This window comes from Schistocerca gregaria, chromosome X, assembly GCF_023897955.1.
Source record: "Schistocerca gregaria isolate iqSchGreg1 chromosome X, iqSchGreg1.2, whole genome shotgun sequence".
NCBI classification, from domain to species: Eukaryota; Metazoa; Arthropoda; class Insecta; order Orthoptera; family Acrididae; genus Schistocerca; species Schistocerca gregaria.
The window spans coordinates 743,054,265-744,173,059 of NC_064931.1; the positions used below are offsets into that span (position 1 = coordinate 743,054,265).

At 41.4% G+C, this 1,118,795-nt stretch overlaps 6 protein-coding genes across 12 annotated transcripts in view; 4 read left to right on the top strand and 2 right to left on the bottom strand.

Annotated features, from left to right (window-relative positions):
* LOC126298968 (CDGSH iron-sulfur domain-containing protein 3, mitochondrial) overlaps positions 1–4,847 on the top strand; it is a 25,970-nt gene extending 21,123 nt beyond the window's left edge. Inside the window, exons 2-3 of the mRNA XM_049990586.1 lie at positions 1,684–1,872; positions 4,390–4,847. Of these exons, the coding sequence (XP_049846543.1) occupies positions 1,684–1,872; positions 4,390–4,566 (366 nt within the window). The 3' untranslated portion in view covers positions 4,567–4,847. The remainder of the gene's footprint in view (positions 1–1,683; positions 1,873–4,389) is intronic.
* A 95,362-nt stretch (positions 4,848–100,209) lies between these two features.
* LOC126299007 (coiled-coil domain-containing protein 77-like) lies at positions 100,210–298,751 on the top strand. 4 transcript variants are annotated; one of them, XM_049990639.1, is made up of 9 exons: positions 100,210–100,346; positions 163,092–163,165; positions 183,377–183,522; positions 194,541–194,703; positions 233,259–233,394; positions 245,989–246,232; positions 276,358–276,586; positions 291,589–291,702; positions 298,185–298,751. In XM_049990639.1, exons 1-9 carry the CDS (start codon positions 100,313–100,315, stop codon positions 298,428–298,430), a joined length of 1,386 nt encoding a protein of 461 aa, XP_049846596.1. In that variant the 5' UTR covers positions 100,210–100,312; the 3' UTR covers positions 298,431–298,751. The 4 variants fall into 4 exon arrangements, with proteins under 4 accessions (XP_049846596.1, XP_049846597.1, XP_049846599.1 ...); XM_049990640.1 differs by having other exon boundaries at positions 163,095–163,165; XM_049990642.1 differs by lacking the exons at positions 183,377–183,522; positions 194,541–194,703 and having other exon boundaries at positions 100,211–100,346; positions 298,185–298,665.
* A 17,897-nt stretch (positions 298,752–316,648) lies between these two features.
* Positions 316,649–458,884, top strand: LOC126299010 (coiled-coil domain-containing protein 175-like). Its single transcript, XM_049990643.1, has 9 exons — positions 316,649–316,659; positions 317,858–317,928; positions 348,688–348,857; positions 373,108–373,270; positions 386,959–387,037; positions 409,101–409,299; positions 440,762–440,978; positions 451,016–451,129; positions 458,427–458,884. Exons 3-9 carry the CDS (start codon positions 348,688–348,690, stop codon positions 458,739–458,741), a joined length of 1,257 nt encoding a protein of 418 aa, XP_049846600.1. The 5' UTR covers positions 316,649–316,659; positions 317,858–317,928; the 3' UTR covers positions 458,742–458,884.
* LOC126299011 (venom acid phosphatase Acph-1-like) lies at positions 458,777–681,219 on the bottom strand. Its single transcript, XM_049990644.1, has 7 exons — positions 681,094–681,219; positions 535,739–535,837; positions 511,144–511,383; positions 509,110–509,301; positions 478,017–478,140; positions 463,426–463,643; positions 458,777–459,183 (listed from the first exon to the last, which is right to left on the bottom strand). Exons 1-7 carry the CDS (start codon positions 681,169–681,171, stop codon positions 459,004–459,006), a joined length of 1,131 nt encoding a protein of 376 aa, XP_049846601.1. The 5' UTR covers positions 681,172–681,219; the 3' UTR covers positions 458,777–459,003.
* A 206,063-nt stretch (positions 681,220–887,282) lies between these two features.
* On the bottom strand, positions 887,283–1,044,673 carry LOC126299012 (integral membrane protein GPR155). Of its 4 annotated transcripts, none has more exons than XM_049990648.1 (15): positions 1,044,613–1,044,673; positions 1,007,736–1,007,855; positions 972,984–973,273; positions 966,818–967,107; positions 964,433–964,554; positions 932,578–932,743; positions 932,339–932,494; positions 932,154–932,237; positions 929,250–929,458; positions 922,408–922,547; positions 910,097–910,288; positions 909,486–909,700; positions 895,703–895,863; positions 895,471–895,611; positions 887,283–891,685 (listed from the first exon to the last, which is right to left on the bottom strand). In XM_049990648.1, exons 2-15 carry the CDS (start codon positions 1,007,846–1,007,848, stop codon positions 891,481–891,483), a joined length of 2,484 nt encoding a protein of 827 aa, XP_049846605.1. In that variant the 5' UTR covers positions 1,007,849–1,007,855; positions 1,044,613–1,044,673; the 3' UTR covers positions 887,283–891,480. The 4 variants fall into 4 exon arrangements, with proteins under 4 accessions (XP_049846605.1, XP_049846602.1, XP_049846604.1 ...); XM_049990645.1 differs by having other exon boundaries at positions 1,044,314–1,044,662; XM_049990647.1 differs by lacking the exon at positions 1,044,613–1,044,673 and adding an exon at positions 1,044,070–1,044,156.
* A 20-nt stretch (positions 1,044,674–1,044,693) lies between these two features.
* On the top strand, positions 1,044,694–1,096,000 carry LOC126299013 (uncharacterized). The gene is made up of 4 exons (XM_049990649.1): positions 1,044,694–1,044,925; positions 1,082,991–1,083,467; positions 1,083,582–1,083,674; positions 1,093,062–1,096,000. Exons 1-4 carry the CDS (start codon positions 1,044,859–1,044,861, stop codon positions 1,093,310–1,093,312), a joined length of 888 nt encoding a protein of 295 aa, XP_049846606.1. The 5' UTR covers positions 1,044,694–1,044,858; the 3' UTR covers positions 1,093,313–1,096,000.
* The last annotated feature ends 22,795 nt before the right edge of the window (positions 1,096,001–1,118,795 follow it).

Consider the following 1,118,795-nt stretch of genomic DNA (forward strand, 5'->3'; position numbering starts at 1 on the left):
TCTGTATTTGTCCAGAATTGGTACTCCGAGAAGCAGATACACCGCTCATTTCTACCAGCAAGCATTACACATAATGAGCAACTAGAATCTTTGGGAAACTTCTCTCAGTTGGTTTTTCTGCCCTATGTTGGTAGTGTCATTCAAGAATAGCAGGCTCTTCAAGAAACACCTTATAAACAATGTCCCTAAACTTCCAGTATGAGTACAATTGATGACATGTTTCATAAAAGACAGCCTTGGTCTGAGGAGGTTAGGAATATATAAGATTCTGTATCGATGTTGGAAACTGTACAGTGCCCAGACTTCTAGCTCTATTAAAGACATGCATTGAGCACAGACATCACACTGGACTAGACCAGGTCACTTATAAAAATATGCTTCTGCTGATTATTGTGTAGATGTGGTATAAAGCATGAACTGTATAAAGACAAAGATCCTCTTATCTGCATCCACCTACAGGGATGCTGCCATGAAAGAAGTGGAAAAAATACATGTAGTAAATGATTTAATCAACAGAAAGCCGTAATTTCAGTTTTCATTGGCAAGGCGTGTCAGTCACAGAGAAACAATTTCAGCAAGGTCACACCAAAGTGTACTGAAAACCAGGACATCTAGGCTAGACACCAACACCTTACCCATGCACATTTCCACAGGATTCACAGGTTGTTTCTCAGGGAAAAGGGTAGGGAGGCAGGGGGGGGGGGGGGGGCAGGCTGTCGACGTTGGTGTGTCCTACAATTACGTTATAAACCTTGCCATCCTCCTGGCATCTGCAGTTTTCTAGCAAACCAACATATAAATTGGTGAGCCCACTACAGCCTATCAAGGTCATACCGGAAGTGACAAGCAACTGCCCCTTAAAATATTGTACAGGTTCCACAACAGCTTCCAGTGCAAAATCTGAACTTTTCAAGCAGTTATCATGTCATTTGTTCTGAGAAGTCATCAAGATGTATAAGAATAACAACTACTACAACAATAAAGAGGAAACCCTAAGGCTAAGTTGATGTTGGGATCCTGTTCTACAGAGAAAGCAGCACATAGGTAGCAAGTAGGAAGGCACTCCGGTAGCAACCATGGAAAGTCTCTGGACAATATCGCCATGAGAACATCACCTAACTATCTAACTCACTCTGTATTAATCCACTAAACATGAGGAGTATCACTGTTAGTCTTCTGGGGAAAAAACTGCTGTTCTCTCTCTCTCTCTCTCTCTCTCTCTCTCTCTCTCTCTCTGTGTGTGTGTGTGTGTGTGTGTGTGTGTGTGTGTGTGTGTGTGTGTGTGTGTGTGTGTTTTTTTATAAATTATCACCATGTTTGTATTTTTGTTTTAGGCTTTGTAGGTATTCATCCTCTTTTTACATTTGGTGTATCACCGGCTTAAAATGAAACTTCGTGTCTCAGGAAAGTTTGCACATTTTTCTCCCTTAATATGGTCATCTATCAGTATACAGGATTTCTTTCATTTCCTCACTAGAGCACAGAACATAGCTCATTACCTCTCATTGGTTTACAAATAATTGGGATATTATGTTTTCTAGCTAATAATGCTATATAAATATTAAGGTATTATTTTTTGTGTACGTAGTTTTCATACTAAGCCAATGATATATTTTTAGTTGTTAGGAATTTATTATTTCTGACATTTAATCTGAATCAATTTATTTTTTCTTGATTTTTCAGAACACATCAAAATTTTATTCAAGTGGTCCGGACAAACCCTCAGTAGTTCCACAAAACCCACTAGCTGAAATACACAGTGCCTCTTTACAAAAACAGAATGGTGAGATATATGACAAGAAACCATTCAAAATGAAATGTGAGAAAGGAAAAACCTACATGTGGTGTCTGTGTGGGAGGAGTAAAAGTCAGGTGTGTTTGCAATAATATGCATGCACTTCATGCAGTTAGTGTGTTGACATGAATAAAAGTTTATATAGCAGTCCTATGCTCGTAGTAATGATGTTATCCGCTGCCTAAAAATTACTGAAAAAGTTTTTATTTGGGAGGAGAGTAGTTCAACTCGTTACTCGCTATCATTATTATTATTTTTTATTATTATTATATTATTAATTATTTTTACATCACACAAGTCAAAGGATGGCTGGCTATTTTACCATTCATCTTCTTCAACTGAGATAGTGCACCAGCACCAAATATGTCAATTTCTGTGTTATGTAAGTGGTTGTCCATTATTTATGTGAAGGAATTTCTTAACAATTGCCCCCCCCCCCTCCCCCCCTCCCCCTCCCGCTTATGTGCGATTTACCGTATAGTTGGATAAAAATATGTAAAAATGATCTTTGTTTTTGTTTTAGACAGTGATTAAAATACTGTAATACTTTAATAAAACCATGTTTATCTATAAATTTTATCAAACAGTGTATTTAAAATGATTAAAAACGATTTATTTTAAACAAGCAAACCTGACTAGTATTGTAATAGACAGACAGAGACAGAGGGACAAAAAGTCATCACGAAAGCAGTACTGACCTTTTATTGGTATATACATTAAATGTCACTGAACCTGTACTTACTCTGCTGTTGAAAGGCAACATTGTTTGTACCTTCATTTGAATGATATGATTATGTAGCTTTTCAGTCTCTTTATTTATGTGATCACTAAGAGTATTCTTGTTAGTGAACTTCAGCTTGGCTCACTTTCACAAACGATTAACCTTGTGCTAACACATATGTTTAGACTTGTCGGCATACTGCTTAACATACGCATTGTGAAAGTTTTGGTACAAATTCACATTGAACACTATAACATCGGCTTTATATGCATTGCAGAATATCAGGATTGACTCACCAACTGACTTGCAGAGATGTCGACTGGCACAGCAAAGAGCTTCCTGAATGAAATCTAACACTTGTGCTACACTTCTTTTATACTGGGGAATCTTAGGCATACACACATGTAAAGAGTTCAGTTCAGAGAGGCAATAAAGGCTGGTGGGCACTTTAATATTGACTATGCTTGAGATTAATTTTTTATATATAAATGTATAATCTCTGAATTTAAAAAATAACATGAGATTTTCGTTGTTTCCCATCCTTTTAAAAGAGGTTTTGATGGACCCTCCCCCGCCCACCTTCATTTTGAGCTCATGTGATTAATGGACATCCCCTAAAGCTAAACATGCTGTTCAATATGGTACACTCATGGGCTACATACTTGTAGTTTGATCATGGGGTAAGGCATATTTTTGTTAACACCGCTACAGTTAAATTCCAATGTTTGACTTAAACATACACAGCTGCATTAGTCATAGCAGTTGGTTCATTTGAGATGGACAATATTATTCTGCATCTTCAGTATTCAGATCGTCAGTAATTGTATAACTGGGTATTGTATGGAGTACAAGAATTAAATTTAATTTTTAGTCAGGCCCATTAGCTACACTGTGTGTCAATGTAAAATGTACCCCCCAAGGTCTTGGCAAGCATTTAAAAGTCCAGGCTATAGAATATATTAAGTACATTCTGTGGCAGTACTCACCACTGGTTGACTCAGAACTCAGGTTATGCAAATTATGTAGTTCGGCACATAGATATCCCCCCTCCCCCTCTCCCCACCTACTGTGTAGAGGCCAGTGTTTTACTGATTGATAGATCAGTTGCTATGGTATTCAGCTTTGTTTGTGCAGGTCTGTATTTCTATAGTAACTTGTACAGTTTTCTGTATATGAAAGCAACCTTTTTTCACAGTTTGGGGTCCACCCAGATTTAAAGTGCATTCATCCTGGATTTAGTTGGTTGAATGAGGTAGAGGAAAAATTTGCATATTGGCTACCAAGAGGAGAATAGTTAGTAATGTATAGTTTTTCAGACTGCTCACCAGTATCTTGGGTTAAATTCCAAAACTGGCCATAATGTTTCATGAAAGGAGAATAGATGTCACTCTTTATGAAGATTTTCTGACAAAGCAACTAGCTTGCTAGCACTGTTGGTAATATTTTAGATGACTGTCAGCTTTGTTTTTGTCATATCCTTCTTCCAATAATTGGCATTCAGTTTCACTTAAGTATGTTGGTAGTTGTCAAAAGTTATGTTTTACTCACAAGGATGTTGTAAATACTGGGAAAACTTACAGCTTTTGGGAATTATTGGTGCTGGGAGGAAAAATAGAATTATTTCTATTGTGTATTTTGATATCTATGTAGTTAGCATGTGCAGTTTGAGGTGTAACAACTTGCAAAGCTGGATGAATGCTGTAAATAACATCTTTGATTTCTTTTTTGATGCCTCTATTAATTATTTTTGTAGCAGTAAACAAATAACAGTTCACTAGCTCTAGTTACTTTTGTGTACATTTTGTATGTGGAGATGATTTCCATTTCAGTATAAGAAAGCAAAGTGAGTCATATCTTGAACATTTCTTTGCAGCCTCTATGTGATGGGACTCATAAAAGTGCATACCTGAATACTAAGCTACGACCAGTTAAATTCCAAGTAACAGAGGATAAGGAATACTGGTTGTGTAATTGCAAGCAGACATCAAAGAGACCTTTCTGTGATGGAACTCACAAAAGACCAGAGATCCAGGCAGCTGTTAAATCATGATAGCATGAAGGATGCTGTAGATAAAAATGTTTGTAGTTGTTTTTGTTATTTGTTTAAATTTTAATAATAAATTTTGTCTTGAGAAATAGCATACAATAATTATGCTGAAGGTCTTTACTTTTCTTGATTACCAAATTCTGGCGCACTGTACCTGTATGTCAGCCATTATGGTTCTGATTTAAAAATAAATAGTTTATTTGTGTATGCTGTTTTTCATTAACTATTATTTACATTGTTTTGTAGTTAACTCTAGTAGTTAAAAAATTTATTTGTGGAAATTACATTGTGTCTGTGTTATTTATTTTTAATCATCTGTCCTTCATTTAAATACAGAACAGGGGAAAATAATATAAGATTATATATCAGAAGTATTCCTTGTTCCATCCCCTTTGTTCTCCCTTGCTTGAACAGATTTTTCTCTTTACTTTTCCTGCATGAGATTCAGTGGAAAAAGATAACAGCTCTTTGATAACCTTAGTATTCCTTTAACATTCCATCATTTTGCAACATACCTTTCACACTTTTGGGCAGTCCACAGCTGTAATACATGGTACGAATTTGGATATGTATCTGATATCATGAAGGGACACAATAATTAGGATAGCGCAGTAATTTCTGTAAGACAAGTGTATCATTTCACTCCCACTGAGTTGAGGCAACAACAAGAAAGTAAACTCCAATTGAGACTTTGGTATAATAAATGCATTTAATGTTCTTTCGCTTATTATGTGTTATCAGGCTGTAACTGCTGCTTTAGTTTTCATAGTTTGTGACCATGTGTGACCTTGGGTCAAACTATGTAATGTAATGAAGTACTTTGTTAAGTCAGAAATATAATCCTCTGAAGCATCCTATCACCCCAGGCTGTTCAAACTAAGTGAGCTTTCATCTGATTACTTCCCTGCAATTATTGATGGTCAAGTGGCTGATGGAACTATTCTTGTGTAGCTGCACTGCTAAGTCACAATGTCACTTCTGTACCTACTTTGACGAAGATGTAAAGTTTTATGACATAAGAACATTGACCACACACTGATAATTCAGCACTTCACAATGGGTGCTGGTAACTGCACAGTTGAGTGCCCCACTAACCAGTCTCATACACAGGTTTAAAAAAATCTTTCTTCTTGCATACCATGATGATATTAATTTTCTAAAAGATCCAGGTAAAAGGAACAATTTTGAAATGTTGTTTAGTGCTTAAAACATAAATTTTGTTAGTTACTTTCCCCATCAGAATTGCACAGGAAAGCAGTACACTGGTACAGAACATTATTGTAGGTAAACACATACATTTAATCCATTAGTGAATGGCCCTCTAACCATTATGCACAACTATTTATAGTAAACAACATATCGGAGAACAATTAAGTGGTAACATGGTTCAAATGGCTCTGAGCACTATGGGTCATCAGTCCCCTAGAACTAAGAATTACTTAAACCTAACTAACCTAAGGACATCACACAACACCTAGCCATCACGGGTAACATGGAAAACACAATAATAAATGTAAAAGCAACAGGATTATCAGTATACCCCTACAGAAAACTGATTTGAAGAATTTGTATAATGTGACACATCTCATTTCCAAGTTGGAATTAATACCTTGAGTAAAGTACTACAATCCTGCTCTTCATGTATGTGCAACATTTTCAGTCATGCAACACATCACGATGAAATATGCAATTATCAGACCCCTTTACAAGATTGTAGTAAAAGAGTCTCATTTCTCAAAGATACTGAACCAATTGAGGAAGTGCAGTGGTTAGCACATTTTACTCTCATTCTGGAGGACAATGGTTCAAACTCACATCCGGCCATCCAGTCTTAGGTTTTCCATGATTTTCCTAAATCACTCCAGTCAAATACCGGGATGATCCCTTTGAAATGAGATGGCCAATTTCCTTCCCCATTGTTGACACCATCCAAGCATGTGCTCAATCTCTAATGACCTCAATGTTGAAATGATGTTAAACCCAGTTTTCCTTCCTACCTTCAAAGGTACTAGATAAAACTGTGTATGCAAGAACCAGTAATGCCCTTTTCAAAAAAAGACACTTGGGCTCAGTTTGGATTTCAGAAGGCTCTGCATAGAGCATTCTGGTTTCCAGTTCACAAATCCAGTTATTCAAAATTTTAATAAAGTATTGTGAACTGGTATCTTCCTGTAACTTCTCAAGGGATTTAATCCTGCAGTTCACAGTATTCCAGGGCCTGTGGTTGAGACCCTTACTGTTAAGTTTGTATAACAGCAGTATGTGGTGAGGACCAGATGGTGCTGTGTGTGCTAATTAAAGAGCATTAGCAAGACATTGATCTATTGGCATTGAGTATTATAAGGGGCGTTCAAAAAGAAATGAGCCAGAGGCACAATTACAGAAATTAGTACCTGTAGCTTAGAAGTATTGACACTGGCTGTTGAGACACCTGTCCCACAGTGACACAAGAAGGTGAATGGCTGTCTCGTAAAATTCGTGGGGCTGCAATGTTAACCGATTCCCCACGTACAGCTGGACATCTTCGTCCAAGGTGAATCTTTCGCCCCTCAGAGCTTTTTAAGGGGACCAAAAATAGCGTAATTACAGGGAGAGAGGTCGGGACTATATGGAGGGAGGCCAAGAACCATCCATTTGAATTTCTGCAGGAATGCCGCGACTGTGTTGACTGTATGAGGCTTTGCATTGTCGTGTAGCAGAATGACCTCTTGGGTGAGATTGTCTGGTCGTTTTGATTTGATCACTTGGTAAAGGGTGGTCAAGGTTTATGAGTAATGCTGGGCATTCACTGTTGTCCCGTGCTGCAGGAAGTGAATCAGAAGGAAACCATCTTGGTCAAAGAAGAATACGACTGTTTGCAATGCGACTGGCAGTGTTGAACGATTGATGCATGCTGCTGCTAGCTCTGTATAGTCATGTGACATGCATTCATGCCCTCTAGCGAAGAGCTGTGAACTTCCACACTCTGGTCGGAACCACACCTTGTTACAAGTGCCACAATAGTACCCTCCTGTCACCACTTTGCACATTCCAGACTCTGGATCATTTCTTTTTGAACTCCCTTCATATAATCCAAACGTCATCACCTTAGCAGCCGTAGATGAGTGCGAGAGCGGCACACACAGCTCTCAGTGTGTGCTCGCAAGTGCAGCCTCAGTAACACTTGAGATAGCTGCTTCCATTGCACAGCTTACATAATCTGCGATGCTGTGCAGACAAGGTGATTTGGCAGATAACAAGCATAGTTTATACTGGATAGCAGGCTGTTGTACTAAAACATTCTCATTGTTAGCTAAAGGTTGTGCGTAGGTATATTCCAATAACACTGCATTGGCCGGAGTTGGAGATCCAGGGCCTTAGTGTGGCCCCAACTCCAGAGGTGATGACACTTGTCTTGGAGATAAGCTGGTTTGGATACTGGTGGTGGTTGAAAGTTTTGCTACCAGTATTTGGTAAGTGCAAGTGCAACATTCAGCTCTGTAGTGACTTTTGCAGCTGTATTCTTATTTTTCATCACAAGCCTCTTCAGTGGCTTTCTGCCATGGTCAAACACCACACAATTTCTTTTATGTTGTGACTTATGAGATTGCTTTTCTGCTTCCTCTGTATAAGGTGTAAATCTTTGATATGGTGCCTCTTTGAATGCCAAACATTTCAGCTACCTTGGTTATGGAAGCACCCACCATACGAGCGCCAACAATTTGCCTACATTCGAATTCATTCATTCATTCATTCATTCATTCAGTCGTCATGTTCCTTAGATCCCACCAAGGAGGAGAACCCTCAAAGATGAGTCAAGATATGCATTAATGTGAGACAAAGACATCATAGAGTCTTCATCTCTATTGTGTATAATGTGCTTAATGCAATTGAAGCTTATGCCATCTAAAATTAACTGAGTGAACCTTAAAGAAATCCGCTGCTTTGAAAAAGTCTGATACCCCTTTAGTTTTATTATATAGCTACCGTTTATTTGCTATTACAACAGTAACTTAATATCTACTTTGTTACCATTACATTTTTCAAAGGAAATATTTTTAAACAGCAATAAATACGGAGTCCTATTTGTAGTACATTATTGGTTGTTGTACAGCTTTATGATATAGACTGCTATTTGCCATGTAGCTAACAGAAATGTACATCCCTTAATCTAGATATTCAGATGATTTATAGGAACAGTTGCTAATGAGACATTGTTGCTTCACTGTAGTAAGATTAAACAGTATTAATGAATTATGTCTGCAATTCTGCAAGTGGCTTCAGAATTTTCTTAGCAGATTTGGGTTCGTCCAGCTGTCAGCTAAAAAAGGATATTTTGTAGATAACTGATGGAGAATTTTGCACCTTTACTGGAAATTGAGCAGGGTAGGAAGATGTTCCAGAGGTACTGATAAAGTGATAATCTCAAAGTTGGCTTTATAGTTCAATACAACCATCCTTAGAAGTTACATGGGAGTTCATTTACTATTCAGTCAACCTGAGACTAATTTATCACCAACAAGGTGTTATTTCTTTTTAATTTTAAGACTTTCACTGATGTGACAGGAATGTCCCCAAAGCAGTATGCCATAGGATCTTTGATTGAAATAGAACAAAATATGCCACCTTCAGTTACTCACCAGTGACTGCATCTGTCAGTTCATACATGAGATAGCATACTCCTATTCTCTTGCAGACACAGCTAATATGTACCACCCAGTTTAATTTGGAATCAATATGAAAGCCTAACAGTTTCACTGGTGTAATTTCCACAGCTGTAGTTAAACCCAGTTCCTGTGTTCAATCAGGATTACATAGAAGCTCATTGAAAGAAGGGAAGGAAAATAATAATAATAATAATAATTCACTGCTAGCTGTAATTTTTCCTGTGTTGCCTGATGCAGTTCTGTCACGTCATGGTGTATACTGACAACGGTCTTTTTATCTGGATAACACACTATTAAATGTGCTCCTACAACGCAAGGCTGAGGGTTAATTGCAATGATGAACAGAAAAGGGGCCTAGGATCGAGCCCTGTGGCACTACAGTCCAAACTTCTGTAGATGAGCAGCATCTGCTTTTAACTGATACACACTGTGTCCTATTGCTTAAATATGACTTGATTGTAGCTAAATATGATTTGAGAATCCCAGTTTTGCAAATAGGGTGTTAAACAGTATACAGTCAATGGCTTCACTGAGATCACAAAGTGTAACTGATACTAGATCATTACTTTGAGCTGTAGTTAATGCCTGGTTAACATCTTCAGCAACAGCAGCAGTGATACTTTTGCATCTGCATATCAGTACCCTGCAGAAAATGCCACTTTCTAAGTAACAGGTACTTCTATTTTGTGAAGACATCTCCACTACTTCAATATAGTAACCAGTTAGTTAGTTTTACTAGACTTCTTGTAAAGGGGTATGACAATTGCATGTTTGTCTCAAAATATTCCCGGCAGTAGTGATAGTGATGTGCTGCATGTGTGACTGAAAATGTTGCACATATATGAAGAGCAGAATTTCAGTATGTTACGCAAGATATTAATTCTATGCGAATTTTTTGTTTTTTTCCCTGCAATACATCCTACATTCCTGTAACCCTCCTGGCCTCAACCTTCATTAGTCACTGTCCTCACCCATCCAGCCCCCTTCCTGTTCCCATTCCAGCACTATACAGCCGTCACTTCACCGCCACACCCAGTCTTTAAATTTCTTTTTATTTCTCTCCTTTCTGCTACTTACCCCTTCCCCCCTCCGCACCTTCTCTCCTGCCCTCCATCAAAAGTGCAACACTTTACTGTCCGCCACTCCCACCATACAATCCCTCCCCCTCCTCGCCCCAGCCTCCTCTGTACCCCCACCCGGTCGCCACTCCCATCATGCACTGGTGCTGCTGCTCGTAGTGTAGTTTCAGCTCTCTGAGACTGCAGACGTGTGTGCAAGTTTTGTGTGTGTGTGTGTGTGTGTGTGTGTGTGTGTGTGTGTGTGCTGATGATGAAATTTTGTATTGCTTTATCCCTTGAACTGCCCACGCAAATCTTCTGAGCTAGTTTTACAGAGTGATTATTAAATACATTGGCTACCTGGTTATCCTTTAATGTTTGGCTGCTTTTTTTTTAATAACAAAATCCTCACACTGTTCACTGGTTTTAACTATTGACCATATATATTTAATTTTTTATTTTTCAATCACTTCTCTGAATACAATACTGTATTTCTTATAATATGAAATCAATCCTACTTCTGTTTTTTCTGATCATTTCAAACCATTTCCTTCTCCTCACACACATTTTGATTTGTTTTGTAGTTCAGGGCTTTGATATCTTATTTGTACTGTACTTTGTTGTTTTATTGGAAAAGCAGTTGTTAGAGATTGGTAGAAACCAGTCTACTAGTACAGTTAACATTGAACTGAGATGTATCATATTATACAAATTCTTCAAATTAGTTTTCTGTAAGGGTACACTGATATTTCTGTTGCTTGTTCATTTATTACTGTGCTTTCCATGTCGTCACTTAATTGTAATCAGATAAGTTGATAGTATGACTACTTGTGCATATTGGTCAGAGAGGCCATTCACTGCCAGATAAAATATATTTTACTAATTAATTGTTTACCTACAAAAATGTTGAGTAACAGTGCACTGCTCTCCTGTGTAATGCCCTTTTACATGTCACGCCGAAGGTTTACAACTCAGGTGTAGTCAGCCTGCCACCTAGAAGCAGAATGGGTGAAACTACAATTTGAGCAGACAGTTCATGTCCGGGTAGAAATAGGAGCGGTTCTATTCTGCCATGTATTCCTGCATGCGCAGCGGACGAAGTATTTCCATGCATGCATAGAACACAGCATTTCCAGGAGGCTTTCTGCTTGTTATTGCATTCACACATGGTCAGCAGACAAGAAATACATGGGCTCTTGAGGACTCTTTTGGCTACTGCGCAAAATATTCTGCACATTTTTCATCAAGTCATTTTTTAATTGACAGAGCAATGAAACAAAGGAGATCACTTTTTTTAATTGCAATTGACAAAAGCTGTACCTACAATGATAGCTTCTTATTGTAGAAATGGAATGAAACAAAGAAATTGTACATGTGCTTATAGATGCATATGGCAAGGAACAGTGTGTTTGTGATCCTTTAGATATGCTGTACCACAATAAACTACAGGGTTATTATAATTAAAGTTAAACTTTCAATACACTGTAGAAATAACACCACTTGTCAGAATGACATCAAATTGCAGTGGAATATTATCGGAGAAAGGGGAAAATGTATGGCAGAAGAAAAAAATAGTGTGAAAATTGATCAGTAGATCATGCTGTATGTGTCAGAATACGTAAATGAAAACACCTTTCGTGTGCACGACCCATTGAAGTTGGTATAAGCACACAGTGTACACGGCTTTTCCTCCTTTTGCATTTGCAATGTTTGCCCTGACGGTCTCGATGTAGGATTGCACTCTGCTTGTAGAGCTGGATTACAAGAATGATGACTGCGAACACATCACTCTGCAGAAGTTTTGGACACTGAAGGGTTTGAAAAAAGGCATTGGTCCAATGACTGCTGTGGGTCTGGAGAATATGATTTGGAAATTTGAAAAGACGGGTTCTTTTCGGGTGCTACCTGTTGGGAGGAGGAAACGAATTGATTTGATGTCAGCGGAAGCAGTGGCCACAGCAATGCAGGATGAGACGAGTGGTGGTGTGCAAACATGTGGTACACAGAGAATTGCCCAAACATTGGACGTGCCTGTGAGCATGGTGCGTAAAATCCTGTGAAACCTTCTTTGGTGTCCATTCAAAATTACTTATGTGCACGAGTTGCTTCCTGTTGACCTGCCAGCAAGAGAGACCTTTGCTTTAGAATTTCTTGCTCGCATTGAAGTGGACAGTGATTGGTTGTGGAAGATTTTGTGGACAAATGAATCCCACTTCCATCTGACAGGGTATGTCAATACACACAATTGTCAGATACGGGCAACGGAAAATCCACACTCAAATCAACCATTACCACTTCATCCTGAGGAGGTCACTGTGTGGTGCAAGTTTACAGCATCATTTATCATAGGGCCACATATTTTTTTTTCTAAGGGACAGGTGCTTCCAGTCCTGTTACCTGTATCGTCACTGGTAAGCGCTATGAGAGTCTTTTGCATAACCACATCATACCAGCTCTCCAACAGCATGGATGTGTGCATGGGATCATTTTTATGCAAGATGGGGCACCTCCACATATTGCAAATCCAGTTAAGCAGCTGCTGAAGTGCCATTTCGGAAATGCTAGCATTATCAGGCACCATTTCCCTACAGCCTGGCCGTTCCGATCACCTGATCTTAATCCATGTGACTATTGGCTGTGGTGTTATCTGAAAAATGTTGTGTTCAGTGTTATGACTGTAAACTTAGATGCATTGAAGGCACACATTGTGCAACACATTCTGAAAGTGACCTCAGAAACACTTTGATCAGTTGTGGAACATATCGTTTCTCGATTTCAACTTGTTGTAGAAAGCAGTGGCCAGCATATTGAACATGTTTTGTGCCAATAACACAGAAATTAATAATGCGATTGGATTTTGATTGATGCTTTTCATGCAGTTTTTGGCGTCGGGACAGTTAAGAACCGATTTTTGCAATCTGATGTGATATGACCTTGCCATGGTGGATGGGCTTACATAACTAACAGTATCACACCTATACACCCGTAAATACTGAGTAGTACAGTTTGTTCAATGTCAAACATACACATTAGGAATTGTTCCATGATTCATTTGTAGTCGACCACTATTAAATTATGATGACTACAGCGGCATCTATTCCTACAATTTTTTTTTTCTTCCCCCTTCTTCTTCTGGCATGCGTTTTCCCCCTTCTCCAATAATAATCCTTTGCAATTTGATGTCCTTCTGTCCAGTGGTGTTATTTCTACAGTAGTTTGAAAGTTTAACTTTAATTATAATCACCCTGTATGTATACACATGTTAAATCTGAGGTTACATGTTTTACCTAAACATGCTTCTAATTTTACTTCAGGTGTGTATGCATCGCTTTAATAGGTGAAAGTACAGCATTTATTTTATTTTATTGCCTCTTTTGTGATATTTCAGTGTGCCAAGAAGGGTAGTGTTGTGGGAATACCCACAAGAGTCAGAGCATTTGTGCTGCGCGCGACCAGTGAGGATTGTCAACATCATTTTGCATATTTCCAGTTGCACTGTTATGAAATAGCATCCCTTTTGTGGGAGGACAATGGTCCAAACCCATGTCTGGCCATCCTGATTTAGGTTTTCAATGATTTCCCTAAATCGCTTCAGGCAAATACCTATATAGTTGCTTTGAAAGGGCATGGCCAACTTCCTTTGCCAACCTTCCCTAATCCGATTCTACCAATGACCTCGCAGTTTGGTTCCCTTCCCCAAACCAACCAACTATCCGTCCCTAATTGCTCTTTTCACTTGCATAGTTTCTATCATGTACCATCAAAGGGAACATCCATTCTGGTGATGTTCCTAAATTCCTCTGGGTCTTCAGGACTTAATTCCTCGGTTAACAGGGGGTATATGCCCTGCCTTCACACATTTTTCCCAACCAGGTTTAAACCCATTTCTTGCACCTGGTATTACATCGTTGTTCTGCTCATCTCCTAACGGCTAAGGTGGACACTGTCATGACAAACGCTACATAGATAACAGCATTGTCCATGTCTAAAATGTTGTAACATGGAAACACACGTAGTAATTTACTTGTACCAGCATGACATAAAATGAACACATTGTCCATAATTCTCTATAATCATAATGTAATTTCATTATAGCTTCACAAGTTAATGAGAAATGCTTAACAAATAGGTAGTTAGACCTCTTATAAGTTTCAGTATGAATAAATAGCAGCTTTATATACCTTGTCTGCTCCATTTATCTCAGGAATACATTTAGCTCTAGATTGTACAAAACTTTGTTCAGATATGGCAATATAGTTGCCCATTTCATCTTAAATATAACTGCCTCAATCCATGGCTTTCAGGATGTCATGTGAGTAAAGCACGATTTTTGAAGGCCATACTGATCAGCATGGAGAAAATCATTGTACTTCATTACGTTTGAGCACAGGATATTTTCCAAGATTCTACAATAGAGTGGCATCAGAGATTTTTGCAGTAGTTTTGTGGAAGTATTGCAGAATTCTTCCTGTAGACAAATGTGAGTTGTGCTTTCTTCCAACTACTCAGCACAGCTTCTTGTTTGAGGGAGTTACAGAGTACAGGGTGTACATAAAGTCCAGGAACACTTTCAATTATTTATTGCACAAGAACTAAACATTGTACAAATGACATCTTGCATTTTGAAGAGAAACCCTGATTCTTTTTTTTTTATTTTTATTTATTTATTTTTTTCGAACCACGAGTGACTCGGCGGATGTCAGTATGGTAATCGAATTCTTGCCATACCCTTCCCAGCATGGCATTGTCGACTGTGTGGGGGGGGGGGGGGGGGGGGGAGGGAGGACTGCGCACACGCACACGCACACGCACACGCACACACGAGACCAGTCTCTGGCTGTTGAGACCAGACAGTGAGCAGCGCCATATGGTGAGTAGCAAATATTATTTTCATAACTCGACATCTCCGCTATATGGCAAGTAGCAACTATGCTTTTCATAACAGCTCAGCATCTCCACTATATGGTGAGTAGTAGCTATTCTTTTCATAATATTGTCATATTGCATCCTGGATTTTCTAGGGTTCAGCATTGCTGCTTTTGTATTGTTATCCTTGATTTCACTTCCTGTCTTCCATGAGAGTGTGCACAGCAACTTCGGTGCTACCTGCAGCCTTTCCACACCACAAAAATTTCTTTGATTTTTGTGCAAGGTCTTCAGATGACCTTTGCTGTGGTGATTGAAAGTGTCATTTTTCTCTTTTGGCAGCCAAACATGTTTCATTCAGTGTTTATCTATCTACAGCCCTATGATTTGTTTTACATCTGTTGTGTAGCAGTGGGTCTCATAAAGTGACTGAATGTATGACAGAACAATCATGTGATTGTGTATTGAATTGATTTATGGAATGTACGAAAAATCAATTAATATATTTTACCTTTAAATAACATCAGTTACTTATACATAATTTCCTTTGAAGTAATTATCTGTGTTAAATGAGTTAGTATGTTCTACACATGCTTCTTCAAAATTACCGTATGAATGAAATCAATACCAGCAGAATGCAAGTATTTAGTCATCTAATTGCTTTCACAACTTTATCTCCAGAAGCAACACTAATAAACTTCGTCTTGGATATGATGCAATTTATACTTGGTCCACTTGAGTCTCATTACAGAAAGCTATGTCATGATATATTTTGTAATGTCACTAACGTAACCATTAAATATTATTGTACGAATGTACAATGTACTGTGTCCCACACACAACAGTGCCTTGTGGACTACACAAAAAGACGACGACGAATGAAAATCTATGATTTTAACAAAGGCAGTTCTGTATGCCATTTTAAGTTTTACATATATCAACCAGTTCAACTTAAACTGTTTTAGCAAGGATTTTAATAACCTCTGTTGAATGCCACACACATTTTTTTCTTGTTAAGCTCTGCCAGACTTAATCTCTACAAAATTGAAACTATGGAGTATTTTGCAGTTTATACTTAGCAAAGTATGATTTGGTGCTCTGTTGTAGACAACTAACTCAGAAAGATAAATATCTTATTTCCATTTACGTTGCTAGCTGTTACTACTGCATATTTATGTATGTCAGGAAACATCTACTTTGTTACTGCTGTGATGTCAGCACAGGGTTTTAATACTCTTAATATCACCATCATAGCCAGAGCAAATGCCAATTCATAAGGCCAAGTATTTTTTATAAATATATAACTTGGGTGTGTTGGTGCCAACAGTGTGTGAGTAAAATCATCTACATTTATATCTTTAACTTTCTCAATATTGAACTGTGGAGCATTTTACAGTAGTGTTGGTATTGGAATTTTATTTATTAACTACAGTTTGGAAAAAAAATTGTATATATAGCCTGAACTGCCATAGTGCAAATGGTGCAAATGATGTAAAGGAATGTGGAATTAGTTGACTTAAGCTCACCTAAGAAGTGTAAAGCACACTTTCATCAGTTTAGTCCCACTATTCAGTGAGATGCTACAAAAAGAATAATTTCTTTAATATATAAATGCATATGATTACTCACAGAAACTATTAACACAGTACGAGAAGCATATAAATGAAAGCAGCATAGCTGAATCAGGAGAACCTTTTATGGACTATTCAAAAGTTAGATGAACAGACTACAATAGTAACAAAACATGTATCTATCAAACAAACTGCATTTAAAGCACACATATTTCCTGTGGATTTTGTATGCTTTCAGAGGTGATTTCTTATCTGGAGCACATTAGAAGCGGTGTCCAAACAAAAGTTTGTGGGAACTGTTATCCCGACTGTCGCTTGGTCTACCTCTATGATGCCGAATAAGACTGTTTGTGTATTAGCATCACAAGTTAATTTTTGAAACATGCAGAAAAAGGGTCTAATATGCAAACATATTAAGCACTTACTGTAAAATGTTGTTTGACATGTTATTAAAAAGACTGCTGAAAGAAAAAGTACACAAAAATACAAAAGTTACATCATGTGCACTTCATCAACATCACTTAATGAACATTTTCAACAAAAAAGGAATATCTTCCAGATGCTACTGCGAAAAGTGTGCCATCAAAGGAGTATTGTTCTATAACTGCAAAATGGTGTATTATTTTAAGTGTGCCTTTGTCAGTCCTTGTAAACACCAGAAAAACATCCAGATTTAACATATTGTGACACCCGGTGCAGGGATTCAACCAAATGCTCACCAGTACTGCAAACTGCAGACATCTATTGACCAATAACTTTGCAGTTCTGATAGGTGTCTCCAAGGATGTTGCTGCAGCAAAATCAGCACTGAAGACAACATCGGGCAAGTTAAAAAATACTAATGACACAATACTAAAAATACCTCCACACCATGATTTCGAACAATGGAAACTCCAGGTTGGAATATCGACAGTATTAGGAAAAAGGATAGCTTGCTACTCACCATATAGGTGACCCACTGGATTGCAGACAGGTATAATGAAATGATTGTTACACATTCTGACTTTCAGCTAAAGTCTTCTTCAGCAAACACTGCCAGGCACAGTGTCGAGAAGTGGAGGTGATGGGAAGCAGAAAAGGTGGGGGGGGGGGGGGGGTGAAGGATGAGTGGGTGTATTGGCAGAAGGTGGCACACGGTGGGGGTGGGGGTGGGGGTGAGGGTGAGGGTGAGGGTGAGGGTGAGGGTGAGGGTGAGGGTGAGGGTGAGGGTGAGGGTGAGGTGATGTGAAAATGTGATAGGACAGAGGGGATGGAAACTGTTGGATGCAGTGTGTGGTGACAGTAGGGTACTGTAGGTTGAGACTGGGATGATTTTGGGAGCAGAGAATGTTAATAAGGATAACTAGCATCTTCGCAGTTCAGTTTGCTGTGGAGGGGAGGAGCCAAATGGCATGGATTGTAAAGCAGCCATTGAAATCAAGCATGTTGCGTTCAGCTACATGTTGTGCCACAGTGTGGTCTAGTTTTCTCTTGGCCACAGTTTAGCTGTTGACATTCATCCTGGTGCACAGTTGGTTGGTAATCATACCAATATAAAAGCTGTGCAATGATTGCAGCAGAACTGGTATACGACAGGTATTGCACCTGCGTCTTTCATATGGATATGATCCGTGTGGCAAGCAATCGGGATTGGGAGTGACATAGGGATGGACTAGGATATTGTGGAGGTTGGCTGGGCAATGGAACACAACTTTGGGATAGTTGTGAACGATCTTGGGTATGATACCCCTCATTTCAGGGCATGATGGTAGAAAATCAAAGCCCTGATGAAGAATGTGGGGGAGTGGTACTGGATGACGAAGGGGGCACTCTTTCGTAGCTGGCTCTTGGGGGTGGTGGAGGATTGGGGGTATGTAGGGAAATGACACAGGAAATCTGTTTGCGGACTAGGTCCAGGGGACCAGTCTATGAAGGCATTGGTGAGACTTTCAGTATATTGGGAAAGGAAGTTCTTGTCACTGCAGATATGCTCTCTCCTCATGGCAAGGCTGTATGGGAGAAATTTTTTGCTGTGGAAGGGATAGCAGCTGTCAGAATGCAAGTATCATTGATAGTAGGTGTGTGTAATGTGGACAGTAGTGTGGATGGAGCTATCAGAGAGGAGGAGGTCGATGTTCAGGAAGGTGGCACACTGGTTTGAGGAGTGCCAGGTGGAACAGATGGGAGAGAAGGTATTAAAACTATGCAGGAATTGAGGACAGGGTGTCTTAGCCGTGAGTCCAGATCGTGAAGATATCATCAGTGAACCTGAACCAGACCAAGAGGTTCAATTTATGTGAAGCTAGGAAAGTTTCCTCTAGATGGTCCATAAACAGACTGGCATAGGAAGGTGCCGTGCTGGTGCCCATGTCTGAGCCACAAAGGAGAAGTAGTTATCTGTAAGGATAAAATTAAATAAGGTGTATGGGGAATGAAGTGGTGAGTTTGGAGTTTGAAAGATGTTGGCAAAGGTAGTGTTCAAGCTTAACAAGACCACGGGCATGAGGGATGTTGGTGTATAGAGAAGTAGTGTCAACAGAGGGAAGTAGTGTCAACAGAGGGAAGTAGTGTCAACAGAGGGAAGTAGTGTAAACAGAGGGAAGTAGTGTCAACAGAGGCAAGTAGGGAATCGCTAGGTAAAGCGGTGGGGTTGGTGGAGAGCCAGTGAAGGAAGCGGGTGTTATCTTTGACATTGGAGGCAAGATTATGGCCAATTGGTTGGAGGTGTTGGTCAGTGAGGGCAGAAATCCTTTCAGTAGGGGTCACAATAACTAGTCACAGTGTCCAGGATTGCCAAGCTTGTGAATTTTGGGGTGCATGTAGAAGGTGGGGGTGTGGAGTGTCATATAGGTGAGAGAAATGGATTGAGTGGAGGGGTTCTGGGAAGGGCCTAATGCTTTAAGCAAGGATTGAAGGTTATTTTGAACTTTTGGGATGAGATCACGCTGGCGGAGATCATAGGTGCAGAGCTCATCGGTGGAACAGTCAGACAGTTGACAGAGACCTTCCATCAGGTAGTCACTGCAGCGCATCGCAACATTGGTGGAGCCTTTGTCCACGGGGAAGATGACTAGATCAGGATATGTTTTGAGACACTGTACGGCTGTCCTTTCCCCTGCTGAAAGGTTAGTGTTCTTAGGGAGGGACCAGGGGAAGAATTGTGAGGCCAAGTTGGAGGTTAGGAATACGTGGAGTGGTTAGATGGAAAGGGGGTGGGGGGGATCATGGTTGAATGGCGATGTAAACTGAGAGAGGCTGGGTTCAATGTCGGAATTAGGTTGGCTTTTGGAGGGGTGTTTCCATTGCAGAGATCAGGAGAAAGAGAATAGGTCTTCGACAAGTCATGGTTAAATTTGGGTGTGGAGCTAAACCCAAGGCATTTGGATAGGACTGAAACTTCTGTGGGACTGAGGGTTTTGGTGGAAAGGTTAACAACTGTGTTCCATGATTGTATAGAACCTGGATTTGGAGCATTGGTAGGGGGTTTGGGGGATGTGGTAAGTTGAAAAGATTCAGTAGACAGGGTGTGGGTGCTATGAGGGGTATACGAGAAGGAACACTATGTATAGGATGGGGATTGGACAGTGGTACCCTCAAGGCAACAGTAGGATATCATCAGGTTGGATAACTTATGGGAATGCTGTCTGGAATGTCTTCCCAAGTGCTGGAGAGCAAGGGATTTGTCACAACCTAGGCCATCTGGATCCTCGTCTCCACCACAAGCTTTTCTGATTTACACAGATGGGTATTAACCCTTGCAGAACATTCTTCACTGCTAAAACCATGTTGGTAACCTACTGTCCCCACATCCTCCACCCAACAATCTCTGTCCCACCACCTCGTCCCTCACTCTCACTGTGTGAGGCCTGACAATGTATCCACACGTCCTTTCCCCTTCCCTGCTCCTCTCCTTTTCTGCTCTGTCCTCTACCCTCCCTACCACTACCACAACTCTCAACACTTCGTCTGGCAGTCTCGTCAGGCAGTCCCTGCATGCCTCACCAGACCATGTTCTTCTCTATCCTCCCTTCATTCATATCCTGCTATCCCTCCTCCTTCCCCATTTCACTTCAAATCACTATTCATGTGAGAGTCGCATTCCAGTTAGAGCTGTTGGTGGTAGCGGTCATGTGTGTATGACATGTGCTTTGTGTGTGTGTGTGTGTGTGTGTGTGTGTGTGTGTGTGTGTGTGTGTGTAAGAAGACTTTGCCTGAAAGGTGTAATGCCTAGCAGTCTCATGGTTGTGCCCCTCTGCAACTCAATGCATCACCTTTACGGTGAGCAGCAATCTATCCTTTTGCTGATACTGTCATTTCATAGAATTAGCATGTGTAAACAGTGAAATAACAAAATCTAATAAATATTTTGACTTAATGTGCAAACAGTTTCAGAATATAGCACTTATCAATATTAAGAATCATACTAATTGTTGTCCATCTATAAATAAATTTTAACAACAAAAGTTCATGCAGTACGAGATGTGGTCATAGCCTAAGTGGGTTTACCATACTTAATGCAGTAAATAATAACTTAGCCTGCTGTAGCAAGCCCGCTGGCCGGGGCAGCCGAGCAGTTCTGGGCGCTTCAGTCCGGAACTGCGTGGCTACTATAATCGCAGGTACAAATCCTGCCTGGGGCATGGGTGTGTGTGATATCCTTAAGTTAGTTAGGTTAAAGTAGTTCTAAGTTCTAGGGGACTGATGACCTCGGATGTTAAGTCCCATAGTGCTCAGAGCCATGTGAACATTTTTTTTAAAGCAAGCAATACTACATGTTTCAACCCTCAGAACCAGATCAGAGAAGTGTATAAGGCTGACCACGCTGGAGATATACTGGTACTGGTAAAAAAGAGCATTAGAACATAGTATAAAAACCTCACTAAAATAAAGAAACGAACTAGGTCCAGTGTAAACGCTGTATTTCCTTGCAGCAAAAATGATGAGCCACTAAAATGAGTATGATGCAATTGGCACTTGGCTGCAATCGGTCAATTTGGTTGTGGTGGCAGACTGATCTGTTGTGTAGCTCAAGGTTTGTGTTAGATTGAGAGTTGGCAAAGCCAGCTCTTTGAATGCCGAGTGAAGGTTGTGGCAACAGATTGATCTGTAGTGTAGCCCAATGTTTGGTCAATTCTGATTGATGGCATTCTCAATTTTTTGCCCGAACTCCTACTCACTTGATTTCCCAAACAGTGGAAGATGTAATACAAACATGACTTCTCATTGTCAACCACTTTTTCACCAGCATCCTCCAGGAATAGACCTTTACCCAGACTAAACTTATTCCCTCCCCCTGCTATCTTACTGGCACAAATAGAATGCAGATATTCCGGTAATATATTAATAGGATCCTATTAATATTTCAGATGAAAATATGGCACATTACTCTGCACAGTGTCTCATTTTACTCACTTTTTGAGGAGGTGGTGTGTGAGTTTACTTGTAAAGATCGAGGGCACCTACACTCGAAGATTTTGTCACATATGTTCCTTTACTTCCATTTAAATTTACATTCACATCATGGAATGCTCTCAAATGTTAAACTGATACTACATATTTCACACAATGTCTTAGACAAATCTATATTTCTTCAGAAGTCTGTAATAAAACACAAAAGTACAATATTGTTGTTGGTCTTGTACCAGAAAAAGTACACGTTGAATGAACAAACCTGTTCATTCAATCTTGTAAACTCTTGCTAGGGGAGGTACACTATGCACTTGCAGTGCAGATTTTGTGTATTCTGAAGGTTCGATAGTCAACTATAAGATTTCCACCTAGCCGGGTGAGGGATCTCATGTGACCCATTTCCGAGTTCAGCCAAAAGAAGGGCTATCATGTGACTGATTTCAGCTGAAAGTCACACTGCACACCTTTACAGCTCCTGTTTGTCACTCATTTCGGAACCAGTTTAACATCTCTTCATTAGCCAAGACTCGTGGTGCAATACTGTGTATGGTTTTGCGGCCTGAATGTTTACTTGGACTTGTACTCTGAACAAATTAAATTGCCAAACCCCCCTGTGTCTACCCCATGAACATTCTTCATATGCTGCATCAAAAACTGTTTATCCATGTTGCTTCTGCATGGCTTCCTGTGCAAGGTGCAGGAAAATAAAGGGCCTTACACACTCACCAACCAATTGACCAACTGACAAATTGAAGTTGTGTAAGCAATTTGATCGACTGAACAACGAAGATTCGTTGTCAGGATTCGGCGATTTTTGCCAACATTTCTACATGGCTGTCTACACACATTAAGTAAATATGTTGATTCATGCTAATTCCAATTCCTTACAGTATCTGTTCATTATATACAAGTAGCAGGCCTCCTGTCTTACTGTGTGCCATTACATGAGAGTATTTATGCTGTTGTTTTTCTGTTTCGTTTGTTTCAGATATATCACCAATGCAGCATTTTCCTGAAGTAAGCTGAAAAAGTAATTGATGTGAACCAGGTATAATACAGGTGGTGTGTGTAGTTATTGAAATTGAAACAAGTGTTTCAGTGTAGTTGTGAATACAATTTATTCAATGTGAACTACTGTGTACGAGGTCTGTCTAAAAGTATCTGGCCTTTGATTTTCCTGCACAAAATAAAGACGATAGGGCAGCACCACTGCACACAGTAAAGGAAGAGACCTTTATGTGCATGTGTGAATTTTGTACCCGCCTTCCAGCGCATCGGCCGCTGTCTGTTGGTCGCTGAGTGAGGTGCTACACAACGTGTTTGTCAGATTACCGATTCTCTCAACGTGACTGAATGTTTTGAGCAATGATACTGCATCAATTTTTGTCGAAAGCTTGGCGATTCCCACAGCAAAACAATTTGTAAGATTCAGCAGGTGTTCGGAGATGCTGCGTTGGGTGTAACACAAATTAAGGAGTGGTTCAACCTCTTCAAAAATGGCTGCACATCAGCAGAGAGTGACCAGCATTCTGGCAGGCCCCAAACTGCTTAAAGTGCAGGTGTTGTTGAGAGGGTGCAAAATTTAGTGAAGGCAGATCCTCGTTTGACTGTGCAGGAGGTTGCTCAAGAGGTTGGAGTGAGTAAAGATTCTGCGCATGCAATTTTGTGTGACGGTTTGAACATTCACCAAGTGGCTGTGAAGTTTGTGCCCTAGTTGTTGTCACTGGAACAAAAAGACCTCCATTTTGACGTTGCACAGGACCTTCTGGATACCAACAACACTGATACTGGGTTTATGAACACCGTGATAATTGGAGATGAGTGATTGGTGTACGAGTATGACCCAGAAACAAAGAGACAATTGTCACAATGGAAGCATTGCAAGTCTCCAAGGCTGAAGAAAGTGGGGCTGGTGTGAAGCAAAATCAAGATGATGCTGACTGTCTTCTTTGATGTCCGTGTAATTGTGCATCACGAATACGCACAGGAAGGACAAACAGTGACAAAGGAGTACTGTCATGATGTTCTCAGGTGACTCCGTGACACAGTTTGGCTCAAAAGACCAGACATGTGGATGGCAAAAACTGGCAACCGCATATTCATTCCACAGGGTGTATATGACTCGGGAGATCCGGGAAAGACCCAGGAATTTTTTCATCCGGGAGAAAACCTCAGGAATTTTTTAAAATTCCAGAAATTTTCCGTTGTTTTAGTTTTCAGTTAATTTTTTGTAATTTTGACTGGTAAGAACTGATATTCTAACAATGTCTATTTCTGTATCCTGCTACTGCAGAGTAATACTGCAGTAACAAAACATGAATAAGAGAATAAAACTTAAATTCCAAAGGAAGTGCACCACATAAATACCCACAGATCTCATACAAGCATCTGCCAACAGAAAAATGTACGCAATGCTCCTTAACAACAAATTACCTCTGATGAGTGTGACGTCACAACTGTTTACATTACATTCATTTAAGGAGTTATGAGCGGGCTCATGCACATGCGTAGTTGAGTCGCATATGAGTAGTACCATCTCCCACTTCTGGCTACAGAAATGTCGCTGTTGGCTGTATAAGCAGCAAACCGGGATATCTGAACCAGGTGGCAATTTCTGGGGAGGGGGGGCAACCCTGTTTCACAAAGTGCCTAGCATCTAGTGCACGTTGGTCTATTGATTATTTAGATGATTTCAAAAGGCATCTCTGTTGGTTTTTAAACACATTCCAAGTTGATTTCTGCCTGAATTATAAGTTGATATTTGAATGCGTGCATAGTGTACGTGATGTCTCTGCCAGAGGAATCCATATAGAAATAAACTTTCCTGCAAACAAAAAGGGGGGGGGGGGGGGGCTAGACAAGCTGAGCAGAATAAATCCGAACGGGTGAATGCCAACTGCTGTTTGTTTATGTGATTGATTGTGTATCAGCATTATTATAATTACTGTTGAAGTCCATAGATTCAGACTACCAGAGTGGAAATAAATGATTTACAAGAATAACAGGTAAGAAAGATTACACATTATCTTCTCGGTATATCCAAGAAAATGAAATTTTGAAAAAAAATTTTTGGCCAGATCACTACCCAGAAAGGGCAAGTTGTACAGTCCCCAGCTAGCAGCTACTTAAGTTCTATTCTGGGAATAGTGTGGAAAACGCATTGTACGAACGCGTAACTGGAGAATAATTGCTGGATAACTTTTTTTTTTTTTTTTTTATGGCACAAAACTGCTACAGTCCTTAGCGTCCAGTCTGTAAGGGTTAATAGAGTTAACCGGAGAATTCGACTTTCGTCAGTGGTAGGAATAGTTACATAATTAGTGATGAGAAGCTTGTTTGTTAGAACGAGGAAGGAAAGGAAACTGACACATCACACAAATTATGGAAGAATATGACGATTCCAAATTTATACAATAATTTTGTACTACTGCTTTTTGATCTCATGCTTGAGAAACTAGAGCATATGAATGAAATGTGAAACTATTTCCTAACATAAACCTTTTTTGCTGGTAATAGGCTAAATAGGCATTTCATATTGGTACTTCGCGAATTATATTCTGTTGTATGCTGCTGTTATCGGCTGGCAAGATCATGTGACGTGAGCCATGACTGGCTTACAAAAGTGCATCACAATCTTGATTTCAGTGTTTCGGAAAGTAACATGCAATGTTCGGTGGAATGCGAATTTATACTTTCATAGTACGAAAATATGTAGCGTACATGTTGCTACACATCAAAGAACATTCCAAAACGTTTTGTTCCCCCTGTGTTTCGTTTTCTAAAGTGCTGGGAAATTATATGCCGCTGTATAAAACCATAACCATTCAAATGATTGACAAATTTTAAAGTTCTGAGGTTAAGTACACTGTCACTTAACATGGAAAAAGTGTATTTTCACCCATGAGAAAGTGTATTTTTAACGCAAGATGCGGAAAAATCTGGTAATTTTTTTTTCCTTGTCAACATATACACCCTGGTCCCACTGGATCCAAAATTTCTTATCCAAACATGGAATCACAGCCATTCACCAACCTCCCTACTCTCCAGACATGGCTTCTAGCGACTCCTGGTTGTTTCCAAAATTGAAGACACTACTGAAGGGATCCCGGTTTGAGAGTAGAGGAGAGATAATGCGGAACATGATGACAGAGCTGAACACCATTCCCAAAGAAGACTTCCAGAGGTGTTTCCGTCAGTGAAAGGATCAGTGGGCTAAGTGTGTGCAAGCACAAGGGTCTACTTTGAAGGGGATTAGGGTCCCAACCCCGTCAGGTATTCGAAATATTATTTTCTGGCCAGAGGTCGGATACCTTTTAGATAGGCCTCGTATTTTAAACATGTTTAGGGCACTTTATTAGAATTTGGGAGGATCAGGTTTCTAATCCCTCTCCAGTTATCCTGATCTAGGTTTTCCTAAATGGCTTAAGGTGAACCTCAGTTGGTAACATTCAAGCCATTGTCAATTTGTTCAGCCCGGATGTTAATTAATTCATAATCATTTTTTAAGCAGATAGTTCTATATTTTGATATTAACTTTCTGTTGTGTGAAGTCAGTTTAATTTTCTCTGGTGTAATTTATTTAATTACAACAACTTTTTTGTCGTACATAAGGAGCTATGAAATGCTTTTTACATTGTTCATCCATTTATAAACTGCCAGGGATAGTTTGTGAATCTTAAAAATTAAATGATGACAATTTTTTGTGCAAATTAAATTGGACAGTTTCTGTGCTTGTTAAATAGACTATAGGAAAAGCTTCTTATTGTTTTGCAACTTTGCAGTACTTCACATCTAAATAACATTAATTCTATGTCTACCTCTACATATTTACTCTAGAAGCCTCCATATGGTGCATGGTGAAGGGCACCCTGTACTACTACTAGTCATTTCCTTCTCAGTTCCACTTGCAAATAGTGCCCCCAATCTTTCTAATCTTACCTTCATGGTCCTGAAGCAAAATGTATGTTGGTGGAAGTAGAATCATTTTGCAGTTACCTTCAAATGCCAGTTCTGTAAATATCCGCAATACTGCATTTCTAAAATAGTGTCATCTTCCCTCCAGGGATTCCCATTTCAGTTCACGAAGCATATTCATAATACCTGGGTGCTGATCAAATGTACCAATAAGACATCTAGTGGCATGCCTTTGGATTGCTTCAGTGCTTTCCTTTAATCTGACCTGGTGGGGATACCAAACACTTAAAACAGTACTCAAGACAGGGTTGCATTAATATTCTGTATGGCACCTCCTTTATGGATGAACTACACTTTTGCAAAATTCTCCTAAATTTTATCCAGGTCACTCTGTATCCTCCCACAGTCACTCAATAATGACTCCTTTCCACACAACGGAGTGAGGTGGCGCAGTGTTTAGCAACCTGGACTCGCATTTGGGAGGATGGCGGTTCAAACCCACGTCTGACCATCCTGATTTAGGTTTTCTGTGATTTCCCTAAAACACTTAAGGCAAATGCCAAGATGGTTCCTTTGAAAGAGCACAACCGGTTTCCTTCTCCATCCTTCCCTAATCTAAGCCTGTGCTCTGTCTCTAATGACCTCATTGTCGACAGGATGTTAAACACTAATCTCCTCCTCCTCCTCCTCCTCCTCCTCTTCCTCCTCCACCTTCCTGCTTGCCCTGTCGACTAGATCATTTATGTATGCGCTCTGGGGCACTCTTGATGATACCCTTGTCTCTGGTGAATACTCACCGCTGAGGACAACATACTGGGTTCTGTTACTTAAGAAGTCTTCGAGTCACTCACATACCTGAAAAACTATTCTGTATGCTTGTATCTTGTTAACAGTTGGCAGTGTGGTACCATGTCAAAAGCCTTACAGAAATATAGGAATATGGAATCCACCTGATCCCTTCATCCATGTTTTGCAGGATCTTGTGTGAGAAAAGGGCAAGCTGAGTTTCAAACGAGTGATGTTTTTTTAAAAATGTGCTTATTTGTGGACAGGAGCCTTTCCCTCTCAAGTAAGTTAATTATATTCGAACTGAGAATATGTTCAAGGATTGTGCAACAATCCGATGTTAAATATATTGGTCTGTAATTTTGTGGATCCATTCTTTTACCCTTTGTATATACTGGAGTCACCTCTGCTTTTTTTCCCAGTTGCTTGGAACTTTGTGCTGGGTGAGATTTTTGCAGTACATGCAAACTAAGTAAGAGGGCAATGCTGTAGATAACTCTTTCTAAAACCAAATTGGAATTCAATGATGATCTGAGAACTTGTTTCCTTTCAACTCCTTCAGTTGTTGCTCTACACATGGATGGTTATTACTGTGTCCTCCATATGGAAGTGTGTGTGATTTTCAGGCAGTGGTATATTTGTACCATTGTCTTGCATGAATGATTTCTTAAATGCCAGATTTAAAACTTTGCTACCTTCTACTGCCATGTCAGGCTTGTCACAGAGTGACTAGATAGAAGCCTTAGGCCCAGTTAGCAATTTTATGTAGGATCAGAGATCAGAATTTTCTCGGTTTCTGGTGAGACTTATTCCTAAGGTGTGACTGTGGTAGTTGTTATAAGCCTCGTGCATCAGTCGTTACAGATGCACGAATTTCTATTAACTTTTTCCTATCATCATTTGCATGTTCACTTGGGAACCAACAATGCAACAACCTTTGCTTCCTTAGCATTTTTCAAATTTTGTTGCTAAACCACAGTGGGTCTTTTCCATCCTTGGTCCACTTACTGAGCATACGAGGTCTGTTAAAAAAATTTGGGAACATTCATAATTTTGCCCCAATGGTGTGATGCGGTTGGCATCCCTGCACATGTATGTATTTAATGTGTAAGTGCAGGAAGTTTCATTGTTGTATGTCATTCATTGTTCAGTACATGTTGAGTAGAAGGTTGTGTTGCACAGTTTGTGAATTTTGAGATGGCAGAGTTAGAGGAGCAATGTGCCTGCATTAAATTTTGCATGAAACTCAAGAAAACCTTTACAGAGACACACCAAATGATGCAGGAAGCCTATGGTGATGAGTACTTAAGCTGTACTCAGTGTTACTAATGGTTCACAAAATTTAATAATGGCCGGACGGAAGTTAAAGATGACCCCTGTTCAGGACGCCCTTTAGCATCTTTGGATGATGCTCATGTCAGGAACATCAATGAAATTGTGCATACCAATCGAAGACCAACTGTCTGAGAGGTTGCAGAATAATGTAAAATTTCAGTTGGATCATGTCATGAAATCCTGGCATAGCATCTTGGAATGCATCGTATATCACATTGCCACCAAGGTCATCCCACGGCTCATGAGTCAAGACCAGAAAGACCTTCGCCTTGCAATCTGTGAAGAGATTTTGGATCACTCAAATGAGAGCGAGATGTTCGTTAATCATAACTGGTGATGAGATGTGGGTGTAGCGTTATGATGTTGAGACCAAGGTTCAGTCTTCACAATGGGTCAGGAAAGATTCTCCAAGACCAAAAAAGCTTGTCAGGTCAGGTCAATGTCAAAGCCATGCTGATAGTTTTCTTTGACTTTGAAGGATAAGTTTATCATGAATTCATGCCACAGGGACAGACTGTTAATCGATGGTACTATTAGGATGTGTTGTGACACCTGTGATAAAATGTGTGAAGGAAATGGCCTGAAATGTGGCAAGATAATACATGGCTTTTGCATCACGATAATGCACTTGCACATTTATTCCTGTTGGTATGTGACTATTGCACAAAAAATGAATTCACTGTGCTGCCTCATCCTCTGTTCTCTCCAGACCTGGCCCCTGCAGACCTTTTTTTTTTTTTTTTATTTCCGAAGTTGATAAAACCCCATTGGAAGGATGAAGGTTTGCAGTGACAGACAAGATGAAAGAAAATTCGCAGATGGTGCTTCACATGATCCAGCAAGAGGGGTATCAAGCCTAGGAGACCATGCACAAAAAATAAAAGGTAAATGCAGAAATTTTTTTGGACAAAATTCCAGAATTTTTTGAACTGACCTCGTATACTTCTCCAGAGTATGATTTAAAATCTGTTTAAATTTCACCCATAATTACTCTGTAATGATTGTCTTGAAACTAAATGATGTCAGGTCATTGTGTAAGTGGGATTCTAACAACTGTCTATCTGTTCTTTCTAGCAGAAACACTCTCCTAGTCTTCTTGATTGATGTATTAACTTTAGTAACCAAAATCCCTATGATGACCTCGTGGTCGCTAATCTCTGTCTCTCCACTCATGGTGTTGATTAGGTCAGGCCTGTTTGTAGCTACAAGGTCTAAAATATTTCCATTGCATGTGGGATATTGAAATAGCTGCTCAAGACAGTTTTCAGAAAACATTTGCCAAAGAACTTTGCAAGACTGTCTGTCTGTAACTCCCAGCAGTGAATCCATAGATATCCCAATCTGTACCCGATAGGTTAAGGTCACATCCAACTAATATTACATGTCATAACATGTAGGCTTTCATGGTAGGCATCTTCCTTGGTTAAAACTTCCGGGCTGAGAGGCCCTGGTCGATCTATAAAACTTGTTCTTCCTGACGTTTCATTGCCAGCTGTGGGCAAAATCTTCCGAGGTGAGTCAACTACATACGCGTGGAAGTGGTAATGCTACGGCAGTGGAGTCATCAAACAGTTCAAGGACTGGCAGTAACTGTTAAATCTCCATTTATTTATTAGCAATGCAATGCAGTTTTGTGATTGGAATAAGGTGGACAGGCTAATATTTAAATCTATGGAACTAAGTGCAGAAGTGTCTTCTAATAGGCAGATGAATTAGTTCAAGAATTTACAAAAAGGCAGTCAGGAAACACCAGTTACAGATGATTCCCGTGTGGTTATTAATCTGTCTGGAAGGGAATTATCTAAGGAAAAAATTTCTGTCCCCTCAAAATGAGAAAATTTTGCAATTACTCCATCAAAGGTTCCTACGGAGGATATTATAGCTAATATAGAGGTGGGGATTCAGCAGTTATCACCACATTCTGCTGAAGAAATCAGGATGGAAACAGCCAGGATACCACATAAAGCTAAGCCACCTAGCAGTAATTTGTCTCAAGAAGAAAGGAAGGCATTACGGGAGAGTAATGAGGACAGGAATATTATTGTACTTACCTGCAGGTAAGGGTAATACTACCATTGTGATGAAGAGCGAGGACTACCATAGGAAGGTCATTGACCTTTTGGATTCTAACACTTATAAAAAGCTTCAAAACAATCCTACAATGAAAGTGTTAATAGCTACCAATCGATTAATAAAAAAGTCTTCCATTCCTACAGAGAATAAAAATTATCTATGTAAAACGGAAGCTTACCCTCCTAGGTTATATGGGCTACCAAAGATACATAAGCCTAATGTCCCATTGAGACCAACAGCGAGTGCTATTGGATCGCCTACTCAAGAGTTGGCTAGACATCTCACCTCCTTGCTACAACTGTATATTGGTAAAACAGATTATCATATTAAAAATTCTGTGCACTGTATTGAAAAATTGAAGAAGATTATTGTCAGCCCAGGTGATATCCTTGTTAGTTTTGATGTGGTATCCCTGTTATGATTACCTTTTCAAATCTGTACATGTCCTTTGAGCTCTACTATTCAGTATGTCACGTGGCCACCATGCGCTGCAATTAGAGCTGCTATACGCCATGGCATTGAATCAATAAGTTTCTGAATACGTTCCTGAGGGATTTCCCTCCATGCAGTTTGTATCCAAACCCACAAATCTGTGACACCAGTTGCTGGAGCACTGTGACACACCAGGAGCTGACCAACCGTATCCTAGACATGTTTGATGGGCGACTTGTCTGTCGAATATGCAGGCCAGGGAAGCAATGGTACCTGTCGCTCTTTGAAGAAGATCTGTACATTCAGTGCAATATGTGGCCGGGTATTGTCCTGTTGAAACGTGGCCTATGGAGATGCCTGAAGCAGGGGAGTACCTCAGGCTCCACAACCTCCATTAGGTACCGGTTGCTGTTCAAAGTGCCTGAAATATGTACGAGGCAAGATCGGCTGTTGTAACCAATGGCCCCCAAACCATCACACTTGGTGTTTGTGTGCTATGCCACTCCACAATGCGGCCCTCCAGGTTGCACTCACCATGGTACCGCTGGACAGATATGTGGCCATCACTGTAGGACACGTTGAAGTGGGACCATCCGAAAAGATTGTGTGTTGCCACTCAGCACCCCAGTGACAGTGTTCACATGCCCATTGCAGTTGGAGGAGCTTGTGGTTTCTGGACAGTGGAAGCCAACATAATGGCATGTGTGCAAACAGTCCAACCTGCAGCGGACGGTGACAAACTGTTGATGCAGACAAGTTTGCACCTATTGCAGTGCTCCAGCGACGAGCCAACACTGTGGATGACGCTGTACGATTTGTAATGGCCATGCAGACCAGATGATGGTCATCCCATGCTGTGGTCATGTTCCGTGGTCCAGTTCCTGCTCCACTGCTTCCACACACGCATCACTGTCGTAGCAGCAGGTCCTGTGTGAGCCGAAATGTCACAGTATGACAACCCCGTTTCCTGGAGACCAAACATTCTGCCCCATTCGAACTCGCTCACATGCTGATATAGCTTCCTGTGACGTCAACAAGGCATACTGGCACTCACAGTATTGTTTCCACCTTGTGTGACAGTTCTGTACCAACTACACTAGGCACAACACCGACCCTATCAGACCGACACAGAGGGCTCTGCTCGGCCTAGGTGTACCCCATCTCGCAGCAAAATGTATCACCTATTGCTTGGATACCCGTAGCCACTTCCACCAAGTGTGGCGCTATTCAGGTAATTCCTTCTCGATGTTGCACTTTTCACAAACGGCAGTGTAAAGTTTTTTAATGTATCAGTAATTAAAAGGGCAAATGGGAGCCTAGGTCGTAAAATGTATAGAAAAGATACACACACAGACAGTTACCTGCACAAGGATTCAAAGCATCGTCCCAGGCAGAACATTGGTGGACAGAGCTAACAAGATCTGTGAGCCAGTTTATTTGCAAGATGAACTAAATCATTTGTGAACAGCTTTTAAGAAAAATGGTTACACTGACAATGAGATAGATTGAGCACTTCATCCCAGAAGAAAAATGTCTGACAACATTCACCAGCAACTACTGTCAGCTGTAAGGTGGATGTCAGGAAAATATTTTCACATTGGGAAAAGAAAGTTGGTGATTGAAATTTTGTAAATAGATCTCGCCACAAATAAAACCGCCTTTGTTTCAGTGACTGCCACCCCAACTGGCGTACAGTATCAGTGACACTCTCACCCCTATTGTGCGATAACATCAAATGAGCTGCCCTTCTTTGCACTTTTTCGATGTCCTCTGTCAATCCTACCTGGTAAGGATTCCGTACCGCGCAGCAATATTCCAGCAGCGGATGGACAAGTGTACATCTACATTTCCATCTACATTTATACTCCGCAAGCCACCCAACGATGTGTGGCGGAGGGCACTTTACGTGCTACTGTCATTACCTCCCTTTTCTGTTCGTCACGTATAGTTCACGGGAAGAACGACTACCTGAAAGCCTCCGTGCGCGCTCGAATCTCTCTAATTTTACATTCGTGATCTCCTCGGGAGGTATAAGTAGGAGGAAGCAGTATATTCGATACCTCATCCAGAAACGCACGAAAGGAGTTGTGAAAACAAACACGTTATCGCCCTAAATGGTAGCATGCAGGGAAACTAGCGAAATGGGCCAATTCCAACCGACTTTGGCCCAACATTAAAAACTCAGTGCAAGTACTGAAAACGCATGTGGAAGTGCCATTACATAGTAAAAAAGTTAGTTTTAAAGATGCTTTAGCTGGTAATGTTTGCAGTAGTAATTTCATTATGCATTTGAACATTAGAGGTCTATCTGAAGGAATGATCAGCAAGCTTTATGATATAGAAATTTTGTTAGAAAGTATGAAACAATCTGTAAAGGTAATATGTCTAAATGAGCATTGGCTTGAACCTGAAAATATCAAACTCCTCAATAAACTTACAGGTTACAAACTAGCTACCTACTTCTGTAGGACTAATGGGTATGGTGGCTCTTGCATACTAGTGCATTCCACAATAGGCTATGAAATAAGACAGAATTTTAGCTATTTAAATGAAGAACATACATTTGAGAGTTGTTGCATTGAACTTAGAGAGTATAACATGCTAATCATCAGTATATATCGCACCCCTGGGTACCACATAAGTTCTGTATTCCTAGAAAAATTTGAGACATTGTTATATAAATTAAAAACAGGAAAAATGCATAAGAAAATAGTTATATGTGCTGATTTCAACATTGATGTAAGAACTGATGACAAATTTTCTTTACATTTAAAGAACCTGGTAGCTACATATGGGCTAAATCTAAATTTTGATCAATGCACAAGAATTACAGCAACCTCTTCAACTTGTATAGATAATGTTGTTAGCAGTTATAATTACAGTGTAAAAGAAAAATTTATTCTAGATCTAGGAGTCTCAGACCATTCAGCACTATTTGTATCACTATCAAAACTAAACCCAGCCTGCCCAACAAAAAGATGTAGGAGCTTTAGTGAAGGAAATGTAGAGGAATTTATTAAAAAACTAAACTCCACTGTGTGGTCAGTCAGCAAAGACACTTCCACAAATGAAAACTACAATAACTTTTTAACTGAATTCATGAGTGTATTCAATGAATGTTTCCCTGTTATAACAGTACAGACTAGGACTCTTAAAAATAGATCATGGATAACAAAAGGAATAAAAGTGTCTAGTGCTACAAAGAGGAAACTGCATATGGAGGCAAAAGTAAATCGAAGTCCTGAATTTCTTAAATACGTAAGCACATACAAAAAAATATTTGACAAAGTAGTTAAATTAGCAAAGCGTATTGCAAATAATAGCTATATCTCAAATGCTAAAAACAAATCAAAAGCTGTTTGGTCTGCTATAAGAAGTGAGGTCGGCAATGAAATGGAGAAAAAATGCCCCTCAAAACTAATGATAAATGGTAGAGCTGTTACAGATCCCAGTACCATTTGTGAATCCTTCAATGACTTCTTCATAAATTGTAGTAAAACTAGTGATTATCCACCACCAAGTACAAAGGGTAGTGCTGCAGAGCAAAATTGCACGGGTTTTAAATTTTCCCATGTTTCCAGCTCTGATGTTATAAAAATCATAATGTCCCTAAAAAATTTAAACTCTGTGGGTTGGGATGAGGTCCCCACTAAAATAATAAAAATAGCCTGTCATAGTATTGCGCATCCACTCTCCCTCTTAATCAACCAGTCTTTTGATGAAGGATGTTTCCCAGACCGATTAAAATATGCAGAAGTAAGGCCAATTCATAAAAAAGGCAAACAAGATGAAATGGGAAACTATAGGCCTATCTCACTATTACCAATTTTTTCAAAAATATTTGAAAGAGCAGCATGTGATCAGATGCAAAATTACAATTCATCCCACAGCATTATTTTACGCAATCAGTATGGTTTCAGGAAAGGCTGCAGCACAACTCGGGCAATAAACGAACTGGTCACAAAAGTTAGCAGATGTCTTGACGATAGACTGTGTGTATCGGGCATCTTCTGTGATCTTACCAAAGCTTTTGATACGGTAAATCATGACCTGCTTCTCCAAAAACTGACAAACTATGGTTTTCAAGGAAAATCTCTTAATTGGATGTCGTCATACTTGGCAAACAGGAAACAAAGAGTACTTGTAAACAACAGTAACAAAAAATTAGTCTCTGGCTGGAAACACACTCAGTTAGGCGTACCGCAAGGTTCTATATTAGGGCCTCTACTATTTTTGTATTATATTAATGATATGCCATGCCAGGTTCAGTCCGATACCATCCTCTACGCAGATGACTCAACAGCAATAGTATGCTGCAAAACTGATAAAGACTTAATCCATCGTATTGAGCAAACACTTGGGGAAGTGGAGAAATGGGTCAAAAATAACAGCTTGAAATTAAATCTTACAAAAACAGAAATTGTTCATTTCACCACAAAACAATCGGCTCAATGTATAAATGAAATAACATACAAAGACAAAAAATTGGACACTGCAAACTGTGTCAAATTCCTTGGGGTACTAGTGAATAAGAATATGCTGTGGGGTTACCATGTAGACAGCATACTAAGTCGACTGAACAGTCTCGTATATGCCATGAATGTCCTATATAGCATTACTGATTTAGCTGTAAAGAAAACTGTATATTATGCATATTTTGTATCAGTCATAAGGTATAGTATAATTTTTTGGGGGTCTGAGAAAACAAATCTGCTCAAAGCCTTTAGGCTACAAAAAAAGATAATCCGAGCCATGGTAGGAGCAAAAAGGAGACAACACTGCAAACCTATATTTGAGAAACTAGATCTAATGTCCATACCTAGCTTATATATATATGAGCTCCTCATATTCACAAAAAGAAACCCACAACTTTTTGAAGGCAACTGCTTCTTGCATCAGTATGAGACCAGGCATAGAGCAAGTTACATGTTACCTACCCATAGACTAACACTATATGAAAAAACTCCACATTATATGGGCATGAAATTTACAAATACTATCTGGAAGGGGAAATGTGACCCACCTCTAAAATATACTGAAGGAGACTTGGAAACATATCTAAAAAATAAATGCTACTATACGGTAGAAGAATTCTTGAATGATAACCATGTAAAAATAATTGTATAGATCACCACAATATGTATTATGACAAATGTGTAAAATACTTTATTATGACAAATGTGTAAAATACCTGTATAGCAACACATGTATTATAACCAAAAATTAAGTTTATTAGTCTGTATGTAGTATAAAAACTGACAAGTCACCTATGTCGCAATCCTTGATTGTATAAGGCATGTTACGTGATAATAAAATTTGATTGATTGATTGATCACCCTCTCGAAACCTGGCGAGCAAGCTACACCGCGATGCAGAGTGCCTCTCTTGCAGAGTCTGCCACTTGAGTTTGCTAAACATCTCCGTAATGCTATCATGGTTACCAAATAAACCTGGTACGAAACGCGCCACTCTTCTTTGGATCTTCTCTATCTCCTCTGTCAACCCGAACTGGTACGGATCTCACACTGATGAGCAATACTCAAGTATAGGTCGAACGAGTGTTTTGTAAGCCACCTCCTTTGTTGATGGACTACATTTTCTAAGGACTCTCCCAATGAATCTCAACCTGGTACCCGCCTTACCAACAATTAATTTTATATGATCATTCCACTTCAAATCGTTCCGCACACATAATCCCAGATATTTTACAGAAGTAACTGCTACCAGTGTTTGTTCCGCTATCATATAATCATACAATAAAGGATCCTTCTTTCTGTGTATTCGCAATACATTACATTTGTCTATGTTAAGGGTCAGTTGCCACTTCCTACACCAAGTGCCTATCCGTTGCAGATCTTCCTGCATTTCGCTACAATTTTCTAATGCTGCAACTTCTCTGTATACTACAGCATCATCTGCAAAAAGCCGCATGGAACTTCCGACACTATGTACTAGGTCATTTATATATATTGTGAAAAACCAATGGTCCCATAACACTCCCCTGTGGCATGCCAGAGGTTACTTTAACGTCTGTAGACGTCTCTCCATTGATAACAACATGCTGTGTTCTGTTTGCTAAAAACTCTTCAATCCAGCCACACAGCTGGTCTGATATTCCGTAGGCTCTTACTTTGTTTATCAGGCGACAGTGCGGAACTGTATCGAACGCCTTCCGGGAGTCAAGGAAAGTAGCATCTACCTGGGAGCCTGTATCTAATATTTTCTGGGTTTCATGAACAAATAAAGCGAGTTGGGCCTCACACAATCGCTGTTTCCAGAATCCATGTTGATTCCTACAGAGTAGATTCTGGGTTTCCAAAAACGACATGATACTCGAGCAAAAAACATGTTTTAAAATTTTACAACAGATCAACGTCAGAGGATATAGGTCTGTAGTTTTGCACATCTGCTCGATGACCCTTCTTGAAGACTGGGACTACCTGTGCTCTTTTCCAATCATTTGGAACCTTTCGTTCCTCTAGCGACTTGCGGTACACGGCTGTTAGAAGGGGGGTCAAGTTCTTTCGCATAGTGTAGAATCGAATTGGTATCCCGTCAGGTCCAGTGGACTTTCCTCTGTTGAGTGATTCCAGTTGCTTTTTTATTCCTTGGACACTTATTTCGATGTCAGCCATTTTTTCATTTGTGTGAGGATTTAGAGAAGGAACTGCAGTGTGGTCTTCCTCTGTGAAACAGCTTTGGAAAAAAGTGTTTAGTATTTCAGCTTTATGCGTGTCATCCTCTGTTTCAATGCCATCATCATCCCGGAGTGTCTGGATATGCTGTTTCGAGCCACTTACTGATTTAATGTAAGACCAGAACTTCCTAGGATTTTCTGTCAAGTCGATACTTAGAATTTTAGTTTCGAATTCACTGAACGCTTCACGCATAGCCCTCTTTATGCTAACTTTGACATCGTTTAGCTTCTGTTTGGCTGCGTTTAAACTTTGAGTGAATCTCTCTTTGCTTTTGCAGTAGTTTCCTAACTTTGTTGTTGAACCACGGTGGGTTTTTCCCGTCCGTCACAGTTTTACTCGGCACGTACCTGTCTAAAATTCATTTTACGATTTCCTTGAATTTTTTCCATAAACACTCAACATTTTCAGTGTCGGAACAGAAATTTTCGTTTTGATCTGTTAGGTAGTCTGAAATCTGCCTTGTATTGCTCTTGCTAAACAGATAAACCTTCCTCCCTTTTTTTTTTATATTCCTGTAGGCTGTCTCTGTAGTGGGTTTGTCGCATCTTCTAAGTGTTCTGCCAACTAAGCACACTCTTTGTTTCGCCTTCCCCACAATGTTATCTATGTGGTCTTTCCAGTTTAAGTTGCTCATAATTGTTATTCCTAGGTATTTAGTTGAACTGACAGCCCTTAGATTTGTTTGCTTTATCATATACCCAAAATTCATCAGATTTCTTTTGGTACCAATGTGGATGACCTCACACTTTTCTTTGCTTAGTGCCAATTGCCACTTTTTGCACCATACAGAAATTATTTCTTGATCATTTTGTAATTGGAATTGATTGTCTGATGATTTTACTAGACAGTAAATTGCAGTGTCATCTGCAAACAATCGAAGGGGGCTGCTCAGATTATCACCTAGATCATTTATGTAAATCAGAAACAGCAGAGGACCTATGACACTATTTTACGAAACACCAGATATCACTTCTGTTCTACTCAATGATTTACCATCTATCACTACGAACTGTGACCTCTCCGAGAGGAAATCACGTTAGTCAGAAATAGAGGTGTGAGGTATAGTGGTGCCCTTTATGCACTCTATATAAACGAGACCTCTGCGGCCTGGCAGCCAGTCGTTGAGTCACCTTGGAAGATGTTGCCTGCAGTCGGCAATGAAATGTCAGGAAGTAGTAGTTTTGCACATCAACCATGGCACCTCAGCCTGGAATTTTTAACTAATAACATTACATGATCTGGGTATTTCTACACTGCTGACTGTATACTTCCTGTCAATGACTCTAAAACTTTCATAGTAGAATCAGGTGGCTGTTAAAAACACCCAACCACTAACTTGACTGGCACACTCCAATTTGACCTCAGTAGAGGCAATATTTTTGTCAACTGCAATGAACACACACCTTCCTATGGTGCCCAGCCTGTCTTTTTGATATACACTCTATGAATTGCTAAATATTTTGAAACTTTCTACTTGGGGTTTTAGCCAGCTGTCAGTCCCAAGAATAATTTGAATGTGAGAAGTGTCTTGAAGGGCACCAAATTTGGGAACTTTGCTGTCAATACTTCAACAATTTACTGATAAATTTTGACGGTCAAGTGTCTTTACCCTGAATCCAGTCTGATTTTGCTATCTGCAAGTTGTCTGGTGAGTGTTCATCAGAGAACATTAACCTGTTGCCTAGTAAATGGTTTTTGTTAGTATAAATACAGCATATTAATACTCAAGCAATCCTTTCCTTAACCAGGTTACCTTGTTATGGAATGAAGTGAAGCCAACACATGTGAAGAATATTTTATGAAAGTAGTGAACCTATAAATTTCGCACATTTTTGGTATTTGTAAGGCACTACTTTGCTGCTCTTGTACTCCTACAAGTCCACACTTCGTGACAAATCATTTTAGTGACACGAGTACATAGCAGTTGATCACTCCTTGAACTGGTGTCTACAACCATTCTTGGTGATCTTTTCACTTGATGGATACATTAATATATACATTTTAAACCAACACCAAAATTAACAGTAAGTTCTTTGCTCTGACAATGTACAGTTGGCAGCCTTGTGTGTACTGTATTGAAATAAGTTTTCACAGCTGTAATATTTAGTTCTACTCTGGTCTATCCAGATGTTTGTTTCAGTTGATGACAGAAGCAAAATTTTGAGTACTATGATAGTTGCACAATTGTTTATGGGAGTTTTAACTACACAACCTGTATTCTGTCTATCCAGTGGATAGGATGTTGCATAATTTTGGTCTGTTAACTGTGTTACATATATCATGGAACTGTGCAGAACCATGTGAACTGAGCATATCAACGTGTACTGCACTTCACACTCTTGATTGTATACAAATTCACTGATATGTACCTGCTCTCAAGTAGAATTGTGACTGAGTGCTGTAGCAGCCTAAAGTTTTCATATTTAATCTCCAGATAATTAGTGAGATTCTCAACGTGTTCAGAAAAAATAGTAATGTCAGATTATGAATTAAAATAGACAGAGACAAGTATTAGCTTAATACTTGGAAAAGATGTAGCTGCAGTTTTGAAAACAACTTCTTGAGAAAACATTTTAACATTTTGTGTGTCATAGCTAATGATAAGCAATTTGTTTACGAAAACAACTAATTCCTCCATGGCTAATTTTAGTCATTAAGAAAATACTGACTAGATAATATCCTTCAGGAATGTACAAGGTAGATTAAGTTTGTGTGAGCCAGTGATCATTTATACAGATGATATGAAAGAGGTTTGTATTTAAGATGTTTATTACATTCAATTTGTTTCTAACTGATGGCACAGTTTGAAGACTGGAAACCTATGTCAATAACTACTGGTAGGGAAGGCCTATAACTGTTAGGTTCTTCACATTTCGTATTGTCAGTGAGTCCCCGCCCCCCTCCAGAAGCTGTAGACTAAGCAAGGTGCCACAGTGGGCTTGCATTTGGGAGGACAATGGTTCAAATCCACATCCAATGACCCATATTTAGGTTTTCCATAATTTGCCTAAATTGCTCCTGGCAAATATCAGAGTAGTTTCTTTGAAAAGACACAGGCAACTTCCTTCCCCATCCCTGAAATCGTGCGAGCTTGTGCTCCATTTGTAATGATCTCATTGTTAATGGGACATCGAACTCTAATCTTCGTTCAATAGATTTAGATATCAGCTTTAACAGAATTTTCTGCTTTTCCCAGAATCTAGTCACTGTAAGTCTACCATCGACCTTCTGATTAGTTGTATTTTACTCTCATGAGCATTGGTTTTCCTGCTGTACATCGGCTTTACATCCATTGGAACTGCCTAGTTGGGAACTGTGGGGGAATTTAACTGTTGTAAAAAACATTGTTTTTCATGAGAAGGGTGATGTCTTAGACATCATTAACTGTGACTCATACAAGTCTTCACATTTATGTGCAAGTATGTAGTTTTCCAAATAAATTCTTATATGACTTACATTTTCATTGACATAGAAAAGTCTCACATAATTTGTTAAAACTGAGGTATGTTATGGCTTTGAATGGGTATTAGTCAATTTTATTTATTAGTCATTTTATTTTGTGGTTGACAAGTTAGTTGTTGTTACAATGGCCTTTTTATATTTATTGTTTCACTATGATTTTGCCCCTCAATGTAGAACCAGTCTCATTTTTATTGTGCTGTAATAAAAAGTTTTTCACTGAACTTGGCTCTTATACAAGTGCAAGTTATTCCACGATATGCTTTTTATGGGTACATCCAATTTTTATTCAACCTGCATTTCGTATGAGCATGATCTTCGTAAGGTTGCGCTGAAACTAGTCTAGTCATCATTTTTAATCTTTATATATTAGCCTAACATAGGCAATTAAAATTTTAAAAATTTTAACATTGTTTTATACTTTGTACACCTGGTCCCAACCATGTTCTGGACAACATCTTGACATACAAATTTCTCCTGATTATCAGTCAAGAGCTCCAAAGATTTATCTTCACTAGGACATGATGTTTCTCAACAGATTTTGAAGGTAAATTAATCCTGTACAAGTGTAAAACAGAGTAAGCACTGTTTTGTGAGATGTCACAGGAACAGAAAGGGATATGTCAACAGCCGATTCTAAGCACACAGTGAGAGAGCAGTAATGAGTTTAAGCAACTGTGTTAAATATAACCACAAGTTGTCTGAAGTATTCAGAAAAAACTGTGGCTGTAATCTCAAAAGTTGGCAAAATATTCACCATAGCCATGTGTCACAAAACAGGCAGGCAAAATCTATAGGGAAACTGTTCATTGCCTGAAGAAGAGATTTCTCTCAGGACCTCCAATTTGTTGGCTTTGCTCATGTTGGCGAAAATATCACTACAGCCTTGATTCCAAAGAAAATGTTGGAAAAAATTGGAAGCTCTGGTGGTGGCCCTTTTACCAACTTTTCATGAACCAATGGAACCACAAGTAATCTGTGAAGAATATGGAATGGTTTCAATTTTGACACACAAAATACCTTGCTATGCACTGCTAACCTTAGTGTCATTTTGGAAAATAGCCCTAGGTAGTAGTGCCTCTGTTCTAGATTTGACACAGTTAACATATATATATACTGTCACGTTACTGAACACTTACAGTAACATTCTTCTTGAGCTATGTCACCTTGACACTGTAACATTGGATTGCTGATCCAATGGGGCCTACATCTGATGCTAGAAAACTATTGTTCTGAATGATTTTTAAGACCTTTGTGTGTAAGTATGTGTTTGCAAGAGTCATTCTCCCTTGCCAATTTTAAATAATGTGTTCCCTTCAATGACAGTTTGAAATATTAAAACAGATGTTGCTTTAAACCACTTCCATACTGATTAAATAAATGTCACTGTTTATCCTGTTGGTGAATTCTTCAGCACTGAAATGATTTATGTTTGTTGTACCCTGTATATTAATATAACAAAAGCTAGGTAACATTGTACATACATCATTACACTTTAATCATTCTTAGATATTTCTATTTTACTTGCATATCCACAGCTGTCTTCTAAATGATTAATGGTCTTACGTTCATCATGAATGTATAGAACTAAACAGCAGGTGTTTTAAACAGAATTGCTCAAATAATATGGGTCTCATCTTCAGCACACTCATGAGTTTGTTTCTTTTCAGAGTCTGAGACATATGAAACTGACATGATTATATGCACCACACATTTGTCTATAACAACCAGACCTACTTTCTTTGAAACTTTTCAACCAGCGAGAAATAAATGACAGTGTTGGATCCTTTGAACGCCAAATATATTTCTGTAGCAGTGATGGTATGTTTTCCTCCATGTCAGTGTATAATCTCTTTGAGGTAAACTTCAAGGATTATAATAATGTGTTCTCCTTGGCTCCACACCAGCTACTGCAGGATAACCATCACTCTTGTTAGGGCATCAACATACATAAAAAAGCAACCTACAAGGGCTGTGTAACAAGTAACACGACACATCATTGTTTGAAAGCAGGTTGGTTTTATTCAGGATTCCAATATTCCATATTATTGCCCACACTTTTGGATACAAAACCATATTTTGTACATAATCTCCATTCAGTGCAACAGTGCCCACATGGTATCACTCTACTGGTCAATGTTGGAACTAATGTCTTGCTGCATCAATAAGATCCCCATCATCCACATACTGCTTCCCACAGAGTGCATCCTTCATTGGACCAAACAGATGGAAGTCAGAACTGGGCTGTAGGGTGGATGAGGAAGAAAAATCCAGTGAAGTTTTGTTAGCTTTCTCAGCTTTGCAGACTTGTGTGAGGCCTTGCATTGCCATGGAGAAAGAGAAGTTCGTTTGCATTTTTGTGGCAATAAACACACTTAAGTCATTTCTTCAATTTCCTGAGGAAGGATATCAAGTGGTAAGGAAATCAAGTGGTATAACCAGAGTCACAGAAGACCATCGCCATGACTTTACCGGCTGAGGGTGCAGCTTTGAACTTTTTTGAGAAGAGATGGTATGGCACTACTCCATAGATTACCATTTCGTTTCTGATTTGAAGTGATGAACCCATGTTTCATTCCCTATGACAGTGTTTGACAAAAAATTGTCACAATCGGCCTCATAATGTGCAAGCAGTTCCACACAGATGATCCTGCATTGTTCTTTAAGGTCTTCTGTTAGGCAACAAGGAATCAAGCGGGCAGACACCTTTGAGTAACCCAGTTGGTAGAAGAGAGTGTCAGCACTACCAACAGAGACATCCAGTTGAGCTGTGAGGTTTTTGATTGTGTTGAATTCATGTCCCCAGTATCTCCATCAGACATGCTGAGCACTCAGCTGTGGAAACAGATGACTGTATTAACAAAAAGCCCATTAGGCCCGATTCAGATCTTAATAATGTAATTAGTAATGTACACATAAACCTCACTGAAAAACTTTAGAAGTATCAGAGAATGTAATATTATGGTTTAAAATGGGGAACTCTGTTTCAAGTTCCACGGAAAGATGAGACACGGGTAGAATTATATCTGAGACAAACATAAAAAGTATGAGAAACCAGTTAAAAGTTATTTGTTTTGTAAACTGCATACTGATAAAAACAATTTTCTCTATTTTCATAGCTGATAGTATACACAAACTGCCACATAAGATGTGTCCAGCAGACATTCTAAAAAGTCTGACTGATGTTACTCATAATGGGCATTTTCCAACAAATGGTACACGCAACAACCAAACGAACATCTGTTGGGCCTTCTGCTAATTGTCCTGAGATGACTCAAAAGAAACGAGTATGTGGACAGCAATGTAAATATGAGGAAACTATACAGACCTGCAATTAAAAACTGCTAAGTAAGTGAGCAAATTTTTAAACTCTGAAAGTAACAGGAAAGCAGCCTGGAAACTCACTAGCAGAGACTAATTGCTGACAAGAAAATAACAGTACTTGTTGACTTATAATCTCAATGAATAGTTGATCACTTGTGCCAATACTGCTGATGATGACTATGAGATGACTGTAATTGACCCAATGATCTCTGACCACAGTGTGTATTTATTTAATTGATTTATATTTTCTTTGTGTGGAGCCATTGTAACTTAATACTATGGTTATATTTACACTTATAAAATACACTATATTCTGTAGCTGTTGCTTCTTATGTATATTTTTTACATTTATCACATTACAACTGATATGCTAATGCCTCATGTTACAATCACTATCTTAAAATCTGTTGAAAGAATATAAACATTTTTCTATTAGAAAAGATTTTAATTTTTTTAAAAAAACATTTCCCATGTATGTTCTTAGAGAGTTTGGTAGCTTGTTATACCAAATCAAACCACTGATATATGGACTCCTATCAGTCATATTTAATGTTGTTCTGTTATGGAAGTAGTTACACTTTGTTCTAGTGTTGTGATAATGTACATCACTGCCCTTGATAGCTTCTTGACTAATAAAAAATACAACTATATTGAAGATGTACAGAGAATATATTGTCAGATATTTATGCTGCACAAACACTTCACGACATGAATCTCTATGTCCCATCCCATGTAAATGTCGTATTGCTCTTTTCTGTAATTGTAGTATTCTTTTTAAATGTACATGAGCTGCACAGCCCTTTAGTTCAATTCTGTAATTGAGAAAGGCTTAAAGTGTTCCATAATATACTAATTTCAGTGCTTGGCAAGGAACTATCTTTGCGAGCTGGCTGAGGAGATATATGGCACTACTGACTTTTCTGCATACAAAATTAATGTGGTGTGTGCACCACACAAATTTTCATCAACATACACACCCAGGAATTTACAGTTACCATTTTCTGTTGCAGAGATATTACACACACCCTGTTCATATTGTTGTGGGGAGAACTGGCTGTTTTAAATGTAAATAGTTGAGATTTGGTGACATTCTCCTTGAGTTATGGTTCAGATAAAAATCAAGAAACTGTTACCTGGTATTCTCATTATGTGTTCACAGAAAGGCTCACAAATATGGAAACATTAAATGTATTTCAGGCATCAGTATCTGCAGTAAAGTAGCAGTCTAAATTGCAAGAAATGGCAGCGACTGAGGCATCTAATGAGGTTTCCAGATCATCAAAGGCAAATTTGACTAAATCTATAGACAGAAGACTTAAAAATGTCCTGCAAGCATGTCAGAACACAGACGCAGTGTGAAAGAAAAAAAAAAAATGATTTACTGATGAATTGAAAAAAATTAAAATGCATTCATACTGCTATTACATTATCACTACAAAGCAGCAATAGATCCCAGAGAAAAGGAAGTGTTCTACAGCAGATATTTACAGAAAAAGACATTACACAAAGGATGTAGAAGAAGCCAAATAGAAAGCAATGATAGCTTCATTTAAGGAGCTCATATCTCATGCTAGGCAGCCTGGGGCCTGATCAGTGAACACAGGAAGAAAACCATCTCTTGCTTAAGCTTGTCTAGTCCAGATGACTTTGATAGTCATTTTATTGACATTGTGGAAAACACTGTAAGTACAATCCCGGACCTCAATATAGAACCGGCAGTTGCTGTAATACATGACAAAAGATGCACTAAGGTGAACTGGAAAGAATTATATAAAAAAATTACAAAGGCTGTAAAATCTTATGCACCTTCTGATAAACAGGATATATACAGGGTGTGTACTAATGTCCTGAAGAATCTATGAAATTCTATTATCTATGAAATTACTGAATCATTAACTATGGTAATTAGTAAGTGGTTTACTGCTGGTGCATTTGCAGACTTCGTGAAAGTGGCATGGACAGTACCAGTTTATAAAAAGAATGATCCAGCTATGTTAGCAAGCTTCAGAGCAATCTCAATTATTCCAATCTTTGCTAAATTTATTGAGACTGCAATGAAGGACCAAATTACTTTAAAATTAATGAACTCTTCAAAGATGCACAGCATGGTTTCTGGAAATGTCATTAAGTGATATGCAATACTTTGCAAATTTGTTCTGTATTATTATGCAGACTTACACTAATTTTAAAAAGAATGATCCAGCTATGTTAGCAAGCTTCAGAGCAATCTCAATTATTCCAATCTTTGCTAAATTTATTGAGACTGCAATGAAGGACCAAATTACTTTAAAATTAATGAACTCTTCAAAGATGCACAGCATGGTTTCTGGAAATGTCATTAAGTGATATGCAATACTTTGCAAATTTGTTCTGTATTATTATGCAGACTTACACTAATTTTAAAAAGAATGATCCAGCTATGTTAGCAAGCTTCAGAGCAATCTCAATTATTCCAATCTTTGCTAAATTTATTGAGACTGCAATGAAGGACCAAATTACTTTAAAATTAATGAACTCTTCAAAGATGCACAGCATGGTTTCTGGAAATGTCATTAAGTGATATGCAATACTTTGCAAATTTGTTCTGTATTATTATGCAGACTTACACTAATTTGTTTTTGTATTATAATGCTTGTGTAATCTCTGCTGGCAACAATGAGACCAAAATGCCTTGGACCTTTGGAGGTGACGGAGTCCCACCTCTAATTGACAAACCAGGGGCTGGCCAATGTGGCCGAGCGGCTCTAGGTGCTTCAGTCTGGAACCGTGCGACCGCTACGGTTGCAGGTTCGAATCCTGCCTCGGGCATGGATGTGTGTGCTGTCTTTAGGTTAGTTAAGTTTAAGTAGTTCTAAGTCTAGGGGACTGATGACCTCAGATGTTAAGTCCCATAGTGCTCAGAGCCATTTTTGAACAAACCAGAGACTCCTAAGAGACAACTTGGCAAATGAATGGTAACAAGATGGGGAGCTATTAATATGAATGAGGGCTACTCTGGGAAGAAGGTAGAGCTGGCAGAGGCTGCAAGTAAGATGGGGTTGGATGTTTTAGCTGTTAGTGACATTCAGCTAAGGGGTGAGAAAGAAGAGGAAGTGGGAGAATACAAGGTCTACCTGTCAGGAGTCAAAGCAGGAATAGCACAAGAGGGTGTAGGGCTTTACATCAGGAAAGAAATGGAACCCAGCGTAGTTACAATAAGGTATGTAAACGAATGACTGATGGGGATAGATTTGACAGTGTCTAGCAAGAAAATTAGGATTGTGTCAGTATATTCGCATTGTGAAGGGACAGATCAAGATAAGATGGATAGTTTTTATGAAGCACTCAGTGATGTAGTTGTTAGAGTAAAGGACAAGGGCAGTGTTCTGCTCATGGGTGATTTTAATGCCAGGATTGGAAATTGAACAGAAGGGTATGAAAAGGTCATGGGTAAATTTGGAGAGGATATGGAGGCCAACAGGAACGGGAAACAACTCTTGGATTTCTAAGAACATTCACCGATATACTTGGGAAGGCAGGGGAACCAGATCTGTCATTGACTATATAATAATAGATCAGGAATTCAGGAAGGTTGTGAGGGACACACGTGTATTCAGGGGATTCTTTGATCACACTGATCACTATTTAATCTGCAGTGAAATTGGTATTGTGAGGTCGAAAGTGCAGGAGGTCAGATCCATATGTAGGAGGATAAGAGTGGAGAAACTTCAGGATAAGGAAATCAGGCACAAGTACATAACAGTGATCTCAGAAAGGTACCAGTTAGTTGAATGTAGTCAATTACAGTCATTGAAAAAGGAATGGACAAGGTACAGGGACACAGTACTAGAAATGGCTAAAGAATGTCTTGGAACAGCTGTGTGTAAAGGTAGGATGAAGCAAACAGCTTGGTGGGATGACACAGTCAAGGCAGCCTGTAAAAGGAAAAAGAAATCGTATCAAAAATGGCTACATACTAGAACTCAGGTAGACAGAGAAAGTTATGTTGAAGAAAGAAACAAAGCCAAACAGATAATTGCAGCATCCAAGAAGAAATCTTGGGAAGACTTTGGAAACAGGCTGGAGACTTTGGGTCAAGCTGCTGGAAAACCATTCTCGAGTGTAATTAGTAGTCTTAGAAAGGGAGGTAAGAAGGAAATGACAAGTATTTTGGACAGGCCAGGAAAACTGCTGGTGAATCCTGTTAATGCCTTGGGCAGATGGAGGGAATATTTTGAAGAGTTGCTCAATGTAGGTGAAAATACGATCAGTAATGTTTAAGATTTCGATGTAAGATGGGATAGGAATGATGATGAAAATAAGATCACATTTGAGGAAGTGTGGAAAATGGTCAATAGATTGCAGTGCAATAAAGCGGCTGGGGTGGATGAAATTAAGTCGGAACTCGTCAAATACAGTGGAATGTCAGGTCTTAAATGGCTACACAGGATAATTGAAATGGCGTGGGAGTTGGGACAGGTTCCATCAGACTGGACGAAAGCAGTAATCACACCAATCTTTAAACATGGAAACAGAAAAGATTGTAACAACTACAGAGGTAGCTCTTTAATCAGCGTTGTGGTTCAGATCAAGATGGCGGCGATTGAGAAGTTTAATGAATTTGTGCCTCCAGTTATTTCGAATTTTCAAATGTTATCCGGCATCAATAGCAAGAAGATGATCAACAAAAGTGCTTCGCAAAGTTTCAAGTCTAGTGCCACGCAAAAAAACCCGCAGTGAAAAATCATCCAGATCAAAATGTAAGTGTGTAACATGTGAAGTCCATCCTGACAAAGCAAAACTAGTTAAAACTATTAATTCGTTGCAAGAAATTGTGCGCAGATCCTTGGCAGAAAACATAGTGTTAGCTGATAGACTCTAATGTCTTGAAAATGATCATGGAAAACTAAAAACCGCCGAGCAGGGCGTAAGTGAATTCGACAGAAATAAAGTGTACACAGTAACCGATGATTCCGTCGCCATTTCAAGTTTTCCAACACATTCTGGGTGTGCCGGTAACGCTGACCATAGCGCAATCATTTCGTCGTCTTTAGTAATAAATTCTCCTGCCGTGCTCCAAAAAACGGTAGGCCTATCTACAAAAGGTCAAGTCGTGCACCATCTGAAAGAAAAGCATGTTATTAAGCAAAATGTGGAACCTCGCCAGCCAAAACCATCACTCGTAAACAGAAGCAAGGTAAATTCAACATTAAAGACGACAGTTAATTTATCAAACACCCCAAATGCAGCAAGAAGAATAAATGTTTGTTTAATGGGTGATAGTCATCTTAGAGGCCTTACACACGAAATAAAACGCGTAAGCAGTGAAGTAAATGCTTCAGGTTTTATTAAACCTGGCGCTCGTCTTCACCAAGTGGTTTCAACTGTAAACAATATATCTCGAAAGACAATGAAGGAAGACTTCATTGTAATATGTGGTGGTGCAAATGACGTCGCACACAACGATGGTTTCCATGCTGTTAATGCCCTAAAATCTGCTCTAAACCATCTAAATGACTCAAACGTCATTGTTTTCGATATTCCACACAGGTATGACTTGCCTCAATTCTCGTGTGTTAACAGAGCAGTAGCATATACAAACAGTCAATATGCAGAAATTTGCAACCCTTACGCAAATTTACAAATGGTTAACGTGCAACATTTTAGTAGAGATCTTTACACCACTCACGGCCTTCACCTCAATCGGCGCGAAAAAAGTCACTTAGCGTCCATTATTTGTGAAATCGTCGTAAATGCTAGGAACAACGTATACTCAAAACACACACATTCGAAGAATGAGTGCTCCACAACACAAGAAGACTGCAGGAATGGGTACAGACAGACGACATTGGACAAATGGCTGCTGAAAACACTAGGTAAAGCTGATTCTTCCCAGGCTCCCAGTACATGGAAACAGACCAACTTGAATACATGGATAGTGAAAAATACCAAACCCACTCTGTCAACTGATATTTCTTTTTTTAGGGATAAGTGTATAAGTGGTTCTAGTAGGGTGACACGTCCATCAAGCGTTCAACAATCCAAACTCACTCTCATATTAATTCAGCAGAACTTTCAAAGTCTTGGCAATAAGCACAACTAGTTGGATACCATTGCAGCAATTGATAATCCTGATGTTTTAGTTATAAGTGAACGCTGGTACACAGATGAGCTAATTAGTGTATGCAAGCCACTTTCCATGATCTTTTGCTCTGCCTTCAGTAGAAAAGAGAAACGTGGTGGTGGGGTATCTATCTTTGCAGCCAGTGGTAGTAATTATAGTGTAATAGATTGAAGTGCTTTCAGCATTGAGGGTGTAATAGAACTAGCGGCAAGTGGGGGAAAGAAAACTTAATTATTATAGGCCTATACAGACCTCCATCTGGTAGCCTAGATAGTTTCTTTGATGTTCTTAATGACCTGCTTGTTGACATTGACAGTAAACACTGCAATAAAAATAGCTGGGCCAACATAATACTAACTGGAGATGTAAACATTAACTTGCTGTCCAATGACTCTGTATGTAAAAAACTAATGCTAATACTAGCTCTATTTAACTTAACATTTCTAATAAATGAACCCACTAGAGAGGTCAATAGTGTAAAATCATGCATTGACAACATTATAACTAACATGTCCCACTTTACATGCAGTGCATCAGTTTTGAAGCTTGCCATTTCTGACCACCACACAGTACAGGTATTTATAGAAGCTGAAAATCTTTATGTCAATAGAAAAGAGAAATAATATGTGACAAAAAGAATCACCAGTAACGACAATGTTAAAGATTTCAACAGTTTGCTGGAAAGCTTACAATGGGGTGAAAAAAACAGCATTACTTTCAGTGATTTTTCATCAGATTTTTACTATTGCTTCAATGTCTCATGTCCAGAAATGACCTTTACAGTAAATGACTGCAAAAAGATACAAAAAAACTGGATAAATCATGAAGTAAAAACAGCAAGAGAGACACTTAGACTTTCTCAGTATGCAATGACAAATAATAACAATAATAATAGACTAAAGGTAGAATTTAAGAACTATCAGGATTACTATAAAGATCTGCTAGAAACTAAAAGTAAATATGTAGCCACAATGTTAAACTCTACTAACACGGGTTTAGCTGTTTGGAAAGTAATAAATAGCTTTAGGGATTGTAAGAACAGATCAACAAGTGATTTTACTATAAACCATAAAGGGAATATCATGAAATGTCAATGTAAGATTGCAAATGTTTTTTGTGAGTACTTTTCTTCTGTTGGAAAATCTGTCAATGACCATTTTAAGAATCTTCAGCATAGAAATAGGGGCATTCCAATCAAACAAAGCATATACTTGGATCCAACCAATAACAAGGAAGTCAAAAACATAGTAATGTCATTAAAAATACATAATCAGCAGGCTATGATGGATTGTCTACCTGTACATTGAAAAGATGCATAGACAACGTATCTGATGCCGTGGCCACAGCAGTAAATGATGTAATTGCATCAGGTTGTTTCCCAGATAGTCTAAAGATAGCACAGGTAACCCCGATTTACAAGAAAGGTGATAAATCTAAAATTGAAAACCACTGCCCCATCTCAATATTACCTGCATTTTCTGAGGTAGTTGAGAAAGTTATTTATACTAGACTAATGACATTATTGAGTCAACACAATTTAATATTTGAAAATCAGAATGGCTTTATGAAAAACAAGTCAACATCAGTAGCAGCAGCACAATTAATAGACAAAATAATAACGGCCATAGAGAACAAGGAGTATGTAACTGGAGTGTTCCTTGATCTAGAAAAAGCTTTTGTTTGTGTCAACATCACCATATTACTTGACAAGCTGTGGAACCTGAGTATCAGAGGAACTGGCTATGAGCTAATAAAATCGTATATGAGCAATAGAAAGCAATTTGCCTTGCTTAAAACAAACAGTGGGTCTTACAAATCTAAAATTACTGATATCAAATATGGAGTGCCTCAAGGTTCTATCTTGGGACCTCCTCTTTTCTTCATTATTGTTAATGATATACAGTATTGTTCTCCTAACTGTACAAAAATTTTGTATGCAGATGACATCAATAGTGTGTAAACACAAAGAGTATGAGAGTCTGGAGGTACTGTGTAACAGTGTAACTAATGAAACAGTCAAGTATTTTAATGAAAGCCATCTAAATGTAAGTGCTTCAAAGACTGCAATAATGGAATTTAACACAAGGAAACAAATAGAATTTGACACGAAATTATCCATAGGAAATTACATTGTAAAAAAGGAAAATGGACAAAATTCTTGGGAATTACAATCCAGGACAGCCTCAAATTGGACATGCATATTGATTCATGTAAGCTGTCGCAGAATGTGTTTACTATAAATATGATTAGCAAATATTGTAAGGACATGTGTGTACTAAAAACTGCTTATCATGTCCCATTCTCATCAAACTTAAACTATGCTGTAGAAATATGGAGTGCAACAACTCAAGCCAACCTAAATACATTATTAGTACTACAGAAAAAAGTTATCCGAATTATTTGTGGGGCCAAACCTCGAGAATCATGTCGGAATCTGTTCCCAAAATGAGGTGTGCTTACCATTATAGGTGTATACATATTGAAAGTTATATTGCTTGTGAAAACAATAAATCCAAATTTCAACTGTGACCTGCACCAGTACGATACAAGGCAAAAGTTCAGATACCATGTAAATAGCCACAGGACAGCTTTCTTTGAAGAAAATGGACTTCATGCTGGGGTGAAGCTAGTCAATGTCCTACCAAAAAGTCTCACAACCTTTTTATTCCCTAGACGAGTACTGTATCTGTATGAAAAGTGCTTCATAAATATGTAAAGCTCATAGTTTTAAGTGACCTACAACTAATATAAAGTTCATAAAAACAATATTTGTAATATTGTGATTGTATGCTACCAAATGTGAAATCCATCAAAATGTAAAATTTATTAATACAAACAAATCTTTAGTCTGTAATTTATAAACTGATCTATTCAGAAGAATAATCTGTATGATGTCCTGAAACTGTATTATTTCTAGGGGTTGTATTTGATTATTCGATGTTGAATAAATATTATTATTATTATTATTATTATTATTATTATTATTATATTATATTATATTATATTATTATTATTATTATTATTATTATTATTATTATTATTATTATTATTATTATTATCTTGTCAGGTATTGTTGAAAGGAAAGTGCGAGTATTAGTTGAGCACAAATTGGATGAAAATCAGTGTGGGTTTAGGCCTCTGAGAGGTTGTCAGGACCAGATCTTTAGCTTACGGCAAATAATGGAGAAGTGTTATGAGTGGAACAGGGAATTGTATCTATGCCTTATAGATCTAGAAAAGGCATATGACAGGATTCCTAGGAGGACGTTATCTCCTGTTCTATGAGATTATGGAATAGTAGGCAAACTTTGCAAGCAATTAAAGGTCTTTACATAGATAGTCAGGCAGCAGTTAGAGTTGACGGTAAATTGAGTTCATGATTCAGAGTAGTTTCAGGGGTAAAACAAGGCTGCAACCTGTCTCCACTATTGATCATATCATTTATGGATAATATGTTGAAAACAATAGACTGGCTGGGTGAGATTAAGATATATGAACACAAAACAAGCAGTCTCGCATATGCGGATGACTTAGTTGTGATGGCAGATTCGATTGAAAGTTTGCAAAGTAATATTTCAGAGCTAGATCAGAAATGTAAGGACTATGGTATGAAGATTAGCATCTCTAAAACGAAAGTAATGTCAGTGGGAAAGAGAGATAAACGGACTGAGTGGAAACAGGAGGAACAAAGTTAGAACAGGTGGACCATTTCAAGTACTTAGGATGCATATTTTCACAGGGTGGCAACATAGTGAAAGAACTGGGAGCGAGGTGTAGCAAAGCTAATGCAGTGAGCGCTCAGCTACGATCTACTCTCTTCTGCAAGAAGGATTCAGTACCAAGACCAAGTCATCTTTGCACCATTCAATCTTTCGACCAGCTTTGTTGTATGGGAGTGAAAGCTGGAATTCAGCTTACCTTATCAATAAGGCTGATGTTACGGATATGAAAGTAGCTAGGATGATTGCAGGTACTAGTTGATAGAAACAATGGCAGGAGGGTGCCCACAATGAGGTAATCAAAGAAAATCTGCGAATGAACTCTATAGATATAGCAGTCAGGGCGAACAGGCTTAGAGGTGGGGTCATGTTACATGCATGGGAGAAGCAAGGTTAACCAAGAGACTCATGGGTTCAGCAGTAGAGGGTAGGAGGAGTCAGGGTAGACCAAGGAGAAGGTACCGGAATTCGGTTAAGAATGATTTTGAAGCAATAGGCTTGACATCAGAAGAGGCACTAATGTTAGCACTGAATAGGGGATCATGGAGCAATTTTATAAGGGGGACTATGCTCCAGGCTGAACACTGAAAGGTGTAATCAGTCTTAAATGATTATTATGATGATGGTGTAATCTTTACCTTGTAACAATGATGCCCTGTATCCACCCTGACCAGCGATCATAGCTATGGTAATAAAAGGCTGTGACTCATATGGAACATTCCACCTGACCGTCACAGAAAAGAACAGGAAAAAGTGAAACACACTCGTCATTGGTTAACAGTCCTGTTGTCTTGTAGAAATGAGATGGAGGAGGAGGAGATGGAGATTAGTGTTTAACCTCCAATTGACAACGAGATTATTGTAGAAACAACTCTGCTCACGTAGTATAATGACAGCACCTAGTTTGGAAATATAATTGTTTAATGCATGCTAGAGGACATATGTAGATATTTAACATGAGATGTGATGTGTGCACACACTGTACTAGAAACAGCTGCTGACTGGATTTAGCCGGCCGCGGTGGTCTCGCGGTTCTAGGCGCTCAGTCCGGAACCGCGCGACTGCTACGGTCGCAGGTTCGAATCCTGCCTCGGGCATGGATGTGTGTGATGTCCTTAGGTTAGTTAGGTTTAATTAGTTCTAAGTTCTAGGCGACTGATGACCACAGATGTTAAGTCGCATAGTGCTCAGAGCCATTTGAACCATTTTTGAACTGGATTTACCTTAATGAAGACTATCCCTGCGCTATAAGAGCTGCAAGTAAAATTATCTGGCCATATAATTTTTGAACATGTTGCCACACCCTGCTTGTTTAGTGTCATTAAATAAATATAAAAGAGAACTAGAAATTCTAACCAAATCAAGAACTCTTTGAAACCAACAGTATTAACAAATGTTTGGGATGTGTGATAAATGCAAAAGCTACTTCATAATAATCGAAAAGTAGTTAATCTGATTGTTGCAAATATATGTGGTTATTGTATAAAACAACTCCATTCCATACTTTGATGAAGACGATTTATGGAAAATACTGATAGGGCAAAAATAATATTCTTTATTTTTGTCTGTAAGTTGACAAAATCTTAGAAACTCCCTCTACTGCAGATTGTGTAACTATGAATATCATATTTCATTCACATAAATTATTCTTAGCAGTAGTTTCCTTGCTAAGTAATCTATCACCACGGACAGAACACTTGAAATAAGGGTAAGAAAATCTCACAAGGGCACCAGCACAAAATAAATTCCGTAAAGAAAAAAATCCGCGATTGGTTATGTTAACTATTCAGTCTGTGGAAATTTCGAAAAATGATCCTTTCTAATTAACCTTTGCAAATTAAAGCACACTCCTAAACAATTTTTTTCATACGCATTGTGTTTTGAGCACTAATAACCTTAAAGAAGAAACCCCAGTTCACAACGTTCACTGGCACAGTAGAGAAACATTGTTACCGGTAGGTTCGATCAGCATGCTAGTGTTACGGGTATACCTCGGAAACCCAAATGGGAATCTCTGGAGGGAAGAAGACATTCATTTTTAAGAACACTACTGAGAAAGTGTAGAGAAGCGGAATTTGAAGCTGACTGCACAACGATTCTACTGCCGCCAACTTAACATTTCGCGTAGGGACCACGAAGATAAGATACAAGAAATTAGGATTCATACGGAGGCATATAGATGGTCGTTTTCCCCTCACTCTGTTTGCGAGCAGAACAGCAAAGGAAACGACTAGTTGTGGTACAGGGTACCCTCTGCCACACACTGTACGGTGGATTGCTGAGTATGTAGATGCACATTATTTAAAAAAATAAACACAAAGAGAGTACAAACGTATTGTCAGTCACTTGATCGAATGCAAACACACTAGAAAACGGTTCCCTTCTTTTTATCTCTTGCAATTCATTGGGGATTTGCCATTTGTTCTTTCTGAGTGTCCCCACATAATACAATCTGTATTCCGTGGCCAAGTCGTGAAGGAGATTGGTGTGTCTCAACAAGGTATCAGCGGTGATATTTCGGCTGGAGTTACGTAGAATAGTAACCAGACGTTCAACCACGTCTACGGGTTTGTTACTGAACTGGAAAGGACAGTCGATTTGCCTTCCTGTGTAAATTTCCGTTTTCATTGTTTAGTATACACCTGAGTCTACTGCAGCTAGTATCTTTAGCCCATATCTTGCGGGTTTGGACCGTATATACTGGATGAAATTACACCTGCCTCTGAAGGCGTCTTAAGTTTTCATCTCCTAGACAAGAACACTGTTGGTGATTCAGTGCCAATTCCTGAAAAATTCTCCGAATAGTGGAAAGAATATCTAGAGCTTTCCGCTCTTGCCTTGTTTCTCTGTTGGCAAACGTCAGAACCTGTAGTAGGAAACGAACCGCACCAGAGTCATGATGAGTCACAAAATTTCAATCTCGAATCCGCATTAGCCCATAAGTCCTAGAGCTTTACGCCCTTGCTAGACGGGACTTGCAAGATTACCCATGATGCACCATTTCCGCCGTCGCCTACCGTGTAGAAGGGGACCACTTGCACGAGATTCACGTGTACGATCGTTAGAAGGCGGAATAAGATTGATCCTATTCTCATGCGTATGTAGGTGCTTCGCGCATGCACAAACGTCCAAGTGGCGAGCGCAACTGACAAACCGCGCGAAGTCCTTTGTGAATTTTGTCTCCTGTTCAACGAAACGTTGTAGTTCGTTCATCGTAATGGGTCGAACATCGGCTATAAGCATTCAGTGGAATTTAAACGATAAGACGCTTGTATGAAAACCAGTGATCTATCTGGAATTGCTCTTAAGAAATATGTTCTTGTTCACTCGCATATGCACTCGCACATAATCCATAAAGTATCTCTTCATGAAAGGAAAAACGTGAGTTTATCTAGTAAATTAATACTGGCAACAGAAAAGCAACATTTCTATTGGTTTATCCATGATTTCCATCTTCTATAGTGAGGTCGTTTACACATGTAAGTGACTTACTTTTACATAAACTGCACGAAAAAAGCTAAATACAGCGTCACAGTGTCCGTCTGAAATACAGTTAAATATAATAATCACTACCAAAGGACATAGAATACTTGATAGTCACGAAAAGTAAATTTAAGCCGTCGATTCACTTGCTGGCAGTTGACACCAAAAACAGTACACACGTAGGGCAGACGACTAGACAGGCATGTACCTTGTAAACGCTATTTTGTAGTTGAACCGTCTGCAATAAATAGTATGTCGAGTGTAGTTCTAGAAAAATCTGCTATAATGATAGTTTCATGGATATTAATAAATGGTTTAAAGCCAACTCACTGACATTAAACTTCGAAAAGACTCACTATATGCAATTCAGAACCTGTAAGAGCTTTCCACCCAGCATATGCATAAAGTACGAAGAAGAGCAGATAGAAGAGGTTGACAATCTTAAATTCCTGGGATTACAACTTGATAATAAATTCAGTTGGGAGGAGCACACCACAGAACAGAAACGCCTTAACAAATCTGTATTTGCAATTAGAGTGTTAGCAGACATAGGTGACATAAAAGTGATAAAGCTTGCATACTTTGCCTACTTTCATTCCATAATGTCATATGGTATAATATTTTGGGGTAACTCTTCAAGTCAAACAAAAGTTTTCAGAGTCCAAAAGCGTGTAGTACGTATTATTTGTGGAGTAAACTCACGGATGTCTTGTAGAAACCTCTTCAAAGAACTGGGTATACTAACTACTGCCTCTCAGTATATTTACTCCTTAATGAAATTTGTCCTAAATAATATATCTCTTTTTCCAACAAACAGCTCAGTTCATACATACAATACCAGGAACAAAAGTTACCTGCACAAGGACTTAAAAGCACTTACTTTAGTTCAAAAAGGGGTCCAGTACTCAGGAACACTCATCTTCAATCATTTGCCAGCAAACATAAAAAATTTAGTTACAAATAGAGATCAGTTTAAAAGGAGCCTGAAAGACTTACTAGTGGCCAACTCCTTCTACTCCATTGACGAATTTTTTAATAGAAACAAATGATGTGTTGTATGTATTTATACTATTAGTATTGTTATTTCAGCTTAAAAAAAATAAAAAATAAAAAAGGTGACATTCCACATCCACGAGGATCTCCTCAACACGGATCTATGGAACGAAATCTAATCGAATCTAATCTAATCTAGTCGCGTGGAGCACTACGATAGACGGCGACTTTTTTTGTTCGTGTCGCACGTCCTGTGTAAAACGGGCTTTAGATTCCAGCTTCGTAGAATCCACTAATATATAGAAGCCCGATAAATGCTTTCAATGCTGTTTGATCAATGGGTTTGACGGCTCTTTCCCATGAATAGTAAACTTTTACGCAATCAATACATTGATTTGTGAACTGTGCAATGATGTCAAACACACTTCCATCAAGTAAACAGGCCCACGTGTCCAAAATTTTGTGCATACTACGAACTCTACTGATCAGGCTGATGGCGTAGAGTATAGACACGTTGATGAATAGCTCAGTTTTGTAGCGTCGGTAAAGTGTATATTATGTAGCGAAATAGTTGAAAATGGAATAAGGATATGTTCCACTTTTCAAAAAAGGTATCACACAGAGTGTTGACGTGTTACATGTTCTCGTAACTCGTTTTGTGAATATAGAGTACGTACGTGTAACGGCTGTCAGTCTGTAGTAGAAACGTACGCCACTGAAATGAATCAAAGCGTGTTTACGTCTTATCTACGTGATATGGAGACATGTGAGCAGTATTTACATATACTTAAAAAAGCCATGAAAGGTTCCACAGGTATTTCAAACACGTTTATTGACGAAATCGGTCTTGAGTTTGAGAAGCCAAAGAAGGTTGTGCATCATAAACAATGTGAATAAACATTAGTGCCTACACAGACACAAAATCGATTCAGTGTTCTTGACGACGAAATATATACAAAAATAACTGTAAACAATGTAAACAAACATGTGCAGAAAGACTAAACTACAAGCCTAAAAGCGCAAAGTGCCAAACATAAAGTGAATATACATTCAGACAATCATGGACGTGGCCTAGCGGAAATTTTACGCACCGAACATGGAATAAATGTTACATCTTCTGTAAAGCCAGGTACAACAATGGCTGAGGTAACAAGAAACATAGCAGGATGCAAAAGCATCTAATTCTAATAGGTGTGCTGTAATGATTGGGGGTGCCAATGACATATATAAAAATGAATTAATGAAAGCCACAAATAACCTTAAAGAAACACTGAGAATGTGTCAGTAGTTCTCATTGGAATTCCATACAGACATGACTTGAGAGAAAGTTCTGGTGGGAATGTAGAAATTGCTAAGGCAAACAGACAGTTCAAAAAAATATGTAAAGCATTCCTCAACACACATTTCGTATCTGTTGATTTCTTTACCAAACATGGTTTGCATTTGCATGCAAGTGGAAAGTCATTCCTTGGACATAAAACTGTACAACTGCTAGATAAAAAAAGAATAAAGAAGAGACCATTGCCATAGTGGGTAATCCAACATCAGCAGAAGCACCCAGTGCAGAAAGAGCAAAAGCCCAACCAACACTACAAGCAGCTTCATCGACAGCACCACCAACAGTGTAATCCAGGAATCACCACAACAGTCTTAGCAACAACAGCAGAAGCCCAACCAACACCGCAACCAGCTTCAGTAACCACTTCATCAGAAACGACAAAAGCAGCAGCAATAATTTCTGCATTACCAATTAGTCCAGTAACAGCAGAAGCCTAACAAACGTCACAATCAGTTTCATCTGCACCACCACCAACAGTAACAGGAATGAGTACTTCAGGAACTACTACTACAGTTCAGCAACAACACCAGAAACGCAACCAACCCCACAATCAGCTTCAGTAACCACTTTATCAGAACCAAGAGCAGCAGCAGCAGTAATTTGTGGGCTACCAATTACAAAAAGTGTGAGGCAGCCAAATCACCTCAAGTATTTTTTAGTGTCAAAGAGCCTCAAGAAAGCAGCGTTAAGATAACAAATAATTTATTTAACTTTGAATCTCGTAATCAGTTTTCATTCCTATACCAGAATGTCCACGGTTTATGTAATAAATGGGTGTACTTGAAGTTTTCTTAAGTGACAGTTTTAACCAAGTATCTGTTGTATGTGTCAGTGAACACTGGTTACAAAACTCTCAAATATGTATAGCAGCCCTTCCCAAATATAAGATCATAAGTTGTTTTTCAGAGAAAAGTACAAATGTGGAGGTGTTTGTATTTATGTTAGAGACAGTCTTAATTCTAGAGAAGTAAAGTTAAGCAATGTAAAGTGTATAGAAGAAGAATTTGAATACTGTGTCTGACAAATGACTGACTGTGGTTTGGTAGTTGTCTGTATATATAAGTCACCTTCTGGAAATATTCCTTTATTTTTAAAAAATGTTGAAGATCTAATGAATATATTGAGACTTAGGTGATAACAGTTGTACTGGGCGATTTCAACGTCAATTTTAGAATTAATAATAATACACACAAGCATCAATTGCTAAATCTCTTCACCTCATATAATTTAGAAGTTGCAGTAACTGATATCACCTGGTATGGAGATGGGTGTGAGACAACAATTGAGAATTTTAGAACTTTTTTTTTTTTGCTCGAGTATCATGTCGTTTTTGGAAACCCAGAATCTACTCTGTGGGAATCAACATGGATTCCGGAAACAGCGATCGTGTGAGACCCAACTCGCTTCATTTATTCACGAGACCCAGAAAATATTAGGTACAGGCTCCCAGGTAGATGCTATTTTCCTTGACTTCCGGAAGGCGTTCGATACAGTTCCGCACTGTCGCCTGATAAACAAAGTAAGAGCCTACAGAATATCAGACCAGCTGCGTGGTAGGATTGAAGAGTTTTTAGCAAACAGAACACAGCATGTCGTTATCAATGGAGAGACGTCTACAGACGTTAAAGTAACCTCTGGCGTGCCACAGGGGAGTGTTATGGGACCATTGCTTTTCACAATATACGTAAGTGACCTAGTAGATAATGTCGGTAGTCCCATGCGGCTTTTCGCGGGTGATGCTGTAGTATACAGACAAGTTGCAGCATTAGAAAATTGTAGCGAAATGCAGAAAGATCTGCAACGGATAGGTACTTGGTGCAGGGAGTGGCAACTGACCCTTAACATAGACAAATGTAATGTATTGCGAATACACAGAAAGAAGGATCCTTTATTGTATGATTATATGATAGCGGAACAAACACTGGTAGCAGTTACTTCTGTAAAATATCTGGGATTATGCGTGCGGAACGATTTGAAGTGGAATGATCATATAAAATTAATTGTTGGTAAGGCGGGTACCAGGTTGAGATTCATTGGGAGAGACCTTAAAAAATGTAGTCCATCAACAAAGGAGGTGGCTTACGAAACACTCGTTCGACCTATACTTGAGTATTGCTCATCAGTGTGGGATCTGTACCAGATCGGGTTGACGGAGAAGAGCCGGCCGTGGTGGTCTCGCGGTTTAAGGCGCGCAGTCCGGAACCGTGCTTCTGCTACGGTCGCAGGTTCGAATCCTGCCTCGGGCATGGATGTGTGTGATGTCCTTAGTTTAGTTAGGTTTAAGTAGTTCTAGGTTCTAGGGGACTAATGACCACAGCAGTTGAGTCCCATAGTGCTCAGAGCCATTTTTTGACGGAGGAGATAGAGGAGATCCAAAGAAGAGCGGCGCGTTTCGTCACACGGTTACTTGGTAAGCGTTACGGAGATGTATAGCAAACTCAAGTGTCAGACTCTGCAAGAGAGGCGCTGTGCATCATAGTGTAGCTTGCTCGCCAGGTTTCGAGAGGGTGCGTTTCTGGATGAGGTATTGAATATACTGCTTCCTCCTACTTATCCCAAGGAGATCACTAATGTAAAATTAGAGAGATTCGATCGCGCACAGAGGCTTTCAGACAGTTGTTCTTCCCATGAACCATATGTGACTGGAACAGAAAAGGGAGGTAATGACAGTGGCACGTAAAGTGCCCTCCGCCACACACCGTTGGGTGGCTTGCGGAGTATAAATGTAGATGTAGATGTAGATCAGGTGTTTATTAACAAAGAGAACTGTAGTGATAAGGTCGAAGTAACAGCTGGTTTCTCTGACCACATGGCAATCGAGTTCTTACTAAAAACATGGTTAGGGAAAAACATGGTTAGGGAAAAACATGGCAGTGGAAACTATACAGAAACAAGATACATTAATGAAAGTAGCCTTTGGAATTTTCATAGCAAGTTGCATAGTGTTGAATGGGACTGAGACCCAAACAAGACTGTAGACTCTAAATATGAGTCATTTTTCTCTGATTATTAATACTACTTTGATGTCGCTTTCCCCATAAAAAAAGTAAAAATCTCTCTCAAATATAATTCATGGTTAACTGCGGGAATTAAGAAATCTGCAGGTACTCTTAAAAATCTGGGTTGGCATTCAAAGTGTAATGCAGCAGTAAAAGTCTACAGAAAAGTTATTCGTGCAGCAAAAAACTGAAAATCATTTAATTATCAGAAAAGGCAGCAATAAAACCAAATCAGTTTGGAATGTCATATACCATAACACTGGTAAATCCAAAGTAACAAACAATAGTCTTATCATAAAGAAGGGAGGAAAAGTAGTTGAAGACCCTAGATGTGTTGCCAATATGCTCAGAGACTACTACATTAACAGTGCTCAAAATCGTATCAAGAACCTGGGAAACTCAAAAGGTAGTAAGTCAAAAGTTCCAGCAAATGAAAAGACAATGTTTTTGTGCCCAGTTACTCATTCAGGAGTAAGAAATGTAGTTAATAAGCTGAAAAATAAAATGTCCTGTGTATGTGATGGTAATCCTGATAAGGTCCTAAATCGTAGTGCAAACAAAATAATAACTGGACTAGTTGATATTATTAATATGTCATTTAAAACTGGTGAACTCTCTCCCTTCTGCACTTAAAAAATCAATATAAAAGCCACTTTATAAAAAAGACTGTCCATATGCTATACAAAATTATAGACCGTTGTCACAACTCGGCTATTGTTAAAGCAATTGAGACGATTATGTATGAGAGACTGAGTTTCCTAAACGAATGCAAAACTCTAACGAATGCACAGAATGGGTTCAAGAAAAATAGGTCTACAGAAACAGCTGTATATCACTTTTTGGAACAGGTTTTAACTGCAGCTGGCTGTGGTGGCCGAGCGGTTCCAGGCGCTATGAAACAGCGCAACTGCTACGCTCGCAGGTGCTCATCCAGCCTCAAACATGGATGTGTGTGATGTCCTTAGGTTAGTTAGGTTTAAGTAGTTCTAAGTTCTAGGTGACTGATGACCTCAGAAGTTAAGTCTCATGATGCTCAGAGCTATTTTTTAACTGCAATGGATAATGAGGACTTAAACTGTGGAATATTTTTAGATCTATCCAAGGCATTTGACCTTTTGCTAGAGAAACTGTATTGCTATGGAGTACGTGGAAAAGCATACAGCTGGTCTCAATCATATCTGCGCAAAAGATATCAAAGTGTTGAAGTAATACAAACTGGCACAAAATATTACTCACCATATCTGAAAGTGAACTGTGGTGTCCCCAGGGTTCTGTTCTAGGTCCTCTGCTCTTCTCAATTTTTTTAATGATTTGCCTAACCATCTTACAAGACCAGAATCAGTACTTTTTGCAGATGATATGAGCCTTTTTATCAAGGGAGTTAGAAAAGCTTACCTACAAGAAATAATAGCTTCAACAATGAATGAGGCAGCTGAATGGTTTGAGGACAATTAATTAATTATAAATGACAAAAAACCATTTGGATGAATTTTAGGCACATAAGGAACAACGTAAAAATTAACATAAGAGTAGAGATTGGGAAATGTCTGATAGAACAAACTTCTTTTACAACATTTTTAGGTATATGGCTGGACAATAACTTGAGATGGGAAAAACATGTTTAACTATTAAATAAAAAACTTAGTAAATACTGTTATATATTAAGAAAACCTAAAGAAAACTGCAATTTTGATACAGTACTATGTGCCTGCTACTCTTACATACATAGTAATCAAAGATATGGTATTATATTTTGGGGAATACAGGTTTCACAAAAAGTTGTTTTAAGCTCCAAAAGAGAGCTATCCGTATTCTGAAGGGCGTTTCCTACAGAGTTCCATGTAGAGGACACTTTAAGGACTTGAAAATTTTGCCGCCCCCCCCCCCCCCCCTAGTTTATTCATCTACGAATCAATGTGTTTCCTGAATTCTCTTCTCTAAACAGTGAAGTACACGACTGTCAAACCAGAAACATGCACGATTTCCATAGAAATATACATTCAAAATCCCTGTACCAAAATAGTGTGATGTATATACCCAAAATAATGTTCAATACCTTACCAAAAGAAATAAAAAGCATACGAGACTTGCCTATATTTAGAAAAGAATGAAAGAGGCAACTATTACAAAACTTACAAGAATTAAAGAGGATACTATTACATCAAAGTTTCTATAATGTTGATGAATTTCTTTGCTATCTAAACAGATAGTGCTCATCTTTTGATTTTTCTGCATAAACCTTTGTTTTTTCCAACTTGCATGTAAAAAGAAGACAAAATATGTAATGTGTAATTAAGAAAATATTAAAGTGTAACTAAGAAAATGTTATTTCCCTTAATGGATTTTTTGTATAAACCTTCTAATTTTTTTTTAATCTTGGGTGTAAAAAGAAGACAAAACATGTAATGTGTAATTAAGAAAATGTTATTTCCCTTAATTGTTAAAAATATAAATCTCTCTCTCTCTCTCTCTCTCTCTCTCTCTCTCTCTCTCTCTCTCTCTCTCTCTCTCTCTCTCTCTCTCATTCTGTTTGACAATTCCTATATCATGCATATTATAAAATGGATGATAATAAATTGAATTGCTTTTCCTAATTAGGTTATGTTTCTCCTTTTCGACGTACGATAAAGAGTTTTTTTCCTGGAAACAGAATCGATCACTTTTTACCAATTTTTAATGGCAAAAATAGGATTCATCCTCCTCGTCGCCATCAAATGAGACACCTGTGCTGCTTTTCTCTGTCTCTGAACAATACAGACTTTCTTCGATTATTTTCTCCACATGCATGTCACAGTCTTCTTGTGGTGCAGTGTAAACTGTATGTGGTAGGACTGTCACCAGGCCTGAAGGACCTGTGAATCCTGACAGACTAGAAATGTCATTAGGTCTCATGTCACATCCATCAAATAGGAGATCATGTATTTTTTTCACTGTTAGCAGGCTTATTAAAATTATATTTCTTTGTTGTGTAACAAGATGATGATAGTAAGTTATTATCCAAAACATTCATAGATAGCCAAAAACACAGTAGACATATCAGGTGTGACATATGTAGTCGTGTTCTATCTGTTGGATACACATATGTATTTGCCAATGGTATTGTATCGACGAGTAAATAACAACAAGTGAAACACTATGTAAATGAGCTACATCAAGCATCAAAGTCGCAAAGCTGACCTACATGATAATATGGTCGTGTGGTATCTCTGACATACAAAACTGCCTCACATTGATCAACCTGAAGTGGGCAAGATCGCAGCATGGCTAGCACTACTCCCACAACTATGTAAAGGAATAAAGAATACATAGCTTTGTATCTGAGAGATCCCACACGACCATTAGAGTCTGAAATGCCAGTTAATAACACGGCAACAGGCTTGAAGAAATATTATGTTAACCAAGACTTAAGACAAAAATCGTAAGATTAAGCTTTATCATAATGGATATTTCTGAGGTTTACGGAGTGGAAGAATGTAGGCTTGTATCCCATGACTTGCTATTTTGATTTTTTAATGAATGTAATACAAGAATATTTTGATATAACATTTAAACCTGATTAGACAACGCAGGATAAAATAAATAGTTGGGTGTTTATTTCCGAACATGTAGTGATTTCCACTGCGAGTGTAACGATGAGCAATAGCATTCATTTTCTTCTTTGTCACAAATATTTCACACTTTGTACAAACACAAACACGTTTCTATAAGGAGTTCTCACTACAACTGCCAGATTCTCCTGTCAGTAACACATCTATGAACACCAGTTCAGCGATTTAGCGGTCTACACATCGATAGCCTTATTTCTGTTCACCATCACAGCTCCACTACGTCACGATTGCGTCAGTTCCTGCTAAAAGTAGCGTGAAACTTACTCGATCCTCAATCATAACACCCGCAAATATACAAATACCACGTGAACCAATACACTGACTAAACCCAAATAAATTTACGGGGCAATCGCGGGCATAAAAAGACGGGACAGTCTAAAAAATTAAATAAGAACAACAACAACGTTCAAATCGCAACACTGAAGAAAAGAAAACACTCGAAACTGTCAAAAATTAAACTCTACAGAACCATACAAAACTCACCATCCAAATCTCCATGCACTACACTGGTACACCTGCCTAATATCGTGTAGGGCGCCCATGAGCACACAGAAGCGCTGTAACACGAAGTTGTGTGGATTTTACCAATGTCCAAAGTAGTGTTGGAGGGAACTGACACCATGAATCCTGCAGGGCTGTCCATAAATCCGTAAGAGTATGAGAGGGTGCAGACTTCTGCTGAACATCACATTTCATTTCAGATACGCTCAATAATGTTCATGTGTGGGTGGTTTGGCGCCCAGCGGAAGTGTTTAAATTCAGAAGAGTGTTCCTGGAGCCACTCTGTAGCAATTCTGGATGTGTGGGGTGTTGCATTGTCCAGCTGAAATTGCATAAGTCCCATCGGAATGTACAATGGACATAAAAGAATGCAAGTGATCAGACAGGATGTATCACCTGTCAGAGTCGTATCTAGACATATCAGGGGACCCAAATTACTTCAATTGCATGCACCCCTCGCAATTACAGAGCCTCCACCAGCTTGAACAGTCCCCTGCTGACATGCAAGGTCCATGGATTCATGAGGTTGTCTCCATACCTGTACACGTCCATCCACTCGATACAATTTGAAACGAGATTCGTCCAACTAGGCAACATGTTTCCATTCAACAACAGTCCAATATCAAAGCTGTAAGGCCTTGGCGATGTGTAAAGTTTTGTGTCGTGCAGTCATCAAGGGTACACGAGTGGGCCTTCAGCTCTCAAAGACCATATCGATGATGTTTCATTGAATGGTTCACACACTGACACTTGTTGATGGCCCAGCATTGAAATCGGCAGGAATTTGCAGAAGGGTAGCACTTTTGTCATGCTGAACAAGTCTCTTCAGTTCTCGTTTGTCCCGTTCTTGCAGGATACTTTCCCGGCCACAGCGATGTTGGAGATTTGAAGTTTTACCACATTCCTGATATTCACAGTAGACTCGCGAAATGATCATGTGGGAAAACCCCCACTTCATCGCTACATCGGATATGCTGTGTTCCATCGCTCGTGTGCCGACTATAACATCAGATTCGAACTCACTTAAATCTTGATAACCTGCGATTGTATAAACAATAACTGGTCTAACAACTGTGACAGACACTTGTCTTATATAGGCATTGCCGACCGCAATGCTGTATACTGCCTGTTTACATACTATCTCTATATTTGAATAGGAATGCCTATACCAGTCTCTTTGGCACTTCAGAATGTATAGCTCAACCCTAGACCACGATGCCAATAACTCCCCCCCCCCCCCCCCCACAACTACAAAAGCCGGCGTCGCAATCTCCAGTTCACATGTATAGCTCAACTATAGGCCAGGATACCAATAAACCCTCGCCACAACTACACAAGCCGATATCCCAATCTTACCTATATACCTCAAGCCTAGAGTAAAAGTACACTTACGATATCAGTGGCTTCTCCATCACAAGTTGCAGTTGGTTACTGTATTCGTGGCGAATCATGGGAAGTGAACATGATGAATGATGGAGTCGGATAGGACACGACAGTGGAATCTACAAGAAAATAGAAAGCTTCTCAAGTGTATGAATGTTTAATGAAATCATAGAAGAAGGTATCCAATCAATGTTTATTCATTAAACATAGGAGATGGTAGGTGGATCAATGTTTGTTAATAATACAGTCGCTCATTTGATATATTAATAAAAATTGATCCATCTAACTTCTCCCATGATTTAATTAAAAACATTGATCCACTTACTCACGCTGGTTACGCAAACACCTATGAGTACAGTTTAAACTTTACTTCATATTCTGTTTTATATGACAAAATTCTGCACAATATATTTCATTGTGCCGCCACATAAGTTCGTACACTCCACTTCATGACGACTGTAGCATACTTAATAACACAATGACATACCTTCCAAACGCATAACCACCACATAATTAATCCACTGCATCACGCGACCTATTCATACACCACGCCCTATACAACAACATTTATTTCACTTTCACTCAAAAATAAACACTCCGCGGCTCGATGACGTCGCACAACGCATCGAGGCACAGTGCAACGTCACAGGTCGAAGCGGACGGGTAGTATCCTGCAACCAAGTATATAATAAGGGCGTCGTGTGTCACTAGCTGTAAAGAACATCATTAAAGGTGGTTGTGCTTCTTTTTCCCAAAAATTAAGCTTGTTACTCATTACCGCTCACTTCCTCAGAAGCTATGTGTGCGACAGAAAAACCTAAAATAATTTCACACTTCCTTGTATAACTGTTCCCATTTTTTATGCTTCCTCTCGTTAGATTGCATATAATACGATACTATAAATTCTTTTGTGGACACGAATGCCATTATTAAATGAGTCAACGATGGAAAGACGTTACAACTTCAACCAAACGATGATGTGTTGATCAGCCATGGGGCCAACGAGATTTACGGACCATGCAACGATCTATGGACGTCACACTCGAAGTCTTGTCTGACACACGTTGCGAACGCTCAGCTCCGTGCAGGGCCCGCGGGAAATGAATATTTGAATGAGAAGGTAGTCAACAAAGGTCTTAATTTTGTTGTGTGCTATCGAAACTTGCATGCATTTAAACACACAGTCAATTATTAAAATCGTCTGAAATAGTTACTCGCTCCCGAACGGAGACATCTGCTGGCCCTTGTAAGACCTGCAGTTTCAAGTGATGTGACGCACACACAATGAGCATGACATCAGATTTCTCAGTCAATCATGGAACACGGATTGTACTGAAGATAGAAGCTTCGTATCTTCACTTGGTTCACAACTTAGGGATTAGCTGTACTGAGTGGTTATAATTAAAGGGCCGCTACTCACAGAGGTCCAGTGTGTGCTGTAATCATTGCATGATAGTGAAACTTGGTAGACATGCTAATGCATTGATGAGAAATCGATTTACATGGGAACAAGCCATAACAGTCAATAATAAAATAAACATTAGGCTTTCATAATCTTTTTGACCTTTTCTGCCCACATCTCGCTCCTAATCTGTTACATATGGAAACATTTCTAAGCCTCTTTCTTGTATTCACAGCACCAGACTTGCACCTGCTGGAGACTGACCATGGAACAAGAGATACACTCAAGTTACATTTACCAAGAAAAAATAAACATAAAACTCAAAACAGCATTTTCTACCAAGGAATAAAACTGTACAACAAATTACCAAAAGAGATTAAAGAAATTGATAAAATGCACTTTTAAAAAGGCAGCAGAAAAGTACCTCTTGTAAATACATTTTATACATTGAAGGATTACTTAGATAAAACAGAAGAGGTTTGGTAAAAAAAAATGTTATACAAATAAATAACAATAATGGTTATAAAATGTCCAACATTCCACATAACTCCTTCACACTATGTTTTTTTTTTTCTAGAAATACTTACTCCGAAGGTATGAATAGCACAGTAATAACACCTCTTCCTCTTTCCACTAATTATAGAGGGATGCTAACTCAGTTTTTCAGAATAGCAAATAGGAAGTTGCACAACAGAAAATGGCCGAGAGAGAGAGAGAGAGAGAGAGAGAGAGAGAGAGAGAGAGAGAGAGAGAGAGAGAGAGAGAGAGAGTGAGTGAGTGTGTGTGTGTGTGTGTGTGTGTTATGTAACAATGTGTGTATAGTGTGTGCAGTGACTGATAGTAAGATATGAGTGAACATTGAGGCATTACACTATTTAATAAGGTTTTTAAAAAAGTATTGTATACCAGGAGTAAATCTGACTGATAGTAAGATATGAGTGAACATTGAGGCATTACACTATTTAATAAGGTTTTTAAAAAAGTATTGTATACCAGGAGTAAATCTAATGATTGACTAACTAGAAGTCTGTAAATGTATGTGCATATATTTATTTTAAATTGGTCTTAACTTGTAAATACTTTGACATGTCCTATATCCTTGTAAAAAGAGATCTATGGATGAATAAAGCTACTACTACTGTTAATTTCTTTTCCAGTGTAAATTGCTTCCACATTAATGCTTTAGCATATTTACCAAATTTTGCTGCCATATAGTAATTACGGCCATTACTGGAACTCTGTGAGTAACTGTACTTTAGTTATAACCGCCCCATACATTAGAAAATGAGCTTATAATCGCAAAGCTATGTCATACGGTAGTAATAAAGTTTGTAAAGTTTATGAAACAAGGCTAAATTTGTGGTTTATTTGGTTAATACAGTACACAATGTTTCACCAATGCCCATAATTGAATCAATTAAAACAGATACTTTATTCATGATAGACACTGCATTACCACTAATTAATTTTGTGTATCTTATTTGTAGTATCACTATTGTTCCCAATATAGTGGTTCCAATGAAGATGCCTTATGTAAAAAAATGTTTAATGTTTATCTTGTACATAAAAATATTGTTATTTATTTACCTGTGAGATAAACAGAGTAGATGTAGCAACTATGTGACAGGGATTCAGATATTAATACACGTTTACCCAGTTCCTCACTTAGATGCTACTGCTAGAAGCAATTTCACCAAACAGACATGGCACCAGCATATCAATATCTTAACAAAAATTCTCAGATCTGATTACTTTGCACATAAAAATCTCATTATGTTGAAATGCGTAAGGAATTTCTATATATTTTCACTAAAAATGTTTTAAGCCGTGTGGCAATGTAGCGAAAATAAAAATAAAGTATGTATTCTTCTGAATATTGGAGTCAGAATATTGTGCTGAGTTGATAACAGAATATTTTGCAGCAATGCCTTCAACGACATAGAGAATCTTACAACTCTGTCAGTACACTCACTTCCTAGTGAAATATGCAGTTCATTACAAGAGTGAACCAATGGTAAACTGTAGAATTCACTACCACAATACTAACAATACTAGAAGTAAAACTTTCCATAAAGACTGCGAATCCCAATCTAAGAGTTGAGAATGGGGGTTTAATGTTCTGGTAGAAAAATCCACAATAGGTTACTGGTAGAAACCTGACATGTGACTCAGAATCTACAGACACTCAGAAACAAAGTAAAACATAACTCCTACAATTTATTAGAATATACATAGTTCAAAATGCATCTAAAAAAAGTCCAGATTTTTCTATAACTTCCCACAACTGGTATGTTATATAATCGAATTACATTACTTGCCTTTATGAAATCCTGGTTAAGAGGAATCTTTGATACTAGTTTTCAGCTTTGACCAGTGATGTAGGAAACATGCAACAAATGTCGAAAACATATGAACTATAATGTGACATCAGTGATGATTTTTGTCAAGTGGGCTAAGTTAGATATTTGTCATCACAGCCAGGTTTTTCGCTTTTACATTTGTTGTTTACTTCAACTATCAACCAAAGTGTGAAAATATGCACCAAAAGGTGATGTAACAGCAGCTATTAACATTATGTCACTGGTCAAAGCTAATGACTAGTATCTAATATTTATCTTGTGTGATGTCCTTAGGTTGGTTAGGATTAAGTAGTTCTAAGTTCTTGGGGACTGGTGACCTTAGATGTTAAGTCCCATAGTGCTCAGAGCCATTTGAACCATCTTGATACAAAATCTTTCTTCAGAGCAGCATATACAGGGCATTTTAAAAAAGTGTCACATTTCTATGAGAGGTACTTGTAAAACTAGAAGAAAAGATCCTATAACGATATCTCCAGAAACCAATATTACATTATTGCACAATCCGTTGTCCTCCCATTCTTACCTGTCTTTGACATAAAGTATAGGCATAAAGTCTTTACCACCCATTTGACATGTCATTTAGCCCTTCTTCGTAGTGAATCACACACTTTTTTGGATATATCTGCATCCATTCAAATTGCGTCACATGCATTGTTCGCATGCACCAGTAATGTCTGCATATTGTTCATGGGTTGTGCATAACCAATACCTGTATGTGTTGCTATAGTCAGAAATCCAAGTGACTTAGGTCTGGTGGATGGGGAGACCATGCTACTGGACCACTTCGACCAATCCATCAACCATGAAACATTACAGTGGGATGTTGTCATATGATCCATAGCAAATGGTGTGGTTTCCCATCGTGCATATTCCACCGTCAGTGTCTTCTTACCAAAGTGACGTTCTACAATAACACTTCTAATTCATTACACAGAAATATGTGATACACAGCATGTGTAAATTCGTTTGGTCAAGTATATGTCCCACTAAGTCTGGCAGCGATAATTCCTGTCCATACACTAATAATGAAGCAATCCTGATGCCTCACCTTCATGATTACTCCAGGATTTGTATCTGTCCACACATTAATGTTGTAGTAATTTACAATTCCATCTCTTATGAATCCTGACTTATCTGCAAGTACTACACATTACTATTGACACATAAAATGGTCCATATCAAAACAGGTATTGGTTTCTGGACATATAATTATCGGGTCTTTTTTCTAGTTTTGATCACCATTTCGTCTACAAATATGACATTTTTAAACACCATGTGTTATTTCACTCAATGCTTGTTTGAACTTTGCAGTTGACAATTCTAAATCCTAATAACTTCTTCCTTTTGTGAGCAATCATTGTTAGCCGCTCATGAGTTGAAATTGCACGTCTAATTCAAATATTTTTACCATATTATATAAGGAGTAACTATAAGCAATATATATTTATGTCTCCATGTCCATCCTTGAACTATTTCGCCAGTAGTCTGTTCACCCTGGAACTATTTAAGACTTCACTTAATTAACCTCTGTCTTGACTATATCATTCTTCATATTTAGTACTCTTTGTTTACATTTTCTTTTCTGCAACACAAGTCTGAGCACAGACTTAACAGTATTTTCTCTAATGCGAGTACATTAAGTGAAAAACTATCAGAGACCGTAGTCGCTTACTGCTGAAACTTGTTTGTAGACAGTCAAATGGTGGCCACCAGTAGACTGAAAATTTGTTAGTTTCGTGTTCCATCGCTCATTTTGCATGATAGATGCTATTGATGTGGAATGAGTCATTTTGCATGATAGATGCTATTGATGTGGAATGAGTCATTTTACATTCACATGCAAATTAGTTTGTACATATGGTTACATTCTGAACATTTCTACCTTTTTTCCCTAGCAGGAAACAGATATACAGATGTTGTGAGTTAGTCCTACTGACCATCTTTTACTCATTGGAGTAATAGAAATTCTACAGAATGTAGTTGTCAAGGAGAAATTTTTCAGTTTGTTTTCAAATCTTACTTTGCTGTCTGCCAGAAGCTCTATATCAATGGGTTGTTGTTGTTGTGGTCTTCAGTCCTCAGACTGGTTTGATGCAGCTCTCCATGCTACTCTATCCTGCGCAAGCTTCATCATCTCCCAATACTTACTGCAACCTACATCCTTCTGAATCTGTTTAGTGTATTCATCTCTTGGTCTCCCTCTACGATTTTTACCTTCCACACTGCCCTCCACTGCTAAATTTGTGATCCATTGATGCCTCAAAACATGTCCTACCAACCGGTCCCTTCTTTTTGTCAAGTTGTGCCACAAACTCCTCTTCTCCCCAATTCTATTCAATACCTCATTAGTTATGTGATCTACCCATCCAATCTGCTGAAGATTAGAAGATTAGATCAATGGGTAAGAGATCGAAAATTTTTGTTGCAGTATTGTGCACCCCTTTTTGTGCTAGAGAGAACGTTAATGTAGAGTAATGAATGACACTTTTCTTTCTGGTATTGTAATTGTGTACATCATTGTTGAGCTGTAGTTTATTATTACAACCTTCATGAGGGAGTAAATATACTGTGAAACGGTAGTCAGATTGCCCAGCTCATTTAACAGATGTGTACAAGATGATTGTGGTGAGCATCACATTCTTACAGCACGTTTTTGGGCATTTCATCTATTTATATACTTATTTATTCCATGTGTTATATGATGGTACACAGTGTGTTGCTGATGTCGAAAATATAATTTAACCTTGTTAACATATATTAACATAGGCCTATAGTATCCTAATGTATTATATTGCTCAATGATTTCAATTTAACACAAACAGCAAGATTTCTGTGCTAAGGATTCATTTACAGAGTAAAAACAGTGACAACAAATATGACTTCACAGCTTTGCTAAATGTTATGTTGTCTTCGATGGACTAAATACTAGTGGGAAGATTGTTGAACAGTTGGAGGCCCATGTGGAAAGCTCCCTTTTTACACATTTGAGTGTTTGTACTTATAACATGCAGGTTTGCGTTTTTCCTGGTGTTGTGTTCATTTATTTCATTATTTTTTACGACTCTGGGGGTCAGTTGGCACTATGTGGTTTCTGAAAAATTTTAGAGTCTCAAGAATGTAGAGGCAAGGCAGTGTAAGGATTTCCAACTTTCTGAAGATGGGTTTGCAGGAGTCTCTGGGTTTGCTCCCTGTAATAATCCTCATTGCTCTCTTCTGGATTCTGAATGTGCTTAGAGCAGTTGGAGAATTTCCCCAGAATATTACACCATATTTTAGGTGGGCTTGTATGTAAGTGTAGTACCCACTGGTTAATGTTTTCATGCTAGCACACGTTTTCAGTACACTCAATGCATAACAGCCAGTACAAATCCTGGCATTTTCCTTTCCTGTATGTGTATTCCATTTCAGGTTATCTTGAACCCACAGACCCAGGAATTTGAAAACAGTGTCGGTATCTATTGACTGGTTATTTACAGTGACAAATGGCTGAGAGGAATTTGTATTTTGTGTTGTGTGAAAGTTCATGGAAACTGTCTGTCTGGTGTTGATAGTTAATCTGTTGATAGTTAATCTGTTGATTTTAGCCCAGTTGCGGAGTTGTTCAGTGGCCAAATTCACAGCTTTTTGCACAGCCTCTGTACTCTTCCCTTTGAGGAGTACAGTTGTGTCATCAGCAAATATTGTTTTGTGTGCATCAACATTCAGACTCAAGTCATTAATATTCAGGAGGAAAAGTAGGGGGTCCCAATACTGAGCTCTGGAACACCTTGCTTTACAGTTTTATTACTTGATAGTATTTCGGTTATTGAGTTGCTTTGTCTATTAGTATATTTCATGCTGACACTCTGCATCTCATTGGTTAGGAATGTGGCAATCTAGTTGTTCGCAATTCCTCTGATACCATAGTGTTCTCATTTTTCCAGTAATATTTTGAGGTCAACAGTGTCAAAAGCCTTTGACAGATCCAGAAATATGCCTGTTATGGGTTGTTTTGTGTCTAACAGTTCTAATAGCGTATTTATGCAATCATATACTGCAGTTTCAGTAGATTTGTTGCTTCTCAACCCATGTTGAGCTAAACTTAAATCTTTTTTTCAATGAAGTCCATCATTTTTTTGTACATTCGTTTTTCAGAAACTTTAGAAAAGCAGGATGAGACTTTCTTTCCCAAAACATTATTGCATATGAAATCATTGAAAGAAAATATGCAAAATATGTCAGTTTACTGAATTGCATCTCCCCAACGTTTGCAAATAATTCTAAGATTAGATTAGTACTTATTCCATAGATCATTAATACAACACTTCGTAATGATTTGTAATGTGACAGGTTAATAAAAGGTGTGTATAGAAGATATTACATGACACTTAATATTTTAAATTTTTTGTGGGGGTGTGGCTGAACTAAGTTTGTTCAGGAGCTTCAAAAATGTACTTTTTGCAATTTTGATTCTCATCAATATGGACACCTAAGAACTTTGAATTGTCCATCCTATTTATTATTTCCTCGCGACTTCTCACTGTTGTAGTACCCTGGATGCACAGAACTAGGTATGCTATGTCTTTAAAATTGAGGGTGAAATAATTCGCAGAAAACCAGTCATTGAGACTTTAAAAACTATTTTTAACATTTATTCTGTTACTATGTTTATGCTTGAATTGATGACAATACTAGTCATCTGTAAAAATGACTAATTGTGTTTGTTATAAATTATACAGATGATCGTTTACATATAAGAGAAGCAATAGTGAACCTTATATTGAGCCTTGCAAAATCCCATATGCAATTCCTCACCAGTCAGAATTACGCCCCTCAAAATTCCGAGTGAGGTGGTGCACTGACTCACGTTTAAAGGGATGGCAGTCCAATCCCGTGTCTGGACATCCTGATTTAGATTTTACGTGATTTCCCTAAACCACTTGATGCAAATGCAAGGATGGTTCCTTCGAAACGGCAAGACCAATTTCCTTCCCCATCCTCCTCTAATGTGTTTGGTCTCCTCGCCCAAGCCAACCATTATTAGTAGAATTGCTAAGTAGAATTTGCTGCATTCTTTTGGTTAGGTATGACATTATCCACTGTGTATGGGAGCAGCCTACTCACGCCGTATAAAATTCATCAGTCTTTCCATTGTGTGCCTGCCTAGTCTGCTGTCACTAGCTCTTACGTCATAAATGTTGCACAATACTTTAAAAATCAAGTAAATAACCTGAAACGTTTCTAGAATGTCAAGAGTAATACTAAATCAGTATGTGTTGAATATCAGCTCATAACTTTAACCATTAACGAAATTTGGACATTTTTCTGTAAAAATCATTGGCGCAACAGAAAAGAGCTAGAAACTTAAAAATTTATATTTAGATTCCTTTTGCATAATAATTTAGTAGAAACAGTATTCTGGATCTCACAAATTAAAATTTTAGTTGAAATTCATGATTTTCTGGTTTTTGTCTTAAAAATTAAGGAAGCAGGATAGATTAAGTAGGCGAATAAATAAAGCTAGGAAGTTAAATTTAAGTAGAAGGGAGATCTGCTATAATCAAAAATGTGAGAAGTTTCAATTGAAAACTATAATACTATAGCGATAGCGTATCTCCAAAGGGCAAGTTCAGAGCTCATCTACTGCGTGTAGTGTAAATTAATTTTCTCGACCAAAATATTTGACTTAGCCACGTCGGACTTTTATTATGATTACTTACCTGTGTGCTGACGGCACATTTAAATTGAGAGCTTCATCGGCCATCAGCAAAGGAAGCAATAATTTATTCGATAACTTAAAGTGGTGCATTACTAGCCCAGCGGCTAGTCAGGAGAGCGGATTTAATCAGGCGTTCCCTTAGCTGTCCGCACCGCGGCTTTATATACAAGAACGCTGCGCGAGAAAGAAAGGTCCCAGTTCTCTCCAGGCGCTGATTAGCGCACCATCTGTGCCTGGAGTCGCGTCGCGTCGGTATCATTGCTATAAACAGCCTCGCGTGCCGTAATAAGTTACTTGGGATACGCGTAACCATGAAATCGTTTTAGAGTGAAGTGTTAATTCTGGGATGACTTTAATGATCTATCTTCAGTTTGAGTATGTCGTATTTTCACGTGCGGCCGCGGGACACACATTCTACCATAATTTAGCGTGGCGTTTGATGAACATTATCATCAAATTATGGCGAGCATTCACTGAAATATTTAATTTGAACAGTTATAGTTGCATCAGCGCATTAGACTCTAAACTGCTGTGGTAGTTGAATTGTGTGGATTCTTTTTCGGTCTGTGACTTTCAGAATATAGTGAACATTTTAGAGTGAATCGTTTTTGATTATGAACCCTAGACAATCTAATTCCTCAGAGCTATAAGCTGTAGCTGTAAGTGTATTTCTCAGATGAAGTGGGCACTAGGAATTCTAATTACAGGCTTCACGTTTTGTTAATCACTTTCTGGTTGCCAATATTGTAATTAGAGAGCCAGTGTTGGGAACGGCAAACAACAGCACTAAATAAATCATAGGAGCATTATTATAACAAATATTTCCACCCGTCGCCCCACATATAGTGCATGTGCCTGTAAAGACATGTCACATCCTTCATATCAGTAACATTCATTTCCACCCGCCGCCCCACATATGGTGCATATGCCGGGAAAGACATTCATCCATTTATTAAACACAAATAATTCCACCCGCCGCCCCACATATGGTGCATTGGCCAGGAAAAGGAAACAGACTGAGTAAAAGTGAAAGTGATTTTTAAATATTCGGATTCGTGTGCATGTGGACGACGCAATTGGATTAACAACGCATCTGGATTGACGGAGCTGGCACTGAGTCTAGCGGCGCTGCCGGCATCGCGAGGAGCCAGTTTCGCCTCAACGCAGCAACCGGAGCCACGCCTGCAGTAGCGGGTGATGCAAATACTCAGTAGCGGTCCAAGTGCCGTCTGCGGTTCAATGCGCCGCATTGCATCAGTAATCCTGGTACGCCGCGCCGGCAACGCCGTGCAGAAGGAACTAAGTTAAGTGCAAAGCTGTTAAAACTTTTACTAACCTGCACTAAAAGACTGTCTGCAATGGAACTGCCAGAATAAACCGAGGTTAAACTTAAATCAAAACCTATGTCTGTTGAGGGAACTGTAAATCCAGACAACGGTTCAAGTGTAAATATGTATGAAAATATTAATGTTAAAGTGAAATATGAAGTATTGTCTCCTACCAGTAGTGTAAAAAGGGGGCAATGATTCAATAAGAGACCCTGTAGTAAAGCATAAATCAGAAATTGTTAATTTATTGGATGATAGATTCTCTGATGAATTAAAAATGAAACAGTCATCAGAGATGATAGAGTTTAAGATCAATCTGACGTTTCATTTAGTTTTGATGGTTCTGGTGTTGGAGCTAGTTTTTCATCACCTGAGTGCGATAAAAAGCCAGTTATTGAGCAACCCAAAGATACTGGGGCTATGGATTTAAATGTAATCTTACAAGCAATAGCTGCCAGTAATGCTAGAATGACAGCTGAATTAAAGTCTGAAATAACTGAGGTCAAGAACAGTAATGCTGAATTAAAGTATGAGATTGTGGCCAGCTAAACTAATTTTCATACACTGAGGCAATGGACAAATTAGAACCCAATAAAGCTGAATTAAAATATGAGATTGCGGCCAGCCAAACTAATTTTCATAAGCGATTGGAGGTAATGTACAATACCTTCAAGGCTGGTTGCAGTAAGTTGAAAGAGGATCTGGATAGTTTAAATTATAAAATTGATTACAACCATGAGGATATTAAGAAAAAGGTTGCTCAACAGATATCTCAGATGTATAAAACAGTGAAATCCGAAGTTGCTGAGGTTCGCAAAGAATTCCAAATGGAAGATGCGAAGCTGGAACACAACTTAACAGAAAAGATCGAGGCGGAATCTGAACTGTGCTCAAATGGGTTTAAAGATGTTAATATAAAAGTAAACATATGTCAAGCAGAAGTAGATGCAATCAAAACTGATACTACGCATATTGTGCAAAGAGTAGATAATGCTGATATGAGAGTAGAAAATATTAGTTCTAACATTGCTAACAATGAGAGTACAGTAGCTTCAGTAACTTCTGGTAATGGTAGTATGCAACAAGTTGTAGCTGCAAACGCCGCTTTTATCGGGTGTCGGCAGTTCTTGCGGTTCGATCCAGATAAAAATATCCACCCGCTAGATTTCTGGAACGATTTTGAAGATGTGATTGTATCAACTTGGTCTGAACGAGAGAAAATCTCATTTATTAAAAGCCATTTAGCAGGTGACGCCATGCGTTGGTCAGCTGATGTTATGTTCAAGTGTAAAACATTAGCGGAATTTAAAACACCTTTCATTAATGAGTATTGGTCTAGCAATATGCAAAATGAAGTGTTGAGAGAATTTTGGAGTGGAAAACGCTTCAATGTAGGTAAGGAATCTATTAAAGAGTTTGCCAAGTCATGGATCTCACGTTTGTCACATTTGGCCGAAAAGCTAAAACGTGCAATGATAATACTAGGTCTTGAAGCCAAACTGCCATGGTATTGGCAAACTAGAATTATATCTGCCCCTAGAGACCTGGATCGTTTCATTGAATATTTGGAACGTGTAGAGCGTGTGGCTGCCAATGAGGAGCAAGTACATAATAACAGAAATGCTAGTAACACTAGTAGTAATTTTAAGAACGAGCAGAATGGCAATGTAAACAGCAGAACAGTAGGTGTTCGCCATCCTAAGAGAGGTAGGAATTGGAGAAATAATTATCAGAACCAACAATGGCATCCAAATTATAGTAATTTTGTTCCGAACAAAATTATGCAAGTAAGCAACAATGTGGAAAGCAATGCTGTGCCAGTTAACTATAACGGAAATAAAGGAAACAGTAGTAGGACGAGGCTGGAAAACTAGTTCCTGTCTATGAAGACGCTGGCTCTCACCAAGTGGTTACTTTTCCTAAGCCAGTAATTACAGTGATTGGTAAGACAGATCAGAATACTCGGACTGAACATGTGAATGAGGGGTCGGTAGCATCTAAGGATACAGCAGAAATATATCACTCACAGTATTTGATAGATACCGTGTTAGAGACGCTTTGTAAGTAGGAAGAGCAAGAGAAGGCGCAGCCGTGAAACGGTAGGGAAGAGCTGCAAAATACTGAATTGTCAGGTGAAGAAGCAGAAGAAATTCATGCTTATATTTACGATGAGGATGATGTGCTCTTATCTAAAGTGCCTGTGCACGATGTTGATACTGTACTAATAGATTTAGGATAGGAGGTAAGTGAGAGTGTAGTGGATAGCCTGTTGCAGGTCGATGAACCCATTAGCTGTGACCAGTTGTCACTTGAGAAGGAACCCGACGATAATAGTGAAAGTGGTTTAGCTGTAACTAGTGTTATGCCCGGTCTGGATACGCAGAATCGCTCAGACTACAGTAATTTGGGTCATGTTCAGCAAACTAAATGTAATGAAGTCGTGCGGTGTTTCGATTTAAAATTAATAGACCGATTGGAAAAGGCAGCTGAAAATGTAATTCAGGAAACCACTACACACTTTGCCCTAAATGTAATGAAGACAGATGTCTGTCACTTTAGTTGGAGACAAATCAAAAAGGATCTATTGGATGAGTTTGAGGAACCACCTGTACAAACTAGAATAAGCCACCCTATAATAATTGTGAATGTGTTGGGTATCAATGTACGTTGTCTTAGACAGTGGAAGTGAGGTGAGTGCGATATCTCAGTCCTCCTTTGATGCATTACCTGGTAAAGACAAGCTTACAGAAATGAGGGTATCAGGACTAAGAATAATTGGTGCTACTGGCAACGGTAAAGCAAGATGCTTTGTTGCCCTTTAACATTAATGGTAATTTAATTGATCATCCATGCTTAATTGTAAACAATCTCAGTAGTTTTAATTGGCATAGACTTCTTGTCGAAATATCAGAGTGTTGTGGACTTTGAAATAAGCCAGTTAAAATTGGTCTTGCCGATAACCGGAGTAATTACGGTACCTTTTGGGGAGCTGCCCATACCAGTTGTGAAAAATGGGAGATATTGGGACGAAGGTGGTAATCGTAGTAAAAGTAAGCTAAACACAGAAGAAGAAGCAATTATTTTGGACAAAATGGAAGCTAAATTGCAGGAAATCGATAAAATTTCAGCCAATCAGAAGGAAGAACTGAGACAGGTTTTAAAAAGGCATAAAGTATTTTCAAATCGACCAGGTGTGGTCAAAGGTTATGAATGTCAATTAAAAGTGAAACCTGGCCAAGTGTTTTTCAGGAAGCCATACCAAATACATGTAGCTAGGAAGGAGGCGGGTCGAAAGGAGATACCGAGAATGCTATAGTGGGGTGTGATTGAAAAAACGGTTAGCGAGTACAATAATCCTCTTGTTCTTGTACCAAAAAGAGACGGGAGTGTCAGATTGGTCTTGGACGCTCGTTGGTTGAATGAAATAGTGGTTAGGGAAAGTGATAGACTGCAGAAGATGGACGAGTTGTTGCAAAAGTTCCGGGGAGTAAAATTCTTAACCTCTATGGACATCACGTGTGAATATTGGAATTTGCCACTGGCGGAAAGTTCAAGGAAGTACACAGATTTCTTGTACAAAGGAGTTTGTTACCATTACCGTGTGGTACCTTTTGGACTTAATATCTCTGTTTGTGCCTTCGCACGTGTGATGTGCCATGTTTTAGGAGCAGCCTTAAGTAATAAAATCACAGTCTACGTAGATGATCTGTTAATAGCAGCTCCTACCTGGGAAGAACACATAGTTTTAATTGAGGAAGTGTTAGAGGCTATTGATAGAGGTGGCATGAAACTAAAGATTGAAAAGACAGTGCGTTAAAGAAAAAATAGGTTTCTTGGGATATATGATAAGTGGAAAAGGTATTCTGCCTGACCCAAGCAAGCTAGCAGTCATTGAAAAATTTGAGGCTCCCAGAAACAAGAAGCAGTTGAGATCGATGTTCGGTCTTTTCGGCTTCTATAGGCGTTTTGTTAGTGATCAGGCTTTTAATGTGCCCTGTCTTCACCTCCTGCTGAAAAAGAATACCCCTTGGGTTTGGACAGCAGAATGCCAACGGGCGTTCGAGGTACTTAAACAATCTTTAATTAATAGTCCTATTTTACATCATCCTGATTTTGAAAAACAATTCTGCATGTTTGTTGATGATAGTGGCTATGGTATAGCTGTGGAGGTATTCCAAGTAGAAATAGAGAACGAACAAGAAGTGCACAAGACTAACTTTCGCAAGTCGATCTTTACAGGCAGCAGAGAGAAATTATGGCATCTCAGAACTGGAAGCATTGGCAATTGTTTATGGGGTACAGAAATTCGAGCAGTATCTATTAGGTCACAAGATAATTGTTTACAGTGACCATAAGGCGTTGACCTTTTTAAAGACCTGTACGTTGAGGAATGCTCGTTTGGTAAGTTGGTCATTGTATCTCCAGTAGTTTGACCTTGAGGTTAAATATATTCAAGGGAAACAATTTGGTAGCTGATGGGGTATCTAGAAGTGCGGAACTCTGTGACGACGCGGGAATTACAGCAGCAGATCTAAGTGAAGTACGAAAGTTTGCGTTGCACGAAGTAAAGGAAGAAAGTACATTAGAGAGGGTGATTAAGAACTTGAGACGTGAGCAGAATGCAGATGACCAGTTGAAATTAGTAAAGAGCTACTTGGGAGAGCGAACTATCATAAGGTTTCGCAACACTACTGTCTGCATAAAGGTATTCAGTTTAAGAGGAAAAGGTAGGTATTTCTGAGTGGAAGCTGTGCTTTCCCTCACAACATGTAGACTTACTAATCGACTATGTACACCTGAGGTATGGGCACTATGGTGTAAAGAAGTGCATTGCAAAATTAGAAGAGAAAGTTGTGTTTGACAATATGTACCGCCGTGTTGCCAAGCGTCTAGCATCTTGTGTAGTGTGCCAGAAAGTCCGTGCTGCTAACACCAGAGTACAAGGGGATATGCATTCAGTATAGTCAACCGAAACGCTAGAATTACTGATTTGTGATTTGTTTGGCCCTCTTCCTGCTTCGAGAGGTGGGTGCACCCACGTTTTTGTTGTGGATGGATTTAATAAATATGTTAAGCTATACCCAATTAAAAGAGCAAATGCAAAAACGTTGGTAGAAAAGTTAGAAAAATATTTCTTCGTGAACGTTGGCGTTCCAAAGAATTTGCTTTCAGACAATGGGCCTCAATTTACTTATGATAGATTTAAAGAATGTCTGGATAAGGCCAGAGTGAAACATCTGAAAATATCTGCGTATTTCCCCCAAGGAAATATGAGTGAACGAATTATGAGAGAATTGAATAGGCTTTGCAGGACTTATTGTGCTCGGAAACACTCAAGTGGGGCAGAGCACATGAAGTATTTTGAGAATGTAATTAACAACTTAAGGCATGATGCAACTGGTTTTGCGCCTTGCGAATTGATCTTTGGCCAAGAACCGCACAATGTGAGTGCAGATATGGTAGATTCCCTATTCTAACGCCAATATCCACAGACGAGAAGGAGTTAAAGGCTAGGGCAAATATAAGAAAAAGAGCACTGGAAAGGAAGAAGCACCATGACGCAAAAGCTGTGCCCACTAGTTTTGAAATAGGTCAGTTAGTCCTTGTCAAAACCAAGGAAAAATCAAAGAAAATAAATGCAGAAACAAAGAAATTCATGTTCGTATACCAAGGACCTTTCAGGATCACAGAAAAACCACATGCCAATGCATATAGGCTAGAGTACCCTAAGAGTAAAAAGCTATTAGGTCTCAGGAATGTGATCGACCTAAAGAAGTTCATAGGTAGTGAATGAATTCTGTACGGAGGAGGTTGTTCTGTAACTTCTACACAGTGTGGCAGCTGTGCAGTCCCAGCTGTGTGAGATCTTTCCTTTCAGGTCTCACTCATTCTTCATCTTTCCTATCTAAAATTTTGACTACTTCTTTCCAACACATTAAATTTTCCATCATGGCTATCAAGCCACGAGTTCTGTAACCATTCTATCCACCGATTCGTGAAGGAAATACCTAATGTGACAAACCTAGCAGTGACAAACAGTAGAGAAGTATGACATAATTAAGATACAAAGGTATTTGAATAACAAGTATGTATAGAACCCTGGTAACATTATAAGTACAAAGTTGTTTTATTGGAAATGGTCCACCAAAGTAATTTAAAAAGATATACAAATTCGTGTACAAGCAGGATCTGAAGTGGCAATGAAACCTAATGTATGATGTAATAAACAGTAAGAGAGAGTGCTTAGTGTTATGAAAAATTTACAGATAAGTTGTAAGAATGAATTCACCTTGTGTGGCAAGGAATGGCAGTGTAATATAATTGAACAGTGTTTGTGGTTCAGACGTGAAGGACACGTCCCTGAAGTATTTATAAGTTTGGAGCTGGCTGTTATTTGGTGTAATGTGTGACAGGACACACCTAGATGTATTGAGGATATGAGTTGGAGACGTGAATGCGACCATAGGTACCCTTATGTTAGATGAGAGTAGCTCGTGGTGTCCTATAGGTTTAAGAAATTTAGCATTACGCTCGTCCATAATTAATTAATGCACTTTAGTGGTAGGTCGAGAGAGACTACCTGTGGTTTCAGCGTGCGATCGAGTGGAAATGGATTGCCACGTGAGCAAACTGATTAGCTGCAATACACTATAGATATGAAATAAATGTGCTATCCTATGCATTAAATGTTAATAGAGTGAGTGTTAAATAAGTACATACACTAGCAACATAATTGAGTAATATAATGGCAGACATGAAACATTTATAGCTCAGCATAAACACACTTCGATGAAGTAAGTACATAATTGCAGATGTGGAACTGACATACCAGCAGAGGGCCAATAAGTGGATTTAGTAGTCAACTAAACGTAGTGTGTTTTGAACACTCAGAACTGTACTATTACCACAAGTTACTCACATGTACAAAGAAGCTGAGAAGACAACTACTAATCAAATATACTCATACTATCTCTAAGAATAAGGTAATCGAAGATAAGTCAGTTAAGTAAATAAAATACAGATTTATCAGGAATGTACCAAGCATTAGTTCAGTGTTCCAGCCCAGAAATAATAAATTAAAATTAAACAGGATTTATGATTGTATACCGTGAGCATAAATTTTCTCTAGTACGTGACTAACGGCATTTTGAGCCATTTGTTTACCGATTTTATGACAGTTAATCAACGGCGAGAGTAAAATTGAAAAAGGTCTGTTAACTTTATTCCAGTAACATATTGAAAGATAAAATGTATATATCCTCATTTCATTGTGAACCACCCTTAGATATTAAGTGAAAACAGTCTGAGGCACTCTGGTTGTTCTACAGGACAAACCAGATAATGGCAGCCTGGTAGCTGCGTGAAAGTGTGGAGTAACTTGGACAACTCACACTGACCCCTCCCCTTTCCCCATGTAATTTAGAGTGAACATGAAGGATGCACACCATAGCAACTTCTCCTCCTCTACCCTTGTGAATGGAAGTGTAGAACGCCAGCCAAAGCGGCTACAACCACGTGTGTAAAAATGAAATTGTCATGATTTGTGAAATTTTCTTTCAGGTTTAGTAAAGACTGCTAAGATATAATTATCTGTTTATGTATCATGAATAACTGATTTTCTTTGAATTTGTGTATATAAAAATGTATTTAATGGATTTAAGATTTTCATAATTATACATATTTTATGTGTTTGTCTAAGGCAATATGTATGGCAAAGTGTTTCATTGATTTTGCTTAAATTTTGAGTGAATGTTGCTTAAGAGGCAGTGAATATGCCAGCAATTTAAATAATTGAAGTAGGTAATAAGTTTTAATATTTCTATATGTTTACATTTAAATTTTAATTCTTTGTAGGGAGTTAAGCTGTACTCTTGCTTCCCTTTTTGTAACTATTTTTTTATTTTCATTAAAAAAAAATTAAGTACAGGGTGATGCAGGGAAACAGCCTACTCATGCAGTTTAAAATTGAAACTTCCTGGCAGATTAAAACTGTGTGCCCGACCGAGATTCGAACTCGGGACCTTTGCCGGGACCACAGCCTGGGGGATGTTTCCAGAATGAGATCCCCAAGCTGTGGCTAAGCCATGTCTCCGCAGTATCCTTTCTTTCAGGAGTGCTAGTTCTGCTAGGTTCGCAGAAGAGCTTCTGTAAAGTTTGGAAGGTAGGAGACGGATACTGGCAGAAGTAAAGCTGTGAGTACCGGACGTGAGTCGTGCTTCGGTAGCTCAGTTGGTAGAGCACTTGCCCGCGAAAGGCAAAGGTCCCTATTTCGAGTCTCTGTCGGGCACACAGTTTTAATCTGCCAGGAAGTTTCATATCAGCGCACACTCCACTGCAGAGTGAAAATCTCATTCTGGCAGTATAAAATTCAGACTTTCCATTGTGTGCCAGCCTAGTCCACTGTCACTAGCTCTGACGTCATAAATGTTGCACAATACCTTAAAAATCAAGTAAATAACCTGAAACGTTTCTAGCATGTCAGGAGTAATACTAAATCAGAATGTGTTGAATATCAGCTCATAACTTTAACCATTAACGAAATTTGGACATTTTTCTGTAAAAATCATTGGCGCAACAGAAAAGAGCTAGAAACTTAAAAATTTATATTTAGATTCCTTTTGCATAATAATTTAGTAGAAACAGTATTCTGGATCTCACAAATTAAAATTTTAGTTGAAATTCATGATTTTCTGGTTTTTGTCTTAAAAATTAAGGAAGCAGGATAGATTAAGTAGGCGAATAAATAAAGCTAGGAAGTTAAATTTAAGTAGAAGGGAGATCTGCTATAATCAAAAATGTGAGAAGTTTCAATTGAAAACTATAATACTATAGCGATAGCGTATCTCCAAAGGGCAAGTTCAGAGCTCATCTACTGCGTGTAGTGTAAATTAATTTTCTCGACCAAAATATTTGACTTAGCCACGTCGGACTTTTATTATGATTACTTACCTGTGTGCTGATTGCACATTTAAATTGAGAGCTTCATCGGCCATCAGCAAAGGATGCAATAATTTATTCGATAACTTAAAGTGGTGCATTACTAGCCCAGCGGCTAGTCAGGAGAGCGGATTTAATCAGGCGTTCCCTTAGCTGTCCGCACCGCGGCTTTATATACAAGAACGCTGCGCGAGAAAGAAAGGCCCCAGTTCTCTCCAGACGCTGATCAGTGCAGCATCTGTGCCGGGAGTCGCGTCTCGTCGGTATCATTGCTATAAACAGCCTCAGATGCCATTAATAAGTTACTTGGGATATGCGTAACCATGAAATCGTTTTCGAGTGTAGTGTTAATTCTGGGATGACTAATGATCTATCTTCAGTTTGAGTATGTCTTATTTTCACGTGCAGCTGTGGGACAGACATTCTACCATTATTTAACATGGCGTTTGATGAACATTGTCAAATTATTGCGGGCATTCACTTAAACATGTAATTTGAACAGTTATAGTTGCATCAGCGCATTAGACTAAACTGCTCTGGTAGTTGGATTGTGTGGATTCTTTTTTGGTCTGTGACTTTCAGAATATAGTGAACATTTTAGAGTGAATCGTTTTTGATTATGAACCCTAGACAATCTAATTCCTCAGAGCTATAAGCTGTAGCTGTAAGTGTATTTCTCAGATGAAGTGGGCACTAGGAATTCTAATTACAGTCTTCACGTTTTGCTAATCACTTTCTGGTTGCCAATATTGTAGTTAGAGAGCCAGTGTTGGGAACGGCAAACAACAGCACTAAATAAATCATAGGAACATTATGACAAATATTTCCACCCGTCGCCCCACATATGGTGCATGTGCCTGGAAAGACATGCCACATCCTTCATATCATTAACTTTCATTTCCACCCACTGCCCCACAACTGGTTGACTATCATCAATTTATCTTGGAGAATGTTATGATTTACACACTTAAATGTATTAAATAGGTCACAGAACATACCAATTGTCGCTATTTAATTTTTTAATACTTGCAAAATCTGATGAGTGAACATAAATCACATTCTCAGTAGAGCAACCCTTCTGAAAGCTAAATTGTGATTTGCTGAGTATATTATTGTTGCTTAGGTGAGATACTATTCTAGAATAAATCACCTCAAAAATTTTGGAAAATAATGTCAGTAGTGAAACAGGTCAGCAGTTATTGACATTTGTCATATCACCTTCCCTTAAGTGTTTAACAACACTATATTTCAGTTTCTCTGGAAAAATGCCTTAAGTTAGTAATGCATTATATATTTCAGATAAGACTGGTGTTATTACATGGAAACACACGTTTAGCATTCTATTGGAAACACCATCAAAATCAGATTTTATTTTTGAGAGAATGTATAATTTTTCTTAGTTTCAGAAGATGTTGATACATTTATATAATTGAATTTTATGAGAGTTACATTTTCGACATACTGCTGTGATTTTTCTCTTGCACTGTTTGCCTCTGTGCTTTCTGCCATATTCTTGGAGAAGCTGAGCAGCACTCTTTTGTACTGTTTTTGTTGTGGTTGGCGGGAGAGCCAACCGTGTTCCTAAAGGAGGCCGAAATGCACGCATCTCATCTCACACAGGCTGGCGTGAAGTCTGGAACATGACAAGGGAATTAGAATTGAGAAAAATGGACGTAGCTGGTGGAATACTTAACTTTAATCCATTAATGACGAACGTCGCTCTTGACGATACATGGTTTACAATATCATTAGTACTGATAATGGCGCCTTGCTAGGTCGTAGCAAATGACGTTGCTGAAGGCTATGCTAACTATCGTCTCGGCAAATGAGAGCGTAGAAGTCAGTGAACCATCGCTAGCAAAGTCGGCTGTACAACTGGAGCGAGTGCTAGGAAGTCTGTCTAGACCTGCCGTGTGGCGGCGCTCGGTCTGCAATCACTCATAGTGGCGACACGCGGGTCGACGTAGACTAACGGACCGCGGCCGATTTAAAGGCTACCATGTAGCAAGTGTGGTGTCTGGCTGTGACACCACATTCCTCCACCGCAAATCGGCGTACGGTTGTGGCTTAAGGCTTCCGCCCGCCGTGGGAGGACCCCATGTTGACGTATGCGACGAGGTGGGGAGCCTAACAACAGGCGAGGCTGTGCCACCCGCACCCTGCCATTCGGACCGCGGGGAGCTAGGAAACGCCTGAAAACCTGCTCCAGGGTGCACGCCAACATGCGGTGTATGCGCCCGTAGGGAGACAGGAGGGGCCGAAGGGTCGGGCTCCATCGGGCCGTGGTACCCGATGGACGAAGAAAACATATGGTCCGGAGTGGGCAAGAGTTCCATGTCGGAGGACAACTGGTCACGGGAAGCGATCGGCGGCGCGTGACCCAGGGAGGCGCCCGACGGTTGCAGCGACGCGTCCACTGCGGGCGTCACCGGCGGGAGAACAGGCGGCGGCGGCGCGTCGCTATGGGGCAAGATGGAAGGCAGCGTTGGTAACACCTGGAGCTGAGGCGAGCCAGTAGATGGGTCCCTGGGACGCTGACCGGACAGCACCTTCGCTGAAAGGAGCAGCTGGTTGAGATGCCGGCCCGGCACACCTCACCAGAGCCCCCCAGGCTACATAGCGCTGCCGAGGCAGCGAAGAATGCGCCCTTCGAGTTAACGCCGTGAACCTTGGTAGTGGCGATAGTAGACAACGTCGCAAATGCAGGTGTCTGCCACTGCACAGGAACCTGATGCTGCGGATGTAGCAAAGACGTCAAGGTTTGATGATGACGACCGTGGAGCAACTCAACCAGCGAGCGACCATCTGGGGACAGAGCGATACGAGGACAAAAAAGCAATAACGCGTGCTCCCGAGAATGCGACCTTTCAACTTCGACATCTGTGACTTTAAAGTCCTGATCAATCGTTCAGCGGCACCGTTTGACTGTGGCGAAAACGGCGCGGACGTCAGATGTTGAATACCATTGGCCTTGAATGAAATTCTGCGGACATGAATTGTGGGCTATTGTTGGAAACAATAGTCTGTGGAAGACTTTCAATGCAAAAGATAGCGGATAACGCTTGGATGGTGGCAGATGTCGTGGAAGACATCCGGACAACAAAAGGAAAATTACTGAATGAATCTACCACAACCAACCATCGAGCATTCCAGAATGGACCAGCAAAATCTATGTGTAAGCGTTGCCAAGAGGAAGTGGCCTTTGGCCATGCAAAGAATTTTCGCGGTGGTGCTGATTGTTGTTCGGCACACACCATGCAAGAAGAGCACATATTCGTATTCGCGGCATCGATTCCGAACGAAGTACAGTGCTGACGAGCAAGTTGTTTCGTTCTCACTATACCCCAATGTCCTTGGTGGGGAAGCTGTAAGAAAGACAGGACGGTAACGAACGTGGTACCACGACCCTGGACTGATCATTATCAGAACGCAACAGCAAAACACCACGTCCTACAAAAAGTCCTTGTGAGCAAAAAATCGGCGAACCAACGGGTCCCCGATCCGTGACTGATAAGGGCCATTGCGTAGCAACAAAACGCAGAACGGGAGCAAGGACAGGGTCGGCAGCTGTGGCTGTAGCTACACAACGAAAATCAATCTGAAACGATTCGACCACGTCATCGGTTTCCGCATCAATGAACATGCAGGCAAGTTCAGAGGAATCGAATGCCCTGTCCTCAGCAACAAGCAAGCGGGACAACGCATCGACGTTTCCGTACTTAGCAGTGGACCGATACAAGATATCGTAGCGGTACTGAGAGAGGAAAATACACCAGCGAATGAATTTCTGCGCTGTACGTGGAGGTACAGGCTTGGTCGGATGAAAAAGCGATGTCAAAGGTTTGTGGTCTGTGATTATGGTGAAGTGACGACCATACAAGAAATCATGAAACTTTGTAACACCAAATACGAGAGCCAATGCTTCTTTCTCGATCTGTGAATAATTTCTTTGAGCAGACGAGGGCAATTTGGACGCAAAGGCAATAGGTCTATCGTGCGATCCATCTTTGTGCGCAAGCACAGCACCGATCCCGAAATCCGATGCATCCACCATGAACAAAAGGGGCTTCCGGGGATCGAATGGCGTAAGGCAAGTATTTGAAAGCAACGCCGATTTCAACCAGCGAAAGGCGCGTTCGCATTCCGTCGTCCAGACGAACGGAACACCCTTACGGCGTAAGCGATGAAGCCGAGCTGAAATGGAAGAGGCATGCGGAATATAGCGGTGGTAGTAATTTATTTTTCCCAACACACTCTGTAGCTGCTTCAAATTCTGCGGCGAAGGCAAGTCTCGTATGGCACGAAGGTGCGTTGAATTGGGATGTATGCCTTGGGCATTGAGTACATGTCCCAAGCATGGCAAGTCCCGAGCAAAAAACACGCATTTGTTCTTCCACAAGCGAAGACCATTTTGTCGCAAGACCTGAAATAATGTTCTGAGATTGGCCAAATGTTGTTCTTCCGCCTTTCCGGAGATCACAATATCGTCCAGATAATTTGCTGCAGTAGGGACCGACGCACAAACAGTTTGTAGATATTGCTGAAACAATGCAGGGGCGGATGCACACCCGAATGGCAGTCGTTTGAATCTATACAAACCAAGATGCGTGTTAACCACCAAAACGCGCTGGGATTCTTCGTCCACCGGTATTTGCAAGTACGCATCGGCTAAGTCCAACTTCGAAAAATATTTACCAGGGCACAGTTTGTCAAAAAGATCTTCCGGGCAGGGTAAAGGAAAAGTTGCAATCACTAGTTGTGGATTCACTGTTGCCTTTAAGTCCACACAAAGTCTCAATTTTCCAGAAGGTTTTGGCAAAATTACTAAGGGTGATGCCCAGAGAGAAGCCTGCACACGTTCAATTACACCTTGTGATTCCAAATCGTGTAATGTTTTTGCGACCTCATCACGCAATGCGTGGGTAATGCTGAGCGCCATGAAAAATTTCGGTTGCGCGTTTACTTTCAGTTCCAATTGGGCTTTATAGTTCTTAGCGCAACCAAGGCCTGGTGCAAAAATGTCTGCAAATTCTTCACATAGACGAGAAACACTATCTGAAGGCACAGTGGTTCACTGATAGGACCTGATTTACTATAGATAAGTTAAACAACTGAAATAAATCGAAACCAAACAAGTTCACTGCAGAAGAACGAAGGACGTAAATTGACAACAGTTTTGTTTGTCCTTTGTATGTTGCAAGAAGGCTGCACTATCCTAACACAGGGATCTTTTGTCCGGAATAGCTAGTTAACATTTGCGGCACGCAACGGAGGTGTTCCCAGCAGTTTGTAAGTGTCTTGATTGATCAGTGAAACTGCAGCTCCGGTATCGAGCTGGAATGGTATCACTTTGCCGTTAATGTCCAAGTCCACAAAAAGTTTATTGTCCTGCTGACAAGAGCGACTGTCTCGTGCAACGTGAACTGACACTGGTACATAATCACTTGCAACGTGACGGGAGTTCCGGCGATGTCGACGCACACTATTTTTGGGATCAACACAGTCAGTGTTAGAGAGTGTGGCACTGGGCGGAGTGGAATGAACTACATGAATTTCCATGGGCGAAGTTTCGCGAGCCTGAGTATCCTTGGTTCGAATTCGGCGAGAAGCAGAGGGCCTGGAACAGTTTTGAGCTTCCGATCTGAGCTTTTTCTGGCAAAAACTCCGAACATGTCTTTTTTATTACAATAAAAGCAAATAGCTTGGCGTGACGGGCAATTCTCACGCGAATGTTTAGTAGCACACCGCGGGAATGATTTGATCACTGCATTAGCTTGCCGTCGCGGTACACGTGGCTAAGAGCCTGGCGGCAGCGGCGCTGCCGGGCACGGGGACTGTTTACTGTTCCGTGCAGCTCGCCTGGCGGGCCGGTTAACCTGACACTGCTGGCGAAGTTTCAAATGATTCCTGAGCAAAGTCAAGTGTATCCTGCCGATCCAATATGTCCATCACTTGTTGAAAGGAGGGATTTACTAGTTGCAAAATCTGTTCCCTTATACGAACATCAGAAACGTTCTGTGCAGTTGCATCACGTACCATAGTATCTGAATAAGGGAGTCCACATTAACACTCAAAAGTACAATCCCTAGTAAGGCCTTGCAAGGTTGCAACCCACTCCCGATTAGTCTGACCTACCGTACGTTTTGTACGAAAGAAGGTATACCTTTTCGCAACTACATTGACTGATTCCTTGAAATATGCATATAATGCAGACAAAATTTCTTCGTAGGACAGAGTTGCTTCGTCGCGTCGGGGAAATAATTTGACTATCACACGGTACGTGGTCACGCCTACTGAGGACAACAAAAAAGGCTGCCGCTGGTTACCTTTAATTCTGTAGCCGGCGAGATGGAATCCAAATTGGCGTGACCACTCCGTCCAGCTTTTCAGTGCAGCATCAAAAGGTCGAAAAAGTTGGTGCAACAGCGTGTTGTGGCTGCGTTAGCGGTGAAGCGGATGCTGCCGCATCGTTTTGCATCGCACGTTGACCCTGGACGAGCTGGCCAAGGGCACCCAGTAAGGCCTGCGTCTGCTGATTCTGTAAGCGATAAAATTCGGACAGTACATCTGAAGATTGTGGCGAAGCCATTACACAAGTAAATCAGGGCAATTTAGATAAGAACACTTTTACTCTCGTCGCCAATGTTGTGGTTGGCAGGAGAGCTAACCGTGTTCCTAAAGGAGGCCGAAATGCACGCGTCTCATCTCACGCAGGCTGGCGTGAAGTCTGGAACATGACAAGGGAATTAGAATTGAGAAAAACGGACGTAGCTGGTGGAATACTTAACTTTAATCCATTAATGACGAACGTCGCTCTTGACGATACATGGTTTACAATATCAATAGTATTGATAATGGCGCCTTGCTAGGTCGTAGCAAATGACGTTGCTGAAGGCTATGCTAACCATCATCTCGGCAAATGAGAGCGTAGAAGTCAGTGAACCATCGCTAGCAAAGTCGGCTGTTCAACTGGGGCGAGTGCTAGGAAGTCTCTCTAGACCTGCCGTGTGGCGGCGCTCGGTCTGCAATCACTCATAGTGGCGACACGCGGGTCCGACGTATACTAACGGACCGCGGCCGATTTAAAGGCTACCACCTAGTAAGTGTGGTGTCTGGCGGTGACACCACAGTTTTGATACTAAACACTTGCATGGAGTGTTGTGAGTTCAAAACTCATCAGGACTGTACAATTTTAATTTCTATATTCGTCTTTGAGTGCATCCTAGAAGTGTCCACAAATGTCAAGAATCATTGTACTGGAATGTTCTGTAGCTATGTTCTGGCCGGAGTCAGTTTGCTGTGTGCTCTTATATGTGTAAGTGCTGAATAAACCTTCCTTAAGTGAAGTTAGTGATGGTCATTCATCTAATTATACCTTCTTCTACGTGACATTATTCATTAGATGATTATGAAATATATTTGCTACCCATGAGTCATCACTTATAACCCTTTCATTCAGTTCAATAATGAAGTTAGCCTTTTCTGTGTCTGATTGTTCTGTCTCTTGTTTCACTATATTCCAGATAGCCGTAAGTCTGTTATCAGAATTACTGAATTCTGACATTATGTGCATGTTCCTTGATTTTTTAAAAATAATCATTCTTAGTAATTTTGTGCAGTTTTTGGTAGTGTGCACCTACTACATGATCCCTACTTGTTCTTGCAAAAGTTACATTTCCCTTTTCCTTTCACTAGGTACTTTAATCTCTCTAGTGATCAATAATTTTTTACATTACTGTTTAGTGTTCTTTCTCATGAGCTTAAGTGGAAAGCTATTTTCAAATAATGGTATGAATTTATCATGGAATAGATTAAATTTTACTTTGCCATTTGATTCATTGTACATATCATTCCAGGTCATTTCCTGTAAACTATTCTTACACGCATTTGTCCTGGAATCAATAATTATTATAACTGATTTTTACTGATGCACTATGTTATTTCTCCTACTAGCTATTTACCATGATCAGAGAGAGTATTTGTTATTGGGTAAAAAGCTATTTTCTTACTTTGAGCTACACCAATGATAGCACTATGAATTAGGGTGTAGGGTCTTCATCCACCCACGTTGAAAAGTTAATAACTGAGATCAAATTGTAGGAACCAAATGAGGAAATTTATGGGAAGTCCCTATAGGACCAAACAGCTGAGGTTATCGGTCGCTAGGCTTACACACTACTTAATCTATCTTAAATTAACCAATGCTAAGGACAACACACACACCCATGCCCGAGGGCTATCGCCTGCGGCAACCAAATAAGGTTTCCACATCGCCTTTCCTACCTGAATCCTTCAGAAAATCGACATTGAATCACCACAGACAATTAACTGCTTGCTGCTATCTGACAGTACAGTAAAGAAACCAGATTCAGGCGGTTCAAAATATTCCCTGTGGGGATCTATATACAGTTATAATTTAAAAAGAACTATTTTTCAATATTAATTCGGAAGTAGTCACTTCTATGTGCTGATCAATACAAAAAATACTTGTCTCGTTATTTCTTAACTTGCGTCCTGTCTTAATATATGTAATAACTCATATTTTCCCATATTAATTCTGCATGAGTACGCTGATATAGTGTAACCTTTTATTTATATCTCATCTAACCCTGTGGTGCTCTGAGAGGCAAAGTATGTCCATCATTTCAGAGCTCGCTAAATTCTCTGAACAGACAAGAAGCTCCTCTACCTTATTAATCAGTACTCTAATATTTTAATGTAATAAGCTAACCTTACTGTTCTTTGCATTCTTACGCATCTTCTTGGGCTCTTCTATTATTCTCACTTCTTTTAAAACGGTGTCTGAATCCTGATTCTAACCTAAAAAATGTGCCTCTCTGATACCAGTAATCACAGGGTTGATGGTGTGTGTGATGATGCTTATCTCTCCTATCCAGGATGTCATGTCGATGCACGAAATTTTATTTATTGCATCTGTGTACATTTGCACAGATAGGTCGCTTCATATGGACCGGCCTCTTAAGGTTTCTGGGTCTTCTTTAGCTAAAATCTATAATACTGCATCAGCTGCCAGCACGAATTTGTTTAGTTCACACCATCTCGAAAACTGTATCAATACAAATTCCGACCCTTTCTGTCCTCCGAAGTGGTTAGCGGGGGATACGCATGCAAGATATCGTATCTTTTTTTTTCCTTTATTGTATTTCGATTCTCCTTGAAGGGGGCGGGCTGGCAGCAGCTTATTACACTGCTCTGCAGCCTACAGACTTTTTAAAATGTAAGGAGAAGTTAAGAAACAATAAAAGCAGCCGATAAAATGGGGACTTAAATTGTAAAACGGCGGAAAATTGTGGAAAGTTAAAACATAAATCAAAGGGTTGGCAAAGCGGATAAAATACACAGGATGCAGACAGGTAACATAGTAGAAAGACAATTAAAAAACATGGCGACAGTCTGGTTTCTGTTCGCAAGAGATATAAAATCACACCCAGCGACAGTATGATGGCCGTTCGCAACACTTAGGAAAAGACACAAAACACTGAACACTCACTGAAATACTGCACTAAAATGTCAGCACAAAGAGGACACATCATAGCCTAGGGCAGATGGGGGGGGGGGGGGGGGGTACGTGGACAGATGAGGGGGAAAACAAGGAGGGAGGAGAGGAAAAACTAAAGGGGGGACCAAAGGAGGGAGAGGACTCATAAGGGGGGGGGGAGGGGCAGGGCAAATGCGAGAGGGAATGGGAAAAGGCAGAGGAGGGAAATGCAAAAGGACTTGGGGGAGAGAAGGGGCAGCGAGAGTGTAGGTGGGGAAAAAATAGGATGGAAGGGGGGGAGAGGGAGCCCAAATAAAGGATGGTGGAAAGGAGGGGGGTTAGGACCAGAGTTGATAGGAGGGAGAGAGGGCATCATCCGGGAGGGAGATAGATGGAAGCCACCTTGGGAAAGGAGATGAAGGGTAGGGGGGACACAACAGTGAAGACGTGGCATGGGGCGGGGATGCGAGAGGAGAGGAGCAACCAGGGGGTGAGGGGGATCAAGGCGGCGGGAAGTGTAGAGTATGCGGGTATGTTCGAGGAATAGTAGCAGATGGGGGAAAGGAATGAGGTCATAGAGGATCCGCTTGGGGGACAGGAGTCGTATACGGAAGGCGAGGCGGAGTGCATGACGCTCAAGGATCTGCAGGGACTTATAGTATTTGGGGGGGGGGGGGGGCGATATCCAGGCGGGACTGGCATACCAGAGGATGGGATGGGTTAAGGATTTGTAGGTGTGGAGGATGGTAGAAGGGTGCAACCCCCATGTCAGGCCAGAGAGGATTTTGAGGAGTCGGAGGCGGTTGTGGGCTTTGGATTGGATGGAGTGGAGATGAGGGATCCAGGTGAGGTGACGGTCAATGGTGAGGCCAAGGTAGGCGAGGGGGGGGGGGGGGAATGAGGCGGACAGGACGGGCGCAGACGGTAAGGGAGAAATCCAGGAGCCGGAAGGATTGCCTGGGTCTTGGAAGGATTGATTTGCAGGAGCCACTGGTAACACCATGCGGCAAAAGGGTCAAGGTGATTTTGGAGAAGGCGTTGGGGCCGTTGGAGGGCGAGGAATGCGGTGTCATCGGCATATTGCAAGAGGTGTACTGGAGGGGGGGATATCGTAACCTGTGAAAGCGCGACTTAAATGGTAGTGCGATCGAAGTGTAACGCTTTTTGCCAGATGTTAACAATTTTTTGAATGGCTTCGTCATGCTTTCAGTTGCCATTCTCTTTATTTCATCTACGAATGCACAGTTTCGGCCTTAGGCCATTTTCAATTGCTTTCAGTTGCCATTCTCTTTATTTCATCTACGAATGCACAGTTTCGGCCTTAGGCCATTTTCAATTGTTTTGAGGATGATTATCTACATCTACATCTACATCCATACCCATACTCCGCAAGCCACCTGACGGTGTGTGGCGGAGGGTGCCCTGATTACCTCTATCGGTTCTCCCTTCTGTTTTGTACTATATTATGCCATGTACGTCCTTGCTCCTATAAGTGCGTGTAATGGTCAAAAAATAAATTAGAAAGGTTTTTCGCTATTTTAGGAGCACGTTACTTTCGAGTATGTCGAAAGTCACATGCTGCTAAAATAGCAAAAAAAAAAACTTTCTTATTTATTTTATGACCATTACATGCAGTCACGCCAAAACTGTACAATCGTATTTGAAATCGAGAGAATGGCAGCTGAAGACATCACGAAATCATTCAAAAAATTCATCACAACTGCAGACACTATCGCATTGAGAACTTCGTCAACATAACAATTTTGGTTTGTCTGTTGTTGAGTCTTTGGTAACAGCTTTTTCCCGTGTATGTTTGAATATGTGCGGAACTTTTGAAAATTGTTTTAATGCACTTTACTTCTCTGGATTACAATTTGAATGGTAAGATTGTATGACACGCAGTAAAGTTCATTTTTGATCTAGAATCCCTGTTACCGTATGTTACTTTAGTTTGCCAATGTTGGTTTGTAGTTTCTATTTTTTTTTTTTTTTTTTTTTTTTGTCAAGTCATAGGACGTATGCAAATAATGACAGCTGTTCTACAAATGCGGTGTTTTGAAATCTATTTTTCTCCCTCCTAATTATGCACATCCGATTCTTTTAAACAGACTGTAGCCACGTAGTAATCATGGACTTAAGCAATCTTGGCCTTGTGTGCGAACTTTTCAGGAATTTGGAGCAGTGTAGATGCGAAAATACTGTGTGAAATGAAAATACTTCAGATCTATTGCAGTAAAACAAAAATTATGTAGAAATAACTGTATGCTCTGCAATTGTGCCTTCTCTTACTCGGAAACCCGCAATCAATAAAAATTAAATTCAAATAACTATTGTTATGTCTTTGTTTAAATATCAACGGAATTACAGATTAAATTTTGTACGTGGACGCTTGCAGCTGATTTTCACCATATTCTGCCCGCGAATCCAGTGTTATACAGAAATATATAGTAGAACCGTATTTGTATTATGTGCCAGATATTATATATCCCCACCCAAATTATCAGAATTTCAGTATAGTATGATCGTGCACCGCCCCCAACCCCATCTTGGACGTTCTGACAAACAGAACGTTTTAAAAAGTTTTTATTTGGCGCTGTACCAGTATTTCACATTAGAAGAAAAACTGAGCTTGTGTCTGCTGTGTGAATGAAGCTGATAAAGTCACACATACAGCTATGGTTCCAAATCAGGATTTTCCAAGTATTGTAAATGATGGTACCTCAGAATCTTTGTAGACACGTTTCAGTTTTCAGAAACCTGTGAATTCTTCTATCAGGTGTTGAATTGCAGTGGCCAGAGAATTATGAACCTCTGGGTCAAGCTCAGTTCCAGATAGCTCACTACTTAAGGTGGTAGTTTGTTCTATCAATTACAGATTGATGGAACTGTATAATTGATCTGATAGCCTAAAAGATGCTACTAATCATTTATTCCATAGTGACGGGTGTGACATTTGGAAGATTTTAATTACTCGTATATTTTCCTCTAGTAATTTTTTAAAGTTTTGTTAATGTATTACCTACTACCTGATAATACTTACACTCTTCATTTAGTTAGTTATTTTCTCTTTAGAATTTACAAATAAAGACAAGAAAAGAGTTAATTTTTGTGATGGGTATGACCTTGTTCCTGTTTTTCCAGAAAATTGTGACACTATTAACCAAACTGCAGGAATTTATATTTTTTAAAGTTGGATAAGAAATCAGTACAACAGAAAATACACAAAGTTTTTAAAAATGTAGATATTTTTAATTTATGAAACATATTGTATTGCTGTGACAGGTAGGACTTTTAACTGTGATGGGTGTGACTCCATCCAACTATGTGAACTTATTGTTGAGAAATAACCTTTTAAAATGAGGCTTGTAACTGATACTACCTTAGTTCTTCCATCAGAAACATGTCATCAAAAATGGTGTACATCAGGTATTGTGTTTATTGCTTACAGAAGTGATAATACATTGTTTTATACCATTGTTTTGGAATAACTATTTGAATTGAGTCTGGCCCTTGTTGTTCACTGGGACTGGAGGATAAACTTATGTATGGATAACAACAGAGAAATTTTCTGTTGAAATGTCATTTTTTTCTTTCTCTGGCCAAATCCAGAAACTACCACTGCAGTGAATGTTATTCAGTTGTACTTTACGTCTTTCTGCATCGCAGTAATACCAGTTATCTTGGCATAATAGAGAATTTTCATGTTTGTTTGAACTTTGCTGCATTTTGGGTTTTCCATTTCCAGAGCGACTTGTATGAAATCATGCAGCGTAATGTTCTGGATGGAGATATTTCCCTTAGGATATGCTAAGGTACAGATTTATCAATCACTCTAATAGATTCCAATGCAGACTTTACTATTCTTCCCATTAAAAGGTGATTTCCATCCTGCACTTCAAAAATGATACTTTTACTGTACAGTGGGTTTTGGTCAACTGTCCTCCCCACCTGTCTTCCAGCACTGATATGTGTATAGCTGTTTTCTCTGTTGGGACATACAGTAGGCTAATTGAATCTCAGATTCACATTATGAAACAATTGTGGAAGTCAAGTAAAGAATTGATTATGGATTTCCTTGCATCTACTTGGAAAAATGCCTTACACTTATATAGTGCCACCTGGGATGTGGCAGAAAAATTCCACTCTCCTGACACACCAAGATCCGCCGCACTCATGAAACACAGATTCAGTAGTGTATATCTGTTTTTGAACTGTGCAGGTCGTCCACAAGAAAAAACGTCCTTTTTCCAATTGAGGAAACTCTGTTTTCAGTTTAGAAAGAACAGCTTTCAGAAAAACCCAAAAATCCGCCTCATGCTGGGAGAATTTATCATTTATAACTAAAACTGGCCGCTTTGTACTTTAAGCCAACCATAGCTAGTGAGGACTGTTGATTGTAAATGACTCCAATGTGCGCTAGATATCTGGTCCTCATAAAGAGCTTCTTAGTTCTCAATAAAGTCAATTTGCAGCACACATTCATTTTCCTCTGACACATTTTGTATTCTCAAAATATTCAGACTGGACACTTATAACATAGCAGTGGATTTTCATATATGCAAGGTTACTGTCTGTTTCGTTTATGGTATATAATAAAGAGCCATCAAACTCTACAAGCCTGGGAAATCCTTCCACCTCATCCCAATGTTTCAGAGTCAAATCACTGTCAAAATGCAGTCCGTCATGTAATAAATTCTCAACAGAAGTCCCTTCCCCTCGAGGAACAGCTCCACCTCTTCAGCCAGAGAAGAAGATAGGAAGCCTGCTACCTTGGGTTGGACTCGGGAGCCATGCTCCAAGGCCCCCAAAGTCACTCGCTCTCTGTCCAATCCAAACATCTCTGCCACCTATTCCCTTACTGATAACACCTCCCCACTCCCCCTGAGGGAGAAGAAGGACAAAAAGAAGCACCACTACAAGTCCCAGGACAGGACTTACATGGAATCCGGGAGCACTTCACCCCTCCTCACTCCAAATCAGCCCCAGTTATTATGGATGTCACCCCATCCTCGTGGGTGAGACCACTGACCTGGTGATATGACATCCCTTCGATTTCTTTATGTCTACCTGAATTGCAATGGATATTACTATCGCCTCCCGGAAACACAACTTAATTCCTCTTATTCTGCATTCTGTCTTGTTCTTCAAGAAACAGTTGTGTGATGACTACTCTCAAATGTTTCATGGTTATTGGAGAATCTGTCAGAGCTGTGCCGGCCCTGAGATAGCATCCGGAGGGATCTGCACTTTGGTTTGCACCAATGTCATTAGTCATTGGATCCTCCTTTGTACCAACCTGGAAGCAGTAGTGGTACGAGTGCGAACGGCCCCAGAAATCACTATTTGCAGTGTCTGCCTTCCTCCAGGTAGGCCACTTCCTTATGTTGAATGACCTACCTTAATACAGAAACTCCTGCCCCCACATCTTCTCCTTGGGGACTTCAGTGCAAATCACCCCCTGTGGGTGAGTGCCATGTTGACGGGTAGGGGTCTTCTAATTGATCAACTTATTTCAGCCTTTCATTTGTGTCTCCTCAATGATGGTTCCCCTACCCACTTCAGTGTTACACATGGCACCTTTTCTGCTATTGGTCTCATCCCATGCTCTTATAGCTTCACTACATTGCTCACCCCATGATGATCTTTGTGACAGTGATCACTTTCTGGTGATTCTGTTGTTCCCCTGCTGCCACCAGGCAGCCAGGCCCCCACGTTGGGCATTCCGCAGAGCCAGTTGGCCATTATGTAAAGGGTGTACATAAATTCTGGGAACACTTTCAATTATTTATTGCACAAGTACCAAACAGTGTACAGATATCAGACATATGTCATTTTGGAGAGAAATCCCGAAAGGTTTGTTTTTTTTTTTTTTCCCCATGTATACCGCCACAGCTTAGTTTAATAATTTGTCTAGAGTCAGCACTGCTAGCAAACATGGCGAGTTCAGGTGCAGAGCAAGCTGTCTGTGTGTTGGAGCTCAACAAACACAATTATGCTTCAGCTGTTCAATTGATGTTTAGAACCAAGTACAGTAAGAAGCCACCAACTGATACAACAAATTTGTTATGACGGGTTGCTATGGTCGTAGGTTTGAATCCTGCCTTGGGCATGGATGTGTGTGGTGTCCTTAGGTTAGTTAGGTTTAAGTAGTCCTAAGATCTAGGGGACTGATGACCTCAGGTGTTAAGTCCCATAGTGCTCAGAGCCACTTGAACGATGGGTCGCTTGTGCTCGGCAAAGAGAAGGGGACATCCCAGTGTGAGTGAAGTTAATGTGGAGTGCTTACAAGAGTCATTCATAAGGAGTCCAAAAAAGCGGTGCACCGTGCATCCTGTGAACTCGAAATGGCTCCAATGACAGTGTGGAAAGTCCTGTGGCAGAAGCTGTCTATGAAACCATTCAAATTGGAGTAAGTGCAGAAGCTCAATGACGATGACATAGACAAGCGTTTTGAGTTTTGTTCACAGTTGCAACAATTGAATGAGAATGGGGATGGCATTGTTGATCTCTTAATTTTTAGTCATGAAACTACTTTTCACGCTAATAGGAAAGTGAACAGGCATAATTGTCGAGTCCACACTAATGCATTGAATTTGAGCATGAGTCCCCTAAGGTAATTTTTTTTGTGCCTTGCCATGTTGAAAACTGTATGGGCCATTCTTCTTCGCCTAGAGCACTGTCATTGTATATTCCTACTTGGACATGTTGCAGCAATGGCTGATGCCTCAAATGCAATCAGACTCTCCATTCATCTTTCAACAGGATGGGGCTCCACCCCATTTTCATCGTGAAGTTCGTGGGTACCTGAACATGGAGCTGCTGCATTGATGGATCTGCCGTGCTACAGAAGGGGACAGCTGTTTCATGAAATAGCCTCCCCCATCACCAGATCTCACACTGTGTGATTTTTTTCTGTGGGGACATATTAAAGATCTGGTGTATGTACCGCCTCTACCACATGATGTAGCATAGCTCCAGGAGATAATATAGGAAGCGACTGCCACAGTCAACAATGCCGTGTTGGGACGGGTATGGCAAGAATTCGATTATCGTATTGACGTCTGCCTGGTCACTCATGGTTTGCATATTGAATGTTTGTAAAATAAAAAACTTTCAGAGTTTCTCTTCAAAATTCAATATGTATGACATCTGTACTATGTGTAGTTCTTGTGCAATAAATAATTGAAAGTGTTCCCAGACTTTATCTACATCCTGTATGTCTGCTGTGCCCTTCAAAACGTCTCTCTCAGGTTGCATTGCTGCGGTCGTGCAAGACATCTCTGGCACTATTCTTTATGCCGCTGGCTATCCCCTGGTTGCCCTTGTTGACTGGTGACGTGGTTGGTGAAGGACATAGCACACTCTATCCATGGCCACCGACAGGTGCTGCAGCGATTTAAATGACGCTCTTCACAGACCAGCCTTATCACTTTTCTTTGCCTCCGTGCTAAAGCGCACTACCTTATTAAGTAGAGTAAAAAGGAATGCTGGGGCACTGTGTTTCCTCCCTGGGGACATATGCATCTTCATTGCTTGTTTGATCCAAGTTCCATAGCCATCTGGGCCGCCACCAAAAATCAACTGTCCTATAGGGTGCCCTGTGTACTGATCCATTGGCCCTTGCAGAATATCTTGCGACACACTTTGTGACATCATCAGCATCCTCATGCTATCCTGCTACCTTACACTGGCAGTGAGCTGAATAAACTACTCTCTGTTTCAATCCCCAACAAGCTGAAGCCTATAGTGAACTCTTCACTCTATGGGAATTCTTCCAGGCTCTTAACTCTTCACATGACATAGACCCAGGACCAGATTCCATCCACAACCAGATCATCCAACACTTGGAAGTTATCCAGGGCCAACATCTACTCGGGGTCTTCAACAGTATTTGGCTCATGAGTGACTTCTCCTCACAATGGTGAGATAGCACCACCCTTAAGCCCGGCAAGAACACAACACCTCTCTACAGCAACCTCCCGATTAACCTGACCGTCGTACTTTGTAAATTGCTCAAGAGGATGGTTCACTTCTGATTATGTTGGCTACTCAAATCTCGAGGCCTTTTGTCCCCATATCAGTGTAGTTTCCAGGAAGGAAGAGCTACAGTTGATCATTTAATCAGTTTGGAAACAGCAATCCGACAGGTTATTACTAACTGCCAACACCTTGTTGCAGTCTTGTTTGACCTACCCAAGGCTTACAACATGGCTTGGCACCATTACATCTTAATTACCCTCCACGACAGGCTGTTGTGGCCCTCTTCCGGTTTTTATGCCAGTCGCTCTTCCGGGTTAGAGTTGGCACTTGACTCAGTGCCCCTCAGATCCAGGAGAACAGTGTCCCACAGGGTTCTTTAAGTGTCACATGCTTCCTCCTGACGTCAATGGACTTGTAACCTCTGTTGCACCTCTGGTTACCCCAGAGTTGTATGTCAAGGATTTTTGCATCTGGTGCAGTCCATCTCAGAAGCATCTATGGAATGCCAGCTCCAAGGAACTGTCTGACAGGCCTCTGCATGGGCCCTTTCCCATGGCTTCCAGTTTTCTCCCTCCAAAATGTGGGTTATGCATTTTTCCTGTCAGCTCATAGTACACCCTGATCCAGAACTTTATTTATGTAACCAGCACCTAGGTATTGTAGCACAGTCCCATTTTTTCAGCCTGCTTTTTGATAAAAACTGATATGGCTGCCCCCATATTCACCACCTGAAGACAACCTGCATGTAGAAGCTTAATGCTGTCAGCCTCCTGGCCCACACATCTTAGGACACAGACTGTACTACTCTTCTCCATATGTACCGCACTTTGGTTTTGTCTAGACTAAATTATGGTTGTAAGGATTATGGCTCAGTGGCTCCTTCCAGCCTGGAACTACTCGACCCTGCCTCTGGTTATCGGTGCCTTTCACAGTGGTCCTGTCGACTGTCTCCTACAAATATGATGGACACAACTCCTCGTTTCTTAGGCAATTGCCATTCAACAATTCCCGTACCATCTCATGTATTCTGTCCTCTTTGCAGATGAGAGATGTCTTCCTCCTGATACCCACCCTTGGGTGGAATTGCTGGTTGGAATGCCTCTCACTTTCCTATATTAGAATCTCACTGGAAAGTGACTCATGTATTTCCTCCTGCACCCTCCCCCCCCCCCCCCCTGCCCCCTCCCACCTTTGCTTAGTACCTTGACCGTGGATTAGGACTGACCTATTCCAGGGTCCTACAGTCTCTGGTATTCCAGTGTCTTGTACATTCCCTCTGTGAAGAGTTCCATGGTGCTACCTTCTTCTACACTCGTGGTTCTAAAATGATAGAAGGCTGGATGGATTTTTATGTCACCTACTGGCATGGTACATCATTTACTGTGGGGACAATGTTCACAATAGAGCTGCTAACCATTAACAGGACCCTCCATTTTGTTACTCAGGCTTGATGCCACAGTGTTATAATATGTACTGACTCAATGAGCAGCCTTCAGGCTATAGACTGATGCCACCCTCTGGTCTCTGCTGTCCATAACCTCCTCTCTTCCCTTGGCTGTGCCACCTGCTTAGTTGTCTTTCTCTGGGTCCCAAATTGTGTGGGTATCCTAGGGAATGAACTGGCTAACTGCTTGGCTAGAGAGGAAGATATTTACCCCCATTCCCCTTCATGATTCCAGATGCAGCTATGCGGATACATATCAGATCTCACTTTTGCTCAAAAGTGGAATGACATCTGGTGTGCTGCTACTGCTATCAGTAGTAAATTCCACACAATCAAGGAGACTACTGCAGTTTGGCACTCTTCTGTCCACTCCTCTCTGAAGGAGTCTGCTGTCTATGTATTCATCCTACTGAGCTCACGCATCATTTTCTTGTGCCTAACGAGTGCCCCCCCTCCCCCCCCCCCCATAATGTGGTTGAAGAGCCAGGCTGATGGTATCCCGTATATTGGGGGAATGTCCCTTCTTTTTCGGCCTTTTGTACTAAGTATAGCCTTCCAGATTCCTTAAGTTTAATATTAAGAGATGATTCACAGGTAGTTGAACTGGTCCTCAGTTTCCTTCATGAAATTGGTTTTTATTTTCAGATATATGGTTTTGCTTTACTCCTGGAACAGGGGCAGGGTGGTTATGGTTGGGGCCTCTCTTCATGTTTTCTGGGGCTTGGATGTATAAGCATCTCCTGTGCAAAGACTGTTCTTTTATCCCTCTGTTTTTCCAGCTTGTAGATTTGGCCTACCCATTTATGCCTTCTACTGGCTGTTTTTATCTTCCTCACTTTATAGTTTGACCCCTCTCACTGGATCCACCCATTTTTTAGCAGACACCTCTATGTTACGCATGTAATTTTTGAATCACGAGATTGATGACCTCACTGTTTAGTCCCATAAATCACCTCAATCAATCAGTCAACCTATCTGCAGTGACTACGATCATCCTCTCCATGTGGATAGTCCTTGCACCCCACCACCCATGTGCGTGAACTGTTCCAGCCAACATTCTGCTCACTTGCTGGATTCCCGCCAGGGGGCCCATCACTCTTCGGCAGTTCGTTCTTGGCTACCACGGGGCCCCAGCCTTTGCAGCACAGTTTCCCTTCCATGCTGCATGTCTATCCTCTTGCTATTCCTTTTCCCCTCCCTTGGGGAACATGTCTGGGGTATTATTGGGAATGTTCTGCATTCTGTTGCTGACCTGTGAAGAGCCTCAACTTTCCTTTTGCCTCCATTTTCTTTTCTTTGTTTCCATTCTCCTCTTTCCTCCTCTTCAGCGTTTGAGGATCCTCTTTTTCTTCTTCTTCTTCCTCCCTGTGCGCTCCTGAAGGCCGGCCCATGCATTTGAGGCATAAAAGGTAACTGGTTAACACGTAATTTCGCAGCCCCTGGTCGACAGATAGGGTTCGTACATACCCCCGGTACAGGCCAGACCGCCCCCTGTGGGTTCGGGGGTAAGAATAGGCCCACGGTATTCCTGCCTGTCGTAAGAGGCGACTAAAAGGAGTCTCAAACGTTTCGGCCTTATGTGATGGTCCCCTACCGGGTTTGACCTCCATCTTCTAAATTCTTCCGAAGAGCGAGCTGATTGGGGAAGGGCGCCTTACAAGGTGCAATGTGTCCATCGCTCATTACCATCTCTAGCTTGGTTGGTCGTCGTCGCATAGCTGTCCCGCCCACTCACCATCTCTAGGGCGTGGCTTTGTTCTTGGGTGCGGTTTTTGCAGTCTGCTCTGCTGTGTCGCTTTATGCGCCAATGACGATCATGGGCTACATTTCACCTGAAATCCAGCACGGTAGCCAGTCCGTTGTGGTGGGGCCGCCATGTACCCTGTCGGTTGTAGCCCCCTGACAACACAGGGATCGCTCTACTGATGCCTGCGCCGTTAACTCCCCGCGTATGCCAAGGAGTAGATGCCTGTCTCCTTGGGGCATCGGGACTCCCGGCAATGGCCATCCCGCCAGGTGGTCGTTGCTGAGGCTGTGTGGCGCCCGTGGGGAGGGCCCTTGGTCGGAGTAGGTGGCATCAGGGCGGATGACCCGCGATGAAGCGTGGTACATCATCTCTTGCTGGCGGCCAGCCGCCAGCAGTCTCTAAGCGTTCTCGACCTCAATACAACGCTCAGGCATATGATCCACAATCGTTCCCCTCCCTGGCCACACCATGGGAGGAACGAAAGGCTACGGTTGGCAGCGAACCTTATTCACCTCGCTATTTAGTCTGTACACGAGTCGATGGGGAATCGTTTATGGCGACCAAGCCTCAGTTTTTTGTCGAGCACTTGGAGGACAAGTTTGGGGAGGTGGAGGGCTTGTCCAAAATGCGCTCTGGGGCAGTATTGATCAAAATGGCATCCTCTGCACAGTCACGGCGGTTACTCGCTTGTGACAAGTTGGGGGATGTTTCCGTCACGATCACACCCCATAAGAGTCTCAACATGGTCCAGGGCATTATATTCCATAGGGACCTACTCTTGCAGTCAGACGACGAGCTACGCGCCAATTTAGAACGGCAGGGTGTTCACTTCGTCCGGCGCGTCCATCGGGGTCCGAGGGATAATCAGGTAGCCACCGGTGCCTTCATCTTGGCCTTCGAGGGTGACGTCCTGCCCGAAAAGGTCAAGGTGATGGTCTACCGATGTGATGTGAAGCCCTATATCCCTCCCCCGATGAGGTGTTTCAAATGCTGGAAGTTCGGCCACATGTCATCTCGGTGTACTTCCAGCATGACATGCAGAGATTGTGGACGCCCTTCACATCCTAATACTGCATGTGCGCCGCCTCCCATCTGTGTGAACTGCGGCGAACACCATTCCCCTTGCTCGCCAGACTGCAAGGTTCTACTGAAAGAACAAAGGATCATGGAATATAAGGTCCTGGACCGCATGACCTATACTGAGGCTAAGCGGAAATACGAGAGGCTACATCCTGTGGCTTTGACCAGCTCCTATGCCACCGCTGCCAAAACAGTAGTTTTGTCATCTGCTGCACCGATTCCACTGAACACTCTGAGCCGGAATACTACACCTGCCCCCTTGATGGTGGGGGGCACTTCCCCATCTGTTGCTCCTGCACCACCTACCTCAGGAGCAACGACCCCCCAACCATCGGGGACACAAGTCCCCAACTCTAAGCCGGAGAAGCGTCCGACTTCTTCGGCGACTCTCTCTCGCAAGGGATCCCTCGGGTCCCTCCCTTCCCAGGTTTCCACCTCTGGGAAGGGTGACGTCAGCCAATGGCTGAAAAGCAGGCCAGCGGCTGGTCGCAGGGCTTCCCGCTCCTCCTCCGTCCCGGAGACTGACTCGGTGGAGCCCTCCCAGCCAGTAAAGCCCAAGGAGCAGAGGGAGAAGACGAAGAAGAAGAAGGCCTCTAAGGCCAAGGAACGCGCGGTGGCATCCACCCCACCGCTCCATACAGGCTCTGCGTCTGAGGATGAGGTGGAGATCCTGGCGTCCGCTGAGGACCTGGATCTCGCCATACCCTCGGACGCCAAGGACGCCGATTGTACTGGTCCTCGATCGGTGACAGCAGGTGACCCAGTGACGTGATCTGCCTCCTCGGTCCCTTCACGCCTATTTCGCCCATGGACAAAGTGATTCTCCAGTGGAACTGCAGCGGTTTTTTCCACCACCTTGCTGAGCTCCGCCAACTCGTCAGCAGTCACCCTTTCTTCTGCATTGCCCTCCAGGAAACGTGGTTTCCGGCAATGCGGACCCCTGCCCTACGAGGGTATCGGGGTTATTATAAGAACCGGGCAGCTTATGAGAGGGTGTCTGGTGGAGTCTGCGTCTACGTCCTTAACTCTATCTACAGCGAGTGTGTGCCTCTTCATACACCCTTAGAGGCTGTTGCTGTAAGGATGTGGACGCCTGAGCCTATTACTGTCTGCAGTTTGTACCTTCCGCCGGATGGTGATGTCTCTCGTCATGTGTTGGCTGCATTGATAGGACAACTGCCGCCTCCCTTTGTGTTGCTGGGCGACTTTAACGCCCATAACCCCTTGTGGGGTAGCGCCGCGATTACTGGCCGGGGCAGAGATGTCGAGACTCTTCTGTCACAGCTTGACCTCTGCCTTTTAAACACGGGAGAGGCGACCCACTTTAGTGCGGTCCATGGCTCGTTTTTGGCCATTGACCTTTCTATTTGCAGCCCCGGACTTTCACCATCCATCCACTGGAGGGTCCATGACGACTTATGTGGTAGTGACCATTTCCCCATCTTTCTGTCACTGCCACAGCGTCACTCTTCTGAACGCCCCTCCAGATGGGCTCTGAATAAGGCTGATTGGGACTTATTTACATCTGTCGCAGTGATTGCACCTCCTTCCACTGATCCGATTGATGCGGTGGTTCAGTCGGTCACCACCAGCATCGTTTCTGCGGCGGCATCTGCGATTCCCTGTACATCCGGGTCACCTCGGCGGAGGACTGTGCCGTGGTGGTCGCCCAAGATCGCAGAGGCGATTCGAGATCGCCGGCGGGCTCTTCAGCGCCATAAGCGGCACCCGTCGTTGGAGACCCTCATTGCTTTTAAACAGTTCCGCGCCCGAGCCCGACGCCTTATTCGCCAACGGAAGCAGGAGTGCTGGGAACGTTATGTTTCCACCATTGGCGTCCGTACCTCTGCATCGCAGGTTTGGGCCAAGATTCGGCGACTCCAAGGCTATCGGCCACCTGTCTCTGTCCCTGGGCTTTCGCTGAATGGAGCAGTGTGCACCGACTCCGACACGATTGCGGACCGGTTAGCAGAGCATTTTGCTCAGTGTTCTGCGTCAACGAACTACCCGTTGGCCTTCCGCTCCCGGAAAGAGCGGTTGGAAAGTCGGAGGCTTTCCTTTCACACGCGCCACGCGGAGTCGTACAATGCTCCTTTCAGCGAATGGGAATTCCAGAGCGCACTTTCTGCTTGCCCTGATACGGCTCCTGGACCAGACCGCATTCACAGCCAGATGCTGAAACACCTCTCAGTGCCTTGCCAGCGACGCCTCCTAGATCTTTTCAATCGCGTCTGGGTCGAGGGTGTTTTCCCGTCTCAATGGCGGGAAAGCATAGTCCTCCCCGTATTGAAACCTGGCAAGAACCCGCTGGGGGTGGACAGCTATCGCCCCATAAGCCTCACTAACGTTCCTTGCAAGTTGCTGGAACGTATGGTGAGCCGGAGGTTGAGTTGGCTCCTCGAGTCTCGGGGCCTTCTGGCTCCGTCTCAGGGTGGGTTCCGTAAAGGCCGCTCTGCCGTCGATAATCTGGTCTCCCTGGAGTCTGCCATCCGTACAGCCTTTGCGCGCCGCCAACATCTGGTTGCCGTCTTCTTCGACATGCGGAAGGCATACGATACGACTTGGCGCCATCACATCCTGGCCACACTTCATGGGTGGGGCCTTAGGGGTCCGCTCCCGATTTTTATTCAGAATTTTCTTTCGTATCGTTCCTTCCGCGTGCAAGTAGCTGCGTCGCATAGTTCCTCCCGGGTCCAGGAGAACGGGGTCCCACAGGGGTCTGTCCTCAGTGTGTCCCTGTTTTTAATTGCCATCAATGGGCTCGTTGAGGCGGTGGGGTCGTCCGTCGCGGCTTCTTTATATGCGGACGACTTCTGCCTATATTACAGCTCCAGTGGCATCGCCGCTGCTGAACGGCAGCTGCAAGGTGCCATCCGCAAGGCGCAGTCATGGGCTGTAGCGCACGGCTTCCAGTTTTCGGCCGCGAAGACCTGCGTTATGCATTTCTGCCGGCGTCGCACGGTTCACCCTGAGCCGCGCCTTTACCTTGACGGTGAACCTCTTGCTGTGGTCGCGACGCATTCGTTCTTGGGACTGGTGTTCGATACCCGGTTGACTTGGCTGCCCCATATTAGGCAGCTTAAGCAAACATGCTGGCGGCACTTAAACGCTCTCCGTTGCTTAAGCCACACCAGGTGGGGTTGCCGACCGGTCCACCCTCCTCCACCTATATCAAGCGCTGATCCAGTCCCGCCTTGATTATGGGTGTGTGGCGTACGGTTCTGCCTCGCCTTCAGCATTGCGATTGCTGGATCCCATACACCACTGCGGGATCCGCCTCGCCACGGGAGCGTTCCGGACAAGCCCCGTCGACAGCATACTTGTGGAGGCTGGTGTCCCTCCATTGCGGTTCCGGCGTGACCGCCTTCTTGCCGCCTATGCCGCGCACGTTTATAGCATGCCAGGGCATCCAAACTACCGTCTCCTGTTCCCGCGCTCGATCGTCCATGTTCCAGACAGGCGGCCCCGGTCAGGGTGTCCCATTGCGGTTCGCCTCCGGGACCTTCTCCGTGGCCTTGACTTTTTTCCTCTGCCGCCTGTTTTCCGGGCCAATCTCCGTCTGCCCCCGTGGAGTGTGCCCCGACCGTGCCTTCGGCTCGACTTGGCACAGGGTCCGAAGGTCTCAGTGCCTCCGGAGGCCCTCCGCCGCAGCTTTCTTTCTATCCTGGCCGAGTTTCCGAACGCGGCGGTGGCCTACACAGACGGTTCGGTGGTCTCTGGTCACACTGGTTACGCTCTCACTCTACGGGATTATTGTGAGCAACGGTCATTGGCAGCTGGCTCCAGTGTATACACTGCCGAGTTGGTTGCCATCTATCGTGCCCTAGAGTTTCTCCGCTCCCGCTCAGGTGAGTCCTTTGTCATCTGTAGTGACTCCCTGAGCGGTTTACGAGCTCTTGACCAGTGTTTCCCTCGTTCCCGTCTGGTGATGGCCATCCAGGAGTCCCTCCATACTCTCGTCCGTTGCGGCCGCTCTGTCACCTTTGTTTGGTCCCCGGGTCACGTCGGCATCCCGGGTAACGAGCGGGTTGACGAACTGCCGAAACAGGCGGTCAGTTCCCCGGCCATGGAGATCGGTCTTTTAGAGAGAGACGTCCGATCCGTATTGCGGCAGAAGGTCCTTGCTGCTTGGCGTGATGAGTGGCGCACCCTGCCCTCTCCCAACAAACTTCGGGCAGTCAAGGAGACAACCAGTGTGTGGTGCTCCTCCATGCGGGGGTCTCGCAAGGACGCTGTCGTCCTCTGCCGGCTCCGCATAGGACATACCCGGCTCACGCACGCGTATCTCTTGTGCCGTGACGACCCGCCTCTCTGTCGCTGCGGATTGGCCCTGACCGTGGTACACGTCTTACTAGACTGCCCACTTTTAACTGCCCTCAGGCAGACGTTCGCGCTGCCTGATACACTCCCTGCTCTTTTAAACGATGACTCTACTATGGCTGACTTAGTTCTCCGTTTTATTCGAGCAGGGGGTTTTTATCATTCAATATGAGAGTCCCTTTTTATTTTTTTTTAGTGTCGACTGTGGCTTTTGGCCTGGGGTTTTAGTTTGTGGTGTTTTAATGTGTCCCTTGGTTGTTGGCCTTTCCAGTTTTATTTTCATGGTCGGCCAATGACCGTCGCACTCTGTGTGTCTTTTAATCTCTTTTCTCTGGTCTTCGTCTATGTCTTTCTTGTACTGTGTCGTCCCTTGTCGTCTCCGTTATGTGTTTATTGCTTGTTGGACTTTTCTTCGTGTATTATTATGGTCGTGGAACAAGGGACCGATGACCTAAGTAGTCTGGTCCCTTTAACCCCCACAAACCAAGTACAGGCCAGACCGAGGGAGGGGTGATTGCTGAGCTGTAACCTTCCCAGATTGCCCATTGGTCCCTCCGTGGGGTGTTCGGGAGGTGTGACCTGAGGTGTGTACAATTACGTAAGGCAGGTGCACCCCCTTGTGTAGGGGTACCCAGTTGGAAGGAGCGCACCATCAGAGATGCTGGTAATCATGGGGGATTTCCTCGCGATGAGTCACTCATCCTCTCCATCAATGTCAACTTAAACGTAATGAGGCTACTGATTCGAAGACTCTTCCCGATGCACCGCAGTTCCTTATGGTATCACGTACTGCAGTCAGTCAGTCCTTTGCCATGGTCAATCTGTTTATTATTCAGAAAGGTGTTGATGCAATTGCTGACCCTGTGAAATCCTGCTCTCGTTTATGGAATGGCACCTTGCTTTTGGAGACGGATTCTGAAGCTCAAGCTCAACAACTACTTGCTGGCTCACTTCTCCACGCCTACCCTGTTCATGTTGAGGCACACGGAACTTTGAATTATTCCCATGGTGTAATTTACACCAGGCTCCTTGACAATCTAACCGAGGCTGAAATATAGCCTTACCTCTCTGATTAGGGTGTCATAGCCTTAATCATGTAATGAAAAATATAGTTGCCCACTCGAACTCTTTCCCTCATCTTTGATAGGGTGGTGGTGTCGTCCAAGATTAAAGCAGGCTACGGAATCATCACAGTCAGGCCATACATTCAGAATCCGATCCCCCTTTTACCAGCGTCATCTGTTTAATTACACTAGAATGTCTTGTCGACACCCAGCGAAATGCGTCATCTGTGGCAAGGATGCACACAATGGCGAATGTCCACCTCCTCCTCCCCGTTGTATCAACTGCAATTGTGGCCACCCTGCCTCCTCTCAGGATTGTCCCATGTATCTAGATGAGCGGGCTGTTCAAGAGATTCGAGTAAAGGAAAAAGTGCTTTACCCAGTAGCTCGCAAGTTACTGGCTAGTCACAAACCGTGTGTTCTCCTGTGTGCCACTTATAGTTCAGTTCTTGTTACCCCTTGCTCCATGAAGGACATGGCTACACAGACATGCAACCTCAGATTTGGCTCTGTGGTTGTGAAGTGACCCAGTGTCAAGGTAGCATCGCCATCCCCCCATCCCGCTGTTCAACAAACTGTTAAACTCTCACCTACAGGGGCGAAGCTACCCACTACACAACCGGCAGGCTGGAAAGGCCAGAAGGAGTACTCTCGAGAAGACTTCCTCCGTCCCTCCAGCCAAAGCCCACCCAAGTCGTCTTCTACCTAGAAGGGCTCGAAGCGGTCCACTAAAGACAAAACGGTCTTCCCCCTCACCAACTCGAAGATCTTGCTCGACGGTGTCGCCACGTGGTCACTTAGGCCAGCCGGCCTCTACCTCGCTGGTGCGCACCACCAACCGTTTTTTGGCATTGAACTCCACAGACTGCCCGCACAAGCACACCGATGCTTGTGTGGACCCCATGGAGCAGGATCCTCCTGCTTCTGTGCCCTGTAGTAGCGATTCTCCACTGGCTGTCCCTCAGTGGACACTGAGTTGACACTTCCTCCTCATGAACGTCCTCCAATGGAACATTTGCAGTCTTTGGTCCCACAAAGAGGATTTGTGGGTGCTTTTCGCATCACAGCATCTCCATATACTTTGCCGTCAGGAAATGAAATTGCGCCCTCAAGACCGCTTTGAGCTTCCACATTACTTACCGATTGGGTTTGACCTTCCATCTGAGGTTGGTATCCCATCTCATAGGGTTGTCATGCTGCTTATACGGGATGACCTTCATAGTCAACCCAGCTCCCTGACTACCCGTCTTCAAGCTATTGCTGTTCACCTCTTCCTTCCCCACCTGACTTTCTCCCTCTGTACTATTTATGTACCTCTGTCCTTCGATGTCACCAGGGCCGACTTCATTTAGCTTATTGGCCAGCTACCTCCACCGTTTTTGCTACTTGGTGACTTTAATGTGCACCATCCCTTTTGGCGTTCTCCCAGGACCTGCCAGAGAGGTGCCCTCTTGGCTGACATTCTTAACCAACTCCACCTCTTCTGCCTTAACACTGGTGCACACACTATCCTTTCTGACTCCTCGCACACCTAATCCTATTTGGACTTATCCTTTTGCACTGCCCAGCTTGCCCATCGTCTTGTGTGGTGTGTTCTTTCTGACGCCTGCTTGAGCAACCATTTCCCGTGTGCTCTCTGTCTGCTGACTCCTACCCCATCCACATGCATGCTCAATTGACAGCTTACTCAGGCTGACTGGCAGCTCTACTCCTCCCTGGCGACCTTCAAGAACAAGATTTCCTCAGTTTTGATGACCAAGTGGACTAACTCACAAATGTTATCCTTACTGTTACAGAACAATCCATTCCTCACTCTTCCTTTTTACCACACCGTTTACCAGTCCCCTGGTGGACTGAGGCATGCCGCAATGCAATTCGTGCACGGAGACGTGCTCTCCGCGTTTTTAACCGCCACCCTACACTGGAAAACTGCATTCATTACAAACAGATGCGTGCAAAGTGTCGTCGAGTTCTTCGGGATAGCAAAAGAGCTAGTTGGGTTTTGTTCTCTAATTCTTTTAACAGTTCCACACCTTCCTCTGTTGTGTGGGCCAATCTCCGACGGCTGTCTGGAACCAAGATCCATAACCCCATTTCCGGACTGACAGTAGGTGCCGCTGTCATCGTGAATCCTCTTGCAATTTCCAATGCCTTGAGCTGCCATTTTGCAGAAGTTTCGAGCGCTTCCCACTATCACCCTGCCCTTATCCATAGGAAATGAGTGGAGGAGGCTTGGGCGATACCCTTCTCTTCTCTGAATCATGAGTGCTACAATGCTGCCTTCACTGTGAGGGAGCTAGATCATGATCTCAGTTCATCCTGGTCCTCCGCCCCATGGCCAGGCGCTATCCACATTCAGATGTTGCAGCACCTCTCTTGTGGGCAAGCACTTTCTGCTTAACACGTACAACTGCATCTGGGCTGAGGGCACATTTCCTGGATGCTGGTGTGAAGCCACAGTCATACCCATACCTAAGCCCGGTAAGGACAAAAACTTTCCTTCTAGCTACCACCCCATCTCATTTACCAGTTGCGTTTGCTAGGTGATGGAACATATGATTCATTCCTGACTGGTGTGGTGGCTCGAATCTCACCATTTACTCACAAATGCACAGCGTGGATTTCGAGTGCAGCGTTGCTTTTTCCACCCATGTGACGAATGGTTTTCTGCGGCAATCCCAGACTGTGGTCATGTTTTTCGATTTGGAGGAGGCCTAAGACACCTGCTGGAGAACTGGTATCCTCCATACTCTTTACACATGGGGCTTCCGTGGGGGCTTGCCCTGTTTTCTTTGGGTGTTTTTACAAGACCGAATTTTCAACGTGTGTGTGGGTTCTGCTTTGTCAGACACCTTTATTCAGGAAAATGGTGTGCCTCAGGGTTCTGTTCTGAGCATCATCATCTATGCTATCGCCATCCTCTATGCTATCACCATCCTCTTTGCTATCGCCATTAATCCTATCATGGCCTCTCTCCTGCCAGGTGTCTCCAGCTCCCTTTTCGTCTATGATTTTGCCATCTATTGCAGTTCTCCACGGACCTGTCTCACTGAGCAGTGTCTTCAGCACTGTCTTGATCATCTTCACTCCTGGAGCATTGCCAAAGGCTTTTGTTTTTCAACTGACAAAACTGTCTGTATGCGTTTCTGGCAGCGCAGATGGTTTCTCCCACCATCTCTACATCTTTGGCTTGTTGTCCTTCTGTTCATTGCCACTATGAAATTCCTGGGACTCATGCTCAATAGGAAACACTGTTGGTCCTCCTGTTCTCTTACCTGGCAGCCCACTGTACACAGTCCCTCAGTGTCCTACATATCTTCAATGGTACTTCTTGGGGTGCTGATCGAACCACCCTCCTCCATTTGTACCGGTCCCTTGTCCGTTCGAAAATCGACCACGGGTGCTTTGTTTATGCATCTGCACGCCCATCCATTTTATGTCGTCTCAACACTATCAATCATCGTGGCATCCGTTTGGCGATGGGTACCTTTTACACCAGCCCAGTTGAGAATCTGTATGCTTACGCTGCAGAACTACCACTGTACTATCGCCATGACTTTCTCCTCAGCAGGTATGCATGCCGTTTGTCTGCCATGCGTGACCACCGTTCCTATGCTGCCTCCTTTGATGATTCCTTCAATCGTCAGTATGGGGCTCGTCCCTCTTCCCTGTTACCTCCTGGCGTCTGCTTTCGTCACTTTCTATGGCGGCTTAACTTCATGCTGCCTGCAACTTCCCTGTGGGTGTGAACACTTCACCACCTTGGCTTCGTGAAGTGGCCCATCTTAACATTGGCCTTCATTTGCTTCCTAAGGACAGTACTCCAGCCTTAGTCTATTGCCTTCAATTTCATGACCTTCACATGGAATTTAGCGATAGTACCTTTGTATACACTGATGGCTCTTGAACTGACCATGGGGTTGGGTGTGCATGCGTCATTGTCACCCGTGTCTTTCAATATCGGCTTCCGGCCCACTCCTCGGTATTTACAGCCGAGCTTTTCGCCTTGTTTCAGGTCGTGGAGTACATCCAGCAACACAGCCTTCCCAATTGTGTCCTCTGCTCAGACTCACTCAGTGCCCTCCACAGTCTGTGCACTGTACACTTCTCATCCCTTAGTGCAGCGGGTACAGGAAAACTGTCACATGCTCACTCTTGGTGGAGCTAATGTTATGTTTCTGTGGGTCCCTGGTCATGTAGGTCTGCCAGGAAACAAAGCTGCTGACGCTGCGGCCAAGGCTGCAGTCGTTTTACCTCAGCCCGCAAGTACCTCTCTTCCCTTTGATGATCTCTGCATTGCCATCTGTCAGAAGGTGGTGTCCCTTTGGCATCGCCAATGGTCTTCACGGGAATAAGCTTCGTCATCCTAAGCATATCCCGGCGATTTGGACGACCTCCTCTCGGCCCTCCCACCGAGAGGAGATTGTCTTAACTCAGCTGCATATTGGGCATTGTCTCTTTAGCATCGTCATTTCCTCAGTGGCGCTGCCCTATCACTTTGTACACATTGCGCCCAAATTTCAACTGTCCGTCACTACCCGCTGAAGTGCCCTTTTTTTACTAATTTACGTTTCATTTTGGGTTTGCCATCAGATTTATCAGCTGTTTTACCAAATGAAGCACGGGCTGCCACCTGCATTTTACTTTTTATCCGCCGAAGCAGTATGGTGAAGGCCATTCAATTTTATGTTTTGGATTCCCATTTTTCTATGGTGTTTCCTTTTAGTCCGTTTTCCATGTGCCTTGTTTAGATGTCTCCTATTCTTTCCAATGGGACTGACATATAGTCATTTCCTTTGTCTCTGTGTTTGCGTTCTATAGTTTTGACTTGGGTGCGTATGACCTCAGTTGTTTTTTGCACTCTAAAGCAAAACAAACTCACTGGATTGCCCAATCTATATAAAGGAAAAGAATATTCAAGAATTAAAAAGTCTTGACCGTCTGTCGTACTCTGAGGCCCGACAGAAATTTGACAGTCTCCACCCGGTGACTTTAATGATTACTTTTGCTTCTTTTGCATACTTCCCCCCGCCCTCCTTTCTCCTTACCTTTATCCTGTCCCACTGAGCGAGGTGGCACAGTGATTAGCACACTGGACTCGCATTCAGGAGGATGGCAGTTCAATCGCTTCAGGCAAATGCCAGGATGGTTCCTTTAATAGGGCACGGTCGACTTGCTTCCCTAATCTCATGAGACTGATGACTTATCAGTTTGATCTCCTCCCCCAAATCAACCCCAACCCCTCCATCATGTCTCCCTTCCCTTTTCTCTTCCCTGGCAATTCCCGTTCCCTCCATTTATGGACCCACTCCTACTCGGCCGGAGAAGGAACCCTCTTCTCTAGCACTCACCAGAGATGCAGCACACTCTACTAGTTCCCTCCCTGATGTCTCCAGGACAAGAAGCCTGTTACTTGAATTCAAATGTGGGACCCACACTCTGTGGCCTCAAGGCCACTCATTCTACTTTGGATCTTGATATTGCTGCGATTTGCTCTCTTCCTGATCACACCTCCTCTCATCCTACATAGGGGAAGAAGTAGATGATGTGTAAGTCTTGAGACAAGTCTCCCCCTTCTGTGCCCCCCTCCCAACATCCCAGGGGTTTTCACCCCCTCCCTCTCAATCAGGGTCCAATCTTACATTCATAGATGTCACTCCAACCTTACTGGTGATGGATACTAACTTGGTACAATGATCGACTCTCCCCCATTTGATGTCCATCCAGCCTCTTGTACTATTCTCCTCCAATGGAACTATAATGGTTAGTATCGTTGCGCTCCAGAATTGCAGTCTGTTCTTACTCTCTACTCTGTAGCTTGTGTTTTATTGCAGGGATCTCATTTTGAGGATACTCATTCGCTGACTTTTCCTGGTTTCCCAGGCTCTACCAGGACTGGGTTGGCCCTTTGTGGGTCTCTGGTGGTGTTCGTACATTTACCTGCAAGTGCATTGTTAGTTTCTGGTTTCCTCTTCATACTGCAGTGGAAGCAGTGGCCATTGAGATTCGTTTAGATTCCGTGGTAACAATATGCAATCTTCATCTGCTTCCAGACCTGCTTCCTAGGCTCCTTGCTCATCTTGCCCTTCTTCGACAGCTCCCTCCCCTCTTCCTTCTCCTAGAGGATTTTAATACCCATAACCCCCTGTAGAATAATTCTGTGACCACTGATTGGGACAGGATTGTTGAAGATCTGCTGGCAGGGCTAGCTCTCTGCCTACCAATGTTGGAGCCCCATACACTTTAGTGTGGCACACAGTGCTTTGTTGGCCATTGAGCTTTGCATCTGTAGCCCTGGATCGCTCTCCTACAATGGGATGTTGATGATGATTTGTGTGACAGTGATAATTTTCTGATTGTCTTATCTTTTCTCCAGCTTCACATACCTGGTCACCCTCCCAGGGGCCCTGTTCTGTATCTTTTGGCCGCTCTGCTGATTGGATCAGTAGGAGAGCACACCAAGTGGCCTTGTTTTCGAAGAAGAGTCCCCACATTATTCTGTAAGCATTTCAAAGGTGATGCCTCATGGTTCTAGTGAACCGAGATGCTGTTGTCAGTTCACAAAGTGCCAACCAGTCAAAAGCAAATGGCCATAGATCCGTGCATGCACACTGCAGCACACACAGGGCCATGAACCTGAAGCGGCTAGCAGCCAACACAGGCACGCTATTCTTCACAGTGCTGAAAAATGTGTTTAAGAGTATATAGTACTGCTCAAATTTCACTGACCATGTGTTTCCATGCATGCATAATAACTATGCGGTATTTGACTGTGTCCTGGAAATGGTCATAAATGCCATATCATGTCATTTTGTTCTCATTCACATTGACATCTTGTTTTGAATTTTATATTTCAGAATATGGGTTAGGAACGGCGTATTACCCCGTTGTAGAAATACATCTATAAAAACACCCAAGAAATTGTTTAAGACAGTCTCAAAGAATAGAAAGATGCATAGAATGTGGTTGCAACTTGCTCCTAGAGATCTAAACGATGGCACAGCCTACTTCCCTATATGATATATCGATGATATGGGTCTTAAAAACAAAATTTAAAAACATAGCTTTTTGAGAGCGTGTGGTGAGTGCAGCTATTGAAGTTCATCTTAGTTTATAACATGCATTTGTCGAATCAAAATGTTTCATATATGGTGGTATAGTCTAAAAATATTATGACGGAGATCTTTTACCTCTGTCAACAGTTAAGGATTGATCGCAGATAAATACTTTGTGACAAGCATGAGTATAAAGACGATTGCTGCTAGTTTCATTTGCAGTAATTTAAGTTTGGTTCTTAGATTCCTGTCTAAGCACATGCTCTGAAATGGCTACGTATTTGGGAAAAAATGGTGAATTATTTGTGATAAGAAAAAAATTGAAATCTCTCTGTCAATTGTTTCACACGCAGCAATGTCATCTGTAGTAATTTCATCGTTCATTTTTTAAACATACGGAAGCCATGAAACCGAAGATATCCATTACTGAGAAAGCGTGTTCTTATGTGTAAATAGTAACAAATATGGTAGAGAATACTTGACTTTCACTAATAACAAAGTGTCAGAATGTGTTACAAACATGAACAGGGGGAAAAAATTTATACCCAGCAGGGTGCTAACCTACAAAATTTAGCAGTACAATTTCTTACCTTAACCACTTGTTCATGACAAGTTGCATGCATCAAGCACTTTATTTCAGGTAATTCTAATGAAAATTACACAGGTTGAGTTTGTTGCCAAACAGTGTGTGCGTAAGCCGTAAATGCATGAAATTTTGGAAGGTTTGCACTAACATGCTTCACAAAATTCCTTTCCATTGGTACTTAAAAGTTGTAAATGCATTTTGATAGTTAATAACTGAACCATTTGCAGGAAAAAGTACACAAAATCACTAGTAATTTCAGCTAACACTCATGTCATACATGTAAGCAGAATTGACATCTAAAAATTTAAAGATTTTAAAACTCTTAATTACAACAAAATAACAGGCATTATGTGAGAATATTGACTGAAAATGCTGTTTTTTATGTTTTAATCATTCATAATAACAACAATACAAATCATATTTCTGACAAAGGAAAACAGTCTATTATGAACTCGCTTTCAAATAAGATACGTCCTGGTGGCTCTTCAGTAGAAAGTAATCACTAAATCTGAAATTAAAACCACTCAATGTTTCTAAAATAACAAATTATAGCTGTAAACAAATCACACCAAACCGAATAGGTGGCCACATCAAAACCTAACCACCTCTTGGTACAGTTGTCGGGAAATCGCCAGGCAGACCGATCAATAACAAGTCTCAGAAGCTTGCAGAATAGCAACTTGGGCTAACAAACTGAAAATGATATTACTACTTAGGTTAACCTACCGCACTGATCACTATGAACAATACAGAATAGAACCCCAGGTGGGTCTTTACTGATGTGGATTGGCATGCCTTTTCCTCGGCTGCCATTCCAACCGCCCCATTGCAAAGGCATTGATAAGTCTGTATGGAGTTTGACCGATGCCATTCTTTTGGCAGCTGCTCCAGTGATTACTTCCTCCTCAGGTTCTCCCTGATGGAAGACTGTCCCTTGGTGGACCCTTGAAATTGCTGCAGCTCTTAGCAGGTATGGGCAAAGATCGGGTGCATTTTTGGCTGCAGTCATGCTACAGGTGTCTCAGGAATTTCCTTGACTGGTGTTATCCTCACCAGCCTGGACTTAGTTGCTGAGCATTTTGCTCGAAATTTCGCAAAGGTCTCAGTGTCGATACATTGTCTGCCTGTGTTCCATCTTCTCAAGCACCATGTAGATCAATTCCTTTTGTCTTTCATTCCCCACTGCCAGGAGCCTTATAACACCCCATTTAGCGAATGGAAATTCCCCAGCACCCTTATTTTCTGCCCTGACACAGCTCTTGCACTGGACTGGATGCACACCCAAATGCTTCAACCTTTATTAGCAGTTAGCCAACGTCATATGCTTGTCCATTTTAACCTTATACCATATGGTACCACACATCCATGCCACCTTACATGAGTGGGCCCTCTGTGGCCAACTCCCAATGTTTATCTGGAAATTTCTTTCCTGTTGCACTTTTCAGGTACAGGCTGGTGCCTCCCATAGCACCTCCCACCTGCAGGATACAGGGGTTCCACAGGTTTCTGCTTAGAGTGCCTCTAATTTTACAGTGGCTATCAATGGTCTGGTGGCATGGCCTGTGTTGTCCCCCTCTTTGTATGCTAATAATGTCTACATTTATTTATTCTTTGTTCATGATGGGCATTGCTTAATGCAGACTGCAGGGAGCAATACACAGAGCACAATCTTGGGCTCTCTCTCATGGCTTCCATTCTTTGGCTGCCAAGACCTGCATTATGCATTTCTGTCATTGCTGTACAATCCATTCCCATCTGCATCTCTATCTTGATGGTCAGTCCCTAAATGCAGTTGACTCTCATCATTTTTTTGGGACTGATGTTTGATGCCCAGTTGATATGACTTCCACATCTTCATCAACTAATGCGGACATATTGATGGCACTTCAATGCTGTTCGATGCCTCAGCAACACCAGCTGGAGTGCGGTCTGCTCTACTCTGATACAGCTCTACACAGCATTGGTCCAGTCCTGTATAGATTATAGGAGTCTCACATATGCGTCAGCATCACTTCGACATTATGAATGCTGAACATGATACAACATTGTGAGGTATGAGTGGCAGTTGGTGTCTTTCAGACTAGCCTTGTGATCAGCCTCCTAACAGAGACAGGGGTTTCACCATTGTGCATCAACAATAATTGATAGCCCTGTGATCAGCCTCCTAACAGAGACAGGGGTTCCACCATTGCGCATCAACAATAATTGATTGCTTATGCATTATGTATCTGTTGCTCTCAGGAGTCTCCAAAATACCGTCTCCTCTTCCCAGACACAGAGATCCACCTCCCACAACAACGGCCCAGGTCCGGGGTTACAATCACGACACAAATCTGGTTCCTTTTCTCAGAACTCCAGCTTCCCCCTCTACCGCCTCTTCTCCGAGCCTGCTCAAGTACATCTTCATGGTGCATCCCTCGTCCAAGGCCCTGTCTTGACCTATCACAACGTCTGAAAGACTCGGCTAATCCTGAGGCCCTCCACTGCCGATTCTTCTCCACACTCGATGTATTTTAAGGGTCAGAAGTATTCTACATTGGTGGCTCTGTGGCTGCCAGTCATGCTCACTTTGCTTATGTTCATGTGACTGCTTGCTGGATGGCTGCGGTGTTTCCGTGGCAGAGTTGGCAGCCATCTCTCATGCTCTTGAGCACACTCTTTCTGCATTTTTGAGACCTTCCACCTTGCCATCCCTTTGTCCTGATTATTGATGATTCCCTTTTGCTCTTGAACAATGTAGACACTCGGTGGTCTTTGGTTGGTTGTTTTTGGGGAAGGAGACCAGACAGCGAGGTCATCGGTCTCATCGGATTAGGGAAGGAAGTCGGCTGTGCCCTTTCAAAGGAACCATCCCAGCATTTGCCTGGAGCGATTTAGGGAAATCATGAAAAACCTAAATCAGGATGGCCGGACGCGGGATTGAACAGTCGTCCTCCCGAATGCGAGTCCAGTGTCTAACCCCTGCGCCACCTCGCTCGGTCGGTGGTCTTTGTCTGGACTCAAGGTTGCACTGGGATCCTGAGAAATGAACTTGCTGACAGGTTGGCCAAATTAGCTACCGGCAAGCTGCCTCTGGAGATCAGTATTCCGGAATTGAACCTTTGATCAGCATTATGCCGTCAAGTTGTAAGGATATGGAATACAGAATGGCGTACTCTGACTTTGCCGAACAAACTGTGGGTGGAGGAGGAGACAATGTATTTGAGGTGGTCCTCCATCCAGGCCTCTAACAAAGACTCATTCATCCTTCACCGGCTCCCCACTGGCCATACTTAGCTGACTCATGGTCATCTCCTCCGTTGTAAGGCTCTACCTCTCTGTTATTGTGGTGCCCATTTGATGATGATCCACATTTTGCTGGACGGCACTTACCTAGCTGCCCTGCGGTGGACTCTTTATCTTTCAGACTCGCTACACCTGGTGTTAGCAAACGATGCATCAGTAGCTGACTTGGTTTTATGGTTTATCCATGAAAGGGGTTTTTACCACTCTCTGTAATTGAGGGTGCCTCAGTCTTGTTGGCCCATTGAGGGGTTGGCAGGACACCCTTTTGCCTCCTTGGCCCCAAACAGCCAGCAGCTGTCTGATCTCAGTAGTCTGCCGCAGCCCTCACCCTACCTGCTCTTTTGCTCTTTTTCTCCTTCCTGTGTGTTCCATTTTATTTGGTGTTCTTCCTCTATTTTCCTCTACTTCTCTCACCCTGTCCTTGTCACTAGTGTTTTATGGGTGGGGTGCCTCTGGTAAGTGGTGGTGGTGGGGGGGGGGGTAATATCCCCCATCGCACTTTCCGCCTTTGGGGGCCTCTGGCTGCTCTCTGTGCAGGGAAACTCACCCGCCTTTCTTTCTTTCTCCCCTTTTCTTCTTCCTCGTTCCTTGCTCTAGGCTTTGTTGACCTTCGGTAGATGTCGAGGTTTTCTTTCCTTGGGTTTCATGCAGTAGACCCTTTAATCATTAAAGCAACCAACTAGCCCTTCATCAGTTTTATCTGATGCAAATCCCACGCCATGCAGCAGTAGTCCAGAAGAGCATAGTGTAGGCAGTCTTGGTAGTTAAGCTGTTGCATTGTTCTGCCAATAAACCACGATCTTTGGTTAGCTATCCCCACAATATTATCATTGTCATCATTCCAATTTAAGTTATTGATGATTGTAATCCTTAAATATTTAGTTGCATTCACAGCCTTTAGAGTTTTATGATTTATTGTGTAACTGAAATTTTACAGATTCGTTTTAGTATTCGTGTCGGTTACGCCAGTTTTCATTATTTAATCAATTGCTACTTTTCTCACCATACAGGTATCTTGTCTAAATAATTTTGCAATTGGTTTTGATCATCTTATGATTTTATGAGACAGTAAATGTCAGCATCATCAGCAAGAAATGTAAGAGGGCTGCTCAGATTGTCTCTTAAATCATTTATATAAATTAGGAACAGCAGAGGGCCTATAAAACCTACTTGGATACTGCCAGATATCACTTCTATTTCACTTGATGATTTTCTATCAGTTACTACTAATTGTGATCTTTCTGGCAGGAAATCGTGAATCCAGTTGCACAACTGAGATGGTACTCTCTAAGCATACAACTTGATTAGAAGTCACTTGTCAGGAACATTGCCAAAATCTTTCTGGAAATCTAGAAATGAGAAACGGCACACTGACAAAGGGAGGCTACAACATTGGGATCATGGATTTACTTCAAACTTCGTAAACCTTTAGTTGAAACAACATAATGTGCAAGTAGTAAGGTGCACTACTCAGGCAATTTCGAGAAAATTGGAAGAGAAGTATTACAGGTCTATTATGTAACTGATTTATGTATGCGATGGTGCTGGCAGAAAGATGTCATTTTGGTGAAGTGGATAGTGTTGATGTCCTGCAAGAGGGTAGTGAACAAGTCTATGGTTTGAATCCCATAAACACTTTTTTATTATATTTTTCTCATCACTCATCACATTATGTAATTTATAAGACATTTGATAGGTAATATAATGAAGAGGAAAAAACAAGCATTTTGACTAAGTTCTAGTGAATTTCATGTTATTTGACTCTTTGCTATTGGTAATTAAATTTTCAAGGACGGACTTGGAAAGCCCAAGTCAAATCTTGGTAAATAATGATGCAAATGGCATTATTCACAATCAGTAATGCGGTAAGTCACAATGTGCCAGACCACAAGAGTATTGTACAATTATCCATCGGATGTGCTCTCGACATCACATGTTGCAGGATGGTATTTGTCCTGCAGACATGCAAAACATAAATTGAAACTTCATGCAAATACACGTGTTTTTCATTATATTACCTCTCAAATGTCATATACACTCCTGGAAATGGAAAAAAGAACACATTGACACCGGTGTGTCAGACCCACCATACTTGCTCCGGACACTGCGAGAGGGCTGTACAAGCAATGATCACACGCACGGCACAGCGGACACACCAGAAACCGCGGTATTGGCCGTCGAATGGCGCTAGCTGCGCAGCATTTGTGCACTGCCGCCGTCAGTGTCAGCCAGTTTGCCGTGGCATACGGAGCTCCATCGCAGTCTATAACACTGGTAGCATGCCGCGACAGCGTGGACGTGAACCGTATGTGCAGTTGACGGACTTTGAGCGAGGGCGTATAGTGGGCATGCGGGAGGCCGGGTGGACGTACCGCCGAATTGCTCAACATGTGGGGCGTGAGGTCTCCACAGTACATCAATGTTGCCGGCGGAAGGTGCACGTGCCCGTCGACCTGGGACCGGACCGCAGCGATGCACGGATGCACGCCAAGACCGTAGGATCCTACGCAGTGCCGTAGGGGACCGCACCGCCACTTCCCAGGAAATTAGGGACACTGTTGCTCCTGGGGTATCGGCGAGGACCATTCACAACCATCTCCATGAAGCTGGGCTACGGTCCCGCACACCGTTAGGCCGTCTTACGCTCACGCCCCAACATCGTGCAGCCCGTCTCCAGTGGTGTCGCGACAGGTGTGAATGGAGGGACGAATGGAGACGTGTCGTCTTCAGCGATGAGAGTCGCTTCTGCCGTGGTGCCAATGATGGTCGTATGCGTGTTTGGTGCCAACGATGGTCGTATGCGTGTTTGGCGCCGTGCAGGTGAGCGCCACAATCAGGACTGCATACGACCGAGGCACACAGGGCCAACACCCGGCATCATGGTGTGGGGAGCGATCTCCTACACTGGCCGTACACCTCTGGTGATTGTCGAGGGGACACTGAATAGTGCACGGTACATCCAAACTCTCATCGAACCCATCGTTCTACCATTCCTAGATCGGCAAGGGAACTTGCTGTTCCAACAGGACAATGCATGTCCGCATGTATCCCGTGCCACCCAACGTGCTCTAGAAGGTGTAAGTCAACTACCCTGGCCAGCAAGATCTCCGGATCTGTCCCCCATTGAGCATGTTTGGGACTGGATGAAGTGTCGTCTCACGCGGTCTGCACGTCTAGCACGAACGCTGGTCCAACTGAGGCACCAGGTGGAAATGGCATGGCAAGCCGTTCCACAGGACTACATCCAGCATCTCTACAATGGTCTTCATGGGAGAATAGCAGCCTGCATTGCTGCGAAAGGTGGATATACACTGTACTAGTGCCGACATTGTGCATGCTCTGTTGCCTGTGTCTATGTGCCTGTGGTTCTGTCAGTGTGATCATGTGATGTATCTGACCCCAGGAATGTGTCAATAAAGTTTCCCCTTCCTGGGACAATGAATTCACGGTGTTCTTATTTCAATTTCCAGGAGTGTAAATTAAATAATAATGTCAGTGATAAAAAAATTGATTAATAATTAAGTTTTAGCAGAAGTCAAACTATTGTCTAATACACGTTCATCTTACAAAGCTCTAACACTAACCACCTACCTACCATGATCTCTTATCATCTACCCCCTATGCACAGATAAATAAGCCACATAATAGATGCATAAAACTTCTCTTGCGACTTTCACAGAATTGCCAGTGTAGTGCACGTTACTACTTGCCCATTACGTCGTTTCAATGGCCTACTAAAAGTATACGAAGTTTGAAGTAAATACGTGATCCTAACATCGTGATCTCCCCTTGCAAGTTAAGATGGAGCTGACCAAGCAGCAAAGCTTGTAGATTCAAAGCAGCTTGTGGAGTAAACTATAAACACAGAATTACACACTTCACTCATATACAATAAAGGAATGATAAGTTGCAGACACAACATGGACATAGGAAGGTTGCCCAGAAAGTAATGCACCACATTTTTTTCTTCAACAATTCTTTATTTATGTAATGAAAATTACACAAACTAAAGAATGGTTCCAGAATGAGATTTTCACTCTGCAGCGGAGTGTGCGCTGATATGAAACTTCCTGGCAGATTAAAACAGTGTGCCCGACCGAGACTCGAACTCGGGACCTTTGCCTTTCGCGGGCAAGTGCTCTACCAACTGAGCTACCGAAGCACGACTCACGCCCGGTACTCACAGTTTGGAAGGTAGGAGACGGATACTGGCAGAAGTAAAGCTGTGAGTACCGGGCGTGAGTCGTGCTTCGGTAGCTCAGTTGGTAGAGCACTTGCCCGCGAAAGGCAAAGGTCCCGAGTTCGAGTCTCGGTCGGGCACACAGTTTTAATCTAAAGAATGGTGTTTTATCCACACACTCTATTTTTCTATGTAATCTCCATCCCATTCTATGGCCTTCCTCCAGTCCGAAACAAGGACGTGTATGCTCTGTTGGTACCAATCCTTGTCCTCATGGTGAAGCCAATGCTTCACTGAATGAATCACCTCCTCATTGTCCTCAGAATGTTTTCCATGAATGGCATCCTTTAATGGCCCAAACTTGTGGAAGTCCGAGGGGGCTGGGTCAGGGCTGTAGGGTTTAGGGGGTAACACTGTCCAACCCTGTTTTGCAATGTGTTCAGTAGTCCTCAGAGTTGTGTGCGACCGAGTGTTATCGTGTTGCAGCAAAACAGCTCCTGGGTTGCTGTGGCTCCAAAGAAACCAGAATCAAGTCTTGAGTTTTGTTAATGTGTTTACATATGCTTCTGAATTAATGGTACTGTCTCTTGGCATCACATCAGTGAGAATCACAGAATTTTTTCTTTTGTGGGGAGTGGGAATGGTGCCATTCCATCAACTTTCGTTTTGTTTGGGCTCAAAATGGTGAACACAGGTTTTGTAAACCTGTCACAATCCAGGACAAGAAGGCCTCCCCCTCAGCTTCAAAATGTTGCAGCAAATAAAGACAAATGTTTTTTCTGTGCAATTTGTGATCCACTGTTTGACACCACGGGACCCATCTTGCACACACTTTCGAATATCTAAGAGTGTGGATAATTGCATCCACGTTTCCTTTGTTGATTGACAGATGCAGCACCAACTGCTGAGTCATAATGCTTCTGTCCTCGCAAATGACAACATCAGCTTGTTGCAACATTTCTGGTGTGACAGCCGTGGATGGTCTCCCCGACTACTGCAGATCGTGGAGCTCCACCGAACTGCCTTCTGATGACCTCACCACCTGTGCCCAGTGACTAACTGTACTTCTGTCGACAGCAGATGCTCCACAGACTTCACACAAGTGTTTGTGAATATTCCCCACAGTTTCTTTCTATGAAGTGAGAAATTCAATGACAGCAAATTTCATCACCTAACTGTAACTGTCCTGAAGGTACGCTGTCTGTTGGAAGTGACAGAAACTTGGCACTCTCACTCAGGAGACTTCAAATAATATATATGTAACATTTCACATTCATAGTACTGTTTTCAGGCGAGAAAAAAAATTTGGTGCATTACTTTCTGGGCAACCCTTGTAGATACCAATGAACAACTTCTGGAATGGGAAGCTTATGGACTGACTGCAGTACTGCATATGGTGGAAAGTGTAAATGCTAAGCTTGAGATTACCACATTTGTATTTAATTTGAATCAGTCCAAGCTAGTAGCTTCAATACCTGACCTCATATCTGGAACACATTATGCTACATTAAAGGCCAGCAGTTCAGGCATGAAACTAAGTTCTGCAAGGGCCAGCGAACATGTTGGAGATGGGAGTCAACTGCACTTATACCAATCACCACCTGCACTGCCTAAAATCTGTATGTCAACTGTCCATAAGGTAAACCATGTCGGGCCATTGTGTGTCCAGTTTCTCCTGAACAGAACAACTCCAGGAGAAGAAGTTACTCAGTGTATATCATATGTTGAGAATCACAAGATTTGTGAGGCATTGTCTCCAACATACATAAAATTACTTATGGCAATAGCAAACAAACAGATTAATGTTGGCGTGCGTACAAATGGGAACTAAAATTAACCGAACCAGTACCTGAAAGTACAAGAAAATGAGTGTTCACAGTGCACAGCTGAATCAGGCGGTGCAGGAAAAATGGTAGATAATATTGACCTATCAGAAACTACAATACATAGTACAATAATAACACAAAAAATCACTTCTCGGTCTTTTGACTATACTGTCACAGTCAACGCCCTGGTTGTTGGCAGCTTAGGGGCATGGGACCACCGAAACGATGCAGTGCTTCGGCACTTGGGCATCGCCAGCCGCTACTGCCAGCTAATGCGGCAACTGATCGTGTCTGACACCCTCAAATGGTCCCGCGACATCTACATCGAGCACATCACTGGCCATTGCCGGTATGTGCTTCCCTAGGCTGTGGCATGTTCTGGCGTCGGTCTGCGAGAGCGTCGAGACTGCAGTCAGTGGCATTGAACTCCAGACCATCTGAGGGAAATACGACGACGATGCCGAGTCGGTATAGTGCGTGCTGTGCTGCTCTGCGCCCCTCCGCCCTTAGTGTCTGCCGTTTATGGCCCCACCTCGGACAGCGTGGGGCGGTGCAAACCGTGTGTCTACCATCCGGCCACATTGACTGCAGACTCAGCCTCCAGACAATGGGAAGTGATGCCCCATCAGCCGTGACGCCCTGCTGACAGCTGCCGCATGGCGGCCTGAGGGGCGGAGCCTGGCTTTGCGGCCTGCCTAGTGCGGTGTCCGCAGGTCACTGGCCACCATGGTGCCTTGCGCATAATGGCGGTCAGGGCGACATGGGAGACAAAACAAAAACTAGAACCCAAGGCCCTGTAACTGTAATACTTACGGCAGCGCACTTAATGCGTCCCAACTGAGTTACTTAAAACGACCGCACCTAACGAGGAACCGTAACATAGCTTGAAATACTTAGGTTCCCGCACTTAACGCGGACACTTGCAATAAGTTGTGAATTGCATAAGCTTCATGCCTAACACAAATATGAGTGAGCTAACTAGGTTACTCTTGGAATAATTAAGGAGTGGGGTTAACCCATTTAGTAATAATACAGTGAAGTACTTAAGTTTTGGGTAGACCTGAATTTGTATATAGAGATAAGCTTCAATGAAAATGTGTAAAGTGTGGTTTGTATAACTTGGAAAATATTTCTATTAAAATTTATACTACGTAAATATGTAACTAAGAATTATCTATGGAAATAAAATCTGTTATTATCACCTTAATCGCTTGTAAGATACATTAAATGCGATATAGGATTCTTAGAACCATCTCTCTTCAGAGGATGATGGCTGCAGTAGCCCAGCATACGTGAAACCAGTTCATTGCGAGCCCGCCGCCTCTCCATAAACCTGTATGGCTTTGCGTAGTGTTGACTGTGACCATTGTTAACATAGAAATCCCCGTGAAGAATAGGCAGATTGCGCTAGACAATGCTCGGCAACTCAGACAAATCAAATATGCCAACATTGCCCATGGGCTGGCCGCTCACGGCTATGCGATCACTATTGATGCCCTGGTTGTTGGCAGCGTGGGGACATGGACCGCCAGAACGACGCAGTTGCCGCTACTGCCAACTAATGGCGCAGCTTATCTTATCCAACACCATTAAGTGGTCCTGTGTATAGCTATTAAACACATCACTGGCCACCGCCAGTATACGCTCCCCTAGGCTGTGGCATGTTCTGGCGTTGGGGTGTGAGTGCCGAGACTGCAGTCATCGGCGTTGAACTCCTGAACATCTCTGCAATGCACCAAAATAGCACCAAGTTGGTACAGTGTGTACTGCATCGCCCTGTGCCCATCCGCCCTTGGTGTCTGCCGGTTATGGCCCCCACCTTGGACGGCGCAGTGCAGGGTGGCGTGAAAAGTGTGTGTACCACTTGGCTACTTCGACTGCGGACTCTGCCTCCAGCCGCCTGGGAAACCACACTCCACTAGCCATGACGCCCCATTGATGGCTGCTACATGGCAGCTCAAGCAGCTGAGCCTTATTGTGCAGCCTGCCTGTGTGCGGAGTCCGCCGGTCACTGGCTGCCATGCTGCCTTGTGCACAATGTTGGTCAGGGCAATGTGGATAAAAAAAACTAAAACCTAAAGAGCCCTGTGAAATGAAATAATTAAGACACACAAGCCTAATGCGGTTAAGCTTGAAATATTTAAGTGTTCCGCACCTAATGCGAAAATTAATAATAAGTTATCTGAAATACTTAAGTTTCGCACCTAATGCGGAAATCAGATTACTAAAATAGTATACACATGAAATACTTAAGTGGTGGCCTTCATCCATTGCCAGCAATAACACATTGGATTATTTAAGAAATGGGTAGTCCTGACGATATAAAATTAGATAAGGTATACTTAAAATTGTAAAGTTTGCTTTGTATAACTTGGACTTTTTTCAGTTTAAAGTTATATTATTTATAACTGTAACTAAGAATTATCTCTGGAAATAAAATCTGTTCTTATCATCTTAATTGCTCATAACATACAGTGCTGTGCAGCATTCAATGTGATGTAGGAGTTTTAGACCCATCTCTTCTCAGAGGGTGATGGCTGCAGTAGCCCGGCCTATGTGAAACCAGTTCATTACGAGCCCGTTGCCTCTGCATAAACCTTTCGGCTTTACGTGGCACCCGGACTGGCTAGCAAGAAAGTCGCATGCGCCCACCTCCACTCTCCTCTTAGCCAAGGTGTCCAGTAAGCAAACTGCTAATCATGATGACAGTGTCGCCTGTCATAATGAGATGCTGGCCCCTGTAACAGTGTGTGCCCCTGCCATGATGGACACACTCATTCCTCTCCCTGGACAGCCCTTGTGCTGGATCTCCACCAGATTTAACATAAGCAGTACATCCCTTTTACCTTCATTACACCGTGCCACCGCACTCTGGATCAAACCAAGGTGTCCCATTTTCTTGCCAATATAATTCTTACACTGGCACTAGCATTAGCCCGATGCAAGTTGGTGAGCTGCGGCCGCCTCTGGTTGATCCGGTGCTGCATCTATGGATCCCAGACAATCCTGCCCACCAAACTTGTGTTCCGGCATGGTCTATACCTGTATTGTAACCCATCATATTTTCCTACCCACTTCTAAGTATTACCTCAAGTCTATAGAATCTGTTCTTGACAACTAAATATATGATACATCCTGCATCCCATCCTCGCTACATTACACGAGTGGGATCTCTGGGGCCCACTCCCGATTGCTATGTATAATTTTTTGTCGCTGTGCACTTTGAGTTAGAATTGCTGCTTCTAACAGTTCTCCCCATATCCAAGAAATTTGGGTCCCACAGGTTCTGTACTGAGCATCCCTCTCTCTTTTTAGTGGCCATTAGGGGTCTCTCAACAGCTATGAGGTCTTCACTGTCACCCTTCTTATATGCTGATGACTTGCACTGCCATATGCTCATCTACTATTGGTGTGGCTAAACATCGACTGTGGGGAGTCATGCAAAAGGTGCAATGGTGGGCCCTCACCCACGGCTTTTATTTTCAGCTGCCGAGACTTGGGTCTTGCACTTCTGTCACCATTGTGCTGTTCACTTACACCCACAACTTTATGTTCCTGACCATCTCCTTGATGTAGTGGACTCTTATCACTTCTTAGGACTCGTCTTTGACACCCACTTAACTTGGCTTCCCTATCTTCATCAACTTAAGCAAAAGTGTTGGCAGCACCTTAATATTCTTCATTGCATTAGTCACACAAACTGGGGTGCAGATCGCCTACACTGTTGCAGCTATACACAGCCCTTGTACACTTCTGTCTTGACTACGGGAGCCTGGTGTATGGTTCAGTATCATCCTCAGCATAGCGGATGCTGGACCCTATACACCACTGTGGACCTTAACTTGTGACGTAAGTTTCCCGAATAAGCCCTTTGGACAGCCTGCTTGTTGAAGTCAGGGTTCCTCCATTGATGAGCCCTGTGGACAGCCTGCTTGTTGAAGTCATGGTTCCTCCATTGCAGTTCTGGTGACACAACTGCTTGCCAATTATACTGCACACATTCGTAGCTTGCCTAAATGTCTGAATCACCGTCTCCTTTCCCTAACAAGGCAATCCCCATGACGACGTCTCAGATCGGGGATTCCAATTGCAGCCCATGTTGTCTGCTCCCTTCTCACTAAACTCGAGTCTTTCCCACTACCACCTCTCCTCCGGGGCCGCTCATGTACACTTCCATGGTGTATACCTTGACCACAGCTTCGTTTGAACCTGTCACAAGTCCCAAAAGACTCAGTTCGTCTTGTGGCCCTCTGCTAACTATTTCTCTCTATGGCTTGATAGTTGATGATCACATTGGGTTCACTTATACTCGTGCAAGACATACTGCCTTGCCTCAGGAAGTCCTTCCTCATTTGTAGCGACCCCTTGAGCACCTTACAAGCTCTCGACCAGTGCTATCCCCATCATCCTTTGGTAATGGCCATCGAAGAGTTCGTTTATATCTTTGAACTATGTGGAAGTCAGTGGTGTTCTTATGGACACTGGGAAATGTCAGAATCCCAGGAAATGAACTTGCAAACAGGCTATTCAAAGAGGAACTCACAAACCAAGTCTGGAGATAGGCATACCAGAATCTTATCTTCGATCGGTATTATGCTGTGAAATATTTGGGATTTGGCATACCGAATGGCACAACCTAACTACACCCAATAAATTATGTGCTATATCTACATCTACATCTACATCCATACTCCGCAAGCCACCTGACGGTGTGTGGCGGAGGGTACCCTGAGTACCTCTATCGGTTCTCCCTTCTATTCCAGTCTCGTATTGTACGTGGAAAGAAGGATTGTCGGTATGCTTCTGTGTGGGCTCTAATCTCTATGATTTTATCCTCATGGTCTCTTCGCGAGATATATGTAGGAGGGAGCAATATACTGCTTCACTCTTCGGTGAAGGTATGTTCTCGGAGCTTTAACAACAGCCCGTACCGAGCTACTGAGCGTCTCTCCTGCAGAGTCTTCCACTGGAGTTTATCTATCATCTCCGTAACGCTTTCGCGATTACTAAATGATCCTGTAATGAAGCGCGCTGATCTCTGTTGGATCTTCTCTATCTCTTCTATCAACCCTATCTGGTGCGGATCCCACACTGCTGAGCAGTATTCAAGCAGTGGGCGAACAAGCGTACTGTAACCTACTTCCTTTGTTGTCGGATTGCATTTCCTTAGGATTCCTCCAATGAATCTCAGTCTGGCATCTGCTTTACCGACGATCAACTTTATACGGTCATTCCATTTTAAATCACTCCTAATGCGTACTCCCAGATAATTTATGGAATTAACTGCTTCCAGTTGCTGACCTGCTATTTTGTAGCTAAATGATAAGGGACCTATCTTTCTATGTATTTGCATCACATTACACTTGTCTACATTGAGATTCAATTGCCATTCCGTGCACCATGCGTCAATTCGCTGCAGATCCTCCTGCATTTCAGTACAATTTTCCATTGTTGCAACCTCTCGATACACCACATCATCATCTGCAAAAAGCCTCAGTGAACTTCCGATGTCATCCACCAGGTCATTTATGGATATTGTGAATAGCAACGGTCCTATGACACTCCCCTGCAGCACACCTGAAATCACTCTTACTTCGGAAGACTTCTCTCCATTGAGAATAACATGCTGCATTCTGTTATCTAGGAACTCGTCAATCCAATCACACAATTGATCTGATAGTCCGTATGCTCTTACTTTGTTTATTAAACGACTGTGGGGAACTGTGTCAAACGCCTTGCGGAAGTCAAGAAACATGGCATCTACCTGTGAACCCGTGTCTAAGGCCCTCTGAGTCTCGTGGAAGAATAGCGCGAGCTGGGTTTCACACGACCGTCTTTTTCGAAACCCATGCTGATTCCTACAGAGTAGATTTCTAGTCTCCAGAAAAGACATTATACTCGAACATAATACGTGTTCCAAAATTCTACAACTGATCGACGTTAGAGATATAGGTCTATAGTTCTGCACATCTGTTCGACGTCCCTTCTTGAAAACGGGGATGACCTGTGCCCTTTTCCAATCCTTTGGAACGCTTCCCTCTTCTAGAGACCTACGGTACACCGCTGCAAGAAGGGGGGCAAGTTCCTTCGCATACTCTGTGTAAAATCGAACTGGTATCCCATCAGGACCAGCGGCCTTTCCTCTTTTGAGCGATTTTAATTGTTTCTTTATCCCTCTGTCGTCTATGTCGATATCTACCATTTTGTCAACTGTGTGACAATCTAGAGAAGGAAGCACAGTGCAGTCTTCCTCTGTGAAACAGCTTTGGAAGAAGACATTTAATATTTTGGCCTTTAGTCTGTCATCCTCTGTTTCAGTACCATTTTGGTCACAGAGTGTCTGGACATTTTGTTTTGATCCACCTACTGCTTTGACATAGGACCAAAATTTCTTAGGATTTTCTGCCAAGTCAGTACATAGAACTTTACTTTCGAATTCATTGAAAGCCTTTCGCATAGCCCTCCTCACACTACATTTCGCTTTGCGTAATTTTTGTTTGTGTGCAAGGCTTTGGCTATGTTTATGTTTGCTGTGAAGTTCCCTTTGCTTCCGCAGCAGTTTTCTAACTCGGTTGTTGTACCACGGTGGCTCTTTTCTATCTCTTACGATCTTGCTTGGCACATACTCAACTAACGCATATTGTACGATGGTTTTGAACTTTGTCCACTGATCCTCAACACTATCTGTACTCGAGACAAAACTTTTGTGTTGAGCCATCAAGTACTCTGAAATCTGCTTTTTGTCACTTTGCTAAACATTAAAATCTTCCTACCTTTTTTAATATTTCTATTTACGGTTGAAATCATCGATGTAGTAACCGCTTTATGATCGCTGATTCCCTGTTCTCGTTAACTGATTCAAATAGTTCGGGTCTGTTTGTCACCAGAAGGTCTAATATGTTATCGCCACGAGTCGGTTCTCTGTTTAACTGCTCAAGGTAGTTTTAGATAAAGCACTTAAAAATATTTCACTGGATTCTTTGTCCCTGCCACCCATTATGATCTTTTGAGTCTCCCAGTCTATATCCGGCAAATTAAAATCTCCACCCAGAACTATAACATGGTGGGGAAATCTACTTGAAATATTTTCCAAATTATTCTTCAGGTGCTGAGCCACAACAGCTGCTGAGCCCAGGGGCCTATAGAGACATCCAATTACCATGTCTGATCCTGCTTTAACCGTGACCTTCACCCAAATCATTTCACAATTCGAATCTCCGTCAATTTCCTTCGATACTATTGCACTTCTTATCGCTATAAACACGCCTCCCCCTTCACTGTCCAGCCTGTCTCTGCGGTATACATTCCAATCTGAGTTTAGTATTTCATTACTGTTTACATGTGGTTACAAAAAATGGGAGCCAAAAAATGTGTGGAGGCCATCCATGCGAGCCAGTCGCACGGACTCCATTGTCCTTTGCCGACTCTGCATTGGCCATACTTGGTTGACTCATGGTCATCTCCTCTGTCACAAGGACACACCCCAGTTTTGCTGCAGTTCTCAATTGACAGCAGTCCACATCTTGTTGGACTGTCCTAATCTAGCAGCCCTGAGGCAGACTATCACTTTGGTGTTAGGTGACAGTGCCTCAGTGGCTGATCTAGTTTTAGGTTTTCTCTGTGAATGGGGCTTTCATCATTCTATGTAAGGGTGGATGCCTTAGCCTAATTTTTCAAGCCCTCACATTACCTGCATTTTGCTCTGCCTCATTCCTCCTGGTGATGTCTGTTTTACTTGGTGTTCGTCTTTTCACCGTCTGTGTTTCTCTTGCCTTGGGTTTTTAGGCTGGAGAGTTTAGTGTGTTGCAGAGTGACTGGCTCGTCCCTTTTTATTCTTACGATCAGCCACCTAATGCTTTTTTTGCTTTCAGTTAATGTTTTCAATTTTGGCTTGAATACATAGAAAGATAGATCCCTTATCATTTAGCTACAAAATAGCAGGTCAGCAACTGGAAGCAGTTAATTCCATAAATTATCTGGGAGTATGCATTAGGAGTGATTTAAAATGGAATGATCATATAAAGTTGATCGTCGGTAAAGCAGATGCCAGACTGAGATTCGTTGGAATAATCCTAAGCAAGTGCAATCTGAAAACGAAGGAAGTAGGTTACAGTACGCTTGTTCGCCCACTGCTTGAATACTGCTCAGCAGTGTGGGATCCATACCAGATAGGGTTGATAGAAGAGATAGAGAAGATCCAACGGAGGGCAGCGTGCTTCGTTACAGGATCATTTAGTAATTGCGAAAGTGTTACAGAGATGATAAATAAACTCCAGTGGAAGACTGCAGCAGAGACGCTCAGTAGCTCGGTACGGGCCTTTGTTAAAGTTTCGAGAACATACCATCACTGAAGAGTCAAGCAGTATATTGCTCCCTCCTACGTATATCTCGCGAAGAGACCATGAGGATAAAATCAGAGAGATTAGAGCCCACACAGAAGCATATCGACAATCCTTCTTTCCACGAACAATATGAGACTGGAATAAGAAGGGAGAACCGATAGAGGTACTCAGGGTACCCTCCGCCACACACCGTCACGTGGCTTGTGGAGTATGGATGTAGATGTAGATACTGATGTAAGGTCAATGCTCAACTTAGCTGGAGATATGCCCACTATCCCCACTGTCACTGACACCAGTGTACTATAGATTTCGAAATTTTGTGAACTGTCATGCTGTAATTTCAAATTGCTTGGGAAGGGAAGTCAACATGCTCTGAATATATAGCTAGCACAGGCAGTTTACAATTTTTGTTTATAGATTTTCAGTGTCGTAGTTTAATTAATGTACCATAATGGCGTTTTTTAAATTGATAGGTTGAGCTTAAGAGTATTATAAGCCTTTGTTCCCACCACCCCTCCCCACACTCATTCAAGTGAATGGCATGTTGACGACCATATTGTTGAGTGCCCCACATCCAACATTGTCATCTCTACTTCATGTACGCGGTTCTGATAATCGAAGATGCCTATAGACATTTACCACAATCACATACCACCTGTCTCCAGGATGAAGTTGTTGAAAGCTTCATCTCTTCAGAAACATTAATATAGGTCATAGGTAATAGGAGAAATGAAGGATACCTAGTGTTTGAAAAATGTGCAGATCATTCCTATTTTCAAAAAAGACCTTTAGATAAGATACTCATCATTATGGGTTTATGTTGCTGGCATCATCCTGTTGTAGAATTATGGAACATGTTTTATGCTTGCATATCCTGACCAGTGGAGACAAAAAAATCTCTGCTGTAAGCAGAAACATTGATTCTGCAAATAACGATCAATTGAAATCCAACTCACTCTGGTTGTTCATGAAACCCAGAAGGAAGTAGATACCGGTGGCAAGGTTGAAGCCATTTTATGTGACTTCTGGAAGGTGTTTGATAGAGTTCCACATTGTCTCCCAATGAAAAAGAAATCAGTATATGTAAAATAACACCAGCTTTGTGATTGGATTCAAGTATTCATAACAAATAGAAAATAGCTTGCCATTCGTAACGGAGAGAAATCTTCAGACAAAAATTTGTGTGTGTGTGTGTGTGTGTGTGTGTGTGTGTGTGTGTGTGTGTGTGTGTGTGTGTGTGTGTATGTGTGTGTATGTGTGTGTGTTAATTCGTTCGCGTACGTGTATCCGTGTGCGTGCGTTCACTCGTGTCTGCGTGCATGCATGCGTGTGCGCACACGCATGTATGTCTGCATGCATGCCTGCGTACTGTTGTATGCAGAGAACTCGCTGTGATAGAAAACTGTAGTGTAATACTGAAAGACTTAGAAATGATTGGCACTTGGTGCATAAATAGGCAGTTGATCCTCATCATAGTGAAGTGTAACATGTTGCACATAAAAAGGTGGAAAGATTTGTTACTGACATATTACATAACTGTTGAACACTCACTGGAAGTACACTCCTTGAAATGGAAAAAAGAACACATTGACACCGGTGTGTCAGACCCACCATACTTGCTCCGGACACTGCGAGAGGACTGTACAAGCAATGATCACACGCACGGCACAGCGGACACACCAGGAACTGCGGTGTTGGCCGTCGAATGGCGCTAGCTGCGCAGCATTTGTGCACCGCCCCCGTCAGTGTCAGCCAGTTTGCCGTGGCTCCATCACAGTCTTTAATACTGGCAGCATGCCGCGACAGCATGGACGTGAACCGTATGTGTAGTTGACGGACTTTGAGCGAGGGCGTATAGTGGGCATGCGGGAGGCCGGGTGGACGTACCGCCGAATTGCTCAACACGTGGGGCGTGAGGTCTCCACAGTACATCGATGTTGTCGCCAGTGGTCGGCGGAAGGTGCACGTGCCCGTCGACCTGGGACCGGACCGCAGCGACGCACGGATGCACGCCAAGACCGTAGGATCCTACGCAGTGCCGTAGGGGACCACACCACCACTTCCCAGCAAATTAGGGACACTTGCTCCTGGGGTATCGGCGAGGACCATTAGCAACCGTCTCCATGAAGCTGGGCTATGGTCCCGCACACCGTTAGGCCATCTTCCGCTCACGCCTCAACATCGTGCAGCCCGCCTCCAGTGGTGTCGCGACAGGCGGGAATGGAGGGACGAATGGAGACGTGTCGTCTTCAGCGATGAGAGTCGCTTCTGCCTTGGTGCCAATGATGGTCGTATGCGTGTTTGGCGCCGTGCAGGTGAGCGCCACAATCAGGACTGCATACGACCGAGGCACACAGGGCCAACACCCGGCATCATGGTGTGGGGAGCGATCTCCTACACTGGCCGTACACCTCTGGTGATCGTCGAGGGGACACTGAATAGTGCACGGTACATCCAAACTCTCATCGAACCCATCGTTCTACCATTCCTAGACCGACAAGGGAACTTGCTGTTCCAACAGGACAATGCATGTCCGCATGTATCCCGTGCCACCCAATGTGCTCTAGAAGGTGTAAGTCAACTACCCTGGCCAGCAAGATCTCCGGATCTGTCCCCCATTGAGCATGTTTGGGACTGGATGAAGCGTCGTCTCACGCGGTCTGCACGTCCAGCACGAACTTTGGTCCAACTGAGGCGCCAGGTGGAAATGGCATGGCAAGCCGTTCCACAGGACTACATCCAGCATCTCTACGATGGTCTCCATGGGAGAATAGCAGCCTGCATTGCTGCGAAAGGTGAATATACACTGTACTAGTGCCGACATTGTGCATGCTCTGTTGCCTGTGTCTATGTGCCTGTGGTTCTGTCAGTGTGATCATGTGATGTATCTGACCCCAGGAATGTGTCAATAAAGTTTCCCCTTCCTGGGACAATGAATTCACGGTGTTCTTATTTCAATTTCCAGGAGTGTATTTACATCCATTAAACATTGTGTAGTGTGCATAAAGAGTGATTTAAAGTGGAATGTTAAGTAACCCCATCAGACATGCAAACAGATGATGTAAATATACTGACATGCAATGTTGCATACATCTGGTGAGGGCACCTACAGTAGGAACAGTCAGTATCGCATACTGGTCACGAGCTCCTGCAGTGGGCAAGTATAAAGCTGCCCTGCATCGGTCTCTTCCTAGCTGATGTTATGACTCACCTCCACCTGTCGACTCTGAATGCCACGACTGTTGACTAAGTGTATACTGCTACAAATTATAAACGTGTGGTTTCCACCACTGCTAGTCTATATAGAACTTTCATGATGAAACATGCTTATTGGCTAATTACTGCTTGGACTCATTTAACTTAAACATTTCTACATGACAGCTGTGCAATTCACAATTCATTGCATGTCAATGACATCTTTTTCTTTTTGCAAATGCTTGTCAGGACAACATATCCTTCACAATAAGACAGTAGCTGATGCAGTGTTACTACATCATATATAATCATACTTTTCACTATTTAAGGAATATCTTATTATTTTTCCCAATAACTTTATTTAAATATGCACATCAAAAAGTTTTGCATTGCCCCAGTTCCCAGAACTCCTGAAAGTAGACGTTCACTGTGTATATTGTATCACAGACACAGTCCCTTTGCCTGTTCAGAGATGTCACTAAACTCACCCAAATGTGTAAACAACCATGCATGAGCAGTGTCTGTTAGATGGAGGGGGTCCGACAGCCGATCTGGTCCAGTCATTCCACCAGGTAGAAGCTACATGGCTCGTGTTTGTAGTTCAACTATGCCTAGACGGTCAGTACCATGGTTTGATCACATCCGCATTGTTACTTTGTGCGAGGAAGGGCTCTCAACAAGGGAAGTGTCCAGACGTCTCAGAGTAAACCAAAGCAATGTTGTTTGGCCTTGGAGGAGATACAGACAGACAGGAGTTGTTGATGACATGCCTTGCTCAGGCCACCCAAGGGCTACTACTGCAGTGGATGACCGCTACCTGTCCCTACAGTGATTCCCATTGGAGTCCCTAAGCACCTTCAGAATACTTGCATGTAGTTCAAACCTACCAATAACGAATCTAGTAGCCCACCTCTGAATTGCTCCATTGTCTTCCTTCAATTTGACCAAACTCTCGAGCAGTTAGTCAAGAATTGGTCACACTAGTGTCCTGTATGCAGTGTCCTTTACTGATGAACTACACTATCCTAAAATTCTCCAAATGAACTGAAGTCCACCGTTTGCCTTCCCTACTTTAATCCTTACATGCTCATTCCATTTCATATTGCTTTAAATGTTATGCCTATGTATGTTATCACTGTGACAGTGTCAAGCAGCACACAATTAATGCTGTACTTGATCATTGTGGGTTTGATTTTCCTACTAATCTGTACTAACTCACATACGTATACATTTAGAGCTAGCTGCCATTCACCACTTGAATAGAAATTTTGTCTAAGTCATCTTGTATCCTTGTACAGTCATTCATCATTGACATTTTCCCATGCACCACAGCATGAGCAGTGAACAGCCGCATACTGTTACATGTATATAGGAAATAACAGTGGTCCTATCACACTTCCCTGGGGCACTCCTGATGATATGCTTTTCTCATCATGGACAACATACTGGATTATATTACTTAAGAAGTCTTTGAGCAGCTCACATACCTGGGAACCTTATCCATATCGTTATACCTTTGTTAACAACAGAGTGGCTCCATGTCAAATGCTTTACAGAAATGTAGGAATATATTAACCCATGACTAGCAGGATCTCCTGAGAAAAGGGCATGCTGAGTTCCATATGAATGATGCTTTCTACAACTGTGTTGATTTGTGGATAGAAGCTTTTCCCTCTCAGGGAAGTATGTTATATTTGAACTGAGAATATGTTCAAAGGTTCTGCATCAAACCAAAGTTAAAGATACTGGACTTTAATTTTGTGAGTCCATTCTATTACCCTTCCTACATACAGGAGTCACCTGCACTTTTTTCCAGTCGCCTGGGAATTTGCGCTGGACAAGAGATTCATGATAAATGCAAGCTGAGTAAGGGGCCAAAGCTGTTGAGTACTCTTTGTAAAACTGAAATGGGATTCCATCAGGAGCTGATGACTTATTTGTTTTCAATTCTTTCAGTTGTTTCTCTACACCAGCAATGCTTATTATTATGTCTTCTATATGGGAGTCTGTACAATTATCAAACAATGTTATGTTTGTACAATTCTCTTGCATGAAAGATTTCTCTAATGCAAGATTTAAAACTTAACTTTTACTTTTGCTGTCTTCTACTACAACACCAGAGTGGTAAACAAGAAACTGTATAGAAGCCTTTGACCCACTTAGCGATTTTATGTAGAACCAGAATTTTTTTGGAGTCTCAGCAAGATCTTTTACTAAGTTATCATGGTGGTAGTTGTAAGCTTTGCTCATTGATCTTTTTATAAATTAACTTTTACTTGTTGTCATTTGTGCCTTCTCTTTTGAACCAAGAGTGCAACAGCCTTTGCTTGCCCAGCATTTTTCAAATTTCATTGTTAAACCATGGTGGGTCTTTTCTGTCCTTAATCCACTTACTCGGCACACATTTCTCCAGTGTATGATTTACAGTCCATTTAAACTTTGCCCATAATTCTATGTTGGTGCTGGGTCTGGGACTGTCTTAAACGTGTGTCATGCCACCAGGCCATGACAAAATTCATTGCAACATATTGTGGCACCTGAGATGCTCAGGGAAGCCTCCTTGAACATTTTTACTTAATATGGAGGGAGATGACTGTTTCATGACATACAGAAGTAAGATATCATATTTCTCCTTAGACCTGGGAAGTCCTGCGCGTGTCCAAGTAGCTATTATAGTGTTACACTCACTGTCTGTATGGACAAAAGTATAGTGCCTATAGTGAACTGCCAGATTGTCTGTTCTCCAACCCAGACAGCACTGTAGTTGCTTTCAGTGAAAGCTCAGGAAATGATATTCCATTGGTGATAACCTGACCTTGCTGGAGGCAGTTATACACCACTTTCATGCGTATTTGTAAGCTTCACTTTTCTTACACTTTTCTCTTCTTATCCCACCCCTGTCCCTCCCCTCAAGGAAGGCTGTGATACTGATTGGGGGGAGACAATATTCTTAGTCAGCTCCACAGACAAGCTTCAAGAAATGTTTCCCTGTTCTTTTAAAATCATTCCTCTCAACATGTAATTTTAGGTATCTAGCCTGTGACATCCTGTCCTATATTTTCAGAGATGAGAACTGTGTCCTTGGTTGTAGTGTTTTGTTATCCTGTTCACAATAGCTAAGGGCAGTATTGCATCATCAGTAAATAGCCCCATTCTGTGCTCTTTATTCATGTATCTTTTTCAGTTTTTAGAGAACCTTGTAGCAAGCACACAGCTGTGGATGACACTTGGGAGTCTGGTGGAATTGGCACTAAAAATTGGTTTTAATTTTTCAGCGATTTAAATCTGTTTCTATTTTTTAACCATTATCATCATACAATGTCCTGTCACATCCATTACTTTTCAAAAGTTTGAATAATCACTTTTTACAGTGTGGGCTGCTGTGAGATGTGCAGAAAGAGTGTCAATGAAGTTCTGGAAGGTATCCTGGAGCCAGACCAACTCCAGTGCCATAACCAGTTGCCCTAGGTTTTCAGTTGAAGGTCCATGGCACAAACAGCCTGCTCGAGGTGGTCCCACAGATTCTCGATTGGTTTTAAATCCAAAGAGTTTGGGGACTAGGGGAGTACAGTAAACTTGTCCCGGTGCTCTTCAAACACAAACGTTCAGTGCAAGCAGTGTGACATGTTGCATAGTCCTGCTGGTAGATGCTATCATGACAAGGAACAACAGACTGCATATGTAGGTGGAAATGACCCCCAAGGATAGATGCATTCTTGTGTTGATCCATTGTGTCTTCCAGAATGACGAGATTGCACAGGGGATGCCACAAAACATTCCCCAACCATAATTCTCCCTCCTCCAGCCTGGATCCTTAAGATTGTTGCAAGGCTATTTATGCCACTAGCCACCTATCTAATGAAGCATAAAATGTGATTCATCTGAAAAGGCCTTCTGTTGCCACTCAGTGGATGTCCGATTGAGATATTGGCGTGAAAATTCTAGCCTTAAGTCATTGATGAACAGCAGTCAGCGTGGGTGCATCAAACAGGCTGCTGCTGTGGAGGTCCATACACTGCAACATTCACTGAATGGTTTTCAAGGAGATACTGTTGGTAGCCCCTTGGTTCATCTTGGTGGTCAGGTGCTCAACAGTTCCATGTGTCTGCACATACACATCTCTGCAGCTGTCGTTCACCTGCCATTTATGGACTGTGGTACGCCACAGTTGCTCAGGGCCAGTTTTGGATAGTGTCATTTTACCTTTTATGGTGTTATTTACCCACTGTGGCCATGAACGGTTTACAGACTTATCTGTTTCAGAATGCTTCCACCTTTGGCCTGAAAGTCAATGATAATGCCCCCTTGTAAGTCAGATAAAACACACCGTTTCCACGTAATGACAATGACTGCACTTTTTCTGCATTCCTCGATATGCTTTATATACTTCCCACTGTTAGTGCTGCCACCTGTCTTTGAGTGGTCATTGCACATTGACATCGAACATAGGTGGTGATCACTTTAGTGTGACTGGACCATGTATTTTTTAATTTTATGAACTTTGAATGAGGCAACAGCCTTGACGCAGTGGATAAGCCGGTTCCCGTGAGATCACTGAAATTAAGCGCTGTCGGGTGAGGTTGGGTTTTTCGGGGTGCACTCTGCCTCGTGATGCCAATTGAGGAGCTACTTAACCAAATAGTAGCGGCTTCGGTCAAGAATACCATCATAACGACCGGGAGAGCGGTGTGCTGACCCTACGCGCCTCCTGTCTGCATCCTCCACTGAGGATGACACGGCGGTTGGAGAGTCCCGGTAGGCCACTCATGGCCTGAAGATGGAGTGCTTTTTTTAAATGAACTTTGAATGAGAGATACTACACTACTGGCCATTAAAATTGCTACACCACAATGATGACATGCTACAGATGCGAAATTTAACCGACAGGAAGAAGATGCTGTGATATGCAAATGATAAGCTTTTCAGAGCATTGACACAAGGTTGGCACTGCTGGCAACACCTACAACATGCTGACATGAGGAAAGTTTCCAACCGATTTCTCATACACAAACAGCAGTTGACCAGCGTTGCTTGGTGAAACGTTGTTGTGATGCCTCATATAAGGAGGAGAAATGCGTACCATCACGTTTCTGACTTTGATAAAGGTTGGATTGTAGCCTATCGTGATTGCGGTTTATCGTATCGCGACATTGCTGCTTGTGTTGGTCAAGATCCAATGACTGTTAGCAGAATATGGAATCGATGGGTTCAGGAGGGTAATACGGAACACCGTGCGGGATCCCAACGGCCTCGTATCACTAGTAGTCGAGATGACAGGCATCTTATCTGCATGGGTGTAATGGATTGTGCAGCCACGTCTCGATCCCTGAGTCAACAGATGGGGACGTTTGCAAGACAATAACCATCTGCATGAACAGTTTGACGATGTTTGCAGCAGCATGGACTATCAGCTCGGAGAACATGGGTGCTGTTACCCTTGACACTGCATCACAGACAGGAGTGCCTGCGATGGTGTACTCAATGACGAACCTGGGTGCACGAATGGCAAAATGTCATTTTTTTTTTTTTGGATGAATCCAGGTTCTGTTTACAGCATCATGATGGTTGCATCCGTGTTCGGCGACATCACAGTGAACGAACATTGGAAGCATGTATTCGTCATTGCCATACTGGCGTATCACCTGGCGTGATGGTAAGGGGTGCCATTAGTTACACATCTCGGTCACCTCTTGTTCGCATTGACAGCACTTTGAACAGTGGACGTTACATTTCAGATGTGTTACGACTCACTGCTCTACCCTTCATTCGATCCCTGCAAAACCCTACATTTCAGCAGGATAACACATGACTGCATGCTGCAGGTCCTGTACAGGCCTTTCTAGATACAGAAAATGTTCGACAGCTGCCCTGGCCAGCACATTCTCCAGATCTTTCACCAATTGAAAACGTCTGGTCAGTGCATAAATTCCTTTAGAAAAAAATTCTTTTGGTAGTCCGTGCAACCACTCATGCACCGCATGGCCTACCTCTTCATCAGAACGGAACTTCTTTCCTCCCATTGCGTCTTTGAGTGGTCCAAACGTATGGAAATCACTTGGGGCAAGGTCTGGTGAGTACAATAGATGAGGAAGACACTCAAAATGCAGGTCTGATTGTTGCAACTGTTGTATGGGCAGTGTACGACCTTGCATTGTCATGTTGCAAAAGGACACCTGCTGACAGCAATCCACGTCACTTTGATTTGACTGCAGGCCGCAGATGATTTTATAGGAGATCTGTGTGTGATGCACTGGTGACAGTGGTCCCTCTAGGCATGTAATGCTCCAAAATGACACCTTTTTCATCCCAAAAGAGAGTCAGCATAAACTTCCCTGCTGATTTTGGAGGTAAAATAGTCATCCCCTATTCGGGTCTCTGGGCAGGGACTACTCAGGAGGACGTCGTTATCAGGAGAAACAAAACTGGTGTTCTACAGATCGGAGCATGGAATGTCAGATCCCTTAACTTCTTTGGTTTTGTTGATGAGGAATGGCGCCATTCCTTGCTTGCTCTCTTCGTTTCCAGTTGGTGGATGTGAACCCAGGTTTACTCCCCAGTAATGATTCTTGCAAGGAAGCCACCACCTTCTCATTCAAAGTGACGAAGAAGTTCTTTACAAGTATCAAAACGTCGTTCTCTCATTTCAGGTGCCAGCTGCCGTGGCACCCATCTTGCAGACACTTTGTGAAACTGGAGCACATCTTGCACAATGTGGTGTGCTGACCCATGACTAATCTGTAAATATGCTGCAATGTCATTCAGTGTCACTCGGTGGTTTTCCTTCACTAAGGCTCAACTGCTGCAATGTTCTGTAGAGTCACAACTCTTTGTGCCTGACCTGGATGAGGGGCATCTTCCACTGAAGTCACATCATTTGCATACTTCCTACTCCATTCGTAGACTTGCTGCTGTGACAAACATGCATCATCATACTGAACCTTCATTCATCAATGAATTTCAATAGGTTTCACACCTTCACTATGCAAAAACCGAATAACAGAATGCTGTTCTTCCCTAGTGCAAGTCGCAAGTGGGATGACCATCTTTATAATGATATTGCGACATTGTGTGTGCATCTGCACTATGCTGCCACCTACAGGCCATTCTGCAAGCTGTTTGTAGCACGATTACCAATTTTCAGGATAACGGCGCGAAATTTCGATTTGTTGTTACAAATTTAAGGTTTTCATTTGACTCACCCTCGTATAATGGTACGACAGAGATTTAGGAACCAGCTTTTAAATTGTAAGACATTTCCAGGGGCAAATGTGGACTCTCACCACAATTCATTGGTTATGAACTGTAGATTAAAACTGAAGAAACTGCGGAAAAGTAGGAATTTAAGGAGATGGTACCAGTGGTTGTAGAGTGTTTCAGAGGGATCATTAGGGAACGACTGACAAGAGCAGGGGAAAGGAATACAGTAGAAGAAGAATGTGTAGCCCTGAAAGGTGAAATAGTGAAGGCAGCAGAGAATCAAGTAAGTGAAAAGATGAGGGCTAGTAGAAATCCTTGGGTAACACAAGAGATATTGAATTTAATTGATGAAAGGAGAAAATATAAAAGTGCAGTAAATGAAGCTGGCTAAAAAGAATAGAAACATCTCAAAAATGAGATTGAGAGGAAGTGCAAAGTGGCTAAACAGGAATGGCAAAAGAACAAAAGTAAAGATGTAGAAGCAAGAAGCATCAATAGCGGTAAGATAGATGCTGCGTACAGAAAAATTAGACACCTTTGGAGAAAAGAAAAAAATGGTTTAAATGGCTCTTAGCACTATGGGACTTAACATCTATGGTCATCAGTCCCCTAGAACTTAGAACTGCTTAAACCTAACTAACCTAAGGACATCACACAACACCCAGGCATCACGAGGCAGAGAAAATCCCTGACCCCGCCGGGAATCGAACCCGGGAACCCGGGCGTGGGAAGCGAGAATGCTACCGCACGACCACGAGATGCGGGCTTTGGAGAAAAGAGAACTACCTGTATGAATATCAAGAGCTCAGATGGTAAACCAGTCCTAAGCAAAGAAGAGAAAGGTGGAAGGGGTATATAGAGGATCTATACAGGGACGATGTACTTGGGGGCAATATTATGGAAATGGGAGAGGACGTAGATGAAGATGATATGGGAGATATGATAGTGCGTGAAGAATTTGACAGAGCACTGAAAGACCTAAGTAGAAACAAGGCCCCGGGAGTAGCAACATACCATTAGAACTACTGATAGTCTTGGGAGAGCCAGCCATGACCAGTATCTTCTATCTGGTGGGCAAGATGTATGAGACAGTTGAAATTCCCTCAGACTTCAAGAAGAATTTAGTAATTCCAATTCAAAAGAAAGGAGGTGCTGACAGGTGTGAAAATTACTGAAATACCAGTTTAATCAGTCATGGTTGCAAAATACTAACATGAATTCTTTACAAACAAATGGAAAAACTGCTAGAAGCTGACCTCGGAAAAGATCAGTTTGGATTCTGTAGAAACGTTGGAACACGCGATGCAGTACTGACTTTACGACTTATCTGAGAAGCTAGGTTAAGGAAAGGCAAACCTATGTTTCTAGCATATGTAGACTTAGAGAAAGCTTTTGACAGTGTTGATTAGAATATTTTCTTTCAAATACTGAAGGTGGCAGTGGTAAAATGCAGGGAGTGAAAGACTGTTTACAATTTGCACAGAAACCACGAGACAGTTATAAGAGTCGAGGGGCATGAAAGGGAAGCAGTGGTTGGGAGGGAGTGAGACAGGGTTGCAGCCTATCCCCGATGTTATTCAGTGTATACATTGAACAAGCAGTAAAGGAAACCAAGGAAAAATTAGGAGTAGGAATTAAAATCCAGGGAGAATAAATAAAAACCTTAAGGTTTTTCCGATGATATTGTAATTCTGTCAGAGACAGCAAAGGACTTGGAACAACTGTCGAACGGAATGGGTATCATCTTCAAAGGAGGATAAGGTGAACATCAACATAAGCAAAATAAAGATAATGAAATGTAGTTGAATTAAATCAGGCGATGCTGTGGGAATTGGATTAGAAAATGAGACACACAAAGTAATAGATGAGTTTTGCTATTTGGGTAGCAAAATAACTGAGGACACTCGAAGTAGAGATGATATAAAATGTAGACTAGTGATGGCAAGGAAAGTGTTTTCAGAAGAAGGGAAATTTGTTAACATTGAGTATAGATTTAAGTGTCAAGAAGTCTTTCCTGAAAGTATTTGTATGGAGTGTGCGGTGGCATGGTTCCTTTTGTCCTTTTTTTACCAGATCTACCTGTGAACTGGTTGCAGCAGTTCGCCAGTAGGACAGGCGAGCAGAAACCTACTGTACTGCAACTCGCACCAGGCTGCATACAGTGTAACTATTGTAAGAATCGGGAAAAGGTCTGAATTTTGAATGAAAGTTGAAAATACTGGCAAAACTTAAGTATATTCTGAAAGCAAGAATTACACATTCACTGCCCAGCCCATGCTAATCCTAACGCAGCCATGCACAAACACTTTCATTCATGTTAGCAAGTTTATGGTTATGTATTTCCCGAAGTCTTAACAGCTACCAAGCCTGGATTGTTCTTGGATGATAATGCTTGCCATATTATTAAGTTTATCAGTGTCTATTGCACTCAAGTTTTTAGTCACCGATCTGCTCAATATGCCAACAAAATTACTGTCTTTTCTCATACACAAAATTACTTAAAAAATCTCTAGTTTCTAAAAAAAAACTCAGTGGAATAAATATGCCTTCACTTTAAAGCACTTTTGAGGCATGAAGCACAACTAAAGCCAGCAAATTATAACTTCCTTCAAAGCTCATACTACACATGACCGTACCATTGAAAGGCTGGGCTCTGACTCCTTAGGCTGCTGTAAGCATTCTCTGTCTCCAAGAGAAGAGACATGGGAAGAATACTCCGTTCTGATTGATCAGTTTTCTTTAAGGCCAATAGAAAAACATTATTCTCCCGCATTAGTCCGCACTTTTCATGACGAACCAATCAACAAATAACTCACTTTTGAACTGACTTTTTCCCGAAATAAATATTTAGCATTTTGATATCTTGTTTATACTTTACATTATTAACTATTTTCATTTGCACTCGAATTAGTTTCCCTTTTATCATAAACTTACTTAACATATTATGATACAAAATTTCCTGTTGTGCAACGTTCATCAGTAGAACAATGATCTACATATTTACTTACACCACATTCACACTACTAAAAGTATGTACAAAACTGGACAAGCATAAATAAACAAAAAAAGCCTTCAAGAAATAAACAGAATAATTTACAAAAATATTCTCTTGACCTGTTTCTTGAATTTCTCAGTGCACTCCTGTACTGCGCTGGATGAAAATTAGAATTACGTGCTCAACTGGACCTGCTTCAGACCATCTGTCACTGTACACGCATAAGTCATTCTCCCGATACACAGGCTCTAGACAGGACCAATATAAGGCACCACCCCTCAAGTGTCGACATGAATGGAAGTGAAACATGGATGATAAACAGTTTAGACAAGAAGAGAATAGAAAGTTTTGAAATGATGTGCTACTAAGAATGCTAAAGATTAGATAGGTAGATCATGTAACTAATGAGGAGGTACTGAATAGAAGTGGGGTAAAAATCGTAGAGGGAGACAAAGAGATGAATATACGAAGCAGATTCAGAAGCATGTAGGTTGCAGTAGTTACTCAGAGATGAAGAGGCTTACACAGGCTAGAGTAGCATGGAGAGCTGCATCAGTTCTGTCTTTGGACTGAAATCAACAACAACAACAACAACAACATGAAAGTACTATGCATTGTCTCGACTCCAATGTAATATTTCAGGTGAGAGCTATTAGTTTGTTGTGGAGTGGCTAGGTAATAAGTGATCTGCCAGCCACGTTTAAGTTGTGGTTTTGTATCCTTTTTCTCTGTTGACAAATGCTGTTATTTATTACAATCTTTAACATGATGTGAAAAGTGTCCTGTTATCAGTGTAAGTGTGTGTACATGTGCACTGTCTGATCAAAAGTATCTGAACACCCCTACATAAGGTGGAACTGAGCACTAGTTATCATGAGAGGTGAACCTGCCATTATAAAAGGAGACAGGGGTATAAATGTCAAGAACTGATGATCTTACGCATGAGCAGTTAGGGCCCCACCCCGCAAAAGTAGCCCATGACCCCACATATTGACCCTAGAAGACTGCACCACAAATAAAGCTATCACAATGAGAGCAGTATACAACGACTCTAACCTAGAAAATAACATGGTGGAGTGTACAGAGCTAAACCCTACCAAAATAATGTTTGCAAACATGCAAGGAGTGGAAAACAAAAAGACGATCTTACACCACACACTACGCAAATATGACATTGACATAGCAGGCTTTGTGGAAACCTGGATGAAATCCCACAGCAATACAAACATTAACCAATATTAATCCTACTACAGACACAGACAAGGGGCATATCAGTCTACACCAAATCAACACATGTATCTATGGAAGTGTCTCTCTTGCCACAGTTTAAAGAAATAGAAGCATTTATGATCTGCATCCCCTGACCAAGATGACGACTACAATGGTGACTACTCATTGCGTGCATGTATGTCCCCCCTGGAACAGATATACTAGCAAACTTTCTCCATTACATCAACACCTTCCTTGACTCTATACTCATCAGGGACTTGACTGCAAAACATCAGCTGCTAGGATGCCAAGATACCAATAGGAATGGAAAGATAGTATATGATCTCCTAACGTCTGAAAATATGACAAGAATTCCTTTCTCTAAGCCTACCTTTGTAGGCCACCAAGGCAAATCCCTACCTGATTGTATCCTCCACAATCTAGACCTTACAGAACTCATAGTAAAAGCAGATGTAAGTGACGTGATAGCCATCCTATTCGAGAACACCGCCATCAACCCACCTTCTCTCAAACCCATCAACAGGACAATCAAAAACTACTCTGCAGCAGACAGGAAAAAATTCGTGACCAAAATAAATGACAAACTCGTAGCCCACTACCCATCACAGACGACACAGACATAGAGATAAACAATTAAAAAAAATAGAAGCAGCACAACTCACAGCCATTGACAAAGCATTTCCCACAAAAACATACCAAACTGGAAACAAACCTTACAAACTGATGTACTATTACTCATAAAAGAAAAGAAACGAATATAAAATGCAGTAAGACAATGTAACAGTCAAGAACTGAAACCAATATGGAAAAGACTCAATTCTGTAATAAAACTGATGTACCTGATAAAATTAGACTATAAGCATGGACATAAATTTTGGACAAAATTCAAGACCCTGACTGGACAAAACGCCAAAACCAAAGTAACACTAAACCAATCCCTGATCACAAACTACAATGAGATAGCAGAGGCCTTCCAAAACATCCTCATAGAAACCCATAGTTTCCCCCAAAGCTTCAGATTCAACAACCAATTCAGACAAAAAGTAGAAAACAAACTCCCATTCCTCCTTCACATGCACTCACCCCCCACAGCAGCAGAACATGAATTGACCAAGGAAATCACTGAAGAAGTAGTTAAGAAAGCAATATCAGCAGTCAAAAACACAGCCCAAAGACAAAAATGCAATAAAAGACTTCACCTATGAAAACCTCCACTGACAACAATAACCCCAATACTGACACTTCTGTTCAACTACTACCCGACAAACGACACCATCCCATCAGTATGGAACCAAACAAAAACAAACATGATCCCCAAAGCAAACAAGCCAAAGGTGGATCCAAAATCTTACTGAACCCATATCCCTAATAGACATAACAAGAAAGATCGTTGAAAGGATACTGACAAACAAAATTCGTAAATCAGAGACATCTAATACTAGACAATCAGTTTGGGTTTAGGAAACATCACTCAAACAACGATCCATAATCATGATTAACAACCGATATCACTAAAGCAATCAGCATAGGACAACTCATGCTTGCTGTCTTTCCAGACATTGTGCATTTCCCAAAATATGGCGCAATGTACAAATTAATAGACATAGAGATACCCCCTAGACAGTTAGACTAATCAAAAAACTTTTAGTCAACAGACTATGTGCAGTCCATGTTGATGGGGCAACATTACCTCCCTCTTCCAATCAAGTAGGTGTGGTGGATGGAGGAATAATCTTTCCACTTCTCTATTCACTACACACCACAGACATTCTCAAGACAACCAAATATAATGAAAACGTACAACTGTAGGCAGACACTTTCTACTGGTGCCTGGGAGCAACTGCTACTATCACATCAAGACAGAGAGAAAAATACCTGACACGACTACAAACATGGATGGAGAAGTGGAGAATCAAATCAAACCCTGACAATACACAGGTCATCCTCTTTTTTATACAAACACAAAATGCAAAAACAAAAACAAAACTCGACTGACAGACTCTTACTTTGGGATACAGAACTCACTCTATCAGACAAAATTAAATACCTTGGCATTTATCTTGATAAGTACGTAATTTAAACTCCCATGTAACCCACACAATAGAAAAAAGAAGAAAGACAAAACCTTATCAGAAGAGTACAGGGAAAATTCCATGGATGAAACAATAACACAGTAGTGCACACATACAAAACATTCATCTGCCCAATAATGGAATATGCCTCTGCCCTCCTCACAGGAATGCACAAGCTGAGCTTAGAAAGACTATACAGAACTGAATGATAACTCCTCAGAAGTATGCTAAAAGTACATGACAGAAAACATGATGACGAAGTGTATGAAGCAGCCAACGTACTATCAAACATCACTATAGACAAGGCTCGCCAAACTAAGAGTGAAATATGACAGACAAATACTAACACACAAACCAGACATGACATGACCCATCTATTATCAACACTACACTGATACACTGCAAAATTCAAATTCCCCCCCCCCCCCCACCCCCACCCCCTAAGAATCATCGGACACAACACTGCAACAGAATATGAAGGGCTTACTAACTCCAAGCCCTAGATACTAGCTTAACCCATCTACCTGGAAAGAACACAATTAACAATGAAACCTAAACAGACAAAAAGAGGAAAAAAGAAGGGGGGGGGAGTTCTGCCAAGTCACGATACTACATGAGAATAGACATATGTATATCATACACATAACATGTATATCATACACATAACAACACAACAATTTAAAAATCAGAGAAATGTAAAATAGATATAAGATTAGACATACTGAATTTTATAAACAAAAGAATAAAGAAACAAAAGAAACCGTAATTAGCTGTATTTAACAAAAGTAAAAGAAACTGTAAACAAAAGAAAAGACCAGATAAATTGTAATTAATCATAATTAGAAATAAGCCAGATATAAGTCACAATAAGAATCTGATCAAATATAGGAAATAAGTAAAAGAAAATGTACGCAATGACCCAACAATCAGTTCTCTCAGTGGTCCGTCTAATCTCTTCAAGACTGGGAATCAAAATGCTAGAAAAATTTTAAAAAATGTGTTGTCTGTAAAAACGATGCATGAAATGAGCAGAAGGAATAACCCATGAGTTCCAAAATGCTTCTAGCATTAGGCTAACATAATGACTGTGTGTATGGAGTTAAAAAGGATGGGGTAAAATGACTAAGCAGCTCTTCATAGGCCTCACATTTATGCAGTCAGTTTTAACCAGCCCTGTGGTGGTGTGAAGAGCAACTTCACTAGACAGTGGATAATTGGAAATGACTGATTTGTAGTGATGAATCACACTACATCCTGTACGGGTGTGATGGAAGGATTTGAGTTTGACAAATGCATGGAGAACGTTACCTTCCATCATGTATAGTGCAAACAGTGAAGTATAGAGGAGGTGATGTTACAATATGGGTGTGTTTTACATAGTTTAAAATATATTCCTCGTATTGTGCTTAAGAAAATACTAAGTGCGGGAAGGATATGAACACATTTTACAGCATTATGTACTGTGTACTGTAGAGGAATACTTCAGAGACAATGATTGCATGTTGTAAAGGGACATCCTCCTCCAGCATTACTAGTTGATGGAAATGGAAATGAAGTCCCAGGCTTCTTGACAGAGCATAGGGGAACGATACAGGAGACCCACACTGCTGTACCAGGTCATGTCCTAATGGAGGTGTTTTGGTCGTTGCCTTCCTCCGACCATAATGGGGATGGATGGGTGGATGGATGATGATGATGATGATGATGATGACACAACAACACCCAGTCGTCTCTGGGCAGGTGAAAATCTCTGACCCCGCCAGGAATTGAACTCGGGACCCCGCGCTCGGGAATTGAGAATGCTACTTCAAGACCACAAGCTGCAGACGTAGAAGTTTATATGAAATTTTTTTCGAATTTTGGAAAGGTCAATATTATAGCCACTTTTGTGAAAAGTTTCATATAATTTTATACACAGTATGTTGCATTTCAAGCTAAAATATATGAAAAGGCGTTACTTTATTTTCATTGTTACAATCAACATGTACTAGCTCTGAATATACAGTTAAATGTACGTTTTACAAATGAATCTGGATTCATTTGTAAAATAATAATCTAAACTAATAGAAATTCATTTGTAGAGAAAAATTGTAAGCCCTTTGGGACATTATTATTACTGCAGACTGAAGCAGTAATAAGCATGCCTTTCATGTAATCAGACATATTTTTGTGTTTTGGGTGAACTATGTAATTTCGGCTTTGTTAACATGAAAATTGAAATACAGTGTGATATAGTAAAATGTGAGACAATAAATTATCATGAAAACAAAAATTCAGCAAATACAATCTTCAAAATTATTTAGATCAATTGAACCATGGCGACCTAAAATGTGAAAATTTCAGCTCCACAAATCAGACCACTATACATGAAGAACTGGAGCCAACTGTGCGAGAAAAGATAAGTAAAAAGTTTATTGTAAATCTTACTCTTCTCGAGTCTTCTGAAAAGACTCCGCCACACACCGTCAGGTGGCTTGCGGAGTATGGATGTAGATGTAGACTTCACCATAAAGGACAGTAGCAACAAGAAGAAAGGGAGGGGTAGATTGCAATGTATCAGCATAACAATGCACCTCGTCATAAAGCAGCATGTGTGAGGCAATAGTTCGTTGACAATAACAGTCCTGAAATGGACTTATCTGCCAAGGGTCATGACCTAAACCTAACAGAACACCTTTGGAATGAGCTAGAACATAGACTTCATTCCAGGCCACAGCATCCAACATCACTACCTTCTTTTGTTTCGACTCTTGAGCAAGAATGGGCTGTCATTCCTCCACAGATATTCATACACCTCATTGGCAGTTTTCCCAGCAGAGCTCAAGCTGCCATAAAGGTTAAGGGTGGACATACTGGGAGTAATTTAAAATGATTATTCTTTCTAATAATATTCACCTATATGTATTTTAATAAGGACAGCCCTAGTGTCAAATGCCCGCAACCTTATGATGACAACGACCTACACAGACAGTGAAAACAGTGAACAGAAGAATGCCACAAGTAAAAGTCATATCTGCAAGCAAGGTATGGTCGCAATTGAGGTCTCAGCTGAAGATCAGTTAACAGACAATGTAGTCATTGAAGTTTGCCTGATGGAAACATCCAGCCCTCTGGACCAATTCTTCTCTCCAAACTTTGATCACTGCATACGGGTGGAAAGCTAATGGACACAAAAAAACAAATTGTCCCATGCTCCAATGAAAGGTGTGTTAGCAATTGATGTGGAGGAACTGTGGCACTGATGTCAGATAAAGCCCATGCATCTTTAAGAGAAAACCTCAATTGTTAATAAGAGCTGCTATTGCCGTTCTGAAATCGAGAGGTATGGTGTATGAAAGGACATTTACATATTGGGCCAAAAATGTGTATTTGCTGATTCTGAATGTCCACAGTTGCAGGACAGTAAGGTTGTCAACCATTAACAGAAGATTCCATATTTTCTGGAATTGTGAAAACAGTGGAGAGGAGATGTAATATCTTGCTTCCATAATCAATGGACAGCCATAAAGCAACATTTAAATGTGCGTGTCTCAGTATTCAAGTACCAGGCCACAAATCCAAAGGACCACGTTTTGATCCCATTGGTTGTATGATTTTTATATGACTAATAGAATCTTGCAACTCTGGCAACGATTTGACAGTGTGAAAAATTCCAAGTTTCACCATGATCTGGAGTCCACGTTAAACTGTAGGTCCCCTAATAAGTGGCTGGGTGAGTCAGTTCAAAGCTCAGAGGAAAGCAATGGCATGTCACCCCTAACAGAATGTACCATGTAAAGCTCTGTGATGTTCTAACTAACTTTCAGATTGAGGACAATTTTACTTCAGAAGACAGACTACATGGCTTTTTTCAGGAAATTATATATGCTGTGACTGGACTGCACCTTCTTTTGTTAATCATTGCTAACCAATCCACCTATGTTTTGTAGGGTTGCTTGGCAATATAATGGATTATGCTAAATGCCACAATGACATAGGCTAAGAATTTCTTTTCCTCTGTGGATTTTGTCGATTTGCCCAAGTATTCTCAATATTGGTAGTTCTAGATGGTAACGAAACAGTAACATCCACTGTCACATATCTATTAAGTATCTGTTAAGTTGGTTTGAAAAGTATAAAGTTCTTTGTTGGCCTTCAAAATTACACTGCGCATCTGTTCTGACAAATGGGACAGTGATCTTGCAAATAAATGAGCTATTATTGATTAACAGTATAATTCACATTTCATGAACAGCTTCACATTAAGTATGTCACTCCAGCGTATCCTTCCTCCTCATAATGTCACTGACCAGAAGCTCTGCTTCACCCTTCCTCAACTAACTATGCTTTTGTAATGTCTTTGACCACATTTGTAATTTTTTTGTGTAGTTTTTTTATATCTTTGGTAATACTGTTGAGCTGCTAACTTTGTTGATATGCATCCTATTTGATTTAAAGACGCTGCCCCTGCCATTTGTGTTTCCACTTAAGAAGTTATCTTAACATATTCTAATTGTATGACGGTATGGTGACAAAACCAATGTCAGGGCTGCTCTTTTATTTTACGTATGGGCTTCACATCTGTAGTAGCAAGCTATTAACACCTTTTGGCAGTAAAATTGTGCTTATAACTTGCTGTATGTGTAACATTTTTTATGATGTAACTGAGACATGTATTTTCATATTTTTTCTAGTGTGTTGTATACATATGAAACTTCTGTAACAATGAATGAGGAATATGTGTACCACCATTAATGATATGTGTTATAATCAATATTTTTTATAACAGCAATTTCACTCTCTTCACATTGTCATTTTATTTTGCGTTTCATAGTCATATAATTTAGGATTACATGAAGGTTTATTTCCTGTTTACTTTTATTGCTTACAATTTTTATTTCTGTAATAATAGAAATGGTCCTCTAGATGTAAAGCACTTCCTAGATTCTTTGCACTTTCATTTCTTTGAATACTACTCAATTATCTCATGCATATTCTTTGCTTCAATATTCTCAATATGTTGAGTATTTCATTACATTTTTTTTTCAGAAGAAATGGGGAGCAAAGAGAAAAGTAATGGGTACTCAGTGGTACCCAGAATGTTATCACACTGTGCTGAAAAGGTAAGACTTAAAGAATAATCTCGCTATTTAAATAACGAAATTCTGATTTTTTATATAATACACTCCTGGAAATGGAAAAAAGAACACGTTGACACCGGTGTGTCAGACCCACCATACTTGCTCCGGACACTGCGAGAGGGCTGTACAAGCAATGATCACACGCACGGCACAGCGGACACACCAGGAACCGCGGTGTTGGCCGTCGAATGGCGCTAGCTGTGCAGCATTTGTGCACCGCCGCCGTCAGTGTCAGCCAGTTTGCCGTGGCATACGGAGCTCCATCGCAGTCTTTAACACTGGTAGCATGCCGCGACAGCGTGGACGTGAACCGTATGTGCAGTTGACGGACTTTGAGCGAGGGCGTATAGTGGGCATGCGGGAGGCCGGGTAGACGTACCGCCGAATTGCTCAACACGTGGGGCGTGAGGTCTCCACAGTACATCGATGTTGTCGCCAGTGGTCGGCAGAAGGTGCACGTGCCCGTCGACCTGGGACCAGACCGCAGCGACGCACGGTTACACGCCAAGACCGTAGGATCCTACGCAGTGCCGTAGGGGACCGCACCGCCACTTCCCAGCAAATTAGGGACACTGTTGCTCCTGGGGTATCGGCGAGGACCATTCGCAACCGTCTCCATGAAGCTGGGCTACGGTCCCGCACACCGTTAGGCCGTCTTCCGCTCACGCCCCAACATCGTGCAGCCCGCCTCCAGTGGTGTCACGACAGGCGTGAATGGAGGGACGAATGGAGACGTGTCGTCTTCAGTGATGAGAGTCGCTTCTGCCTTGGTGCCAATGATGGTTTTTTACGTGTTTGGCGCCGTGCAGGTCAGCGCCACAATCAGGACTGCATACGACCGAGACACACAGGGCCAACACCCGGCATCATGGTGTTGGGAGCGATCTCCTACACTGGCCGTACACCTCTGGTGATCGTCAAGGGGACACTGAATAGTGCACGGTACATCCAAACCGTCATTGAACCCATCGTTCTACCATTCCTAGACCGGCAAGGGAACTTGCTGTTCCAACAGGACAATGCATGTCTGCATGTATCCCGTGCCACCCAACGTGCTCTAGAAGGTGTAAGTCAACTACCCTGGCCAGCAAGATCTCCGGATCTGTCCCCCATTGAGCATGTTTGGGACTGGATGAAGTGTCGTCTCACGCGGTCTGCACGTCTAGCACGTACGCTGGTCCAACTGAGGCACCAGGTGGAAATGGCATGGCAAGCCGTTCCACAGGACTACATCCAGCATCTCTACGATGGTCTCCATGGGAGAATAGCAGCCTGCATTGCTGCGAAAGGTGGATATACACTGTACTAGTGCCGACATTGTGCATGCTCTTTTGCTGTGTCTATGTGCCTGTGGTTCTGTCAGTGTGATCATGTGATGTATCTGACCCCAGGAATGTGTCAATAAAGTTTCCCCTTCCCGGGACAATGAATTCACGGTGTTCTTATTTCAATTTCCAGGAGTGTATATACTGCTGAATACAGACGTTCAATATGGTGCATGTGCCCAATAAATAAGAGATACGTACTGCAATGCTATTAGACATAGATATGTTCTTTAAATGTGTCTACTATATAACAGATATAATTATAACTTCCTGGCAGAAACAAATGAAATTGAAATGGTGTGTGAAGCAGCACTGGTGTATTGTGGTTCACAATGAAATAGATGGAACAATTAATTACCAAAGCAAATAAAATGTTGCACTGTTTTTCAGAAAGATAATGCAAAAGAATGAGGAACAAAGATGCACTGGGTGCATTACACCCTCATTTGGTTGGGCTTTGCTGTTAAAGAAAGTGATATGGAAGTGTTAGGTGGCATCTGCTTTGGTTCTATTCCTAATTCCTGGACCTTTCATCTGTGTCCATTCAGCATTACATTAGTTATTTGACCACTTTTCTCACTCCTTGTGAGACTTAATCAACTGCATATATGTTTCCCATTTTTTTTCTTTGTCCACATACAAAATTTTAAATTCTAGGACATGGTGAAGTTAGTTTTAGATTTACACCTGATTATGATGGGCACTAGTATGCTCTTCCCTTAGCTTGTTACTCACTTATCTTTCTCTGTATTCCTCTAGGTTGCTCTTGAATTTTCGATTTTGGTTTTCATTTAATCTTTTCAATTCAGACTTTCTTCTGCTGGTGGCTGCATGGCTCCAGCAATCTGTCCTGAAGCTAAGACATATTACGACGTGGAGAGGCAGGACCTCATAATGTTCCCTTCCCTGGCTACGCCATGGGAGGAACATAGGACTCAGAGACAACATGAGAAATACTCCCTCCATTAATTGGGTTGTTCTATGACAGACGGGGATTCCCTTTTGACTACAAAGCCATTGTTCATTGTTGAACACCTCAAGGACAAATTTGAGGAAGTGGCAGCAGTTTAAAAAATGAAAAGCAGCTCTTTTCAGCTTAAAATGGCCTACCCTGCTCAGTCGCTGGCACTACTTGCCTGTAACAAGGTGGGTGATATTCATGTCACTATAACCCCACTTAAAAGTCTGAATATGGTACAGGGTATAGTTTTTCACAGAGATTTTCATTTACAGACTGATGACGATTTGCATGCTAATTTGGAGCAACGAAGTGTGCATTTTGTCCATCATGTCCAGTGGTGACCGAAAGACAACAAAGTGGATACTGGAGCATTCATCTTGGCCTTTGAAGGTGGCTCATTGCCTGAGAAGGTCAAGGTGTGGTGCATCACTGTGATGTCAAGCCATATATTCCTCCTCCCTATGTGGTGCTACAAATTCATGTGATTTAGAAACATGTCTTTGCTGTTTCATCTGAACAAGACAGAGCCAGGGCAAAAGCACCACAGGCACAAAGATGCGAGCTGGTGCCAGTACCATAGGCTCACCACTTGTGTGAGTTCCGAGTACAATCCGCCAATGACCGGATGACAATGAACAGAAGAAGTTGTCTTAGCAGTGTACTGTTGTAGAAGCCATTTCACGAACTCACCAACTCGGCCGCCACAGCAGTGGTGATGTGGCCATTACAAAACTGGTGACAAGGGTTTACAAAAGTCTTAGTGTTGCAATGCCAAGCCCGTCTGTAGGAATTGTGATTGTCAGTTGCACACAAACGCTCCTTGTGCCCCTCCCTCCATCTGTGTCATTTGTGGGGAGCACAGTTCCCCCCACTTCACCAGACTGCACCATTTTCAAACACTTAAAAAAATCCCTTGACCATTTCACATATCAAAAGACCAAGAAGAAACACAATAGTCTTCATCCTAGATCTATGAAAGTGACACATACTACTGTTACAATGACATTATCCTCTTTAATGACTGTGATATTGATCTCTGTGTCTTCTACGTCTGGCTCTTGGGGCCGCCCGACTACACCCCCTCACCTGGTGATTGGGGGTCCTTCTTGTACTGCTCACCCCACACACCTTTAGGAGTGTCAACTCCTTGTCTGCTGAGCCGCAGATTGCAGGTTGTAGGACTTCATGTTCGGCGTCGTTCCCAGAGCCTGGGGCATACAAGCCCTCACAGAAGTCTAAATCATCTATGGACAAGTAGTAGTCCTCCTAACGAGGGAAATTCTGATGGTCTCTGTGCTGCCAGACCCTGCTGGTTCCGCCTCTGTATCTGAGGCAGCGTTCCTGGAGGCCCATATGGTCCCAGATCCCTCCCCCCTCCCACACAACCTGATGATTCGTAAAAGATGTTCATTGATGATGTATCTTCACAACCAGTGGCACTCAGACATGACCTGTCTCCTTCGTCTCTTTGTGCCCCCACACAGTAGTGATAGTATGATACTCCAGTGGAACTGTAGCTCTTTTTTCTGCCACTTGGCTGAGTTATGATATCTGTTGAGTGCTTTCCCTGTTTTTTGCATCACCCTCCAGGAAACTTGTTTCCCCCCTACCCTTGACAGCTATTGAGGCTATTTTGAGAATCACATTGACTATGAAAGAGCACCACACTCCATGAACCATGGACCTAGCTATTGGTGAGATGGCTTACATACCTCACAAGGGAGTTCGCACAAGTTGCGTTAGCAATTGCAGTTGAGATGTGATTTGTGTGAATATGTTTGAGGTGCTAATAACAAAAATGTATAAAACAAATGCCACTGTCATTTACACTGTAAGCTACAAATATGTCATTCCACTCACAGTGAACCATACCTTACATGATATTGTGAATTCAGTTACTGCAGTTATCGTAACCAATGTTCCTGTAGTTTTTTGCAGTGTATGCTGTGGTCAATACATGCTGCACCTTGCCGAAGGTCACTTGACAAAGTGTCCAATGTGACATCTAGTGGAACCTGACAGACACACAAGAGCGAGGAAACCAGTATAATAGTGATCCCTGCATGTATTGCAACTTTGGCAGTTGATCCATCCATTTGTGGTGTTACCAATTTCATTGTGTGTCATGTAGCTCTCACTGTCAGTGTAATCGTTTGATAATGAATCTTGCAAATATAATAAGCATCGCTGTTAGCCATTAAAAACACAAAAGAAGAGCTACATAAATCAGTAAAAGAGAGAAATGTAGCTGCATTCATAATCAGTGTGATAGATGAAACAGTGGCAACCAGTGGTAATAATACACACTGTGAAAATACAATAAACTATATTGAAGAATATGAATACACAGAAGGAGAGCTGTCTGATTTGAATAAAGTATAAATGATTCAGAACCTGATAGTGACGAAGACTTATTACGAAGCGATAGTAGCCAGTCGTCTGTTCATATGCCAAGTGTACCAAACAGAAAAAAGTAGGGCGATACATCTTTTGAAAAGGCAAAGGAGACAATTGCAATCCAGGAATCTGGGGAAAACCAAAAGGCTTGAATACAGTAAAGAAACAATATGGTATGCTGCAAGACATACATCATCTATGATATTTACATCATGTGTTAGAGAGAGGGGAGGAAGGCCAACACTCAAAACTTCACATGTTTGACGATTATGTAGCTGAAAAATTAAGGCGGCAAGAATTGTTCTAGCCTCTAATGTTCACAATAGAAATATTCATGCTTGGGAGTTTGGAAAAGGCTTGAGAAATAGAACTGACTTGATTCACTTGCTCTGCCCATGATTGGGTTGAAAGGTTTGAATGGAGACATCATCTTACCTCATGGGTGATAACAAAATGTGTAACCGCTAAAGTCTGGAATACAGATGGTGACGTGATTGAAAGGTGTGAAAAGTTTTGCAAAGAGGTAATGTCCTTAATGAACACAATGGAATGTATACAGATTTATGATACTCATCTAGGTAGTGTATGAAACGAACTTCACTCATCACGAACTCTGCATTTCAAGGAAGTCAGTAAGAAGTTCAGTGCAGAATGAGAATGCAGCAACATATTCTTACAACCCATTACATCAGCAAGTGGCTACGTGTTTCCAAAGATGCAGGTAATTTACCAGGAATCTAGCGGTCATTTTGGAGTGCAAGTAGTGAAACACCTACTGAAACTGCAAAATATGATTCAAGTGTCCTTGAAGTCTAGGTGATCACAAAAGAAATCCTGATGCAATTCTTTCAAGATGTCTACATCCCATATGCAGTGAAGGAGTCTCTGGTTGATTTGCTTGGGATGTATTGTGACAGGACTCATACTGATGCTATCTGACTTCAAAACATGGTTTGTACAGTCAAGACTATCCCTTACATTCCACCAATTGATGTGCTGTTCTTCTGACAGTTCAAGAAGGTGCTGAAGTGGATGGAAGAGCCCAGCATCCTTAACAACTACCAGTTCACACCATCGTCGAGGCATTCATTTCTGTTCTCCAATCTTCGCAGACTTTGTTTAATACTCCTGGACTGTAGCTGGTTCAGTTGTGGATACAGAAAAACCTCAAGGAGAGGGCATTAAAGATATCTTGAGCTACCTTTACTTTTCCTGTAATAAAAAATAATCAAGTCACATGCAAAGTTTAAGAAAGTTTTATTTTAGCTGATTATATAAACATATACAAGACAATGCCATGTTATGATATAAAAAAGTTACAGTTGTGATTCTCTTCCTTAAATGATGAATTCACTCCACGTATTTCTAATATCACTATGCATAACATTGACTGAAGTCCTTGGTAATAGCCAATAATTGCAGTTATTCACTTTTTTTATTACTTGCAAGTTATCGCTGCAATTGTAGCTTTCAAACTACCTACCTGGCAGCGACTCTGCTTCCCTTATATATGTGGCTCTGTTGTTTTGAGAACATTCACTATCAGAATGTGCGCTTCCAAACTTTTATGGGTGTGAACAAATGCCTACTGTGAAAGGGACAAGCCAATATTTACCTTATGACATATAATATCAGGGCAAGTTTCCAATGATGATGTCATCTGGCAATTTATGTGTGTGTAACTTTTATTGTCGTTTCCATTCCTTTTTAGTGCATTCGATAGAGGGCCTATATAGTAACAATGCGTTTTTAGGAATCACTAGGAGTCATTATTACCAGATGTATACACATCAATAGTTTCCCATACCTAACTCGTATTATTATATATACTTTTATATTTACAAGTAATACTCTTACATGCAAACCAAAACTTCGTTGCAATTCCGACTGCAACTTGTGCTACTCCCTAGTCAGTGATACAGATAGCTGTACCACCGGTGCAACCACAATGGAGGGGTATCTGTTGAGATGCCGGACAAACATGTGGTTCCTGAAGAGGGACAACAGCCTTTTTATTAGTTGCAGGGGCAACAGTCTGGATGATGGACTAATCTGACCTTGTAAAGTCAACGAAAATGGCCTTGCTGTGCTGGTACTGTGAGTGGCTGAAAGCAAGTGGAAACTACAGCCCTATTTTTTTCTTTTTCGGAGGCATGCAGCAGTACCGTGTGATTAAATAATGATGATGTCCTCTTGGGTAAAATATTCCGGAGGTAAAACAGTCCCCCATTTGGATCTTCAGATGGAGACTAGTCAGGAGAGTGTTGTCATCAGGAGAAACAAAACTGGTGTTCTACAGGTCAGAGTGTGCAGTCCTCAATCACCCAGGTACGTTAGAAAATTGATAAAGAGAAATAGACAGGCTGAAGTTAGCTTTAGTGGGAATTAGTGAAGTTCAGTGGTAGGAAGAACAAAACTAATGGTCAAGTGCATACAGGATTATAAATACAAAATCAAATAAGGGTAATGTGGGAGCAGTTTTAATGAATAATGAATAAGAAAATAGGAATGCACCTAAGCTATTATGAACAGCTTGGTGAATACATTATCATAGCCAAGATAGACACAAAGCCAACACTCACCACAGTAGTACAAGTTTATAAGCCAATCAGCTGTGCAGATGATGAAAAGATTGAAGAAATGTATGATGAGATAAAAGAAATCATCCATATTGTTAAGGGAGACAAAAATTTTGTTGAGATGAGGACTGTAACTTGATAGTAGGAAAAGGTAGGGAAGGAAAAATTGTAGATGAACATGGACTGGGAGAAAGGAATGAAAGAGCAAGCCACCTGATGGAGTTGTCCACTGACCACAATTTAATTGTCGCTAAGACTTGGTTTAAGAATCGTGGAAGAAGGTTTTGTACATGGAAGAGACCTAGAGACACCTGAAGGTTTCAGATTGATTATATAATGGTAAGGCAGAGATTTTGGAAACAGATTTTAAACTGGTAGACATTTCCAGGTCAGATGTGGACTCTGGCTACAATTTATTGGTTATGAACTGTAGATTAAAACTGAAGAAACTGAAAAAGGGTAGGAAATTAAGGAGATGGGACTTGTATAGGTTGAAAGAACTAGAGGTTGTTGAGAGTTTTTAGGGAGTATTAGGCAACAATTGACTGAAATGGGACAGCAGAAAAAAGTAGAAGACAAATGGGTACATTTGACAGATGAAATAGTTACGGGAGCAGAGGATCAAATAGATAGAAAGACAAGGCCTTGGATAACAAGGGTGATATTGAATTTAACTGATGAAAGGAGAAAATATAAAAATGTAGCAAATGAAATAGGCGAAGGGAATACAAACATCTAACAAATGAAATTGACAGGAAGTACAAAACTGCTAAACAGTAATGACTAGAGGTCAAATGTAAGTCTATAGAAGCATGTATAACTAGGGGAAATATAGATGTCACCTATAGGAAAATTAAAAAGGCATTTGAAAAAGGAAAGCAGGCAGCTATATGAATATCAAGAACTCTGATGGAATACCAGTACTAAGCAAAGAAGGGAAGCAGAAAGGTGTAACGTATGTAAAAAGGGCTACACGAGGGAAAGAACTTGCAGGTAATATTATAGAAATGGATGAGGTACTAGATGAAGATGAGATGGAACATAGGATACTCTGTGAAGAATTTGACAGCTTACTGTAAGATCTAAGCTGAAGCATGGGCCTTGGAGTAGACAAGCCAGCTATGACAAAACTATTGCTTATCATGTGCAAGATTTATCAGACAGTCAAAACACCCTCAAACTTCAAGAAGAATCCCAAAGAAAGCAGGTGCTGACAGGTGTGAATATTACCAAACTATCAGTTTAATAAGTCAAAGTTGCAAAATACTAACACAATTTTTTACAGAAGAATGGAAGAGATGGTAGAAGCAAACCTTGGGGAAGATCAGTTTGGATTCCAGAGAAATGTATGAACACGCGAGGCAATACTGAACCTATGTTTTGTCTTAGAAGATAGGTTAAGGAAACGAAAACCTACATTTATAGCATTTGTAGACAGAGAGAAAGCTTCTGACATTGTTGAGTGGAATGCTCTCTTTGAAATTCTGAAGGTAGCAGGGGTAAAATATAAGGAGTAAAAGGGTGTGTACAAGTTGTACAGAAACAAGATATCAGCTGTAAGTCAAGGGGCATGAAAGGGAACCAGTGGTTGAAAAGGGAGTTGTAGCCTATTGTTGATGTAATTCAGTTTGTACATTGAGCAAGCAATATAGCAAACAAAACAACAAATTCGAGTAGGAAACGAAATTCAGGGGGAGAAATAAAATTTTTGAGGTTTGCTGATGATGTAATTCTGTCAAAGACAGTAAAGGACTTGGAAGAGCAGGTGAACAGAAGGGAAAGTGTCTTGAAAGGAGGATGCAAGCTGAGTATCAACAGAAGCAAAACAGAGACAAATTAAATCAGGTGATGCTGAGGGAATTTAATTTGGAAATGAGACACTAAAAACAGATGATGAGTTTTGTTATTTGGGCAGCAAAATAACTAATAATGCTCAAAGTAGAGAGGATATAAAATGTAGAGTGGTAGTGCGAAAAAAAAAAAGTTTAACACTGAATATAGATTTAAGTGTTAGGAAGCCTTTTCAGAAAGTATTTATATGGAGTATAGCCATGTATAGAAGTGAAACATGGATGATAAACAATTCAGACAAGAAGAGAAAAAGGCTAGGTGCATAGATCATGTAACTAATGTGGAGGTACTGAATAGAATAGGGGAGAAAAGAAATTTGTGGCACAGTCTGACTAGAAAAAGGGGCTGGTTGATAGGACTCATTCTGAGACATCAAGTGACCACAAATTTAGTATTGGAGGGAGATTTGGGGGGTAAAAATCGTTGAGGGAGACCAAGAGATAAGTACAATAAGTAGATTCAGTAGGATGTAAGATGCAGTAGTTATTTGGAGTTGAAAAGGTTTGCACACTCATATAGTAGCATGGAAAGCTGCATCAAACCAGTCTTGGGACTGAAGGCCACTACAACAACATGACAACATGCATGTGGTGTTTGCACCTATCTTCTGAACTCTGCCTACAGCAACCACATATGACTTTGGAGGCTGTGGCTGTTCATGTGAAGACATCTCTGGAATTTACCATCTGTAATGTGTATGTCCCTCTCAGCCATGAAGTGTTCCAGAACATGTCTGCATTATTTCCTTAACTCCCCCCACATTTCTAAATACTGGATAACTTCAACCCTTTGTGGGATGGAACTACAGCCACTGGCTGCAGTAAAGCTGTCACAAACTTGCTCGCAGAGCTTGATCTTTGTCTCTTGAATACTGGTTTTTCACACATTTGTGAGATATGAGTCACATTCAACCCTTGACCTGTCCATGATGACCTGCATGACAGTGATCATTTTCCAATTGTTTTGACCCTGTGTCAGCATCACTCACCTGGGCATCCACCCAGATGGTCTCTTTCCATAGCTGATCAGAATGCATTCACTACTTCCATTGCCCTCCAGACCTTGCCACATAGAAGTACTGGTGTGGTTGTCCAGAGCACAACTGCAGCCATTCTGTCAGTAGCTGACTCTGCAATCCCCTCTTCATTGGGATCCCCCCATTGGAAGACAGTAGCTTGGTGGATGCCCGATGTCACTGTGGACATTAGATGTTGCAGATGGGCTCTGCAATGCCATAAATGACATCTGTTGATGGATTAGATTAGATTAGATTAATTATTAATTATTAATTCTGTAGACCCGTAAAAGAGGTAATCCTCCTGGGTGTGGAACATGACAGATAAACAAATTACAAAAATATAATTAGAAAAACTTGAGTTTCATTAATTTTAGCGATCCTCAGTCAATAAACAGTGAAATTATGTACATGGATTAAAAACTTCTAATGTTTACAGGTTTAGTACTTACATCCGCCTTCATTACATCCGTCATTCAGACATTTGTTAGTTTCTTGGCCATTACAACCAAGTATAGTCAAAAAATAAAGTAAATTATTCATTTCAGTGATCCTCAGTTAAGAACAGTCAGATTATGTACAAGATTTAAAATTAAACTTCCACTGTTTACAGACTTAAGACATCTGCTTTCCATATATCCATCATTCACACAGTAGGTAGTTACTTGGCTGTTACAACCAAGTATTGTCAAAAATTAAAGTATAATAAATTTTCATTAAAATGATCTACTGCACTTGTTGAGAAACTCCTGGATGGAATAGAAGAAGTTGGCCACCAAAAATTCTTCTAAATTATGTTTAAATTGTGCCTTGTTTGACTAACTTCTTAATGGTTGCTGGTAACTTATTGAAAATATGTGTTGCTGAATACTGGACTCCTTTCTGGGCAATAGTAAGTGATTTTAAATCTTTATGTATATTGTTCTTATTACTAGTATTGATACTGTGTACTAAGCAGTTAGTTGTAAAATGAGATGTATTATTTACAACAAAGTTCATTAAGGAATAAATGTACTGAGAAGCTGTAGTTAATATGCCCAATTCCTTGAATAGGTTTCGACATGATTTTCTTGGATTTACACTACTCATTACTCTTATTATACGCTTCTGTACTCTAAAAATTTTTTCTCTGTTTGTGGAGTTACCCCAAAATATGATACTATAATGAAGTGAAAATAAGTAAATATGCCAGTTTTTTATATCTGTTTCTCCTATGTCTGACATCATTCGCATTGCAAACACAGACTTGTTTAGGCGCTTTATTAGTTCGTTAGTATGTTGCTCCCAACAGAATTTATTATCAAGCTGTAATCCCAAGAATTTTACACTCTCAACTTCTCCCTTTTCCATGTCGTCATATTTTATACACACACCAGAAGGAAATCTCTTGGAAGTTCTGAACTGCATATAGTGGGTCTTTTCAAAGTTTAATGACAATAAATTGGCTATGAACCACTTATTAAAGTCAGTAAAAATTTGATTAGCTGCCCTTTCTAAATTTATATTTGGTTTCCTATTTATTGCAATGTTTGTATCATCTGCAAATAAGACAAACTTGGCATCTGGTAATGTAACAGATGATAGGTCATTAATATACACAAGAAACAGTGGTGGACCTAGTATGGAACCTTGGGGAACACCACATGTAATTTCCTCCCAGTCGGATGATGTCCGATTGCGTGCTGCTGAAGTGTTACGTAATGACACCCTTTGTTTTCTATTAGTGATATATGACTGAAACCACTTTGCAGCACTACCAGTGACACCATAATATTTTAATTTACTTAAAAGAATGCTGTGATTCATACAGTCAAACACCTTTGGCAGGTCACAGAATATACCAGTTGCCTCTAATTTGTTGTCCAATGAATTAAGGACATATTTGCTGTAAGTGTAAATAGCTTTCTCAATATCAGAACCCTTAAGAAACCCAAACTGTGACTTTAACAGTATGTTATTTTCACTAAGGTGCTTAAGTAGACGCTTGAACATAACGTTGTCAAACATTTTTGAAAAAGCTGGCAAAAGTGAGATTGGTCAGTAATTTGATGGGATTTCTTTATCCCCTTTCTTGTGGAGAGGTATAACTTCAGCATATTTAAGCCAGTCCGGGAATGTTCCTGTGACAAGTGATTGATTACACAAATAACTTACAATATGACTAAGCTCACATGAACACTCTTTTATTAACTTTGTTGATATGTTATCATAAACACTAGAATGCTTTGATTTCAAAGACTTTATGATGGATTCTATTTCTTTGGGTGAAGTAAGTGTCAATTCCATTTTACTGAGATTGCTTGTGTGCACTGGTCTCAGATAGTCCTTTGCATTATTTACTGAACCTGGCAACCCCATGCTCTCAGTAAGAGAGACAAAATACATGTTTAAATAGTTTGCAACACAACATGCATTTGTTATCAGGGTTTCGTTTATTTTTAGAGCTGTTTGTTCTTCCTTATTTCTGCTCCTACCTGTCTCTGACTTAACTATATCCCATATTTTTGTTATTTTATTGCTGGATGTATTCATCTTCTTCTCATAATGCAGGTGCTGAGATTTCTGTATAACCTTCTTCAGTATTTTGCAGTAATTTTTGTAATGAGCTATAATGATAGTATCAGAGGTGTCCCTATGTATCAGATAGAGTTTCCTTTTTGTCTCACATAATATCTTTATCCCTTGTGTGATCCATGGTTTCTTATTAGACTTCTGCTTAATTTGAGTTACCTTCAGGGGAAAACAATTTTCAAATAAGGTGCTAACCTTATTAATAGGATGTTTTGTATTTTCCATTTGTGTCTTGGATGCTGTAAACATCCATCCAATTAATTTATTTGAGCAATTTCCTAAATTTCTCAGTTCTTGGCTGTTTTATTGGTCTTCTGTACTCAGTTCTGATAGATGTTTTACCCTGACAATTTTCAAAATTTAATGTTAGGTGTTGCATGTCATGGTCAGATAGCCCATTTATTACTGGTTTTGTAATGTGGCTTAGTTGCCTAGAATTGTCTATAAATATATTATCGATGGCAATCTTAGAACATTTGTATACCCTAGTTAGGAAATTTACAGTAGAAATTAAATTGAATGACCATGTAACTGACTTCAGTAACTGTTCACTGACAGTGTTTTTGAGGACATCTATATCAAAATCGCCAGCAACCACTAGTTCTTTGTTTTTTAATTTTAAATGAGATAATAAATCTTCAAGACCATTTATAAACAGGTTGAAATTTCCTGAAGGTGCTCTGTATACGGCTACCACTATAAAGGACCTATTATGAAATTCTATCTCTGTTGCACATGCTTCCTAAGTGCCACTCTAAGCAAAATTTATTAATGTCAATATTCTTAAATTTAAAACTGTTTTTAACAAATGTGACAGCTCCTCCTTTCTCCATCTTTTGTCTACAGAAGTAGGAAGCTAACTTAAATTCTGCAAGGTTCAACATATCGATACCGGTGGTCACATGATGTTCAGAGAGGCAGATTATATCAACTGGGTTCGATGACTCTAATTCATCTATACACATAAGTAGTTCATTAATTTTACTTCTAACCCCTCGAATATTTTGATTCACTAAAGATAGTTGGCATTTCACATTTACCAAAATGAAATCAGGTGGAAATAAAGTTTCTGCTGATTGCTCTAAATTTTTAAACAACAGCTGTGTTCGCTGAACCAATGTGCCAGGATTATGCTGTTTGATTTCTTTATCAAACTGAAGGTTTGTTTCAATCTTTACTTCTCTCAAAACTTGACTTCGTTCTGTCCTACCTATCCTAAAAAAGGTGCTGCTCCAAAACCTATGACCACTGGTATATTACCACTCATGGCAGTGCCTGCCCCCCTTACATTTCCTGCTATTAGCCTAGCCAGTTTACCCTTCCCTTTCCTGTTGACGTGTAGGCCATGTCTAGTATAATCCCACCTACTGAGAGAATCAGCAGGAACCAAGCAAATATGTGACCCCGCACCCGACCCAAGCAGCTGTTTCCAACTCCAAATTAACTCTCCCGACAGAAGAGTTTAAATGAGGTCAGTCATGGCATCTCAGAACAGACACAAACTCAACACTCGTATGTCTCGTTGCTGATGCAATCTTTGCCAGCTCACACTCTATATTGTACCCAGGATCTCTGTCAATACTACTACCCGGCCCACTCAGAATAACCACGGTGTCTTCCTTGGTAAAATCTTTACAGAGTGAACCTAACCTAACCTAACCTAAATCCTCTGTCACCCGACCCAAACCAGCACTTGGTTTAAAAAAAATTGTGACGTGGTATTCTGATCCTAACTGGTTCTGCAAAAGTTGACCTGCACCTCTGGCATGTGAACTACCTAACAACAAAACTTTCTTTCTCTTTGTTGACTTCCCTACATTCTTATTCAATTTTCTACTGAAAGTTTGTTGGGCCCTCTCTACACCTACCTCTTTCTGAGGCACATCAGCTTCTAACTGAAGCAACAGGTCACACTTATTCTTCACATTCACCACAAAGCTGTCTGAAAAAGTTCTAGGTCTGTTACTCCTGTTACCTGTTGCCACTTCCACCTCTCTTTACCATTCTCCCTCTTTAACCTGTTCAGATCTTTCCTAGCCTGCTCTAACTGTGCCTGAAGGGCAGCAATGTTCCCCTCCTATTCCACTATTTTCCTATCTCTACAGCATATCCTACATAACCACTGATGAGTCGGATCCACTTCCCTATTTCCCACGCCACTACTGTCACCCCAATGGAAAAAACTGCTGCACCCATCACACCAAACCCGGAGCTAACAATTCTACAGCATGTCAGGAACTTTTCATTAATGGTAAAAATCTTACTTTAGTGAGAATAAGTCAAATTAAATTACAGAAAAACAAGAAAACACATTTATGAAAGATTAGGTCTAGTCGCAATCGTATGTAAACAAACTTACTTTAGTGACAGTAAGTTAGATTGCCGAAAAGAAGAAGGAAAACACGTTTGCCTTTAAACAGATCTGTGCCCATATCCACCACCTCATGAAATGACAGAAGCAAGAATACTGGGAGCAGTATGTTGCTACCAGTTTACCATGTACCCCCCTTTCACAGGTTAGGGTGAAGATTCAATGCCTGGACACCAGTATCCTGTGGGCATACCTGGTATCTGTGTGAAGGATGTTTGCACTGATCTGCATGCTGTTGCTGAACGTTTTGCTTTTAATTATGCTGGAACCTTTGCGTCTGTGAATTAGCAGCCTGCATTTCATGTCCTCAAATAGCAGGTAGAGTTGCTTCCTTTAACATTTACTACACGTCACCTTGAACATTATAATACTCTGTCCAGTGGGAATTCATCAGTGCCATAGCCTTTAGCCCTGATATGGCTTCACGGCCCAACCGCATCCACAGCTAAATGATCATCCACCTACCAGTAGATTGTCAACATCACATTGTTGCCATTTTCAACTGTATCTGGAGTGATGATATTCACCGTCTCAGTGGCGAGAAAATGTGAATGTCCTAGTACTGAAACAGGGTAAACAACCCCTGGAAATGTGGACACTAATCACTCAATTAGACTCACTAATTTCTGTGTGTAGAGAGCCAATGGCTGTATTGGCGCCTTTAGTCTCGGGGACTTTTGGCTCTGTCCAAGGGTGGTTTACGTCATGGCTGTCCTACTACTGAAATTTTGATCTGCCTAGAAGAGTCTGCCATTCAGTCAGATTTTTCCTGGCATTTCTTAGACTTCCATATGGCATACAAACCACATGGCATTACTGTATCCTTGTTACCCTCCAGGTGCAGTCTCAAGGGTCAACTTGTGATAGCAGTCTCAAGGGCCAACTTGTGATTTTTGTTTGGAACTTCTTGTCTTACAGTACTTTCTGGGTTCAGGTTGATGCTTTCCACGGTACTTCCCATGTAGAAGAGAATGGGGTCCTGCAGGGTTCTGTATTGACCGTGCCCTTTTTTCTAGTGGCTATCAATGACCTGACTGCAGCTTGGGGTCTACAGTCTCACCGTCCCTGTATACTAACATATTTTGTGTCTACTACTGCTCCTCAACTATGGGTGTTGCTGAACACCGATTGCAGAGTGCCATACAAAAGGTGCTCTCAGCCACAGCTTCTGGTTTTCTGCCACCAAGACATACTTCATGCACTTCGTCGCTGATGTACTGTTCATCCCCAACAAGAACTCTACTTTGATGAGCGAATTTTCTGTGTGGTGCAATCTTATCATTTTTTAGTGTTGGTTTTTGATACCTGGTTGATGCGGCTTCCCCATCTTTGCTAACTTAACTGAATGTGGTGGCCACAGTGTAATACTCTTCCTTGTCTCAGTAACACCACCTGGGGTGCAGATTGCTCTACAGTTTTGTGGCTCTACAAAGCTCTGATTCTGTCACGTCTTAATCTTGGGAGCCTGGCATATGACTTAGTATTGCTTTCAGCACTGCAGATGCCTGACCTGATATACTATTGTGAGGCCCAACTTGCGACTGGTGCCTTTCGGACCAGCCCTGTGAATAGCCTACTCACAGTGTCTCTCTCCTGAAGATCAGATGCTGACAACTGCTGCTCAACAATGGAATACGTATTCGCTGCTCACCTGAGCATCTGAACTACCGAGTCCATTTTCCTTGTAGAGAAATCTACCTCCCACAACAGAGGCCAAAGTCTGCAGTCACTATTGCAGTGCGCATACAGTCTCCGCTTTGAAATCCAGCTTTGCTGACTGTCACCTCTTGTCAGGGAGAAATCGCATGCAACCCCATGGTGGTACCCCGTCCTCTGATATGCCTTGACCCCATGCTTTGAACCAAAGGACTTAATAGACCCTCTGGTTATTTGCCATCTGTTTTTGCACATCCTTGACACATTTTCAGGTGGTATACACTGTTGGCATATGGTTAATGCATGAACCAGTTTTGCCTACACATGAGCAAGATGCAGTGAACTATGCTCCCTGCTGAATGGATACAGTGTATTCACTGAAGAGTTGGTGGCCATTGCTCAAGCCCTCAGCCACCTTTGTTGTTGCACTAGTGAGTGGGTTTTAAGCTGCAGTGACTCCTTGAGTAGTCTTCAGGCTGTTGACCATTGCTACCCTTGGCACCAACTGGTTGTGTCTATCCAGGATATCCTGTATGACATCCACCATGTTGGATGGTTAGTCATCTTTGTATAGGCCGCTGATCATGTTGTGATCCCAGGGAATGAACATGTGGACAGGTTGGCTACCAGGATGCTGGCTTTGGAGAGGGAGGGCTACTGAAACTGGATCTTCAGTTGACTCTATGCCAACAGTTGTTGGAGGTTTGGAATATGGATTGGTATGTCCTGGTTGCTCTGAATAAGCTGTGAACCATAAAGCAGACCACAACTGTGTGGCAGTCTTCCCTTCACGCTGAGCACAGGGAAGCTACTGTCCTCTTTTAACTTCACATTGGCCACACTTGGCTGACCCATGGTCACGCCCTCCAATGTGAGGATCCACCCCAATGTCAGTGTGGTGGCCCACACACTACTGGACTACCCTTATTTGGACACCTTACTGTGAAATCTTAAACTTGCCATGCTACCTCTGGTGCTAGCAGGTGATGCTGATTTAGTTTTACATTTTACATATGAAAGTGTGTTTTACTCTTCTCTGTGACATAGTGCACACTAGCTTCATTGTCCACTTGAGTGATTGGAGGAGTGCCCTGTCACTTGCTCCCATTCAAAGAACCCATCGCTGCCCTTACTCAGTGGTCCGGCCTGGCTCCTGCCTTTCTCACATTTTAATTCTTCTTATTCTTTTACATCTGTTATTGGTTGACAGACTCATCATCATTGTTCACTTTCTTGAGATTTTATCTTGTCCATGTAGCTATTTTTCTTGTGATAATAGAGGGTGTGGAAGCACCAGTAGGATGCAGAGGATGTGTCCCTTGCCACACAACATGTGCACAACAGTTGCTTTGTTGGCATGCCATCTCTCCCACCTTCACCCTTTTACCCCTCTCTCACTCCTACTTGCTTCTATATCTTAGATTTTTTATTCTCAGATACAGTGGAGTCCATTGGGAATTGTCTTTTGTGTCCTTCCTCTGTGGGGGCTATTCCTGGCTGGACATACAAAGGATTAAGGGTCTGATGACCTCATAGTTCGGTCCCTGTAACCCCATCAGTCCATTCATCCATCAGACAGAATAGGAATCATAATACACCAGTTGATAATCTACAAGTCTAAATAGTAGTTGGCTATTACATGTGGACTGTTCCATTCGCTTTTGCATATGTAATAAATATACAAAGTGATTTTAAAGTATACCTCGCAAAAAATAGAGAGGAGCCAGTGGAAAGGATGAATAAGCATAGAGAATCACAACACACAACATTTACTCAATTTTTTGCTTCTGAAGCAAATGTGCTCCTCCTGCATGTGGATGCCAAAGCACCTGAAGAACCGTAATGTGAAATAAAAGATTTTCAAAGTCAAACCAGTGACTGGTCACTGAAATAACTCTTATGCTGCTTGACAGTTTTTAAGGTCTACTTTTTATTCTGTGTGCAATATACTGTTAAACTATACTTAAAGGTTGTAGGCCAATCACTAACCGAGCGAGGTGTCGCAATGGGTAGCACACTGGACTTGCATTCAGGAGGACGACGGTTCAATCCCGTCTCCGGCCATCCTGATTTAGGTTTTCCGTGATTTCCCTAAATCGCTTTAGGCAAATGCCAGGATGGTTCCTTTGAAAGGGCACGGCTGATTTCCTTCCCAATCCTTCCCTAACCCGAGCTTGCGCTCCGTCTCTAATGACCTCGTTGTCGACGGGACGTTAAACACTAACCACCACCACTAACCAATCACTAACAGCACTGTAATTTCCAATAACAATATGATCAGTCATTACAGTACATAGATAATGTTGAAGCTCAGTCAGTGTTAACTCACAAATTAAAACTTCCTTCTTTTGAAGTTGAAGAATGTTTACATTTAAGGCATTCCATGAGAAGAGCTTAGAAAATATTAGTTGGTTTTACATCCACAAGGTGTCATAATTATGTGGAAAGAAATGATTTTCAGGCTATTTTATTTAATTTGTTTTGATATGTGGTTACACACCGACTGTTTAAAGGTGAGTATAAACAATATTGAAAAATACTCGAGTTTCATAACAGAAGTGACAGTTAAAAAATGTAGCAAATATTTTCATTCCATTAGTAAGTTTCATATTCCATGGATTGTTTACACAATAAATCATAATGGTGTGGAATGAGTCTTTTATGTTCACATTGCAATTAATTTGTAAATCTGACAACATGCCGAACAATTTTATATATGAGTTAGGATGTCCTATCCATCACATTTTACATGTTATAATCATAGAAATTCTTCTAAGGAATTGGGCTTGTCAAGGAGAAACAATAACAGCTGAGGATGTTACCTCTAAAACTGTTAGCACCTGTATAAAAATGCACGAATGTTTCTCTTGTGTGTCCTAACTGCTACCTTTTATGGTCCCTGCCATTATACTAATCTATTAACTTATTTTGTTGCATAAAGTGTTCGTGTTGTTGAATTAGATTAACCCATTTTCAAGTCAAAGTAATTAATAAAAATAATTGATTTCTTACTACATGTTCAGTTAGTTGATTAGTTTTATCCTTGTTTTATATTGAAAAGTAACTTCCCAGAATGACTGTTGATTTAATGCTTTTATTAATGTTCCAACTATATTTTTTCAGATCATTATTTCATGGGCATTTAATATTGAGTGCCCCTTAAAGTAAATCATCTCTTTGCTCCTTCCTCCTCTTCCTTCAGGTTTCTACTCTGTTCTGTCCACTCTCAACTCTCCCACTTTCTTCCATTTTGACCATGCCCCTCCACTCCCAAACTACCTCATCCCTTTCTTCATTCCACACATCTCAAGATGCATGGAATGAAGTAGGTTTTAGCACTGATACTAATCAAGTTTAAATTTTATAAGTAACTAAGCATGTGGTTGGAAGTAAAATTAAGAAAAAATTTAACATATTAAGTTTATGATTAATTTGCCGCAGAGCTGTTGGTTTATTCTCTCAAATAGGGAAGAGAAGCTGAAGAAATTCGAAAGAGGATGATTGATGATCTTACCAATGAATTACGTCCCACACAAGAAAATTTATCTTTTTATAAAACAAAGATGAGTGAGTCTATCAAAAAATTTGAAAGGATGCACAATAAAATAGAGAGGTATGTTTAATAATATGATATGCATATGCTGTTATAGTGAAACTGGTAAATAAAATAAACTAATTAGTGTCAACAGTATGGTTTTGGTCCGTGCAAGTGATGTGCAGTCTGACATATCAGAATAAATACAATTAGCAACCATAATAGACTTCTTTCACTTTTTAATTTTTTTCACCATAAGTCTGATCTGTGTGTAGTATTGTTCATTTAGACTTTAACCAGTTGGTCATGAAAGTGTCAGTGAGTAAGATATATTATATCTATTACTGCCATAGTTGGCACTGAGTGAAGAAAGTGAATATTTCAATATAAAACTCTATAATGTGCTATATTTTGCAAGAAAATATGAAAAGTTATTGGAGTATGTGATTAATAAGCTACACCTAATGTCTGATTATGCCAAATCCAAACGCATTAAGGCCTCAGCCAGTGTTGGCTGAGTGGTTAATGTGAAAAAAAGCCAGTTTGTATTGTGATTTGGAGTTGGCATTAAAATGACAGTTTCCTTATAACTGGTTGGGTCAGTCAGTTCAAAGCTCAAAGGAAAGCCAGGACATGCCGACTGAAAAAAAATGATGCTTAGTAAAGTATTTTGACATCCGAACCAACTTTTGCATTGTGGGCTGCCCCCAACTGTAATAAGTGTATCCAGCTAAGTGGGGCTGTCATTAAGTTTCTTCATTTTTGTTTATATTTACATGTGAGAAATCTGCAGAATTAAAAAAAAAAAATCATCTAGTGCTCCCAGTGGCTTGGGTGAAGCACCAGCAATACAAATATGCAATGAAAAAGATGTTAGTGGTAGCTGGATGTCCAGAGAAACTAAAAATTAGATGAACTAATAATAAAAATATGCCGTGTAAAGCTCTAGCAGAAAGACATATATTTTCAGTCTTGTTTTTGTGCATGTTGACAATAATAATAGTAGTAGTAATAATAATAACAATAATAATAATAATAATAATAATAATAATAATAATAATAATAATAATAATAATACTATTAATAATAGTAATAATAATTTCCCGTGGAGGCCCGGGAAAAGAATAGGCCTCCGGTATGTTCTGCCAGTCGTAAAAGGTGACGAAAAGAACTAACCACTAATAGGGCTAACCCCCTTTTAGTGTGATTAATTGGTTCAGGACACAACTAAAGAAGCCTCGGACAAGCGCCGTCATGGTCGGGGACGACGCTTGAACCCTATGCCCGCCCACAGTGGTAACGACACTGCTAGCCAACTGGAAAATGATTCAAGTCCAAATAGAGGTGTTTTGCAGGATATGCTTCCTGCAATCACCCTAGAAGGAAAACAAAGACAGAGGATGAGATGGTCAGATGAAGTTAATCGACACCTCATGTTCTGTTATTACCAAGTAACAAACCTACGAACCAACACAACTGGATACAGATCACAAGTATACACAACAGTTATTACCAGATACCCAGAATTAAAATTTTTAACAGAACAACGACTAGCTGATAAGATCCGTGTAATAATCAAAAATAACAGGATACCCCACTCTGAATTAGAAAACATCTAACAACAAGTACAACAAATACTGGAACAAAATAATGTGCAATCAGAAGAAGAAGAAAATACAGTGATGGATTCAAACATCCCAGAACAAACAAACAAAGAACAACACACATCAATTAAACAATCAGAGGAAAACGAAATCTTAGACAGCCACCAGAACAAGCACAAATAGAACACGAAGTGACACACATGTTAGATATAGAAGAAAAATTTCAGCTGACATATATAGAATACAAAGATACAAATACAGATATTAGACCATTCTTGCATAGACCATCAAATAACCCACAAGTCAAAACAACAACAACAACAACAGCTATCAACACAATCATACACAACAAAATAAATGAAAATACAACTATGGAAGAGTTATAACTACTGGTTTATATAGGAGCACTCACTACACTAAATATACACACTAGGCAGAGATCAGAACCAACCAACACACAGAAGAAACCCACAAAACCAGTGTGGCAACACAGGCTACAGATCAGAATAGAAAAACTGAGAAAAGACATTGGACAGGTAACACAATTTATAAGACATCAAATGTCAGAAAAAAACGAAAAAGTTTAGATAAAATCTCACAACAAGAAGCGATAGAGCAATTAGATGAAAGAAGCAGAAATTACAAGCATTGGCCAAACAACTTAAAAGATACAAAAAAAGTGAAAATAGAAGGAAACAAAACCAAACATTCAAGACAAACCAAAATAAATTTTGCCAGACAATAGATAACACACACATTAAAATAGACAATCCACCAAACATAACAGACATGGAACACTTCTGGAGCAACATATGGTCAAACCCGGTACAACATAATAGGCATGCACGGTGGATAGAAGCAGAAACAGACACATACAAGATGATACCACAAATGCCTGAAGTGATACTTTTGCAACATGAAGTCACCAAAGCAATTAATTCTACTCACAATTGGAAAGCCCCTGGAAAAGATAAAATAGCAAATTTCTGGCTAAAGTATTTCACCTCAACACATTCACATCTAACTAAATTATTTAACAGTTACATTGCAGACACATACACATTCCCTGATACACTTACTCATGGAATAACTTATATGAAACATAAAGATCAAGCAGACACAGCAAACCCAGCTAAATACCGCCCCATAACATGCCTACCAACAATATACAAAATATTAACTTCAGTCATTACACAGAAATTAATGACACATACAACACAGAACAAAATTATAAATGAAGAACTAAAAGGCTGTTGCAAAGGAGCACGAGGATGTAAAGAGCAACTGATAATAGATGCAGAGGTGAAATATCAAGCTAAAGCTAAACAAAGGTCGCTACACTACGCATACATTGATTACCGAAAAGCTTTTGATAGTGTACCCCACACATGGTTACTACAAATATTGGAAATATACAAAGTAGATCCTAAATTGATACAGTTCCTAAACATAGCAATGAAAAATTGGAAAACCACACTTAATATCCAAACAAGTTCAAATAATATCACATCATAGCCAATACAGATTAAGCGTGGGATATACCAAGGAGACTCATTAAGTCCTTTCTGGTTCTGCCTTCCTCTGAACCCACTATCCAACATGCTAAATAATACAAATTATGGATACAATATTACTGGAACATGCCCACACAAAATCACACATTTGCTGTACATGGGTGATCTAAAACTACTGGCAGCAACAAATCAACAACTCAACCAATTACTAAAGATAACAGAAGTATTCAGCAATGATATAAATATGGCTTTTGGAACAGACAAATATAAGAAAAATAGCATAGTCAAGGGAAGACACACTAAACAAGAAGATTACATATTGGATAACCACAGCGACTGCATAGAAGCGATGGAAAAAACAGATACCTATAAATATATAGGATACAGACAAAAAATAGGAATAGATAATACAAATATTAAAGAAGAACTAAAAGAAAAATATAGACAAAGACTAACAAAAATACTGAAAACAGAATTGACAGCAAGAAACAAAACAAAAGCTATAAATACTTATGCTATATCAATATTGACCTACTCATTTGGAGTAGTGAAATGGAGGAACACAGACCTAGAAGCACTCAATACACGTACACGATCACAATGCCACAAATATAGAATACATCACATACATTCAGCAACAGAAAGATTCACATTAAGCAGAAAGGAAGGAGGAAGGGGATTTATCGACATTAAAAACCTACATTATGGACAGGTAGACAATTTAAGAAAATTCTTTCTAGAATGAGCAGAAACTAGCAAAATACACAAAGCAATCACTCATATAAATACATCAGCTACACCACTGCAATTTCATAACCACTTCTACAACCCTTTAGATCACATAACATCAACAGATACGAAGAAAGTAAATTGGAAAAAGAAAACACTACATGGCAAGCACCCGTACCATCTAACACAGCCACACATCGATCAAGACGCATCCAACACATGGCTAAGAAAAGCCAATATGTACAGTGAGACGGAAGGATTCATGATTGCAATACAGGATCAAACAATAAACACTAGATATTACAGCAAGCATATTATTAAAGATCCCAATACCACAACAGATAAATGCAGATTTGCAAACAACAAATAGAAACAGTAGATCACATCACAAACAGATGTACAATACTAGCAAATTCAGAATACCCCATAAGACATGACAATGTAGCAAAAATAATACGTCAACAACATGCCTTGCTAAACTAATAAAACAACACGTTCCCACATACAAGTATGCACCACAAAATGTACTGCAGAATGATGAATACAAATTATAATGGAACAGAACCATTATAACAGATAAAACAACACCACATAACAAACCTGACATCATATTCACCAATAAAAAGAAGAAATTAACACAACTAATCAAAATATCCATACACAATACAACAAATATACAAAAGAAAACAGGAGAAAAAATTGAAAAATACATCCAACTGGCTGAGGAAGTCAAGGATATGTGGCATCAGGATAAAGTTGACATTATACCAATTATACTATCAACTACAGGAGTCATACCACACAATATCCACCAGTACATCAATGCAATACAGCTACATCCAAACATATATATACAACTACAGAAATCCGTAATTATTGATACATGTTCAATTACCCGAAAGTTCCCAAATGCAATATAACATATACCGTACAGTTAAAAGGAAGTCACGCTTGATCAAGGTCTGCGTCACTTTCTACTTTTGACCAGACATAACGTCTGAGATAAGAAAGAAGTAATAATAGTTATGCATTTACATATTTGGGTCCTTTTCACCAGTTTTGCATATTTAACTAAAAACTAGTCACGATGCATATTTTCTCTCTATATTTACAATATTTTAAAAATTTTGACAGGCATTCTCTAGCTTGATGTAGTTTTGAAGTCTCACACATTGATCGCGACCTAGATCTGTGTGCTATTGCTAACCAAGAGGCCACTGCATAACGAAATCATTACAGAAGAGGAACAGGAACAGGCAGACAGAGTCAATGCTTCTGCACCTGCACCCCCCCCCCCCCCCCCCCCCCAGTTAATCCCCTCCACTGTCATATCGTATGTGTCGGCAACAATTAAATTAAACTACGCAAGCTTTTAGTCGCATGTTCATTGTTTCAGTTTAGCTTTCTGTTTACTTGTACACAGTTGAATGTGTTTATGACATGCAGTGTGTAATGTGTTGTGTGCCATGCCACCCAAAAAAAGAAACATCATTTCGTGGATAGCTGACCATCCTGGAACATTGACATATGTCTTAAATTGTTGAATTTTTGAGAAAAATGTTTTATGCAAAAAAAGTTTCAAATATCATGTCAAGACAAGTCTTTGTAGCAGGAATGCAGAAGAAAGGACCACAACAACAACAACTTCTGACAACAGCAAGTTGCAGTAGCAGGGATTTGTCCAAAGGTAACCAAAAATCGGTTTAACATGGATCTATGTGAAGCATTCATTGCAAGCAATATCCCTCTTCACAAACTTATGAACTTGTCAAAGGCTTCCTGTGCAAATATTGCTTAAATAAGAATATACCATGAATCAACTTTGCGTAAAAATTACATACCGACAATTTATGTAAATGTTCTGGAAGAAATACACAATTAATTCAAGGACAGCATTGTCTGGATTTCAGTTGATGCAACCACAGACAGACACTTGTGGCCATTACATTGCAAATTTAATTTTTGGTGCTTTAAAAGAAGAGCCTTCTTCCTATTTATTGGCCTGCAAAGAACTTGAAAAAGTAAAACATTCTATGAATGCCAGATTTGTGAATGAGCGCATTAGAAAAATATCTCCAGAATCTTCTGCAGATGTTTATGTTTATTTTAGATGCTGCTTCCTATATGATCAGAGCAGGAAAAGCCCTTCAAGTGTTTTATCCCAATTTGATTCACGTGACATGACGTGCTGTGCTTTTGGAGTACATCGCCTTGCTGAAGAAGTACGTTCCACATTTGTGAATATAAATAAACTGATTTCATCCACAAAGAAACTGTTTCTAAAGGCTTCTGCTCGCATCAAGACCTACAAAGAAAAACTACCAATTGTGTCTTTACCTCCTGAACCAGTGGTAACTCGTTGGGATACGTGGGTCAAAGATGTGTTGTTTTACAATGAACATTTCGAGGCCATTAGAGGGGTAGTAAACGACTTTGATAGTGCAGAGGCTTTGGCAGTTTGCCAGTGCAAGAAAGCTTTTAATGATTCCCGTATTAAAAAAAGACATTGCTGTGGTTAGCACTCATTTTTCCCATATAACTGCAAGTATTAAAAAGCTTTAAACTCAAGATTTGGTGTTGAATGAATCTATTCAGTTAATGAATAAAATTATTCTAGTGACCTCCTCATTGCTGGAGGTATTCCCAAGAAAACTTAAATTCACACTCACTCTGTGCAAAGTCGTGCATGCAGTCAAACAAGTAACTATATCTCAGCCAGTGTTGCTTCATTGAACATTAAACTGTACTAATGTTCACTGGTGACATGCAAATATTCCCTGATCGTTGAGTGGGAAAATGTTTAAAAATTAGGCAGTTTGATGTAGAATGACCCAAAAGTTTCTATTCTCTTCAAGACTGAATTGCTTATTGTCCATATGCCACTTCCATACAAGGCCGCCCTCCAGACAAATACTTTCAGAAAAGATTTCCTAACACTTAAATCAATGTCCAATGTTAACAAATTTCTCTTCATCAGAAAGGCTTTCCTTGCCATTGCCTGTCCATATTTTATATCCTCTCTACTTCAAGCGTCATCAGTTATTTCACTGCCAAAATAGGAAAACTTCTCTCCTACTTATAGTCTCTTGGCATCACCTGATTTAATTCAACTACATTCCATTATCCTTGTTTTGCTGTTGTCAGTGTTCATCTTATTCCCTCCTTTCTAGACACTGTCCATTCTGTTCAGCTGCTCTTCCTCATCTTTTGCTGTCTCTTACAGAATTAATATGTCATTGGAGGACATCAAAAGTTTTTAGTTCTTCTCCCTGATCCTTATTACCTTCTCCAAATTTCTCTTTGGTTTCCTTAACTGCTTGCTCAGTGTTCAGTTTGAATAACATTGGGGATAGGCTATAACCCGCTCTCATTCCCTTCTCAAAGCATTGCTGTCCTTTCATGCCCTTATACTCTTAAAATGGCCGACTGGTTTGTGTACAAGTTGTATATAATGTTTTGCTCCCTATATTTTACACTGGCTATCTTCAGAATTTGAAAGAGTGTATTTTAGTTGACATTGTCAAAAGCTTTCCCCAACTCAACAAAAGCTATAAACATAGGTTTGCCTTTCATTAACCTATCTCTTAAGATAAGTCACAGGGTGAGTATTGCCTTGGGTGTTTCGACATTTCACCAGAATCCAAACTGATCTTCCCTGAGCTCAGCTTCTGTAAGTTTTTCATTCTTCTGTAAATAATTCTTGTTGGTATTTTGCAACCATGACTTATTACACTGATAGTTCAGTAATATTTACATCTGTCACCTCCTACTTTCTTTAGAACTGGAATTCTTCTTCAAGTCTGAGGGTGTTTTGCCTGTCTTGTGCATGTTGCACACTAGGTGGAATAGTTTTGTTATGTGTTGCTCTCTCAAGGATATCAGCAGTTCTGAGGGAATGGGGTCTACCCTGTGAGGACCTTTTTCAACTTAGGTCTTTCATTGCTTTGTCCAATTTTTCTTGTAGTATCGTATCTTCTATTTCGTTTTAATTCATGTTGTCTTCCCTTTCTGTTCTATTGCTCTCAAGTTAGTTTCCCATGTATAGTCCCTCTATATCCTACTTCCAACTTCCCCTTCTTTGTTTAGTACAGGTTTTCTATCTGAGCTCTTTATGTTCCCACAGCTGCTTCTCCATCCTCCAAATGTCCCTTTAATTTTCCTGTAGGCAGTATCTATTTTTCCCCTAGTTATATATGCTTCTATATTCTTACATTTGTCCATTAGCCATTCATGCTTAACCATTTTGTACTTACTGTCAATCTCATTTTTTTAGACATTTTTATTGCCATTCAGCTATTTCATTTGCTGCAGTTTTATATTTTTTCTTTCATCAATTAACTTTTGTATCACCTGTGTTATCCAAGGACTTATCTTTTTTCAACCATTGTAGTCCTGTCTGCCTCAGTTGCGTGTAATATTACAGAATACTGATAATTTTTGCTTTAAGGACCATCTCACTACAACTGAATTAAACACAATTTTTGTGCCATATGCATTTTGCCTTTATTTTCTGCAAAGCATCTTCAGTGGCAGGATGCATGGACGATTTTCTACATATTACGCTCCTGTTGCATTTTTGGTGTTGTTCCTCTTCTTCTAAATGCCTTGCAGAAAATAAAGGTGATACGCATTTGGCATGAAAGTTGTGTTTCATTCAGTTCTAGTCAGATGGTCGATAAATTATCACTATACCTTATCTTTTCACCTATTTGAACATCTGCTGCCTTCACTATTTCATCTGCCAAAGGTACCCTTTCGCCTTCTATTGTGTTCCTCTCACCTGTTTTAGTTAATTATTGCTTAACACTCTGTCTGAAACTCTCAACAACTTTATCATGTCTCATCACTTCAATGTCCTACCTTTCTTCAATTTCTTGTTTCAGTCTACAGTAAATTGTGGTCAGATTCCACATCTGCCTCTGGAAATATCTTGCTTAGAATCTGGTTGTGAACTCTCTTGTGTTACTACCATATAATCATTCTGAAATTTTTCAGTGCCTCCATGTTTCTTCCAAATATACAGCCTTATTGTATGATTCTTAAACTAATTATTAGCAATGATTAAATGATGCTCTGTGCAAAGTTATACCAGGCAGCATCCTCATTTATTCCTTTCCCCCAGTCCATATTCACTATTTTTTGTTATTTTCCTCTTCCTTCTACTGAATTCCAGTTCCCCCATCACAATTAAATTTTCCTCTCTGAATAATTTGTCTTATCTCATCATACTTTCTTTCAGCCTCTTTATCTTCAGAGCTAGTTGGCGTATAAGCTTGTACTGCTGTGGTGGATGTTGATTTCATGTGTGTCTTGGCTGTGACAGTGTGTTCACTAAGCTGTTTGAAATAGCTTACCCACTTTCTTAACTTCTTGTTTGTTACCGGCGTTACCTCTGTTTCATTTTGTATTTACAACCCTGTAACCACATTAACAGAAGTCCTGTTCATCCTGCCACTGAACTTCATTCATTCCCACTATAATTTCAACCTGTCCATTTCCGATTTTAAATTTTCTAACCTGCTTGCATGATTAAGGCATCTAACGTTCCACACTTCAGCCTGTAGATTGCCAGTTTTGCTTTTCCGTATGATGACATCCCCCTGAGCTGTCACAGCCTGGAGATCTGAATGGTGGACTATTTTATCTCCAGAATGTTTCACCTAGGAGATGCCATCCTTTTTTAACCATACAGCTGAGCTTCATGCCCTCAGGAAAAATAATGGCTGTAGTTTCCCTTGCTTCCAGATCTTCACAGACCAGCACAGAAAAGCCATCTTGGTTCATTGTACAAATCCAGGTCAGCCAGTCATCCAAACTTTTGGCCCTGCAAATACTGAAAAGGCTATTGTCTCTCCCCAGGAACCACACATTTGTCTGGCCACTCAACAGATATTCCCTCCATTGTGGTTCCACTTATCGTAGGGCTATCTGTATTGATGAAGCACGCAAGTCACATCACCACACAATATCCGTGGTTCATAGGGGTTAGTAGACACAGCAAAATAATGCAGCGACCATCCGTTATCAACTTTTAGACCTTTGTCAGTAATTTGGTGCTGATTTTTGTCTGCGGCATTTACAATGAAATGAAATGGATAAAATATGTAGCAGTTTTCACTATAGTGGTGGTCATATGTGGTAGGATAAAGTATGTATTTTCCATTGCATGAATTTATCAGAACTACAGGCTACCCAGCTGTTTATACCTGATATTGGACATAATGTAGGAAAAGACAGATCACTACTTACCATAAAGAAGACACGTCAGGTTGCAGACAGGCACAATTGAAAGACACTTAATTATTGCTTTTAGCCACCATCTTCATCAGTAAAAGAGAGGCATACACCATTCACATACACAAGCAAGCACACCTCATGCACATACGATCTCCAGCTCAAACCTCTCCGGCCTAAGATGCTGGAGTTGGTGGCTGTGTGTGTGTGTGTGTGTGTGTGTGTGTGTGTGTGTGTGTGTGTGTGTGTGTGTGTGTGTGTGAGGTGTACTTGCTTGTGTGTGTGACTGGTGTGTGTGTGTGTGTGTGTGTGTGTGTGTGTTTCTTTTACTGATGAAGACTGTGGCCAAAAGATATATAAGTAAGTTTCTTTTAATTGTGGCTGTCTGCAACTTGATGTGTCTTCTTTATGGTAAGTAACATTCTGTCATTTCCTTGATATTCCAATCTGGAGTTTCCATTGTTTGATATTGGACATCATTTTTCATAGAATATTATGTGCTTAAATATGACAGTGTATTTTAAATAATCTACTAAGTATATTAATTTCATATTGTATTCATCATTTGCATGATTTGTATCAAAATGTGAACAATTCATTTTAGCAGCTGCTTAGATTAGATTCATTGGTGTGTGTGTGTGTGTGTGTGTGTGTGTGTGTGTGTGTGTGTGTATGTGTATTTTTCCCCATTTACATATCATTAAATTGTATAATGAGGAATACTTATATTTTATTATGAAAATAAATGTGTGACTCTTCTTTTATTAGAAAAGACACTTACCATAGAAAAGAAGTTTTGTGCAATTAGTAAGAACATAAAGAAAAACTGCGTATCTTTTATTGTCCAGCTTTTGAATTTCCTGGATCTTATTCTCACACTGTATTTGGTTTATCCATATTTTTTTTAATAAACAGTCAACTGCACTGACTTCAGTTTACACCGTCCATTGTTAATACAATTGTTTTCAAATTTATGATTATTGTTTTTATTGTAAGATAGCTGAAAGTTTTGCAGATGGCGAGAAGACTGTAAACAGTATTCAGCTTTGGAGGAGCTTTTTCACTCACAAGCTGACGAATTAGCTAATCTGAAAGAATTGCAAAGGATAACCAATATTTTGCTGCTTAGAGTACAAGCTGAATCTGCCGAAATCATAACTAAAAATTATGCTTTAGTGGTAAGTATATCTGTGCAGTATCATTCAGATTTTCGTTTTACATTATAAAAGGATCGAATTCTTTTCTTTGGTTGTACATGTAGTATTTTAAGGCCTTCTTTACACTTTTGTTCTTTTGACTACCTCGCTGGAATTTGAAAACATTGATCATGAAAGTCTCAGCTTGTACTCTGTGTACAATATATATTGTCTGTCAAGAAGTTGAAGAGTGGAAACAAGAGTCCCCAGCTATGCTACAAGGAATACTTGCATAAAAGTTTATACTAGCGTTTCTACAGCATACGTGCCCATTCCAGTATTCTGGTTACCTGTTCTGAGTCACATTCAACGACCTAACTGGAGATGAAAGGCTATCCTCAGGAGGGAATATAAAAAAATCTGCAACAACCAGCTGCTACCAATTCATGAGGACATACTTACTACCTTAACCAACAGATACCACTCCAGACATCAGCCACTCACAACAGCTAGGAACATGGTGGACCGCAGCTTCAATCTCTGTGAAACTTGGACTGAAGAGTGGAATAACAACACCGCTTCACAGCTTCATAGTTTTCTCCAAGTTAACAGCAAACCAAGGAACTTGATCTGTCCTGTAGGACATGGAGTACACTTTATCAGGATCCATACTAATCATGGGAAATGTGGTGACTTATTATACAAATGAGGACAGATTACCTCTGTGGAGTGCACCTGTGGCTTTCCGTTATGGACAGTCAGACAATTGTTGAAGAGTGCCTTCAAAATTCATACCCTGGAAACCCCTCAGACTTTCATACTTCTTTGACACTACAGCAGAGGTGATCAGTTATGTAAATAATATGTGTGTAAATTGTACATTATATGATGATGACTGGCACCATTTTAATCAGGGGTGATGTAGTGTGCATGTGCCCCCCCCCCCCACCCCACCCCACACACATACACACACACACAATTTCCTTGTTTCAAATCACACCACTATAGAGTAAATCGCATTAACATAATAACGAAGATCGTAAGATTGACTGAATTTAAAGTAGGCTTTGTGTATCTGTTACAAAAATAGATGAAATGTCTTTAGATGTGAATGCATCAATGTCCACTATCTTTAATTGAAGACATAAAGTCTGAAAATGAGTCCGTGATAATATTTTGGCACTTTATTTTACAGGTCCATCTTGATCACATGCACTTTTATGCTTCAGTGTTGCCAATTTTGGTTACTGCCATCTTCAGATCATAAAATATTCTGATGTAGTATAAGTGTTAAACTAAACATGCAGGTACATAGTAAGTGTTTACTAAACATGAAGGAACCACACTGCTGCAGGTTCGAATCCTGCCTTTGGTATGGATGTGTGTGATGTCCTTAGGTTACTTAGGTTTAAGTAGTTCTAAGTCTAGGGGACTGATGACCTCAGATGTTAAGTCCCATAGTGCTTAGAGCCATTTGAACCATTTTTAAACATGCAAATACGTACTAAGTGTTCACTATGTACCTAAATGTTTAGTTTGACATTGATACTACATCAGAATATACTTCATAGGAAGTGTTTACTATGTATCCACATGTTTAGTTTGATGTTGATACTACATCAGTCCACTATCTTCTCCTAAATGGAGGACTATATTTTGATGGGAATATCAGTGCTAAATGGTGGAATTATTCAAAAAAAAGTAAGGCTTTTTCTTATCAAAAAAATTGCTGATTGACTTGTCACTGAGGTGTGGAGATGAGTTGCAAAACAACAATTCTTGCATCTCAGACTTTTTGTCATTAAACTTGAGAATCACTGTCATTGAATTTGAGAATCTCTGTACATATTTTGATGAGTTTTTCAGAAGTGTATGGCACTGGTCATGGGAAAGGATTTTATGTTTGTCTCGAAATTGGATGAATTATAACAGAGATATAGATTCATGACAGAATGGGTTCAAAAAGATTCCCTTTCACAGCTCCTGCGCCCTTTTCCTCGAACTTCAAAACTATGTCCTGTATTTTGTAAACAGCAATGGTTTTATGTGATTGAAACACATTCTATTGGCAAAAACTGATGAAATTAATTATGAAGATTTTAATTTATTCCTGATTTTTGTAGAAACTAAAAATATTCATTTGTTTGGGCCCTTATTTTCTTTCATTTATCTTGGAAAGATTTGTTGTTGTCTCTCTTGTTTTTAGTACTTTTCTCCCAAAAGAAAATATAGTAAATGGAAGTAATATGGGGCTTTAAAACTTTACTGAAATCACAATTATATGATTTCTTTATATTCTGTGTATATAAAGAAGAGAAATCAGATAGTTGTTACTTCCTGTGTTTTACTAACTGTAGTAAGTTCATCATACAGCTTTCTCCATGAAATTGCCACACCCTGTACATCATTTGTGGTGTAGCAGTAACAACTTCCACATGGTGATGTGTGGGTCACTGATTCAATTTCTGCCTCTTACCAGTATATATCACTTGACATGTGTAATACAGGGAAGGTTGTGGGACTTACCTATTAGTGAAATTTGAGATTTATTACAATATGTGAACAGAATAAGATTTATTACAATATGTGAACAGAAGTATGCAGTGCTGCGGCAGGCAGCTCAGTTCTGTCTGCACTTTCATGTGCGCTTAATAAAGATGCTTTCAGTGTGAAGTGTTAGTTCTTATTGATGACCCTACTCTTGTAACAGGCACTACATTCTGGTTTATACATGACATAGTTTGGCACTACAGACAATATTTTGCACACTGACATTATCATGGCACTAACAAAGCTACACAAAAGCAGTTGTTTTCACTCAGGAACACCAGACAGTCTCTTACTTTCCAAATTGTCAACAAACCACCGGATTTGAAAGCACTGATATGTGATATGCACACCAGGCAACCAACAGTGTTTTTTGGAGACATGGTTTAGGATCTGACTAAATGGCTAAAGAGATTTGACTGTGTCCCCAAAGGTGACAGATGGGAAAGCATGATGTGTCACACCAACCTCTACCTCTACTTTGGCTTGGATGGTGCAGCGCAGCAGTGGTTTGAGTACGAGAAAGAGCTTATACTGGGACAGATTTCAGACTGAAATCAAGACATTTGATGGCAACCAGTTGCAAATCTTCACAGTCAAAGGGAAATTGAAGAACAGGGCCAAACATCATTGAGATATGACGTGATTACACATATAGTGTATTGTCAGGCAGTGTCACACAGTGAACCTGTATATAATGGAAGATGATGTAGTTATACATCTAATGAGAGGTTTAGCAGAGGATGTCTATTAGGCATTTCTTTTGAAGGACTGCCACCACAACAAGAGACTTCAACAAATAGTACTAGCACATCACGGTAAGGTGCCATAAGACTGTGCTGAGAGACAGTCAACAGACTTCAGATTGTTGTACCAGTGGCAGTTGTGGAAGACCATCAGGACCAAGCATTGCTAATGCAGCGAATAGGAAGTTAAAAGATACAAGAATCTGTGGTGTATATTAATGTCAAACACAAGTAGCTGAAAGTAGCAGCAGTGATTGTCAAACAAAGTCCATGGAAAGTAGCATTATTAATTCAAGAAGAGGATAGGCCAACTATAGATGAAAATACCCTGTGGACAACAGTTACCAAGAACTGCACTGGTGTCATAATCAACAATCACTCGCTCCTGATACTAGTTGATTATAGGATGTCATGTTCTATGATATCAGATATCATTGCAGCTGAAATAGATTATGTTAAAAGTTCAGAGGCCATTGTGCTAATGACTGCAAATGGAGAATACAGCCAGCCAACACAAATCTGTGTTTTGAGAATAACTATCAATGACAGAGCACATCCAATCAAATTTGTAGTATTACCAGAATGCACCCACAGTGGTATCTTTAGATGGGACATCCTGTAGGCATCATAACCAGTCAGACTGTTGGAGACTGCAGCTCCAGATGGATGAAGCTATTCCAACAAGTTCATGCAATAATGATTCCTCTGGGTGATTGTCTTCCATTGAAAACATACTTATCCTTCGATTATCAACAAGACAAATTGTAGCCAATAATTCTAGTCAACAGACCCTCACTTAAGTTGTGAAGCTCAAGTTGAGAATGAAAAAGTACTTAGCCTCACAAAAGAAATCTTTTTACCAGTGAAGATCATAACTATTGCAAGTGCACAAAGATCTGTGGGTTATAAATCCCATGAAAAGTAGCATCTCACCCCTAAGGGTATGTGTATATGATCAGCAAAATCAGTCTGCTCAGTCTCTTCGATGATGAGCTGTACTGTTTTCCTGTACCACCATGATAAATGGATGATGACAGTTGGAGCATAGGTAAGTCACAGTGCAACAAAGAGTGTAATTCTTGTAATTGACGTTTGTTTATCATTGCATCGACTTTGGACTACCAAATGCATAGTGTAGCATTGTTTTAGCACAGCCTGATGTGGTTTCTCATGTTCTAGACTTGCTTTTGCTTTCATTTATAGTCTCATATGGACAAAACGAGGAGTCTTTGGCCGTTAAACTATGTATGTCTGGACAAGGGTGCTAAACTGTGCCTTTTAAGTGTAAGAGTATAACAGTGTTTTTGCAATCTAAAAGCAGTTGTACCTTGTCAAGAAAACTGCAAACGTGGATTGGTAGACATAGTGAAATTTAAAATCTATGAACATAATGTGTATAGATGGTTGATGGGTCCCAAGTGGTGAAAGTGCACTGAACATCAATCACGAGTAGATTAAGATATGCAAAAATGCTGATTTCATAAGAACACGTAGACACACAAGAACATCTAGAGATTTGTGTAGGAATGCTTACAGAGTGAGCAGCAACCCAGTTCACAGAAATGCTGATGAGTCATGCTACTGGCTGCAAGCTAGAGTGCTCACTGAGTGGCCCGCAAGAAAATGACATACTTGTACAGAAAGTACTGTCGCTGAGAGACTATAGCAGTATACGAGATGACTTAGACAAAATTTGTAGTTGCTGTGATGAATGGCAGTTTGCTGTAAATGTAGAAAAATGAAAATTGATGGAGATGTCTAGGAAAAAGAATCCCATAATATTCAAATATAGCATTAGTATTGTGCTGTTTGACAGAAAATGTCTGTTAAATTTCTTCATGTAATGTTGTAAAGCGATATAAAGTTTATTGAGAGAATTTTAGGAAAGTGTGATTCATCTGTAAAGGAGACCATGTATAGAGCACTAGTGTGATAAATGCGACTCATTTTTGAGTACTACTAGAATGTTTGAGATCCCCACCAGGTCGGATTAAAGAAAGACATTGAAACAATTCTGAAATTGGTTGCACAATTTGTTAATAGAAGGTTCAATCCATACATGTTATGGAGGTGCTCAGTAAACTCAAATGAGAATCCCTGGAGGGAAGGTATTCCTTTTATTTAACTCCATTGAGACAATTTAGAGAACCGGCATTGGAAGTGGACTGTAGAAAGATTCTACTGCAACAGATGTACATTTTGCATAAAGACCATGAAGATAAGAGACATCTGGGCTCATACAGAGGCATATAAGCAGTTGTTTCTCTCTCGTTCTATTTGTGAGTGGACCATAAAAGATACTGATTATTGGTGATACAAGGTACCCTCCATCATGCACCATATAGTGGCTTAAAAATCATGGTTCAGCCTATAATACAGAGTTTCCCCTCTGACCATATATCGTCAGTTACTGAATGCCATCTACACATATCTTGTGGGATGAAATTAATTCCGTTAGACGTTACTGCAGACTTAGGGAGAAAATAGCTCGCACCTTCTTTGCAAATACAGTAACTATTTTTGAAAAAAGTAAAGCAACTTTTTTTAACTTTTCATGGCAATTTCTTCAGATTAGATTAGATTAGATTTAGCTTTCGTTCCATAGGCCCAAAAAATGAGATGGTTTTCGTAGGTGCAGAACATTTCAGAAAGTATAACTTAAAAAACATAAAACATTTGAGTATAATACTCGCTACACTGATCATTTGTGAGGAGATTGTCAAAATAGGTAAATACAATACAGTAAACAAAAACAGCTAATATTTACAGAATTAATATGCTGTCAGAATGAAACATTGTTATGCACTATTAATAAATTTATCATACCCAAAATACCTAATTGTGACTGTTGTGACCAAGTGGTGTAGAAACTGAAATCTAACAGACATTTTTGCTTAAGCTGCCCTAACAGTCTCTGTTAAGATATTCATATATAGAGTAGAAGGAGTTGCCTATCAAAAAGTCTTTCAAACTCTGTTTAAACCATGCTTTATCTGAAACCAAGTTGTTAATGGTTGCTGGCAATTTATTGATAATGTATGTTCCTGAATGTTCGACCCCTTTTGGACCCAGGTAAGTGATTTTAGGTCTTTATGTAGATAGTTCTTATTTCTAGTATTGACACAATGCATTGGACTATTGGTTGGAAATATAGATGTATTATTTGCAACAAGGTTCAGTAAGTAATAAATATAACCTGCCCGGTTGTCTGTGCGGTCTAACGCATGGCTTTCCGGGCAGGAAGGAGCGCCTGGTCTCCGGCACGAATCCGCTTGTTGGATTTGTGTCGAGGTCCGGTGAACCGGCCAGTCTGTGGATGGTTTTTAGGTGGTTTTCCATCTGCCTCAGCGAATGCGGGCTGGTTCCCCTTATTCCACCTCAGTTACACTATGTCGGCGAATGCTGCGCAAACAAGTTCTCCAAGTACACATACACCACTATTACACTACCACGCAAACATAGGGGTCACACTCGTCTGATGTGAGACGCTCCCTGGGAGGTCCACTGGGGGCCGAACTGCACAATAACCCTGGGTTTGGTGTGGGGTGGTGGAGCGGTGAAGTGTACTGCGGTAGTCGTCATGGGGTTGTGGACCACTGCGGCGGGGACGGAGCCTCTCCGTTGTTTCTAGGTCCCCAGTTAACATACAATACAAGGAATAAATATACTGAGAAGCTGTAGTTAGAATACAAAGTTCCTTGAACAGGTCTCTACATGATGTTCTTGAATTTACAGCACAAGTGATTGTTATTACACACTTTTGCACACTAAGAACTTTTGCTGGGTTTGAAGATTTTATATCTCCTACATCTGATGTAATTCTCACTGCAATTTGTTTAGGCACTTAAACAATTCTGTGGTATGATATTGACCGCCAAACAGCCAAAATAGCTATTTCTTTCATGATGTAATTTCTATAGAATTGTCTTACACTAACTTTGAATGGATGATTGATACACACTTCTCATGCTGCCAGGATTAATCGATAGACTACAGTTTTCTTGTTTCAATTTTTGTTTGACTTGATCACCAGTGTGTCCATGAAAACTATCCAACAGAAGCATTGATTTTGAGGGAAGAAGCACTCCTAGGCACTTATTCCACACTGCTGAAATCCAGTCTAGGACTAGTTCCTCTGTCATCCACCCACTGCCACAAGCTCTGACAATAATACTAGCTGGGAAACTTTCTCCATTGGGGTGGATTTTCCAATTGAAAGCCACATACAATGGCAATTTTCATCCATCAGGGTTGGCCAACCTAATTTAGTGTCTGCATCATGTATGTATGTATGTATGTAGTAGTAGTAGTAGTAGTAGTAGTAGTAGTAGTAATAGTACTTTGTAATCAGAGGTATATTGACTGTTTTACCATAACCTCAAGCCACAGAATTTGCTTCATGAACATAATGATAACAAGGACCATGAAGTGTTGGAATAGGTCATAGGGGTGTGTGTGTTTGGGGGGGGGGGGGGGGGGGGAGACATGCGCATGCATGTTTTCATTAATGTATGAATGCCTTCCATTACATAACAACTCCTCCAGATGGGAAATAAAATATTGAGCTTCAACATTCTAAATTTCCTCGTGCATTTGTGGGGTGGCAGGATGTTGCTTCTCATATTAATAATAACCATTAGTCATAGGAAGAAATTGGAATTGTTGTAAATATTGTTCGCCATAGATAACGTGGCAACTATTTCTGTGGTCAGCCATAAAGCGATGGAGAACATACTAACCATAGTTCCCAGTATGCAAGTCCACATTCTTGCCCAGACCACTGAAATAAAAGTTTCTATTCTCTATTTGCTCAGCAGGATCAGGACTATGATTATACATGAAGATTTTGAGTTCTCATTGATACATACACTGCTGGAAGTGGAAAAAAGAACACATTGACACCGGTGTGTCAGACCCACCATACTTGCTCCGGACACTGCGAGAGGGCTGTACAAGCAATGATCACACGCACGGCACAGCGGACACACCAGGAACCGCGGTGTTGGCCGTCGAATGGCGCTAGCTGCGCAGGATTTGTGCACCGCCGCCGTCAGTGTCAGCCAGTTTGCCGTGGCATACGGAGCTCCATCGCAGTCTTTAACACTGGTAGCATGCCGCGACAGCGTGGACGTGAACCGTATGTGCAGTTGACGGACTTTGGGCGAGGGTGTATAGTGGGCATGCGGGAGGCCGGGTGGACGTACCGCCGAATTGCTCAACACGTGGGGCGTGAGGTCTCCACAGTACATCGATGTTGTCGCCAGTGGTCGGCGGAAGGTGCACGTGCCCGTCGACCTGGGACTGGACCGCAGCGACGCACGGATACACGCCAAGACCGTAGGATCCTACGCAGTGCCGTAGGGGACCGCACCGCCACTTCCCAGCAAATTAGGGACACTGTTGCTCCTGGGGTATCGGCGAGGACCATTCGCAACCGTCTCCATGAAGCTGGGCTACGGTACCGCACACCGTTAGGCCGTCTTCCGCTCACGCCCCAATATCGTGCAGCCCGCCTCCAGTGGTGTCGCGACAGGCGTGAATGGAGAGACGAATGGAGACGTGTCATCTTCAGCGATGAGAGTCGCTTCTGCCTTGGTGCCAATGATGGTCGTGTGCGTGTTTGGCGCCGTGCAGGTGAGCGCCACAATCAGGACTGCATACGACCGAGGCACACAGGGCCAACACCCGGCATCATGGTGTGGGGAGCGATCTCCTACACTGGCCGTACACCTCTGGTGATTGTCGAGGGGACACTGAATAGTGCACGGTACATCCAAACTGTCATCGAACCCATCGTTCTACCATTCCTAGACCGGCAAGGGAACTTGCTGTTCCAACAGGACAATGCATGTCCGCATGTATCCCGTGCCACCCAACGTGCTCTAGAAGGTGTAAGTCAACTACCCTGGCCAGCAAGATCTCCGGATCTGTCCCCCATTGAGCATGTTTGGGACTGGATGAAGCGTCGTCTCACGCGGTCTGCACGTCCAGCACGAACGCTGGTCCAACTGAGGTGCCAGGTGGAAATGGCATGGCAAGCCGTTCCACAGGACTACATCTAGCATCTCTATGATGGTCTCCATGGGAGAATAGCAGCCTGCATTGCTGCGAAAGGTGGATATACACTGTACTAGTGCCGACATTGTGCATGCTCTTTTGCCTGTGTCTATGTGCCTGTGGTTCTGTCAGTGTGATCATGTGAGGTATCTGACCCCAGGAATGTGTCAATAAAGTTTCCCCTTCCTGGGGCAATGAATTCACGGTGTTCTTATTTCAATTTCCAGGGGTGTATATTTGGTAAAGTTTCACACGCACAACATTGTAATATTCATTATGTTCATACTGACAATAAATCTCTCTATCCCTAACAGCACCATGAGCAGTTTAGAGGCAACCTGTATGGTAAATTCCTACTAAATTGTCTTTTGCCCAGGCTACTAATAAACAAAATAAATGCTTGTCACAGAAGTGGAAAATAATTATCACCACCTGCCACGGCGGCACACTAACAATTACTTTTGTGAAATTTAAGTGATCCAGGATGGTGTACAGTCCTTGCGTGTTCACTTTCTATTATTGCTGAAAATAAGCGTTTTGTAACAGCCCATCACTGATGTCATCCGAGGCAGTGCACACTCCAGCATTTGACTGTCGTGGCTTTTATGGTGGCTGGGTGTGAAGTGAAGCCTAGTCTTGCCTCTAGGGCTGTATTTATATATGTGGCACAGTGGCCGGCCAAGGTGACACCTGATGTCATCTGCCTTATGCACACGGTAGCAGTCTCTAAACGGCCGCTTTCTCGGACACACAATATTTGATAACAATATCAATCAATATCAATTTAGGATCTTTGTAATTTTTGCGTGCATGTAGGTAAGTTGGTTAAAATCACAGAAAAAGTTTTAGCTTGCCTGCATTAAAACTTGGCCTTCTAGAATTTTTAGAACAGAACTGAAAGTAGAACAAGACCTCTGAACTACAACTTTAAGATACCTTGTATTGGCTGTTATTAACATCAAGGTCCTAAAACAACATCAAGGTCCTAAAACGTGTTATAGCTGTATTATTTAATAGGTTTCATCATGTGCTATAACCAAAACTTTCTATAATTAATACAACAGATACATAATCTACTACAATTAAGGACGTTATTGTTCCAAATTTAGTTTTCAGTAAGTTACTCAAAAATTATTAGAGGTAGCTTAATCGGGGTCATGTAGTTATTATCTTAATGTTAAACTGAAGTGTCATACAAATTTTCACATTTCTAAGTCTAATATTTAGTGCCTTCAATTTTTCTTAAAAATGCGAATTTTGGCCAAAATATTGCTTTAATCACGTTGAGACTTGTACCAGTTAATTTTGGGATACATCTGCACATTACAATCAATTTCTGGCTTGCTAACTTTATTATTTAGTGCCTTTTATTTTTTTCTTAAAATGATGCATTTAGGTAAAAAATTGACCTAATCGATCTGATATTTGACAGTTTAAACATTATTTTACTAAAGCATATGTTGACAGAGTTTGAAAAAGCAACTTCAACTTTAAACTTCATCCTTAATTATGGTGAAATACGTGTGTGCTATGCACAGACGTGTTATGGTGACATGGTGCTACTAGCAGTGAACTGGTGTAAGTCCCGGCACACTCACTCGCCTCTGTATCCCTTAAACAATACATCGCTCATTTCGCCACACATTCTATTCGCATTTTATCTCTGGTGTGGCTGTCAGTATAATTTTCCACAGATATTCTTCACTTCTTTTATGTGCAGTCATGAGAAGTGCGGGCACTCGGGGTCTGCGCATACTCGGGCTCAACTGACTCACTCCTTTCCACCAGAAGATCTCTAGGTGCCAATATCTTCCTTCTAGAGCGATGGATTATCCCCATCACTGATGCCGCTGTGCAGTATCAAAAGAGTGTAAGAGTAGATTTGGTCCTTCAAGTATAGAATTCATATCCGTACCCTTTCCAATCCCAAAGAAAGCAGGTGTTGACAGATGTGAAAATTACTGAACTATCAGTTTAATAAGTCACGTCTGCAAAATACTAATGCGAATTCTTTACAGACAAATGGAAAAACTGGTAGAAGCCGACCTCGGGGAAGATCAGTTTGGATTCTGTAGAAATGTTGGAACACGTGAGGCAATACTGACCCTATGACTTATCTTAGAAGTTAGATTAAGAAAAGGCAAACCTATGTTTCTAGCATTTGTAGACTTAGAGAAAGCTTTTGACAATGTTGATTGGAATACTCTCTTTCAAATTCTGAAGGTGGCAGGGGTAAATTACAGGGAGTGAAAGGCTATTTACAATTTGTACAGAAACCAGATGGCAGTTATAAGAGTCGAGGGACATGAAAGGGAAGCAGTGGTTGGGAAGGGAGTAAGACAGGGTTGTAGCCTATCCCCGATGCTATTCAATCTGTATATTGAGCAAGCAATAAAGGAAACAAAAGAAAAATTTGGAGTAGGTATTAAAATTCATGGAGAAGGAGTAAAAACTTTGAGGTTCACCAATGATATTGTAATTCTGTCAAAGAAAGCAAAGGACTTGGAAGAGCAGTTGAACGGAATGGACAGTGTCTTGAAAGGAGGGTATAAGATGAACATCAACAAAAGCAAAACGAGGGTAATGGAATGTAGTTGAATTAAGTCAGGTGATGCTCAGGGAATTAGATTAGGAAATGAGACACTTAAAGTAGTAAAGGAGTTTTGCTATTTGGGCAGCAAAATAACTGATGATGTTCGAAGTAGAGAGGATATAAAATGTAGACTGGCAATGGCAAGGAAAGCGTTTCTGAAGAACAGAAATTTGTTAATATCGAGTATTGATTTAAGTGTCAGGAAGTCATTTCTGAAAGAAGTTTTTTATGGAGCGTAGCCATGTATGGAAGTGAAACATGGACGATTAATAGTTTGGACAAGAAGAGAATAGAAGCTTTCGAAATGTGGTGCTACTGAAGAATGCTGAAGATAAGATGGGTAGATCACATAACTAATGAGGAGGTATTGAATAGGATTGGGGAGAAGAGAAGTTTGTGGCACAACTTGACTAGAAGAAGGGATCGATTGGTAGGACATGTTCTGAGGCATCAAGGGATCACCAATTTAGTATTGGAGGGCAGCGTGGAGGGTAAAAATCGTAGAGGAAGACCAAGAGATGAATACACTAAGCAGATTCAGAAGGATGTAGAGTGCAATACGTACTCGGAGATGAAGCAGCTTGCGCAGGATAGAGTAGCATGGAGAGCTGCATGAAATCAGTCTCAGGACTGAAGACCACAACGACAACAACATCCGTACCCTTACATCCCTCCATCTAATTGTTTTGAAAATCCACGTGAAAGGGTTTCTAAAAAGGAAATCCCTGTTAACTCAATAAAGATAAATACATAGCAACACAGTTTTCAAAAATTTTCATACCACAATATCAAATTGAGGAATACAGTTGTGAAATGGAGATTTTTTATGTTTTTAATACCTGCTAGAGGATGGTAATCAACTGGCAGAGTAGTATTTGAAGAAACCGGGAGATGCAGCACACACTATGTTTTGTATTGCCCCAAGCAAGCATGCCATTTTTTTGCATTAATGTGGTAAGCCATGGCCAATGTGTTGACTTGCAGGGGAAACAATGTGACATGTTTGGATGAGAAAATGCATTGTGGATCCGAAAGGGAAGCAGATGGTTTTGAGAGTGAATGTTAATACTCTGACAGTGTTACAGATGTGGATTATCACCAAGATACATGTGATATCTCATCATCAACAGAGTTAAACATCATAAATTGTCAAGAGTATATGAGTGGTGCAGTCAAAAGAAAAGTAGCTGCCAGAGAAATGGGACCTCCATGTGACTGCCATCAGAAATGCATGACGAAGGTAGGAGCAGCAGCTTCCACAATATTCCATGGCTTCGGGGACTTAAGGAATTTTGATGCACAAAACAGCTACAGCTTTTCATGTATCTCAGTGACACCTCCAAAGCACACGTACCCCCCCCCCCCCCTCCAAAAAAGGGAAAAAGAAGCAGTCTTCTTGAAAAATCATTACTATGCACTGTGTTAAGATTTAAGGCAAAGTTGTCAATGCCTGTAAGAATGCATTTCTATTTGTTCGTGGACTACACAAATCAAGAGGAGAGTGGAAAACATCATACAGCGAGTTGGGAGTGGTAAAGAGTTTGTAAAGAAAGATCAAAGGTGGTAGCATAAAAATAACTGGAAATATCCACTTGAAGTGATAGAAGGTGTTCACGAGTATATATGAAACATACCAACTTACCAAAGTCACTACAACAGGCACAAGAATCCCAGAAAGGTTTGTTTTGGCTGTAAGATGATAATCAGTTCTTTATGCCATGATCATTATCTACCCTACTGTGAGGAAAAGAAAATTTCCATTGTTGCAGAAGATAAGTACAGATGGATTTTCTGCACAAAGTGAAATGAAATGTCAGGATGACAGTAGATTTGACTTATTAACTTCTTTATTCTGGCCCTTGGCTGTGGTACATCAGGAACAGCTTAGTGAAGGTGTCCAGTTGCATTTCATGTGAAACAATTGACATCTGGCAGTGCTGACAGTGCATAGAGCAGGGCCAAGTGTGGCATCACTCAAATGCCACTGTCAGTGATGTCTCTGACTGTGATTGTGGTGACAATGTGGTGGTGCAGCTGACAGTACTGCAGATGGGGCTGTGACCTCCCTCCAGCAAGCAGATGGCTTTCTGCTCCAGCAGCAGCTGCTTTCGTAACTCAGGGGAGGCTGCCCCATCCCCTGGTCGAGCAGTAGACCCCATAATGCATTCCAGGATGTTGCTCCAGGTATCAAAAGCTCGGGGTGCAGGCTGTGATACTGAGACAAGAATATTTTAATACACAAATGGCTCAGTACTTATAAACTTCAGACTATGTAATTTTTGGACTTAAGGCATGTACTCTAAACACTTCCATGGTGACACGTGAAGAAAGACTTCCATCCTTATGCTAGTGTACTGCAGCACTGGCTGTTGCTATACCATGCCCAGCTGGTTCTGTTTCGCAATGCCTGTCAGCGTGTTTCACTTTGCAATGCATATCACTCTTGCCTGTCTGTGGCTGGCCCTGCTGCAGCTCACTTCTGCTCTGGCATAATTCTTGACCGAATATGGTCGATACGCTACAATATGCTTCTTTTAAAACTGGTGCTATGTGATTATCTTCGCTGTGTTAATGAACAGTGTTAAACAAATGTTATATACATATACATATGTTTTGTGTTAATAAGGATGCTCGGAACATAGTTAGTTAGACAGCCTGTTGGACCATTGTGTAAAATTGCAGTGATTTAAAAAGAAAGCCAGAGTGGACCCAGCACTTGCAATGCTTGTTAGGTGGTGTGGCAGATGCCATAGAGAATTTACGAGAGGAATCTGTGGCTCGTGCAGTGTTATGTGTTGTTGCATGTCGAGAGATGGCAGAGAAGCACAGCAGAGAGCAGCCTGGCCATTGGGGAGACTTTGGGCAGCACCAACAGGTGGAGAATTTAGATGCTGGCTGGATGCCTTCAGTAAGCATGGACATCAGCCTTGTTACTTGACAACAGCAGGTGCGGACCAGCTATCAGCAGCCCTCTGAGTCATTGCTAAGTAATATCACAGTGATCAAGTGAGGAGGGTGTGGAGATCCTTCTTTTTTACATCCCAATAGTGCCTTCTTGTGCATTTATCTGTGCAGTATGAACACTTGCACATGAGTGTACGATATTATATTTTTTTACTTGTGGTATTTTTTTCTTTGCAGTGAACTTAACTATTTAATTTACATTTTGTTCATGTTAGCTTAATTTCAAAAGCTTTTCTATAACATGTGGAATATGGTAAAATTTTTTGATTTATAGACTTGGTGTCATGCAAAACACCTTTTTCTAATTAAATACTTAGCTGATTTGGGCTATTTGGTTAAGTAAATAACAAAATGCGATCTGAAGAATTTTGAGAAAGTCTTCCAGCATATTTTGTAAATTTTGAAATGGACTGAAATGAAATAAAATTTAGGTACTTGGAGCTAGATAATGGTAAGCCACATTAAGTAAATTGTACAGGAGAGACATTTGAAAGTTTATAAAATTCCGTAAATCAGGTGATGGACATAAGAGATATGTTTACCATGTTATAAGATACTACATACATTAGGGTATTCTTCTCATACGTAACAGAACACTTTTAACTACTGCACTTAGTGAAACCCAATATTAAGTACAGGCAATGCATATAATTTTGCACTAGAATAGTGCAACAAACACTACTGACATTCTAAGTTAAACTACTTTTAGTTTGTTATTATCAATAGGTATTGTTCCATTTAAAAAAGTGTTTGTTTGCACAAAAAATACACTTTCTAAGTATTATTACGATCTGTATGAGCCTCTGACTATCAATCCATTCTGTGAAAACCACTCATCAATATTACTTTCCATTTTGTCAATATTTGTGGTGCAGTTTTAGGTGATTCACCATGTATATAGCAGAAAATGTAGGAACAAACATTTCAGAAGAAAAATGACACAAGTATGTTGAAAAAATAAATGTATCACCAACTTCTTCCGAGATTAAGAAAACTACTTATTCCCTCCAAAATAGAAGCTCATGTAGATTTGATGGTATTTCCAATAGAGTACTAAACATTTGTTCTCACATAATGAGCCCTGTATTATGTGAAATACGTAATGCATCATTAATGCAAGTTATTTTCCACAGACACTGAAATATGTTGCCGTTAAACCCCTCCTTCAGAAAAGTGATGAGAGAGGTGTCAGTAACTTCTGACCTGTTCCACTACCAGCATCATTTTTCAAAATTTTTGGGCTGATGTGTTCTACAGGGTGCAGCAGAACCGAAAAAGCAGTTTTAAGGAGCAATAAAAAGTAAATCTGGATGTATAGAGAAAAAAATGTATTTATTTTCTAAATTAGTACAATATACCATACTGCATTCATTTAGTTTTGAAAATAATGTCCTTAAGATGCAGCTGTTAGCATCAATACATTGTTGTAGATGTTGCCTGAAGATTTTGAGCAGCTCTTGCATACATATTGCGGGGGTATGGCATTCACTTTGTCAATAACCTGCTATTTTAACTCTGGTAGAGTGTGAGGGTAGCTTTCAAAAACCTTTTCCTTCAGATATCCCCAAAGAAAGTAGTCACAAATGCTCAAATCTGGTGACCGCACTGGCCACACGATACCACCCCTCAAAGAGACGAGGCGTCCTGGAAATATTTCTCTCAAAACATCAAGTGAAATTCGAGCTGTGTGTGCAGTATCTCCATCCTGTTGGAACCACAAGTCCCCATGTTCTTTAACAGTCTCATCCATTCTGGGTTGCAGAAAATTTTGCAACAATGAAACATAACGTATGGAATTCACTGTCACAGTCACTCCTTCGTCCTCAAAAAAGTAAGGCCCTAACATGCCAGATTTTGATATGGCACACCACACTGTCACTTTAGGAGAATGTTGCGGTCTTTCATGAATAATTTGGAGGTTTATTTTCAGCCCAGTAGCAAAGTTATGCTTATTCACACATAAACTAAGATGAAAATGTGCCTTGTCACTACTGAAGAAAGCTGCATTCGGAGGGATCTGAGCAAGCAGTTGATCACATAGATTTTGATCGTTGGCGTAGTCTGCTGGGCGTAATTATTGAGCAATCAATATTTTGAAAGGATGGAACTTCAAATAGCATTGCAGAATCCTCCTCAAACTGCGGTCTGAAATCCCCAGTGCAACAGCATGGCATCGAGCAGAACATTGTGGCGATTGTTGAATTGCTGTTCTCACCTGGTGCACATTTTCTGATATTCTGATGGATCTGCTTCAGTCACGTGTATCTATTCTTAGTATGCTACCAATTTCCTCCAACTGCCGAACCCAGGACCAAATTGTGCTTGCATTAGGAACAGCATTGTTGTGTGGAATGTTGAACTGTCACCGACAAGCTCGTTGAGTAACGATCACAGATCTGTTGTTTTCATAATAAGCACAAACGGCAAAACCATGACGTGCACTGGTCCAGACCATGTTGGCTACTGAAATGGGGTCAACGAGTGAACAAAGGTAGACCATGTGCAACAGCGTACCTCTACCACAACCCCAGCAGTAATCGACAGAAACTGCTTAGTAAGTTCTGCCGCACCAAAGTTTCAGTGTCAAAATTTGGCTTCATTGATCACAATTCCCGTTGCTTTCAGCATAATCTATGGCACTGCCATCAGTTAATTCTGGTTCATTAACCTGCTCTGTGGCTTGGTAGCGAGTCAGGAATAAATAATATCAGTGATGCATAGCAGGCATATAGGGAAGCAGATTCATGACATCTGACATTTTCTTATGCTGTATGGGAATAGGTCTATGATATTTTGATGTTAACATCATAATGCAAGGTGTCTGTATTGGATGGCCACACTTAATTTCATGGATGTCTCCATGAACAGTGTGCTTCATGACAACTGAATCAGGATCTGGAGCTAAAAATTTGAACACTGTAGTTTCTGAAAAGTTTATAGGATGTCCATCTGTTGCTGTATTTCATTTTGTGGTGTGCTGAGAAGGCACCTTGCTGAACTCTAGGAATCATCTCGTTTCATAAGTGTCAGAGCAAATTTCTTTCCTACTCTGCTTTTATTGACAATATCAACCTACTCAATGGGTGAGAAAACATGGCTCGTGTGGTGCTTTTGATGCAAAATTTCTATCTGATGGGAGTCATGTGTGACCAGGTATCAAAAATCTGTGATCAATTTCTTTGAATTTGTCACCATGTACTAGTGACAACCACATGCACATAACTGTTCAGTTCTTATTTTATCCGGCACAGTTATCTGAATAGCATATTAGTTCGAAGCACTTCTGTTTCTTTGGAGAAATTTAAACATACAGTTACACATCTCATTCACTGCTGTGTTTTGCGACAGCCTCAGTCCATATGTACATGTGTCCGATGCCTGTTCCATCATCACTGTACATCGATAGTTTTTGCTTGTAAAAATCTGGACCAGCAGTGAATTTTGGAACAGGGAGGGCTTGCTGCAAGTCAACTGAGATTACCTCAATCAGTCTTGGCTCTGGTGATATCTGCTGTCATAGCTGCCTGCAATGCCTCTGCTTTCTGGTGATGTAGTTCTCTTTTCTTCCATGGGCCATCTAACACTCGTGTTAAATCATTGACAACACATTCTTAGATCAGTGTCTGAACCTATGACCTGTGATATGGCGAATCCAAAAATTTTGATTGTATTTTGGTCATGAAAGAAAGGTTTAACAATCATGCATTTTGTAAAGTAGATTTTATTGTGAGTAGAAAACTGGTGGATTTGTCTAGTTTTAGAGGTAATGGAAGTCATGATTGGTTAGTGCCTGTTAGATGTACACAGCGTAACCTTGAGGGCCACTCAGCACCATGTACAGAATCAGTTCCAGTTATACATGTAATCATTAGGAGCATGTGGCTAGGCAATGCAGGGAGTCAGGATGGCTCTTGATTAGATGAAAGAATTAACGTAATGTATTTTGTTTTCCTGTCTTGTGAATGTTAGTTCTCAAAGTGAATGTTGTCAAGGACAAAGCTTTGACACATCAAAGATATGAGAGGTGTCAGAGCCAGAAGCAGCATGCATATTGCTAGAAAAGGCAGCACAATTAACAGTAGATAATGCACAACATATGAAGAATTTAAGGAATTGTTAATTCAGAGGTATAAGAAACAAAGACACGATAGGGAACAGTTAGGGGCAATAACTGAGAGAGCAATTTGTGAATAGGATAAGGAAAATAGATGGATGTACCTATGAATTAGAACAGGGTAACAGCATACTGCAGTCAGTGAAATTATTTTGCAAGAAGCTGAGCAGAGGGTGCTTAATGCTGCTTTATGAGGGGTGCATGTGGAAATGTCAAGATATGGATGGACAGGGGGTCTGACAGATTTGCGGTTAGCAGTGCGGTTAGCTATAGAGTGTGAAGAGATTAATTTGTTGACTGGACTGCAGGGTAAACAGACAGTGTCTTCCCCAGGGAAGCGTCCTGGGACCTCTACTGTTCCTGATCTATATAAATGACCTGGGTGACAATCTGAGCAGTTCTCTTAGACTGTTCGCAGATGATGCTGTAATTTACCGTCTAGTAAGGTCATCCGAAGACCAGTATCAGCTGCAAAGCGATTTAGAAAAGATTGCTGTATGGTGTGTCAGGTGGCAGTTGACGCTAAATAACGAAAAGTGTGAGATGATCCACATGAGTTCCAAAAGAAATCCATTGGAATTCGATTATTCGATAAATAGTACAATTCTCAAGGCTGTCAATTCAACTAAGTACCTGGGTGTTAAAATTACGAACAACTTCAGTTGGAAGGACCACATAGATAATATTGTCGGGAAGGCGAGCCAAAGGTTGCGTTTCATTGGCAGGACACTTAGAAGATGCAACAAGTCCACTAAAGAGACAGCTTACACTACACTCGTTCGTCCTCTGTTAGAATATTGCTGCGCGGTGTGGGATCCTTACCAGGTGGGATTGACGGAGGACATCGAAAGGGTGCAAAAAAGGGCAGCTCGTTTTGTATTATCGCGTTATAGGGGAGAGAGTGTGGCAGATATGATACACGAGTTGGGATGGAAGTCATTACAGCATAGACGTTTTTCGTCGCGGCGAGACCTTTTTACGAAATTTCAGTCACCAACTTTCTCTTCCGAATGCGAAAATATTTTGTTGAGCCCAACCTACATAGGTAGGAATGATCATCAAAATAAAATAAGAGAAATCAGAGCTCGAACAGAAAGGTTTAGGTGTTCGTTTTTCCCGCTCGCTGTTCGGGAGTGGAATAGTAGAGAGATAGTATGATTGTGGTTCGATGAACCCTCTGCCAAGCACTTAAATGTGAATTGCAGAGTAATCATGTAGATGTAGATGTAGAAAACGCTTCAGGTGTGGATGAATGGGCCCTGTAAGGAGGCAGTGCTGCCAGCTTCAGGGTGATATGAATAAAGTAAGAGGAAGTAATTGTTTTAGAAGTGGAGAACCAGGGAAGTATAAAGTGTTAAACAACAACTGGAACCTCAGGTCTACCTACAGTCATTCCCAGTTAGATTGGATGCTGCAAAATCGTATGCAGATGTCGATTGTGTGATAAGGGGAATAGTAGGAAAAAAAAGGGTTGCAGGATATTATTAGACACTGGCACATTTGTTGGTCGCCAGTACTGATCTGGTAAAACGTAAACAATGGGACCCTCCATGGTACAGATTGTGTGAAGTGGGGGATAAAATGTCACACCATTAGGATATGGTACAGTTTAAACAATGTGTAGAGATTGTGCCACACATGAGTGAGGGCTACGACATGATTCTAGGATTAGATTTCTTATATCGGCACTGTGCAAAAATCAGTCTTAGGCAGCATAGGGTGAAACTTTCTGGAAAAATATTTCAGTTAGGTCAAGCCATTGCCAGTGTCGCGATGTCATGAGTGGAGTCTGTCCTGAAAGACGAACTGATGAAACTGTGAATGATCACACTAGGACTTGATTCACATGATTGTGTACCTAAAGGTGTTGAGAAATCACTTTGGGTCAGAACTACTGTAGCTTGCCCGTAGGAATTCTGTGTGTGGTGGAACTGTTAGAAGCAAATGAAGTATTTAATCGGGCGGGTTGCTTAGCTAAAAGAGGTACCATATACATACAAGAAATAAAGGGTGGAAAGAACATACATGTTTCTATAGATAATTTTCGCACAGAGGGCAGAGGATTAACAAAGTGGTTGTTAATTGTTAATATGGATATCATGGAGGAAAGAGAATGGGACGTGAAGGGTGTCAGCCGTAGACAGTCACAGAATGCTATTCAAGTGCATTGGGGGGGAATAGTCATTGTGCCAAAAAAAATCAATGAATGGAACATGAAAATATAGGTTTTGTTGTGATTACAGGCATCTAAATGCGAAAACCATAAAGGGTGCCTACCCTTTGCAAGCATCAAACATCACAGAAACATTGAACCATTCGGGGCAATGCAAATATTTTTCGGCGAATTCCATTTGGATTAAAAAGTGCACCAGCAACATTTCAGAAATTGTTTGATGGAGTACACAGAATTTTAAAGCCACAGCTGTGCTTAGTGTATCTCAATGACAGTCATCTATGGGAGTGATGGAACAGCATATGCAGTAATTAAGAAAAGTATTCCTAAGGTTAAAAGCAGTGAAATTAACATTAAGTACAGAAAAGTGTACTTTTGTAATGGAAGAGGTAGCATACCTAGGTCAGGGCATAAGTAAAGATGGGATTAAGACAGACCCAAGATTGATTAGAGCTGTATATGAATTTCCTGTACCAGAATCTGGAAAGTGGTTGCAATTGTTCTTAGGAGTTGTGAACTATTACCGTTAGTTCGTAAAAGGATTTGTGGATATTGACAGACCAGTGACACAACTGTTAAAAAAGGGCACTAAATTTGTGTGGTCAGAAGAGTGCCAGTGCTTTTGAGGACTGAAAGAAGCTTTAACATTGAGTCCAATATTGGCATTTCCAGTTTTTAATAAAGAATTTGTTTTATCGTGTGATGCATCAAACCATGGCTGTGTGTTGTCACAAGAGGTAGAAGGCGTAGAATATATGTTAGCTTAAGCATCAAGACAACTAAATTCTGCAGAAAGAAATTATTCAACAATGGAGAAAGAGACGTTAAACCTTATTTATGGAATCACATATTTCAAATGTTATCTGTACTGCAAAAACTTTAGAGTAGTAACAGATCATGCCACACAAAAACGATTGTTGGTGTTAAAGGATCCTTCTGGTAGATTGATGCAATGGGCAGTAAGACTAAGTGAATTTGATTTCGAAGAAGCACAGAAATGTAGACTGCTTAAGTAGAAAAGCAGCAGTTTTACATATTGGGGATAATGAACATAAGGAATGGCAAACTGCACCGATAGCAGATGATGAATGTAAGATTTTTAAGCAGTCACAGTTTTGTATGCAGAGAAATCAAGTTGGGACTGCGGATATTGGTACCAGCAAAGCCAAGGAATACAGTGCTACAAGAAGCTCATGGTTGCATATTAACAGGTCATGGCAGTTGCAGATCTACTAACACAAGTGTAACAGAAAGGTATTAGTGGAGGAATAGGTAGACGGACGTAAACCAGTATGTGCACAATTTCATACAGTGCACACAGAAGGCAGATTTGTGTCGAACAAAAGTATCATTGCAGAGGTTACCTGAAGCATTAGCACCATTCAAATTTGTGGGGATTGAGGTTTTAGCTCCATTCAATAAAACACATGCATGGAATAAGTACGTACTCACCATCATAGATCATTCTTCAAGATGCATAGAAATGGTCATGATGCCAAACCAGGAGGCAGCAACAGTAGCACAAGCACTGACCAGGAAACGAACTTCATGTCAGATCTATTCAAGGAATTGAGTAAGTTATTAAATGTTAAGAAGTTAAGAATGAGTCCTCTCCATCCCCAAGCCAATGGAAGAACTGAAAGAGTGAACAGGACAATTGGGAAGATGGGTGGATACTATGTTGACTCACACCACAACTGGGATGTCTATTTGAAGTAAGTTGTCTCTGCCTGCAACTCAAAACAGCACATAGATACAGGATTATCGCCGTATGAAGTAGTATATGTTCGTAAAATGCTATCACCATTCAATATGTTGAAAATGAGGAAAGGGAAGCCTGGAGAGTCTGTTAAGGAATTTGTCAGAGTGATCAGGGAAGTTTGGAATGGGGTACGGAGTGCAAATACATGAGTTCTGGAGAAACAGTAAAAAACAGTGTGCTGTATGGCAAGAATGGCAAAGTATAATGTTGGTCAGTAGGTGATGCTATCAACTTCGTATACACCACAGGGAAAGACAAAGAAGTATTTTGCAAAGTATCAGGAGCCATACCAAGTGGTAGAGACTACGTCACCAGTAAATTTCAAGAGTCAGTTGCTGATAAAAATGACATTTGTGCTTTTAGGGTGGTTAGAAACCTTTTCAAGAAAGTCCGGAAGTCATTTCAAGGATAGGAGATGTGGAACAGAAAGGAAGAGTGAGAACAAAGGTATTGAAAGGTACACAAGAGGTTGATGAAATGTTAATGAGGAACTTGAATGGATTAAGTCTTTTTTTTAGGTTTGATATAGATTTAGTATAATTAGTATAAGCAGCTGCAAAGCAACAATTTATTGAAGGGGGCAGAAAGTAACAGGTATTCTGGCCTGTCTGTGAGATGCAGAGAAGGCGAGATGATGTGATTCATTGTTGGACTACTGATCTTCAAGAGGGTGGAAGTGTTGTGGAACCAGCACATGTAAGGGGGAGTGCTGTTCAACAAGCAGGAATACGTAGTGGTCACCAGTCATTGCTGTGTGATACAGGTGGTATCCAACGCATGAGAGTTGCTTAATAAGGTGAGAAAATTGGAAGAAGCATTCAACATATTCTGTCAGAGAACAGAAAGGTACGGGATACTCAAGGGAAGTGGCAGGTTTTGTGAGAGAGTACATTGAGCATACAAGAAATTAAGGAATTCGGTCACCCAGGTACTGGGAGTTATTCCACATACACAAAGGAAGAGAAGATGTATTGATGCTGCAGGCTAGCTTATGAAAACAATATTTGCCACTGCTGACAAGAAAGACATTCGAAGGGTGAACAGCACCATAGGAGAGATTTAGCAGTGGGGAACAGGAAACAAAGCCATGAGTGATTGGCATATTATGCAGATTTCATGCTTAGAGAAGGACTTATTGAATAACACACAACTACTATGAGAAATGACTGGATAAGTAATGCTGTATGCCAGAGATGCAGAAGCTGCAGTTAATCAAAATATTGGAGAAATACAAACAGAAGTAGAAGTCTTTGATAGGGAAGCAGTAATGACAAAATGGCAGCAGTCGATAGAAGATAGTGTTTGGAAAGCATGAGATAAAGTAATAGAATTACAGGAAACTATGCAGCAGGCTGTAAGAGATCAGCTAGGGTTAGACTTATTGTCGCCAGAGCAGCACTTAAGAGAGTCTAAGGAAAGAACTACCACTGAAGTTGGGGTTGGTTTTACAATCCGAGCACAAAAACTTAGCTTTTTATTTCAAGTAGCCGCAAAATTGGTGAGAACTGATGGAGCAAAAGTTTACATTTCCTTTTGTATATCAGTATCAGGGAAACACATACATTACAAGTGCTGTATAGTTAATGCATATCTTGCTATGTGGGGATCTTAAAGAAAATTGTAAGAATAAAAATTCAGTGATTATTATTAATTGCAAAATACAAGGGAAGATATGTAGAAATGCGGGAAGAAAAATTACAAAAATGCTACTGAGGGGAAATCACAGTCTTTCCAAATATGGTAATAAGAGAGGGGCAGGATTCCTACAGAGTGAAATTGCTGATGTACATCTACATCTACATGACTACTCTGCAATTCACATTTAAGTGCTTGGCAGAGGGTTCATCGAACCACAATCATACTATCTCTCTACTATTCCACTCCCGAACAGCGAGCGGGAAAAACGAACACCTAAACCTTTCTGTTCGAGCTCTGATTTCTCTTATTTTATTTTGATGATCATTCCTACCTATGTAGGTTGGGCTCAACAAAATATTTTCGCATTCGGAAGAGGAAGTTGGTGACTGAAATTTCGTAAAAAGGTCTCGCCGCGATGAAAAACGTCTATGCTGTAATGACTTCCATCCCAACTCGTGTATCATATCTGCCACACTCTCTCCCCTATAACGTGATAATACAAAACGAGCTGCCCTTTTTTGCACCCTTTCGATGTCCTCCGTCAATCCCACCTGGTAAGGATCCCACACCGCGCAGCAATATTCTAACAGAGGACGAACGAGTGTAGTGTAAGCTGTCTCTTTAGTGGACTTGTTGCATCTTCTAAGTGTCCTGCCAATGAAACGCAACCTTTGGCTCGCCTTCCCGACAATATTATCTATGTGGTCCTTCCAACTGAAGTTGTTCGTAATTTTAACACCCAGGTACTTAGTTGAATTGACAGCCTTGAAAATTGTACTATTTATCAAGTAATCGAATTCCAATGGATTTCTTTTGGAACTCATGTGGATCATCTCACACTTTTCGTTATTTAGCGTCAACTGCCACCTGACACACCATTCAGCAATCTTTTCTAAATAGCTTTGCAACTGATACTGGTCTTCGGATGACCTTACTAGACGGTAAATTACAGCATCATCTGCAAACAATCTAAGAGAACTGCTCAGATTGTCACCCAGGTCATTTATATAGATCAGGAACAGCAGAGGTCCCAGGACGCTTCCCTGAGGAACACCTGATATCACTTCAGTTTTACTCGATGATTTGCCGTCTATTACTACGAACTGCGACCTTCCTGACAGGAAATCACGAATCCAGTCGCACAACTGAGACGATACCCCATAGGTCCGCAGCTTGATTAGAAGTCGCTTGTGAGGAACGGTGTCAAAAGCTTTCCGGAAATCTAGAAATATGGAATCAACTTGAGATCCCCTGTCGATAGGTGCCATTACTTCGTGCGAATAAAGAGCTAGCTGCGTTGCAGAAGAGCGATGTTTTCTGAAGCCATGCTGATTACGTGTCAATAGTTCGTTCCCTTCGAGGTGATTCATAATGTTTGAATACAGTATATGCTCCAAAACCCTACTGCAAACTGACGTCAATGATATAGGTCTGTTGTTAAATGGGTTACTCCTACTACCCTTCTTAAACACTGGTGCGACCTGCACAATTTTCCAATCTGTAGGTACAGATCTATCGGTGAGTGAGCGGTTGTATGTGAGTGCTAAGTAGGGAGCTATAGTATCAGCGTAATCTGAAAGGAACCTAATCGGTATAGAAGCTGGACCTGAAGACTTTCCCGTATCAAGCGATTTGAGTTGCTTCGCAACCCTTAAGGTATCTACTTCTAAGAAACTCATGCTAGCAGATGTTTGTGTTTCAAATTCTGGAATATTCCATTCGTCTTCCCTGGTGAAGAAATTTCGGAAAACTGCGTTCAATAACTCCGCTTTAGTGGCACAGTCGTTGGTAACAGTACCGTTGGCACTGCGCAGTGAAGGTATTGACTGCGTCTTGCTGCTTGTGTACTTTACATACGACCAGAATTTCTTCGGATTTTGTACCAAATTTCGAGACAATGTTTCGTTGTGGAACCTATTAAAGGCATCTCGCATCGAAGTACGTGCCAAATTTCGCGCGTCTGTAAATTTTAGCCCATCTTCGGGATTTCGCGTTCTTCTGAACTTCGCATGCTTTTTCCATTGCCTCTGCAACAGCGTTCGGACCTTTTTTGTGTACCACGGGGGATCCGTTCCATCTCTTACCAATTTATGAGGTATGAATATCTCAATTGCTGTTGCTACTATATCTTTGAATTTGAGCCACATCTCATTTACATTCGCATAGTCAATTCGGAAGGAATGGAAATTGTCTTTTAGGAAGGCTTCTAGTGACACTTTATCCGCTTTTTTAAATAAAATTATTTTGTGTTTGTTTCTGATGGATTTGGAAGAAATGGTATTGAGCCTAGCTACAACGACCTTGTGATCACTAATCCCTGTATCAGTCATGATGCTCTCTATCAGCTCTGGATTGTTTGTGGCTAAGAGGTCAAGTGTGTTTTCGCAACCATTTACAATTCGCGTGGGTTCGTGGACTAACTGCTCGAATAATTTTCAGAGAAAGCATTTAGGACAATCTCGGAAGACGTTTTCTGCCTACCACCGGTTTTGAACAAGTATTTTTGCCAACATACCGAGGGTAGGTTGAAGTCCCCACCAACTATAACCGTATGAGTGGGGTATTTATTTGTTACGAGACTCAAACTTTCTCTGAACTGTTACGCAACTGTATCATCGGAGTCTGGGGGTCGGTAGAAGGAGCCAATTATTAACTTAATTCGGCTGTTAAGTCCATACCAATTTGCACGGAGTATCTACTTCGACTTCACTACAAGATAAATCACTACTGACAGACACAAACACTCCACCACCAATTCTGCCTAATCTATCTTTCCTTAACACCGTTTGAGACTTCGTAAAAATTTCTACAGAACTTATTTCAGGCTTTAGCCAGCTTTCTGTGCCTATAACGATATCAGCTTCTGTGCTTTCTATTAGCGCTTGAAGCTCAGGGACTTTTCCAGCGCAACTACAACAATTTACAACTATAATTCCGACTGTTCCTTGATCCAAGCACGTCCTGTAATTGCCATGCACCCTTTGACATTGCAGCCCACCCCGTACTTTCCCGAGGTGTTCTAACCTAAAAAACTGCCCAGTCCACGCCACACAGCCTCCGCTATCCATGTAGCCGCCAGCTGAGTGTAGTGAACTCCTGACCTATTCAGCGGAACCCGAAACCCCACCACCCTATGGTGCAAGTCAAGGAATCTGCAGCCAACACGGTCGCAAAACTGTCTGAGCCTCTGATTCAGACCCTCCACCCGGCTCTGCACCAAAGGTCCACAGTCGGTTCTGTCAACGATGCTGCAGATGGTGAGCTCTGCCTTCATCTCGTAAGCAAGACCGGCAGCCTTCACCAAATCAGATAGCCGCTGGAATCCAGAGAGAATTTCCTCAGATCCAAAGCGAAACACGTCATTAGTGCCAACATGTGCCACCACTTGCAGCTGGCTGCACCCTGTGCTCTTCATGGCATCCGGAAGGACCCTTTCCACATCAGGAATGACTCCTCCCGGAATGCACACGGAGTGCACACTGGATTTCTTCCCCTCCTTAGCCGCCGTATCCCTAAGGGGCCCCATTACGCGCCTAATATTGGAGCTCCCAACTACCAGTAAGCCCACCCTCTGCAATTGCCCGGACCTTGAAGGCTGAGAATGATCCTCTGAAACAGGGCAGGCAGCTGAATCTGGCTCAGCCAGATACAGTGCCTGAAACCGGTTTGTCAGACGCACCGGGGAGGCTTTCTGATCGGCCTCCGGGGACGCCTTTCGCTGCCTGCCATGCCTTGGAACGACCTCCCAATCAACCACAGGCGAGGGCTCAGCCCCACTGCGCGCAGCAACCGGTGCAACCACAGCGGCAGACCGATCTGGGGACAGACGGGACGAGGTTGACATCCCCGTGATACCCAAGTCCGGCTCCCCACAGTGGTGCCCATTGGCAACAGCCTCAAGCTGCGCGACCGAAGTCAGCGTCGATTGCAGCTGTGAGCGAAGGGATGCCAAGTCAGCCCTCATCCGAACACAGCAATCGCAGTCCCTGTCCATTCTAATTGATGTTGAACAACAGTTACTGAAACACGAGTCCGTGCCTAGATAACACAAGCGAAATACGCAAAGAATGTATCAACTAACCTGTACAAATGCCTAAGACTGCGCTACAATCTGCTGAATTTACGATTACAGTAACTAAAACTCGAAATTGCACCTCCTATACGAAACTCACACGCAATTTAAATAAGAATCTACCAAGTAAACACTAAAGCTCGATGCTACAACTGTCAAATACTATAATACGCCCGAAATATATGAATTAAACAATGCAAGTACCCAAAAACACGCAAAGAAATTAATTAAACTATCTAACAAATAAGTAAGCTAGGGTTATACGACTTGCTGCTGCAGCTGCTTATCCAACGGCGGCAGGGAGCACAATGGCTGTGACCAACCGACACTGGCTGTTCAAAACAAACAAAGGAGCTAAGAGAATGCAATAAGGAAGTGATCGAGCCGGAATTGTACTTTCAGCAAGTCGAGGCTTATTGGTTGTACACAAGATGGTGGTAGTGGCTAGTTGTTTCGAGCAGGGTCAGCTTTAGTCAGCAAAGAGGCAAGAACTAAACAGGAGTGGTTTGTTATTAAATGGGACAGTGTATGAGATAATGGGGCCTACTTTCCATCTGCCCTCCACAATTTCATGGATAACTCACCTGAGTATTTTGCAACCCTGTTTGTATTGGCCAGTGGACCCCTTAGAAGTGCTACCTGCTGCAGATCTAATTAGCTTAAATCAAACTCTGTGTCAAATATTAATGCAGTCTATAAACACACTTCTGAACCAGCTGGAGGGATGTATCTCTCTGAAAACAGCATGAAAATTTATATCGGGAAAATCAGTAGTGGAATGAGACAACATTAACTATTGCCATACTGACCACCACAGCCACTGCTGAGTGTAGTCTTTTTTTTTTTTCGTACGTAGAAGACGAAGCACAAGACTAAGTTTGGACCCAGCCATTGTTCACATTCCAGTGGATTGGATACAATGAGCATAAAAACAGCAGAAGGAAGATGATTCCACGAGGGGGTAGTATTAAGGATAATTGATTCATTTTATCTTGTAAGTTTGGAATAAAGAGTCAGAACTTACTGTGTAAGAAGCCTAGTAATGAAATAAGTTCCATAGTGTTTGAGTTAAGGAGCAGGGCAAGGGGCCATGAAGAAATGTGTAAGATGAAGTGATGGGGTGAAGGAAAGAAATTGTTGGAATAATTCTTAACAGGTGAAACAGGGCCAGAGGAATCAGTTGCCAGGAGTTCTAGTGTAAAGGATAATCTAGTTTGGTCGACCTGAGGGACCAGATCTTGATAAAAAGGGGGGTAATGTAGTCTTATCGACCATATTTGGTCAAAAAGTATGCCAGTGCAGAAGTGAGTTGCAAGAGAGCCAGCCACAGGCAGGCAAGAGTGTTACGCATTGTGAAGAAGATCCAGCAACAGCAGGCACTGCAATATTCTAGCAGAAGGACGGAAGTGTTTCCTCACTTGCTACTGTGGAAGTGTTTAGAGTTCATGCCTTAAGCCCTAAACAAACATAGCCTGGAAATTTTAAACACAGGCTTGTGCAGGGATACCAACCACATTTCACTGCAACACACCACTGGTGTGAAATTACAAATGTTCCGCAATTTTTTGAACAGACCTCCTACTTGTGCTGCATTGATGACAGGTCAGTAGTACTTCATAGTACTTCTACCTTTCCTGTCTTTTCTGTTTTCTCTTTTTAAAATCAATCACCATTGTTAATTTAGTACCTTACTACTTGTTGTGTAGTATAATTTTCAGTTTTTGTAAAAAGCTGCAAACAAAATAACAGCTGTATCATTTTATTGTAAGATAGTAAAATGAACTGTGAATCAATATGTTCTTTGCAACATGATATCTGTTAACTGTATGGCCAGTTCTACAGTCCGTGTAACAGATCAAAACAGTTATGGCAATAAATGAAAATAAGTTTTAAAAAATGCTACCACTACTGACTGCTCAACAGAAGGATCTACAGTCCAGCAGCTTTCTGTATCCTGACATTGACACTGACACCTTAACCAGTCTTGGCACTTTTTGACAAGAATACTGAGACAGAACTATACACTGAAGCTAGTGGTTATGGGACAGAGGCAGTTCTAGTTCAAATCCTGGAAGGTTCTGAAAGAGTTATTGCTTATGTCTCCAGAATACTCTCAAAGGTTGAGAGGGATTACTCTACAGCTAAAAAAAGTCAGTTGTTTGGGCTGCTGGTTTGGTTCAATCTGTTTGTAGGGTTGATAATTCACTAATGTGACTGACCACTATTCCTTATGCTGACTAACACGCCTTGAAGGAACCATCAGGAAAATTGACAAGATGACCACTGAAGCTTTTGGAATATTATGTAACAGTAGTATACAAAAACTGGCTAAAAGAAAGAAGATGTTGACTACATTTCTTGTTATCCAGTGCTGCTGATATCAATCATCATCGTCACTCTAACAAACATTGCAGCTAAACAAGGGAAGATCATAGAGACCTTAGAGAAGGAAGAAGCTGCCAAAGGACATCGTAGATTGCTGGACGGAATACTGAATGAATGGGATTATGACCCAGTGGGAGAGAAATGGTTGCTTGTTATCCCAACTCATGTATGGCAAGACATACTTTGATATTTTCATGACACACCTGCATCAGGTCATCTGGGATTTGTGAAGACTTTCAATAGAATTAGAAGTAGGCCACATTATCCTGGTATCTACTGCTCCATCAGACACTATCTACAGTACTGTAGGTATTGCCAACCATGGAGGCATATTCTCAGCTATTCCCAGGATGCCTGGTTCCAGTTCCTCTTGCAGATGCTCCATTTTATCAAATTGGAGTTAATCTCTAGAGGTGGTTTCCCAAATCTGCAAATTGAGATAGATGGATAATAGTGTGCACTGACTACCTTAGGCACCTTACTGTCATCAAGGCTGTACCAACTGCCAGATTCTGGAAATCACCAGGTTTCTTGCGGAAGACCAGTTTGAAGCTTGCAGTGCCACATGTAATGACCTCTGATTTTAGAAAAGTAATTTCACAGCGCAACATTATCAATATGATAATTCCCTATCATTCACAGATGAATCACTTCATGGAGCATGTTAATGAGATATTGACTGTTACGTTTACAGTGTATGTTGAAGTTGGAGAGAGAGACTTGAATTGACGAGAGGGACTTGCATATGATACTGCCTACCATGACATTTACATACAAAGCACCAAAGCAATAGTTTACAGGATTCAAGCAATTTTTACTGATCCATGGTGGACAGGCTGAAACAATAATGGGCACTTTGTTTTGTTTCAACCCAACTATGCTCTGGATGATTAAACAGCTTACCAGCAGAACCAAGCAAGCAAGACACCTGGTAAATATATGCTTCATCAATGCTAAGGAGCAGCACTGTGAACATTGTGTCAGCAAACACTGAGCTGTAAGCTACAACCCAGATGACCTACTATGGATTTTTAAATCTGTGCAACACGTTGGGCTTATGGAAATCTGCTTAAAAAGTACCAGGTACCACTTTTCAATGTCAAAACTGTATATTCTTCAACCCCCTAGGTATCAGTGCTGTGGAGATCTAAAATTAGATTGACAGCAGCTCACACCTTGTAGTACAAGCAATCATTGTACCCATACTCCATCAATAAATTAGCCAGGAAAATGCTAATACACTATATAATACAGTCAAAAGTACTTCCATCACAAACTTCATAGTGATTTCCAGATTATATACATAGTTACAGGTTTGTGTAGTTCATATAATATGTAGTGTCATACTGTGAATGTTTGCCATCTTAAGAAGACATGCTCTAGCAGTCTTCTCATTTTTATTTGACTTGTGGAAAACCATAAGTTATTAGCTTTTTATGTGTCACCTGATGGTTTCAACTTACCAATATTATAACTATACTAGACAGCAGCAAAAATGGCAGCTGGGGTGGCAAGTGTAGAAGACACCCCTTCCACCTTTTCTGCACACTTCCCTTACACATGTTCTTGCCTCATACCTCAGTCGCCTCAAGTCAGAAGCCATTGGTCTGTGCCTGAGGAGCAAAAACCGGCAAAATGCGACATCAAATAAGGCTATCTGGCACATTTATGTACAATGCATTATAAGGTGCTCACTCGAAAATGATATAGTATCCAGAGACAACAGACAGCACATTGCAATAACGATTTCACAATCAGCAATAGACAACAGCTTATTTTAAACAATTTACTATCGGTGTAAAACCATCTATCAAAAAAAATGTTCAGAAAATACTCTAGTGAAAGGGCAGCTGCTACATATTAACTTATTCTTGTGTGTTCAAGTAGACTTATTGCTGTTAAATACATTATTACTGCTCACCTGTGAAATTATAATGCTATTTCAGATTTTATGTAAACATTTAAGTATTCATTAGCTTTGCATATTAGTTTTTAACCTCGGTAAAGAGTGGAAAGTAGAGGTCTTCTGTTTTCCTCAAGTAACAGGCCAGCACTTGCAGCGAATGCACAACAGCTTTGATCCCACATATTGGTAACTTTTCATTGGAGGAAAGGGGGTGGGGGGTGGGGGGTGGGAGGGAAGACAACAGGAAAGTGAGTGAAGAGAGGAAATAGTGTTCAAAGTTTTGAGGAGGGGAAGGAACAAGAAATATAACATTTGATACAATTTATTATTGTTTAAGTGTCCTGTTCTGAAGACCCACTATTCAAGGGGTCATCTGAGGCAATGACAGTGCTTTTGAAGAACTTTTCATGGATGCCTTCCTTCAGAAAGCCAGTTTCCAGCTTGGCGTACACACTTAATCACTTAATTCAGTCTTACATGAAGACATGATCATTTGTTTCCTCAATTAAATTGTTCACAGCTTTCTTCTGAATGTACAGTTTCTGGATGCAACCAATGATTTCACTAGGACCCATATATTTTCTATCAGGTTATATTGGCTGTGGTAAGGGGGCAGTTTCACAAGCTTGTGGCCCATTTCTGCTTTTAACCTGTCAAGTACAAATTGATTTTAATGGTTCATGTGGTGCCTGATGTCCTCCAACACCTCCACTTTCGTATAGCAGTCTGAAATTGAAACAATTTTCTCTTGTAGACACTGTGAAATTTCATCCTTCTTTGTACTTTTCCTTTCTTTTTTAGTGATAACTGGCATTATCCATGATGATCACACAACTGTCTTCCAAACCATGTAAGAAATATAAAAAACAGTGTTTGAATTATATTATTATTCATTTCTGCTCTATAACCACTGGATTTGCAGGATGTAAATATTAGTTTTTTTAAAAATTAAGCCATATTTAAATATCCAGCATGACAGACAATAAATAACTTTCCTTTGCCAGTCGCTACTTTCAACCCTTATTACCTTTTGAATACTTTCAGACATGCTGTCTGGTGTGATCCTGATTAAGTCAGGTCTCGTCAAGATAGAGTGGTAGTGATTTTCATTTTCTGATGTGCTTTTTTCTCAGTAAATTAGCCCTATCTCCTGCAATACAAGATCTCTCCATCAGAATGCAACTTCCATTGTCACATTTTTTGTACCTGAAGCCCAAAGATTCCTGAATTCTTCCACTCAAATGGTTGCGCTCCCCTACACCATAAATGCAGTCTTGTTGTGTTAGACATCTGCTACAGTTGCCACTCTGATAAAATTTCAGCACTATATGATGAACAACATCTTTCTGGAAATTGTCCAAATCAGTTACAGTTCTTCCACTAATATCTTCCCAAGGGGATTGACACATCATTTCTTGACTACTGGTTTCCATTATCCATGTTTCTGAAAATATCCTACATGCAGTTCAGTGTGAAACGCTACATGCCTTTGCTGTTGTAGTCTCTTGTGCTGATAAGATTTCATCTCTCCTGGCTTTGCCTATAAGTCACAAAGAAATTAGTGTGCCTTGTATATGATGATTCTCTTGGTTTTGCTCTGTCATCTTAACCCGCAAACAAAAATAACAATATTATCTTATGAAAATCACTACCCTGTCTTCAAACATACATTTCCATGCAGTGAATTCTGGATAGTGGGTTACAAAGCAGCAACAGCATCAGCATGAATGAAGCACAGTATTGCCACATAAATGTTGTTAATGATAAGTGTGTGTTTGGTAGTCATTGCTTCTGATGATGGCATCCCAACTACACCTGTAGTAGAAGTGGCACTGGTAAAAGTGTGAGCTTAGTCATGGATCAAGGTGGACTAGGCCAAAGGTTTCTCATCATCACTTAGAAACAGGAGGAAGATGAGGGGTGGGAGAACTGACCTCCTCCTCCTAGGTGCCACTTTCATTGCTTCCTTTGTAGTACAGTGTGGACGCGTCTTCCAATGAATACTGTATGTCGTGTTGTTTATGGGACAGAAGGAGTAAGAGATGAAACACCACATACAGTCAAGATCATGGCCCAACAATCTTAACTTCTGCAATTTCTCTAAAAGTATTTGGTTCGCGTTGCTGCTTCTGGATCACGGGGTCCTAAGTTCGATTCCCGGCCGGGTTGGGGATTTTTCTCTGCCTGGGGACTGGGTGTTTGTGTTATCATTTCATCTTCGTTTGTTAATGTGGTGAGATTGGACTGTGTAAAGATTGAGACTTTGTATGGGTGCTGATAACCACGCAGTTGAGTGCCCCGCAAACCAAACATCATCTAAAGGTATTTCATGAGAATAAGAAATTATCTCATTTCTATTAGGATGGTGATGCCCACTGCAGTCATAAAAAAAATCAAGCTTCACGTGATGTCTTGGTTCATATTTATTAAATACAATGTTCTTGAGCAGTGGGCTGCTCAGTGTTACCAGATTTATGTCACTGTAGCCGTTACACATCCTTCGGTGATTGCTGGTGGGTTTGTTGGAAGAATGTAAGGTGTTACCAAGTGTGAGATTGTGGCTTTACTACTTCTACAGTTGAATATGTCTCCAGACGAACAAGATGTAATGAATGCTGAGGGGAAAGTCATAATGCCCATCATTTGAAATGGTCACTTTACCAGATTTGTATCAGATTTGGTTGGTTGAGGTAATTAGTAGTCATAATCAAAGTAAGTAAAAAAGAAAAATAACAAAAATACTAGTTCAGTACACACTAAGGTATTTATAATGAAAACTAGACCAGTTCATAGTAATTGAATACATGCCAATAACCAAAATGTATTTTTAATCGTGAAAATAAAATATGGGTTCTTGTAAATGTTATCATTTTTCTGTATTCATAACATTATGTATGAGATGACAGGAACCCTGAAGTCGGCAAAATTTTCTCTTGCCATAGACTGCTACTCCACATCACATCATATTGCATAAGTAGAGAATATCCACCCATGTCAGTGCTGCACAACACAGTTATTGGAAAGATATTATTATATACAAATATCTGATGAGTATAGGAATGGCTGAGTTAAATTAGGATTATTAGGGCTATAATTCTAGTTATGGGCAAAATGTTTTGAAGGCAAATAGTGAACTGTGGAAGACCATGCAATTTGTGTAGACTTTTAACACACCCTATTTCTGTAATAAAGTGAAGACAGTGTTATCTGCATTAAGACATATGTCTGTGCACTAAATTCTTAAGGCTTTTCAGATACCAGCTGTTTGAACATAGCATGATGGTATGTAAAGACCAGATAATCATAGCAAATTGTGCAAAGCTAACCACAAACTAGGGAGATCTACAGACAATCTTACTTTAAGTGTTGTGGCAACCATACAATTTGTGGATGAGATTACTTTGTTGAGAAAAGGATCATAGACATTGAAGTCCTAAAGTGTGTACAGCATAGCAAAGGTATGAAGACTTGGTAGTCAGCATTTCAACAGTCAGAGAAGGTAAGGTGGTGTTGACCTTTTTGGCAGGTGAACATGTGTTAAAATTAGTTTTCTGGAAGGATATGTGACTGCCTCTTAAATTAACAATGCCAAATCTACATTAACCATGCCGATCCTGTGCCAATGCAAGACAAAGACACGAGAAAAAGAAGTAGCACATGTTAAGCATGAAATGAAACACTAATAGTGGCTGCAGGTGCAGTGATTGGGTGCAATTAAGATAATAAACCATTCATTAACTGTGAATTTTTATAATAAGCTAGAACGATGGACAACTCTGTGGACAAATGAGAGAGCATGTCAACAGACTGCAGGAAGTTTCCAAAAGATTCACCCAGTTTTACAAGACTGTATTTCCTACATGAATAAAGATAGAAGCTTGGGTTAAATTTTAGCTTATACAAGGGATACCAAGTTTTTATATTCAAAAGAATCATATGATTTTATGTGGGTGTATCAAATTTGGGGTACTTCTTACAATTACACTTAGCATCAATATTTCATTTACCTTTCAAAAATGTCCAATGTGTCTTCCACTCAACGCACTGTCCAGAAGCCAGTCAGACTTGTTCCATACTTTTGCGAGCATGTCTGGAGTTACTGCATTAACTGTTCTTGCTGTGTACTGTTGCATTTTACCCAGAGTTGCTGGAAAGAGGACACACAGTTGATGACTTTCAGAAAACCCTCAACTAAAGAATTCACACACTATGAAATCAGGAGACCTGGGAGGCCAGGGGTGCAATGCGAGATCTGTATGTTCCTGATTGCTGATCCATTATTAAATGCTTTTTTCCCCTGCCAGTAATCATGGGTACATTCTCTCATATGTAGTGTTCCTTCAGGGGGAAAAAACATTCACATCCTATGCAGTCCTTACACTTTAAATTAATTTATATTCTTTCATACCACAAGCCAAGTCCTGTGCTGCTACGATGCAGTTAGTGAACAGTCTGCCTCTTTCCATAATACATATTTCCTGTTTCAAACATATCTGATTGCATCTTGTTATAAATTAATGGCAGTCCCTACTTACAGTTGAGACCATCTGCATAACCAACAGCAAGATCTCATAATTTGATTTCCAAATTCTTATATTCTCCACCTCTAAAACTATGTTGTAATCTTGTCTGATTACCCCATGTAAGGGCAAGACTGATCTCTGGTACTTCCACGGAATTTTCCTTGATTTGTGGAATAAAATCAGATCCACTAATACATGTGAGGCCACCGAAGTAATTACTTGAAGATGTAGCATTTGAAAGGTGATATTAATCACAGGGCGAGCAATCTACAGATCCCATATCTTTCTGTGGATTCCATATCCTTCTTTATGAGAAGAGGATGAATTAGCAGGTGGACGGCCACTTGTGCTCTCCTAGGCCTTATAATTTTTTTCTTTTTTTACCACTTGGGTGTATTTTACCTCTTTCTCTTTGATTCCTTCTTTCCTTTCCTCTGTCTTTCTTTCTTTCCTTTTTGTTATAATTTATGTTTTTGTTAACAATATTAGGAAAAGGAAAGATTGCTACTCATCGTAAAGATAATCCATTGAGTTGCAGACAGGCACAATGAAAAAGACCGTTACACATTATAGATTTCAACCAGTCTTTTTCAGCAAAGAAAACACCCACACATTCACACAAGCAAGCACACCTCATGCACACAACTGCCACTACTGGGAGCTCCAATCGAAATGACTGTGTGTGTTTTCTTTGCTGAAGAAGGTTTTGGCCGAAAGCTATAATGTGTAACAGTCTTTTCATTGTGCCTGTTTGCAGCTCGATGGGTCATCTTTATGGTGTGTAGCAGTTTATCCTTTCCTAATATTGTTGATATTGCAGCCTAGAGTTTCCATTGCTTAATTATTACTAATTATTATTATTATTATTATTATTATTATTATTATTATTATTATGTAAACTGATAGTACTCTTTCATGTTAAGTGCAAGGAATTCATTTATTTTGTATAAAATGAAAGATGCCTGGTCTATGGTGAAATTGGCTTTGAAGACCATCCTTTCATTAGGGCAAATAACAATAAATAAACAGAAACAATTAATCAGAAAATATGCATGAAAATACTTTCCTCATTTTGTTGCATCAGTTCTTTAATATGCCTTCTTGCAATGATTTACAGGAAAAATTAAAATATGCAAAGAAGCTTAATGAAAATGCTAATGAAGAAGGTGCAGTTAGTAGTGATCAAATAGTATTTGTCTCTTCCCAGTTGATGCCAGTAACAGTAAAACCTCATGATGGAGCAAAATTACCAGGTTGTAATTTTTTTTAGTTAATAGCTACATACCTAATTTTATGCTGCTGTTCATTTGTTTCTCTTGTTTATCTGAAGATCTTCATTAGTTTTTTTACATGTTCCATAAATCATTTGAAAATTTTTTGTCAAATGATGTGCAACAAGTCAGTTTCAGGATATGTGTACGTGATTAATGTTAACAGTAATAAACATATTTTTTTAGTCCTGCTTGTGCTACTACGATCAAAGACTAGTTTTTTTAAACAAGCTACCAGTATTTAAAGGAAAATTCATGCATGGAATAGAAAGAGTTGTTCAGGAGAAATTATTTTAGATTAGATTTAAAATTTGCTTTGCTACCTATCGGGTGTTTTATGTTATTGGGTAAATGATTGATTTTTTTCTGTATATTGAAATCATTTCTGAGCCACTGACATCTTCAATTAATGGGTAATCAAGGTACTTTTTTCTTCTAGAGCTGTAGGTTTGGAAATCACTATTCTTCTAAAATTGCGATGGATTATTCTTGATGAATTTCATTAGCAAACGTATGTATTATAAAAGTGCCAACCTCCTTGGAGAGGTACCTACATGACTGTTGCAGGTGAATGTATATTATACTGTATATTGTATATATGGTCTCTTTTGTGCAATCAATGCTTTCTTTATGAGTTATGACTGACCCCAGAAAATTTTTCCATAAATCATTATTGAGTGGAAATGTGCAAAATATGCCAAGTTGTTTTGTTTGTTTCCAAGACTAGTAACTATATGGAGAGCAAAAGTAGCTCAAACTTAATTGTTTGAGCAGCTCAGTGATATGCCTCTACCAGTTCAAGGTGTGTACACCCAAATATTCAAAGCATTGTACCCTGTTTATTGACTCCTTTCATGTACTACATCAATTGTTGGTAAGTATGACACTCTTTGTTGTACATACTGGATATAGTGTGTTTCTCAAAATTAAGGGAGAGTCCATTTTCAGAGAACCACTTAGTAATATTATTAACAGTCTCTTCTATTGCTTTCTCACTTATGGAATGTATTATAACAATAGTATCCTCTGCAAAAATTACTAGTTGTCTTGATGAATTTTAAGTGGAAGGCCACTCAGATACATAAGGAACAGGGATGGACACAAAATTGAACCTTGTGGTACTGGTACTTCTTAATTTCTCCCCCATCTCAAAATTTCCTATCCTTTCAGAACTGTTTGAATTATTCAACACAACGTTTTACATTCTGTTAAGTATGATTCAGATTAGTTGTATGTAAAGCCACCAGTTACATAAAATTTGAATTTTTCTGGAAGAGTAACATGATCTACAGAATAAAACACATTGGAAAGGCCACAAAAAGTACCAACTGGCAATATGTTAGCATTTAATGCTTGTAATAATGCTAAGAAAATGTATAAATAGCATTCTGAATTGAGCAACCCTTCTGGAATCCAAACTGTGATGTGCTAAGTAAATTGTTTTTACTTACACGTGAGATACATTTGAGTACATTGGGCCATATGAATAAAACTGAAGCACAAGCTTGCAGCAAATGGTAGAAGTAAGAGCATTCACTTGGAAGCAAAAGGTAAAAGCAGAAGCCTTAGCTTCTGATTGAAAGAATGACCTTTTGCTTTTCCTCTCTACCTTTTACTTCTAACACAATAGCAAAAGCTCCTAGCCACCTGCTTGGTATGCATTGTCAGCGAACCATTGTTGAGCAAGAATCGGCTTCATCACTGTTTCCTTTGCCATGCGACTGAGTTTCGCTTCATTTATTTTCAGTGAGTACTGTCACTTATTGACTGAAGATGTCCTCGTCTGATTCAGATGAAAGCTGGGTATGTGCAGAAAGTAAGATGTTGTTTTTAGTCGGCTTTAGAAAATCATCCTGAATATCAGAGAAGTCACAACTTCCAGAAGCAAAAAGAAAGGGAGAAGATGCAATCTTAAATGCTATACATTCAGTTGAAACTAATATCAGCATTAAAATTGACAGGAAACAATTGCTAAAGAAAGTTAGTAACATGAAAACGAGACTAAAAAGGAAAATGGATAAGAACAGAACGGGAAATAAACCTATTGTTTTAAATGTTTGGGAGAAAACATTTTACAGCTTGCTACAAGGACATGGGAATCCTACAATGAACCAGATACCAGGTAAGATAAATTATAAACTCGTGTGATGTTAATATATATTTATTTTCCATCAGTTAAAAAAATTACACACAGTCTGTAAATGTTAAAATGAGGTTTTTTCTTTTTTTTTCCAAATCGTTAATTGATGGTTATTAAAATTAATATATCCATTGAGAAAGCAGTTAGTAGCTTCCCACTTAGACAACGAATGGACATCATTTATTTCAAATATGATGGGTGTAGAGGATTTATGGGCAAAGATTAAAGTGATTGTAAATCATGCTCTCAAGAAGTATGTGCGGAGTAAGTGGATTAAGAACAAAAAAGACCCACCACCAGTAAATAGCAGATATGAAAATACTGACGAAACAGTTTGTTTCACTCAAGGTTCAAAAAAAGGTCATGTAAATGTCAACAGGCAAAAGTTTTTAGAAGTTTGTGCATGTATAAAATGATCAATGGGTGAAGCATACAACTGCTTTCACTGTCATACCTTGGCAAGAGAACCCAAGAAAATTCTAGTCTTACATAAAATTGTTAAGTGGGTTGAAGGGGTCTATCCAGTCATTCATTGACCAGTTCAGTTAGTACATAAATGAGTTGGCAGCTGGGGTGAGGAGCAATTCTACTGTTGTCTGATGACACTTTAGTGTATGGAAAGATGTTATTTTCGAGTGAATGTAGGAGGATACTAGATAACATAGACAAAATTTGTAGTTTGTGTGATGAATTGCAGCTTGCTGTAAATGTAGAAAAATGTAAGTTAATGCAGATGAATAGGAAAAACAATACTGTAATGTTCAGATCCAACATTGATAGTGTGCTTCTAGACACAGTCAACTTCAGGTTATTGGGAGATTTCAGGAAAGTGTAGCTTATATATAAAGGAGACCATGTATAGAACACTAACGTGACACATTCTTGAGTACTACTTTAGTGTTTGGGATCTCCACCAGATTAAAAGAAGCTATTGAAGCAATTAGAAGCGAGCCACTGGATTTGCTACTAGTATGTTTGATCAACATGTGAAGAGCAGGATTAGCCGAGCGGTCTTAGGCACTGCAGTCATAGACAGTGCAGCTGGTCCCGGCGGAGGTTCGAGTCCTCCCTAGGGCATGGGTGTGTGTATTTGTCCTTAGGATAATTTAGGTTAAGTAGTGTGTAAGCTTAGGGACTGATGACCTTAGCAGTTAACTCCCATAAGATTTCACATGCATTTGAACATATTTTTTGATCAACATGTGATCATCACAGAGATGCTTCGTGAACTCAAATGGGAATTCGTGGAGGGTAGACAATGTTCTGTTAGTGAAAAGCTGTTGAGAAAATTTAGAGGGCCAACACGTGAAGCTAGCTGCAAAATGATTCTACTGCTGCCAACATACATATTGCATAAGGACTACAAAGATAAGATAAATTGGAGCTTGTGTGGATCATATGGATAGTCATTTTTCCCTTGCTTTATTTGCGAATCAGACAGGGAAGGAAATGACTAATTGTGGTTAAAGGCACCTTTTGCCATGCACCATACAGTACCTGTGGAGTCTGTACATAGATGTAGATAACGAAAATGTTTATGGGCAACAGACAACATTTTCGGTTTTGGCTTGATACAAACTTTATCAGAAAAATGTTACTGGTCAGCGTAGTCACCAACTGAATAAAAGAATTGGTCAATCAATATTATTATTATTTATTTATTTATTTTAATTCTGCTTAAAATTTATATTCCTTTTGCAACTTTCTGATGTAAACTGGCAATATCTTCTAAAGCTTAACAAAAATGTAACTCACATGCCTTTGTGTGTTAGTTCTTTTTGTTTGCTGTGTACTGAGTGCTTTGCTACTCCGGATATTCTAACTATGAAAGCCATCATTTGTCTGAATCTCTTCGAGGTGGACCCTGATGTTATTCAGATAGCCTTCTTCTGTAATATAAAAATTTGTTTTAAGTGACATGTAATGTAACCCCTGAATATTATTCTGTATGTTGCAAGAGACTGAAAATGACTAAAGTACAGGGTGTCCATAATTAAAGTCATGGTTTCAAAATGCTGTAGAAAGAGAACTGCTACTCAGAATGATGTCAAATTTGAACAGCATGTTATTGACACAGGGGGAAACATCATGGAACAAAAAGAATGTAATAAAAATTTTAGCACTAGATGGCCCCGTAAGCATCAATGGGGTAGCTACAAATGACATGAATTGCAATACGATGGCTAAGGTGTGAGTTGAACATTACTCCATCTGTATTCATCAATGTGTATGACTGTGTAAGTATGACAGTTAACAGTTGTGGCATTGTCAGTGCGCTAAGCCCATCCATCACAGCAATGTCATTCCACATGGCATGTGAAAAAAATCCTAAGCGAAAAATCACATAAAAAGGAAAATGACATCTGTTTCTAATTGTCATGACACTGGTCTAGACATGTTCAATATGTTGTCCACCATTTTCTGCCGCAAGTTGAAATCGAGAAATATCAAATTCCACAACAGATTGAAGTGTCTCGGGGATCGTGTTCAGAATTAGTTGTGCATTGCAAGCCTTCAATTCAGCTACATTCATAATTGGAGCACTGAACACAACATCTTTCAGATAACCCCACAATCAGAAGTCTCACAAGATCAGGTGATGTGGACAGCCAGGCTGTAGGAAAATGACAACTGGTAATTCTAACATTTCCGAAATACCTCTGCAGCAGCCACTTCACTTGCTGTGCAATGCACTAAGGAACACCATCTTTCATAAAAATGATCCTACCTACACATCCACACTGTTGAAGGATTGAAATTATGTTGGTGCTTGGAAGACTGTCATAGCATTTACCAGTGACAGTACAGGTAACAAAACCTACAGGATACATCTCCTTGAAAATATATGCCCTGCAATAAACAATGCCATCAAGTCGCACCAGTCACCTTTGCTGAATGAAGTGGTACTAGTTGATGTGCGTGCGGGTTTCCATCGCCCATATTCCACAAACCTGCAGATTGACATGTCCTAGGAGGTGGAAATGTGCTTTGTCTGTCCAAACAATGGTCCATGGCCATTCATTGTCCAGTTTGATACGAGCAAGAGATTCCAGAGTGAACTATTGTCTTACTGGCAGGTCAGCAGGAAACAATTCCTGAGCACAGGTGATTTTGTACAGATAGCCACACAGGATCTTTTGTAGGATTTTATGCACCATCCTCACATGCATGTCCAATGTTCAGGCAGCCCGCTGTGCACTGCATGCATGTTCGCATACCATCACTAAGTTCTTCCTGCAGTGCTGTGTCCACATTTTTGATAGATGTCGGATCAACTTCTTTCCTCTGTCTGCCCTATTGCACTTCAAAAGAACTGGTCTTTTAGAATTTTTAAATAATTTTCTCCAAACCCTTAGTGGTCATCAGACCAAGGCCTTTTTGCATACCCTTGAGTGTCCGGAACTTCTGCAGGGCTACTGGCGCACCGTCACCATTCTTGTAAAAGAGGTTTACTAGCAGTGTGCGAGCCTTCATGGAGTCATATTATGTAAATTGTGAAGGTGGAAGGGCAGAAAGGAAAGGAAAGTGAAGACACTTGATGTCAGCTCCATCAGGACTTCATGCAGAATCAGTGGTGATTTGTGAAAATGCATGCTGGACCAGGATTTGAACTGAGAATCTCTTGCTTACTACACAGTTGCATTAACCACTCTGCCCTATGGAACAGTGTTTATCGCAACTGCGTGGACTGCCTCAGTACGCCTCTTGACTGACTCATAGGACCACCAAGCACCACTTGTCCGCAGTCCCCATGCATGTATTCCATGTGTGCTACTTTGAGATTCCTGCAGTAGATCGAACATAATTGTACATCCATACTGAATGTCATGGATAACTGATTCTCCTCGATGGGCAATGAATCCACAACCTTAAGTGCAGATGCATAATTAAGTTCAATGTCATACGGGAATCTCAGAGTAGGGAGCATGGAGGACATGGATGGGAACTGCAGCTAGATGATGATTGGTGGGAATATGTGTTGTCTGAGAGGTGTACCAGGCTCAAATCTCAAGCTAGCACATATTTTCACTTGTTGTTGCCAATTCTGCATAAAGTCTTGATGCAGGTGACATCAATAGTTCCTTCCCTTTCCTTTCCTCTCTCGCCCTCCACCTTCAATTTATATAATATGTACTGTAGCTGCAGATTTATTGTTGTGTCTGTTCATTCAGGCATGTCCGAAAGAGCAGACAGCACACATTCCTGTCATTCATGTAGACAGTCATAATGGGCATTGGGCATCTCAGGTGCAAACTGAGGAATGGCCATGTATTGCACATCTGTTGGTGAGCATATTCTGATACTTAATTGTAGTCTGTTGGTAAAATTTTTGTTAATGTGTGTGTGTGTGTGTGTGTGTGTGTGTGTGTGTGTGTGTTTGTGTTTGTTTTCTGTGACATTTTTCCCTGCGGAACTAGTATGCTGGTCAAATTTGACATCATTCAGAGCAGTGGTTCTCTTTCTACCTGAATTACAGGTGTCTTATGTGTGTAGCAATGTTGTTTGAAAATACAGGCACAGCATGTAATTACTGAACAACTGGTGACTTCAGGTTGCCTAATAGAGCATGCCAGATTTGTGTATTACCTCTAGCAACTCTCAGCTCAGCAGTGATGCACATCTTTGAACCATTTTCTTGTAAGTAAAACAAGTTAGCAACTCTGTTTGCAATCACTTTGACTTCACTGTTAGTATCTTGTGTAACTGTGCAAGTGTTCTCCAATATTACTGTGTCATTGTTGTCCATGACCTAACCCACTAAAGTGAGACTGTTTCTGAGTTCTGGCACACACAAAATGTTGTTTCGACATGTACGCCGTCTTTAGCTGTTACTTGTATAGTGCTGCGGCCTGTAAGCATTAAATTCGCTTTCATTTCTGTCACATGTGTGAACACTTTTGGATTGGTGTACATATGTGATGTGCATTGCAGCAAAAAAGTTTTGGTGTTGCAAAACTTCTGAGCAGGCTCATTTATAAAGAAACAGCTTGCACACTTAGTTTCTTCTTGAAAAAACACTCATCTTCTTTGCATCCCTTCTTGGTGCATTTGTACACTGATTTTTCCCTTTTTTAGTTTTTTTTTATTTTGTTCCAATTTGTCACTGTCATAGCAATTTTTGACTTGTCCTCGAAACATTTACCTAATTTAACAAACATCGCAGCACTTGCAGTTTTGCTGCCTTTCTGAATGCTTGCATTGTGTTCTTCCAAGATTTTTACTTTCAGTGTCTTGACATCTGGTAGATTGTCATGGGATTCAATAGCACATCTAAAATTTTCGTAGTTTTGAATGCACAGATCGCATCTAGTTGAAGCTGTACCTGAAGTGATGTAGTGCGACTTCTTGGTTGCTTCAGCTCAGTGTGATTGATGGATAAAATCAAGTCTGCTTTTGCTTTTCTGTCTGCCACTGGCCATGCTTTATATGTGACATCTGCAGCAGCAAGCATTTCACCTGTGCCAGTCAGTGCAGATAATGGTGTTTCCAAATATTTGTCACCATATGTTGTTTTTGATGACTAATGCTTTGACTTGTATTCTCTAAGTCGCACCGAGCGAGGTGGCGCAGTTGTTAGCACACTGGACTCGCATTCGGGAGGACAACGGTTCAATCCCGTCTCCGGTCATCCTGATTTAGGTTTTCCGTGATTTCCCTAAATTGTTTCAGGCAAATGCCGGGATGGTTCCTTTGAAAGGGCAACGGCCGATTTCCTTCCCATTCCTTCCCTAACCCGAGCTTGCGCTCTGTCTCTAATGACCTCGTTGTTGACGGGACGTTAAACACTAACCACCACCACCACCACTAAGTCGCACGACTGGATATCCAGTTGAAATCCATGTGCAGCAGTCATGTGTGCCATATTAGTCATGTTAATAGATTTATTTATTTATGCACTTTTGAGCTTATGAATTTGTTTTCATCTAATCAAAAACTGTAACTCTTGCTGAGCATGTAACTTGGCCCCATAACCTTTTGGGATGTGGTTTGAAAGTACAAGTACAACAAATAATTACTGAACAACTTTATTTTTAACTCACTGTGTGGAGAATAACACAGAACTAAGAACATTAGACTTGAGAAAGTATGCATATAGTGACATATATTACATGGTGGTAATATTTGAATCTTGCACCTTGCGAGGTAGAAATGTTGGTGATAATTCTAAAAGAAAAAGAGACTTAATTGAGTTTCTGTGCATGTTTTATTACATGGTCATAAAAATTTAAATTTTAATCAACATGAATGCAATGAATGAATCAACATCAATGCAGTGAATAATGTTGAGGCAAATCAATTGTTAATTGGCAATGGGTGGGTTACTGGCCACACTTGAGTTCTATAAGGCTTGTTCTAGTAAGTGAAATTATGCCTGAATTAACCATCGTCTCCCCCCCCCCCCCCCCCCCCGCCCCCCCTTCCAGCTGATCTCCATTCTACATAAATGACTGCAGCATTCATATTCACACATAAATTTAATGTACCCAACAAAGCTACCCACTCTTAAGACCTCTGTAGATATGCCTACCATGTGAAGTACTTTGGACACAAACACTTGCATTTGCAGTTTTTGCGATGGAGAAACATTCAGAAACAATGTGATACAGATACAACTGAAATAGAGAGAACAGTAAATGAAATGCAAAACAAATCCTCTACTGGGTGGGATGAAATTTCCCCAGTATCTTAAAAAGTGCAAACATTGCCCCCCCTCCCCCCCTCATCTTCCTTGTACAGGGGCTAGAATAGGCCCAAGATATTCCTGCCTGTCGTAAGAGGTGACTAAAGGAGTCTCATACGTTTCAGCCTTTATGTGATGGTCCCCTGTTGGGTTTGACCTCCATTTTTCCTAAATTGCTCATTGCTCTGGTGTCTTAACTCGGATTGAAAAATTACTTTCAAAACAATCACTTAATCTTAAAACATCAGTAAAACAAATCTAATGAAGTTTCAAATACACCTCAAACCAGATAGAGCGCAATGGAGTGTTATGTCTGATGATGATACAAAAATAAAATTGGATGATAAAACTACTTTCCTTGGTGTAATGCTAGACTGTCTTCTCTCCTGGGAGCATCACATTGACTTATTATGCCAAAAATTAAGAAAATCAATTTATGCAATGAGGGCAATGCCACAAGTTTCCATATATGAGCGAATGAACATTATATACTATGTTTTAGTGTGTACATGCCTCACATGTGGGCTTGAAGTAGGGGAGTGTGCTGATGCCAAGCATGTAAATAGCATATCCATCCTTCAAAAAAAGGCAGTAGAGATCATTTATAAGCTTAGTTATAATGAGTCTTGTAAAGGAATTTTCAAAAGTAAGAATCAACTAACACTGCCATCAATATATGTTTATAAAAATGTTCAACTAATTTTAAAATACAAGCACTATAATAGTCTAAATAGAGATGTGCACATTTACAATACTTGGAGAGACTATGATTATAATGTGGAAAGACATAACACAGAAAGTGCAGACGACAGCCCGTATTGCATGGGGATCAAATTTTATAACCAACTTACAAAAATTTATGAAGCTCAAGTGGAAAGTGATTTGAAATGGTCTGGAAGGAGTTTCTTATCATTAAATGTTTTTACCATATTAAGGAATTCCTTTCAGAGGGGGACAATACTTTCATGTGTACAAATAGCATTCATATGTACCAGTAATCAAGCAATATAACTTTTTTATCTTTATTTTCTGTAATTATTTGCACAAAATTATGAGAGGAAGTGTAAAATATGTACACAATCCAAAACAAATCCTTGTGTTTGTCTATGGAGAATGGATGAGTGAATGAATGAATGAATGAATGAATGAATGAATGGAGTATGCTCAGAGAACTGCAGGCCATAAAGATTGTGGTTCATGCTTGGTCAGAAGACAATGAAAAGAAAGGCACTATTACCCAAAACATAGCTTCACCAAATTTGCAAATAAATAAACAGCTAATTAAAAAATATATAGTGCTGCTCACAGCCATTTAAATCACAATTTGCTCTCCAAACCTTAGTATCCCACACAATTTACACTGACGCCTGTGACATCACCTGACTTCGTTTCAGTATGTTACATTACCTTTGTTTTACTTTTCTTATTCATCTTTGCAACCACATTTCAAGAGACTTTCCATTCTATTCCACTGATCTTTCATGTCCTTTGCCATTTCTGACAGAATTAAAAGGTCATCAGCAAACCTGCAAATTTTTATTTCTTCTCTGTTAACTTCAATTCCCTTTCCAAATTTCTGTACAAGTTTCAGATAACTCATTTATTCCTGTATTTTATTCCTACTGTCAGATTTTCAAAAAGTGTAATCCAGCCAACAATGTCAAAAGGTTTCTCTTAATCTACAAATGCTATAAACATATGTTAGCCTTTCTTTGGAACCCAAACATCTTCACTGACATTGGGTTCTACGTCTTTCCACTCTTCTGTAAGTAATTCATGTTGTTATTTGGTAACCATTGCTTATTAAACTGATGGTTCCATAATATCCAGATCTGTCAACACCCGTCATGGAGTCAAGGATCTCAAAAATGCTGATGGAATGTCATCTGCTCCAGGTGCCCTGTTTCGAATTAGTTTTTCAGCCCACTTTCAAATTCTCGTGGCATTATAATATTTCCCCTCATAACTTCATCTACTGTTTCTTCCCTTTCCTTAACATTGTCTTAAAGTTTGTTTCCTTTGTACAGCCCTATATATTCCTGCTACTTTTCCTTTCCTTCTTTGCTTGATACTGACTTCCTGTATGAACTCTTGCTATTAATATAGGTGCCTCTTTTTGTTCCCAAAGTTCTTTTAATTTCTCTATAGCTGGCATCTACAGCTTTGCATTTCTCCTCTAGCCAGTCCTGCTTTGATATTTTGCACTTTCTTTCAATCTCATTTTTTAGATGTTTGTATTTTCTTTGCCAGCTTCATTTTCTGGACTTTTATGTTTTCTCCTTTCATTAATTACATTCAATATCTTGTGTGTTATCCAAGGATTTATAATTGACCTTTGCCTGTTCACCAATTTATTCTCAACTGCCTTCAGCATTTCATCACTGAAGCTACCTATTAACCTTTTATTGTATTCCTTTCACCTGATCAGTCAGTTCTTGCCTAATGGTCCCTTTGAAACTATCAACAAGCTCTGTTTCATTGAACTTATCTAGGTTCCATCTCCTTTAATTAGTGTTTCTGCAATTTCTTCAGTTTTAAATTGCAGTTCATAACCAATAAATTGTATTAGTGTTAACATCTGACCCAGGAAATGTTTTGTAATTTAAAACCTGGTATTTAAAAATTCCTTCTTACCTTTATATAATCTATCTGAGACCTTTTGGTGTCTCCAGATCTCTTCACGTATACAACCTAATTTTGTAATTTTTAAACCAAGGGTTAGTAGTTAATAAATCAAGTTTTGTGCAGCAATCTACAATACAGCAGCTTCCACTTTTGTTCCTTCTGGTCCATGTTCTAGTATTAGTCCTATTTGTCCTTCTCTTCTTTTCTCTACTATTGAATTCCAGTACTCGATGCCGTCATCATTAAATCATACAGTAGAGCTGCATGTCCTCTGGAAATATAAATGTTTCCCCTTGATTTCAGCCATTTGCAGTGTCAACATAGTAAGGCCATACAAATTAACATAACAAGACCAAATCGGTCAATTATCCAGACTGCTACCTTTCTTTTGGAGCCATATCTCAATCAGGCTTTTCTACAGATAGCCCTCTAATGTGGCACATTGTAAGTGACACACACGAGAATGATACAGTGCTGAAACTTTGTGGAACTTGCCAAGAATTGTGTAGAAAGTGACTGTGAGTGAAATGCCAGCACTTCATTGCAGTACTGATTCTGACTGGAAAAATACTTCATACGTTTTACACAAATAAAAAAGTCAATGTTTCTTATTTGATTTGATATTTCTTTTTCTCCTCCTCTCGTCTCTTCACCTCACCTGCCTCCTGTCCCCTTTAGAATGTGGGTGTATTCCTCCAAATACTTGTGTTTGTGCAGCATCCTATATTACAATTCAAACATTAAATGTGAAATTAGGTTAGAAAAAGAATGGTGATTTAAAGATACATGTTGCTGTATTATAGTTCTGGTTGCTAATGGTCTCACCCTTCTCACTAAATCTATCCTCATCACACTAATGTTTTTAATAGAAGGTAGAAGAAAGATAATCCTTCATTTGTATAAAAATTCTTTTGCTCAAATTATGAACTGTAACATATCTGTAAATGTGACATATACCTCAAAATTACTGAAACATTTATTAAAATATCAAGGAAACTGTCTAAATATGATAACTTTTGAAAATTATATTCACATTCTTAAATTCCCCAGTTCCAAACTAACTGTGTGTGCCTTATTGACAAACCTGCACTTACTATTTCCTGTTTTCTTTATAACGTTTTTGTTGCAGGTAAAGTAGGAAAGAAAGCTACAAAAATAATGAATGCAAAAGAAAAATGTGCAGTCAAAGGAGGAGAAAGCATGAGCACAGTTTCAAAGGAAAGTCTGAAACATCTCACAGAATTATACAAAGAAACATGCAAGCGATATGAAGATTATATACGTAACTTGATGGAGTTCTGTGAAGAGGCTGAAATTGAAGAAATAAATCGACAAAAAACCATTGAAAACTTGAAAACATTATTGGAAGCACGGTAATTCACTTTTTTATGGTATGTTGTTGGTAGAGACCTGGAAATGTAGTATCTATTTTTGGCAAAATTTGGATATAATATTTTCTTTTTAAATGATTACACATAAAAATGAAACTGGCTATTTTAAAAAGGAGGAGGAAAAAAAGGTGGTGGCTGGGGAGGTTTTTTGATTGGACTGTTTGCTTGTGCAAAAATTTCCATATTTATGTTCTTCTTTTGGCTGTATTTAATTTTCAGCAAATGACTGTTTCTGTCGAGAAGCAGCAGCATTTATCTACCTGTGAACTCAGTGTATCTCCAACATGAGGTGTTTCTAGACATTATTTTTCTGTATACTGTCCAATTTGATAGTAGTAACATCAGCAGAATATTAATTTTGGCTCTTTGTGAGCATTCATAGCAGTGCTACAATTAGAATGGACAAAGTACTTAGTGTAGAAGTAGAACCAAAAATAACACTATTTGCATGTTAGGGGAAGAATTTCAGTGCAGTGAAAATACACTGACAGATTTTGTTTTCTGGTTACTGTTGTGCAGAGTGTAGGCACTACAGACTAGCAGTCTGCCATGTGCACAAAAAATTAGAATTTTGTCGGCCAGAAGGGAGAGAAGCGGTGTGGGGAAAGAAGCCCTGCCTCACTCTCATGCCCATGTTCTGTGTTCCTGTGAAAGCAGAACTGACTCATTAAGGCTTTCGTGGCCACTTGTTGACAAACTGCCTACCGGCTTCTGTCTCGGGTTCTTCGGCTGACGTTCATGTAATGATTTTACTGATGTTTCACCAGCACGAGTGGATGGGATTGTCAAAGCTTCAGCCTCAATTGCTGGTGGTGAACTGGAGCCAAGATCGCAGCTGCAGACACTATGTACCTGGCACACCAACATCCGAAATAAAATTTGCCAATGTGGAAGTTCTGGCTGTAGAAAACCACTATCACACATGCTTGTTCAGAGAAGCTGTAGAAATACAAAAACACATGAACAGTTTCAATAAGAAGGAGGAAAGCCTTAAGTTAAATGGATCCTGACTTCCCGTACTGCAGCGAATGACCATCACAGGTAGCAAGAGGAGAACTGTACCGGAAATGACCGAGGAGAAGCCCTCGGACGTTGTTGTGCCAGGTAAATTTAGTCTGCGGCCGTGAGCTCAGCTCCAGTTCACCACTGGTGATGGAGGGTGAAGTTTTGACAATGCCAGCCACTCGTGCTGGCGAAACGTCAGTCAAATCATTACATGAATGTCGCCCAAAGAACCCAAGACAGAAGCCGATAGGCAGTTTGTCAGAACTGACTCATAGTCACAGTATTTGCCAATCCCTTCTTGTGTTCTGGGGGTCATAATCGAAATTCATGGTGGACCAAGATTAGTCTTCTCACTCATTTCAAAATAAGAAAAGAAAATGACGAGCAACTACCAACGCAAAGCATTTGGTAAGGGCTACTGGGCAATAGTCAAATAACCCACCCTAAATAAATAGCAAACTTTCTTTATGTTTGCTTCAACAACATAACAACATTTTTAAGAAATTACAACACAAATTTCCAGACACATATGTCTTACTCACCCAGGATGAACCGCCAAATTCTTTGGTACTCTGGAGCCCCAGCCTTTACAGCACCTCTTGCCTTTCCATGTTACATGTCTGTCTTCCTGCTATTCTTTTTCCTCTCCTTTGGGAGACATGTTTTGTGTATTTTCAGGAATGAATTCTGAAGTTTTGTTTGCCTGGCATTGCAACAGTCCTTTGCCTGTTTTTTCCTTCTTTCTTCATGCTCCATCTCTTCCCCTTCTTCTGCTTCAGCAGTTGAGGTCTTTGTTTGTTCTTCCTCCCTGTGAACTCCTGAAGGCTAGCTCATGCGTTTGACACATAACACGTGGCTGGATAATGTATATTTTCTTCTCCAGGTTGACATGTAGGGTTCATCCTTACCCCCAGCACAGACTGGAGCCAGGGAGGGGTGATTGCCTGAGCTTTTATCTTCCCAATTGTCATGTGGTCCCTCTGTCTGGAGTTCAAGGTGTAACATGAAGTGTGAACAACCAGCTAAGGTGGGTTAGCCCGCAATCTGAGGGGGGTCCCAGTCAGAAGGAATGTGCCATCGGAGACAGTCTGAAACATTTTTTTTTTTTTTTCCCCAATGATCCAATTGTCTAATAAACGTAAATGGATTGAGACTAATGATTAAATGATTCTCCCAGCTTCATCTCAGTTCCTCATGGTGTCACACATTGGAGAAGGCCAGTCTTTTGCTACAGTGAATCTGTTTATTATTCAGAAATGTGTTGATGCAATTACAGGCCCCGTGAAGTCCTGCTCTGCTTCTGGAGACCAATTCTGGTACCACGCACTGTGGATTTTGAAGCCATGCCAGATGGCATGGACGTCGAAGACCCCTAGAGGTCTCTGCACCATCGCACAGTAAGCATGGCGGCGCATGCCTCCTGGACCATGTTTAATGTGAAGGCGCCACAGTGGAACATGTGGTCCCAATGGCCAGTAGCATCCCCAATCATGTGTTTAAGTGCCTGCCTCTCGCTCAGCCAGTCGGTCTGATCTTTGCTTGCGACTATTGACATCTTGCCTCAGACAGCGTATTTACGTGACTTTGTTCCGTGTACGAGTGGATGTGGTTGATTCATGAGGTCTTCTTGTGACTCCGTTGTTTCTTGCTTGTTGTGGTTCATAAGGTCTCGCTTGGTTGTCCTTTGTTGTTTGTGTCCGTCCTCTCCTGTTTGTGTTGTTGTTCGCGGCAACCCCGCAGCTGTTCCGGTCGCAGTTACAACACCAATTGTGATTTTCAAGCCCAGCAACTACTTCCAGCTTCACTCCTCCATGGATATCCTGTTCATGTTGAGACCCATTGTATGCCGAATTCTTCGTGTGTTGTTAATTACTTGATGGTCTGATCAAAAGGGAAATCCAACATTATCTCTCTGATATTGATGTCATTGTGGTCTATCGGGTAATGTAAAAGGTTGATGGAAACTTGGTACCTACACCCTATCTTTTTCTCATCTTTGAACGAGTTTTGCTTTCATCGAAGATTAAGGCAGGCTATGATGCCATCATGGTCCGACTATACGTTCCAAAACCGATGCATTGCTGCCAGTATCAACATTATAACCCCACTCATGAGTCCTGTCAAAACACGGCCAATTGTATTACTTGTGGTAGAGACACTCATGAGAGTGATTGCCCACCTACGTCTCTACAATGTATCATTTGTAATGGTGACCATGCCGCCTTATCTCGTGAGTATTCTTTGTATTTCGATGAGCAGGTTGTTCAGGAGATCTGAGTGAAGGAAAAAGTACCATACCCTGTCGTCTGCAAGTTGTTACCTAGTTGAAACCCCTGCATTATATCATCTGGCACTTATAGTGCTATTCTGCCTATGCCTTGCTCCACAGAGTACATGGCCGTGCAGAGTTGTGATCTCCAATTCTGTATTGCAGTTGTGAAATCACCCTGTATCATAGTAGCATCCCCACCTCCTTCTCCTATTGCTGCACATCAAGGCACGAAATCTTTGCCCCCTGCGGCAGTGAAATCACCTGCTACACAACTGGCAGGCCAGAAAGGACACAGGGAACACTCCAGCGATGAATTCTTACATTTCTTTAGCCAACAAATGCCTGGGGCTTTGTCAGCCAACCATAAAAGCTCTAAGAAATTGAACAAAGGCAAACAGTCTTCTCCTTCCCTGAGTTGGAGATCCCCTTCAACAATGCTGCCATGTGATACCCTCATCTGGCCAACCTCCATTTCACTGGTGCACTGCCTAGCATTTTTCTACCCTGGAGTCTACAGGCTGATCTAGGGAGAATGCCGACACCTCTGTAGATTTCATGGAACAGGATCCTCTGCAACCTGTAGCAGGGAGTCTTCGAAGGCTGGCACTTGGCAGCTGCCTAGGTGACTGCCTTGTTTGTTCCCTCCTCCCCATTCCCCATTATGACTCTTCTCCAATGGAGCATTTGTGGCATTACATCCAACAAGGTGAAATCATGGCTGCTCTGGAATTGCAGCATCTGATTGTTTTCTGCTTCCAAGAAATGAGATATCATCCTTGTGATCTCTTTGACGTCTTGTGTTTCCTTCCAGTCTGGTTTGATCTTCTCCCTGAGGATGGTATTTCATCTCACAGGGGAGTCATGCTGCTGATCAGGGATGATGTCTATAGCCAAATCATCTCATTGAACACCCAGCTGCAAGCTGCTGCAGTCCACATTTTCCTTTCTCATTACACCTTTATTTATTTATTTATTTATTTACATGTCAAGTTCCATAGGACCAAATTGAAGAGCAAATCTCCAAGGTCATGGAATGTGTCAGTACATGAAATTACAATGTAAAAGTAATAACAGATAAAAATAAAATGTTTATGAACCCAAAATAAGTCAAGCCACAAGTTTAAGTAAAAGCAATCAACAGTACATCATAAGAATCGTTTTAATTTTTCAAACAACTCCTTGACAGAAGAGAAGGATTGGCCCATGAGTAAACTCTTCAGTTTCACTAAGATTTTAGAATTATTGTGGTAGCTTATTGAAAATGGATGCGGCAGTATACTGAACACCTTTCTTTACGAGAGTTACGGAAGTCCGATCCAAATGCAGGTTTGATTTCTGCTGGGTATTAACTGAGTGAAAGCTGCTTATCCTTGGGAATAAGCTGATATTGTTAACAAGAAATGACAGTAGTACCCATTTCTGATCCAAAAATATCGTTTTAGAATTGGAAGACTTACCCCAAAATATAATACCATATGACATAAGCGAATGAAAATAAGCAACCTAGACTAATTTTCGTGTCAAACGATCACTTACTTCAGATACTGTTCGAATAGTGGAAATGGCAGCATTATGTCTTTGAATGAACGTGAGATTTCTATGACAGTTTACTATCCATATGAACACCTAGAAATCTGAACTGTTCACTTTCACTAATCATATGCTCATTCTGTGAAATTAAAATGTCAGGCTTTGTTGTATTTTGTGATCAACACAATCAAACCCCTTAGTTAAATAAAAAAAAAAAAAAAAAAAAAAAAAATGCCTAGTGTTCGAAACCTTTTCTTTAACCCATTCAGTACGTAGCAGAGAAAAGAGAATATAGCATTTTCAGTTGTTAAACAACTTCTAAAGCCAAACTTTACATTTGATAGCAAATTGTGTTATATAAAATCATCAATTATCCTTACATACACAGCCTTTTCAATAACTTTAGCAAACACTGATGGCATAGAAATAGGTCTAAAATTGTCTACACTATCCATTTCTCTCTTTTTATAAAGGCTTCACTACTGAGTGCTTTAATCATTCAGAAGACTGACTATTCCTAAATGAAAAATTACAAATATGGCTAAGTACAGGGGGTTGGGTTGTTTTGGGGAAGGAGACCAGACAGCGAGGTCATCGGTCTCATCGGATTAGGAAAGGACGTGGAAGGATGTCGGCCGTGCCTTTTCATAGGAACCATCCCGGCATTTGCCTGGAGCGATTTAGGGAAATCACGGAAAACCTAAATCAGATTGGCCGGACGCGGAATTGAACCGTCGTCCTCCCGAATGCGAGTCCAGTGTCTAACCACTGCGCCACCTTGCTCGGTACTAAGTACAGGGCTAACATGTGCAGCACAGTACTTTAATATTCTGTTAGGCACTACATAATATCCATGAAAGTCTTTAGTCTTCAGTGATTTAATTATTGACTCAATCTCTTCCTTGTCTGTATCACATAGGAGTATTTCAGACACCAATCTGAGAAAATGCATTTGCCAAGAGAGTTATAACATTTCCTGTAGAAACTAAATTTTTATTTAATTCGCCAGCAATTCTCAGAACATGATTGTTAAATACTGTACATATATCTGATTTATCAGTGACAGAAATATTTTTACTACAAACTGACTTTATATTGTTGACTTTGTGCTGCTGACCAGACACTTCCTTCACAACTGACCATATGGTTTTAATTTTATCCTGTGTATTAGCTATTATATTTGCATACCACATACTCTTTGCCTTCCTAATAACTTTTTTAGCACCTTACAGTACTGTCTGTAATGGGCTACTGTAGCTGATTGTGACTACTTGTAACATTTTGATATAATTCCCGCTTTGTTCTACATAATATCCTTATCCCACTAGTCAGCCGCCCAGGCTGCCTTTTACTGCTAATACCCTGTTTAGAACATTCTAATGGAGAGCAACTCTCAGAGAGCATGAGAAATGTGTTAAGGTAAGCATTCTATTTGTCATCTATGTCATAGGCTTTATAAACATCCAGTCAATCTTGTTCCTTGACAAGGTTTAAAAAACTCTCTATTACCATTGGATTAGCTTTCATACATACTTTGTAATTATATGTGACATTTGCTTGAGTAGAAAAGCCTTTTAGTGTTAAAATTTGTGCATCATAACCTGAGAGGCCGCCACCCTTTTACTAACAGAATGCCCATCTAGTAATGAAGAATGAGTAAAAATATTGTCTATGGCTTTGCTACTGTTCCTCTGCGCCCTACTTTGAAAAAGCACAGTCTGCATCAGCTCAAATGAATTTAGGAGATCTACCAACACCCTTTTTCTTGCACAATCATATACAAAATTAATACTGAAGACACCACGTATAACTAATTTCTGGTACCTCCTATAAAGTGAACCAAGAACCCTCTCTGGCTTGACCAGAAATGCTCTGAAGTCAGAGTTAGGGAATCTATTAACAACAATTAGAAGTTTAGTTTCACTAAATTCAACTGCCCCTGCACAACATTCAAATATCTGTTCAGTGTAGCGTCGTGATACATCTGTGGAGTCAAATGGAAAATTGTATTTTAGGTACATGGCCACTCCCTCACTATGCAAGGAACTCCCTGAAAAACAGCCAGCAAAGGAAGCCTCTGAATTGCCAAATTATCAAAGTGGTGCTCCGATATATCAATGTTTTCACAGTCAACATCTATAAGCAGTTAACTAACTTTCTCTGTGTTGTGACTCGTGCCGATCTTTCAAAGTGCTGCCTCGCAGTTACGTGCGTCCTCTACATGCGGGCGCTGTCTGCCAGCCATGCAGCAGCCGCGCCACCTAAGTGGCCAGCCAGCCAGCCAGCGGCTGCTAGAGTTGGACTCAGTGCTGATTTGACTGTTACCGTGTATGCATGTCTTACTTCTTCTACTTGCTCTGTGACTTACATGTATTGTGTCGTCTTTGAAATATATGTGTTCAACTTGACGTTATAACAATTGGCGATGAGGTAGTGGATTTTTTCTTTTCGTTGTTGACCCACAGGTTTCCATGGCTACTTTAGAGCAACTTTTGCAAGGCCTCATAGAACAGCAAACGCTTCTCACGAATGTGATTCATGATTTCGTCGCGGCATCAAGCGCGGGGTGTCTCTCGTCGTTGTCTCCACCTCTTTTTCCTCCTTATGATGAGACAGCGGAAGACTGGTCCGATTACGAAAAACGTCTTTGACAGCACTTCTTGGCATTTCATGTCGCAGACGAACAAATATGTAAGTCTCTGTTCCTTTCATGGATTTCACATCAAATGTATTGGTTGTTGTCGCAATTGGCTCTTTTGATAGATCCTGCGCTTTTGTCCTTTGCTGAAATGTGCTCACCTTTGTCCGTCTATTTTCAAAAGCAAACGCATGTGGTAGCCTCTTGGGTTGACTTTTATCGTTGTCAAAAATAACCGAATCAGTCCTATCGTGCTTGGGCTCCTGAACTTCACGGCCTCATTCGAAAGTGTCAGTTTGTTACTGAAGTTCACAAAGAATCCTATGCTGATTCCATGGTACGGGATGCTATAATCTGGTCGGCACCCGACAAAGAAGTTAGGCAATGTGCCCTCCAGTTGGCAAATTCGACTCTAGATGAAGTCCTATCTGTGGCACAGTCTTTTGAAATTTCTCGCGCCATTGGAGCACAAATAGAGGCGTGGGGTGATGTCAGGGAAATACAACCTCTGTGCGCTGTTAACGGCGCGTGCGGCATGTCTCCGCCGGCCAACATGGCCGCAGTACACTCCCAAGCGCAGCCTCAGCCTAACCGTAAACAAACCTTTAACAAACTGCAGCAAAACTCCCGGCAACTTCCTTCATGTCTGAGGTGTTTTACGAAACATTCACGGGAGGATTGTTCCCAACATTGGGCCATGTGTCACAACTGCAAAAAGAAGGGTCATGTGTCATCCGTTTGCAAATCCGACCGCATACTTGATGTTCATGAACATGATGCTGATTCTGATTTTGTGTTGTCTGTCAATTGTACCTCTTCCCTTTCAGGGAAGTTATTCCTCAATGTCCAAATACTTGGTCGAGATGTTCGCATGCAGGTGGATACTGGTTCTGCTGCCACTATCATCAATTCTCAAATGTATCTTGAGTTAGGTTCTCCAATCCTGTCACCTGTCACTAGGCAATTACGGACTTGCAATAAACAGAAGATTTCCCTCTTGGGATAATTTGATGCTGAGGTATCTTACAAATCTGTCGTTTGCGCTGTTCCCATATTTGTGATCGATCATAGTAACGCAGAGAATCTTTTTGGTTTCGATGCCTTTCACGTTTTTGGGTTCTCCATAGATGACTCTGTCAATATCGTCTCTGATGCTAATACTTATGCTCACTTGGATTCCTTGTCAACGACATTTTCATCCCTTTTTTCTCCTGGGTTAGGCCGTGCAAACGACTTTGAAGCTCATATCACACTCAACCACTGCTTGGCCTAAGTTTTTTCGGGCTCGGCACATTCCTGTGGCCCTTCGTGATCGGGTCAAACAGGAGCTGGATCATCTCACTGCTTTAGGGGTCTTGTTTCCTGTCATGTCCAGTGAGTGGTCCTCTCCTGTCATTGTCGTTGCTTAGCCCAATGGCGATATTCGTCTCTGTGGCGATTTTAAAGCCACTGTAAATGCTCAATGATTCATCGACACTTACCCTATGCCCCGACCTGAAGAATTGTTCACTAAACTTGCTGGAGGCCAGTATTTCTCTAAAATTGACCTGTCAAGCTTATCATCTACTTCCTCTCGATGCTGCTTCCAGGCAGTTTCTTGTCCTTAACACGCCTTTTGGCCGCTATCAATGCCAACGATTGCCATTCGGGGTTGCCAGCACCCCTGCTCTCTTTCAGCGATTCTTGGAACAATTATTGTTCCCTGTCCCTGGGTGTATCAATTACATGGACGACATTGTTGTCACTAACTCCACCACTGAAGTCTTACAGACTGCCGGTCTTAAGTGTAATCTTCAGAAATCACAATTTTTTTCAGGCATCTATCACGTACTTTGGGTTCCAACTCTCTCGGGATGATATTCGTCCGCTTCAGCAAACTGTCACTGCAATCGATGCCCTCCCTCGCCCTACATCTGTTAAGGAACTGCAGGCCTTCTTGGAGAAAATAGCATACTATCACAGGTTTTTACCATCTGTGGCTTCGGTGGCTCAGCCATTGTATCGCCTGTTGCATAAAAATGTGCCCTTTCACTGGTCTGCATTGTGCGATGCGGCTTTCCAGAAATTGAAGACTATGCTGAAACAGGCCCCGTGCCTGGCTACTTATCAACCTGGCCAACATCTCATTCTTGCCACGGACACCTCTCAATACGATGTTGGTGCAGTCTTTGCGCACCGTTTTTCTGACGGTTCTGAACAACCCATTGCATATACCTCCAAAACGCTCACGGATGCCCAACGAAAATATTCTCAAATTGAAAAAGAAGCTTTGGCCATTGTTTATGCTCTTCATAAGTTTGGTGTTTTTCTATATGGATCCAAATTCCGTCTTGTTACGGACCACAAACCACTTGTTTCCTTGTTTCGTCCATCAACGTCACTTCCCGATAAGGCTGCACACCGCCTCCAGCGTTGGGCTCTTTACTTGTCTCGTTTCAATTATGAGATTCATTTCCAGCTGACGGCTCAACATACGAATGCTGATGCGCTGTCTCACCTTCCCACGGGTTCTGATCTGGCATTCGACAGGGACGAACTTTTGTGTTTCCACCTGGATGCTGCCGAGCAGCAGGTTGTGGATGGGTTCCACATCACTGGGGACCGGCTGGTGGCTGCTACGGGTTCTGACCTTACCCGCTCCCGGGTTTTAAGCTGTATTCAGAAGGGTTGGCCAGATCGTCTGCCCGCTAAGACTTCTGATCCGTTGCGGAACTACTATGCTTTGTGTTACTGCCTCACGGGTAGGGATGGTGTTATCCTCCTTTCCACCAAAAATGCTTCCCTACGTGTTGTGGTTCCTGCGTCTTTGTGTGCTTCAGTCTTGTGCCTACTTCACCAAGGGCACTGGGGTGTGTCTCGCACAAAATCTCTTGCGCACCGTCATGTGTATTGGCCTGGCATCGACTCTGAAATCGCACACATGCCCGCTGCATGCGGCCCTTGTGCGTCACATGCCGCCGCCCCATAGTCATCTTTGTCACCGTGGCCTTCACCTGAGAAGACCTGTGAGCGTATTCATGCTGACTTTGTGGGACCTCTTTTAGTTACTTATTGGCTACTCGTAATTGACACCTACTCCAACTTTCCTTTCATTGTCCTTTGCACGTCGCCTACCACTGCGGCAACCACAAATGCTGTAGCTCACATTTTCTCTTTGGAAGGCCTTCCCTCTACTCTTGTTAGTGATAATGGTCCACAATTTGCCTCTTCCGAATTTGGGGATTTTTGTGCCCGTCACGGAGTCATGCATGTCACGGCCCGTCAGTTGCATCCACAGTCAATCGGTGAGGCAGAACGACGATGATGCGCTTCTCCAATTTCTTACTTCTTACCATTTCACCCCCATGGCCAACCACAGCCTGGCTGAGCTCTTACATGTCCGACAGCCCCGCACACTACTTCATCTTCTGCAGTCTTCCACCTCACGGACGCCGGTGCCTTCGCTTGGCTGGTTCACCGCCGGCGACCTTGTATGGGTCTGGGGTATGGCAGGCGGCCAAAATGGAGGCCTGGCCACATCTTATGACATCGTGGTGAACACCTGTATGAAATCCAGATCGACACGGGTGTTGCAGTGTTTCATTCAGACCAGCTTCAGGCTCGTGTGCCAGAAACGCCTGTTCCGGATGCCGCTACACCACCTTTGGCTCTACCTGACGCTCGGGATCTTGGCATCTCTCATTACTCACAACGCAGCCCTCTCACCATTATCTTGGTGCCAGCACAAGAACGGACACCAGCTGGAGACATGCCCATGCAGGAACCGGATGACCATCATCTGTCGGAGCAAATCTACTCGCCTCCTTCTCCTACGGACGCCGATAATCGCCCATTTCTCCTGTTATAACAACCGAACTTCCCGCAATGGGCAGATTGGTGCACGGGGCCCCAGCAGATTCGACCCCTACATCTCCTGTCATCTCGACCCGTTATCATCGGGGACACTTCCATCCGTACGGGAAGCCTCCTCCTCGAGACTTTACGGCCAAACAACATCTATGGACGTTAGCAATCTACAGGCCACCTCCATCAAAACCAGTGCAAAAATGCAAAGGGGGGAAAAGTGTTGTGACTTTCAAAGTGCCGCCGCGCAGTTATGCACGTCCTCTACGTGCGGCGCTGTCTGCCAGCCATGCACCAGCCGTGCCACCTAAGTGGCGAGCCAGCCAGCGGCCGCTAGACTTGGACTCAGTGCTGATTTGACTGTTACCGTGTACACATGTTTTACTTTGTCTACTTGATCTGTGACCTACATGTATTGTGTCGTCTCTGAAATATGTGTGTTCAACTTGATGTTATAACAATACTGTTCACCCAATATTTGTGTTCTCTGACCTCCTCGCACCCAAATGTGCGTCTAAACTATCTCTTTATAGTTGCACAGACCATGTGCCAAAAAAATACTCATGCAATGAAACGACAAACAAACTACAATAAATCCTGAAATAAAATACTGCAAATTACCCCTCCAAATTATCTCATAATCTAAACACAGATACAGTTATTTCTTAACCTAGTCTCCCCTTTTCTTCCATCTCTAGAGTACACATATCCTGTTTGACCCACCTGTCAATTTTGTACTCATCCCAAAATAATTCATTAAATGCTTCTTTTGCCCCACTTTCAATTTTTCTCCCTTCTCACTATCTTAAACTCCTCTAGAGTCCACAAATGAGGCAATAACGATCGTAAAGTTCTGCCATACCATCACCAATCAGTTACAGTAAAATCACATTTCTCCTTGAGATACCATTCTGTCCAAATATCACTTTCTATAGTAGAATCAAACTCACTGTATTCTCCCTTAAAATTATTGACATTAGTAGCTACAACATCATTATCATGAAATAAAGCATTACTTTTTACTTCTACGTCATTACAAACACCCTTACAAATAGGACTTTCAACAGCTGCTGATACATCATACAACTCACTACATAAAACCTCATTTCCCTCCATCAACAATTCACCAATATAAAAACCGTCCATACTTTCACCATTCTCTGCTGTTAATCACATAAATTGTAGCTACAGCATTGTGCAATTTCAGAATCAACAGTACCATTAAATTCTGCTGTGTTTTAATTTAAACCTGGCCATAATACCTTTTCATCTCCTACACACTCCTGCGCCACATTAATTTCAGATCACACATCAAATTCAGATCTGCACTCATTCTCAAACAAACATTCAAGATCCACAGATCCATCCAGAATTTGGGATTCACCTCCATTAGTAAAAAGATATGCACAGATGTCTTCCTCTGAAATATCAATATCAGCAGCTTCAACTTTCATAACTTCAGCACATAAAACATCACTACTACCGTCCTTCAAAAATAATTCACCAATATCCTCTGATACACACACAAATTCATCAACAGCTGGCGAGACTAATTCTACGCTGCCCTTATTAACCTCCTTAACAACTTTCCCCGTCACATTATCACCTGAGACATCACCACATTCATGACTATAACCACCGCAGTTGGTTCCTCTTTAGAATTTTCTTTACCATCTAACTCCACCAAATTCAGCTCCACCTCTGCCCCTTTTGGCACATAGAATCTTTCATTGTATTATCATTCACACACCCTTTCGTCTCACATTCATAAAACAAATCATTTAGCCCTAAATCGTCATCATCGCCTTTATCATTATCTTAGGATTATGCCTTTAATGTACAATCTAATTTGCAAATTTACCTATTTGATTCTCATCTCTTACTAATTTCATTTCAATATTCTGATGCCTTTCGGCTGATTTGTTAACACCTATCACATTTCCTTTCACTCATGTCCTATTAGTCGCCACTGTATTTTGCCATCTCTGGACCTGAGATGTAGCAAAACTTAGTTTCCTGATCTCCCATTATGATGGTTCATTACGACAGGTGTCGGTCCCTCAAATCTATGTTATTGGTGTCAGTCCCTGTCAAGTAAGTATCTGTTCCCATTACTCTTTTGAAATTTATCATTGGATGTGTTCCTGTTACCATTTCCCTTATCAAAACTGCCATTTGCATTTTGTTGATAACTTCCTGGATCTCCTTAATAGTGGTTACTAGGACTGTAGTTATGATTTCCACTCTGAAAATTATTTGTCTACTTACTTTGCAGTTTAAATTTCTGTGCCCATTCTAATTTTTCTACAAAGTCCAAAAATTCATCTATTGAGTTGCTAGGACTGTGCACTAGATCCCACTGCAAATTTTTTGGTAACCGCCTTTTTAACATCGTAATTTCAGTAAGCACTCACAATGGACGTTTTACGTGCGTTAATCTCACAAGTTCACGTTTACAAAATTCTCGCATTGACCTGTTCCCATATTTAAATGTTGGCTCATTCAGAAACTCAATTTGGAGTCACGTTTGCTTTGCTTTACTCCAGAACTTGTTCAGGAAACTGCTTTCAGGTATTTCATAGGTAGTGTGTATATTTGCCCACAATTGCTGCTCACCTTCCAAATGTCTTTTCACGAATTTTATCTTCACCTTGTCACACATTCCCCTTATAAAACCTTCCCTGCATGCTGTTAGAAATTTTACTGGGTGATATTTCCCGTCGTCTGCAAAACATTTGACCAATCCCGAGTTCTCCACTGAACACTGATCACTGTAGAGGTTTGATGTGCAGCTAAAGAATTCAGTTCACTTTTTATTTCATTGACTTTTTTTTAGCTTCACTATTTTCAAGTTTAATTCCAGATTCCACTTGTTCCTTTATTTTATCTACTTCTTTCTCCCCTTTCCCTAGTCGAACGGACAAGTGGTTTATAGCCTCTGTCGTCTCAGCCATTAGAGCACCTTGCCTACTCATACAATTTCTTACGTTGCCTCCCAGATCGGCATGCAGCTTCTCCACCTTATCACTGAAATGTTTCTCCGCTTGATCTACCTTAGAGTCAAGTATCCTAACTTCATCAGAAATTTTGCCCATTTCATCTCGAATCGTTTTTAATTTTCCGTTAATCAATTCCTCGATTCCACTAGCCAGTTTACCTGCTTCATCTTTCACAACCAAAGACATTTTGGATTGAATCGAATTTATTTTTAAATTTACATCAACCGTATCGGTTTTAACACAATCAATTTTTAAATTTACATGACCCATATTGGTTGACCAATTTTGAATCACAATCCTCTTACAATTTGCATTAATTGCGAAATTGTGTCTCCCTCAAATTCATCTCCCTTGCCTGATTTTGGACTAAATTCACTGCCGATCACACTCTACCGCTCTGACTTTAGGCTAAGCGGCTCACTAGTATTTTTGGACCAACACAAACTGCATAATTTTAGTGACATCTGTTATTGGCGATTGAACTATAGAGTCATACATAAACTCACTATCAGTGCAGGTACTTAGCTTTGTCATGCTGGATCATGCTATGGTATTGCTGCTGATGTTGCAGTTGAAGGCAATGCTGAAGATCTTGTGGCCTCTGCTGTGGTACTGCAACCGCCGCTGCGCGATGAATCGCCATTGAAGATGCCGCTGCTGGCTGCTTTTGATGTCGCCGCTTCTTTCGCATTACTTTTTTTTTCACTCCTAACCACTGCTAATGCTCGGTGCACACAACTGTTGCAAAATTCATAGCTCAGAGCCCCCACGCAAACTGCCTAAACTGCCACAGACTTGGGACCTAGCTCACAGAATGTCATCAACTGCGAGAATTACAATTGTAATTTCCCACCTGTTAAAGAAACCTAATATACAGTCCTGAACTGATCTCTCATTTAACTTTTGCGAGAGGTCCTGCCTATTGAAGTTCAGATAACACTTTTGGAAACACTTTGCAGAATTCAAATCCAATTTTAAAACTTTCCACAGTTCATATTCCACAACTAACACTTTCCAAAATCCAATCCTGCTCCAACACTTTGCAAGCTTCTTACCCCACAAACACTTTCCAAATTCCTATCCCAGACGAGCCCCCAATTTCGAGCTATCAACCCAAAGATGTTTCGGCTCACATGCTGTTCCTCTTCATCAAATGTCTTGGCTCAAACTCATCAGGGGGTTGAACCACATGTGTCACATTACACCCCCTAAATTAGACACTTGTGACCCTTTGTTTAAATTGTCTGGCTGATGGCAAGTTTGAGAAATACAAAGTTAACATAACATATAATAACAGTAATAATAATAATATTGGGAACTAAATTAATGATTCATAAATGATGTAGGCCACACAGTTGCAATTTGGTTAGAATGATGTTTATTTAGAAAGCAAACTAATAGCAAAAGTGGTCGTATTTAGAGTTACTGTTACACTCAAGTGCATATCCATTTGACATAGTTCGATCATTCACAATCTCATCGCAAATTACAAGTTCAATTCTCCACCTTGTTGACTATGCGAAAAGTTAGTGTTCACACCAGGCACACATCTGCTCACTGCTCAGAGACTAGGTCCAGCAATACCACACAACGCAAAATTTTCTGAGTCACTTCAGTTCCTAGCTGCCTAAAGACCAACTGTCTACTTTTTTGTCTCAATCCAAACTGTACCCTCTGGTGTCTCCAACCGAAGTGTACTCTTTGGAGTCTCGATCAGAACTTTCCGCTTTCGCATCTGCACCAGTACTCCCTCTGCCCATCCCCAGCTGCATTTTCTGTGTGCTGAGAATCGTCGCTCAACTGGCTAGTGCAGTTCCCTTCCCTGAAGCTGTCCATCTGATTGGCTACATCTTATTTTACATTTTAACATATTTATATAATCAAATCTTGACCACTTTCATGTTCTAAATAAAGTAACAATAATATCCATTACATAATAAATGTTAAATTATTTTACCATAAAACTAAACAATTTCCTTCTTAGCTTTGAAGGCCATGGTCAGTAGCCTTGCACCAATGTGCTTTCTGATAAATAAATAAAGAGCAAAAGTAACTACTATGCACGAAATGTTACAACAAATATTCTGTTGCCTAATGATTCAATAAGGTGTCATGCTGTCATCATTCAATGTGTTTTGTGTGGTGGAAATGATGATCTGATGCTTAACTGTAAATACTGATGATTTAAATTTGCTATATCTTTTAAAGAAATAAAGTTACAGTGTTGATATTTACAACATCTGTCATTTTAATGATGCGCTTGTATATCAAATGTCAATCATTAAGATTGGCCACAGCATTCAAGTTTTAGGATTCAAGTCTTTGTTAATTTCACTTTAACAGTAAATCAATATTCAAGTTTTATTGGGATCACCATGAAAATTTATGGAGGATGGCAGATTAAAATTACTGTGGCTTGATTCCGTGCATTACTACAGATTTAAATAGTTTTCATAAATGTTTTCCTTTATGGTCGATCTTAGGTCTGCCATATTTAACACTGCTACATTTCCTTGGCCACAAAGGCTTCTACTGGGTTTCCTTTGAGGAAGGTTCTCGTCTGTCTCTCTTACACACTGCAGCGCTTAGGCCTAAATAGACAATAGACGCCTGTGAATTTCCCCATCTTGTGGTGAATATGCGCCCTTTGTGACACACTGTCCTTGATAACAGGGTTTGTTTCACAATTCCTGTAGGCTGATTCTTTCGTTCATATATTTAAATGAGAGTACAATGCTCATTAACTCACAAAGTGAAGTGGGTTTCTCCTAGCGTGTTTACATCTTGGGCGCATTGCTCTCCTGTTCCACGAAACTACAAAATTTCTGTGGCTCACACTTGATAGAAAACCTTAGTGGTCCTCCCACATGTCGTACCTGGCTGCACCATGTACCCGGTTCCTCAATGTTCCACATGCCCTAAGCGGTAAGTCCTGGAGAGCAGATCAGGCCACCCTCTTCCATTTATACCAGTCCCTTGTCCAATCAAAACTAGGGTATGGGTGTTTCATTTATTCTCCTGCACATCCATCCATCTTATGCTGTCTTAACACAACCCACCATTGTGGAATACGTTTGGCCACTGGCTCATTTTACACAAGTCTGGTCGAGAGTCGCTGTGCAGAGGCTGCCGATCTACCACTGTCATATCAGCATGATGTCCTCCTCAGCAGATACGCATGCCGTTTATCTTCCATGCCCAGCCATCTATCCTATGCCTCCTTTTTTTATGACTCCCTTGACCGCCAGTATGGAAAGTGCCCTTCTTCTCAGTTACCTCCAGGGGTTCACTTCTAGTTGCTGCTCTGGCATCTTAACTTCACACTACCTGCCACATTACTGATGGGTGTGGACCCTTCACCACCTAGGATACATGTGGTGGCCTGTGTTCATCTTGGATTTCATTCACTTCCCAAGGACACCACTCCAAATTCGATCTATCACTGTAAGTTTCTAGACCTTCACTCACAACATAGCAATAGCACCTTCAGTACACTGATGGCTCTAATACCAACTGTGGTGTCGAGTGTGCTTTTGTCAATGGTACCGACCATTTCTGATATTGGCTTCCAGAACACTGCTAAATTTTTGCAGCAGAGCTCTTCCCCCTCTATCAGGCTACCCAGCACATCCAGCAACACAGGCTTTTTAATTGTGTCATATGCTCCAATTCTCCAATGCCCTACAGAGGGTCTGTGTGCTGTACACAGCCCATCCTTTATTGCATTGGGTCCAAGAAAGCTTCCACTTACTTGCTGTTGAGGGAGCCACTATGATGTTAATGTGGGTTTCTGGTCATGGTCTGATGGGAAATGAGATTGCTGAAGCTGCCTCCAAGGCTGCAGTCCTCCTACCTTGGCCTGTTAGCTCTTCCATTCCTTCTGATAATCTTCTCCATGTTGTTGCCTGTCAGCAGATTGTGTCACTTTGGCATCACCAGTAGCCTTCTCTTCACAGAAACAAGCTCTTAGGAATTAGTTAAACCTCTCAAAATCACTTGGCCAACCTCCTCTCGGCCCTCTCCTTACGAGGAGATCATTTCAGTTAGTTTGCGCATTGGGCACTGACCTTTTAGCCATCTCCATTAGTTAAGTGGTGATTCCCCACCACTTTGTGCTCATTGTCATCAACCCTTGATTTTTCACCATTTCCCAAACCAACAACCTTTTTTTAACTGCTTATGTTTCAGTGTATGTATGCCATCTGAATTATCGAGCAGTTTAGTGAATGACTTTTTAACTGTCGTAACAGTACGGCAAAGGACGTTTAATCTTTGGTTAGGGAACTCCACTGTTTCTACAGCATATTTTGTGGACCTTTCTACAAGGGGATTTGTAGCTCTCTTTCCTTCTGTCGATTGGGCTTAACATATAGTCACTTCTAACTTCTTCGACTTATTGGTGTTCTAGGGTTATGACACGAGTGCTTATGACCTTAGTGGTTTTTGCACCCTAAAATTATTACATAAATTAGAGGTGTGGCTAAGAAATGGTTTAAATCATACCTAGAACAAGATGAGGTATCACATATTTCTAAAGGATTTCTTGTAAAACACCTGTCAGATACAAAATATATTAATAGAGGTAATCCCACAGGAGAGTGCATTAGGTCCATTCCATTTTCTTATTTGCTTTAACAATTTCTCACAGTGTGTTGGACATGGAGAAAAAACATGTTTGCCTATGACATCAATGTAGTGATCACAGCTAAAATTCCAACACAGTTGACAGAACATGCTGATGCATTCCTTAAAGAGTTTACAATTGGTCACTGAGAAATAAAGTAACTGTAAACATAAAGAAAACTAATTGTATGTACTTCTGGTTGAATAAAAAACACAGTGATGCTAGTTTCAGAATTGATGATTATGTATTAGAATGTGTTACAGACACCAAATTCTTGGGGTTCAAGGTACATTGTCAGTTGAAATGGACAGTACAACCACAGCATGTTATTCTTTGTGAATACTTGCATCAGTTTGCAATATTTCATCCCTCCAAGTGACCTACACTCCTGGAAATGGAAAAAAGAACACATTGACACCGGTGTGTCAGACCCACCATACTTGCTCCGGACACTGCGAGAGGGCTGTACAAGCAATGATCACACGCACGGCACAGCGGACACACCAGGAACCGCGGTGTTGGCCGTTGAATGGCGCTAGATGCGCAGCATTTGTGCACGGCCGCCGTCAGTGTCAGCCAGTTTGCCATGGCATACAGAGCTCCATCGCAGTCTTTAACACTGGTAGGATGCCGCGACAGCGTGGACGTGAACCGTATGTGCAGTTGACGGACTTTGAGTGAGGGCGTATAGTGGGCATGTGGGAGGCCGGGTGGACGTACCGCCGAATTGCTCAACACGTGGGGCGTGAGGTCTCCACAGTACATCGATGTTGTTGCCAATGGTCGGCGGAAGGTGCACGTGCCCGTCGACCTGGGACTGGACCGCAGCAACGCACAAATACACGCCAAGACCGTAGAATCCTACGCAGTGCCGTAGGGGACTGCACCGCCACTTCCCAGCAAATTACGGACACTGTTGCTCCTGGGGTATCGGAGAGGACCATTCGCAACCGTCTTCATGAAGCTGGGCTACGGTCCCGCACACCGTTAGGCCGTCTTCCGCTCACGCCCCAACATCGTGCAGCCCGCCTCCAGTGGTGTCACGACAGGCGTGAATGGAGGGACGAATGTAGACGTGTCGTCTTCAGCGATGAGAGTCGCTTCTGCCTTGGTGCCAATGATGGTCGTGTGCATGTTTGGCGCCGTGCAGGTGAGCGCCACAATCAGGACTGCATACGACCGAGGCACACAGGGCCAACATCCAGCATCATGGTGTGGGGAGCGATCTCCTACACTGGCCGTACACCTCTGGTGATCGTCGAGGGGACACTGAATAGTGCACGGTACATCCAAACCATCATCGAACCCATCGTTCTACCATTCCTAGACCGGCAAGGGAACTTGCTGTTCCAACAGGACAATGCACGTCTGCATGTATCCCGTGCCACCCAACGTGCTCTAGAAGGTGTAAGTCAACTACCCTGGCCAGCAAGATCTCCGGATCTGTCCCCCATTGAGCATGTTTGGGACTGGATGAAGCGTCGTCTCACGCGGTCTGCACGTCCAGCACGAACGCTGGTCCAACTGAGGCGCCAGGTGGAAATGGCATGGCAAGCCGTTCCACAGGACTACATCCAGCATCTCTACGATCGTCTCCATGGGAGAATAGTAGCCTGCATTGCTGCGAAAGGTGGATATACACTGTACTAGTGCCAACATTGTGCATGCTCTGTTGCCTGTGTCTATGTGCCTGTGGTTCTGTCAGTGTGATCATGTGATGTATCTGACCCCAGGAATGTGTCAATAAAGTTTCCCCTTCCTGGGACAATGAATTCACGGTGTTCTTATTTCAATTTCCTGGAGTGTATTTTGGATTTATCAAGTATTTTTTAGTAAGTAATGCAGTATTTTTTTCTGAAAGCAGATTTATTTTATTCAGGATTCCAATACACCATATTATTCCCTATTCTTTTTTTACAGAACCCTGTTTTTCAATATTAATCTCTGTTCAGTGTGACAAGATTATGCAACCTTGCTGGGAGGGCCTGTATGTGCACATGGTACCACTCTGCTGATCAACATCAGAGCCAACATCTTGCTGCATCAATAACCTCCCTGTCGGCCACGCACTTCATTGGGCAAAATGGATGGATGTTGGAAGGTGTGAGACTCAGGCTGTAGGGTGGATTAGGAAGAACAGTTCAAAAATGACTTTCTTCCATCCTACAATGCTATGATGTTTTCTTTTGTTAGTCTTCTCTATAGCATTACCCTTCTCAGTGTCTGTTCTTTCTCCTTTTTCCTGTGTTTATTCATCGCCTTCCAACCGGCATCTACTTCTGAGCCACGCTGTATCAACGGCCATCCTTGCACAACACAGACTCTGTGACCGCACGGATTGTCGATGCACCATCTGATGTTTCAGATTATTTCCTTGGATAGTTAAAACTCCATTTATTCCATTGATCCCACTTTATCCCTCATCCTGACATACTTTAGCATTTTGTTTCCCACACCTGCTTGTGCCACATGAACTTTTGATCCTTAACCTAACCCATCTCCCATGACTCTCGCTTCACTTATAGCAACACATATAATCCCACACTTCATCATTTCTTTTCTACCTAATTTCTGAATGTTTTCAACATATTTATGTGCATGTTTTGGGTTTGTCAAGGTTTCACATATTTTTATGTATGTTTACATATCTGTGCATACTTTAGCATATCTTTGTGTGTTTCTGCATGTCTTTATATATTTTTCAAGCATCTTTACACATATTTTCTTTCATCCAGCTCCTCTCATAACCAACAACACATATTTTGCCCATTTATCCATCATTACCATTTTCTTTAAACCATTCCTGCCTCAGTGGACCCTTGCTCCATTTTTCTGCACCAGTTCAGAAAAGCGTCACTTTCCCTGGCTAAAACCCAGACCCACATCCTGTTTCTCAAATGCTGCCTAACCCATGGAATCCCTCCAAATGGTCTACCTGTAAAGATTCCTTTCTCTGGATCCCACCCCTACTTTCACTATGACCTACACCTTTTCGGTCTGTGCAAGGACCTGGCCCTCACAAACCTGATACTGCAAAAACTTATCTCCATGGCACAGGCATCCCAGAATCACCTCTGCTCTTTTCACAGGATACTACTACTCTGCAATCCCTACATCATACATGAATCTCTCACATCTCTGAAACTGAATCCCTCTCTCTGCAGCACCTGGAGAAGCATTCCAGACACTGCCTCCATAAGTTATCCAACCTGCTGACATTCTTCTGCCACCTGGGGGCACCACTATTGAACTCCTATTGTACCCACAGTGTTCCTACTCATCCACACCTCATAGCAGAAAAACCCTGCCTAGCCAACCTTTTCAACTTGCCACATCCCCTAAAACTCACTACCAACTCTCCACCAAATCCAGTGCCAAAACATTCCTGTAACACTGTTGTTAACATTCCCACCAAAACCCTCAGCTCCCCTGAAGTTTCAGTGCTATCCAAAGTTCACACATTTAGCCTTACACCCAAATTTAACCATGCTTGACTTGTCAAAGATCTACTCTCCTTCTCACAATTCCTGCAATGGAAGCACTTCTTTGCAGCCAATCTCTCCAACCAAAAGCACCCTAATTCCATCATTGGACCCTGCCTCCTCCAGTTCACACCACCATCCAACTGTGATCCCCCCTCCCCTCCCCTCCCACCTAACCACCTGCTAGTCACCTTCCAGGAATTCCTTACCTTCAAGTTAGCCTTACCATCTTTCCCCAGGTCCCTTTATCAGAACATCAATCTTTCAGTTGAAGAAAGAACAGACATACACATCCTCAAAACAAATCTTGATCTAATCATCCTAACTGCAGACAAAGGTTCCACCACTGTTGGTATGAATTGCAGTGAGTACCTGGTAGAAGGCCTCTGCCAGTTATCTGACTTCTCCACCTATAAACTCTGCCAGAGTAATTCCATCCCAGGAGTCCAACACAAACTCCAATCCCGGCTTAAAACCTTAGTCCCTTCCCAGAGAATTTCACCTGAATCCATTTCCCTCCCACCCCATCACATCTCGCACACCCACCTTCTGAATGCTCCTCAAAATCCATAAACCCAGCAATCCCCAATTGCAACTGGTTATTATGCCCCCACTGAAAGAATTTTGGCCCTCACTGACCAACAACTCCAACCAACTGCCTGTAATCCAGCCTCCCGGGTCAAAGACACCAACCACTTCCTTCTCTGACCCTCCACCATCTTCACCCCATTACCTCCTGGATCCCTGCTCATCACTGTTGATGCCACCTCCCCATACACCAACATCCCTCATGCCCATGGTCTTACTGCTATTGAACACTACCTTTCCCAATGTCCTTCAAACTCCAGACCCACTACCTCATTCTTCATAGACCTTACTAACTTTATTCTAACCCACATCTACTTCTCATGTGAAGGGAAGGTATGCCAACCATTTTACGGGTCATCTAGAGGCGACCTTCATAGCCTCCCAGAACACCAAATCCCTAGTGTGATTCAGATTCATTGATGATATCTTCATGATCTGGACTGAGGGCCAAGACACCCTATCTTCATTCCTTCACACCATCAACTACTACTCTCCCATCCACTTCACGTGGTCCTCCTCAATCGGCATGCTATCTTCCTAGATGTTGACTTCTTTCTCTCTGATGGCTCCATCCACACCTCTGTCCACATTCAACCCATCAACTACCAACAGTACCTGGATTTCGATAGCTGTCATCCCTTTCACACCAAAAAATCCCTCCCATACAGCCTGGCCACCCGGGGGCAGCGTATCTGCAGTCACAAAAACTGTCTTGCTCAGTATGCTGAGGGTCTCACCAAGGCCTTCTCAGACAGGCACTACCCGTTGACCTAGTCCACAAACAGATCTCCTATGCAATTTCCCCTCACACCCCCTACTCACACCTCCAAGAACCAGCCACAAATGAGTGTCCCTTTGACCGCCCAGGGCTGGAAATTAGTTATCATCATGCCCTGATGACGGACATCCTACCAGAGATACTTCCCACCCCTCCTAAAGTAGTGTTGTGTCACCCACCTAACCACAACATTCTTGTACATCCATATGCTGTGCCCAATCCCAACCTCTTTCCATAAAGATCATATCCCTGAGGAAGACCCAGGTGAAAAACCTGCCCAATCCACCCACCCATCACCTCCTGTTCCACTCCTGTCACAGGTTTATCCTACCCCATCAGGGGCTGGGCCACATGTGAAACCAGCCATGTCATTTACTAGATCTGCTGCAATCGTTGCACAGCTACCAGCCAGCTGTCCATCACGATGAATGGCCACCACCAAACTGTGGCCAATAGCAAATTAGATCACCCTGTGGTACAACATGCAGCTGAACATACACTTGATCTCAGTGACTGCTTCACTATCCAAGCTATCTGGATCCTTCCCTCCACCACCTGCTTTTCTGAACTGTGCAGTTGGGAGTTATCCTTATAGCACTTTGTCTGCTCCTGTAATTATCCCAGCCTCAACCTATGGTAACATTTTGTACTCACACCCTCCATCAAACAGTTTCCACCCTCTGTGGCCTATCATCTCCTCCCCACTCACATCTCCCTCCCTGTTTATGTGCAGCTTTCTGCCAATACATCTTCCCATCTTTCCCTGTGCCTCTCCTTTTTTGCTTCTTTTTACCCATCTCCCTGCCCCACAGCCTCCTGATGCTGTGCCTTGTTGGCAGTGTAGTCTCTGACACACCACCAGACAGTGTACATCTCTCTCCCCACCTGTACACTATTACCACTTCCTCCCCCCCTCTCCCTCCTCCTCCATATTGCTGCTTGCATCCTGTCTGTTAGTTACATTCCAAACCGAGATGTTGGAGATGGTGATCATGTGTGCGGGAGGTGTGCTTGCTGTGTGTGTGAATGATGTGTATCTCTCTTTTACTGGTGAATGCTCTGGCTGAAAGATATGTGTAAGTGTGTTTTAATTGCACCTGTCTGCAACTTGACATGTCTTCTTTACAATAAGTAGCAGTCTGTCCTTTCCTACATTATTGATATTCCAGCCAGCGGTTGCCATTGTTTAACATTTCACACTTTACTTCACAGACGTCGGAGATGATCTCCAGACCTCTGTTTGTATCTTCAAAAGTGTGTATTGCCACTTCTTGCTGCAGTGATGGCATCCAACCTTTTAGGCATGCTCCTGATGAATGTGGCAATGTTCTGTTGATGAATCATATCCCATTCTTCCAGGAGGGCATTCTGTAGGTCCTGTAGTGTCTCTAGATAGTGTTATGGCCTCTTCTCCCCAGCATGTCACAAACGTGCTCAATAGGATTCAAATCAGGGCTTTTAGAAGGCCAGCTGTTAGCGAGAATCTCTGTTTCATCCAAGAACTCTCACATAATTCTCGCAGCATGTGGGCATGCATTGTCATGCATTTATGTGAAATCATTGCCAATAAATGGAGCAAAAGGCACAACTTGCTCCAGAAAGATTTCCTCCTCATACCGATGTGCGATAAGGCTCCCATGCTCCTTGAAGGCCAAATCCTTCCTTGCAGCTGTATTGATTCCTGACTACACCATCACAGATCAACCCAGAAAAGGCATCCTGGATGAGGATGTGCAAGGGGAATACTTTTCCCCTGGCTTCTCCAGATTCCCTCTCTTCTATCAGGTGATCGGAGGCCAATGACTCATATGTGAACATTTGATCGTACTGTCCAGCCAAGATGTTCTCTTGTGAAACAAAGTCGAGCTGTGCAATGCTCTCTGGTGAGTTCCAAATCTGTAGCAGGTCATCTGGACTGAAGATTGGCTTCTCCCAATATTCTTCAAACAGTTCTTTCACTAACATTGAACCTGGTGGAGTTGATTCCGTGCTTCAGTAGCGGTGGTGTGACAGTTATGAAGAACTTGAAGTTGGAAGAAGTGGTAATCTCTCTCTGATGTTGCTCTTCTCAGCTTGTTTGTGGTCTCCATGCAAAGCCTCCAGTTTCCCTGTACCTTCATATGGTTCTAGAAATTTTGGAAGATGTAGTCATTAACACTTCTGCAGTTTAATCTGTATTGTGGTCATCTTCTCACAAAAGGAATTTGTTTGGGGCTGAATGGCATGTTTACTCTGGAAATCTGATTACAACAATCACAGAAAGATCCTACAAACACATATGATTGAAAGAGGAACAATTCAGGGTACAATAATTGGTGCTACAAGAGTGGGAAAATATTTGCTTACATTCAGTGAAGAATTTTCAAGTTTGCACGGGAAATAGCAATTGAGGCTGCTGCAATAAACAGCAACACTTCATTGTTTGCTTGAAAAGCAAAGCCAATAACATCCCCCACACCAAAAAATTGGGTTAAGTGCTTCACTTTGATTGCAGGGTGCTTGACTTATGTTGTTGTTTAAGGGGTTTCTTGCTGCCTATTTTTGCTGGATATATTTTTTTTTTAATTTTTGTGTCTCTTTCAATGTGAATGTTGTATTGCTTTGTGAGTGTACAGACTGTGTCTATTGTTAAACCATGATGTGAAAAAATTATTTCCTCTTCCCACCATTTGGACATACTGTAACACTATAAAACATGTCTGTGGCATGTATAGTAAATACCAAGTGCTGTTAAGACTGTCTGTGGCCAGGTTGTCATTCTGTGTTTGAGTTGACAGAAATATTTGAAATTGGTGCGACAAGTAAGACAAAAGCAGTGGGTACAAGTCAACCATTAACTACTATTTCAGACAAGAAGATTCATCATATACTATAGATGGTATGATATTACAAACCAGTGAGTGCCCATAGATGAGGCTGCATATGCTCTGCGGTTTAGTTATGATACTGTCTTCCATGAGACACTCAGTTTCTGCCATGAAGTCAGGCAAGATTTGTGTCAAAGGAGTAGCACAAGACAGAATATGTTGAGATTAGTCAGGGGCACTACAATAGAGAAGTTGACTGCTTTTTGAAGATAATTAATCACTGTTCGAACGCCACAACTCCAATTCAAATGACAGAGTATGGAGCAGAAATCAGTGGCATATAAAATATTCAAGTCACAATATTCTTCAGGAAAAATGGAACTAACTGTATTTTAGAATGGAGAAGGCATTGTACTCAAAGATTACCTAGAGCAGTTGTCTAGTATTGTTAGTGCACAATAGTGTGTTACAGGGCCCTAGAAGTTAGCAGTTTGCATACGAATGCCTTTTGTTACAGGAAGTGCGGCTGTTGAATGATTGATGCATGTCCAGGCCTACCAAACTAGAGATGGACAAAACCATTCTCTTCATAGACAGGAGCAGAACTGCTCACTCACTGGGATGATCTATCTCCTCTTCATGGCTCACCACACACCATACACTTCAAAAATAAATAAAAGGAAGGCATCTTCCATTTTTAATTCAGGTCCATATATCTGCATTTTTATCTGATGTGGTCCTATTGTGAAATAACATGGAAAGGGAAGTAAAAAGTTTAACTGTGACATTTGGGAGTGAGTTGTAGACTGAAACAAAAGGAAATGAACAAGGAACACAAGCAGTGGAGATGCAATTCCTGAGAAGACTATAAGGGTACATCCTGTGTGACAGGACGAGGAATACTGATATCAGAGAAAAGATGGGAGTGAAAGCTTAAATAAATACGTTAAGGAATACAAGAACAACAAAGGTCTGTGTCACAAGAATGGAAGACAACAGAAATCCAGAATTAATTATGAATTGTTGCTTAGTGGGCGGAAGATCTTTAGAAAGAGCAAGAAAAATGTGACAATATCAATAATTTCAACCAAGAGGGCTTAACAGGCAAATTCCCAACACATGAAAAAGAAGAAGAAGATGACATCTCATATTAAATACATGAGTTTAGAAAAGTAACTATAATTTACTAAGTTTGGAAATTACATATAAATCTCTGGTTTGATGTAAGAGGGGTCCAGAAGGCATTAATCTATCTCACTAATATAAATAAAATCCAAAAAATATAGTATATACACTCACTATCATATATGTAAAAGTAAGTGTGCAAATACAGACTGTTATTATGATAAATAACAATATCCAGGAGAACTGAACTTGGATGAAGAGGTGCTGAGTCAAGAAAGTGAGCTGCAAGCTGAATCAGTGAGTGAGCCAAGAGTGCAGAGAGGAGAATGACTCGTGGTCCCTTTGCGATCTGCTCTGCTGTGAGCCATGGAAAGTAGTGATCATGTGAGCCATTGGGAGGGGAATAATCCCTGAGTTGCTTTGTGATCTGCTCCATGTGAGTGGTGACTGAAGACTGCTGCTCGTGCAACTCACATGTTCACCAGGAACATATTCAAAGTCTGATGCTACATCAAAGAATAAGAAGTAACAACTCACTCAAAACATTTTTTGGCTGTCTGAAATTTGAGATTTTCTTTTCAAATCAAGGTGCAAATGATAACTGTTTGCAATTTACCACAACAATGTAGAGGAAGTCAAGATGTAGAACATCTGTGATCTGTCGAGTTGGAAAACTACCTTCAATTAATCTACAAAAACTATTTGAGGTAGAGCACATAGGTGTCATGTGAGGTTTTCAATATTCTCTTGATCTCTTCAGGCAAATTATTAGTGCCAGAGAGAAAAATGAATAGGATCTTTTTTTGTAGGAAATGTAATGTAGTTTAATTTTTTACTGAGGTAGTTTTTGCTAGAGAGATCTCATTTTTTGACTTATTCAAGAAAAATGTACGAAGTGACCTTAAAAAGCACCCCCACCCCACACTCATTCCCCACCAGCCAAAATTTCTGGCATGTTGTTCGTGACACTCCCTCCTACCACTGTATAAAAATGTGGGACTCCATGAATCATTTCCCATTTTTGACCTTTTTTCGTCTTCATTGACTTGGCTGTTACGCCATATGCTTATTCAGCTAGTTTGTTAAGATTATTAATTTAAGCTTTCCCATGACAGTAGCAAAAGAAGAAAAGGGTTTTGTAAATGTAATACTGAAACTAATTAAATTTACAGTTCTATCTAAACTTAACCCAAACAAGCACAATAGGTTTGCAGCAAGAAGGGCAGACAAGCAAAATAATTTAACTGTTGATTCACAAAACTGTGAGGTAAAATTTGCACATGTCAGCTTCACAATTTGGAAGTGCACCACTAAAACTGTCTTGCTCAGTATGCTGAGGGTCTCTGGCAAAAATAGCTCAGTCAATGAAGACAAAACAAGGTTGAATATTGGAAATAATACATGTAGTCAAACATTTTTGTAGAGTGATAGGAGCGATTGCCATGATCAATATACTAGAAATCCTGAATTTGGGGATGGAGGTGCATTTGAAGGTCTCTTTGGACGTTTTTCTGGAATAACTCAAAAAACATGACTTCTATCAATAACGTATCCCAGTGCAAAATTAAGTGACATTAAATTTCTTACCAAAAAGGTCCTATTCATCTTTTTCTCTTGGACTAATAGTTTGCACAAAGAGAGCATGAGATATTTAAAATCTCATGCTACAGGTATGTGCAAGTAGTTTAACTTAGGTAGTTTTTGTAGGCCAATTTGAGGTAGTTTTCTGAATTGATATTACAAGTGTCCTACTTCAAATTGTTCGTCTTGACTTCTTCTAGACCACTGTATTACATTCAAAGCGTTATCCTTTATGCTCTGTATAATGCGGCAAAATGATTTCTACACGAATGCAGTGTTCTGAAGACCGGATCTTTGTTCATTTTCTATTCTTTTCATGGCTGAGAAAAGCTGCACACATTAGTGTGATATGCAAATTTATTCATACACATGGACACTAATGTCACTGGAGAGACTATTCGAGGCACCAATCTGAGCCTTTGAATCAATTCAGGAGCGAATTGCCCATCTCTACACCAAATAAATGTAACCTTGTTCCATTTACACTTCCGGGTGTTGCCTATAGCAATTATCTTGCTCTTTCTGATGATCATCTCCTTGCACCTTTGAAAGATGCTTTATGAGGTCATCAATTTTCATCCAACAACAAGCTGCAGGTCTTACATGAATGGCTTTGTTATTAACCAAGAACTTTTTTCCTGGAGGAAGTATGCAAGCTTGTGGCACCTTGGAACAAATGCATTTGCAAAGGAGATCATATGTAGAAAATTATGTACCTACATTCTCTAAACGTGTGCATAATAAAATGTAATGACAAAAGTAAGGGTGATTTTTTTACTTGTCCTTGTAAAAAGAATCTTCGCATTCAAGAATTTTGTACATTTTGTTGTTTCAGAGCTCATGCTGTTGAACATCGGATCTTTTGTATCACTAAAGAATTTCAGAAAGTGAATGAAGAATTTTATTGCAATGAAGAAATTTGGCAGACAGAGAGAGAGAGATTAATTGATTCAGTCAACAAATTGTGTACGTATGTCACAAATGGAAAAGCATTTTCAGAGGACTGGACCATCTATGGAGGGGGATCCTCAACACAAAGAACACTCAGTGAAGAGATAGCTGAGGTACTGTCTAACAAGAACATATTTTCCTTTCGCATCACAATTTATGGTTTGATCTTATTTACAAGTTTTTTTTATCAGGACACTCATACAACAGAAATTTATATTTAATGTGACCTATTGGTACTCTATATTTGCCTTACTGAAGCATGCATGTTTCGTTTTAAAACTGTATTTCTAAACTGATACTACAGGCTCTTCGTAATCATTCATTTGTATACTTTCCTGGAAATGGAAAAAAGAACACATTGACACCGGTGTGTCAAACCCACCATACTTGCTCCGGACACTGCGAGAGGGCTGTACAAGCAATGATCACACGCACGGCACAGCGGACACACCAGGAACTGCGGTGTTGGCCGTCGAATGGCGCTAGCTGCGCAGCATTTGTGCACCGCCGCCGTCAGTGTCAGCCAGTTTGCCGTGGCAATACGGAGCTCCATCGCAGTCTTTAACACTGGTAGCATGCCGCGACAGCGTGGACGTGAACCGTATGTGCAGTTGACGGACTTTGAGCGAGGGCGTATAGTGGGCATGCGGGATGCCGGGTGGAAGTACCGCCGAATTGCTCAACACGTGGGGCGTGAGGTCTCCACAGTACATCGATGTTGTCGCCAGTGGTCGGTGGAAGGTGCACGTGCCCGTCGGCCTGGGACCGGACCGCAGCAACGCACGGATGCACGCCAAGACCGTAGGATCCTACGCAGTGCCGTAGGGGACCGCACCGCCACTTCCCAGCAAATTAGGGACACTGTTGCTCCTGGGGTATCACCGAGGACCATTCGCAACCGTCTCCATGAAGCTGGGCTACGGTCCCGCACACCGTTAGGCCGTCTTCCGCTCACGCCCCAACATCGTGCAGCCCGCCTCCAGTGGTGTCGCGACAGGCGTGAATGGAGGGACGAATGGAGACGTGTCGTCTTCAGCGATGAGAGTCGCTTCTGCCTTGGTGCCAATGATGGTCGTATGCGTGTTTGGCGCCGTGCAGGTGAGCGCCACAATCAGGTCTGCATACGACCGAGGCACACAGGGCCAACACCCGGCATCATGGTTTGGGGAGCGATCTCCTACACTGGCCGTACACGTCTGGTGACCGTCGAGGGGACACTGAATAGTAGACGGCACATCCAAACCGTCATCGAACCCATCGTTCTACCATTCCTAGACCGGCAAGGGAACTTGCTGTTCCAACAGGACAATGCACGTCCGCATGTATCCCGTGCCACCCAACATGCTCTAGAAGGTGTAAGTCAACTACCCTGGCCAGCAAGATCTCCGGATCTGTCCCCCATTGAGCATGTTTGGGACTGGATGAAGCGTCGTCTCACGGGGTCTGCACGTCCAGCACCAACGCTGGTCCAACTGAGGTGCCAGGTGGAAATGGCATGGCAAGCCGTTCCACAGGACTACATCCGGCATCTCTACGATCGTCTCCATGGGAGAATAGCAGCCTGCATTGCTGCGAAAGGTGGATATACACTGTACTAGTGCCGACATTGTGCATGCTCTGTTGCCTGTGTCTATGTGCCTGTGGTTCTGTCAGTGTGATCATGTGATGTATCTGACCCCAGGAATGTGTCAATAAAGTTTCCCCTTCCTGGAACAATGAATTCATTGTGTTCTTATTTCAATTTCCAGGAGTGTACATGTTTGCTGGCACACGCATGTGTGTTCCCTCCCACATCCCCCCCCCCCCCCAACCCTGCCCCCTCCCATATACACATATATGGGATCAAGGGGTCAGTAAGCTGGGAGAGGATGAGTGATCAAGAGTCTCAGAAACATAGTGTGAAGTGGGCCCAGGGAATGGAGGTTGGAATTGTATAGGAGGGGAACAAGATTGAATGAAGAAAGTAGAGTCGTGTAGGGAGGTAGTAGTGGAGATTGCAGCATGAGAAGGGATGAGGTGGCAAAGAACATATAGAAGTAGCATTCCTTAGCTGCTTATTTTAGAAAAGTTAGCATTATGGGATAGATTAAAGTGGCACAAGACATGAAACCACTATTATGTCATACATATTAGGGTTAGTGGCATATTCCGATCTTGAGTGGACTTGGTTAATCTTAGGAAGTGTTTGACAATGGCCCCTCATACAAGCTGATATTGGTTAGTGCTTGCACTGACACAGGATCCTATGCCATAGTTTTAGTGAGGTTGGGTCTGAGATGGCTGCTTTTACTGATGATTTTAACTCTGACAGGATAGGATGCCAGTAACAGAACTGAAGTAGGAAATGTTGGGTGGACAAATGTGTTCAGTCTTATACCAGGTACCTCCATAGTAATATGATCTACTGTGCAATGAGCTAAGACCAGTGGCATATAGACAAACATGGATGGTACATAAGTTGTGGAGGTGGTGGATGGGAGGGCAGAGTGGGTTAACAGTGAGGAGGATATTCCTCATTTCAGAGCTACCAGTTCTTGAAGCCCTGGTGGAAAAAAAATGATTCAGTTGTTCCAGTGCTTGATACTATTGTACTATGAATCGGGGGTTCCATTATGACTGGTGAGCAGGTATATAAAGAGTATTTGCATGTATGTTGTGAAAGGGGACAGGAGATTTGTGAATTTGTTTCTGGACGACGTGTGGAGAGTATTGTTGGTCTGTAAAGATCTCAGCAAGGTCTTCTGTGTACATCAGTAGAGACTACATATGCAGGATCAGTGAGTGGCCACACACTATGAGTAGAATTGTTGGTTTGAAAATGATGGCAGCTGTCAAAGTGAAGCTGTTGTTAGTGACCTGTGTGTGTGATGTGAACAGAGGTTCATTTGGGGCTATCAGTGAATTCAATGTCAACATCTAGGAAGATGGATTACTGAGTTGAAGAGGATAACCTGAAGCAAATGGGAGAGAAGGTGTTAAGATTGTGAGAGACGGTAGATAAGGATGCTTGCCCTGAACCAGGTTAAGGCCATAGGCATTGGGGATGTTGGCTAGAGACAGGTAGCATTAACAATGACAAACATGGCACTAGGTGATTAAAAAGAATCAACTGTGGATAGCTGGTGGAGGAAGCAGTTAATACTTTTGATGTAGGATGATGGATTGAAAATATTGGTTCATAAGGGCAGAAGCAAATCTGCAGCAGTCAGTCAAAGTGGGCTTGTTGCTTAAAAAATTCTTAAAAAGAATACACAGGGCATTCAATACATGTGGAATTAGAGTGCTGGAAGAATATGCAAGTAATCAGGTAATGAAGATTACACCAGATTGAATGGGATAGGTAGCTGGATAAACTGTACAAGTGGAGGAGCTCTTGGTATGAGAAGGTATTTGATGTTTGGTTTGGGCTGCCCATTCCCCTGACTGAAATCCCATCAAGCATGTATGGGATGCTTGGAGAGATGTATTGCAGCACATTCACGTCCACATGCATCAACTGCGCTGGTGGACTAATGTTATGCCTCACCACAAGGACTGCTTACCAACCTTGTGGCCAGCATGGTAGCATGTTGCAGAGCCTATACGGTGTTCACATACTCTATTAACAGCTACGCCCAGCTTTTTGTAATGTGCAAGTGACCACCATGAATCACAATGACTTCAGTGTGATTAGTGTCTTTGAATAAAAATATCATTTCTGTTCACATCATATATTTCTTCCATTTACTTTCTCTACTATACTGTGACAGTTCTTCCTATATACAGCTCAAGTTCCATTGAGCTATGTTACTTGACAGTGACACATCATGCAAAAGTTACTTTTGTCCTTAAATTTGCACAGCAGTGTATTTACAGTGTCACTTAAAGGATTCCCAGTGTTACGTAAAGGACTGAGATCATATTACTGGATGAAGGGTGTCACTGAAGACATATCCACTTGTGTGCTGCTAGTATCTTTTACATTTTCACCCACATGGAGGTTAAAATTTATATTCTTGCATACAGTTTTATAACTTATATTGAAAAGTCAGTATATTTGCTTTGGATAACTCTACAGATTTTTCTTACATTTGAAACACACCCCAAACTATTAAAACTGTTAAATATGAATTTCAGCTGAGATGCCGTATACAACTGATCTGTTATTGGAACACTGAACTCGTCACACAGTCCAACCACAGTGTTCTAAACCAGTGATATGGAGAAGAGGATATCACAAAACTGTGCTCCCAGTGTATCATTATACTTCTTTCTATGTAAAAGTGCCTTCTGTGTGTATTACATCAAACGAAACCACACATACACATTCACATTCTGACAATGCTGATGCCTGGGCTTTTATTAACAGTATAACATCAGCTATCACACTAGATCAGCATGTGAAAGAGTGTGATCTTCATCTTTTCATGGCTGAGGTGGGAAAACAGCCTTGTTTCTTGATAATACATTTCTCTTTCTTGATACAAGGCAAAACATAACTATTTTTCAGAAGTATTCTGTTTATTACTTTGCTTGTTTCCTTCTAAAGAACAAAAATGTATCCACTGTTGGTGAAAAAATTCAATGTCTAACGTCTGATTTTACTTAGTTAAAAATATAATTGTGTGTTGTTGAAAACAACGCTGTAACTCTGTTCTGGACATACAGCTATCAGTTGGTTGTTTCTGTGTTCTAAATCTTCCAGATATTCCCTTCTTTTGATTAATAGCACTACCAGTGTTGCATTCATTTGTTGTAGGATCTGTCTCTCATTTTTAGGAGACTAATTATCTAGCTGTTCAAGTGTGTATTTCTTTGTTTGTGTTGTCAGTAACCTCCCTGATATGTTTGGAGGTACAAAATTTACATTGGAAACTGCAGTACTTGCACACTTGTTGCTATTGAAACTGGGAACATATACTGATATATTTACAGATTTCACTATTGACAGATTAAGTAGTTTTGCCCATAAATTATGAACATAATCTATCTGGCAGGATACCTTAGATTCAGAACACGGCATCCACCCAAGGCATTGTGTGTTGTGACATCCACTGTGTTGGTACCACATAAACATGTTTTGTGGCACTTCATCCAGACAGCAAGGAAAAATTGATGTGAGAAAGTTGGCACATGCGCCTGCCATTTTGGGTACTATTGATGAAATAGGGGGCAGTATTTGTACTGCCAAGCATCCCCCAAGAGACATTAACTCTCCATTAATGCTGATGTCTCACCTGTCTAAGCCATCATGGGTTTTGTTTAGAAAGAAATATTCATTGATAAAAAGAATGTCAGAGTAATAGTTCTGGTTGGTGATGATTAACTGCTGTACTTACTGACAAAAATCATTCCAATGCAGTACTTGGCATAAGCGTATATGAGAAGGATGGAATGGGTGGCATGTTAAAATGCAATGTACACTTATTTTAGGAATGCCAATCGTTTGTTCAATCTGTAGTGTGCTCATTTAGGATCATTACAACAAAAGCAAGAATGGTAACTTTAGTGACTTTGTCTGTGAGAATTATTCAGTTCTTGTTTTGCCTTGAGTTGTAACTTCCCTTTTCCTGAAGTGTCGTAAGATGATAAAACATCTGTCGGGAAGGTGGGTTCTTATCAGGATACCACTCTCTGCAGAGTTCCTCTTCACATGTAGCATTATGTCACCTTTAACCACAATAAAAGAAAAGTACTGATGATGCAGTTTTCAATCAAGGACTGCCTTTACTATAGACACCATATTGTTTAAAAGTCCTACAGTACTGTACTGTATGTATCCATATTGTAAATAAGAAAACTTTATTGTAATTACTGCCCTACTAATTTACATTCTCCATAGATGAGTAGCATTTCTACCTTCACTTCTGTTGGTGTTCTTTGTACTCGCAGAAACCTTCAACTGAAGCAGGTGACAGAATCACTGTTGTGCGTTTTCCTTGTGTTTCTGTTTATCATCAACTCCAGCAAGTGGGAAAGTTACATTGTCCAAGGCATCTGCAATGTATCCTAGTACAGGAGAGTCAAAGTCTATTTTGTATTACATTTTTATAATATCATGTTTACATGAATGGTACAATTTGATATGTTTTTGAACAGCTCTTGAGGAGAAGAAGTGGACTACTGAATAAAAAATATATGTTGCTATTTAAATAAGGTGTACTGCTGTTCACATTTACATAACAAAGTTAAAAGAAAGGCTGTTGGTGAAAGTCCCCCTGCTAGCTAAACAACATTTGCTTGATACTTTTTTTTGCTTCTAGACAAAAAGTTATTTCAATTGGTTAAGATAAATGGGACACACTGTCTATTGATATCAGCAGCTAGTGGAATGGATGAGGTGATGGATTCTTCTTCCAAATGGAAAAATTCAGTCTAGTGGTGATATCCTTGTTTGCAGTATATTTATGAGGCAAATTACAATCACTGGTACATTTGTCATTGTTCACCACAGGCAAAGAATACAGGAGCCTCCTGGCGGATAATGTGCACCCACTTACTTGCCTAAAACATGGCGCAGGAGATCTCCGCACTCATTAATATAATTCACCATTGCATTACATCCAAATTTCAAACTGGCATCCTTTTGTTGTAGAATCTTAGAAAATATTCTGAATCCTAACATAATGAGCATGTCATACAAAATGACCTCTTATGGGCCAACCAGCATGGATTCTGAAAACATTGGTCATGTGACATCCAACTCTCACTTTTCTCAATTAAATATTGGAAGCCACGGATCAAGGCAGGCAGACAGGTGCAGCAAAAAGTATTTGACTCAGTACCATATCTACACTTGTTATCAAAAATACAGGCGCATGGGGTAACAAGCAAAATTTGTGACTCAGTTTAGGATTTTTTGGTAGGGAAGGTGCAGAAAGTTACAATGGATGGAGAGTCATAGACAGATGTAGAAGTAACTGCATGTGTGTGCCAGGGAAGTGTGTTGGGACCCTTACTATTCATATAGGATCGTAATGACCTTGTGGACAGTTCTAATAGTATCCTCAGACTTTTTGCAGATGATGTATCTCATGTACATCTACATGGATACTATGCAAATCACTCTTAAGTGTCCGGCAGAGGTTTCATCGAAACACTTCCAGAATAATTCTCAATTATGCCACTCTCAAACAGTGCACAAAATAAAGTAACATCTATATCTTTCAGTGAGAGCACTAATTGCCACTATTTATTATGTTGATCATTTATCCCTGTGTGGTTGGAGTCAACAAAGCATTTTCACGTTTGGAGGAGAAAGTTGGTGATTGAAATTTCATGAAAAGATTTGCAACGAGAAATGCTGTTGTTTTAATGAATCCTGTATAATGACCATGACACTCTTTCCCCTATTTTTTGATATACAAAACATGCTGCCCTTCTTTGAACTTTCTTGGTGTATTTCATTAACCCTGTTTGGTAAGGATCCCACACCACCCAGCAGTACCCCAAAAGAGGATAGACAAGCATAGTTTAAGCAGTCTCTTTAGTAGATCTGTTGCATCTTCTAAGTGTTCTGCCAATAATACAAAGTCTTTGGTTTGCCCTTGTGAGGTAACGGGTGAGTTATGGCACCCTGGAAATATTCTAAGTTCAGAGTTGGTGTGGCCGCGCTGGGGCCTCTCAGTGTGCCTCGGCTCACCGGCAGCCGCACAACGGCCGGACCTCATAGTCCATCGGCCACATGGCTGGAAATTTCATGGTGGCACAGTGTCGATGAAGGAGACATACCGGGTGTGCCAAAGATAGCCGACTTTGTGAAGCCTTAATGGCAGACATTTCACTGTGTTTGTATAGAAATTAATAGTAGCCAGATGAATCATGATACCTCAAAAAGAAAAATGTACATTACCATTATTTGTTTGATTATTCTGATGGTGTAATCAGATTTACAATATCTTGATTAGTTTAAAGTTTAGTATCTGACAATAAATTATACAAGTAACAAGCAGAAACGATTTCCAAAACTTAAACGGTTCATCTGATTTTGTCGAGCAAGCTGTCTTTACAAAGCTATTAGTGTAAACCTAAATTGGTATAATTTATAGGCATGTAACTTGAGTAGCATATGAGTTATTGGAGGTCAAAGTGGCCAATTACTATCGATCGCGTGAGGCCATAAGTACTCCACAGTTCCACGAAAAACGGTAGCAGCACGCTTATAAATATATTTGTTTGTCTATGTCTTTGTTTATATTCGATATATACTATTCATGAAAAAATTGGTTAAATATTTGCTGTGTTTTAGAAAGCACAGAGGCATTAGGCTACTGGCCTACTTTTGCTTGCTATTCCTTTGATATATGTTTATTAATTTGTTTATGTAGTTAATAATGTGTGTTAGAGAGTGTTTATGGTCCAGCTCTAGGAATATTTATTTAATTTCAAGTTATTTAAATGTATATCCAGTATTTTGAATGTGTGTCATTATGTTTGTGTGGGTACATTGGCTTGAAGACATGGCACGAGCACTCTAGCCAATGACAGTGCTAGTGAATGGGGAGACTGGATGGAAGTGAGAGAAGAGTTCGGGAGAGTACGGCACAGGACATGGGAGGTGCTGGGTGTGATGGACACACGGTTGTGGGGAAAGACTTGGACAGTGGAGCAGTTTCCACGTGGTTGCGAGAGAGAGAAATACTTCAGAGTGCCGACTTGTGCTCTTGTGTGATTTCCGTAGCTTCTGCAGTGAAGACGTAGTATGCATTTAGAAATGAATAGCTCATGAGCTATGTTGTTGTTCATAACTAATTACGTGAAGCAGGAATCTATGTTTCCCTGTTATTCAGCTAATATTTTATTTAATTGCTGGACCATCGACACCAACAAGTGTTTTGCAGAAATATACCGCATTCTCAAAAGTACTTCTACTATCGTACTCATCATTTAAAGTCGTTAAGATAGTACCTGCAGATTTTATTTAATTGCAGTCTTTCATTTATAAATTTCTACAATACATTCGCAATTGCCGAGTGATAGGAACCTTCGACCATTCAATTCACATGTATATTCATATTGTATATTGTAGATTCAACAGTATTTGGCTTGTACTGTGACAACTACATATCCCAACCCCTAGACAATGAAACCAGCCAAAACTTTTAATATTTCAACATTGCATCAGAGGGTACATAGTTGAGGGCCACACAACACCACATCATTTCATTTTTCTATTTGACAGCCTGCACGCTCCCCACAACATTTTCTGTGTGTTGCGTCCAGTTTAAGTTAATTATTTCCAGTTTAAGTTAACTACAATGTAATATTACCTGAACGAAGGTGCACAAATATTCAGGCAGATCTTGACAAGATTTCAGATGGTGCAAAGATTGGCAAATTGCTTTAAATGTTCAAAAATGTAAAATTATGCACTTCACAAAATGAAAAACAAAGTATCCTGTGACTATCATATCAGTAGGTAATGGTTGGAATACTTGTGCAACCCATCCTGGAATATTGCTCAAGTGCGTGGGACTTGTACCAAGTAGGACTGACTGCAGATATTGAATGGATACAAAGGAGGACAACAGGAATGGTCACAGGTTTGCTCAGCCCATGGAATAGCATCAGGAAGATACTGAAAGAACTGAACTAGCAGGTGTGCAGAGATAGACGCAAACTATCTTTTGAATCCCTATTTAGAAAATTTCTGGTACCAACTTTAAGTGACAAATCTAGGAATATTGTACAAACTCCCCTGCTACCATAGGGATCACGAAGACAATATTACACTAATTACAGCACACACAAACACATTTAAGCAATCAGTCTTCCCAGGCTTCATGTGTGAATAGAATGGGGAAAAGTGCAGTAATTGGTACAATGGGATGTACCCTGTGCCGTGTACTTCACAGTGATCTGCAGAGTATAGATGTAGATGAACGTAGTTGTAGATGTTGAATCGCCTTTTTACTGGTGTGAATATACACTCCTGGAAATGGGAAAAAGAACACATTGAAACCGGTGTGTCAGACCCACCATACTTGCTCCGGACACTGCGAGAGGGCTGTACAAGCAATGATCACACGCACGGCACAGCGGACACACCAGGAACCGCAGTGTTGGCCGTCGAATGGCGCTAGCTGCGCTGCATTTGTGCACCGCCGCCGTCAGTGTCAGCCAGTTTGCCGTGGCATACGGAGCCCCATCGCAGTCTTTAACACTGGTAGCATGCCGCGACAGCCTGGACGTGAACCGTATGTGCAGTTGACGGACTTTGAGCAAAGGCGTATAGTGGGCATGCTGGAGGCCGGGCGGACGTACCGCCGAATTGCTCAACACGTGGGGCGTGAGGTCTCCACAGTACATCGATGTTGTCACCAGTGGTCGGCGGAAGGTGCACGTGCCCGTCGACCTGGGACCGGACCGCAGCGACGCACGGATGCACGTCAAGACCGTAGGATCCTACGCAGTGCCGTAGGGGACCGCACCGCCACTTCCCAGCAAATTAGGGACACTGTTGCTCCTGGGGTATCGGCGAGGACCATTCGCAACCGTCTCCATGAAGCTGGGCTACGGTCCCGCACACCGTTAGGCCGTCTACCGCTCATGCCCCAACATTATGCAGCCCGCCTCCAGTGGTGTCGCGACAGGCGTGAATGGAGGGACGAATGGAGACGTGTCGTCTTCAGCGATGAGAGTCGCTTCTGCCTTGGTGCCAATGATGGTCGTATGCGTGTTTGGCGCCGTGCAGGTGAGCGCCACAATCAGGACTGCATATGACTGAGGCACACAGGGCCAACACCCAGCATCATGGTGTGGGGAGCGATCTCCTACACTGGCCGTACACCTCTGGTGATTGTCGAGGGGACACTGAATAGTGCACGGTACATCCAAACCGTCATCGAACCCATCGTTCTACCATACCTAGACCGGCAAGGGAACTTGCTGTTCCAACAGGACAATGCACGTCCGCGTGTATCCCGTGCCACCCAACATGCTCTAGAAGGTGTAAGTCAACTACCCTGGCCAGCAAGATCTCCGGATATTTGGGACTGGATGAAGCGTTGTCTCACGCGGTCTGCACGTCCAGCACGAACGCTGGTCCAACTGAGGCACCAGGTGGAAATGGCATGGCAAGCCGTTCCACAGGACTACATCCAGCATCTCTACAATCGTCTCCATGGGAGTATAGCAGCCTGCATTGCTGCGAAAGGTGGATATACACTGTACTAGTGCCGACATCGTGCATGCTCTGTTGCCTGTGTCTATGTGCCTGTGGTTCTGTCAGTGTGATCATGTGATGTATCTGACCCCAGGAATGTGTCAATAAAGTTTCCCCTTCCTGGGACAATGAATTCACGGTGTTCTTATTTCAATTTCCAGGAGTGTACATGTCTGGGTGCCTAACTGCATTGCACCTTACTCCTTTTGAGCATGTACATCTTCCTGGCACCTGTTTAACAATTCAGAATATCAACAACCACCTCACAGCATATTTATTTACTGGTGAAATATGTTGTTACATTTTGAAAGTAAGAGAGAGATTAATTAATAAAATTAAATAAAAACAATTAAACTCCTCCCAAAGAGGCCATGAAGGCCCAACGGTAGCAACCAACTGCCGTCTCATCCTTAGCCCATAGGCATCACTGGATGCGGATATGGAGGGGCATGTGGTCTGTTCACTGCTCTCCCGGCCCTGTGTCAGTTTCCGAGACCAGAGCCACTACTTCTCAATCAAATAGCTCCTCAGTTTGCCTCACAAGGGCTGAGTGCACCCCACTTGCCAACAGCGCTTGGCAGACCGGATGGTCACCCATCCAAGTGCTAGCCCAGACCGACAGCAGTTAACTTCTATGATCTGATGGGAATCAGTGTTACCACTGCAGCAAGGCCGTTGGCTAATTAATAAAATATGTCAAAGAAAATATACACTTCCCTTTAGTGAATGTAATTACATCACAGAAAGGGATTAAATACACAGCTATAAAACTCTGAAAATTCTTTGGCAGTTTTCTTAAGGAAGAAAGTGCCTTACAGAAACATAAGTGTTCTCAAGTGTAGATTCTTTTTATCAACTCATTCTATACAACAGAGAAATTCCTGAACAGAAATAAGTAGTCAGTTAAAAACCCGGAGCTGGCCGGTATGCATCCATATCCAGAGTGGGATAATTCCATACTTAATTCTTTGTGATATGTCCCAAAAGAAAGGTGGGTTTAATGAAATAAAATGTTGGAGCATCATTTGTGGAGATCTAATCTGTGCTTACAGGAGAATGTCATGCACTGGAATTTATAATTGGATAGTAAAGATGACATCTGTTCCAAATATCTCACTTTGTGATGCACATCACTTCAAAATTATTGTTTTGAAACATGACTGTAGATATGTGTTGCCACAAATGGGACCATTTCTAAGCCTTCCTAGTTCTAGTGTGCCAGACATAACACAAAAATAAATGATTATCAGTGGTTACGTACATATTCATTGTAATGAAATTCATGTGGGTGATAATGTGTGTTTAGTATTTTTGCCTTAAGTTTCTTTGTTACTTCGCATTTGTTACTTACATATTTATTGTAATGAAACTCGTATGGGTGATGATGTTGTTTAATATTTTCTATCGAATTTATTGTCTTAAGTTTCTTGGTATTCTTTAGAACTGCACCAATTAATTTTCAGGTTTGTTTCTAAATCCTGCTTTACTTTCTTATATACACTTTTATCTAAAATGTGGCTTGACTGCATTCCATTCCATCCCATCCTTACAATAACAACTAGTGCAAACAAAACAAAGGAAGTAAGGAGGGAAGATTAGGTTTAATGTGTGACTAAAACAAGTCCCTGTTGGAAGAAAAGAAAGATATTCTTTTCACAACCTTATAGTGTGCTCTTGTTCCCCACAAATCTCTTATAATAAGGATACTTTACATTTATATTGTGTTACATAGTATGTCAAATTAAGCCGATGCAATGTCTGCTGTGCAAAACTGTTCATAAGTCCTTAATGCAGTGGTTGCTATTTCAGGTATCCATATTCACATAATGAAAATGACTATACAGAGTTTAATATATATATATATATATATATATATATATATATATATATATATATATATATATATATATATATATATATATATATATATATTAAAAACAAAGATTCCAAGACTTACCAAGCGGGAAAGCGCCGGCAGACAGGCACATGAACAAAACACACAAACACACACACAGAATTACAAGCTTTCACAACTGGCAGTTGCTTCGTCAGGAAAGAGGGAAGGAGAGGGAAAAATGAAAGGATGTGGGTTTTAAGGGAGAGGGTAAGGAGTCATTCCAATCCCGGGAGCGGAAAGACTTCCCTTAGGGGAAAAAAAGGACAGGTGTACACTCGCACACACACACACATATCCATCCGCACATACACAGACACAAGCAGACATATTTAAAGGCCTTTAAATATGTCTGCTTGTGTCTGTGTATGTGCGGATGGATATGTGTGTGTGTGTGCGAGTGTACACCTGTCCTTTTTTTCCCCTAAGGGAAGTCTTTCCGCTCCCGGGATTGGAATGACTCCTTACCCTCTCCCTTAAAACCCACATCCTTTCATTTTTCCCTCTCCTTCCCTCTTTCCTGACGAAGCAACTGCCAGTTGTGAAAGCTTGTAATTCTGTGTGTGTGTTTGTGTGTTTTGTTCATGTGCCTGTCTGCCGGCGCTTTCCCGCTTGGTAAGTCTTGGAATCTTTGTTTTTAATATATTTTTCCCATGTGGAAGTTTCTTTCTGTTTTATATATATATATATATATTTCTTACATTTAGTATTTGATAATTTTGTTTCTGCCCAACAGACATTAATGAATGGTGTCAGCAGCCTCCCTTCTTATTTTGCTTCTGAAATCTTGTAGTCAGTAGTGTTTCACAAAACTATTAAATGCGAACCAATGGTGTGGACACGCTCATACATCACCTCTACATTACAGACATCATATGAGATTTTCTTCCTTACAGCAGTGGCATTCAGTATTTTCTCAGGTGGCTTTTCCTAACTACACTGGTTGTAGAAACTGAGGAAAAATCAGACACAGCAATAATTCTTGAAAAAACATAAAGCAGGTGACAGTAATATTCATTGCATTGTCTCAAAATGACTACTTGCAAACCAATTGCATTTCAATCTCCTTGTGCTTTTTGTTCATAAAAGACAACACCATGGTTGTAATTATGCTGTGGGTGAGAGAAAACAACTAGAATTAATCGAATTGATGGAATTGCTTCTAGGCATTTTCCAGCCAAACTACAATGAGGACAAATGACAGATTGGAGCCACGTCAAATTTGCATGGTAGTGGTTAGATGGTTAAATTCTTATCAGAGTTTTTTTTTATAGTAAGTGGCTACAATTTCTGACAGGAACAAGAAATTTAGGAAAGGATGGGAAAGAGTTGTGACTCAAGCCAGTGATTATTGTTAACTGTTTATGTCTTTTTAATTGACTTTACTGTTGGCATTTGATGATAAATTGCAAAGGAAGTGCAGAATTAAATACACAATTTTGTTTCATGTGTTTAACATTATTTTACAGGACCTCTGCTTCTGGTTATATGTCCTGGACCAAGACTCAAACACAGGACCTTTGCCTTTTGTGGGCAAATGCTCTAACAACTGAGCTACCCAGCATGATTCATAACCTGTTCTCACAGCTTTACTTCTGCCAATATCTCTTCCTACCTTCTTAACTTCATATGAATACACACTGGACTGCAGAATAAAAATTTACTCTGGATACATCCCCCACACTGTGTCTGAGCCATGTCTCCACATTATCCTTTCTTCCGGGAGTGCTAGTCCCACAAGTTTTGCATGAGAACTTCTGTGAAGTTTGGAAGGTTGGAGACGAGATACTGGTGGAAGTAAAACTGTGAGGACAGGTCGTGGGGTATGCTTGAGTAGTAAAATTTGTAAAGCACTTGTCCAGGAAAGGAAACGGTAATGAGTTTGAGTCTCCATTTGACACACAGTTTTAATCAGCCAGGAAGTTTCAAATCTTAGTTAACTTACTGAAGAATCCTGATGAAGAGAGGGACTGGACCAAACTGTTAAAGTGTCCTGCAGAATCTCAGTGCAAAAACTGCTGTACATTCACTTCATTCAAGAATTTATATTTTTAATCCCATTATTTTGCCTTTCACAGGAGCATAGGGAGCTAGAAAAGAAGCTTAAAGCTTACAAGGACAAGTATGAAACTCTAGTGGAAGAAAATGATTGGAGTAAAAGCAATGCAGAAAGACACCAAATTTTATTAGAGGTAAACATAATTACTTATTATTATTTTTGCGGCTGTATGAGCTTTTATTTTTGAGCTTCAAATCATTGAAGTTCACAGGATGCTTGTATTACTTAACCTTTGAGTTTCCAATAGGAAACTAATCGCAGCATATATCTTCCACAGTTTTACTGACCTGATTAATGAACATGAAAGGTATGGGACTCATTTTGGAAAGGAGCAGTATTCAAAGCCCTATCCAGCTGCCTTGGGTCATGTTTCCTGCAATCTTCTTAAACTACTTCAGTTGAGTGCTGCGATCGTTTCTTCATAAAGACTATAGCTCACCCCCACCCCCTCCCCCCACCCATTTTCCCAAAGTTCTTATCCAACTACATTAAAGCTCCATCTTTTACATCCTTGATCTCAATGAAATGTTGAACTCTACCAGTCCTTTGAATGTGTCAGCTAATTTAGATATAGCTTTTAGGCAGCTGCCCAGATTTTGTTAGATAATCTTTTTGTCAGTACTGCAGTGACATTTGTTATATATTCTAGAAATAATGGTATTGTAATGTGCTTTTTTATACAATAACTTCAATATAAATTAAAGATTCTTCGACACAAATCAGATTAAAAAGAAGAAATATACTGAATTGAACACCCATCTCTCTTCACTCGACAGCCTCTAATAAGTTTCTGTCTTGTCAGTTTATAGAGTCACATTTATGTTGCATGCCAGTCGCTCGCAAAATTCATATTGCAGGGTAGTCACATCAAGGATCGAACTCTATGTAAGATACCCAGGAATCAGTCCTAAGCCACAGTGTAGCAATCTTCCGAGCAACTTGTCTGTTAAAATTTTCTTCCAGAGGGTAATATGAGGGTGTGCTGAAAAGTAATGCCAACATTTTTATGTGAAAACTCTTAAAGCTTTTTAAATAAAACAAACATTATTAACATTCTACACCTTTATTCTTCATGTCTACATATCTGTTTCTCAACATAGTCACCCTGGTGACAAACACATTTCTTCCAGCTAGAGACCAGCTTGTTGATACCATCATTACAGAATGTTTGACTGTGTTGACAGAATCAAGACCTCACCTTTGCTTGCACTGGTTCATCACTATCAAAGTTAAGGCCTCAAAGGTGTTCTTTCATTTTTAGAAACAGATGAAAATCAGATGGGGCCAGATCAGGACTGTGTGGAGGATGATAAGTGACAGCAGACCCAGGGCATCAGATTGTGTAAGATGTCACAGTGCTCATGTGTATCTGACATTGTCACACTGAAGGAGAGGGTGCTGCATGTTTGGATGGTTATAAACTCAATTACAGCACACTATTTCTCGTGCACTGACATAGTTATGTTTCACACTGTCATTTTACAGGATACAGTTCAGAGCCCTCTAATGGCAGAGTGTTGCAACTTGCATCAGCAAGTCACAAAAGTCAACAGAGTAATATGCATGCTTTGTTGTACCTCAACTGATATTGAGAACAGAATAAGAAGTTTGGAGGCTTTACTTTTCAGCATGGCCCTGTACATATAACCTCATTTGTCAATGAGAGTGGCTGTGTGACATGGATGCGGCTTGTGGCAGTTTTCACAGAGAAATAAACTGAAGGGTATATTTAAGTTCATTTATTGTGACAAGCTTTGCTGTCAAGATATTCTTGATATACCTTCCTGTTTCTTTACTACACATTTCACGAAAAACTTTTTGCTTATCATACTTCTTGTTTGACATCATATACCAACTTGACAAACACCATACAGCTTCACCAGTATGCTATTTGTCAGTACCTGGACATGTGTGCTATGAGCACAAAAGATGTGGTTTCTCTAAGACCTAGGTTCTAACTGACGCCAGTTTGAGAAATTGTTATTAGCAGACATAATATTACCTCAGCCTGTGTGTGCTTCCTTCATGTTTCTTAATTAAAACCTGGAACATTTTGCAAAATTTATTAATCGGATGATGATTCATTAAGGGGCTTTCCCTTGTGCCCTTGTTGTGCATTCTCTTTGTATAAATTATTAATAATCACATTAATTTGTCAGCCAGTTTGTATACTTCCTCACATAGCCTTGTCAAATATTCATGCTGCCTGTAAACAATCTTTCCTTGAGGAACATTGAACTAAACAATAAAAGAATTCCTAAATGTCTTAACAACTATTTCTGTTTATACACTTACACTGTCATGTTCTGTGGGTCGCATATTGTCATGGAACTGAGATTCGTAATATATATTGCTCAAATAAAAGTGTACAAATCACACAGGTGAATGCTAGTGGTAGTCTGATTGTGATAAAATTATTATTGATGCCTATAAAGTAATTAAGGAAAGGTAATATAAGATAAAATACATGCTTTTTATTTGGTCATAGTGACTAATCTTAATCCATGTGGGCAGAAGTGATGGAGCGATTTACTGAAGCACAAGAACTCTAGAAATAACAGCAACAAAGCAATACAGAACATTTTGGGAAAAATTATTTGACATTGAAATATTGGGAGAGGAATCTGTTGTGTACAATGAAAGTATGGAGTCACATGAAATCTTTCAGTATATATATTTGAAAATAGGGGTTTTGTGGCATACATTTCCAGTTTGACTGGATTTTGGAAAATTGGCCTTCCAATATATTACACACTGTCTTGTATCAAACAGTGGAAAGTCCAGGATGGAATAACAATAATATGGAAAGGACACACACACACACACACAAAACACACACACACACACACACACACACACACACACACACACACACACACACACAAGGTATATCCAGCAGGGTAGTGGGGGAAGAAGCTAATGCTTCCTTTGGGAGCACACAGGGACATGGTGGGTACAGGGTAGGACTGCCGTAGATGCAGCATTGGGAGGCTGTACTATGATGGTGAGGAGAGAGGTAGAGAAGGGTAAAGGAATGTGTACATGTTTTGGCGGGATAGAAGGCATCCTTAATACTGGAGTGAGAGCAGGAAAGAAGAAAGGCAGGTGGAGAACAGGGACTAGCGAAGGTAGATGCCAGGGGGGTTACAGGAAGGAAGGATATGTTGCAGAGAGAGTTTCCACCTGTACAATTCACAGAAACTGGTGTTGGTTTGAAGAATGTTACAGGATGTGAAGCAGTCATTAAAGTGAAGCACCTCATGTTGGGTGGCACATTCAGCAACTAGGTGATCCAGCTGTCTCTCGGAACAGTTTGGCAGTGGCCATTTGTGCAGATGACAGCTTATTAATAGTCATACACATGCAGGATGTGGCACAGTGATTCCAGCTAAGTCTGTACATCACATGGGTGCTTTCATAGGTGGCCCTGCCTTTGATGGGCTAGGAGATGCATGTGATAGGATTGGAGTAGGTGGTAGTGGGGAGATGTATGGCACAGATGTATTGTAGGGGTGTGAGCCATGAGGCAAGGGGCTTGGAGCAGGGGTAGAGTAGAGATGGGCAAGGATATTGCATAGGTGGGGCTAGTGGCAGAGAACTACTATGGGATAGGTTGCTAGGATAGTGGGGAGGATATTTATCATTCCAGTGCACAATGAGAGGTAGTCGAAACTGTGTCAGAGAATGTGATTCACTTACTTCTGTCCTGGGTGGTACTGAGTCATAAGAGGAGTGCTGCTTTGTGGCCAAACAGTGAGTATGTGGGGAATGGCAGGTGTGTGGGGAGACAAGGCATGGGAGATCTGTTTCTGGACAAGGTTGTGAGGGTAATTTTGGTCTGTAAAGGCCTCGGTTAATTTTGGTCTGTAAAGGCCTCAGTGAGACCTTTAACATATTTGGAGAGAACTACCCATCACTACAGATGTGGTTTGGTGTGAATTGGGTAAAAGCTATCAAAGTGTGGGTATTATTGGTGGTTTAATGTAGATGGCATTACTGATGTGGCCACTAATGTAGCTATCGTATAGGTGGAGGTTGACATCAAGGAAGGTGGCTTGTTGGGCTTTAGAAGACCATGTGAAGTGAATGGGGAAGATGATGTTGCATTTGCGGAGGAATTTAGGTCAAGTGTCCTCATTCTGTCCAAATCATAAAGAAGTCATCAGTGAATATGAACCAGGTGAGAGGTTTGGGATTCTGCCTGGCTCTGAAGGATTCCTCTAGATGGCCCATTTGCAGACCGGCCTTAGTGCCCGGAGACAACAGTGGCCATTATGTGTCAGTTGTGCTTTTGTGTGTGTGTGTGTGTGTGTGTGTGTGTGTGTGTGTGTGTGTGTGTGTGTTTCTGCTTCTGAAGAAGGATGTAGTCCAAAAACTGAAAATTTCTAATTTCTTTTTCATTGTGTGTGTCTGTGGCTCAACACCTTTTTGTGTTGCTGGTAAGGAAATATCCCACTCAAAATTGCTGTATTCCTTGATGTCCACAAACTTAATACTGCACTTTCTTTTGAATGACTCAAAATTTAATGGAAGTCTCTTGCATCTGTTCATTCATTGTGTGGGAGTTAGAATATGCATTATCTCTTGTTCACAGCACTGATTCAAAGTCCATCCAGGTTCATTATGATGTAGTTCTATATCCAGATGTTACATGCAGGAATTATTTAACTTTATTAGTGAAATTTGTGACTGGATTGAGGACTTTTTGGTAGGGAGGATGCAGCATGTTATCTTGGATGGAGAGTCATTGTCAGATTTAGAAGTAACTTCAGGTGTGTGCCAGGGAATGTGTTGAGAACATTGCTGTTTATGTTGTATATTAATAGTAACCTCAGACTTTTACAGCTGACACAGTTATCTATAATGTACTACCTGAAAAATCTGCATAAATATTCAGTCAGATCTCGATAAAATGTCAAAGTAGAGCAAAGATTGGTAACTTGCTTTAAATGTTCAGAAATGTAAAATTTTGGACTTCACAAAACAAAACAAAAATTTCGTATCCTCTGACTGTAAGATCAGTGAGTCACTGTTCTACATCTACATCTACGTGGATACTCAGCAAATCATGTGCAAGTGCCTGGTAGAGGGTTCATCGAACCACCTTCACAATAATTCTCTATTTTTTCACTTTCAAACAGCATGTGAAAAAATTAACATCTATATCTTTCCGTGCGAGCTCTTATTTCCCTTATTTTTAGTATGATGATTGTTTCTCCCTATGTAGATCACCATCAACAAAACATTTTTGCATTCAGAGGAGAAAATTGATGATTGAAATTTCATAAGAAGATCCTGCAGCAACAAGAAATACCTTTGTTTTAATTATGTCCACCCCAAATCCTGTCTCATTTCCATGACACACTCTACACTATTTCTTGATAGTATAAAACATGCTGCTCTTCTTTGAATTTTTTTGATGTACATCATCAATCATATCTGGTAAGGATCGTACACCATGCAGCTGTACTCTAAAAGAGGATGGAGAAGTGTAGTGTAGGCAATTGCTGTATTAGATCTGTTGCATCTTCTAAGTGCTCTGCCAATAAATCACAGTCTTTGGTTTGCCTTCTCCAGAACATTTTTTATGTGTGCGTTCCAGTTTAGATACTTCGTGATTGTAATTCCTTGGTATTTAGTTGAAAATTACAGACTTTAGATTTGATTGATTTATTCTGTAACTGAAGTTTAACACATTCCTTTTACCACTCGTGTGGCTAGCCTCACAATACTCACTCCTTAGGGTCAATTGCCAATTTTAACAGCAAGCAGATATCTTTGCTAAATTATTTTGCAATTTGTTTGGAATTAGCTAACTCATACAAACACTTGCATGTAACACTTTGTAGGGATATGAAATGGAATGATCACATGGGCTCAGTTGTGGGTAGTGCCAGTGGTAGACTTCAGTTTATTGGCAGAATCGGGGGAGTGCAATCAATCTACAAAGGAGATTGTTTACAAATAACTCGTATGACCAGTTGCAAAATATTGCTCAACTGTGTGTAGGACCCATAACAGATAGGACCAACAGGAGATATTTGATATATATAGAGAAGGGCAGCGGGATGGTCACAGTGCTACTGAAGGAACTGAACTGGAAGACTCTTGAAGATAGACATAAACTATCCTGATAAAGACTACTAACAAAGTTTAAACACCTGGCTTTAAATAATGATTCTAAGAATATACTACAATCCCCTAAGTATCACTTGTGTAAGGACCATGAGGATAAGATTAGAATAATTACTGCATGCAGAGAGGTATTCAGCCAATCATTCTTCCCATGCTCCATACGTGAATGGAACAGAAAGAAACCCTAATAACTCGTCCAGTGGAACATACTCTCTGCCATGCACCTCGCTGTGGTTTGCGGAGTATAGATGGAGATGTTTAATGAAAAGCTAAAAAAGATTACTGGTACAGTTTACAATTTTAAAATATAATCAAAAAGTTAACAAACAAGTTTTGTATTTTACAATGTATTTTTTACTTGTGACAAAGAAAGAAGTTATTTTTTGATAAAATACGAATACCTTCCCATTTTCTTATTTATACTGTTATTAAGATAACATAGTTCGAATTGACTAATTGTTGAAATATTTTTTCTTTCAGAAAAAACTTGGGAAACTTAGGTCAGAAATTACGATGCAGATGAAGAATTACAAAGAACTTGACCATAGACAAAAACTAGAAGTTGAGGGCTTTTTAAATGAAATAAAGATATTGCAAAATCACCTGAAAAATGTTGAGCGTAAAATTACAAGAGGATGTGGTAAAGATTGTTTTGTAACTACAAGTGAGGGTTCAAAAGCAACAGAGACAACAGTGCATAATGTTAAAAAATTAGAAAGGTCATAAATGATTTACTTTATAGTTTATCTGTCATGCAATCAGATCTTTGTTGATTGTATAATTGTTGTTAAGTTTCATACACTCAAACTGTTAATTTTATATATGATTTAATGGCCATACATTTAAGTGTTCAGATTAACTTTTAATGCAAACTAATGATTCTGTAAAATTTATATCAGAAACACCATTAATTTCTGTAAAGATAAAAATAGAAATAAGATACTATCAACATTTACTGAAATGAAAACAATTTACTTCTCACCTGTAATGAACAACATTAAAAAGAGAGTTATATGATAGAAGATTACTAAACTATTACAGGAGGAGGTGGGGGAGACAAGAAGAAAGATAGTAGGAAGTAGGCTTTCCCAGTCAAAGGATAAGAACTAGCTGTGGTTGAATCCAAGAGAGCTGTGGGAATGATGAAAATATGAGGACAATTCCCTTGTGCACAGTTCAGTTAGCCTAGTGTTGAGCAGTGGGAAAAGGCAAGACAAGTCACTCATTCACAATGTTGATATTTAACTATTATACCAAGCAGTATGCTCAGCAATTGGCTGGTCAAACTTGCACTTAGCAACAATTTCACAATGATCGTTCATGTTATTCAAAATTCACAAACCTAATGCTACAGGAATCCCTATTGTTACTGGTTGCTGTGCTCTCATCATTTGAGTTTCTATCATCATTTCTGTTGTTTATTTGGTAAAGCAAAGGGTAGTGTATGACCCCTGAAACAAAAAACAGTAACACACAAAGTGAACATGCATGAATGCACAGCAGTCACTGATAGAAACATCCACAGAGCAGCCTCTAAGCCATAACTGGTAAACATAAGCAGGTTTAGCATAAATTAGTAGCCATAGACAAGAACAGTCATCAAAATTGACTGGTATACCATTGAGGCTGTGTGTTTTGGTGTCTTGCTTTGGTGTCACTTGCTCAGGAGTTATGTTCCAGGTAATTATCACAGTGATAGTCTGGTGAATGAAGTATTAAAAGATGGTATTGACATGATATTTCTGAATTAACCACATAAAGTGGACTTTTATGTATTTATTTATTACAGGACAGAAGTGTACCATTGTCGATGATAGAGGAGACAGTGTTGTGCAAAGAAGTTGCTGAACAGTAGTAAGCAGCATGTTATCCACCTGTGAATCAGAAAGCTGGTGATTACAAGTGACATTCAAGTCTATTGCAAAAGATGCTGAGAGCTTATCAGAGGCAACAACTCAGGGGAGTAAGCCTTCTGTATTGTTTGCACTGTATATAGAGCACAACAGGGTACAGAAACAGAGATGTATGAAGATAATACAAAAAGTGTGCAAGCAATTGTAGTTGCCTGAGCAAGGAATGCAGTAACAGAAACAAGGTTATAGGGCTGAGACCAGTCCTGCTCACTTGTGAGATTGTGCATCTATGCAACCCATTGCGACTGGGTTGTCAAGCCTTTCCGCTTCTCCAGCCTGTCAGGTTGAGCTTTGAGGTTACTCGCTGAGTCAGCCTGTCACTTCTGCTGTTTTACACTCTGTGTGTATCAACAAATTCCTGTATCAATCCACTTATATTATTATTCTGATTAAATGTATTGGGGTAGATGGGCGGAAGGTTCCACGAGTGCTTGAGCTTGTGTACATCACTATAGTGACAGTTTACACATTTTTCTTCCAACCATTTACAGTACCTACACAGGTATTCTTTTATGATCAAAAGGGTACATGTAACAGCAATAACAGCTACAGAATATCTTTATCTAGGTGTATATATTCTTAATTCCCAAATAGTGCAAATCGTGCATCTGTTGGTCGAGTTAAATGTATTACATTCTTGTGAATCACTGATGCTCGTTGTTGTTGTGGTCTTCAGTCCTGAGACTGGTTTGATGCAGCTCTCCATGCTACTCTATCCTGTGCAAGCTTCTTCATCTCCCAGTACCTAATGCAATCCTACATCCTTCTGAATCTGCTTAGTGTAGTCATCTTTTGGTCTCCTTCTACGATTTTTACCCTCCAATACGAAATTGGTGATCCCTTGATGCCTCAGAACATGTCCTACCAACCGATCCCTTCTTCTGGTCAAGTTGTGCCACAAACTTCTCTCCTCCCCAATCCGATTCAATACTTCCTCATTAGTTATGTGATCTACCCATCTAATCTTCAGCATTCTTCTGTAGCACCACATTTTAAAAGCTTCTATTCTCTTCTTGTCCAAACTATTTATCTCCATGATTCACTTCCATACATGGCTACACTCTATACAAATACTTTCAGAAATGACTTCCTGACACTTAAATCTATACTCTATGTTAACAAATTTCTCTTCTTCAGAAATGCTTTCCTTGCCATTGCCAGTCTACATTTTATATCCTCTCTACTTCGACCATCATCAGTTATTTTGCTGCCCAAATAGCAAAACTCCTTTACTACTTTAAGTGTCTCACTTCCTAATCTAATTCCCTCAGCATCACCCGACTTAATTCGACACTGATACTCATAATGTAATAATCCATTGACATGTAATAGGAATCAAGTAGTACACTACATCAAAGTCATTTTTTCTCCCCACAAATTTTAGGATACAGACAGACTTGTAGTGCACCAAAGCACAGGCAGTGAGGGTGGAGTGCTGAATCTGTAAACAGAGAACATAGAACTGTGTGTGGTGAGCCAGCAGGCTGGCAGACTGTTCTGTTGTCTGTAGTGTGATGGACTGCGCACAGCTCAGCAGCCTCAGTGGGCCAGAGCAGCTAGCCTGTGGCCTGTACGGTCCAGCACACGGAAGACAGGCTGAAACAAACACCATGCTCCACTGTAGCTGCAGTGTGTTCTTGGTTTAGATGTGGCCACAGATAGGCACCTACAGTTGATGATAATTCCCAGCACTCCATCAGTAGGAGCATTTCTGTGAGGGGACCACTAGCGGTTCTCAAGCAGCATGATGTACCTCCTAGTACAAGGACTTTGTTGAGTATTGCCATTGGTGGCTGCAGTAAAGGTGCATTCGTGTATGAGAACTACATACAAAAAGATAATAGTGTAGTGGTATAATTTTATGTGATAGATCACTACAGCAGACAGTAGTGCAGGTACTTTACATTACAATGCCCTACAAGACACTTTCCCAATCACAACTACTGTTAAGGTTAGTTTCATGAACAATGTTCTGACCTTACTGAGAAGGCAAAATATGTAATCTGTTGTAGAGTTTAGTGTTTTAAATAAAAAAAAACTGATTTTGTGGGAATGCTGGCAAAAAATTGCAAACACAAATTGAAGATCTCAGAGATGGAAATGTTGATCAACAAGCAAAGTTCCTGAGCTCAGCATGAAACTCTGACCAGAGAGATTACCCTATGCAATGATCAACTAAAAATACCTCTGACAGGGCAACAGCTTATGTGTTATTAGCAGAGAATGAATCACCAGATTATTGAAGAAAACTGTTTGAAATTTCAAGTAGGATTGTAAATATTAATGCCTAGAGCATAAGAAAGAAAATCTTTATTGATAATTTACCGTGTTCCAGACTGAGGGGTAACCACCTTACTGGGGATAAATGTTATTAACAGAAAATAATTCAAAGTAAACGTCTTTACGAAATATTTTGTCAGTGGTAGCTGAAATAAATGTTCTTGAAGTTTAATGGGTGTAACTCTGTTCAAAATAATACACTTTGACTGGAACAAATCTTCATTTTGTTGCTTCACAGCAGTTGATGTTTCCCTAAGTTTCTTCAGTGAAAATGAGCCAGAGAATACCATGGTTCTCAAAAGATGTGAAAAGTCAGTTATTGTTTAAGGTGTACAGTTTATTACATCACAGAGTGCTGCTCAAGATCTTACATCATACTGGGTCTCTCACACAATTTTTTACGGGTCTTATAAACTCTTGCTAACAATTTGTATATTGTTGTGTATAGTAAATTTGCTGATCACATTTACAGGTGTTGTTGAAAATTAAAAAAAAAAAAAAAAAAAAAAAAAAGTTATCACCTGGTGGTTACAAGTGAAATGTGTGGTACAAAGACAATTACATATCTCTTGTTTTCATGGAAAAATAAGTGAAAGGATATGGATAAACAATGGTGATTACATTTTTGTTAATTACACTGAAATTACATTATCACAAGTATTCCTACCATGTTTTCTCAAATATGAATACATTATTTTTAGTGTAAACAGAATTTCAGTATACAGAGTGAGTCATGTAAGATGTAACACCTCTTATTTCGTGAACGCTTACACATATCGAAACTTGGTTTTCGGTTCATGTTATATCATTGAGGGGCACATTTTTTCAGCACTGGTATCAACAGAGATATTGAAGGAAGCACGCTTTTTTTTAATGTAACCGTATATTTTTTATAGCTGCATTTGATAGATCTTGAGGAAACAATTACAGTGATACAGTGTTTGTTAATGTTGATGTTGAAACTTCTCATAAAAATCCAAGAAATATACTAGAATGTGATATCACGGTGGCTGGAAATGGCATTTGCAGTGCAGACTTTGCCAAGCAGGCATCTCGAACCAGGCTACATAGTTTTGTACCGTAAGGTAGACCTGTGCTACAGGTATAAAGCTTTATTTCCCCTTGAACCAACTTACATCCTACAAACATTGTATATGAAAATACAACATAGGCTAGAATTTAGCATATCACAAAGGGATTATGAAAAGCTTAAACAGAGAAATCAACTGTTCATTCTTCAAAAATAAACAGTTCTTTTATGCTGTCAAAAACAACTACTGCATTGAGAATGAGATTTTCACTCTGCAGCAGAGTGTGCGCTGATATGAAACTCCCTGGCAGATTAATACTGTGTGCCCGACCGAGACTCGAACTTGGGACCTTTGCCTTTCGCGGGCAAGTGCTCTACCATCTGAGCTACCGAAGCACGACTCACACCCAGTTGAGTCGCGTATGAGTAGTACCTTCTCCCTCTTCTGGCTACAGAAATGTGGCCGTTGGCTGAGTAAGTAGCAGTAGCAGCAACCAGCCACATGGTACCCAGAAAAATTATATTGGCGCGCCCAAGCCGCCTGATTGACGCATGTGCAGCAGGTCCGGATCTAGTGGGAGGTGACGGCAAACCGGGGTATCTGAACCAGGCGGAAATTTCGGGGGAAGGGGGCAAATTCATATTCATGAGGAAAAATACCTTGTTTCACAGTGCACTTAGCATCCAGCGCACGTCAGTCTATCGATTATTCATATGATTTTGAAACGCTCCCCTGCTGGTTTTTGAACACATTCTAAGTTGATTTCTGAATGAATTATAAGTTGATTTTTCAATGCGTGCATAGTGTACGTGATGTCTCTGTCAGGGGAATCCTCGTCACATCTAGAAATAAACCTTCCTGCAGACAAAACAGGATGGGGCTATACGAGCTGAGTGGAATAAAGCCAAACCAGTGAATGCCAATTTCTCCTTGTTTATGTGGTTGATTCGGTTTGCGAATGTCCAGCGTCATTAAAATTACTAGTGAAATCCATAGATTCAGATTACCAGAGTGGAGATAAATGACTAACAGGAATAACAGGTAAGAAAGATTACGTATTATCTTCTCGGTGTAACCAAGAAAGTGAAATTTTGACAGAAAATTTTTGGCCAGATCACTACACTAGACAGGGCTAGTTGTAGTCTCCGGCTAGCAGCCGCCTAACTTCCATTCTGGGAGCAGTGCGGAAAACGTATTGTACGAACACGTAATAACGCCTAACCGGAGAATAATTGCTGGATAACTAAACCGGTGATTGTGGCAGGGTTAGTAAAGTTAACCGGAGAATGAGTTTTGGCAGTGGTAGGAATAGTTACAGAATTAATGATGACAAGACTGTTTGTGAGAATGAGAAAGGAGAAGAAACGGGGACATCACACGAATTGTGGAAGACAATGACGACTCCAAAATGTTGTTCTTCTACTTTTCAGTCTCGTGCATGAGAAACTGGAGCGTATAAATGAAATGTGAAACTATTATCTAACGTAAAGCTTTTTGCTTGATTTCTGAATGAATTATAAGTTGATTTTTGAATGCGTGCATAGTGTACGTGATGTCTCTGTCAGGGGAATCCTTGTCACATCTAGAAATAAACTTTCCTGCAGACAAAATGGGACAGGGCTATACGAGCTGAGTGGAATAAAGCTAAAGCTTTTGCTTGTACTTCGTGAATTATATTCTGTTGTATTATAAAAATGATCATCATTGCCAAAACAGTCTCGCTTCTTTGGTGTGTGTTACAGTTGCTGCAATATTAGAAAGGCCTGTTTTGTTTTATCCATCACACAGTGACAATTTAGACGTTATCAGATCAAGAAACCACACCAGTCTTGGATACTATTTGCATTAACAGCTTTTTCAGTATTAGACAACGACATTTATATTTTTCATGTAGCAAAACATTTGACGAACATTGATAAGGTAATAGTTCTTTCGCAGATAGGAAAGCACGCCATGTAAAGCTGTAGTAAGATTACATAGAAAAATCGCTAGGACCTAAGGATTGAAGAAATGTGTACTGTCTTGCCTGTGTCTTGTCTTTACTGGTTTTAGGTATCCTATATTTAATTTTATCACACAGAAGAGGAATTTATTAGCTAATAGGCAATAAAAAGTCCAGATTTTCTGAAGAGTTCTTGTTCTCCTGGTTACAAATAATCCTATCCAGTATTAATCGGGAGTTTTCTTTTTTTCTTTCCTTTTTTAAGTGAGGGGCAAGACGTCAAACTGGTCTACTGGGAGCAGGAGAGGCATTACAGGACATTTTAATTTCCATTGACCTGAAATAGTTTGATGGCATCAGTTACAAAATATACACATTTGAGTTCCACAGAGCGAAATAAAGTGACGTTCGGTATAAGAATGTTGTTTGAAGAGGTGTGGCACTGCACTACACACTTAATACCAAATAACGTGTCTCACATTTCCTCGAATATATATGTTTTATCTATCAGACTCTTCAGATAGATGTGCGCTACAATATGAACCTAGTTTTGAAAAGTCTTTTCTTTCAATTTTTGACGTTCTGATGCACAGAGCAGTCTGAGTTATAAGTTATAGTTTGGGGGGGGGGGGGGGGGCTACTCTCCACGTGACCCGTGTTTACATTTATTCATTTTTGTGTTTCCTCTTCGTTTACTGCTGCCTGGTGCCGAGCCAAGTCGGGCGGGTTGCGTCACCGACTCGCTAGGCGCTCAGCGGGCAGTGCGGCACTATGTTTTTGATTTTTTTCAAACTGTTGCATCCTTGAGCCCCCGGTTCGTGATGTACGATCCCCGGTTAATGGCTGACGCTACAGATCACATTTTATTAATAAATATAGTACCCGCGTTACATCACCAGTTACAGTTAGATTCTCGGCAAGTACACCAAGTCCTTCCATCCATACATGTATTTTTTCATCATTACTAACTTTGGTTTACTCTTGCTATCGTCCGATGTGAGAATGCCTCTCTACCTGGACTCGAATCATTCGCCGACCGAGATGTCATCGCCTACAAGATCTGGCATTGTGGAATAGATGCTAAGTCCCAATCTAGACGTAGTTATGTATATAGTAATATGCCTTTTACATTATATACCCGCTCCTGTCGTAAAGTTAGTAATGATGAAAAAATACATGTATGAATGAAAGTAGTTGGTGTACTTGCTGAGAATGTAACTGTAACTGGTGATATAACGCTGTACTAAAATTATTAATACGGATTTCTGTAGCTGGGAGCTATCAAGTGAATTAAAATACATTCACATAATTACAGAAGGCTAAAATATGTTACTAGTTTCAGATTTTATTTTATTTCCACCTTTCTGACAGTCAAGCATTAATGGCCTTGCACAACAATAAAGTTATTTTTGTCGGTTTGCTAAAAAAATTTGGCTTTTATGAAGCTTTCCTGCTGAGGCAGTCAATTGATTTGAAACAAAGTGTTTAATTCCACACAATTGACTAATTTTATCTGTTCGCTGTGTTTCAAGTGCAGGTTTTCATCTTCTGGCACGTATGCCATTATGCCCTAATAAAGAACCAAACAACAGATAATACAGTGCTGGTATTCCAAGAAAATTTATGTCCCGAAAACCACATTGAAAGCTTCATATCAGGTCGAGGCCTACGTCGTTAGGAATCTGGACATACGAATGTGCACTGCAAGGTGAACTATGCATTTTAGTATGGTTCACGAAATTCCGAAGCTTTTGGAGTATCCTCTGATGTCATATTTCTTTTATGAGATAATGTAACATCTTTTAATGTTTTAGGCATACGAACATGCGGGCTTCCTACGTCACCGTAGCTGCGCACGCATGGTGATGCCTATTATCTGGCAACTGCTGAAATGCATCTATTTCTAACAGGTGCCAGGAAAATATTGTGAATTGTTGTCCGAAAAGTGTTATTTTAAAAGTAAATTTCCTTTTACACAAGATGAACTATGTGCGAGAGTGTATGATGAATTTCTTAAATCACAGAGAGTTTGCTCTCTTTTAAAAATCAACTCTTTGATGACGAGCCATTTAGAAGAATTTCGAGCCCAGAAGATCAGAGATTTATGTCGGTATCAAAAATTTTACCGGCGTATTTGTGTGATGTATTTTAAAGTGTAACATGCGCTAAACAGATCAACGTTATATGTGAAAGCTTAGCTTCTCTTGTAGCTTATTAATCTTCGAGACAAATGTTATATGCGAAAGCTTTTCTTTTCTTCTAACAATACTATGTATCTTAATTTAGACCATTAACGTTTACTGTTGGTGGAATTCGAGTTTATACTTTTGTAATACAAAAATATTCAGTGTACATGTTGGTGCGCCGGCCGGTGTGGCCAAGCGGTTCTAGGCGCTTCAGTCTGGAACCGCGCGGCCACTACGCTCGCAGGTTTGAATCCTGCCTGGGGCATGGATGTGTGTGATGTCCTTAGGTTAGTTAGGTTTAAGTAGTTCTACGTTCTTGGGGACTGATGACATCAGATGTTAAGTCCCATAGTGCTCAGAGCCATTTGAACCATGTTGGTGCACATCAAAGATCTTTCCAAAACATGCTTTTTCCCCCTGAGTTTCCTTTTCTAAAGTGCTGGGAAATTGTACGCTGCTGTATAAAACCATATTCCTTCAAAGGATAAGTTTTACAGTTCTGAGGGAAAGTATACTGTCACTTAACACGGAAACGGTGTATTTTCACCCGGGAGAAAATATATTTTTAACCAGGAGATCTGGGAAAATTCTGGGATTTTTTCCCCCTTGTCCACGTATACACCCTGATATGGTTCCATGTAAATATGTCTTGCTTCAATATATCTGTTGATACCAGTGCTAAAAGTATTAACCAAACACAAAATACGTGCCTCTTAATGCTTTAACATTTGCTGGAAACCACGTTTCGATATGTGTAGCCATTCACAAAATCCTGCTTTTGCCGATGTGGTCGAACACAACTCAGTTGAGCTTGAAGTTTCTTCAGTGTCATCACTTATGCATCAGAGTTTATGGTGGTTCCACTTGGCATGATGTCCACAAGCAAGAGTCCTTCGGAATCGAAAAACACCGTAGCCATAACTTTTCCAGCAGAAGGTGTGGTTTTGAATTTTTTTTTCTTGGATGACTTGGCATGATGCCACTCCATTGATTGCCTCTTCATCTCTGGTGAATAATGATGGAGCCATGTTTCATCACCTGTCACAGTTCTTCCAAGAAATTCATCTCCACCATTCTCGTACCGTTCCAAAAGTTCACTTCATGCCATTTTTCTTGTTTCTTTGTGAGCCACTGTCAACATCCTCGGAACCCACCTGGCACAAACCTTTTTTAGTGCCAACACTTTCAGTATTCTGCAAACACTTCCTTCCCCTATCCCAACGTAGCGTGACAATTCGTTCACTGTGATGCATCTGCCAGCAGTCACCAATTTGTTAACTCTCTGCACGTTGTCTGGAGCGTGTGCAGTACGAGGCCTGCCGCTGTGAGGACAATCCTCAATATTGCCATGCTTGCTTTCATCACGTAACCTACTTGCCCACTGACTAACTGTACTGCGATCGACAGCAGCATCTCCGTACACCTTTTTCAACCTCTTGTGGATGTTCCCCACTGTCTAATTTTCACAGTACAGGAATTCTATGACAGCACGTTGCTTCTGACGAACGTCAAGTGTAGCAGTCATCTTGAAGACATGCTGTGACGGCGCCACACACGGGAAAAACGTTGAACTAAGTTTGAAAACAAGCGGGAAGGATGTATCTAGACAATGTAAAACTTTAGCACATGCAGAACGAAAACTGTATTTTTACAAAAATAGTGTGCATTTCTGTTGGAATGACACTCATATGTTTTGACAGGTTATTTTAAAGTTTAGAAGCACTGTGTCATTGATAGGTTCAGAAACAAAAGGTACAGAGCTTTGCTAGCTTTTGGTATTAACTTCCTTTCTCAAGCTTGTAGGTAAAACATGACACACACACACACACACACACACACACACACACACACACACACACACACGCGCGCGCGCTTGTCTCCCTACATTGTGCTCAGTTGACTGCCAGCTCTTTCCCAGTGAGTTTACTGGGGCGAGGTGGGGTCTGCAGGGTGGGGTCGGGTGAGGGATGGAGAGAGGTGTGAGGCAGGCAGGGGGTTGGGGGGAAGTGGTGGTGGTGGTGGTTAGTGTTTAACTTCCCGTCGACAACGAGGTCATTAGAGACGGAGCGCAAGCTCGGGTTAGGGAAGGATTGCGAAGGAAATCGGCCATGCCCTTTCAAAGGAACCATCCCGGCATTTTCCTGAAGTGATTTAGGGAAATCACGGAAAACCTAAATCAGGATGGCCGATGACGAGCTTGAACCGTCGTCCTCCCGAATGCGAGTCTAGTGTGCTAACCACTGCGCCACCTCGCTCGGTTTGGGGGGAAGTGTCTAGCTGCTCATGGGAGAGTGAGGAGCTGTCTGTGGGCTAGTCAGGGGTGCAGGTAGAGGGGGCAGGTGGCTGGGCACACACGATTTCACAGATTAGGGCATGAGATAGCAGCACACAAGTAGCTGACACAAATTGGGCAGGGCCACAGGGACAGGGGATGCTGCGTAAATTGGGCAGGAGTACTGGGACAGAAGGTTGTGTGTAAATTGGGCGGAGGTACAGTGCGGAGAGAGAGAGAGAGAGAGAGAGAGAGAGAGAGAGAGAGAGAGAGAGTGTGTGTGTGTGTGTGTGTGTGTGTGTGTGTGTGTGTGTGTGTGTGTGTGTGTGTGTGAGGGGGGGGGGAGGGAGGGGGGTATATTTGTTTGTGTGTGTGTGGGTGCGCACCCCACTTTCTCTCTCTCTCTCTCTCTCTCTCTCTCTCTCGCTCGCTCGCTCTCACTCTCTCTCTTTGTTGGGTGTGATGGAGGCACAGGAGTTACCTTAGGTTTAGGCCAGGGAGCAAAGGATGTGCTATAAGAATATCTCCCATCTGCACAGCTCAGAAAAGCTGGTAGTGATAGGGAGGATCCAGATGGCACAGGTTATGAAGCAGCCATTGAAATCTTGCATGTTGTGCTCTGCTGCTGCATTTTGTGCCACTGGGTGGTCCACCTTGTTTTTTGCAACAGTTTTTTGCCATTCATTCTAGTTGACATCTGGTTGGTTGTCATACTAATGTAAAATGCTGTGCAGTGGTTGCAGCAGAGCTGGTATACAACATGGCTGCTTTCACAGGTGGCCCGGCCTCTGATGGGGTAGGATAAGCCTGTGATGGGACTAAAGTACGTGATGCTGGGTGGGTGGATGGATTGGGCAGGTCTTGCATCTGGGTCTTCCACAAGGGTATGATCCCTGTGGCAGGGGGATCCCTGTGACAGGGGATTGGGGGTGGGCAGCATAGGTACGGACTAGGATGTTGTGGAGGTTGAGTGGGCAGTGGAACACCACACCACTTTGGAGGTGGGGATGGAAGTATCTTGGGTAGGATGTCCCTCATTTCAGGGCATGGTGATAGATAATCAAAGCTCTGATGAATGATTTGGTATTGGGTGACAAGGGGGGGGGGGGGGGGGCGTCACTTCTTTGTGGTTGGTTCTTGGGATGGATGTTAGGATCAGGTGTGCATGGGGATATGGCACAAACAGATCTCCCTTTCCATATCCCCACACACACCTAATCCTCAAATCCACCCCAAGAACCAACGACAAAGAAGTGCCCCCATGTCACCGAAGACCACCCAGGACAGGAACCAACCTCTGTCCCAGTACCCCTGCACTATTCACACACCACCCCATCCCAGTACCTCCACCCATTTCGTGTCAGTTAGTTGTGTGCTGCTATCGTATGCCCTAGTCTGTAAAACTGTGTGCCCAGTTGTCTGCCACCTGCCCCCTCTAGGTAGCCCACAGACGGCTCCCCATTCTCCCATCAGCCACTAGACACTTCCCCCAAAACCCATTCCTGCCTTCCCATTCTCCCTCACCCCACCCCACCCTGCACCACCACATAACCCTAGTACACTCAACACGGGCCAGGAAAGAGCTGGCAGTTGACTGAGCACAATGTAGGGAGACAGGTGTATCATGTGAGTGCATGTGTGGGTGTTTGCGTGGTATTTTTCCTACAAGCTTGGAAAAGGAAGTTCATTCTGAAAGCTAACAAAGCTTTGTACCTTTTGTTTGTGTACCTATCCACGATGCAGCACTTCTGCCTTCTGGTGAGTCATCTCCTTTATTCCTAAGTAATACATAATTCTCAACCAGAACTTTCCATACATTGTTATTTTAAAGTTTACATTTAAATCTCCAACTACAATAATATTTTCTTTAAAATTCCTAAATTCGCTGAACAGTCTTTCTGCACTGGCCAGAAAAGCCATAAAGTTGCCTTATGAGGAATGGTATATGCACACAATGATTATTTTGGGTTCTTTAAGTTTGCGAACACAATACCAAACACTTTTTCAGTGTGTCTTTGCATTGAATCCCTTGCTTAACATATGTGCATGTTCCTCCACCTATAAAAGTCTCTGTGCTACTAACAATTTCAAATCCTGTTATTCTAGCATTACAGGCTTGGTTTTTCTTTAAGCAATGTTCACTCACACATAAAACTGTAATATCCCTTAGCTGATGAAGCAAAAGTACTTCTGATTTAGCAATCTTACTGGTTATGTTCTGAACATTCTGGTAAAAAATTACTAGTGATTTATTGTCCTTGGAACTTTTGTTACTTGATTGTTCATAAATGAAAAGCCTTAACTGCAATTAAATGAATTGACAGCACATGTTCCTACCAATGGATGGACGTCATATTAGTGAGTACTTTGATATGAAGCTGTTGAAAACTATGTTACAGGTCTTAAAGGGTAAATTATTTATATGGGTTCTAACTAATAATGTAACAGTTAATTATCAATCCAAATTAGCTTCAAAATCGTATGAAAATCAATTGTTACATTTCAGTACCTCCCCACTCCAACTATTCAGATCTTATCTAAGCAATAGGTTACAACTTGTATATGCAAATAAGCAGAGGTCAGAAATACTCCCTATAGAAAGAGGAATACCCCAAAGCTCTGTTCTTGCACCTTTTCTGTTTGTTGTCTATGTTAATGACTCCTCGAATTACATTCCATGTAAGAACATACTATATGCTGATGATATGACATTAATAAATACAGGACGGAACTTACAGAGTGTACTGGACAAAAATAGAGAAATGATGCAAATGACTAATTACTGGTGTCAGGCTCACCAGCTGTGCATAAATCAAACAAAAACAGAAGAAATAATATTTAATCTCAAAGTAACTAAAAATGAAAACAAGACAGTGAAATTACTTGGACTAATCATAGACCAAAAGCTCTCATGGGGAGGAGACACCAATTGTCTATGTAGTAAACTAGCGCGAGTACTTTTCTTATTGTATAAATTAAGAAATAGTGTGAGCAAGCAATTGCTACTCCACTCATACTATGCTTTTTTTTTCATTCCCAACTGCAATATGGAATATTGCTTTGGGATAACTACCTAGGGGCTGAATGTATCTTCAGATGGCAGAAGAAAGCAATGAGGTGCATGAAGGGGTTAGCACCCAGAGAGTCCTGCAGAAATTATTTTAAATCTCTTGGCATAATGACAGTGCCAAGCATGTACATATATAACTGTCTAATATATGCCAGAGAAAATCTGAAAAAATTGAACTTGAGATGTGATGTGCATGCACACAGTACAAGAAACAGTCACCTGCTGGACTTGCCTTCCACAAAACTTGCTGTAGTCCATAATAACTACAAGTACTTAAGCATAAAATTTTTCAAATAAGTTACCATGCTCAGCTCGTACAGTACCACTAAATAAATATAAGAATACATTGCAAACCTGGCTAAAAAACAACGAATTCTATACAACTAAAGAATTCTTAGAAACTAATCATCAAAATATATGTTTTATCTAAGTTATGAACAAACTGTTTTGATATTACATAAGCTAGTTATTTACTGTGATTCTTTTCTTATATGTGTATTTAATTACTGTATAAAACATTGTTTTACATAATGCTGAAGAAAAGGTCTTTAGTTCCTTTTCTCCCCTTTCTGTTACTATTTGAATATCGTACTGAAACTAAAACCCTCTGTAAACTTTGACGAAGCCAATTGTATGAAAAATACTGAAAGGCTAATAAAAATATTCTATTCTATTCTATAAAACCAAAAGTTAGCCTATCCTTCTCTTCATTTCTCAAAACATAATTCAAATAGCATAGGTGATGAAATAGCACAGACTGCTTTTTGTATCTCGTGTTCCTCACCACCAAAGTGCAATGGTAGCTACAGAGCAGTGCAATTACATGAGTGGCCAACTTTGCACCAAAGTATGTGTCAGTACAGCTGTGTTATACATCTGGTTGTGTATCATGGTAATGTCCTTCTCCTAATGTAAAAATTTCTCTCCACAGCATAATCAATACATCTTCTTCCCAATATCATACATAGACAATAACACAGTTCATAAAAGCAAATGTGTATATACATGCTTCTGGTAATAAATGTATCAATTCATCGAAGTTACTAGTAAGTGCAGAATATGTAATCATATGGATAATGTTGAAGTGTCTGTATCAGCTTCATTCTCCCATTTTCTTATGAGTAAATGAGCAATGAGCATAAAATAACTACAATGTGTCATCTATGTTTAAGGTAGATATTGCAACTCGCTAAACAGAAGCATTTCCTTCACTCTAATTGTGTAAATAAATGAAATGTGAAACAATGTGTAGTCTGGTGCAGATTAGACTAGGCCAAATGTTAATGTGAGCAGTGGTCTATTGTAGTCCATTAGGAAGTCAGATTCAATTTTGACTTGCTAAGAGAGTCCTACAGTGTTTAAATTCTAATTTCTCTTCCACATAACAGTATCTGTCTCAAACTGTCTCAGAATAATTCACAACTTCATTATCAATATCTCTCCTGTGTTTTAATACTATAAGTCATAATTCATAACCTCTAAAACAAAGTGTAAAGTATTTTCTGTTCTCACCATCCATGACAGTATGAGAGCTGAATGAAGTAGTGATCTAAATAAACAAACATAGTATCATCTCATTCTCCACATAATCAGAGTACTATAATGAAGGGTAATAAACAGTATCTATAATGATCAGTGTATCATTGTGCTAAACATGGCTAAATAAATCTTCTGCTCATAAGCATTAATGCCAAATTTCGCCACACCTTTCCAACGGATATTTTGTCATACATTCCACACTGATTTCTCCAGTTATTTCATGCAGTGTTGCTTGTCTGCCAACACTGATGACTACACAAATGTCACTGCTCTTGGTCGTTAAGTGAAGGCTGCTGGCCACTGTGTTGTCTGCAGTGAGTAGTAGTGCCTGAAATTTGGTATTTTCAGCACTCTCCTAACACTGTGGATTGCAGAATACTGGATTCCCAAACAATTTCTAAAATGGAATGTTCCCTCCAACTACCATTCCACATTAAATGTCTGCTGATTCTCATCATACAACCGTTATTAAGTCAGAAACTTTTTCACATGAATCACCCGATTACAAATGACAGCTCCACCTTTTGTACCTTGTGTACATGATACTGCCGCCCTCATTGTATATGTGTATAATATAGTGTATGCAAAATCACCTCATCATGATGTGGCAGATTTATTCCTAGCACAAATATTGTAAGAGCAGTATATGTGTGCACGGAAAAACGAAGTACATTTTCATAATCAAAGTGCCATCTTCTATCAAGTATGTGCGTATCCAGAGATCAAATGTATAAATCAAATAGTCAAGTGTACATACATAGAGGTGTAAGTTAGAGGTAAAGGACAATCTAAGAAAATATGTGGCGTCAGAAATGTGTTAGTGTGGAAGTAAATGTCACATGGCTGGGGCCCTTTGGCTTGCCACACTTATGATGCATGAATGAGTATACAGCTCTCCCTGAAGGAATTTACTAATTTACCACATCTTAGTCAATTGTTGTTCTCTTTCCATCATTTTTATTTTACAGATTGGTACTCCCTATGTCTTGTACTGACAACAACTCCTTTCCACTATCTTCCGTATTTGCATTTTCTGTTACTCCATTTTAACTGATTTTCTTTTACAGCTGGGTATGCCATAAATATTAATAAAAAAAACACACACCACGAAGTTTCAATTCTAGTTTTCATTCATCACTTCAGTCTGCATACATGAATGTCCAAATCCAGAATGGATAAAAGTTTTATGTCATATATGTTTGAGTCTCATAAAGGTCTGTGGAACCATATAGTTTTGTCTGATTAAAGAACCTATGCCTAGGTTTCAGGTAAGATTCCCCAGTTTCTTCAACCTCTGCAATGTTGTTCAAATTTAGGAGGAATACCGAGTGGGGTGAAGCGTGAATGGGAATTTGGATGGAGGATAGAGGGGTGCTAGGGTAGTCCCCACAGCTGTGCAAAGCCACTGCACCAGGGTGGCTTAGTGGTTAGTACATCTGACTAGTGAGCGGGATACTCGAATTCAAATCATGGCCGTAGTACAAATTTTCATTTGTCGCTTGTTGCATATATACGTCAATGTTATTGAAACTTGAAATTGTGACAACCCTACGATGGGTTTACTTTTGCTAAGGAATACTGTACCATCGTGTTCGCAATAAAAATATTCAGATTTTATATATCCGATTGTACAAGGAAACCCGATGAGAGTAATTAACTACTATACGTTCACCTGTTTGCATCTGACAGCCTTTCATTATGGCCTGGAAAAAGTAAGGCAACCTTACTTCGCCGTTTTATATACATCTTATGCTCTTGATATATGGCAATTTTATTGTATTCCTTTATTTTTTGTTCAAGAAACTGCAAAAAAGTAAATATCTAAAAAAAACAATTTTTAGTTAAAAATAGATGCGTAGGGATTTGTGGTGGCAACCCTAACATGTTTTGCTCATTTATATATTATATTATACACAATATACATTTTATTAAAAAAAACTCGACGACGGAAGTTCCGTTCAAGCCGCGATCTATTTCTGCCGCTAACGACATGTATCATACACTACGTTTACATGCGGTACGTCTTCCGAACAACGAAAACCGAATTTCGGAAACTCTTCCGCTGTTTTTGATGTCTGAAGCGTATTTGACAGCCCAGTTAAATAAGCCGCCTTAAAAACAGCTGATAAAGTTTATGATATAGTCAGCAAAACCGCTTCTGTCTAATACTTTTATTTATCCTTCTCTGCGCAAAAAGCCACTCCGTCATTGTTAGCCAAAAATTATTAAAAACCAGACGAAATATGACAGCCAATGCATATTTCAAAACAGATTGCATACACATAAGAATGAAAATCGATTGCCGAATTCGAAAACCGACAACCAGAGGCGGATATCCAGAATCGATTTTGAAGTATTTACACGACCTGACGACCACCTGGAAGCGGTATTTGGAAATCTATTTAAGAAATCCGGGTTTGGGAGCCTCTTGTAATCAGTCAGGGTGACACGGAGGCTGTGGGGCCATCCAGGGAGCAAAGAACCACAAATTAAAACTAAATTGCTAGGAGTTTTTTTTCTTTTTTTTTAATTTTTGAACTTATATCTCTTTTTCGCTTGTTTGCTTTGACATTTTAGCGGCAAGAATTGAACAGTTGTCAGATTGGTGTATTGTTTCTTACGTATATGTACCGAAATATTAATTATTTCAGGTTGTTTTTAGTAGAAAGAATAAACCCATTTGTAATATAAGTTGGCTGTTTTTGAGCGATTTGTAGTGCAGGTAAATATCTGAACAGCTGTGCAAAACATGTAATTAACTTTTTACTGATTCTGATACAACGCACCGGTGTCTCAGGTAATTGTATGTAACAAGCTGAGAATATGTATGAAAGGTCCCTCTAATGGTGTTTTGGTGTCATTTTGTGAATGAAGGTAGCAAGGTATGAGGATCGTAGAACATGTTGCCCTAGAATTCTAATAATGAATGAACCCTAAGTGCGTGCGTCATTCTTATGAAGAATTTTGTGCGTTTGCTGTGTTCACTAGTTTTAACCAAGCAGTAACAACGAATAAGACCGATTGGATTGTGTGTACTCGAAGCTGTGAACGTTGAGTTAGTGACAGGTGCTAGGTGGAATTCTTACAGAACTGTGCAGCTTAACGTCGTAAAAATGACAGTTACCGGTGTTTGTTGTTATCTTCGTTATCTTGTAGTCTCATTCTTTCGAATTGTTTACAACCTATATGTTCCAGAATTCTTTGATTCGGTCTATTGTAATAGCTGTTCAAATCTCCAGCTTCTATTTGGTTCAGTAACGTTGGTCCCTCTCATCATACTTTTTTTGCATAAAATATTTTCATTTGTGCTTTTGATCTTTGTATTTGTATTGCATACAACACCGTTTTTCAAATTTCTTGTCACCGCAATTTTTTTTCGATATCGTATCGTATTTCGTATTATTGAAATGAAAATAAAAGTGCGGCAAGTTGCCCAGTTGAAAATACAAATTAATTCGTTCATACTATAAAATCTCTACCTAGTAATGCTTCAGGTGAAACTAATCTTTATTTTCCATGTAGGTTTCAAATTTAAGCTGCTAGAGATGAAAAGACCTTTCGTGTGATTGACTAAGGTGTTGGTGTTGAAGAATACAATATAATCTGTTCAGACACACTATTAACCAGTATGGCATCATACAGTAATGTACATTGCTGCTATCTAAGTACAGGAAGCCCTGAAGAATACTGGCGTTTTGAGTAGGGAAGACGTATTTAATAACGCCACCATCAAACATATTAAAAATTTCACAACATTGAGCCAGGGGGGGGGGGGGGGGGTAAAAAAGAGGGTTTTCATCAAGTACATAAATATAAGTACAGGATTTGAAAGGGTGGAGGGAATAGTCATACTACCCATAATTACGTGCATTTGTCTAACACAACTTCGAGAAAATGAAATTTCTCCTCCATATTTTCAAATAGTTTTGCAGTCTTTGTTGCTCCAGAGACGAACTGCCTACCAGAAGAAGAAGTTCACAGAATTGCAAAGGTACCACCAGGATGAGATGCTTTTCCTCTGTTTAACAAGTTTAGTTAATTTTCTGTTACATGATCACTTATCTCAGTATCTGAAAATTGGGTGTCTGTGCAGTTATTGAAAGGACAAACTATCTTACGATGTTTTTGCCCTGAAACAATTGTGGATTACTGAATTTAGTATTTTGCACTTCAGTCTGCCATCCTCTGTTTCTGGGCTAATATAAGCAATTGGTGATTGTATAGCTCAGTTTGCAGACTTACCGTGAAACCAAAGCTACTTACATTTTTTTTGTGGGGTCAGTTTGCAAAATTTGGCTTTTTAATTCAATGAAACCATCTTGCAGTGCTCTCCTTATGCACGTTTTGATATCGTTTAGTTTTTTTGCTGTAAACAACACTTTGATTTTATTTAAATCTGCGATGAAACTTTCTTTCCGTTTGTAGCAGCTTTCTAACACAGCTGTTGAGCATTTCTTGATGCTCCTAGCTTTCCCAGAACTGTCTCAAGGAGAGTATTCCAAAAGATTGAACTGAACGAGGTGGGAGAGGGGTTAAGACGTTGGACTCAAATTTTGGAGGACCATAGATCAAAGCCCAGTCTTGTCTGGAAGACCATTCGGATTTATTTTTTGTGACTGCTTTATATTGTGTAAGGCCAGTATTGGCAGTGTTTCCTTTTAATGGTACACAGCCACTTTCTTTCCATATCCCTTCTTTGATCTAAGATCCATTTCTAATTAGCTTGTTGTTCCTGAAACATTAAATAGAAGCTGGCCGGTGCGGCCGAGTGGTTCTAGGCGCTACAGTCTGGAACCATGCGACTGCTACGGTCGTAGGTTTGAATCGTGCCTAAGGCATGGATGAGTGTGTGATGTCCTTAGGTTAGTTAGGTTTAAGTAGTTCTAAGTTCTAGGGGAGTGATGACCTCATAAATCAAGTCCCATTGTGCTCAGAGCCATTTGAACCATTTGATTAAATAGTAAGCTACTGTCCTTTTCAAAAAGACTTATTTAAATCTTTGAGAAAATTATTTTCCATAGAACGTCAATTTGACTATTACACAGTTATATAGGACTATTGGATACGTGATGTCCATTAGTAATGAGAATATTGTAGGCCAATGCAGGATATTAAATACTTTCATGAACAGATACCAAAATTATCTTGACATAATTTTCCAATAATGATGCAAATGGTACAGTTTATAGCATCCTTAATCGATTTCCTCTTTATAAATGTGCACTAGTATTGTTTTCTGACTGTAACAATCTTGCACTTCTGAGAGCCACACACAAATTTTTTCTTAAATTTTTACTCATTACATTTAACTGGCAAATTGGATGGTAGGATTTTGCTACTTATTGACCCTTAGCATGGTGATCACTGCTGTCTTCCATATGTTTGACATAACATTTTGAAGTAGAAAGACACTACATGATTTTGTTGGACATGGCATGCCTTAATCTCTTATTATTTATGGATTTCTTTCACGTATTTTAACAGACTATTTTTTTATCAGTATTGCATCTCTTTGCTTTTTCTTTTATTCTGTCTCATTTCTGCGGCTGTGTCATCTGAAAGTAACTGTACTGAAATGTACTGTGTCCTCATCGTGGTGTGTTCTTTTTTTGTCTGACAGATAAATCCATTACAGGAGCTGCTGTGCCACTGTTCACATTCTGGATTTTGTTATTTTTGTGTGCCATCTCGTGACTCAATGCCAAACTTACATTGACGTTGTGTTGGCTATTGGTCACTTTCTTGAGAAGATCTCATTTCGCCCTGTTTAAATTGAATATGTACTCTTGTTGTTGACATTTTGTCTAGCCCGTTGTTAACTGTCTCTCAGAACAAATGAACTCTTATGGTAAGACTTCTCCCACTTCTCAATACACTATTCTGCTTCGTGCGTTTGATTAGCTAGGTCTATGTTCATATTTGAAAATGAGCTAACTGCATTGCGAAATTTAGAACAATATAAAAGACTTAATGAATTCTAATTCTATTTCCTGTATTAAACTTTGCATATCTAATCCCGTGTCCTCTGTTTCTTTGCTAAGCTAAACCAATAATTTTGCATGCACATATATCATTACAATGTGGTTAGGTCTCCCTACAGCAGATGCACCTTTTTCCATTTATATTTGATGTACATATAATGTATATTTATATATTGTCCAAATACCAGAATAATAAGTTTGTGATAATGGAATGTCCAATCTAGTCCTTTATTTCTATAACAACAGTGTGATTGTTGCTGAAATGTTTTTTTTTTTTTTTTTTTTTTTTTTTTTTTTTTTTTTTTTTTTACTATTAACATGTATTCTAAAAACTACATTACTGAGAGTCATGCTATGTTAAACAATAGCTGTGTGCTGAGTAGTGGTTTAATGACTATCTTCAGCATTGGAGTCAAATTTTCCCAGAGGTTGCACAATTACATTTGGTACTGCATCTATTTTCCAGAACAACCGAAACTCTGGAACTGAATCTCACATTTGTGAATTAGATTGTACAGGTGGCAATCAGTTGTGTGGAAACTCCAAAATGCTGTGGCTCATACTAGCAGCCTGTTTGAACATGTTGCTGAAATCTCTACCCCAGAGCCTTCAGTTCTGTTCAAGAGAGTGTTGTATATGTTTTTGCCTGTTCCTTGTATTATGCAACAAGTTGCAATCATGTATAATTTATCAGTAGGTTCACAAATAAGAAAAAAATTCTCTGAAAACATAACATGAGCTCTTACAGAACTGGGACTTTTAAATCTCAGTCTACAGCAATATTTGATAAATATAACCCAACCACATACATACTATCTACACAGAAATTCGTCTGTGGCGTAGAGAGAGTTGTCAACTAGAAATTATTTCACCTTGGTTTTTAAATGTTCATTATCTGCCAGCACCTTTAATTCACAAAGGAAGTGGTCAAATATGCCTGCATAGTTTGTTCCTTTCTGTTCAAGAGTAAGATTGAGTTGTGTAATGGATCTGTTATAAAAGTATCCGACCTTTGGCCAGGGGTAAAAAAAAAAAGATGACATGGTTTACCTGGAGCGTTGGACACACCACCCACCCCAAAAGTAGTTCACTTGGGACTCCCCACACTTCTTCCAGCAGTGCTTCCATTATTGTTTAGCTACAGGGAGACATATTGGTAGAGCACAGAAATCAGGTTTTTCACTAAAAAAAAATCTAAATCATGTGTGAGGAATGAGCTGGAGCATTGTCATAATGGAGACATCAATTTACTGTTGACTGCAAGTCTGATCCCTTGTGCCACACAGCATCACATAGACAACAGAGGATATCCCTGTAGTACTCTTTGGTGATTGTTTGACACTGTGGTGCATACTCATGGTGTACCACACTCTAGGAGTCAAAGGAAGCAGTCAGCATCACTTCAACATTGCTGTGCACTTGGCGGGTCGCCTTTGGCGTTCGTGATGGGGAACGCTTCTACTGTGATGACTGGGGTTTGATTTCCATGTTACACAGGACTCGTCATAAGTGATTATGAGGTTCATGAAGTCAGGGCCACTGTTTGTGGAGTCCAGCGTGTCCTGTGAGACTTCAACATGAAGTTGCTCTTGCTCTGCTGTCAGCAGCTTTGGCACAAATTTTACTGACACTCTTTTCATGGCCAGATCTTCGGTCTCAATGGAATGTGCCGAAGAGTGCTCTCTTCCAAAATTTTTCTCATGGTCATACAACAGTCCAGCATCACCACAGTGTTCGCTTTGGCAATAATCTATTTATTTCAGCATGTCGATGGCCAATCGGGGTGTGGCTTTCTCTGCACCGATGTGCTGACATAAACCCCTCCTAAATCAGTGTGATGCCTTCAGCATCATGACCAAAAGCTATCTGATCCTAAAGGTTTCCACCTGGCTGTCGCCCAGTTTCTGGCAAAATTTGATGCACTAGCACTGCTCCAGTCATTCTATTATTTCCCTCACTGAGCTGACATGACTGGAGGAGAAAAATCCATGCATGCCCATGAAGGTTCAAGGATGGCTCAAATCCATCAGGCGTTTGCCCCGAAAAAACAAAAAAAAGTTTGGCTACTTTTTTTTTTTTTTTAACAGAAGTCGTATAGTGGAAGCTATTTTCGAACCTAGTATTATATTTATGAACACTGTTGTCATTTTCAAATTGTGCCTAATTTTTCACAACAAACTTCATCAGAGGGCAAATGGGTATTGTCAGACTTTTGTTAGTATGCCAGATTTTCTCTTTTATTAAAGATTAAACAGTTTCCTACATGAAGCTCAAGAATGAACAGTGGATGCTATCTTTACAACATGTTTCTGTGCAATGAATACTTTGTGTCTGTGTGAAATTGCTCCAGAAAATTATTCCATATGGTATTAATGAATGGAAATATGCAAAGGATAATTTTCTGATGTTTTCATCACCAAAATAAACAATTACACATGTACCAAATGTTACTGGACAAAAGTGTTTGAGAAGCTGTGTGTGTGGTTTCCAGTTAAAAGTGTTGCTAAGTATGCACACACATACTTACTAATTATACCTTGGAAATCATAAACCTATAGTTTTCCGAAAGACTTGTGATTTGTACAGTCAAACACCTTAGGTACAAAAATTATGATGATGATGATGATGATGATGATGATGATGATGATGATGATGATGATGGGGTGATGATGATGATGATGATGGGGTGGTGATGACGACAAAAAGAAGAAAATGGAGGAGGAGAGTGTGACATGTGAATGGTATACTCTCATGGCCATTAGGACAAGCAGAGGTTCTTGGATTGGACAAAAAGGAAAGGCTCTACCTTGACCTTATGGAGAAGTCTCGTAATATATCCCCGATGTCTTCGTCCGTCCTTGGCCTGGCCTTCATCCTGTATCATTACGGGGTGGGCATGTTAATTATTGGATGTGGCAATGTTAGTGGTAGTGTGTGGCCGAATGCCATTGTAGTATTCCCCTGGCATTAATTAAGGAAACCACAAATATTGGACTATTGATGGTTGGACAGTAATTTGACCATGACTCCTCCCGAGTTTCAACTTACTTTGTCACTGCAGTCATGTTAGGTTGAATGCCAGCCCCAGTGACTACAAAGTGTACAACTGCCCCTTCTCCATATGGGAACGAGAATTTATATTGTTTTCATATATGCTAGATTTGCATATCATCTGAATGTTTCACGTAAAAAAAAAGACTTTGAAGATTTTTGTAATAGTGTAAAATTTGACATTATGGAAGTGTCAGAAACTAATGGGACAAATGCAGGCAATAGGGGTTTAGGGAGGAGAAAAGCTAAATATATAACAATCCAAAACACTGCACCATCCCAAAACAAATAATATTAAAAAAAAAGGTCAGCTTACAACATACCGCTCCAGCCACAAAACCAACAGGTATCGTACACTTCACTCTACCAATATACCTAAAATGAAGCCCACGATACCAAAAAGCCATATGTAATAAAAGACAAACACTTTGTTAGAGGAAATTTTCAAAATGTCCTCCGTTAGCGAGGATACATGCATCCACCCTCCGTCGCATGGAATCCCTGATGCAGCCCTGGAGAATGGCATATTGTATCACAGCCATCCACAATACGAGCACAAAGAGTCTCTACATTTGGTACCGGGGTTGCGTAGACAAGAGCTTTCAAATGCCCCCATAAATGAAAGTCAAGAGGGCTGAGGTCAGGAGAGTGTGGAGGCCATGGAATTGGTCCGCCTCTACCTATGCATCGGTCACCGAATCTGTTGTTGAAAAGCGTATAAACACTTCGACTGAAATGTGCAGGAGCTCCATCGTGCATGAACCACATGTTGTGTCGTACTTGTAAAGACACATGTTCTAGCAGCACAGGTAGAGTATCCCGTATGAAATCATAACAACATGCTCCATTGAGCATAGGTGGAAGAACATACTGACGAAACTAAAATGAGCTCTAACATGGAAATTAAGTGTTTCTGGACACATATGCCCATAACATCTTTTCTTTATTTGTGTGTGAGGAATGTTTCCTGAAAGTTTGGCTGTACGTTTTTGTAACACCCTAACTAACACCTACAACTCATACAAGTGGAATCAAACCTTTCCCTTGACCTATATACCTCAAATGCAGCTCTCAATTTGAAAAAGGGGGGGGGGGGGGGGGGAGAGAGAGAGAGAGAGAGAGAGAGAGAGAGAGAGAAGCAACCTACAAATCCGAAAAGTGGATCGAATATTTCCCTGTACCTACATAGCACCATCACAGCTCTCGACACCAAAAAACCAACGCCTATGATTTCCAACAGTGGAATTGAACTGTTCTCTTTACCTATACATATCAAATGCAGCTGTCCACACCTACTAGCAAACCATAAACAAAAAAAAACCACACCCACATAACTTACAAAACACCACCGAAACTAAAACCCTACCAACTCTAAACCCAAATAACCCATATTCACCAGATCAATTAAAACACAACCAAAATACCATAAAACCAACAAAAGCCTCTGACAGTATCAACTAGGTTGCCCATAAACTCCCTCATTAACTGCATGAACAATTACACCTCCACCCTCCAAAAAACACACACACACACACACACACACACACACACACACACACACACACACACACCTCCCCACAATCTTAAAAAATACACGAAAATTCTCAGGTACACTACTTCACCAGCAATACTCATCTAAATGAGATTGCAGGTTGGAAGAGTGTGTCTTACCCCTCCCACAAAACCCCTTTATGATATTAGCACAAGGCCCAGTGTCATAATCTTTAAACTGAATACTGTGGTTAACTATAAAGTGTTCATAATCCTTCTTCCCCAAACCCCTATACTACGAAAATGCATAGCATTACAGTACTACCCTCCTCAATATATTCCTCAATCTGCCGCACTAGTTCCCTCTTACTATGACCCTGCAAAACCCTAAAAACACAATTAGCATAACCCCCCTCCCCGAAATAACAGACCTCCAGAGTCACAAACCAACCCGAAAACTGCCGCTCTCATACTTACTCTTACCAAGCAGTGTCTCATCAATTTCAACAACCATCCCCAACCCACCCAATTTGTCCTTATATTTCATGTGCTCCGAACAAACCTCATGACAAAAAGAAAACCATTCTAAAACAGTCTCACACAAAAACTTAGATAACTGATAACAAAAATAGTACATAAGCAAGCCAACCTCCCTTATGGCCGACCTAGATTTCTCGAACCAGGTACCATGCCTTATCAAACATCAGATATTGTTATAAATCCACATATACAAGCCTTGGTCCAAGATGCCAGAATTTCTGTCAACTTCATGTTGTGCTCACAAGTGTAACGCCGAAGATATTCAGCTATTAGCCCGAAAACGTGCAGAAACTTTATTATGACAACCTATCATTACCCATAGCAGCACGTAAAGAAATGCTCATAAACTTGTCTGCTATATACATCCCTAAAAGAAACAAACACACACACACACACACACACACACACACACACACACACACACATTAGATTTCACTCCATACAACAACCACGAAACTAATCAGACATTAAAAAATGCCAAATATATAAACAAAAAAAAAGAAAACCACCCTAAATAACCCACTGAAAACATAGCAAACACTTCCACAACCCACATTACCGCTCTGACTACCCAGATTCAGAACCATGTTACCATGGTGATAACCAAGACTCAAATGAACCAAATACTACACGTTAAACTCAGCGCATCAACATTCACCAACAGAGTTCCACGTCAAATACAACAACATGACATCTACAAACACAAGCAACTCAAAACCACCTTGCTGTAGTGACATCACATACCACAACACCATTACGTCACTGGTCAAAGCAGATGGGTGGAATCAGAAACAGTGACACTGAAACTTGTATGTAGAATTTGTACTTCTTCCCAATAAAAGGCCCTGTTCCAAAACTGTTGAAGAATTGCAGCTGTATGTGTAGATATTACATTACTGTTCTTACTAATAACTCAGTAAAGTCCCTAGAATGGATGGTGAAATTCTTAATTGGCTTAAAGTGTTACACCAGAAGTTATCAAGCTGGCCTAAAAAAGCAGATGTTTTCATTGGGAACCTGGTTTACTGGGAAAGGCTTCTAATCTCCATTTATCTAAGTTGATCAGCTCTCGGTCTGGTTCAAGTATATCACCTATGCTGCTTTTTTTTTTTTTTTTTTTTTTTTTTTTTTTTTTTTTTTTTTTTTTTTTTTGTGATATCATTGTTGCAGTTACAGGTAGCACATCTCAAATGTGCTTCTTGGATAAAGAAAGGGATGGTGGCTTATTGTTTAAAATCCAGTCTTAAATGCCATTTAAAATCATTTTGTAATCATAACTGTATTCATTGCCTCAAAATAATCAGGTGATGTGGCATAATTTGCCTGCGCAACCTTGACGTGTTGCTGACATAGAGCAACAATGACCTTACTGAACTGCTACTACTCTGCCCCACCATTTGGGGTGCCTTTACGCACACTGCAATTTTTTTTTGGCATGAAACTCAAATAATGTGCTACTGCATGTAAATTACTAATTACTGGAATTTGGAGTCCATGATATTTCTTAAGCTTCCCAGTCATTCTTAATGATACCAAAAAGTCGGGATGGGTTTAATGTAATTTCTACTAGATGGTGTCATGTTGCATTTTGCCTTCACTGCAGCTGAGGTTCAGTTTTCAAACACCGAAAGAGAAACCTGTACTTTCTGTTTTTTGATTACTGCCAACAAGCAAACTCTTGCAGTTCAGTGTTACCACAAAATTTCTTAAAGCACTAGAAATCCTAGCAAGATCCTAGAGCAATTTGCCTGCATTCAGATTGGATATTCTTCAAGTATGCAAGTAAATGATGCTCCTCATGCTAGTATTTACCATTATGGGAAATGATGTATCATGTGGATTATTGAATACACTAAGATCTCTTGTGGGTGAATGATTATCCCCCTCCCCCACACTCATAACTGCATCTCACCAACTACAGTTGCCTTGTGGAAAGGTGGCAGCAATGAAAATGAGCTGTGGGTTTACATGTAATTAATTCTGTGTGTCAGTGTTTTTAATGTTCAACACATTTGCTCTAGCAGTTTTAACAGTCCAGTAGGGACCATTATTCATTGAACAAATTAGTTAATGCCTGTGTTCAAAAGACACTGAAGGTATGAGCCACGAATATCTGGATATGAAGATTCCAAGTGAGAAAGGGTACAGTGGGGTTCTGACTGCTGCGATGACAGAAATGTTACAGTTGTAAATATATTGCACTTCTGAAAAAAAAGTGTTTACATGTAGGATACAGAAGTCATAAAATGTGGAAGGAGACCTTGCAGTATAGATGACTAATGTTTGCTGGAGCTGTCTAGCCATTAAACAAAAGTGTAAGGTTGTAATCTTAGTGAAGCCAATGTACTTGAAAGCATCAATTTTAATGTGGAATGTATTCATTAAAGTGTTGCACCAAATTATAGAAATGTTTCTGTTATAAATACTACAATCCAATGAGACCGATGACCTTGCTGTTTGGTCTCTTCCCCCAAACAACCCAGTCCAACCCACTTGTTTGTCAATAGTTCCCTGTATTCAGGTTGATCATATGTTGTTCTAAATTGAACAGTAGTGCACCCCTTGCAAGAAAGGTCACACGGGCAATTTCATCTCAAGCATACAGGTCAACAGTGAATGTGTCACATCATTATTTTAAAGTTTTCTGAATAAAAGTATGTTGAAATGTCAAGACAGCTCCCAAAAACTAGACTATTTTAATTTTTTGGTGATTTGTTAAACATTAGAATTGTCACTAAATGAGTGTGTTTGTGAAAATGCGTTAACAAATGGAAAATAAAAAAAACTCTAATAAACAAGAAGTGATACAGGCATGAAATTATTTGTAATAAAAACCTTTTTCACAATACTATTAGACATGGTTAACACATGCACACTTCTGAGGCTTTTCTCATCTTTGATGGGAAAAATAAACTATGAAAACTTGCAACTTTTAGCAAAATTCAAATTATCTTTTGAAAATATGTGTAGTCATAGAATGTTAACTGTCTCGGGAAATGATAAAATGGAAGGACTGCTAATTATCAGCTATGACATTAGTGCCTGAAATTCTTAATCTGTCAAAATATTTTTGTATGAAGATTAGAGAACCTGACAACTTTTGATTCTTTGTAAATTATTTTCTCTAAAACCCCCATCCTGAATATTCTAAAAATTGCCTGGTATGTTTATGTTTGTTGGTCATTGTACTTGTGGGCAGCACAATCAGAATGGACGGTACTTCACAGTGCAAAATTTATGAAACTTTTTTGTTACACTTAGCTACTCTCAAGATAAAAAACCTTGACGCTTAAAAATTTAAACTGATTGCTGATGTTGAGTAAATGTAATGTGAAATTGGTATAGCCTAGTTAAAATAATTACTTTACAGCTTTATAAGTGGGAGGGAAAAAATTATTCATTTTATTCAAGCATTTTATAAGAAAAAGATTGCTGTGTTGTCCGAACAAGACACAGCTAGGGAGAAAGCACAACAGGTGCAAAGATGCGAGCTGGTGCGAGCGCCATAGAGACTCGCTTCTTGCGTGAGTTCCACCAGCGCCATGGGCAGTGCTGAGGATTAAGGTATCGACTTCGCCTTGGGCAATTGCTGACTGAGTACAACCCATCAATGATTGGATGACAATGGACAGAAGCCTGCTTGGAAGATAGACGAGCAGCTCTCACCCACTTGGATATAGATCATTGTCCAGGGCTGACCTAGACAGGGAATGTCATTTAGTGGACTCTTCGAAGTGAACAGATGGCTGTTGTAAATTGCATTTCATGTTTTGTAGCAATTTTGATATGTTCTGTACAAATTCAATACAATCTCTTATAGCATCAACAACTTCATGCAGGAGATTAACTCTTGATGCAAGATGTTTATGGAGACCCCCTACCCCATTGGATGCACTTACTCTATGGTCTGTTGCTGAAAATATCCATTTTGTCTTTATTCCTGTACAATGTTTTCCAGACTCATAGAGCTGAAAGCAGTTTTTAAAATGAGCTACTGCACCATCAGTCACATACATATGTTTAGGAAATGTATAGTCTCTAGATGCTATGTCATGTAATGGAACTGACAGCATAGCATGCATGTACACTGTTAGGAATGAGACCATAAATAGCAAAACAGTGTGATGTTCCAAGCAAGTTAGCAGTACATGTGAATATTGACACCTGTGATGGCTGCCAGTGGTAACTTCGAATTTCATTCTGCAAAGCAAAAGACAGGCTCTCAACAGAGAAGAAATGAAGAAGTAATGTCATATTCTGGGATGTGGCTGATTTTGTTTCTGCTATGGCCTATCTCTGAATTCTGTGTGTATGATGTGCTACTCCTTTCATGACTCAATTCATAACCTCTGTAAGAAACTTCCCTAGCTCCACAGTCTTCTTCACCAACTTTTCACCCTCTCACAGTGCATACATTATGTCATTGTCGCTATCCTGAAGGTGTAATGTTTCAGTGGTCATCTCTTCAGCACCTTCCCCTGTGGGTCCGAGGGTTAGAATAGGCTTCAGGTGTCCCTGCCTGTTGTAAGAGGTAACTAAAAGGGGTCTCTCACTTTTCGACCATATAAGTTCAGGTCCCCTTTTACAGTTTGACCTGCCACTTTCCAAATTCTACAGAAGTGCGGACCATATGGGAAAGGACGACTTATGTGGTGCATGAGTTATTCATAGTGCCCTTAGATTCGATCTCCTGAACCTATTGTAATGGCTTTCCATCTCCAACTGCAATTCAACTATTTGGGTGAGGACACTTTCCGGGGTATGTCATCTTCCGTTGTCTCCTGTCCTCTTTCGCTCCCATTACAGTATTGCATTTCTCTGTACCCAATATCCAGTATGGTAGACAGTCCGTTGTGGTGGAGCCGTCATGTACCCATTGGGGGCTAGCCCCCTGACAACACAGGGATCGCACTGCTGATGCCTGACTCTCCATGTCTGCCAAGGGCATCAGGACTCCCAGCAACAGCCATCGTGCCAGGTGGCCTTTTCTATGGCTGGGTGGCGCCTGTGGGGAGAGCCCATGATCGGAATGGGTGGCATTAGGGCGGATGACCCACAATGAAGCAGACTAAGTCATCTTTTGCTGGTGACCGTATGGCACCAGCAATCTCTAAGAAGGGCAAGATCGAGTACAATGCTGACAGATATGACCGTAAATCGTTTCCATCCCTCGCTACATCATGGGAGGAGTGTACGGCTACAGAAAGAAGAGATCCATATTCGCCTAGGTATTTGGTCTGTAGTAAAATGGATGTGGACTCCTTTCTAGCTATGAAGCCTAAATTTTTTGTTGAACGTCTTGTGGAGAAATTTGGAGAAGTGACAGTACTATCTAAGATGAAAAGTGGTGCATCTTGATTCAGACCACATCCCCAGCCCAATCCTGTGCGTTACTCGCTTGTGACCGGCTGTGTGATATTCCTGTTTCTCTCACTCCCCATAAAAGCCTCCACATGGTCCAGGGGATTATTTTCCATCGCGACCTCCTCTTGCAGTCTGATGACGAGCTCTGCGCCAATCTAGAATGACGGGGTGCTCATTTCATCCAGTGTGTTAACAGGGGACTCAAAGACAACAGGGTTGCTACCGATGCCTTCATCTTGGCGTTTTAGGGTGATTAATTGCCTGAAAAGGTCAAGGTGATGATCTACCGATGTAACGTTAAACCACACGGCCCTCCTCCTATGCAGTGTTTTAAGTGATGGAAATTCAGGCACGTCTTCCCGCTGCACTTCCAATGCCACATGTCGAGATTGCAGACGTCCACTGCATCCAATACTCCATGTGCACCACCTCCCACTTGTATCAACTGCGTAGAGCAGCACTCCCCCTGCTCGTCAGACTGCACGGCACTCGAAAAGGAGTGGAAAATCATGGAGTACAAGACACTGGACCAGTTGACTTACCAAGAGACTAAATGTAACTGTGAACAATTACACCCTGTTCAGTTGACGTCCACATACGCTGCAGTTACATTACCATTGCAATCACAAGTACCAGTCGTACCATACTCTGTGCCGTGAACACTGGGCCCTCCAGGCCTCTACAATACATCTGCCCCCTTGGTGGTAGAGTGAAAATCTGCTTCCGTTGCTCCCAAAGTACCTACTTCGGGAGCAAAGCCCTCCCCAAATGCAGGGGACATCGGTCCCCTCCCTCCAGCCGGATAAGCAGCAGCCTCCTTTGGCTCCTCTTGTGCGGGAAGGTTCCCTTGGGACCTTCTCTTCCAAGGTTTCCACAATTGCCACAGTGGACGCTCGTCAGTGGCTAAAGGAGCCAAAAGCTGCTGGACAAAGAGCTTCACAGTCTTCCTCCGCACCCGAAGCTTCATCAGAGAAGTCCTCTCAGCAAGCCCCTAAAGAGAAGCGAGAGGGCAAGCAAAGAAGTCTGCTAATAAAAAGAACCCTCCGGTAGCCCCAACACCATCACTCCCTACCAGTTCTGCACCTGCAGATGAGGTGGAGATCTCAGCATCCCCTGAGGACCTGGATCTCACTGATGCCTCATCCACAATAGGAATGGATACAAATACTCAATCGGTGGCAGAGGGTGACCCTGAGGCATAACCTGCCTCCTTGCAAGCTTCATGCCTTCCCAGACTTACGATAATGTCATCTGCCAGTGGAATTGCGGCGGTTTTCTTCCACCACCTGGCTGAGCTACAGCAACTGTTAAGCTTTACACATGCTTTCCACATTGCCCTACAGGAAACCTGGTTCCCGGCAATGCGACCCCTGGCCTTCGCATCTGTAGGGGATATTACAAGAATCATAGCGACTATAATAGAGTGTCAGGTGGAGTTTGTGTCTGTGTCCTGAACTCAGTATGCAGTGAACCTGTGCCCCGTCAAAACCCTCTTGAAGCTGTGGCTGTCAGGATGAGTCTGGAAGTAACTGTCTGCAACGTATATCTTCCTCCAGATGGTGCAGTACCCCTGAATGCTGCATTGGCTGCACTGATTCATCAACTCCCTAAACCTTTCCTACTTTTGGGAGATTTTAATGCCCGTAACCCCTTGTGGGGTGGCACTGCTTACTGGCTGAGGTAGAGTTGTCAATACTTTCCTGTCTCAACTCAACCTCCGCCTCTTAAATACTGGGGTCCCCACACATTTCAGCGTGACTCATGGCACTTATTCGGCCATTGATTTATCACTCTGCAGCCCAGGACTTCTCCCATCTGTCCACTGGACAGCCCACAATGACTTGTGTTTTAGTGACCACTTTCCCATCTTCCTGTTGCTCCCCCAGCACCATTCCCACAGATGTCTACCAAGATGGGCTTTAAACAAGGCAGACTGGGAAGCTTTCACCTCTGCTGTCACCTTTGAATCTCCCCCACATGGTAGTTGAGCAGGTCACTAGAACAATCGTTTCTGCAGTGGAAAACACGATCCCTTGTTCTTTAGGGTGTCTTCAGCGGAAGTCAGTACCTTGGTGGTCCCCGGAAACAGCTGACGCTATTAAAGAGTGTCGGCAAGCTCTACAGTGACATAAGTGGCACCCTTCCCTAGAACACCTTATAGCTTTTAAACGGCTCTGTGTCCCTATTCGCCAGCTTATAAAAAGACAGAAACAGGTGTGTTGGGAGAGGTATGTCTCGACCATTGGGTACCATACATCACCTTCCCAAGTCTGGTCAAAGATCAGACGTATTTGTGGGTACCAGACCCTGACAGGTGTGACTAGCATTAACATCAATGGCGTGTTATCTGCTGACACAAACGCAATTGCCGAGCACTTTGCTGAGCACTGTGCTCGAGCCTTCGCGTCAGAGTATTATCCCCCAGCATTTCGCACCCTCAAATGGCAGATGGAAAGGAAATCCTTCTCTTTCACAGAATGTCACAGTGAACCCTATAATGCTCCATTTACAGAGTGGGAGTTCCTCAGTGTCCTTGCACATTGCCCTGACAGATCCTGGGACAGATTGGATCCCCAATCAGATGATCAAATATCTCTCATCTGACTACAAGTGACATCTCCTCATCATCTTCAGCCAGATTTGGTGTGATGATGTCTTCCCATCGCAATGGCGAGAGAGCATCATCATTCCAATGCTCAAATCCATTTGATGTGGATAGCTATCGGCCCACCAGCCTCACCAATGTTCTTTGTAAGCTGTTAGAACGTATGATAAGTCGGTGGTTGGGTTGGGTCTTGGAGTCACGTGGCCTACTGGTTCCACATCATGGTGGTTTCTGCCAGGGTCACTCTACTGTTGATAATCTAGTTTCCTTCGAGTCTGCCAACTGAATAGCCTTTTCCATGCGCCAACAGCTGGTTGCCATCTTTATTGGTTTACGAAAATCATTAGCAGCAGCTGTTGGGCCGTCGGTCTCACCTTCTCTGTATGCAGACGACTTCTGCATTTCACACTGCTCCTCCAGTACTGGTGTTGCCGAGCGGCACCTACAGGGAGCCATCCACAAAGTGCAGTCACAGGCTGTAGCCCACAGCTTCCAGTTTTCAGGTGCAAAGTCATGTGTCATGCACTTCTGTTCGTACCGTTCATCCGGAACCAGAACTTTACCTTAATGATGATACACTCACTCTAGTGGAGACATATCGATTCTTATGACTGGTTTTCGACACCCGATTGACATGGCTTCCTCATCTTCGTCAGCTGAAACAGAAGTGCTGGCTGTACCTCAATGCCCTCTGCTGCCTGGGCAATGCCAACTGGTGTGCAGATCACTCTACACTGCTGCAGCTCTACAGAGCCCTTGTTCAATCCTGCCTTGATTATGGGAGTCTGGTTTATGGTTTGGTGGCGCCCTGAACGTTGTGTTTACTCGACCCACTGCACCACTGTGGCATTCAACTGGCAACAGGAGCTTTCAGGACCAGCATCCTGTTGGAGGCTGGAGTCCCTCCATTGAAGGTTAGGCATGCACAACTGCTAGCCAGTTACAATGCACACATTCATAGTTCTCCTAAGCATCCATATTACCGTCTCCTTTTCCCATCCACAGCTGTTCACCTCCTGCATCGGAGGCCCGGGTCAGGGCTTAAGATTGTGGTTCACGTCCAATCTCTTCTGTCTGAAGTGGAGTCCTTCCCTTTACCACCTATACTCAAGGTCCATTCACATACTCCTGCATGGTGTACACCTAGGCTGAAGCTTCGCCTGGACCTTTCACATGCTCCTAAGGACTCAGTTAACTCCGCAGCTCTCTGCTGTCACTGCCATTCGATTCTTGACATGTACCAGGACCCTGAAGTGGTTTACACTGACGGCTCGATGGCTGATGGTCACATTGGCTTTGCAGATGTTCATGGAGGACATACTGAACAGTACTCCTTGCCAGTGGTTTACACTGACAGCTCGATGGCTGATGGTCACGTTGGCTTTGTGGATGTTCATGGAGGACATACTGAACAGCACTCATTGCCAGATGGCTGCAGTGTTTTCACTGCATAGCTGGCGGCCATTTCTTGTGCTCTTGAGCGCATCTGCTCATGCCCTGGTGAGTCATTTCTTCTCTGCAATGACTCCTTGAGCAGCCTGCGAGCTATCAACCAATGCTATCCCCGCCATCATTTGGTAGCAAACATCCAAAAGTCCGTTTATGCCCTGTAACAGTCCAGTCATTCTGTGGTGTTTGCGTGGACCCCAGGCCATGTCGGAATCCCAGGAAGTGAACTTGCTGGCAGGCTAGCCAAAGAGGCTACAAAGAAACCACTTCTGGAGATCGGCATCTCTGTTACTGACCTGCGATCATTATTACGCCACAAGGTTTTTCAGTTTTGTGAGACGGAATGTCATACGGACAACAAACTGCGTGCCCTTAAGGAGACTACGAATGTGTGGAAGAGCTCCATGCAGGCTTCTCACAGGAACTTTGTGGCTCTCTGCTGGCTCTGCATTAACCATACATGGCTAACACGTGGCTACCTCCTCCGTTGCGAGGACCCACCTCAGTGTCACTGTGTGTCACATATGACTGTCGTCCATATCGTGCTGAACTGCCCAATTTAGGCGCTCTGCGGCAGACTTTTAACCTTCCCAACACCCTACCTTCGGTGTTGGATGACAATGCCTCAACAGCAGATTTAGTTTTACGTTTTATTCATGGGGGAGGTTTTTACCGCACCATGTAAGGGTGAGCATTTGTCCTTCTGTCTGAGGTCGGCACCCTCCCTCCATTTTAACTCTGTCACACTTTCTTTGCATTTGTTTGTGTTGGTGGTCGTCTTTACCCTACATGTGTTCATCCCGACTTGTCTTTTTGGGGTGGACATTTTAATGTGTTGCAGAGTGGCTGGCTTATCCTCTTTTATTATTATGACCAGCCAGTCCAGACCATGTGCTCTGTGGTTTTAATACCTCATTCTACTTTTCGTTTTGGTGTATGTTTTCGCCCTTTTTTTGTTCATTCTATTTGTTTTCTTTTTAGGTGTGGTGTTGGGTGGTTTTTTTTTTTGTGCCTTGCTTGCGTCACAAAAAATGGACTGATGACCCTGTAGTTTGGTCCCTTTAAACCCCAAACCAACCAACCAATCTTCAGCACCAGGACACACAGCACACTCCTCCAAACAAGATTTATCTTGCGGCTCTTGACATATACACAAAAGCATTCTTCCCTGTAACCCTACTTATGAAGAAACAAATAAATTTCAAATTAGTGCAGTAAATATATGTGCATACTTCCTTCACTGGCTGGCATTTTACCTATTTTGGTCATAAGGAGTAGAATTTTAGAGACCAGTTTTTAAATTTGTCCTGTCCTTTTTCATTATGAGATATGCTTAACTTACTGATCTTATCATATATATTTTTAACTTTTTCGCCATTTTCACTAGCAGAAATCACATCAGCCTGATTAGGACTTTGCATGCTGTGATCTTTGTCACCATTTAGGTAATATTCCAGAGCAACATTAAGCATATCATCTTGCAATGGCTACACACAGTAGGAATCTGGGCATGTCCAAATACCTTTTTCATTCTTTATTTTATGAGCTTTTGAAATTATATAACACAAGGAAGTGGGTATGTATTTCTGTATCTGCTGCTTGGAGTAACTATCTTTTATCAGTGTCAGTATAGATGGCTACCAAGATAGCAGTGTATATATTTTGAAACCACACATCACATTGGGTCACATGTCACACTATCTTCAGGTTCTGTATCAAGGACGTCTACATTACACACTTCACAAAGTTTTGAAGATGTTTCTTCTGTAAAACTTGTTTCCAGTTCTTCCATTTTTCTTTGTACATACTGTTTTCTTCTTGTGTTTCTTATCTTGTCTGGGCGTTTAAGGTGGGTATGTTAGGGGCTAAAACAGAAATGCTAACATTCAACTCATCGACAGCTTCACATCCAGAAATACAAATATCTGCACGGTTTTCTGCAGTTTCACATTTCAGTGACGGTGATCGTTCAGGTGGGTTATCACTAAATTCTGTGTTGTTGCGAGTATAGCAGTTCCTGAGCAATGGATGTGAAGGTGTCAGTTACTTGAGGACCAAGATGTTTCTGCAATATCTCTGAAAGTGTTTTTTACATTTCTTAAAAAACCACATTTTGTGTCTTTTTTTAAAATAGTCCTCACACCCCTGACTACTGTATTTACTCAATAATACTATATCTAACAAGAAGTTTAAACCAGACACAAAACTCAATGTAGAATGATTCACGTTATTAACAGAAGAGAGCTGTTATAAACAGAAGACAGTTGGAAACAGTGTTGCCGACATGCATATTTTATTTTAGAAATTCAATAATGCAAAATATGCAGAATATTGAAAAATTTCTAACACCTTAAACAGAAAAATATTTTCAACTTTGGTAGCAGTAACTACTAAGACATTAGACAAACAATATATTGTACACTTTTTGTAAGTCTTATGATGGTGGTTAGTGAGTAAACAATTCATAAAAGTGCCATTTTTAAAATTTTAAGTAACAAAGATTTATATAATACAAAATTTTAAGCAATAAATATTTACATAATACACAAGCCTGGAGCAGAGAATATATTGTTTATAATTATATCAGTTGTGTCTGGTAAAATGACAAGGAAGTTAGCACACTCTGACTTACCAAATTAGAAAAAATATTTTTATGTAGAAAAAGTGTGTGTGTGTGTGTGTGTGTGTGTGTGAATTAAATTTGAACATATAAAGGAGGAGCTTTAAAGCAAAAGATCTGCCAGGTCTCTGGTACTTAGTTTATTAGTTATATATATATATATATATATATATTAGTTTTCTACTGTTTTAAGAGTTATTTACAAAATTTACATTTTTCAAATGATTGTACCATTTACAAAAGCCAAGATGAAATGAAATTTTTTATTTTGTAACACATAGGCCTATGATATAGAGATCTAATGTACGTTTTTTTTCCAGAGAATTTAATGATAATGAATTTACATGTACTGTTTGATTTGAAATGAAATTGCCCACACAGCATGATACACTTCCCAATAAAATTGCAACTGCATCTTAATCAAACCTGTCGCCATAGCCGAGGTTGCTAGCCGCTGCCGTGGCACTCAAGACTGAGGTGAACTGGTTTGTATCCTTGTAGTGGGTGAAATTTTTACTGCCAGTATTTAGATGCCAAGGGGAAGAAAGATGGTGGCATTAAGTTCTCTATCACCAATCTTTGTGCCAAAGCCCCAGATTAAATTTCAAATCTGACCGCAGTGTCCATGAAGTGAGGGGATGTAACATTGTTGATGGTGATCCAACTGTCAGATGGGGGCATTAAGCTCATGCGACCCCCTTGGGGGTGTTATTCGAGAGCAATAGCTTCTGTGGCGTCACTGAGTTTTACCCAAACTCCATTGAGTAAGGTGGCTTAGTTGTTAGCACATTAGACTCGCATTCAGGAGGACAACAGTTCAAACATGTCTGGCCATCCTGATTTAGGTTTTCCATGATTTCCATAAATTGCTTTGACAAATTTTGGGATGGTTCCTTTGAAAGGGCTTTGATGACTTCCTTCCCTAACCCAATGGGACTGATGACCTCACTGTTTGGCCCTCTTATTCCAACTTGACCAACCAACCACCCAACCCACTCCTAGAGGGCTCATGTTTCTTTTGTGGGTTTTTCTGTCCACTAAGGGACCCCAACCCTTGGAGTGCTACTTCCCTTTCTGTGCTGCAAGTCTGCCTTTGTACTATTCTTTATTTCTCTCTGCATTTCCATTGGATGGTCTTCTTGGTGACAATTGTGCTTGGATCTGGTTTGTGTTTTTGACATTAGTTTTCTTCCCTTCTGGCATTCTGCAACTTTAATTTAGTTATATGGTCCCCTTTTTGCAGTTTAGTTGCTACTTCCTTTCTAAATTTTAAAGATTTGTGATTGTACAGGAGAGATCACATGGTGCTGTGTATATTCCACCTTTGTGCCTTTCTTTCTTGCAGTTGTGCTACTCCAAAAACTCAACACGGCAGCCATTCTGTGTGTGCATGTGCACGTGTTTGTGTGGGGAGGGGAGGAGGGAGGGGTCGGGGGTCGTCACGTACCTGCAGAGTGGTGGCCCCTGCCCATTAGTGCCTGAGCTGGAAACTCTGCATGCAGGCCAAGGAGTATGTACTCATCATGGGAAGGGATTGGGGATACCAGACAATGGTTTATTGGCCAAGTAACTGTTGTAGAGTGGCATCTGTGGGGAGAGCCCCCATTTGGTGTGGGTAATACCACGGTGGAAGTCATGCATATGAAGCAAATTAAACTTTCTCCCAATTGTGGCTGCACAGCCCCAGCAGTCTCTTGTGAAACAAAGACATGTTACAACTTGGAGGAAAATGTTCCTTTCCCTGGCTATGCCATGAGATGAATATAGGGCTCAGAGACAAGGTGAGAAATACTCCTTTCCCACCCCCCTTACTTGGTTTGTTCCAGGAAAGATGGGGATTCCTTTTTTACTACAAAGCCACTGTTCTTTGTTGACCACCTTGAGAGCAGGTTTGGGGAAGTGGCAGCAATTTCAAAAATGAAAAGTGGCTCTTTTCAGCTTAAAATGGCCTACACTGCTCAGTTATGGGTGCTGCTCATCGAAGACAAGCTGAGTTATATTCCTGTCACTATAACTGCTGTTAAGTCTGAATATGGTACAGGTTATCATTTTCCCACCAACGTCACCTTTAACAGACTGATGGGAAGTGTGATAATTTTGAGCGACAAGGTGTGAATTTTGCCTGTCATGTTGAGTGAGGGCCAAAAGACAACAAACTGGATGCTAGAGCCTTCTTCTTGACCATTAAAGGTGACACTTTGCCTGAGAAGATCAAGATGACAGTGTATCACTGTGATGTGTCAAGCCTTATATGCCTCCTTTTGTGCAGCACTACGGTATGAATGCATGCAATTTGGCTATACGTCTTCGCATTGCAACACGAGGCCCATCTGTAGGAATTGTGGCCGTCAGTTGCACACAAGTGCTCCTTGTTCACCCTCTCCCCATCTGTGTCAACTGTGGGGAGCACCATTCCCCCTGTTCACCACACTGCACCATTTTCAAATGAGAAAAGAAAATCCAGAAATGCAAGACCCTTGACTGCCTCACATACCATGAAGCCAAGAATAAAATACAATCGGCTTCATCTTACACATGTGGTGATGACATATGTCACTGCTACAACTTTGTCTTTAGTGACTGTGCCATTGCCCTCTCTGTGTCTTCTACATCTGGCCCTGGGGGTTGCTCATGTACTCCCGCTCCTCTGGTGCTTGGGGGTCTTCCTCCTCCTGCTTCTCGACACCCTCTTTGGGAGCATCAACTCCCTACTATATTCCGGGGACATCAGTTTCCAATCCCTGCTGGAGGAGAACTGCTCTCCTCCAGCACCCCTCATCAGCAAGAGACTTCTTGTCCTTCAATGATTTAGACTCCAAAAAGAGGGAGATTCTGATGGTCACTGTGCTGGCAGACCCTGCATGTTCTCCCTCTGTATCTGAGGCAGTGTTGCTGGTGGCCACTGTGGCCCAGGACCACACCACATACTGTGATTTGGAACAAATGTGTGTTGATGATGTGTCTTCATACCAGTGGCAGCAGGTGGCAGTAAGATGTGACTTGTTCCTTGGTCCCTTCACGCCCACACAGGATACTGATAGCGTGATCTTCCTGTAGAACTGAAGCAATTTTCTCCACCACTCGGCTGAGCTCTGACGTCTTTTGTACACTTCTCCTGTTTTTGCGTCTCCCTCCAGGAAACTTGTTTCCCAGCAATGCAGATCCCTACCCTCAGTAGCTGTCATGGCTGTTTTAAGAATCACTCTCACCCTGAAGGAGCAACCCGCCAGGTTAGCCAAGAGCGCTAATATACTGCTTCCTGGACTCAAGTAGGTGCACCAGTCCCGCATCGAATCCGCCTGGCAGATTAATGATGAGGGCCGGTGTGCTGGCCAGCCTGGATGTGGTTTTTAGGTCGTTTCCCACATCCCACTAGGTGTGTAGCACGCTGGTCCCCACGTCCTACCTCAGTTACACAACTCGCAGATATTGAAACACGTTCACACTATTTCAATATTTATACTAGACTCGGACAGTTGGGATACACTGATTCCACCAGTTTGATGATATGGGGTGGCATCAGGAAGGGTATCTGGCCACCACTTCAAATTAACCTTGCCAAATCCAGTTGTAACTATGCTGAGCCTGTGCAAACTTCAGGACTAAGTTGGAAGAAGAAGAAGAAGAAGAAGAAGAAGAAGAAGAAGACGACTCACTATGAAGGAGCATCAGGTGGTGTTTTCATGTATGTTCTGGACTTAACAGTAAACACATGCTACTCAATATTTCTTTGGAGACTGTGGCTGTTTTTGTGGGAATTTATCATCTGTAATGTCTATCACCCGCCTGACCATGAATTGTACCAGAATGCGTTGTCTGCGCTATTTCCTCAGCTCTCCCCACCCTTCCTAATACTGGGTAACTTCAGTGCCTGCAACCCTTTGTGGGGTGGAACTACAATCACTGACTGCAGTAAAGCTGTCAAAAACTTGCTTGCAGAGCTTGATCTGTGTCTCCTGAATACTTGTGTTTCTACACACTTCAACGAGGCATATGAATCTTATTTGGTCACTGATCTTCCCATTTGCACCCCATTCTATGTGACAGTGATGATTTCCAAATTGTTTTGACCCTCCCTGGGCATCCACCCAGATGAGATCTCTCCAAAGCTGATTGGGATGCGTTCACCACTGCTGTCACCCTTCACACCCAGCCAGATGGCGGTATCTATGTAGTAGTCAAGAACAAAAATGCAGCCATTCTATTGGCAGCTGCCTCAGCGATGCCCCCAAAGACAGTGAATCAGTGTACCCTCGAAATCAATGTGGCCCTTAGAGATTGCAGGTGGGCTGTCCAATGCCATAAGTGAGAATGACATCCATTGATGGAGCACCTCTTGCCTTTAAACTGCAATGTGCATATGTCCGCCACCTCATAAAATGACAGAAACAATATTGCTCGGAGCAGTATGTTGCTCTTGTTGGACCATGTGCCCCTCCTTTGCAGGCTTGGGTGAAGGTTCAACACCTCTCTGGACACTGGTACCCTGTGGGTATACCTAGTATCTTTGTGAATGGTGATGTCTACACTGGTCCAGATGCTGTTGCCGAACATTTTGGTTTTCATTATGCTCAAGCCTCTGTGTCTGAGAATTATCAGCCTGCATTTTGCATTTTCACACTGTGGGTAGAGTGACTTCCTTTATCATTTACTACACATCACATGGAACTTTATAATGCTCCATTCGGTGTTGGGAATTCCTCAGTGGCGTAGCCCTTTGCCCTGTCACAGCTCCAGGGCCACACCACGTCTGAAGTCAAATACTCAGACACTTACCAGTGGATTGCCTACTTTACATTCTTGCCAGTTTCAACTGTGTCTGGAGCAAGGATGAGTTCCCATCTCAGCGGCGAGAAAGTGTGTTTGTCCCTGTACTGAAACTTGCCCTTGAGATGGACAGCTATCGCCAAATTAGCCTCACAAATGTACTTTGCAAGTTGCACGAATGTATGGTTGTATGGTTAACCAACGGCTGTGTTGGTACCTTGAGTCTCATGATCTTTTGGCTGCATCCCAGTTTTCACTCAGGTCATTCCACTGGTGATAATATGGTTCACTTGGAGCCCACCATCTGGATGGCCATTGCATGTTGTCAGCACCTCATTGCTGTCTTTTTTGACCTACAGAAGCCTTATGACACGGCATGGCATCACCACATCCTTACTATATTAAATGAGTGGGGTCTCCATATGTTGCAGCTTCAAGTGGGCACTTCACTCAGTACCCCTCATATGCAAGAGAACACGGTCCCACAGGACTCTGTATTGAGCATCCCCTTCTTTCTGGTGGCCATCAATGGTCTAGTGGCAGCTGTGGGATCTTTGGTATCGCCCTTCTTATATGCTGACAAGTTTTGCTTTTATTATTGCCCCTCTGGTATGGTTGTTGCTGAGCATCACCAATAGGGTGTTATACGAAAGGTGCAGTCATGGGCACTCACCCATGGATTTCGGTTTTCAGCCACCAAGACTCATGTCAAACACTTCTGTCGCCATTGTACTGCCCACCTACACCCAGAGTTTTACCTAGATGATCAGTTACTTCTTGTAGTTGAGACGCACAGCTTTCTGGGACTAGTTTTTGATTTTCAGCTGACTTGACTTCCATACCTTCGCCAAGTTAAGCGAAAGTCCTGGCAACACGTCTATACACTTCACTGCCTCAGTAGCTGGGGTGCAGATCGCTCTACCCGTTTGTAGCTCTACAAAGCTCTGATTCTGTCCTGCCTTGATTATGGGAGTCTTGCATATGGTTCAGCATCACCCTCAGCATTGCAGATACTGAACCTCATTTATCATTGTTGGGTTCAACTTGACAGGAGCCTTCTGAACTAGCACTGTGAACTTCATACTAGTCAAGGCTAGAGTCCCTCCATTACCTATCAGTTGCCAACAACAGCTGCTGAATTATGTTATACACATTTGTAGCTTCCCTCAACTTCCCAACTACCATGTCCTTTTCTCAAGAATAGAGTGCCACCTCCCACAGCAGCAACCCAAAACTAGATTTACAACTGGTGCATGCCTCCACTGCCTCTCTTTGGAAATGCAACTTCCTTCACTGTCGCCTCTGGTCAGGGAGACATCAAATCTGCCCCTAGAGCTTGTGCCCTAACCTTGGATTTGCCTTGAAGTCACCTTTTGTTAGAAACATCCATTGACCCCACAATTTTTTTACTGCCTGTTCTTGGCTGTCCTTGAGAAGTATCTGGGTTTGGAAGTGGTATTCACTGATGGCTCAACAGTCAACGGACAAACTGGCTTTGCATACACACATGTACAGTGTTGAGAACTCCACTCTCTGCCAAGTGGGTGCAGTGGCTTCACTGCTGAATTGATGGCCATTAAATTAGCTCTTAGCCATGTTTGTTCTTGCAATGGCAAGAGTATCCTACTCTCTAATTACTCCCGTAGCAGCCTTCAGTCTATAGACCAGCGCTAGTCTCCTCAGCCATTGGTTACGGCTGTCCAGGATCTTGTCTCGGACCTCCTTTACGCTGGCGACCAGTCGTTTTTGTTTGGACCCCCAGTCATGTTGGGATTTCAGGAAATGAACAAGTTGGCCAAGCTGGCCACCAGAATACTCCCCCCCCCCCCCCCCCCCTCTTGTCAACCAACCAACCCAGCAGTTTCCTAGACCATTTTCCTGACCCCACTTCATACTGTTTTCACTTCAAACCTTCAAGCTCTTTACAATGCTACTTTAATTCAAAGCACATCTTTAATGACACACTGATAGTTTTCTGTCCATTTTTATATTACCAGTTTCCAGTAAAAATATTACTTATAGCAGGCAGTTTCATAGATAGAAACAAAACTAATATTTTATAGCTCTTTTAAACAACTATTTCAGATGATTACAGGACAGTCACATCTAGAGGACACAGTAAATAATTATCCTAATAATTGATCCAGAAAGTATAGTGAATTTAAACTATATATATATATATATATATATATATATATATATATATATATATATATATATATATATATATATATATATATATGAAACTTATGGGAAATCTAATCATGTCTTTTGAATAAAAAGTTAGCCTTGTGTCATGAACACATATGGAAAAAACAGCACCTCACAAAAATTTGAATAACCACAGAAGACCTGGCAATGCCACCTCTCAACACTGTCAGTGTGGTTACCTCACAGACCAACATTGGCTCCATAACAACATGAGTAGATATACACACGGCAATATACTCAGTACTTGACTGGCACAGGTGGCTGATAACTAAGCACATAAGACTTTGGCACGAAGCACAAAATAAGATCAACGGTGGTTTAACTCCACATGAGCAGTGGCAGCTCCATTTACTGCTGCTCGCAAGTCAACACTTTTGTCAGAGGATCTGCCCATACCACACAATGTGTGTGACCTCCATGGCAGACTTTCTAAGTACTCCACTGCTCTACCCATGCCAGCTATTTCAAGTTCTCTGGCGGGGATGCTAAATATGTCCCTCCCCCTCCCCTCCCCCCTCTCGGCCCCCTATAAGGTCATCCAGGGCTGAAAATAGTAGGGTTTGGGCTGTGATCTAGAGCACAGAAAGCGTTGGAGGACCTGGCAATGGACGGATAACTGAAGAAAGCATCAATGCTGCTGGCTCTACTGGAAGGGTTGAAGTACAAGGAGGCTATGCCAGGTGGGTACAACAGTGGAAGTAGGAATGAGGGCATCTCCATATCAACAAAGGGGAGAGGGGCTGGATCAAAATCAATGGTGTAGGTGCGAGCCTCACTGGAGCCCAAGGGTGCAGATGATGGGAGGATGGCAAAGGGCATGTAGGAGGTGGCAACAGTGAGACAAGCTGCAAGTGGGAGCCCACCCCTGGAGTGGTGATGGGATCTACCCTGCCTCTAGTGACCAGAAGGCCGCAGTGGTGACACTCCAATAGGATGTGGGTGCAGTTGATTTGCATGACGGGTCACCTGTTCCCTACTGCCATCCACCACCGACTGTTGCCAACACTTGTGGCCCACCATGATATCTGGCTGCCGGCAGGAGGACAAGGCCCAAAAGGCAGCCCCAGGAGTAAAATGCAGAGGGCAAGGTGGTTCGTGGCACGGGGTGCAACAACTCCCGGAGGTCTCCATGTGGCACCCATGGAAGTGCTCCACCGGACTGCGTCCTTTGACGGGCATTGCCCGGTATGTAGCCAGAGAACTCAAAATAGCATTTATTGTGAAAAGAATCAGATACAGACTTCTTCATTTGGCTCTTGAATGTAAGCACAAAGTGCTCCACCACCAACTTAGAATCTGGGGAAAACCTGGTGGCAGTTAGATGCTCAACTCCAACTATACAAATTGCCTACAGTGTGACACAGCAACTGGAGTCTGTAAGGAAACCATGGCAGGAGACAGTCGCTCAACAGATTACTCCTCTACAGTAAATTTGACTACGCCTCGGACAATGTTGAGTCGATCACAGTGGAGAAAGAACTTATATCATACTGGATCTGCATCTGAAGAGATGTATTCCAACCAACCCATCAGGGTCACTAAAATGATTTTCTGGAGAAGTGGGTCGGAAGCCATGGCAGTCATGACCTCCGGTGCTGTCAACAGGAAATCTGGTATTGTTTATTGTAATGCATTATCCAATGGCAAAAGTGGAACAGGCCCCACCAATGCATCAGCATTGGCATGCTAGGCAGTGGCGTGGTAACGAATGCCATAACAATAGTTGCTGAGAAAGAGGGCTCATCATTGCAACCAAAGGGCAGTCCAATCCAGCAGACTGGAACGACAGCCAAAAAATGGAAACCAACAGCTTGTAGTTGGTGATGAGAAGAAACCTTGTCTCCATACAGAATGTCATGGAACTTTTGAACCCTGAAAACAGTAGCTAGCACCTCATTTTCCACTTGTTAATATTCACATTGCACAGCGGAAAGTGTCTTAGATGCGTAAGTGATGGGCTGTTCGGTGCTGTTTGGGTTCCAATGAGACAGGGCAGCATCAATTTCGTACTGGGACTGTCAAGAGGCCAGGATTAAAGGTATTCCAGGGGTAAAGGAAGCCAGAAAGGGAGCAGAGCACGAATTATACCTGAGAGACTGAAAAGTTTGTTGACTATCCACAGGTGAGACAAACTGGCGATGCTGGTTGAGAGGTTGGTGCCCTTCATGTGATCTTCCATGGGGACAAGACCATCTTTACTAAGCACATGACTCAAAAAACGCACTTTCAGGGAGAAACAACTGCACTTTTCCAACTTGCAAGGGCATTCACCCGGAGGTGCTGTAAAACCGACTAAAGGTTTTGTAAATGTTCCACTCGAGTAGGGCCTGTGACCCAGATGCCATCAAGGTAATTGATACAACAGGGAATGCCTTTAATCAGCTGCTCCAAATATCTTTGGTAAATTCCCAGCTGTGATAAGATTCCAGACCTGAAGTGATAAAGCCCAAGGGAGGTGTTAAGGAACAGGAAAGTCCAAGAAACTGCATCCAATGGCAACTGCAGGTAAGCATCATATATGTCAATTTGGGAAAAAGACTGCCCCCCCCCTCCCCCACGGATACATCATCAAAAAGACTGCTTACTGCAGAATGAGATACCAGTCTGTGACACATGGTGTGTTGACCGTCTGTTAAAAATCACCACAAAGGCACATGGGGCTGTCAGATTTCTGAATCTCCACCAAAGGGTGGGCCACTGACTCAACAAAATAGGGGAAATGATGTCATGATCCTGCCAAGACTGCAGCTTAGCCTTTCCCTTATTGTGCATGGTGAAGGGAATGTGGTGGGGGCAACAAAATTTAGATGCTGCTGATGGCTCGAAAGAGAAACATGCCTCGAAATTTTCTGCCCAGACCAAGCACGAACAGCAACGTAGATCACCACATGCTACACAACAGTTTATAATGGTAAGGGGCAACTGATTTTTAAGTGTACCTGTAGGGCAGTTTCAATTTCCTTCCTGGAAAGGCCACTTCCCCCACCAGGAATTCAGCACTCTCATGAGTTTGCTGACAGACTGTAGCACATTTGTGACACTCAAAACAACTCTTGTGTGAGAGGCCTCGCAGATCAGTGATCCAGGCCACATACAACTGTCCAAGGTGCTTGTGGTACTGGTTAAACTGCAACCCTGTTGTCACCACATGTGTTTCACAGGCAAAATACTGCATAAGTAACCAATGGAATTCATTAAAGGGAAGCTTCTTGGGCTCAGTGGATGCCTTCCAGTTTTAGACAACTTCATATAAACCCACACTGCTGGATGACGAGGCATCCATATGAACTGAATAGACAATTCACTTTACCTGACAGTAAAGTGACAACTAAGCACATGACAGCACTCGGCATGAAGCGCAAGGCGAGGTATGCAGCAATTTAACTCTGCATGAGCACTGCCCTGCTCCATGTGCTGCCACTCACAGGTAAACACTTCCACCAGTGGATCTACCCTCCGTGGCAGGTTTCTGAACTACTCCAGTGCTCTACCTGTGCCAACTCAATTGCCTCCATTATGCTTCCGCTGATGGGGATACTAAAGAAATCATTCTGACTCTTGTGCTACTGCAACATTTGCTGAGGCAGGCTGTCAAGTAACGCACATTCCGTCTCCAGGAAATGAGAGGCTGTTTGCCATGGTCTGGCATCTGCAAGCTGAACAAGAAAACTTTTGAGTTCTTAAATTTAAATGACAACTCTGTTTCATCCATAACTTAACAGACTAATCAATTATTCTAGCCAACTTGCACCTCTCACACCAATCATGAGCAGAAAGCTTCTATGAATTACATAAACATAGTCACATAGTAAGATAGTAGAAAGTAGTTTCCTTCCTGTTTTGTTCATTTTTAGTAGCATATTTCTTTGTGATCTTAAAATGTGGAAATTACTAATAATCATTATATAAGTTTCGTTACATTTAAATATGTGGATTCCATAGCCTGTTTCAGCTCTCCAAATAATAGGCTGTAATTCTTAAGAAGAAATGATTGAATGAATAAATGGCAGAATATCTACTAATAAATTGTAATTTTATGAATGGTTGATCGTCTTCCCCATGTATCACACTAGGTACAAAACCGCCTCTGTGTTAGTTTTAAAATGCATCTTTCTATGTCGATCGTGCTCTGAGAAAAATCTCTAAAAATAGCTATGCCAGTACGACACACCAGTTAAATCACTTTCTTAGCATGTACTTAAAACAGATACTGTATCTTAAGTTTTCATAATATTTGACAAGTAACATTCATCCAAAAGGACAAGATAAAGGGTTAAACTTTAATTATCTCTAAAATTAGAATGGTAGCTAAATTTTGTTTTTAAGGTAAACTTTTTGTTTAATTAATAGCAGACAGCATAATTTCACCTCTAATGCTACTGAACTGAGTAGTTTTAAAAAGATTACAAAATTTCCAATTCTGGCATATTTGATCAGATTTTCTGGAACTCTGTATTTTACATCTTTTATGGTGTAAATATACTAAGATGTTCTGTATCATTCATTTTATTGGAGGTGATTGCACAATATTTCTGTGTGCTGCATTTAGGTAGCAATATGAGTGTGGAAAAATGTGTAATGTGTGGAGCACCATAACGCATAGTGATGTGTTAACTTAACAATACACAACATTCTTCGTCATTGTTCGATTGTTGTATCATTGCATTGCAGATGTATGCTGAGCATCGAGAAAGTAGGATACAAGATGATACCCTCATACTTAATGGAATGGAAAAGCGGACTGAGAAAACAGAACAAAATAAACATCTCTTGGTTGTGTATAGAGACCTTAGATTACAGTGCATCACAGCACTTCAGAATCTGAATGATCAAATAACAATGTGCGTATTCTCTGTTTATAATCTGAATTAGCATAATATTCTTTAATCAACTATTTAATTACTATATTGAACTATTTACTATATGTACTGTATTAGGATATTATAAAGTTTATTTCAGTTGTTCTGACTGATTTAGTAAATTTTGCATGCTATAAGTTTTGGAGTTCTCAAAATTTGATTTTAACCCCCAGTTCATAATATATGGGGATAGTTTTTCAGAGTTGATTGAAATTGTAGATGCTTAAAATAAATCACTAACAAGCTTTTGCACTTTTTAACAAAAAGTGGAGAAATGTATGCAGCCTCTAAATTTATCAAATCATTTAACATAGCGACTGGAATCTGACATGATCGGGAATGACTCATGAATCTGCAGAGACTGTTCAACAGGCCAAGGGCATCAGAACAGTGAATTTCCACAAAGTAAACATGTGAATAACAATGAGAGAAAGACAAACAACAAAGATGATGTGGCGGAGTAACAAGTCCAGCAAGTAACTCAAAATCAAAACCCTAAGAGAAAACAATTCAGAACCAAAACGATGGTGTGTAGTGAGATCAGTACAGTAGTGCAGTAGGGCAGCTGCAAGTGCTGATAGGCCGGCAGTACTGACATGTTTCCATAGCAAGCACTGCATTGGCAACAGCAGTGCCACAGATTATAGCACCACTGTTTAATGGCCGTCATCGATATCCACAACTGCTGGCAATCTCTCAGACTTGCCAGATCGAGATACCAGATCCCTCTCCCCTGAAATGGTTGCACAGGGTTGGATGTGGCCAGGGCAGCACTTGGAAGGCAAACTGTTGGCACACTAGGAGTCCTGATACTGAAGCCCACTGACTGGTAGGAAGAACCTGGCACATCATTCAATGGTTTGGCATGGATGAACATTCGTGGTCCAACAGTGATGCTGCTGGCAGGTGTGGACAGAATCGATTTGTATGACAGTGCTCCAAACCTATCAGACTGTCAACTATTGTAAGGTGCCACTCATGGGTGGCAAGCACAAGGATTGAATGGGCCCATACTTCCAAGCCTGACAGGCAGCACCCAGTGTGCCATGTCTGGGGCTCCTTGGCTTTGGGGCCAGGAGATGGGGGAGTGTACGCATCTGCTGACCATGGAGAAGTTCCGCTGAGCTATAGTCATGTAGGTGCTCAGATATAATGTGAGTGCAGCTGTAGAGGTGGAAGTGCTCACTACTGTCAACATTTGTTGTATAAATGTTCACACCCTGTGGTCCACTTTTCTGTTGGAGGACAGGTGAAATGATGTAGCAAACAGGTGCTTGATGCAATTGGAGGTGCAGAACTGTTCAAAAGCCATTGCTGTGAACTGGGGTCCATTGTCACATGTTGGTGCGCAGAAGCCCATCTATGGCTAGTGTCTGTATGAGTGAATTGAGGGTGGTGTTAGTGGTAGTGGTTGCCAGGCTGACCATGTGTGGGTAATGAGAATAAGTGTCCATGACAACGAGCCACATAGAGCCTAGAAAGGGGCCTGAAAAGACCATGTCAATGTGATTCCAGGGGTGTTGGGGTGATGGGGGTGGGCCAAGGGAAGAACAGACTGCATACCATGGCCTCCACATCATTTTTTAGTCCTGACTAGTGGGCATATTGCCTTGCATGGGCTTTCATTTGCTACATACCCCAATGCCCATGATGGAGTAGTTGCAAAACCTGAGGGCTCGTGGTAGACAAGATGACAACATGATGAGTATCTGCCTGTGAATCAAGCAGGAGATCATCAGAGATGAGTGGCAAATGGTGGGAAAGACATGCCCAGACCCAGAGTTTGTGGTCGTTGGACTTTGTAAAATATGTGAGCTACCCATGGAGCTCACAGTGCAGAACATACTGTAGGACAGGGTCACGGTGTGTGTCTGTAGTGATGAGAGTAGCTGTAATGGGGAAAACCTCCAAAGTGTGCTGCCATGCCACAGATTTTCTGTTGGCCTAATGCTGGGTTGGGTCCTAAGGTTAGATGAGAGAGGGCATCCACATTTGTTTGTCGCGCCGTCAGCTTGTATTTAATGGTATAACGGCAGGAGCTGAGGAAAAGTGCCCAATACCATCTGCTTTGGAAGCCAGGAGTGTGGGCCAAAGAGTGCTACTTGCGGTTTGTTATAGTAATGAGGTTAAACTGGGTCCCTAATACGTAAACATGGCACTTTCTTAATGGCAAAGATTATCACCATAGCCTCCTCCTTGATCTGTGAGTAGTTCTTTTGAGCAGTTGTCAGTGCTTGGGAGGCATAGACAATTGGTTGTTCAGTACCTTCATTCCTCATATGTGCCAGCACTTCATCAGTGCTCATGGGAGAAACACCAGTGGCCAAAACCTTGGTGCATGATGGAGAAAAGGGTGTAAGGCAGTGTGCTGAGCACAGTGTGTGCTTCATGTGTGTGAAAGCATGCTCACAGGCAGCCATTCATCTGTACTGAAACCATTCTTCTGCAATTGGTTGAGCAGCTGCATAAATTTGGATGCTTGTGAAAGGAACACAGAATAATAATTCACCTTACACAAAAAGGCCTTGAAGCTTCTGTAGGTTTGGGGGGTGGAGTAAAGATTCAATAGAAGAAATGTTGGACTCAGTGTGCTGGATCCCAGCTTTAGTGAGCGAGTGTCTGAGGCATTCCACCTGCTCCTGCAAAAATTAGCATTTGTCTAAGCAGCATTTGAAACCTGCATCACACAACCTAGTAAAGAGGGTGCAAAGGTTGTGCAGTGGTCCTGATGTGTAGCACCCATGACAGTTATGTCATTGAGGTAGCTGGTACAATTGGGAATGGGCACGGTTAACTGCTACAGGTATCTCTGGAAGATTTCTGGAGCTGAAAAGATCTCAGAGGACAAGGACTTGTATATGTATAAGCCAAAGGGTTGTTGATGACCATAATGCACACAGGTCATTCAGCTTGTGGAAGGGAACTGTGTGTGAGATGACCTGAACCTTATCAGTGATTGAGGATCCAAACAGCAAGAAGGTATCAAAACTGAAAATGTTGCCAGCCCAGTGACTATTGATAATGCACAGAGTTATTAGTCATGTAATTGTTTTATACAGATAGCCGTACTGTAGGTGCAAACATGTGGTTGCTGAAGAGGGGAAGCAGCCTTTTCAGTAGTTGCAGAGGCAACAGTTTGGATGACTGACTGATCTGGCCTTGTAACATTAACAAAAATGCCTTGCTGTGCTGGCACTGAAAATGGCTGAAAGCAAGGAAAAACTGCAACCATAATTTTTCCTGAGGACATGCACCTTTACTGTATGGTTAAATGATGGTGGCGTCCTCTTGGGTAAAATATTCCAGAGGTAAAATAGTCCCCCATTTGTATCTCCGGCCGCGGACTACTCAGGAGAAACATCATTATCAAGAGAAACAAAACTGGCATTCTACGTATCAGAGTGTGGAATGTCAGATCCCTTAATTGGGCAGCTAGGTTAAAAAATTAAAAGGGGGAATGGATAGGTTAAAGTTAGATATAGTGGGAATTAGTGAAGTTCGGTGGCAGGAGGAACAAGACTTCTGGCCAGGTGAATATAGGGTTATAAATACAAAATCAAATAGGGGTAATGCAGGATTAGGTATAATAACAAATTTAAAAAAATAGGACTGCAGGTAAGCTACTACAAACAGCAGAGTGAATGCATTATTGTAGCTAAGATAGACACAAAGCCTATGTCTACCACAGTAGCAGAAGTTTATGTGCCAACTAGCTCCACAGATGAGGAAGAGATGGGTGAAATGTATGATGAGATACAAGAAATGATTCATATAGTCAAGGTACACAAAAATTTAATAGTCATGGGGGACTGGGGAAGATCAGTTTGGATTTCGTAGAAATGTTGGAACAAATGAGGCAATACTGATCCTACGATATATCTTAGAAGATAGATTAAGGAAAGACAAAACTACATTTCTAGCATTTGTAGACTTAGGAAAGCTTTTGACAATGTTGACTGGAATACTCTCTTTCAAATTCTGAAGGTGGCAGGGGTCAAATACAGGCTATTTACAATTTGTACAGAAAGTAGATGGCAGTTATAAAAGGCCAGGGCATGAAAGGGAAGCAGGAGTTGGGAAGGGAGCGAGACAGGGTTGAGCAAGCAGTAAAGGAAACAAAAGAAAAATTCGGAGTAGGAATTAAAATCCTTAGAGAAGAAATAAAAACACTGATGTTTGCCGATGACACTGTAATTCTGTCAGAGACAGCAAAGGACCTGGAAGAGCAATAGAACAGAATGGACACTGTCTTGAAAGGAGGATATAAGATGAACATCAACAAAAGTGAAACGAGGATAATGGAATGTAGTTGCATTAAATCGGGTGATGCTGAAGGAATTAGATTAGGAAATGAGACACTTAAAGTAGTAGATGAGTTTTGCCATTTGGGGAGCAAAATAACTGATGGTGGTTGAAGTAGAGAGGATATAAAATGTAGACTGGCAATGGCAAGGAAAGTGTTTCTGAAGAACAGAAATTTGTTAACATTGAGTATAGATTTAAGTGTCAGGAACTCGTTTCTGAAATTATTTGTATGTAGTGTAGCTGTGTATGGAAGTGAAACATTGGACAATAAATAGTTTAGACAAGAAGAGAATAGAAGCTTTCAAAATGTGGTGCTACTGAAGAATGCTGAAGATTAGATGGGTAGATCACGTAACTAATGAGGAGATATTGAATAGAATTGGGGAGAAGAAAAAGTTGTGGCACAACTTGACTACAAGAAAGGTTTGGTTGGTAGGACATGTTCTAAGGCATCAAGGGATCTCCAGTTTAGTATTGAGAGCAGTGTGGAGGGAAAAAATCATAGAGGGAGACCAAGAGATGAATACACTAAGCAGATTCAGAAGGCTGTAGGTTGCAGTAGGTACTGGGAGATGAAGAAGTTTGCACTGGATAGAGTAGCATGGAGACGTGCATCAAGCCAGTCTTTGGACTGAAGACCACAACAACTGTTTTATATGCAGTTTAAATTGTGGATAGACCCCCAAGAGGAATCAGACTCTCACCATGTGCGACCAGCTTATGGGAGGGTGGGGCTAAGAGAGGGGGGGGGGGGGGGGGGGGGGGAGGGACCCAGATGAGCATGCATTTTGAGTTTAATCAAAGAAACAGTAGCTCCTGTGCCCACCTGGAAATGGACATCCTGGTTTTCAAGCATGAGGTTGATATACAAGGATCAACTTGAGGGATACCTGCCTTAAGTTCATGCAGAATCCCATGATCCATGATGGGAGTGGGATCTGACTGTCCTGACAGTTTGCAACAGACAAATTGGAGATGCACATCATTCTCACAACAGGTGCAGGGCTTCCAGCGATCTGGACAAATGAGCACATGGGTGCACTGTGAAGCAGTCAGCATGCGACTGGCTGTTGAGAGTGTACTGACACATCCAAAATCGATGAATCACACTGTTGCCGAGAAAAAGATGTACAAGTTTAATGCCACTGAGGCGATGGCTGGACCCTGCTTCTTACAGTTGAGTCATGAGGTGTCCATTTTCTGTGTGCGTAATCTCAAAAGAGCACACCATTTTCAAAATACCATCCAAGGATTGTCTAGTTTGAGAGCTGTGGTGCATAGTTCTGGATTGGGAGCGAATTGAACCACTATGCTGCACGTCAAGGACTCTGCATAAGAAATTTTGCAAGTTTCGTTCATAGAAGTAAAATTATACTGTCAAATCAACCCTTGCAAATCCATCACCCACGAGTGGTAAGACTGATCAGGTTGCTTGTGGTATTGATGAGACTTGAGTGATGATGCGATCACAGGGAAACATTGTGAGTAATAATTTGACAATGAATGCATCACCTTGAACATGATCATGACAAGTTCGAGAGTCGAGCCAGTTTCTTTAGTAAGAAAAACGTGTGCAGGTTAACCCAAGGAATGAAGAGCGACTGTTGGAGAACATCATCAGAAACCTGAAAAGCATCAAAGTGCTGTTTGAGGCACAACAAATACGTGCCCCAAACCTCTTTGGCATTGTTAAATGGTGGAAACGCAGGTGGACAGCTCCCCACATTGGGAGTGACCACACCTTGGATGGTGTGGGAACCCTGAATCTGCAGTTGGTTCATCAAAAGTTGAATTTCTTGCTGTTGCTGTTGAAATTGTTGGCACTGCTGCCACTGATGTTGAAACTGCTGCCACTGATGTTGAAACTGCTGCTTTTCATCCATGGATGCTGAAAACTTCTAATTAGTCACCAGTTATAGTGACTGGTGTGTGACAAGTTGTGGAATGACTTGAGAATCTCACTAACAGGCCAAGGGCCCCATAACAGTGAGTCACAGCTGAGAGAGCTGACAGACTGGCAGACGTGTGTCTCTGTAACCAGTGCTGCAGCAGTGCCCACAGCTTATAGAAGCACAGTCTAGCAGTCGTCGTTGGGTCCCTGTCTTCCGGTGGCCTTTCAAACTCGCCAGGTGAGGATACCAGATTACATGATGTGTATTCAGTAATAAAATAATTTTAAAAAGCTTGTCAGTAACATGCACTGTGAATAAGATAATACTGATGATAAACTTTTCCCTTGGTGACTAGGCAGAGGTTTATATGCCACAGGTTGGAGAGGCACACTTCTACACTAACATTAGTGACTGAAGCTATGTAGTCATTGGCTTAAGTTGTGTCAAACATTCTTGCTTCTATTAACATATGACATGTAGTAAAATAGTTGATGTGGTACATGGGCACTAAAAAGTCCATAGCTCTTCTGCTGGATCATTAATTAAACCTTTTTTAAATCTATGTAGAAAAAATCTGAATTCACTTGTGTGATATACTAGATCTTATAGAAGAATTTTCGGTATGATTGTATCTGAATTCCAGGCAGCCAGCTGACTGGGATAGTTTGTGATGCTCCGTCCATGGTTGTGTGCAGCTGGACTAACATGTTGGTAAATGAGAAGACCTGGTTCATAATTGCAGCTGGTAACAGTTAACTTCTCCCCAACTTCTAGACAACTGAGTTGAGCGTAAAGTTTTTGATCATTGAAGGGAAATATTTATTAGATGTGCTCCAAGGATGAACAAGCAGATGGGCAGTGGGCAAGGATTGGACAGTGACCTCAGGTTAAGTTATTAACAGTAATTTAATAAAGAGTCATTGGTTTACTAATGTAAGTTGCTGACAGCAATTAAGGACTCTTAAGCCAGAATTGGCGAGCAAAATAACTGATGATGGTCACAGTAAAGTGGATATAAAATGTAGACTGGCAATGGCAAGGAAAGCGTTTCGGAAGAAGAGGAATTTATTGACATCGAGCATAGATTTAAGTGTCAAGAAGTCTTTTCTGAAAGTATTTGTATGGAGTGTAGCCATGTATGGAAGTGAAACATGGACAGTTAATAGTTTAGACAAAAAGAGAACAGAAGCTAACGAAATGTGGTGCTACAGAAGGATGCTGAAGATTAGATGGGTAGATCACATAACTAATGAGGAAGTATTGAATAGAATTGGGGAGAAGAGAAATTTGTGGCACAACTTGACTAGAAGAAGGGATCAGTTGGTTGGACATATTCTGAGGCATCAAGAGATCACCAATTTAGTATTGGAGGTCAGTCCAGAGGATAAAAATCGTAGAGGGAGACCAAGAGATGAATACACTAAACAGATTCAGAAGGATGTAGGCTGCCGTAGATACTGGGAGATGAAGAAGCTTGCACAGGATAGAGTCGCATGCAGAGCTGCATCAAACCAGTCTCTGGATTGAAGACCACAACAACGAAACAAGCCAGAATTAAGAACTGAACCCATAGTCAATTTCATGACATGGGAGGACTGGCTGCTGGCATCCCAGTGAGGACTGCAAATGGGGTGGTGCTGTTGGATGGTGGCATGCTGTAATGAGGCAAAACTCAGGATTGCGTGCATTTCCACCTGGCAGGTAGGCCACGTGGCACGTTACACCAGGCCACGTGATGGCACAAACTAATAGCATGACAGCACTAGCTCAGCTGCACCAATGCAGTCAGAATTTGCTCGAAACACATTTAGAATGACCAGGGGACACACAAAGCTTATAGAGAATATGATGGATACAGTGAGCATTATTCCTCTGCTATCGAACTGTACCTGTTGTGACCATGTGAGACTAGATTTCAAATACACTACTCCATTGGAATTTAAAATGAATACCACCCTGAAACTTTTTTATTGTATCTCTTGAAATTTCCATTTTTTATTTTATTTTTATTTTTTTTATTTTTTTTTTTAATATCATGATATGTTGCTGCATCTACCCAGTGCTATTGAGTACTTGCTAATTCATTCATTAAACCAATTTATGAAGCACAAAATGTATTAAGTCAATTTAGACCATGTGTCTCATAAGCTGTCTTTTAGTCACAACTGTGACTGCAGAAAAGTTCGTAAGTCGGTTTTCCTTATTGGATATTGTCAATGGAAGTGAGGACATTGTCACTGTTTCTGTGTGATATCTCCTGTGGACCATATGCTTCCTTCATAAGCAAAATGAAATTATGGTGAATCTTAACATGCTTATAATACAGTGCCTTATAATTTTTTGTTGTGTTCATACTAACTTTGTATTGCATAATTAAGGTTATTGTCATTAAGCACGTTATTTTTGCATGCAACTGAAGAGCTACATGAACTACCTACTTACTATTGTGCCAGTCAGTTGATTGTGTGGTTAAAATCTCACAAGTCTGTTTATGATGAAACCATAGGAGCTCATTACCCTCTATTGAAAGTACAGGGCTCAATTTAATATTTCATTCCAAGAGAACCAAGAAGTTAATTGGGATTCGTTAACTGAACTTGCATTTTAGTAGTACACATGGTATCTTTGTATTAGGTATCCAATCAAAAAATTTGTAATTTCCATCTCAATAGCATAAATTGATAGATTACATCAGCTTTCAGCTCTCTGTTTTGACCCTGTAATGTTATGACTTTTGTTACACATCACAAACATCCACTCATGCTCGTTGCCCAAGTTCCAGGCACTACTGTACTCCTGTAAGGATCTGCATTCAATCAAGGCTGTGGACCATTACTCTTGGCTGTGAAGGAAGGAAGGAAGGAAGGAAGGAAGGAAGGAAGGAAGGAAGCAAAGAAAGAAGAAGAAGAAGAAGAAGAAGAAGAAGAAGAAGATTGGAGTTCAATGTCCTATTGACAATGAGCTCATTAGAGATAGAGCACAAGCTCAGATTCGGAAATGAAAGAGGACAGGAGTCAGCAGACTGCTTTCTTGCTTTGCAAATTCCTTTTGTAGTGTCAATATGGTTGAGGCATCCAGCTGCTTCCCATCGGTATGTACATGATGTCCCACAATGCTGACAGCATGGCATGGCCGAACAGTGATGCAACACCACTGTTTCTGTCAGTGACATCCTCCGGACTCAGCAACTATGACAGCATCAGCTAAAGCACAACTGCCACCTGCAGCACTGCAGCAGCCTTGACTGACTGTATAAGCACTGTGGCTAGTTTTCTATGTCCTAGGGCTCAGCTAGCCCCACAGCAGCAGCTCTGATTCTCATGTCTGAGGACAGTTTGCACTGATAGACTGTGGCAGTTGAGGCACAACTGACGTCTCGAGCACTGCAGCCACTGTGACCCACTGTAGAAGTGCTGTGGCTAGCATGCTATGTCCCAGGACTCGGCTGGTCCCATGGCAGCAGCTCTGCATCTAGTGTCTCAGTGCAGGCTCTCCAGATAATAGGTTGAACTGCGGACCCTGCACTGCATTCCAAATAGCACCCCAAGTCTCATGGCCCCATGGTGGTAGTGCTGTGATACTAACACAAGATGATTTCAGTATAACTGTGGCTAGGTATTTATATGCTCACAGGCTGTGCCTCCTTGAGCTTTACTATGCCTTATGGCACATATACTAAAGACTTCCATGGTTGCTGGTGTGGAAATGCTTCTGCCTTTTTCTGCTTAAGTGCTGCTGTGTTAAATATTTCCACACCTTGCCTGGCTGCCTTGCCTTGCAATGTGCTATGGCTGTGTTCTGTTTTGTAAGGCATAACATTTGTACTCACTTGCAGCTGGCTCTGCCATAACCTGCTTCATACTTTGCAAATTTCTGCTGAAGTATGGTTGCTATGTTACAGAAAGGAAGGAGAAGGAAATCAGTTGTGTCCTTATCGAAGCGTGCACTTTTTGCACAGCTTAAAAATCTGTACCAGGTCTGCCAGTCTGTATCTCACTGGGTGTGTGATGAAGAAAGCTAGGATTTTTTTTCTTCCTTTCTTGTTTAGCCATCTGCCTCCTTAAATTCATTTTTTCACTTCTGACTAATTACCATTAACATATGTGAGTATAATCTGCATTTTTATAAAAGAGAAAGGTTGGCCCTCAGTTTTAAAGAATATATCACAAGGTCTACTTTTGTGCTTAGTTTTATGTATGTAATTGATTTTCTGATTTATTTTGACTATTCCTAGTTAGTATCTTCCATTATAACGCAAAATCGGTAATTGTTTCGTAACTTAAATTCTATTGTTGACATATAAACAAGTATAAATTATGTACTAATTATAAACATTTGGAGGAATGGTCAACAGTATTCTTAAATATTCTATTTGGCTCTATTTGAAAACATGCTAGGAAAGCCAGCTCTTAATTAATTCCAAAGTAATAAACAGTTTTGTCAAAAGTATTGTTGCTTAACAATATCCAGTAATTTCATCATTTAAACAAATAATTCGGCCTAACTCTTGTAGTAGAGGAAACTGTTACAAAGAATCAATTTTTTGATGTATACAGTTAATCGAATGAATTAAGTTTTAATTGTAATTTCTGTAAATTAAACATCAAACAATGTGTAGTTTCTGTACGTATTATTGCGAGTATATATAAGGGCCCAATTTTTGGTCCCAAGACAGTCAGTCCACGGCAAAGTTTTAGACTAGGAACCCATATTGTTTAGATCAACAACAATGCATCCACTTAGATGTGAAATAAGTGTTACACCAATACGCTGTGTGTTAAAGCAATGACAGTGTCTGTTCCACACTTACATTTTTATTCCTACAATAACAGTGAACTGTTTGGTTAGGCTTTTACTGCTCATAGATGTTCAACATTAAACTATTGTAGCAGTATGTGGAGTTCACCTACAATCTATTAATGAGGCTTATCGGAAGTTAAGCAATAGAGCACTGGCCATATATAACTGTGTATTATTGGGAGGGGCTGTGAACAGTGAAAGTAAATAGCTGTGAAACGCAACATTATTTACTCAGTGTTGAAATTAAAAACCCCATTTTTCAGCCAGTGTAGCAATGCATTACGTCAAAACCGAAGACAATCAATGAAGAAATAAAACAAGCGAATGTCACATGTGGTGCTTGGTGTTATAGCACTCTTGTGCTCTTGTTCTTTCTCCTGGGCATGCAGGGACTGTTTGTGAGGCAGCTGTCTTGCTTCTGTGGTCCTGGTGATGAGATGTTTCATGAAGTAATCCTGAGTTTTGTCCATTTGAAATGGGAACAAAGTATCCATTGTCATTTTAGCCCTACAAATGTGGATCATAAAAAACAGTGTGAAGGCTGTGGTGTCCTGCTTCACTGTGTTATGTGCAAATGTCTCAATGAACAGTTTTATATCCCAGTTTATGTGTTTAACATCAACATACAATGAAAGCATATCTGCCAACATCTTATTAAAGTGTTCTGTGAGGTCATTTGCCTGGGGCTGATAGGCAGTTTGTCATCCACTGGGTGATGCTGCAATATGATATTAGTCTGTACTGGAAAACTTTTCCATGATCAGAGGTCATCACACCAGGTGCTCCATGCTTCAAAACATGTCTTCTACAAGGAACCTCTTAATTTATATAGCTGCGGCAGTCTGTACAGCTTTGGTGGCAGCTTGGCAGGTGAGGTAATCAGTGCATACTATTATCCAATGATTCCCATTTGTTGACTTCAGGAACCTGTCAAAGAAGTCGATTCCGATCTGGTGGAATGGTGCTGATGCAGGCAGAGTTGGTATCAGTGCCTCAGATGTATCTGTGTCACATGCTTCCCTTGCTGGCATTCCTTTCATAGGCTCATATAGAGTGTAATGGACTGGTATAGACCTAGTCATTGATACCTGTTTCTGATTCTGTCTAGCATCTTTATGAATCCCAGGAGACCAGATGTTAGCATGTTGCGGAAATACAGCAGGAGAGCTGGCCATAGATGAGCTGGTATGACAAGCAACCATTTTTGTTTGATTAGATCATATTTCCAATTATATAGTGTTCCATTTATTAAGTGGAATTCTCCTTTGGTCCATTCCTCCACAAGGCCAGCCAATTGGATACTCACAGTGAAGCCCTTTTCAGACTCTATGAGGTGCTGAAATGCCGCCACACATAAGTGTGCAGCATCTTTATGTCCTTCACAAGGACTGTTTAACATCTGACACTGTTTACACTCCCTTATATACCCTACCAGGCCCAGTAACAACAATAAACATAAACAACACTACTCCACTCTGTTGATCGGTCTACTGGCCACAGAGAATTTCAACTGTAATCATTTACAAACCTGCCAATGGTGTGTGTATATGTATGAAGTTATATTGCCATCCAACCATTTTGTCTGGGTGCATAACTTTTTTTATCAAACAGTGTATTTCATTGTAATATTCTTACACAAACTCATGGTTACATGACTCATGAAACATAGCAATACAGTTATGTGTTTTTAGATCCGCATTACTGAAGGTATTCTTCCTAAATTGAGGTATTCATCATTTCTTTATTATATTTAGTTTACTTTGTGCAAAGGACCAAAGCAATTACTTTGTTGTTGACAAATGTGAACACACTTACTGTAATGATTTCACTAGTGACAGGAAATTTAATCTTAAGAACATCATATAGAATGAATATTCTTCATATCTACCTCTACATACACACCCTGCAAACCATCATATGATGCCTGATGGAGGGCGCCTTGTACCACTGCAAGTCATACCCTTTTCTATTCCACTCACAATTCGAGTGAAGAAGAAACAACTGTTTATATGCTGCCCTAATTTGTCTTATCTTGTCTTTGCAGTCCTTATGTGAGATGTGCATTAATGGCAGAAGAACCATTCTGGAGTCAGTCACAAGTGCTAGTTTTCTAAAGTTTCTCCATAATGTTTCATGAAAGGAATGTTGTCATGCCTCCAGAGGTTCCCATTTGAGTTCACATTTCTTTAAACCTCATGTGTTTGACAAAAATACTGATAACAAATCTGTCAACACACCTCTGACCACTTCGGAATCTTATTTTAATCCAACATTGTGAAAATGTGAAACACTTGAGCAGCACTCATGAATGGGTTGCACAAGTGTTCTATACATGGTTTCCTTTATTGGAGCTTCACATTCGAAGAATCCTCCCTGTAATCCAAAGTCAACTATTCACTTTCCCTACAAATGAGCTGGTTTACTTGTTCTATTTCATGTCCCTTCACAGCATATACACTCCTGGAAATGGAAAAAAGAACACATTGACACCGGTGTGTCAGACCCACCATACTTGCTCCGGACACTGCGAGAGGGCTGTACAAGCAGTGATCACATGCACGGCACAGCGGACACACCAGGAACCGAGGTGTTGGCCGTCGAATGGCGCTAGCTGCGCAGCATTTGTGCACCGCCGCCGTCAGTGTCAACCAGTTTGCCGTGGCATACGGAGCTCCATCGCAGTCTTTAACACTGGTAGCATGCCGCGACAGCGTGGACGTGAACCGTATGTGCAGTTGACGGACTTTGAGCGAGGGCGTATAGTGGGCATGCGGGAGGCCGGGTGGACGTACCGCCGAATTGCTCAACACGTGGGGCATGAGGTCTCCACAGTATATCGATGTTGTCGTCAGTGGTCAGCGGAAGGTGCACGTGCCCGTCGACCTGGGACCGGACCGCAGCGACGCACGGATGCACGCCAAGACCGTAGGATCCTACGCAGTGCCGTAAGGGACCGCACCGCCACTTCCCCGCAAATTAGGGACACTGTTGCTCCTGGGGTATCGGCGAGGACCATTCGCAACCGTCTCTATGAAGCTGGGCTATGTCCCGCACACCGTTAGGCCGTCTTCCGCTCACGCCCCAACATCGTGCAGCCCGCCTCCAGTGGTGTCGCGACAGGCGTGAATGGAGGGACGAATGGAGACGTGTCGTCTTGAGCGATGAGAGTCGCTTCTGCCTTGGTGCCAATGATGGTCGTATGCGTGTTTGGCGCCGTGCAGGTGAGCGCCACAATCAGGACTGCATACGACCGAGGCACACAGGGCGAACACGCGTCATCATGGTGTGGGGAGCGATCTCCTACACTGGCCATACACCTCTGGTGATCGTCGAGGGGACACTGAATAGTGCACGGTACATCCAAACCGTCATCAAACCCATCGTTCTACCATTCCTAGACCGGCAAGGGAATTTGCTGTTCCAACAGGACAATGCACGTCCGCATGTATCCCGTGCCACCCAACGTGCTCTAGAAGGTGTAAGTCAACTACCCTGGCCAGCAAGATCTCCGGATCTGTCCCCCATTGAGCATGTTTGGGACTGGATGAAGCGTCGTCTCACACGGTCTGCACGTCCAGCACGAACGCTGGTCCAACTGAGACGCCAGGTGGAAATGGCATGGCAAGCCATTCCACAGGACTACATCCAGCATCTCTACGATCGTCTCCATGGGAGAATAGCAGCCTGCATTGCTGTGAAAGGTGGATATACACTGTACTAGTGCCGACATTGTGCATGCTCTGTTGCCTGTGTCTATGTGCCTGTGGTTCTGTCAGTGTGATCATGTGAGGTATCTGACCCCAGGAATGTGTCAATAAAGTTTCCCCTTCCTGGGACAATGAATTCACGGTGTTCTTATTTCAATTTCCAGGAGTGTATTTAATGGACATGACTGTATCAAGCAGCATGCCAGTAATACTATATCTGAACATAACCAGATTGATTTTCCTACTCATATGCATTAGTTTACATTTTCGTACATTTAGGGCAGACTGCCATTCATCACACTGAAGAGAAATTCTGTTCAAGTCATCCTGTATCCTCTACAGTCTCTCAACAATAACCCTTTCCCGTACACTACAGCATCAACACTTCTACCAAACAGTGGTCCTATAAGCAATTTTATAAGTAAATAAAGTAAATTATTGAAATATGTCAACAGCCCTTGAATTATATAGTGAGACATGAAAGATGAAGGAGTCCATACAAAAATCAAGCCGTGATGTGTACTCAGTACATAGGTTCCTTCAAATGCATCCTTAGATGTCCATAACTAAGATCAGATAAACAATCTGAAGTATGTCTCATGAATAAAATCACACCACATGCCCTACTGTCCTGTGGCAGAAAACTAGATTCTCTCTTTCTCGCTCAATATCGTGAACTGATCTTCCTTCTTCTCTGTCCCTCCTGCTGCCAAAAGCACCTCTTCCCCACCAGCATCCACCAATGTCATAACACTCCAGCCAGTGAGAGCTCAAGCAGCTCCCCACCAAGTTACACACTTTGACATACAGTATATGCAAATACATCAGCATTCCTACTCAAATGATTCTTCAACTACAATAGGTATTCTAATCAAGAGGTTATATCATGACATTTCTGCTGACACCCAATTCACCTTACACATCTCATAAATATCTGTGGCACTTCTAGGATACCATCATTTACACTAAAGTGCCAAAGAAACTGGTGTAGGCGTGCATATTGAAATACAGAGATATGTAAACAGGTAGAATACGGCACTGTGCTCGCCCATCACTATATAAGACAACAAGTGCTTGGCGCAGTTGTTAGATCGGTTACTGCTGCTACAAAGCCTCGTTATGAAGATTTTAGTGAGTTTGATGTGGTGCTACAGTCAGCATATGAGCAATGGGACACAGCATCTCCAAGGTGCCAATGAAGCGGGTATTTTCCAAAATTACTGTGGCTGCAAAAAGATCCTGCAAAAATGGGACCAGCAACGACTGAAGAGAATTGTTCAATGTGACAGAAGTGCAACCCTTCTGCAAGTTGCTGCATATTTCAATGCTGGGCCATCCAAAAGTGTCATCATATAAACCATTCAATGAAACATCATCAATACGGGCTTTCGGAGCTGAAGGCCCACTCATGTACCCTTGATGACTGCATAACACAAAGCTTTGTGTCTTGCCTGGACCTGTCGGCACCGACATTGGACTGTTGATGACTGCAAATGTTGCCTGTCAGATGAGTCATGTTTCAAATGGTATAGAGCAGATGGATGTGTATGGGTATGGAAACAACCTGTTGAATCCATGGACCCTGCATGTCTGCAGGAGACTCTTCAAGCTGGTGGAGGCACTGTAATGGTGTGGGGCGTGTGCAGTTGGAATGATACGGGATGCCTGATATGTCTAGATATGACTCTGACAGGTGACAGATACACAAGCATCCTGTCTGATCTCCCCCTGTGGACCTGGGGGTTAGAACAGGCTCAAGGTATTCCTGCCCATCATAAGAGGCAACTAAAAAGAGTCTCACACCTTTTGGCCTTTATGCGATGGTCCCCTGTATCGTTTGACCTCCATTTTTCAAAATTTATCCAAAGAGTAAGCCAATTAGGGAAGGGCGCCTTACATAATGCATCACGTCCATCATGCATTGAGACCTTTAGCCCACTTTCTCATCATGACATTACAGTCCTGCTCATCCTCGATCTTTTGAGCGAGGACACCTTCCTGGGTGCGTTTTCCTCCACCCACTATGCAGTTTCATTTTCTGCGCCGATGAGGACCATGGAATTCTTTGCACCTCATATCCAGCATGGTAGCCACTCCATTGTGGTGGGACCACGCTCTGCTGATGCCTGCACCATCAACTACGCACGTGTACCAAGGAGTGCATGCCCATCACCCTGGGGCATTGGGACACCCGGCAATGGCCATCCTGCCAGGTGGCCTTTGCTGTGGCTGGGTGGTGCCCATGGGGAGGGCCCCTGGTCGGAGTGGGTGGCATCAGGGCGGATGACACACGTTGAAGTGTACCGCATCATCACCTGCTGGTGATCAAACACCAGCAGTCTCTAAGTATTCCAAGTTTCAGTACAATGCAAAGAAGTATGATCCTAAATCATTCCCCTCCCAGGCCACACCATGGGAGGAATGCCAGGCTAAGGATGGCAGCCAATATCAGTACCTCATATGTATGAGAGCTGATGGGGACTCCTTTGTCTCGATGAAGCCTCAGTTTTTTTGTATAGCATTTAAAGAACAAGTTTGGGGAGGTGCAGGGCTTGTCCCAAATGCGGTCAGGGTCCGTCTTGATAAAAACGGCTACCTCTGCATAGTCACAGGCAGTACTCACTTGTGACAAGGTGGGGAATATTTCTGTTGCCATCACACCTCATTAGAGCTTAAATATGGTCCAGGGTATTATATTCCACAGGGACCTTCTTTAGCATGTCTGATGATGAGCTGTGCGCCAATTTAGAGTGGCGAGGAGTTAATGCCGTCCGGCATGTCCATCGGGGTCCAAGCAATAATCAAGTTGCCACCAGTGCCTTCATGTTGGCCTTCGAGAGTCACACATTACCCAAGAAGGTCAAAGTGATTGTCTACTGCGGTGATGTCAGGCCATATATCCCTCCCTAAATGTGGCGCTTTAAATGCTGAAAGTTCTGCCTTATGTCTTCCCGCTGTACTTTCAGCATCAAATGTCGAGATTGTGGACATCCATCCCATCCCAATACTCCATGTGCCCTGCCTCCCAGCTTTGTCAACTGCAGAGAGCATCATTCCTCTTGCTCACCAGACTGCAGGATTTTACAGCGAGAAAGGAAAATTATGGAATAAAAGACCCTGGACTGCCTGACCTATACTGAGGCCAAGAGGAAATTTGAGTGCCTACATTCTGTGGCTATGATCTCTTCTTATGCCGCCGCACCATCAGTTCCACAAGTTCCAGTGAGCTCTCAGAGCCAGAGTACTACACCTGCCCCCTTGATGGTGGGGGGCACTTCCCTCCCTGTTGATCCCACACCACCTACCTCGGGAGCACTGTCCCCCCAACCGTTTGGGACACCTGTCCCCACATCTCAGCCAGAGAAGCATAAGTCATCTTTGTCTCCTTTTGCTAGGAAGGGGTCCCTTGGGTCACTCCCTTGTCAGGTTTCTGCTAGTGGGAAAGATTATGCCCGCCAGTGGCTGAAGTGCCCAAAAGCAGCTGGTTGTAGGGCTTCACGTTCATCCTCAGTCCTGGAGACTGAATCAGTGAAGCTCTCTCAGCCAGAGAAACCCAAGGATCAGCGAGAGAAATCCAGAAAGAAGACCCCCAAGACCAAGAGAATTGCTGTGGCACCCACACCACTGCTGCCTACAAGCTCTGCGTCTGAGGATGAGGTGGAGATTCTGGCATCTGCGGAGGACCTAGATCTCGCCAGTCCCTCAGACTCATGCCATCCCATACTCATGATCACGTCATCCTCCAGTGGAATTGCGGCAGTTTTTTCTACCACCTGGCTGAACTATGGCAACTGTTAAACTTCACACCAGCTTTCTGCATTGCCCTCCAGAAAAACTGGTTCCTGGCAATGCAGAACCCTGCCCTTCGTGGCTACAGGGGATATTACAACAACTGTAGTGATTATTATAGAGTTTCAGGTGGAGTTTGTGTTTATGTCCTGAACTCAGTAAGTAGTGAACCTGTGCCCCTTCAAACTCCTTTTTAAGCTTTGGCTCTCAGGATACAGACAACACAGGAAATAACTGTCTCCAATGTAGACCTCCCTCCAGATGGTGTGATACCCCTGAACGTATTGGCTGCACTGATTGATTAGCTCCCTAAACCTTTCCTACTTTTGGGAGATTTTAATGCCCATAACCCCTTGTGGGGTAGCACCATGCTTACTGGCCATGGCAGAGATTTCAAAAATTAACTGTCCCAGCTCGAGCTCCGCCTCTTAAATACTGGGGCTGCCACACATTTCAGTGTGGCTCATGGTAGTTACTCAGCCATTGATTTATCAATTTCCAGCCCAGGACTCCCATCTATCCACTGGAGAGCACATGATGACCTGTGTGGTAGTGACCACTTCCCCGTCTTCCTATCACTCCGCCGGCGTGATGCCCACGTATGCCTACCCAGATGAGCTTTAAACAAGACAGACTGGGTAGCCTTCACCTCTGCTGTCACCATTTAATCTCCCCCACATGGTGCCTTCGATGTTGTGACTGAGCAGGTCACTACAATGATAATTTCTGTGGCAGTATACACGATCCCTCATTCTCTAGGGTGCCCCCAGCGAAAGACAGTACCTTGGTGATCGCTGAAAGTTGCTGAGGCAATTAAAGAGTGTCGGGGAGCTCTAGAGTGACATAAGTGGCACCCTTCCCTAGCTCCGTGCCTGCAGTTGCCTACTTATAAAACGACGGAAACAGGAGTATTGGGAGAGGTGCTTGTTGACCAATGGGTGTCCTATGTCACTTTCCCAATTCTGGACGAAGATCAGACATGTTTTTGGGTACCAGACCCCAACAGGTGTCCCTGGCGTTAACATCAATGGTGTGCTCTCTACCAACACAAACACAATTGCCGGGCACTTTGCTGAGCACTATGCTTGAGCCTCTGCGTCGGAGAACTACCCTCCAAACTTTTGCACCCTCAAACAGCGAATGGAAAGGAAATCGCTCTCGTTCACAACACACCACAGTGAACCCTAAAACGCCCCATTTACAGAGTGGGAGCTCCTCAGCGCCCTTCCACATTGCCGCTGGAACATCTCCAGGGCCAGATTAATTCTACAGTCAGATGATTAAACATCTCTCGTCTAACTACAAGTGACATCTCCTCATGATCTTCAACCAGATCTGGTGCGATGGCATCTTTCCATCGCACTGGCGGGAGAGCACCATCATTCCGGTGCTAAAATCCGGTAAAAATCATCTTAATGTCGGTAGCTATTGTGTCATTGGCCTCACCGACATTCTCTGTAAGCTGCTGGAATGTATGGTGTGTCAGTGGTTGGGTAGAGTCCTGGAGTCACTTGGCCTACTGGCTCCATGTCAGGGTGGATTCCACCAGGGTCACTCTACCACTGATAATCTTGTGTCCCTCGAGTCTGCCATATGAACAGCCTTTTCCAGATGCCAACATCTGGTTGCCATCTTTTTTTGACTTATGGAAAGCATACATGACCTGGCAACATCATATCCTTGCCACATTTTATGAGTGGGGTCTCCAGGGCCCGCTCCCGAGTTTTATCCAAAATTGCCTGTCACTCCATACTTTCCATGTTCAAGTTGGTGTCTCCCATAGTTCCCCCGTATCCAGGATAATGGCATTCCACAGGGTTCAGTATTGAGTGTATCTCTATTTTTAGTGGCCATCAATGGCCTAGCAGCAGCTGTAGGGTCGTTGGTCTCCATTTCTCTGTATGTGGATGACTTCTGCATTTCGTATTGCTCATCCAGTACTAAAGTTGCTGAGCAGTGCCTACAGGGAGCCATTCACAAGGTGCAGTCATGGGCTCTAGCCTACGGCTTCCAGTTTTCAGCCGCGAAGTCATGTGTTATGTATTTCTGTTGGTGTAGTACTGTTCATCTGGAACCAGAACTTTACCTTAATGATGATTCACTCACTGTAGTGGAGATGTATCGATTCGTAGGACTGGTTTTCGACGCCCGATTGACTTAGATACCTCACCTTAAGTGGGAGTGCTGGCAGCACCTCAGTGCTCTCCGCTGCCTTAGCAACACCAACTGGGGTGGATATTGCTCCATGCTGCTGCAGCTCTGCAGAGCCCTTGCTCAATTCTACCTTTACTGTGGGAGTCTGGTTTACGGTTCGGCAGTGCCTTCAGTGGTGCGTTTCCTTGACCCAGTGCGCCAGTGGTGTTCGCCTAGTGACGGGAGCATTTAGAACTAGTCCAGTCACCAGTGTCCTGGTGGAAGTCAGAGTCCCTCCATTGCAGATCCGACATGCACAACTGCTCGCCAGTTATGTTGCACCATGCATTCATAGTTCTCCTTAGCATCTGAATTACCATCTTGTTTTTCCACCCACGGCAGTTCATCTCTCGCATTGGCGGCCCAGGTCAGGGCTCACAATTGCAGTTTGCATGTGATTCCTTCTCTCCAAACGGGGTACCCTTTCCGTTACCACCTCTACTTGAGGTCCATTCACATACACCTCCATGGTGTACACCTCAGCTGAAGCTTTGTTGGACCTTTGGCATGGTCCTAAGGACTTCGTTAACCCCACCGCTCTCCGCTGTCACTTCCTCTCGAGTCTTGACATGTTCTCAGGCTCTGTTGTTGTTTACACTGATGGCTCAATGGTTGATGGTAATATTGGCTTTGCCTATATCCACAGAGGCCATATTGAACAGCATTCCTTGCTTGATGGCTGCAGTGTATTCACTGCAGAGCTTGTGACCATATCTCGTGTACTTCAGTACATCCGTTCCTGTTCTGGTGAGTTGTTTCTTCTCTGTTCTGACTCCCTGAGCAGCTTACAAGCTATTAAACAGTGCTACCCTCGCCATCCTGTGGTAGCGAACATCCGTTAGTCCATCTCTGCCCTGGACAGGTCCAGTCATTCAGTAGTGTTTGTGTGGTCCCCAGGACATGTCGGTATCCCAGGCAATGAACTTGTTGACAGACTGTCCAAACAGGCTATGCAGAAACCGCTCCTGGACATGGGCGTCTCTGAAACTGAGATGCGTTCTGTCTTATGCCGCAAGGTTTTTCGGCTTTGGGAGACAGAGTGGCATAACAGTATGCACAACAAGCTGCATGTCATTAAGGAGACTGTGAATGTGTGGAAGTCGTCCCTGTGGGCTTCTCGCAGGCAATCAGTTATTTTTCTTTGACTCTGCTTTGACCATACATGGCTCACACATGGTTACCTCCTCCGTTGTGAGGACCCACCTCAGTGTTGCTGGCTCCCAAATGACAGTTGTCCACCTCTTGCTGGACTGTCCACTTTTAGCCACTCTGCGACGGATGTTTAACTTTCCCAGCACCCTACCTTCAGTGTTGGGCGACAATGCCTCAACAATAGCTTTACTTTTATGTTTTATTCATGAGGGTGGGTTTGATCTGAGTTTTAGTGCATGCCTTTTGTCCCTCTGTATCCTTGACCCTAGGGCTTTTAGGGTGGAGGTTTTAATGTTTGCAGAGTGGCTGGCTTCTCTGTTTTTATTCTCTTGCTCAGCCAGCCATGGTGATCTGTTTTCTTGTTTTTAATGTCCTCTCTCTGTTTCTTGCATCTCTCTGTGATTTTCTTGTCCTGGTTTGTCCATTTTAGTGTTGGTTGTCCTCCTGTCAATCTTCTGATTCTTCCTTTCTCCTATTATTGCGCTGTACATCTTCTTTGTTTTCTTCTTTCCCTTGGGTAATTGTTCTACTGGGAACAAGGGACCGATGACCTCGCAGTTTGGCCCCTTTCCACCCTTTTTAAACCAACCAACCAACCAACCAACCAACCAACCAACCTGCCTGCCTGTCTGATCACCTGCATCCAGTCTTGTCCATTGTGCATTCGGATGGACTTGGGAAATTCCAATAGGATAATGGGACACTCTACAAGTCTGGAATTGTTACAGAGTGGCTCCAGGAACACTCTTCTGAGCTTAAACACTTCCGCTGGCCACCAAACTCCCCAGACATGAACATTCTTGAGCATATCTGGGATGCCTTGCAACATACTGTTCAGAAGAGGTCTGCAACCCCTCGTACTCTTACAGATTTTTGGACAGCCCTGCAGGATTCATGGTGTCAATTCCCTCCATCACTACTTCAGATATTAATTGAGTCCATGCTGCATCATGTTGCAGCACATTTGCGTGCTCGCGGGGGCCCTACACTATATTAGGCAGGTGTGCCAGTTTCTTTGGCTCTTCAGTGTATGTTATAATCAGCACTGATTGTAGATTAGTAAATTGATTCTCTAGTAACACTTAATTTTATCAGTTTAAGTTTGGAGAATGGTCTGGTTTGACACCCTTATGTATATAAACTTAATATTTTAGAATATTTAACAGCAATGGAATACTCATTGTATCACAATGACAGTTACTGTGTGATGCCATTATTGGACATGTAGTTTATTATGTATTATAAAGTTATTTATCACTCAGTAGGTGTAAACATTTGTGGTAGAATGAATTGTTTGATTGTAAACATGTTTATGATTGGAGCTGGTAATTTTTTAATACGATGTATTGTCTTCTGTTCATTAAGTGAGTGCTCTTGCATTTACTATACTAGTCTTCCTGGCTTCATTTCAGGTTATTTATTGATGTACTATGTCTGTTATTGTGCAGTGATATATGCTATTTAGGGTCCATCTGTCTGCGGTCCAGCACGGCTGACCTGCAGCCACCTGTAAATGCCATTCCGGCAAAACCTGGTAGCTTGCTCAAGCTAATCCTCTCCTTGTCCCTAGTTACTCTGAGTATGTGCTCAGCAGACACTATTTCCAACCTTCTAGCTTTCTGTTAATATTTACTGAGACACAAAATCCAAATAACTATTTGTTATATTCCACTGCAGTCTCAGGATTCTCCCCAAGACTCGTTAAGTTACTGTCTTCTATTGTAAGTGAATCCTGGTCGCACTTGCTGAACAGAAACAATTCCATGATTGCTGAACAAATATTAACTATACAACCTGTCAGTCACCTTACAGTGAGAGTGGCTCCCCCCACGTCGGGTATGCTTGAAGGTGCTTCAGCAGCAGAGCCCATGGGAAACAAACAACACTTTGAGGCACCTTTTGTAACATGCTAGTCTCCCCTCTGCCACTACACCCTGAAGCTGCAGCCTGCAGACAGCTTCTTGTGCCAACAATGTCTCCAGCTTTTTGTTAACTGTGGCCAGCACTTTCTGCATCGTGCACACAGCAGGCATACCCCCTATCCATTCTACTACTACAATTTGAGTGAAAACAATTAGTAAAAAACAGTAAATAAAGAGGAGCCCTGTTGTCTTTTATAGAGAAAAATATGCACTACCAAACTCATTAAAACAGAAAACAAGCTACTACAGTAAGACTGCCACTGACACCACTTTGCTGCAAACTGAGAGACAAGGAAATATTTAATTATTATTTCACAAGTTTACATTTTCAATTTTGAAACTTACTATTGGATTAAAACTGCGTGCAGTACCAGTGCTTGAACTTGATCTGTGCTGCAGATTGAAAAATTAATCTTGGCTTTTTAATATTGTTAAATCTGTTTTATGGTATAAGAAATTTTTATGTTTGTAGGTGGTGGGAAGAGTGTGAGAAACATCCAAACCTAATACAAGAACTGAATAATCAGTCTTTGGAAATACAGAAAATAAAAGAAGCTGTGCATGTGGATAAAACTTTATTGTCACAATATGACCATAAAGCAAAGACACTTTTAAGGGACTACATAGAACTGATGGTAAGAATTTTATAGAATATTTCCTTTCACCAATATCTTTATGAATACATGAAAGGCTGTGATGGTTCAGCTTTAAATTTCTTCGTAACATGTATATTTGTAGCTAAATGTCGGGAAAGTGACCAGTGTCAGGAATGGTGATAAAACTATATTTAATATTTTTAAAATATTTTCCATGAATAATAAGGGCAATTAGACTACTTCCTCAATCAGTTCCTATTTACATAAATGCAGGTTGAAGATAACTTTGATGTTTTCTGCATATATCATTTGAGCCAGTAAAATCATGTTTAAGTGAATAAAGTGAGAGAATTGCCACATTAGGGTATACAGGTAATGTGTACAACGGTGAAGAAGAGAATTTCTCAACAGAAAGGTAATAGATCTTATAGCAGCTAAAAAGATGCGCTAACAGAAACTTCCATGAATGCAAGAACTGCCTGAAGAGACAATAAGAGCTATTCTGATAATACTTAGTCATAAAAATTATTCATCTGAATTTCTACTGTCTGTTGTCTTCTTTAATGTTCTTAAATTATGTCCCATTATTAACGTTCAATAGAGAGACACTTTGAAAGACAAAAGCAGGAAATTTTATTTACATTAAATGAAGTTATGATTAATATGAGGACAGTGATTATCAGTAATCAAACATACATGGAGATTGGCAGGCTCTGCACTCATTACCATCTAACAAAAATTCTGTCATTGGTCTTAGTAATGACTCTTCATGTCTGTTGCTTTCTTTCACCCACATATGACCCCTGTGTAATGCTATGTGTGGTATCTGTCACTGACACAGTGTTAAACTGATTATCACTAGATATTGTGTAAAATTAATTTTTTCTGGTGAGCTCTCAGATTTTCTTGACATGAGTGATTAATGGTGCACTTCCAGGTGTTCAGTTGATTTGTTGTTTTCATTTCATGTCTGGCGTCTTGGCAGCGAGTGCATAAAATAGCACAACTCACAGCCCATGAACATGATGACTGGGTCAGTCATCAAAATATCAGGCATAGAATGGAACTCAGCTGAAAATTGGGAAGCACACCATTGATCACTTTACTCTTGTAAGGTAATGACTGTCACCCGATACACCAAAAGCTCTGTAATCAATGCCCTCTTGGGTTTTACCTCCACATAGTCTAGTGGCTACTCTTTGTCTTGCGTCAAACATACAAAATGAACTCTACACTCCGGGTGCCATACCATTCTGTTCTTCATCAACCATCAGAACAATCTTTTAATAGTTGTCTGTGAACAGTGAAGCCATTCGGGATGTGTTCATATGCCTGTCTTCTAGAAATATTAAAGTGTGAAGTCCCTTTTATGGCTGTGAGAGTTGTTATTCCACTGAATTGGGCAGATTGGAATAAAGGTGATGCAAATAAACTAATATAGCAGTCAGCAAGCTTTGGGAACGTGTCATCATTGAGTTACTGTAGGAGGATTCAAGATGACTTGGATGAAATTTATAGTTGGTGTGATGAATGGCAGCTAGCTCTAAATGTAGAAAAATTTAAGGTAATACAGATGAGTGGGGAAAACAAACTCATAATGTTGAAATACAGTATTAGTAGTGTGCTGCTCAATGCAGTCACATCAATTAAGTATCTAGATGCAATGCTGCAAAGCAATTGCAACTGAATGAGCATGTAAGAACCATAGTAAAGAAGGTGAATAGTCGGCTTCAGTTTATTTGAAGAATTTTAGGAAAGTGTGGTTCATCTGTAAAGGAGACCACATGTAGGATACTAGTGTGATACATTGTTGGGTACCGTTAGGATTTGGGACCCACATCAGATCGGATTAAAGCAAGACATCAAAGCTGTTCAGAGGTGGGCTGCTAGATTTGTTACCAATATGTTCGAACAACACACAAGTGTTACGGAGATGCTTCATGAAATCATATGGGCATCACTGGAGGAAAGGTGATTTTCTTTTTGAGAAGGACTGCTGAGAAAATTTAGAGAACCAGAATTTGAGGCTGGCTGCAGAACAATTCTACTGCTGCCGACGTACATTTTGCATAATGGCCATGAAGATAAGATTAGATGGACTAGTTTGTATGGAGGCATATTGATAGTCACTTTTCCTTTGCTCTATTTGTGAGTGTAACAGGAAAGGGAATGACTAGTAGTGGTACAGGGTACCATCCACTATACACCAGAGTACATATGTAAATGTAGACACACCTGCAGGTGATACAGAGATACATATGTGCCGTTCCACTGTGTGCTAACATCTCAGTGCTAAACCAGAAGGACTAGCATCAATGTAAGGAAGAGCACATGAAGTAAGTGCCAACTAACTGGAGCCAGTGGAAGCCATTGTCTTGTACCTCTCTTTGTTTCCTGAGACAGGTTAAAGTAGCACTCGCTGGTGTACAATGTAAAGAATTTTACTTATGTTTCATTTTATGTAATTCTCATGTAAATTTGAAGTGGTTTACTTCCCTTGAATTTTATATACGTAGTTCATGTAGAGGCCGCCATGTAACCAAACGATGTCTTCTCCATACAGCCTGCCTTTTGCAAACAGTAGTATTCAATTAACTGTGGGTGAAACCTGACGGACAGGGACTTACATGCTTTGAGTGAAAATAATAGTGGTATGTAATATACAAACAATATGAGTTAAGCCATTACTTGTAACTTTTTATGACATCATCTGACTATGTACTTCTTGTATTCTTAGCATTGAGAATGGATAGCTTCTAGCCTAAATCTTGATCTGCATAATAAAATTTAAAAAGGATGACTGATTGCTGCAATCTATAATTTACAAGACAGCAGGAATTCTCAAGATAGGAGTGTGCTGAAGGATTGCAAGTAGAATATCGGAGATGGGTGTATGTAATCAATTTAATGAGTTTGTAGAAAAGAAATAAATGTAGAACTATATAGAAAGACATAATGTGGTTTTCTATAAAACACATCATCAAATATTTTTACTGATCAGCCCAATATAATGTAAGATCCTTTTGGTATGTGGCTTCTTGCATACTTTCTGCCAAGACAATGCTCCAGTCAGTTTAAGAAAGAAACCACACAGCTAATTTTTCATGTTGATAGAATCATTTGTATGTCTCTGTTTGTTTCTCAAGTATGGATGTGAGTTCTCAATAGGGTGCTCTCTATATTCATGGAAACGTGGTAGCCTCTGCACCAAACGCAAATTTTTCTTGTTTAACCTGCAACTATGCTTCAAAATATGTGAATATCTGATAAACAGTGACACAGTGTGTGTAAGGAAACACGGTTTACACAAACTGCAGAGGTGTGAAAATGCAATATAAAAAAATAAACTGGAGCAAAGTATGAACAGCACTGTCAGAGCGCCACACAACCATCAGTTTGTAATACTTAGAAAGTAAATGAACCCACTGACAATGATGTAACTTCACCAAAAAATCTTTTGGTGTTAACCAATAAGGATTTGTATTTGTTCAAAGCAGAATTACATTTCTGTAATTATATACTAGGCAGTAAATATGGACATTGGTAAATACTATATCTGTTACTCCTCAAAGGTTGAACATGTGAACAGGCTTGTGTGCATGGTTATTATTCGCAGTACTTAGCCATTAATGTGATTTCTGCACACAAATAAATAGGTTAATAAGTGTTTAAGAACTTGATTCGAATGGTTTTTAACTGATGGACATTGTCACAAATTTCCAGTAAAACAGAATTCAAACAGTTGCTAAATTTTGGCTAGGTTCCTGTTTTTCTTCATGTACTACTAAGGGAATTTTGTACTCCCAGTGATATATGTGTTAATTGACTCTGGACCAAGTCAATTAAGAGTAATATATTAGTTAACTGTGAATGATGAAATGACAAATTTGTCTATTTAGTACATAATTAAATGAATATGTATTATACTTAACTTTGGCATACCCCCTGAGATGTCTTCACGTACTAACAGGGGATAGGGCTGCCTTCCACTGGTACATGCATCCTTTTGTATACTTTTGTCTTACTTGTTAGTTGAACATATAAAAATACCCACTGAAGACAAGAAGTCTGTATACGAGTCTGTGATCATGGTGGGCAGTTTATTGATAATTCTCCAACTTGATCACATATGTTATGGAACTCTCATTACCAGTTCTAGATTACTGCCATCATCAGATTATTAAATCAGACACAAAATCATTATGGAATATCTGTACACATCTGTAATTAAACTAGTAAATACTGGTTTTGCAGGGAAGAATGAATGCTCAGTCAAATAAAACAGTTTCAATTGAAAGAATGAAAACATGTTCCGAATGACAGAAAAAACTACAGACTGGTTTCACTTGAAAAGAAAAAATGAATAATTCTGTCAATATACAAAACTACAATGGACTGTGTTGATGGTTTCATTGAGTTGCTCTGACAGACTGATTTCAGTCAAAAGAATAAATGATCAGTTCATATTATGCATAAAACTACAATCGAATGAGTCCATTGTTTTCCAACAACCGACTGAATTGATTTTCATTTCGTTATTCCCACAGGTACATGTGTTGCATTGCTTGTCACTCCATGTCGGTGGGCATGTTGCCTAAGACCATAACACAGCAGAGCTATTAATGAACAGGCTGCACCATGAGTAAGCACAATGCACAGCCCATTGGGCTGGGGATGCTGCCTTCCGCTGGGCCATGAAAGCTTGATGGCTCTGGACTGGCGGTCTGAGCTCAGCTTACCAACCCGGTCGGCTGGCCCATGGCCCACACAGGTTGGCTATGAAACGTGGGCTGGGCAGGCTGAAACCATCACTGTGCACGACTCTAAACACATACTGGCCATGAAAATTACTTCCTTCATGATGAAACTAGCAACATATTTTTAATCGATTGTGTTCCACAGCATTCATAGGTTGTAGAGATGACATTGTGTAACACCTTGAGCTGCTGTGCAGTTCATTCTTTGTTGTGTGACAACTTATAGTCAAAGACCACTCTCCAGCACCTGTTGTACACGTGCCATGGACGTAGGAAAATTTCTGGTGCAAAGGATATTTGAAAATTATAGCGAAAATACAACCAATGTTTAAAGATTTTTGCTAACACCAATACATATGCATGACCTCTATTAGAGACAACATGTTCACTGACACTTCCTGGCAATGCTAGGCATCTTTTTATTGACTCAGCCTGCCTTGGGACTAGACGGTCTCACTGAACTAGTAGGGTCTCTCAGCCAGGTATGCTGCATGTGCAGACTACCTACCCCAGTAAATTGATGGTGTGTTTTAAGAAGAAAACCTTAAGAATGAGTGTCTGTAAGAGGAGAAATATATTTTAGAAGCCAATAAGGAACTGTTATTTTACTGGACCTACCACCTTCAAACGGAGCAGATGACTGGATTATAGGTGGCACACATTGCATATACATGCCAAAAAGTGCATTTGCCCTGCTACCTGTCAGTGGCATAACCAATAACAAGACATCTTGCATCACCAGGAAGCCTCAATGAACATTTCGTCTCTAACAAAAGTTGTTGCCAATAATGTGATCTATCACCCCTAGACATTTGATGCAGATGCTTTATAATATTTATAAATAATATTTGGTCATATTGAGGAATATTCTTGGAGTGTTGACTGTCTGTAATTGACACTCCATACATCTACCTCTGCGTGACCAAACATCATAACATTGTCTTCCTATTAACAAAAATCTGTAGGTATTTCTTATATTTTTGCAAAAATTTTCAAACATCCTTTTTGCCTAAAATTTTCCTGTATTTATGAGCAATTATCTGCTTCTGAAATCTTGATAATGCCATGAAAGTGCCAGAAGGTAAAATATTGGCTTCCTGATTTCCTGCCCATTAATTAGTAATTTGAAATTAACATTTTATCTTCATTAGTCATTTGTCATTGGCTGCCTGATAACGGTCTCCTTCAGGGATTAACATGCGCTATGGTCTTCAGCTGTAGGCATCCATGTTGTTATTGCTTGTTTTCTGATGTCGTTTACCATTCTTCCATCGTGTCTTTTCTTAGCTCTTTGAATCTGCCATAGTACGTCTTTGGCCTAGCTACCATCTGTTCATGTGGCTACATGTCCCAACCATCTCTACATAATTTTCATTATATTTTCCACTCTACTTTGTAATATGTAATATTCATTTACCAAAAGCGTTTGTGGCTACTTTTACTCTTCTCTGGATTTCTTTTGCTGTCCATCCAGCTGTTGTCTTCAACTCCCCGCCAGGCTGGATTAGCCGAGCGGTCTAAGGCACTGCAGTCATGGACTGTGCGGCTGGTCCCGGCAGAGGTTCGAGTCCTCCCTCAGGCATGGGTGTGTGTGTTTGTCCTTAGGATAATTTAGGTTAAGTAGTGTGTAAGCTTAGAGGATTACCGTAGCAGTTAAGTCCCATAAGATTTCACACACTTTTTTCAACTCCCCTAGATACAAAAACTCTTAAACTGCTTCTGTGGGAATTGGTACTATTTTGTTCATGAAGCACAGCATTGAGGATTGGGATCATGTTTGGTATTGCGGGCAAGAGGAGAAAGTAGACTGGGATTTTTTTTTTTTGGGGGGGGGGGGGGGGGGGGAGTTGGGAAAAGATGGCTGATGGCTGGGAGGGAGAAGCAGCAACCACATGGGATAAGAAAATGTCACTTGTGAGCTCATTCAAGTTGCAGTGAAAGGGACTCATATGATGTGGAGGAATTGATTGGGAAGGGAATATACAACAAAGGAAGAGGGGAAACTGCAGAGAGGAGAGTGTGAGTGCAAGATGAGTGAAGGTAGGGTTAAGACACAGGAGTGGAGGTGCATTTGGGACAAGGTCTAGTGGAGGTTGAGGCCAGGAGGTTTACTGCAGCAAAGGGCCAATTCCCATCAACGTAGTTCGGGGAATTTGGTGGTGGGGAAAGGATCCAGATGGCATGGGTTTTGAAGCAGCTATTGAAATCAAATGTTTTCCTCGGCAGCATATTCCATGACTGGATGATGGTCAGCTCTGCTCTTGGCCACAGTCTGGTTGTGGCCATTCATTCAGATGGACGGTTGGTTGATGGACATACGCAGAAATACTGATGTGCAGCAGTCACTGCAGAGGTGATGTATGATATGACTGATTTCACAGGTATCTCTACTGCTCATGGAATATGCCTGTGATGGAGCTGGAGTAGAATGTTGTGGGTGTGTTGTTTGGACAGGTCTCACATCTGGCTTTTCCATAAGCATATGACCCATTTGGTGAGGGGTTTAGAGTAGTTGTGTCATAATGACAGACTAAAATGTTTCGTAGATTTGGTAGGTAGTGGAATACCACTTTTGCAGGGATGGGAAAGATTGCAGGTAGGATGATCGTAATTTCCAGACATGAGGATAAGTAGCCCAAACCATGGTGAAGGTTATGGTTAAGTTGTTCCAGTCCAGCATGATACTGGGTGAAAGGGGGGAGGGGGTGGGGTGTATTCCTCTGGGCAAAGGGTTGTGGGTGGCCACACAGTAGAGTAGAGCCATTTTAGTGTGAAAGAGATGAATGCTATCAAAACAAAGGAACTGTATATGGTTAGTGGGCTTTATATGGACAGAGGTTTGTAGGATGCCATTGGGGAGGTGTAGACCAATGTCCAGCAAAGTGACTCGCTGAAATGAGGGGGACCAGATGAAATGGATGGGAGAGAAGGTGATGAGATTGCAGAGGAATTGGAATAGTGCCTTAGTACTTGTCATACAAACTGACTGGTCAGAGAGATGTTGGGTTCGAGAGCAAGAGATGGGAGGATTACCTTGAAATACTACTTGAACAGAATGGATTGCCTGGTCCAACATGAAGGTGATGATGGTAATGCTGACAAAAATGTAGCACTTGGATTAGTTACTGACATGTGTGGTCTGAGGTTTTCCTGGCATAAAGAAATCAGGTGCCTGAAGATGGCAAGAAGTCAGCTTGCTGAAATATCGTGCCTTTTGGACGATGCTACCTGGCTGAATAGCCGAGAAATTTTCAAGAGTTACAGACATGCCCCCAGTTTTAAATGATGATCAGAGAAATGTGGTATGTCTCTTAAGATATTGTCTGATCTTGAAACACCTTCTTAGATTACTGGAGTAGAGTTTTTAATGCAGAACATAGGCTGGCCCATCCAATAATTTTACAAAGAGTAATGACCATGTTCTTAGATGCCCTTAAACAATGACCATGTCAATGTTTCTTAAACATTTGCAGCATCTTTACCATTATTTGTTGAAGAGTTAGCGATTTTGCAAAATCTTTGCTATTATTTGTCCATGGATTAGGTGATTAAAGGAAAATCTTATTAAAATTGAGTTGCCAGTTCACAAGAAGGGAGTTGTGTTGCTGGTTGACATTTTGAGTGATGTGGTTATCACACTTGAGTCTCAGAGGTGGTGTCAAAAGTCACTATTAGTGATCCAAGTGGCAATGAGGTGGCAGTGATTGAGAGAGAGTGAAATAAGTGGTTTGCATCTTTGATATGAGATGCTAGACTGCTGGAATTGAGTTGAAGGTGGTGGTCAACAAGAGCCAAGTTTCTTTTCATGGGAGCACAGTGATTACCTACATGGGGCATTCAGAATTGTTAGGTTTATGGGTTTTGGGAAGCAAATAGGAGGAGGTTAAAGAGTCTGACAGTTGGCAGGTAATTACTACAGTTTATTACAACAGTGGTGGAACCCTTGCAGAGACAATGATTCAATCGGTGCCTTTCTTAAGATTGTGAATGGCTTTTTTTCCCTCTGCTGAGAGGTTGATGTTTTAAGGAAAGGACCAAGGAAAGGAGGATGAGGCCAAGTTGGAGGTAAGTTAGACCATGATTACATATCATCATGCCTGCAAATGAGGAATACGCCATCCACAATCCTTCTCATCCCTCATTATGTGTTACCCACCACCTACCTAATCTACAAAATAGCCTAGTCTATCCTTACACCACATATATTACCAACCCTTTGCTACATGGGTGATTTTGGAGTTTTGTAGGTTTTGGTCCAACAAAATCAATCATAGTCAACAAAAATCTAACCTTTAACCTCACATCTTCCAGTTCACATGTCTGTCCTGCTGTGACCCTCTCCTTCTCACACCAAACTACACCCTGGTTTCCATCCAGGAATTCCTTATCTTCATCTTGGCATTATCCTCCTTTCCTGTGTTCCTTCTAGCAACAAAAACTTCCCAATGGAAGAAAGAACAAACATTCACAACCTTAAGACATAACTTTATTTATGTGTCTCCTCTGCAAAGGCTCCACCACTGTTGTAATAAACCACAGTGAATACCTGCCAGAGTATCTATCGACAATCTCTCTTCCACCTACAAGCTCTGCTATAGTGATCCTATCCCAGAAGTCCAGGATTATCTTCAATTCCTACTCAAATCCTTCGGCTCATTCCATGATCTAGCACTGAATCCCTCCACCCTCTACCACCTCATCCCAGCAGCTCAACCCCTTCTCCCTGGCCTCTGTGCATGTTTTATGCATTTTTCTCCATTGTAACTGGTTATGTTCTCCTGTGGGAAGAATGTTGGCTGTAGTTGATAACATCTCCAACCCATTGCTTGCAGCCTAAATCCTCATATCAAAGACACAAACACAGCTTCATTAACCATCTCTCAACCATTCTAATTTGGATCCGTTCTCATCGCTGTTGATGTCAACTCGTTATACACCACCACCCCTGAGCCCATGGCCTTGCTGCTATCAAACACTACTTTCTTCAAAATACTACCAACTCCAAATCCACCATCTTATAACTTAAGATGGGTCCACACTGAGCTTGCAACATGTTTCCAACAATGTTTGCAGCTACTATTTGATAGCAGATGTTTGCAACCTGTTGTAAACATGCATCAAAAGATAGATACAGATATACATGGCAATGTTGGTACGTATCAAAGAAAACAATATTTCTGGCCAGTCACTACATATCACCATTGCATTGTACTAGCTTATGTTTATATTGCCTGTTGTGATTTTGTGTCCATCTATTGAGCTTGTTTTGCAAAGAAGTGGACAAGGCAGCAGACTGTGAAGTTAGTGTCACTGTATCAGGCAGAGGCAGAAGAGTGCATGTGGAATGTCCAAAGTGAAAGGGAGAGAGAGAGAGAGAGAGAGAGAGAGAGAGAGAGAGAGAGAGAATAGCAACAGAAAGATCAGTGCTGTGAACACACATACAAATGTACATGGTTCAGTTAATCACCTGGTGTTCATGGGCCACAAGAAACAAGACACCATAGGCAAAGAGGTATAAAAATTATGCTTCTTATCTTTATACTGTACAGTAACATTCAACCACAGTTAATTTTCCATGGGGCAGTTTCCAGTGGGCTTAAAAAATAATTTTCAAACTGTTCACAAATTTTTGTTCAAGTTGGAAGCTCTTTGTGGTTTGTTCTGGGGCACAGTAAACCTCAATGCAATGTCAACGCGTCTCCATGTGCCTGGGATCATCTCACCTGTCTGTAAAATCATATTAATCAAAGCTTCCTTGTGGGGTATTTTGGTTGCTTGCTTCAGCATTTCACCTTGAGAAATTGTGGAGACAAACAGCTGCAAGGCTAACAGTTTGTGCCTTGTGTGTGTGTTTTTGGAAGACAGGAAAAACCAAAACTATAATACTTGATGTGTTCTCTACAACCATTCTAGCCCTACACAGTTGGTAATTAAAAATTCTTTCTTTTGAAACTTGAATGTGCCTTCCCTCATAATGTTTTCCTGTAATGGAAAAGATACATCTGCCAAGAAAACATATAGTAGGGCCTTTGTCCCTCTATGTATGCATTCACTTTGTGGCCTTTGAATGAGCATACTTATGATCATATTCTTGAATACACCTTTGTTTAAAATTCTTTTTTGGCATCCAATATCAGCATACAAAAAGTTGTAGGAGGTGTCAACAGTAGCAAGCAGCACAATGTTAAATGACCATTTGTAGTTGTAAAATTAACTCCCGCTAACGACACGGTTCTACAGGAGTCTATGCTTTCCGTCAGTTGCTCCCACACAATAGGGGAAGTGAACTGTCATGCTGTTTCATGCCAGTCATTTTCAGTTGCCAGATCTGAAAGAGATAAATTTGATTATATGTTCTGGGAGATTTGACAGTAGGAAGAGGTGATGAAGGAGAGGAAGTTGCTGGCCCTCCTGCTTCATTGTCTCCTCCACAGAAAAAATTAAAATGATAAGTGGTAAGCAAGGCAGTTACAGTGCCACTTCGCAATTGCCGATGAAAGTTTTGAAGAATCAGGAAAATAAGGATACAGACAAATGCAGCACCAATGACAAGTATGTGGCATACATGCTAAGGAAACTACTGTAAATACAGAGAGCAGTGATAGAACAAAAATTGAACAATTTCTTGCTTGTAGCAGAATTAGACATCTACGAGAGTATGAGAGTCATTGGTGTGTGTGGATGTGCCAAGTGCATCAACAAATAGTGCTGATTCCCTTGTCAGTTTCATAAACAACACAAATTCTGATGATATAAACAAGAAAGTCATGTTTTCTGGTGATATATGTTCAGTTTTTTAAATAAAATGAATAAAAATGTGTTAAAATACATATACAGTATTTTTCAATAAGCTACCTTTACGTAATTTATCAGGAATTCTACCAGAGATCCACAAACTTCAAGTACAATTTGAGGCTTGTTTCAAAATGTGAAGTAAGTATCAAGTCCTTGGTTAATTGAAACTATGTCCCTGAAATTTGTAGCTGTCATCCTTTCCATACTTTAAAATGTCTCCTACACACGAAATCTGGCCACATGTGGGCAGCATGTGTCCAATGATGAGCAGTACCTTTTCCAGTGTCCTAGAGGTCTTGCTGAGGCCTTCACAGGTAGCTATTACCCCAAAATGTAGTATGTAAATAGATTTCCCATGCCATTTCTGCAGATGCCCATAATCCTCTGGACAAACCTTGTGACACAGCTGCAAAGAAACACTTACCCCCTCCTCTCTTGTCACCCTGAATTGGAAGAACTGAACTGTGTAACTTCCAAGGCACTCAAAACTGGGAATGTCAATTGTGAAATATTTTGTTATGTAGAACAAAAACTATTCTATTACTGCTTCTCTGCTCAGCTGTGTTTAACTTAGTTGCGAACAATTTGGAAGTGACTATGGATACATTATCAAGCACTTTAGCACTGTTATCAGTGTGATATACAACCCAAGGTATGTCTTGTCAATGTACTCCCAATGTGTCTTTGCTTGGTAAGCGTAAGACTTTAGTTAATGAGATGAACTTCAGACTTTTGTAGGTCCCACTGTAGATGATGCGTGGGTATATTAACAAGATGTACTTGCTGTGGTATTTCACATAGCTAACAGTGCCAAAGTACCTGAATATGAAGCCATAGTTGCTTCAAACTAGATTACGAGTAAATTAAAACGATAAACACAGTTAATTGGAAACACCATGTGACATGTCGTATAATTTGCTAACAGGCTGAAGCCTCACTCTTGGATATCAGTTCAACATCTGCAGTGGCTGTTAAGTATAAGACAATAAAATGTGTTCAACAAGACAACTATTATGTACCTATTTCCAGCCACTCTGAAAGGTCATTTCTTTCTAAGGTGGTGACATTTAAGGGGAAATGTAGTGTGCTCAAAGATTGTAATTAGCAATAACATGATAGAACAGATTAGCAAATTTTAACTGTTTAAAATGCATTATTTTGTGTGATCAATAAAATAATCTGGGAAAAATGTCAAATAAATTCCAACTGATGTGTGACAATAAACATAATGATTATTGACAAAACAAGAAAGGATATACAAATAAATTTTTATTAAGTGATGGCAGTCCCTAAGCTGTTGCATGGTTGTGAGAATTAGGCTTTGAAGAACGAGGAGAACACAGCCATTGAAATAGCAGAAATGAATTCCTTAGAATGACTGAGTATATCCTTAGAGATGAAATAAGAATTGAAAATGCGAGACAGGAATTAAAAATATTTCATATGAATGAAAAGATAGAACAACATAAATGCAACTGTTCCAAGCACCTCTTATGAATGAAAGACAAAAGACGTGAGAGAGAAGGCTTTGCTGTAAAAACTGACTAGCCAGAGAGATGTTTGGTGCATATGCAAGAGATGAGGAGATGATCTTGAAACCTTATTTGAATGGAGCAGTCTGTCATGAAGATCATGATGATGATGATGATGATTGGGATGTATTTAATTTGTTGATAAAAATGTTGCATTTTGATTGGTTGGAGACATGCCCCCAGTTTTAAGTGATGTGAGAGAATAATGTGTGTCTTAAACTTGGTGCAGTTTCGGAACACCTTTCTAGACTGATTTTAATATATTAGATAGGCTGCCTCATCCAGTAACTGTACAAGGAAGAATGACCATGCTCTTACACAACAACCACATCAATGTTTCTTAAGTATATGCAACATCTTTGCTATTATTGTCTATGACTTAAGTGATGAATAGAAATGCTTATTAAAGTTCTGTTACCAGCCCATGAAGGGGTTTGTGTTGTTGGTTGACATTTTGAGTGATGTTATTGTCATACTTCACTCATAATAAATCAGTACATGGAAGGAATTATCTATAAACTTTGTGTTGTGTTCTTAGGAACTTGTATTCTTTGCACCTATATTCTCTACTAAATTATTGAATCTCTTAAAAGTTAATTGTCTGTGCTGCATCATTTACTAAATTTTCATTCTTTATTTTTAGCATAAATGGAGACCTGAAATGGATAACAAAGAGCCATATTTCTTCAAATTTTCATATCACAGTGATGGCTTGATGACAGGTATTAAACTACTTCTTCTAAATTAATAATTGTTATTATTAAGACGTACCTGAAGCATTACTTTGTAAATAGTGAAGCTGGACAAAAGCTGTTGGGGAATCTTATTTATATTGAATAGTAGAAAAAGGTACTTCTTATAATCCATAATTTAATATGAAACCTTTAAATTTCCACAATGGTCACATACTTCCAGCTCTTCTCATAGTACAGCTGCATTCCAGAACCTGTACAGAAAATTGGAATTGAGATCAAAAGAAACATAATTTACACCCTAAAAAGGGCTCATGAACACCACACATTGCATGTTGTACCACTATATAGTGAGACCTTCAGAGGTGGTGGTCCAGATTGCTGTATGCACCAGTACCTCTAATACCCAGTAGCACATCCTCTTGCTTTGCTGCATGCCTGTATTCATCGTGGCATACTATCCACAAGTTCATCAAAGCACTGTTGGTCCAAATTGTCCCACCCCTCAACAACAACTAAGTGTAGATCCCTCAGAGTGGTTGGTGGATCACATCGTCCATAAAGAGCCCTTTTCAATCTATCCCAGGCATGTTTGATAGAGTTCTTGTCTGTAGAACATGCTGGCAACTCTAGTCGAGCGATGTCGTTATCCTGAATGAAGTAATTCACAAGATGTGGACGATGGGAGAGTAAATTGTTGTCCACGAAGACGAATGCCTCGCCAATATGCTGCCGATATGGTTGCACTATTGGTTGGAGCTTGGCATTCAGCCATAACAGCGCCTTCCATGACCATCAGCATCATACGTCGGCCCCATATAATGCCACACCAAAACATTAGGGAACCTCCACCTTGCTGCACTCACTGGACAGTGTACCTAAGGTGTTCAGCCTGAATGGGTTGCCTCCAAACAAGTCTCCAACGATTGTCTGGTTGAAGGCATATGCGAGGCTCATCGGTGAAGAGAATGTGATGCCAATCCTGAGCGGTCCATTCGGCATATTGTTAGGCTCATCTGTACCGTGCTGCATGGTGTCATGGTTGCAAAGGTGGACCTCGCCATGAACGTTGGGAGTGAAGTTGCTTATCATGCAGCCTATTGCGCACAGTTTGAGTCATAACACGATGTCCTATGGCCGCACAAAAAGCATTATTCAACATGGTGGCATTGCTGTCAGGGCTCCTGCAAGCCATAATCCGTAGGTAGTGGTCATCCACTGCAGTAGTAGCCCTTGAGCGGCCTGAGCGGGGCATTTCATCAATAGTTCCTGTCTCTCTGTATTTTCTCCATGTCCAAACAACATCGCTTTGGTTCACTCTTAGACACCTGGACACTTCCCTTGTTGAGAGCCCTTCCTGCCACAAAGTAACAATGCGGATGTGATTGAACTGCGGTATTGACCGACTAGGCATAGTTGAACTGCAGACAACATGAGCCGTGTACCTCTTTCTTGGTGGAATGACTGGACCTGATTGGCTGTTGGACCCCCTCCGTCTAATAGATGCTGCTCATGAATGGTTGTTTACATCGTTGAGTGAGTTCAGTGACATATCTGAACAGCCAAAGGGACTGTCTCTGATAAAATATCCACAGTCAATGTCTGTCTCGAGGAGTTCTGGGAACTGGGGTGATGCAAAACATTTTTTTGTTTTGTGTATATCTGTAAATGAGTTCTCAGCCATTTTTGAAGAGCTATTCCCAAAAAAGTTTATTAGAAACAATAGTGATACATCACTGAACAAACCCTGTAAAACAAAGAGGGAACTTTACTGTATAGTTAGAAATTCATGTAAGAAAACTAAAGAAGGTAATACAAAAATCAAAAGCATTGTATTATGAGGAAGAAATTGATAACTCTCATAACAAAATAAAGACTATTTGGAACATTGTTACAAGGCAAACAAGGAAAACCATAAGAACTTTTGAAGAACACAAAATACAACATGAAGGAAATCTAGTTCATGATCCTGAAAACATAGCCAATATTTTCAACAACTACTTCTTGTCAGTTTCAGAACAAATAGGCTGCAGGGCTCTGTTAATGAAGTTCTGAGCCATATGCAAAAGACTATACCCAAACATACAGGTAAAATTCATATTAGACCTATCAAAGCATCTGAAATTAAAAGAAGAATCATCTCCCTCAAGAATATATATTCCACTGCGGTAAATAATGTCTCTAATAATTTACTAAAAGAGGGCTGTGTTTCTATTAGTGGTGTAGTTAGCCACATTTTCAATGCATCCTTACAACAAGGAACTGTACCTAACATACTCAAATGTGCTGTTGTAAAACCCCTTTTCAAGAAAAGTGAAAAAACTGAAGTCACAAAATACAGGCCAATTTCCCTTCTAATTGCTCTTTCAACGTTTCTGGAAAAGCTTATGTATACAATAATTTTGGAACATCTAGATAAATATAAAATTCTCAGCAAAAGTCTGTTTTGGTTTCTAGAAGAGTCTATCAATCGAATAAGCAATCTATGCTTTCACAAAGAAAGTTCTGGATTCAGTTAATGACAAAGTGGAAACGAGAAGAATATTTTGTGACTTGTCAAAAGCCTCTGACACTGTGAACTACCAAATCATATTACAGAAAGCAGGCCTACTAGGAATAAGTGGCACAGCAAATAAGTGGTTGGTATCATAACTCAAAGGTAGAAAGCAGAAAGTATTAGTAGATAGTATTGATGAGATCCATAGTGGCCTGGTTTCATCTAATTGGAGAACCATTAAATCTGGAGTGCCCCAAGGATTAATTCTTGGTCCTTTACTGTTCCTTATATTTGTCAATGACCTACCTCAATGTACAAAGCTACAGTGCTTTTTTACCATTTTTGCAGATGACTGCAACATTATGACTGATGGTTGTACATTTGAAGATCTTCATGGATTTGTTAAGAATATTCTATTTGATTTAATAAAATGGTTTAGCATCAATGGACTCTTGTTGAACTTTAATAAGACTAACTATATTCATTTCACTGCAACAGCTGAAACAGAGGATGGGTTAACTGTGAAGTGTGGCCCAGAGTCAATATAAAGAGTTGAAACAATGAAGCTTTCAGGTGTTTAATTGAGTCCGGAGTAAACTGGTCTTATCATGTAATAAATCTTCAGAAGAGACTCAGCTCATCGATTTTTTTGCCTACACGTTCTCTCCATGAGCGGAAATGTAGACATAATGAAAGTAGCATACTATGGATATTTCCATTCTCTTATAACATTTGGTATTACATTTTGGGAAACCAAACACTAGCTAAGAAAATACTCTTGGTCCAATAATGTGTTGGAACAATAATTAGTGGCATAGGCTCTATATGTAGTAGTAGAAATCATTTCCAAATACTAAAGATTCTTACTGTTACTTCCAGTACATATTTTCTCCTATGTGTTTCATCAGTAAAAATACTGATTTTTGTAGAACAAATAGTGAATACAATGGATATGATACTAGGAGAAAGCACAATTTCCACAATGGTTGTAAAAACCTGACTATGGTGCAAAAAGGTGTGCAGTTTTCTGGTGCAAAACTTTTTAATGCTCTCCCTCCACATATTAAAAGCAAATTTGATAATCATTCCTCTTTTAGGGAGCATCTAAAGCAATTTCTACTGGAAAGGTAATTTTATAGTTTAGAAGAGTTTTTTTAGCCCAAGTGAAAAAAACCTAATAGATCTGTGAACCAGAAATTTTGAGTGTGATATACTATAGTGTAAGTTTGAGCAATGATGTAGGTACTGCACTCATGTAATATTCATAGTTATGTTTACTGATTTTGTGTTTGTTTTTCACTTTCTCTATCTAATGTTTGCTGTAATCTGTCATTATTACCACATACATGTAATACAAACATGGAGTATTACTTTTGTATGATTGATTGCTTTAATACTACCTATGTATAGATTGTATACTGACTCACACCATATTCTTGTGAGTTTGACAGTTGGATTGATGGAGTAAGAAATAAATAAATAAATAAATAAATGATCCTGGAGTGGGACCTGTCCTGGCCCCCTTCATACCTACTGGCAACATCCTCAATGTGATGATCCAGTGGATTTTACTGTTACCTGCTGGAACAACAACAACAACGACAAAATTTGTCTTGTTCTCTAATCTGTGTTGTTACCAAAGAAACATACTTCTTAGATGCCCATTCCCCATCTCTTTGGAGTTAGCATGCATTTTGTGGGAATCTATTGGCTCTGGCAGAGCTGCACGGTGAATGAAGTGGAGCCTGGTCAGGATGGATGAGGAAGGGTGTGGGAAGTTCATTATATAGGTTCATTTTTTTTACATTTTTTAAATAAAAGAGTTGAATATACAATATTCTGATATACTCTAGTTACTTCATGTTTAAATGAGCTGATGGCTGATCAAGAGGAAAAGAACCAGAAGCAAATGACCTAACCCATCTGCTCTGTAAGAAGTATGTCACACAAGAGAGTCAGAGACATACAGCATAAAGCCAACTGCTCTGCTAGATGACCAGATCAAAAGAGACAACCAATCTGTGCTCAGAGGTCCACAGTGTGGTAGCATTCATTAGATGCCACCTTTCTCCCACATCTGATTGGCTAGGCTGGTTTTCGCAGTAAAGTATCGCAAATGGTGGTGTGATGCTGATGCCACTGTCCTACATGGCACCTAGGCACTGTAGGAACTCATGCTGGTAGTGGGTCGCAGCTTCAAATGCAAAAGAAAATTAGGTTCTCAATCAAGTACTGAATTAATTACTCCCAATGACTCAGACTGGCTAGGCATCCTGTACAAGCGTTCCCATTTCCACCAGGCCCACATTCAGTGGGAGGGTTGCCCCTGTGGGGAGTGGGAACTTTGGGAGGACACATATTATGTTATATCTCAAAATAATCATGGGAGGGGGGCTTCAATTCTAGGGATTGGAGTCGGTCAAATACCTAAACAACAAGAAAGTGCCAAATGTTCATATTAACCCTCTTTTTGAGTGAGATGGTTCAAAGTTACTGCAGTTTTTCAGTCTAGATCCTGCATAAAAGTCCTGGTAAACTTCATAATGACAATGTAGCACTTAAACATCATTGATAAAACTCTAAGTCTAAGTACACTAATATTTCTCTAGCCATAAAACATCTACATACTGACTCCATTAACAAAACTCCTGTTATATTGCAGAAGCCAAATGAACTTGTGTGCTTAATGTTTTGTCACATGTGGTTTCTAGGTAAGTACACAACTATTCACATTGAATCAGTCATTCTGTAACTGATAACTTACAACTACACAAATCAGAAAATAAATGAGGTAAATATTACTCTCTGTACAAACTGCTGTGTCTAGTGAGTAATGTAGAAACTAGATGGTTCTTTCTTTCTTTTTTTAATTTTCATAAAATACCCTCTGCAGGCCAATAAGACTGTGTTGTTTGGATACAGCAGCAATAAAAAATGGAATCTTATAAATAATAGTAGTAGTCATTCTCTCAAGAAACTGTCAGCACTGTATTCATATTGGTGGCTTGAAGTATCTCCAGGTTCTAAGAACTAACTTAAAACTATAGGGGGCAGACAAGTGAAAATGAGAAGATGGAAAAAAGTAAGTAAACTGTTTATTATTTCAGAAGTAATTGCCATAACAGTTAATAAATTTGTCCCATGGTGAGACAAGATGGCCAATGCATCATGGAAAAATGTTAGCAGTTGCCTGCTGGACTATGATTGTACCCAGATACGCATCTCTTAATCCAAAGTAAATCAGTGGTCTTGAATGTCTTTCTTATGGCCCCCAAAGATATGGAAATGGCATGGGGAGAGATTAGGACTATAGGGAGGATGTGTAAGGGCTTCCCAGAGAAACTTCTGCAGTGTAGTCGAAACAACCTTGGCAACATGAAAGTGGGCCCATGTGTTGTCAAGGTTGTTTCGGCTATGCTCCAGATGTTTTGCTGGGGAAACTTACACATCCTACAGACAGTCCCCATCTCTCCCCATGTGATTTCCATGTTTTGGCACCCATAAGACAGACATTTGTGACAGCCAATTTGGTCCAGATGAAGAGGTGTGCGCCTGGATACAATCATGGTTGTGTAGGCAACCACAAACATTTTTTTTCCCTCAAAGCATTGATAATCTTGTTTCATGTAGGTATAAATGTGTTAACAATTATGGAAAGTATTTTTGAAATGTTAAACAGTTAACTCACTTTTTTCCATCTGTCTCATTTTCATTTGATTGCTCCTTATACAAAAAGTCAGGTGGCAAAACAAGAAATGGTGCACCAGTAACAAAGTAAGTATAATAATTATTATCCTATGTAAACACAACAAACAAAATTCCATTTATATTGATCCATGTGAATACAAATTTGCTGTCTCAAGTTGCCCTAAAATAGAGGTACAAAGTTCCACAAGAGCTGAACAGCTCAATGTCATCCATAAAACTTAAACAGAATAATATACCTGCAAACTCTATGACAATTTGTAATGATTCTAATAATAATGATAATAATAATAATAATAATAATAATAATAATAATAATAATAGCTTTATTCAACATCGAATGGTACACTGCACATGTACAAAGAAACAGTAATGATTAAAGTTATTTGTAAAATACGCAAGACACATTCTTCTCAATACGTCATTAATTTACAACAAAATTACAATAAGATGTTTACTGATTTCTATTCACATAATTTCACAAAGCATTTGTTGTTCTTCATATAAGTATGGTACTCTTCTAATGAGTAGAAAGGGTGTTTTACTAAAAATTTCTTAAGTTGATGTTTCAGTTTAATTGTAGGAAGAGCCATGACTGCACTAGGCAGTGCATTAGCTAATTTTATACCTGCGTACTGAGGCCCCCTTTCGTAAAGTGCTGTTCTGTGGCTGCCAATGTAAAATCTTTCTTTATTGCTAGTATTGTACTGGTGAAAATCTGAATAAGTGTTTGGGTGCAGTCTTCACAAGCAATATGGCTTTTAGAATGTATGTGTTTATAACAGTTAACACCTCTGTTTTTGGAAACAAGTTGCGACAAGATTCCCTATATTTTGCTCCACAGATTATTCTCACACCCCTTTTTTGAAGAATGAGTAGCTTATCTAGATTAGCTTTGGTTGTTGCCCCCCAAATTTCAATACCGTAGTTGAAGTGAGAGGAGAAAAGAGCATGGTATGCAGTCTTTAGGACTACGGTGTCTCTACAGAACTTGTTAATAGTACTGATTGCAAATATATTTTTTGACAACTTAGTTGCTAGGGAGTCAATATATGTGTCCCATTTCGGGTTGCTTTTGGATTGTTATGCCAAGGAATTTTACACCAGACTCTTTCTTTACCAATTCGTTGCCCATGTATAATTTAATTTCAGTATTCAAACTACTTTTGTTAAACTCCATCAAACATGTTTTACTGGTGCTTACATTTAAATGGCTTTCATTAAAAAACTGAACAATTTCTTTTGTCACATTATTGCACTCAGCCTCTAGTTCATTACATGATTCCTTTTTACATACAATGGACATGTCATCGGCATACAGAACAATTTTGGAATTTATAGTACAGTATTTAATATCATTTACATAGATCAAGAACAGAAGGGGGCCCAACACCGAGCCCTGGGGCACACCATATTTTATGCAAGTGATCTCAGATTTGTAGACGCCACTTTCCGTTTTAAGTAGAACAAATTGTTTTCTATTGCTTATATAACACTTTATTAGGTCATAAGCAGCGCTTCTAATGCCCATTTTCCATAGCTTGTCTAATAGGATGTCAACATTCACATTCAAAGGCTTTTTCCAGGTCTAGGTACACACCTGCCACATGTTCCTTGCTTTCGATACACCCTATCAATTCTTCAATTAGTTGAGCAGCTGCAGTGCTAGTTGATTTACCTTTTAGGAATCCATTTTGATTTTTGAACATCAGGATGTGTTTGTTAAGAAAGTTTATAATCCTGTTGTATATAACTTTCTCAACTATTTTGGAAAAGACAGGAAGGATGGTCTGTAGTTTTCTATTTTGTTGTTGTCACCTTTCTTAAAAATGGGTGTTACCTGTGCTATTTTGAGTCTGTCTGGAAAGGTGCCTGATTCTATTATATTGTTGACTGCTGCAGACAGAGGTACAGAGACATTTTGGCTACAGGCTTTTAAAACATTGGTATTTAGGCCATCATGCCCATCTGAATTAGAGGGTTTTAGAGAGCTAATGATGCCCATTATTTCTGCACAGTTTGTGGGGGCTAGATATATACTATGGTCACATGAATTACCTTTAAAACTGTAATGCATGTTTTTATGTTTGCCATTTATGGCTTCCCCTACGGAAGAAAAGTATTCATTAAAAATATTTGCAATTTCCAGTTGGTCTTTTATGAGCATACCATTGTGGTTAATAGTAAAGTCCATATAGGATTTGTCATTGCAGGTTCTAAAACTGTTTATGACTGCCCAGATGCCAGCAGTTACGTTGTGTGAGTTTTGAAGCTTATTTGCAACATAGTTGCCCCTGGTCTGTGAGCTTAATATATTTTGAAGGCTTCCTTTACCTCAGGAATTTCTCTATTATTCAGCATTGCACTGTGGAGTAGTTTTAATTTTTCCCTCACTTCAGTGACATTACTATTTACCCAAATATTTTTGTTTATATTTTTTGTTTGTTTCATTTTTGTGATTACAACTGGGCATGTGGTATCAAGGCAGTAATAGAAGTCAGCAGCAAAGGTATCATGTGAAAAGCTACTATTTTCAAACCATATTATTTGTGCTAGCATGCAGTTTAGTCTGTTTATGTTGTCATTATACATTATTCTTTTAGTTACAAACTGTTGCTTTGTAGTGACAGTGGAGGCCTCATGGAGCTCCAATTTAAGCTGTACTGCATGGTGATCTGAGATGGCTAGTTTTAAAACCGATGCACTGTGGGATAGGTGGGTCATGTTTGTTATTATGTTGTCAAGACATGTTTTACTATTGCCAATTTCTCTAGTGGGTTCCCGAATGAGTGGGGTCAGGTTAAATTCATCACACAGACGATATAACTTTTTGGTGCTGACATCATTTGTTAATAAATCTATATTTATATCCCCTGTAACTATAATATTTACATGACCATTTGGCCCAGAAAATGTTGTGTCTATATATACAAGCAAGTCAGGAAGATTTACAAAAAAGGTATGTGTATTTGCTGCAGGTGGCCTGTAAACACCGATGTGTTTCTGATTGTAGTCGTTTCATCTGTTTTTCTCTAGGGACGATTTCTTGCATGTAATTTCACAGATTCCATTTCCTTGGACGGTTTGTTTACACTCAGTTTCACGTTTTGCACACGAGTTTGGGACTTGGTGTTTTCTGAACTTATCACTGACAGTTTTTTTGCTGCTTGAAGGATTACTTCTAGTTTGCATGGACTGAACTATTTCGTCGAGAATTTGAAACCTGTTTTGAGTAATGACGGCAGGAAAGCTTTCCTTGGTTTTTAGTTTAGGCCTACATTCGTTCATCAGGCGCTGTTGTTCAAATTCGCACAACTTCTTATTTAAGAGAGTAACTTCAGCCTTTAGGCTCTGGATTTCACTTGCCATATCGCCGACTAGTACAGATAATTCACACCTACACTCACAAATTTTTGCTTTATGATAGTTATCTGAATTCTGGACGCGGCACTGACTACAGTTCCAGCATATTATAAATTCAGTATTTTCTTTACAGATGAGTCCACTTTTGCACATCGAAAATGATACGAGTTATTACATTCCTTGCACGTGATTCCGGTTTTCAGTACTTTTCCGCATTTTTTACACTTTTCCTCGTCAAAACACGAGTTTTTGCGTAAGCTAAGAACTTTACCATTACTATTTGCCGTCATCTTGACTTCCATTTAAATCATAATGATAGACAGTAAAGTTATTTATTTGTGGCACTGGGATAAAACTATGTTGTTCTATTTATTCTGCTATTTTAAGCATGATGCTCACATAATTTTGTATTGTTTTACTTGACTTGTCCTATATTATTAGTACTCCCTTTGTACAGCATGTAATCAACAGGACCAAATAAAAAATGAAATCAAATCAGATCAAATGTTGTTCACATATACTATCAAGATGACATCTAATAAAGAATAATTCTAAGACTCTAAAACCATAGAAACATAATTTTTTAGCAGAACCCGATGGCTCCTGTAATGATTCATGTTGAATGTTAGTTAACTTAAGTTTCTTCTACCTGGTCCATTGATGAATGAATGCGAAATTTTCATGCTTAACAAAATTTATTCACATTAATTGACATCAGAACTGCACACTTGTTATGTAGACAAAACAAGGACATCAAATATCCAGAACATCACTTTTCATGTAGCACATGTATCTGACATAACTGAAGTTTCACATAATAAAATTACAAAAGAGAATGTGTATTTAGATTTACTAATGCATGAAAATAAGAGTTACGAGAAATTAATAGACATAATTTAAAATGTTACATGATGTATCGGAGTTCGTGTCACTAGGGATGGTGGCAGTGACAGTTACAATCCTTATAGAATAGAGACAATCATTCACTACAGTTTCTACTGCAATGAGGCCAGAGGCATGACTCTGCAGTGTGTTCAGATAGTGCAGATACCCCACTGTCATTAAAAGCTTGGCAGTAGCAAACCACATGTAGGAGGTGTGGACAGCGATGATATACACCAGCAATGACTGCCATGCATGTGGCAGTGTAGGAAAAGGGGAGTAATGGGTAGTGGAGGTGCATTCTTGTGTGGCTGTGCTTATTGTGAATATGACAGCCATGTTCAAGGCTGTGCAGTTTCATATTGGGGTCTGGTGCTTATTGCATAGCATTCATAGATGACAGGAATCTTGAAGTGATTCGAAACTTAACTATCTTACTTGAAACTTTCTACATAGGACAAGTTACTCAACCAATGCTTTCTGCTCTCTTGAGGTAACAGCAGCAAAAAATAAAAGTACACTTCATTTGCACATTATTAGTCATATTATTGTTGGTACACATCGTATATACTGTAAGGGGAAAAAGGTGGGATCACTAACCAAAGTTAATGGAATATATTCTTATTTAAGTCATGTATTCAAAAGACCAAATATGTCATTCACAGATAATACATAAAACAAAACAACAGAAAGTCCTAAATACATTTGCCACCAAGGACACTGTTTTACAGAATTTAAGTGAAAATATAAACATCTAGAAACTAAATCAATAGGTATCATGTACAATACCAGATAAAACAATAATTGTATCTCATGAATGTTCAATAAATCCTAACTCTTTAATCGGATCAAACGAAACACTTTAAAGTCTCTAGCCACCATGGGGTATGTGAATCAATGAAATTAGTATCATTTTGGCTTACAAGATGTTAAACACTGAAAGAGGTTCAACCAGTGGTATACTGTCAACTTTAAGCTACTTTCCAAAATTGATAGTGATGACAAAAAATAAGAAGGGATATGAAAACCAAGTGTGAGGTGAATTCTTCCTCTTGTCTGCAAAAGTGGAATATCACCTGTGTATTACAGCCCCTCTGCAGACAGTCTGTGGCAGGCACCATCCCAGCAAACAGCACTTTCCTTGGCAGATAGGACACGGAGTAAACATGTCAGCTGGTAGCCAGGCAGTGTCCCAGCGACCGGCGTCTACCTACACAGTCATTGGAACCGAATGCCCCAACTACCCACAACGCTGGCAAAACAGAAACCACCAGAGAAGTTGGCATATAAATGTTACATCAACTGCAGAGGTAATGCTATCCCCTGGGGGCACTGCCAGATATCTCTGACCAGTCATCAGACATTTCATGATTATAGGCAAGTGCAGATGGGAATATAAACTGTAGTACAAGAGCTTTTCACCACTGGTTGGGCCCTTTCATCAACATGCATCTGTTGAAAACAAAATGCACCAGATATATTCTGCCCATACATCACAGAATTTTTGTCATTTAAGATTGGTAGTTACGTAACGCAGTGAAGATATTAAAATTCTTAATAATAGACCAATAGACAAAAAGAACAAATAATAAAAAGAATCTTGGAATTCTGTCACAATGAATTTAAAATAATAGTACAAAACATGTAAATCACAATTAAACAGTGCAGTATGTGTCCGTAAACACAATGGATATTAAATATATTCAATAAAGAATGAACTGATGTAGTGTCACATTATAACAAAAAATATAATAATGTGATTGAAATAATGACTATGAGAAACAGTGAATTTAAAATAAAATAGTGGAGTAGCAAATTAATGATAATCAAATAATAGTACCACATGTAGACATAAATTTGTTACAAAAAATTGAATAAAAATTCAACTATAATATCATGGCGCATATCAACATAAAAAGTAATAATATGTCTCAGATAATTTGAAATATTGACTATTTTACAATTTTAACAAAAATACATGCACGCACATTTCGGCAGAGTTTATGGGGGGGGGGGGGGGGGGGGGGGCTTGGAACTAGCAGTGCTAATTTTTTTTTTTTTTTGCACTGAATGATGAGGCAGTGCCTAAAGTTTGTTAGACACACTAGACGTTGGCCAACAAATAAAGGTAAAACTGGCTAGTGTCCTTGCTATATTTATGGAACATAGTACTTTATAGAGAAACATGTAAGGAACAATTAACTACAGGTTGTGCACAGCACTGAACACATTTACTGGAGAACAGTAATACAGATTGCAGAATAGGCAGAGAACTCATTTGCAATTGCTTAAATAATACTGTTTCTGTGGTGACTCACCAGATCATGTCAGAGGGCAGACCCAGGTGGCCTCTACAAGCGTCCCTGTGAACAGTATGTACATGCACTCTCTGAAATCGCACACTTTATGAGTGAAGGTACATCACTACATTGTTCCAAGGGTAAGAAAAACCACATATATAGAAACACTAGGCACAGAAAAGTACATGGTACAGAAAAAAATGCATGGTACAGAAAAAGCAGTACTGACCTCACAAGGCACAGAGATTACGAGTCACAGAAAACACCAGTGACGGTGCTAACATCCATTTCATAGCCGGACACTGGTGGCTGCTACAGCATGTAACGGGCAGGCACCAGTGAGTAGGGACAGAAGGGATGAGGGGTTGGTTTGGCACATTGTCCCCCTCTTATGAGAGGCTGTAGGGGATAGGGCACAGTGTGTCCATAGCGTAGTCCTCGTTGAGGTCACCAATCATCATTGGAGGTGTCAGCTGGGGTGTCAGAGATGATGACCACACAGGACCACGTGCTGCAGGGGCTGCACTGTCGATGGCAGTCAAGGAGAGGGGGCAGAAGTAGGAACCCCAGACAGTGATCGGCCAAGTAGTGACCCGTGACCGCTGCTGTGGTGCGAACCGGTCTGTATGCAACACAGGAGCAAGCATGGGCAGCCGGCGGGGGGACTGAGGTGGTGGGCCCACCAGAACAGACCCCGCTGTGCGTTGGTGCAGCTGGTCGAAGTGAAGGGACATCTGCCCGTCAGGAGTGCGGATGAAGCACAGGCGCCAGCCCCAGCTACACTTAATGATGGCAGGCACCCAGGTCGGCAGCGGCGAAAACATAAGCACAGACTGGTGCACCCTGCCCGATCAATCACGGAGCCGGCTGATGCAGCATCAGATTCAGCAGGTGAAGAAGGGTCTGTGATTGGTGCCCATTTAACAGCTGCACCAAGCTCTTATCCCCCACCGGTGTGAAATGGTATGAACCCAAAAAATGGTCTAAAGCTGCTTAAGGGACCTGCTGGATACATACTTCCACATCCTAGTTGTAAACATCTGAACCATGCATTTGGCTTCCCCATTAGACTGAGGATGACATGAGGGAGCTGTAAGATGGCAAACACCACTAGCCTGAAAAAAATATGCAAATTCTCAAGTAGCAAACAGGTAACCATTGTAACCATGGTATACAGAAGTACTCCAATTGCAGAAATCTTAGACAGAGCTAAATAATGTATGTGGATGGACAACATTCCATGTAGGGAAGCTTGGAGTAGGCATCTAATACAATGAGCCAATACTGATTTGGGAAGGGCCCAGAAAAATCGACATGCAGATGCTCCTGCAGGTGCTGAAGCGTTGGCCAGGGGGGAAAAGGCATCCGTGGGGCTGCCTTTTGCTGAACACAGTGAGGGAAAGCGGTGATAAGCTACGTAATGTCCCCATTTATGACTGGCCAGTACACATGCCGTTGGGCCAAAGCTTTGTTGCAAGAGGCCCCTCAAAGACCGGCATGCAAAAGCTGCAGTACATTATAGTGTAAGGAAGCGGGAACCACAACCCGGGGACCAGTGTCCTCCGTAGCTAACAAAAGAAGCCTATCAAACACAGAAAGGCGATGCTGGGAGGAGTAGTTGTAATGTAAGCAATCTGAAGCATTGCCTGGAGGTTTTTCCGGCCAACCGTGCTGCACAAAAGAAAAGACCTGACTAAGTCCAGAATCAGTGGCGATGGCCGATGCATTTGTCACACTAGTGATGGGAAAACCATCCACCACATTCAGGTTCTTAACATCTAAATAGAAACAAAGCAGCTCATCCTGATTGAATGTCGGGTCCAGCCCAGTCGTAAGACGAGATAAAGCATTGGCATTGGCATGTTTTGCCATCACCCAGTAGTGGATTTGATAGTGATAATGGGAGAGGAAGAGAGCCCACTGCTGCAAACAATGCACTGCCTTGCCTGGCATGGAAGCTGAACAGTTAAAAAGAACAACCAATGGCTTGTAATCCGTGATTAAATGAAACTTAGAGCCATACTAGAAGATGTGAAATTTCTTGAGGCCAAATGCAGTCGCTAAGGTCTCTTTCTCAGTCTGAGAATACTGCTGCTGAGTGGGTGTTAAAAGTCTTAGAGGCATAAGCAATGGGTCATTCAAACCCGACCATGTATTTGTGCACCAACACAGTGCCAAGACCGTGCTGAGAGGCATCTGTGGCCAACATGAAATGCCGACCCGGCTGGAAAGATTGACGCTGAAATTTTAAGTGAAGCAAATGCTCAGTCACGCACTGGGCACCAGAAAAAGACACATTTTTATGCAAAAGCACTTGTAGGAGTTGAACAACAGTGGATGCGTCCAGTAAAAACTATATAGTACACAACATTACCTAGAAACGCCTGCAGTGCCTTAATGGAGGTCAGCTGCAGCAGAGCCACAGTTGAGTCAATATTGTGATGCAATGGTCTGAACCCTGTGTACGAAACCTCAAAACCTAGTTACTCAATTAACAGCTGAAAAAAACTGAGATTTGACATGTCTGCACTTGAGACCTGCAGCCTGGAAAACAGAAAACAACATTCAGAGATTGTTAAGGTGTTATTCAGTGAAAGAACCCGAAACAACAACACTGTCTGGGTATGTGTTTATTACGGACTGTGCATTAATCGTGAAACTGAAGTTGCCGCACTAAATTTACCTGATGCTCAATGGAGGAATCGAAAGTGTGAAATGCATCTAACCCAAACAGGCCTGCAGTTTCGAACAACAGATTTGTTAGGGACAGGAGTGGAGAACTGACCTAGTATTTGAAATCTGCTGTTTTTGTGGCTAACCAACTTCCGTGAAATCTGTGTGAAGGGAGGGGAGCCCAAGTCCACGTATGTTTGTGTATTTACTTAAGTCATTGGAATTTTCAGCAGTTTACTAAACCCACACAAGTCAATAAACAATTTGCTCAAGAAAACAATCATTGTAGAGGTACAGTTTTTGTCCATCAGTACTACTGTGTCCATCACATTTGCATAGGAGTTACACACCAATGCAATGTGGCCTTTCTCTTGATGCTTGTTGCAAACTATCCAACACTTAGAGCATGCAGCATGCTCATGTTGGGCGAAACAGTACGGGCAAGATGGAAGGTGGAAAGGGGGGGGGGGGGGGGCATGTGGCTGCTGCTGTGATGCATCCTGTTGCTGCTATGGTGGTAACTGATGCTGCCCCTTGCAATGCTGAGTCAAAGTTTGTGCTGCTGCAGTGGCGTCCCTGTCACCGCGAACACTTGCAGCGTGCCTAACCGGGTGGACTGAACATCTTCGAATATCTCCCCCCACACAAATATGTGATTACCTGCAACCCTTGACACTTCAAAGGACTGTGCTATATTGAGCACATCTATAAACATCAGATTCTCACATTGAAGTGCTTTTGTGCAGACTTCTCTACCTGTGGCGAGAGAATAGTAATATCATGTATTGTGTGATCAGCGTATGATATGTGATGGGTACTAGTGACAAATTTACAATGATGGTGCACCCCTCATAATTCTGCAGCCCAGGTTTTGTAAGATTGGTTTTGGCATTTCTGAATTGTACACATGTTGCAATGACATGTGTGACAGTAATATGTTCATCAAATGATGAACTGGCTGTTTCCTCCAAAGGTGCAAGTTGGCACAACAACAAATAAATGCACACCAAAAGCTAGGAAAGAAAGAAAGCCCTACACAGGTTTGCATCATCCATGCAAAAAAACGTGGAAATATTGGCGTAGCCGTGTCTCGTAGGAATCCCAATCTTCAGCCAATTCATCGTATGCTGGCAAGTGCGGTTGTTGCACTTCTGGGAGAGTGACCTGCCACGAACACACAGATGCCACTTGATTTAGAGCAGTGGCAAGAGCCTGCTGTTGTTCCGCTAAAGGTTGCTGCTGTGCAGTGATAGGTTGGAGTATTTCTTTCATTGAGATGTTCATCGGGTGACTTACCACTGACACGAACATGCAGAGAAAATGTAATCCCATCCTCCTTGTCAAATTTACTGCAGCAACAAGAACAACCGTGATTTATGGAGCATAGTGCTTTGTAGAGAAACACGTAAGATACAATGAAGTAAAGGTTATGCATAGTCCTGAACACACTGACCATACGACAGAAATACATGTTACAGAGAGGCCAAGCACTCATTTGTGATCGCTTAAATAATACATGTCTTTGTGGGTCAGCAGAGCACACCAGGGGGCCGACCCAGGTGCCCTCTATAAGTGGGCCTGTGAACTGTATGGACACACATTTTCTGAAGTTGCTTGCGTCAGGAGTGAAGGTACAAGAGTTCTGTTAAGCAGAATGAGCAAATCAAAGATTTATGATGTACTACATATAGTATATCAGGTTTGTAGTTATCTTGAGCAGCATGGTGTGGGTATTGGCTATGAATGTGTACATCGAGATGTTGACTACATGCGCTTCCAGTCTCCAGTGGGAAGCCACACAGTGGTGGCTATTGATTGAGGTGTCCCCTAGACATGGTGGCAAGGTGGGTTGTGGGTTCCACCAGTTACATGTGGCACAGATCAGCACGTGTCCACTTTGCCACCCTCATGGCTGATGCCTGGTAGAACAGCTTGTTTTCAGAGTAGCTCCTCTATGAGTCATCCCATTTACATACACAGCTTGACAGTTATTCTGCCACCCTTGGTGGGCTCTGTACAGTGCCTTGTCTCTTCTCTCTCCTCACTGTTGTGGCCAGTGCTAGTGGAAGTCCCCCATCAGACACCCATGCAGTACAATTAAATAACTAAGATACTTAGTAAACTATTGAATTGTATTTAGCTTTATGTGAGAAACATACATCATCTGACTCAAATAATCTATATGAAACCTAACCTTAGTTATGTACCCAGATGGATACATTATTTTACTTTTAAAATAATATTTACATTACACAAATTATGAAGTCTTATTTAATTAAAAATGAAAATGAGACATAAAATATGCAAAGAACCCTTCTCATCTGCACAAGAGAGATGTAATTTTATAATTGTGTTTTAAGCATCAAATCTTACATTATTAAAATGAACATTGTCAAAAGTAAAATAGGGAAAGAATCCTTGTCCTCTGCACAACAGGGATGCGATTTTACTGTACATCATGTTCTTTCTTGAAATAAGCATTGATGATAAAAAAAATATTTATATCACAAATTTTTGCAGAGAGAAAGACCACTAAATCTTCCACTGACTCATGTGAGAGTAAGATGGTGTGGCTCAGTGGTCACAGTAACATGAGACTATATCAGTAGGTACATCGTGTAAGGTATAAGTACATTTGTCCATATGCAATAAAGCTTACGGTGAAAACGTGACTTCAGTGCTCCTGAAAATTAATAAAATGTTATTACAGTGAGAGCCTCATACAAAAATCTAAGCATTTCTTAGGTTAACACCATTCTCCGTACTTTTCTGACTTCACTCATCTCTGTATGTCCTCTTTTCATGACTGGCTAAAAGGTAATGACATGCTGTAGTTTTAGAGTCTTTACTAAAAGGAAATTCTCAATAATCCCACTCACTTTCTAATTGAGGATCAAAATCAGGACACTCAACTGATCCCAACAGGTTCATCATCAAATCAGAATCACAGTAATATCATCATCAGTATCATACTACTGCATCATATCACTCAACAAGGAGTTCCACAATATGCCGTTATAATATATATCTATAAACCAGTCATGAAAGAGCAAAAAAAAGAAAAAAGAATGGTAAACTCTTTTACAGGAGTCTACTTAACTCAAGATTTATTGTTGCAACATACATGAAATGATTACATTTACAGATCAATAGCACAAGCAGTTCTGAGATACCAGGTATCGGCCCTTGCTGCAACACCCATATTAGTACGTGGTGGAGCCTCTACAGGAGCTAATCCAGGCACTGACTCTGGCGTACAGTCAATCGCACAGATGGCAATTACTGTCCTGGGATACATTAAATCACATCTGCTCAACCTGTTCATGTAGTTCTGTAAGAGTTGTTGGTTGATGAGTCATGCGAGTTGCTTCTCATCCTCTCCAACTTGCACTGTTGGAGACAAACCTGGGGATCGTGCTGGCCAATGAAGTTGCTCTGTCTTCCAGAGCACATTGAACTTCATAGGCAGTTTGTGGGTGGACATTTTCCTGCTGGAATAACACGTCATGTTCCTGTTGCAAGAACAGCAAAAGAACAGGTCTAACAACATTGTGCATGTACCAAGTGCTGGTTAGTGAAACCCTCAGAAACATCAAAGGTGTACAAGACTTATAGTTTATCGCACTCCAGACTATAAGGCCTGGCGTGGCTAGTGTGTCTTGGATGAATGAACTCTATGAGATGAGACAGTGCTCACCAGGTCTACATCATATGGGAAAATGACCATCACTTGCATGCAGACAGAATCTGCTTTCATTGCTAAAGACAAGGCACACCATTCTATCGTCTGAGTGATCCTTTGATGGCACCTGTCTAGCCGTGCATGTTGATGTTGTGGTGTGAGTGGAAGATGGGCTAGAGATGTGCTTGCTTGTAGTCGCACTGTAACAACCAGTATACAACAGTTTGTGTTGACATGTCTGGGCTCAAAAGCCTTCTTATCTGTGCTATGGTAGCGGTACTAATTGCCATTGCAGCCCTTACAATATGATGATCCTGGCAGGCATCTCTACTGTGTGGACATCCAGAACCTCATGTATGGGTGTGAGAACAGTAACATAACTACTGATACCAGCATAATCACACAACTGATGCAGCATGTCTAACTTGGGTGGCAATTCTCTGAAAGCCAACTACTCAGAAGGCCACAATTTGACCCCTTTCTAAATCACTTGGATGGCTGTTGGAAGTACGAGTGCATCTCCGTGGCATGGTTGCCTGATTACTCCACACTTTTGCATCACACTGAGCCTTCTGGCTGTAAGCAATCCCTATTAAAGGGTAGACACAGGTGGCACTCTGGCTGCTATGCCACTACACTATCTGATAGCGGATAACATTGAAACCATTATCCCTCAGGTGACATATGCCATAATCAGATCAAATTTGACATCATCTTTCTGTGTTACAAACTTTTCTTTCTGACAGTGTAAATAGGAGGGACATTCTGACAATTACCAATACTTAATGATCATACTGAAAGAATCTTCTCCACATTTCACACCAATCGCCATGTGAAGAAAAACACTAAAAAAAGAAAATAAAAAAAAAGAAAACCACCTGATTATAACAGAAAAATGTCAATACAAAGTAAGAGATCAATACCTTACTCTTTTCCAACTAGGTTCAAAACCTTGTGACTTGAACTCCACATGAAATGAATCATCAAGCAGTACATGGGAAAAACTCCTCATAATCAATTCACCAGCTCTCGAAGGTTCTAAGAATCCACTGTTTTTTCTCAGGAACACATGTCAGGGATGGGCTGTGGCTCCAAATTTTGAACAACTGACTTGTGATCTATCACTTGTTCTGGCTACACCTTTGAGTCTGTAACAGCCACAATTGTACTTATTTCCTGTAAACAGTCTCCCTCATTAGTTTTTTTGATACCCTCCTACTTCATTTAAACTTTCTGATACCTATTTCTCAGTTACTCCTGTAGTTTTATATGATTCCCTGCAGTCACCTTTGTTTGTTCTACTCTGACACAGATTCAGCACCGAGCGGGGTGGTGCAGTGGTTAGACACTGGACTCGCATTCAGGAGGACGACGGTTCAATCCCGAACCGGCCATCCTGATTTAGGTTTTCCGTGATTTCCCTAAATCGCTCCAGGCAAATGCCGGGATGGTTCCTTTCAAAGGGCACGGCTGACTTCCTTCCCCGTCCTTCCCTAATCCGATGAGACCGATGACCACACTGTCTGGTCTCCTTCCCCAAACAAACCAACCAACCAACAGATTCAGCCTCCAGTTTTTGCCTAATTTCTATACCCTGCTTGTCCAGCTTAATTGATGATCTATTAAGGTCAAGAAAAATCAGATTTAATCAAAAAATATGTTATGTCTACATTTTTCAATCTATGTAAGGAATGCTGTGAAACTTTACTGTTCCAATTAGTTTTGCCATTGTTTCTAGTTTATGTTGGGTAACCAGAGCTTACTTTGTGCCTACTGAATACAAGTGACTACTGATCTACTCATTTAAATAAAATATCTGACAGACAGGGGAAGTTTTTTTAAATTTAAATAAAATTTACTTCTCCTTGCCAACTCATTCCATACCATTAATAGAATAATTATCCAATTACAATCCTGTAGATACTACCTAAAAGTTTTCTCTGCAATCTTTCATGCATCAAACATGTTTCATATTATAATGTACCTCGTGAATATGATGTGTGTATCATGAAACTAACTAATGGTCACTTCGATGAGCTACCAATCTCCTCAATGTTCTTACTATTACTCTGTAGTAGTTTCACCTCCTTCGGTTTGCTTAAAAAGCCTTGTATGAAATCTATGTAACTGATGTTGTGCATGAAGTTTTGATTAATTTTGCATATATCAGTATTGCCAGTAACATATTTACTTTCTAATTTCAGTTACTTGATAACTGAACCTTTCTGTTGCTTCCCTTTCATCTTTTCCACTATATCCCATGCTGTTTTGATCTTAGAATAAATATAAATAAAGGAGTAAAGGTAACAACTCATTGTATAGTGAAGACATTGAGCACATTTAAAAAGCTAGTGCTCCGATCCTCTTTTGTACTATTTCTTAAGACCTCACAGTATTTTATGTAATGACCTACTGATTCTGATGCCTTTTGTTACCCCCACTGGTTGTTTGTCACTACTGGAATTGTGTTTTATGCATCTTAGTAGAAAGTAACTGCCATAAAACTCGATAAATGCATTGTATTTATCATTCAATCTGTGTGCACTGTTCACCATTTAGAATTGTCACCGTAAGGTAATCAACTTCCTCTGACAACACGTTAGTAACTCCTGTGTGTGTGTGTGTGTGTGTGTGTGTGTGTGTGTGTGTGTGTACCTTTACGCTGGGAATTCTAAATGGTGAACAGTGCACACAGATTGAATGATAAATACAACACATTTATCGAGTATTATGGCAGTTAGTTTCTACTAATATGTATAAAACACAGTTCCAGTGGTGACAGTCAACTGGTGTGTGTAACAAAAAGCATAAGAAGCAGGCACATTTGTGTTTTATGGCTTTTACAAACACTATTTTCTCATTTTTCTGATTTTTTTTGGGGGAGGATATCCTGCTTCAGAGAATTTATGACATAGTTTTAATTTCTCTCTGTGTGTTTGGTCATTACTGCCTTTGTGTTTACCATTACAGAAAAGTGAAATTTTGTTACAGGAAATTTTGATGGATGTTCTAAGGAAGGGAAAGACAAAATTGGGGCTATGTGCACAATCCTGCCTCAGGAATATGAGGACAAGTTGGCATACTATAAAGGTCATATTGCCCAGTTACATGACATGAAGAACAAAATCAGAAGGGAAACATTAGCACAAAGAAAAAAACTGCATGAACTTTTCACAGCAGAAGTTTCTCGGTACAAAATTACTCAGTACTATTATTTTGTAATAATGTGCTTTTATGGTATTAGATTTATACTTAGAAAATTTTTGTGCAATAATAAATATTATATCATTTGTCAACAATAGTCAATAGTTTTAAATTGAAAAAATACCATAGCAGCTGCATCAGTAAGAATACAAACTTATGGGACTATACCTCAGTAGAAAAATATCCTGTTAAGCAGTCGAAATCTGAAGTGCTAACAAGAAACTCCTTGAGTGCAAGGTCACAAGTTCAGTCTTTAGTAAAGCTCATTTAAATTTTTGTGTTAACAATTGTGGCAGGAAAAATGTTAGCTGGTAATGACTCACCATATGCATCATGAGGGCAACGGAAAATTATTGTCCAGGATGTGCAGAAATCAACCTTCTATGGGATATATGTATTACACTTCACAAAATGGACATCATCAACATTCAAAAAATGTTCAAAACAAACAGTTAATTTGTACCATGTACATCGAATGGAAAATGGTGTCCCACAGTGACCACAAAGGTTCACACCATCAAGATCAAAGGCAAACCTCCTGGTAGCTACTCCCTCAGGATCTCAGCATTCATCTGCTGTGTATAGGCTTGGAGACCACAGAGTTCCTGAGCTGGGGACTAGTAAGCACCACCAGTCGCCTTCATCATTAGTTCTGGACATGCTTCAGCAACCACTGTATGGTGTGGCAGTGGAACATTGTGTGTCACAGGGAACGGGGATTTTGGCTTAACTGCCCGGATTGCAAGGATGGTAAAAACCTCTATGAAAAACGCCTCAATCTCAAAGTGTGCTGCCCACTGATGAGGTGCATGTTGTTGAGGTGGGACAGTCATTAGTGGGCAACCTCTGGGGACCCTGCTGCACCTCAGTTGTACACTCCTGGAAATGGAAAAAAGAACACATTGACACCGGTGTGTCAGACCCACCATACTTGCTCCGGACACTGCGAGAGGGCTGTACAAGCAATGATCACACGCACGGCACAACGGACACACCAGGAACCGCGGTGTTGGCCGTCGAATGGCGCTAGCTGCGCAGCATTTATGCACCGCCACCGTCAGTGTCAGCCAGTTTGCCGTGGCATACGGAGCTCCATCGCAGTCTTTAACACTGGTAGCATGCCGCGACAGCGTGGACGTGAACCGTATGTGCAGTTCACGGACTTTGAGCGAGGGTGTATAGTGGGCATGCGGGAGGCCGGGTGGACGTACCGCCGAATTGCTCAACACGTGGGGCGTGAGGTCTCCACAGTACATCGATGTTGTCGCCAGTGGTCGGCGGAAGGTGCACGTGCCCGTCGACCTGGGACCGGACCGCAGCGATGCACGGATGCACGCCAAGACCGTAGGATCCTACGCAGTGCCGTAGGGGACCACACCGCCACTTCCCAGCAAATTAGGGACACTGTTGCTCCTGGGGTATCGGCGAGGACCATTCGCAACCATCTCCATGAAGCTGGGCTACGGTCCCGCACACCGTTAGGCCGTCTTCCGCTCACGCCCCAACATCGTGCAGCCCGCCTCCAGTGGTGTCGCGACAGGCGTGAATGGAGGGACGAATGGAGACGTGTCGTCTTCAGCGATGAGAGTCGCTTCTGCCTTGGTGCCAATGATGGTCGTATACGTGTTTGGCGCCGTGCAGGTGAGCGCCACAATCAGGACTGCATATGACCGAGGCACACAGGGCCAACACCCGGCATCATGGTGTGGGGAGCGATCTCATACACTGGCCGTACACCTCTGGTGATCGTCGAGGGGACACTGAATAGTGCACGGTACATCCAAACCGTCATCGAACCCATCGTTCTACCATTCCTAGACCGGCAAGGTAACTTGCTGTTCCAACAGGACAATGCACGTCCGCATGTATCCCGTGTCACCCAACGTGCTCTAGAAGGTGTAAGTCAACTACCCTGGCCAGCAAGATCTCCGGATCTGTCCCCCATTGAGCATGTTTGGGACTGGATGAAGCGTCGTCTCACGCGGTCTGCACGTCCAGCACGAACGCTGGTCCAACTGAGGCGCCAGGTGGAAATGGCATGGCAAGCCGTTCCACAGGACTACTTCCAGCATCTCTACGATCGTCTCCATGGGAGAACAGCAGCCTGCATTGCTGCGAAAGGTGGATATACACTGTACTAGTGCCGACATTGTGCGTGCTCTGTTGCCTGTGTCTGTGTGCCTGTGGTTCTGTCAGTGTGATCATGTGATGTATCTGACGCCAGGAATGTGTCAATAAAGTTTCCCCTTCCTGGGACAATGAATTCACGGTGTTCTTATTTCAATTTCCAGGAGTGTATTAGGCTCACTTAGGCAGGTGGGGCTTATTTCCCTAGCAGCTTGTGGGACCAAGCTGGAACCCTCAAAATTATCTCTTCCTCTTTCTCCTCCTCCTCCTCCTCCTCCTCCTCCTCCTCCTCCCCCCCTCTCCTTCCCCCTCCCCCTCCCCCTCCCCCTCACCCTCACCCTCCCCCTCACCCTCACCCTCACCCTCACCCTCTGCCCTCCTCCTCTCAATGAAAAGAGTGGGCCACCGGTAACTATTAACACCAAATCATATATGAGGGCTGGTGTAGCCAGTCCTTCTGACTCAGGAGTAAAGTCTAAGAGTTTTGGGTCTACTAACAGAACACATGCTGGCTGTTAGAATGTGTTTTTAATAGTAAAAAGGAAAGAAGGCAGCTTCAAGAAAGTTTTGCCTTTCTATATTCAAAAAGGGCTATAAGGCAATGCAGGCAGTTTAAAATCAGTTATGCGATTGCATGGTCTTGAGGTGGCGTTCTCGCTTCCCGCACGTGGGGTCCTAGGTTCGATTCCTGGCGGGGTCAGGGATTTTTCCAGCCTCAAGATGAGTGGGTGTTGTTGTGTCGTCTTCATCATCATCATCATCATCATTACGCTCAGAGGAAGGCCATGGCAAGCCACCTCCACTAGGATCTTGCCTAGTACAAGCAGTGCGGCTCTCCCGCATCGTCCCCTATGCTTCTCAGATTATGGGACCTCATCATCATCATCATCATCATGATGCAATTGCCTAATGGGACACTTGGTGGAAACAGCTGTCTCCAACAAGTTACGAACCTATAGAAACTGCATTGCCTTGGGGAATATGCCATCAAAAGTGAGCTGCACACCATCTTGAATTACAGTAAAGGTGTTGTGACATGCAGGGATCTGGTGGATATTTCCAAGGAGGAACTGAAAGATGAGTGGGCTCTCTAAGCTATACTCAGCATGCAAAATGTCATAAAGTGGGTGGATGCGGATCTTATAAAATCAAACTCCTTTTTCTTGACATTAAATTGCATGTTAAGGCAGGTTTACTTCATCTAAGCACACATCATGATGTACTAAACCCAATGTGGTGTTTCAAATTTTAGCATTTTAGGCATACTACTCTTGGATTTCACAGAAAAGCTACTTGTGGCAAATGCAGTAAGGCCGCTGACATGTGTCCCTTGTTCCTCTCCATTGAAGTATATGAATTGCTCTGGAGCTCACTCTGTCTGGAGTTGAGACTGCAGCGTGTATCTTGAAGAACGGAAGATACAAGAGCTTAAGACTATGAACTGCATCCCATATAAAGAGGCCAAATAAATGTATAAAGCCATGCTGCCCCCAACTTTCACTGCCTCCTGCACTGTGGTTCTTAAACAGCCACTGCAGAAAGCTGATGCTGCAACACGAAAAGAGGTTTCTAGTGTCAGCACTAATATCTGCATTTGTCCGTGCACTTGCGCTGCTGCTGTCCATCCCCCCAGAACTCAAGGAAAAGCCATGAATGCCATCATTGTGGAGTGCTCCTTCAAAGGTTCAGCCTGATATGCTGGCCAGTGCTGTTGCAACCACAGCTGCAGTTGTGCCTGCAAAGCCTACACAGGGAAAAAATCAGTGCCAAAACATTCACCACAGATGCAATCAGAAAGTAGTCAGCCTGATGACGTCGACGTTACCCTCAATGATATCTATCTCAGTTCTTCTTTAGAGGTGATGGCTCTTGATGTTGGACTGGGGCAATCATCTTAGTCCAAGACTGAGCCTCCATCAATTGTGGGCTCCGCTCCATGGCAGAAAGTCAGGATGAAAATTCTACCCCTGTGATAGATGGCTCCCACCCTCCAGTGGAGTGTTAATGGGTTCAGGACACATGTGGAGGAACTGAAGCTTCTAGCACAGGAACACTTCCTGTGCATGTGTTTGCAGGAAACACATTTTAAAGCATCTGATGGGGCACTACACTCTGTTGCAAGAATGACCTGACTGGAGAAGGGACCAAGGGAGGGGTTGCTGTGTTCATAAGTAACATGCATCAATTCTCTGCTCTCCCCCTGGCTATTGACCTGCAAGCAGTTGCAGTTGAAATTCATGAACTTCGGAGGATTACAGTTTGCTCACTGGATTTACCTTTGCTAGACACAGTAGACTCTTAGGCTCTCGCAGATCTTATGGATCTTACAGAACAACTCCCCAAACCATTTCTAGTTCTGGGAGACTTCAATGCCCATCATATCCTATGGGACGTGACCTCTACTTGCCCTTGGGGTTGGGTTTTGGAGAGCCTCCTGACACCTCAAGAGCTGTGCATCCTAAACACTGGTACTCCCACTCATTTCTGTTTCGCTACTGGGTCATTCTCAGCCATTGGCCTTTCTCCCTGCTCTCCAGCCCTCACAGACTGTTCAGTGGGAAGTTATTGATGACCTTCATTCCAGTCACCATTTCCCACTCCACATTCACCTACTGAATGGAGGATTGCTTGAAAATATTCCACCAAAATGGATGGTCAGCAGGGCTAACTGGATGCTGTTCAAACAGCTGCCATTGTTCGAACACCATGACAGCATCCAGGAATGGGTGGACCACATCACAGGAATGGCCCATTGCGCTGATGACTTATCCATCCAAAAGTCTTCCAATCATCTTGGTGGGCTAATAAGTGCCGCTCAGCTATCTTAGACAGGTGGCTCTTTGCTGGTTTAAGTGCCTCCCAACAGCAGACAACCTCATAGCCTTTCGAGTCGTGATAGCCAAGACTCGACTCATAATTAAGGAGAGTAAGAAAAGGTCATGGCAAGAGTTCCTGGACTCCATCAACTGTTCCCTCCATCAACTATTCCACTTGTTCTACCACAGTATGGGAAGACATCTGGAGGACTTCTGGTAAACACAGTCATTTACCAATGACAGTGCTGAAACGTGAGTGTCTCCAGACAATGCCCAGAGACATTGCTCAGACACTGGCAGAGAATTTTGTAAACACTACTGTCAATACAAGCCAGGATCTGGCATTTTGTTGCTACTGTGCAACTATAGAGAGGGGAAAGTTGGACTTCAGATCCAACAGTTCTGAATCTTACAACTCCCCTTTCTCAATGCGAGAGCTGGAATTGGTGCTGTATGAGACGTTTGACATGGCACCTGATCACGACCAAATCTGGTAGTGCAGGCCAGCAGTATCAAATGAAATAATACTCTTTGAATGTTTTAATTTAATATGGCAGGAAAAGACCACTCATTTCCCAGTAATTATTGGAGTATCACCTTAATCTCGGAAAGACCCTGGAGCGAATGGTTAACCATCATCTGATCTGCTTGTTAGAGACCAGGCAGCTCCTTCGCCCCTCTCAGTGTGGATTCTGGAGATTTCAATCCACTGTCGACAACCTGACCCTGCTAGAAATTGATATTCAGCAGGCTTTCCTACATAAACATCACTGTATCGACATATTCTTTGATATCAGTAATGCATATGTTACTACATGCAGAGACAGTATTCTCGCACAACTGCATCAATGAGGCTTACATTTTGAACAGGAGAATGGTGTCCCTCAGGGCATTGTTTTAAGTGTTACCCCATAACCATAAACAGTATCACGTCTATGGCAAGGTACAGTGCTCCTTATTTGTGGATGATTGTGCTGTTTTCTGTTCCTCCTCCACTGTTGCAACAGCAAGCCATCAATTGCAACTTATAGTGCGGAGATTAGAGGAGTGGGCTGTGAAGACAGTATTTAAGTGTTATATGTGTGTGTGTGTGTGGGGGGGGGGGGGGGGTCTTGTCATATTTTTAATGTATTTTATTTATTTATTTACACATTTAGTTCCATAGGACCAAATTGAGGAGCAAATCTCCAAGGTCATGGAAAGTGTCAGTACATGAAATTACAACATAAAAGTAATAACAGCTAAAAATAAATATTTATGCACTCAAAAAAGTCAGTTCATACGTTTAAGTAAATGCAATCAACAATACAATAAGAATCTGCTTAATTTCTCAAGGAACATAATAGAAAGAGTGACCCATGAGGAAACTCTTCAGTTTCGATTTGAAAGTGCATGCAGTACTGCTAAGATTTTTGAATTCGAGAGGTAGATTATTGAAAATGGATGCAGCAGTATACTACACACTTTTTTTCCGCAAGAGTTAAGGAAATCTGATCCAAATGCAGGTTTGATTTCTGCCGAGTATTAACCGAGTGAAAGCTGCTTATTCTTGGGAATAAGCTAATATTGTTAACAAGAAATGACAGTAAGGAATATATATATTGAGAGGCAAATGTCAAAATACCCAGACTTGTGAACAGGGGTTGACAAGAGGTTCATGAACTTACACCACTTATTGCCCGTTTCTGAGCCAAAAATATCCTTTTAGAGTGGGAAGAGCTACCCCAAAATGTAATACCATATAATACTGTATGACATAAGTGAATGAAAATAAGCAAAGTAGACTAATTTTTGTGATGAATGATCTATTTTCTGATACCGTTTGAATAGTAAAAATGGCAGCATTAGGTCTTTGAACAAGATCCTGAATGTGGGCTTTCCACGACAGCTTACTATTTATGTGAACACCTAGTAATTCGAACTGTTCACTTTCACTAATCATATGCCCATTCTGTGAAATTAAAATGTCAGGTTTTGTTGAATTGTGTGTTAGAAACTGTAAAAACAGAGTCTTACTGTGATTTAGCGTTAGTTTATTTTCTACAAGCCATGAACTTATGTCATGTACTGCACTATTTGAAACTGAGCAAATGTTGCACACAATATCCTTTCCTACCAAGCTAGTGTCATCAGCAAACAGAAATATTTTAGAGTTACCCGTAATACTAGAGGGCATATCATTTATATAAATAATGATACAGGAGTGGCCCCAACACTGATCCCTGGGGCACGGGCACCTCCCACTTCACAGCTGTTATCAACATGGTGAATAATGACCTTTTGCTGCCTGTTGCTAAAGTAGGAGGTGAACCAGTTGTGAGCTACTCCCTGTATTCTGTAATGGTCCAACTTCTGGAGCAATATTTTGTGATCAACACAATAAAATGCCTTAATTAAATCAAAAAATCTGCCAAGCATTCAAAACCTTTTGCTTAACCCATCCAGTACCTCACAGAGAAAAGAGAATATAGCATTTTCAGTTGTTAAACGACTTCTGAAGCTGACTGTACATTTGATAGCAAATCGTGTGATATAAAATAATCAATTATCCCTGTATACACAGCCTTTTCAATAACTTTTGCAAACACTGATGGCATAGAAATAGGTCTAAAATTATCTACATTATCCCTTTCTCCCTTTTTATAAAACGGCTTTAACTGAGTACTTTAATCGTTCAGGAAACTGACCATTCCTTAAGGAAAAATTACAAATATGGTTAAATACAGGGCTAACACGTGCAGCACATTACTTTAATATTCTGCTAGACACTCAATCATAACCATGATAGTTCCTTAGTCTGCAGTGATTTAATTATTGACTCAATCTCCCTGTTGTCTGTACCACAGAAGAGTATTTCAGACATCAATCTCAGAAAGGCATTTGCCAAGCATGTTATGTGATTTCCTGTAGAAAATAAATTTTTATTTAATCCACCAGCAAAGCTCAGAACATGATTGTTAAATGCTGTACATATATCTGATTTATCAGTAACAGAAATATTTTTACTATGAACTGACTTTATATCATCGAACTTATGCTGCTGACCAGACACTTCCTTCACAATTTTATCCTGTGAATTAGCTATTCTATTTGCATACAACATACTCTTTGCGTTCCTAATAACATTTTTAAGCAACTTACAATACTGTTTGTAATGGGCTACTGTAGCTTGATTGTGACTACTTCTAACATTTTGATATAATTCCTGCTTTGTTCTACAAGATATCCTTATCCCACTAGTCAGCCACCCGGGCTGCCTATTACTGCTAGTACCCCAATTACAATGTTTTAACGGAAAGCAGCTCTCAAAGAGTGTGAGAAATGTGTTAAAGAAAGCATTGCATTTATTGTCTATGTTATTGGCACTGTAAACATCCAGCACTCTTGTTCCTTGACAAGGTTTTAAAAACTCTCTATTGCTGTTGGATTCACTTTCCTACATAGTTTGTAATTAAATATGACATTGGTTTGAGTACAAAAGCCTTTTAGTGTTAAAATTTGTGCATCATGGTCTGAAACGTCATTCACACTTTTACCAACAGAATGCCCATCTAGTAATGAAGAATGAATAAAAATATTGTATATGGCTGTGCCACTGTTCCCCTGAATCAAAACACAGTCTGCATCGGATCATATGAATTTAGGAGGTCTACCAACATCCTTTTTCTTGCTCCATCATATACAAAACTAACATTGAAGTCACCACATGTAACTAATTTCTAGTACTTCCTACAAAGTGAATCAAGAGCCCTCTCTAGCTGGAGCAGAAATGCTCTGAAGTTGGCATTAGGGGACCTATAAACAACAACAATTAGAAGTTTAATTTTACTAAATTCAACTGCCCCTGCACAACATTCAAATATCTGTTCAGTGCAGTGTCGTGATATGTCTGTGGACTCAAATGGAATGCTGTTTTATATGTACATAGCCACTACCCCACTCTGCAAGGAACTCCTTGAAAAACAGCCAGCTAATCTCTGTCCTGATAAAGGAAGCCTCTGAATTGTCAAATTATTTAAGTGCTCTGCTATACCAATAATTTCAGAGTCAACATCTATAAGCAGTTCACTAACTTTATTTCTAGTACCTCTTATATTTTGATGAAATATGCTAATTCCTTCTCTACCTTGAAACATGATGTCCTTTGAAGGTGAGCCCTTAGTTAGAGGGACTTCCTTTAAGTAGGTATACCTATCAGCTGACTTCAGTCTAAAAAAGGTGCAGCTCTAACACCAACTACTACTACAGGTATTTTTCCATGAGTGATCCTACCACCACCCACTACACTGTCACTTGTAAGCTTTGCCAGCCTCCATTTCCCATACCTATTGAGGTGCAGGCCATGCCTAATAAGACCCAGTCTACTGATAGATCCAATTGGCACCATTAAAATGTTAACTGTCAGAATACCTCATCCTCCTAGCTGCCTTCTTGCCAACTGCCAGTTCCCATCCCCCACCACCCTTCACCCTCCTCAACCTATCTAGTTCCTCCTTTGCGCATTAAAACTGCACCTGTACGGCACAGATCTCCTGCTGCTCTATCAACTTATTTATACTACAGATTCTGCATTCTCAGGAGAGGATCTCGCTAGAATACCCACTGTATTCCTCACTGCATTCTCCCTAATGAAAATACTTTGAACAAATCCCACACCATAACCCACTACTCACAGACCTACGACAGAACCCACACTTCTTACTCATGGTAAAATTGTACAGTTGCTGAAAAAAACTATACATCTACGTTACCTAAGTTCAGTTACACCAGTAGAACTATTTATAGAACTAACAATAGTGGTCTGGAAATTCTCTGCCTACTAAGAGAGCAATTACTTGTATTAATACTACTACGCCACTGCTAATACCAATACCAAGAAAACTTCACAAAATTATTAGCTAAAACCAAAAATTCAAGTGGCCACTTGGAACACTCAACAAAGCTAATACACTAAATGAAACTTTACAAAAATATTTCACTAGAAACAATAAGAAATGTCAGCTGAAAACTAAAGCATGAAATTTACTAAACGACTTCAACACACAGAAAACTCTAAAAAAACACCGCGAGTGAACATTTCCAAAAGTTAATTAAATCACTATTTTGCCACAAACAGCTCGAATCACCACTGAAAACTGTTAAATTATATAACTGTATAACAGTGCACAAATAACTTTGTCAGTACTTAGCTTGATTATGCTGTAGATCATAACCAAGTGAAAGTATGTTAGCAATCCTGTCTGCAGATCAACACAGTGACACCTTATTAGTGTGTTGGACCACATTTGAAACACAATATGGCAGCATTTCTGCAAGACATGAATTTGACAACTCCTCGCTAAGTTTACAGAGGTATGTGGCACTACATGTCAACACACACGTCATTCATTGCCTGTAAATTACTGACCAGTTGTTAGTGGATGTGGAGCTGGCACCCAATAACATCCCAAATGTTTTCCATCAGGTTCAGATCTGGCGGGTTTTGTGACCAAGGCGTCAATGTGAATTCACCATCGTGCTCCTCAAATCACTGTAACCAAATTCTGGCCTTGTGATACTGACATGGGTACTCTGAGATGCCATACCACTGGGGAAGGCAGTATACTGTTAGATGTCGAACCACTGGAGAAGATGATAATACTGCGAGATGCCATCACCTCCGGCGAAGACATCAAGTACAAAGATGTGAGTGGTTCGGAGTATTTTTCATGTGGTCCACAGCTGTCAAGATGCCTTTGATCACTACCACAGATCCCATAGAAGCCCTGGTGAATGCGTCTCACTCCCCAGGCTTCATACAGCCCACATAGATCCCAGTCTGGTACAGACCATGTTTTGAACAGCTGGTCGCCTGGGTTGTGGCGTATTCAGACACTACCATCGACGTGGTTCTAATGAATGACATTATTCCTCTGATCTGTGGTCCATTCTCAATGACCCCATTCCCATTGCAATCATAATTATAATTGTTGATGTGGTTGGCTCAACATGGGAACCTGTAGGGCTCATCTGCTGGGAGCCCCTATGTTCAACATTGTGCACTGAATGGTGTGCTCTGGAACACTTGTGTCTTCATCAGCACTGTATTCTGTTGTCATAACTGTCACAGATTACCATCTATTCTGCCTCACATGGTGAGCTAGTCTCCGACCCCCACTTTCTATGAAAAGGCCCAGGCATCCCAACACCTTGTTTCCAGCTCATGGTGTCAGTGTCCTACTATTTTCCATAGCTCGTGATAGTAGCATGTGAACAGCTGACCAGCTTCACCATTTCTGTGATGCTCATTTGCGAGTGCAGGGCCATAACAATCTGCCTTTGTCAAAGTCCAATATCACTGAATTCCTTGATTTCCAGCCCATATAATTGCTTTAATGATTTTTCATTCATCTCTGCTGCTCTTACATACTTTCCTTACCAGGTCACATGCCCACAACACTACCAGGTGGGCAATGGTTATGAAATTTAGGCACATTGATGCATCTTCAAAGTGACAGTTGGGTATTACCGTATATACTCCAATAATCCGCGAATGTTTTTTCCCAAATTTTAGGACGAAAAACTGGGGTGCGCGGATTATTCGAAACATTGTTGGTGCTGTTCCGCCTCCAACAATACATCCCATTATACTTTGCATTGTTCCGGCCTCAGTCTGTGAAGCATCAGTAGCACGTTAGGAGTGAAGTATTAACTTCTTCAAACTTGTTAATTATGGCTACAAGTTCTCGTTATCGCTCGTACACTGCTAAAGAAAAAGTGAAAATTATTGAAGAAGCCGAGAATATTGGAAACCGTGCAGCAGCTAGAAAGTACGATGCGAGTGAGAATTGTATTTGCGACTGGTGAAAAAATAAAACGTAGCTTCAAGAAACTAATAGTAATCGCTGGGCGTTTCCCGGCCAAAAAGCAAAGCATCCGGACCTCCAGAAAAGGCTCTGCGATTATGTAGATGAGAAGTGACAATACGGATGCGCGGTGACGAGTGAAATGTGCCAACTTAAAGCATTGTCTTTAGCCAAAGAACTAGGCATTACCAGTTTCAAAGCTAGCCGGGGCTGGCTATCAAGATTTTTCAACCGAAGTGGTTTAGGATTCCGGAGGAAAACTACTATTGCTCAGCGGCTTCCAGGGGATTACTAGGAAAAAACAGTGAAATTTCATCGTTATGTGATAAATCTGCGCCTTAAACAATCCTATATATTATCGCAAATTGGTAATGCAGATCAAACGCCAGTCTATTTTGAGATGCGGCTCGACAACACAGTGAACAGGAAAGGAGACTCCAGCATCATGATACGAACTGGCGGCAGTGAGAAACAAAGATGTACAGTGATGTTGTGTGTAACTGGCGATGGACGAAAGCTACCACCTTACGTGATATTTAAAAGGAAAACTATTCCGAAAATATCAGTAAAAGGGATACCGGTATTAGTGAGAGCTAATCCGAAAGGGTCAATGGACAGTGAGCTTATAATTGACTGGGTGACACACGTTTGGCAACGTCGTCCTGGTGCGTTACTGAACTTACGTAACATGTTGGTCCTGGACAGCTTCCGCGGACACACAACTAAGGAAGTGCGAGACAAATTACAAAAAGGGAAAACTGACTTGGTCATTATTCCTGGAGGCCTAACATCCATTCTACAACCACTAGATGTGTGTATAAATCAGCCCTTCAAAGCTGCACTTAAACAGCGATATACGCAATGGATGGTTGATGAAAACCATAAGTTCACACCTAGTGGAAAAATCAAACGGTCGGATTTGTCCCAGATTTGTGAATGGGTGAAAAATGCATGGGACCCCATTCTGCAATTGCTGGTGGAAAAATCCTTCTTAAAATTTGGAATCACAAATTCACTAGATGGAACAGAGGACGACGCTCTATGGGAAGATTGTGAAGACGACAATGATTCTCCCGCGAGTGATGACAATGAAAGTGATGAATAGAGTGGTAAGAGAGGAAACATACCGGTATTGACTAAAATATTTTATTGCACATACCATATTAACAAATTCTTAAGCAACATAATTCACATTTCTTTTTTTGCTATTGTAGGTACGCGTAGAGTCCAGGCTGGCGGTGATAATGTTTCCCGGCCGCCCGCCCGTCTAATGGGCCAGCCAGCCAGCCGCACGCCGCTGGCCGCCTGCCAGCCGCACACCGCTGAATGGGTTACGTTTTAATGATGTATCAGCCTGTACAGCAGCGTAGCTTCAAACCAGTAGTTATTATACATATTTTTGAACCCATCATAACATCGGAACAATTTTTTATTTGTAAATAAAACAAATTAAAGCAAAAATATTTTTTTTTCCTCTTCCTCACAATTGGGGGTGCGCGGATTATTCCAGTATATACGGTAATAGCCTCCTCCAAGTACCTTGGCGTTCGCAGCTCATGGTTTAGTGGCTAGCATTGCTACCTCTGGATCAAGTGGTCCCGGGTTCGATTTCCGGCCGAGTCAATGATTTTCTCCACCCAGGGACTAGGTGTTTATGTTGTCCTCATCATTCCATCATTCACAAAGTGATGAGATTGGAACTGGAAAGATTGGCAACTTGTACAGGCACTGATGACCTTGATGTTGACTGCCCCACAAACCAACATAATCATCTCATCATTACCTTGGCATCATCACCAACTTGTAGGGATAAAAACGAACATAACTACTAGAATGGCCCCAGTAATTCAATATAATATGAACAGATTCATTTAATTGTGAGGAACTGAATCATCTTTCATAGAGAAAATTGTTCTTGTGTTTGTAGTGGACATACTTAAGACCTGAAAATACCGTACTAAGAGGCTTTAATCTGAACAGAAACAATGGCTTTGATAACTGGGAAGCAGATACCATTCTTCAGAAAGCTTACTTTCTACCAGATTAGAAGAGGTCACTCTTAGAATACGCGTGCGATTGAAAATAATGATGTGCTCTTTGAATCTGCTACAGTGTGATCGTCTAGGAAGACTGTACCACAAGATAACTTTCATTGTTGTACTAATAACTGCATAATTGCTTCTGTATTACTGAATTATCAGTTTGTTGGCCTATTACTTAAAATCTTCTGTTTTATTGGAGTAAAACAATAACACATAGATTTTATGTTATGTTACATTACCTGCATAATGATACTGTTTAATTGAGAGGTATAATTTTTCCTGCATTATTAACATATTCAGTTCCTTCAACTCTTGCCTTTTTAATCACATTAAATTTAAACTACTCAGGGCTTTTGCTTTTTTAAAAAAATTTTGACATTGCTTCAAGTTGATGTCATATTAGCTATGTGGAAAACAACTTACGTTGTTTCACAATCAATAGTTCATGATTCTTCCTTTAGGGCAGCACTAATGTTCATTATAGAACAGTACACATGTCCAAAATGACATTTCTAAAATGAATTCAATAAAGGAACACAATTCTCTCACATAAGAAGTTAAGGGTTATAGTCATTTCTGTGCTGACAAGATGCAGCTGTTTTATGTTGATATGAACCTGTATCTGACTAATTTTTGTATAAAATGGACATATCACCTTTGTAAAATGACTGTTTTAAATACTGCAACATCATATTGTGGGTTACAGCAGACAGAGATAAGCATTATCTTAATAACAAGTAAAAGATATAGCTGCAATTTCAAGAATTTCCTCTTGAGAAAACATTTCAACATTTAGTGTGTCATTTATAAAAGTAGCTACTCTTTCATGGCTAATTTTAGTTCTACAGAAAGAACTTGCTAGCATCCTACAGGAATGTACAAAGCAGATTCAGCTTGTGTGAACCGGTGCTCATCTGTACAGAAGATATGACTGGGGTTTGTGTTTATGTTGTCTATTTCTTACTACTTAAGGCTCTTCGCATTTAGTGTTGGGAGTTCTACAGATTATTTTTTAAATGTTGATTATAGTCTACGATGATTGGGTCCATGATTTTACACTCCTGGAAATTGAAATAAGAACACCGTGAATTCATTGTCCCAGGAAGGGGAAACTTTATTGACACATTCCTGGGGTCAGATACATCACATGATCACACTGACAGAACCACAGGCACATAGACACAGGCAACAGAGCATGCACAATGTTGGCACTAGTACAGTGTATATCCACCTTTCGCAGCAATGCAGGCTGCTATTCTCCCATGGAGACGATCGTAGAGATGCTGGATGTAGTCCTGTGGAACGGCTTGCCATGCCATTTCCACCTGGTGCCTCAGTTGGACCAGCGTTCGTGCTGGACATGCAGACCGCGTGAGACAACGCTTCATCCAGTCCCAAACATCCGGAGATCTTGCTGGCCAGGGTAGTTGACTTACACCTTCTAGAGCATGTTGGGTGGCACGGGATACACGCGGACGTGCATTGTCCTGTTGGAACAGCAAGTTCCCTTGCCGGTCTAGGAATGGTAGAACGATGGGTTCGATGACGGTTTGGATGTACCGTGCACTATTCAGTGTCCCCTCGACAATCACCAGAGGTGTACGGCCAATGTAGGAGATCGCTCCCCACACCATGATGCTGGGTGTTGGCCCTGTGTGCCTCAGTCATATGCAGTCCTGATTGTGGCGCTCACCTGCATGGCGCCAAACACGCATACGACCATCGATGGCACCAAGGCAGAAGCGACTCTCATCGCTGAAGACGACACGTCTCCATTCGTCCCTCCATTCACGCCTGTCGCGACACCACTGGAGGCGGGCTGCACAATGTTGGGGCGTGAGCGGAAGACGGCCTAACGGTGTGCGGGACCATAGCCCAGCTTCATGGAGACGGTTGCGAATGGTCCTCGCCGATACCCCAGGAGCAACAGTGTCCCTAATTTGCTGGGAAGTGGCGGTGCGGTCCCCTACGACACTGCGTAGGATCCTACGGTCTTGACGTGCATCCGTGCGTCGCTGCGGTCCGGTCCCAGGTCGACGGCCACGTGCACCTTCCGCCGACCACTGGCGACAACATCGATGTACTGTGGAGACCTCACGCCCCACGTGTTGAGCAATTCGGCGGTACGTCCACCCGGCCTCCCGCATGCCCACTATACGCCCTCGCTCAAAGTCCGTCAACTGCACATACGGTTCACATCCACGATGTCGCGGCATGCTACCAGTGTTAAAGATTGCGATGGAGCTCCGTATGCCACGGCAAACTGGCTGACACTGACGGCGGCGGTGCACAAATGCTGCGCAACTAGCGCCATTCGACGGCCAACACCGCGGTTCCTGGTGTGTCCGCTGTGCCGTGCGTGTGATCATTGCTTGTACAGCCCTCTCGCAGTGTCCGGAGCAAGTATGGTGGGTCTGACACACCGGTGTCAATGTGTTCTTTTTTCCATTTCCAGGAGTGTATTTAGTTCATCTCAAAGTTCCACTACCACGATCACTAAAATGAGCTTTCCATCTCTGTTGAAGTGGAGTCCATGACTACTGCTCATGCTCACTAGGAGCACATGTTTTAATTTTCTACACAGTTTCTGTAGCTCAGTGTTGTAGTGCTCAATTTCTGTATTAACATACGACCAATGAGGGACATCGTATCACATTGGTATGTTTATTATAATGTCATTTGTGTTGTGTTGTTTTGGTAACATCTTCCTGTGCTCTCTTGAGTGCTGGCTTGCTCTCATTTTTGTAAATGCTAGTGCTGACACTTATTGTGACGATTGCCTGCTTTATTTCCTCGTTGATTGCCCTCGGTGTCAAGATACTGCGTTGCTACACACTGGCTGAAAAATGGGGCAGGGGGGGGGGGGGGGGGGGCGTGGAAATTCAACACTGACTACTTTAAATGATGTAACTGATAGGTGCACATTTGCCGTTTCACAGTTCTTTATTTTTTATTTTCACTGGTCACAACCCTTCCCCCTCCACCATAATACACAGTTACATGGCCAGTGCACTATAGTTTAACTTCTGATAAGTCTCATTAATAGGCTGCAAGTAAACACCAACATACTGCTACAGTAGTTTACTGTTGAACAACTACAAGCAGTAAAAATCTAACCACACAGTTCTTGCCACATAATATGGTATGTATCGAACACACACTGTCATCATTTTAGCACATGTCCTATTACACTTTTTTCACAGTTAAGTGGATGCATTATTGCTGTTCTAATCAATATAGGTTCCTCATCTGAAACTAGGCCATGGACTGACTGTCTTGGGACTAAAATCAGGCCCTTATATATATCATCACAATAATAGGCACTGAAACTACACATTGATGTTTAATTTACAGAAATTACAATTAAAACTTAATATATTAACTGAATACATAAAAGATTGGTTCTTTTTAACAGTTTCTTCTACTGCAAGGGTTAGGCTGAATTATTTGTTTAAATGATTAAATTAACATATATAGTTACGCAAACAATACTTTTGACAAAACTGGTGATTACTTTGGAATTAATGAAGGGCTGACGTTGCTAACATGTTTTTGAATAGAGCCAAATAAATACTTTAAGATTAATAGCACTACTTCTTACAAATGTTTATAATTAGTACAGGATTTATATTTGTTTATATGTCAACTATAGAATTTAAGTTACAAAACTATTACTGATTTCACCCTATAACAAAAGATACTAACTATGAATAGTCAAAATAAATTAGAAAATCAATTACATACATGAAACTAAGCACAAAATTAGATCTGGTGTTATATTCTTTAAGACTGAGGGCTAACCTTTATCTTTTATGGAAATGCATATTATAGTTACATATGCACAATTAGTCTGTGTGTGTTATATTCTTTAAGACTAAGGGCTAACCTTTATCTTTTATGGAAATGCATATTATAGTGACATATGCACAATTAGTCTGTTTGTGCATCCCATGAATTTTAAGGAGGCAGACGCCAAAACAAGAGGGAAAGTAAAAATATCTCAGCGTGCGCCGTCACACTATGATTACAATGTGATTGTTCTTTTTTTTTTTTTCAAATTGTTTGTTTCCGTTGTTAGTTCTTCAACTGCAGCACTTAATATAGTCCCAGGATTACCTCATGTGAATACAGAATATTCTCTGTGTAAAGCATAAGGAAGAGGACCAGAAAGGCTTTGCCTGTGGCCATGTGTATACAGTAAAACCTTTTCTGTGCTTCCAGGCATTAGAAACTTTTTGTTTCCACATTTATCTCAATATTAATTGTGTTTAATTTCACATACACTGCTCATTTTTTTGATAACTGAATCAAGTACTGTAGTTTTATTCAGCGACATTGGTCTGTCATTTTCAGTGCTTTGTTTACCACTTTCTTGAATGTTCCTTGCTTTGTTTTTGTGTTTTACTGCTGTCCACTTATATTTATTTGTAGGCTCAACATATTTTTAGTTTATTATTACACCTGCTTCATAATCAAAATCAGTTTTTTTTGTTCACAAATCACTTTTAACTATTTCAAGTGCTTTTGCGGCTATTTTCTGTCACTGTTTTCATATGGTCCTCCTTCAGCTTTTTAATGGAATTTGACTGATAGGAGTATTTCACAAGTTGTGGAAAAATCCCAAGTCCAAAAACACAATTTTTCAGGATACCAGACTCACGTTAGTTGTCAGAATGTGTACTGAACTGTATCTAACTATGTAACTCATGTAGTGAATATATCTGTGCCTTCTCAAACTTCATTCTAAAACATATAATTTATATTATAGTTTCTCCTTTGACTTACCTTATAAACTGTGAGCTTCAAACTGGAAAATTCCCCGATGTCTTGAAATCCACAATAGTCGATCCAATTTATAAGATGGGAGATAGAAGCACTACTGACAGTTACAGGCCCTATATCCCTCATTCCCGAAATATCTGAGTCCATAGAACTCTGCATAAAAGAGCACTTATGCAGATATTTTTCATATACTAAGCTAATCTTTTCTTTACTTTATGGCTGGCCTATCCACCACTGAAAGTGTAAAATCTCTGGTAACATATGTTCTGTAATTCTTTGAAAACCATTGTTTTTTTCTTGATCTGAGCAATCCATTTGACACTGTATCACATTATGTCCTATTATATAAATCTGAAAATTAGGGAATCAAGGATAATGAACTACCATTAATCAAATCATACCTCTTAGGCAGGAAACAAGCTATTACTCTAAATGATTGTAGATCAAATGCTCTGCCTGTTACTACAGGAGTACCACAAGGTTCTGTCCTGGGCCCTTTTGTTTACTTTTCTTTATATGTATGATCTACTCAGTTCTTTGCCCTATGGTGTATGCCCTATGATACAACTCTTGTAGTGACCAGTCCTCATATAGAAGAAGAAAAAAGAAAACGCTGAAAAAATGAAATAATACTAAATAAAAACAAAACAGGAATGAGGTTCAAACTTCCTGGCAGATTAAAACTGTATGCCAGGCTTGGACTTGAGCTCAGGAACTTTGCCTTTTGCTGACAAGTGCTCTACCAACTGAACTACCCAAGCACGATTTGCAACCCACCCTCACTGCTTCAATTCTGCCAGTACTTCACCTCCTACCTTCCAAACTTCACAGAAGCTCTTCTGCGAACCTTGCCAAACCAGCACTCCTGGAAAAAAGGGTATTGCAGAGACATGGTTTAGCCACTGGCTGGGGGGCTGTTACCAGAATGACATTTTCACTCTGCGATGGAGTGTGTGCGTATATGAAACTTCCTGGCAGATTAAAACTGTATGTCAGACCGAGACTTGAACTCGGGACCTTTGCCTTTCACAGGCAAGTGCTCTACTGACTGAGCTACCCAAGCATGACTCGTGACCCATCCTCACACCTTCAATTCTGCCATTCCCTTATCCGCTATCTTTCGAACTTCACAGAATCTCTTCTGCAGAGTGAAAATTTCAGACACCCTCCCAGGCAGCTGCTAAGCCATTTCTCCGCAATATCCTTTCTTTCAGAAGTGTTGGTTCTGCAAGGTTCACAGAAGAGCTTCTGTAAAGTTTGGAATGTAGGAGACAAGGTACTGGCAGAATTGAAGCTGTGAGTATGGTTCTTCATTCGTGCTTGAGTAGCTCAGTTGGTAGAGCACTTGCCCGCAAAAGGCAAAGATCCTGAGTTCGAGTGTCAGCCTAGCACACAGTTTTAATCTGCCAGAAAGTTTCATATCAGTGCACGCTTCGTTGCAGAATGAAAATTTCATTCTAGAATGAGATACTTATATCTCCACAAACTAGATGAAAAGGTAAATGAGCGTGAATCTGTCAGAGACTAGAAATTCACCTGGACTCGCAACTGAAATGGGATGCACAAACAGACTAATTGTGCATTAAACTATCATGTGTGATTAATTTACTTTACAGATTAAAACCCTGAGCCAGTAAGGAAGAGTTTCAATCTTCATATTATACTTTTTTCTACTCTCACTTAACTTGCAGAAATATCCTATGGGGCAGCTTTTCCGGTACAAAAACAACATTGCATATGGCAAGAAAGAGAAAACATAATTGATAACAGTTACAGGCATTGCAAACAGAGAGTCACACTAGCCACATTTTAAGGACTAAATACACGGCGAAGGAAATATGCTGCAATTGGCAGTCGGCACGCGATTCCTCATCCCATTTCAAGACAGAAGTGCATCTAGAAAAGCCTAGTCCCACTAATAGGCCTAATAGAAATGTGATTTAAAAAATGAGAATTTTGCAGTGCTGTAACTGCATGCAGCATGGCCAAGAACAGGTAACATGATGCGCTGGGCTGGAGCTGACCCATTAGCTCAGTGAGACGAGGCAGTGCCATGGGGAACAGATACACAGACTCACCAATGTTCGAGTCACATTAGTGTGAAATACCTTTATTAAAAAATTGAGACATAACATTAACTTCTTACAGATATAAATGACCACTTTGTTTTGTCTATGACACAAATAAAGCCAATAAAAGATAATAGTGGATACAGTAACATTGTCTCTATCTAGTGGGGTACAAAAAATCCAGTAGGTAGGCTACACTAGATTGCACATTATGCTACACACAAGCTTATCTTCACAGAGCTGGTACATACACATATGAGGAATGTTCACTTTTGAAAAGATGTTCAAGGCGACCACCCTGCATTTGCAAACACTTTGATACTCGCTGGATCACCCTATGCTGGACCCTACGCGATACACTTGCATCCACCATTGCCAAAGCTGCAGCATGTGAGCAATTGGGTCATGTATATTCTACATCTACATCTACATTTATACTCCGCAAGCCACCCAACAGTGTGTATGGTTCGCGGGAAGAACGATTGCTGGGAAGGCTCCGTGCGCACTCGAATCTATCTAATTTTACATTTGTGATCTCCGCGGGAGGTATAAGTAGGGGGAAGCAATATATTCGATACCTCATCCAGAAACACACCCTCTCGAAACCTGGACAGCAAGCTACACTGCAATGCAGAGCGCCTCTCTTGCAGAGTCTGCCACTTAAGTTTGCTTAACATCTCCGTAATGCTTACCAAATAACCCTGTGACGAAACGCACTGCTCTTCTTTGGATCTTCTCTATCTCCTCCGTCAACCTGACCTGGTACGGATCCCACACTGATGAGCAGTACTCAAGTATAGGTCGAAAGAGTGTTTTGTAAGCCACCTCCTTTGTTGATGGACTACATTTTCTAAGGACTCTTGCAATGAATCTCAACCTGGTACCGGCCTTACCAACTATTAATTTTATATGATCATTCCACTTCATGGGTGGAGTATTATAAACTTGTTTCTTTGAGTGTCCGTACAAATAAAAATTTACTGCATTAAGGTCCAGAGAATGTGGAGGCCAGAACATTGGACCTCCATGACCAATCCATTTCCTTGGAAATGCTTCATTTAAATAGTTGCTCACATTCATTTCAAAGTCTAGCAATGAACCACCATGCTAAAACCATAGCTGTCCTGAACACCAAGTACGGCAAAGAAACGTATGATACAGGGATGCATTCAACTTGTCTGGCAATAGGTAAAGGCCCAAAAGCACTTCCCCAATGATTTCAGCTGACAAGTCTTATGCCAAAGCTTTGCTGAAAGTTACAGTTATGGGTGCCTTGCTGGGTTGTTTCCAAGCAATAATGTCCACTGTGGAGATTGAAAATAACTTCACGAGTCAAGCTAGATTCATCAGTCTATATCAAGTTATTTATAAAATGTTTGTTATCTTCTGCTTGGTCCAAAAGCCATTAACAAAACTGTACTTGTCATATGCACTCACCTGGCAGCTGATGTTGAGTTAACAAGTAATGATATGGATGCAGTTCTTTATCGTGCAGCACTTTAACTACAAGTATCTGACATGTCTGGAACTGCCTCACATTATCATGGGTATTTTGCCAAGGTGATAGGGGTACAGTTTCAAGAATTACAGCCTCAGTTTGTGGAGTACATCTGGTTCTTGGACGACCTGTGTCCATTACTTGTGGATGAAGATTACATTTCCCAAAGGTGTTGCTCCAGACAGTGAAAAACATTCTTATCAAGATGGCACCATTGAGGGTACCATTCAGCATATGCACGAACAGCAGTAGCAGCAGCAGCTTGGTTACTGGATACACCCAGCACCATATCATATTAATGTATTCACAGTTTGTGTACTACATTGGAAATCCTCCGTACATAAACTTGAAAGGACCAGTTATGGTTGTGCACTGCACGATTAGTAGGCACATGCATGCAGTTTAATTGATCCCCGTCTGTCATGTGATGGCTAGTGTCATGTGACAAAATGATGTCCTACTTATAAATGACAAGAACTGGGGAATGGATGTTTAAAAAATAAAAAAGGAACCTGACAAGGATTCGAACCATAACTCCATGGTGGATGTGGGTGTAAGATCCCAGCAGTCTACTCATTGAGCTATGACGGCTGGTACAATATTGCTGGGTGATACACATTTATCTGTGCATTCCGATGTGCTGCACAAAGTTACAATGTTGCTAGCTCCTCATTTTCATTGATGTGTTCAAAATGCACACAATCTGATTTTGCTAGATAAACTCTTGTCATGAATGTGGATGTGGCATTTTTTCTTCACCCCATGTATTAACCATACTTTCGCTCTCTACTAAAGTCTGTCTCCTCAGCCATAGACTTTCACTTACAGGAGCTATATCTGCAATTATGGAACAAGGAACAGAAATAATATACACTTAGAACCTACAATGAAGGGCAGACAAACGAAAAATATAAAGATGGGAAAAAGTAAATATATTGTTTATTATTTCTAAAGTAATCACCATTATTGTTAATACAATTATCCCACAGTGAGGCAAGACTGTAAATGTCTTCATGGAAAAATGTATGCTGTTGCATATGGTAACGTGATTGTACCCAGGTGTATACCTCTTTGTCTGAAGCAAATAGATGGCAATGAATGTTTTTCTTCAGGGCTCCAAAAATATGGAAATCATGTGGGGAGAGATCGAGACTGCATGGAGGATGTGTAAGGGCAACACAATGAAACTTCTGCAGCATACTCAAAACAACCTTGGCAACACATCTGCCTTGATCCATGGCTTTCAGAACGTCATTTGAGAAAAGTGTGATTTGGGTTTTACATGATTGATATTTTTGGAATCCACACAGGAAATCATTCTGTGTAGAGATACCTCATTACATTTTAGCTGAGTATATATTCTGTGATACCACAAGAAATGGCTGTCAAAGGTATTGCATGGTAGTTTTTTTGTGGATCACTTCTGCTACCATGCTTTGTAGATAGGTGTGACCTGCACCTTCTTCCAACCACTAGGCACAATTGTTTTGCTTGAGGGATCTTCAGCGCATTATGGTCAAAAGAAGGACCAAATCAGTTGTTTATTTGTTACAGAATCTAATAGGGATTGCATCAGGTCCTAGAGTATTTTTCAGTTGTAATGATTTCAGCTGTTTCTTTCCACCCTGACACTAATATTTATTTCACTCGTCTTTGCAGTGGCACAAGAATTAAATTGTGGCATTACTCCTGGGTTTGAAAAACTGTATTAAGCATTTCTGCTGTTTCTTTGCTACCCTCAATTTCAGTGTCTGCCTCATCCGTGAGTGTCTGGACACTAACTTTTGTGTCACCAACAACCTTTATGTTTGGTTTGAGTTTTGTGGAAGATCTATTGATAGTAATCTTCTATGGTAATCTTTGAAGGCTCCTTTCATTGCTCTCCTGGCAACCAAATGTGTTTCATTCAGCATCATTCCATTTATAGCTCTATGCTTAGTTTTACACCTTTTATGCAGTAGTCTGTTTCTTTAGAAATTTCTTTACAGTGACTGTATACCACAGAGGAGTCTCTTCCATTAGGAACCATTCTTCTAGAATCAAGCGTATCAAATGCATTATCAATTATTCTTCTAAATGTGAGCTACAGTTTGCTACTCTCCAGGGCTAAATGTTTAGAGTTCTTTATTGAGATACAATACTGCTGCCTCTTTGTCTAGTTTACTTCACATCTAAATCTTTCTTTTTGTTTTATTTGCTCTTTGTACCTTGGTAATCATTGTTGGTACAACTGCCTCATGGTCACTGATACCATTTTCAGTGTCAAAATTCTCAGAGGTCAGATCTATTTGTTGCCTTTAGGTCTAATATGTTCCCATCATGAATGGGATTGCAAACTATCTGTTCTAGGCTGTTTTCAAAGAAGCCATTTAATAATGGTTTTGCAGGGAGTCTTGTCATTCTGACCATTAACAAACCTGTAATAATCCCAAATGATTGTTGAATGATTAAAATCTCCTCCTATTGTTACAGTATGATTGAGAAACTTGCGTACTAGTGAACTGGGGTTTTCTGTAAATTTTTTGATTACACGAGGGGGTTAGTTTAGTGGTTGACAGATGAGTCCAGTTACAATTGTATGCTCATCCTTGATACTGAGTCTTGCCCAATCAGTCTTGCTTGCAGCTTCAGATTCTACCTTGGTGTATTTGAGTTTCTTTTCTACTGAGACAAATTCACCACCTCCATTCCCATTAGCCTACCTATTGATATACACTTTGACTTTCCCCATAAATTTCACTACTTTCAATTTCAGCTTTTAAACAACTTTCTATACCTAGTATTATGCGAGTTTCATTACTTTTTAGGAGCTGTTCAAAATCTGACACCATTGCAAATGCTTTGGCAGTTAACCTCTAGGATTTTAACTCTCTCACCTGTGGGGATATTTCTTCAGGTCTTACCCCGATACCTCTGGGTCTCCTACAGCTATTGTTATCTGGACTGGATGGTGAGTCACCTAATCTAAAAAGAACTCTGATGTGCACTCCACACACAGCAGCTATCTGGGTAGCAGCCTCTGGCATGTAGTGCACACCTGACCCATTTAGGAGGATCCTGCAGTTCTCAACTCTATGGTGCATGTCTAGGAAGTCTTAGCCTAGCTTGTGACAGCACCTTCATTGTCTCTGGATCAAGTCTCTCACTGGGCTCAGAAACAGGGGTCCACAATCATTTCTGGGGACAATGCTGCAGATTGTGAGCCTCATTGAAACTCCATGATAGTGTGTATCTGCTGGTGCGTTTCTGGACTTTCTGAAACTTGCTCAGACAGTGTCAGTATATAAAAATGGTGACCCACACATCATAGCAAGCTTCAGACCAATTTTAATAATGCCATGGATGCTGCAATTAAAGGCCTAAACTCTAATTGCTTTGAAATTAATGAAATCTTCTCACAAGGGTATGGTCCAATTTGACATGTCGAAACCTGTCCTGAAATATTTTGTACAGTAAGAATACACCCAAAGAAACACGATGTCAAAATTTTAGTTGCTAAGACACACTGCAAGGATCAAAAAAGGAGAGTTTGAAAATTGTCAACTTTGTAGCTTGCCGGATGACTGGAGACATATGTAGCCCTGCCGAAGCTGTAAAAGTCAGCGCACACACAGCACAGCAGTTACATTTCCTTGGTTGACAGCACATCCGTAAACTGATAACACAACACAATGTGATTGTAATTTGTAAAGTGAATATCTGTTTCCAGACACAATTGTTTGCAGTTACTAGTCACTCGAATTTGCTGCTCATTTAATGTCCATAATAATTATCAGTGGGTGTTGACAGCATCTGTGTTTGTGCAGGTTCACAGTAATTTGGAATCCAATCAATGTTTTCAACCTTGCAAAAATGAAATGTGAAGAAGGCAGTGTGCAATTGAAGTCACCTATTTTTCCTGCACACCTACATATGTGCTATTTATTAACTAATTTCTTGGACATTCATTCAGATGATGTCAACATTTTATTAGAAATTGTGGAAATAAGAATTTGAGAAGAAACAGGAAATAATTCAGATGATTCCATGAATTTTAGTTCAAATAATGATTATTGTGCTAGTCCATAACAAAAATAGATGACCTACCAGATCAGAAAAAAACCTGTACAGTAATAACTGAAAGAAAAACAATTTAAAAAATTTAAAACTCAACCAACTTTGACGCCATATGTAACCATTGTGCACAGGGACTGTATATTATTATAATGAAGAGTTGGAATACAGCAGTCAGTTGCAGTCCCATTGTTTTTTTTATTGTTCTTCCATATTGAGAGTTCAGCTATAAATAGCCATCTTGAGTGCATTTGAGTGAGTATATAATCTAACAAATGCTCAGCAGTACACGCCAACATATGACTTTATTGTTGTACAGGCAGGAAGAAACTCCCATGTGTATAGCAATAAAGTCATATGGTGACATGCAGGAGGGAACTCCTACCTCTACACCAATGAAGTCGAATGGTGACATGTACTGCTGGGAGCTTGTTGTATTATGTACTCACTCAAATGCACTGCAAATGACTTTTTAAGCTGAAATCTGGACATGCAAGAATAATAAAGAAACCAATGGAATTGCAACTGGTTGCTGTATTCCAATCATTCATTATAGATTTAGAACTAGTGTACTGTTACAAATGGAAATCTAAAAGATTAGATAATCTGAATCTCAAGTGAGATGAACGTTTCTGATTTCCAGGTTTCTTTGACCTGGTTAAACACATTCAGAAAATTATAGGAAAATGAATTTGCTGGAGGAGATGTCATTTATAGGTAATACCAAAGAGAAATTTGTAGCTGACATGAAAATGAAACTTCTTGTTTGCCCCTAAAATGTTGTGTAGAAAGACAATCATCAGATTTTGTGCAAACTGCACTTTGTCATTTCAAGCGAAAAAAGTCACTTGAGCAGTTAGTGAATGCTATGACACATTCATATACAACACCGTCAGTGACAAGTATCAGTGGATTACTGTTTCCACAACTTTATATTTATCTTCAGGAACATCAAGGCAAATTTGGACAAAAATTTAAGAAAGCAACTGTTTATCTTACTCCATTCCAGATCTGTATAAATAAAACTAATAATTTTTGTGAAGTGCCTGAGTGACACTTCATATTTTTGTGATGATTACATGGAATAAACAAGGAACTGTTTCATTTTTAGTAAAATATACATTATTCAAAAATTATCATAAGACCTGTGCTGCAGAAATTGTTATAAAATACTTGATGTCAACAAATTAAACTCCCAAATAAAAAGTTCTCAGGTTTTGGCCAATCATTTCTTGGTCACTATCAAGTGATATAACTCAGTCATCGTAATTGACAATGGCGAAGGAGTGCTTAACCAAAAGCTCCTGTTATGTTAACCATTTCACGCGACTGGAAACATGAGAACTTTTTATTCAGTGTAACTGCTGCAAGACTACATCCTCACAATTAAAGTCCTGATTGATGTAAGTCATGTATAATGTAACATCATACACTTCCTTGATTTTCTTTCCTCTGTTAGTCACTTGGTTAACAAATACATTTGCAACAGTTTAGCTTTTGATATGAGCTGCAAGTTATTCCAAAACACAATTATTTGAGACATGTTCTGTATGGTTTAAGTGATTAAAATCCAATTGTGTGTACTTTGGGCTTTGTGCTATCTGATGCTGTGTTCTCATGTTATGGCTGGGTCTGCCTATTCTCATATCACACTCTAGGCAGGAAGGGCTGTACAAACTGCTGTTATAAGAGGTTCTTCTTGTGACAAAAGTTAGTCATTTTTACATATTTTTAAAAACTTCTTGTATTGCGCTTTTGCAGCTAAAATTTTGGAAAGTGCATTTCTTTCAGTGTATTCTTCCTGTGTGACACATTTCAGGGTAGGTTTCAACATGTCAAATTGGACGATTCTCTTGACAGATGCCCAGCATGATTTCTGGGAAGGCAAATCTACAACAGCAGCAGCAGCTCCAGGTCTGGTCAATAGGATAAAGCACAGTTTTTAAGAAAAAGAATCTTTAGTGCTGACATTTTGTGATCTTACTAAGGTGTTCAACTGCAATCCTCATAAGGTCCTTATAAATAAGCTCAGTCAGCTTGGAATTCTAGGCACTGTTCTGGCAACCCTCAAATCTTATCTGGAAGAGTAGATACTTTGTTTGATATGACAAAGGAATGGTTTGTTACAAACAAATGAAAATCAGTGAAAAAAAAAATGTAAAAAAATTTTATGTGGCTTCAGTGAAAAAGGATATCTAAATCATGTAGGGGCTGTGAAACTTCTGGGGTTCATTTTGGACAGCAAACTTGCTTGTCAAGAATACACTGCACATGTGTGTGACAAACTGTCAAGAGTCATATACCTCCTGAGAAAAGTGAAACATGATAACTGATCAGTATTGGCTAATAGTGTATTATTCATTGTTTCACAACCATATGAGCTATGGCCTGTGACTATTATGTCACTCTACATGCTGCAAGAAAGTGCTAATACTCCAAAACAGGCAATAAGGATCGTAACATTGAGTAAGCACTACAGGCCATTATTTAGAAAATTGCGAATAATGTCTGTTTACGGTCTTTGTGTGCTTTTGTGCCTCCTTCATGTTAGGAAAATCTGTGTCCCTTCAGCAAGAGGGGTGAGATGTGTGATCACAACACCCACAACAAAGAAAATGTAACTGTACCAACCTGTTGACTGTCCAAAACAAGAGACAACTTTCCGACAATTGCCCTGAGTCTGTTCAGATCATTATCCATCAAAGTGCGGTTCCGGCCATGAGAGAGGTTAAAAAAAAAAAAAAATTGACAGACTGAAAACTATATCTGTTATATTCTGTCCAGGAGTTGTTTTACTGTGAAGAAAGCGAATGGCTTTACTGAACTTTCCCCAAAACTAGTAAATCTGTCAGAGCACTAAAATGTCAATGGTAGATGTTATGTATCCAGTAAAATACTTAATCTGTTCAAAGTTTTTGTAATGTTACATATTCTATTTATTGTAATGTATCACTCTTGTAATGTTTGATGCAGTCTATCCAGCCATGACTGGATAACTATACAGAATTGGTAATAAATAATAAAAGGAAGTATTCATAACTAGCAAGGCTGGTATTCTCAACATTCTCTGCCTGATGCTGGAATGATAGAAGTATGAACTTGGAGCCCAAATGACAGGCATTGTTTCTCCCACATGCACCACAGTCAGCAGTTGGTTGCATCCTGTTCCCTCAGTGGCTGCTGGAACAGCCTCTTCTTCATGTTGGATCATGCCCTCAGGCATACACAATGAGTGCACATGATAGAAGTATGAACTTGGAGCCCAAATGACAGGCATTGTTTCTCCCACATGCACCACAGTCAGCAGTTGGTTGCATCCTGTTCCCTCAGTGGCTGCTGGAACAGCCTCTTCTTCATGTTGGATCATGCCCTCAGGCATACACAATGAGTGCACATGATGTTCCTTCCCATTCCTTGCTGCCATTACTGTAAGAAGTACCAAAATTCATTACACATTTTAACTGTTGATAGTTAATAGATCTCTTCATTTTTGTGCTTGTCTCCCCTTGACAATGCCGGGATGGTTCCTTTGAAAGGGCACGGTCAATTTCCTTCCCTAACCTTGCGCTCCGTCTCTAATGACCTCGATGTCGAAGGGACATTAAACAACACTAACCTAACTTAATCCCCTTGATATGAGAGACAGAATATTTCCCAACAGGGGAAGAAAGTCTCAGTTTCAATGGAGGTAGCACCTCTGACATGTTAATTAGGGGTATGAGTGCAACATCCTGAGCTCTGCCTGGTCCCTTTCTCTCCTGTACAGGGTGTCTAGACCTAACATTGACATGCCATTCACTGTAAAGTGGACAAGTAGTGATAGATCTTGTATTTCCTGCAGAAGAGAGAGTATCCACAGGAGAGAGTAATAATTGAGGTACCTTTAGTATCTCAGTTACACGCCTCTTGGTACCCCTCCCAGCACACCCATTTGCAGAATATTACGGATTTGCTTTTAATTTGTGGTCATGATGTGCTACATGTATTACTAGTAGCCCTTTAGAACTGAAGCAGTTAACAGCCAAAACCTTTTATGACAAACTTGATATAAAATTTACTGTTTCTTTGTAATGTTTTTGAGATTATGATCACTAATAAATTTGACAGTAATATTACATTCTCAAAAATGAACTTTTTCTTTCATGTCATTATGCAGTGGAATTAGGGAACAATTGTTTTTTTTATTGAGGGTACCATTGTCATGTAAAAATCACAAATTAATTTTACAGTTGCTGGCAATGTTAAAAGTTACACAATATGTCTTGTTATGTATTGGTATTCACACAGTCAATTATTTTGTAGTATATATTCAAAAGTAAAAACGCTAGAGATAGTACACTAGGTAAGTGTTGACATGATGCTGGTTTTGTTAAAGTGTCTTTCAAGACATTGAACAAAAATGAATAAGAGTGGTCACAGAATGTCCTCCTTAAATCAAGATAAACAGACTAGGGCATGAGTATGGCTATTCTCAAACATGAGAATGCTATTGCTCCTCATTACGTCACAGCTTGAATGTTAGTGCGGCATCATAAATTATGGTGAAACTGGAAGGACTGTAAGCATTTAAATATCAGAGCATATGACTAAGATACCATATGAGTTGTGGGCAGCCCATAAAGTTTTAAGTGGGCTGCATGCTTGCCAGGACACTAGAGATGCAGCAGGGGTAAATTGTGGATGCTAATGAGGTTATGAATAGCCAATATAATATGAACACAGAGGAAGGTAACAAGAAAACACTTCGATTGTCACTTTGCCTGCTTCAATGACTGCCTACAGGAAAATACTGCTACTGTACTTCCAGTTCACTGTCGAGTGTGCCAATCATTGGTATTTGTGTAATAGAAGTCATAGGCTTCCAGATAACCAATCTCTCAGTTCTCAATGAAATCATGGAACATTTCCAGTCATTACAAATGCCAACTAAATTGTTCACAATAATTATAGAAACTAGGGAACCAGCAGTCTAGACTCTGATAAAAATACCACTTTGAAATAATCAAAGCACAATTTATTTCATCTTCTCTTAATGCAAAACACTGCACCAAAAAGGAGATTATTCAGATCATTTCATTACTCACTACAGTGATCACACTGCAACTGATATGCTGGAAAAATGACGTGATTCTCTTTTGGAATTTAATTGTTGTTTCATAATATTATGTACTTCCACAAATGGCATGTCACTATTTTTTTTCTTTCTTTCCTTTTAGGGTAGGTGCAGCTGATAGTACATTCTGCAACCTTAGCCAACAGTTGGTGTCTACTTACAAAAATGTGTATGGAAAGAAAATGGATTGGTTAGAGGAGGAGGAAAGTCTACTTCAAACGGTCAACAGACTGTATTCAATAAGCCAGAGTGAAGCAGTTGAAGAAGCAGAGAACACAAAGCTCAAGAATTCACAAAGAGACCAAGAGCAAAATGCAAAGGTAACAGAGCATCAAAACGTAGTGTAACCAGCACATAAAGCATTGCAAGCAGTTTCCATTTTTTTCTGCTAACAGAAACCACTTCAGCCTATCATAATTTATGCAGTAGAAAATGTGTCTTAATTTGTGCACCATTATGAAAAGTGTTTTTTGATAATACACAACTAATGCAGCCCCAAGTAACATCCTGTTGATGCTAAATCGTGTGTTGAAAACTCTAGATAACTATTTCCAATGGATTTTAATTTTCTGAAATTAATTCAGAAGTGTGAAAAAGTGGAGTTTATAGTGGTACTTGCCTATGAGGAAGTGTAAACATTATTGAACTAGTCTAATTTGAAGCACTGCTTCATAGCCTACAAAATTATGAGATGAATTCTTGACATGCTTGTTGTTTACTTATTTGGTGGTGCTTGGGTTTTGGGGTCACAGGTTGTGGTCTAAGGCATGATTTTCTCCCTAAAATATCAACTCTTACAATATTAGACAAAACACTAGACAGAAATTTATGTATAAGATGACTATCTAAGACCCTTAAAACTATAAGCCACCAATAAAATAATGATAATAACAATAATAATATTAATATTAATAATAATAATAAAGGGAAAAGAAAATAAAGGGAAAAGAATAGGCCTCCAGTATGTTCTGCCAGTCGTAAAAGACGATTAAAAGAACAAACCACTAATAGGGCTAGCCCCCCCTTTTAGTGTGATTAGTTGTTTCAGGACAGAATTAATGAAGCCTCCGACAAGTGCTGTCATGGTCGGGGACAACGCTTGAACCCTATGCCTGTCCGCAATGGTAACGACACTGCTAGCCAACTGGAAAATGATTCAAATCCAAATAGAGGTGTTTTGCAGGATATGCTTCCTGCAACCACTCTAGAAGGAAAACAAAGACAGAGGGTGAGATGGTCAGATGAAGTTAACCGATGCCTCATGTTCTGTTATTACCAAGCAACAAACTTAGGAACCAACACAACTGGGTACAGATCACAAGTATACACAACATTTATTATCAGATACCCAGAATTAAAATTTTTAACAGAACAACGACTAGCTGATCAGATCTGTGTAATAATCAAAAATAACAGGATACCCCAGTCTGAATTAGAAAACATCTAACAACAAGTACAACAAATACTGGAACAAAATAATGTGCAATCAGAAGAAGAAGAAAATACAGTAATGGACTCAAACATCCCAGAACAAACAAACAAAGAACAACACACATCAATTAAACAATCAGAGGAAAACGAAATCTTAAGACAGCCACCAGAACAAGCACAAATAGAACACGAAGTGACACACATGTTAGATATAGAAGAAAAATTTCAGCTGACATATATAGAATACAAAGATACCATTCTTGCATAGACCACCAAATAACCCACAAGTCAAAACAATAACAACAACAGCTATCAACACAATCATACACAACAAAATAAATGAAAATACAAGTATGGAAGAGTTATAACTACTGGTTTATATAGGAGCACTCACTACACTAAATGTATACACTAGGCAGATATCAGAACCAACCAACACACAGAAGAAACCCACAAAACCAGCATGGCAACACAGGCTACAGATCAGAATAGAAAAACAGAAAAGACATCGGGCAGCTAATACAATTTATAAGAGATGAAATATCAGACAAGAAATGAAAATGGTTAGGTGAAATCTCACAACAAGAAGTGACAGAGCAATTAGATGAAAAGAAACAGAAATTACAAGCATTCAACAGACGACTTAGAAGATACAAAAAAAAGTTAAAATAGAAGGAAACAAAATCAAACATTCAACACAAACCACAAGAAATTTTACCAGACAATAGATAACACACACATTAAAATAGACAATCCACCAAACATAACAGACATGGAACACTTCTGGAGCAACATATGGTTAAACCCGGTACAACATAATAGATATGCATGGTGGATACAAGCAGTAACAGACACATACAAGATGATACCACAAATGTCTGAAGCGGTAATTTTGCAACATTTCTGGCTAAAAAAATTCACCTCAACACATTCACATCTAACTAAATTATTTAACAGTTACATTGCAGACCCATACACAGACCCTGATACACTTACACAAGGAATAATTTATCTGAAACTTAAAGATCAAGCAGACACAGCAAACCCAGCTAAATATCTCCCCATAACATGCCTACCAACAATATACAAAATATTAACTTCAGCCATTACACAGAAATTAATGACGCATACAACACAGAACAAAATTATAAATGCAGAACCAAAAGGCTGTTGCAAAGGATCACGAGGATGTAAAGAGCAACTGATAATAGATGCAGAGGTGACATATCAAGCTAAAGCTAAACAAAGGTCGCTACACTACGCATACATTGATTACCGAAAAGCTTTTGATAGTGTACCCCACTCATGGTTACTACAAATATTGGAAATATACAAAGTAGATCCTAAATTGATACAATTCCTAAACATAGTAATGAAAAATTGGAAGACCACACTTAATATCCAAACAAATTCAAATAATATCACATCACAGCGAATACAGATTAAGTGTGGAATATACCAAGGAGACTCATTAAGTCCTTTCTGGTTCTGCCTTGCTCTGAACCCATTATCCAACAAACTAAATAATAAAAATTATGGATATAATATTACTGGAACATGCCAACACAAAATCACACATTTGCTATACATGGATGATCTAAAACTACTGGCAGCAACAAATCAGCATCTCAACCAATTACTAAAGATAACAGAAGTATTCAGCAATGATATAAATATGGCTTTTGGAACAGACAAATGTAAGAAAAATAGCATAGTCAAGGGAAAACACACTAAACAAGAAGATTACATATTGGATAACCACAGCGACTGCATAGAAGCGATGGAAAAAACAGATGCCTATAAATATATAGGATACAGACAAAAAATAGGAATAGATAATACAAATATTAAAGAAGAACTAAATGAAAAATATAGACAAAGACTAACAAAAATACTGAAAACAGAATTGACAGCAAGAAACAAGACAAAAGCTATAAATACTTATGCTATACTAATATTGACCTACTCATTTGGAGTAGTGAAATGGAGTAACACAGACCTAGAAGCACTCAATACACGTACACGATCACAATGCCACAAATATAGAATACATCACATACATTCAGCAACAGAAAGATTCACATTAAGCAGAAAGGAAGGAGGAAGGGGATTTATCGACATAAAAAACCTACATTATGGACAGGTAGACAATTTAAGAAAATTCTTTATAGAACGAGCAGAAACTAGCAAAATACACAAAGCAATCACTCATATAAATACATCAGCTACACCATTGCAATTTCATAACCACCTTTACAACCCTTTAGATCACATAACATCAACTGATAAGAAGAAAGTAAATTGGAAAAAGAAAACACTATTGTGAAAGCACATGTATCATCTAACACAGCCACACATAGATCAAGACGCATCCAACACATGGCTAAGAAAAGGCAATATATACAATGAGTGAGAAGTGTTCATGATTGCAATACAGGATCAAACAATAAACACCAGATATTACAGCAAGCATATTATTAAAGATCCCAATACCACAACAGATAAATGCAGATTTGCAAACAAGAAATAGAAACAGTAGATCACATAACAAGCAGATGTACAATACTAGCAAATTCAGAATACCCCATAAGACATGACAATGTAGCAAAAATAATACATCAATGACATGCCTTGCTAAACTAATAAAACAACACGTTCCCACATACAAGTATGCACCACAAAATGTACTGGAGAATGATGAATAAAAATTATACTGGAACAGAACCATTATAACAGATAAAACAACTACCACATAACACACCTGACATCATACTCACCAATAAAAAGAAGAAATTAACACAACTAATCAAAATATCCATACCCAATACAACAGATATACAGAACAAAAACAGGAGAAAACTACATCCAACTGGCTGAGGAAGTCAAGGATATGTGGCACCAGGATAAAGTTGACATTATACCAATTATACTATCAACTACAGGAGTCATACCACACAATATCCACCAGTACATCAATGCAATACAGCTACATCCAAACGTATATATACCACTACAGAAATCTGTAATTATTGATACATATTCAATTATCCGAAAGTTCCTAAGTCCAATGAAAGATACACCGTACAGTTCAAAGGAAGTCACACTTGATCAAGATCCGCAACATTTTCCAATTTTAACCAGACATAATGTCTGAGAAAGAAAAGAAATAATAATAATAATGGTGGTGGTGGTGGTGAATATGACAGAGTGAAGTTTCATAACATTTAAACAAAGGTTTAAGATTGGTTTAACATTGGTCTTAATTTTGCACCTTGTCTGCCGCAGAGTGGTTTATATTATTTGCATTTGATTTTCTTGGTAGGACTTCATCTGGTCATGAATGAACACCCCGATACCTTTATATTCCAATTTAGAACGCAATAGACTGTGAGCTATAAAAGTGAGAGCCTTTTTCAGATTATGAAGAAATAGTTTGTGATGTGTTCCAGAAACAATGGAACTATTAACTAAATTATTCTGTTTCTGTGCTTTTAAAGAATCTGATATAAGTGATTTTTGCTTTTTGGTTTTTGAGAACTGACACTGCAGAGATATTGGTCTCTAATATTTTATGCCAGTCTTGGCACCTTAGAAACTTTATGTTTGCCTTTATCAATTTCTCTGAAAGTATGCCCCTTAATAATTGGTGAATTTCAAAGTTCAGTAAGGAGCTTGATCAATTCTGTTGCATATTTTTAATGTCTAATCAGGAACATTGTCCTCAACAGCAAGATTGCACAGTGACACACTTTTAGTCATCAAGTAACTAAGATCTGATATGCAAAAATGTATGAGTAGTACACTTTTAATATCTGATTCATGTACTGCATTGAACAACAGCAAAGTAACGGTCTCATGTCAAGTTATGATACATCTCAATACCAAATACCTGGAGAAGCGATAAGAATTAGGTAGCGACAGCAGAATTAAAAATATTAAATAGCAGGCTGGAGAAAAATACTGGCTTTATATTCACATTCAATATCTTAAAATTAACAGAGTACATAGTGGTCAGATTTATTCATCTAAAAGTCACTCCATATGTACTGAATATGATACACTGTCCTAGATACCAGCAGTTTGGATAAACCACCATATATTGTACATTTCAACCTATTTGGGGGAGAGGGGGTTCAACTATACACACCATATTCTGTACCATCTCTGATAAGCCTGTCACTCATAGCAAAGAGTGTTCAGTCTTTATTGAGCTAAAGAAGATTCAAGAGATAAAAGTTACCCAGTGCATACCAATCATTGACAACAGTTATTTGGCAACCAACTCCAAACAATGACAAAGGTAAATATGCACTTGCAAAATCAGCTGCAGAACTGGATCCTTTAATAAAGAAACAAGTAAGCCTACATCAGAAAAAGCCATAAGTAACATGATTTAGATTGCTACACTGTCTCGGGAAACATAAACATGGGAAAATACAAAGTCTCTCTAAAAGTACATTTGTACCATAACCCCCAAAAGTAAAACACTTAGATCACTGAGCAAAACTGCACAGATACCATGTTCAAAGGTATCATTGGTCATAACTGAATCAGAAGAAGACTAATTAATGGACAAAATTGTGTTTGAAATATGCTCAAGGGATTCAACAAGGACCTCTACCTACCAACCTGCTGACTAATACAATGTCCATATTTCCACAAAAAGGCTATAAGGGAGGAGGGAATGCAGAGAATAATTCAAACTGTTATTAGTAAAGTGGCTCCCACCCTATGGTAATGGATCATAAAGAGTTTCAAGATACAAATGGAGGAGTTAAAACTACTAATACATGGTACATATCTGTCTTTGTGTCTACAAGAGATATGTTTTAAGGAGTTTGACTCCCCTGTGCTATGTGGTAATAACCTCCACAGAAAGAGTATCATCAGTGGAGAGAGAACTAAAAATTTCATAGATGATGTGTACCACTCCTAAGTTCCATCCCTAACCACAAATTTACAAGCAATTGCTGTATCAATGGATGTGTATCATAGGATCACTATATGCTCCCTCCATCTGTCCCTCAAGAACCAATAGTCTCTCTCTCTCTCTCTCTCTCTCTCTCTCTCTCTCTCTCTCTCTCTCTCTCTCTCTCTGTCACACACACACACACACACACACACACACACACACACACACTCACACTCACACACTTTTACACCTGCACATGTAGTTGCTGTGGACTTTCAGTTGTCTAGCACACAAGAAGAGGGATGCATGTACACACATTCCTGTTTCTCAAGACATGCAATGCCTCCAAATTTTTTATGTGAAAACTCTTAAAGCTTTTTAACTACAATAAACTTTATTAATGTGCTATATCTGTATTCTTCATGTCTGCATATTTATTTCTCAACATAGTCACCCTGGCAATGAACACATTCCTCCCAACAAGATACCAGTTTATTGATACCATCACTGTAGAATGGAGGCAAGACCTCACCTCTACTTGCACTGCTTCATCACTATCAAAGTGAGGTCATCAAAGGTGTTGTTTAAGTTATGGAAACAAATGAAACTTGGATGGGGTCAAGTCAGGACTGTCTGGAGGATAATTGATGAGGATGAACCCAAGGTGTCAGATAGCTGCAGATGTTGCAGTACTTGTGTATGGTCTGCCATTGTCATGATGGAGAGGATTCTCCATGTATGGACTAAGTTTTCTGTGGTTAGAAATTTGATCACAGCAGACTGTTTATTGCACACTGTCACAGTTACTTAACACAGTGTCATGTTACATGCTACACTTTGGAGTTGTCTAGTGGCAGATGGTTACAACCTGTGTCAGCAAACCGTGAAAGGTGAACAAGTAATATGCATGACACTTAATATTTCCACCGATATTGAGAACAGAACAAAAAATTTGGAGGCATTACTTTTCAGTACACTTTGTAGTACGAAGCTCTGTGCTAGGTTGATTAACATCTTTTGTGTAATTATGCTAGATATGATAGAAGAGAGATATATGCCAAATACCTAGTGGTTGTAATTAAAGTGCAGCTACTCACAGAGATCCAGTGTGGGCTGTAATTATCATATATTAGATATTCTAATACAATAATGTGAAACAAATTTACACTAGAAAAAATTAGTTGAAAATTTGGCCATCAGGTGCAAGTCTGGTGCTCTGAATGCGAGAAAGAATTATTGAAATGTTTGCATATATAATGGACTAAGAACAGGATGAAGGCAGAAATAATCACACAAGTGGGAAAGTTATAATGTTAATTTTATTATTAACTGTCTTGTTCAATGTGAGCACCGGAGACATCAACAACATGCTGTACAGTGCCAGATTTGCAGCTGTTGGCCAAATTTGGAACTAATTTTTTTCCAGCGTAAATTGGTTCTGCATTAACACATTAGTATACTTACCAAGTTTTGCTACCATACCGTAAGTACATCCCACACTGGACATCTGTGGGTAGCTGCACTTTAATTATAAGCATGCTGTAGTATGCCATTTAAATGATTTACCCAATGCCAGTAAGTGATTTTTAAGAACTACTTCATCTTGTTGGACCATCAGTTGTGCAAGATAATACAAAAGACAAAGGCAATATACTAATGGCAACAATATTAGCTCTAACACTTCAATTTCCTGCTGTATCAGTTCCAGGTATAAGTTTGTCAGGTGCCTGTGAAATCCCTAAGTTGATGGGCACTTAACATTTCTTTCTCTGGGAAACAAAACACTTGGTTGTTGCTTAATGTTTGGAGTTGATCATCCAAGAACATGCGAATATGGTATATTGTTCCGTGAAGGTTCAAATGCTGACCACCTGCCAGGAACCTGACAGCTTTTGAGATAACAAGGGCAAAAAGCCACTGTATGATAGTAAGAAAAGTTGGTGATATGAATTCCTTAACTCCATAAATTATTTCAGCAAATCTTTGTTTGTGTGGGAGACCTATTAGTGCTGTAATGAGAACAGTATTTTCCAGACCAACAAAGAAGACATTGACCAAACCATTGTGGAAGATATCTCTTGATGTACTGATACTGTCATTCAGGAACCAGCTTCTTCTGAGAAAAAAGTTGATCTGACAAAAGAAGGTATGCCAGAATTAAACAAAAACTTACCCTGTTGGCATTCTTGAGAAGGTCTTCCTCTGGGTAGATGATAAATTTTTACATGTAAAGTAATATATTTTAATATTAACAGCCACCCCACTTGTATGACTAGTGTCTTACCTCCGTAACAAAACAGTAAGTATCATTAGCAGACTGTATCACAGGAGGAAAAGTAAATTATGATGGGGCACAAATGAAATATAACAATTAACAAAATTTGATTCTGGGTTCTTTCTTGTTTCTGCGTATGTGAATGGACTACAAAAATCTCTAAGAGATTTTGGGAAACAGGTGCGTACAACAGTCTTCTTTCAGCTCTCGCACATTATATTGATAAAATGCAGTATTGTGATGAGACGATGTTGATTGTTGAGTAAAGCTTTGAAACGTTGCTTGTTATAGCCTGATACATTATCTACCAAAAAGTAGGCTACAAAATCCTTGTTTGAATGATTCTTGATTACTTGCTTCATAATCTGGTCTCCTTACTAGGTAGAATTAATAGAGAATAGTTATAAAACAAACATTACATGTGGAATTATCTGGTAAATGGTACAACCGAGTGCAAAGGTGTTGTGCATCACAGGAAAGCTTGTTGTTAAAATTCCAGGAATGTACATTCCTGGAAGTTTCAAGCAACATGCATCCTACTGGTCACTAGTGTACTTCATGAAATGAATGTGATGGTAAAATCTGATAAATTTGATCTAATACAGAGGTTCTGATGGTAAAATCTTGCGACACTCAATAATGTGGCTTTTGGAGTTCGTATATAAACTAAGAAGAATGCTTGAAAAGACTGTAGAGCAGATTTGTGATAAAAGTAGGAATCATTTCACTGTTAATATTTGAAACTCACTGAGGAGCAAAGAGACACACACATTGGTGAAAAGATGAACATATGTCTGGAATTGTGTTAATATCATAAGTATTTAAAATGTGTTATTACTTAAGAGGGAGTCGTTAATGTTTGTGAATTTTCTATGTACTTCATATATGGATTGTACCACATATGCATAATTATAACTATTTATAAAAGTAGCTAACTGAAGTACACTCAGTTCCCATTAATAACTGGGTATCTGTAAGAAATTTTCTTTTGTGGAGTTGCTGTATGATCAGTGTAGTATGATACAGGTCTGCCCTTCACTGAAAATGAAAAGGGACAGTTCTAAGTTCTCATAATATGTTTAGCAGGCAGTAGTCCAGTATCATACAACAAGTTTTGACATGTGTGGTTTTAATTCATCAAACTATTGAACGACACTCAAACAGCAGATAAATAAAGCCACACTTCTTCTGTTAAATTTTGCTGTAAGACCACTGGGATTTTGTAACTATGGCTTAAATTTCACATAAGACTATAAGCTATACTATAACCAGCTAGGTAGGTTAGTTTACAAATTAGGGAAAAGCAAGAGCATATGTCCTCTTGTAGGACTATACCCTGGTGACTTACATTCATGTTCAAACTTCCCTTCAGTTTGGAGACAGCATTACTTACAAAATGTCAGTCTTGCCTGTTTGGTTTCATCATATATTAAGGCATAGACAGACCTTATCTGTCTTTTTTGTACCCTAGCTAAAGTTTGAAACCATAACTTGCTAGAGACTGTGATACCTGAAATTTGCTTGAAATTCCATAGACTGAATGACCTAAACTGTTGTGTTCCAGTTCTTAACATTCACAAGTGATTTCAGGGACAAGTCTTTTTTTGTTTCATGGTGTGGAGTAGGTATAGGTATGGGAGATATTCATTAATTAAAAGCTAGTGCATAAGTTTTTATGCAATATTGCAATTTGTAATGAGTAAAAGTGTATTTCATGTTATTACTTCTGTTTCTGCCAGTACTGCAATGAACTTGAAGTAATGCTTGAGAGTTACAAGAAGAAATGCCAAGCAATTGAAAGAACATCACAGACCACTAGGAGAGAAACTGATAGACAGCAGAGTACACTGCAGGTAAATATATTCATCTATTTATATAACAGGAAGTTTGAAAGGTTTTAACAGTGGTTCGGGGGTAAGAATAGGCCCGCGGTATTCCTGCCTGTCGTAAGAGGCGACTAAAAGGAGTCTCCAAAGTTCCGGCCTTATGTGATGGTCCCCACTTGGGTTTGACCTGCCATTTTCAAAATTTCCGTTGTTAGTGCGTGCCATTTGGGGAAGGACGCCTTACGTGGTGTTTTTCTATTGGTCCATCGTGCACCTCCATCTTGCATGCTATCTATTGTCGTGTGGAGGGATTTACACCCCATGTCTTCTGGGTTGCCTCCTCGTCTTGTGCGCAATCCCCTCCTTAGCGCCCACGACAACTGTCGACCCTTTCAACACCTAAAATCCAGCACGGTAGCCAGTCCGTTGTGGTGGGGTCGTCATGTACCCTCTTGGTGGTAGCCCCCTGACCACGCAGGGATCGCACTACAGATGCCAGAGCTGTTTGCTCCCCATGCATGCCAAGGAGTATGTGCCCATCTTGTCTGGGGCACAGGGACTCCGGGCAATGGGATATCGGCCAGTTACCCATTGCTTTGGCTGAGTGGCGCTCTTGGGGAGAGCCCTCGTTCGGAGTAGGTGGCATCTGGGCGGATGTGGCACAATGAAGCGCAATAAATCTCACCAAGCTGGTGGTCGCACTGCCACCAGCGTCTCTAAGCGAGGCAGAATTGAATTTGATGCTGCACAATAAGATCCTCAGTCGTTCCCCTTGTTGGCTGCGCCATGGGAGGGACGCAGATCTAGTGCCAAGCAGGAGCCTTATGTACCACAATACCTTGTCTGCAGCAGGACTGATGGTGACTCCTTTCTTTCGACAAAGCCTATGTTTTTTGTGGAACACCTGGAGGATAAGTTTGGGGAAGTGGCGGGGTTGTCTAAAATGAGGAATGGGTCCATCCTCCTCAAGACGTCCTCCCCAGCCCAGTCACGGGCGTTGCTCTTGTGTGATAAGCTGGGAGACGTCCCTGTTACCGTCACTCCCCACAGTAGCTTAAATATGGTCCAGGGGATTATTTACCATCGTGACCTCTTGTTAGTCCGATGCCGAGCTGAGAGCTGACTTGGAACGATGTGGTGTGCATTTTGTCCGTCGTGTGCACAGAGGACCCAAGACCAACAGGGTGGCCACCGGTGCCTTTATCTTGGCCTTCGAGGGTGCTGTATTGCCTGAGAAGGTCAAGGTGATGGTTTATCGTTGTGACGTCAAGCCATACGTCCCTCCCCCGATGCGGTGCTTCCAGTGCTGGAAGTTTGGGCATATGTCCTCCCGTTGCCCATCCAGCGCCACATGTCGAGATTGCGGACGCCCCTCTCATCCTGATTCTCCATGTGCGCCTCCGCCTGTCTGTGTCAGCTGTGGGGAACATCACTCTCCATGCTCGCCGGACTGCCCCGTTCTTCATAAGGAGCGGAAGATTATGGAATTTAAGACCCTGGACCGGCTTATTTATCGTGAGGCAAAACTGAAATTTGAAAGGTTGCATCCTGCACCTCTTCAAACTTCTTATGCTGCAGCTACGTTATCGTCGCCCTCGCAGGCGGCAGTTGTCGCCTCCTCTGTGCCGCCTTCAGTGGGCCCTCGGGGCCGTACATCTCTGTCTCCCCCCTCGTGTCTGGGGGCAAGCCTTCCTCTGTTGCCCCCTTAGCAGTTGGGGGCAAACCCCCTTCTGTCACTCCCCCCGCACATGTTTCAGGAGTGACATCTGCTCCAAAACCAGGGGGCTCGATCCCTCCCCCTCCCCCTCCTTCCCCGCCGGCGTCGTCTCTGCCGGCTCCTCTCTCGCGGAAGGGGTCCCTCGGGGCCCTCCCTTCTTCCGTTTCTTCTGCTACCCCGCCGGATGTCAGCCAGTGGCTGAAGGTTCCTCCACCTGCTGGTCGTAGGGCTTCTGCGTCGTCGTCAGCCTCCGACGCTCCTGTCAATAGTTCTGGCTCTGGGGATGCGGTGGAGATCCTCGCCTCTGCCGCGGATCTCGCCCTCGCGGAACCCTCGGGGGCCTCTCCTATGGACACAGCTGACTCTCGCCCAGTGGCGGCCGTTGACTCTGCGGCACCGTCTGCCTCTTAGTCGCCTTCATGCCCTCCCAGTCCCTTCCTGCTTCCATTCTCCAGTGGAATTGCGGCGGTTATTTCCGCCACCTGCCTGAGCTCCGGATGGTTCTGAGTGTTTCCCCTGTTCTCTGCATTGCTCTTCAGGAAACTTGGTTTCCAGCAATGCGGACCCCTGCCCTTCGCGGTTATCGGGGATACTATAAGAACCGCACTGACTGTCAACGAGCTTCAGGTGGAGTATGCCTCTTTGTTCACCACTCTGTCTGTAGCTCGCCAGTCCCCCTTCTGACGCCTTTAGAGGCAGCCGCTGTCAGGATTGAGCTCTCGCCGGCTATTACTGTTTGCTCTGTTTATGTTCCTCCGTATGGGCAGCTCCCCCGACATGTCTTAGCTGCACTGCTGGCTCAACTCCCGCCGCCATTGCTGCTTCTGGGCGATTTCAGTGCCAACAAACCTCTACGGGGTGGGACTGTCTCCGATGACCGCGGTCGCGCTGTGGAGCATGTGTTGGCTCAGCTCGACCTTAGCCTCTTGAACACCGGTGCTCCCACGAATTTCAGTGTGGCCCATGGCTCGTTCTTGGCCATCGATCTCTCTCTTTGCAGCCCCAGCCCCGGACTTGTCCCATCCCTTCACTGGAGAGTGCATCCTGACCTGTGTGGTAGTGACCATTTTCCCATATATTTGTCACTGCCCCAGTGTCATTCTTCTGGGCGCCTGCCCCGCTGTGCTCTCAACAGGGCTGACTGGCCGGCTTTTACTTCCGCTGCCACCATTGCTTCTCCCCCACAGGGTGACATTGACGAGGTGGTCCGCGTCTTGACCTCGTCAATTATTTCTGCGGCCGAGACTGCCATCCCCCGCTCTTCTGGACTCCCTCGGAGGAAGGCTGTCCCCTGGTGGTCGCCGGACATTGCTGAGGCTATTCGCGACCGTAGGCAGGCTCTCCAGCATCATAAGCGGCACCCGTCTCTGGAGACCCTCATCACCTTTAAGAAGCTCCGTGCCTTGGCCCGTCGTCTTATTGCACGGCGTAAGCAGGAATGCTGGGAGAGGTACATTTCATCCTTGGGCTCCCGTGTCTCCCCGTCGCTCGTGTGGTCCCGCATCCAGCGGATTTATGGATACCAGACCCCTATGGGTGTCCCTGGAATCTCCCTGGACGGCGCTGTCTGCACGGACGCTGCCACCATTGCTGACCACCTTGCCACGCACTTTGCTACGAGCTCTGCGACTGCAACTTACCCTCCTGCCTTTCGCTCTCTAAAGGAGCGCGCCGAGCGGACGCCGTTATCATTCCACACACGTCGTTCTGAAAAATACAATGCTCCTTTCAGCGAGAGGGAACTCCTCGCTGCCCTCGCCGATTGCTCTGATACAGCGCCAGGACCAGTCTGCATCCACGCGCAGATGCTGAAGCATCTCTCCGGGGACTGCCAGAGACACATCCTCACCATCTTTAACCGCATTTGGAGCGAGGGCGTGTTCCCGTCGCAATGGCGAGAGGGTGTTATCGTCCCCATCTTGAAGCCCGGTGCGGACCCTCTGGCGGTGGACAGCTATCGTCCCATTACCCTCACCAACGTTTTGTGCAAATTGCTCGAACGTATGGTGGGGCGGCGTTTGTGTTGGGTCCTTGAGTCGCGCGGTCTCCTCGCTCCATCCCAGGGTGGCTTCCGTCAGGGCCTGTCTGCTGCGGACAATTTGGTGCGGCTGGAATCTGCTATCCGTACGGCCTTTTCCCGCCGTCAGCACCTCGTTGCTGTCTTTTTTGATCTGTGGAAGGCATATGACACAACATGGAGGCATCACATCCTTGCTACGTTGCGCGAGTGTGGTCTTCGTGGTCAGCTTCCAGCTTTTCTTCAAAACTTTTTATTGCGCCGCTCTTTCCGGGTGCAAGTCGGTGCCGCCTCTAGTTCATCTTATATACAGGAAAATGGGGTCCCGCAGGGCTCGGTGTTGAGCGTTTCCTTATTTCTAGTGGCCATTAATGGTCTGGCTGCAGCCGTGGGTCGTCGGTGTCTCCTTCTTTGTATGCCGACGACTTCTGCATCTCATTCAGCTCAACGACTACAAGAGTCGCCGAACGCAGGCTGCAAGCAGCCATTCGCAAGGCGGCATCATGGGCTCTGACTCATGGATTTCAGTTCTCTGCAGCCAAGACTCGAGTTAATGCACTTCTGCAGGCGTCGGACAGTCCACCCTCATCCGCAACTTTACCTTGACGGTCACGTACTTGAAGTGGTGGACACTAGCCACTTCTTAGGACTCGTCTTTGATGCCCAGCTCACATGGGTTCCTCATATTACTCAGCTGAAGCAAAAGTGCTGGCGGCACCTCAACGCCCTCCGCTGCCTGAGCCATGCGTCTTGAGGTGCAGATCGCAGCACGCTGTTGCGATTGTACAGAGCCCTTGTGCAGTCCAGGCTTGATTATGGGAGCCTGGCCTATGGGTCTGCATCACCCTCAGTGTTTACGTTGTTGGACCGCATACACCACTTTGGGGTTCGGCTTGCAACTGGCGCTTTCCGTACGAGCCCCATGGATAGTCTGCTGGTGGAGGCCGGGGTTCCCGCGCTGCGGATTCGCCGCCACCGACTGCTCGCTGTCTATGCTGTCCACGTGCATTGCTCACCGGGCCATCCCAATCATCGCCTGCTTTTCCCTGCCAGGGTCCTCCCTCTGCCCGACCGGCGACCTAGGTCTGGGCTTTCCATTGCTGTCCGCGTCCAGTCCCTGCTGTCGGAACTGGGGTCGTTCCCTCTTCTGCCGCCCTTCCGGGCCTGTGCACCCACGCCTCCCTGGTGTATGACCCGTCCGTCCGTCCGGCTGGACTTGGCATGGGAACCCAAGGACTCGGTTCCGCATGTGGCCCTCCGTCACCGTTTTCTTGCGCTCGTCGCCTCATTTTCAGGCTGTGAGCCTGTCTACACTGATGGTTCCCTGGTGGATGGTCGTCCTGCCTACGCTTTTGCTCACGCTGCCCATGTTGAACAGCGCTCCTTGCCGGCTGGCTGCAGTATTTTTACTGCAGAGCTGGTGGCCATATTGCGCGCTCTTGAGCGTATGCGTTCCTGCTCAGGTACGTCCATTGTCATCTGCAGTGACTCCCTGAGCAGCCTCCAGGCTATCGACCACTGCTATACCTCTTCTCCTCTGGTATCCTTTATTCAGGAGTCTGTTTTTGCCATTACCCGCTCTGGTCGTTCGGTGGTCTTTGTTTGGACGCCAGGTCACATTGGCATCCCGGGGAATGAACGTGTCGACAGGCTGGCCAAAGGGGCAGTCGACGCCCCCACTTTGGCGATCGGCCTCCCGGCTCGTGATTTGCAGCTGGCGTTGCGCCGTAAGGTGCTTCAGATGTGGCGTGACGAGTGGCGTAGCCTGACTTCTCCGAATAAACTGCGGGCTGTTAAGGAGACGACCGATGTATGGCAGTCCTCCCTGCGGGCTTCTCGCAGGGACTCTGTCATCCTGTGTCGGCTCCGCATCGGCCATACCTACCTGACGCACGGACATCTTTTGTGTTAGGAGGATCCCCCCCTGTGTCAGTGTGGGTCCCGGTTGACAGTCGCCCACATATTGTTGGAGTGTCCCCGCCTGCGCACCCTCCGGCAGACTTTTAATCTCCCGGGCACGTTGCCTTTGGTTTTATGCGACGATGCCTCCATGGCTGACGACGTTTTAAATTTTATCCGTGGTAGTCCTTTTTATGGTTCCATTTAGGGGGGACCTGTCCCTTTCCCTTTCTGTGTATCTTGTCCTCGAGTGTCTCATTGCTTGCAGATTTTAATGTGTGTATTCGGATGGTTGACTCTTTCCCAATTTTTGTTCCCATGGTCAGTCAACCAGTCTCCGGCCCTCTTCTTTTCTTCTGTTTCTTTCTGTCCAGTGTTCGTCTGTACTCTTCTTGTCTCTAGTGTTCGCTGCCACATTGGTGTTCTTTCAGTGACTGGGGGCAGGGGCGTCTCCTCCCCCCTTGAGGGTTTTACTTGTTCCGTAAATTTTGTTTCGCCTGGTTTTGGAATGGGTGACTGATGACCTTAGCTGTTTAGTCCCCCTTAAACATCCCAACAACACACACTTTTAACGGTGATTCAAGTTGTGGCGTCTTTGGCTGGTAACATGTTATGAAACTCATGGTGTTTTCACACAGACACCTGCTAGTTGAATTCCTTTTATTTTACAAACAATTTTAGTCTTTCAGACGATCTTCAGGTACAAAAACATCACCACAATGTACATATTTCCACATTATGATCTCTGTCATGTTTATAAAGCCAGTCTCTACTCCGAGTAGAAAGTAGAACATTCATGAGGACTGATAAAATATAAGCTTTCCACAACAACAAGCTAGGTGATATGACCTTTTGATAGTAATTGTTATTTGTGGAAGTTACATAGATCAAAGGTAATTTTATTACAACTGTCTTGATAATGCTAAATACAGTGGAAAAGTATACTGGTTTTGATTGCTAAGCAGTCATCTTCAGAACTCCTACCTTCCAAAAAAAGACAAAAAGGCAGTATCTATTGTTAAACTTAAAACTGGAAGGTGTATGAATATGAAAAATAAGATAGCCTTCTGTCTTGTTACAAGGTCACATGTCACAGCCATGGTGTACATATTTCAGACGCACAATACAAATGGCCATTCCTGCTTCTGCTGATTAATTAGGGAACTGAAGTCCCAAATGCTTAAAAGATGTTTCTTTAGATGATGTAAACTTGCCAGTGGAATGTCTGATTTAGACTTTTTTTCCGTGTTGTTAGGAGTGTGTACTTGAAGAGGAAAAAGTATGTGAAAAAGGAAAATGTATATAAATCTAACGTTTTGTTATGTAGTGCTTGGAACATGGAAAGAAGTAATATATTCACTTATGGTGAGAAAAAGGTAAATTTAAGTACAGAAGATGTGAGGTTCTTTATTAAAGTGGAGTTAATAATACACTGTAAAATGAAAGGCATGTGATTTGTTATGGGCTTGTCAGCATTGATTGAGAAGAGAATCAATGAACTAATAATCATAAGGTCATTTCTCTCTGTGTGAACAATGAAACGCTAACAAGATGTGTTTCGTTGTTGAGAAATTGGTCTATGAAAGAACATTATGTGTATGTTTTAGCATAATTTACCAGTGAATTTCTTTCTGTACCTTAAGTCTGTTACTCATTAAAATTGCTAATACTTGCCGTAATTCTAATTTCAGGAAGACATAGAGAAACTAACATTTGTAGTAAAACAACTTAGTAAACGGCTAAAAGAACTGGATGTGAAAAGACAGGAGCAAGTTAAACGTTTTCACCATAATATGAACTCACTTTATAAACGCCTGAAAGTGGTGGAGCAGAGTGTACATAATAATTTCACTGAAAGGTCCAAAGAGCATGACTTACTTGACAAAGAAATTTCAGCAGCAGCTGAGATCATGTTGAAGAATGGACAGTTGCTACAAATGGAACTGGAAGATTTAATTCAAGATGTTCTTAGAATGCAATCTAATGTTGATAAAGCTAAAATATAAATTGGGACTTTGCAATACTGTGGTGGAAATGTGAATGCAATTTTAGATGTCTTAATTTTATTGACATTTTTATGTTTGTTACTATTTTAATCATCACAATTTTTGGGTTGTTGCTTATAAGTTTCTGAAAAGTTGTTGTCAAATGATCATATCTGAAGAACCAGAGATGCACAAGACCAAGTAGTAGTATGTTATCTTCATTTCTCCTCCTCCTTCCCCTCATCCTCCTCCTCTTTCTTTAATTAGCAGTTCATACTACTATTTAAGGAGGTGCTGGAGTTGGTGGTACATAATTTGGGTCTTCAACTTTGCACTCAGTTTCCAGGTTATTTGGAATCACATCATCTACAAGTCTCAAGAAAGTATCTAGCTTACAATCCAGTTCACATCCTGAAATTTTTAGTGCATATGGATCAAGGCTGGTTGAGTTTCGAAGATGTATCTGAAACAAGATGCAAAGAAACATCAATTACTTCCTATTTGACATTTATATATCATAATGGTAAATTGTCATCCAAATAATAAGTTAAACACAGGTATTAAGCTAGAGAAATAAGGAGGAGGAAGGATTACATTTTATTTATGATGTAGGCATATGGAATGACCCAAGAAAAACTGGTGTAAAGGTACCAACAGTTTTTGTTATGGCAGTAAGTGAAATAGAAAGGAAAAAGTACTAGAGTAGCCAACATTTACCATATAAAAGATTACAAATACAACTGTATAAAATATTGAATTATGAAACATATAGCTGGCAGCCAAATGAAAATGAGACAGATAGGGAAAAAAAAGTAGGTAAACTATTTACCATCTCAAAAGTAATCACCATAACTGTTAACACATTTATCCCAGTGTGATACTAGACAGTCAGTGCCTTCATGGAAAAAAATGTTTACAGTTGGCTACAGAGACATGATTGTACCCTGGTGTGCACCTCTTCATCCGAAACAAATCGATGATCACAAATGCCTTTCTTCAACGCTCCTAAGATGTGGACACTGCGTGAGGAGAGATCGTACTTTTTGGAGCATGTGTAAGAGCTTTCCAGCAAAACTTCTGCAGCGTAGTCGAAACAACCTTGGCAACCCATGTACCCACCAGCCCACACATTGCAAAGGTTGTTTCTACTGCACTGCAGAAGTTTTCTGGAAAGCTGTTACATGTCCTGCATTCAGTCCTGATCTCTTCCCTTATGATTTCCATATCTTTGGAGCCCAGAAGAAAGACACTTGTGGCTGTCAGTTTGCTTCTGATGAAGAGGTGCATGCCTGAGTACAATCATGGTTCCATGGAGAAGTGCAAACATTTTTCCGTGAATGTACTGACTATCTTGTCTCACAATGGGATAAATGTATTAACAGTTACAGTGATTACTTTTGAAGTAGTGAACTGATTACTTACGTTTTTCTCATCTCTCTTGTTTTCATTTGACAACTCATTATACATAAAACTGCTGTTGATTACAAACAAGACACTATGTAAAACATATACAATCATTGGCATAAGTTAAGGAATATTATAGATTCATGAAAATCATTGCATCATAGCAGTACTGTGCAGATTAAATTTTGCTGTGGCAGAACAGAAAAATGTGCTATACATATACAAGACTTCTTCAGCTGATTGTCCACTGGAAGCATATTTACATGACCAACTGAAGGATGCATTCCAGTGAAATGAAATTGGTCAGACATAGTTAGTTCAAGCAGGCATTTGGTGCTGCTTGTGTCTGATTGTTTAATAGCTAATTATCTACTTTGGATGCTGAGAAATTTATAAGCAAAAAACATAATACTGTGTGATTATATGTATTGAATATGTAACAGTTTCGCAAGAAAAAGGTAATGCAAACCTGACAAAGTGTACATCCAGAAATGTTGAAAAAAATTGTGGTAGCTGTAGCTAAATACAGTGTTGAATAATACATTGTCAACTGCACATCCATGCTATATAGCTAGTAATCTATAAAGTACTCAAACCAAAAGTATGGTTACATTCCTGCAGTTCATCTGTACTAAAGGACATCATAAATTTCTCTTGAATGGGATATGTTGCATTGACATTACAATTTTTGCTGTCAGAGGCATATCATTTTGTTGATAGTGTTAGCTGGCAAGCGAATGCAGCCACTTCATATCCCTCATTCTAAATAACAATGTTTTGTAATGGACCCATAAATTTGACTATTACATCAAGATCAATAGGTTTTTCAGTTTCATTGCTTCTTTCCAACGATCTCCACTATTCAAAATGGAATTTCTACCACTCATTAAGACTTAGAAAAATACTTGTTAAAAGTCATTGGAACTTAACCAAGTTTTGACATTGGGGAGGGTCTCATCGAATAAGTCTTTATTGGATAGCCTTCCTAACCCAAGAGAATGTAAGGTACAACGCTATTTCTTCTTGGTATCATCTAATGATTTGCTGCTCTCATTACTCCCTCTTCAAATTTCATAGAAAGTCTAGAACATGAAAAAACACCACCCTCAGTCACTTTTCCATGTGCCACAATGTGTACAGTTAGAAACCTGTAATCTAAACCAGGTAAAACTGGTAAGATGATTTGTGGGAGGAAGGGTTGGGAATATTTATAATTTCTAAACATGCCACTTGAATTTCATAGACTCTTTATCCTCAAGTGCATGCTATCTATGCACCTCATACAATTTAATAAGTTTTATTTCTTCCAAGAACCATTTACTGTTAATTTGACATCATATTTGGGAAAATGTATTTGCAGAGCATTCTTTGCCCCCATGAGGTATGCATTTTCTAGAAAGTAAAACTTTCTGTCCATATTCTAATGAAGTAATTCAGTTGCCTGGTGATGACCATGTTTTGGGCATTATTTGGTTGTAGTATACAAGCTTCAGTGATTGGCCATATTTGGCCGATTGTGTTCGACAGGTATAGGCCCAGTGGACAGTTAGGCTCAGTGTTCCTGAACAGTGTGTGTGTGTGTGGGGGGGGGGGGCAGTGGTCATGAGCATAGAGGTTCTGACTACATTTTGTGTCCATTTGGCATCTAGAGTTACAGAAAGTGGAATGGCACAGTATACACATGTGCATGACATTACAAATGGCTGTATTGGAGGCCAGCTATAGTGGATATGAAGCTGAATATCACCTGTTGCATGACTTTATGGCTGTGAAGATCATTTCAGTAGTGAATAAACATTTAATAGCCCTACAGGCAATGTCAACAGTGGGCTGAAACTAAGTGCCAAGTTTGTTATCTTAAGTGCACAAAGATTTTCAATCAGCAGAGCAATTATCCTGGTTAGAGATGTAGCAGAAACTTATGTGTTACACTTCCCACATCAGACTGTCTGTCATTAGTTCTGAGAAGCTTTTCTGTATATATGCCCCTCACACAAAGACAACTGGTGCCTCAGCAACTTTGCTGACTTTTCCACCATGTGTAGGCGTATGAAGAGGGAAATAGTTTCCTGTCCAAGGACAGTTGCAGTTTAAACTAAAGATCGATTCCCACCATCTGTTTATGTGGCAAGCCCCTGGAACATGTTATACGATCCTGCCAGTTCAATTTTGTGGAACATCCCAGTGTACTCATCTTGGCATCATGATGCTATGAGCATCTAAGGCCACTGCATGTTTTTTCCTGAGGGTGCTGTACATGTGGATGATCTTGCGTTGACATATGCACCGTTTTGAAAATCACATATTTAGAATAGCTACCTCACTTCATGCACTTCAGTTAAATTGAATGTACATGGGCTTGTCCATCCTGTTTTACCATGTAAGGACATCCCACTCAATACTGACATTCTGCACATAAGCAGCGACAGAACACTGCACACAGTAAGTGGCACTCATATGCCCTGGCCAGTTATCAGGTATACTGTAACTGTGCCAAAACTCAAAATGTTGCTGGTTCACCTATTTGAGAACCTGGAAAATTCCCTAATAAATGGATATGTTGGTAAAATATTGCCACAGATTAAAAAATAGTTCAACATTCTAATTATGAAGCTTGTCACTAAGGATGCCTGATGCTATAGAAAACTTTATCTTTTACCAGTATTAGTCAAAATTAGTATAAGAGAAATGCACCTTCAATCTTCAGAAACCACAAATGTTTGTAAAGAATACAGTATTGAGTTTTTGCTACTACTATGAGCTGCACATTCTATGAAATAACCGAGTTCAACTTTTTGCTAAAATTATGAGCTGCACCTTCTATGAAATAACTGAGTTCAAATTGTAAAACAGTCAAATTCAATAGTGAATACTCACTAAATATAGCCAACAACAACTTGTAACTGTTATGAACATTATTCTGATGAGAATAAGCTTATGTCACTATACATGACAATGCTGTACTGCAGTGTTTCCTCTACTACTTAAATTATTCTGGTCATTTTACCAGCATTATATCATTTGACTCCATATCCTCTCTCTATTTAGGAGTTCATCAGTCCCAATTTGTTCTTCGTATATGTGGTTACTTGCTGTGCTTTTTGTTTCTGTGTAGCTCTCCTGACATCAAACAGCCCCTGCAGTGCTCCCTTTTATAAAATTTTGCCATCTTCAGTGTTGCAACTACAGGTTTGATAACTTTCTACAGTGTTTTTTTAATACAAAATTAACAAATTACAGACTTCATTTCAGGTCACATAAGAGGGCAAAGTGAGAAAATTTAAATTTCACATGTGCTCACCTGGACACTGTGCTCTCCACTTGTTTTGTCTTGATGTAGTTCTATCATAATTAGTGCACCATATGCAGGAATTTGTTCATCCCATACTTTCAGTGCAAGGAGTAAATTTGATATAGTTGAGTCATGCCCAGCATACATATAAAATTTTCTTTGTGATGGCGTTAAAGTCCCATTGGCTTTTTCTTTCATGTCATTGACTATTTTTTTTAATAATGGACCTGAAGAAGAAGAATTTATGAAAAATTGTTGGTTGAATATACATGCAGCCACTGCAAAGCATCTGATTCATGTACAACTTAAGAAAATTCCATTTTTTGAACTCGTAAAAATCAGTAAATTTAATCACTTCCTTCAATTTTTAAAAATTGTTGTGTGTAAGAATTTTGTGAAAATTTACCTACTTCCATGTACTTCTAGTTGTACAATTGCTAGGAACTATGTGTGACATGAAATGACTGTGCTGATGACTTAGGAGTATATGCATGGAATATTACAAGGAATACTTATATGCAAACAATTTAGTATAATGTGTACCTACACTGTGAACCCAAAATCCTGGGCACCTATTGCTGTTCATTACAATGATAAAAACTATGCTTAGTGGATGTAATTATGTTATTATTACAGTGTTTAATGTCTGGGAAAGGATTTTGGGCTAAGTTATGATACATTAAAGGCTGGATGAGTTCTTCATTCCCTTTCTTCCTGAACCATGGTGAACAGTTTTTAGTGACTTTCACCTGGACTGCAACAGATGCTCTTTATTAACTGTATAATTCATTCATTCATTCACACACTGTGTTCTGTATATTTCGCCATAAAGATGAACCTCTAGAAATGTGTAATTTATTCATTCATCATATTTTGTAGATCCCATCAAGAAGAATCATCCTCAGGGATGTGGGAGGATACAATCTATACTTTTACAAAAGACAAGGAAATCATGAAAACTTATCTGTTTGCTGTATTAACAGTAAACTATCACTATACTGCTTCATGTCATTCATGCTTATGTCATGTAAATTTAATTGAGTAAATTAGTAAAAAACTGTTGCTTTTGAAAAGACTCTGCAGCCTCCTCAGTTTTACTATACAGGCGGTGTTTATCTGTTATTATCAGCTTAGTACTTGCTTGATTACAATGTTATTTTTCAAAGAAAATATTTTCTTACGTGTGTAAGTACTGAGTTCTATTTACGGTACATTGAAACTTGTTGTGCAGCTTTATAACAAACACTGCTACTTGCTATAGAGCTAACAGTTTAAATCCTTGAATCTAGATATTCATGTAATTTGTAGAAAGAGTGGCCAGTGATGTATTTTTTAATTTTCTTTTGAATTGGTAGGGTTTCCCAATTTCTTTCTTTATGTTAGATAGGAGGTTTTTAAATATCTTTCCACCGGACTACATGACTTCATTCTGAGCCCTAGACAAAGAGGCAAAGTCTGTATGAAAATTATTTTTATATCTTTTATTGTGACTGTGTAAATTACTGTTCACCTGAAACCAATTTTTATTATTAGCAACAAAAGCCATGCAAGATTATAAGTATTGGGAAAGAAGTGTAAGAATAGAAGGGGGGTCAGCTGAAGAAAGTGCTATCCCACCAGAGCACATTTTACATTACTGCATGTTATATGTTTGATCAAATTCAAGGAGGACCACATGAGTATAATAATATGATGCAATTTATGTAGTGAAGAACATTTTCTAATGGTACACAAGGAATTACTTGCTTCCAGCTTGTGGTGTATTTGAAAACTCAACAGATTATGTGATCATACTAGTACTTAATCAACAGCACTTCCTTCCACTGACCCCTTCAGTGCCAATATCCTTAAAAAGGGTTCTGCAACATGTATGGTTGTTTCCTTTATACAACATTCTTAGTGTTCATTTCTGCTGAATAAACACTATACTTACTTTAGGTGCCTGTCCCAGAAGATAATTCCATTAAACAGCAGTGACTAAAAAAAAAATGTGAAATAAGCCAACACACTTGTCTGTGTGTCAACATAGTGAGAGATGCTTCTGTTGGCATAAAAAATGAACTGATACATGGAAATGAAGGCTTTCTCTATGCATTTCAGTTATGAAGTCTTCTTGGGTTATCAGGCGAGTCAAGGTGTCATTCTGTGACAACATTTCAACAAGTTTCCTACTCGTCACCTTCAGGCAATGTATGAAGATGATGAATAGGAAACTTTTCGAAAACTGCCAGAGAATGACTTGGTTGATAACCCAAGTAACCTTCTTTATCAACATGAACTGAGTTTCTTGATTAGTTTATTTATGTGATGACTCTATTTTAACTTGTTATCTAGCTGGATCGTAAGGAATTTTACACAGTGTGTATGACCATTATTGTCGACTTCTGGTACTAACAGGTCATTATTGATAGTATGAAATGGCATAATATGATCCTTTGTGACATTGAGACTTGACTGTGAGCTGTGAACGACTTGTAAGGATGCCCTGCTATCATATGAGTTATTTGTGCTATGACTGAGTTTCTATCATTGATTCATATGCTTGTGTTAGCAGCAAATATTACAGTTTTTAAATATCCCATTGAAGTAATCTGAACAGCATTTATGCAGATCAGAAACAAGAGTTAGCCCAGCACCAATTCTTGTGACACTCCTATTGTGTTCCCCATTCTGGTGTTAGTTTCATGCTGGGGACAAAATCTGTTAATGAGAGCAGGAGGGATGCCATTAATGCCATAATACTTCAGGTTACAAAATATACCAATAGGATAAATGCTCTTGTTTAGTGCTGCTAGGTCTTGTATGGCTTTCGCAGCAGACAATCCCTAGCAAAAGCAAACTAAGAGGCAGTTAACAAGTTTTGCTTAGTTAAATGAGTCAGAATTTTCTTGTTCAGCACTGCTAGTAATTCATTTATGAGGTCTTGTGTTGCTCTTTCACTGTGGGTAATCCCTTGCAAAACCCAAACTAAGAGGCCGTTAACAAGTTCTGCTCAGTTAAATGAGTCAGTATAGGCCACTTTCTCTAACACATTTCAAAATATTGGAATGAGTGTATAGGGGTGTAATTATAAGTGGTTTGCTTGTGCCTTGCCTTGGTAGATGGGAACTGCAACGAGAACAATGTCATCATCACATAAAATCCAAGTAAATACACCCCCCCCCCCCCCCCACACACACACACACACCTTGCCATGTTGGGGTGGCTTGCGTGCCTCAGCAATACTGATAGCCACACCATTTTTGCAACCACAATAGAAGGGTATCTGTTGATATGCCAACCAAATGTGTGGTTGCTGAAGAAGGGCAGCAGCCTTTTTAGTAGTTGCAGGAGCATCAGTCTTGATGATTGGTTGACTTTGTAACATCAAACTGTACTTGGTGAGCACCCAGACTGAGAAGAAAACCCAAGAATTTGGGAATTTTTCTTTCAAAATTTTATCACACTATATTTTGTGATTTCAGTACTGTGTTCAATGGCTAGGTAGGTAGCTGGACCTGGGTGTGTCATACCAGATGTTACTTGGTGTGCCTTGGTCCATGGCTGGTTTACGTGAGTAATGGTCCAACTGTGGGTACTGTGGACAGGGGACACTATTTCAAGCCTTTGCTGACTGTAGGACATCTTCAGGCACCACACTGCCAGCCAGTTGGAAAGCTGGAAATAATCATGTGAGGGACATGGAGCAGGCCAGCTAGAGGCATTCAGGACACACAGTTGTTCTCACCTACCACCTCTCCTCCCAGATAGACGGTATGCTAGCTCGTATTTTAAGACACCACGCCCTCAGTATGGGTGCGGCAGCCCCATAACACCACAGCACATGCCTTTTGTTGTATTTCTTTGTAATATGGCTTGGAGCAATAAACTCCAAATGTGGCACTGAAGTTCTTGTTACGTTTCTCATTTTGAGAAATTTCCTAGCACACCCGGGCATACACATCCCACCTCCATCCTAACTTGGCTGTCTCTGCATGAACATACGTGACCTTGCTGTGCTGGTACTGCGAATGGCAGAAATCAAATAGAAACTACAACCATTATTTTTCCCAAGGGGATGCAAATCTACTGTGTGGTTAAATGATGATGGCATCCTCTTGAAATTCTGAGGGTAGCAGGGTCAAATACTGGGAGGAAAAGGTTATAAACCAGATGGCAGCTATAAAAGCTGAGGGGCAGGAAAGGGGAGCAGTAGTTGAGAAGAGAGTGAAACAGTGTAACCTATTCCAGATTTTACTCAATCAGAGCACTGAGCAAGCGATAAAGGAAACCATAGAAAAATTTGAAGAAGGGATTAAAGTGCAGGGAGAAGAAATAAAAAACGGTGAGGTTTGCCAATGGCATTGTAATTCTGTCAGAGACAGCAAAGAACTTGGAAGAGCAGTTGTATGGAGTAAACAGTGTCTTGAAAGAAGGATATAAGATTAACATAAACGAAAGCAAAACAAGGCTAATGGAATGTAGTTGAATTAAATCAGGCAATGCTGAGGCAATTAGATTAGGTTCAAATGGCTCTGAGTACTATGGGATTTAACATCCGAGGTCATCAGTCCACTAGAACTTAGAACTACTTAAACAAAACTAATCTAAGGACATCATACACATCCATGCCCAAGGCAGGATTTGGACTTGCAACTGTAGCAGTAGCACGGTTCTGGACCGAAGCGCCTAGAACCGCTCGGCCACAGCGGCCGGCAGTTAAATTAGGAAATGAGACTCTAAAAGTAGCACAGGGTCGTTATACTTAAACTTCCACTACTTCAACCAGTGTAGATGGAAAACTATTAATCATACTGGTACTCAACTTTATAGGAATGATGTTCAGACTGTGTGGTGCAGGATTTGCATTGTTAGTAATGTTAGTCTCATGAATTGGCATTAGGGGTGGGTACTGGTATGGAGACGTCGGGTTAAAACACAAGCATCAATATGCATTACAGTTGAAGGCAGTCAACTTGGCTCTGGACAAAGTGAGCAGGACTTTACTCATAAAAGTTCGTTATCAAAACAACAGCAATAGTGCTACTGCTGTTCATAAGTATCTACGCACAAAAGAAATAAAGAGAGGTCCTCTTTCCATGTAGTCGGGTTGAAGATTAAGTTATTGATGCAGTGGCTGAGATACAGAACACTAATGCACATTGCAGGTTGAAGATGAGCATTGTGAGTTTGACTACACACGTGACTGGGCTATAGCTGCACAACACAAATCATTTGAAGCTGCAGAGGACACCTTGAGCTCTGACTTATAGATGCTGAGAGACTACTTTCACAAATGAAGACAGCACTGAACCCAGCTAAGAAAGACGTATCGTGCTTCCACTTTTGTGACTGCTCAGCAAGAAGAGAGCTTAATGTCAACTTGAGAGGGAAATGACTCAACCATAACAACTATCCTAGATATCTAGGAGTGGATAGGACACTTTTTTTTACAAGGGGCATCTGGCAAAGATCACAGGTCAAATGAGGACAAGGAATAACACCCATAAACTGTGTGGCAGCTCTTGGGGGCTCCACAGCAAATACACTTCATACATCAAGAGATGGGCTTATCTGTTGGGTGGTGGAACTCTGTGTTCCTGAATGAGTTAATAGCTCACATATGAACAAGATTGATGTACCAAATGACTATGCGGATTATCAGCAGCACATTAAAATCTGCCCCTACTACATGGCTGTCCTCTTTGAGTCAGTAAGAGAGAGAGAAAGAAAGTGTGTCTATGATGTATGCCATATGAGAAATAAATAAATGTAGATGGGTGTTACCACAGCATATTGAAGTCTGTCAGGAAGCATGTCACGAGGCATTGACTGATTACAAAGATAGCTTAAGGGTAATCTCATATCCTATAAAGTCAGCAAGATTTCATTCTACTCAAAATACCATTATAGCCAGTAGAATTACTAGTTCTTAGTAACCTGATGAATTCTGTAATCTCCTTAGAAGTATGCATCAGTATGTCATTATTTAATACTAAGTGCCATGTTTGCTGTCACTGTGAAGAAGCTCTCACTGGATTTGGTCTCCAGTGACTTGAAAGCATCACCATTTTTTCCCAGAGTTATTTTCTGGGCACTTAATTACATTTGGATCACTATTTCGTTTGTTTCTTGTTTAATAATGGTCCAAATTGTTTTGCTTTATTCTTCAAATGTTTTAGTTTTTGAGCATGGTATATGAGTTTCACTTCTTTTATGACAGATTAGAGGACTTTACAATACTTGTGATAATGAAGTTCAGTATCTTGACTACTGTTTTTTCTCTGAATTACAAAATACTTTAATCCCAGGAATTGCCTACTCCTTATCCTTGCTACAGTTCAGTTTTGACTTTATTTGTTTTAGGGGAAAAGATACAAAGTGCTGTAGGAATATGTTTAAGAAAGAGTTATATCTACTATCTGTTTTTTTTTTCTTTTATTAATTTCTCCTTAATAGTCTTTCTTTAATTTCTCTCTGAATACTGTGATGGAGTCAATGTTTATGATTTTGAAGTACATTATTTTTCTTCTATAAGTTTCTGACTGGTCAATAAAGATAATTTTTTATATTTGATCATCATGGTCAGATAAAATGTTGACTATTTTTTCAACTACAAAGAATGATTCTCTAACTAAGTGTGCATAACCTTATTAACACTTTCTAGCTGTTTTATGAAGTATATGGCATTTCCTACTGATGGACTTTAAACTTTCGGCTTTTTCTTGGGATTGGCTGGATGGTGCTTCATGGTCACAGTGTGACTGGGAATTTCTTTCTGTAACTGCCTGACATTTGGTGAAGTTTGAATGTTTATGTGGCTCGGAGTCTAATAATATATCCCAACATTGTGTGATAAAGCTTTTGATTATGAAGCTTTATCTGTGCTAGGGAAAGGTTTAAACTTTGCACCAACTCCCAAACATTTGTCAGTAGTTGATTTTATTAGTTCTGCTGTTTTTTTTAAACTACCTCCTCATGTTGCAGAGGAGGCTGGGAGGCATGTATGTCATATGTCAGTTCCAAATCCACTATTATGGAACAGGATTCAAAAAGCTGTTGAGCACAATAATTATTAACCTGAAAAGCCTGGGACTTCACTCAATTTTTGCAAATATAGCCACTCTCCTTTCCTTCTTAACGGTAATAAAGTAGTATAACATTAGCTTGTATCAATCAAGATAAATCTGTTCAGTTTCAGCGATGGCCACATTAGTTCTGATAAGCACAACAAATCTGCTGAAATTCCTTCTATCCCACTGCGTTCCAGACTGAGTATGACAGGTTCATCTTTTTTATTTGTAAGGCTTCTGATGTTTTGATGGAAGACACTCAATGCATGTTCTGTAATATCTTTGGTTTCATTTAGGCTGCAGTGTTTTGTTGCACTATAGTTCAATTCTTTTATCTTGGCGGTTAGCGCATGCCCACCCAGACGCGGGAGATTGTCGCGTTGCCAGTTGTATGCGCCAAGAGAAGCAGCGCCATAGTATACTTCGCAAACTTACGTTTAGGGGAGAGCGTGCAGTTTATGAAGTAAAGCCACCACAGCTGCATTAACCCTTTCGCTGCTACAGAGACATGCTCCCCGCATTCCGAACTGTGTGTGATTTTGTCATCACTGCACTGCTTGCCTGTGCAGACACATGGTGTTTCGACTGCTTTGACACACTTTATCATTTGATTTCACAAAAACTATTTGGCCCAAAAATTTCATTTTTACTCATCTTCTTGACTGATACCTTCTCCCCATAAATGACTTAATTTTATTTCGATGTTCAACACAGTTACTGTGCAGCATTAGATGGAGTAAACCATTGAACGAAATTTTGAAGAGTTTGCAGAGGTAAAAGTCCATAGCGTATATTTTCTGTATGGTCGATTTTAATTGCCAGTAGAAATTTCAAAAAATTACATTCAAACGAATAAAATTCATGATGTAAGACACTTCGATATGGTTTTTAAGTAAAGAAAATATTAAACACCGAACAAAGTTTGAACTCAGAACCTTTCGCTTAGCAGCCATACACTTTAACCATTACGCTAACGTACTCGTCATTCAGTAGATCTCCCGGAGGACTTTAAAATATCACGCAAAATACCGACAAACACTGTTGTTATGACAATGAATTACTCACATTTCGTTAAAGTACAATAGAAAATAAACAATTGCCACTGTCCTTTATTGCGAAAAAGCGGTTAGTGAGAATGATACAAACACTTTTCCTTGCTATTGCCTGAATTAGGAGGCTTATTGCTTGTTTGGTTTAATTAAAGAATATGAAGCAATTGGTATTAAGAATGCTTTTCCCAAACTTTCTATAAAAGAAAGTCTGCTATCAAGACATTGCTTTTGTTCAATTACTTTATTTATGACTGAACGTTTCTAAAACTGAAGACACTCGTCCGTGCTCTGCACTGCAGTCGAGCTCTGGCAACGTTGTTCTCTGTTCATTGGCTGACTGTGTTTTGTGACATCAGATGTGCAGAGCGAACCTAAACTCGGCCGCCGTTGTAAATGACGCGCACTTTTTTCAACTGTAACTATATTTACTCAGACTTCTAGTTTCTTATTTGATGGCTGCTGGAATTATAGACTTTTGCACCAGAATATAAAACACTATTCTGGACCTTAGACATGGACACACAGTTTATATGGATATTATTTTCATTTTCAGTATTGTGGTTTTGACTTTCACACTTCATTCTAAATTCAGTGATATTATACCATTAGGGAGCAAATGTATTGGCACAGGAGTATAAGAATCCGAAGATCAGTAATGAGGCATCTGCAGTATGTTTGGTTATCACTTTTACCCAATATTCTTAATCCACATTGGTGATTGGCACATCAAGCAACGTGCTGGCCTAGCCATTGTTCATGAGTGGATCCATTACGCTCATCGACAGTTGGATTTGGTTCCCAAGGAATTGTTTCAGCTTCAGTTAATGACTGCTTCCAAACTTTCGGCTTTTTCTTGGGATTGGCTGGATGGTGCTTCATGGTCACAGTCTGACTGGAAATTTCTTTCTGTAACTGCCTGACATTTGGCAAAGTTTGAATATTTATGTGGCTCAGAGTCTAATACTATATCCCAACATTGTGTGATAAAGACTGAAAGGTTGAAACTTTGCACCAACTCCCAAACATTTGCCAGTGGTTGATTTTATTAGTTCTGTTGTTTTTGAACTACCTCCTCATGTTGCAGAGGAGGCTGAGAGGCATGTATGTCGTATGTTGATTGGGGCACGTTCACCCAAAAGTAATATCACACCACCTGGGATGGCTGTTTCTCATTCACTTAGAGTTTATCTGGGTATTGTTATTTTACCTGTGGACAATGACAATGATACCATTGTTTTGGAAAAGCAGGATTATGTTCAAAAGATGCAGCATTTACTGCCCGATTCAGCATATTGCAGGATCGGTGCTGACCCCACAAAAAGTGTTGAGAGAAAGACTAACAGCCTCCTGAAGAAAAATTTCTTATTGCAGTAGACTATTAAGAGTCTTCATTCTTATTGTGATGTTCCCTCTAGGTTGTATGGCCTCCCTAAGGTCCACAAGGAAGGGGTTCCTCTTCTTCCAGTTGTGAATAACATTGTGCTCTAACATATTGCTTGTTACTCTGTTGAACCATGTAGTAGGTAGGTGTGGTCACCACATGAAGAACTTGGCAAATTTGTTATATCAATTTGAGGGAATGTGTTTGAATGATTCCGATATTCTAGTAAGTTTTGATGTGGTCTCTCTCTTCACCTGTCTTCCTCTGTCTGATTTGTTGCAGTTAATTAAGATTATGCTTGGTGCTGAATTAACGAACCTACTTTGACATGTGTTGACTTCCACTTACCTTTTACTCAATAACCAGTACTATGAGCAGAGAGATGGAGTTGTGATGGGAAGTCCATTGTCACTTATTATTGCCAATTTCTTTACGGAAGATTTCAAGGAACATGCCTTGGAGTCGGTGGCTATGAAACCTGCGTGTTTTTTTCAGATATGCAGATTATACTTTCATTGTTTGAACACTTGGCAGTGAGAATTTTAACAACTTTTAAATGTGCTTGAATTCAATCCACTGCAGTATTTGTTTCATGATGGAGCTGCAAAAGGATCGCTGTCTTTCCTATCTTGATGTGTTTGCCAGTAGGAAGGTGGATGGTATGTTGGGACATGCCATTTATAAGAAGCCTACTCACACTGATCTGTATCTTCAGGTTGATAGCTGTCTCCATCCAGCTCAACATGAAGGGGTGCTTGTAACTTGGTCCGCAGGGCACTCATCATTTCAGACCCTGTTAGTTTTTCAGTTGAGTTAGTCCATCTCGAAGTCACCTGTCATCAGAATGGTTATAGTGAAATATTAGGCATGTGTTGCACTATCAACCAACTGTGCACCTGGTGAGTGGTGAAAATACTGAGTTGGCACCACAGTCTATGGCCTTTTTGCCTTACACAGGGAGCGTTTCATACAGGGTTGATTGCACTTTGTGGAAATATGATGTAAAGTGTGTTTTTGAACCACCATCTAAGATCAGAATCCTTTTAGGCTCTGTAAAGAATGATCTTGGTTTGTGTAATGTGGATGTCTACTGTATTCGTTACAATTGTGGCATGATATATATTGGTCAGATTATACGGACTGTCGGGGGCTGGTGTACTGAGTATAAGCAACTAACAACATGGAGATTCTGGCATGCCCTTCCAGCTACTGGGGTAGTGCTATTAAGGAAGATGCTGAAATTAAATTGACAAGTAACCTTACAAATAGAGATGGTAGTTTTTGTTTAAATTCCCCATGGAATCCTGCTTTCTCCCTTGTCAAAAAACAGAGGTACAGAGTTTATGCTACCTCACCTACTGATTACTAATTTCACTAGCAATAATTTCTGATAACGGTCATCTCTGGTTGTGATGGCGCTAATGTTTACAATGTGTGTCAGTGTTATCTTTCTCAAGTTATCTGAAAACTGCGGTTTTAAATTCCCTTGCACAGTGCTTACTTGGTGCAGTTTTGCCTTGAAAATGGTAGGATGTGCTCCTATTGAAATATTGGTAGTTGTTGACATCACCTGGCTGTTTCTGTATGATCAACAATTAAGCTGTTTGCTGTGAATCAGTTTATGCCTGTTCCATTAATCTCTCAGCTGTGTTCTGAACAGGTGTGCTTGGGACCTTTACTAGTTTACTTGTATGTTCACCAGATACTACAGTTTTTTTATTTTTAACGTGATCCAATATCTTTGTCAATATACTTATGTAGATCAAAGAGGTGGTGTGGTCCACATACTGAATCACGTGGAACATCATATTTAATGTTTACCCCACTCTGAATTTAATTCATTTCCTGTGATATCATTTATTAAAGTTGTTGTAATCCTCACTTTAGGGCCAAGAATATTTCAGCAGATTAAAACTGTCTATTAGTTCAGAAAGCCAAACAATAATAGTTCTTGGTGGAAATTTATATAAACTATAGTTCTAGACAGGAATCAATGTGCAGTATTTCCCGACTGAAAGTGGTATAAGTCCAAGCACTACTGTTCTACTGTGCACATTTATAATAAGTATAGTGTTAAGGAAAGTTTGATTAAACTAGGTTATGGTGGAACCCTCATGCTCATCAGTTGAAACACTATGCAACACGAGTCTAAATAGTCAAGGTAAACATCAGCAGCAGCGTTAGTTCAATTGTAGAGGCCAAATCAAATAACAGCAACTGAGAGAGTTCACTGCCAGGCAGCCTATTGAAGTTCAGGAACCCTTTCCAGATGTAGGTGATATTACTTACAGTCTCTCAGTACATCCATATCTCTCATTTGCATTTTTAGCAGGGTTACTAGAAATGTGGCACTCTGTTTTCCATTTTTAAGATATTAGCTCATCCGCACAAAGGGATGCTTTTAATACTATAGCATTTTAGTTTAAGTAGTAAAATTTTGTGCTCTTCACAATCAGAGATTGTGTCATGGTAATGGAAAATGTCAACAGGGTATTTTTTTCTTATTTAGTTTTATCAGAACTAAATTTTTGAGTTCACGTTCTGTGTAGACAGTACTGTGTGGCAGCTGAATTGAACAGTTGTTTATCAGAAAAGTGAAGCAATATTCTATGTTAAACAACCTCCATAGAAATTTTGAGAACACACTGAGTTGAGTTTTGGCTCTGCAATTAGAGATAGCCTGGTTATCTCCACTTAACTGCATATTTACATCTTTCAGGAAATAAACCTTAATGTATTGACCGATTGCAAAGGTAAGTCAAGACAAGAACTGTCAAGTGAGCAGAAGGTTCAGTACTTTGTGTGAAATATCATCACAGTCAGAGGAGTTACTGTCTTTCAGTGCCTTAATGATTTTTGTGACTTCTAACAATTTGAACCTGTTGATGGAATATACATTGTCTGTATAAGGAAATATAATACATCTGTTTTGATAATTCATTTTTGCCCCTGTGTTTTCTCTACTGATAAGAAGAATTAATTGAATGTAGCAAACACTGTCATCATTTTTCTTTCAGCTACTGTTATCAGCTAATTGAATACTATTTGCATTACTGAGTTCATTAATTTTATGCCTAAGATGTTACAAATTGCCTTTGCTTTGCTCTCAGAATTTTGTATTTCTTGTGCATAGTGTGTAGGCCTTGATGTTTTTTATGGCGTCATGAATTTTACACTATTGTTTGACGCAAATATTTAAGTACTAATAACTATTTAAGAATTGCATTCATCACAGATATGTCCAGTGGTGTAAGGCAAGTTATGAGTCATACAGAGAAGGTCTCATTCCAAATCTTTGTGTGTGTGTGTGTGGGGGGGGGGGGGGGGGGATGTACATGCATGGTCACAAGATCATCACAGGAGGTTAATGTAAGTGCCACATATGCCATTGAAATGTGACATGCCATTTCATTAGTAACCAGTGTAACTGCCAGAATGTTGAATGCGAGCATGCATTGTGTTGTACTGTTGCTGGATTTCAGTTTATGGAATGAAGTTCCATGCATGTTGCAGTTGTCAGTTCATACAGGGATGGTTGATGCTGTTTGTGAATGACACTGGAGTTGTCATCTGATGACGTCCCATATGTACTTGATTGGAGACAGATCTGGAGATTGGGCAGGCCAAGCCAACATGGCGACACAATGTAGAACATGTTGGGTTATAACAGCGGTATGTTGGCAAACTTCATCCAGCTGGGAAATGCTCCCCCCTGAAATGCTGTTTGTGAATGGCAGCACAAGAAGTCAAATCACCAGACTGACATAGAATTTTGCAGTCAGGGTGTGTGAGATAACCAGGAGAGTGCTCCTGCTGTCATACAAAATCGCAACCCAGATCATAACTCCAGGTTATGTCTAGTGTGACTAGCACGCAGACAGGATGGGTGCAGGTCCTCAACTGGCCTCCTCCTAACCAACATGGCCATCACTGGCACTGAAGCAGAACCAGCTTTCATCAGAAAACACAACAGACCTTCACTCTGCCCTCCAATGACCTCACACTTGACACCACTGAAGTCACAAATGGTGGTGGTTTGGTGTCAGTGGAATGCATGCTACAGGGTGTCTGGCTTGGAGCTGTCCTTGTCTGGTCAAACTGCTGCTGCAGATGCAGTACGATGTGGCAGAGCCATAAGATGAACACAGTGGTGTTCCCTTTTGGTAATGCCACGTGGCCATGTGGAGCCTGGTCTTCTTGCGACAATGGCCACCACTGCCAGCAGTCATGTAGAGTGGCTACATTCTTACCAAGTCTTTCTGCAGTATCACAGAAGGAACATCCAGCTTGTATAGCCCTATTACATGACCTCATTCAAACTCAGCATGGTGTTGATAACAGTGTCTTTGTCACTTCAAACACAAGTTGACCAACATAAACTTAATCTCAAAGGTAACTAATGTTCACAACAGTCACAGCATATATTGAAAGCAAACCCAATCTGCATCCTCACAGTTTCACTACTGGCACCACTTACCTCTTACGCGACTGGTGCGAAATTTGAACAGACATCATTTTTCAGGTGTAGAAACACGCCTACCAACTTCCATTTATGTTGCACGCCTCCTCCTAGGTGCTGTGATTTTTTGCTGTCAGTTTATTTTCTCTGCTGGATTATATTGCTCTATTTATGGCCCATCATTACCTTGTTATCTGAGAGTTGTGTTTCATGTTAACAGGAAGTGAAATGGACATTCAGCATGTTCAAAAGTTTGGGACACATTGGACTTCATTTATATGAAGCATGATTTACTAAATCAAACAATGGAAAATCCAGGATGGAATGTAATAATATTATGAAAAGGATAGTTGCTACTCACCATATAGCGGAAGTGCTGAGTTGCAGACAGGCACAACGAAAAGACTGTCACAGAATAAGCTTTTAGCCAACAAGGCCTTTGTTAAAAATAGACCACACACACATTACCACAGTCTTCGGCAGCTGAAGCCAGCTGCCAGAGACTGTGGTCATGTGTGTGTGTGTGTGTGTGTGTGTGTGTGTGTGTGTGTGTGTGTGTGTGAGAGAGAGAGAGAGAGAGAGAGAGAGAGAGAGAGAGAGAGAGAGAGAGAGAGAGAGAGAGAGAGACAGAGACAGTAGATAAAAATAAATCTTACCTCCTTTGAGTTTTTGTAAAACTGCGTTGTAGCCATTGAGGGTGAAACTGTATGCTGTTATAGGGGCCAATTTGTGAGGATAATATTCTTTTGTCCATTCTGGTAATTCTAATGAAAATTCTTCCTGAAATTAACAACAATAAAGCATTCACTGAAATATTATTAAAATATTGGCTAAATGTTGTCAAAATTATGAGTAACTTACAGTGATATCCATGTGATAATAATTTCAAAAGTAGATAATGCAGTGATATTAAAGTGAATAATGCAAAGTAGACCTTTCCACATTTATAAAACAAAACTGTTTGTGAAAACAGTGAGTGCATACCCTAACACTATGTAAGTAAATGCATGTTACAAAAGCTTACCTGATTCGATCAACATATGAGTATTACAGATACTTCATAAACTCAAGCAGGAAACTCAAAAGGGAAGGTGATACTGAAAAATTCTACTGCAGCCACTGTACAGTATCCCTCGCTCAATTTGTGAGCAAAACAATAAAGAAAACAACTAATATTGGTACAAGGTACCCTCCACCACACACCATGAAATGGCTTGTGGAGTATGTATGTAGATGTAGATTCAGTGTGATACAGGTAATGTGAATGGACATTCTGTGGCATAGCCAATTTCACTAGAGGCAAGGTGAAAACACATCGTATAACAGTTTAAGGAGATAGCCCTCTTTAAAAGTTTCAATAAATCCAATTTTCTGCTTGAAATGTTCTCTGGGATGTCTACTTCACTGTAATGTTCATCTCAAGTTCACCAGAAACAGAAACTCCTTTATTGAGTTACATTAGATTAGATTAGATTCATGAAGGCGATATGTGAAAAAAATTGTAGACATTGTGGCCAGTGTGACAGCATGTGACAGCATGTGACATAAGGACAACTTGACAGACTTTATGGAAATTATGAACATGCTTGAACTTGAGATCAGACCAGACTGATACATCTTCCGCACAGAAGTGGACGAAAAGCATAATGAATAAACAGAGCAGCAGATGACAGAAGTTGCCAAAGAGGCCTGCAACACCGCCATGGCCAAGAAAAAGATGGAGAAGGATCTCCTTCTGCATCTGGAAGGATTACTGTATGGACCAGAGATCACGGACTAAGGGTATGTTTAACTTAACTGAAAAAATATAACTCAAAACTTTTAACATATTTTTCTCAAAACAGATTCTTACAAATTGATGGGAGACGTCACTTGAGAAAAATAAATACAATTTTGATCAGAATATGATGCCAGCAGTGGCATTCTAAATTGAATTTTCTGTGAATGTGCCTAGCCAATTTGTGATGTCTTCAAAAGTCTGTTTTTGATGTACACTTTTGTCTTGATTTTGTGATCGAAGAAAGTTTCAACAATTACAATTCTCTTAGAACTTAATATTTTTCAAGTGACTTTTGTTTCAATACATTACCATTTTGTTCAAACTTAATATTTTTCAATTATCCTATTTATACTGACAGAAAGTATATTGAGAATGACTTTTAGAAAATTATTTTGTTACGGTCCAATAGGAGGTCCTTGGGAATTCCCATTGATGACCAATGTTCCAGCTGCAAGGGGTCCTTAAACCTGGTTACAGGGAGCGTCCAATGTGGGCACAAATATGTGTGAGGAATAAAATTATGTTATCAGGTATAGCATTACTTGTTATTTTAGTTAAAAAAACGAAACTCACCTATTTTTTCTTATGTTCAAAGAAGACTAACCCCTTAAGGCAAATGCCAGGATAGTTCCTTTCAGAGCTGAGTCCCACATATTGTTCCTGTGTTGTCACCTATCTCATGGAATCCCTCAAAATGGCCTGACCATCAAATCACGTATTTCCAACTGCAACCTCCCCCCCCCCCTCCCCCTTTCATAATGACCTCTATCAGTTCAAATTGTCAATCCATAGCCCTCACCACTCTAGTCCCGAAAAACTTTATAACTTAGGGGCAAACCTCCTTGCAATACCTCCTCTCTAGCCATAAAATTCTCCTGCTCTGCAATCCCAAATTTGTGCCTGTCTTATATTGAAGACACCAACCATTTCCTCTACCCCACGGGGCTTACCAATTTTTGGTGAGTACATGCTTGGCTACCACAGGGCCCCAGCCTTTGCAATACTGCTTCGTCTTTCTGTGGTGCAAACCCACACTTCGACTATCTCTTACCTTCTTTGAATTTTTATTGAAGGTCCTTTTGGTGGAGACCATACTTCAACTTGGTTCACGATTTTGATCTTGATTTCTAGTTTCACTCCGAGCGTTATCTTCACCTATCATTAATGATTATATGGTCTGCATTAATTGGTTTGACCTGCCATCTTTCCCAAATTTCACAACAGAAGTGTGTCTTGTGCAGGGAAGGCTGCCCACTGTGGCGGATGCTCCACCTCTGTGATATTCCACCCTAGTACCCTTCCTTCCTGTTGTCATAGTACACCCAAAACCCAACACGGTAGTCATCTCGTTGGGGGGGGGGGGGGGATTCCTGCACGATGCTAGCTCCCTGACACACGGGGATTGCTCTGTTGGTGCCTGTGCCACACGCTCCTCATGTATGCCATGGAGTATGTGCCCATCATGTCTGGGGCCTGGGGACTCCCAGCAATAGCTTACTGGCCAGGTAGCTGTTGCTGTGGCTGAGTGGCACCCATGGGGAGACCCCATTCGGATTGAGTGGCACTATGGCAGATAGTTTGCACATGGTGACTTAAACTTCCTCGCACTGGAGGTCACACAGCCCCTGCAGTCTCTACAAAGAGGAAGGTCTTGTATGATGCAAAAAAATATGAAAGTATGATTCCAACACGTACCCTTTCCTTGCCACTCCATGGGAGCAATGCAGGACTAAACGACAAGGAGCATAATCGACCCCTTTCCCTCGCCCCTAAATCGGGACCAATGCGGACATCTTTTTGGCCACAAAGGCTTTATTTTTTTGTGGAAAACACTGAAGACAAATACGGGGAAGCTGCAGCCATCTCCAAGATGAAGGGCGGTTACCTCCTCGTAAAACGTCATCTCCCACCCAGCCACATGTGCTGCTGACTTGTGAAAAGTTGGGTGACATTCACATGACTGTCGTTGCCCACAAGAGTCTCAATATGGTCCAGAGCATTATCTTTCACCCTGATCTTCTACAAGGCAGAGGCAGTAATGCTAGCCACTAGACCACGAGCTGTGGATGTCACATTAATGTGGCCATCACCTATGTTTGACCTCAATGTGAAATAACCTCTCTCATATGGCAGGTGACAGCACGAGCAGTGGGGGAGGGGGGGGGGGGGACACAGAAAACAGTGCAGTCATTGTTGTAATGTGAAAATGAAGTAGTTTATCTGACATACAATAGGGCATGATGACTGGCTTTTGGGCCAAGATAGGAAGCATTTCTGAAAAGGCTAAGTTTGAAAACTGTTGTGTGCTACCATGGTTAAAGTATACCTCGCATGGCAAAATGGTGCTAACTATAACTGGTGCATCACGGACAATAGATGGCAGGGCTGAATGACAGTTGTGGAGATATGTATGAGCGAATAGACATGCAACTGATCACCCAGGTGAATCGATATGCTACCAACAGTGTCTCCTCAATGACTGTTCAGTGAACATCGCTGTGTATGGGCCTCTGCAGCATGCACCTGGTTCTTGCACCAATGCTGAATGCTGTACACCAGCAATGAAGTCTGGAATTTGCACGCCAGTGTTGCAATTGGACATCCACTGAGTGGTGGCAGGTGGCCTTTTCAGATAAATCACATTTTTATGGTCCATTGGGATAGAAAGCAAACACCCTGCAACAATTGTCAGGAGGATCTAGGCTAGAGGAGGGAGTGTTATGGTCTGGAGAATGTTTTCACAGCATACCGTGAGTGATACTGGAAGGCACAATGGGCAAACAAGTATGCACCTATCCTTGAGGACCACGTCCACCACTACATGAAGTTTGTTTTCTCTTGGCACAATGGCATCTACAAGAAGGATACTGCAAAGTGTCACTCAGCTCACAGTGTACATGTGTGGCTCAAAGAGCACCATGATGAGTTTACCTTACTCCCCTGGTCACCAAGCCCCCTCGGATTAAAACCCAATCGAGAATCTGTGAGACCACCTTGATAGGGTTGTGTGCGCTATTGATCTACAACCAAGAAACCTAGCTGGCCACAGCACTGGTGTCAGCATAGCTCCACATTCTTGTCAATACCTTACAGAACCTCACTGACTTTCTTCCTGGGTATCTCATTGAAGTCCACTCTGCAAAAGGTGATTATTCAGGCTTTTGGTAGGTGCTCACATTAATATGACCAGACAATGTACTTCCTCCCTAAAATCAGCACTGTGTTAGTGTAACAATATGCTTCTTTTACCTGCCCCCTACCCTCCTCACCATCATTCACTGAGAGGTAGCTAGGTTGTGGATTTCAGTAATATTATCTGCATACTTGTCACACCATGAGGCGTTGCTGCTGGGTGGCAAAAGGTTGCTTGCTAACCTCAATACAGGGTTCTGATGTTGAGTGTGTTCTGTAAGCTCATTGGCACTCATGCCCATAAAATAACCCCCCTCCTCCCCCCCCCCCCCCCCCAAATACACACACACACACACACACACACACACACACACACACACACACACACACACACACACACACAATACTCTTTCACATTCATTCTCACTCACTGACTTTTTTCTGCCTATTCTTTCAGCTTCATTGCAGCAACTGCCATGACAATTAATATTAGTGAGATGAGATAAAAAACTAAAACTACAAAATTATCCATAGAAAAGAGCATCAAACTAGCATTTATACTATAGACATCATACTGTTAACAGCAACAGCAAACAAAATTATGCTTGGAAAGCTCCCCGGTTGTATGCTAGCCAAGGTGAGCCAGGGTGACTGATGCTGCAGCACTTGCTCCATCCTTTCAAACCCATGGACCACACCACAGTATATATGGCTGCAGATACACAAGCTGCCAGAGACATTGATTGGTGGCTGATCAATATCTCTGGCACATTGTCTATCTGTGGCCACATGTGTTGTGGTGCGGTCTGCGGGTTGAAAAGGACAGAGCAAGTTCTGGATCGTCAGTCACCTCGGCTCACGCTGAAGATGGCTGGATGGTATGCAGAAGAAATATTAGAAGAAGAACTTGAATTTATGTATCTGCACACCCAAAATTTTATGGAAAAATATTTGTGCCACAAAAATACGAAGATGCACATCTCGTATATGTTGTCCCTCAAAGCAGTTCTTGTAGCACACTGGATTCTTAAGAAGATGCAAGTAGGGATACCTGTAATTATAAGTCGACACACAGATAGCTAATTTACTTGAAATAAGTCCTGGGATACCTCTATTATATGTTTGTTAGCAAATGCTATAAAGCAATACTAGTTTAATGGTATGAAATGATTCATTGAGCATGGTAAAGCTATCACATAAGAAGAGGCTCTGACTAAATCCTGTCACTGACTGGCGAGATCGAGGCGCAGCCAAAATCTCTTGCTTACCTCAATAAACACTGTAGCCCTTCATACATCTTTGATAACTTAACAATATTCATTTACCTTCTGAGTTAACCGATTTAATGCATAGCAACATTATCATATTAAGGTGCTGATGACCTGTAGGCTCCTCCTAGTATTTGCTATGTCAAAAGTGGACTTTAATAGTTAGTACTTAATAAAGGAAATTCTGAGTTTTGCTACAGAACACTTGTGGTTCCCCTATCTATTGACTGCCAAGCAAGATTACCTCTCACGGCTTGCATACTACTCCCCACTGGTATGATTCACTATCATGCCATATGGTCGACTCATCACCTCTACCTCCGTGGAAAGCAGCTTTCTACTCACTGCCATCATATTCTGAAGTGCTACTAAAGGCAGTGAATTACATCTGTCATAAACCAAGTTCTAGAAAACATAAAATTTAGAAAATGAAATACATTCCAAAATAGGAGGAACCATCCACATCCTCTTTGGTGATTTCTTTTCAAAATTGATATTTTTTGACACAAAATTTCAATTTTGAGAATGACATGAGTCATGGTATTATGCCTTATGGGGGCAGCCTCTACAATTGGTTCTTACTTCTTCCTGTGCAGTAAACTTAGGCTTTTGCCAAACGTCAAAAACAAATATAGAATCTCATAATGATATACCATAAACAATTTTTTTTCATTAAGTGGTCTCATTGGAGATTTACCAAAAACAAACAGATTTTAAAAGTTCATATAAACCACAATGAATTTCAGTTCCTTAGTACCCTTATGAATTCGCATTCCATTTCTGATGCTCTTGTACTATCTACTATCTACACCCATTACCATTTTTAATATGATAAACAGTGACTACATAGTAATATAGGAAATGCCTTACTTTACATTCAGCTTTCAAGACAATGAAGACAAAATTGAAATATTCTCTTTAGAGTTTTTTTGATGGTAATCATTAGTGAGCTATCACTTCATACACTAATTTGTACATAGAAAATTAAACATTCACTCACATTGTTTGGCTGCTTCATTACCTTTCTATAAAAACCCATAATAGCATTCTTTAACACTTTAGTGTTACATAAATGGACAAATAAAGGTATTTCAGTTGCAAAAGATGAAAATTTTCTTATCTTTATGACCAAACATAACTGAAGATGTTATTAGAAACTGAGAAAAACGGCTGCAAATATTAACAATAATAAAGACAGGTGCCTTTGTGCCTTTATAAACAACACATAAAGGCCCCAGATGTTCAGTTACACTACACACATTATATTTATTCTACTTTTACTCTAGAACAGCACCTGGCTGTCCATCAGAACACTTTTAACAAACACTTATGATATGAGTGTCATTCTTTCATACCATGCACCACTGAGACATTATATTTGTTTAAACAATGAAGCACTGTTTCACTTGTTTATTGAATCTGCATATCCTGAGTGCTGTGGTCCTATTATGCTTCATTGTTGCTGTCTGTCATGCAGTTTCCAACTGTGTCTTTTTCCTTGCTCTGGTTTTGCCTTTCAGCTCCTGACATCTTTTTATCGTGGGTCCAAATTTCCTATGATTCCAGGCATCATTAATTTTATTGTAGTTACAGATAACAAAGAATCACTTTAGACACCACATACTAATATGCTTCTACATTTTCCATTCTGTTTGTATATTATTTTAATTATTTCCTTTCTCTGTCCAAGTGGTACATAAATGTTTTCAACTTCCCAAATGATTAATTAATTAATCAACCTCCTCCCTTTAGACATTAAATCATTTTCTGCAGTCAAACTATTTTGTAATAACTGAGACATGGCAGTTGTTGAAAAATATCTCTGGATTAGAATGTATACGATCTATGAAGCATATGTTTCAAGTTTGAATATTCACCATTGTTTAATATTTGTTTGGCAGCCAACGATAGTCAATATTGTGAGTGAACTTGTGAAAATGAAGAAAATTGGTCATTGCTATGTGATACTTTTTAAAAAAAAAAAAACAAAAAAAAAAAAAAAAAAAAAAAAAACGAGGCTACATGAGCTGCCATTATGAGCATCACAGTGGTCGACCAAATAAGGTGACGACTCCAGAAATGGTAAAGAAAATTCACAAACTGGTACTGGATGATCATTGACTGCAATTGCACAAGCTAGCAGACATAGTAGTCATTTCAAAAAGTGTGGTACATTGCACATTATCTGAAAATTTGGGCATGCAAAAACTGTGTGCATGGTTTGTGCTGCATTTGCTCACATTCCAGCAAAAACAGTGTTGCAAAGATGTTTCAGTTGAGTGTTTAGTGAAGTTTTGCAGCAACAAAGCTGATTTTTTGTGGTGTTTCATAACCATGGATGAAACCTGGGCCCACCACTTCACTCCCAAGACAAAAGAACAATCAAAATAATGGACACAAATTGGAGAACCGACTCCGAAGAAGGCAAAGACTGTTTCATTTGCATGCCAAGTCATGGTGTCAGTTTTTTGGGATGTGCATGGGATAATTTTCATTGACTACCTTGAAAAAGGGAAAACTACCAATGGTGAGTATTATGCAAACTTATTGCAACATTTGGGCGAAGTAATCAAGCAAAAATGGTCACATTTGGCCAGGAAGAAAGTGTTCTTTCTTCAGGACAATGCACCAGATTACAAGTCCATTATTGAAATGGCCAAAATTACTGAATTAAAGTTTGAATTGCTACCTCATGCACCCTATTTGCCAGATTTAGTCCCCTCAGATTATTTTCTGTTGCCAAAAAATTGCTCAGTGGTCGAAGATTTTCAACAAATGAAGAGCTATCGAACTTGTTGAACATCACTGGGAAAACTGTACAGAGCTGAAAGGAGATTATGTTGAAAAATAAATACTTTTTTTCCAAAATTTTTGTGTTTTCTTTGTTGGGTCAGGTGCTTATGGGACCACACTCACACTGTACACATTTAACTCTGTTTAATACTTCATTCTTAAACCGTCCTTCATTTATTCACAAAGGAGATGCTTCTTTCAGTACCCGGTACTCAGGATTGTCATAGCCAAACAGCCTTTCCCTAATTACCGAGGTATTTCTTAATGTTGAACATGTAATATATGCCTTTTACTCACTGGAAGTCAGGATGTGATTCTTCTACTGCATTTGGATGGAATATTGCTGTTCAAAATTCTTGTAATATGTCTTTACCAGGTCCCTAACAAGGACGGATTTTTCATTATTTTTCATTAAGCTTGTACATTTTAAAAACACATTCTGTTGCTTTCAAAGCCAGTTCTTTAACCATCCTTTTACAGCTACATAATTTGCTTTTATTTTTTTCAGTAATGTAGTGTACCTTCTTATCACTTTTCATTACATTTGTATTGTTTGAAAACACTTTCTGGTAATTCAGAATCAAATTCTTTAGCCCTTCATTCACAACTTTGTTACTCATTTTAATTTCCTTTACTTCAACTCTTAATTCACAGTTTGCTAGTATTGTTTCAACATTGCTTGGAATACTATTTGCTTTCTGTGATGTTACTGATCTTTACTGGATTTGTATTGAAAAAATTCACTCATCATTGTCTTGCAGAATTGATGTAGCACTTCTTTGCAAGGACCATTAATGTTTACTAACTTTGTTTACTCTCTGTACCATTTGCCTTAATGGTCATACTACCCTTTTCAAAACTCAAGACGTCAGTGTGCTGTACCAATAGATCCTTTCCTTTAATAAAACTGATACATTGGTCTGGTACCACCTTATCAATAATTCTCACTACTTTGTCTTTATTCCTCATTTCTACTATTACTTCTTTCTTTATCCTAACAACTACAACCTCAGATCTCTGCTCTGGTGAAACTGGTGCACTCTCTTTACCTATCATTTGCTCATGAGGCCTTCCTTTTACAGTGGCTTCTAACTTGCTACCGATTTCAATGACTATTAACTGTTTTAATACCACCAACTTTGATCCTCTCACTAAACTAATGATTCTCTTTATTCTCGGTTATACATCTACTCTACATCTACGCTCTGCAAACCACAGTGAAGTGCATGGTAGAGGGTACCAGTTATTAGGGTTTCTTCCAGTTCCATTCCTGTATGGAGTGTGTGAAGGATGATTGTTTGAATGTCTTTATGTATGCTTGATTAATCTAATCTTATCCTTGTGCTCCCTATGTGAGTGATACCTAGGGGGTTGTAGTATGTTCCTTGAGACATCACTTAGAGTCAGTTCTTGAAACTTTGTTACTAGGCTATGTCTATCTTCAAGAGTCTGCTAGTTAAGTTTCTTTCATATCTCTGTGAGAGTGTCCCACAGATCAAACAATCTTGTGACCATTTGTGCTGCCCTTCTCTGTTTACATTCAGTCCATATTCCTTTTCCTTTATCCATACTTTTTCTGTCAGACTCATTACATTGTGTATTACAGTGAATATTTTAACTCCTATCAAGCTCCTCTCTCTCAAAGTCATTATACTGTCTCTTATCATGCAAATGTAAATCATCATCAGTATTTTCTTTGTCACAGTTATTGTTTTGTTTACAGCCATGAAAATGTGAAGCCCTTTGTTACCCAGCTATTTCTCTTCTGGAGGAAGTATCACATTATCCTTCATTCTCGTTTATGAAAACATTGCTTACTTTGCATGGATTTCATTCCTGTCTTCTTTCATTTCCATATTATGCCCTTCCAACTATTATCTTGCATTGCTTTCTCTGGCAAACCAATCATCTGATATGAAGCGTTTAAAACTATCCCATTTTTCTTTCTATGATTCCTGATATAGTGTGCTTTTCTCTTAGTAGCAAATTTGAGGAAAGTACCTATTTTTAGATACTGGCAGGTCTTCTTTGTTAACATTTTCACTGTGACTTCTTACTTTAGCACCACTTTTTTAGTTTTGAATTTAGCTCTTCCTTTACTTTTTCAGCAGAAAGTTCACTGTCTACATTATTAAAATCACTGACCTTATGCTGAATACCAGCTAGTTTTGTAACAACCTCCTTTGTATCAGTAATTTATTAACAGAATCTACTTTAATAGATGGTGTTGTTTGGATCAACTCATCTGTCTAAGTGATTGTTTAAATCGAATTTTACAGCAAAATTTATTGAATCACTTAGTACTGACTGGCCCTGTTCATCTGGAAATAATTTATTGTTTACATCAGAGACTGACCTGCTACATTCTTCAGTCTCATCACAGACAGTAGCTCAAAGTATTAATAGTATTCTCATTTTTATTGATTTTTTTACTAGGTTTCACATGAAGAGTACCACTCGTATTCACACTACTTGCCAACCTATTCCTCGTAGCCTCACCAAAAATTGGCATTGTTAGTTTGACTTTCCCTATGTTGTCAAACATTTGCTTAGTTTTCCCAAAAAATTCTTCCATTTTATTGTTAGTTGCCTCATTAATTTTTCTCATGTTAACAAATTCATCCCTATATATTTGGTTGGTCCCAAGAACACTTCTTACACCTTCATCTACATGCATACTCCACAAGCCACCACATGGTGCATAGTGGTGGGTATCTTGTACCACTACTAGTCATTTTCTATCCTGTTCCACCACAGATAAAGTGAGGGAAAACAACTGCCTATATGTCTCCATATGAGTTCTAATCTGTCTAATCTTGCCTTTTTGGTCCCTACATTAGATGTTTGTTGGTGGTAGTAGAATTGTTCTGCAGTCAGCTTTAAGTGCCAGTTCTCTAAATTTTCTCAATAGTGTTCCTCAAAAAGAATGTTGCCATTTGAGTTCCTGAAGCATCTCTGTAATACTAGCATGTTGGCCAAACAATTATTTACTCCTTCTTATAACTGATGTGAATTTTGACTCACTTTAAGTAAGTTTCATTGCTCTCTGGATGACATAGCTATTTGTAGATTGTGCTGATGCTGTGCCGGTGCTCTTTGGACCTCCATATGTGCACCTCCAGTGCCCCCGTCTCTGCTGTGGTGCTCAAATGGTTCCTGCACGGTCCCTGTGTGAATTGATGCCTCCTCCAGGCATGTCTGCTACTGCTATCTTCCTTCTTCTTACTTGCTCTATCTTCTTGATGATAGTTCATTATATTTTATTCATGAAATGTTTGTAATTCTGGGACATGATTTAACTTTTCCACAACATGAAGTTATTACGTTTTGCAACACACTATTTGCACTCCATGACATGCACAATTTTAATTCAACATTTATGCGTGCAAGCCACAAATTTTCAATTCATAGATCACTTTCTGCTTCTCTTTCAAATTGTACATTCTACCCTTAACACAAGTTTTTCAACAGAATAGTTTTTTTTCCAGTGCAAGGTTATCCCCAGCATAGGGTTTCCATATGAAAAACCCTCTCACTGCACTAAACTGATAAAAAAAAATTCTCATTTTATCCCCAATTCTGTAGAAAGTGGTGTAGGTGGCGTACAGTGTAACTAGTCATGCATTCCCATCCGAGACTCTGCTAGTTAACCTAAACCGCTTGGGTCCGCAGCTCGTGGTCTAGTGGCTAGCATTACTGCCTCTGGATCATGGGGTCCCAGGATCGGTTCCCAGTGGGGTTGGAGATTTTCTCTGCCTGGGGACTGGGTATTTGTGTTGTCCTCATAATTTCATCACCATTCATGAAAGTGACTAGACTGGACTGTATAAAGACTGGGACTTCGTACAGGCTCTGATGACCATGCAGTTCAGCTCCCCACAAACCAATCATAATCATTGTCATCATCATAAACCTTTTGAGAATTGTCATAATGAATTGGCACATAGTTTTTCCTCCTATTTATCTTCTGTGAATCTCTCATTGATGTTGTCCCTCAAAACAGTTCTTGTATCTCAATGGATTCTTCATAAGATGCAGGAAGGATACCTGTAATTAAAAGTGGACATGTGGATAGCTAACTTACTTGAAATAAGTCTCAGAATTCCATTACAGTGTGTTTATTAGAAGACACCAAAAACAGTAACATTTTAATGGTATGAAACGATTAATCTCAAAAAGCTAATAAGGTTTGAGAGGATGCGCATGGTAAAGCCGACTATCACATAAGAACAGGCATGGTATACATCCTGTCACTGACTGGTGAGATTGGGGTGGAGCCAAAATCTTTTGCTTACATTGTTAAACTTTGTAGCCCTTTGTACATCTTCAGCAACTTAACAATACTCATGTGTCTATTGAATTAACTGGTTTACAGTACAGCAACATTATGGTTTTAAGATCCTGATGACCTGTAGGCTCTAACTAGTATGTGCTATGTCAAAAGCGGACTTCAATGACTAATATTTTGTAAAGAAACTTCTGAGTTTCACACCAGAACACTTCTGGTTCCCTACATATTGACTGCAAGCTAGATTAACTCTTTGGTCCCAGGTACTTCTCTCCACAGCCTTGAGTCCATATCTTGCCATGTAGTCCACTCATTACCACTACCTTCATGGGAGTGAGCTTTCTATGTGCTGCCATCATATCTTGCAGGGCTGCTTAAGGCAGCGAATTACTTCTGCCATTTGCTGAGTTCTAGTAAACATAAAATGTAGAAAATAAGGTACATTCCAAAACAGTAAGAATCTCACAATCTGCTGCCAAAACAAATGGGCAGTGGGGCTGATAAGTTATAAGACAAGATAATGAAAGTGCTGATTTTAGATTCTGAAAAGCCAGATGACATTCTTCTGACAACTGAAAGGGGACCCTGTTTTCAACCAGACAATTAAGTGAGTGGGCTATGGAGGCTACACGGAGATAAACCAAGGACAGTAATTCACTTCTCCTGGAAACACTTGAATCTCCTTTATGAATTTAGGCACAAGCATGTTCTGAATGACCTCTGCACATTCTTTGGCAGGCCATAGGCCCACTTCCCTGAGAATATTTCATAAATAAGTGACCACTGGTTGAAAGAAGGCTCATTTCAAAAAATTACACACAAGAGCTTTATGTGCAAAGGGCACAAAAAGCAGGCATAAACTGTGCAGGTAGTCTTGTGTCACATGTCCAGTGACCCCAATATTGATGTGATAATATACACAATACCAATTTCTGTAATATTGCCTTCAAGAGACCTCTGGAATATGGCAAAGGCAATGGCCATGCCTAAAAGCAACATTTTATATTGATATAGTGTGAATGGCATGTTCAAGACTAAATTTTTCCTTGAGTCTTCCCTTCAAGGCAACTGAAAATATGCCAATACAAGATATATTTTAGAAAAAGAATTTTCTCCTGAAAGTTTAGAAAAATGTTTGTCTGTATGAAGCAAGGGAGAAAAATCAGTATGAACCAAAGAGAGCCTTCAGGATTCCTAATCACCACTAATGGTGATGCCCATTAATTGTAGTCAATGGCGACAAACCTTATTGTCATTCTAGTCTGTGCAGTTAAATCTTAACCTTGTCCTTAATGGCCATTGAAGTTGTGAGAGCTTTGCAAAATTGCAGAGTTGCTGTTAGTTTAAAACAATGAAAGCCTGAAAGTCAACTGCCCTTCCCAAAGCTGTTTCAAATTGTGTACAAACCGTATCAGTAGCTTAACATGGTACCAATGAGCTGATACATTTATAGCAAACAGAAAAGTCATTCAAATACCTTGCACATTAACATGTAACAAAATTTACAGAATGCCAGCACATGATAAGTGCCGGAAATGTTATCGATTTGAATAGACTGGGACTGATGCATGGTGCCCACCATGCTACAGTATACTTCTAAAATAGGACCTCCATGTAAACACTTGTAACATTCATCTTCACAGTGTGGACATTCCTGTCTTGGATGCAAGGAAAAAGAGCCCAGACAAGCTGTAAACAAAGTTTATCATGACAAATGATGGCTGGTATTAGCACAGGTCTGCAGAGAACAAGGCTGGTTGGCCGTCACTAAATGGAACTTAATTACCACTTTAGAGCATGTTACAGAAAACCTGTAGCCCTGAAAGTGCAGTGTGAGGAGGTGATTTTGCAGCCTCATTAAATCGATAAAATGTTGGGATGGCTGGTAGCACCTGTGTTTGGTGCAGTGTAGAACTACAGCGCTTGACCTGTTCCTGTTGATTTAGCTGTTACTGTCAAAGCTCAAAGAATTTTGATTCATATTAGTGCTTGTTGAACCAAACCTGGAACTTCTTCATCGCCAGTACGGTAACCCTCACTTTAGTGCCAAAAAACATTTATTTAACTCAAACTTATCATTCTGCAACTACAGATTAAATTGTCCAATAGACCACAAAACCAAAAAATAGGAGCCCCTGATTGAAATTAAGCATGATTACTTCATTGTGCATGCATATTGCCGTTGTAATATTAAGCATAGTTCCAATAAAGTCTTGCAGTTGTTGAAACCACACACTCATCAGGCAGCAGCAATATATGGCAATGTTATATCAGTTCAGGGAGTGCGCATAACAGGCCCATCTCTAGTCATTGAGTGAATCAGAAAGCATGACTATCACTATCCAAACACTAGTCTAATCCGGAAACAGTGGTTATAGTTCATTTCATAGAGACAGAGACAAATAATAGCAGCTAGCAAATGAAAAACTGGGAGCAAACAAGCTGCAAAGTAGATTTATATTGGCCCACTATGGAATTTCCCATGACTGGTCTGTGATATCAGTGGATTTTTAGTGCGAGAAGCTTGTGTCAAATGTGAGGGCAGGTTACAAATATTGACACATGTGTATTTTCTATTTGCACAGCCAGCTGGGTTACTAAAGAGCAAATAATACACCCCATACTGGACCTTAAAATTTTTTAATAGGGTAAGATTCATCAACAGAGAATTAATGTTTTTATGGGTAGTCGTGAGAAAAGTATTCAGTTTTTATTGCAATGTTCTCTAAAATTTCAGTAATTTAAATCAAAGTAATGTGATCCATGACTTGTCTCAGTAATATGCAGCTTCAGAGGTGCACCTGGTAACGTATTACACAGTGAGAACTCCATGCTAGTAGGGTGTTTCTAATGGCTGTAACATATTTGTTTCTTCAGAACAGATATCATCAGTGTGGCAAAGTAGCTTGAATCCCTTAATAAAGTCAAGGGCTCCAGTCCAGATTGTATACCAGTCACATTTGTTTGAGAAAATGCTGATACAATAGTTCCATACTTGGCAACCATAAAAAACCACTCGCTCTTCGAAAGATCTGTCCAAAAAGACTGGAAAATTGCACAGGTCACAACAATACTCAAGAGAGGAAACTACTTCATGAGAGTAAAGAGCTAGTTGTGTTTCACAAGAGTGATATTTTATGAATCTGTGCTGACATTGTACGTAATTCATAATTTTCAAAAGCACAGTATATGTTCCAAAATCCTACTACAAATAGACATTACCAATATGGGTCTGAAATCTAGCTAGAAATCCACTAATATCACAGGCTGGTCATGGGAAATTCCATAGTGGGCCAATATAAAACTACTTTGCATCTTGTTTACTCCCAGTTTTTCATTTGCTAGCTGCTATTATCTGTCTCTGTCTCTATGAAGTGAACTATAACCACTGTTTCTGTTTCCCTGGACTGGATTAGACTAGTGTTGGGATAGTGACAGCCACACAAGAGAGGAATAACAGACCCATATTGGTAATGTCCATTTGTAGTAGGATTTAGGAACAGATACCAGTACTGTGTTTGAAAATTATGAGTTACATACATAATCAGCATAGATTCATAAAATATCATACTTGTGAAACACAACTAGCTCATTATTCTCATGAAGTAATGTGTGCTATTGACAGGGTATTTAAAACTGATTCCATATTTTTAGATTTCCAGAAGGCTTTTGACGGTGTTTCTCCAAAGCGATTTCTGGCTGAGTTGTGTGCATGTGGAGTATCACCTTGATTATGTAAGCGGATTCATGATTTCCTGTCAGAAAGGTCACAGTTCATAGTAACTTACTGAAAATCATCAAGTAAAACTCGAGTAATATTTCATGTTTCCCAAGGAAGTGTTACAGGCCCTCTTCTGTTCCTGATATACATAAACAATTTACTAGACAATCCGAACAGCCCACTTAGACTGTTTGCTGATGATGCTGTCGTTTCTCATCTTGTAAAGTTGTCAGATGATCAAAACCAATTGCAAAATGATTTAGACAAGATATCTTTATGGTGCAAAAAGCGAAAATTGACTCTAAATAATGAAGAACGTGAAGTCATCCACATCAGTACTAAAAGGAATCCACTAAGTTTTGGTTACATGATAAATCACATGAATGTAAAGGCTGTAAATTCAACTAAATACTTAGGTATTATGATTATGAATAGCTTAAATTGGAATGATCACATAGATAATGTTGTGAGGAAAGTAAACCAAAGACTGTAATTTATTGGCAGAACACTTAGAAAGTGCAACATGTGTACTAAAGAGACTGCTTACACCACGCTTGTTCACCCTCTTCTGGAGTATTGCTGTGTGGTGTGGGATCTGCATCAGGTGGAGCTGACGGAAGACATTGAAAAAGTCCAAAGAAGGGCATTGTATTATCGCAAAACAGGGGAGAAAGTGCCATGAGTATGGTAAGCAAATTGGGGTGACAGTCATTAAAACAAAGGCATTTTTCATTGCAGGAGGATCTTCTCACAAAATTTCTCCTCAGAGTGTGAAAATATGTTGTTGGTGCCCACCTACATAGGGAGAAATGATAATCATAATAAAATAAGAGAAATCAGAGCTTGCATTAAAAGACTTAAGTATTCACTTTTCCCACACAGTGTTCAAGAGTGGAACAGTAAGGATATAGTTTGACAGTGGTTTGGTGAACCCTCTTTGTTGTTGTTTCTGGTTGCTTTAGGGTGAAAAACAGCTGAGTTCATAAGTGCCTGGATGAACCCTCTGCCAGGCACTTAATTGTGAACTGCAGTGTACCCTTGTAGATGTAGATGTGTAGATGAACAATTAACAGAGGCTATGCACTGCTGAGTCATTCCACTATACAAGCAGTGTCTCCATTTCTCATGACAGCCATGACATATTTACAGTTCCACTCATGTTGTATGCTGTGGTGAGCAGTGCTGTACTCAGATATATTGCAAATGTTATATATTGTAGAAATATGAATTATAGTAATTTTATATTCCATATTACATGTAGAAAAGATTAATTTGTGGAATGTCCGCCTGCTTAGCTGGGTGGTAACATGCTCGCCTCCCATGCAAGTGGGCCTGGGTTTGAATCCCGGCCAGGTTGGAGATTTTCTCTGCTTGTGGAACAAGTGTTGTGTTGTCCTCATCATCATTTCATCCTCATCACCAGCTTGCAAGTCACCCAATGTGGCATCAAATGAAATAAGGCTTGCAGTTGGCTGTTGAACTTCCTGAATGGGGCCTCGCAGCCAATAATGTATATACACCCATTTCCATTTTTTTGTGAAATGTGAACACATTATTTGTTGAAGAAAGCATGAATATATTTTTTTAAATCCAGAATCTTAGGTACAGGTTGGTTATGGTAAGATTTTGCTACTTGAGAGGGGCCCTATGAAAAATGAGTGAAAACAGGACATGAAACTTCGTGGAAACATTTTTAAGGATATACAGAAGAGAAATAATGAATAAACCACTGAAAGAGGGTTCAAATCCAGCAGTCTTAGTGCTTACACAGTTCGGAACCATCGGCCAATGATTAGGTTTTCTCCTGGGTGATACTGAGGGCCAATTGCACAATAAACTCATGAAGAAGTTACTGTCTCCATGACTGAGAATGCTGGATGCAATGAGTGACCTTCAAGCAGTGCACGAGCTGTGTCAAAAAAAAAAAATGGCTCTGAGCACTATGGGACTCAACTGCTGTGGTCATTAGTCCCCTAGAACTTAGAACTACTTAAACCTAACTAACCTAAGGACATCACACACATCCATGCCCGAGGCAGGATTCGAACCTGCGACCGTAGCAGTCGCACGGTTCCGGACTGCGCGCCTAGAACCGCGAGACCACCGTGGCCGGCGCACGAGCTGTGTCATCCCGGCTGAACATTCCATGGTTGACCGTTCAAAAAGTGCTGTGAAAAATTGTGAAATGATATCCATACAAACTTCACATTAGGCTTTGCTCTTACATTTCTTGCAAGGGTTGAAGTTGAAGATATATGGCCTTTGTAACATTTTGTGGAGTGATGAAGCATAGTTTGCACTCACTGAGGCAATGTACATTCATGTTTGTCAGATTTGGGAATTGTCACCACCAACAAATGTTCATGACGTTCCCATGCATAGTGAATGTGTCACTGTGTGGTATGGCTTCATGGCACACTTCATGGTTGGCCTATTTTTCTTTGAGGAACAGGGACCTCAGGGACCAAGGACATGCAATGTTAATGGCACATGTTGCTGTGATGTACTTCACCAATATGTGATTCGTGCTCTGCAGCAGAGAGATGCTTTAGACTCAGCTATTTTGATGCATGGTGAAACTCTACCTCACACTGCACATGAGGTCACTTTGTTACTATGTAACATATTTGGCGGAAAAAAATGGAATCATTGGCCGATCATTTCAAACAGCATAGCCACAAAGATACCCGATTTGAATCCCATCATGTTGAAATGTTTTTCATTCAATGATTTGTTTGTTATTTCTCTCCTGTATGTGCTTACAAATGTTTCCACAAAGCTTCATCATCCTGCAACTTCTCGTGCTTTATGGGAGTTCCTCTCAAGTAGTGAAAGTTTAATTATAACCATCGTGTAAATCAGAGTTCAAAATGATTAAGAAAATCCTATAAAACACACAGAAAAACAGTGGTACAGTAATATGAATTATTTTGTGGCATCTCTGATGTGAAGCGTTCTTTCACTATGCTCTTTGGTTTAGTCTTTTTGTCTTTGTGTTCTAGCGCTATGTACAACAGCCATCTTCTGTATTCACTCTATTAAGTGACAAAATAAATGTCGTTTCAATCCTAAAAGTATCTTATTATGGTTCGACACCATGTAAAACCCACAGTGGTTACCCGCCCTTCAGTATTGTGCATTTGGGAATTATTTTGTGCTTATTTACACCAGTAAGGGACTTTGTGTGCTGGCCCACATTGTCTTGAGAACAATTGATCTCCCATTGCCTTTTAGTGCAAGTGTGTCACACCCTAGCAATTGTGCTTGCATTTTAATAGTGTTTGTAATGTACAGTTGGTTAATAGTGAATAATTTACTGGCCCCTAACATGCCAGCAGCCACTTACCCGTTTCTGGCGGTCCAACATGGCCACTGCACAAATGCTGCAATGCAGCAAGGCCTGCTGCCTGGACAGTGCACACCACTCACTGACAATGTGAATGATAATCCTGTGAAGGACGTTGTGTTTCATCCTCTGGTTAAGCAGTCACCTTCTGGTTGGTTTGATGTGCAGACGCAGTTTGAGAACTGTACTCCAAATGCTCATATGCGTGGGGCCGCACATTCTTACTTGCCTGATGTCATTGCACCCCCCGCCCCTCCCCTCTCCCCTCTCCCCCACACGCCGTCTCGGCAACACCAGTCGCCTCAGCCATATTGGTTGCTGCGACCATCGCTCCGTGATCATGATCACATCAAGACTGCTTTCTGTCCACTCTCATAGCAGCACTGGCCATTTTTTCTGTGCCAGTTTCAGGATCAGCCTCCCCCCCCCTGCCTTGGCTGTACTGTGACCACCTTCTGCCCCCTTTTGCAACAGCCATTACACTCATGCCGCACCTGTCTGCAGGCCTGCAGTTGGGACAAATTGTACCGTCGATTGTGCTGGCTCACTCCTCTTCGTGTCCTGCTTGCAGCCACCCCCCTCATGCAGACCTGGAGTGATGCATCACCCACCGCTACTGCACTCCCGATGTTGGGAGCTCCTTCAACCGCCAACACAGATCTTCGCCTGCCTGTGCTACATCAATATGTGTTACCCGGCAGATTTCCTAAGCTGCCTGCATTGCAAAACGACAACCCTAAGACTTGATTCGCCCTGGTGGACCATCTACTGGATATCCATGGGATCTCTGATGATGACGCACATTCCGTCTGCCTGGTGAACCACCTCCATGACCATCCTGACCAAATCAGTGATCTGCTATTCTCGCTGCCCACTTCTTCCAAGTATGTGACGGTGAAAACTTTCCTTATCGAACGCGTATCTTGAACTCCGGCTGAGGCCATCCACCACATCATCCATGATGAGCACCTCAACAACCGCACACCTCCACACTTCAGGCAGTGCCTTTGTACATTGACTGATGACCAAGCACTACCTAACACTGCACTGTGGACTCTGTGGATGGTCAAACTTCTGTCAGACCTACAGCTTCACCTGCTATTGCATGTAACCAACCTTCTCGAGATCTGCCTACACATGGCTGATCAGATGAACCTGTGATCATGTTGGACCTTCTACACCATTAGGAGTTTTTGCTGGACCTACAGGCTGCTACACTCTGCCACATGTCTGGTTCTACCGTTCCATGCTTGAACAAGTGCAGCACGTCTCTGCACTCCACGTTCTTGGCCACACTTTCCACATGTGCTTCTCTGCTCGAAGATATTATGGCTCGCCCCTCTGATTTATCGGACGTCCACAAGCAGATCGACGGACTATGCACTTATAACGTGGAGTGACACTCCCACATTGCTACCACCTCCACTGAATTGGCTCATGCAAGGATTACCTTCTGCCTCTCTGCAGAGCTACTCCTGTCAATGCAGCCTCCCTTTCCTACTGTGTCTTCGCTCTGCTTCACTCTTGTGTCGAGCTGCACCTTTCCTGCTGCCAGTTCTGTGCGGACGCAGTTGGTCATGCAGGATGCTCCTGTTCCTGCTTCACAGGATCCTTCTGCTGCCAAGGCCCTGCTCACTTCACTCTGGCCCGGCTGGGATGCTTATGTTCCCTCTTCCCACCATGCGTGCCTCCCTTTGCGGGTCTCGGCAATCAGCAATGGCACCTGCCACCAAATCCGCACCACGGACCCACCAAATCCGCACCATGGACGGCCCTCCCGTATGTCACAAAGCTTGACGTCTTAACACTCCAAAATTGCTGCGAGCAAAAGAGATAGTTCAGGATTTACTGGCTTCGGGGAGTGCACCGAGGATCGGACAGCAACTGGGCCTCTCCTATCCACCTGGTGCCTATGAAAGACAGTTCACTTTGCATGTGCAGCAACTACAGGTCCATTAATGCTAGGACTATTATTGACAACTATCTGATTCCTCATATCCAAGATTTCATGCAGTCACTGCATGGCTCGAAGCTTTTTGTCTTGGACTGTTCGAAGGCATATCACCAAACTCCAGTGCACCCGCCAGACATTCAGAAAAACGGCAATCTTTACATCTTTTGGCCTTTTTGAATACTGCTTCATGCCCTAGGTTTAAAAACGCGTGCCGCCCAGAGTGGCCCAGCAGTTCTAGGTGCTTCAGTCTGGAACTGCGTGACCGTTACTGTCGCAGGTTCGAATCCTGCGTCGGGCATGGATGTGTGTGATGTCCTTAGGCTAGTTAGGTTTAAGTAGTTCGAAGTTCTAGGGGACTGATGACCTCAGCTGTTAAGTCCCATAGTGCTCAGAGCCAATCAAAAAACGTTGTGCAGACGTGGCAACATTTTCTTGATTCGATTTTGCTATGACTTCCTTTCGCTTTTTCCTATTGGATGACACACTTATCTTTTCCTCGACTACGGAGTAACACCAATTTCACCTTGACGCAGTTCATGCGGCTCTTGCGGCCAATGGCGTGGTTATCAATCACGTCAAATCGCAGCTCTGTTCCACAGCCAAATCCCAGCTCTGTTCCACATTTGTTATTTTCCTTGGCTATACAGTCTCGGCCGACGACCTCCGCCCTACTGATTCACGAATCGCGAACATCCTCGCTCTCTCTCCCTCCAAGGTTTACGCATAACTGCACTGTATCCTAGGGATGGTGAACTTTAATCAGCGACATATACTTTAGGCTGTTTCTGTCCAGTCAGCTCTAACTGACACCCTCTCCAGTAAAAATACAAAGGGAAAGTGTAAACTCGACTGGACTAGGCCCATTCTGGATGCTTTCGACAATTTGAAATTGGCCGTCACGCAGGCTATCACTCTCGCGCACCCCGACCCCCTCGGTGCGGATTTCTATCACTACCAACGCTAGCGAGTCAGCAGTAGGTGCTGTCCTCCAACAGCACACTGCAGACTCAGTGCAGCCGCTCCGTTTCTTCTCAAAAAAGCTAACTAGGGTCAGTTAAATGGTCAGCTTCTGACCGCGAGCTCCTTGTGGTTTATGAGGCAGTCAAACATTTCAGGAGCAACATTAAAGGACGTGCTTTCACCATCTATTCAGACCATAAACCTCCGATCTGAAACATGGTGAAAGATCTCCCACCCCGCCACTTCAGGCACATGGACTTTATTTGCCAACATTCATCGGATGCTTGTTACACTCGCGGTGTGTAAAACGTAGTTGCCAATACCTTTCCCACATTTCTATGATCTCCACCCCGTTGAACTTAGAGGAACTGGCGTGGCTTCAGGCTGAAGACGCGGACACACAATGTCTGCTTTCGGATGATGGATCTTCACTTGTCGTCGAACTTATTGTCCTGCACAGGTTGTCAACTCCTATCATCTGTGACATTTCTACTGGTTCGTCCCTCCCCTTGGTGCCTTTCCCCCTTTGACACTGGATTTTTGATGTGTTACAAAATCTTGCCCACTCCAGAACATGGGCAACGACATGACTCATAAACAAACGTTTTGTTTGGCTGGACAAACGGCGCAATCACCGCTCGTGGTCGCACGCGTGCATTCCTTGTTAACGGAGCAAGGTGAGCAGACATGTGCAACCACCTTTAGGACAGTTCGACATCCCCAGGGGCCACCTGCACCACATGCACATTGACACGGTTGGTCCTCTTCCTCCAGCCAAGGTATACAAATACATCCTTCCTGATCGACTGTGTCACCTGTTGGGTTGAGGCAGTACCCCTGGTGGACATTATGGCTGAGACAGTCACTCACGCATTCATTTCAGCGTGAGTGGCTAGATTTAGTTGCCCCCTGTCACTTACCACTGACCAGGGCCGCCATTTCAAGCTGTCACTTTACGCTCACCTTTGTGAGTTGTGTGGGGTGGCGAAATTTCACACGACTGCATATCATCTGCAGGCCACTGGACTAGTGGAGCGATTGCACAGAATGCTAAAAGCTGCACTCATGTGCTATGGCGCACTTTTGTCTGAGGATCTGCTGTAGGTACTGCTGGGAATCTGCTCCACACACAAGGAGGGCCTCAATGCTTTGTTGGCGGAGGTCCTGTATGGTGAACCACTCGTCCTGCCTGCCAAATTTGTCGAGGTCAGTTCTCTGACAGGCGCTACGGATGTCCTGGCCCTCGTTAAACAAGTGGGTGCTCACGTGGCCCGCCTTCGCACGCCTCTACCTCGCACTCACACCATGCTACAGGTGTTTGTTCATAAGGACTTGAAATCATGCGATTTCATCGTGTTACAAAATGACTCTATTCCTGCAGCTCTGCAACCTCCATACTCTGACCCGCACCACATATTACTCCGCAGGGTCAATACATTTGTGATTCTGCTCAACAGCGGCCTGAGTACAGTTTTGGTACAACGTTTAAAGCCTGTGTGGTCCCTCCCAGAGCCACTTCTCACTGCTCCCTGCTGACCTGCCTCTGCCGCAGTCCCCTTTGTCTCGCCACCACCTGCACAGCTGTCTGACATGCGGGACCCTGATGACAACGCGCCTGAGCTGCATGCTTCATGAGTCGGATGTCGCCTCTGCCCGCTGCACTGATATGAAGGTTATTTTGTACACTTGTGCTAGCTCCACCCCGGCGTGCTCCGCACTGCCAGGGAGGGGGGGGGGGGGGGCTGGGGCTGTGGTGTCTCTGATGTCAAGCAACAGTTCTTTGACTATGCTCTTTGGTTTTGTCTTTGTGGTCTAGCGCTATGTTCGATAGACATCTTTCCATATTCGCTCTATTAAATGATGAAATAAATGTTGTTTCCATCCTAAAAGTGTGCTATTACAGTTTAATATCACATAAAACCCACAATTTCACTGGTTTCAGCATACTTCATGACCTACTTGTAATCTGTTAAATATTATGGTAACAGATTTCCACAACCTACTACTTGGTTGGAAGTGGTATGTTGTAACCTATTAATCATAGTTAATAGTTTAGCTCATTCATAGTAAAGACAAACAGTTGGTTCAGAGCAATTGCCACTAGGTCTGTTGTGACACTGATACCAAATGGTTTTGTTACTTGTGGGCACTTTGCCTATGCTACTTCAATCAGTGGTCACTCGTCAAGCCAAGCTAAAGCTTTTTGGGTCCAAAAATGTGTAATATGAATTATTTGTGATGTGAACTCAAGAACATCCTGCATAGACCTGTTTAGGGAATTAGGAATGCTAACTACAGCTTCCCAATATATTTATTCCTTAATGAAATTTGTAATTAAAATGAACCTCTTTTTCAAGCAGCTCAACTCATGGAATCAATGATAGAAATAACAATAATGGAATTAGTGCTAGAAACAACAATAATCTTCACAAAGAGTTACAGTCACTTACTTTGGTCAAGGAAGCTGTCCATTTTTCAGGAACACAGATTTTCAATAACTTGCCAGCAACTATAAAAAGCTTAGCCATTAATGAAGTTCAGTTTAAGAGGAGCCTAACACCTCCTCCTCCATTCATGAATTTCTTAGTGGAACCAACTGATGCATATATGTTACTAATGATGTCAAATAATGCAAGTGTTAGTACAATTTGACTTCTGTATAAATTAATTGCAGTAGTGTGATCACTGTAAATAAGTGGTGTAAAATAATACTTTGTTTTGTTGACGCATGGCTACTACAGCCTGAGAATTATCATATGTACCTCAGTGTATTACACAATTACAGTTCTTATGACAAGCTGCTTGTTGCCTTTGATTTTTTTTTACTTATTTCACATCTATAAGGAACATTTATATTGGGGCTTGCATATTTGTTTTTACATGTAAACATTAATTGTGTATTTGTGTTTTGCAACATGTTATACATCCTGGAGGATATCTTCATGGTGGATATATTTGAATGAAAAGTACATCTAATCTAACCTAATCAGCCAGGTTGTACACTGATGACTGCAGAATATCCTACACACTATCTGATCAAGAGAACCTGAACATCTATTACTGGACGTTAATATAGGGTGTGTCTGTCCTTCACCTTTATGATGGCTTGACTGTTGGAAACACTTGCAGTGTGATATGTGAATTGCTTTGGAGGAATGGGAGACCATTTTCTTCAAGAACCAGAACCAGAGAAGGTAGTTATGTTGGGGCCCTGGAGTCTGCAGCAAATTCAACATTCCAACTCATCCCAAAGGTATTTTGTTGGGTTCAGGTCTGAATTCTAGGCAGGCCAGTCAATTTCAGGGATGTTACTGTCCATAGATCATTCCCTCACAGTTGCAGCTTTATTACAGGGTGCATTGTCATACTGACACAATCAACTGTCATACTGATACAAACAATTATCATCTCTAACTACTGTATACAGTGCACAATACTGTAAAATATGGTAATCTTCTTCCGCATTTAGCATTTTCTGAAGTGCAATGAGGGGACCACATCCTAACCATGGAAAACACACCCATACCATAACACCATGTCCTCCATACTTCACTTTTGCACTACAAATTATGGCAGTTAACATTCTAAAGGCAGTCATCAAAACCAAACCCCTCAATCAGAATGCCACAGCATATAGCACAATTCATTACTCCAAATTGCTCATTTACCATCATTCACTGTCCAGTGGCACCGTTCTTTTTTACTCCCTACACACAGTCGTTATGCTAAATGGACAGCTGATAATACTTTGGAACTCTCAAGTGAGTTCTACCACTGATTTTATGGAATTTTTTTTACAACAACCCCCTGCAAAGCTCGGCTTCCCCTGACTGTCAGTACATGAGGTATGCCCGGTCTTGGCTTAGCTGTGATTGTTGCTACGTGTTTGAACTTCACAATAACATATTTCACTGTCTTAAAAGGAATGTATAGGTGTGTTACCTTGAAAAGTGATGGCAGTACACCAGTATGAATTCAATGAACAGTAACATAATACTGAAGTTTATCTTCAGCCATCTAATATAGTTCATAGAGGTATCATGCTCTGCCTACCCCGCCACTCTTTCCCACAACCTCGACCCAGGCACACCCCAAAATCTGTTACATTCTTTAACCCTTTTTTATATACAGGAGTCACCTATGCTTTTTTCCAGTCTCTTAGGACTTTGCACTGCATGAGAGATTCATGATAAATGAAAGCTAAGGAAGGGGCCAATGTTGTAGAGTACTCTTTGTAAAGCTGAAATCATATTCCATCAGGACCTGGAAACTTATTCTCTTTCAATTCTTTCAGTTGTTTCTCTCTGACAGGGATGTTTATTACTATGTTTCCCATACAGGAGTCTGTGTGGTGGTCAAACATTGGTATGTTTGTATGATTCTCTTGCATGAATGTTTACTTAAATGTGAAATTTAAAACTTTGGCTTTTCTTGTGCTATTTTATACTGCCACACAAGACTGGTCAACAAATGAATGAGTAGAGGCCTTACACCCACTTAGCAATTTTACATTGGACCAGAATTTCCTCATCTTCTCAGCAAGATCTTTTGCTAAGGTATGATCATGATAGTTGTAAGCTTTATACATCAGTCTTTTTACAGACATATGAATTTCTGTTAACTTTTGGATGTCATCATTTGTGCTTTCTCTCTTTAACAGAGAGTGCAACAGCCATTGCTTCCTCATAATTTTTAAAATTTCATTATTAAACCATGGTGGGTCTTTTCCATTCTTAATCCACTTGTTCGGCACATACTTCTCCAGAGTATAATTTACAGTCCATTTAAACTTTCCCATAATTCCTCTACATCCATTGTACTGGAACTGGAACTAAGTGATGTCATTTTATTGTGTAAGTTGGATGTGTTTATCTGCTCTCTCGAGCAGAAATACTCTCCTAACCTTCTTGAACCCCCCCCCCCCCCCCCTCCTCTCACAACAGACATACTGAGTACACATTGGCTTTCTTTCCAGCCCTGAACACTATCTCCCCAAGGGGCTCCGTAATGTGCCTAACACTGGAGCTCCCTATAACTAATAACCCCCTCCCCCTGTGTGCTTGCTTGGACCCTGCTGAAGGAATGGCCATCTTTCCACCCACAAGGTGAATGGGCGAGGGCAGATGGCCAGCCTCCACAATGGCTATCTGCCTCAAGTGATGCAAATGCATTACCGCCTACCAGTCATCCTCCTGTGAGGGCATCTGGTACAATGAGGGGTGCCTCAACAGCAGAGCCAATGGGCGAATCAAGCAACACCTGAAATGTCTCATGCAACACAACAGATTCTCTGCCACCACTACGTCCCAAGGCAGCAGCCTGGATATGACTGACCATAGCCAAAAGCAGATTTAGCTGAAGATGAACTGTGGCCAACTCCTACTACATCTGCACAAAGCATACACACATCCTACCCATCCCAGTATTACTAACTTAAGAACTGACTATAAAAGCACAGACAGAAATGTAGATATGCAACGTGCTAACCTCTCAATGTGTCATCAGTGGAGGCTGATGCCTTATGAGCTGTGTAGCTGGCTGTTCTAAAAAAATGAATACTCCACTACAATCTGCCTGACAACACTTTATAGTTACCATCACACTCTCTAGGCGTGTACCAGATGGCAAATGGAGCCTGACTGACACCAATTAGGTTCAAACAAGCAGTCCCTGGCTCTTCAGAATAAACAAATGGATAACTAGAGTGCTACTGACTGCCTGAACTTACACTTAGTTACAAAACCTCTTAAACAGAGAAAAATAAGGAGGAAATAAAAAAAAACATAGAAGAGATATCTGCCATTGCCCATGTTATTTCTCTCTCTGTGGGTTGGAGTTTATGGTTTTACATTATGCCATTAGCTGTCAGCTTTCTGAGAAATAGTCATGGTGGTCTCTCATACATGCCAAAATCTCTCAAGATCTCTTTTTGCTCTCCGTCACAATTAAAAAAAAAAAAAAAAAAACAAAACAAAACAAAGCCTTTGTAGATAGCCTGATGAATTTGGAATGGATTAATCTGCAGTTTGATGGATCACAGTCATGATAGGATCCACTTCTATCTGGGTACACCTATTTGGCTGTACAGTATACCCTAATCTCTGATGAGTATTATTTTGGTGCATCCTTTTGGGCACTACATGATCTACTAGCTGTAAGCAGGTTGGCAAGTGTGGTCACAGCAAATTGTTGAGCATTTACCACTGAGCATTGTTAGTGATGATGGGAAAGCATATCCAGAGTTTTGTGACAGTGAATAGCTCCATTCCAATGCTGATGTTCATGCCATGCCTCATGTTGAGAAAAACTGAGGTTTGAACCCTAAAGCAAATGGTCGTATAGTCCAGTAGCATGTTACATGCATTGAAGGCCTCACGTAGGAGGAATGTATATGGGAGCTGTGTGATGAAGTCATTGAGAGCTTCATGGCTTAAACCTACATTAGGGGACATACACGGGGAACATAGGTGTCACTTGTACAACATATGCACTTCTGTAGCATTAATTTGTAAGTTGGTGTTTACAGGGGCGAAATTAGCACTGATGAATGTAGCCACACCACCTTTTTCTTTTAGTCCACTCTCCACTAAGATGATAATTTTTGTCTAAACTATAACGCCTCAGCTCTGAGATGTTGTTACTGACCTTGAAATGAGTCTTGCATCCACAAAGTGTCATAGTTCCTCCAGCATGCATTCTGAACCCACTGATTTTTCACTGTAGTATGGGAGCCATAGGTTGATATAGTTTACCTGTTTCTTCCCTCTTTTGTGTAAGAGAAGACATTGCAGTGATGAAGGAGCTGAATAGACTTGATGGTTCACTCAGTTTCCAATGAGGTTGGATGTCTTTGGACTGGTTATCTGTATCCTTTGGGTTTTATTGACACATTTATCCTTCTTTGGTGACAGTGGTAATTTTACAAGTTAGAACATTCAGATTTTTTAATTGTCTGTAGTAATGTCGTTGTAATTTGGAGTTTGTTGGTATTATTTAATGTCTATTTGGCAGTAAATGCAAATTTAGAGGATAATATACTTTTGCAATGGCACCTAAAAGAAAACAGGTGCTTGTGCTAATTCTGTTAACATGTGTGTCTTTTGATTCACTGATTTTTCACACTGGTACCTATAAAGCAGAAATAAATGAGGTTGAAAACTATTCTGTTGCTGCTTCTTCAACAACAGTTTTATTGAACACCAGTTAAGTACAAATAAATGACAAAAAATAATGGATCTTGAGTCTTCTTGAAGCAAACAGAAAAAAAGACTTCTAGCGGTGGATACTTCATAGCAATTAATGTACTCTGGAATTTAATGAGTAAGCTCAAAAATTACTTCTAGAAACCACTGCAACTTTATCAGGCTTGGAAGCACTCTAATATGAACCACTCTCCTGGTGCATGCATATGTCACTGGTGCACTTATAGTAGGTACAACATGGGATCAAACAGGGATCACACTACCTTAAGAAAATAGACATCTCTCTGTGCAAGCCAAATGTTGACAGCCTGGAATAGCAGAGTCCAAATCAATGTTCAGAAAACAGCCATACATTACACAGTCATCATCAATAAGTCCACCAGAGAGCATGTAGTGCAAATCCATGAACTGAGACAAGTGACCAGAGACCATCCTTGGCAGTCCTTAAATGTGCCACTGTTGTTTACGCTCATGATATGGAAACTATGGATTTATAGCTCCATGCCACACATAGGGATCTTGCTGGATGTAGGCATAATTATGTCAGTTGATCCATCAATATGTCTGGTGGGATTACATGGAAAAAGATAGTGGTTGTAATGCTTTGTTCAATTTCTTGGTAGGAGCATAAGTATTTCAGTTGTCACCTTGGGTATCTGTATCTTTAATCCTTTCTGATACACATGACACTTCCTATAGTAGGTAGTGCTGTTTGGAGAGGAGGGACACATTGGGGAGATGAACCGGTAACTTTATTGGTACCCAACATGCAATGTAGTCCAGGACCCCTTTCATGAGATATGATAGTAGGGAAAACAGTGTATGACTCAGATACTTATCATAATACATTGTAACTAAGAAAAGCAACCCATTTGACACATATTTCTACATATACTTTGTGGGAACTTTTGGGTTATTTTATTGATTTTGATCAGATTGGCCTTATAGTATTTTCAAGTGGGCACTAAAAACATGTTGCTGTACACCTTCAAACATCATCATTATCACACTGAGTTGAGTTTGTGATCACTCTAAGCTTGTTAATACCAGTGCCTAACAATTTTAATTTTATCTTGCAGCACTGTGGATGGTCACTAAGTGACCGAAAATATAATAAAACAAAAAATATGACCAAGGCTGTTTCTCCTTCCAATTATATCTATTATCTGGTCATGCACAGAACAGTCCATGGAGTCGCCAAGCAATCGTTATCACAGTCACTGAGAATTGTCACCTAATACAGGAACTAACAGGTAGGCTTAAAAATAGTTAACAAATTGATGTTAAAATTATTTGTTCACTTACCTCTGCTTTTAGTGTGCTGTATATAGATTGGACATCATCAGGACTCTGTATACTGATGCCAGTTAGCTGAGTAAGGTTCACATACAGTTCCTGTGCATTCAATGAAGAGAGTCTTTCTTGGACCTCTTCACTCTTCATGACAGCTTCCAGTTCTTGGTAATATTTGGGACATGGGATTCTTACTAGTAACAACTAGGGAAAGTAAATATACAATATTAGGCTGCTTAGCATTGTTCTGATAATTGTAATGTACTTTCAATTGAAGGAATCTGACAGAAAACACATTATTGAGGCACTCCTTTTCTGTCTTCAATTCTCTCTTTTAAAAGCTAAAGATGGTATACTGGTGTGCAAAACTGAAGAATGAAAGTAACTTTCATGTGATGTGTTACTGCCAAGTAACATAGTTTGATGAACCTCAGACCATACATAGAATGAACTGCTACAGTATAGTACATTATGTACCTTAAAAAAAAAAAAATGCAGAATGAGAAAAACAGAAGTGAGACTTTTATTCAAAGGCAATAATTTTACTGAAGTCACTGTGATTAATAATAGTGCCCTGAACATTACAGATGGCAGTACATAGTTCTTAATAGGGTGTGTGATCACCAAGAGTGACAATGGATGCTCTGCAGTATGCTTCCGTGCTGGCCTCGAGGTTGGTAAGGAGTCCTTGTGGTAGGGCAGCTCAGTTAACAACTGCTGGATGGTCAGTGGTCCATGTGGACATGCTGCAATACACCTCCCCATTCACCCCACATGTTCTTGGTGGTATTTAAGTAGGGGGAACAGGTAGGCCAGTCTATTTACCAAATAGCTTCACATTCCAAGAGCTGCTCTACCTGCACTGTTCAATACTGTTGCACATTGTAATAAAAAAAATGAAGTCAGAGCCAAATGCATCCTTGAAAACATGCACACAGGAAATGAGTAGAGCGTCACAATAATGATGACTGATGAGTGTACCATGTTCAAAGATTTGGAGGTCAATACACCCATGCAACATTATGGCTACCCACACCATAACTTCTAGACCACTAAAACACATGTCTTGGACAATATTCCTGGCTGCATTGCATGACCCCACCTCTCACCATATGAAGATATGACCATCATTGTTGAAAATGATCATTTTGGCAGTTCAGGTGTTACAGCATGGAGACATAACATTGCATGGGCCCACTGATCTCAAAATCTTTGAACGCAGGATATTCGCCAGCCAACATTATTATGACACTGTACTCCTTCCCTATGCATGTCTTTTCAGATTTGTTAGGGGGTGTATTCAACCCCGAATTCATTTTTATGGATGACAATGCATGACTGCATCAAACATTGCAAATGGAGGAGCTCGTGGAGTGAGAGGATATTTAACAAACTGACTAACATGACCATACCCCCAACTTAAACTGCACTGAGCACATCTGATGTACATTGGAGAGATGTACTACAGCATGTGGATATAGTCCAAGTTTCAACAAGCTATGTTCCTTGGCAGTGACACATTATGCATAAGTTACTTTTCTCCTTAAATTTTGCACACCAGTGAACTACCATTAGGTTATTGTATTCATACAAGAAGCTGAACTATGCAACTCTATTGTGTGTTAAATGAATTGTCAAATTATGTTGCACCCTTAATCATACTTAGTGTGCCAGTTTGCATAGTTCATAAACATCTAAAGAAAACAATGAAGCTAATTAATGATAGAACAGTGAAATATTTCAGAAAAAGTTAAACAATGTTAATTACAGTGGCAGTTTCAGGGAAGTTAATGCTATAACTAAATTCAATATTTCTTCTCAATAAATGTGTTTTCACTTTTTAAAATGTTTTTTTTCTTCAAAAAATGATTTTTGCAGATGGGGACAGGACAAAAGAAGAGATGGAGAATTCTGATGTGACCCTCCTACACACACACACACACACACACACACACACACACACACACACACACACACACACACACACATAGAGAGAGAGACAGAGAGAGAGAGAGAGAGAATGTGTGTTTCATAAATAAAACTCACATTGTCAAGAGCGATTGGCTGACTGTGTACTGGAATTGGCTGCCAGTTAAGCTCAGGGTTCCATTGCTGTTCATCATTTGGAGGTAGCAGCCCTGCCAATTCCAGCTGAGCAGACATAATTGTTCTATCAACATCTGTGCTGTGAGCAGCAAGTATTTGTGGTGAATAAGTATTTCCAAGGAATTCACCATACCTCTGGCGGAGCCACGTACCCTGCTCATATTGAGATAATTTTCCAGCCTATAAACAAAGATTATATTAAGAACAAAATTATATTTCACTTTACAATTATTTAATTACAGCATATTGTCTGTAATGAAATTGCATGTATAATGTACATCTTATGTAACTGTACCCGTGCTTTTTTTACTAATACTCTTTCATGTATTTCTGTTGTAGAGCCTTTGAGAATGGCATAAGGGCAAAATGCACAAGGCATATAAAATTAATAAATTTAGTGATCAAGAATAATATCAGTTACTGAGTGCATTAGAAATGGCCACAGCATCTCACAAATCATTTATGCATTTTGCTGCTGAAAGTGTATTGATACTACCTTACCATCTATATATACATATTTAAACTAATAGTTAGTATTCTTTAAAAATGGAGATGGCAGTGGTTGGAGAAAAACTCCTCATTTCTGAAGTTTTTGTTCTAAATTAAATTCTCATTTGTTTTCTGTTAGTACTGCAATATTGCACATCGTATCCAGAACCATCTACATCACCATGATAAATTTGGCGTTGTGTTGCTCTGCTGCATTCTTTGACAATACAGACATTCAGTGATATAAAATTGTCAGTACACAACTAAATCATCCATCCAGGGCAGTTCCAAACCCATGAGGGCTATCTAGAGCTGTAGTATCAAATGTCATGAGATAATGCAGAGTTCCTGCTAAAATTTTAGTTCTTCCATTTTTGTGTTACACTAACCGACGTACTAACAGAAATGGCGAGGCATCCAAGAAAATTTTTGTCTTTAATAGGAAGTACGCTGAAGTGCCTAAGGAACTGGTATAGGCATGCATATTCAAATACAGAGATATGTAAACAGGCAGAATACGATGCAGCGGTTGTCAATGTCTATATAAGGTGGCAAGTGTTTGGTGCAGTTGTTAGATTGGTTACTGCTGCTACAATCACAGGTTATCAAGATTTAAGTGAGTTTGAACAAGGCGTTATGGTCAGCATATGAGCAATGGGACACAGCATTTCCAAGATAGTGATGAAGAGGGATTTTCACATACAACCATCTCACAAGAGTACTGTGAATAGTAGGAATCTGGTAAAACATCAAATCTCCGACATTGCTGTGGCCGAAAAAAGATCCTGCAAGAACAGGACCATTGATGACTGGAGAGAATCATTTAGCATGACAGAAGTGCAACCCATCCACAAATTGCTGCAGATTTCAATGTAGGCCATCAACAAGTGTCATCGTGCAAACCATTCAATGAAACATCATTGATATGGGCTTTCGTACCATGTACCCTTGATGACTGCATGACACAAAGATTTATGCCTCACCTGGGCCCATCAACACCAACATTGGACTGTTGATGACTGGAAACATGTCGCTTGGTTGGACGAGACTTGTTTCAAATTGTATTGAGCAGATGGACATGTATGGGTATGGAGACAACCTCATCTCCACCTCCTCGTACTCTTACAGATTTATGGACAGCCCTGCAGGATTCATGATGTCAGTTCACTCCAGGACTACTTCAGACATTAGTTGAGGTCATGCCACATTGTGTTGTGGCACATCTGTGTGCTTGTGGGGACGTTACATGATATTATGCAAGTGTACCAATTCTTTGGCTCTTCAGTGTAATGTGGTGAAAACTTCATTAAAAAAAGTTTTATACACTGATGGAAAAAAATTTCAACACCAAAAAATAATTAATGTAGAGTAATGAAATTTTGGGAAAACATTTGTGTACGTAACATATTTAAGTGATTAATATTCCAAAATCACAGGTTAATGTAAGCGTGAGCTAAGCCATTGCAAATGTGAAATGCTGGTACATTAATAACTGTCATAACTGCCGGAAGGTTGAATGCAAGCATGCAAACATGCATGCATTGTGTTGTACAGATGACAGATTTCAGTTTGTGGGTTGGAGTTCTGTACCTGTTGCACTTTGTTGGTCAATACTGGGGAGGTTAATGCTGCTTGTGGATGATGCTGGCATTGTAGTCCCATATGTGCTCGATTGAAGACAGAGCTGGTGATCAAGCAGGCCAAGGCAACATGTCAACACTCTGTAGAGCATCTTGGGTTACAACAGCAGTATGTGGGTGAGCGTTATCATCATGTTGCCACCCCCCCCCCCCCTCCTTCCCCGGAATGCTTTCATGAATGGCAGCACAACAGGTCAAATCAGCTAGACTGACATACATATTTGCAGTCATGGTTTGTGGGATAACCATGAGAGTGCTCCTTCTGTCATACAAAATTACACCTCCTGATCCTAACTCCAGGTGTAGGTGCAGTGTGTCTAGCAGCAGACAGGTTGGTTGCAGGCCCCCAACTGTGCTGCTCCTAACCAACACCCAGCCATCACTGGCACCAAGGCAGGGAATTGGTTTTCATCAGAAAACACAACAGTCCTCTGCTCTGCCCTCCAATGAGCTTTTGCTTGACACCACTGGAGTCACAAATCGTTTTGCTTTGGGGTTCATGGAATGCATGCTACAGGGCATATGGCTCAGAGGTGTCCTTGAAGTAACTAATTTGTAACAGGTAGTTGTGTTATTGTGATGCCAACTGCTGCTCAAATTGCTGTTGCAGATATAACGTGATGCACCACAGCCATATGCTGTACATGATGGTCTTCCCTCTCAGTGTTGCCACATTGCCATGTGGAGCCCTCTCTTCTTGAAACTGTACATTCCCATGACCACCATGGTCAGCAATCATGTACAGTGGCTACATTCCTGCCAAGTCTTTCTTCAGTATCACAGAAGGAACATCCAGCTTCTCATACCCTTACTACACGACCTTGCTCAAATTCAGTGAGGTGTTGTTAATGGTGTACTTGTCACATTAAAGGCATTCTTGACTTACATCAACTCCCCACATCCAATCTCAAAGATAACTAATGTTCACAACCAGTACAGCTTATATTTAAAGCAAATCTGATTTGTGTCCTCATGGTGACACTACTCTTGCCACTCTTATGCAACAGGTGCAAAATTTTACTGAACATCATCTTTCGAAACATGCCTAGCAAATTTTGTTTATGTCGCACAATTCCTTCATGGTGCTGAGATTTTTTTCCATCAGTGTACTATAATTGTCATATCAAATCTCTTGCAACCATCTGGTTGCAAGAAGCTCCAAACCAATACTGCTGCTGATCAATAGCAATGTATGATATGGTCTGCTGCTTCTGCATCCATACTCTGCAAACCACATTGTGGGTGTGATGGAGGGTACATTGTGTTAGAGTCACAAATGTTGTGTAGTAAGTACTGCGGTTGTTGCTAAGCTTCCATGTGTGCTCATATCTCTCAGATTTTACCTCCATAATCTTTGTCTTGAGATATATGTAGGAGGAAGCAATGTCTTGATTGCTCCTTCTAGGGAAGTACACTTACAGAATTTAATGGTAAAACAAAATTGTGATCCACAACACCTCTCTTTTAGTGTATGTCATTTTAGTTGAATGAGCAAGTCTGTGACACTTTTGGATTTTTTAAATAAATAGTTCTCGCTAATGACTCTTCATGGAAATTTTACAGGCCTGAAGTGAAAAACTTAGGAGTCTTACGTAAACTGCAAAATGTGACTGTTGTGCCACCCATGTGGATGAAACCACCACAGATCTTGCCTCACCAAGGTCATAACCACAACTGACTCTTTCAAAATGGCAACTGCACTTATAAAACCTTGACTGGTGTGAGTCAAAACAAATACTTTGTATAACCTTAAAACACTAAAAACCATAATTATAACATTTTATATATGTACACTCCTGGAAATTGAAATAAGAACACCGTGAATTCATTGTCCCAGGAAGGGGAAACTTTATTGACATATTCCTGGGGTCAGATACATCTCATGATCACAGTGACAGAACCACAGGCACATAGACACAGGCAACAGAGCATGCACAATGTCGGCATTAGTACAGTGTATATCCACCTTTTGCAGCAATGCAGGCTGCTATTCTCCCATGGAGATGATCGTAGAGATGCTGGATGTAGTCCTGTGGAATGGCTTGCCATGCCATTTCCACCTGGCGCCTCAGTTGGACCAGCGTTCGTGCTGGACGTGCAGACCGCGTGAGACGACGCTTCATCCAGTCCCAAACATGCTCAATGGGGGACAGATCCACAGATCTTGCTGGCCAGGGTATTTGACTTACACCTTCTAGAGCACGTTGGGTGGCACAGGGTACATGCGGACGTGGATTGTCCTGTTGGAACAGCAAGTTCCCTTGCCGGTCTAGGAATGGTAGAACGATGGGTTCGATGACGGTTTGGATGTACCGTGCACTATTCAGTGTCCCCTCGACGATCACCAGAGGTGTACGGCCAGTGTAGAAGATCGCTCCCTACACCATGATGCCGGGTGTTGGCCCTGTGTGCCTCGGTCGTATGCAGTCCTGATTGTGGCGCTCACCTGCACGGCGCCAAACACGCATACGACCATCGATGGCACCAAGGCAGAAGCGACTCTCATCGCTGAAGACGACACGTCTCCATTCGTCCCTCCATTCACGCCTGTCGCGACACCACTGGAGGCGGGCTGCACGATGTTGGGGCGTGAGCGGAAGACGGCCTAACAGTGTGCGGGACCGTAGGCCAGCTTCATGGAGACGGTTGCGAATGGTCCTCGCCGATACCCCAGGAGCAACAGTGTCCCTAATTTGCTGGGAAGTGGCGGTGCGGTCCCCTACGACACTGCGTAGGATCCTACGGTCTTGGCGTGCATCCGTGCGTCGCTGCTGTCCGGTCCCAGGTCGACGGGCACGTGCACCTTCCGCCGACCACTGGCGACAACATCGATGTACTGTGGAGACCTCACGCCCCACATGTTGAGCAATTCGGGGGGTACATCCACCCGGCCTCCCGCATGCCCACTATACGCCCTCGCTCAAAGTCTGTCAACTGCACATATGTTTCACGTCCACGCTGTCGCGGCATGCTACCAGTGTTAAAGACTGCGATGGAGCTCCGTATGCCACGGCAAACTGACTGACACTGACGGTGGCGGTGCATAAATGCTGCGCAGCTAGCGCCATTCGACGGCCAACACCGCGGTTCCTGGTGTGTCCGTTGTGCCGTGCGTGTGATCATTGCTTGTACAGCCCTCTCGCAGTGTCCGGAGCAAGTATGGTGGGTCTGACACACCGGTGTCAATGTGTTCTTTTTTCCATTTCCAGGAGTGTATTATACATCTGATAGCAAGTAAATGTTCTTAGCTTGTTATATATGCCCTTTGATTTTTTTCTACCTACAACAGTTTATTTATAAAAAAAAAGATTTTGTACTGACTGTTACATTTTTTCCCAGCTTTTATAGAGTAAATAAATGCAAATAAATACAGTTCACCATGCTGATGTTCCCTACTTACATCTAGTGTTGGATACTGCCATTACTTTTATGATTTTAATTATTATTCGTTTATACAAAATAAAAATAAAATATTTTGTTGTGCAGAGGGCACATTCCAGCCTTTAATACAAAACTTTGTACTATTTTAACATGTCTACTGTGACTGCCTGATAGGGCTCATTGAGATCTATACATTGCCACCTTATTTGTTGTAAATGCAAATTTTTTACAGATAGAGCAGTACTCCAAATATTCAATTTGTAAAAACTTATAAAGTATTTCAGACACTGATGGGTACCTTTACTGGCACAGTTATCTTATTTTCCTTGTCAAAATGAGCCTGATAGCTCTTCAGTACCTCAAGTGGTTTAATATTTAGTAATTTTAGTCTTATTTTTGCACACTGCAATGGTCACACAGAGCTGTCATTTGGACTCTCTCCACTGTCGACTCAGTTTTTTCACCTCAGGATATGATCCAGCCACTGCTGTTCACCTTTCCACCAGGATTTCTCAAACCTGAGAGCTTGTCAGTCACATACCATCTGTGTGCAGAAATGTGAACTCATCCCTTTACTTGTCTTTAAAACTGTCCCACCAGCACACCCTATTGCATGGATGTCAACACATTGTGAAGAAGGTGAAGAAGCAAGCTGGGATATTTTTTACTGCCCCTCTTGTTTTGCCATCTGCCTACTTAAACTCATTTTTTCATTTTGACTAATCACTATTAACATACATGAGTATAATCTGCATTTTCATAAAAGAGAGAGCTTGACCCTCAGTTTTAAATAATGTAACACCAGATCTAGTTTTATGTATGTAATTTATTTTCTAATTTATTTTGACTACTACTAGTCAATACTTTCATTATAGGGTGAAATCAGTAATTGTTTCATAACCTAAATTCTATTGTTGACGTATAAGCAACCATATAGTCTGTACTAAGTATAAACATTTGGAAGAACAACTAAGAGTATTCTTAAAGAATCTATTTGGCTCTATTCGAAAATATGTTATCAAAGCCAGCCCTTAATTAATTCCAAAGTAATTAACAGTTTTGTCCAAAGTATTGTTTGTGTACTTATATTTGTTAATTTCATGATTTAAACAAATAATTCAGCGTAATTCTTTTAGCAGAAGAAACTGTTAAAAAGAACCAATTTTTCAATGCATTAAATTTAAAGAGTTAAGTTTTAATTGTAATTTCTGTAAATTAAACTATGAACAATGTGTAGTTTCAGCACCTATTATAGTGAGGATATATAAGGGCCCAATCTTTGGTCACGAGAAAGTCAGTCCATGGCTAAGTTTCAGATGAGAAACCTGTATTGGTTAGAACAACAACAATGCATCAACTTAACAGTGAAATAAGTGTTATTCCAATAGGCTGTGTGTTAAAACAGTGACAGTGTCTGATCCATACATACCTTTCTATGCTTCAAGAACTGTGAACTTTGTGGTTATGTTTTTTACTGCTCGTAGATGTTCAACAGTAAACTGTTGTAGCAAAATGTGGATTTTTGCCTGCAACCTATTAATTAGGCTTATTTAAAATTAAACAATGGTGCACTGGTCATATAAATGTGTATATTGTGGATTGTGAAAAGTGAAAGTAAAAGACAGTGAAACGCAAATGTGCACCTGTCGGATACATCATTTACATTAGACAGTAGTTGCACTTCCACCCCCTATTTTTTCAGCCAGTACGTGGACACCGAGGACAATCAATGAAGAGATAAAACAGGTGAGCATCGTTACAACATGCACGCTGGCTGATCATGACCACACACTCGTGCCAGAGTTCTGTCACTCATCACTCTAGTGGGGCTGTATGCTCACAGTGTTCTGTTATTATATCACACAGAAGAGTAAATGTTAAGGTTTGTGTAATCAGTTTTGGTAAGCAAGTTCGTTCAATATGCAGTCGTCAATCCTAGTAGTGGACTTTGTTTTCAAGGTAATGCTACCACTCATATAGCTCAACTATCCAGGAAGTGTTTAATGTGGATTAGGGTGAAATAGTACTTTCCTTGGCCTCTATTGTTGTTAGGTTTGAATTGGGTCTCTCTCAAGCAGGGAGACAGTTTCTTTGTTAGAATGATGTAAAACCCCTTTTGCTACCACTCAATAAATATAGGTTTTTGAGTCAGAAGCTGGAACATGCAGGATAGGATCATCATTGGTACATCTACGTCTACATTTATACTCTGCAAGCCACCCAACAGTGTGTGGCGGAGGGCACTTTATGTGCCACTGTCATTACCTCCCTTTCCTGTTGCAGTCGCATATGTTTCGTGGGAAGAACGGCTGCTGGAAAGCTTCCGTGAACGCTTGAATCTCTCTAATTTTACATTTGTGATCTCCTCGGGAGGTATAAGTAGGGGGAAGCAATATATTCGATACCTCATCCAGAAACGCACCCTCTCGAAACCTGGACAGCAAGCTACACAGCAATGAAGAGCGCCGCCTCTCTTTCAGAGGCTGCCACTTGAGTTTGCCAGACATCTCCGTAATGCTATCATGCTTACCAAATAACCCTTTGATGATACATGCTGCTCTTCTTTGGATTTCTCTATCTCCTCTGCTCAACCTGACCTGGTACAGATCCCACAATGATGAGCAATACTCAAGTATAGGTCGAATGAGCATTTTGTAAGCCACCTCCTTTGTTGATGGACTACATTTTCTAAGGACTCTCCAAATGACTCTCAACCTGGCACCCACCTTACCAACAATTGATTTTATATGGTCATTCCACTTCAAATTGTTCTGTATGCATACTCCCAGATATTTTACAGAAATAACTGCTACCAGTGTTTGTTCTGCTATCATATAATCATACAGTAAAAGATCCTTCTTTCTATCTATTCGCAATACATTACATTTGCCTATGTTAAGGGTCAGTTGCCACTCCCTGCACCAGGTGCCTATCTGCTGCAGATCTTCCTGCAATTCGTTGCAGTTTTCTAATCCTGCAACTTCTCTGTATACTACAGAGTCATCCGCAAAAAGCCGCATGGAACTTCCGACACTATCTACTAGGTCATTTATATATATTGTGAAAAGCAATGGTCCCATAACACTCCCCTGTGGCACACCAGAGGTTACTTTAACGTCTGTAGACATCACTCCAATTGAGAGCAACATGCTGTGTTCTGTTTGCTAAAAACTCTTCAATCCAGCCATCAGCTGGTCTGATATTCCATAGGCTCTTACTTTGTTTACCAGGCGACAGTGCAGAACTGTATCGAATGCCTTCCGGAAGTCAAGGAAAATGGCATCTACTTAGGAGCCAGTATCTAATATTTTCTGGGTCTCATGAACAAATAAAGCAAGTTGGATCCCACACGATCACTGTTTCTGGCATCCGTGTTGATTCCTACAGAGTAGAGTCTGGGTTTCCAGAAATGGCATGATAAACGAGCAAAAAATATGTTCTAAAATTCTACAACAGATTGATATCAGAGATATAGGCCTATAGTTTTGCGCATCTGCTCGATGACTCTTCTTGAAAACTGGAACTAACTGTGCTCTTTTCCAATCATTTGGAACCTTCTGTTCCTCTAGAGACTTGTAGTACATGTCTGTTAGAAGGGGGCAAGTTCTTTCGCATTCTCTGTGTAGAATCGAATTGGTATCCTTTCAGGTCCAGTCGACTTTCCTCTGTTGAGCGATTTCAGTTGCTTTTCTATTCCTTGAACACTTATTTCACTGTCAGCCATTTTTTCGTTTGTGCAAGGTTTTAGAGAAGGAACTGCAGTGCGGTCTTCCTCTGTGAAACAGCTTAGGAAAAAGGTGTTTAGTATTTCAGCTTTACGCGTGTCATCCTCTGTTTCAATGCCATTATCATCCCAGAGTGTCTGGATATGCTGTTTCGATCCAGTTACTGATTTAACGTAAAACCAGAGCTTCCTAGGATTTTCTGTCAAGTCATTACATAGAATTTTACTTTCGAATTCACTGAATGCTTCATGTATAGCCCTCTTTATGCTACTTTGACATCATTTAGCTTCTGTTTGTCTCAGAGGTTTTGGCTGAGTTTAAATTTGCAGTGAAGCTCTCTTTGCTTTTGCAGTAGTTTCGTCATGTTGTTGTTGAACCACGGTGGGTTTTTCCTGTCCCTCACAGTTTTACTCAGCACGTACCTGTCTAAAACGCATTTCACAATTGCCTTGAGCTTTTGCCATAAACACTCAACATTGTCAGTGTCGGAACAGAAATTTTCGTTTTAATCTGTTAGGTAATCTGATATCTACCTCCTATTACTCTTGCTACACAGATAAACCTTCCTCCCTTTTTTTATATTCCTATTTACTTCCATATTCAGGGATGCTGCAACGGCCTTATGATCACTGATTCCCTGTTCTGCGCTTACAGTGTCAAAAAGTTGGGTCTCTTTGTTATCAGTAGGTCCAAGATGTTATCTCCATGAGTCAGTTCTCTGTTTAATTGCTAGAGGTAATTTTCGGATAGTGCACTCAGTATAATGTCACTCAATGCTCTGTCCCTACCACCTGTCCTAAACATCTGTGTGTCCCAGTCTATATCTGGTAAATTGAAATCTGCACCTAAGGCTATAACATACTGAGGAAATTTATGTGAAATGTATTCCAGATTTTCTCTCAGTTGTTCTGGCACTAATGCTGCTGAGTCGGGAGGTCGGTAAAAGGAGCCAATTTTTAACCTAGCTCGGTTGTTGAGTATAACCTCCATCCATAATAATTCACAGGAACTATCCACTTCTATTTCACTACAGGATAAACTACTACTAACAGCAACAAACACACCACTATCCTTTGTAAACACCGTCTGTGCCTTTGTAAAAATTTCGGCAGAATTTATCTCTGACTTGAGCCAGCTTTCCGCACCTATACCGATTTCAGCTTTGGTGGTTTCTATCAGCGCTTGAAGTTCTGGTACAGTTTCAGCAGTTTACAATGACAATGCTGATTGCTGCTTGGTCCCTGGATGTCCTGACTTTGCCTCACACCCTTTGAGGCTGTTGCCCTTTAAGTACTTGCCCGCGACCATCTAACCTAAAAAAACCGCCCAGGCCACGCCACACAACCCCTGCTACCCGTGTAGCTGCCTGCTGTGTGTAGTGGACTCCTGACCTATCCAGAAGATTGCAAATATATTCTTAGACAACTTAAATGCTGGAGTGTCAACATGTGTGTCCCAATAATTTAGATTGCTTTGAATTGTTAAACTGAGGAATTTTACACTAATCACTTTTTTTACTAATTCATTGCCTTTGTATAGTTTAATGTCATCATTAATACTACTATTGTTAAACTCCAGGAGATATGCTTTACTGCTGCTTACATTTAAGTGGCTTTCATTTAAGAACTGAACAATTTCACTTGTCACATTATTTCATTGGATCTCTAGTTCATTAAAGCATTTCTTTATACACACAATTGATGTAACATCCACATACAGAACTATTTTGGAACTGTGACTGCAATATCTTATGTCATTTACATAAATCGAAAACAGAAAAGAAGCAAATACTGAGCCACTGGACAGTCCATATTTTATAGTAATGATTTTGGATTTGTGAACACCACTTTCAGCTTTAAGTAGTAAAAGCTATTTTTGGTTATTCATGTAAGATTTTACTAGGTCAGAGCAGTATCTCCCATGCCAGTGTTCCATAGCTTATCTAATAGGATAGTGGGATTCACTTGCTCTTGATGACACTTATCTCTTTAATTAACAGAGCAGCTGCTGTGCTAATTGATTTACATTTTAAAAATCCATTTTGATTTTCAAACATTATGTTGTGCATCTGGATTAAGTTTATATTTCTGTTATATATTACTTTTTCAACTATTTTGGAAAAGAAAGGAAGTATTGAGAGTGGTCTGTAGTTTTGGATCTTGAATTTGTCACTTTTTTAAAAATTGATGTTACCTGAGCTATTTTTAGTCTGCCTGGGATGGTGCCTTATTCTATTACATTATTTACTGCTACAGACAAAGGAACAGAGACATTATGTCTACTCACTTTTATTACATTAATACTAAGGCCATCGTGGCGTGCAGAACTGGAAGATTTTAGAGAACTAATGATATTAAGTATTTATTTGCAATGCTCAGATGGATTGCCTTTAAAATTGTACTGCAGATTATTATGTTTGCCATTGAAAGCTTCCCCTACTGAAGAAAAATATTCATTGAATATATTAGCAATTTCAAGTTGATCTTTTACTACCATCCCACTGTGGCCAATAATAAAGTCCATACAGAATTTGTTTCTACCTGTTCTAAAACAGTTTATCACTCCCCAGACACCAGTAGTAACATTGTGTGAAAAGCCTCAAGCTTGTTTGCATCAGATTTGCTTCTGGTCTGTATTACTAAATCTTCGTGGTATTCTTGATAAATTTTGAAGGACTAATTTAGCTTGAGATTTTGTCTATTATTTGGCATTACACTTGGAATAATTTTAATTCTTCCCTTTCTTCAATGACATCATTATTTATGCAGATATTTTTGTTTATATTTTTAGTTTGTTTAACTTTTATGGCTACAACTGGCATGTGGCATTAAAACAGTAGTAGAAGTCAGCAGCAAAGCTATCATAGGAAAAACTATCATTCTCAAACCATGGTACGTGTGCTAACATGCAGTTCAGTCTATTGATGTTATCATTATATGAGGGCTGTTTTTATTTTTATTTTATTTTTTGCCCAACCTCCAATAGGCTATATAAATACACTTCTGGAAATTGAAATAAGAACACCGTGAATTCATTGTCCCAGGAAGGGGAAACTTTATTGACACATTCCTGGGATCAGATACATCACATGATCACACTGACAGAACCACAGGCACATAGACACAGGCAACAGAGCATGTACAATGTTGGCACTAGTACAGTGTATATCCACCTTTCACAGCAATGCAGGCTGCTATTCTCCCATGGAGACGATCATAGAGATGCTGGATGTAGTCCTGTGGAACGGCTTGCCATGCCATTTCCACCTGGCGCCTCAGTTGGACAAGCATTCGTGCTGGACGTGCAGACCACGTGAGACGACGCTTCATCCAGTCCCAAACATGCTCAATGGGGGACAGATCCGCAGATCTTGCTGGCCAGGGTAGTTGACTTACACCTTCTAGAGCACGTTGGGTGGCACGGGATACATGCGGACGTGGATTGTCCTGTTGGAACAGCAAGTTCCCTTGCCGGTCTAGGAATGGTAGAACGATGGGTTCGATGACGGTTTGGATGTACCGTGCACTATTCAGTGTCCCCTCGACGATCACCAGAGGTGTACGGCCAGTCTAGGAGATCGCTCCCCACACCATGATGCCGGGTGTTGGCCCTGTGTGCCTTGGTCGTATGCAGTCCTGATTGTGGCGCTCACCTGCACGGTGCCAAACACGCATACGACCATCATTGGCACCAAGGCAGAAGCGACTCTCATCGCTGAAGACGACACGTCTCCATTCGTCCCTCCATTCACGCCTGCCGTGACACCACTGGAGGGGGGGCTGCACGATGTTGGGGTGTGAGCGGAAGACGGTCTAACGGTGTGCGGGACCATAGCCCAGCTTCATGGAGACGGTTGCGAATGGTCCTCGCCAATACCCTAGGAGCAACAGTGTCCCTAATTTGCTGGGAAGTGGCGGTGCGGTCCCCTACGACACTGCGTAGGATCCTACGGTCTTGGCGTGCATCCGTGCGTCGCTGCTGTCCGGTCCCAGGTCGACGGGCACGTGCACCTTCTGCCGACCACTGGCGACAACATCGATGTACTGTGGAGACGTCACGCCCCACGTGTTGAGCAATTCGGCGGTACATCCACCCGGCCTCCCGCATGCCCACTATACGCCCTCGCTCAAAGTCTGTCAACTGCACATACGGTTCACGTCCACGCTGTCGCGGCATGCTACCAGTGTTAAAGACTGTGATGGAGCTCCCTATGCCATGGCAAACTGGCTGACACTGACGGCGGCGGTGCACAAATGCTGCGCAGCTAGCGTCATTCGACGGCCAACACCGCGGTTCCTGGTGTGTCCGCTGTGCCGTGTGTGTGATCATTGCTTGTACAGCCCTCTCGCAGTGTCCGGAGCAAGTATGGTGGGTCTGACACACCAGTGTCAATGTGTTCTTTTTTCCATTTGCAGGAGTGTAAAAGACAAGTTCATAGAAAACAATTATTTTACTACCAAAAGTTTTGTACTGTTATGGATAATTTTCAACATAATTACCAAAAAGATTGAGACATTTATAGTACCTGTGGACAAGCTTTGCACCATCCTCTTCAGAAAATGTTGCCACCAATTATGTCAAATGAGCATTGACGTTTGCAAGACCTTCATTGATTTAAAAGTGCTGCCCTCCTAGCCATGTCTTCAGCTCAGGAAAAAGGTGAAAGTCACTGGGTACCAGGTCAGGACTATGGTAGAGGATCAAAAATATCCCATTGAAATTGTTCAAGGAGCCATTGGGTTGTGCTAGCAGTGTGTAGACGAGTGTTGCCATGGATCAACACAACTCCTGAAGTCAGCATTCCTCTTCATTTGTTTTGAATGGCTCTCCATAAATGTCGTAAAGTTTCACAATAAGCAACTGCATTGATAGTGGTTCCAGGCTGCATAAACTCTACAAGCAACACACCTTTTTGGATCCAAAACGCGGTAGCCATAACCTTTCTGTTGAATGTTTGTTTGAAATTTTTTGGTTTGTCTGGTGAATTTGGATGCATCCATTGTTGTGATTGTCATTTTGTTTACGGTGTGCTGTATTGGATCCATGTTTCATCTCCAGTAACAATTGATTTTAAAAAGTTCTCTCCTTCATCGTGATAATGGTCAAGGAAATTCAAAACTGATACTATTCGGTGACTTTTGTGGGCGTCTGTCGACATTTTTGGAACCCAACTAGCACAAAGTTTTTTGTAGCCTCAATCTTCAGTTTTGATAGACTGTATGACAGATCTTGGAACTTCCAGAATTTCCATAGACAAAGCAGTTATGGTGAACCAACAATTTTCTCTACCCATTCTGTCAACTCGTTCAACAAGGTCAGCTGTAACAACAGACTTGTGTCCTTGGCCCCCTTCATCATGCACATCATTTTGACCATCTTTAAACTTTCACCACCATTTATGCACAACACCACCAGTCATGAAGGTATCACCCTACAGTCGGTTCCTTCTCTGATGAATTTCTGCTGCACTATTCCCTTCTGATTGCAGAAACCGAATTACACTTTGTAATCCACACTTCGCAGGAGCAACAATGATGGCAGCCATGTTCACATGGCTTTAGTGCTACACAGACTGATGCCTAGAGGTTGGCAATGCCGGAGTGTGTAGTGCGAGAGTTGTGCAGTAGCCTACAGTGCATGTCTACTTTCTGCCGCTCACATAGCTTCTACACTAAGTGATCAGACGTTGAAAAGGAATGGCCCTCGTACATAATTCTTTTGCTTACATATAGTTTCTTTATCCGCAGCTTGTGGTCTCACAGTAGCATTCTTGCTTCCCGAGCATGGAGTCCTGGGTTTGATTCCTGGTGGGGTCAGGGATTTTCACCTGGATCGAGATGACTGAGTGTTGTTGTGTTGTCTTCGTCATCATCATCATGCATCCCCATTATGGTCGGAGGAAGGCAATGGCAACCATCTCCACTAGGACCTTGCCTAATACAGCGGTGTGGCTCTCTCGCATTGTCCCCTACGCTCTGTCAAGGAGTGTAGGACTTCATCATCATCATAGTTTCTTTTTGCCTCCAATTGAAGCTGTTCTGCATGGTGATCAGTGATGGCTAGTTTTGGAACAGATGCACTGTAGGAAAGATGGGTAATGTTTGTTATTATGTTACCCTGTTATGTTTTGCTGTTGCCAGTTTCTCTAGTTGGCTCATGGATAAGTGGGGTCGGGTTGAATTCACTAAGTAGGAGGTGTAGCGTTTTGGAGATGGCATACGTGGTTAATAAGTCTATATTTATATACCCTCTTTATTATAGTATTTACATGGCCATTTAACCAAGAAAATGTACTGTCTGTATATACCAGCAAGTCAGATAGATTTTTGAAAAATGTATCCATACATGCCCCAAGTGGCCTATATACACCGATAATTCCTATATTTTCTCTACCCCATTTTAGATTTATTGCAGTAAATTCCGTGTTTCCTTCTATGCAGTATGCACTTGGTCAATAACACTGAAATTACTTGCTTTAACAGTGAAGTTTGCTATGCCACCCCCAGTCTTGTTTTTCCTACTAAAAGCAAAACAAAATTTCATGGAGAGTGACTAATGATAATTAGGTCTTCAGTATAACAATGCTCAGTAATAACTAAAATATCAGGTTTATCATGACATGTAATAATATCCAGTTCATTGTGCTTGTTTTTAAGACTACAGAAATTCTGGTGAACTATACTATCCTGCTGAACTATACAGGATGATTTAGGCCTCACAAATGGTCCACAGGCTTTGCAAGTTTCCCAGGCTTGCCTGCATATTCTGATTTGATGGGTTGTGCCATTCCTGGCAAATGCACTTATTTACACCACTTTTAATTTGCTGACAATCTTTTTGCCTCTTTTATTCATGTGCATACCGTGAGTTGTGTGCAGATCTCTTTATAGATTTCTGACATTTACCAGGGACACACTGAGAAATTTATTACATATTGTTTTAAGCCTAACATTAGTGTTGTGCACTTCTGGGTTCACTATAGATTGTTCCATTAGATCATGTCTCTGTGGAAAATTAATGATAACTACTTTAGTGTTAATCAACTTAGTGAATGACACTTTCATGTATCTGATAGTGTCATTTGATTGATTCTTCGCTACATCATTTGTGGTGGTGGTGGTGGTTTGTGTTTAACGTCCCGTCGACAACGAGGTCATTAGAGACGGAGCGCAAGCTCGGGTTAGGGAAGGACTGGGAAGGAAATCGGCCGTGCCCTTTCAAAGGAACCATCCCAGCATTTGCCTGAAACGATTTAGGGAAATCACGGAAAACCTAAATCAGGATGGCCGGAGACGGGATTGAACCGTCGTCCTCCCGAATTCGAGTCCAGTGTGCTAACCACTGCGCCACCTCGCTCGGTACCTCATTTGTACCTCCCATGATTATGACACAATCATTTGATGAAAAAGATTCACTATCTTGCAAACAAAGCCCCACCACAGCAGAAAGAGGTGCTCAAGGTTAAATGTGAGCCACAGCTGCAAAGTCATCCTGAATACTCACGATTTTTTGTGCTATTCTGTGACTGTGACTGTCTCCGTTTCCTAGAATCCATTCCTGATTCATGTTGCTTCTTTTGTTGTTCTCCTGGTCCTGTTTCTTCCATACATTTTCTAGGATTTCACTGTTGTTATCTTGGACAGTTTGTTTGTGTTCACTTAGGTTAGCACATGATGTTAGCACTTGTTTTTTAAACTTATTACTGTTTCTCTCTCCCTTTTTTTTTTTGAGATGTTGCACTTTGTTTGCACAGATTTAAATGCTACATCTTACACTATTTTATTGAGAATCTGATACCTTAGTAATAACATTTATGGAATTATTTTATTGACAGCTCTGTGAACTGGAAACTTAGTAAAACTCCCTTTTTTTCATTTTTACTTTGCAAGCTACCACATGGTGCTCCAGCAGAAGATACCATAAACACAGATATTTGTCTACCTGTATATTCTCTACCTCTCTATCTTGATATGCTGTGCAGAAGAAAAATTTGCCATAGATTGCTACGGTATGCTGTTCTCTTATTCTGTGGTGCTATCATATTTGTTTCATATGTTGATGTGAGATCTTGTATCAGTCATGTATGAATGTTTACTGTAACCTTCATGTGTGTAATAACATTCTTGTAGTGCCTTATAGTGGAATTTGTGAGGCATCTCTGTAACTTTCACTTGCTAGCCAAATGATACCCATTATGTGTTGCAAACCTCTTCTTTAAACACTTCCAGTTTTTCAACAAAAACTAAACTAAACTCTGTGGTCACATTCCTCAGTCAAGTAGCTTGTCAATTTGCCTCACAAGGGCTGAGTGCACTCCACTTGCCAACAGCACTCGGCATACAGGACCATCACCCATCCAAGGTTACCACTGCAAAGGCTGTTAGTCAGTTTTTCAACAAATATAATAATAGTCCCTCATAGATGAACAGTACTAAAGGATACCTTCAACAAGTTTCTTTGAAGCTGTGTCTCAGACAAGTTATACCTCCTCAGAGTTTGCTCAGTGATACACAATCTGATGTATCTCTTACTTTCCCAGTGTTATATTAATGTGCTCAGTCTTCTTTTACCGTGTAAGAGATAGCCAATGAAGATACAAGCATAATTTTGGCCACAAATGTTTCTAATACCTGTCTGAACAGACATATTTAATCCTTGTGTTGTGAATGGAACATATTCCACTCCACAGGAAAGAAGCATAACCCAACCTGTTTCTAAGATCCAAAACCTACAATCACTTTGTGGTTACTGTCCAATCAGCATATTACCTGCTGTACACAAAGCCTTGATAAAATTTCTGAACACTGATGCAATTTCAGTTTATGTGACAAATGTCAATCCTCCTTTCGTGAACACAGTAACTCAAATCCTGCATGATTAAGATAACTCTTGACCTTATAGACTTCAGGGAAGTTTTAATGCTGTCAACTTTGATATACTGCTCAGAACAATGAAACAGTTTAAAGTTTTAGATAGTGCACTGAAGTAGTTTGGAAACTACTTGAAAAACAAACAGGACTCAGCTGTATGTGGGAATTAAATTAAATTAAATAAGTGGTTTACTCGTCCATAATAACTTGACAGTGATGGACACAGTTTGTTCACAAACACAAGAACATTAAAAAAGTTTAGAAGTAAAGATAAATTATACACAATAACATTAAAAATCCTTGTTGGAGTACAAACATTTATCAATGAACATTTGCTTTAATTTTGTCTTAAATATGTTTCCTTTTAACAATTTTATATTATTTGGCAGTCAGTTATAAAAATGTCTTCCAGCAGAAAATGGACTATGATCTGTTGCTCTTTTATTACTAAATTTTATGTGGTAAGCCTCTCTTTTTCTTGTATTATAATTTTGGATTTCATTATTGATTACAATATGCTCCATATTTTCTTTTACAAACAGTATAGTTCTGAGAACATACAATGAATACACTGATCACATGTTATACTTAATGAAATATTCTCTACAGGGCTGACACTAACATTAGCTATTATTCTAATTGCTCTTTTCTGGGCTCTAAAAGCCCTATCCATGTCTATTGTTGGTGCCCCACCCCAAATCTCGATACCATATTGCACTGGGAGTGTATAATTCCAAAATAAATTTTCCTTAAAACAGGTTGCACTATTATGCTATAAAGGCATTTTAGCAGGTATGTGTTACAGGAGATTTTTTTTATACATGTAGCTGATGTGCTCCTTCCATGTAAGATATTCCAGGCTGTCCTGGAACTGCATTCTATCAGGATTGCCACAGTTTTGTTTTCCGTGTATGTCAATGATACCATGTCAGTTCTGTCCTTTGGTAAATATCATTTCTATGCTGCTGAACTCCAGCTTCACCTAACAGCCAGGCCTGAAGATATCAGTACCATGATCATCCAGACGAATGATGGTCTGTACTATGTACTATGTACTATGTACTATGTACTATGCCTGTCTGAGCATCACATTGTCACTGATATGCAAAAGGTTAGCATCAATGGGTACAAATTAGCTGCACATGTAAGTAGAGATAATATGATGAGAGGAGGAGTTGCCATATATGTCAAAAGCTTCCACAGTGCAAAAAATTTAGAAACTAAAAAATTTTGTGTAGAGCAACATATGGAAGCATGTGCCACTGAACTTAAACTAAAGGATGGCACTTTCATAATTGTAACAGTGTATAGGTCCCCCTCAGGGAATTTCCAGCTATTTCTGGAAAACTTTGATGCTTTGTTGTGCTATCTGTCAGACAGGGGGAAGCAAATTATCATTTGTGGGGATTTCAATGTTGATTCCCTGAAAGAGTGTAATAGGAAGAATGACCTTTTAGTATTACTCATTTCTTTCAATTTGAGCTCCGTCATTGATTTTCCTACTCGGATAACAAAGAACAGCAGTACATTGATAGATAACTTTTTTATAGACCAAGATAAGTTTAAGGACATAAATGCTTATCCTGTTGAGAATGGTCTTTCAGATCATAGTGCACAGCTTGTTACAGTACATGACATAGCTCCATGCAGTATAATAAATCAGACTTTCAAAGCAGTGCGTTCAATTAACAATATAAATATTGCAAACTTTAGGGAAAGCCTACAGCAGCTAGACTGGGATGAAGTGTATAAGGAACCCGATGCAAACTTGAAATATAACTTATTTCACAATACATTTTTAAGGGTATTTGAAAATTGTTTTCCCAAGAAAATAGTTAAACATAATTCCAAGAAAACATATAAAAAACCTTGGCTAACTAAAGGAATAAGAATATCTTGCAACCGCAAAAGAGAACTGTATCTAACAGCAAGATGGAGTACTGACCCCGAAATTGTTCAATATTATAAAAACTATTGTGCGGTACTAAGAAAAGTTATTAAAAAGTCCAGAAGCATGTGTATCATGTCTGAGATCAGTAACTCTGATAATAAAATTAAAGCAATTTGGAATATTATTGAAAGGGAAACAGGGCAACCAAGAGCACAGGAAGACTTTAGTGCAATAAAATTGAATGACAAGTGCACTAACAAACAATCAGAAATTGAAAATATTTTGAATAATCATTTTTTAAATGTTGTGGAGAAAATAGGATCTAGATCTTCACTAGAAGAGGCAAGGCTATTAGTAGAAGAGGCCATACCTGCACAGTTTGAAACAGCTGTAATTCCACCAACCTCTCCCTCTGAAATCAGTAAAATAATAAACTCACTGAAAAGTAAAAGCTCTTACGGAATTGATGGCATTTCCAGCAAAGTACTTAAAGCTTGTTCCCCACAGATAAGTAGAATTCTCAGCCACGTATGTAATAGCTCTTTGGAGCAGGGTGTTTTCCCTGATAGACTGAAATATGCCATTGTAAAACCATTGCATAAAAAGGGGGATATGTCGGATGTCAACAACTACCGCCCAATCTCTCTTCTGACAGCTCTATCAAAAATTTTTGAGAAAGTAATGTATTCAAGAGTAGCCTCCCATATTTGTAAAAATAAAGTACTAACAAAATGTCAGTTTGGTTTTCAGAAAGGCTTTTCAACAGAAAATGCTATATATGCTTTCACTGATCAAATATTAAATGCTCTGAATAACCGGACATCACCCATTGGTATTTTTTGTGATCTCTCAAAGGCCTTTGATTGTGTAAATCATGGAATTCTTTTAGATAAGCTAAATCATTATGGTTTGAGTGGGGCAGTGCACAAATGGTTTAATTCATACTTAACTGGAAGAATGCAGAAAGTTGAAATAAGTGGTTCGTGTAATGTTAAAACAGCTGATTCCTCAAACTGGGGTGCTATCAAGCACGGGGTCCCACAGGGTTCGGTCTTAGGTCCTTTACTGTTCTTGATATACATTAATGACTTACCATTCCACATTGATGAAGATGCAAAGTTAGTTCTTTTTGCTGATGATACAAGTATAGTAATAACATCCAAAAACCAAGAACTAAGTGATGTAATTGTAAATGATGTTTTTCACAAAATTATTAAGTGGTTCTCAGCAAACGGACTCTCTTTAAATTTTGATAAAACACAGTATATACAGTTCCGTACAGTAAATGGCAAAACTCCAGTAATAAATATAGAATTTGAACAGAAGTCTGTAGCTAAGGTAGAATTTTCAAAATTTTTAGGTGTGTCCATTGATGAGAGGTTAAACTGGAAGCAACACATTGATGGTCTGCTGAAACGTCTGAGTTCAGCTACGTATGCTATTAGGGTTATTGCAAATTTTGGTGATAAGAATCTCAGTAAATTAGCTTACTATGCCTACTTTCATTCACTGCTTTCGTATGGCATCATATTCTGGGGTAATTCATCGTTGAGTAGAAAAGTATTCATTGCACAAAAACGTGTAATCAGAATAATTGCTGGAGCCCACCCACGGTCATCCTGCAGACATCTATTTAAGGATCTAGGGATCCTCACAGTAACCTCACAGTATATATATTCCCTTATGAAATTTGTTGATAATAATCCAACCCAATTCAAAAGTAATAGCAGTGTGCATACCTATAACACCAGGAGAAAGGATGATCTTCACTATGCAGGGTTAAATCTGACTTTGGCACAGAAAGGGGTAAATTATGCTGCCACAAAAGTCTTTGGGCACCTACCAAACAGCATCAAAAGCCTGACAGATAGCCAACTAACATTTAAAAATAAATTAAAAGAATTTCTAGATGACAACTCCTTCTACTCATTGGCTGAATTTTCAGATATAAAAAAAAAAAAAAAAAAAAACTTAATCATTAGTGTCATGCAATATTTTGTGTAATGTAATTTCTTGTACAGACATCTTTTATTAACCTGACACGTTCCACATCATTACGAAGTGTCGTATTCATGATCTATGGAACAAGTATTAATCTAATCTAATCTAATCTGTCGGTATTCATTACATCTTCATCATCTGTATGTATGACCATCTCAGTGCTTCATATGTCTAGTTAGGATGGTTGCAGTAGATTAGATTAGATTAATACTTGTTCCATAGATCATGGATACGACACTTTGTAATGATGTGGAACGTGTCAGGTTAATGAACGATGTCTGTACAAGATATTACATTACACAAAATATTGCATGACACTAATGCTTAAGTTAGTTGTTTTCCCTCCCTTAATTTATATCTAAAAATTCAGCCAATGAGTAGAAGGAGTTGTCATCTAGAAATCCTTTTAATTTATTTTTAAATGTTGGTTGACTATCTGTCAGGTTTTTGATGCTGTTTGGTAGGTGACCAAAGACTTTTGTGACAGCATAATTTACCCCCTTCTGTGCCAAAGTCAGATTTAACCCTGCATAGTGAAGATCATCCTTTCTCCTGGTGTTACAGCTATGCACACTGCTATTACTTTTGAACTGGGCTGGATGATTAACAACAAATTTCATAAGTGAATATATATACTGTGAGATTACTGTGAGGATCCCTAGATCCTTAAATAGATGTCTGCAAGATGACTGTGGGTGGGCTCCAGCAATTATTCTGATTACACGTTTTCGAGCAATGAATACTTTTCTACTCAACGATGAATTACCCCAGAATATGATACCATACGAAAGCAGTGAATGAAAGTAGGCATAGTAAGCTAATTTACTGAGATTCTTATCACCAAAATTTGCTATAACCCTAATAGCATACGTAGCCGAACTCAGACGTTTCAGCAGACCATCAATGTGTTGCTTCCAGTTTAACCTCTCATCAATGGACACACCTAAAAATTTTGAAAATTCTACCTTAGCTACAGACTTCTGTTCAAAGTCCATATTTATTACTGGAGTTGTGCCATTTACTGTATGGAACTGTATATACTGTGTTTTATCAAAATTTAAAGAGAGCCCGTTTGCTGAGAACCACTTAATAATTTTGTGAAAAACATCATTTTCAATTACATCACTTAGTTCTTGGTTTTTGGATGTTATTACTATACTTGTATCATCAGCAAAACGAACTAACTTTGCATATTCATCAATATGGAATGGTAAGTCATTAATGTATATCAAGAACAATAAAGGACCTAAGACCGAACCCTGTGGGACCACGTGCTTGATAGCCCCCCCAGTTTGAGGAATCAGCTGTTGTATTAACATTACATGAACCACTTATTTCAACTTTCTGCATTCTTCCAGTTAAGTATGAATTAAACCATTTGTACACTGCCGCCCTCAAACCATGATGATTTAGCTGATCTAAAAGAATTCCATGATTTACACAATCAAAGGCCTTTGAGAGATCACAAAATATACCAATGGGTGATGTCCGGTTATTCAGAGCATTTAATATTTGATCAGTGAAAGCGTATATAGCCTTATGTGTTGAAAAGTCTTTCTGAAAACCAAACTGACATTTTGTTAGTACTTTATTTTTACATATATGGTAGGCTACTCTTGAATACATTACTTTCTCAAAAATTTTTGATAGCGCTGTCAGAAGAGAGATTGGGCGATAGTTGTTGACATCCGACGTATCCCCTTTTTTATGCAATGGTTTTACAATCCTACTTATCTGTGGGGAACAAGCTTTAAGTATCTTGCTGGAAATGCCATCAATTCCGTAAGAGCTTTTACTTTTCAGTGAGTTTATTATTTTACTGATTTCAGAGGGAGAGGTTCGTGGAAATACAGTTGTTTCAAACTGCACAGGTATGCCCTGTTCTATTAGAAGCCTTTCCTCTTCTAGTGAAGATCTAGATCCTACTTTCTCCACAACATTAAAAAAATGATTATTGAAAATATTTCCAATTTCAGATTGTTTCTTAGTACACTTGTCATTCACTTTTATGGCACTAAAGTCTTCCTGTGCTCTGGGTTGCCCTGTTTCCCTTTCGATATTATTCCAAATTCAGACAAGTTACGCGACTACTATATGTTATGTCTACTTCATCGGTTCCTCAGTGCACAAACACCTCAGTACTTTGTGTTAGAGCTTAAATACCTGTCATCTCATCATAATCTGAACACAGGGTCTCACTTATCTAGTATCTTAGCTGTGCTGGTTTGTAAAACAAAAACATTCACAAACTCCTTTACTATTGCTGCTGTCTGAGTCTGGATCAAGATGCTCTCCACTCTGCACACATTCAGTTGCTTTGATACTTTTAAGAATCTGGGGCACTTCTTTCCTTTACTCTCACAATGTTTTTAATTTGTCTTTAATAATTGTGCTAGGTACATAACTAAAAAAGGTAAGCTTTTCTGTTTGGCACGTAGTTGCTCCCTGAGTGTCAGGACAAGTTATGGATGCAGAGGACTAAAAAGTCACAAATAGTTTAATTTGTGAATGAAAGTTGTTATACTGTAGGGGACTTACATTAGTTAGTTGCCCCCAGCCTGCAGGAGCAAAGTCATAGTTTACATAAGGATCCGTCGGATATGTATCGGCTGGAGTACGTGGACCATGCCGAAATACCTGAAACATGAAACAAATATGAACATTAAAACAATAACAGAATGCTTTCTTAAAAAATTACACTGGAAAATTGTGAAAGCATTGGCCATCCTCAAAATAGCAAAGTTTTTTGAGAAGCACTAGTTTATATTTTGAATATAAACTGACCATGTGTAGCAGTGCACCCTACAAACTACGCTCAACAGACATTATCCAAACTATAATCTGGCAAACTGTGCATATGTTGGAGATGTGAATTAATTTACACAGTATGAATTTTTCACTCTGCAGCAAAGTGTGCACTGATATTAAGCTTCTGACAGATTAAAACTGTGTACCAGACTGAGACTTGAACTTGGGAGCTTTGCTTGTCACAGGCAAGTGCTCTACTGACTAAGCTACCCAAGTGTGACTCATAACTCATCATGACAGCTTTAGTTCTGCCAATACATCTCCTACCTTCCAGGCTTCACAGAAGTTCTTTAAGGAGGAAATCATTTTGAGCTAATGGGCACAAGAGGAAATATTGATACCATTAAGACAGAAACAGTCTTTTATCTCTTTCCTGGATTATATTAAAAAAAAAACTTGGAACTAATTAATTTCAGAGATACATAGAACTGACATTTCAGACACTCATAATTTCAGTTGCCTGTTTTGTCTCATTCTGAACTTTAACACAATACTTTTTGTCGATCAGCCTTTGCCTCTCACTAATTAAGAATTTGAATAATTTATCATTATAAAAGATTAATTTTAACATGGATGCCATACTTGTGAGTAGGGGATTCAGACAACAGCAGCATAATGAGGTTCTGTACACTTTGTGATTTACTAACCTTCAACATTTTTCATAAATCAGAAAATAATGAACTCTTATATCCCATACAAAATATCCAAATCTAACATGGTTGGTTTTCAAAACATCACTTAGTTTCAGAAATTTTATCATATTTGACTGTTCTCTTTAAGTAGCCACCCTTCCTCCAAAATCAGCTGTCTACGTCCAGCTAGCATGATGCTCACATCTCTGTGCCGGTTAAAGTGAAAGTCTGTAATTGTCAAGCAATGATATGCATGTGTCGGTATGCAAGAGTCTGGTCAGATAAGCGAGCAAGAAACATCCATGTTGAAGGGAGTTGGTCACCAACATTTATACATGCAGTAACTATGTGGGTTAAAATGAAAGCCCCACATGCACTACAGGATATGTGTAACACCAGAGTATGTGGAGAGTCAGCAATCTTGTAACATCTTGGCATTATAAAATCATGTGTTCAGTAGTAAAATGTAACATTAAGATGCTAATGTTCCACAAACACTAATTATTGAATACTGTAATTAATCTTGCTGACTGTTAATTAATCTTGGTGACTGTACTGCAGTTTATTTTGTGGACATTCTTACTTCCATATTTCTGCCTCTGCATGTCATGACACTGTGCAGTTCAACCAATACTGTGTCTCTGACTAATGACCGAATTAATCTTCTTATGGATATGTTGATGAAGGAAGAGATGCACATCTCTTTATCTGTTTAAACTGTGATCTGTAGAACTGGAACTGATCATCAGTAACTTTAAAGTGTGAATAAGGTGGGAGACACTTTTAAAATTCATCTACTGTATGATATAAAATCAATTTCTGGTATATTACCTATGGACATCAAGATGTGAGACTTTAAGATGCTTGAAACCGAGTACATCAATAAGTACATCGCAAGATTAATGGGCCAAGTAGGAAATTCAGACAGTCTGAGAATGGTGAAAAGCAACATTTGTCGCATAGTATGTGAAATATTTTTTCCAGAATCGTTTAAAACTCGTCTCTTGTGCATTATTGTTCCATTTCTGTTGGATTTCTTATGCCAATATTGGCCTTATGACTGGGGAAAACTACCAGAAAACCCTCATTGGCATAACCTACTTTTGCTTTGAGTTTTCATTAATTTGGGCTTTCTTTCAGTTTCGTTTCTATTTTATTTCCTTTCTTATTGTTATGATTTAGTCATTGGTTTTCTTTTAGACTGTTGAATTCTCTTTCATCAGAGAGTAATTTTTGAATGCTACTTTCCCATTTTCATGTGTAGTTTGTCTGTATCTGCCTCTGACAGATCCAGTGACCTGTGGTGAGTCTGAGATTGCTACATTCTAAGAGCTGCATGTCTTTTGCTACTGTACTTATAAATTTTTAAATGTAAATTTTATATTTTAGTCAAAATAAGTGAGTAATTACCAATTGATTACAATTTTCTGCCTGGTGTTAAAATAAAACTTATAGCAATTAAAATTAAACTAAATAATGTGCAATAACATAGCATTGATAATTTTTAACTGATATGCAATCGAGAATATGAGATAGAAAAATTAGTGGATATTTACTTATAACATTGAGTATTCCAATTGGGAAAAAATAATTGATGATCTTGTAAACAGAAGAGGTTCTGATTTGACAAAATATTAAGGTGGATTTTTAGTATCACTATTGGCTACAAATCCATATTTACCCTTTGTCAGTTCATAGCCAGTACAGTAGCAAAAACAATAACAGATAACAAATTAGAAGTAAAGAATTTGAAGAATGAAAACAATATAATTTAGTAATGAAAAAGAAAGCTTCAGTTGGTGCTGCATTAAAAAATGAACAAAAAATCTCAAAAATAAAAAGGAATAATATATCTTTATAAATTTTAATATTGAAAATCTTGCTAAGAAATTAAAAATTAGACATTATAGAGGTGTTTATTGACTGATGAATTACGTAATAAATCCAAAAATTGAATTACATAATAAATCCACAAAATTTTTATGTAGTATAGTTAATTTAGATATTACTGAGAAAGATGGTACTTATTGTATTTGTTATTATAAATCAAATAAAATTAAAATTGTTATTGATTCATTTTGTGGAAATATACCAAACCAATTAATTAGTTATTTGGGAAAAATGATTTTATAATGATTTCATTTGTGGTTATTTTGGTTTATTTCTGTTACAATTATTATTAGATAATTACAGACATAGTGATAACAGTGCTTTCTTTAGCTGTCACTAAGTTTAATGCAATTTTAAATTTTGTAAATGGACACCTTTGGTTAAAAAAACAAAGTATGGAAAATTAGAATAAAACTTAGACTCAAAAATTAACAAATATAATTTGGAAAAAATATGTTGTATCCTCACAAATTAATGAGAAATAGAATCAACAATTAGAACAAAAATTAACAACCATGAATTAGAAATAGAATCAAAAACTAATAAAACATTATTAAACATAAATTAGAAAAAATTTAAATGCAATGGATTCAAAAGAAGGAAGTTAATTGAACAATTTGAAAAGGAATTAGGTAAAATTTTTCATGCAACTAGGACTTATAATTCTTTTAAAAATAGAAGACTGGTTGAATAGAGTGATCCAATTAATGTTATGGTGCGGTTATCGAACATTATTTAGAAAAAGAATTTAAAAACTGGTTAACAACATGAATACACAAGTTATCTAACAGAATTGAACAAGTATGTTACTAAACAATAGACAGAAAAAGAATTAAAAGATATTTTACTTAATTTCATTTTGGTATACATGATTTATGGCATGGTGATCTAATTGAGCTGGGTTCCGCAAACTTAAAAGAAATTTAAAAAATAAATAAATAATATAAAATTTATTAACTACAATTATAAATATTTGGTCGTTTTTTTAGATCATAAATCAGAAATGTGGGAAGGAGACTTAAGTGTTATTTTTACTTTTTGTTCAAGTACAAATGATGGAAATCTTAGATAGTCTAATAACAAATTATGCTGGGGTTGAAATAAAAGATACAGCACCAAACAAAGTAAAAATTGTTTGGAAAATATTGAAATTAGAGTACCTATTGTTAAATGTGATCCTGATTATACCTTTAATAAAATTTTCTGGTAATATTGTTAATATAATAAAATGCTAAATCTATCTATGTTATGTTTAAATTGTATAATAAAATTTTCAGATAATGTTTGAAAATTGTGAAATATACAATCACCAACAGAAATCCTATGTTTCATTTGTTAGATATGAATCATATCTTTTTTTTAATTTTAAATTTTGATATAAATTTTCATATATAAGCCGATTATTAAAAATTTGTTTCTTTGTTGTGGTCTTCAGTCCTGAGACTGGTTTGATGCAGCTCTCCATGCTACTCTATCCTGTGCAAGCTTCTTCATCTCCCAGTACCTACTGCAACCTACATCTTTCAGAATCTGTTTAGTGTATATATCTCCTGGTCTCCCTTTACGATTTTTACCCTCCACACTGCCCTCCAACACTAAATTGGTGATCCCTTGATGCCTCAGAATATGTCCAACCAACTGATCCCTTCTTCTAGTCAAGTTGTGCCACAAATTTCTCTTCTCCCCAATCCTATTCAATACCTCCTCATTAGTTATATGATCTACCCATCTAATCTTCAGCATTCTTCTGTAGCACCACATTTCGAAAGCTTCTATTCTTTTCTTGTCCAAACTAGTTATCGTCCATGTTTCACTTCCATACATGGCTACGCTCCATACAAATACTTTCGGAACGACTTCCTGACACTTAAATCTATACTCGATGTTAACAAATTTCTCTTCTTCAGAAACGCCTTCCTTGCCATTGTCAGTCTACATTTGATATCCTCTCTACTTCGACCATCATCAGTTATTTTGCTCTCCATTTAGCTTGGATATAAACAACACTTTCTCACATGGAAATGGATGGTTCACTGTTGCCATAGTAAGAGGTGGTAGCGGAGTACCTAGTGTACCTGGTCTTGAAAGTTTTAATGATAGAGATGAAATTGGCTATTGTACCTATCATATGTTTGAAATTGGTAGTAAAGATTTTGGTAAATCAGCTTATGACTCAACATCTCCTCTTGTCTTGTATACTCATAGCAAAAGAAAAATTAATCAAAATGAGTCTCTATTTATTTGGGTTAAAGGTAAAGGTGTATTTGAATATGTAAAATTTGTAGCTGATTTTACTTTATATTTCCATAAATAAAGATCTAGGAATCCTCACAGTAACCTCACAGTATATATATTCACTTATGAAAAAGTAATAGCAGTGTGCATAGCTGTAACACCAGGCGAAAGGATGATCTTCACTATCCAGGGTTAAATCTGACTTTGGCACAGAAAGGGGTAAATTATGTGGCCACAAAAGTCTTTGGTCACCTACCAAACAGCATCAAAAGCCTGACATATAGCCAACTAACATTTAAAAATAAATTAAAAGAATTTCTAGATGACAACTCCTTCTACTAATTGGCTGAATTTTTAGATATAAATTAAGGAAAAAAAAACAACTTAAACATTAGTGTCATGCAATATTTTGTGTAATGTATTATATTGTGCAGACACCTTTTATTACCATGACACGTTCCACATCATTACGAAGTGTCATATTCATGATCTGTGGAACAAGTATTAATCTAATCTAATCAATCTAATCTAATATTGTAACTGACAATTTTTCAATAAGGTTAGATTTATTAAGTTTATAATGTTCTTCACTTTTTAATTCTTTTGTTCTGGATTTTAATTCTTTTATTTTTAGGTTTTTTAAACTCTCCATCTATAAAAAATTATTAGAAAGAACAAAAATGAAAAACGTGTGTAAATTTGTTTTTCATTTGCAAGTTTTTCTCAGTTATAAATTTATGAATAACTGAGTTACAATCAGTTTCACATTCTGTTATGAGTTTTGATTTTCTGATTTTTTAATTATTGTGATATTGAAAAAAATTATTTTTATTTGGTTTTGTTCATGAAATTAAGTTTATTTTTATTTTTGGCGAAATAAAAATGGTGTGCTTGAAACTGATTTGGATTTCCATTGGCTGTAGAAATAAAATGGGGGCTCTGCTCGAGCAAGTGCTTGCAGCCCCATTTCTGCTGTTGTCAGACAACAGCCTCTCTAGTTGTATTATTTTAGTAAAGAAATGGTTTTAGAGTTTAGCAATATGAGTTTTGCTATTTGATTTTCGTATCGGATACAGTTTGATTAACTTTAAGATGGGAGTGGCTCGAAATTGTCTGCTGCCAGCAACTCGCTAACTTTGCTAGGGGTGATATTTTGTATTTGCCCCTGATGCGAATTAATGCAATGTTTCGCTCACTCACATTTGTCGCAAGTGACCAACTCAGTGCGCACCCATCTGGCTAAGTTGTTTATGTGCACATATTCCTCCATGATTTCTACACACTTTTTGTGACCTGTAATGCACCTAACTTAAATGGACATAGTCTATCAGCTGCTCAACATTCTTTTCCGGAAAGCGGTCTCCATAGCTTTGTTTTCTGGTCTTCCCTACGAAATAAAACACACTTATGAATTTTATAGTATTGGAGTGTCCTTTCATAACCCTTGCTGCCAAAATTTTTCATTTCGGGGTCATCATTTTGCACTTGTCACATGGTCTTGTAGACAGTATGAATCTCTCTTTCTCCTTCTACTCCTTCCACGCATAAGTGTCTGAACTCTTCATTTACTTCTTCCTCGTCGCTGCCCCCTTTCCCCAACAGGTAGCCATGACAGTGTGTCAGCTATGCAACTTTTAGTTCCTTTTATATATCTTATGATATAGTTCAATTGCTGCAAAAACATTTCCCAGTGCATAAGACGATCACTTAGCAACCTACTTTCCTGCAGTAAACTAAGAGCTTTATGATTGGATAGCACGTTTACCTACTTATCCTCCAGACACAACCATAACTTTTTGAACCCATACGACAATGCGAATAATTCCGTATCAAAAATGCTGTTGCCCTTCTTTTGTTTGTTTATTTTAGATACAGTTCGCAAGAGCTATACTTCTGTGTTCTATCTCTCCTCCTACCAGCTTTTCCTGGAACACCTCACATGTGATGCCATAATCGAAACTGTCTGTAGCTAGACAGAATGGCTGTAACATTTCAGAGTAGTATAACGTTTTACTACTGCTTTATGGCTAAGAATTCCCTCTCACATCGCTCTATATCCATGTCGAGTTGTTCTTTAATAGTTCCCATAGGTTTGGAGTATTCATCACCGTATCACCCAAAAATTTTCATTAAAAACCGCACAACCCTCGGTATGATTTTAGTTTTTTTCTGGTCGTAGGCATCTTGCACACTGAAATCTCTTTGAGTTTCTCACTGCTTGGCAAAATACTTTCGGGTGAGAGCTTATAGATACAAACTGAATTTCCGCTCTAACAAATACAGACTTAGCCGTGCGGGATTAGCCGAGCAGTCTCAGGCGCTGCAGTCATAGGTTGGGCGGCTGGTCCCGGCGGAGGTTCGAGTCCTCCCTCGGGTATGGGTGTGTGTGTTTGTCCTTAGTATAATTTAGGTTAAGTTGTGTGTAAGCTTAGGGACTGATGACCTTAGCAGTTAAGTACCATCAGATTTTCACACACATTTGAACAAATTCAGACTTAGTGAGATTTAAGTTTATTCCTCTATTTCTTAAGACCAACAGTACTTTCTTCCAACAACTCGCAATGTTCGCGCCAAGATTCTGTGGCAGTCAAAATATCATCCACAAAGACAACAAGTTTGCTCATTAATCGATCTCCCAGTAGGTGACTTAACGCTCTCCCGAAAACCACAACAGATATTGCTAATCTGAATGGTACCACTCTGAACTGATAACTTCGTCCTTTAAATAGGAAAACAGTGTATTGCCTACTCCCTTCAGCCAGCGGAAACTGTCAAAAGCCGCAGGTCAAATCGACTCTCGACATCAGTTTTAGAATGTGAAAATTCTGTAAGAAGTCTTCCATGTTGCCTGGCTGATCTAGTTCTCTCACTATAAGCTAATTCAATTTTCGAGTGACTAAAACTATTCTATCCAAGTTATCCTTCTTTTTAACAATTGCAATCAGATTATAATAATCACTCCTACATTGTTCCACAATATTTATTCTACGACCTGCTTTAACATAGCCCCGCACTGCCTCCCGATCAGCAATAGCAACTGCATATTGTTTTATTCTGAAGCATCATGTGGCCTCAACCTAATTGAATATTCATGTCCATCACCCTACCAGGCATGTGTAAGAAAATATCCTCATACTGACTCAATAAATTACACAATTCCTCCCTTTCTGTGTCCGAAATATCTTCAGCTGGTTCAGTAGTTTCTTTTATTTGATCATAGAATATAAAATGTAGACTGGCAATGGGAAGGAAAGCGTTTCGGAAGAAGAGACATCTGTTAACATCGAGTATAGATTTAAATGTCAGGAAGGCGTTTCTGAAAGTGTTTGTATGGAGTGTAGCCATGTATGGAAGTGAAACATGGACGATAAATAGTTTAGACAAGAAAAGAATAGAAGCTTTCGAAATGTGGTGCTACAGAAGAATGCTGAAGATTAGATGGGTAGATCACATAACTAATGAAGAGGTGTTGAATAGGATTGGGGAGAAGTTTGTGGCACAAGAGAAGTTTGTGGCACAACTTGACTAGAAGAAGGGATCGGTTGACAGGACATGTTCTGAGACATCAAGGGATCACCAATTTAGTATTGGAGGGCAGCGTAGAGGGCAAAAATCGTAGAGGGAGACCAAGAGATGAATACACCAAGCAGATTCAGAAGGATGTAGGTTGCAGTAGGTACTGGGAGATGAAGAAGCTTGCACAGGATAGAGTAGCATGGAGAGCTGCATCAAACCAGTCTCAGGACTGAAGACCACAACAGCAACAACAGAATTTCAATTGTCCCAACCTTCAGTAATTACTGTATGAGAAAGTCATTGGTTTCGAGTTAAAAGATTTTTGAATGCTACTTTCCTTCTATTTCACTATAGTCCGAATTCAAGTTATTTCTCAACACATTTCAAAGAAGTTTTATATTTACCCAGGAAATCTGCACACAGTAGAATATCTTTAACTAAACCATTCACTATAAAATATCTCATACTAAAATATTAATTACTACACTTAAACTGCAAATTCATTTAATGTTTTGTGGGTTTACTTAGCCCACCAACTGCTGTCTTTATCTTACCACTGTTGATCAGAAAAATTACAAATTTCTCATTCTTGTTTGTGTTTACAAATTGCTCTGAAACTGCCGACACATTACTACCAGAATCTAAAAGTGCACCTATTTTTTTTTTTTTTCATTACGCACCTCAATTTTTAATACAGGTTGTACACTGACGATTTCTTCCTTCTTTAAACACTACGTCCTCTAAAGCTTATTTTCAATATCCCTTCCATTCCCCTCCTTATGTACTGTATACATTACAACACTTCCCCCATGAACCATGGACCTTGCCGTTGGTGGGGAGGCTTGCGTGCCTCAGCGATACAGATGGCCGTACTGTAGGTGCAACCACAACGGAGGGGTATCTGTTGAGAGGCCAGACAAACGTGTGGTTCCTGAAGAGGGGCAGCAGCCTTTTCAGTAGTTGCAGGGGCAACAGTCTGGATGATTGACTGATCTGGCCTTGCAACATTAACCAAAACGGCCTTGCTGTGCTGGTACTGCGAACGGCTGAAAGCAAGGGGAAACTACAGCCGTAATTTTTCCCGAGGACATGCAGCTTTACTGTATGATTAAATGATGATGGCATCCTCTTGGGTAAAATATTCCGGAGGTAAAATAGTCCCCCATTCGGATCTCCGGGCGGGGACTACTCAGGAGGATGTCCTTATCAGGAGAAAGAAAACTGGCGTTCTACGGATCGGAGCGTGGAATGTCAGATCCCTTAATCGGGAAGGTAGGTTAGAAAATTTAAAAAGGGAAATGGATAGGTTAAAGTTAGATATAGTGGGAATTAGTGAAGTTCGGTGGCAGGAGGAACAAGACTTCTGGTCAGGTGACTACAGGGTTATAAACACAAAATCAAATAGGGGTAATGCAGGAGTAGGTTTAATTATGAATAGGAAAATAGGAATGCGGGTAAGCTACTACAAACAGCATAGTGAACGCATTATTGTGGCCAAGATAGATACGAAGCCCACACCTACTACAGTAGTACAAGTTTATATGCCAACTAGCTCTGCAGATGATGAAGAAATTGAAGAAATGTACGATGAAATAAAAGAAATTATTCAGATAGTGAAGGGAGACGAAAATTTAATAGTAATGGGTGACTGGAATTCGATTGTAGGAAAAGGGAGAGAAGGAAACATAGTAGGTGAATATGGATTGGGGCTAAGAAATGAAAGAGGAAGCCGCCTAGTAGAATTTTGCACAGAGCACAACTTAATCATAGCTAACACTTGGTTTAAGAATCATGAAAGAAGGTTGTATACGTGGAAGAACCCTGGAGATACTAAAAGGTATCAGATAGATTATATAATGGTAAGACAGAGATTTAGGAACCAGGTTTTAAGTTGTAAGACATTTCCAGGGGCAGATGTGGACTCTGACCACAATCTATTGGTTATGACCTGTAGATTAAAACTGAAGAAACTGCAAAAATGTGAGAAATTAAAGAGATGGGACCTGGATAAACTGAAAGAACCAGAGGTTGTACAGAGTTTCAGAGAGAGCATAAGGGAACAATTGACAGGAATAGGGGAAAGAAATACAGTAGAAGAAGAATGGGTAGCTCTGAGGGATGTAGTAGTGAAGGCAGCAGAGGATAAAGTAGGTACAAAGACGAGGGCTGCCAGAAATCCTTGGGTAACAGAAGAAATATTGAATTTAATTGATGAAAGGAGAAAATATAAAAATGCAGTAAATGAAGCAGGCAAAAAGGAATACAAACGTCTCAAAAATGAGATCGACAGGAAGTGCAAAATGGCTAAACAGGGATGGCTAGAGGACAAATGTAAAGATGTAGAAGCTTATCTCACTAGGGGTAAGATAGATACTGCCTACAGGAAAATTAAAGAGACCTTTGGAGAGAAGAGAACCACGTGTATGAATATCAAGAGCTCAGATGGCAGCCCAGTTCTAAGCAAAGAAGGGAAGGCAGAAAGGTGGAAGGAGTATATAGAAGGTTTATACAAGGGCGATGTACTTGAGGACAATATTATGGAAATAGAAGAGGATGTAGATGAAGACGAAATGGGAGATACAGTACTGCGTGAAGAGTTTGACAGAGCACTGAAAGACCTGAGTCGAAACAAGGCCCCCGGAGTAGACAACATTCCATTAGAACTACTGACGGCCTTGGGAGAGCCAGTCATGACAAAACTCTACCAGCTGGTGAGCAAGATGTATGAGACAGGCGAAATACCCTCAGACTTCAAGAAGAATATAATAATTCCAATCCCAAAGAAAGCAGGTGCTGACAGATGTGAAAATTACCGAACTATCAGTTTAATAAGCCACGGCTGCAAAATACTAACGCGAATTCTTTACAGACGAATGGAAAAACTGGTAGATGCAGACCTCGGGGAGGATCAGTTTGGATTCCGTCGAAATGTTGGAACACGTGAGGCAATACTGACCTTACGACTTATCTTAGAAGAAAGATTAAGAAAAGGCAAACCTACGTTTCTAGCATTTGTAGACTTAGAGAAAGCTTTTGACAATGTTGACTGGAATACTCTTTTTCAAATTCTAAAGGTGGCAGGGGTAAAATACAGGGAGCGAAAGGCTATTTATAATTTGTACAGAAACCAGATGGCAGTAATAAGAGTCGAGGGGCATGAAAGGGAAGCAGTGGTTGGGAAAGGAGTGAGACAGGGTTGTAGCCTCTCCCCAATGTTATTCAATCTGTATATTGAGCAAGCAGTAAAGGAAACAAAAGAAAAATTTGGAGTAGGTATTAAAATTCATGGAGACGAAGTAAAAACTTTGAGGTTCGCCGATGACATTGTAATTCTGTCAGAGATGGCAAAGGACTTGGAAGAGCAGTTGAACGGAATGGACAGTGTCTTGAAAGGAGGATATAAGATGAACATTAACAAAAGCAAAACGAGGATAATGGAATGTAGTCAAATTAAATCGGGTGATGCTGAGGGAATTAGATTAGGAAATGAGACACTTAAAGTAGTAAAGGAGTTTTGCTATTTAGGAAGTAAAATAACTGATGATGGTCGAAGTAGAGAGGATATAAAATGTAGACTGGTAATGGCAAGGAAAGCGTTTCTGAAGAAGAGAAATTTGTTAACATCGAATATAGATTTATGTATCAGGAAGTCGTTTCTGAAAGTATTTGTTTGGAGTGTAGCCATGTATGGAAGTGAAACATGGACGATAACTAGTTTGGACAAGAAGAGAATAGAAGCTTTCGAAATGTGGTGCTACAGAAGAATACTGAAGATAAGGTGGATAGATCACGTAACTAATGAGGAGGTATTGAATAGGATTGGGGAGAAGAGAAGTTTGTGGCACAACTTGACTAGAAGAAGGGATCGGTTGGTAGGACATGTTTTGAGGCATCAAGGGATCACAAATTTAGCATTGGAGGGCAGCGTGGAGGGTAAAAATCGTAGAGGGTGACCGAGAGATCAGTACACTAAGCAGATTCAGAAGGATGTAGGTTGCAGTAGGTACTGGGAGATGAAGCAGCTTGCACAGGATAGAGTAGCATGGAGAGCTGCATCAAACCAGTCTCAGGACTGAAGACAACAACAACAACATTACAACATCAGACAAACCTTCAATTACATTACCACCATCAAACAATTCATCAAACACTTCCTTTGCCCTGGGATCGTCTATTCTCCCTTCAAGACCTCTTACTGGTTTATATTTCTCCTGTGCTCACCAGACAGATAGCAATGACTTCAAAATTTTCCTGTACCATTTACAATCACGTATATAGAAGTCGTTTTCTGCCTTGCCAAACCATTCAGTACTAACGTCATCTCCTAAGCAATTACTTTCCCCCTTATCCATTTCTATATTCTCCGAATCACCCTCTGAATCACCTCTAGTCTTTAAATCACCCTCAGAATCCTTCATTTCGTCATCCTTGTAAGCCTCAAATATACTGTTCCCCCCCTCTGAAGTAATCATATCAATAGCTGCAACATTCTCGCACTTGACCACACAACTTAAAACTTTGTCTCCTGTACACAAACCATCACTTGTTTCCACCGAATCACTACAGACTTTATCACTGATAACCCCATTAACATCCGCCATTAACTCGTATGATTAATTACTTAAAACATCCATTACATCCATCAATATATTATAGAAATCACCACCAATAACATCATCAACCTCCTCGGATATACCACTCAGATTGCCGTTACTGCATCTTACCACATCAGAATTCACAGTACACTTTAAGTCCACCAAGTCTGGAACTACCACTCTTTTCCGCGACATTTTCTCTCGCCTCAGATCTCTCCAACTCTTTACATTTTGATATGCCACCTAAAAAATTACTTTCTTATTCATCCTTTCACATCTACTCATAATTCATGATTTCATCAAGAACCATTGGTTCACTTCCATCAACAGAAATAAATTTACAGACCCCTTCATTCGAGATATCTATATCAGTAGCCTCAACTTTCGGAACTTTAGCCTCTAAAACATCACCTTTGCATCCCTTTAACAATAAATCACCCACTTCCGCCGATACATAACAAAATTCATCACCAACTGACGAGACTAATGCTATGCCACCTTCACAAATACCTTAACATTCTTCCGTCAAAATACCACAAAATTCATCTCCAGCTGACGAGACTACTGCTTCGCCGCCTTCGCAGATAGCTTCACCCAATTTCTCCGATGCAAAATCATCTTCATTACTTTCACCTTGTTGTTGTTGTGGTCTTCAGTCCTGAGACTGTTTGATGCAGCTCTCCAGGCTACTCTATCCTGTGCAAGCTTCTTCATCTCCCAGTACCTACTGCAACCTACATCCTTCTAAATCTGTTTAGTGTATTCATCTCTTGGTCTCCCTCTACGATTTTTACCAGCCACGCTGCTCTCCAATACTACTGTATATTGGTGATCACTAATTCCCACTGTATCTAACTTTAACCTATCCATTTCCCTTTTTAAATTTTCTAACCTACCTGCCCGATTATGGGATCTGACATTCCACGCTCCGATCCGTAGAACGCCAGTTTTCTTTCTCCTGATAACAACGTCCTCCTGAGTAGTCCCCGCCCGGAGATCCGATTGGGGGACTATTTTACCTCCGGAATATTTTACCCAAGAGGACGCCATCATCATCGCCAGGAAGTTCTACGAGAAGACGGGACGCTCCCGCAACCAGCTCATCCGTGGACTGGGCCAACCACCTCATCACAGGCCAACCACACGTTGGCCTGACCTGCTGACGGATTAAGTTTTACTAATCCCTCAACAGAGTGTGTCTTTCCCTTTTTCAGGTTATACCAGCTAGGACCAATCAACAAGAGGGGTAATGTATCTTTCTCTCTTTTACAGGAACCGCAGGAATGACAAATTTTGTCTAAACTGCTCCACCTCGAGCCAAGGATAGGCTCGTCTTTTCAACGTCAGCATACAGTAAAGCTGCATGCCCTCGGGAAAAATTACGGCTGTAGTTTCCCCTTGCTTTCAGCCGTTCGCAGTACCAGCACAGCAAGGCCGTTTTGGTTAATGTTACAAGGCCAGATCAGTCAATCATCCAGACTGTTGCCCCTGCAACTAGTGAAAAGGCTGCTGCCCCTGTTCAGGAACCACACGTTTGTCTGGCCTCTCAACAGATACGCCTCCGTTGTGGTTGTACTTACGGTACGGGTATCTGTATCGCTGAGGCACGCAAGCCTCCCCACCAACGGCAAGGTCCATGGTTCATGGGGGGACTTTCACCTACATTATTATAATTGTTACTACTGACTAGTGCCTCATTAGCATTCGTCATACATTCCTGCTCCACCTCTCTCTTGACCACAGAATCTTCCAACAAACATACATTCCATCATTAACTTCCCTTTCACTAAATAAATTTTTCAGCCTCATATGCTCGTTACAAATTTATCTACACATTTTACAACCTTTCGTGCGCTCTCTTTACGGTTGCGCTGCTCAAAATTATTTCCCATTTTATTCTTACTTATTATAATCTCCAACATTTGCAGCTACTTTGCCGAATTTTTGACGCCGACAGAACTTTTAAAATAACATGTCCTTTTCAACGCCGATTTATTTCGCCATCTTCGGACCTGAGATGTGGTTATCTCTAATTTTCCGAACTCGTATTTTGAGTTGCATTTCGTGAGGATCCTGAACCTCAGATCTTCGTTCCCAATTTTGATTTTCGTTATGAAAGTTCCGGTTTGCATTTCCCCTGTGAAAATTATTATTACGGTGATAACTATTTTGGTGATTATTATAATGCCCATTCTGGTACCCCTGTTAGCTGCTTGAATTTCAGCGTATGTTCAAGTTTCTTAATAAAATCTAAAAACTCGTTAATGGAATTTGTCTGACTGTCTGAAAGATCCCATTGTAAAAATGCCGGTAAGTGTCTCTTGAGCGTCGTAGTCTCCAACAACACTCCCAGCGGACGATTTATATGCGGCAACATAGACAGTTCACGCTCACAAAATCTTGCTTCATCTCACTTCCGTGTTTCAAATTTTCACTTCGCCGCAAAGTCCGTCCTGTCTCTTTTCCAACCTGTCCCCAAAATCCTTTTCATTGTGTCGACTCTGGTGTTAACCAGGTCAGCCTCCTCAGAAATTTTGTTTACATCTGCCCTTACACGGCGATAAACAAAAGCCTATTGTTGTTTAACGAAATAGTATGTTATGATCAATGTTCACACCAAGCGGGTTTGCGAAGTGGTTGGCACACTGGACTCGCATTCGAGAGGACGACGGTTCAAAACCAAGTCCAGCGATCCTGATTTAGGTTTTCCGTGATTTCCCTAAATCGCTTACCGCAGATGCCGGGATGGTTCCTTCGAAAGTGCACGGTCGCTTTCCTTCACCATCCTTCCCTAATCCGAGCTTGCGCTCCGTCTCTAATGACTTCGTTGTCGACGGGACGTTAAACCATAATTTCCTCCTCCACCTCAGTGTTCACTGCCACAAGAAATCAGTTCTTCAAATAATTAATGCTTGCTATCGTACTCAGCACTCGAAATAGTTCAGAGACGACTTGTATTCTTTGTTTCCATTTACGAAACGTTAATTGCTCACCTTAAAAGTGTAGACTACTGTCGGACACTTGCAATAAGCGGGCGGCGCACACAACGGAACACGGGAACTAAACATGGGTTTTGCAGATAAATTCATAATCCAAGTTCACTTTCACGCAGTTTCACCAGTTATACGCGATATGTCAGCCATTAGTAACGCCATACGAGACTCACGCGGACGCGAAACAGATCCACAGCAGAGTTTAGCACATTCCCGTATAACTGACAACGATCGACTAATTCTCTCGTCTCTCGGACGGCGAATGGAGCACTTGCTCCAAAACTGCTTCCAGCTCAGGCAACAACGGACAGTCAGCACCCTTTACGACAGCAAAATTATTGCCGGCCGCTGTGGCCGAGCGGTTTTAGGCGTTTCAGTCCGGAGCCGCGCTGCTGCTACGGTCGCAAGTTTGAATCCTGCCTCGGGCATAGATGTGTGTGACGTCCTTAGGTTAGGTAAGTATAAGCAGTTCTACGTCTAGGGGACTGATGACAACAGATGTTAAGTCCCATTGTGCTTAGAACCGTTTGAACCAGTTAGGAACAAAATTATTTATATCATTGGCAGTTGAAGACTAACAACGATCCTAATTTTTCTATAAGTATCTCTGTACTTTATTTTAGTTATATAAAAGCTTTAGGCCGCCACTCTAAAATTTTGAAATCCAGAATGTCCCAAACGGAACCGACTGTGGATAATGGCCTCTGAACTGTCTCTGTTTTAATTCGGTACTTTTCAAAACTTACAATATTATCTTGAAACTTGGTAAACCTTTATTATTAAATATAATAAATATAGTATTGTCATATTGGCTATGTAGCTTAACAACAATGGTTACTTAATCTAACTCGCTTTACAAAATTTTGTATATAAATTGGTTTTTTCTTAATAATACAAAAAGTAGATTGGGTATCTTCATGGAAGCTTCTAGCATATGTTTTTATGATAAATTGAAACCATTTCCAGAACCAGAACTCTGTAACTTAATATTACGTGATTCTAACATTTCCAAAATATTTGAATAATTCAAAAAGTGAAACGGGTAGCTTTCTGAAAACTCCTGTCACGTGTTTTTATGATAAACTTGACGTAATTCCAAAAAAGTAATTTTCTAGCTTTAATATTATGTGGCTCTTAGAATTTTACAAAAAATTCAAAACAGTTAACCTTTCCACAGTCTTACATAAACTGACCCAGTTTCAAAACAATATTTAAACATTTAATTTTATATAAGTATACGGTACAATCTCTTTGTTAGCAGCTCATGGCACATGTCAGGTGCTCCGTTGGAGTGACCTTGGCTGAGAAACTGGGAAAAAAATCAATACTGCACTCGCCTCACTACAGCTGGCTTTCTTCCCCACATAGAGAACATGTAGGGAACACTTGGATCAACCAACGTTGTGGGGGCTGCTGACAGAAGAGATGTTCCTGGTGCAACAATGCCTGCAACGGGAGGCTTCCCGACTTACCATCCGTCCTAGCTGATGACATATCTACACGAAGCTCCTGCCAAAGGATACAATAAAGAGGTGATGGTTGTGATAACATCGAAACCGCACCTGCAGTAGTAGCAGACACCCACGCAGCTTCGGTGTCATCTGCAGATCCTCCGCTATTTCCACAAGAAATGGAGTGTGGTGATTGTGGAAATACCGTTGAGTATAAGAGTTGCAAAACAGTGAAGTGCAGTGAAAATCAGGTTTTTTTCTATCAGATAAAAAAAAATATTTCTAGAATTTACAGCCCTGTTAAAAATGATATTCAGTTACGCACAGACACGATTTATATATCAGAAACTGAAGTCCAGTTAAGTCACTTGGAGGATCCCAGTGCACTACAGGTTGCTCTTACAAATATTATCAGAGATGGGATCCTAACGGGAAAGCTATTGCTTACCCTACAGCCAGGGCATTAGCCAGGATTCTTTTGAGAGTAAATAATCTGACAACAAAGTATAAATCGCTATGCAACCTCCTTCGGCAGGCGTACAAAAGAAGAAATGAACCATTTGACATTGAGCATTTCTACGTGGATTTTGCAAAAGCATATTGACACGTTTTCTTTAATCCAGCCTTCCCCTCTCCGAGGTGGTTTGTTCACACTCGGAACACATAAAATGATTAAGATACTACAGATAAATGCTGCGCTAAGTAAACTGGCTATGACTGAAATACGAAAACTAACTGACGAGCTGAGCGTTGCTATAGTCTGCTTGCAAGAGCCATACTGTCGAAACAACAAGCTCCCACATTTTCTTGTGGATATATTAACTGTTACTGGCACAATGAGGCTATGTCTGGCATTGTCATTACAAGTAGGAAATTCACTGGGACTAAGCTGTGCAGCTATGTAACGAGGAGCGTGTGTCAGTGTGGCACCAGATGCAAATGCATAATCCTCTCTGTGACACAGCGGGCACTCTGACGAAAGAGGTGAGATACTATAGGAATAATACAGGAACTGGACCTCATTGTTTTAAATATACAAGGCCATACGAGTACATTCCAGGGAAGAGCAGGTGTAGCCACCAACATACATATCACTTTAGCAAATCGCATGGCAACAGCTAAGATTAATAATTGGCAAGTGCCCCAGTACCCAACATCCAGTGATCATAATGCAATTGTCATCGGAGGGGAAAGTGGTAACAATATCGGGAGATAAGCAGAGGAAAGTGTGATTGGTTTAGACATCGGGAAAACGGATTGGGATGGCTTAGTTGCCTACATGGGATGGCTTAGTTGCCTACACTGCGGCACATCTAATGAAATCGCTTCAGGTACATGTAGACTTCAGTGCACAGCTACTAACTAAACCCTTACAAAAAGCACAGGACATTTGTATCCCTAAGAAAAAGGTAAATAGTCGGGCTACAGCCCCTTTGGGCTAAGAACGTCCCACGCTCAGGCGAAAGGTAAGATCAAGAACAATAGCTTCTCAACGTGCTTTAGGGCAATCAGAGCACCCTGGGAGGCTTCATGAATACAAGACACTGAAGATACCCTACACAATGTGACATATGGGGAAGACCGTATAAATTATTTACTGAAAAGTTTAAGGGACCTACTGTCTTGTCCACCGTTCGTAAAGTGATGGCTCAATGACGGATGGATGGAGGGAGTCAACAGAATATCTGTTAACCGCCCTACTTTCTGACGATAATATAAAAACAGATACCGAAATACACGCACAACTTAGAAGTGAACTACATAACGAATACGACAATTAGATTTTGATGATACCTTTCGCTTGAGCAGAAGTTGCTATCGGAATTTCCAATCTCAAAACCGGAAAGGTACCTGGTCCCAATGGTGTGTACCTTGAGGACAGTGTCGTATTTGATAGCATTACTAAACGAGGCGTTGTGAACAGGTGGGATCCCGGCGATATGGGGAACAGCTAGAGCAGCAGTGATTAAAAAGGGAGGGATAAAGAGACTTCATCGCAAAAATGCTACAGACCTATTTGATTATTTAACGCCTCGGCCAGAGTTCAGGATCGTCTGCTCTGTGACCGGTTGCAGGCGCACAGGGAGCTCTTGGGTCGAATCAAATGCCAATATGGATTCAGAAAAGGAAAGTCTATAGACGATACGGTTCATAGAGCTCTCCAGATTGTAGAAAATTCGACAGCGAAGCGTGCAATAACACTTACGACTGAAATCGCAGGTGCATTCGATAATCTTTGGTAGCCTACGATGTTCCCTCGCCTCCGAGATCTCACGGTCCCCAAATGTCTGTATAAGAGCTTTGTATCTCACTGTAGTGGACGCAGTGTCCAGTGAGTTGCGGGGCAGAACAACGTAATCAAAAAGATTACCAAGGGCTGTCCTCAAGGCTTCATAAGTGGTCCATTAGAACCTCTATTACATCTATTAGACGGGGAAGATGCTGCTAAGATGTTGTTGCAGACGCAGATGACATCCTAGTAGTTGTGTCTAGAGACTCCAGGCCGACACTTGAGCAAAAGACAAATGATGTGCTTGCTCAGATGCAGCGTTGGTGCAAGGGCAACAAACTGACTACAGCTGTTCATAAAAATACATACATACTTTTGATGGGAAGACTTTCTCTTGCCATAAATACTTCCCTGCAGCTTGACAGATTGTTTGTAAAACGCATCAGTGTTTTTAGATATTTAGGCTTTCTTGTAGACAAGAAATATTTTCTAGAACATGTAAAAACTCAGAAAGCGGCTAAAATTATGTATAAGATTGCCCGTATTGGCCCTGCTGACTGTAAATTACCGTGGTATGTGGTGCCGTTATTTCACTAAGCTATCTTCAACACCATTGTGAACTTCGCTGCCAGCGTCTGAACGCATAGATAGGTAGATACGTAACAATAATGCGACGACTTCAGCGGAGCGTACTTCTGAGGCTCACCGGTGCCTTTCGCACCACACCTGTCGAGGGTTTACTCGTGATTCTCGGGATGTGTCCGATGGATATCGTGGTACATTACAAGGGAGTGCTATATTGGTTCGGGCGTGAACAATGTGGTTGTGTGTACGACATCACAGAAACTCATATTACTAATAATGGACATTTGCAAGTCTGGAAGTTAGATGAATGGTAATCTGAGTGGAACACTAGAAGCACTGCAAGGCGGGTTTACAGCGTATTCTCAAGCATAACGATCAGCCTCAAACTGCGGGACGTGCCCCTACTCAAGGTATGGTGCACCTATTAACAGGTCATGGTTCACATGCCAAACATTTACATCGAGTGAGATGTAGTAACACACCAACTTGTGAATGTATAGAGGAAGATTCCGATGACCATGTCGTTTTCAGTTGCCCCTTTTTCAAGTAGGGACTGCAGAGAATTAGACTGGAATCTGCAAACAATTGTTAGTGACCAAAACTTGTGGACTACAGTTAATATGATTGAACGTAGAATATCTAAAAGGCAAGTGCTTAACTTCCAGTTTGTATGACTACGTGCACACTCTGAATATTAGAATAACGTCAACAGACCACAAGAAGCGTTTCCTCCATATAAATTTAATCAATAACAAATTTAAAATACATATACATAAATAAGAGCCATTAAAAAAAGAGAAGGAAAGAAAAAATGTTATGGCCACCCACACGAATTGCGTATGCTCGCGGTTTGTAGAGACTCGCAAGTACCACTGTGGGCGATATAGACTGGTGTAGCAACAATAGGTTTAGAAGTAGGTATAGTTTTAGTTAGTTGGCAAACCTCGAGCTATTCCGAGGCTGCCAGTAACATATCTAGCAATACGAGGGTTGGAACTTTAATAGTGGCAACTATTTATTTACAGCTCGTACGAAACAGATACGTGTTTCAAAATTTTACTGACCTTCAGAGTAGTCACGAGCATTGTGTATAGACCGTTGCCAGCGATGTGGAAGTCGTAGGACACACACAGCAGTGCAAGTTGGGGTGACAGTTCGAGCGGCGCGGTCTATTGCCCGACGAATTTATGGCTTAAATCCTCGTGAGTTCAATTCGATTTCTAAACTGAAGGAAACACTTCACAGCATTCGCTTCAGAACTGCTACAAATTCGTCGGGCAACATCAGAACCTCTTTTTAAAAGTCTGTTGTAAGTTAACAACAATAAACAATCTTTTTAAAACCGGTAATACAGATTATTGAAAATATTTTGGAAATGCGAGGGTTAATAAACTTTTAGCAAAAGCCTAGGATCTCTTTTAAATTAATAGTCAATTCCATTATTTTCATTGTTAAATTAAGCGTATTTCAGCATAACCTGAAGATTACCTCTCGTTATCTTCTTATTCTTACATTAAAAGCAGTACCACATGGCGTATACACTGTGGGTAATAATATAGCCCTCTAAGTGTTCAACCAAAAATTCCCAAGTATACAGTAAAACATATCAGCTCTTCATCACGTCCTTATTATTCTGTGTTCAGTATTTACAATGTCGTCCGTAATAATGTGAACGACTCCTATCAGCGAGCTGTGTGGAAGAGTATCTCGTATCCCCAAAATGGTTCAAATGGCTCTGAGCACTATGGGACTTAACTACTGTGGTCATCAGTCCCCTAGAACTTAGAACTACTTAAACCTAACTAACCTAAGGACATCACACACATCCATGCCCGAGGCAGGATTCGAACATGCGGCCGTAGCAGTCCCGCGGTTCAGGACTACGCGCCTAGAGCCGCTAGACCACCGCGGCCGCCCTCGTATCCCCAAAGGCACTCATCTCGCTGGAAGAACTGGAGGCTGGAGAGTTTGAAATCTCCATCTTTACTGAACTTAATTTTCTAGTTTGCAAATGTATTTTTGTCTTTAATATCTGCTAAATTGATAACGTAACATCATACGTTAAATAGGTAAACAGAGTAAAGAGTAGTGTACAATTTTAACGCCAAGTGTGAAAGGTAGAGCGCCGAGCGAGGTGGCTCATTGGACTCACATTCGGGGGGTCGACAGTTCAAATTCAGATTTAGTTTTTCCGTGATTTCTCAAGTTGCTCCAGGCAAATGCCGGGTTGGTTGCTTTGAAAGAGCACTTCCGATTTCCTTCCCCATCCTTGAAACAATCCGACCTTGTACTCCGTCTCTAATGACCTCGAAGTCGACAGGACGTTAAGCCCTGATCTTAGTTTATTTTTACCAATAATTTCTGTTTCTCTAAGATTATATCTAGGTTCTTCACGGTAATATCATCAGCAGTTGTCCTTGTCGGTTGTCATCTGAGGAGCTGAAACTCATTCGAGAGAAAACAGAACCGTTGAATAATATCACAACGTGTTTACAGTTTTTGGTGTTCTTATTTGAATCCGCAATATATAGGTATTTCTCATGTTATAATAACTCTTCTGAAAGGCCGGTTTCGTCTCCCTAAGCTTTCCATATTTTCCAGAGGTAAAAAAAAATGCATTTTTTAAGATTTTGAACATCGCTGCGCTTCAGCAACTGCGCATACAAAGGCTTCAATGGATGACATGTACTAAGCAGAGTCAATGACTCCATTGGCTGTATATAATGTGATTCTATGCGCAATATCTTCTGAACGCATTTTATTTTATTTTATTTATTTTTTTAATTCTAGAAAACAGTGCAAGGACGCTGGGCAGTAGTGTTAGGTGCGTTTAATATCGACCTTTGCATATACCGGGTGATCAAGAAGTCAGTATAAATTTGAAAACTCAATAAATCACGGAGTAATGTAGATAGAGAGGTAACAATTGACACACATACTTGGAATGACATGGCGTTTTATTAGAACAAAAAAAAACACCCCATATTGCTAGACGCTTGAAAGAACTCTTTCGCGCGTCGTTTGGTGATGATCGTGTGCTCAGCCGCCACTTTCATCATGCTTGGCCTCCTAGGTACCCAGACCTCAGTCCGTACGATTATTGGCTTTGGGGATACCTGAAGTCGCAAGTGTATCGTGATAACACCGACATCTCTACGGATGCTGAAAGACAACATCCGACGCCAATGCCTCACCATAACTCTGGACAGGCTTTACAGTGCTGTTGACAATTATTCCTCGACTACAGCTATTGTTGAGGAATGATGGTGGACATATTGAGCATTTCCTGTAAAGAACATCATATTTCCTTCGTCTTACTTTGTTATGCTAATTATTGCTGTTCTGATCAGATGAAGCCCCATCTGTCGGACATTTTTTAAACGTTTGTATTTTTTTGGTTCTAATAAAACCCCATGTCATTCCAAGCGTGTGTATTAATTTGTACCTCTCTGTCTACATTGTTCCGTGATTTATTCAGTTTTCAAATTTATACTGACTTTTTGATCACCCAGTATATAAGCCTAATAATTGCAGTTTTCTATTCGCGTGGAAAAAATATCGCGATTTAGTGACTTACTACAGGTGAGATTAAGAAAATTACGCACCAAGAAGCTCTAGTCACTTTTATTTTTGAGAACGATGATAATAAAAACCGAATGTACGAGGAAATTTAGTTTGATTACATTTTCTAGATATTGCTTTTTAAACGTACTGTTTTACTCTTAAGTACACAATTTACGTGCCACGTTCAGTAATAACCATTAAGTAATTAGAACTGTTTGAAAATATATTGGTAAGCATAACGTCCCTTATTTTCATCATGGATGCTGTATTCACTGGCCTAAACCACACACATTGTATTCTGCACACAAGACGCTGACATAATAAGGGAGAAAACAGTACATAGGTAATACAATGATGTGCTAAACTTATGGACAAAAGTAAACTTCGCGTGACGTGTCACTGCCAAGTAACATAGTTCGATGAAGCTTGGCCGAACCAGTGTTTGGAAGCATCGTAGCGACGGCAATATGCAAACGTGCGGACCACTTTTCATTCCAACTTGCTACTGTGAAAGTGAGCGGAATGTTGTACTGAGGCCCAGAAGATGACGCGAAGTCGTCTTTGGCAGCTTTCACAAGCACATGTCGTGTTCAGATCTCTACGTTGAACTCGCATTCCTACTTCTACATACACTTTGCTGCTTCTATAATGTTTAAAAAAGTTTCTTTAGTAGAAACTATCATAACTAAAGTCACACCAAATACTTCGAGTGCATTACGTATTGTGTGATTGGATTTGTAAAATGCTTCTAGGCAATCTAATTTTACCATATTTAGTATCTCTGGTCACTATATCAAAGAGATATTGATGTAATGAGCAATAAATATTTGCGTTCTGGTGCAGTGGCTTCCACATTCTGCATAGGAACTCGTTTAATACGTTTCACAAGGACAGTGGGAAGAAATCTTGCGGAGCTTAAGTATCAGTGTAAGGCAGAATACTGACGCTTCCCTTTTTTTTCCGAAATGTCGCTTCCACTCTGCTGTGCAGTGAGTCGAGTAATGGAAATGCTTTGTCAGATTAAAGATGTGTGCCGGACTAACGCTCTGACCCAGATTTTCGTCTATCGCGGTCAACGCTCCACAATGCGAGCAACCCAAAAGCGCCTCACGGCCCCTAGCAAAGCTTTTATCTGCCAATTCCCGCTCTAGCATGTTAATGTACCCATGTACACAATGAGGCATAAGCTGAAACAATTTCGTCATCAGGGACGCCCCTGATTTTTTACCTCGGCCTTGTCAGCCCGGGTTGTTAAGTCTGTAATGATCTCGATATCGACAGACGTTAACCTTTAAGCTTCTTTTATTTATTTATTTATTTTATTCTTTCCTTCTGAACTCCACATAGGCTCTTTGCTCACCAGGATAAAGGCGTGTGCGGGGGGAGGGGGGGGGGGGAGGGGAGGGGGGATGACGAGTGTAGCCTAGATTGGTGTTTCCCAGGAAGAAACTTCCACTTTATTGCAAGAAAATAATAATCCAATGAAGTGCTTGTACTAGTTTCATATACACTGATGCCATCTCTAGACTTCTCCGTGCGTTACAGTATTCAACTATACGTATAGATGATGCTCCAGCATATTTTCTAAAATCTGATGTCTTCCACCCCCCTCCTGCCCCCCCCCCCCCCCCCCCCCCCCCCCCTTGCTGGGCCGCTCGGAATGCTACCCGCGCCGCCCCCGCCAGTCAGCCCGCACGTGATTCGTTCGTTTCTTTCGTCAGTCGACTCGACTAAATCGAGTCATCGAATTTTATACGTTTCTGTCTGGCACATAGATACCTAACACATATTTACGAGAAAAGTTGCGGCCAGTCTAGTGATCTCGATACGTTATTCTGTCTGCCATTTGTTCTACAAAAGTCGCGAATATTCTACTGTTTTCTTGTACAGAAAACCTTCGATACGTAGCGTTCTAAATATGGACTACTCGCCGAATAGGAAGCTAGTTTATATTCAGAAGCATAAATATTAAGAGTGAAGAATGAATAAGTAAAAAGTCCTAGTTGTAGCAAGCGCAAGTGTGAAGATTAGTCAAGAAAGAGAGTGAGAGTTGATTATGAAGTATTAGTAATAGTAATTCATAGTAATTTCTCAATAAATATGTTTTTACGAGACTTGTAACAATATTTTTACTAAAATCCTATTGACGATGTAATTAACCAATTTGTCGAGAAGAATAGGCGCATTGAATTCACCATTTAAGGAAGAGAACCGCAATTGTACCTTTTTTATATCATAATGTGGCATTGTCTTGTACATATGTATAATCAGTTTAAATTAAACTTTCTTAAGCCTTGCATGTGACTTGATTATTTTTTATTATGGTAAAAGTAAAAGTACCTCAAGAGATCTTTAGCGCCCCCTACTTGAGGTTTTTCTGTATCCACCACTGATGTCACCTACCTACGTTCCATTATGTCCTCTTCTCGGTATTTTCTTATCTCCTGCAGGCCAAGAAAGAACTTCATTTGGTACATTGATTAGGGTCTCGACTAGTCGATACAGCCCATAAAAAACTGTGTCAGCGATGCTCAGAGTACCTGAATGGGAACCCTTGAAAGAAAGGCGACGTTTCCTCAGGAAGCCCTGTTGGGCAATCTTAAAGAACCGTTATTCGAAGAATAATGTGCAACAATTTTGCTGCTACCAGCGTATACCTCGCATAGGGAGTATCGGAATAAGATAAGAGAGACTGGGTCACAGACAGGGGCATATAGACTGTCATATTACCATCGCTCAATACGCAAATTTAAAGGGACAAAACATTGTTGACATGACTTAGAAATACCGTTTGCCATACACTTTCAATTAAATTTATTGCCAGGAATTTTAGATCTGTTATTTGGAAACTCTTAACAGGTTCGTACATATTGAGTATTCATGGTGATATATAATGTTTTATTATGTGTATAGCAATACGTAATGTTAACAACAGCCGTTGTTAATTATTAATGTAGAAGCAAAACAGAATACCGGAAAAAAGAATCAATTAAAAACTAACATAAAAGAAAAGGAATTAATTCCAAATGAATAACAGCCAGCTTATACAAGGGTTGGGACTTTAATAGTGGCAACTATTTATTTACAGCTCGTACAAAATAGATACGTGTTTCAAAGTTTAACTGACCTTCAAAGTGGTCACCAGCATTGTGTATAAACCCTTTGCCAGCGATGTGGACGTTGTAAGATACTCTTAGCAGTGCCAGTTGTGTTGACAGAGTGGCGCGGTCAATTGCCCGACGAATTTGTAGCAGTTGTGAAGCGAATGCCGTGAAGTGTTTCCTTCAGTTTAGAAATCGAATTGAACTCACGAGGATTTAAGCCACGGGAGTGCAGTAGGTCCTTAGCACTTAGCAGCCCCATCAGTCTGCAGGAACTGACCATTATTTTGCAGGACAATGCTCAAGCACGTACAGTGCAAGCTGTTACTGATTTGTTTGACTGATGGGGCTGCTAAGTGCTATACCAGCTACTGCACTCCCCTGACTTAAGCCCTCGTGAGTTCAACTCGATTTCTAACGCACTTTCAGTAATCCGTACTACCGCTGGAGAGACTATCATAAAAATGTTGACTTCTACTCACAACGCACTTTTTAAAGAGATATTCATGTGTAAGTAGTCTCTTGAATCTGAAAATAATGAATATGACATTCTATGTGAGAAGTCACATTCCTACTGAGACTTAAATTTCTGGAATTCGGTAGAAAATCTCATTAAAACAATAAATATTTTTTTCAAAATTTCAAAATATAATGTACCTGACTAGATTACAATATTTTGGAAAGGTGGGCACAAAGTACCCCCCCCCCCCCACCCCCATCTTCCTCCTAGCATTGCGAGAATTAAAACCTATCAAAAACAGCTTAAAACACTGGGAACTGCCTCACATTATATTTATATTCCGATTAAAGTTCTTGTCAAATAACGTGTTACAGACAGACGATAAATTTAAATATGAAGCTATATTTGCCTTTCAATGAAACTTTTCATCAGATTAAAGGAATAGGAAACCGAACGAGATGGCGCACTAGTTAATGGCGACTTGCGTTCAGGAAGAGCGTGGTTCAGATCCAAGTAAGGTGATCTAGACTGAGGTTTTTCATGTTTTACCTACATCGCTTAAGGCAAATGTCGAGCTAGTTCCCTGGAAAACGACAGAGCAGGTTTCCTTTCCCGTCCTTGTCATGCCCGAGCTTGTGCTCCGTCGCTAAAAACTTTTTTCTCGACGTTATTTTAAACCGCAAACTCACATCCTTCCGTACTGTAGAATATTCGCAGATTTTGTTGATAAATATGAAATGTTCTAACCCGAACGGGGGAATAATCCGTCAACATCATTTCCCTCCTTTCAAAAGTGTGTGCTGGATTGGAACTTCAACCTGGCAGTTAGCTACAGTGTGCAACGCTCTAAAAATTGAGTTACCGAACACACCTCACGATTCGATTAAAAGCTTCAGACTGCCAGTAACTCTGTCCAAACTCCAAAACAGAGGCCGAGTTCATCACTTAATTTTAATTTTTCAGAAAGCAACTGTCCATTACTGCTTCAGAACAACAGTCGTAATGAAACTTCCTGGCAGACTAAAACTGTGTCTGGACCGGGACTTGAGCAAGGGACCTTTGCCTTTCACGGGCAAGTTCTATACCGACAGGACTACCCAAGCACAACTCACAACCAATCCTCATAGCGCCAGTACCTTGTCCCCTGCCTTCTTAACTTCACAGAAGCTCTCCTGCGAAACTTGCAAGACTAGCATTCTTGGGGGAAATGATATTATGAAGACATGACTTAGCCACAGCCTGGGGGATGTCTCCAGAACTAAATTTTCACTCTGCATCGGAGTGTGCACTGATATGAAACTCTCTGGCAGACTAAAACTGTGTGCCGGACCGAGACCCGAACTCGGAACCCTTGCCTAGTCATATCAGCGCACACTCCGCTGCAAAGTGAAAATTTAATTCTGGAAGCACTGATAATCTACTACATGGACAAACAGTCTACACAAGTGTCTAAAAGTTTGATATAATCTGGTAAAAGAGAAATATTGGAATATAAAGATGAAAAATTACTGTAAATTAGCCTCAACATCCTCCACAATTCTTTCAAACCGAAGTTGTGCTATCAGAATAGGACGAAAGAATACTTGCTGGTCGAATAGCTACTTGATTGCAAAATAATGAAAATCCATTTGTTCGATCCATAACGCCGCAGCATTTTTTGCACCTTAGTTGTGAATAGTGTATTGATTTCTAGTAAAGTTCACGGCGTGATATAATAAAGACGCTATTGTTTAGACTTTAGACAGTGTCATCTAGAGAGGATGTAAGTAGGCTGTTTAAGTTTCTTTATTGGTAACGCCGCCGCCACGTAGCGCTCTGTATGAAAATCACTGGCTGTCCTGTGTGCAGTCTGTGGCTGGTTGGCATTGTTGTAATACTCGCCATTGTAGTGTTGGGCAGCGGCAGCTGGATGCTAACAGCGCGTAGCGTTGTGCAGTTGGAGGTGAGCCGCCAGCAGCGGTGGACGTGGGGAGAGAGATGGCGGAGTTTTGAAATTTGTAAGAATTGGTGTCATGAACTGATATATATATATATATATATATATATATATATATATATATATATATATATATATATATACATATATATATATATATATATATTATGACTATTAAGGTAAATACATTGTTTGTTCTCTATTAAAATCTTTCATTTGCTGACTCTGCTTATCAGTAGTTAGTGCCTTCAGTAGTTTGAATCTTTTAGTTAGCTGGCAGTAGTGGCGCTCGCTGTATTGCAGTAGTTTGACTAACGAAGATTTTTGTGAGGTAAGTGACTTGTTAAACATATAGGTTAATGTTAGTCAGGGCCATTCTCTTGTAGGGATTATTGAAAGTCAGATTGCGTTGCGCTAAAAACTATTGTGTGTCAGTTTCAGCACAGTCGTGTATAATTGTTCTAAGGGGACGTTTCAAGGACACCTTGAAACAGGCACGACACAGACTGTATTTTAAATCGCGTTGTAGTATTTCAAGAATTTGCCACGGTTCCGAGACAGAAAATGTTTGTCAGAGGCCAGTAAACGGTGGGCAAAGTGTAACACATGCATAATAGATGTCTGTAAGACAATTATCTGCAGTGTTTACAACTGCCTCAAGTAGTTGCAAATTCTTGACAAGTTGTATGTCTACTGTGTATCGAAAGCTCAAATCAGGAGCCAGACGTCCGAAAGTGGGTGTCCCGGTCACGGTAATGGAGAGACCCAGCCGTTTAGCGTGGAGTCAGCAACGTCGATCTTAAGTATGATTGGGTACAGAATTATGGTCTTCAAGGACGTATATCTTTTTAATTTGCGGAACGAGCCTCATCTCACATCCATTTGGAGAAACACTGGTAGCCTGTACAGTCACGGGAACATCTGAATTTGTACTCCGCCTGTGATGTCCTTGTCATCGACGGTTAAAAAACCCTAATCTCCCTTCGTTCCTTTTTCAGCAGCCACCACCAATAATTATAGCGTTTGAACCACTAAACTAAATCTATCCCCAGCCCGAAGGTTAGTTTTACGTCACTGTGCTTTACTAGGAATGGTCCTATTGAAGGTTTTGTGCCTTACTTCCCTTCGACCTTTGAACTGACTTACCGAACCAGTTGTAGGGGGGCCTTACAGTTTAACGTATACTGCGAACCACAGTGAAAATTGGAATTTTTGACATATGCAAGTCATTGTCAGAGATGAAAGAACCTATTTGTGACAGAAAAAGTTCTAGGACCGACATAGGATTGAACCGCAAACCGTTTGAGTCAACCAGTAACCGACTTAGCCACCGAGCCAAACAAACAGCGACAGAGAGATCGTCACAAACTGTTTGTGCGCCAAGTGTGTTGTAATTAAGCTTAACTGTTTCCTGACATCTTATGCCTTTGTCCCTAGATCGTCCTTTCCTTTGGGATGCAAGTGTATCATTTCCAAGGAAAAATTCGAAGAACACAGCTTAACTTTGATTTACTACGGAAGAAAGTATACTATGGCAAACAACACAAACATATTGTAAGGCATATTGAAGATAGCCCTTTCACCAGTTTCTTGTAACAGTTCTTAAATATAAGCCTGCGACACATGGTTCTATCGGCTTTATATCAGGGGAAGTGTAGTCAAATGAATACTTTTCTTCCGAAAACTTTTATTCTTTCGGTAGTTGTAACACTCAGAGGTGTCTTGGGACAGGTTTTGCAAAAGCGTGCATTACTTAATTTAATCTAGGCGGCAATGTTGAAAGTGACCTAAATAGCAAACTGGACAAAACTGAAGTCCAAAAATGATCATGTAATTATTAGCTATATTCTTGGAATAACCATATTCCATGATTTCCTCTACAAGTTACCATTACGTTTGTAATATCTCTTTATATTCGATGAATTACTCTGATCCAATTCACCTTTGAATGACGTTTACTAATTTTCTATCTTCATATTCGCAGAATCCATGCGCAAAGTAGTTTCATACAATAGCTATGCCGTGAGCGCATAATTATTCTTTGTAGTACTCTCTCTGGTGGTTGTTGAAAAAAAAAAAAGCTTCCGAGATTGTCTTCGTGCCGATTGTTTGAAGAATTGTAATCTGAATATTGAGATTTATGACAAAAGATAAGTGATACGAATATATATATATATATACATATTGCTCCTTCATACAAAAGGTGTGTAACAATTTACATTATTTGACATTTGAGAATTAATGATATTCATCGATATATTGCGTAGTTGTTAATCAGAAGGGAACTTCCGAAAGACTAGATACGAACCTGCATTTAATAATCCAAGAGCTCCATTACTTCTTCGGAAGGTTAAACTTCATCGAAGCCAAATATCCGCTTGATCTGAGGTTTCCCGACTGATTATACAATGCTCCCAAAAATACGAGGCATGTTATTTGTACAGATTAGCAGACTCCCGCAAAGCGCGAGCCTGCAGAGAAGAAGAATCATCGCCTGATTTCATTCTAACAAGTAAAATTTCTGAATCATTTTGAGTGACTGAGTTATGACTGTTTTTCCTATTATGAACGATTGATTGCTTGAACGAATTGAGAACTACATAACTACATAGATAGGATGAAAAATTACACGTTAATAGCGATTGCAGTGCGTAAACACAATTTGACTTTGGATTCTGTATTATAATTAGCGTGTGTAGTTCAATTTTGCTGCCTTTGCAACAGGAATTACTAGGGTTGGAACTTTAATAGTGGCAACTATTTATTTACAGCTCGTACAAAATAGATACGTGTTTCAAAGTTTTACTGACCTTCAAAGTAGTCACCAGCATTGTGTATAACCCGTTGCCAGCGATGTGGAAGTCGTAGGGTACTCTTAGAAGTGCCAGCTGTGTTGACAATTCGAGAGGCGCCGTCTATTGCCCGACGAATTTGTAAAAGTGCTGAAGCGAATGCCGTGAAGTGTTTCCTTGCTGTTCATTTTTGGAACACAACCTTCGACCAACTTAGAGACGAAAGTGATGATACTTTCTGCAGGAAATGGCCATCATTTTGCAGGACAATGCTCAAGCACGCACAGTGCAAGCTGTTACTGATTTGTTTGACTGATGGGGCTGTTAAGCGCTATACTACCTACTGCACTCCCCTGACCTCAGCCCTCGTGAGTTCAACTCGATTTATAAACTGAAGTAAACACTTCACATCATTCGCTTCAGAACTGCTACAAATTCGTCGGGCAATAGACCGCGCCGCTCGAACTGTCAACACAACTGGCGCTGCTAAGAGTATCCTACGACTTCTCCACAACGCTGGCAACGGGTTATACGCAATACTGGTGGCCACTTAGAAGGTAAGTAAAACTTTGAAACACGTATCTATTTTGTAGTAGCAATAAATAAATAGTTGCCACTGCTAAAGTTCCAACCCTCGTATTTTCAGCCAGAGAAGTATTTTCTCCTCAGCCGTTGGAGAGCGTATGAAGCTCTATTACGATATAATAACGTAAGTTCCTTCTCCGTCGTTCAGACCGAGAGCACGTGGCAGCGTCGTCACGTTCGATCCGGATGTACCCTGGTGGCTGTGATGCTGGTAGTACAAAATCATTCATTAAAGTATAGAGGGTGGGTCTCAGATCACACATGGTCAAATACCTGTTGTCATTGATAAGATAAATCTAGACAACAGGTTCCCCTGCCTAAAGAGTATTTCCAGCAGTTTAAAAAAATACAAAAACAATCACTCACAAGACAGATTTTAACACTCAAAATATCACACATACCCCAGATGTCACAAAGAAAAACAAACCATTGGAAAGAGTAACATGGGGCATTTCACAGACTTAACAATCCCCCATAAAAACATGCAATCAATAAAAATAAAATACAAGTATTGGAAGTTGAGCTCCAATCTTTGAACTGCACACTGGTTTGTGTTACTGAGCACTGGTGTAGAGACACAGAAGTTCAACATGTAGTATTACCATTGTATGAAAGGGCAAACTCTTACTGCAGAACAGCTTCAAGGGATGGAGGGTCATGCATTTACATCAGAAAAGGAACATAGTTCAAATCAACACATGACCTCAGTACAGCAAGTGAAGAAAAACACATTGAAATATCAGCTATTGAATGAACAGGGCTTGATATCACCAAGAAATTAATCATTTTGTGTGAGTATAGATCTCCCAGTGGTAGTATGGACACTTTTTTGAATAAATTAACAGAAGTTCTAGATAAAGTCTCAAGTATAAAGGTCAACATAATTCTGTGTGGGGACATTAACATCAACACTAATATCATAATTGAATCCAGCAGCACCCTCATAAATATCCCTAAAAGTTTTTGAATGTCCCTATTGGTCAATAGTGCAACAAGGGTTACTACAATGACTGCATCAGTAATTAACCATGTGGTCACAAATATTGACAGGGAAAAATGTAATCTAGCTGTAAAAGATCTCGGACTATCAGACCATCTCCCTCAAATAACAACAGTAAAATCAGACATCGAATCATTCCCTAAACTACAAGCCTACAAATGACAACTATCAGAAATCAAAACGAAAGATTTTTCAAAAGAAGTAGCTAAACAAAGCTGGGATGAAGTGTATAAGGTTCAAATGGTTCAAATGGCACTGAACACTATGGGACTTAACATCTGAGGTCATCAGTCCCCTACAACTTAGAACTACTTAAACCTAACTAACCTATGGACATCACACACATCCATGCCCGAGGCAGGATTCGAACCTGCGACCATAGCTGTTGCGCGGTTCCAGACTGAAGCGCCTAGAACCGCTCGGCCACAACGGCCGGCGAAGTGTATAAGGAAACCAATGTGAATATGAAATTCTCTAAATTCTCCACATTATTTAAATTGCACTTTGAAAAGGCATTTCCAAAAGTATGCACGTCTGTATCAACATCTTACAAAAACAGATGGATAACAGAAGGTATTAAGAAGTCCTCCCAAACACTTAAATACCTCAGTTCCATGAAAAAAAGTCGCAATGATCCAGAATTCTTAAATTTCTGTCATAGATACAAAAAGATCTATACGAAGGTTCTGATTGCTGCAAAAAAGTCATTTAATGACAAAATAATATACAATGCAGAGAATAAAAGCAAAGCAGTCTGGGATGTTATAAAAAAGGAAATGGGGAGAGGCAAACAAACACAGAATAACATACTGCTAAGGGAGGGGGATAAAGGAATAAATGATCCACAACACTTAGAGAACTATATAAACGAGCATTTTTCAGGTATTGCAGAGAAGGTACAGCAAAAATTCCCCAAAACAAATATAATACCTGTAAATAATGTTGCACTAAGTACAATGATGTTAGTTCCAACGACAGAGAACGAAGTCAATAAAATTGTTAAAAAACTAATGAATAAAAAGTCAATAGGCGTAAATGAAGTACCAATGTGTGTACTGAAACAATGCATAGGGATTATACAAGGCCCCTTAACAAATATAATAAATGAACCCTTCACATCAGGGACATTTCCAGAGCAGTTAAAACAGGCAAGAGTTGTATCTTTGCTTAAGAAAGGTAATGCAGAAGACATAGAAAATTACCAGCCCATTTCCTTGCTGTTACCATTCTCAAAAATAATAGAAACAATTATGAAAGACAGATTAATGAATTACCTGAGTAAATATTACCTTTTAAGCGAATCACAGTTTGGTTTCCCAAATGGCAAAAACACAAGAGTTAGCTATAGTAGAATTTACAAAAGTTGTAATTGATGCTCTTGACAAAGATGAGTGTGTCATAGTCATATTTTTGGATCTTTCTAAGGCGTTTGATACAGTCGACCACAAGATTCTATTAAATAAATTAAAAGCATTAGGAATAAGAGGGGTAACTAATGGCTGGTTTCGATCATACCTAGCAGATAAGGTACAAAGAGTAGAGATAACACATACCTCAAATAGATTTAGTAAATCAAATACATTTAGTAAAACACTTATCAGAACCAAAATACATTTATATAGGGGTTCCACAAGGTAGCATATTAGGACCAATACTATTCCTGATATACATCAGTGACATTCCCAGTAGTTTTACTCTTGGTGAAACAATTTCTTCGCTGATAACAGCAATATTACAGTCACTGAGAAAACAAGAGAACTCCTTGCAGAAAAAGCAAATGAAACTCTCAAGGAAGTTTACGATTGGTCAATAAGCAATAAAGTGACACTGAACATACGTGCAGTGTTTTTAGTTACATATTATTCATATTTACACTCAATTCTTAGCTATGGCATTCTGTTTTGGGGAACAAACGCACAAAATATGAACACAATTTTCAAACTCCAGAAATGAGCCATAAGTATAATAACCAAAAATAGTGGTCGAGCTCATTGTAAAGATCTGTTCAAAATACTGGGGATTTAAACTGCTCCGTGTGAGTACATTTGCCAGTCAGTTGTACACACCAACAATAACATTGGTAATTACTACACAAACAGCTTTGTCCATGACCATGTAACAAGAGCTAGACTCACATTTACCAAGAAAAAATAAACATAAAACTCAAAACAGCGTTTTCTACCAAGGAATAAAACTGTACAATAAATTACCAAAAGAGATTAAAGAAATTGCAAAAATACACTTATTTAAAAAGGCAGCTAAGAAGTACCTGTTATGAAATGCATTTTATACATTGAAGGATTACTTAGGAAAACAGAGTAGAAGTCTGATTAAAAAAAGTTATACAAATAAATAATAATAATGATTATAAAACATCCATCATTCCAGGTAACACCTTCACACTATGTTTTTCCCTTCTTTTTTTCCTTTTCTAGAAAAACTTACCCCCAAGCTATGTATAGTACAATACTAATATCTCTTCCTCTTTCTGAGCTCAACTCCTCGCTCATTATAGGGGGATGCAGACTCAGTTTTTCAAGATAGCAAGTGGGAAGTTGCGGCACAGAAAATGGCCCAGAGATCAACAGTGTGTGTGAAAGTGTGTGTGTGTAGTGAGTGACGTGTTATGAAACAATGTGTGCATAGTGCGTGCAGTGACTGGTAGTGAGATATGAGTGAACAGTGTCGCGTTACATTATGTAAAAAGTTATTTGTAAAAAAAAGTATAGTATACCAAGAGTAAATCTAATGATTGTCTCTGACTAGAAGTTTGTAAGTGTATGTGCATACGAATTAGCTTATTTTAAATTGATATAAACTTGTAAATACTTTGACATGTCCCATATCCTTGTAAAAAGAGATCTACGGATGAATACGGCTGCTACTACTACTTCTACTACTACTACTACTTCATCACTTAATTGGGCTAGCTACGCAACGACAACTTATTCCTAGTCAGCGGACTGTACACCGGTCTGCTCATTCTTCGTTTTCCTCTTCAAAGATTAGACTACGACAAAGGATTAAACAATAAAACTCCCGACAGTGTTCGTGGTGTGTGACACTATTGGTGGTAATTCGTCCGGAGGAAGGAAACGTCAACTAAGGCGTACCGTTGGAGCGACTCGATACGATTTGTGAATTTACCTGCAACAGGCTCCACCTTTCCCATTCCATTGCCATCGTAACACATAGAAGCAACGTAACGACGTTTGGCATTGTTGGTTCGGAGGTGCCAAGAGGTATGTCCAGGCGCCTAGTCGGAAACGGTTTTCTTCTGCCGCGCACAGTCGCCCTTTTCCTTGCGAATTTGTGAGAGTTGTGTCACATGTATATTTCTTGTGTATTGGTGAGTGCAATGGATGTGTGTATAGTGTAGTGTTACGTTTGAGTTGTATGATGATGATAACTATGAGAAGGCAGAGGGAGAAACCTGTTTGCCGACACGTAGCCTGCTTCTCTCGAATAGCACCAAAGGGACGAAATAAGGATCACCATCAACTGTGTCACGTGCCCTCACTTCATGAGACACTGCGGAGATGTTTGGAATGCAATACAAGACATTGGCGTGAAGTCTGGTAGGTCAGGGACTACAAGCCACCACCTCTCCTCCCCTTGACGGCCAAATAATGGTTCAAATGGCTCTGAGCACTATGGGACTTAACATCTGAGGTCATCAGTCCCCTAGAACTTAGAACTACTTAAACCTAACTAACCTAAGGACATCACACACATCCATGCCCGAGGCAGGATTCGAACCTGCGACCGTAGCGGCACGCGGTTCCAGACTGTAGCGTCTATAACCGCACGGCCAAACTGGCCGGCGCCAAATAATGGTAGTGAAGATTTCATCCACGACTAGGATTCGAACCGGCTTACCTCCGGGCCGAGCACCACCGCACAAGCGTGCGTTAGCGACCTCAGCTACGGAGGCGGATCGCAGCACCTAAAAATAAAATCATTACACGACACAAGGTCCCATCATCGTCACCCTCGTAATATAGACACACACTCGAGAATTAGTAATAATTGGTTTAGAGGATACGGCAGACCCCTTTCGCTAGGATATTGTGAAAAACGCAATTTATGATATATCAGATTGTCACTGCGCTCAGATTTGAGAAAAAGGTTTTATTAGTCATAATGGAGGTCAGATGAGGTACGTGAAGTCTTTACTGGGTACATATTCATTCAAAGCTTTGACGTTTGATCCTTGGACGAGATTAGGATTTTTTTCTGTCACTTATTGCCACATTAACATCGAGAGGGTGCAAAGAAGGGCAGCTCGTTTTGTATTATCGCGTTATAGGGGAGAGAGTGTGGCAGATATGATACGCGAGTTGGGATGGAAGTCATTACAGCATAGACGTTATTCGTCGCGGCGAGACCTTTTTACGAAATTTCAGTCACCAACTTTCTCTTCCGAATGCGAAAATATTTTGTTGAGCCCAACCTACATAGGTAGGAATGATCATCAAAATAAAATAAGAGAAATCAGAGCTCGAACAGAAAGGTTTAGGTGTTCGTTTTTCCCGCTCGCTGTTCGGGAGTGGAATAGTAGAGAGATAGTATGATTGTGGTTCGATGAACCCTCTGCCAAGCACTTAAATGTGAATTGCAGAGTAGTCATGTAGATGTAGATGTAGATGTGTAATGCTTGGTGTAAACCAAAAAATTCCATTTTGCACCGTGGTTCGAACTGCACTGAAGCTTTAGGTCCTCCTTTGACGGCGGGATAAATGAGTTTACAACACAGATTAATGCACGGCGTACCAATTTCAAAAGGAATATGCGTATTGAAACATCTCGGTACTCAAAGCAAAAATTTGGGGTCATCATCATTTCATTTTATTGCGATAGTCTCCTTGGCTAGTACACAGAAATTGTAACGTGTTGACCTTGTGCCGTACCAAATACTAGCCACTGTCCTTTCAATAATGCCTCTGTGTATAGTCACATCTGGCAAATTGTCAACTGTAATCTCTTTGCTACAATGGTTACCACCGCACAGATATCTTAGTGCTGTTCGTCATGGCGGTTCGAGAAAATTTTTCCACACAAGCGACTAATCATTTGGCACCTCCCTCCCCCTTTTTTCCTCTTACACTTCCAGTTTCGCTAGAACTGTGATACGCACTGTATACAAATATCGCAATTCGGCGCCCCTCTCAGCCGCTACTAATTATTATAAGTCCTGTATAGAAATCGTACAGTTGTGGCTCCTTGGCGCTCCTGCCAGCTTCGTGCGTGTCGCTTGAGCCTTAAACCGGCCTGCCTGTTCCTTTAATAGTGAGTATATAATTCAAAGGTGTTAGGAACATTACTATCACTGTAGTTTGTTGTTACACTGATCGCAGATTTAACTGATTCACTTGCTGCTGTTTCAGAAAGAGGTGGCACAGCGGCAAAGGCAAAGGACTCGTAGTTGGGAAGAGCAGTGTTTAAGTCTCTTTACAGTCATTGTGATTTACGTTTGATGTGATTTTCCCAGACATTTTCTGATGGTTCATCGACGAAACGTTAATGTAACACCTTTATTCACATTTTGTTCCACGGAAGGCTCTCCGAGATTATTTTTATTTCTGTATTGATAGAATGTTAATTTGTGCCGAATTCTAAAGTGCTGTCATACGATGCCCATGAAGGAAGAAAAGTTGAACCCTTGGACATTTATTGAGAATTCCTGAGAGACGACATTTTCATGAAGATTATACGGGATGTAATGGGTATAAGGGCAGATATTTTTATATGCGACACAATATGTACATGCATCAACGTGTTGGTTGTTTTTTCTCTGTGCCACGCTGTCTTCCCACAAAAACGTTAAGACTTAACGACCTGATGTTTTCTGAATGGTCGTAATTGCACTACTAAGTGGACTATGCCTGTCCGTATAGACTAACCGTTTTGTGTCACGTGTCCATACTTCAACACCTGATGTACTGCCCATGGGAAAAATAAGCATTAATGGAGTGCTCTTTCCAAATGTACTTGGAGCTACTACCTAACCTAAAAACATTTTACCTTTAACAGATATAATTATTAATATTTGTGTTTACTGACACCACTGTTTTTCAGTTTCAGCTCTAGAGCCATTTTAAAGTGAACAATCAATGAATACATGTCACATGACGGCCAAACAGCAACCAGGGCATCTAATATTTCACTGTATCACACAATCAGCAAACTTGTAAGCATGAGTACTGCAAAACTGAGCACTGTGCGAGTACGTTTACTGGATCTGACGAACAAATCTTGTTTGCCAGCGTGAATGAGAACTCTGGAATTATAGGTATTGGAATTAAAACTTAAGATTTATTATTTTTGTATATAATGAAGACAAAAATTTGTTTAAATGGCATATTATTTTCTGTCTGTATGTTTTATACCTGTTTAGAAGTGACTTGATCATCTCATTGTACAAAATGATCAAAGAACAAATAAATATTATTATTGTTGTTATTAATATAGAGTCTCGGCGGAAATACTGTCTTCTTTCACGAATTTTCAATAGACTGTGGAACCAAACTGGAAAAACTGATCAAATGATTGTGACCTTTGGAAACGGACAGTCCGCAAGGTACTGGCACTGTTGCGCAACGTTTAGGCCAAGGCCAGCTACTTCCACTGACCCCAGGCAGCGGACAACTTGTTGAGTTCTTCCCAAGGACAACTTCCATGTTACAATTTAATAAACTAAACACAGAGGTGAATAAAGTTTCATGAATCTAATTTCTAGGACGAAACTAATTTTATCTTCCATAATGAAATTTACCAGAAAGCTCCTCATTTGTGGCTTATGTATTTGCGAACTAATTGCTACAGAGGAAGAGTCCATATGAGCATCTCGCCTACGGATGTATTGCGCCCCTCCAAACCATGCATTCCTTATTCTGTATTAACTGTGTTTTGGCGTTTAGTCACATAGTTTCAGATAAAAGGACCCCGCTGGCTGTTGTGTCACAAATTCGACTAACGAGAAGAGAAACCCATGCAAAAAAAGAAAAAATAACAAGAAAGAGGATATTCCATATGCTGTTTTCAGCTGGCTATCATGCCAGCTTATTTCATACGTTATCCACTGTGGTTACCGGTATAGCCTTTATAAGGTAAATAGCGGGGGATTGTAATGATAGTAGGTACCAAGGATCTAGTAATCTTTTCACTGATCTTTGTAACAAATTCTTAATTTTGTAAGAACATAACGAGCGAGGATGGGCTGGCTTAACATATCGTGATTTATATACAAGACGAAATAATCTTCAATCTAGGGTGGCTTTTTTGTGACAGTCACAAGCTGTTACAACGGAAGACTATTCAACTGTATATGGTTCTGTTTAGTAATTCAAAGGATGTTTTGTAGCGCTCTCAACGGAATTTATGACGGATGCAGCATACAACTAAAAGAAGTGAAAGCACAACCTCAAAAGTATCTTTAATGGTTCAAATGGCTATGGGACTTAACATCTATGGTCATCAGTCCCCTAGAGCTTAGAACTACTTAAATCTAACTAACTCAAGGACATGACACAACACCCAGTCATCACGAGGCAGAGAAAATCCCTGACCCCGCCGGGAATCGAACCCGGGAACCCGGGCGCGGGAGCGCTACCGCACTACCACGAGCTGCGGACATATCTTTAATATCTGTCTAAGAAAAATACTGCTTACGGATTCTTCGTGTTGTAAGTCGGTACCCATGGACTTCACATCTTCAGTACTCTAGAAACTTAGCAAAATGTAGTGCTTTTGGCAATAAAAATTGTACTCTATAGAACAATCCGAAATACGAGTCCACAAATAGGGAGTACACCGTAGTGTGTTTGCTATTTGCGTCCATCAGTAAAGGCGAATTGAGGTGAATAGAGTACATTAATTGGAATGTGGTCTGAAATGGGTGTGCTGTCGACGTGTTTGTGATTCTGAAGGGGTTTTACTGTCTAAAATTACACACAAATTTCCATCTGCCACAGGAGACAGACGTTGTAGCAATGTTTTAAATCAGATCAACCTCCAGAATTTGTGTGAATGTAGATTTTCCCGAAGTACACTACAAACGAAAAGCTCTTGGGTTTCCAGCCTGGTGGCAATGTTGAGATACGGCGACTAGCGTTTTGGTACCCATTTGGCGCATACAACAGCTTCAGTTCATCAGATGATGCTACTTTCAAGTCCTTGGTAAGTGTATCAGGGTAGATAGCAACGATGTTCGTACGAGGGTCACTCCAAAAGAAATGCACACTATTTTTGTAAAAATATAGTTTTCATTTTGCATGTGTCAAAGTTTTAATGTGTGTAGATACATCCTTCCCACTTGTTTACAAACTTAGTTCAACCTGTTCCTGTGAGTGGCACCGTCACAGCACGTCTTCAAGATGGCTGCTACACTTGAAGTTCGTCAGAAGTAACGTGCTGTCATAGAATTCCTGTGCTGTGAAAACGAGACAGTGGGAAACATCCACAGGAGGTTGAAAAAGGTGTATGGAGGTGCTGCTGTCGATCGCAGTACAGTTAGTCGATGGACAAGCAGGTTACGTGATGAAAGCGGGCACGACAATATTGAGGATTGTCCTCGCAGCAGTAGGCATCGTACTGCACACACTCCAGACGATGTGCAGAGAGATAACGAATTGGTCACTGCTGACAGACGCATCACAGTGAACGAATTGTCACGCTACTTTCGGATAGGGGAAGGAAGTGTTTGCAGAATATTGAAAGTGTTGCCTTTAAAAAAGGTTTGTGCCAGGTGGGTTCCCAGGATGTTGACAGTGGCTCACAAAGAAACAAGAAAAACGGTATGCAGCGAACTTTTGCAACAGTACGAGAATGGTGGAGACGAATTTCTTGGAAGAACTGTGACAGGTGATGAAACATGGCTCCATCATTTTTCACCAGAGACGAAGAGGCAATCAATGGAGTGGCATAATGCAAATTCGCCCAAGAAAAAAAAAATTCAAAACCACACATTCTACTGGAAAAGTTATGGCTGCGGTGTTTTTCGATTCCGGAGGACTCTTACTTGGGACATCATGCCAAGTGGAACCACCATAAATTCTGATGCATATGTGACGACACTGAAGAAACTTCAAGCTCGACTGAGTCGTTTTCGACCACATCGCCAAAAGCAGGATGTTTTGCTATTGCACGACAATGCACGGCCACATGTCAGTCAAAAAACCATGGAAGCGATCACAAAACTGGGATGGACTACACTGAAACATCTGCCTTACAGTCCTGACCTGACTCCATTTGACTATTATCTCTTTGGGAAACTAAAAGACTCTCTTCGTGTAGCAAAGTTTGAAGATGACGACTCTCTTGTGCACGCTGCCAAACAGTGGCTCCAACAGGTTGGTCCAGAATTTTACCGTGCGAGTGTACAGGCACTGTTTCCATGATGGCGTAAGGCAGTTGAGAGGAATGGAAATTATGTGGAGAAATGAAAAGTATGTATCTACACACTGTTAAACTTTCAAACATGTAGAATGAAAGATGGATTTTTAAAAAATTAGTGTGCTTTTCTTTTGGTGTGACCCTCGTACTTACGATGAACTGTCTACTGGGTACCCAGTATTTTCTGTGTACTCTGAGATTCATTTTCGTCGTAGGTCATCAGCCTGAATGTAAGCGCAGTAACTGGCCGTAGTCAATTTGACCACTGGAAATCGCAACGTACGAGTTCAGCAGACGTGCGAAAACTTGGCCGATCGTCGCATGGCATGAAAAGTTATCCTTATGGAAACTGCTGTGTGTGACTGGAAGGCATCGGCCACGACTAGATGCAAGTTGTGTTCAATACGACTGTCGTGGTCCACAGCTTTCCCGTAGTTTTTGTGATAGCCACATTTTACAGTGAGGCCAACATGAATACTCGATATAGCGAAAGGCTGCCACTACAGACTTTTGTACATCTCGTAGTGCATGCACCCGGAAAACTTCTCGTGGGGAAGGTATACAACCATGGACGTTGTGCAACAACAAAAGTGGAGATAGCGGTCCGTTACTGCTAGCCTTATTCCTAACATTCCGTCAGTTACTCTTGGCACCTGGGTGGGCCTAAATGCCGAGCACCCTGGGAGTTGAGTCTTTGGTGGATGGATCGGGGTTTTGCTGAACCCTGGGTTAACGAACTGAGGATTGTTCAGCGTCGCCAGATATATACCACCGTAAGCTCAGCGACTACGGATTCACTTTGCAGTACGCGATGGGGCTTTTCATTGGTGGATGGACTGGAATGGGGTGCACTCAGCCTCGTGGGACTGAATGAGGAACGACTTGTGAAATAGTGGCTCCGAGATCTAGAAATCTGGTAGCGGCCAGGAGAGCTGTATACTGATGCCATGTCCTTCTCCAGTGTAGTGACGAAAGTCATGGGATATCTCCTAACATGGTGTCGAAGCACCTTTTTTCCCGGTGTAGTGCAGGAAACCAACGTAGCATGAACTTACGAAGTCGTTGGAAATCCCCTGGAGAAATTGAATCATGCTGCCTCTATAGCCGTCCATAACTGCGAAAGTGTTGCCGGTGCATGATTTTCTGTACGAACTGAAATCTCGATTATGTCCCACAAATGTTCGATGGGATTCAGAATGGGCGATCTGGGTGGCCAAATCATTCACTCAGCTTGTCCAGAATGTTTCTCAAACCAATCGTGAATAATTGTGGTTCAGTCACGTGGCGCATTGTCATCCACAAAAATTCTATCGTTGTTTGGGAACGTGAAGTCCATGAATGGCAGCAAATGGTCTTCAAGTAGCAGATCGTAACCATTTTCAGTGAATAATCGCTTCACTTGGACCAGAGGACCCAGTCCATTCCACATAAACACAGCCCACACCATTATGGAGCCACCACCACGGTGCACAGAGCCTTGTTGACAACTTGGGTCCATGACTTCGTGGTGTCTGCGCCACGCTCGAACCCTACCACCAGCTGTTACCAACTGAAATCGGGACTCATCTAACCAGGGCTCGGTTTTCTAGTCGTCTAGGATTCAACCGATATGGTCGCGAATCCAGGAGAGGCGCTGTACGCGATGTTGTGCCGTTAGCAGTGGCACTTGCGTCGTCGTCTGCTGCCATAGCCCATTAACTTCAAATTTCGCAGCACTGTGCTAAAGGATACGTTCACCTTGCGTCCCACATTGATTTCTGCGGCTATTTCAAGCAGTGTTGCTTGTCTGTTAGCACTGACAACTCTATGCAAACGCCACTGCTCTCGGTCGTTATGTGAAGGCCATTGCGTTAGGCGTGTTGAGAGGTAATGCCTGAAATGTACTATTCTCGGCACACTCTTGACACTGTGGATCTCAGAGTAGTGAATTCCCTAACGATTTACAAAATGGAATGTCTCATGCGTCTAGCTGTAATTAGCATTCCATGTTCGAAGTCTGTTAATTCCCGTCGTGCGGCCATAATCACGTCGGATTCTTTTTCACATGAATCATCTTAGTACAAATGACAGCACCAGCAATGCACTGGACGGCCACTGTGACCGAGCGGTTCTAGGCGCTTCAGTCCGGAACCGCGCTGCTGCCACGGTCGCAGGTTCGAATGCTGCCTCGGGCATGGATGTGTGTGATGTCCTTAGGTTAGTTAGGTTTAAGTAGTTCTAAGTCTAGGGGACTGACGACTTCAGATGTTAAGTCCCATAGTGCTTAGAGCCATTTGAACCATCTGAAGCAATGCACTGCCCTTTCATACCTTGTGTACGCATTACTACCGCCATCTGCATATGAGCATATCGCTGTCCCGTGACTTTTGTCACCTTAGTGCACACTGCACCCGAATAACGTCATCTGGCAAAGGAAGACATTGCGGTTGGTCACCATCGTGTGTTCGTCTTGGCCCCATAGAGGAGTTAAGCATTTTTCAGTGTAATTACTGAACAGAACACGTATTATTTGTTTTATTTTGACCGGATCAGACACGAGCATCCTCCGATATTCAATGCCCTAGTGGCTGCAAATTGCAAGTTTTAAACACCACTGTGGAAGCGATAGCGATTCGAGAGGTCCTCATATTTCATTGACATGCAGTGATCCATTACCTGCTGACGGTATCAGACTCAGGATGATATTTCAATCTACAGAAAACTCAAAATGGAACAGCAAAACTAATATTCAAATACAGAAAAGTATACGAAAATCGTTGCTATAAACGAAGAAGTATGAGAATCTCTTTTGTATAGACTCTATCTCATGCAGGATTGATTTGCAAATCGACCAGTTGCTGATGGATGCCAGTGTTTCTGGCCTTGTAATGAACGTTAGTCTACCACCTTACGATTTCAAGCTGTGGATATGTATGTCTGGGCTAGGAAGAATGGGCAAAGTATTGTCGACTTGTAGTCTGCCATACAAGTCAATAATTAGCAACTCCCACTAGCTTCGAAAAATTCGGGTAAGCAGGAAAGTGACAACTAGGCATGTGCAAATGGATACCAAGCGTAGTTCGATTACTTCCCACTTACATCGGATAGACGTCAATGATAAACATTTCTGCTCCTGACTGAAGATGGAAGAAGAAGACATAAACAGTTACTGTCTTCCTGTAGTTGCTTCGAAGAACAATAAAACCTTTATTCCAAATCATGTGAAACTACCGGTGCCTCTTCCAAAAAGAGCTTCTGTTTTACGCCATGACGAAGATTTTCAAATATACATTAATGGCCATTAAAATTGCTACAACACGAAGATGACGTGCTACAGACGCGAAATTTAACCGACAGGAAGAAGATGCTGTAATATGCAGATGATTAACTTTTGAGAGCATTCACACAAGGTTGGCGCCGGTGGCGACACCTACTACGTGCTGACATGAGGAAAGTTTCCAACCGATTTCTCATACACAAACAGCAGTTGACCGGCGTTGCCCGGTGAAACACTGTTGTTCAAATCAAATGTGCGCGAAATCTTATGGGACTTAACTGCTAAGGTCATCAGTCCCTAAGTTTACACACTACTTAATCTAAATTACCCTAAGGACAAACACACACATCCATGCCCGACGGAGGACTCGAACCTCCGCCGGGACCAGCCGCACAGTCCACGACTGCAGCGCCCCTGACCGCTCTGCTAATCCCGCGTGGCGAAACGTTGTTGTGATGCTTCGTGTAAGGAGAAGAAATGCGTACCATCACTTTTACGACTTTGATAAATGTCAGATTCTAGCCTATCGCGATTGCGGTTTATAGTATCGAGACACTGCTGCTCGCGTTGGTCGAGATCCAATGACTGTTAGCAGAATATGGAATCAGTGGGTTCAGGAGAGTAATACGGAACGCCGTGCTGGATCCCAACGGCCTCGTATCACTAGCAGTCGAGATGACAGGCATCTTATCTGCATGGCTGTAACGGATCGTGCAGCCACGTCTCGATCCCTGAGTCAACAGATAGGGACGTTTGTAAGACAACAACCATCTGCACGAACAGTTCGACGACGTTTGCAGCAGCATGGACTATCAGCTAGGAGACGTCATTTTTTCGGATGAATCCAGGTTCTGTTTACAGCATCATGATGGTCGCATCCGTGTTTGGCGACAATGCTGTGAACGCACATTAGAAGCGTGTATTCGTCATCGCCATACTGGCGTATCACCCGACGTGATGGTATGGGGTGCCATTGGTTACACGTGTCCGCCACCTCTTGTTCGCATTGACGGCCCTTTGAACAGCGGACGTTACATTTCAGATGCGTTACGACCCGTGGCTCTACCCTTCATTCTATTACTGTGAAACCCTACATTTCAGCAGGATAATGCACCACCGCACATTGCAGGTCCTGTACGGGCCTCTGAATACAGAAAATGTTCGACTGCTGCCCTGGCCAGCACATTCTCCAGATCTCGTCACAATACGCGAGTCACTACTCATGATGAACTGTGGTATCGTGTTGAAGCTGCATGGGCAGCTGTACCTGTACACGCCATCCAAGCTCTGTTTGACTCAATGCCCAGGCGTATAAAGGTCGTTATTACGGCTAGAGGAAGTTGTTCTGTGTACTGATTTCTCAGGATCTATGCACCCAAATTGTGTGGATGTCTGTTCTAGTATAATATATTTGTCCAATGAATACCCGTTTATCATCTGCATTTCTCCTTGGTGTAGCAATATCAGTGTCCAGTAGTGTGCAAAAGCCTTTCGTATTTTATACTAAATAGTAACACGTGTATATGAAATTTGGTATTCCAAGTGTATGCTTCCTAAATCCTATTGACTTCGTTTTATGTTCTAGTTTGTCTATAGTTGATATCTCACAGTTCCTTAGCTTGAACCTATGTGTAAAGTATAAAATAATTTTAAATCATTGTTAAAACTTTTTACATCTTGATATCCCTGTATATACGATTTTGTATTAGTACAAAGCTGTTGGCAGTGTGTTATAATAAACCCAAGGAAAGACAACGCCCGATACCGTCGTCAGCACAAAGGTATGCTGCGCCAGCTGGAGTGGCCGTGCGGTTCTAGGCGCTACAGTCTGGAACCGAGCGACCGCCGGTCGCAGGTTCGCATCCTGCCGCGGACATGGATGTGTGTGATGTCCTTAGATTAGTTAGGTTTAATTAGTTCTAAGTTCTAGTCTAATAATGACCTCAGAGGTTAAGTCGCATAGTGCTCAGAGCCATTTGAGCCATTTTTGAGGAATGCTGCCACTAGTGGGGCAAAGAATATTTGAGGTTGCTCGCGTAGAACGAGTGCAGCCAGTCAAAATAGATAAAATAATACACGATTTGTGGCTGTATTACGTTCATTAATAACAACGGTCGTTGTGTCTCTTGAGTATGCTTTCGTTTCTCGTTTCGACTTTTCCGGATCACCTCACAACTGGTTCCATCCTCCTCAAGATGCGAACTTACAGTTCTAATCCCATGCCTTGTTCCAAATTTCAGCCCTATGTAAACACCACCATCGTACATAAGGCATATGTTACCACTGGAGTATGCGGTCAAGCCACACGTGAGGAAGGAACCTCATTTCATCAGCAAACAAGGGTAAGCGCTTTTGGTGATCATCCAGTCCTGAGACGAGAGACGCCACGGAAGCACAGAAATCCAGCAATGACCCTCTTGGCCTCACATGTTAATTACTGTACAAAGTTCAAAACCACTGCCTTATGTGCTTTACTCGATATGCTAGCAATCACTTAAGTTTTCCATGGTGAAATGTAACCCACTAAATAAGTCGTCGGTAGCTGCCTATGCATTTCAACATGGACTACAGCGAGGGTACTGACCCAAATGAAAATGGAAGTGCCCTCTGAACCATACTATATAGACGACCTCCACTTTCAAAGAGAATTCAGTCAGATCCATAACACAACACAAGGGAGTTTACGAAGACTCACGGCCAGTTTCAGAGATGGGAGGGCGCCAACATCAAACTGGACACCTAGAACCGGGAAGTTCAGTAGTACTCATACCCGATTCCTGAGAAGGGATGGCGTCCAATATCGACGTCACAATCTGCGCTAAAGGCAATTTAGGAAGGTTCACAGCTAGTTTCCGAAATGAGGTGCCGTCATTATCGAAGCCAAGGTGACGTCGAAAGCCTCCAACTGAGGACAGACAGCGTAGACTGTTACTTGGCACCAGGAAGGTAGCTGCAGATTTCAGGAACGTGCAGTCCTCATCCCTTGGCTGTTCTGTAAACAACAGATCCTGAGGTCTACAAACAAGCCCAAACTCTACGGTATTCTCTAGAAGAATACTCGTTCACTTCCCAATCACAATAATTACGACCGTTAGACATGACCTGCTCATCGCGACATTTACTTCACGTCGTCTCCCTCTATTTTTCGCTGTTCAGAAGAGCTCAAGCTGTTCTTCGAAAAAAAAAAGCACATGGGACACAGGTTGTAACGCAAATTTCGTATTTTGAAACCAGAAAAGTTCTCACGTTCTAAAGCCAATCATATTAACAATTTTGTGCCAATCATATTTGCTACATCCTTCGCTTCTGATGACAAAAAAAGCAAAAAGGCATGCGAGAAGAAAAAGGTTTGAAGGCAAATCATATAACCACAGTCTTGAATAACACATGCAGCTGCGAGTGTTCGAACAACGGTGGTCTCCAGCTAAAATCAGTAGTTGGCTCTGAGCACTATGGGACTTAACATCTATGGTCATCAGTCCCCTAGAACTTAGAACTACTTAAACCTAACTAACCTAAGGACAGCACACAACACCCAGTCATCACGAGGCAGAGAAAATACCTGACCCCGCCGGGAATCGAACACGGGAACCCGGGCGTGGGATAAAATCCGTAGTCTCTACCGCTCACCTACAGTGCTGACATGTTGATTCAACAATCTTCAATTTATCGACTGCTCAGCCATAAAAAGAAGAACAAAGCAAGCAACCCACGAATACAATGGCGCTATCTTCTCCTCCAACAGAACACAAAAAGAAATTATCAGACAATTCTTCAGTGGTTTGAATAGGGTCAGAATAATGTGACATAAGATTTCCAGTACGTGCATGCGATCTTTGACTCTTGTCGAGGGAAGGTGGCTTTCTTCAGCCTGCAGCTGATAAGCTGGTCTTTCCCTAATCCTCCTAAAGGGGTTATGGCAGGATACCACATGTCTGACTTACAGGGAGAGTTCTTTCCCATTGTTGGCCAGTGCTTCCAACATCCATTACAAAAGAAGTTCTTAAAGTCCTGTTAGAAGACAGTACCTTAAAGAAGTACTTCGAACAGGAGGAGGAAGTGGTCAATGAAAACGCCTATGCCCTGATTCTGACTAGGTGTAATGCCTAAAGGTTAAATAATTTTGTAGTGCGTTATGGAGACTCACAAAATTGACGGAGTTGAGGAAGTGAGTCGTGGGCTCTACGGGACGGACATTGTTTTTAAAGTGGTTATTATTTCGGAAATCCACAGTTAGTCATACTTCGTGATCAGTGCAGTTACTTCTCCCGTATGGAAAGCCTATAGAGCATTCAGTGGTGCGTTTTTGTGCACGGGCATGGAATTCCCCGTTGCCGTTTCTCTCTTTCTCTCGGCGCGTATTAGAGATTAGTAGGCGAGAAATTGTTCGGTAACAAGAGAGATCTCAGAGCAGTGCGTGGAGCCATTAGCAGTCTGGAGATGGTGTTGCAAAAATTGATAGACTTGGCAAATGTTAACTAATGCCAAAACAATTCATTTGTTTGCATTCAAATTTGAAAGCTATTTTTGTGTCACTCTTCCTCTATTGAACTTTGAACCGTATTCGTGTTTTGTTACTCTGGTTACTATCAGTGACAGTTGCTAATAATCATTTGGAGGCGGTGTGGTGCATTGATCTTTTAGAAATGAAAACACTGCCAGGAAAAAATTAGTACATTATTTTAGAGGTTTCCAATTATTAGAACAATGCATGTGGAGTACAGGAAATGATTACATGTACAGATCAAAAGCACAAGCGGTTCTGAGGTACCACGTATCGACCCATTCCGAAACACTCCTGTCAGTACGTGGTGTAGCCTCCACAAGCGGCAATGCAGGCACTGTCTCTGGCATCCCGTCGATTGTACGGAGAGCGAATACTGTCCTAGAATACATTATGCCACTCCTATTCGACCTGTTCACGTAGTTCTGTAAGAGTTGTTTAGTGACGAGTCGCACGCATAACTTCTCAATCCATCATATCCTACAATTGCTCCATTGGACAAAATTCCAGAGATCACGCTGGCAGGGAATTTGCTGCACCTCTTGCAGAGCACTCGTGAGATTTACAAGCAGTGTGTGGGTGAGCATGATTCTGTTGGCACAACATATCTTTCTCCTATTGCAGGAACAGCAAAAGAACAGGCTGAACAACATTCAGGACATACCGAGCACTGGTTAGCGTCCTCTCCAGAAACACCAAAGGTCGATGAAAGTTTAAGCTTATCACACGCCAGACCATAAGGACTCGGACAGGGCCAAGAAACATCAAAGATCAATAAGAGCTGTAGCTTATCACATGCCAGACCATAAGGACTGGTACGGAACCAAGAAACATCAAAGGTCAACGAGAGTTGTAGCTTATCACATGCCAGACCATCAGGACTGGTATGGAACCAAGAAACATCAAAGGTCAACGAGAGTTGTGGCTTATCACATGCCAGACCATAAGGACTGGTACGGAACCAAGAAACATCAAAGGTCAACGAGGGTTGTAGCTTATCACACGCCAGACCATAAGGACTGGGACGGGGCCAAGAAACATCGAAGGTCAACGAGAGTTGCAGCTTATCACATGCCAGACTATAAAGACTGGTACGGAACCAAGAAACATCAAAGGTCAACGAGGGTTGTAGCTTATCACACGCCAGACCATAAGGACTGGGACGGGGCCAAGAAACATCGAAGGTCAACGAGAGTTGTAGCTTATCACATGCCAGACTGTAAAGACTGGTACGGAACCAAGAAACATCAAAGGTCAACGAGAGTTGTAGCTTATCACATGCCAGACCATAAGGGCTGGTACGGGGACAAGAAACATCAAAGGTCAACGAGAGTTGTAGCTTATCACATGCCAGACCATAAGGACTGGGATGAGGCCAAGAAACATCAAAGGTCAACGAGAGTTGTAGCTTGTACCACGCCAGACCATAAGGACTGCGACGGGGCCAAGAAACATCAAAGGTTAACGAGAGTTGTAGCTTATCATATGCCAGACCATAAGGACTGGTACAGAACCAAGAAACATCAAAGGTCAACGAGAGTTGTAGCTTATCACATGCCAGACCATAAGGACTGGTATGGAACCAAGAAACATCAAAGGTCAGCGAGAGTTGTAACTTGTCACACGCCAGACCATAAGGACTGGGACGGGGCCAAGAAACATCAAAGGCTAACGAGAGTTGTAGCTTATCACATGCCACACCATAAGGACTGGTACAGAACCAAGAAACATCAGACGTCAACGAGAGTTGTAGCTTATCACACGCTAGACCGTAAGGACTGGTACGGAACCAAGAAACATCAAAGGTCAAGGAGAGTTGTAGCTTATAACATGCCAGACCATCAGGACTGGTACGGAACCAAGAAACATCAAAGGTCAACCAGAGTTGTAGCTTATTAAATGCCAGACCATAAGGACTGGTACGGAAATAAGAAACATCAAAGGTCAACGAGAGTTGTAGATTATCACACGCCAGACCATAAGGACTGGGACGGGGCTAAGAAACATCAAAGGTCAACGAGAGTTGTAGCTTATCACACGCCAGTCAATAAGGACTGGGACGGGGCCAAGAAACATCGAAGGTCAACGAGAGTTGTAGCTTATCACATGCCAGATCATAAGGACTGGTACGGAACCAAGAAACATCAAAGGTCAACGAGAGTTGTACCTTATCACATGCCAGACCATAAGGACTGGTGTGGAACCAAGAAACATCAAAGGTCAACGAGAGAGTTGTAGCTTATCACATGCCAGACCATAAGGACTGGTATGGAACCAAGAAACATCAAAGGTCAACGAGAGTTGTACCTTATCACATCCAGAGTATAAGGACTGGTACGGAACCAAGAAACATCAAAGGTCAACGAGAGTTGTAGCTTATCATACGCTAGACCATAAGGACTGGGACGGGGCCAAGAAACATCAAAGGTCAACGAGAGTTGTAGCTTATCACATGCCAGACAATAAGGACTGGGACGGGGCCAAGAAACATCAAAAGTCAACGAGAGTTGTAGCTTATCACATGCCAGACCATAAGGACTTGGACAGGGCCAAAAAACATCAAAGGGCAACGAGAGTTGTAGCTTATCACACGCCAGACCATAAGGACTGGGACGGGGCCAAGAAGAATGAAAGGTTAGCGAGAGTTGTAGCTTATCACATGCCAGACCATAAGGACTGGGACGGGCCAAGATACATCAAAGGTCAACGAGAGTTGTAGCTTATCACATGCCAGACCATAAGGACTGGTAGGGAACCAATAAACTTCAAAGGTCAATGAGAGTTGTAGCTTATCACATGCCAGAGCATAAGGACTGGTACGGAACCAAGAAACAGCAAAGGTCAACGAGAGTTGTAGCTTATCACACGCCAGACCATAAGGACTGGTACGGAACCAAGAAACATCAAAGGTCAACGAGAGTTGTAGCTTATCGCATGCCAGACCATGAGGACTGGGATGGGGTCAGTGTGTCTTGAACGAATTAGCCCTATGAGACAGTTCTCACCAGGTCAACATCGTACACATAAAGGATCATCACTTGTGTGCTCGAAGAATCTTCTTTCATTGCTGAAGACCTTGGGGCGTCATTCCATCTTCCAATTGGTCCTCTAACGTCACCAGTCGAGCCATGCATGTCCATGCTATGCCATGAGTGGAAGACAGGCAAGAGGTGTGCGTGGTCCTTGTCCCACTGCTAATAAATGGTTCGCAACAGTTCATGTTGACACGTTTGGGCTCTCAAGCCCTCTTATTTGTGCTGTGGTAGCTGTACGATCTGGCACTGCTCCCCTTATAATACGATTATCCAGGCGGGCATCAGTGCTGCATAGACGTCCAGAAAGTCTCAACGGATGTGAGAATGTTCACGTGACAACTGATACCAGTATCGTTACACAACTGTCACCGCACATCCAACTCGTGTGGCAGTTCTCTGAAAGGACTATCCTGTCAATCTGATCTCTTTTAGACTTGCTCGGTTGACTGTAGAAGCACGAGTGCATTTCTGTGGTATGGTTGCCTGCTTGCTTCACACGTTTGCACCAAAAAAATGTTTCAAATGGCTCTGAGCACTATGGGACTCAACATCTTAGGTCATAAGTCCCGTAGAACTTAGAACTACTTAAACCTAACTAACCTAAGGACATCACACACACCCATGCCCGAGGCAGGATTCGAACCTGCGACCGTAGTAGTCCCTCGGTTCCAGACTGCAGCGCCAGAACCGCACGGCCACCGTGGCCGGCTTGACAATTCATATTTGGAAAACAATTCAGATATCGCTGTCATTAAATGAATTGCTTTTCAAGTAGTCGTTAGTTCTGTAGAAAATAGCATCGTTTTTAATTGTTTTCTCGCGGTTCTAGGCGCGCAGTCCGGAACCGTGCGACTGCTACGGTCGCAGGTTCGAATCCTGCCTCGGGCATGGATGTGTGTGATGTCCTTAGGTTAGTTAGGTTTAAGTAGTTCTAAGTTCTAGGGGACTGATGACCACAGCAGTTGAGTCCCATAGTGCTCAGAGCCATTTGAACCATTTTTTTAATTGTTTAATTTTGTACGTATCGAAAGAAAACTAACAATCGACAACAATTTGCAGCATCCGTACTCTCATCTAATTGTATTGCGAAAAATTTTGATTCTTTCACGGTCTGCTCTATCTGATTTGTAATATCTTTGGCCGGCTTTGGTGGCCGAGCGGTTCTAGGCGCTATAGGCTGGAACCGGGCGACCGCTACGGTCGCAGGTTCGAATCCTGCATGGATTTGTGTGACGTCCTTAGGTTAGTTAGGTTTAAGTAGTTCTAAGTTCTAGGGGACTGATGACATCAGAAGTCGAGTCCCATAGTGCTTAGAGCCATTTGAACCATTTGAATTTTTTTTAAATGTCTTTGGCCATATCATCAATCCGACGTGTCACAGTGTTGCCAGCAAATGGTATTTGTGAAAGTTTCTTAATTATTCATTCAAGAACAATATCAGCTGCTTTCAACAAACTGAGTTTAACGGGTGTTTCTCCGACTAAATGACTTTTCTTAGCCTTTGCGATGAGTAGTGATATTCATAGGAACCTAGGATCGCTTTTTCAGAAGGCTGAGCAATCCATCCAAATTAATACGTTTCAATCTCACACATTTTGCAGAAAAAACTCCATCGGTTTGCTCTTTAAAGGGCTGTGTTTAGTCCACGAATGCCGTTCTAGACGACAAGGTCTCATAGCGTCACTGCTGAATACTTCACAACTAATAACACGTTGCGGCTGGTCGACTCCATTATTTTGTACAGCAACAAAACCGTATTTACTGTAATCATCACTGTATTTGCACTTCTCCGGCAAACTCATGACGAGGTAAAGTAAAAAATTGCTTTACAAGCCGGCAGTTCACTTTCACATCAAAAGTAAGCACGACTAAACTGCTTGTTTGATCGATACTGACTGAACAACTCAGTCCAACTAAGACTCGAGTGCCAATGCTGCTTAGAAACAAAACCGCGACTTGCGCCATTTACTATGTCGTTGAAGCTGTGAGAAATTCTACACAGAAGACAGCTGGCACGAAGTGTTCCAAATCTGGACGAAATGCGACGATCGGCCAAGTTTTCGCACGTCTGCTGAACTCGTACGTTGCGATTTCCAGTGGTCAAATTGACTACGGCCAGTTACTGCGCTTACATTCAGGCTGATGACCTACGACGAAAATGAATCTCAGAGTACACAGAAAATACTGGGTACCCAGTAGGCAGCTCATCGTAAGTACGAGGGTCATACCAAAAGAAAAGCACACTAATTTTTTAAAAATCCATCTTTTATTCTACATGTTTGAAAGTTTAACAGTGTGTAGATACATCCTTTTCATTTCTCCACAAAATTTCCATTCCTCTCAACTGCCTTACGCCATCATGGAAACAGTGCCTGTACACTCGCACGGTAAAATTCTAGACCAACCTGTTGGAGCCACTCTTTGGCAGCGTGCACAAGAGAGTCATCATCTTCAAACTTTGCTACACGAAGAGAGTCTTTTAGTTTCCCAAAGAGATAATAGTCAAATGGAGTCAGGTCAGGACTGTAAGGCAGATGTTTCAGTGTAGTCCATCCCAGTTTTGTGATCGCTTCCATGGTTTTTTGACTGACATGTGGCCGTGCATTGTCGTGCAATAGCAAAACATCCTGCTTTTGGCGATGTGGTCGAAAACGACTCAGTCGAGCTTGAAGTTTCTTCAGTGTTGTCACATATGCATCAGAATTTATGGTGGTTCCACTTGGCATAATGTCCACAAGCAAGAGTCCTTCGGAATCGAAAAAGACCTTAGCCATAACTTTTCCAGCAGAAGGTGTGGTTTTGAATTTTTTTTCTTGGGTGAATTTACATGATGCCACTCCATTGACTGCCTCTTCGTCTCTGGTGAAAAATGATATGGCCATATTTCATCACCTGTCACAATTTTTCCACGAAATTCGTCTCAACCATTCTCGTACTGTTGCAAAAGTTCGCTGCATACCGTTTTTCCTGTTTCTTTGTGAGCCACTGTCAACATCCTGGGAACCCACCGAACCCACCTGACAAAAACCTTTTTAACACCATCACTTTCAGTATTCTGCGAACACTTCCTTCCCCTATCGCAACGTAGCGTGACAATTCGTTCACTGTGATGCGTCTGTCACCAGTCACCAATCCGTTAACCCTCTGCACATTGTCTGGAGTGTGTGCAGTACGAGGCCTGCCGCTGCGAGGACAGTCCTCAATATTGCCGTACCCGCTTTCATCACGTAACCTGCTTGTCCACCGACTAACTGTACTGCGATCGACAGCAGCATCTCCATACACCTTTTTCAATCTCTTGTGGATGTTTCCCACTGTCCCGTTTTCACAGCACCGGTATTCTATGATAGCACGTTGCTTCTGACGAACGTCACTTTTCCAATATTTTCATCTGTGGTGCGGTTTCCGTATACCCATCACCTGCATTTTTTTCAGGAGTCCTGTGGGCCAAAGAATTTGATTGTGTAGACAATAGTATTCATTTACCCAATCATTGAGGTACTAGGGGAAAATCTCACCATTATTTCTTTTGTACGTATCTGCCAAAAGGAAGCGTAAGTTTATCATTCAGAATCAACGAACAACAGACAAACTGAGCTGAACTGGTTGCTGTTAGTTGAGGGTGACGCAGCGTTCCGTTCTGGTTCCACTGCTCTTCCTAATTTAAAATCAAGGACTTAACACTAAACGTAACAGATAATTCAAACATTTTTCTATTTTCAAATTACAAGTGCCGCTGAGAGAGACATGAAATGTATGTAAGTGTTTTAGCAAACAGAGAGATGAGCAACGTGATGATGATGATGATTGGTTTGTGGGGCGCTCAACTGCGCTGTTATCAGCGCCCGTACAACTTTCCAACCTTATCTCATTCCAATCTCGCCACTTTCATGAATGATGATGAAATGATAAGGACAACACAAACACCTAGTCACCTCGAGGCAGGTGATGAGTAACAATAGTGCGTGGTTTACAGTTGCAAGAATACACAGCGCATACAGTTTCTAGCGCATAACGTTAGAAAAATCTAAGAGTTATTTTGCAGATGATGATCAAATGGACAGTGAGGCTGAACATTTTATATTCTTAGAACTGAAGAGAGGCGAAAATCTATCTTGAAAGTATCATCTGCCTGATCTTGTACAGAAACGAAGTTCTGCTATTTTCACTCAGAAACGAAATGCCGCTATTTTCATTACAAGGGTTATCTCCACTGTCATGATCACTGAAATCCAAAATCTTGTTTGCTTTGCTTGTCTTCGTTTTATTATTTTGTATGATATCAGATGTTGGGGCAATTCTGTGCATCACAAAGAATATTCTTAGTCCTGAAAAGTATGGTCAGAACGATCTGCAGTGGCAGTTCGCGAATTTCGTGAAGGCCGTTGATCGCTCTTCCAGTGTTTCAGGAATTCTAACTGTGCCATCCCCGTATCGATAGTCTCTCATGTGATATAGGATTAAAATCTGGACTAATCCAACAGGAACTGCAGCATTTGCTCAACGAGCATTACGCAGAAAAACAATTTACATTTTAACCACACATCCGTAACTACTGCACAAAAAGTTATGCATGCAATTTCATTTTCACTTGACTTCCAGAAGACCAACGAAATGTTAATTATTATCAAAAGATTTCCAACTTTAAGTTTAGGAGGTCGTTTTAACTCACATTTTATTCCGAATATCAGTTCCTCAGAATATTTTAGTCTTTCAGTGCACTGAATCATTTATTTGGGTATACTATCTCAAATGTTGTTTTAGTATAATTTTGACTGGTTTCAAACAGCGTTCTCTAAGTGATATCATGAGTGATTCGTTCCATTACCGACTAGTTTTAGAACAGAAGTTTTCATGCAAAAGAAGGACAAAAAGAAAAAAATAAATAAATTCCGTTGGAACAGGTCTCGGAAGACCATAACGGAACCGACCGACCGCCGTGTCATCCTCATCTATAGGCGTCACTGGATGCGGATTCGAGGTACGACGTCAGCACACCGTTCTCCCGGCCGTTGCCAGTTTTCGTGACCGGAGCCGCTACTTCTCAATCAAGTAGCTCCTCAATTTGCCTCACAAGAGCTGAGTGCACCCCGCTTGCGAACAGCGCTCAGAAGGCTGGATGGTCATCCGTCTTAACTACTAGCCAAGCACGACAGGGTTTCACTTCGGTGATCTGACGGGAATCGGTGTTCCCACGGTGGCAAGGCCGGGGCGCGAACGAAGGACAAGAACTAAACAAATCAGCTGTAGCACCTGTTTTTCCTTGTGTGTAGCGATTTGCCTTTTTTTTTTTGCAATGGGTTTTAATCAGGAAAAGAAAACACTCGTTCTTTATGTTGAGTAGGCAATTGTTTATTGCATCTGCTTAATCTAAGACTAGACGCATTGGTAAGGGACTATTGCTTCCTTATGAGTTGGCCTTTATGGAAAACTGACTTAGATAATGGGATCTCATTTCTCTTTATATTAATGGCTTGGTTTAGTAACAGCAAAACGCGACGTTTTGATATGGAAACGTTACGTCACAGTGTGGAATGCGAAGCGGATGGCTACAAAACCTGTTCACTCACACAAGACTAGTATCGGCCGAAGTAAACAACCACGCTAGCTGCTCCTCTGTCTCTGATAACATAAGCAGACTAGTGTGCCTAAGTGCCGCTTCTTGCTGCGAATATTCAACTTGTTCTTCGGTACTTAAACCAATTTTCGTAGTACAGTTAGAAATAATGTAACTTGGAGTAAATTTATTTAATCACCTTAAGTAGAAATCTGAATCAAAATAAGATTTTTTAAAGAATGCTTCTCAGTTTTTCGTCCATTACTTATGCATTCTCTCCATTATGCAGGATGTGAGGTTATATGTTTGCTGAATTTGTATCCGTTTTGAGCTTGTTATTTAATATAATTACGCTTTAAAGTAATTTTGTTTTAATCGCGTGGATAGAAATCATTGATATTTCACAACTGTCCCCAATGAGATAAAAGTCTGAGTGCCCTAAATGTATTCCGATGATCGGATCACGGGTGCGCTAGGTAATATTTCACTGTGTTCTGTTCGTAATCAACCAGAATGTGCATCGGCCTCCGTTGACTGTTGTGGAAGTTTACATAAATTGTCAGACAAATTTGACCGCCCAGTGATAGAACTGGTAACATACTTTTGTCGGCTCACAGGTGTGAGTATAGACGATAGCAGCAGACGCAACTACCTATTCTTGAAGGGAATCTTTACGTCAGTTAGAAATTAAAGGATTTGTTCACATCAGCACGAATAGAAAAATTATATTTCAGCATAATTGGGCAGTGACGAAATAAAAGATAGTTCTGGGCAGTTAGGAAAGAACAATTAAATCTACATCTACATCTGCGTGGATAGTCTGCAAATCACATTTATGTGCCTGGCAGAGGGTTCGTCGAAACACCTTCACAATTCTCTATTATCCCAATCTTGTATAGCGCGCGGAAAGAAGGAACACTTATATCTTTCAGTGCGACCTCTGATTTCCCTTATTTTATCGTGGTGATCGTTTCTCCCCATGTAGGTCGGTGTCAACAAAATATTTTCGCATTCAGAGGAGGAATTTGGCGATTGATCGTGTGATTGATTTAGGATCATACGCAAATCTGAGTCCAATGCTCCACTTTGTTCACAGATAATTCCTGAGTTTTACTTTCTTTTATCAATCTGTTCAACTGTGTCTAAATTTAATAGCTACCATATATACTGACACATCACCAAATTCCTTATCTTTAGGATATAAAGGTTAACCTGCATTTTTAAAACACGCCAAAGCGTTGCTATGACAAACAGGTCGATATTACATGTCACGCAATAGCATTCGGCACGAAATCGCCAATTCGCGATCTCTAAGCTGTAGAATTAAAATCGTGACTTCGTTAATGAGCTCCGAAGTGGGGATTCAAATTTACTAGTTGCACTATAAACTATCAGAATATCTACGTGAATTCCATTCGGAATTTGTTCATCGTTCCTTCTGATTTAATTTTGTCAGATAAAGATTTGTTCCACTTCTCGCTAATAATATACACTGAAGCGGCTAAGAAACTAGTGTAGACATGCGTATTCAAAAAAAGAGATATGTAAACAGGCAGAATACGGCATTGCGATAGGCAACGCCTATATAGGACAACAAATGTCTAAAGCAGTTGTTAGATCGGTTACTGCTGCTACAATCGCAAGTCATCAAGGTTCAAATGAATTTGAACATGGTGTTATAGTTGGCGCACGAGTGATGGGGCACAGCGTCTCTGGGGTAGCGACGAAATGGGGACTTTCCCGTACGACCATTTCACGAGTGTACCGTGAACGTCAGGAATCCAGTATAACATCAATTCTCCGACATCGCTGCGGCCGGAAAAAGATACTGCAAGAACGGGACCAATGACAACTGAAGAGAAACGTTCAACGTGACAGAAGTGCAACCCTTCCAGAAATGGCTACAGATTTCAATGCTGGGCTATCAACAAGTGTCAGCGTGCGAACCATTCAACGAAACATCATCGATAAGGGTTTTCGGAACCGAAGGCCCACTCGTGTACCCTTGATGACTGCACGACACGAAGTTTTACACCTTGCCTGGGCCCGTCAACACCGACATTGTGCTGTTATGGACCCTGCATGTCAGCAGGGGACTGTTCAAGCAAGTGGAGGCTCCGTAACGGTATGGGTTGTACGCAGATATATCTAGATTGGACTCTGAAGGCGACACGTATGTTAGCATCCTGCCTGATTACTTGCATCCATTCATGTACATTGTGCATTCCGACGATCTCGGGCAATTCCAGCAGGGCCTCCAGGGCACCCCTCTGAGTTTAAACACTTCCGCTGGCCACCAAACTCCCCAGACATGAACATTATTGAGCATATCTGGGATGGTTTGTAACGTGCTGTTCAGAAGAGATCTCCACCCTTTTGTATTCTTTTCACTGTTGTGGTATTTGTTCCTCTTCCCAGATCAACGTCACTAGTTTTAAAAGCAGCTGTTCCAATTGCTGATCATCCTGTTTCAGTTTTACTGCAGGAATTTTGACTGTTACAGCTGTTTTGTTTTCTTTTAGTCGTTTTAGGGTAGTTCTTACTTCTCCAACTGTTGCGGGGGCCAAATTCTCTTCATTTACTTCTTCATCTACATACACACTCTGCTAGCCACCATACGGTGCATGGCGGAGGGTACCTTGTGCTGCTACTAGTCATTCCATTACCTATCCTACACGCGAACTGAACAAGGGAAAACTGCTGTCTACATGTTTCCGTACGAGCTCTAATGCCACTTACCTTGTCTTCGCGGTCTTTAAGCGAAATATACATTCGAGGGAGTAGAATCGTTCTGCAGTCAGCCGCAAACAGCGGTTCTTTAAATTTGCTCAATAGTTTTTTCGCGAAAAGGACGTCGCTTTGCCTCCAGGGATTACCATTTGAGTTCTCGCAACATCTCCGTAATATGCCTGCGTTGATCGAAACTGTGCATGTTTATCCGTCGGAACTCCTTGGGTGAACTTTAAATTGTGTAGGTTGTCAAAGTTACTCAGCCAAAGTTCCCAGATTCCGTTTTGTTTTCTTATAATGTTGCCAATTACGTTCTTGATAGGGCCAGTGTATTGGCGAGAAATTCGTTTTGGTATTTTCCCTTCGTCAGCATTCAGAAAATGCGCTATTCATCGTGCATTAAGTTTTCTTGTAGTTAATTCTTTGTGTTTAAATGTGTCGTATTTTTTCTTATGATATGCCTATGGTGAAACCTAAATGATACACCCTAAATTGCAGATCTTCAGTTACGGTGTAAAGTCCGCGTGAACCGATTCTGGTTCAAATGGCTCTGAGCACTATGGGACTCAACTGCTGTGGTCATTAGTCCCCTAGAACTTAGAACTACTTAAACCTAACTAACCTAAGGACGTCACACACATCCATGCCCGAGGCAGGATTCGAACCTGCGACCGTAGCAGTCGCACGGTTCCGGACTGCGCGCCTAGAACCGCGAGACCACCGCGGCCGGCGAACCGAATCTGGTTTGATCTGTGCGACTGTCCTAGCTTTGAATGTAAATGTTTAATGACAGCACGAAACTCGGTGTTCCCAGCGTTCAGTCACAGTTGACACACTACCAATCTAGACGGCTGTTAGCAATGAACTGTGCGCTGCACATTGTTGAAATTCTTTATACGATCATTGGAATTACCACGCTTATCAACTATGAAGACGCAACAGAAATGTTCCATTCCTTCAAGGAAATTAACTAGGCTTATCAAACCACCCTCGTATTTCTCGAAAAGGAAGAATATAAATTGTGGTTTGGTATACTTTCCTCCACTGCAACATGCGAGTTGCTCTGCACTTCCAATAGTTACTATGTGTTTTATTGAGTCCATTCTCCGTAAATGTGGCCTCACCACTCAGTAGTAGTAACAGACAACCATCGCCCTCGGTATTTAACCAATAACACAATTCGATTCAGGCAGCGCTGTCTGCAGTGTAAAGCTGTGTGTGCTTGTTGTCAGACTACATCGAACTATGCTATTTATGTGATGCTGGTCCTGCCTATCTTGTTGAACTCCTCGTACAGAGGATAAAACGCACTTGCATACTATTGCTTTCACAAAATGCGCTTAAAAAATGAAACATGACAATTCGGAATATGAAGTGTTGGATTTCTTTAAGAACAGCAGTAGCACTAATATCAAAATGCTGTAAATACACACCACATTCTGACTTCGTTCATTAACGGGTACATGTATCATTTTTAGCTACTACGTGTAGAATGAGACAGTTAACTGATGCGTGATTCCGGCGCATTCGCAGCCGCCGGTGGCAACAAATAACAGGAAGCAGGATAAACCGGCAAGATAGAAATCGCACGATATGAACATAAAAAAAGCCCAGGAAACGATTCTGAGAAGAGCATATTTATGTCTACGTGTACATTACTGCCTCAAATCGCGATTTTTGTCACCTCTCACAATATTAATTATGTGTTTTCTCGTCACAGATTTCATTTTGTGTCAGTAGTTCACGGTGCACTTTTTTAGTTCTGTATCGCATTAACCTGTGCACCATATGCTGCAGTCTTTCCAAAACTTGTAACCAGTGCGTAAACAAATGCACAATTTTTGCAGCACTGACACTTACTACTATGATTGTGTTTGAAAATAGACAGAGATGCTTTGGCAATTGCCTTTTGATTCATCTATTCTTTTCAAACTTATAGATTAGTGGACAATCGTAGTTACACGTATTACTTGCTTGAACAGTCCTTAGAGTGCCACAAATTGTTACACTTCGATTTAATATGCATTCCTTTCATTCACAGAAAAGGAGCGACAAAACCATACACTCATTCACATACACAGTCGCTCCCAGCATTTGACACGCTCGTATATTGCTACTGCAGCCCGAGAAAGAAAAGAAACCTGTGATTTGCAAGTGTTATTGTCCCTAATGACCTCCGCTTCCTTAGTCGAACATTGGAGCGACGGACGCTCCAAAATGTGGATGCGAACAGCTCGTTCTTTCAAATCACAATGTACCCAATTCGACGCTTTGATAACAACAACTTATAAGAGAAAACCATTTAGTTTCTCTCCGAAACATAAGTAGTTAGTTCAGGTCAAGCCTTTCTGCATCTACAGTCATTTGTTCAGAGATAACACTACAAAAAAGCTATGAACAAAATATCTTAATTTTGACTAAGCACAGAAGTGTTAATAAACACAAAAAATCTCACTTGTATGAAATCGCAGTGAGCCAGTATGGGCGCTACGTCTTCGCAATTTATGGTAACTCCTTCAACTGCTTTACACTTACCGTGTACTCAACAATGGCGTGCGTAACTTTGTGGTATTAATTTCTATGTGCACAGCCGAACAATGAACTTAGACGTGTATCGACCTACCAGTTTGGCAGTACTAGTAAAGTGTTTTACAGAAATACGTTACAACTGAAGAGAATAAGTTGCAATTAACCGCTCCACAGAAAATGAACTGCCGCTAGTGTAAAACTGTTACTGTGGAGATGACGCGCTCAAGGGCGAGTGTCTACAAGTGGTTTTCATGTTATTAATTTTTAAAAATATTACGGCGACTATGTACTTTTACACATTGATCACTAGCATGATTTCCATTTTTTCAACAGACTGTGCATCTTCTGTGTGGCAGAAGTTCTATCCTAGTTCTACGATACATTATCTGATCATAGGTATCAATCAGAACACATACACTCCTGGAAACTGAAATAAGAACACCGTGAATTCATTGTCCCAGGAAGGGGAAACTTTATTGACACATTCCTGGGGTCAGATACATCACATGATCACACTGACAGAACCACAGGCACATAGACACAGGCAACACAGCATGCACAATGTCGGCAATAGTACAGTGTATATCCACCTTTCGCAGCAATGCAGGCTGCTATTCTCCCATGGAGACGATCGTAGAGATGCTGGATGTAGTCCTGTGGAACGGCTTGCCATGCCATTTCCATCTGGCGCCTCAGTTGGACCAGCGTTCGTGCTGGAAGTGCAGACCACCGGCCGCGGTGGTCTCGCGGTTCTAGGCGCGCAGTCCGGAACCGTGCGACTGCTACGGTCGCAGGTTCGAATCCTGCCTCGGGCATGGATGTATGTGATGTCCTTAGGTTAGTTAGGTTTAAGTAGTTCTAAGTTCTAGGGGACTAATAACCACAGCAGTTGAGTCCCATAGTGCTCAGAGCCATTTGAACCATTTTTTTGAAGTGCAGATCGCGTGAGACGACGCTTCATCCAGTCCCAAACATGCTCAATGGGGGAAAGATCCGGAGATCTTGCTGGCCAGGGTAGTTGACTTACACCTTCTAGAGCACGTTAGGTGGCACGGGATACATGCGGACGTGCATTGTCCTGTTGGAACAGCAAGTTTCCTTGCCGGTCTAGGAATGGTAGAACGATGGGTTCGATGACGGTTTGGATGTACCGTGCACTATTCAGTGTCCCCTCGACGATCACCAGAGGTGTACGGCCAGTGTAGGAGATCGCTCCCCACACCATGATGCCGGGTGTTGGCCCTGTGTGCCTCGGTCGTATGCAGTCCTGATTGTGGCGCTCACCTGCACTTCGCCAAACACGCATACGACCATCATTGGCACCAAGGCAGAAGCGACTCTCATCGCTGAAGACGACACGTCTCCATTCGTCCCTCCATTCACGCCTGTCGCGACACCACTGGAGGCGGGCTGCACGATGTTGGGGCGTGAGCGGAAGACGGCCTAACGGTGTGCGGGACCGTAGCCCAGCTTCATGGAGACGGTTGCGAATGGTCCTCGCCGATACCCCAGGAGCAACAGTGTCCCTAATTTGCTGGGAAGTGGCGGTGGGGTCCCCTACGGCACTGCGTAGGATCCTACGGTCTCGGCGTGCATCCGTGCGTCGCTGCGGTCCGGTCCCAGGTCGACGGGCACGTGCACCTTCCGCCGACCACTGGCGACAACATCGATGTACTGTGGAGACCTCACGCCCCACGTGTTGAGCAATTCGGCGGTACGTCCACCCGGCCTCCCGCATGCCCACTATACGCCCTCGCTCAAAGTCCGTCAACTGCACATACTGTTCACGTCCACGCTGTCGCGGCATGCTACCAGTGTTAAAGACTGCGATGGAGCTCCGTATGCCACGGCAAACTGGCTGACACTGACGGCGGCGGTGCACAAATGCTGCGCAGCTAGCGCCATTCGACGACTAACACCGCGGTTCCTGGTGTGTCCGCTGTGCCGTGCGTGTGATCATTGCTTGTACAGCCCTCTCGCAGTGTCCGGAGCAAGTATGGTGGGTCTGACACACCGGTGTCAATGTGTTCCTTTTTCCATTTCCAGGAGTGTATTATTGGACTTGAATATGGGGTGCGTCCACTCTTGGAACTTATGGCGGCTTGAGCTGTGCTGGTGACAGGATCAGTGAGGTGTCTGTACGTCTATGGTCGAATGGCAGCGCGTTCTACCTCAGAAGCCGAAACCGAAGAAGATAGTGGCGTTGGACGATGGGGTCTAGAGCTAAATCGACGTTATAACTGATCCAAAAGGTTTTTCATTGGCTTTAGGTCGGGAATCTGGGCAGGCCAGTCCGCTTCAGCAATTTTATTACCCACAAACCATTGCCTCACAAATGCTGCTATCTGACAGGGTGCATTCTTATGCTGAGGCAAAGAATCATCGTTTCCGAACTGTTCTTCTGCTGTACTCAGTACACAATGCTCTAAAATGTGTTCTATTCTTCTGCATTTAGCGCTTTCTGGAGCGCAATGTGAGGACCAAACCATAACCGAGAAAAATACCTCCATACCGGAACATCACTTCCTCCGTGTTTCACCGATGGCACTACACATCGTGGCAGGTAATATTCTCCAGACATTCGCCAACTCCAAATCCTCCAACTGGATTGCTTCAGAGCATAGCGTGATTCCAAAATCACTCGTTTTCAGCCATCCACTGTTCTGTGGTTTCGCTCTTTACACCACCTCAAGCGTCGATTAACATAGACCACAGACATGAGTGGCTTATGCGTAGCTGCTCGATCGTTGTACCCGATTCTTTTTCACTCCCTACGCACAGTCTTTGTGCTAGTAGGAGTGTTGGTAGCACTTTGAAACTCACGAGTGATTCCATGCAATTGTTTACAGCCTGCCTCCGAAATGCTCTACCATGCCTACTCTTTAGAACATGAGGTTTACGTGGTCTTGATTTAGCCGTGGTTGCGTTTCCACTCCGCAGTCACATCGCCAACAACTGACTTGGGTAGTTTTAGCAGGGTTGATGTATCGCTGATGGATTTGTTACTCAGGTGATATTCAGTGACTAGTCTACTTGGAAGTCATTGAACTGTTCTGACTGACCCGTTCTACTGTTACTGCTTCTCTACTCACAGTAAAATACCCCCTTCCCCTCCAATCCTTTTATACTGGCCGCCTCAAGTGACATCTAGTGGTCAGTTCCACATTTCATTGGAGTTTCCAGATACTTTTGATCAGATAGCATGCAATTTCACTCAGGCTCGGGCAACAATAATACGAAGTTAATCCTCAGACACCATCAGTACGTTGCTACCTAACAAACAAAGAGGGAACAAATGTTCTTACATTTTAATATGGCTCATATGGTTAAGAGGGGTTCGGTGATGCACTGTTGCTACAAGTCCTTATAGAAGCATGGACTATCATGAAGCACTTTCATTAGTACTGACATATAGTAAAATAATAAAATAAATAAATACATGGAAAGTGATCATTAAAAAGGAAACATTAAGAAAAATCCCATCGCTCAATAATCTGGGCGACAAAAGGCAGGTTATACATGACTATATGATTATTCAGATAGTTACACTGAAGTGTGAACCCGAAAGGTGGCCTCACATAGATTGTCAGCTAATCGCAAGTGAACCAAAATATCACTGAATGATTAATTTGTAGTGCAAGCAGTTCATTTCGCCGTCAGTAGCAAGTGCGGATCGAATGCCTGAGCAGATCAACAAAATTAGAAAAAAAACAACTACAGTGATAATCACAAATTTAGACGTCTGTGCACTAGTCTTTAAACAATTACAAATTTTACTGCTGTCGGAATTATTTAGTCACTGATAACCGACCTGTGACTAAGTTCACCTGCATTTAGAGTTCCATAATTATTTTAAGTCCCGAACTGGTGGACATAGAAATATTTATTTATCCGAACTGCCACACTAAAATTCAAAGAACTCTGAGGCCGCACAGTATCTTTCAAACACGTTCCTAATTCAACCGCACACCGACTAAAAACACAAGACCCCAACTCTGGCTTGCATCCCTATTTACAATCCTGATCATCCTAGCTCTACCTTACTCCATACAGCAACTTACAACTTGACCACCATTCCTGAAATTCGGGATATATTAACTTTTATACATTTTTAATGTATACAACAAATTCTTTTGGTTAATTAGCAAACACATATCACATTATTATATTCCATACGTAGCAACAACAACTTGGTTTATACAGTTTTATGCTCCACAAACTGAAATACTGCGAAACTAGTCAACACAGCCATTTCTACACCTTGGCGTTGCAATCCTATAATAGTCAAATGACGATCTTTTATACGTATATGCATACAGGGCGAGTCACGAACGACGTAACGCCACCTTTATTTCGTGAACCGTTCCAGATATCAAAATGAGGCTTTCTGCAAATAATAGTACGCTAAGGTGTGTGATGAAGAGGTCTAATTCTTGTATCAATCGAGATATTGAAGCAAGTATGATTGTTTTAAATGGAATGATATACTTTTTAACGACATCCGAAAGCGCTTGAAAAGACGAATACAATAATATGTTACTTGTTAATTTTGAAGTTGAAACTCTACGCGAAATAATTCGTGAAATGTACTAAACTGGATAGCAGAGCGACCAGAGTTAGCTAATGCGGTGCAAACACGGCGAAATAGAGCTCCCGTGCCAAGCTCCATCGTTATATGCAGCAAAACAGTCCTATGCTACTTAAAAAAAGTAAAAAAGCCTCACTTCCTACACGACATAGGTACAGGGTTAGCTATAGTATTTGTGTAAGAATTTACGGCATATACTATCTTCTGGTGCATCAGATGGGGTTAGGAAAACTGTTTCAAATGTGCGTATGTTTCCCTATTTTTGAGGAAACAACTACAGTTTCGTCAGGCAGTTTTGCATTTAAAACCTCCCCTTTGCTTCTTAAGGTCAAAGCCGAAATAGAGACGACGGTCGCTCATATTTCATACCGTTTAGCAGCCTTACTCAAAAATAAATAAATAAATAAAAAATAAAATAAAATAAACTAGCTTCTTATCTTTCTTAGATTTAAAAATAATAATAATACCAGACGTGGCTTTGCCTGGAGGCTCTTGAATGCTTCTTAAAAGTAAAAGACCTGTTTTAGGACAAATGTATCTATAGAGACTACTCGAGATTGTAATTAGACGGAATACACTTTAAAGAAACTAAACATTTTATTCAAATGGTTCAAACGGCTCTGAGCACTATGGGACTCAACTGCTGTGGTCATCAGTCTCCTAGAACTTAGAACTACTTAAACCTAGCTAACCTAAGGACATCAAACACACCCAAGCCCGAGGCAGGATTCGAACCCGCTTGAAACATGTATCTTGTACGCCAGGTGGAATAATTACGTCGTGGCTGCCTCTCCCAAGGATCTCAATCATTCAGAGAGGATGTTGTCTACTCCACGGGCCTTGTTTCCACTCACGTCTGCTCGTGTCCTGTCAAATTCTTCTCGCAGTACCTACTTCTTTTTCAACACGCATGTTCATAAAAAACAGAACACCCTGAACGACTAGAGATAGGATGTTCATATTCACAGTACATGTGCATTAGTATGTCTCTGCAGAAATGATTTGGATTTGAACCATGTCGGTCCGCGGATTTGAAGTCAACGTCGATATCGCAGCGCAACACCACCTACCGGTAAAATGTGTCTGCGTCTCTTGTTGTCGCTAAAAACCGAACGTAATGGATCAGTGTGAACTGAGCAGTCGTGCAGGATGCCTCGCAGGCGTATGCGCGAATCATACCGTGAAATCAGTGAGCCTGAAAGAGGGCTCATTATTGATATGAGAGAATGTGGTGCATCCATCCACAAAATTGCTACTTGTGTGGGACGAAGTGTTTCGGAAGCGCAAAGAGTGTGTGCAGAATGGTTCACGGAAGGCCGTAGAACACGACAGATGGGTCAGGTCGCACCACCTGAGAAGATAGACACCTCATCAGAATGGCATTGCAGGACAAATCTGCGTCCTCCTCGGCTCTGGTGCAACAATGTAACAGCGATGGACATCGCAAATTTAAATATTTTAAGCATTTCGCGGCCCTGTCAACAACTGTATAAATATTAATTTTAATTTTAAAAACCAACAGTCTCAGTTGCAAAGTTTACCTAGATTTACCTTGGTTTCGGGATAACCCAACCTTCTTCAGAATGTCCATAGTGGACATCGTCAAGCTAAATCTAGGTTTTTAGACTTAGTCATAATAATGATGATGTTGGCTTTGTATTATCCTTCCCACTCCTACGTTCCTTTTAGGTGATTAAACTTCGTGCTTAAGCACAAAATTTTCCTAGACAGTTGTAAGCACGTGATGTCTTCTTCATATCATGCCCAACGAATACTTCATAAATGTTAAGACAGTCGATAAGTAAGTTCTGCACAGGATAACATATACGCCCTTTCTTCAGCTTTGCCTTTCTTTTATCTCACTTCACTAGTAAATTTATCGTCAGGAGATAGGTTCGCGTCTTGTCCCAACAAATACCTCTCACACAGTTTACGCGCAGGCGCAAGGTATTGTGTCCGCCTAGGCGGGCCTCATGACGCTACGGCCAGTTCCAGTGCAGCATTCGTGGTTGCCGCATCGCGGTGCGAAGTGGGGCTGAGGCAGTTTCAAATAAGTTTTTCAGTCTGACGATAATTTATGGTTCAAATGGCTCTGGGCACTATGGGACTTAACATCTGAGGTCATCACTCCCCTAGATTTAGAACTACATCTACATCTACATCCACATCTACATTTATACTCCGCAAGCCACCCAACGGTGTGCGGCGGAGGGCACTTTACGTGCCACTGTCATTACCTCCCTTTTCGGTTACAGTCGCGTATGGTTCGCGGGAAGAACGACTGCCGGAAAGCCTCCGTGCGCGCTCGAATCTCTCTAATTTTACATTCGTGATCTCCTAGGGAGGTATAAGTAGGGGGAAGCAATATATTCGATACCACATCCAGAAACGCACCCTCTCGAAACCTGGACAGCAAGCTACACCGCGACGCAGAGCGCCTCTCTTGCTGAGTCGGCCACTTCAGTTTGCTAAACATCTCCGCAACGCTATCACGGTTACCAAATAACCCTGTGACGAAACGCGCCGCTCTTCTTTGGATCTTCTCTATCTCCTCCGTCAACCCGATTTGCTACGGATCCCACACTGATGAGGAATACTCAAGTATAGGTCAAACGAGTGTTTTGTAAGCCACCTCCTTTGTTGATTGACTTCATTTTCTAAGGACTTTCCCAATGAATCCCAACCTGGCACCCACCTTACCAACAATTAATTTTATATGATCATTCAACTTCAAATCGTTCCGCACGCATACTCCCAGATATTTTACAGAAGTAACTGCTACCAGTGTTTGTTCCGCTATCATATAATCATACAATAAAGGATCCTTCTTTCTATGTATTCGCAATACGTTACATTTCTCTATGTTAAGGGTCAGTTGCCACTCCCTGCACCAAGTGCCTATCCCCTGCAGATCTTCCTGCATTTCACTGCAATTTTCTAATGGTGCAACTTCTCTGTATACTACAGCATCATCCGCGAAATGCCGCATGGAACTTCCGATACTATCTACTAGGTCATTTATATATATTGTGAAAAGCAATGGTCCCATAACACTCACATGTGGCACGCCAGAGGTTACTTTAACGTCTGTAGAAATCTCTCCATTGAGAACAACATGCTGTGTTCTGTTTGCTAAAAACTCTTCAATCCAGCCACACAGCTGGTCTGATATTCCGTAGGTTCTTACTTTGTTTATCAGGCGACAGTGCGGAACTGTATCGAACGCCTTCCGGAAGTCAAGGAAAATAGCATCTACCTGGGAGCCTGTATGTAATATTTTCTGGGTCTCATGAACAAATAAAGCGAGTTGGGTCTCACACGGTCGTTGTTTCCTGAATCCACGTTGATTCCTATAGATTAGAGTTTGGATTTCCAGAGACGACATTACACGTGAGCAAAAAACATGTTCTAAAAGTCTACGACAGATCGACGTCAGAGATATAGGTCTATAGTTTTGCGCATCTGCTCGACGACCCTTCTTGAAGACTGGGACTACCTGTGTTCTTTTCCAATCATTTGGAACCTTTCGTTCATCTGGAGACTTGCCGCACATGGCTGTTAGAAGAGCGGCAAGTTCTTTCGCGTACTCTGTGTAGAATCGAATTGGTATCCCGTCAGACCTAGATGACTTTCCTCTGTTGAGTGATTCCTTGGACACTTATTTCGACGTCATCCATTTTTTCGTTTGTGCGAGGATTTGGAGAAGGAACTGCAGTGTGGTCTTCCTCTGTGAAACAGCTTTGGAAAAAGGTGTTTAGTATTTCAGCTTTACGCGTGTCATCCTCTGTTTCAATGTCATCATCATCCCGGAGTGTCTGGATATCCTGTTTCGAGCCACTTACTTATTTAACGTAAGACCAGAACTTTCTAGGATTTTCTGTCAAGTAGGTACATAGAATTTTACTTTCAAATTTACTGAACGCTTCACGCAAAACCCTCCTTACGCTAACTTTGACAACGTTTAGCTTCTGTTTGTCTGAGAGGTTTTGACTGCGTTTAAACTTGCAGTGAAGCTCCCTTTGCTTTCGCAGTACTTTCCTAACTTTGTTGTTGAACCACGGTGGGTTTTTCCCGCTCCCTCACAGTTTTACTGGGCACGTACCTGTCTAAACGCATTTTCCGATTGCCCTGAACTTTATCCATAAACACTCAACATTGCCAGTGTCGGAACAGAAATTTTCATTTTGATCTGTTAGGTAATCCGAAATCTGCCTTCTATTACTCTTGCTAAACAGATAAACCTTCCTCCCTTTTTTTTATATTCCTATAACTACTTAAACGTAACTAACCTAAGGACATCACACACATCCATGCCCGAGGCAGGATTCGAACCTGCGACCGTAGCGGTCCCGCGGCTCCAGACTGAAGCGCCTAAATCCGCTCGGCCACAGCGCCCGGCATAATTTATGGATTTGTAGTTTTAGCTTGACGATGTCCACTATGGACAAATGGTAGTTACTTTTATTCTGAAGAAGGTTGGGTTATCCCGACTGAAACCTACGTAAATCTAGGTAAGCCCGCATCTCGTGGTCGTGCGGTAGCGTTCTTGCTTCCCACGCCCGGGTTCCTGGGTTCGATTCCCGGCGGGGTCAGGGATTTTCCCTGCCTCGTGATGGCTGGGTGTTGTGTGCTGTCCTTAGGTTAGTTAGGTTTAAGTAGTTCTAAGTTCTAGGGGACTGATGGCCATAGATGTTAAGTCCCATGGTGCTCAGAGCCATTTCTTTAGGTAAACTTTGCAACTGAGGCTGATGGTTTTTAAAATTAAAATTGACATCGTAAACTATCAGGGGCGACCTTCCGTCGCCGCTTATTACGGCATGGGTTAAGTGCGCGTCGTCCACTTCTCCGTCTACCTTTGACTAATCTGCAGAAACATGCTAGATGACAATGGTGTGTGGAGCGACGTCACTTGGGAAAGGAATGGCATCAGATAGTGTTTTAGGACGATTCCAGGTTCTGTTTGTTTGAAACTGATGGCTGCATTTCGGGTTCGCCACAGATAGAGGGAGGAGCATCACAGTGACTGCGTTTGGACAAGACAGGGAGCTCAAGGTCTTATGGTGTGGGGCGCTATTGGCTACAACCACAAATCACAGTTCGTGCGTGTCCAGGGCATTGTGACCAGTGCGACCTACGTGAATGACATCCTGAGACTCGTAGCCATACCCTTTCTGCACAACACCCCACACTACATTTTTCAGCAAGACAATGTATGGACACATGTTGTCACAGCATGTCAGCCTTTTGCCCTGAACCATCAGATCACCAAAATTGTCGCCAACTGAAAATATGTGGGATATGGTGAAATGACAGGTGCAGCACTTTGACCCAGTGCCAACTACCACAGATGAACTTAGGAACGAGGGGACTGCAGCATGGATGGCTACACCACAGGGCGCAATTCGCGCCTTATCCCCGTCGATGCCATCAAATTGGAAATTTGTTGTAAGGACTATGGGACCAAACTGCTGAGGTCATCGCTCCCTAGAGTTACGCACTACTTATCTAACTTAAACTAAGGACAACACACACACCCATGCCCGAGGGAAAACTCGAACCTCAGACGGGGGAAGCCGCGCGATCCGTGGCAAGGCGCCTGAGACCGCACGGCTACCCAGCGCGGTGATGCCATCACGTATGGGACAAATTATCAGGGCCCATGGCAGACCCTGCGCCTACTAGGTAACAGGACAACTGCTGAACAGAGGTGATTGAAATGCTAATCATTTCTGCAGAACAGAGGCACGTACATGTGCTATCTTTAGCCGTTCAAGAATTTTTTTCTGAACGTGAGTGTATAATATTGTCCTCCAGTTCGTTCCGCTTAAATAAGCCCTCTATATAGGATGAAGAACAATTCGTGTACTCGGATTTCGCTGCGGGATTCCTCAGATATTAGCAATACAAAAATACCTATCACAAAGTTTCGTCGTGCTCATATTTTCGGCAGTAAATGGGCATTAAAGATTGGCAATCTGGCAACACTGTACTCAAATGTCCGGTAACTGCCTCTGTAAGAAGATAGCAGTAGCTCTGTGCAGTGGGTGCAGTGGATAGCGATTTGGGTTAGCATGCAGGAGGTCGAGTGTTCGATTTTGATTCGTGGCATATTTGTGTTTGTTTGTTAAATGTAGTACGCGTGGGAGGGTACCTAGCGTTTTAATCGTCATACAGCGATTCCAATGGGCCTTCTACAAAGCATTTACACTCACGTACTACGAACACAGAAATTGAAGTATGATCGTTTTCATTGATCAGATTTTAACGAAGACTTTTGCACGTTGTGGACACGAATTATTTCGCACCAATGCATCTACTAGATTCTAAACCTGTTTTCCGTCTCGTACCCTCCTCAATGACCCCATCGATTAGTACTACATTCAAATCCATTACATTTCGCTAGGGCCTTACGTCAGCAGTAAAGCTAGCAACGTGCTTTGCAAATAATTGCCAAACTCGGTTACCATTTGTATGTATTATCACCATGGAACCACTAATTATGCATTTCAACTTTGAGTTTGATAAGCACATGCTGTTTAGTACGTATCAAAAAATGGTTCAAATGGCTCTGAGCACTAGGGGACTCAACATCTTAGGTCATAAGTCCCCTAGAACTTAGAACTACTTAAACCTAACTAACCTAAGGACATCACACACACCCATGCCCGAGGCAGGATTCGAACCTGCGACCGTAGCAGCCCCGCGGTTCCGGACTGCAGCGCCAGAACCGCACGGCCACCGCGGCCGGCCTAGTACCTATCTCTATGCGTTATTATCATTATCATTATTATTATAATCGATGGAAATGTGGAAACGTCACATCCATTACCGTTAAGGAAACAGTGTAATTTGAAAACGAACATTTCATAATTAACAGTGTCTGGATGAATCATGCAGAACAAAAGCTGTAAGAGAGATGATACGCGTTAGGTGGAACAGTCCTTTGTGACTAATGACATGTTTATACGTGCTGTTTACCAGCACGGGACTAGATTTTGGCGGAGTAAGGCACCCGTGACAGACTCCATGTACACATATCGTATTTTCTTCTTGTGTTGTTCTAAAACAGTGTGGCAACGTATGACATACACTAACGATGAGTATGTGGATATGCTTCTAGTCCTCGGAGTATCTGATTATCAGGCTGGTGTTACCGCTCGTGAATATGCTGCTAGATATCCTGGTCGACGTCATACAGATCAAAATGTGTTTCGTAGTCTGGAGCTTTGCCTTCGGGAGACAGGTTCTCTCCTTCCACCGTCGTGTGACAGAGTTCGTCAGCGACCTCGCCGCACTCCACCTACTGGGGCAGCTATTCTGGAGATGATACACCAAGAAGCCCAGCGAACCACTCGTAACGTACGTAGTAAGGCAGCTGCGTGTCTCGCAACACACGTCATTGACGTGCTACACGCGCATGGTCTGCGCCGCTATTATTTTCTTTAACGCAACACCTGCATCCTGCAGACCATCTTCTGCGGATTAAATTCTGCGAATTGTTCCAACAACAACAGAAAGCCAACGGCTACTTCATAAACAATGTAATATGATCGGATGAAGCAGAGCTCACTCGTCAGGATGTCTTCAAGATGCACAATGCCCACCATTGGTGTTACGTTAACCTTCTCGTCGCTCGCGACCGTGGATATCAAGTCCGCTTTGGGATCAACGTCTGGCCCGGAATATTGGAAGACAAGAGTTCTGGTACCTACTTGTTGCCTTAGCGGTTGACTGCAGGAAGCTAATATACATTCCTCTCAAACTATTTGCCTGACGCAGTGGAAGATGTTGCAGTTCATGTTCGGGAGGTTATGGTTCCAGCACGGTGGTGCATCTTCACACTTTGGAATTAATGTGCGACGGTATTTAGACAGAACATTACCAGGGAAATGGTTCGGACGCGGAGGTCCAGTAGTATGGCCTTCCCATTCACCTGCCCTAAATGCCCTGTATTTCTTCCTGTGCGGACACTTGAAGAAGCACCTGTATCCCACTCCGCCGACACATGTGGACGAACTGACAGAGCCTGTTCATGCTACTCTTGCATCTGTGGATCCAGCCATGTTGCGATGAGTCCAGAGCTGTACGATCCAGTGGGTCGCGCGATGTTAGGACATGCAGAGGGTTCAAAAATGGCTCAAATGGTTCAAATGACTCTGAGCACTATGGGACTTAACTTCTGAGGACATCAGTCCCCTAGAACTTAGAACTACTTAAACCTAACTAACCTAAGGACATCACACACATCCATGCCCGAGGCAGGATTCGAACCTGCGACCATAGTGGTCGCGCGGTTCCAGACTGAAGCGCCTAGAGCCGCTCGGCGACACAGGCCGGCGCAGAGGGATCGCTTTGGGTATCTGCCCTGAGGACAACGTATTCTTTTGTAAACGTCATGCGGTCATTAATACAGAAATTATTATTGTTGCTGATTGCTAATGTGTCACATCTCAGCATACGTACTGCACGTGGTATACATGACTAGTGGATGTTGAGTTATTTAACTGTGGAATCGTATTTGGCATCTCAAAAAAAATGGTTCAAATGGCTCTGAGCACTATGGGACTTAACATCTGTGGTCATCAGTCACCTAGAACTTAGAACTACTTAAACCTAACTAACCTATGGACATCACACACATCCATGCCCGAGGCAGGTTTCGAACCTGCGACCGTAGCAGTCGCGCGGTTCCGGACTGAGCGCCTAGAACCGCGAGACCACCGCGGCCGGCCTTAGCATCTCAAAACTGATATTGTTGTTGTAGTTGTTCTGTCCTATGACAGGTCATTTGTTTCAACTATTTCTGACTTGTCTGACCACGTTTTTGTTACGTTAATCGTTGCAAAACGCTGTACTGGGTAAATGATACGTGTGGCTTAGTAAACGGTGTATACTACAGTATTATATGGCAGAATGAAACTGGCAAATAAAAACGAATACACTTCCACCCAGAATTGAAACCTCTGTCTCTTGCATGCCAACCAAAAAGCCTAGCCCCCGCACTAACTGCACCGCACTACTTCTGTCTGTTGCCAGAGGTAGTTACCGTAAATGTGATGACATTCTTGCCAGATTGCCAATATTTAACGTCCATTTATTGCCGGAAATATGCTCAGGATGAAATTTTGTGCCAGACATTTTTGTGTTGCTAGTATGTGAGGAATCGTGCTGCGAAGTCCAAGTGCGCAAATTTTTCCTCACCCTACACATTCCTTCCCTTCGCATGGTACTGGCTTATTATCTGAGCTCTTGACATTTGTGAGAAACAAAATATTGAAAATATGCCTCGTAGTGGTAGAAGGCGGTGAGCACCACCGCGTACATACCCTGAGAGAAATGCAACGGAACTACGTACTAGCCGGCCGCTGTGGCCAAGCGGTTCTAGAGCGCTTCAGTCCGGAACCGCGCTGCTGCTACGGTCGCAGGTTCGAATCCTGCCTCAGGCATGGATGTGTGTGATGCCCTTAGGTTTGGTTTAAGTAGTTCTAAGTCTATGGGACTGATGACCTCAGATGTTAAGTCCTAAGGTGCTTGGAGCCATTTGAACCATTTTTTGAACTACGTACTATCTTTTTTAAGGCAAATGGAATAACTGCGTCGATCCAGGCAGCACGCAACCGTCTTACACGATCAGTTTGCCCTCTATGAATGCATAGAGGGTCTACGTAAACGGGAAAACCTTGAGGGCAATAGGATAGTAAGAGTAGAATAAGTAGGTGAAGATGAGATGGGACAATTCAGGAGGAATTCTGTAAGTGAAATGTTAGGTCCTTTCAAAAAAATGGCTCTGAGCACTATGGGACTCAACTGCTGTGGTCATTAGTCCCCTAGAACTTAGAACTACTTAAACCTGACTAACCTAAGGACATCACACACATCCATGCCCGAGGCAGGATTCGAACCTGCGACCATAGCAGTTCCACGGTTCCGGACTGCGCGCCTAGAACCGCGAGACCACCGCGGCCGGCCGTTAGGTCCTTTAATCGGGTAGATAGGACTGAGGATTTACACCGGGAAATGAAGGTAGATATAGTGGGAATTAGTAAAGTGCGGTCGCAGAAAGAATAGGAAAAATATTTGGTGGTAAGGTCTTGTGGGATGAAACTACTCAGGTCATCTGTCCCTAAGCTTACGCACTACTTAATCCTATTTAAACTAATTTACGCTAAGGACCACACACACACACACACACACACACACACACACACACACACACGCCCCAGGGAGGACGCGAACCCCCGATGAGGCGAGCCGCGGACCTTGACAAGGCGCCTGAGACCGCGCGGCTACCCCGTGTGGCAATGAACAGGACGTTTGGTCTTGTCAGTACCGGGCCATTAACACAAAATCAAATAAGGGTAACGCAGGAGTAGGCCTAAAAACGAATAAGGAAATAGGAATATGGATAAGTTACTGTTAACAGCGTAGTGAACGCATTGTCTTAGCCAGGATAGACGCGTAGCCAACATTCACCAAAGAAGTACAAGTTTATATGCGAACTAACTCTGAAGCTGACGAAGAAATTGAAAGAATATATGACGAGATAAAGGAATTATTCAGATAGCTAAAATAGATAAAAATTTAATTATAATGAGTGACTGGAATTCGGTAGAAGGAAAGGAAGAGAAGGAAAATAAGCAAAAGAACATGGACGAGGGGAAAGAGTGAAAGAGAAAGCCACTTCCTAGAATTTTGTACATTGCATACATTAATCATCGTTAACACTTAGTTTAAGAATCATGAAAGAAGTCTGTATACGTGGAAGAGAGCTGGAGACACTGGAAGGTTTGAGATTGTTTGCACAATAGTAACACATAGGTTTTGAAACCAGATTGTAAGCCGTAAGGCATTACCACAGAGAAGATGTAGGCTATGATCATAATTTATTGGATATGAACTGTAGATTAAAACTTAAGAAATTTCAAAAAGGTAGCAAATAAAGGAGATGGGACCTAGATAAATTGAAGGAATCAGAGGTTGTTGACAATTTCAGAGGGAGCATTAGGCAACATTGGACTGGAACAGGAGAAAGGTATGCAATAGATGACGAATGGACAGCTTTGAGAAATGAAATAGGGAGGACAGGAGAGGATCACATATGTAGTAATACAAGGTATTGTCAGCAACTGCAAAATATCTAAGCATAAATGTCTAGAGAACAAATGCAAAGCTGTAGAAGCATGCATAACTAGGAGAAAGGTAGATGCAGCGTATAGGAATACTTGGAGAAAAGGCAAGCAATTCAATGAATATTGATAGGGGTTGAATGTTCGAATGTTGTTGCTATGATGCACGCCAATTCGGCGGGAAACTTCCCGTGCTGGCACCCCTCCTGCCGAATAGCCGAATACACGCCCTGTCTAAGCTTTAAATGATCCCTCCAGACATATTAACAGACTGAACAGTGTGTACAGGTCGCATTGTCCCATTTACGATTGGAGTTCGATAGGAAATGCATTGTAAATGGATGTGTACTTTTATCTCCAACAGAGAGGAGGTTGTACGTGGTGATTGTCTGTGGTCAAGAGAGTATTAAGGAAGAAGTTTTCCTGGAAAAAGAAATGCTGTTAAAGTCTTGAGAGAGATCGCAAACTTTTTATGAGCAATTCGTATGTTGGGTCACCAGGAGAGACGTTGCTGGCGGCGGTTCTCACGCTGAGACAATGGGCTCATTGCCACATGCACTGGAACCTAGCACGTGTGACGTGGCCTTGCGAAATGTGCATTGGTCACAAGGCCACTTCTTTGGTAAGATGGATAGTTATAATTGTATGTAGCTGTTCTGTAAAACTACCGCCGGAAAGGCTTCCTGGGGAAGCCGTAGAACTTAATTATTCCTATTAAGTATATTTAGCTGTTCCGTGAGCATGTGTCCGTGAGGAAGTTTAATAGAAAAAATGATCAGAATGAACCCGATCGATACCTGCAATAATCAAGTTCTCATAAATGAGTGACACTTCCTTCGGTCGCTAATCTAGTCAACAGAGTGTTTATTGCTGATTGAGGGCGCGTAAGCCTGTCTTCTACTCCCAGATTTGGTTACTGCGTACACAGTCTGCGCACAATTAGTGAGATCCGTCGCATTTTCGTAATGCTGAAATGCAAAGCTTTACTGTCTCGTATAGACCAGAACAGGCTAAGAGACACAACGTCACCAACATACTGTCAGTGTTATTTGTATCTAGTGCAGGCCAGGCCAAAGCGTGGTAAACTTTACGCTGGCCGAATGCGCGGGCCATGGGTGGGCGAAGGCTCTGCCTGATTCGACTTTGCTCGTTTCTTCCCAGAAGTACTCAGTACAGCGCAATATTTGATTTAGTATTGCGGTGTGGCATTTTTCGGTCGGGCCAACTCTTTCAGTTCGGCAGAATTGTAGCGTCAGCACTGTTTACCCTAAGCTACTTGTTCGTTGTATGTTTGCACAAAATGAGGCAGTCTAGCGATCTATCTTCACAATCCTTTAAAAATAGATAAGAACTACGGAAGAGATGGATGAGAATTCTCAATATACATTATGCAGTTGCATAGGCGGTGGGTACTGCAGATTTGCTAGGAAACGATACTGCAAGAATTTAAAGATTTGGTTGACAATGAAAGAACAAAGAATTACAACAATCTACAGATGGGATTCATTATTTAGTACATGAAGAAGCACTTTGTGCTAAATTTGCAGGCGTACAGCACGTAAAGATATTGGTGGTTTGGACAGTAAAATTCCTGATGTCTCACGCATTATTTCACTGTAAGTTGCAACTGTTTCCAATGGGACAAACGAAGGGCTTGGAGACTTTATATATTATTGCAAAGTATGTTGGTTAAGTCAAAGGGAAGTCTCGAACGATTTTTCAATTTAAGACTCACTATTGTTGAATTTATGACGGAAAAAGGAGTGCAGTAACAAAAATTAGAACATTCGGAATCGGCTGCAAAACTCGTATTTTAAGATGACTAGCACACTGTCCACAGTAAGACATTGCAAAGTGAGAAACAATTTATTTCTGGTCTGATGAGGTTGCATTTAAAAAGAAAATTGCCTTATACAGGAGACGCATTTTTGACAAACACAGTGCAATGCCCTAAGCTCACTCTTGTTAAAGCAAACCGAGGTTTGAAGAATTCATTGTGGCCTTGAGGAATTACAAAGACAGTTTCGTAAACGCTTTGAGGACACTGTCAGTCTTATATCTGTTTCCGAGACAGCTTGAGTTCACATGGTTCATATGGCTCTGAGCACTATGGGACTTAACATCTGAGGTCATCAGTCTCCTAGAACTTAGAACTACTTAAACCTAACTAACCTAAGGACATCACACACATCCATGCCCGAGGCAGGATTCGAACCTGTGACCGTAGCGGTCGCGCGGTTCCAGACTATAGCGCCTTGAACCGCTCGGCCATCCTGGCCGGCCAGCTTGAGTTGAAAGCGCCCCTGTGCACATGCAGATGTAACTGACTGATCTGAAAGGTAATTACCGGCTTCATAACAAATCATTTTTCGTTAAAGCTGTCCAGGACGTCTACATTGCTTTCCACAGGTAGAGTTTCCACGTCTCCATAATGAGGTTGCAAAAGCGCTGCAAAATTTCCATCGACATATTTGTGAAAAAGACCGTTTTTCGAATACGAAAACTAAATAATTCAAGACTACGTGGCCATTTGAGTGCGAAAATCTGTGAAACTGCGTCTGTACGTATGCCGACAGTTAGTATCAGATTAAAATTGTAACTTCAGTGCGCAAAAAGTAAATAAATAATATTGAAATTTTGTTTTGTTTCTGACCTATGTTGTTTAGAAATCTGAAATATAAAACCAAGTCGTACGCAGTGCGACTGCACTGCCATTTAAATGCGGCGCGTTCGCAGTTTCCCCCTATCCCTCCTCTTTGCACTCAGACAGTGTTTCATGGTGGTGGTGAAAATGAGCACAGAAGCTGAATGTTATGGCACTCGTACCAGTGCATGGCCCATGAGCCGGAATCTAGGACGCTCCTGACCTAGCGTGTCGCACATAAAACGAAAAGTAATAAGGAAACAGTTCTCTACGAGCATCACAGCCGGTAGTAACAACTCTCTTCGCGAAGCGTGCTGTTTTTTTCTGCAACATGAAAGTGGACCTCGCATGCGGGTTTACAAACTGCATTGAAATTATTTTGCCCCACAGTGTTTAAGCACTTCATGATTGACACATACTTTTCTTCATCCCTTTTATCATAGTTTCACTGAACTAAGACAGCAATAAGAAATGTAATGCTGCAGTTTGAACACATTACTCAGACATTTCTGATACATCAGAATGCAAAAGGTGCTTACGTCACATGGATTTCCGTGGATTAGATGACAGTAGCTATTACTTAAAGCGACGTTCATTAGATGAGATGAAGTCGACAGATGTTTGGTAGATGCTGCTCTGGCAACCTGGCTGGACCCGTAGTGACAAAACTTATTCACTGACTCGACGAACAACAGGGTTCCTGTTTAACTTCCTTCGATACGAACTGCTAAGGGTCACAGCGCACCAGGATATTCGGACCTGTAGCGTCATGATTTTCGCCAACCGGCTCTGTCAGGCAATAGAGTATACGCAATCGTTTGGCATGGCGGATCGTTGGTGGTTTTTATTCTGACTGTCGTCTCCACTGGTTTTAATACTTTCAGGTGACTTTGAAACTAAAATGTTAATGTAAATGTAAAACAAATGCAAGCAAGTTGTGCTACCAGTGATGACAGTTTTCTCTATAGATACATTATATTACGTACTGAGTATTGTGAATCGATCTCGAAACAATAGTGCTATCAGTACCCAAAGAAAAAGAAACCAACGAGTAGCAGGGAGCAGCGGATCACTGCAGTTTCTGGACAGACTTAAGACTGGGTGACGGACCGCTTTCGCTGATGTCAACATCAGTACTTTCTTATTATCAAGAATTAAGATCATTCCCAGAACTCTGCCATCATAGCATCTGGCCAAGTGCACCACGGCTCTTCCGGAAATCCTGACATCAGAATCACCATTTTCTTATCACCCATTACCCCTGCTCCTGGGGGACACACGCATCATGTCGGTGTAACGTTAGTGTCTCATATACGATACACACACCAGCGCAACGTCACTTCAACTTTCATAAGTAATTTAGTGCTCAAATGTACCTGTAGTATCTATCAACCATCCGTTGTTGCTACCTGTTTGAGACCACTGCTCTGTAGTCAGCGGACAAGGCAGTGTAGTGAGAAGCAAAGTGGACAGTAGAAAATAACGATTTCATAGTACGGTCTGCAAAATGTTCGTCGGCACCAAATCTGGACATTTGTGGTATCGGCAGTTTGGTAGGACGCCAAATCCGGAAAAATGGTATACTGGCTGTATTATTAGAAGAATGGTGATTGGATGCAGCAGTTACACCACAATCACGCTACAATTACAATTACTATATGTATGTCGCGCATGAAGGTTCTCCCACTGCTTGTGAGCAATATGGTCACCATTCTAGCTCAGTTCGTACGTATTTGTCATAACAAATTAGCTATATTTTCAACTATTTCCCAAGCTCACCCAATATGTACTCCCGTACATATACATCACCGTAATCAGGAGACTCGTTTAGGAATTTTTACTGGGCAGAAAATAGGAAAAATAAATATTCCTGTTCAAAATCCTAAATAAATTCTACATATCATTTACACATAGAAAATAACTCTTTCTTTATTTATTTGTGCTTGGTGTAGTTTTGTGGCAGTCCACGAAGCAGGCGTCTCGCTCCGCGCCACGCACATAACCTTATTTAAGTGCCGCCGTAAGTTTTCTCGCTGTCTTGATTCAGTATCCTGTCGATGTAAGATCGAAAAACTTGCATAATTGCACACTTTTAAATGCCTGCGTTTCGTGCTTCTGCCAAGATAATTTTTAGTTTCGTTGTGAATACGCAACTGCATTGACTTAATTGTGACACTGAATAATTTATTAACTGGATTTCATTATGTACGTAGCCCCAGTGTTGCATAACCAAACTTTAGTGGTAGTTCAGTATGCAGACATAAACCGTTTTGTGGCCAAAGGTGTATAATATCTTGCTAATTCGTGGCGATCTGGGTTTCTTTGTTTTATTAAAAAGACTTTTGTTACAAGGTTATTATGATAAGTAGTAATTCATTTAGTACAGTGCACACTTTATAGCGGTTTTTTGTTAGTTTATTGAACACAGGAAATAAACAAAAGAGGAAAATTAGTCAGCAGCAGTACAGTCACCCATATTGTCCGCCCTCCCAGCTGGGTGGTCAGCATGCCATGTAGCGGACCCGGTTTCGATTCCAAGTTGGGTCGGAGATTTTGCCCGCTCAGGGAGTGAGTGTTGTGTTGTCATCATCATCGGCACGCAGGTTACCCAATGTGATGAAAGGCTTGCAACTCGGAGGCCGAATTTCACCAGGCGTGGACTCTTGGCCGTCAATGCCGTACGATAATTTCAGTCATCCACATTAGCTAAAACTGTCTGACACAATTCGGATAGTTTTTCGATTTCACGTCTGTAGAACCCTAAAGATATAAAGTCCAGTATGAAACGCATTTTCGTGATGATTATTCGATAAACCTTAGGTCCTTTGCAAGCGACTCCTTTATGCCACGACATAAACAACATTATCACTGTGGACTCACACAGGTTGTTGAAGTACTTTTACCATGGCTCAACCAATAATTTATTTTAATCCAATTAACACAGAAGCACAACCTCTGATCACCAGTAAGAATACTCGATAGGTATGCTCGATGAGGCAACTGATAACCTTCAAGCATGAACATATGGCAACCCATTGATTTTAATGAGAGCATGCAGTACCCCAACAGTTTTGTTCGTGGACTGCGGTGATTCACATCACCGTCTGGTCATCCTGATTCACATTTAGTATGATTTCCTTAAACTGCTTAAGGCAAATGCTGGGATGGTTCCTTTGAAAGGAGATGATCGGTTTATTTCTTCATCCTTGTTGCCCTATGTCCAATGATATCGACGTTGTTGACGGGATGTTAAAACTCAATCTTCATTTCATCCATTTTTTCTTGACTTTTGAACCTTGCCCATTGAATATGGCAATTAATTCACGGAAAAAGGATCCTTCTAGGCACGGCACAAACGTTAATAGCTGCAACCACTCCACCTACTCCCTTATCAATATCCAAAGCGAGCAAAATTTCCCATTTGGCGCTCCGTTTTCTAACGCTGAAACAACTCTCTTCGGAACCTTCAATTGTGCATTATTCAGTACTTCACCACACGAAAAACACTAGAACCTCAAGTAAACATTGTCCAATACTTCACCACACGAAAAATACGGGGTGTTCAAAAAGTCTCTCCGCAGTGCCGTATGATTGTCAGCCGCGCGTGACGTATGATGGTGGGTCCCAATTTTTCAACGACACAATAAACGCATAACTATACTGCAATGATATTCTGTACTCATTCATAGAAGAACTTGTGTTAAGTGAAATACTAAACGGGTATTTACAACAAGATGGTGCAACTGCGCATACAGCTCGCGTTTCAATGTCACTGCTTGCTGATGTTTTTGGTGATGGCATAATTTCACATGGACTTTGGCCTCCGCGATCGCCTGACCTAAAACCATATGACTTTTTCTTCTAGGGTGCAGCGAAAGAAACTGTCTATAAAAACCGTCCAAAATTCATCGAAGAACTAGATACTGCAATATCCACTTTCTCTGCTACTGTTGCAGAAGAAATGGAAACATGATTAGACGAATTGAATTGTGTATTCAACAACAGGGCGGATACAATCAACATTTAATGTGAAGATTTGTAAGTAAAAATTAATATTGAATAAATTAATAACTTGTATTTCACTGAGTTTCATTTTGGTATATTCACTGCGGCATACGGCACGCGCGACTAACAATCATACGGCAGCCGCGCGGGATTAGCCGAGCGGTCTCAGGCGCTGCAGTCATGGACTTTGCGGCTAATCCCGGCGGAGGTTCGAATCCTCCCTCGGGCATGGGTGCGTGTGTTTGTCCTTAGGATATTTTAGGTTAAGTAGTGTGTAAGCTTAGGGACTGATGACCTTAGCAGTTATCTCCCATAAGTTTCACAAACATTTGAACAATCATACGGCACTGCGGAGAGACTTTTTGAACACCCCGTACTAGAACCTCAAGTAAACAATGACAACTGATAGACACACATAGCAACCTGTCGAACAACACACCAGACAAAAATGCCACGAATTTATACATCGATCTACTTCTTTAGATAACATTTGTCGGCAATACACAATACATAGTTCAATATTTCTCACGCCATGCACTGCATTAGCAATGGTCATACCGCTGTGGCTAATGCACGGTGTTGACTTGGATTATAGAAAAACGTTTGCGCGCAAATTCAAACTACAATTTTATGACTGTCAATTCGGATGCTGAAACGTGTGCTGTAGATCATAGGCACAAGGCATGAAGCGTCACGATGAAGTGGGCGGCTGATTGCTGGCGTTTGGCCTTCGGCTGGTGGATGTCGTCTGCTTCATTGAGAGGAAACGCTTGACCAGCAGTTGTTCTGATTAGGGTGGGCAGGCACAAGATCGTATTCGGAACTGTGTTTCTGTAAGGGTTTACTATCACTGATGCGTTCGAAAGGAAAGTAAATTATGTAGTGTTCTGCCCACTCGTCTGATATAGGGTGCCTACGAAGCTGTTTCCTCGGATCGCCAGGCAATAATTCAAGCAAATCGTATTAATGGAGTTTATTACACTAAGTGAAATTGACAATATTTAACTTTGCGTATTAACAAAGGTGTGTCGCAAACAAATGGGGACAGGCAAGTACGAGTCAATGTCCTTCGGTATATGCAATTTCAATGCAAGCAAAACAATACGGTTCATAAGTGACTGCTGTAGCGTTTGTATGACGGCTCGTCGTCCACTGCGCCGTGTCACTTATATTCTCTTCGTACAGAGGCCGACCCTGTCTTGGTGTCGTCCTACTCAGTGTACTATTGGCTGACGTCCCGCATCCGTCTCTGCTCTTCCGTTCTTCATCGTCGTGCCGGCACTTGTCGTTACACCAGAACAAATTATATTTGCGGTCCCATCGGACTAATACTTTTAGCAGACGAAATGTAGCACAAAAAGTAAAGCAAGCAGTGGACTCAAACTCTCGACTAAATTCAATATACACTCCTGGAAATTGAAATAAGAACACCGTGAATTCATTGTCCCAGGAAGGGGAAACTTTATTGACACATTCCTGGGGTCAGATACATCACATGATCACACTGACAGAACCACAGGCACTTAGACACAGGCAACAGAGCATGCACAATGTCGGCACTAGTACAGAGTATATCCACCTTTCGCAGCAATGCAGGCTGCTATTCTCCCATGGAGACGATCGTAGAGATGCTGGATGTACTCCTGTGGAACGGCTTGCCATGCCATTTCCACCTGGCGCCTCAGTTGGACCAGCGTTCGTGCTGGACGTGCAGACCACGTGTGACGACGCTTCATCCAGTCCCAAACATGCTCAATGGGGGACAGATCCAGAGATCTTGCTGGCCAGGGTAGTTGACTTACACCTTCTAGAGCACGTTGGGTGGCACGGGATACATGCGGACGTGCATTGTCCTGTTGGAACAGCAAGTTCCCTTGCCGGTCTAGGAATGGTAGAACGATGGGTTCGATGACGGTTTGGATGTACCGTGCACTATTCAGTGTCCCCTCGACGATCACCAGAGGTGTACGGCCAGTGTAGGAGATCACTCCCCACACCATGATGCCGGGTGTTGGCCCTGTGTGCCTCGGTCGTATGCAGTCCTGATTGTGGCGCTCACCTGCACGGCGCCAAACACGCATACGACCATCATTGGCACCAAGGCAGAAGCGACTCTCATGGCTAAAGACGACACGTCTCCATTCGTCCCTCCATTCACGCCTGTCGCGACACCACTGGAGTCGGGCTGCACGATGTTGGGGCGTGAGCGGAAGACGGCCTAACGGTGTGCGGGACCGTAGCCCAGCTTCATGGAGACGGTTGCGAATGGTCCTCGCCGATACCCCAGGAGCAACAGTGTCCCTAATTTGCTGGGAAGTGGCGGTGCGGTCCCCTACGGCACTGCGTAGGATCCTACGGTCTTGGCGTGCATCCGTGCGTCGCTGCGGTCCGTTCCCAGGTCGACGGGCACGTGCACCTTCCGCCGACCACTGGCGACAACATCGATGTACTGTGGAGACCTCACGCCCCACGTGTTGAGCAATTCGGCGGTACGTCCACCCGGCCTCCCGCATGCCCACTATACGCCCTCGCCCAAAGTCCGTCAACTGCACATACGGTTCACGTCCACGCTGTCGCGGCATGCTACCAGTGTTAAAGACTGCGATGGAGCTCCGTATGCCACGGCAAACTGGCTGACACTGACGGCGGCGGTGCACAAATGCTGCGCAGCTAGCGCCATTCGACGGCCAACACCGCTGTTCCTGGTGTGTCCGCTGTGCCGTGCTTGTGATCATTGCTTGTACAGCCCTCTCGCAGTGTCCGGAGCAAGTATGGTGGGTCTGACACACCGGTGTCAATGTGTTCTTTTTTCCATTTCCAGGAGTGTAAGTCGATCGTCGATAAGTCTTGTTTTCCGGCATAGCTTTTTTTTGTGGGTTCTAGTGGACTGGTTTTTGCACAGTCTTATAAAGGTCTCGTGTTCGATTCACAACTGAGTCACAAGTTTTAACATGAACCGAAAGTCGTCATTCAAGTGAAGAACGGCGGGATCAATCGTTGCTCAAAATCCTTAGCTTTTTAGCAAAACTAGGTGCTTTGCTTTGCCACTTCAAATAATTGTATGCTTTCATATGCTTATGATCACTAATTTGAATAAAAAGCCGATTTCTGGACAACTAGATGCTGCTGTAAAGAATCACAAGCGACTGTCAGCATTTTTCAAAAAATGGGTCAAATGGCTCTGAGCACTATGGGACTTAACTTCTGAGGTCATCAGTCCCCTAGAACTTAGAACTACTTAAACCTAACCAAGCGAAGGACATCACACACATCCATGCCCGAGGCAGGATTCGAACCTGCGACCGTAGCGGTCGCGCGGTTCCAGACTGTAGCGCCTAGAACCGCTAGGCCACCCAGGCCGGCGTCAACATTTTTAATTGTGTTTATTAATGTATTGGAGTTATAAACAAGTTGTGAACTTAAGGTTGCCACTATCATGCCAGAATTCGGAAAATCCGTTTCTGTATTATTTGCGCTTTCCGAGTGCTCTCTTAATAAAACTAACAATCGCTGTATTCTTGTGAGGTTTCCTTCTCTTACTACGTACCCTCAGCTTATAAAAATTTAATATAATTCAAATGGTCAGGATGAACACGGTACTGAAATGAAATATTGCTTTTTCCAGACGTAGTTTATTACAATCTAACACGTGCATTTCCAGAATCAGCATACAGATAAAAAAAAAGAAACAAAGCACATGGTGACAGATGACGTTGAAAGCTGGCAAAGTTATTAAAGGGGAAGGGGCTCAAGCTAAATCGGAGACTCTCTCAAGGTAATAGCAACAACGCCTGCTGACTATGTATGAGGTATTCAGCGAGATTATGAACGGCTAGGTGAATGTCAATACGATATAAGTTGATTGAAATGCAGAGCTACAGGTCAGATGGACTCGCTGCAGTGAAGACTAATTCCACAGAAAAAGATTGCTAATAGGCCCGGGCTGTCGACATGCTCACCACTGAACAGCCCAGCGGGTAATGTGGAGACTGGCAGTAGATGCGCACTGCAAAGGCCGCGGCTGACGTAACCTCGTGCCGAGGAAGTGCAAAGAATCACGGCTGGCGCGCCGAAAAACTCAAGACTGTCCTCTGTGGCGGCTTTCCGCCAATTTGCCGAGCGTACATCGTACCTCGGCCGAAATGTCCAGACGGTCCTCTACGCTGGACATCCACCGAATGCCACGAAAATCTGTCCCCTCTTCTCTCCTTGACACCAATTCCACGTGAAGTCTCTAAAAATCGTCCCCTCCAATGGCCAAGATGTCTGCACAAACGCCGGCTGAGGTGGCTGAGCGGCTCTAGGCGCAACAGTCTGAAACCGCGTGACCACTACGGTCGCAGGTTCGAATCCTGCCTCGGGAATGGATGTGTGTGATGCCCTTAGGCTAGTTAGGTTTAAGTAGTTCTTAGTTCTAGGGGACTGATGACCTCAGAAGTTAAGTCCCCTAATGTTCTGAGCCATTTGAACCATTTTTTGATCAGTTATTAAATCCATTTACGAGCTCCACATTGTCTCGTACAAAAATCGCGCATCACGGAGAACGTTATGTTACTGACTGTGATGCTCGTAGATGACTATTTTCCTTCCACTTTTTATGGTTGAAGAAAATGGACTTCTTTGTTGAACCGTTTTCGGTTAAAAAAAGTTTTTTTTTATTAACTCTTAACTTGGATGCAGTTGGTATATCGTTTTCTGTTCCATGTAAAGTATGCTAGAGACACATGCGGGTTAAGAATATGTTGGTAACACTTCATCTCCTTGCATATTAGCCGCGCGGGGTAGCCTCGAGGTCTCGGGCGCTTTGTCACGGTCCGCGCGGTTCCTTCCGTCGGAGGTTCGAGTCTTCCCTCGGGCGTGGGTGTGTGTGTTGTCCTTAGGGTAAGTTAGTTTAAGTTAGAGTAAATAGTGTGTAAGATTAGGGATCAATGACCTCAGCAGTTTGGTCCCATAAGATCTTACCACAAATTTCCAATTTTCCTTGTATATTATTCTGTGTAACTGACAATAACGCTATGCAGTTCAGCATAATAAAAAGGCGAGGTGTCTCTCGAGCTCGGTCGCTGACGATCTAAGCAACAAAGTGTTAGCATCACCGAAATCTTGCGCTATATTTTTGTATGGTGATATTTCAAGCTTTGTTGCGAGCTGTTTGAAAAGATAATTGTTCTGAGAACTAATTTAAGAGCAACAAAACGTACATTTGTTTAATAAATGACGAAGAACTGGAGCAATAAAGGTCATTGCATTTCGAATTTATCTATTATACGTAGCCGGCCGAAGTGGCCGATCGGTTCTGGGCGATTCAGTCTGGAACCGCGCGACCACTACGGTCGCAGGTTCGAATCCTGCTTCTGGCATGGGTGTGTGTGATGTCCTCAGGTTAGTTAGGTTTAAGTAGTTCTAAGTTCTAGGGGACTGATGACAACAGATGTTAAGTCCCATAGTGCTCAGAGCCATTTGTACCATTTTTTATTATACGTAACACTTTTTTTTCACAGACCTCAAATGAATGTTTTTATTCGTGTAAAAGAGTAATTCGTCCGGACGTTTTAACACGTCCCTTCCCGTATTCAGGCAGACACGTTGGCCCCGGACCGAAACCGCCTGGCGGACTAACGACGTGTTCCGGTGTGCACGCCAGCCTGAATACCGGGCTGCTACCAACATCCCGCCTCAATTACACGATTCGCAAACATTTAGAAAACTTTCGCACATTTTCACGTTGATAACACTTGACACAGGCGTTTGAGGACATCACACACATCCATGCCCGAGGCAGGATTCGAACCTGCGACCGTAGCAGACTGAAGGGCCAAGAACCACTCGGCCACAGCGGCCGGCAACGATTAAAATTTTTATGTGTATTCATTATTAGCCTTTCGAATAAGTTTCGTATGGGCCACGCGCCTGTAGGACTAGACTATCTGCACAGGGTACCGGTATCTCAAACTATTTTGGTCAAACTGAAACAGGTGACAGTGGGTCCACAAGCGATGATATTGAGGTAGGGAACCAATGGTCGGATGTATTGTGGACATACGCGGCATACACCACATAACAACAATGTAGCTCATAGTAATTGTTCAAAGTGGTGATCGCCAGTCTCAATGCATGCGTAGCAATGGCACATGAAGTTTTGCCACACTCTCTCAGAGACCCCTGGTGTCTGTTGTTCCACGAGACAGGCCGTTTTGATCCTAGCAAGCAGGTCTCCATCCATTTCTACAGGGGCTTCATATATCAACATCTTAACGTAATCTCAGAGGAAAAAATCGAGAGATGTGAGATCCAATGACAGCGCTAGCCATGGCACAGGATTTCCCCTTCCAATCCAACGATGAAGGTACCTGTTGTTCAGGTGCTCGCAGACATTAACATCTAGGAGGACTGGTGCACAATCGTTGAACCCACATACTTCTGCAGATAAAAGGGTTGCAGTCTCCAAGAACTGTGGCATCACGTCTCGCAGCAACACCAGGTACCGTGGACCAGTTTGTTGTTAGAAGCCACCGATGTTGATAGCGTGGGGATTGTCCTCACTCCAGACACTGGTGTTGCGGCTGTTGAAAACACCATCACGTGTGAATGAGGACTCATCTGTGAACAATACAATCTGAATGAAGTTCGGAACTACAGCACTGCATTGGGTAACTCATCGACGGAAGTGAATGCGGGGCTCAAAATCCATTGGCCCCAGTGCTTGCACACGTTCTTTATGATAGGGATGTAACCGTGCCTTTCATGGACAAGATGAAGGGTTCTTATCGCTGGGTGTCCAGCCACATGGTCCAGCACCATCACCTCAATATCTGGTGTTCGGACATGTCTTTGGCGCGAATCTTGGCCGTCTTTCTGTGGCGTAAACGACCCTGTCTCTCATAAATTGGTATCCACTCAGATAAACTTCTTTCAGTTATGATGACACCTGTTGGGAAAGCGTTCTCTGTGCATTCGTGTTGCTTTACAGGCACTACATCCTATTGCACAGTACACTGAGTACATGTCTGCCAACTCTCGTGATGAGTACACTACATCCAGCTCCACAGCACATTATATGCATGTCTGCCAACTCTCGTGCCGAGCAACATTCCATCTCTGACTACGTGTCATACACTGTACACACTAACACATCTCACCGTGGACACATCACAAGCTGTCTGATGCAACGGACAACTGACTCCAGGGATAGTGGTGTGTGTGTGGCCCAGGTTAATGCGCCGGTGCGATGAATGCGGCCGTCACGTGACACATGTGCTATGAGCTAAGTTGTGTGCAGTATGTCTGTTTGATGGTCAGGGGTGTACGTTCTTTATCATATGCTACCCGTTCCAGTGTACAACAGACACCCTAGATCCTTACGAGAGTACAGCAGAACTGCGTGCGTTATTGCAATACATGCGATGAGAGATTTTTGGCTCTGGGACTTAACATCTATGGTCATCAGTCCCCTAGAACTTAGAACTACTTAGACCTAACTAACCTAAGGACATCACACATCACCCAGTCATCACGAGGCAGAGAAAATCTCTGACCCCGCCGGGAATCGAATCCGGGAACACGGCAGCTACAAGCTTACGAACAAATCTGAAGACTGAAATAGGCGGTTCTAGTGTATATAATGACTGCTCGTCTCCAGTTTAACCAGCAGTAGAAGTTACTAAATCAGCACGGATAGAGAAAATGTTCTTGTGAAACACAACTGACCCTTTATTCACACAGGTAATGACTGCTATCGACACGAGATCTCAAGTTGATTTCATATTTCTAGATTTCCAGAATGCTTATATCACCGGTTTCACAAGAGGCTTCTAATCAAATTGAGTGCCTATGGATCATCGTCTCATTTTGCGACGGGAGTCGTGATTTCCTGCCAGAAAGGTCGAAAGGTCACAGCAGGAATTGAAGGGAAACCATTGAGTAAAACAGAAGTGATATCTCTGCCGTTCCCGAAGGAAGTGTTAGAGGCCCTCGGTTTGTTCTAATCTACACACACAAAAAAAAAGAAGAACAGAACGCTTTGAACGAATAGAGATAGGGCATTCATATTCACAGACATGTACGTTAGAATGTTCTGGAGAAATGATTAAATGGTTAGGATTTGAACCAAGTCGGTCCGCGAGTTCAAGGTCAACATCGATATCGCGGCACAACACCACCTACCAGTAAAATGTGCCTGCGGCTCTCGTTGTCGTCGCTATAAACCGAAGGTAATGGATCAGTGTGAATTGAGCAGACGTGCCGGCATCCCTCGCAGACGTATGCGCGAACCATACCGTCAAATCAGTGAATTTGAAAGAGGGCACATTATTGGCATGAGAGAATGTGATGCATCTATCCGGGAAATTACTGCTCGTGTGGGACGAAGTGTTAGGCAGTGCAACTGGGGGTGTGTGCAGAATGGTTCACGTAAGGCCGTAGAACACAACGAGATGCGTCAGGTCGCACCGCCCAGACCACCCCCCGAGGAGATCGACACCTCATCCGAATGGCATTGCGGGACAGATCTGCGTCCTCCTCGGCTCTAGGGCAACAGTGGAACGGTGTAACACATCGTATACCATCAGAGGTAACAGTCCGTCGCCGTTTATTACGTCATTACTTACTTCTCCGTCTACGTTTGACGAATGGACAGAAACACGTTAGATGGAGCGACGACACTGTGGACAGGAATGGCATCACATTGTCTTTTTGGACGAATCTGGAATCTGTTAATTTGAAACTGATGCCTGCATATTGGTTCGCTGCAGGCAGGGTGAGCGGTATCACAGTGATTGTATTCGCCCAAGAAATACAGCGCCAACTCGAGGCCTTACGGTGTGGCGTGCTATTGGGTACAATCACAAATCACAGTTGGTCCGCGTCCAGGGCACTGTGACGAGTGTGACCTACGTGAATGGCATCCTGCGACCTGTAGCCTTCCTCGTTCTTCACAAAAACCCAGACGCCATTCTTCAGCAAGATAATGCACGACCATATCTATCTGCACTAACACATGCCTTCTTGGTGCCATAGGACATCAGCCTAATGCCGAGGCCCGCCAAGATTACCAGACTTGTCGCCAGTCGAAAATGTGGAGGATATGGTGAAACGACGGGTGCAGTGCTATGACCCAATAGTAACCACCACAGAAGAACTTTGGAGCCAGGCGAATGCCGCATGGATGGCTATACCACGGGACGCCATTCGCGTGTTACACGCTTCGATGCCACCACAGATAGACAAGTTATCATGGCCTATGGCGGACCTTGTGCCCATTAGGCAACAGGACGCGTGCAGAACCGAGGTGACTGAAATGCTAATCATTTCTGCAGAACGTACTACTGTACTTGTTCTGTGAATATGAACGTACTGTCTCTAGTCGTTCAAGGTGTTCTGTTTTTTCTGAACATGTCTATATACGATTTAGAAGGCAATCTGAGCAGCCATCTTAGATTGTTAGTAGATGATGCTCTTATTTGCAATCTAGTTAAGTACTCAGAAGATGAAAACCAATCACAAAATGAATTACAAAAGGTATCCGTATGGAGGGAAAGGTAGCAATTGACCCTAAATGCCCGCTCTGAGTGGCCGCGTGGTTTGAGGCGCCATGTCACGGATTGCGTGGCCTTTCCCGCCGGAGGTTCGAGTCCTCCATCGGGCTTGGGTGTGTTTGTTGTGCTTAGCATATGTTAGTTTAAGTTAGTTTCAGTAGTTTGTAAGTCTAGCGACCGATGACCTCAGCAGTGTGATCCCTTAGGAATTCACACACATTTGAACATTTGACCCTAAATAACGAAAAGTGTGAGGTCGTCCACGTGAGTATTAAAAGGAATCCATTACACGATAAGTCACACAAATATAAAGGCTGTCAATCCAATTAAATACGTTGGAATTACTATTACGAAAAACTTAAATTGGAACGATCACATAAATAATATTGTGGGAAAGGAAAACCAAAGACTGTTTTTTATTGGCAGAACACTTAGAAGTTGTAACAGGGCTACTGAGAGACTACCTACGCTACGCTTGTCCATTCTCGGGCTGCTCGTTTTGTATTATTCTGGAATAGAGGAGAGAGCGTCACGAATGTGGTACGCGAACTATAGTAACAATCATTAAAACAATGGCGTTTTACGTTCCGTCGAAATGTTTACACAAAATGTCCATCATCAACTCTCTCTTCCGAATGTGAAAATATATTTTATTTTTTATTTTTGACTCCTCCTACATGGGCAGAAATGATGATCTAAATAAAATATGGGCAATCATATCTCCCACATAATAAAATATGTGTTCATTTTTTCCATGTGCTATTCGAGAGTGGAAAGGTTGAGAAATCGTCTGAAAGTGGCTCTGTGAACTATTTAAGAAGCCATTAATTGTGATCTGCAGAGAAGTGATGCAGATGTAGACGAAGGAGTGAAGGTCTTCGATCTACACAGGTTCATTGACCGTTGTTTCACTGCATTAATTTGCTGTGTTAACAGTCATAAATGGACTCCATGGTTTGGGACTTAGTTTTCCTGCTTTCACGAAATAAAGCAGGTGGTATTATAGATCTCAGGTTCTTTCTTGGAGGAAATCTTGACCATCATCAACGTCTTAGAAGCTGCGAAAACTACCGTACAGTATCCATTAGGTCTCGTATGTAAATCAGTTGAAGCGGTGTTGAATATAGGCTGCAAATACAGCTGCTATTAAACATGTGCAATGCTCTTTCCTTCTAAACTGCCACACACATCTCTGTACTATTAAACCACTCGTGTTCTGTTCACCACACACTTCATAAATTCGACAGTTAATAACAGCTGTTTTTACATTCCCTCAGTAAATGAGCATCATAGCGCAGTTGCAATTAGCTAAGTGATTTTTTTTTTCAGTCTGCCGTGTCCACTACTTGACCTAGAAAGTTTCGGTGAACTCATTGTTTCTATACAGTGGTGAGGCCAGTGACCCAACAGAAACAGTAGCAGGAGAAGACTGTGATAACATTTGGTACTCATGACAATTAAATACTTTTTAACGAGGCACTATATGGAATACATATTTCAATTGAAGCAACCCTGGTCCGGAAACGATCGAGTGGACAAGGGACCACTTCTGTTGCAAGCTCTTTGGTTTTCATATTTTTGGAGTGGGTAGTGTGGATCAAAACAAGGAAAAAAGTGCAGTAAACATTGTTTCTAAAATGCACACCTTATGCGCTGTGGACACTTGTTGAGTAGAAAGGATGTGTTTCGCAGAAGTGAAGATGAACGAGTGCTCACAGCTCTTAGTTATGCATTTTAGGGCCCATATCTACCAGACTTTTTCTTGTTTTGGTCCATACGAGCTGCTCCAAAAACATTCGTGAGGACGACGGTTCAATCCCGCGTCCGGCCATCCTTATTTAGGTTTTCCGTGATTTCCCTAAATCACTCCAGGCAAACGCCGGGATGGTTCCTTTGAAAGGGCGCGGCCGACTTCCTTCCCCGTCCTTCCCTAATCCAATGAGACAGATGACCCAGTTGTTTGGTCTCTTCCCCCAAACAACCCAACCTAACCCAATAATATGGTAGCCAAAGAGCTTCCAGTAGAAGAGCTCCTCCATTGTCTGAGGTAAAAGAACTATTTTCACTTTGTAGACTGGGTCCCTTATATGTGTTGACATATTGACCCTTCCCATCATCCCTGGAAGTTTGTAACACCATAACGCAAACACCCTGCATTTCTAAGGTGATCACCTCATGGTAGCGCTGCAAACCGACCTAGGCGAGACTAGCTGTAACCCGTACAATGAATATAATCTTCTATTTGAACGCTATCTGAAGATGCCGACATCTTTCGTCTCTCCCGACCAGGAGCAATCTGCACCTGCACATTAGCTAAGAATATACATGCAGACGTTTACAAGATGTCTGCCTTGTGTTCTTCACTACAATCTACAGAAAGCACCGAATTACCCAGCTTAATGCCGACCTGAGACTGCCTGGATAAACGAAAAACACAGCTAAACCAAAACTCATACCCACTTGACTAGAAACTGTTGTGTACTGTATTTACAAAACATGTTATTAGGTTAGTGCATAAGTTTGTAGCGTTTTTGTCTTGCACGTTTGTATTCCGGTTCCTATGGGTTTATTTATAGATTGTCAATTTTTATTCGTAGTTCAACATTTCTATTTGAGTTTACATATTGTCATTTTGTCATTTGGAGATAGCGAGTCGATCTAGGATGCTACACTACTGGCCATTAAAATTGCTACACCAAGAAGAAATGCAGATCATAAACGGGTATTCATTGGACAAATATATTATACTAGAACTGACATGTGATTACATTTTCACGCAATTTGGGTGCATAGATCCTGAGAAATCAGTACCCAGAACAAACACCTCTGGCCGTAATAACGGCCTTGATACGCCTGGGCATTGAGTGAAACAGAGCTTGGATGGCGTGTACAGGTACAGCTGCCCATGCAGCTTCAACACGATATCACAGTTCATCAAGAGTAGTGACTGGCGTATTGTGACAAGCCAGTTGCTCGGCCACCAGTTACCAGACGTTTTCAGTTGGTGAGAGATCTGGAGAAAGTGCTGGTCAGGGCAGCAGTCGAACATTTTCAGTGTTCAGAAAAGCCCGTACAGGACCTGCAACATGCGGCCGTGCATTATCCTGCTGAAATGTAGGGTTTCGCAAGGATCGAATGAAGGGTAGAACCACGGGGCCTAATACATCTGAAATATAACGTTTACTGTTCAAAATGCCGTCGATACGAACAAGAGGTGATACGCCAGTATTGCGATGACGAAGACACGTTTCCAACGTGCGTTCATTCTCACGCACCTCTTCTCCGTGCTTTACCACATGTAGCCCAATCTTCTTTTGTAACATGATCCAGAGTGTCAAGTATGTCGCATTCAACACCAGGAACCCAGAAATTTAGATTCCTTTTTGATGTATCCTGTTTAGGTTGAACCCATGTAGGATAATTCTGGCTGTGGTAGGACTGAAGTTGAAAAACTTCATGCCCCATTCTCTTTGCAACGTGATCCAATTCATAGATCTTCTTCGCACATCTTGTCTATTGCATGGACAAAAGCTCATCCTTAGGTGTTCAGCAGGGAAAACTGAACATCCTTCTTCTGAAGCCAATCCATGATGTCTTCTTTGTTCCCGCCAAACACGGATGCGACCATCATGATGCTGTAAACAGAACCTGGATTCATCCGAAAAAATGACGTTTTGCCATTCGTGCACCCAGGTTCATTGTTGAGTACACCATCGTAGGCGCTCCTGTCTGTGATGCAGCATCAAGGGTAACCGCAGCCATGGTCTCCGAGCTGATAGCCCATGCTGCTGCAAACGTCGTCGAACTGTTCGTGCAGATGGTTGTCGTCTTGCAAACGTCCCCATCTGTTGACTCAGGGATCGACGGTGGCTGCACGATCCGTTACAGCCATGCGGATAAGATGCCTCTCATCTTGACTGCTAGTGATACGATGCCGTTGGGATCCAGCACGGCGTTCTATATTACCTTCCTGAACCCACCGATTCCATATTATAACTAAGAGTCATTGGATCTAGACCAACGCGAGCAGCAATGTCGCGATACCATAAACCGCAATCGTGATAGGCTACAATCCGACCTTTATCAAAGTCGGAAACTTGATGGTACACATTTCTCCTCCTTACACGAGGCATCACAACAACGTTTCACCAGGCAACGCCGGTCAACTGCTGTTTGTGTATGAGACATTGGCTGGAAACTTTCCTCATGTCAGCACGTTGTAGGTGTCGCCACCGTCTCCAACGTTGTATGAATGCTCTGAAAAGTTAATCATTTGCATATCACAGCATCTTCTTCCTGTCGGTTGAATTTCGCGTCTGTAGCACGTCATCTTCGTGGCGTAGCAATTTTAATGGCCAGTAGTGTATAAAATGCAGTGTCAAGTGAAGAAATCAGAACATTTTCGACATATTTTTCTGTTTGAGTCCAGTACAGGGATGACAGCAGAAGAGGCAGCCAGAAATATTTGCGCCCTGTATGGGGATGGATCGTTTTCACATTAGTGACTTTCCACGTCGAGGAAGACTTTCAGGATTTGATGAAGATCGACGCAGTTGGGAGGTTCAAAAATCGGGTGTATGGGTACCGCATGCTCTAAGCCAAAATCACAAAAATCAGCGGTGGCCGTATGTGCATCTCTGTTTGCTCGTCATCAATTGGCTCGTGTACAACACCGACCATTCCCAGCCTGCACCGTCCCTGGTGACGAAAAATTGTGTCTTTATCCTAAAGGAATTGTTGAGCCCAAACAAGCAGCAACTTCCTGTACAAAGACCTGCGCACATCCACAAAAGATAATGTTTTGCAGCGGGTGGAGAACCGACTGTGAGGTGTACTATGAATTGCTTCCCCGAGGTATAACCATAACTGCTGACACTTTTTGTCAACAACTGAGACGTCTTGCAGCCGCAGTCCAAGAACAACGACCGGGAAGACTGCGTGAAGTGATGCTACTCCGCGATAAAGCCCGCCCGCATTCTGCTACACTGACAGAAAACACTACACAGGAGTTGGGTTCGGAAGTCATTCCGCTCCCACCTTCATTACCTGGTCTTGCTTTCAGCTTTTCCGCTTTTTGTCGAACAACCTTGAAGGAACTTCCTTTCTGGATGAAAATGCGCTCCGAACATGGCTCGACGAGTTCTTCGCCTCAAAACCACGTGAATTTTACAGTTTCGGAATGGAAAAGTTACCCCAGCGTTGGCAGGCTGTTGTAAATAGTAAAGGCGAATATATTATTGATAATAAAGTTTATGTTATGCGCCCCAGTTGTGTTTATTGAACTTATGGAAAAACGCTACGAACTTAAGCACGAACCCGATACAGGTCACATTTGAAAGCTCACTGTATTACGAGTCACTCGCCGGAAACTCACTACTTATCTACCAAATTACATTTAAAACACACTATATTTCGTACAACTTTCTTTCAGTTCACTTTCGGGAAATAATTGTCCAAATCACTCTGTTCGTTTTTTCCATTCACTTTTTTCTGGATCACAGTACTCCTTTTTCGAGTGTCAAAACAACGATATAGGCAAACGAATTTATTGCTACGGACTTTGATAGCACATTACCGCATTTCGGTGGCTGGGGGTGCGTGCAAATGTCTTCCTCACTTGCCACAAGTGCGCTCTCTCCTTGTATCAAACACAATTTGCTCACTATATCCGCGTCACTTTACTGCATTAATGCCAGTTCATATACATAGCCGTTTAACCCCGATGATACCGTAATCTACGTGCTCACAATCAAAAATCTATATTCTAAATGAGTTTAAAAAAAATTATAACACAATACTTTACTCTTTACTGTTTGTCTTTTCTGAATTCGTCGAACTAGGAACGGATGATATGCATTAAAATATTTGGACCCTTGGTATATTTTGTTTTCCTTACGCAAAACCGCTGCCCTCATATTTATGACTGCAAGGCAATATAAACCAAATCCAATATTTTGTAACACAAATGGAGCTTGTAACGCCGGAAATGCATATCCTCCTATTTCCATCTATTGTACTATAAATTTTTTCCTTATTTTGTTACCTGAAGATATGACACTTCTGTGTCTTTATATATTGTAATTGTTTTACAATTTGTATATATATATATATATATATATATATATATATATTTATGCATTTATGTCGATGTATAATTGGTTTGGTTTGTAAATATTATTTGTATTTTTACGTTGGGTCTTGCCTAGGGAAAGCTATGCTGTCGAACGATTACATCGATAGGTCGTGTGGAGAACCAAAGTGTTTAGGATCTTGGGTAGGGTTAACTCTGCCGCGTGGAGCGCGGGCAGAGCAGTCTGGCTCGAGTAGGGGGGTGGAGCAGGTTTGTTGAGTGACGCTCCCGCGGGTTTCCGCGCTTTCGGGGTTTGGCATCATGTAATTGCGCTCGACTTGCTATGATAGTTTCTGGCACGGTGTCGCGGACGGGAAACATTAGCTGGCACACATCAAGAGCCCGTTTCGCCTGGCGACCGTGTCGAGAAGAAGCGCGCCAACATCCAGCTTCTGCAACAGCGACGGCCGACAATAAGTGATTGTCGCCACCTCCTCGATCGACGACTTCAAACCTTCAATCAACCAACAAGGAAGACTGAAAGCACGTTAAGTTTTAGAACTGTATGGCAGACTTCAGCTTTTCAAACTGTTCCATTTGCATCATTAAAATACAGCAACTTAGCATGAACCTTTGTTGCTCATTGTCCCAATTGCATTACCAAGAAGGGTCCCTTCCTTTTCCCGAAATGTACTCGAGTGACGTTGAAATTCAAACGCCAGCATTAAAGTAATATCATCCCATTTCACTGCTTTAATTTCAAAGTTCAGGTAAAGTATTCATAGCTGGCTACAATAACCAAACAGAACTATATTTAGATTACACAAGCAGAAATTAAGAGTGCGAGTTTTGTTGCCATATTTTAGCTTACCTGTGACTGCAGCTCAGCTCGGTACGTACTAAATTTTGCTACTGTTAATTGTTCAAAATCATTTAATTCAAGTTCAAAGTTAAATGTCTTATTTCTAAATTGGTAGATTCAAGTTGCTTCTGAGATGATTGTTGAGGTAGCCCAAGATTAACCTTATCTTATTTAATTTCGTAGTGTTTCAGAAACAAAGTTCACTATTAATTTCGGTCACTAAATTAACTTTCAATTTTCCGGTTTTATTAATTGTTTTGCTAAATTAAGTCAGAGTGTAGCGAAATTTATTACTTCTGACAAACATTCAGTTTTCACACAACACGCGTCAATCTTCAGTTGCCACGCTTTTAGTGCATTAACCTTTCTTTTCAGTTATTATAGTAGTTGTCCATAGGACTGACGACCGTAATTTTCCCCAAATCTCAAATATCTAATTAACGCCAGTTAATTGTTAACGTAACGACCCCACAATTACTTTCTTTATTAAATTTACCCTTTTTTCAAAATTAGTTTCCACGAATTTCATTTGCATTTTTCCTTTCATTTAAATGTAATCCTTCCTCCCTCTTTAGCAACAGATTAACTTCGGTGACGATTGCTTTTCCCAAATTTCCATTAGGTACGCGCCGTTTAATTTTTCACTGTCATTAAGGTCGATAACTGAGGGGGAGGTTACAAGCTAATATGTATTTTAGCTGATACCGAGTTTGGTAATCGCGAATTATCTCTCAAAAATTGTTAATAAATTGTAAGTGAATCGCAGTTATCACTAAGATTAAATATTCCTTTTCATAATGCTCGGCAAAAACGATCTAGGATTTCTCACCGAGAAGTGGTGCTAACTAGTGTTTTTCATAATGTGAATGAATAGTGAATTTATGGAGGATATAAGATACACTATGATTTGTAAGCATTTCTGTTGATAACGTGTGATGCATTTAGCATTCATTTTGAGCGAGGTCAGTAAAACTGTATGCAAGATCATCGCCTGTTGTTAGTTAATCCATAACCATTGTGGACTTGCGTGACTGCAGGAAAAGGTCAATGACAATGAACACGCAAGCACCTTCCGACTGTGACAACCCGGCTTTGTCCGGTTTCCCTGTTTACGGCAGGTACTTCTACAGCTCTCGCTCCCGTTACTGCACCGGAAGGCAGTCCACTGATAAACGTGTGACCCAGTTGTCGTCATCCATGGTTTCAGTCTGGAATACGCTGTTGGGGTACTGCACGGTAGATTTTTTTCCAACGTAAACCCGGAAATTATTAGCTCTGTTTTGACAGCAAAACCCAAAATTGATAAGAAAACGTCGATCTTTGTTGAAGAGTGAGTTAAAGTAACTGATGAATCTAAGGGACGCTTTACATCGGGCAGCCAAAGGACGTCCAATGCCGAAAAATTTTATTACCTAAAAGAAGATGGAGAATGGAAGCGCTAAACTTAGACATGTCCATACATTACGTGGCAACAAACATAGGCTAGTTGTCCTATGAAAAATCTATGTGTTCTAGGCAAAGTAAAAGTTGCAGCTTATCCCATTGTCTCTGCCGAGAAATGAACACGGCCTTCATGTTACTGACCACCAGCAGTGAACACAAAACAAAAATAAAACTTACCAATCATTTCACAGGGGCAGATGAGGGTGGTTGCGCCGGCCGCGGTGGTCTCGCGGTTCTAGGCGCGCAGTCCGGAACCGTGCGACTGCTACGGTCGCAGGTTCAAATCCTGCCTCGGGCATGGATGTGTGTGATGTCCTTAGGTTAGTTACGTTTAAGTAGTTCTAAGTTCTAGGGGACTAATGACCACAGCAGTTGAGTCCCATAGTGCTCAGAGCCATTTGAATCATTTTTAGGGTGATTGTTATTGTGGTCTTCAGTTCTAAGATTGATTTGATGGGACTCTCCATACTGCTGTATACTGAGCAACTTACATCCTTCTGCATCTGGTTAGTGTATTCATCTCTTGGTCTCCCTCTACGGTTTTTACCCTCCACGCTTTCCTCCAATACTAAACTGGTGACCACTTGATGCCTCAGAGTGTGTCCTACGAACCGATCTCTTCTTCTCTTGCCAAAAATTTCTCTTCTCCCCAAATGAGGGTAGGTGTGATAAATTCTTTAATAAGCGTATCGTCTTTTCTTGGCTGCAGTTTTCTGAAGTTTTTATGTATAAGGTGCATACACACAAACTAAACTATATAAAAACCAAGAAATGATCACAGCCACGAAAGTAAAGAGTGCATAAGGAAACGAAATGTCAACTGCTTTTAGAACAAAAACGAGATGCACATTATCGATGAAATAAAATCAAACGTGAAAGACAGAAACACCATAGTCATTAAATCGGATAAATGTAACATGTTAGTAATTATCATTCAATAAGAATACGTAGAGAAAACTTAGAAGTTTCGCAGACAACGATATAAAACAGGTAAAGGACATAGTCAAAATAATTCAGATGAAATTAAGAAACCAACTTGGCAGAATATAATTTTAATTGACTCCAACGGAAAAGCTATTTCTTCTTCTTCCAGCTGTCCAGTATTAGGCCTAGTTGCACGTTACGGTCTCAGTCCATATTCTGGCTGGTCTTCCGACATGTCTTCTATCTCTGGGAGGGAATTTGAGGATTTTTCCGGGGATCCAGCCCGTCTGCATCCATGGTACATGGTCTTTCCAAAATCTTCAGTAGTTCTTTTCTTTGTTGAGAAGATATTTTACTTTGAGAGCCTTAAGGATGTCATCCGATATCTTCTCTGTCCATCGCAGAGGATGGTGGGAAAGCAGCAACATATTGTATGAACAATAAATAGAATGGGCTCCGGCTACAGTTATTGTGTTACAAGTTTTAGTGCACGATCGATTTCGAGACTTCACGTCCCATACCCAGATGTATTTTAGTAGACATCTAATCGATAGTTACGTGTTAATTTCCCAGATCACAGTAGACTGTCAACACAAATGTAATAACAGCCTACGTCCGCAACATCACGCAAAAGAGACTACACCGGTGAAGAAGAGATTGCGTGTGTCTCTTGCCCACCGCTGTAGTTTCGCTCGCATGGTGTTATGGACGTAGGCTGTGGTTACGGGTATTGTGATTGACGACCTGTTGTGATCTGGAAAATTAACATGTAACTGTCGGTTAGATTAGTACTGAACTACATCAGAAGATGATATATGAAGTCTTGAAATGGATAATGCAAGGAAACTTGTAACACCATAACTGCAGCCTGAGACTATTATACTTATTGTTAATGTCATCCCATCTTTTCCTATTCCACAGTGTGTAGGCAGCTGTTTTGCTCATGAACTGCGTTTCAGCTCTGATTAATTTCCTTTTGGCATCTCTACAAAGTGTCCAAGCTTTACTGCCGTACAAGAGGGTAGGTTTGGCCACGATGTTCGTATAGTGTGAGTCTAGTGTACAGTGTGAAATGGTCTGAAGGAAGAGTGTGTTGTCTATTGAAATTCTGGTTCTCTTGTGGTCTTCCTGGTAAAGGCAATATCTTTGATTTTATTCAAGGCGACCTCCATGTTGTACATGTTTGCTGTTATATGCAGGTGATCTCTGTAAATAATCCTCAGATTCTGCGAAAAGTGCACTACTGGCAATTAAAATTGCTACACCACGAAGATGAAGTGCTACAGACGCGAAATTCAACCGACAGGAAGAAGATGCTGTGATATGCAAATGATTAGCTTTTCAGAGCATTCACACAAGTTTGGCGCCAGTGGCGACACCTACAACGTGAAGATATGAGTAAAATTTTCAACCGATTTCTCATTCACAAACAGCAGTTGACCGGCGTTGTCTGGTGAAACGTTGTTGTGATGCCCCCTTGTAAAGAGAAGAAATGTGTACCATCAAGTTTCCGACTTTGATAAAGGTCGGATTGTAGCCTATCGCGATTGCGGTTTATCGTATCGCGACATTGCTGCTCGCGTCGGTCGAGATCCAATGACTGTTAGTTATAATATGGAATCGGTGGGTTCAGGAGGGTAATATGGAACGCCGTGCTGGATCCCAACGGCATCGTATCACTAGCAGTCTAGATGACAGGCATCTTATCCGCATGGCTGTAACGGATCGTGCAACCACGTCTCGATCCCTGAGTCAACAGATGGGGACGTTTGCAAGACAACAACGATCTGCACGAACAGTTCGACAACGTTTGCAGCAGCATGGACTATCAGCTCGGAGACCATGGCTGCGGTTACCCTTAACGCTGCATCACAGACAGGAGCGCCTGCGATGGTATACTCGACGACGAACCTGGGTGCACGAATGGCAAAACGTCATTTTTTCGGATGAATCCAGGTTCTGTTTAGAGCATCATGATGGTCGCATCCGTGTTTGGCGACATCGCGGTGAACGCACATTGGAAGCGTGTATTCGTCATCACCATAATGGCGTATCACCCAGCGTGATTGTATGGGGTGCCATTGGTTACAAGTCTCGGTCACCTCTTGTTCGCATCGACGGCACTTTGAACAGTGGACGTTACATTTCAGATGTATTAGGCCCCGTGGTTCTACCCTTCATTCGATCCTTACGAATCCTACATTTCAGCAGGATAATGCAAGGCCGTATGTTGTAGGTCCTGTACGGGCCCTTCTGGATACAGAAGATGTTTGACTGCTGCCTTGGCCAGCACATTCTCCAGATCTCTCACCAATTGAAATCGTCTAGTCAATGGTGGCCGAGCAACTGGCTCGTCACAATACGTCAGTCACTACTCTTGATGAACTGTGGTGTCGTGTTGAAGCTGCACGGCAGCTGTACCTGTACACGCCATCCAAGCTCTGTTTGACTCAATGCCCATGCGTTTCAAGTCCGTTATTACGGCCAGAGGTGGTAGTTCTGGATACTGATTTCTCAGGATCTATGCACCCAAATTGCTTGAAAACGTGATCACATGTCAGTTCTACTGTAATATAATTGTCCAATGAATACCCGTTTATCATCTGCAGTTCTTCTTGGTGTAGCAACTTTAATGGCCAGTAGTGTACCTGCTCTTCTGGAAACAGTAGTGTGCCTACGTCAGCTTGTCTATCTTGATTATTCCTTGGGGATTTTATCTTCATTCACTGGTGATTTTATCTTGATCTGTATCTTGAACAGAACCGGTGAGGGGCAACATCCTTGTCGAACTCCTTTTCAATGCGTTTCCATTCCGACAGCTGTTATCCGTTTCTGACGGCAGTGACATTTTGGCTGCACGTGTTACGGATCGTTTTTATGATGTGTGATGGGGTGTTTTATTCTGTCAGGATGTACCGAAGTTTTGGACTGTCTTTTTTAAAAGCAATAAATGCCAGATATGATTCAAGATTAAATTCTTCCCTTTCTTAAATTAACATCTTTAGTGTGAAAAGTCATCTGGGTATGATCTTCCTTTCCGGAATCCATTTTGTTCTCCTCCAAATTGTGGATCTTAAAATGTTTTATAACTAGTGGTGAGTGACTTAGTCCCCTGTTGTTACTGCAGTCTCTGAGACTACCTTTTTCATGGACTGAGGTGACAATTGCTCTCTGACATTTCTGTGATGGAGCTTCTCCTTTGTAAATTCTATTCATTAAGTTCAACAACCATTTCTCGAGTGTCTTGTCACTGAATTTAAAAGGTTCCTTATTAACGCTGTCCTTGTCAAGGGATCTGTTCCTTTTACGGTATTTCAACATTGGTGCTATCTCTTTATAGTAGACTTTATCTAATGTTAGATATATTTCGCTTGCTTGACCCATGATTTCATTCTGAGGCCATAGTTCTTACAAATATTTTGGCCAGGTCTCTCTGTTTATCACCTGAATATCTTAGTCACAGCTTACTTCCCTGTTTAATTTATTTCTTACGGAGTCGAATGTTAAGGGTGGTCTTATTACGTCTCTTTCCATTTGTTGATGAAATAGTCCCAGCGTTATCTGTGCCGTTTCCTGGCTTCTCCTTTAACTATTGTTCTTTTCCTTTTGTATTCAACAAAGTCATCTGCTTTCTTTGTTGCCAAGTATGGATTTATTAACATTTATCCTAGCGCACTCATAGCAAGAGCTCTAATAAGACTGCACAAAAAATAACAAAATATGTGGGTATTTAGTAATGTGCACGAAGGTAAGACAGGCTTGAACGAAGCTTTATACATGAGATTGAAAGAAGAGAATACGTTTCAGAGTGCGTACGCAGTAGACATCAGCATTCAATTTGGAAATGAAGTAAAAGACATCATTATACCAGCTAATGCTAAGTAAGCTTATTGGATATTTCAAATCTAAATGCTAATATTCCTATTAAAGAAACACTGCATGATATACAGGATAAACTCATCAATAACAAAGAAATTAAGTGTTGGAGAAGTGCATGGAATGTTAGATCTACGTTCAGAAACAAAATTTATAAACATATCGATGATATAGTGATCAGAAACAGTTTTTACGGCATGTTAGCTGAAACTTTTATCACAGAGCTAGTAAAAATCTTATCTAATTATCAGCACATCACAGGAAGAATAACTTATTTTAAAGAATATGTCGATGGTTCAATCGTACTTTTTAAAGGAAGAAAGCGGGACATCGAAAGTTAGCATACATATTCAACGATCTGCATCCAAAACACAGAGCTAGTAAAAATTTTATCTAATTATCAGCACATCACAGGAAGAATAACTTATTTTAAAGAATATGTCGATAGTTCAATCACACTTTTTAAAGGAAGAAAGAGGGATATCGAAAGTTAGCATACAAATTCAACGATCTGCATCCAAAAATCATCTTCACTGTTGAACATGAAGAAACCGAAGCTAGTCTGCCGGAGTGGCCGAGCGGTTCTAGCGCTTCAGTCTGGAACCGCGAGACCGCTACCGTCGCTGGTTCGAATCCTGCCTTGGGCATGGATGTGTGTGATGTCCTTAGATTAGTTAGGTTTAAGTAGTTCTAAGTTCTAGGGGACTGATGACCTCAGATGTTAAGTCCCATAGTGGTCAGAGCCATTTGAACCATTTGAAACCGAAGCTACAAACTTTTTAGACACTATCTGTACAAATAATGAAAGACATATGTTCAAAACTTACAGAAAACGGATGTTTTCAATAATATAATGAGCGAGTATACTGCGCGCCGTACAGAACTGGCTGACTCTTGAAGATAGACATAAAATATCCCGAGAAAGAATCTTAAGGGTGGCAGCAGAAGCAACTGTACTATTGTAATATATGGAATAAAAACAGCCACCAGTTGCGGAAGGTAGTAGTCAAAAGGTCTGGGTCTACTTCAAAAGTCTTATCGCATTGTACATGTTGATCATGATGTGGTGCCAATAGACTTAGTCATAATTAAAATTGATAATCGCAAAAGCAGCCATCTAGCTTTGCTTATTGGTGGCACATCATGATCAACATTTAAAACGTAATAAGACTTCTGAAGAAGGCCCATTTATACAGCGTGGAGTAAAATTGTATCACGAATTTTTAGTGGTCTATAGCTGATGCCAGTAGGAACCAAAATTACTAATGTTGTGTAGGTCGACAACGCACCATTTTTAAACTACGGAAGTAGGTCTAAGGCGTTTTGTCATCCGTCGGAGGTTCGAGTCCTCCCTCTGCCGTGGGTGTGTGTGTTGTCATTAGCGTAAGTTAGATTAAGTAATGTGTAAGTTTAGGGACCGATGACCTCAGCAGGTGCCATAAGACCTCAACTCAAATGTCCATTAAACTACGGAAACTTGGGGCGCAATGCGCTTCGACTGGCCTCGGGATTGCCCTGTTGCTGGATGCTCTGGACAACGCATGACCGCGAATGATTTGCCTGCTAGAGATCGGGGCGATGAACGTCTGTATGTGTGAACCGACAGCCATAGCACTGCCCGTCAACCGACGAACGGCAACAGGGCAATTCCACGACCAATCGGAGCGCGTGGCGCCAAGTTTCCGTAGTTTAAAAACGGTGCGTTGTCCACCTACACAACATTAGTAACTTTGGTTCCTACTGGCATCAGCTATCCAGGGTTAAAATTTCGTGACACAATTTTTCTGCACCCTGTATAGCTTGAACCTTAGGTCAAGAGCTTTTGGCTTCTATCTTCCACAAAAAAATGGTTCAAATGGCTCTAAGCACTATGGGACTTAACATCTGAGGTCATAAGTCCCCTAGACTTAGAACTACTTAAACCTAACTAACCCAAGGACATCCTAGAACCGCTCGGCCACAGCGGCCGGCCTACCTTCCGCAATTGGTGACTGTTTTAATTACACATATACCGAGAAAGCCTGTTTGCAAAGATTCATGAACCGACTTTAAATGATGACTCTGTGATTTAGGTTGGTTGGTTGATTTGGAGGAGGGGACCAAACATGAGGTTATCGGTTCCACCGGATTAGGGAAGGATGTCGGCAGTGCCCTGTCAAAGGAACCATCCCGGGATTTATCTGAAGCGATTTCGGGCAATCACGGAAAACCTTAATCAGGACTGGTGGACGCGGGTTTGAACCATACTCCTCCCAATTGCGAGTCTAGTGTGCTAGCTCTTGCGCCACCTTGGTCTGTCTAGGATTATACTACAATCCCTACGTATCATTCCCGTAGCGATTGTGAGAACAAGAAGAAAGTAACAAAACCGCTTACGGAGGCGTTTCAAAGGTCATTCTTTCCGCGTTCCATGCTTGAATGGAACGGCAAAAAGCCTTAGTACACTAAAGTGAAAAAAAATCATAGGATAGCGATATCCACATATACAGATCGCGGTAGTTTTGCGTACACAAGATATAACAGAGCAGTGCATTGGCGGAGCTGTCATTGGTAATCATATGACCAATGTACCCGTTTGGACAGTGCAGCGAAATTTGATGTTAATGGGCTATGGTAGCAGACGATGGAAGTGAGTGCCTTTGCTAAAACCACGCCTGTCGTGGGCTCGTGACCATTTTGGTTGGACCCTAGACGGCTGAAAAACAGCGGCCTGGTCAGATAAGTCACGATTTCAGTTGGTAAGAGCTGACGGTAGTGTTAGAATGTGGCCATGGTCCCAAGTTCCAACAAGGTACTGTGCAAGCTGGTGGTGGCTCCATGAAAGTGTGGGATGTAATTACATTGAATTGGCTGGGTCGTCTGGTTCAAGTGAAACGATTGTTGACTGGAAATGGTTATGTTCGGCTACTTGGAGGCCATTTGCAGCCATTCACGGATTTCATGTTCTGAAACTACGATGTCATGTCATTGGGTCACAGTTGTTCGCGATTGGTTTGAAGAACATTCTAGACAATACGAGCGAATGATTTGGCCACGCAGACCGTCCGACATCAGTTCCATCAAGAATTCATGGGATATAATCGAGAGGTCAATGCGTGCACATCCTGCACCGGCAACATTTCCGTAATTATGGACGGGAGTAGAGGAAGCGTGACTCAATTTTTCTGTCGGGGATTTCCAACGACTTGTTGAGTCCTTGCACCATCGAGTTGCTGCACTACATCGGGCGACAGAAGGTCCGACATGATATTAGGAGGTACCCCATGTCCTTTGTCACCTCAGTGTAACTGGTACATTGGGACCTACCTTCTGCACTCTACTGCCGGCCTTGTGTAGCCGAGCGGTTCTAGGCACCCCCCTCAGATCTCAGTGGACAGCCCGTCGAAACCTGAACACAGATCAAGCATGAAAACAGAAAGAAGGTGTACTGACCTGTGAAAGAAAGCAAAATAGAAACAGTGAACGGTCGAAGGACAAGGAGTGCAATATAGAGCTACCTAAGCACGCAACGGCGTCGTGCTTACGTGGTCATGGCCTTCCACTGCCAAGCGGGCGAGACGTGTTCAATTCTCCCTGCGCCAGTTTTTCTTTTTATATATATATATATATATATATATATATATATATATATCGTTGTCGCTGTGTTCAAATTTGTGTCTGTGTCGTGCTATAAAGTCCGTCTGCAACATCGAGGTTCAAGGAAGGGACCTATAATGATAGTTGATTATCCACAACTACTCTGTTAGCAGCTGAAACTCAGTGGCTCTCGAAAGGGAACCGCAAATGTTTGATGATAAGACGACAAGTCAACCGAATCCTCCACCGGAAATACGTCTGGTGTGTCATACACAGCGTTAGTGACAGTACGTGTGTCATATGATACAACTTTCTTACCGAAGCACATAATTTGTACACCTGTTGAGTGAGATATGCCTCCTTGCCCAGTTTAGGAGTTCATGTGAATGTGAATGTGGTCACTCACAAGGAAATGATGAAAACGTAATGGTTTATCACATAAGCTGCAACAAATGAACGCAATAGTTTCACAATCACACAGTCTCTGTGCTCTGTCAAAACATACGTTTTTAACGTTTTTGAAGCTGCGTTCCGTTTTAGAAGTTCTGACTCTTGAATTCCTTTGCTGTAACATAGTTCACACCCGTTTATTTGTTATTTTCATTTATGTTAGACATATATGTGGTATCTCGCTTGCTGACACTATTCATCAAGTTTTCTTGCGACGGTAATGTATTCATACCACATGACTCATATTCTATAACCAATGTATAGTATGACAACTGCCAAGACTACAGAAAGAGAACAAACGTTTCAGTAACCGGACGGAAAGTTCATAATGATGTGAAAAAAAATATTGACACGAAAGAGATCTGAATACAGCTTATTCACGTTAGAGTCCAACACCGTGACCATCCACTGCTTCTATTTTGCCTTTTTTTTCACACATCAGTACACCTTTTTCCTGTTTTCATGCTTGGCCTATGTTCAGTTTTTGACGGGCTATCCAATGGGCCATCTTACCACTAAATCTGAAAGGGGGGGGGGGGGGACATGCGATTCTGAGTTTCCCTTGCGAGTCGCTACTGGATTGCAATTTATACTTCATGTTTTACTCACCCTGTTAATACATACCCGTAAAACGAATATAGGACTATACTAAATTTGGAGCGACCCGCGGTACGGGCACGTAAAATTCCAATTTAAAAATAATTTTGTTTGTAACAGGAAACTAACCGACGCCTTCTGTTATTACTGGACGTCACATGAAAGACGTGATTGTTTGGACTGACTCCAGCTACACAGTACAAATCTAAATTGCAGAAATTTGACGAAACGTCAGAGAAAATGCGCCTGATGACTCGTAGGAAAGACACCCGGTATAAATAGGTATGGCTGGCTGTTGTATGAATGGTGATAACAACAGTTTGTGAATTGTGGGTGCGATGCTGTGCTGGAAGTATATATCAAATCAACAAATTACAATACAGGAAAGAACGCGTGTGTAAGACTGTCACTGGACTTACAACGCCTCCTCTCAAGAACCCACACTACAGAGTTGATGATACTGTATCAAATGAGCTGGAAAGCGTTGACACAATGCCCGCTACCCTCTTATGGTGCTGGACAACAAGCACACATCAGGTAACAAAGAAAACACGTAGAACCATTACACCATTCTGCTAGGAGAAAGAGCACACTGGGCCTGCGCGTGCGCAACGGCAGAAAAATTCCAGGCTCTGGCAGGATTTGTGCAAAAGTAGCGCCTGCAACACAAAAAGAATTGCTTACCCTGCGATCACAGCTGTGAACGATGCTTGAGTCAGCGCAGAATATGAACACTGCTTGAGTCAGCGCAGAATATCGAATAACTGAAGGTCAAGGAAGGCACAACTTAAAAGAGTGACGACAGTAATATTTCAGCGGTGAAATCTTATCGCCACCGTACATTTTTTTTTTTTTAGTATAAGACGTAAGGACCAGAAAGACGTCTGAGAAATTGTTTGTAGAGAGCTTTCTAGCTTGAACTCAGTTAGTACAGAATTTTTGAAAGCCAGATTGATCTATGATGCAATCCACCAAGTACTCAGTACAGTTAGAATCGAAGCTAAAAAGACGATGAGTGAAACGGTAGCTGTGTTTCAGATGTATAGATGAAACTCTGTCAGAGTTCATTAGTGAATTGCGTTTATGGTCGTAGTTCCATAAATTTTAAATGGAGTTAATGTACACAGAATGTTAAGGACTATAGTAAACTGTCAAATACAATAAAAATGACATTTAAATTAGAGAGCGTACAATTTAAGTGAAACCAGTACCAGTAAACTCAGACTGGGGCTAAATCCGATTTTAACGAATATTTCTCCTCTGAGCAAATCACCACTGTTTTCAAAAAGCAGAAAAAAAATCAGACACTTCACAAATGGAGGATATGTGATAAAAATTTTCAACATTGTTTACTAACCGGTAACAACCAGAAGCTAATGATACACCTCGACTAGTTTGGCCGGTCATATAATGTGAGTAGCGTTGCCAGTTAAACGTTATAGAAAATAACTTTTGTATCGCGGATCCTCCATTTTGGCAATTTTGCCTTTTATGCGAAGTATTGTTATTTTAATCCTCTTAAGACCACAGCTTTAGCCTCCTTCGCGACAAATGTGTGGCAGCGCAAGTTCAGGACAGAAAATGTGACGTCTTGAAAACTATCCGCCGCTCTGGAAGCTCTGTTATTATCGTGAGATTATATTCGAGCTGCATATCAGACTGAGAAGTTGAAGTATTCATTTGGAGTAGGGAATATAAGAAGGAAAGCTATGAAAACCGTAAGGCTCAAAAATAAAAATATTCAGAACAAGTGACTTAATGATCGATATTACAGGCTATGCGCTAGGTAAGGGTGCACTACTTTTTTTGTGTTTGTTCCAGAATGTTAGATACATGTGTAGTGCCACAGGCTCACTAGAGCTGAAATTGCTTCCATTGTACCCTCGTCAAACAGTCATTAATTTTTCACTGAACGTCAAGTACAATCATGTGTTCAAACTGCACTTTTTTAAACAAATGCTAAGTGAAATTGTATAATGACTTCTGTTCCTGCGCATAAGGAACTTTTCCATGCTGCATATTATCATTGTAATTATCGACAGGCAACTTGCATAACATTCACTGCCGAGGAGTCATGACCTAAGAAACTGCTGGACTGGCTCAATGAATGATAAAGCCTTACTGCTAAAAATTTTTATAGCGTAGATAGAGCAAAATAAAATTGCGTTTCGAGAATTTACTTGAATACTGAGTATTAATATCAAGACAAATTCCTATCAGCCCTATGTGCATATGTCGTTATTCGAAGTTAAGTAAAAATTTCTTTGCACATTTATTGGGATTAAAAAATAATAGATGTTTTTACAAAATAGTTTAAAAAATGATTAGCAACCTACCTCCACCGAGCACAAAAGTACGAACAGCGATCTGTCAGATTGTATCATAACATTAAAGCCACTTACCACTCCAGCTGCATAAGAAATAAAATAAATTCTCATAAATTTGTAATACTGTGTTTCACGAATTTATTATGACCTGTGTTGTGTATTTTCTGTGTCATTAGGTTTTCACATATTTTAAACAATCTTTTGTCACTATCTAAAACATCAATTTTCACGAATAATTTGCAAATATTGACCAAGCTATATTATTTATTATACTAACTGTAATACAGTCACAAGTTACAAAGAATAGAAGAGCGAATAAAATACGAGGAACATCAAAATACACTGAACATTATATTTGATTTTACAAATTATGTTGTATATGCGTCCAGCAAGAACGAAAGAGCTACCATATTTTCAGAGATACACCGTAAGTCTATGTTTCGCACTGCAGGAAGTTGAAACTTCTTTGTTGCTAAAGGGAACGTTTTTATTTAAATTTAAATTAATTTAAAAAATTTTCAGGTGACTGTCAGCAGTATCGATATACTTGCAGAACTGCGTGATACACACTGTTCTGGCTTACAATATATTTACTCACAACCGGTTTCGATAATTGATCATCTTCATAGTGCTGGCACAAGAATGGAAACAAAGTGAAAACTGTGAATATCAACACAAATTACATTTTCCTGAGAATTACTCGGAAAAATTAAATGTACTTGCGAAAAATATCGGTTGTAACAATTACACATCTCATACACGCTATTTAACCAGAAAAGTATTCGCCATAGATGACTTGGAAACGTCAGGAAATGATACTTAACGCTCTAGTATCGGCTTGTTTCCATTTTTGTTCAAGTCCTTTGACGATGATCAAAAACCGATTGTGAATAAATACACTCCTGGAAATGGAAAAAAGAACACATTGACACCGGTGTGTCAGACCCACCATACTTGCTCCGGACACTGCGAGAGGGCTGTACAAGCAATGATCACACGCACGGCACAGCGGACACACCAGGAACCGCGGTGTTGGCCGTCGAATGGCGCTAGCTGCGCAGCATTTGTGCACCGCCGCCGTCAGTGTCAGCCAGTTTGCCGTGGCATACGGAGCTCCATCGAAGTCTTTAACACTGGTAGTATGCCGCGACAGCGTGGACGTGAACCGTATGTGCAGTTGACGGACTTTGAGCGAGGGCGTATAGTGGGCATGCGGGAGGCCGGGTGGACGTACCACCGAATTGCTCAACACGTGGGGCGTGAGGTCTCCACAGTACATCGATGTTGTCGCCAGTGGTCGGCGGAAGGTGCACGTGCCCGTCGACCTGGGACCGGACCGCAGCGACGCACGGATGCACGCCAAGATCGTAGGATCCTACGCAGTACCGTAGGGGACCGCACCGCCACTTCCCAGTAAATTAGGGACACTGTTGCTCCTGGGGTATCGGCGAGGACCATTCGCAACCGTCTCCATGAAGCTGGGCTACGGTCCCGCACACCGTTAGGCCGTCTTCCGCTCACGCCCCAACATCGTGCAGCCCGCCTCCAGTGGTGTCGCGACGGGCGTGAATGGAGGGACGAATGGAGACGTGTCGTCTTCAGCGATGAGAGTCGCTTCTGCCTTGATGCCAATGATGGTCGTATGCGTGTTTGGCGCTGTGCAGGTGAGCGCCACAATCAGGACTGCATACGACCGAGGCACACAGGGCCAACACCCGGCATCATGGTGTGGGGAGCGATCTTCTACACTGGCCGTACACCTCTGGTGATCGTGGAGGGGACACTGAATAGTGCACGGTACATCCAAACCGTCATCGGACCCATCGTTCTACCATTCCTAGACCGGCAAGGGAACTTGCTGTTCCAACAGGACAATACACGTCCGCATGTATCCCGTGCCACCCAACATGCTCTAGAAGGTGTAAGTCAACTACCCTGGCCAGCAAGATCTCCGGATCTGTCCCCCATTGAGCATGTTTGGGACTGGATGAAGCGTCGTCTCACGCGGTCTGCACGTCCAGCACGAACGCTGGTCCAACTGAGGCGCCAGGTGGAAATGACATGGCAAGCCGTTCCACAGGACTACATCCAGCATCTCTACGATCGTCTCCATGGGAGAATAGCAGCCTGCATTGCTGCGAAAGGTAGATATACACTGTACTAGTGCCGACATTGTGCATGCTCTGTTGCCTGTGTCTATGTGCCTGTGGTTCTGTCAGTGTGATCATGTGATGTATCTGACCCCAGAAATGTGTCAATAAAGTTTCCCCTTCCTGGGACAATGAATTCACGGTGTTCTTATTTCAATTTCCAGGAGTGTATATTGTAAGACAGCGCAGATTGTACTATGCATTTCTCCAAGTAAACTGATTTAGATCACTTATTGTCAAACCAGTGCAACGTTCTCGAAGCTGTCCAAATCGATGATCAGCTTAGTTGGCATAGGTCACAGGAGATAGTGACGCTTGTGTGCTTGACACATTTATAACCACATTTCTCGTTCGTTGCTGAAATTCGCAGGCAGAAGAAAAGCTACAAAAAGCAACAAGAAAGCCTCAGAATAAACGGTGCCTCGATTCAACCAATATCTCACATCACCGTTCAAATGGTATAGAAGTGCATGCACAGAAAACGCAACAGAGCCGAAAATTTATTTTGCAAATAAACGTAGGCATAAAATGCGGCGGACAATTCAGCCGCTTTTTTAGAAAACTATCGAGACCTTACGGGATGTAAATGAGATATTTGAAATGATAACTTGTTTATAATAAGGATTCCGATGGCAACGAATGTGAGTTCTGCATTCACTGCGAAAACCATTCAAGAGAGACTTGAACTGGCTGAACCATTTGTCTTCGATAATTCAATATTTCTCCCTTTGACCCTAGTTTTCACTACTGGACATTAAAATTGCTACACCACGAAGATGACGTGCTACAGACGCGAAATTCAACCGACAGGAAAAAGATGCTGTGATATGCAAATGATTAGCTTTTCAGAGCATTCACACAAGGTTGGCGCCGGTGGCGACATGTACAACATGCTTTCCAACGGATTTCTCATACACAAACAGCAATTGACCAGCGTTGCCTGGTGAAATGTTGTTGTGATGCCTCGTGTTAGGAAGAGAACTGCGTAGCATTCCGTTACCGACTTTGATAAGGGTCGAATTGTAGCCTATCGCGATTGCGGTTTATCGTATCGCGACACTGCTGCTCGCGTTGGTCGAGATCCAATGACTGTTAGCAGAATATGGAATCAGTGGGTTCAGGAGAGTAATACGGAACGCCGTGCTGTATCCCAACGGTCCCGTATCACTAGCAGTCGAGATGACAGGCATCTTATCCGCATGGCTGTAACGGGTCGTGCAGCCACGTCTCGATCTCTGAGTCAACAGATGGGGACGTTTGCCAGACAACGACCATCTGCACGAACAGTTCGTCGACGTTTGTAGCAACATGGACTATCAGCTCGGAGACCATGGCTGCGGTTACCCTTGACGCTACATTACAGACAGGAGCTCTTGCGATGGTGTACTCAACGACGAACCTGGGTGCACGAATGGCAAAACGTCATTTTTTCGAATGAATCCAGGTTCTGCTTACAGCATCGTGATGGTCGCATCCGTGTTTGGCGGCATCGCGGCGAACGCACATTGGAAGCGTGTATTCGTGATCGCCATACTGACGTATCACCTCGCGTGATGGTATGGGGTGCCATTGGTTACACGTCTCGGTCCCGTCTTGTTCGCACTGAAGGCACTTTGAACAGTGGACGTTACATTTCAGATGTGTTACGACCCGTGGCTCTACCCTTCATTCGATCCCTGCGAAACCCTACATTTCAGCAGGATAATGCATGAGCGCATGTTGCACATCCTGTACGGGCCTTTCTAGATACAGAAAATGTTCGACTACTAACCTGGCCAGCACATACTCCAGATCTCTCACCAATTGAAAACGTCTGGTCAATGTTGGCCGAGCAACTGGCTCGTCACAATAAGCCAGTCACTATTCTTAATCAACTGTGGCATCGTGTTGAAACCGCATGGGCAGCTGTACCTGTACACGCCATCCAAGGTCTGTTTGACTCAATGCCCAGGCAAATCAAATCCGTTTTTACGGCCAGAGGTGGTTGTTCTGGGTACTGATTTGACAGGATCTATGCACCCAAACTGCGTGAAAATGTAATCACATGTTAGTTCTAATATAATATATTTGTCGAATCAATACCCGTTTATCATGTACATTTCTTCTTGGTGTAGCAATTTTAATGCCCAGTAGTGTTTTGGAGCGCAAACTGCTGTTGAATTTCAAACGCAGACGACACTTCAAACCTTGCCTATGAGTAGCCATGAATTGTACAATGTCTGAAACGAATAAAATGACGGAGTCTTCTATTACATGAACAAATATTTTTATTGGAATAATTTCCAAGAAAATAATGTTTTCGGTAGCACGTGTAGTATTTTCCTAATGTGTGACAGGTACGTAGAACTTCCAGCGATCTGTTAATCAGTGTTTGCGAGTGCATCTGCCTTCTAATTATAGGCATAATTTACACTGATAAGACAGAACATTATGAACTCCTACCCAATAGCCGGTAGGTCCACCTTTTGCACAGATACCAGCGGCAACGCATCGTGGCATGGAAGCAATGAGGCCGTGGTAGGTCACTGGAGCGAGTTGATCTGGCGAGCTGGACGGCCAGCACATCAATTGGAACTCGCTATTGTGTTCCTCGAACCACTCCATCACACTCCTGGCCTTGTGACACGGAGTATTAGCCTGATGAAAGTTGCCGCTGCCATCAGGAAATATGATTGTCATGACGGGGTGTACGTGGTCTGCAACCAGTGTACGAAACTCTTTGGTCGTCATGGTGCCTTGCACGAGCTCCACTGGACCCATGGATGTCCACGTGAATGTTTGCCAGACGGCAATAGAGCCGCCGCCAGCTTGTCTCCGTCCAGCTGTACAGATGTCAATGAGCTGTTCCACTGGAAGATGACGAAATCGTGCCGTCCCATCGACATGATGAACAAGGTATCGGGCTTCATCACACCATGAAAAGCTCTGCCGCTGCGCCAGCGTCCAGTGCCGGAGGTTACGTGACCATTTCTGTCGTGGTTGCCAATGTCATGGTGTTAACATTGGCACATGCGAGGGTCGTCGGCAGTGAAGGCCCACCGTTACGAGTGTTTGGTGCACTGTGTGTTCAGACACACTTTTACTCTGCTCAGCATTAAACTCTGGTATTAGTTCCGCCATAATTCGCCTCCTGTCCTGTTTTACCAGTTCGCACAGCCTACGACGTCTGGACGTGGTTTCAGCTTGGTTCCGCCACACAAACCACAGCATTTCTCGAGCACAAATACGCCTCGACCCAAAATCGAACCCTCGACCTCCTGCATGCTAACCCAAAACGCTAGACAGCCGCTGTGACCGAGCGGTTCTAGGCGCTTCAGTCTGGAATTGCGCTGCTGCTACGGTCGCAGGTTCGAATCCTGCCTCGGGCTTGGATGTGTGTGATGTTCTTAGGTTAGTTAGGTTTAAGTAGTTCTAAGTTTAGGGGACTGATGACCTCATATTTTAAGTCCCATAGCACTTGGAGCTATTTGAACCAAAATGCTATCCACTGCACCGGACTATTGCTATCTCCTTACAGAGGCAGTTACAGGAGATTTGATTATAGTGTTGCCATACTGCCAATCTTTAACGTCCATATACTGCGGAAAATATGAGCAGGACGAAACTTTGTAATAGGTATTTTTGTATTGTTATCCGAGTACACGAATTATTCTTCATCCCATATAGAGGGCTTATTTAAGCGGAACGAACTTGAGGACAATATTATACACTCACGTTCAGAAAAAAATATATATTGAACGACTAAAGATAGCACATGTACGTGCCTCTGTTCTGCAGAAATGATTAGCATTTCAATCACCTCGGTTCAGCAGTTGTCCTGTTACCTAGTAGGCGCAGGGTCTGCCATGGGCCCTGATAATTTGTCCCATGCGTGATGGAATCACCGCGCTGGGTAGCCGTGCGGTCTCAGGCGCCTTGCCACGGATCGCGCGGCTCCCCCCGTCTGAGGTTCGAGTTTTCCCTCGGGCATGGGTGTGTGTGTTGTCCTTAGTTTAAGTTAGATAAGTAGTGCGTAACTCTAGGGAGCGATGACCTCAGCAGTTTGGTCCCATACTCCTTACAACTAATTTCCAATTTGATGGCATCGACGGGTATAAGGCACGAATTGCGTCCTGTGGTGTAGCCATCCATGCTGCAATCCCCTCGTTCCTAAGTTCATCTGTGGTAGTTGGCACTCGGTCAAAGTGCTGCACCTGTCATTTCACCATATCCCACATATTTTCAGTTGGCGACAATTTTGGTGATCTGACATGCTGTGTCAACATGTGTCCGTACATTGTCTTGCTGAAAGATGTAGTGTGGGGTGTTGTGCAGAAAGGGTATGGCTACGAGTCACAGGATGTCATTCAAGTAGGTCCCACTGGTCACAGTGCCCTGGACACGTACGAATTGTGATTTGTGGTTGTAGCCAATTGCGCCCCACACCATAAGACCTTGAGCTCCCTGTCTTCAGAAAAAAAACAGAACATCTTGAACGACTGAAGATAGGACTTTCATATTCACAGGACATGTACATGAGTATGTTCTGCAGAAATTATTAGCATTTTAGTCACCTCGGTTCAGCAATTGACCTGTTACCTAGTACGCGCAGGGTCTGCCATGTGCCCTGATAATTTGTCCCATGCTTGATGGCGCCTTGTCACGGATCGCGCGGCTCCCCCATTCGGAGATTCGAGTCCTCCCTCGGGCATGGGTGTGTGTGTTGTCCTTAGTTTAAGTTAGATTAAGTAGTGCGTAAGTCTAGGGACCGATGACCTCAGCAGTTCGGTCCCATAGTCCTTACCACAAGTTTCCAACTTCATTGCATCGACGGGTATAAGTCGCGAATTGCGTCTTGTGGTGTAGCCATCCATGCTGCATTCACCTCGTTCCTAAGTTCATCTGTGGTGATTGGCAGTAGGTCACAGTGCTGCACCCGTCATTTTACCATATCCAACATATTTTCAATAGGCGGCAATCTGATTGGTCAGGGCGAAAGGCTGACATCCTGTGACACCAAGAAGGCAAGTGTTCGTGCAGCGACATGTGGTCGTGCATTGTCTTGCTGAAAAATGACCCCTGGACTGTCGTGCAGAAAGGGTATGGCTACGGGTCGCAGCGTGTCATTCTCAATGGACAGAAGTCTTCCGAAGTAAGGGAGATTTCAGGTATGCCGCAAGGGAGTGTCGTAGGACCGCTGCTATTCACAATATACATAAATGATCGTGTGGATAACATCGAAAGTTCACTGAGGCTATTTGCGAATGATGCTGTTGTATATCGAGAGGCTGTAACAATGGGAAATTGTACTGAAATGGAGGAGGATCTGCAACTAATTGACGCATGGTGCAGGGAATGGAAATTGAATATCAATATAGACAAGTGTAATATGTTGCGAATACATAGAAAGAAAGATCCTTCATCGTTTAGCTATAATATAGCACGTCAGCAACTGGAAGCAGTTAATCCATAAATGATCTGGGAGTAGGCATTAGGAGTGATTTAAAATGGAATGAATGATCATATAAAGTCGATCGTCGGTAAAGCAGATGCCAGACAGATTCATTTGAAGAATCCTAAGGAAATGCAATCCGAAAACAAATAAGTAGGTTACAGTACACTTGTTCGCCCACTGCTTGAATATTGCTCACGCATGTGGGATCCGTACCAGATAGGGTTGATAGAAGAGATAGAGAAGATCCAACGGAGAGCAGCGTGCTTCGTTACAGGATCAATTAGTAATCGCGAAAGAGTTACGGAAATGATAGATAAACTCCAGCGGAAGACTCTGCAAGAGAAACGCTCAGTAGCTCGGTACGGGCTTTTGTTGAAGTTTCGAGAACATACCTTCACCGAGGAGTCCCACGTATATCTCGCGAAGAGACCACGAGGAAAAAAATCTGATAGTTTAGAGCCAACACAGTGGCATACCGACAATCTTTCTTTCCACGAACAATACGAGACTGGAATAGAAGGGAGAATCGATAGAGGTACTCAAAGTACCCTCCGCCATACACCGTCAGGTGGCTTGCGGAGTATGGATGTAGATATAGATGTAGATGTCATTCATGTATATCACACTGGTCACAGTGTCCTGAACACGCACCAACTGTGATTTGTGGTAGTACTCAATAGCACCCCACACCATAAGGCCTTGAGTTGGCATTGTATGTCTTGTGTGAATGGAGTCACTGTGATGCTGCTCCCTCTATATGTGGCGAACCGAGTGGTTCTTTGGGTGATGATTGTTATGTTTTATTATTGTAATATTTGATTTTAATAAAGTTAATCTTTTCCTTTTTATCCCGTGAATTTTTTTTTTAAATAACAAAAAAGTACACATTTATCTTCCTAAAAGCCGAGAAGCGATTCTTCTTGGTGTTGTATCTCTCAGGGTCACTCTGGGATGCTCTCTGTGTGAGGCGAACCATCATTTTCAAACAAACAGAACGTGAAATCGTCCGAAAACACTATCAGGTGTCAATCCTTTCCTAAGTGCCGTCGTTCCATATACCATTACCGTCTAGCATATTTCTGCACAACAGTCAAAGGTAGAAGGAGAACTGGATGACGGAAGGTCGCCTCTGATAGTTTACCATGTCCTACACTGTTCCACTGTTGCACCAGAACCACCGAGGAGGACGCAGATTTGTCCTGCAGTGCCATTCTGATGAGGTGTCGATCTTCTCAGGTGGTGCGACATGACCCATCTGTCGTGTTCTACGGCCTTCCGTGAACCATTGTGCACACACCCTTGCGCTTCCGAAACACTTCGTCCCACACAGGCAGCAATTTTGTGGATGGATGCATCACATTCTCTCATATCAATAATGCGCCCTCTTTCAGACTCACTCATTTGACGGGTATGATTCGCGCATACGTCTGCGGGGCATCCTGCACGTCTGCTCAAGTCACACTGATCCATTACCTTCGGGTTATAGTGACAACGAGAGAAGCAGACACATTTTACCGGTAGGCGGTGTTGCGCTGCGATATCGACGTTGACCTCAAATCCGCGGACCGACATGGTTCAAATGGTTCAAATGGCTCTGAGCACTTTGGGACTTAACTGCTGAGGTCATCAGTCCCCTAGAACTTAGAACTACTTAAACCTAACTAACCTAAGGACATCACACACATTCATGCCCGAGGAAGGATCCGAACCTGCTACCGTAGTGGTCGCGCGGTTCCAGACGGTAGCGCCTAGAACCGCTCGGCCACTCTGGCCGGCGACATGGTTCAAATCCTACTCATTTCTGCAGAACATACTAATGCACATGCCCTGTGAATATAAACATCCTATCTCTAGTCGTTCAGGTGTTCTGTTTTTTTCTGAACACGCGTGTAGAAAAAGAAGAAGTAGGTACTGCGAGAAGAATTTGACAGGATACGAGCAGACATAAGTGTAAACAAGGCCCGTGGAGTAGACAACATTCTCTCTGAATTATTGAGATCGTTGGGAGAGGCATCCACGACGTAATTATTCCACCTGGCGTACAAGATACATGTCACAAGCGAAACACCCTCAAATTTCAAAAAGAATGAAATAATTCCGAATCCGCTGAAGGCAGGTGTTGATAAGTGTGTGCACTGTCGAACCAGGCCGTTGAGCCAAACGATTTTATTATTATCAGCTTAATAAGTCATGGCTGTAAAATATTGACACGAATTATTTACAGAAGTAAACTGGTAGAAGTCGATACTGGGGAAGATCAGTTTGAGTTCAGGAGAAATGTAGGAACACTGACAGCATTACTGACCCTATCTTGTCTGGAACCGCGCAACCGCTACGGTCGCAGGTTCCAATACTGCCTCGGGCATGGATGTGTGTGCTGTCCTTAGGTTAGTTAGGTTTAAGTAGTTCTAAGTTCTAGAGGACTGATGACCTCAGATGTTAAGTTCCATAGTGCCCAGAGCCACTTGAACCATTTTTTGACCCTATCTTATCTTTGAAGGCAAGTTGAAGAATGGCAGCCCTACGTTTATAGTATTTGTATAATTAGAAAAAGCTTTTGACAGTGTGAACTGAACTACACTCTTTGAATTTATGGAGGCAGCAGGAATACAATACAGAGCCGAAAAAGTTATTTACAACTTGTACAGAAACCGGACTGCAGCTATGATAGTCGAAGGGCATGAAAGGAAAGCCATAACTGAGAAGGGAGTGGAAGAGATTTGTAGTCCATCCAAGGCGTTATTAAATCTCTAAATTGAGCAGGCTGTGTAGGAAACCAAGGTAATGGAATGTAGTCGAACTAAATTAGGCAATGATGAGGGAATTAGATTAGAAAAGGAAATGCACAAAGGAGTAATGAGTTTTGTAATTTGGCCAGCAAAGTGACTCATGATGGATGATGTAGGGAAGATATGAAATGTAGAGTGGCAATAGCACGAGAAGCATTTCTGAAGAAGATGAATTTGTTAACATCTAATATCAATTAGAGTGTTATGAAGTCTTTCCTGATGATATGTCTGGAGTGTAGCCTTGTATGGAAGCGAAACATGAATGACAAACAGTACAAAACATAATAGATAATAAGAAACGTAGTGCTACAGAGGAATGCTGAAGATGAGATGGGTAGATCGAATAAGAAATGAGCAAGCACTGAATCGAACTGAAGAAAAAGAAATTTGTGGCACGACTTGAGTAAATTAACCTTGATAGGACACAACCTGAGGCATCAAGAAATTGTCAGTTTCGTAACGGAAAGAAGTGTGGTGGGTTGTAGTTATAGTAGGAGACCAAGGCTTGAATACAGTAAGGAGATCCAGATGAACGTTGGCTGCGATAGTTATACAGAGATGAAGAGGCTTGCACAGGATAGACTAGCCTCGAGAGCTGCATAGAACCAGTTTTCGGACCGAAGACCGTAACATCAGCAAGAACAACAACAACAGCAACTACTACTACTAATACAGTATGTCAGGTGACAAAGCACTTTCCGTTTTCACAGATGTACACTTTCGTACAGACAGCCTTTATTTTAGTTATTGCTTTCTTCTTATTTCACAGTTTTTTGCTTGTTTTTCGGTTCATACGGGTAACTCTTCCATTCCATGTTCCCTTGAATCTAAGCTCACCACGTTTGCAGGTATGTAAGGGATGACACTTTTTTCGAGCACGTTGCTAGCTGAAATATTCATAAAAAACTAGTAAAACCATAAATTTTTCAGCTATTTTCAGATGTTCAGATGATACTGTAGCAAAATCCATTTCAACTGATCTTGTATTTTCCCTCTAATGATCTCTATGTCGCGGGTGCTTGAAGCTCTAAACTTCTACAGTTTCTTGCTCTTATACAACTGCTATGTTACATACATAGTTATAATTATCCGCGAGTGCATCCAGCAACAAATCACTTGACAAAGACCGAATCCTGGAAGAAGCAAACGGATCTGTTTGAATGACCTACCTTCTTGGGAGGTATGTGAGAAATTTTTTTCGGAAAACCTTGCGGTGAGGCTAATTCATACACATCAGTTTACTCGCGACTCTGGGGAATTCTCAGTTAACTCTGTAACTTTCTTCTGTACATACACTTGTGACAGTACAGTACAGGCGACAGGTGACCTCAGCAGTTTGGTGCCATAAGAGCTCACCACAAATGTCCATTAAACTACGGAAACTTGGGGCGCAACGCGCTTCGACTGGCCTCGGGATTGCCCTGTTGCTGGATGCTCTGTACAATGCATGACCGCGAATGCTTTGCCTCCCAGAGATCGGGGCGATGAACGTCTGTATATGTGAACCGACAGCCATAGCACTGCCCGTCAACCGACGAACGGCAACAGGGCAATTCCACGACCAATCGGAGCGCGTGGCGCCAAGTTTCCGTAGTTTAAAAACGGTGCGTTGTCCACCTACACAACATTAGTAACTTTGGTTCCTACTGGCATCAGCTATCCAGGGTTAAAATTTCGTGACACAATTTTTCTGCACCCTGTATAGCTTGAACCTTAGGTCAAGAGCTTTTGTCTACTATCTTCCACAAGAAAATGGTTCAAATGGCTCTAAGCACTATGGGACTTAACATATGAGGTCATAAGTCCCCTAGACTTAGAACTACTTAAACCTAACTAACCCAAGGACATCCTAGAACCGCTCGGTCACAGCGGCCGGCCTACCTTCCGCAATTGGTGACTATTTTAATTACACATATACCGAGAAAGCCTGCTTGCAAAGATCCATGAACCGACTTTAAATGATGACTCTGTGATTTAGGTTGGTTGGTTGATTTGGAGGAGGGGACCAAACATGAGGTTATCGGTTCCACCGGATTAGGGAAGGATGTCGGCAGTGCCCTGTCAAAGGAACCATCCCGGGATTTATCTGAAGCGATTTCGGGCAATCACGGAAAATCTTAATCAGGACTGGCGGACGCGGGTTTGAACCATACTCCTCCCAGTTGCGAGTCTAGTGTGCTAGCTCTTGCACCACCTTGCTCTGTCTAGGATTATACTACAATCCCTACGTATCACTCCCGTAGAAATTGTGAGAACAAGAAGAAAGTAATAAAACCGCTTACGGAGGCGTTTCAAAGGTCATTCTTTCAGCGTTCCATGCTTGAATGGAACAGCAAAAAGCCTTAGTACACAAAAGTACACAAAAAAAAATCATGGGATAGCGATATCCACATATACAGATCGCGGTAGTTTTGCGTACACAAGATATAACAGAGCAGTGCATTGGCGGAGCTGTCATTGGTAATCAGATGATACATGTGAAAAGGTTTCCGACGTGGTATGACAACATGACGAGGATTAACGGACTTTGAACGTGTAATGGTAGGTCGGTCCAGATGCATGTGACATTCTATTTCGGAAATCGTTACGGAGTTAATATCCTGAAATCCACAGTGTGAAGAGTGTGCCGATTCGTTAGTTGGTTGATTTGAGGGAGGGGACCAAATAACGAGGACATCGGTCTTAAGAGTGTGCCGAGAATACCACATTTCAGGCATTACCTCTCACTACGTACAACGCAGTGGCCGCAGCCTTTACTTAACGACCGAGAGCAACGGGGTTTGCTTAGTGTCGTCAGTGCTAACAGGCAAGCAACAATGCTTGAATTAACTGCAGAAATCAATGTGGAAGTACGACCAATGTACCCGTTTGGACAGTGCAGCGAAATTTGATGTTAATGGGCTATGGTAGCAGACGATGGAAGTGAGTGCCTTTGCTAAAACCACGCCTGTCGTGGGCTCGTGACCATTTTGGTTGGACCCTAGACGGCTGAAAAACAGCGGCCTGGTCAGATAAGTCACGATTTCAGTTGGTAAGAGCTGACGGTAGTGTTAGAATGTGGCCATGGTCCCAAGTTCCAACAAGGTACTGTGCAAGCTGGTGGTGGCTCCAAGAAAGTGTGGGATGTGATTACATTGAATTGGCTGGGTCGTCTGGTTCAAGTGAAACGATTGTTGACTGGAAATGGTTATGTTCGGCTACTTGGAGGCCATTTGCAGCCATTCATGGATTTCATGTTCTGAAACTACGATGTCATGTCATTGGGTCACAGTTGTTCGCGATTGGTTTGAAGAACATTCTAGACAATTCGAGCGAATGATTTGGCCACGCAGACCGTCCGACATCAGTTCCATCAACCATTCATGGGATATAATCGAGAGGTCAATGCGTGCACATCCTGCACCGGCAACATTTCCGTAATTATGGACGGGAGTAGAGGAAGCGTGACTCAATTTTTCTGTCGGGGATTTCCAACGACTCGTTGAGTCCTTGCACCGTCGAGTTGCTGCACTACATCGGGCGTAAGAAGGTCCGACATGATATTAGGAGGTACCCCATGACCTTTGTCACCTCAGTGTAACTGGTACATTGGGACGTACCTTCTGCACTGTACTGCCGGCCTTTTGTAGCCGAGCGGTTCTAGGCACCCCCCTCAGATCTCAGTGGACAGCCCGTCAAAACCTGAACACAGATCAAGCATGAAAACAGAAAGAAGGTGTACTGACCTGTGAAAGAAAGCAAAATAGAAACACTGAACGGTCGAAGGACAAGAAGTGCAATATAGAGCTACCTAAGCACGCAACGGCGTCCTGTTTACGTGGTCATGGCCTTCCACTGCCAAGCGGGCGAGACGTGTTCAATTCTCCCTGCGACAGTTTTTCTTTTTTTTATATATATATATCGTTGTCGCTGTGTTCAAATTTGTGTCTGTGTCGTGCTATAAAGTCCGTCTGCAACATCGAGGTTCAAGGAAGGGACCTATAATGATAGTTGATTATCCACAACAGTACGTGTGTCATATGATAGAACTTTCTTACCGAAGCACATAATTTGTACACCTGTTGAGTGAGATATGCCTCCTTGCCCAGTTTAGGAGTTCATGTGAATGTGAATGTGGTCACTCACAAGGAAATGATGAAAACGTAATGGTTTGTCACATAAGCTGCAACAAATGAACGCAATAGTTTCACAATCACACAGTCCCTGTGCTCTGTCAAAACATACGTTTTTAACGTTTTTGAAGCTGCGTTCCGTTTTAGAAGTTCTGACTCTTGAATTCCTTTGCTGTAACATAGTTCACACCCGTTTATTTGTTATTTTCATTTATGTTAGACATATATGTGGTATCTCGCTTGCTGACACTATTCATCAAGTTTTCTTGCGACGGTAATGTATTCATACCACATGACTCATATTCTATAACCAATGTATAGTATGACAACTGCCAAGACTACAGAAAGAGAACAAACGTTTCAATAACCGGACGGAAAGTTCATAATGATGTGAAAAAAAATATTGACACGAAAGAGATCTGAATACAGCTTATTCACGTTAGAGTCCAACACCGTGACCACCCACTGCTTCTATTTTGCCTTTTTTTTCACACTTCAGTACACCTTTTTCCTGTTTTCATGTTTGGCCTATGTTCAGTTTTTGACGGGCTATCCAATGGGCCATCTTACCACTAAAGGGGGGGGGGGGGGCATGCGAAGCTGAGTTTCCCTTGCGAGTCGCTACTGGATTGCAATTTATACTTCATGTTTTACTCACCCTGTTAATACATACCCGTAAAACGAATATAGGACTATACTAATTTTGGAGCGATCCGCGGTACGGGCACGTAAAATTCCGATTTAAAAATAATTTTGTTTGTAACAGGAAACTAACCGACGCCTTCTGTTATTACTGGACGTCACATGAAAGACGTGATTGTTTGGACTGACTCCAGCTACACAGTACAAATCTAAATTGCAGAAATTTGACGAAACGTCAGAGAAAATGCGCCTGATGACTCGTGGGAAAGACACCCGGTATAAATAGGTATGGCTGGCTGTTGTATGAATGGTGATAACAACAGTTTGTGAACTGTGGGTGCGATGCTGTGCTGGAAGTATATATCAAATCAACAAATTACAATACAGGAAAGAACGCGTGTGTAAGACTGTCACTGGACTTACAACGCCTCCTCTCAAGAACCCACACTACAGAGTTGATGATACTGTATCAAATGAGCTGGAAAGCGTTGACACAATGCCCGCTACCCTCTTATGGTGCTGGACAACAAGCACACATCAGGTAACAAAGAAAACACGTAGAACCATTACACCATTCTGCTAGGAGAAAGAGCACACTGGGCCTGCGCGTGCGCAACGGCAGAAAAATTCCAGGCTCTGGCAGGATTTGTGCAAAAGTAGCGCCTGCAACACAAAAAGAATTGCTTACCCTGCGATCACAGCTGTGAACGATGCTTGAGTCAGCGCAGAATATGAACACTGCTTGAGTCAGCGCAGAATATCGAATAACTGAAGGTCAAGGAAGGCACAACTTAAAAGAGTGATGACAGTAATATTTCAGCGGTGAAATCTTATCGCCACCGTACATTTTTTTTTTCGTATAAGACGTAAGGACCAGAAAGACGTCTGAGAAACTGTTTGTAGAGAGCTTTCTAGCTTGAACTCAGTTAGTACAGAATTTTTGAAAGCCAGCTTGATCTATGATGCAATCCACCAAGTACTCAGTACAGTTAGAATCGAAGCTGAAAAGACGATGAGTGAAACGGTAGCTGTGTTTCAGAAGTATAGATGAAACTCTGTCAGAGTTCATTAGTGAATAGCGTTTATGGTCGTAGTTCCATAAATTTTAAATGGAGTTAATGTACACAGAATGTTAAGGACTATAGTAAACTGTCAAATACAATAAACATGACATTTAAATTAGAGAGCGTACAAGTTAAGTGAAACCAGTACCAGTAAACTCAGACTGGGGCTAAATCCGATTTTAACGAATATTTCTCCTCTGAGCAAATCACTACTGTTTTCAAAAAGCAGAAAATAAAAAGCAGACACTTCACAAATGGAGGATATGTGATAAAAATTTTCAACATTGTTTACTAACCGGTAACAACCAGAAGCTAATGATACAACTCGACTAGTTTGGCCGGTCATATAATGTGAGTAGCGTTGCCAGTTAAACGTTATAGAAAATAACTTTTGTATCGCGGATCCTCCATTTTGGCAATTTTGCCGTTTATGCGAAGTATTGTTATTTTAATCCTCTTAAGACCACAGCTTTAGCCTGCTTCGCGACTCTTGTGTGGCAGCGCAAGTTCAGGACAGAAAATTTCGTGAGGCTTCTCTGCAAAATGTGACGTCTTGAAAACTATCCGCCGCTCTGGAAGCTCTGTTATTATCGTGAGATTATATTCGAGCTGCATATCAGACTGAGAAGTTGAAGTATTCATTTGGAGTAGGGAATATAAGAAGGAAAGCTATGAAAACCGTAAGGCTCAAAAATAAAAATATTCAGAACAAGTGACTTAATGATCGATAATACAGGCTATGCGCTAGGTAAGGGTGCACCACTTTTTTTTTGTGTTTGTTCCAGAATGTTAGATACATGTGTAGTGCCACAGGCTTACTAGAGCTGAAATTGCTTCCATTGTACCCTCGTCAAACAGTCATTAATTTTTCACTGAACGTCAAGTACAATCATTTGTTCAAAGTGCACTTTTTTAAACAAATGCTAAGTGAAATTGTATAATGACTTCTGTTCCTGCGCATAAGGAACTTTTCCATGCTGCATATTATCATTGTAATTATCGACAGGCAACTTGCATAACATTCACTGCCGAGGAGTCATGACCTAAGAAACTGCTGGACTGGCTCAATGAATGATAAAGTCTTACTGGTAAAAAATTTTATAGCGTAGATAGAGCAAAATATATTTGCGTTTCGAGAATTTTCTTGAATACTGAGTATTAATACCAAGACAAATTCCTATCAGCCCTATGTGCATATGTCGTTATTCGAAGTTAAGTAAAAATTTCTTTGCACATTTATTGGGATTAAAAAATAATAGATGTTTTTACAAAATAGTTTAAAAAATGATTAGCAACCTACCTCCATCGAGCACAAAAGTACAAACAGCGATCTGTCGGATTGTATTATAACGTTAAAGCCACTTACCATCCCAGCTGTATAACAAATAAAATAAATTCTCATAAATTTGTAATACTGTGTTTCACGAATTTATTATGACCTGTGTTGTGTATTTTCTGTGTCATTAGGTTTTCACATATTTTAAACAATATTTTGTCACTATCTAAAACATCAATTTTCACGAATAAATTGCAAATATTGACCAAGCTATATTATTTATTATACTAACTGTAATACAGTCACAAGTTACAAAGAACAGTAGACCGAATAAAATACGAGGAACATCAAAATATACTGACCATTATATTTGATCTTATAAATTATGTTGTATATGCGTCCAGCAAGAACGAAAGAGAGCTACCATATTCTCAGAGATACGCCGTAAGTCTATATGTAACACTGCAGGAAGTTGAAACTTCTTTGTTGTTAAAGGGAACGTTTTTATTTAAATTTAAATTAATTTAAAAAATTTTCAGGTGACTGTCAGCAGTATCGATATACTTGCAGAACTGCGTGATACACACTGTTCTGGCTTACAATATATTTACTCACAACCGGTTTCGATAATTGATCATCTTCATAGTGCTGGCACAAGAATGGAAACAAAGTGAAAACTGTGAATATCAACACAAATTACATTTTCGTGAGAATTACTCGGAAAAATTAAATGTACTTGCGAAAAATATCGGTTGTAACAATTACACATCTCATACACGCTATTTAACCAGAAAAGTATACGCCATAGCTGACTTGCAAACGTCAGGAAATGATACTTAACGCTCTAGTATCGGCTTGTTTCCATTTTTGTTCAAGTCCTTTGACGATGATCAAAAACCGATTGTGAATAAATATATTGTAAGACAGCGCAGAGTGTACCATGCATTTCTTCAAGTAAACTGATTTAGATCACTTATTGACAAACCAGTGCAACGTTCTCGAAGCTGTCCAAATCGATGATCAGCTTAGTTGGCATAGCTCACAGGAGATAGTGACGCTTGTGTGCTTGACAGATTTGACGGATTTCTCATACACAAACAGCAATTGACCGGCGTTTTCGTAACCACGCGGCTGCTACGGTCGCAGGTTCGAATCCTGCCTCGTGCATGGATGTGTGTGATGTCCTTAGGTTAGTTGGGTTTAAGTAGTTCTAAGTCTAGGGGACTAATGACCTCAAATGTTAAGTCCCATGGTGCTTAGAGCCATTTGAACCATTTGATAATGCCCTCCCGCACACGGCCAATGCGGTAAAGACGACACGCAGCAGTTTCGTACACTCCCGACGTTTCACCATGTGACTTTTATGTGTTTGGAGCTCTAAAACAAACTTTTCGCGGACATCGATACGCAGCGGACGACGAAGTGTGTGGCTGGGTCTAGGTCTGGTTCCGGCAGCTGCCTATTAGCTTCTTCAAGGATGGAATCGACTGGCTATTGTTGCAATGGGGTAAATGTGCCAGCAGTTTTGCAGACTATTTTTGAATATGTGTAGTGTGTATAGCTACATTTTTGAATAAAATAAAACCGTTACCGTTACTTTACACTAGTGACCGGGTTCCACTTGAATGCCTCTTATACCTTGGTCTACTTCAAAATTTTTATTACCCACCCCCAGTGCTTCCCTCCAATGCCATACCGCTAAACCCGCGATGCCTCAGAATGTGCATATGAATCCATCCGTTCTTTGTGTCAATTTGTACTATAAATTTATTTTGTCCTCAATTTGATTTAGTACCTCAATATAGTCAAGTTGCATGCTACGGAGTTTCGTATCAGTTGTGCGATTGAATTCGTGATTTCCTGCAGAAAGCTCATAGTTCGTAGTAATTGATGAAAAGTCATCCAGTGAAACGGAAGTGATATCTGGCTTCCCCCAATGAAGTGTTATAGGCCCTCTGCCGTTTCTGATCTATATAAACGATTTAGGAGGCAGTCAGAGCAGCCATCTTAGACTGTTTGCAGATAATGATGTCATTTCCCGTCTAGCAAGTCCATCGGAAGATCAAACCCAATTTCAAAATGATTCGGACAAGATATCTGTATGGTGCTATCTAAGGCTGTCAGTTCAACTACACTCCTGAAAATTGAAATAAGAACACCGTGAATTCATTGTCCCAGGAAGGGGAAACTTTATTGACACATTCCTGGGGTCAGATACATCACATGATCACACTGACAGAACCACAGGCACATAGACACAGGCAACAGAGCATGCACAATGTCGGCACTAGTACAGTGTATATCCACCTTTCGCAGCAATGCAGGCTGCTATTCTCCCATGGAGACGATCGTAGAGATGCTGGATGTAGTTCTGTGGAACGGCTTGCCATGCCATTTCCACCTGGCGCCTCAGTTGGACCAGCGTTCTAGAGCACGTTGGGTGGCACGGGATACATGCGGACGTGCATTGTCCTGTTGGAACAGCAAGTTCCCTTGCCGGTCTAGGAATGGTAGAACGATGGGTTCGATGACGGTTTGGATGTACCGTGCACTATTCAGTGTCCCCTCGACGATCACCAGAGGTGTACGGCCAGTGTAGGAGATCGCTCCCCACACCATGATGCCGGGTGTTGGACCTGTGTGCCTCGGTCGTATGCAGTCCTGATTGTGGCGCTCACCTGCACGGCGCCAAACACGCATACGACCATCATTGGCACCAAGGCAGAAGTTACTCTCATCTCTGAAGACGACACGTCTCCATTCGTCCCTCCATTCACGCCTGTCGCGACACCACTGGAGGCGGGCTGCACGATGTTGGGGCGTGAGCGGAAGACGGCCTAACGGTGTGCGGGACCGTAGCCCAGCTTCATGGAGACGGTTGCGAATGGTCCTCGCCGATACCCCAGGAGCAACAGTGTCCCTAATTTGCTGGGAAGTGGCGGTGCGGTCCCCTACGGCACTGCGTAGGATCCTACGGTGTTAGCGTGCATCCGTGCGTCGCTGCGGTCCGGTCCCAGGTCGACGGGCACGTGCACCTTGCGCCAACCACTGGCGACAACATCAATGTACTGTGGAGACCTCACGCCCCACGTGTTGAGCAATTGGGCGGTACGTCCACCCGGCCTCCCGCATGCCCACTATACTCCCTCGCTCAAAGTCCGTCAACTGCACATACGGTTCACGTCCACGCTGTCGCGGCATGCTACCAGTGTTAAAGACTGCGATGGAGCTCCGTATGCCACGGCAAACTGGCTGACACTGACGGCGGTGGTGCACAAATGCTGCGCAGCTAGCGCCATTCGACGGCCAACACCGCGGTTCCTGGTGTGTCCGCTGTGCCGTGCGTGTGATCATTGCTTGTACAGCCCTCTCGCAGTGTCCGGAGCAAGTATGGTGGGTCTGACACACCGGTGTCAATGTGTTCTTTTTTCCATTTCCAGGAGTGTAAATACCTACGAATTACTATTACCTACTAAATTGGAATTATCAGATAGATAATGTTGTAGGAAAGGCAAACCAAAGACTGCGTTGTTTTGGCAGAACACTTAGAAGGTGCAACAGGTCTATTAAAGAGACTGCCTACACTAGGCTTTTCCGTCCTCTCCTTGAGTTCTGCTGCAGTGTGGAATCCTTACCAGACTAGGCACCGAAATCGTTCAAAGAAGGGCAGCTCGTTTTGTATAATTGCAAAATAGTGGAGAGAGTGCCACGGATATGATATGCGAGTTGCAGTGGCACGCATCAAAACAAAGGCGTTTCTCGTTGCGGCGAGATCTTTTCACGGAATTTCGGTTTTCAGCGTTCTCCTCCGAATGCGAAAATACTCTTTTCGCACCTACCTATAGGGAGAAATAATCATTGTAATAAATAAGAGAAATCAGATCTTGCACAGAAAGAAGTGTTAGTTTTCCCCGCGCGCTGTTGGAAAGTAGAGCGATAGAGAAAATAATGAGGAAAGAGGTTCGATGAATACTCTGCCAGAAACGTAAGTGTAACCCACAGAGTACCTATGCAGATGTAGATGTAGTAGTTCTTTGGCCTCTCGGCAGTCGTGTTATTCAAGAAACCTGGAAACTAGGTGGCGCACTCTCATACTAAATATACGACACTTCTGAAGTTAAGCGTTGAATCCTCCCTAAAATCGTCGTCGTGGTGACAGACTGATCTGTAGCGCAGGCCGAGGTATAGATTAGTTTGGAAGGTGACAATTTATTTGTGAGTTGGCGAAGATAATGAGTGTGAAAGCAGAAAATCTGGTTGTGGTAAACAAATGGCCGGTAGCGAAGCGTAAGGTCAGCCTCCGCGCCTTATTGAAATATGCAAGGGGGGTCCACTGCGTAACTTTTACCATAGGTCATGACGGTGGATGTAGGCGATCCGTCACACGTTTCGTTTCATTTTGATTTAGTAAGCGGCAAAGCGTCACGGAAATGTTCATTCAACTCCAGTGGCAGACAATGCACGAGAGGCGTTTTGAATCACGTTATGGTCTACTGTTAAAATTAGGAGAGTGTACGTTCTTAGAAGAGTCAGCCAATATATTGCCTCCTCCTACGTATGTCTCGCGGAAGTAACGTGAAGATAAAATCAGAGAGATTCCTGACCACAAAGAAGCTTATCATCAATCGTTCTTCCCGCTAATCACACGCGACTGGAATAGCAAAAAGGGGAAGCGACACTGGTACACAAAGTACCCTCCGCCAAACACCATAACGTGGCTTGCGGAGTGTATATGCAGCTGTAGATTAGCTACGCGATTTACCCATCTAATCTTCAGCATTTGCCTACAGCACCACATTTCAAAAGCCTATCGTTCACTTTTCACTTCCGCACAAGGCTGCACGCCAAACAAATAGGTTCATAAAAGACTTCCCAATACTTAAATTTATATTCGACGTTCATTTATTTTATTCATAAATGCTTTCTTTGGTATAGCCAGTCTGCATTTTGTATACTCTCTACTTCGGCTATTTGCTGCTCAAATACTAAAACTCATCAAGTACTTTTACTGTCTTCCTAATCTAATAACCCGACAACGATAGCAAGAGCGATGTGCTGATCACATACCGAATTCCAGTGACACCATAGGCAAAGGATGATATGCCGAAACGCAGAACTTTAACTTTTCCTAATATAACTCCAGCAACTAGGTCTGTTTTACTTCAACTACATTCCATTACCCTTGTTTTACTTTTATGACGATCGGATTATAACCTCTTTTCAAGACACGAGCCATTCCGTTCAGCTTCTCTCTCACTTCCTTTGATTAGATTGGATTAGATTTACTTTCATTCCAATTGATCCGTAGTGAGGAGGTCCTCTAGCATGTAGAACATGTCAGAAAAACAATAATACACGACAAATATTTACAGCTAAAACAAATAAGCTAGTGTACCTTCCACAGGACCCAAGTGGAATGATCGTCATTTTTTTAATGTACACTATATGAAAGGATAATTTTACAACACTCATTTACTAATATCGCCTTAATGCACTGAATTTAAATTAAAGAAGATTTTTTTTTTATTTACAAGGTAATAAACATGTAATAGAACTACTACAATACTTATTTACAATGAACACATTACGGCACTGAAATGGTGCAGAAGTCAGATCGTTTAGACGCTTCAGCAGTTCTGTGGTGTGCTCCTTCCAGTTGAATTTATTATCAAGCTGTAATCCCAAGAATTTAACAATGTCCACTTCCTCTATTTGCTTGTCATCAGATATTAGGCATGTAGTCGTGGGACAACCCTTACAAGTTCTGAACTCCATGTAGTGTGTTTTTTCAAAGTTTAGTGACAAAGAATTGGCTAGGAACCAGTGATTAATGTCCACAAATATTTTATTAGCCGATATTTCTAAGACTACACTTGATTTGCTATTTATTGAAATGTTTGTATCATCGGCAAACAAAACAAATTTGGCATCTGGTAATGTTACTGATTAAAGGTCATTGATATACACAAGAAAAAGTAAGGGCCCTAAGATGGAACCTTCTGGAACCCCACATGTAATTAGTTCCCAGTTAGATGATGCCTGATAGCTTAATACATGCCTCTTTCCCAACAAAACCTTTGTTTCCCGCCAAAGACATAAGATTTGAAGCAGTTTTCAGCATTTCCTGTTACACCATGAATTAAGTACATTTTCACTGTAAGTGTAGATAGTCTTCTCAATATCAGAACCCTTTAGAAACTCGAAGTGCGACTTTGACAGTATGGTATTTGTGAAAAGATGGTTGTACAGCCGATTGTGCAATGCTTTTTCTGAAATTTTTGAGAACGCTGGCAAAAGTGAAATTGGACGGAAATTTGAAGCTATTTCTTTACCTCCCTTCTTAAACAGTGGCTTAACTTCAGCATATTTCAACCGTTCAGGAAATATTCCACTGATAAATTACTGGTAACACAGACAGCTTAATATGTTACTTAACTCAGAATCACATCCGTTTCTGACAGAATTACAAAGTCATTGGCAAACCTAAAAGTTTTTATTTCTCCTCACTGAACTTTTAATCCCTTTTCCAAATTTCTCTTTCGTTTTCCTTACGGCTAGCTCAGTGTATAGATTGAATAACGTTGGGGATAGGGTACAATTCTGTCTCACTTCATTCTCAACTACAGCCTCCCTTTCATATCCTTCAACTCTTACACGTTTATTCTAACGAAATGGAAATGTGTATAATTTAGTAATAAGTAAGTATGTTAAAACAGACGTGGCGTTGCAAAGCCACACTATTTTGGCTTAGCTTTTGTGCACCTTGTTTTCGTAAATAGATTTTCGCTAAAAGGTGGAGCAAAATTTGCGCTTAAAACCTTACAGTTCAGAACTGGTCATTATGTCCGAAAGACGTCTCACGGCTATGTTTAGTACTGGAATCAGGTTTACGACTACTCATTAACATAAACACGCCTGCAACTGGTTTGGCCCCATCTTTCTTTCCGACAAGTTGCTCAGAGATATGACAGGAACGCTCACTCGAAGCAGAAATTTCTAGTAACCATGGCCTTTAAAATGCATGCCTGAAGAACATCTTCGATACTGTGAAACAAATCTCTTCTACTGCAGACTCCTTGTTTTTTGGGAGAAGGTAGTATGGACCCAAAAAGAAAACCTGGTGAACATGGGGTCGAAAATGCATACATTAAGAGCTATGAGCACTTGTTGAGTAAAAGAAAGATGTGTTTTTCCACAGCAGCGAAGAGAAAAAGTGCTCACAGCTCTTAAGGTATGCATTATAGAGCCCATGTTTACCGACTTTTTTTCGTGTTTCGGTCCCTACTACCACCTCTGAAAATATTGAAAGCTTGCAGTATAAAAGATTTGTTTTGCAGTATCGAAGATGAAGAAATGCCCATAGCTCTTTAGGTATGCACTTTAGCGCCCATGTTTACTAGAATTTTTTGCTTCGAGTGATAGCTCCTGTCATATACCCTAATAGTGACCATTCCTCATGGAACACTCTGAATAAGATATGTGATCAAAAAATAAGGGAAATGTTTTTTCTTAAAGAATCTTTAGTTATTCATCAACGTCGACTTTATGCCCTTCAAAGCAATCCCCATCAGATATAATACACTGGTTTCAGCGCTTTTTCCAATTATAGAAGCACTTCTGGAACTCACTTTTCTTTCCGGTGTTCAGCTCCTTAAGCAATTCTGTTTTCACCTCATCAGTGGTGGCAAAACGACGTCCTTTCGTGGTTCTGTTCAGTCTCGGGAATAAAAAGAAGTCACAAGGGGCAATGTCCAGCTAAAGCAACATAACGGTTTTGTTTTTTGCCAAAAAATAACGAACAAGCATTGAGGTGTTAGTGGGAGCATTATGGTGATGCAATTTTCACCATTGGTTTTGCCACAATTCTGGTCGTTTTCTTCGGATTGCTTGAAGTAAACGCAGCGTAACTTTCAGGTGGTATTCCTTATTGACCATACGACCACAAGATCTCACGATGAACTACCCGATTATAATGGGATAAAACATGTAAAGAACCTTCTCATGTGATCGACCTTATCGAATTTTTTTGCGGTCTTGGCTCTTCAGGCAGTTTCCATTGGGACGTTTGGGCCTTGGTTTCGACGTCATACACGGATACCCATGTTTCGTCCCGTGTTCTTTAGAAGTTCTCAGTCGTTGTCGATTTCATTCAGCGGATCCTGAGCGACATCGTTTTTGGTCGATAGTCAACAATTTCGGAACAAACTTTGCTGCTTCATGTTCCATGCCCAAAACATGCTAAAATTGCTTTGCATGGGCCAGAAGACATGCCAACATTATGAGCAACCATTCCGATGGTAATTCGGCGGTTCCAGAACCATTTTCTTTACTTCTTCCTCACTGTCGTCAGCAATTGAAGTGCTAGGGCGTCCAGGGCGATCGTCATCTTCAACGCCTTCTCGATCCTCTTTGAAAAGTTTATGCCACTCGTAAACTCTTGTCTTACTCACAGTAGATTCGCCAAAAGTCACAGTAAGTATTTCTAATGTGGTGCTGCACTTCATTCCATTTTTCAAACAAAATTTAACTGCAAATTCTGCGAGCCATCTTTTTCGACAATAAAAATTCGCCGATCGCTAGAAACACGTATAACCTTTTCGACTGTCAGCAATTAACTAAATATTCAAAACGGCTTAAAACGCAAACATACACCAGGAACATATGTACCAACAAGATAAAAATATGAAACTTCCTGGCAGATTAAAACTGTGTGCCCGACCGAGACTCGAACACGGGACCTTTGCCTCTACCAACTTTTTATTTTATTTTTTATTTTCATTTTGTTCGCTTTAGTTCGTTTAATCTGCTCCGGGCGGACGTCGTAAGACATCCATTGAAGTTCGTTGTTGATCTGTTACCTCAGTTTATTTATTACAGAGGGCACAGTACCCTCTGACCGAACACGCTGAGCTATCGTGTCGGCGACCAACTGAGCTACCGAGGCACGACTCACGCCCGGTATTCACAGCTTTACTTCTGCCAGTTTCATATCAGCGCTCACTCAGCTGCAGAGTGAAAATCTCATTCTGGAAGATAAAAATGTTTGAAACTCAGATGTATAAATCCCGTGAAATGTAAAATTCCCGTAACGTTTCGACAACGCGTCGTATAGTCTTCTACGACTGTAATGAAAGTCATTTAGACCATATGTGTTTCGCTCTATTTCAAAGAGTCTTCAGTGGTCACTGCAACAATGTGATTTTTCATGCAAATTAAATTTAATACACGAGTATCTTGGCCAACAGATTTGTAAGCAAAACCACATTGTTACAGTGACTACCTAAGATGTTTTCAAATAAAATTAAACGCTGATGGTCTATACAAGACTTTTATTATAACTGTGAAAAACGGTTTACAACCTATAATCCTTGTGTACCTGCGACTGCGGAAAAGAGGCCTAAGAACAAAATGGACAACACGAAAGATGAAGAGGTCGGAAAAGACAGGCACAGGGAGGGAAACGTCGGAAAGAGTCTCACAAGGGGACCCTCCATACTGTAAATCACGGATTTTGATGCGCTTCAAATATGTTGTGGAGGCACTTACCCTGAGTACCTAGTTATTCGGTTTTTTAGCGACTGGCCTTGGTTTTTGAGAAAATCGATTTTGAAGTTCATTGTGGGCTTTGTATGCCCGTAACATTACATATATTCCGAGCAAGTCAGCGTAGCGCAGCGCTAAAGGTTCACAGCTACCACGGTGGAGGAACCGTGTTCGAATCCCGCTCTTGTACTTTTGTTGTTGTTTTTTTCAAAATCGACCGAATTTTTCAATTTTACTTCAAAGAATATCAACAAACAGTGTAAGGTGTGCGAAATTATAAAGATATATTCAGTTATTATTTTTTTCTGTCATACAATATTACAAAATCTTATTTTTCATCGTGCAAATTGCTTGATGTGCCAGAACAATATTGTGAGTGATACTTATCATAGAAACAACCGAAACACAGTTTCGCAGCACCACGCGCATTTTATGAAAGCAACCGTCTTGCAGGCGCACGGTTTCTTCATGAGCGATACCGCGAAACACAATTCTTTTGCATTCAAAAAGATTTCTTTTTCATCCTCTAATTTCGATGCGAACCATGCGTATCTAAGGCGCTACAGTCACGGACTGTGCGGCTGGTCCCGGCGGAGGTACGAGCCCTCCCTCGGGCATGGTTGTGTGTTTTTGTCCTTAGGACAATTTAGGTCAAGTAGCCTGTAAGCTTAGGGACTGATGACCTTGGCAGTTAAGTCCCATAAGATTTCACACACATGCGTATCTAATCATGCTTTCAAAGTTAGGTGCGCTGAATTGATGTAGGTTTAGCGAATGTAATTTTATCGAATCTTCCCTAGAAGCGATCTCTCTATTGTCTTTCACCAAGTAGGGAAAAATAAACATCGCAGGGTTGGCAATAAGGGTGCACTTTGGTGGGACCAATTGTAGGGTGCAAGTGCTCGCTTTCCTTTCATCAGTGAATAGATGATCGTATGAAGTTGAATCGGTTTGCCCTCCCCATGAGTCGATAATGTACAAAAAAATTTTCTTTCCCCCGTACGGAAGAATTACAGAACGCAAAAATTCTTCGCACGCTAGTTTCGTAAACTTCCCGGATTTCGTGCAGAACACGACTACATTTCTGTATTTCCCAGTTAATTCGTCTACTAGTTTTTGAACGTTAGGTCCAAATTTTGACGGTTCTTGTATACATAAAACAAACATATGGGAGCAGGATTCGAACACAGTACCTCCAGCGCGGTAGCCGTGAACATTTACCGCTACGCTACGCTGACTTGCTCGAAATAGATGCAATGTTACGGATATACAAATCGCGCAATGAACTTCAAAATCGATTTTCTCAAACACCAAGGCCCGTCGCTAAAAAACCGGATAGCCAGGCACTTAGGGTAAGTGCCTCTACAATATGTTTGAAGCGCATCAAAATCCGTGATTTACAGTATGGAGGGTCCCCTTGTCAGTTGTAGAACCATTAATTTTTAGTAGCGGAGTTAGGCTGTGGCAGCAGAGGCGCGGACTTACGACGGTGACGAGACGCAGCTCGGCGGTTGCACAAGCCGCGAGCAGCAGCAGAGGCAGCGGCAGTCGGCGCGCTGCCATGTCTGGTGTTCGACTGGCGCCGAACCGCGCAAACAGCGCTACGTTGCCCCAGTCCCCACTCCCGCACACCGCTGCTTCTTCCTGCTCGCGAACACAGACGCCGCCGCCGCATAATCCGCAATTAACGTTCGCAGCCGGTATCTCGATGTACGTCGCGTAATTATTAACGCGTGTTGAGCTGTGACCGGACTCGGTAGACCAGGTCGCAAACGCACGCCTTTGCAGTAGCTCTCGACTCTGAAGTATCAGGATAGAATCCTCGCAAGGAAATATGCTCAACAGACAAAATATTAGTTACCCCTGTAAGGGCCGGTTCCCTCACAGTGTACTGTGCTTCGACTGTTCTCCGACTGTGTCACGAAGCATGGGATCGCTCCTGAATTCGTCCTGTTCACCTTGCATAGGCGTTAAGTCCCCTCCATGAACCATGGACCTTGCCGTCGCTTGCGTGCCTGAGCGATACGGATAGCCGTACCGTAGGTGTAACCAAAAGGGAAGGGTACCTGTTGAGAGACCAGAAAAACGTGTGGTTCCTGAAGAGGGGCAGCAGCTTTTTCAATAGCTGCAAGGGCAAGAGTCTGGATGATTGACTGATCTGGCCTTGTAACATTAACCAAAACGTCCTTGCTGTGCTGGTACTCCGAACGGCTGAAAGCAAGGGGAAACTACGGCCGTAATTTTTTCCCGAGGGCATGCAGCTTTACGGTATGGTTAAATGATGATGGCGGCCTCTTGGGTAAAATATTCCGGAGGTAAAATAGTCCCCCACTCGGATCTCCGGGCTGGGACTACTCAGGAAGACTTTGTTATCAAGAGAAAGAAAACTGGCTTCTACGGGTCGGAGCGTGGAATGCCAGGTCCCTTAATCGGGGAGGCAGGTTAGAAAATGGGAAATGGATCGGTTAAAGCTAGATATAGTGGGAATTAGCGAATTTCGGTGGCAGGAGGAACAGAACTTCTGGTCAGGTGAATAATACAAAATCAAATAGGGGAATGAAGGAGTAGGTTTAATAATGAATAAAAAAATAGGAACGCGGGTAAGCTACTACGAACAGCATAGCGAACGCCTTATCGTAGCGAAGATAGACAAGAAGGCCACGCCTACCACGGTAGTACAAGTTTACATGCCAACTAGTTCCGCAGACAACGAAGAGATGATGAGATAAAAGGAATTATTCAGATAGTGAAGGGAGACGGAAATTTAATAGTCATGTGGGACTGGAATTCGATTGTAGGGAAAGGAAGAGAAGGAAAAGTTGTAGGTGAATATGGAATGGGAGTAAGGATTGAAAGAGGAAGCCGCCTGGTAGAATTTTGCACAGAGCATAACGTAATCGTAGCTAACACTTAATTTAAGAATCGTGAAAGAAGGTTGCATACGCGGAAGAGGCCTGGAGACACTGAAAGGTTTCAGATATATTATATAATGGTAAGACAGACATTTAGCCGGCCGCCGTGACCGAGCGGTTCTAGGTCCGGAACCGCGCTGCTGCTACGTTTGCATGTTCGAATCCTACCTCGGGCATGCATGTATGTGATGTTCTTAGGTTAGTTAGGTTTAAGTAATTCTAAGTCTAGGAGACTGATGACCTCAGATGTTAACTCCCATAGTGCTTAGAGCCATTTGAACCATTTGAACTGTGTTTTAGGAGCCAGGTTTTAAATTGTAAGACATTAGCAGGGGCAGATGTGGACTCTGACCACAATCTATTGGTTATGACCTGTAGATTAAAACTGAAGAAGCTGCAAAAAGGTGGGAATTTAAGGAGATGAAACGTTGATAAACTGAAAGAACCGGAGGTTGTAGAGTGTTTCAGAGAAAGGATTAGGGAACGATTGACAAGAACACGGGAAAGAAATACAGTAGAAGAAGAATGGGTACATTTGAGAGATGAAATAGTGAAGGTAGCGGAGGATTAAGTAGGTAAAATGACGAGGGCTAGTAGAAATCCTTGGGTAACAGAAGAGATATTGAATTTAATTAATGAAAGGAAAAAGTATAAAAAGTCAGTAAACGAAACAGGCAAAAAGGAATACAAACGTCTCAAAAATGAGATCGACAGGAAGTCCATAATAGCTAAGCTGGGATGGCTAGAGGACAAATGTGAGAATGTAGAGGCATATATCACTAGGGGTAAGACAGATACTGCCTACAGGAAAATTGAAGAGACCTTTGGAGAAAAGAGAACCACTTGTATGAATGTCAAGAGCTCTATGGAAAACCAGTGCTAAGCAAAGATGGGAAAGCAGAAAGGTGGAAGGAGGGGTCAACTATAGGGAGCGAAAGGCTATTTACAATTTGTACAGATACCAGATGGCAGTTATAAGAGTCGAGGGGTATGAAATGGAAGAAGTGGTTGGGAAGGGAGTGAGAAAGGGCTGTAGCCTATCCCCGATGTTATTCAATCTATGCATTGAGCAAGCAATAAAGGAAACAAAAGAAAAATTTGGAGTAGGAATTAAAATCCATGGAGAAGAAATAAAGACTTTTAGATTCGCCGATGACATTGTAATTCTGTCAGACACAGCAAAGGACCTGGAAGAGCAGTTGCACGGAATGGGCTGTTTCTTGAAAGGAGGTTATAAGATGAACATCAACAAAAGACAAACGAGGATAATGGAATGTAGACTAACTATATCAGGTGTTGCTGAGGGACTTAGGTTAGGAAATGAGACACTTAAAGTAGTAGATGAGTTTTGCTAACTTAAAGTAGTAGATGAGTTTTGCCATTTGGGGAGGAAAATAACTGATGATTGTAAAAGTATGAAAGATAGAAAATGTAGACTGGCAATGGCAAAAAAAGAGTTTCTGAAGAACAGGAATTGGTTAACTTCCAGTATAGATTTTAAAAAAAGGCAGATGTGTGTGAAATCTTATTGGACTTAAATGCTAAGGTCATCAGTCCCTTAGCTTACACACTATTTAAACTAAATTATCCTAAGGACAAACACACACACTCATGCCCGAGGGAGGACTCGAACCTTCGCCGGGACAATTGATTTAAATGACTGGAAGTCTTTTCTCAAAGTATTTGTATGGAGTGTAGCCAAGTATGGATGTGAAACGTGGAGGATAAATAGTCTAGACAAGAAGAGAATAGAAGCATTCGAAATGAGGTGCTACAGAAGAATGTTGAAGATTAGATGGGTAGTTCATGTATTTAATGAGAAGCAGCGCGGGATTAGCCGAGCGGTCTCAGGCGCTACAGTCATAGAATGTACGGCTTGTCCCGGCGGAGGTTCGAGTCCTCCATCTGGCATGGGTGTGTGTGTGTTTGTTCTTAGGATAATGTTAAGTAGTGTGTAAGCTTAGGGACTGATGACCTTAGCTGTTAAGTCCCATAAGATTTCACACACATTCGTACATATTTGAACTAATGAGGAGGTACTGAATAGAATTGGGGAGAAGAGGAGTTTGTGGAATAACTTGTCTACAAGAAGGGGTCGGCTGGTAGGACATTTTATGAGACATCAAGGAATCACCAATTTAGTATTGGAGAGCAGCGTGGAGGGTAAAAATCGTCGAGGGAGACCAAGACATGAATACACTAAGCACATTCAGAAGGATGTAGGGTGCAGAAGTTGCCTGGAAATGAAGAAGCTTGCACAGGATAGCGTAGCAAAGAGAGCTGCATCAAACCAATTTCTGGACTGAAGACCACAACAACAACAACAGGCGTCAAGCATCTTGTATTCACATAGCCTGTTGTGTCGCTGCTGTGTCCATGCCTTGCGCCTGCCGTGCTGTAGGCTATCCGTTGGGAGAGCGATTCGACGACAGATGACAGGTGCGCAGCGGGAACACGGTACGTCCGTGGAAAATACATCAAGGCTGCCTTCACAAAGGCACCGAAAACGGCCGTCAAACCCCGTTGCCAGAGGTCGCCGATAACATCGGACGACAGCTAGAACACGGAACGTCCGGCCTCATTCGTGAGTTTTTGGCAAGGTCGAGCAGGGTATGTTGGGTTAGATTCTAGTCTATGTATGAAGTAGGCTAGATTTCAACATCCATGAGTGGCATGGTTACCACGACAACTCTATGCTTGGAGACGAGTGCTGCAATGTGGTGTTTGCTACACTACTGGCCATTAAAATTGCTACACCAAGAAGAAATGCAGATGATAAACGGGTGTTCATTGGACAAATATATTATACTAGAACTGACTTGTTATTACATTTTCACGCAATTTGGGTGCATAGATCCTGAGAAATCAGTACCCAGAACAAACACCCCTGGCCGTAATAACGGCCTTGATACGCCTGGGCATTGAGTCAAACAGAGCTTGGATGGCGTGTACAGGTACAGCTGCCCATGCGGCTTCAACACGATACCACAGTTCATCAAGAGTAGTGAGTGGCGTATTGTGACGAGCCAGTTGCTCGGCCACCATTGACCAGACGTTTTCAGTTGGTGAGAGACCTGGAGAACGTGCTGGCCAGGTAGGCAGTCGAACACTTTCTGTATCCAGAAAGGCCTGTACAGGCTCTGCAACATGCGGTCGTGCATTATACTGTTGAAATGTAGGGTTTCGCAGGGATCGAATGAGGGGTAGAGCCACGGGTCGTAACACATCTGAAACGGAACATCTACTGTTCAAAGTGTCGTCAATGTGAACAAGTGTGCTCCCTGCCGCCGTTGGATAAGCAGCTGCAGCAGCAAGTCGTACAACCCTAGCTTACTTGTTTGTTAGATAGTTTAATTAATTTCTTTGCGTGTTTTTGGGTACTTGCATTGTTTAATTCATATATTTCGGGCGTATTATAGTATTTGAGGGTTGTAGCATCGCGCCTTAGTACCTGAATAGTGTAAATTCGCGTAGTCGTCTGTCTTCTGTTTTTGTTTTGAAGGGCCAGTGTCGGTTGGTCAGTCAGTGTGCTCCCTGCCGCCGTTGGATAAGCAGCTGCAGCAGCAAGTCATATAACCCTAGCCTACTTGTTTGTTAGATAGTTTAATTAATTTCTTTGCGTGTTTTTGGGTACTTGCATTGTTTAATTCATATATTTCGGGCGTATTATAGTATTTGACAGTTGTAGCATCGCGCTTTAGTGTTTACTTCGTAGATTCTTATTTAAATTGCGTGTGAGTTTCGTATAGGAGGTGCAATTTCGAGTTTTAGTTACTGTAATCGTAAATTTAGCATATTGTAGCGCAGTCGTTAGTCATTTGTACAGGTTAGTTGATACATTCTTTGCGTGTTTCGCTTGCGTTATCTAGGCACGGACTCGTGTTTCGGTAACTGTTGTTCAACATCGATTAGAATGGACAGGGACTGCGAGTGCTGTGTTCGGATGAGGGCTGACTTGGCATCCCTTCGCTCACAGCTGCAATCGACGCTGACTTCGGTCGCGCAGCTTGAGGCTGTTGCCAATGGGCACCACTGTGGGGAGCCGGACTTGGGTATCACGGGGATGTCAACCTCGTCCCGTCTGTCCCCAGATCGGTCTGCCGCTGTGGTTGCCCCGGTTGCTGCCCGCAGTGGGGCTGAGCCCTCGCCTGTGGTTGATTGGGAGGTCGTTCCAAGGCGTGGCAGGCAGCGAAAGGCGTCCCCGGAGGCTGATCAGAAAGCCTCCCCGGTGCGTCTGACAAACCGGTTTCAGGCACTGTCTCTGGCTGAGCCAGATGCAGCTGCCTGCCCTGTTTCAGAGGATCATTCTCAGCCTTCAAGGTCCGGGCAATCGCAGAGGGTGGGCGTACTGGTAGTTGGGAGCTCCAATGTTAGGCGCGTAATGGGGCCCCTTAGGGATACGGCGGCTAAGGAGGGGAAGAAATCCAGTGTGCACTCCGTGTGCATTCCGGGAGGAGTCATTCCTGATGTGGAAAGGGTCCTTCCGGATGCCATGAAGGGCACAGGGTGCAGCCAGCTGCAGGTGGTGGCACATGTCGGCACTAATGGCGTGTGTCGCTTTGGATCTGAGGAAATTCTCTCTGGATTCCAGCGGCTATCTGATTTGGTGAAGGCTGCCGGTCTTGCTTACGAGATGAAGGCAGAGCTCACCATCTGCAGCATCGTTGACAGAACTGACTGCGGACCTTTGGTGCAGAGCCGGGTGGAGGGTCTGAATCAGAGGCTCAGACGGTTTTGCGACCGTATTGGCTGCAGATTCCTTGACTTGCGCCATAGGGTGGTGGGGTTTCGGGTTCCGCTGAATAGGTCAGGAGTTCACTACACTCAGCTGGCGGCTACACGGGTAGCGGAGGCTGTGTGGCGTGGACTGGGCGGTTTTTTAGGTTAGAAGGCCTCGGGAAAATGCGGGATGGGCTGCAATGTCAAAGGGTGCTTGGCAATTACAGGACGTGCTTGGATCAAGGAACAGTCGGAATTATAGTTGTAAATTGTTGTAGTTGCGCTGGAAAAGTCCCTGAGCTTCAAGCGCTAATAGAAAGCACAGAAGCTGATATCGTTATAGGTACAGAAAGCTGGCTAAAGCCTGAAATAAGTTCTGCAGAAATTTTTACGAAGTCTCAGACGGTGTTCAGGAAACACAGATTAGGCAGAATTGGTGGTGGAGTGTTTGTGTCTGTCAGTAGTGGTTTATCTTGTAGTGAAGTCGAAGTAGGTACTCCGTGCGAACTGGTATGGGTGGTGGTTATACTTAACAGCCGAATTAAGTTAATAATTGGCTCCTTCTACCGACCCCCAGACTCCGATGATACAGTTGCGGAACAGTTCAGAGAAAGTTTGAGTCTCGTAACAAATAAATACCCCACCCATACGGTTATATTTGGTGGGGACTTCAACCTACCCTCGGTATGTTGGCAAAAATACTTGTTCAAAACCCTTGGTAGGCAGAAAACGTCTTCCGAGATTGTCCTAAATGCTTTCTCCGAAAATTATTTCGAGCAGTTAGTCCACGAACCCACGCGAATTGTAAATGGTTGCGAAAACACACTTGACCTCTTAGCCACAAACAATCCAGAGCTGATAGAGAGCATCATGACTGATACAGGGATTAGTGATCGCAAGGTCATTGTAGCTAGGCTCAATACCATTTCTTCCAAATCCATCAGAAACAAACGCAAAATAATTTTATTTAAAAAAGCGGATAAAGTGCCACTAGAAGCCTTTCTAAAAGACAATTTCCATTCCTTCCGAACTGACTATGCGAATGTAGACGAGATGTGGCTCAAATTCAAAGATATAGTAGCAACAGCAATTGAGATATTCATACCTCATAAACTGGTAAGAGATGGAACGGATCCCCCGTGGTACACAAAAAAGGTCCGAACGCTGTTGCAGAGGCAACGGAAAAAGCATGCGAAGTTCAGAAGAACGCGAAATCCCGAAGATGGGCTAAAATTTACAGACGCGCGAAATTTGGCACGTACTTCGATGCGAGATGCCTTTAATAGGTTCCACAACGAAACATTGTCTCGAAATTTGGTAGAAAATCCGAAGAAATTCTGGTCGTATGTAAAGTACACAAGCGGCAAGACGCAGTCAATACCTTCGCTGCGCAGTGCCGATGGTACTGTTATCGACGACTGTGCCGCTAAAGCGGAGTTATTGAACGCAGTTTTCTGAAATTCCTTCACCAGGGAAGACGAATGGAATATTCCAGAATTTGAAACACGAACATCTGCTAGCATGAGTTTCTTAGAAGTAGATACCTTAGGGGTTTCGAAGCAACTCAAATCGCTTGATATGGGCAAGTCTTCAGGTCCAGATTGTATACCGATTAGGTTCCTTTCAGATTACGTTGATACTATAGCTCCCTACTTAGCACTCATATACAACCGCTCGCTCACCAATAGATCTGTACCTACAGATTGGAAAATAGCGCAGGTCGCACCAGTGTTCAAGAAGGGTAGTAGGAGTAATCCATTTAACTACAGACCTATATCATTGACGTCGGTTTGCAGTAGGGTTCTGGAGCATATACTCTATTCAAACATTATGAATCACATCGAAGGGAACGATCTATTGACACGTAATCAGCATGGCTTCAGAAAACATCGCTCTTGTGCAACCCAGCTAGCTCTTTATTCGCACGAAGTAATGGCCGCTATCGACAGGGGATCTCAAGTTGATTCCGTATTTCTAGATTTCCGGAAAGCTTTTGACACCGTTCCTCATAAGCGACTTTTAATCAAGCTGCGGAGCTATGGGGTATCGTCTCAGTTGTGCGACTGGATTCGTGATTTCCTGTCAGGAAGGTCGCAGTTCGTAGTAATAGACGGCAAATCATCTAGTAAAACTGAAGTGATATCAGGTGTTCCCCAGGGAAGCGTCCTGGGACCTCTACTGTTCCTGATCTATATAAATGACCTGGGTGACAATCTCAGCAGTTCTCTTAGAATGTTCGCAGATGATGCTGTAATTTACCGTCTAGTAAGGTCATCCGAAGACCAGTATCAGTTGCAAAGCGATTTAGAAAAGATTGCTGTATGGTGTGTCAGGTGGCAGTTGACGCTAAATAACAAAAAGTGTGAGATGATCCACATGAGTTCCAAAAGAAATCCGGTGGAATTCGATTACTCGATAAATAGTACAGTTCTCAAGGCTGTCAATTCAACTAAGTACCTGGGTGTTAAAATTACGAACAACTTCAGTTGGAAGGACCACATAGATAATATTGTCGGGTAGGCGAGCCAAAGGTTGCGTTTCATTGGCAGGACACTTAGAAGATGCAACAAGTCCACTAAAGAGACAGCTTACACTACACTCGTTCGTTCTCTGTTAGAATATTGCTGCGCAGTGTGGGATCCTTACCAGGTGGGATTGACGGAGGACATCGAAAGGGTGCAAAAAAGGGCAGCTCGTTTTGTATTATCACGTTATAGGGGAGAGAGTGTGGCAGATATGATACACGAGTTGGGATGGAAGTCATTACAGCATAGACGTTTTTCGTCGCGGCGAGACCTTTTTACGAAATTTCAGTCACCAACTTTCTCTTCCGAATGCGAAAATATCTTGTTGAGCCCAACCTACATAGGTAGAAATGATCATCAAAATAAAATAAGAGAAATCAGAGCTCGAACAGAAAGGTTTACGTGTTCGTTTTTCCCGCTCGCTGTTCGGGAGTGGAATAGTAGAGAGATAGTATGATTGTGGTTCGATGAACTTTCTGCCAAGCACTTAAATGTGAATTGCAGAGTAGTCATGTAGATGTAGAAGAGGTGACCGAGACGTGTAACCAATGGCACCCCATACCATCACGCCAGATGATACGCCAGTATGACGATGGCGAATACACGCTTCCCATGTGCGTTCACCGCGATGTCGCCAAACACGCATGCGGCCATCATGATGCTGTAAACAGGACCTGGATTCATCCGAAAAAATGACGTTTTGCCATTCGTGCACGCAGGTTCGTCGTTGAGTATACCATCGCAGGCGCTCCTGTCTGTGATGCAGCGTCATGGGCAACCGCAGCCATGGTCTCCTAGCTGATAGTCCATGCTGCTACAAACGTCGTCGAACTGTTCGTGCAGATGGTTGTTGTCTTGCAAACGTCCCCATCTGATGACTCAGGGAACGAGATGTGGCCGCACGATCCGATACAGCTATGCGTATAAGATACCTGTCATCTCGACTGGTAGCGACACGAGGCCGTTAGGATCCAGCACGCCGTTCCGTATTACTCTCCTGAACCCACCGATTCCATATTCTGCTAACAGTCATTGGATCTCGACCAACGCGAGCAGCAATGTCGCGATACGATAAACCACAATCGCGATAGGCTACAATCCGACCATTATCCGATACAGCTATGCGTATAAGATACCTGTCATCTCGACTGGTAGCGACACGAGGCCGTTAGGATCCAGCACGCCGTTCCGTATTACTCTCCTGAACCCACCGATTCCATATTCTGCTAACAGTCATTGGATCTCGACCAACGCGAGCAGCAATGTCGCGATACGATAAACCACAATCGCGATAGGCTACAATCCGACCATTATCAAAGTCGGAAGCGTGAAGGTGCGCGTTTCTCCTTCTTACACGAGGCATCATAACAACGTTTCACCAGGCAACGCCCGTCAATTGCTGTTTGTGTATGAGAAATCGGTTGGAAACCTTCCTCATGTCAGCACGTAGTAGGTGTCGCCACCGGCGCCAACCTTGTGTGAATGCTCTGAAAAGCCAATCAGCATATCACAGAATCTTCTTCCTGTCGGTTAAATTTCGAGTCTGTAGCACGTCGTCTTTCTGGTGTAGCAATTTAATGGCCAGTAGTGTATTAATGAGATGCCGAATAGCTACACTATGTGATCAAGAGTATACGGAAACCCCCCAAAACACACATTTTTGATATTAGATGTATTGTGCTGCCACCTACTGCCAGCAACCTCTGTAGTCATTAGACATCACAAGAGTGCAGAATGGGGCGCTCCGCGGAACTCACGGACTTCCAACGTGGTCAGGTGATCACTTGTGGCATACATCTGTGCGCGATATTTCCACGCTCCTAAACATCCCTATGTCCACTGTTTCCGATGTGATAGTGAAGTAGAAACGTGAAGGGACACGTACAGCACAACAGCGTAGCCGCGCGGGACTGCCGAGCGGTCTTAAACGCTGCAGTCATGGAATGTGCGCCTGTTCCCGGCGGAGGTTCGAGTCCTCCCTCGGGCATGGGTGTGTGTGTTTGTCCTTAGGATAATTTAGGTTAATTAGTGTGTGGGCTTAGGGACTGGTGACCTTAGAAGTTAAGTTCCATACGATTTAACACACATTTCAACATTTTTTGAACAACAGCGTACAGGCCGACCTCGTCCGTTGACTGACAGCGACAGCCGACAATTAAAGAGGGTCGTTATGTGTAATAGGCAGACATCTATTCAGACCATCACAGAGGAATTCCAAACTCCATCAGGATCCACTGCAAGTACTATGACAGTTAGGCGGGAGGAGAGAAAACTTGGATTTGATGGCGAGCGGCTGCTCATAAGCCACACTCATGCCAGTAAACGCCAAACGACGCCTCGTTTGGTGTAAGGAGCGTGAACACTAGACGATTAAACAGTGGAAAAACGTTATGTGGAATGTCGAGTCAAGGTGCACAATTTGGGGAGTATGTGGGGAGTATGACTAGTGCCCGGTGAGCGTCATCCTCCAGCGTGTCTAGTGCCAACAGTAAAAGGCGGTCGTGTTATGGCGTGGTCGTGTTTTCCATGGAGGGGGCTTGCAACCGTGTTGTTTTGCGTGGTACTATCACAGCATAGGCCTACATTGATGTTTTAAGCACCTTCTTGCTTCCCACTGTTGAAGTGCAATTCGGGGATGGCGTTTGCATCTTTCTACGCGATGGTGCACCTGCTCATAATGCACGGCCTGTGGCGGCGTGGTTACACGACAATAACATCCTTGTAATGGAGTGGCCTCCACAGAGTCCTGACCTGAACCGTATAGAACACCTTTGGGATGTTTTGGAACGCCGTCTTCCTTCCTGTCCTCACCGTCCGATATCGATACCTCTCCTCAGTGCGGCACTCAGTGAAGAATTGGCTGCCGTTGCCCAAGAAACCTTCCAGCACCTGATTGAACGTATACCTGCGAGAGTGGCAGCTGTCATCAAGGCTAAGGGTGGGCCAACACAATATTGGATACCAGCATTACCGATGGAGGGCGCCACGAACTTGTAAGTCATTTTCAGCTAGGTGTCCAGCTACTTTTTATGACATAGTGTCTATCTGTCTCGAAAAGAAAGTTTCGAGTACTGTACACTCTGTCTTCAGTTATTGGAATCACCAGATAAGTTTTACGAAATACCCATGTATTACGAAAATATGTAGTTTCAGTGATAAACCACACTAAGGATCTCTCCAAAAAACGATATTAAGAGTATGGTTTATTATGCTACAGTGGCGACTTTGGTGTATAAAGGTTTTGCCAATGAGTTTATGAGCACATAATGGTTAATTTAGGTGGTGAAAATAGATGTTTCTGTTATATGATGAGTGGCTAAAATTTGTGTGTGAGTAAGCAAGATTTGTGTTTTCACAGCAGATCACTTTATTCCGTCAGCAGCTCGTGGTCTAGTGGCTAGCGTTGATGCCTCTGGATTACGGGGTCTCGGGTTTGGGATTTTCTCTGCCCGGTAACTGTGTTTGTGTTGTTATAATCATTTTGTCATCAGCATCATCTTCTTAATCATCATCATATTCATCATTCGTGACTGGCTGGACTGGACTGTGTACAAAAATTGGGCTGTGTAAAACCTGGGAATTCGTACGGTCGCTGATGATCGCGTAGTTGAGCGCCTCACAAACCAAACACCATCATCAACATCATCACTTTATTCTAAAAATGGTGTATATTAATGCAATAATGTCAGAGATATAGTCAGGTAACCAGATTCTAGAACTGCAAGCTTCACTGCTCTTTGAACACTTGCACAATGGATTCGAGAATGGACGTAACAAGATTTCTGGAGGCAGTATTATTTCAGATTCAATGAAGATTTTAATAAAGAAAATCGACTATATTACAGTGTGTAGCATAGTTCCAAAATTCGATATAGAATAAACTGAGAATTCCTTAGTATTTGTGGCACAAGAGTGAAAATAGTAGCTTATAAATTAGTATTTAGGGCTTGGTAAATAACATCCAACACATCCCACAAAAACTTTGCAATTGTACTTTTCAGAACGGGTGTAGGTCTAATCATTAGTAAGATGTAATCGAAGGGTGTCAAATATCAAAGTGTCACTTCTAGTTTTACTTGAGCCAGAATTGCATCTTCAGTTTGAGTATCGGAATTTTTAATAGAGCTCCAATCACACTTCGACGGGAGCACCAGAAATCTGCTTTGCTGAATTTATTTAAAGTTGTGCAGAAATATGTAGGTTAACCTTCAATGACTGTCGTCCGCAGCTCGTGGTCTCACGGTCGCGTTCTCGCTTCCCGTGCACGGGGTCCCGGGTTCGATTCCTGGCGGGGTCAGGAATTTTCACTTGCTCGAGATGACTGGGTGTTTGTGTTGTCCTTATCATTTTATCATCATTCCGGAAAGTGGCGAGATTGGACTGAGCAAAGGTTGGGAATTTGTACGGGCGCTGATAACCGCGCAGTCGAGTGCCCGACAAACCAAGCATCATCATCAATGATTGTCATTCAGCAAACGTATGAAAGGCAAACACAAAGTGTGGAATAAAATACTCTGAAACCTAAAGCACTGTAAAGTGGAGACATATACGTGCGCCACATTTGCAAACCACTTCATGGAACATAAAGACGCCAGTAAGCAGTTACAGTACTTTGAGGACAGCTAATATCCGCCTACCACAACCCAAAAAGATCGACTACAGTAACTTTAATCAAACGATACACAATCCTTGTCACTTGAACAATTTATTTTTCGAGGCTATAATCTACACCTAAAAATTTCCGATAAAGATTTTGCCTATTTGTGCTTTCCAGTAAACCTGCGATTTCAGTTCATATATTCCGAGCTTATGAAATTTTTTAGCTTCAGGATACCACAAACTACTCCTTTCACTAAACCTATTAGTTTCTCACAGTAAACAAACCGTTTTGAATTTCACCGACTGTCGTCCGAAATCTGTACGTTCGGGCGATGAGATCGGCTACATTGCGACCGCGCACGTAGTGGCGCAGTGATTTGGAAAGATCGGCCGTCTTCGGACGATGTCGGTCGTCGGCAGAATCCACCGATATCGGTGCCACTGTGACCGCATCCTAAGTCGCCTGTTGGCAGTCATTCGGTGCTCGGCTCTTTCCGACTGTACCCGAACTACTATGAATCTCTCTCGAACGTACCTATCCTGTCTGATTTACGACAAATCCAGTAAGTATCGGTTTCGTTTTCCTGATCGTGTTGCTTTTTGTTGCACTTGATGAAGGTAACAGTGATAATACTTTTCACATTCAGTTATAATTTTGCTTACTTGCAGGTGATGAATGCAAAAGCAAATGGACGCTGCTGAGGTCGCATTTTACTCGAGCTCGTGCTTGACGCAGCGACATCTGGCTAGGCTGCAAAGAAGATAAAGAAATGGTGAACAGAAGATGAAATGCAGTTTTTAATTCCGTTTCTGCAAAAACGTGAGACTCTGAACAACGCTCAGTGTTCCCTAGATGACGTAAGTAGAGAAGAAGACGATGATGTTGACACACGTCCATCCTCGGTGGATCGCAGTACTTCCTCTCCTGCAAGATCTACAGCATTAAGGCATGCTGGCCAGATAAACAGAAGCCATGTATCTTCGATCTCAGAAAGCTGAGACAGAAATACATTCTTGAAGTTAATAAAACTCATTCTAATACACTTTACAAATTTCACAGGGTCATCAGCGAGCGTGTTAAGTATCGTGTTGAATTCTCCCTCTTCTCCTCTAGTTCTGAACGGAGGGTGAACGCAGTAACTATGTCTCTTTCTTTCCCGCTCTTGTTTTTTCCTCAACAAAACTAAATGAGTCACTAGAGCCAAAGCAACATCCTCGTCTGTCTGCTCCATTGGTGACTGAACACAACTCGCACACGGTTTATTATGTGGGAAAGCGCGCGACGCGACATGGCCAGAACACAGTGGGAGGAACGGTGCCCCTGAAAGAGATCACTGGCAGCACTCGACCGATGTGGGTAGTATGTCATTGGTACTAGGCTGTCAAGTAGCCCTCCAACGCTGGCGTATGTCATGGTAGTGAAGGGATGTGTATCTGCCAGTAGGTTGTGCAGAATCGGCGCAATGACCTGAGACGACCTGGAGACGTGACAGAATGACAGAAAGGAGATGCCTTGTTCCGATGTGCCCTTGACCACGCCTTGGATGAAGTCGGCAGCTATGGTGATATATGAATGTGGACTGTCTAATGGTTCTACAAGGAAGGAAGTAAACGGAAGATTACAGTTTAACGTCCGGTCGACAGCGAGGTCATTAGAGACGGAACACAATCTCGGATACGACAAGGATGGAAAAGGAAATCGTCAGTGCCTTTTTGAAAGGAGCCATCCCGTAAATTGCCTTAACGGGCGGACACATGCGGAATTGGAATAATTTGAAAAAAATCTTATTAAGACCATAGTTTTTAAGACTATGTAACAAAATTTCGCACAGTTGTGAATGCTTATTAACGTTATACGTTTTAAATTATGAACAACTGAAATTTTTTTCAGCAAGGTGAGTACAGGTGGTCCCCTTTTGGAAAATCTGTTAGAACGAAATTAATGCATTTCTGTACAAAAATATAATTACCATTATTACAAACATATGTGGAACAGACTTTTGATATCTTCCTTTCCTGGATTTTTACCGCTCTCCAAGTATCTGTGAAAAAAATGCACCAAAATTTAGGGCTTTTCTCTTACATAAATGCCTTACTACTGTATTAAATGAAAATTCCTTCCACAGAATATTTCACTATAGTATTGACTATTTCTCTAACATCATAGGTTCGTGAGGGAATTGTACAGTCGTGGACAAAATGAGCAATATCCCTCGCCTTTTCGTTATGCTGATCCGCACAGCTTTAAAGTCTGGTACAGAGCATAACAGACAAGGCGACGAAGTCTACCAACATACTGTGCACAGGCGTGAAATTGGAAAAGTATCCGAAATTTGTCAGACTGTTTTCAATCATTTGTAAGACTATATTAGTGCTGATTAATGTGTTAACCACAACACCTAAATATAAGATATAAATGAAAGAAGAAACGCTAATTAGTATGAACTGTACAAATAAAACTGAATTTCAGCTTATCGAGATAACATAACTTTTTTAGTAAGACCAAGTACTCCAGATCGTTACGAATTAGCAAAATATTATGCGCATTCGGCCGCGAAACGGTCTGTGTCAACGTTCAGACCAGTCATACTGGATTACCGTTGCTGACCTAGCATGAAAGTGTGCAAATTTAGCAATGCGTGAAGATTCATAACGAAATTCAGTTAAAAATCATTCAGTGCCACACTTAAGTGAATTCAATTATTGACAGAACCGGAAAAAGTAGTCAATATCAAGTTTGAAATTCTACAAGAATTTCATATCGACATCCACAGAGCACCGGTACAGAATAAAGGTAGCAATAAAACGTATTGGGGGCGCGAGAATTTCTTAAAATTCCTTTACTGATAGTCTCTCTGCGCCTCCATCGAGATTAGAACCGAAAACAAACCAGACCTCCCTTGCAATAGCAAGCACTTTTCACTACGCCAGCAGACAACCCTCTATTATTACCCCAGACATGAATAAGCCGGCAATTTTGCAACGAAAATGGGAAAATGATCTGCAGTTTCTGTTGCATAGAGCTTTCTGGACTCAAAAACATGAATTGCCTACCTTCATGTCACCGCTTATGTGAAGGTCATTCGGGATGTTTATCGAAGTAACAAAAAACTGTTATTAGCGAGTAAATTTAGTAGGATAATTCTGCACCACCCCAGGAAATAACGGCGACGTAGCTGCCAAACGTATTCTAAAATGTTTCGAATTCTCCATTAGACGTGTCAAAGGCAGAAAACGTTCATTAGCTGAAGTGTTCCTTAAGGCAGCTAGCAATTGGAATGCTCGCTCATCTAAAAGGCGGTGGCATTAATAGTGGGATCTGAATTACCACGTGTATAGGCTAATGGATTTTATTTGCATTCCTGTAAACGTTATTTGGATCGAAAGCGTAGCTACGATTAATATGCTGATGTATCGACTGCAACTGGAACATTTCGAATAAAGAGTAGGGAAAATTATTATGCGGCTCTCATCTTCAGTAACTGTGGTAGCTATTTTCGTTTTTAGGATTTCGTCACGTAAATCGGTAAAAATGGAACCCTACTAGTCTCACTTTCTTGACCGTCTATCTGCCTACCCAACCTACAAAAACCCGTTTACCTCGGGTACGGGTGGACATAATAAGCGGAAATGTATCGGACTTCCTGCTGTATACGGTCCCTTGGTGGTGTAAAAAAGTGAGCTATGTCAACGCAATGCGAGAATTTATGTAAAGAAAATTTACGCGGAAGGTCAAAAAATGGCTCTAAGATCTATGCCACCAAACTGCTTAGGTCGTCAGTCCCCTAGATCTAGTACTACTTCAACCTACCTAACCTAACACGCATCCATGACCGGGGAAGGTTTCGAACTGACGGCGCAAGGAGCCGCGCGGTCCGCGATATGACGCCGTTGAACGCACGGCTAATCCGCGCCGGCAAGCTGTTCATATCATCTGGTGTTACTAAAAAGTTATTCACTTCTGGTGAATGATTTTCTGCGCAGTTCAGTGGACATAGAATAACTAAAATATATTTGAAGCTACGGAAGAGGAAGGACGCCTAATTCATTTCCCCTTGACTGTATTCATGAGGTTAGATTCGCAATCTGAGCATACGTACTATCCGTAACCACACTTTAGATCCAAGTCATAGTGACAGATATGCGAATACAGCACATTGGCTTATACTTGAGGTATTTCGTTTCCCACGAAGTGGTGGCAGACAATGTTGTGGGTTCTTCGAAGCGCGAGTTTCTCCAGTGCTAGCTATCTCACCACATCAGCTGAACGAACTTACATAGTATGTTGGTAGCACTTCGTCGCCTAGCCTGTTATGCTGTGTAGCAGACTTTAAAGCTGTGCGGATCAGCAAAACGAAAAGGTGAGGGGTCTCGTTCGTTTTGTCCACGACTGTACATAAAGTTTCCAAAATGTGAGTCACAGGAAACCTGAATCAAAGATTTTATGGTGTTTGTATAAGGCCTTAACTTCTGTCGCTGAACTAGCGCAAATCATATGCATACACCTCTTCATTCTTCTTCTGTGGTTAATCTGATTTTCAAATTGAGTAGCCCGCATCTCGTGGTCGTGCGGTAGCGTTCTCGCTTCCCACGCCCGGGTTCCCGGGTTCGATTCCCGGCGAGGTTGTTGTGTGACGTCCTTAGGTTAGTTAGGTTTAAGTATTTCTAAGTTCTAGGGAACTAATGACCTAAGATGTTAAGTCCCATAGTGCTCAGAGCCATTTGAACCATTTGAACCAAATTGAGTAGCAATAATGTCAACTGCAGCAATTCTCCGTTTTCAATGAACACCGACAGTGTGAAGGCTCCTGGATCAAATCCTAGCCTCCGTAGAGTTCGTAGTCTGCCAATATAATTGCCGGGCGCTGTGGCCGAGCGGTTCTAGGCGCTTCAGTCCGGAACCGCGCTGCTGCTACGGTCGCAAGTTCGAATCCTGCCTCGGGCATGGATGTGTGTGATGTCCTTAGGTTAGTTAGGTTTAAGTAGTTCTAAGTCTAGGGGACTGATGACCTCAGATGTTAAGTCCCATAGCGCTTAGAGCCATTTGAACCATTTTTGAAATAAGATAATTAAAGTGTGGTAATTACACTTTATTGGAACGAGGCATGCTGCAGATTGTGATAATAGATTTACAGGCAAATTTCGTATAGGTTACTCCTTTGCAAACACTTGTAACCAAACACCACAAACCAAATAATACAAAATCTGCGGCAGTGATGCTATTCCACAGCCTCCGTGATGTACCACACAAGCTTTCCCTGCATGGTGATTCCATAAAACTTTAAGAAAACGCTACAGGAATAAATAATGTGAGGAAGTACAGAACAAGAAAGGGACATGGCACCATGCAAGCTTCTGCCAATTATTATTTTATACTTATGAGTGGAATTGGAACATAATATTCATAAATTGAAATTTGAATACCATGTAGTAAACGAAGAGCCAATAATTTTTTTTTCATAATTTTGGTCGCTGTCACGTATGTCCACCTTACGTGGTTTAGGGAAATTTCGAAAAGCCTAAATTTGGAAGTCCGTACAGGGATTTGAACCGTCGTCCTTCCAATTCGAGTCCAGTGTGGTAACCACTGCGCCACGTCGTTCGATTATCTACAAGGAATGGTGTAGCACTCGTTGTCACGTAACATGGCGAAACAGTGGCCGTAAAATGATCCTAACCGACAGGGATAAGAGACGAGTGTCACGCCTTGTCAATGGCAATCGGTTTCAAACCCGACAGCAACTGTTGCTGCAAATGAGTGCGGGTCCACTCAACTAGTTTCCGAGTGAACATTGCGAAGGGAAGTGTACGCGATGGACCTCGCAGAGGACCATGGCTCAGACTGGCTCATAAAGCTGCATGTCATCAGTGGGTCAAACAACACAGAAACTGGACAGTACGTAGCTCCAGAGTCAAGTGCGTGCCGACGAGATGCGATTTTGCCTCTTTTCAAACAATAAAATGCGTCAAGTGTACTGACAGCCCAAAGAGGCTTTTTACCAACGTCTAATTCAAACTGGATGTTTTGATGGTGTTTTTCAAAAAAAAAAAATGGTTCAAATCGCTCTGAGCACTACGGGACTTAACATCTGAGGTCATCAGTTCAAATGGCTCTAAGCACTATGGGTCTTAACATCTGAGGTCATCAGTCCCCTAGACTTAGAACTACTTAAACCTAACTAACATAAGACCATCACACACATCCATGCCCGAAGCAGGATTCGAACCTGCGACCGTAGCAGCAGCGTGGTTCCGGACTGAAGCGCCTAGAACCGCTCGGCCACAGCGGTCGGCTGGTGTTTTTTGTACAATGATTTGGGCCCACACGTTAACCAGGATATTGATTTCAATTTTCAAAGTGTCGTACTACATTTACATCTACATACATGCTCTGCAAGCAACCGTACGGTGCGTGGCGGAGGGTACCCTGTGCCATTACTAGTCATTTCCTTTCCTGTTACACTTGCAAAGAGAGTGAGGGAAAACACGTCTGCCTATACTCCTCTGTATGAGCCGTAATTCTCGTATCTTATTTTCCTATATGTTGGTGATAATAGAATCGTTCTGCAGTCAGCTTCAAAATAAGCCTCTTACGTTACTTGATTTTAAAACAGCTGAGCGGAACTGAACGTATTCAGACATTTATTTCTTTACTTATTCTGATCAACACTAAACTGACACACTATATTTTTAGCGCAACGCAATCTGACTTTCAATAATCCCTAAAAAAGTATGGCCCTTACTAACAGAATCCTATACCTTTCATGAATCACTTACCTCACAAAAATCTTCATTACTCGAACTACTGCAATACAGCGAGCGTCAATACTACCAGCTAAATAAAAAAGTCTAACTTCTATAGGCACTAACTAATGATTAGACATAGTTATCAAATGAAAGATTTTGATAGATAACAAACAATGTATTTACCTTAATAATCAGTTTATGATATCCAGTATTACAAATTTACTCTTTCTGATGGACACACGTCCAGATCGTCCGCTTGCCCAACACTATAATAGCAAATATTCCAACAATGGAAACCAGCCACAGACTGCACACAGCACAGTCAGTGATTTTCATACAGAGCGCTACGTGACGTTACCAACATAGAAACCTAAACAAGCCTACTTAAATAGCCCCCATGCTCCCCACAAAAAAAATTTACAAATTGTTTTGGGCCTTGGGAATACATATTTGCTTAAAAAATTATATTAACGCTAACAAATATATCAAATGCACACACTTATAGATACCATGTTGGTCAAAAACAAAAATTTTCTCACAGTCCGTAAAGACAGTACTGATCATTCATCAAGTAGTAATTGCAGTTTCTTTTTCAAAGTCTGAGCAGTAAAAGAAAATGCACACGGAAGTAGTGGATTTCCATGCAGTCTTGAAGAAGTAGCGTTGTCCTTCCAACTCTTGGCATACAGACAGGTAATGGGCCACAACAGAGCAAACCCACAGCAGAGTCAGTCGAAGTTTTGAAGAATATTGGTAGGTAGGTCATCACGGGTCAGACCCACTGTACTCCTGGTAGAGATTATGGTACTGGTGGGCCATCAAAGGTGCAGACCCACACCAATCCTTGTAGAGACGACCAGCAGCCGTCTGTTGCGACCGCGCGGGTGCACAGTCACCATCGAAGAGTCTTGCGGACAATATAGCAAGTCCATAAACCACCAATTGTGCACTCACAAACTTTTTGGCAGCTTTGCTGAATTATTAACACACGTGCAAACACTAACAGTCCTCACATATTGTACACATACTATGACTAACAGAAACGTGTGCAGTGAAATGAAACTTAATTTGAAGAACTGGTGTCTGTACAATTATAAATTTGCAACGTAAGATTACAATTATAAAGGTACAAAATACATCATTAAAGATCATAACAGTACAGATAACATTTGTAGTAATATGGGATTTACAAAAGAATAGAAATAAACATATACATCAGTGTTACAGGAATTATGACATAAGTAAATACATAAAAGATCAGAATAGCTTTCGAAGCATCAACTTCACGCATGAACATTAAAACAAAATAGAATAAATAATGTCTAAACATCTTTACAAAGTAAATAACATATTATTAGAAAAAGTCTACAACATAAGTCTTATCAGATAAACACATAAAGACAGGAAGAACACAAATACACAAAGGAACACAAACACATAGCGGGAAAACACAAAAGGAAAGGACAGGGTTTCTTTTACTGCAGTATTTATCGCATTTGATTTGCAAACAAAGCGTTCTTTAGTTCTTGGAGATCTCCCTTAGTTCATCATTATTCCCAACAAGTCCTATCCTATACCTGTTGTCCCTAAGCCCTACTGTTTTGTTCATATCCTCTTTCAAAATAATTATTTCTCGTTTTTCAATACTCATTTTTGCCCAAATCTTTTTCATATAACTTCTCAATGCATTTCTTCCAGTTCATCGCAACTCATTCTCTTATATAGCCTACCTCCTTTTAAGATAACTTAAATCTACTGAGCTCAGATATATATCCTAAGGGACGAGGCAATGCAGCAGCACAAAACAATTAACACAAACAGCAATGACAAAAAAATGCAAATTGGCAAAGCAAGCAGCAGTATATCTAAACTGACAACGCAAATGCAACATTACAACTAATATGAGCTAATGTGCAGCAACAAGAAAAATAAATCAGTAGTATAACTGGCTTAGTACAATGTGAAATTCAGTAGAACTATGCCTGGCAAACAGCAGCAGCAAACGCAATAACTTATATCTAAACATGACAAAGCTCAAGCAGAAAAAATATTACAGTAAAGATAGGAAATGTCTGATACCTATGTCAGATCGTAACACTAGAGTGATGCATCACAAAAACTTACTCTGACAAAAAAATTACCAAATCGTTGACAAATTATGTATGCAATACCTGTGAAGGGAAATGTCTATTTGAGCTCCTCCTCTTTTTTAAGATCATATAATTATTATTTATTGGATCTGTAGGCATAAAATAGTGATATTAGTACATCTATTACATTTTATTTTTACCAATGCTGCAGTGCAACTAGAAACTAGATATTAAACAAAATAGGCAAATATATACGTAAAGCAAGGCATGAAACGTCATTCACTAGCCATATGGCATCTCCTAAGGCAGTAAAAAATCTCTCAACTAGCAAGACAATAGACCTAAAATGTTTCTCATCATTTCATTAGGAATTTCAGTAAATATCAGACAAAGTAGGCGTGTACCCCATGAGGATTAATGTAATTATACCCTCACGTGTTACAGGTTACAGCAATCGAATGAAATGTATCACCGAAAACTTTCTTTGTATCTTGGTAATTCAAAAATCTTTAAAAATAAATGTTTTAAGTACAAAAATTAATCACTGAAATGCGTGTCCTGTTAGCTAGATGTGCGTCTTACTGTAAGATAATTCTGTGGAAGTGTCGTAGTTATCGCCCTCTGTAAGCAAAGTTCTGCAGAAGTCAATGTACTTACCTCATCATAAACAAAAGTGAAATGCTTTGCGTATAGATATTGTAGTTATTACGCTTATTGCCATGATAAAGAAAGTACTGTACTGTAACGTATTGTTGTGCTACGGAAAAGGCTGTCTCATTGTAGCTATACCACAAAGTTACTACTAAAACATGTTTTACTTTCCAGAATAATACAGAAAAACTGTGAAGATATAAAATAGGTACACCGCAAAAGCAATAATGTAAATTGTGTCACACATTAGTAGCAACATGATATAATCGTCTAGCTGTCAAAGAAACCAAATTCTAAGTTACCTTTAATCTCAATAAAAGAAAGTACTTCAAATAAAGAATGTCTTTTCAAGTAAACCAAAATGGAGCATTAAAATCTCATTAACAGTATATATTCTAAGTATGTAAGCCTTATAGTCGTTATGTAATCGTGCAACTAACAAGCAAGCATGTATAAACAACAACACTGCGTCGTCTATTCACTATAACAATGCACTCGTAATTACTGTTTAAATAAGTTCTCTTGGTTCTTGACTGGATAGTTAACTTCAAATATTGTTGCATGTTAACAGTTTATAAGTGTGATAAAGCGTACTAGTAACGTGGAGTGAAAAATTTTATGGCCAAGGCTAAGTTAAAAAGCAGATTATCTCTCAATAAACGGCTTTACATGTGAAATGTGGTGTAAACCTTTACTCTTCCTAGTACACAGAGTTTCAACTTCAACGCAATTATCATGTGGTATACGTCGAATTCTGTAAGGTCCAATGTAAACCAGACAGAATTTGTGACTCATGTGTGTCTTCTTATGTGACAATGAGCTTCAATGAGAACTTTCTGACCAATATATAGTTTCTTTGCATTTGCTTTACCGTGTAGTTTTCTCCTGTTGTCTACAGCAGAACTTATATTTTTAATAGCCAAATCAATTATGTCACTGTGTCGAAGTTTATGTGTATTCGGAAAATGTACAAGCTCTCTGATTCTGTTTGGTGGTTCTTCATTCTTCAGTACAAGAATAGGTAGTAAAGCAGCGGAGTCATCAGGCATTTTATTCAGCACATTTTGAAATAAGTGTAAATATTTGTCCCAACACTGATGCTTTCTGTGACAATAAAGTCTGTAAAGCTTATTGATTTCTTTCATAATCCGTTTAGATGGGTTACAATGTGGTGAGTACAATGAAATGAAAACAGGTTTGATTTTATGATTCCGAAGTAAGCGTGACCAAACAGCAGATCTGAATTGCGGTCTGTTATCTAAAATGACTTTACTAACGTGTCCAACTTCACCTAAGAAATTTCTAACTAAGGCGTTAGATACAGACCGTCCAGTGACTTTACGTAACGGTGTGAAAGAATCAAATTTTGAAGTAAGTTCAACAGCGACTAAAACGTACGAATATCCGTTCGATGTTCTGACAAGGAGTCCCAAGACATCAACAGCAGCAAACTCTTTTAATTTAGAAGGCATGATAGGAAACAATGGAGCACGATGTGAGATAGTAGATGGTTTAGCCTTTTGACAAATGTTACAAATAGACAAGACTCTTCGAATTATCTTTTCCATATTGTTAAAATAACAAGTCGTCCGAAGAATATGATAACATTTTCGTGAACCAAAATGTGCGTAGCTGAAATGAATGTACCAAATGAGCTTATTAATAAAATCGTCAGGAATGTAAAGTACCCATAGCTTGTCATCAACAGTGCAGCGTTTGAAGAGTTTGTTGTTTCTAACCAGATAATAATGCCGAACCCGTGTGTGTGTGTCTTTTCATGCCATTTACTTTTGATGTCTTTCCAAATCGGATCTTTATCTTGTTCATGAGCATTGTACTTTAAAGATGTGGTGATGAAGTTTTCAAAGGCGACTTTCTGAATGTAAAGAATACTGAATTTTTTTTCGAGGTTGCCGCCTTCTGTGTTACTTTTCTCAAGCCCAGCCGGTGCGAGTGACAGTGCGTCCGCAACAATGTTCTCCTTGCCGGGAATGTAGACTATTGTGAAGTGGAATTCTTGCCGAAACAATGATCAACATTTTAACCTGTCATGATTTAATTTTGAAGAAATAAGAAATTGTAATGCACGATGATCACTGTATACTTTTACGTGCTTACCAGAAAGAAAGAAACGGAATTTGTTAAATGCCCGAACGATAACTAAAGCTTCTAATTCAGCAACGGAATATTTTTTTTCAAATTTTGTTAGCATTTGGCTAGCAAAAACAATGGTTTTCTGAAGAGTAGTGTCATTTTCTATGGATTCTTGAAATAAATGGGCACCAAGACCGACTTTAAAAGAATCCGTGCTAAGGCAGAAATCTTGTGACAGATCTGGATGAGCTAGTGTTGGCGCGTTAAGTAGCGTTTCTTTCAAAGAATTTAATTCCAACTGTGCCTGTTCGTCCCAGTTCCAAATAGTACTTTTTCCAGTGAGAGAACAAAGTTTTGGTGTAACTAGAATTTGCATATTCAGAAAACGACGGTTAAAATTTACAAGACCTAGAAAACTGCGGACTTGTTGTTTTGTGGATGGAACTGGAATGGCTCTGATTGCTTCTAACTTTTCAGGATCTGGCTGAATGCCTTCAGAAGAAGTAATATGTCCCAAAAACTTCACCTTTGACCTACCGAATTCAGACTTTTCCAAGTTAACTGTAATTCCAGATTCAGCAAAAATATGTAACAAATTGATGAGGATGCGATTATGTTGTTCCTTCTGCTATTAGAATATCGTCCACATATAAGGTGATGTGACGTTTTAAGAACTCAGGTAATATGGAGTTTAGCCCGCAAATGAATGCTGCCGAAGAAATGTTCAAACCAAAAGGAAGTTTCCGAAATTGATAACAAACGCCGCAAACAAAGAAAAACTACGTATTTTCTACATTATGGATGAAGTTAGGTCTGATAAAAGCTGGATCTGAGATCAATGGAAGGCACCTCTTTTACACCATTAAAATTTTGAAGTTCTTCCAACGTTTGCGGCCTGTCTGTTTCAGGAATGATGATAGTATTGATTTGTCTCAAATCTAAGACAAGCCTGATCGATCCATTTTTCTTCTCAAGAACATGTAATGGTTGTTGTATGAGCTTACTGTAGGCTCAATAATTCCCTCGTCAAGCATAGATTGTATTTCTGTTTTAACATGGTCCCCATAATGTGCCAGAATTACGTATGGTCTAACAAAAGATTAAGTATGCTCACGAACACGAAATTGATATTGAAATCGCTTGATTGTTCCTGTTTTGTGAGTAAAAAGTGTGGAATGTGATTGTAAAATCTCAATAAGGTCCTGCCTATCAGTGTCATTACGATTCTCAATTGTTTAAATTTTATTCTGAATTAACTCATTAGTATCAAATACGCCGTCGATAGCATCCCTGTCAATACTTGCAGAGTGATTGTTAGTGTCAAGCTCCGTCGAAAGTTCTGAACTGTTGTCTAACAGGAGGTAAAGCCGATTAATTTCCTCATCATGGTTTGAGAGCCAATCTTCAAATTTCAAAGCTATTGACTTACCTTCTTTCTCTAAATTTATTTCAGCATCGTGAAAGTTTAAGATTGCCTTGTATTCATTCAAAATGTCTACTCCAAATATAATTTCTGTTAACAATAATGAAACGACAAGGAAGTTCATAGAGAAACTGTTGCTTTGACAAAAGAATTCTAAGTTGGTTTGTTGGCGTACATCAACATTTTTTTCCAAAGATTGCACCTTGTAATTTAATCTTACGTAATGGAAGTGTGGGGCAATCGTTCGATTTGTTGCATTTGCTAAAGGCTGTTTCACTAATTACTGAAATGGGACAGCCAGAGTCAAGTACTGCCGTAAATTTTACGTCATTTACTGTAATGTGAATTACAAGATATGCAATGTTGTTCTGCTTTAAGTCGTGTTCCTGGAGCAAGATGTCCCTAATGTCTTCCATTTTTACGTAACTACTAGCCACGGCAGCTACGTCGTCAGCTTCATAAGTACGTTTCGTGGCTGGCAGCGGTGTGAGTCATTACCTACTGTCTCTTTGTTGGCGCGCTTCGTTATTGGGATTAGGAGACCTAACTTCTATAAATTCACCTTGCCAGAAGGCCCTGTCCTGTTTGAATCCCGCCAGTTCTGATGAAATTCAGGTCTGTCGTTATGTCGGTAGTTTCCATAGTTTCTCTTTTGTCGGTGACGTGGTGGAGAATTTCCTCCGAAATCGTAACTGCGCGGTGGACCGTTGCGTCTGAAATTCTTCTGTCTCCCTTGATAATAGTTATTTTGGTTGCCATATTTTCTGTTTCTCTGATTGTCTCTGTCATAATCATTACCACGGAGAGCTGATCTTTCCCTGTGATTATTATTACTCTGCCAGTGATTGTCATATGGGTGGTGTCTATTTTGGTCACGATTTGCGTTGTAAGAATAGCCTTGTCGTGTCCCGTTATTGTTTTTGTCGTCACGGAATTGTGACGGATGTGACCTGTAATGATTGTTTTCCTGTTTTCGCATCCCGCAGCCGTCTGTGTCAATTTCTAATTCTTGTAAGAGTTCCTGAAAAGCTACAATGTCGTCTTTGCAACGTCCTGCCAAAATAATATGTCGTAAATGTTCAGGCAATTTGATTAAGCAAATGCGGATGAGTTCTGAGGGGCTGTACGGGTTTGACTGGTACTGATTCTTGTGCAACATGTCTTCAAAATATTTGACAAGATTGGAAAATTCAGATTGTTCAAAGTGTTTCATCATCATGATGCTATGTTTTACGCGATCTTGAGTAGCTTGAGACCAATATGCTGAGAGGAAGGAATGATAAAATTCTCCTTGACTCTGACAATCGTGAATGACCCGTCGCATTCTTACAGCTCGTTCATTCTCTAAGTAGCCACACATAAATTCTAATCTGTGCTGCAGTGACCAGTTGGGAGGAAAACAATGAGAGAATTGATGAAGCCACGCCTGTGGATGAATTTCGTTGCCAGAATTATTAAATGTTTTGAATTTACGTGTGGTAATGAACAGCTTATAGTCAAAGTCATCGTGTCGGCGAGTCGCATATCGGTCATTGTTACGACGTGTCGGCGGTTCCATCTCAAAATTCGGTGCACCTTGCCAATTTCTTTCATAATTTCCGAAATGCCCTGTGTTATTATTTTGTGGCTTTTCCGTATTTCTAAGTCCCTCTTCCCGTGTTGGAGCGCGAGCCTCCTCTGTAATATGTAATTCTTGTATTACTTGTGCCAACTGATCTTGTACTTCCCGGATTTCTCCTTTGTGTTGCGTATTAATTTGATTCTGATTTTGTTTGAATTTCCTAATTTGTTCGTACTCTTCTGAGTCATTAAAGACTACCGGTCTTGTGTCATTCAGATTATCATCTACCTTCGTAGATAAATTATTTAGCTGATCCGACAGTTCGACTACTTTCTCTGATAATGAACTAATTTCCTCTATGTGTCTCTCTGAACAAATTTTCAGAGTATCTACTGTGTCCTTTAAGTTTTCCTGAGTTTTTTCAAGTTGCGTAATCGAATCGGTAGATGCAACTGACTCAGTTTTAGCCCGCAAGGTCTCGTAATTTTCATGAACAATAGTTTGCAGTTCTTTTATGGGTGCTTCGTGATTCTGTAACGCGTTTTCATGCCGCGAAAAAATAGGTTTAAAATTCTCACAAATTTGTGTTTTTACGTCATTACAGACTTTTTGACATTTCGATTCGATGTTATGTAACTCAGTAGTTAAATCTTCACGTGTTTGTTGAAATGTTTCTTTAATTTGTTTCTGATTTTGTTCCATTTGTTTGTGACTGGTTTTTTATTTTGTTCCATTGCGTCTAACTTTTGAAGCTGTTGCTATGTTTGTCTCTGGTTTTGTTCCATTGTGTCTAACTGTTGCTGTGTTTGTCGCTGGTGTTGTTCCATTGTGTCTAACGCTTGAAGCTTTCGTCCCATTTGTTGCATTAATTGTAATAACAATGCACTGGTGTCTGAAACATGTTCCTCAGTGCTGTTCGGCAGTGCATTTGAACCGGCAATATTCGCATTTTGAAAAGCAGAGAATGTGTCTTGACGTATTTGAGAAAACGGTGAGGACGCAAAACCTGAATCTACAGTATTTGCAAGATTGCGTCCTGTCATTTCGGATTCTTGAGGCGAGCTGTTGCCGACCGATCGATTGATAATGCTTCCCTGTTCACTAATTGTTTCACTGTCTACACCATTATTTGCCGCCTGATCGATTTCCCTATGCACAATTACCAAATTACAATTTTCAACATTAGTTAATTCATTACATGGTGGCGCTAACACACTACTCTCGTATTCGCTGTCATTTCTCAGTTTACTTTGGAGCCTAGTATTACGTTTTTCACACGCCATAGTTGTTACAATATTTCACAAGATGACACAGAAAAGCTAACACAATTTGAAGAGTGAAATAAGAAAACACATTAAAATAGCACTGAGAACAATATCTAATTAGTTGCAAGCACAGCTGCGAAATACTTGGTGCAAATCTACACACATGCCACATGTGTTTTACTGTACAACAATGCAAAACTGCAACTACAAAGAAGATTCTCTCTACAATTACGCGCTAGCAATAAACAATAACAACACTAATTACACAAACTACAAGAAAAAATCATAAGATTCCAGTGAGGTATCCTCGGCTAAGGGTCGACGTATGAAACATCTCCTTTGAAAAATTAATGAATTACTGTGCTGATAAATCTCTTACGTTACTTGATTTTCAAACAGCTGAGCAGAACTGAACGTACTCAGACATTTCTCTTTACTTATTCTGATCAAAACTAAACTGACACACTATATTTTTGAAGCAACGCAATCTGACTTTCAATGATCCCTACAAAAGAATGGCCCTGACTGACAATAACCTATATCTTTCATGAATCACTTACCTCACAAATATCTTCGTTACTCGAACTACTGCAATACAGGGAGCGCCAATACTGCCAGCTAAATAAAAGATTCTAACTACTGAAGGCACTAACTACTGATTAGGCACAGTTAGCAAATAAAAGATTTTGGTACAGAACAAACAATGTATTTACCTTAACAATGTTGAAAGTCATCATATATATATATATATATATATATATATATATATATATATATATATATATATATATATATATCAGTTCATGATATCCAGTATTACAAATTTACTCTTTCTGATGGACACACGTCCAGATCGTTCGCTCTCAAAATTCTGCCATCTGCCTCCCCACATTCACCACTGCTGGCGGCTCACCTCCAAATGCGCAACGCTACGCGCTGTTCACATCCAGCTGCCCAACACTACAATAGCAAATATTCCAACAATGCAAACCAGCCTCAGACTGCACACAGCACAGTCAGTGATTTTCATACAGAGCGCTACGTGGCGTTACCAACATAGAAACTTAAACAAGTCTTCTTACACAATTTAAGTTGTTTGTAATTATAATTCCTATGTATTTAGTTGAATTTACAGCCTTTGAATTTGATTGACATATCGTGTAACCGACGTTAAACGGATTCGTTTTAGCTCTCATCTTGATAATCTCAAACATATCATTATATAGGGTCAACTGCCAATTTTCGCACCGTACAGACATGTTTTCTAAATCTTTTTGATCTTCTAATGAATTTACTTAACGATAAACGCCATCATCATTTGCAAACAACCTCACGTGGCTGATCATATTGCCTCCCAAATCGTTTACATAGGTAAGGAACGGCAGAGGTCCCATACCACTACCTTAGGGAACGCCAGAAACCACTTCTGTTTTATTCAATTACTTTCCATGAGTTAGTACGAACTGCGACTTCTCTGACAGGAAGTCACAAATCCAGTCGCATAATTGAGAAGATATTCCATCATTATGCAATCTGATCACAAGTCTCTTCTCGATTTACTCTCACGGGAGCCAACCTACAATAGATTGATTGAAGCTTTTTGGTAATTAGAAACATAGTTGACAGTTATAATTTATTGTCACGTTCCTCAACAAAAATCTTTTTCATTTGTTCTGTAAAAATCATGTGTCAGTGTCATTGTTATTTTGGCTGCAGACTGAATGCGAGAATTGTTTCATTAGCTATTCATCATTCTTGTATATCAAACTTGTGTCCTCAGCATCCTTTTGTATGCATCGGAAACATGGACTACCTATGCCAAACAAGAACGTCGCCTTAAGGATTTTGCACATGCGGTGCCTGAGATCCATCCTCAGAGTAACGTGGAAGGACCGAGTGACCAACGAAGCAGTGCTATCTAAAACTAACTGCAACAGTATTTCAGCTATCTTGAAGCAGAGATGACTCCGCTGGCTGGGACACGTCCACCGTATGGATCCTGACAGATTACCACGTGAGGTGATGGCTTTTAGAGATCTCTATAGCCAAAAGACCTGTAGGACGTCCTGTATTGAAGTTCAAGGACTCCTGTAAACCAGATATGGAGAGCTTTGGAATCGACACAAACAGATGGGAGGCACGGGCTAGTATGAGAACAGAGTGGCGTGATTATATATCATCTGGAATGTCGAAGCACGATGAGGGCTTGTTAGACAGATTAAGGCAGAAAAAGCGTCGCAGTGCTACCACTGCTCCTGCCTCAGCAGCCAGATACACTTGTGACAATTGCGGCAAGAGATGCCGTGCTGCCATTGGCTTGACAAGTCATATGCAAAATTGCAACCCATAAACACACAGACACTGCAACAATCATCTACCAAGATGTCGTGGCGAATATATATATATATATATATATATATATATATATATATATATATATATATATATATATATATATACTCCTGGAAATGGATAAAAGAACACATTGACACCGGTGTGTCAGACCCACCATACTTGCTCCGGACACTGCGAGAGGGCTGTACAAGCAATGATCACACGCACGGCACAGCGGACACACCAGGAACCGCGGTGTTGGCCGTCGAATGGCGCTAGCTGCGCAACATTTGTGCACCGCCGCCGTCAGTGGCTGCCAGTTTGCCGTGGCATACGGAGCTCCATCGCAGTCTTTAACACTGGTAGCATGCCGCGACAGCGTGGACGTGAACCGTATGTGCAGTTGACGGACTTTGAGCGAGGGCGTATAGTGGGCATGCGGGAGGCCGGGTGGACGTCCCGCCCAATTGCTCAACACGTGGGGCGTGAGGTCTCCACAGTACATCGATGTTGTCGCCAGTGGTCGGCGGAAGGTGCACGTGCCCGTCGACCTGGGACCGGACCGCAACGACGCACGGATGCACGCCATGACCGTAGGATCCTACGCAGTGCCGTAGGGGACCGCACCGCCACTTCCCAGCAAATTAGGGACACTGTTGATCCTGGGGTATCGGCGAGGACCATTCGCAACCGTCTCCATGAAGCTGGGCTACGGTCCCGCACACCGTTAGGCCGTCTTCCGCTCACGCCCCAACATCGTGCAGCCCGCCTCCAGTGGTGTCGCGACAGGCGTGAATGGAGGGACGAATGGAGACGTGTCGCCTTCAGCGATGAGAGTCGCTTCTGCCTTGGTGCCAATGACTATCGTATGCGTGTTTGGCGCTGTGCAGGTGAGCGCCACAATCAGGACTGCATACGACCGAGGCACACAGGGCCAACACCCGGCATCATGGCGTGGGGGCGATCTCCTACACTGGCCGTACACCTCTGGTGATCGTCGAGGGGACACTGAATAGTGCACGGTACATCCAAACCGTCATCGAACCCATCGTTCTACCATTCCTAGACCGGCAAGGGAACTTGCTGTTCCAACAGGACAATGCACGTCCGCATGTATCCCGTGCCACCCAATGTGCTCTAGAAGGTGTAAGTCAACTACCCTGGCCAGCAAGATCTCCGGATCTGTCCCCCATTGAGCATGTTTGGGACTGGATGAAGCGTCGTCTCACGCGGTCTGCACGTCCAGCACGAACGCTGGTCCAACTGAGACGCCAGGTGGAAATGGCATGGCAAGCCATTCCACAGGACTACATCCAGCATCGCTACAATCGTCTCCATGGAAGAATAGCAGCCTGCATTGCTGCGAAAGGTGGATATACACTGTACTAGTGCCGACATTGTGCATGCTCTGTTGCCTGTGTCTATGTGCCTGTGGTTCTGTCAGTGTGATCATGTGATGTATCTGACCCCATGAATGTGTCAATAAAGTTTAAGTTTCCCCTTCCTGGGACAATGAATTCACGGTGTTCTTATTTCAATTTCCAGGAGTATATATATATATATATATATATATATATATATATATGGTCAAGTTTACAGTTCCTCAGCTAAACCAGTGATCTTCAATAACATTCAGTAGTCTATTATATCTTTAATTTTCGTTACAAACATTAATACACAGTCGCTGTGGCAATATTGCGCAAATCCCTGATATCACCATACACTTTCTCCACAGAAAACATCCACAAAGAAATTGTAATGCATTCTAATGTTTGCTATGTCCATTTCCGTTGCTACGTTGTGACGAAACTGTGCAGTCTATGCTTCCTTAGTCGCGTGGCAGGGCCCCTCGGTGAGTGCGCGCCGGGTGATACCAAGCGTGGAAACTGCTGACCTCGTGCTTACGCAAAGCGTGCGAAGCGGTTCCGCCACGCAGACGCTGTTCCCTAGCTAACGTAAATAGGCAACAGTACATTGTGGTGCACGTATCGATATAGCAGCTGAGTGAGCTAGATAACGGACGAGGAGAAAGAGGAGTCACTGATAAACACTGCAACTCAATCCGTCATCCAATCCCGATTGAGGTCTCCCTTCTTATAAAGTTTTTCACTTCTTGTACAAAGATAGGCAAGTCAGACTGCTTGAAATGCGTCTCTCCTAGACATATTCAGGCAGGCTTGTGGTAAGATCTTTAGCTAGTCAATATGTAATTTGAAGCCAGTGAGCCGGCCGCAGTGGCCGAGCGGTTCTAGGCGCTTCAATCTGGAACCGCGTGACCGCTACGGTCGCAGGTTCGAGTCCTGCCTCGGGCATGGATGTGTGTGATGTCCTTACGTTAGTTAGGCTGAAGTAGCTCTAAGTTCTAGGGGACTCATGACCTTAGACGTTAAGTCCCATAGTGCTCAGACCCATTTGAACCATATGAAACCAGTGAAATACCCCTGAAGTATGAGTGATATCTACCAGAGAGGTTTCTCCTATTCATTATCTCGGTAATTCTGTAGCAAAAGAGAGAACAATATGAGCAAATGGTTTACTTGGTAATACGTCCATCTCGTTCCCTCTGTCGTAAACACCGGAGCTTCTTGATACCCCCTCCCTTCCGCAACCCCTCTCTCTCTCGCTCTCTACTACCTGTGCTCTTTTCCAAACATTTGGAACCTTCCGTTCCTCTAGAGACTTTCGGTACACGGCTGTTAGAAGGGGGGCAAGTTCTTTCGCGTACTCTGTGTAGAAACGAATTGGTATCCCGTCAGGTCCAGTGGACTTTCCTCTGTTGAGTGATTCCAGTTGCTTTTCTATTCCTTGGACACTTATTTCGATGTCAGCCATTTTTTCGTTTGTGCGAGGATTTAGGGAAGGAACTGCAGTGCGGTCTTCCTCTGTGAAACAGCTTTCGAAAAAAGTGTTTAGTATTTCGGCTTTACGCGTGTCATCCTCTGTTTCAATGCCATCCTCATCCCGGAGTGTCTGGATATGCTGTTTCGAGCCACTTAGTGATTTAACGTAAGACCAGAACTTCCTAGGATTTTCTGTCAAGTCGGTACATAGAATTTTACTTTCGAATTTACTGAACGCTTCACTCATAGCCCTCCTTACACTAACTTTGATATCGCTTAGCTTCTGTTTGTCTGGGAGGTTTTGGCTGCGTTTAAACTTGGATTGAAGCTCTCTTTGGTTTCGCGGTAGTTTCCTAACTTTGTTGTTGAACCACGGTGGGTTTTTCCCGTCCCTCACAGTTTTACTTGGTACGTACCTGTCTAAAACGCATTTTACAATTGCCTTAAACTTTTTCCATAAACACTCAACATTGTCAGTGTCGGAGCAGAAATTTTCGTTTTGATTTGTTAGGTAGTCTGAAATGTGCCTTCTGTTACTCTTGCTAAACAGATAAACTTTCCTCCCTTTTTTTATATTCCTATTAACTTCCATATTCCTATTAACTTCCATATTCAGGGACGTGCAACAACATGTCGACCGAGAGCGTCCCAGACGTCTTCGATGGGATTTAGGTCTGGAGAACAGGCAGGACACTCCAATCACCTGATATCTTCTGTTTCAAGGTACTCCTCCATGCTGGCAGCTCGATGGGGCCGTGCGTTATCATCCATCAGGAGGAAGGTGGCGCACCAGCTACAGCTCGACCTATCCTCCTGCCTGAAAAGGCAGGCATACTGGTGCAGTTCCTCTGTCAAAGACATGCAGGGGTGTACGTGCACCAATCATAATGCCACCCCACACCATCACACCACGACCTCAATACAGGTCTCTTACAAAGTTCCTGGTTCCCGCCAGATAAAAACCCAGCGAGAATCACTGTTCAGACTATACCTGGACTCGCCCGTGAACATTACCTGGGACCACTGTTCCAATGACAGTGTACTGTGTTTTTGACACCAGGATTTACGGGCTCTCATGTGACCAGGGGTCAGTGGAATGCACCTTGCAGGTCTCTGGACGAATAAACCATGTCTGTTCAGTCGTCTGTAGACTGTGTTTCTGAAGACAACTGATCCAGTGGCTGCAGTAAGGTCCCGAGAAAGGTTACCTGCAGTACTCCATGGTCATCTGCAGGCACTGATGGTGAGATATCGGTCTTCTTGTGGTGTTGTACACTGTGGGTGTCCCGTACTGTAGCGCCTGGACACGTTTACTGTCTGCTGGAATCGTTGTCATAATCTTGAGATTACTCTTTGTGGCACACGGAGGGCCTATGCTACCACCTGCTCTGTTTGACCAGCCTCCAGTCGCCCTAGTATTCTACCCCTCATAACGTCATCAGTGTGTCCTTTGGGCCATTTTCCACACAAAGTCACCATTACAATGTCTGAAAACATCTGCACACTTACTCGCTACACCGTACTCTGACATGCACCAACACACCTCTGCGTATGTGCTGCCAGCTCCACCGTGCGACGACCGCAGGTCAGATGCACCTCATGGTCACACCCCGAGGTGATTTAAAGCCGCAAACCGCCCACCAGAACGTTGTTTCACCATGTATCAGCAATATCCTTAATTTATGAGCATGAGTGTAGTAGATCCTCAGATGGGCAACTATAAAACACGATTTTTTTTATACATATAAGTATCGTACGTGTACAGGATATACAAAGTGAGAGAGTGGTTCCCGTTAGTGCAGATAATTTCAGTGCTGATGGAGTAACGGTTTCTCACCTGCTATTTTACCTGTGTTTGACAACACAAGTATGGACCGCAGCTAAAATAAAAGCGTATGTACAGCTGCAAAATATTATTTCCTCCCACATACGTCTCGTACTAGCAAACGCTGGGAAATTAGAGCTAATATGTAAGCTTACTGACAGTCACTATTTAGGTTCCTTACCGAGTTTTCTTAATATCTGAGGAATACTTATGAAGCATTTGTATTGGTTAAGTGGTAAACTACGTGCAAATCTATTACACTCTGTTTACGATTCCCCCAGTCAGCTTACGGGGATAGCATCCGTTCTAAGCTGCTGACTGAATTAAGACTGGATAAGAGGATTATACTGGGAACATTGTTTATTTGCTGTGGCGCACTAGCTACAGCTCGACCTTCCCAAAGGGTTTTGCTACAGATACAGACAATCGTCATCAACAAAACATTTGCTGGTGACAAGCGGCCGACCATTGTGGCCCAGCGGTTTTAGGCGCTTCAGTCTGAAACCGCGCGACCGCTACGGTCGCAGGTTCGCATCCTGCCTCGGGCATGGATGTGTGTGATGTCCTTAGGTTAGTTAGGTTTAAGTAGTTCTAAGTTCTAGGGGACTGATGACCTCAGATGTTAAGTCCCATAATGCTCAGAGCCATTTTTTTGCTGGTGATAAGCATTCTGCTCATATTGCTATGCTACTTGCATTCCGAGCATGGGAAGGTATATGGACGAATGGTGAAACCTGGATTACTTGAAGGTATGTTTTTCTGGGAAATGATCGGAATACTCTGCCAATTAGTCAATCATCTCGGTGCGAGATCACAATCATCGAAACGCTGCAGTTAGATTTGGGTTTTTGCAGTATGTATCGCTTTGCTGCGCAAGGATCCAATATACCTATCAAGCTACGATAAAAGCGTCACTTTAGTACCTCTAAATTTCATCCCTAGGCGGCGGCCCCCGCGTTAGAGGCGCTGTGTATACTGAGGTGGCAAAAGACACGGGGTAGCGATGTGCACATATACAGATGCCGGTAGTATCGCGGAAGGTATAAAACGGCAGCGCATTGGCGGAGATATCATTTGTACTCAAGTGAGTCATGTGAAAAGTTTTCAAATGCCACTATGGGGGAACAATGGGAAGTCACAGACTTTGAACGCGTAATGGTGGTTGGAGCTAAACGCATGGGACATTCCATTTCGGAAATTGTTAGGGAATTCATTATTCCAACATCCACTGTCAAGAGTGTGTCGACGGTACCAAATTTCAGTCATCAATTCTCACCACGGACAATGCAGTGGCCGACTTAACAACTGAGAGCAGCGGCGTTTGCGTAGAATTGTCAGTTCTTACAAACAACACTGTGTGGGACAACCGCATAAATCAGTGCCGGACGTACCACGAACGTATCCGTTAGCAACGTGAGGCGAAATTTGGCGTTAATGGCCTATGGCAGCAGGCGACCGATGCGAGTGCCTTTCCTAACAGCATGACAGCCTGTAGCGCCTCGTGGCCTTAACAGTTGGACCATAGGCGACTGGAAAACTGTGGCCTAGTCAGATGAGGCCCGATTTCAGTTGGTTGGAGCTGATGGTAGTATTCGAGTGTGGTGCAGATCCCACGAAGCCACGTACCCAAGATGTCAACAAGGCATTGTGCAGACTGGTAGTGGCTCAATAATGCTATGGACTGTGTTTACATGAAATGAACAGGGTCCTTTGGTCCAACTGAAACGATTATTGACTGGAAGTGGTGATGTTCGGCTACTTAGAGACCATTTGCAGCCATTCGTGGACTAGATGTTCCCTAACAATAAAGCGCCATGTCACCGGACCACAATTGTTCGCGACTGGTTTGAAGAACACTCTGAACAATTCGAGAAAACGATTTGGCAGCCCAGATCGCCCGACAAGAATCCTATCGAAAATTAATGAGACATAATAGAGAGGTCAGTTCGTGCACAACATCCTGCACCGGCAACGCTTTCGCAATTATGGACAGCTGTAGAGGCAGCATGGCTCAATTTTCCTGCAAAGAACTTCCAATGACTTGTTGGGTCCCTGTGACGTCGAGTTGCTGCACTACGCAGCCCAAAAGGACGTCCGACAAGATATTAAGAAGTATCACAGGACTTTTGTCACCTCAGTGTGTAACGGAGAAGTTAATTGTGTGAAAAATCAGAGGAAGTATGCTCTGGGCACTACAGTATGTATGCACTATATGTAGCTATGTACATACAACATGTACATACTTGTACGATACTTCGGACGTGATGGGGATTGGGGATGTCGGAAATTAAATTGTAACATACAGCAAAAAGCATGGAAAAAGTTAGAATTCGGCGCTCGTTACCTCCCGTGAATCAACTATATAGAAATGGCATAATGTGGAAAGGAGGACGACTACCGAATATTACTGCATACCAACTCGTGAACTGCATGCGAAAGTAGATAAAGAGTAAGATCAAGCAAGAAATATATGAAAGAAATTAGATCTGTAGGAAAGCGAGCGAGAAGAGAAAATTATCACATATAAGAATTCTGGTCATCTACCAACTGAGAAGTGCAGCATTTTCACACCTTACAAGACCACGACAAATATGTACGCAGAGGTACATTGCAGAGCCAAAGAAACTGGTACACCTGCCTAATATCGTGAAGGGAAACCGCGACCACGCAGAAGTGCCGCAACACGACGCGGCATGAGCTAGATTAATGTCTGAAGTAGTGCTGGAGGAAACTGACACCATGTCTCCTGCAGGGCTGTCCAAACATCCGTAAGAGTACGAAGGGGTGGAGATCTCTTCTGAACAGCACGTTGCAAGGCATTCCAGATATGCTCAATAATCTTCATGTTTGGGGAGCTTGGTGGCCAGCGGAAGTGTTTAAACTCAGAAGAGTGTTCCTGGAGCCACTCTGTAGCAAATCTGGGGGTGCTGGGTGTCACATTGTCCTGCTGGAATATTCCAAGTCCGTCGCAATGCACAATGGATATGAATGGATGCAGGTGATCATTCAGGATGCTTACATCCGTGTCACCTGTCAGATTTGTATCTAGACGTGTCATGGGTCCCATATCACTCCAACAGCACACGTCCCACACCATTACATAGTCACCACCAGCTTGAACAGTCCCCTGCTGCCATGCAGAGTCCATGGATCCACGAGGTTGTCTCCATACCCGTACACGTCAATCCGCTCGATACAATTTGAAACGGGACTCGTTCGACCAGGCAACATGTTTCCAGTCATCAAGAATCCAAAGTCGTTGTCGACACGCCCAGGCGAGGCGTAAAGCTTTGTGTCGTGCAGTCGTCAAGGATACACGTGAGGACCTTCGGCCCCTAAAGCCTTCTAAACTGCAACAGTTTCCAGGAGGGTTGCACTTTTGTCACCTTGAATGATTCTCTTCAGTTGTCGTTGGTCCCGTTCTTGCAGAATTAGATGTTTTACCGGATTCCTGATATTCACGATACACTCATGAAATGGTCGTACGGAAAAATCCCCACTTCATCGCTATCTCGGAGATCCTGTGTCCCATCGCTCGTGCACCGGCTATAACACTACGTTCAAACTCACCTAAAGCTTGATAACCTGCTAGTGCAGCAGCAGTAACCGATCTAACAACTGCGCCACACTTGTCGTGTTACATAGGGGTTGCCGATCGCAGCGGTGTATTCTGGCTCTTTACATATCTCTGTATTGGAATACACATACTTATACCAGTGGGAATTTTTTGACCAGGAGATTACAGAAAGTCTTTGCCAAAGGCTGTGCAGACTGCAACCATCTGCTGATACTAAAATAATCGGAATAGCTGTACGTATGTCTATCAGAGGAAAGTGTTACTACTTTCTTAGGACCAATATCCGAAGACATAATAAAAAACTCATGCCAAAACACAGAAATTCCGGTGTAGGCGATATCCCCTATGAATTTTATAGAACATTTCTGAACAGTCATCAGGAAAGAGCTAACGTAAGTAGCGATGGAAAACGAATCTGGAGTAACTGTACTCGTTTCCCCAAGTAAATAAAAAGAATAAAGGATTTAGGCCTATAACGCTCTTATTCGCACATACTGAAACAAATCATAGGGCCAAAATAAACCAACAAACCCATCCAGACATCCATGTACCGGACCGTACTCAACAAATACATTATAGATGGAATTTGTTCCTTTAGAGATACAACATTCTTCCCATGGCAGCGTCGGGCACAAATGTTAAGACCACTTAACGTCGATGTAGAGGTACCTAAACTGTGTGTTACAACATTTCAGATTTCCGCAAGGAACAATACATTTACTGCTACAAAATGGTTTTCGAAGAGCAAACAATCGGAGATCTTGTGGAGGCATTCCCAATCCAACGTTCTGTAAGACAGGGTTGTCCTTTATCAATGGTACTGTTCGTCATTTAGAGGCATTAATCTGTACGATCAACGCCGGGACTACATGACCGCTCACCGTCAGTATCTGCTAGCATAATCCTAACGGAACCCCAAGACATCGTAAAAATCTTGATACGCAGTTTTAGATCGTCGCAAACAGCCATAGCCCAGTTACCCGCAATTGCGTTCGCCTAATCACAGTGCCTTGCGATAGATCGGGACTGCCGAAGCCGCCGCCGACTCGCCAGGGCTACAGTAATCACGCATTGCCCACGTCAGGGCAAGGACACTGTTTAGCAGCCGGCCGCTGTGCGCATGTAGCCCTCCTTTCGCGTTAATGTTGAACTATGCTCCCTCTGCCTTTAATTTTACGCATTCGTGAATCATTGTCCTTGTTGTTGAGGGTCCCATAATTATCTCGCAATCCTATGACAAAAAAAGAGAAAGTCCTACTATTACTCCAACCTGTTAAGGATCTCAGGCCGCCAAGCAAATACTCGTAAGAAAAAAGATCGCTCAAACAGTTGTTTTACAGCCATTTACACTGAAGCGCCAAGGAAACTTGTATTCAAATACACACACTCCTGGAAATGGAAAAAAGAACACATTGACACCGGTGTGTCAGACCCACCATACTTGCTCCGGACACTGCAAGAGGGCTGAACAAGCAATGATCACACGCACGGCACTGCGGACACACCAGGAACCGCGGTGTTGGCCGTCGAATGGCGCTAGCTGCGCAGCATTTGTGCACCGCCGCCGTCAGTGTCAGCCAGTTTGCCGTGGCATACGGAGCTCCATCGCAGTCTTTAACACTGGTAGCATGCCGCGACAGCGTGGACGTGAACCGTATGTGCAGTTGACGGACTTTGGGCGAGGGCGTATAGTGGGCAGGCGGGAGGCCGGGTGGACGTACCGCCGAATTGCTCAACACGTGGGGCGTGAGGTCTCCACAGTACATCGATGTTGTCGCCAGTGGTCGGCGGAAGGTGCACGTGCCCGTCGACCTGGGACCTGACCTCAGCGACGCACGGATGCACGCCAAGACCGTAGGATCCTACGCAGTGCCGTAGGGGACCGCACCGCCACTTCCCAGCAAATTAGGGACACTGTTGCTCCTGGGGTATCGGCGAGGACCATTCGCAACCGTCTCCATGAAGCTGGGCTACGGTGACGCACACCGTTAGGCCGTCTTCCGCTCACGCCTCAACATCGTGCAGCCCGCCTCCAGTGGTGTCGCGACAGGCGTGAATGGAGGGACGAATGGGGACATGTCGTCTTCAGCGATGAGAGTCGCTTCTGCCTTGGTGCCAATGACGATCGTATGCGTGTTTGGCGCTGTGCAGGTGAGCGCCACAATCAGGACTGCATACGACCGAGGCACACAGGGCCAACACCCGGCATCATGGTGTGGGGAGCGATCTCCTACACTGGCCGTACACCTCTGGTGTTCGTCGAGGGGACACTGAATAGTGCACGGTACATCCAAACCGTCATCGAACCCATCGTTCTACCATTCCTAGACCGGCAAGGGAACTTGCTGTTCCAACAGGACAATGCACGTCCGCATGTATCCCGTGCCACCCAACGTGCTCTAGAAGGTGTAAGTCAACTACCCTGGCCAGCAAGATCTCCGGATCTGTCCCCCATTGAGCATGGTTGGGACTGGATGAAGCGTCGTCTCACGCGGTCTGCACGTCCAGCACGAACGCTGGTCCAACTGAGGCACCAGGTGGAAATGGTATGGCAAGCCGTTCCACAGGACTACATCCAGCATCTCTACGATCGTCTCCGGAGAATAGCAGACTGCATTGTTGCGAAAGGTGGATATACACTGTACTAGTGCCGACATTGTGCATGCTGTGTTGCCTGTGTCTATGTGCCTGTGGTTCTGTCAGTGTGATCATGTGATGTATCTGACCCCAGGAATGTGTCAATAAAGTTTCCCCTTCCTGGGACAATGAATTCACGGTGTTCTTACTTCAATTTCCAGGAGTGTAGATATGTAAACAGGCAGAATACGGCACTGCGGTCGGCAACCCTTATATAAGACAACAAGGGACTGGCGCAGTTGTTAGATCGGTTACTGCTGCTACAAAGGCAGGTTATCAAGATTTAAGTGAGTTTGAATGTCGTATTATAGTCGGCACACGAGCGATGGTTCAAATGGCTCTGAGCACTGTCGGACTTAACATCTGCGGTCATCAGTCCCCTAGAACTTAGAACTACTTAAACCTAACTATCCTAAGTATATCACACACATCCATGCCCGAGGCAGGATTCGAACCTGCGATCATAGCCACGAGCGATGGGACACAGGATCTCCGAGATAGCGATGAAGTGGGGATATTTCCGTACGACCATTTCATGAGTGCATCGTGAATATCAAGAATACGGTCAAACATCAAATCTCTGACATCGCTGCGGCCGGGAAAAGATCCTGCAAGAACAGGACCAACGACGACTGAAGAGAATCGTTCAACGTGACAGAAGTGCAACCCTTCCAGAAATGGCTACAGATTTCAATGCTGGGCTATCAACAAGTGTCAGCGTGCGAACCATTCAACGAAACATCATCGATAAGGGTTTTCGGAACCGAAGGCCCACTCGTGTACCCTTGATGACTGCACGACACGAAGTTTTACACCTTGCCTGGGCCCGTCAACACCGACATTGTACTGTTATGGACCCTGCATGTCAGCAGGGGACTGTTCAAGCAAGTGGAGGCTCTGTAATGGTATGGGTTGTACGCAGATATATCTAGATTGGACTCTGAAGGCGACACGTATGTTAGCATCCTGTCTGATTACTTGCATCCATTCATGTCCATTGTGCATTCCGACGATCTAGGGAAATTACAGCAGGGCAATGCGACACCCCACACCTCCAGAGCTGCTACAGAGTGTCTCCAGGAACACTCTTCTGAGTTTAAACACTTCCGCTGGCCACCAAACTCCCCAGACATGAACATTATTGAGCATATCTGGTATGGTTTGCAACGTGCTGTTTAGAAGAGATCTCCACACTTTTGTACTCTTTTTACTGTTAAAGGTATTTGTTCCTCTTCCCAGATCAACGTCACTATTTTTAAAAGCAGCTGTTCCAATTACTGATCACCCTGTTTCAGTTATACTGCAGGGATTTTGACTGTTACAGCTGTTTTGTTTTCTTTTAGTCGTTTTAGGGTAGTTCTTACTTCTCCAACTGTTGCAGGGGCCAAATTCTCTTCATTTACTTCTTCATCTATATACACACTCCGCTAGCTACCATACGGTGCACGGCGGAGGGTACCTTGTGCTGCTACTAGTCATTCCATTACCTATCCTACACGCGAACTGAACAAGGGAAACCTGCTGTCTACATGCTTCCATCCGCATTCCATCCGCAAATTGCTGCAGATTTCAATGCTGGGGCCATCAGCAAGCGTCAGCGTGCGAAACATTCAACGAAACACCATCGATATGGGCTTTCGGAGCCGAAGGCCCACTCATGTACCCTTGATGACTGCACAACACAAAGCTTTACGCCTCGCTTGGGCCTTTCAACACCGACACTGGACTGTTGATGACTGGAAACACGTTGACTGGTGGGACGAATCCCGTTTCAAATTGTATCGATCGGATGGACGTGTACGTGTATGGAGACAACCGCATGCATTCATGGACCCTACACGTTAGCAGGGGACTGCTCAAGCTGGTGGAGGCTCTGTAATGGTGTGGGGTGTGTGCAGTTGAAATGATATGGGACCACTAATATGTCCAGATACGACTCTGGCAGGTGACACGTATGTAAGCATTCTGCCTGATCACCTGCGTAGATTCATGTCCATTTTGCGTTCCGACGGACTTAAGCAATTCCAGCAGGAAAATTCCACACCCTACAGGTCCATAATTGCTACAGGGTGCCTCCAGGAACACTCTTATGAGTTTAAACACTTTCGCTGGCCACCAAACTCCCCAGATATGAACATTATTGATCATGTCTGGGACGCCTTGCAAGTGCTTTTAAGAATAGATCTTTACCCCCTTCGTACTTCTAGGGATTTATGGACTGTCCGGCAGGATTCATGGTGTCAATCCCCTCCAACACTGCTTCAGACATTAGTCGAGTCCTCGCCACGTCGTGTTGCGGACTACTGCGTGCTCGCGGGGTCCCTTCACGAAATTAGGCAGGTTTACCAGTTTCTTTGGCTCTTCAGTGTATTTCATAAAAAATGAGTACAATCGTTAATGCTTCATCATAGGTATTATAGGGTAATTAACGTTTCCAGCGACAGTGTAGAACATCAGTACTGTATATTTGCCCTCATTTTCGAATAGGCTAGCTCTAACGCTGATGTTCTTCTCGTAGAGCACGAATGACAAGGCTCTAGAGCAGTTCTGGTCAAACTTCTTTGCTCGGAGCCAATATTGCCATTGTGGGACAGCTTCTCTGGCCTTATGTGTACAAAACTTATTATTAATTGGTTCGCCGGTTCCCGCTATTGATCGTTAACAGTCGACATCACTCGGAACACTTAGTGTCGATTGTTCTCTGTTTCAGATTGCTGCCAACCTCAGCGACCCAAAAATTGCGACGTTGTAATTGCGTGACAAAGTGTCGTTGTCTGTGTGAGCCGATGTTTAATTGATTAATAATAGTAACGGCAATTATAGTTAAATGCGTTACGCAGTATGAGACGAGATCGCCAATGTTTACTAACATTTTGAATGTCTTTTTTCACTGTGGTGTGTTACATCAATCTTACTTTAATTTCACATTCAATACGACACATATGCACCGCATTTGAATAAGACCTTTCTGTAATGTTCATTCATGAATCCATGTTATTTCCGTGTCAAATTTATGCCATAGGCGGGTATTACACTACTTTGTTTATTTTTCAAAGTTGATAAGTCAAATATTTGATAGTGTAATAGGGAACTTTGTCAACTCTCGCGTTTCGTCATTCATTATGATGAAATCTAGGGCCTCATAGTGGATTTGATCATATAAAAGTCTTTCGTCTTCTGTTCATGGCAATGTGAAATGTAATTGCTAGGAGCGCCACATCGTTACAGCTATTTGACGTCTATAGTGTGTTTGTAAACATAGCTGCAAAGTTTAAATGGTTTGTTCCTTCGACTCTTTTTAATAACTTTGCATCGACTAGGGCGGGAGGGGGGAGGGGGGGGGGGGGGTGAGCGAGGGGCTGAGTGTATGCCAAAAATCATGTTCCGATGGACAGCTGGGATGTGATACCGATGACTTCAAATTCACAATCGCAAGTACAGCAATCCATCTCGACGTCTGGAAAGCCAGAATGGAGGAGTAGGAAGAGTCGGAAGTAAAAAAAAAAAAATTCTTAGCTCTCCATTCTACTTGATCTATTTTTGAACTTTGGATGGTACAAGCTAAAAAGTGCTTAATCTGTTTCCTACTTTTTATTAATTTTGTAGTTGTTGGAACGCTAATTCTATTAATTAAATTATTCAAAAATAAAAATAGTTGCTAATACCCATATAGCGTACTATCGTTTATTTACCTTCTGATATTCCTCCTTCACTGCTTTATAAATCGCTTCACACGTTTCTGGAATTATTTTTGTTAATGTGCACTGTGGTATTCGAGTGCTGTTTTGCTAACTAGAGTAGCTCTCTCCCGTAGTAAGAAATCACAGTGTTGTGGTGAGCCTACCTTTGCACATAGGTTACAGCATTTCGCAAGTAAGTATTCTGCTTTGTGATATGAGGAGCCACTTTACTGAGCAAATCTGAAATGTCATCGCATCCATTCGTAAGTAATTTATATAAGACTTGATGTTCACCGCTTCCACCTCCCATAACAAATTGTGCTGAATGCTTTTATTATCTCGACATAAAACTCACTGCTTCACCCAAGTATGTAACACAATGTTCAAATGGTTCAAATGGCTCTGAGCACTATGGGACTTAACATCTATGGTCATCAGTCCCCTAGAACTTAGAACTACTTAAACCTAACTAACCTAAGGACATCACACAACACCCAGCCATCACGAGGCAGAGAAAATCCCTGACCCCGCCGGGAATCGAACCCGGGAACGGAAAGCGAGAACGCTACCGCACGACCACAAGATGCGGGCTGTAACACAATGCAATTGTGGTAGAAGCAGCTGCAACGAATAATAACAAGTTGTTGTTGTCCGCCATCTTGAACTTTGATGGAAAATATGATGACAGTGTAATGCCCATTTTAGCGCTACGTCAAAGAAATTTGTGAATATTCTATCATATTTCTTTGTCAAGGAAATATAATATTGTAATACCGGCGCAGTTTCTTTTCCGACGTGCCAAAACAACCATCTCAACACTGGAATATCATTTCTGACGATACGAACGTGAGAACACCACAACATCCAGACCCCGAGCGGGAAAAATCTACGATTCGGCCTGGAATCGAACTCATGCGCGTTTGAGTAGCAATCCGCCTCGCTCACCGCGCAGCTACGAGGCGGTCACACAGTCATCGGTGTGATGCACACACGCTCGTGAGTTGTCATACTATAAGAGAGCATTAAACCTGTCACATCCTCCACGCTCGCAGTAACAGCTCTGCTTACCAGTTTGCCCCTGAAGTAAGCGGCCAACTTCACGTAACCCTCGGCAAAATTCAGGAATGGGAATTAAAACTAAGCGCATCTAAAAATTTTATTGTCTCAGTAACTATTTTTCCTTGTCAGTGAGCAGGAGAACGATACAATTAAGACGCTCATAACGTTAGTTGGCATTACTGGATACGGCTGTTCGTTGCTAGATGCGTGTTATTAATATAAAATGCGGCCGAGAACGGAGGGCCGCACAAATATTGTACTTGATTTGTGCCGCATGCGGCCTGCGGACCGCACTTTGATGACCACTGCTCGCGAGAGAAAAGAGAAAGTGGAGAGCGAACTTGCCATTTTAATGTGATCGTATTGGTCTAGAGAGAGAAGCGGGAATGGCGGCGTTTCCCTCCTTTTTTTAAATTGTCCCCAGAGGCGTTTGTGATGACCTCGGCACGTGTCGGCCTTGTTGCCTGTCGGGTCCTGCCACCTGTTGCCGCCGGAGAGATGCTAGAGTAGGCGGGAGGTGCCTGTTGTATGACGAGCGGCGACATTAGTCGATCTCCAGCCGGCTTTTAGGAAGGTCGTGCCTGTGCACGAAATGGATTACACCTGCATCTTTTAGTTTGTTTGGTTTCTGTAAATGAAGTGAATTTACTCTACCATTCTTATCTTATAGTGGGGAGACTGTTTTAGAGTGCGATTTATACTCGAGTGGTACATTGTGGTATACCGACTCGGCGCCGGCGGCGCAGACACTGCACGTGGCTGTGTTACGGGGCTGTACGAGGCAAGGCAGCGTTGTTTTGTACTTTGCATCGCGGCGTCCCTCCAGCACGGAGATCGCGTGGCCAGAGTCGAAGCCGTGCCCAACGCTGACGAATTGGGGCGGTAGGTTGGTGGCCTTTGATGCCACTAGCTGCCAAGCTGGTTATCTGCAGAGTGGTGCGTGAGCATTGGAACGATTATACTTGGGTCTCCTCCTAGCGTTTTCTTAACTAAAAAGTACATTTTCTCTACCTGCCCTATCCTATGATCAGGAAAATTGTTTAATGTTTAGATTTCTCGATGTGTCTGAGTGGGTTTTTTTCTGTGACTACGTGTCTCCGAGGGCAGCCTTATACTGACGTCACACTTTAATAATGAAGGGATTGCATTAAGGAAATTATTAAATTCTGGATATGGGTGTATCTGTTAAAATTTCACGCAGTGGTAATTGTTTACTGTGGTACATCAGGCCACTTTGTTAAGAATTGCACTGTGCTACTTGTTCAACATTTAAAATCATATATCGGTACAAATATAAAAAAAATTGATAAATTTTTCCTTTATAAATAAGTTCGCCCACATCGTGTTTATCTATACCCATGTAAAAAACTTTCATTTATTCCATAAATAAAACATTTTTCTTTACAAATAAGCTCTCCCAAAAAGTGTTTCTCCATATGAACCAATGAAATTTTCATTTAAAAACTTAAGGCGCATAGGACGAGAAACGGGTCGACTTGGAACAGTAGAGGCACCACAGGACATTTTAATTTGCACTGTCTACACTTTTACAAATAAATTCATAAAACTTTGTCAGAATGACCAGGAAGGATTTAGGATTCACACTCATAGAAGAGGAAGTTCAAAAACATAACAAAACAATTTTTTTACATGTGAAATTTCATCATTTTTTTCATTTGGTATTGGCTGTATTTGTTGCTGTAGGTACATTTCTCTTCATAAGTAAGAGAGATTCTTCGATGAATTTTGCACAGCATACAAACCATACTTACAGGTGTATGAAACTCCAGAATTTCCCAAATCTGTTAAAAAGTGTGGTAAAAATTGAGATAATTAACTATAAAATTCGAGTTTTCTCTAAACATGCGGTTTAAAATGTAACAGCCCATTCATTTTTCCACAGATTAAATAAATTCTAGAGTTTCATACACCTGTAAGTATGGTTTGTAAGCTGTGCAAAATTCACCGAAGAATCTGTCTTACTTATGAAGAAAAGTGTACCTATAGCAACAAATGCAGCCAACAGTAAGTGAAAAAAGTCATGAAATTTCACATTTAAAAAATATTATTTTTTCGTATTTTTTAACTTCCACTCCTATCAGTGTGAATACTGAATCCTACCTGGTCATGATGACAAAGTTTTATGAATTTATTTGTAAAAGTGTAGACAGTGGAAATAAAAATGTCCTGTGGTGCCTCTCCTTCTCGAAGTCAGCCGTTTGACATCATACCTCCCTTAAAGGTATGTCTGTACCACAAACATTTTAATTTTTAACAATCTAAATTCTTTTATGTAAATTAAAACGAAAAAATGTATTCCAAAGCAGAGCTATTTTGAAGCTTAGAAAATTGTTGTAAAGAAAAATGTGGATAACATTATTCTGATTTAGAAAATTGTTGTAAAGAAAAAGTTATTCAGATATAACTAGGTGAGACATCTTGGAATTTACTCATTATTTTAATATGAAAAAATGAAGAGGAGAGAACTAAGATATAAAACTATAAAAGAACTTCGAAAAATTTGTAAATCAAGAAATTTAAAAAAGTAACCAAAATGTAATAAACAAAATTAAATGATATCATTATTAATCCTGTTGACAATATTAGTAATAATGATAACGACTGGAATAAATATTCTTTAAAAGAACTTTATGAAACTTTTAAAATTATTAATTTGAAAAGATAATCTAAACTTGATAAAATACAATCAATTGCTGTTATCAATAAATCTGAGCACAATGTTAATAACAATAATGATAATGCTTGGAATAAATATTCTTTAAGAGGACTTCGTACATCTCTAAAAGCAGAAAGCAAAAAATTATTCTGTAATTAATAATAAACAATTTATCACTCTTATCAATAACTCTGTGAACAATATTAATAATCCAGAATGAGATTTTCACTCTGCAGCAGAGTGTGCACTGATATGAAACTTCCTGGCAGATTAAAACTGTGTGCCCGACCGAGACTCGAACTTGGGACCTTTGCCTTTCGCGGGCAAGTGCTCTACCAACTGAGCTACCGAAGCACGACTCACGTCTGGTACTCACAGCTTTACTTCTGCCAGTATCCGAGTGAAAATCTCATTCTGGAAACATCCCCCAGTCTGTGGCTAAGCCATGTCTCCGCAGTATCCTTTCTTTCAGGAGTGCTAGTTCTGCAAGGTTCGCAGAAGAGCTTCTGTAAAGTTTGGAAGGTAGGGGACGGATACTGGCAGAAGTAAAGCTGTGAGTACCGGACGTGAGTCGTGCTTCGGTAGCTCAGTTGGTAGAGCACTTGCCCGCGAAAGGCAAAGGTCCCGAGTACGAGTCTCGGTCGGGCACACAGTTTTAATCTGCCAGGAAGTTTCATATCAGCGCACACTCCGCTGCAGAGTGAAAATCTCATTCTGGAAACATCCCCCAGGCTGTGGCTAAGCCATGTCTCCGCAGTATCCTTTCTTTCAGGAGTGCTAGTTCTGCAAGGTTCGCAGAAGAGCTTCTGTAAAGTTTGGAAGGTAGGAGACGGATACTGACAGAAGTAAAGCTGTGAGTACCGGACGTGAGTCGTGCTTCGGTAGCTCAGTTGGTAGAGCACTTGCCGGCGAAAGGCAAAGGTCCCGAGTTCGAGTCTTGGTCGGGCACACAGTTTTAATCTGCCAGGAAGTTTCAATATTAATAATATCGACAGCAAAACAACTGAAAATGTAGACACAGGTCATGAAATTATACAAAAAACCTATGAGGAAAATTTTTTAGGGTAGAACTTTCTAGATGATAACAATTATTTTATACTATTGAAAAAGTTTCTGCTTTTCAGTTGAGAAGAATATCTTATGAAATTAATAATTTAAATAATATAGTTAAACCACAAGTGTATTTTTATCATATTAAAGAAGAATTAACCACCAAATTAAACAATATCTAATAAAATGAAGAGTGATTAAAGTTAATATGAAATTTTGTTACAATTTTATAAACCAAGATAAAATACAAGAATTTTGTTTTAAGATGTATCAAAGTCTCAGTAATAACAACAGATGTAGAAGACAATTATCAAAACTCAAGGGATCAAGAAATGCAAAAGAAAAAATCTGGTTGATCTTAACCTTTTTCAAATAGTTTACACATACGTGTTACAAGACACAATCAATTTCTGGGACTTCTTACGTTGGTCTTCCAAAAAAAATTGAAGATAAAAAAGTTGTAATCAATGTCTAAAATAAAGATGAAAAATGCTCACTCTATTCAGTAAAATCAGGTTTATACCTAGCAAGTGACAACAAGGAAAGAGTTAGTAATTATAAAAACAGGATTTGAAATTTTTGAAAATCAGAAAATTATGTTTCCTGTTCAATGAACAGATATTTGAAATAATTTGAAAAATCAAATATTTCCATTAATGTTTATGCTTATGATGAAAAAGTTATTGTATATGCTCTTTACCATATTAAAATAACCAAGAAAATTATGTTAACCTTCTTTTAATTGGAAAATAAAACAATTCTCATTAACGGTGGATAAATAATTTATCTAGATTAATTAATTGACAAACAACTGATGACAATGAGGAAATGTATCCATGTGGTATTTGTGTACGATATTTCATTCACAAGTAAATTAGACAATCATGAAAATGATTATATAGAACATAAAGAAGTAAATATTAATATGCCTGTAGAAGGTGAAAAAATTAAATTTGAAAATTATAATCATTCTTTATGAGTACCTTTTACCATTTATACAGAATTTTCATGTATTTTGAAAGATGTTCACACTTGTCAACTAAACCCTGAAAAAGCCTATACTATTTTCATTTATCTACTATGTAAAATATTCCAACACTGATTATAAAAAAACCTGTAATGTTACTGGCAAAAATGCTGCAGAAATATTTGTTGAAATGTTAAAACAAGAATCTAGAAAATTAAAGAAATATCTGACAGAAATGTGAAAATGATACTGACTAAAAAAATACAATAAATTTTGAAAATCCAACAACTTCTTTTATTTTATTTATTTACTGAAACAGGAAAAAACGTAGAGATGATTGTCATTTAACAGTAAAATTTTAAAGAGCTGCACACATTATAATGTTAGCTATAAAAATCCTTACTTTATTCCAGTTTATATTGATAATTTAACAAATTATGGTATGCAATTGTGTATCAAACAATTTGCAATAAATAATAAAAAATTTAACAGCATTCAAAAAATAAACAAAAATATATTTATTTCAGTAAAAGCTTGAAAATACACTCCTGGAAATTGAAATACGAACACCGTGAATTCCTTGTCCCAGGAACGGGAAACTTTATTGACACATTCCTGGGGTCAGATACATCACATGATCACACTGACAGATCCACAGGCACATAGACACAGGCAACAGAGCATGCACTATGTCGGCACTAGTACAGTGTATATCCACCTTTCGCAGCAATGCAGGCTGCTATTCTCCCATGGAGACGATCGTAGAGATGCTGGATGTAGTCCTGTGGAACGGCTTGCCATGCCATTTCCTCCTGGCGCCTCAGTTGGACCAGCGTTCGTGCTGGACGTGCAGACCGCGTGAGACGACGCTTCATCCAGTCCCAAACATGCTCAATGGGGGACAGATCCGGAGATCTTGCTGGCCAGGGTAGTTGACTTACACCTTCTAGAGCACGTTGGGTGGCACGGGATATATGCGGACGTGCATTGTCCTGTTGGAACAGCTAGTTCCCTTGCCGGTCTAGGAATGGTAGCACGATGGGTTCGATGAGGGTTTGGATGTACCGTGCACTATTCAGTGTCCCCTCGACGATCACCAGAGGTGTACGGCCAGTGTAGGAGATCGCTCCCCACACCATGATGCCAGGTGTTGGCCCTGTGTGCCTCGGTCGTATGCAGTCCTGATTGTGGCGCTCACCTGCACGGCGCCAAACACGCATACGACCATCATTGGCACCAAGGCAGAAGCGACTCTCATCGCTGAAGACGACACGTCTCCATTCGTCCCTCCATTCACGCCTGTCGCGACACCACTGGAGGCGGGCTGCACGATGTTGGGGCGTGAGCGGAAGACGGCCTAACGGTGTGCGGGACCGTAGCCCAGCTTCATGGAGACGGTTGCGAATGGTCCTCGCCGATACCCCAGGAGCAACAGTGTCCCTAATTTGCTGGGAAGTGGCGGTGCGGTCCCCTACGGCACTGCGTAGGATCCTACGGTCTTGGCGTGCATCCGTGCGTCGCTGCGGTCCGGTCCCAGGTCGACGGGCACGTGCACCTTCCGCCGACCACTGGCGACAACATCGATGTACTGTGGAGACCTCACGCCCCACGTGTTGATCAATTCGGCGGTACGTCCACCCGGCCTCCCGCATGCCCACTATACGCCCTCGCTCAAAGTCCGTCAACTGCACATACGGTTCACGTCCACGCTGTCGCGGCATGCTACCAGTGTTAAAGACTGCGATGGAGCTCCGTATGCCACGGCAAACTGGCTGACACTGACGGCGGCGGTGCACAAATGCTGCGGAGCTAGCGCCATTCGACGGCCAACACCGCGGTTCCTGGTGTGTCCGCTGTGCCGTGCGTGTGATCATTGCTTGTACAGCTCTCTCGCAGTGTGCGGAGCAAGTATGGTGGGTCTGACACACCGGTGTCAATGTGTTCTTTTTTCCATTTCCAGGAGTGTATATTGAGATTAAAAATTTTTCATGTGTTAAAATTTATGGCTTCAAGTACTGACAAACTATCTTCTAATCATACAAAAGACCAATTAAACTAACTTCAAAATATTTCAAATATGAAGAAATAGATTAAATAATTAAAAAAGGCATTTATTCTTGAATACATTATTCTGAAGAAAGATTAAAAGAAAGAAAGATACCTAAAAAAGAATGCTTTTACTCAAGACTTAAAAAAAATCCAATATTCCTGATGAAGATAAAAATCGTGCAAATTTAGTTTTGAAAAATATTCTATATTAAAAATTTAGATCAATGTAGAAGCTTATGTTAAAAATATAACATTTCAATATTGACATATAATTCTGAAAATTTTGGAGATACATGTATTAAATCTTATAAGAATGATCCAGTGTGGTATTTTACTGCTCCAAGATCATCGTGGGATCCTATGTTACAAATGAGAAATACTGAATTATATGTAATAGATAGTTATGACATGATTTCATTTTTTGAAAAAAAGATTTTGAAGAGGAATTTCGCCATTATTAAAGGAAGTGCCTAATCAGATGGCAAATATATGAAAAATTTTGAACCAGAAAAACTATCATATTATAATGCACATTTACACGCAATAATTTATGCAGCTACACTACTTCCCAATTTTTACCATTTAAAAATGTAAAGTGGTTAGATCCAGAAAACTGTAAAACTAAAAAAATAATCTTGACAACAGATAATAAACATGGTTTTTCTTAGAAGTCTATTTAGAATATCCCAAACACTACATGCTTTATAGAAGCATGTACCATTAGCTACATGAGGCTGTAATAAATTACTAACAACATTAAATGATGTAGAAACTATATTTTACATAATGTAAGTCTGAAACAATGTCTAAACCTAAAATTAAAGTAAACAAAAATTCATAGAATATTGTCATTTGAACAATTAGATTGGGTGAAAAAATGCATTGATTTTAACACAGAAATGAGAAAAATGTAGAAAACGAATTTGTAAAACATTTTTATAAACTAACTAATAACTGTTTTTGGTGAAACAATCGAAAATATTAGAAACATACCGAGTATTAAAATAGTAGCAAATTCAACACAATGGACATATTATTTTTCAAAACCAAATTATGAACATACTACTGTATTTTCATGAAATCTGGTAGTAGCTCATATGAAAAAAATACTAAAATTAAATAAACCATTTTACATTGGATTGAGTATATTAGATATTTCAAAAATAAGAATGTACAATTTGAATTGTAACGTAATGAAAAGAAAATGTGTTAAAAATATTGATTTATTTTATTTGGATACAGACTTTTATTTACGATATAAGAACTGAAGACTTTTACAACATATGAAATCAATGATAAACGAAATTGACACAAGTTATTATTCAAAATATAATATTAATTAAATTCCACAGGTAAACAAGTAAGTTTTAGCAAAAATAAAAGATGAAGAGTGTGGAAAACTTATGACAGAAGACTTAAGTTTATGATCGAAAATGTATGCTTATAAAGTATATCAAAAATAGAAAACATGTATAGTAATTAAAAATATCTGTTGTAACAAATGAAATTAATTCTTAAGATTCCGAAAATTGTTTAGATGACAAAATAAAAAATATAGAAAAATTATTTTGATTAGTTATTTTAAACATCCCCCCCCCATGAACCATGGACCTTGCCGTTGGTGGGGAGGCTTGCGTGCCTCAGCGATACAGATGGCCGTACCGTAGGTGCAACCACAACGGAGGGGTAGCTGTTGAGAGGCCAGACAAACGTGTGGTTCCTGAAGAGGAGCAGCAGCCTTTTCAGTAGTTGCAGGGGCAACAGTCTGGATGATTGACTGATCTGGCCTTGCAACTTTAACCAAAACGGCCTTGCTGTGCTGGTACTGCGAACGGCTGAAAGCAAGGGGAAACTACAGCCGTAATTTTTCCCGAGGACATGCAGCTGTACTGTATGATTAAATGATGATGGCATCCTCTTGGGTAAAATATTCCGGAGGTAAAATAGTCCCCCATTCGGATCTCCGGGCGGGGACTACTCAGGAGGATGTCGTTATCAGGAGAAAGAAAACTGGCGTTCTACGGATCGGAGCGTGAAATGTCAGATCCCTTAATCGGGCAGGTAGGTTAGAAAATTTAAAAAGGGAAATGGATAGGTTAAAGTTAGATATAGTGGGAATTAGTGAAGTTCGGTGGCAGGAGGAACAAGACTTCTGGTCAGGTGACTACAGGATTATAAACACAAAATCAAATAGGGGTAATGCAGGAGTAGGTTTAATAATGAATAGGAAAATAGGAATGCGGGTAAGCTACTACAAACAGCATAGTGAACACATTATTGTGGCCAAGATAGATACGAAGCCCACACCTACTACAGTAGTACAAGTTTATATGCCAACTAGCTCTGCAGATGATGAAGAAATTGAAGAAATGTACGATGAAATAAAAGAAATTATTCAGATAGTGAAGGGAGACGAAAATTTAATAGTAATGGGTGACTGGAATTCGAGTGTAGGAAAAGGGAGAGAAGGAAACATAGTAGGTGAATATGGATTGGGGCTAAGAAATGAAAGAGGAAGCCGCCTAGTAGAATTTTGCACGGAGAACAACTTAATCATAGCTAACACTTGGTTTAAGAATCATGAAAGAAGGTTGTATACGTGGAAGAACCCTGGAGATACTAAAAGGTATCAGATAGATTATATAATGGTAAGACAGAGAGTTAGGAACCAGGTTTTAAGTTGTAAGACATTTCCAGGGGCAGATGTGGACTCTGACCACAATCTATTGGTTATGACCTGCAGATTAAAACTGAAGAAACTGCATAAATGTGGGAAATTAAGGAGATGGGACCTGGATAAACTGAAAGAACCAGAAGTTGTACAGAGTTTCAGGGAGAGCATAAGGGAACAATTGACAGGAATGAGGGAAAGAAATACAGTAGAAGAAGAATGGGTAGCTCTGAGGGATGAAGTAGTGAAGGCAGCAGAGGATAAAGTAGGTACAAAGACGAGGGCTGCTAGAAATCCTTGGGTAACAGAAGAAATATTGAATTTAATTGATGAAAGGAGAAAATATAAAAATGCAGTAAATGAAGCAGGCAAAAAGGAATACAAACGTCTCAAAAATGAGATCGACAGGAAGTGCAAAATGGCTAAACAGGGATGGCTAGAGGACAAATGTAAGGATGTAGAAGCTTATCTCACTATGGGTAAGATAGATACTGCCTACAGGAAAATTAAAGAGACCTTTGGAGAGAAGAGAACCACGTGTATGAATATCAAGAGCTCAGATGGCAACCCAGTTCTAAGCAAAGAAGGGAAGGCAGAAAGGTGGAAGGAGTATATAGAAGGTTTATACAAGGGCGATGTACTTGAGGGCAATATTATGGAAATGGAAGAGGATGTAGATGAAGACGAAATGGGAGATACGATACTGCGTGAAGAGTTTGACAGAGCACTGAAAGACCTGAGTCGAAACAACTACTGACGGCCTTGGGAGAACCAGTCCTGACAAAACTCTACCAGCTGGTGAGCAAGATGTATGAGACAGGCGAAATACCCTCAGACTTCAAGAAGAATATAATAATTCCAATCCCAAAGAAAGCAGGTGCTGACAGATGTGAAAATTACCGAACTATCAGTTTAATAAGCCACGGCTGCAAAATACTAATGCGAATTCTTTACAGATGAATGGAAAAACTGATAGATGCGGACCTCGGGGAGGATCAGTTTGGATTCCGTCGAAATGTTGGAACACGTGAGGCAATACTGACCTTACGACTTATCTTAGAAGAAAGATTAAGAAAAGGCAAACCTACGTTTCTAGCATTTGTAGACTTGGAGAAAGCTTTTGACAATGTTGACTGGAATACTCTATTTCAAATTCTAAAGGTGGCAGGGGTAAAATACAGGGAGCGAAAGGCTATTTATAATTTGTACAGAAACCAGATGGCAGTCATAAGAGTCGAGGGGCATGAAAGGGAAGCAGTGGTTGGGAAAGGAGTGAGACAGGGTTGTAGCCTCTCCCTCTGTTATTCAATCTGTATATTGAGCAAGCAGTAAAGGAAACAAAAGAAAAATTTGGAGTAGGTAGTAAAATTCATGGAGACGAAGTAAAAACTTTGAGGTTCGCCGATGACATTGTAATTCTGTCAGAGACGGCAAAGGACTTGGAAGAGCAGTTGAACGGAATGGACAGTGTCTTGAAAGGAGGATATAAGATGAACATTAACAAAAGCAAAAGGAGGATAATGGAATGTAGTCAAATTAAATCGGGTGATGCTGAGGGAATTAGATTAGGAAATGAGACACTTAAAGTAGTAAAGGAGTTTTGCTATTTAGGAAGTAAAATAACTGATGATGGTCGAAGTAGAGAGGATATAAAATGTAGACTGGCAATGGCAAGGAAAGCGTTTCTGAAGAAGAGAAATTTGTTAACATCGAATATAGATTTATGGATCAGGAAGTCGTTTCTGAAAGTATTTGTTTGGAGTGTAGCCATGTATGGAAGTGAAACATGGACGATAACTAGTTTGGACAAGAAGAGAATAGAAGCTTTCGAAATGTGGTGCTACAGAAGAATACTGAAGATAAGGTGGATAGATCACGTAACTAATGAGGAGGTATTGAATAGGATTGGGGAGAAGAGAAGTTTGTGGCACAACTTGACTAGAAGAAGGGATCGGTTGGTAGGACATGTTTTGAGGCATCAAGGGATCACAAATTTAGCATTGGAGGGCAGCGTGGAGGGTAAAAATCGTAGAGGGAGACCGAGAGATGAGTACACTAAGCAGATTCAGAAGGATGTAGGTTGCAGTAGGTACTGGGAGATGAAACAGCTTGCACAGGATAGAGTAGCATGGAGAGCTGCATCAAACCAGTCTCAGGACTGAAGACAACAACACAACAACATTTTAAACATGAAATATATACCACCAAATGTAATAAAACTGTTTTAAGCTCATATGATGATAAATGGATTGTATAAAGAGGCGAAATTTATACATTACTATATGCTCATTGTAAAGTAAAGAAAACAATTATGAATGATGATAACACTGACATCTTACATCAATTAAAAAGTTGCATAAAAGATTAACCAAAATGAAAAACGAAATTAAAAATCAACTCGTTTTTAATATCTTTTTGGTACTGCAATTTTTTATGTGTTTTTATATATTTTACTAACAAATTTTCCAAAAAAACATCTTTTTGATAATACTTTTCCTTATCATTTTGCTAATCTTTCTCTCTTTTTGAGTCACATCTATGAATATATTCAGTTGAATATGTACAACTGGACTCACTTTTAGATCCTAAACATAACAAACTTATATATATATATATATATATATATATATATATATATATATATATATTAGCAACAAGTGTCACTGATTATTGATGAAAATAATCCTTGGTTTTATGCAAATCAGATTGAAGGTCTTTTGGGTCGCATTCAACCTAGGAAATTAATTCAAGACTTTGTTAAACAGAAATATTGTGAATCCTGTGAATATTTTTAGTAGCCCTTATTTCAGGATTATCTAAATATGTACAAAATCTACATAATCTGTTGATGAACCTGGTTTTTATTGTTTAATTATGAAATCCAAAACGCCTTTTCCAAAAAATTTTCGTCATTGGATTTATAAAGAAGTTTTATTAGCAGTTCAAGAAGATAGTGAACATAAAATAATGGCTAATATATAACAACTCTATATGGTCAAGTAAATTATTTAAAAGTTCTAAATAAAATAAGGATAATTATATAAAAAGAGTCAAATTGTTTCACATGTTTCCAGGCAGTGTTGTATAAAATCTTTCAACAAGAAGTCTATAAAAGATGAATAATGATTAAAACTATATTTTTATTGAAATTCTTTATTATAAAATTTTTTTGAGTTCACTAAGAAATTGCTTGATCATATTAATTTTTGTAACTATGAATGATTGAAAACTTTGAATTTTTTAGATTCTGTTCTAAAGGCTCTAATGAATGTATTATTATTTCATTAATATATGAATCTATTGAGGACTTAATAACTTTGCCTTTAGTTTCTAACGACTCTAACAATGGTTTTTATGTTTTCCTTAACTTTTGAATCTATTGGTGACTGAGTGTTGATAACTTCTTATTCCAATATCTTCATCATCTTACTAAGATTAGATAAATCATCTTTCATTTTTTATCTTTTTTTGTTTGAAAATCATTGATTTTTTAAATTCTCGATAGCCATTAGGATTTAAATTATTTCAAAAAATTCTGTTTGTTCTATTTAAAGTATCTTGAAATCTGTAATTGACTAACAATAGTTTTAGACAAATAAACCAGAAATAAATGCCATAAAATTCTGTATGCTTTCAACATTATAATATTGGTTTTTTTCCGAAAAAGTTAACCAATTGTTCATGAACATATCTACCAAATGAATGAGAATCAAAAATTAAAATTTTTGTATTTATAATAATAAATCCAATGAGTACCATCATGATTAGATATATCTAAATGTGACATTCAAGGTTTTTTTGATTTTGTAGGTAATTCATCACTCATGAAGACAGCATGTATGTTTTCAATTTTTTATTGCTTAGTTATTTCTTGTGTGTCAAAATTAGACAAAGTATTATTATATTGTTTGATTATTGCCTTGATTTCTTTTCCTTTCTTCAGTCCAGTACAAGCTTTCGTCTCTATTGGCAGAATGTGTTTTTTTGGTTTTTCTATTTCTGTAGCATTTTTTGTTTGTCATGAACTAATTTTTCGATTGCTGCTGCAACACCGGCAATTGAAGTAAGTGCACCTAAATTTGCAAGTGAAATTGCTAAATATCCGCCTACACTTTTTGTTACTTTATTTTTCTTTAAATATTTAGCAGTTTGTTTTACAACAAGCATACCTAAAGAAATAGTTTCCACTGGTTATCTTATCTCTTTTTTTGCTTTAAGTATCATTTAAAAAATTACCAATAACATTGAAAAGTACATAATTTATTTTAACTTTAATTGATTTTGGTTTAATTTTACAATTTGGAAGTTTAGTACTATAAATACTAAAGTTATTCATTTATATAGAATAAAAAGCAATAAAGTATTTTTACAAACCCCATATTTTATCGTCAACATCTAGACCCATTCCCAATTTTCTTTTTCCATACATTAATCGTTGAACTGCTCTTGCCATTAATTTTTCACTGAATGAAGAATCATTAGAATACATTCTAATAAAGTTCTTTATCAGTTTCATATCTTTTTTGAAAATATTGATAATCTAGACGAAAAATATCTTGTTTTTCACAATTTCATCTAATGGATTAATTGCTTTGTCACCTCTAGGTAAACTCTCTTCTAGTTTTGTTCTAGGGCTACAGTAATTATAACCAGGATTATGTAATTCAAGGGGTACTTTATTAAATGATGTATTAACTAATCCTTTACAATACTTTCCAGTTTTCAAAACGTGTAAGGAAAATTATTCAAACTCTAATTAGATACAGAATTTCTTTCAGATTATTAAGAGTAAAATCACTAAATTTATATTTTACCTTCTGAGTTTTTACAACTTTCTCTTTGAGATAATTTTTATTTACAGCTAATAGTTGACCACCAACATATTCCATTTGTTTTCCTGTATATTTATTAATTAAGTCGTCCTTCAACCATTTTTTCAGTTACACTTCAATCGAAATCTGATAGTAATTTTTTTGACAGATAAGGATCGAAAATTTCGCTTGTCAGCTATTTATATTTATTTACTTTACCTGATTTGGTTTTATTTGGATTATTATCAGAATGGAATGTAGAATAGATTCAATATATTTCCATAATTTGATAAATCAGAACCAGTAAATAGTGTATTCATATCTCCCACAATGATGTGTTTTAAAGTTATAAGTTCATTAATCCCTCTGTCTCTTCATATGTACTATCAACCATTTTTAATTTATCTTTACCAAAATCTACTGCTGGTTTACCAACAAATTTAAATGTATCAAGATGCTTTTATACAAAATCTTTATCTTCACTATGATTACTATATTTTCACGTTGATTCAGTTATTTTTTAATATTTGATGATTCTTCTTAAATTTTTGACTTAGAAAAAGTCTTTAATTTCTTCTTCATATTTATTCGATAAATCTTGTATTTCTCATTCACTTAACCAATAATCATGTTGTGAACTTTGATATTGTTTAATTGTGTCAATGTCCTCAAATACTTCTAAATAATTTTGATTGTAAAGAATCATCTGTTTTTCATCTACCCCCTATTTTCTTCAATATCTTTCAAAACATTTTTACGTTATTCTTCAAATCCTTGTTCAAATTGTTCAATAGCATCGATAACTGGTTGATCTTTAAGTTTTTTGTATTCTCTTCGTGGCTGTTCTTCCATTTTTGAAGGTCTTCTTTTATCTATTCATTTATTTTTCTATTTCTCCTAACTCTTTTGACAAATTCTGGGTCATATCTTGTAAACATTTATTAAGGATAAAAACCATTAATTAATTATGGTTTTAATGTTCAATGTCTATGTTCAACATTTATGTCAAACGTTTATATTCAATGATTTTACATGCTATGCTTATGTTCAATGTTTAAAAAATCTTAATGTTTTGTCTATATTTTCTGTTATTAAATTTTCTTCTTATATATATTGTAATAAAGCCAAATTCATATTTATTCCACATTTACTACACATCCCTTTGAAATCGACATATCTTAAATCACCACCAAAAAACTCGTGATAAGTGCGATTTAATTTTATGTCATGTCATCTGAAAATATTTAAAAATCAAATTCTCTCGAACTAGTTGTTTTTATATTTTTAAATGTTTGAGTGATATGAAACAATCTATTCCTTTATATCTACCTCTAGTAAAATATTATCTAACCACATCTCGATTCAAGTATAACATCTGAATTATCTCCACATTCATCTATCAGAATAATTTCTTTACTATTTTCAATAAAAGTTGTAATTTTTTCATTGATTTTATGTTCAATTTTTTAAAATCTTTTTATAAACTATTGATGTTTTGGTCGATCTAAGCTCTTACAGTAAATGTACAAATGATTAATTTCATTGCAGTATAACCATTCAGGTGCTATAATATATTATGAAGCATTAATGTTGTTTTTCCACAACCACTTAGTCCTATTATTGAACATCAAATACAATTTCTTAAAAGTACACCATGTTTATTTTTTTATGTCTATTCTGGAATTATTATTTTTGGTTCCCATTCTCTTGTCATTTATTTACATAAATTTTATTAATAATGAGTGTATTATTTCAACTGAGTCTTAAAAAAAGATTAACTGTTCCAGTAAGAGAAACTTACAGAAACGTTCTACCAGTTGGTTTTTATTCAACTTTCTCATCTCCAAATATTAAATCAAAGAATAATAAACTAGCGTCTGACAGAGAAATAACTTGAAAAATTAGGAAAAATTTATTAAATCAAAAAAACCTAATATACATACTATAGAAAATAAAATTTTAAAGAGAGTTACTATTTCTACATCTACATCCACACTCCGCAAGCCACCTCACGGTGTGTTGCGGAGGGTATCCTGAGTACCTCTATCGGTTCTCCCTTCTATTCCAGTCTCGTATTGCACGTGGAAAGAAGGAATGTCAGTATGCTTCTGTGTGGGCTCTAATCTCTCTGATTTTATCCTCATGGTCTCTTCGCGAGATATACGTAGGAGGGAGCAATATACTGCTTGACTCTTCGGTGAAGGTATGTTCTCGAAACTTTAACAAAAGCCCGTACTGAGCTACTGAGCGTCTCTCCTGCAGAGTCTTCCACTGGAGTTCATCTATCATCTCCGTAACGCTTTCGTGATTACTAAATGATCCTGTAACGAAGCGCGCTGCTCTCCGTTGGATCTTCTGTATCTCTTCTATCAACCCCATCTGGTGCGGATCCCACACTGCTGAGCAGTATTCAAGCAGTGGGCGAACAAGTGTACTGTAACCTACTTCCTTTGTTTTCGGATTACATTTCCTTAGGATTCTTCCAATAAATCTCAGTCTGGCATCTGCTTTACCGACGATCAAATTTATATGATCATTCCATTTTAAATCACTCCTAATGCGTACTCCCAGATAATTTACGGAATTAACTGCTTCCAGTTGCTGACCTGCTATTTTGTAGCTAAATTGCACCATGCGTCAATTCGCTGCAGATCCTCCTGCATTTCAGTACAATTTTCCATTGTTGCAACCTCTCGATATACCACAGCATTATCTGCAAAAAGCCTCAGTGAACTTCCGACGTCATCCACCAGATCATTTATGTATATTGTGAATAGCAACGGTCTTATGACATTCCCCCTGCGGCACCCCTGAAATCACTCTTACTTCAGAAGACTCCTCTCCATTGAGAATGACATGCTGCGTTCTGTTATCTAGGAACTCCTCAATCCAATCACACAATTGATCTGATAGTCTGTATGCTCTTACTTTGCTAATCAAACGACTGTGGGGAACTGTGTCAAACGCCTTGCGGAAGTCAAGAAACACGGCATCTACCTGTGAACCCGTGTCTAAGGCACTCTGAGTCTCATGGACAAATAGCGCGAGCTGGGTTTCACACGACCATCTTTTTCGAAACCCATGCTGATTCCTACAGAGTAGGTTTCTAGTCTCCAGAAAAGTCATTAACCTCTAACATAATACGTGTTCCAAAATTCTACAACTGATCGACGTTAGAGATATAGGCCTATAGTTCTGCACATCTGTTCGACGTCCCTTCTTGAAAACGGGGATGACCTGGTATCCCTTCAGGACCAGCGGCCTTTCCTCTTTTGAGCGATTTTAATTGTTTCTCTATCCCTCTGTCGTCTATTTCGATATCTACCATTTTGTCAACTGTGCGACAATCTAGAGAAGGAAGCACAGTGCAGTCTTCCTCTGTGAAACAGCTTTGGAAGAACACATTTAGTATGTCGGCCTTTAGTCTGTCATCCTCTGTTTCAGTATCATTTTGGTCACAGAGTGTCTGGACATTTTGTTTTGATCCACCTGCCACTTTGACATAGGACCAAAATTTCTTAGGATTTTCGGCCAAGTCAGTATACAGAACTTTACTTTCGAATTCATTGAAAGCCTCTCGCATAGCCCTCCTCACACTACATTTCGCATCGCGTAATTTTTGTTTGTTTGCAAGGCTTTGGCCATGTTTATGTTTGCTGTGAAGTTCCCTTTGCTTCCGCAGCAGTTTTCTAACTCGGTTGTTGTACCACAGTGGCTCTTTCCCATCTCTTACGATCTTGCTTGGCAGATACTCATCTAACGCATATTGTACGATGGTTTTGAACTTTGTCCACTGATCCTCAACACTATCTGTACTTGAGACAAAACTTTTGTGTTGAGCCGTCAGGTACTCTGTAATCTGCTTTTTGTCACTTTTGCTAAACACAAAAATCTTCCTACCTTTTTTAATATTTCTATTTACGGCTGAAATTATCGATTCAGTAACCGCTTTATGATCGCTGATTCCCTGTTCGGCAGTAACTGATTCAAATAGTTCGGGTCTGTTTGTCACCAGAAGGTCTAATATGTTATCGCCACGAGTCGGTTCTCTTTTTAACTGCTCAAGGTAGTTTTCAGATAAAGCACTTAAAAATATTTCACTGGATTCTTTGTCCCTGCCACCCTTTATGAACGTTTGAGTCTTCCAGTCTATATCAGGCAAATTAAAATCTCCACCCAGAACTATAACATGGTGGGGAAATCTACTCGAAATATTTTCCAAATTATTCTTCAGGTGCTGAGTCACAATAGCTACTGAACCCGGGGGCCTATAGAGACATCCAATTACTATGTCTGAGCCTGCTTTAACCGTGACCTTCACCCAAATCATTTCACAATTCGGATCTCCGTCAATTTCCTTCGATACTATTGCACTTCTTATCGCTATAAACACGCCTCCCCCTTCACTGTCCAGCCTGTCTCTGTGGTATACATTCCAATCTGAGTTCAGGATTTCATTACTGTTTACGTCTGGTTTCAGCCAACTTTCTGTCCCTAGTACTATATGGGCGTTGTAATCGTTTATTAATGAGAGCAGTTCTGGGACCTTTCTATAGACGCTCCTGCAGTTTACTATTAGCACATTAATATTGTTATTTCCTGTTGCATTTTGCCTACTCCTACCTTGCCGCGTCTCAGGAGGCGTCTTGTCGGGCCTAGGGAGGGAATTCTCTAACCTAAAAAAACCCCATGTGCACTCCACACGTACTCCGCTACCCTCGTAGCCGCTTCCGGCGTGTAGTGCACGCCTGACCTATTCAGGGGGATCCTACATTTCTCCACCCGATAGCGGATGTCGAGAAATTTGCACCCCAGCTCTCCGCAAAATCGTCTGAGCCTCTGGTTTAAGCCTTACACTCGGCTCCAAACCAGAGGCCCGCGATCGGTTCTGGGAACGATACTACAAATAGTTAGCTCTGATTCCACCCCACGAGCGAGGCTTTCCACCTTCACCAATTCCGCCAACCGCTTGTACGAGCTGAGGATGACCTCTGAACCCAGACGGCAGGAGTCATTGGTGCCGACATGAGCAACAATTTGCAGTCGGGTGCACCCAGGCTCTCTATCGCTGCCGGTAGGGTCTCCTCCACATCTCGGATGAGACCCCCCAACTAGCAGACAGAGTGAACACTGGGCTTCTTTCCCGACCTTTCCGCTATTTCCCTAAGGGGCTCCATCACCCGCCTAACGTTGGAGCTCCCAATAACTTATAAACCCCTCCCCCCATGTGCCTGCTCGGACCTTGCTGAAGGAGCAGCCACATGTCCACTCACAGGCAGAGCGGGCGATGCTACACGGCCAGCCTCCACATTGACCCTCCACCTCGTGCGCCGCGAACGCCGCTGAACCCGCCACTCCCCTTGGGGAGAGGGTGGCCCAACCGCGCCCGGTACCCGCGAAGATGTCTCGACAGCAGGGTCAGTGGGTGAAGCATGTAACACCTGGGGTGTACCTTGCGACGCACCAGACTCCACACTGCCCTACACTTCGAGGCAGCAGCCTGAAGACGGCTGACCGCGGCCATCAACACGCTCAGCTGTTCGCGAACAGTGGCCAGCTCCTCTTGCGTCCGTACACAGCAGTCACACATCCTATCCATCCTAAGGAATCAATTTACTGAAGAGACTTCATCAACTTTTAACTAGACTGCTAATTCACTAAAGGCGGCTGATTATTGACTAAACTGTGATTGCTAATCACTTCTTGTAGAAAACAATGAAAATAGCACTACCTGTCTGGACTGTATTGAAAACAAACACTAGCGCTACTGGCACTATGGCTGACTAAAAGGACTCTCTCTGACTGTATTCAAAACAAACACTATTACTAGCACTCGACAATTAAAGCTTCCTGAAAGCAGAAGCACACGGCATAAGAAGTGACAAGTTTGAAAAATACAGTTAATACTTAAATTAAGGTAGCTCGCTGCACAGCAGACGTGAAGCAGACGGCGGTTAGGGCGACACTGACACTATTGAAAGTAATGTTAATTTATTTATGGACGTAGGAGATAGTAATGAATAAATTTTAGGATTTAAAGATCAAATCATTGATCTGAATCAAAGAACTGCTGGTAAAAATTTATCAAAAGTAATTCTCTTTGATTTAATATATATAAATGTTAGTCTTGCTGATACAATGTTTGTTAATCATACTGATAAATCATAGAGAATCTAATATTATTGCTTTATTTAAACCAAATGCTGAATTTGAATGACCAGTTAATTATGAACCAAATTATCATGTAAATATTCCAATTTTTGATACCATTCAAAATTTAGGAATTAGTATAACTGATGAAACTGACAATTCTGTGGTTTAATAGTCACAGTTATTTTAAAAAAACATAATGCTGTTTTTCTTAATAAATCATGAATAAAATTGAGAGTTATTCATGTTACTCTTCTCCTGTTAATGAAAAAGCTAATAATAATTAAGATATTACAAAGAAAGTAACAGAAATTAATATTAATATTTGTGATGGATGGATTCTCCCTAATCATTCACAAATTTATATGATTTTCAGTATTATTAGATTATCCAACATATGGTGCAAAATTCAACAATAAATTAATCGATAATTATTTGGGAAAATCGTTCAATACTATCAAAAATAAAAAAGGAAACAGTATTCTGTCTGGTGTAGAACATCCATTTATTTCTTCATCGATTCTTATTTGATTGACTTCGCCTCTATCAAATGAGTTAACTCTGGAAGGACATATTTTTAATACTGGAAAAATAAGAAGTACAAAAAAGTACTTCACCATTAGAATTACTTGGAAGATTTTTTAAAATTTTAAATAAATAATTTAGGAAAGAGATTTAACAGGAATTTTCACTTTTATTTCCATTGCTGTAGGTTAAATTCTTAGATGGGCTACTAAAAATGATGCTAGGATTGAAATAAGAGATACACTTCCAAAAGAAGGAAATAGTGTTATAGAATCAATGGAAATCCGTGTTCTAGTCATTAAACACACACTGAGCGATGTGGCGCAGTGGTTACCACACTAGACTCTCATTTTGAAGGACTATGGTACAATCCCATGTCCAGCCATCCTGATTTAGGTTTTCCATCATTTACCTAAATCGCTCCAGGCAAATGCCAGGATTGTTCCTTTGAAATGTCATGACCGACTTCCCTGCCCGTCCTTCCGTAATCTGATGAGAGCAATGACCTCACTGTTTGGTCTCTTCGCCCAACAAATCCTGGGAAATGCCAGGATTGTTCCTTTGAAAGGGCATGGCCGTCTTCCTTCCCAGTCCTTCCGTAAGGGCTTTAGGAGGCACAATTAATTCGTGGACGGTTACTTAGAAAATCCCAAAAAAGGGCATTTTTTCCGATTCTTTCGGATCAAAACCGAGCTGCCGTTTCCAAGATGGTTATGGACAGCAAATGTCTGAATTTTTTACGATGTATTCCAAAGATTCCGACCTTGGACGACCTTGAAACTTTACTTGATATATTTATCGGTTTTTGAGATACAGAGTTTCAAATTTACCCTACTTCTACACATAAAATCCGGTATGAGGTGAAATCTAAATAATCAATAACGGCAGCAAATTGCTCAAATCTTAACGGTATATTCTCTATGAATTTATCTAAAACTGCAATTTTCCTGTTTTCAAAAATCTTTATTTATGGGTGGTTCTTTAGGAAACCCCAATAAGCGTTTTTACCATTTTTTGTACCAAAACGCAGCCGCGGATTCGAAGACTGCTATGCACAGCAAATAGTTGAAATTGTTACGATATAGTCCTCAGATCCAGATATCGAACAGCCTCGAAAATTTTCTCGATACCTTTATCATTTTCTGAGATACAGATATGGAAAGTTACCTTACGTGTGCACGTAAAATACACACGTCAAATCCGGTGTGAGGCTATACCTTATACACGCACAAACAAATAAATTATTACAAATGGACAAAAAATAGATGATTTATTCAGTAGAAAGAGTTTCACAAACTGAGCAAGCCAATATTGGTTGACCCACCTGTAGCCTGTATACAATCATTTATTCTGACTGATAGACACAGATGTTGGATGTGCTCCTGAGGAATATCGTACCAAGTTCTCCGGTGAATTAGATCGTCAAAATCTCGAGATTGTTGGAGAGCCCTACGCATAATGCTCCAAAGGTTCTCAACTGGGGTGAGATCCAGCGACATCGCTGGCCAATGTAAGGTTTGGCAAGCACGAAGACAAGCAGTAGAAACTTTCGTCATGTGTGGCTGGACATTATCCTGCTGAAACGTAAGTCCAGGATGGTTTCCTACGAAGAACAAAAAGACAGGGCTTAAAAAATGGTTCAAATGGCTCTGTGCACTGTGGGACTTAACACCTGAGGTCATCAGTCCCCTAGATCTTAGAACTACTTAAACCTAATTAACCTAAGGACATCATTTAAAAGCCACAGCTGCAACCGAAATTTGAATTTGCAGGCCAGCCCCATAAGATCACTGATTTTACCAACACTTATAACATGACTGAAAGTGGATCGAAGTGTGTGAATGTGGGTCTATCATGAGATTGTGACTTCGATGTGCTAATAGAAGCGGTAAACGCACAATATGTTGGTGCTAAAAATCAATATTCATAGTACTAGTGGGACTACATTTGTGATGTGATGGGATATACTGGATGGTCAAAACAGTCTGACAGACAGTGTCCCCAAATGTGGTTTTCATTTGGTTTCCTAAAACTGAACAAGAGAGTGATACAATAATTGGACTTGGCATGGTAGGAAGGTTAGAGCCTGAGCCAAAGGCTGAGCAGCCTGACCCGCTATCATCTATGCCCTGAGAACCACTGAAACTAATTGTGTCTGGTGGGCCACTTGAACTAGCGTGTGCAACTGTGTGATTGCTTAACTTCAATGCTAATTAACTCAGAAACTGTGCGACGTATCGAATTTTTTTTCTTAACAATTATTTCTCAGCATAACCTACCTTGCAACAACCTCACAAGTTTCTCAGACTATTTCCAACCACCCTGTAAAGAGAGGAAGATGATGGACGAGTATGACGATGCCCTTACTCTGGCATTAACAGGCGCGATCATAAGGTGCCTATAGTAGAAAAGTACCGTGAGGCAGTGCTAGAATTAGCTTCATGGGGCACAAATACGTGTTTGAAACATTCAGGTGTTGTTAAACTTAAAGACCTGTATCTTCCATTAGCAACTGCAATAGATAGATTGTGCTGTTTGCACTCATATGTAAGAAGTTCATAAAATGTATCTGTTGAGTATTTGCACAACAACAGTGTAAATATGGACCAAGTGGACAATGCGTCACTGCCTATATCACCCCTGTACCAAAGTGTTGACCCTATCACCTCCATAGAACGGTATTCCAATGTATGTGTTCGCACCTGTTGGGCTGACTGCAATACAGGCTTAAGTGAAGGCTTATAGAAGACAAATTTTCGCGCAATACTGTGCTACAACGTAATGTTTGTAAATAAATGTATATATGCAAATAATATTTGTATGGAGTGTAGCCGTGTATGGAAGTGAAACATGGACGATAAATAGTGTGGACAAGAAGAGAATTGAATCTTTCGAAATGTGGTGCTACAGAAGAATGTTGAAGATTAGATAGGTAGATCACATAACTAATGAGGAGGTATTGAATAGGATTGGGGAGAAGAGAAATTTGTGGCACAACTTGACTAGAAGAAGGGATCGGTTGGTAGGACATATTCTGAGGCATCAAGGGATCACCAATTTAGTATTGGAGGGCAGCGTGGAGGGTAAAAATCGTAGAGGGAGACCAAGAGATGAATATACTAAGCAGATTCAGAATGATGTAGGTTGCAGTAGTTACTGGGAGATGAAGAAGCTTGCACAGGATAGAGTAGCATGGAGAGCTGCATCAAACCAGTCTCAGGACTGAAGATCACAACAACAACAATATGCAAATACAGCAAAAAAATATTTCCTACAGTAAAAATATTGTTGTTAGTACCAATATGATCTGTTTAGTTATTCTGAGTTATTAGCAACGAGATAGAAACTTTCACTTTCGTTAAACATACATAATGTGCAGTTTCAATATGACGACTGCCAGCAATCCTATTCATCTTTGTTGGATGTGCATTATAAATTATGGCACAACATGGAGATGATTGGTACAGAGTAAAGTGAGAATTTTGTAAATACTTTTTTTCGGCATTTAAATATGTACAACTAAAACTCGGCACTTTAGTGAGATACTTAGACACTATAAGAAATAATAATGCCATAGTATGGTGTGTAAAATCAGGGTATATTATGACTAATGAGAATGAAGGGGCTCCCACTGGTTTTGAGGAAAATGCTCTCCATTTTAGCTCAGTGCTCGGACAGTAGTTATAACAAATAAATATTTTTACTCCAGACGCATCTGAAAGATCTGATGGCGTAGCACCGACATGTGTGACGTACGCACGGCGTCACAGGGTGGCATCACACATGCATCACGTCGGCATTATGTCGGTGTCACACATTCGTCATGCCGCCGTCACATCAGCGTCAACGACCATAATTTTAAAAAATAGTTCAAATGTTTCTGATCACTGTGGAATTTTACTTCTGAGGTCATCAGTCCTCTAGAAATTAGCGCTACTTAAACCTAATTAACCTAAGGACGTCACACACATCCACGCCCGAGGCAGGATTCGAACCTGCGACCGTACCGGTAGTGCGATTCCAGACTGTAGCGCCTAGAACCGCTCTGCCATCTCGGCCAGCGACCATAATTAATTTATTGCTCAAAAGAGCCACTATTATTTGTCAATCATGTGCTGTTGCTCTCCATTCGTAACCTGCGGTGGGATCAGGTGCTGTAGTAAGGTAAGATACTTAGTATGAAAAATAATGTTGTCGTAGTATAATGAGAAAATGTTAATCGAGTGGGTAAAAATGGATAAAAAGTGATAGAATACACCAAAATGCAAATGTTCCAGCCAAACAAAAAATTAGCATTTTGTGTGGATATATATGTGTCTGAGAACTGTGCAAATCGAGAAAAAGATACATACAATGTAAATAATTAGCTGCCTGACATTAAGTGTAGGTCTTCGCCAAACAGCAGTAGAGCAAGAGCTAATCATAAAGTTACAAAATAAATTGTACTGAAAAGAATCTGAATTGTTTATCAATCACAGACTGTTGTCCCACTGCTCTTAGGTAATTCACTCTCCATTCTAGGTCTGTCCTCTGTAGTGAGATGCCCGCATCTCGTGGTCGTGCGGTAGCGTTCTCGCTTCCCACGCCCGGGTTCCCGGGTTCGATTCCCGGCGGGGTCAGGGATTTTCTCTGCCTCGTGATGGCTGGGTGTTGTGTGCTGTCCTTAGGTTATTTAGGTTTAAGTAGTTCTAAGTTCTAGGGGACTGATGACCATAGATGTTAAGTCCCATAGTGCTCAGAGCCATTTGAACCATTTTTTTGCAGTGAGATGATTAAGGCATGGATACTAAGGAAACACGCCTTGCACTGGCTACTGTGCGCATCTACGTTGAAATTTTTGGCTCAACTCGCATTCCTTAAAGTCGCAGCATGTCCCTCCACACACATGCATTTCTACAGAGTTGGTGACTGCTGAAAGTATTGTCTGTTAACAGGAAGGGTACGCTGGAAGAACATTGCTTGTGGGTACTGTGGTAAAAGGAATAGGTTAATCCTCCTTCTGTGCGGTATTTGTTGCATTCTTGTCTTTTTACAATGTGATTCGCTCTGTCATGTAGCACTCAAACTAACCGCATAGGTCTCGCTCGCCAAAACTGCCAGCTGAGCTACCCACTGCAGCCAGTCCTCCAAATGGGTAAGAAAAGAACGTCAGAATACTGGAATAACGCGAGTTCCACATTCATGTATGTATCAGCATAACATCTCAATGCATCTAATTAACATAGAGAGAGACTGTACAGTATCAGGACGGCATGCTGCCAGACAGCAGTATACTGAATGCAGTTTGCTAGGTTCTGTGGCATCCCTAGACACAAGTGCATTGCCCACAGCATATTCAGCACATAGTCAATTTTCAGAAGCCGATTTGCAGCGGTATTTCGCGCTACTCAGCATCCAACTACCACCACACGAATATGTCCGAGCTGCCAAGTATGGAGACAGATGTATACCCTTGGGCTCCTACAGTTTGATTGCATGTGTGCTGTCATTTACCACCTGTATGTCCATTGAGACCTCATGTGTTCAGTTGAAATGATGTCTATGCTAGCAGAACTACTGGAGCAGGATATGTGGGTATTTTGCGACCCACTACCGTTTGAGATATCAGATCAGCATCAAGTGTTCAGAGCCCAACAGATTTTTGATCCAACATGGCTGAACTGTTGGATTAGGACATGGATGTGCTCCACAATCTGGTAAATTATTTTGTGCTCAAAAGTATCCATCAATCAGGCACACTTGAGGATCAGAGTGTCATTATTTGTTACAACATATTATTTTTATATCAATTACAAGAGCCAGTATTGGCATAATTTATGGTTTTTATATCCAGTGGCAAAGTATTGTGGATACATATAACTGTGTAGAAGTTGCTATAAGGAAATATGTGATGCACATTTACAATGAATATTCAAATGCTGTGAATATGCGTTAGCAGATGTGTATGGTTCAAATGGCTCTGAGAACTATGGGACTTAACATCTGAGGTCATCAGTCCCCTAGAACATAGAACTACTTAAACTAAACTAAACTAAGGACATCACCCACATCCATGACCGAGGCAGGATTCGAACCTGCGACCTTAGCAGTCGCGCGGTTCTGGAGATGTGTATGACCATGTAGAATACTTGTATAATACAACGAGGGAAAAATCGCAACACCAAAAAATAATTAATGTAGAGTAATGAAATTTCGGGAATGCACCTGTCTAGGTAAAATATTTAAGTGATTGAAATTGCACGACCACAGATTAATGTAAGAGCGAGGTAAGCCATTGCAAATGTGAGATTCTGGTACATTAATAACAGGCAGAACTTCCAGAATATTGAATGCAAGCATCGTGTTGTACAGGTGCCGGATGTCAGTTTGTGGGATGGAGTTCCATCCATGCCTGTTGCAGTTGGTTGGTCAGTAGAGGGACGGTTAATGCTGGTTGTGGATGACGCTGGAGCTGTCGTCCAATGATCTCCTGTATGTGATCGATTCGAGACAGATCTGGCGATCGAGCAGACAGTCAACATGCCGACACTCTGTAGAGCAAGTTGGATTACAACAGCGGTATGTGGGTGAGCGTTATCCAGATCGGAAACATCCACTGGAATGCTGTTCATTAGCTGCAGCACAACAGATCGAATCACCAGACTGATGTAGACATTTGTAGTTTGGGTCGGTGTGATAACCACGAGAGTGCTCCTGCTCTCAGACGAAATCGCACCCCAGTGTGTCTGGCATGCGGGCAGGTTGGCGGCAGGCCCTCAGCTGACTTCCTTACAACCAACACAAGCCAATCACAGGCACCAAGGCAGCACGAGCTTTCATCAGAAAACACAATAGACCTCCACCCTGCCCTCCAACGAGTTCTCGCTTGGTACCACTCAGGTCGCAAACGACGGTGATTTGGGGTCAGTGGAATGCACGCTACAGGGTGTCCTAGAAGGAATCGATTTGTAACAGTTCGTTGTGTCACTGTGGTGCCAACTGCCACTCAGATTGCAGCTGTAGATGCAGTACAATGCTGTAGAGTCATACACCAATCACACCAATCACAATGGTTTTCCCTCTCGGTAGTGCCAACTGGTCGTCCAAAGCCGTCTTATTGCGACTGTACCTTCCAGTGACCACTACTATCAGAAATCATGTGCAGTGGCCACATTCCTACCAAGTCTTTTTGCAGGATCACAAAAGGAACTTCCAGCTTCTTATAGCCCTAATACCTGCAGAACGAACATCTGGCTTCTCGTAGTCCTATTATACGACCTTGTTAAAACTCAGTGAGATGTTGATAATGGCGTCTTTGAAACCTTAAAGGCGTTCTTAATTAACATAAACTCACCATGTCTAATATCAAAGATACTAACGCTCACGACCGTTACGCCGTGTATTTAAAGCAAATCTGATATGCAATCTCACGTATGTCTGGTGCAAAATTTGAACAGACATCATCTTTCAGATGCAGTAACACATCTTAGAACTTTCGTGTACGGCGCACAGCTCCTTCTTGGTGTTGCGACTGTTTTTCCATCACTGTATGGTTCAAATGGCTCTGAGCACTGTGGGACTTAACTTCTGAGTCATCAGTCCCCTAGAACTTAGAAGTACTTAAACCTAACTAACCCAAGGACATCACACACGTCCATGCCCGAGGTAGGATTCGAACCTGCGACCGTAGCAGTCGCGCAGTTCCGGACTGAGCGCCTAGAACCGCGAGACCACCGCGACCGGCTCCATCACTGTATGTCGAGTAGATGGCAACAAGCTGAAACTACATCTCTCTACCTGTCAGGACTCCTCCATATCAAATTGCACTGTGTAAAACCAATGGCAATACCACAACGCTCCTAACCTCAGCAGAATATTATAGAACAGTAAGTTTATACAAACAGCAGATTTGACTCGATACCTGAGATATATACACACACTGAAGTTACACATTCAGTAAATTTGTTACCTTTTGAGAAATAAATACAAAGTTTAAAAGCTTAATAATAATATACATATCCCATCTTTTTGGATTACAAAAGAACTTTATTATTGCTCTACTGTGAAAGCCAACTGTACCCATACCACACATTCTACCACTTAAGAAAGTTCACATGGCTGCCGTTTAAGAATTGTGGGTCATCATCACCTGTGTCTGAAAACTGTGGTGGTAGAAAGAGCTTAAGATTTCCCCAGCGTCTAGATCTACCAATATTGCTGTCCCATAAGGTGTTGTTACCGTCGTGACACTACCCAGTCTTTTAGCAAAAGTAATGAGAAGTAGTGGGGAAACCACCATGAAGCATTGCATTAAGAGCTGCCATTGTGAAGCAGTGCATTAACAGCAGGTAGCCACAAATGTGGCGACATGTCGGTCAGAATAACATACACATAAAGGGATTGTGAGACAATGCTAGATGCGTTGAGCAATTACACAGCGGTAATGACCATAGCAGGCGAGTCAATGTCACCACACCAGGGCAAGTGTCTTATTATGGACCGTGTGACGAGGGTCCAGGTTTTAGAGAAAAAAGTGCGCCTTGGGGCAGTATGAATATGACTGGATTTTGAGGCAGAAGGTACGCTCTCATCTCCAGAGTCCAGCAGCACACCACACTGTCAAGTGCCACACTGGGCAGTGAAACGAATGGGTATCGCCATCAGCAACCAGCGGTTTGAGACTGGCCTGCACCTGCCACTTCCAGCACTAGGTTCCTCGTGGTACTTGATCCCACAGCCCTGATAACCTGACATCTGTGCATGCTACTCCCAGCAATGAGTTGCTAGTGGAATTTAGTGCCTCAGTGCCAGCCACTTCCGACTACTGCCAGAAGGCGCCACGTCGAAGCGTGTGCACAGTCGTCTCCATGCACCGCCTCGCTTAATGCGTGCAGAGCCAAGGGGATGTCAAGGCTCCACACTGCCGAGTGAACTGGCTGCCACTGACGCCACTACTGTGGCCTCCAAGGCCGCCAGTGTGTCGTGGGCCCACACAACATCCAGAGTGGAAAGCAGGACATCAGTACCTGCCGGGGACAACAGAATGAGGCGTGTTTGCCTCGCTGAGCCATGACACATCATGTATTGGAATTAAATAAATGCATTCCGTACTGTCAGCAGTGTTTCCACTGGGGCTAATGGCCTGTCACCACCACTCACTCTCTGCCCTGAATGCAAATACACTCTTCGGAGTGGTGTCGTCGATGCCGACGTCGTACAATCAGCAGTGGAGGGTGTACCACCTTCCACAGCACAATACCCGAGCCACAGTCGCCAGTATCGTCTTTGAAAGTGGGTGAAACCATTTTTGTTTTAAATGTTGTCAAAGTTTAGAGGGCAGGATTATATGAGGGTTGCCATTTGTTGCAGTTTAGGAGTAATCTTAGAGATAAATGGTTACTGCCTGTACGTTGCACTCAATGTAATTTACTTGTGCTATCTGCCCCTTGTGTCCAATCTGTAGTGATTTGCTTTACATTTAACAATTTTGGGCACACAGCTAACTATGTGGAGAGTTCAGGTGTCTCATAATTAGACAGAAGAAGTAGGTTGGTAATACAATTACCTGTGGAGTGTTCCATCTGTGTTAGTGTTGGATTATTTTTGTGTTATTTTTTATTTATTATTTCTGAGTCGTAAAAATGAGCAACGATGAGGCAAAGCAAATTGAAGACACAAAATAGTTACCAGAGATGAGGCTACACAGTCATTAGCGAATCAGGTAGCTCATTTAAGGGCAGGTAGAGTGTTTGCGGATAATAAACTGACAGAGAACGATGAAGAGAGAGAATTCTTGCAGTCATACACTCCAGAAGTGGATCCGGCTGTTGCGTAACTTGTTTCTCCCTTCGCTGGAAGGTCGTCTGAGAAGGTGTTAGCGTTTGTAGAGGCTCTCAAGTCATCAGTTGTCACAGGGGGTTGCAGATTACAAGGTTGTGTTTAATAGGAGAGACTAAGTTGTTTGTGCAGTCCACTGAAGCATTATGCAATGCATAGACTTCCGATCAGCTGAGACAGGGAGTGTAGCAGAGATGTAGGTAACAAAAATAGAAATGATGTCTATGATTAGGAATCAAGTCTTTCCATTCAACCACATACCTGCGTTGGATCCTATGGAGAAGTCCTCTAATGATTACAATCACTAGTGAATCATATTTCTGGCACTCTCATATCTCGAAACGAGCCACCTTTCTCGAACCTATCTGCTACAGTAAAATTCCAACATGGTTTTAGGTACCCATATGTATATTGCAACTACAAGCTATATTACGCTCGTATCACACAGAGCCAATGTTTTAACGAAGTAGTTTTTTCGTTTTACGGCTCGATAACATAGTTTATCATAGAGAAACTGGGAAGCAGAATGTATGTCATGGGCTTCAAATATATTTCTTACATTGGAATATTAACAGCGCTACATCCCATACGACTGAGAGGTCGGAAACGCAAGCGATCTAACATTATAGCCCATTTTAAGTGCGGAACGTTGTAGCCTTAGGGGTGCGTGCGTTTATGTTCTCTCTTACCAATACTTTCCAGGTACTGATCCTAGACTCTGGAATAATACTTTATAATTGATAGTTTGGTTGATTTACGTAAAAATGCTTCGAACTCCATCGTGCATAAAAATCATCCGTTTCTTGTTCTTCTTCACCGTCTGCTATTACATCACAACACTTTCAAATCTGTTACTATACAACGATAAGGAGTGCTGACCTCCTCGACACGGGCGCATCTCGAGAAATCTTGCGCACTTGGGAGGGCGAGGACTCGGCAAGCTCCATTCATTCAGGAGACGTGAAATGCAGCGGTCTAATTCTGGTCGATTGCAGATTAAATCAGTGACTGTGCTGCAGGGCAGGTTGGTCAATAACAGTGTGAGGGGGGTCCTTAAGTCACTAATTTTACATTAAGACTGTGAGAATGCTCTGTGACTCCCATCAGCTTAGAGACAGATCGTAAGTTAAGCACTATGCTCGAAGCGTTAGAAATATGTAGAGCGCTGTCCGATATACTTTGACGATGTATGTGTTCGAAAATTATCAATGAATGGACGTACTGCACTGTCATCTACCCACATTCGCAATGATACTTGTAAAGTGGAGAGGGGGTGATTTAACTATGATACTGAAATTGGGAAACATGCTGTCACATCATTGGTCTGTGTTGAAATTACTGTAAAATTCGTGAAATTGTTCATACAATCAACTGTAATGCTTATTATTTCAGTACATCGGGGGGTGTCTTTTCCATCCCATCCGTCCACTGGTACGCTGTTGGTTACCACATAATTATTGACTGGCATCGCTTGTTTGAGTTGGAGAAAGAGTTTTGGTGGAGGGACAGCACCTTCTGGGTACGGACAGCACCGAAACAGTGATCGCGTACATGACGGTAATATGAGGAAACGATCAAAATTGAATGCATAGCCATCAGCTATTCCGTCACTGTGACTCTCCACAACGCCGCCAAACACTTCCAGTTTCCTTACGTTGCAACTGTCTTTTATTTATGATCATCCAGTGTGTGTGGCGTGTTATGGTAGTTGCAGTAATAACACGATTTGCACCGAGCGACGTCTAGTTTTCTGCGAGAGGCAGTGGATCAGAACGTGTTAATGTCAGTTTAGAACCTGACACACACCTCAAAGTCGTGGCGTAAAAACCAAATGTATGGCAGTGTACAAAGCGTGCTACAGAATAAAAAACAATGTTTCAAACAACGACACAGGGTCACAGGGAGCGTCTCTTGCGACTTACAGTATAGTCTGTGAGATACGGTCATCCTCCTACAGTATATGTGATGAAACTTTAAACTGGTCTGCGCAGTGGATCGATATCTATATATTTAATAATTCGTCGCATGTGCTCGAAGCCGGCACGCATATGGTATTGGTTTTCGATTCATGGGAGGGGAGAGAATCGGTAAAATTTTTATCGATTTCTCTATCGGATGAAGTTAGTGGGACTTTTATAGTTCGTAATTTTTCTCTGGTGAATCGAACAGAACAACGATGATAGAAAGTTGGGGCGATTGACTTGAATGGACCCTGAGAGATATGGATCTGTAGTACCTGCTTGTAGTCTGGAGAAGCACCACAATGCGGTAGCAAAATCCACGTCCTTCCCCCAGTTCCCGTACTGTCTTTTACACTACCTCATGGTCCAGGACCATCGAATGGTCAAAACACAGTTCTGTAACTCCGATCACCTGTTTCTACACGGGTTGCAGAAGGTGATATATAGCTTCCTCCGACTTCTACTCAGTTCCGACTTACATTGGAACAATCACATGCCCAAAGCTGCAGGGACGGTTATGCAGAGTCCGAGGGGTAGTTGCAAAACGCATAGGGGCTACCTAAAACTATGTTGGAATTTTACTGTAGGTGATACACTCCTGGAAATGGAAAAAAGAACACATTGACACCGGTGTGTCAGACCCACCATACTTGCTCCGGACACTGCGAGAGGGCTGTACAAGCAATGATCACACGCACGGCACAGCGGACACACCAGGAACCGCGGTGTTGGCCGTCGAATGGCGCTAGCTGCGCAGCATTTGTGCACCGCCGCCGTCAGTGTCAGCCAGTTTGCCGTGGCATACGGAGCTCCATCGCAGTCTTTAACACTGGTAGCATGCCGCGACAGCGTGGACGTGAACCGTATGTGCAGTTGACGGACTTTGAGCGAGGGCGTATAGTGGGCATGCGGGAGGCCGGGTGGACGTACCGCCCAATTGCTCAACACGTGGGGCGTGAGGTCTCCACAGTACATCGATGTTGTCGCCAGTGGTCGGCGGAAGGTGCACGTGCCCGTCGACCTGGGACCGGACCGCAGCGACGCACGGATACACGCCAAGACCGTAGGATCCTACGCAGTGCCGTAGGGGACTGCACCGCCACTTCCCAGCAAATTAGGGACACTGTTGCTCCTGGGGTATTGGCGAGGACCATTCTCAACCGTCTCCATGAAGCTGGGCTACGGTCCCGCACACCGTTAGGCAGTCTTCCGCTCACGCCCCACTATTAAAGCTTCCTAAAAGCAAAAACACGCAGAAGAAGAAGTGACAAGTAAGAAAAATACAGTTAATACTTAAATTAAGGTAGCTCGCTGCACAGCAGACGTGAAGCAGACGGCGGTTAGGGCGACACTGACACTACTGGCACTATCGTGCAGCCCGCCTCCAGTGGTGTCGCGACAGGCGTGAATGGAGGGACGAATGGAGACGTGTCGTCTTCAGCGATGAGAGTCGCTTCTGCATTGGTGCCAATGATGGTCGTATGCGTGTTTGGCGCCGTGCAGGTGAGCACCACAATCACGACTGCATACGACCGAGGCACACAGGGCCAACACACGGCATCATGGTGTGGGGAGCGATCTCCTACACTGGCCGTACACCTCTGGTGATCGTCGAGGGGACACTGAATAGTGCACGGTACATCCAAACCGTCATCGAACCCATCGTTCTACCATTCCTAGACCGGCAAGGGAACTTGCTGTTCCAACAGGACAATGCACGTCCGCATGTATCCCGTGCCACCCAACGTGCTCTAGAAGGTGTAAGTCAACTATCCTGGCCGCCAAGATCAACGGATCTGTCCCCCATTGAGCATGTTCGGGACTGGATGAAGCGTCGTCTCACGCGGTCTGCACGTCCAGCACGAACGCTGGTCCAACTGAGGCGCCAGGTGGAAATGGCATGGCAAGCCGTTCCACAGGACTGCATGCAGCATCTCTACGATCGTCTCCATGGGAGAATAGCAGCCTGCATTGCTGCGAAAGGTGGATATACACTGTACTAGTGCCGACATTGTGCATGCTCTGTTGCCTGTGTCTATGTGCCTGTGGTTCTGTCAGTGTGATCATGTGATGTATCTGACCCCAGGAATGTGTCAATAAAGTTTCCCCTTCCTGGGACAATGAATTCACGGTGTTCTTCTTTCAATTTCCAGGAGTGTAGTTTCGAGAAAGGTGGTTCGTTTAAACACATGAGAGTGCCAGAAATATGATTCACTAGTGACTGTAATCATTAGAGGACTTCTCCATAGGATCCAACGGAGGTATGTGGTTGAATGGAAAGACTTGATTTCAAATAATGGACATCATTTCTAGCAGATAGCGGTACACTAAAGATCTGAACAGCTAGTGTACATTTTCTTACTACCTCAATCAGCACACCATCCTTCTCAATCAATCATTTGCTGTAAGTCAGTGGATATATCGCAGAACCTCTGACATGCTTTCGACACAGAAAACGTTACAAATACTGAAGAAATAGTAGTGGCGGCGGCAAATTGCGGTTTCATACCACGTTCCTTAGGCAGAATCACTTTCAAAATTCAGCTATTTTATGATGAGGTTGCATCGTGGGCTACATGTAACCGGACTGATGGTTTGATAATATACACTCCTACGATCACCGTCTCAGTATTTGTCCGGAAAGAACCTACTCATTCGGAGGTAATGCCATACCGCGATTTATAAAGCCAGTATAGCTTTTAAAATTGATACTTGTGTGCACCTTTAGAACTAAGACATCTTGTGATAGTAACATAGAGTAGTTGTTGCGATCGGGTTGTTAACATCTGGCAGTTTGTAAGACGATTACGCCTCACTTTCTAAGACACAGTGGTACCACTCGCAATAAAAACTTACGAGACATAGCCACCCATCCCTGATTTTTCTCTCAGTATTATTTTGTATCGTCTGCAAGCATTTATTGGCCAAGTATTATACTTAGTAGTAGTAGCGGGTGCTTGGTTGCTTCACCTTGAGCATCAGGGTTATAAAGTATGTGTTTGTGTTACGACATGTGCAAAAGGGAATGACTGTCCAGTCATAAGGGAGGTAGAGATATCTCTGTTTCCAGAAGTGTCAGCAGGATGTATTTCTGATACTTCGCTCATTGTCGAGTGTCATTCAACTGAGACCACGAACGTAACATTTAGTGGCAGGTACAGGGATAAAATATATATGTGACCGATTTCTTAGGACGATGATTCTACCTGTGCGTGCTTGACGCGCAGTGCCGGTAACCTGTGCTGGGATGATTCACGTTTCTCATTAGCAGTAGGAACTGTCCGAATGGGGAGGCCTGTCAGAGTGAAGGAATGTAGATGAATTAATCGTGTTGTCCTCTAGACGACCGAATAGCGGACTAATACTTAGTATGTGTTGGATAGTTTTTGTGATTGCTTGGAAATTTGAATGTGGAGGTGTGTTTGCGCTGGACCATTATTCCCTCCCATGTAAATTGTTCACTGCTTCTGCACATTTCGCGCCTTGATTTAGTTGAGAGAAGATCTATTGTGGTGTGTGCATCTAGCATGAGAAAGACACGTTTGTTGATTCTCTAGACAGGAGAAACACCTTAGCTGAGCTTGTAAATTATAGGGATGACTTGGAATCTGCTACATCACCGACATTGGTATTCGTGAGTGGAAATATCAGTTTTCTATGTTTGTTTTTTTTCGAGTTCTTTTCGCATAGGTATTCGCAGACAGGATAAGTTTCTAGTTACTCAGTGGTCTAGAGCACACTCCACCTCGCTGAAGTTGGGGTTTGTAGAGAAATAATTTCCAGTTTATATCTTCGGAATTATGTTGTGCGATCGGTAGGATACTGTTCTGCGCTTGATATCAGGAAGTACCGCGAAAAAGGTATAATATTATGGCAACCCATGAGAAAATGCATGTGTTCCTGTAATCCCAGAGTCTGGAGATGGGTTTAGAAAAGCAAGCAAGGAAGCAGGTTCGGACCAGAAACAGTATCACGTTTGTGCCGAGGGGGAACGAGCCCGAATTTGTAGAACAGTTGTGAGAGTGACTTCAGTCCACTGAGGGTGCTCTGGTCACCCGTCGGGGTGGATGACCGCCGACCTCGCAGTGAAATATCTAGTACTGCCAGGAGTGTATACAATGCTGTCTTTCTTCGCGATATTTGTACGACCGATGTGAAAGGGTTGATTCTGTAGAGCGCAGGATACGAATTGTATGTTACTACTCGACACAGTACACGGTTGGAGATCGGTTTCGCGCTCTAATATTCAAGCTCCTGTCCTCAGTGGGAGAGCAGTGTAACTGAGTAAGAGTTTTTCAGTATTTGACGATATGTAGGTGCAGTTCGCAAGGTTTAATTGTCGGTGCAATATGGTGATCTGTGTAAATTAGTTTTTTTGCCACTGAAAGCCTCATCTGCAGAAAGAAAAAAGAGGCAGACGGTGCTTCCAAACCGGCAGCATCAGTAATTCGGCGGGTAAATTCTATTAGAGCCAATCATAATGCACAATTCATTCACAAGACATCCTTTGCGCTGGAAAATAGGTGACTCTACATAGCAGTGAGAACGTTTGTATATGTTGAAAGCAGGAAGGGCAACATGTGATAGACGGGGTGCCATTTTAGGATCGTGAGGAATAATGCATTCGACGTTATTCCGCGTTACTTTCATAAACAGGTTCTGTTAGGACAAGAATTTCCATGTATGCAAGCCGAGAAATTACAAAAGCGCATTTAAGTATTTCTGGGGCACTATACATGTTCCAAGAGTTCGACCTGGTTCTTACTTTAGATAGCCATGTGGCTTCAGTATAACACTGAGAACGTTGCTAGATGTACTTGCGTTGGTATGTAGCAACACGCAGCGATGCATCAGCCACACGTCATGCATGTCCCTTTAGAATCACTAGGGAGAAAGCAGCCTGTGCTATTCTGGAATGGATTTCTACAGTGTCTGCGAGGGTGAGTCGCTAAGCAATTAGGTCTTCGCTGGACTGCAGGTAGAGAGAGGGATCACATCAGCAGTGGTGAACACATGTGTGCATGGCCCAGTGGATGACTTGGCGACTATTTAGGTAGACATGTGATGTGAATATAGCACTCGAAGAACTTTAACTGTAGAGGTGACTTTGATATGCTGGCGGTAGTGGCGTGAGAGTGATGGCTCACTCTGGCTTGCGTCTGACAGTGGCTCGTGGAGGTGTCGATGTGTGTGCGCCGTTGGAGCATCTGCACTCTGCAAATAGGCCACGTCAGCAATGATGGCTAGGCGATCATGTTTCGAGAGCAATTTCCCTGGTGTCAACTATGAAAGGGATGCTGCAGCCTCATGTTTGAGGGACCTGAATGGGCACCTCTGCGTCACTTCACTGGGGGTGCCAGTGCATCCCGACTTCTGGGACCATGTGCGGTAGCCTCCTGTGTGGTGCAGTGGACAGGGGGTGGCGGGAGGTGCTCTGTGCACGTTGTTGGCGTGTCTGTTGCATTATTTTGCGAGTAGGTCTGTAGGCTGTGATATGGGTTATTTGGACAGTTTACGAGTTGATTTCGTGTTTGTACATCAGTGTACTGCATTATTTAGGAGGATTTTGCATGTCTGGGTGCTGTGTTCTGAAATTATTTCGGTAATTTAGGAGCTGTCTGCGTGTCTGCAGAGCATTATTTAGGAGCAGTTTACAGGTCTGTGGACTGTGTGGCGTGACCCCATACATGTCAGAGCGTGTGTTTTGTATCAGTATGATAAATATACTATCTCAAGTCCACCCCTAAATAAATTGTTCCAAAATAAATAAAGTACACTCCTTCCTCTCCCCAGCAGCCCAGTGCAGGCTGAGTCATTTTCCCCTCCAGACAGTCATCTTGGATTATGTCACAGAATGGATGACAGCGCCCTCTGGTGACAGTACTGTGTACTAGGTCCAGACCTCGTGGTGAACACACTGTTTTCCGCCGAAATCCGCCATCTTGGATAATGGCACTTGTGTCATGAGCTGACATCATGGCCGGCATCTTGGATTACGTCACGAAATGGACGACAGCGCCCTCTGGTGGTGGTACTGTGTACTAGGTCAGTTGGACTCAGGACCTCATGGTGAATACAATGAATAACAGTAGTGCCTCAAATTGTTTAAACAAACACTGGTGCATGATTTCGACAGTTGACGATTAGCTAGCATGTTTGCAGAGTCTTTTAGATGGATTATTATTTTGGCGATTTACGAGTTGTTTGGCTGTCTGGACATAAATGTATGCCATTATTTACGAGTGGTTTTCAGGTCTGTAGGCTGTGCAATGCATTATTTTGACAGTTTACAACTAACAAGCATGTCTGTAGAGCATTATACATGGGTTATTTCGGTAAGGCTGTGTGGCATGAACCCAAGCATGTCAGAGTGTGTGTAATAAATATACTATCTATCAAAATCCAACCCTAAATAAATTGTTCGAAAATAAATAAAGTACTCTCCTTCCTCTCTCCAGCAACTCAGTGCAGGCTGGATCCTTTTTCCTCGAATCCCTAGGAAGAGGTGGCGGTCGGACGACTTAGGTTAGTGAAGTGACCTATTTTCCAGCCATTTTCTTAAGTTAGTTGAGGTGTTAAAAAAATGGATCAAATGGCTCTGAGCACTATGGGACTTAACATCTGTGGTCATCAGTCCCCTAGAACTTAGAACTACTTAAACCTAACTAACCTAAGGACATCACACACATCCATGACCGAGGCAGGATTCGAACCTGCGACCGTAGCAGTCGCACGGTTCCGGACTGAGCGCCTAGAACCGCTAGACCACCGCGGCCGGCAGTTGAGGTGTTCTGCATTGTCCTGATGGAATTTGAACTTCCTGCCATTTTCTGGGGGAGAGGAGAGAGGGGGGTTATATTAGTGCAGGTAGCCCAATTGACCTATCTTCCTGCCATTTTCTTAGGTTTTTAGAGGTAGCCTTGGTGTGTTGCATTGTCCTGATGGAATTTGAACTTCTAGCCATTTTCTGGGGGAGGGGAGAGAGGGGGGTTATATTAATGCAGGTAACCCAATTGACCTATCTTCCCGCCATTTTCTTAGGTTTGTAGAGGTAGCCTTGGTGTGTTGCATTGTCCTGATGGAATTTGAACTTACCACCATTTGGGGGGAGGGGAGTGTTAACACTGGGTGAGAGGTTAATTAATTGATCAATTTAATTAAGTGGTGAATCAAATTTATAAGAGTGAAAGGAGCTATTCCAATAACTCAGACCTGAAAGTGTGCCTGTAGTAGTGAGGCGGGTGAGGGTTGGGGGAGGGGGAGGGGGCAGGGGGGGCAATTGGATAAATGCCTGTCAATCAAAAGGAAATGGGGGTGATATGGAAAACCACATAACAGAAAAATAGGTTAAGTAACTGTCAATCAAAGGATAATAGGTTAAGTAACTGTCAATCAAAGGAGAACAACAGGTTTGCCCCTCAGTGCATACCTTCCCCTGATGTAGGCAATCCGCACTAACACAATGTGCCACAAACCGTCTTTCCTCTCTACTCACATTTCTGTAGCCTCCAGAGCCAGAGAATTAGAACATAGGAGACACTGAAACGTTCGTTACAACCGAGCTTGGCAATCTGTTGAAGTAGTGTCTCATGTAAGCGAGTGCTAGGGTTGAACTTTTTGCATCTTTTTAGAGATGGTTCGGGGTTCAGCTGCTCGATACAAGATGTCAAATTGAATTTCCATCAATATCCTGCCGTAACTGACTACTGGAAATGTAGAGTGGAGTATAGTGGGAAGTCATTCTGGCTAGGGACAATTGTTTTCAATGTTGATCTCTTGCAAGGAGAGTGTAATACACTCCTGGAAATGGAAAAAAGAACACATTGACACCGGTGTGTCAGACCCACCATACTTGCTCCGGACACTGCGAGAGGGCTGTACAAGCAATGATCACACGCACGGCACAGCGGACACACCAGGAACCGCGGTGTTGGCCGTCGAATGGCGCTAGCTGCGCAGCATTTGTGCACCGCCGCCGTCAGTGTCAGCCAGTTTGCCGTGGCATACGGAGCTCCATCGAAGTCTTTAACACTGGTGGTATGCCGCGACAGCGTGGACGTGAACCGTATGTGCAGTTGACGGACTTTGAGCGAGGGCGTATAGTGGGCATGCGGGAGGCCGGGTGGACGTACCGCCCAATTGCTCAACACGTGGGGCGTGAGGTCTCCACAGTACATCGATGTTGTCGCCAGTGGTCGGCGGAAGGTGCACGTGCCCGTCGACCTGGGACCGGACCGCAGCGACGCACGGATACACGGCAAGACCGTAGGATCCTACGCAGTGCCGTAGGGGACCGCACCGCCACTTCCCAGCAAATTAGGGACACTGTTGCTCCTGGGGTATCGGTGAGGACCATTCGCAACCGTCTCCATGAAGCTGGGCTACGGTCCCGCACACCGTTAGGCAGTCTTCCGCTCACGCCCCAACATCGTGCAGCCCGCCGGCCGCGGTGGTCGTGCGGTTCTAGCGCTGCAGTCCGGAACCGCGGGACTGCTACGGTCGCAGGTTCGAATCCTGCCTCGGGCATGGATGTGTGTGATGTCCTTAGGTTAGTTAGGTTTAAGTAGTTCTAAGTTCTAGGGGACTGATGACCTAAGATGTTAAGTCCCATAGTGCTCAGAGCCATTTGAACCATCGTGCAGCCCGCCTCCAGTGGTGTCGCGACAGGCGTGAATGGAGGGACGAATGGAGACGTGTCGTCTTCAGCGTTGAGAGTCGCTTCTGCCTTGGTGCCAATGATGGTCGTATGCGTGTTTGGCGCCGTGCAGGTGAGCGCCACAATCAGGACTGCATACGACCGAGGCACACAGGGCCAACACCCGGCATCATGGTGTGGGGAGCGATCTCCTACACTGGCCGTACACCTCTGGTGATCGTCGAGGGGACACTGAATAGTGCACGCTACATCCAAACAGTCATCGAACCCATTGTTGTACCATTCCTAGAACGGCAAGGGAACTTGCTGTTCCTACAGGACCATGCACGTCCGCATGTATCCCGTGCCACCCAACGTGCTCTAGAAGGTGTAAGTCAACTACCCTGGCCAGCAAGATCTCCCGATCTGTCCCCCATTGAGCATGGAAAATTGTACTCAGATGCAGGAGGATCTGCAGCGAATTGACGCATGATGGTCGTATGCGTGTTTGGCGCCGTGCAGGTGAGCGCCACAATCAGGACTGCATACGACCGAGGCACACAGGGCCAACACCCGGCATCATGGTGTGGGGAGCGATCTCCTACACTGGCCGTACACCTCTGGTGATCGTCGAGGGGACACTGAATAGTGCACGCTACATCCAAACAGTCATCGAACCCATTGTTGTACCATTCCTAGAACGGCAAGGGAACTTGCTGTTCCTACAGGACAATGCACGTCCGCATGTATCCCGTGCCACCCAACGTGCTCTAGAAGGTGTAAGTCAACTACCCTGGCCAGCAAGATCTCCCGATCTGTCCCCCATTGAGCATGGAAAATTGTACTCAGATGCAGGAGGATCTGCAGCGAATTGACGCGTGTTGCAGGGAATGGCAATTGTATCTCAATGTAGACAAGTGTAACGTGCTGCGAATACATAGAAAGAAAGATCCCTTATCATTTAGCTACAATATAGCAGGTCAGCAACTGGAAGCAGTTAATTCCATAAATTATCTGGGAGTACGCATTAGGAGTGATTTAAAATGGAATGATCATATAAGGTTGATCATCGGTAAAGCAGATGCCAGACTGAGATTCATTGGAAGAATCCTAAGGAAATGTAATCCGAAAACAAAGGAAGTAGGTTACACTACGCTTGTTCGCCCACTGCTCGAATACTGCTCAGCAGTGCGGGATCCGTACCAGATAGGGTTGATAGAAGAGATAGAGAAGATCCAACGGAGAGCTCTTCGTTACAGGATCATTTAGTAATCGCGGAAGCGTAACAGAGATGATAGATAAACTCCAGTGGAAGACTCTGCAGGAGAGATGCTCAGTAGCTCGGTACGGGCTTTTGTTGAAGTTTCGAAAACATACCTTCACCGAGTCAAGCAGTATATTGCTCCTTCCTACGTATATCTCGCGAAGAGACCATGAGGATAAAATCAGAGAGATTACAGCCCACACAGAGGCATACCGACAACCCTTCTTTCCACGAACAACACGAGACTGGAATAGAAGGGAGAATCGATAGAGGTACTCAAGGTACTCTCCGCCACACACCGTCAGGTGGCTTGCGGAGTATGTATGTAGATGTAGACGTAGAAGAGGCCGGACGTCGAAGCCAGACGCTGGAAGACAGGGCTAGGGCAGCCGGTCTTCACGACTACCAACACCGCGGACGTAGCGGGGGCGGCGGAGCGCCAACGATACGGGGCCTTATGCGGTCCTGGGAGGACCGCCAGGGCAACGCTCCCACGACACCGAACCAGGGCAGCGCGGAAACACGTCCTTCAGGCGTCTCCTGCAGCGGCAGCGGCTTCAGCGGCTGAGGGGCTGCGCGACATCACGCCCGGCCCGAGACAGCGCAGCGCCGGACAGGCCATAGCAACACGGCTCCAAGGACAGCACGTCGGCACGCATCTGCACGTACCAGAACAGCGCAGCGCCAGCTCGCCTCTACTCAGCACGTCGCATCACAAACGCAGTGAGTCGTGACGACCCTTAACTGTGCCGATACTGAGTGCGGACTGGCTATGGCTAGTATTTCAATGAGCGACGCGTTAAACTTGATTCCTCAGAACCTTGATGGCACTAAGTCAACTTTAAATGAATTTATAAATAATATGGACATAGACTTTGAACTATTACGTGAATCAGATCCTCCTATCCTTTTAAAATTTGTCAAAACAAGAATCCAGGGTCCTGCACGAAGCAAATTGCTCGTACGCGAACTACACTACTGTCCATTAAAATTGCTACACCAAGAAGAAATGCAGGTGAGAAAAGGGTATTCATTGGACAGATATATTATACTAGAACTGACATGTGATTACATATTCATGCAATTTGGGTGCATAGATCCTGAGAATTAGTACCCAGAACGACCCCCTCTGGCCGAAATAACGGCCTTGATACGCCTAGGCATTGAGTCAAACAGAGCTTGGATGGCGTGTTCAGGTACAGCTGCCCATGCAGCTTCAACACAATACCACAGTTCATCAAGAGTACTGACTGGCGTATTGTGACGAGGCAAGTGCTCGGCCACCATTGACTAGACGTTTTCAATTGGTGAGAGATCTGGAGAATGTGCTGGCCAGGTAGGCAGTCGAGCATTTTCTGTATCCAGAAAAGCCCGTACAGGACTTGCAACATGCGCTCATGCATTATCCTGCTGAAATGTAGGGTTTCGCAGGGATCGAATGAAGGGTAGAGCCACGGGTCGTAACACATCTTAAATGTAACGTCCACTGTTCAAAGTGCCTTCAATGCGAACAAGAGGGGACCGAGACGTGTAACCAATGGCACCCCATACCATCACGCCGGGTGATACGCCAGTATGGCGATGACGAATACACGCTTCCAATGTGCGTTCACCACGATGTCGCCAAATACGGATGCGACCATCATGATGCTGTAAACAGAACCTGGATTCATCCGAAAAAATGACGTTTTGCCATTCGTGCATCCAGGTTCGTCGTTGAGTACACCATCGCAGGCGCTCCTGTCTGTGATGCAGCGTCAAGGGCAACCACAGCCATGGTCTCCTAGCTGATAGTCCATACTGCTGTAAACGTCGTCGTACTGTTCGTGCAGATGCTTGTTGTCTTTCAAATGTCCCCATGTGTTGACTCAGGGATCGAGACGTGGCTGCACGATCCGTTACAGCCATGCGGATAAGATACCTATCATCTCGACTGCTAATGATACTATACCGTTGGGATCCAGCACGACGTTCCGTATTACCCTCGTGATGGTACGCATTTCTCCTCCTTACACGAGGCATCACAACAACGTTTCACCAGGGAACGCCGGTCAACTGCTGTTTCTGTATGAGATATCGGTTGGAAACTTTCCTCATGTAAACACGTTGTAGGTGTCGCCACCGCTGCAAACATTGTGTGAATGCTCTGAAAAGCTAATAATTTGCATATCACAGCATCTTCTTCCTGTCGGTTAAATTTCGCGTCTGTAGCACGTCATCTTTGTGGCGTAGGAATTTTAATGGCCAGTAGTGTATCTTCCACATGGGCGGAAGTAAGACGCATTTTGTTAGAAAATTACGCATCCAAGCGCACGTTAGACGTTTATGCTTGTTCCATATTTTCGAGTAGACAGTCAAAGGGACTATCAATCGCAGATTGGGTTAGTAAATTAGATTCGCTTCAACATCAATTTCGTGAAGCTGTACACGGTGCCATGACAGCGTCAGAACTGGTGGGATCTGTGGCGTTAGTAGGAAAATTAAGCAGAGCAGTATTCATTCAGGGGATTTATGATGAGCTTATACAGGCAATTGTGCGTGGAAGGGGCGAGAACATTACCCTGACTGAAGCGGTCGAGGTCGCTTTGACGGAATAAAATGGTTGAAATGGCTCTGAGCACTATAGCACTTAACATCGGAGGTCATCAGTCCCCTAGAACTTAGAACTACTTAAACCTAACTAACCTAAGGACATCACACACATCCATGCCCGAGGCAGGATTCGAGCCTGCGACCGTAGCGGTCGCGCGGTTCCAAACTGAAGCGCCTAGAACCGCTCGGCCACATCGCCGGCTTTGACGGAAGAGTCAGCAAGGAGGCGAATTGGATATTCCCTATGCTGGTTTAATTGGAAGAGACTTCTTTACAAAGTATGGCGTAGTGATTGTCTACGGAAAAGAAACATTATGGATTAGGGCAGATCCGTTAAACTTTGTACTGGGGTGGATACACCAAGCCCACGTACACAAGAGCCGTTGCTTAAGGGGCCGCCGATGGAATATGAAACTGCAGAGAGATACCGGTAGCCAGGCGTGTCGCCGACAAGAAAAAGTCGCTACCGCCAGGTGGCAAAAACAGAGTTAGGTCCTCACGAGGAGAGGATTTTGAGGATAGATGTTGCAGATACTAGCCTAGAGGAATGCATTGTGGAAAAGCAAGAATTGCAAGAAGGAGTGTACCTCCCAAACGCGTTGGTGAGAATAAGAAAGGGCTCTTGTTTAATTAGTGTGTTAAATGCACGAGAGGTGACGATTTCTCTTGAGATGCCTCGGAGGCAGGGAGTTCCACAGTTCAACACTAGGCCGCAGCGGACCGTGCGTAACGTAGAAGACTCGAGCAAGAAAAGGTCGAGAATCAGTTTACTGAAGGGGAATTTACGACTAGATCATTTAAATGATATAGAAAAACAGTCCATAATAGAGGTGTGTTCTGCGCATAATGACATTTTCCATCTGCCTGGAGATAAGTTGACATATACAGAGACGTTTCGACCTGGGATACAATTGATTCCTGAGCAACAGGGGGGAATCATTTGTTCCCGCCCATACCGAATCCCTGAAGCGCAGAAAGAAGCGTTGCAACAAAAGATAAATCAAATGTTAGAGGACGATATAATCGTTCCTTCCACCAGTCCTTTCAACTTTCCTCTAATAATGATTCCAAAAAAGATGGATGCATCAGGTAAAAAGAAATGGCGAGTAGTTGCGGACTTCAGGAAGCTAAATGACATTACTGTCAACACAATCTTCCCACTTCCACGAATTGATGAAATTCTGGATGGCTTAGGCAAAGTGAAATATATTTCAACTCTTGATTTGGTTCAAAAGGTTCAAATGGCTCTGAGCACTATTGGACTTAACTGCTGAGGTCATCAGTCCCCTAGAACTTAGAACTACTTAAACCTAAGGACATCACACACATCCATGCCCAAGGCAGGATTCGAACCTGCGACCGTAGCGGTCGCGTGGATCCAAACTGTAGCGCCTAGAACCGCTCGGGCACGCCGGTCGGCCTCTTGATTTGGCAAAAGGATATTATCAGGTGTTATTAGAAGAAAAAGGTAGAGAACTTACAGCTTTTAGTGCAACATATTCTCATCATATGTATAAAAGAATGCCCATGGGACTTCCTTCAGCATCTTACACCTTCCAAAAATTGATGAATGCCGTATTAACTGGGTTGCTGGGTGACAAGATGTTTACTTACTTAGATGACATAGTAGTTTTTGGTCCACCTCTGGAAGAGCACAATTCCCGATTGGGTGAAACCTTCGAGAGACTAAGACAACATAATTTTAAGTTGGAGGTTGATAAATGCGAATCCTTAAGAGAGGAAGTCCCATATTTGGGGCATGTTTTGACCACAGATGGGTTAAAACCGGATCCCAAGTTGAAAGCAGTGGCGAAGTTTCCGCAGCCACAAACAACAAAAGAATTGAAATCTTTTATTGGATTAATAGGGTATCATCGGCGTTTCTTAAGTGACTTCAGCAAAGTGGCAAAACCACTCCATGAATTATTAAAAAAGGGTGTTAAGTATGAAAGGGGCGCAGAGCAAGAAAATGCGTTCCGAATGATAAAAGAGAAGCTACTTAACTCCCCAATCTTAAAGTATCCAGATTTTTCAAAAACGTATATCGTTACAACTGACGCGAATTCATTTTGCGATAGCGTCTGTTCCATCACAAGGAGAAATAGGCAAAGACTTCCCCGTAGCCTTTTCATCCAGAACCCTAAACAATGCAGAGAGAAATTATAGTACAATTGAACGGGAATTATTGGCCGTGGTTTGGGCCGTCAAACATTTCAGACCGAATGAGTTTGGTTGCAAGTTCACCATCTGTACCGATCATAAGCCATTACAGTGGATCGGAAATATTAGCGATCCACCCTCACGTTTAATGAAGATGAGACTGAAATTAGAAGAATACGACTACGAAATTGTGTATAAAAAGGAGAAAAGTAATCTGGTTGCTGACGCGCTCTCGAGAGTGAGAGAGTTCAGGGCGTCTGATAACCGCCCGGGCGGCAACAGTAGCCTCGGTCAGGGCACGGCCGAAGAGGCCGCCATAGAGCAGGTCCCGGACTCACAAGGAGACCGTGCACCAGCGGAGCCAATTACAGCGGAAGGTATAAACAAAAGTGAGGAAACACCGTTAGGTCAGGTAGACGAACAGGAAATAACTGATGCAGAAAAGGAGAAAATTTTGCGAGAATTCCATGTGCACCGTAGGCGGTCATCAAGGGATCGTGAGAACCTACGATCGTATATGAAAATACCGAACTTGGCCCGGTATGAAGAAAGACATTGAGGACTATATTAGAAAATCCCCAGTTGTCAGAAGAACAAAATATCACAGAATAAGACAAAAATGCCTTTGGTTATAACATCAACGCCGCAAGGCGCATTTGATCGGTGTGATATTGACATTGTCGGTCCATTAACGGTAAGCGAGAAAAACTACAGTTATATACTGACATTTCAAAACGCGCTAAAGAAGTTCATTGTGACCGAACCCATAGGAAAACAGGACGCAGACACTGTGGCTCGCGTCCTCGTGAAAAAAAAAAAAAAAATGAAGTTTGGAATGCATTCGGTAACACTCACTGATAATGGCAGCCACTTCCTGAGTGACACGCTAAAGAGAGTGTGCAAAATGTTAAGGATTGACTGAGTACAAACTTCTTGTTACCATCCGCAGTCGAACGGCGCATTGGAAAGGTCGCACCGCACCATAACAGAATTCCTAAGACACTATATCAACAGACAGCAAACAGACTGGGACGATTGGCTTCAATTCGCTGTCTTCGTGTTCAATACCACACCTCATAATGCAACCAATTATACACGCCATGAGTTGTTTTTCGGTAGAGAATGCAACGTACCTGGAACACTGCAAAGAGATCCCACAGGTGTTACGTATAATTACGATGATTATGTTCTTGAATTAAAACAGGAAATGAGGCAAATGCACCAGTGCGCAAGGGATCGTAACAAACAGTGTAAACAGAAAAATAAGGAATACTATGATAGAACGAAGAACCCAAAATACTTCAGAACAGGTGACGAGGTTCTGTTGTGCGATGAAAGTGTCAGAAGACTGACCAGTAACCCCTTTTTCCGTCTCCCACCTAAGTCAGCGCATGACAGCCTGACTTACCAGTTGATGTGTTATGCATAACAAAACTGCTGTAAGATAGTGAAGTGTTGGATACAGTGTGTTGTTTGGGGAAACGTAGTATTGTATGCATACAAGAGAGGCGCAATGGCAAGGTAGGACCCATCAATGTAGATGATTATGGGCCGAGGAGATTAGGCTATTGGAAGCAGTATTATGGTTCACATTGGAGATTCGAAATGAGAAAGATTGCTGCACAGGAGGTGTAGGCTGTAGGAGGGCACAGGATGCTGCGAGGACTGTATTCCACGAAAATTTGAAGCATTTGGAAGGAACAGAGAGGATGCAGATGGGGGCTTATTACTGGAATTTCAAGACCTGTTTTTTTCCATATGGACACCAGTAACACAGCACAAGATTCTGACAAGGAACGAAGCACACGTGTATCAGTGACTGTGCAAAAAACCACGATCATTGCAACCAGGTTTGAAGGGATTCATAAATCAGAAATTAGTGGTCCCTGGGGGTGAGGGATTGTAATCTTGCTCAAGAAGTTTATGTGTGGTTCAAAGAATTGTCACTTTTGTTGCAGTGACCACTATTAGAATAGTAAGACTACAGCGGGTGCCAACCCAATTCCGAACATCACAGAAACGATAGATGATCTACGGCAATACCACTATTTCACAACAGTGGAGTTGAAGAGTGGATATTATCAATTAGAAACTAGCCGAAGGATAGATCGAAAACGGCATTTTCATCATCTTCGGGACACTATCAATACAGAAGAATGCCTTTTATGTTAAGAAACGCACAAGCAACATTCCAACGGTTATTCGACAGGGTGCTGAAAGGGTTAAATCCATGCCAGTGACTGGAGTATATCGATGACATAAACGTCTTTTCAAGGAATATACAGGAGCATATGCATCGATAGAGAGATGTGTTCAAGAGGTTATAAGCAGCTCATTTGACACTATGAGGATGTGTTGGCCGACAAGGACCGGCAGATCGCTGCGCAAGCGCAGGAACTGCTGAGCCAGCGTCGATTGATAACCGACCTCTGCGGCCCAAGTGATTCCCCCACGCGGACAAGCACACTGCACATAACATTACATTCACCTACAACTGGTGACTCTTGTACCACTATCCCACTGCGGCAGCTGACTCCAACGGCGGAACCAGCAGCTGCAGATGCGGACACAGAACAACACTACACTGGGCCCTGGCAGGTGGAGGGCCCACGTCGCAAACAGAAAAACACCACGCAAACAAGCGAGCAATCACACTCGCAAGGTAGCCGAAAGGCGGTGCTACCTACACCAACACCCGCACTTCCGGTTAGGAACACCAACACAATGACAATCACGACCCGACCTGCGGTCAGCAACACCACACAAGTACCAACCGCAGCTACGCCCGCACAACAGAAGACTGGTTTTCCCCCAGTCGTAATACAGAACTACGGGGACCTCAGCGCCCTCAACACAACATTTGCGGAAAGGCACTCACCTTGCACGCTACACACGAAGTACTCTGGGGATAGGGCCTCACTGTACGTATCTACTAGCACTGAATATAAAGATCTCCTTATCTTCCTCGAAGAAAAGGGTATCGAACATTATACGTACACGACCGCAGAAGAACGGACACAGCAGTACGTGGTAAAGGGAGTGGATCCCAGTACCGCAAACAACACAGTACAAGCGGCGCTCAACTGCCTAGGATTCGACTGCAAAAGTGCTTCCAGGATGACAGGCTTCCGCTCTCACCACTGTCTGCCACACTAGCTGGTCTAGATGGCCGACACGGCCGCCTCCAGCGGCCTTCTGCAGATAAAAAGCCTTCTGCGGATGGACGTAAGGGTAGAAATATACGAACCGCCACAGGTCCCGCAACAATGTAACAACTGCCAGCGATTCGGTCATTCGGCCCACCGCTGCGGCCTGGCACCCCGTTGCCGCGGATGCGCTGGCAAACACGCATCCAAAGCATGTACCCTGATCCAAGAAAACACACGCCGTTGCGCCAACTGTGGCCAAGGCCATGCGGCCAACTACAGGGGCTGCAACGTATACAGAGAGGCGCAGAGGCGGAAAAATCAACAGTCAAAGCCACCCAACGTCGTAACACGTCCACGGCCCGCACCTAACCCTGTAAGGAACGGAGTGTCGTTCGCCATGGCTACACGCCCTGGAGGAGCGGAGCAGGCCGCGGAGCCTCTGCGCCCAGCACACGCGCCTAAAACAACCGCTGCGACAACAACACAGTCGTCTCAGCCAACACACGACACTGCAACCACACCGGTACCAACACCAGCCCCCAAAAACAACACAACCCCGCCCTCTGAAGCCACTGCCTGCGAACCTACACATGACACACAGGTAAACACACACACACAAAGAACCCCAGAACCTAAAGCCCAGAGAAGGCGTAGGCGTACACGCGGAAACAGGAACGGGAACACGCGTGCACCACAACAAAATACCCAGCGACAACAAAACAATGACACACAGACACACAGTCAGCAAGCCAGCAACACCAGCACACACAATACTCAACCCCCCCCCCCCCCCCCCCACCACGTCTGACACACAGGCACCTCAAAATGTTCCACATAACAGCAACACAAGCGCCAGCCCACACATAACGCCAACACCCGCACCAGCGGCCACCAACACCACAACTGAGCCACAGGCCGACACACACAACACCATGATTAATAAAATTCTTTTCCGGGCTATTATGCCGTGGTCTGATGGATTTCGCATTGTAACCCGACGTTTCGTCCCCATCTGCGGAGGACATCTTCAAGGGGGTTCGTGGCTTCTGTTAACTTCCGAAACACTCACTGTCTCACTACTGACTGCAGCAAATTTTTGTTTTCGCGTGCTCCCGCGCATAGGCGTGACGTCACATGTTTTGAATACGCGAGCGCAATTGGCCGTTGTCGGTTGCCGCCGTCCGCTGTTGCTATCATCCCATGGCGGAAGACTGGTACACATCTTCTTCAGCACCGGCATCCAGATGTCATTCAATTTCACGCCCTCCTCCTTCCTATTAAAATTCCTGGGGTGTTTCATAATCTCTATAGCCTCTCTGTAAAGCCTTTCATGATATCCGCTTGTGGCTGCCAGTACTTGAGTTCTATCAAAATAAATGTGGTGGTCTCCTGACTGCAAAGCGTGTTCCGCAACAGCTGATCTATCAATCTCTCCCCTTCTACAATTGCCCTTGTGCTCTTCTTGTCGTTTTTTGACCGTTCTTTTCGTGGTACCCACATATACCTCCCCACAACTACACGGGATCCTGTAAATTCCTGCTTTTTCCAGCGGTTTACGAGCATCCTTAGCCAATCTCAGGTGTTCTTGTATCTTCCGGGTAGGTTTGTAAATCACCGCGATATTCCGTTTTTTCAATATTTTCCCTATGCGGTCAGTGACGTCCTTAATAAAAGGCAGGAAAACTTTCGATTTTGCAAGCGCTTGTGCACTGCTATGATTTTCACGCGGCGGTCTTAACGCTCTTTTTATCTCAGCAGCCGAGTAACCATTCCTGAGTAATGCATCAGTGAGGTGTTCCAGTTCCGTATCCAGTAGCCCAGGTTCACAGATGTTCCTCGCTATATCCGCCAACGTTTTTATTATGCCTCGCTTTTGTTGTGGGTGGTGGTTCGAATCCCGGTGTAGATAACGATCCGTGTGCGTGGGTTTCCGGTAAACTGTATGGCCTAAGCTACCATCCTGTTTCTTGTAAACTAGCACATCCAGAAAATTTAGTCTCCCTTCTGCCTCCTCCTCCATGGTAAACTGAATCTTCGGATTAATACCGTTTAGATGTTGGTGAAAACGGCCTAGTTCCTCTCTGCCATGCCTCCACAACACAAACGTATCATCTACGTAGCGGAACCAGATATTCGGTTTTTTGTTGGCAGTTTCTAGAGCCTGCGCCTCGAATTTTTCCATGAAAAAGTTAGCTATAACCGGGCTTAAGGGGCTCCCCATTTCCACGCCATCAGTCTGTTCGTAGAACTCATCGTTCCATTTGAAATATGTGGTCGTAAGGCAATATTTAAATAGTTCTGCAATGTCGGGAGGAAAAATTCTATTCAGCTGTTGCAACACCTCATTGAGAGGAACCCTAGTAAATAGCGATGCCACATCGAAACTGACTAACATGTCCTCCGGCTGGACCACTATGCCGCTTAATTTACTGATGAAATGTGCAGAATTCTTGATATAGGAGTCCGATCGTCCCACATGCGGCCGTAATAGCGTTGTCAAAAACTTGGCAATAGAATAGGTCGGCGAACCAATGGCACTCACTATAGGTCTCAGAGGAACAAGTTGTTTATGAACCTTCGGCAAGCCATAGAGTCTTGGTGGCAGCGCAACTGAATTGAACAGACTTTTCTGAACGTTCTGTTCGATAGAGGACTTCTTAATTAACCGCGTAACCGTTCTAAGAACTTTATCAGTCGGGTCTTTACTCAGCTTCTTGTAAGTCTGCGGATCTAGTAAGTCATTAATCTTGCTGTGATAGTCAGTAACATTCAAAACCACCGTCGCATTTCCCTTGTCAGCGGGGACAATGATAGTACTATCGTCCTCATTTAGGCGTTTTATTGCATTCCTCTCACCCACGGTTAAATTACTTTTTGGAGGCTTTGCGCGAGCTAATACTCTCACAGTTTCTATGCGGATTTCTTCGGCTGTAATCGCGTCCACACTACGAATGCCTGCTTCTACACTGGCGATTATCTCCTCAGTGGGCACAACTCGCGGACTAATGGCAAAATTTCCACCCTTGGCAAGCACAGATCTCTCATCGTCAGATAACAAGTGTTCGGATAAATTGATAACAGTACGGGAAGCGTCACACGCATCTTGGCCCAACCAGCGTACGGAACTGGAACACCTCACTGATGCATTACTCAGGAATGGTTACTCGGCTGCTGAGATAAAAAGAGCGTTAAGACCGCCACGTGAAAATTATAGCAATGCACAAGCGCTTGCAAAATCGAAAGTTTTCCTGCCTTTTATTAAGGACGTCACTGACCGCATAGGGAAAATATTGAAAAAAACGGAATATCGCGGTGATTTACAAACCTACCCGGAAGATACAAGAACACCTGAGATTGGCTAAGGATGCTCGTAAACCGCTGGAAAAAGCAGGAATTTACAGGATCCCGTGTAGTTGTGGGGAGGTATATGTGGGTACCACGAAAAGAACGGTCAAAAAACGACAAGAAGAGCACAAGGGCAATTGTAGAAGGGGAGAGATTGATAGATCAGCTGTTGCGGAACACGCTTTGCAGTCAGGAGACCACCACATTTATTTTGATAGAACTCAAGTACTGGCAGCCACAAGCGGATATCATGAAAGGCTTTACAGAGAGGCTATAGAGATTATGAAACACCCCAGGAATTTTAATAGGAAGGAGGAGGGCGTGAAATTGAATGACATCTGGATGCCGGTGCTGAAGAAGATGTGTACCAGTCTTCCGCCATGGGATGATAGCAACAGCGGACGGCGGCAACCGACAACGGCCAATTGCGCTCGCGTATTCAAAACATGTGACGTCACGCCTATGCGCGGGAGCACGCGAAAACAAAAATTTGCTGCAGTCAGTAGTGAGACAGTGAGTGTTTCGGAAGTTAACAGAAGCCACGAACCCCCTTGAAGATGTCCTCCGCAGATGGGGACGAAACGTCGGGTTACAATGCGAAATCCATCAGACCACGGCATAATAGCCCGGAAAAGAATTTTATTAATCATGACAGTTCCGGCCGTGAAAGTTTACATTTTACAAACACACAACACCAACACAACATTTGAGGGTTTATTGGAAACAATATTCCCCCATCACACGACCGCTCAGATCTTTATCAAGATCATGGCGGCCGTCACCACACTCTTCACACAGCTCATGTCTGCTCAACCTGGGCAGTACTGGGCCGCCATAAAAACAGCGTTCACCACACTGTTTACACCCATACATGGATAACACGCCACACCCCGCCCCCAACGCAAACAACCGAACATTGACACGGATCCTGTTCTGGAATGCAGACGGGATCAACAACAAAAGGGCGGAATCTGCAGCGCTCATGGAGCGTAAGGGTATCCTTATCGCACTATTGAGCGAAACTAAGCTCAAACCACGCAACCTACTAAACTTCACCGGCTACTGCGTCTATCGCACAGATCGACCGGACGGCTCAGGTCATGGCGGAACAGCCATCATCATACACAAAGACATAGAACACACAAACATAGTACTCCCTGAAATTGAAAAACTAGAGGCAACCGCCGTCAGGGTCAAGTTCAACGGAGCCTGCACTACACTGGTGTCAGTATACAACAGCCCTAAAAACATTATAACACGCGACATCAGCACAATACTCAACATATCACCGCGCGTAATTGCCGCTGGAGACCTTAACGCAAAACACCCGGACTGGAACTCACGAATACGAAACTCCAACGGCAAGAAACTATACGAACACGCACTAGGACGAAACTACATCACACTAGCGCCGACCGAACCGACGCATATTCCCTACCGGAGGGGACACAGGCCAGACGTGTTAGACATGGCCCTCATCAAGGGCATAACAACGATACTCAACGTTGCTGTTGAAAACGATCTGCCTTCAAACCACCAACCCATTGTACTGTACATTGAAGAAACACTGCAGCACATGGAACAACGCAGGATGTTAGACTACAGGCTCGCGAATTGGACCCAGTTCAAGGAAACGCTTGACAGTTGCATCCCACCCACCCACGCAATTAACGAGACAGCCCAAATTGACGAGGCAGTTGAAACCCACACCGGCGCCGTCCAGGACGCAATAGCCGACACCATACCAATCGGCACGCCACAACAACACAGTGCAGCCCTGCCCCAGGAAATCCTGGGCCTAATCTCAATGAGGAATCGCCTCAGGAGACATTGGCAGCGTACCAGGCTCCAGCACTTCAAACAGCACATTAACAGGCTCCAGGGTATAATCCGGGAAAAAATAAAAACATTCAAAACACAACAGTGGGACCAGAAACTCGAAGGGCTGGACACCACGCGACCTGGTGTGTGGCAGCTAGCCCGACACTTCACCAGGGAGAAACTGTACACCCCACGCTACAAGGGCCCGACGGACCAGCATATTCTGCGGAAGAAAAAGCGGAACTGATGGCCCTCACACTCGCAGCGTCATTCACACCGAACCTGGATCGCACAGACCCAACGTTCACACTTGCTACGGACCAGGAGGTCACACGCATCTTGGCCCAACCAGCGCGCAACAACATCCGACAAGCTAGTACAGCAGAGATCAAATGGGCCATCATGCATACCACCGCTAGGAAGGCCCCTGGTCACGATGGCATTCAAAACCGTGTCCTCCAGGAGTTCACGGACAAAGCTGTAGACTACTTAACACACATCACGAATGCCATACTCAAGCGCCAACACTTCCCCGCCTTTTGGAAGACGGCCAAGGTCCTGATGTTCAGGAAGACGGGGAAAGACCACTCCCTCCCACAAAATTACCGACCCATCAGTCTGCTGAGCGCGCTCAGCAAGATCTTTGAGAAGGTAATACTTAAACGACTCACCAGGCACTGCATCACAAATGACACTGCGACCGGAGCAATTTGGTTTCAGGAATCACCACTCAACAACACAACAACTCCTCCGCGTCGTTGAATACATAACACACGGATACAACACACACAAGGCAACTGGGGCGGTGTTCCTGGACATCGAAAAGGCTTTCCATCGTCTATGGCAGAACGGCCTAATACGCAAACTTAGTGACGCAGGGTTCCCCGACGGGCTCGTACGTCTCGTACACTCATATCTCACGGACAGGAGTTTCAACACCGACGTGCAGGGCAAACAATCGACACGACATGGTATACAGGCAGTAGTACCCCAAGGAAGTATCCTAGGGCCCTTACTGTTTAACCTCTACATTAACGACCTCCCAGCTACACATAACACGACGGTAGCAATCTACGCGGATGACACTGCCATCCTCGCGCAAGATTGGAAGACGTCTAACATTAACTCACGACTACAGACTGCACTCAGAACGGCGGAGCCTTGGCTGGTGAAATGGCGTGTTAGAGTAAACGTCTACAAGTGCGAGGCCGTTCTGTTCACTAGAAGACCGAAGCAACTGAGCAAACACCAGCACTGCAACCCAATAACACTACATACACGCCCAATACGTTTCCAAGAGAAGTTCAAATACCTCGGTGTCTGGCTGGACAGGAAACTACTCTGGGGGGACCACATCCAACACGTGACCAACAAAGCTAACGCGAGGCTCAAACAACTCTACCCTATGCTTAACAGGCGTAGCACACTGAACAGGAGCGTGTCTAGGTCCATGTACATGACACTTATTAGACCCTTATGACGTACGCAGCCCCTGTCTGGGGATACGCTGCGCCAACTCGCCTGCGCCGTCTGCAGCTCATACAGAACAAAGTACTCAAAATCATAAGCAACGCTCCGAGCTGCACACGCATCGCGGACCTTCACCGGGAATACCGGCTAGATACCAACTTGCAGGTATTCCAAAAACTCTCCACACGACTGTACAATAACACGAGACACTCGCGCAACCCGTTTATTCTTTCTCTGGGTAACTACGACCACAACCATATATGGAAGCATAACAGACCAAAGACATTACTGGCTAGGAACTAAACATCTATGGTCCATAGAACGCTAACACGACAGTACTGGCGAGCCCCTGCAACACAGTTATTACTGGGAACCCAGATGTGCGACCAGCCGAAAATCAGGCAACCGCAGGGAAACCGTACTGTACACAGCACGCAAACCAGCCACACACACCCCCTACACCGTCTGTGAGCCGATCGATGACCAATCGCCCACTAATCTACAACGATCTTGAAGTGTTGCAGGGACGCAGCAACTGCAGCAAGCGCCGCAACAACCTCCATCAACGACAAAGGTAACGATGCACGATAGCTCGAACTAACACAACCACACCTTGCATGCACTGTCGCAGATAGCAAGCCGCTACTGCCCTTACTACCCGTCCTACTGTCGCAGAAATTTTTTACGCTTGGCTCTTGCCTTGGCACTTCCTTTTGTCTGCCCTTACAACCGCTACCCTTCAATCGTTTTCGACCAGTTCTATCTCCTGATGGACCATGTTAATGAGTAATCTTACCCAGACGCATGGACAACATCACAGCCCGCATCCTGTGACGCCTCATTCAAAAAAACTAACATGTTTACGGAGGTGACAGTAGAACTTTTGGTTTGGTCACCACGTTGGTGTGGGCGTGGAGGGGCCCCATCCTATTAAAACTAAGTACGGATAAATGTCAGTTTTCACTGGGAGAAGTCAACTATTTAGGCTATATTATTAGTAAGAAAGGTGTGAGGACTGATCATAGACTAATACAAACAGTGCGAGATTTTCTGGATACAGCTTGACCATGCATACAGTTGTTTAAAAGGGGTTTAAGTTTTTGTGCCCAGAGAAATGCCAAGGAGTGTTTGTCGAACTGAAAAAGGTGTTAACATCGAGCCCGGTGTTGGCGTTTCCGGACTTAGGGAAGGAGTTAATATTAGCATGTGTTCTTAAAATTAGCATTGGGAGTGTTTTAAGTCAAGAGGTTGATGGTCAGGAAGGTCCTGTAACTTTTTCGTCGAGACAGTTGAATGGAGTGAAAAGGAATTACTCTATAATGGAGAGAATGATGCTTAGCTTAGTGTATGGAGTAACGTACCAACACACTTTCGGTGTTATATACGTGGTAGAAAGGTCAAGGTAGTAACGCACCATGCGGCTTTGAAGTGGTTACTAGGTTTGAAGGACCCATCCAGTCGATTGAGGAGGTGAACAGTAAAACTCTTGAGTACGAAGTAATCCGCAAACCAGAGAAAAACATGCAAATGCAGACAGATAGAGTAGGGAGACTGCGGTAATATAAGCACAGGCCAAGACCTTGAGAAATGGCAGGCTGCACAGAACACGACGAGGGATGTAAACGATATGCAAGGCAGCAGCAATTCAGCATGCGTGACGGACTGTGGTGTAGAGACCCTGGGTGGTTGTGGCAGCGGTATTGAAGGAGGATGATCAGTTCTTGTCAGGCCAACGAGGACACAGAGCAGTTAATCGAAGCATGGCAGGAAAGTACTGGTGGAAGGGAAGGAAGAATGATGTTGATCAATAAGTTCGAAATTGTATAGAGTGCACGGCAAGGGTATTTGAATCGAAAGTAGGTGCTATTGCAGAGGTTTCCAGAGGTGATGGAATCATTTGGTTTGATCGAGGTGCACGTGTCAGGACCTTTCAGCTGAACAGTGATACTGAAGTCGAGGGTGCCAGGGACAGTAATTACGGACCATGGGACAAACCTCATGTCAGACCTGATTTATGACAGTTATTAATAGTAAAATAATTCAGAATGAGTTCACTTCATCCTCAGGCTAACAGAAGAATGGAACGAGTTCGGCACACAATTGGAAAGATGCATGATTGTTATCTGAAAGCACACCATTCAGATTGAGTCAAGTAACTATTCTTTGTAGTGAATGCGTATAACCCCAAAGTACACACTAGCACAAGGTTGTCACTATTCGAGGTGGTGTATGGGAAAAGATACCGTCACCATTCGGTACGGGTTGGACAGAAAGGAGGCAGTACGGTAAGTCGGTCCAAGAATTTGCAAAAAAGGTAAGGAAAGTGTGGAGAAGGATCCAGCAAGCGAATACTAAGTCGTCGGAGAAGCAAGAAAATGCAGTGAAAGTAGTGGGAACGTTACTGAAGTCAAAGTAAGAAACTGGGTGATGTTACCGATGCCATATACTCCAAAGGGGGAAACGAAGAAGTTGGTAACATGGTGCCAGGGCCAACAGAAAAATACTGAGACCGCTTCACCAGCTATAATTGCCAAAAAGGTAAACAACTGTACAAGTTGGTCACCTGCAATCATTCAAAGGTGTGGCAGAAGCGATTCTATGGGAGGTTGGAATGAAAGTGAGGAAAGAGCCATAGAAGAAACAACGAGGGGAGGAGCAACAGGAGAAAGAGGTCCAGATACCTCATTCTCGATATGCATTGAGGACAAGGAAATAACTGATATCTATTGTGTTTTTGTGATTTTAGTTATTTTTTTCTTTTGTGTGTAGTATAGGTTTCACATAAGGTTGAGTGTTTTTTTAAGGATAGCATGTATCTTTAGTGTATTCGGACATGCTGTCAGAGACAGTGGGCTTATGAGGGACGACCAGTAATAATGGCCCCTGTCCCCAGGATGCCATACATAGAAAGAGCCAGAAGATAAGAATGCTAGTTTTGGCAAGTGCTGTACCTCTTCGCTAGAAGCAGAGTGGGGACACTGCAAAATCATCACCTGGAGGGTGAAGTTGTATTTGCCAGGAAATGAGATGTACTGTTACACAGTCACAGATGGTCATTGAGTCAAGGAGGCTTGAAGAGGTGTTATCAAGGATACAACAGTTAGGAGAAAGTAATGGGGTGCTTAGAGAGGTCACGAAGGAATGTAGGAAATTATTGACGGTATATGTACAGGTCTTCGTTGGTCATTGGGGTCAGTTCGAAATGGGACTCGTCACTGAAGTCCATTTTACTCGAGTCAGTGAGATTTCAGGCCGAAGACGTATCTGGAGATGCCCTGGACACTGGTGGGACACCAGCCTGACTCTTGCCCACCATACGGCCAAACAACCTGGAGTGATGGTCAAGGGTACCATTTCGCTTCATAGCAGGACCTCTTTCGTTGTCATCTGCAGCACCCTTATAGTATATCAGTACGTATACGATATTCTATGCCCCGTTTTGTTGCCCTTCATGGTGAGCCATCCTGGGATTACATTTCAGTAAGATAATACCCGCCCGGAAACGACGAGAGTTTTTGCTGCTTGTCTTTGTGCTTGTCAAATGCTACTTTCCCTGGATTTACTTTTTTAAGTGTGGCTATATCACCTTTTGCACTGAATATCGTGTATGTAACGCCCTTTATACCACACACCTGGATCAACAGACACTTGGACTGAAACTGTGTTTTTGAAAGTACGCAAACACATTAAAATCTGACTCCATCTTGTGTGTTAGCAGCGTCATGAGGACATTAGTTTTGCCACTTTTGGATGGATCTACAATAAGTGCTCATATATTATCAGGAAGGAGTATTCCATTCTTCTTAAGGTCTTCTGTTGTACATCTGCATAGGACCAGTCACCAACACCGAAGTCCTTGAGACGATGATGTTCCACCCACCCTGTCATGATACTTACTATGCCAGGTACCGACAAGTAGTGGGCTTATATAGACAGACAAACTCGTAAGGATGATAACAGTATGTGTAGACATTATAGCTCTGTCAGTTAATCAAATGACCTATATTGGCTATACATAAAAATACACCCATAAAAAGTAACTTCTTCATTTTGATAATGACTGATGAGAAAGTGTTTGAGTCAATTGTCTGATGCTGCATGATTATAGGGGCAGCATTGAAAATAATGACATTAATAAGTGTAATGACAGAGATAAGAAATAAAATACAAACGCACGCGGTAGCATTCTCACATCCCAAGCACGGGGTCCTGGGTTCGATTCCTGGCGGGGTCAAGAATTTTTCCTGCCTCGAAATGAGTGGGTGTTGTTGTGTCGTCTTCATCATCATCATTCATCCCCATTACGGTCGGAGGAAGGCAATGGCAAACCACTAGGACCTTGCCTAGTACGGCGGTGCAGGTCTCCTGCATCGTTCCCCTATGCTCCGTCACGGAGTATGGGACTTCATGATCATATATATATACAATTTCTTTTAATATTGTACATTGGATGTAGTATTTAAAAATGATTACGCTCTTCCTTTGACTTTTTTGCACCTGTACAATATTTCACAAATAAAGCTTTTTAATATTCAATAAATTCCGTGTGTATCTCCTTGAAACTGACAGTTACCTCACAATGCTATGGTTTTTCAGACACAAATTTAGCCTGTTTCTCATTAAGTTCTGCGTTCACCCAGAAACAAAGGCGCCATTCCAAATCATCAACATTTACACTATGCTCATATAGAAAGCGTACAAAATCATTGTATGAGGACCCTATGCTTGACAACCAACAACTCAGTCTCTCCAGCTGCAAGGTGTAATGCAATAACTATATCGTATAAGTTCATAACTGGAGTGCACTGTAGATAAACACATATGTCACCCAATTCCATACATATTGCAGTCATTATACACTGTTGTAATAGATATTCTCACACAAGTAAGAGGAATGTCTGGGGGGGGGGGGGGGGGGGGGGAGAATATAGCACTCTGCACGACATATTTCGCCCCAGTCGAACTCAGACATATTCACTTTAACATCCTTTGATACATTTTCAGTTTCTATCTCCACATGCAAGCCCCAGTCATGATGTGCTTCTATACCCACATTTACATGTTTCATTCCACTAAGAGTTAGAATGTATGTAGAACTGAAAAGCATGGGCACACTTGATACCTTCTTATCCACAGCATCTGTACTCAGCTCCTGCACTACCATGGGGATGCTCTGGTGGGATGGGTCATATGTTGATGACCAGTACTGACCTCCATCTTGCTGGTGTTTAGAACCATCAGCAGCATTTGAGATGCCGAGAACAGGCAGGCATCCTCATCGGCAAAATATATGAGTGGGGCAGACAATAATAGCTTCTTGTTCTGCTACAGCATGCTGGCAATGTGGGCCCCAGGATCCCATATGGTTGCTAAAGGATTGGACATGCTGGAGGTTATTGCTGCTGCAGGTCCTGAGATAGGTGCAGGTCTCGACAAGATGGCGGCTGAGGTTGCTGCAGGTCTGGATGTGGAAGAGGTCAACATGTTGATGCTTGCCCCGGCAGGCTTCAACATGTCTAAGGTTGCTGCTGAACCAGGAGGAGGAAGTGTTACATATAGAGCAAGACACGAAAACAACCAATAATAATGTTAATTACAGACAAACATATGATATGGGATCCTTACTTTACCATTTATTCCTGTTCTGCTGGGCTGTGCTGGATCTCGACTCTTGCTGTTTTTGCTTCATGGTTCTTTTTCTACTGCTACTCCTGCTGGCTGACTGAGTGAGACTGAGGTCATGGAGCTGCAGAGCCTGCCCTATATCTCCTCCGATGATGTCACCAAATACTGCCATTCTGTTGGCTGAAGCCTATCATGTGACCAGATTCAGTGTTTCTATTGCTTCCCGCCCTTTTTATGGATCGCCATCTTGGATTACGTCATGAGAGGGCAGGGAGAGGGCCAACAGCGTCCTGCGGTGATGGGATTGTGAACTAGGTCAGTTGGACTCTGGACCTCAAGGTGAACACACTGGATGGAGCAAATGTTTATGACAATTCAAATTGTTTAACCCTTTGACTGCTGGGGACATGTTAACTCGTCATGCCTCACTGTTCCTCTGGCGCGCCTGGCATGTTTAAGCGCTGCCCTAGGGTTTTCCCTACAGCGCTAAGGACGTGTTGACGTGTACCGTGCCGCTGGCCTTTTCACTGCTAGGGACGAGTTTAGGCGCGCTGAGTCAAAGCTACGTAAGCACAACAGACGTGTAAACACACAGAGCTGTCTTTCCGCCCTGATCTTACAGTACCTGTTCAGTGGTCTGACTGTATAGTTCGACTGGTCAGACTGAGAGTTCGTATATATTTGTTGCTATTGTCAAATGGTTCAAATGGCTCTGAGCACTATGGGACTTAACTTCTGATGTCATCAGTCCCCTAGAACTTAGAACTACTTAAACCTAGCTAACCTAAGGACATCACACACACCCATGCCAGAGGCAGGATTCGAACCTACGACCGTAGCGGTCGCGCGGTTCCAGACTGTAGTGCCTAGAACCGCTCGGTCACGCCGGCCGACTGCTATTGTCCCTCTTTGCAGAATTCGACTTGGCTTCCCGTTTTTCGTCAGTTTTCTTGTTTTCTACAGGAGAAATGTTACGTCGCCGTGGTTGCACGGTAAAGAGATCCTGGATATGCTCACTAGGAGTGACAGTGATTGTGAATTATCCGTCGTTGCTAACAGTGATGAGTGTTCAACAGAATCTCGAAGCTGTAGTCCGCAGCCCTTTACATCAGAGGGGAGAGCAAGAATTACAGTCAGCAGTTCCTCTGAATCCGAGGAATCAGAAACTGTCAGTGAAACGGTTCGGAAAAGAGCGCGCTTAAGTGACACGTTTGAGTGGAAACCATTACTTTGATGACTCGATTTCAGGACATAAATGTCAGCTACACACTGATCCAAGCATTCTTTCATTTTTTGTGATATTTATGTCTGAAGAAACAAATAGTTCTTATGTTTACACCAGAGAAAATACTACAGAATCTCCGAATTCACGACTGTCAGAGTGGAAAGACACTGTATTTAAGGTGTAATTATGTAATAGGCGTATTTAAACCGTTTTAGCATGTAATTATCTGAACTGTTTCTTATTTAAATTGTTTTGTTAATTAAATTGCATTGTGTATTATTGAGAAAGAGCGGGAAACCGCGCATAGATACATTTTGAGAAAGAGCGGGAAACAGCGCGCAGTAATACATCTGTAATGGTAGCAGGGATTGTCTGCACCAAAAACCATTGTTGGCGGCGAGACCGCACTTTTGTAGCATTGAGCGTTGGAAGCGAGCAGTTGCGAGTAAGATGTGAGACGAGGCAGTCGTAGCTAGCGAGACATGAGAGGAGGTCGTTGTAAGCGAGGTATGAATTAACACTTTGAAAGAAGCAGTGTGCTCGCCAGCCACTCGCTATATGTAGCGCAATGCTAGTTTTTAAGAATTTTTGTAAAGAACTATGCCCCTTGTAATTGTTTGTCAAGATCGTTCTCAGAATATAGTTAACTTCTACCAGATTAAATGCATTAAGAATTTTCTATCCCAAAATCATTCACGTAAATGCTTTACGGAATTTATTGTTATCTTAAAAGAAAGGTCTAAACTGAGCTTCAGCTTTTATCAAATCTAAATTAACTTCAACTTAAAGAATTCCAGTCACAAAGTATTATGAAACTCCACCAGCAGCTTATAATTATGTTAAAGAGAAGTAAGTATATTCATTCCACAGTTTGCTGTAGCAGTCAGATGGCGATCCAGTATAAATAATTAAAGGTAAGAATCAGTCTTAATAATTTCAGGTAACGACTGAGGGCCACGGCGACAACACATTTTATGTTTCGTCGTAATAATCAGCAGGTAGTCTTGACAGAGCAGCAGTTAAAAGATTTTAAGAGACGCAGCGTTCAGTCAGCAAGCAAACGTTCATCCAATATTAGACGGGAAGGTTTCAAAGGAATGTATTGTTCTGTTGCTATTTGTCTTCTAACGGCGTAAGTTAAGAAGTTACAATTAAGTGATTATTGGTCCAGAGATACAGTTCTGCACACACCAATTTTGCAGGGAAATTAAGTCCTGAGACCGTTTTTGTCTACTTTTGAGAATGCTACACTTCTATGATAACTTTGTGAGTACTGGAGGCGGCGTTTGTTGACAGAGTTCATAAGACGTTTCGTAATTCATTTCATCCACATCACAAGCTTTGTATAGATGAAAGTCTGTTGTTGACGAAAGGACGATAATCTTGTAAGCAATTTATCCAATCAAGCAAAATAGGTTCGGAATAAAGACATTTGTTCTGTGTTACTATCAGAGAGGGTATATTTTGTTGTATATACAGGCGCAACAACATAAATTTGGTGCCACAATTTAGGGAAAAGTGGTGACATAGTGCAGCTCTTATGGGACCATATTTGGAACAGGGTCATATTCTATATGTCGGTAATTGGTACTCCAGCCTGGACCTGTTCCTCTGGCTTCACAACCATGGAACAGCCCCTTGTGTCACTGTTTGTAAGAATAGATGCAACTCCATAAAAAATTAAAACGAGGAGAAACCGAGTTTAAGTCCACTGACAAGATCCTTGCTATCAAGTGGTGCGATAAGAAAGGGGTGTGCATGGTGATCACAAGTCACACAACACAAATGGTTGAAACAGAGAAGACTTACAGAAACACTAGCGGAAAAATAAAGCAACCGCAATGTATTGTAGATTAGAATTCGAGTATGGGTGCAGTTGACTGTTATGACATGTTACTGAGCTCAGTGGGATCAGTGCGTATGACTATGAAATGGTACAAGAAATATTTTTTTCACATTCTGGATTTGTGCCTTCTAAATAATGCTCATGCTCTCCACAGGTCGGTAACAGGGCGAATAATGGCACTCGCACATTTTCATCTTTCTATCGTAAGGTAGGTTGTAGAAAAATATGCTACAGAACGGAAAGAAGCTGGTAGGAGAAGGCGCTACGATGACGGGAATCCCCCTTCGATTCACAGCGAGACATTTTCCGGCTGTTATTGTGAATGAATATTCGCAGAAAAGTACCCAAATGCGCAAATCCGTCGTTTGCATTGAACAGAAAGTGCACCGGGAAACTAAATACCAATGCAAAATTTGGAACGTTCCATTGTGTGTTATACCCTGCTTTGAGACTTGTCATACAAAGAAGCATTCTAATCATTGGGAACTAAATCTGAGAAAATTTATTGACATTTCTGGATGAATTACTAAAAAAGGCAAAGAAAGTATAAAAATATATAAATCTATTTTTAAATCGCCAATACCGGTTTAAATAAGGAAGGGAAATAGATGCAATAAATGTAAAATTATTCAAACAGTGCCTGACTTCTTCATATGTTCAGTTTGCTGGCAAATGAACAGACTTTGTCATTGAGATGGCACAATGTCTGTACTGTGGCAAATGTAATTACGCCGAGTATATTGCGGCAGTATAACAAAACCCATATATTAATCTATGTACTATACATTTAAAGTATTAACTCATAACATAGACAGTTATATTCCTTTATCCTTAGTTACACAAATATCTATCACATTCGGTCTACTTGTACAAAACCTGTTTTCCATAACTGATTTCCAACACGCTTGATCAACCAGGAATAATATGCCAAAGTTAAAACTATGTTCTCAGAGCGATTTTTCTTGTTACTTTGCCTCTGTTGTTAGCCAATATTGGAAATTAAACTCACTGTTCTGGGGAGGGTTCGGAGCTTAAAATTGGTTGTTCGAATGAGACTGGCTTTGAAGCATTAATAGAAAACGGTATTTGTAAAAGAAGTATCGAATATACCCTGCTTTCATCTTTTCATAAAAATCAACATCTTTTCGACTAATTTGTAAATTATTGGAAAATAGTAAGGGAATAAAAATGTTTATTCCATATCATTGTGCTATCAATCTATTGCACTTTAAATTTCATTTTCATTATGCGTTCACTCTACTAGATATGCGAATCCGAAGTTAAATTTGTTTTTGGGCCTGATTTTCGCGCCCATCTTTCATTCCAATTATACAGCTGGGAATGTTTTATAGAACATAGTTTTCTAGTAAAATCAGAACGAAAATACCGCATTTTTAACGTTTTTACAAAATCTTACATTTTGCGCTTAATTCATTCAGTACTGGAAAGTGCCACGCAAATGACACTTTATATTTGAGAGCCTTATGTTGTTAGGTTACTACATGCCAAGTTTCATAGCATTTGTCCAGGAGATGCAAGAAGCCAAACTTCGAAATTTTTTCAGGCGCCTATTTTTCTGGACGATTTTATGTACAATTTTCTGTCTCAATATGACTCGTAACATTCTTTTCAATATTATTCTGAAGAGAAGCTTAAAGTTGTACAAATTGGCCAAATTTGATTTCTTCACAAAAAATATTGACCGAGATATTACAGCTCAAAGTGGTCAAAAATTCACGCTGGCTCTGCGCGAGTTCTAATCAGTCCAGAAGTATTCAGCACTGGGCGGATTGGGCAGCGCAGACTGCACCGCTCCCAGCGGCGGCTCCGAGGGACAGGCACTTAGCACAGGTAGCTGCATTACATCGCAGGCAGCGGCGCCTCTGCGAGCCAAGCAGATGGTGTGCCTCCAGCAGTCAAAGGGTCAAATAAAAAGTATACCGCAGTACATACAAAATAAAGACATACATCCATCCTGTCCAGCACAGACAGTCATTTTCTCACCAATTTCCAGATAGGGGTGGGGAGGGAAGGGGTGGGGAGGGAAGGGGTGGGGAGAGGGGTGGAGGAGGTTAGTGGAGGTAGCCCACCTGACCTCCTTTCCCGCCAAAATCTGAACTTCCCACCATGACGTCAGTGCAACATTGCCACATCTATAGCAGCCATCTTGAATAAATTTTGGCAACAATGTTGGGTGGAGTGACTCTGGACTTATCCTACTACTAACATCAATGAGTGGTATGGACATTGCTGTTAAATAATGAGAGAAATTCAATGTGTTTTTATTTTAAAATTTGTGTCTTGAAGCCAGTAAGTAAAAAAATGAACTTTGTTCTTGTTCATGTTGAAGAATGAAATGTAATGTTCTTTTTCCACTAAAATTTATAAGTAGAATATGTTTAGTGTTTTTTTGTTTTTTCCCATGCCTTCTGTAACATATATTTTATTATTAACCAGTGCTCCTAGATGCAGCAGCCAGGACATAGACTCAGTGGATGGGGAGCTGCCTCTAAATACAAAATTAGTACATGTATTCTCTAACTAAATTATTGGCATGCTTATAATTGGTCTCTTGCACTTCAGCAGTAGGTGCAGCATCAGTTATGTTAAATGCTAACAGTGTTACCTGCAGATGTGCGCCTGTTTTGAGTAATAGGACGATCAATCCAGGAGATGAGAGCAATATTTGACTCAAACATCTACCATGCTAGGGATATAGCTGTACATTCAGTAAATTGGGAGAAATAAACAAATAAAAATATGACAATTCAGTTGTAACATCAACTGCGTCAATTCAGCACATTTTACCACTAAAATAAATTTTCACATAACGACTGTCTAGGAACTGTAAGTCCTCTGCACTCAAGTCCAAAAATCTCGCTTGATGACTGGGTGTTGCCAGCCGCAGTGGTCTAGCGGTTCTAGGTGCTCAGTCCGGAACCGCGTGACTGCTCCGGTCGCAGGTTCGAATCCTGCCTCGGGCATGGATGTGTGCGATGTCCTTAGGTTAGTTAAGTTCAAATAGTTCTAAGCTCTAGGGGACTGATGACCACAGCTGTTAAGTCCCATAGTGCTCAGAGCCATTTTTTTTTTACTTGGTGTTGAGTGATGTCCTTAGGTTAGTTGGGTTTACGTAGTTCTAAGTTCTAGGGGACTGATGACCATAGATGTTAAGTCTCATAGCGCTCAGAGCCATTTGAACCATTTGAACCAAAAATCTCGATGGGAGAAACAACTTCTCAACTTTCAGCTCCACCAATATTGACCACCTATTAGGTATAGATATTTTCTTAGCCTTGATTGCTGAAAACTTTTCATTCGTAGGCAGTGTCTAAAGATTTGGGAAGGGCTTCAAGTTGTGAGCTCCACTGTTGATGCTGCTGAGTTTTCTTGAAATATAAATTATATTCTCTCACTGTGATTTTAGTATATAACTGTGAGGAGCATCAGCAGATGCATGTCATCAAGCCCTGTGACTGTAGAATAATGGGTGTGTTGCCATGGGTAAACTATACCATGCATCTGAAATGGCACTGTTTAATCCTGTTGCCAAGGCAGCTGGTGCTCCATGGGCCGTAGATGACAGGGGTGAGCGAAGGTTTCAGAGAGGTGTACAGACGAATAGATGTACAACTACTGAGCAACCGACAACCCAGGGTACATACCACCAGCTTGTGTGTGTGTGTGTGTGTAACGTTTCCAGCCAGCCACTGTGGCTGAACGGTTCTAGGCGCTTCAGCCTCGAACCGCGCGACCGCTACAGTCGAGGGCTCGAATCCTGCCTCGGGCATGGATGTATGTGATGTCCTTAGGTTAGTTAGGTTTAAGTAGTTCGAAGTTCTAGGCGCTGATGACCCCAGATGTTAGGTCCCATAGTACTCAGAGCCATTTGAAGCATTTTTAACTTTTCCAGTTCCATATTTCGTTATCTTGACACATCCTGACGAGCCAGCTCATGCAAAAAAGATACAACAGCATGACGATACTTTTTGTCACTCAAAAGCAGCCAGCCTGCATATACATAATATCGAATACTCATAAAAGACCATAGCGTTCTTCTTTCACACTACTGAGAGCGCAGTGCATTCAGTACTGATAACCCTATCGCACCACAGTACCTGCACGTGCATTTTCACAATGTTAGTACTTTAGTGCATTGAAGCAGCCTTGGTTGCCCACAGCTGCCCATTAGCGCTTGTGCTTCAAATGGCTCTGAGCACTATGGGACCGTAGCGGTCCCGCGGTTCCAGACTGTAGCGTCTAGAACTGCTCGGCCACTTCGGCCGGCCGCGCACTTGTGCAGTCATGTTACACAGTCTCGCTATTTATGGAGTGTTTACAGAAAATCACCATTACTTTACTGCCTGTAAGAAAAGGAATTAATTATGCTAATATTGGTTACCATTTTTAGGTTCAGTCCTTGACACACAATTAGCCTGTGGGACTAACATTTCCTTTAGAATCCACACACTATATATACATGTGTGTGTCTGTGTGTGTGTGACCTATTATTGGTGGACAGGGTTGAAAGATAAGAAACTTGTAGGACACACACACACACACACACACACACACACACACACACACACACACACACACATATATATATATATATATATATATATATATATATATATCCCATTTTTATTACATATTTGTGTAGTACGTAAAGAAATATGAATGTTTTAATTTGGACCACTTTTTTCGCTTTGTGATAGATGGCACTGTAATAGTCACAAACGTATAAGTACGTGGTATCACGTAACATTCTGCCAGTGCGGACGGTATGTGCTTCGTGATACATTACCCATGTTAAAATTGACAGTTTACCAATTGCGGAAAAGGTCGATATCATGTTGATATATGGCTATTGTGATCAAAATGTCCAACGGACATGTGCTATGTATGCTGCTCGGTATTCTGGACGACATCATCCAAATGTCCGGACCGTTCGACGGATAGTTACATTATTTAATGAAACAGGAAGCGTTCAGCCACATGTGAAACGTTAATCATGACCTGCAACAAATGATAATGCATAAATAGGTGTTTTATCTGCTGTCGCGGCTAATCCGCATATCAGTAGCAGACAAACTGTGCGAGAATCAGGAATCTCAAAACCGTCGGTGTTGAGAATGCTACATCAACATCGATTGCACCCGTACCATATTTCTATGCACCAGGAATTGCATGGCGACGACTTTGAACATCATGTACACTTCTGCCACTGGGCACAAGATAAATTATGGGACGTTGACAGATTTTTTCCTCGCGTTCTATTTAGCGACGAAGCGTCATTTACCAACAGCGGTAACGTAAACTGGCATAATATGCACTATTGGGCAACGGAAAATCCACGATGGCTGCGACAAGTGTAACATCAGCGACCTTGGTGGGTTAATGTATGGTGCAGCATTATGGGAGGAAGGATAATTGGCCCCCATTTTATCGATGCCAATCTAAATGGTGCAATGCTGATGATGCAATGTTGATTTCCTACGGTAGTGTCCTACCAATGTTACTTCAAGATGTTTCACTGCATGACAGAATGGCGAAGTACTTCCAACATGATGGATGTCCGGCACATAGCTCGCGTGCGGTTGAAGCGGTATTGAATACCATATTTCATGATAGGTGGATTGGTCGTCGAAGCACCATACTATGGCCCGCACGTTCACCGGATCTGAAGTCCCCGGTTATCTTTCAGTGGGGAAAGTTGAAGGATATTTGCTATCGTGATCCACCAACAACGCCTGACAACATGTGTCAGCGCATTCTTAATGCACGTGCGAACATTACGGAAGGCGAACTACTCGCTGTTGAGAGGAATGTCGTTACACGTACTTCCATATGCATTGTGGTTGACGGACATCATTTTGACCATTTATTGAATTAATGTCGTATTTATAGGTAATCACGCTGTAACAGCATGCGTTCTCAGAAATGATAAGTTCACAAAGGTACATGTATCAAATTGGAACAACCGAATTAAAATGTTCTAAGGTACCTATGTTCTGTATTTTAATTTAAAAAACCTACCTGTTACCAACTGTTCGTCTAAAATTGTGAGCCATATGTTTGTGACTATTACATCGCCATCTATCACAAAGCGAAAAAAGTGGGCCAACTAAAACTTCATATTTCTTTACACACTACACAAATATTAATAAAAAATGGGGGTTCCTATTTAAAAGAACACAGTTGATATCCGTTTGAGCTATGGCAGCGCCATCTAGTGGGCCAACCATAGCGCCATCTGGTTTGCCCACTCAAGCAAGACAAGTTTCGTTCTTTGTAGTTTTTTCGTTTGACCTTTATTTCGTGAGATATTTGGCCCTGTTACGATCAATGGACCAGTGTGTGTGTGTGTGTGTGTGTGTGTGAGAGAGAGAGAGAGAGAGAGAGAGACCTACAAGTTTCTTATTTTTCAACCCTGTCAACCAATAATACATATATATTTGCATGAGGGTTTATTTCAGTGGCCACCAGAACAGATACTTCCGCTGCTTCATGGGTTACGCCTCTGCTCCGGATCCACATGTGTGTGTGTGTGTGTGTGTGTGTGTGTGTGTGTGTGTGTGACCTACTATAAACCAATAATAGGTGTCTCTCTCTCTCACACACACACACACACATATATATATATATATATATATATATATATATATATATATATATATGTGTGTGTGTGTGTGTGTGTGCGTGTGGTGTAAACATTGGCACAACACTGGTGTATGCACCATAATTACGCCACACACACACACACACACACACACACACACACACACACATACTGCACATACGTTGCAAAATACACCATGGTAAGATACTTTTACGTGCATTAAACTGTCCCATTAAACTTTTCACCGCCGATATGTCTGGGAGCACAATAAATATTGACAAATGACTTCCGCGGGTAGGATTGTATGGCAGGGACTCACGAAAGTAAATATTATGAGACAGTGCAAGTACTGGTTTCAACACAATTTTTTTTAATGTCCACCACATATTATTCCATACGCATTCAATAACATGAGAAATAACAATAACAGTGGCGTTGGTTGCATCACAATACGTGAATTACATCCTGAGAAACTGGAACACAAAGTTGCATCATGAAATGAACGAAATGTACCACTACTGCACTTCATGCAATGCAAGCGTGACACGCACGCTGCTCTTAATCGTCGCTGTGAACGTCGTTGCGATCGAGGCCTTAATGTAGCGCCATGTGATATGGGCGTTATCTATGGCTGTGCAGAATACACGGCTTGCTTGTTCAAGGGATTCTCATTAGCCTCTCCATTTCATGAATATTTGGATGAGAATTTATTACAGTGGCTGCTAGAACAGCTGCTTCTGCTGCTTCATGTGTTACGCCTCTGCTCCGGGTCCGCATTTGTGGAGACAACCATCCTGTTGCGCGAAGCCTTCTAACAATATTCATGACGGCACAGCAGATCGGATAACGTATATTAGGGTACTGCTGGGAATACGCCTCTGCTGCATGTGTGCAATTTGGTGGCATTCTCCATACAGAAATATCATATCAACCATTTCCTTGTTTGGGAATACCACGGCGAATGCCTAGAATGGATGGACTGGTAGATTAATATCACGATAACAACAGTAACACCAATTACAGTGTACAGTACACTGGTGCCATGTACCTGTATGTACTTCCACACATAACAACCTGCTTCATAGTGAGCCACTCCCACACACAGCACTGATTGCGGTCCATTCCTGTACGTAACTACAGAGGCGAAGCGTTGACCTGGGCAGTGTAACAGGGTGGTGTACACCGGCTGGTACTGTTCCATAGTCTGTACATAAATACATGGTGACAATTATTGAACTACACTCCTGGAAATGGAAAAAAGAACGCATTGACACCGGTGTGTCAGACCCACCATACTTGATCCGGACACTGCGAGAGGGCTGTACAAGCAATGATCACACGCACGGCACAGCGGACACACCAGGAACCGCGGTGTTGGCCGTCGAATGGCGCTAGCTGCGCAGCATTTGTGCACCGCCGCCGTCAGTGTCAGCCAGTTTGCCGTGGCATACGGAGCTCCATCGCAGTCTTTAACACTGGTAGCATGCCGCGACAGCGTGGATGTGAACCGTATGTGCAGTTGACGGACTTTGAGCGAGGGCGTATAGTGGGCATGCGGGAGGCCGGGTGGACGTACCGCCTAATTGCTCAACACGTGGGGCGTGAGGTCTCCACAGTACATCGATGTTGTCGCCAGTGGTCGGCGGAAGGTGCACGTGCCCGTCGACCTGGGACCGGACCGCAGCGACGCACTGATGCACGCCAAGACCGTAGGATCCTACGCAGTGCCGTAGGGGACCGCACCGCCACTTCCCAGCAAATTAGGGACACTGTTGCTCCTGGGGTATCGCGAGGACCATTCGCAACCGTCTCCATGAAGCTGGGCTACGGTCCCGCACACCGTTACGCCGTCTTCCGCTCACGCCCCAACATCGTGCAGCCCGCCTCCAGTGGTGTCGCGACAGGCGTAAATGGAGGGACGAATGGAGACGTGTCGTCTTCAGCGATGAGAGTCGCTTCTGCCTTGGTGCCAATGATGGTCGTATGCGTGTTTGGCGCCGTGCAGGTGAGCGCCACAATCAGGACTGCATACGACCGAGGCACACAGGGCCAACACCCGGCATCATGGTGTGGGGAGCGATCTCCTACACTGGCCCTACACCTCTGGTGATCGTCGAGGGGACACTGAATAGTGCACGGTACATCCAAACCGTCATCGAACCCACCGTTCTATCATTCCTAGACCGGCAAGGGAACTTGCTGTTCCAACAGGACAATGCACGTCCGCATGTATCCCGTGCCACACAACGTGCTCTAGAAGGTGTAAGTCAACTACCCTGGCCAGCAAGATCTCCGGATCTGTCCCCCATTGAGCATGTTTGGGACTGGATGAAGCGTCGTCTCACGCGGTCTGCATGTCCAGCACGAACGCTGGTCCAGCTGAGGCGCCAGGTGGAAATGGCATGGCAAGCCGTTCCACAGGACTACATCCAGCATCTCTACGATCGTCTCCATGGGAGAATAGCAGCCTGCATTGCTGCGAAAGGTGGATATACACTGTACTAGTGCCGACATTGTGCATGCTCTGTTGCCTGTGTCTATGTGCCTGTGGTTCTGTCAGTGTGATCATGTGATGTATCTGACCCCAGGAATGTGTCAATAAAGTTTCCCCTTCCTGGGACAATGAATTCACGGTGTTCTTATTTCAATTTCCAGGAGTGTATATGAAACACAATCGTCGTAACTTCTGAACGGTTTGCGTTATGGCGTTTAAACTGCATGGTTGGCTGTGGGGCATGATGTGAATTAGTATGCGCATAATGGTTTGGTTTAGCGAAGAAGTCCACTTTCATTTGCACGTCAATAAGCAAAATTCCGCATTTCGCGATCGAGAAAGCTCTTTACCCCCAAAGGGTGACTGTGTGGTTGTGCAACGTCCAGTCACTGAAGAATCAGTACGATATCCCTTGATGGCACGGTGAGTACCGAATGGTATGTGAAGGTTTTAGAAGATGATTTTATCCCCATTATACAAAGAGACCCTGATTTCGACAAGATAAGGTTCGTGCAAGATGGAGCACGACCCCATCGAAGCAGGAGAGTGTTTGATTTCCTGGAGGAGGCATATCGAACATGCCATGACCTAAATTCGAAAATCTATAATGACGTTTACATGTTGAATAAAGTGTGTGCAAGCCGTAGTTTGTAACTAATCTCTTTTTTCATATAGTTCAATAACTATGATCCTGTAAATACAACATGCACGAGGGACACCGTTACGTAAATATCAAGGTTTGTGGGAGTAATCCCTATTATTACTTTCGGCCCTTGTGATAACGGTGAAAGTAAGAACACGTATGTCAATCACGCCGCGATTACGAGCAACGTGGGGCATCTCAGGAAGTGGAATAGCGGCGCGTTTCGTTCATTTCAATCGTCAACTTCGCGTACTAATATCTCGGGATGTAATTGATATATTACGATGCAACCAACGACATTATTATTGAGATTTCTTATGTTATTGATTGCGTATGGAATTATATGGGGTGTCCATTTGTAAAAAAAACTTAAGTTTGTGGTGGAACCAATATTTGCACACATCTTAGAATGTCTCATAGTATTTACTTTCGTGAGCCCTGCCGTACTTTCAAACCTGTGAAAGCCGTAAGCCGTTTGTCAGTATTGGCGATGATAAGTTTACGTGGGACATTCTATATTTATTTTGTCTAGAAAGAAGACATCCAATGACACTTAACTTGACCCGTATGCCGCACCCCCAGCGGGTGGGAAGTGGGTCAACTTTGATATCTTCAATAGAAACCCCCAATTTTTATTGCGGATCCGAATTCTCTGGAAAAAAACCATGTAACTTTTATATGGAACAATGGCACCGAAATCAACACAAATCAAACTGGGTTACAAAGAGTTGAAGGGAGATAGGGGAATATTCGATATGTTAACCATTATCTGCAAATACATTTTGTACCATTCAAATAACCGTCTGTGACGTACGGATGGGGAACGTGCATCGCAGGCCGTGGTCGGCCTCTCGCTGCATGTGCAACATCTCTAAGTGAAAGGATGTAGTTCCATTGTGTCAAGATTGACTGCGACCGTACTGCGAACGACGGACAAGGAAATAGCGGCACGAAGCGGTCGCCTTTCACTTTACTGCAAACATTCGAACTGCAAACATGGCTTCCAGTGTGTGCAACGATGTTGTCGATTGCACAGAGGGTACTTATGAGGCTCATACAGAAATTAAGTTTCCCTGTTTTTTAAAAATAAAGTCTACGTCGTTACGTAAGAAACATTATTGGCAACAGGTATAGCAATGTTTGAGCTATTTTTCGACATAGTCACCAAAAGAAGTGAGATACTTGTCATTCGTGGAATCAACTATTGTATTTCTGTGTCGCAGAAGTCTGTGAATGGGCCCAGCATATGATAGTCGACCTCAGCTCTTCGTCGTTATCGGTGGCTGGAGGAGAGGAATTTCTTGAGGTGCAATAAAATATGAAAATCGCTGGGACAAGATTAGGAGTGTATGCTGGATGATCAAACAGCTCCCAGGCGAACTTGTGCGAAACAGCAGCTGTGCGCCGACCCGCATGGGGATGAGAATTGTCAAGGAGCAGCACAACACCTGCAGTAAGTATTCCACGCCTCTTGTGCTGAATGGCACGTCGCAGTTTCCACATGGTTTCACAGTAACGGTCAACATTCACTGTTTCACCTCTGGGCCGGAAGTCTGTGGTGTCACCGCCAGACACCACACTTTCTAGGTGGTAGCCTTTAAATCGGCCGCGGTCCGGTAGTATACGTCGGACCCGCGTGTCGCCACTATCAGTGATTGCAGACCGAGCACCGCCACACGGCAGGTCTAGAGAGACTTCCTAGCACTCGCCCCAGTTGTACAGCCGACTTTGCTAGCGATGGTTCACTGACTTCTACGCTCTCATTTGCCGAGACGATAGTTAGCACAAGCCTTCAGCTACGTTATTTGCTACGACCTAGCAAGGCGCCATATTCAGTTACCATTGATATTGTGAATCATGTACTGTCACGAGCGACGTGCATCATTAATGGATTAAAGTTAAGTATTCCACCAGCTACGTCCGTTTTTCTCAATTCTAATTCCCTTGTCATGTTCCAGACCTCATGCCAGCCTGCGTGAGCTAAAACGCATGCATTTCGGCCTCCTTTAGTAACACGGTGTTGGCTCTCCTGCCAACCACAAAAAAGTCAATGAGCAGAATGTCCTTCTTGTCCCAGAAGACCGGGCACATCACTTTCTGCACCGACAGAGACTTTGAAATTCGTCTTGATCGGTGATCCACTGTAATGCCAATGTATTGACTGCTGCTCGGTTTCCGAGGACAAGTGAGAAATCTACGTCCCATCGCCCGTGACGATCTTGTCGAGGAACTCGTTGCCGTCACCACGATACTGTTGCAGAAATGTCCGTGCTGATCCAAAGTGTCGGATGTCAGGTTTTTCGGCACCCACCTGACATACCCACCTTGAACAGCAGAAGCTTAGTGACACTTTCATGCAACAAAGATCGCGATATCTGCGGAAAATGGCTGCTGAGCTCCGTAATCGTGAAGCGGCGGTTCTCCAGAAAGCGCTGCCGCACCAGCTCAACCAGGTGCTCATGGATGAGCACTGCGTTCTTCATCATGGACACCTTGACGACCTTGGGAAGAAAGCCTGCACCAGCGATGCACCATCTGTTTGCTAATGATATTCTGCTCGTAGACCTGACAGAGATGACGATAATTTCGATGGTATCTATGTTTTGTGTATTGGTCCCTTATCACTGACTGAAGCTCGCAGGCGTCGGGAGAACGAATTAAAGAGACCACTGCCGCGATGCTGGCACTAGGACGGACCTGTCAAGCTGGCATTTGGTAGTCACGTCATAAACCAGTTACGCATACACAATTTTCTCGGCTAAATACGTCTAAGTTAAAGGACTACATTGGGAACTTACTTTCTGGATGCGCCTCGTATCATTAAGTCGTACTTTGCGTCAAGTAGGCATTTAGGACGGTATGCGAACCTGTTCCCTGAGAAGAATATTCCTTCTCTAACGACATTTCGCAGTGTTATCCAACTGGTTACTGGAACTGGAAGCGTTTACTCACATGTCCATGGCCTGCGTCGAACGGAATACCACAGCGGGTGTTTTAACTGTAACTGCTGCATGTCTTCACATTCTTTCTTGGCATATGGCAGGGATGCAGGTATTTCACGGCGAAGTGTTGTGCGCACACCGTATGAACACAAATACCATCCATGTCACCCGTTATTGCATCAAGCCCTACATGGGGGCGACTTTCAAAGCCGCTTGAACCTTTCAATTAGGTACAACAACAACTATCAGCCAGTGAAGATTTTCATTCATAGGTACATTTCTCTGATGCAGCAACGTTTACGAATCGTGATCACGGTAATCGGCATAATGTGTATTATTGGGCAGTGGAGAATCCCCATTGGTTAAGGCATGTCGAGCTTAAACGCCCCTGGAGTGTCAGTGTTTGGTACAGTGTGCAAAAAAAAAAAAAAAAAAAAAAAAAAAAAAAAAAAAAAAAAAAACTTGGAACTACTTAAACCTAACTAACCTAAGGACAACACACACATCCATGCCCGGGGCAGAATTCGAACCTGCGACCTTAGGAGCAGCGCGGTTCCGGACTGAAGAGCCTACAACCGCTTGATCACAGCGGCCGGCGGTGTACAACATACGTACCTGGATAATTGGCCCATACTTCATAGACGGTAATGTGAGTGGTCGAATGTATGGCCACTTTTTAGATAAATTTTTGCCAATACTACTGGCACACGTCCCTCGTCAAACAAGAATGGATACATGCGTTCAACACGATGGCTGTCCAGCGCATTATTCATGGATATCTCGCGATGTTCTGAATCGAAACTATACTATATATATAGAGAAGGTCCTCATGAGTGGTCTGCGTGTTCACCCAATTTGACGCCTCCCGATTTTTTGCTGTGGGAAACGCTAAAAAAGAAATGGTACATGGGTGTACCAGCAACCTCTGCAAATATGCAGCAGCGAATTATCACTGAATGTGCAAACATTAGCGAAGCGACACTTAGGTGTAGGATTGTCTTTTAGATATAGGGTATAATGCGTATTGAAGCAAAAGGGTACTATTTCGAACATTTGCTTCAGGAAAACATAAAGATTTGTCAGAGGCAAGCGCAATGTCGTAAGACAAGCAGCCCGATGGAGAGAGACAAGGAGATTCGCCTAAAACAAACACCTCGATGGTGAGAGGCAACGGCACTTAGCTAAGACAAGCACCTCAATGGTGGGAGGCAAGAGGTCTCACCTAAAACAAGCACCTCAATGGTGAAGGGCAAGGGGATTCAACTGAAACGAGCATCCCAACGGTGAGAGGCAAGGGGACTCACCTAACACCTAAACCAAGTACCTTGTTGGTGAGACGCAAGGGATTCACATTAAAAAAGCAACCGGAAGGGAACAAAACACTACTACGTTCATGTCATTGTTCCTGGGCAACGCTAAATGTAGGCGTAATTACACTGATAAACAGACCAATGATCTGTTACAATCGCTTTAACACTTCGGCACCATCTGTGGACACCATAACGTGTTATGAGAAGAATACTGTCCTTCTACCCTCCTGGAATCCTAATCTGCTGGGTAATTTCCTGAGATACTATAATATTTAAACAGATGGTAACCCAATTTGATTTGCTTCGTTTATAGCGCCATCTATCACGCAACGATAAAACTGTTCCATACAGAAGCTACGCATTTTTCCCTAGAGAATCCGAATCCGCAGTAAAAATTGGAACTCCTCTCGAAGATTTCAAAGTTGACCCTTCTCCTACTCACTACGGGGTCTAGTTTACTTTTTATTGGATGTCCCTTTTTCGAGACGAATAACTTTTATTGCAAACTTCTTTTCATTTGGGTTGTAGTGTCCCAGATACTTCCACAAACAGTTTTATCTGCCACGCCCTGTGGGTATGTACAATCAATTCACGCCCAACAATTACAGTAGTGTCCACTCATTGTCATTCTGTATTCATCTTGATTGCTTGGCATACCAAAACACTGGATGTAGACGGCTGCTACTATGACTTGTTTAACAATTCTGTAACTTGGTTCAGCATTGGATTAGGGGCTCTTTGAGCTGTGGACTGTTCCCCCAGGTGGGGAAGGGGGAGAGGATTGCGGGAATAATGTCATTACCCGAGAGACAGATGCTGGCGTCAGAGATTTCAGGGAAGGAGCTGATGGTGATGTCAGCAATTCTGAGAATACTGATGTTGATGACAACGAATTTCCTGCCCGTTTTGGCACTGTCTCTCTATGGATGCTGTTTTATACAGCGAAGTCACAATGCTAGAAAACTGAAGGGCAAAGCAGAAAGACCAGCAGAGGGTTAGCGTTAGTGCAGGGATTGGCAGTTGACACTCAACATAAACAAGCATAAAGACCCATTATCAAAAAATGGTTCAAATGGCTCTGAGCACTATGGGACTTAACATCTATGGTCATCAGTCCCCTAGAACTTAGTATTACTTAAGCCTAATTAACCTAAGAACATCACACAACACCCAGCCATCACGAGGCAGAGAAAATCCCTGACCCCGCCGGGAATCGAACCCGGGAAGACCCATTATCGTATGATTACGTAGTTCTAGGACAATCATTCGAAATACATGATGTTTATAAATGAATATCTGGGTTTTAATGGTTTATAATATTTAACACATTAAACTCACAGTTATAAATATGTCAAATGAAAGAGCCACTCAAACAGTTGTGTTTGGTACCAGAGCGCATGGGCAGCGCGCAATGTTTCCGTCGCAATTGGTTGAACTTCATTGTACCCAAGCGCTGGATAGCCCGCAAGGGGCCCAATGACAGGGCTTGCTTTGCATAGCCTCCACGTTCACCGGACCATGCGATTTTTTCCTTTGGGGCTTCATCAAGGATCGTGTGCACGTGCCTCCGCTACCAGTAGACGTCCCTGAATTAAGAAACCGGAGTGAAGCGGCTGTTGCTACAGTCACTGAATACACGCTTATCAACGTTTGGGAAGAACTAGGCTTATAGCCATGATGTGTGCCGTGTGACAAATCGTGCTCACATTGAACATTTATAAGGTTCTTGGTAAAACTGTTTGAGTTGCTCTTTCATTTGACATATCATTTATCAAAATGTTCAAATGTGTGTGAAATCTTATGGGACTTAACTGCTAATGTCATCAGTCCCTAAGCTTACACACTACTTAACCTAAATTATCCTAAGGACAAACACAAACCCCCATGCCCGAGGGAGGGACCAGCTGCATATCATTTATAACTGTAAGTTTACTATGATAAATATTATAAAGCGTTAAAACCCCGATATTCAGTTATAAACACCATGTAGTTATATTCACAAAATATCTAGGACTAGGCCTATGCTTATGGAGTGTTTAAAGTGAAACGAACACATAAAACTAGTTGTAGGTAACGCAAATGCCAGACAGATTCATTAGAAAGATTCTTAGGATATGCAGTCCACACAAAAAGGAGATATCTTACAAAACCCTCTTTCGACTAATGCTTAAATACTGCTCGCCAGTTTGCGATCTGCACTAGACAGGGTTGATAGAGGGAACAGAGAAGATCCAAAGAAAAGCAGAGCGTTTCACGGCCTATTCATTTAGTAAGATCAAAACCTCAGTCAGCTCCAGTGGCAGATGCTGCAAGAGAGGCGTTCTGCATCATGGTGTCATCTACTGTTAAAATTCCGATAGAATATATTCCTAGAGGTGTCGAGCAATGTATTGTTTCCTCGTATGTATATCTCGCAAAAACCATGTAAGTAAAATTAGAGATACACTCCTGGAAATTGAAATAAGAACACCGTGAATTCATTGTCCCAGGAAGGGGAAACTTTATTGACACATTCCTGGGGTCAGATACATCACATGATCACACTGACAGAACCACAGGCACATAGACACAGGCAACAGAGCATGCACAATGTCGGCACTAGTACAGTGTATATCCACCTTTCGCAGCAATGCAGGCTGCTATTCTCCCATGGAGACGATCGTAGAGATGCTGGATGTAGTCCTGTGGAACGGCTTGCCATGCCATTTCCACCTGGCGCCTCAGTTGGACCAGCGTTCGTGCTGGATGTGCAGACTGCGTGAGACGACGCTTCTTCCAGTCCCAAACATGCTCAATGGGGGACAGATCCGGAGATCTTGCTGGCAAGGGTAGTTGACTTATACCTTGTAGAGCACGTTGGGTGGCAGGGGATACATGCGGACGTGCATTGTCCTGTTGGAACAGCAAGTTCCCTTGCCGGTCTAGGAATGGTAGAACGATGGGCTCGATGACGGTTTGGATGTACTGTGCACTATTCAGTGTCCCCTCGACGATCACCAGAGGTGTACGGCCAGTATAGGAGATCGCTCCATGATGCCGGGTGTTGGCCCTGTGTGCCTCGGCCGTATGCAGTCCTGATTGTGGCGCTCACGTGCACGGCGCCAAACACGCATACGACCATCATTGGCACCAAGGCAGAAGCAACTCTCATCGCTGAAGACGACACGTCTCCATTCGTCCCTCCATTCACGCCTGTCGCGACACCACTGGAGGCGGGCTGCACGATGTTGGGGCGTGAGTGGAAGACGGCCTAACGGTGTGCGGGACCGTAGCCCAGCTTCATGGGGACGGTTGCGAATGGTCCTCGCCGATACCCCAGGAGCAACAGTGTCCCTAATTTGTTGGGAAGTGGCGGTGCGGTCCCCTACGGCACTGCGTAGGATCCTACGGTCTTGGCGTGCATCCGTGCGTCGCTGCGGTCCGGTCCCAGGTCGACGGGCACGTGCACCTTCCGCCGACCACTGGCGACAACATCGATGTACTGTGGAGACCTCACGCCCCACGTGTTGAGCAATTCGGCGGTACGTCCACCCGACCTCCCGCATGCCCAGTGTACGTCCTCGCTCAAAGTCCGTCAACTGCACATACGGTTCACGTCCACGCTGTCGCGGCATGCTACCAGTGTTAAAGACTGCGATGGAGCTCCGTATGCCACGGCAAACTGGCTGACACTGACGGCGGCGGTGCACAAATGCTGCGCAGCTAGCGCCATTCGACGGCCAACACCGCGGTTCCTGGTGTGTCCGCTGTGCCGTGCGTGTGATAATTGCTTGTACAGCCCTCTAGCAGTGTCCGGAGCAAGTATGGTGGGTCTGACACACCGGTGTCAATGTGTTCTTTTTTCCATTTCCAGGAGTGTATTTGAGCTTACATGAAGGATTACCAACAATTTTTCTTCACGCGAACCACTATTGACTGGAACAGGAAAGATGGGGAAGTGACAGTGGTACTCAAATAGCCACCCCCACACACTGTAAGATGACTTACAGTGTGTTGACGTAGATATCAAATAACCGAATTTTACTTATTTTGAACATTCATTATGATAGGAACAATAGATGAGGGGACTTTGGAATATGCAAGGTCCTAAATTTAGTACACAAAGCTGCAACCTCCAGCAACAACTGGGCTGAGCATCGAGTCCAATTGAGCTCGGATTACATGCTACTTCAGCTCGATGCCAGAGTCATTAGTCGTAGTGACTAGCGACTGGTAGGTGCCATTCTCTCAGCATCTCATGACCAGATGTTTTCATCAGGTGGGAGAGCAGGAGAACGAGCTGCGCAGGGCAACAGCCTGACACACTTTGTATCGAGGTAGGTCAGGAGAGCACGGGCAACGTGTAGCCTTGCTTTATCTTGTTGAAAGGTAGCATCAGGAAGACATCATCGATAGGCCACTGCAATCGTCCTTAACACGTCACAAAAAGTAACAGCTTCTGTCCAAATTACCGACTATGCGAACCACACGTAATCGTGTCAATGGTACCCTGTATCATCACGCAATGTGCTGGGCTTGACGAGGACGAATCTAGAAAAATTTGTTCAATTCGGAGCCATGATACACGGAAACTTCCGTCGTGATGCTGCACTGAGCAGAGCTGGAGCTCGTCTGTAAAGACAACGTCGTCTCTGCTGCTGTCGCAGTCTCGGTGTATATCACCATAGTCCGAAAGAACAGACACCATTTGTATAATTCAGTAACTGCATACATAGAACGAAAGTGAAATTTTCGCATCTCAGGTGCATACGGGAAATTGCATTAAATGCGATGGTGACATGTCAAAATTTGTGCCAAACTGAGACTCAAGCTCGGATTCTCTACTACTCTAGAACAGTTGCCTTAAATGCCTTGGCCATCCTAGCATACATCCCATCCAGGCCAAATTCCCATGTGCTGCACACTGCAGATGTAGTCCTCCGTCCACTATCGCCTATTTGCTCGCACAGCTATTCAGCTGAGCCCCAGCAAGGATATGTGCAAAAGAACCGACACCACACATATAAACATATACTTATATGAGCTTTGACGGCGAAATGATATCTTCTGTGCAGATGCATTCAGTCGTCCGAACGCTTGCAGGCCTTCAAGCCAAGAATATCTTCTGCCTTTGGTGGTGATGATGATGATGATGATGTTTGGTTTCTAGGGTGCTCAACTGCGCGGTCATCAGCGCCCGGTTTGGTGGTCGTCGGCAGAAGGTATTGATGTCTAATAGTGATCCCACATAGAGAAGAAAATCTCTTGTCTTGTCCCTCTGCTCCGTGCTTTGCCACACCTAATATTTCCTTAAACGCTCTTGCACATCGGGCATCACTGAACCCATTTTGATGGAACACATGCTTCAGGTGTTTCGGTTTGATTGGGAGGGTTTTCTTGTCACAGATGACGAGCGCCCTATGGAAAAGTGTGGCTTAGCACCGTATTCCTCTGTGCCGATGGTGGCACGTCATGGCAAGCAGGTACAGATCTGTCTGGGGCTGATCGATCCATAGTGAATGCAGTCCTGGCTCCACAGAAAGAAGATTCTTGGCGCCACTTTCTTCCAGCAATGAACACTTAAGAAGCTCATATGTCATTTTTATTATTCTCGATACTTAGTCAAATGGCTCTGAGCACTATGGAACTTAACTTCTGATGTCATCAGTCCCCTAGAACTTAGAACTACTTAAACCTAACTAACCTAAGGACATCATACACATCCATGATACTTAGTCACTTGGAAGCTTCCGGTAAGTGTCTCCATCCGATAGTTCTCATATCTTCGTGTTGCAATCCATTTGTTCCATAATTATGGCTGTTTTTCACTTTTCAACAGAAAGAACCACAGTGCTCTCATTACTGCGTTATATGCGCTGGCCATTGCGCTCAGCCCCGGTCATGTTTAGTGCAGATGATCAATAAGCTTCTCCCTCAAGTATCATGGCGAACTAGTGTTACGTTTTACCTAACGTCCACAAGAATGGGATGCGCTTCCGGCTCATCGTATCCAAAGATGCTTTACCAGCGCACAAACTGGGAAGCACTTGGTCACTCTCCTTGCTCCACATGTGGATCACTGCACACATCATAGAAGAGCTCATTGGATATTATGAGCAGAATTAGAAATGGTCGAGCTTTTTAGGCACAGTCTCACATCATCTTGCTTTTCATACAATGGTCAGTACTACTATTACATTTTCGACTGTCGAGCCTAATATCATCACGGCTATGATCGAGGGCATTCCGCAAACACTGCCAAACGACGACATCAAGGCAGCTCTGTATGAATTAGGATTCACTGCAATAGTAGCAGACAGAATGAAGATGCGTGCCACACAGAGTAGAATTCCGCTAGCCGTTGCTACTCCGAAAGACACAGAGCAGCACAGGAAGATCTATGAACTGACCAGACTCTGTGTACTGGTAGAATTCCGCTAGCCGTTGCTACTCCGAAAGACACAGAGCAGCACAGGAAGATCTATGAACTGACCAGACTCTGTGTACTGGTAGTCTCAGTACGATCACTATGTTCCGAAAGAGGATCTCCCCAACTTGCGATGTCAAGGACTGTACCATGTCGCTACGCACTGCACAATGCCGTGGCGATGTGTCAAATGTGCTGGAGAACACGACGGTCGGAACTGTGAAGTGTCAGAACTTAAAAAAAGTGAACTGCTACCATTGCAGAGATCAACATCCCGCCAGTTATAGAAGATGTATTGTACAAAAAATGTCAGCAGACGGCAGAGAGGACACCCAGCGCTCGGGAAGAAGAATTCCACGTGCAGTCCAACGACTGGCAAAAATCCGCCACCGACAGCCCTACTGCGAACGCAAGAAATACCACCGTCATCGCTCATAAAAAGGCGTACAACATACGATTGAAAGTCTTCATTGTCAGGGACCTGAATTCAAAAAAGCCACAGTGGAATTCTCTAACGACCACCAGAAATAGACGGATACTACTTCGAGCCATTCAAAGAGCACATGCATCAGTGCGTGGACCGGACGGGCCGCCGGCCGGAGTGGCCTAGCGGTTCTAGGCGCTACAGTCTGCAACCGCATGACCGCTACGGTCGCAGGTTCGAATCCTATGTCGGGCATGGATGCGTGTGATGTTCAAAATGGTTCAAATGGCTCTGAGCACTATGGGACTTAACTTCTGAGGTCACCAGTCCCCTAGAACTTAGAACTACTTAAACCTAACTAACCTAAGGACATCACACACATCCATGCCCGAGACAGGATTCGAACGTGCGACCGTAGCGGTCGCCCGGTTCCAGACTGTAGCGCTGAGAACCGCTCGGCCACCCCGGCCGGCTGTGTGTGATATCCTTAGGTTAGTTAGGTATAAGTAGTTCTAAGTCTAGGGGATAACCACAAGTGGAAACACAAGCGGCCAAAGACACTGGTATCTAGGGCATAGCCACCACTGGTAAACTAACATACGCAAACAGCGACAAACGTCGGTAAGCCCCTGCACATCAGCAACACTGACTGGCAACTACCAGCTGCTACTAGAGCCGATCAACAGGCCACAGCAGGGACACCGACCGAGCTCGCCCCCAGGCGCACAAACAAACTGCCAACATTCCCTCACACTGTGTCCCCGGTATATGACCTATCGGACACAAGATCGATAACAAACCTAACTATTGCAGGTTGCTGACGCTGAACGAGAACTCCGTACCAGCACCCAGCGCCAGCCGCCGAGCAGCACAACGCACAACGCGAAGGTATCGACAAGCGTGATACCTACTACTAACAAAGCCTATCCTTGCACAACCTATCGCAGGCAGCAAGAAAACCGCTACTGCTCTTACCACCCTACCTAACTATCGCAGAGGTTTTTTTCCCTTGGCTCTTGCCCTGGCACTTTTTTTCCTCTGCCCTTAAAACCGCTACCCTTCGTCAGATTTCGACCAGTCTATCTCCAGATGAGCGCGTATTAATGGTTTATCCTAACCAGACGTACGCAAACATCGCAGTACCCACATCCTGCGACACCTCACTTTAGTGAATACTAACCCTTATGCAGAGATGGCAGTAGACCTTTTGTGTTGGCCATCATGCCGGTGTGGGCGTGGAGGGGCTCCACCTCTATTTAAAAAGGGACTGATGACCACAGCAGTTAAGTCCCATAGTGCTGCTCAGACCCATTTTAACCATTTTGAACCTGACGGGCCTGCATATACCCATACGACACAGGTGCACCTGACATCCTGCACATAGGAATTGTTAAACACATTCCAGGACCCATCACTCACTGGACACTAACCTGCTCTGAATGCAAGATGACTCAACACCAATAAAAATAACTGTAATTACTACAGACGACTGGTTCAGAGGATTTTACGAGACGTGCAAGCCCAGATAAAAGTCTACATCGACACACACTGATAAAATCTTCTCAGGTGATCATATGAGTGCTGATGTCATCTTGCCGCAACATTTCAAAGAAGTCACATCACCGTTGTCCTGCATTCATCAGGTCCAGTAATCACACTGAGGAGATAAGGAAGACGCCAAGAACACCTGTCACATGACATACTGCAGCTCACCACGACTAAAAGTCGACTCAACAAAATATGGACGCTGACAAGGCAAATCAGAAAATGTAAGCTCATAAAAGACCCGACAGACAAAGTCGCCGGTTTCGACCAGAGTAGAAGGGTACAGTGCAACCTCAATAGAATCCGCACTGGATAAGAAATGTGCAGTGAATCACTGATCCAATTGTGAATGGCCGAAAATCATTCATGTGGAAAGTGTGAAGGCAAAGGACAACAATCTTCCACATAGCCTTGCAATGCCTAAATACTCACTTTGAAGGGTCACTGCAAGAGATCCATGTCATTACACGTGCAGCACTGGATTGATAAAAAAAACTGTAACCTGTGTCTGTGATATATTTGTAACCCTTCTTTAAATTTAAAATTTTTCTTTTATATCCATATTTTACCATGTTTGTACAATCCCTGTTCGTCTGTATGTTACTGGTTGAAAAATTGCAACCAGTATTTATGATATATTTGTATTCATTTTTAAAGTTATATTTCTCTTTTTATACATATTAAACATGTTTACACAATTCCTGTTCGCCTATATGTTATGCACCTGTTACTCATGAAGCAATATGTAATGGTCAGACGAAAATAAATAAATATGCGCCTCATAATAAGACTAATGCAATAGGTGACGTATTCGAAACCAACTTTCAGCCTATGAAGGAAGACATCAATCCAATCAGCGCATTCAGGTGGAGGAGGGGCGGCTTCTCGTCGTTCTGGCGGCAGAAAACCCACCTAAAGACGACACAACAGCCATCACAACAGAAGAAGTACAGCACTGTATTAAGCACCTGCCTAACAGAAAATCACCAGGTCATGACTGCATCAACTCAGTAGTGCTCAAAGCACTCTCATATGAAACCTACCACTATACCACGCAGATCTACAACAAAATTCTACGACAGAAGATTTTTCCTCTGTACTGGAAACGCCATCGTCAGTCTTGTGCCAAAATCGGGGAACAATCGGACGGATCCCAAAAACTAGAGGTCCATCAGCCTTCCCCGACAATGAGAAACGCTTTCGAAAGGATTCTCCGAAGACGAGTCGGACGATATTTCCGAGTGGAAGACATCCTGCCTCGATAACTGTTTGGCTTCCGGAGGGGGCATTCAACACTAAAATATCTGCAGTGAGTAGTCGAAGAGACCACCTCGGTCTTCAACTATAAGGGGCATTGCAATATAGTACTTCTCGATATTTCCAGAGAATTTGACAGCATCTGGCATATGGGCTATTATATAAACTACACTTTCAGTCTGACTGGACCTGTGGTGAAGTGGCTATCAAGTTACCTGCAAGGAAGAACTTTCACTGTGCGTATCAGAGAAGACTTATCTACGGGAAGAGAAATAAGAGAAGGAATATCCCAGATGATCGTAATAGGCCCTGTCCTGTATAACGTATATACTGCGGATCTCCCAACTTCACCTCGAGTTAGCAGGTACGTTTATGCAGATGACACTGCATTTGTCACCAGAAGCAGATGGCCAGCCACTTTCCCAAATGTCTTCAAGATGCCTGCCTTATGTTAGGGCAATAGGCAGCCAACTGGCGCACCAATTTCAATGCTAATAAGAGCAAAGCTATCATCATCACCAAAAGGTGCCCACCACCCATGGATGAAAAAATGGTTCAAATGGCTCTGAGCACTATGGGACTTAACATCTGTGGTCATCAGTCCCCTAGAAACTTAGAACTACTGAAAAATAACTAACGTAAGGACAGCACACACAACCATGCCCGAGGCGGGATTCGAACCTGCGACCGTAGCAGTCGCGCGGTTCCGGACTGAAGCGCGTAGAACCGCTTGGCCACCGCGACCGGCACTCGTGGATGACATCACGCACTACCACACCACGTTATGTATGAGTTCTCCTAGATATAAAACTCACTTGGAAACAACACGTCGAAGAAATGAGACAGAGCGGTTCTAGGCGCTACGGTCTGGAACCGCGCGACCGCTACGGTTGCAGATTCAAATCCTGCCTCGGGCATGGATGTGTGTGACGTCCTTAGGTTAGTTAGGTTTAAGTAGTTCTAAATTCTAGGGGACTGATGACCTTAGAAGTTAAGTCCCATAGTGCTCAGAGCCATTTGAACCATTTTTTGAAATGAGACAGAAGGTGTCCCAAACCGTGAATCTATCTACATCTACATCCATACTCCGCAAGCCACCTGACAGTGTGTGGCGGAGGGTACCCTGAGTACCTCTATCGGTTCTCCCTTCTATTCCAGTCTCGTATTGTACGTGGAAAGAAGGATTGTCGGTATGCTTCTGTGTGGGCTCTAATCTCTCTGATTTTATCCTCATGGTCTCTTCGCGAGATATACCTAGGAGGGAGCAATATACTGCTTGATTCTTCGGTGAAGGTATGTTCTCGAAACTTTAACAAAAGCCCGTACCGAGCTACTGAGCGTCTGTCCTGCAGAGTTTTCCACTGGAGTTTATCTATCATCTCCGTAACGCTTTCGCGATTACTAAATGATCCTGTAACGAAGCGCGCTGCTCTCCGTTGGATCTTCTCTATCTCTTCTATCAATTATCTGGTGCGGATCCCACACTGCTGAGCAGTATTCAAACAGTGAGCGCACAAGCGTAGTGTAACCTACTTCCTTTGTTGTCGGATTGCATTTCCTTAGGATTCTTCCAATAAATCTCAGTCTGGCATCTGCTTTACCGACGATCAACTTTATATGTTCATTCCATTTTAAATCACTCCTAATGTGTACTCCCAGATAATTTATGGAATTAACTGCTTCCAGTTGCTCACCTGCTATTTTGTAGCTAAATGATAAGGGACCTATCTTTCTATGTATTCGCATCACATTACACTTGTCTACATTGAGATTCAATTGCCATTCCGTGCACCATGCGTCAATTCGCTGCAGATCCACCTGCATTTCAGTACAATTTTCCATTGTTGCAACCTCTCGATACACCAAGGCATCATCTGCAAAAAGCCTCAGTGAACTTCCGATGTCATCCACCAGGTCATTTATGTATATTGTGAATAGCAACGGTCCTATGACACTCCCCTGCGGCACACCTGAAATCACTCTTACTTCGGAAGACTTCTCTCCATTGAGAATGACATGTTGCGTTCTGTTACCTAGGAACTCTTCAATCCAATCACACAATTGATCTGATAGTCCGTATGCTCTTACTTTGTTCATTAAACGACTATGGGGAACTGTGTCAAACGCCTTGCGGAAGTCAAGAAACACGGCATCTACCTGTGAACCCGTGTCTAAGGCCCTCTGAGTCTCGTGGACGAATAGCGCGAGCTGGGTTTCACACGACCGTCTTTTTCGAAACCCATGCTGATTCCTACAGAGTAGATTTCTAGTCTCCAGAAAAGACATTATACTCGAACATAATACGTGTTCCAAAATTCTACAACTGATCGACGTTAGAGATATAGGTCTATAGTTCTGCACATCTGTTCGACGTCCCTTCTTGAAAACGGGGATGACCTGTGCCCTTTTCCAATCCTTTGGAACGCTACGCTCTTCTAGAGACCTACGGTACACCGCTGCAAGAAGGGGGGCAAGTTCCTTCGCGTACTCTGTGTAAAATCGAACTGGTATTCCATCAGGACCAGCGGCCTTTCCTCTTTTGAGCGATTTTAATTGTTTCTCTATCCCTCTGTCGTCTATTTCGATATCTACCATTTTGTCAACTGTGCGACAATCTAGAGAAGGAACTACAGTGCAGTCTTCCTCTGTGAAACAGCTTTGGAAGAAGACATTTAGTATTTCGGCCTTTAGTTTGTCATCCTCTGTTTCAGTACCATTTTGGTCACAGAGTGTCTCGACATTTTGTTTTGATCCACCTACCGCTTTGACATAGGACCAAAATTTCTTAGGATTTTCTGCCAAGTCAGTACATAGAACTTTACTTTCGAATTCATTGAAAGCCTCTCGCATAGCCCTCCTCACACTACATTTCGCTTCGCGTATTTTTTGTTTGTCTGCAAGGCTTTGGCTATGTTTATGTTTGCTGTGAAGTTCCCTTTGCTTCCGCAGCAGTTTTCTAACTCGGTTGTTGTACCACGGTGGCTCTTTCCCATCTCTTACGATCTTGATTGGCACATACTCATCTAACGCATATTGTACGATGGTTTTGAACTTTGTCCACTGATCCTCAACACTATCTGTGCTTGAGACAAAACTTTTGTGTTGAGTCGTCAGGTACTCTGTAATCTGCTTTTCGTCACTTTTGCTAAACAGAAAAATCTTCCTACCTTTTTTAATATTTCTATTTACGGCTGAAATCATCGATTCAGTAACCGCTTTATGATCGCTGATTCCCTGCTCTGCATTAACTGATTCAAATAGTTCGGGTCTGTTTGTCACCAGAAGGACTAATATGCTATCGCCACGAGTCGGTTCTCTGTTTAACTGCTCAAGGTAGTTTTCAGATAAAGCACTTAAAAATATTTCACTGGATTCTTTGTCCTTGCCACCCGTTATGAACGTTTGAGTCTCCCAGTCTATATCCGGCAAATTAAAATCTCCACCCAGAACTATAACATGGTGGGGAAATCTACTCGAAATATTTTCCAAATTATTCTTCAGGTGCTGAGCCACAACAGCTGCTGAGCCCGGGGGCCTATAGATACATCCAATTACCATGTCTGAGCCTGCTTTAACCGTGACCTTCACCCAAATCATTTCACAATTCGAATCTCCGTCAATTTCCTTCGATACTATTGCACTTCTTATCGCTATAAACACGCCTCCCCCTTCACTGTCCAGCCTGTCTCTGCAGTATACATTCCAATCTGAGGTTAGGATTTCATTACTGTTTACATGTGGTTTCAGCCAACTTTCTGTCCCTAGTACTATATGGGTGTTGTGACCGTTTATTAATGAGAGCAGTTCTGGGACCTTTCTATAGACGCTCCTGCAGTTTACTATTAGCACATTAATATTGTTATTCCCTGTTGCATTTTGCCTACTCCTGCCTTGCCGCGTCTCAGGAGGCGTCTTGTCGGGCCTAGGGAGGGAATTCTCTAACCTAAAAAAACCCCATGTGCACTCCACACGTACTCCGCTACCCTCGTAGCCGCTTCCGGCGTGTAGTGCACGCCTGACCTATTCAGGAGGACCCTACATTTCTCCACCCGATACCGGAGGTCGAGAAATTTGCACCCCAGCTCTCCGCAGAATCGTCTGAGCCTCTGGTTTAAGCCTTCCACTCGGCTCCAAACCAGAGGACCGCGATCGGTTCTGGGAACGATACTACAAATAGTTAGCTCTGATTCCACCCCGCGAGCGATTCTTTCCGCCTTCACCAACTCCGCCAACCGCCTGTACGAACTGAGGATGACCTCTGAACCCAGACGGCAGGAGTCATTGGTGCCAACATGAGCAACAATTTGCAGTCGGGTGCACCCAGTGCTCTCTATCGCCGCCGGTAGGGCCTCCTCCACATCTCGGATGAGACCCCCCGGCAAGCAGACAGAGTGAACACTGGCCTTCTTCCCCGACCTTTCCGCTATTTCCCTAAGGGGCTCCATCACCCGCCTAACGTTGGAGCTCCCAATAACTAATAAACCCCTCCCCCCGTGTGACTGCTCGGACCTTGCTGAAGGAGCGGCCACATGTCCACTCACAGGCAGAGCGGGCGATGCCACACGGCCAGCCTCCACATTGACCCTCCGCCTCGTGCGCCGCGAACGCCGCTGAACCCGCCACTCCCCTTGGGGAGAGGGTGGCCCAACCGCGCCCGGTACCCGCGAAGATGTCTCGACAGCAGGGACAGTGGGTGAAGCATGTAACACTTGGGGTGTACCTTGCGACGCACCAGACTCCCCACTGCCGCTACACTCCGAGGCAGCAGCCTGAAGACGGCTGACCGCGGCCATCAACACGCTCAGCTGTTCGCGAACAGTGGCCAGCTCCTCCTGCGTCCGTACACAGCAGTCACACATCCTATCCATCCTAAGGAATCAATTTACTGAAGAGACTTAATCAACTTTTAACTAGACTGCTAATTCACTAAAGGCGGCTGATTATTGACTAAACTGTGATTGGACTAAATTCCCTCCTTAAAGAGAGGGACTGAGGGCTAAGAATCCGTAGAAGCTATGTTCAACGCATAATGGACTACACCTGTTCGGTCTGGGGCCTGCCATCGGTTAATCCGGCCGGAAGACTTAAAAAACAACAAAATATCGACCTTTGACGAGTCTATCGTGTTCCTACAGACTTTTCATCCAGGTACCTGCACTAAGCTGCAGAGGAAAAGCTGCTCATTGAGAGGATAAAGGGCCATTCCGAGAAGCTGCCCAGCACGCCAGACGTTCATTCCTCTTTGCAATGGCCAAGGAGTTCTTGGTTGAAAGCCTGTAGCATTTTGACCACCTTAGACATCTGGAAGCCTAAGAACGCTGTATTCGGTATTAGCGCTGTGGAACTATGCACTCTCACAAAGCTAATTCTATTTGCATAAATGTTTGTGTGTCTTCTTGGCAGACGTCTATAACAACGACAGGACAATTTTTACGCAATATTTCAAATAACATTTCATCTTCAGGGCTTTTCCATTACAGAGTGGAAGGCTCAGATGAATTTCAGACGCATCTGTGCTCTACAGGGTGTTGACTTAAATGTTTTCCGCTATGAGATGTTTGTGCTCTTAAAGTGTACGTCATGTTTTCCGTGTTGTTCCGCAATAGTGTAGCCGTCAAATTGTTGCCAAGATGTAATGGTTTTCCGCGAATTTTGATATGGAATGGAAATGATTTCACACAATCGTTCATCACTGAAAGAAACGATGGAGCGAGGTCGTTTTTCGCCAGCGGGACTTACTTAAGCTATCTCAGTTCTGATAAGGAGCTAAATGTGTCGTGGAGACCGATACAGTTCGGCGCCAGTAATTTGCAACGTACTGCCCAGTACATAAAGGCTGTGATTCGATATGGAGCTCCATTTCGTAAGAGACGCCGGACATGCATGATTGTACGAAAGAACATCAGTACGTATATTGACATCCAATCTACATAGAAACATGAGCTCATTGAGCCAGTGGTAAACTTCCAGTTTCTGCCATAAAAATATTATGAGATGATGGTGTACAGGCTTTACGGAGAACAAAACAAACGGCACGCACACACACACACACACACACACACACACACACACACACACACACACACAGAGAGAGAGAGAGAGAGAGAGAGAGAGAGAGAGAGAGAGGGGGGGGGGGGGGGAGGGAGAGAGAGAGGGACAGAGAGAGACAGGCAAGCGTGCTTGCGTTTTAGGACTGTTCACTGAAGTAAAAATATAGGAAAGAAATTACTCTGTAGCACACTAAAGCCTCCATCCTAACTGGTCAGGGAAGTGTTGAGTCAAAGCGCAAGCTATATTGGCCCAAACTGCGATGCTCTCGATGTGGCGTAGTGGTTGGCATCACTTGCTTGATGCTGTGGGTCGCTAGCTCGAACCTGAGCAACGGTAGCTATTCGTCATTTATAATTTGTGGGAGGATGTTGGAAATATCTTGTGTCGGTAATGTTTCTATATTCTGGAATATTCGATGTTTAGGCAGCTATGTTTAGCAGTAGGCAGCCAACTGGTGACCTAGTTTCAGTGCCAATAAGAGCAAAGCTATCATCACGACGAAAAGGTGTCCACCTCAAACGGATGAAATCACGCACCACGACTCCACGTAATCTAGGAGTTCTCCTACACGTAAAACTCACAAAGCCCTGAATACACTATATTCCCTCCTTAAGGCCAGTTCATACTGTTCGTCACGGCACAGTCACATCACAACACCGTCACGTCGAGGTGTATTCACACTATCCGTCACATCTCGCCACTCAAGTCAATTCAAGTCACGTGATCTTAATTCGCATTGTTGTCTTCATCTGTTCTTTTCGCGGGAATTGCGATCTTCGCAAGATGCTTTTCAATTGTTTTTACGCGTGAAGTGCACAAACACAACGCGGTGTCCTACATGCGTGGATGCTGGAGTCCACATTTGTACGAAAATGACATTCATTGGACTCAAATGGTTTGCAGCTTGCAGGGATAGCTTTTATATTAGAGAAGGGAGACAGAAGTGCAAAACAATAAAAAGAAAGTGCGTTAGTCAAAAAAAATGTCACTACGTGGTACAGAAGGGGAATTTTACACATTATACAAAGAATTTGAGGAAGAGGAATCTGAATTTCATGTTTTGGAAAGTGGAAGCATCAATTTTTTCATTAGTTACGTCAAACTGCCCCCCCCCCCCCCCCACCATGAACCATGGACCTTGCCGTTGGTGGGGAGGCTTGCGTGCCTCAGCGATACAGATGGCCGTACCGTAGGTGCAACCACAACGGAGGGGTATCTGTTGAGAGGCCAGACAAACGTGTGGTTCCTGACGAGGGGCAGCAGCCTTTTCAGTAGTTGCAGGGGCAACCGTCTGGATGATTGACTGATCTGGCCTTGCAACATTAACCAAAACGGCCTTGCTGTGCTGGTACTGCGAACGGCTGAAAGCAAGGGGAAACTACAGCCGTAATTTTTCCCGAGGACATGCAGCTTTACTGTATGATTAAATGATGATGGCATCCTCTTGGGTAAAATATTCCGGAGGTAAAATAGTCCCCCATTCGGATCTCCGGGCGGGGACTACTCAGGAGGATGTCGTTATCAGGAGAAAGAAAACTGGCGTTCTACGGATCGGAGCGTGGAATGTCAGATCCCTTAATCGGGCAGGTAGGTTAGAAAATTTAAAAAGGGAAATGGATAGGTTAAAGTTAGATATAGTGGGAATTAGTGAAGTTCGGTGGCAGGAGGAACAAGACTTCTGGTCAGGTGACTACAGGATTATAAACACAAAATCAAATAGGGGTAATGCAGGAGTAGGTTTAATAATGAATAGGAAAATAGGAATGCGGGTAAGCTACTACAAACAGCATAGTGAACGCATTATTGTGGCCAAGATAGATACGAAGCCCACACCTACTACAGTAGTACAAGTTTATATGCCAACTAGCTCTGCAGATGATGAAGAAATTGAAGAAATGTACGATGAAATAAAAGAAATTATTCAGATAGTGAAGGGAGACGAAAATTTAATAGTAATGGGTGACTGGAATTCGAGTGTAGGAAAAGGGAGAGAAGGAAACATAGTAGGTGAATATGGATTGGGGCTAAGAAATGAAAGAGGAAGCCGCCTAGTAGAATTTTGCACAGAGCACAACTTAATCATAGCTAACACTTGGTTTAAGAATCATGAAAGAAGGTTGTATACGTGGAAGAACCCTGGAGATACTAAAAGGTATCAGATAGATTATATAATGGTAAGAGAGAGATTTAGGAACCAGGTTTTAAGTTGTAAGACATTTCCAGGGGCAGATGTGGACTCTGACCACAATCTATTGGTTATGACCTGTAGATTAAAACTGAAGAAACTGCAAAAATGTGGGAAATTAAGGAGATGGGACCTGGATAAACTGAAAGAACCAGAGGTTGTACAGAGTTTCAGGGAGAGCATAAGGGAACAATTGACAGGAATAGGGGAAAGAAATACAGTAGAAGAAGAATGGGTAGCTCTGAGGGATGTAGTAGTGAAGGCAGCAGAGGATAAAGTAGGTACAAAGACGAGGGCTGCTAGAAATCCTTGGGTAACAGAAGAAATATTGAATTTAATTGATGAAAGGAGAAAATATAAAAATGCAGTAAATGAAGCAGGCAAAAAGGAATACAAACGTCTCAAAAATGAGATCGACAGGAAGTGCAAAATGGCTAAACAGGGATGGCTAGAGGACAAATGTAAGGATGTAGAAGCTTATCTCACTAGGGGTAAGATAGATACTGCCTACAGGAAAATTAAAGAGACCTTTGGAGAGAAGAGAACCAAGTGTATGAATATCAAGAGCTCAGATGGCAGCCCAGTTCTAAGCAAAGAAGGGAAGGCAGAAAGGTGGAAGGAGTATATAGAAGGTTTATACAAGGGCGATGTACTTGAGGACAATATTATGGAAATGGAAGAGGATGTAGATGAAGACGAAATGGGAGATACGATACTGCGTGAAGAGTTTGACAGAGCACTGAAAGACCTGAGTCGAAACAAGGCCCCCGGAGTAGACAACATTCCATTAGAACTACTGACGGCCTTGGGACAACCAGTCCTGAGAAAACTCTACCAGCTGGTGAGCAAGATGTATGAGACAGGCGAAATACCCTCAGACTTCAAGAAGAATATAATAATTCCAATCCCAAAGAAAGCAGGTGCTGACAGATGTGAAAATTACCGAACTATCAGTTTAATAAGCTACGGCTGCAAAATACTAACGCGAATTCTTTACAGACGAATGGAAAAACTGGTAGATGCAGACCTCGGGGAGGATCAGTTTGGATTCCGTCGAAATGTTAGAACACGTGAGGCAATACTGACCTTACGACTTATCTTAGAAGAAAGATTAAGAAAAGGCAAACCTACGTTTCTAGCATTTGTAGACTTAGAGAAAGCTTTTGACAATGTTGACTGGAATACTCTTTTTCAAATTCTAAAGGTGGCAGGGGTAAAATACAGGGAGCGAAAGGCTATTTATAATTTGTACAGAAACCAGATGGCAGTCATAAGAGTCGAGGGGCATGAAAGGGAAGCAGTGGTTGGGAAAGGAGTGAGACAGGGTTGTAGCCTCTCCCCGATGTTATTCAATCTGTATATTGAGCAAGCAGTAAAGGAAACAAAAGAAAAATTTGGAGTAGGTATTAAAATTCATGGAGACGAAGTAAAAACTTTGAGGTTCGCCGATGACATTGTAATTCTGTCAGAGACGACAAAGGACTTGGAAGAGCAGTTGAACGGAATGGACAGTGTCTTGAAAGGAGGATATAAGATGAACATTAACAAAAGCAAAACGAGGATAATGGAATGTAGTCAAATTAAATCGGGTGATGCTGAGGGAATTAGATTAGGAAATGAGACACTTAAAGTAGTAAAGGAGTTTTGCTACTTAGGAAGTAAAATAACTGATGATGGTCGAAGTAGAGAGGATATAAAATGTAGACTGGCAATGGCAAGGAAAGCGTTTCTGAAGAAGAGAAATTTGTTAACATCGAATATAGATTTATGGATCAGGAAGTCGTTTCTGAAAGTATTTGTTTGGAGTGTAGCCATGTATGGAAGTGAAACATGGACGATAACTAGTTTGGACAAGAAGAGAATAGAAGCTTTCGAAATGTGGTGCTACAGAAGAATACTGAAGATAAGGTGGATAGATCACGTAACTAATGAGGAGGTATTGAATAGGATTGGGGAGAAGAGAAGTTTGTGGCACAACTTGACTAGAAGAAGGGATCGGTTGGTAGGACATGTTTTGAGGCATCAAGGGATCACAAATTTAGCATTGGAGGGCAGCGTGGAGGGTAAAAATCGTAGAGGGAGACCGAGAGATGAGTACACTAAGCAGATTCAGAAGGATGCAGGTTGCAGTAGGTACTGGGAGATGAAGCAGCTTGCACAGGATAGAGTAGCATGGAGAGCTGCATCAAACCAGTCTCAGGACTGAAGACAACAACAACAACAACGTCAAACTGCACCCAGAATTACTAAAAGGAAAGCAGCGTTACGAGCTGCCATCACTTCGCGAAAATTTGGTTTAAGGTTAACTTTAGATGTTAATGCAACGTAAATTTTTGTGCATTAGTCATATCTCCCTCAATGCCTTTTCCTTCAAGATATATAGGTTTTCTTTACATGTTGTGTTTGGCTTTTAGTAGTTCAAGTGCCTTAATTTTACTGATGCCCTACTTGTATTGGGGTTAGCCAGTGAAACCACATGAATATTGACCACTGATACTTGCAAAACTACCTAACACACAATTCAGAGAGCTGTTCGACGATAAGTAGGTTTGTCACAAATACGTATTTAAGCAAACAACTTTCAGTGTCTGAAGGTTTCGGTGAATTTCTTTATGTAACACTAAAAATGGCTGTTAACAAACAAATAAATTCCACGTAGTAATCAGTCTGATTCTACCCACAGTTCTTTTTCACTTCAAATTGCAGCCATGTTTGCAATCCATTTCGCTGTAAAACATTAAATATCGTACCAGTGTCTATAAAAATCCACTTTATAAAAGTAGTAGAGAGCAGTTAATATGGTGCGCTCATGTCATACAATTCAGACTGCTGTCTCACTACCTCAATTAATCTGTCGTCATTTATTATAAATTTTAACAAAAGAAATAACAATATGAAACAATTTACAGCAAATAACGAACAACAAACAACTGATATCAACCACGATGAAAAGAAATATGGAATTCTGCCCACGGCAGTATAACGAGAGGAATTGAGTTCGTGGGCCACTTGATCAGCAACGGAAGGGTGACGTCAGCCGTCAACACTTCCCTCCAGAGAAAGGGTGCCGTGACGTGACACGACGTGACGGAACGGGCAGTGTGGATTATCCATGAATGAGAACTAGCCTTTACCTGTGGTCTGAGGGCTGAGAATCTGCAGGAGCTATGTTCGACTGGTAACGGACGATGCCTGTCCGGTCTGAGACTTGGTAGCGGCTAATCACGACGGAAAACTTCAAAAACAGCAAAATGTCGACCTTCGACTAATCTGTCGTCCAAGTACCTCTACCAAGCTGCAGAGGAAAAGCTGCTCATTGAGAGAATAAAGGACCATACTTAGAAGTTGTTCAGCAGACCAGACCTTCATACAGCCTGTTGATTCGACGCCTTGGACGCCAAAACGAGGATGCTCCATCCAGGACGTAGTTCTGTTCTCACTGTTCGTTGGTGTCGGTAATAAACGTTCTTTCAGTTCTAAGTGTTGTACTTCATTGATGACCCTGATTTAGGATATGGATTTGATTGTGGCTACGGTGTGACATTGTTTGGTGGAGACACCGAGTACTTCAAAACGTTTACATCACTGTGTCTCCAATTAGGCAACGTAAAAGCCGTCGCCTACACAGACATGAGCCAGGGTACAAGCAGTAGATAGTTTCTAAGATATATATATTCAAGAGATAGATGAATTCCAGAACAACAGTAAATCAGCTGCACACAAGGTATCCATCAGTGTTTTCCAGAGATCCAGGTCAGGATGTGGCAAAATGGCTGAAACGATTCGACAGAATCGCCTAATACAATTAGTGGGATTACATGATTGTATTTGCAATATGTGTGCCTTTACTTGGATGACATAGCCCAGAAGTGATTCGAGAAAAACGAAAGGAGCTCAACAGCTGCTATAATGCCCTGCCTGAACTGAAGAAAACGTCTGGCGACAACAAGTTACAAATTCCATTTATCGGAAGAACAATTGAAGAACAGGATCCGACGTCATAGAGAAACAACACAATATACAGGATGTTTTGGTCCTATGTCAATTTCAGAACCCAAATAAGACAGAATCTGACAAATTGTCACACTTGAACTGGGAAAAGAGCGTTACAACAACCGGGGAACTCAGCATATGGTACCACCACATCGAAATAGAACGCAACAGAAAATAATGTGGCAAAAGAAGTATGACCGACTCCCACTTGCGGTCTGTATAGTAGTTGTGGAAGACTAACATTATCCTATCCCTCTTATACGCCAGGTAGTGAGAGAAGACAGACAGAGCCTTGTGGCAACCAAAACTGTCAGACCGAGTAAGTAAGAGATAGCAGCCATGAATGTCGAACTTCAGAAGGTAATACAGATTATTGAAGAAGAAGTGTGTCAGTCTTTAGCACCAATCTCTGCCACTAGCTGAACGAACCATACAGAAAGGACATGGCCAACTCGGACTTATGTCGCCAACATCAGTTGACCATCCAGCACCTGACCAATGCAATTGCACCCAACTCCCCTATTAAGTACAATGCCCCAAGGATGAATCAGACATTTGGAGGACAGAGTTCAACACACTAGTGTGTTTCCACTGTGGATGCCCTAAAAACAGTGTATGCAACTGCAGACAAAGAGGGCGATTTTTTGAGAGCTAGTGAGCCACCAGACGTTAACCATCACAACAGGTTCTTTTCACGTCGGTCAACATCAGACAATTACAGTCGACCTGAGGGACGAAGTGGAAGATAGAAGTTTTTATAAAAAAAAAAAAAGAAAGAGAAGAAATAGAAGTTCCAGCTACCATCACTAGTATGCTGTTGTTATGATGCTACACGTCCTCTAACATCACAATAGTAGTAGGGCAAGACGGTTTCTACCCCAAAGTACCGTTATCCAATATGGCGGCCGTGACGCAAGTACGTGACGTCACGTGACGTCAGCTGATGACGTGATTAACGACATTCAAAATGGCGGAAGTTTGAATTTTTGGATAGAAGGTAGTTCAATTGGGCTACATCTACTACCTTAGAAAGTACCACGCCCCCCCTCCCCCCCCCCCCCCCCCTGGCGGTAAGTTTGAATTTTGGAGGGAAGATAGAAGAGAGCTCAATTGGGCTACCAATACTAACGTAAGAAAATGGCGCGAAAGAAAGGGCACTTGGGTCACATCCACTAACCTAAGCCACCGAATCACCACCTCTTCCTAGGAACCGGCAGAAAGTTTGAATTTTAGCAGGAAAGAAAGGCCACTTGGACTACCTCCAGTAACCTAAGTCACCTTTTCCTAGGAACTTAATATAAATCTTTATTTAAACAATTAGAACCAGTACCACCATCGAAAGTGTTCGCCATCCTCTTGGAAAATGGGCATGAATTTTACTCTAAGAGCTTACTCCTGCAGCTGAGGCGAGTTAGTATGGTGTCGCCCCCACTAGAGGCTGCTCATTCAATTCGAATATAATTTTTATAAATTTGTTTAAATTTACTTAAATTTCTCTAAATTTCTATAACTTTGTTTAAATTTGATTAAATTTGTTAAAATTTATTATCTACCTACAGCATTTGGGCCTTGTAACCGCCACAAGAGGCTGAGATATAGGTCCATGTTTTAATAGCTGCATTACAGGCACTCATTCAGCTCTACACAAAATTCTTTATTTAAACAATTAGAGGCAGTACCACAATCATGTGTGCTCGCCATCATCTTGGAAAATGGACGTTAATTTTGCTCTAAGAGCTTACTCCTGCAGTTGACGGGAGTTAAAATTTTGTTGCCCCCCGCGGCTGCTATGGTCGCCGGTTCGAATGCTGCCTCGGGCATGGATGTGTGTGGTGTCCTTAGGTTAGTTAGGTTTACATAGTTCTAAGTCTAGGGGACTGATGACCTCAGATTTTAAGTCCCATAGTGCTTAGAGCCATTTGAACTATTTGTGTTGCCCCCACTAGAGACTGCTCATTCAATTCGAATATAATTTGTTTAAATTTGTTTGAATGTATTACCTACATACAGCAACAGCGACTTAGTTTGATTTTACCACAAGAGGCTGAGATATCAGTGCTTAATGAGCTGTCGGTGTTCATATAGGTAAGAAAAGGGAATCGCTATGATTTCAGACACCTAGTTTCAACTACTTTTCAAGGTCATCCAACCACATTTCCTACATACATCGAGGGGCGAATGTCACCTAGTATATTTATTACGCTGATACAAAACACTCACCCTGCCAGCGGTCTGAAGGAGGAAAATTGGTGTGAAAAAGGAATCAGCCTGTTCTGGGCTGCAGGAGAAAGGAAGGAGTGTACTTCATTTATGTTTTGAACAATTTCTTTAGCCACAAATTTCACCTAATTTATTTATTTATTACGCTGATGCAAAACGCACACCCTGACGTGCTTGCAGTCACAATATACAGCTTACAGACCTGGAAACTACTCCTAAATAATGGGTTATGCTGATGTGCAGAGACGCAAACAACTCGTAAATTACTAAAATAATCCAGTGCACATCATGTAGACGTGCAAACTAATCGTAGATCACTGAATAATGCATTCAAACAAGCTCACAACACTTACACACCCGAAAATAGTTAAATCCACAAACACTCGCCATTATCAGCCACTCGAATCCTGATTCTACTGGATGGAAAGCCCAAGTGCACCCCTTAACACATGGAAACTGTCCACATGCGGTAGAGGAAGGTTAAACTAGTGTACTTTATTTATTTTGCTCTGGAAACCGACTCAATTATCCATCCTAATTACTTAATTATTCACAAAGATCGGTCATAATTTCATAACTATATGAATAGCGCAGCACAAGAATGGCTTAAATTCGCAAAAACTAGCTATACCATACAACTCGTGTTATCCTGCTGGGAAAAAAATTCTCAATATCACACGAAACGTATGCAAATATCTATCCTAATTACGTAATTAATCACTAAGTTCCGCCCTAATTACACAACTACATGCGTAGCACTGCACTAGAACGGCAACACTCCTTAACAGACTGACAATTAGTCTTATCCTGCTAGGAAAAAAAAATTATACCACTCGAAACCAGCGAGAGAAACACTCAAACTCTACCCTACACTTACAAGCTAGGGGAAAAAACGTTCAACCTACTAGATCTTGGTGTTGGACAGAGATGAGTTTAAAAAAAGTCTATTACATGCAAGCATATACAGGGTGTTTCAAAAATGACCGATATATTTGAAACGGCAATACAAACTAAAGGAGCAGCGATAGAAATACACCGTTTGTTGCAATATGCTTGGGAAAACAGTACATTTTCAGGCAGACAAACTTTCGAAATTACAGTAGTTACAATTGTCAACAACAGATGGCGCCGCGGTTTGGAAAACTCTATAGTACGATATTTTCCACATATCCACCATGTGTAGCAATAATATAGCGTAGTCTCTGAATGAAATTACCCGAAACCTTTGACAACGTGTCTGGCGGAATGGCTTCACATGCAGATGAAATGTACTGCTTCAGCTGTTCAATTGTTTCTGGATTCTGGCGGTACACCTGGTCTTTCAAGTGTCCCCACAGAAAGAAGTCACAGGGGTTCATGTCTGGCGAATAGGGAGGCCAATCCACGCCACCTCCTGTATGTTTCGGATAGCCCAAAGCAATCACACGATCATCGAAATATTCATTCAGGAAATTAAAGACGTCGGCCGTGCGATGTGGCCGGGCACCATCTTGCATAAACCACGAGGTGTTTGCAGTGTCGTCTAAGGCAGTTTGTACCGCCACAAATTCACGAAGAATGTCGAGATAGCGTGATGCAGTAATCGTTTTGGATCTGAAAAATGGGCCAATGATTCCTTTGGAAGAAATGGCGGCCCAGACCAGTACTTTTTGAGGATGCAGGGACGATGGGACTGCAACATGGGGCTTTTCGGTTCCCCATATGCGCCAGTTCTGTTTATTGACGAAGCCGTCCAGGTAAAAAAAGCTTTGTCAGTAAACCAAATGCTGCCCACATGCATATCGCCGTCATCAATCCTGTGCACTATATCGTTAGCAGCAACGGTAGCGGCACTGAGGGGTTGCCGCGTTTGAATTTTGTATGGATAGAGGTGTAAACTCTGGCGCATGAGACGATACGTGGACGTTGGCGTCATTTGGACCGCAGCTGCAACACGGCGAACGGAAACCTGAGGCCGCTGTTGGATCACCTGCTGCACTAGCTGCGCGTTGCCCTCTGTGGTTGCTGTATGCGGTCGCCCTACCTTTCCTGCACGTTCATCCGTCACGTTCCCAGTCTGTTGAAATTTTCCAAACAGATCCTTTATTGTATCGCTTTTCGGTCCTTTGGTTACATTAAACCTCCGTTGAAAACTTCGTCTTGTTCCAACAACACTGTGTTCTAGGCGGTGGAATTACAACACCAGAAAAATCCTCTGCTCTAAGGAATAAACCATGTTGTCCACAGCACACTTGCACGTTGTGAACAGCACACGCTTACAGCAGAAAGACGACGTACAGAATGGCGCACCCACAGACTGCGTGGTCTTCTATATCTTTTACATCACTTGCAGCGCCATCTGTTGTTGAAAATTGTAACTACTGTAATTTCGAAAGTTTGTCCGCCTAAAATGTACTGTTGTCCCAAGCATATTGCAACAAACGGTGTATTTCTATCGCTGCTCGTTTAGTTTTTATTGCCGTTTCAAATATACCGGTCATTTTTGAAACAACCTGTAGCATATATCCCTTTCTGACGTCAGAGTTCACTACACAAGCCTACTAAAAACATCGCCCTAACCGAAGCCAATACAGTGTATACGCTATCACAGCTGATGGAAAAAAAAGTATCACAGTACTGGGGGGAAATCATCGTCCTATAAAGACTGCGTTCTCATCCATATAAAATCACAAACTACGAGATGGAGCTACTACACCGACAATCTCGCGGCCCGTGCGGCCCCCAGCCGATAGCCTCGCCGAAATGACTCGCGGCGCCAAGGCTTTCCCCCCAAATGCATCTTGGTGGTCTATAAGTATAGTTCCGTGCCTACGAAACACAGCTGTCACAGGCCCGTAACGCCTCGTCCTACCATAAAAAAGTCCTCCTTTTCAGGAAAATAGACGAAGTCCAGTTTGATTTAGTTTTATGAGCAAAATCGGTATAGTTTTTTCACATTAGACTGAGAAATTTGTCACGTTTGCGAAGACATTTATGTGGAAAGCGATATTTCCACTCGCGAATACAAATTTCTGTGATTTATCAGATTCCAAATCACCCCCCTATAATTTACAAAGTCAAATAAGGTCTTTCTCATATCTAGAAGACCGGCAAACGTGTCTTCCACCTGCTAGATGCACACCCCACAATCGATCTCCTCTCAACTAAATAAAGAAGTCAAATCCGAAGAAGCAGTCAACCGAACAATTTAAATGATAGGGGAATAATGGCCCAGCGCAAACACACGTCCATATTGAATCTTGTCAAATTTGCAATTGACCCCGAAAGCTGTCCAACACTTACTAAGTATCAGTTCGCTATTCGGTCGTCTGGAGGACTACACGGTTGAGTCAACTACATTCCCGCTTTGCAACAGCCCTCTTCATTGGGACAGTCCCTGCCGTTAGCGGGAAACGTGAACCATTCCCACCACAGGCCGAAATAGACAGAACCATCCTACGAAATCGACCATATATATATATATATATATATATATATATATATATATATATATATATATATATATATATTACGATTGCGGTTTCAGTTGAATGACATTCGACAATGAGCGAAGTATCGGAAATACACCCTGCTGACAGCTGTGACTCTAGAAATAGAAATATCTGTACCATTTCTATGACTTGACATACTCTTCCGATTGCTATCACAGTACTCCGCGTCAAATGCATACCTTCCTTACGACTGGACATAGTCATTTCCTTTACACATGTCGGAACACAAACACATACTTTATAAACCTGATACTCATAGTGAACCTACCACTGAGTATAATAAGTCGTTAATAACTGATTGCTGACGATACGAAATACTACTGACCGAAAATCAACGATTGGTGGGCAAGTCTCACACGTTTTTCTTGCGATTGATATCACTGTGTCTTAGAAGGATAGGCATAATCGTCTTACAAACCGTCAAATGTTGAAAAACACATAACTATATTACCATCACAAGCGGTCTTGGTTCTACAGGTGCATACAAGTATCCATGTTAACAGCTATACTCGTTTCATAAATCGAGGTACGACATTACCTCTGAATGAGGTGGTTTTTTGCCCAAATACCATGACACTGAATATAGACGGTGAGCGCTGGGATTTGGAATCAAGTCCTCCCATTCAAGCACATACCTGCATAGGGTTCTATGGAGAAGTCCTTTATTGATTGCCTCATATCTCGAAACATGTCACATTTCTCAAACCTATCTGCTACAGTAAAATTCGAACCTCGTTTTATGTAGTTCCTAATGCATCTTGCAACTGCTGGCATTTCTCCTGTTTTACGCATGTGATTGTTCCAATTTAAGTCTGAACTCAGTAGGAGTCGGGGAAAATATATCTACCTTCTTCTGCAACCCATCTATAAACAGGCTAAGGTGCGTTACTGCGACACGACTGTTGTTTGACCATTCGATGGAAATGGGAACTGCGGGAAGGACAACGATTTTAGCTACTGCACTGTCGTGTGTTCCCAAACTACATACAAGTACTACAGATCTGCGTCCATTCACATCTATCTTCCCAGCATGCTATCTTTGTTATTCTGTACCATCCAACAGAGAAAAATTACCAGCTATAAAAGCTCCACTAATTTCATCTGAAAGAGAACTCGATAAGATTTTTACCGCACCTCTCTCCTCCCATATATCGAAAACAAATACCGCATGCATGCAGACATCAAGCACATGTGACAATCCTATTAAATATACAGGTTTTGACCAACAGCACAGACCAGTTTAAAGTTTCATCACCTGTATTTTAGGAGGGTGATCGTATCCTGGGGACTATACTGTAAGTCACAAGAGACGCGCCCTGTGACCCTGCCTCGTTGTTTGAAACATTGTTTTTTTCTGCTCTAACACTCTTTGTACACCGCCAAACATTTTTTGTTTTAACACCACAACTTCGAAGTCTGTGTCAGGTTCTAAACTGACGTTAACACGTTCTGATCCACGCACTCTCGCAGAAAAGTAGACCTTGCACAATGATGCGATTGACGACAGCTGATGACGCGACTGATGTCATTCAAGATGGCGGGAAAGTGCCACGCTCCTCTGGTAGCAAGTTTGAATTTTGGAGGGAAGATAGGTCAATTGGGCTACCGCTAGACGTCGCAAGGTGTAAATCTTGTTGTTACTGCTATTGCCATAACACACCGTACACACTGAATGATTTTAAATAAAAGTCAGTGACAACATACGCAAATAGCAAGAGTTTTGCGGCGTTGGCATCAGTGTCCAAAGTACACATGTGATTCATTTAGCCGGCCGCGGTGGTCTCGCGGAACCGTGCGACTGCTACGGTCGCAGGTTCGAATCCTGCCACGGGCATGGATGTGTGTGATGTCCTTAGGTTAGTTAGGTTTAAGTAGTTCTAAGTTCTAGGGGACTAATGACCACAGCAGTTGAGTCCCATAGTGCTCAGAGCCATTTGAACCATTTTTTTTTATTCATTTAAACTCATGTGTCACAGTGACAGAATAGCTGATGTCTCTGCATTCCGTTTCGACTAATTCCTCAATTACAGTCATGTACGCGATCAATGTTTTGATGCTAGCCATCCCCAGAAGGTGTCACCCCTCCACAAAACTCCTTTTCCAACTCAAACAAGCATTGTCAGTCAATCATTATTTGGTCACCAACAGCGTGCCAGTGGATGGATGGGATGGAAAAGACACCGCCGATGTACTGAAATAATAAGCATTACAGTTGATTGTGTGTGCACAATTTTATAGCAATTTTATAGCAATTTCAACACAGACCAATGATGTGACAGCATGTGTCCCAATTTCAGTATCATAGCTAAATCACCCCTTCTCCACTTTGCAAGTATCATTGCGAATGTGGAAAGATGACTGTGCAGTACGTCCGTTGATTGTTAAATCTCGAACAGATACATCATTAAAGGATATCAGACAGTGCTCTACATATTTCTTACACCTCAAGCATAGTGCTTAATTTATGATCTATCTCCATGCTGATGGGAGTCACAGAGCTCTGCCACTGTCTTAGGGTAAAATTAAAGACTGAAAGACCCCCTCACACTGCCATTGACTATCCCACCCTGCAGCACCAATACCTATTTAATCTGCAACTGACCAGAAGTACAAAGCTACATTTCACGTCTCATGAATGGATGGAGCTTGCCCAGTTCTCGCTCATCCAAGTGCACAATATTTCACGAGATGCGCCCATGTCGAGGAGGTTAGCACTCCTTATCGATGTATAGTAACAGATTTAAAAGTGTTGTGATGTAATAGCAGACAGTTAAGAAGAACAAAAAATGCATGATTTTTATGCGTGATGGATCTCCAGACAGATGGAGTTCGAAGCATTTTTCGTAAATCAACCAAGCTATCAATTTTAAAGCATTATTCCAGAGTCTAGTATCAGTTCCTGGAAGGTATTGGTAAGAGAGAACATAAACACATGTACTCCTAAAGCTACGACATTCCGCACTTAAAAAAAGGGCTATAATGTTAGACTGCTTGAGTTTCCGACTTAACAGTTATATGGAATGTAGCTCTGTTAATATTCCAATGTAAGAAATATATTTCAAGCGCATTACATACATCCTTCTTCCTGGTTTCTCTACGACAAACTATGTTATCGAACTGTAGAACGAAATAATTACGTTCTTAAAACATTGGCTCTGTGTGATACGACCACAATATAGCTTTCCAGAGATGTATAGCGCCCACTGGCCATCCGATCACGGTTCAGAAATTATACTATGCCTGCATCAGCCCTATATAAAATGATCGCTAGTAACAGGGAATACCTCTTACAAGGAAAAACAGATAAATGCATAGCAGCAGTGTCCGACATGAGAAAATTATAAGTCATTCCGCCACTAACTCTGTAAACAGCACATCTGTCACACAAATGTATACACGGGGATTGCAGTGCTTCACAAGCACCTATTGCTAACTTAGTTATGAAGCTGAAGTCTCGATTTTACACTAAAGATGCGACAGGGGCGGGGGGATGGAGTATATCACACAAATCATAGTTCGTTTAGAGGAATGTGTCATGTTTGATCACACACATGAGATGAAAGTCCTCTTATGACCGAGAGGTTTACTATTAACGATCACAAGTAGACAGTGCTTTAAATCATATACAGAACACATGGCTGTATATGAGTCGAATGCAGGCTATGTCACGCGACTGATGCATCCTGACAGAACAGTGGAAAAATTGACCTACACTATCTATCCCTTCACAATAATGCATCATCAGTCGACCATTAAATCGTACCTCGTTACAGCTCCATCTCAATCGATCAACCCATCCACTCTCTGTTACCCTTTAAGGCAGAGGCATGTAATTTTAGAGATGGATGGTTCTCTGTCTTCCTGAAAAGCGTCAAATACAGTAGTCAACTTGTGTGTATCACTGATAACTCAGTAGACATACAGTATAATGCTACCTTGACGGAAAAAATTGACTGCTTCCCTGATTCCCTTCGCTTCCATTTCGCCATTTTCTCGGATTTCTCATGTTGCCGCATACTCCTTCCCATGTAAAAATTGTTCTGCACATTTCAGTGTATATTTGGTCAATTTATACCTATTCCCCCAATCATTTTCCTCTATACTATCTATTTTATGTCAGTTCTGTCCATGCGATCATGACATTACCTCTCGTTCTGTGTTCTAAAATTGCTTGTAAATGTAGTACAGCTGCCAGCACCTAGCCCAAATGGACTGATCGGTAGGCATAGTATAGCACTGTACTCGATTGCATGCAGTAACCTCCACATTTGGAGAGCGTTCGCTCTGTTTTCTGTATGTCTATGTATATGCTTGTGTCATGGAAGGCTACCTTCTGTTCCCTAAACCCAACAAACCTCTTCTGATACCTCTTCCTATCGTCCCTTCTGCCTGACCTTAGTGTTCAATAAGGTCTTCGAGACAATCCTCTTCCGTCGTATTCCTTGCCACCGTAACCAGCACCACTTTCTTCCCCTTACCCAGTGTGGCTTCCAACCTTCCTTCTCAGCTGACAACCAGCTCCTTAACCTTACCAATCTTCTTCCCCTCCAACTTAACTCCTGTCGCTCCACTACCTTTGTTTCCCTTGACCTCCAGACGCCTACGACTGTGTCTGGCATCGTGGGCTCCTCTTCAAACTCCAGACCTATGCTCTCCTTCTCAGTTTCGTCCGTCTTGTTGCTTCCTTCCTCTCCCATCATTCCTTCTATGTCACTATCCACAATTCCAACTCCCGAACCCTCTATCCCTCTGCTGGCATGCCCCACAGTTCCATCCTTTCCCCTCTCCTCTATCTCCTGTACAGTGCTGATATGCCCAAACCTCCCCCCCCCCCCCTCCCTGTTCATCTCCTCCAATTTGCTGATGACACCACCTTCCTAGTCCTTTATCCTACCATTCAACGGCCCCAACGTACCTTCCAAACCCACCTTGACCAGTTCACCACTTGTGTGCAAACAGTGGTTCCTTCGTATCAACCCCTTCAATACCCAGGTAATCATCATATGCTGCACTACCTGCTCTTTCCGTCTCCATGATTTTTACCTAACCATTTATGGCCATCCTATCCACCTCATTCCTACCCTCAAATTCCTTGGCCTCACCCTCGTCTGCCACCTCACCTCATCACCTTAAAATCCAAGACATCACCTTACAATCCAACACAAAGCCCACAACAGACTCTGCCTCCTGAAACTCCCATCCAGCCAGACATGGGGACTGTATCCTTCCACCATCCTTCACACCTGCAAATCCTTGACCTGCCCCATCCTTTGTTATGCCAGTATCACTTGGATTTTCACGCTTCCCAGGTTCTATAAAGCCCTCCAAATCCTAGAACGCCATGCAGTCTGCCTTGTCTTCCGTATCTGCCTTCAGCCTCCCATTCACATCCTCTATGACTTCATCCCCTTCCCTCACCTTCTCCTTTTCCTTGAACACATCTGCACCCTGTGTATTGTCCGCCGACTCCATCCCCCCCCCCCCAACCATTGTGTCCCCTTTTCTCTCCACCCCCAGCCCACTGCTGTACCTTTACTGTTTTGTCCCACCCTCTCTCCATCCCCACATCCTCCACCTCCTTTCCCAATGCAACTTCCAGCACCTACCCCTCTCAGATGATGGGCTTCACCCTGATGTCTACCCATCTCCCCATCTCCACATCCTCCACCTCCTTTCCTAATGCAACTTCCATCACCTACCCCTCCCAGATGATGGGCTTCACCCTGACGTCTACCCCTCTCTCCATCTCCACATCCTCCACCTCCTTTCCCAATGCAACTTCCATCACCTACCCCTCCCAGATGATGGGCTTCACCCTGATGTCTACCCCTCCTACCAACTCTAACCCCACCTTTCTCCTGTCTCCTCCTCAGCGCTCTCTCTCCTCCCCCTCCATTCTCCTGAGCGGCTTTCCCCCTCCTACACCCCTTCCCTCTCCCATGTCCCCTTCAGTGTCTCTGCACTCCCTCCTGCCTTGCCTTCCATCTTCATATCCTTCCCTGCTCGTCTCCTGCCTCTTGGTGCACCTCCTGCCTCCTTCTTTTCCTCTTCCACCCATCCCCCACTGCACCTTCCTCACCTCTTTTTCCCTCCTCTCCAGTCTTCAGTTCTCGGCAGGTACCTACCAGCGGTTTTTTTATTCTTCATGAGTGCTCCATCGTTTCCAGTGTTGTTTTTTTAAGTGTCATGCTCTGTGTGATTTTTGTCCTTTGGCTGACTTTTAACTTGTGTTTGCCTCTAGTGGTTTTTATGTGCACTTTGATTTGCCAGCTGCATTCTTTTAACTTTATGTCGACTTTTTGAGTGTCCCACAGTGCATGTCCCCGTCTTACTGTGTATTTTAACTTCCATCATCTCCATTTACTGTGTTTTTTATGTCCCCCTTTTTATCACCCCTTTTCATGTAGCCTAATTACCTTTCTGTATTTTTGTGAAGCCAGTTGGCTGAAGAGTGGTAGACTTTGCCGCTACCAGCCCTTCCCTGGTCACATAGTGCAGGAGAATGAAATTACAATAAAGAAAATACATAAATAAAAAAATAAACATGTCCAGGTAGACGGACAGCCGCCACCGTCTGTTCATTGCTCATGCTGCGTCCCGTCACTGGACGACATTGTACGGGGCAGACCTGCTACCACGCCATGATCCTGTGCACTCTGTCGCCCCGTTAGTGGAGATTTTTGTGGTTGCAAATAATTAGAGTAGAGCGATGCTTCTCCTTACTATGAATGCAGAACATTATAGTGCATACAAACAACAAATCATTGAATTTTCACACCTATTTCATGCTGAAATCAACGAATATTTTATCGATTACACTGAATTTTGCATTGAAAACAGTGAAAATAGTACCGAAATCATTGATATTAGTACTCACTATTTAGGACAACACTCTGTTTGCTAGGAACTCCTCCATACGATCAAAATCCCACATGATATTCCGTATCATGACATCTTAGAACGGTATTGAACCCCGACCAAAAGTGTGGAATGCATACTTGACAACTTCATCGAAGAATGGTTTTAAGACACATCCGTCATAGACTGAGTTCTTCAGTAGCAACCCATATCGCAATTTACAAGACCTGCAGCTCCACGACACTAGGAAGCTTTGAAGTTACTTGACAGAAAATACATAATCTACAAAGGCACATAAGCGTTCTTCCATTGCTGCATTTGCGAGTGGAATAGGAAAGGAAATGGCTAGCAATGATATAAGTTATGTTCCACAATATGTTGTATGAAGGCTTTCAGCGTATACATAGTTGCTTTGTAAGGTTTGTAGATTAGCAGAAGCAACGTGAAAGTCTTTAGTTTGGGACAATACGATAATTTCACATTTTTAGCGCCACATTTAACTCCAATTATCCAACTATAAACCGAAAGCGACCTAGCATTCAGACGATTCTAAGTGACTCCTCACATACATTATAAGTGTTTTACATTTTACACAGGACATACAACATCTGCAGCAGATCTATTACGACAATGTCTTCTGCGGTTTAAGGTCGTGTGGACCTATGAGCCACTGAGCTTAATGTCATGACAACGAAGATGAACATAGATACCGGTACTTTACAAAATGACCTTGTGAGAGTAGATCTGTAGCATCGTCTTGCTTAGGGTAGCCGAAGCATTGAGATGTAGATGTGATTTTGGTCATTCAATATTTCTAAGTTCAAAGTTTGACATAAGTGTCACAGGTTTGTAACTGAAGGTAGATGTTACTGCAGTACATCCATTCGGAAGAGTTTCAGAAGATGTGCAGTGAGTTAACTGTCAACAATATACATCAAATGTTTGCACATAATTTCTAAATCATTCCTGATGAATGTACGTGGGCAACTACACATGTGTGACAGAATTATTTTCCTGGCCAAGGTTGTGAGGTATACCAGATGTGGCGGAGCTCATTCGTTTAGAAGTTCGGTACAGCATTACGCAGCAGGGCATTCCCTGCAATTGGTCTATACATAACTTCATCACCCAACAGCCAATAGCATGTAGTTAAAAAAGCATGTGTCAGAAGTACCATGACTGCATTTATCAGACTCCATTTAGTGAATTACAGACACCGTCAATAGCAAAATAGCAGAGTTCAGCCCTCCTACTACAGACATTCATCCTGCTGAAAGACAGAACACAGTTTGTTATACTGGACTGTGAATGTCCCACTACTCATAATACAAAATGACCGAGATAGAAGTCAAATGTTTCCAAGGAATTTCTGAATTATTTCTAACGAACACCACTGCATGTTGAAACGGTCTGCAGAAGTATTACTCTTATACATCAGTCAGTTATTAAGACGCTTGAGCACGAAAATACTATTTGGTTCTTTTAAGATATGTGGTCATTCATTCTGGCATACTTTATGGAGTGCTAGTGGTTGTAGTACTAGTAGTAGTAGTAGTAGTTATAGTTGTACATTAATTCCATAGATCCAAAAAGTAAGATCCACAGCAAATTCAGTGTTTTAGTAGCAATAGACTCACACTGTAGGTTGAAAAAGGAGCCCGACTAGCTGTGGTAGTAGATTCATATCATATATTCTCAGCTAGACATACTCCAGCGACCACTAGGTTTTTGAGAGGCTGTAATATCAACCTTTAAGTAACACTGATTTTCGCTGCAGGTATGCCTTGGGACGATGAAAATTTGATATCACTGTTACATTTTTAAGTACATTTTAGGTGAATACTCACATTAATTGTGTTTTACGATATAATAAGACATCTAACATGTCCTGTGTATTTTTTAATGGTGACAGTTAAGGTGTCTGTGATATGTGAAAGGTTTTCGTAATCGTAATTGAATAGTGGGGGTAGTGGTACTTCTTTTTACAGACTCACGTGCATCCATAAGATTTCTAAACCATATCTGATGAATGCCTGTATGATTCCCTCAACAAGAAACTTGTCGAGATCTTTTGCTTGTCACAGTAGTAAGTGTCTCGAGATGTGATATCAAATGACTGCACATGCAGACTTAAAGAAATTCTGTAAGACTGCTAGGTTTTCACAAAATGAGAAATGTCCATCTGGAGTGCAAGTGAACAATTCTTTTACTGCACAGTGAAGACTAAGTAACACTTCCCCTAAAAACTGCTACAGCTTGCTCTCAAACTGTAACAAAGTGCCTCAAAACTATAACACATCCCCCAACACTGTACCAAAATGCCCTAAGACCGTAACAGATTGCCCCTAAAATATCGCAAATTGCCCCAAGACTGTAATAAATTGCCCCAAAACTGTACGAAATTGCCCTAAAACAGTAACAAATTGTCCCAAAACTCTAACATATTGCGCCAGCAAACTGTTAGCATATCACCAAACTGTAACAAATTGAACCCAAACTGTAATACACTCCTGGAAATTGAAATAAGAACACCGTGAATTCATTGTCCCAGGAAGGGGAAACTTTATTGACACATTCCTGGGGTCAGATACATCACATGATCATACTGACAGAACCACAGGCACATAGACACAGGCAACAGAGCATGCACAATATCGGCACTAGTACAGTGTATATCCACCTTTCGCAGCAATGCAGGCTGCTATTCTCCCATGGAGACGATCGTAGAGATGCTGGATGTAGTCCTGTGGAACGGCTTGCCATGCCATTTCCACCTGGCGCCTCAGTTGGACCAGCGTTCGTGCTGGACGTGCAGACCGCGTGAGACGACGTTTCATCCAGTCCCAAACATGCTCAATGGGGGACAGATCCGGATATCTTGCTGGCCAGGGTAGTTGACTTACACCTTCTAGAGCACGTTGTGTGGCACGGGATACATGCGGACGTGCATTGTCCTGTTGGAACAGCAAGTTCCCTTGCCGGTCTAGGAATGATAGAACGATGGGTTCGATGACGGTTTGGATGTACCGTGCACTATTCAGTGTCCCCTTGACGATCACCAGAGGTGTACGGCCAGTGTAGGAGATCGCTCCCCACACCATGATGCCGGGTGTTGGCCCTGTGTGCCTCGGTCGTATGCAGTCCTGATTGTGGCGCTCACCTGCACGGCGCCAAACACGCATACGACCATCATTGGCACCAATGCAGAAGCGACTCTCATCGCTGAAGACGACACGTCTCCATTCGTCCCTCCATTCACGCCTGTCGCGACACCACTGGAGGCGGGCTCCACGATGTTAGGGCGTGAGCGGAAGACGGCCTAACGGTGTGCGGGACCGTAGCTCAGCTTCATGGAGACGGTTGCGAATGGTCCTCGCCGATACCCCAGGAGCAACAGTGTCCCTAATTTGCTGGGAAGTGGCGGTGCGGTCCCCTACGGCACTGCGTAGGATCCTACGGTCTTGGCGTGCATCCGTGCGTCGCTGCGGTCCGGTTCCAGGTCGACGGGCACGTGCACCTTCCGCCGACCACTGGCGACAACATCGATGTACTGTGGAGACCTCACGCCCCACGTGTTGAGCAATTCGGCGGTACGTCCACCCGGCCTCCCGCATGCCCACTATACGCCCTCGCTCAAAGTCCGTCAACTGCACATACGGTTCACGTCCACGCTGTCGCGGCATGCTACCAGTGCTAAAGACTGCGATGGAGCTCCGTATGCCACTGCAAACTGGCTGACACTGATGGCGGCGGTGCACAAATGCTGCGCAGCTAGCGCCATTCGACGGCCAACACCGCGGTTCCTGGTGTGTCCGCTGTGCCGTGCGTGTGATCATTGCTTGTACAGCCCTCTCGCAGTGTCCGGAGCAAGTATGGTGGGTCTGACACACCGGTGTCAATGTGTTCTTTTTTCCATTTCCAGGAGTGTATATCGCCTTAAAGCTGTAACAGTGTGTTCCCAGAACTATAACATTGTTCTACATTATAACAAATTTCCCCAAAACTGCAGCAGTTTGTCTGAAAACTGTAAACAAAATGAGTAATCTTCGCACAGCCTGCATGGTGAGCATTCAGAGATGGTGGCCCAAGGGTACAGTAGTTTCTTCAGTGAGGAAGAAAGTTAATAAACATGGAATAAATATCTAGATTCTACAGCAGCTCTGCTGATTAATGAAATCTGATTCTACAGATGACCCTAACCCAGCAGTGCCTAATGTTTATATAAAAAAATGACCTGTGTTTTCTTAAAATCTCAGCGAAATATCCACAAGAAGCAGCTGAAGCCGCAAAAAAGGGAAGCTGAAGTGCAACTCTGTGCTGGAAAAAGCATTCAGGCCCACTTCTCAACCTCTAAAGCATTTTATTCATGAACAGAAGCTATTCAGAAGCAATACTAACAAGGAGAAGAAGAAGAAGAAGAAGAAGAAGAAGAAGGAGGAGGAGGAGGAGGAGGAGGTGGTGGAAAAGAAGAATGTAGACCAAGAGGAAGAGGATGAAGAATATGAAAATGCAAAAGCTGAAGTATTTCTTAGATAACTAAAAGTACTGTATGTGTGAAACTCTGCTCCAATGCTGGTTCTAATCGGATTAAATAAATAAATAAATAATGAATAATTAAGATAAAGAACAAATTTATGAAAGATGAAAGTGGAGATATTAGAGAAGGAGGAGGAGAAGAAGAAGTAAAAGCAGAAGAGGAAGATTTCGATGAAGAATATGATGATTGTGGCATTGCTGAAACACATAAGGCTATCCTATAAGTGGAACCGAGAGTGTGATTAAGGTAGAGGACAGAGAATTTGAAAGAACGCCGTGCTTACAGAACCCAGTGTTCGAAAAACTTTACACTTTGATAAATACTCATTGAAAAATAGAGAAACATATCGCAAACAATTACAAATGACAGAAAAATATAAAAAAGCTAATGGAATAGGAACAAAAAGCCTCAACAGTTCGAAATACCAAAACATTATTAAACTGGCAGTGGTATCACTGACATTCAATCCCTACAACACATCTACTACGATGACCACAACACAATAGTTGAACCAACATGGCAGCTCATAGCATCAAGTACAGTGACTGTCTTAAAATGGTTCTGTAGTCAGTGCAGCCACATTTAAATTCAACTTGATAAGGAGTGTGGCAGTTTCAATGTAATTTATGCAACCAATGGCAGTAACAAGAATCTCCATATCCACCTTCTTGCATCCTGAGAAGTCGAGAGACGTTAAGCACTTTAGAACATGACTTGTTGGCTGTCTGAACTACAACAGAGTTAAATGTTTCCCATGAGGCAGGTAACCAGAACCTGCCTACACTCACTCTATGAATGAGTCAGCTCAAAAATTAAAGTATTGACAAGTGTACCATACAAGCTGTCTGTAGGATGTGGGCTACCCCTATGAGTACCACACATACATCCAGGGATTAAAGAGACTTAGCGCATTTTACATGTGATGAAAGTCAGTAGTTCAACGGTTACAATGTCAGACAATTCATAAACGTTTAGTTATTGTCGCTGTGTTAGAGAGAAACTTAGTAGTTCATGAATTGTCAGCTGTTGTTACACTTTAATAGTTTGTTATTAGAAGAGGTAACATGTGTGCCATATGTGAGTGCTCAAAAATGAAACTGGGTATAGGTAAACAATGTATAATGTCTGTGTGAGACGGAGAGGAGGAGGCACAGGCCTCCACCTTAGGATGACGAATGTGCATTTGTAATTTAACTGTAGAAAATATGTGCAGATTATAGGTCACTTTCAATGTAAATAAATGTTGAATTCACCACCATTTTTGTTATGAACTAAAGCCGGGGTCTTTTACTCCATAATTTTGCGCTCCTTTTGGAGCGCAGGGCAGTCCGGCGAGCAGGAGGAGTGATGCTGGCCACAGTTCACACAGCTGGGAGGAGGCACACATGGAGTATTCAGATGCAGCGAACATCTGCAGTCTCTACATGTGGTGCTGGAAGGGCACTGGGAGGACATGTGCCCGAATTTCCAGCACTTAAAGCACCACATTGGGGGAGGGATATAGGGCTTGACATCACATTGGTAAACCATCACCTTGACTTTTTCAGGTAATTAATCACCCTCAAATGCCAAGATGAAGGCACTGGTGGCAACCCTATTGTCTTTGGATCCCCTGTAAATGCGCTGGACGGAGTGAATACCCCACCATTCTAAACTGGCAAGCAGCTCATCATCGGACTGTAACAGAAGGCCATGATGAAAAATAATTCCCTGGACCATATGGAGGCTTTTGTGGGGAGTGACCAAAACAGGAATATCAAGAAACTTGTCACAGGCGAGTAACGCGTGGGACTGGGTTGGGGGATGCCATCTGAATTAAAACCGACCCATTGCGCGTTTTGGACAGCGCTGTCACTTCCCCAAACTCATCCTCCAGGTGCTCAACAAAAAACAGAGGCTTCGTTTCCAGAAAGAAGTACACATCAGTTCTGCTGCAAACTAAGTAACATGGCGAATAAGGATCCTGTCACTCTGAAGCCCTACATTCCCCCCAAGGTGTTGCTAGGGAGGGGAACAATCTAGAATCATACTTGTCAGCACTGAAATCAACTTTTCCTTTCTTTGAGACTGCTGGGGCCATTCGGTCCCTAGCGAAAGATAACAGTCTGCTTCATTGCGGGTCATCTGCCCTGATGCCACCCACTCCGATCAGGGGCTCTTCCCACTGAGCCACAGCAAAGGCCACCTGGCATGATGGCAATTGCCAAGAGTCCAGGTGCTCCATGAAGATAGGCATCTACCCCTTGGCATGTGTTTGGAGTTTACAGCTCAGGCATCAGCAGTGCAATGCCTGTGTTGGGTATATGACAGCCCCACCATAACAGAATGACTACTGTGCTGGATATTGGGTGCAGAGAAATCCAATATTATCATGGGGCGAAAGAAGACAGGAGACAACAGAAGAAGATGACGTACCCCGGAAAGTGTCCTCACCCAAATAGTTGAAGTGCAGTTGGAGATGAAAACCCATGACGAAAAGATGTTCGGGAGATCGAATCTAAGGTCACTATGGGTTACTCGGTGCACCACGTAAGGCGTCCTTCCCCGTATGGCCCACACTTCTGTTGAATTTGGAAAGTGGCAGGTCAAACCAGAAAATGGGACCTGAACTCATAGGGCCGAAATGGGTGACACTCCTTTCAGTCACCTCCTACGACTGGCAGAAATACTTCGGGCCTATTCTAAGCCCCGGACCTGCAGGGTGGAATTGATTTTAATTCGAATTGATATTGAGTGCTATTTGAATTTATATGAAACTAGGTATACAGGGAAGTTCAGTCTGGTTGCTACATGTTGGGTGAACCGAGCGAGGTGGCGCTGTGGTTAGCACACTGGACTCGCATTTGGGAGGACGACGGTTCAATCCCATCTCCAGCCATCCTGATTTAGGTTTTCCGTGATTTCCCTAAATCGTTTCAGGCAAATGCCGGGATGGTTCCTTTGAATGGGCAGAACCGATTTCCTTCCCAATCCTTCCCTAACCCGAGCTTGCGCTCCGTCTCTAATGACCTCGTTGTCGACGGGACGTTAAACACTAACCACCATGTTGGGTGAAAACTTGTTTATGTAGCTGACAGGTTCAGACTGGCATCCTTTATCTATCAAACAGCCCTGGATCTGAAGAGGAAAAACACCCTTTGTCCGGCGTGTTAATAACATACCATGCAGGTGTAGACTGGCATGAAGGCAGCGGAAAACCTTGGAAATCTGACAATGTAAACAGTGCCAGTATCCTTGGTCAGCCATCTTGCATCGCTATCTTAGATTCTGATATCACAGAGCCTGTGGCAGTATGCAAAGGCAACCATCTTGGATCGCCATTTTGAATTTCTGGATGTCACACCAACATGAGAATGCACCATTGTGGTTGATTGGTTGATTTGGGGAGGGGACCAAACAGCGAGGTCATCGGCCCCATCAGATTAGGGAATGAATTTGACTTTGCCCTTTCAAAGGAACCATTCCAGAATTTGCCTGAAGCGATTTAGGGAAATCATAGAAAACCTAAATCAGGATGGCCGGACATTAGTTTCAACTGTTGTCCTCCAAAATGCGAGTCCACATTGTGGATTTTAGAATTTGCCACCAATTTATTCTTCGGACACCAGTCCTGCTTGCACTGTGATCTCATAGCAGTGGGTGGAGAAACCACTAGCACAACTGGTCTATTTTAAATTTTCCACTCTTTGAATTTCCCACCATTTTATATGTAGAAGAGCAGTTCGCTTATTGGAGAAATCTGGCAATAATGAATGACAACATTGATGAAGTCACAGGTAGAGGAAGAGGGGGGAAATCTGGCAACAATGCATTTGGTGCCCAAACCGACACTAGTTACCTAGTTATGTTGAGCTGACAGGAACATGCGTTCCAAGAGTGATATAGCCATTTGAAGTTGTCATTTTAACATAATGTCATAACTTTATTCTCGAATGATACGTCTTGCAAACATCACAAGCAGTCATAAATTATGGAAGATCAGAGCTCCAAACTGATGAAGCTATTCCAACAAGCACACATAACAAACATTTTTCTGACCGATTGCTTTCCATTGAAGTTGTTATTCCACCATCATCAACGAGACGAGTTGCAGTCGTCAGTCCGGATACGTAATTCAACTGTGTAGCTTTTGTCAACTGCAAAAATCTACTCAGGCTCACAAAAGAAATCTACATGCTATTGACAATCATGCGTACGATTATCTTGGGTTGTCAAGGAGAACTTTGGATCACCAATTATCACGAGCAGCCACGAGTCATCCCTAAAAGTATGTGCAGATATGTGCATAAGGATAGCAGAACCGGAGTGGCCGAACGGTTCTAGGCGCTTCAGTCCGGAACCGCGCGACCGCTACGGTCGTAGGTTTGAATCCTGCCTCGGTCATGGATGTGTATGTGATGTCCTTAGGTTAGTTAGGTTTAAGTAGTTCTAAGATATAAGGAACTGATGACCTCAGATGTTAAGTCCCATAGTGCTCAGAGCCATTTTGACGTTGGCGAATGATAGCCATTCTGTTTCAGATTTTGGATTCTTTTAAACCTGCCGTGGAGAAAAGAGTCCAAGCAGCCCATAGCAATACTGAGAATCATCCAACAACTAGCCAACGCTCATGCAGACCGTCTCTAGCTGAGTGAAGGAAATGCAAGAGGAAGTGGAGAAGGCACTGCAAGACGACATTAAACCTCCAGAGAGTCCTTGGTCCTCTCCTGTAGTCCTTGTGAAGAAGAAGGCTGGCTCATTGTCTGTCTGCATCGACTACCGACGACTGAACAAATTCACGAAGAAAGATGTCTATCCATCGCTGCACACTGATGACACTCTATGCTGCTTGAGAGAAGCAAAGTATCTCTCAAATATGGATATACAGACCGTATAGTGCAAAATAGAGGTTGATGAGGCTGGCAGTGAAAACTCCTGACAGCCTCTGTGGGTTCGAAATTTTGCCATCTGCACTGTATAATGCACCATCCATCTTCGAACGAATGATCACAGTCTGCTTTAACACACACACACACACACACACACACACACACACACACACACACACACACACACACACACAAATCTTGGGTTAGATAGTGAATGGCGATGGAGTCCATTCTGATCCAGAGAAAAAAAGAGCAGTCGCAGATTTTACAACTCCTTGGTACATTCGAGGTGTAAGAACTTCTCTCTGAATGTGCTCGAACTACTGGTGATTCGTAAAGGACTTCTGTACCATGCACACCCCTTGGAACTACTGTCGGACGACACCAAATATTCCTGGAAGGAGGTGCAAGAAAGATCTTTCCTTGTCCTTAAGTAGGTGCCAGCTTTTTCTCTGGTCCTCGCATTGTACGACGAGAATGCCGAAACAGAACTTCACACCAACGCTAACAGTTACGGGACAGCTACAGCTCTAGTACAAATTCAGGAATGTGCTGAAAAAATGCTACCTTATGCTTTCAAAGTATTCTCAAAGTCCGAGATGTATTATTCTTATAACCAAGGAGTGCCTTGAAATTATTTGGGCCTTCAATAATTTTCAGACGCATTTATTTGGCAAACCATTCATCGTTGTGACTAACCTACATTCTCTATGCTGGTTGTATAGCTTGAACGGTTAATCAGATCAGCTGGCGAGGTAGGCACTGAGACTTCAATAGTACAACGTTGCAGTTATACACAAATATGGACTCAAACACAAGGACGTCGAATGCCTTTCAAGGAATCTTTGGGCGCAACACAGCACCGTGAATGAAATCACAGGCAACACCACATTAAATGACAATGGTGGTGAACAGAAGGAAGATCCAGCTCTGCTGAAACCCACAGAAGCCTTGAAAAATGAACCAACCACAGGTGAATTCCAGTTAATAAAGTGAGCATTGTGTGAGAAGAACTATGATCAAATGGGGTGAAAATTATTGCTCATCATCCCAGTTCATCTACAGTCAGATTCTTGAAGTATTTCAGGGATGCTCTAACATCTCACATGGTGTTTGTGAAAACTCTAGATAGAACCAGACGCATGTGTCACTGGCCAGGTTTTACCGATCTGTTAGACACCACGCGAGCCACTGTAATGAATGCCAACGACGGAAGCATGTGCCGCACCTCTGTGGGGCATCTAGTACCAATCCCATCTGCAGCAGCGTCAATCCACCGACTTGTAATCTGTTGGATCTTGCCCACTCGTCGCTTGTAGGGTGCCTAAAGAATTTTTCATTCTCGGAATGCTATACGACAATTCAAAGAAGTAACATTAGTAGTTTTATTTCCATAAACCAGAACTGACTTTAATTACAGCAGATGTCGCTAGCGAGAGGCGACATGCAAACACTAAATGACCTTCGCTATAGACAAGGTCCATGGAACATTAACACACAGTTGTGGATAACTGATCCGTGAGTGCTGTCCAGTAAGGTCTGTATACGGAGCCGATCTGAGCGGTCGATACTGGCAGGAGCAGCGCTTATATTCACCTCTTGCAGGGGCGCTCCTGGCGCGGCTCGGACCTTGTGTGAGGGCTATTGGTTGATGTTTCCTCACCGCCTTCTCTGGTTTTCCGTTCTTCGTCTTCGTTTCGTCGCTTGTGGTTACGCCAGAACATAATCGACCAGTTGGAGACGTTCCAAATGTCGGCAAATGTGAATCGATGTAAAATAGTCTGCACTGACTACATCACCAGCAACTGAAATCACTCAACAGAGGAAAGTCCACTGGACCTGACGTGATACCAATTCGATTCTTTACAGAGTACGCGAAAGAATTTGCCCCCCTTCTAACAACCGTGTACCGCAAGTCTCTAGAGGAACGGAAGGTTTCAAATGATTGGAAAAGAGCACAGGTAGTTCCAGTCTTCAAGAAGTGTCGTCGAGCAGATGCGCAAAACTATAGGCCTATATCTCTGACATCGATCTGTTGTAGAATTTTGGAACATGTTTTTTGCTCGCGCATCATGTCGTTTTTGGAAACCCAGAACCTACTCTGTAGGAATCAACTTGGATTCCGGAAACAGCGATCGTGTGAGACCGAACTCGCTTTATTTGTTCATGAGACCCAGAAAATATTAAATACAGGTTCCCAGGTAGATGCCACATTCCTTGAGTTCCGGAAGGCGTCGATACAGTTCCGCACTGTCGCCTGATAAACAAAGTAAGAGCCTACGGAATATCAGACCAGCTGTGTGGCTGGATTGAAGAGTTTTTAGCAAACAGAACACAGCATGTTGTTCTCAATGGAGAGACGTCAACAGACGTTAAAGTAACCTCTGGCGTGCCACAGGGGAGTATTGTGGGACCATTGCTTTTCACAATATATATAAATGACCTAGTAGGTAGTGTCGGAAGTTCCATGCGGCTTTTCACGGATGATGCTGTAGCATACAGAGAAGTTGCAGCATTAGAAAATTGCGGCGAAATGCAGGAAGATCTGCAGTCGATAGACACTTGGTGCAGGGAGTGGCAACTGACCCTTAACATAGACAAATGTAATGTATTGCGAATACATAGAAAGAAGGATCCTTTATTGTATAATTATATGATAGCAGAACAAACACTGGCAGCAGTTACTTCTGTAAAATATCTGGGAGTATGCGTACGGAACGATTTGAAGTGGAATGATCATAAAAAATTAACTGTTTGTAGGGCGGGTGACAGGTTGAGATTCATTGGTAGAGTTCTTATAATCTGTAGTCCATCAACAAAGGAGGTGGCTTACAAAACACTCAATCGACCTATACTTGAGTATTGCTCATCAGTGTGGGATCCGTACCAGATCGGGTTGACAGAGGAGATAGAGAAGATCCAAAGAAGAGCGGCGCGTTTCGTCACAGGGTTATCTGGTAAGCGTGATAACGTCTTGGAGGTGTTTGGCAAACTCAAAGTGACAGACACTGCAAGAGAGGCGCTCTGCATCGCGGTGTAGCTTGCTGCCCAGGTTTCGAGAGGGTGCGTTTCTGGATGAGGTATCGAATATATTGCTTCCTCCTACTTATACCTCCCGAGGAGATCACGAATGTAAAATTAGAGAGATTCGAGCGCGCACGGAGGTTTTCAGACAGTCGTTCTTCCCGCGAACCATACTCGACTGGAACAGAAAAGGGAGGTAATGACAGTGGCACGTAAAGTGCCCTCCGCCACACACCGCTGGGTGGCTTGCGGAGTATAAATGTTGATGTAGATGTAGATATGCTGTTGCTGAAGCTGTGCCCGTAACGATACAAGTATCATTACATACCAACAAATAGTTCCACGCCGCGCAAATAAATTGGTTAGGTTAGGTTAGTGTTTAACGTCCCGTCGACAACGAGGTCATTAGAGACGGAGCGCAAGCTCGGGTTGGGGAAGGATTGGGAAGGAAATCGGCCGTGCCCTTCCAAAGGAACCATCCCGGCATTTGCCTGAAACGATTTAGGAAAATCACGGAAAACGTAAATCCGGATGGCTGGAGACGGGATTGAACCGTCACCCTCCCGAATGCGAGTGCAGTGTGCTACGCAAATAAATTGTTCCAGTAACTTTACCACAAGTGTTCGCCAGGCATCAGAAAATGATCAAATACAGCAGGCGACGTGGTGACAGTGAGCACCTAGCGTAGTCAAAATTTACCACCACAGTAGCTAAGAATCTTCAATGCTTAGTAGGTTTTTATATTGCGCTAACATTTAACACTGTTAAATGTCGTCATCTCAAAGTTGGTTACAACTAATTTGCGTACGTCTTTATGGCATCGACTTTACAGCAGTATTTATTCGATTCCTTTGGGAACAATTATTTTCTTGTGGCAATATTATTGCTCTGATTTTGGTAGAGTGATTAACATTGGTTGTATGCTGAATACTGTAATACACGCAGTTGTCCGCCCACATTTATGAACGAATCCGACCGCCACTCATGGTCACACTTAGGAGCGAAACAATCATTGAGATAAAAGTGGGTGGGACATCGCATGCCATCTGCTGAAGCTCCGTAAATTTGCAATCTCCGTTGTAGGAGATATCACTTTGAAGCACAGACCTCTCCATATGATCTTCTACGATCGTGGAAAAGTTCTCCAGTTGAGACTGATGCCACCCACTCCGATCAGGGGCTCTTCCCACTCAGCCACAGCAAAGGCCACCTGGCATGATGGCAATTGCCAAGAGTCCAGGTGCCCCATGAAGATAGGCATCTACCCCTTGGCATGTGTTTGGAGTTTACAGCTCAGGCATCAGCAGTGCAATGCCTGTGTTGGGTATATGACAGCCCCACTATAACAGAATGACTACTGTGCTGGATATTGGGTGCAGAGAAATCCAATATTATCATGGGGCGAAACGTTTTCGTCAAAGCTGCTCTCCTGCAGATAATTTAGTCCACCCACAGACTGCTGTCTGCACCTTGTTGCAGTCTTCTTTGATCTGCATAAAGCTTATGATACCACATGGCCCCACCAAATTTTGCCACTTTACGTGAGTTTGATCTCCATGGCCCACTCTCAATGTTTGTCCAGAACTTTCTCTCATGTCGCACTTTTCAGGTACAGGTTGGCGCTTCCTATAGCATGTCCCATATGCAGGAACATGGGGTACTGCAGGGTTCTGTTTTGGGTCTCTCTCTTTTAGTGGCTATCAATGGTCTGGTGGTGGCTATGGATTTACAGTGTCCCTCTCTTTGTATGCTGATGACTTCTGCATTTATTTTTGTTCATCCATGATGGGCATTGGACCTTCATGGCCTGTTCGGGTGGAGTTAGTTATTGCTGAATGCAGACTGCAGGGAGCAAAACACAGAGCACAGTCTTGGGATCTCACTCATGGTTTCCAATTTTCAGCAGCCAAGATCTGCATTATGCATTTGTGTCAACACTGTAAAGTGTATTCCATGTTTGTCTGTTCCTTGATGGCCAACCTCTCAATGCGGTGGACACTCATAGTTTTTTGGGACTTGTATTTGATGCCCAGTTGACATGGCTTCCCATTCTTTGTCAACTAAGGCAGACATATTGGTCACACTTCAGTGCTCTTTGATGCACAGACCGCTCTACTCTGCTATGGCTCTATGAAGCATTGGACTAGTCCCATCTAGATTATGGGAGTCTGACATACAGCTTGACAGCACCTCCAACATTACCAATGCTGGACCCAATACACTATTTTTCAGATGCAGAGATCAGTCTCCTGCAATGGCGGCCTACGTCTGGGGTTATGATAGCTATTCACATCTGTCACATCTGATCCCTTTTTCAGAACTCCAGCATTCCCCTCTACCAATACTTCTCCAGGTCCACTCGCGTACACCTCCATGGTGCATCCCACATCCACAGCTCTGTCTTGACCTATCACAAGGGTCATAAAACTCAGCTCTACCTGAGGCCCTCAACCACCAATTCCTCTCCATTCTGAGCAAGTTAACTGATTTGGAAGTAGTCTAAACTGATGGGTCTGTGGTTGCTGATCACACTGGCTTTACTTACATCATATGGGATGTAATGAAATCTGGTCCTTGCTAGATAGCTGCAGTGTTTTCACTGTGGACTTGATAGCTATCTCTTGTGCTCTTCAGCATATCTGTTTCTGCACTGGTTAGTCATTCCTCATGTATAGCGACTCCTTGAGTAGTTCACAAGCTCCTGACCAGTGTTACACTCTCTATCCCTTGGTTCTGAGAATCCAGGACTCCTCTTCTGGTCTCAAACAATGTGGACCCTCAGTGGTCTTTGTCTGAACCCTGGCACTTGTTGGGATCCCAGGGCGTGAACTCGCTGACATGCTGGCCAATTTGGTAATCCAGCAACAGACCATTAATCAGTATTACGCCGTCAAGTTCTAAGGATTTGGAATATGGAATGGCATACTGTGACTTCACTGATAAATGAGACCACAAGTTTGTGGAGGTCCTCTATGTGGGCCTCTTGCAAGGACTCCATCGTTCTTTGCCATCTCCACATCAGCTAAACTTGGCTGACTCGTAGTCATCTCCTCCATTGGGAGGTTCTGCTCTACTGTCGTTGTGGTGCCCATTTAATGGTGGTCCACATTTTTCTGGACTGTCATATCCTCACTGCCCTATGGCAGACTCTTAATCTCCCTGACTAACTACCCTTGGTGTTAGCAGATGATGTCACAGTGGCTTACCAGGTTTTCATGAAAGGAGTTTTTATTACTTTCTCTAATGGGGTCACCCAGCCTTGTTGGCCCACTTTCTCCCCCCCCCCCCCCCTGTTGGTTCCTCTGCACCAACCGGGCAATGGCTATCTGGGGTTGGTGGCCTGCCTCAGCCTTCATTCTAGCCATTCTTTTGCTTTTCTTTCCTTTCTAGTGTGTTTTGTCTGAGTTGGTGTTCTTACTCTGTTTTCCTGTGCTTCTCTTGCCCTCTCCATGTCACTAGTCTCTGCCTTTGAGGGCCTCCGGCTGCTACCTGGCGCACCCACCTTCCTTCCCCCCCCCCCCCCCCCTTTCTTCTTCCTTGTTCCTTTATCTTGGCTTTGTTGCACTTTGATAGACCTTGAGATTGTCTTTCATTTTGGTTTTGCGCACTAGGCTCTTCTTTTGTGTGAAGTTTTGTTGTCTTGCCTGTTCGAGGTAGGTGGGACAGATGACCTCATAGACTGGTCCCTTAAATCCTCAAACCAACCAAAGACGCTGCCTTAAGGTTTGAACTAGATTGTCGTTTCGAAGTGACAATATTAATGTTGAGTAGTCTACTGAACTCTTATGGCAATCAGATGAAACTGAATTAAGTTAAGCTTCTTGTCACTAAACAAAAAGCACACCATTAAATTAGCTGAAGTGAAATACACACAATGTAAGTATAGCTTGTGATACCTGAGTAAGTATAGCTTGGTCAGAGCTGTGCTTCGAAAATACTTGTTTGCCAGGTTGTTATTCAGGCATATAGCCCTTCATCAATGGCATCTGATAAGCAGGACCAAAAAACATGATGGTTAAAAGTGATGTAGACTTATAAAATCAACTACAATCCTATACAGAACAGTGCCTACATGGCTACAAAAGAATACATTATCCTTCTGACACAGTGCCGTTTGTACATTTTATAACTGAGAAAACTAAACGGTCACATTTCCTGTTCATAATGTAACTGGTGGTCAGAGGAAAGTGTCTCAAGGTGCTAGTCTGTTGTTATCTCTGAGACCTTAAAAATGTTCAAATGTGTGTGAAATCTTATGGGACTTAACTGCTAAGGTCATCAGCCACTAAGCTTACACACTAATTAAGCTAAATTATCCTAAGGGCAAACACACACACCCATGCCCGAGGGAGGACTCGAACCTCCGCCGGGACCAGCCGCACAGTCTGAGACCTTAACCATATAGACCTGTGACTTGCACTCTCTATGAATTATATTAACTTAAAATTCTTCCTGCGAATATCAGCCTGGCACCTGTTATTCTTACTAGTTTTGTCATCATTCTGTAATGCAGAAAGTTATTACGAGATAACATTCGTGCAGTAAGGCACGCAGCTGTCTCGTGCGGTGGCTGCAGAATGGCTATGTTTCTTTTCGCTCTGCTCACAGCACAGCTGATGCTGCCTGCCGTGAGAACTGCATAGCGTAACATTCAGTCGATACGTAGATTCATACCCTCTACGAATCTAAATAATCTATATTAGTTATTATCCGATTTTGTTCAAATTTTGTATACAGCCTTCTGTTATTAATGGAATGATGCTGTCAAAATTTCCGATTTTTATTTATTATAGTGGAGATACTATATCCCTGCCGCCGTTGGATAAGCAGCTGCAGCAGCAAGTCGTATACTCCTAGCTCACTCATTTGTTACATAGTTTAATTCTTAATTTCTTTGCGTGTTTTTGGTACTTGCATTGTTTAATTCACAGATTTCGGGCGTATTATAGTATTTGAGAGTTGTAGCATCGCGTTTGAGTACCTGAATAGTGTAAAATCGCGTAGTCTCCTTCCGCCGCCGAGCAGTGTGTCAGCAGTGCGCAAGTCGCAGCATTACTGAGTTTACTAGGCAATATTGTATTTTAATTACCGTTTAAATTTTGTGTCGATTTGTTTGCGCTCTCTGTAGATTAGTTCAGACGTTCTTTGCACAACAGTTTTTAGCATGGATAGGGACTGCAACTGCTGTGTTCGGATGCAGGCTGAGTTGGCATCCCTTCGCTCCCAGCTTCAAGCAGTGTTGGCTTCGGTCACACAGCTTGAGGCTGTTGCCAATGGGCATCACTGTGGGGGTCCGGATGGGGGTTTGTCGGGGACGGCCAGCTCGTCCCACGCATCCCCCGATCGGACCAAGACTGTGGTTGCCCGGGTTACTGCCCGCATTGAGGCTGATCCCTCACCTGTGGTAGAGTGGGAGGTCGTCTCAAGGTGTGGCAGGGGGCGAAAGACATTCTGGAGGGCTGAACGGAAGGCCTCTCCAGTTTGTCTGACAAACCGGTTTCAGGCTCTGTCTCAGGCTGATACTGATCTTCGGCCTGACATGGCTGCTTGTCCTGTTCCAGAGGTTGCCCCCCAGTCTGCAAGATCCGGGCGGTCGCAGAGGGTGGGCTTACTGGTAGTTGGGAGCTCCAACGTCAGGCGCGTAATGGTGCCCCTTAGGGATATGGCAGCAAGAGAGGGGAAGAAAACCAATGTGCACTCCGTGTGCATACCGGGATGGGGGGGGGGGCATTCTAGGTGTGGAAAAGGTCCTTCAGGATGCCATGAAGGGTACAGGGTGCACACATCTGCAGGTGGTCGCTCATAACGGCACCAATGATGTGTGTCGCTATGGATCGGAGGAAATCCTCTCTGGCTTCCGGCGGCTATCTGATTTGGTGAAGATTGCCAGTCTCGCTAGCGGGATGAAAGCAGAGCTCACCATCTGCAGTATCGTCGACAGGACTGACTGCGGACCTTTGGTAAAGAGCCGAGTGGAGGGTCTGAATCAGAGGCTGAGACGGTTCTGTGACCGTGTGGGCTGCAGATTCCTCGACTTGCGCCATAGGGAGATGGGGTTTCGGGTTCCGCTGAATAGGTCAGGAATCCACTACACGCAACAAGCGGCTAAACGGGTAGCAGGGGTTGTGTGGCGTGGGCTGGGCGTTTTTTTTTAGGTTATATGGCCTCGGGCAAGTACAGAAAGGGCAGCAGCCTCAACGGGTGCGGGGCAAAGTCAGGACATGCGGGGACCAAGCAGCAATCGGTATTTTAATTGTAAACTGTCGAAGCTGCGTTGGCAAAGTACCGGAACTTCAAGCGCTGATAGAAAGCACCGAAGCTGAAATCGTTATAGGTACAGAAAGCTGGCTGAAGCCTCAGATAAATTCTGTCGAAATTTTTACAAAGGTACAGACGGTGTTTAGAAAGGTTAGATTGCATGCAAGCGGTGGTGGAGTGTTCGTCGCTGTTAGTAGTAGATTATCCTGTAGTGAAGTAGAAGTGGATAGTTCCTGTGAATTATTATGGGTGGAGGTTACACTCAACAACCGAGCTAGGTTAATAATTGGAAGCTTTTACCGACTTCCCGACTCAGCAGCATTAGTGGCAGAACAACTGAGAGAAAATTTCGAATACATTTCACATAAATTTTCTCAGCATGTTATAGTCTTACGTGGAGATTTCAATTTACCAGATATAGACGGGGACACTCAAATGTTTAGGATGGGTGGTAGGGACAGAGCATCGAGTGACATTATACTGAGTGCACTATCCGAAAATTACCTTGAGCAATTAAACAGAGAACCGAATCGTGGAGATAACATCTTGGACCTACTGATAACAAACAGACCCGAACTTTTCGACTCTGTAAGCGCAGAACAGGGAATCAGTGATCATAAGGCCGTTGCAGCATCCCTGAATATGGAAGTAAATAGGAATATAAAAAAAAGGGAGGAAGGTTTATCTGTTTAGCAAGAGTAATAGAAGGCAGATTTCAGACTACCTAACAGATCAAAACGAAAATTTCTGTTCCGACACTGACAGTGTTGAGTGTTAATGGAAAAAGTTCAAGGCAATCGTAAAATGCATTTTAGACAGGCATGTGCCGAGTAAAACTGTGAGGGGCGGGAAAACCCTACCGTGATTCAACAACAAAGTTAGGAAACTACTGCGAAAGTTTAAATGGAGCCAAAACCTCTCAGACAAACAGAAGCTAAACGATTTCAAAGTTAGCGTAAGGAGGGCTATGCGTGAAGTGTTCAGTGAATTCGAAAGTAAAATTCTATGTACCGAGTTGACAGAAAATCCTAGGAAGTTCTGGTCTTACGTTAAATCAGTAAGTGGCTCGAAACAGCATATCCAGACACTCTGCGATGATGATGGCATTGAAACAGAGGATGACACGCGTAAAGCTGAAATACTAAACACCTTTCTCCAAAGCTGTTTCACAGAGGAAGGCCGCACTGCAGTTCCTTCTCTAAATCCTCGCACAAACGAAAAAATGGCTGACATCGAAATAAGTGTCCAAGGAATAGAAAAGCAACTGGAATCACTCAACAGAGGAAAGTCCACTGGACCTGACGGGATACCAATTCGATTCTACACAGGGTACGCGAAAGAACTTGCCCCCCTTCTAACAGCCGTGTACCGCACGTCTCTAGAGGAACGGGAGGTTCCAAATGATTGGAAAAGAGCACAGGTAGTCCCAGTCTTCAAGAAGGGTTATCGAGCAGATGCGCAAAACTATAGACCTATATCTCTGACGTCGATCTGTTGTAGAATTTTAGAACATGTTTTTTGCTCGAGTATCATGTCGTTTTTGGAAACCCAGAATCTGCTCTGTAGGAATCAACTTGGATCCCGGAAACAGCGATCGTGTGAGACCCAACTCGCTTTATTTGTTCATGAGACATGAGACCCAGAAAATATTAGATACAGGTTCCCAGGTAGATGCTATTTTTCTTGACTTCCGGAAGGCGTTCGATACAGTTCCGCACTGTCGCCTGATAAACAAAGTAAGAGCCTACGGAATATCAGACCAGCTGTGTGGCTGGATTGAAGAGTTTTTAGCAAACAGAACACAGCATGTTGTTCTCAATGGAGAGACGTCTAGAGACGTTAAAGTAACCTCTGGCATGCCACAGGGGAGTGTTATGGGACCATTGCTTTTCACAATATATATAAATGACCTAGTAGATAGTGTCGGAAGTTCCATGCGACTTGTCGCGGATGATGCTGCAGTATACGGAGAAGTTGTAGCATTAGAAAATTGTAGCGAAATGCAGGAAGATCTTCAGCGGATAGGCACTTGGTGCAGGGAGTGGCAACTGACCCTTAACATAGACAAATGTAATGTATTGCGAATACATAGAAAGAAGGATCCTTTATTGTATGATTATATGATAGCGGAACAAACACTGGCAGCAGTTACTTCTGTAAAATATCTGGGAGTATGCGTACGGAACGATTTGAAGTTGAATGATCATATAAAAATAATTGTTGGTAAGGCGGGCACTAGGTTGAGATTCATTGGGAGAGTGCTTAAAAAATGTAGTCCATCAACAAAGGGGGTGGCTTACAAAACACTCGTTCGACCTATACTTGAGTATTGCTCATCAATGTGGAATCCGTACCAGGTCGGGTTGACGGAGGAGATAGAGAAGATCCAAAGAAGAGCGGCGCGTTTCGTCACAGGGTTATTTGGAAACCGTGATAGCGTTACGGAGATGCTTAGCAAACTCAAGTGGCAGACTCTGCAAGAGAGGCGCTCTGCATCGCGGTGTAGCTTGCTCGCCAGGTTTCGAGAGGGTGCGTTTCTGGATGAGGTATCGAATATATTGCTTCCCCCTACTTATACCTCCCGAGGAGATCACGAATGTAAAATTAGAGAGATTAGAGCGCGCACGGAGGCTTTCAGAGAGTCGTTCTTCCCCCGAACCATACGCAACTGGAACAGGAAAGGGAGGTAATGACAGTGGCACATAAAGTGCCCTCCGCCACACACCGTTGGGTGGCTTGCGGAGTATAAATGTAGATGTAGATAAAGAGAATTACCTAAAAATCGTAAAACCGACGCTTGTTTTTTAAAACCAAGTTAGGAACAATAAAAGATTGACATTCATTATCATTTGAAGCCATTACAAAGTTGTCAGTCTATAAAAATCAATTAATTAGGATTTTCTTTTTAAAACTTTAGTCACTCTGTATTACGTAATACAAAAATTGGTCAAAATTATTATTTGATTGTATTTTGTTGTGTGTGTGCGTGAAAATGATTGATAGAGTGTATGGGGGACATATGTTAACATTCAATATTTCATTTTACGTAAAACCTTGTACAAACGAACTGTGGGAAAGTTACGTTGCAACCACGATTCAGGTAATGTATGTCTGTGTGAGCAAGCATTTGTTCAAAAGCAACCAGAAGTGAAGTGAGAAGCGGAATAAGTTTATTTATTAATTTGAAGAATATTTAGCACTTTGCGTATTTTGATTAAACATATATCAAGAAATTGAAGTTTTGCTGACAATTACTAACAAATTAATGCCTGGATAAGGTAAGATTTGGCGCAAGAATGATCAGGAAAGAACATTCTGATCGGTCGTTTAGATCAACAGCAAATCAGAATTAAGCAGTTCCCTCGCGAACAGTGGGGTGTGCAGAGAGGCGAGTACCTGGAGAGAGTCGCTTGCTAGCCGGCCTACGAATTAACACCATGTTAGATCGCTCCTTAAAAATACTCTGTAAGATGAGGACATAGTGAGCTAATTTCAGTTCGAACATATCGTGACCGGAGTTACAAACATTTTAATGAAAGTTGGGTGTTTCTAAGTTAAATAGTTCGAGAGATATGAGAGTGTGAACCTTCTGGTCGTAGTAACAACTCCGTGTTTTGTGCTCTGTTCGGAATATTTTGGCGAGCACTTCTTACGAAGAAGACCACTGAAACGACCGAATGTTTAAATCGCGAATAGTTGTGGGACTGTGACTACTAGAACGTGAAAATTAGTCAGGTCGGACTTGCTAAAATTCTGGATGCTTTTCGAGTGAATATTTGTTATACAGACACTGAACTTTCAATATAATGTTTCACCATATTAAATAATTACTTGATAGCCATTTCATGTGTTTCAATATAAATAAAAAACAGAGTGAATCTAATTTTAAATGCTTATCTGCAAGTAGACTGCAGATTCCGAACGTCCGATTTTTTAATCATGAACTTTCAGCAACTGACTTTCAACTAGAGTTACACGGCCTGTGTGTGGTAGGTATTAGGTAGTAGTTTCATTAACGCTGCTTTACACTGACTAGCATGTATCTGCTACCACAGAGTGAAGGGTCATCGGCAAGAATCCTATCGAGGTAGGTGGACTGAACGATAGCATTAACAACATAGACAACCGATCCCGCCAGGCCGCAATTCCACCTAAAGTCTTTTGGCACGGTTATTCCTAGGTATTTGATGGCTGTTAATGTTTCCACTGGTGTGTCGGTTTGTCATCAATAGCGCAATCGAACAGTAATGGACTTCTTCGTTTAGACGCAATATGTTACATTTATCTGCAGTGTCAATACCGAGTCCACCAATATTCAGTCCTCTTCAGATCTTCTTGGTATTTCACTACAGTCTTCTGGTGTGGCAACCTTCTTATAGACAACAGCATCGTTTGCAACTAGCATCGTAGATGTTCTGATCTTATTCAATCAATCATTTATTTTATTGTGAACAGTTTCACCTCTATACCATGAGCTTTGGGTACTCCTGAAATTACCTTCATACCTACTTTGCCTCATTAAGAACGAAGCGTTGAGTTCTTAAACGGACGAAATAGGTGCTTTCCTCTCTTAACGGTAGTTTTAATGACAACCACATGCGAAGTGTTGTTTTGAGGGACTCTTTCCTCTTGTTCATGCTGATTTGATGGATAAGTATCTCAACAGGAAATTAACAATGAAAGTGGAATGTCTGCATGCCAGAGTACTATTTGTAAACTGTAGTGAACTGTCTGACGATATTGCCCTAAGGTATAAGCTTTCTCAATCTAGAAAAAGTCCCATTATTGCATGATCCTTGCATAGAGGCCAGCGTTTTAGCTACCTCCGAAGCCATGGCTAACAGTCCACACCATGTACTTATGCATGTGGCTAGAGAGAACAGTAGCACAACACTGTCCTTCTAAATTTTTAAAGTAGGATATAATAGCTTACATTCCACAATGAGAGAATTTATGTTGTCACGTTAAGTGTGGAGTGGGGGGGGGGGCGGGGGTGGCAGAAATCTATAAGGAATTCCTTGGTGCAATATAAAGGTATTTATAATGGTCAGGTATTTCATCAGCTGCAGTCTGTACGCAATCCAGCTCCCACGTTAAGGAAGGTTGGTTGTAAGGTACATTATATTAGTTGGAAAATGAGAGATGTGGTGTAGCCTGGATGGTTGCCAGATTTCCCATGACCTACTTCCCCCATTCATATCGTGCAACATTGCCAGATTTCCCCCCACTGTTCTCTGATGTCACAATCCAAGATGGCGGAAGTAGATCCAAAACAGAAGTATTAGGCCACTTCTCCTAAGTATAAAACGGCAGGAAATCCTTGGTTTTCCTGTTGTCACAGCTCACTGGTGTAGCCTGAATGGCTGCCAGACCTACTTCCTGATAATCAGCAGAGCTAGGCCACTTCTCCTAAGTTTAAAATGGTGGGTAATCCTAGATTTTTCTTGACATCACAGCTCACTGGTGCAGCCACATGGTTGCCAGCTAACTTGCAATATGTAAACAATTGCTACCAACGCCATGTGTGTATCAGGATAGGACAGGAACGTTTACTCATCTGTTTAAACAATTCTGGGGAACATCTATGAACCAGACACAAACTATGTGCTGAGATTGCTACACTAGCCATGAGCAAACAAGTCCCAGCGCCACTTCCTGGGGAGGCTGAGTGAGCCAGGCCATGTCCAATCAGCTTGGAATTCTTCTACGAAGTGTGGGTAATCCACAAGCAGCGGTGTTCCTCCAACATTGGCTTCTGGCTTGGCCTACTGTACCGTGATGTCATGTGGTAGTTGCCTCAGGTGGATGCATCACTAATTGTGCAAATTTCGATCACATTTATATGAACGAAGCATCATGGGAAAACACTAAAGATACTCTACGCTGATCAGCCAAAACATTATGGTCACTGCCCACCGGACTATTGGACGCCACCTGGGGCACTGCTAGCACATGACACAGTAACAAAAATATGTAAGCAGAGCAGAAACGGACCGGGGATCACCCTAGCGAAGGTATGAGCTGCAATGGGGAAATCCATCGAGATAAACGACTTTGACAGAGGGCAGATTATTATTACAGGAAGCCTTTGAATGAGTGCCTTGAAAACGGCGAAGCTGGTGGAAATTTCACATGCTATTGTCGTGAGCATCTACAGAAAGAGGCAGAGGGACAGTGAAACTACTACTATTTGCTAAATGGTTGGACGTCCACGACTCTTCACAGAACGTGGGGTTCGAAGGCTTGTCTGCTCTGTAATGCAGGGCAGATCGTGATCTGTGGCATCTCTGCCAAAGGAGCACAGTTCTGGTTCATGTGCAAGGGTTTCAGGGCACACTGTTCATCATACAGTGTCGAATATGGAGCTCCGGAGCAGACCACTCGTATGTGTTCGCAGGTTGACACAACGACATCAGTTATGACTGCAGTTGGCATGGGACTATCAGGATTCGACCGTCAATTAATCGAAATGTGTCAACTCTTCGGGTGAATGACATTTTTGCTACACTAGGTCGTCGCCACAAATGCCGTCGTCGAGGTGAACAGCGGCTCAAAATTACAGTGCGCTGCGGATGCAGCTGGTGGGAGCAGTATTATGCTATGGCAGACATTCTCCTGCATGGGGCATGTGTTAGTAATCGAAGACATGCTAACACCTGAGAACCACCTGCATGCCTTCATGCCTGATGTCTTCCCTGACGTCGATGTCATCTTTCAGCAATATAATCGTTCGCATCTCAGGGCCAAAACTGCGCTACAGTGGTTCCAGGAGCATTACAGTGAACACATGTTGATGTCTCGGCGACCATATTCGTCTGCTGTAATCTCATGGAACTCATCTGGGTAACTATCGGGCGCCATCACCGCGTATGAAAATCAGCCACCCGTTATTTCGGCGAATTATATGACATGTGCATAAACACTAATGTCACATACTTCCACAAACGTACCAACAAACTTTTGGATTCCTGATACCCAGAATCAGTGATGTATTTCGTTCCACAGACAGCGAAACAAGCTATTAAGTAGAGGGTCATAACGTTTTGGCTTATCAGTGTATTTCTAGCATTAGAAATGCAGAGAAAACGATGCTATTTCTTGCAAGGTTTTTCTGTATATACACTGAAGAGCCAAAGAAACTGGTACACCTGCCTAATATTGTGTAGGGCCTCTGTGAGCACGCAGAAATACCACAACACGTCCTGGCATGGACGCGACTAATGTCTGAAGTAGTGCTGGAGGAAACTGACACCATGAATCCTGCAGTGCTGTTCAAAAATCCATAGAGTACGAGGGGGGTGGGGATCTCTTATGAACAGCATGTTGCAATGCATCCCAGATATGCTCAATAATGTTCATGTCCAGGGAGTTTGGTGGCCAGCAGAAGTGTTTAAACTCAGAAGTGTGTTCCTGGAGCCACTCTGTAGCAATCTGGACGTGTGGGGTGTCGCATTGTCCTGCTGGAAGTGCCCAAGTCCTTCGGAATGCACAGTGGACATGAATGGATGCACGTGATCAGACAGACCTCTGCTGACATGCAGGGTCCATGAATTCATGAGATTGTCTGTATACCCTTACATGTCCATCCACTCGATACAATTTGAAACGAGACTCATCTGACAAGGCAACACGTTTCCGGTCACCAACAGCCAAATGTCGATGTTGAAGAGCCCAGGCGAGATATAAAGCTTTTTTTTCATTGCAGTCATCAAGCTTACACGACTGCGCCTTCGGCTCCGAAAGCACATATCGATTATGTTTCGTTGAATGGTTCATGCTGACACTTGTTGATGGCCCAGTATTGAAATCTGCAACAATTTGCGGAAGGGTTGTACTTCTACCACTTAGAACAATTCTCTTCAGTCTTAGTTGGTCCTGTGCTTGCAGGATCTTTTTTCAGCCGCATCGATGCTGTAGATCTGATGTTTTACTGGATTCCTGATATTCACGGTACACTCGTGACATGGTCGTACGGGAAAATCCCCACTTCATTGCTACATTGGAGATGCTGTCTGCCATCGCTCTTGCGCCAACTGTAACGCAAAGATCGAACTCACTTTAATCTTGATAATCGATCTAACAACTGCGCCAGACACTTTTTATCTTATATAGGCGTTGCCGATCGCAGCGCCGTATTCTGCCGGTTTACATATCTCTGTATTTGAATAGGCATCCCTGTACCAGTTTCTTTCGCGCTTCTGTGTATATTCCTACGCCTCTGACTAGCTAATGGTATTTCTAGCGCAAAGCCATACCACTGATATTGATGCTAGGAAACACCAAGAATATGCTAGTTCTGGCGGCAGGCATGCAGGGAAGAGATGTTGGTTATAGTTTGTAGTGGTACAAAAGCGTGGCTCCCTGCAACGTCACTCTTAAGCTGGACAACATTCCAAACAGAAAGGTGCCGAAACGTGCGAAAGAAATGGCCTGAGCTCAGAAGTTTATGTGAGCTGTAAAGTAGGTTAATGATGTCACATTGGCACCAAAATTCACTATAATTCTGGCCAACATCATCGTGGATATGTCGCACATTAGAAGGTCATCATACCTTCCCTTGCCCACATTTCACCCCATTCTTTTGACTCCTCTGTGAAGGAAGTCAAAACAGCCACAGCCAGCACTGAAATCACGTGATTTTCTTATGGGTGCCCGAGGAAAATATTACAGACCCACCACCACACCGAACCGACAAGAAAAGCCATCAGGAGATGGCACAAATGACGTCAATGAAACCACTCCTTTCCTTTGGGCGTTGATTTCCATACATTTCCCGATGGAAAATGACAATTCGCAGTGCGACGAGCAACAAACAGTACGACATTCTTGACAACGTTCGACACTGCTGACACTCCCTGGACGATTCTACCCTACTCAAAGGATCCTGTGTAGCTGCAATTTTTTTCTCTGGTATACGGGGTGGAACCACTAGGTACCGTTCAAAAGCATTCGATGAAATCTGACGTGATCAGAAGCTCCGAATTGTGATATGCTTTTTCAACGCTCGAGTTTTGCGCCCCCTCTGGCGTTATCACAGAGAGATGCAACATTGACATTTGAGTGAATAAAACGGAAAGTATCCCTCTAAGACCCCAGTTTTGCAACAACCTCAGTGCCACCCACTCACTTTGGTTAAGCTCGTTAAAAATTTACCTTTCAAAGGCTTAGAAATTCAGCTAGGTGGTTCCTCAAGACAGCTCTAGCACCTGTGGGCAGACAACACCACCTAAAGCGTGTCGAAGGGATAGCCCGTCCCCGTGCACTAGAGCAGCCGTGAGGCACGACTCAGCTGCAAGAGCGTCGAAGTCTCTGATGGATACATTTTTAAATGTTCAACAAAGGTGCGAGGGTAGTACCCAGGGTGTTGCCAAACTGGAGGTTCTTAGACAGATCCTTTGCCATTTTATTCGTGCATATCTCAGTGTTGCAAACCTCTGTGATCATGCTACAAGAGGGCAGAAAACAGGATGGCTGAAAAAGCATAAACACCCATTGCTGCGGATCATGTTTCGTTGAATGCTTTTGAATTGTCCCTAATGATTCCAGCTGGTATATCCGAGCAAAAAATTGCGGTCGCACTACACACCAAAGGGGTCAGTATACTATTGCTCATCGTGCTGTGAACTATCATTTTCGAGTGTGATTGGTGTTGGAATCAATGACCCAATTAGAATCTTTTAATAATAAATTATCTCCTGTTGGTATCTTCTGTGACCTTTCTAAGGCCTTTGATAGTGATAATCATGAAAACATCTTAGCAAAGGCTGAATATTATGGTATAAGTGGCTCAGTTGGTTCATGGATTAAATCCTACCTAGCTGGAAGAAAGCAGAAGGTCCTGTTGAACGACTCTGAGGGGTACTCTGTGTTATCTAGCTGGGGCTCTATTGGCTGTGGTGTTCCTCAGGGCTCTGTACTTGGCCCCCTTCTCTTCCTCATCCTTATCAATGACTGTCCCTTGCATACTAGCTTTAAAACTCACTTCACTCTTTTTGCTGCTGACACCTCTATCCTCATCAACAAACCTCCCAATCTTGAGGAATCGGCCAATATTGTCTTTAGTGAAGTGTGTAATTGGTTTGTAAATAATGGGTTATCACTAAATGTTAATAAGACCCTGTTTGTGCATTTCCAAGTAAGTAAAAAAGTTGAGGATCAATTAAGTATTACATTGAATGGTAGTGAGTTACTACAAGTTGAGTCAACCAAGTTTCTGGGTTGTCTAAAATGGTCTGAACATATTTTGCACATCCACAAAAAACTCAGCTCAGCAACATTAGCTGTTCGTATTATTCCACTGTATGTGACCGAGACACCACAAAAACTGCTTATTTTAGTTATTTCTATGCATTATTGCTGTATGGCATAGTTTTCTGGGGTAATCAGCCACTATCCAAAAAATATTCATTGCCCAAAAGATAGTTATTAGGATAATGAGCGGAGTACAGCCTAGACATTCTTGTAGGAACCTTTTCAGAAAATCAGGGATACTGACAACTGCATTCCAATATATCTACTCCCTGTTATGTTTCATTCGTAAAAATGGACAATCGTACAAAACCAATGATTCATACCATACCCACAATACCAGGAGGACGATGGACCTCCATTATGAATCAAAAAAACCTTACTATTGTACAAAAAGGAGTCCATTACATGAGCTGCAAGGTGTTCAATGCTCTCCCACCATCACTGAAATTACTTATCCACGAGCTTCCCAAGTTTAAACAACAGCTCAAACAGATTATTACATGATTCCTTCTATTCGGTAGAAGAATATTTCACTAGAGTTAACTGTAATTGATTTTTTCAATTACTAATTTGATGTGCTATTGTGCATTATGATACTCACAATCACTGTTAACATTACTGTGTCTTTCATTTAGCTAATAAGATCGACCATATTTTTAATGTAATTTTTTCTATACCTATTAATGTGTATTTTGTCTTATACCAGATATTCTCTTGCAAGAGGTACTTTTGTGTATTCCTTTTGTATTATTTGTAATAATTCTGACACGTCCTAAATCCATACGAATGCCTCACAGTATTGGATTTATGGGATATAAATAAATAAACTGAAGGGTAGTTACATTGACACCCTTTATGCCACCTTTTGAGGACGTTTCGTGTAGATTCAGGGCTATGGGGTGTCTGAAATGTTTTCCTCGCTCACGTATAAGAAAACCGCGCGATTGCATCGCTGGATATCGATGTTTTGACTTCTATCACAGAGGCGTCAAAAGAAGGGGGTGAATTGTGGATAAGAGGAGTTATGATGATCTTCTTATGTGTGACATAACCACGATGCCGTTGGGCGGAATTACGGTTAAAGCTGCAGCACCAGCACTGAGCTGGTGATAGTTGTGGCCAAGGGAGATTCAACAAGTCGTCGTCATGCTCGCAAAACCAGTCCTGGACGATGTGAGCTGTGTGAGCAGGAGCCCTGTCGTCTTGAAACACAGTATCACCATTGGATAACAAACGTTGCACCATGGGATGGACTTCATCAGCATCAACGGTCACTTAATCCTTGGCAGTAATGCAGCCTTGTGAAGTAACCATGGATCCCATTGAATACCACAATATGGCTGCCCAAATCTTCATCGAACCCCTGTGGATGTTTCACTCTTGGGACGTAACCTCAGACAGAAGTTGGAAATAACGTGAAGCAAGACGAATTCAACCAAACGATACGTTTCCCTTGTTCCATTGCCCTGGTATTGTGACTACACTACCATGTTTTCCTGATATGGAAGTTTGCATCACTGATGACTCGTTTCGGAATTCCAGCTCGCCCTGCAGCTCCCTGCTTATGGAGCTACTTCTGCGTTGTTTTGGCGCTGCCAGGGTTGGTGAGTGCAACACTCAGTTCTGCAGAGACACCTTCAATGACTGTTCATCACCATCGTTCAACACATCCTTTCGTCTGTCTTTTGACTTTAGCAGATGATGTTTTTCCAGTTTCTCTTTATGTAGCATATATCTTCGATATGGTCCCTCTTGAAACACCAAAACCTTTGGTTACCTATGTTACAGCAGCACCCACCTTGCGAGTGCCACCAACCAAAATTCGAATGCACCGAGCAACGACATAAGTAGGAGGGCAGTGAGTGTTCAGGGATTCGCTTATGTTATTTTCAGCAGCATTCCTGGAAATCGCTGACATCAACATCAACATTCCTGGAATCCCCCATCCCATTTCCCAGAATTCTCTCACACTCCCTCTCCCTCTCACTCATCTCCCCAAAGCCAGTAGCATTATATGATGATTATGCTGTCAGCCAATCTGTGTGGGGCTCTGGGACACCAGTGTTTCGGATGATGGCATGCTAGCTCAGCCCCCACCATTCAAGCAATTTTAATTTTTGTAATTCGATTTTGCCAGCGCCATCATTTGCTGTCTGCATTTTTTAGTGAGTTGACCAGTATGAAACACCAGCAGCGATCAGCCAGACAAAAGAAGACTGACAATAAGTATTTGTCAATTCTTTTTTGTTATAACATGTTTGTAATTAATAAGCTAAATATGTGCAAGGGTAGCAGCTAACATTGTACTGATTCCATACAAGAGTTCGAGAACTATTTGTTTTGCCCCATTATATACATATTTAAAAAAAATGATATAATGTGATACATTAATAGCATCATAACATTCTCTGAATGGCCTATACAGGGTGAAAAGTATTTAAACCGACAAACTCTGTGAAGTTGTAGGGGACATCAAAACAAATATTTTTCCCTATTGTCATTTTTTCCTTTGAGGGTTATTTTAACCAGTAGAGACCATATTACGCTCATCAGTTGTTAGAGGCTGTATTACGATCTTCAGTTGTTAGAGGGCGTATTACGCTCTTCAGTTGTAGGCAATTGCTGTCCACCAGCGTAGTAGTGCATTGTCTCTGTTTACTAATGGAGCGATACACCTGGAGTGAGTACACTGATATGGTTGGTGCGTACTACGTAGCACACTACAATGGATGAGCTACACAGCGGGTTTATCAACAACAATATCCTAATCTCCGTATCCCGCATCATACGACCTTTGCTGCTGTGTACCAACGCCTGCATGAGACCAGGTCATTTATCAGATTACCTGGACAGGGACGCCATCGCACGATAAGAATGCTGCAATTTGAGGAAGCGGGATCCTTCAATCACCACTTGTACAATTGGGCGTAACATGGGGTCGAATCAGACAAATGTAAGAACAGTCCTTCAAGAGCAATTGTTACGTCCATTTTACTTACAGCGTGTCCACAACCTGGAAGCAGTTGATTATCCACCCAGAGCACAGTTTTCGCAGTGGTACCTGGAACAGTGTGAAATGCATTCTACATTTCCATCATCTGTGTTGTTTACCAATGAAGCAACGTTCGGGCGTGATGGAGTCTTCAACATGCACAATTCGCATGTTGGGAGTGAGGATCACCCACATGCCACAGTTACTAGCGCTCATCAAGTGATGTTCTTCGTTAATGTGTGGATCAGTATTATTGGGGACTGTTTAATTGGGCTGTATCTGCTACCTATGCCATTAAATGGCAGGCACTATTACAATTTTCTCGCCAGAGCATTGCCAGAATTGCTTTAAGATGTCCCCTGCCTACAAGACAACGCATGTGGTTCCAACATGATGGGGTGCCAGCACATTTCAGTCTTCGTGTGCATCGATTCCTGGACCGATGGTTCCCAGAAACGTGGATTGGTAGAGGTGGTCCTGTACTATGGCCTACTCAATCCTTGGTCATAAAAATGGAAAAGTGTTTGTTGGTTTAATTAATTTGCCACCAGATAAATCTTCCTCTACCGGTTTAAATAATCTACATAGGAAAAAATGACATTAGGGAAAAATATTATTTGTCCACTACACCCCCCCCCCAGCATTTGTCACCTTGTATATTTAATATGTTTATATTTAGGTTTTGTTGTTATTTCTGATGTCCCTGATCCAGTGTTGGCAGAGCCACAAAAGACTCCAGTAGTCCACACTGAATTTAGAGGTAATACAAGGGAGGTGGATAGCGGTCTGTATGCCATAAGATACACTCCTGGAAATGGAAAAGAGAACACATTGACACCGGTGTGTCAGACCCACCATACTTGCTCCGGACACTGCGAGAGGGCTGTACAAGCAATGATCACACGCACGGCACAGCGGACACACCAGGAACCGCAGTGTTGGCCGTCGAATGGCGCTAGCTGCGCAGCATTTGTGCACCGCCGCCGTCAGTGTCAGCCAGTTTGCCGTGGCATACGGAGCTCCATCGCAGTCTTTAACACTGGTAGCATGCCGCGACAGCGTGGATGTGAACCGTATGTGCAGTTGACGGACTTTGAGCGAGGGTGTATAGTGGGCATGCGGGAGGCCGGGTGGACGTACTGCCGAATTGCTCAACACGTGGGGTGTGAGGTCTCCACAGTACATCGATGTTGTCGCCAGTGGTCGGCGGAAGGTGCACGTGCCCGTTGACCTGGAACTGGACCGCAGCGACGCACGCCAAGACCGTAGGATCCTACGCAGTGCCGTAGGGGACCGCACCGCCACTTCCCAGCAAATTAGGGACACTGTTGCTCCTGGGGTATCGGCGAGGACTATTCGCAACCGTCTCCATGAAACTGGGCTACGGTCCCGCACACCGTTAGGCCGTCTTCCGCTCATGCCCCAACATCGTGCAGCCCGCCTCCAGTGGTGTCGCGACAGGCGTGAATGGAGGGACGAATGGAGACGTGTCGTCTTCAGCGATGAGAGTCGCTTCTGCCTTGGTGCCAATGATGGTCGTATGCGTGTTTGGCGCCATGCTGGTGAGCGCCACAATCAGGACTGCATACGACCGAGGCACACAGGGCCAACACCCGGCATCATGGTGTGGGGAGCAATCTCCTACACTGGCCGTACACCTCTGGTGATCGTCGAGGGGACACTGAATAGTGCACGGTACATCCAAACCGTCATCGAACCCATCGTTCTACCATTCCTAGACCGGCAAGGGAAGTTGCTGTTCCAACAGGACAATGCACGTCCGCATGTATCCCGTGCCACCCAACGTGCTCTAGAAGGTGTAAGTCAACTACCCTGGCCCTCAAGATCTCCGGATCTGTCCCCCATTGAGCATGTTTGGGACTGGATGAAGTGTCGTCTCACACGGTCTGCACGTCCAGCACGAACGCTGGTCCAACTGAGGTGCCAGGTGGAAATGGCATGGCAAGCCGTTCCACAGGACTACATCCAGCATCTCTACGATCGTCTCCATGGGAGAATAGCAGCCTGCAGTGCTGCGAAAGGTGGATATACACTGTACTAGTGCCGACATTGTGCATGCTCTGTTGCCTGTGTCTATGTGCCTGTGGTTCTGTCAGTGTGATCATGTGATGTATCTGACCCCAGGAATGTGTCAATAAAGTTTCCCCTTCCTGGGACAATGAATTCACGGTGTTCTTATTTCAATTTCCAGGAGTGTATATGCAATGGAATCTGATCGGCCACCATGCCATGCAGAACAACTAATATATGCCGGATGCGATTTGTGCAATATGTAGAAGATATAGGCACCTGGCGAGCAATTGCCTTGAATGCGCATGACCGGCTCATGGATGAAAGATGTAATAGCTGTAGGGAGCTTGCGATGTGTTTCTAATTTAGTTGACGTTTGTGTATATGTATATAAATAAATCTATCATATAAAAATTGTTTTATTTTTGACGCTGTCAACAATAAGAGCACATACACTTGCAGTTTAAAAAGTACCAGCAGTAGTAGCTAGTCGAACTTGCTGCAGCAGAGTCTTGTAACTGTCATCTGTATCGCATTAACAGTGGATTTGTCCAGTCGCATACATATCAAGTACACACACTCTGGCCAGGTTCAAGCACAGAGTGTGTCTCCAATGACAGCACAGATGGTGTCATCAATTACAACATCATTGATGACTCATGGGATTTCTGCTCCCCCTCCCCATCTTATAAAGGCCAGTTATCCAATGTATAAAATGGTGGGAGAGTCAAATTTTGGTGAGAAATTCAAAATTTTGGTGCGGAAGTCAAAAAATAGCCCAATTGCTCTAGTGTGTTTCCTATGGAAGCACAGCTGTTATCCTAAGCATAAACTGTCAGGAAATGCAAGATTGTCATATTGTCATTCTGGCTGACTTGGAATACTGGGACAGGCTCTATGGTGTCACTATCCAGTTGAGGCCTGTTAAGCTATTTACAACAGTGTAGAATTCTGGTATACTGCTCCAGAGCTGGAATACAGGCACTTGCTCTATATTGTCACAAGCCAGCTCAGAGTTGTCATGCTATATATAACAGGGTGGAATTCTAGCCCAGACTTGAGATACTGGGACAGGCTCTGTGACATCAGAGACAAAGGATGTCCAGGCCTGACTGATAATCTACTTATCATGTTACTATCCATTTTAGGTCATTGCATACTGCTTCTCCTAACCCTAAGTTTAGATGCATCTTTATTTAAACACACACTGGTGAAAGAAGGGGAAGTTCTCCATGTCTCCCTGCCACCACCCCTGCACTAACACTGTGCTGCCACCCCTGAGCATCCATGCTACCCCACCGCCTGCTCTGCTCTGTAACGTGCAGGGAGCACAGCAGTCACACCACCTGGCCTGCTGCCATTATTGGGTAACAGCCCTGACTTAGTCCCCCAAGTTAAAGTCCAAACTGTATGCTGTATAGCAGGAACACTTGCACTTTATTTAAACAACTACCTTCCCAGGGAGAGCTCCCTATTCTGTGATAGCAAATTGCCGGTCACCAGACCAGTCGAGAGGTCTGCCACCAGCTCATTCGTGATACCCCGCGAAGAGCCAAATCACCCTGGAGTAGCGACCCTGTGCACTGGTGACAGATACATCCATAGACACCACCAATTTGATAAACTAATGCAGAATCGAGTATAGAAATTCTGATTTCCAAAGCTTGTATGCTGTTGTGACAGCACTGCAGCCACAGCCTGCATGATTGGAGTCAAAATGGTGGAGAAAGTGAAAACTGTGGGAATCATACATGTACTTTAACCTGAATGACAGGCAGGCAAAATTAAAAATCCATTAACCCCAAGTTTAAAGTGGTGGCCATCAAACTACAAAGCACTCATCCTAACTTTAAAACCTAATGGCCCACTGATGCAGCATGGATGGTTGTCAGACACTCGTTGGGGGAGTGTGAGGGAGGGGAGGGGGGGGGGGGGGGAATAGAAGAGGTATTCACCAGCAACTTTATTTCACCCTGGATGTAGAAATGATACCGCCTCAACCTCCGACCTGTTACAAAAGAGTAGATCAGAAATCAGTGGTGTTTGAGGTCTGAACTTAGAAATCTGTTGCAGATGTTGTACTAATGTTGCAGACAAGAGCAGGACACTTTCCCCTTCTGATCTCTCACAACAAATGGCACACAAGTGACTAGAGATATGTGCATAGAGCGCAGGCAAATCTCGTAATTTTTTTTTCCACAGACTCAAAATCGCTACAGCTAGGAAACTGGAAATTCCACACACAGTTATATTGGTTGGATAAAGTAATAAGTGATATGAATAATATCTCTTCTCTGGAGCATAATTTCTGATTACTTGCTAAGCGCAGGCAGCCCTGTGGCTCTCTGTAACTGTCAGTTTTCTGCTACCATTATGATGATGTTAATAAGCAATAATATTGGACCTAACAGACTTTAATATAGGAAGTATAAATACATTCAATTATAGATATAGGCTGACATTAAAGAAAGATTGTGGACAGTCTATGTCACGAAGGTGAGGGCTAGGCTTAACATGTGTCTAGAGAATGATGTCAATGAAAACAGTGGGACAGGAACTGCAGGAGGCATCGGATACAAAGAAAATGATTCAGCAGTGCTAGAAGCATGAATTTTAGAGTACCAACCAGTGAAAACATTAATGTTGTCCAGCAACTGTTCCCTAACACAGGACAGGTTTAGATGCTGGTTTGGGCTATGGGTCACTCATTGTCTCCAATTTTCCCCCCTAAAGGAGATTCAATATTTTGCCTCACACGACTGAAAATATCTGAGACTGGTTTGACGGTCCTGATGTTGAAACAATATGTCTTCTCTGGCATGAAAAATGATCATGTTTGAAATAATAACAAATTATTAAGATGTGTAGTGTAACAGTAATAACTTGCCTAATACTCGCCCCAACCATCTCTTAAGTAACTGGGAGAGTTGTTCTGTGAGCAGTAATGAAGAAAAATCACATGTACATATGTCTTAAGATGTGTATCAATCAATCTGCAGGACAATGTGGACAATTCTGCACGCCAAAGGAAGTTCTAGCACATATTGCATAGGTGTTAATATTATCTTCTCCATTCACTGTATATGCACTTTGCCGTCTATAAAATGCAAGCTTGCTATGTGTAATACACACATATTACAAAAATTGATGTGTGTGTGTGTGTAATAGTACGTATGTATGTATGTACATTCGTTTTTCTGCATCTCCCAAACTACTGGACTAATTTCAACCAAAGTTGGTATACATATCACTTACTGTCTAGAAAGAATGGCTGTGTGGAGCAGGGGGAGGGGGGGGGGGTGGATGTAGGAGGGAACAACTACTTATTAAATAGGGGAGGGGGGTGGGGTGAAAAATAAGTGTACCCAATGACACGCAAATGCCCGTATTTTATTCACCCAGCAATTAAGAATGAGAATATTTTATCATTTACTACATTTTTGCTGTTCATAACCTTGGTGTCGTTAGTGACAAACCTGGAGAATGGTTCCACCAGGATATTTCTAAAATGGAGGGCTGCTGGAGTACTGCAATATTGTCAGACTACTGTTGCACCTTAACAAAGAAACATTATTGATGCAAAATATAGCAGGAAATTAGGGGAATAAATTATTATTAGGTATATTTATTCACTTTTGGTGCTGAAGGGGTGACCTATCAACAGGCATTTTCCCCTGGAACTTTGGTGTTCTATAGCATCATTAGATAACATTTATGGACATGAGTTACTATCCTCAATTTTGTTTCTCCAATAGGCTTATTTGAAAATTAAAACATGAATTCTAGCTTTTGAAACTATTTTTTTCTTTCTACGGTAAAAAAATGGTACGTCTATTCAGTTCAGAAAGGAACAGCTGTTCATGCATAACTATTTCACTTATATACAAATGCTGATTTCATACACATTACATGAAAATCTCTAAGTTCTTATTTTTTAAAAGCATTTTTTGGGGAATGGACTAGACAAGTGTTCAGAACAGCAATGGGATTACAAGTGGATGGTTGCCCATGAGAAACATAGGCTGAACCTATAGCCCTGACACACGTTAAAATCTCCACATAATAAAATTGGGTAAGAGTATGTAATTTGATGCACTATGAACAGAACTCCTTAAGTGCAGCTGGTAGAAATTCTTATCTGATCTATTTCCATATTACTGTATTCCATTGTAGGTCATGATTTCTTGGAATAGGTTTATCTGTAAAGCACTTTTTCTTTAATGTTTGCAATGCAAAAAGAAATCAGATCAGGTGTGGAACATCATATAGATCTGTTTTCTCCACTGACTTTGAATGAACCTTAATCTTTGCATAGTACGCTGAGAATTCACTTATTTGGGGGATCTCAAAGTATGAAGCTGGACAAGCACTAAGCTCCCTTCATGTCCTTACTCAGATCAATGATTGAAATTAATAGTGTACATATATTATTAATATAAAATATTTGTTAACAATATGAGACGAAACTTTCTTGGCAATTTAAAACTGTGTGCCGGGCCGAGACTCGAACTCGGTCCAGTACACAGTTTTAAACTGTCAGGAAAGTTTAATATCAGCGCACACTCTGCTGCAGAGTGAAAATTTCATTCTGGGAATATTAAAAGAGTTTACAGCTTGCTAAACTCAGCCGTGTATAAAATTAGCCTGGGCCTAAAATGCGTCTAACAAGGGTACTGGCATCTATCTTGTTTCAGGATATTAATATCTAAGATATATGATACATCAAGCTCTTTAACAATTTTGCTTACCACATATTGCCAATGACTTCTTGGCAGCAGTGAAACACTCGTTCAGAAATGTATGTCAATAAATAACTACATAATGAAAACGAGTCACTGAATAAAAATGAGAACTTCTTTAGTTGCCTGTATGCATTATGTAGTGCACATCATTCCTTGGAAAGGAACCCTCAGGTAACACTTTCAACAATTAACATAATGAAACTCAAATCATGCTGCACTTAACACAAGGAAACTTTATTCCAACTTTAATTCCTTTGATACAGTTTGTATAACAACTTCTGAGACATACAACAATGATAATTAAAGTTTGAAAACTGCTAAACTAGATTCTTTGAAATAAAATGAAAAATATTATACTTTATTATTTTTCAAACATTATAATCTAAGGGGTGTACTGATTTAAACACACTGTATTACATTTCTTTCAAAATTTTACATCAAATCTCAAATGACTGAAGTCTTTCATCTTCGATATTACACACATCGGTTACATGTATTGCACTATTCTCTCTCTCTCTCTCTCTCTCTCTCTCTCTCTCTCTCTCTCTCTCTCACACACACACACACACACACACACACACACACACACACACACACACACACACACACACACAGTAGTCAACATAAGAAATTCTTTGGTCAAACACATGCAACAGCAATGCTTTAACAACCTTAAAAATTAATTCAGCAACAAGCATTGAGGAAACAGGACACATTTAAGTATCACAGTCTTATCACACAGTTTCAGTTCATAATTGAACTGCCTCATTCTTGAGGCAACCTCCACACCAAACTTGTGTGGATATCTGTACACAAAGCTTCGACTTTTAACTAATTCCTTAATGCACAATGATCATTCTACATACTAGATACAAAGTATTTGGCTTTGCATTAAAAAATTCAGGTCTTCAGTAATACTGTAATATAGTAACAAAGGTTCAAATGGCTTTAAGCACTATGGGACTTAACATCTGGGGTCATCAGTCCCCAATATAGTAATACCATTCATTATTTCAATATAATTGGAAAGATCACACTAGCAGTACAGTGTATCGGTTTCTAGGCCCTTTTATGCACTGATGTATAAATAGCTGAACAAATAACTCTCAGTGTCATCATACTAAAACAAAATTGACACTCTAACATAAAGAGTATAAAATTATGTATACGACAGCAGCTTTTGAGCTCAAATCAATGAGATTCAGACTGTTGATGCTACTACAGGAACTTGATCAAAAGAGCAGCAGCAGCAGCACTAGCACCTTTAAATTCTTTTTTGCGACTGACAGTTCTGAAAGTCAAACATGATTATGTCACTGTTACAACTGCTGTTTTTCTGCACTGAGAAGCCAAGTATGTTTTTCTAAAAGATTACATGGTGAGCTTGAATGCATTTGCTCTCTAACAATGAGGAAAACTTGATTTTGTGATACATTAAGTCATCTCAGGTGGATGCCAAAATGACTCCTTTAATAAGGTAACAAGTGACTTCTTTCCTCATTCTTGCCCTCTCCAAACTAGTGTTCCATCTCTAATGTCACAGACATCAATAGGGCACTAGGTTTGGAAAAGGACAACTTAAAAACATTATTCTAAAAAAAAGTACAAATCTGTATTCTTATTTTTCAAGCAAAAGACATAATCATACCCATGTATACCAATGATGTAGTGAATGATGTAATAAATAATGTATGTAAATCACACATAGCATCAAAATACTGCATTCTGCCATTATTCCCTATCAAACATGAAAAACAATCATTTGTGACAAAAATAAATTCTATAACAATAACCAATATTATTCTGGGTAGATCATATGTCTACCTAAATAATATGCCTACTTTTGTCTTTACCAGTTACACCATCACATTGCATACACCCATGTCCATTAGTTAAGGCATCTTTGGGTTTTCTAAAAATCATAATTAAAAACAAAAAAAGCTTCATAGCAATACTGTGAGGACTAACCAGTTGGAGGACAACACTGAAACACGTGGCATGTATGATGTATGACATGTTGGTACAAGACTGTACAGTGTGCCTGCATTGCTCCATATTGATATTAGATTGTGCGTGGCCAGATCACTGGCATTTTACCTGATGAGCATAATCAGCAAGAGGTGGGATGGGAATTGAATGCCACCTTTAGCATCTTTTCATGTGTGTGGAGACGATTCTGGGAGAAAGGAAACATTCTGCAGCAGTACAGGCAGGGTCATAAATTTGCTACATGCTAGCACCAGGATAATCATCTTGCCTTCCATGCCCAAAGACATCAGATCAAAATAGCACCTACTCTGACTAGAGATCTCACATCAGTCTCTAGGGGTCACACATTTTCCTAAAATTATTTACCATCAACTTTGAGAAGACGCTGTGTATGCTTGGCAGTCTGTCCACTCACACACATACACCACGTGGCTTGAAAATGTGGGGGCTATCTGTCAGTGAACTCTTGTACAATTCTTTGATTCCAGTTTCTGTGATTTGCTAAAAAAAATTATGTAATTTATACAAATTATTAATCTATTCTTTACACATGAGAGTACCTCGATGGCAATACTTTCTTCTTTAATGAGTGCACATGGTAAAGCCTGAAGTTTAGCACAGAATTTAATTAAGATTTATCTTCATCTATAAAGGAACAAAAACTGATGCTTGTATTTCTGAAAATATTTCAACAGTTGTTTTGAAAACAGACCTCCACAAACATCAACACAATCACAACATAATTATTTGTGTCATCAATACATGTGCCCTTAGTTCAATACCAGAAATATTGTCATTAAATCATTTTCTATTACATCTACTAAAATGATAATTTATAAACATAAACATCTCCAATTAACATTTCAGATCACAGTATTTGCAATCAATACTATTTCAAATACAGAGACATCAGAGGTTTGTGAATATTGTCTCAGGGAACATACTTCCTCAACAGTATCAGACTACAAAACCCTTATCAATAAGAGAATATGTCAAAGTCAAATTCTTAACATCAAGATCTTCACAACTTCAGGCTATAAACTACATAAATCAAAGTTATAAAACAAACAAAACAGTAACTTTAAACACAGTCTTCACATCCAGTTTTATCAGGTAAATGTTTATAGAAACTATGCATTTATGTTAATGTTCCACAACAAAAGTCATACCAACAGTTGTGATCAATATTTCTTCTCCAAATTGTATGTGACTGCATCTGAATTTCCCTGATTTAAGTAGAAGATATGTTGGTGATTTGCTGAACTCCTGGTTGTGGCACCTGCACATACCAGGTGGCCAACACACACCATGAGAAAATGACTCAGAACAGCTTACGACAATAGCACCTTGTAGTAACTGAATTCCTTTTGTGGGAACAAGCTTTATAGTATATCTTTACTGCAAATTTAAGACAGAATATAGTGATTAATAGCACAGCTGCAATGCTGTAGCTCTAGGAGAGTGTTAGAAGTAGATATAGAGACTCAGCACAGCATGCAACAACTGGACAGACAAAAGTTACAAGATATTTGTGCATCTACAGGGCCTGTTCCATAAGTTCCCAAAACAACTTCTGCTAGTTGATAACACTGGCTGATGGGGTGGAGCCTTCGACAGAGAAGTTGGTGGGGGATCTAAGCTTTGAAATGAGACCAGTGACAGTTGCCTGCAGGCAGTTGATGAGGCAGGGTCATGCTCCATGCAGAGGTATCAACTGCACCCTCATTGAGCAAAAAGTGGACCAATTTTTGGAGCAATGTTTGCAATCAAGTTCTTTGTGAAACAGAGGAAAAACAGTAGAGATGCTTGAAAAGCTTCAGAAAGCCTATGGTGTCAGGCGATGAAACAAAGCCAGACTTTCATGTGGCACAAGAGGTTCCAGGAAGGTCGGGAGGCCCTCAACAACAACGACCGCTCTGGATGCCCATCAGCATCACAAACGGACAACTCAGTGCAAAAAGCGCATCAAGTTGTTGACAAGGACCCATGATTTAGTGTTCAGATGACTGCAGAGGAGTGTGGAACACCCAAAACAATCATTCACTACATTTTAAATGAGACTCTTCAAATTCGATTTTAACTGAGAATCTTCAAATGCGGAAAGTCTGTGTGAAAATGGTGCAAGTGAGATGAAGGAGCAGCGTTTGTTGAACCACCAGGAACTGCACGAGCACTACAAAACGGATCCAGAATTTTTGGACAGTGTAATTACAGGGGACAAGAAAAGAAATTTTCAGTATGATCCCAAAACAAAGCATCAGAGCAGCAAGTGACACACTAAGGAGTCTCCTCGCCTGAAAAAAGAAAGGATGAACAAATCACAAACCAAGGAAATGCGCATTGTGGTTTTTGAAAGAAAAGGTGTGGTTCAAAGTGAATTCTTGCCAGAAGGGCAAACAGTCAACAAGGGGTTCAACTGTGAAGTGCCCAAATGGTTGCATAACAGGGTTCCATGCATCTGAAAAGAAATTTGCAATAACTGGATCACGCACCATGACAACGCATCAAGCCACCCTGCACTCACTGTCTCTGAGTTGCTGGCCAAAGTGGGTATGGCAACACTTTCCCAGCCGCCGTACAGCCCCAATCTGGCAACAGCAGACTTCTTTTTGTTCCCAAGAATCAAAAGAACCCTAAAAGGAGCTCAGCATGGGATGCTGGAAGATGTGAAAGCAACTTCGACGGCCACACTGAAGGAGATTCCTGTTGACAACTTCCGGGACACCTTCAATGACTGGGTGAAGCTTTGGCAACTGTGGATTGAAGCAGGGGGAGAATACTTTGAAAAATTCTGATAAGATTGTAAATTGATACTGAATAAATGATTTTTTTTAATCATCCTGCGAACGTTTAGGACAGACCTTGTATAAGAAACTCCACTCTCATATATCTGTGAAAGACAGTATCGAAGTACAACTGTGTGCCAACTGCAAACACACTCAAAATATATGATAGAAGTAAGGATCGCTGATGCAGAAAGCAGCTGAGCCAATTGAAAATAAGTAAGGCACTTGGCTCTGATGGAATTCTAATTAAGCTTTATGGAGAGTTTGCTCCAGAAATACCTCTTTCCTTAACTCATATTTATTGTCAATCACCCACATAAAACAGTCCCAAGTGACTGGCACAAATAGCAGGTGACTGTTCTATATAAGAAAGTCTAAAGAACAGATGCATAAAATCATAGACCAATATCCTTTATGTTAGTCTGCAGGAATATGCACATGTAGATGTAAACTGTTTGTGACATGAGCACAAGGGTTTCTAAGAAGTGCACCTCAGTAGCATAAACTGTCCAGAACCAGCTGGTGGTGGCGACAAGAGCAAAATTAATTGGGTTACCCTTTAAGATTCAGGAAAAGACAACAGGAGCATGTACCACGAATGCAGTGACAGTGGTACATTTCCAACAAGTCACTGCAAAAATCAATAACAGATTCCATCAGATCATTAGAAAGCATTTCCAGCTGTGTGGACTCTACACAGATTTTGTTGCTGGCTTTATCTAGAGTGGCATGCACTGTTTCTGTAAAAGCAGTGGGACAAGAGCAAAGTAATTGCCTTTTTGAGCAGGCTGTTGTCTGATACCACCCCCAAATAGTGCCCCTCACTGTAATCAGTTCTTTATTGATGAAGCAGGTGCTTCATAAACGTTAGTGTGCCACTATAAGAAATGCTCATATATTGATACCTCTTTCACTGTGCGCCCCTCTCTCTCTCTCTCTCTCTCTCTCTCTCTCTCTCTCTCTCTCTCTCTCTCTCTCTCTCTCTCTCCCCCCCCCCCCTCACACAGGGGCAGGGAGGGAGGGGGGAGGGGGAGGGCGAGGGCGAGGGCGAGGGCGAGGGCGAGGGCGAGGGCGAGGGCGAGGGCGAGGGCGAGGGCGAGGGCGAGGGCGAGGGCGAGGGGGAGTAGGAGGGGGAGGGGGAGGGCGAGGGCGAGGGCGAGGGCGAGGGCGAGGGCGAGGGCGAGGGCGAGGGCGAGGGCGAGGGCGAGGGCGAGGGCGAGGGCGAGGGCGAGGGCGAGGGCGAGGGCGAGGGCGAGGGCGAGGGCGAGGGCGAGGGCGAGGGCGAGGGCGAGGGCGAGGGCGAGGGCGAGGGCGAGGGCGAGGGGGAGGGCGAGGGCGAGGGCGAGGGGGAGGGCGAGGGCGAGGGGGAGGGCGAGGGCGAGGGCGAGGGGGAGGGGGGGGGGAGAGAGAGAGAGAGAGAGACAGTAGTATCTGAAAGTTCAGCAAAGAGTCTTGTCTTGTTTATGTGCCTGTCTACCACCCAATGCCTTCTTTCCACTGTCTGTATGATAAATTTCTCATTCATTTAAATCCCACATGCTGCAAAGCTGTTCAGCAAATGAGCACAGAGTTGGAATGTCATTTATTGTTATTTCTCAAGCATTGTTTTACTTGTTAGTATAAACTGTGGTATTGGCAAGTACCACCAAGTCAACCATAGACAAATCTGCAAGTATGAATACAAAATCCCCATGCCTCTGCCCTGTATCCTTCTGATTTCCACTTGTTTCAACTTTTCTGAGCTCCAAATTCAATAGGAACTGGAACTTAAAGTTTATCAGTTTATGCAGTTTCAATGGAAAGGCATTAAGTATTTTCAAATTCCCAAATCCGTACATTAAGTTCATCAAATTGAATCAAATTTGTATCAAAGACCAAAAAATGTATGTACTTTTAGTAACATGACTTTTTATTCCAAGAGTTTTCCTGTCTTGTAAAGAGTGTTAATTTATAACTATATATATCCTCTGCAAGCCATTGTACAGTTCATAATGGATAGTACCTAGCACCAATATTATTAATGTTTGGTCCTATTCCATTCAGTTACTGAGTGTCCATGATTTTCTATATGCCTCCACGTGCACCCCAAGCTCTCTTATCTTATGCTCATCATTCCTGCACGAGACATGCAATGGTGACAAAAGAAATGTTGTGCAGTGCTCCTTGAATGGCAGTTCATTAAATTACCCACAATGATTTTGCAAGAATTATGTCAGAAATTCCCTATTTTATTTAAGTCTGAAAACAACTCTGTTACACTTTCATACAAAATATACTGACCTGTTACAATCTTCATAGTGTATCCCTGAATTTGTTTGATATCTGTTAAAAATATCTGTATTTGATAAGGGCTTGACATGCTGGAGAACTAATCCACAGTTGACCACACTAGTGTCTTGCATGTGATTTAGTTTACAGATGCACAGTACTTTCTCAGAACTCTTCCAAAAAATTTAACAAGGGGAGGCCACGACACTGGGATCTTATATTTACTTCAAACTTTGTACTCCTTTATTAGCCCATTAAAACAACATAACATGCAAATAATAAGGTCCACTATTCTAGCAGTTCCAAGAAAATTGTAAGAGAAGTTTTACCCATCCATTATGTGGCATACATATCTATGCGTAAGCGCTAGAGGCTACAGTTCGTGATAGTCAAGTGGTTAGCATTCAAGCTTCATACGACAAACATGTATGAGGCGATGGTTCTACTCCTGCTGAAACATAATTTTTAATCTATACTTTTTTCATCACTGGTCATATTATGTAATTTATGTGACTTTTACGGGTAATAAAAATCACGTGGAATTGTAATAAGTTTTAGTGGCGGGTAGAGTTGTTTGGGGAAGGAGACCATACAGTGAGGTCATTGGTCTCCATCGGATTAGGGAAGAATGGGGAAGGAAGTCGGCCGTGCCCTTTGAAAGGAGCCATCCCGGCATTTGCCTTAAGTGATTTAGGGAAATCATGGAAAACCTATGTCAGGATGGACGGACGCGAGATTGAACCGTCGTGCTCCCGAATGCGAGTCCAGTGTCTATAAGTTTTAGTGAATTTCATGTTATTTGAGTATTTACTATTTTTAATCAAATTAGAACAACCATATTTATAACTATTGGCACACAAACAGAGCAATGCATAGAGTTTTGCTGAAAATGTGTGCCTATTGTGATTTGTGAAATGCCTTATGCAGTCTGCCAAGGTACTCAGAACTACTTTGCACCTTTATGCTCTGAGCTGCAGGAACAGAGGCAGCCCCAATTGGCAGTTAACCAGCATAGCAGAGACGTTGCTAATGTAACAACAACGAATAATGTAGGTGTTAATTTTTATTGAATACCACAGAATTTGCACTTGTGCTACAAAAATGAATGTAACTTCCTGTTCTTCGAAATCCGCAGATAATGAATATCATGATGATTCGAACTGTTGTCTCATACGCAACACTCTTGCAAAGCGTGAATGCTAACCACTTGACCACACTGACTTCTTATGACCAGCACCTTCGCACAGATGCATCAGTTACATAATAGATGCTTAAGACTTCTCTTAAGATTTTCTCAGAACTGTCAGAGCATTGCATCTTACTACTTGCACATTATGTTGTTTTAATGGCCTATTAATGTGTACAAGTTTGACGTAAGTCTGCGATCCCACCATCACATGGCCTTCCCTTGTAAGTGTTCCATTCACCTTCCCTAATGCTTACTCTACATGATCATATCATTTTGTATCGCTTCTTACTGCTAACTGCAAATACTTACATGATGTTCATTGCTACCTGTAATTGGCTACTACTGGGCTCTTCCTCTTTGATATTATTTTACATTTATCTACATTTAAACAGAGTTGCCATTCATTACACCAAATGGAAATCTTTCCAAGACTTTCTGCATTTCCTTATGATCATCTGACAACAATACTGTCCTGCTGACAACAGCATCCTCAGTGAATAATCCATTGAGAACATTACAAGTCCTATCACACTCCCTTGGGGCACACCCAACATTAATTTTGTTTCTGTAGTAACCATCCAGTATAATATAGTGGGATAATGTGGTGGGTTCTATTAATGTAAGTTACATCAAGCCAATCACATATTTTCAGATATACTCTGTGTGGTGTCACCGCCAGACACCACACTTGCTAGGTGGTAGCCTTTAAATTGGCCGCGGTCCGTTAGTATATGTCAGACCCACGTGCTGCCACTACAAGTGATTGCAGACCGAGCGCCGCCACACGGCAGGTCTAGAGAGACTTCCTAGCACTCGCCCCAGTTGTACAGCCGACTTTGCTAGTGATGGCTCACTGACTTCTACGCTCTCATTTGCCGAGACGATAGTTAGCATAGCCTTCAGCTAAGTTATTTGCTACGACCTAGCAAGGCGCCAGTATCCGTACTATTGATATTGTGAATCATGTACCATAAAGAGCAACGTTTTCCATTAATGGATTAAAGTTAAGTATTCCACCAGCTACGTCCGTTTTTCTCAATTCTAATTCCCTTGTCATGTTCCAGACTTCACGCCAGCCTGCGTGAGCTAAAACGCGTGCACTTCGGCCTCCTTTAGCAATACGGGGTTGGCTCTCCTGCAAACCACAACACTCTGTATGATTGTGTCTTGATTGTTCACTGAAGATGTGCTACAATGTACCTGCTCACTAGCATCTGTTGCTTGCAAGCTGCCATGCATGAACAGAGTAAAATTTTTAAGATAAGCTGTGTTTCATGAGTGGTTTATGCTGACTCTGTGCTGATGCTCTGGCAGAAGCTTATTTGCCTCTGGGAATGTCATAATCTTTGAGTTCATAATATGCTCTAGGATCCTGTAGAAGATGGATGTCTGTGATATTGGCCTGTAATTCTGTGCATCTAATATTTTACCCTTTTTGAAAACAAGAGTGGCCTGCACTTTTTTCAGGCATGCACAAGATTCTTCATAAATGCAAGCTACGTAAGAAGTCAGTTCCACAGCATATTCAACACAAAATCAAACTGGTATTCTGTCAGATGCCTGGTCTGTTTTCAGTAGTTATAAATGTTTCCATATATAGGGGTGCCAACATCAAAATCTCTCATTTGTGAGTCTATGCAGCAGACAGACATTGTTACAGTAGTATCCTAAATAAAATCTTAAATGTCCAAATCCATGAGACACTGAATGATAGGTTTGGACCCCTCATTGACTTTACACATGACTAAAACTTCATAGGATTTTTCTAATAGATCTTTCACCAGGCTCTGGCTGAAAATTATTGGTGCAGAAGTTGATATTTAGTTTTCTCTATCAGTTTCCTTGCAATCTCTCTTGTAGCAAGAGTATATTAGATTCTGTTTTTGCAAAAATCTCTAGATGGTACCATTAAACCATGACTTTTGGTATGGCCTTTGTATGTGAATAAATCATTATGCTTGTCACAACTAAACTTAGTCATAGGAAAATGCACTCCAAAAATAAATAAAACAAACTGGCTCACACTAGTTAAAACAATAACAACAACCAAACAATAACAAACAATAGCAACAATATCCTCTTCTAATGACTGAGAGTTTCAACTTAAACAGATATCTGTCAGAGGGATAAATAATATACTGAAAGATATTTAACGCTGTGCTACACAAAATGTATACAGAAGGGATTGATCATGAAAATGATGAAGGTCATTTATATGCCTAATGACCCTACCCTGCAATAAATCAGTGGCATACTGCACAGCTTCCTGTCGGTCTCGTGCCAGACCAGCTTCTATCAACCACGTCACAAGTGCAGATCCCTTGAACACTTCTCGATATGTGCGGAAGTGCCATCTAGAATTAAAAGTAAAGGTATATCAATTTCTGCAATTAAATTTACAGGATGCTAAAACATAAATGAAAACAACAATTAAATAAATTGAAATATAACAACAACAGCTGTCCTTCACAAGATATTAGCTTCTTACTACAACTGTACTCAAAAGAAACAGGGAATGGAGACTATTTTGACTATGGTCTTCATCTCTGACAATCCATGTATCCACCTGAAATGACCTACAAGACCTGTGACAACACAAATCTCAATGAATGGACCCTGCATCAAGTCCAAATATTCATTGGGTGAACAATATGTTCCTGCAGCAACCAAAGCTGCAGACTGATATGTAGTAAATGAGTTGCTGATAAACTGCAGTGCAGCTACCAAAAGCAGAAGTACACTCATCAGTACCATGTTTGAATGTATGACACAAAGTATTGGACACTATTGTGAACAATAGTTAAGGATATGTGCTCTCGCATACACATTGTTTCCCTGTCGAAACTCGACTGTATAGTTGTAGCTGTCCCTTTTGAACAAGTGCATATTTTCAGTGGAAAACTGCAGATGTACTGGAATACTAGTCTAAAAATACCCAGCTTATTAAACACAGATGTGTATGGAGTTTTATGAATGAAAAACACACATGATCCTCACAACTCATTTTTTAACTCAAAATATATTTTGTGCCTCAAATGAGTTACCCAAAATATTATAATGTATAACTTCAAGAAATAAAAATATGGAAAGTACAACAACTCAAAAGTAAAACAGGAACTGTTGAAGGACACTGTTCTGATCATTACAGTTGCTGCATCCAATTGCTGCATATCATCATGAATATTTGCTTTCCACTACGGCTTCCCATCTGCACACAATCATACTATCTAACATAGCAGAATGTAGTTCCAAGAGAACTGTGTATAAGGTACTGAATGTGTTAGGTTTTATTGTAAATGAAGTGTGCTTATTTTCTGTAAAATAAGGTACTGATTTAGATTAGATTAATTAGATTATTTTAGAAAAGTCTTTTGAAAATGTAGACTGCCTAAAATGTGATGCTCATAAAGCTGGATCATCAAGACACGAAAATAATCATGCAGCTTTACAGGAATCAGACAGGAATTGTCAAAATAAAAGATGGTCATTCAAATTTTGCAAGAGGAAATGAAGCTGTCCAGATGGGATGCAGCCGTCTCTTCGAGATGTACATAAACTATATAATACATGAATATAAAGATACTTATTATGAAAGAAGAACTACACTTGGAGAAAACATAAGGATGCTTAGATTTGCAGATGATATAGGACTGTTAGCTGTATTTGAAAACAGCCCTCAAAAGGTGCCATAGAAGGCATGAGCAAGGAATTTTCAGAAGGATAGAATATGAAAATAAATAAGAGGAAACCTGAAATCCTCGTATGTAGTCAAGTTCCAATAGCAGAAAATCTACCTTTGGATAAAGAGATGCTGAAGCAACTCACCAGCTTTAAGTACATGGGTAGTACACTAACAGATGACGGTAGATCATGCCATAAGATTAAATACAGACCTGCATACTCAAACACCATTGAGGAGAGGGAGAGGTAGAGGGGGGGGGGGGGGGGGGGGAGGAAGAGGAGGCGGAGCTACTATCATCTAAAGTATTGATTTCAGCTCCAGGAAACAAAACATAAAAACTTTTGTTACGAGCTTTGCCCTATATAGCTTTGAGACGTTGACAATAGGGTAGCCAGAATGGAAAAGATTACAGGCTTTTGAGGCTTAGTGTTGGAGAAGAGTCCTAAAGAGAGAGAATGACCAATGAAGAAGTCTTCAACAACTTAGGAGACGAAAGACTGTTAAGGAGGACAATCACAGAACAGATGGACCGATGGATTGGACAACTATATTGAACATTGCACCTTCATTGTGAAATTAATAAAAGGAAGAATCCTTGCTAGGAATGCACAAGGAAGACCAAGACTACAGTAAATCAGGCAGATAAAATAAGATTTGAAATTAACAATGTACTCTGAACTGAAGAGAGTTTCTGAAGATAGGGAAAAATAAGGAACAAAAATTGTCACTAACCAAACTATGGAAAGAAGATGTGATGTACTGCAATACATAGTTTGCTTTATTTTTCAGTCTGTGAGTCGAATCTGTAACAGTTGTAGTTTATCATCTGCAAATTAAAAAGCTTTGGAGCTTTATACTACACATATTGTTAAGTCATAGATGAATATAAAAAATATATGCGAGTAACTATGGAACTTTGAGTGATTACTTTAAGTAATAGTGCCAATGTCAGATTAAGTTCCTATCCTGTAATGTAACAGTGTGTAATAACTTCCTGCTTCATACTGCGTAAGTAAGAGCAAAACCAACTGCATGACTTTTCCCCAATTAAACAGTGCTCTTGATTTATTTAGCAATACACCACAATATAGAGATTTAAAATTTCATCTGCTGTCCCCTTCTTGTGCTGAGGCCCCACCAATAAGTATTTAAATATACGTTAAAAGACTTGCATGAAAAGAAATGTTACACATGTACGCTGCTAATTTAGGTTTCTCAAAAATTTACAAACCTACCTGTTACTTGACAATAACCACCCACTGTAGGCTTTCATGTGCAGCACTTAAGTTTTTGATTATTTTAGTTTTATGGACATTAGGCCATGGTACAAGGCATACATTTGTGCTTAACTTTTGGTTTTCCAATGCTGCAGATATCATCATAGGCTACAAAAACTCATAACGCAGTTGCAATTTTTGAACAAGTTCAATAAGCTTCCTGCGCTGGTTTGAGATTGTAATGCTACCCGATAGCATCTGATGACTTATCCAGCATTGGAAGACAAAAAGTTAGACAGAGAGATATATGCCTCGTACCATGGACTAATGCCCAAAAACCAAACTCACTAAAATAACCACACAAGCCCTTACCCTTCAGTACCTTAGTAACAGTTTCAAATTTCTTAATATTGGTCTTCAATAGCTCTATCTACTGCTGTTCACTACTAATCCATTTTGTGAAAATTCTCCTAGTTTGTCTAGTGGAAGAAGCTGTGGCTATCTGTGATTTACTTGCAATGGATGAGAAATGTAAATGGAAAGTTCTGAAAATATCTGTAATAATATCATAAACATCTTCATTTTCACATGTTAATGATTTGATGACTGAACATTTCTATTGCTACAGCATTATAGTCCTCACATTATCCTACAATGTTTCAGTTTTATCCGATTTGTGCATCCTTTTGTCATAGCTCAAATCTTTAATCCAATAACATTTCCTAAAACACTAAAATATTGTCCTTACTGAGATGCTACATACGGATGTCGGACATACAGGCAGCTTTTATACAATTTTCACATTCTCCAGCTATATATTCTGATGCACTTTATTATCCAAATTGGTTGCCTATGTTTGTTTTCCTTAGTGTAAAATGGCTTTCACACAGAAATTTTAACTAACAGAAGGTACTATTTAAAAAATCCCTGATGACAAGACACATGCACCCCTTTGTCATTTGAAAAAGCAAACCAAGGTGGTAAAAGGCACAACTAATTAACACAAGCTTTTTGTAACAAATCCATAATATCACAATAATCAAAGCTGAAGCAAATACAAATTTATTAACTGGATGTAAAAAAATTAAATCACGTTCTTCTACGCCTTCTAAGTACCACACAAATGTGTAAAAACAAAATATAAAAATAATCATCACTGATTTCTGTATGGAGTGTGATGTAATATACAGCAAATTTCTCTTGACACCCTAGTGCACCTTTTTATTTCAATTACACTCACCTTCTATCTTCAGAAATATCACTTCTACATTTCTCCAAATGATGCATAACAAACTGATCACACACATGTCGTGTCTCAAAATTCAGTTCTTCCCATTGTGGCAAACTTAAGGTAGATGTTCCATATCGCACCCTCCGCCATCTGAAATAAATTTCCTCATTAAGCTTTTACATTCAGGCATCACTTTAAGACATCAGCTAACTACAAAACTTTTTTTGTGTCTAAAACTTACAGTTTTATGAATGGTAATATCGCTGCCTTAGGACTGAGACCAAAAATAGCAAATACAAATATGCTCTGGCCGAAGTTGAGACTGGCATCAAGAAATGACAGTTCAACATATATTCCTGACATAGCCTCCATAATTAAAGTCCACACTGAAAGAGCAATGCCCTAAAAAGTAAATATACATAATTATTCCATATACAGTCATACTTAATCACAATAAAATTTACTTCTAAGTCTACTTTCCTCTTTTACCTGGTGTTATAAATCAATAGCAATTATTATACACAAATTATTAAACACATTATTAACAACAACAAAACCAACCACCACTTGCAGGAGTTCTGGGCATCCTCTGAGAGTCAATATGCCAAGCTACTCTGCTTCAGTACATCTGGTTTTTGAGAATGTTTAATTTTCCATTTGTCTACTATATTTTAAGGCCATAGTCAGAGGTTGCTGACTTTCTTCAAAGTAACTGAGGACCACATGTTCATTTCCACATTGCTAAAGAGGCAATATACTAGTCAATAACAGACAGTTGAACTCTCAAAATTTCATGAATCAATCTATTTCCCATTAAAAAAAAAATCACTTCCACATTTGCATGAAACTGTTTTCTCTGTTCTACATTTCGCTAAACAACCACACAATGAAACAAAATATTGGTACAAACGAACAACAAGAACACTTTGCAACACACACATAAATCCAACTTATACAAATGTTTTAACGCCTCAAGTTGGAAATTCGATTATGTACTTGTGTGAAGTGAGCATCTGTGCTGACAGTACCTTAATCATGCACTTAGCAGCAGCAGTTTCTCGGGTAAACCTTCATTTCTCTGTGAAACATCAATGATGAGTGACACTATGTCAGCAACTAAATCTATGGATATTTGTTGAACCCATTCAAATCTTTGTTGGGAAGTGAGCAAGTCTGAAGAAATCAGGAACAAAAACATTTTCACATGGAAAGGAAAGCAAAAGTGTGAAGTGATATGTGAAAATCTACAGAAGAATAATAAATATTTCAGTACACTATGCATTTATTATTCATCAAACCAGTGAGAAGACACGAAAAACAGCACTTGTAAATTTCAGACTGCTGCCAACAATAGAGTTACTGACAATTTGTGGGAAGAGAGTGTGGGGTCAGACTCAGTTTCAAAGACTGATTCAAAGTTTATTAGACCAAAAGTTCACTTTGAGTGGTCAAATATGTTTTAAATGTAGTAAAGGCCTATTGTTTACAATTACTAAAAATTATTGATTTTGGAAAAAGGATTTCTGTGATAGAGCTATTTAAATAATATGCTGCAGTTCTTTGCAAGCCAGCTGCATAACCTATCATCAGTAGTCTAGCAAGCACAGAAATTACTGGCCTGAAGATAGGTAGGTAGGTAGGTAGGTAGGTAGGTAGGTTGAAGGAGGGAACCAAATAGTGAGGTCATTGGTCCCATCAGTTTAGTGAAGGATGGGGAAGGAAGTTGGCCATCCCGGAATTTGCCTGAAGTGATCTAGGGAAATCATGGGAAACCTAAATCAGGATGGCCGGACACGAGTTGAACCATCGTCCTCCCGAATGCAAGTTCAGTCTGCTAATTGGCCTGAAGGATTAACTGGGTTACCATGTACAAGTATTAAATTGGAATTTCTCACACTCAAATTATTCTTGAGACAGTGCTGGCTGAAGCCTGACGCAGGAAGCTCTCAGATATATAGTGACTCATGAACCATACATCAAAAAGACAGATAGGAGGAGTGTTCATTGCAGTTGCAAAAATATTGTCTCTATTGAGATAGAATTTGAGTGTGACAGTGAAGTTAGTACGTCGCATATAACAGGTCTAGGACCACCTGATTCCACTGTGACAGTTTTAGAGTTATTCAAAGATAGTCCGCAGTCAGTAGTGTGCAAAGACCCAGGTCACGCAATGTTAGTTGGAGGTAACTTTAACTCACTGAGCACAGACTGGGGCATCTACAGATTCACTGCAGGGAGTACATATAGACAGTCTTGTGATGTACTTTTCAACATGTTTGCTGAAAACTGCCTTGAGTAGCTAGTTCAACATCCTACACTTAATGGAAATATTTTAGACTTTCTAGCTACAATAAAACTTGATCTTATTGAAAAAATCATTATAGAGACAGGGATTAGTGGACATGATATTGTAGTGACTACAGTTATTAAAATTAATAAACCAAACAAGAAGACTTGGAGAGTATTTCTGCTAGAAATCAGTTGTTAGCATCCCACTTCGAAAATGAACTGACACCATTTAGTTCCAGTATCATGGACACCGAGGAATTATGTGCAAGCTTTACACAGATTGTAAATGTGCTGAGTTAAGTGTATTAAGGATGGAAAAGACGCACCATGATTTGATAACAAAATTCAGAAAATTCTGAGGTAGTAAAGGCTGTTGCAGTCTTGGTTCAAAAGAGAATGCACACATGATGACAGACTATAGTTTGTAGAGATTTGTCTGTCTGTAAATAGATCAATGCACGAACCATATAACTTCGGCCATCATACCTTAGCAAAAGATCTAGCCACAAACCCGAGAAAATTCTGGTCCTACATAAAATCAATACATGGGTCTAAGCCTTCTACCCAATTACTCGTTGACCAGTATGGTGTGGCAGCAGAAGATAGAAGGAAAGCTTAAGTATTAAAATTCACATTTGAGAAATCATTCACACAGGAAAATCGTACAAACATACCAACATTACAATATTGCACAGACTCCCCTATCGAGGACATAGAAAGAGGCATCCCTGGCATAGAGAAACAATTGAATGAGTTGAAAACAAATCAGTTACCAGTTCCATATAGAATCTCAATTCAGTTTTACAGAGCACTCTATGGTATTGGCTCCTTAATTACCTTTTATTTATAATTAGGGTAGAAGAACGGACCCACAAAATTACAGACAAATATCCTTAATATCAGTCTGCTGCAGAATTCTTGAACATATTCTCAGTTTGAATATAATAAATTTCCTTGAGATGGAAATGCTTCTGTCCGTGAATAAGCATGACTTTAGAAAGCATCACTTGTGAAACTCAGCTTGCTCTTTTCTCATATGATACCCTGCAAACTATGGATGAAAGGCATCAAGCAAATTCCATATTCCCAGGTTTCTGAAAAGCATTCAACACTGTACCCAACTGCAGACTTTAAACCAAGGTATGGACGTATAGAATAGGTTCCCAGATATGTGACTGGCTCGAAGACTTTTTAAGTAACAGAACCTATTAATTTATGCTCAATGGTGAGTGTTCATTAGAGACAAGGGTATCATCGGGAGTGCCCCAAGGAAGTGTGATAGGACCACTGTTATTTTCTGTATGCACAAATGATCTGTTGGACAGGGTGATCAGCATGAGCTGTGGTGTACAGGAAGATGTCATCACTGTATGTGTACTTTAGGAGAATACAAGATGACTTATGACAATATTTCTATTTGCTCTGATGAAGGGCAGCTAGCTCTAAATGTAAAAAAGTAAGTAAATGTGGATGAGTAGGGAAAAACAATCCTATTAAGTTCTAACACAACATTAGTAGTGTCCTGCTTGACAGAGTCACATCAATTAAATATCTAGGAGTTACATTGCAAAGCGATATTAAACGGAATGAGCATGTACAGATTGTAGTAGGAAAGACGAATGCTAGACACCAGTTTACTGGGAGTATTTTGGGAAAGTGTGGTTTATCTGTACAAGAGACTGCACACAGGGCACTAGTACAACCCTTTCTTGAATACTGCTCAACTGTTTGGAATACACAGCAGTCGAACTAAAGGAAGACACCGAAGCAAGCTGCTATATTTGTTACTGGTAGGATCGAACAGCATGCCAGTATTGTGGAGATGCTTCAGAAACTCAAATGGGAATCCCTGGAGGGGAGGCGACATGCTTTTTGAGGAATACTATCGAAAAAAATTATGGAACCAGCATTTGAAGATGACCGCAGAATGATTCTACTGCCACCAACACATTTCGCGTAAGGACTACAAAGATAAGATAAGAGAAATTAGGGCTCGAACAGAGGCATATAGACAGTCATATTTCCCTCGCTCTACCTGCGAGTGGAACAGGAAAGGAAATGGCTAGTAATGATAGATCATACCCTCAGCCATGCACTGTATGGTGGCTTGCAAAACATATATGTAGATGTAGACATAGACTATGTCATTAGGTACTGTTCAGAATAAAATAGGTGGTAAAAATAGACCTCTCATGGTATATGGAACATTATGTTTTTATTACATTTAAGAAGTTTCTGTAAAAAGGCATTAGTGTGTGTCACCTGGAAAATCAAAAGTATTCTCGGGAAATTATGTCAAATAGCCTTTGCACTATCTTTTTTCACATTACTGTGATATGTAGCTTACATTTCCTATGCACATATAACTAACCAAATGGCTATCTGGTTGAATCAGTGCCAGGAAACAGTTAAAATAAGCATGCTTGTTTAAGTTTAATCTTTCTGCTATTACATGAAGTTTGAATTTCTGTGTAATGTTACCAAAAAATATAACTGATAGTCTTTCATATAAAGAAGTTTGGAGGCCCATCATTAATATCAAAGTAATTCCAAGTGAAAATTTTGATGAAAAAAATCATAAGCTGTTAATTGTAAATATGGCAATGACAAGACCTCGGAAGAAAGACAGAAAGAAAAGGTGGGGGAAAAGAGAAGATAACTTTGTGAAAAGTGTGACAGAATAATTCAGAGATCAGTTTTGCATCTTGTTACAAAAGAAAAACTGAAATCTGCACATGAGGAATGGAATACTTTAAAACTGGCCGTGACAGGAACACAAGAGATATTATTTGGGTGGCAAAATAATATCAGAAAACTAAAAGAAATAATATGGCTGAATGAAGATGTAAAAGCTGCCATTAGAAATCAAAATTGTGCAAGAAGAACTATGTATCAGTTGAAATAGAAGAAAAGCTTTCAATGTATGGAAAGATCCACACAACAGTCACAGATGCAAATACAAATGCAAACAGAGCAGCTGTAGATAAAAATAAGAAAATAAAAAAAATTACAGACAGAGAAAGGGGAATTGTAGGAGGCTCATCAAATCAGTAGAACTTTCATATAGAGAGATTGCAAGAAATATAAAAAAAAAAGTATTACAGAAATTCAGAGCATACTTTGACAAACAGTTGAACGGCAGGGAAAGCAAAGATCCACAGGACAGTGACCCTCAAATTTCTGGATGTAACATCATTAGTAATCTAACCAGGTTGGAAATGGAAACAGTAGTAAACAATCGCCAAGTAATATCTACTAGAGTAAATCAGCTCAGTGTCAATGTGACTAAAGCTGTTGGTGGACCTCGAAAACAATGGACACACAGGGTAATGAATAAGATCTGGTAAGATAATGTAATATCAAATAAGAGGAGAGTGGGAATCATAATTACACTGTTTCAAAAAGGTGAGTGGCAAATTTGTGCAAAACAAATACTTCTATCCCATGGGTTTAGACTAAACAGGTCAACCAAAGAGTGGTTTTGCTATGCGAATACAGTTTGAAAATCCCTGGGAGAAAAACAAGCCAGTCACTGTCATATTCTTAGATACTGATAAGGCATATGCCTATGTACCACAGGAGGCACATATACATAGGAATACTACAGGCGCAAGCTTACATTCTGTATAATATATTTATACTGGTACATGGAGAGCTGTCTGTAGTTCCACAGAAAAAGACCAAAATGGCTTAACATTAGAAAACACTTGTTTTGGCAATTTTGACTTATGGTATGTATTCAGGATGACGGTGGCTCCAATCTTCATTATTCATCCATCCCAATTTAGGTTTTCTGCAATTTCCCTAAATTACTTCAGGCAAATGCCTGGATGGCTCCAACTATAAGGTCATGACCGACTACCCATCACAGCCTTGTCAAACTTGACTTGTTCATGTCTAAATGCCTGTATACATAATTTTTTGTTCTTAAACTGTAACACTATGGCAAGCTCAATATCACAGTAAAAGTGCTTCACAGATGAATAAAAGTACTACACAAAATATGTATGTTGAAAGCTACACAAAACAATGGGAGAGAGGCTACAATGGCAAGCATTATGAAATTTTATCCTTTGCCAGGCCACAGAAAATATCAAGCTGTGGCCTAGGCATCTGAATCCAGAAGATCAGGCAACAGCCTGAATAAAAATTTGAGTTATAATATTGGAAGTGGCCTGGACACACTGTGCATAGAAGCATGAGTAACTTGTTGAGGCTCTGCACTAACTGTTGTTAACACTGTACAGACACAATATCATAAGAAACATCAACCAAGTTTTATTTTGCTCCCACATGAAGAGATTCACAACAACACCAAATGAAGTATAGATCAGTACAAAGTCTAATAACTATATAACACATCAGCATACAGTCTCGAAGGTGAGCATAGAGTAAGCAAGTAAACAGGAAGTAAGGCCGAGGATCTGGCATACCAGGCTTATATTGGGCTGTTGTGCACACAGCACACCACTTGCTGTGCCACCTGTTCACACTGTGAGGTGACCTCACTAGGCCGTCCGTGGAGGCACTTATATCATGCACTGTTTGATTACGTGCACTCACACTATTGGGTTACAACATTATCATCGTCAGTCTTGGCTTAACAATGCAGGAAAGTGAGTTAATGGGAAATGAAAAAGTTACTGCTGACAACAAATATTTCACATTGGTACTATGCTAGTTGGTGCTAGTGAAACAGCTGAATATGAAAAAAGTGGCATACACTCAAACAAAAAGGATAAAACACTTTAGCAGTTTTGTCAGTTGATATTCAGAAAATAAAGGGAGGGGGGGGGGAGGGAGGGAGGGAGGGAGGGAGGGAGGGAAGAGAGAGTTTCCACAATCATATATGAAGAGTCCAGGAGGAAAACCAAAATTACTAAATTTCTGTTTTCTTTTCATAATTTAGTAACTAAGCCAGTGTAGTTTTAGATGGTTTGATGCTTTTGCAGAATTGGACAACAATACGACATGTTGAGAGATTTCAAAAATCTTGAAAATGTGTGCAGGGGGAAAATCTTGCAATTCCATGCAAAAAAGAGAATTTCCTGACAAGAGGAGCGAATGTAATGGGAAAACTGTATGATGTGATGACTCCCGGCTAATGTAGGTCTGTTACAGCTAACATCATCATCATCATCATCATCATCGTTGTTACAGTCACTGTCACATTAAATTTGGTCATTTTAGTTTGTTTTATGGAGTTTATAAAGGAAGTTTGATCTAGCATTGTGTTGTGTCAAATTAATATTAATAAAGATGATTGCGACTCATCTATTCATAATAAAAAATAATGTATGTCTGCAGAGAAGCTGACCAAGAAAAGGAGGAAGTGTGGCAGCGTTAGTGATGCTTCAACAAATTTAAGACTGCAATCACCTTAAACAGGAAAACCATGTAAGGGTAAAAATGATTGCTTTGGTATTGTCAGTAATTAAAACAAAAGGAATCTTAGTAATAAAACAATTCAATTTGAAAATAATGCTGAAATAACCATCTGTTTAAGTGGTTTAATCCCAGTGGTTTCAGTACAGCACAGGTGTCCCAGAAGAGCAGAGTAGGAGGCACAGTTTCGAGATACCTCTTATAAATCCAGTGTTTGTATTACCTTCAATGGAACTGTCCAAGAAATACATTTTTGTACTCTGGCATGTTTCTAAAATCTGTTTTGATAATACTGAAGCCCAAAATTTTCTGAATACAATGTTGTTCTTAGATTATCCATATTTTGTATTTCAAGGGAAATATTTAAAATTTTAACAATTTTTTTAAATAAATTGTATATACAATTTTTAAATGGTGGTTTTATGGGAAGCCAGGGAAGTTTTCTTGCACATGAAGATACAATAAAAAAATAGGCAGTGCCATGTGTTTCTGTAGAACAGAAGGATACAAATGATTTGGTACATGAAATAATTAGTTCTAAGAATCAGTCTGGTTAGTTTTATAATATTTTCTCTTTTATATTATTAATTAATGTATCCTTTCCTTGTAACTGATAGAAAATCACAAAGTTACAAGTTGTCACCAAAGGGTAAGGCTATGAATAGTTGGAATCTAGAGCAGAGGAGGCATTCAGGCAGGGTATTCATGAGAGCAGGAGCTATGTCAATTGTAAGCATGAAATCATAAGTAAATATTGTAAAGTGTATCACATAGGTACACCAAAGAAGTTAAGGACTGTGTTAATGTACAGACAATGGTGTATAAGCAATGAAGTACTGAACCATTAGCACTGCCCCTGTATGTAACTGAGCAGTGAACAGCTATCATTGTGTGTGCATTCTGCGGCTTTATTTGTGAATCGTGTATGTCATCATCCATATTACATATGTTGTGGGAATAAAAACACACAAACACCATATGAACAGGCCTTGAAGGCCCAACAGTACCGACTGGCTGCTGTGTCATCTTCAGCCCTTAGGCACCACCAGAAGCGAATACAGAGGGGCATGTGGCAGCACACTGTTCTCCAGGCCGTTGTCAGTTTTCATGACTCGTGTCACTACTTCTCAATCAAGTAGCTCCTCAGTTGGCCTCACAAGAACTGAGCGGATCGTGACCCATCCAAGTGCTATCCAAGCCCAACAATGCATAACATCGATGACCTGACGGGAACTGGTGTTACCACTGCGGAAAGGCAGTTGGCATGTTGTGGGAATAAATTGTCCATAAATAGTAATGCAGTGTGTCAGTGTTTTCAATTAATGCAACATAATTCCGTATTCCTATGCACCACCACTGTTAAGATTTGAGATTTTCAGTTCGGAGTGGTAAATGGACAACATCCTTTGACATGGTAAGAAATGAAACATTTCACACTATATGGGATATCAGCACCTTAATAGTTAAAATTTTTGTACGTCAGCACACAGGTCAACATATTTGAGTGTTATTCAGTTTTACATGGGGTCTTAGACCATGATGGTCAATATCCACAAAAGACAACTTACAAAGAGCTTGTTAAGAAAATGATTTTGCAGATTTAGAAGGAAGCTGTAGAATATTAGATGGAGTGAGGTATATTAGGTACAGGACACAAACTCTACATTTCATTCATGTATACATTGATTTCTTTCCACCTTTCATGGAACTTTCCTCAATAAAAACTGTGAAATATGGCACCCACGATATATCAAAGAAACATTGGCTAACAAAATACATATAAGTATTGAGTAATAGAGACATAGAAGTATACAAAATTGCCACGATAAATACAGATGTGAAATTGCTTTCACAAAGGATGGCCACAATAAAACTGAACTGAAAAGTATTTTCAGCATTTATGGCAATTTAATCTAAATAGCACATTATAAAACTATTGTGAGAGTTGATACCATAAAACATTTTTCAAGTTAAAATAGCCAGCAAAAAAGGTAGAAAAAATAAAAATGCTGGTTAGCTGTGCTACTGGGAGTCAAAAAGACTGCCAGAGAGAACAAAATCTTGCTTCTTTGTCTGCACAGATCTTATGTTGACCATGAGGTAAAGCTCACAGACGAATCTCTGAGATTTTCAACTTTTCCATTTCTTCAGAGGAGACCTGATTCAATCAGTCAAGGTACATGAACTCGCAGAAAATCTTTATCAATAGTTTGAACAGTCTTTGATTAATGTTAGAATTGATGTTTAGTACACAACTGACAGGTCAGTTTTACTTCTGACACAATGAATTACACACATAAAATTCACACCTTTAGATGTCAGTAAGTATATCAGTTGATTAATCCTGAAACCTTTCACAGAATGTACTACGAAGTATTCACTACAAGCAAACAAAGGGCTTCCCTCCCTACTGCCATAATGCCTCACTGTGCATGTGGTTTCTCAGAACCAGTGCACGTTTCTGACATGCATTATTCTTATCCTGTTGATTCAATGGAGTAGGAAGAATAGCAGTGACATTCTGGAAATGTCATTAATGAACTGGGATCTGGAGGTAACCTAATTACTCCGATTTGGGCCTTGAAAGAAATCAAAGCACAATAGGAGGAGCAGGAGATTAGTCCCATCAACAATGAGGTCATTAGAGAGGAAGTACAAGCTCGGAGTAGGGAAGGATAGAGAAGAAAATTGGCCATGCTCTTTCAAAGGAACCATCATGGCATTTGCCTGAAGTGATTTAGGCAAATCATGGGAAACCTATATCAGGATGGCTGGACATGGGTTTGAACCATCATCCTCCCAAATGCGAGTCCAGTGTGCTAACCACTGTGCCACCTCACACGGTCCAAAGCAGAATAGTGCAGCCCATTGATAAAGTGTATGTGGATTGCACCATTTTGTTTTGGTTCCTCTATTGGTGTGCAATGATACTGCAGCACTAGGATTTCAGTGTGTACCAGGTCAATAGAGACATACCCGCAAATAAAAAAATATTAATTAAGTAACTTTATTTTCTGAGGTGATAATTAATGCTTTATAGCTACCCCTCCTACAACCCACTCGTTTAACATTTATGTGAACTAGGTCTTTTATAAATGGTACAAGGAATTATCTACACTCTTTAAAATTAATGACATTAAGCTGGGTAGCATGGCTTTATCTTCAGATGGCCAGGTATATTAGCTGAATAAGAGGACAATCTTTGACAAAAGCTGTACACCATCGTATAAACACAGCACTGAGTGACACAATCAGCAGAGTGTTCTGGAAACAGCAGACAGAAGACAATCCTCACTTTAGTAGTCCTGCTGGACATTGATATGGAAAATAGATCACTGAGCTGTGTAAGTGCTATGAAGTCTGTGGAAACGCTGCTAGCTGCCTGTGTTAAGATCTGTGACTATCTACTACATAAGTCAGCCACTGAGGCTGATAAAATGCCAGTCACAGCTTGCCCTAAGCCACTTCAGTGTTTATTTATTTCAGTTTTCCTCAGTAATTTCTATGTGCTCTTTATAACAAAGAGAGTGATTTTGTTGCCTGTGTCTGGTTTGCTATTCTCACTTTGATTGTATCCACTTCTGTTCGACTCATGGTTGTACCTGAATTATTACAGCTTTTCTTGTCATGACCGGCCTGTCTTAATGGCTGATGAAATTACTGTTTCTCAGTTTAAGGTGTCACATTTCATATACCGGTATTGAGTTTATTTTGAAATTAAATGTTGAGTGCTGTCTACAAAAATAATGATGGGTGACTTGTAATATCAGTTTTTCCAGCTTCAAATGTGTTAGGACACAGTCATGACATAAAAGCCTGGAAGCCTTTCAGAAGTTACTGGACCACCACCACCACCACCACCACCACCACCACCACCACCAACAACAACAACAACAACAAATAATAATAATTGCACTTCCTGAAATCCAACTACTATTGTGGCAAGTACATTGTGAATTAAGACAATGATGAAAAAGTAAACAATTTAAATTTTAAATACTCTTTTATTTCTCATATCATATTTCTCACAATAAATGCTTGAAACTCCAACTCCAACAATTGCTTTTAAGTGTTTGCACACCCAAAATGGCATCAAATTCCTAATGACAGCCCAACTCCACCCAGTATCCAATGGCACTATTAGGAGCTGTTTCAGGACTTTTAAAACTCAAATGCTTAAAGAAGATTGTTGAAATGGCTCTGAGCACTATGGGACTTACCATCTGAGGTCATCAGTCCCCTAGACTTAATACTACTTAAACCTAACCAACCTAAGGACATCACACACATCCATGCCATGACTGCAGCAGCAGCAGCGTGGTTCCAGACTGAAGCGCCTAGAACTGCTCAGCCAGAGCAACCGGTGCTTAAAGAAGAGCTTTTAATAGTTTTCTAGCAACAAGCAGCTCATTACCCACCAACAGCTGCAGTCTGGCAAAGCTGCTTCACAGCTGCCCTTGTCAGACACTCCTCTGTTTGCTGTTCCCATTGGCTAAGTAAGTGAAAGGACAATGCCATACCACTCCAGGATAGCACTACAGTGTGAGCACATACTTTTGGGCTACACCAGGATTGCTCTGAGGATCCATCCTTTTCGCAGCTGACAGTTGGTGAAGGTGACAGTGTCCCGATGCCAATTGCATCCATACACATATCAGATACACTCGTGTCATTTGGGTCCCAGAGTTCATTCCAAGGACCACCACAACTGACATTTCAATTATGGCCCCAAGACAAGCAGCAACCACTCATAAAAGACTTCTGGCTGGCTCTCCCAACATTCCAATCCGAGACAAAGTCCATACCAATAAAAATAGATCAGCTAGCACCACCAGCATCTTCACCACCTTTCCCTTTCAAAGAATGGTTCAAAGCAGTAAGACAGTCAACCAGTTCCTACCAGCACTGTATCTGCGCCACACAGCAATACCAGCAGAGACATCCCCCCTGCAACAGCTGTAGCATTTTTGGTGTTGTGGACTGATTCAAGGGGGGGGGGGGGGGGGGAGATTAATAGCTTTGCCAAATGTCAGTATGGAAAATACATTATTGGTCTGTTTAGCTACTATGACTTCCAGGAAGGATGCTGCTAACCATCAAGCATAAGATCTGTAGCAACATAATAACACGACCCGATCGCTGGAGTTGATGAAAGGCCGGCAGCAACCTGCTGTAAGTCACTACAGTTAATGATGATGATGATGATGATGATGATGATATGATGACGATGATGATGATTATTGGTTTGTGGGATGCTCAACTGCACGGTCACCAGTGCCCAGCCACTACAGTCTTCACCTACACTAGTGTTCCATTGTTATCTCTCTGTGTACTCTTTATAACAAACCATACAAATCTTTGTACTGTTTGGCTTACTGTTCAGGCTATTCCTGCTTATGCTCAAACCTGGACAACGATAGGTTTTCTTCTCATTATTTGCTTGCCGTTAACTCCTGGTGAACTTATTCATTTCCCAGTTTATGACTTTTTATTTTAAATGCAGGTATCGAGTTTATTGTGCAATTAAAAGTTGAGTGCAGTATATGCAGTATGTTAAGAACTTTGCTTTATGGATGCCAATGTTAAGAGCTAACTAAACAAAAGGAAATGGCACAAACCAAAACTCGTTTAATCATTGCTGCTGCTGCTGATGATGATGTGAGTTTTAGCTCTTCCAAGTGCAGGCACAAAGTGAGAGCGATGCAACATGCACTCTCATTTTTAGTAGCTCAGTTTCTAAAAACCAGACACTGGCCAAGTCTGCACACTACCAATCTGCTAGTGCTGAAGTAACCACGTTCAAAAGAGGAATGGCTGAGTCTCATTAACTGCCATCTTCTTGATTTTAATTAATTAATGATTAATGTCATCAAACTGAAACTTTATGTAAAGTGACTCCTGTACCTGGGGATGTTACTGACAGTTCTCCTTGTTGCTCAATACAATGAGATTAAACCTGTAAAATCTGCGCAAAGTTTCACTGAATCTAAACAAATACATATCAAAACTTAAACTACTGCAAAATAGAAAAGGCAATCAGCACTAGAAGGAACATGATACATATAAACTAAGAGTCTCAGCAATATCATCATTTAAACTCTCGGTGATATTTTTCAGATTAAAATATAAAAGTACCCCCAATTCTCTTAGCTACATCAAAGTCCTAGGCAACAATCCTCTAAGGTTATCTGCATATAAATGACAAACATCTGCGACAATAATAGTTTCCATATAGTATGATTATTCAGTAGCCTTAAGCTGCTGATAACTATACCAGAACACATGTTTAAGGCAAAACCCTACATAGTAACCATGAAATTTGCTTTCACATTACATTATACTGTACTTACAGTGAACATTGAGGAGACAAGCAGAATGATAAGCACAACGTGTCTGAGGACCTGGTAATCGTTATCCTCAATGTCATCTTGCTCTAAATAATAATCTTCCAGACGTTGCTGACACCGAGCTCGAGTATCTGAAGGGCAGCTGAATTGTGATGGGCATGTACGAACACCATTCTCATCCAAATTTTCTATGTCCATAATCTGTGAGCTTGTAGTGGCTAAGATATCCAGAGAGAGAAACAAGCTATTAAAATATATTCTATACAACAATAGAAAATATTAGAAATGTGACAGGCAGGTATGAAATTGTTCTACTACACAGTAGTGGAAGACTCCATTAAAATCACACCATATACTTCCTCCAAAACATCTAATTACTTAAAAATCATGAAAACATGATGTGGCAGATGACTGCTATATTCATATATCTTCAGTCTCACTGATTTTCTCAGTGCGTCTAAGTACAAGAACTAACTCTGAAATAACTGTTTCCATTGCTCCAGTTATGCAATTTCTGCATTTGGTAACTATGAACCTTATCTCGTAACTCATAGTTTTAATCACTAAATTTGGCAGAAAGCATAACACACTGGATATTTGTTGTAACTACTTACCTCTTGGGCTGCTACTGCATGGTCCTTCGGGTTCTGTTGTGTCTTTCATACAATTATTTATTCCTGGGAGTACACTGCAAGACATACTTCCTGAATGTCTGGGCTCTGACGTATTAATATCTTGGACCAAGGACAAGTAACGTGCATAGCGTCGCCAGTACCTCTGATGCAGGATCAAACAGCCTACTGTCACTATAAACAAAAGTATAATTACACAGTTTCTAACACACTCTCCCTCATAGACATGCGGTGGAGAAAAAAACTCTGAGAATAAGTTCAAAGCAGGATACGGGAGGTTGAATTGGGCAACAATTTCTGGATAACCATAGATCGGAAAAGCATCAATGTGGAGCCATGTTCATACAACGGCAGGCAATCAGTGACAAGCACCCTGAAGCATGTGCATTTATTTAATTGACCCAGCTAACACTTTTTATGCTATAAATGTGATTACTCATTAAATTAGATGAAGATATGGTTTCAGCTGAACAGACAGTCTAGGCAAACTGTAAATCCTTATCCATCATTAGCTACATAGAGACAAATTTTCTGTGATGTTTACTGGGTAAGGCTTAACTACTAAATCAACTATGTTAAAAGACACCTAAATGTAATTAATTTGTTCAGATAATAAGCTGTACTGTAGAAAGAGTATTGCATCAAGGCAGTAGTACCATATGGTGTAATGTTATTTATAATAGAATCTAAAGGCCACATGTTTTAATTTTCGGAAATCTGCAAACAGCATGAATAAGCTATTAGTTTGACAAGGACAGCATATCAGTAAGTGTGAACTAAGACAGTGGTGAAATAGTAAACAATTTAAATTTTAAATACTCTTTTCTTTCTCATATCACATTTCTCACAATAAATGCTTGAAACTCCTACCTTCAAGACTGCTACAAATTTGACACCATCAGAAAAATGACTTCCACACCCCATTCGATAACTCCTGCCATGTTGCAAATGGTTGTCATGAACTTAAACATTCTAGCAACCAGCTTTGCATGGGTGTTGGTTGGTGCCTGGTAGATGCGGTCTTGCATAACCCAACACAAAGTTGTCCAAAGGTGTTACACTGGTCGACCTAGAAGGCCAGTCTCAAGGACCACTGCACTCAACCCATCTGCACTTGAACACATTATTCAAATATCAACTGAATCCCAGAGTGGAATGCGGCAGAGCACCATCCGCTTGGAACAACATGTTTTGGCATATGTGGAGACAAATGCCTTCTAACAGTATGATCAATTCCACTTGTCAAAACTGTAAACAACTGTGCCCATTTAATTGAGGGGGTAGACTGGAAGGTCTAATTAAGTTGTCATTGACAATTCCTGACCAGACATATACCATAAATCTTTCCTTGTGATCTTGTTGTTGAATGTAATGGGGATTTTGATGTGCCCACTTGTGAGTTGTGGACATTAAATACTGCTTCCCTAGTACGAATAGCCTAAACAGTACACAGGATGAAGTAGGGAAAATTCTCATTATTTGGACACTAATGCTGCCTTAACACCGAGGAATAACCTTTGACTGTCAAAGCTTGAATCTTTTCCACATGGTAAGGATGTAAACTGTTTGCCTTTGCAACATTCCAAACAAGCCAATAAGTGATAATGAGTTGATGAGCTGTCACTCTGATGCTTATTGAAGGCTTTGTTCCTAAATGTTGGAGTACCTATTCATCAATTTTTGGCATCCTCACTGTGCTTTGTTGTCCTATATTGGTCTTTCTGGGTGCAAATATGCCCGTTTTACTCAAGCAATAATCCATGACCCTACAGGAGCTTAAAAAAAAAAAATCTTCAGGCAGTTATCAACAGCAGTAATATATTCTGAAAATGCATGACACAGAGCTGCCTCTTTTTGATTTATTATACTGGTTTCGGTCATAAATGATCATCTTGGCATCTGAGCTGCTTACATTTTGACTACATACATTCAGTTACTCTGTTGCTATTGAGTGGACCTCAGCTTTATATTTATGAATTTTCGCTTTGTCAGATGTGCACAATTGTACTGAAAATTCCAGGGAATTTGTTTCCATGTCTCAATTTGTGTGACATGTGAATAGTAGTGTTCATTGTTTCATTAAGTATCATTGTACGTTTTATTATTTATATGACAATCTGTGTCTTTTGTTGTTTCTCTAGTTGGTCTCTTTCATTTCATTGCTACAAATACCAAGATGATAGTTTATGACCAAAACCAGTAGTAATAACAAATGAATACAATACAACCCTGTGTCATGCATTTTTCAAAAGCTATAGATAGTGGCTGCTGGTAGCCTTCTGTCTGATGAATGTTCTGTATGCCATCATCTTGCAGCACTGCATCCTACTGCTCATAAGCAATGTGAATGTCAGCTTGCTTGTTGTTCGTGTACCTGTTCATGGTGACTCCAGTGTGGTCTAGCACATGGCAACAAGTAAAGTGATTTACAGCAACTACAGCATAATTCAGCAGCAGCTTAGTTGGACAAGACTGCACTGCTAAGCACATCCAAACATATTCTCTTACTGGACAAACTTCCAAGCACTCATTGCTGAATGGCTGTCACTTCATCCCGATTTGTTTCACCTCAAGGGAGGGAAATGTGGATAGTCTATGGAACGTACTCAAAAGTATTAGAGGACACATTCAAGATAAATATACGTCATCAATATAGCACGCAACTTCGAGGTTCAACAACAATTCAATGGCAATTTTAGGATGTTTCCACAAATCAGCAAAAGCTTCAACACAGATAAAAAGAAGATGAAGCCACATTGACAAACATAAAGTGAACATAGTTGAAGTGAAAGTAAAGAAAGTTATGCAAGAAATGTTCAATGAATATGAAAGCAAAATGATATCTGTAGAATTTTTAAAACCATAAACAATTTTGGATCTATATAAAAATCAGTCAACAGATTACAATCATCTGTTCAGTCACTCAGTCTTACTGGTACTGAAATGCAATAACATAAAAGTGAAAGCTAAAATATTACAATCTCTCATCCAAAACTGTCTCCTGAAGATCTTGGTACTAGCCCTGCTTTCATATGTTGTATGGACACAAGTATGACAGTTCAGAAACAAGGAATTACGGAATCAAGAAGTAACTGAAGTCAGTCAGTTTTGAAAAGACTACTAGACCAGATATTAAATTACTATTATTTTTATTTTTATTATTATTCTTGTTGTTGTTGTCGTCTTCAGTACAAAGACTGGTTTGATGAAGCTCTCCATGCCTTTCTATCCTGTGCAGGACTCTTCATCTGCACATGTATACTGCAACATACTTCCTCTTAAACATGCATACCTTATTCATCTCTTAGCCACTCTCTACAAGTTTTACTCCCCATACTTCCCTCCAATACTAGACTGGTGATCCCTTGGTGTCTCAGACTGTGTCCTATCAACCAATCCCTTCTTTTAGTCAAGTTATGCCTTAAATTTCTTTTCTTCTTAAAATTCTACTCAGCACTTCCTCACTGGTCACATGGTACAAGGTGCTACACATGGATAACATGAAGGAGCAATGGATTTGCATCAAATTCAGTTTCAAATTGAAGAAAAGTGCAAGCGGAACCAATCGCGTACTGACAGAGGCATTTGGTCAGAGTGCACTGAGTCAAGCATGAACATTTGATTGGTTCAAGCCCTTCAAGGAAGGCCAAGAAATGGCGGAAGATGACAAAATTGCTGGTTGATCATCAACATGCACAACACTGGAAGTAATCATGAAAGTGCTAGACATGATCCATGAAAATTAAAAGCAGACAATTCACTATTTTTGTAACAGACTTGGGCTGTCATATGGTACATGTCAACAAATTCTAGTCGATGAACTGAACACAAGAGAAATTGCAGCGAAGTCTGTCCCTCACTTTCTCAGCTTGAACTAATGAAACCTCAGGATTCAGGCATGCACTGAGCTGCGACAAAGAGTTCGACAGTGTCTGCAGTTCTTATACAGAGTCATAACAGGTGATGAATCTTGGGTCTATGGTTTTGGCCCTGAAACAAATCAGCTAAAATCAAAACAGAAAATGCCATCTTCTCCAAGGCAGAAGAAAGCTCAACAAGTTCACAGCAACATAAAGTCAATGCTGATCATTTTATTCGGCACTGGGGAATAATGCATAAGGAGCTTGTTCCATCTGGTCAGATTGTCAATGGGCAGTTTTATTGTAAGGTTTCAAGGTAAATGAGGGAAAATGTTCAGTGCAAATGGCCAGAGTTGCAGGAAAAGAATAAATGGTTGGTGCACCATGACAATGCACTCATGCACACTTTGCTCGTTGGCCAAAAACCACATGGCAACGGTCCCCCACCATCCATACTCACCAGACCTAGCCCCATGTGATTTTTATCTGTTCCCAAAGACGAAAATTACATTGAAAGGGTGACATTCTGATCTGACTAAAGACATCCAAGTGGAATCGCAATGGGTCCTGAATACCTTTCAACTTGTGAATTTCCAGCAGTGTTTCCAAAAATGGGAACAACACTGGAATTGTTGTCTACATGCCCAAGCTGACTACTTTGAAGATGACGGAGGACACTGTGACATAAGTATAATTTTCTGATTTTTACAATGAACTTTTCAAATATTTTGAGTAGCACCTCGTGTACCCACTGAATCTTCAGCATTCTTCTGTAGCACCACATTTCACTTCCATACAAGCTACATTCAAGACACATCCTTCAGGAAACACTTTCTAACACTTAAATGTATATTCGATGTTAACAAATTTCTCTTCTTCAGAAATGCTTTTCTTGCGATTGCGAGTCTGCATTTTATATCCTCTCTACTTCTGCCATCTTCAGTTACTTTACTGTCCAAATAGCAAAACTTACCTACTATTGTTGGTGCAGTAGCCACCAGAAAGATCATGGGCGTCACACATCGGCACGGCACATCACAGACAGTAGTTGCCGCAAGTATAGTGCCATCCACCAGGGGGCACGCGAGAATTCGGACGCAACCTCTGCCGGCGTAACAAGAACAACAACTCAGGCAGCACGGGCCGGCCCAGTGAGTTAACATCAGGCATGCCTAGGACACAGTCCCGGTCTACGCTAAGTGAAGTGCGACATAAATGTGAACAGAGTTACTACACAATTGGCGACGAGTAGGGTCATTCTTTCGCGTGTTGCATTGTCGTTCCGGTTTCGTATCTTCTCCACGGCATGGAGGATTCCGTGCGGGTTTTGGTTGAGCAGCAGACGGAGCTCACGACCACTATGAAACAAGTGCTTCCGGCGTTGCTTTCCATGCAGTCTGCTCCAGCACCGTTCCCTCCTCCCTTTCCCCTGTATGACGAGACGGTGAAGGATTGGGACACATATGAACATCGCCTTCAGCAGCATTTCCAGGCGTTTCATGTTGCCGATGTGGAGGTATGTCGTGCTCTCTTCTTGTCTTGGATATCTCCCTCGTCCTTGTCTTTTGATGCATTGTGTTCATTGCTGTCTTCATATTATTGCCGCCGCACGCATGTTGTGGCGGCTAGGGTAGAGTTCTATCAATGCAAGAAATAGCCCCATCAGTCTTACCGGGCGTGGGCCGCTACCCTGCACAGTCTTAGTCGCAAGTTAGTCGCAGTTAGAAGATCCTTCCCTTGAGGAAGTCCTGTCCATTGCTCAATCGTATGAAGTCTCTCACGCTGCATGTCAACAGCTGGAAGCGTGGTGTGATGTCGCGGCAGTTCAGGGCGGCGCCTCTGCGTCCACTGTGTCCGGGGTGGACGACGTGCGAGCCGTACAAGCCAGCCATTACGGCCGCTCCCGCACGGCGCGTAAACAGAATTCCGGCCGCCGGCCCCTGTTGCCGTCCTGTGCATCATGCTATATACATCACAATCGGTCAGAGTGCCCCAGTGTTGGGCCGTTTGTCGCAAATGTAATAAAAAAGGTCACATTGCTAAAGTTTGCCACTCAGCCTCAAAAGAATTGAAGGAAGCAGATACAGAAGACACGGACGTTGACATTCAGGAAGTTTCATCGGGCCAGGCTCCCGACGCATCGGCACGCAAACTCTTTATCGAGGTGTCGGTTCGGTCGCGCCGGTTACAACTGCAAGTAGATACGGGTGTGGCAGTTTCGTTGTTAAATGCACAAACTTATTCCGACCTTGGATCGCCCCCGTTGGCGCCAGTTTACCGGTGTCTACACGGTTATGGTAAACAGTTCATTCCCCTACTGGGTCAATTCACTACCGACGTGACTAACAAATCAGTCACTCGGCCTATTACTTTTATTGTTGTCAGTGATGCGAGCTCCGCTAACTGTTTTGGCCTGGATGCCTTTATAGCTTTCGGTTTTTCTATCGCTGACACCATTCAGTTGGTTTCCAAAGACGTTCCCTATCAATCATTGGAATCTTTGATTTCAGACTTTCCAGATATCTTAGAGGAGGTCCTGGGGCGCGTTTCAGATTTTGAGGCTCACTTAACGTTGAAGGCATCGGCTTGCCTGCGTTTTCTACACGCGCAGCAGATCCCCTTGGCTCTCCGCCCTAAGGTAAAGGAAGAGCTAGACAGGCTGACAGTCCAAGGGGTCGTTCTTCCCATTTCTTCTATTGAGTGGGCCTCGCCCCTCGTTATTGTAAGGAACTCCTCGGGTAAATTACGTCTTTGTGGCGATTTCAAGGCCACCATTAATTCCAAATTGGTGGTGGACACCTATCCTTTGCCTCGTGCTGATGAATTGTTCTCCACCGTGGCGGGAGGCCAATATTTTTTGAAAATTGAACTTTTGGAGGCTTATCATCAGATACCACTTGATGAGGACTCCAAATGGCTGGCAGTCGTCAACACCCCATTTGGCCTTTACCAATACCAGCGGTTGGCCTTCGGAATATCCAGTGCCCCGGCGATATTCCAGCGTTATCTTGAGCACGTCACGTCGACAATCCCTCATTGTATTAATTACCTGAATGACATAATTGTCACAGGCCGCAGCGCGAAGGAACACTTCCACAACCTTCGCACCCTCTTTCTCAAATTCAGGTCTGTGGGCTTGCGTTGCAACCTGTGTAAGTCAAACTTCTTCCAACTGTCCATTGAGTATGTGGGCTACACCATCTCTCGGCATGGCGACCAGCCACTACGAAGTTTGGTCCAAGGTATCGTCGACCTTCCTCAGCCTGCTTTGCTGAAAGAGTTACAAGCTTTTTTAGGCAAGATAGCCGATTACCACCGGTTCATTCCCAGGGCTTCCACCATAGCCCGCCCCCTGTACTGCCTTCTGCGCAAGGGTGTTCCTTTTGATTGGTCGCCTGCATGTGAGCGAGTGTTCACCTCGTTGAAGGGCCTCCTCATGTCAGCGTCTTGTTTGGCTACTTTTGACCCCCATAAGCCATTGGTCCTGGCTACAGATGGTTCGCAATATGGGGTGGGGGCGGTCCTGGCCCATTGCAACGCAGATGGTTCCGAGCAACCCCTGGCGTTTGCGTCTAAAACTCTTAGTCCCGCGTAGCCCCATTACTCCCAGGTGGAAAAAGAGGCTTTGGCCATTGTCTACACTGTTACCAAGTTTCACCCTTTCTTGTATGGCACAAAGTTCAGTTAATCACTGACCATAAGCCGTTAATATCGTTATTTGGCCCCGCCTCTGAGATTCCGGATAGGGCGGCCCACAGACTACAGCGCTGGGCCTTGTTCCTCTCTAAGTACCATTATGACATTCATTTTCGCCCTACCAGACAGCATGCCAACACTGACGCTCTTTCCCATCTTCCGGTGGGCCCGGATCCTACGTTTGATCGAGAGGAGATTATGTGTTTTCATTTGGATGTGACGTCCCGCCAGGCGGTTGATGGCTTCCCGATCACTAGTTCTCAAGTCGCCAGGGAAACGGTAGCTGACCCGGTTCTCCGGCAAGTAGTTCGCCTCATTCAGCAGGGGTGGTCATCCCGCCCTCCAGGCCGGGCCTCGGACCCTCTTCGTAATTATTTTATTCTACGAGACCGCCTCTCGGTCTTGGAAGGAGTTCTCCTTCTGGCTACCGAGGATACAGCTCCTCCCGTGGTTGTTCCTGCAATTTTACAAAGGGAGGTCCCTCATGTTATTACATGCAGGGCACTGGGGTGTTTCCTGTACTAAAACCTTGGCTCGCAGATACGTGTACTGGCCTGGTATTGACAGAAAAATTGAGCACTTGGTGGCTGCCTGTTCCCAGTGTGCAAGCCAACAGGCATCTCCCAGGGCACCTTTCTCTTCATGGCCGCCAGCACCCCAAGCATGGGAACGTGTTCACATCGATTTTGCGGGCCCATTTCTCAATGGCTTTTGGCTCATTGTCATTGATGCTTATTCCCGATTCCCATATGTGGTTCGCTGCTCCTCAACCACTTTAGAAGTTGCAATCCAGGCACTAGCAAAAATCTTTTCTGTGGAAGGTCTGCCAATCACCCTGGTCTCGGATAATGGACCACAGTTTATTTCGCAGACCTTCCAGGATTTTTGTAGGCGTTTCGGTATTCGGCACGTTTGCTCTCCCCCCTTCCATCCACAATCGAATGGGGAAGCCGAGCGTTTGGTGCACACATTTAAGACGCAGATGAAAAAGTATCTTCACGAATTTCCTGCTGAGGAGGCATTGACGTTTTTCCTGACGGCCTACTGAACCACACCAATGGGAGAACGCAGCCCCACAGAGCTCCTCCATGGGCGCCAATCTAGGACTCTGCTGCACCTCCTCCGGCCTGGTCCTCGCCAGTCTCCGCAAAACGGAGTACCTGGCTTTCTACTGGGTATGTCGGTCTGGGCACATGGGTTTGGTCGAAATCCATGTTGGATACCGGCAGTGGTCCTGTGCCGAAATGGCTGCTGGTTCTATACCTTACAGGTGGGGGACCGGGTGGTACGTCGTCACCAAAATCAGCTACGTCCACATGTGGGTACCCACCCTCCGACCTCTTGGACACTGGCTTCTCCATTGCCGGCATCCGTGTTGGTTTCTCAGGGGACGTTACCACCTTTCTCCGCCTTGACTCTGCCACACTGTAATGGTTCTCAGCCTTGGCAGCCTCCAGTAGCTCCAGCACCAGCATCGCCATTATTAGCGATGCCCCAGCAAGAGCCGGCCCCCCTCGCAGGCCTTGTTTCTCAGGAGGCTGGTTCACTGGTGGTCTTCCCTTCCCAACGTCCCCGCCACTGGGTGTTGCCCCTCCGAAGGTGGAACAGGATCCGGAGTTCAACAGCTTGTCACCCATTCTGTCCCGGGCTCCGGTGGTGGGACGATGGGGGCCTCTTCGTGTGGGTCACTTCCAGCCGTATTCGAAGGTTCCGGCTCGAGGGTTGGCAGATCCCCTCGACTCCGGCCTTCCAATGGATGTGGAGGTCATCGCTCCTGCCCGACGCTCCACTTTCCGATGCAGTGGATCACAGTGGCTTCACCCCCCGAAGGAGGAGGAGTGCAGTAGCAACCAGAAAGATCGGGGGTATCGCACATCGGCACGGCGCGTCACGGATGGGAGTTGCTGCAAGTAGAGTCCCATCCACCCAAGGACACGCGAGAATTTGGACGCGACCTCTGCCGGCGTAACAAGAACAACAACTCAGGCAGCACGGGCCGTGCCCAGTGAGTTAACATCGGGCATGCCTAGGACACAGTCCCGGTCTACGCCAAATGAAGTGCGACATAAACATGAACAGTGTTACTTACAGTTGGTGTCTTGTTTCCTAATCTAATTGCCTCAGCATCTTTGGATTTAATCAAACTACATTCCATTACCCTTGTTTTACTTTCGTTGATGTTAATCTTACATCTTCCTTTGAAGATGATGTCTACTCCATTCAAATGTTCTTCCAAGTCCTTTGCTCTCTCTTACAGAATTACAATGTCATTGGCAAACATCAAAATTTTTATTTCTTCTCTCTGAACTTTTAATTCCTTCTCCAAATTTTTCTTTTGTTTCCTTTACTGCTTGCTCAATGTAATGACTGAAAAACATTAGGCATAGGCTACAATCTTTTCACATTCCTTTTTCAAACACTGCTTTCTTTTCATGCCCCCTCCACTCTTATACACTCTTATAATAGCCATCTCGTTTCTGTACAAGATGTATATAGCCTTTTGCTCCCTGTATTCTACCCATGCTCCCTTTAGAATTTCACAGAGTGTATTTCAGTTGACATTGTCAACAGCATTCTCCTAATCTACAAAAGCTATAAATGTAATTTTATATGTTTCCATATCCTCACATTTGTCATCCAGCCTTTCCTGATTAGCCATTTTGCGTTGTGTGCCATTCTCATTTTTTAGACATTTGTATTCCCTTTCACCTGCTTCACTCGGTGAATTTTTATATTTTCTTCTTCATCAATTAAATTCAATATCTTCTGTGATATCCAAGGATTTCTACTAGGCTTTGCCTATTTACCTATCTTTATCTTCTGCTTTCTTCACTATTTCATCTATCAAATCTACCCATTCATCTTCTATTGTATTCCTTTCTCCTGTTTCAGTCCTAATGCTCCCTCTGAAACTCTCAACAACCTCTGGGTCTTTCAACTTATCCATATCCCATCTCCTTAACTTCCTACCTCTTTGCAATTTCTTCAGTTTTAATCTACCATTCATAACCAATAAACTGTGATCAGAATCCAAATCTGCCCTTGGAAACATCTTACAGTTTAAAATCTGGCTCCAAAATCTCTGTCTTACCATTATATAACCAATCTGAATCCTTCCATTGTCTCTGGGTCTCTTCCACATACACAATCTTCTTTCATGATCTTTAAACTAAGGGTTAGTGAAGATTGAATTATGCTCTGTGCAAAATTCTACCAGGCAGCTTCTCTGTCATTTCTTTCCCCTGGTCCACATTCAACTACATTTTTACTTCACCTCCTTTTCCTACTATCAAATTCCAGTCCTCCTTCGCAATCAAATTTTCTTTTCCCTTAATTATATGATTTATCTTATCTCATCATACATTTTTTCAATCACTTCATCATCTGTGGAGCTAGTTGGCATACAGACTTGTACTATTGTGGTGGGTGTGGTCTTCATGTCTATTTTGGGTACAATAATGCATTCACTTTGCTGTTTGTAATAGCTTACTCACATTCATATTTTCTTGTTCATTATCAGACCTACTCCTGCATTACGCCTGTTTGACTTTGCATTTATAACCCTGCACTCACATCACTAAAAGTCCTGCTCATCCCTTCACTAATCCCCCACTATATCAAACTTAAATCTGTCTATTTCCCTTTTTAAATTTTCTAACCTACCTGTCTGATTAAGAGATCTAACACTCCACATTTCAATACATAGACTACCAGTTTTGTTTCTCCTGATGATGACATCTTTCTGGGTAGTCTCCACCCGGAGACCCAAATGGAGGACTATTTTAGATTATTTTACCTCTGTAATATTTTATCCAAGTTGATGCCATCATTATTTAACAATGTAGGAGAACTGCAGGGCCTTGGGAAAAATAACAACTTTAGTTTCATCTTGCTTTCAGCTGTCTGAAATACCAGCACAGCAAGGTCTTGTCGGTTGACATTAAAAGGCCAGATCAGTCTATCATCCAGACTGATGCCCCTACAACTACTGAAAAGGCTGCTGCCCCTCTTGAGGAACCTCGTGTTTGTCTGGGCTCTCTACAGATACCCCTCCATAATGGTTGCACCTATGGTTACCTGTATCGTTGAGGCATTCAAGCCTTTCCACCATGGCAAGGTCCAGGCTTCATGATGAGGGGGGGGGGGGGGGGGGCGTATTATTATGTATCAATTATTGGAAAGAATTGTCCACTCTTCTAACAAAAGTTTATCTTGGATGTTTGGAGCAACAGAGCATCACATATAGCTGTTAACGGTACAGGCCAATCAAGTTTTTAAGTCGGACTGGAGTACAAATGTGCTAAATACAGATCTATATCGGTCATGCCAATTTTGTCTTATTATTAATGAATATTTTTCATGATCACATATGATCATTTTTGGAGCACAAAATCAATGCTTATACATCCATTTATGTATTTATCAAATCAGTATGTGTAAGTTTGATTTATTAGAACAACTGAAATAGGTCTTAACCTGTGTAACAGAAAGCAATACAAAGTTCATTAAGCACAATAAAAAATTTTGCTCCAAAATAAAAATATGATTAGTCTAGATTATACACATACAAGTCACCCTTTACTTGTGCATGGGAGAAACAGCCCTAAAATATGAAGTAATGTGATTGTCCTTTGTATCACCAAAAGTAAGATTTACCATTTACCACACTGACTTTACTATAGAACTAAAACAGGATTCACATTCATCCCTGATAAACTTATTAAGAAGAAGTCTTACCTGTCAAACAAAGAACAAGCAAAATGACAGTTATTATAGCTTGTACCCCTCCAAACTGAAAGTTTGGGTTGCACTTTTCCACAGACATGTCCTCTTGCTTAACGAAGAGCACCAAAAATATTACAATCACCAGGGGAATTCTGCAACAAATAAAGATACAACTATAAAATCCAGTAACAGACATTCACTTTACACAAATGAGAAAGTTTCAGTATACACTACTAATTACTAAAAGGCAAAACCTCAATGTTAATTAGCAGAAACATCAGAATTTCTATAACCAACAACAACGAATCAAAGAAGTAAAGCTAACCATGTAGCTGAGGTGTTAAGTGGCCAAAAGTTCACTGTTTTTTTTATGTACTTGATGTTGCTCAACACCTCTCAACTACACTACTGGTCATTAAACTTGCTACACCACGAAGGTAATGTGCTACAGATGCGAAATTTAACTGACATGAAGAAGATGCTGTGACATGCAAATGATTAGCTTTTCAGAGCATTCACACAAGGTTGGCGCCAGTAGCGACACCTTCAACTTGCTCACATGAGGAAAGTTGCCAACCAATTTTTCATACAAAAACAGCAGTTGACCGGCATTGCCTGGTGAAACATTGTTGTGATGCCTCATGTAAGGAGGAGAAATGCATACCATCACGTTTACGACTTTGATAAAGGTCGGACTGTAGCCTATCACGATTGCGGTTTATCATATTGCGGCATTGCTACTCGTGTTGGTCGATATCCAATGACTGTTAGCAGAATATGCAATCGGTGGGTTCAGGAGGGTAATACGGAACGCCGTGCTGGATCCCAATGGCCTCGTATCATTAGGTTACAGGCATCTTATCCACATGGCTGTAACGGATCGTGCAGCCACGTCTCAATCCGAGTCAACCGTCAGCAGCATGGACTATCAGCTCGGAGGCCATGGCCGCGGTTACCCTTGACGCTGAATCACAGACAGGAGCGCCTGCGATGGTGTACTCAACAACGAACCTGGGTGCACGAATCGCAAAACATCATTTTATTGGATGAATCCAGGTTCTGTTTACAGCATCATGATGGTCGCATGCATGTTGGGCGACATCACGGTGAACGCACATTGGAAGCGTGTATTCGTCATCGCCATACAGGTGTATCACCCGGCGTGATGGTATGGGGTGCCATTGATTACACGTCTCTGTCATCTCTTGTTCGCATTGACGGCACTTTGAACAGTGGACATTACATTTCAGATGTATTACTACCCGTGGCTCTCCCCTTCATCATGCGAAACCCTACATTTCAGCAGGATAATGCACGACCGCATGTTGCAGGTCCTGTACGGGCCTTTCTGGGTACAGAAAATGTTCGACTGCTGCCCTGGCCAGGACATTCTCCAGATCTCTCACCAGTTGAAAACGTCTGGTCAATGGTGGCCGAGCAACTGGCTCGTCAGAATACGTGTCACTACTCTTTATGAACTGTGGGATCGCATTGAAGCTGCATGGGCAGCTGTACCTGTACATGCCATCCAAGCTCTGTTTGACTCAATGCCTAGGCGTATCAAGGCCGTTATTACGGCTAGAGGTGGTTGTTCTGGGTACTGCTTTCTCAAGATCTATGCACCCAAATTGCGTGAAAATGTAATCACATGTCAGTTCTAGTATAATATATTTGTCCAATGAATACCCGTTTATCATCTGCATTTCTTCTTGGTGTAGCAATTTTAATGGCCAGTAGTGTACACAGTAATAGCTACTTTTGCTTCTTCTATTATATGTATTCCTCCATGATTTCCCCTTATTACAGTAGGCAACAGTAAGTCATGACATGACAAAAAAACCTGATTAGAGTAGAAGTTGTGAAGTTCTGACTGTGACAATGAACAATCTTAATATTGCACAATGAACAATCTTAATATTCTAAAACTTTTATTTTTTTTATTTTTGAGAAGTTTTTCCAAGGAAAAGATATTTTTCATATGCAGGAATTGTATTTTCCATCAATACAGCACAAACAAAAAGGATACACATATAATAAATGGACTGCAGCATGTACACATGTGTGAACATATAAATGTCAGAATGTGTGTTGTTCTGCATTTTATTTCAATCATTAGACATATCCATATTGTAATTGTACCAATTAAAGCAATATTATTTATGCACATAATACTAATTTCTCTTCACAAATATACTTACATGCTAGCAAGGTGTCAGTTCCATCCACTATGACATAAACAGTGCAAAGGGGTTATATATATGAATAAATAATAAATGATGTTTCAGATTAGAGCCTGTGTGTACCAGTGGTGTATGTTTGTCATAGCCTGTAAAAACTTTCCTTTCTTACACTAATGACTGGTAAGCATTAAAATTTGCAACTTACAATTTCAAAATTATGGTATGGAAAATTCTGGCAGAATGTACATAAATTGTTTACCTTTAGATCTAAATTAATTCAGTTTCAAAATCAGCTTGTTTAAAAATGAGTGTTGGTGAAGAAAAAGCTTTCAGTTAATTTCAAATTGAAAGATGGTGTATTTAGAATTTTTTCCAGTTTGCTGATTGATTAGTAAGTTTTTGTGGCTCCAGCCCGATGTAGTCAGCTCTGTTCACTGACTTTGGATAAGTATGATATAGACATATTCTGAATGAATCAGAGTTAAAAATATTTTTCATACCTACAAATGGCAAGGCTCTGCAGACATCATTACATTACTATTATCTATCGAATATGTTGGAATGCACACTATAGTTGTTATGCAACACACTAAAGCCTACAGCTTTGGGGTGTTGCAGCTACAATACAAAGTTTTGTTTGAAAAAAAAAAAATACACAAAATACAAGTTTTACCCAGATGAAAACTGCTCTCACAATTACTTAAACTGTCTCTTATTCAAATTTCTTCTTATCAGTCACATTTCCACAGATTTCTTTAAGCACTGAGCTGCACAGGAATATCATTTACACCAAAATTTTGTCGAATTATGTCCATTGTTGTCAACCACAGAAGATTTGTTGGGTTGTAAAATGCCATTTATGTTTAATGCATTATTCCTCCTGTATTGCACATGTTATGTAGGCCATACCACATTGTCATAATAGTGTAAAAATGCCAACCTTATATATAAGCAGATCATCAATGACTGACTCAGAGCCTTCATTGCTGGACAGAGGACCAAAACTATATTTTTTTCTTCTTTTTTATTTTTTCTTTATCTTCAGCTTAATTTAAAGACATATCTTCAACATACAGAAGAAAGGCACATTTCTGTCTTGTGCTTCATCTATTAACTGGTCACGAGGGATCATTAACAAAGTGCTCTCAATCTGATGTGTGGATACCTGTTTTTATTAGTACCCATCTCTAGATGTGCCAATTCAGCCAGAAAGTGTTGCCTCTGCTGCTACAATTGTGTCATGAAAGAAAACAGTACAAATGCTTATGAAAATAAAAACTGTCTAGGTTGAAGAATCCTAAAGTCTGGCTAAGTAATTTGGTAATCAAAACAGTTCTTGAGTCTAAATGCTAACAAGTGTCTTGATATAAAGAGAACATTTAAAAGCAGAGATGAAAATGAGTCTAAAAATGAAACATATGATCTCCTTGCAATTTTCCTAAATTTAGATGAATGCTTGGATGGTCCCTTTGAACAGGACATGGGCACTCATTATCTCCATCACTGTCCTAGCTGAGCCCATATTCCATACCTAGTAACCCCATCATCAAATGACATTAAATTCTCACATTCCTCCCTTAACACTGACAAATGTTCCTTCTAGCAATCTTGTAAATATGCCACACACCTCCACAAATGAGAAGTAGTAGTGCATAAGGGCTGTGAAGAACAGACACATAGCATTGCTACTGAATGTTAGCACATGGGACACATTAAATTGCAAATATATTTGTCAGTTGTTACAAACCACAGAAAGATAAAATATGTAGTTCCCATGAGGAGTCATTCCAATTTATCTCCAGGCATTGACCATATGCTCCATATCCACATGAATTTCAGAAAAAAAGGATCAAAGAGCTGGGTATGTGGACACATTTTATGGTGCAGTGCACAGAACAATCTGAATACTATAGAAGCTACTTTAAATCAATGTCTACCTACAAAGCACTAGACATCAAGGCTTCTTGTGGAGAAAACATGCTCCGATGGAACCATAACCTATATCACTGCAGCAGTTCCAACGTGATACTCTGCATCAGAGAAATGCCACGCCTTCATAAAATGTGTTTTGAATGGTTTATTGTCAATTGAAATATTTTCAAAGTTGGTAGAAGGTACAAGGAGTATTGTGCTGCATTTTCAACAGTTAAGAAGTAGGTAGTTAAATTCGAACAGGACCATACAGTTTTAGGAACCATTTATGTTAATAATATCAGAAAACTGCAAGCACAAATTAAAACAATAATAAAGTGCACAATATGGCATTAGATGGTCTGCAGTTAACAGTATGTGAAGTAGTTGACACCATAGGCACACCAGAAGTGAGGGTATGGTACATCTTACATGAAGAATTCACCATGGTAAAGCCACATACCAGATTATCATAACTAGAGACTGGATGATATGCATCATACAAATCTTAAAATACACATGCAAATAAGCATTAAAATGCTTAAAAAATGCATCAAAAGTGTTGAAATATGCAAGATGAAATGATTAAAAAACATTATACTTACCGCATGCATCATATCTCAAAGTCGAACCTGCGCATATCAATAACGAGGAAGAGCGCTGTATATCAATTACAAGGAAGAGCATCAGTCATGCAAAAAATCAATACATTTAGAACACTGATATCATTTTCTGAATACTTTCTGGTAGTGGTTAGGAGAAGATTCTGGAAATATTTTTCTAATACCCTCATTCATTCACAAATCTGGTGATTATAGAATGATTTACTTTTACAAGTTCTTTGCAGGCCGCTAAGTAGGAAGAGGTATGCTGCTCTTTTAAAGCACCAACAATTAAATTGGCAATGTAACTGCCACAAATGTCTATAATTTCATCATCTGAAATCCAAGTAATGCTGTCCTCGAGTTCATTGCTTATTTCTTCCAGAACATTTATGTAAATTGTTGGTATGTAATTTTTATGCAATGTTGATTCATGTGATATATTTTGATTTAAGCAATATTTGTGCAGGAAGCCTTTGAGAAGTGTTAGTAAGTTTGTGAAGAGGAAGATTGCTTGCAGTGAATGTTTCACATAGATCAATGTTAAACCAACTTTTTTGGTTACCTTTGGACAAATCCCTGCTACTGCAACTTCCTGCTGTCAGAAGTTGCTGTTGTGATCGCTTCTTCTGCATTCCTACGATATGAAGACTCATCTTGACATGCTGGTCTATTTGACATTTTTTTTGCGCAAAAAGTTTCTCTCACAAACTTGACAATATAAAACAATTCTGTCATATTTAAATGTTCCAGGATGGTCAGCTATCCATGAAATGATGTTTCTTTTTTTGGGCAGCATGACACATAACATGTTACACACTACACATTGTAAACACATTAAATTGTGTACAAGTAAATAGAAACAATGGACATGTGACTAAAAGCTTGTGTAGTTTAATTTAATTGTTGCTGATGCGTATGGTATGACAGTGGAGGGGTTAACTGGGGGCACAGGTGCAGAAGCACTGACTGCCTGCCTGTTCCTGTTCTTCTTGTGTAATGCTTTCACTAGGCAGTGGCCACTCGATTAGTGATTGTATGTAGTTCTAGGTCGTGGTCAATCTGTGAGACATCAAAACTAAATCGAGCTCGAGACCACCCGTTTAAATTTTAAAAATATTGTAAACAGAGCAAAAATATGCATTGTCACTAGTTTTTGGTTAAAATATGCAATAGCCGGGGAAAATGAGCCAAATATGCAAATGCATACGCGACATGGAAATGCATATAATCCAGTCTCTAGTCACAACCTTTCTGGAATATAAAATCACCTTCACCTGCTTTAGTGCATGACCATCAACTTTAAACTCTGCTTTGATTGTTGTTCCATTTCTGGAATGAAGTGGTTGAGCCATATCTCAGCCACAGTAACAGGTACACAATAGATTTGAAAGCGAGGGGAGTGAGGGGAAAGAGGAGATTTGCACACGCTCCTCCAATCCCCCTCCAATGCATTATGCACCACATGCAGCTTTCCTTTGCCTGTTGCAGGGCAAACTTGCTAGTTCCACATTCATGTCCCATTCCCTTGCTGCCAATCCCTCTCCTACCCATCATTCCCCCTTTTATCCTGCCACTCCATGCGGCTACAGCTCCACACTCAATTTGAATAGTGCACGTACGTGTGTGTGTACGTGTGTGTGTGTGTGTGTGTGTGGTGTAGGGCAGTCTTCCCTCTACTGGCACGATTGTGATACACTGGTCACCAAGAGCCAGGGGCTTTATTTATCTTCTGATTCCCAGTTTGTCAGAGAGATGGTCTGCCATTTTGTTCTTTGTCATTCAGACTTGTGTGATCACACCACATGCATCTGTGGCACACAATTCTGCATTGTTGCCATACACTTTCTTCAACTCAGCATGGATTGGTTCAATGCTGTCCCCCTAAAATGCAAAAACCGAACTGATTCTCCACTTTATCAATGGACTGCACAATTCTGTTTTACTCCTCTAGTGGAGTGCTATGGTACTACAGTACAGGGACTTAAATGTGTACCAGGGCTGCAGAGACATACCTGCTAACAAAAAAATTCATGTAATAATTAAAATTTTAAACCAATCCTCACAATTAGTCTCTGCTACACAACATACAAACACTGGTATTATTATCAGCCACCTTAGCAAAACAAAAGTATAAAATATAAATAATTATCTCACTTACCCCCAGCCTGTAAGCATAAAATATGGCTGCAATTTCAATGCGAAACACAGACTTCGACACTGGAAAAACAGGAGTGTGATAGCCAGGAATGCAGTCCACAATCGAGAGCTGTATACACCGACTGTGTAAAATGCAAACTGAAGGTATAAGGCCCAGGTTTTGGAGCGATCCAGCACTGACCACAATATAACACCAATACAGGCAATGAGCTGTGGAAAGATGCATGTTAAACTTGTATAAGAAGACAAATTTTGTTATGAAGCTTCATATGTTACAATTCATTTGACATTTAAGCTGCACTTCAGATTAATAATGAATCATTCAAATATGAAAAGATGTTCAGTTCAAAGATTTTCATTTTGATGTGTGGTTATTGCTAAATATTTCTCATTATTAACAACTGCAAGAGCAAAGATAATCACTAACTCATACTAGAGGCACCAAGTGGTAGACAGGCACATAAACAAGATTTGGAATTTTTGGCCACAGGCCCAACACTGCAGTCTCAATGCACTGATATGTTAGAGCAGGTGAGAGAAAGCATCAGAAAGTTTCTCCCTCACAGGCCAGCAACCAGTCACAAAGGATTTACAGTGATGAGCAATCTCTTGTCTAAGACTTTAAAGGTCTTGCTAAGCCTTCATCCATAATTAGACCTCTCATGTACTGCTGACATATGCACTTCAAACTGCAACCACTTCCACTATCACCTGCAAAGATGAATGCCTTTTACCTAATACCACTTGCTGAAATTGTAACAATTTAATCAAACCCTCAAGCAGAGCTTCAAATATCTTTCATCATCATGCACTGAAATGAGGAATATGTCCCCCCCCCCCCCCCCCCAAAAAAAAAGAAGAAAGTTCCATTTATACCGAAGTAGTACACCTATATTCATCATATCTGAAAAGTATTTTAGTCCTTCTCTATCCCATGCCTATACCCATTCCCTTGTCATACAGGTCATATTGGTGTAGAAGACCAGGAGCAAGACATATTCTGTGCACCCACCACAGTCCTGTCACATGCATATCCTGCTCCATCACAGGTGTTGGTCACCTGTGAAGGCAACCATGTTACACTGAACTCTTCTGTGCCATCTTCACAACATTTTGTACTGGCATGGTCACCAACCTGCTGTCCACTCAAATGAATAGCCACCAACAAACTATGACCAAGAATGTCATCCAGTGGCAGAATTTGTCACTGAAAGCAACAGGCTTAATTTCAGTGGCTACTTAACAAACCTATGCTATCTGGATCCTCTCCTCTCCCGTCCCCCAACACTAACTTCACCCAACTGTGAGTATGAAGTGTGCACTAAAAGTAATGGGCATTTTGTAATTTTGTGTTGCATTAGCCTGATTTATGTGATTTTTTCACATTTGTGTTAGTAAACTGTATCTAAAAATTATCTGTGTGGTGATATCCATATTGGCTATTTAGTCTTTTGTCAACTGTCAAAAAGATTGTGCATATTTTGGTAGTATTGGTGATCAGTCATTTTGTATACAAATGGACCAGACAATTTGTGTTAATGTAAGACCAGATTAAAGTGCAGTTAAATTTAAGAAGTGGTAAATATTGCTTTTGGTGAGTCTGCTGTTAGTAAAACAATGATTTACCACCAACTGATGAAATCATAGAAAAAGTAAAAGCAATGCATACAAACTAATGGTGAATCACAATCAGAGAAGTTGGTAACAATGTGGGCATATCAACTGTGTCATGTCAAGGGTGGTTTTTTATGCTTTGTACATGAAATGTGTAACAGTAAAATTTAGTGAATTTCATACAAAAACAGTGACAAATGCAAGCTGCTCGGGAGTCAGTAGATGAAGTCAACAACAATGCAGAACTACTGAAACATGTCATAACAGATGATGAAACATGGATTTGCAGGTACAAGATCACCAAGATCACCAAGACCACAAGAAAGTTCAACAAGTGTGGTCTAATGTGAAGTTTATGTTCACTGTGTCTTCACCTTTAATAGCATCACAGGCTCCCACCACAAGGTCAAACAACCAACAAAGAATACTACTTACAAGTTCAACACTATTTGCGTTATGCAATTTTTTTTAAAAAAATCTGTTTGTGGTGAAATAATTCATGGCTTTTAGACCCTGATAATGCACCTGTTACTACTTTGTTACTCGTTTGTAAATTTTTGGCTGAAAAACAATACTGTAATGATGAACCAGCTTCCATATTCATCAGATATGGTCCAATTTTACTTTTTTGTTCCCAAAAACAAATAAAATCTTAAAGGATCATCGTTTCACAAGCGTATATGAGATTAAAACAAATTTCTATGAGAGCTAAAAGCTATCACAAAGATAGAGTTCCAGAAGTGTTTTGGGGATTGAAAAGATGCTGGCATTCATGCATAATATCTAATGGAGAATATTTTGAAGGAGATAATGTTAATGTAGATAAATGTAATACCCACTTTTTTTTAAATACTCTTTGTACAAACATTGTCTCCAGAACATAACCTTCAATCCTGTATTTCCTATGGCTACAATCTCTGTTCCACACTCACCACCTATTTCGTCACATGTTATACGCACATGCTGGTGCCACAATCCTACCCCTTCCTTTGCTGCACCTTCACACTGTGTGTGTGTGTGTGTGTGTGTGTGTGTGTGTGTGTGTGTGTGTGTGTGTAATGCCTCAACTGTATGACAACAGGTCATCTTTACTCTTTCCCTTGCCTCCTCATTAATCATACACAGCCCCAAAATTAATGCAAATGGTATATTTTTCTACCCAAACCAGTCACCTGTATGTGGCACATCACAAAACACCATCTACACAGCAGTATTGGTAGGATTTATCAGCAGAAGTTACTTTATGCATAAAATATCACAGGAAAGTACAGAAATTAAAAAGAATTCTGACCTGTGAAATAATTAAGCAAAATGTTACTCTGTGGAGAATTTTCTTGTACTTCTTGTTACAGATATAAATAACCAGCAACCATGCCTGTAAACAGAGAATTGTTTTGCTACAGATATCATTCGTGACCAACACATTTCAGCTTGACTAGTGTAGATATAAAACACCAAGAATTAAACTATACTTACACAAGCAACAATTCCAGCTACACTTATGTCAAATGCAAATGAATCTAGCTCTTGAAGATAACTTGAAGGTGCCATTTTGTCAACAGTAATCATTTTTGCTGACACAAACATGAGTGGAGCTGAGACAAAGGTACATGCAACCATTGAACTGGCAATCTGTACAAAAAGAAAGACATTACAGCTTACATAATGTGAAGCTTTGTGGAAATAAAGACAAGGAGCAAATTTAATCAACATACCAAGTCAATATCAACTGAGTACTGTGTTGCAAACACAAACACTCCTGGAGCTGATGGGAATGTCCCGTATAAAAATCCATATGTGCTAAGGTCTAAAGTGTCTGTTGAATTTTCACCAGCATGGAACAGGCTAACAACTTCACGAGTTATTAAGGGTAACACCAACCTATGATAAAAGACATAATTAAAAGTTGTATCACAAGGAAATTTTTGCATGTAAGAGACAGTGCTGAAAAGTTCTCAACCTCTCCTTGACAGAATTTAAGAATTATGTACTTACTGGTAGTATCTTGAGCAGACCATCATTCAGTAATTGGCAGAGAATGAACTTGTCTGCATTTAAGGAATTAGGTGATTTATGCATTGAAGTGGAGGAGGAGGAGGAGGAGGAGGAGGAGGAGGAAGGGGGGCAGCAAGAAGAGAGTGGGGGGAGGGAGGGAGGGAGGGAGAAGGGGTGGGGAGGGAGGGAGGGAGGGAGGGAGGGAGGGAGAAGGGGTGGAGAGTGGGAGAGGGCTCCTGGTGTGTGGCAGAGGTTATATCTGTTGAATTATGTGGGAGGAAGTAATATGTTGCCTGATGCTTCCAAGAATGTACACACTAGCAATTTCAACAATAAACCTCTCTGTGATGCACAAAGCCATCCTTGTAGTGTCTGCAACTGAAGATTGTTGAGCATCTCCATACCACTCTTGCGCCAACTAAATGATCCAGTGATGAAACATGGTACTGTTCATTGCATCTTCTCTCTCTTCTATTAATCCAACCTGGTAAGGTTCCCCAACTGATATGTAACACTTCAAGACTGGTCAAACAGGTCTTCTGAAAGTCACTTCTTTTGTCAATGAATTACGTTATCTTAAGATTATCACAGTGAATCTCTGCCAGGCATGTGCTTTTCCTTTAATTTGTTTTACATCATCATTCCACATTATTCTACAATAATGTACAAAAGAATTGGATACAGCCTTTTTTTACAAAGCTGCACTCTGAAATTTGCCTGAACTGATTTACAATAGCTACCGGCAAACAAAATTATCAAGACAAGGGTTTAAATCCTGCTCCTATTTAAACCCATGTCCATTATCTTCACCATCCTAGCATTCACAAAGAATACCAGAAATGAAATTCATTGACACAATAAAATGCAGAGATTAAAAGGGTCCATTTACATTCCACTGTGAAGAGCTAATGTGTCAGCTTTGTACAGAGAGACTTTTGAAATGAAGGTGCACAACACTTTTGAGGCCATGAATTATGACAACTACTGAAAGCACTGATTGTTTGCATGAACAAAAAAAAGCTTTTCTTGAAACGGATCATAAATTACCCAGATGACACTCATCCATTGTTTGATCATGAGTGCATTTATCAACTTACAGCAAACTATAATACAATTTGAAACTTTTTGTACGTGAGAGTTTGATTCCTTAAAGTATCGGGGAGGAAGGGGGGTGGGTTAACTGGCTATTTAATGGTGTGGGAGATTTATGGGTTTTCGAAGGCGTGAAACTTTGTTCTGCCATGACATTCAGCTCTGGGGATAAATACTAGCAATGAACTTATATACTAATACCTGCAAAACTCTGCTGAAGAAATAGCTGAAATACTGTAGATATCATGAGAATGAATAAAATGCATGCTGGGTAAGAAATGCCAAAGTAAGTGTAAAGTTATCTGAAAGCTGCTGCAAAGCATATCAATTTATTTTGCAGAAGAAGATTACATAAAATACTGGTCATTTAGTGATGCCTATTGTTACTGGTGAAACATGGTTATGTTAACAGAACTGTCAAAGAATGTAAGACTCAAGACTGAAACAATAGGCTAGGTCGCAGGAACAATATTTTGGGATAATGAAAACATTCTATACTTAAGCTGACAGGTTACCAGAAGAAAGTACTACAAATTAACAAAAATTGCCAATGAAGTACTGTTCAAGAAGAGAAAATCAAAAGATAAGCATGAAAACTCATCAAATTTTGTACTATCATACTTTTTCCTCTTTCCAAATATCAACATATATTTGAAGGAAAAGGGTTTCCAGGTGTGGAGATAATGGAAGCAGCAGACTAACATTTCAGTGATCAACAACAACAGGCAACTGCACAGTGTGAGGTACCACCACCATTATTTGCCCGTCTGTTACACTCGAGAGTGATCAGCAGGAGAATAGCTGCTTATACATCTCATCTCCACCTACATCTACACCTCCGGTGAATCTCTATGATCTGAGATGATGTACACAAATAAACCATCTGCACAAGCCTAATTTTTCTTATTTTACCTAATTAGAAATTTAGAAACTTTCCCACAAGTACATTGACTTGATTGAGATGAGAACTTTTCAGCATCTTCTTGTACCAATGAATAAAGTTAATCATCATCATGGATATTCAGTTGATTGCTCAGCACCAGCTACTATTTAAGCATATCAGACACACTATTCATGTTTAACTAAGATTAACTGCCACTACGAGTGCAGATTTTAAAATTCGTCAGGACTCTATAACATATAATTCACAATAAAACAATACCCCCCTCCCCCCCCCCCCCCCCCCCCACACACACACACAAATCATGGAATTGTTAACTTTTTGTTACACTTTCTCGATACTGTGTGCTCACTTAGCTGAAATAATCCTTGTTGGCAATAAATTCAGTATTCTTTATCAATAAATTAATATTAAGATAAAAATTCACTTATCCTGGGTGTCATACCAAACACATGTTCTGATATCTGACCAGAATATCACAACAGGCAACACACTGTCTCTGGAGCATACCTCACTGTATGGTGGTAATAGTGAGCCTTTGTAAATTCATGTGTCCTGCCCCACATTGCTTGCTTAGTTTCAGCTAACAAAGGGGCATGCCACTGGCTCTGGATGCGAGAAAAGGGGTCACTAAGGGCTACAAAGATCACTCTTGCTTTGTGATTAATCTGTTCTTTGAATGCTTAACACACTGTACACATCACTGGATCTTTGCTTTGGACTTTTTGGTACAGTTTGTTTAATAGTTATCACTACTGCTTTTACAAGAGTACAGTCAAGACGGGGAAGACTGGCTGGTGTAACTTTAGCAGCTCTGACAGCATGTCTCCACCTTTCACCTAATTGATCCAGAGCAGCTGTGTGAATGTTTTCTTTGTGTCAGAATCTGGACTGTTACAATTCCTCTATAAGATGTCACATCTGGTAAATGCCATAACTCTATCACTTGTGTAGAGTAATGGTTGGTTCGCTTGTGGGATTGAAAGGACCAGACTGCTGTGGCTATTGGTCCCTTGAAGAGTAATGGGAGAACGTAAGTCTCCACTGTCATTTAGTTCCAGAGAGGCTTCAAATTCCATCACTGTCACAAGAAACAATCTCAAATGCGTGTCACTTGAATAGCTGATGTACATGGATTAAGTAGAAAATGCACCTTTACACATGCCAATACCAAAAGCAGAGTCAGTTATATGCTGATTTTCCTATTAGAGACATTCTGATTCATCACACTCCAGTTTCATAAGAAGCATTAATACTAGCCAATCCAACATTCAACTAAATACTGTCAGTCACACACACTTCTGAAGTAGTCAAGCCTGCTGCTCTGTGTAGCTAAACTACCTAGCTTGGGTTATAACCTTGCCATCAAATAAAAAGGCTTGAACCAAAACATCATATTAAAGATGTGAAACCACTTCTTCCACTTCAGTGTGACACACACAGTGTTTTTCCATTATGTAAAAACTGCTCTAGACTCTATGACCAAAGACACTGCTGATATCAGTAATGTGTGCAAAAAGTGTGATATTAGTGGCTATATTGCAAATATTTGTTTCTTCACACTCCAGCTGACCTCACCTGTCCAGCAAATCCTAAGATATGGAAGTAAACAGCATTTCTGCTAGTTGCATGGATCTCAGCTTATGTCACAGCCTCTACACATGAATGTGGTAATGTACAAACAATGTGTATGCTTTGAGGCAGATAAAGGAGCCACATCACCTAATTAATCATGATAGTTATACATTATCAGACTAGCCATAAGTCAGTGAGACACTGTTGCCTACAAGAACATTCAGATTCCCATCTTAAGATTTTAGAGAACCCACACAAGACAGTCACAAACACTTGACAAATCCTTGTTGTTGAACTCGTGGATACAGCAAATATTTTCAGCCTTGAGGCATCTGTGTTTTCCATTCAAGGGGCTGGTAATAACTCTATGTCAATACCTTTTTCATCACTGGAGACATTATATGGTGAATGTTCTGATACTTTTAGTTTTGGCCTGGGCTGAGTGGTGGATTGCCAGGCCAACATTACCTTAAAATAAGGAGCAACGTCACAATTTTTGTGATCCTGAGTTATTCATATTTCACCAAAACTGAATGTATAAGCTGAATAAGACTAGTTACAATAACAAAGTGTGCTAGTATCTATATCACAGAGTGATTTTGCATCACCATTTGTTGTAATCTGAAAGCTAAATTCTAAACTGTTACTTTGCAGACACTATAAATCCACAATACTGTGTAGCTGTCTACCCAATTCCACTACCAGAATTGCTGGTGAATGATTTCTCAAAATTGACCTACCTTAGTTGCAAATACTGTTGGATGTAGCATAATACATATGGCATTAACAGGGAAACTCCGTGGCACCCAGTTCCACCTTATTATGGATCATAAGCCCCTGGTAGCTATTCTTTGGCTAAAACACAAGCTTTCAGAGAGAACAGCAAAATGGCTTCAGACTTGGGTGTCAGTTTTGAGTGCCTACAATTAGCTGATTCGTTACCGCATGATACATCAGTATAGTAATGCAGACCCAATGTCACAGTTACTCATGAGGCCCAACCCAGATTTTCATAGGACAGCCAATGCAAGTTTCTACATTGATACAGATGTCTGACAAGTGGTTATGATGTTCCCTGTCACAGCATCCCAGGCTGTGGAAGCTACTGATAGGGATCCTACCCAATAGTAGCTCAGCTCCTACTACATCGGGATTGGCCTGCTTGCCTAAACATGTTGGCTCTCACACAACATTTTCACTGTGGCCTACGTCCATGAAACACTGTTAGTATATCAGTGTTGCCTTTGCAGGGCTTTTTCTTTGCCCCATGTGGCTTATTACACTTGTTGCACTGTCTAATTATCCATATATCATATGTCTCTACTCCACAACAGCAGAAGCCACTGTTGAGGGTGCTCTCAAAGATCTTTGTCACTGAGGATTACAGTACAGTTTCTGGTAATGGTCCACAATTTGCATGCAAGTTGCTCTAGGATTTCTGCCAGCAAAATGGGATTCAGCATCTGAGCCCTTGCCTTTCCATCTAGCCTAATGGAGAGACAGAGAGGACGCTACACACACTAAGATTTAGATGCCTTAAGCCATGGGAGAAAAATTCACAAATATGGGATTAACCACATTTTTAGGCCTTTACACAATGATTTCTATGATGTATGGAATCCCGCTGAGAGTACTCACAGCCACCAGCCTCACACCATCCCCAACCCCACTGCCCCACAAAGCAGAAGCAGCATGAAGACCTAGCTGCCTTTATACATCATCAGCAGTATCCTGTTGGCATCACCATCTGGACCTGATTGTATGAGTGCTGCCCTAGTTGGGCTACGGATGAAATTCACCAGCTTAAAGGTCACATTATGTATATAAAAGTTGAGGTGTCATTCACTGCTGTAACCAACCCTGCCCTCAGCAGGTGCCTTCTCTGCGTCGACAGCCTCAACACATTTTTCCACTTCCATCAACAATTGCAACTGACACCACAAAATTACACTGTTCTGAGACCATTTGAGGGTGGTTGTTTGGCTTCTCCCTCTGCTAGAAATCATCTCCTGCTGACACTAATCATCCAGAGGCTGAATCTCAGGACACGATTTTGCTGTCCACTTGGCAGCCACCATCATAAACAGAGGTCTTCCTGCAAGGCACCTAATTGCAACTGAGTAAATTGTATGACACTGCAGTGGAATCATTCTCTTGAGACATGATGCTTGGGACACTGCCTGTCAGCAGAGAATCTCAGGTAACTTTGAGATTCAACATTTACCAGTGGGCTGGACACCTATTGTGGTCTCTCTTCTCCCTCTTTGCAGCACATGGAACCCCTCAGGCGGTTTCACAGAATACTCACTAGATACAACTGAAGAAATTATGAAATTTTGATTCGTAAGGGACCTGTATATTTTGAAAACAAAGATTCCAACTTTTCTGAAGCATCCAGGACCTACAAAGATGGTAGTAAATCAGTAACTAGGTATTTCAACAAATCATTATTTACTCACAAATTAAAGAACAATGCCAGCATTGAAAGAAAGTGGTTGTTGTACTTGCCTTCCAAAAACTCTGTATTTTGCTTTTCACGCTGTTTATTTAACCCTTATGGCATAAATCTATGCTCTCCGATTGGATGTAATGATTGGAAGCACATTAATCACATAATTTTAACACATGAAACTAGCCCAGCACACAGGCAATCTATGATGACTTATCCGGCACAAAGTAAAGCGGTTGGTAGAACAGGTATACACTTATCTCAACATAAAAAAGAAGAAATGTACTTAAATGGATTGGCATCGAGAGGGCTTCCATTTCATGGTAATAATGAAATCCTAGGATGGAAATTATTTGGGATGTGTGGAATTATTGAGTGAATTCGATCCATTCCTTGCAGCTCATTTACAAAAATTTGATGACCGTATTTTCTGCAAACATTGGTACAGGTGTGGACAGAAGGGAGGTTTACAGAGGAAGTGTTGCCAGCCACAAGAAAATAGAGGAAATGTAAGGTATCAGCAGCAGAATTTTGGTAATGGACATAAGGTTGGACGAGGAGGTGGTAAGCAGTTGCTAAATGCAAGAGGGAACTCAAAGTCCATCTAAAGGCATTCCTGTTCAAATCAGATGCAACAAACATGTATGCAGAGCTGGAGTGTGCAATAATAGATGCTGTAAGAGGTAAGGAGTACAAGTTCTTGTTGGACACAGGGGTATGTGTATCGATTTCCAGTACAGATTTAGTAGACTGAAGGCAATGGAACCTGCAATGCTATAGGTTACATGGCAACAGGAATACTGAAGTGAGACTGTTGGGGTTGGCGGACATAGATTTTTGTATAGGGTCTGTTCGATATAAGCAGTGTGTAGAGCCAATACTACATGTAATTGAGGGCTACAGCATGATCTTGCAAGACTTTTTGTATCAACATTGTGCTAAAATTGACCTCTGACAAATTACTGTAAAACGGTGTAATAATATTCCAAGTAGGGGAACCTGTTGCCAGTGTAGAAAGGTCCAAAGGAGAGTCTAACATACTGGACAAACCAGTTGCGCATACAACTGCACTAACATTTCATTTGCATGATTGTGTGCCAGGTGGCACTGGGAAGACACTTTGGGTGCATGTGGAGCTAGCTCTAACTGTGGGTGTGTTATATAGTGCAGAGCCTCTGGAGGATAATGATCTACTGTAGCCTGAAAGTTGTTTTATTAAGACATGTGTTGTATGCATACAAGTGAGCTTTGGCAGGAAAGTGGTTCCCATAAATATACATAATTATGCAGCCAAGGAACTGAAGTTAAGGAAGGGGATGTTGATAGCGAGTTTAGACATTCCGGATGAGGATGAGTGTGCATGAGGAATGTGGACAACAAGCAACTGCTAGATGCCATTAAGACTGCAATATGTAGGAAAGTAGAGCATCTGAAGGGAGCGGAGAGAGAGCTGATGGAAGAATTGCTGTTCGAATTTGATGATTTATTTTTTTCCATGGCACCCGTTGCCAGCAATGCCCATGACTCAACACCAAATACCAATAGGAAACGAAGCACCACTGTAATGGACAGCATATCACATTCCTAGGTATTTGCAGCCAATTGTAGAAGATTTTATTAACCAGCAGTTAGTTGAGAGGATAAAAGAAAAGCGTAGCAGTCCATGGGGTGCAGGAAGCAGAGTCATACTAAAAACAGTCTACAGGTAGTTCGAGACAATATAGATTCTGCAGTGATTACCGTCACTTGAATATTAAGACCATAACAGACGCATACCTCATCCTTACTAAGACTGCCTATAACTTGGGAACATGTTGACACTTTTTTACCATGGGTCGGAGGAGTGGTTACCATCAATTGGAGGTTGTTCTCAAAGACTAGACTAAGACATTTTTGGTACCATGAGCACACCATCAGGGCAGTGTCTAGTTTACCTAGGTGATATTTTATTCTCAAAATACACAGAGCAGAATAGACAATGCATGCAAGAAGCATTAAAGAGATTGAGGGTTGCACTAAAGAGACTGAGGGTTGCACTTCTGACATGGAGCACAGAGATGTGGCATACTGCATTAGAAGAGGTAGGATATTTAGGGCACGTAATTATTAAAGACAGAGTAAGAACAGACCTGAGCCCAGTACAAACTGTATGAGAGTTCCCAGTTCCTAAGTCAATTAAGGAACTGCAAAATATTTCAAGAACCCAAAACATTACAGATTATTAGTGAAAGGATTTGCTGACATAGTATGACCACTCATGCAATTCCTAAGGAAAGATGTGAATTTATATGAACACAAGAGTATTTTGACATTCAGCACGGCTCTAGTATTTCCAGCCTTTCAGAAGCAGTTTATCCTTTTGTGTGACACGTCTAATTATGCTTTTGGGTGTGTTTTAAGCCAGGAGATTAACAGTGAAGGGCATCCCGTAGCCTACGCATTGAGACAGCTGAATACGTTGGATAAAGATATAGAAGATATTGAGCCTAATTTATTGGGTCATGTACTTTTAGAGGTTATCTTTACAGGAAAAATTTCAGGTAATGGCTGACCACACTGCTTTGAAGTGATTATCGGGATTGAAGAACCTGTCTAGCAACCTGATAAAATGGGTCCGGAGACTTAACAAATTCAACTATGAAGCAATGCACAATCCAAGGAAGAAGCAGGGGAATGTAGACACATTAAGCAGGAAGGTTGCAATGTTGAAAGCTCTGAGTCATGGTCTTGCAAAGTGGCAGGCAGTGCAGAGTGCTGACAGTGACTGTTCAAATGGCTCTGAGCACTATGGGACTTAACTACTGAGGTCATCAGTCCCCTAAAACTTAGAACTACTTAAACCTAACTAACCTAAAGACATCACACACATCCATGCCCGAGGCAGGATTCGAACCTGCGACCATAGCAGTCACGCGGCTCCAGACTGTAGCGCCTAGAACCGCTCGACCACTCCGGCCGGCAACAGTGACTGTAAACAGTATAGTACACAATTGCAGTTTTGTGTTTAGCACATGTGACACTCTGTTGTCCACAGAAACAAGGCTAGGGCCATGGGTAGTGGTGCCAGCCAAGTTTAAAAGTGAGATTTTGAAGGACTCACATGACCACATGTCATCTGGTCATTGAGGGTGCAGAGCAACAAACTAGAGAGCGATTGAGAGTTAATGGTGCAGATGAAGGGAAGTGAATGTGGATCAATACATGAGGAAATTAATTCAGTGTGCACAGAAAGCTGACTTGAATCATGACTGAGTACCTTTGCACAAGTTACCAGAGGCACCAAAATCTTTTTTATATGTTTGCGATTGGTGTATTAGGATCACTGAATCATACACCAACAGGAAACCAATTCATATTAACAATAATATATCACTTTCCTTGGTACATAAAGATGGCTGTTATGTCGGAACATGCTGTGACAGTCACACAAGCAATTGTTAACAAATGGATGGTGAACTTTGGAGTACTAGATATGATAATTACAGACCAGAGTACGAATATCATGTCAGACTTACTGAAGGAGATGTGTCGGTTATGTAATGTGAAGAAGTTGAGAAACTAGTGCTCTTTATCCACAGGCCAATGGTAGAATTGCACAAGTACAGAGAACAATCAAGAAAATGTTAATGTTACTATGTAAACTCGGTTACATAACTAAGGTATGTCATATCAGCATATAATTCGAAAGTACATGCAATACAGAGTTGTCCCCATATGAGGTGGTGTATGGTTAGACAATGCCATCACTATTTGATTTGATAATGATAAAGAAAGGTAAAGCTGGAGAGTCAGTGTGTGAGTTTGTGAAAAAAATACGAGAAGTACTGAAAAGAATACAGAAGGCCAACAAGAATGCATTACATAAACAGGAGGAATTAGTGAGACATATAAAAGTTTACAACAGTATAAAATAGGACGGGGTGATGTTATCCAGTCCATACATGCTGAAAGGGAAGACAAAGAGGTTCATCACAAGGTATCAAGGACCCTATCAGGTGGTAGAGACTACCACTCAATGTGAAGCTTTGGTTGCCAACAAGATCAACAATAGTACATGTTGGGGATCTACAACCTTTTTGGGGTGTCCAGAGTCGATTCCAGGAGTGTCAAGAGTGATGCCGGGGAAAACGCGAGGAGAAAGATATGGAGGAAGAGACACGAAGATGTGGTTGTGCCTGTACATGATATACCATATGCATTTAGGATCAAGAAGGTGAAGAATGTTTGTCACGAATTTTTATGTATAGAACTGAAGTGAATAAGTTATGTTAGAGTAGAGATTTTTCCTGTTATTTTTGTTGTTTGTGAATGGGATTGCTAGTGGCAACAGTCTTCTGAGGAGTGAGGAAGGGTGATACTTGTCCATGTCCTCGTGTTTTGATACATCAAGGACAAGAATGGAAAGAATGTGAGTCATAGGAGTATCGCATTTTGCTGCCTGGACAGTAATTGAGGTTTTAGAAAGCACAGAGTGGCCTACCACCTAAGTTGAGCCTAAGTATGGAACCCAATAGACAAGACCTACCCTTCTACTACCGCATAGCATCAGTAGAAATGAAAACTGACCAACGCAATTTGCATATTTCAATTTAATTCCTGGTAACAGGAATACATGCACAGTTTAAGTATTACACCATTCACGCATAGCCACTGAAGTCAGAAGTTTTTGGAAAATCCATGCAGGTGAGGCTCCATAAGGTATTACTAATTTCGGAAAATGGTAGTAGGCATGCAGAAATGACAGAGGAGGAGTTACAACACTGACACAGGGAGAAGGTCTCAGAGTGTCCAAACAGAGTAATACAGATCAGCCAGTGCAGATGCACAGTACAACTGTTCTTAGCTACATAGAAAAGACTAGATTGTCTGAGGGATATCGTGGAACCCAGACTACATTTCCAGCAAGCAGGTTTTCATTAGATTCTCCATTTATCATGACATAGTGGTAAGTTGTTACAAGCAGGGGATGCTCATGGACGCCAGATGGATTGAACTTAAGGGAAGTGGGTTATTAATCAATGGGACTACATCCAACATAACAGGACCAACCTTCCGTCTACCAGCCACGATTAGTGGAATTAGGCAGCTGAACATCTCACAACCACTAGTGTACTAGCCTGCTGTACCTCTGGAATTATTGCTAGTACCAAATATAACATTCCTAAATCAAACTTTAGAACCTGATCTAATTCAATCCCTGGACCGATTCATTTCCATGTTGGAAGGGCACACTTCAGCCGAACAGTTAATTTAGCATGTAGAGCAGTCGAGAGGAGGACACCAGTGTGTGAGAGTGATTTTGAGTGCAGTAATACCAAGTGCCACACTGTCTCTGCTATGCACAGCTTTTACTCTTTCGAGGCAGAGCGCTGACTATCAGCATAAACCACTAAGAGTCCACTTTCCAGTAGAATGGATCACTAGAGCATAAGATAAGAGTGTAACCTTGTAGTAGATAAGAGGTTTAATCTCGTGTTTTTGTAAGTGAAAATTCATTCAGTCTGTAGTGCAATAGTTGCTCACTGAAAAGCCAGCTATGTAGCTCATTAACACATCAATGTGCATTGGTGACACATTAGGAAGGTAGAAACTTGCACATATAGGATTGTCTGCTTTTATAGTTCACTTCTTCAGTTAGTCTTCATAAGATGTGTGGATGCTGTGTCCGGATGCAGGAGGAGCTGGCCACAGTTCACGAACAGCAAATGTGCTTCTGGCTATGGTCAGTCACCTTCAGGCTGCTGCCTAGGAGTGTAACAGTGGTGGAGAATCTGGCATTTCGCATGGGACATCTCAAGTGTCACCTGTTTTGCTCAAGGGCTCTGCTTCCGAGGCACCTCCCAGTGCACCTGACGTGGTGGATCTGTCCTCACAGCAGGGTGAGTGGCGGGTGGTAATGAATTCACATCACTTGAAGTGGAGGACCAATGTGGAGACTGGCCTTGCCCATTCACCCTGTGAATGGACAGGGTCCACACAGGCACACGGAGGGAGGGGTTTATTAGTTATTGGGAGCTCAAATGTTACACACATTATGGAGCCCCTAAGACAGAGAGTGTTCAGGGCTGTAAAGAAATCCAATGTGCACTCATTATGTATGCTGGGCGGCCTCATCTGAGATGTGGAGGAGGGCTTGCCTGCGGCTATCAAACATGCAGGTGCTGTCGTCTGCATGTTGTGACTCACATCAGCACCGACGACACCCATCACATGGGTTCCGAGATGATCCTCAGTTCATTCAGGCAGCTGGCGGAAGTGGTGAAGAGTACTAGCCTTGCGTGTGGGGTACAAGCAGAGCTTGCAATTTGCAGCATCGTTCCCAGAGTTGATCAGGGTCCTTTGATTTGGAGCAGAGTTGAAGGTCTCAACCAACGGCTTTGTCGATTCTGTGACTGTCTTGGCTGCAGATTCCTAGACTTACATTATCATGTGGGGATATGTAGGACTCCCCTTGACAGATCAGGGGTGCAATACATGAAAGAAGCATCTGCTCGGGTAACAGGGGACTTGTGGAGTGCACAGGGGTGTCTTTTAGGTTAAGCAGTAGTTTGAGATGCTCTTATGAACACTCGCCAGTTGATATGCAGCAAGGGAAGTCAAACAGCATATGCAAGAAGCTCAAGTCCACAAATTAACATGATGTTAGAAAGCATCGCTCGTGTGTAAAAACAGCTTGCCCTTTTCTCACATGATACACTACAAACTATGGATGAAGGACAACAGGCAGATTCCATATTTCTAGATTTCCAGAAAGCTTTCAACACAGTGCCCCACTGCAAGCTGTTAGAGAAGGTACGAGCATATGGAATAGGTTCACATATATGTGAGTGGCTTGAAGATTTCGTAAATAATAGAACATAGTACGTTGTTCTGGTGGCGAGTGTTCGTCAGAGACAATTATATTGTCAGGAGTGTCACAAGGAAGCGTGATACGACCGCTGTTGTTCTCTATATACATGAATAATTTGGAGGACAGGGTGGGCAGCAATCAGCATCTGTTTGCTTGTGATACCATGGTGTTTGGTTACGTGTCAAAGATGAATGACTATAGGAAGATACAAGACAAGTTAGACAAAATTTCCAGTTGGTGTGATGAATGGCAGCTCCGCCTAAGTGTGGAAAAATGACATAGTCTAGGCATTTAAATATCTGAGCGTAATGGTGCAAAGTGAAATGAGGTGGAACAAGCATGTGAGAAGTGTGGTAGGGGAGGTGAATGGTCGACTTCAGTTTATTGGGAGAATTTTAGCAAAGAGTGGTTCACCTGTAAAAGGGACTGTATATAGGACACTGGTGTGACCCATTCTTTGGTACTGCTTGAGTGATCCATACCATGTCAGACTGAAGGAAGACATTGAAGCAATTCAGAGGCGGGTTGTCAGATTTCTTACCCTTAGGTTCAAACAACACGTAAGTGTTGCAGGGTGTATACACAGACAAGAAAAAAAAAATCCCAGATTTCTCGGTTAAAAATACACTTTCTCCCAGGTGGAAACATAGTTTTTCCCTGTTAACTGACAGTATATTTTCTCTCGGAACTGTATAACTTATGAATCCTTTGAACTGTTATGGTTTTATACTCAGGCATAGAAATTCCTGGTGCTTTAGAAAACAAAACTTAGGGGAAAAAAACCACCTTTCTGAAAGATGTTTGACGTGCAGCAACATGTACGCTGCATATTTTCGTATTACGAAAGTACAAATTCGAATCCACCAATCAATGCATGTTACTTTGCGAAGCACTGAAATCGAGATTACGATGCGTATTTGTAAGCCAGTCATAGCTCATGTCACTTGATCTCGCCCGCCAATGACAGCGGATATTCAAAGCTTCTGACACGTGGTGTAGTAGTAGTAGAAGTAGTAGTAGTAGTAGTAGAAGTTTATTGTCTCATAACATACAATTTCAAGCCATCGACTTAAAAGTACAGAAGACTCATCAAAACACAAAAACTGGTTTATAATTTTCCTTATAATAACAGTAATACAATACACAGTACTGAATAATTACTTAATTAAGCAGTTAATAATTTTTCTTCAAAAGTAACAAACGTTTAAGATTAATAGTCATAAGTACTTGCTATCTTCTGCTCAAATTTTCAGGTTGTTATTTATAAATTCCTTTACTGAATAGTAATATTTCTGCGCTAGTTTCTCATATGAGGATTTTTTCAATGTTTCTAAATTTATGCTGAGCAATTCTCTTCCTTTCAGTTTGTTATAAATTTTCATACCCATATAATGTGGAGTTTGAGCATAAAGTTTTAAATGGTGGGTGGGCAGCACAAAATTATTTTGATTTCTGGTGTTGTAATCATGTTGAAAATGATTTGCTACAAATAAATCAGGGTCACTGTGTACAAAGATAATCAGCTCATATACACTCCTGGAAATTGAAATAAGAACATCGTGAATTCATTGTCCCAGGAAGGGGAAACTTTATTGACACATTCCTGGGGTCAGATACATCACATGATCACACTGACAGAACCACAGGCACATAGACACAGGCAACAGAGCATGCACAATGTCGGCACTAGTACAGTGTATATCCACCTTTCGCAGAAATGCAGGCTGCTATTCTCCCATGGAGACGATCATAGAGATGCTGGATGTAGTCCTGTGGAACGGCTTGCCATGCCATTTCCACCTGGCGCCTCAGTTGGACCAGCGTTCGTGCTGGACGTGCAGACCGCGTGAGACGACGCTTCATCCAGTCCCAAACATGCTCAATGGGGGACAGATCCGGAGATCTTGCTGGCCAGGGTAGTTGACTTACACCTTCTAGAGCACGTTGGGTGGCACGGGATACATACGGACGTGCATTGTCCTGTTGGAACAGCACGTTCCCTTGCCAGTCTAGGAATGGTAGAACGATGGGTTCGATGACGGTTTGGATGTACCGTGCACTATTCAGTGTCCCCTCGACGATCACCAGAGGTGTACGGCCAGTGTAGGAGATCGCTGCCCACACCATGATGCCGGGTGTCGGCCCTGTGTGCCTCGGTCGTATACAGTCCTGATTGTGGCGCTCACCTGCACGGCGCCAAACACGCTTACCACCATCATTGGCACCAAGGCAGAAGCGACTCTCATCGCTGAAGACGACACGTCTCCATTCGTCCCTCCATTTACGCCTGTCGTGACACCACTCGAGGCGGGCTGCACGATGTTGGGGCGTGAGCGCAAGACGGCCTAACGGTGTGCGGGACCGTAGCCCAGCTTCATGGAGACGGTTGCGAATGGTCCTCGCCAATACTCCAGGAGCAACAGTGTCCCTAATTTGCTGGGAAGTGGCGGTGCGGTCCCCTACGGCACTGCGTAGGATCCTACGGTCTTGGCGTGCATCCGTGCGTCGCTGCGGTCCGGTCCCAGGTCGACGGGCACGTGCACCTCCTGCCGACCACTGGCGACAACATTGATGTACTGTGGAGACCTCATGCCCCACGTGTTGAGCAATTCGGCGGTACGTCCACCTGGCCTCCCGCATGCCCACTATACGCCCTCGCTCAAAGTCCGTCAACTGCACATACGGTTCACGTCCACGCTGTCGCGGCATGCTACCAGTGTTAAAGACTGCGATGGAGCTCCATATGCCACGGCAAACTGGCTGACACTTACGGCGGCGGTGCACAAATGCTGCGCAGCTAGCGCCATTCGACGGCCAACACCGCGGTTCCTGGTGTGTCCGCTGTGCCGTGCGTGTGATCATTGCTTGTACAGCCCTCTCGCAGTGTCCGGAGCAAGTATGGTGGGTCTGACACACCGGTGTCAATGTGTTCTTTTTTCCATTTCCAGGAGTGTATGTATATTGCGGGAACCCTTAGTATACTCAGATTTTTTAGGAGTGGAGGAGTGGGCGAAATGATTTTCTTCATCCTACATTGGGCATATTTCTAATGATAGTTTGAAGTTTTAGTATTCGACACATATGGTTTGAGGTACCCGAAAATATATTTCCATACCTTATTATTGACTCAAAGTAGCTGTGATATACTACTATTCTTATGCCCATACTCGTAGCATTGTACAATATTTTCATTGCATATGCTAGGCTATTTAATTTATTTGGAAGGTACTGTATGTGTGGCCCCCATGACAGATTTTTATCTAGTTTCATTCCTAGGAATTTCACACAGCTAGATTCCTGCAAATCCTGGTTTCTGTGACTGACCTGAATTCATTTAATTTTGCTTGTTTTGTTTTAAATTGCATTAACGGGATCTTTTCCATGTTTAATTTTAACCCATTTAAATCAAACCAGGTATCTAAGTTTTCTAGAGTATTTAATACAATTTGTGGAATTTGATCTGTAATGGTACTTTCAATGATTAAAGATGTGTCATCTGCAAATAAAACTGAGTGACACTGAATATTAAGTGGCACCTCATTTATGTACAACAAAAACAGAATGGTACCTGAGACAGAACCTTGGGGCACTCCTTGTGAAATGGTTTTCCATTTCGAAGTAAAATTTCCTCTCTCTGATGTTATAACCATTTCAGCCAATAGCAACATTCCTGTTAAGTTGCGCAAACACACGAACAGGAAAAGTTAATGGTTTAAATTAATATATATAAAAAATAGAAAGAAACTTCCACATGGGAAAAATATATTAAAAACAAAGATTCCAAGACTTACCAAGCGGGAAAGCGCCGGCAGACAGGCACATGAATAAAACACACACACACAAACACACACACACACACACACAAACACACACACACAGAGTTACGAGCTTTCGCAACTGGCAGTTGCTTCGTCAGGAAAGAGGGAAGGAGAGGGAAAAATGAAAGGATGTGGGTTTTAAGGGAGAGGGTAAGGAGTCATTCCAATCCTGGGAGCGGAAAGACTTCCCTTAGGGGAAAAAAAGGACAGGTGTACACTCGCGCGCGAGCGCGCGCGCCCACACACACACACACACACACACACACACACACACACACACACACACACACACACACACACACACACACTCATATCCATCCGCACATACACAGACACAAGCAGACAGCTGAATACGTTGGATAAAGATATAGAAGATATTGAGCCTAATTTATTGGGTCATGTACTTTAGAGGTTATCTTTACAGGAAAAATTTCAGGTAATGGCTGACCACACTGCTTTGAAGTGATTATCGGGATTGAAGAACCTGTCTAGCAACCTGATAAAATGGGTCCGGAGACTTAACAAATTCAACTATGAAGCAATGCACAATCCAAGGAAGAAGCAGGGGAATGTAGACACATTAAGCAGGAAGGTTGCAATGTTGAAAGCTCTGAGTCATGGTCTTGCAAAGTGGCAGGCAGTGCAGAGTGCTGACAGTGACTGTTCAAATGGCTCTGAGCACTATGGGACTTAACTACTGAGGTCATCAGTCCCCTAAAACTTAGAACTACTTAAACCTAACTAACCTAAAGACATCACACACATCCATGCCCGAGGCAGGATTCGAACCTGCGACCATAGCAGTCACGCGGCTCCAGACTGTAGCGCCTAGAACCGCTCGACCACTCCGGCCGGCAACAGTGACTGTAAACAGTATAGTACACAATTGCAGTTTTGTGTTTAGCACATGTGACACTCTGTTGTCCACAGAAACAAGGCTAGGGCCATGGGTAGTGGTGCCAGCCAAGTTTAAAAGTGAGATTTTGAAGGACTCACATGACCACATGTCATCTGGTCATTGAGGGTGCAGAGCAACAAACTAGAGAGCGATTGAGAGTTAATGGTGCAGATGAAGGGAAGTGAATGTGGATCAATACATGAGGAAATTAATTCAGTGTGCACAGAAAGCTGACTTGAATCATGACTGAGTACCTTTGCACAAGTTACCAGAGGCACCAAAATCTTTTTTATATGTTTGCGATTGGTGTATTAGGATCACTGAATCATACACCAACAGGAAACCAATTCATATTAACAATAATATATCACTTTCCTTGGTACATAAAGATGGCTGTTATGTCGGAACATGCTGTGACAGTCACACAAGCAATTGTTAACAAATGGATGGTGAACTTTGGAGTACTAGATATGATAATTACAGACCAGAGAACGAATATCATGTCAGACTTACTGAAGGAGATGTGTCGGTTATGTAATGTGAAGAAGTTGAGAAACTAGTGCTCTTTATCCACAGGCCAATGGTAGAATTGCACAAGTACAGAGAACAATCAAGAAAATGTTAATGTTACTATGTAAACTCGGTTACATAACTAAGGTATGTCATATCAGCATATAATTCGAAAGTACATGCAATACAGAGTTGTCCCCATATGAGGTGGTGTATGGTTAGACATGCACAGTTTAAGTATTACACCATTCACGCATAGCCACTGAAGTCAAAAGTTTTTGGAAAATCCATGCAGGTGAGGCTCCATAAGGTATTACTAATTTCGGAAAATGGTAGTAGGCATGCAGAAATGACAGAGGAGGAGTTACAACACTGACACAGGGAGAAGGTCTCAGAGTGTCCAAACAGAGTAATACAGATCAGCCAGTGCAGATGCACAGTACAACTGTTCTTAGCTACATAGAAAAGACTAGATTGTCTGAGGGATATCGTGGAACCCAGACTACATTTCCAGCAAGCAGGTTTTCATTAGATTCTCCATTTATCATGACGTAGTGGTAAGTTGTTACAAGCAGGGGATGCTCATGGACGCCAGATGGATTGAACTTAAGGGAAGTGGGTTATTAATCAATGGGACTACATCCAACATAACAGGACCAACCTTCCGTCTACCAGCCACGATTAGTGGAATTAGGCAGCTGAACATCTCACAACCACTAGTGTACTAGCCTGCTGTACCTTTGGAATTATTGCTAGTACCAAATATAACATTCCTAAATCAAACTTTATGTCTGCTTGTGTCTGTGTATGTGCGGATGGATGTGTGTGGATGTGTGTGTGTGTGTGTGGGTGTGTGTGTGTGTGTGTGTGTGCGCGCGAGTGTACACCTGTCCTTTTTTTCCCCTAAGGGAAGTCTTTCCGCTCCCGGGATTGGAATGACTCCTTACCCTCTCCCTTAAAACCCACATCCTTTCATTTTTCCCTCTCCTTCCCTCTTTCCTGACGAAGCAACTGCCAGTTGCGAAAGCTCGTAACTCTCTCTCTCTCTCTCTCTCTCTCTCTCTCTCTCTCTCTCTCTCTCTCTCTCTCTCTCTGTGTGTGTGTGTGTGTGTGTGTGTGTGTGTGTGTGTGTTTTGTTCATGTGCCTGTCTGCCGGCGCTTTCCCCCTTGGTAAGTCTTGGAATCTTTGTTTTTAATATATATAATGTTGCTACAAGGAAAGCAAAGCTTTCACATATTATACTGGTCTCTACGATAAATAGGCTGCAAGAGAAGCTAAGCTTTCACATATAATGTTGGTCTTTTATGCGCATATTACATTTTAAGATATATCACACAAATGTGCCAGTAAATTTTTTAATAACGACATAAATGTGTGTTCTTCTGGGCTCTAAATTCTTCTAAATGGCTCGTCATCAACGAGCTGAGTTTTAAATGAGTCCCAGATTGCCAGTGAACTAGTCCGCGACCTGATATTAAGCTTTTCAATGTGGTTTTCTGGATGTAAATTTCCTTGAGTATCAGTACTTTGTTATCTCATGTTTGGTATAATGCCATACATGCTAGAAGATGAAAATGTACACTTGAAATGCACTGATGGCATCCATTAAAGTTGAAACTAGCCAATAGTGTGGAATTAAACACTTTGTTTCAAATATATTGACTGCCTCAACGGAAAATATAATAAAAGAAAATTTCTTGAGCAAACTGATAAAAATAACTTCATTGTTCTGCATGGTAATTAATACTTGACTGTTAGAAAGGTGGAAATGAAATAAAATCTGAAGCTAATAACGTATTTTAGCCTTCTGTAATTATGTGAATGTATTTTAATTCAAATGTCAGCTCCTCGCCACAGAAATCAATTTTGTTTTCATTTGACGTGAGTGCAGTAGACAAAGAGGAAACAGCAAAATCACTAAATGTAAACATGGGTCACATGGAGACTACCCACTTCCCTACTATAACTCAGACTGCTCTGTGCATCAGACCCGTATCTATGATATTTCCATCCGGGGCAATAGTAGATAGTGGAGTCCCTCGAGCATTTGAGATAGGACGTTAAAAAACACGAATTTTCAAAAATATGTTCGTTTTGTAGAGCACATCTTTCTGAAGAGTCTGACACACAAAACATATGTGTCTGAGGAATTGTAAGACATGTTATTTGATCATAAGTGTGCCAAAGTGCAGTGCCATACCTCTTCACACAGTATTCTTCTATTGCACATTGCTGTATTTCGGTCTGTGGAATTGAAATGTGTATATTTTGTAATGGATGCCATCAAACTATTTTCAGGACAGTGGAAATTAAAAATGTCTTATAGTGTCTCTCCTGCTTCCAGTCGGCCTGTTTGACATCCTGCCCCTCCTTTTCTTTTTTTAAAACTCTTCAGAAAATTTTCACTCTTTATTCCCTATTAGCTAACAACTTGCTGCTTTGTGTGACATAAAATTAAATATAGGATACATAAAACCAGTAAAGACAAGAGACAAGCAAGATAGTCCACATTTCTTCAATCCTTAGCTCCTAGAATTTTTTTCTCTCTAATCTTGCTACAGCTTTACATGGCATGCTTTCCTTTCTGTGAAAGAATCTGTTACCTCATCAAAGTTCACCAAGCATTTTGCTACATGAAAAATCGAAATGTCACTGTCTAATACTGAAAAAGCTCTTAAAACAAATAGGACCAAAGACTGGTGTGGTTTCTCGACCTAATTACGTGTATTTTGTCACTGTCTGCTAGATAAAACAAAATAGGCCTTTCTAATACTGCAGCAATTTTAACACGCGCCAAATAAACGAGCCTGTTTTGGAACAAATGGTCATTTTTATAACACGGCATAATATAATTCACAAAGTACCAAAATCAAATGCCTATTAGACCTACTACAAGCAAAAAGATTTACGTTAGGAAATAGTTTTACACTTCGTTCATACGCTCCAGTTTATCAAGCATGAGATCGAAAAGTAGTAGTGGGAAATTTTTACATAAATTTGGAATCGTCATATTCTTCCATAATTTAAGTGATGTTCCTATTTCTTCTCCTTCCTTGTTCTAACAAACAGTCTTGTCATCACTAATTCTGTGTCTATCCCTGCCAATGTCAAAGCTTATTTGCCGGTTAACTTCACAAACTCTGCCAGAATCACCAGTTTAGTGATTATTCTCTGGTTAGGCATTGTTACATGTTCGTACAACGTGTTTTCTGTGCTACTTCCAGAAAAGACCTTAAAGCGGCTGCTAGCCAGAGACTGTACAACTGGCCCTTACTAGTATAGCGATCTGGCCAAAAATTTTCTGTCAAAATTTCAACTTCTTGGATAAACCGAGAAGATAATACTTAATCTTTCTTACCTGTTATTCCTGTTTGTCATTTCGGATGACAATCGGTGAAAATCAAGTCAGTTTGTTTTCTTTGGTCAAATCGACTGACATTCTTGCACACAAAATATGGAGCATGAGAAAAAATGGCTCTGAGCACTATGGGACTTAACATCTGTGGTCATCAGTCCCCTAGAACTTAGAACTACTTAAAACTAACTAACCTAAGGACATCACACACATCCATGCCCGAGGCAGGACTCGAACCTGTGACCGTAGCGGTCACGCAGTTCCAGACTGAAGCGCATAGAACCGCACGGCCACACCGGCCAGCGGAGCGTGAGGAACTGATAAGTTTAATCCAAGAAAGAGTGAGTAGTGAGTTTGTGGCATGCTAATGATGAAGATATTATAATCGGGATATAGTTCGGAATCTATGGACTGAAATCTCAGGTTTATTTGAAACTTCAACTAAAAATATTTATTGTAGATTTCAAGCATAGATTATAACCTCAAAAAATAATTTGTTCAACTGGAAAGGTGGCATGTGTTATATGCTTATAGCTACTGTATTGGATCTTTTTTTGTGGTAGGTTGTCATTTATTATTATTATTATTATTATTATTATTATTATTATTATTATTATTATTGCTTACTAGCATTTTATGCCAGTAGGGTAGTAATTCTGTTAACATGAAATGGTTTGCAAATGTGTCTTATGGTATGTATTTCTACTTTTAAGTGCTTTAGGTTTTCAGAGCATCTTATGCTCCTCTTTATGCTTGTCTTTCAGTTATATGTTATATGACAGTCATTGAAGGTTAATTGACGTATATCTGCACAACTTTAAATAAATACAGTAAGACAGAGTGTTTTTTATAACTTGCTTGTTAAAGTCACAATGAATTATCTCAGGCATGTCATACATTTGTAAAACTTGTCTTGTTATTCCGATAACTGAGGATAAGGTGTGTAGTACTCGTCATGTTCTTTACAATCCAGGAAATCTCATTCACATGCATTCGGCATTTTTAATAGCATAAGCCTCTATGTAGCACTCATATCTGAGCACAGAAGCATCATGGTATCCACCCCACCCTACGAGGTTAAAATCTAACCTACTTCATACATAGAATAAATTCCAACCTCCTTGACCCTGCCAAACCTGATGAAGGAGACCGGATGCACTATGGCCACGCTATCGATCGATGTTATCAGGAACTCTGGCCATTGTGTCTGACAACCGCTGTGATGCCACTGTGAATGCAGTCTTAGTGCCACGGTGCAGCTGGCTATCCCAGGTCATCTCATGTAGCACAGATGACTCCTGCCCAGGCAGCAGTGGGTCACACTCTGTGCACACCATCCGTCATCCGCTATCGTCAGATGGGTGTGTGTACACAGTGGGCATCCACAGCTGTGATGCAACCGGGCATCACCTGGGGCTGTAGCAGATATGCTACCATAAAGAACACACCACTGGTGCAGAAACCACAAGGCCAGCTTATGTAATGAGGCTACCAACAAAGTGAAGTACTGCGCCAGCACCGCAGAGTGTGCAAGCAGGCAGGCAGCCAGTCAGCCATTGACCCAGCACTTGCAGTTGTGTCAACAAAAGAAGTTGTTATATTTGCAATCGCCTTTCTCTGGAGCCTCTTGGGCTCCCATCTTGTCTCCACCACCCATTCGCACCATCCTAGCTCACAGCTGCTCCACACTGCACAGGTGAGGGGAGGGGGCACTATAATTCCATTACCTTCGTTTTACTTTAGTCAATATTCAACTTACAACCTCTTTGCGAGACACTATCCATTCCATTCAACTGCTCTTTCGAGTCCTTTGCCATCTCTGACAGAATTACAATGGCACTGACAAATCTCAGTTTTAATTTCTTCTTCCTGTATTTTAATTTTTTCTCAAAATTTCTCCTTCGTTTCCTTACTGCTTGTTTAATGTACAGACTGAATAACATCAAGATTAGACTGTAGCCCTGTCTCAGTCCCCTTTCAATAACTGCCTCCCTTCCATATTCTTCAGCTCTTATAACTGTATTCATGTTTCTGTACAAATTATAGATAACATTAGTCTTGCTGTATTTTACCCCTGGTACCTAAAGAAATTTGAAGACTGTATTCCAATCAACAACACGAACACCCTCCTCTAATTTATCTTTGATAAGGACAGAAGCTGAAGCAATGAATTAAAATTTGTGCTAAGGTTGCAACTTGAACCCAGATCTCCTGCTTATTAGGCAGATATGTGTCCAATACACCACCCTGGTACTGTGGCTGACACAGCTGCAAGGACTACCATAGACAAATGCTCTCCTTAAACAAACTTCAACTCACACCTTAGCCACTCTTGATTTTCCACTTCCTATACTGTCAGTATTGCCACAATGCCAGGGTGGTGTAGTGGATAGCACATCTTCCTAGTAAGCAGACCCAGGTTCAAGTCCGAGCCTTGGCACAAATTTCAATTCATTGCTTCATCTTCTATCCTTCCCAAAGATGAAGCTGAAACTCAGTATGTCTACAGGAAAATGTAATTTCATCAGATCAATACTCTTCTCTAAATCTGCAAATGCTATAAATGTCAGTTTGCCTTTCTTTATTATATTAACTAAGATAAGATATAGGATTAGTAAGTACCGACGTGTTCCTGCATTGTCTCTGGACCCCAGCTGATCTCCCCAAGGTCAGCTTCTACCAGTTTTTCCATTCTTTTGCAGATAATTCATGTCAGCATTTTTCAACCATGAATTATTACACTGATGAATCGATAATATCCACACCTGTCTTATTTAGAATTGGAGTTATTACATTCTTTTTGAATGTCTTAGGGTATTTCACCTGCCAGACATACCTTGCATACTAGGTGGAATAGTTCTGTCATCACTAGCTCCCCCCAATATCTCGTTTATTCTGAGGGGATGTCATCATCTGCAGTGGCCTTGTTTCAACTGAGGTCATTCAGTGCTCTGTCAACTTATTCACGCAATATTGTATCTGCCATCTCATCATCATCTACTTCCTCTCCCCTTTCCATAATATTGTCTTCAAGCCTCTTTTTTTTAAAAAAAAAATAGCCCTCCTAACTATTCCTTCCAGCTTTCAGCCTTCCCTTCTTTGCTCAGTACGAGCTGCCATCTGACCTCTCGATATACATACAGCTACTTCTCTTTTCTCTTTCCACCAGATATGCATGCTCCTCCATCCTTGCATTTCTCATCCCAGCCATTCCTGCTTTGCCGTTTTGCAATTCCTGTCAATCTCAGTTTTTAGATGTATGTATTCCCAGTTACCTGTTTCATTTACTGGATTTTTATGTTATCTCCTTTCATCTATTTGATTCAGTACTATGTGTATTATCCCAGGATTTCTACCAAGCTTTGTCTTTTTTCCCTGCATGATCCTCTTGTGCCTTTATTATTTCATCTCTCATGTCTAATAGTTTGTTTCCTATTATTTTCCTTACTCTCATTTCAGTCAATTGTTACCTAATGCTCTCTTTGAAACTCTCAATAACTCCTGGTTCTTCCAACCTATCCAGGTCATATTCCCTTAGTTTCCTACCTTTTTCCAATTTCGTAAGTTTTAGCTTGCAGCTCATAGCCAATACATTATAGGCGGAGTCAATATCTGCCCCAGATATGTCTTACAGTTTAACATTTGGTTTTGAAATCTCTGCCTTGCCATTATACAATAATCTTAAATTTTTAGTATCATTATATCTCTCTTCCACATAGACATTCTTCTCATATGATTCTTAAAACAAGTATTAGCAACAATTAAATTATGATCTGCACAAAACTGTACCAAGCGGCTGCCTCTTTCATTGAATTCCCTCATTCCATAATCTCCTACTATTATTCTTTCTCTTCCTTTTCCTACTTTTTTTTTCTTCTCTCCCTCCTATTATCAAATTCCAAGCCCTCATTGCAATTAAATTTTCCTCTACTTTTGTTATCTAAATAATTTCTTTTAATTTGTCATATATTCTTCCAGTCTCTTCATCATCTGTGGAGCTAGTTGGCATATAGACTTGTGCTACTGTGATGGGTGTTGGCTCCATCTCTACTGTGGTTATGATAATGCCTTCACTATGCTGTTCATTGTAAATTACCCACATGCCTATTTTCTTATTCATTATTAGACCAATTCCTGCATTATCCCTATTTCATTTGTATTTATTTACAAGCCTGTACTCACTTCACCAGATATCCTGTTCTTCCTACCATCACACTTCACTAGTTCCTACTACTATATCTGCTATCTATTACCCTTTTTAAATTATCTGTCTCATCTACCCAATCAAAGGAGCTAGCTCCATGCTCTGACTTGTAGAATGCTAGTTTTGTCTTTCCTGATAATAGCATCCTCCTGAGTAGTCTTCATATGGAGATCAAGCACTATCTGTCATGTAATAATGAAATGAGATATGGTAAGACCAGTATTGTGATGCAGGCACCATGGTTTTAGACCAACATACTTAAAAGTCAGTCAAAACAATGTTCAAGATAGGGGCTTCAATTTAATTATAATTAATAATAGGTCAGAGACCATCTCATGTGTCACAGTTGCAAAACAACCAGTCAGTACAAGTTTCACAGAAATGTGATATATGCACTACAACACAAACACAAATCAAAGAGCAAAACTGGTGCTAGGATTTGAACTTGACCAGAAATAAGACGTAATGCCAAAAATTCCTTACAACATGCTCAGAGTGAAGGCAGATGTTTAAATATTGTGTGCAAAAATGGAGTCAACAACTTGGCTGAATATTGGAAACATATTACCTATAAGTTAGTTAAATGGAAGACAAGAACATTTTCTGGGAAGCAAAAGTTTTGTGAGGGCAAAAAAAGTGGCAAGTGGTATGGAAGTTTTACTGACTACAAAGGTATTATTTACTACAAATTTATTGGAGAGGGCTAGGCTATGAGTAACGAACTTCATATAGACATCATTTACCACCTATAACATGCCCTGAAACAAAAATAGCCAGAAAAAACAGCAACAAACAATTGGATTTTGCATGAGAATAACACTTTGAATGGCAGTTATTACTGGCTAAAATTTTTCTCACCAAGGCTTGTTACCACTCAGCTCATCTGATTTTACACCTCCAAATTTTTATTTATTAGTATAGCTAAAAATGAAATGGAAGGGACATCAATTTCAAATTCTGAGGAATGGAGAACACAATGTGTTTGCTGAAAGCAGCTAATGATAAGGGGTTTCAGGGGTGTTTTGAACAATCCGAACACTCGAGTAAGCCTGCAAATACAGGAAAGAAGTAGTTAGAAAAATATAGATTTAACCATATAAGTATATTGCTATGAGCTGTGGTGCGTTGCAGTGTGGTGTAGTGATCAGCATCACTGGCTGATGTGCTGCATGTTACAAGTTCAAACCCGACCACCAGCAATTATTTGTTACTTACCATTCATCATTTTTGGCAATCTTTTGAATTATCTTGTGTTTTTTTATTCTGGAATATTCAATGTTTGTATAAATAACAGCAATCTAGAATATTTCATGTTGGTATAAATAGCTCCACCCTCCATGTAGGGGAAAATTCTGTTCCAACTGTATGTTTGTGTAAGTAACCAATATGTTTGCTGTACTAAGTGCAGGACTCCATTGATAATGCTGCCTTTGATTTGGACTTGATGTGTTTTAGGCCACATTTACAGTGGAACCAACAACAGACATCAGATGCCCTCACCATAAGTCATGCGATAACATCCGCCAACAATGCATCCTATCTCCTTCGGCAGTTTTTGGTGAGGGGTGAGGTGGTGTGAGAGGAGGTGAGAGGGGTGAGGGAAGGTTAGGTTAGGTTAGGTTCAATTAGATTCTAGTCTACATATGAAGTAGATTAGATTTTAATTTCCTAGGGTGGTATGGATATGACGATGACATTGTGCTTGAAGGTGAGTTTTGTATTGTGACTTTCACCATTAAAACAATGCCAACTGCATGCGAGTGAGCTACACCTATGCTATGCGTACTGTACACTCTTTCCTCAGTTACCGGAATAACCAGAACATACGAGACAAAGAGAAACATTCTATTATACATGCAGTCTCGAGATGACTCACGAGGGCAACTGAAAAGCACGATTACACACACTCTGCACAACTTCAAATAAATTCACCAAGACAGAGATACATTAAGTCAATTACTCATCAATGACTGCCATTCAGCATAATTTTGAAGGACAAACATAATCAGAATCACCACCCTGCTAACATAACAATGCCAGTAAGTAGTAATAGTAGTAACAGCAGCAGCAGCAGCAGCAGCAGTAGTAGTAGTACTAGTAGTAGTAGTAGTAGTAGTAGTAGTAGTAATTATTATTATATATAATTATTATTATTGTTATTATTATTCATAGGCAGGTAATGTCCACTTACTACAATCCAAAAATATCCACAACAGTAACTTTAAGCATAAGATACACCACCTTTCTCATGTCAAATTATTCTTTTTGAGGCTGTAAGTTACATCTAAAATTTCTGATAAAAGATTTTGGCTACTTGTGATTTCCAATAAATCTGTGATTTCAATTCATAGATTCCAAGCTCTATCCTGATTATGATATTTTTCATCCTCAGGAGTCCACAAACTACTCCTTTCTTTAACTAAACTTACCGGTTTCTCGCAGTCCATGTTTTGTTTGTGAGAACGTTGGCCAATTCTACTGAAGAAAACAAACTGATTTGAATTTCACCAATTGTCTTGCAAAGTCTGCGCATTTCAAGAATAAGATTGGTTGCATTGTGACCACACATGCACTGGCATAGTGAATTGAAATGCTCGGCCATCTTCACTCAATCTTGGTTATCACTGGAATCCATCAAAGCTGGTGCCACTGCAATCGCAGCCTTTGACGTGACAGTATTACACACTTTGCTCTGAAACAATTCTGGAAACTTATTGATTGCATCTCACATGTTACATGTCTTTTTCTCTACCCCCTGACAAGGACTTAAGATTTCCAAAATACTACACCTTTTCGTGGTCACTATTACAAAGCTCTGATTACCAGAAGGTTACATGTTTCGTTGTGTAATTTCCACTAGATGATACAATGCATTAGGTGATTATGAAATAACCTTTCAAGTTGGTAGTTTCTGACACTGTGCCTAGCCTACTGATAATAGTTTATGTGGTAAACCGATACAGGGATGCAGCATAAATTTCTCTAGTGCAGGAATTATTTGTCAAAAATAAATGAAATTTTAGTTATTGTTAACAATAGATGTCTACCATGTTTAAAACATACATGAGCATTTTAAATGAACTTTCAGTGTGGTTTAGACTGTTCCTGTGTGTTTTCAGCACTTCTGTTAAGAGTCAGAACCCAAAATTTACATCTATATCATGCTTTTCTTTTTCAGTGGCTTCGTAAAGTACAAACACACTGTCTACTGAAATATTCAGTAGCCTTCTAAATACCTTCATATATCACTTTATATATTTTTTCTTTCCACATGGACAGTACGTAGTTCATGTTTTCTGCAGGCTCGCTCACTTCCCAACAAACAGATCTGAACAGAGGGTCAATACATACGTCTCTACAGTGGATGATGTTGTGCTGCCCATCATCAATGGAAGGTAGAGAAATACAGTTTTACCTGCAAAACTGTAATGGGTAAGTACCTTGGTCAGATTACCATCAGTGCAGACACCCACAGCCTGAAAGTACGTACTCACATTCTCAGCATGTGCATGTCACTGACACAAGACAATAAGACATAGGACGTTGGAAACTGTCCATCTCTCAAGTCTTCTGCCCCTATTTATAACCAAATTTTTTCCTGATTTTTCATTCTATTTTTAATACAGTTACACACAAAATATATAACAAATACATAAATATTTCAAATTACTATTTAGGCAAAGTTCCATTTGAACTTACTATTCATATGATTAATTTGGATTTACTGATTTCAGTAAGATATACAGTTTTGATTGGAACACAATTAATTAAAATTTTTGGCTAACTGAAAGTTTTACTACAGTACATAATGGAAAAAAATTGTGAGCTAATAAGCATATTTGGATAAAATGACATATACCATTATAAAGATTTCCATTCCAACTTTAAAGTAACACATTTTATTTTGCATGGAACTAATTAACCTCCAAGATAATTAACAAGTAAGTTGCTAAGGAGCTACATCTTTCATGTCATATTTTGCTTACATGTCTGCTAGATTCTGAACTTTGACACTGCACTTTTGTTGCTCTATTTTTTTTTTTTCAAGTCAGATGACACCAATCACTAATTAATTAGGCTATCCATTACGATTTTGGATAATTTAGCATAATGTAAAATTATTTTCAAGATGGATGTCATACTCTAATTAGGGTACTCTCAACATGCAAGCATAAGATGGTTCTATATACTTTTATAATTTATTACTCTTCAACATTTTTCATAAACCAGGAAACACCTAAGTCTTATAATCCATTCAAAGTAGCAAGGTCTAACTGAGCAGGTATTCAAAATGTTATGTAATTTCTGAGATTAAGAAAAATTTATATGGCACTTTTTAAATAGCCCACACCACCCAAAATTGCCAGTCTGCAACTGGAAAGCAATCATGCAACATCTTTATATCAGATTGAGTAAAGAATCTGTGTGAGATTAACAACCACTTAACATCTTTGTTTTACTAACTTGTAAAGATCTGTGATCATCAAATAACCATATAACATCTGAGTATCTTAAAATCTCAGGTGCAGTAGTAAACACACAATATCTAAATGTGACTGTTTCAGAAACATACATACTGGATATTTTAACTGTGTCAACTTTCTACATGACACTAATGTGTGCACTGCGTCTGTTGTGTGGTATTGCCATTTTGTCAAGTTATCACTATGATGCGATTTTGTTTCTGCAAACCGCACTACTGCTTGCGCGCATTGCTGTGGAGTCACCATTTTCACTTCATGCGACCATGCTGCAGTCTGGCGACTATACTTGGCACTTCTGATGTGGAAATATAAATTCTTTGAGATGCTCTACAATGTGGTGCATTTTTCATTGTCATATCTACTGTGGTTTCTCTCTCCTGGGTCCTTGAAATCAAGGAGGTTTGAGTGGGACCCCTGTATAATGTTAGGCTAGTCTACAGCAGCTTACTTCCCTCGCTGAGGAAATGGACACATTCAGAGCACTGCATTATGCTTCCTTACAGAGACCTATGACAGTGTGTCCATTATAAATGGGTAATACAGTCTAACAAATAATGGTTGCACTGTTGAGCGAAATAGAAACAGGAAAATGGTGCAAAAGGTGTGATCAGCATTTCATCACAGAACTATTTATTGAGTTATCAGTTATGGAGGAGATACATTATGAGACAAAAAAAACAAGACTTTTATTTCAATAACTGATGTTAGCAGCTTTCACTGTTTGGTAGTGCTGTGGGACCACATGAACCAAGTCTCTTCATCATAGAATGATTCACTACATACTTCACAGACTGATAAAATGCTATAAACTACTGTGAAAGGCATGTCAGACATCTCATGCATTACACAAGGGCTGTATCAAACTAAAACGTTTGCTCAGAAAGACCTTAATACACTGATAAAACAATGGAGACTTCAGGACGGAATATCAACAGCACGAGGAAAAGGGTCGATTGTTACTCACAACAAAGATGACACAGTGAGTTGCAGACAGGCACAACAAGAGAACTGTTACACATTTAGTTTTCAGCCAAAGTCTTCTTCAGAAAAGGAATCACATACACACATTCATTCAAATCAGCAAGCACACCTCATGCACACATGACTGTCATCTCCAGCAGTTCAGACTGAGAGAGTAATAATATTCAACAATCCAAGCTACCCAAGTAGCCTATGGATGAATACAGTAATTATTCTATACCTCAAATACATGTTAAATAAAAATCCAAATAGCGGCCACAATATACTGATCATGGTTAAATGAAAAAATAACATTTGCATTTCAGAACTTCCTACCTGAAGCTTCTACAATCTTCAAAATATACCACATTACACAGCAATAATCTGACTACTATGGTAATGAATGTCTTCTTTTTTTTTTTTTTTTTTTTTTTTAATGAAAATACAAAATATAGTTTCATACTCAGTTGCTACCTACAATTTCACAGCAATAAGAACTCCAGGCACAAGAAGTGATGAACCATTTAAAGTATGCATTTTTCCAACCATCCGCAATCCAAGTGAAAACAATGCCACAGCAGTAAATGCAGAACCCAATACCTGTCAAACAATAACAACAGAAATCAGTATGAAAGCATAGCAAAAAAGGTAAATTATAGCTTTCAACAAGAAAATATAAAAACACTGACTTTGTGTCACAGGCTTTCTCCCATTGAAGATCACAAAAGCACACAGCAGTAGCTACTAACTTGATACTTCATCAGGAGACTTAATGCCCTATAGTTAAGTACTTCGTTTACCCAGTATTTCAGTGAACAAGCAATACCTATGTGGACTACTAGCCTTCAACCCTTTTCTTGTGCAAAATGCCTGATAGTTTGACTGGCATGGATGGGTTTCATTTATGCATGTGTATGTACATGAGTGTGTGTGTACACATACCTCTCTGCTGCTCAGTACATCTTCTACAGAAGTTATCTAGTCACACATGCATACTTATATTTTATACCAGGCTTTTCACCACCACCATCAACCATATTTGACAGGCCATGGTCTTCAGCTATACCCATTTATGTTGCTTCTGAATCTTTTCTAATGTCATCTGTCTTCTATTACACTGTCATCTTATAATTTTCTTATGTCTTGGAATCAAGAAGAGCACTTTGTTAGTTATGTACCATCATTTTGTGTAACTGTATGTCCCACTCATGCCCTTTTCATTGAAATTACAGTCATAATTATGAATTCCACTCACATATTTGGGATATGACACATTTGTGTCCTTGAATGTCTCCTGCCATTGTCCCCTACATGAATATCTAGACTTCTCACAACTCTCAGTTGTTGAACTGTTTTCACATTACAGTTCTATACCTCACTGCCAGAAGTCAAAATCGGTAATTCATACTGATTGTCAGCTTTCCTTTTCAGATACATCAGAAGCTTCATTTTGAGTACTAATAATTTACCAAAAGCATACAAAGTCATTTTTATTCTTCTGTTCATTTCTTTTTATGTCCATCCACACATCTCGAATTACCACAAGTAAAGAAATTTGTCAACTGGTTCTATGACTTCACTGTTTACTTGCATAACTTTCTTTTCATTGTGTTCACATTATATTACTGTAATGCTTCTATAGTTGACTATCAGGCTCACTTTCAAACTGGCTGCATTAAGTCCTTCCATTTATTGTTGAAGTCACTAAAATGAAAGTGGTTCAGATACAATCCATTAACATGTATTTTTCTTCACTCTCCCATTTCAAGGATCAGGAAACTACTTCTAGGACCACAGAGATTAGTTTTGGTATACAAAGTCTCCCCGACTGGGTCCTCTTCCAATTCCGAATTTCTTACACTCCTGATAAAGTCTAATGGATGTGCTATCATGGCCACACAAATGAAGTATACTAACGTAAGTTGAATAAATATCCTGATCCTGGAGGGCTGTTAGTGCAGATATAATTGAAACTGAAGCTAAGACTTTCTCAAATTCTTCGAAACCATAACAAAGCAATAATTCATATTCTTGACTCCAGAGCCAGCTTGTTCCTTGCCTCTTGTGATCAAAAATTTATGTAGGCAGTAGAACAAAAGTAACTGTGGCTTTCATCACAGACCTCTTTCTTTAGAAGTTACTAGTACACACTTTAGAATGACTGTTTACAGAATGAATACAACACAGTATTTGAGTTGTACTGGTCATGTCAAAGATAAAGTGTAAATGCCACCTTAATTAATATTTTGAGTGGTTAAGCCATTCCAAAAGCTACTAGAAAAAAAAAGACATATTCTACACACTAAATTTTCACACATTTTAATTCAATCTGGTCCAAAATTCCACATGAACTGTTTGAATGTAAAAGAACGAATTTGACATAGCTACCAACTATTATTCCATGATTTTGGAAGATTACAATGTTTATTATTTGTTATGCTGCTGTACTTGTTAACATTTAACAATCTTTCTCAATGTTCACCTGATTTAATGAACAACAAGCATTAGAGTTTCACAAAATTTTCATACAGAATCTAACTGTTGAAATTACAGATCTCATTAAAAACTCAAGTAAATTCTAGATAATGGAAAACCAGACAAAAAGCAGGGAATAAATGTATTGGGAGGAGGGGGGATGGACACAAGCAGCAATGGATTAACAAGAGATCACACTTGTGATAATGAAGTGAAGGCAATCAAGAGCTTGAAAAATGGGAACTAAACTTGAAATAAAACAAGAGGATGGGGAGAAAAAGCATGAAGCCCCCCCCCTCCTCCCCCCCCCCCCCCCCCCACACACACACACATTTTTTATTAAAGATGCAATTATTACAGCAATTAATAATAATGTAGTATCTGATACCTTTAATAAGCCAGATATAATTGATGGCAAATGGTGATCAAATATCAAGTTGCCAATGATTCCAAAGATGGTCATAAACACAATGGGGTTGCACATAATGCTCCTTGCAACAGACAGAATCAAATATATTTTACTATGCTGCTGAAATAGTTCAGACGATGTTGTGCTATTGTGTCTTCCAATTTCCATTAAGATAAATCCTATAGGATTTAAAATTGCTAAGGATATGGGTGCCATCAAATACAGATAACTGGCATATTCAGGATGTACATTCGAATACAGGGCTGCCACTGAAAAGATTAGAAATTGAAAATCAGCTAATGTACTTTTATAAGACAAAGTTAAACTGGTGAATGGGCTATTCAAATAACAGTATCACAATTACTTTTACGAGGGTCACTCCAAAAGAAACACACACTATTTTTTTTTAATCCATCTTTTATTCTACATGTTTGAAAGTTTTACAGTGTGTAGATACATCCCTTAGGAATAATATTTTCATTTCTCCACATAATTTCCATCCCTCTCTACTGCCTTATGCCACTTGGAACCAGCGCCTGTATACCCGCATGGTAAAATTCTGGACCAACCTGTTGGAGCCACTGTTTGGCAGTGAGCACAAGGGAGTCATCATCTTCAAACCTTGTTCATGAATAGAGTATTTCAGTTTCCCAAAGAGATGATAGTCACATGGAGCCAGGTCAGGACTGTAAGGCAGGTGTTTCACTATTGTCCATCCAAGTTTTGTGATCGCTTCCATGGTTTTTTAACTGGCATGTGGCTGTGCATTGTCATGCAACAGCAAAACATCCTACTTTTGCCGATGTGGTCAAACACAACTCAGTCGAGCTTGAAGTTTCTTCCTGTCATCACATATGCATCAGAATTTATGGTGGTTCCACTTGGCATGATGTCCACAAGCAAAAGTCCTTTGGAACCGAAAAACACCGTAGCCATTACTTTTCCAGCAGAAGGTGTGGTTTGAATTTTTTTTTTCTTGGGTGAATTTGCATAATGCCACTCCATTGGTTGCCTCTTTGACTCTGGTGAAAAATGAGGGAGCCATGTTTCATCACCTGTCACAATTCTTCCAAGAAATTCATCCCCACCATTCTCGTACTGTTCCAAAAGTTCGCTGCATACCGTTTTTCTTGTTTCTTTGTGAGCCACTGTCAACATCCTGGTAACCCACCTGGCACAGACCTTTTTTAACGCCAACACTTTCAGTGTTCTGCAAACACTTCCTTCCCCTATCCCAACGTAGCGTGACAATTTGTTCACTATGATGCGTCTGTCAGCAGTCACCAGCTCGTCAATTCTCTGCACATTGTCTGTAGTGTGTGCAGTATGAGGCCTGCCGCTGCGAGGACAATCACGTAACCTGCTTGCCCACCGACTAACTGTACTGCGATTGACAGCAGCATCTCCATACATGTTTTTCAATCTCTTGTGGATGTTTCCCACTGTCTCATTTTCACAGCACAGGAATTCTATGAGAGCACATTGCTTCTAACGAACGTCAAGTTAGCAGCCATCTTGAAGACATGCTGTGACAGCACCATCACAGGAACAGGTTGAACTAAGTTTGAAAACAAGTGTGAAGGATGTATTTACACACTGTAAAACTTTCACACATGCAGAATGAAAACTTTATTTTTACAAAAATAGTGTGCATTTCTTTTGGAGTGACCTTCGTATATATTTGAGAATCATTACATTACTTAGGTGCATAATTACATTAGCTAACATATGTTTTGTACTTATGTCTGACATAATACGAAAAAAATTCTATCATTAGTCGTAATTGATTAGATATGCAAAATATAGAGCTAAAATACACAATAAAATTCCCCTTATCTGAGTACTATTCTTAACATATTTTTGTTCAAACAAATAAATCTATCATCATAGATTTCAAACTGAAACATAGAAATAAAAATGGCATGTGTAATTTTTTCTAAATAGTGCGGTGCATCCATAAAAGCATAAAATCATGAAAAAGTGATAATATAATGACTAATGTATTTCTAGTGATTTAGAAACAGTATGGACTAGGAAAACTTATCCATAATTACATGTTCACAATTTAGACACACACAACGTGAAAGGCAGAATCTGGTATCTGATGAAACATAAGAATGCAAATGAGACCCAATTTGGATTGGAAATTCCGAAAGAGGAATGCAACTATTATCATAGTAATTATGAAATGCTGCAAAGTTGCTCAGAATTATTCACTGTTTTTGTGAATTTCTTTATCGTTTCTTGTCACGACGTGTTTCGGGATTATTCCATCATCCAATGACCTGATAAGCAAGCAAAATTTATTTTTACATCTGGTAGATGTTACAATAGTCATTACAATAAAACACTTGACTGAAACTTCCTGGCAGATTAAAACTGTGTGCCGGACCGAGACGCAAACTCGGGACGTTTGCCTTTCGCGGGCAAGTGCTCTACCAACTGAGCTACCCAAGCACGACTCACCCACCGTCCTCACAGCTTTACTTCTGCCAATACCTCATCTCCTACCTTCCAAACTTAACAGAAGCTCTCCTGCAAACCTTGCAGGACTAGCACTCCTGAAAGAAAGGAAATTGCGGAGACATGGCTTAGCCACAGGCTGGGGGATGTTTCCAGAATGAGATATTCACTCTGCAGCAGTGTGTGCGCTGGTATGAAACTTCCTGTTCAGGTTAAAATTGTGTGCCAGACCGAGACTCGAAATCGGGACCTTTGCCTTTGCCTGGTAGAGTACTTGCCCATGAGGAACTGGCGGAAGTAAAGCTGTGAGGACGGGGCGTGAATCGTGCTTGTGGAGCTCAGTTGGTAGAGCACTTGCCCGCGAAAGGAAAAGGTCCGAAGTTGGAGTCTCGGTCCGGCACACAGTTTTAATCTGCCAGGAAGTTTCATATCAGCGCACACTCCACTGCAGAGTGAAAATCTCATTCTGGGAACACTTGACTGTTGTTTCATTGTAATTACAATTAGAGACACTCATAACATCTACCACATGTAAAAAAAAGAGACTTTGCTTACTTATCAGATCATGAGATGATGGGATAATCCCAAAATGTGCCTTAACAAGAAACACTAAAGAAATTCACAAAAAAACAATGAATAATTCTGAGTAATGTCACAGCATTTTTAAAGTCTATTTCATAGTTACAATTGAGATCTGATTCAATAAAGTTATGAAGAATGATATACATACATTTCATATTCAAAATAATGAGAGATGTCAGATATGAAGATTATCATTCAACACCAAATCACGCATGAGGATCCTCCTTGTACTGTGAATCACGCTTCAAAAAAATCTGTCTTGATTCTAAACCTATAATTGAGCAGTTACCACCCTGTACAACTAAAAAATCCGTAATACCTTTATAGAATGAGTCACATGCTGCTAATTATTCATGACAACACTACCTTGTTCATAATATTCTGTGAGAGCCACTATGCTTTTGTGGAAGAATTTTCATTTGTTATTCTCAGATGACCCAATTCTCTGAATTGTGTAAGATCTCTACTTCTTCAACATGTATAGAGATATAAATCAGTAGACAGTGTGACTTTTACTAAACCAATAGACTTTCATATCAATCTTCATACAGATACGAGGCTCACTGGCTATAGGCAACGGAAGTTGGAGGGGTTTGTGTCTTGTTTTAGAAGACACCATTTCACACACAATAACCTCGCAAGAGCAATGGCTCGACAAGATGAAATTTCTCTGGTTAAGAGTTGCTATCAATATTACTCCATGCACTAAAGAAAATTTATCAGCTTCCACTAAATTAGGATTCACCAAATGGCATGGATCCAAATATCTACACGACATTGTATTCTCCTCCTCAACTCTACTTCAGTTGTTCTACTGCATAGTAAACTTGTTGCTGATTCCTGCAAAAGCCTTTCTCAATTTCCACCTGAAATTTCTCCTAGATACTGAACTTTTCTTGGCTTTTCTTGATCTGCTGCTGCATTGGATCACCAAGCAAATGCAGACACTGTCCAAACATACAGCATCAACCGATTTATTATATTTTGTAACTCGGTTAACTCCTTTCCAGCTATTTCATCAGCTAATGAATATCACACTCTGAAAACACTGGATGCCTGATATTCAATCAGCTCAGAGGTTTTCATATCCCTGCCTCATGATTAAACAGAACAAAGTTCAAATGGTTTTCCCTTTTAACTCTCCACAAACTAAATATAACACAGGGCCGACCACAGCATGCCAGATTTCACGTGTGCAGCATGTGGAGGCCGTAGGCATGCTAAGGCCCAGTCTGTCACTCAGGTTTGCTTGGTCCTTCTCAGAAGAACCCAGAACAGCACAACATTTCATTTAACATTGCAATGCAGCATTTTTTGGCTGGCACAACTCTACTAGTTCAGCAGAACTGTGGTGGCAGTGCTGTTTAATTTTTGCTATTTGTTCATGGTATGAAGGACATTCACAGGTCTAGTGACTGTTTGCACAAAAAGAGGCAGTCTAGTGATCTATTCTCATATTCTTCTAAAATGAATGGGAACAACAGAAGAAAGAGACAAGAATTCTCAATTCCCGTAAGCAACGGCTACTGCTTATTTGCTATGAAATAACATTATAGTACCATGCAGAGAGAATTTAAACATTTAGATGACAATGAAAGAGCACAAAATTACAATGATCGACAGAAGGGGTTCATTGTTCTGTACCACAAGAAGTACTTTGTGCTAAATTTGCAGGCATGGAGCATTTGAAGAAATTGGTGGTATGAATAGTAAAATTCCTTAAGTTTCACCCTTTATGCCATCATCAGTTGCAACAGCTATCAATAGAAATGAAAGAAGAGTATGGAAACTTCATATATTACTGCAAAGTACATTTATTACGTCAACAGGCATGCCTGTAATGATTTTTTTATTTCAAACTCACTATTGTTGAATTTATGAAGGAAAAAGGAGTGCAGGAACAAAAATTAAAATATCGGGAATGGAGTGCAGACTTCGCATTTTAAGTAGACTTGACCACATATTGCCCACAGTAAAACACTGCAAGTTTTCTTCTTTCTGACTGGATAGGGATGCATTTAAAATGAAAATCATATTGTAGAATACAGTCCAGTTCCCTAAACTCACTGGCATTACAGAAAGTGTGAGGTTTGAAAATTCACTGTTACCTTTAAGATTTAAAAGGACAATTCTATGAAGGTTTTGAGGACACTGTCAGTCTTACATTTGTTTTAGAGACCATTTGTCATTTCAGGTGAAAGCACCCTGTGCACATGCAGATGTAACTAACTGACATGTGAGGTAATTTCAGGTGCAATGACAAATCTTTTCACATTAAAACTCTCCAGGACGTATACACTGCTTTCTTCAAGTAGATTTTCCAAGTCTCCAAAATGAGGTAGCAAGAGTGCTATAATATTTTGACCAACATATTTGTGTGAAAGACTGTTTTTCAATTATGAAGCTAATAAATCACAATTATGTGGCAACCTGAGTGCAAAACTCTATGAAATTGTCTGTGTTTGTGTATGTTGATAGTTGGTACCAGGTAAAAATCATAATATGTCTTCAGTGTGCCAAAAGTAATTCATTAATACTGAAAACTTGTTTTGTTTGTGATCTATGTTGTTGAGAAATGTGAAATATAAAAGCGACGGCACTGCCATTTAAATGTGGCACATTCACTGTTTTCCCCAGTTCCCCCTCCTCACGCTCAGATAGCATGGTGTGGCAGAGGGGGGAAATGATAAGCACGGCTGCGCACTCTGGCCTGTGCTCCAAAATCTTGGCCACCCCTGCTGTAACATCCCAGAAAAATATGGAAGAAGACAGTGACATGGGTGGTTTGGAGGATGAGGTCTTAGAAATTTAGAAGGTGAGAACAGCTGAAAAGTGTGCATAAGAAATTTGAATTACAGACTAAGACAATCAGAATCACTAAAAGTGTCAGGTTTCCTCCCACACAATCTCTCTCTTCACAGACTCAAAAATACGTTTACAATAATTTCACAAAAACTACTCATCACCTAATTCTGGTAGTACACTCTCAATAACACATTGTCACCCTCACGACTCATTGTTGCAGACCATTCATACAGTGAACAACCAAAAATCTACATTTATAATTAAAATATTAGCTTTCACTAAAAATAAAACTTACCTATCGGATAACCAATTGCAAAGTCATTACTCTGTGTACAAAAGATGGCGAAGAGCCCTGCCCGTGCAGGGTTCACAGGACGACTAATAAGTAATGTGATGATAACTACTAATAAAAATACAATGCTCTTTGCCACCAGTATTGACAATAAAAACGTCCAGTTCACCGTACGGAGGTCAAGCTCTGCTAAAGACAGAAATATAAGAGCTGGCAAAGAGAAAACTCTCACAAACGCATCCAACCCTTTAGTTTCTGCCTGGGATAGCAAATTCTGCCGTCCTGCAATATACCTGGAACAACAAGATATGAAACAGATACAGAACAAGACCAAACTAATGAAACAAAGGAAGCATTCAATGGAACATATACAACAATCAATTATCAACAGGTAGCGAAACATTTGGTATAAGGAGATTAACTGTCTTCGATTTGACGACTCTTCTTGAATACTTGAAGAAGATGCACTTTTTTCTACTCACTAGGAACACTTTGTCCCTCAAGCAACCTAAAGTAGATTGCTAATAGAAGAAAATCAAGTACTATCACATACTGTACGTAGAACTGTATAGGTATCCCATCTGGTCAAGATTTGCTGTTCTGTGGTCACTTACTTCAATATCTGTCATTCTGAAAGTCATACTATGATTGAAAGAGGGAATTTCAACATGATCTTTCTCAGTGTAACAGTTTCAGAAAAAGGAATTCAGTATTTTGGTCTTTCTCTGTCATCCTGTGGTTCAGTGCCACTATAGTCACTGAGACTCTTTACATACGGCTTTAATCCATTTACTGATTTAACGTACAACTAAAACTTTTCAGGAATTTGATAGATACAATTATACTTTTGAATTCATTAAACACTTCATGCACAGTTCAGCTTCTGTTAATTTTTGCTTCATTCAGTTTTCGTTTGTTTACAGGGTCTTGGCTACACAGGGTATACATAAAGTGTGAGAACACTTTCAATTATTTATTGCACAAGAACCAAAACTTGTACAGATATCATACATATGTCATTTTGAAGAGAAACCCTGAAAGTTCTTTTGCATGTATAGCACCACAGTGTAGTTTGGTAATTTGCTGATAGTCAGCGGTAGTCGCAAACATGCCGAGTTCAGGTGCGGAGCGAGCTTTCTGTGTGTTGGAGTTCGACAAAAACACCGGATCTCACTCCGTGTGACTTTTTTCTGAAAACACGTTAAAGATCTCGTGTATGTACTGCCCCTACCACATGATGTAGCAGAGCTCCGAGAGAGGATATGGGAAGCGACTGTCGCAATCAACGATGCCATGTTGGGGCGGGTACGGCTAGAATTCGATTAGCGTATTAACGTTTGCCGGGTTCGCAGATCGAATGTTTGTGAAAAAAAATTTCAGAGTTTCTCTTCAAAATATGACATCTGTACAATGTTTAGTTCTAGTGTAATAAATAGTTGGAAGTGTTCCCGTACTTTATGTACACCCTGTACAGCCAAGACCAAACCGGGGACGAAGCTCTCATTGCATCTGAAACAGCTTTTTAACAAAGCTGTCAGAACACAGTGGGCTTTTCCCAGGCCTCACAATTTTTGCTCAATACATACCTGTATGATATACTGTACAATAATCTTGATATCTGTACATTTATATCAACAAAAAGATAAATGTTTGATGTTACTGATCAGGTAAACTGAAATCTGTTATACACTTACTTAGCCTCCTACATGTCTTTAAATTTCTATTTACAATGCAGCCAGTGATGCTATAATGGGCATTACAATCAATGATTCCCTGTTCTGCATGAAATGAGTTGAAAAGTTTGAGCCTGTTTGTAACCAGCACATCTAAGATGATACCCTCATGAGTCAGTTCTCTGACTAACTGCTTATGGTAATTTTCAGATAAGACATTAAAAAAGGAGGAGGAGGAGGAGGAGGAGGAGGACACACAATTCTCTGTCCCAAAGTGACTTGGCCTGCAACTACTGAAAAGGCTGCTGTTCCTCTTCAGGAACCACACATTTGTCTGGCCTCTCAATAGATACCCCTCCGTTGTGGTTGCTCCTATGGTACGGCTATCTGTATCGCTAAGGTACGCAAGCCTCCCCACCAACCGAAAGGTTCATGGTTCTGAAGAAAAATTTGGAGCAGGAATTAAAATCCATGGAGAAATAAAAACATTGATGTATCCGTCTCCTACCTTCCAAACTTTACAGAAGCTCTCCTGTAAAGTTTGGAAGGTAGGAGACGGATACTAGCAGAAGTAAAGCTGTGAGTACAGGGCCTGAGTCGTGCTTCGGTAGCTCAGATGGTAGAGCACTTGCCCGCGAAAGGCAAAGGTCCCGAGTTTGAGTCTCGATCGGGCACACAGTTTTATCTACCAGGAAGTTTCATTACTCTCCTTGTCTATAACTCAGCACAGCAGGACAACTGGCAATAACACAGTGATCTTCTTATGCAATGCAGAGTCAAAGTAATTATTAATGATCAGAATTTATCATTTCCCAAATATTCCTATGTAGTAGATAGGAAACATCATGCACAGAATATGACATATCATTCTCATTCATTCAAATATTTTATCACAAAATGAAACGTCAAGGCTGAAACATGTACATAAAAAAAATATGAATACCTATAATACTAGGCGACTATCCTGGAATCAGTTATAGATTGCTTTTATAATGGCTTCCAGGGGCAACAAAAATTTAATTTTCAATATTCTGTTTATTTGTTGACCAAATTTAATAAATTTGAATCCTGTCGTAATCTACTCATTAATAGGTAAAATCTTATGTTAAGAATGTAACACAATAAGACAAGTATTGCAGTTAGAAACTGTGTGTTTGTCTTGAGGCAACATGACTGATGGCACGCATATGCCCAAAATTTAACCATCCAGTATTTGAGAATAAGGGCACTTAGCAACTTCCAACAACCTTCACAAACTTTTATAAACTTCTCACTTAGATGCTTAACAAATTGGGTGTACCAAAGTGTACCAAAGTGATTCTAATATTTATAATACGTAAACAACTTTTTATACTTTTAATACCATTTGGCGATGAGAGGAATAAGCCTTCAAAACTGGTAATAGTGTTATTAAAAAGGAATAGTTGCTATATTTTATTCCATAAATAAAAAATCAGCTTTACACATTTAACACTAGAACATCAAAAGGAGTTAAGAGTCATTATCTCTGCAATAATGAATTCAGTTTTTAAAATCTTTCTACCAAACCTGAATTTTCATGATTTCATGAATATTTCATGGAGTACGAGGCCTGTTCAAAAAATTCTGGAAGACGATTTTGTGCCAATGGTGTGTTGTAGTGAAATGCAGTTGGCATCCCTGCATACACCTGTGCTTAATGTGCAACTGCTGGAAGCTTCACTGTGGTATGTCTGTTAGTTATTTTTCAGTGCTGTATTGAGTAGAATGTTGTGTCACACAGTCTGCGAATTTCAAAATGGCAGAGTTAGAGGAGCAACACGTATGCATTGAATTTTGCGTGAAACTCAAGAAAACCTTCACAGACACACACCAAATGATTCAGGAAGCCTGCAGTGATGACTGCTTAAGCTGTACTTAGTGTTACAAATGGTTCACATGGTTTAAAAATGGTCACACAGAAGTTAAAGATGACCCTCATTCAGGACACCCTTAGACATTTACTGACGGTGTTCGTCAATAATGTCAATGAAATTGTGTGTGCAAATCAAAGACAGACTGACTCACAGAAATAGCAGAAGAATGAAACATTTCAGGTGGATCATACACAACGCAGCATCTTGGAATGCATTGTGTTGCCGCCAAGTTCATTGCACAGCTCACCAGCCAAGACCAGAAAGACCTTCGCTTTGCAATCTGTGAAGAGCTTTTGGATCATGCAAATGAGAATGAGATGTTCTTTAAGAGAATCATAACTAGCGATGAGCTGTGAGTCTATGGTCATGATGTTGAGACCAATGCTCAATTTTCACAATGGGTCGGAAAGGTTCTCCAAGACTGAAAAAAGCTAGTCAGATTAGATCAAATGTCAAAAGCCATACTGATAAGTTTCTTTGACTTTGAAAGATTAGTTCATCATGAATTTGTGCCACAGGGAGAAATTGTTAATCAATGGTACAATCAAGATGTGCTGTGAACCGGTGAGAAAATGTGAGAAGGAAACGGCCTGAAATGTGGTCAGACAATTGGTTCTCACATCATGATATTGCACCTACACATTCATCCCTGTTGGTGTGTGATTATTGCACAAAAAATGAAATCACTGGCCTGCCTCATCCTCCATACTCTCCAGACCTGACCCCTGCTGACTTCTTTTTACTTCCAAAGATGAAAATCCCATTGAAAGGACAAATATTTGAAATGATAGAAGAGATAAAAGAAAATTCGCAATGGCACTTCACAAAATCCAGCTAGAAGCGAACCAAGACTGCTTCTGGAAGGGGAAATGATGTTGGGAGCAGTGTATCAATTGAGGAGGAGAGTATTTCGAAGGAGACCATGCACAGTAAGTGAAAGGTAAGTGTAGAAAAAATTTGTGAACAAAGTTCCGGAATTTTTTTGAACAGACTTTGTATATCTAGAAGAGCAGAAGGAGTCAATTGATCCCTTATGTAACTCCTTTTTATAATATATTTATATAAGTACTTGCTTTTGATATTGCTTTGGTTAACAGTCACTGTCTTGAATGATGATATACACAGTCACAATGGTTTCCACACTGGACATTTTGACATAACTTTTCAATCATATTTCATGTGCTGCTGTTGTTACTGAGCTCACCAGTTACTGTTTACTGTTCCTTTTCCTTTTTATTCCCTGTAACATGTATTTTCTATTATGTTGTGTCAGTGTAGTTTTGTTAATGAAGAGATTTTTGGTACAGATAGTGAATCAGAAAGTGACTTATCGGGTTCACATGATGAGAGAGACAGAGAGAGAGAGAGAGAGAGAGAGAGAGAGAGAGAGACTAATAAAGAGTTACCATAAGGAATGTCTATCCATTTCATTTCTTTCCACAACAGTCTCATGAGTCAACTGATATAACAGTGAAGATGGTAGCTAGGGATTGAACAGAATGAGGGTGGTCATTAACATTTCATCACCTGGAAGGAGGACTGCTTTGCATGTCCTACAGGAAAGAGGAGAGCCTACTGCATTTGTCTGCCACTGAGTGGATGATCGCATTATCACTGACTTCTGACTTCTTTTTGATGAATCAATGCTGCATATCATTAAAAAAACACACAGAACCATATGCTCAAAATGAAACAAAAACGTCATTTGGACTGTAATGTTGAGAAATTGGAGACAATGACTGGTATCACTAATGCCAAGAGGTCCTTTTTATATTTAAGGCGTTTTCGTGGATGACATTTGTCCACATTCTTATAGGCCTAATTTTATCAGGGATAAAAATGATGAAAGACCATTTTCTATGAACTTATCATATTCCTTTGCCTCAATGAAAAGACATCCAGAGCTCAATGCTTCCTGCTGAAAAGTTCATGCTTATTTCTGAAATAGGGAACAGGTTCATGCAAAACTACTACTGTCCTGATGAAAAGATTGCAACTGATGAGCAATTACTTCCAAGCAAAGAAAGGAGTGGGTTTACTTAGTTCATGGCAAACAAGCCTGACAAACATGGACTCATGTTCTGAATACCTGCAGAAGTGACATGTTTTGTCTTTTCACAGATTGGTGAGGAAGTAGGCTGACCAGACAACCAGCTATTGGGACAGTGTGTCATTTTGCATCTAATGGAGTCATTTCTAAACCAAGGAGAGAACATGATTGGGGGGTTGGGGTGTGGGATTGAAGGGACCAGACTGCTAATGTCATCGGTCCCTTGTTCCACGATAAAATCACACGAAATAAAAACTGTCAGTCGTTAAAAACGGAGAACTGAGACAAGGGACGACACAATACAAGAAAGACAGACAAAGACCAGACAAACGGAACTAAAATCACACCGAGTGTGAAGGTGGTTGGCCGACCATGAAAATAAGGAAAAGCCAACCACCAAATGACATTAAAACCCACAGTTTAAAACCACAGGCCAAAGGCCCAAGTCAATACAGGAAATAAAAGGACAAACACTCAAATCATACGATAAAAACCCCCTGCCCGAATAAAACTCAACACGAGGTCCGCCATAGCAACGTCATCACATAAAAGGGCAGGGAGGGTATCAGGCAGCGCAAACGTCTGCCTGAGTCCTGTTAAAAGCGGGCAATCCACCAAAATGTGGACCACCGTCAGAGCTGCCCCGCAGCGACATAGCGGTGGGTCCTCCCGGCGCAACAAATGGCCGTGCGTCAGCCACGTGTGGCCAACGCGCAGCCGGCAGAGGACGACAGAGTCCTTCCGAGAGGCCCGCATGGAGGAGCGCCACACACCGGTCGTCTCCTTCACCGCCCGAAGTTTGTTGGGCATGGGCAGGGTGCGCCACTCATCACCCCAGGCACCAAGCACTTTCTGGCGCAAAAGCGACAGGAGATCACACTCCATAAGGCCGAGTTCCAGAGCCGGTGAACTCACTGCCTGTTTAGCCAGCGTGTCAAGCCGCTCATTGCCCGGGATGCCGACATGACCTGGGGTCCAAACAAAGACCATGGAGCGGCCGCAACGGGCAAGAGCATGGAGCGACTCGTGGATGGCCATCACCAGACGGGAACGAGGAAAGCACTGGTCAAGAGCTCGTAAACCACTCAGGGAGTCACTACAGATGACAAAGGACTCACCTGAGCGGGAGCGGATATACTCTAGGGCGCGATAGATGGCAACCAACTCGGCAGTGTATACACTGTTCCCGGGTGCCAGCGACCGTTGCTCACAATGATCCTCTAGAGTAAGAGCGTAACCAGTGCGACCAGAGACCATCGAACCGTCGGTATAGGCCACGGCAGATCCGGGAAACTCGGCAAGGAGAGAAACAAAGCGGCGGCGGAGGGCCGGAGGAGGGACCGAGTCTTTCGGACCCTGTGCCAAATCCAGCCGAATGCATGGTCGGCACACACACCAAGGGGGCAGACGGAGATTGGCCCGGAAAACAGGCGGGAGAGGAAAAAACTCAATCCCACACAGTAGAGCCCGGATGCGAACCGCGATCGTACACCCTGACCGGGGCCGCCTGTCTGGAAGATGGACGATCGAGTGCGGGAACAGGAGACGGTAGTTGGGATGCCCTGGCAAGCTACAAACGTGGGCAGCATAAGCGGCCAGAAGTCAGTCGCGCCGGATCCGCAATGGAGGAACACCAGCCTCCACAAGTAAGCTGTCAACAGGGCTTGTCCGAAATGCTCCTGTGGCGAGTCGGATCCCGCAGTGATGGATGGGATCCAGCAATTGCAATGCTGATGGCGATGCCAAACCATAAGCCACACACCCATAATCAAGGCGGGACTGGATCAGCGCTTGATACAGCCAGAGAAGGGTGGACCGATCGGCACCCCATCCGGTGTGGCTAAGGCAACGGAGAGCGTTTAAATGCCGCCAGCATGTTTGTTTAAGCTGCCTAATATGAGGCAGCCAAGTCAACCGGGCATCAAATACCAGTCCCAAGATCCGATGCGTCGCTACCACAGCAAGAGGTTCACTGTCAAGGTAAAGGCGTGGCTCAGGGTGAACCGTGCGACGCCGGCAGAAATGCATAACGCAGGTCTTAGCGGCCGAAAACTGGAAGCCGTGCGCTACAGCCCACGACTGCGCCTTGCGGATAGCGCCCTGCAGCTGGCACTCAGCAACTGCAATGCCAGCGGAGCTGTAGTAGAGGCAGAAGTCGTCTGCATACAACGAAGCTGCGACGGACGATCCCACCGCCTCAGCGAGCCCATTGATCGCAATTAAAAACAGGGAGACACTGAGGACAGACCCCTGTGGGACCCCGTTCTCCTGGACCCGGGAGGAACTATGGGACGCAGCAACTTGCACGCGGAAGGAACGAGACGACAGAAAATTCTGAATAAAAATCTGGAGCGGGCCCCTAAGACCCCACCCATGAAGTGTGGCCAGGATGTGATATCGCCAAGTCGTATCGTACGCCTTCCGCATGTCGAAGAAGACGGCAACCAGATGTTGGCGGCGTACAAAGGCTGTACGTACAGCAGACTCTAGGGAGACCAGATTATCGACGGCAGAGCGGCCTTTACGGAACCCACCCTGAGACGGAGCCAGAAGGCCTCGAGACTCGAGGAGCCAACTCAACCTCCGGCTCACCATACGTTCTAGCAACTTGCAAAGAACGTTGGTGAAGCTTATGGGGCGGTAGCTGTCCACCTCCAGCGGGTTCTTGCCAGGTTTCAACACGGGGAGGATGATGCTTTCTCGCCATTGAGACGGGAACACACCCTCAACCCAGATGCGGTTGAAAACATCTAGGAGGCGTCGCCGGCAATTCACAGAGAGGTGTTTCAGCATCTGGCTGTGGATGCGGTCTGGCCCAGGAGCCGTATCAGGGCAAGCAGATAGTGCACTCTGGAATTCCCAGTTGCTGAAAGGAGCATTGTACGACTCCGCGTGGCGCGTGTGAAAGGAAAGCCTCCAACTTTCCAACCGCTCTTTCCGGGAGCGGAAGGCCAGTGGGTAATTCGTAGATGCGGAACACTGAGCAAAATGCGCTGCTAACCGGTCCGCAATCGTGTCGGAGTCAGGACACACCACTCCATTCAGCGAAAGCCCAGGGACAGAGACAGGCGGCCGATAGCCATGGAGTCGCCTAATCTTAGCCCAAACCTGCGATGCAGAGGTACGGACGCTAATGGTGGAAACATACCGTTCCCAGCACTCCTGCTTCCGTTGGCGAATAAGGCGTCGGGCACGGGCACGGAGCTGTTTAAAAACGATGAGGTTCTCCAAGGACGGGTGCCGCTTATGGCGTTGAAGAGCCCGCCGGCGATCTCTAATCGCCTCTGCGATCTCGGGCGCCCACCAAGGCACAGTCCTCCGCCGAGGGGACCCGGATGAACAGGGAATCGCAGATGCCGCCGCAGAAACGATGCCGGTGGTGACCGACTGAACCACCGCATCAATGGTGTCATGGGAAGGAGGTGCGATAGTGGCGAGAGAGGAGAACAAGCCCCAATCAGCCTTATTCAACCCTCCAGCACTGGTCAGTGCCAATAAGACACGCGGCGGCATGTAGGTCCGCATCCAATGGGCTACAGTCTGCCTGCCTTCCTACTTAGTCTTTCTTAAAATGGAATGCTTAGTAAAATGAACCAGTATGCTTTGCTTCATACTATTACAACAACAGTAGTTACATTATATAAAAGCTCTGTTCTTTCTGATTCGAACAGATAACATACAGTCTGTGAAGTAAGTTCATGATTAGGTTAATTAGTAAAAAAACTGTATTTTACAACAAATTAAGACATATACATACATCTTACATGAACAAAAATAATGATTTTGATTAATAATGCATCCAGTCATCTGCAGCATCAATAATTTCTTGTCATTTCCGAGGCATGCTGGAAAACCAAGTTTTCTGTGTATTCACTTGGAGCTTGACGCAATGTTAAGAATGGGCTTCCCAAAAAGAAAAAAAAGGTTAATAATTATTTTTCCATTTTTGGAGTCACTTTACCAACTGACACATGTTCTTCAAAGTCCTTTACATTTTTAACCAGTGTACAATATGTTACCTACTTTTGTACAAATGACTCTGATTTCCCCAAATATTTAGATGCCGTGGAATGACTCATTTTAGGACCTTTGTGGTGACTACAGAGAAAAACAACCACAAAACTTGATGCATAAGCTGCATTCATCTCTCTTGTGTATCTCAGTCAAGAATTCAAAGTAAACTAATGTCTTATGGACAATGTATGAAGGACAAAGGTTCCCTCTATTGAGCTGTGAAAGAACTAATGCAATATCTTTTACCATCTGTGTGTAATGCCAACCATGCTCTTACTTAACAGATTGCATATTACATTCAGTAATCTCATATGAGTAATTAATAATGTACTTCCACACAGTGTAGCATTAAAGAAATAATTAACAAGTAGAATGCATGGATGATTGATGATGGAAGTATCATACTGGATTCATTGATTGTTTTCATGTGGAAGACATGATGATCTGATCCTGGTACACACTAAATCTATGTTAAACTTAATACTAGATTGAGTATGGCTATGTAGCATTCATGACAAATAGCTAGCGTGCAATGCTGTAGCCTGATACAACGTCTGCTGAGATCATGCACAGTGCTTACTCATTATTAAGCTTCAAATAATTCTCAACTGATTTGCTTGCATTCGAGATCTAACTTCAAAGTTATTAGAGATATCGCAGATATCAGTATTTCAATAGAAGTATCATGACTGCTCAGATTAGTTCGAGTCTTTAATACTTGAATATTCTTTCACTTTTAAAAGTAGAAGTAGTTTCAGTTCTTAGCACAGGTCAAGAATACTGACCACCAGTGTTCCCTAATGAACATGAAATTGCCTGCCTTGTACTTGTGCAAACCAGTCCTTTGTACCAACTAGCTAACACAACTGGATTAGGAATTCTCTGGAGCTGCTCAAGCTGGTGGCCAGACCCTTGCCATCATGACCGAACAACAGTTTCATGCTCTCAAGATTCTAAGATCTTAGCTGGCTGGGATTTCTTCAACAAGTGTGTTATGTTACAGCCTTCTCCAGCATATGTGTTATGTTACAGTGCCAGCTGTTGGTTTTCATGACGAGTGCTGAATTCAGTATTGATTCAGAAGTTTTGATTTCGATGGTGGAGAAATGACCAATCCTGTGGGATACAACAACCAAAGAATATAAGGACAGATGACTAACTTTGCAAGTGTGGACGAATGTATGTGGACACCTACAAGGGTACTAACATCTGTGTTGTCCATCCTAGTGCTCTCTTGCTCAGAACTCGACTACAGTACTTCCAGTGCATCTGCCGTTTGCATGGACAAGGCCACTAGTTTTTTTACCGGCCGGCAGAAATGCCTGCCCTACAAAAATTCTTGTCATGGACAAGGACCCTTAGGTGTTGTTGCGAGGATAAAAAAAAAAGTATACATTGTTTTTGATAATACGGGAAATTGATGACAGGGCCACAGCTTACTAGGTCCTTTAATAGCACAAGGTCTCCTCACAATTCAGGGGCCATAGAAACTCTATTCCCTTCTTTAACAGATGGGTAAGTGGTCTTGCTTTTTCCACAAACTTCAGCACAACTTTCTATATAGTTAGCCAAACCTGAAAAGGACTGAAGCACTTTTTCTGTAGAAGAGGTAAGGAATTTCCACATGGCTTGTACAAGATGGGGTCCTGTTTATACACCATCCTGCCCGATATTAGGGCCCAAGTAATGAACTTACTTCAATACACAATTACACTTTTCCAAAGGCTTGCTTGTGCCACTTGCAATCAACTAAAGACACCTAAAATGTACCATGTGATCTATGAGGTCCTTATCAAATTCTATTGTCTAAGTACATCATACACTACTCTGGTTTGAGATCTCTCAATACCCTGTCCAACAGGTGTTGAAATGTTGCCAGTATATTTTTCAACCCAAATGGTATTTGGCTGTACTGGTAATGATTGGATAGAATCGTATATGCTGTCTCATGTCTGTTTTCTGGCACTACCTCCAACTGATTGCACCTGCTTCACAAACCTATGGTCATAAAATAATGGAATTGCCACATGTTATTGAAAGTTTCGTGACATTTGCAAGGGGTATGCAACTGTGACTGTACATTGACTCAAAACCAACAGTCACAACAGAATATATAGGCCCTACTGCCATATGCGTTCTTCTTTGGTACAATAATTACCAGTGCCACTCACAGGCTGGTACTCTCTTCAATTATTCCCTCATGGAGTTGTTTGTTTGTAAATTCCTCTATTGCTGATTGGAGGTGAAGTGGAACTAAGTACAGTTCCCTGTACACTGGCCATTAGTTACCAGTGAGAATCTTATGCTGTGTTACTGCTGTAGCTGGCAATAGCCTGGAAGGGTTGAATAATCCTTTGTATTCCACTAACAACTTTTCCATTACCTGCCTATCACTTCCTTGCAAAGGTAGCACTTTTCCCCACATTGAAGCTAAACCAGCATACTGTCCTGGCTTAGAACACACTATGCTGAAACCTTTATCCAACTCTTTTTCTTCCAAAACTTCCAGGATGCCAATCAGTGCACCTCACCAGAAGGCTATATTACCATTGGCCTAAAATGATCTACACTAACGGGCACTACTAAACTTCCCTCAGCCTCGTGGATGTATGACAAACTGCACAGTATAAAGCACCACACCTTGTCCGGTTCCTCGTTTTCTGTCAAGGGTTCAACTATACACAACATATTATATGGAAATTCTGCTCCTACATCTCCCCAGACTAGCTTCCTTGCATCTTTTTGTCTTTTCCCCTGCATCTTTTGGTATTTTATCCCACAAGGCATGTCTAAGGGACCATTCACACAGTTCAGATAGCATCTCCAACATATGAAGTGTGCCTTACAGCATTGCTGTTTTTCCAGCAGTAAAATCTAAACAGAATGACGCCCCACTAGCTCTACTGAAGGCCATTCCAGATCAACTTTGGCACAATGTTTACTCAGAAAATTCAGTTCAAGTGTAACATCTTAGCTTTTGCCAACTTAAGAAAGTACTTCCGTGCAAGCCCAGAGGTCTTTCTCTCTCACTCAGGAATTCACCCGTGACAAACGGACCAAATGAATACTGCTTCCACCTGTGCCATTTAGTCTACAATGAGGCAAGTTTTTTACATTGCATGAAATGTATCACATCAACAAGTACCTGCAAGCCCATATCCAGTAAAGATTAACACACCCTTCCTCCTATGTAGCCAGTTAAACAATACTCTGCTACTGATTCAGCACACAGGTATCCAGTGTTCACATTTACTAGGAATGTGTGACGAAGCAAGCTGGGGTATTTTTTACCCCCTCTCTTGTTTTGCCATTGCCTCCTTAACATTCATTTTTTTCCACTTTTAACTAATTACCATTACTTTATATGAGTATAATCTGCATTATCATAAAAGATAAAGGTAGGCCCTCACTTTTAAAGAGTATAGCACCAGGTCTAGTTTTATGTATGTAATTGATTTTCAAATTTATTTTGACTATTTCTAGTTAGTATTTTTCATTATAGCATTAAATCAGTAATTGTTTCATAACTTAAATTCTATTGTTGACTTATAAACAAACATAAATTCTGTACTAATTATAAACATTTGGGAGATGAAACAATAGCATTCTTTGTGTTTATTTGACTCTATTCAAAAACATGTTAGCAAAGCCAGCCCTAAATTAATTCCCAAGTAATTTCCAGTTTCATCAAAAGTATCGCTGAATCTGTTAATTTCATGATTTAAACAAATAATACAGCTTAACCTTGAAGTAGAAGAAACTGTTTAAAAAACGCAATTCTTCGATGTATGTAGTTAATTCAATGAGTTAGGTTTTAATTGTAATTTCTGTAAATTAAACATCAAACAATGCATAGTTTTAGTGCCTGTTATTGTGAGGATATACAGGGTGAAGTGAAATTCGTGCTCTCAGGCTTTGCAGTGCGATTCCTCACATGCCAGTGATTATATATATTAAAAACAAAGCTTCCAAGACTTACCAAGCGGGAAAGCGCCGGCAGACAGGCACATGAACAAAACACACAAACACACACACAGAATTACGAGCTTTCGCAACTGGCAGTTGCTTCGTCAGGAAGGAAGGAAGGAGAGGGAAAAATGAAAGGATGTGGGTTTTAAGGGAGAGGGTAAGGAGTCATTCCAATCCCGGGAGCGGAAAGACTTCCCTTAGGGGATGTGCGGATGTGTGTGTGTGTGTGTGTGTGTGTGTGTGTGTGTGTGTGTGTGTGTGTGTGTGTGTGTGTGTGTGTGTGTGTGCGAGTGTACACCTGTCCTTTTTTTCCCCTAAGGGAAGTCTTTCCGCTCCCGGGATTGGAATGACTCCTTACCCTCTCCCTTAAAACCCACATCCTTTCATTTTTCCCTCTCCTTCCTTCCTTCCTGACGAAGCAACTGCCAGTAGCGAAAGCTCGTAATTCTGTGTGTGTGTTTGTGTGTTTTGTTCATGTGCCTGTCTGCCGGCGCTTTCCCACTTGGTAAGTCTTGGAATCTTTGTTTTTAATATATTTTTCCCATGTGGAAGTTTCTTTCTGTATATATATATCAAAAAAATTTCATCCAGCGAGTACATGCGGCAGAAAAACGATGTTAAAGAAGTTCAATCTGGCAGGACTGTAACCACATGTGTGGTAACCTCCTCTGTCAACACACGTAAGCTGCGCTGTGTAGTTGGTGCAGTGGACTGATTCTTGGGTTAGCATGCAGGGGGTCAGTGGTTCGATCCTGGGTTGAGGTATACGTTTTTTATTTGGTAAATATAGTCCAGGTAGTCTGGTTTCTGGCATCTCAATCGTCGAAAGCAATTGCAGTGGATCCTCTAGAAAACTTTTGTACTTACTTACAATAATTGTAAAAATGGAAGAACGGTCAGAAAGAAGCCCTTTCCATGTTGTGGGTGTGAATTTACTTGCACCACTTCATCTACTACATGCGAAACCTGTTTTCTTTAAAACCCTCCTCCCCATAGATTAGTATCAACTATTATTCTTGCCTCATTCGGGTCCATTACATTTCGTTACCAGTAGGACTAGCAATGAGCTTTGCAAATAATGACCAAACTCAGTTACTGTTTGTATGTGTTATGACCACGGTCCCACTAATTATGCTTCCAACATTGAGTCTGGTAACTGCATGCTGTTAAGTACATATCTTAATGAATTATTATTATTGTTATTATTATCATCATCATCATCATCATCATCATCATCATCATCATCATTATTCTATTATTATTATCATCATTCTATCGATGGGATTGTGGAAAACATCACATCTATTACCGTTAGGGAAACAGTGTAATTCTAAACCAAACATTTCACAATTACTGGTATCAGGATGAATCATGCAGAACAGTATCTGTCAGAGGGGTAATGCGAGTTGTTTGGAACAGCGCTCAAGACTGGCGGCATGTTTATACTGTATGCGCTGTCCACCAGACAGGGATTAATTGCGAGAGGAGTAATGCGTCCATGACAGACTCCAACCTACAAGCGTACATGTATCGTATTTTATAATTGTAAACTCTAAACCAGTGTGGCAGACATATGGCATACACAGACGATGAATATGTGGATATGCTTTTGGTCTTTGGTGCATCTGATAACTGGGCTGGTGTTACTGCTCGTAAATATGCTGCTAGATATCCTCTTCGACACCATCCAGATAAAACTGTGTGTTTCATCATCTGGAACTGTGCCTTTGGAAGTCAGATTCTCTCCTTCCACCATCACGTGACAGAGGTTCTCCATGGACTCGCCGCACTCCAGCTGCTAAGGAAGGTATTCTGGAGGTCATACACCAAGAACCTTGGCGAAGTACACGTAGCGTAGCAAGGCATCTGCATGTCTTGCTACACATGGTTGTTAATGTGCTGCACAAGAGTGGGCTGCACCCCTGTCATTATGCAATTCTGTGAATGGTTCCAACAACAACAGGAAGGCAATGATGACTTCGTGAACACCATAATATGGTCAGATGAAGCAGCATTCACTCATGGGGTGTCTTCAATACACACAATGCCCACCATTGGTGTGAGGTTAACACACCCATCATTTGCAATCATGGATATCAAGTTCACTTTGGCATCAACATCTCTGCCGGAATATTGGGTGACAGGTGTTACGGCCTCTACATGTTGCCTGACTGGTTGACTGCACGAAGGTATCAAACTATCTCCATGATGCGCTGGAAGATGTTCCACTACATGTTCGGCAGAGTATATGGTTTCAACATGATGGTGTACTGCCACACTCTGGAATTAATCTGTGACAGTATTTGGACAGAACGTTTACAGGTAAATGGCTTGGACATGGGGGTCCAGTTGTACGGCCACTGCATTCACCTGACCTAAATCCCCTGGATTTCTTCCTGTGGGGACAATTGAAGGAACATGTGTACTCTACTTTGCTGACAAATGTGGAAGAATTGGTAGTGCGTGTTCATGCTGCTCTTGTTACTGTGGACACAGCTTTGCTGTGAAGGGTCCTGAGCTGTATGATCTGGCAGGTTGTGCAATGTTTGGACATGCAGGGAGGTCACTTTGAACATCTGTTATTCTGAGGACAACGTATTCTGTTGTGAAGGTCATGCGGTCATTAATATGGACATTATTATTGTCACTGGTTGCTATTGTTTGGCATCTGAGTGCTCATAATACATGTAGTATAAATGACTAGTAGATGTTGTGTTATTGTACTGTGCTGTCATCTTTAGCATCTCGAACTTGATATTGTTTTTGTAGTCATTCTGTCCTATGACATGTCATTTGTTTCAACTGTCTATTTCTTGTTTGTCTAACCATGTATTTGTTATGTTCAGCGTTAAAAAATAATGTAAATTTAGGAGACATTTGGCACAAGAAATGGTGCATATTACAGTATGAAACGTCTGAATGAAATTAGCTGGTAAAAATTGCACCTTAACTCAGGATTGAGCCCTCGAATTCCTACATGCTAACCCAAATTCCTAGCCACTGCATCAACTGTACAGCACAACTAATACATGCTGACAGAGGCAGTTACCACACATGTTGTTACAGAGTTGCCAGATTGCCACTCTTTAACGTCCTTTTTCTGGAGGATGTACCCGCCATACAAAATTTTGTGACAGACATTTTTTTACCACTGGCACATGAAGAATTGTGTTGCGAAGCCCAAGTGCACGAATTTCACTTCACCCTGTATAAGGACCTGATTTTTTATCCTGAGACAGTCAGTCCATGGCCAAGTTTCAGACAAGAAGCCTGTATTGGTTAGAATAACAACAATGCATCAACTTAACCATGAAATAAGTGTAACAAAAATAGGCTGTGTGTTAAAACAATGACAGTGTCTGTTAAATTTATTTGAAATATTGTGAACTGTATGGTTAGATTATTACTGCTCGTAGATGTTCAACAGTAAACTATCGTAGCAGTATGTGGATATTTGGCAGTATGTGGATGTTTGCCTGCAAACTATTAATGATGCTTATTGAAAGTTAAACAATAGAGCACTGGTCATATAACTGTGTATTATTTGGGGGGGGGGGGGAGGGGGGGTTGTGAACAGTAAAAGTAAAGAACTGTGAAATGCAACCGTGCACCTGTCAGCTACACCATTCAAAGTAGTCAGTGTTGAACTTCACCCCCATTTTTCAGCCAGTATCACAATGCAGTACGTCGACACAGAGAACAATCAACGATTAAATAAAGCAGGCAAGCTTCACATATGGTGCCCTTGCAGGTGAGGACTATTTTATGCGGGTACAATAAACTATGACTCGCGAACTTTGACAGTGAACTTGAGGAGTTTACATTGTTTTAATCAAAGGGAGTGCAGGTTTCCTGGACAGAGTAGGACAGCAGCCAATCAGTGAGCAGGTTGTATGGAAGCAGCCATTGAGTAAAGGAGCAGCCAATCAGCACACAGGTGGACACAACTGACAGGGGTAAACAAGATGCTTCACCAAGAGAATTACAACTTGCAGCAGCTATAAAGAGGACAAAACAAGATGACAACTTCAGCAGAGCAGCAAGAGACGAGTGAATAAGAATAAGGTAATTTCATGACAAAAGCTGTTTTATATTAAGTGATAGATAATGAGTAGCCTTAATGAACATGACAGTGAGATGGAGGAGAATGGACAACAGGGAAGTGATGTGAAAATTGATAATGAAGCTGTGGAGGTTAGTTTTTTAAGTGAACAAAAAGACTTAATGGGGTCTGGTTCTGTAGACGATAGCAGTTATAAATCAGACATCAATGTAACTTTGAAGGATTGGGATGGAAGTCCTATTGCAAAGAGCAAAATGGACAAAAACAGTACTGAAGTGGATGAGGTCATTAAGTTTAAGGAGGAGGAATCCAGTAGCAAGATCAAAAGTTTATGGCAGACGGAAAAGTGGAAGTGATGTCAAGGCAAATTATGAATAAATGAATAGTGTGTGTTTGAAAGAAGACATTAGTAGGGTGGAAAATAGTATGAAGGAAGACATTAGTAGGGTGGAAAATAGTATGAAAGAAGACATTAGTAGGGTGGAAAATAGTATGAAAGAAGACATTAATGGGGTGGAGGAGAAAACTGATAGCATTAGAACTGGCATTGTTAGCTCAAAGGAAGAACTGAAGAAAGAAATTAAAAAAGGAGATTCAGGAAGTCAGCTCTAATCTTCCAGAATTCAATAACAAGGTTGAAGCAGTAGCTAAAGATTGTCACGAAAAGATAAAGAAAGTAGTACATAACATTAATGAGAAATTAACATTAATGAGTAGTAAATGTGCACAAGAGAAAAAAGAAGCTATGTGATGACTATAGTAGGAGGATGGAGGCTTCTGAGAAACAGTGTGCTGAAATTAGGGTTAAACTTGAGAACCAAATTGATCAGATTAAAAATGATTTAGAAACTGAGGTAGAAACCAAGTTGCAGTAGTGGTAAAGGAAAAACCAGTAAAAGTGAATAATCTGCATTTTCATAAAAGAGAAAGGTTGGCCATCAGCTTTAAAGAATGTAACACCAGGTCTAATTTTGTGCTTTGTTTTATGTATGTAATTGATTTTCTAATTTATTTTGTCTATTTCTAGTTAGTATTTTTCATTATTGGGTGGAATCTGTAATTGTTTTGTTGACTCACAAACAAATATAAATTCTGAACTGATTATAAAAATTTGGGAGATGAAACAATAGCATTCCTTAAGTGTTTATTTGGCTCTATTCAAAAACATGTTAGCAAAGCCAGCCCTTAATAAATTCTTCCAGTCTTGTCAAAAGTATCACTATATTTGTTAATTTCATGATTTAAACACATAATGTGGCTTAACCCTTGTAGTAGAAGAAACTATTACAAAGACACAATTTTTTGATGTATGCAGTTAACTGAATGAGTTAAGTTTTAATTGTAATTTCTGTAAATTAAACATCAAACAATGTATAGCTTCAGTGCCTATTATTGTGAGAATATATAAGGGCCCGATTTTTGGTCCTGAGACAGTCAGTCGATGGCTGAACTTCAGACAAGAAACCTGTGATGGTTAGAACAACAACAATGCATCAACTTAATGATGAAATAAATGTAACAAAAATAGGTCAGCATCTGTTAAATTTATTTGAAAGACTGAACAGTGTGGTTAGGTTGTTACTGCTTGTAGATGTTCAATAGTAAACTATCTTAGCAATATGTGGATGTTTGCCGGCAAACCATTAATGAGACTTATTGAATGTTAAATAATAGTGCACTGGCCATATAACTGTGTATTATTCGGAGGTTGTGAACTGTGAAACGCAACTGTGCACCTGTCATCTAAGTCATTCAAAGTAGTCAGTGTTGAACTTCACCCCCTATTTCTCAACCTGTATCACAATACAGTACGTCGATACAGAGGACAATCAATGATGAAATAAAGCAAGTGAACGTCACAAATGCTGCACTGTAGCTGCATTGTTCCCTTTCACTCTTAATGATGGTGCATAGCAATAACCTGCAACGAACCTCCCTGTGTCTGTGGAAGCCTGAGCAGATGCTTCCATTCTGAGCTGTGGAGCAATGGGTAAACAGTCGAAATACAGTTGATGCTTTGTTATGTCCTTATGAAAATACATTTAAATTGTCTGTGAGTGCTTTACATCTAACTTTGCCATTTACAAGAGCCTGAAAATTATTTTTGCAGTCAGCCAGAAAGCGATGCAGAACATGCTGCCCATAATTTCAATTCTGGAAATCCATATTACTCTATGTGCTATCTGAAAAGAGAATGTTCCTGCTTGCTATTTACTCAGCAGTATCAGGGACTATAAACAACAGTTTTGAGTTTTAACTGCTTGATATAGCCAATAAAAGTTCACAAGCAAAAGATATAATACTATCCCTAATGACAATAATAATATCACTATCAGAAACAGTACTATTAACAGTTCAAAGACAATCTCTATGGGAAGTTCCAAGTAAAATAGTCTATCGCATTGACTTCTAAGCACCAGAAGTTAATTGCTGCACACAAACAGTTACTTCTGTGAAATCCAACTGATTCACAACAGTGTACAGTCCTCACAATTTAACTTCCTGCTTTTATGGTAAACACAGTCACGTCTGCCCAGCTGTGATATCACCCGATGTCCAATGCATGCATATGTTTGACTGACATGAACAGATTGATATCTCGGTGTGTAGCACATCTCTCCATTGGTTCTCTGTCCATATTTATATACTAGTGCAGAGGACCCCACATGGAACATCTGCTATCAACTGCCCTAGCGGTAACTAAATGGCTCCTTTCTTGGACACATATTACTTAATATGTCTATCGTTTAACAATTTACAATCTTCTTCATGTTTATATAAATAGAGTTAAGTTTGTTTTAGCTATTGAAAAAGTTTTAGCTCAACTGCATTTAAACTTTGCCGGCTAGAATTTTTAGAACATGACCTCTGAACTGCCTCTTTAAGATTCCTTGTAAACACAGTTATTTACAATAAAGTCTTGTCCTGAGACTTAGTACAGCTGCATTATTGCATAATTATAACTGAGTGCTGCAATTAGAACTTCCTGTTGCAAATACAAATGATATCTACCATGAACAAGGATATTTTCATTTCAAATTTAGTTTTTAGTAAATAACTTGAAAACTAATATAGGTAGCTTATTTAACGTTTTTGCATCAAACTGAAGTTACATATCTATTTTCTCCTTTCTGAAGCTAATATTTAGCACCTTCAATTTTTTGTAAAAATGTCGATTTGGACCAAAATATTGCTCTGATCAAGTTGAAACTTGTAATTTTTAATTGTGACTTACATTTTCATATTATGGCCAATTTTCAGCTTTGTAGATTTAGTATTTAGCACCACTTATTTTTTTATTAAGATCATACATTTTGCATAAAATATTCATTTGATCATTTTGAGACTTTACAATGTTAACATTAATATACTGAAGCATACACTGCCGAAGTTTCGCATAGTTATTTTAATTTTTATTTCACTCTTAGATTATGGTGCAATCCTTTTGTATGTTAAGCACAGGCGTGTTATGACGGTGAGGTACTGATAGTAGTGAACTGAGGTAAGGCCCAGCACACTCGCTTGCCTCCGTACCTCTTACAATGTCACAGTGCTTGTTTCGTTTCATAGTCCCCAATTTATTTTTGTAAAAAAATTGAAAAACATTAAATATAACTGACCTCTTTTAAATGAAACTTATTTTAACTAAATTTTCCTTAATACTATGCTCATAAAACTAACCATATACATATACATAGAAAAACATAATATAGTTGATTTTTACAAATCAGGTACACAAAATAACATAGAAACATGAAATAAAACGTTTGATTATTGCAAAATTAATTTTATGATTTAGAATTTTCACTCTTTATTTGAAAGAGAAAAAACACAAAATCATTACACTCATACAGAGCCTTTCTGTCCTCACTCGTTTAATCACAACTGTAGGCACTGTGGTGTGTGTCCTTACAAACCACGTACACTAAAACATTTAAGGTAGAGAGTGGGGAAGTCACTATGGTTGATGACCTTCTTGACACACTATTACAAAAGGGAAGGGGCAGGAGTCACTGTGGTATGTGCCCTCCTTGTTCCCTTCTCATTTTGGGCTAGTCTGAAATTTACTTCATTACTTAAGATGTTGCTTTACACAGAAAATCAAGTAACCTTTGTAATCTCTATCTCCATATGTCTCAATTATCATAAGGATTAGTGTGCTAAAGAAGTCATTTATGAAACAGCAGTTATTTTGCGTTGTTTATACATCATACCAATACTCTACAGTCTGCATTTCTTAACACATTTGTTTAGCCATACTGTTGTCTGATTGTGTCAATATTTATCTGTTAACTGACCATCTGCCTCAAGCAAGATTACGTATTTCTCAACCTTTTTTGCAAGACATGAGGGAATTATACACCAATTTTCCACCATTTTACATTATATGTCAGCCTACTGACTTCATTATTTCTGTTTCTCCTTATTTTCATTTATAAATATATTTCACTTTCCTACATACTTTATCACTTTTTTCTCCTCTTTATCTTTCTTTTATCCTCATCAGCCTACTGACCTCATTACTTATACTTTTTTTAGTCATCCTCACACCACTTTCACACATCTCCTTTCATTAATATCAAAACGCTTTGGCTTACCACTATAGGCACCATCCAACATGAAAATTACTAATTTATGCAGAGTTTATTCTTTCAAATTTTAGTAATTTTCAGCTTCAATTACTTCTCTTGATCCAAAGTATCTGCATTTTGACAAACTGCCTATTTGATTCTGTCTCAGGTCCTTTGAACAACATTCATCTGATGATTTTACTGACGTTTCGCCAGCACAACTGGCTAGCATTATCAAATGCTTCACCCTCCATTGCCGGTGGTGAACTGGAGCCAAGCTCGCGGCCACAGACTATATGTACCTGGTGCACAAACGTCCGAGGGCTTCTCCGAGGTCATTTCCGGTGCGGTTCTCCTCTTGCTACCTACGACGGTCATTCGCTGCAGTACAGGAAGCCAGGATCCGTTTACCTTAAGGCTTTCTTCTTTCTCGTTGAAGCTGTTCCCGTGTTAAAGTATTTCTACAGCTTCTCTAAACAAGCGTATGTGACAGTGCTTCTCTGCAGCCAGAACTTCCGTGTCGGTGAATTTTACTACATGGTCGGTCTCACTCAGCGCGTGCTCTGCCACAGCCGATTCTCCACCTGCCCCAACCTGCAATGTTGCTTATGTTCTTTCATCCTTGTGTTGATTGATCGTCCAGTCATTCCGACATAAATTTTTCCAAATGTGCATGGTAAGCGGTATATTCCCAACATTGCAAGTGGGTCCCTTTTATCCTTTGCTGATCTAAGACATTCTCTGATCTTCCTTGTCAGTTTGAAAATTGTCTTTATGCTGTGTTTGTGCAACATATGGTTGATTCTGACCATTACTCTGGGAATGTATGGCAGAAAGGCTGTACCCGACATTTCTTTTCCTGATTTATTACTTCAGCGAGTGTTTGGCTCTGCTACACTTCTAATATAATTTGTGGAGTACTCATTGCTCCTCAGAACACTTTCCAGATGTTGTATTTCGCGTTTTAGATGCTGTGGCTCACATATTCATCCCGCTCATGTTACAAGCATATGAATCATGCCTCTTTTCTGGCTCAGGTGGTGTTTTGATAGTTTGTGCAGGTATCGGTCCATGTGTGTCAGTTTTCAGTACACGCTATGTCCCAGGTTTTCGGCGTCCCTTGTGACCAGCACATCTAGAAATGGTAGAAATGTCAGTAAAATCATCAGACACATGTCGGCCGAAGAACTCGAGACAGAAGCAAATAGGCAGTTTGTCAACAAGCGGCCACGAAAGCCTTAAAAATTTTGTATCTGTATTTTGTTGTTACTAATTCTTTTTGTGGCTCTTATTTATTATTTGTTTAGTTTTGCCATTATTTTTCTATCACTGATGCTCATAAATTACCCATTGTCATTTTAACATTTAGAATTTATTATTGCAAATTACCTCTCAAATACTCTTTATAAGACATCATTTGGGTATAGTCACTTTTGGGAATCATTCTTTCTTACTTGGAACATTTTACAAACTAACAGCATATGTACAACATGAAGGCATATATGCTATTCCTTACTACAGAGAGAACAGAAGAAGGGAATGAAACTTGTAAGGGAAATAAAGTTGCATCCAGCTGGGACTGCACAGTATGCCAAACTGTGTATCCACCAAAGAGTGGCAGACTCCATACAGGATATAATTACTGCCAATTTTGCAAGGATTCAGATGTTTCGTAGACTTAGTTCTCTCTTACTTTTTGGGTATTCCAATCTGTATGTGTTTGCATTAGGCTGATCTATTATCCTGAATAGTCCTTGATAAACATGCATAAACGTTTTTGTTTCTGCTGAAATTTTCTTAGTCTTCCTGCAAGTATCCCTTATTCCTCATTACTCTAAATGGCAGTTCCCATGTTTCTTTATAACTGCCAACATAATTTACAATGAAAGACTTTGTAATCACTCAAAAACCTGGTAAAGTTAAGACTAAGTGGCTCTGATCGAAGTTAATCTTTCCTTGATATTTAGTTAAAAGATCTGTACCAATCAAAATTTCGACAATTCAACCAAACACGAATAAACAATGATTACCTATTGCTATGTTACCTATACCAACTGGTAGCAAAGCTTCATGCTATACTGGTCTAGAAACTTTTCCAGTAGCACTTATTGTTCTTAAACCACTTACTTTCATGACAGTTAACTCATTCTTATTAGGAATAGAATCAAAGAATGCTTGGAACAAAGCATTTGCTTCACTGCCACTATCAAGTAGACAAACACTGTTACCCCTGAGATGTTAAGTTTTTGTGATAGGGTGAGTTATTCTAGTTTGAACAGGTTCCTCGTGAAAGTCATCTAATAAATCTTTTTCAATCTGTCTTCAAATAAAGCAATTTTGTTCAGTTGCAAGTAAATTTATGCTTAAATTCATGGGGTCATCGACCTCTACATCTCCAGCTGACTTTTCCAACTTGTCAACCAATTTTAAATCAAAGCAGTTGATGATGTCCTCTGCTTTCATTTGCTGCACATCAGCTACACTATTCTCTACCTCTGACCAACTGCGTTCCTACACAACATTGCTATTTTAATGCTGTCATCTGCTTTTACAGTTTTGGCAAGTCAACACAACTAACAGGTTGCCTGACCTCACTATTATTGCTACCATCTTCATTTAACAACTACTCCTCAAAACCTTGCAAAACTGACTCTACTTCCTCCACTGAAACCTTAGCGTTCAGACTGCTACTATTGTTAAATATGTTAGCTTTTGCTTCATCTTCATCCTCATACAATTTAAACCAGTTAATTTGTTCTTCCCTACTATCTGTAGCATTTTCTTTTTTACTTCTTGTCTCATTTTTCTAATGTGTCCAAAATGCTGTCCTCTAGATAATGAGAGTGGTTTAACACATTACTGTTAGTGTCTACTGCTATTTCTCCATCCCTGTTATCGGATTGCATGTGTTGACTGACTGTGGGTTGTATTTCTGTTACTGGCTGTGCTACTGCTTCCACCTGGTGAGTGCCAGTTTCCTCATATATGGGACTTAATTTCACACACACGCGGCCTACTGTGTTCATTAAATTCAGAATAAGACTGGATAGCATTCTGCTCTCCATCTTGTGTCAATGGTATATTATTTATATTCCTGCCTTTGTCATAATAACTATCGCGAAAGCTTGGTGGGTATCTACCTCACCTTCCTCTACCACCACCTTGACCACAATAATTAGATTATATTATTCTGCGCCTGCTCCTCAAGAGCAACTACTCTTTCTACTCGCTCCAGATACTCAAGGAATCTACGCACATTATCTCTAGGTGCAGAAATGATTTTTTTCTGCCAATACCAAGGCAGTTTACCTTCTAGTTCCATGATCATCATTTCCAGTTTCGTCTTTTCTGTCAGATGTGACACCCTTGAAATCCACTTTCTAGAAAACTCTTTCACTGATCTGCAACCTGGAGTAAACTTTTTACCAGTCCAAAATTCTTTCAAAACATCATTATGTTCATTGTGTGACCAGTACTCATTAAGAACTGCCGTTTTAAACTCTGAAAGAGTTTTGCATCTAATCATTATGTCAGATGGCCATCGTAAAGCATCTCCTGACAAATGACTTCTTATGAAAGAAATTCTCTCACCCTCTGACCATGCATTTGCTAAAATATCCTCAAAATCACTCCAGAACTCGAATGGATGAATTTGTTTGTCTGGATCCAAGTGTAAAAATTGAAGATATCTGATGAAAGCAGCACCAGCTGAAGCAACATTCTGTACAGTAGTCTTACAAAAGCTACCATACCTTACTCTATTTCCCATGTTTAGTAATACTAGTATTTAGTTATACTTGTAGTTCTAATGTTTCCACTCAGCCAGAAATATTTTTATCAATTTCTTCACATAATTTCACACAGTCAGATTTCAATTTCTTAATATGTTTCTGACAAGCATTTACTTTATTAGTTACTTTCTTGAACTGATTAGATCGAAGTTTGGATTCATTGTCTATTCTTTCTGACAACCTCCCTTCCACAAGATCATCTGCATCTTTAAAATCTTTGCGAACTTCACCAATTTTGGTTTGAAAATACTATGTAATTTAGTTATCTGTGGTCTTCCTTTGACTTGCAGATCATGGTGGTTAGAATCAATTTTATAATTTAAGCTATTCAGTTTTGAGTTCATTTCATCCTTCAGTTCTTTATTAAAAGATTCAATCTTACTTAAGTGTTTACTATTGGATTCCATCTTATTGTTCAGTTCTTTCTGATATGATTTAAGTATAGAAAACAGTAACTGCATCCAATTTGGTACCTCTATCGTGCACTTGGCATTGCAATCGATTTTAAAGGAGTTTCTTACATTGCCTGATTTTGCTAAATTTCAGAAATATTGAACTGTTTCATTATCTGATAACTATTAATTCTACTTTTTATTTTTTGACTTCCAATTCTACTTCTGAGAAATCACCTTCACATTTTGGGTTTATTACTTTGATGGAGCCATCCTCATTAATTTCAATTTCTAATTCTGAGGGTTCATCACCAGAGACTGGTTCCATCTTAATTTTCACATCATCCTCATAATCAGATTCCATTTTTAACAGCCCATTAGAAGCAATTAACAAATACTTTAAATATTCTTGACTTAACTGCTTGATCTCAATGAGCAATACTGGAACTGTGTACCAGCAAACGTGATGTGACGTGCTGCAACATAATGCAGGCAGCAGCAGCTGCTGCTATGGTGCTGAGGATGGCAGTGGGTATCACCTATTGCAGTAGCTCCAGGGCGAGCCCCAGCACTGGTGAACAAATGCAGTAGCTTCCAGGAAGAATTGCAGGTCCATGCAACTCCATGATGATATACCAGCATCTTCTAACCTCAGAACCAATGGCAGCCACATTCATGTTTACAGTGACTAACATTCACGATTTAGTTTCCACACTTGTGAGCAAATCTTAACACTGTTCTTGCATTGGTTTCAGGATATTTCACTTCGATATCCTGCTAGTGCCTCACGAGTTCTCTGTCTTGTACCGACCACTTAGTTCAGTTTCCTGCAAAATTAAAACCATATGTGCCGCAGAGGGTAACAGAGGGGTCTAGGCACCGGTGAGTGTGAGCAGTAGTTTGCAGCTCCACACAGCTCTGTGGTGATGCACCGTCATCTTCTAATTTCAGCATCATTGGTGTCCGTGATATGTAGTGTCACATAATTTAAGTGTCTTTTCATAATGACATAACGAAGTACTGACCACATTTTGATTATATACCCACTTCCTCACAGAGTGTCCAATTCACTTATGCCTTCTAGATCTACATCTACGTGACTATTTCTCTATCATACCATTCTCAAATAATGTGCAGGAAAAACAAACACATTTTTCCATGCAAGCTCTGATTTCTCTTATTTCTCCCTATGTAAGTGGACATCAACATAATATTTTCACATTTGGAGGAGAAAGGTGGCATTGAAAGTTGTGAAAAGATCTAGCTGCAATGACACATGTCTTTGTTTTAATGATTGCTACTCCAACTCACATACCACATCTATAACATTCTCTCCCGTATTTCACAGCAGTACAAAACAAGCTGTCCTTCTTTGAACTTTTTCAACATCCTCTGTCAATCCTGCCTGGTAAGGAGCCCATACAACATAACAGTACTCTATCAGAGGACGGACTAGTGTTGTGTAGGCAGTCTGCTTAGTCGATTTGGTGTATCTTTTAAGTGTTCTGCCAATAAAACACAGTCTTTCCTTCACCTTACCCAGAACATTATCTACGTGATCACTCCAATTTAAGTTGTTCACTAGATCCTTAATTGAATTGACTGCCTTCAGATTTGTGCGATTTATCGTGTAGTCAAAATTATATGGTTTCCTTTTAACACTCCTGTGGAAGACCACACATTTTCGTTATTTTGGATCACTAACTTGGTTGGTTGTTTGTGGGAGGAGACCAGACAGCGAGGTCATCGGTCTCATCGGATTAGGGAAGGACGGGAAAGGAAGTCAGCTGTGCCCTTTCAAAGGAACCATCCCGGCATTTGCCCAGAGTGATTTAGGGAAATCACGGAAAACCTAAATCAGGATGGCCGGACACGGGATTGAACCGTCATCCTCCTGAATGCGAGTCCAGTGTGCTAGCCACTTTTGCACCATACAGATATCTTGTCTAAATCATTTTGCAATAGCCTTCAATCTTCTGATGACTTTGTTAGAAGGTAATTGACAGCATCAGCTGCATACAATCTAAGATGGCTGCTCAAATTGCCTCCTAAATCACTCATACAGATTAGTAACAGCAGAGGGCCTATAACACTTCCTTGAGAAATGTCACATATCATTTCCATTTTATTCTATGACCTTCCATCAGTTACTACAAACTGTGACCATTCTGACAGGAAATCCCTTATCATTTAGCTACAATATAGCAGTTCAGCAACTGGCAGCAGTTAATTCCATAAATTATCTGGGAGTGATTTAAAATGGAATGATCATATAAAGTTGATCGTTGGTAAAGCAGATGCCAGACTGAGATTCACTGGAAGAATCCTAAGGAAATGCAATCCGAAAACAAAGGAAGTAGGTTACACTACACTTGTTCGCCCACTGCTTGAATACTGCTCAGCAGTGAGAGATCTGTACCATATATGGTTGATAGAAGAGATAGAGAAGATCCAACGGAGAGCAGCGTGCTTCATTACAGGATTATTTAGTAATCGCGAAAGTGTTACGGAGATGATAGATAAACTCCAGTGGAAGACTCTGCAGGAGAGAAGCTCAGTAGCTCGATACGGGCTTTTGTTGAAGTTTCGAGAACATACCTTCACCGAGGAGTCAAGCAGTATATTGCTCCCTCCTACGTATATCTCGCAAAGATACCATGAGGATAAAATCAGAGAGATTAAAGCCCACACAGAGGCATACCAACAATCCTTCTTTCCAAGAACAACACGAGACTGGAATAGAAGGGAGAACCGATAGAGGTACTCAAGGTACTCTCTGCCACACACCGTCAGAGGGCTTACGGAGTATGGATGTAGATGTAAAAATCATGAATTCTATTGCACAACTGAGACAATATTACATAGGTGCGCAATTTGATTAGAGGCCACTTGTGAAGAATGGTATCAAACACCTTCTGGAAATCTAGAAACATGGAATCAATTTGAGATTCCCCATTGACAGCACTCATTACCTCATGGGTATGAAGAGCTAGTTGTGTTCCACATCAATTGTGTCAATAGATTATTTTTCCCACAATTTCACTGAATTTGACCAGGCTAATCACATTGATAGCACACTATTACTGAAATAATAAACACATTATTTTCCACAGTCCTTATTACTGCATCTACCTCTGCTAAAGAAATCACCGTCACTGCAGCTTTGTTCAATGATTTTGGACATTCCACTAGCTCTTAAATGTTAATGTTCAACTTTCTAATCTTATTAATAAAACTTCCCACAAAATCTCCTTGTCTTTATGACACAGTATAAAGCTACTCACAAAGAAACCTAGAGGTATTTTTCCTCCTGGGTCATTTCACCGATTCTTCCTGTAGGTCCTAAAAAGACTGAAAATTTCATAATTTCTCATGACATATCACATATGCCCTAGCACTGATCCCTCCTCACTTGATGCCATTTTCATCATCCCCTATCACAACGAAAAGCATAAAATAAAGTATTACCAAGTTAAGAAAAGGAAATAAAACACCACACTGACGCATACAAAAACTTGAAGTCAAAACTTACTGCATTTTCTGTCGAACACCTTTGCTGAACTGCTGCTGCTATTGTTGCCACCTGTTGCCGTGGACATTAAACCACCATTATAGTCTCCAACAGTACGTCTGGTACCATTTGTAATGGGTGTGGGTGTTCTCTGGTAGAGGTTGGTGGGTTAGGAGAAGTCAGAAACAACTCATTATCAGCAGAAATTCAACAGTGAGTACCGGTGGTTCATGCCCTGTCAGGCAAAGGCACTTGGTGGTCAACATCACGCCTACACACTTTGATGCAAGGTGTGTAGGTGTAATGTAGCCAGTGGTTGCTACGTCTATCTCAGCACAGCCCCAATGAGACCTTGCAATAAGGCGGTCAGTGGAGCTGGCTGAGCTGTGGGATGAGGTGGCACAGCCAGGCGATGGAGGCATCAGGTGGTGGCGGACAACCACCAGCTCGGTGACTGGAAAGGCCTTAGTTCAACCTTCGGCCCATCAACACTGCAGCTGGACCCCCCAGACATGCAGTCCTGTCAATATGACAGTTAAGTCACCAATACGATGACCAGCCTGGCTGGATGGCTAGTATTTATATTCACCAAAACGGGTTTATTGTAATGTGACCACTGCAGATGTCATGTACACCAGGTGCTGAAGCATCCCTGGTTTTGGTAACACATTGATCACCACAATGCAGTCACAGAACAGCATCTAGATGGGCAATGTGACAATGGTGTGCCAGCAGCTTTCAGAAAGTGGCTTTCTTATGGCAAAGAACCCTCTTTCCTTTAACTCTCCCCATTACACTGCCATTAAAGAAGAAGTGGTTTTGACTGGCCAATGTCTGCTGGCCTGAGTTATGTGTGACTTCAAGCAGTGTGTTGAAAATTATATTCAAGAGAATGCCCACTACATGGATAACATAATTTTTTGAAAGTGAGCATGTAAATCAATTAGAGGATGTTAACTTTTGATTTTGTAACAAAGATTTTTTCTTAAAAATCAACATACTGCTGCTCACTTGAAAACTGCTGTTTTCTGATAGGTCGCCCTGTGTACTCAGGTAACAACCATGAGGAAAAGAAATTCAGGCATATACAGAAGGTAGCTGACAATTTCACTTGTGTGCATCACAAAGGAAAATTGTACTGAAATGCAGGAGGATCTGCAACGAACTGACACATGGTGCAGAGAATGGCAATTGAATCTCCATGTAGACAAGTCTAATATGCTGCGAATACATAAAAAGAAAGATCCCTTATCATTTAGCTACAATATAGCATGTCAGCAACTGGAAGCAGTTAATTCCATAAATTATCTGGGAGTAGGCATTAGGAGTGATTTAAAATGGAATGGCCATATAAAATTAATCGTTGGTAAAGCAGATGCCAGACTGAGATTCATTTGCAGAGTCGTAAGGAAATGCAGTCCAGAAACAAAGGAAGTAGGTTACAGTACACTTGTTCTATATGAGACTGGAATAGAAGGGAGAATCGATAGAGGTACTCAAAGTACCCTCCGCCACACACCGTCAGGTGGCTTGCGGAGTATGGATGTAGATGCAGATGTAGAAGTGTGAATGGAGTGTCAGTGGTTGATTATGATACATCATGTATGCTTCACTATACAGAGTACAGATGTAGATATGGATGGAGGCCTGAAGAATGTTCACATGAAAACACCATTATCCTTGTCTTATCTGAGTCAACACCTGTTATAGTTTAGGGCTCACGTTCATCATCTGGATGTGTGAGCACACATACACATGCATGTCCCCCTCCTCCCTCCTCCTCCCCCCCCTCCCCCGCCCCCCTACACACACATACATCTAGCTGAATTAACAGAAAAAATGTACCAAGATATGTAGACTCATAAAATCTAGTTGTTACAACTTTAATTTTATCCTTGGGTGAGGGGGTGAGGGGGTGAGGGGGGAATGGGGAGCAAAGCATAGGGGATCATGGAGTGCTGTTCATGTCATCGCATAACGTCTTTAAGCCAGCTGCTCACCACAAAATAGTTAAAATCGTTAACACCACAAAAGACAGTTCTTGCTCTAGTGAGGAAACACAAGACCTCTTTAGTTACAGGAATAACACATGACAATATCACAGTGCGTGAATGAACACCAGGCAGACTGATAAAATTAATACAACATAACTGTTCAAGTTTCAGAATTTGATGTAATAACTTTTCCTGCAAACAAACGATCTAACACAGAGTTATTTCCCTTCACAGCTCCACATCCCAGTCTCTTAAGAAACTATGTGAAGTGTGAAGACATCCACAGATAGCTAAATGTGAAGCCAATGAGGCAGTAAGTAGCCATAATATTTAGTATTAACTAAGTGACAGATTTTGTAAAGGTAAGTCAAGAAAGACATGGATGTTGGAACAATGCCTAATGCACAATCATATGAATAAAATTAAACGGAGGTTATGGAAGAATTGTTGTAAAAGTTTCCCACATCCTATATAAGATGCAGTTTACAATGCATTAACAACATTATATTCTTTTACGTACATAAATAAATGCATCCCATTACAAATAAGTAAAACTGACTCTTAAGCAATAGGAAGATCCACAGTTACTGTTTGTTTATGACACAAAACAAATGCAGAAACTTGTTATACAATTCAACAACTATGGACAGGAAACTGAGGAAATCTCCCTCGAGTTTCTGTGTTAGCTCCCAACACTGTTTCTTGTACATATAGATGACATAGATGACCTATCATTTAATGCACCTAAAGCAAAATTAGTCATTTTTTTAATATGACAAGTACTATAATCAGTGTCAATAGACATACAGCAACAGAAGAAATGGTAAATAATGTGTTTCAAAGAATTACAGACCCTTTTTTTTTCAAATGGTCACTCTTTAATTAAAAAATATATCATATTCAACTATGCATATCAACAAACAATGACAGCTGCCTTGTAAACGCACAAGAGCAAGTGAACACCCTAACTTTCAACACCTTGCAGATTTATTGGTTTATTTTTCTTTGAATGCTGTTAAACATAACACAGATACTGCAATCTGAAAGATATTGCACTTAAATCTACCCCGCTACCGCTCCTCTACACTCTGTGAAACTTGGCATAGGGTTGTGACCACACCTGCAGTTGCGCACATTTTAAGCAGGTTCTGCGCATCCACAACTCTCATGACGTAATTGCCTTATGGGCCAAATATATACAGATTTGATAAACAATGTGCACGGTTCACGATGTGCACAGCTAGCCCTTGTCACTCAACTAGACATTTACGTGAGTGCCACAAAGTGGTAGCACACTGTGGCAGACTTTTATCCCCATTTGCTTGGCATAAATCCTGCTAGATGATAGCAAGCTCCTCAGATATGCTAATTCACTCACTATATACTGTAGTAAAATTAGATCAGACATCAGTATATATTAAAGCTGTACTGACAGAAAACCTATTTTGTAGGTTTCTGAATGAGTTATAATATATTAAGCTATGAATTTTATCATACAGTAATTCATTTGAAGCACTGAGAATCATAACAGCCTAAAGAACATCATCATCAATTGTGAGACTGTAGCATTTATTCATGCTTCTGAAACATGTTGACCTTATGGTGAGTCAGGTTTATTTGTGCTGTACGTCCACACTGCATATATGAAAATTCATGAAAAACTGTATCTCTGGTTTCGCTGATATTCATTTAAATGTGGGATTGATGGCTGTATGCTTTATAGGCCCTTATGGATCTCAGCACATCATTTGTATTCTAGTCATGTGACATACTGGTAGACATTACTACTCGAGTTTAATCGTTTCCACAAATGGCACTTTGTGTTTGGAGTTGATTGTTTACTGTGCAGGTTCAAATGGCTCTGAGCACTATGGGACTTAACATCTGAGGTCATCAGTCCCCTAGAACTTAGAGCTGCTTAAACCTAACTAACCTAAGGACATCACACACATCCATGCCCTAGGCAGGATTCAAACCTGCGACCGTAGCGGTCGCGCAGTTCCAGACTGAAACACCTAGAACCGCTCGGCCACCAGTCGCCGGCTACTGAGCAGGAATCGGCTTTTGTGTGCAGTGTAAACATGAACTATGTTGAATCTGTTTTAACTGCTAACAGAAAAGTAAAGCTGTGAGTTCAACTCTCAGTCAAGAACACAGCTTTAATCTGCCAGGAAGTTTCATATCAGTGCACACTCCGCTGCAAAGTAAAAAATCTCATTCTGGGAACAGAAAAGTAAATTACTAGGAAAAGTTAGTTGCAAAGGAACTAGGTCCTCCGAGAACAGATGCTTTGATTGAGAAAGTGATGAAATCAATTAAGCATGTCTACAAGCAAACATTTAACATGGAAATGTAGAGTTAGCACCAGTTGTTGTGCAGGAGCACTGTAAGAATATTTGAATCTAAAGATTTGTGAACACCCAGAATGTACACTCACGAGCTGCCACTGTCAACAAATCATAAATTTAAACCATGAATAAGACTAAACAATTAAGGTCAAAGTTACAAAATTTTGGGAATACATAGTAATGAGAATTTAAATTGGAAGAACTGCATCTTATGTGAAAGATGCTGAAACAATTCAGTGCTCAGATAGCATAATGACTAAGTACGAAATCCAGGATCAAGTCTCTATCTGGCACAAATTTTCAACTGTCACTATACATGCAAAAAATGTATTAATACTATAATACTGTAGTCTCTCATTAAATGGTGTTTCATATTAGGGGAACGATAATATAGATTATTACCACATCCTGCACCTTAATCAATAAGTAAATTTACATTTTGAAATTAATAATGTTACAATTTATATACATGCAAGACTCTTACCCACACAAAATAACTGCAAAACACTCAAAAAGTGCTGGATATAAATCATCCATTGATATTGTAGCCCCTGATGTGGTTGCATTATTGTTCATTTCCTCAGGTAATCCCATCATATAGGACCTGTAAGCACACACAGAATCATAAAATCATTGCTGCTTAGCTCCACAACACATACTACAAATATTGCAATATAGATACAAAAAGGTCTCTGGAATATTGACCGAACCTAAATAATAATGAAGCATCTATAACATATCACACCTCCATCTCAGTGTTGAGGTGGATTCAAACTGAATATTTTGTGCTACTTGTATGAGACACATTCTTAGATCAGGACTGAAGTACAAAGGTAGGGATGATGGGAGTCAGCTGCAGCATTTGGCCAAGTAGTAATGCTGCAGAAATACATAGGGTTTTGAAATAAGTACTGTAGTGACTGTGCTGCATGATAACAAAATATAGCATTAAGTTCGGACTTATAAATAGAAAATTTGCTGTGGAATGATTTGAACTTTTCACCAGCTCTCAGTTGAACAAGAGTTTCTGAATGTCTTGCACGGTAAAGTGCATGCACACAGTAGGTAGAAAATTTTGAAAATTTTGGGCAATCAAGTATAAGCAAAATACCAAAATATGAAACAAATTAACAAACTCCTCTGTGAAATAAATTTTCCATCAGCCTACAACCACATAAATGTCGTCATGAGTAGCTACAGAATTTGTCAGGAAACTGTAATGGTTAATTTAAATATATGGCTAAATCTTAAAAAAGAGAGAGAGAGAGAGAGAGAGAGAGAGAGAGAGAGAGAGAGAGAGAGAGAGAGAGAGAGAAGAAAAGAAAAGCTGTAAAAGCTGTTGAATATTGTTTTTAAAAATTATGTCAAAGGGAAATTTGTTTCAAGTCATGGTACGGCTTGCGATGGTTCCACTTTTCTCTCCAAAAGCATTGCAAATTATGAAAGTTTGATTTATTGCTCCAATGTAACAACGAATCAGAAAGTATCATAGCTGCAGTGGTCACAACTGGTGGGAGCACAGAGAGTTAAACATTACAGAGTTGAACAACAAGTATGCCCCTTGCCTTTTTCAAGGGATTTATTTTCTTGAATTAGTACCTGTATGAGGGGGGAGGCAGTGTGGAAGAAAAGAGGGGTGGGGAGGGCGGGGGAGAGTACGAAGAGAGATGGAAAGAGGGGCGAAGAAAAAAGAGGCAGCAGTTCAATAATTACCAATATTTAATCATGGAAAGGTAGCTTTTTAAATTCTTTGGACTAAAGACAGATGGGTAACAATCTATGGAATTTCAAATTTGAATCTGGGTAAAAATTAAGTGCTATCACACTGATACTACACTAGCTTGGACTTCTGCCCATTTACACACCATACTTTTACTCCAAAAACAAATACCATATTACTCTGGCATGTTATTTTATGAACCTCATGTATGGCCATAACATACTATAACTTCCAAAACATTCCACAATAGAACTTCCACATACAATATGCTGCCAAAAATGCCATTCACCTTAGAATTGCTATGTAATCTGTAAACACAGAACACAAAACTAATATCCACTCACATTCTATATTTTTAATACCTGGGCACGTATCTGTGCATTATTCTTTAGGTTCAGTTTCATTATTTTCTGAGGAAGCATTAATTATCTTACACTTACATGAGGCACCAACTGCCAAGCTGAAATACATCCATCACAAATTAACCTCCACACAATGAACAAGTCAATGCCCTTGGAATAAATGCACTTTAGAACACAATTTTTTTCTGTGGCACAGAATGTGGAGCATACCAGTTGCTTTTACTCCCTACACATTTCACTAATGTCTGGAACTGGATGAAGACTGGTCTTTGATTCAGTCAGCATGGCAGTTCAAATATCAAGCACTCTACCGCTCCTACTACCCGTGCCCTCTATATGGAATTCAATGTACGTGAAGAGGCATCTCAGGAATTTAATCAATACCACAATACGAGGACTGAAGTCAAGTGGGAATAAGATGCCGGTGCTTTAAAGAAAGACCAGGATGTGCGAGAATTCTGTGCAAAGAACTCAGTAACATATATATCAAAAGAGTTCCACTAAAAGCAAATTGTTCTCAGCTGCACGCCTAAGCAATACATATAGAAAAATCATCAATTTCCAAAGCAATAACACCTCACTTTAATTAACTGCAAAGCAAATTCAAATACTGACTGAAACGCATGGTTTCCAGCAAAACAATGGTTACTGACACTAAAGAAGCCTCTAAACAATGAAAAAATTGTGATGGGAAATGAACATACAGTTCTACAAATATTCAATCTGAAATGAGTGACACGTTTCTCATTTAAGAGCTGCTGCACAAAGCCTTTGTAACTGTAAAATAATGGTGGTCTGTGCAAAGTTAAAATATAAACAAGTGAATCTTCCAGTGGTTAAACTGCATTTTAGTCACTGAAATTTAAATCAGTAACCACTCCTCATTGAAAAGTGTCAGTTTCTGAGGTGTCACGTGTAGTTACCAGCAGCATCCTTTGCAGCAGTGTCCCTTGCTGGGGCAGCAACAGTACAAAGTTTCTGCACTGCACTTGGTTTAATTGTGTTTACAAACTTCCGTTTTGAAACAGGCAGCAATTACTTTTTAACTGTGTTTGGTATTTTTAGTGTCTTTACTACTTTGGTGTTTTTAAAAGCTGAGTTCACATGTTACTTTCACAAGTAGATTCCACTAAAGATTGTGCCCATTACTGTATCTTGATGGACGAATTCACTATAATCCACAAACAGCTGTAAACTGTGCTGATAGCAGTCAAATGGCACACCTACAGCCACTGTTAACTGCACCACTAGTGAAGTGGCACGACTAGCTCATGTCGCAACAAATTATTAGTGAAACTTGTCAATTACTGCTGCTTTTGATGTGGCCTGTAGCAAACCTTGAGACAACTGGCTTCTTATGGATAAGTTCGAGGCATTGCTGCCCACTGATAATGAGAAGAGAGCTTATGGGCCTCATCTCTCCTGTTTCAGCAACATTCTCTTCTTTTTCAAAGTTTGGCAGCTAGAGAGGGTAAAGAAGGGGGTGTTATCTGTATGTAACTCAAATTTTAGGCATGTTATAGAAACAGCATCATGGAAGGAGAATGTAAAGGAAGTGCATTCAGTCTGTATCCTGGGAAGAATTGTCCACGAGATGGATGAGACCAGTCTGGAACACTTGATAGTCTGAAATGCAATTAACCGTAGACTTTGACATGCATGGGTGTAGATTTCTCAACCCGTGCTAGAAGTTGGAGACTTGTAAAAGTTACCCTAAATAATCCAAGTGTAAAATTTTTATCAGAAACGGGCACTTGGGTGCAGATTATGAGAACAAATGTTTATTCTTAACCAATGCTCTGATTTCCCAACGTAAAAAACCACTGTCATGTAAGCTAATTATTAAAACTGATTGGATAAAAAAATGAGAAAGTGATAACATTAAAATAGAACAGATAGTGGGCATTAAAGTACCAAAACTTCTGTATCTATTACCGCGGAATGTGGAATAGTCATAAGACACTAGATTCTTATTTGAAAGAGCACTGGCTCAAATATGTACCTGGCTAACTAGATTTAGGTTTTCCTTAATTTCCTAAATCATTTAAGGCAAATGCCACGATGGTTCCTCTGAAAGGGCACAGCTGATCCCCTTCATTATCTTTCCCCAATCTGACTATGTGCTCCATCTATAACGACCTTGTAGTTGATGGTACATGAAATCTTAGTCTCTCTTCCTTTTCTCCATGTCTCTCATAGAAAGCAGTCACTCCCACATCAGATTAGGAACCAGGAGTTGGTTGAAATTTGAAACAACAAGTAGGGAAATTTCCAGTAACTCATGGATTGTATATCTGAGAGATAGACCAAACTCCTGTGAGATGGAGTGTTTACGGCAAAATTAGAAATATTTGGACCAGAGCATGGTCCAAAATGAATCTAACTGTGAACTCATATTGACAACAGTGTCTGGGATAGTGGATTTGGAGTGATATTTGGATGTTTCTTTCAGACCCACTGCTCATAGTTGCTCAAAGATAAATTAAGTTCAAAAGCATGGAAAAATGACAAGTATATGATGGTAGTAGAGGATGGCCAATTTTCCTGATATTAAATGGGAAAATTATGCATACATTACTATGGGAAAGGCAAATAATAAGGAAATACTTATATATTGTATTTTTTTAAATGATCTGTGTTTTGTCTTTGTGTGTTACTTTCTGCTTTCTGTAGTGTACTGATGCTGATTAAATAAATTTTTGAGCATGATGCCTTTGGAGTGATTTCTTAATATTCACCATGTTTACGGTAGCATATTGGAGCAACAAAATATTTTTTTCATAAAAATTGAAGACATGGTGTTTTGAAATATTCAAGGCAAAAGGTTAAGGTCATTGACCTTGAATGTGAAATTTATAAGAAACCCACCATGTTGCATATCAATGTTCATGATACAAATTTTATTGCTGCATCTGGATTAGAACTAGAATTACAGTCATTTATACTGATACAGGTACACATAAAGTTAACACAATTTTCATATTTTGCAGACTTTTAACTCTCTTCACAATTGTCATACATCTCTCCAAAATTAGTAGTTTTCAACCTCTTATCTGGATAATTGAATGTACCAAACTTGAAAGAAATCTGATGTGGTCTGGTTGAAAATGTTACTTTTCTGCACTGAACTGACATGAAGTCCCCCCCCCTCCACCCCCTCTCATTGGCAGATCCAGGTGGTGGGGTGGGACAAAGAGTCTTTGGTTCCTTCCTCCCCACCTCCCCCCCGACCTAGCAGTACAGAGATCAATGCTGAGAAAACCCAAGTCCTTATTACTCAACCTAAAAATAATGTACTTTTTCAGTTTTTCCAACAATCCTAAATGTCCTAAATCTGGTTATTGGTAACAAAAAGCAACATAAACAATTTAATTAAGTGGTAATATACAACAGTTTGAGACCACTGCAAAAAATTTTCACCCTCCATACCACTCCAGAGACCGTCTTGGACATCCACCACTGAGGACCATAGAGCACCTTCTTTTAAGGTCCACATTATACAGTTCTTTGAGTAAACTGATGGTTCTTTCAAAAAATCAGTGCAAGTTTGGGAAAAATTCTCTGAGTGAAACACAGCTTGCTTTATTCACATACAATATTATGCAAAATGTAAATGAAGGTGAAATGGTAGGGTCTGTAAACTAAATTTCTGGAAGCTGTCCATTGGCGAAGAGTTCTCGGGCTTCCAGCCGGGTGGCGGTGTCTTCAAACTGCGACGTTTCGACAAGTGACATACTCATCATCTTCTGGCGAAGTGCCAGACTTTGCGGATGCCAGTCCCTTTATACCTGTGGCATGCCCCCACCACCTGGCCGCAGGAGGCTTGATCCAGAGGAGCCGGCAGGCGGGGTGGAGGGGGAAGCGAGTGCGCTGTTCGTGTCTCCGACAGAGCATTCTGGTCGCGTCTCCTGAGCTGGACAGTTCTTGGTGCGCTCCTGGCTTATCACGGCTAATGCTGGATTCCAGGCCGCGCTCAGTTGATAACCTTCGTACCTGTTCACAAGATTCTCGTGGACCCGTATTTCTATTGATTCTTTAATGACGCTGTCACAATAGCTCCCGGCTCGGCACAGCACCCTGGTGTTCTTGAAATCAAAGGTGTGGTTTTCTTTGATGCTATGTCCAGCTATAGCAGATTTCTCTATCTGTCCAAGTCGGACATGCCTGGTGTGTTCCTCGCACCTTTTCGAGATGCAGCACTGCGTTTGTCCAATGCACTGTACACCACATTTGCAGGCAATGCTGTATACACCAGGTGTGTTGAGTTTGAGAGGGTCTTTAGCTGAGCCCAGCAGCTCTTTCGTCTTTGGCGGTGGTCGGAAGACGGTATTTATGTTTGATTTTCTCAGTAGCCTCCCGATTTTGGCTGATATGGGCCCCAAATATGGAAGAAAGGTGAGTCTCTTGTTAACTTCTTCTTCCTCTTCTTCCTCTTCCTGAATTTTGTCACTCTGTCTCCTCTTGAAGGCCCTACCAATCTGTGTTTCACTGTACCCGTTTTTCCGAAATACCTCTCTTAGGTGGTGTAATTCGTCTGAGAGGCTTTCTTTGTCACAAATGACGCACGCCCTATGTACCAAGGCGGTCAGTACTGACTGGTGTTGCGACAGATGTTGGCAGCTGGTTGCATGGAGGTACAGGTCTGTGTGCATCTTCTTTCTATATACTGAATGACCCAGCATGCCATCTGCTTTCTTCCTGATCAGTATGTCCAGGAATGGAATACAGCCATTCTCTTCTTCTTCCATCGTGAAGGTGATATTCTCATGTATGCCGTTTAGGTGGTCCATAAACTCCTCCAGTGTCTGCCTGCCATGCTGCCAAATCATGAAAGTGTCATCCACATAGCGGAAGAAGTGCCTGGGTTTACGGTGAGCAGTTTGTAGTGCCACCTCCTCAAAGTATTCCATATAAAGATTCGCGATCCGTGGAGCAAGGGGAGATCCCATGGCCACTCCATCCACTTGTTCCTAATGCTGTCCATTGCACTTCAAGTAGATGGTCATAAGTGCATATTCAAAGAGCTTCACTGTTTCAGGCTCAAAGTGCTGATTAAGGAGTGCCAAGGCGTCTTGTAGAGGTACTTTCGTGAACAAGGTGGTGACATTGAAGCTCACAAGAAGGTCATTTCTCTGTATTCGGATGTCCTTCAGTATTCTTACAAAATCTGCGGAGTTTTTCACGTGATGACTGCAGTGACCCACCAGTGGTTTTATTAGTGTCGCCAGGTATTTGGCCAGTCCATAACTGTGCGAGTTGATAGTGTCCAGAATCAGCCGTAGTGGCACCCCATCTTTGTGAATCTTGGGCAATCCATACAGGCGCGGTGTCGTTGGTGCTCTGGGATACAGCTGATTCTGCACTGCCTGTGGCAGATCTGAGTCCTTCAGTAGCACCACGGTTTTCATGGTCATCGTCGATGTAGGGTCCTTGTTGAGTTTCCTGTAGGCTGTGTCTTGCAGCAGAGAGCAGAATTTCTGTTGGTAGCTGACTGTGCGAATCAGCACTGTCGCATTTCCCTTGTCAAATTTCCCATGATTTCAGCATCATCCCTCAGTGCATGGATAGCCTCTCGCTGCGGCGCAGTAATGTTGGCTTTCGGGAGTCGTGACTTGTTGATGATCCTACAGGTCTCCCTTTGAATCTGCTCAGCTTCCTGCCTTTCCCAAAAGTAGATTGGAACAACTAAAATAAACAGTAATCCCCGGATTTATATACTTGCATAGCCGAGGTGTGGAGACCTGTGTTCACAACCTTTGTGCTTGTTGAAATACCTATAATTGTGTCTGCACAAATGGCTCTGAGCACTATGGGACTTAACTTCTGAGGTCATCAATCCCCTAGAACGTAGAACTACTTAAACCTAACTAACCTAAGGACATCACAGACATCCATGCCCGAGGCAGGATTCGAACCTGCGACTGTAGCGGTCGCGCGGTTCCTGACTGTAGTGCCTAGAACCGCTCGGCCACTGCAACCGGCGTGTCTGCACAGTTCAGTTTCATATCATGTACATTATGACAGTATCAAATATGTGAGAACGTGTTGCTGTTATCGTTCTTAAATCAACTTCATGACACAGACACCTCTCAAATTTTCAGAGAAATTCTTTTAAAATAGTTTGTTTCTCTGAACTATGCTAAAGCGACGTGATGATGTAAACAAATCATCATCATTATTATTATGATGACATATCAACAATGAACTAGAATTTAACTCTGGCAGCTGTGACAGTGGATGAAAATGGATGTGACCTTGACAGGATGTTGGTGGTATGTTTGTAACAGCTCTGTGATGCCGCAGTTAGCATGATGTGACAGTTTGAGTCGGGCCACTGTGTGTGACCAAGAGTTACACAGGACTGTTTCACAGTGCATAGATGTGACACTGTTTACGGCTATGGTAAAGAGGCTAACATTTAAAACATTGACCTGAGAAACACCATTCTCCTGCTCAAAATAATCTGACTGGACATCACCAACTTGGAACTAAAAATGCACTTAGACAGGAAGGGCCATATGAAGATGGGGAATTGGCCACAGAAGCCCCATTGGTGGAGTTGCACAAGAATACTGTGTCTCCAAATAATGTTACTGTGTCCCCAAGTAGTATAATTCTAGCTTATTACATCAGCATAAACAGCTATTGGTTAAGAATTTTCAACAGTCAGCAAATATTTTAACTCTACCCAATTTTAACTCATTCAATGTGAAATGTCAGCTATCTTTATTGCATCAAAATATTCGAGGACTGAGAAATAAAATTAATGAAGTAACTATCTGCATAGATGAATTAAAGTCTTCAAACCCAGCTGACATAATCTGCCTCCATGAACATCACGCGACCACTGGTATAGAACTTTTGTAGATCAGAAATGGAGAAAGGAGGAGTTGCCACATTCATCAGGAACTGTCATAAATTTAAGAACATAGACATTCATAAATTTTGCCTAGAACAGCATATGGAAGCATGTGCAACAAAAGTAGAATTTCACAAAAATCCTTCATATTATTAAGTGTACATTGAGCACCTGCAGGTAACTTTAATCTGTTTGTAAACCACCTTGAAGCTGTACTGGCCCATTTAACAACCAAAAATAAAGAAATAGTGGTTGCTGGTGATTTCAATGTAGATTTCCTTAAAGACTCTCCCAATAAGGACTTATTTTATTTAGTAACACTATAATTCAACTTAATTCTCACTGTAAAGTTCCCCACTAGAGTAGCCAATTGCTCACAAACAACCATTGATAATATCTTTATTGAAAAGTCCAATGAACAAAAATATATTACAAAACCAATAGTCAATGGCCTCTCAGACCATGAGATGCAGTTTCTTCTGTTAAATGTTAATACTGAACAGGAGATTCATTGGAAGAATCCTAAGGAAATGCAATCCGACAACAAAGGAAGTAGCTTACAATACGCTTGTTCGCCCACTGCTTGAATACTGCTCAGCAGTGTGGGATCCGCACCAGATAGGGTTGATAGAAGAGAGAGAGAAGATCCAACGGAGAGCAGCGCGCTTCGTTACAGGATCATTTAGTAATTGCGGAAGCGTTACGGAGATGATAGATAAACTGCAGTGGAAGACTCTGCAGGAGAGACGCTCAGTAGCTCGATACGGGCTTTTGTTAAAGTTTCGAGAACATACCTTCACCGAAGAGTCAAGCAGTATATTGCTCCCTCCTACGTATACCTCGCGAAGAGACCATGAGGATAAATCCAGAGAGATTAGAGCCCACACAGAAGCATACCGACAATCCTTCTTTCCACGTACAATACGAGACTGGAATAGAAGGGAGAACCGATAGAGGTACTCAGGGTACCCTCCGCCACACACCGACAGGTGGCTTGCGGAGTATGGCTGTAGATGTAGATGTAGATGTAGATATAAAATCAGTTAAATCTGAGCTCAAGAGGGTAATCAATAAGCCAAAAATTGATTATTTTAGGACACTCCTCAGAGACATTCACTGGACTGATGTTTACAGTGCTCATGACATGAATAAAAAATATAACACTTTTGCTAATAAAGTGCTTACCTTATTTGAACATTGTTTTCCCCCAAAACGCACCAAGGTTAGAGCAAAGTCTACAAAGAAGCCATGGAATACTCAAGGAATAGGGGTATCTTGTAAAACAAAAAGAAAACTGTATCTATCAATCCGAAACAGTTCCGATGTTGATGCTATAGCACATTATAAGAAATACTGCAAAATATTAAAGACTAATACGGACATCAAAGCAAAGATATTTCAAGGAAAAGATAGTCATATCAGATAACAAATTAAAGACAATATGGTGTATAGTGAAGGAGGAGACTGGTAGAACCAGACATAAAGAGGAACAAATAGCATTAAGAGTAAATGATACACTGGTGACAGATGTGTATAATGTTGCAGAACTTTTTAACACACACTTTATAACTGTTTTTGAAAGGATGGGATTGTCAGGTTTGGTAGATGCTGCTATGGAATACCTCACAGACCAGACATTTCAAGTAACTTCCATAATATGAATTTGACTCTCACTGCCCCAACAGAAATAATGTCCATCATAAAATCTTTAAAAGCAAAAACATCTAGTGGGTATGATGAAATATCAACAAAGTTAATTAAATAATGTGATTCTGAGCTAAGTAACATATTAAGCTATCTGTGTAACCAGTCTTTATCAGTGGAATATTTCCTGAATGGTTGAAATATGCTGAAGTTAAGCCACTGTTTAAGAGGGGACATAAAGAAATAGCATAAAATTTCCGTCTAATTTGACTGTTGCCAGCATTCTCAAAAATTTTAGAAAAAGTAATGTACAGTCAGCTTTATAACCATCTTATCACAAATAACATACTGTCAAAGTCACAGTTTGGATTTCTAAAGGGTTCTGATATTGAGAAGGTTATCTACACTTACAGTGAAAATGTGCTTAATTTGTTAGACAAAAAATTGCAGGCAACTGGTATATTTTGTGATCTGTCAAAGGCATTTGACTGTGTAAATCAAAATATCCTTTTAAGTAAATTAGAATATTATAGGGTAACAGGAAATGCTGCAAAATGGTTCAAATCCTATATCTCTGGCAGGAAACAAAGAGTGTTATTAGGAAAGAGACATGTATCAAGCTATCAGGCATCATCCAACTGGGAAATAATTGTATGTAGGGTCCCTTACTTTTTCTTGTGTACATCAGTGACCTTTCATAAGTAACATTGCCAGATGCCAAGTTAATTTTGTTTGCTGATGATACAAACATTGCAATAAATAGCAAATCAAGTGTAGTCTTAGATAGATCAGCTAATAAAAAATTTGTGGACATTAATCACTGGCTCCTAGCCAATTCTTTGTCACCTAAACTTTGAAAAAACACACTACATGCAGTGCAGAACTTGTAAGGGGTGTCCCACGAGTATATGTCTAACATACAATGACAAGAAGATAGAAGAAGTGGACAGTGTTAAATTCTTGAGATTACAGCTTGATAATAAATTCAACTGGGAGGAGCACACCACAGAACTGCTGAAGTGTCTTAACAAATCTCTATTTGCAATGTGAATTGTGTCAGACATAGGGGATATAAAAATGAAAAATCTGGCATACTATGCTTACTTTCATTCCATAATGTCATATGGGATTATTTTTTGGGGTAATTCATCAAGCCAAGCTAAAGTTTTCCGGGCACAAAAAAGTGCAGTAAGAGTTATATGTGGTGTGAACTCAAGAACACCCTGCAGAAGCCTGTTTAGGGAACTAGGGATACTAACTACTGCTTCCCAGTATATTTATTCCTTAATGAAATTTGTCATTAAAAATATATCACTTTTTCAAACCAACAGCTCAATTCATGGAATCAGTACTAGAAATAAGAATAATGTTTACAAGGATTTAAAGTCACTTAGTCTTGTACAAAAAGGTTATTCACGAAAACACATTTTCAATAACTTGCAGCAGCTATAAAAAGCTTAACAACCAATGAAATTCAGTTTAAGAGAAGCCTAAAGGATTTATTGGTGGCCAACTACTCCTACTCCATTGATGAATTCCACGTGGGAAAAATATATCTAAAAACAAAGATGCTGTAACTTACCAAACGAAAGCGTTGGTATGTTGATAGAGACAAAAAACACACAAACACACATACAAATTACAAGCTTACGCAACCCACGATTGCTTTGTCAGGAAAGAGGTGTGTTTGTGTGTTTTTTGTCTCTATCAACACACCAATGCTTTCGTTTGGTAAGTTACAGCATATATATATATTCCAAGACTTACCAAGCGGGAAAGCGCCGGTACACAGGCACAATAAATAAAACACACACACAGAATTTCTAGCTTTCGCAACCGACGGTTGCTTCTTCAGGAAAGAGAGAAGGAGAGGGAAAGACGAAAGGATGTGGTTTTTAAGGGAGAGGGTAAGGAGTCATTCCAATCCCGGGGGCCTTTCGTCTTTCCCTCTCCTTCCCTCTTTCCTGAAGAAGCAACCGTCGGTTGCGAAAGCTAGAAATTCTGTGTGTGTGTTTGTGTGTTTTATTTATTGTGCCTGTGTACCGGTGCTTTCCCGCTTGGTAAGTCTTGGAATCTTTGTTCTTAACATATTTTTCCCATGTGGAAGTTTCTTTCTATTTTATATATATATACTTCACAATTTCAGTGCAGTAATGTGTTCATTGTAAATAACTATTATAGTAGTTGTATTACATGTTTATTACCTTATAAATAAATAAATAAAACTTTTTTATTTTAAATTCAGTGCATTAGTATTTGTAAAATGACTCTTTCATATAGTGTTCATTAAAAAATTACGATCATTCTACTTGAGACCTGTGGAATGGTACATTAGCTTATTTGTTTTAGTTGTAAATGTCATATATTGTTGGTTTTCTGACATGTTCTACATCCTGGAGGACCTCCTCACTACGGATCAATTGGAATGAAAGTAAATCTAATCTTATCTAATCTAATCTGTTGTATGTCTTAGTCATATCACGTAATATATCAAGACAGTTATGTTTACATAGAAAAGCCTACTGAATAGTCACCTCTACTACAGTCAGACAGTCGACAGTGGAATGAAATCTGCAGAATCCACATTGAGAGCACCTAAGGACTTTCCTGGTATCTAACAACCTGACCAGATGATGGTTAAACATTCACTCCATGGCCCTTCCTGCACAGTTCATTAAGGCAAGGGACTGCCTATATTGAGGATGCACAGCTCCTGAGACATTGTGAGGTTCTCTAAGAGTTGAGCCCTAGGCCAAGTACACTCAAGTCCCATAGTACATTATGGACATTGAAATCGCCCAGTAGGAGAAATGGGCAGGAGAGTTGTTCAATAAAGTCTGTGAGAGCCTCGGATTCCATTGCATCCTATGGAGCGAGATAGTAAGCTTCTGACCAACATGAACTGCAATGGCTACTGCTTGCAAGTCAGTAACCAAGGAGAGAGCAAAAGAGTGATGTGTGTTATTGACAAACACAATAAACCCTACTTGGATTTGTCTCCAGTCAGGCCATCCTTTGGTGACGGTTATAGCCCCGTTGTACAGGGATGTCAGAGGTTTTAAAATTTGTTTCTTGTAAACAAAAGCACAGGGTGCATGTCTGTGACAGGAGTTTCAGTTCCTCCACATGTGTCCTGAAACCATTAGCATTCCGCATTAGGACTGGAGCCATCTACCACAGGGCTAGGACTTCCATCCTGACTTTTTGCTGGCAAGGGGAGCCCGCAATGGGTAGAGGCTCAGTCTTTGGGAGAGATAAGTGCCCCAGTCCAACATCAAGGTCCATCAGCTCTAAAGAAGAGTTGAGAGAGGCGCCACAGGATCACATCAATATCGGCAGACTGTGGACTTCTCATCTCCGTCAACAGGTGATTCTTCACCTTCAATTTTGATTTTTTGGTCTGAGTTGGCTTTGGAGAGACTCTCACAGAAGTGGTAATGACATCACTGGACTATGGACCACACGGAATCTTTGGAGGGGCAGGGAGTTCCACAACATCAGCAACCACACCATTTTCTGAAGTTCTGGGGGGAGGAACAGGCTTTGAAATGACTACAGCAGTACAAGTGCAGTGACAAATGCAGGTACTAGTGTTGACACCAGCAACCTCGATTTGTGTAGCAGCATCAGTTTTCTGCACTGACTGTTTAAGAACCGAAGCAAAGCATGTAGTGAACATTGGGGGCAGCATGGCATTTTTTTGGTCTCATCATATGGGATCACTTTGTAGTCTTAAACTCTTGTATCTCTTATGCTTCAAGATATATGCTGCAGTCCCGACTCTAAATAAGGTGAACCCCAGAGCAATTCACACACTTCAAAGGAGATGAACAAGCAACTCCTTTGTGCGTGGCCTTACGACATCTGCTACAAGAGGCTTCTCCCTTGCACCCAAGAGTAGTATGCCCAAAGTGCTGGCATTTGAAACACCACATTGGGTTGGGGACATAAGGCCACATGCTTATACAAGGGAAACCTGCCTTAACGTGTTCAGGAAGTTTTGTTCTACCGAATATCACAATAAAGGAGTGAGATTTGACAATCCCCATCCACCCCATTCATGATGTTTTGCACATGAACTATACCTTCTGGAGCCCACTCACATTGCAATTCCTCCTCGGGAATGTAAACTAGATCCCTGTAAGTCACAATACCTTCACTGTAGTTCTAGGTGTTGTGCAGTTCAGTCTCTATTGCTGACTCCCTGAGGTATTTAGCAGGTTAGCCGCTTGGTGTGAATTTGAAGTTTCCACTAACAGTGACCCATGGCACATGCACTTTTCTGGTTTTAAAGAGCCACAGATTCCCTCTAAACCATTTTGAATACGGAAGAGCAGAACCTTCTTGAGGCTACCCTCTTTTCTTTTCACTGCTAAAAACATATTCTGTTAACTAGTATGCATTCTGTTATTCGAGACAATAATTTTAAAATGAAGCCCTGAGTCAAGAGGACTGGCTACATGAGGCTTCTCGTTAGACTGGGTGGTGGTGCTTTCCAGTGGCCCATCCTTTCCGCTGGGAAGAAGATGGAAAAACATTACGAACAATCTATCTCAGTCCCATGAGCAGCAAGGGAAGTTAAAGTACATCTAGACACAGCCCGCGTACCTAGGTAAGCCTTACACACTGAGGTGCGGCAGGTCCATAGAGCTTGCCCACTAATGACTTTTTCATAGCAGCCATGTATCTCATCAGCACACAGAACACCTTGAGAATGAGGGTTGGTCTTTTTTTTTATTTTTTTTATATTATAGAGGCTTTTACCAACCTCATGATCCAGGCAGTCAAGCCAAGATTCCCTTTCCCTGTAACATATAACATTCCATCCCAAGCCTCGTAGTGGTAGTTAAGGCATGCCTGGAGCTTATGGTGACAAGGGACTGGTGATGCTTACCAGTTCCCAACTCAGGAACACTAGGGTCATCAAGACCATACCCAGCAAAAAAATGCTGAGCCCCCCAAGGTGATAGTGATGAAACAAATAGGATCATTATACAGGAAGCAAAACACGGGATGTTACGCACATTTCTAAGAGGATGCCCACCCAATTTTTCAAGGACTTGGCTGACGCCATAGGCATAACTACAGCACAGTAACGAGAGTCCTTGATAGGTGAAGTGCCTTTTCTACTGACGTGAAGGGCTGTCATTGTGGAAGTTTGGGTTATGTATGAAGAGATTTTGACAACCACAATGTAAGAGATGTGGGAATGTGGGACACTGTGACTGAGATTGCAGAATTAAAGGACATAATGGGAAAGGACAGAATGTAAATAACCAACCGTTAAACAACAATGGGAGCTCCAAGTCCACCAAGCAGTGCACCTAGTGAAATTAAATGGTACAAAAATGTATGCTTAGGTGTAATGTGGTGTAGTAGACAGAAAGGAACACAGATTTGTTAGACACAGGTGTTCAAGTGTCTTGGCAAGTCTGGGCCTCATGTGAAAGAGGCAGTTCAACTCTCCTTGGTATAAATTATGTGGAATTGGAGATAATGATATAGTCACTGACTTTCACAGAGTAGAGGTTTGAGGAAGGAAAAAAGTGATTCCAGAAAAATAAGCATGTTTCCAACATACATCTACATTTATACTCCGCAAACCACCCAACAGTGTGTGGTGGAGGGCACTTCACGTGCCACTGTCATTATCTCCCTTTCCTGTTGCAGTTGTGCATGGTTCACGGGAAAAACAACTGCTGGAAAGCCTCCGTCGAATCTCTCTAATTTTACATTCGTGATCTCCTCGGGAGGTATAAGTAGGGGGAAGCAATATATTCAATACCTTATCCAAAAACTTACCCTCTCGAAACCTGGACAGCAAGCTACACCGCAATGCAAAGTGCCTCTCTTACAGAGTCTGCCACTTGAGTTTGCTAAACATCTCCATAACGCTTACCAAGTAACCGTGTGACGAAACGCGCCGCTCTTCTTTGGATCTTCTCTATCTCCTCTGTCAACCCGACCTTCTACGGATCCCACACTGATGAGCAATACTCAAGTATAGGTCAAACGAGTGTTTTGTAAGTCACCTCCTTTGTTGATGGACTACATTTTCTAAGGACTCCCACAATGAATCTCAACCTGGCACCCGCCTTACCAACAATTAGTTTTATATGATCATTCCATTTCAAATCGTTCCGCACGCATACTCCCAGATATTTTACAGAAGTAACTGCTACCAGTGTTTGTTCCGCTATCATATAATCATACAATAAAGGATCCTTCTTTCTATTTATTCGCAATACATTACATTTGTATATGTTAAGGGTCAGTTGCCACTCCCTGCACCAAGTGCCTATCTGCAGCAGATCTTCCTGCATTTCGCTGCAATTTTCTAATGGTGCAACTTCTCTGTATACTACAGCATCATCTGTGAAATGTATGAATGCAGAGTCTCACGGCGATAACATTGAATAGAATGTTCTCGGGTTTCCAACAACACCAATTGGTTAAAACTACACGAGCTTTCGGCCAAGCACTCCTTGGCATTGTCAAGTGTTATGACTGCCAGTGGGCTGTTGATGCGCCCTTATATACGCTAGCTGCCGGCTGTGATGTCACTGGTGCCCGTAACATTGCCATATATGGGCATGTTTTGAGTCGGCGTTCGATGTGCCTCTTCAACCTCGTGATCGCTGGATCCCACGCAGTGCTGAGCTGTAAGCCACTGTCTCTATTCAGGGTGTTTGTGGTAATTTTTATTTTAATAGCTTCCTGTATTAAACTGTCCCAGAAGCCATTAGTGCGAGCCACAACAGAGGTATCGTCAAATTTTATGTGGTGACCGTTTTCTAACGCATGCTCTTTGCAGCTCTGCAATGCTATGGCCTGATACATGAACTAGACCAATCTTTCTTCTACGTCCACCCACACTAGTGTTTTTTATAAGATTTCTGGACTACTTTGAAATCAAACTTACTCAATTTTAACACCCACCATGTAAGTGTACTCAATGAATTCCTCAATACCAAAAACCACTTCAAAGCTGTGTGATCTGCTAACACTTCAAATTTTTTGTAATACAAATAACAGCAAAAGTGTGTCCTGCCTTATAGCTTCTCTGTGGTTGCAGAATAGTTCCTTTCTGCTGTGTTCAATTACTATGATGCTTAAGTGATTGGATGTTTGCTGACCTGTACTTCTTGACTTAAAACACTACCTATTGCATGATTTCTACTGTCACATGATAAAATGAATTCTTTCACATAATGTGGAAAGACCAAAACAGGACTCTTTAATAATTCTTTTAATGGAAAATGCAGGATGAAATGTAACAACAGTATGAAAAGGAAAAATGCCACTCACCATATAGTGGAGATGCTGAGTCGCAGATAGGCACACCAAAATGACTGTCACAAATAAAGCTTTCGGCCAGTAAGGCCTTTGTCAAAAATAGACACCACACACACACACACACACACACACATACACACACACACAAATGCTCAATTTCCTGAGACTGCAGTCATGGGAGTGAGGTTGCATTTCTGTGTGTGTGTGTGTGTGTGTGTGTGTGTGTGTGTGTGTGTGTGTGTGTGTGTGAGACAAAGGCCATACTGGATGAAAGCTTTATCTTTGCCCAGACTTGGGAAGGTGACGTATGGCACTCAATGGTTGAGATGTATCTCTCCCAACACTCCTGTTTCCGCCTTTTGGTAAGCTGGCAAACACGGGCACGGAGCCATTGGAGCCATTTAAAGGCTATGAGGTGCTCCAGGGAAGGGTGCTGCTTATGCCCCTGTAGAGCTTGCCGACACTCCTTAATTGCCTCAGCGACTTCTGGCGACCACCAATGGACTGTCTTTCGCTGGGGGGCTCCCTAAAGAACAAGGGATCACATTTTCTGCTATAGAAACTATCGTTGTAGGCACCTGCTCAACCACCACATCAATGTTACCATGTGCGGGAGATTCAACGGAGACAGCAGAGGCGAAGGTTACCCAGTCTGCCTTGTTTAAAGCCCATCTGGGCAGGCGTCTATGAGCCTGACGCAGGGGCAGTGACAGGAAGATGGGGAAGTGGTCACTACCACACACGCCGTCATGTGCTCTCCAATAGATAGGTGAGAGAAGGCCAGGGCTGCAAACCGAGAGATCAATGGCCAAATATGTGCTATGTGCCAAACTGAAATGTGTGGAGACACACGTATTTAAGAAGCAGAGGTCAAGTTGTGACAGTAAATTTTCGACATCTCTGCCTCGGCCAGTAACCATGGTGCCACTCCACAAGGAGTTAATGAGTGTTAAAATCTCCCAAAAGTAGGAAAGGTTTAGAGAGTTGATGAATCAGTGCAGCCAATGTGTTCAGGGGTACTCCACCATCTGGAGGAAGATATACGTTGCAGACAGTTATTTTCTGGGACATCCTTATCCCGATAGCCACAGCTTCAAGAGGGGTTTGAAGGAGCACTGTGTCACTGCATATGGAATTCAGGACATAGACACAAACTCCACCTGACACTCTATTATAGTCACTACGGTTCTTGTAATATCCCCAATAGCTGCGAAGGGCAGGGGTCTGCATTGCCAGGAACCAGGTTTCCTGGAGGGCAATGCACAAATCAGGTGTAAAACTTAAGAGTTGCCGTAGCTCAGACAGTTGGTGGAAAAAAAACATCGCAATTCCACTGGACCATCAACATTATCGTAAGGCTGGGAAGTCATAAAGCATGCAAGGAGGCAGGTTATGCCTCAGGGTCACCTACTGCCACCGATTCAGTATTTGTAGCCATTTGAAATGGTGGATGAGGCATCAGTGAGATCCAGGTCCATAGGGAACGCTATGATCTCCACCGCATCCTCAGATGCGGAATTGGTAGGGAGTGGTGGTGTTGGGGCCACGAGAGGGTACTGTTTCTTAGCAGACTACTACTTAGTTTGCTTGCTCTCTCACTTCTCTTTAGGAGCTTGTTGGGGGGACTTGTTTGAAGCAGTTTCAGGCACAGAGGAAGACCGTGAAGCTCTTGGTCCAGCAGCTTTTGGCTCCTTGAGCCACTAGCGAGTGTCCACCGTGGCGTTAGTGGAGACCTTGGAAGACATGGCCCCAAGGGACCTCTTCCTCATGAGAGGAGCCTGAGGAGGCTGTTGCTTCTCTGGCAAGGGGGAGAGGACTGATGTCCCCTCCTTTTGGGGGGGGGGGGGGAGAGGGGGTGCTTGCTCCCAAAGGAGGTCATTTGGGAGCAACGGAGGAAGATTTGCCCTCTGCCACCAAAGGGGCAAAAGCATTCTGGTGGCCCAGAGGGCACACTGTTCGTGGCACAGAGTGAGGAACCACTGGAACTTGGGATAGCAATGGTGCCATAGCTCCAGCATATGCTGACATCAGCCTAATGGGGTGTAAGCTTTCGAATTTACGTTTAGCCTCTGTGTGAGTCAACCGGTCCAGGGTCTTGTACCCCATGATTTTCCGCTCCTTTTGGAGTACTGGGCAGTCTGGTGAGCAGGAGAGGTCGTGTTCTCCACACTTGATGCAAGTGGGAGGTGGCGCACATGGAGTATCTGGGTGCAGTGGACATCCACAGTCTCAACATGTGGCACTGGAAGTGTCATAGGAAGACATGTGCCTGAACTTCCAGCACTTAAAGCACCACATAGGGGGAGGTTGGTTGATTGGTTTGTGGGATTAGAGAGACCAGACTACTACGGTCATCATCCCTTTTTCAAAAAAAAAAAAAAAAAAAAAAAAAAACTAAAACCACCCAAAGAGAAGAAAAACAAACAACAGGAAAGACGGCAGACGACACAGGACCAGAAATACTCAAAAAGAACAGACAAAACAAAGTAAAACCACACAGAGTGTGGCGGTGGTTGGCCGACCATAAGGATAAAAAAGGAAAAGCCAACCACCGAGAACACATTAAAAACACAGTTTAAAATCTTAGGCCAAAAGCCAGAATCAACACAAAACAATAAAATAAAACAGAAACACTCAGATTAAATGATAAAAAAAACCTGACCGAATAAAACGTAAAACTAAGTCAGCCATAGCAGAGTCATGTGTTAAAAGCGCAGGGAGCATGTCAGGCAGTGCGAACGACTGCCTGAGCACAGCTAAAAGTGGACAGTCCAATAAAATGTGAACCACTGTCAAAACGGAGCCGCAGCGACATAAAGGTGGGTCCTCACGTCGCAATAGGTGGCCGTGCGTCAGCCATGTGTGCCCAATGCGCAGCCGGCAGAGGACAACAGATTCCTTGCTAGAGGCCCGCAAGGAGGAGCACCACACACCGGTAGCCTCCTTGATGGTCTGAAATTTGTTTAGTGAAGGCATGGCGTGACATTCAGTATCCCAAAGGTCCAGAATTTTGATGCGTAGGAACGCTCGCAAATCTGTCTCCGGGAGGCCAATGTCCAGAGATGGTGTACTGGTGGCCTCTTTCGCAAGGCGGTCAACATTCTCATTGCCGGGTATCCCAACATGGCCTGGGATCCACACGAAGACCACAGAGCGGCCACAACGCGCACGAGTATGCAGGTACTCCAGGATAGCCATCACCAGACAAGAACAAGGGAAACACTGGTCGAGAGCTCGTAAACCGCTCAGGGAATCGCTACAGATAACAAAAAGGACTCGGTTGAGCAGGAGCGGATATACTCTAGGGCTCGAAAGATGGCGACCAGCTCAGCAGTGTAAACCCTGCAGCCATCTGGCAAGGAGCGTTGTTCGGAATGGTCCCCTAGAGTTAGCGCATAACCAACACGACCAGCAACCATCAAACCGTCAGTGTAGACAACGTCAGAGGCCTGATATGTGGCCAGGATGGAATAAAAGCCGCGGTGGAAGGCCTCTGGAGGGACTGAGTCCTTCGAGCCCTGTGCCAAGTCGAGCCGAAGGCAAGGGCGAGGAACACACCATGGGGGTGTACGCAATGTGGCCCCGAAAGGAGGTGGAATAGTGAGAACCCTAAGCCCGGAAAGAAGCTCTTCGACTCGAACCGCGATTGTACAACCTGACCGGGGCCGACGTGCTGGCAGATGGACGAACGATTGCGGGAACAGGAGACGATAGTTTGGATGCCCGGGCAAGCTAAAAACGTGGGCAGCATAAGCGGCCAGTAAATTTTGGCGCCTTAACCGCAGGGGAGGGACACCTGCTTCCACTGGTATGCTGTCCACAGGGCTGGTCCGGAAGGCACCAGTAGCAAGTCGTATCCCGCTGTGTAGTATTGGGTCCAGCACCCGCAACGCAGATGGAGATGCTGAGCCATAAGCCAGACTCCCATAGTCCAGACGGGACTGGATTAACGGCTGGTAGAGCCGTAGGAGAGTAGATCGGTCAGCGCCCCACCTGGTGTGGCTCAGGCAAGGCATAGCATTTAGATGGGGATGCTGAGCCATAAGCCAGACTCCCATAGTCCAGACGGGACTGGATTAACGGCTGGTAGAGCCGTAGGAGAGTAGATCGGTCAGCGCCCCACCTGGTGTGGCTCAGGCAAGGCATAGCATTTAGATGCCGCCCACACTCCTGTTTAAGCTGCCGAATATGAGGCAGCCAAGACAACCAGGCATCAAAAACCACCCCCAAAAACCTATGTGACTACCACTGTAAGAAGCTCCTAGTCAAGATAAAGCCGCGACTCCGGGTAAACAGTGCATCGTCGGCAGAAATGCATAACGCAGGTCTTGGATGCCGAAAACTGAAAACCATGCGCTACAGCCCAAGACTGCACCTTGCGGATTGCGCCCTGTAGCTGACGTTCATCAGCTGCAATGCCAATAGAGCTGTAGTAAAGTCAGAAGTCGTCAACATACAGGGAAGCGGAGACAGATTTTCCCATGGCCATAGCAAGCGCGTTAATGGCTATTAAAAACAGGGAGACACTTAGAACAGAACCCTGTGGCACACCATTCTCCTGGACTTGGGAGGAACTATATGAGAGCGCGACATGCACGTGGAAGGTACGATACGACAGAAAATTGCGGATATAGATCAGCAGAGGGCCCTGAAGACCCCATCCATGAAGTGTAGAAAGGATGTGATGACGCCATGTCGTATCATACGCCTCCCGCATGTCAAAAAAGACAGCGACCAGATGCTGACGGCAGGCAAAGGCAGTACGGATGGCCGACTCCAGGCTCACCAGATTGTCGGCAGCGGAGCGGCCTTTACGGAACCCACCCTGAGATGGAGCCAGAAGGCCCCGAAACTCCAGTACCCAATTCAAGTGCCGGCTCACCATCCATTCAAGCAACTTGCAAAGAATGTTGGTGAGGCTAATGGGACGGTAGCTGTACACCTCCAAAGGGTTCTTCCCTGGTTTCAGAATGGGGACAACAAGACTTTGCCGCCATTGCGACGAAAACTCACCCTCGACCCAAATACGGTTGTAAAGGTCGAGGAGGTGTCACTGGCAGTCCACTGGAAGGTGTTTCAGCATCTGAGAGTGGATGCTATCTGGCCCAGGAGTGGTATCAGGACAAGCGGCGAGGGCACTGCGAAATTCCCATTCACTGAATGGAACATTGTACAATTCAGGATGGTGGGTGCGGAAAGAAAGACTCCGACGTTCTATCCGTTCTTTAATGGAGCGGAAGCCCAAGGGGTAGTTGGCAGAAGCGGAATTCAGAGCAAAGTGCTCTGCCAAGTGGTTTGCAATGACGTCGGAGTCAGTACAAACTACTCAATTCAGTGAGAGCGCCGGGATGCTGACAGGGGTCCAATAGCCATAGAGGCGTCGAATCTTGGCCCAGACCTGTGATGGAGTGACATGGAGGCCAATGGTGGACACATACCACTCCCAGCACTCCTGTTTGCGTTGGCAGATAATGCGGCGGGCTCGCGCACGCAGCCGTTTGAAGGCGATATGGTGTTCTATTGAGGGATGTCGCTTGTGACGCTGGAGCGGCCGCCGGCAAGCTTTAATCGCTTCAGCGATCACATCAATGTTGTCATTAGAAAGAGGCTCAATGGTGGCAATGGAGGAGAACAAGTCCCAGTCAGCTTTATTCAGAGCCCATCTGCTAGGGCACCCAGAAGACTGACGTTGTGGCAGTGACAAAGATCGGAAAGTGGTCACTACCACACATGTCGTCATGCACTCTCCATTGGACAGACGGTAAGAGGCTAGGGCTACAGATCGAAAGGTCAATGGCGGAGTATGTGCCATGCACCACACTGAAGTGTGTGAAGGCAGCATCATTTAATATCGAGAGATCGAGCTGCGCCAATAAATGCTCAACGATGGCGCCTCGACCTGTTGCCACTGACCCACCCCAAAGATGGTTATGGGTGTTAAAGTTGCCCAGTAACAAGAAAGGTGGCAGCAATTGGGCTATCAGAGCAGCCAGGACATGCTGCGCAACATCACCATCCGGTGGAAGGTAAAGACTGCAGACGGTAACAGCTTGTGGCGTCCACACCCGAACAGCGACAGCCTCTAAAAGTGTTTGGAGAGGGACAGACTCGCTGTGAAGAGAGTTCAAAACATACATGCAGACGCCACCAGAAACCCTTTCATAAACTGCCCGGTTCTTATAATAACCCTGATAGCCACGGTGGGCGGGAGTTCGCATTGCCGGAAACCAAGTTTCCTGCAGAGCAATGCAGAGGAAAGGGTGAAGGCTGATTAGTTGGCGGAGCTCAGCTAGATGGTGGAAGAAACCGCTGCAGTTCCACTGGAGGATGGTGTTGTCCATGGCTGAGAAAGGCTTGACGGGACTGGGAAGGCAGATTACGCCGCTGGGTCACCTGCTGCCTCCGATGGAGCACCCGTGCAATTGCTATCCATTGCGTCCGAGGGACTGGCAGAATCGAGGTCCTCAGCGGACGCAAGAATATCCACCTCATCCTCAGACGCATAGCTTGTAGGTAGCGGTGGAGTAGGAGTCATCGCAGGTGCCTTAGTTTTACGGGGCTTCAATGTCGTTTTCCCTCGCTGTTCCTTCTGTTGCCATCATTGAGAGGCCTGATTGGTGTCAGACTCCGGAACCGAAGATGATCGCGAAGCTCAACGACCAGCGACTTGTGGCTTCTTCAGCCACTGGTTGGTGTCTGCTGTGCCGCTGGTAGGAACCTGGGAAGGCAGTGACTCAAGGGATCCCTTCCGAGCGAGAGAAGCCGAAGAAGACTTACGCTTCTCTGGCTTAGAAGTGGGGACTGGTGTCCCCAGTGGTTTAGTGGGTGCTGCTCCCAAGGTAGATGGTGTGGGAGCAACAGCAAGAGAAGGGGCCCCCATCGTCAAGGGGGCAGGTGAGGTCCTCTGACACTGAGAGCTGGCTGTCTGTGGTGCAGCTAAATGAGCTGGAGCAGGAGTGACAGTGGAGGCATAAGATGACATTATGCGCATGGGATGTAGCCGTTCAAATTTCCGCTTAGCCTCAGTGTAAGTCAGTCGGTCCAGGGTCTTATATTCCATGATTTTGCGTTCTTTCTGTAAGATCCTGCAGTCTGGCGAGCAAGGTGAATGAGGCTCTCCACAGTTGACACAGATGGGGATGAGACGTTCGTCCGCAATCTCGACATGTGAGGCTGGAAGTATAGCGGGAAGACATATGGCCGAACTTCCAGCACTTAAAGCACCGCAATCAGGGGAGGGATATAGGGCTTGACGTCACAACGGTAGACCATCACCTTGATCTTCTCCAGTAATGTATCACCCCCGAAGGCCAAGATGAAGGCACCGGTAGCAAACTGATTGTCCCTCGGACCCCGATGAACGCGCCGAAATGAACACCTCTACGCTCTAAGTTCGCGCGCAGCTCGTCATCAGACTGCAGAAGTAGGTCCCTATGGAAAATAACACCCTGGACCATATTTAAACTCTTATGTGGTGTGATGGTAACGTTAACATCCCCCAACTTGTCACAAGCAAGCAACCTGCGTGACTGGGCGGAGGATGCTGTTTTTATCAAAATTGACCCAGAGCGCATTTTAGACAAGCCCTCCACTTCCCCAAACTTGTCCTCCAAATGCTCTACAAAGAACTGAGGCTTCATGGATACAAAGGATTCCCCATCAGCTCTGGTACAGACGAGATACCTGGGCGAATACATGTCACTATCATTCATTTCTTTCATTCCTCCCATGGTGTGACCAGGGATGGGAACGATTTGGGGTCATAAACATTAGCTTTAAAATGAGCCCTTGAACGCTTAGAGATTGCTGGCGGCTGACCACCAGTAAGAGATGATGTACCACTCTTCATTGCGGGACATCCGCCCCGATGCCATCTACTCCGACCAAGGGCCCTACCCATGGGTGCCACAGCAAGAGCCACCTGGCAGGATGGCCATTGCCGGGAGTCCTGATGCCCCAGGGAGATGGGCATCTACTCCTTGGCATACATGGGGAGTAAATGGCGCAGGCATCAGTAGAGCGATCCCTGTGTTGTCAGGGGGCTACAACCAACAGGGTACATGGCGGCCCCACCACAACGGACTGGCTTCCGTGTTGGATCTTAGGTGCAAAAATGTATAAGGTCGTCGTCGCAACAAAAAGCAACATTGCACAGTGCAGCATGGTAATCGTACCCAGGGACATATCCTCACCCAAGATATGGAAAACGAGCGGGACACCATTGCAACGACGAGAAAGCCGGCTAAAGGAACTCAATGCACGACAGATACAGTGCACCATGTAAGGCGCCCTTCCCCAATTGGCTCGTTCTTCGGAACAATTTAGAAAGATGGAGGTCAAACCCGTGAAGGGACCATCATATAAGGCCGAAAAGGTCGAGACTCCTTTTAGTCGCCTCTTACGACAGGCAGGAATACCGCGGGCCTATTCTTACCCCCGAACCCACAGGGGGGCGTCACTTCTCCAAACTTATCCTCAAGGTGTTCAATGAAAAATTGAGGCTTCGTAGGCAGAAAGGAGTTCTATAGACTAAAAACCAAGGCGAATATGGCTCTCTCTGTTTGGTAACCCTACATTCCTCCCATGGTGAAGCGGTGGAGGGAAACAATTTAGGGTCATACCTGCCGGCATTGTATTCGATCTTGCCCTTCTTAGAGACTGTAGGCGCCATACGGTCACCAGCAAGAGATGACTTAGTCTGCTTCATTGTGGGTCATCTGCCCTGATACCACCCACTCCGATCAGGGGCTCTCCCCACAGGCGCCACCCAGCCACAGCAAAGGCCAACTGGCATGATGGCAGTTGCCAGGAGTCTTGATGCCTCAGGAAGACAGGCATCTACTTCTTGGCATATGTGGGGAGTTTACAGCTCCGGCATCAGCAGTGTGATCCCTGTGTTGTCAGGGAGCTACCACCAAATGGGTACATGATGGCTCCACCACAACGGACTGGCTACTGTGCTGGATATTGGGCACAGAGAAATCCACATTGTCATGGGGGAAAAGGGGACAGGAGACAACAGAAGAAGATGACATACTCAGGAAAGTGTCCTCACTCAAATAGTTGAATCGCAGGTGGAGATGCAAAGCCGTGACAAGAGATTCAGGAGATCGAATATAAGGGCACTATGGATAACTCGTGCACCACGTAAGTTGTATCCTTCCCCACGTGGACCGCACTTCTGTAGAATTTTGAAAGTGACAGGTCAAACCATGGAATGGGACCTGAACTTATAGGATCAAAAAGTGAGAGACTCCTTTTAGTTGCCTCTTACGACAGGCAGGAATACCTCGGGCTAATTCTAACCCCTGGACCCGCAGGGGGTGGCCTGGTGACATGGCGCATCATCATCCATACAAATTCCATCATTGTTTGGAAACACGGTGGGAGTTGGGGGGGGGGGGGGGGGGGTGAGAGATCTTGTCCAGCGATCAATGCTGAGGCCACTCCTGTTCCTTATTTATATAAATGATATGCCTTCTAGTATTACAGGTGATTCCAAATATGTCTGTTTGCTGATGACACTAGCTCGGTAGTAAAGGACGTTGTGTGCAACTTTGGCACTGTTTCAAATAGTGCAGTGGACATAAGTTTATGGCTTATAGCAAATAAACTAATGCTAAATCACAGTAAGACTCAGTTTTTTGCAGTTTCTAATATACAATTCAACAAAACTTGACATGCTAATTAGACAGAATGGCCATAAGATTAGTGAGACTGAACAACTCAATTTTCTAGGTGTTCAGACAGATAGTAAACTGTTGTGGAAAGTCTATATTCAGAATCTTGTTCAAAGACTGAATGATGCCATTTTCACTATTAGAATGGTATCTGAAGTAAGTGATAGTTTGAAATAAAAAGTAGTCTACTTTGCTTAGTTTCATTCGCTTATGATGTACGCTATTATATTTTGGGGTAACTATTACCGTTCTCAGAGGGTGTTTTTGGCTCAGAAATGGGCAGTTCAGGCAATAAGTGGTGTAAGTTAATGCTTTCAAATCTAAACAGAAAGTTTCCTCGTGAGTCAACCCTCCTATTCTGTTGGGGAGTTCCTAGAAAAATTAAGCTAATTCCTATGTTGCATTGTTGATCGTGGTTATACAAACTTATAGTTTGTCATCTTTTTAGGATGCATAAACACTGTATTTCATCTATCAATACTCATCTGTTGTAATTTAATGTACTGACATGTTCCACGACCATGGAGATTTGCCCCCCAATTTGGTCCTATGGAATTAGAAGTGCAAAATAAAAAACAAACACAAAATTCAAAAACCATTAACACACAGGCATATCACCATACAAGGTGTTTATGGTCACAGCCACTTTGAAACTTGAGTAATCAAGTCAAAGTTAGGAATAATGATGAACCAGTGCAAAATTTCCAGAGAACATTGAAAGAAGTGTGGGAAGAACTAATATTAAGACTCTTTTGGAACAACACAATGCTAAATTACCAGAATATCATGTTGGGCAGTGGCTGATTCCGACAGGACCATACACCCCAAAGAGTACAACAACAAAAAATTGTCACTTGTTACCGAGGTCCATTACTGAGATGACCACACCAGTGAAGGTCAAACTGGAGTTACACATGCGTACAACTCTCATGCATGTTGGTGGTATTCATTCTTTTTGGGTTGCACCAGGTTAGTTGCCACCAGTAACGGTCGCACTTTGTCAAAGCGGGGAGGGAGTTAGAAGAAAAGGGGGAAACCTGGCACACTTGCACAAACTGCAAACACAATTAAATATGCATGAAGATCACAAAATAAGCAGTAGTATATTAAGATGTTCATGTTTCTATTTGTATCTATGGTGTCATGATAATTTGGAGGTTGTTATGTTACAAAGGAAGTCAGCTGATACAGGTAGAGCTTTTTTTTTTATTTTGTGGAGAATATGGTTATAGGTATCATCTGTAGACAACAGATTTGGATCGAGGAAGGGGGAATGGTTATATCTTCCTTTTTCCAGGTGACATCACCGACTAGGATGAGAGTGGGTGGGTGGGTGGGGGAGTGGGAGGTTGGGGGGGGGGGAGGGTGCATCTTAGACCTGGCACAGCGCTACACCTCTACAGCTGCAAGGGTGTGAGCACATTGCAGGACCAATCACTGGAGGGAGGTGTACTTTCCTCCAAACATGAAGACATCATTCTAACCAACATCTACATCTACATACAAACTCCGCAAGCCACCATATGGTGCATGTACCTTGTACTACTACTAATCAATTCCTTTTCTGTTCCATTTGCATTTGCAAATAGAGTGACGGGAAAAACGGCTGCCTATATGCCTCATTATGAGCCCTAATTTCCATTATCTTCGTAGTCCTAATGCGAAATGTACATTGAAGGCAGTAAAATCGTTCTGAAGTAAACTCCAAATTCTGAATCTCCATATTTTCTCAATAGTGGTCCACAAAAAGATCATCATCTTCCCTCACAAAGCATCTCCATAATACTTGTATGTTGATCAAATCTATCAGCAACAAAAATATAGCAACCCGCCTCCTAATTGTTTTTATGTCTTCTTGTAATCTGACCAGGTGAGGATCCCAAACACTTGAGCAGTACAGAGGAATTGGTCCCATTAGTGTCCTATATGTGGTTTCTTTTACAGATGAACCACACTTTCCTAGAATTTTCCCAATAAACTGAAGTCTGCCATATGCCTTTCCTACACAATTCTCACATACTCGTTCCACTTCATATAGCTTTGCAACGTAATGCCCAGCTATTTAAACAACATAACTGTGTCAACTAGGACACTACTAATGCTGTATCCGAGCACTACGGGTTTGTTTTTCCTACTCATACACAATAACTTATATTTTTCTACATTTAGAGCTAGCTGCCATTCATTACACCAACTAGAAATTTTGTCTAAATTATCTTGTATCCACCTACAGTCACTCAACTTCAATACTTCACCATACACAACAGCATCATCATCAAACAACTACAGATATCGTTATGATGGAAAAGGGCATTAACTTCATGTCTGAGTTGAAATACTTTTGTAGACCCCTAAGGATTTATACATTATGAATCGATACATTCCATCCAAGTTATGTGGATAGCCAGCTCAATAACTGGGGCAAGATGCTGCCCCACTTAGTAGCCACCTATAACTCAAACTCTTAAGCGTATATGAATGGAAAATTACACCCACTTTCGTACTGGAGCAACCTTCATGGAAGGAAGTGTTTCTTCAGTGAGCACCTCTGTCAACTGACCCAAAGCTATCAGAAAGCAGGCACAGAGAGATACGAGCAATTTAGAACTGTGCAAGTGGGAACTCTACCTGCAATATATCATACATTCCCATAACCTCCAGCCTCAACCTTAACTAGTCTCTGTTGTTCACCTACTATCCCCTTCCCTGCTCCGACTACAACACTACATGACCTTCTGTTCCACTGACGCACCCACCAATCTTTTTCCCTTTCTCTACTTCTATCCTTTTCCACTCCTCTCCTCCTCCCCCCTAGGTACCCGACTCCACCTCGCAGCCCTTCCTGCCCCCACCATGTCCCTGCATGCTCTCACAAGCAACACTACACCTACCCCTACCCCCATCCTGCTATCCCTCCACCTCCCTGATCCACATGCCTTCTTACCCCCCCCCCCCCCCCATCACCACATACTCCAATGTGTGTGTGTGTGTGTGTGTGTGTGTGTGTGTGTGTGTGTGTTTTTCATACTATCCTTTTATGTTTGTTGGAAAGCTATGCATAATATGTTGGAGCTAGTGAGCTATCATAGCTGAGATGTATTTGGTAGCTTTATCACCTGCTACAATAGGATGGTTGCCTTTGCATAATTTAGATAGTAGATTAAAGTCAGAGTAGTATGTGTCAGGAGGGGTAAGGAGTTATACAGAGGCATTTGTTGGATCTTGTGGAGGTCCTAGTGTCTTCTCACATTTCAGTAGTTCAGTCTGAATGGAAGGAATGGAGTTTCTATGACTTCACAATACGCTCTGATTAATTTTTCTGAAAAATATTACCATTTTCATGAGTGAAAACTGTCTATCATTTACGAATAGGCCTGGAGGTAAGATGATGTTCTTTTTGTGAAACACTACTGAAAAAGTTTAGAGAATGGGCATTGGCAACAGACTGCAGAACAATAAAATTCTATTACCACTAACATACACTCCTGGAAATGGAAAAAAGAACACATTGACACTGGTGTGTCAGACCCACCATACTTGCTCCGGACACTGCGAGAGGGCTGTACAAGCAATGATCACACGCACGGCACAGCGGACACACCAGGAACCGCGGTGTTGGCCGTCGAATGGCGCTAGCTGCGCAGCATTTGTGCACCGCCGCCGTAAGTGTCAGCCAGTTTGCCATGGCATACGGAGCTCCATCGCAGTCTTTAACACTGGTAGCATGCCGCGACAGCGTGGACGTGAACCGTATGTGCAGTTGACGGACTTTGAGCGAGGACGTATAGTGGGCATGTGGGAGGCCGGGTGGACGTACCGCCAAATTGCTCAACACGTGGGGCGTGAGGTCTCCACAGTACATCGATGATGTCGCCAGTGGTCGTCGGAAGGTGCACGTGCCCGTCGACCTGGGACCGGAGCGCAGCGACGCACGGATGCACGCCAAGACCGTAGGATCCTACGCAGTGCCATAGGGGACCGCACCGCCACTTCCCAGCAAATTAGGGACACTGTTGCTCCTGGGGTATCGGCGAGGACCATTCGCAACCGTCTCCATGAAGCTGGGCTACGGTCCCGCACACCGTTAGGCCGTCTTCCGCTCACGCCCCAACATCGTGCAGCCCGCCTCCAGTGGTGTCGCGACAGGCGTGAATGGAGGGATGAATGGAGACGTGTCGTCTTCAGCGATGAGAGTCGCTTCTGCCTTCGTGCCAATGATGGTCGTATGCGTGTTTGGCGCCGTGCAGGTGAGCGCCACAATCAGGACTGCATACGACCAAGGCACACAGGGCCAACACCTGGCATCATGGTGTGGGGAGCGATCTCCTACACTGACCGTACACCTCTGGTGATTGTTGAGGGGACACTGAATAGTGCACGGTACATCCAAACCGTCATCGAACCCATCGTTCTACCATTCCTAGACCGGCAAGGGAACTTGCTGTTCCAACAGGACAATGCACGTCCGCATGTATCCCGTGCCACCCAACGTGCTCTAGAAGGTGTAAGTCAACTACCCTGGCCAGCAAGATCACCGGATCTGTCCCCCATTGAGCATGTTTGGGACTGGATGAAGCGTCGTCTCACGCGGTCTGCACGTCCAGCACGAACGCTGGTCCAACTGAGGCGCCAGGTGGAAATGGCATGGCAAGCCGTTCCACAGGACTACATCTGGCATCTCTACGATTGTCTCCATGGGAGAATAGCAGCCTGCATTGCTGCGAAAGGTGGATATACACTATACTAGTGCCAACATTGTGCATGCTCTGTTGCCTGTGGCTCTGTCAGTGTGATCATGTGATGTATCTGACCCCAGGAATGTGTCAATAAAGTTTCCCCTTCCTGGGACAATGAATTCACGGTGTTCTTATTTCAATTTCCAGGAGTGTACATCTCGTATAAGAAGCATGAAGACAAGACAATAGAATTTAGGTGCATGTCTGAAAGAACAGACATTGTTGATGATCCACAGCTGTACGAAATATTTCGGAATTAATTCACTGACTGTAAATTCCTTTACATCAGCTGTATTAGGTATACTATCCAATAACGACATATGAAAATTTTTGTCAGAGCAGGACTCAAACCCACATTTCCATTGTTTGCGAGCAGCCACCTTAACTACTTCCACTATCTGTGCACACTGCCCAGAGTGACCCAATCTTCTATATGTCACACTGTCTACATCCTTTTGTTGTAGTCCACCGGTCTGGCACAGATTTTCATATACCACTGTTGGGTAGTATAGTTATACCTCATGCGGATGTCAAGGAATTCACAATCTGTAAATTAATTTTGAAAGGGAAGAGAAATCAGGGCTCGTAAGAAAGTATATAGGCAGGCACTTTTCCCTCGCTCAGTTTGAAAGTGGAACTGGAAAGAGAATGATTAGTAGTGCTACAAGACACCTTCTACCATGGGCTGTATGGTGACTTATGAATTACGTACATACTTGTTGATTTCAAAACAGTGCAGTACAGCAGTATATTACAAATACGCTAGCAGTGCCAAGGAATGAGAGCAGTAAGTAGGCCTGGTAGAACATTCTAGTTCCTCTTGTTATTTATTTTATATTTTTGTGGTAGAATGTCAAATGACGATAAGAGTAAAAATATATGCCACCAATCACGTTATGATAGGATGTCAGAGAGTTAAAAAAGGAAATATTAAACTTTTGTTCATTTTCACAACCATCTGATATAGTTTCAAAGAAAAGTCAATTGCTGCTAAAAGAAGTTTCTGTGCAAACAGCACTACTTAGTATTCCATTTCAGTGTATTACAGCACCATAACACAATTAAAATGACCTAAGGTATCCTACAGTGAATATATTCCCAATACAAACGAAACAATTTCTACTTGAATTTTAAAAACTGTTGTTAGCCATTAAAACCTCAATTTTTGTTGAAGTCTTAGTGATAATGTCAATTACAGGACAACTTTATAATCCTAATTAAGGATGTGTTCACAAGACTCAGATTGTTCCATTGCCTTGTGTTCCCTGAATGGGTGCAGCTGTTAAACATCTTCATGTTCTCAACCCCAAGTATATATACTGCAATGCTCGAGAACCAGTATTCTCCTCGGTGAATAGAGGCCTACATGAGTTTCATAAATTAGTACCATGTATTGCATGGCTGGTTCACTTTTTGCCCTAAAATTTTCTCTGTGCATGAAATGAAGGCAGACAAATAAATAAGTTTCCATTATCACTGGTGCTACCTTTGAGCAATATTTTAAATGCTAAGATAAGCTTGTGCAAGATGTTACGATTATTCACTTTCACAAAAACTTACAATCTACCTCCAGTCCAATAAATCTGGTGTCTCCTTCTTAGTTAAACATAGCATCTTTGTATGAAAGCTGAGAGTTTGTGTGCACAAACTCACGTGTAAAAAACATGAGATACTGTTTTGGGTCAATGGAAGCATCAGATTCCACCTGTCTGCTTTGACCCATGACATAATGGTATTGTGGCATGTGATGACATTACGCCATGGAGTTTTTGAGTTGGTCATGTTTGTAGATGTCATGTTGTTGTATTGTTCGGTGCCCTTTGGTAATGGATGTGAGCGTGCTGAGTTTAACATGTGGTACTGGGTTCATATGAGTTTTAGTTGTCATTGCGCTAATGCGGTTTTGAGTTTAGGTAGTTGGTATGGTAACATAAGTTGAGGAAGTGTTTTCAGTGAGCTAGTAAGGTTTTTTTTCTTTCTTTACGTGTTTGGCATTTTTGTTAAGTCTGATTAGTTTGATGTTTTTTGTGCAAAAAGAAGTCTTATTTTTTTAATCGCCTTTTTGTTAGGTACATACATGATGGTAAAGTTCATGAGTGTATCATTACGTACTGAGGTGCGTGATAATATGATGTCTGTTAAACAGTTTCTGCAAATGTGCGGACATATTTCTGAATATGTTAGGTGTCACGCCCGTGGCAACAGCATAAGGTTGGCGAGACAGTTCCAGCGGCTTGGGCCAGAGACATATATATATGTGGTGTGTGTGTGTGTGTGTGTGTGTGTGTGTGTGTGTGTGTGTGTGTGTGTGTGTGTGTGTGGTCTCTCTCTCTCTCTCTCTCTCTCTCTCTCTCTCTCTCTCTGTTTTGGTGAAATTTTGTTGTTGTATATATTTATGGTAGGTCAGTTGTGGTTTAATTGGTGTAGTGAATATAGGGTATTTGGGTTTTTGAGTTGTTGGGGTTTTGGTTCCACTTTTCATAGTTGTAGATGTTGGTTTTTTGTTATCGATAGCTGTGGTTGAGTTATATAGGTCAAGGGAAATCTTTCATTCTACCTTTTGGGGTTGTAGATGCCGGTTTTTGGTATCTGTAGCTGTGGTTGAGTTATATAGGTCAAAGACAGTGTCCAATTCCTATAGTTTTTTTGGTGTAGCAGAATTCTATAAATTATTTTTTTTATATTATTTGTTTTGGGATGGGGCAGTGTTATTTTATTCTTGTATATTTACCTTGTCCACACCTTAAACCCCAATTTTTGATAGTTGTCCCGTTAGTTTTATTTTATTTTTGTAGTGATGCATTATAGTGTCATTTTTATTTGTGTTCTTGTTTGTTGGCATGTTTATGTAGTGATGTCAATGTCATCATTTTGTATATGCTGGAAGTAGCTGTTTCCAGCATACTGATGATGTCATGGGTCAAAGCACATGGGTGGAATCGTACACTGCAATTAAGAGTCAGCCTGTTAGTTGTGAGCAAAGTGTAGCTAATTCCCAGAACCACTATCAGCGGATTCACAGGGCTTATATGATATAGAAACTAGTTAAATGTCCTAGATCTAATTCCATATGTTCCAAATTACTGTAGGCCACACAGTAAAAAGATATCCAGTGTCCAAAGTAATTTATCAACACAGTCCACTGTCTGGTGTTAGAAGGGGTACATGGCATTGTCAGCATCACTTCACTACAACTGTAAATAATGATCATGGCTAACCTATGAGAGTTGCAAACAAATGCTAGATATCATGGTTACAATATATACAACTGTACAGCATTATACGTAGGAGGGCTGAAAAGGCTACAGAGAAATACATGCTAAACCAGAATCACAATTAACACCACATTGCCACACTCCATATAAGATTGAAAAAAAGAAACAAAATTTAAAGCTTATGTTTTACCTGTTGCTAGTAAGTTTTTGTAAGCCAACTTGGTGCAGCAAGGAATATATATTAAAGTTTGTATGATTGAACATTGTCAAATGGAGGTGGTGTAAATGGAACCATTGAATAGTACAATATATGCCAAGAGCTTTCACCAATGACACACTCAATCAGTGAAGCAACCATGAGGTCATACAATCACATATATTATAACCATTAGAGTATTGGAACCCCACAAGGATACAGGTGTTTTGGGCAGGAATGTTTTTTCCACAGTGAGCAGGAATTTTTATTGGGAATGTAAATATGGGTCAACTGAACCTACCAATATTACATATCACTTTCATCCCATGATGATGATGGGGTGTGACGTCATATTTGCACAAACAGAAAGAGAACAGAACAATGACTGTATTTCTTTTGTGTCTATATTAGTGTTCGGAATATGGATTGTGGGAGCAGACTTATCTGTAGCATAGCTCACAACCTAGGTTATATTGGAAGGTGAAAGTTTTGTTATGAGTTGGTGAAGCCAATGATCATGAATGCAAAATTTTAGAAATGAGATATTCACCTGTAGCATAGCTCAAGGTCTAGGCTATGCAGGAAAATAGCCTGACAATTATTGGTAAAGCATCATCAAAAAACAATTAATACATACGCTATACAACAGATAACCCTGTCACAACAACAATCAGTTTTAAAATGTGCTTGTTTTTGTGACACATTTCTTGGCTTCATCAACACACAAACTGTCACATGCCCATCTCACCCAGACCTCATATAATGGCATCACTGGCAAATGCAAGATGTCTGTAATGTAAACTTCAATACATTTTAAAATACACAACACCTAGTGTGCATGTATGTGGAATAGATTAATGCTGCATGAAGTTTTAAATAAACTGAGAATGTAATGTATTTGTGACAGAAGTTGTAAGCAGTAATTAATATTAATATTTCCTATGAGTACAATACCACAGTGAAAAATGACCACAGGAAAAACAAACAAACAAATGTAACTGTATAACAGGCAGATAGCGTGGGCATGGTCCATCAAACACACAAACAACACAATTATAAATTACGATAGCACCATTAAGGTGTCAGAATGTAAACTTCATATGTATCTACCTTTAAAAAAAACTATAGTTACACTTGCTTGGTGTAGTGAAAATAATGAGCATACATGCAACACAGCACATAACTAGTATAAAAAAGCTATTACTTTTGTTTGAAGAAATAGTACATCTTTACTAATGGAATGGGAATCTGAGTTAGTCAGATGTGTAAACACGGTCTGTTCCAAGGGGTTGGGGAGGGGAGGGGAAGGAGGGCGGGAGGGGGGCATAGAAAGAACAACAAAGTTTCAACTCACATGACACTTGCCCAGATGTTTCTCAAAAACCTATGCCTAGCCCGCTACCTTCCTTAAGAAATAAGACCTCGAAGTCACTTAGTCTTCCGAATAATAGAGGTTTTCCTGACATGAGGCAGATATCAAGAACTCTGACGCTTTGTTGGTGCCCCAAAACACTTGATCGACATTAAAATATCTTAAACGCACCACTAACAACTGTGATGTCACGAGGAATAAAATTCACCAATATATTTTTTAATAGCAAACAATTCAATTTGCCTTCCGACAGTTTTAATAACTTCACCGACCCCCCATACCTCTATACTGCAGCGTCAATCAAAACATTTGCATGTGACAGCTCGAACCAAAGATTATCTTGACGACCCTAGAGCTGTACCTTGATCTAACCGTGTACGTTGGCGCCACTGGAGATGTATGATGTTTATAGTTAGTAGTTACAGATACAAAGGATAGGCCGGTGGATAACCGGTGTATGTTGTATGTGCGATTATGCGTAGTTGGTAGTTGTCGAGTCAGAAGAGCATTGTAGAAGTGGAGGCAAAATGTTTGCGGTTGTGTTTTACGCAGCTATGTTATTTGCTACTACAGACTCTGCTGTTATATTTTTTGGTATGTTATTATTGAAGTTTTTCAGGGGCAAAGTTTAGCAAGTAACGAATTTTTGCATGGCAGGATGTGTAATTATACAGTAATCGTTATTGCCTTAGGAATGACTACACTTGTTTCATAATATGAAATTACTTTGGCCATCGCAGCTGTAAGTAATTTCTTATTACAGATTTGGTAACTTGGAGAGTAATTTGTAGTGAAGTAAGCAGCTTTACAGTAGTGGTATTAAAACATCGCGGCATTCCAATGTTGCACACTATAATTTCGAAGGGAGCCAGAGAGATATTGTCTCCATTGTGACCAGTAGTTATCAGTGAAAATTTGATGACTTCAGTTATGACTGTTGAGTACTTGTAGGCCTAGTTCGTATTATATAGTTTTCTATTGCTGTTATCACTCAGTTATTATTCTTTCGTCATCATTGTAAAATGACGGCGAATCCGTAACCTCAACGAATCTTAAAAATAAAACAAAAAATAATATTTAATCACTTGGCAATAAGTTATTTGTAAAGAAGCGACTTTGGTATCATCTTGAAGTCTTTATTTGATCAGTAATATGCGTAATATGTCTGCAGAGTTTTTGGGTAGAGTATGGTGAAATTACCGCCCCTCCCAAATTCAAGAACATCTTGTAGAAACCTGTTCAAGGAACTTTGTATTCTAACCACTGCTTCTCAGTATATTTATTCCTTAATGAAATTTGTTGCAAGTAATACATATATATTTCCAACCAATAGCTCAGTACACTAAGGTATCAATACTAGGTATAAGATAATTCTACGTAAAAGCCTAAAATCACTTAGGCCTACATTGGTCCTAAAAGGGCTCCAATATTCTGGAACACACATTTTTAATAAACCATTAAAAACTTGGTTTCAGATAAAGCACAGTTTAAACAGAGTTTGAAAGACTTTTTTTTTTTTTTTTTTATAGGCAACTCCTTCTACGCCATAGATGTATATCTTAACAGAGACTGTTAAATCAGCTTAAGTAAAAATATCTGTTAGATTTCAGTTTTGTCAACACTTGGTCACAACAGTCAAGATTAGGTATTCCGCGTATGGTAAATTTATCAAAAGTGGATAAGTGTTTCATTCTGACAGTGTGTTAATTCTGTAATATTAGCTGTCGCAGTTTATTGCATTGTATTAACTTGTTTTCTAGTATCTCCTGACAAATGATCAGGGTAGCAAGTGTTATATGCTTATGTTTTATATTATACTTTGACATGCTCCACACCAACGTGAATATATATAATCTCCCTCCCCCCCCCCCCCTCCCCCCCAAATGAAAACTGAATTTAATCCCAGACATCTTGATTATGGGCCAGACTTACATGTAAGCTATGCGTCAGTATAAAGCTACTGAAAAATTCGTAATTTGATCTTAGTTAAAGCATTAAATGAGGTCTGTGTCTTTTTACAGGGATTGTCGTGTAATGTTAATAACGGTAACATTTTTGCATCACATGAACAAACTGCCAAAAGTAAACATAACTTCCAAGTACTTATATTTGCTGTGCTTTATTGCAACCATTAGACAATTTCTTACGTCAGGTTGTTATGAATAAGTGTGTCAGTGGTATCCCAGTGTTTGAATAAGTGACATTTCAGCTGCCAAGAGCTGCTGGGGAAAAACCATATTCATTAACAACCAGTTCTGGTCTTCATATCATCTTCAGGAATCTGAAACATATTTACAACAGCCTACATGGCAATACATACTCTATTGAGTCACTGTAAGTGAAAATTTTGGGCCTGATTATGAGAATAGACAAAGTTTTACTGTTGACACAGAATGGCATTTTATGTTATTTGCTGCCACAGAAATAATAATGTCTTGTGGGCTGTTGGAAATAACATTAGACACATACAGATCAAACTGGTCTTCAAAGTTTCAGCAGTTCTTGATGGCTGAAATGACATTTTTCAAATACATATAAGCTGTACAAAATATCCCAGTGTGTTCAGTATTCAGCTTAATTATGCACTGTGTTTATTTGCATCTCTGCCATTTACAAGTCTCTTCTGCTTTCAAAACACCATTTTTGTGTCACATTATTCACTTTCATGTTCTTATGCTGAAGTTACAGAGCCCATTGTTCTTTGTTTAATGGAACATGCTTAAAAACAAATAAGGATAAAATACACCTTATGCATATACCAGAAAATATGTAAATTAAAATTAATATGAAAGTAAGTGATAATTCATTCCATAAGAAACAAACTCCCCGAGTTAAAGATATTCATAGAGGGAAAAAAATACAGTGTGAAAATATCATATCTGAATAAACACTGGCTTAAGGAAGAGGACTGTAACTTCTACAATCTAGCAGGCTATACAAGCTTAAACTTCTACAATCCAGCAGCCTATACAAGCTTAACTGGTTACTACGGGTTTCAGAAGATAAACGGAGTGGTGTGTAATTAGTTAAAGAACAGATATCCTGTAAAGACAAGTGATTATAATATCTGTGTAACTGTCCATCCAAAACAGACTTTATGGAGTGCATGGAAAATCTGTTTTATTTATTTACATGTCGATTTCTGTGGGACCAAATTGAGAAGCAAATCTCAAAGGTCATGGAACATGTCAGTACATGAAATTACAACATAAAAGTAATAACAGATAAAATGTTTATGAACCCATAAAAAGTCAATCCATAAGTTTAAGTAAACACAATCTACAATATAACGAAGAATCAGATTAATTTTTCAAGGAACTTCTCGCCAGGAGTGACCCACGAGAAAACTCTTCAGTTTCAGTTTGAAAGTATGTGCTTTACTGCTAAGATTTTTGAATTCTTGTGGCAGCTTATTGAAAATGGATGCAGCAGTATACTGCACACCTTTCTTAACAAGAGTTCTGTTGAGTATTAACTGAGTGAAAGCTGCTTATTCATGGTTATAAGCTGATATTGTTAACAAGAAATGACAGTAAAGAATATGTATATTGAGAGGCCAGTGTCAAAATATCCAGACAAATGATCAGGGATCGACAAGAGGTTTGCGAACTTACACCACTTATTGCCCAAACCACCCGTTTGAGCCAAAAAATATCCTTTTAGAATAGGAAGAGTTATCCCAAAATTTAATACCATATGACATAAGAGAATGAAAATAAGCAAACAATCACTTACTCTGGACACTATTCTAATAGTAAAAATGACAGCATTTAAGTCTATGAACAAGATCCTGGACATGGGCTTTCCATGACAGTTTACTATCTATCTGAACACCTAGAAATTTCAACAGTTCGATTTCACTAATCATATGCCAATTCTGTGAAATTGAAAGATTGGGTTTTGTTGAACTGTGTGTTAGAGGCTGTAAAAACATAGTCTTTTTGTGATATATTGTTTGTTCATTTTCTTCAAGCCATGAACTGCACTATTTGAGACCGATCTGAGCCAGTGTTGCACACAATGTCCTTTACTACCAAGCTAGTGTCATCAGCAAACAAACATTTTAGAGTTATCCGTAATACTAGAGGGCACATCACTTACATAAATAAGGAACAGGAGTGTCCGTAACACTGATCACTGGGGCACCCCCCCCCCCCCCCTTCTATTTGACCCTACACCACTCAAACCCCACTTCACCACCACTCTGAACACTGTGAATAATGACCTTCTCCTGTCTGTTGTTAAAGTATGAGGTAAACCAACTGTGATTTACTCCCAGTATTCCATAATAGTCCAACTTGTGGAACAATGTTTTGTGATCAACACAATCAAACCCCTTAGTTAAATCAAGAAATACGCCTAGCATCGAAACCTTTTCTTTAATCCATCCAGTACCTTATAGCATTTTCAGTTGTTAAACGACGTCTAAAGCCGAACTGAACATTTGATAGTAAATCGTGTGATATAAAATGTAAAAGTTATCCTTACATACATGGCCTTTTCAATCATGTTAGCAAACACTGATGGCATAGAAATAGGTCTAAAATTGTCTACATTATACCTTTGTCCCTTTTTGTAATGCGGCTCTACTACTGAGCACTTTCAGGAAACTGACCATTCATAAAGGAAAAATTACAAATGTGGCTAAACACAGGGCTGACATGTGCAGCACAGTACTTTAATATTCTGCTAGGCACTCAATCATATCCACGACAGTCCTTAGTCTTCAGTGATTTAATTATTGTCTATGTCACAGCGGAGTATTTCAGACATCGGTCCCAGAAAGCCATTATCCATGAGAGTTATACAATTCCCTGTCGAAAATAAATTTTTTATTTAATTCACTAGCAATGCTCAGAAAATGATTGTTAAATACTGTACATATATCTGATTTATCAGTAACAGAAGTATTTTTATTATGAACTGACTTTGTCGTCAACCTTGTGCTGCTGACCAGACACTTCCTTCACAACTGTCCATATGGTTTTAATTTTACCCTGTGAATTATCTATTCCATTTGAGTAGCACATACTCTTTGCCTTTCTGATAAAATTACTAAGCACCTTACAATACTGTTTGTAATGGGCTACTGTAGCATGATTGTGACTACTTCTAACATTGTGATGTAATTCCCACTTTGTTCTACATGATACCCTTATCCCACTAGTCAATACCGGGCTGCCTTTTACTGCTAGTAAAATGAATGTTCTAATGGAAAGCAACTCTCAAAGAGCATGAGAAACATGTTAAGGAAAGCATTGTATTTATCATTTATGTTATCAGCACTGTAGACATCCTACCACTCTTGTTCTTTGACGAGGTTTAAAAAACTCTCTGTTGCTGTTGGATTAACTTTCTGAAATAGTTTGTGATTACATGTGACATTTGCTTGAGTGCAGAAACCTTTTACTGTTAAAATTTGTGCATCATGGTCTGATTCACCCTTCTACTAACAGAATGCCCATCTAGAAATGAAGAATAAATAAAAACATTATCAAAGGCTGTGCTACTGTTCCCCTGCACCTTAGTTGGAGAAAATACAGTCTGCATCAGATCGTATGAATTTGGGAGATCTATCAACATCCTTTTTTCTTCCACAATCATATACAAAATTAATATTGAAATCACAACATATAACTAATTTCTGGTACGTGCTAAAAGGTTTATTTCATTTAAAATCACCCAAATTAAAAAAATCTCGTTGTCATCATGTCACAGGTATTTGTGAAAATTTGATGTAAGAAAGTACATCAACAGAAAGTGATAAAATATTTTTTTTTAGATCAGAACTTTAGTCAGGGGGGCCATTTTGAAATGTCTGGCATTTTCTCCATCTGGTGTCAGTACAAATGGTAGGTTGAAAGTTTTTAATTACTATAACTCCCTTATTTATAAATAGATTTTATTCAATTTGGTGTCATTAGAAAGATAAAAGGACCAACTATATCACTTAACTATAAAAATGCTGCAACTGTGCATATAAATATGTGCAAATCTGTAATTAAAGCCATTTTTCAAGAAATTTTTTTTTACAAACTTTATGATTTTTTTTTCATCAAAATCACAAGTTTCACCATTTTAAATTTTGCCTCAAAGAATTCCTGTTGTCATACATTTCAACATTTAAAAAATCAGAAGGGCGTTTATTCTGTTTAATCATTTAAAAGAGAAAGAATATAAATAATAGTATACATGTTTCATTTTGTGACTCTTACCTAGTGGTCACAAATTATGATCAGTTCTCATAAAACTCTAAAAAGCATTCATTCTTTCAAACAAATTTTCAATGGACAATATTATGTCTGATTCAAAAGTATATAAACAACCAGTACTTGTGGTTGCACTAGGAGCAGGCGAAGTCATTAAAATGTTTTCATAAGGTACCCAGCAGACATCAGTGTGAAGTGGCCATGAATAACTTGAAGGGCTATTTGGACTCATGAACTTGACTTTTGCGTCTCTGTGTGCTTCACTTATCTCTAGAAGTTTTTGAAGCCACCACTGATTATCGTAGATAGCTGTGACAAATGTTTCTTCTTTATTTGTGTTAGAGGCAGTGTTTTTAATTCCAAAAGGAACTTTAATGAATTTAGTAGATGATGAAACACACTTTATCAGCAACTTGTTTTCATTCAGTGGTTTGAAAAAGTGAAACCCAGGAATGGTAGAACCAGTCTCGTACTGTTTGTCACATGGACGCTGTAAATTTGCTCTTGTTGCTAAACATTTAATAGTACCATCAACTCCATCACATGCATCTTTGTCATGAGTAGTGACAAAAAAAATCCATTCTGCAGTTACTCCATTATCTTGCTTGTGATGGCACAGATTTAAACAGTTTTTAAGTTTTTATATTGTGCAGAACTGCCATCACTGAAGTACATAACACGCTTGGTGTGTGGTAATTTTTCCAATACATAAGTGAGAGCAGTCTTCTGGAATACATAGAATGTGTTTGTATCATTCTGCAAACAGTCACTTATACAACACACTTACATTGACCTAATGCAATCATCTGTTTTTAAAGTACACCACAAAAGGATGAAAGGTGACTTTATTGTTCCGCCAGTGAAATCCTTGTGCAGCATCCTGAAGCAAACCGGTATAGTTCTCCGCAAAATCCACTATGATGATGCATGTAGTATCAGGGAGGGTTTCTTTGCTTGATTTGAAGTAGTGACTTTGGGATTTTGATACACATGATGTGTTACGTTTTGAAGTTTTTGCATGAGATACTCAACAAATTAATCGGGTGTCTTCAATAATGTCTCCAGTGTAGGTCGATCAGTTTGCATCCATTGTTTGAATACAACATTTTTACAATCTTGTAAGGACTCCAGCTCCATTAAAACATTGCACAGTTCATATTCGTCAGGACACCGAGAACAGCAATGTAGCATGCACTCCTCATTTCCCAGATTGCACACAAGTTTCTATAGAAGTTCAGTGTACGATTCTTTCACATGTGCAGCCTGCATTAACAGTTTCACATTTTGGTGTTACATGCATACACATACAATTATGCAGTTCACAACTGTTAACAGTAACACATTCTTTTGGCATAAGTTCTCAAAATTTAGTAAAGCCAATTTTATCTGCTGGGTGTTTTTCTCTGAAAGCTAAATATACATCTTTCAGATTATGCAATCTTAGTCTTTTTGTCTTATACACTCTTTTGCCACTTTCTGAATGGACAGAAATGTGACTTACATCATCTTCACAGTAAAAATTCTGGACATGTTTTTTCACATCCGTACCTATTCTGTTTCCCACTTTATAACTCCCTTTTGACAAAATACCATCTTCTTTTAGCAATACCCTCGATTTCTTTACCATGTGTTCGGTAGTGTTAAAAAACATTTGGATTTTTTCTTTACTCCGTGAAGCTGGTGCTAAGGTAAGTATTTGTAGTTTTTCTTTAACATAACTTCTGCTGAATTTCTCTGTAAGTTTTTGCATTAAAATATTAGTCTGTACATTCAGCACTGCCCGTTTCTTCAGACACTTTTTTCACTGGAACATGTAGCACTTCTGATGCTGTTTGCTGGATTTTTAAAGCTAAGTGACGAGACTTGGATCGAATGTATTCTGGACGCCTGTCTTGTGCTCTCTTGGTAACGTTAAATGGTAAAATTTCAAATAATTCACAACTTTCATTAAGTTTTTGAAGAGCTGTAGATGGATCTGGTATATATTCTTGATCTTCAACTTCACATTCATCCATCCCTGGAAGGTCATCCCCCATAGGAGATAAAATGTCCTTACGGCATGTTATGCACAGCTTGGTACCTGGGATAAGTCCAAGGGTTTTATATTTCTTTGCCATGGTTAAAGAAATAGGTTTCAAAGGTTTCTTAGCAGTCTTTTCATCATCCTTCTTAAAAGGGTCACAGCAAATTCTTTGCATGTCTTCAAATGTTCCCAAATAGAGCCTTTTGTGAGAAGAAAAAACTCGATATTTTCGCAGGTGCTTCTTAGCTTCAGTAATTCAATATGAGCTTGATTCAAGATTGACATATCTTTATTTTTATTTATTTATTTATATATTGTTCTGTGGAACCAAATTAAGTCGTCTCCATGGTCATGGAACGACTCAATACATGAAATTACAACACGATAGTAGGTACAGGTAAAATGAAATATAAGAAACATATTCAGGCGACAATTCGTAAGTTTAAATAAAGAAAATCAACAATGTAACACTGGAATTTGCTTAATTTTTCAGCTCTTCCAGGAGTTCCTCGGCAGAATAGGAGTAGTGAGCCATGAGGAAACTCTTCAGTTTAGACTTAAATGTTTGGGCTACCGCTGAGATTTTTTAGTTCTTGTGGTAGCTTATTGAAAATGGATACAGGAGAATACTACACTGCTTTCTGCACAAGAGTCAAGGAAGTGCATTCTACATGCAGATTTGATTTCTATCTAGTATTAACTGAGTGGAAGCTGCTAACTCTTGGGAATAAGCTAATATTGCTAACAACAAATGACATTAAAGAAAATATAAACTGTGAGGGCAATGTTAGAATTCCCAGACTATTGAATAGCGGTCGACAAGAGGTTCTCGAGCCTGCACCACACATAGCTCGAACAGCCCGTTTTTGAGGAAAAAATACCCTTTTTGAATCAGAAGAATTACCCCAAAAAATAATACCATATCACATAAACGTATGAAAATATGCGAAGTAGGCTACTTTTTGTGTTGAACTGTCACTTATTTCAGATAGTGTTCTAATGGTAAATAAAGCAGCATTTAGTTTCAGAACAAGGTCCTGAACATGGGCTTTCCACAACAGCTTACTATCTATCTGAACGCCTAGGAACTTGGACTGTTCCGTCTCTCTTATAATATGCCCATTCTGTCTGATCAAAATATCGGTTCTTGTTGAATTGTGGGTTAGAAACTGTAAAAACTGAGTCTTACTGTGATTTAGCATCAAATTATTTTCCACAATCCACGAACTTATTTCATGAACTAGATTATTTGATACTGTTTCAATATTACACACAAGATCCTTCACTGCCAAGCTGGTGTCATCAGCTAACAGAAATATTTTTGAATCACCTCTAATAGTAGAAGGCATATCATTTATATAAATAAGAAACAGCAGTGGCCCCAGCACCGACTCTTGGGGAACACCCCACTTAACAGTGCCCCATTGGGACTGAACATCACTACCACTCTCAATATTGCGAAGGATTACATTCTGCTTTCTGTACTTAAAGTAAGAGGCGAACCAATTGTAAGCTACTCCCCTTACTCCATAATGGTCCAACTTCTGCAGTAATATTTTGTGGTTAACACAGTCAAAAGCCTTAGTTAAATCAAAGAAAACACCCAGTGTTCACAACCTTTTATTTAATTTATCCAAAACCTCACAGAGAAAAGAGAATATAGCATTTTCAGTTGTTAAACCATTTCTAAAACCAAATTGTACATTTGACAGCAAATTATGTGAATTTTAGCATACACTGATGGCGTAGAAATAGGTCTAAAATTGTCAATATTATCCCTGTCTCCCTTCTTATAAAGTGGCTTCGCTGCCAAGTACTTTAATTGGTTAGGAAACCGACCACTCCTAAAGGAAAAGTTACAGATATGGCTAAGTACTGGGTTAACATACATAGAACAATACTTCAGTATTCTGCTAGTTACCCCATTATATCCATGAGAGTTCTTGGTCTTTAGTGATTTAATTATTAACTCAATCTCCCTCTTGTCAGTATCATGGAGGAGCATTTCAGGTAACAGTCTCGGAACACTTTTTTCTACGAGCGCTGTATGATTCCTTGTTGGGACTAGGTTTCTATTTAGTTCACCTGCTATATTCAGAAAGTGATTATTAAATACTGTACATATATGTGACTTATCAGTAACACGGATATTCCCACTACGCACTGATTCTATATCCTTGTCCTGTCTCTGCAGACCAGCCACTTCCTTTACGACTGACCATATGGTTTTAATTTTAACCTGATACTTAGCTATTCTATCTGCTCACCATATACATTTTGCCTTCCTAATAACTTTTTTAAGCACCTTACAATACTGTTTGTAATGGGCTGCTGCATTTAGATTTTGACTGTTTCTAACGTTTTGATATAATTACCACTTTGTTCTACAGGATATTCTTATTCCTCTAGTCAGCCACCCAGGCTGCCTGTTTGTGCTAGTACCCTGTTTTGAACGTTCTAACGGAAAGAAACTTTCAAAGAGCACGAGAAAAGTCTTGAGAAAAGCATTATATTTATCATCTACTGTATCAGTGCTATAAACATCTTGCCACTCTTATTCCTTGATAAGGTTTACAAAGGTCTCTACAGCAACTGGATCAGCTTTCCTAAACAGCTGATGACTATATTTAACATGTGTTGCAGCACAAAAATCTTTTAGAGTTAAAATTTGTGCATCATGATCTGAAAGGCCATTCACATTTTTTCTACCAGAATGCCCTTCTAGTAATGAGGAATGAACAAAAATGTTGTCTGTGGTTGTTCTACTGTTCCCTTGCACTCTCATTGGAAAAATATGGTTTGCATAAGATTATATGAATGAAGATGGTCTACCAGCATCCTTTTCCTTGCACATCACTTATACAATTAATATTATAAAGTGAACCAAGAACTTCCTCTAGCTTTAGCAAAAATGTTGTCAAATCGGAGTCCGGGGATCTATAAATAACAACAGTTAGAAGTTTAGCTCCACTAAATTTAACCACACCTGCACAACATTCAAACACCTTTTCAGTGCAGTACTTTGAAACATCAATTGGCTCAGATGGGGATACCATTTTTCACATACAGGGCTACTCCCCCACACCCCAAAGAGGTCCTAGAAAAGCTGCCAGCCAACCTGTATCCTGGTAAAGGAAGCCTCTGAATTATCTCATTCTATAAGAAGTGTTCAGATATACCAATAATTTGAGTCAACATCTATAAGCAGTTCACTAACTTTATCTCTAATACCTTGTATATTTTGATGAAATATACTAATTCCCTCATTAATCGGATACCTAAACTTTGTCGAAAGGGTTCCTTTGTTAGAGAGACTTCCCTTAAGCAGGAATACCTATGAGCTGACGTCAGTCTAAAAAAGGCACAGCTCTGACACCCAGTACTACAGGAATTTTCCCATGAGTGATCCACCACCCCCACCTGTGCTGTCACCTATAAGCATTGCCAACCTCCCCTTTCCATACATGTTGAGGTGCAGGCCATGGCTAGTGAAACCCATCCTGCTGATAGACTCGGACACCACTGAAATGTGATCCATGCCTTCTGTCATCAGCGCACCCCCAAGGGTCATTCCATGTCAAGTCACCCAGGCCTTGACACCAACCATGTCAGATTTTGATGTAACTTAGTACAATTTCATCATCCTGAAAGCACTTGTAAAATTTTTTGCTCTGTCTCTTATAGTTTTTTTTAATAAATTTTTAAAGTTTTTAGATTTGGCGTTGTTTCAGCAGTCGAAAATCGTAACTGAAATGTGTCCTCACAACTGAAAAAAAATGTATATTAAAGAATACTCAAGATATCAGTATGAAATTTTGGAATAAGTTTGTGTATTATATCTAAATATGTTTAGTTTTACAAAAACTGAAATATCTAGAGCTAGAGTCTCAGACCTGATAGAAAGCTCAAATTTGTTTTAAAATACTCTTAATTGTATAGGCTATTAGATAAAAGAAAAATTATGTTAGCTTTTTAACCTGTTTAATAGTTATCTAATTTTTAAAATAAAATTAATTATATTTTACAAATAAAAAGTACCAAGTGACTTAGACACCGAAAATACACTCCTGGGAATGGAAAAAAGAACACATTGACACCGGTGTGTCAGACCCACCATACTTGCTCCGGACAGTGCGAGAGGGCTGTACAAGCAATGATCACACGCACGGCACAGCGGACACACCAGGAACCGCGGTGTTGGCCGTCGAATGGCGCTAGCTGCGCAGCATTTGTGCACCGCCGCCGTCAGTGTCGGCCAGTTTGCCATGGCATACGGAGCGCCATCGCAGTCTTTAACACTGGTAGCATGCCGCGACAGCGTGGACGTGAACCGTATGTGCAGTTGACGGACTTTGGCGAGGGCGTATAGTGGGCATGCGGGAGGCCGGGTGGACGTACCACCGAATTGCTCAACACGTGGGGCGTGAGGTCTCCACAGTACATCGATGTTGTCGCGAGTGGTCAGCGTAAGGTGCACGTGCCCGTCGACCTGGGACCAGACCGCAGCGACGCACGGATGCACGCCAAGACCGTAGGATCCTATGCAGTGCCGTAGGGGACCGCACCGCCACTTCCCAGCAAATTAGGGACACTGTTGCTCCTGGGGTATCGTCTCACGCGGTCTGCACGTCCAGCACGAACGCTGGTCCAACTGAGGCGCCAGGTGGAAATGGCATGGCAAGCCGTTCCACAGGACTACATCCAGCATCTCTACGATCGTCTCCATGGGAGAATAGCAGCCTGCATTGCTGCGAAAGGTGGATATACACTGTACTAGTGCCGACATTGTGCATGCCCTGTTGCCTGTGTCTATGTGCCTGTGGTTCTGTCAGTGTGATCATGTGATGTATCTGACCCCAGGAATGTGTCAATAAAGTTTCCCCTTCCTGGGACAATGAATTCATGGTGTTCTTATTTCAATTTCCAGGAGTGTAAGTTTTTGTCTTCTTGGAGTAACAATGTACGCTTGGATTTTGTTTTGTTACTCCTGTGTTTTGAAGTAAAAAATTATTACAGTGTTAAATAGTGCTTGGATAGTATTTTATTAAGTTTATTCGAACTTTCAGTAAGTACTGTTACTTAGTTTACAGAGATTCTTTTCAAATATCCTATAAAAGTAACCAGAGCAGTAATAAGACCAAAAGTGAAATGAGTATGTCAGATATTCAGACCTGTAGCATAGGGTTATTTAAATAATCTGACTGTTTCCAAACAACCTACACAGCTTCAAAAATGTTACAACTGGTATCTGAATTGAGTGAGGAAGAAAAAGATTTGATCCACTTACGATCTGAAATTAATCTGTGTGAATTTAAGAATATATATTCACAACACTACTACTTTTTAAATGTTTTTGAAAAGTATCAAACAACATGTGTAGACCCACTAAAAAAAACACAGAAATCCCATCAAAAAATCGTTGAGAAGTGTAGGCTTGGATCCTTTTAAACAATTACTGACAAAATATATTAGCATAAAACCTGGACAAAAGCTTTGCTCAAAATGCCGTAACTTCCTTCTGTGACTAAAAATTAAGAATTGAAGTCAATGAACGTGAAACAGATGATGAACAGATGATGAAGTCATGGTTGAATTAGAATCACTGGAATCCAGAAATGAATCCCTCGTACAAACAAACATTGCTCTTGATAATTTAGGTTTAACACCGATAAAGCTTCATGGCTTGTCAGAACAAAGTAAAGGGTCTTATTTTAAAAGGAAGGTTAGCATTATTGAAAAGGCTGCAAAAAAAGGCGGTTTCAAAAGCATTAAAATATTATGCACCAAGTTCTGATGATGAACAAGATACAAGTTTGGTTGAGAAAGCAAAGGATTTTGATGTAATGATTTCTCTTATGAAAGAGAAGATTTCATCTGTTGGGTGGTCTAGAAAAATCCAGATTCTGACCATGTCTCAAGATTCTTGGAGTCGAAATAAAGTGATGAAAGAATTTAATGTAAGTGAGTACATGGTGTGACAAGCTAGAAAGCTAAAATCTGAAAAGGGTATTTTGGAAGCTCCTGGTCCAAAAAAAAGGTAAAACTCATTCTGAAAATACATTAAAACTTGTAACCGATTTTTATGAAAAGGATGAAAGTTCCAGAGTGCTACCTGGAACAAAAGACAAAGTAAGTGTTCAAAAAAAATGTGTACATGCAAAAAAGACTCATTTTGTGTAACTTGAGAGAACTCTATTATTCTTTCAAATGGGAGAAACCCGAGGTAGAAGTAGGATTTTCAAAATTTTGTTTCTTGAGACCTAAATGGTGTATCCTTGCTGATGCTGCAGGCACGCACACTGTATGTGTATGCAGTATCCACCAGAATGTTAAACTATTACTGGATGCTGTGAAAAATGAAGAATCTTATAAAGACCTAATTAAGATTCTTGTGTGCAACGCGGAAAGCCAAAACTGCATGTTATATCATTGCAACAGCTGTCCTGCAAATACTGCACTAACTGAGTACTTAACTGAAAAACTAAGTGAAGATTATGATTTAGAAGGAAAAATTGTAATCAGTCAGTGGTGTAACACAGACAGGGCAAAAATGATCAAACAGTCTATCTGTGTTGAAGACTATATTTCTTTATTGGTTAGGTCATTGGAAAAGCTCACCGCGCACTCGTATATAGCAAAATCCCAATCAGCAGCCTTTAAAAGATTGAAAGAAGACTCACCACCCAAAACAGCAATTATTGTGATGGATTTCAGTGAAAATTATTCCTTTGTTATACAAAATGAGATCCACAGTTACCACTGGACTAGAGGTTCTTGTATTCTACACTCAGTTGGCGTTTTTCTAAGAAATGAGGAAAACAATGTTTTTTGTTTCCAATCACTGTTTTATTAGTGATGACCAAGAACATGACACTGGTTTTGTTAACTTTGTACAAAAAGAAATTACAAAGTGGCTGTCATTACATCATACTGACATTGACTCAGTTCATTACTTTACAGATGGTTGTGCTGGACAGTACAAAAATAGAAACAGTTTTAAAAATTTGACTGAACACTTGAGAGACTTTAATTTGAAGGCCCAACACTCTTTTCTTGCAACAAGTCATGGGAAGTCAGTTTGTGATGGCCTAGGAGGAACTATTAAAAGAATTTTAAGGAAAGCCAGTCTACAGCTTTCAGACAAAGCACAAATAATGACAGCAATCAATGTGTACAAGTTTTGTGAAAAAGTATTGAAAAAATTAATTTTCACTTTATTGACAAAAAAAAGCTGATTTGCTACAGTTAAAGCTAGAAAAATGTTTTTCAGCAACCCGAACCATTACTGGAACAAGAAGTTTTCATAACTTCAAACCACTTCCAACAAACAACCTTGAAATTAGGACAACTACAGATAGTGTAAAACTCTCCTTAGTCTTTTCTTTCCATTCTTCTTCTGATTGGGTTCGTGTTGAACCATCCATAAATAGCTATTTGGCTGCAAGTTATGATAGTAACTGATACTTTGCACTGGTAAAAACAATATTCAATGATGAAGAAGATGCAGAAATTCTATTTCTGCATCCTTCAGGACCAGCTGCATCATTTTATTGGCCTGAAAGAGAAGATTCTTGCATAGTGCCTTCTGAGCACATATGGTGTAATCTGCCTTCCCAGTCCCGTCACGCCTTTGTCAGCCATGGACAATGCCATCCTCCAGTGGAACTGCAGCGGTTTCTTCCATCAACTAGCTGAGCTCTGTCAACTTATCAGCCTTCACCCTTTCTTCTGCATTGCTCTTCAGGAAACTTGGTTTCCAGCAATGCGAACCCCCCCCCCCCCCCCCCCCCCCCCCCCCGTGGCTATCGTGGTTATTATAAGAACCGAGCAGCTTATGAAAGGGTGTCTGGTGGAGTCTGCATCTATGTCCTTAACTCTCTTCACAGTGAGTCTGTCCCTCTACAAACGGCTTTAGAGGCTGTCGCTGTTAGGGTGTGGACACCACAGGCTATTACCGTCTGCAGCCTTTACCTTCCACCGGATGGTGATGTCGCGCAGCATGAGCTAGCTGTGCTGCTAGCCCAATTGCCGTCACCTTTCTTGTTACTGGGTGACTTCAGCACCCATAACCCTCTGTGGGGTGGGTCAGTGGAAACAGGTCGAGATGCCATCATTAAGCATTTATTGGTACAGCTCAATCTTTCGCTTTTAAATGATGGTTCCTACACACACTTCAGCAAGGTGCATGGCACATACTCCGCCATTGACCTTTCGATCTGTAGCCCTCGCCTCTTACCATCTGTCCAATGGAGTGTGCATGACGACCTGTGTGGTAGTGACCTTTTTCCAATTTTTCTGTTACTGCCACAGCGTCACTCTTCTGGGCGCCCCAGCAGATGGGCTGTGAATAAGGATGACTGGGACTTGTTCTCCTCCATTGCCACTATTGAGCCTCTTTCTAATGACGACATTGATGTGGTTCACTCGGTCACCCCCGGCATCGTTACTGCCGCCAAATCTGCCATTCCCAGTTCTTCTGGGTCCCCTCGGTGGCGGACTGTGCCTTGGTGGTCGCCTGAGATCGCTGAGGCGATTAATGATTGCTGGCGGGTGCTACAGCATCACAAACGACATCCCTGCATTGAACACCTCATCACCTTCAAACGGCTGTGTGCGCGGGCCCACCGCCTTATCCGTCAAAGCAAACAGGAGTGCTGGGAGTGGTATGTGTCCACCATTGGCCTCCATATCTCTGCATCGCAGGTCTGGGCCAAGATCAGACGCCTCTACGGCTATCGGACCCCTGTCAGCGTCCCTGCACTCTCACTGAATGGAGCAGTTTGTACAGACTCCGACAAAATTGCCAAGAGCTTGGCAGAGCATTTTGCTCTTAGTTCTGCTTCTTCCAATTACCCACTGGCCTTCCGCTCCATTAAAGAGCGGATGGAACACCGGAGCTTTTCTTTTCGCACCCACCATTCTGAATCCTACAATGCTCCATTCAGTGAGTGGGAATTTCACAGTGCCCTTGCCACTTGCTCTGAAACCGCTAATGGGCCACATCGCATTCACTGTCAGATGCTGAAACACCTTTCAGTGGACTGCAAGCGACGCCTCCTCGACCTTTACAACCATCTCTGGGTCGAGGGGGAGTTTCCGTTGCAATGGCGGCATTTTGAAACAGGGCAAGAGCCCTTTAGAGGTGGACAGCTACCGTCCCATTAGCTTCACCAACGTTCTTTGCAAGTTGCTTGAACGGATGATGAGCCGGCACTTGAATTGGGTACTGGAGTTTCAGGGCCTTCTGGCTCCATCTCAGGGTGGGTTCCGCAAAGGCCCCTCCACCACCGACAATCTGGTGAGTCTGGAGTCGGTCATCCGTACTGCTTTTGCCCAACGTCAGCACCTGGTCGCTGTCTTCTTCGACATGCGGAAGGCGTACGATACGACATGGCGTCATCACATACTTTCTACACTTCATGGATGGGGTCTTCGTACCTTTTACATGCACGTCGCGGCCTCATATAGTTCCTCCCAAGTCCAGGAGAACGGTGTGCCACAGGGTTCTGTTCTGTCTGCCTGTTTTTAGTAGCCGTTAACGGGCTTGCTATGGCCGTGGGAACATCTGTCTCCGCTTCCCTGTATGCTGACGACTTCTGCCTTTACTACAGCTCTATTGGCATTGCAGCTGCTGAACGTCAGCTACAGGGCGCAATCCGCAAGGTGCAGTCTTGGGCTGTAGCGCATGGTTTTCAGTTTTCGGCATCCAAGACCTGCGTTATGAATTTCTGCCAACGATGCACTGTTCACCCGGAGTCGCGGCTTTATCTTGACGGCGAGCTTCTTACAGTGGTAGTCACATAGGTTTTTGGGGGTGGTTTTTGATGCCTGGTTGACTTGGCTGCCTCATATTCGGCAGCTTAAACAGGCGTGTTGGTGGCATCTAAATGCTATGCCTTGCCTGTGCCACACCAGGTGGGGTGCCGACCGATCTACTCTACTAGGCGTTAATCCAGTCCCGTCTGGACTGTGGGAGTCTGGCTTATGGCTCAGCATCCCCATCTGCGTTGCGGGTGCTGGATCCAATACTACACAGCGGGATACGACTTGCCACTGGTGCCTTTCGGACCAGCCCTGTGGACAGCATACCAGTGGAAGCACGTGTCCCTCCCCTGCGGTTAAGGCGCCAAAATTTACTGGTCGCTTATGCTGCCCACGTTTTTAGCTTGACCAGGCATCCAAACTATCGTCTCCTGTTCCCGCACTCGGTCGTTCAGCTGCCAGCACGTCGGCCCCGGTTAGGTTGTACGATCGCGGTCCGAGTCGAAGAGCTTCTTTCGGGGCTTAGGGTTTTCGCTGTTCCACCTCCTTTCGGGGCCACATTGCGTACACCCCCATGGTGTGTTCCTCGCCCTTGCCTTCGCCTCAACTGGACCCAGGCCCCGAAGGACTCAGTCCCTCCGGAGGCCTTCTGCCGCCTCTTTCTTTCCCTCCTTGCAATGTATCAGGGCTCTGGCATTGTGTACACTGACGGCTCGATGGTTGCTGGTCGTGTAGGTTATGCGTTAACTCTAGGGAACTATTCCAAACAATGTTCATTGCTGGCTGGCTTCAGCGTTTACACTGCTGAGCTGGTCGCCATCTTTCGAGCCCTAGAGTATATCCTCTCCTGCTCAGGTGATTCCTTCGTTATCTGTAGCGATTCCCTGAGCAGTTTACGAGCTCACGACCAGTGTTTCCCTCGTTCCCGTCTGGTGATGGGTATCCAGGAGTCCCTGCATACTCTTGCACATTGCGGCCGCTCTGTGGTCTTTGTGTGGACCCCCGGTCATGTCGGTATCCCGGGCAATGAACATGTTGACCGCCTTGCGAAAGAGGCCACCAGTAAACCATCTCTGGGTGTTGGCCTCTCAGAGACTGATTTGAGGGCAGTCTTACGCCGCAAAGTTTTTGCGCTATGGGACGATGAATGGCGCGAACTGACCACTTGTAATAAACTCCGTGCTGTCAAGGAGACGACAGCTGTGTGGCGCTCATCCCTGCGAGCCACTCGCAGGGACTCGATAGTCCTTTGCCGGCCCCGCATTGGCCACTCCCGGCTGATACACAGTTATTTACTGCCCGGGGAGGACACTCCTGTATGTTGCTGTGGGGCAGCTTTGACGGTGGCCCACATTTTGTTGGCCTGCCCCCTTTTAGCTGTGGTCAGGCAGACGTTTGCACTGCCTGATACGCTCCCTGCCCTTTTATCTGATGGCCCTGCTATGGCTGGCTTAGTTTTACGTTTTATTCGGGCAGGGGTTTTTTATCGTTTAATCTGTGTGTTTGTTATGTTCTTTTGTGTTGATTCTGGCCTTTGGCCTATGATTTTAATCTGAGTTTTTAATGTGTGGTGGTTGGCTTTTCCTTTTCTGTTTCTATGGTTGGACAACCACTGTTACACTCTGTGTGATTTTAGTTCGTCTTGTCTGCTCTTTATCTAAGTTTCTCTTCTTCTGTGATCTTTTCTGTTAATCGTTCTATTCTCTGTGGGTGCTTTTTAGTATTTGGAAAAAGGGACCGATGACCATAGTAGTCTGGTCCCTTTCATCCCACAAACCAACCAATTGGAGCACATAGTCTGTGTAGTAGACACACCTCAATCAAGCAGCACTGGAAGAATGTATTACTTCAAAAAAGACTGTATCAAAAGAACTGAAAGCTCTTGGAAGAAGTGTAAAAAAAGTTTGAATCAGCATTAATGTTTATTAAAAAGACAAAATTACTCAAAAAATTCATAGTTTCAAGCAATCAGTTGGGTTGTATAAGTGTCATAAGTACACTATCTTTGTACATAATTCTAATGTAATCTACTATAATTAATAAACATGTTAAAAAGCCATCATTATTTTTGTTTTATCAAGTAGCCTATATGTTTAAGAGTAAATTAAAACAAATTTGAGCATTCTATCAGGTCTGAGACTCTAAATATTGCAATTATTATAAAACAAAACATCCGTTAAAAAAAATACATATATTTTTTTTCATCGAAAATATTAATATATTTTAATAGTATCATTTTTATCTTCAAATATGTATAATAAATAAACTTGCTGCAAAAAATCATGTTGTTATCTAAAAGAGTTTTTCAGATAAGCAATTTTAAAGTTTTGAATACAAATTAAATTTACCATTTCCGAAGGTTCGGAAAACGCAAAACATAAAAACTTTAAAAATTTATAAAAGAAAACTATAAGAGATACAGCCAAAAAAAAATTGCAGGTATTGTCAGGATGGTATTAGAACAATTTGAGCCAAATTTCATGAAAATCTAAGGAGGCGGGTGTAAAATTTATTTTTTATTGGGTGATTTGATACAGAATGGCCCCAAAGTCTCGTGTTATTACGCCTGACGGCTGTATTAAGATGAGGCCGATCGTGACGTTGAAACAGTTTCACGAAATGCACATACGTGTTGCCAGTCAGAGTGGCTATCTTTTCCAGGTCACCATCTGTCGTACTTCCCATCCCTATCAATACTATTACCAGCCCCACCCACAATCACTACCTGATCCTCTTTAGTAAAATCCCTACATAACCCTCCTATGTTAAGTCACCTGAGCCAATCCGGCATTAGGCTTCACAATGCTGGTGACCTGGTAATCACTCCCCAACACTTCCTGCAACTGCTGGCCTACACCTCTACCACGAGAACTAACAGCAGAACCTTCTTCTTTCAGTTAGACTTTGCATATGTCCTAGCCATCGTAAATGCTGAGGTCTGCTGCATACTTCCTATATCTACAGCTACTAGAGATTCCTGTCCTCTAGACTCTGACAGTTGGTCATATCTATTGCAAACACCAATAGTAAAACTATCTGAAAATCTCCTTCTGCTAGCAGATCTCTTGCCAACAGCCAGCTCCCATTCCCCAACCCCCTTCTCCCTCCTCATCCTATCTAGCTTCTCATGTGCAGTTTTTCAACTGCACCTGAAGGGCACAGATCTTACTCTCCTGCTCCTCTATCAACTTAGTCTTGCTACATAACCTGCAGTTCCAGGAGAGGATCTCGCCAGAATGCCCGCTGGCTTCCCCACTGCATACTACCAACCCCCCCCCCCCCCCCCCCCCCCCCCCCGCAATCCACTACTCACGAACCTACGGCAAAGCCCACACTTCTTACTCATGGTAAAGTTTTACAGTTACTGAAACAAGAAAACTACTGTATATAAGTTCCACTACTACAATAAGATGATGTTAAAAAAACTGACTACGATAATCACAAACTTGCTCTACAAGGGAAGTAACTACTATTATTGACAGTATTAATCAACAGCAAGTGAGAACATAACAAAAGACTAACACAGAAAGAAAATCAAACGTCTAATGACACAGTAACGAAACTGAAAGCAGTTCTCAAAAATTTCTTCTGAAATTATTTCACCAGAAAACACCAAGAACACCGGTTGAAGACTATTAAAGTTCCTAAATAAACCACTATACACAAACAATTAGTACTTAGCTTTCGATGCGCCGCTACAGCTGCAACTGGTCAGCGTGGAAGTAAACACAGGTAAGAGGTTAAGTTGCTCGATACGAAACACTCGCAAATATCAGGTCACAACACAAGAAAGACAGAGGTGAATGAAGAAACCACTAATTAGTCACTTAAATAAAAATATTATCGCAAAAACTGTTAAAATATATATCTGAAACCTAAAAAATATATGAAAACTTACAGAGCGATCTCACACTCAGACACGCGCTTGTGATGTCACACCAAGCTCTTCACTGCTTCTACTTTTCTTCTGACACACAACTGCTGACACAAAACCTAAAGAACATTTGTTTTCCATTGTGAGTTTTAATCAACTGTGTGTATTGCAGAAAATAATTGGATGGTTTGAAACTTTTTCGTGTTCTCTAATTACCAGACATAATGGCTGCTTATGTAAGAAGCACAAAATCAAGACCAAAAGGTCCTTCGGGTATATAAAATGCGCCAGCGCGCGCGCACGCACGCCCCACACACACACACACACACACACACACACACACACACACACACCCTTTGTTGCATGTGAGTGTTGCTGCTAGACTGAATTTTTAATTGTTGTTTCATGTATTGTTGATTAGCTATTTGCAACAATTAATTATTACAACATTATTGAAAAAGTATAAGATCTAACAATAGAGGACAAACACCCTTCTGATTTTTTTTTTGAAAAGTATGACAGTAGGAACTATTTGAAACTAAAATTCAGATGGTGAAACTTGAGATTCTTCTAAAACCCTAAAATTTGCAAAAAAAAAAAAAAAAAAGTGAGAAATCACATGAATTACAAATTTTCAAACATTTGTTGCTTAAAAACATTTGTTGTTTAAAAAAAATAGAGCTATAATATAAAAATTGTTACTTTCCAGTGACACCAAACTGAATAAAATTGATTCATAAATAAAAAAGTTATAGTGGTTACAAACTTACAAGGCACTTGGTTTCTCAACACCAGTTGGTAGAAGGGGCCCACATTTCAAAATTGTCTCCTAATTACAATTTTGGTCAGAACAATGGAGAAAAAATATTTTAACCCTAACTCATTATGTACATTTGTACACCAAATTTTCAGAAAAATCTGTGACATAAGGGCAATGGCTACTAGGTGATTTTGCATGAAATTACCCATAAAGTGAATCAAGAACCCTCTCTAGCTTGAGCAGAAATACTCTGAAGTCAGAGTTAGGGGACCTATAAACAACAAAAATTAGATGTTTAGTTTTACTAAACTCAATTGCCCCTGCACAGCATTCAGATATCTGTTCAGCGGAATACTTTTTTTTCCCCCCCGTACATGGCCACTCCTCCACTCTGTAAGGAACTACTTGAAAAACAACCAGCTAATTTGGCAAAGGAAGCCTCCAAATTGTCAAGTGTTGCTCCAATATGTATAAGCAGCTCTGGTTTTCAACACAAGTAATTTCCAAATGAAATTATTCAAATCTAAAGAAATAGAATATTAATCATTGGTGGCACAAGTTTTGTACAGACTTGGATGCAATTCTTATAGTGCCTTAACAAAACACCTGCCAGACATGATGACTGCATAGATAATGGCACTTCAAAAACAGGTAAACATGACTCACTTCAATATCATTAAGCCATTGATATTTGACCAAAATAGCCCACTTCTGAGACTATTTGGAGTTGTAAATAGTCACATGAGGCTGAACCCAGGATAGTGATGTATACATTACATATCACAGATGCTATCTGTACATTATTGACTGGAACTCCATTTTCAGCAGGTATCACTCCTCATGTGAAGCAAATAAAAATTTCTTCTGTAGTAGTAGCCACCTATAATAAATGCTGTCCTACCACAAATACCAAGAGCTCATGACAAAAGAATTGCAATCTTAAGTCTGTTGCTTTTAGTCTTCTTCTTCCTCTGCTGCTTAGTTATGAATGAGAACTTATATGTAACTAGTATCATTCTGTGAATCCATTATGGCGAGTCCTTGTGTAGCACAAGGTGCATAAGTATCTTCAAGTAATTAGAAACTGTCAAGCACAATGTGCTAATGCTGTCATAGTTCATGAGTGTCTCAATGTACAGACACACACGTATGTTCTTTTCCATCACTGAGAGAAAATACATTGCAATATTAACTTCAGCTGGATTTCCACAAAGGACTTCCTTCGAAATTTTATAACAAAGTGTATTAAATATTGTACTACAAAAATATGGGTGACGAAACCTGGGCATACCAATTTACACCTGGGACCAAGCAACAATAACGTCAGTGGCGGCATCCTTCTTCACCAAAGCCGCGGAAATTCAAACAAACACAGTCTGCCGGTAAAGTCCTGACAATCGTTTTTTGGGATTGGAAAGGGGTATTATTGGTAAACTTCATGCCCACTGGGACCACAGTTAATGCTGACAGGTACTGTGAGACTCTGAAAAAACTCAAGCAGGCAGTTCAGAACAGGAGAAGAGGAATGTTGAACATGGTCATACAGATTCTCTATGAGAAAATTTGCCCACACATCGCTCGGCAAACTATTGCTCTCCTGCAACAGTTTCAGTGGAACATAATAACCCACCCACCCTATAGTCCTGACTTGCCCAGTGACTATCACCTGTTCCCTAGGTTAAAAGAACATTTGGCCGGAAAGCGATTCAAGTCCGACGACAAGGTGAAAGAAGAGATTCGTAACTTTCTGAACAGCATAGCAGCGAGCTGGTATGACATGGGCATACAAAAACTGCCACAGCGTCCACAAAAATGCATTGACAGAAATAGTGATTATGTCAAAAAACAGCTAAATGTTCAAGCTGTGAACTGATTGTGAACTGATGTAAATCATTGTAGAGGGGGGGGGGGGGGGGTTGAAACAGGTCTATGTACTTATATTTAAAAAAAAAAGAGAGACTCTACTTTTGGGATTACCCTTGTAATTTGGAGACACCAGAGGCATTCAGATCCAGAGATCTTTGTACCAGATTTTAACCTGCCATTTGTTTCAGTGGCAGATGTGTACTCTGAACATATATAATTAGTTATGAAATGAAATGTAGATTAATGCTGCAGAAATGTAGGAAATTAAGGAGGCAAATTCTGTATAGGTTGAAATAGTGGTTTAAAGAGTTACAAAGAGAGCATTATGCAACGCCTGACTGACATAGGCAAAGTAAATACATTAGAGGATAATTAGGTAGTTTTGAGAGATGTAGTGAAGGTGACAAAGGATAAACCAGACAGAAAGACGAGGCTCAGTAGGAGTCCTTGAGTAATATAGGACTAAATTTAAGTGACCAAAGGATAAAATATAGAACGGCAGCAACTGAAGTTGGCAAAAAGAACACATGCATCAATAAATGAGATTGATAGAAAATGTGAAATTGCAAAGCAGGAATGCCTCAAGAAAAAATACTAAACTATAGGAACAGGCATGACTGTGGGAAAGACACATACTTCATACAAGAAAATTAGAAACCTTTGAAAACTGGAGTTGAATGTGAAGAGCTCACACAGCAAGCCAGTACTAAGCAAAGTAAGAGTGATTTTAGGTGTGCCGCAGGGGAGTGTCATATGACCGTTGCTATTCACAATATACATAAATGACCTGGTGGATGACATCGGAAGTTCACTGAGGCTTTTTCAGATGATGCTGTGGTGTATCGAGAGGTTGCAACAATAAAAAATTGTACTGAAATGCAGGAGGATCTGCAGCGAATTGACGCATGGTGCAGGGAATGGCAATTGAATCTCAATGTAGACAAGTGTAATGTGTTGCGAATACATAGAAAGGTAGATCCCTTATCATTTAGCTACAAAATAGCAGGTCAGCAACTGGAAGCAGTTAATTCCATAAATTATCTGGGAGTACGCATTAGGAGTGATTTAAAATAGAATGATCATATAAAGTTGATCGTCGGTAAAGCAGATGCCAGGCTGAGATTCATTGGAAGAATCCTAAGGAAATGCAATCTGAGAACAAAGGAAGTAGGTTACAGTACGTTTGTTCGCCCACTGCTTGAATACTGCTCAACAGTGTGGGATCCGTACCAGATAGGGTTGATAGAAGAGATAGAGAAGATCCAACGGAGAACAGCGCGCTTCGTTACAGGATCATTTAGAAATCGCAAAAGCGTTACGGAGATGATAGATAAACTCCAGTGGAAGACTCTGCAGGAGAGACGCTCAGTAGCTCGGTACGGGCTTTTGCTGAAGTTTCGAGAACATACCTTCACCGAGGAGTCAAGCAGTATATTGCTCCCTCCTACGTATATCTTGCGAAGAGACCATGAGGATAAAATCAGAGAGATTAGAGCCCACACAGAAGCATACTGACAATCCTTTTTTCCACAAACAATACGAGACTGGAATAGAAGGGAGAACCGATAGAGGTACTCGGGGTGCCCTCCACCCCACACCGTCAGGTGGCTTGCGGAGTATGGATGTAGATGTAGATGTAGAGAAAGATGGTGAGCCTAAAAGTTTGAATGCATATGTAGAAAAGAAACAAACTGAAAGACAGTATTATGGAAAGAGAAAAAGATGATGAGTTGGGAAATGTGGTACTAAGGAAAAAATCTGATAGAACACTAAAACCTAAGTTGAAACAAGGCCCTTGGAATAGAGCGTATTATTCACATCCTTGGGAAAACCATCCATGACAAAACTGTTCCATCAGGTATGTGGACTTAATGACAGAGTTGCAATACCCTCAGACTTGAAGAAAATGTGTGACAGGTGTGTTACTGAGCCAACAGTTCATTACTTCATGGTTGCAAAATAATAAGAATTATGAACAGAAAAATGGAATGACTAACACAAGTTGACTTTGAGAAGATTGTTTTGTATTCCAAAGAAGTATAGGAATATGAGAGGCTGTCATTAAAACACGTTTAAAGTCAGAAGGTAGGTTGAAGAAATTCAAACTCGCATATAATGTACTATTTGTACATTTACGAAAAGTTGTAACAGTGATCATTGCAACACACTCTTTGAAATTCGGAACTTACCAGGAGTAAAATACATAGTTTTTTCCTATCTTCAACTTGTACCGAGGTCGATTGCTCTGTGTGGCTCTTGCTGTTCAGTATGTACATGCAGCAAGCAGTATCCTATTTCAATCTTCAAATTGTGTGGGCTCATAATGACAAGAGTAATTATCAAAACCTCAGCTGGAAGAAAAGGTGGTTACAAATATGACTAAACTGAAACAGAATAACATCTCTGGTAGATGCACGTCCATGAAGCTCTCACTAAGTTAACTGATTAACATTGAAATAAGAGCTAATGTAGTTAATATTACATTTTAGACTGGTGCATTTACTTATTCACTAGGCTATATATATTGAAGGTTTCGCTTTTTTTGTACCCATTAAGATTGAAAAGAAAGTATTTTGTAAAGGCCAATAGTCATTAGGTTTGTTTACATTTTAGGTTTAAATTTCGTGAAGATGTAGATCTTTATTTTTTTGACTAGACTTAGTGGTTCAGAGTTAAATTAATATGTGTCTGTCATAAGAAGTTTCAGTAGTTAATTAAAACTTTCAAAAATAAGTTTAAAAGTTTGTTTATATTATCATTAAGTTCCTTTAAGCTACAAATCTTCAGTGCTGTTGTGCCTAGTTATTCTCTGCTTTTATGTAAATTTTTGTGTCAAACCATGTGTGACAAATGTGTTGGTTGCTGTAGAAATCTAAAGGAGGATGTTCTGTGAAGACTGTAGGTTATGGTTTCATTGGGGCGAATGTAGCGTTAAGGAAACAGGGATAGATAATGAGGCTCTTCCATGGCTATGTAGATTGTGTATAGAAAAGATAGAAAAAATGCTGAACAGGAGGAAAAAATTGTGCCCTTAAGGCTGAATTAGAAAATGTGAATTTGGAATTATGGAGGGCACGGGAGGAAAAAGAGGCAGGGTGCTGGGGAAAGGTAGCAAGCAAAGTGTGAAAAAGGGAAATTGTTGGAAAAACTTTAGAAATTCAGTTAGTAAATCAGATTGGCTTGTTATCTGAAGTAGTGGAGTAAAGGCCTCATCCAGATGTAGTTGAATGTAGGCTGAAGCAGAATATTAGCTTAAAAAAAGAAGACAGGTTGGGCTCAAATAGAGTAGGAAAAAAGGATTCTGCTTGTAGGTAGCAGCTTCAGAAGAAATTAGGTGCATCATACCAAGTTGCACGTTTTGTGAAACAAAGTGCTAGCTTTTGCCAGGTGACACAAAACTTAGTTCAGCTATGCGGGGACTTTAAGAAGGAAGATCAGATAATTATAGTTGGGGAGCAGCAAATAGCCTGGCTATGAAACCAAGATTAGTATTAAGAGTGACCTGGACAAAATAGGTGCAGAAACTGGCCACACAAATGTGGAATTTGTGGAGGTATTTTAGCACTGGGCAAACACTGCTGTAAGACATGTTAACACTGAGCTGAACAGAATGGTCCAGACACTAGTAGTACCTCACATAAGTATTGTTCCAGTTGATGCTATTGGTAGGTGGGGATACACTACACATGGCCTGCACCTAAATAGGAAGGGGAAAGATAAGCTACTTACCTATTAGCAGAAACTGTAAGGGGGGGGGGGGGGGGGGGGGGGAGCGGGTCCACAGTTACACAAGGGGTGATCCATGTGGTTAATGGGTCCAGGCAGACAGGTTTTTTAGGCTAAATTCAAAGTCCAGACAGATGACACTCAAGATAAGTAGAATAAAAGTAACTTTTTGCACAGTAAATAGGTGTAAAGCTAAGGACAGTATCTACTTACTTCATCAAAATATCAGGGGAATAAAAAATAAAGTAGATGCGCTATTAGTGTGTTTAGATGATCTCAAAAATAAGAATGTGGTTAATATACTCTGTCTGTCTGAACACCGTGTAACTGTAGGCATGAATAGTGTAAGTATAAGTAGGTATAATTTAGCATCTTACGCTTGCAAATCTAGGATGGATAAAGGAGTTGCCATTTTCATAAAACAAGGGTATAAATGCAAAACTGTAGAAGTAAGCAAATTTTGTGTTGATCAGCACTTTGAGGTTTGTGCATGTGAACTTCAGTAGTATTGTTAAAGTAGTATTGATATTAGCAACAGTATACAGGTCCCCATCAGGAGACCAGGAGCTATTCATAAAAAGACTTTACTCCCTATTATGCTGTCTGCCAGACAAAAAGAAGTTATTAATCTGTGGTGATTTCAATGTAAACATTCTAAGTAATTCTTATAGGAAAAGTGAACTAGAAGTGTTATTAACAACATATAACTTAGAATCTGTGATCAGTAGGATGTAAAACACACACATGCTTTCCCAGTGATAAATAGATTGTCAGACCATGATGCATACCTGATTAACTCACAAAACCCTAACAGGGTGTACAGTTCAGCAACCTACACTCAAATGAGCATTGATCCATGCTGTGTTACGGTTTGTTCTTGTGATCGGTGCATGCCAGTATAAGTTAAGTCAGTATAGCTTGTAAAGTTTTTCTTGGCTGCTTCACCCCTCCCTGCCCCTCTTGTCAATAGAAATCTGAAGCTGTTGTGACATTTGTGTTCTGTTTATGGTCACTGTGTTACAAAAGGCCTAATTTATTTTTTTATTCATTATACAAATAAGCAACACATTTGAAAATGGATCTCTCTATAACATGCTTTCTTGAAACATTGTTACCTCCGTGCACCATTTATGGTAGACTAGTCAAAGTTTGCACTTGAGCATGTGCTCGAAAACAGAGTAACCAGTGAGAAATGAATATGAACCCCAGTGCTGTCTGAACCAAAATTAGTACAGAATAGCAAAATAAGCTGGCCATGATACTACAATTACTGTGATGCTGTCTTCCAAGTGTACAAATGAGGTGTTCTGATGTGTGATGTATACAGAAGTGCTGCACTGTTTTAGTGAATGGGAACAGAATTAAAACTTTCAGTGCTTATGGTGTAATATTAATGCATATCTTTTGCAAAAAAGCTAACCGTAGTAAGTTGTAAATACAAGTCGTATTAACCGAATTTGAACTTCCCAGGGTAATGAAAAACTCGCAGCTATTGTGTAATGGAAACTGTTGTATCGCAACTACAGTAAAGCCTACGAAATGCTAAATCAGGATCTGTCAAGTGCAAACTTTGAACGTGTCAGGTATATTATGGGAATACATTGGTATGACGGGTGAAGGTGCCAGCATTAATGTCTTTCCATACACCTCTCCTTACCTTTCATTACTATTGTGCTCTTTATACTACTGTGTGTTTCCATCGTTGAAAGGCAAAACTCGTTAGAAAACTACAAGCTATACACTCTGTCAAGTGCTGCCGACCTCAACCTTAAAAGTATTGCCAACGATGCAGCAGTTGTAGCAATACAGTACAGTGATGGCTCTATTGTTTTGTATCGAGTATCAACCCAACTCGGAATAAACATAATGAGCGACGAAGCCACCACTGTTCTCTTTTGTGCGGTTCCACTACATTTCGTTATTCCCACATGTAGTTCATACCATACCTGCTGCAGTTCATCAGGAAGCATACACACCTGAGATGGCAGTATTGCATGGCAGATTGCTAAACATTTCTCCTCTTGCATCCTTCTTCTTCTTCTTCTTCTTCTTCTTCTTTTCCCCGTGCGTCTAAGACGCTGAAGCTCAACTTAGTGTCGACACGTAGCATATTGGCCCAATCGTTATAAGATTTTTTTTAATGTATGAAATTAATTTTTCATATAACAAGATGCCGAAAGAAAAAGTTTTGAATATAATGCAAAATTCCAGATATATTGGCAGTTGATTTCAACATTAAATTTTTTTCAGGTAATAAGTCAGATCTTACTGGAACACACTATTCGTAAAAAGACAGTAGTAGTGGTTACAGACAATGCTGCAGTTATGAAAAAACTGACGAAACCTTAAGGATTCAACAGTCGCCCTGTTCTGCCCACTGCATCAACTTAACAGTACGAGGCTCTTTCAAAGTAGAAATATTTTCCAAAATTTTACAAACAAATGCTATTGTGACATTTTTTTTCGTGACTGTGCGACAGCCAGTGCCAAACTGAGCAACGGTAAAAAAAAAAAGCTGAAACTGATACAAAAGGTGCTGAATCGATGGAACAGTTAAAAATACTAGATGCTGAAAAACATATTAGAAGTACGAAGTGAGCATGCTATTGCGGTCAATGAAAGTTCAGAAGCACTGCCTTCCACACAGTAGAAAATTACTTGCCTGTACAAAAGGTAATAGGTCTTCTTGAACCTTTTGAATTGGCAACAACAATAATCTCAGGGGAGTCATTATTATTAATAATTATACCTCTTATATGGGCTATTTCTGTAAAGTTGTCAGAATTAGAAAGCACCTTAATAACTAATGAAACACAGTGTTCTGGATTCCTTTATTAAATCAATGAAAGACTGATAACATTTAACAAGTGGACTGTTAATAAGCTCATGACATTATTAGGTCCTAGGTTTAAAAAACTTAGTTTCAGGACATTTCAAAAGGCAGACAACACTGCACAATTACTTTAGAAAGAGTATGCAGTTATCATTCCATCAACGCCAAGAAAATTATCGAAACAGAAGCATCCACAATGATACTTCTGCCAGTTTGAAATCAGATGATCAACTTTTTCTGCCCAGTCAGCAACAGCATAACGTCGATGTCGTTACACCAGTCAGTGATTCCATAATTGACCCACATCAGTATTTTGAAATGGCTTGTAATAGGCAAGCATGCTTGTGTATTAGAACATTGGGCAAAATCTAATAGTATGTTGCATGTAATGGCTACCAAATGTTTGTGCTTCCCAGCGATTTCAGTTCCTGCAGAGAGCATTTTTGTCAAGGCATGAGAAACAAATAATGATAAATGCAACAGACGAGATGAGACTAATTTAAATACCTTACTTTTTGCAATTTAATTGATGAAAGGAGAAAATATAAAAATGCAGTAAATGAAGCAGGCAAAAAGGAATACAAACGTCTCAAAAATGAGATCGACAGGAAGTGCAAAATGGCTAAACAGGGATGGCTAGAGGACAAATGTAAGGATGTAGAAGCTTATCTCACTAGGGGTAAGATAGATACTGCCTACAGGAAAATTAAAGAGACCTTTGGAGAGAAGAGAACCACGTGTATGAATATCAAGAGCTCAGATGGCAGCCCAGTTCTAAGCAAAGAAGGGAAGGCAGAAAGGTGGAAGGAGTATATAGAAGGTTTATACAAGGGCGATGTACTTGAGGACAATATTATGGAAATGGAAGAGGATGTAAACGAAGACGAAATGGGAGATACGATACTGCGTGAAGAGTTTGACAGAGCACTGAAAGACCTGAGTCGAAACAAGGCCCCCGGAGTAGACAACATTCCATTAGAACTACTGACGGCCTTGGGACAACCAGTCCTGACAAAACTCTACCAGCTGGTGAGCAAGATGTATGAGACAGGCGAAATACTCTCAGACTTCAAGAAGAATATAATAATTCCAATCCCAAAGAAAGCAGGTGCTGACAGATGTGAAAATTACCGAACTATCAGTTTAATAAGCCACGGCTGCAAAATACTAACGCGAATTCTTTACAGACGAATGGAAAAACTGGTAGATGCAGACCTCGGGGAGGATCAGTTTGGATTCCGTCGAAATGTTGGAACACGTGAGGCAATACTGACCTTACGACTTATCTTAGAAGAAAGATTAAGAAAAGGCAAACCTACGTTTCTAGCATTTGTAGACTTAGAGAAAGCTTTTGACAATGTTGACTGGAATACTCTTTTTCAAATTCTAAAGGTGGCAGGGGTAAAATACAGGGAGCGAAAGGCTATTTATAATTTGTACAGAAACCAGATGGCAGTCATAAGAGTCGAGGGGCATGAAAGGGAAGCAGTGGTTGGGAAAGGAGTGAGACAGGGTTGTAGCCTCTCCCCGATGTTATTCAATCTGTATATTGAGCAAGCAGTAAAGGAAACAAAAGAAAAATTTGGAGTAGGTATTAAAATTCATGGAGACGAAGTAAAAACTTTGAGGTTTGCCGATGACATTGTAATTCTGTCAGAGACGGCAAAGGACTTGGAAGAGCAGTTGAACGGAATGGACAGTGTCTTGAAAGGAGGATATAAGATGAACATTAACAAAAGCAAAACGAGGATAATGGAATGTAGTCAAATTAAATCGGGTGATGCTGAGGGAATTAGATTAGGAAATGAGACACTTAAAGTAGTAAAGGAGTTTTGCTATTTAGGAAGTAAAATAACTGATGATGGTCGAAGTAGAGAGGATATAAAATGTAGACTGGTAATGCCAAGGAAAGCGTTTCTCAAGAAGAGAAATTTGTTAACATCGAATATAGATTTATGTATCAGGAAGTTGTTATGAAAGTATTTGTTTGGAGTGTAGCCATGTATGGAAGTGAAACATGGACGACAACTAGTTTGGACAAGAAGAGAATAGAAGCTTTCGAAATGTGGTGTTACAGAAGAATGTTGAAGATTAGGTGGGTAGATCACATAACTAATGAGGAGGTATTGAATAGGATTGGGGAGAAGAGAAGTTTGTGGCACAACTTGACTAGGAGAAGGGATTGGTTGGTAGGACATGTTTTGAGGCATCAAGGGATCACAAATTTAGCATTGGAGGGCAGCGTGGAGGGTAAAAATCGTAGAGGGAGACCGAGAGATGAGTACACTAAGCAGATTCAGAAGGATGTAGGTTGCAGTAGGTACTGGGAGATGAAGCAGCTTGCACAGGATAGAGTAGCATGGAGAGCTGCATCAAACCAGTCTCAGGACTGAAGACAACAACAACAACTTTTTGCAAAAGAAATTTGCATAAGTTATAGTTTTGTATTTTAAACAACAAAAACTCTTAGAAAGCTATTTTTCACTTGGAATACATGCGCATAACAATTTATATTTAATCGATTTATCGATGGCTTTTAAAATTACTATTGATAATATTGGATATATCAACTGTCGATCTTAAAGTAACACTAACTTGGATAGTTCAGTCAGTAAAGCATTTGCCTGCAAATGGCAAAGATTCTAGTCCCAGTCCAACACACTGTTTTAAACTGCCAGGAAGTAGTTTCAAATTGGTGCAAGCTCTGCTGAGAGTGAAAATTCATTGTGGAGAAGGTTAAATTGTCTCACAATCATTACTATCTTGTCCATATTATACCCACAACAAATATTCCTCCATCTCCCATATGTCTGTCATCTCAGAAAATCATTTCGGTGATAATTGGTAAGAATCAATCAGGCACACAAAATTTTAGTCACCTGAAATGTCTAGCACTGTCCCGTGCCACAGGTAGGGGTTAATCTGTCAAACTGCCAACTCTAGCAAGACTCCTTTCATCTACATCTACATCCATACTCCGCAAGCCACCTGACGGTGTGTGGCGGAGGGTACCATGAGTACCTCTATCGGTTCTCCCTTCTATTCCAGTCTCGTATTGTACGTGGAAAGAAGGATTGTCGGTATGCTTCTGTGTGGGCTCTAATCTCTCTGATTTTATCCTCATGGTCTCTTCGCGAGATATATGTAGGAGGGAGCAATATACTGCTTGACTCTTCGGTGAAGGTATGTTCTCGAAACTTTAACAAAAGCCCGTATCGAGCTACTGAGCGTCTCTCCTGCAGAGTCTTCCACTGCAGTTTATCTATCATCTCCGTAACGCTTCCGCAATTACTAAATGATCCTGTAACGAAGCGCGCTGCTCTCCGTTGGATCTTCTCTATCTCTTCTATCAACCCTACCTGGTGCGGATCCCACACTGCTGAGCAGTATTCAAGCATTGGGCGAACAAACGTACTGTAACCTACTTCCTTTATTGTCGGATTGCATTTCCTTAGGATTCTTCCAATGAATCTCAGTCTGGCATCTGCTTTACAGACGATCAACTTTAATTGATCATTCCATTTTAAATCACTCCTAATGCATACTCCCAGATAATTTATGGAATTAACTGCTTCCAGTTGCTGACCTGCTATTTTGTAGCTAAATGATAAGGGACCTATCTTTCCATGTATTCGCATCACATTACACTTGCCTACATTGAGATTCAATTGCCATTCCGTGCACCATGCGTCAATTCGCTGCAGATCCTCCTGCATTTCAGTACAATTTTCCATTGTTGCAACCTCTCGATACACCACAGCATCATCTGCAAAAAGCCTCAGTGAACTTCCGATGTCATCCACCAGGTCATTTATGTATATTGTGAATAGCAACGGTCCTATGACACTCCCCTGCGGCACACCTGAATGACCTCTGCTGCCTGAGCAACACCAACTGGGGGTGCAGGTTGCTCTACACTGCTGCAGCTCTACACAGGCCTTGTTCAATCCTGCCTTGACTATGGGAGTCTGGTTTACAGTTTGGCGGTGTCCTTATCGTTGAATTTACTTCACCCATTGCACCACTGCGGCGTTCGCCTAGTGACAGGTGCTTTTAGAAAGAGTCTGGTGCCCAGTGTCCTGGTGGAGGCCGGAGCCCTTTCATTGCAGATCCGACGTGCACACTGCTCGCCAGTTACGTTGCACACATTCTTAGTTCTCATGCACATCCGAATTACTGTCTCCTTTTCCCACCCACAGCAGTTCATCTCCTGCGTCGGCGGCCCAAGTCAGGGCTCGTGATTGTGGTTTGCTTCCGGTCCCGTCTCTCTGAACTGGAGTCCTTCCCTTTCCCACCTCTCCTCGAGGTCTATTCACATACACCTCCATGGTGTAAACCTAGGCCGAAGCTTCACCTGGACCTTTAACATGGCCCTAAGGACTCCGTTACTCTCCACTGTCACTTCCCTCAATTCTCGACATGTACCAGGCCATGAAGTGGTTTACGCCGATGGCTCGGTGGCTGATGGTCATGTTGGCTTTGCGTATGTTCATGGAGGACATACTGAACAGCGCTTCTTACCAGATGGCTGCAGTGGTTTCACTGCAGAGCTGGTGGCCATATCTCGTGCTCTTGAGCACATCTGCTCATGCCCGGCCAAGTCATTTCTCTTGTTTACTAACTCCTTTAGCAGCCTACAAGCTATTGACTAGTGCTACCCTCACCATCCTTTGATAGCGACCATCCAGGAGTCCCTGTGTCCCCTGGAACGGTCCAGTTGTTCCATGGTGTTTGTGTGGACCCCAGGCCATGTCGGAATCCTAGCAAATGAACTTGCCGGCAGGTTGGGCGAAACAGGGTACATGGAAACCACTTCTGGAGATCAGCATCCCCGTAACTGACCTGCGATCATTATTATGCTGCAAGGTTTGTCAGCTTTGGGAGACGGAACGGCATAATCTTGGTATGCACAACAATCTGCGTGTCGTTAGGGGGACTACGAATGTGCAGAAGTCTTCCATTGGGGCCTCTCTCAGGGATTCTGTGATTCTCTGCCGGCTACGTATTGGTCACACTTGGGTGACCCACGGCTACCTCCTTCGCCGTAAGGACCCACCTCAGTGTCGGTGCAGCGCCCGGTTGATAGTGGTCCATATTCTGGTACGCTGTCCTACTTTGACTGCCCTGCGACAAAATCTTAGGTTACTGGATTCGTTGCCGCTAATTTCATCTGACAATGCCTCATCAGCTGATTTAGTTTTACATTTTATTCGTGAGGGTGGGTGTTATCATTTGATCTAAGTTTTAGCACATGTCCTTTGCCCCTGTGTGTCCCCCACCTTAGAGCTTCCAGGGTGGAGATTTTAATGTGTGGTAGAGTGGCTGCTTGACTTATTATTCTTACGGTCAACCAGCCATGTAACCTGCTTTCTTGTTTTAATCTCCTTCTGTCTCTGTGGTTTTAGTGTCCCATTTTGTCCATTTGAGTGTTTGTTACCCTTTCATCGTTCTTGTGGTTTTTCTTCTCTTTTGTTTTGTGTTTTAATTTTCATTTGTTTCCTTCTCACCGTTGTGGCATTGGTTTATTCAGAACAAGGGCCAATGATCCAGCAGTTTGGTTCTCCCCCCCCTCCTCCAATCAACCAATCCGTTCAGTTTAAAAATTGTCAGCTTTCACAAATACAATATTAGGCAGCAAAGTACTTTCACTGCCCGCTGTTTGATCTGCCTTTGTCTTGGTTATAATATTGAGTGGTCTTTCCAAAGACATTCAAATGTTGACACACAGTGAAAATAACTTTTCACAGTAGATTTAAGAGGTATCATAGCTATCCTTGATGTATGTAAAAATCATGAAATAAAGGAACTGCTTAAGGTAATGTTTGTAAAAGGCAAACACACTGTTTGTCAAGTGTGTGCAAACATTTGTAAATAAGATACATTCTACAATGTAACATCTATTGTGAATGTGGGCAATAGAACCTAAGCAAAATTTTGCCTCAAAGAAAAAGTAATTATTTGTTTTGCCCATTATAGTAACCCTTAATTATGTTTTAAACTAGGTTTTTCAGTAACCTTCCGTATACTTACATTTATTTGTTCAGCTTCCATGATTATACTTTGTACAGACGTTAATTCATTTTTAGTTGGACTGCATACTGTGGTATTATACCACTTACAATAAACAGTACCTGCATTTTCATAGCTGCAATCCCTTCCATCCTATAAATTCCCTCTCATACAGTCTGGCCACCCATGGACGGTGCATCTGCTGTACAAGCAATCCCATTATATTGCAGGCCATCATGGACAAGACTAATCTCCCCCCTCCCCCCCCCCCCCCCAAAAAAAAAAATAAATAAATAAATAAATAAAATCCCTTGCACAGGAACATTTTCTGCACCACATCCTCACATGCCCCTAAACCTTCAACCATCCTTGTGATCCAGCTGCCAAAGGGCATCCCCGCCATCACATATCATCGTATAGACACTCTTAATTGGACCATATCCTTTACTAGGGTTTCAACTACTTGTCATGCCCAGAAATGAGGAACATCCTACCTCCCCCCTCCTTCCCAAATCCTTCCCATCCCTCCCAGACTAATATTCAGCCAACCACTCAATCTACAAAATGTCTTTGTCAATCCTTGTGCTACATCTGCTCCCAACACCTGTATGATGGAAGACCTAGGAGCACACACCAAGCATATTCTACTAGAGTCTCATCAGATATATCCTACTATATCAGAGGCAGTGCCACATGTGAAAGCAGGCAAGTCACATACCATCTCCACTGCAACTTGTGCGACATTTTGTGTAGACATGACTAACCAGCTGTCCACTCAAATGAAAGGCAAGCACCAAACTGTGGCCAAGAAAAGAGTTGACCAGCCAGTGATGAGACACGCTGCTGAGCACAGTCAGCTTGACTTAAGAAGCTCCTTCATGACCTTGCCACTTGGATTCTTTCCACCCCCACAACCCACTACCACTTTTTCTGAAATACATAAATGGAAATTTTCCTTACAAAACATCCTTCAATCATGTGATACTTCTGACCTCATTTCTGCTAGGCCCTGTCTCACGCGTACCCCCACCACTGTTTTCAAGACTCCCACATCACTCATTCTGCTCTCGCACCCTCATCTGCACAGCCTCCCTCTTCCTGTGTTCTCTTCCCCTTCCCAGTCAGCTATGTGTTATAGTGTGCTATGTACATCTTCCCATCTGTGGCTGTGGCTGTGCCAGAGCAAACTCATAGATATCACATTAATAAGCCCTGCCCTTGCTGATGCAAGGCCTCAGCTGCATAGCAATTTGTTACCTTTACTCTTTCCATTATTTATATTCTATCAGAGACTATCTGTTATTATATTTATATACACTCATTCTACATTATTGTTGTTGTTGTTTTCTGTAACAATTTGGTCTTATTTCAGTAAAATACAGAAGGCCAACTACAGCTGTAAACTTGCCTGTGCATGAAGACTAACAATAAAGTCATTTTAGTATTAGTAGAGTGGCATTTTATTTCTTATTTTTCAGATCTTCCTTTTAACTTTATCATTAAATTTGTATGTCTTTTTAAGTATTAAGTGCTCTTAATAATTATTATTTATATGCATTTACTTCACTAAATGTTTCTTTTTTCCACAACTGTCTAGGAAACTTTGAAAATGAAGTGAACAGAATTGAAGATTTGGCAAGAGAAAATGCTCATGAAGCAGAAGAATGGATGCAAAATGAAGACAATATGATAGAAAAATGGGTAAAAGAAAAGTCTAATGAAACTGTAGAATGGGTTCAAGATGAGACAAAAATGGGAGAAAAATGGGCAAAAGAAAAGTTGGATGGTGCTGAAGACTGGATACAGAATGAGGCAAAGACTGTAGAAAAATGGACCAAAGAAAACTACAATGAAGCTGAAAAATGGGTAAAGAATGAGAAAGAGATTGGAGAAAAATGGGCTAAAGAAACATTAAATGAGGTTGATGGTTGGGCGCAGAGTAAACTAGTGGAGACTCAGAAAGTTGTGAAAGCTCTAATGCCCAAGTTTAGCAGTGACAAATGTGTGTGTTACCATCAGACCTGTGGATGTTGTGTCCATGCAGAAGAACCAGAAATACATTTGAATAGCACAGGTACATAATCCATTATGGCTCTCTCCAAGTGAAACTTTAAATGTTTACTTTTTATTGACATTTAGTTTTTTTGTGATTTAACACTCGTGTAAGTACAACCTTCTTTTTTTTCAGTTTGTGTAAATGTGACGTACCTGTCAGAAGATTATGGCATTTCTTTCACTGTTACCCTAAACAACCACACACTTTACAATGAAACTGTATCAGGTAAATCAATTTTGTGTATCTAGTAATTTTTATTTGTAGAAGTAAAAATTTTGAGTAGTGTCATTTGTTGCTGTTGGAGACACGTGCGTACATCCATTTGCTTTCTGTTATTTAAAATTACACACATTCATTTTGAGGGAGAATACTGAACCATTCACTTTGCTTTAAATGTTTATTAGATTTAAACAGTACTCTGGCAATGCTTTGTGTTTGTGGTAAAGGAAGTGTTGCCCTGTGGTTGGTATTTCACATTAAGTTGTAGATCCTTGTATAACAGTCAGTCAGTTCACATGATAACCACCTCTGGTCAGCTCACACTTGGTAGTACTTTCAAGGAAAAAAAGTGTTTAAACAGTGGGCTTTAATGCCTGTTTCTACATCTACAATTATGCTCCACAAGCCATGTGACGGTGTGTGGCAGAAGGTACTTCTGATACCACTAACTGATCCCCCCCACCCAACATTCCCCTTCCATTTGCAAATGGTGTGTGGGAAGAATGATTGTCGGTAGGCTTACATATTAGCTGTATTTTCTCGAATATTCTTGTGGTCATTTCGTAAGATGGATGAAGAGGAAGTAATACATTGGCCAGCTCTTCCCAGAAAGTACTCTCTTGAAATTTCAATTGTGAACCCCTCCATGATGGACAATGCCTCTTTTGTAGGGCCTGTCACTGGGTGTGCTGAGTATCACTGTAACTCTTTCGCACAGACTAAACAATCCCTTGACAAAACACAGCCCTCTTTGTTGGGGCTTCTCTTTCTTCTATCAGTTTCACCTGGTAAAGATCCCAGATTGAGGAACAGTACTTGAGAATCGGTTGAAAAAGTGCCTTTTAAGCCACTTCTTTAGTGGTTGAATTACATTTCCTTAAGATTTTTCCTATTGATCTCACTCTGGCAGCTGCTGTTCTTGCTGTGTGTTTTATGTGGCCGTTCCGCTTAAGATTGCTCTGGATAGATACTCCTTGATATTTTACAGTAGTTGCTGTTTCTAGCAATTTGTCATAAATAGTGTAGTTGTACAGTAGTTGATTTCTTTTCCTATGTATATGTAATATGCTGCACTCATTTATTATGTTCATGGTCAGCTTCTTATTCCTGAGCTTCTAATCAGTCCTCTGTAGGTCCTTCTGCAAATAGTTACTGTCTTCTGTCATTGCATCATAAGGAAACAACAGAAAAGAGCCTCTAACTCATTGTGCTACATCATTTAAATCGAAGTGAGAACGGTTGTGGGATATCTCCTAATATTGTGTCGGATCTCCTTTTGCCCAATGTAGTGTGGCAGCTTCATGTGGCACGGACTCAAGAAGTCGTCAGAAATCCCCTGCAGAATATTAAGCTATGGTGTCTGTATATTTTATTAATTTATTTTGTTTATTTATTTTGTGTTCCGGTGATCCATGTTGTGAATACATCACAGGATATGGAACGTGTCAGTTTTACAAACTTATTATGGTATTTTGTAAGTATTGCTATTATTCATATTAAAATTATATGGCTTAGATTAACATTACAAATTAAAATCACCAAAAAATAAATGTTACAAAGTTAAGTATTACAGACTCTATACACGTACATACAGAAAATATACTACTGAAAACTTAAGATGTTTACAAGTAGTAGATATACAGGATCACAAATGAAGAGTGGGAAATGAATCTGAGACTTATCCTTACAGGTACTAGGGTACTATTCATCATGGTTCAGGAACTCTTCTATAGTATAAAATGACCCTTGCAATAGGAACTGCCTTAAGCTTTTCTTAAACGAGAACTCATCATCTACTAAACACTTAATTTGTGAAGGGAGGGCATTAAAAATCTTACAGCCACTGAAGTGGACCCCCTTCTGTACCTTACTCAGGTTTGCATGCTCATAGTGGATATCATCTTTTCTTCTAGTATCATGATTATGATAAACACTATTAGGTTTGAAGAGGGGCTTTTTTTTTCCTTATGAAACACATCAAGGAGAATATATATTGTGCAATGGATGTGAAGATTTGAAGTTCTTTAAAAAGATTTCTGCATGTGGCTCTAGGGTGGGCTCCACTCATGATTCTTATGGCTCTTTTCTGTGCAGATAGCACTTTCCTAGCAAGTGGCTGATTTACTGGTTTCCGTATTTCTGTAAGAGCAGATAATGCGTAAAGCATAAGTTACCGAATTCAGCCTTTTGCAGAGATGTGGTTTGACCAGTTTAGTTTGCTATCTATATGTAAGCCAAGGTGCTTTGTACTATCGACCTTAGCTATCTGCATGTCACCTAGTTTTTGTTCTTGTTCATCTTCTTTAGAGACTGTCTGAAACTGGGCATAGTTTGTTTTACTGTGATTAATAGAAAGACCATTTACATTAAACCAGTTCACAATATCACTAAAAACCTTATTAGCTGTCACCTCAAGTTCATCCACTGAGTTATCAACCAGTAGCGTAGTGTCATCAGCAAAGATGGTGAATTTACAAAAATCTGTACATAAAGGAAGATCATTAATAAAAATAATAAAAAGTAGGGGGCCCTTCTGAAATCCAAACTGACTTTTACTGATGATCTTATATTCAATGAGGTGATTAACAATCCTGGCATGCATTAGTTTCTCTAAAACCTTAGAAAAACTCGTCAATAGTGAGATTGGCAGATAGTTAGCAGTATCTGCCTTATCTCCCTTTTTATACAGAGGTTTTACAACAACTAAGTCTTTCAGGCACTATTCCTTGCTTAAGTGACGCATCAAAAATGTGGCAAAGGCTTCTACTTAAGTGGCGGCAGCAGTATTTTAATAATTTGCTAGATATGTTGTCAACTCCAGTGGAGTTTTTACTTTTCAGGGATCTAATTATTCTTTCAATTTCTGGAATAGTGACTGTTGTTATTTTGATTTGTGGTACTGTGCCAGGTACGCTGGCTTGCAGAAAACTAATGGCTTGATTTATGGAGCCTTGCGATCCAATTTGTTCTGTTACTGTTAAAAAATGTTTGTTGAACATATCAGCAACTGTTTTTGGATCACTAACAATATGATCCTGATTTTTTATTTGAATATTTTCACTGTGAACTGCACTTTTCCCCGTTTCCTTCTTTACAAAATTCCAAATAGTTTTTACTTTATTGTTCGAGTTGTCAATTTCGGCCTTTAAGAACATGTTCTTTGATGCCTGTATGGTTTTGTTAAGAATTTTACAGTACAATTTGTAATGCTGAATCTTATGTGAATCATCTGATGTCTTGGCTCCTGCATAAAGCTCCCGTTTTGTTCTACAGGAAATTTTGATGCCCTTAGTAACCCAAGGCCTGTGATCTGATTTATACAGATTTTCTCTAATTAACTTTTTAGGAAATGTTTCTTCAAAAATACTTGTAATCTTGTTGATAAATATATAAAATTTGGAGTTTACATCAATAGCAGCATACACAGAAGATCAGTCCATGTGTTGTAGTTTATGTTTAAAGTTTTCCATGTTGTGTGTGTTTGTAGTCCTAATGTTTTTCCAAATGAAATTTACTCTCCTTTGTACATTTATTTGGTTTATGGTGAGGAACTGTCCATCATGATCAGATAGGCCATTTGTAACATTTTTTACACTTAAATTATTATATGCATCCTTATCTATAAATATATTATCTATTAATGTACTAGAACTGGCTGTTACTCTAGTTAGACTGTTCACCACTGACACTAAATTGTAAGAGCACATCAGGTGTTCAAGATCTGTTCTATTCCTGTTTTCTGTTAAAAAGTCCACATTAAAGTCACCCATTACAATGACTGATTTAGTTTTTCTAGAGAGGCGGGACAAGAGTGATTCAATATTTCCTATAAAAACGTTCAGATATCCAGCAGGAGCCCTGTAAATTGACAGCCCAATAACTGTTGCACTGTCTGTTGTTATCTCAATACCACACACCTCAAAGTGCTGTTCCACACAATATTTGCTTAAATCTAGAGATTTGTACACTACATTATTCCTAATAAATATTGCGACACCACACTTTCCCATACTAGATCTAAAATAGTGGGCAGCTAAACAAAAGTTTTCAATCTGTAACATGTTGATTCCGTCTGTGATATGATGTTCAGAGAAACACAATATATCAGGTTCACTTCCACACTCTTCATCACTTAGGTGAATTAGCAACTGGTCTATTTTATTTTTCAGACCTCTTATATTTTGATGAAATACAGACAAAGTTTGAGACTTGCTCACCTTTACATTTGTATATTTGTTTGTGGTATTTTTTCTCCGTAGACTAGTTAGTTCTGCTTGTGGCGCTGGAGTCCCATGTTTAATACACGAGAGAGATGTTTCACATGATTTTGACTGTTTTTCTCTCGTGTCACTCAACATAAAAAACGCTGAGTTACCTTTCTGTTTCGTGTAGGGCGAGCTGCTGCTTCCGCTGTGTGTGGTTCAGCTGCTAGTTCTCGTACTAAAGGCACTGCTATTTCAGATGATGATGCTGTTTCAGTTGATGATGATGTCGGTTCCACACAATGGGATAGGTGGTTTGGCCATAAAAAGTTTTTGCAATTAAACATGCTACACTCATTTGCATTTTCAGTATGTTTTACGCTGTATTTGTCTTTGGGTACAATGTTTTCCTCACTGATGTTTGGTTCTCTATAACTGAGTGGTATTATGGGCCCACTTAGTGCTTTTTCTTTCATTACAGTCTCTAATATGAAATTTGTGATTTCTCTCCTCCCAAGATTGTTTAGGTGAAACCCGTTTCGTGTATAAAACTTTCTGTGAAACTCGCTTGCTTTAATTATCGTAATATTTGCGAATTTTGAGCACAGTTTGTAGATATGCGAGTTTACGCTGGTTACTTCTGCGAAAGTTTTGCCAGTGCAGGATTTTGTGCACAAACTAGCCTTTCGATTATGTCCCATAAATGTTTTATCATGTCAGGTGATTTGGGTGGGCAAATCATTCGCTTTAATTGTCCAGAATGATCTTCAAACCAATTGCAAACAATTGTGACTGTTTGATATGGTGCATTCTTATCCATAAAAATTCCATTGTCATTTCTCCATCAATGAATGGCTGAAAATTGTCTCAATGTAGCTGAACATAGCTGAGGACCCAGTACATTATATGTAAACAAAGACCACACCATTATGGAGCCATCATCAGTTTGCACAGTGCCTTGTTGAAAACTTGGGTCAATATCTTGTGGGGTCTGCACCACACTCAAATCCTCCTATCATCTCTTACCAACTGACACTGAGACTTGGCCAACCAGGCCTCCATTTGTTTAGGGGTCCAGCGGATCGGGTCATGAGCCCAGTAGAGGCTCTGCAGGCGATGTTCTGCTGTTAGCAAAGTCACCTGCATCGGTTGCCTGCTGCCATAGCCCATTAATACCTGATTTGTCTGCACTGTCCTAACAGATATGTTCATCAAATGTCCCACATTGATTTCTGTGGTAATTTCCCACAGCGTTGCTTGTCTATTAGGACTGACAACTCAACAGAAACTCCACTTCTCAAGACCATTAAGTGAAGGCCGTCGGTCACTGTGTTCTCCATGGTGAGAGGTAATGCCTGAAATTTGATATTCTCGGCACACTGTTGATCTCGAAATATTGAGTTGCCTAACAATTCCTGAAATGGAATGTCTCGTGCGTCTAAATCCAACTACCATTCCGTGTTCAAAGTCTGTTAATTTCCATTGTGCACCTGTAGTTGTGTCTGAAACATTTTCACATGAACCACCCGAGTTAAATGACAGCTCTGCCAATACAATGTCCTTTTATAGCTTGTGTACATGATACTACTGCCATCTGTGTATGTGTATATTGCTATCCCATGACCTTTCTCATCTCTGTGTGTAGACAATATAAACTGTACCAATCATATCACTCTTCTTTGGGGTAATCTTGAAATTACATGTACATCTGTTGAGTTTGTTCTATTAAGAATGATGTGAGAGCTCTTTTTGCAAGGATGTCTTGAATCCAGTTCCAAATCTGGTCAGATACTTAGTAAGCTCGTATTTTTTTTCACTAACCAGGGGTGTAGACAGTGTCAGATGCCTTCCTGAACATGAGGAACACAGCATTAACCTGAGTGCCGATGTCTGCAGCACTGTGGATCTCATGGAGGAGCAGAGTGAGCTGAGTTTTGCAAGATCTCTGTTTGCAAAATCTGTATTGATTTTTATAAATAAGATTTTTCCCCCAGAAAACTTCATAGTACATGAGGATAAACATGTCCAATAATTTTACAACATATTGAGGGCGACCATATAGGCCTATAATTATATACAACTGTTCTATGACCCTTCTTGGAAACAGGAATGACCTGCACTATTTTCCAGTCACTAAATACCCGTCGTTGCTCCAGCTGCCTGCAGTGAACTGCTGCTAGAAGGGGAGCATATTCTTTTATGTAAATGTCTGTTGATTCTTACAGGTATCTCATCTGGTCCTGAGGCCTCTCCATGATAAAGTGATTGTAGTTGTTTTTGTGCCTGCCTATTGATTGATGCTGCTTTTGTACAGCAAATAGATAATATAAAAAAAATTATGGTAAATAAGTGTCACTGTTCATTGCAGCAGATACTTCAGTTCTGTATTGTTTCTGTGCAGTGTTGCCAGGTCATTAAAATCTGTTGTCCTCTGTTAGAATATTGCTGCGCGGTGTGGGATCCTTACCAGGTGGGATTGACGGAGGACATCGAAAGGGTGCAAAAAAGGGCAGCTCGTTTTGTATTATCACATAATAGGGGAGAGAGTGTGGCAGATATGATACATGAGTTGGGATGGAAGTCATTACAGCATAGATGTTTTTCGTCGCGGCGAGACCTTTTTATGAAATTTCAGTCACCAACTTTCTCTTCGAATGCAAAAATATTTTGTTGAGCCCAACCTACATAGGTAGGAATGATCATCAAAATAAAATAAAAGAAATCAGAGCTCGAACAGAAAGGTTTAGGTGTTCGTTTTTCCCGCGCGCTGTTCGGGAGTGGAATAGTAGAGAGAGAGAGAGAGAGAGTATGATTGTGGTTCGATGAACTCTCTTCCAAGCACTTAAATGTGAATTGCAGAGTAGTCATGTAGATGTAGATGTAGATATAGATATAGTACCAACTAGATCAAATGTCAGTAACTTCATTTTAGGTGCTAATGATGAGCCACATACATCCCCATCACTATTCCTTCCCTACTCTTACACAGTATATAAATACACAAAAACATAATTAAATAGTATTACGTGCATTCAGTAATCTAATAATAAAAGGGGGGGGGGGGGGGTGATGAAGGTCAAAGACAAAGTAGTGGAAATATTATGTTGGCAACACGGCAAAACACAACACATACTGAGAAGTACAAAAACAAATGGAATACAGATGTATGTTTTGAAAAACAGAATAAATGTGTAGTGCTGCAGAGCAACTAAAAATTAGACCAAAATTATCACTGTCTAATGCAGAAAAACAACAACGTGATAGCAGACAGAGTTTCCCAATGTAAGTAAGAAATCAAGTAAAGATCACTGTAAGTACAAATCAACGTATTCTTAATGAACTGTTTTTTAATCTAAAGTCAAATCAAAATGTAAACTTAATTACAGACCACAGATGATGCTTTACTTCAATAAAGCCAAATGCATCTGGTGAAAAAAAAACACGCATTTTTGTAGTTGGAACGACAGATCAAAAATACCCTCAAGATTGAATTTGTTGCTTCACCTCCATTTCCACAAGAGTGCCTGTGTAATGTACATTTATAACATCCCATGTCAACTGGAAACAACTACTTCATGGCTTCATCTGCGTCTAGGCATTGTTGTTGTTGACGGAGATGCTGTTGCAGGCGGACTTGCCCTTTGGCTATGGGGCTATCACTTCTGTTCTCGTATGGGGGATCACAATGATCTTTGTCAATGCATCCTGCCTCCATAACATCTATGGTAGATAGATTCTTCTCAATCTGGGATTGGTGAGGCTCATGCACTTTTGGACCATCAAGAAGAGATGTGTTTAGCTTTCTTATAGCCTGTGGGTGTGCTTCTGCATTCTTGATGCACTCATAGCCACAACCTGGCAGAAGAGCTTGTTGAGCCATAGTGTTATGCTCTCTATTGTGTCCTTACATAATTTCTTGCTCGAGGAATACCTGTTACGCTAAAATTTCTGAATTTTTGTCTGTGGTTTCTGCAAGCAAGGCTGTTGGACAGGATATTGAGTGGTAAGAAAACCACATACTGTGCCCTTTTGTAGGCGGGGGAATTCTCATTAAGAACTGTGAATTATCATTCTCTCAATTTCATTAAACAAAGCCAAGCAGTAAATCAAAAAATAACTGTTGAAACTGGGACTTGGGCCATCGCACTGTTGTTTGTGTGTTGACTACACCACCAAACTACGTAATCACTATACTAAGTGCTGCAGTATACAGGTATTTCTTACTGTTGATGTGTCCGTGACTCCATCTCTTGACATAGTGGTTTTTTTTTCCATTTATGAGGTCTTAGGAATAGAGTGGAGCAGATTTTCTAATGTGAGATCATAGATTTTAATGTGTTTACAGGATGGCTGTCCCATTGTTACATCTGCCTCTGCATGCAACCTGATCTCTTCTTAGTCTCATGGCCCTTGTGTGATATATCAATGGAAAAAATTACTGTTTGTCTGCTTCCATATAAGCCCTAATTTCTGTTTTTGTGGTCTGCACGCAAAATGTACATTGGTGACAAGTGGAATCGTTCTGCAGTCAACTTCAAATGCTGTTTCTTAAATTTTCTCTGTAGTGTTCCTTGAAAAGAAAGTCGCCTTCCCTCCAAGGATTCCCATTTGAGTTTCCAAAGCACCTCTTTAATACTTGCATATTATTTGAACATGCCAGTAACAAATCCAACAGGCCACATCTGAATTGCTTCGATGTCTTCCTTTAACACAACCTGGTGTAGATTCCAAATACTCAAGCAGTTCTCAAGAATGTGTTTTGCTGCAGTGTCCTACACATGGTCTCCTTTATGGGTAAATCACACTTTCTTAAAATTCTACCAATAAACCAAAGTCAATCATTCACTTTCGCAACTACAACCTTTATATGCTCATTTCACTACGCTTTCAAAGGTTTCCATTACAAACATGTTAAGATCTAAGTGTGCTTCTGTTACAAATTTTAGATCAGATAAAGTTGATCAAGATAGCAATCACTGACAGTTGTTAATTGGTTCATAATTAAATTGTCCCTCCTTCCCTTCCTCTCCCCTCTTCCCCCCATGCTCCCTCGCCGCTCACCCGCCCCCTTTGTGTGTGTGTGTGTGTGTGTGTGTGTGTGTGTGTGTGTTTGTTTTATTTACTGTAATAATCTATAACATATAAATTTGTAATCTGAATGATTTTTTGTCTTTTTTTTTGTTTGTTTTAGTAAGAAATCCTCCTCCGGTATGTGTGGGATTCCCTTACGTGAAGGAATTGGCAGATATATGTATACGGCTGTATGACATAGATGCAAAGAGTCGTACATTTCATGCTTGTGCACGTCTAGAAGCTCGTATGAAATTTATCATTATTGCGCATTATGATCTTGGATGTTTTACTATTGGATCATCATCTGTTGAGGATTCAAAAAAAAAGAATGGCTTAGGCACCCACCACCCATCTGTAATTCTGATTTAATGCATAATAACTTTTCTTTTAGGTGTATGTAGTGGATTTTTGTTACTGAAAAAATCATGACTTGTTCGTATTGTCAAAGGATTGTAGTTTTAGATAATGTTTACATGTTTAAGTGACTGTTGTTTTGAAGTTAATTTTGTATTAACACATGAGAGCTTTAGTTTTGCAGGTGCTTAATGATTTGTTACGAAATGTTTGATTATTGATGTTGCCATTTTAAGTAAATTTCTATTAAGCATAAGCGGAATGAATTATTGCTTCTCGAGAGACTAATATATAATTTTATTGAGTGACTAGATGAGCCAGTATTTGCTACGATGTCTTGAACTGTAAATGCAAGTGAGGGAGGGAGGGATGATTTAAGGGAAATATTAAAGTTTATTTGTAGCATAGAAAATTAAATTTTTTTCATGTTTGATACAGCAGTTGCTTAACGCATTGAGAATAAATAACAAATATTTATGTTTTCACACATTTTGAAAGAAATTAATATAGAAGTCACCAAAAATGCAGATCATTTTACGACCAATTATTACAAAACCTTAATAATTTACTCTCCATGGCAAGACAAATGTCCCAGTTTTACAATATTAAGAATACATTCAATTAATGAGGTACGTGTGTAACACAAGAACTCTACAAATAAAAATTTCATGGTTTACACATTAAAATGCTATATCTTGAAGTACGGAATATTTGCAATAGTCAATACTTGATAACACTATCAGATGTATTTACACACTCATTCAACTTCAGAATGATGAAATTCACAAATTTTATACAATGATGTAAGATGGTAATCTCTGTAAGTTTTTGCTCTGAACATATCCAGTACCAAAACTGCATTATATAGTTGAGCACATAAGGAAATTGTTCCATATTTTAAATAATCAATAGGTTGGGGTGTTATCTACTTTCATATTAGTATTGTAATGGGTGACTTCATTCTCAATATTAAAGGTATTCTGGTTTTCATTTACAAAATTCCTACATATTGACTGAGAACTTTCATTATTCCTAGCCAAGTAAGGACAGGTATGCAGTGGCCCAGCTTTTTACGTAATGTTATAATTGTAATTGGTTTCTTCTGGAGCAAGATGACACTCTCTTTTGTAGCCTGATGCTTGCCCCCTCCCCCAGTTGTAAACCATGGCTAATGTGACTTCGAAAGAGTGCATAGGCACTCTTAAAAAATACTGTCAGTCATGGAGTAGAGAAGTTTCACAGAAAATTTGCTGTTTTTTAACTTAATTTATTTTAATTTTTTATAGTGTTAATAGGACTTTGTCATACTGAATAGTACATCTGCTTCAGTAATTACCTAAGTTGAATCTTTCCCACTAATGATACAGGTTGTTTTAAAACTCTACAGTAAAACAAGAAGAAAATAGTCTGGTGAACATGTGCTCTAAAATACATACCTTAAGAGATACATCTACATGACTACTCTGCAATTCACATTTAAGAGCACTTGTTTGTATTCAGTACTGTGAAACATCTCTCTTCAATTGAAAAAGTGCTCATCGGCCTTAAGGTATGCATTTTGGAGTCTGTGCTTAAGACATTTTTCTTCCTTCTTGCTATGAGGTATCCATTCCTGAAGTTTTACCATCAAGTTTTGAAACACCCTGTATTACATCATCTGCAGACATTTTTGCTGTAACTGTTTGTGCTCTCTCTTTTATGTACTCACAGAGTGTATTGTGGTGTGATGCTTGTGTTGCTAAATAATTAAACACCTTTCAAGCCACTTTCACCCATATAATATTGACTGTTGTTTAGTCTTTGAGAAACAAAGGTTGTGAACAATAGTTTTAGGAGGTTGTTCATTCTGACCTAGTAGTTCAACTATGGAGTTTCCAGTGAATCCAGTCTCAATGTTCACTGAATAGCATTCCTTGTTCATCATGTGCTCCTCCTGCGGGGATAACACAGTGACTGAATCTTACGTTTTTATTCTGTATAGGCATTTTATCTGCATCCACATGCAGTCTGTAGTTTATTTATTTTATGTAAATAATCCTGTTGTGTGTATCACTAGAATTGTTATGCTTTCTGCTGGTGATGTATTGATTCCATGGTGCCATTATCATTCTGTGATAGATTTCTTTTTTGTGATAATGCTGTATGATACTACTTAGAAATGTTTGCACAGAACATTATTGATGTAACTTAATTGTAAACTGCTATGATGCATGGTTACGTAGACTGTGAAAAGTTATATTTACTATTATTCTACACAAGAATCACCTTAAAAAAAAAAAAAAAATGTACCTTACATTCGTGTGCTGTGTCGGAACAATTTAAATTTTGATGCAGTTGTCTCGAGCTACGCCATATTTATGATGACTATTAAAATTGCATAAAGATGCTCCTTTCATAGTCTTTGTTCTATGGAGATTTTTCACATCTCTGTTTTGGTAAGTTGTAGAGAATTCATTTGTAGCAAGGAAGACACATTTGTTACTTAATTGAAAAATAAGGATCAGTCTAAAAATATTTCACATGAAGCATTTTTTAATGTAAATTTTTTCGTAAAACTTGTTCCATTGTTCTAAATGTGCATCCTTATTTTATTCCAGTTTTTTAAACTACTTATGTTGTGAATGAATTGCTACTCTTTTTTTACACACATTTTATGTAATTCTGGAAATATTTCCAGCAAAGTGTAATAAAATATTAAAATATTTTGGACTTATTTATTTTCAGTTATAAATTAACCCCCCCCCCCCCCCCCCACACACACACACACACACACACACACACACACACACTAGCATGACAGGCCACACTTAAAATTGTGTACCCTTAAGTGACTAATAATAACTAGTGCAGTATTAAAATCTACTTGTGTATTTTTTTCTATATATTATTTTAGACACACAGGACATTTAAACCTACTTTAGGGTAAGGCAGTGTGTATCATAAATGTCTGCAATTAATATTCTATTCATATTTCCAACTATCTGCAATTCTCTTAGAATATTATCATATTTCATTTTCCAGACAAAAACTTTCTTTTCTAGGCTCACTTCAGAAGCTTATGGTGCTTAGTGGACAGACTTCAATAAGGTGTGCAGGAGACCTCATATGTTAATGGCAGGGTGTGAGTGTGATTGGAAGAAAGAAAGATTGGGTTTAATGTCGCGTTGATATTCAGATCATTGGAGACAGACCACAAGCTCGGATTGTGTCAAAGATGAGGAAGGAAATCAGACATGTAGTTTCAAAGGAACCATTCTGGCAGTTGCCTGGAGTGATTTAGGGAAATCGTGGAAAACCTAAATATGGATGGCAGGATGTGAGTTTGAACTGCCGTTATCCCAAACGAGAGCCCAGTGTGCTAACCACTGTGCCACTTTGTTCAGTAATTCTGACTTGAGAACTCCATTAGTAACGGTGTTGCTCATCAGAAGCAATGATTTGGATTAGAGTCCAGATACCATGCACAGTTTAAATCTGGCAGGAAATTAAACAGCCATACATCAACTGTGGAAAAGTGAACAATTCAGTCCATTCTACGTACAATTTGTTTGCCGTCATAGTGGACTAGTCAGTGATGATGACTGCTGTGAAAGGGACCTGGGTTTGATTCCTGGTACTACCAGGAATTTTTCTTTAGTGGGAGGACTGGCATAGTGCGTACTAAGCCTCAAAAGACCAACTGAGGAGCTAATGGGCAGATTACTGGTGGTTACAAGGTCAAGAAACCCGATGATGTTAGATAGAGTGGTGTACTTACCACATGTGCCTCTGTGCCACATCCAGTGATGCCTTGGCAGAGGGCGACGCCTGCAGTCAGTCAGGCATTATTGGCTGTGTGGGGCCATAATGTGGAACTTCACTTCGCATATTTTATTTATGAACAGCTCAAAAGTTGGTGATCATGTAGATATTTTATGAATAAAAGTCTAGATTGCTTAATATAGTACTTTGTTTATATTGTCAATTTGGATACTGTCATGACATCAAAAGTTAAAATTTTTCAAACAACATTCAGTGTCAATCAATAAAACCTATGCCTATGTGGGCCGACAGTTGATGCTCCAAGCCAACATAGAATGTATCTGCCTGCTAAGAAGCTTAGCATTCTTTTAAACTCCCTAAGTAAATTTTTTTGAAGTGTATCAGTACATTACCTACCTCCTCCAGTGTACAAAGTTCTTTGTTTTATTTTGCAAGAATATTGTAAGTTAAAAAGGCATCCAGTACACTTTTGTAAGTTAAACATGCTGTGCTGTGGGGCGAATGGCATGGTGGGATATGAAGTACACATATTGTATGTTGCGATCATAGTGTAGACACTTTTATTGTTCCAACAGTTTTCTACTGCCACCATCTGATCTTATGGAACTTGTTATAAAATTGTAACCTGTAAGATCAGATGGTGACACCATAAGACTGCTGAAATGCCACCCAAATGCCGCAACGCATCTGTATAAAATTGTGGTGGTTCAGCAGATCAAAGATAAAGATGTTGCCCTGTACTGCATATATTTTGTAGTGTTGTATCTCACGTTTTAGTTAGTGTTTGTGCTTTGAGACTGATTTATACTGTGTGGTAGTATTTGTCTAGGAACCACCTGTGCATATCTTTCATGTAACTGATCCGGCATTGATGCCTACAGTTACTGAAGCCGACTGCGTAGCACTCCGATTTGTAACTAACAAAATTCCAAAGTGCATCTGCTGTATTTTGGTAACAATATGACCAGTTGCATCTCATTAATTCTGTCTTTGGCCCGTACGAACTCTGTGGGATTTAAGAAAGATGCCTTCTGCAATGTAGTAGTTGTAGTAAGAGGAGGAGGAGGAGAGTAGTGTTTAACATCCCGTCGACAATGAGGTCATTGAAGGTGGAGCACAAGCTCAGATCTCAGATTAGGGAAGGAAATTGGCTGTGCCCTTGCAAAGGACCCATCCTGGCAGTTGTCTTAGGGAAATCGCAGAAAACCTAAATCAAGACAGGGTTTGAAAAGTCATCCTCTTGAATGCGAATCCAGTGTGCTAACCCCTGCACCATCTTGCTCAGTGGGAATAAAGTTAGTTAAGGATTAGGATCACGTTAATGAGGAGACCATTAGAAACTGAAAATAATCTGGTTGGGGAAGGAAAGTAATCCCTGCCACTTTCAAAGAACCCAGTCCAGCAGTTGCCCTAAGCAGTTTACAAAAACCACAGATTACATAAATTTGAATGGCTGCACAAGATTTGAACCTTGGTCCTCCCAAGTGTGTGACCATTGTCTTCATAAGTGTGCCACTGGCAGCCACTGCAGAGCTTCACTCACACCCGAAACTGTCTGCTCGCCGATCCGGCGATGAAACATTCATCACCGTGTGCGGCTGTAAACGTGTTAAAAAGCCAGATCATAATCCATTCACTGGTGTAAATGTACAATCGTGCTGAAATTAAATGCACACTGCTAACTTCTTATCCATTAGATGTTAATTTCAATGGTAGTTGTCAGTTGTGGTTTTAATATCTCCCTTCACTCTCAGCCACATCATAGGTCAAAATAGCCAAATTTATTTTTGTAATTTGATTTCTTATGAGCTGGCTATAAGCTCTCTTCATGTCCCTGTCAACTCCACAATAGCTGGAAATGTTCATTTGATATTTTGTGCAATATTAATATCAAGAAGTTTAGCAAAAGTGCCACATTTTCAGATTGTTGACTCCCCCCCCCCCCCCCCCAGTATAATTCAAATCCAGCTAGAGTGGCCATGCAGGAGGATTTTGGGTGCTGGTGGGTAAACAGGTGGTGCATAGGCAGTTGGGGAGCCAGCTGTAACCTATGCAGCTATGTGCCGTAGCTGAGTGCTCACTGCAGAAGGCTGCCTCTCAGGTGGCCTTTACTACCTGCATCTGCCAGTGGGCAAGCTGATGGGTGCTCACAAGTGCCTATGCCCCATGTGACAGCTTTGGAACAGTCTGCCATACACGTACAACAATCTTGAACACCATATAGGATGATGAATCTGTACAGTCTTGTGGTCGATGGTACACCTCGGTACATCCCATTAACTGGAATAAAAATTGGTACATGTCAGACAATGTCTCTTTTTTTTCCAGTTCACAAACATTATTTGCAGCGTTGTTTCATGAGTGATTCAGAAAAATTCACCAGCCATTTTTTATGCGATGAATTGATTTACTACTGCTTTGAAATGGGTGTGCTATGATATCCCAGTGGCATTTAATTACAAAATTTGTTTATAAAGGATGAAGGCATAAATCGTGTATTGCATGATGTCATTTGGAACAATATTCACTGAATTATGAGTATGCTCATGTCACAATCAGTAAATTTGTCTTGGAGCCATAAACTGTCTGTAGGTAGCAGTTACTGGAACTGGATGCTAAATATAGGATGAATCACTGGTGCTTGACAGAGGGGCACTGTGGAGATGTCGAAGATCTGCTGTAGTTAAAAGTATATTGGGACTTGCATATTTGTTGACACCAAACCATTGTTATGGAGGAAAGAAAAAGTTTATTAGTTACAGAAAGTGTTGCATTGGATGACAGACATTGCGAGGGGGTTCTAGGCCCATTTTTAGTCAAAAGGACTAGGACAGCAGGGTTCCATTATGTCTGAGTCTAAGGGTAATGAAATAAATCTAGGATCAGCTGGCATTTAACCTGGGGACCAAATGAGGTGATAGGTGAAGACAAGTTTCTCATAGAATTTTTGGGCTTTTTGCTAAACAATGGTATGGATTTTCGGAATTGCAGCAGTCAGAGAACTATAGCATGACAAATAATTTCACACAAGAGATCAATTAAACACATCCCAGATGACCATGTGTTGTATACTTACTTGTAAGGGCTATTCCAAGAAATGCCGAGGGTCACCTGCACCTCGTACTTCTTCATAGGTCAAAATGACTTGTCTGGTCCAGCAAATAATGCCTAAATGAGTGAAAGATCTGTCTGTTCCATCATTTTTAGTCTACACCAGAATGCTGGAATGCTATAGAAAAAATGTAATTCTAAAAATTCTATGGTTTATACATTTGTTCTTGTAACAAACACTTAAAAAAAGGACAAGCAAGTGAAAGGCACCCGACATCAGAATTCTTGTCCCATGGTCAAACTATTTACCACCATTTTTAAGGGTAGTTCCCAGCATGTAAAAAGATCATAATGTGTTACAAACAAACAGGCAGAAGATAAGCATCTTGAACCCCCCAAAATCATACTGGCCAGCTGCATGATACAGGAATTGGATATGACAATGAAGAAACTGTTTGACAGGATGAAACTATGATCAGTTTGTGTTCGAAGAAAGAAAATTATCGGAAGGTACAATGCAGTGCCTCACTGCTCAGCAGGATACCATTTGGTTTCTTTGGTAACAGAAGAGCTGTTGCAAAAAACAAAAATGGTTTCAAGCATGATACATTTTACTAGCTACATAATATGGAATTCATTTTGTCTGCAACTCCTCCTGGCCTTCAGATAAAATGGTGATGTTTCCATGTTGTTGATACTTCATAAACAGCACATTGAGTTAGGAATGTAAGGCCTCACCTTGAGGCAAATGAAATCTTCCACAGATTGGTTGGATAAGATTTATGAATTAAACATGCCTGTTTTAGAGGTGCACTGGTGGCACCAGCAGTGGAAACAACCGCAAAGCAGGAAGGTTTTGGGAGTAAGTGTTTCGTGTGCAAAGCGAGTCGACTGAGGGTGCAAGAGGTTTGTAGTTCTGGATAACGAATCGCCCTCTGTGCAGATGCTGAGCCGGATTTTGACTGTTGGTTATCGCCTGCCTTCCAAAGCAGTTTCATGTTTGGGCATGATATTTTGGCTGGTTCAACACCAGTGATGGCGATCTGGTCTTGTGCAGGCTTAAGGAGTGGAAGGATGGTGGCGTAACTTCCTTGTATGTCCTTGCCTCTCACTACCATTGAGAGTCAATAGCAGCTGTTTAAAAATCATTTGCTTAAAATCTGTTCAGTGAACTTTGGCAAAGTGTAGCTGCTTATTCGATGACTGTTTTTCTGTATTTTTGCTGTGTGCGGAATGACAAGGGGTTCATAATTAATGGCAGCTGTTTAAAGAGGTTTTAGTTTTTTTTTAAAAAAAACTCTTTCAGTTTTCCTAATGTAGTTAATTGTTTTTAAAATTATGTGCTTTTGGTGTATGGTTAATGGCTGGTAGCCCATAACTCATTTGTCTAAAATAAAGCTAAATTATGTATTAAAGATGACGGGTGCTGAAGCAGTTATGTGGGCGGGCAACCATCCCTGCGTTAGGGTGACCGGATCCCAAATCTTTCCACTCGAATTCCTAGTTATCAATTGGTAAACCAGAGTGTGATTATTTTCCTTTTTTCACAAGAGTCGATGAATGATGTTTCTATAATGTTGGTACTTTATAAACAGCACATTGAATTAGGGATGTAAGGTCTCACCCTGAGGCAAATGAAAGCACAATAGGTTGGGTAAGATCTATGAATTCTAAATGTGTTCATTTTCTAAGAGTTTATTTAGCCTGTGTATAATATTCCCCACTTATGTGAAGACTTCCCAGTCATTCCTAAACTTTGATCTCAATGAGCAGTAGGTCTCTCTACAATGATATCATGTGGCTACAGTTATAAGGTAGCCAGTTTCTTTCTACATATAGTCATCTTCAGCTCTGAGGATTTCATATGTTATATTACAATAGCCAAGCAAATGAACTTATTAAGCATGAAAAGTGTCTGATCTCTCTGGAAAACAGTCCAATCACCAGTGCAGTTGTTCTCGCAATGTGAAAATGGAGTGATTTATCTGACATCCAGAAGGGCATGATCACTGGCTTATGGGAAAAGTGTGCCGCTGTGGTTAAGTTTAACGTGCATGGAAAAATAACATCATCTAAAAGCAGCACAGGGGCAACTGTGACCATTACAGCCCATAAATGAAAGATGTGAGCAACAGCTGCAGAAATGTGTACGGGCAAATAGATATGCACAGCAGGTGCCTGGTTCATGCCGATTCCTGTTCTTTGGCAACAAAGACAGGAATTTTCATGCAAGTGGAGATGGTGGCCTTTTCAGATTAATCACATTTTATGCTCCATCGGCTGTTGGTATGTATGGTACAATCTCTCTCACTGTATATGCGTGGTTTGAAGAACACTAGGATGAGTAAAACGAACTCCCCTGGCCACCAAACTCCCCCCATTTAAACCCAGTCAAGACCCTGGGACCATCTCAGTCGAGCTATAAGTGCCATGGATCCTTAAGTGAGAAATCTAGCACAGTTGGCCATGGCACTGGATTCAGAATGGCTCCAGATCCCTGTCAGTACATTCCAAAGCCTCACTGACACTTCCTGCAGCACCCCATACTGCAAAAAGGTGGTTATCAGGCTGCCGACAGGTAGCTACATTGAGGTGACTGGACAGTGTATTTACATAGTGTGATAGTAACTGTCTCTACAAACTCTTCCATTTCTGGATGTTCTGCCAATTCCAAAGTGCCTGTTATGGACTAGAGACCTCTTTGCATACAGATGACACATAGTTCATTTACCCTCCTAATTAAGAAGACAATACTCACAATATATAGGAGGTAACATTTTTCTTATTTGACACTGTAAGCTGTTTAAAGGCGTCCTTGCTGAATGGTATTATTATTGGTTTACGATACACCATGCTGTAGATAGTGTACTTTTTGTTATGAAGAAGTGGATATCAGTGTTCCCACAGGTAACTAGAAGAATAAATGTTCTTCACTGAGCTGTTATCTGGAGAGGTCTACCTGAGGTACCCTAGACCTTTGTCTGCTAATGACTGTTTTAGTTCCACAGCCACACACACCACTGACACAAAGTACACGTCAATGCAAATGGCTTTGTATAGAAGTATGTGCCATTCTCACAACCTGGGCAATCATGGCAAGATCCTATTGAATGATGGATTGCCCAGAACTTAACAACAGTACTGTTGAAGACTAGTGAATCTTGTCAACTCAAGAACTACAGATTTGGCAAACCTATATCCAGTGTAGATTGGTGGGATTTCACAAGATTTTTGCAGCGCCCAGATGGGCCTGGGTGGCTCACCAAAAGGCATGGATGCAGTAAGCATCCTCACCTGCCCCCCCCCCCCCCCCCAATAAATAATTCAGCTACAAAAACTTTGCCACAAGCTGATATTGGCTATATTCACACATGCTGGTTTCAAATGGTTTTTAATTGACGTAGCATAATTAACCGAAACAGGGTACCTTTGGAAATATGTCTCTCCTATGCACAAAAATCACTCCAGCTAATTATATATATATATATATATATATATATATATATATATATATATATATATATATATATATATATGGGTGTTTCAAAAATGACCGGTATATTTGAAACGGCAATAAAAACTAAACGAGCAGCGATAGAAATACACCGTTTGTTGCAATATGCTTGGGACAACAGTACATTTTCAGGCAGACAAACTTTCGAAATTACAGTAGTTACTGTCAACAACAGATGGCGCTGCGGTCTGGGAAACTCTATAGTACGATATTTTCCACATATCCAACATGCGTAGCAATAATATGGCGTAGTCTCTGAATGAAATTAGCCGAAACCTTTGACAACGTGTCTGGCGGAATGGCTTCACATGCAGATGAGATGTACTGCTTCAGCTGTTCAATTGTTTCTGCATTCTGGCGGTACACCTGGTCTTTCAAGAGTCCCCACAGTAAGTCACAGGGGTTCATGTCTGGCGAATAGGGAGGCCAATCCACGCCACCTCCTGTATGTTTCGGATAGCCCAAAGCAATCACACGATCGTCGAAATATTCATTCAGGAAATTAAAGACGTCGGCCGTGCGATGTGGCCGGGCACCATCTTGCATAAACCACGAGGTGTTCGCAGTGTCGTCTAAGGCAGTTTGTACCGCCACAAATTCACGAGGAATGTCCAGATAGCGTGATGCAGTAATCGTTTCGGATCTGAAAAATGGGCCAATGATTCCTTTGGAAGAAATGGCGGCCCAGACCAGTACTTTTTGAGGATGCAGGGACGATGGGACTGCAACATGGGGCTTTTCGGTTCCCCATATGCGCTAGTTCTGTTTATTGACGAAGCCGTCCAGGTAAAAATAAGCTTCGTCAGTAAACCAAATGCTACCCACATGCATATCTCCGTCATCAATCCTGTGCACTATATCGTTAGCGAATGTCTCTCGTGCAGCAATGGTAGCGGCGCTGAGGGGTCGCCGCGTTTGAATTTTGTATGAATAGAGGTGTAAACTCTGGAGCATGAGACGATACGTGGACGTGGACGTTGGCAGCTGCAACACGGCGAACGGAAACCTGAGGCCGCCGTTGGATCACGTGCTGCACTAGCTGCGCGTTGCCCTTTGTGGTTGCCGTACGCGGTCGCCCTACCTTTCCAGCACGTTCATCCGTCACGTTCCCAGTCTGTTGAAATTTTCCAAACAGATCCTTTATTGTATCGCTTTTCGGTCCTTTGGTTACATTAAACCTCCGTTGAAAACTTCGTCTTGTTGCAACAACACTGTGTTCTAGGCGGTGGAATTACAACACCAGAAAAATCCTCTGCTCTAAGGAATAAACCATGTTGTCCACAGCACACTTGCACGTTGTGAACAGCACACGCTTACAGCAGAAAGATGACGTACAGAATGGCGCACCCACAGACTGCGTTGTCTTCTATATCTTTCACATCACTTGCAGCGCCATCTGTTGTTGAAAATTGTAACTACCCTAATTTCGAAAGTTTGTCCGCCAGAAAATGTACTGTTGTCCCAAGCATATTGCAACAAATGGTGTATTTCTATCGCTGCTCGTTTAGTTTTTATAGCCGTTTCAAATATACCGGTCATTTTTGAACATATATATATATATATATATATATATATATATATATATATATATATATATATATATATATATATATATATATATAGAGAGAGAGAGAGCAAAATGCAGTTTCTTTAATCTCATATGGATCCACAGACTGGATATAGCCACATTGGATAACTTCTTTTCTAAGCTTCAGGTTTAGGTTACCTTATCTATAGCCTCAAAGAAATTTGGTATGTTCTAAAATAAATGAAAGAAAAATGTAACATTGTTGCAAGAAATGTCACACCATTTACATAAGTGATTTAATAAAACAATGGAAAATATTAATCAAAACAGTGTAATTCGGGAAGTTTTTGTAACATACTAGATTTTACACTGGCTTGTATAATCAATAATATTTAATTACTTGTACGTTCTTAAGGACACGTGATAGACAAGATTGTACATGCTTGGCAAAAAGGTTCACCAGGGAAGCTGCCTTACCACCAAGTCCATCTGACAATCTAGTGATTTGCAGTGCCTTAAGTTATCAACCATAAAGGCACTATAGAGAGATGTGAAATTTAAATTGGGCTAGTCAGGAAGTTAACTCAATCATCTCTCCCATGTTATCCACATAGTGCCTATAAACTGTTGCCCTTCAGGATTTAAACCATCTACCTCCTGGTCAAGCCACACTGCTTAGAAGTGACCTCACTAATGGAACTGAGTACTTCTAACAGCTGCCAGCATCGATATTACAAGAAGCAGTTATTTGGCCTTTCCAGTAATTAGACTTAAAACAAGCTTCAGATAACACATGAAAGGTGACATGGAAAACCATTGTATTATAAAACACCAATTTTGTGCTCATTTTCAGCAAATGCACCACCAGAATTTCCGTGAGTAGGGAAAATTGTATCACAATTCATGACATTCTCTGATAGATTGACTGCATTTGGCATGCTGCAGCACCAAAAACGTATTTCTTGCACGAGATGGCATTAAGCTACATAGTTCATAGTTTGGTCATTGTCTACCAGTTTTCCTTCTTCAAACCGAAAACATGTAAGTGTATCACATAATATTGGATTATTCCCTAGCATGTTATGGTTACGCTTTCCAGACTATGTATGGCATGTGAGTGCCCTCTTTCATAAAATGAAAGCCATAACTAATTAGCATGGTGATGTTTTAGAGTGAATTCATTCAGCTGAACAGCTCTGCAAGGAGTTGCTGTGGCAGTTGAAAGCCAGTGTGGATTGTCCCTAAACAACTAAATCATCGTTCCTCAGACTGCAGAAAATGTTATGAGTTAATGGAAAGTTTCAATAGAAGGTAAATGCTATTTCAACAGCAGAGTGTCTACTTGCACTATAGTGACACCATAACAGCTTCACAAATAATGTTTCCTTTTGTGTTCAGTCGTTAATGCCAATAAATGCATCATACAATAGCACGAGAGTTACTGAAGCAACACATCTTATGTGTAGTTCTAATGAAATCATGGTACCAGGTTTCGCTGAGATACCACTGGTGTTAAAACTACACAAGGACTTCAGCATTAGGTAAATTGAGATACCCCACTGAATCTGCAGTAAGGTATTTCCCCTTTACAAGCGCTCAGTAATGCACAAGCAGATAGGAAATTTATATCACCATTAGTCTGACATACAATGTCTAGAACAACACAAATATCCCTATAATGGTTAGTTCATCTTCAGAATGGATGTAGCTAACCAAGAAGTAATTCAGATGTATGCTTGTTAATTTGTAAAAGAATTAAGAAAAGTGATAGTAAGTTCATGTCATTTACACACACACAGAAAGCATCTGACAAAAGTGGCACGATGCAATTGAAAACCAAAGGGGGACATCGATACCGATGCATGTACAAGTAATACACAAAAGTTTTAAAAGACAAGTGGAAAGGTAAGAAGAAGCAGCAGACAATCAGAAAAGTTTTTAACAGGGCTGCAGTTGATTTCACCTGGTATTTAACTTACATTGGAAATGTGATTAAGGAACTGATAAAATTTTGATTCACAGTGGTTGTGGCTCTTATGGCTGGGAATGAGATAGGATTATTCTAACTTAAGTGGAATGGATTGGCTGCTCAATAGAGGATTCCAGTCTATGGTAAAACACACAAAAGTAAAGAGAGGCCTAAATGATAGTAAATAGTTGAAACACCAGAACCATTCAATTTAACAAGTATAAATACAATATTTTGAATGCAAGATGACGATAAACAAAGGGAAACAAAGAAGACATAATGAACAGATTTGGTAAATTCAAAGCAAGCACAGCACATACCCCATCAGTCCATACAGTTTCCAGACAGAATTAATAAAAAAAAAACAAATATTAAGATGGTGGCTTTAATGCTTTTTGTGTTCTAAGAGTCCACACCTACATGAGTACAATGCACAGAATGTTCACAGAGTCATGTGAAACTGTCAGGACATTTCCTTTCTTTCAGGAGTGCTAGTTCTGCAAGGTTCGCAGGAGAGCTTCTGTAAAGTTTGGAAGGTAGGAGGCAAGGTACTGGTGGAAGTAAAGCTGTGAGAGCGGGGCGCAAGTTGTGCTTGGGTAGCTCAGTTGGTAGAGTTGCCCGCAAAAGGCAAAGGTCCCGAGTTTGAGTCTCAACCCGGCACACAGTTTTAATCTGCCAGGAAGTTCTTTGGGATGTTTTCAGCTCTTATTACATTGGCTTGAATGCCTATTATGTCATAAAATTGTTGACCTTTCATGTGAATTTCTGCACTTTGCCATTTTGTGTTAGGGTCATACTGATAATCAACTTTTGCCACGTGATGATTTTGGCACAGAAAAAAATTGTCCACATTTTGCATTTCAATAAATTTGCATCAGGTGTGTCTAGCATTGTCGTTTTTCTTTGGGAGTCAAAGCATGCAGGCAAACTTTGCACACACTTTCTCTGCTGAATGTCTTGAATATGTGATTTAGATATGTTCAGTTCGTTGTTGCTCCACTGCAATTTATGAAAAAACTAGTTGCACGTCCAATACTTAACAATGTCTGCTCATAACTGACTGGTCAAACACACACCAGGGTTTTTTTTTTACAGTTGTTAGTACAAAATACCACTCTTGTTACTGTACTGTCACTGCTTATGTGCAATGAACAAAATCAGTCTCAGAACTTTTTGGATGGACAGTGTATTCTTAATCAAACTATCTGCTATCTGAACAGTTCTCGGGTATCTGACCGGGTAGCATCGTAATTTCTCCACAATATTTCAGCAGACGTACACGCTGCCATCTTCAGGTGGTTCCTGACGAATGGTGTGCTGTTCCTCTCTGCGCCCTATATATACTAGCCGTTACCCCCCTCCACCGTTCCTCTCCTGGTGTCTTCGGTGTGGCTGGCGCGGCAGCTACTGGAGGTGGTAGGGAAGCAGCCTCCCTGCTACCACCGTCGGGGGGAGGTCCTCGATCTCTGGGACCGCATCTTTCTCTCCAGGCTGAGTGCAGGGTTCCAAGCCTGACTAAGTTTAGATTGCCTTGTAGTTGGATGGCCTCTTTAGTAACACAGTCCGAGAAGTAGGAAGATTGACAGAGTAGAGGATGCGGTCCAGAGATTGAGGACCACCCCCGACGGAGGCAGCAGGGAGACTGCAGACCCCAGTTCAGACCCAGGTGCCACTTCCCCCACCACCTCCAGTAGCCACCGCGCCAGCCGCACCAAAGACACCAGGAGAGGAACGGTGGAGGGGAAACGGCTAGTATATATAGGGCACTAAGAGGAACAGCACAGCATTCATCTGGAACCACCTGAAGATGGCAGCGTGTACGTCTGCCGAAATATTGTGGAGAAACTAAGACGCTACCCGGTCAGATACCCGAGAACTGTTCAAATTGGAAATACACCAGGAGAACTTCATGTCGCATATCTGCTATTTACCAGACAGTATTTTGGGAATACACAAAACAACCAGGATGGGCAGTAAGGGGTATGAACCACTTCATGTTCTGCATATTAGTCTTTTATCTTAATCTGGTGTGATTCACTGAAATCCAGATGTCCAGGATTCAATGTTCAGTCAGTGACTCATGAGGACTGGAGTCCACATTAAACTGTAACAGTAAGGGTGGTCAAAATCAGGATTTGCAAAGCAATACCCTAACAATGGAATCTCCCTCTGCTGATAAAGAAATGACAACACACTCGAGACCAAAACATGGTGCGAACAACCATATTAGAAGCGAGAGAAAAAGTTAGATTGACCTCAGTGGACCGAGACAAGAAAACACACATGAAACATTAAAAGGTAAAACAAATAATAGACAGTGTGCATTGTGCTCTAGATGCGTTAAATGTTACTAAGATTAGTAATTGAATATAGGATGTGGGACCTGTATTAACTGAGCAGAGGGAAAATGGAACCAACTAGTCCCCAAAGAAAAAGAGGTAGAAAATCACCTAGGGTGAAGAGGATCAACCTATGTATCACTTTGTCCATACAGGCTTATCCCTCTTCACAGAAGGTATGAACATTCATTTAAAAATTCAGGAGACTGAACAAAAGTACAATATTACAGCTAATATGAGACACTATCATTTAATAACTTAATGAAAAATTATAGCCTACAATATGCAAGAAGTGTCAAAATTTCGGTAATTAGAATACATTTTTCAAATAAAAAAAAATTCTACTGTGTCTTGAATGAGGAGAATTCGGGGTTGGCTCAATTATCTAGTGCTGAGAGGTGGAATCGTTCTTTGTACATATTTGTGAGATTTCCAAAAGCTTAAACAGAAAGGCTTACTGGCTTAACAATGAACAAAATGCAGTTATAAACAGCCCTTTGACTGGGTTTTTGGGTTAACAACCTGACCCCTATGTATTCACAATTAACTGCAGCAGTAACATGCACTTTGAACAAGAAAGAGGAGTTCCCATGTGGTTGTATGGTTTGATGTACCAGATTCACAAAAGTGATGACAGCAGAATAAGGAATCTTATAGATGTAAAGAGATATTACTCATCAATAGAATCATACTACAGAATGCCAAACAACACAGGCAAAATCTGTGCATCGCATGGATGGATTACACGAAGTAGTGTAGTACATGACTGTGTACTGAAGTGTAACTATAAAGTGCATGCAAAACTGTTACAAGTTATGTAATATAGCATAGAATGATGGAACATCAGTCTATACAGAAATAATGGACAGCAATGTTTGCAGTCGCAAATTATACAGATAAAAAGGAATTTCAGGGTAATTCTTTGCCTCCACTCTTATTTTACATTTGCCCAATTACCCTATCTAGACAAGCAAATGCACACACTTTCCAGCTGTAAGCTTCAAGATAACTAGAAATTAGTCATTTTTTTTACATGAATGACTTCAAATATTTGTGAGAAATGGCATGATCTGCAAAGAAATGCTAAGTATTATTAAAACATTTTGGGGGTGATATTTGCATGTAACTTCAAACTAACAGATGTGTGGAATATTGGGCTGTTATGAGGGAACCTCACAAAAGCAGAGCACATTCACTTACATAGAGATACTAGTATTAGATATCTAGAACCTGGGGAGACTTACAGGCACTTCTGTCAATAGGAAGATAATGAAACTGCAAACGAAATTGTGAAAAAGAGAGTTCAAGAATTATATAGGAGGGTAAAACAGGTGACAAGAACTGGACTCAACTCCAAGAACAAATTTATGGCTACAGGGTCACTGGCAGTTTCTGTAATATAGCTTTGGTCTGATAGACTGGACCCAACACGACATCTGCGTATCATAAGACACAAAAGTTGCTTGCAATGTATGTAGTTCACTCAACATCTGACACTGCAGACTATATACGACATGTCAGGAAGGAAGGCGAAGTCAGAGACCTATAAAGGCAACATATCATAATGCCATAGTTGGATTTGGTAGGTATGTGATCCAGAGCATGAATGATACACTAATGCATGAAAGAAACAGCAAATGGAAACTAGAAATTATTGCCCCCCCAACTAAGGTCATTAAAGCAAGACTGTAGATAGAAAACTCTGCATGATCAGTACACAAACTACCGGAGAACTGAAATATTGACGGAAATCACCCACATCTGTGGCTTAAAAGAGAAAGAATGAGAGCAGAGTCAGAATCTCTAACAGCTGCTGCACAAGATCAGGCCTTGAAATTGAAGAACTATAACAAAAGTTACAACGAAACAACTCACGATGATTCATGTCAACTTTGTAGACTACATTCTGAAACTATGGACTACACAATATCAGACACTCCTATCTTGGCAAATAATGAATACTTCAATGGCACAAAGTGTACTCATAAGTTCATTGGTGAATGCAGAACTTTACACGTACCAGCACTATCCAATAAATGGTGTGACCAAACAACTATGTGGTCATGACAGCTGGCCTCCACACTATCCCACACGATCAAGAGATACATACCAACAGAATGGTTGTAGTTAGTAAGCCTGATACTGTAGATCATCGCAAAAAATGATCATACCTTTCGATCAACACCTCAGTCCTCTGTAACGGGAACATTAACGAAAAGCAAGCTCAAAAGAAATTGAAGTATATGGATCTGATGTGTAACGTTAGAACTGATTTCAGTCTCCATCATTGGTGCCCTGAGATCAATATCACATAACCTAAAGTAGAATCCTAAGATGTAGTAGACAGTGAAACACAAGGTACAGTACTGTTTGTAATTGTCCATGTATTATGCAAAGTATTGTAAAATCATTTAACTTACCAGGTCTGCTCTTGAGAAAGCTCGAAGTTACCTGGAGTAGACTATTGTATCCAACAATGTTAACTCTAGTGCGAAAAATAAAGATGATGATAAAATGAAATATTCCCAAGCCCTGAGCTCAAAGAAAGGAAGAAGAAATTAAATGTTTGAAGTACACCACGGTACGCAGATGAATCAAAAGGAGAAATGTTGAAAGGAAGAAACACGAGGTACATGTTAGTACTAAAAATTAGAGAATAAATTAAGAACAAAATCTATGCAAAACCCACAGTGTGTGAAAATAAAGCTCAATAGGACATACTGACATACCTGTGAGAACTTTATTTGGCAAGTCAGTAAGTAGTCACAGGAGTAAAAAATGGGGCACTACAAAAATTTTATTTGGGAAATGAGATGTCTACACAACAGAGTGAAATGGATGACGGTGGAAATGAACTGTAAGATAGCTTAACACCTAAGGAAAAATCATGTCAGAAAGAAAATTTACGTCAACTCTACAAAAGACCCATAGGTGTCAAAGTATAACTTTTCTCACTAAAGCCAAATTACAGTGCAAAAAATTAATGTAACAATACCTTAAATTTTGTCAAAAGGAGCAAAACAGATGCATCTGAAACTCGTATCTTGTAAAATCAAGGGAGAATTTCACAAATAAACACATTCCCCCTTTACAGAAATTAATAAACACTTGTTAAATAAGCCAATTATGAAGTGACACCAAATGGTGTAATTATACAGTTGGTCACTAAAATTGCAGAACCAAGAAAGCAGCATGCAACAATCACCAGATTGGCATTATGTGTAACACACATTTCGATATAAACATGATTAGCATCACAGTGCAACCGCACGAAGTACATATGTAATGCCATCAACATTCTATATACAGAGAGAGAGAGAGAGAGAGAGAGAGAGAGAGAGAGAGAGAGAGAGAGAGAGAGAGGCAAGTTTCTCTTTCAGAAATTACATTTGAATGTTGGTTGGTAGTGTGGAGGAGGAGGAGGAGGAGGAGGAACAAATGAGCACATCAGTATTTGACAGTGGAAGAATAATGGCCCACTGAGACTGCAGTTTATAATTCCAGGATATTGCTGCTCATGTTGTTCAGAATGTGGACTTGATGGGTTGAAGAGGCCCATAATCAACGTCATTCTGGGTCTCAATGGCCCCACATGAGTAAGGTCCAAGGAACTGAAATACTGTTTTCTCAGCTGTGCAGGATTATAAAGACGTACCAAATACCACAGGTGTTGTTTGCAGAAATATAAGTATCCAGTGGACAGTGCAACGATGTCTGAAGCAATATGGAGTGTCAGCACCTAACGATTGCTAACACAGCAACAGAGATGTCCCTAAAGCGCATGCCCAATAACACCATTAGACAGGGCGACAACACATTGCCTTTTTAGACGAGTCTCAGTTCTGTATACAGTATTACAATGTACATAGCCACGTGTGAATGCTCAGCGAAAATGAGTGTTTCCCGATTGCATTCATCATTGTCACACGGACCAAGCTCCTAGAGTGATGACATGGGCTGCCATTTGGTAAACAACACAATCACCTCTAGTCTGCATAGCTGGTAATTTGGACAGTAGTTGTAACATTTCAAATGTATTAAGGCTGGTTTCTGTGCCCTAACTTTCTGCCCACCACGAAATCTTAACAAGACAATATGCTGTCTGTACCATTCTAACCTACCTCGATACAGAAAGTATTCAGACTGTTGCCCTAGCTGGCATATCTCATCCACTGCAAACATTTGGTCATCAGTTGCCACGAGACTAGCATCCTACTACTTGCTGGCCACTAAGATTGATGAATTCTGACACAGGGTTGAAACAGCATAGAATGGTTTGTTTGTTTTTTCCCTACTGGTTTAACTGCTTATTCTTTTCGTTTATAGTCACTGTTGGCAGAAGTGGCAGCTCTTTATAGTAGATTTCTTACAATGGATACACCAAAATTACATACTATTTTTTCTATTAAACTGTTTACACATAATGAGTTAAATTTTGTTATTTGCTCTCTTTTCTTCGTGTTGAATTTTAATGTTCAGCAGTGTATATTTATTTCACTTTTTGTAAGTGCTGGTGCATTATTTTTTACATAATGGTTAGCTACTTAAATTTAAAATACTTTAACTTAAGTATAAAGTCTTACCTATGTAAAACAGTTATTAAAAACCACGAACATCTTGGCAGCTTCCTCCTTCCTCGCAAAAAGAAAAAAAGGTATTCTTTGCCCAAAAGAGAATTACACTGGAGCTTTTCTATGTGGAACATCGTGCAATGATAATATCCTACAAAAACTTAAGCATAGTGTATACACAGGCATTTGATTTCAGTCTTATGTATTTTCACAACAATTTTTAATTAACTTGATCACTTAGCAAGACTGACAGTACACTGTGTGACAAAGCCTTCATAATAACTCATGGCACATTTCTTTGGGTAGGATTTTCCATTTCATGTGATGTGAAAATGTACTGTTATAAGGTTCACAGAGTACAGTGACGAGTCTGGTAGGCTACCAAGCCAGTACAACATAGGAGAGATTTTTGTCCATAATTTAATAAGTATCTTCCAATGTGCTGCACTGTAGTTTCTGCCTCTTATCAAATTTCTTTATTGTTTTCGCTTTTTCTACAAAAGAAGGAACTCCAGTTTATAAAGAGCAGATTTTACTCTTTTATTAACAATTTCGATTCATGGAATGTAATATATTTACATATGTATGTTCACAAAATGTTTGTGTGGCATGGCGAGGAGCAGGCACCAGTTCCATTACTGTAATGAATGAATTTGCTCTCTCTCTCTCTCTCTCTCTCTCACACACACACACACACACACACACACACACACACACACACACTTTTCAATTAACAATGTTCCTAATTTTTCAAACTGCTACAGCACAATAAAATACAATCATTGTAGACTTATCACAAAACAATTTTGTTGGACAAACCTGAAACTAGTACATAGTGGCATTATTACCATTAACTTAGCAAATAATTCATACAACAGTATTCCTGATTCACATTTGTTTCTAACTACAACTGGACTTTTGTCCTGCTCAGTAGTGAGAAAGAAATTTTATTATATTGACAAAATCAAAATTATTAATAAACAAATTTAAAATGAAGTGACAATCACAAAAAAATGGTGCTAGGTACAAAAAGTGACTAAACTGACTGGTTGTTACATCTGGTACAATACATCTAAGAGTATCTATATCTGAGTTACAATTTTCTCAACCATTAATCACAATTACAGAAAATTTTAGATCTGTACACTGAATAGTGACAAAAATTCCCGTTTTCTTTCTGATCAATGAGGCTTCTTATACATTCGATGTTATACCTACATTATCACTGTGATATAGCAATGTAAATATCAAATAGCCAAACTGAATCAAAATTTTACTAACCTGAATGTTTCATTTCACTGTAGAAAGTGAGATTGTATTCAAATTTGTATTTCATTGTTAAGAATTAATACATGTAGAGGAAACTTTTAAGTTTGATGTATTTCATCTCATCTTTAAGAGTATGTAACAAATACAAGAACATTAACACTTTTCATATTATTTTGTCACCCATGTACACTTACAATTTATAATATATGTAAACACTTTTAAAAGTCTATTAAATTGCAGTAAATATGAATTTAATTTGCTTGATGCATAGAAGTTCATTGGACAGGTAAACTCTAATGCATCAACACAAGTCTGGAGATTCACCGTTACCCAGTAAATGGGGAGGGGTGGGGGGGGGGGGGACGACACTATTTGAATTTAATTTTATTGGTAATACAGTCCATCACTGGGTCTTATATTGAGCTCATATCTCATCTCAGAACTTACCAATATGACCTTGTCTTTATATTTAGTTGTTTTGTGAGGCACTTCACTTCAGAACTTTATTTCACTTCTCATATTTCATGGTTCAGCCTATTTTACCTTCTTCATTCATCCTGTTCCCAAAGTAAATTTACATTTAATGTATTATCATTGCTTTGATGGAGGAAACTTGAACAAGGTTCCCCACTGGTATTCTTTAGAAAAACGAGCATTAAAATATCTAGACAGCCCAAAACATACATATACAACTGCAAACTCTGTGTTGCTCACTATGTAATTACCTCCAAAGAATGCCACCCAGCATCTTAGCAAAATACAAGTACATTCTTCATCTAACTGTAGTCCTTAAATCAAGTTTCTCCTCCATAACAACAAGTTTGTAGTGTATTCTACAATAGGGTTCTCTGCTAAATATGTACATGTCCTCAAATTATAACTTTCAAATGAAATCCTATGAATTAAGTAACTTAACACAAATGCATTTTGGTATTCTAGTACCTAGTATGAAGCTGGTCAGATGAAAACTTCCCATTGTCAATTTAACTACGAAGTCTATAACTGATTTATGTACTTACATACATACATATGTAAATACATGCACATGTTCACAATACAAAAAGTAAACAATATAAAAGCAATCATGTAAATAACAAATCACTCATCTAAGTAAAGTTTGGACCAGCTGTTGCAGGGAACAGATACAAGTCATACAGCAAGGTGCAGACGCAGTCTAGTGCAAAGAGATGTTTGTTGTTGTTCTGTTCTTAAAGCACAGTAAAGGAAGCAAGATTGGATTTAATGTCTTGTTGATGACATGGTACAATAATAGACAATTTATTCACAAACAAACTTTATGTTAAATGTTATTCCGTTTGTTGACAACAAAAAGAAACAGTGCCCGTGGAAAATGTTACACAATATGCTTCCCAAAATGTTTAAATATTACAACATTCCTGTGTGTAAAATATAAGATATAGCACTGAGCATAATGGGCAATCTACACAGTTGCAAAGAGTGGAATTTTAAAAACCGGCAGAGAAATAATTAGGCCATTCAGTATTTACTTGTTGGGCTACTGCTATCTTGTTAGTACATAACACCCTTAAGGTGGGGTGGGAGGTTAATACAACAACAGTAACAGTACTTTTCATAACAAAACTGAGAGGAACTCAAATCTTACCAGTTTTTCATTGTCACAACATAGCAAGTACTCCACTTACCAAATAATAATAATAATAATAATAAATTATTTATTTATTAGTACTATTATTATTGTTGTTGTTGTTAGCTTTGCAGTTTGTCCGTCATTACATTAGGTGAAAACTGGATCATGTCCCAATGGAGTACAATGTGCTATTGGATAATACACTTGGGTGAATGGTAAAGCTTTTAGTGTTAGACAACATGTGCTCATACTCAATTGGAAGAGTTGTAATCAGTAGCAGATGGTAGTTCCACACATACAGGCACTCCATCAACAGAGGACAGTTCTGCAGACACAGAAGTCTAAAATCATAATACTGCAAATCTAATGCCAGAAAAACACTTGCAATTTAGAAACCACATCCATTACAGTAGAAACCAACTGAACTGAAAACAATCTCTCTTGTAATAAAACCCTGCAGCAACTATTACTCTTTTGCATTAGCATTAATACTGCTATATGATACTTTTACCTCAATAGACTACGATTATAGCTAACACACAACATTTCAACACCATTGCATTAAGTGCGTATGGGCCACAGATTCCAAAAGTCAATGACTATAACCCCACACACACACACTCACCCCACTTATTTGACTTATTTGAATATCAGCTCTACTGAAGCAGCTGTGTATTTATTTAACAGAATGCTGTGCATATATAATGAGCTATCAACAATGTAAGGAAAAGACAGACTGCTACTTACAGTAAGATGACATGTTAACTTACAGACAGGGATAGTGAAAAACACACTTACACATTAGCTTTTGACCAAAGCCTTTGGTATTGCATTCCTGTCCAAGGTGCCAGAGATGGCAATCTTGTGCATGCTTGTGTGAATGAATGTTGCGTGTTTACTTTACTTTTCTGATGATGGCTCTGGCTGACAGCTAATATGTACGTATCTTTTTCTTTTTTTGCAACTTAACACGTCATCTTTATGGTAAGTAGCAATCTATCTTTTCCTTATATTTCTGATGTTCCAACCTGGAGTTCCCATGGTTTGCATAATTAACTATCAATCAGAAATAAATACTGAATAAACTGCGTTCTCTCATCCTCCATTCTGAATTTTGTACCTGTGATAGTACCCTCTTCTGAGTGTTACACCAACATTAAATTCAAGACTGTACAAAGCTTCGCAATTCAACTATAAATGTGTTGACAAAATTACTGCACATGTTGTCTTTGTTTTCTTTTAATGAAGTACTGGAAGAGAAGACTGAGGACTGCAGCTGTAATAAATGACACTTCGGTTTTCTTCACATTTTCAAAGACTGAATGCCAAATAGGTCTACACTAACCAATTTGACAAGTTTTACAACTAATTTTAATAAAGAATAAAATAAATAATAAAAATTGTGAACCTATACAGCAATATAAACTATGAACCTATACAGAAATCTAAAAACAGGACGACCGGAGCTGTGGTTTAAAAATCCAACTACTACTGCCCCACCAACTCAAAAAAACACAGTTGGACCAAAAGTGTAAGGATGACGAAGAAACTTCTGAGAGACAAAAAGGAGAACACTGACCATCAACAGACATAACACTAACTCATGCCAGCGGCATTTTGTGCTCTTCAAGGACCCACTTCCAAGGCTATTTTGCTACTTCTGAGAGCAGTCTCATCAGATGCTGCTACAGCACAAATTATAGTACATATGGATAACTCCAAAGCAGCTATAAAAACAGAATACATACGCAAATTTTTCTAACTGAAAGATGAATCAAGTATTCCAATGAGTCTGTTTTTATTGTGTCCTCCGAGTCATTCAGTATGATGCCCTCTGACAGTGTGTGAATTTTGCCTTTATTAATTCCTATGAATTTTACTGCTGC

What these genes read in the sequence shown, in the direction of transcription:
- LOC126299007 (XM_049990639.1), top strand. Translation starts at nt 100,313, where the DNA reads ATGCACTTTACTTCTCTGGATTACAATTTGAATG. An exon ending in TGATGGAGCAAAATTACCAG is followed by an intron (nt 233,395 to 245,988) that starts GTTGTAATTTTT and finishes TTTTTGTTGCAG; the next exon opens with GTAAAGTAGGAAAGAAAGCT. An exon ending in TCAGTGAAGAGATAGCTGAG is followed by an intron (nt 276,587 to 291,588) that starts GTACTGTCTAAC and finishes TGCCTTTCACAG; the next exon opens with GAGCATAGGGAGCTAGAAAA.
- LOC126299010 (XM_049990643.1), top strand. Translation starts at nt 348,688, where the DNA reads ATGTATGCTGAGCATCGAGAAAGTAGGATACAAGATGATACCCTCATA. An exon ending in CTGAATGATCAAATAACAAT is followed by an intron (nt 348,858 to 373,107) that starts GTGCGTATTCTC and finishes TTATGTTTGTAG; the next exon opens with GTGGTGGGAAGAGTGTGAGA. An exon ending in GGGACTACATAGAACTGATG is followed by an intron (nt 373,271 to 386,958) that starts GTAAGAATTTTA and finishes CTTTATTTTTAG; the next exon opens with CATAAATGGAGACCTGAAAT.
- LOC126299011 (XM_049990644.1), bottom strand. Translation starts at nt 681,171, where the DNA reads ATGGCAGCGCGCCGACTGCCGCTGCCTCTGCTGCTGCTCGCGGCTTGT. An exon ending in AGCCAATCGCTCTTGACAAT is followed by an intron (nt 509,302 to 511,143) that starts GTGAGTTTTATT and finishes TACTTTCCCTAG; the next exon opens with TTGTTACTAGTAAGAATCCC. An exon ending in GTGGAGAGCACAGTGTCCAG is followed by an intron (nt 459,184 to 463,425) that starts GTGAGCACATGT and finishes ATCTTGTTTCAG; the next exon opens with ATACATCTTCGAAACTCAAC.
- LOC126299012 (XM_049990645.1), bottom strand. An exon ending in GTTCTTATTGCTGTGAAATT is followed by an intron (nt 932,744 to 964,432) that starts GTAGGTAGCAAC and finishes CTTTTATCATAG; the next exon opens with GTTGGTGTTACCCTTAATAA. An exon ending in GATATTTCTGAAGATAGAAG is followed by an intron (nt 891,686 to 895,470) that starts GTGAGTGTAATT and finishes TTTTAATTCTAG; the next exon opens with ATGGCACTTCCGCACATATC.
- LOC126299013 (XM_049990649.1), top strand. Translation starts at nt 1,044,859, where the DNA reads ATGTTTGCGGTTGTGTTTTACGCAGCTATGTTATTTGCTACTACAGAC. An exon ending in CTCTGCTGTTATATTTTTTG is followed by an intron (nt 1,044,926 to 1,082,990) that starts GTATGTTATTAT and finishes ACAACTGTCTAG; the next exon opens with GAAACTTTGAAAATGAAGTG. An exon ending in AATACATTTGAATAGCACAG is followed by an intron (nt 1,083,468 to 1,083,581) that starts GTACATAATCCA and finishes CTTTTTTTTCAG; the next exon opens with TTTGTGTAAATGTGACGTAC.